Here is a 956,582-nt window from a genome sequence, read left to right on the forward strand (position 1 = left end):
TTTGTCCACCTTGCGTATCATCAACTTACCCTCATATCCGAATCTCTTAACAACCATCCAGTCACGAGGAAAACTTTCCCTGTACTGACGAGCGCCCATTGCCGTCAATGTCACGGTATATAACTGCTCGAATGCGACCACCAGCAGTGAGATGGACATATGATTCATCCATTGTGATAACTATCTTCATTTGGAACCCGCCAGGTACTTTTCATACAGTTTTCTGCAGTTCGTTGTCAGTTCGTTCGGCAATGTGACGCGGTAGCAAGTTGGAGTACACAGGTCTTCCGCACACAGTTCAATCTGAGGCGCCTGCAAATTGTTGATGTTCCGAGGTGGAATCTATGGCCCAAATCACGTTGCGTCGGGAGATTTTCTTGGCACGCAAATCGACAGATCCCCCTTAGCACAATGGGTATCATTTTGCTTGCAGCCTTTCTCCTGATTTTCGTAGGTGAATGTTTCGCAAGGGGAGCCTGTTATGTATAACAGGCAACAAAGTTTACGCAGTAGTCACCCCGAGTGTTAACCCAGTCTCCCGACACTGTTTCACAATGCGTACGTACGAAAACTTAGCATGGAAAAAGAGCCATTATGTAATCCTCCCAATACCGGTTAATTTTCGGCGCCATTTGATAACACTCGCTACAAACACTCAAGCACATACAAGGTCAGAAACAACACTGCTCTCACCAGCAAACCCATAGTTCTAGCATGATACGGCAGTGGCAGCACCGAATTGAAAATAGTCGGATATACAACGAATACGTTTTAGTATTCCTAATATGATTTTAGCAACCAAACCTTCTACAGCTAGGCACTAAAGAAGAACTTTACAAATGTTTTAAAATTTTATTTAACTTAGTCTGTTTCTTCCTCACAGAAAACACTAAAATCAGCAATAAAATATGTTATAGATGAATGTTACTTAATTTTTACAAAATGTGTCAGATTCTATGTTAAAATTAATCTCTACAATGCTGCACAGTCCTATCCTGTAACAACTAAGCAATTGTTGCCACTCATTTCTCTAAGGTTAATCCTGCACAACTAGATTGATCCTGCACACCGCGATGAAATATCGTATTGATGATGGATGTGGAGAAGGTCCTTAGTTTTAAATAGCAGTCTTCTCGATTAAGTAGAAATGAAATCTTTGAGTTTAACGTCCCACGATTGTATCCTTTAGGCTAAAAGTGACGGATGATTAAGGCAAGTGAATGATGATGGAAAAATTGGTGGAATGAGATTGTTGGAGGAAATGGGAGTACCTCGAGAAAACTAACACTATATTGTCCATCACGTACTTACTTGGACGGGGATCGAACAAAGGACCCCACGCACCAGAGGTAAGCAATCTACAACTGAGCCATCGTGTCCTCTTGAATAAATCTACTAATCAATCCAGTGCAATCCTTCATTTACATTAGATTGAGTGTAAGCTTCACCAATGTACCCCCCAAAACGTCAAGAATCAAAAACAAAGATCATTCCTATAACAGGGTGTCTACTAAAATTCCAAAATGAAATTTCATGACTTTTTCGTGACCTTTTCTTCACCAAATCATAAAATTTCCTAACATTTTCAATAGCAAATTTAGGTGCGGATTAGGGCGAATTTTCATCCATGTGATAGAAACGTACTTTGTTTGCGATTTGGTAGCGTCTAAAACCGACCACTGTCATTTTTGGTGGTGAATTTTGACGTTTTATAGAACGAAATTTTCCAATCTATTATTACATTTGTACAGTTTTAAAAAATCGTGACCGAAAAGCTAAATTTCGTGACTTTCATGACCGTTTTCTGATTTCGTGACTTTTTCGTGACATTCGTGACTTTCGTGACCGATAGACACCCTGTATAATAATTTCCATCAGGAGCAGTTTTTTTTTTTTTTTTTTTTTTTTTTTTCTGATGGTAGGCATCGGTACACAGTACTGCACGTTTCTTCTTCTGAAGAAGATATTTCCCTAGTCATTTTTAAATTCACGAAATGATTCTTTCAATTTCAATCGATTTGAAGACTGAAACAAGAGGATACGTGATACCTAATTCCAAAATGTCTCTTGTCCACTTCACAAAACTTTTAGGAATTATTATTGTTTTTTTAATCATCTTAATATCTACATCTAAAAATAAGCAGAATAAATTTTGTAAATTGTAACCTGCACAAATTGGATCAATTAGTTGAAATTAGGTAATAACAAATCATAAACAATGAAAATAATACATTAAAAAAAAGTTTTTGAATTGGGTGACACATTAACTACAACGGTTATACAGTTAATAGATGGCAATTTCTTTCCCTTGTTTAACTTTGACGCTTGCCTTTGTAGTCAACCAGAAGCAGTAGAATAACGTATTCAAGGTGAGTATCAGTTCTTTTTTCGTTTTATCTCTAGAAAAGGAGCTCTGATCTCCATTAATGAGCACGCACATTTTTTGTGCATGTGGTCTTGAGGTAGATTTCCTGTGCAGGTGCGAAATTTTCAATGCGACCCATCATTGTGAATCGCCGGAGAGTTCCTTGAATGAAAACACAAAGAACTGTGGTCAAGAAAGTAAAAAATTGTTTACAATGAAAGCTGATGAGCTGACTACATATTAAGTGGAAACCAAAATGGCCGGCTAAAGCCTTTCGTGAACTGCAACACAACGTATTTTTAATGTTATGGATAAGTTTCTACGTAAAGAAAAATATTTCGTGTTCCGTTTGGGATATTGTGTTGTACAGGGCAAAAAACATTACTACATTAATCAAAAACGATTATTATAAAAAGGATTCTTCGAAACGAAGAACCGGGAAAATTAGCTGGGTGAAGTCGAATTGTAATATACAAAGGTAGCCCCAAAAATCTATGGCGCTCATATTTCCGAACAATATATGGAGGCGACCAGACAACGATGTAGGCATGTAATTCAACTAATTAGCTAGCGTTAAAGCAGGCTGCTATGTAGATTAGGTTAGATTAGATGAAGAATGCTCAGTGCTACAGAAATGTAGCTATACATATTTATTTTACGAGTAAGTTTACAACAATTACTCAATATCGTTGTTAGTATCATCACAGTTCTTCTACTCCTTCTCGAAGTAACGGACTCTACTGTTCACACAGAGACGCACCCTTTCTTGCAATTTGGTAAGCACAGTCTTCCTAAATTCAGCTGTGAGGAACAAATGTTGAGATTAGTCACATGCTCAAGTGGTTGGTCACAATGCGATGGTTACAAGTTTATGGAATGTAGACAAATGATCCAACGGTTCGAACTGGTAAATGTCTAACGTCGTGAATGATCGGCGGCACTGTATTTTGCCTACCTCAGTAATCATCGTTGACGGTTGGCCATCGTGTAGGGTCAGTGCAGCTGCCTCGCTGTCTTCGAAAAACGCATTATATCAAAGAAATAATGTCCTCTCACTTAAACATTCCTTTTTATAGCCGTCCTTCATTTCCTCTAGTTACCGAGACCGATAAGTCGGTCGAAGACAATATTGAATCGCATAAAATCGCAACGTTTTTATATCCATATTCACAATGACAAGCATACTTTATTTTGTCTCTATGTTATAGATCGGTTTGTGTTGGGCTTTTTTTTCTTTCTTTACTTGTAGTATCTCTCTCTCTCTCTCTCTCTGTGTGTGTGTGTGTGTGTGTTTTGTTAAAAGCATCACTTTTCTTTCTTTTCTTTTTCTTTTTTTTTAAATCATCTTAATGTATACCTAAGTGTTCGAATTAAACTTCCGAACGAGCTTGCATAATGGCGATATGTATACACAAAAGGGAAATATTATATTATGTTATTTTACTCAGGCAAAGATGTTATGTTATTTTACGAGAGGGGGATTTCCCCGCCATATTCCCCGTTAATTTGAACACTGGTGTACCTGTATTTTCTGTTGTATGACACCGTATCCTTTGTACTCAATTGATTGTATCTCTTTCCAGTTTGTATAACTGAATGTATTTCCTTGGCAAGGGTTAGGTAGTAAAGCAACAACATGCTGAACTTCTCCCGTTTAAATAAAGCCTTTTTCAATTCAATTCAATTCACAACTCGAAAAATCTGGAATGTAAAAATCAATATATTTTCTTCGCACGGTTGCTGAGAGTAGACTAGTAAACAAAACACATTCAATGCGTTGTTATGGTTATGCAACGAGTTGAACTATACGTTTATATCATTTCAGATCACTCGTAGCCATGGGCGGAGCGAAGCTATGGAGACATTGACCCCCAACCTTTTGACAAAAAGTGAGTTTTTATATTAACTTCACACTCGTCTAGGAAGTATTCCACAGATCCGAGACCGACCAAAAGGTCTGACCTTCCCCCCACCAGGCAATTCCTAAACCCGCCCATGCTTATAGCGTTTTTTAGAAATCCGAGCGCCATTGATAGTTATTTCAGTGCAGCCTTTGTAAGATACTAAGACAGCGAAGGAAGAAAAAAATATATTGGAAATAAATTAAAAGAAAAGCACTTTAGCACACAGAAAAGTTGGAAGATGAGAAATGTGTTCTGCGGACTGTGATGAATGATTTTAAAACTTTTGTCAACAAAAATCTTAACCGACTAAGAGAGCAGCCATTGAGGTGTTTCATGGTCTAACTTCAAAGATTATCATCAGATCCGAAATAAATTTATACGGGACACCGGGAAGGTATACTCTTCCAAACAGGGAAAGAATAATCAGAATCGGTGTACCTATGTTGAGGTTATGCGTGAACTCACAACATGTATATCAACTGGTTGAATTGAGAACTTTTTTTAAGTCGGTTACAAAGAAAGTTACAAAAGAACGATGGTATACGAGGCGCGTTCGGAGAGAAACTTCCGATTGGTCACTGTATGTGAAGTAGTGGGGCAGCGCTATCATCTTCGCACAGACATTCGCGGTAGTTCAGTCTGCATCCAGCTGTAGTGGAGTGAAGGTTGTCTGATTACTAGTTCCACTTTTGAAGCGTCTCAAAATGTGTGCTGCAATACAAAATCCTGCCAGTGCGAGCTGGTTTACAGCAGCTATTCATTGAGAACGTTGTGCCGTGTATGGACCAAGTGTGATGGGTGAAGGAGTTGTCCCTGAATCGGATTGTTCATTTAAAAGTGGACGAACAAACGACTAGAGGAATGGCAGGGCATCAGTGGGACGTTTCACAATCTCGGAGTTTTCCGATGAATTTGCACAAATTTCCAGGGCTGTGTTATATGACGTATTGACACAGAGGTTAGGTTACAGGATGAGGAGGAGGATCTGAAAGATACGATCACAGTCCGGCTCAAGGCACAAGCGGAAGATTTTTATGCTGATGGGATTTCTAAGCTAGTGCAGAGATATGTTAAGTGCTTGAATGTTTATGGAAACTATGTTGAAAAATAGAGCAAAGTAGTAGTTTTCAGATACATATAATAAATTCTTCTTATTTACTTTGGTGTTCGTTTTTTTTACCCAATCGGAGGTTACTTTCCGAACGGCCCTCGTAAAAAGGCTGGTTTCTAAATCAAGCCAAAAAGGCTACCATGAGCCTTATTTATTTTCCAATAAATTTGTTCATTTTATTTGTGTAAATGGAAATAAGACTAAAAAAACATATTTTCGTTTATAACAAAATGTGTATTGTACAGAACAAATGAAAAAAAAAATGCATTGAATGTTCACAGTTTAACATCACAGAGTGTCATTTACGTAAATAACAAACGTAAATTCAAATTAATTTAGATACTTCTAGTAATAATAATAATTTTTAAAACAGTGCAATTAACACTAATTGGTATTTATTTGCAATTAATGTTTCTCCAGAGCTAATGTTAACAATTCATTCATGCCAGTGAGGATCATCCGTGGATCTTCGATCAGGCCAGCTGCCACCATAGCATTTGAGAAGAGCTGAAATAAATAGATATTTTCATTATTGCCCAAAAACAATGTAGCTAACAATCAACACTTATACCAACATAGTCTTACCTAACCTCACAGTGATGTTGGAAGAAAACAATATTATTAAATTATTTTTATATTTTGCTAGATATGGACGCAACCTCAGAAGGTGTTTGGATAAGGGAAAGCATGTATAGCCTGCAGCAGCCTTCATAGCATATTGATTCGCAGACAGGAGTAAAAGTGAGGGTGAACGCAGGGGGACGTCGTTACCCCACTTCCAAAAATTATCTATGGCGTCCTCCTACTTCCTAAAAAAAATATAATGGACAAAGATAGGCACGGGGAGGGTGTGACGTCATACGTCCCCCTATCTTTTCACATCCACTTTCACCCCTGTTAGAAGACTACTATGACTGAGACAACAGTGCACGTCAGTCTTTATACTGTGCATACAGCAACAATATTCACGCAGCAGACCTTTCTACAAAACAAGATTTCGCATTATGCAAATTCTTTTTAGCCTGCTCGGTGATCGGGGGTTATTTTACGCAAGAAACCTTCCAAATATATGTGTCTACAATATTAAGACTGAAGGATCGCATTAGAGCTGTGATCACCAGAATTAGGCGACTGTTATGACTAGTACGTAATGGATGAATGCCTAGAAAAAATGTGTCGAGCGGTAGTTTTTTTTTTTTTTTTTTGATCGTATACAAGCATTGATTAGTAAATAACGTTCTCTTTTGTGTTTTGCCGACCACTAGCATGATTTAATAAAGATATTTGTTTATACATTGGTAGAAAATGAAAACAGAACATTCGGATGGAATAGCTTAGAAATACCGTATCCATATGGATTACTCAGAGCTACCTTTTGGACGCAGTAAGAAATGAATACTATCCGAGAAAATTCCGAGATCGTACCACGTGAAGTACTGGCCTTGTGTTTTCACATCGTACTGTACTATGCATTAAATTGGCAATGGGCAGTGTGCGAATTAGATAATCTATATTGGGGGGGATAAAATTAGGCCAAAGGACATAGTCTGAAGGTTCAAATTTCAAAATGAGACAATAAATGCCTTACCCCCATATATATATATATATATATATATATATATATATATATATATATATATATATATATATAATATGTGTGTGTGTGTGTGACCTGTAATAAATTAGAGATTTATTAATTTAATAAATCTACCGACAATAACTATGCACATATATATTGTCTGACATACACACACACCACTAAACCTTTCTGAACGTGTTTTGATGTTGTACTCACTCTTGTCCCCGTAGCTCTCTAAGGTTTATTTAGTTAATAATTTGGCTCGAGCGATAGCCATGATCACAAGCATATGTTAATTTTTCCACTCATATTGAAAGCTTCCACTTTGCATTAATACATACAGGTTGCGAGAAGAAACCTACTTCAGTCTTGTGAAAACCACTAAAATTATCAGTTAAACCGGACATTTTTTTTTTTAAAGAAAATCTAGATATTAGCCTATCAAATAAGAAATGGATTGTTGCTGGTCCCGATTTCTCACATCAAGGTCAAATCGAAGGCCAAATATTTAAAATCTCTCAATTCAAATTTCGAGCTTGTGCTTCTACTTCCCGCTAAAGCTGTGCTCATCACGCTGTGCTAACACTTAAAAATTACTTTACTGTTAGGTTGAAGATGAGTTGATTCACTATGGGCTACGTTATTCAAATAAAGTAAAACATTACACTGAAGTTTTTCAGATAACATTAATTGCGTGGACAGCAAACTGTACAGCGAAAAGATGGAAAAATGAAGGGTTAACTTTAAAAAAAAAAAAAAAAAAACAAAAAAAAACGCTCCAGTTGAAATGCTTATACAGACACGGACAATGACACGGAGAACCAGTCGTGTTAACAAATGCTGAAACAAATCATGAATTATTCGCTTATTCACCTAAAAATCACCTTCATTAACATGTCTGCTCACTAGGAGCGTATCCCCCAGCGTGTACGTTAACATATACTTACGAGAGAATACCTATATCTCAGATTTTGAGTACAGTTTCAAAAGTTCATTTCGGTAAACTGTAAAAGCAGTGATTACTATGCTAATTATCACAAATTAAATGCAACTTTTGAGTTGCATACACACAACCTACTAGGGAATGAAGACCATGTGCTAACAAAGAGTACACTGGAAAATGAAATAACATGTTATAACAAAAATTAAAATAAGATGATAATCGATACAAATATAGAGGATGAATAAGACATATCCGAACTTCGCCAAGTATGGTAGAAGAAGCTATTTGTTTACTTCTTCTTGGCCAACCGCTAAGAACATTTATAAATCTATATGTGGCTTTGTTATACGCAATTAGTACATTCAAATTCACAAACGATGACGAACTGAAGGGTACGAAGGTACAGTTGCAAGTATCAACCGTAGTCATAATAATATAGTTCTACTAAACAATGTTGAAAATAGTGGGTAATTAGGTGGTAAGTAGAAATGACTAAGGCTGAACAGTTTACATCGATCATTTCGAAATACAGCTAGAAGATTAAATTTACAAGAAATAACAAAAATCAGTGAAATTTGGAGTTACACTAAGCATAGTTTGACGGGGAAAGCGAGCATCCCCGGTGGGGATACTTCAGCTGACTTCTTTGGGGGGGAACAAAATGTGATTGAGGGGGAAAATCCCCCTCATCCCCCCCGGTAATTCGCACCCTGGCAATGGGTGTTGGGGAAATGTCGGCACACCATAGTGGAGCAAGTTCGAAGAGATAAGGGAGCTTGGGCGAGGCCGTATCATGGACCTCGAGAAGTTGGATATTCGTTTCGTACAGTCGCGTAATACGTTGCACGGGAAGACTCTATTGGGCGTCAATGCTGGCGCCGTTGCTCCAAGGAAGGTGCATGTGTATGTCAGTCTGGTTCCGGAAGGATGCGGGATACGAATGTACTCCTGGACGACTACATTAGGCAAGCTCCAACTATGTATCAACTGTGATCGTATTACAGATCAGCAAGACCAGTGTCGCATCTAATGTGTCAGCTAGGAGCATTTGCAACCGTTTCCTTGACACAGAACTACGATAACGGATGGCCCTTACTCGTACGGCCACCTTCCTCGTACGGCTGGAATAGTGTTGTATTTTGTAATACTGCCTGGCTATGGTGGTTTATGGATGCGTTATCGTCCAGACAAGAGACACTATCCACAGTGTTACGGCAGCAACACACACGACATTGCCAGGGATCATGTCGTGGGGGAACCACAGACTACAAAGATAACTTGCCTTTCCTGTTCTACTAGTGCAGTATGCACACATATAATCTAACCAGTCCTGTTACTGTTCCTGCATCATCAATGTGATGTGCTTTTGAGGCATAACAATGCTCGTCCACATTCTGCTCGTCACCCAACGCGTTCTCCAAGCCGTGCGTCATGTTTCCTGGCCTGCAAGATCAAAAGATTTATAGCTCATTGAGAATGTGTAGGACTCGTGAAGAAGTAGTCTGGTCCGGTGTGCAACCCCGATGACAAACGTTGAAGAACTATGCCATCAAGTAGAAGAAGCTTAGAACACTATTTCTAAGAATATATCCCGCATCCCTATCACAGTTTTCTTGCGAATATGCAGATTTACGCTAGAATTGTAGGAGAGTACACAACGTGCTGATATGGTTTTCTGACATATTCTGTAGTATGTCCATTTTCATACGATAATCACAGTGTGCGAATAAAATTTCATTCACGTAGGACTGTGCTTTCTGAGTATCCATTTTTCATTTTCCACAAGCACATTAAACAATGCGACTTTAAGCTACGAATGCTGCCGCATCTACATTAAATTAGACGAGACATGAGATGAAGCAGAGAATAAACTGATCGAAATAACACAAACTCAAATGAGAAGGAAAGCAACGTACTGCAATACTCATATCTTGTAAATCAATGTTTGTAGTTAATGATTTTGTTTTCAAAGAGAAAATGTCAATTATCACTCTTTATAGAAATTCCATTAATCTATAAATTCTTGTTTATGATTTTAATAAAACACAATTCAGAAATATTCATTCTATACACTTACTAACTAACTAACTAACTAACTCTATGGCCTATGGAACCCGGAGGTTCAGTGCCGCGTTCACAAAAGCTCTCCACTGACTTCTATCCTTAGCTAATTGCATCCAGTTTCTACTTTGTATTCCTATCTCTGCGAGATCCATCTTAATATTATCCTCCCATCTGCGCCTAGGTCTTCCTAATGGTCGTTTTCCTATGGGTCTACCAGTCAGGACTTAGAAAGCGTTTCTACTTTCTTCCATTCTAGCTACATGACCTGCCCACCTTAGCCTCCTAGACTTGACAACCCTAACAATGTTGGGTAAACCGTATAAACTATGTAGTTCCTCGTTATGAAGCTTCCGCCATTCCCCATTCTCGTTCCTCTTGGGTCCGAATATTCTTCTCAGGATCCTGTTCTCAAATACTTTCAGTCTATGTTCTTCCCTCAGAGTAAGCGACCATGTTTCGCAACCATACAGAACAACAGGCATGATTATCGTTTTATATATTTTAAGCTTCAAATTCTTCGACAGAATTCGCGACGACAAGAGATTTTAAACCGAATAGTAACACGAATTCCCTGCTTTTAGTCGACATTTAATTTCTTCGTGAATATGATCTTCGTCTGTTAATATTGATCCTAAATATTTGAAAGTATCCACTTTATCAAAGGTATTATTCTATACACTTACTTTAATATTATTTAACAGATCGACATGTTAGTGTTATGTTTGCTCTCTAATAAGTATTTGGAAAGATTTAATACACAAACTATTCCTGAAACGCAAAAGTTATTATACAGGCGAAGAAATCGTCTGCTGATTTAAGAAATATTTTGTGAATGTGATGAAGAATAACATTGACATAACCAAACAGAAAATAGAAACTATAATCAAAGAACATGTTCGTAAATGTAATGCCAATAGTTACTCTTCTACGTCAAGCTTTTCAAAACACCACCTTATTACAATAATATTCAATAACCTATCAAAACATGAGATTAATCAATATCTAAAACATGAGATTAATAATCGTATCATAAGCTGTGATAACTCTATCCATTAAACACAATGGACTAAGTATAATTAATGATTCAAATTTTTGAATTCTTCTTGACGTTTAAGTTTCTGCTTATGTAAGTTTCTTAAATTTTAATTTTTCAAACTCCTTCAGAACAGTGTTTCTCAACATTATATAAGTTATTATCCCCCTTCACACAACGTGATGTACCCCAGAAGGAGAGACAGATATATATATTCTTTTCAACAGATAGGGATATTGCAGTCATCACAATATGTTTATACATATACAGTGTATCAGTAAAGTTGCGCAACCCAAAGTTTGACTGCGTGTATCTTTTGAAACAAGAGCGATAAAGACCTGAGACTTGAAACAAATGTGTGTTCTATGTAGATGTTTTCAAGATCATGACTAATGTTGGAATTTGTAATGGTTTCGTAGTAACGAAAGAAAGTACCGAAAATGTAAACTAAAAAATGTACAAAATGAAGATAATCAATATTCAGTTGCAGAAAACTGATTTCCTGCAGGTGAATCCCTGTGTATATGTGCAGTATGCATCAACATTTATTCATTGGTGCGAAAATATGGCAAAGTTTATGCAGTGTTGCCATTTAAAAAGGCTATTTAATGCAAGTTCGGTTTTTTAAGAAACGCAGACCCTGTCAACACTGTTGTCGTAAAACTACTGCAACAGGTGTGTTTTAGGTTTATTAATGTTAAGCGATGAGAATTTGCGCATGATTGATAACCAGAGCTTTTATGCAAAAAATCTGCGTAGAACAACTTCAATATGAGTTGCTTGCAAATAGGAAGTGCACTATCCTAGGACATACATACATATAATATATACTGTATGTAGCACAAGAATAAGAGCAACCTATAACATATTGGAAAATACCTATAAGTATCGAAAAAAATATTATTATTCAATTACCATTAAGACACACACACACACACACACACACACACACATATATATATATATATATATATATATATATATATATATATATATATATATATATATATATATATATATATATATATATATATATATATATATATATATATATATATATGTAAATGAGATCATATTGTAAACAAAGGAATTAAGCCACTATACCTCTGAGAATAAGTGTCTCGAGTGTCACACTCGAAATATTAGAAGAAAATAACTATTGAGGAACATTACCAGGTGAGTAATTTGAAACATTACAAAGTGTTGCATACACTTGATACGTAGTTATCAATTGAAATTATTATATTGATATTTCTACAAGGAGTGTTCAAATGAAAGGGTACGAAACGACACTGTGGCTATAATAAAAGTCTTTATTCAGAAGTAATCACCAGAAGCCTGAGCACAACTATATCACTGTTTCACGAGCCGAAGGATTTTCTGCTCCCCGAATTCCTGTGATTGTGACAACAGCCAGTCCTCCACTGTGTTCTTCAGTTCTTCGTCCGAGTTGAAGCACTTCCCTTTGAGGTTTTATATATAGAGAGGACCAACAAATGGAAGTCACAGGGCAACATGTCCGGACTGTACACTTTGTGTGACCTGGGAGATGTGTGGACGAGCGTTATTGTGAAACAGAATCACTCCTTCCGTGAGAGCCCGGCCGTTCGCTCTTGATGAACTTGTATAGGCTGCGGAGTGTCTCACAACATTCTTAACTGTTTTTCCATGTTCGAGGAATTCGATGAGTATCGGACCTCGGATGTCGAAAAAGACGGTGAGCATCACCTTGCCTGCTGAGGACACATCTTTGAATTTTCAGGGAGAGATGACGACGCATGCTCCTACACCATGCTGTCTCGCTTTGTCTCTGGCTCAAAGTTATGGCACCCGATCTCGTCACCGGTGACGATCCGCTCCACAAATGCGGATACTGATACTGGATACTGGAACAGTTCTTGCAGTGCTAACCCCATACACGCAGTTCCTTTTGCGGTTTGCTGAGCATCTTTGGAACCCACTGCGCGTACACCTTTCAGTAACCCAACCTGTAGTGCACAATTGTTCACACTGTTCCAACGCTGGCCCCCACAATTATTGCGAACATTCGCACTGTGACACGCTGATCACTTTTCACCAAGTCGTTCACCCTGTCGATGAATTCGGTCGTGATTTCCGTGTCTGCCTGGCCTGGTCTCGGATCATCACTCAAACTTTCCCGGTCTTCATGAAAACAGGCACTCCATTTTCTCACTGACTTATAGGACACACAGTCTCCTCCGTATACAGCCACCACTAGCCGGTTTAACGCCTTTCAGAGTCAGAAATCTAACACCTCGCTGCTCCTCAGTCTTTGAACTATTCAATGTGAACGCCAGATTTTCTCACACACGCACTGCCGCGTCAACTGGACGGAACACACAACTGTTGATTCTCTCCTGCATCATGTGAGAGGCGCCCGTGCATGCGCACAACGCCGGACACTAGATGTCGCACTACAATCTCCCAAAGCGGCACATTCCTATTTCAACCGGTTTGATATGTACGACGTTTCGTACCTTTTCATTTGAACACTCCTTATACAGGATGTTTCAAAACAACACCGACAACGTTTGGGAGGTGATTCCTGACACCAAGATAAGACAAAAAGTATAGACCAACCTGGGTGCACAAGTTTCTCAGTATCGCAGAATTCTGAAACTTGGGTATTTGGATAGGGCACATGCTAGTTCCTAAGTGAAGTCTTGACCCAACTATGGTAGGTCCCATAGTTTTGGAGCTATGGACCTTTAACATTCATTTTCTCATGTTTTCGGCAGCATATAACTCCGAAAGGAAACATTTGTGCACCCATATGGTCTACAATTTTTGTCTTATATTGGTGTCAGGAATCATTTCCCAAACGTTGTCGGTGTTGTTTTGAAACACCCTGTATATCATGATTATAATAACCATATGTGTAAACAATTAAGGGAAGTAACATTTTTTGATTCTCATGTAGTTATATATAAAGAAACTATCTCCTACCTGATTAGCAAGAAGTTCTGCCAATTTTGGATTTGATGTTCGCAGTAGACAGAGTTTCTTTATGATTGGGTGGCTGAAAATGAAAGATATATATCATTAAAATTGAGTTTTAAAGCTGACGGAATAAAATACAGTTTCTGATATTTCCTAATTATCAATGTTAACATCTACTACAATATTTTGCTGTTGTTTTTCGAACAAAAAATACTTGTTTCTTGAGCATGGTTTTTAACAGCTCACAAGCTAATAGTTAAGTTTGAGATATCACATGGGAGAGTAGGTTTCAGCTTGCATACTGCTAAATTTCGATGAGCTTCTGTAACACAAAGAAATTCCTAAATTTCTTCCCTGAGTATTCCTTGTTTGCGATTAAGATCATTGGCTTTCAGGTGCAATCCTGAATCTCCCAAGGGCTATTGTATATTTCTATTGTTCCACGTCTATCTATAATCGCAATTCCAATAAGAAGTCAAAATATCCTCACATTCCGTTGAATATATGCATTACGTTTAATGTCGCGAATGCTTCAGGTCTGTGGAAACAAGAATACTTTTTTACCGATCAAAATTATGAATGCGCTTGATATTGCAGGCTTTGAAACGATATTCAGTGCTAACTGAAGATCTGTGATAATTTTAAAGAAAAATACCTTAAGATTTATTGTGCCACTTGATAAACATTAAATATACATGGTGATTCTTTTAGTACTAGACCCAAGACAATGAGAATACCTCAAAGATTATTCACTAGACTTTGAACATACATATGTAACTTTATACGTTGCACCACGAGAAAAATGTAGATTAGGCTGTATATATATAGGACCGGATTTAGGGGGTGCAAAGGTGCACGTGCACCCCACCCCCTCGTTGTAAATATACACTACCTAAAGTGAGAAGCTGACAGTGAGTTTTGCAAAAATCAATAGTTTCAGTCAATTTTCTGAAGGTTGAAGAAAAAGGATTCATCGAGAGAGCACACAGCATTTCCTCATTCACACCACAGATGCCTAAAGGCATTTAAAAAACTCAATTTAATTCAAATGCACTGGCAGTTACTTGAAACCTCCCCCACCCCCCCAAGGCAATCCTGGATCCGGCCATATATATAAATTCAAAATCATGTTACTCTTAGTGACCGGGGATGAGAGAGGGTGGGGAGAGACCTTTAGTATGAATCTGGATGATAAAAGAATGAAAGCCATTTTACCTCCTCTCTGGTGTCAAAAACGTTTCCGATGTCGAGTATTTAAAAAGTCAGATCATGAATACATTAACGAATCTACTCAGCAATTGCAAAGTAACTTTAAAAGTTAATCAGCGACATTGGTAATGCAGGAAGGTAACCACATCACTCCGCGCGGTAGATATTGCTTAGTATATTACAAGAAGGTGTACACAAGAGGGTAGTGCTGTTTTATGTTCTGTGTTCCTGGTCAGAATCAAGAGAAAGAAAACGTTTGCCAGGGGAAGACTCTCAAACATCAGTGAATTCGACACGTGTCGTTTTACATCGTTCTTGCCTTTTCCTTTTTTTTTTTTTTTTTTTTTTTTTAAGCAGATAGCAATGATATTTGCAATTTACAGCTCCCTTCCCTCTTTCGTAGATCTAACCAGAGGTAGCCGACTGAGATTGTCAACATTGTTTTAAAAATATATGTGACCACTACATTTTAAAGAAAAACAAAACTGGGAGGGAAAAAATCTCAAACAACCCCAAATACTGGTTCAACCACACTTTGTGTGTCTATAATACGAAAAGGAATGTAACGACCATAAAAAATTTTTGTTACACTCAGAAGTCTGAGCTAACACACAGAAACTTTTACAGTTTCTGGTTTAACAATGGCGACTCGTTTGGAAAATCGGTCTCGTGAAGAAGTGTGGTCAGTTATTCGATTTCTGTGGGCGAAACATGTAACCGCGGCTGAAATTCACTGATATTGTGAGATCCTGATTCGACTGCAAGAAGCAATCAGGAGGAAATGACCAGGACTTCTCACCGAGGTCGTAATCTTTCTTCACGAAACCTGCGCCACATACAGCCCAGAAGACCACCACTCTGCTGAAGCAGTTTCGCTGAACATCATCGACCACCTTCCCTACAACTCAGACCTCGCTTCAAGAGACTTTCACCTGTTCCCGCACTTAAAGGAGCAAGTAGGAAGCCGTCGCTTCGCTTCAGACGACAAGGTGAAATACTTCGTGACAACGTGGCTGAACAAGCAAGGACAGAATTTTTACCAGGAAAGAATCTTCAAACTCATCCCACGATGCGATAAATGCCTCAACCGATATGGAGACTATGTCAAAAATAACCTAATGTATGTACTATATGTTGGCTGTATTGGTTGTATGAAATAACATATACACGTTTCACTGTAGGCTTAGTAACCTTACTTACTGATCACTCCTCGCATTTACTATTCCTGGCTTTTTTTTTTTTTTTTTTTTTTTTTTTTTTTTTTTTTTTACAAATTATTATAGTTTACTTGTTCACTGGAAAATAGTGAAGATAAGATTTTATGAATTGGCTTTCCTAAGTTTGATTCTGTTGAGAAACGTTATTTTTACTTAGAGCTCTACTTACCTAGGGTTGACTTCCAATCTCGGTTGCAACAGCGTAAAGCGAGCTTCCTCCGGAAGATGTTGAGATTGCGTTCGGAGAAAATGGCGTGCTGCAGCCATTTCTTCTACTGTTACTACACACGGATGAGTATCCAGTCTTTTAGTCACTTTAACTGCATGGGCCTTTCCAGCTAGTGTTTTCTTCAGCCACGATAATAATTCTTCTGTTTCACCTTTTGGTAAGCTGTCTGGTCCTAAATAAAAATAATAAAATTATTATATATTAGATCAGCGTAAGCATATTAAAATCAGAGTAAAAAATACCTACATGACTGATTTCATTTCATTTATTTGCCTGTTTCATTAAGCTTACAAAACACCAGATATTTTCATGTAAGCATTACAGTTGTCAATAAAATACACACAATATTATTACATAGCAGAAGGTTAACACAATATTGTACCTATGCATCTATCTAAAATAGAAAAACGTAAAATAAGAGATATGAAGTATGTAGACATGATCACTTAAAACGCAATAAAGTCACCAAATGAATCCCACAACTTTCTAGCCTCGAACAAAAAAAATAGAGACAAAATACTAGACAGAGATGTCTGATCTCATATATTACTAGAGGCACGATAGTTCAGTAGCAGGGAGCTCGCCTCTCGTGCAAACGGTTCCTGGTTCGATTCCAGGCCGTATTATTGTCAATCATTTTAAATGTTATCTAATGTACTTTTGTACTAATAATCTCGTAGATATTTTTTATGTTGATATCAGGACGGATTCTTTGAATTTTAAGTTACTACTCTTTTGCTTTAATCTGTATTCTTTAATTACTAAACATATAAATACTGCGCTTTTTCACATTTGAAATTGAGATTACATTTAACATATTATTCGTTTTAAAGGCAGAGAAAATCTGATTGTTTGACTGGCAAAGAGTCGAATACTGGTCACCTGTTCTAGCATTACAACAGCAGCAAGGTCAGATTTTGGTTTTCATTCCCTTCTTCTCGAGTCGCCGCCTTCTCCTCGTCATCATCATCCTTCATTCCAGCATCGGCGCTAGTCTGGGTATGGCCAATGCTCTTCAGCGACTTCTCTCATTTCACTATTCTCCAAACCGAATCTTTTTTCGTTGTATTTCCCTCTTTCTACATCTTATTGTATTTCATCCTGTTATGTTTTTAATCTTCTTCATGGGCATTTTCCTGTCATTTTTACATGTATGACCTTTTTAGTAAGCGTTTTCCTTTCATTCTTTGTACACTCATGTCCAAAATTATTGTCGCATGTCTATAAATATGTTGTTGTAGGAATATAATTTGATAACGAATTCGCCCAATATTTCTTATAATGTTAGTATGTGTATAATCGGCAAAGACATGTATGTGGCAGATTTCATGTCTAAAGAGCATTAATAAGAAAAATAAAACGAAAATAAAACTTTCTTGTCCATTTAACAACATTTTGTTTTACTTATTCAATTTTTCGTATTTATAACTCTTTTCCTACAAAATTTACCACAGATATACATTTCCCGAATACACACACATAGTATCAGTATTAAAAGTACACTCCAAAATCATTATCAAATTATATTCTTACAAGAAGACAGTTATAGATATGGGACAATCATTTTGGACATGAGTGTACATATCCATATCAACGGTGACTTTCTTAGACTATCTTACTATAATGTATTTTTGATTATTCTATTTCTTCATTTATAATTTCCTTGCCTTTCACAGAACTTCCTTTGTATCTCATTTCTACTAGATTCTGCTCCTTCTCTTTCGTCATTGCCCATATTTCCGCTGCGCAGTGTGAGTATGAAGTACGTGTGATATAGTAGTTTATTTTTTAGTTATGTTCTAATTCCATATTAGATTTTTTTAAAAGAATTACCTGGTCTCCTTGATTCTTTGTTTCACTCTGTGAGGAACTTGGACTTCCATTATCGTTTGTAATTAACTGAACACCACTCAGTGTTTAGTATGTATCCTCATTATTAAATTCTTGGTTCGCATTTCCTGTACAACTCAAAATTTCTTTACAGGTGTCGCAATATCATTCTACTTCTGATTTCTAAACTCATCATAAAGTGAATCATCCAGATTAACACAGCGGAAATGATACCAACGATTACATGATCCACACACGACTAAGTTCATTGTTTCATCATTATTTTCGGAAGCTGTTACGTCCGTACAGCAAGCGTAACTCTTGCTCTCATTCTGACTATTAACTTCTTGTTGAATAGCTACGCTGATGTTCTACGTTGTCTACGTTATCCTGTCACGGTCGCCAAATTCTGTCATGTGCCAATCCAACATCAAACTGTACGTTGTTACTATGTTGTCACACTGCTACGCATCTGCAGCTCCGTTGCAGTAGGGCAAGGCATCGGATTGAAGACATAAGTAAGGAGACGGTATTGAGGCGATAAGACTTTGTGCACGAGAAGAGTGATCTCGAAGCAACAACTGGCAGTAATCGATGTTATTTGTTTAGCATCCGGATACTTAAATAAAACCAGATTTCAAAATCTTTAGTTCATTTATTATGATACTCAAGCAAATTAAATAAACCTTCACGCTCACTGTTGTACACAATTTATCAATGTATCTATAACTTTAATCTGGGATTCGAATTTCAGTTGAGCATGATTTGTTAAAGGTATTTACAATTTTTAGTTCATCAAGGGAATGGGTCCAAGAAGCATAGCTGGAAATTTTCATGTTATTATACATGTCAATTAATAAGACAAAAGAAACTTCGCTTTAATATCTTTTAACAAATAATGATCTAAGCACACTTAAAAAGTATTTCACAATATTCTGTGTGCTAAATAATCTAAATTGCAAACTGTAATTATCCTGGGAAAATATCTTAAGGAAATCTTCTTCTCTTATCGAAGTTGAGTACACTTTACATAAAACCTAATTAAAAATAAAAAGAACAAAATTGCCACTAAACTCATAGTCTATAGAGTCCAATTCTTATTATGTGGTGCAGATAGAAAAAAATATTGGCACACTAGAGACATTATGAAAATTAATTATTTAACATTGTAAAATTACAAAACCATTTGACTAATCAGGAAATAATTAAATAAAATTAAGAAATAAAATTAACGAAAACAAACTGTAAAGAAATCAGGTCGTTACATTCTCACTTCGATGAAATTTTTCAAATTGCTGTAGTATTCTAACAATTTCTTATCTCATTCTGCCATCTGACGCCACTTCTATAGAGCAAAATAAGTTATTCTGTTTGGAACAGAAATGCTTTCATATTATACTTACAGAAAAATAAGTACAAGTAAATGATAATTATTTATTCATTATTTTTGAAATTAATCTCTACAATATTAGAATTGATTTTTATATGTAGAAAATATTGGTACTTCATTAAATCTTAATGGTTTGTTTCATCATCATCATTTATTAATTAGTGAACATGTATACCTAGGTACATTCACTCGTCTAATTTACAAACTCTGTTACTATTAAGATAATCACAGCTAACATGGAAAGGGTCATGAATTCTCGGTATTTTCCAGCAAAGATTGCTCTGCTTGTTATTAGATCGTACTGAAGTTACTTTTGTGGATTCTGCCAAATTATATGAAATTGGGAGTATACATTCCGAACGTAGGTACTTGAATGATATCTTCAATGCTTTCCCTCGTAATTTTGTTTGGCTTGTTGAATGTTTCTTTCTTAAAATGATCAATGCTTCCGGATAACATATTTGAACATTTGTCCCAAACATGTGCAGTTACCTTTGTACATCTCTACTTCTTTCTCCTTAAATTATTATTACATCACCTGTGAAAGAAACATGTGTACAAGACATTCAAGTCTAATTTTGGTCATTTCGGACTTATTTCGTACTAGCGTTGATTATCCGCTTCACTGGGTTGAACTAATAACTTTAAATGTGCAACTGCTTATGTCATATGTTTGGAAAATATGACAGAAACATTAAATATTACTATTGTGGGCTGAATTTGGATTTAAACGTCATCCAAAGTGTCACTGTTTATCTCAGTGACCTCGAAAAGTATGGATTCGACACTACTATTGGTCATTTTCGATTATTTTAATATATCTTTCTCTCCCCTTCCTTCCCTCAAGTTGAGGAGTTGAATTTGGATTCAAAAAGCTGAACTGTCACTGTTCATTTCACCGACCGCAAAAACTATAAATTCGACACTAATATCGGTCATTTTCGATCATTTTTAAATGTCTCGCTTCCTCCCCCTCCCCTAAGTTGCACCGTCATAGCTATATGATAAAAAACATCCCAGGTCCAAGCTCTGTTGAAAATTTGATCAAGATCGGTCGGGTGGTTCAAGAGTTAAGTTTTATTTATTTTTTATATCTCCCCCTCCTCCCGCTCCCCCACGTTGTTCCGTCAAAATGAAATAAAAATCATCGTAGGTCCGAACCTAATCTATGTTGAAAATTTGATGAAGATCAGTTCGGTGGTTCAAGAGTTAAGTTTTTTAAATTTTTTTTTTTTATCTCTCTCCCTCCTCCCGCTCTCCTACGTTGTTCCGTCAAAATGAAATGATAAAAGCCATCTTAGGCCCGAACCTCATCTATGTTGAAAATTTGATCGAGATCTCGGTCGGGAAGTTCAAGAAATTAGGACTTACAAGCATAGTCATTTTCAATTTTATAATATAGATTTAAGGTCTCTACCTGAAGCTCCATTCAATGCTTAAAAGATTCATGTCCAGGTACCGCAAATAACTTTCATCGTGTAAAAAACAGTGTTCCCTTTTCCACATATTTAAACAAAGCGTACAAACTTTATGCCTCTTTTTCTCACAATTTGGTAATTTTACTTGAATCATTGAGCTTTCACATCCCATTTCTATCCCCATACATTATTGTCTTCTCTGCTAGCCTAGGGCTACTGCACGCGCCTTTGGCACATGAGGTCCTGGGTTCGATTCCCGGTAAGAGAGTAGTGAAATTTGAATGTTTTCCGGTGACTCGGATTCCACCTGAAATAGTAAGTCCACGTCTCATATAACTTTGGTGCTGAAAAGGGACGCTAAACTTCCATTAACTCATCTATTCTTTCTCTGTTTTAACTAAGCACGGCGACGTTCAACAGAGAAGAGCATATTTGCTTTTTCCATAGCCCTGCATTGCTAATCTTTATAGAATTGTTTGATCTATCATATACTGTTTTGTCTTCTATTCTGATCCACTGAAGTTTATTTCCATATGCTCCTTATTAGCGTTGTCATATTTTCTCTAGATCTATAAATGTTAGATTTAAGTATTCATCGTATTCCCAGTACTTTTCAATTAGGTGTCTCAGTGCAAATATGAGACCTATTGTTGATTTTCCTTTCCTGAACCATATTCTTCCTTGTGCAAATATAAAATCTATTGTTGATCTTCCTTTCTTGAAACAGAATTTTATCGTTCCTCGTGCAAGTCTCTATTGTTAAGCTTCCTTTCCTGAAAACATCTTGTTCTTCGCATATACAAAGTTTGTGTTAAGTTCGTTGTTGTAATTTTTTTCAAAACGTTTAGTCAACTTGCTCGCTTATATCTTCGAGCCTCAAACAAACCATTAAAAAAGAAAAGTGTCGCTGGTGTAGTAAGGATTTAAAAAAATCAAGGCGTGAAAAATGTTAAGTGTGAAGGTATGGTGTCTCTTGATTCTGAAATCATACCCCTACAATCCTAATTAATTAATTAATAACTAGCTGAACCTGCGCTCTCTACACAGCGCATCACTCACATAAGAGCATGAATCTCCTTGTCATTCCTCACATCTGTACATGTCCCTTTACAGACACAAGTGAAAGACGTTTAAAAGGAAGATTTTTTGGACTCTTTTTTTAATATATTGTACCGTTTGCAAGATTTGAGCCTACTTCTGGTTAGAGTTTCTAATTCATGTATGATCAGTGTTTTCTTTCTTCTTGCATGCAGTACGTAATGCAGTAAGCAAATACATTACACACACAATTAATTATAATGTCAGTGATATATCGTGTTCATTGGTCAAAAGACTCCAAACAATAAAGATTCATCTTAGAACTGGATAAATGGTTATCCTTCGTTCCTTCATTGTTATTAGGCCATGAAACAAACGCCTGAGAGATATACAACCCCTATATACAAATATGTGGTACTGAAATGTATAACTCGTAGGATATGATGCTTTACTTTTTTAATTCAACACTTCCAGTGTACCTCTAAAAATGCAATAAAGAAATAAGTCATGTTTTTTTAAATATTCAATTAGAACTGGTCAATCTTACACAAAATTTGGAATCGACCAGTGAAAACGGCTAGACTTGTGGTTTCCGAGATCTCATTGTTGAAAGGATTGGAGACAAACATTTACACTTTTCTTTGAAGACAAACATATAAACCTAGCATTTTAACCCTTTGACTATCAACGGGATACATGTGTCCCATGCGAATAATTCAAACATCGCTGGGAATTTGTTTTTAGAAAATTCTAAAAAAAAATGCATATTGTTCTCCCAGTGGGTCAGATGTGACCAGGAGACTATGTTTAGTTTCCAAAACTGTGTACAGATGCCAGGAATATCCCAGATTAAAGGAGTCGTATATATAAAGGAATGTTCACATTTTAAAAAAATGGTAGTCGAAGGGTTAATATATAAATAAATAAATAAAACATGCAGTATTGCCATTCTATCTAAATTGTCTCTCCCATTAGAAGCGACAAAGAATGCATTGCCGTGCTCCGCGTTCTCAATCAGCTTTGCATTCTTCTTGTCTTCAAACCATAACTCAATGGTAGATCATCTAGGCCAACGAACACCTAAGGTTCAATTCCATTCTAGGACAGCGACTCGTTTTTTCTGTTTTATTTATTTATTTTCAAATTATTTCATATATTAGTGTGAATGAAATGTCTACAAAACACCTCAGCAACACAGCAAAGGGATGGACAAAGATCACGCATTCAACGTAACAAATTTTGTACACCTCCAGTAAACAGACTGGTGTTCCAACACAGTCAGGATGTAATGCGTTGTTGAATAGGGTCGCATGAAATTGCACCATAAGGAACACACACGAATGATTTTTCTTTCTGAATTCAAACTGAGACTTTCTGCACAACAAGCCACAAAAACATTTAGAGTGCATTTGAGCAGGAAATGGCGAATGAACGCACCATTCGCCGTTGACTCGTCCCATTTCCTTTCGGTGCATAATTTCAAAATAAGACTCGTGGGCAATGACCAACGCCATGTTAGGATGAGCTCCTCAGAAGCAGCCCCTCGGAAAAGTATTTGTGCCATTACAAACAAGTTGTGCCATTGTAGGTCTGCAGTTCTCTGAATGGTAAGGAATTACCGGAAAAGCTTCTTGCACCGTATTGTTACTGTAGATGAAAAATCTATCTGCCACGACAACGTAACTGGTCAAGGTAGTGATTGGATCATGATTAAAGTCCAGGACGGTTTCCAAAAACACTAGATGTTGTTTCCGGTATGATGATCTATGGTAGAGTTTATGGATCATGTTTTTCTCAGGTAGAGGCGAAACCATGACTGCAGATCGTTACAATGCTGAACTCCATGAAATGCACCGCAACTTTGCCGCAAGCGTCCAGAAATATTCACGAGATACGGTGTCCTCATTTTGCACGACAAAGTACACGCAAGTATCGCTCAAACGATATTGCAGACGCTCTATCAGTTGCAGTATAAAACTTTCTCATCCACCGTATTCGTTTTACATCTCTCTCAACGACAACCACTTCTTCCGGTATTTCGAGTCCTCCTTGCAAGGAAAGACATTCTCTGATGATCGGACAGTGTATAACGTGCAGTTTAGGACTTTTTTCCCGGCGGATTTATTTCGCCACGGAACCTAATCATTGGCAGAACGATGGCAAAGGTATGTGATTGCAGATGGCAACTAATTTGATTGACAAGTATTAATTTTCTTTTTTCTTGTTTTGGCTTTTGAAAATGGCATACTTGGGGCGGACATTTCATCCACACCAACCCAATATATTACTAACATATTTATATATGTATTTTGTAAAGATCGGCCTTGTTTCGCTTATGATAATTATAGAAAGTAAAAGTATCCATAAAAGCCACTATATCGTATGAATATGAAATTCAAGCATTGACGTACTTCTGTAAGATGCACATGAAAAATAATGCACTGAGTCACATAAAGAACTACTCAAACAAAGCATGATTGTTGATATTGTGCCAGTTTAGAGGCATTAACGAACTTGCAACAATAATTTTAGTATAAAGCGCTTCATGAACCAACTATATAAGTGTTTGTTGATACGCTTATTAACTCTAGTCTCCACGAAAACAAGAAGTATAATGGTTCATGAATCATCTCTTACTACAATTGTTGCTGCAAGTTCGAAAGAACGTCTAAACTGACAGAATGTTAACAATCATGCTATGTTAGCGAGGTTCAGGTTCGGATCCAGGATTTTCTGGGGGGGGGGGGGGCACTAATAACTACCAGTACATTTAAATTTTTAAAATGCCTTCAAGCATCTGCGATATGAATGAGGAAATGGTCTGAAAATGCTAAGTGTTTGTTCTCGGTGAATACTTTACTTTCAACTTTTAGAAAGTTGACTTAAACTATCGATTTTGCAAAACTTCCCTCTGTTTTAAGCCCAAACGGAAACATGAGAGCAGAAATTTTCGGAATGTGTTGTGATTTTCATTGCTAGCTTCTCACTTTAGGTAGTGTATATTTACAACGAAGGAGGGGTGCACGTGCACCTTTGCATTCCCTTCCCTAAATTCGGCCCTGGCGAGGTTCCATTTGTGACTTATTACAAAATGTTTCATATGCATCTTACATTAATTCTTGAACTTCATATTCATGCGATATACTAGCTTTCATGAGCACTTTTACTTTTTTATTTTATTTTATTTTATTTTATTTATTTATTTTATAATTATCATAGGCAGAAAAAGGCCAATCTTCACTCATCATCTCTCCACAAGGCTTTGAACTGTCAATTCGTTTGTAATTTTGCTTCATGTATAGCCTATATCATTTCACCCACAACAATAGACAACATTGGGGGAAATAAACCCTGTCATTTAAGCTAAATGATTTCCTTTGCTATATTTAAGGTAAAAGTCAACGTTTATATTCTACAAAAAAGAAAAAAAAATCTTTACAAGAATGAAGTAATTGTTAGTAAATTCTGGGAAAACACATTATAAACAAATGTAATACTGTTGCGAAGAAACTGAAATAGATATAAGTTAATGATTCCTTGTACACGCAAAAATGCAGATATGAAAGAGAATATACGATGATACACTTTCAACTGTGATGTATTTAAAATTTGTGTTTTGATGATATGTATTTTTTTACATGTACCAAATACTTCTGCAACTTTTACTACAGTACTTTACTTTTCCATCCTTGACAATGTCACGCCTTCAAATCGAAAATCTGGATCTTAGGACTGAATTTCTTAGTGAAAGTTAGAGAGCTTACCAGGTAAGCGACAATTTCTTATAGTAATTAAAGATGTAAAAACTTAAGGTAATGCATGGTTTCTTATATAGAAGATTATTATAGTGATATTTACTATGCCCATATACAGCAGTGTGCAAGTGTATAAATCATACACATTTGAGAAACGAAGCAGTACTACATAGCATGATTTATTTATTTATCTATTTACCGTGTTTAGAGATACAAGAGGAAGACCATTTTACACCGGAAACGTTAACAATAATATATATATATATATATATATATTTAGAAGAAAGTCAGTCGAGGCCTACTATGAAGTGAACTATCCGTTATTCGCTTAGTATGACTGAGAAATATTTGAGACAAGAATTTTAGGAATGATCCAAAAAATGGATCAAAAGATTACGATTTTGGACAAAATGCATCAAAAGATTGCGGACTTGGCCAATAATTAGTTTTTGGATCAGGGCCCACAAAATTTCTGAATGGCCCCTAAATCGAGATTGCGTATTTTCTACGGAATGAGCACATCATACTGAGTTAAGTGATAGTTTGAGTTTGGCTACACTATATGTAGTTCTACAGATGTAAGGCTACAAGAAAATTTTTGATTGAAATATATTGGAACTTTTGATCCAAAAAATAGGTATGGTGGTTGGCAGAGGTTAGAATTCGAGATCTTATTACAAGATAAAAAAAAAAACGGTAACCCCACATCTAATCATTTCAATGGTACATAGCATTCCAATTTAAAATTGAGCAAACGGATACATTATAATACAAAATTAGTAATGAATAGGATTGGAACATTATGATAATAAAACCCATGAACAATAATATACACAAAGGATACAAAATACTCTTAAGGTTAGATTTTTAAAAAATACTACAGAGAATTTCCAGATAATCAAAAACTGCTGGAAACTCTGTTCAAGGAAATATCTAGGTGTCATGACAGAAGAGTATTTTTTTGCGAAGAGGAATTCTCGTATAATTATGAATTTCTAAATTTGCTAATATTATTATTACTGATTTAGCTTTGTTATTTTAGTATTCATTCTACTTTATTAGTGTTCGTGTATTATTATGATCACAAACATATTTATTTAGCACCGGTGCTATCATTAAAATTATACACAGTGGTGTCAATCAGATCATTCAACAACCAATTTTATAATTAGTTTTTAATAACTAATTCTATTATCAGTACAGTAACTTGAACTAGTATTAATATTATTACTATATGATATTATTATTATTATTATTATTATTATTATTATTATTATTATTATTATTATTATTATTATTATTATTATTATTTATTCCAATGATACTAGTAATGGTGACTAGGATTAATCAAGTAACATCTTTATATTGATATTTTGTATACAGGGTGATTCTTTATGGGGTTTACAACTTCAATTATAATTCTTTATTGGAAAAACATATAGACTTGGTTTATATGTCATTATACTGCAAAACACTTCAAGTTTTTTTTGTGACAAATCCATTATGACTCAATGTGTGCACCTGCGGTCATCCTGGATACATCCCAACGAAAGTAGATTTCCTGCCAAACAGTAGCCAGCATTTCAGGGTAACGTCAGCGATGGCTGTTGTGATACGATGTTTCAATTCATTAACATTATCAGGTAGGGGAGGGGTGTACGCCTTATCTTTCACAAACCCCCACAGAAAGAAGTCAAGTGGCGTGTAATCTGGAGACCGTAGCGGCCAGCCAATTGGTCCACCACGACTTATCCATTATCTGGGAAACACTGATCAAGAAATTCCCTTACGTCTATTACGTAGTGCGGAGGGGGGCGCCATGTTTTGGTCATTTTCATCTAACTGTAGAACAAGGAAGTTCAAGACCATATCAAGATAGGCGATACCGATGATGGTGCTCTCAGCAAAGAAGAATGGTCCATACACCTTTGCTCTGGAAACAGCGCAAAACACGTTTACTTTGGGGCTGTCACGAACCAGCTCTAGTGTGCATTAATTTTCAAACACTGCACTAGGAAATTATTTTTTCCATAAGGACTGGATCTGGAGGTGAAGAGAGACTTTTAATATCTGGTTTCGGAAGGTTAAAGAAATGAATTTGTCATATTTATTCATTAAAATACAACCAAGTGAGAAACACTATCAGTATTGAAATTAGCCTCCCTGAGACTTAACAGAAAGTGAAAACGGTCAGGTCACGCGTCTACGATATTATGCACTTTTGTAGAGAGAATTGCTTCACAGTTTGGGCACAGGATTGTTTCAGAGATTGTACATTAAGGTGATGTTTAGTACAGATCTTGCTCTCCAATTCATGTCAGTAGTCTGAACTCTCAGCCGCACAATTAATGAACTCGGGTACAATGTTCGTGAGTCACTAAACGCTATTGTTAAGAGGTTTCACTAAACTAACACAATCTTATTGATACAACTTTGTCAATGTTTTTATCCCTGTTCATATAAGTGATGACATTAAACTTCAGCATAGTTAACCCCTCCCCTTTATACCATTACTATGTCTTCACGATAGCCTCTTTGAGACCTGGGAGCAACTTCAGAGTTTCCTGCAAAATTCCTATAATTTTGGCACTTGTAGGCATTATCGCTGTTTCTATATGGCAGTATCGCTGTCTGAAGAAACCGCCGATAGATGGTAGTATCTTTTGCAGGCACATTGCTCGTAAATGCTTCTGCGTGTTGTTGATGTTTCATATGACGTAATTCGTTCAGCCATCTGATAGTTCCTCTAATTAGACCGGATGCAGTGTGTTTTAGAATGGTACAGAATGTTATAGATAAATCAGAGAAGCACTATGAATTAATCCATAGAAACTGAACCTTCCAAATTCAATTTTGGCCTAATGTTAATTCTAAATTTACTTTTGGTTTGATAGACTAGTTTGACAAAGATTATGCGTTTGGTATTTTTAGTACTTCATATATTTACAACGTAACTTAGCTTCTGGAGACAAAAAAAGAAAGAAAGAAATTTGAATCGATAACCAATGATGTTATTAGACGTTTGTCTCATATCATGTTGAAACTTGTTACAGTATCTGAAAAATTGGATTAATATTCAATGTGTTATTTTATTCTACATTCTGAGGTATTTTCATACAAATTATTACAGGAGATTTAAAGACATTTATCGTGTGTTCAACTGAATTGTGTTTTAAGAAAGTTATTCCTATTGCCTAATTACCGAGATTTAATTTCTATAGAAATAGTCAGTGATCCGAAGTTTCATACTTCAATTATTGCTGTTAAATAAGGCTTTTAAAAAAGCTAATTGTAATTAAACTTTAAAAGTGTCATTTTACAATAAAGCTGCATAGTCTAAAGCAATGGTTACTACCTTGCTACCTGGCACATTTTTTTTTTTAATCTCCCCATTAGTAAAAACCACTGGTCTTAAATATATGAAGCACCGGCAAATGTTAGAAAATTGGGTTTTGTTGAGAATAGGAAGTCCCACACCAATGTCAATAAATATGTGGTTGGCCTTAATGTGGGATCCGAACCAAGTGAGTTCCTACTGGGAACAGAACACGGGCTAGCCGCACTTTTGGATTTCTAATATTACAAACCTATGTATTGTATAATATAACGGTCAACTTTTATGTCATCATCATCATCATAGGTATTCTGCCTTTATTGGCAGCTAAGAAGCTTCCATGTTCCACGGTCCTCCGCTAACCTCTTCGTCTTCGCGTATGATCTTTCTGTTTTAATATCATCCATTAATTGTAGTCTCCTTCGCCCTCTCCCTCTCTTTCCTGACACCATACCCTCTAGAGCGTCCCTCATGATACAATCTCTTCTTAGGCAATGTCCCAACCAGTTTCTCTTCCTCTTCCTAATAATATCTAAAAGTGTTCTTTTCTCACCCACCATTTCTAACACTCTCTCATTCATTTTCCGCTCGACCCAACTAATTCTTTCCATTCTTCTCCACACCCACATTTCGAAGGCTTCCAGTCGATTTTCGTCACTTTTATAATGTCCACGTTTCCGCCCCATACAGTACAACACTCTACACGAAGCATTTTATGAGTCTTTTTCTCAACTCTTTATTCAAGGTCCCACAAAACAGACTTTCCTTCCTCCTAAAGGCTTCTTTCGCCATTCCTATCCTTGCTTTTATTTCACGTTCGCACTTCATGTTATTACTAAGAACACTACCCAGATATCAAAAACTATTCACTTGTTCTATTTTCTCCCCTCCTACTTTTATATCTGACACAGACTCCTTCGTTCCAATCTCCATGGCTTTTGTCTTTCTAACATTTATTTTCATCCCATATTCTTCAAAGCCCTTTCTCATTTTTTCTAACATTTTATGTGGTGCACCAAAAAATAACCTCAATAAATACACTTAAATGTGGAAAATCCACTTAAATCTGATAACATCAATATTTGCCAAGACTCTGACAATATAATGTAATGTCCAAGGAAATTTTTTGAAAATCAAAATGACGATGACGATTGACACTTCTTCATTTTAATAACTTGGAAATACAGTTGACTGGATTCAACCTGCTGAGTCTTCTTCCTCTTCTTCTTTTTTTAATTATTACACTTTTAAATATCTCCTTTAAAAATAAATTATATATGGAAAGAAAACTGATTTTGTTACAATTATATTGAACATACAAGCAACTGTTATCAGAATTCACCATGTAAATTTGAATCAGTTGACTTAATCATATTGCACACTTGATTACGAACATGTTATCACATTTCAATATTCTGTACTAGTTGGTTAAGGAATGTCTCCCGTTTCCGTACCAAACAGGAGGAGTTTCACTACACACATCACTGTTTTTAGTATAACTAACAAAACCAACTTAGGTTCCACAGACAGCATTAATGAGACCGTTTATTTTAGCCTACAATCATCAACAATAAAATACACGGAATTTACTGAGGAAGTAAGCAACGACCTGTATTTGAGGGGATCCCAATAACTGCCATGTGTAGGGTTGCCAGACGTCCTGGTTTTCAGTGAAATAATTACCTGTCCCGAGAAAGGCTTTTGGGACGCCTTTTTGTCCCGGATTTCGTTCTTCAGATTTAAAAAAGGTCAATCTGAAAGAACTAGTATGTCTATATCTAAAAACGGAAGGTTTTCGGAAGATTTGTGTAGCTAATTAAATTTACTAAACAAACACCAAGGAGTTTGAAAATCACATCCTTTCTTTCGTCCTATGGGTTGTCTAGCTTTTAAGAGAAAAAAAGATTTGAAAAATATTCAAGACGGGGGGATATATTATGGCAATAATTTCTTGAATATCACTTTCAATAGAAAAGAACGTCTTTTTCCTGGTGACGGGCTTTACCTACTAGTTATTTTATACTTAAATCGGCAGTGCACAACGGCTTCTTTGTTGAAATTTTAATCAACAAAGGTGGTACTTCTCTCAGTCGCTGCATGTTAACCGCATTTAAACTATTTCGTTCTGTGTACTGTCTTCTGACGAACAATTTTACAATCAAGCGCTTGTATTCAGTCCAGTAGGTGTAGAGTGAAGTCAAATTTTCAGTAATTTTTAGGTTAAAATTTCGTAACAACTTAGTCTAGTACAAGAAGTAGCAGTTACACACATAAAGGTATGTCTCTTGCTTTTGATACTGGATTTTTTTTCCCAAACTTTTGGAAAGCCTGCGTGAATCTTTAAGGAGATTTACTTTTTGTTTATCGTTCTGAATTTAGCGTAAATATATTTTTTTCTTGCTAAAAGATCCCGCACAATCCTTATGAAAATTGGATTTCGGTGGAATTGCTTGAAACTGTGATATGTTGTAGATATTATGATCTGAATAAAGTTTCAATGGGCACAACCACCAATCACTGACCGTTTGGTCACTACAGGTCATTTTTTAATAAAATTGCAGAAGGTAGCAGTATTCTGGATTTCGGTGAAATTGCATGAAACCATGATATGTTGTGGATATTGTGATCCTGAGAAAAAGTTTCAATGGGCACAGTCACCAAGCACTGATCCTTTGGCCACTACGAGGCCATTTTTTTTTAAAACACGAGAAGGTAACGATATTCTGGGATTGTATGAAACCATAAAAATGTTTAGATCTTCTCATCCTGTTCCACAACACGGTAAAGGAAGGTGGTGAGTAGTAGCTAACACCATTTAAACATAGGTAATATCCCGATATTCGTCATGCGGAACAAAGGAAAGCCCCGGAAATCCTAGAGATGATCGTCCTGGGCCGAACCTCCCAGAAGAACCATGAGAATAAATGCTCTACCAACTGACCTAAAGTTGCTCGGTAGCCACAAATTAACGCCCTTTCCCAGGATCACGACATATTCAACATATCACTGTTTCATTCATTTTCACTGAAATCTAAAATATCGTTAAACTCGGCTGCTTTAAAAAATGTGGCCTGTAGTGACCAAACGGTCAATCACTGATGAATGTGCCCATTAAGACTTTTTCTAACGATGACAAGATTTACAACATATACAGTTTCATTCATTTCTATCGAAATCCAGAACATCGTTCTACTCGGCTGTTTTTCTTTAAATGGTCCTGTAGTGAGCAAACGGTCACTGATTGGTGGTTGTGCTCTTGGAGACTTTTTCTCAGAATCATAATATCTACAACATGTCGTGGTTTCGAGCAATTCCACCGAAATCCAGAATACCGTTACCTTCTGCTGTTTTGAAAAAAGTGGCCCTGTAGAGGCCAAACCGTCAGTGATTGGCGGTTGTACCCATTGAGACTTTTTCTCAGGATCACAATATTTACAACATATCACGGTTTCGAGTAATTCCACCGAAATTCAATTTCCGTAAGGATTGTGCGGTGCCCTTTTATTACTCTTAGAATAATGTTTTTGACTCAGGTGATGACGGTACAAAGAAAATAGTATTTATTCAATCATAAATGAGAGAGTGTGTCGTAACTCGCACAAGATTTAGGACCTGTTAAACAGAACAAATTGGAGTTCGGAATAAGGGACGTCAGGCAGCTCTTCTTATGTTACCTTTTCACATTCTTTGTACATCCTTGTGGGGCTTCATTTGTGTTAACTGTGTGAAGAATGAACTGGAAAATTTGATGGTAACCTGGGAAAGACAGATAATTAATTGATTCTGATCAAATCAGTAGGAACCCTGACCTTATATACAGGGTGTAATAAAAAGGTACGGCAAAATTTCAAGGGTGGATTCTTTATGGGTAGACAAGCAAAAAAAAAGTTCATGTGATCATATGTCGTGAAATGCATCGTTACAGAGTTACGGCCATTGAGCCGCCTGACGGTGTGAAATAGTGACATTATAGTCACTTCTTAATGTGATTCAATTTAAACCTCAATAACTCAACTCCTAATTAAGCTAAAAAGATAATTTTAGTAGCAATGTGTTCCTGAAGGATGAAGCTTTCCGCCGATATGCATTGTATGAATGTACCCCCAAAAAGGGGAAGGAATGTCACCCCCAAAAACCTAATGCGAAAAACAAGAAAACAGGTAATTATCTTCCCCCGTCGGCCATGGTACTCCCATATGCATAAAGCACATATCGGCGGAAAGCGTCGTCCTTCAGGAACACATAGATACCAAAATTATCTCCCTAGCTTAGTAAGGGGCTGAGTAATTGAGATTTAAATTAGACCACATTAAGGAGCGACCAGAATGTGACTATCTTACACTGTCAGGCGGCTCAATGGCAGTAACTCTGTAACGATGCATTTCCCGACATATGGTCATATGAACCCTTTTGCTTGTCTACCCATAAAGAATCTACCCCTGAAATTTTGCCATACCTTTATATTACACCTTGTATAGCCTGAGATTAGTGTCCCGGTTTTTGGTTTACTAAATCTGGCAACCCTAGCCATGTGAAACTAACGGAAAAGCCTGGAAAACCTCAATAACGGCAGCTAACAAGAGTATTTGAACCAGCAGGAACCTCCCACTTAAAAGTATGAGCTCAAACTATTCATCTATACTTACTCATTAAGATTTATCCAGACTTACCAACTTACCTAAATCATCTAATGAGGCTGATTCCTTATCTTGTCTCATTTCCTTTTCGATTGACGTAAGGTTATGACGATCAAACTGACGTAATTGCATTAATACTAATTCATCATAAGGTTCATAACAGAACAGAACTTCCACATCTTTCTTCTTCAGCGCTTCAAAGTAAGGTGAGCTTTCTGCTAGAATACGACTGAAATAGATAATATATAAAACTAACTCAGAAAACTCTCACTGCTGACTGTCTTTTACTCAATTACATCAATGCATGAAACACCGAATAATCATATTTCAGTTATTCATACAAACACTCCTTCCTTACTTAGTATATGCTGACACAAAATCACAACGAACTTCTAGACATTCAGTACCAAAAACAGATATATAATCAGGCTGAAACAGTTTACCCCAAGGGTAATATTTGTTTAGTCCTAACTAACTTATTTAAATTGTTTTTGTTAAAAGATGGTAGTTCAGTGTCACTTGTCAACTATACAAGAAGAAGAAGCAAGTCGAGTAGATACTTGAAACTGTAGAATAGCTGTCGGTGTGTGCGCGCAGCCTATAGCTACAAGACCGTAGTGTTGTCCATGTACATTTTATTTTAATTGTGGAAGTGTGAGAAACATTCATAGTATTATTAAACCGAACAATTGTAGAACGAATCAGCGTTTCTTGAGTTGATTTTGAGTTTAACGTTCCTTCTCAGCAGCGAGGCTATATGAGACGTAGACCTACTGATTAACGTGGAATCCAAACCACATGAGCTCCCGCCGGGAATCGAACGAATCAGCGTTTGTGTTATACAGTCCATCAATATTTTAGAATCTATAGCTACAGAATTCATTGTTTCCAGTTACTTTAATAGCTAAAACTGTCTTTGTTAACAGAGAATATGTATCATTTTTACCCAAATTGAGTTCGCACTGAATATACCATAGATTCGTAATGAATATTAGTCAATGAGAAAATAGTGTAGTTATTTCATTTGTAACCTCATTTTATTAACCATTGAAATTCTGGTTCTTTGTTTAAAAGGGATAAGTGATGTACACTCATGTCCAAAATTATTGTCGCATGTCTATAAATATGTTGTTATAGGAAAGAAATTTGATAATGAATTCGCACGATATTTCTTATAATGTTGTTATGTGCACAATCGGCAAAGACATGTATGTAGCAAATTTCATGTCAAAAGAACAGTAAATAAGAACAATAAAACGAAAATATAACTGTATTGTCCATTTAGCAACATTTTGTTTTACTCATTCTAATTTTCGTATTTATAATTCTTTTCCTATGAAATTTACCACACATATACATTTTCCGATTATACACATAGTATCAGTATTAAAAGTACCCTGCAAAATCATTATCAAATTATATTCTTAAAGAAGACAGTTATAGATATGCGACAATCATTTTGGACATGAGTGTACATATTCCCATTTAACAATGAACGCACGTCACATCAAGTTGACGGCGCTGAGGTCACCTCACGAGAAAGGATCTGTCGCATAACAGCCCTTTTCAATTATCGCAACGAATATAGATTGTCATGAGTTGTGTTGGTGTCGATTGTAAAATAACATACATAAAATGTCAGAAAAATAGAATGTCCTCTCCCAGTAAACCAACAAGGAAGAAAGGGATTGTAAATGTAGATAAATACAAAAGAAATATAATTAATAGCTATAGTGAAAAGGTTAGGAATATGTTCTAAATTTAGAGAAAAAGAACACTATTAAAATAGGTGCAAACTGTAGGTGCAGATGCGGTACATTTAAGAACCTTAATGTGAAACAAGGTTGTTCTTGTATCATTTTCTCTTATTAAATAGCATGGAGACGTATTTGCAAACTCTCACTACGCACATATCAGCAAAATATCGCAGAAAATTCTCGAAGGACTACCATGGTGAATCAGTAGTACTGTATGCTGATAGAAAAGATGTAACTAGGATCTAAAGCGACGTTTTCCTTTCTTTTTCAACTAAGATGTGAAAGCACAACTTTTCCAGTCTGTAAGTTTTCGCAGTTCCTCATAAAATAGTACACAATTGAAAGGGCTGATAATTAGTTACTCGCAATAAATCTTCTAACAATATGAGAGGAAAATCAACTAATGTGAAACCATAAACATACATGAAGCAACCTAAGATTATATAGTAAGTTCAATATAAAAGGAACGCAGTATGGCGGGAAAGAAAAGGTATATCTTGATCCAAACTTGAACATTAAAATTATTCATCATATGTTCATGAAGAACACAGATTTTCAAAAGAAATGAAATGGAGTATTTGAGTTTTATGTTCCGAGTTTTGAGTTTTGAGTTCTTATGCCCTTTAGGCTAAATGAAACGGATGATTAAGGCAAGTGAATGATGACGGAAGAATTGGTGAAATGAGAAGGTGGAAGGAAACGGGAGTAGGTCAACCCTGAGAAAACCTACGGACACGGTGTTGTCCACTACAAACTTACTTAGGATTCAACCAGACCCCATGCACCATAGATAAGCACTCTACTGCTGAGTCACCGTACCCCTTTTCCCACTGAAAGAATTGCATCTGCTCTAAGTGAAAACACGCATGTGGCAAATCATGTGTTCCTCTCATGTAATCACTCTTGAACGTAGTAAGAGGAATAGTCATTTCCAACTGAATGCTTTGAGACGTCACAGTCTGCTGCTCGTGTTTTCAATTAATCACATTTAGATAGCAAGAAGGCAGGAAACCTAACGTTGATAGAAGAGAGTGGTGACTAGCAAACAAGGCACAGTCGATTGTTTTGCAGATATACTACTTGTGGATTCATGACAAATCGATCACTGTCAACACTCGTCTTATTTCATTCGACCTAACTCGTTCCCTCCTCTTTGCTCAACCTATTGTTCCTCTGGTAGCTCTGATCGTAAAAAACGACTTCTACGTCATACATCGGCGAGTTTGGAATGAATGATAATGTGAAATGGGATAATTTTATTAGGAGGATAATCCGATAACTTGCTTATAGCATTAAGGCGCCCACAATAAGGCACAATATGAATGGTAGAGTGAGACCAGAACGTGAAAGTGTTAAGTTACGCAAGAAGAAAGAGAAGTGCTATGGGAAGTGACACAGAGACGCGAATTTTAAAGTCAAGGATTACAGTAAACATAATACCTGGGTGCAGCCAAGTAGAAGATATCCCTCTGTCCTTCTTTGAGACGACTAAGGTATTCCGGAATGCTTACTTTTTCTCCTTCTGGCTTCAGCGAGGATTCAAACCGAAGTAACTTTGCAATTTCCTCCTGCAACAAGAAAGATAAAACATTTAATTCATTTTTATGATGTCAGCAGAAATTGATATCGGCATATAGGAAGAATAATAATTATAAGGCGTAAATAGGATAATTACGATTTCCATTTTATTATAGGTAGCGTCCTGCTGAACAAGACTGCACTTATTTAATATAAAAGCACATTTACGCGTGACGTTTCGATCTTCTAGCCAAGATCCCTTTTAGACGTCAATCCCTTTTAGACAACATAAACTACCGTTTTTCAAATAAAGACTTTTCGTTGATGCTTCAGTGATAAACCCTGCTTCTTGGCCTGTTGATCAAAATGAACTAGTGTTCTTCGGAGACGTTGCCATCCCTCGATTATCCAAATTGTTGAAACAGTCAATGAATGGTGTTTCCTTCGTAGTGAAAGAATTTAGTTTGTACAAGAACAATCCTTCTTATATGCCTCCAGCTGTTCAGAAACTTAAGATCAGTAATACCGGTATCAACTGCAGAATGTGAACGTGGGTTCAGTGCTATGAATCAAATATTGAATGATCTGAGGAATCGTTTGCAGATTGTAACATGTTGCAAGCTCCTTTTTGTATGTATAAACGGTCTACCTTTGCGTTTCTTTAATGCTAAAAATTATGCAACAATGTGGATAAAATTGAAGCGTCACAATGCTACAGAAAAACCTTCCGGGGAAAGCAAGAAATGTCGAAGAATATTCACATGCATCTCGCCTTTTCAACTAAAACGTAAGTAATGTTTTTCTTTTAAAAAAGACAACTTTAGTTTGTTGTATTTACGTACTTTTTGTATTACTCTACTACATTTTCTGTTATTGTTTCGTTACTTTTGATAATTGAATGTTTTGTTTAGCTAGATTTTGAATTTGAACATAAAATATTACTCTGATTAGAGGAGGCTCCAGGAAATATTTTTGGCCATCCCACAACTTTGAAGCCCCACTATCCCTAATGTATATGCAAATGCACTACACATTGTGATCCACCCATCCCCCCACTGGTAAATTAACAAATTGAACCCTGCTACATATACATTCTCCTTAAGTTTGCAGGTTTGCCCCAACCCTCTTATTGGCATCTGTTAGCACATTGAAAGTATTGAAACTTGCAACAAATAACTTATCACAGCACTCAACAATACTATTTTTGTTTAAGTTGTTTTCATAAATTGTTTTAATGTTTTGTGTTAATTGTTAATATATTCGATATATAAAATTCAAACAATGTTGCCGTGGAAACTAAGAAATAATTTTTATTATAAGCTAAGATTACATTAAGATGACTTAATCTCTTCTACGTTTGCAAGATAGATGAGGGAAATATTCACCATATCCGTTTAAACTGTAATGGAATGAACGAAAGAGCTACATAAAATTTTGATTTTTTATCTTGGAGACCTTGGAAAAGAGATTCTACTTTTACAGAAGAAATCCATATTACAACATCTATTGAAATAAGAAGAGAACAAATAATAGGATACTCAAAATATATTACAAAGAAAATTTGACAGAATCTAAACCTAAGTTAGTGATGGAAAATTACAAAAGTGTGAATCATTTCAGGATGCCAAAAGACGAGATGCAGATGCAAATAATGATGAAAAATACGGAAGAGCATATGGAAAATAATAATTAACTTTAGTTGAAGTTTTGCTGCCAGCATACCCTCATAGCACGTTTTTCTAAAGAAAATTGGGTTGGAATGGATGAATCAATACGTAAGCGTTAAGGCATGGGACGAACTGACGGCGGAGAGTGCAATTGGAAAGACAGTTCGACAAGGATGTTGTCTTTCACCAACATTGTTTAATATCTATCTAGAAGAGATAGTAAACAAGAGCCTACATGATGAAGACGCCATTTCGGTGGGATGCAGAATGATTAGATGTATAAGAATTGCAGAAGATATGGTGCTTGTTGCAGAACCTGAAAAGAAAATCAATAGGATGTTAGAAAACTTGAGAAAGAGTTTTGAAGAATATGAGATGAAAATAAATGTTCGAGACACAAAAGCTATGATGATGGGAACGAAGGGGTCTGTGTCAAAATAAAAGTGAGGGGGGAGAAAATAGAACAAGTGAATAATTTTCGATACCTGGGTACTATTCGTAGTAATGACACGAAGTGCTAACGTGAAGTCAAGGATAGGATGGCGAAAGAAGCCTTTAGGAAGAAGAAAAATCTATTTTGTGAAACCCTGAATAAAAAGTTGAGAAAAGGACTCATAAAATGTTATGTGTGGAGTGTTATACTGTATGGGCCGGAAATATGGACATTACGCAAAAGTGACGTTAAACAACTGGAAGTTTTCGAAATGTGGGTGTAAAGAAGAATGGAAATTAGTTGGGTCGAGCAGAAAACGAATGAGAGGGTGATAGAAATGGTGGGGGAGAAAAGAACAATTTTAGATATTATTGAGAAGAGGAAGAGAAACTGGTTGGGGCATTGCTTAAGAAGAAACTGTATCATGAAGGACGTGCTAGAGGGTATGGTGGCAGGAAAGAGAGAGAGAGGGCGAAGGAGACTACAATTAATGGACGATATAAAAACAGAAAGATCATACGTGAAGACGAAGAGGTTAGCGGAGAACCGTGGAGCATGGAAGCTTCTCAGCTGCTGCAAGTGACCTGCCAATAAGGGCAGAATACCTATGACTAAGTTCAAGTTTCTCAATGAAACACCTTCATATGACTTTTTTAAGTACGTAAGTGTTCAATTATTGAATGTTGGAATACTCTGATACTCCAAGTAGATAATCAATGTATTATGTATAACAATTTTACATATTTCTAATAATATTGTCAAGATGGTTAAAAAAAATTGAGATATTAGAGATAATCATAAAGGGATGGAAAAACAAACAATATTTCCTTACATACTGACTACAGACATATGCTTCCCTGTTATGAACATGGATAGAAGTGCCGATAAAGTTCGGTGGTGTCCTCACTTTTCATATTTGCCAATGTCCATGTCAAGAACTGAAACGTATGTCTAATAATATTTTTCTTTCTTTCTTTCTTTTTTGTTTTAATTAAAACAAAGAAATCAAGATTAAAAGAAGATTTTGGCATTCCTGGTTTAACATTGTTGACCATTTCGGAGAGAAGAACGATTGTGTAATCAACTCTACAAATATTTGCATTTTTAAGGTCTTAACGGGAAGTAAATACTCAGTAAGAAGATGTAAAAAGAACTATCTCTTTGCTTTCAAATACGTTTTCTATCACCCATATTTTATTTCTCACCTTGTCTTAACACAGGTTCAGAATTAAAATGAAAACTTAAACTAGTAATGTGTTGGTTTTAACCACAAAGAGTATTGAGATTTTTAGCACAGAAAACACGAATAAACAGTGTGTTCAATTATTAAATGAACACTTTAATCTAGGAGGAGCATTCCGAATATAGTCTTCTTTTCTGTTTTTCACAGGAAAGCTATATCACAAACTAAAAAAAGCACACGGTGTAATAAAAGATAATCTTTCCTGAAGTCATGAGAAGAAGAACGAGAACACAGGAGCAATGGTGCATGCGCAGAGTGCCAAAGAATAGAGATAAGCAGTTGACCGGCGTGAGTGAAAACCTGTATGGCAGGAAGATTTGAGATAGAAATGTCATCACAAATGGGTCCATAAATTTAGAAGAAAACAAGAAAATGTCCCCGAAATTTATACGAAAACATTTTATTAACATTTGGCCACCCCTATTAGGTCTCCAGGGCCAGTTATCTACAAGAAAGGTATTCTGAAAAATATCACGTGTCCTAGTCTATATATCTGAGACATTTCATTGACGTACGGCTAGTAATTACGAAAATAAAAATATTTTCATACACTTATATTAAATGCGACACTGAAACATCAAAATAAAAACCAGTTGAGAATGCTCCAAGAGCATTGCCAGAACGAATTTAAAAAGAATGGAGAGATGGAGCGGGAAGAATAACTGTGATTTACTTTTACATGTAAAAGTAAATCTTTTTATCCGTATCTTCTTCTCTTTCTCGCAAAAACTGGCAAAATATCATCTCTCTATAAGTTACGGTTCCCGATATACGGTTCCTTAAATCTCCCGAAATTCGAACTTTTTTGGCTAGTGTCTGGTGAACGGTGGCCACCAAAATGTTCACCACTCTCTTAGGTATTGATCAACACCAATGTGATCTCTCTATGACTTACGGTTCCCGAGATATGGCTCCTTAAATCTCCTGAAATAGGAACTTTTTTGGCCAAATATCTGAGGAATGATAAGAGTGATGCGAAAAATTCTATCACTTTCTCAGATAGTTTTTGATGCCCTATCGAATGGAGGGCTCAAAATTGAAAAAAACTGCAAACAACAGACAGAGACATACATACATAGAGAATTCGCGTTCGTTGATAATTACTTAGGAGTACCATATTTACCTTAGTTTCATTATTCATTATTGTCTTTATATATATATATATATATATATATATATATATATATAGATAGATAGATAGATAGATAGATAGATAGATAGATATAGATATAGATATATTGGGGATCCCTACCGGAATCCCAGAGTGAGGTACGTCCACGAAAAATGCCTCGAAAAATATTACATATCCTACGATATATATTTTGCGAAGTTACACTGAAAATAGAGCTAGTAGATTTGAAAATATAGAAGTTTTTCCAAACCAAGGACAAGATTTCTATCTAACATTTAATTGAGAGAGAAGTTTAGAGGGAGGACGACAAAGAGAGAGATACGGAGAAAAAGAGTATGTTTTCATATGTAATTAGTAGTACGTATCATTATGATTCAAACGGGGGGGGGGGGAGAGAGAGAAACACACTTATAGTGTAATCAAGTACCTCCATTAATGGACATTAATAATTTCTACCACATGGTCTAAGGGTTGAGATCTTATTTTTATGCCGTGTATAAAATACACAGTGCGACAATTAGGGACCAAAATTGATTTTTTTTTCTGTGAAATTAGTTTTGGAGCGAAAGTTTTTCACAGTGGTGATTAATGCATATGACTGTGGAAACATGTGCAGAAATTTCTAGCTCGGTCGGTTCTTAGTGTGATGCGTGACGCAGCTAAGCATAGACTTGTGTTGTAATACCCGTCACCGTTTCAACACAGGGAACAAGGAATTACTATCAATTTCTGTAAGTGTTTGCTAGGGATGGGCAAAACCGGTTTTTATAAAAACCGAAACCCGAAAAACCGACATTTCGGTTTTCTCAAAAACCGGCTCGGTTTTTCACCAGAACCGGTTTCGGTTTTCTCCAAAACTGGTTCGGTTTTTACCGAAACTGGTTTCGGTGAAAACTTTTCGAAAACACATGAAACTATTTCTGTGGAAATGGATTCGGTTTCCGGAGAACAACGAAACACCATTCTGGTCAGAAATAGAACAAATTTTGGGGAAAAAACCGGAATCGGTTTTGAAGAAAACCGAAACCGAATCAGGTGAAAAACCGAACCGGTTTTGGAGAAAACCGATAACCGGTTTCGGTGAAGAACCAAAAACCGTTTTTTTAAATTTTTTAAAACCGGTTTCGGTTTTTCTAAAAACCGAAAAACCGGTTTTTGAGCCCACCACTAGTGTTTACGAAACAGTCAACAGAAACATCTGAGATACTGAAAAAGGTTTATGAGGACAATTGCCGTGTTTTTGAATGGCTTAAAGAGATTCAGTGCTTTCAGGCAGTTCATGAAATATGATGGGCACCCATGTACAAGGAGATCTGTCAAATTCAATTGAAATCATTGATAGAATTTGGCATATCGTTTTGAGTGATCAAAATGCAAGTCTCAGGGTAATATCAGATCTCGTGCAGTTGAATGAGGAGAGTGTTCGCCAAATAATAACGAAGGATTTAGAGAAACGGAAACTGTATACATGTGTTCCATGATCCATTAATTAACTGAAAAGAGGGCAGAAACTGGAAAGAGTATATAATTGCCATGTACACAAAGCAGTGATTAATGGATTTTCTGGGCCCAAAACGCACGAAATCCACAAACACCGCATACTCGCCAAACCTGTGCCCTTGTGATTACTTTATTTTCCTTAAATAAAACGTACTACTGAAGGGCTGCTTTTTGAACGATGTTTTTATCATCCAGGAAACAGTGAGGAATACCTTGAATACTATTACAGTTCAAGACTTACAGAAATCATTCCATGACTTACTGGATCGTGGAAAGCTGTGTGTGAACAAAAGTAATTCCTGTTTTGAATAAAATGAGCTAACAGAGTGACTACTAAAATTCCAAAATGAAATTTCCTGACTTTTTCGTTATCTTTTCTTTACCAAACCACAAAATTAGTAACATTCTCAAGGAGTGAATCTGGATGCGAGTTATTCCGAATTTTCATGCATGCGATAGAAGCGTCCTTTGCTTACGATTTAGTAGCGTTTAAAGCCATCTAGACATTTTTGGTGGTGAATTTTGACGTTTTATAGAACAAAATTTTCCAGTCTGCACTTATACTGGTACAGATTTAAAAAAAAAAAAAAAAAAAAAAAATCGTGACCCAAAACCTAAATTTCTTGACTCATGACCGTTTTCTGATTTCGTGTCTTTCGTGACCAACAGACACCCTGGATAAGTTAATTCCATTTGCTATTCGCTGATTTTTTACAGACTCATTCTCGTTTCCTAATTGCCGCACTGAAGACTCAACGAAAATGGACGCGTTAACTAATAACATATATAAAAAAATGTACAGTACCTTTTCCATCTGTTCTTGGCTCGTCACAATGCCTTCTTTCAGGAACAGAGAGTAGTCTTTGTAAAATTTATCAAACTCATCTTTCTCTTTTTGGGACTTGTCGTGTAGAAATCTCAAAATTCGATTTGTTAACGCTGTTCGTAGTTTCCTGTAATAAAATGATTACTTATCATTAGAGACCGGATGTTAAACAAAATGCTTATTTTTTAATATTAAAGATACGATTAAAAATAACGTTTTAAAGTTTATATTAAGTGTTATAGTTTTAATTTAAGCCAATATTATTTTGCCTTTTTCGCCCCTTCCTGCCTAAATAATTGCTTTAGTGCCTAATGTTGCCTATTTTATGTATTTGCTTCAAAATAAGATTTTACTGGGAAAAATATAGCTGTAGTTTAGTATTTCAACAAAGGACTATGTCTCTTCCGAGAAATATAAGAGTTGTTTGTTGTGATAAGATGTCGTTAAACTTTGGACTGCTGTGTGTACTGATAAAGTGCTGTAAAACTTGGAACAACTGTATGTATGGACAAAGTTATAAAATTTAGACTGTTATGTATAGTGATAAAGTGCTGTATAGAATGTATTTACCAAATATTTTTTCTATACATGTAATACATGTCAAGCTTCGTTTTACTATATACAGTAAGAAGATATTAACAAACAGGTATGTTTCTATATTCTTTGTACATTATCTATGACTCGAATTTATTTTGTAATTATATTGGGTATTTATCTTCATTATTCCGAGTTATTTTAGTGCCTATTTACTGCCTATTATTTAAATTTTAAGTGCCTATTTGCCTGCCTATTTTACAGGTTTTTGATGCCTAAACATTCGGTCTCTACTTATCATCGATATTTGGAATATATTTATATAGTATACTCTAAATTAAAAGTAACAATAGGATACCAAACTTACTATAATTTAAAAGAATAAACATAAAATTGATCTGTGTATTTCGTAACGTCCTTCCAGACATAAGAAAATACACAAAATTTTTCTAAAAAATACCAAACCAAAGGTAAATAAACATATATTTTATTAAAGGGATATAAGTACATGATACACCTATTGCCTGTACTGATAATCAAGTTATGGTATTATCTTTGTTCTTTCGTTACGTTAGATTCATTTATGAATTATAAATTAATAATACTTAAAAAAAAGAAAGAAAAAAACAGAAAATTCTCCCATTATACCGTACTGAATAGTACATATAAGTTTCCTGCTTCTAACAGGAACTTACTATAATTCTCTTTTATTATTATTATTATTATTATTATTATTTAAAAATTTTGTTTGGCAATAGTTGAATTCTTTTTGTATAATGATATGACAAATAGCGTCGTTGCACATAAAAATTAGTAAAGTCTAAGTCAGATGACTAGCTGAGATACCTTTTTTTTTTTTTCAAATTTTTCCTTAAAAATAAGAGAGACAGTTACGATTTTAGGCTATTATTAATGAATCAAAAAATGCTTAGATTTAAAATATTTTTCTTACGAAACAGTTATAAAATGATTTGGTTTTTATTTAAAACTATATTTAATTTAATCTTTTGCCAACAACCTGAACTTCGGAGTTTTTCCTTAAATACATCCGCTCTTACTATCATATCATTTCTTACTCATATAAGAAAAAATGCGTTCTGCGTGAGCATTAGATGATGAAATAATCAGAACAAATCTAAGAATTCTGTTCAACTCACGAACATTAATTAGAAAATAATTTTAAAGTAGCTGTTGAGAAACTCACATTTTGGACATCACGCAACAACTTAGAAATAAAGAGAAATATAATTAAATTTTAATTACTCTTGTTGCTCTAAATTTCTACGATTAATTATTCAGGATAGATTCTCTCGGGAAGAACATATTCTAAACCTAAATAATACACTATGCAGTTTATATTTCACCTTATATAGGCTAAAGATATTGTCTTTCGGGGAGAACATATTCTAAACCTAAATAACACACTATACACTTTATATTTCACCTTGTATAGGCTAAAGGCATTGTCTCTTGTCGAAATTTGATTTTTACTGTTCTACAGCAAGATTAATTCGCTACTCAGTTTTGGAATTATCTTCTGAGGAGCATCACATATTGTTTTATGTACTTTTTGCACGCTCACATACATACATACATACATACATACATACATACATACATACATACATACATACATACATACATACATACATACATACATACATACATACATACATACATACATACATACATACATACATACATACATACATACATACATACATACATACATACATACATACATACATACATACATACATACATACATACATACATACATACATACATACATACATACATACATACATACATACATACATACATACATACATACATACATACATACATACATACATACATACATACATACATACATACATACATACATACATACATACATACATACATACATACATACATACATACATACATACATACATACATACATACATACATACATACATACATACATACATACATACATACATACATACATACATACATACATACATACATACATACATACATACATACATACATACATACATACATACATACATACATACATACATACATACATACATACATACATACATACATACATACATACATACATACATACATACATACATACATACATACATACATACATACATACATACATACATACATACATACATACATACATACATACATACATACATACATACATACATACATACATACATACATACATACATACATACATACATACATACATACATACATACATACATACATACATACATACATACATACATACATACATACATACATACATACATACATACATACATACATACATACATACATACATACATACATACATACATACATACATACATACATACATACATACATACATACATACATACATACATACATACATACATACATACATACATACATACATACATACATACATACATACATACATACATACATACATACATACATACATACATACATACATACATACATACATACATACATACATACATACATACATACATACATACATACATACATACATACATACATACATACATACATACATACATACATACATACATACATACATACATACATACATACATACATACATACATACATACATACATACATACATACATACATACATACATACATACATACATACATACATACATACATACATACATACATACATACATACATACATACATACATACATACATACATACATACATACATACATACATACATACATACATACATACATACATACATACATACATACATACATACATACATACATACATACATACATACATACATACATACATACATACATACATACATACATACATACATACATACATACATACATACATACATACATACATACAACATACATACATACATACATACATACATACATACATACATACATACATACATACATACATACATACATACATACATACATACATACATACATACATACATACATACATACATACATACATACATACATACATACATACATACATACATACATACATACATACATACATACATACATACATACATACATACATACATACATACATACATACATACATACATACATACATACATACATACATACATACATACATACATACATACATACATACATACATACATACATACATACATACATACATACATACATACATACATACATACATACATACATACATACATACATACATACATACATACATACATACATACATACATACATACATACATACATACATACATACATACATACATACGTACACACACACACACACACACACACACACACACACACACACACACACACACACAAAAAGCCTTACGATCTACTTTTAACTTAAAACCAAGATCACCCTGTAGAGAAAGATTTAAATTTCATAAAATATTAACAACATTATATTCACTAAAACTAACTGGCATTGTTTTACCGTTTCATCTCATATCCATTCACTTAATACTAGCAAGCTACAAACATATACGTTAGGCAAGAAAACTTTACATCAACAAAGAACAGTATGTATTCAATGTGTATTACCAAATTACTTACCATAACATTAAAAAAAATCGAGTACATAAAAAAGAACGAAACATTTAAATTTTTTGTAGATAAGGCGTAATACAAGGGTTGCTGGAAAATATCCTGTAAACTACTAATTTACAGGAGCGCTGGAGTTCCGATACTACAAAATTCGAAAGAATTGAGTATTCTATGTTTAAATTGTCTTTGATTGTTTGTTTAAGTCTATTCGTTTATTTTTCAGAGCAATTTGAAGAATTGCCTCAAAAACTGATGTTCGGAATGCGTCAACAGCTGCTTCAAGTGACAGTTCAACAGCTCCTCGAACGAACAACTTTTGTTGGTTTCGGTTCGCTTTAAAACACCCAAATAGTGGATTGTTGTTAAGTCTCGGGTTCGTATGAATAGATCCAAGTTTCGTCCCCTGTAACGATGTAGTACGCAAAATTTGACTTACCACTGTTGAATTTATCGAGCATTCATTTATACCAATTGAAACGAGCCTGTTTTTGAGCTTTGTTTAAGCTATGTGGAATCCAACGTCTTGATATTTACTGTACACTCAGGTAACCATGCAAATCGTATGTATTGCTTTCAAGTCAAAGTGCACGGATGCCTAAATGTCACGTTATGTTACATGCCGATCTCTCTCAATCATTCCACACATAGCATCAACATCACTGACAACAAGGGGCACGAATGGACGACCTTTAAGAAATTCATCACTGAGAAATGTGCAACTACGGTGAAATTCGGAAAGCCAACTATACACAGTCCTACTGCATGGTGTTTCCTCTCCAAAAGCAAAATTATGTCGCCTGATGCATTGTTTTGGTGTTAAACTACATTTGAAGTTAACCCTTTCTGACCGTGTGATTCCATTTGGAATCACAAGCTTCCATGGCTTTCATAGCGTATATATCGTGCCGAATGATTCCAAGTTGTCTCATACGTTGTAGTTACAGCGCCCTGGCAATATAGAATTGTGAGGAAAAAAAAATGGATTTTCTTACTTCCTTAGACTTAAACATATAATCCATTGAAATAAAAAAAGTCTTCATTTTTAAAACATAATTCAGGTCAGAAAGGGTTAAACAATCATTGTCCGGAAGTATTCACGAGAAATTTCCATGCTCACACAAAATTACTTCTTGAAACAACTGCGAAAAATAAATGAATCAGCTTAAAAAAGAATCAAAGATAATTTAAGCATAGAAAGATGTATTCTTCCGAATTTTATAATAGAAGAACACTAGCGCCCCCTGTAAGAAGTTGCATGCCATGTTATAGTTTGTTTCTTCAATCGGCGTGCAGCTCGTATATAAAGAATGCTTCCTTCTACTTGTGGTGGCTCGTGTCATAAATAAGTCATCATCCGAGGGATCTAGAGAAAAAAATCCCCGAGAACTAAATGTCCAACTAGAACCCTCGTTTCAAACAATTAACAGTCGCTTGTCAACTCCACGTGGAGTCTTAGTTGTCATAGTTCCAAATGCTGTCCTTTAAGTTTGTACTCGATCCCCTGGTTCCCAAGACCAGCTTTCTTGTTCTTACATTGCCCGACATCTGTTTCATATTAGCCATAGTATTGAGTAGAAAGAAGAGACATAATGGATGTTAAGACGTTGCAACCCCACAAATGTGATCAAAAGAGAGATGGAGGGAGGAAGGGATGCTGTTGTAAAATTCAGCATGAAAACTTCAGATTTTGCCGAACTGCACGTCTATTGAGTGAACACTGTACAATCTGTTGCTCCAACATTAGATGATGGAGGGGTGAGCTCCCTCGTGGATAAGCGGTTAGCATACGTGCCTTTGCCGTGGGACACCCGGGTTCGGTTCCCGGCGGGAGCTCATGTGGTTCGGATTCCACGTAAATCAGTAGGTCCACGGTTCATATAGCCTCGCTGCTGAACGGAACGCTACACTAAAATCAACTCAACTTAAATGAGGGACCAGAAGTGTAACAAGGTGTTTTCTCGCATTGCTCGACCCTGGTGAGTCCGTTCCTTTTATTTTCCGATGTTTTTACTATTCTTTCTGTTGTTTCCTTGTAGCCCAAGGCTACAGGGAATAGCCGAAAACTACGAAGTGCAAGGTGTTCTCAGAAATTACAGTTACCTGTAAGTAAAGTGATTATAAAGGTATGAATTTTCAAGCAAACAATGCATATGAAGGATTTGATGGTGTTGCTAGAAACTAAATGGAATCACCTGATAAGAGCACTGTCCTGCAGCAACTCTCGGCTTAGATTAAGAGGAATATCTTCTGAATCTACCACACCTAAAAATAATTTAAATATGAAGTTAGTTAATATTCATAATAATGTAAGCAATCTTATAAATTAATTCAAAAGGTACAAAAAACAAAACAAAAAATTTAAAAAACGAATAAAACAGTGAAAATATGCATACCTGGACCAAGATTCGAGCCCGTCTCCAGCTTATTGTGCCGATACCTGAACGGCACAGCTTATTGTGCCGATATTATCCTGCGCGCTTTCTGAGCAGCCGTGCGTTCTATATGTCTTCCTTAAAAATTCAAACCTTGTTCTTCTGTATCATATTATACACTGTTCAAAAACCCATGTTAACGTCGAATTTTCCCAGACAGCTCTCACCATTGTCGGCACATTAATAAGAGAAGGATTCAGTGTGGACAGGATGTATGAGAATTTGTTAAAAAAAGGCTTTAGAGAGAATAGAATGTTTTAAGAATTCATTAACAAAATATTTTAATGAGCGATAGAATGTATAAGAATTAATTACTAAAAGGCTTTAGTAGGGATAGAATGTAATTTGATAATTAATTATTAAAAAGTTTTAGTAGGAATAGGATGTACGAGAATTAGTTACAAAAAAGTTTTCTTTGCGATAGGTTGTATGAAAATAAGTGTTAACAAAGATTTAATTGGAACAGGATGTATGAGAATTAGTTATAATGAAGTTTTAGTGAAGATAAAATATGATAACTATACATTATTCGGCGTAAGCTCTAAACTGCGATAAACAAAGCCACGTGAAACTAAATCTCGCTGATTTGCTGTTGTCCTACCGACGCTTGTACTCCTCCGCAAAGTAGTTCATGTGATTGCATTATTACTTTTACTATGAAACTTCATATAAAACTCCTATATTACTATAAATGACAAAAATATAATACGGATTATCTAATAATACTGCATTCGAGTGTGGCTAATGAAACAATAGAAATAAACACTAAACATGCGCAGTAATTATGGCGCCAACTCAACTGTGGACGGGTGTTCTGCTTTTAAAGTCTGAAAGATGACTGGCATGAATCCCGGTTCCGCGAGTGTTGTGGTGAAACACCAACAAGGCAAACCTTTATTCACTAGGCAACAATTGTTTACGAGCGAAATTCAAATGTATTTTTTTTAATCTTTCGAGTTGCTGCTGCTGTATCTGGACAACACGAGACAGTATTGTTAAAATGCACGTGTATAATTTCTCCTCCCCGTGGGGAGTGGGAGTGATACATCACTAGCCAATTGTATTTGTGACAAGCGGAAGGATAAAAATATTTTGTTTATCGGAGTTTAGAGCTTACGCTGAACAATGTATAGTTACGAAAAGGTTTTAGTAGGGATAGGATGTATAAGAATTTTTTTTTTTTTTTTTTTAAGTTTTGGTCAGGATGAGATGTATGAGAATTAATTACAAAAAAAAAAAGTGAGATAAGATATATGAGAATTAATTACAAAAAGATTTTAGTGGGAATAGGTTATTTGAGAATTACTTAGAAAACTGTTTCAGTGAGGAAAGGATGTATGAGAATTAGTTACGAAAAGGTTTTAGTCGAGATAGAATAAATGAGAATTAGTTACGGAAAGGTATTCATGAAGATAGGTTGAATAATAATTAGTTAAGGAAACGTTTTAAAGGGGATAGTTTGTATAATAATTAGTTAAGAAAACGTTTCAGTGGGGATAGGATCTATGAGAATTAGTTACAAAAAGGTTTTACTTGGGATAGGTTGTATGGGAAGTAGTTAAGAAAATGTTTTAGAAGGGTAGGATGTAAGTGAATTAATTACGACAAGGTTTTAGTGGAGGAAGGATATACGAGATTAATTAACGAAAGATTTTAATGGAGATAAGATGTGTGAGAATTAATTCACAAAAACTTTTAGTGCAGATAGGATGTATGAGAATATATTAACAAAAGGTTTTAGTGAGCGATTGGATGCATGAAAATTAGTTGAGAAAACATTTTAGTGGTGATAGAATGTATATTCTAATAAAAATCTAAGAACAGAGTTTAAAATATATATATGTATTTTTTAAATACATGTATATATATATTTTTTAAACTCTGTTCTAAGATTTTTATTACAATATGAATCAATTAAATGTTTTAGTGAAGATAGGTTGTATGAGAATTAGTTAACGAAACCTTGTAGTGGAGAAAAGATGTGCTAGAGTAATGTTAAGAAAAGGTTTTAATGGAAACGGAATGTATGAGAATTAGTTAATAAAAGGTTTAGTGCGGAATAGGGTGTACGAGAGTTAATTAACAAAAAGTTTCGAATCCCGGTTTCGATTCCTGGTACTAAAGTACAAAAAGTTATTGGCTTATCCGGTTGCAATGATGTAAACAGACTTTGGGGCAGATGGCTGAAATTCAGCTCAAATGTAGAAGAGACTACAAAGATTCTATACTTAAAGAGTAAATTGTCCTAAAATGAACGGAACATAGTCAAAAAGCACGAAACATTAACATTAATGTCAATGGAAAATCAATGAAAAGCAATTCCTCTACTTATCTCAAAAATCAAAACACCGAAATGACTGAAATTCAGCTTAAATGTAGAAGAGAATAAGTAGACTGTATATTACAGAAGCAAATTATCATAAAATGGATGGAATATAATAAAAAAGCAAAACATTATCATTAATGTCAATGGAAAATCAATGAAAAGCAATTCCTCTACTTATCTCAAAAATCAAAACACCGAAATGACTGAAATTCAGCTTAAATGTAGAAGAGAATAAGTAGACTGTATATTACAGAAGCAAATTATCATAAAATGGATGGAATATAATAAAAAAGCAAAACATTATCATTAATGTCAATGGAAAATCAATGAAAAGCAATTCCTCTACTTATCTCAAAAATCAAAACACCGAAATGACTGAAATTCAGCTTAAATGTAGAAGAGAATAAGTAGACTGTATATTACAGAAGCAAATTATCATAAAATGGATGGAATATAATAAAAAAGCAAAACATTATCATTAATGTCAATGGAAAATCAATGAAAAGCAATTCCTCTACTTATCTCAAAAATCAAAACACCGAAATGACTGAAATTAAGCTCAAATGTAGAAGAAAATAAGTAGATTGTATATTCCAGAAGCAAATTATCATAAAATGGATGGAACATAATAAAAAAGCAAAACATTATCATTAATGTCAATGGAAAATCAATGAGAAGCAATTCCTCTACTTATCTCAACAATCTAACCTTTGGCACACTATTAATGCCAGTAATATGAATTTTCAAGATCGCTAGAAACTTATTATTCCTGTTACTTCCTTTCGATAATATTTTGCTTTAATACACAAAATAATTTGAATTATATTATCATTGCAATCTTAAACCAAACCACCATTTTTGCAACTATGCAAATACTTTTGATACTAACTAAAGTAAAGGAAATTGTATTTCAGATGGATACTAAAATTTCTTGACGTTTCTTGATTTTAAAACTTACCTTTGACAAATCGAAGCCATTTTGGAAGGATATTGTCTGCTTTGTTTTTGATGAGAACCTTGCGACAGTACAAAGCAACACCAGAATCTGTTTCTCGACTCATCTCGAAAAGACCTATTAACGACAACAAATAAATAAAATTAGAACAAGAGTAAAACTAAATGGAATTATTTTGTTCATATGATCGGTAAAACTCAAATAGGAAGAACTAATGAGTTTCAAATTAGATACGAAATGCACAATGGTGCTATTCAGCCAGTTCGCTAAAACCGGTTGTTAAAATATCTCGAGTTCGCAGAACCGTTTGTTATACCCAGACATAACAATGAATTTCACCCAGTTATACTAAGGAACAGTAAATTTTAATTTAACTATTTTTTCCTTCCTAAGAGAGTTATATCTGTTTACCTATCCATATTCATCTACTACCTCCCTCTCTCCCTCCCTCCCCCCCCCCCTCTCTCTCTCTCCAATATACGAGGGTAAGTCAACTGAAAACCATGAAAGTGGAAATAAAAATCCGCATATGGCGCCAGTGAGCTGTAAGTCGGCATGCCTTTTTACGATAGTATACCGGATGTCTCCTAGGTGGCAGCAGCAGGCAGATGCACAAACACCGGCGCAACAACAGTTCCAAAATGGCAGCCCCACTAGCCACATGCACCAGCGAGGAGCAGCGTTCTGTGATTCGGTTCTTGCGAGGTGAAGGTGTGAAGCCGATTGACATTTTTAGGCGAATGAAGGTTCAGTATGGAGATGCGTGTTTGTCACAGCCACAAATCTATGAATTGTGCCGGAAATTTGCAAATGGTGTTACGTCTGTGGCCGATGCTCCACGCCCCGGCCAGGCTCGGCGCGTAGTGACTCCAGAGACTATTGCAGCCGTTGAAGCCATCGTTTTGGAAAACCGCCGTGTGACAATAGACGAAATTGCAGCATGTGTACACATGAGTCATGGATCGGCACATCATATTGTGAATGATGTTCTCCAGTTTCATAAGGTGTCTGCAAGATGGGTGCCCCGACAACTGACGCCTGAACTGAAACAGCGACGTGTTGATGCGTGCGAAGACCTTTTGTGGCGTGCTGAACGTGACGGTAATGCCTTCCTGTCACGAATCGTCACTGGTGATGAAACATGGGTGCATTTAGGGGTGTTCGGAATTCGATTTCGTATTCCGGAATTCGGAATTCATCTAATTCCGGAATGTTCCGGAATTCCGGAATTCCGGAACGTTTCGAAATTCCGGAATTCCGGAACGTTTCGAAATTCCGGAATGTTCCGAAATTCCGGAACGTTTCGAAATTCCGGAAGTTCCGAAATTCCGGAAGTTCCGAAATTCCGGAACGTTTCGAAATTCCGGAACGTTTCGAAATTCCGGAATGTTCCGAAATTCCGGAACGTTTCGAAGTTCCGCAAATTCCGTAACATTCCAAAAGTTTGGAATTGTGGAATGCTCAAAAGTATGAATTTCGGAATTGTTTTCAAGACTGAAATTTTGAAGCTCACTGTTGATTCTGGAATCATAATATTAATATTAGTTCAAAGTTTGAATATAAAAGTTCGAAACAGTCCTGAGGCAATGGTTCTCAAACATTATTACAAGGCTTTAATCCCACAAATTTACTCGCAAATACTTTCTCGTTTTCACTATGGTATCTATGGAATATAGTAGCTACATGTCTTAAACAGTTATGCATTCTCGTATTTACAATTATTGGAATAAAGTACAGCATTTTATCTTTATCTTTTACATTTTTTTCAATCATTGCCATTTTGTATTTTGAAGTACCAACAAGGAAACAATTTACATGTTTGGCATTTTAATTCCAAAATATTTGTTTTACTATTAAGCAAACAATACAAGAGCACACGAAACATTTGTAGTCATGTCATTTGGAATTATGAACTTTTAATCTAAAGTACAAGGAGTACACATGAATAATACATAATTGTGAAAATTTTGACAACTGAAACCCTGAAATGGTATAACTGATGCTACCTGAGACGTCATCAAATAATGCAACAAAAATGTAAATGTAAATTACTATTGAAAGAAAAAGCAAAATTTCTGTGCTACAAAATAATACTGTTAGAGAACAATGATGTTGATAAAATATTATAAGGGCATGTATTAAATGTCAATTTTCATATAAATGCCCAGATGATTTTTTTAAAAAATTAGGGGAAAGTAGACTTTAGACGATATTAGACAAGGCAATTATGTATGCAAAATTAGAAGACACGCATTCAAATTATTTCCTGTAATAAAAATTAGAATTCAACTTTCCATGGTAGATTGCACATGTTCTATCTCCAAACAAGGTGAAATACGTGCAATTTACTGTGGAAACTTGAATGTTAATTATTATTACACGAAATAATTTGAACGCATGACTCTTAGCATGCAAGATTGCATAGAAAATTGCATCGCATAAAATGGGCTTTATGGACTTTTAGCTTAACAAACTTCTTTTATCTCATTGATCTTTTTTATCTGATTTATTTGAGAAATCAGGAGAAAGAAAGTTTTCGCCAACTTTTCTACTCAAGGAAAGTAAGACATCAATTTTTGTAAAAAATCAATTTACGCGAAGTACGAATAGTTTTTGATACAAATTCATTATTTCGTAAGAGCGAAATATGAACATTAGGCTAATACTTTTAATGTGAATATTAACATTTACGAAATGATTTCTTTCATTTTTAACTTTTACCATCGCTACTCACAATTTCGGGTATACTAATTGAACATTTACCTTTCTTGTTGTTAGTTAGTCATGGGTGCAGACCCTTTCATCTGAATGCATAACTACCCTTCAAAGTGCAGCTTTGTATGAAAATGTACATATTCTGTTGGCTTGTATCGATGTAATTGTCTAAAGAAAGTAACATGCTTTTACATCAGAATTTCACAACATTGATAATATATTGGTGATTAATACAATTTCTCAACCAACCAATTTTAAATGTTTTTCACTCACACAATTCATTTATCACCTTGCATAAAATTTTGATTAGTAGAGTTAGAACTAATCTTCATACGTAGGTTCCAATGCTTAGTATTTAACTGATAGACACCTTTATTTAGTTAGTTATTCAAATAAGTGTCGCAGGACAAGAAACGAGTAGCGCGTACATGTGAATAATTATAAGATATTATGTAAAGTTTGCACCTCTATTCGATTTACTCTCATTGTACATTTTGACAAGTTATGCAAATAATGCTTGATAAAGCTTTCATTTAAAAAAAACAGCAGTAGCATCATGATTATAGAAGTTACAAAAAACATTAAACAGTAATCCCTTGTTCTAAGAAATTTTTTGCTGTTTGCAGCATGCAGTATACTAAATACAATACAAGCGATGCATTAATAATTTTAGCTTTGCGTGATTTGAACCTGAAAATATGAAATACTGATTCTAGTTTCCAAAAAGTTCATGTAACATCAATAATGCATATTTTTACATAATACGGACAGCAGCATAATAATTGTACATTTTTATTTCAGACTATCCTATCCCTTTAATTACTGAAAATCGTATTTTCTTTTAAATGATTCTCTGCCCCTCCTTCAGGTACTTATACTTAACAATGGCCATACATCAAAAGATATGCAGTTCAATTTCTTGTTAGGGTTGCCTCGTATAAATGGAAAAGGTACAGTCGGTATTCATTTAAAAAAGAATATACAAAGTGGTTTATAAAAAAGGTGTTTCTCGGAAGATAAACCAAACTAAAGGGAAGAACTAGCTCGAATTTCTATGTTCCGATTTCTGCAACAAAATCACGGAATTTACACTGAATCACTTATGATTGAGACTTTATGGATAACCAGACAAAGTTCCAAATCTTATGCGCAATCGTTCACAGTGAACGGATCTAGAGAATGAAACAAACCAGTTGACGTGGACCAAAACTCTTTCCTTCAGCACAGCGGAATCAATATCCAGTTTCAAAGCTAAGCTTTGCGCACACCTCTCAGTTCGGGGTAACAGCAAAAATTATTTTTTCAATAAGAAGTTCCGGAATGTTTCGAAATTCCGGAATGTTCCGAAATTCCGGAATGTTTCGAAATTCCGGAATGTTTCGAAATTCCGGAATGTTTCGAAATTCCGGAACGTTCCGAAATTCCGGAATGTTTCGAAATTCCGGAACGTTCCGAAATTCCGGAGTTTCGAAATTCCGGAATTCCGGAACGTCTTGAAACTGTGTTCCGATTCCGGAATTGGAATTTCCGTTCCGAAAAATTCCGGAATTCCGGAATTAGGAACAGCCCTAGGTGCATTAACATCAGCCTGAAACAAAGCGAGCGAGCAAAGAAGTGGCGGCAGGAAGTTCCACTCCGATGAAGAGGTACGCAATGCGGTACACGAGTGGTTGCGCCGTCGCCCAAAAGACTTTTTTTCTGCAGGTATTCAGGCTCTTCCGAAGCGCTGGCGGACTTGCATTGAACGAGGAGGGGACTATGTTGAAAAGTGATTTACTTCTGTACCCTGTGTGACCAATAAATAATATTTAAAAAAATAATTATGGTTTTCATTTGACTCCCCCTCGTATATATACAGGGTTTTTTAAAACAACACCGACAACGTTCGGGAGGTGATTCCTGACACAGTATAAGACACAAAGTATAGACCAACCTGGGTGCACAGGTGCTTCCTTTTGGAGTTACAGGCTGTCGAAACATGAAAAAATAAACTTTAAACGTTTATAGTTCCCCAACTATGGGACCTACCGTAGTCGGGTCAAGATTTCACTTAGGAACTAATATGGGCTCTATCCAAAAATCCACGTTTCAGAATCCTAAGGTAATCATGCAACAATTTTTATAGAGGTAGTTGGCTATGGGCATATAATTTGAACTACTCACCAACTAACTCTATAAAAATCGCTGCGGAAGTACTGCAAGATTGTGAAACATGGATATTTAGATAGGACACATACAAGTTGCCAAGTAAGGTCTTGACCGACTACGGTAGGTACCACAGTTTTCGAGCTATGGATCTTTAAGGTTCTTTTTTTTTTATGTTTTCGGCAGCCTATAACCCGAAAGGAAGCATTTGTGCACCCAGGTTAGTCTATGCTTTTTGTCTTATCTTGTTGTCAGGAATCACCTCCCAAACATTGTCGGGGTTGTTTTGAAACACCCTATATAGCCGGTTGTTAAAATTCAGAATAACAACAATGGAAATGGATTATTGCAAAATATTCATCAATATAAATGTATTAGAACTGGGATATATATGAAAGTTCCCAAAACAGAACAACATACAAGTTCGCCAATATATTGGTGGTAGAAAATTGTGACTTTCAAGATTAAGATCATTTAACAAAAAACCTTTCCCTATCTAATTCGTTGGCTTTGCATCATCATTACACTTTTTGTGCCGTGTCTCTGTTTTCGTCTTCTGCTCGATTACCAGAATCTTGTTTTGAGCTGGAGGTGAACTTGCGCTTTGAAATCTTTAAATATTTTCATGGATCAAATTGTTGGTGTTTGGTTAAACATTTCTTTTCTTTTCTTTTCTTTCTTTCTTTCTTTCTTTGAGTTGTTTGGGGATAATGATTGCCAATAATTAAAAATATGGAAGTGGAAAGAACGATAGAAGATGTAATCCAAGCAGGATTTTTCACCTTGTGGTAAGTACGCACAACTTATGGTGGTATTATTAATTACTACGAGGGTTGCACTGAAAGTTTCGGGAATCACGTACTGGGAACAATGTAATCCGTTAGATTTTGTTGTAATTATAAAGTGTCATCTTTATTCACTCTAAATGTAAAACCATATGTAACTCGGAATCTTTGTCGTTGCAGAGCACCAGTTTGAAGTTAGGTGGTCGTGATCAAAAATGGACCTGACGAGAGCACTTCCGTGTCATGATTTATTACGATTTTCGCCAAGGGTTAACATAGCAAGTGTGTGTTCGTTGGATGACTGTTACTTTTCCTGATGAAGCCCTATCCCCAGATGGCAATTTACAGGTGGTTTCAGGAATTCAGTGTGGTCGAGTCAGCCTGAGTGATAAGGATCGTGCATATCGTCCATCGACAGCCATTGTGCCCAAAAACATTGAAGCTGTTTGTGAATTAATTAACACTGATCGACAAGTGACTTATCGCGACATTCAGGGTCCTTAGGTATTAACATGAGTTAAATTGAAACAATATTGCATGATTATTTAGGTGTGAAAAAACTTTGCGCTCGTTGGATCCCACACAATTTAACTCAAGCACAAAAAGACACCCGTGTGAAATGGTGCAAAGATATGACGAAACGGTTCAAGTCTGGATCATCTAATTTGGTGTTTGACATCGTAACAGGTGTTGAAACGTGGATTTATGCATACGAACCGGAAGCAAGGAGACAATCTGCTGTGCAGGTGTTCCGCGATGAACCTAAACCAGCCAAAGCTGTTCGTGCACGTAGTATCTTTATACAAATGTTTGCATCATTTTTTTGGTACATCAGGTCATATTGCAACTGTCAACTGGAGAGTCGTAGAACAATCAGCAGAATGGTACACAACCACATGTCTCCTAGAAGTACTGAATGTGAGCAGACAGTCCAATCCTAACCGTCGAATCATTCTGCATCACGACAATGCTGCTTGCACACATCAGCTGCCACAAATGATTTTCTGGACCAGGAAAACATTTAAGTCATGACACATCCGGCTTATTCCCCTGATTTAGCCCCCAGTGATTTGAGTTGAATTGATTTTGAGTTTAACGTCCCGTTCAGTAACGAGACTACAAGAGACGTGAAACTACTGATTTACGTGGAATTCGAACCACATGAGCTCCCGCCGGGATTCGAACCCGGGTCTCCCACACCAACAGTAAAGAACATGTTGCGTGGGAAGCGCTTTGGCACTCTAGAAGAAGCCATCGAGGCATACAAACTGCATGTTTCACAGGTACCAACTTCGAAGTAGCATAACTGTTTCAAGAATGTGGTTCTATCGCATAAAACAATGCATTGCTGTACAGGGGAGTCCTTTGAAAAGAAAAAAAAAAAATGCTGTGCTTTGATGTTCTTGCGTTCTATCATTTTCCCGAAACTTTCAGTGCAACCCTCATATACTTTGGTGATACGCTAGTGGAAAAGGTTCAGTATCCGTGCTCAAATGCCAGCTTCAGGGCTCATACTAATTTGAGTGAATTTCCATGACTGAGTAATTAATTTTTCCTGACCAGCGACACCGTGAACATTATTTATGGTTAGGCTTAGGAAAACAGAAAGAAAGAAGAAAAAACTAATCTCGGCCATTCCCAGAGCCGTCCAACGCTCTCTTTATATATTTTTAAATACAGTATATAAGCTTACTTTCTTACTGTAAATACTTATTATGAGTCAAACTTCCTGTACTTGGAATAGAATAAAATACTAGTACCAGGCAATAATTATATACTAACTATATATTTAATATTTGGTCATTCTGAACACCATCATAAAGAAAAATAAATAAACAAATATAATTCAATTCTACTCTCAATTCTCTCAAAGCTTGAAGTTTTAATAGCTTTGGGCTATCCTCAAGCTTCTTTATTTCTCAAGATAATTTTGTTTTTTGAGCCTATTTCTTATCATCATCTTTTTGAATCTGTCTTGATTCTTTGAGTTGTTCTTCATATCTTCTGTGGACAGCTGAAAAATAATTTTCTGCCTCTTCTGTGCAAGATAGCGATTTCCCTGACTTTCTGCATATTTGGAAGCATTTCTCTGACTCATTTTAATTTCCCTGACTTTCAAGGTCAGTGTAAGCCATATATTTACACTGCCATTGCCACTGTTCCACTGAGGCATGACGTTGAAGCATATAATTAAATGTCGCAGACTTGGAATCATAGTGTGTAGAACATATACCTGCATCAATGTCTTTCTGTATCTGCATTGTTTAGATGCCAGCAAATTAACTTAAATATATGGATTTACAAGGTAACCAAAAACGTTCCTGCCGTTCTAGAGCAGCGATAAACAAAGCAATACAGTAAATGGTATGTACCTTTAGGTTTCGAAGTAATGCCCATCAACATCCACTACCTGCAACTGCATGTAAAATGAAGTTGCTGAAGGTAGGAAGGTGAAGATGGTGACGAGTAAGAAAGGGTAAACAGGCTGATACTCGTTGTTCCTTGTTGGCTACCGACAATGTGTGGGATACCCACTTGCTTAACTTGTATGACTTCCCTATCCCGTGCAGGTGCAGTCTGACTGTTTCAGCGGAACCTTTCTGCAAGTTCATCACACGTTAGACCACTTCGATGGCTGCTTTCAGGATCTTGGGTCCTCTTTGCCACATGTGGCTTGGCACTGTCGTGCAGGAACAGTAAACTTTTCATCAATGTTGACTCCTTCTGTCGCAATGTACAGTGCCCCCATTGCAACTGCTGAGAGTAGAAGTAAGCAGTGATAGTCTGACTAATTGGAAGGAGCTCGTAATCGACCCCTCCCCCTGCCGACAATTCCACTATAACCTTTCGTGGGTGCAGAGGTCGTCTTGAGGTGTAAGAAACAGGGTCACGTGGCAGCAACCAATGTCTGACATGCTTGGGAGTGTCATAAAGAACTCATTTGTTGTCACCAGTGACCAATCGATCAAAGACGGGTGTGTTCAGGTGACGAGTGAGCAAAAAGGCTGACATTCCTTGTTCTGTTGACAATGTGTGGGATACACACTTGCTCAACTTATATGACTTCCCTATCTCATGCAGGTGCAATCTGACTGGTTCAGCGGAAACATGGAATCTTTCTTCAAGTTCATCACACGTTAGACTAGTGCCCTTCTCGATGGCTGCTTTCAGGGCCTCGTCATCTAACACACGTGGTCATCCACTGCGAGGTTCATCCGAAAGACTTACATCTTCCGAACGAATTTCTGGAACCAATGCCTGGCATGCGTTCATTCATGGCACTATCCCAAATGCCTTCCATATGCGGTAACTTGATGCCGCAGCTGACAGGTCTACTTTAAAATAATACACCAAACACTCGCGAACAAGCTGCTTCGATACCTGCATTTCTCTTCGACACTGGACGAACTATGACTGATGTATGTAGGAATGTGCCTGTATTACTGAACGTCGATAGTTAGGCTAACTTCCGATTGTTTGGCAGGCAAGTTTCCTCTCTTTGAGCGCACGATTAATGGGACATAAAAAACGGCAAGAACTTGTTTGGTTACCTTGTACAGCAAAATTAACGAAACCATATATACTAATGCAAGCTTCCTTTCAAGACGCTCCATTACGTACAGATTCCACTACATACGAAATATAACAAATACAAAAGATGTACATACCAGGTTTTCCTTCAGGAAAGTAAAGCAAGCATCGAATGCTGAGTGGTACATCAGTTGAATAATGAAGGTGGAATCGAGGTCGATCATAAGAATTACCTACGAACCTGTAGAATTCATCATGCATTTCTGGCGTCACTTCTTTTGGGTTCATTAACCACAAAGGCTAAAAAAAGAAAATATTAAGTATTTAATATTTATTTTATTTTATTTTCAATATGTAACAATTAAGTTTCACAAATGTTTGTTTAATTAAAATTTTACCTTGATATTTCATATTTTATGTACAGACAAAATAATTAAATGTAAATAAAATGTAGTTTTAGAAATAAATTATAATTACATAATGGAAAACACTCTGGACTCTATAACTACAAGTTTTCGAAAGGCGTGAAATGAAATTAAATTTCTATTCTTATTAGAGAACAAACACCTCATCCAGTTCTTTTCCAGGTGGTAAAGTGTCACGGACCGACGGCACGTTGCCACGTTGGATAGAAACGGCTTGCACTGTATTAGAAAAGATATAGAACGAACTTCCTGGAAAACGCAATAAATGCGTCTTCCTACCTCTCTAATAAATTCCATCGGATCGCTTTCCAACCGAACGACAGCAACTAGAAGATTCCTGTATAGAAGAAATTCCAGCAGTGTTAAGGGTTCGTAGTATTGTATCATTGACGGAGGAGTGTCGGACATATCTACTAGCGCTCTTCATGCATGAAAGGCCATGCAGGCACTGGTATTAACATTTATTTATTTATTTATTTATTTATTTATTTATTTATTTATTTATTTGTATAGTTCCAGACATAGTATGTTGGGCATTTCACACTGAAACATGAGCAGTAATACGCGAAAGTATAACAGAACATCAACAAAAATTTACATAATATTACTTACAACTTTTCATAATGTGGATCGTAAAATTCTTTCAGGGGTAAATATAATTTTGACAGGTTGAATTCAGTACGAAGCTTATAACATATGCGATCTTTGGATTACTGGAAGTCGAAATTTATCAACTTTTCTGTGACGAGTATTGTGCGATGCTATATTCACTGTTTTCATGGAGTAGTTTCACTGTTTGACCAACGTAGCTCAGAAACTCTGTGAGGTACTGAAAAGAAGTCGAGAACAGTACCCAGACTGGAAAAAGGTGTAGGGCAGGTCATAGACCAAACACATCAGTATTCCACTAGAAGTGAAATCAAGGCCTTGCAATAAATAGATAACGCTATAAAATTTTGAGTTTCTGTAACTCTGTAAAACATCTCTAACATTTGCATGGAACTTCTTGTAACAAAAGCAATGTATTCACTAGGGTTGCCAGACTGAACCGAAGGTTAACCGACAGACCAGCGCCCTTTGTGTAAATGGGAAACTGGAGTTCTTACTTTGCATGTTATTACCACCAATACTTCTAACACTTACCAGTGCTATTACTAATTACTAAAACTACCATTAAAACAAACCAAACATGGACCGTACCTAACTTAATATAAATGATACAAACATTAGTGATTATAGATACCTACATTAGGATCACATAAATGACATTTACAATATATTGTAACGTTAGTACGACTGTACATCCGTTACTTCTCACGATAATTCTTGAACGGAGGTGAATTTTAAAATTCTTTTTCGGCAATGCATAGTTAGAGCAATGATCTCGGCCAAGTTCGTTAATGGAGACAATTCGATAACATATCTTAATGAATAACGGTGACTTAACGTCCGTCCATTACTTTACACGATAACTCTTGAACAAAAGCGAATTTTTGAATTCTGTTTTTTGCAATAGACAGCTAGATCGATTATTTGGGCCGAGTTCGTTAACAGAGTCAATGGGTAACGGTGACTTACGTCTTTCTATTATTTTACATGACAACTCTTGAATGAAAGAAGACTTTTGAATTATGTTTTTTTGCAATAGAAAACTAGATCGATTATCTCGGCCAAGGTTGTTAACGGAACCAATCCGTTAACACAGCATTTCCCAACCGGTTTGCCGCGAACAGGTCGCTGGTGTGCCGCGAGGAAATAGAAACAAAATTGTTAATTCTATAGGAATCAAATTGCAAGACAGAGAAAAATGTATATTTGTATTTCACATTACTATGAACCTCTACTATGAATCTACAAAAGTTCCATACTGTGTTACTTTTCTGTACATTTTTAATCTTGAGAAAAGTATTTGTTATCATTGTCATGACCATTATTGCTTCATTGTTGTTGCAGTTTATTTCGTAACTTGAAATTTCAAAATACTGTATCATTCAATCCTTTTCACAAAGCAAACATGCGTAAAAAAATACCTACATTTGTGTTTTAAAAGTACAAGAAATTTGTTTATTCGTTCGTTATTTAGTGATCTTCCTTTCTAGTGAAAGGTTGGATACAGTTTTCGAAAAAGAAAGTGGATTTTTAAAAAACCCGAGTTCTATATTTCACTGCAATTGTTTACTATTTTTAAATTAGAATGAACAATAAGCATAATGATTTATTACAAAGGAAAACCAGTCATCGAGCTTTCTTCTCTGTGAGAAAATCAATAGGCCTAATCACAGAAAAAAAAATATCACGGTATTTCATATATACAAATAATAATAATAATAATAATAATAATAATAATAATAATAATAATAATAATAATAATAATATCTATATATATGAATGTGCCGCGAGAATTCAAGTTACACCTGTACTGTGCCGCAAGTTGAAAAAGGTTGGGAAACGCTGCATTAACACCTTAACGGGTAATGGTGACAGTCCGTCCGTTATTCCACACGATAAATTTAGAACGAAAGTCATTTTTTAATTATGATTTCTAGAAAAGATAGTTAGATTGATTATTTTGGCCGAGTTCGATAATGGAGTCAATCCATTAACATATTAATGTGTAACGGTGACTTACGTCCACCCGTTACTTTACAGATAACTCTTGAACAAAAACTATTTTTTGATTTTTTTTGCAAAGGTAGTAGAAATTACACATCTCGTCGTTAGATGGCAACAAATGTCCTCCAGCAGTTGATATCTAGAGAACGAAATTGAAATTTCGAGTGGGTGATTCTTTTTACTGTTTACCAAAGTTAATTATTCATATATATGTTTATGAGTCTCTCATCTGAACACAAATTGTCATTACAACTTCTGTTGATATTCTATCTGTTTATCAAACTTTCATAACACTAAACACTCCATCGACATTTGCATTACTGACTAGTGTAGTGAGAATATACTACATTATTTTGAACAAGTTTAGTGCATCTGCTTCCTTGAAAAACGTACTTCATTATTTACAGCTATTGTTATCCTTCCTACGAAGTGGTCACATTACAGATTTCAAAACAGAGAAACACATTCTGTATTTCATTTCCATAGAAACTAATTGAACTTTCATCTCCACTTCTGTCAAATCATTAAATGAAAGCTGTGTTGATGCTGCCCGGTAATATAGACCCAACAATGAAGATAACTTTACAATAATTTAGAATTATAATAATAATTTTAAAATAATAATAACAGCAATTTACAATAATGAACAAGAATTTAATTTTACAATAGTTGTATTTTCATTCATCATTCTGTCGTTTATCCTAAAAGCCGTAAGCACGGGACGCTGAACTAATAAAAACTCATTTCATTCTTCGAGGAATATGAATATTGAGGGTATATATCTATCTATATCGATATATATATATTACGTACAATGCTCTGGAAATAACTTTCGAAACTTTTAATTGAGTTGAAAATGAAATAAAATCTTTCAGTTTAACGTATCACAAGTGTGACCTTCTTTTAAGCTGAACATATGCGTGAGGTGGTTTATTACGAACAGGACAATAAGAATTGTGATAGTTTAATTACGTATTAACCAGTTGGTAACATTGTTGTTTGTATTTAGTTATAAAACCGGCCGTCTGCATCGTTCGTTGGTTGAGATATGCTAAAGAGCGTATCTTTACCATATACACAATATAATTTAAATAAAGAACCTATTCAAAACAACCGAGTTGAATATATATATATATATATATATATATATATATATATATATATATATATATATATATATATATATATATATATATATATATATATATATATATATATATATATATATATATATAATCGCATCCAATTGACGGTGCAGTTTTACTGTACGGATCCACAGATTGTAAAATGTACGAAAAATGTGGGGAAATCTTTAATTTTCCCATTTTATGTCGAGAACACAACCCAACGAACCCCTGCGAGGCTTCTAACCCGTTCCTACCCCTACTCCTACTACTATTACTACTTATACTATGGATCCGTATAGTAAAACTGCACGCGATTGACAACAAATAACATTAACGCCATAGAATTCACTTCTCCAGATTTTGTCGAAAACTGTGCATCATAATTTATCCCAATTTTGTTTTTCTTGATGTGATCTATCAAATAACCATATTTTCCGTTAAACGCTAATGATATTGAAAAATTATTTTAATTTTATATATTTAGAACTTACCTGAATAACATTGGCCCTCGTTCCATTAAGAAATATGGGACTGCTTACGAAGTTGCTATACTTCTTAATCACTTCTGTAAAAGCATAGAACAGGTTAACTAGTATCTGTAGAATCTACTTTATACAGTTCTACCATACAACACAAAACAGGTTAACTAGTATTTATATGATCGCATTAGGTATTAGGTAATGACAACTTTTACCTAATGTTTGAGGTGAAACAAATATCGATTGCTTGTGTAGAATTTGATTTCGGTTTCTTTTCATAAAATTATATTAATCTACACTGGAATTAATCTACATTTTCAAACATGTTTTCTTTAGGAGTCTGGATAGCCCTATTATTATTATTACCCCTTCTTCGTATCTTCATATGGTTTTTTAAACAGGTTCCTCATTTTGTTATAAGATGTACACATGAAGAATCAAGGAGTATTACACAACGATTGGAAAAATATCTGAACACAGGATGTGACAATTAACTCAGAAGACATCTGTCTTGCAAAAGTTTCCCAATCATACACACAACGAGTATCTATCTTCTATATATATATAAATGAAACTAACTATGTTTCTGACTTAATAACTCTTGAACGATCCCACCGATCTCGATCAAAGTTTCAACACAGATGAGGTTCGGGCCTAGAATGGTTTTCATCATTTCATTTTGATGATGTATTGTGGGGGAGGGGTATATATACAGTGTGTTTGAAAAAGAACTCCCTAGTAATCTAGTAATGTGTCCTAGAATTTGTACAAAGTGACATACACTATTCTAGTTTGTGGTGTTTGATTCATCAATTCTCCAAGTTTGGCTCCCCTGCAGCTGGTAGGTCTGCTTGACCTTGAGACGGCACCAGTACTGTTTTTCTTTTTTTCCTGCTTACTCAGTTCAGTCCAGGCAGGCGTGCAGTGCAGAGCAACTCAGCAACAATATGTATTCAGCAACAGAATGCGTAGTGTGTTATTTGGCTTGTGAAAACTGAGTCAGTTATAACAGTGCAACGTAATTTTAGACGTCAGTATGGTGGTGAACCACCTACAGCAAAAACTATCCGTCATTGGCTAAAGTCTTTCCAGGAATATCGTCTCGACGTGTGCAGGGCCACAAATGGATCCCACGTTGAAGTCTACCAACATTAAACAAAACTTGAAAAAATTCTCTTTCATTATATGTACTCATTGATATAAGTTTTCATTCATTTCCCAATTAAATTTATATTTAAAACTAGGGAGTTCTTTTTCAAACGCCCTGTATATGACCGATATTAGTGTCGAATTCATAGTTTTCGGTGTCGCTGAGATGAACACTGACACTTCCGATGCCGTCTAAATCCAAATTCAGCCAAACAACTTGGGAAGGGTCGAGATATATATATAAAAATAATCAATATCAAAGAGTACTTCCGTAATAGTAAAAAGTGACTGACTAACGGAACATATTTATAATATTTCATCTTTTAACCCAGCGAAGCGGATAATTGACGCTAGTTAAGAATATAGTGGTGGAAAAATATTTCCACAGCTTGTGATCAAATATCTGAAAAGAGGAAATGGAATTCTGATAATTGATAACAGATTCCAGTAGAAAAGAAAATTAACACATACACAACATGAGGACTAGAAAACCGTAGTGGCCGATCTCGAGAGAAGTCACATCGGTAAAAATGCAAATTTTAACGTTAACAAGCTAAGGAAAGAAAGCTTCCTACAGACTAAGTGAAAAGTACCTACTATATAGTGAGAACTTAGTATATAAGCTAAGCTTTCGCCACTTAGCTTGTAGCGAAAGAATTTTTAACTTTTACTGATCTCCTTCAAGAGCATTAACCTCTTGAATTCAGATAGGAAGAAAAACAGGTGCAATTTAGTTCTAGTCTGTTTGTATGGTCAGGAACAATACGAATTTAGAAAGGAAGAAAACAAAAGGTGCAATTCGGTTCTTAAGTCTATTAATATGGTCAAGAACAATATGAATTTAGAAAGGAAGAAAACAAAAGGTGCAATTTAGATCTAAGTCTGTTAGTATAGCCAGGAACAGTATGAATTTAGAAAGGAAGAAAACAAAGGTGCAATTCGGTTCTTAAGTCTGTTAGTATGGTCAGGAACAATATGAATTTAAAGAAGAAGAAAACAAAATGTAAAATTCGGTTCTTAAGTCTATTAGTTTGATCAGGAACAATATGAATTTAGAGAGGAAGAAACCAAAGGTGGAATTTTGTTCGAAACCGCGTTAGTATGGCACGGAACAGTACGAATTTTAAAATGAAGAAAACAAAAGGTGTAATTTAGTTCGAAACCTGGTTAGTTTTGCCAGGAACAGTAGGAATTTCGAAAGGAAGAAAACAAGAGATACAAATTGGTTCTAAACCCGGTTAGTTTGGCCAGGAACAATATAAATTGAGCAATAAAACAAGAGATGCAATTTAAAGCTGGTTAGTTTGGCAAAGATCAATTTGAATTGAGAAGGGAAGAAAACAAGAGGTGCAATTTAGTTCGAAACCCGGTAGTTTGGCCAGAAAGAATATGAATTTAGAAAGGAAGAAACGAAAGGTGCAATTACGGCAGGATCTTGAATCCTGCGAACTACGCAGGAGGCGTCTGTTCAAGAGTGCGTCACAGTGGAAAGGAAGTTATGTTTTTAAATGTGAATATCTACTAAAGAAAATGTTATGATGAAAAATTTTCCAAACAGTTTCAAATAAATATTATAAAAATACAGATAAAATACATTAAAGGGTCAATAAAGTCTCATCTTTGAGTGTTTGGCTGTAAAACAATCCCTTACACATGAAATGGGCTCGTACATTAATCAGCGCCAATGCCACACAAAGAAGTGGTGCTAGTAGAGATGGTACCGAGACATACTTTTAAATACCAAGACGAGACTGAAACCGAGACGGACTTTTATATACCGAGACGAGACTGAGACCGAGACAAACCTCTATAAATCTAGACGAGACTTAGGTCAGTCTCGAAAGTCTGTCTCGTCTCGAATATTGATATTGATAGCTATTAAAATTGTTTACTCAAAATTTGTTTTGTTGCTGTGTTAAATGATATGGGAACGGTTGACTGATATACAGTGGCGTATTTAGGGGGTGGCTATCGAGCTCAAGCCCCTCCGGAAATAAATTTGTGATCATTTTTTCGCACAACACAATTGCTTCTTACTCGTTCCTCAAGCCTCTCCCGAAGTAAAATCCACTGTTGATGTATATAATGCTGAAATTTTACATCAAGTTATGTGAAGTATTGAAGGGGAAACTCTTCTACATACTCTGCAATACCACTAGATAAACAAGCAGTGTTGCTATTGCACTAGGTAAGGTATTACATATTTCTAACTTAGATATTAAATAAAAGCACAATACCACATACATTATTCAGTGTAACAAAGGACAATACAGTATCACTAATATTAACATTTTGGAGATTTCTAATAACTCAAATGGCATGGTCGGTGCAATGCGCATCAATTGTATCCTAGCGTCAAATATGATAATGGTATAATGAATTTTGAATGAATGAAGGAGCAAAGTTACAAGAAATGAAAAATTTAACCTTTTCTAAAGACTGTACTTCGAAAACGTGCTGACATACCACATCTCATCACGTAGATGCTTCCAAAAGACTTAAATGATCATAATACCATTTGCAACAATTGTTATTTCAAACCGTTTCAGTGATACTAAACACATGGGTAGTGATTGTTATGCTGCTTAAAATGACGTATTTGTGTTAAATTTTTATAATGATTGTTGCTTTCCTTTGCTTCTATGGCATTACAACTATAGTTTTTGGGGGTTTTAATTACAAGTCGCAGCTACATTATTTTAAGCAGTGTTGCCCACTTAAATAAATTGCTAAGTATTATTCTAAATATAGTGCAAATAACGTAGCTAAACTGTAAAATATTTCAAAATTGCTCGTAATTTGTTTTATGGTGTAGGAATGTTTTAAAAAGACGACATTTCTCATAGTCTTTGGGCTACTTATAATGTTAATGTCAAAGTTTTCGTTCCAGCAATACATGTAAATGCCAATTGTAATTGAAATTAAATGTATCTGAAAACTTCTCAGTAACACTTATTGTTCCCCCTAAACCTTAGGCCTGGTATACACTTTAGATTAAAACCGTGCTTAATTAAAAATTCTAATTACACCCTAATTACATTTGACTTGCTTTAGTTTGACCACCGATCACCTCAAACTTGATCCCTATCATATAGCTATATGCAATTATTCAAGAACTTACAGTTAGTAATACACATTGTGTTGATTTTTTGTTTGGTTTGTTTTAGTTTCACGTCCCACGATTATGCTAGGACGGCTAAAGGAGACGTGGAGCTACTGATTATAGTGGAATCCGAACCATTTCGGTCGTTCAAATGCACCCCCACCGGGAATTGAACTCGAGACCATGCGTACCGAAGTCAAGCGTGTTAGCCGCTAAATCAAATGGGGGTCCTCACATTGATTTAAATATTTGAGTCAGTGTTGGCAGATCCAAAGATCAAAAAGTAGTGTGTCTGTGCTCCAAAATTAGCAGATTTAAACTATTTGTAGCCCAGATATATAGAAGTAAATTATTTGGCAACTAGTGACTGGTACTAATGAAATCATTTTAACACGGGCTGAAAAATGTGCTGCACATATTGCAAGAAGAAATTATGATCGATGGACGTAAACAATTCTAGACTGGATACAAAGAGACAAAAACAGCCTAGGAAACATCCGCATACAAGATGTGGCGAAATCAAGAACCACTGGGGAGTAACCTGGAAAAGAATTGTCCAAGATAGATAGTTGTGAAGAAGACTTGGAAAGAGCTTCATTCAGCAGTGGATTGATAATGATTGATTATGACGCTCGTGATGATTTTATTATATCTGAATCTCAGAGGTAAACTAAATCAAGTCATAATTTCGTTATTTTAAAGGAGAAGTGAAAACCGTTTCCCTAAGTAAGACCTATAGTACAGTTTTTCAAACTGTACTAAGTAGTTACAAAGTAGTAGGATGCTTTCAGACTCACATTACTGCACCAATAGAAAGAACATAGTCTATTAAAGAAGTATTCTTAACTCAATTTCGACCAAAAATTGACTTAGCATAGTCTACTTCTAAAATTCAGATATAAATATAACTTTTACTAGGTAAGTAAGGGTAAAAATGAATCCAAAATTTAACAAAAGTAGTACAGCGAAAAAAAAAAATGACTCTTTAACCCTTCATGTTGCATCAAAACTACGAAAATTAATACAAAAGAAAACTAGAAAGTTAAGAGTCACTTGTTTTGGCGAGAGAGACAAAATAGATACAGATAGCTCGAATTACCTACCCGTATATACTTACATAATATGTATGCCCATGTTTCGCAAGTAATTTTCAATAAATATAAAATTTCAAAGTAATGAACGCACGATTAGTTTTCTGGAATAAAGATCGCATTCACTGCTGAGAACTCAGGAATAAGCTTAATCTATGTTACAGCACTGGTTATATGCTTATGTAATGCATTACGACTTTATGAACTTATATAAGAAACAGAATGTACTTAAAATGAGACGCGAACTATGCGAAACGTCAGACTTTGAATCTAACTTGTTTGATGATCCAACCCGAGACCACACATAGAAAAAATGAGTGTCATAGCTCCCACCACAAGATTCAGGAGGTTCGTGTTATAAAGTGTCAAATAAGCACGGAGATGTGAAACGGAAATAAAACATTTGATCAATTTGAAACAAAATATATTGTAGTAATAATTTACCCTATTTGTTAAGATAATGAACGTTACATTCTGTTTTTAAAATGACAGTCAAAGCAGAATGTATTGGATAATAAAGGAGAAATTGTAAAATTTCAATTTCTATACGATTAAATACATTCGTACTGCTATGCGTTGCGTTATTCGTTAGGAGGTATTGAACAATTCTGATTCAAAAGAAGGAAATAAAACTACTGTATAGTACTGGAGTTAATTGAATGGGGTTTAATTGTATAGGCAATAGTGAGGCTATATGAGACAACGTCTATTGCTGAAATATGGGTTACTATTAGGGTTTTATTCCAGGCATGATATACCCACTGATCATTGAACCTGGAACACACGCATGGGAAGCATTAGTGTTAGCAAATTAGCAATGAAGAGGTACACCATACCATAATTCTAAGTCAAGAATGAAGGCAAAATATAAGAAGCGAAAACGACAGACTGTAAGATAATAATACTTTCACAATTTATTTCTAGACTTTTGAGACGAGACCAAGATTTGGCCCTCGAGACCGAGATCGAGATAAGCATCTGTTTGGCCGAGACGAGACCGAGATGGCGATTTTTGACTCTAGACGAGATCGAGACCACTATTTATCGACCGAGACGAGACCGAGACTATGCAAAGTCTCGTCTCGTCTCGATAGCATCCCTAGATGCTAGTTTGAGGAACATTTCTCGAAGCGCAGGGAGATTTAGGAAAGATTTTTAAAGAGGGAGAAAGGTAGATTTTACGAATATGAGATAAAATGTAGGAAAATTTACTTTTTCAATAGATGTTATATTAAGCACTACGGCAGTAAGACTAAAGACAGCGGCATTATTTCAACAATCCCACCATATGCACAAAATACAAATGTAACAGGTTCTTCCTTCGTCTCCCACCAACTCTTCCGCTAGAAAATACCATTGGCAAATATATCTCTATGTCTTTGAAATGGGAATGGATCAACAACCATATGCACAAAAGGTAGTCAACTGCGCGTGTTGCTTATGGATTGAGTGACATTATCAGAGTTGAAAGAAATATCTTCACGGATGCCCCACCTTGTCATACACAGTGTCCCCACATAGTGCTTCGGTTCAATGACCACAGTTAAGGGTTGAGAAAGGTCAACGCAAATAAAATGCACATTATAGAAGTTCAAGCGACTAGGCATTTTTGTCCATTGGTCCAGGGAGGGGGCGAATAGTAAGAAAAGACGGGCAGTACTGTACATCATATTGATTACTTCTGAGGGAAATTTTAACTTAAGTTCCTAATACCACTGGCCCACTGCTTAATGCTCACTTTGTTAATGTCTATTAGTCCGTTCGGCATTCGTCAACATTTTCGTTTCTATCCTGAGTCGTTTAGTTTTAGGGGCAGCGGTGGCTCAGTTCGTCCACCAACGGCGCGTTCACCTCTGGTGCATGGGGTCCATGGTTCGATCCCAGCTCGCGCCAAGTGAACTTTGTGGTGGACAAACACCGTGTGTGTGGGTTTCCTCGGGGTTCTCTTGTTTCCTCCCACTTTCTTCATTCCACCATTTTATTCATTTCTCATCATCACCGTCTCCTTTAGCCCACCCGGCATAACCGTTGGACGTAAAACTCAAAAATTTCATTTTTTTCGTTTAGCTTAAGGTTTTTTTTTTTTTTAAATGAAAAGTGTGTTTTCACTTTTCAATAGTACTTTGCTTTTCATGTAATAATAATGGCCGAAAAAGTGGAGCACTTTAATGAAAAAGAAAGCTACGAAACTTCAAAGAAGATGAGATGCAAGCGAAAGCTCTTTAAAAAAAAGTTTCTTTCGACTTCTGGACAAAATTTCGCAAGTGATAGTCATACAAATGCTGAGGTGGGGGAGTTTCTAAACCTGTTACTGTTAACGAAGCATCTGTAAGACGACAAACTTTCGAAGCTGTAACTTTGTTTTACTTGACTATATTAATTTAATTGTTAAATTAAAACGAAATAGATGCAGCCTCTTCGCTTACAGGTCTGAGTTAAATTTAATGTATTTCAAAATTTTTTTGAATACAATTAGTTTTCACGCAGTATATGCGTAACGAAAGGTCAGTAGGATTATGAGTAACACAATTTTTAGAAATCTCACTGTCAACCACAGCAGCATATATACATATGCTCGTTGTATTATATCAGTGTAACAATCATTATCAATCCATTCTCTCGTATTAAATTCAGATGGAGCGATATTTTTAAACTTCTGGTAACAGTCCTAGTGCAAAGTTGAGTTTTAGTTACTTGTGTTTAGGGATGCACCGACAGGAGATGGTCCGAGAGTTTGGATTCCCCAGAACTTTTAATTCTTAAGAAAATTAGCACAATTTCAGAGGAGAAATACACAGAACTATTTGCATTTTGTAGGCTACTCCGAACAACCTTCGGACTCAAAAGAGAAATATTGGGTGCGCCAATGCTAGTGTTAATATTGTTACTCATTTGCCTGATTTGGAATGTGTATCTTGGAAAGAGACATGAAAGAACTAAATTGTTTTATAGAACTAAAAGGCCCTGAAAAGAATTTTTGCGGGGGCGGGTGATGAATACGGTATTTTGCGGGAGGGAGCTGATTTTGAAGTTCCGGCACTGGATCGAAGATAAATGAAATATTGACAAAGTCCCACACTTTTGTCATGTGTTATGTATTAAACAAGTTCAGCTAAAATTAATAAACAATTATTTGAGATCAACTGTACCTCAAGAACAATTATATGGACTAGCTTAGATGGCTATTGAAAATGACATACTCAATGAAATGGATATGGATGCAATAATACGAGATATCGCCAAATTGAAAGCCAAAACATTTCTCTTTATAACATGAATTTTTCAGTAACAAAGGAAACGAAAAATTAAGCTAATTATCATTAATCTCATCAGTAGAAAGTGCCATGTAAATATAACGAAGCGTAAAAGCATACTTTTTTGGGGGGGGTCAAAATCAAACATGTGTTAATATTAGAGCTGAAACTCATTTATTCTGTTTCAACTTTTATGTTCCAATTGTACTTGTCAAAATACATCTTAGGGGTATACCTTAGTTCTGCATTGTGCTTATTTAATAAAAAGAATGCTATTAATTATTAACATTGAAATTTCGTTCAGTATTCATCCAAGACAATTAGTTATAATTTCGTCACTTTTTTTGTTAATATTCACAGGTAGATTAAAGATATTTGCAATTGTAACAATTATTTGATGAATTTTTGTCCATTACAACTTTCCACTCTTTTATTATCATTTACATGGGGGCGCCGAAATATTATTTGCTTACACTTGAGAAATGTCTAAAACCGGCAAAGCAAAGCATTGCTACATGCATATGTGATGGATAAGTTTCTAGCTTTGCGCTTATTGATGTTCACTAAGAGGTGTTTCCGATCCTTGATTCCTTATCTCATTGCTTTTGTCCTTTCCTGTTATCCTAAAAATATAATATTTAGGTTTATATGTATCATGATACAGATGTTTGAAACCTTACTTTACGAAAGCTGCGCTATGTGTTCGTGTAGTTACTTGCCAACGCCGGTAGCATGGTCCTGTAACCCAGCTTTCTTAAAGACAAGCACGGGCGTCAATCCCACCGGGGACGTGGTCTCCCCTAATATTTATAAAACGGTTTTCATTCCTCCCAATATTTCAAGTATCTTAGTCAACTATGACCCAAACGAGATTCAATCATATAGCAGTTTGCTGTGTTCACAGAACAATGTTAGGCAAAGTGGATATGAAAACAGAAGCACAAAAGTTTGTTTCCAATTGTGAAAAAAGGTAGTTCGTTTTTGGTCCTATGAAAGTAAAGGTGGAGTAAACTGTTTTTATTTAGATAGCGAACAGCAAAGCGAGTTTAGTTTAGCTATTAAAAAAGAATTAACTGCACATTGTTGAGCTTCATTTACATTAGTTGTAGCTTGTAGGCCTAATACTTGTTTTCAAAACTTTATGTTTCTGAGTATTCACTTCACACTATCTTTTATCATTGTTTTGTTTTTGGCATACACTTGGTAGCATTTAAATTTAATTAAAATTGTAAAACAAGTTGAATTTCACTGTTTGAATAAACAAACAATCTGTAAAATGGAATCAAAGGCAAAAATAAACACAAAAATTCTTATTTATTGTTTTAAGTCAAAAAGCTTTAAAATACAATGTACGAAGACTATTTTTATTTGCCGGGGAGGGCCGCCGGAACCTCCGCTTTCCTGGTGTATTCCATACATCCCAGTGCCCCCGGTAGTCTGCTCCCCCGGGTAGTCTGCTCCCCCTAAGTTTATGTACTGCTGACACCAATGGGGACAAATAGTGTGGTGAGTTACGGCCTATACGAGGTGAGTACCAAATGCGAAACAAGGTGCATAGCAAACCTGGACTAAAAATATTTGCTTCGCAATGAATCCTCAGTTTTGAAAATGGACAGAAGTCGCTTGAGGATGTATCTTGGGAGCAGAATGGATAGTCAGTATCGGAAAAAGCTTTATTTCATAGGTGAATATATTAAAAACAAACATAGAAGTTTGAAATTTTGCACAATTAAACTTAAGACTAATAGGGCCCATACACTTTCAGTTTTACTGCACAATCCAATTGTACTAAAAACTGGGCAAACAACTAAGTGATGAATTGACCATGTGTGGGTTACGTTCAGCTTATCGAGCATTTATCGTTTCAGTTGATTCAGTTGCCTCAAATTTTCTGTGCAGTGTACTTCTCAAAGCAGCAGACAGTATGGTAGTGATTATTCCGTAGAGTCTACTTCTTCTCAGCAAGTAGATAATGTTATTATACTTTAATGAGTAACAAAAAAGTATTTATGGTTTAATTGCGGTCTCATTACTAGCTGAAACTGAACTTCACTGTTCGTATTCCTGGCCAAACTAACCGGGTTTACAACTAATTGTACCTTTTGCTTTCTTCCTTTCTAAATTCATATTAATGGCCAAACTATCCGGGTTTTCAACTAAATTGTACCTTTTGCTTTCTTCCTTTCTAAATTCGTATTGTTCCGGGCCAAACTAACTGGGTTTAGAACTAAATTGTACCTTTTGCTTTCTTCCTTTCTAAATTCATGTTCCTGGCCAAACTAACCGGGTTCACAACTAAATTGTACCTTTTGCTTTCTTCCTTTCTAAATCTGTATTGTTCCTGACCAAACAAACCGGGTTTCGAACTGAATTCCACCTTTGGTTTCTTCCTTTCTAAATTCATATTGTTCCAGGGCAGACTAACCGGGTTTCGAACTAAATTGCACGGTTGCTTTACTCATAGCTCTTAATACAGCATAGCAAATAAGCACACCACAGAATAATCATCACAATATAGGAGCAATTTAATATTTCTCCTTGAAATAAAGATTTTAAAGAGCAAAAGAGGTTCACATTTCTTTTATTTGCTTCCACTTATAAATAAGAGCATGGATTTCTTAAAGAGAGGTGAGTATCCGCTATACCTTAATCAGATAGACTGAATATAGTACAGAATCATTACACAAGAAATCATGGAATTAAATTTACAATAATAGCTTCAGAATCCTTATTCTAATACATTACACACCAAGTGCTGTAATTAAATTTGCACATACCTAGGTAATTGCAGATTTGCCCATTCCAATTTCACAAACGTGGTAAAAAAAAAAAAGAAAGAAAAACGGATAAATGATAGATGGAATGTCTAATAACTTTGTCATTTCTACACACTTATACGTCCTCACAAAGGTAACTTTAGGTCATAGTTCTTCATCTCAGTTTTCTGCTTTTAATGTTTTTCATAATGTCTACAAGTCCTTAACATGGTTACAAAAAACACCATTTTAACATACCTTTAATAGTGTTTTCGTCACTAAATTCTCGGCACTCTGGTTTAAGGTGAAGTACAATTTTCGTGCCTGGTTGAACACCTTCTGCTTCTTGAATTTCATAGAATCCTGATCTGAAAGAAAAAAGGAAAATTGCTTTAAAAAGTGGGATTTGTGATGTATGTAGCCCGGCAATATTGTAGTCAATCTGGTACGTACCGTATATAAGGGGTTTCCGAGTTTTAATCACCACCCCTTGAGTAAGATGTTGTGGACAAACAATTTTAACAGGATGAATTTGCAGCGGATCAAAAACACGAAATTAAATTCATTCATAAATAATTATAGGTAAGGAAATGGAACAAGATGTAAACACTATGTTAAACAATTACGTCTGTAAATTCGTTCCATGCGCTGATGATAGTTTTATTTACATAACGAGTGCACTCATTACGGAAAGTTGGCACAGACATTCTTCTTACTTCCTAAATTCCGAAATCTGTTCTGAAACTTTTGGGACTAACTTACCATTAGCTCTCGCATTCGTTTCTCTTTCTGAAAGGCTGGACAGTAACTGGACCAAACAGAATTATCACCCTTACAGTTAACACAGTAGCGTGTGGTCGATGTAAAGGGCTCCGCACCATGACTTTCCTGGCCACAGTTTGCGCAAATAGCAGCAGTCGTATTGCAGTATGTGCAGGCGTGTCCGAAATGCTGACAATTAAAGCAACGAAATGATAGTGGTGCATTTTGAATCGATAATATAAAGCTTTAACGAATTTCGGAAGAGTTGGAAAACTGAAAGAAAGAATCAGGGACTCTGTTGGAATTACTTCACCTGACTTCTTACATTTTATTCGAGCTACTTTAACTACATGTTAATTTGCTAATTCAGATTTATTCTTGTCTTATGCGTTCAAGAGATGTCAGCATGATATTACTCCACAATTAGCAGTTGGTGAGGCTCTACTGAAATGCAAAGCATCCCAATATTATCTAACTTGAGTAGCTTCTCCGTGTTTGTTTGAGCATTTGTTTCAACCAACTACGTGATAATTCGTAACATTTTAATCTTCTTAACTTATTCGGCTATATTATTAGTGGCTATAAGATATGCCACTAATACCACACGGACAGTTGAATTCAACATTTGTACTTTCCTAATTCCTTTCTTTAATCACAAAACATCGAAATATAGGAATAGCGATATTTGTCTTTCCCACAATATCTATACAAGATACTGTTTCGGTCTCGGTCTCATCACATTTGGACTTTTCTGGAGAGGGTGTGTCCGAACATAATTTTTTTCTACCCATACGAGTTTTTATTTTCTACATTTATTAGTGAAAACTTCGTGTGGTCGCCGTAACAGCACATCAAGAACTATCGCAACTTCATAGTAATTCTTGGAGTTAGCCCGTTCTCCATTCTTCGTATAGTGTGCTCACCGAGAGAAGTCATCCTTCATACGTGACAGCCTTAAGGCCACAGATGCCGCTAATGCCCAAAAATATGTATAAATAAATAAATTAAATAAATAAGAATCGTTTGATAGTCCATTTCCTGTGAGGTCGCCACTTCACCAACTAGAAAGAAGTGCGAATTGAAGTGCACGAGTTCATCCAATCGAAACCGTCGAAATGGTACAAATGAAACATCTTGTATAAGAGTGTGATAAATCAGTCCCTCTAATATATATATATATATATATATATATATATATATATATATATATATGGTGATCAGAAAAATGGAAACACCTGAACGAAATTGCAACTTACCAGATTGATATGGTGTCGGGCCACCTTTCCCCTTCAGAACAGCCTTGATGCGACGTGGGATGGAGGCATAGAGGTCGTGAATGGTAGCAAGTGGAATTTTACACCATTCCTCTTCCAGGGCATCGGCCAGTTCTGTGAGAGAGGATGGAGGTGGAAATCGTCGCCGGAGTCGTGTTTCCAAGACGGATCACAGATGTTCAATTATGTTGAGATCTGGGGATTGGGCGGGCCAGGGGAGGTGTTGAACTTCATTCCGATGTTCCTCAAACCACGCTGCAACAACGCCAGCTGTGTGAATGGGTGCATTATCATTCTGGAAGATGGCGTCATTGTCCGGGAACAATATCCGGACCATAGGATGCAAGTGGTCTCCTAAAATTGCGACATAATCGTTGGCAGTGATTCGTCCGCTAAGTGTGATCACAGGACCCAATAAAAACCATGATATTGCGGCCCACAGCATCACCGAGCCGCCGCCATGTTTCACAGTTGGGCGGAGACACTGCAGATCATAAGCTTCTTTGGGCGTTCCCCACACATAAACACGGCCCGTGGTTGGGAATAGGGTGAAGGATGACTCATCCGACCATATCACACGTTTCCAGTCCTCAACGGTCCAAGTTGCATGGTCGCGGCACCATTTGCGGCGTGCGAAAGCGTTATGGTCCCTGATGAACGGTTTGGCCCGTGCAACACGACCCCGTAAGTTCATGTCATGTAATTCGCGGCGGACTGTGATTGTCGAAACAGGGTGGGGGAGGTGCTGATTGAGTTCCTCCGTCACTTGCTTCGCAGTGGCACGACGGTTCTACATGACAATGCGCTTTAATACCCGGCGTGACCTGTCACTCATGATTTTCTTCCGCCCACTGTTCTGCTTCCCCGATGTGGTTTTCCCGTGTGTTGTGTAGGCCGTCATCACCTTCGACACTGTCCCACGCGACACACCTAACACAGTAGCCACTGCCGTCACACTCACTCCACATAACCGCGCACCAACAATTTGCCCTCTTTGAAAATCTGAGAGGTCTCCCATTTTACACTACCTCCGTCTGCTGTTCCACTGCGCTTGACGTAGTATGGAGTCCGACCTAACACACCGTCACCAGCGGTCCGGCTCTGCGGGCGCCACGACACCACTGCCAACCCATACATCTGACGTGTTGCCAACTACAGGTGTTTCCATTTTTCTGATCACCATTTGTATATATATGGTTTGAGTACAAAACCTCGCGGCGTCAATCTCGCGGACCAAAACCTCGCCTGGCCAAAACCTCGCCTCCCAAAACCTCGCCGGGCCGAAACCTCGCCTGGCCAAAACCTCGCGGGACAAAATCTCGCATGGCCAAAACCCCGCCTGGCCAAAACCTCGCCGCCCAAAACGTCGCGGGCCAAAATCTCGCGGGGTCAAAACCTCGCGGGCCAAAACCTCGCCTTGCCAAAACCTCGTCTTCCAAAACCTCGCGCCTCAAAATATCGCCATACCCTAAATCTCGCCTGACCAAAATGTGAATGTTCCAACATATGATAAGGATGACGGTATAAAAGACGCTGTTTCAGAAGAAGTATCACGGGTATTTGACCAAGTGCCGCGATACCATATAAAAATTCTATTTCTGTATTAGAGGATTTCAATGTGAATGTAGGGCGACAGGATGTTTTTAAACTGGTTATAGGGAAAGAAAGTCTGCATAAGCAAAGTAATGACAACTAACGGGGTTAGTTTCGTGAACTTTGGAACATCCAAAAACTTAAAATTTTAACAAAAATCTAATAATATTTATGAAAGTATGAATAATATATGAGTTTTTACGACGTCCCTTGATTATGTTCTGTAGGTTAAAGGAGACGTAGATGACCAGGATGAAGGAAATGATCGAATAAAGGAAGTGGGAGAAAACTGGAATAACCCGAGAAAGCCCGCGCACACGATGTTTTGTATATTATTATTATTATTATTATTATTATTATTATTATTATTATTATTATTATTATTATTATTATTATTATTATTTGTAATGTGGAATTGCATATTAAGAAAATCGTTGGGTAAATTTTAAAGAAAAGTTTCATTCACAGCGAGGTTTTGGCCACGCGATGTTTTGGGTGGCGAGGTTTTGGCCCGGCGAGATTTTGGGCGGCGAGGTTTTGGCAACGCGAGGTTTTGGCCCGGTGAGATTTTGTCCCGCGAGGTTTTGGGCGGCGAGGGTTTGGCCACGCGAGGTTTTGGCCCAGCGAGATTTTGTCCCGCGAGGTCTTGGGCGGCGAGGTTTTGGCCTGGCGAGATTTTGTCCCGCGAGGTTTTGGCCGGCGAGATTTTGGGCGGCGATGTTTCGGCCGCGAGATTTTGTCCGTATCCCGTAGGAACAAGTGAAACAATTTTTCATGAATCGAAAAATTGTCTGTCCTGTAAAGTGATGAAAATTTTCCGATTCATAAAAACATACTCCATTTATTCCTACATCGTTGTTTAGCCGTGATGTGAGGTAGAAAATTTTTTTCTATATTTTTCCGGAAAATTTTCCGTTCTTAACAAATATCAGCGATCAAATAACAGTTCCTCAGTATTCATAAAATTGATTTAAATGATGTATAGAAATGTTAAAAAGTGAAAGATCGTTTAGTTTAAAGAATCTGAAAATTTTCATGGCTCACACAATTTTCAGTACTATGTAGGAACAAGTGAAATAATTTTTCATGAATCGAAATATTTTCTGTCTTGTATGGAAAAATTGAAGAACTTTTTATGAGTCGGAAAATTTTCATCATTTTGAAGCGAAAAGTAAAACAACTTTTTGTGAATCGGAAAGTTTTATTTGCTCTGTAGAAACAAGTGAAAGGAATTTTCATGAATCGGAAAATTTTCATCACGATGGGGAAACAAATGAAAAAAAAACTTTTCACAATCCGGACAATTTTCGATATTATGTATAGTGATGTTTGGTGGAAAATTTTCCACTATATTTAACTTCACATTCAGCTATAAAATTAAATTCGTGTAGAGGAAAGTTAGACAGCAAAAAAATTATCATTTTCCAATTAGCTTTTGGAGACCAGAAAATTTTCTAATATTTCAAATTGGAAAGAAAAAATATACAGTGTTTCTCTCTCTCTCTCTCTCTGCGTGTGTGTGTAAGTTGCAGGGAACATACATAGGGTACAGCGGGGTAATTCGAATAGGCGGGGAATTTGAATAATGTTAAGCATTTTGCCAGCTGGAGTGGAAACGCGGATTGCCATGTTAGTGAACCTGTGGTGGATTTGTAGGTGGTGGTTTGCAGAAGTCGCTCTCAGAAATACAAACTATTCCTTCAGTTCTGAAGGTTTATACGATTTTTTGTTTGCTGCAAGGTAAGTACGAATGTGTGTATTTTTAGGTCGTTATAATTTTCAACGTTGTTTCCTTAAGCTTTCCTTATTATTAACTGGATAAAATGAAACCGCTCTGGATTATAATCGTATCAGTACCATGTGGCGCATTGATATACTGTACACTGGCTTCAACTAATCAGCAGTTTTCATACCACGTTCTGAATGGAATATTCGTCGACTGCGGGGCAATTTGGATAATTCAAAACGGGGCAATTTGAATAGCAGTGAAATTAGAACTATAGGCCTACTATTTTATATTTGTTTGTTAAAAGCGAAAGCTTCTAGTGTTAACAAGGAAACTGCGAATTCTTATTTTGACTTACTGGGAAAATTAATGAACGAGTATGATCTCCATAAACCATCGTATAACGTATTTATAATATGGACGAAAGTAATCTTTCTCTAAATAACAGACCCCTAAAATTTTTGCAGAAAAGGGTAGAAAAGAGGTGGTAAGTTTAACATCTGGGAAAATGTAATGGTGATAGCATGCTGCAATGCCAGAAGGTCTTTTATACCTCCTGTAGTAATATTCAAAGGCGTACGCCTAAATCCGGACTTTAAAACGCAAGATCTCACTCACAACTTTTGTCCTTAGAGTTCTACCAAAGTCATGACATCAAAATGCTTTACCTACCTCCAGACACAACACACGTATTATAACCGTTCGATCGCTCTGTTTTTAAGGCTCTTAAAGCCAATTACCACCAAGAGGCAACTATCTAGATTCACTAAAACCCGAGGTCAGTGATTAGGAAATCTCAGTTCTGCATTTTGTTCACTGAAGCCTAGAAGCGGACAGCTTCTGTTGGACTGGCAGTTAATGGGTTTTCATGTACTGGTATAAGCTATTGAAGCATTTCGATTCGCCCCTTCGGAAACGTAAGGCCTTATTATACATTTTGAGGAGCAGTCTTCTCGGAAAGAATATCTTAACAACGCGCCTTCTTCTTCCGGTCATGGCTCTCAAAACTTTGTCCCAACGAAGCCTATAGATGAACCCATACAACAAGTGCTTCCCAGCCCAGAAAAAGTTTGTGTGCAGAAGAGACGTCGTGTCGCAGGAAAATCATGCCACTCAGCTTCTGAGAATATTCGGGCAATGAGAATAAAACACCTCCGAGGAAAGACGCAAGCATCAGGTGCAACAAAATCCAAAGACACTACAAAAAAGAAGAATGCTAATACAGAACCTGCCAAGAAAAAAACAAATGAATGCTCGAAAGAAACTAATATCCTCTACCCCTCCCAGTGACGAAAATTTAGGCCTAAGTCTAAAGATGGCTGCAGGCAATGAAAGTCAAACAAGGAATTGCTATTTTTGCCTTCTTAATTACTATTCAGAACGTTCTGCTAGAAAGGGAGACTGGATTCGTTCCCAGCGTTGTAAGATATAGTTCTACCAACTGTGTGTCGGTGCAGAAGGTCGAAAACAGTTTATCTGTTGTCATTGTCGTTAAATACGAACGATGGAAGATGAATTAACCAATTACGGCTCTTTGCCTTAGACAATGTTCTGAACATTTTTTTTAGTGTAGGCCTACGTTCAAAAAGATAGCTATAGGTGACGCATATTTACAATTTATGTAGGCCTACAACTTTTCATTCAAAATTAGCATATTTCAACTACCGTAGAAATTGCAATCTAACTATTAAATAGTTTATACATTATTTCTATAAGACTTGTTTATTTTGTTGGTTATTCATATTACCCCACTCGTTATTCAAATTGCCCCTCACATTTACGTTTTTCCAAATTTCGGCGGGGAAATTGAATACCCAAATTTCACAACGATGTATCTCAGATACTATCTTAAGAAAAATTGTTAAGTAATAGTAAGGTTCAAAGTTTTTGTTCACAATTTTATATTGGAATACCAATTACAGTTTCCGAGATATATGAGAAAATGTCTGAAATTATTCAAATTACCCCGCTGTACCCTATGTTTTTTTATGTTGTAAATTAAAATGAAATTACTTGTTGATTTTAGAACGCGGCGCTAATAGTGCAGCTTTTTATGTTTCTTTTATTATTTTATTGGAAGAACAACTACACAAATCAGCTTCCTTATTAGTTATATTTCACTCTCTTCTGAATGACTATATGAATAAATAAATGTTTATTTCCAGAAAATGAACAGTATTTGCTTTCATGAGTTACTTAAACTCGAATTTTGGGTATTCAAAATTTACAGTAGGCACTTTATATTATATCTACTTATTTATAAATGATGCATATGTAAATCTAGAAAAGTAGTAAAGCTATGAGAAAACTTCGTCTTACGCGTATTAAACTGACGAAATATAATTTTGTGATATCAAACGTGGATTCTGAGGAAAGAACGCATTGAAATTTTTGAAACATTCTTGAAATGAAGAATCGTTAGATTTTCACTTCATGAAACTTTTAAAGACAATATTTATTACCAATAAATTTTACGGCTAAACAAGGATGTAGGAATAAGTAGAGTATGTTTTTATGAATCGAAAAATATTCATGACTTTTAATAAATTGAAATTTTAAATAATAGAATTCGGTTCCCGAAAGCTAATTGGAAAATGATAATTTGTTGTTGACTAACTTTCCTCTACAGAAATTCAATTTTGATGCTCTATGTGCAGTTAAATACAGTGAAAAATTCCCCACCAAACATCACTATACATAATATCCAAAATTGTCCGGATTATGAAAAGTTTTTTACACTTGTTTCTACATCGTGATGAAAATTTTCCGATTCATGAAAATTCCTTTCACTTGTTTCTACAAAGCAATAAAACTTTTCGATTCACAAAAAGTTGTTTTACTTTTCGCTTCAAAATGATGAAAATTTTCCGACTCATAAAAAGTTCTTCAATTTTTCCATATAAGATAGAAAATATTTCGATTCATGAAAAATTGTTTAACTTGTTCCTACACAATACTGAAAATTGTGTGAGCCATGAAAATTTTCAGATTCTTTAAACGATCTTTCACTTTTTAACATTTCCATAAATGAATTGAACCAATTTTATGATTGCTGAGGAATTGTTACTTGATTACTGATATTTTTTTAGAACGGAAAATTTTCCGGAAAAATATAGCGGAAAATTTTCCACTTCACATCACTAGTGGGACGCTAACTGGGGGGCTGAGAGACTATGGGAATCAGGGACGCTAACTTATAAAATAATTTTGAAGTATCTATGCGTATTATTGTTTTTTATTTACTTAACCCTTCGAATGGAGAGTCACATACCCATCAGCTGCAGCGAGAGGCGGTAATTTTAAATCAGCAAAACAGCAATTTTCGCATAATGTCACAAAATTTGAACACATCTTAAAAATTATTTGCTCAATTACAATGAACTTTTCAGGACTTGCAAACGAAACTTCACACCACACAAAAATTTATGAATAATGACATTTATATAATAATAATAATAATAATAATAATAATAATAATAATAATAATAATAATAATAATAATAATAATAATAATAATAATAATAATAATAAGATTACATGTTGCGTTTACGAAGTACTCCTTCTGTGTTGTATTTTTGTTAGTTTAAAACTCCAACTTTATGTGGTGCAGGTTGGAAAACCAATAGATGGCAGCATATTGCAGCCTTCTCTTCAGTGACACGCGTTTTCGTTCATGTGAGAAAACAACAGATGGCCGATTATGCATCATTTCGTCACTACTATACGGGATGCATACCTGTATGCCGAATCGGTTTGAAGATTTGAGAAAGAAACGGAAGAAATACTTTTAGGGAAAAATAAAAAACTTATAACGTAAAATGTGCCAGAAAAACTTAAAATTTATGGGAAAAGCGTATGTTCTGGCAACTCTAGAGCGCGTTGTCCTGTACAGTATAGTAGAGGAGATCGAGAATTGCCCTCAACAGACACATTACAATCTACATCTTGTAATGTCTCTGATGACTGTTATAATCCCTACATTGTAACATAATACAATGTAGAGTTCGACAAAAATGATCCACAATATAATAGATAGTATCTGGTATTGTTTTCGAAGTTGAATTATCGTTACAATATGTAGTGTGGTGTTTTCTCAACAGATGTCTGTACTCTCATGACTGTACAATGTTGCATGTAATACTGGTAGTGACACAAAACAAGCTATGCTTGGGGAATCAAAGCCCATTTTGTAGTAGTATTTCAAGTTTGAAAATTTTGCCGAAGTCTGACAACTGGAAACGTGAGTTTGAAACAGAACATCCCCTTTTATAACGCTTGACGCTTAACGCCTCTTATAATCCCCTTTTATACACGGCTTTGTGACAAAATTTGAGATGCACAGTATCATTTGTGATGTATACAAGAGAAAATCTGAAAGACCTGGTACTGTTAAACGTCGTGCTTATTCGGCTAATGTTTTAGAAAAAACCTTGCATGTCGCCACATAAATCTGTACACAATGTGGACGTGAGGCAGCGGTTAGCAGTGTAATATGTATTAAACTTATTGGGCCTTATGCAGATCGTTCCGACGAGAATTAGAGCCGTACTAAAGAGTTTGACTAAAATATGTTTCCTGCAGTAGTCAGGCCTTTAATATGATGCTAATCATACGTCAAAACGACTCTGCCTATTATGTTTATCGGCACTAGCACACAATCAGTAGCTGCTCTTTTGGAAAATCACAAATGAAATATGAAATCTTTCAGTTTAACGTCCCACGATTATGTCCGTTAGGCTAAGGAAGGCGATGATTAAAGCAAGCGAATGAAGATGGCAGAATTGGTGGAATGAGATGTTGGAGGAAACGAGAGTACCCTGAGAAAACCTTGGACACGATGTGGTCCACCACAAACTTACTTGGCCTGGGATCGAACCGGGCACCGCATGCAAAAGAGGCAAGCTCTCTACTACTTAGCCAACGTGCCCCCCTAAGGAAAATCACATCAGTAAAAAGTAAAATGCGGGAGCTCATGTGGTTCGGATTCCACGTTAATCAGTAGGTCCACGTCTCATATAGCCTCGCTGCTGAACGGGACGTTAAATCAACTCAACAAAAAGTAAAATTTTAACGCTACCAGCTACGGGAGAAAAAGCTTATCTAACGTGCTCATTCTTATATAAGGTCAACTAAGGATATACGAGGGTCGTTCCGAAAGTAATGCCTCCTATTTTTTCATGGAAACTAACGGAGATATATAAATAACAACAGAACAGCTAAACATTTCAGCTACAAACAGAGCAATATTTCAGCTACAGACTGTCATTTCTCTACATAGTTCCCACAACTCGTTATGCACTTTTGCCAACAATGAAACAGAGCATGCATGCCGCGCTTGTAAAAATCGGAAGCAGCTGAGGCTAACCACTTCCTTACAGCTTTGACAACAGCTTCCGAGTCTTGAAAATGTTCGCCGCGTAGTCCATCTTTCAGAGGCATGTGGTCCAGCAAGTCCCGATAAATTTCCATTCGCTGTTTTGTGATCTTCTGTAAGCATCCGTGGCACCTATCTTGCACAGACTATGCGATAACCAAGATGCTCCAGAATTTTTTTCAAGGCATTACAGCCGACATTCAGCTTTGTACACAATTCTATGATCGTTATACGGCGATCAGCACGTATGAGTTGATCACGACGCTCTTCATTGCGAGGAATGACAGCTGTGCAGGATCGACCGGGCCGTAGCTTGTGATGAACACCCTTTTCACTACCTTGAAAAATGCCGTACCCATCGCCTCACATTGTTCACGTCTATTGTATCGTCTCCATAAACCTTTACTAAGCGTCGGTGGATTTCAATCGGCGCAATTCCTTCAGCAGTGAGGAATTCAATCACACATCGTTGGTTTTTACGCACGTCCATATCAGGCTCCATTTTGGAACACTTCTATGCTGGCGCCAACTACCGCAAAATAACGGGACCAGCTGTAAATAAAAGAGGAACGTTCAAGAATTAGCACTACACCAACGACATCTGGCACGGACACACAAAGTCAACACAAAAAATAGGAGGCATTAATTTCGGAACGACTCTCGTATTACGCGGTAGGAGAGATTGCGCCAGAGGGCAGGAGGTGATACAGACTTGTGCGCGATAACAAAAGAAGAATTGGCAACTGTGCAAACAGAGTCGTCAGTTGAATTCATGTCTCGATAGAAGCTGTTCGCTGAGAAATATCACCCACGTTTGCGTGAATGGTGCAAAGAACGTGCGCACCAGGGTGCGAAATCCCGGGGGGGACGGGAGGGATTTCCCCCCACCAAAAATTTTATACTTGCGTTTCCCCCCCACCAAAATATGTAAGGGGGGACACCTTAACATGAAAATATAAGTAGGTCTATAATGAAAATTTTCAAACAAACAATAAATTTGAATGCATGCCTGTTTTTCAAAACCGTAGTTTAGTTGTAAAGGTATCAGGTGTTTAACTTTGTCGGCTGTTTCGTTGTGACGAGATGGAGACCTTTATTCTCTAGTGTACCAGTTGCGTGCAAAATTGGTAAAACAGTTGACGAATCTACAAACAGGTTTGCGGATAAGCACTTGCTTTTATATGTAACATATGTGGACGAAGAAAATAACCATTGTTGTTTTTATAAATTAGTGCCTGTAGAAAATGCCGATGCAAAATTCCTTGAAGAGAAAATTATTCAAGCGTTTTCCGAAGATGGCATATTTTTAATCTTAAAGAAAAGCTTGTTAGATTTGGTTCGGACGGGGATGTAGTGTTTTCTGGGAGAAACAAGGTGTTGCTGCCCAAATTAGAAGAAATGTCAACCAGTGCCTAATTAGCGTATATTACATGGCACATAGAATGGATCTTGTATCTGAAAGAGTTTTTGATGTTGTGAATGCTGTTCACAACTTTGAATATTTGTTAGGCGAACTTCATACAGCTGCAAAACTTAAAAGTATCACGACAGTCACAGATACCGCAGGACTGCTAAAACTCAAAAGACTGTTTCACATACGTTGAATTTCAAATGAGGAGCATGTATTATTTGCAGTCTTTACATATTTTTCTTGTATAATGTAATTCCTACTTTTGGAGTATGAAAATGCCGACCATTTCAACAGTTTTAAACTGAGTGGTATTTACCAAAAAAAAAAAAAAAAAAAAAAAAAAAAAAAGAACATTCTATTGCTCGGTTTTCTTCTGGATATTGCGTCCATTCTGTCTAATATTAGTAAAACGATGCAAAAGGAACCAGTTTCGTACAATGAAATAGAGCAAGAATTGAATCTTTAATCCAAGCTCAGAGAAATGCGTATGAAAGATGAAAGATGATGTCTACCAAAGTCTTTGTATTAGTGTACTGCAAACAAGCGTCTGATACAGGGAGTGATGATAGTGAGTTTGATCAAATAAGGGGGCAGGTAATCCAGGGTTTAGTAGAAGAAGTGGAAAGAAGGTTTCCTTCTAATGATGTCCTAAAGTGCTTTTCAGTGTTTGAAAATAAAGATCGTAATAACATGAGTGGTTTATACGGTAACGTAGACGCATATAAAGAAGCTCAATAGTTTGGATTAAATCCTGATACTGCAGTGTTAAAATGGCTAGGTTTGATTTAGTTTAACGTCCCACGGTTATGCCTGCTAGGCTAAAGGAGACGTGGACCTACTGATTATAATGGAATCCGACCATTTTGGATTCCAAATTTGGAAAATTTGAACGATTACCGTGGTTCGGATTCCATCTTAAACTGTAAGTCCACATCTCATAGCTTCGCTGCTGAAAAGGGACACTAAATTTAAATGAGCAAATCAATCGTATTGTTGTATTTGTGCTTTCATTTTCTAAGGTTTAATGTCCTACGAATATTCAGTAAAACTAAGGAAGACGGTCTTGATGAGATAGATAATAATGGTGGATTAAGATAGTGGAAGGAGGCGGGAGGACCCCGAGAAAACCCACACACAATTGTTTGTATACCACAAGCAGAATTTGGCGCGAGCTAGGATCCAGCCAGGGATTCCACGCACCTGAGGTGAGCGCTCAACCACTAAGGCAGCACGGCTTTTTGTTGTCTATCAAGTATTTGTATTGGAATCATATCTGTTATTTATAATAATATATTCTTGCTAATAATACAATATAAATACATAGTATTATTTAGACTTACATAAGTGACCGGATATCTGAGCGACCAAACTGAAATACTAAATACTTAGCGAAGAAACGGGAATTTCATAAATAATAAAAAGTATGCTCTGACTCTACTGCTCATGGGGAACTATGGCTGGCCAGGTGAAGCGCTTCAAGTTAGTAGTTCTAATGCTTGGTTAGGACATCGATTCTCAGGGACTATTATTTCTGACTTATAGATCTCTACCGCATTTTCGTGAATGCAGTCTTTAATATGATGGTAAACACAAGGGTACTGTGGTCCCACGGGACTCTAACCCTGGACCATACGCACCGAAGTGTATATTAAATGCAGTAGATATGTTATCAATTTTTGTTAAATGAATAAATAACATTAAAGTATTTTTAAATAATAATGTCGACTAGTTTGAACATTAATTATTATTATTATTATTATTATTATTATTAATAATAATAATAATAATAATAATAATAATAATAATAATAATAATAATAATAATAATAATAATAATCCATTAATATTTCAATTTTTTGGAGGCTCCACGAAGCATTAGTATGGATCGCTGAACTTCTTCCCCCCACCATTTTCAAATGATTTCGCACCCTGGTGCGCACAAACGTTAGATGTATATTCATAGGAAAAGTTTTTGTGCCATTTTTTTTTTTTAAGTTATGAGTATCTGAGATAGTTCATTGCCAACACAGCTGTACATAGTTTACCGTCACATTGAAAAATTCTACCCAAGCTATGCAGGTATGCGATATTTCCTACCCAAATAGGAACGTTCGCGTAATCATAAAGTAGGAGAGATGGCTCAGTACCTTCATTGAACGTAATAATAGGAAAAATTGCACATGCAGTTTAAGTAACATAATGCTTGTGAACGTCACACTAAAATTAGTAATAAGAAAATAGGGCCTATGCGATAACTACAAGTTCTTCTAGTAGATAAATGTTTATTTCAAGACTGTTTCATAAAATGTCTGTTTCAAGATGGTTTGTTATTTCAGTTGCACATTTTATAATTTGACTTGATTTTTGAGATTAAGCTCCCTTTCAGCAGCGAGGCTATATGAGACGTGGGACCCGAACATGAGCTCCCGCCGGGGATCGAACTCGGAGTCTCTCACACTAAAGGTGCGTACATTAAAACATTTTATAATTAGGTTTTAGTACCAGCATTAACAAGCCGTACAAATATTCGCCGTAAGTTTTCTCTTGTTTCTAAAACTTATTATATAATTTCATCCTATTAGGTTGTTTTTGTAGTATCACTATCATGCGCACTCTCATATCTATGTCCGCGATCTCACCCCACTAGGAGATATTGAGCAAAATAAGGTTAAAAAAAAAGAGTAACACAATCATTTATAACAATAGTTGCAATCTGTTATTGTGTACATGGTGTCCAATAACACAGTGTGTCATTCCTAACAATATTACTTAAGTACAGTGAAACCTGTCTTTAGCGGAATCGTGCGGGACTCGCAGAAATTTCTGTTAAAGTCAGGTTTCCGCTTAATGGAGGTAGACACTGTCTTTTTTTAATACATGCTTATAACGGACATACTGAGAAAATATTGTACGTACGTTGTACGCACCTTTTTCAATTACAATGCTTCTTTCTTCTACGAATTAATACACAAAAAGTTTAAAATTAATACAAAATATGCTATGCACATGCTTTCTTTATTTTTGCAGTAGCCAAGCAGAGTTTTCTGTATACATGCTGCTTAGCTGTTCTACTTTCCGTACACACTTTAGCCTGAGAAAGTACACTGAGTAAATCAGAGTCATTTTTCCGTAAGGCAAATTGTTGCATTTCCTTTAAACTTCTGAGATCATCTTGATACGTCTTTATTCTACACTCTTTTTCGAACTCGGTACCGTATTCCTCTTCTTCTTCCACCTCGTCTTCTCCTTGCGACTTTCCGTTTCATTCTTGATTAAGGTGAGGGGACTACGGACAAATGGTGGGGCTGAATATGAGTAGTGCTTGGGGAAGGTCAACAATGCCCAGAAAAATTTAACAAAAGAACGAAGAATTTATCGCAGACATGTAATGTATATATTTACCCTCTCACAGAATGTCAAAACATTTTATAAACGCTGTAGTCTGGAACTCTGAATTTTCCGTTAAAAGGTTTATTTTGCTTTCCGTTGTCCGCATAACACAGTTTCCGCTTAATGAAGGGACTTTTACACGTTTTGCACTCCAAAATTCATGGAACCGTGAAATATTTCCGTTTACGACAGTTTTCCGTTTAATAAAGGTTCCGTTGAAAGCAGGTTTTACTGTATAAGGTATTTTATGAAATTAAAAAAAAGTGTGGATTATTCTCGCTTTATCTTACAGCTTTCTGAAGTTGTATGAAGGATTCTTTGTTTAGCCGGTAGTGATTTTTTTTTTTTTTTTTTTTTTTTTTTTACCGATGTGACACCCAAAGAGCCACCACTGTACACAATATAGTTTTCTTTCATTAAAATGTGTATACACACTCTAAAGACGGTATAGTTGGAATAACCAGAAGTATCATTGAATGCAACAGTATGGCTCCAGCAATACTTATAGCTGGGAGGACATTATTATATGGTTAAAAATGTAGCTGGATCAACAAAATGTGTTGCTATTGCAGTCAGTTTTATTATGGTAACAACTATGTCAATTATAGTACTCGTAATTTTAAAATGGTCTTGGTATTTCCAATTTTATGGTAGTTTTATAATTACAGGTACCATGATTGACATAGTTGTTACCATCATAAAAATGACTGCAATAGCAACACATTTTGTTGATACAGCTGGTGCCTTCCATTTCAATTCAGGCAGAGCATGTACCATCACCATCTCAGATATTGTTGAAACTTTTTTTATAGCAACTAGACATGTTTTTAAGAGACCCATATTTTTTGTTTTGTCGAAAAAAATTTTCCCGCCAAGTAATGGGCCATCAAAGACGGGGAGTACAATTTATGAATTGTAGAAGACATGGAAAATGGTCAACTTCGGAGCCTCACCATTCGGCTATGGAGACAGGTAGAGTTATAATTCTTGTTGTGGGATGTACATAGGGATATAAATAAACTATATTTTATTATAGTTTGGTTTGCGCATGCGTATCTTTTTGTACATAAATTAACAAATGAACGTCAATTTATCTGAAAAGTCGAAGTTTGCGAATTTTTTTCGAGCACTTACGGTTCGAATTTTAAAGTTCTATTTTCGCCGTTGGTAAGCCCTGGTTACCCGCTTTCCGAAAAAATTTTGTATCGCTTCTGTGTGCAACCGTTTTGTCGCAAAAAATTCGAGAAATTGTAAAATTTTCAAAAATCGCCATTTTTGGGCGCCATTTTCTCGAAAACACCATCTTTTAAAATTCTGAAATTTTGTCAGATGGTTCAACTTTACATGAATAATAAACACACCAAATACCATTCTCGACCAATGCTTCATGAATTAACTGCAGCCTTTTAAAGTTAGCAAAGTTTCGTTAACTTTGATGTCACAGTTAGCAACACTGGGAACAATAAAAATGCAATAATTTGATGATGTTTGTGGTTCACATTTATTAAATGAAGAATAAAAGGTTTTCTTGACTGTTTTTTTTTTCATTATTTTGATCAAGAAGGCTCTCTGAAATAGTAAAATGAGCCTTCTCCTACTCCTCCGTTTCCTTAAACCGAAATAATCTGAGGTGGAAATTACGATTACGAAACACACAAATTTTAAGTTTACTTGAAATCCAATAAATTCTGATGATCTACAAAAAGCCTGAAATATTACATCAGTGATGATTTGGAATGCTCCAGACAAAGTCTCAATTAAGTGCGATGTCATTACAGTGATCGAAAAAGGACAAAAAGTTGTTTAAAAAAATCGAAACATTTTCTTACGCGTTCCAAAGAAATTTACTGACTTTTTAAACAGAACAATCGCAACATAAGAATGGGTCACTCGGAATTTTACAGTATTAGACTAAAGTGGGTCAGTCCGCAACCTGCGAGGGAAATGTGTATGTGTGTGTGTGTATTGTGCAAATTCTAAGTTAGCTGCTACTGCGTTACTACAAATCAAAGGTTCAGCCTGTATTCAAGCTGTCATGAGTGACCTACTTCCTTTAGTAGTATGATCCATAGAAAATGACAACTGACTTCTTCAAGAATGTGGTGAATGTCCTGGAGTGGAAGGAATAAGTGTGGAGTCTTTTAATCATTGATCCTGATGAAAATGAGTGTTACGTATGCCATATGGGAAAACAATAATCTCGTTAAAAAAAAAACTGTGCCATTTTCTGTTTTCGTATCGTAGATTGCTGGTTTAACTGTAAGAAATGTAATTCACGACTACATCAAGAGAATTAATTGCTACCGAAAAGCACCGTATAAAATTTCAAGATACAAATTCTACTTTACTTCGCTGAAAACTGGACTGTTATTCTGCAAAGTGAAATTCAGAGTTATCACCGGAATATGAAACAACTGACAGTTTTGTTGTAATAAACGACGATAAAACACACGATTCGGCTCATGTTACTCATAGCCATAGACAAGATTCTAAAAATACTCGAAGAAAAGCGAAAATGTAGGTTATAGAAAAAGGTTCGAATACGTGGAAATAAGTGTCTACAATTTCCCAAACCGTGTCAGTGATTTATGATGGTGCTGCATCCGACTTTAAAAATCGCTTTCAGATGTTCGAGATGCAGACAGGTCCGATAAAGCAGTGGTTTTGCAGTGAAACCGGCCATGCAAGGGTCTCTGCGACGGTATTGAGGAGGGGAAAGTGTAAAGAATGTGGCAACGCGGCATAACCGTAAGCAAAAACAGATACACAGTGTTAAAACCGCAGAAGAAAAAAATGAAATGAAATCTTTGTTTTACGTCCCACGGCTATGCCGGTTAGGCTAAGACGGTGATTATGAGAAATGAATGAAATGGTGGAATGTAGAGTGGGAGGAAACGGGATAACCCTGAGAAAACCCACGAGAACGGTGTTTGTCCACCACAAAGCCCACACGGCGTGAGCTGGGATCGAACCAGGGACCCCAAGTACCGGAGGTGAACGCTCTACCACTGAGCCACCGCGCCCCCACTAAAACCGCAGAAGAATTCGTGAGTATAGTGCAAGTACAAACTCCGGGTATTACTCTCGTTTTGTTGCCTGGAACTGAATTCGACGACTTCCGGAAGAAAAAAAGGGAAAGTATGCGACCAGTAACTGGTATTCAACGAAGTCATCTTTGGCTTTCGGAAAATGGCGAATATTATGAATAAATAATGAATTACGTGAAGTTGAAGTGCTGTTTATGCTTCCACACAGAACTTCAGCATTTGTGACTATCGACAATGTGCTATGCAGAGGCGGATCCAGGACTGACTTCTGGGGGTAATACTGCTACTTAGAGGTACTTTTAAGAGCTCCAAACTCTGAGATCGGTTTTATTTATATATAAAATAAAGTTTCTTCCCCCTAGATCCACTCCTGGACGAGTTGTGAGTGAGCCAACACCTATTGGAGCACCTGCACTGTTACATGCTATTAGCGAAGAAGACACCAACCAAGCAAATGATTGGTCCATGTAAATAATAATAATAATAATAATAATAATAATAATAATAATAATAATAATAATAATAATAATAATAATAATAAAGTGAAATTTTGTTTCCAAAGACCATTTTAAGTAAGTGAACTTGAAATTTGTGCGTTTCGTAATCGTAATTTCCACCTCAAATTATTTCGGTTTAAGAAAACGGAGGAGTAGGGGGAGGCTCATTTTACTATTTCAGAGAGCCTTCTTGATCAAAATAATGAAAAAAACAATCAAGAAAACCTTTTATTCTTCATTTAATAAATGTGAACCACAAACATCATCAAATTATTGCATTTTTATTGTTCCCAGTGTTGCTAACTGTGACATCAAAGTTAACGAAACTTCGCTAACTTTAAAAGGCTGCAGTTAATTCATGAAGCATTGGTCGAGAATGGTATTTGGTGTGTTTATTATTCATGTAAAGTTGAACCATCTGACAAAATTTCAGAATTTTAAAAGATGGTGTTTTCGAGAAAATGGCGCCCAAAAATGGCGATTTTTGAAAATTTTACAATTTCTCGAATTTTTTGCGACAAAACGGTTGCACACAGAAGCGATACAAAATTTTTTCGGAAAGCGGGTAACCAGGGCTTACCAACGGCGAAAATAGAACTTTAAAATTCGAACCGTAAGTGCTCGAAAAAAATTCGCAAACTTCGACTTTTCAGATAAATTGACGTTCATTTGTTAATTTATGTACAAAAAGATACGCATGCGCAAACCAAACTATAATAAAATATAGTTTGTTTATATCCCTATGTACATCCCACAACAAGAATTATAACTCTACCTGTCTCCATAGCCGAATGGTGAGGCTCCGAAGTTGACCATTTTCCATGTCTTCTACAATTCATAAATTGTACTCCCCGTCTTTGATGGCCCATTACTTGGCGGGAAAATTTTTTTCGACAAAACAAAAAAACATGGGTCTCGTAAAAACATGTCTAGTTGGTATAAAAAAAAGTTTGATGCAACAATATCTGAAATGGTGATGGTACAATTTTATATTTTTTTTTGCCTGAGTTGAAATGGAAGGCACCAGCTATATTTTTAACCATACAATATTGTCCTCCTAGCTATAAGTATTGCTGGAGCCATATTGTTGCAATCATACTTCTGGTTCTTGCAACTATACCGTTTTTAGAATGAAGGACCATTTTTATTCAACTGTAGTGTTACAGAGGATTAACTACTGAACAGACTCACATGAAACTAAAACATGAAGTTCCATGAAATTTAAACTTATGTACTTGTTCATGAAATTTAATGATTGACATAATTTCACTGGTCATTTACTTTTATTTATAGTGAATACGAAAGCTTCATTATCTAATAACTTACAGATGGGGTTTTATTGATCTTCATTCACTTCCAAATTACGAACAAAAATGTAACGAAAGTCATTCAACGGTTACTGGTAACTTAAAGCAAGACAATCATAAATGAAAAAATACAGCGTATTGATTTCTTTACGAAATTAAACGCGGTGTTATTATTATTGACAAGAGCGTTTATTACAGAATCCCGAAGCGCTTATTGAAAGACGCAGACAGTTTGGTGTGATACGCTCTGTCGACACTGCCGGTGTGTTGGTAGTTTATCGATCGAATCAACTCAATTTACGAAGGGAATCTTGGGTTTATCTGCCGTAAATCCAACACGATAATTCTCCCTAAAATCAGAAATGAGTGAGAAGCATCAGTCGGTTGCTTACTAATGAATTTCTGCTCGAGCGGCGCCTGCACAGAATTCCAGGAACAAAAATATAATACCAATAGCTAGGAAGAGGGTGGATGGAAACAGAACTTATTAACTACAGATATTTACATTACTACACAGGGTGTTCCAGAATTTCTATTACAACGTTTTGAAAGTGACTCTTCTCATAGAATAAGCCAAAAGAAAACCTAAGTGCAAAAAATAACAAAAGTAATAATAATAATACTGCAATAACAATGTTTTTTTAAAAAGGAAGAAACAATTTTTGGTAGGTAATTCAGTGCTATTGCATTGGTAACAAAAGATTTTAAAAATTCATTAAAAAAGATAAAACAATTTTGGATGGGATTAAATCAAGGAATGGGAATAAGGCTAAAAGCATTCGGCGTTCTTCATAACGTTAAGCTAAAGTATTTTTTATGAGTATTAAAGGGAAATGGTTCGCTCGCGCCAGTGGACGATGCTAGAAGGAGCAAGGAGGTGGGTACCCCCCGGAGGCTAACACTGTTACTCGAACGTCCTACACTCATGGTATATTTTAATAGGTCAAGTAATATACAGCTATCATTTTCGGTTTACAAAATATAGCTCTTCCCCAGAAATGTCTCTGCTCCTCTATTACCCCTTAGAAAGTAAGACTGGCGTCATCACCCACGCCCAGTGCTTTTTAGTCTGTTTCTTTTTCCTTTTTTCGTTTATTTTACCCCACCATGCATATACAAGCATCAGTTCCGTGCAATTTTCTAAACTTTTTTGTTAATAAGGCAACAACATTGACTTGCCGCACCTAATCATTATTTTCTCCTTTCTGGTATAGTATTTTATCAAAGTATTGTATTAGAAGTTTTTTTTACGATTATTACTTTTTACGTTTATTAGTATTTATTCAATATTTTTAGTTACATTATAGTCTCTTTCCCTTTATTAGGAACAAAACAAGTGTTCGAACTTGTTGATATGAAGTCAACAAAACGCCTAGTCATCTGCAACCAACCAAACTTCTGTTGAGGTTGAGTTGTATAACCATCAGGCGCTCGATAATTACTTTTAAGTACGAGGGTAAATTGAAAAAAAAATATTCCGCAATTTTGACAACTCTTCTTACACTGTTCATACTGACATCTGCCCTAATTTATTTTATTGCTATGTTGTTGTGGTCATGCTATGAAAGTTTAAATAACACAGACAGTTTACAACTTTAGAAAGAGTCATACTTTGAGTGGCCAACACCATTCAATCCAGAATGTTAGAAATCCTGCACAAGGGACTTTATTCTACCATATTGGTATACATTTCCCGGCTTCTACTTACGCAAGATGAACGATATGCAAAACTTGAATAAGAAACACGCATATGATTCACGGAGTTATTTTTTTACGCACGGGTGTGCAACTTGGAACACTGGGCGGGTCAATCACAGAGCACTAAATGGTGTCGCGGGCCTCACTGTAGGTATATCATTTTTACGACAATTGAATAGTATAGTATTAAATGATGGAACATGTTCATCGTAATTTACATCACAATAACACAAAACAACTGTTATACTGCTAACCAAAATATTTACTTACTAAAGAGGAGCAGAATAATGTATTTAGAACTTTGTCGCTACATCTAGCAATCCTTATACCGAGGGAAATTTCTCCCAAGTACTTGCGCTAGCCAAGTGCTTGTCGTCAGGGCGTTACCACGTTTCATACTGTGTGATCGATTGAAATTTTCCAGTTCACTCTTAACAGGTTTTGTAATATAATATAATATTATATATATATATATATATATATATATATATATATATATATATATATATATATATATAATTGTCTTCAATAACTGACCAGAGAGCCGGAAGACAGGGTTAGGCCCGCGGGTCAGCTGTTGGTATATGGCCTGCGGGCCCGCTGTTGCACACGGCTGGTCTAACGCTTAAAGTCAAAACAGCGACGTAAACTACTGACCACATATAGTGATGCAAAATATAACACTGGGGCTCTGACAGGCTGAGTGTTTTGTGACGTTGCTGTACTCTACCTCATTGTCCAGTATAGCTCTTACGTCGAAAAGTTACACAATATAGTTCATGTATTGCATGTAGCTAATTGTTAAAAAGGTTTTGCGAAAAAAAACAGTGCCCAACTGTTCGTATTGCTGTTAAGCCGCTATACCTAATCGGGAAATCTTTAGGAAAGAAACTTTGCTGTAGATTAAGACGGTTGAGAATAATATGCAACAGTTTGTATCGCTGTTATGCTGTCATACCTAGTCGGAAAAATTTTCGAAATGACAATTTTGTACAGAATAACAAAATGGTAAAAGAATAATACGCAGCTATTCGTATCGCTGTTGTTTCGTTATACTTAATCGATAAGCCTTTGGGAAAGAAATATCGGTGTAGATTAAGATGATGATGTGAGAATAAAATACAGTTGTTCGCATTGTTGCTGTTGTTTTACATAATTGAAAGGCCTATGAAAGCTTTGTGTAGATTATGATTAATTTGCAGCTAGATCTTCGACAGATGGGTGATGAAAATCACGTAAATCTTTGAGTTTTACGTCCCACGGTTATGCCGGTTAGGCTAAAGGAGACGGTGATTATGAGAAATGAATGAAATGGTGGAATGAAGAAAGTGGGAGAAACGGGAGAACCCCGAGAAAACCCACGCACACGGTGTTTGTCCACCAGACTTGGCATAGAATAGGGTTGAATGACGAGATTTCTGTAGCAATGAACCGTCAGATTTCTCAAGGCATTGACCTCGTTTTCGTCCCTTCGTTGGCCAGATCATTCAAGATGTTTCATTTCCTTTGGAGGCATAGTTTCCATGAGATTTTAAATTACATACGGTTTGTTATAAGGAATTTTCTACATGTTGCTTCTAAAGCCAATAGTGTTATGCAGTATTAAGAGTTAATTCATTTTTACATATTGAGGTTTATAACTTAGGAATAAAGGTATTTTCTTAATTATAGATTTCACTTACTTTCGAGAGTAAAGTCACCTTCCAGTATAAACGCCAAATTTAGAGACATGTCAAATAATAATTTGCACATTTTTGTTTCAAGTGCAACCTTCATATCCACTGACATATTTGGTTGGAACTTCAAAATCGGTGACATTATTATTACTATTATTATTGAACATTATGAAAAATAATTGGACACACACACTTCCCTTCCCATTGGAAGGGGTTGCATAAGGTGTTGATTAGCCCCTGAACAGAACCACTGTCGTTACTGAAGTGATGCTTTGTTTAGACAGATTTTAGACGCATCCAAAGTCTTAGTTTGAAGACTTGTTGAGTGTGGTTCATTGTGCAACTGTAATGCAAAGCTATGTTGTAATCCCTACCTAGCATACGTTGGTGCATGCTTTTCGCAATTGTGTTCATTTACGTGCATAGCCACTGTCGCTAACGTAGGTAAAATTATAGTTTCTATGCCATATAAGTTAACAAGTATATTATGGGCACTGGATAACCACACGCTAAGAAAATAGGGGGGAGTATACAAGACACTAGAATACTACTTCCATGGAGAAACATGATGATGAACTCATAAAGTTTTCTTAATTTCTATAAAAGTTTAATTTGCTAAAATTTCGTGTAATGGACCAAAAACACGATAGAGCGAAATCATTTGACTCTATTATCTAATTCCACATAGATAGAATAAGGCGTAGCATTTGAAATTCACTGTGAACACATTCTACTTCACATAGTATATTTCTTCTTCTCTATTCCTTTTATTTCAGCTCTGCAATAATCCATATTTTGTACGAAGAATTCTGCAACAATGAAAACATCTACAGCTAGCAAATTTTCACAAATTCATCTTTCAAAATTACACAAGAATAGCCCTCTTTCACAATATCCCATACTATATATATATGTCACATCTGCGGTTGATACTTATGACGTGGACCAAAAAAAATTCCGTTTCTTACGTGGAAAATACTGGCGTTACTACTCTCTCTGATATCTCAAAATATAGAAAAGTGTTTGAATAAATATTTTAAGGGTCTTTTTCTATCAATGATTTAAATTTATTTTTGGTTTAAATCTTAATTCTGTATTTTAGTGGAATTCCTCATTTTGCTAACTTTTAACGAAGTTAACAATAAAATTTATATTGTAGTATCAAAAAGAAAAATGCATTTCTCTCTAAAAATGAACTTTTCCGAAATAAATCTTTAATTTTAAATCAAATTCATTAGTCTTTTTTCTCTAGCTTGCATATGCAAAAACACATAAAGATAATCAACTCACCAAAATGTAACAAGCTTGTATATATATCAATCGTGTCATCTTGAAAGCAAACTTTTCTGAATCATCGTAAAAATGCATTCACACACTAATTTTTGGTTGCTATGATCTAACAAAAAATGTCTTAACAATCGAAACCAAATAACTATCTTACCAACTGACACCAAAGTTCACAAACAGCACAGTAATCAAATACTCTGATAGAGCGAGTAATTTCTGGCTTTTAGATTATAAATTTCATCTTGAAATTGACATAATATATTCTCAAGAAATAAGAAAGATTATTCGTTTTCAGGAGCGAGAACGTGATGTAGATCAGACATAGAAAACTCATGTCAGTGACCTAATACTAATAACTCGAAAAAGCTAGTTGATTAAGATAGGTACGTTTAAATGAATTCCAAAATAAATTTTGGAAAATACTTGTCCACGAGACGTCAACAATGGCCTGAAACAACGAGATCTGTTGTCATTTTCTTATTCAACTTTGTTCTGTGGTACGTTATCAGGAAAATCAAAGACAGCAACCAGGGCTCAAAGCTGAATAGTCTTCACTAGGTTATGGCTTATGATGCTGATGCAAATCTGATAGGGAATGATGAGAGAATAGAAAGAAATACAGAGGTTTTATTAAACACTTTTTGGGACAGGGGTTTAGATGTAAATGCAGAGAAAACTATATACATGGAAATTTGACGGGATCGTAATACTGCAAATTACGGATGCGTCAAAATATCAAATAATATTTTCGACAAAATGGCTACTTTCAAATATCTAGGATCAATATTAATAGACCAAAGCCATACCCACGAAGAAATTAAATATTAAAAATATTTTGCCTTCGCGAATTAAGTTGAGGAATTTGAAGCTTAAAATATATAAAACGATAATAATGTCCGTTATGTATGGTTGCGAAACATGGTCACTTACTCTGAGGAAAGAATGTAGACTGAAAGTACTTGAGAACAAGATCCTGAGACGAATATTCGGACCGAAGAGGAACGAGAATGGGAAATTGCGGAAACTCCAGAACGAGATATTACATAATTTATACGGTTTACCTCTGCCGTGTCATGACAAAACGATGTAACTTTGGCAAAAAAGTTTTGCGAAAATGAGCCTTAAAGTTTTCATCCGAAAATGTGATCTGTATCGTGTAGAACCAGTGTAACTAGGCAATAATGGTCAACCAATCAATTTTCACCAAATTTAATCACACAACATGCATTTACGTAACATTACCTGTGACCACGTGTTTGCAAAGTCAAAATACACTGGTTCTATACGATACAAATCACATTTTCGGATGAAAACTTTAAGGCTCATTTTCGCAAAACTTCTTCGCCAAAGTTACAGCGTTTTGTCACGACACGGCAGACCTACTTTAAGTCTAGGAGGTTAAGGTGGGCAGGTCGTGTACCACAAATGAAAGAAAATAGAAATGCTTTCAAAATTTTAACTGGTCACCCAATCAGAAGAAGACCTGGCCGCAGACGGGATGACAATATGAAGATGGACCTCGCAGAAATAGGAATAGAAAGTAGAAACTAGGGATGGGCATGAGTTGGGATAAAACTCGACTCGAATTCAATTTGAGTTTAGAGTCGAGTCAAAGGTAATTTTCTCGAATCAATTTGCGAGAAGAGTCAGTTTTCGAGGTCGAGTTTCGAGTCGAATTGAGTTTGATAAATGGCTCGCTCGTTCAGCTCGTTTAACTTGCTTTGAAATCATGGCTTCATTGACAAGAAAGGGAAAACCATGAAAAATGTAAGCAGTAATTTGGGATACTTTTAGTATTGCTCACGACAGTGGTGCATCTCGTCTCCTATCGACAACGAAACGACAATAGATTTTTATAACGAGACAGCCTCAAATGTCGTGAGTAGTAATATAAGTATACGAGGGAGGCTGGAAACTTCATGAAATCACCAAGAAGAAATAAAAATTGAAACATATCATTGCAGTCATTAGAAAGACCATATATTGTGAACCTCTCTTCCGTATATGATCATTTTATGATTGTCATTTCCTTTGTTACAGGTTCTGTAAGAAGATATGGCGGATCTAAGGAAATTCGAGAATAATGAGCTTCGCTTTCTTTTTCTGCAAGACAAATCCTCTGGCAATTCATAAAACTTTGCAGGATACTTTGGGGGAACACGCTCCTGGATATACAACAGTAGCAAAGTGGGTGAGGCGTTTCAAGACTAGTCATCGTGAGATTGAACACGAACCTCGCTCAGGCGGATCTTCAAGTGCAGTGACCACGGAAAACATCGACAAACTGCATGACATGATCATGGAGGATAGGCGCATATCGATCAAAACTATTGCTCCGTGTGTGGGGATATTGCGTGACGTGTGGGTATCATAATAGCAGAATATTTGGTCATGCGGAAGGTCAGTGCCAAATGGATCCCAAAATGTTTGAATGTTGACTAGAAGAGAATGATGTCACAGGAAATTTTGCAAAAGTTTCAAAACCCTGGTAAGTTCTTGCGCAGTTTGGTGACAGAAGATGAAACATGGCTGCACTACTATGATCCAGATACTAAACAGCAATCCATGGAGTGGCGCCACAGTGGATCTCCTCGACCGAAGAAGTTCCGAAGCCAAAGATCAGCTGAGAAGGTGCTTGCATCGGTGTTTTGGGATAAGTACAGTGCCATCCTTATAAAAAGGGTGAAACCATCAATGCTGGGGTTTATTCCAACTATTTGATTGAGATGAATGAGGCTCTGAAGAAAGAAAAAAAAACGGCGAAAATTGAGTAGTAGTGTTCAGTTTCTCCAGGACAAGCACCCTCTCACAAGGCTCATCAAACCAAGCAATTGCTGGTGGATCTGGGCTTCACCTGTGTACCTCACCCACCCTACTCACCTGATCTGGCCCCCTTCGACTATCACCTCTTCCCACATCTAAAAAAAAAAAAAAACATCACAAAGGCAGACATTTTCCATCCGATGTGGCAGGCACTCATTGCTCAGGTGGAGGGTTGGTTTGCACAGCAGGACAAGACCTTCTATTTGCAAGGGTTAGAAATGTTGCAACATCGTTGTGAAAAGTGTATTGAGCTTCGGGGGAAATACGTTGAATAGTGTATTAAAATGGTTCTTCCAGGTAAATTTCTTCTTGGTGATTTCATGAACTTGCCAGCCTCCCTTCGTACATTGTAGTTGCTGTTGCTACCATCAAGGCTGAGACCTGCACAGTCGAATTTTTGAGAAGCCCAACTCGGGTAGTGATGTCAACCGGTTCGGTTTGGTTTAACTGAGCAAACACCTCGAGTCGGCTCGGTTGGGATGAGCCACCGACTCGGTTCATGTGAGCTAACGACTCGAGCCAGCTCCGTTGAAACGAGTCAATCGGCTCGGTTCGATTCAGCTCAACTGAGCCGATGGCTAGAACCTGCTCGGTTGGGGTGAGCAATCAGCTCAAGTTCGATTCGGCTTGAGTGAGCTATCGGCTCAAACCAGCTCGGTTGGGTGAGCTCTTGGCTCGACTCGATAGTGAATGAGCTGTGACCGAGTCGCTTGAGCCGTAGACAACCCTAAACCCGGGTCGAGCAGTTTAGAACATGTATGACCGGCGCAATATAAGTTTTAACAATTTTTGGGTCGAGCCTGAATACTTGCTCCTCTGGAACTGAAACCCGGAATCTCATGACGGATGTCCTTACTTCCTGAAAACTCCTCGACGACCGAGATTGACAGTCAACTAGTTTTTACTATTCAGATACAAACCGCCTATCTTTCATGATTATACACGGTGTTATAATAATAATAATAATAATAATAATAATAATAATAATAATAATAATAATAATAATAATAATAATAATAATAATAATAATAATAATAATAGTAATATTATTGATAATTATATTGTCTACTTGGACCTACACACGTGATTTAGCTCGAATGAGCTCGATTTGGCTCGACTCGTCTCGGAACTCGATTCGAATTCGAGTCGAGTTGAAGGAAAATTTTCGAGTCGAGTTCTCGAGTCGAGTGACTGTTTCGAGTCGAGTCGAGTTTCGAAGAAAACTCGCTCGAACTAGCTCGTGTACATCCTTAGTAGAAACTGGATCCAATTGGCTAAGGACAGAAGTCAACGGAGAGATTTAGTGAATGCAGCATTGAACCTTCGGGGCCCAAATAGGGCATAGCGTTAGTTAATATTAACAATTCTTGCTTGTTAATTTTATTTTGGAAACGGTCCCTACACTTTGGAAAATTCATTTTGAAACTCTAACGCTAGTCATTCTTGGTTGTAAATTTTATTTTGAAAACGGTTCTTTGACTTGAGAACACTTGTATTTCCATACCTAAAGATAGTATATTTACCAGAAATGCTTCTGGACTGTAAAATGGGTTTTGAATAACTGGAAAATGAAAACAGGCCAAAGATATAAGGATGTAAGAGAGGAGAAGCTGTAACCCAGCGTTTCCCAACCTTTTTCAACTTGCGGCACACTACGGGTGTAATTTGAATTCTCGCGGCACACTTATAGATATTATTATTATTATTATTATTATTATTATTATTATTATTATTATTATTATTATTATTATTAGCAAATATAAAATACCATGGTATTTTTTTCTGTGATTATTGATCTCCTTCTCACAGAGATGAAAGCTCGATCACTGGTTTTCCCCCATGCTAATTCATTATGCTTATTTTTTATTCTAATTTTAAAATAGAAAACAATTGCAATGAAATAAAGGACTCAGATTTTTAAAAATACACTTTCTTTTTCGAAAACTGTATCCAACCTTTCACTAAGAACGAAGATCACTAAATAACGAACGAATAAACAAATGTCTTGTGTACTTTTAACTTTGCTGTTTTAACCAAAACCGGTGCATATTATTGCAATCACACAGCTTGCGATGCATGGAAGTCAAAACATAGCTATTGAACAAAGTGTTGTTCTGTCATTCACGTGCGAATGAGTGTTCTACGAACGTTCAGTTGACGCGTACCGTACAAGTGCTTCCATTTCTGGGTGTTAGTATGACTCTCAATTGAAGCGTAACGTAGCAGCTAACCGTGGAAGTGTGTACGAGCCGAAATACTGTCTGTTACACAGTAAAAGATGTAGAATAATATATTACAATTACAGCATTTTTTTCCATGGTAGAAATTCATAGTAACGTGAAATACAAAAATATACATTTTTTCCTATGTCTTGCAATTGGTTGCTATAGAATTAATAATTTTGTTTCGATTTCCTCGCGGCACACCGGTTGGGAAACGCTGCTGTAACCGCTAATGGGCATAAATAATAAAGTTATGACACATATACACTATGTGGTCAAAAGTATTCGATACCCCCCAAAAACATACGTTTTTCATATTACGTGCATTGTGCTGCCACCTACAGCCAAGTACTCATTATCAGCGATCTCAGTAGTCATTAGACATCGTGAGAAAGAAGAATGGGGCGCTCCGCGCAACTCACGGATTTCGAACGTGGTCAGGTGATTGGGTGTCACTTGTGTTAGAAGTCTGTGCGCGAGATTTCCACACTCCTAAATATCCCTAGGTCCACTGTGTCTGATATGATAGTGAAGTGGAAACGTGAAGGGACACGTACAGCACGAAAGTGTACAGGCCGACCTCGTCTGTTGACTGATAGAGACCGCCGACAGTTGAAGAGGGTCGTAAAGTTTAATAGGCAGACATCTATCCAGACCATCACACAGGAATTCCAAATTGCATCAGGATCCACTCTAAGTACTATGACAGTTAGGCTTGAGGTGAGAAAACTTGGATTTCTTGGTCGAGCGACTGCTCATAAGCCACACATCACGAACGTAAATGCCTCGCTTGGTGTAAGGAGCGTAAACATTGGACGATTGAACAGTGGAAAAACGTTGTGTGGAGTGACGAATCACGGTACATAATGTGGCGATCCGATGGCAGGGTGTGGGTATGGCGAATGCCCGGTGAACATCATTTGTGAGCGTGTGTAGTGCCAACAGTAAAATTCGGAGGTGGTGGTGTTATTGTGTGGTCGTGTTTTTCTTGGAGGGGGCTTGCACCCCTTGTTGTTTTGCGTGCCACTCTCACAGCGCAGGCCTACATTGGTGTTTTAAGCACCTTCTTGCTTCCCACTGTTGAAGAGCAATTCAGGGATGGCAATTGCATTTTTCAACACGATTGAGCACCTGTTCATACTGCACGACCTGTGGCGGAGGTGTTACACGACAATAACATCCCTGTAATGGACTGGCCTGCACAGAATTCTGACTTGCATTCTATAGAGCACCTTTGGGATGTTTTGGAACGCCGACTTCGTGCCAGGCCTCACCGACCTACATCGATACCTCTCCTCAATTCAGCACTCCGTAAAGAATGGGCTGCCATTCCCCAAGAAACCTTCCAGCATCTAATTGAAAGTATGCCTGCGAGAGTGGAAGCTTGTCATCAAGGCTAACGGTGGGCCAACACCATATTGAATTCCAGCAGTACCGATGGAGGGCGCAGCGAGCTTGTAAGTCATTTTCAGCCAGGTGTCGGATACTTTTGATCACATAGTGTAGCTTTGAGAAACAAATAGACAATGATAAAATTTGAAGATCAATTCAAATATCTTTACGTGTATTTACTCAATTTATAAGAAAGTTTGGTAACATTATCTACAAACGCTCCCCAAAAGAATTATCAGTGCTGTAATAACGCAGTGTTGCCAACTCAGAATGTATTTTTTCAAATGGAGTACCGCATGTTATTATTTATGTAAGATAACGGCTAATGGGGAACAAAAAGGTACCTAATACGTTGCACTGTTGCACACGTTAAGGATTATTTAAGAAGATTAGTTGCTACAGCTTTGGTCCATAGACTTCAAAATGCACGAGGGAAAAATGATTTCTGAAGCAAGTAGTTCCAAAGAGAAATGTCCTAACCAGCAAAACACAAAAATATGTCACTGACCCAACAGTGTTGTCAGAATATTAAATTATCTTTCAATGTCTTTGTAAGGACGTTCCGAACGGAATAATTTCTAAATTAACACATTTCTTACATTAAAAACATGAAGTAGTCTAAAAGGTATTGTGTCTTGCGCACAAGATGGCGTTAGTGTTCCTAATATTAGAATATATGAGTTGCGATGCTCCAAGCCTGTCATTTTATAGCTGATATTAAGGCATTGCTTCGTAAAGATGAGTGGACTTTACATAAAATGCGCTACATTTTACAATTTTATTTCCATAAAGGCGCAAAAGCTACACAGGCCCATAAAGGCATTTATGCTATTTATGGATAAGATACGTTATCAAAAGCAGAAGTCAAAAGAGGGTTCAGCCGCCTTCATTCTGGAAATTTCGATGTCCGACATGCTTCTCATCACAGCAAAAGTGGATGATATTCCGGCAAATCCATCACCAAACAGCGTTAAAATCATTTGGAGAAAGCTGGCTACAAAATAAAGCTCGACGTTAGGCAACCACATTTACTCGATCGAATTTATATCTGCGAGTCTCTACTGTAATGTAACGAACTCTAGCCAGAGGTTCATCACGGAATGATGAACAGTGGATAGCCTACGACAAAAAAATGTGCAAAAAAGATCGCAGTCGAAGCGAGGAAAGCGTCATTTTGCTGGTAGTAATGCCTAGGAATGTTATGCTGTGCGTTTGGTGGGACTGGAAGGACACTGTGAATCACGATCTGCTGCTGCTAGGCCGAACGTTTAACTCAGATCTGTACCATCGGCAATAAGCGCGAATGCACCAAGGAATTCAAAAGAAATGGTCGGAAATGGTCAACAGAAAGAGTGGCGTGTGTCACGCTGAAAACGTCAAACTGCATACATCAGACATGGAGTGGGTCAGTGAATCGTGGATCAACAGAACGTTACCCACTACAACCCACCACCCACTGTGACCCACTGTGACCCACCGACCCACTCTGCTCAGTGGATTTTAGACAGCATCCTCTGAACACTGGTGAATGTATCTACGTTTTACTTTCAAGGCCTGCATTGTTTTCCTTTTTCATTTGTTTCTATTTACTTACCTGAGATGAGTATATCTAAGTGAAAAATGAATTTCAGGCACTTCTGGATATTGATTTTGTAATTGAAATGATAGCAATAGGACTTATTACTTGACTTTCGAGACACAATAAAATTTTACATTACGTTAACCTACTTTACTTTGATTTGAGACTTTCAAATTTCATCCTTCTTTCCACTGAAAAGTATCTGTAATTCAACATGAAAATAATTATCTATATACTGAGATTCATCGTAATATGGCCTAAAAGTCAGATCCACCGATATTGTAACAAAGCGGTGCTTAAGCGATTGACCATACAAATTCAAACTCCGATTAGTGTTAATTTCACAGTCTTTTTTATTACAACTTTTTAGTCAGTGAAGAGGAGGGAGTGGATCATGGGTCAGAAGAGCTGATGACGATGGGTCTTGGTGGGTCACGGTGGGAAGTGGGTCAATGGGTTACCGGTCAAGTTTTCATTGACCCACGCCATCTCTGGCATACATCTGTAACGACCCGACATAAATTGAGAGAACTTGGCTGGGAGGTTCTAATTCATTCATCATATAGCTCAGACCTGGCACCATCAGAGTATCATTTGTTTCGGTCTCTGCAGAACTCTCTCAACGGTATTAAGTTAGTTTCAAAAGAGGTCTTTGAAAACCCGTGACCTATTTTTTAAAAATATAAACTACAAAAGTTCTATAGGGACGGGATTATGCTGTTGCAGAAAAAATGACAGAAGATCATTGAACAAAATGGTGAATATGTGCTTTTATAACATTACTTTCAAATATCACTAACTTAAAAGTCTAGTTGATTTCGATGTCCAAAGGTTCAACACTTTTTAGACAATCTGATGTGTCAGACACACAAACCAAATATCATTACAATCACAGAGAATTAAAGCAAATAAGAATAATAACACCAGGCCAGGAAGAGAGAAGTGACGCGAAAATCACTAATTAATACTGTTTACCAGTTCTCAAAGTAGGTAGCGTACCGAGACCCACACTGCAGATTACCCACTTCAACTTTTATTTAACTCTTGTTTTTACTACTCGAGCAAAATGTTATTAGAAAATAAAATAATCACATTACGTATTTTCTGAATAAAGAATAGAATATTTGAATATTGAAGTTCTCCCTTCAAAATAATTTTAGAAAACACTGAAATACGTATTCCTTTGTTTAAAAATAACGAGTTTATTTATCGAATTTCATACCTCCAACTTCTACTACAGCGAATTAAAGTTCATAAATTATTAATGATTTCAGAAGTTTATTTCTGTTTAATAACAATGATAATATGAAATAGAATAATATAAATAATGATTTTATTACATGTCTATATTAGCAGTGCCAATTACATGAGCGAAATTATATCTTAATGCACCGTATTGAGTTATAAATAATAATGCAAGGTGTACCACAAGGAGCAAAATGTTGGGGATAATTACACTAGAGGATCGCGCGGCAGCCACTAGTCCAGAAGGTAAGGGTTTTACTCTTTTACATAGCCTAATAGCAGCGTTTTTTTTTTTTTTTAAAGTAAATATGCCGGTACGCTGGACCTCAGATTTATAATGGTTAGAAAGTTCCATACCTTTTAGTGTAGTCCACTGACCAGTAGCATTTCACTGCAGTCTTGTAACTAAAAACTCTTACGTATATATATATATATATATATATATATATATATATATATATATATATTGAAGATGCTTGACTGACTTTTGCTCACTGCCCATTTCGCCTTATTGCTTTATTTATCTCACGAATGTGACATCTCTCACGGTCATTGAACTTCAGCCAGGGCCGGATTAAGGGGAGGGCTTAGGAGGGTTATAGCCCCGGGCCTCTATGTGGAAAGGGGACTCCACTCTGATCAAAATATCAACTGGCTATCAAAAAAGAATCATAAAGATACAATCATCATCATAAAATAATATATGACTAAAAATATTGAACATATTCTCTTATCTTGCCTACCGTACCTTCAAAGAAATATATTAGAAAAAGTCAGCAGGGGCCACATATTTCTTCTAGCCCTGTCCCTCCAGGTCGGTTAATCCGGTCCTGACTTCGGTGACTGACAAATTTATTGGGATTATTTCGTTGTGGGTCAGTCTTTTTAGGAAAAAAAAATCTGATCGGTTTAGAGAATTTATGGTTTATATTACCGTGCGAAAAAGGAATTAAACAAACGCCTTGAATGACAAAAAAAGAAAAAAAAGAGAAGTGTCAGTGAGAGAGAGAAGGACCCAAATATTTTTAATCCCTGAATACAATTAACTGACTTCAAGAAGGAACAAAGATTCGCAACTCTTTATCTAGAAAGAAAAAAAAATGGAAAGGAAAGCAATAAAAACTCTGATTTTCAATAAAATTACAGGCTGTTTCACAGCACCGACAGCGGCCCCAAGATGACAAAAAGTATAGACCAACCTGGGTGCAGAAATCAGTCATTTCGGAGTTATAGGGAGCCGAAAACATGAAGAAATGATCTTTGAAGATCCATAGGTACAATACTAGGGACCTACCGTAGTCGGGTGAAGACTTCAGTTAGGAACTAGTATGTGCTCTATCCAAATATCCATGTTTCCAGAATCCTGCGGTACTCACAGAACAATTTTTTACAGAGGGAGTTTGGTTACGGCATATAATTTGAAGTACTCACGAACTACCTCTATAAAAATTGTTGCGGAAATACAGCAGGATTCTGAAACATTGATATTTCGATAGGGCACATACTAGTTCCTAAGTGAAGTCTTGACCCGATTACGATGGGTCCCATAGTATTGGAACTATGAACATTTAAAATTCATTTTTTCATGTTTTCAGCAGCCTATAACTCAGAAATGAATGATTTCTGCATCCAAGTTGGTCTACACTTTTTGTCTTATCTTGTTGTCAGGAATCAACTAACAAACGCTATCGGTTTGTTTGAAACACTGTATATTTACTATTTGGTATTTTCGAAGTTTCTCGTCAACTCCTTTTTAAAACAGAAGAGAAAATAGTTCGTTCTCGTTAAAAAGGTGTCGGTACGGCGTACCGTTGCGTATCATCAAAAACACTGCTTAATAGTACAGTAAAGACCAAAGTTTTTATTTTCATTTGGTAACAAGTTGGAACGGAAATTTTAGCGAAGAAGACTATACGTCCCAAAAGTGGAACCCTCTTAAGAAATACGGGCGCCTTGGATGGTCAGAAATTGTTCCAATAAACAGCCAAACAAGTACTTCTCCTCGCCCTAGTTATAACAACAGAGAATCAAGCTGTCAACCTCGACGTACGTATATTTCTCCTCCCGCTTGTAATCCGAGACTGATCTACATCTAAAATTAATTCAAGCAAGAACTCTCGCAGCAAACATGGCTTCACGCTTAATCTTGAATAGGGCTTCGCACGAAAGGACCTAATTATAAGACTTCATCGTTGTGACTACATTCGAGAACCATACATATGAGCAAGGTTTTAATAATCATCAATGCTTCAAGAGCCCATGAACAAGAAGACCTTAGCTTGCTAATTAATTTACCATGTTCAGACCCTTAAAATAACAACGACGGCGTTGTTTAAGAGTGGGAAGGGTCATCTTGACAAGCCATAAGAGTTTATTCAGAACTAACGAAGTTCGTCAGACACAAACAACAGAAGCAGAAGATACGTAAATAATTAACTTGCAGTAGATACACCCCAAATTCTCCTCTGCTTTTAAGATGCACAGGAAGGCTAGAGACAAACGCGTTTCTTATAAAATTACACGAAAAAGCGTCACGGTTTGTAATTATTATACAAGTAGGGTCCAGATCTGGGAATCTACTGCTAGCTACGGGTTGAAGAGGAAACATAATAATTAAAGTCTTCAATAATAATAATAATAATAATAATAATAATAATAATAATAATAATAATAATAATAATAATAATAATAATACAATATTATTTGCGAACAGCGAAAAGATGTCTGAAGATGAGACAAAATATCAATTAATTAAGCTGAACAAAATTATATGGTAGGATGGAAATCTTCGAATTTATCGAGAAAAATCGAGAACGAATTTTTTGTAGCCCTTGTAAACAGCAGTGCCACGTGCACAGCATGCAAAGCAGTTTGGTTTCTTTGGTGTGATATTTTCTCAACTAACCCTTGCACTACCAACGGGCAGGGGGGTACTTTGTGCCCATATATATATCATTGCCCAGCATGCTTAAATAAAGCGTATACCTTACGGCGATGCAAATTAAACGTTAGCGTGCCTCATAAATTTGCTATTTTAAGTTGATAGGCACAAAGTACTCCCCTTCACGTTGGTAGGAGATGTGACTAACATTTAGATGTATCACTCCTAGATGGCAGTATAATAAATAGTTGTATCCCGCCTTTTCTTGAATTTGGCGAATAGTCTTATCCCGTGTACTGTTCAATTCAGTCTTTGTATTTTTTTTTTTTTTTTTTTTTTTTTTTGTGAGAGATTCACGTTAGTGTGTGTCATAAATTTGCTATTTTAAGTTCGTGGGCACAAAGTATCCTCGCCCCAGTTGGTAGATGTGACTGACACTTAGAAGTGTGATTCCTAGATGGCAGTATATTAAATAGCTGTTAGTTCTATTCCGTGTACTGTTCACTTCAGTCACTGTAGATTTTTGTGGGAGCTTCTAATTTGTTTCTTTTGCGAGATATATTTAATCTTAACAGGTGAGTACAAAATGACACCCTGTAGTAAAAGAGTAAAATTTGATGTAATATTTTTTTTTATTTTTTTCTCTCATTAATAGTACGTCTATGATTATACATCACATGTTAGCTCGTACCATGATTTAAGGTAACATATTCAATAATTTGTTTTTTTTCTTTCTTGTGCTTATTATTATTACTATTGGTAGTGGTTTATTATTGGTATTATTAATATATCACAAGTTAATTTCATGACCAAAGGTAAAACTGTATATTGTTAAGATAGACTTGTTTAAACGATGAGTGTATTTTTGAATATTTGATGATTATCAGCCGACTGGTATAAGTTAGCTGAAATGTGTTGACAGACAAAAACCTTGAACTCTGTGTACGTGACCAGAGGCAAACTATGTCCTTGTTATTGGAAATTGTGGAAACAATATTGACATTAGCAAATGGTGAGATAATACTCACTTTCAACAACTTTCCCGACTAAGATAGAATATTGTAAACATGCTGTTTTGCTCTAAGCCAGTTTCTTCTCGCTTAATAGCCTTATTCTTTTGAATATAAAAACTCAGCTGATAATAGATAATTATTCAGTAACACGACGGAAGAGAACGACTAAACTGCACTAGTAATCCAAGAGGCTCTTTTCTATTAACATCCAGAGGACGCCTTGTTCTATGGAAGTTAGAACATTTCATCAGCTCTGACAGCATTTAACGATAAGTATTAGTTTCATTATTCTGCTCTGAAAAATACTTTAAACATATTTCTTTTAACAAGTCCGTACGAGACACGAACTAAGTTCTTCAAGTCCACAATTTCCAAGAACAATCTTCTTTTAAAAAAACTTTGATAATACAAAATTGAAACCTGAATGTGATTTTTGCTAAATTGTAACATCTTTGTATATTTATTTTATATTCATATTAGTGGACAATATATATATTTTTCAATATTAAAACTGGTGAAATTCATTTAGTCCGGCTTTCTCTATCTGGGATTTGCCGTGAAAACGAACTCTAGAATTTCAGAAAGGAAATTCCCCTTCATTTATCTGTGATTCTACTACAGATAAATCTTTTCTGGTGGCAGCGATCGGGATTTCACGGAGCCGGGTTCGACTCCTGTAAAAGTAAATCTATTAATTTTCCAAGGAAAATAAACCTTCTAAAAACAAGCTTCAAAATTTTCACGGAACTAGGAACAGCACAACCTAGTCTCTGTGTCCACCAGTAGTTCTGTTATCGAGAAGAGTCTCTTTCTTACAAATACTGTAATATCAGGCTCCTCTGGATAGTTTTAAACTGTCAGAGCAAATACAATTCAGAGCAGTGCAAAAGTTTTGAAGCCGATTACCGTCAAATACAAAAGTGGTGTGTCAGACTAGTCCAAGTCTGAGGATCAAGAAAGAACGTCTTAGAGCCAAGCAGTACCAACATTTTCCAAGAGAAATAACCAGGAAGGATCCACAAAGAGGACAACAGGGCCCAATTCTCAAGAAAATACGCCAGAACATCGGCGTAGTCCACTGAAGGGATCTACAAGCCCAGCAGCCAACGCATCATAAAGTGAGTACAATAGTCAAACTTTTATACACGTTATTTCTTGTGCTTTTGGAGTGAATATTCGGGGAAGGAACCAAAACTTTAGCTTGTGGACAAAGTTAGAAATTTTGGTGATCAGGACAAAAGAACAATTAATAGCGCGTTCCTTACGAGGAGGTACGTCCACTTCAGTGCACACACTTTGCACGCTTTCTACGGAAGAAGTGTCCTTTAGGATATAAGGCGTAACTAGCAATTATTATTGTTTTTTTTTGTCAAGAAAGTTTGTATTTTGACGAGTAATTCTAAATTTTCCGTGTAACATGTCGCAAAACCAACCACCGCCAGATCCAGAACAAGACGAAGAAGTCTCTTCAACCAATTTTTGTTCTATATCAGAAGCGTTAAAGCTAATACACGTACCGTTTACAGGAGATAAAAGAACTCTCCCAGAGTTTTTAGACAATTGTGACGCCGCTTTCTCTTTAGTTAATCCAAATCAACATAATAAATTATTAAAATTTGTAAAAGCTAGAATAATTGGAGACGCAAAAAGTAAATTGTTAGTCAGGAGTAACACTGGAACATGGGACGAAGTAAAAGATATACTAAAAGAAAATTATTCTGTTCGCAGAACCATTAAATTTTTATGCATGTACGCTATTCAGCGCTAGGCAAGCGAAAACAGAAACATCGCAGATTGGGGTTCTCGTATCGACTCTCTTCAGAGTCAACTAAAAGAAGCAGCAATTAGAATTTTGCATCCCTCTCATGTTACCGAAGCTGTAGCACTTGTTCAGCATTTAGCAAAAGCTTCTTTTGTGCAGGGCTTAGCGGATGAAAAAATACAAATGATAGAAGTAAGGACGCAGATCGTCTCACATTAGGCGACGCTGTTGAGGTTTGCCTTGAACAAGAATCGAACCAACTGTCTGCTAGAGACAAATCTGACAAACCTTCGTTCAAGCAAAATTCAAAACCACATAACAAGAATATAATCTGTCACTCCTGTAACAAGCCAGGTCACATAACGGCCAAATGTAGATCAAAACCCATAGTGAAAAAGAGCTTTCCCACCAAAAATGTTAAGTTTTGCTGTGATGCAGGCTCAATAGAGAGCGGTCCATCAAATTGTTACGATGCAGGCTCGTTAGAGAGCGGTCCATCAAATTGTTATTGTGATGTAGACTCAAAGTTGAGTGGTCCATCCTGTAGGGGACAAAATTCCCAAGGTATCCATGCAATGGCCATGCATGAAGTGTCTAACAATAGACAAGGGTGTTCTAGTAAGATTAGTAATGAACAAATAAATGTTAGTTGTAAAAGTAAATGTAACAGTGGAAATTTTAAGTCTGCGGGAAACGAGCGCAGGAGTTAAGCAAGCAGTCGGTTTACCTCCCTAGTTTGAATGACTGCAATTCGAACTCAGTTCCCCCTGGAAGTTACGAAATTTACATTAAAGAAATTAGTCCTAATACTATGTTCTTTTTAGTAGATACAGGATCAGATATCACATGCATCCAGGAATGTGTAATTCCACACGAAATGCGAATAAAGATAAATAAAGAAGAAAGAATGAAAATAAAAGGTATCACTGAAAATGTCACAATGACTTTAGGAACATTAGTAGTTACTGTTCATATACATGATCTTGATCTTCAAATGAAGTGTCATGTAATTAGTAATATTTTACCTATAGGCTATTCAGGCATATTAGGGCGTGATTTTCTCACAAAACATAAGTGTGTAATTTCGTTTGATCCTTCAGATCAACCACACAAAATCAAAATTCCTAGTAGGACTCAAGTAGTTGTTAAAATTCCCACAACTAACAATGGAACTGGAATAGTTACCAAGCAGAAATTATTAGAAGGAATTTATTTAGCGGAATCTAACTTCAGCTATAAATAACGAGTGTCTCGTTGGGGTGATGAACATCACAGAAAATGACATAGATATAGAAATTCCTCCAGTAACTTTAGAACCATTCGAATCAGTAGAATTAGCTTTTGTAGGAAAAATTGAAGCAAATTCTCCCGAGAATAAGCAACAAAATTTAAAAGAAAGATTAAATGTTTTAGAATCATTAGTTAGATTAGAACATCTTAATTCAGAAGAAAAAGAAGTAATTTGGAAACTTTGTATTGAGTACAACGATTTGTTTTATTTACCTGGTGATAAACTAACAGCTACGTCAGCTGTAAAGCATTCAATACCGTTTAAACCAGAATATCAAGGTACTATTGTGAATCAGAAAAACTATAGGTTACCTGAGGTGTATCGTGAAGAAGTAAATAGGCAAGTAGAACAAATGCTAGAAAACGAAATTATTACCCATTCGACAAGTCCTTTTAACTCACCATTTTTAGTAATTCCTAAAAAGATGGACGCATCTGGTAAAAAGAAATTTCGTGTCGTAGTAGATTTCAGATCTGTTAATAATCTTACAATTGGTTATACTTTTCCGTTACCTAATATTACAGACATATTAGACAGGTTAGGAAAAGCTAAATACTTTACAACAGCGGGTACCACCAAATGCTAATAACAAAAGAAGACAGACACAAAACAGCCTTCTCCACAGACAAGGGTCATTTCGAATTTTTGCGAATGCCTTTTGGCCTTCGAAACGCTCCATCTTCGTTTCAGCATTTAATGAATACTGTGTTATCTGGATTACAAGGTACTACACCGTTTGTTTATTTAGATGACTGCGTAAATTTCTCTCAAGATCTTGAACAACATGTAAAGCAATTAAGAGAAATATCTGATAGATTTAGGTACAACCATATTCAATTACAACCTGACAAATGTGAATTTCTCAGACAAGAAGTAGTCTATTTAGGACATGTTATTACATCGGAAGGGGTTAAACCTGATCCTAGATTAGTAGAAAAGGTAACTGAATTTCCCATACCAAAAGATAAGAAGCAAGTCAAGGGATATTTAGGATTAACAGGGTACTACAGAAGATTGATACCAAATTATGCTAAAATTGCTCTCCCTCTCACTTCCTTGCTTAAACAAGAAGCGTCGTTTGAATGGAACTCAAAACATCAAGTTGCTTTCGAAACTTTAAAGGAGAAATTAACAAATACACCTATTTTAGAATATCCAGATTTTTCAAAACCTTTTATAGTCACCTGTGATGGAAGTTTGTCCGCCATTGGTTCGATATTAAGTCAGGGTGAAATTGGCAAAGATAAACCCATTGCTTTTGCAAGTAGAAAGTTAAACGCCGCAGAAACTCGGTATAGTGCAACAGAGAAAGAATTGTTTGCTGTTATTTGGGCTTCTAAAGTTTTCAAACCATACATATTAGGCAGAAAAGTTACGTTCGTTACAGATTGTAAACCTTTAACAGGGTATTTTCCGTTAAAGATCCCACTTCGAGATTAATGCGTTGGAGAATACAGCTCGAAGAATTTAACTATGAGATAGTGTACAAACAAGGAAAAAAGAACACGAATGCAGACGCGTTGAGTAGAATGTATTCAATAGAAAGTAAAGCAGATTTTGAATCAGAAGTCACTCTTTTAGATGAAGATAAGAAACGACAAATATTGAAAGAATTTCATGAAATTCATATTGGAGGACACCAAGGTGTATGTAGAACATTTGAGAAAATTAAGGACTATTTAGAGTTAAATAACATAAATTTATCAAGTTGGCCAAAAATGAGAGAAGACATAGAACAATATATTAGGGTTTGTGATAAATGTCAGAAAAACAAGATTTGTTCAAAGACAAAAATGCCATTAGAAATTACAACACTTAATACAACTTTTGAAAAAGTAAGTTTAGATATAGTAGGGCCTATGACTGAAACAGACAAAGGAAACAAATATCTTTTAACAGTTCAGGAAGAATTGTCTAAATTTACAATAGCAGTACCAATTCCTCAGCAGGATGCGGACACTGTAGCCAGAGCTTTCGTAGAACACATAATATTGCTGTACGGAATATCTCAAATCATTCTTACTGACCAAGGTAGTAATTTTATGTCGAACGTTATGAAAAGAGTCTGTAAATTGTTAAAAAATTGAAAAAACGAATACTTCTAGTTACCACCCTCAAAGTAACGGATCCTTAGAACGTTTTCACCGTTCTCTCAAAGAATACCTTAGACACTATGTATCTGAAAATCAAACAGACTGGGATACTTATATTCACTATGCCCTTTTGTGTATAATACTACACCTCATACGAGCACGGGATTTCAACCACATGAGTTGCTGTTTGGAAAGATGGTAAATATTCCAGGTATCCTACAAAAGAAACCAACCGAACCTAGGTATAACTACGACAATTATGTAAAAGAACTGAAGCTAAAGCTTCAAGAAATTCATCAGTTAGCTAAATTAAAATTACAAGTATCGAAAGAACGTAATAAAGAATATTACGATGAAACAGTGAAAGAAATTGTATTTCAACCTGGAGATCAAGTTCTGCTATATGATGAATCAGTACGTAGAGGTAGATCAAAGAAACTTTCTTCTTTTTGGGAGGGTCCTTATACGGTTATAAGTATTAAAGGTGTAAACTGCAAAATTAAAAAGGGAGGAAAGCCGACAATTGTGCATGCAAATAGATTAAAATTATATTATTAAACTGTAACTAAAAGTAAACACTTTTACAGGTATGTTGACAATTTTGCTCTGTATGATATTGGGAAGCTCACTAGCGAATGACATCGAGTTAAGAATCGAGAAATTTGAAGATTCTCCTGGACTATATTATAATCACGTTGGAATTACTCAACTTTATAACAGAATGGCGCCTGGTGGTTTTTGTGAACATGAGTAACTTAGAATTCAATTATAATGTGTTAAATAAATATTTATTGTTAACAGAACAATTATGTCAACATAACATGGTACAAGCTAACAAAACAAATTGTGATGGGTTGATAGGAAATAGTATTCCTAATAAGATAAAGGGTATTAGAGAAACAAGAAATATAATTCAACAAATCTCAAAGGTATCTAAAGAGCATAAGAAAAAGAAACGAGCAGTACTAGGGTTTGTAGGTGAAATTTCCAAAATACTCTTTGGAACTTTAGATAGTGCAGATGCAGACTATTATACTTCCCAAATTAATAAATTAGAAAACGAACAAAGGGACTTTCTTAAGTAAAGAGCAGATGATTGTTGTAAAATCTACCTTACAATCTGTTAATAACACGTTGTATTCTGTTGAGGAAAACGAACAGCTTCTTAGTAAATATTTAGCTCACATAACAGAATCTTTAAATCAAAGGTCAAACAAAATTAACAAAGAATTTTTAAACCTAAAAACGAAATTAAGCTTAAATGAACATATTCAGAAACTAGATCAAATGTGCAGGGATTTAAGAGCTCAATATGAAATTGTATTAAGGGCTATTCTAAATGCTCAAATTGGTATATTACAACCACATATAATAACACCCTATGAAATTTTCAAGCATTTTAAGGAAAGTCAAAGTGAATTAACTAATGGAGTGTCTACCAATTCCAGTAAGTGTATCCTATGGATACTTATTATTGAAATTACTGTCATTAGATGTGTTTGTAAAGGATGGAGTTTTGGCTTATATAATTAGAATTCCTTTTACCGAAAACATTAAATACTACACTTATAAGGTATTACCCTTTCCTATTAAAATTAAGAACACTACTGATAAATATGTTTTCATTCAACCAGAAAAGGAAATGTTATTAATAGATGACACTAAACAACATTATGTGAAAATGTCAGAAAACGAGTTTAAAGAATGCAAGTCATTAGACAATTCAAATTTCGTATGTAAACAAAATTTTCCAATACTATCTACACATTTACACGAAGAATGTGAAGCAAAATTATTACAGTACATCAGGAATATTCCAAAAGATTGTAATCAGAGAGTTGTTTCATTGAATCAATTGATGTTAATTCCTCTAGGTAATAATGAATGGTTGTTTATAACAAACGAGAAAGAAAAACTCACTATAGTGTGTAAAAATTATGATCCCTATGATGTAATGATAGAAGGATCTGGAAAATTCCATTTAAATACTAACTGTAAAGCCTATGGTATTAGAAATCTCATTCAAGCTCAAAATGTTTTCAATACTAACGTAACAAACAAAGATATACTGCCAAAATTTAATATATCTCTAGACTGTTGTGAAGTTTTAGGTAATGAAATTAAGTTGCAAGACATAATGATAGACTTACCTTTAAAACATGTAATTAACGGCGTTAACGACCTTAAATATGCTAGTCATAAGGTAGATGAAATACAACAAAAGATAGAAGAACAACAATGGAAACTTAATAACCAAGAAAGTATATCCAAATTATCAATATTTTCTTATGTTTGTGCTGTAATTATCATATTAGTTATTATTTTCTGTTGCTGTAAGAAATGTAAGTTTTATAAGAAATGTTATAAGTGGTATAAGGATGAAAATGATTCATCATGTTGTAAACAAATTTGTTTCAGACCCACTATAGTAAATAAGATTCAGCAACGAGAAGATGTAGCTGAAAAGGCAGTAATCATGAGCCACTTAACTACTAATATAGAAGCGAATGAACTAGAGGCTATACCTTTAAAAGCGACAAGAAGTTCCGCAGTGAAAAATAAAATGCGTTAGTAAACAAAATTTTAACTTTCAACTGAAATTAAAATTTTGTTTCTTTTAAGGGGGAAGTGTAGTAAAAGAGTAAAATTTGATGTAATATTTTTTTTATTTGTTTCTCTCATTAATAGTACGTCTATGATTATACATCACATGTTAGCTCGTACCATGATTTAAGGTAACATATTCAATAATTTGTTTTTTTTCTTTCTTGTGCTTATTATTATTACTATTGGTAGTGGTTTATTATTGGTATTATTAATATATCACAAGTTAATTTCATGACCAAAGGTAAAACTGTATATTGTTAAGATAGACTTGTTTAAACGATGAGTGTATTTTTGAATATTTGATGATTATCAGCCGACTGGTATAAGTTAGCTGAAATGTGTTGACAGACAAAAACCTTGAACTCTGTGTACGTGACCAGAGGCAAACTATGTCCTTGTTATTGGAAATTGTGGAAACAATATTGACATTAGCAAATGGTGAGATAATACTCACTTTCAACAACTTTCCCGACTAAGATAGAATATTGTAAACATGCTGTTTTGCTCTAAGCCAGTTTCTTCTCGCTTAATAGCCTTATTCTTTTGAATATAAAAACTCAGCTGATAATAGATAATTATTCAGTAACACGACGGAAGAGAACGACTAAACTGCACTAGTAATCCAAGAGGCTCTTTTCTATTAACATCCAGAGGACGCCTTGTTCTATGGAAGTTAGAACATTTCATCAGCTCTGACAGCATTTAACGATAAGTATTAGTTTCATTATTCTGCTCTGAAAAATACTTTAAACATATTTCTTTTAACAAGTCCGTACGAGACACGAACTAAGTTCTTCAAGTCCACAATTTCCAAGAACAATCTTCTTTTAAAAAAACTTTGATAATACAAAATTGAAACCTGAATGTGATTTTTGCTAAATTGTAACATCTTTGTATATTTATTTTATATTCATATTAGTGGACAATATATATATTTTTCAATATTAAAACTGGTGAAATTCATTTAGTCCGGCTTTCTCTATCTGGGATTTGCCGTGAAAACGAACTCTAGAATTTCAGAAAGGAAATTCCCCTTCATTTATCTGTGATTCTACTACAACCCCCCTCTTGGCAGTCCGCGCTACAAAAACAAATCCTAGGTAGTGCGAGGGTTAATATTGTGGTCGAAAATGGCAGTAAAATTTCTACCACTTCCAGTGTTAGTAGAGATTACAGTAGAGATGAAGTGTATACCTTGGGAAGCTTAATCGATTGCAGAAAACCATTTCACGGTATACATTATCATTTTTAATCTACAGCGATCAACGTTGAAACAACAAGCGGTTAACTTCTGTCTCTTACGGTTTCAGTAGAGCGTTAACAGAAAAGGTGACAGCTATTGTTAGAATGCTAAATCGATTTAGAAAAACCCTTCTCGCTGTTTTTTCCTTATTTCAGCTCAATTTAAAACGGAAGGTATACTGGATTTACATAGTTCTCTCATAAGGGACTTTAAACGAGATCAAATTGCATGTCATTGCACCTCGTGGACCTCTAATTCCCGATAGTCTTGTCGAGAAGAAATAGTTTTAACTCGACTGCGTGCTGGACACAGTCGTTTAACTAATAACATATTTTACGTGGCGTTGCAGCTCCTGAATGTGTCTTTTTGTGGAGATCTTTTAGCTATTCATCATCATCTTGTCGCTTTTCCCGCTCTGGCTTGGTATCGACAACGTTTCAAGCTTCCAGGAGATCTCCCCTTGCTCCTCGGTGACGACATTAGTTTTCTCCCAGAACTGCTGCTGTATTTACTTGAACTTCAGATTCTATGTCATTTAATTTTAGCTCGTGTGTGGATGTTTTTTATCTATTTTAATTAACTATTCATAGTTTTATTATTCTTGATTTTGTCTTAGTTTAGTTTCGGAACTTCTGTCATCGCATGGGTGTGAAAAGACCGCGTTATTGGTGCACCCATTAAATATATATCACTCTCTCTCTTTAAACGAGCTGTAAAACTTGTCCTTTAGAATATACGAGGTCGGGATGAAAAATTCTCGGCCTGATAATGAAAGACTGCGAATTTCAGTTCAAAAATGATTTTACTTTTCGACATAATCTCTCTTAACTTCAATACACTTGGTCCAGCGTTTCTCCAACATCAGTATTCCTTCCCGGAAGTGAGAGTCTGGAAGGTTGTGAAAATAGTCATCCACGACCCCCTCAATTTCTTCATTCGATGTGAAGCGCTTCCCAGAAAGAAATTTCTTCGTTTGGGAACAGATAGAAGCCCGATGGTAGTGATGAGCGCAAGAGTCTTTGTTTTGCAATTTTTGCATGAGTCTTGCATGCAAGATCAAGACCAAGACCAAGACTCTTGCGCAAGAGTCTTGCATAAGTACCTGTACTACTTGATTTTTTAAGAATGTAAAAAGGAAGGGGAAAAATCATTATATCTTTCCCTTGCCGCTGGAGTGAATGTGTTCCCAGTAGTTTATGCAATCCGTGTGAGTCGATCTGCCTCTTAGCATATAGCTACAGTAGTGTATATCGTTTTTCTGAATGGGTTGTTCACGAGACGACCGAGAGCATTAATTCTATGAATTGTCACAAGGTATAAAAACTTGAGTGTCTGACTTACTTTGGTCATCATTTGATAAATTTACGACGGCCCATGATTGGATCTGGGAAATCATAGCAAGACTAGTTGTGTTCATAGGAAGCGGATAAGCGAAAAGTAAAATGAAACATGTTATGGGCACGGTGCCTCAGTGGTCACTGGTCTAGTGGCTAGCACGTGTGCCTCTGGTGTACGCGGTCCCGAGTTCGATTCCCGGTGGGAGAGCCTTTGGAATTTTAATTGTCCACGATGTTTCTGTGTTCGTGTCCCTGTCGTTCTAGTTTACTGGTAAAGCGAGTTAAATGAGTACGAAGCAAGTAAAATTAAGTGGAAATTAGTGAGATAAGCAAGTTAATGAGGCACGTTCGGTGATTCAGTTAATTTTTAAAAGAATGGTAGAACGTTCACCTCTGGTGTAAGGGGTCCCTGGTTCGATCCCAGCTTGCGAGTAGTAGGGGTCGACGTATATTGTGCCAAGTCAGCAAAAATTTTTGTGACGTCATAGGTCAAAGGTCAATGACCTTGGCCCGGGGTCAATGACCGAGGGGTACTTAGGACCAGCCCCTCTAAATTTTGGCAGGGGTACCTTGGCCCACCCCCAAATTTTGGTAGGGGTACCTAGGACCACCCCCTTAAATTTTGGAAATTGCCAAATCTAAAAATTGGATGTGGTAGCCTAGGACCAGGGTATGTACCTCTATTAGTATTGGGGGTCTATGTTGTTCCCTTTCATGGGTAAAAAATTGCCAAAAAGTCAAATTTCGGAGGTTTTTGACCTAATTTATCGCCTTTGATGAGGTATTATTACCCTATATAGTTATATGGGCGTACAAAGGGGTCCATTACCTTTCATAAGACATGGGTATATTAATGCACCCCTTGAAAATTTTGGGAGGGGTACCTTGGCCCACCTCTTAAATTTTGGAAATTGAATAATTTAAACATTTGGTATAATAGTATAAAACCCTAGTATGTAACACTATAAATTTGGGTGGTCCACCTCATTCCCTTTCATGGGTACAAAATTGCCAAATTTTAGTACAACCACGTGTTTGGTTTTTGGCTCATTTTATCCCCTTGGATGAGGTGTTATTACCTCATACAGTTATATGGGCGTATACAGGTGTCCATTCCCTTTCATAAGACATGGGTATATTGATGCACCCCTTTAAAAGTTTGAGAGGGGTACCTTGGCCCACCCCTTAAATTTTGGAAAATGTCAAATTTAAACATTTGGTATTATAGTATAGGACCCTAATATGTATTATGATAAATTTGGATGGTCCACATCGTTCCCTTTTAGGGGTACAAAATTGCCAAAATATAAACGTAAGCAATACGTTGTACCACGTGTTTGGTTTTTGGTCGATTTTATCCCCTTTGATGAGGTCCTATTACCTTATATGGTTATATGGTCAGGTATAAGTGTTCATTCCCTATCATAAGACATGGGTATATTGGTGCACCTCTTTAAATTTTTGGGAGGAGTCCTTGGCCCACCCCTTAAATTTTGGAAATTTTTCGATTTAAGCATTCGGTATTATAGTACAGGACCTCAATATGTATCATGATAAATTCGGGTGGTCCACTTCGTTCCCTTTCATGGGTAAAAGATTGTCGAAAATTAGTACGACCACGTGTTTGGTTTTGATCTAAGTTATCCCCTTTGATGAGATCCTATGATTATATAAGGGTCAATTATCTTACATAAGACATAGGTATATTAGTGCATCCTTTTTAAAATTTGGGAGGGGCCCACCCCTTAATTTTTGGAAATTGTTTAATATAAGCATTTGGTATTGCAGTATAGGACATCAATATGTATCACTATAAATATGGGTGATCCATCACGTAAAGAACTACCAAAAATAAAATTTTGGAGGTTATTGACCCCCTTTGATGAGGTCTTATTGCCTTATACGACTATATGGGCCATGTATAGGGGTCTATTCTATTTCTTAAGATATTGATACATTGGTGCATCCGTTGAAAAATTTAAGGGGTACACTGGCCCGCCACCTTAAATTTTGGAGATTGCCAAATGTAAACATTTAATATAGTACTATAGGACCCTTATGTATTAGTATAAATTTTGGTGGTCTATTTTGTTCCCTTTTATGGATAAAAAATGTTAAAAATTCAAATTTAGGAAGTTACTGACCCTCTTTGATGTGGTTTTATTACCTTATATGAATATATGAATGTGTTCAGGGGTCTATTTTCTTTTGTAAGGCATGAGAACATCGATGCTTCCATTTTAAAATTTGGCAGAGGTACATTGGCTCACCCTTAAAGTTAGGAAATTGCCCAATTTGGTATAATAATATCGGCTCTTATAAATTTCGTTTCCTTTCATGGTTAAAAAATTGTCAAAAATGTAAATGAGCCCTTTGATAAGGATGTATGAGTACAGAGGTTTATTACCTTTATATTTTTATATTACCTTTTAATTTTGTTGGGGGTGCATAGAATCATTTCTTAAATTTGGGAATTATCAAATAACAAGTAGGTGTCCCTCTTAAGGACAAATATTCAAATTTTAAAGGTAATTGACCTATTTTATCTTTCTTGATACGGCTTTATTATTGAATGAGTACATGAGTTATTACTTTTTTCATAAGACATAGGCGTATTTGTGTACCAATCTTAAAGTTTGGGAGGGGTACATTTCTTATTGTTAAATCAATAATTGGTAATTGTTCTTAAAATTGCATGATATCTCATTCTTTGGGTAAATCATTGTCAAATATTAGTATGATCATGTGGTCAGTTATTGACCTATGATGGGATTAGGAGTCCAGGACATTGGTACATTGAAACTTTGTAGGATAATTTGAGAATTGTCAAAATAAAATTTACGTCATTGGTTTTGATTATTCACGCCAAATATAAACGTAAGCAATACGATGTACCACGTGATTGACCTTGATGAGGTAGTGAACAGGGATTCGTTTCATTTGTTGTGGTACTTCTTAAGTTTGAGTACACACTTCTAGAAAACAGTCAGTTCTACTAAGGTAAACAATTGACGGACATTACTGATCTTATTGAACATATAATGATATGGTTAATTTTAAGACAGGTGTATCGAGAGAAGTATTCTTTAAATTTGGGAATTGTGATAAAATTTTAACATAAGGCGGGAAATTTGAAACAATACTTTGAACTTTAATCACAGCTCATAGTCTAAGATCATTGGTGTTGGTTGTTTGACCTTGAGCTTTAGAAATCTGATGGAAAACTTTATTGCACCTTATGACTCATAGTCTAAAGGCAATACATGCTACAACACTGAAATTTAGTCACAACGTGATGTAATCTGACACTGACAAAGTTATTGTTGATGCAATCTGATTGGCTGATCACTATCTTTCGTGCAATCTGATTGGTTGATGAATTTCAAATCTTTGCTGCATTCAGTTTTAAGTTTTGTTTAACATTAAAAATCTTGGTTTCGCTCAACATTTTGCACTCATTGATAAATATGATCAAAACCGTTTTGTTAATCGAATAGTTAAAAACCGGATAAAGTTTGACGGTTAACCGTGAAACGTAAAAGTTTTAGTTTGAAATTTTTTGTTTGAAATTTGTTTATAAATTTTTTTGTTTGAAAAATTTTTTCGTTTCAAAATTTTGAATTTTTTGGTAAAATTTTTGTTTGAAAATTTTTTGAAATTTTTCGTTTCCAAATTTTTTCGTTTCAAAAAATTTTTCAAAATTTTGTTTTAAAATTTTTTGTTTGAAATTTTTGCTTGTAAACTTTTTGTTTCAAATTTTTGTTTGGAAAATTTTGGTTTCAAATTTTTAAGTTTGTGCACTCATTACTAAAGAACCGGAACTGTTTAGAACAAAAACATCTGGCAACACTGTTTATCACGATGCAATAGTACACGTCAAAATATGAGGTTGTATTTGAAATGAAAAAACACAAATCATTGAAATGGATCATTTTATTACATTGCACTGGTTAATCACATACATCCATTCCAGATATAGAATCTGGATATTGTCAATACAATGTATTTTGAACTTCTTGCACTAGTTCGTCTTTAGCGTATAATTTTAATTCCAACTGAAGTCTTTTAAGGTCTATTGCAATATCAATTGGTGGAAACTCAATGTCCATTTGATCACAAATAAACTGTTTATCAATACAGGTATGCACCCACGAACGATGTTGACAACCATCACAACATCTAGATACATGTTGCACAATATGCATAACACATTTCTCAAAATAGTACTTTTTCAGGAATATACTTGTTTTGTTGCACACTTCCACTGCATATTTTACACACTGGAATACATTGATGAATTTGTTCCATTCCGTTTGAGTTAGATACACTATGTTGCGAGGGACATGCAATGTACTGTTTTTACCTAACAGCACCATCTTCTCTTCGAGGACTGTACGCAGAACCACTTCATGATTTGAGCCTAATAATTTGACTATGGTCACATTTAGCTCATCATGAAAATAATCATTCATTTGGTCGATTCGTGAACATAATATTTGCCATTCTTCACAGGTCAGTTGTACACCAAATTGTTCTGCGAAATTAAGTTAGGCCTAAATGAAATCTCTATCGTTCAGCTTTCCGCTATTATGCTCACTCTGCTACAGACGACTAATAGAAAGGGACGTTAATTATTGAGAAATCATTGATGTAGTGAAGACAATAAGGGGAAACGGTAACACCACTACAAACAACAAATGGAGTGACTTCAGATTAATCATGCGACACCAAAGAGGAAACTGTACTATTGTGTCGTCGTGCCGAAGTACCTATCGATCTAATAAAGTTTTACGTCCTACTGTCATGCCCTTTAGACTAAAGGAAACGATGATGATGATAATGATGGAATGAAGGCGATGGGAGGAAGCTGTGGCCCCCGAGAAAACCCATGCACACAGCATTTGTCCACTTCAATACTTGGCACCAGAGATCTTCAGGTAACTAGCTAACAGATACTGATCGACCAATGCCAGGCATCTGACTGGCCACCGGATGAGAACACTGTGTTGACCTGAGAATGTGCGATCGTATGGCTAGCAAGACTTCAAACATGGTTGGACAATTATGACTACAGTAGTCTGAGGATGCAGGTTTACATGCAAGCCTATACCCATGTTTTCAGAGTGTTGTGGCTCTTCCGCAACGTTTGAAGCCAATATGACCTTGTTACGGGACAGAAGCCCCTGAAAGTGTCCAGCCTGTTGCTTCACGACATACCTCCCCCCCCCCTAAGCAATTAACGCATAGCAGTATAGCTTCTACTAATGTTTTGCCTTACTTTGCAACTCTGAACGGGTCACCGCACTAAACTTTACCGCTCCAATTTCTTAAACTAAACCACGTAGAGCTGTAGTTATTAATGAAACATTTTCTTGTAAAATACGAACAAATTATAAGGCGTTCGAGATCGGAAATTAAGGGAAAAAATCTCACTTCGAAAGGTGAACTATCCATTGTAGATTTTTCCACAAAAAAAAAACAAAAAAACTTATGACGTATATTATAAAATATTTGTATATAAAATAACAAAATCTCAGGAGTCGTATTTCACGAAACTGTCAAAATCTCACGCCAAAAGTAAAATCTTTGGATCACCTTGTCATCCAATAATGTAATTTTTCAGTTATTTGGTTAGTTAAGCATCTTAAACAACGTCAATTTTTGATAATTTGTCAAACGAAAGTGACATTTAGAAACAAGCGTAGTGAAGTTAAGAAGAATGATTGGTAGGAATTGGCATGTAAGATCTTAATAACAGCTTCTCGGGTGTTGTATTTATTGTGACTTATGTTCAGAAATGTGTCAAGAATCGAAACATTTAACATTTACGCAATTTAAAGGAAGCTGCTTTTTCAAATGAGAAATGGGGGTTCTTTTTATGTAAGCTGATACAATATTGCCAACTTAATTATGGAAAATTATAAGAACTTGTCGGACTTCTGTTGTGTTACCTAGCTAAAAATATGGAAATTTCAGTCCAGTGGCCATAATAATACTGAAAATGTTTAGGAATTTTGTTGTTATTCAGAAAACATTTTTTGAGAATACTTAAGCAATTTAATGGAGGTCGCTTTTCCATAAGAGGAATGTGGGGTCCCTTGTTTTCTGCATATTGTTTCACTGCAACTAATAATATTTCTCTTGGTGTGAGCAAATATAATAAAATTTACGAAGTGGCTCTAAGGCGCCTCTTGCTAAGAAAAAGCATGCACGATTTTAACTTGGAATTAAAGTTCCCTTTTGAACTCACAAATAAATATGTTAAAATATGTTATAATTTAAATATTGTTTTCTTGTAGTGCTATTTGGTGTAAGCAGATATAATAAATTATTCGAAGTGCCTCTGAGGCGCCCGTTGCGAAATTACGCTGAGAAATGCTTGCGTAAAGTAGGGATAAGGCACGCCTCATTCTTCACTACAGCTTTTCTACAACCATAAATGCCATTCATTATTATTTGAATGTCCAAATCTACTTAAGTAAATTGTATTTTCTAATTGTAAGACGGAGAAACTCTTGTTGTACCGTAAGACTGGGTTACTTTGCAATTCAGGGGTAACTTTGCACACAATATGAAGAGTTGCACAGTCCTCTGTCGGTAAAACCATGAACTGTAAAGGGAAAGTTTTAACTGCCACCGTAAGCTAGAGTATCTAACTGTAGTTTGGCTATAATGTTCGCGGTTAACATCGCTTTTAATTACCCGAGGGTTTGTTGTAGAAGTAAGTCATTGTAAAGGGCGGCAAAATCTGAAAAATGTTACCTACAAGAATTTCCGTCAAAGTTAAGTCAGTTTCGTAGAATACTACTGTGTATAATGGGACCTTGAAGCAATAGCTGAAATTGAAGTGCGAAACATTTAAAAATCATAAAAAATAAAACTGGGAGAAGGCGGTTTCAGCTTCTAATTGGGGTTACTTTGCACCGATTCAAAGTAACTCCTTAGATAGGAAATTACTACTGCTGGTACCTCCTGCCTTCTAATTTTAGGTAAATTTCCTATTTAGGAGATGCCGCAAGGGATTTCTTGTTGGAAAATAAATTACGAAGAGTGACGGATCCAGAAAATTAGATTGAGAGGGCTTCACTCAAAAAGGTTTCGTTTTATTTTTCTTTTTAGAAATGACTAGACTTTGGGGGCTGGGGGGATTGAAGCTTATACGCATAGGAATAATTAACATTAGATTTATAAAGCAACAACAACAACAACAACAACAACAACAACAACATAATAATAATAATAATAATAATAATAATAATAATAATAATAATAATAATAATAATAATAATAATAATAATAATAATAATAATAATAATAATAAATCATGTAATTTGGGTGGGTTTCAGCCTGAAAGCCCCGAAACCCGTAGATGTTCCACTAGTTACGGTTGGGATGGTATTCTTGGACATAAAGAGCAACCAAGACAAATCAGTTCACGGGAATTTTATTTTCTATTACTGAGTTGATATTTTTGTGGGGCATATATTTAACTATCAGAATTTGGCCCCCGTACCGGTACCACGAAATACAGTTTTCTTTACAAATATCGATAATTCAAACTAAGTATTGATATCGGTACCATCATTCTAATATCAATGTTTGTAGACTGCGTTTTTTGTAGGAAGTGAATTTTTGTTGAATTTTTGTAGGAAGTGAAATGTATAAATACTGAAGAGAAGACATTGCTCAGAAATGTTATGTTCGTATGTTAAACATACTTTTTTTGTATGTGGTGCAAAGCAGGGGTGCCCACAAAGGGGGGCTATGACGCAACCTGCGTCACTGAAATATTTGGGGGTTAAAATCTATACAAATATGTTTGAGGGGCGTAAAAATTAATGGAAAAGAAGATTTTTTCATGGAAGAACACCTACGGATAGACAATTGGGGGGGGGGGGTTGTGCGTCATGGACATAAGGGGTGGGTGGGCACCACTGTGCAAAGTATCCTCACCTATTGGGTTACTTTGTATTAAAGCTTATATTTCAATAACTATGGTCATACTGAATGTTTACTAATGCACTTGCACGAATGTTTTCCTTATATACATATCTAGTTATTACATGTTTAAAATACAGTGTTCCAAATTATTACGTTTGTAAGTTACATGCGATTTTCTTTAAATTCCTTAAATCGGGTGCAAAGAGTCTTACGGTACTCTATTTACATCTTACAATCATAAAGTTATGAACTGCTTCTATTTATAACACTTCTCTATCATACGACTGAAATACACTTCACCCTCTACCCACCATCCTTCACCTTACATTTTTCAATTACCAATTGGAGTGTGGCCTCAATTTATCAAAGAACAAGATCCGTTAAGCTAAGACTATCAAAGGAAGAAATTCACTTTAAGTATTCCAATGCATAACTAAACATCAGTGTGGCCACCTTAACTCCGATATAATTATTATCCGAGCAGTCAAAGTGCGCCGCTTTAGTTTCTTAACGTTTCCTAAAATATGGTCTTCTTTCCTTTCTAGAGAGAAGGTGTCTATAAATTTATCACTTTCTTCTCGCGATTTCTTTTTGTGCTCTTCTAAGCAGGCGACATTTACACCATAGAATCAGCACAAAAATATCTCAGGATTCGTAGGCTGCAATCTTCCCAGTTTGAATTCAAAAAAAGGGCTAAAACATATCTGTCCTATTTGAAAGGGATGAAGATATTAGGAGTGACCTGGGATTTGTTTGTGTGATGGATGACTGAAAGTAACACGCCGGCTGCTGGAATCTGCTCCTCTCCCGGAATCCAATTTCCTGATCGTGTCAGCCAGGATGAAGGCAGAGCTGGCGACAAGCCAACTTTTAACCATCAGGGGAAAACGTTCAAGAACCCCCAGTTTTTTTTTTTTTTTTTTTTTTTGGTTCTCTTTTTCCGTCCTTTCACAGCTTCCTTACCAAGCAATTACTGGACTTGCATACGATGGGCTTCCGAACATATCGCTAATGCTGGAAAGATGTTCTCTATTGTCTCGCTATCTATATTGGATCGTCTTAAACGACGTTTCAATATTGAAAAATACTCTTTAAAACAAAGACTTTTAAGATTCACTAATATAAAATATTTGGCAACTCTGAGAATATGTCAGCTATTTCATATATACATATATATAGCTCTATATTTTTCATGCTTCGGAAAATGTTGGATCTCGCTACGTTTGGCCTAATCTTCGTCTCCTATAACCAGGGACGAATCCACGGAGGGGTTCCAAGGGGTCCAGAACCCCTAAAACTTTGTATCTCATTGCAATAGTTTGTCTGCACAAGGAGCATACTCATGAGGGTGTACCTAGGCCGAATCCCGTCTGCTCTTAGTAACTCGACAGACGTGCACTTTCTTAATAGAGCTAAGCTATACTTACTTTAGCAGAAAAATGGTTGATATATAGCCTAAAGGTTTGGTCTTACGCTACATATGTACTCCTTTTCTTTTTAAAATCTTTTTGTTTCTTCTAAATATAATATACGTGTAAGTATTTGGACATTACTTAGAACATTATTTGAACATACTACATTTCCTTGAGTGCACAATAACACTAATTCAATAGATGTATAGAATTTTGCAGTATTGATCACCCCCCAAAAAATTGAGCGCCCTCCAACCAAATGCGTGCCTGCCCCTGACTAATCATCTCATACAGTTATGCCATATATGGTAGGATTTGTGTCTGCAATTTTAGGTGAAATAAGGAACCTTAATTTCCCTCATCTTACAAGATATATTCGCGAAGTGTCTCCTCGGGATTCGTGTAAAATTGATTCATATGCAAAGTTCTCCGTGGCCCAATTCGATCATACGCTACTATAACGCTCGGGCACAAAATTGCTTTTAGTTTCTTTAGATGTAATTGGACATGAATGTGGGCATATGCAAAACAAATTGGATCAAGTACTGCTTCTCTGGCACATGTTATCCACCCCGGCCGTCATCTTGGATTCAACTTTCTGTTTTCCAAATGGGAATAACTGCATATAATACATGAAATTCATGTAAAATTTTCTCGGAAATTCATTGGTGTAGTGAGTTTTGCCGTAGTTTGTTCCGTTTGTATTGCATGTTAAATGTAGTGCACATCACGAATATTGAACCAAATAAAAAGTTGTGCAGGGCCCCATGTGTATATCTAATCTTTTACATGATTTATCGATTTCGAAATATTCTGTGAACGTACATACATGCATACATACAGACGTCAATACTGAAATGGTAGGTCTTCACCCAAATCTGGTCTATATGGATTTACATTAGGCATTTTGACCGTAACACAATACTTCCTTGTTATAGTATAACATGAAAGTAATAACAGTCACCTACAGAAATGTAATAAGATTATCACACCAATGGTGTAAAGAGTTTGCTTATACCTACAGTATTTTTTCGGTTGGAAATTGTTTTGGTTTGTCAACATCAAAGACTTAATCGTAACTGATATTACTCTGCAATGTCTATTCACTAAGTACCTGGAGTGATTTAACATGCAATACCCTCCAAACGGTACAAGCTACGGTAAAATTCACTACACCAGTAAATTTCCGAGAAATTTGTACATGAACTTCATGTATCACTTGCACCTATTCCCATTTGAAAAACCGAAAGTTGAATCCAATATGGCGGATAAAAGATGGCAGCCAGGGTGGGTAATATGTGTCACAGAAGCAGTAGTTGATCCAATTTGTTTTGCATATGCCCACATTCATGTCCAGTTACATCTAAAGAAACTAAAAGCAATTTTGTGTCCGAGTGTTATAGTAGTGTATGATTGAATTCCGGATATATGAGGGCCCGTAAATATGAATATTACCAGTATGGGCCGCTAAAATTGGCACAATACACATTGGGCCGCGGAGAACTTTGCATTTGAATCAATTTTTCACGAATCCTGAGGTGGCACGTCGCGAATGTACCTTGTTAGTTTTCTCTAAAACGGCGAACAATATAAAATTGCATAAACCGAGAATTACTATTTTCTTGATTTTCTCAAGGTTTAACTTTCCATTGGCCGTTTAGCTACTCAGAAGCGAACGAACGAAAGACAATTATCAATTTATTTATTCCTATGGATAAAATAAAATTATAACTGATGCTATTTTGTCCTATGAGTGAAAGAAAATAGAGAGGGAACTGAGATGTAGTTGAGCCCATTGATATTAAGATTTACAGAAATTGATTATTACAATGACAGTACGAAGCATGGAGGCAAGAACCCAGTGAGATTACTGGGATGTTTAATCACGGGCGGATCCAGGGGGGTCGATCGGGGCAATCGCCCCCTCCCCCTGAAGAGGAAACTTTTTTGTTTTATATATATAAATTAAATCCATCCCAGAGTTTGGAGCCCTTAAAGTAGCATTATGACAACCCACCGTCCCCCCCCCCCAGAAGTCGGTCCTGGATCCGCCCCTGTATTTAATCGACCTGTATATTTATTGAATCGACTTGTTTACATTCAAAACATAATTAATTTGATTAACATATAATTCATTTCACATAAAAACATAAAGGCTAAACTTCACATAAAGTCAATAATATTGGGGTCAACGTAATATCAATATTTAATGTACAGTATATATCAGTTTCTAAATTCTACACATAAAGTGGAATTTTCTTCTGTAATTTCCCTCCATTTTATTTCCGCATTGTTTTTATTGTTTACCATTTTAGGCGAAACGAGAATCGCGCTAAAGGATCCTTACTTCGCCTAAATCGACAGACAAGTGTAGAAAGACTAAGATCCGTGCTAAGTACCAAAATGAAAATGTTGAGTAAAAAGCCCAGATTTGACTTCAGAACTGGAGGGTAGTGTTGTAAAAAAACGGTTTTTTTCTGTGAAGTTTTTTTTTCAATAAAAAACATCGTTCTTTTTCATGTTTTTTTCAAATGTCTGTTTTTTTTCTGGCAACTATTATTTATTGATTTACGTTGCAGATTATTGAAATAATCAACAGAACTTGAGTCGAAGCCCTCGTAACTTACAAATCTTTTGTTTCTTTGTACCTATATACTAGCAAAATTGTGTGATTATTCCTTTCGGCTCAAGGTCATTTTTGGCGTTTTCTTACATTTCCAGTTAGTGACTTATTGCTCAAAAACCATTCATTCGATTGATATGGTTAAGGACTTGTATTTTTTAGAAAATCGATGTGACTATTTTATGGTGTAAGTTGCATTGCACTGTTGCCAATGGGTGGGAAATTATTGAGGGAAATGTAGGGGTGAAAATTTACAAAAAAAATCCCTAACCGAATTTCAAAATTTTTTTGTATCTAGTACCACTGCTGCTATATGGGTTCAAGTCACCTAAAAAAATCTTTGGTGTGTTGACAAGGTAGAGTGAAATCCTGAAGTCGCTGGCTTCCATTCAAAGAGGGAAAGAAAAAATTCTGTCATACACATGAAATTTTGACACTTTTTACGCCTTACAAGTAAAAATCAAATATGCCGGGGCTACAGCTTTTCTAATTATACTATTGAAACTTTTTATGGTGCGTTCTGTAGAGCAAAAAGGAAGCTTTCAGGTAGTGGTACGTTTGTTTCAATGTAGCCAGTAAGAGGGTAATTATAGAGGGGAAAAGGGAAATTTTTCGAATTTTTCACCTAAAATCGAGAATTAATTGTTTTGGCTGGAAACACTGCCATCAGACAGACAAAAACTATCTGAAAATAAACCTTGGTATCCCAAGAATATATCCTACAAGTATCATGGCGATAACAAAGTAATCATGAAATTGAAAAAAAAAAATCTCATTCTGCCTCGGAAATTCATTTTCTTACCATTTCCAGAACATGATTTATTATAAATCTCAACTGTACTTTCCCTAATTATTCTAGTGAAACTTTTTATGTTGCGTTGTGTAGGCTAAGGATGAGGCTGTTAGACACTGGTACGTTTGTTCGAATGTAGCCAAAAAGAAAGAAATAATAGAAATAAAAAAGGGAATTTTTTCCAAAATTTGCCCCTAAAATCTGGAATTAAAATTTTCTCTAGCTGGTAACACTACTATCAGACACACACAAACTATCTTAAAATAAGCTTTGGTATCCCTCTAATATATCCTACAAGTATTTTGACGATATCTAATAAAGTAAGCATGTCAATAAAAAATATATCATTCTACCTTTAAAAAATCAGTTATCTTCCCAATTAGAGAACAAGGTCTACTGTAAACCTCAACTGTACTTCCCCTAATTAACCTATTGAAACTTTCTATAGTGCGTTGTGTAGAGCAAAGACGAGAATTCCAGATACTGGTACGTTTGGTCCGATATAGCCAACAGGAGGGAAATAACAGAGACAAAACAGATAATTTTTCCAAAATTTCTCCCTAAAATCTGGAATTAAAATTTTCTGTAGCTGGTAACACTGCTACCAGACAGACGCAAACTACCTTAAATTAAACGTTGGTACATCACTAATATATCCTACAATTATTATGACGATATTTAAGGAACAAAACTTCTAATTACCAAAAATATATTACGGGAAACAGAAAAGTAGGGAAAAACTAGAAAAATCAAGGGTTAGAACTTAAATACGAATTTTTCGTGCGTTCCCTAATTACCCCATTGTAACGATCTGTACTTGCGTTTGTTAAGTAAGGACAAATGTTCGATTGGCGTAAGTTGACTTGCACTCGGACGTATAGGTACGGATTTATAACCAAAAATTTCTAATTTTTTGCCCAAATTTAGGAAAATTTTAATTTCCCTAATTGACAACACTGCGCGCAGGCCCGTCCAATTGATGTCAACAGTTAGGTAAACATCCGAGGTATCTACCTGGCAAGTCTTTAGGAGGTCTTTCTACAACGAAGGAAGCTACAGGGAAAAAAAAGAAGTAAAGAAAATTCGAAATTAGAAAATTCTCGAATTTTTGACTGGGGTGAAATTTGAGACGGAAATTCGACACCAGAAGAAAAAAAATAATATGATAAATTATAGTCCAACTATATTTTGCAAGAATAATATCCCGATATCTTAATTAATGTCCACACAGGAGCGGATTAAGCAAGTGACACACCCGTGTGTGCCACTTTGGCCACCTGGGCCACCGAGTATACATTTGATTACATTTTTTTGACTACTAACTCGTGTTGTTGTTGTAGTTATAGTCTCGACTAATAATATCGTTGTTGTAAACAATAACTTTATAAGGAAAATTTTCTCTCCTTTTTACATCTTAGTTCCAACACTGTTGGTGAAAAATGCAGTGTGTTTCAAAATGAATTTTGGGGTTTTAAGTCTTCGTAGTACTTATTGCATTTTACGTACAATTATAAGCAATGCATCAGGTAAAAGAGCACCTCAAACAGTCTTTGCTACAAGTGTTCAATGTGAGATTCATTCGTCACATGGCACACATCTAGTCGATAGGCGAGAAAGGCCCATAAACCTTCCGCCATATGGCACAAAATACATTCAATTTAGAGGACTCTTGTTTCAAGTGTACAATCTCCTGAGGATTTGCTGACGGCCAGATACAAACATTATGAGTGTTCACATTAGCTCTTAGGTGAAATGTCGATTTATCACTGAAGACGACACGATCCAGAAAATCTTCATTGTTATGCAGCAATATTTCACTTGCGAAATTGGCACTTAAACCGTAATCTGTAGGCTTTAGACCTGTAGCAACTGCAAACGATAAGGACGTAGTTGCAAGCGTCTCCTTAATATTCTTCACACAGACCGTTGCACTGTACAGATTCAGTCTTTATTAAAACACAAAAAACTTTCTGCTCTCTAGTCTCCATGTTTGCTGCTTGCTAATTCTAACGCCAGACAGAAGAAACAATGCAAGTACATTCGTGCGTACAAAACTGTTTGAGTTGCTCTTTCATTTGATATAATATTTATAACGCAAGTTACAAAGTTTCAAAACCCTATATTAATTTTGAAACACCCTGCATCACTTCAAATTGTGTCATTCTATATTCATGTCTTTTATATACATATCATCAGGGCCGGTCCTAGTCAATTTGTCGTCCCGTGCAATGGCATAATTTGCCGCCTCCCCCTTTCTCCAGAAAGAACAAATCTTAAAAGTCATGATTTTAAGTATGCTACTCCAGCATGAACAACAAAGGTGAGGGTAAGTGCAGTTGCACTCAGGAAGGCTTAAATACTTACTAAAAATGCAATCCCGTTGTGTCTGTTTTTTTTTTTTTTTTTTTTTTTTTTTTTTTTAATATTAATCTATTATGTTGGTGAAGGATAAAGCAAACACACCTGCAGAGGAAAGATGGTAATCCTTTTTATAGAATTCACTATCGAGCTTCAATCTCAATGTATCAGTTTGCAATTCCAGTGCAACTAGCTCTTTTATCTTTATTTCTTGATTTCTCTTCTATATCTGTTAACATTAAAAAAAAAAAAAAAAAAAACAAACTTGTTTCCATCTTCAATGATAAGGAACTTGTTTCTGACAAAAACAAGACTAGTTGTCATATCAAAACTGTGACAACTTACTAAATGGAACAGATATTCACTACTATTCGAGAATTGAATTCTTGCATTTGGCAACAATCAAGCAATTTGTGCTCGGATTTATTCGACCATTTGCTTTAGCATTGTCCATGTGGCCTTAAACTAATGCAACCTAAACATAATTTATGAATGTAGTATTCAAATAGAAGGTCAGCTTAGTAAATGTAACTACCATAATCATGAAATCTGTTTCCAACAAGAAATATTTAATTTAAATAATATACTTATGACAGATTTTGCTGAACCCTCCAAACCTGCCTCTCCATGCAAATGCACGTGTTGCATATATGGTAGAGCCGGCTCTGCACATCATATATATCTAGTCGACAAATTATTTATATATGACATTTAGAAAAATATTATTATGCAAATTAGTATTAGTGTTTACCTTTAGACAAGTTATTTGAATTTTATACTGTTCGTGACATTATTTTCGTACTTATTAAAGGCCTGCTTTCGCGAAAAAACAAAATTTCATTTCTCCTTTTATTTCTTAGTTGATATTGATGAAAACTGCTGAAACCCGAATTGTTAATAGGTATGGTATTCATGTAAATTGTAAAATATTTGTAGCGTATCAGTATCTAGCGTTTAATTCATGTTGCATTTTACGGTGATTATACCTACAAAAAAATATTCAATACTTAAATAGACGTAAGATGCATTATAAATGACTATTTGAAAAAAAAACGAAATTTAGAAAAAAAACGAGAGGCAATTTTTTTTTTCTAAAAAAACGTACATTTCTGAAAAAATACGAACGGTTTTTTTTTCTATTTAAAACACTACTGGTGGGACATATACCTACCCAAGCGCATTCTCCTAGCGATTATTTGAACTACTTTCACGGTGAATACTAGATTACTCACAAAGTAGTGTTAGGCACATAGGCCACATTTTGACATTAAACCGAACTTTTCCATTTTTGGTACTTAGCACAGATTTGACTTTCAGTCTACAAGTACAAGGTGGCCCAAAAGTAGGTATACAGTCGCACCTGAATCTTGATTACAATTTTCAGGGCCGCAAGTATTCGAAATGTCCTCATTCAACATTTCAATGTTCTTCAAACCTATCCAAAAGGCATCGAGACACATTACGACAGAAGCTTTTGTCCGAATCAGTATCTTACCTGTGTCCAAGCCTGTTATATCAAATTATGGCAGTACTACGATAGTATAGTTGCTTTGGGGCCACTCTGTATAATATGAAATAATTGATTAGATAAAACGATGCGACATGTGAAAGTAAGCGAACTTACTATAAAAAGTTCATGCATAAATGACACAACCCTTGTTAGGAATTATTCGAGGTTTCAACTTCGTAAAGAATTACAGAGTGACCGGGGAGGGTCGTCAGACCCCCATAAGAAACATTGACCCCCAAAAAGATTTCATTAGTTGACACACTCATCTCTCGATTTTACGGATCTCGATTTAACGGATTTCCGAAGCAACAGACAAAAATCTGAAGCAGCCAACGGGGGGCACGGTGGCTCAGTGATAAAGCGCTCACCTTTGATGATGCTACAAGACCCTCATTCGATTCCAAGCCAACTGAGTTTGTGGTGGACAACATCGTATTCGTGGGTTTACTCGGTATTCTCCCGTCTCCTCGCATGCTATTTTTCATTATCCTTCACTTTCATTAACCACTCGCCTCCTTTGGCTTAGAAGGTTTAATCGTGGTAATTGAAACTATAAATTACATTTCATAATTAGACCACATTTCAAAATTAAGTCTTTTATAAAATTCTCCAGGGGCACGGAGACGAATCTTTTTCCTACCCCGAAAAATAAGGTATTTTACTGGAGTATTAAAAAAAAAACAGAATTTAAGATTTCCTCGAAAACGGTTCTAACAATTAACAAACAACTTTATAATTGGTATAAGTCATTTTTATGGGAAAAATCCAGAGGGAGTAGTTTACTCTTGGAAGTGAGTTCTTTCCGGATGATTTTCTTAAAAACGACCCACGTGATAGTTTTGTATATTTCATAAATAAGTATTTCGTTAATATTACACAATTTTCATATTATAAAAATGATATTATAAAAATGAAACTGAATAGGTCTGTAACTTAATAACTCTTGAACCACCCGACAAATCTCGATCAAATTTTCAAAATAGATGAGGTTCGGATCTGAGATGTTTTTTATCATTTCACTTTGACGCTGCACCTTAGGGGAGGGGTAGATATATTAAAATGATTGAAAATGACCGATATTAGTGTTGAATCCATAGTTTTCGAGGTAGCTGTGATGAAGAGTGACACTTCCGATGCCGTTTAAATTCCAAATTCAGCCCCGTGGGATGGATATATATATAAATGATCGAAAATAACCCATAACCCAGGGTATCAGGACATTTGCAGTACTGTTCAAAACTTTCCCTTAGGCAGTCGGACATTTGCGTTACAAACCGTGGAATGTGTGTATATTCTGATGATAGATGATGAGACAAACCTCCTGGTTTCAGATGACACCACAGAGGAAGGAGGAATGTTAATATTTTGCACTGCGAAGGGAAGACAGCGTACAACTGAGCACGCTACGTTTTTTTACAGACGGAAATTTACATGTTGTAGTCAGCAGTTTGCCCAATTATAGACAACACAAGCAGACATCGGAAGCAACTTGGAGGAAGCAAACATTAGGCATACGCACGAGTCGAGACATGTCTCGAATCTCGAGTCGAGACACACTTTGTAAAATTCGAAACGAATCGAGTAAAGACTGCTTGTAAAAATCTTGACTCGACTCGAATGTCTCGAAAAATCTTTTTATAATTTTTAATATTATTTTGAAGAAAGTACGGTATTCACTCAGAAACAGCCTTAAAACCAATTCCAGCATTTATTACTTTAGAAAGGTACAGAACGCATAAACTTAATAGTTAATTTTTCGAGATCAAGATTTAATTTTCAGCTCAATTCAGTTAATTAAAACTAATAATTAATGCCGTGATATTTGATTGTACTTACAAGATTAATAATAATAATAATAATAATAATAATAATAATAATAATAATAATAATAATAATAATAATAATAATAATAATAATGATGATGATGATGATAATAATAATAATTGATTATCTAGGTTGTATAAAACTATTGCGATAAAATGAAATTCATAAATTCTCTGAATGAGCAATAGGCAGTCTGTAGTAATTTAGCATAGTTATTCGTTCCCATAAACGCAATAGCGCTACATAACTTCTGGATTATTCGCTTCCAGACCTACTTACTATCGATATAAACCCGTCCAGGCGATAGCAACGTCACCTGCCAAGGAATGCCTGCTAGTCAGACACACGTACGGTGCATGTAGTATCAGCGAAAGTGCTGGCCGTGTGTATAACGGGCCGGCCGGGACATAACACACTGTTTGTAGACTACATACAACCCTTCATGATGACCATATTTCCCAAAGGTAGTGGAATTTTTTGACAAGATAATGCACCATGTCACAAGGCCAGGAGTGTGATGGGAGTGGTTCGAGGAACACAGGGGCGTGCTCCAAATGATGTGCTGGCCCCCAACTCGCCTGATCTCAACCCAATTGAACACATCTGGGATGCGATTGAACGTGACGTCAGAGCGCATCGCCCCCTCTTCGGAACGGGAATTAGGGGACCTGTGTGTGCACATGTGGTGCCAACTCTCTCCAGCGACCTACCAAGGATCATTGTATCCATGCCAAGTCTCGTCGCCGTTGTTATCCGTGCCAAAGGTGGACATAATTAGGTAGGTAGTCATAATGTTTTGGCTGATGTGTCGTATATTTTAACTCTTATATTTTGTCTCGATTCGAATTTCGAGACGTCTGGTCTTGAATTCGAGTCGAGTCGAGACAGAAACTGTTGAATCGAGACAGAAACATATTTTCGAGTCGATACATTTTCTCGAGACTAGTCGAGACAGGGTTAAAATCAACATTGTCCATCAACCTAGCAAACATTGTCTCTTTGTTTTTCGGTCTCTTACCAGCAAGGGATAGCAAGATGTATTAGAGATTTTTCAGTTTGCTGAAGCAGTGGCGGATTCAGGACGGACTTCTGGGGGGGCGGTGTGTTGTAATACTGCTACTTAGAGCTACTTTTAAGAGCTAAAAACTCTGGGATGGCTTTTATTTATATATAAAATAAGAAAGTTTCCTCTTCTGAAAGGCGATTGCCCCGATCGTCCCTGTGGTGAAGGCTAATCAAATTGGATTTGATCAAGCTGCGATAACGAATATTGCTCCCGGAAACTCACATTAGTGTATGTAATTCCATTTTATTCAATGCTTGTGGAGTAAGGTGTAGGAATTAGGACTCACAAGTGATTATAAAGCAGTTCCAGAAATGAGGCTTCCCTCTGAATGTGTTCTGCTCTAGCATTTGTTCTTCTAGATGATGTCAATGTTTGGTTGCTTTTCATTATGGAAGATGCACCACATCACGAAAGACTTGAGAGGATTTTAGATTATTTTGTAGAACTGTAGTTTAACACTCCCAATATTGACATCTCGATGTGCAACTGCTCGAACCAACAGCACAGAACGAATAACGTTAAACGGTGAAACCACGGACTCAGATCATTAGGTAAGTCAACTCCTAATGTGTACTGTTTGGTGAAGTATTAAAACGTTAGGCTGTGTATAACGATTACCTATATGAAAGGAGAACTTTAAACATTGAAGGCAAACATAGACGACGTCAGTACATAAGATGGACAGGGCCGGATTTAGCATTTTGGCGCCCCTAGGCCCAATACTTTTTTCCGCCCCCTAGTCTGGTTAAAGTTACTTTCCTAAAAACCTTTATTAAATAATTATATCAGGCCTATATGTTAATTGCTTGAACACCACTCCACGATGCAATTTTATCATTGCAAGTTTTTTGAGGAATTTACTTGGTTCTGGGCTTAACAAAATACCGTTAATGTATTAACAAAAGATTGGTGAATAACTTTGGTTTTGTTCAATTTAGCCATTTGGGCAAATAAATAAAAAAAAAAAAACTCTGTAATACATTATAAAATAGTTTGAATCTCACAAGTAAACCTTACGTTTGGGTGAATCGAGTTGCTGACTGAGACACATATGAGAAAGTAGTACTAAATGTAGTCAGTATTTCAGTGAAGTTATAGGTGCGAAGCTCCATTGGTTTAGGAGATACAGCTACCAGAACATCACATGGAAGTACAGAATAGTCTTCATACAGTTGGAGATAAAGGCCCTGTAAGACCTTGTAACGACAAAAGATGAATAACAAATATATGGGTACATATTATGACTAGGGGGAAGTAATATAGTAAGGATATACCTGACGGCGGCCATCTTGAAATCCGCCATTTTGAATTAAGGTTAAGTTTTTAAAATAGGAATAGGGACATATGATACATGATTTAAGGTGAAAATTTAATCAGAAGAACAATGGTGACGTTAATTTTGATTTGCGTGCAATTGGTAAAAAGTTACAGGGAAATTAAATATTGTTGTAGCATATGTATTAGTCCTTTACCCCACCTTGTAAATTTTATGTTAATGATAATAATTAAATAAAAAGCAGGTGAATAAGTATTAGGTCTATGGTAAGAGTTGCCTTGACGGCGGCCATGTTCAAATCCGCCATTTTGAATCAGACAAAGTTTTAACATTGACACCTTATTAATAGCAAAAGTTTACCATAAATCCAACGGTTTAACCATTTTTGCTCATCAAGCAACTAACATTGTAACACCACTATTGTATTTCTGATTAACTTCTAGCCCGAATTCATCTATTGCAATACTCTATTCCCATTTAATTTTGTGCTGGTTAATGATAAAGCAGAAATGGTTATACCGTTGGATTTATGGTAAAATTTGCTGTTAATAAGCTGTCACTGTTATGCGTTTTGGTAAAAACTTTCGTCTGATTCAAAATGGCGGATTTGAACATGGCCGCCGTCAAGGCAACTCTTACCATAGACCTAATATTTATCCACCTGCTTTTTATTTAATTATTAACATTAACATAAAATTTACAAGGTGGGGTATAGGACTAATACATATGCTGCAACAATATTTAATTTCCCTGTAACTTTTTACCAATTGCGAGTAAATCAAAATTAACGTCACCATTGTTCTTCTGATTAAATTTTCACCTTAAATCATGTATCGCATGACCCTATTCCTATTTTAAAAACTTAACCTTAATTCAAAATGGCGGATTTCAAGATGGCCGCCGTCAGGTATACCCTTACTATATGAATTTCCCTAGTCCTAATATGTACCCATATATTTGTTATTATTCACCTTTTGTCGTTACAAGAGATCTTACAGAGCTTTTACCTCCAACTGTATGAAGACTATTCTGTACTTCCATGTGATGTTCTGGTAGCTGTATCTCCTAAACCCCTGGAGCTTCGCACCTACAACTTCACTGAAATACTGACCACACTTAGTACTACTTTCTCATATGTGTCTCAGTCAGCAACTCGATTCACCCAAACGTAAGGTTTACTTGTCAGAAACACAGCTTACATGAAGTATTTTGATAACATGACACAAAAACTGTGTTTTAAAGTAAAACTAGATATTTTGTATATACAAATAATAAATTGTACTAGTATAAAAATGACATTTTTGAGATCAATGTTGTAACGAAGTTGATGCATAATGTTGAAAAATAGTTTAACTTTACCAACAATTATTTGTTCCAATGAACTTCAAAATCAGAATGGTTTATTAGCCTGATTTTTAAAAATCAATTCAAAAAATATGTTAAGTTATGGCTATTTATTTTTATTTCTAGATTTTTTAATTTTTTTCTCTCGGCCGTGCGCCCCCTGGGAGCTTGCGCCCATAGGCCCGGGCCTATTGGGAAATCCGGCCCTGAAGATGGACAGAAGAATAGAAAACGTATTAACTGAATATGTAGCCTCGAAACATGTCAAGAATTAAGGAAAATGGGACACATTTAAAAGTTGGAGTAATTTTTGTTTGTTCTAGAAGAGAAGTTAACTACTAACTGAACTCTATTATAAATCAGAAAAATAAATTACTAATTCATTGAAAGTTGATTTTGACTTTTTTTTATACATATTCCGAGCTAGATCTGACTAAAAGTCCCTAAATATGCTCATAACAATCGACAACTGTTGTGACAAATCACTTTGCTTGCAAGTTGTTCTCCGGATAATCCCGTAATACTTACACGTAATTACAAATAACTCAACATGTTAAAAATGAAGAAAGAAGAATATCATATTTCAACCTTTGAGTAACCATTGTCAAATAGCTATTGGAAAACTGTTAAGTCTTCATCCCGGCGAAATTAAAATACCGCTAATTTTACAGTAATTGTGTGATATCTTCAAATAGGTAAAAGATAATTGAAATCTGGAACAAGAGCGCCCTAGACAATATTATTTTACATGAGAAACCGTTATCACGACTCACTTATCTGTTTTCAATTTTGAGCCATTTTGAAAATCGGCATTTATTTTCGCGTTTCTAAACAGCTGAAAACGGAAAGCCACTAGGTGACCTGTAATAACGGTACCTCACGCAAAATAATATTGTCTAGGGCGCTCTTGTTCCATATTTCAATTATCTTTTATCTATTTGAAGATATCACATAATTACTGTAAAATTAGCGGTATTTTAATTTCGCCGGGATGAAGACTCTTAAGCAAACTATAAAAGAAAAAAAAATATATATATATATATATATATATATATATATATATATATATTTGTAGAAGTTCCCTTTACATATCAAAGTCAGGCGTTCGACCAACCAGATACAAGGATTTATTTACATGTTCCAGTTTTAGCCAATCGTAAACAACCGTTGAGTTTATATCTTTCAGATATGTTTACCATGTATCCTAGTAATTGTTCTTTCCGTTTTATGTACAATTGATCCTTATATTTGCATTTACATGTTATTAAGTGCTGTGAGAAAAGTTTGTATGTATGTATGGTGAATTAATAATGGTTTATATTCTGAAAAAATATTTTTAATCTGCTTTTAGTATACAAAAAGTCCAAGTCCCCTGAAAGTCAGGTTATTGCCCCCTAGAACAACTTGCTGGCTACACCAATGTGATAAAACTTTATCTGTTCGTAGCAGTTGATACTGTGTGCCTGTTCTCCAACTTAACATCCGAAAATATCCTCTCTCAGCTTGGAAAATAAGTTATTCTGAATAGTACCGCAAATGTCCCAGTGCCGCAAATGTCGATAACGCAAGTGCTGTGCTTTCATATCCTCGATCCAATGCCAAAACCACGAATGTGCTAAATTTGATTTTGAGTTATAAGCATTTTAATATTCAACTTACTCCGAAAAATCAGTATATAGACTTAGGTACATGTTTTAGGAATTTACGATAACTTCTAATATACTCATATTTCACAAATGGGACTTTGATATTGGAATCTGTGTGCTCCAAATAACATGAAACTGCACTTAGGTGAAAATAGCAAAATTTGCACATTTGCGGTTTTGGCATTGGACCGAATACGAGAGCTCTTCACTAATAGTAAAAAGTGACTGACTAACGGAACATATTACTATTTTTTTCTTATTTTAACCCAGCGAAGCTAGTTTCTTACCAGAAATCCGAAAGTAGTAGTTTACTCTTAAGGGTGCGCTCTTTTCGAACAATTTTTTATCTAAAATTGTTCAGGCGATTTCAAAAATAAATCTTTAATAAACAAGCGAAGAACGTGGCGTTAGTCATCTCACATGAAAATCCACAAAGGAGTGTTTTCTTGGGACTAAGTTCTCCCAAAACGCTTATTATATTTTGTTCATACTTTATAAGTAAATTATTCAAGGGTAACTACAGCATGATATGACTCCATTTTTTTAAAAAATGAATGGGTTTGATACTGTGGACTGTACAATTTATTAATTTTTGTTCATGAACATTGTTTTCAAAGATAATACACCTCTGAAAACAAAAGTTTGCATATAGCTTTTATACGAATATACAAAATTGTAATACTTACCCATCTGAAACCCATCGATATCCTAAGCTCCCGGGTTTAGATGATCTAGTGAAAACTTCTACTTTGTTAGCTACCATGAATGAGGAATAGAAACCAACTCCAAACTGACCAATGATAGACGCAGGGTCATGTTCCAAACCTTGTTTATCCTTTAACTTTTCCAGGAATGCCTAAAATGTCACAACAAAAATAAGTAATTTGTTAATGCAAAACTTAGTATCTCCTTAATCATTTAGTACATTTAGTAGCAAATATACAGTTAATATTAGGGTTACCTACGAGACAAGAGTTTAGGCTGTCTCATCTAAAAAAAAAAAAAAAAAAAAAAAAAAAATGGAGATTCTGTCTCGTTTTGCAGTTTTTTTTTTTAAGAGCTCTTTTATGTTGTCTCGTTGACTACCACACTTTATATGGATTATTTGCTACAAGTAACCACACTTCACCAATGAGGACCGTTTTAACAAAACTCAACAAACACCATTTTTAAAAAAAATGCGTTTTTTTAAACGGATTATGGTATTTTAATATGAGCCTCACACAATGGCTAACGGAAAATACGACAAAACTGAATATTTGTCGTTGTAAAAGGCGCGCCTACATATAGCAAATTTTCACAAAACTCGACATCTCCATTTTTCAAGATTCTACAAAACTCAACCAATCCACCTTTTATACAGTATTTGAAACTAAGAACATAATTTTCAAACGTTAAATGTAATAGTACTGCATTATGTAAGAAGACCTGGCCAGGGCACAATGCCTTTTTCAAAATAAATATTTTGCTTTAACAATAGGTGTTGAGGTGCTTAAATCTGAGAAGAGAAGTGCTCCAATAGATGTTTGGAACACCTCAACTTCCATGAGTGAATCATGTGAGCAAAAATGAAGCTAATGACATGAAGAAGTTGGTGTTTTATTTTGGCCATGATTCAGAGGAAAGTAAACAGTTCTATTCAAAAGTTGTACGACGGAATGTCAATAATACTTTAAACAAAAATATGTATTATGAAGAAACTTTACATTAAAGCGGACTGCGTTCCTGTATTGTTTTCACACAGCATTAAAAATTTCAACATTGTATTACGTACTATTCCTTTACTTGTCATTTCAACGTATAACAATGAGTTTCATAATAGGTTTAAGGTGTAAGATTTTGTTACTGTGGAAACTTCTGTTCATGTGTTAACTTTAAAAAAATATATATATAAATTTACTAATACACTGTTAACTTCTTATTCTGATATTATCTACAAAATGTAATATACAAAATTGTACTTAAGACCCTATTTAATTTAATTATTAATAACACCTAGCTTAATAAAATGAAGAAGAAACATGCACGAAAAAGTGGATATGTTGTTTTGTAAAAATTTTGTAATTTATAACTGTTTTCCTCAATAAAGGCCGTTAGTGATGAATTTCAATTATTCCTTCTTCATCAATCTTTATCAACGTCGATGACCAGTACTGAGCTCCTTCGTGCCTATGCGGTTAGCGTACGCGCCTTTGGCGTGGGAGAGCCGGGTTCGATTCCCGGACGGAAGCTCATGTGCTTCGAATTCCACGTTAATTAGTAGGTCCATGTCTCATTAGCCTCGCTGCTGAACAGGACGTTAAACTCAAAATCAACTCAACAGATGTTATAAAAATTTACTGCGTCAACTCAATTAGATGGCCAGTATTAAATTTTTGAAACCTTTTGAATTAACGATATTGAGTAAAACTTAAAAATAGCTCTCCTGTAAAATTTTGTAAATGGCGTTTGTTAAGTTTTGTTAAAACGGTCGTCAATTATGGTACATGAAGAAGTGAGTAACGACCTGAGGTATCACTGAACGATACGAAATTCAGATCAGTATATTAAACTTTAAGATCTAGAAACTCGGTGAAGTTGAGGTTGAATGAGATTTGGAGGGGGGGAGGAGGAATGCTTAGGCCTAACTCTTCTTGTGTCTTAAAAGAAGACCTCACTAGAGAAGAATTAAACCTGTGGGGACTCATATATATATATATATTTTTTACCACAGTGTGTGTTACCTAACGACTGACTCAGTAGTGAGCACTCTTGGAATCTTTTCTGTCATGGAATACTCACTTCTTTTTTGTATATAAATAAATAAACACAAAAATAAGTAAGAAATAAGTCTCAGATTTTTAATTTCACCATTATAAAAATAAACATATTTGCGAATATAAAGAACTTAAAATATATCCTTCTGTTTTCACTGAGACAAATTAATTGTGTAATAAATTTTCGTTCAATAATATGCCGACCTTTGCCTTAAGAAGCTCCACGCATTTGTTTGATTAATTTATCAAACTTTTGCGACGTTATGCGACTCCGGTAGCTCTGAACACCTTTCAAAGACCTTCAGTATTCGTTAGCATCTTGTATTTACGGACTGTCCTTTCAAGTTCATCTACAAGAGCGCGATGGGTAACAAATTCAGTGATTGGCGACTATTTCGTTGTTGGTGTCGTAAAGATCTTCTTTACACTACAGATAGTTACTGCATAGCTTAGAAGAATCTTGGAACGATAATCCTATAATGTGAGTGATAGTATGACAAGAATTTAGGCTGTCCCATCTTGATGCTGTGAGCGTGAGGTCGAGTGAGCCTGATGTCTAAATGATGTGAGTGTGAGGTTGAGTGAGCGTGATGTCGAAAGGATGTTGTAAGTGTGCAGTCGAGTGAGCGTTATGTGTTGGAAGGATGTTGTGAATGTGAGATCGAAAAGATGTTAGGAGTGTGATGTCGAGATGATGCTGTGAGCGTGAGCTCGAGTGAATGTGAGGTCGAAATGATGCTGGGAACGTGAGTCTGATGAGCATCTTTGAGTGTGAGGGATGGCGACATCGAATGAAAAGCTCTGTCTTATCTTCGTCACGTTGTTTTCTTCTGGTGGTTTAAAAGAGGTTGAAAAAATAACCCTTGTAGATTATTACCTAGATAATGATTTTCATTTCTGATAGTGTAAAATTTTCAAAATCGGTTCTATTCTACGTGTCAGTCGAATTAGCCAATGAGCTTGCAACTCGCTATTGCAAAACCTCAGATGAGAAGTTTGCTTTTCGCAGGTGAATATTGCAACATAGACAAGATTCTTGTCTCACTAAAATAAAAATATACAGCATGTGGCCGAATCGGACTCCCATATCACAGCATTGCCAACGTCGCTTCAAGCGGACTGATCAACGCGAAAGCAGCGCTCAAGGCCCAACTTAATTCGGCTGCTATCTACAATAGTGTGTTTTACAGGATTTCAGTTTTACTTTTTGAAGTCTTGTAGATACTCCTCTATTGTTGCTGTTTCTACGCCGAAAATAATCGCCTGATGGTCGCTCAGAGTTTTCCGGTATTCATCAATATTTGTAGTCAGTTGTTTAAATTTAATCCGCCTTATGCAGAGTCGTTTTGACGTATGATTATCGTCATACTAAAGGCCTGACTACTGCAGGAAATATATGTTGGGTCGAATTCTTTAGTATGGCACTAATCACGCGTCAGAGCGACTCTGCATAAGGCCCATTGTTGCTACCGTCATACTTACTTGTTTCTTGGCTAATAGCTACTAATGAAATGTCTTTCTTGAATTAGATCGTTTAGCATCTAGCTCTTACGCCACTCACGTTGCTATGCCATAATGGTGAAACTGTACTGAATTTTGCACAAAACATGATCTTTTCCTATAAATTTTGTGTTCATGTACTTTTTTTTTTAATAATCTCCATGCAGAATTCGGAGTAACTGTCTATTAATATAACTTTTTGTATTTCTGATTTAATTTCTAAACAGTTTATCAAGTATCTAAGATTTGTAGATGCACAATCTTTATTTTTACGGGAACTTACTAATTTACGACTGCTGCCATTGGTTTCAAACCATTTGTGATAACTTCCGAGTTCTTCGACATAATAATTTTCTTTCCCTTTATACAGCTCATATATTGTGATTACATCTATTTTATGTTGTTCTGCGATAATTCTTGTTTCATCCACAACCTCCAGAGATCGCGTTAACATTTACCTGTAGCGTACCTATTGGTCTAGGCGTTATTAACGTTACCAGACCTTGATGTAACAATGCCGTAGTTCGACTTTATGATCAAATATCGCGCGACTGTAGATCACAGTTATTTCTTCGTATATTCGATATAGATTTCCTTTCTTATTCCTCTTTTTATACACTTTTTTCACACCATAAAAGATAAACAGATTATCAGTATCGAACAATGGTTTGTTAGTATGAAGTTCTATTTCATCCACATCTTTCAATACAGGGATACAACAGTAATTCAATTTCTGCAGCTACCTTAGTGCTATAGTCAAGCAATTTGGACTTCTCTAACATAATTAGTGTTATACTATTTTTAAAGTTTGAATAAAACTAGTCTGTCTTTATGTTTGTAATAGTAGCTTCCAGTGGCGGCTCGTGTTTTGAGTTTTAGGTGATGCACAATAGATGGCCTCTCTTTTATTATTATTATTATTATTATTATTATTATTATTATTAAATAATAATAATAATAATAATAATAGTTAGTATAAACAATAATAGCGATTTCTTCATGGCATGCTTCAAGCATGCAATGGAGCAGCTCATTTTGTATCATTTTTGACGTACTCGTGAAAATTGTTGCGATTTCTAAATGACTCTTGAGAGCGCTGTTAAGTTCTGCACTGAAATTAATTAATCTATGAAATACGCCTCCATTTTTTCCCTTCTGTAGCGACTTGGTTACGGTACACAACATTGTCACAAAGGAACAGACTATTCCCCTTTAGGCGAAAACCGTGTCAACCAATACTGCAGGGGGAGGGACGGTGGAGAAGTTCCAGTTCCAAAGCATTATGTTTTGGAAAAGCTGTTTTTGTTTGGTAGACTTGTTTGCAACAGATCTGCAAGCATATGGATCCTTATGAGGCAGTGCACGGTGTGATAACCTCCCTTACTGCGCAATCCTCGCAGTGGCCCAGAAGCTGTTAAGCTGGGGAGTTTGGCAAACTCTCAAGCAGAAAGCAACTAGCCAGCCCCGTTTCAAACGCACTTGTTTAAGAAAAGATGATGACAATAAAAAGAAAAGTCATTTAGCAAAAATAAAAATTGAAAATATTCTAAGGAGGTTTGTACAAACATGCAAACATTAAGAGAAACCGCTACTGGTAGTTTCCCTTCTTTCCTGTTTAGTGTTGATTAGCAAGCTGACTTGTTTCCATTTCTGCTACAGCATATTTATACTGTTTCACTGGTTGTAAACTTTTACACCATGACACGTTGGTGGGAGGTAAATCTTCTAAACCGGGACACTTTGGTGAGATTTTTACTTTCACTCCTTTCATCAGTAGAAAGTACATAAACAACTCAAAGAGTCATATTTATTTCGTTTCTGTTGAATTTATCAGTAATGAAGGTTACGAAAATTACAAGCATCTTAGACCTAAAGTAGGGGCCTCATTCATGGGACAAATTGAGGGAGAGTACTCTCTCATGAAATTAAGAATTATATACACTTTAATACAGTAATGAAAAGTGTGCTATACACGTGTAATTAAAGTAATAGAATAAAGGGGAAATCGTAGGGACAACAGTATACTAATATAAACCCTGGACATATCCATGTCTGTGGAGAGTCTTCCATCCTAAGTAAAATTTGAAATGATGCTACTAATCCAAAGATTATACATGGTTATACACAGTCCGTTCAATAAGTTCCGGGGTCATCTCGAAATAATATACTTTACGATAGCAGAGAAAATATCACGTTAGTTTTCTACAAACATACATGCCCGTGTCACACACTCATGGGGCCGATTGTAGAAGATCTAGAACTACTTAGGAAAGTCATTCACATGCTGTACAGCATTGCCGTCACATTAGCTTGAATCAATGCAGCATCCTCAAAAAGCTCCCCCTTGAAGGCAAACAGCATCCTCAAAACTCTCCCCATTGAAGATACTTGAACTTAAGAGCATGAAGTCAAATAAGGTCAAATCACGCGAATTTGAAGTGTCTTCAAGGTTTGTAACTCTTCTTTTAGCCAAAACTGACGCACAAGAAAACTGGTGTAGGTCAACGAATTTTCTTGTGCGTCAATTTTTGGCCACGAAAGGGTAACGATCCTTGAATACATCTCATATTTGTCTGATTGGACAGCAGTGAACTCTATACACTTTCTTAAGCTCAAATCTGTCCTCAATAGGGAATCTTTTGACGATGCTGCATCGGTTCAAGAGAATGTAACGGTAGTGCTGAACAACATTCCAGTGAACGACTTCCCTACGGCGTTCTAGATCCCCTACAACCGGTCCTGCGAGTGTGTATCACGGGCACAGATGTATGTAGAAAACTAACGTGATATTCTTTTTTTCTGGTATCGTTAAGTATATTATTTTGAGGTAGTCACAGAACTTACTGAACGGACTTCGTATGTGTCATAATGTGGCGCGATTTACCAACATTCAAGTTACTATAAGTTAACATTACATATACAGTTGTTAAAGTGAAAGTATGCAACACCAAAAACAAAACTGAATACTACAATGAGAATAACGAACAGAAAGGAGATTTAAAGATTGTTACGACTGGAAATCGAGACATATTGTAAATCAGTGAGACACAAAGTCAAGAGGCTTCAAATCGGTACTGTCCAGGTCAAAAGGGGACGTTCCTACCTCTATTCACTCTCAAATTTACGAACTTAAAAATATGACCGCAGTTCTGTCAAGAACAGGATAACAATTAAAATAACATTACATTATGTTAACTAGTAAGTTTAACGGCTTCATGGTCAGTGAACACTTTGAATAAGATCAACTGACCAACTGACAAGCTTCAATTGAGAGAAGCTTTTCTACGCTCAATTAGTTATGAATTATTAAAAAAAAAAAATCGTGTCTGACAGAAGTCAAAGAAGCTAATCTAAAACGTGTAATTAACTAACCTCTTCAGTATTGTGCAGATGAAGAGACTGGAAGTGATATAGTTTGTTGTTACAGTGTGTATCTGGATAACACTACACTATATTAGAAATTTACTTTACAGCTACGAAGAAAATCATTTTATAATATTGAAAAGCAGCATTTGATTTCAGTTTATTAATCTGAAAGAAACTATTATGTGCAACATATCAATAAACAGACAGAAAAGTTACTTAAAATACTACAAAGAGTTTAGTTGTATTACCGCTATCCGAAAGCTATATGAGCACTATGTTCGTACAAATCTCGAATACGTAGTCACTATATGGAACCCTCACACAAAAACAAATATAAATAATATAGAAAAAGTTCAGAATAAATATCTAAGGTGCTTGACATATAGGGAGACACAAGTATATCCGAAGACATACAGTAGTCAATCTTAAATTTAAACTTTAATACATTAAGTATAGAACAATGACGAATAATGCAAGATATGTTGTTTCTATATAAGTTATTTAATAATAAAATCGACTGCGCCAATTTAATGCAAGAATTTAAAATACACATTCCTACAAATGTAACTCATCTTGAAAATTTTCAATTTTTTTTACTGCGACAGATTACACATAAATGCAAACAAGAGGTCACCAGTATGGAGATTGAGTACAACCTACAATAAGTTAAGAAAATACACAATAGATTTGGATATTAATATTAACAGCGTAAGTCAGTTCAAGGAAGTTCTTTGTAATGTATTAAGAAATAATTGTAGATGAAAGAACATTAATGATATTGCAACCACATTATAACTATAAGTGTATTGTAATATGAATGTATGAATGTGTTATAGTTGTTTAATACATGTGACGGACACTGTAATTGGGTTATGTAGCCTGTTGTGTCTAGAAATAAATAAACGATCTTTGCGTTCCATTATTTACGTTAAAAAACAAATTTAAAGCAAGCCATAATTTGCAAAAAGACACAGCATAATAGCCAAAAAAAAAATAGCATATTTTTGTTGTTGTTGTTCTACTTATTACACATATAATATGATACAGATGGTGAGCATAGGAAAATTTCTCTTGAATTCTGTAACGAATATTGAAATTATATAGACTTAAATTTGAAAATAACACCAAATTGAAAAGAATTAAAAATGGGAAAAGTCTGCTGCAATTGACATCCGTAACTACACCCAGTGCGCCAAATTATTAATTCATACGTCATTTTTCCCGTATGATGCACGAGAAACAACAACAGAGGGTTTTCATTACCAGTGGCAAGAACCATTAAAACAAGCTCATTCTTTGTGAGATAAATTGCATGCAAATAGCTCATGAAGACAGAAGCAACCTCATACGCGTTAATTAGACTTGTGGAAGGATGATGACACCAACATTCTGTTTTCTCACCTGAAGTGAAGAGACAATTTATAACAGGCTAATTACGCCATCATTCCCAAAGACTAACCTAATTTTGTGTTCATTGTTTTTACACAGGGTTTTATAACAACAAGGATGAAACGATTTTGCCTCTTCAAATGAAGCGTTGCAGAGCGTCATCGAAGGGGTAATAGTGACTAGAATTGGATTTGGGAATCTATTTCAACTCCATTTACCCTCAACTCCCTGCTGGGAATCGAACTGGTCATGGAAACTCATATACGCTTATGGAAGTGGATGCATGTTCTTTTTATCAGAAGCTTTTAATATCGAATTAAAAACAATGTTATAAATAAAATATATTAAATTACAAGGTTTTGAAATTATATAAATCTTCTTTGAATGTAAAGTACGAATATATCAGTAGTACAGACCAGTGATGTAGTCAGAAAAACATCATAGTATATCGAAGAACATGCGCGTATATACTTTAGTAAGTCACCATGTAAGTCACTTTACAGGGTTCCTACTGATCTGGAGAAATCTATTTCCCTGACTTCTCCCTGACCTTTGGTAGGAAATTTTCTGACTATCATCAGATGTGTTGGATGACGCTGACACATAAATAAAGAATAAATAACGGTAAATATTTGTACATGAGAACATTTATTGTATAGAGATAAATAATAATTAATTGCTTATACACACATTCCACTTACCACCCACACAAACCTGAGTAATGTTGCATACTGTGGCCATTAATGGTTGGCTAAGTTGAAATTGGTGGACAATTAATGTTAGAAAAAATATATTGTATAACGTTTCCCTGACTTTTCCTGGTTTCCAGTCTTTCTCCTTGAGTTTCCCTGACATGCACCATTTTCCCTGACTTCTGTGACCAGTAGCAACCCTGCTTTACAATAATGCTTTAAAATAAATTATTTATCAAGTAAAATACTATGAAACTATTATAAGTTGTATCATAAAATTAAGTTACCCAAGTGAAAAGTTCAGTGTTCTTCGTCATTTTCAATGAACAAATTGCTTCTTTTAAGACCTCAAGAACACGTTACACATTAGTGTTGTCGGATGATTATGAAATTCAGAAGTAACTCTTTTAAACGGTCTAGTTCTGTAATTTATTCAAGTTATGAACTGCTTATCGAGTGTTCGGAAAACGCTATGCAAATTACTCAATCACATCCTGGTAATTCTGGTCATGTAACCACCACTTCTGCACTAGCACAGCTCGTTCATCGATAATTTTCAATTCATTGAAAACTGAATTAATTACAAATGTAATAAGGTTTAAGTCCTTTTATAAAAACACTACGTACAACATATTATTCACGAACCTCTCCATAACGTGTTGCTTACGTCAATCACGAACTGCTACGTACTTAAGGTAAATATAAGAATGAACTGGACACACGTAGCAGACCTATGAGTTATAGGAAATTAACGTTTGTGTGAAATTATTTTGTTCTGTCATAAAAATGAAGGCAAATACCCTTTCATTATATAAGGTAACTGCAGGTATATACGCCAGTGCAGCTAAATACCCCACGAGTTCAGTGCTGGGACGTTTCCGACGAAATCCGCTAAAATGCACCTCTAATATATGCCACGGCCTTGGACCAGTCTGATTTGACGAATACTCAGCGAGACAACGCTGAGACCGCCATGCCATGCAGTCTTGTTTGCTTCAGAAAGGTACCGTGCACGGACGTTATTATTTTAACAGAGGTAAGAATCCGTTGTAATCCAGGAAAATTAGGCTTTAATCCGGACATTTTGATAAACCAGCGGAAAATTTATGGAGATGTTCAGAATATTATCCTAATCAACTCACTCAAAGTCCCAAAAAATCCAGCTTGGGGAAACCGAGATATGACGACATCAATATGGCTGTCGACCGAATTCAAACCTTAAACTTTAAAACGTTAATGCTGTTTGCCTTCAAGGGGAAATATTTTGACGATGCTGCATCGGTTCAAGAGAATGTAACGGTAGTGCTGAACAACATTCCAGTGAACGATTTTCCTATGGCGTTCTAGATCCCCTACAACCAGTCCTGCGAGTGTGTATCACGGGCACAGATGTATGTAGAAAACTAACGTGATATTATTTTTTCTGGTATCGTTAAGTATATTGTTTCGAGGTAGTCACAGGACTTACTGAACGGACTTCGTATGTGTCATACTGTGGCGCGATTTACCAACATTCAAGTTACTATAAGTTAACATTACATATACAGTTGTTAAAGTGAAAGTATGCAACACCAAAAACAAAACTGAATACTACAATGAGAATAACGCACAGAAAGGAGATTTAAAGATTGTTACGACTGGACATCAAGACATATTGTCAATCAGTGAGACACAAAGTCAAGAGGCATCAAATCAGTACTGTCCAGGTCAAAAGGGGACGTTCCTACCTCTATTCACTCTCAAATTTATGAACTTATAAATATGACCGCAGTTCTGTCAAGAACAGGATAACAATTAAAATAACATTACATTATGTTAACTAGTAAGTTTAACGGTTTCATGGTCAGTGAACACTTTGAATAAGATCAACTGAAAAGCTTCAATTGAGAAAAGCTTTTCTACGCTCAATTAGATTATGAATTCTAAATAATAATAATAATAATAATAATAATAATAATAATAATAATAATAATAATAATAATAATAATAATAATAATAATAATAATAATAATAATAATAATAAATAAAAATAATAAAATCGTGTCTGACAGAAATCAAAGAAAACTTGTATTTAACTAACCTCTTCAGTATTGTGCAGATGAAGAGACTGGAAGTGATAGAGTTTGTTGTTGCAGTGTGTATTTGGATAACACTACACTATATTAGAAATTTACTTTACAGCTACAAAGAAAATCCTTTTATAATATTGAAAAGCAGCATTTGATTTCAGTTTATTAATCTGAAAGAAACTATTATGTGTAACATATCAATAAACAGGCAAAAAAAGTTACTTAAAATACAATAAAGAGTTTAGTTGTATTACCGCTATCCGACAGCTATATGAGCACTATGTTCGTGCAAAACTCGAATACGCAGCCACTATAGGAACCCTCACACAAAAACAAATATAAATAATATAGAAAAAGTTCAGAATAAATATCTAAGATACTTGACATATAGGGAGACACAAGTATATCCGAAGACATACAATAGTCAATCTTAAATTTAAACTTTAATACATTAAGTATAGAACAGCGACGAATAATGCAAGATATGTTGTTTCTATATAAGTTATTTAATAATAAGTTCGACTGCGCCAATTTGCTGCAATATGTGCCACGGTCTTGGACAAGTCTGATTTGACGAATACTCCGGGAGACAGTGCTGAGACCGCCATGCCATGCAGTGTTGTTTGCTTCAGGAAGGTTTCGTGCAAGGACGTTTTATTATTTCAATAGAGGTAAGAATCCGTTATAGTACAGGAAAATTAGGCTTTAATCCGGACATTTCGATAAACAAGCTGAAAATTCACGGAGATGTTCAGAATGTTATCCTAATCAACTCACTCCAAGACCCAACAAATCCAGCTTGGGGAAACCGAGATATGACATCAATATGGCCGCCGACCGAATTCAAACCTTAAACTTTAAAACGTTATATCTACTCTGCATTTCAAGATAGGAACTTCGTTTTTGCTTCATTTTGTAGAAAACGCATTGGATTTTTTTTTTTTTTTTTTTTTTTTTTACAACGGTTACTTGTCTTACTTTGACATTGCTTTCCAATAGAGGACCTCAAAGTGAAAATAATGTGTATTCTAGATCCCTTTTTTTAGATTTAACTGTAAATAACTTGGAAAGGGGTACATATAGGAGAAAATATCTTGAAATAACCGTTATTTGTCGTTTTAAGAGCTTTCCAACGAGCCCAGTTACGTTGCTGTATCTTTAAAATTAACTGATATATTTAATTTTATCTGCAGCAAGCCGTAATCTTTTATTTAATTAATTGTGACCAGTCTGTAGGGATGTTAAGGGTGAGAGGGTTATGAGTTCCAGGTAACATCATGCAATAATAGTAACTACGCAATTAACTATTAAACGTGATTTCTTCTCTTAGTTTAATATAGTTAGGTAAATATAAATCTATATCAAATGACAGTTTATCTTCTTCAAATTCATAGAAATTAACCAACGTCAACTACACATGTTTTCCAATGGCAAACAGAGCCTTACGCCCTAGCAAGAACAACACGTCATATTCCATCAGCGCAGTGATAGTTTGACATCTAGTGACGGAAAATGTAATCACAAAAGTTACCTGAGAGTAACAACATGCAATAACGACAATATTTGATTTATACCGGATAATTAGAAACAAAAATATATTCTGTTACCTGCAAGTAACAATATGCAATGTAGGGTTAAGAAATTTAACCAATTCAACAGTACTACTTATAGCACAAAGAGTCCTCATTTAGCTGTGCTACATTTCTTAGAAAAGTAGATTTGTTATTTGCACTTGAACCACTGAAAGCTCTAAGTCTGAAGACCAGACACAGGAATAGAAAATTTGAACTTGACCACACGGAGCTCCGAGGTTCTCTAGATCCGCGTAAGAAAATTTGTCGCATAGGTCCTCCATACAGTGATGAAAATTTTCCGATTTCTAAAAACATACTCCATTTATTCCTACATCGTTGTTTAGCCATGATGTGAGGTGGAAAATTTTCTTCTATATTTTTCCGGAAAATTTTCCGTTCTTAACAAATGTCAGTGATCAAGTAACAATTCCTCAGTATTCATAAAATTGATTGAATTCATGTATAGAAATGTTAAAAAGTGAAAGATCGTTTAAAGAATCTGAAAATTTTCATGGCTCAGACAATTTTCAGTACTATGTAGGAACAAGTTAAACAATTTTTCATGAATCGATATATTTTCTGTCTGGTATGGAAAAATTGAAGAACTTTTTATGAGTCGGAAAATTTTCATCATTTTGAAGCAAAAAGTAAAACAACTTTTTGTAAATCGGAAAGTTTTATTGCTCTGTAGAAACAAGTGAAAAAACTTCATAATCCGGACAATTTTGGATATTATGTTAGGTGGAACATTTTCCACTATCTTTAACTGCATATTCAGCTATAAAATTCAATTCCTGTAGAGGAAAGTTAGACAGCAACAAATTATAATTTTCCAATTAGCTTTCGGAAACCAGAAAATTTTCTAATATTTCAAGTTGGGAAGTAAAAATATACAGTGTTTCTCTCTCGCTCTCTCTGTCTGTGTGTAAAGTGCACGGAAGATACATCGAGTTCGTAGAGAACAAATATCCCACTCCAATATTTAAAATGTAACAAGAAATTGAAAAGAAACCTTTGTGAATTTATCAATTTCAGAAACAGAAAATTCCACTATTTGTTCACATGTTGGCCTGCCTATGTAATGAAATAACTACATAAAAGTTCCTTATGAAGATTATTTTTGTAACAGAAAATAAGAAAAATGATTTTATTGCGTTTAACACTCGTAAATCATAATTTCAATATTGGAATTTTGTATAATCAACATCTTAGAGCAGATATTTGTATTGTAAAACTACCATTATTATGTATAAAAATGTATTTGAAATAATGATGATTCGATAGAACAATATATATATATATATATATATATATATATATATATATATATATATATATATATATATATATATATATATATATATATATATATATATGCGGTATGGCGCTAAATTCGTTGTACAAAAGCAGAGGAGTGATTACTGAAAGTAAAACAAACAAAAAAGGTTCCAATAAACATAGGGCGAAAACCCCACCGTTTACGTGGCTGCCTAAATCATGAAAAAATGAATTTTAACGGTTCATACCACCAAAACTATGGGACCTACCTTGGTCGGGTCAAGACTTCACTTAGGAACTAGTATGTGCCCTATCCAAAAATGAGTGTTTCAGAATCTTGAGGTGCTTCCACAACAATTTTTATAGAGGGAGTTTGACGACGGGCCTATGATATAAAGTACTCTCCAACTACCTCCAACTACCATACTGTATATACATATATAAGAGAAATATGTTTTTTTTTTATTATTATTTTGTAAATTAAAATGAAATTACTTGTTGCTTTTGGAACGCAGCGATAATAGTGCAACTTTTTACGTTTCTTTTATTTTATTGGAAGAAGAACTACACAAATCAGCTTCCTTATTAGTTATATTTCACTTTCTCTTCTGAATGAATATATGAATAAATAAATGTTTATTTCCAGAAAATGGTCAGTATTTGTTTTCATGAGTTACTTAGACTCGAATTTGGGGTAGTCAAAAATTTACAAAAATGAAACGAAATCTTTGAGTTTTACGTCCCACGGTTATGCCGGTTAGGGTAAAGGAGACGGTGACAATGAGAAATGAATGAAATGGTGGAATGAAGAAAGTGGGAGGAAACGGGAGAACCACGAGAAAACCCACAAGCACGATGTTTGTCCACCACAAAGTCCACACGGCACGAGCTGGGATCGAACCAGGGACCTCAAGTACCGGAGGTGAACGCTCTACCACTGAGCCACCGCACCCCCTTAAAAATGTACAGTAGGCACTTTATATTATATCTACTTATTTATAAATGTTGCAGTATGTAAATCTATAAGAGTAGTAAAGCTATGAAAAAACCGTCTTATGTGTATTAAACTGACGAAAGATCAAAGGTGGATTCTGAGGGAAGAACGCATTGAAGTTTTTGAAACATTTTTGAAATGAAGAATCGTTAGATTTTCACTTCTTGAAACTTTTTAAGACAATATTTATTACCAATAAATTTTACGGATAAACAACGATGTAGGAATAAGTGGAGTATGTTTTTATGAATCGGAAAATATTCATGACTTATAATAAATTCAAATTTTAAATATAAGAATGGGATATTTGTACCCTACGAACTCGATGCATGTTCTCTACACTTTGCATACACACACACACACACACACACACAGAGAGAGAGAAGTTGAATTGAGTTTGACGTCCCTTTCAGCAGCGAGACTATTAGTGTTGCCACGAGACGAGACATTTCTCGTGTCTCGTCTCGTCTCGTCTCGTAAACGAGACGAGACACGAGACGGGACAGAGCCCTTTTAGACGAGACACGAGACGAGACAGACTACTTGTCCCGTCTCGAAAACGAGACGAGACACGAGACGGGACGGGACGTCTCCTGAAATGTCTCGTCTCGTCTCGTGTCTCGAAAATGAAAACTCTGGCGAGAATGGCCGAGATTGAATTTGCCAGTGGTCATATAGATTGCAAAAGGAAAATCCCCTTTGTGAGAAAACATGTTCCAAAGCCTTCATAGGAAGGTGTCCTCTGTCTATTGAATGAAACAATCGTGATACATGAGCTTCCAGGAATATCATCCTTAATGTCTTGTCCCCAATTCCCCTTGCTGTAAACTGAGGAATTCTCTTTTTTTTCATTTCTGGCTGGAATGATGACAAACAAAATCAAAGACAGGGAAGATTTTTACAAGGTCAAGAAACCGAACTACCACCACCATCTATTCAATTTGAGAACTGGTTAAGGTCTACACTCACTACAGGCTGTAGTTGAAAGTTCTGGCTGAGATGGCGGAAGAGAACAGAACAGACTATACTTGTCTTTATTCTCTGGTGGCGGTATTCTTTTTGCTATGTGAACCGAAAACGGCAATTGAAGTATGTCATCTTGCAACTAAAATTTTGTCTTCTCTCTCTCTCTCTCTCTCACACACACACACACACACACACACATACACATAAAAACACGCTTTTACCATTTTACCAATCGCTCGCTTATTATACAGCAGTCATGTTGTAAAATTCACCTCTTCGTTTGGAAGGCGAGTGAAGGACAAAGAAAGCAAAGATATTATCGACGAACCCTTCAAATTATTTGCTTTCAGCAAATTTATGATACTAACAATAACACTTTAGGTGAAGAGGTTTTACAGGGGGACCTTCGTTTTGTTACGCGGAAATGTCTGATCTGACCAGAGTGTGAAATTGCCCTGGTGTTGAGAGGAGGGGAATACTTCCCTTTCCTGGTGAATAATATTCATTAGGACCTGAATTATCTTCAGAAATGGTTTCTTACAGAGTGTAAAGAACATTTGGTATAATATTCATGGAACTCCGTTGAAAGCAGAAAATATCATGAGAATGATCAAAATTCGAACATTGGAGAACATAATAAACAGAAAAGAATAGAATACCCAAACCATATTTTTAAACCTGCTATAAAATGTATATCCTATATTTTTACTAATTCCTTACTCCCATGAAAGTATCCTGGGGAGGATATTCTCTCCATTTTGTTCAGACTGAAATCCTTTTATCCCGTACGATTTCGATCCCCTGACACAATACGAAAAAACAAATGCTGTTAAAATCCATACACATGATCCTTCCGGGACTCAACCCGGGCTTTCAAGCCGATGGTCTATCGCCGCAGACCGCTCGGCTTGGTATGAAGATGTACGTTGTATGACTGCGAATGATCTCGACAATATAAGAAACTTTAATCCAAATTGGCCACCCAAAAATCAACTTTTTTTTTTAGACCACTAGCTAATCTGGGTGTACTGTTACGAGTTTGTTACACAAACGGGGCAACCACCACATAGTAGCACACACACCGCGGTTATGGGAACAGATTTGAACCATGGAGGTGAAGACTGGCCCCAAGCATTCTTTCGTCCGATGTGTCGTTCAGTTCCCATTACTATGGCACTTCAAGTAGAGTTTACTGTGCAGTAACATATAAAATTTCAATCAAATACTTTCCATTACTCAATAAAATTATTTGGTTCCGAGCTTTTTTTAAAAAAAAATTGCAACAAATCTAAACATGCTAAAATGAAAAGTAGTTTTTGGATTGGTATGGGTTAACACTGTGAAACCTAAAGGCTGGAATATATGAAATCAGAGTGTACATACATATCTATCTCTCTATTTATCTATATATTTTTCCATCTCTCTCTCTCTCTCTCTCAATATATATATATATATATATATATATATATATATATATATATATATATATATATATATACAGACACTATAAAGCAAGTGGGCTGAGCTGATAGTATACGATAGTGTCGGGGATGGTGACACCTTTACATCGAACTTTGCTTGTCGTGTAAAAATTATTTGACATTAGTGTCTTCATCTTCGACGTACCTATGAGCAATTTACTGTATATTCGTGTATTGAAACTGGTGAAACAAATTTCAATGTTTCAGAATGAAAAAAAAAAAAAAAAAAAAAGCCAGGGTCGAGAAACCTCAGACAACTAACAGCAGAGACATATCTTGTAAACTATTTGTCCTTGCCTTGTGAGCTTATTTGAATTTATTTTTAAGACCTTTAGGCAACTTTGGCCGAATGGATGATGATGGGAAAATTAGTGGAATGAAGAAAGTGATAGGGTACTAGAAAACTTCGAGAAAACACACACATTCGAAAAATGAAATGAAATGAAATGAAATCTTTGAGTTTTACGTCCCACGGTTATGCCGGTTAGGCTAAAGGAGACAGTGATGATGAGTAATGAATGAAATGGTGGAATGAAGAAAGTGGGAGGAAACGGGAGAACCCCGAGAAAACCCACGCCCACGGTGTTTGTCCACCACAAAGTTCACTTGGCGGGGGCTGGGATCGAACCCGAGACCCCAAGCACCAGAGGTGAACGCTCTACCACTGAACCACCGCGGTCCCCACACACAGTTGATGTTTGTCCACCACAAAGCTCACATGGCACTAACCGAGATCGAACCGACTACCACATACACCAGAGGTGAAGAATTCACGGTGTAGCTACCGTGACATTTCTTGTCTTGTGTGTTCTGGGTAATACCTGTAACTTAGTTGTATCTTGATTAGCATGGTGCAGCCTGCTACATTTTACTTTCGTTCCCATGGTATGTTGCTATATTTTTTACGAGACAAGACGAGACAAAACGAGACGAGACGGGACGGGACGGGACAGAACCTCTCGAGACGAGACACGAGACGGGACGAGCACATTTTTTCGAGACGAGACACGAGACGAGACATGCTTTGCACGAGACGAGACGAGACAGACTGAAGTCTCGTCTCGTCTCGTCTCGTGGCAACACTAGAGACTATATAAGACGAGACCAACTGACTAACGTGGAATCCGAACTACATGAGCTCCCGCTGGGAAACGAAGCCAGCCAAAGACACATATGCTAACCGCTTAGCAACGAAGGAGCTCGCAGAGGAAGAGAGAGCAAAAACACTATGTAAAACTTCCCAACTTGAAATATTAGAAAATTTTCCGGTTCCCGAAAGCTAATTGGAAAATTATAATTTGTTGCTAACTTTCCTCTAAAGAAATTCAATTTTGTAGCTCTATGTGCAGTTAAATATAGTGGAAAATTTTCCACCTAACATCATTATACATAATATCCAAAATTATCCGGCTTATGTTTTTTTTTTTTTTTTTTTGCTTATTTCTATATTGTGATGAAAATTTTCCGATCTATGAAAATTCCTGTCACTTGTTTCCACAGAGCAATAAAACTTTTCGATTCACAAAGAGTTGTTTCACTTTTGCTTCAAAATGATGAAAATTTTCTGACTCATAAAAAGTTCTTCAATTTTTCCATACAAGACAGAAAATATTTCGATTCATGAAAAATTGTTTAACTTGTTCCTACATAGTACTGAAAATTGTCTGAGCCATGAAAATTTTCAGATTCTTTAAACGATCTTTCACTTTTTAACATTTCTATACATGAATTCAATCAATTTTATGATTGCTGAGGAATTGTTACTTGATTACTGATACTTTTTAGAACGGAAAATTTTCCACCTCACATCACTACCTCCATACATATCGTTTTTGTTTTTAAGTAATATTACATTGCAGTTTGCTACACGAAAACGAAGAAATGCGAAGCATCTATGATCGTAATTTACTACCAAATTGAGATGTTTTTGCGGAAAAAAAGCAGTAGATATTCATTCACGGCAGAAAGGTTCTTTTTTGATCTTACAGAGTTAATTCAGTGATCTCTTCACTGAAATGGCGAGAGAAAAATAGTTTAGCTTAGGACATTTAAAATTTTGCGGGAAAACAAGCGTTTGGCTTCATTATGAATTACGAAGCGAACTTCGAGCAAATTTAAGTTATTATATACATATATGTCTATACATAAAATAAGTCCTGATTGATAAAATATTCCCAGGCCAAACCACTTACGCTATGAACTTGAAATTTGGACAGGATTTATGACAAAGTCTCACTAAGGAAGAATTTCTGGACATTTGACGGAGAAGGACGGAAAGAGAGGTAGCAATTATTATCTCAAAACGTCCGTAACTCGGAATTTTTGAAGGTTAGAGATATGAAATTTGGCATATAGAATTTTCATTTAAAATAATTAGGCACGTGTTTCAGTGCTTTTTGATATTTGACCTAAAAGGGGGGAAAAAACTGGTGTAAAAATGAAAAAGAGTGAGAGTGAGAATTACAATTATTATAACAAGATACGATGCCCATACCTCGGAATTTCGTAAGGTTAGAGACATGAAATTCAGTATTTGGACTTATCATTTAAAATAATTAGACACGAGTTTCAGCGTTTTTGTTTCAAATATACATTTTCTCTCGAAGGATTTTTTTTTTTTAAAAAAAAAAAAAGATGGGTAGAAACAGACTGGCGTTGCAATTGATAAAATAAGTTACTGCAATTGGCCATATCTTGAGATCATTTTCCTCAGATTATTAAGCTTTTACATAGGATTGGGAAAAACCGTATGGGCCTTAATAAATTAGATGAATGAAAATTGGTATTTAGGCTTACAATTTAAAATAATTAAAGAAGTGTTTCAGCTTTTGTATGTGTTTGTTTCCCTTAGAACGGAAGTAAAAGGGCGAAAAAAAAAAAGAGTGGGGCTGTAATTTTTAAAATAACATGGCCATACCTCCAAATACCTAAAAGAGTAGAGACATATTAATTAGATGAAGTGTTTTAGCGTTTTTTTTTTGTTTCCCGTAGAAGGGAAGAAAAAAATGGGGGTTGTAATTGTTGTAATAAGTAGGGATGCGCACGAGACGAGTCGAGAAACGGCTCTTCCAATAGAGAAACATACATTTTTCGAGTCGAGACATCACTTTTACAGCACACTTTCGAGACGAGACAGCCACAAATCTTGTCTCGTGCGCATCCCTAGTAATAAGATGGGCGTATGTTGAAATCCTTTAAAATTAGAGAAATGTTAGGGGTATGAGATGTGCGAGGTCGTAGGCCGAACAAATTTTGGAGTTTGGGGCGTAGCCACCGTCTGAGTGCGAAGTCCCCCCAGTTAGTCGAGACTAGTTTGACATAATAGTTCAATTCGTGAATTGCATATTTCCAGTTCAGCGTGTCTTGACGTCATTACATATTCAACAATTAATAAAAAGCTTATTATGGGCACCTTAGAAACTAGTGTGTGGTATGACACAAAGTTAATACTTACATTTTTTCCCCAGAAAATCCAAAAAATTAATCCCTAATCCTAATCCAAACCACGTGAGTTCTTGCCAGGAATCGAACCCGGGACTACCGCGCCGAGGACGCTTCCGCTAATCATGTAACCACGCGGGAGGTAATCATGGGAAGGCGATAACTATTATGGTACACATTTATATGGGAGGCAGTTATGTCTCCCTACTTAGTTTTTAATTTCAATTATATCTCCCTCTTTCCCAACATTAGATAGGAAAACAGTAGGCTTACTTTACTCCCCTTTCCAACAAGGATGGTTTGAAAAGAATGACGCTACTCAGAAGCAATTCTAACCAGAATGCATCATCAAACAAACTTTTCTCATCATCCGAAATGGGATCGATGAGATCCGTCCACCTCGGAAATCCATCCACAAGTAAGAGGCATATCCCCAGCTCCTGAGATGTATAGCCAACATTAGACAAGCGGCGCCAACATAATGACGCAGGCGACAGCGACGCTTGAGTCCAGCACTGGAGAAAGCAGCAACGCACTTTCCAAACCAGACAGTGAACGATGACAGCAGGTGATCTCGGGAACAGGAAGTGACGTCGCGGATGTCCGTCGATCCATCTCGATCAACGATGCCAAATTATACGGGCCATTCGGTGACGTGCTAAATGATTATTGTCATCCGCTCTGCCAGCACGGGGAGGGTCGTCAAATAGGAGGATTACAGCAAAGATTCAACGACCAGATTACTGTCTTTTCTTCAACAATGGAGCACGGTAAAAGGAATCCTGGTGTCAAACTTGTTCTCCAAGAATCTACAGCAGTGTTTGATGAAAACCAATCAGGTGCTACCTCACAAAGATCTCCTTTTATCTTCGTTAACAGTGTTACTACCTACGATATAATTTCCGGAAATTCGAAATTTTGACAAATTGGTATGTATATAGTAGGGTGGACCATAAGTTATTTACCAAAAAGAATCGATTTGAAAGGAATCCTACGAGACCATGAGATTATTACAAGTTGTATCATAACATTAAGTTACGTTATTTATATCAAGTCTTCCAAGTGTTCTCCATCATTTTCAGTGCGTTTGTTACATTACTAGCATCAATTATCCGTTTCGCTGGGTTAAAATAAGAAAAATTAGTAATATGTTCCGTTGGTAAGTCATTCTTTACTACTACTGAAGCGCTCTCTGATAAAGGGTGTTTTCGATCATTTTTATATCTCCTCCTCCCTTAAGTTGCGGGGATGAATTTGAATTTAAATGGCATCGGAAGTGATACACTGTTCATCTTAGTGACCCCGAAAACTGGATTCGACACTAATACCGGTCATTTTCGATTATATATATATATATATATATATATATATATATATATATAGAGAGAGAGAGAGAGAGAGAGAGAGAGAGAGAGAGAGAGAGAGAGCCGTATCGAATTCTGTTACAAAGTAAACGCCAGACTACAGACACAGTTTTCAAGCAAATGTATTACATGTTCATTACAGAGGCACCGGTCTCGCAAATACATAGCACCTATCACTGTTCAAAATGGCCACCCCTGGCCTCCACCCAGGCCTGAAATCTTTTTGCCAGTTATCGAACGCGGCACGCGGCGTCTTCGGGAGAAAAACTGTCACTGCCTTCATAAGAGAACGCTAAGTCACTCAATATTTCGATGCCTCTTCCTGCAGATGATGCCGTCCAAAACAGACCACAATATGTAGTCCAATGGGTTGAGATCGGGGCTACTGGAGGGCCAATTTGCTGAAGTGATGAAATCTACCCTTTCCAGGACGGCCCTCAATTGTCCAAGTACAAGAGTATCTCTTAATGGTCCGATGAACGAACATTTTGCAGATCTTGAATTTTTTTCAGGAGTTTGAAGATGCCCGATGGTGATTTGCCAACTTTGTATAGTGCGATTACTCTTACACGGTTCTCGTAAACACCCCACTCCACTCGACTGGCAGCAAACTTCTCCTTTCCTATATCACAGGCGCATACACAATGATAGTGATTGTTGTTTGTTTGAATATTACAAACTTATCTCTTGAAGCAGTGTTGCCATACCTGTCTGAACTTTATAACAGAATTTATGATACGACTAGGTATATCCCTCCTCCCCGTAAGTTGCACCGTCAAAGTGAAATGATAGAATCCTTCCAAGGCCCAAATGCTCAAATCTCATCTATGTTGAAAATTTGATCGACATCGGGCGAGTGGTTCAAGAGTTATTAAGTCACATAATACTTTCATTTTTATTTGTATAGACAGATAATTATAATGTTGTTGGAAGATAAACACCAGGTGATACGGATTCAATTTGTTCAAACTTTATATTCATTTTATAACTTACTTGTGGAGATGAAAGTATAGTGTTCGGAAAACGCTGTACAAATAACTCTATCAAATCTCCGGAGTTGTTTTCTTGTAACCGCCATTTTTGACGTGCAAACACGTTAATTCCTTGACAACATTTTATTCAGTGTAAATTTACTTATTTACAAATGTAACAGGTTTTAATCCTTTATAAAATCACTTTTTATAATGTATTATTTACGACTTATACCATAACACATTGTTTACGTCAATCAGCTACTACTACTCTAGCCAATTGAGAATTCAATAATAGTTAGGTGTCAAGCGATTATGGCTTACAGATCACAACTGGAGATTATTATTTTCTCCTGGGGCCGCGGTGGCTCAGTGGTAGAGCGTTCACCTCTGGTGTTTGGGGTCCCGGGTTCAAACCCTGCTCCCGCCAAGTGAACTTTGTGGTGGACAAACACCGTGTGCGTGGGTTTTCTCGGGGTTCTCCCGTTTCCTCCCACTTTCTTCATTCCACCATTTCATTCATCTCTCATCATCACCGTCTCCTTTAGCCTAACCGGCATAACCGTGGGACGTAAAACTCAAAGATTTCATTTCATTTTTATTATTTTCTCCAAACTTCCACTTGAATCTCAACTTACATATTCAATCCTTACCCTCATTTTCAGCAGTGACGGTAAGCCATAGTTAGCAGTCGTTCTGCTTTGGAAAGTTTTCGATCGTCGTTTTTTTTTTTTTTTCCCCTCCGAGAAGTATCGATCATGAAATTACCATACTACAGTCTCGTTTAACCGAATCCAGATTCATAGAATTTCGGGTTATCCGAATTGCTAAAATAAAGTCTTTACTAAAAAGAAAAAAAAAATACATATTTTCTTTTCAAAAGCTGAATCAAATTTCGTTGTTTATGTTGCAAGTGTTTTTTCTTCAATAAGTCAAATGTACAGTAATGTATATAACCCTATTTACAAAAAAAAAAAAAAAAAATTCAGTTTAACCGAATTTTCGTTCGAAACAATATCGGTCTCATCAAAATTCTTAAACGGGACTCTACTGTATGTCCTACACGGTACAAGAATACAACCAAAAATTCAATCAATTTTACAGAGTAAATCTTGCGGCTTCCATTGATAAGTAGTCTGATTTCATTCGATTTGATTTTCAGTTTAGCGACCCTTTCAACACTGAGGCTTACAGCTTAACGTGGGATCCGAACCACATAAGCTCGCACCGGGAATCGAAAAAGTGAAAGCTTTCAGATTTACGTCCCATGATTATGACGTATAGGCTAAAGGAGACGGTGATGATGAGATATGAATGGAATAGTGAAATGAAGGAAGTGGGAGGAAACGGGAGAACCACGAGAAAACCCACGCACACGGTGTTTATCCACCACAAAACCCACTTGGCGCGAGCTGGGATCGAACTTCGGACTCGACGCAAAAGTGGTGAACGCTCTATCACTGGGCCATCGCGGCCCACCCACCGGAAATCGAACCGGGATCTCCAACTTCAATGGCGCGAACGCTAATTGCTTTGACATGTGGGAGCTCCATAATTGGTCTGATATAAGCTTTTAACACAAGACATCTCGCCAGCTTTCTAATGTCGATTTCTTTTTGTCTTTCTTTCTCTAAAGTAAATGATAGGTGGTACTGAAGGTACTTTCATAAACTAAGGGATTTTTCAATTTTAGACTTCCTAACTATGCTATGCGTAAGAAGACCATAAACGGCAAGAAGCTATTTAGTAGTAGTAGTAGTAGTAGTAGTATGGCAAGAATATGTTTCTTCTTCTCCCTTAACCCTCTATTCACATCGGAAGTTGTAGAAATACTTTATTTTCAGTTTTAGCGTTGGCAGTAATACAGCAAAAGGGTAACGGATAGCAAGAAGCGGATTTCTTCAATCGATTCAGCTATCCCAATAAAAGATTCTCTTCACAAATACATTTCTATTTTTACACTGGAAGTGGTAGAAATCTATTATAACTTCCAGTTTCAATATTCATCTCCATAGAGCAAAAATAGTAAGATAAAGCGGGAAATGCCTTTTTGATACGGATTTCTTCTGAGAATAAGTTTCATCTTGACTTTTATTCTTCTATGTAGTTGAGAAAGACTCATAAAATGCTTTGTGTGGAGTATTGTGTTGTATGGGTCAGAAACATGGACATTACGCAAAAATAACGAAAAGCGACTGGAAGCTTTCGAAATGTGAGTGTGAAGAAGAATGGAGAGAGTTAACTGGGTCGAGCGGAAAACGAATGAGAGGCTCTTAGAAATGGTAGGGGAGGAAAGAACAATATTATATATTATTAAGAGGAGGAAGAGAAAATAGGTTGGGAGATCGGTTACAGGGAACTGCATCATGAGGAACGTGCTAGAGAGTATGGTGGCAGGAAAGAGAAGGTGAGGGCAAAGGAAAATACAATTAATGGACGATATCAAAAGAAAAAAATCGTATGTGAAAACGAAGAGGTTAGCGGAAGACCGTGAAGCATGGAGCCTTCTTGGTTGCGACAAGTATCCTGCCAATACTGGCAGAATAATAATAATAATAATAATAATAATAATAATAATAATAATAATAATAATAATAATAATAATAATAATAATAATAATAATAATAATAATAATAATAATAACAATAATAATAATAATGATGATGATTTCAAACGCAAGTGGTAGAAATTTATTATTTTCGGGTTCAAAACTGATAACCACACTAAAAAACAGTAAGAGAAAGTGAAAAGCAGTGTTACATACGAATTTAGTATCGCATGAATAGGTTTCATCTCCGACTTATTCCTTGATTTCAATCGGGATTTATAAAAATCTACTACCACTTACGGTTTCAATTTAGACTTCTATAGACCGGAAATGACCAGAAATAGCAAGAAATGGTTCTTCGGCATAGATTTAGCACTTCTTTTTTTTCCCACTGAAACCAGAAGTAAAAACTAACACAACTTCTAGTTTCAACATTAATTCCTATATGATAACAGTTATAAAAGACAAGGAGAGAGTGTTTCTGATATGGATTCAGGTTTCATTTCTGACCGTAACTATCTATTTCCCACCTCAAGCTGTATGTCTACGTCTCACATAGCCTCGCTGCTGAAAGGGACGTTGAACTCTAATCTTATCTCAAAACTCTCACAATTGCAAGAGGAAGTTATACATCTACTACTTCCGGTTTCAGTCTGAATTTATATAGTTTGGAAGTCTACCGTACACAGCAAAACTGATGGTGTTAAAATTATCCAATTTAACAACCATTGTTAGCATGTTATTTCAACACAAAGGCCATCACCTACCTACGATATCAAAAATATGAAGTAACTGACAGAGGGTTTTTTTTTTTTTTTTGCTATGACCAAAGCTTTACGCGTTATATTTGATATTTATACTAAGTAACGAACAACGTATGTTTTTTCCTGTAATTCTTCACGAAAACAATTTTGTAAGTGTATGGATTTTCTGAGATTTACAAGAGTATAAGTCCTGCCATCTGTTGTTCCTAAACACACTACAACATAATGCCAGCGAGAAAACGAACAAACTTACACGAAAGAAAATCAGACATGTTATGTCCAACGACAAACTTAGAACAGTAAAGGAGGAAGAAATCACGCGGTAGCATAGACAAGAAGGAAAACGAGTGAACATCTTTAACACAGGGCGCAAAATTTCAGTCAGACGCACTCACCTATTCAAAAATGATGGTTACCAGTATCTCTTATGTACAAATTATGAGAGGCTCCCCCACCCACCTTTGGTTTGACAAAGTAAGACATTACCTCAAGGCATTAACATTTCAAAACCAGACAATTAGATTCAGGATAATCAATTTTGAACTAGACAGTTCATATCAGTGACAATTATTTTCTCAGTTAGTCACAATTATTTTTGTGCCAAACAGAAACTGCGCAGCCCTGTTAGTTTACGCAGAAACCATTTTTACTGAATACTGGTCGCCAGCTCTTAATTTCTAGTTGCCAATGGCGACAGGAAAATTTGCGCCTTATTTAGCACTTGGGTCGAGCTGGGATCTCACCATTTTATTTATGTAGATTCAAATATGCGTCCCAAGGGGAACAAAGATTTTCACCTATACCTGTTCAGCTATTGCTTATATGAAAGTAAAATGCTAAAGCAACTTAAATTCTGCAAATAGTACAACAAGCAAAATTATATGTTTATAATTTTCAATTTTAATGTCTTCGATCTAACGTCTCACGTTAAGCTCCAACGCTAAAGAAGATGATAACCATAATAAATGAAATGGTAGAATGAATAATTTGGAGAAAACGGAAGGAATCTGAGAAAACTCGCATACACGGTATTTGTCCATCATAACCGAACTTGACGCGAGCTGGAATCGTTCCAGGAACCACGCCGACATCTTTTATATTAGCTACTGTAACTAAACCTTTTATAAGAAGTAGTACCTAACATTTCCCGCTACTCAGTTCAAAATATAGCCTCTACGTAGAATCAATTTACAAAAATTAAGATAATTCAAAAGTTGAACTTATAAGAACTCTCACAACAACAATCTTCATTGGAAAGTAATTCTCCTTTAGCAGAATAATTCAAATTTCGAGGTTGGCAACATTACCTAACACTTCCTCATGAAGTAACAGAAGGGCTAAATGAAGGACTAGGCAATCTCAAGGAAGAGCCACTCTTAACAGTCAATTTCGCGCTCCGGCATATTATTCAGAAATTATGATATAAGAGAAACCAATAAATTTCGCAAGGTTCCTGTAATGAAAACACACTCACCAATCAGAAAGTGCTTATTAATTGCTGATATACCACAAACTCAAACGACTTCATGAAACTACCAAACGCAGAGAGACGAAACCTCAACCAGAAATACAGTTCCAGCATTCCGTAACGAACTAGAAAAGCGGAAATGTAGAACAGAAGCCACCTGGAATTAGGTGGCTTTGGTGACTTTGAAGTGCTCACCTCTGATGACAGGAACCCCTGGTTCGATTTCTGCCCACGTAAGTTTGTGGTGGACAACATTGTGTGTGAGAGTTTTCTCCAAGTCGTCCCATTTCCTCCCTAACTCTCATTCCACTACTTGTTTCATTATCATTCACTTTTCATTAATCATCCATCTCCATTAGCCTAAAGGGCATAATCGTGGGACGCAAACCAGAAATCTCATTTCATTTTCATTTCAACAAATATTCAGTGTATTAATGTAAAATGTTAAAATATGCTGCACGTATTTAACACATTTTTAAAGTAAAAATATCTGACTCCAACTTTTCGATTTATTAGCACTATCTTGGAAGACAGATGTAGGAGGGCATTGCAGGAACACAGTCTAGAAGAAAGAAGCGGGAATGGCATAGCAGTGGCACTATCTTGATACGGAGATGCAGGAGGACACTGCAGTAGACTATCTTGGAAAAAAAACAAGAGGGTATTGCAGTAACAGTATATTGGAAAAAGATGTGGAGAAGGCATTGCACTCACTCACTAACATGGAAGAAACTGAGACGTAGCCAGGGGGCTCGCCCAACTTAAGCCCACCGCTTAGTGTAGTAATATTGAAAATGCATTCTGCTTACATGCATTTTACTTCCTGGAAGCTATAGTTATATTCTTAATCCTTTTCAGCTCGAGCCGGGGGCCTAGGCCACCCCAGTTTTTTGAGCGACAAAAATAATTTAAGGTATTATTTTATATTTACCGTTCTGTTACCCCTCAGATTTTACCTTTTAAATCTACCTCTGTATCTGCGAGTGAGAACATTAAGCATTAGAAAGAGAAAAAGATGTTTTAAGTTTTTAAAATACTACTGAGCTGCAGCTTGGTTTTGTATGGGCATGTCCCGAAATTTCAGGTCTGGTTTCCATTTTTTTTCCGTATAGATCTAATTTATGCGAACATCTATCGCCAAACAAAAATATTTTGTCCCAAATGGCAACCTGAATAACCGAAAATTTCACGCTACATATATGTATATGGAGGCACGGTGATTGAGTGGTAGAGCACTTACCTCCGGTGCGTGGAGTACCTGATTGGATCCCCAAGGATTTAGGATTTAGATTTCTGGGCTCTCGGCATCTAAGGCCATTTAGCCCTTCACGTTTTGAGGGATTACGTCCCTCGGCGAGCACACAATCCGGAGAGGGAAGAAAGAATTGGGGAAGGAAGGAAGCGGCCTGGGACCTATGTTAGGTACCACCACGGCATTTGACTGGTGTGAATGAGGAAAACCCAGGAAAACCTCATTCAGGGTGGCTGGCCCGAAAAAGCGTTTTACACTTTTTCGACCGAGTGACCCCACCGGGAATCGAACCCAGGACCGCTCGCACCAAAGGCGAGAGCGTTAGCGACTACGCTACGTGGGGCTACGGTTGAATCCCCAACCAAGTAAGTTTGTAATGAACAACATTGTGTCCATGGGTTTTCTAGGGGTACTTCAGTTTCCTCCTACCTTCTTATTCCATCATCATTTATTTGCCTTAACCACTGTTTCCCTTAGCTTAAAAGTAGTTTTTTTTTTTTATCCAGGCATCTTAGGAGAAAATTTCCCCCAAAAGTCGTAGAATTCCCTCCTCCCAATTTTTGAAGTTATAGGTATAGCCACACATATAATTCTGGTTTCAAATTTAACGTGCAGTTTATGTTTTTCCATTTTGCGAGTTTTCAGTCGATGTCCTTCTCATATTACACAAAAAGTCACTTTTTTCCATCGTAACATTTTTATATTTCGCACTTCCCTTGTCATTACGAGAAAACGCTTGCTAAAATTACCTGCAAAATTCGCTTTTATCTGTGAGGCTGAACACTAAGCAATATGTATCAGCACGAAGCAACGACGGGAAAAAATCAGTGTGTTGATCGGGTTTTAATGTAGTACTAGCTGAACTTGCGCTCTCTACATATTTAAGCATATGAGCAAAATATCCTTCTCATTCCTCACATCTGTACATGTCCCTTTACAGATACAAGTGAAAAAAGTCTTGATTAAAAAAAAAAAAATCGGCAGGGCGTATCATAAAGGGGACCTCAATATTTCGCACCGTTTGCAAGATTTGAGCCTACTTCCGGTTGGAGTTTCTAATTCATGCATGACCAGTGTTTTCTTTCTTCTTCCATGAAATATGTAATAAGCAAATACATTACATACGTAATTAATTATAATCGCAGTTATATATGGTGTTCATTGGGCAAATCACTCCAAAAATAAAGATTCATCTTACTGGTTAAACTGGAGAAATGGTTATCGTTCCTTTTTCATTATTTGGACATGAAATAAACGCCTGAAACATATGCAACCCCTATATACAACAGCGTGGTCTTGGAATGTATAACGCGCAGGATATGAAGCTTTGTTTTTTTTTTATTATTTCAACGCTTCCATGCGTACCCTAAAAAATGTAATAAAGAAATAACGGCCATGTTTTTAAAATATTCAATTAGAACTGGACAATCTACGCAAAATTTCCAATAGATCAGTGAAAACGTCATCTTTCTAGAGCCTGTAGTTTCCGAGATCTCATTGTCGAAAGGATTGGCCACAAACTTATAAATTTCCACAACATATAGTTTAAAAGAACTCGGAAGATGGAAGCACAATTCATGTGCATTGATTTTAGAGAAGGCTTATTAAAATACAAAGGCTTTGAACAACAATTTTATATCATAAATTTTATGAAAAAGGTCTAGTTAACTGATTTATTTAAAGTACTCTACTTAAAATGTTTGTCTCTTTTAAACGTGAAATCAGATATAACCGTAAATGAAAGATTTGAAAGCCATAGTTATACGTTGGAGCTCGGGCGCTTTTAATTGCTATTGTAGCATTTTAATAGATATATATTTGTGCTTTTTTTGAGGTATAATGCTTGTTTATAATAGAAATATTTGAAGTATCCGAAATTTAATCGACTCAAACGTTGATGATAATATGTCGTGTTTAAAGAGAAAAACTCACATATGGCTTTTGCCACTAGACAATGGTAGTGCTCTTTGTTCAGTATGTACAGTAGTATATATTTTAAAGATAGACCACTTCCAAAAAGTTTTGTTGGTACTTTCATAACGAAAGGTTTCACAAACTAGAAAAGTGTGTCTACTAAAATTCCAAAATGAAATTTCGAGAGTTTTTCGTGACCTTTTCTTTACCAAATCCTAAAATTTCCTAATATTTTCAAAGCGAATTTGGGTGCGAATTAAGCCGAAATTTCATCCATGCAATAGAAACGTACTTTGCTTGCGATTTGGTAGCGTCTAAAACCGACCATAGCCATTTTTGATGGTGAATTTTGACGTTTTATAGAACAAAATTTTCCAGTCTGTACTTACATTTGTACACTTAAAAAAAATCGTGACCCAAAAGCTAAATTTTGTGAGTTTTTCGTGACTTTCAGAGGACCGTTTTCTGATTTCGTGACATTCGTGACTGATAGACACCCAGTAGAATAAAATATAGGTAAAAGTCCAAAAGACAATAAACTTTTAAAACATGAACAAAGCGATTCTCATAGAAAAGCTCTTAGTAGTGATTGCGAAGCAAAAAGAATGCTGGAACACTGTACTTCTATATATTCGACAGAAGTTACATATACAATCTGAGAAACAGAAAGAAGAAAATTTTCAAATGTTAATAGTGATGAGCGCAAGAGTCTTGGTCTTGCAGTTTTTGCAAGAGTCTTGCATGCAAGACCAAGACCAAGACCAAGACCAAGACCAAGACCAAGACCAAGACCAAGAATCCCGATGCAAGACCAAGACCAATTGGTGCAAGACCAAGAACAAGACCAAGACCATACCTGCAAGACCAAGACCAAGACCAAGACTCTTGCGCAAGAGTCTTGCACAAGTACCGGCATTGCTTGATTTTTTTTATATAATGTAAAAAAGAAGGAGATGGATTTGTTGGCTTCAGTAAAAATGCTGCTGGAGTATGTGTTCCCATTATTTTGTGCAATCCGTGTGAGTCGATCTGCCCTTGTTGCATATAGCTACAGTATGTCGTTTTCTGAATTGATTGTTCGCGTTTTCTGTAGATATTGGTGCCATTTTGCGCCATGTGAGCTTTCTTGGTGGACAAACACTGTGTGCGTGGATTTTCTCGGCGTTTTACCGTTTCCTCTTACTTTCTTCTTTCCACCATTTCAGTCATTTCTCATCACTGCCCCCCTTAGCCTTGGTGCACAATCGTGAGACGTTAAACTAGATACTTCATTTCATTTCAAAGCATATTAGTGGTGTTCTTATTCCAAAACTAAAGAGAAATGTAGTATTGAACATTGGTAATACCGTACACCACAGGTGTCGACTACATGGGTATGGCCTTGGCTCCAAGACTCAAGCATCCGTTGGAAATTTTCGATGTGTGCTCATAAAACCAATATCGAAATAACATTTTCATGACATTGACAAAAACTTAGTGCATGTGACCGCTAGTTTGATTTCATGGGCGGATGATTATACATTGAATAATTGTTTATTAATATAATTTTTAGCTTCCTTAGGTATACGGCACATCGAGGATTGAACGATATAACATTATACTACAACAATAAATTTATACTATATTATAAAATTGAAAGTGGCTATTTTGTGACTCCTAATCTCTTGAACCAGTCGACCGATCTTGATAAAATTTTCAACATGGATGAGGTTTGGGCCTGGTAATGTTTTCATCATTTCGCTTTGACGGTAAAACTTAGGGGAGGGGAAGGGGGAGTTATAAAATAATAAGTAAAACTTAATAACTCTTGAACCAAACGACCAATCTCAATCAAATTTTTAACATGTATGAGGTTCGGTCCTGGAAAGTTTTTTAAAGTTTGTTTCACTTTGATGGTAGGATCTAGGGGTGGAGGAAGGGAGGGGCATATAGCCTATATATAATAAAACTTAATAACTTTTGAAACACCCGACCGATCTTGATCAAATTTTCAACATAGATGAAGTTCGGACTTGGGGTGTTCTTTTTTTTTTTTTTTTTTTTTAGTCAAATCTTTGACGGTAGAACTTAGGGTAGGAGGAGGGGATGGAAAATGTACAAAGATAAATAAAATTTAATAACTCTTGAACCACCTGACCGAACTCGATCTCATTTTTAACATTGTTGAGGATCGGACCTGAGGTGGTTTCTGTCATATCACTTTGACGGTGCAGTTTAGGGGAGGGGGAATGAAAAATATTTTAAAATGGTCGCTAATGACCTATATTAAAATGGAGTCTATAGTTTTAGGGGTCGCTGCGATAAACAGTGACACTTCCGATGCTATTTAAATCCAAGTTCAGCCCCGTAGTTTGGCGGAGGGAAGAGAAGATATATAAAAACGATCGAAAATGACAAATATTATTGTCGAATCCATAGTTTTCCATTTCACTGAGTTGAATACTGACACTTCTGATAACATTTACGACCAAATTCAGCCTCGTAACTTGGGGAGAGAGAGATACAAAATAATGATCAAAAATAACCAAATATTAGTGTCAAATCCATAGTTTTCCGCGTCGCTAGGGTGAACAGTGATACTTCCGATCCTGTTTAAATGCAAATTCAGCACCGCAACTTAGGGGAGGAACGAGATATATAAAATTATCGAAATTTACGATTATCAGATCTAACTCATGGTTTTTGAGGTCATTGAGATGAACAATGACACTTCCGATGCCGTACCTCGCAACATGGGGGTGAAGGAGATATATAAGTTTACTGAAAATGTCCGATATTAGTGCCGAATCCTTAGTTTTTGGGGTCTCTGGGATGAACAGTGACACTTCTGATGTCGTTTAAATTCAAATTCAGCCCCGCAACTTGGGGATAGGAGGGGAGAGAAATATAAAAATAATCGAAAATGACCGATATCAGAGAGCGCTTTACTAATAGTAAAAAGTAAATGACTAACGAATTATTATTATTATTATTATTATTATTATTATTATTAGTTTAACCCAACGAAGTGGGTAATTGATGCTAGTAATACATATTCACAAGTGAGACTTCAAATAACTTGGAGCTCAATGCCGTTATTTTGTATTTCCAGTACAGGTCAAAAGTATTTATATAAATTGATTTTAAGCTAAAGACATAGACAGTTGAACCATTTTCAGTTTTCACTCAAATTATTCTAAAATATTAAAGAGGTTTGATTATAATAATTATTATTTTAATTTTCTCTCCCTCTTTTTTAGTCAATATTTCTAAATATATCATCACCTTCATAATAGCTATTCTGCCATTATTGGCAGGTTACTTGCAGCTACTGAGAAGCTTCGACGTTCGGTGGTTCTCAGATAGTCTCTTCGTCTTGATGTAGCAATTTTTTGTTTTAATACCTTCCTTCAACTGGTCTCCTTCGCTCCCTCTCTCTCTTTCCTTCCACAATACCCTTCAGCACATCCCTCATAATACAGTTCCTCCTCAGCCAATATCCTAACCAGTTCCTCTTCCTCCTCTAAACAATATCTAAAATTATTATTTTTTCCCCTACTGCTATTTTTTTTAAACACCTTCCCATTCGTTGTCCGTTCAACACAGCTAATTTTCTCTTTTTTTCTCCATGCCCATGTATCAAAAGCCTGCAATTTTTTCATCACTTTTGTATAATGTCAATGTTTCTGCCCCATACAGTACATATTGGAATCAGTAAAACAAAATCTCAATATTTAATTGGAAGTTTGATTAATACAAGGATTAGCTAATAGTGGTTGAAAAGAAAAATCTGACGCCTTTACAGTGTAAAAATAATTTTGTAATTCATGGTTTTTCAATAATATGTGTCGTCTTGATTTTCTTTCTACGTCTAAGGGGTAGCCTCCCCAGTTTGGGGACCAGTGGAGTGTTGGATCTGTTAAAAAATATAAACAGATTACAAAACGTTGTGATTTAGGCACATCTTACAAGTAGTGAAGCGTGAGCACCCATTAAAAAAGGGAAGGGCATCACCTATGTTGTACACTATCATCATACTTACACAGAGTTAAACTATATTACATTTAGAAACATGCATTGTATTTCCGTTACTATTGGCGCATTGTAGAGTTTGTTATCCCTTATATCCATAGTAAAATTTACCTATAAATAGCTTGAGATTTCTTAAATGCAAGACTTGCAAGACTCTTGCATGCAAGACCAAGACCAAGACCAAGACTGGGTGTGCAAGACCAAGACCAAGACCAAGACCAAGGGTTCCAGTGCAAGACCAAGACCAAGACTGGATGTGCAAGACCAAGACCAAGACCAAGACCACCCCGGTCTTGGTCTTGGTCTTGCATTTGCTCATCACTAGTGACTTTGTAAAGCTAGGATATTCCATGTTCAAGAACGAAATTCCCAATACAACGAGGTATATGACCTCTCATCAATTTTGCTGCACAGTTGGATCACAGTAACCGAATAGCGAAGTTTATCGCCCATTCACCGGAAAACGCAACATACAGAAGTACTACAACGGTCGTCGAGTTTTTAAAAGTAACGGATGAGTGGCTGTCAAATGAAATATTAGAACAGCAAGTCCTGTTCTAAGTGTGATGGTCGATGAGTTTACAGGTCTCCGCGTGCGGAACTTTCACTTTGTTTTCGGCATCTGAAGGAAGGTGCTCCTGTTGAGTGTTTTTATAAAATAGTGCAACTACAACAGATTGATGCGGCATATATATATATATATATATATATATATATATATATATATATATATATATATATATATATATATATATATATATATATATATATCAATGACGATGAATAATAAGATTTAGGCAATGAATATCGACGTCAGGAAAATTTAATGCATGGTAATTTTTATTTTACGAATTTGTACTAAATTAAGACAACAACTTACACCACATCACCATCGCTTAAGTTCACTTGTGTTAATACCCATGGAAGGTCCTCGTGAACTGGAATTTTTCTATATAAAAAATATTATACAAATCTGGTATAATGCATTCCCAAGAAGAACACTACCTTCTTTTAAAACTTAAAATATAAAATATGTTGGTTTATATTTAAATATTTACTTCATGAAAAGGCAAGAACCTTCTAGATTATTCTTAATATTTTAATAATTGAACAAATATGGATCTTTATCTGATCAAAATATTATTAGTAATAATTTTTGTATACGGAGAAGCTTTATGAGTTGAGTTGATTCTGGGTTTAACGTCCCGTTCAGCAGCGAGATTATATGAGACGTGGACCTACTGATTAACATGGAATCCGAACCACATGAACTCCCGCCGCACAGTGGGAGATTTCATCAATCTAAGGGAAATTTATTCAATTTTGCGACCATGCAATATAGCAAAGAATACCTGCGATGTAGGTAGCTAAATGTGCCGTTGATATGAAATTGACATGAATTCGGGCGATGGTCGCGTGCAACGGTTGCAAATATGGCCTAAAAAGAGACAACGAAGTGCACGCGCGGAGAGCCTACGACAGGTACGCTTTATACTAGCAGTTCATTTGACTTGTGTCCTGCTGTGCTTACACAAAGTGATCAGTGCAGTGCTATAACAGTATTAAGGGTGTCCGAAGGGAAGATCGACCACTTGAACTTTGCATTGCATTTTATTGTTCCTGGGAGATAGCGTGGAAAAAAAGTGTGTGAACGTGTGGAAAAAATGTTATGTGGGAATTAGAAACAAGGTTTTAAGTAGGTGTTCTGAGGTGTTCAGCCTGCGGATTAAGTTCACCTGAAAGCTTATTTAGGTTAGAAGTGGAAGCAATAGAGAAACCTTACGCAAATTTGCGCAAAAATGGAAGACGTGGTGTAAAAATGTCTCCCGTGTTTCCATGGCGTGCTATATTAGATGTGTGGAACGTCAACAAAGCGGTTGGAAGGTTTAAGAAATTGCATAATAGAAGAAACCGGGATAGTAGAACTTACCACTACCTCGCCAGGAAGAATAACAAAACGTATTAATTCATATACGTACTAGTTAAACGGGACAAAGCCAATCGGCACCAGGAGAGGTTGATAGAAGACAATGCAACGTGGTTGGAAAATGAAGTGGACTTCAACATAGCGCCTGTTCTGCCAACGGATACTTCTGTTGAAAATAAACGCGGTAGACCGAAAATGTATACCCTACCTCAAAAGTGCAGAGTATAAAAGTTAAAGAACATAGAATCAATTTGTTGTTCTTGCCCACACGAGGTACGAAAATCAAGAAATCTCCAAGCGCTGCACTTCCAGTTCCGGCGAAATTATCAGAAGATGAAGCTTTGGCGTTACTAGTTGATTCGAATCTTTCGAAAATCCAATAAAATGTCGTGCGTGATGAGGCAAAATAAGCAGGCTGTAAAATGTATCCATCCTATGATAAGGTTATAGATGCTAAGCAACATTGTTATCCAAACGAAATAAAAATCACAGAAACATCCGTTGACATACCGGTGCAATCCCTTCTTGATGATACTATAAGAAGACTCAGTAAAACACAAGAAGATACGTTTCGAAATTTGTCCAATGTTCGCAACATTAACATTGTTGTTAAGGGAGACTGTGATGGTGCACAATAAAGTATGTATCGCCAAACATGTTTTTTTAGATGAGCATTCAACTGACAAGAGTTTGTTTGGTGTAGCTATTGTCCCTATTCAACTGTATAGTGTCACTAACAATCGTAACTGTGCCATTTGGCAAAATCCCGCTCCATCCTCTACTAGATACTGTCATCCCATAAGTTTTGTGTTTGCAAATGAAACGGTTGAGGCGTTACAAAACGAAGTCCAGAAAATAGAAGACAAAATCGAGAAACTCACTGTAGAAGACGAGGAATTTATTGTTACAAGATGATTTTTTTGGATGATTGATGGAAAACTGTATAATACTGTATCCTCATGTGCGTCTACGCAAACATGTTATTTATGTGAAGCGAAACCGAAAGAAATGAATAATCTTAGTATTCCTTCTCATAAAACTGCAGATATGAACTTTTTGACTTTTGGTCTCTCTCCGGCTTATTCTTGGATAAATCTTTTGGAATGCATTCTCCACATTGCCTACCGCCTAGATATTAAAGGATGGCATGTACGAGGCAAAGAAAATCGGATGAAAATGGAATAATAATAATAATAATAAAAAAGAAACTTATCCAACAAAATTTTGTAGTGAGCTCGGACTATTGGTAGATATCCCGAAACAAGCAGGAAATACCGATGATCGCAATATAACCCGCAAGTATTTTCGGAATGCTGATAAATCGTACGAAATAACTGGGGTAAATGTCGACTTAATTAAGCGATTTCCCATTATTTTAGAATGCTTAAATTGTGGTTTTCCGACTGATACAAACATATTTAATGAGTGCGTTCGTTGCATTTTGGAACTGTATTTACAAGAGTTTTCTTGGTATCATATCTCCGTAAGCGTACTCAAAGTCCTATTTCACGGGAGAGTATTCTACCTATAGGCCAGCTTCCCGAAGAAGCACAGGAGGCTCGAAACAAGAATAATAAGAAATATAGGGAAATCTTTATAAGAAAATTATCTAGAGGGAATACCAACACTGATTTAACTCATAGATTGCTCATCACTTCTGATCCATATATTGGTAGTAAACGTGCTTCTGTCAAAACCAAACGTTCAGACATAATGTCCGAGGTACTACGATTGTTAAAAGAGCCTTATGTGAATGATTCCTCTGATCATTCCGAACAGAGCAGTGACTAAGACTAATGAACTTATTTTTGCCGTCAGTTTCACGTACACGCTGACTCTTGTTTATTGTCCTGACTACCTAGTGTAATGCACTATCGTGTTTACATTTCTCACGCATGTGTTACTTCTTTGGTAAAAAATACACAAACAACATTCTTTATCAAAGAAATCGCATGTTTCAATCGAATAAAACGTCAAAACCTGCACCATTCAAATGTGCATCATACATTGAATAAAGTTCCCCTAGATCGATGAAATCTCCTACTGTGCGCCGGGTTATTTCAATAGTTAAAAATTAATGAGTAGCAGTGAAGAACAAAAATACATTTCTCTGAAAGTATTTCTTTGCACACAGTATATAAAGGTATGGGTTGCATAAGATACCGTACATACGGTAGTTACTTTCCACGTTTTCTATGGGCTCCCCCCGAGAACTCAGATTCTCATCCAAAACCGAGGGGACTGGATAAAACACTGCTAAAAGGCATATTCATGGGACGTTAAACTGAAATATTATATATTGAGTTGAATTTCAGTTTAGCGCCCCTTTCAGCAGCGAGGCTATGTGAGACGTGGACCTACTGATTAACGTGGAATCCGAACCACATTAGCTCCCGCCGGGAATCGAACACGGGTCTCCCGCGCCAAGGGCGCGTACGCTGAAATATTATATATATATATATATATATATATATATATATATATATATATATATATATATATGGCGAGAAATGTTCAGGGGGTGGAAAAATGAAATGAAATCTTTAAGTTTTACGTCGCACGTTCATGCTGGTTAGGCTAAAGGAGACGGTGATGATGAGAGATGAGTGAAATGGTGGAATGAAGAAAGCGGGGGAAACGGGAGAACCCCGAGAAAACCCACGAGCACGGTGTCAGGGGGTGGAAAGATATTTCCCCTATCCCGGAAACCAGAGAGAATTAACCGTATGTTCATATGAACTTTTCGACTTAGTATGACCTCGTGGAGACAATTGCAAATGGTATTTTCTGGAGATAAAGCACAATTCCACAAATTTAACTTGATATGGACTGAAAGAGAGATGAGTTACTGAAAATGTCGAGTTTTACAGAATAAATGAGTTGCTATTCACAACCTATAATATTTTACCGTATATGCTCTAACGTAAGTGCACAGCTTGCAATAGAGTATGGCCATAAAGCTTCAGGCAAGCTTGCTAACGGCTAGCTAGTAGGGTGTATCGAAAAAAACTTTTTTTCGAAATCCGGTTACGGCTAGTGCGGATTTTTGGCCAAATGGCATCAATAAAACGTATAAAAAATCTCAACTCGATCAGACAACTCCTTCTGCTGCCGAGTAGAGCCCAAATATTAGAAAAATCAACAAAAGATTCACTTTTCAACTGATTTTCCAAAAAATATTTTTTAAATATTTCCTATATTTTTCGGTCTTTTAAATTATTGAAATAGCATTCGAAAGGAGAAATAAATACATAAAACAAATTTATTACGGTTATTTCTGTACACCACAAGCATAAAAACCTACTTAATTATTTGTAAAAATGCACTGATTTTCTGGCGTATCGTACAATAAAACTTTAATATAAAATTATTGAAGTCTCCTGAATAACGAAGAAAACACTTTAGTGCTAAATTCTAAGAGCAGTAATAGTATAAATAATTTGCTCCCAATGCCGTATGCATCTGCTTATCACACTAGATCATCTGCCGCCCACGTCTCCCCGAACGCCTCTTCTCTTGTACTTGCCCAGCTGAAAGGATCGGTTTTATCAGTCGCCAGTAGTCAACCAGCTGTGTCGAACGTGATTGTCGCTGCTTGAGTTATTTATTAGTGCTGTAGGAAATGTTAACTAAATAATTTGTTTTCGTGTGAAGTGCAGTATGTAGAAGTGAGAACAGTGTTTCAGTTGTGTTAAGTACTTTTTATTAGGAAGAGAGTGACAGATACGCTGACGTTATGGCATGGACAAGTTTGTTACGGTCTGACGTTAGGAATAGCATTATTGGGACACCCAAGGAATTGGGTAGAACACAGCTACCAACCGTTGAAATGTATTGAGACAATACCTATGGGAGCGAGAAGAAAAAATGAGAATTTCAGGATCCCGGAAAGAGCCTTCAACAAAGGATTTATCTTCTATCGTCGCCAGGAAGATTGCAGAAAATTGAGATTTGCCTCAATCAGCGGCGAAGCAATTTTCAGTGTCAGAAGGATTGTTGCAATGATATTGAAGTACCATAATATTGTCCGTGACTTGCAAAACTCAGCAAAGTCCGGTTTCCAAACTTCTGCGAAACAAATTGCTGATATTCAACAGCCTGCCAAAAATATTTCATTTGATATAGCCTTTTGAAAGTGTTCCGATCCTCTTGCCTGCAACCGCGAAAAAGGAAGAAAAGTGCCAGTGCTAGAGGTGCCTTTTCTTCTAGATCAAAGAACCACAAGATTGAGGCGTAATCTCAATTTTCTACAATCTTCCTGGCGACAATAGAAGATAAATCCTTTGTTGAAGGCTCTTTCCGGGATCCAGAAATTCTCATTTTTTCTTCTCGCTCCCATAGGTATTGTCTCAATACATTTCAACGGTTGGTAGCTGTGTTCTACCCAATTCCTTGGGTGTCCCAATAATGCTATTCCTAACGTCAGACCGTAACAAACTTGTCCATGCCATAACGTCAGTGTATCTGTCACTCTCTTCCTAATAAAAAGTACTTAACACAACTGAAACACTGTTCTCACTTCTACATACTGCACTTCACACGAAAACAAATTATTTAGTTAACATTTCCTACAGCACTAATAAATAACTCAAGCAGCGACAATCATGTTCGACACAGCTGGTTGACTACTGGCGACTGATAAAACCGATCCTTTCAGCTGGGCAAATACAAGAGAAGAGGCGTTCGGGAAGAGGTGGGCGGCAGGTGATCTAGTGTAATAAGCAGATGCATACGGCATTGGGAGCAAATTATTTATACTATTACTGCTCTTAGAATTTAGTACTAAAGTGTTTTCTTCGTTATTCAAGAGACTTCAATAATTTTATATTAAAATTTAATTGTACGATACGCCAGAAAACCAGTGCATTTTTACAAATAATTAAGTAGGTTTTTATGCTTGTGGTGTACAGAAATAACCGTAATAAATTTGTTTTATGTATTTATTTCTCCTTTCCAATGCTATTTCAATAATTTAAAAGACCGAAAAATATAGGAAATATTTAAAAAATATTTTTTCGAAAATCAGTTGAAAAGTGAACCTTTTGTTGATTTTTCTAATATTTGGGCTCTACTCGGCAGCAGAAGGAGTTGTCTGATCGAGTTGAGATTTTTTATACGTTTTATTGATGCCATTTGGCCAAAAATCCGCACTAGCCGTAACCGGATTTCGAAAAAAAGTTTTTTTCGATACACCCTACTAGCTAGTAATAGATCAAAACATTATTTCAAAGCAGACCAGGGGCGGATCCAGGACCGACTTCTCGGGGGGTGGGGGAGGTTGTCATATTGCTACTTTTAAGGGCTCCAAACTTTGGTATGGGTTTTATTTATACAGTAAAACCTGTCTTCAACGGACCCTTTATTAAACGGAAAACTGTCTTAAACGGAAATATTTCACGGTCCCATGAATTTTGGAGAGCAAAACGTGTAAAACTCCCTTCATTAAGCGGAAACTGTGTTACGCGGACAACGGAAAGAAAAATAAACATTTAACGGAAAATTCTGAGTTCCGGACTACAGCATTTAAATGTTTAGACATTCTGTGAGACATATACATTACACTGTCTGCGATAAAATGTTCGTTCATTTGTTAAATATTTCTGGACAGTGTTGATCTTCCCCAACCACTACTCATGTTCATCCCCACAAATTGTCCTTAATCCCCGCAACTTAATCAAGAATCATACGGAATGTCGGAAAGAAGAAAACGAGATAGAGGAAGAAGAGGAATACGATACCGAGTTCCAAGAAGAGTGTAGAATAAATACTTATCAAGATTCTCTCAGAAGTTTAAAGAACTGCAAAAATTTGCCTTACGAAAAAATGATTCGATTCACTTAGTATAATTTCTCAGGCTAAAGTGTATGCGGAAAGTCAAGCAGCCAAGAAGCAATGTACACAAAAAAAACGTGCTTGGCTATTAGAAAAATAAAGAAAACATGTGCATAGCATATTTTGTATTCATTTTAATTTTTTTGTGTATTTATTCGTAGAAGAAAGAAGTATTGTAATCGAACACTGTACGTAAAGCAATATATTTTCTCAGTATGCCCCTTTATAAGCATGCATTTTTTTTTAAAGAAAGGAAAGGTCTACCTCCACTAAGCGGAAACCTGGCTTTAACGGAAATTTTTGCAAGTCCCGCTCGATTCCGCTAAAGACAGGTTTCACTGTATATATAAAATAAGAAAGTTTATATATAGTTCTTCTGGGGGGGACAATAGCCCCGATCGCCCCCCCCCCGGATTCGCCCCTGAAGCAGACCACAGAAATCATTTAGTGATTTTACAAAATATGATCGGCGAGTTATGTGGAATGTCTCGATATATCGGGAACTGAGTTTGCAGACTCTACTTTAATGGCAAACCTTTGTAACGGTAAGTAACACTTGACTCATTAACAAACCATGTGTGAACCCAATGCCCATTCCACAATTTTATTGCTAGTACGAAAAGTAGATATAGTAAGGATCCTACTTATACATCAACATCTCAATCTATTTTATATGCTCATTTTTAATTGTCATCTGCATGAGTAGAAGTTTATTAACACATATATTGCATTTGGACTCTAATTCAAAATAAATGGACCTCAAAAAGTTAGGAATATTTGTTTGCTGTACACAGTAGGTGTGATATGTCTCCGAAGGATGTATTTTTAACCTGAGATAAATAATATCACGCCAAAAGAATACAACGAGGATGACATGACATACTTTCAGTGAAGCGTGTTATTAAAACAGTAGATGCAACAGAAAAGAACATACTTTCATTACACGAATCCTCTTCTTCCTTTTCTTCTGTAAGGATGACGTGTTTAGATATGTAAATATAGCGTCTACCTACGTACGTACTACGATCCAAGAATAATCAGAAATATTTCTCACAGAAGTGCATCCACTGGAAATGGCTTTTCTGTTACAACCGAAACTTCTAAACAAATAATATAATAGAACAACATAATAGATGTTTCAGTAAACTGTGCTTCAATAGAAAATACAGTAGCAAACAACATGAGAATATTAGACATTCGTCATTGGTTATTTTTTATTCTACATAAAGTTTGTTTCTGTATTATTATTACTATTATATGTCGTGTGAAAATAAGAGATAATCACTATTACTACTAAAATATTTTGCTTTGAAATCACTGGAGATGGAGTCTATTTCAAGTGGCCTAGGTTTTAAACTAAAATGTTGTTTAAAAGGGTCTAAAATGTAATTTTATCGGATTGATTATTTTGTACTTACAGTTTGTGAGAAAACAATTGACGCCACGACATTTTAAATATACGATTTAAACAACAGAATTCCTAAAGATCGAGAAAAGTTACCCATCATGTAGTTTGTACTTTATAGCTCATCCTTTCTTCCTCGCTCTTTCGATCTTTTGAGAGGAACAAAGGAAATATTCCTTCATTTTAGGTCCTCTACACTCAGGTGTGTGTAAAATAAAACATATTCCTGGAATATTTTCAATTTTCCACCGAATATCAGAAAAATGCAGTTTCTTGAATGAGTTTCTTTTCCAACTCACTCACTGAATTGACGGAAGATACTGTCGTGAGCGACTTATACCTGAAAACGAAGATACTAGCGGAGAACCGTAGGGAATGACGTAAGCCTATAATTTGCGATAGTTAACCAGCTAGTACCGGCAGAATATTGCCTTCTTCTTTACTAAGATCACACTAGTGGGGCTTAAAAGATTGAAATGTTAGTACGTATGTTAGTTCCTCCACACGATAACTCTTGAACGAAAGCTATTTTTATTATTTTTTAAATATATACCTAGAGCAATTACCTCGACCGAACAGAGATGGTGAGTGTCAAAGAAAACCTGACCCACGACACACTGACCCACTATCAATTGTTACCCACCGCGACCCACCATGACCCACCAACCAGTGATCCACTCTGACCCACAATGACTTACTCCGACCCACCTCCCACCAAGACCCACTAAAACTCATCGTCATCAACTCTAACTCATGATCCACGCCCTCCTCTCCACCTACTAAAAAATTTACACTTGTAATAAAACAATAAAATAAGGCTGTGAAATTATTTATCACCAATCGGAGTTTGAATTTCTACAGTAAATCGCTCAAGCAGCGCTCTGTTACAATACTGGGAGATCTGATCTTTATTACGACATAAAACGGTAAAATGTCTGTCGTGGGCCATATTACGTTGAATTTCAATTTAATTATCATACATAATTATTTCCTTGAAAAATTACAGATACCTTTCAGTGGAAAATAGGGTGAAATTTGAGTATAAAATCAAGGGAAAGTACATTACGTAAAAGATTATTTCGTTTTTTAAAAGTGTAAGATGACTGTGTCGAAAGCCAAGTAGTAAGACCCAGTGGCGGCTCGTGCTTTGAATTTTATGTTGTGCATAATATATTACCTCGCCTTTTTCATTACCATTAATATTATTATAAATAATAGTAGTAGCAAAGCAGTATCAATTCATGACTAATAGATTAAGTAATGAGAAAACCACAAATTATTTCTCAATTAATAGTAAGTAGAAAATTTAGTGCAAAGAAAATTTTAAAAAATAAGCCAGTTCGAAAGAGCCACAAATCGAGTGCAACTGATGATCATATTGAACACGTAGCTGTTTTGCATCACTTTTTGATTGATATTCTCAATGGGCCATCTATAACCAGCATCTATACATTATTCGGCGTAAGCTCTAAACTGCGATAAACAAAGCCACGTGAAACTAAATCTCGCTGATTTGCTGTTGTCCTACCGACGCTTGTACTCCTCCGCAAAATAGTTCATGTGATTGCATTATTACTTTTACTATGAAGCTTCATATAAAACTGCTATATTATTATAAATGACAAAAATATAATACGAATTATCTAATAATACTGCAATCGAGTGTGGCTAATGAAACAATAGAAATAAACAGTAAGCATGCGCAGTAATTATGGCGCCGACTCAACTGTGGACGGGTGTTCTGCTTTTAAAGTCTGAAAGATGATTGGCATGAATCGCGGTTCCGCGAGTGTTGCGGTGAAACACCAACAAGGCAAACCTTTACTCACTAAGCAACAATTGTTTACGAGCGAAATTCAAATACTTTTTTTTTAAATCTTTCGAGTCTCTTTTTCTTTCTTTTTTGCTGCTGCTGTAAGTATCTGGACAACACGAAACAGTATTGTATAATTAAATCCTCAAAGTGGGGAGTGGGAGTGATACATCACTAGCCAATCGTATTTGTGACAAGCGGAAGGATACAAATATTTTGTTTATCGGAGTTTAAAACTTACGCTGAACAATGTATAGTTGAGTAGCAAAGTTTCAAATTTCCCCAACATAGTGAGATTAAGTATCTGTTTTATATGAGCTAACGAATTTTTATGTTTTTTAATTTTGTCGTGCAGATGCTGGATATCCACAACACCTTTATTACTCCATGCATCCTCCCCTGCCCCAAACAAAAACACGGAAAACAAAACAAAACATTTTTAATTTCACATCCACATAACCACTTATGCTGTTCGTACAAGTTGGGATAAACTTCCTTGCAAATGTTCGTTTCTGACTTCTAATTATTTGCGTTATATTGAGAGCTGGAATCGGCCTTCCGATGTTTTTAACAAGTAGCTTTGCTTCTAAAGTTCTTTTTGAAAACGGATCATTCAACAGAGACGTTACAGAATTCATTGTCACTTCCCGTATATCAGGGACAGGCACGAATTAATGCAATTACAGCGATCATATTCCAATGAACAACAAAGACCGGCACACGCACGCACACACACACAAACACACAACACTACAAAGTACGAAAAAAATTATGAATAATACTTTATGTATTTTTATTCAATATTGCTTAGTTTTTCATGTGAAAGAAATGTAATGCAAATCAGAGATGACAAGAAATAACTGTGTTACCGACTAATATAGCTGACGATAATTTTGATAGACAAGTAGGTCTATTGCGCTCTATTTTCTTTTTGTTACTTTGTAATAATACATCTGTAGACTTTGTTCACTTATTTATTAAAAGTAAAATATTTACTAAAAAAACAAGAGAGAAAATCAATGCAGAATGTAAGTCCTACAATTTCTTCAAAAAACTAAAAAAAAAAAAAAAAATAAAAAAATCATTAAACTTGATGGGAACAAGCCTGGACTGACTTTGCCACTAGCGGTCAATTTTTTGCTTTTTGTCATACGCTACGAAACCTTCCTTTGACAGGTAGTTTAGAGCGAGAAGACGGGAGTGATTCTAGCGAGCGGTTGTTTTGAAAAAGTTGTTTTGGTTTGGTAGACTTGCTTGCGAAAGATCTGCAAACATATGGATCCTTATGAGGTTGTAATAACCCCCGCACTCCACAATCCCCTTTGTGGCTCAGAAGGTGTAAAGTTGATGAGTTTGTCAAACTCCCAAGCAGAAAGCACAGCCCCGTTTCAAACGCACTTGTTTAAGAAAATATGATGACAATAAAACGAGAAATGACTTAGCACAAATAAAAATTGAAAATATTGGAAGCACGTTTGTATAAACATGCAAACATTAAGAGAAACCGCCAGTGGTAAGTCCTATTGGTATTATTACAAATATCAATATCCAAAAGTGTCTGAAGTTCCTTTTTCACTTATATTTACTCATTTCAGGTAAGTAAATAGAAACAAATGGAAAAGAAAGAAAAATGGTGGCCTTGAAATAAATGGTATACAAATTCACCAGTGTTCAGAAAATCCTTCCAGTGCACTGAGCAGAGTGAGTCGGTGGGTCGTAGTGGGTTGGTAGGTCAAAGTTGGTCAGAGTGGGTCAGGTCCTGTTGACTCACTGACCCACTCACAAATCTTGACCCTTCATCTCTGCGACCGAGTTCGTTAATGGAGTCAAATCGGTTAAGGGTCTTCACTACAGCGAAATTAAACTACCGCTAATTTTAGAGGTTTTCTGTAATATCTTCAAAACAAATAAAAGTATTCGAAAAGCAGAAACGTAGTGAACTAGACAATACGATTTCGCATGTGATACCGTTATCACAACTCATCTATCTGCTTTCGATTTGCAACTGTATATAGATTTAGCATTTTTTGCGGGTTCTGTAAATAGCAGCATACCGAAAGCAGATAGATGAATTGTGATAAAGGTATCACACGCAAAATCGTATTGTCTAGTTCACTACGTTTCTGCTTTTCGAATATTTTTATTTGTTTTGAAGATATTACAGAAAAACTCTAAAATTAGCGGTAGTTTAATTTCACTGTAGTGAAGACCCTTAACATCTTCACCGATAACGGTGACTCGAGCGTACTATAAATCTGGCATTCCCTAGGTTCTATGCAACCTGTAAAGAATTGTTGGTTGTCTATGTAAAAGGACATGTAAATTTACTTACTGTAAAAAAATGATTGCTTTTAGTTTCGTGTAATCATGTATGCTGTTTTTATCATAATTTAATTCCTGTGTCCCTTTTCAGCTCCGAGGCTATATAAAACATAGCCCTACAATTTAAGAAGGAATCTGAACCACCGTAATACGTTTGGTGTTTTCTGACTGACGGTGAGAATCGGACACAGTGCTGACACATTAAAGCTGCGTACGCTGGCCACTAGAGTTGCGGACAGGGCAGCAGAAAACTCATTAAACGTGTTAATTATGATATTAAATGACATTTCCACAACATGTTGCTTATGGACCTATACACTTCTAACGTTCTGTACATCGTGATTCTAATGCTATTGTTTAAGGCTGCTAAATACCAGCGCCATCTTTGTTTTACACCATTAATTTAATACGGAGTTATTCAGTTTAGTTTGAAATGTCCCTTAATTCCTGAAAATTAAATTTGTTTATATACAGAGTGGCCCAAAAGTACAGTACAGTACTGCATTGATCAAACATAACATTCTAGTTTATGGATTTATTTGCTTCGACTGTTCCAGACTTAAGTTATACGTAAAAAGACGTTTAGAACAAATAATAAAGAAACTAGGTCTACCTGTTTGATAACAAAAAGAAATTATATAAAATACAGTGAGCTGATCAGTACGGGACTGTATACCTATTTTTGGGCCACCCTGTATAATCACAATATCTAATAATAAAATTTATTTTAAGTAATATTAAATTTAAACACAGTATAATGCAACATGCCTGCCACAGTTATGCCCTTTACGCTAAAGAAGATGAACGATCAATAAAAGCCAATAATTATGAAGAAGGATGCACATAACACAAGAGTTGAAACTGTCTCATGTCGAAAATGTATCGTGAAATTGGTGCCTCGTTTCTAAAAGTGTATCTTTCTGTTGGAAGTGCTATGTCTTGTCTCGAATCTGGTTAGTTACGAAAATTTTTGTTTAGCTTCATCTCGTGCCCAAGCATTCTTATGAAAGAACTGGCGGAATGAGAATGTGGCAGAAAACGGGAGCATCTCGGGAAAACATACGGACACAATATTGTCAATCACAAATTTGCACGGCCTGGCATGGTCTAACCAGGAACCTCGCGCACCAGAAGTGAGTACTTTATCACTTACCCACCTTGAACCCTTCAAATTCATTTTATTTAATGCGAGGGACGTAGAGCTAGACTTGAAGAAAAACTCAGGAAAACCACATCATTCAAATTACTGCTCATTTCAAGAAAAACAGAGAAATAATTGCCCGATACAAACTGTTGCATACCTCGCAAGAAATTAAAATATTAAAGAAATAAAGATTTAATTATGTCCTTTCAATAACTAAAAAGATACAGTGAATTAGTAAATAGAATTAAAGAGTGGTGGTTACAATCTCTAACTGTCACGAATGACAATATTTTATTGATGAACCAAATGGTTCACAGAGGAATTAATACATATAGAATGGTAAAAATTAAATGAAATCTGAGTATTACGTCCCACGGATAGGCTAAAGGAGACGGTGATGATGATTAATGAATGAATGGTGGAATGAAGAAAGTGGGAGGAAACGGGAGGACCCCAAGAAAACCCACGCATACGGTGTTTGTCCACCACAAAGTTCACTTGGCGGGGGCTGGGATCGAACCCGGGACCCCAAGCACCAGGGGTGAACGCTCTACCATTGAGCCACCGCGGCCCCTATATATAGAATGGTAGTACGGTAGTATAGTAGATAACATTTTTTGTAACAATGTGATCATTCAACTATAAACATTTAATAGTGTTGAGTTCAATACCTAACACAGTATGTAAGTTTAACTGCGTAACAGATAATTTATAAACTCACGCAATATTAGGCCAGTTATAACAGAAATAAGCTGAATATTTAAGTATTCAAATTTGCCTGTCACTTTAGAGACTTCCCAAAATCATGTGCTACGCAAATAGTTTATGCTTTTTATTGTCCTACTTTACCTATTGCACATGCTGCTTAGCTTTGACCCACCGGTGGTCTCTCTTTCTGTATTTGAAATTTTTGAACTTCGTAGAGATTTCTCCATTGCGTCTCCATGCTTAAAGATTAGGTGCAGAATGATCTTTCGGTTGAAAACCTGGTCTTTTTATACGAGTTATTGTCCTTGTTTGTTTCAACTATTTTTCTTTTATAATTTGCTAAAGGCCACTATATTGTTTTCCTAAGATTTGGTTATATAAAGCAGGATATTTGTATGTAAGACCAAATCTTAGGAAAATCTAAACAACATTTTCTATAAAATACTGTTATTCTCCTAATGATGAAAAAAAAAGAAGTATTTTTGAAGTCTAATTTACCAAAAAGGTATTTCCTTTCAATTTTTCATGATTTTACATTAATTAGTTTTATCTCCTGACAAACACAACGTTTTATCACTACAGGTACTTTTGGACTATTCACAAGTGCCTTTCTTCTGCTCAACAATTTTTAGAAAGATTACCAGCTTTGTCCTTAAGATTTTAAAAATAATGTTATGCATGTGTACTAAAGTTAAGGGATTTAAACAAAAAATTTAGTTCAGCTTCACCCACAGAATTGACATTTTGATTTTCATGAATAAAATTAATTATGATTTTTTTCATTCATAGTTCGTAAAAAAAAATTAAATGAAACTTTTTAGTTTTACGTCCCATGGTTATGCCGGCTAGGCTAAAGGAGACGGTGAAGATGAGAGATGAATGAAATGGTGGAATGAAGAAAGTGGAAGGAAACGGGAGAACCCCGAGGAAACCTACGCACACGGTGTTTGTTCACTACAAAGTTCACTTGACATGAGCAGGGTTTGAACCCGGGACCCCATGCACCAGAGGTGAACGCTCTACCACTGAGCCACCGCAGCCCATTCGTAGTTCGTGTTTTCATCACAAAATATATGGGCTAAAAAGACACGATGGCGTAGGTATTCGACACTGTTAATCTATCACCTAAGTTCTGTTGCTAACGTCATTTTATATATTTACTGCTCATTCACTCGTGTTATCTGAATTGAAAACATTTTCAATGCACCACAAATTCACATATGGCTGGAAACAATCGCCAAAGAATAGAATCAGTAGAAACAGTGTTTAATTAAAAATATTTAATTCCACATGAATTATCTTCGCAAACAACAACAAAAAAGTGACTATAAAATATGCATTAGTGTAGTATACCCATAACTCCATTTAATAATAATCAATGCAAATGGTGAAATCACATGAGCTTTTCCTCTACACGTTGTATCTTATCGCATCCAAATTTCAAAACCCCCAATAATCTCTATAGTATCCAGGCCGCCTCATAAATAATTACATTAATGGCAAATTGATTACACCTCGATATGTTGCAATAAATTCCACACATGCTCTAAATGAAGTAAAATACGTGTCTAATGTGGGTCGCATATGTTTTGTTGCGTTTTCCACCACTCTATTGAAAAGCATAAATAGGTGGGAATCACATCTCGCGCCAGCTTTTAATCCGGATCCCTTTGTTTACATGTTAGCAGGCAGCCATATGCAAACCTCATTAGAATGGAATGGGACAGATTTTGAAGCGTTCGTTTGTTCAACTATAGGATTAATACAATCCAAATTTATTCATCACCTTCACACACAACTCGATAAATTTTTGTTCCTAACCATCCAGCGAGACAGCACATATCCAAGATAGGCATACGGCATTTGCAATTTACACTACTGCGGACATTGAAATTTTTCGATAATAATAATAATAGTAGCTAGAACATAAAAGGAAAAAAATATCATATATATAAATCCTATTGCTATTATTACAATTACAAACATCAATATCCAAAAGTATCTGAAGTTTTTTTCACTTACATATATTACTCATCTCAAGTAAGTCAATGGAAACAAATATATATATTAAATCACTAGAGTACTAGCAGAATGCTAGTTTTTTCGCATAATAAGAATTGAGTTTATGAAAAATAATTTTAAGATATATTTATTTTTCTGGTTTAAAAGAATTTCTATGCCTCCTCCACCCTATCCAGTTAGAGGTCACATTTTGTGAAACTTCATCTTACTAACAGCCTAGGATATAAGCGAAATACACCAAAAATCAGAAGTATGCCAAGTCAAAGGTGTGGATTTGCATAGTGGATAATTATACAAATATCCACCTTTAGTATACGAGATATATAAGATTCATATAAGATTCAAAGATGGAGTGGGTCAGTAGTCAACAGGACGTGACCCACTCTAACCCACCAATCCACTCTGCCCAATGCATTGTAGATAGCATCTTCGGAACACCCGTGAATTTGTCTTCGTTTTACTTTCAAGGCCTCCATTTTCCTTCCCTATTCATTTGTTTCCATTTACTTACTTGAAATGAGTAGTATATGTAAGTGAAAAAAGAACTTCAGATACTTTTGGATATTGATGTTTGTAATTGTAATAATAGCAGTGGCGTAGCAGCTGCTCCCGCAACCCCCGCAGTGCGGGGGGCCGAGGTATGGGGGGCCCCAAGGTCTTGCGATGAATAAAGATTTAAAGAAGTAGAACCTCAACCTTATTTCTATCGGCTTTACAACTAGGGCCCCTTCTCTATACTTTGCGGAGAGGGGGGCGCAAAAGTGTGCTACGCCACTGAATAATATGGCCCATGACAAGCACTTTACCATTTTATATCATAAAGGTTAGATCCACCGGTTTTGTAACAGAGCGGTACTTGAGCGACTGATCGTAGAAATTCACACTCCGATTCGTGATAATTTCACAGTCTTATTTTATTACAACTGTAACTCTTAAGTCAGTGAAGAGGAGAGCGTGGATCATGGGTCAGAGCTGATGTCGATGGGTTTTGCTGGGTAGTGGATTAGAGTGGGTCACGGCGGGTGGTGGATCATGGCTCAAAGTGAGCCACGGTGGGTTGTGGGTCAGTGGGCCACGGATCAAGTTTTTATTGACCTATGCCTTCCCTGGTTTGGAGCCCACAATTATCTGTTATCTCACGTCTCATCTAGCATTCGTGCTGGAAGGGACACAAAACTCTAAATAAACCAACCATCCACGTGCATATTATCCAAGGAAGCATATACACCAAGGGTTTGGAGGAATTTAATTGTGATTTGTGATTTTTTGAAAGTTTATTGTGTATATAACCAAAATACCACAGCCAAGTAGAAAATATCACACTGGTAAGGGTACGAAATATGACGCTAACAAAATGGCCGTCATGCCACTTATTCGTCAAGGCATTTCATCGTATGTAAGATGTAGCTTCTCATTGGATAAAGCCAGAGAGTTAATTTTTGTTTTTAAATGTAGATAATTAAACAATGAAAATAGTTTATGGCAATCTTTCAAGTAACGTGCAAACTTCTGCCGCTACCTTCTGTTGAATTTGAGAAATGGGTACTTTACGGTGCATATCATTCGATGGATTTGGCAATCAAGGGCAAATAAAATGTGCCCTAGCTCTCGGACTCTAGGCGATATATATGCTAGGAATCATTTGCAAATACTGAGCGAAAACAAATCACACTGATCATAAAAATACGAGAAATGAGGGATATAACCGTTAACATAGACGTGCTGTAGTGGCAATGAACAGGGTAGATTACAAGAACCGCTAGATCGGCAGAGGAATGCAATTCTTGGCTAGATACCAAACCAGAAGAAATAATGTAGGAAATGACCCCCACTAAATAAAAAGAAATGTGAAATATCATGTAAAAGAATTGCTCAAAATAGGTTGTTGTGTAAAAGGAGTTTGAAAGACCTTCATCGTAGACTTTCATGGTTATTGTAATGATGGCACTACAGTATACCAATGCTGCGCGTACCGAGAAATATTTGTTGGGGAGCTCCAAAGTCGAAAAGACTGCAGGGGATGTGGACGGGATGGACCTCTGTGAGTGCACCCTACTGATATATATATATTTAAAAAGAGTTACGAAGTTTTGAATGGGGGAGTGCCCGGACTCGGTGAACCTCCGTGACTGCACCACTGATACTCATAATACTTACCAACACCGCTTCGCGCAGCTATATTTTTAGCGCATAAATTGCATCAGGATAAACTTTGGAACTCGAAATACTTTTGAAGTATCTGTGGGAATTATTCATTGTAACAAACAACCTTACTCTTACACTCAGTAACTGGCCATCCTTCAGTAAACTACAAGATAACTTGCTTTTTCACGATATGAAGAATCGCAAAAGGATACGTTGTGCGCGTCGCAAAACACTGCGAATGTGTGTAAAGTAATGGATCTTTTAACGAAACTACTACCACCATCGTATGATACACCAAAAGCAAATTAATTTTCAGCTCATAAGGCTGGCACATTGCTTGAAGCTAAGTTCTCGTAATACCAGTTATATTATCTCCCATATAGGGCTGGCTGTTCATTTTCCTGTAACACAAAATCAACGTTACTAAACCCTTGAGATTACATTGAGGGAGGGCGCAAGGAGTCATTTGAAAAAAATCCATAGCTTCTGCTTCTTCAACAAGTGACAAGGGCTGTCATGAATAATTTGCCTTCATATCAACCCGATGCGCAAAATGAGGCTTTTCCGCCAGGCAACATCTCTCCTATCTCATCTGCTTCTAGTTGTAGCTACAGACGTCGCACGGCGCTTGCTGCATCTGTGCTGGGGTTCGATCGAAAACTGTCTACACGCCAATCTTCACGCTCTTAGCAGCACGTTCCAAAACTCTCCGAGACTGACAGAAGATACTTTTTGATTATCAAACTCCCTGGCTTTATAGTCGATGAAGAGGCTTGGTGGGTTATATACGCTTTTAACTGAGTGATATGTGCTCAAGTACATTGACGTTATTTTGACTTTCTAGCCACTTCATAGCTCTTCAATTGTTTCACGCTCAGCGCAGATCCGTAGCTAACCTGATTTCTTAGAGAGGGGCCATGAAAAGGAATGTGCTTTCTCTATTTAGGTCATTTTTCAATCATTTTTGATACTGTTTTAGTATTTATGTATCTCCTGCAGGGTCTTCAATCTGTAAGCAAAGCGGGCCGTATTAACAATTTCAATTATGCTCGTGTGCCACTAAAAATATTAAGCTATACTATGGTACTTAAGACTGCCAGAAGACGAGACGAGACAGAACTTTCATGACTGCACACAGGACGAGACAGATCTTTAGTAGAAACAGCTATATTTTCTGAAATCCCTTTTACGTCGCCTTTTCGAGACAAGACAAAAGTTTCCTGACGATTTTATGAGACAAAACTGAGCAATAGACATATACTTTCCAAAACGAGATATCATTTCCGCAACACTTCTTTGAAATGGGACAGTTTCAATTCTCTTCTTGTAAGCAATTCAAAAAGGTATTTACAATTAAAATGCTACCATCAGTTTTTATTTAATCAGGTTTTCATCTTCAGGACGCAGGCTGCATCAAAGAGTTTTGCGGGTTGGCCCGCAGACAATGCGTTAAGGACTTCAGATCTATCTTGTTTACATACCAAATGTATGGAAAGTTCGGGGTCATAGACCAAATCTGTTACGATGTGTTTAGCGTCTCATTTAGCAGCGAGGCTATATGAGGCGTGGACCCTATAGGTCAACGTGGGATTCGAACATGAGTTCCGGCCAGGAATCGAACTCGGGTCTCCTACGTCAATCCTTGGTCACGAGGGGGCTCCGTTACAAGTAAAGATACGGAAACCGGAGAGCGAGGAAAGTTGTTGGAAATAAGTACTTTTCATTTTGAAATGATGGAATTTATTCAATCGCATAGCCGTTTAGGTTTCACACTAGTATCATGCTTATGTTGAACGTGTTGAAATTAAACTCTAATCTGGACTTAGCTGTTTCCGCGGAGGTTCAGTTACAGACGTACGGTACTACAAGATTAACTTAAAAAAAAAAAAAAAGTAATAATGGCTGGAAGTTTGTACAGACGAGTTCGAGCGACAAATGACGCATGCCGTTTTGTTTCATGAAACAAACTAACAGTTCGTAACAGTAACTAGGTATCTACGACACGGCGCTATTATTAAGTATATTGCCTTCTGTTAGGTTCTGGAACTTTTGTTTGTTTAGGCATGAAAATGTTTCTTCTGTCTTTTTTGATCCCCGGCTTGCTCTTTTAACACTCAATACTTTCTTCTATTTTTCAAATCATCGATTAGTTGTGCTCTTCTTCCTACTCCTCGCTCGGCTTCCATCTCTCCTTCTGTGGCTGTACGAAGAAGATAATATCTTCGCAAAATCTGTCCAATCGAATTGGCATTCCTATGAAGGATGCTGGCTAAAAACAACAACTCCTATCTGTTCTAAAATATCTACTCTCTCTGTCCATTTTATCTTCTCCATCTTCCTCCAACACGGTATTTCGAAGGTCTAAATTTTTCTTCTCTAATTTTCGTAATGTCCAAGTCTCTGAACTACAGAGGTTGTTCAGTCTACATTTGGTCAATTTCGACTTACCTAAAAATTTAGAAGAAACTATGGCGCCAAGTCCGTAAGTGCTCGATGTGTTTCCCTTAGTTCCTAACAACAGCCCGACAGCGTAATTTCCACTGTAATAGGCTTCTCTGAAGAACTGGGAGGGGAATCTTGTCCCATTCCCTTTGCACAGCTTTCCAAAGTCTTTCCACAGTTGTCACACGCCGCTTTCCCAAAGCCCGCTTCAGCAATCCAAATCCACAATAGCCCAGGTATCTCATTGAAAGGTATCACCTGTATACCACTTGCCTCCTTTATCTCCCTGTAGAATGCGAGGGACGATCATGAGGTATGTGATGAGGCCTTGTCTATGTGAATGCACACCAGATTGGCGTCATTTCCGTACATTGTTGCAATCTCATTCTCGTAGATCGGCCGCATGATCTGCTCTTGAAAATACTGCGAATTTATTTTGCAGTTCTTCGCCACCCTACGAGTCTTCAGTTTACCTCGGTAACCAGTAACGTAGCGTGAAGTTTTGAAATGGGTAGGCTGAAATTAGCTTCGTAGCTAGAGGGGCCCAATCCCTGAAACTTGCAATTTTTGTTGTATGCATATATAAATGTAAAGTGAATTTAAGTTACCCCACCCACCCACCCCAAAAAACTATTCCGCCTTTATTTAAACGATCACGTTTTAGTGTTCTGACTATGCTGTAATGCTTGATAGAAAAATGCTAATTCATGCCATATATTTTTCATACAATGCAAGAAAAAGTATAAGGGTGGTTCTGCTTCTGCTTACACACCTTACATATGCGATACTCGCATATCACACATACACTGTATTACTGTTTGAAAGAAACAAATAAAAACGGATAGCTATAGGACGATCTTAAGTGTAACTTCCCCAAATCATAGACAAACTTAAGCACTTCACCCACAACAACATATATCAGCATACTAATGGAAAACAGTGGAGCAGTAGCTCACAGTCAATTGATGGTTTTTACAGAAAAAGCTATTTTTAGATTGAAAGTATGAAAAAAAAAAGAAAGTATAAATCATCTGAGATCTTCTTCAGTATCGATCTTCGAAAAACTTGCGGATAGCAACGCATGCAAAAAATACAACATAACTGCTGTCAATTATCGAAAACTAAAATGTAAATTTTACACTGTGATAACGCAAACCAGTACGCAATAAGATCCCTGATGAATTAATATTATTCATAATAACATATTTTTATTCTCTCTGTCTTTTTTTTTCCTTGGTCAAAACTCGTTACTGAATGTGAGCTTCTAATTTTTCATAGTCTCTGTTCTATAGTTTCTTCCAAGACCGCATCCTGTCGCTTTTGTTTCGCGAAACACCCGAAAGGCTAGCCTTTTGTCAACATTCGTCCACTTTCGTTGCATCATGTTGAATGTTTGTGATGCTGAATTTGTATATAGCTCAAGAAGTTTTCGTCTGCTGAGGGTGGCGGGAAAGTGATTGACACCGCCCCATTCTCCTAATTCCATGAGAGAAGCGGAAGGCTAGCCGTCGATAGCCTTCAATGCGTTCTTGCAGAAGCTTCGCTTCAACTCGCTTGATGTTTAAACAGCATATTATAAAATAAATCCATTTTAATAAAATTAATTGTATCAATATTCAAAAGCAACATTTGAGGCTGATGTATAAATAAATGGATAGGCTAAGCCTTATAGCCTTAATGAACACTACGTCCCTGTCGGTAAGAGTAGCCAATAACGACCATGAACCTTTTTGGGAAGAATTCTTTACATACACGGGCCCACCTTCTGAAGTTCTTGGCGCCTTTCTCTCGGTACATGATGGCTGTCGGTTTGCCGCAGTCGGAAAGGTAAATCCATGCTTCATCGAGCGTTATGACGCACATCTACCTTTGTTTCGCCAGGTGCCGTTCGTACAGCTTCCGGGCGTTATACACTTTCGTTCCTTTTGGTGGGCATCCGTGAGAAGATGGCCGCGAGCTTTCATGACTTTTTCCAGCTTGAGTTGATGGTGTAACGTCCGGCTCACAGTCCCCAAAGACACGTCAAGACGATTAGCCATACACCTATGTGTTGGCGGATTTTCTTGCATTGCCATTTTGCGAAGTTTCCTCTGCATGGTGGAGGTGGCCTTGGTACATTCTCGCTTCCTAGGCAACTTCGTTGGTGATCCAAATGGTGGAGCTTCGTTGCCCTTGTACTTTTTAATGACGTTTTTTATTCCACTTAAACTCATGTTGCTATTATTCTTCTTGCACTGTTTTCTAATTACAGAAACACTAAAGTGGGCGTCATAAAGAGCCGCAACATAGCCTTCCCAAAACCGGCTTAGTTTGGGCGGCATTTTGGTCACAGAGCGGAAATCCACACACTTGGAAAGAAATTTAACCCAACACTCACAACAATGGTCCTGATTTGTGCGTTATTGTCGTCCGCGCGGTAAAACAACTCCGTTCCCAGGAAGCCACTGCACAACACTGCAGGACGCCACGAGCCAGGTCGGGTGAGTCCATTCTGCCCGGGAGGGGGAAGGAACAAATTCGGCCAAACGTAGGCTGAAGAACCTCTGTATACAGTCCACTACTCCATTTATAGCATCTAACTTTTTCCTTAGTCCAATACCAAGTCCGCTAGTTAAGAGCAACCTTTTCTTACCCTACTTTACTTTTCAATATATTTGGTCCTTTTCCTTCATCATCCAAATCTTCCTCTGCTTCGATCGCAATATCTTTGAAGCGAATCTTCTGATCATACAGATCTTTTATATATTCTAAGGATTCCCAGATTCTAAGGATGGTACGTACCATCAGGTTTCGAAGTAATTTCCATCAGCATCCAACACCTTTTGCCAACGTTCCTGTAGCTGCTAAATACCAAGGTGATATAACTCGGCGTCCGTGAGTGCGTTCCGCAGGTCTCCCTAATTTGGAAGGGTCTCCCACGGAGGTGACTGTCGAGGGAATGAAACAGGTGGTAATATGTTGGCACACAACTCCGATGAATATGGTGCATGGTAGTGTCTTCCAGCGAAGTTACTGAAGGGTCTCCCGGGTCCTCTTTGTCAGATGTGGCTTGGCATTGTTATACAGGAACTTCACATCATTGCGATTCACATATGACGCTCCTCTTCCCGTAATGCACGGTACACCCTTTGGAACTGCTGAGAGTAGAGGTGAGCAGTAATGGTCTGGCCACGTGAAGGAGTTTGTAATGCACCACTTGTTGACAATTCCACCATACAGACAGTATAACTCTTCGTTGTTGCAGAGATGGTCAGCCAGGGTCACGTGGCAACAAGTATTGCCAAGTACGCTCGAAAGTGTCACAGATGACCTAGTAAGGAAGCGATGAAAGAAGGGTGTGTTCAGGTGCCAAGTGAGCAAGGACAAACAGCCTGTCACTCGTTGTTCCTCGTTGGCTGGTAACAATGGTGGGGTACCCATTTGCTCAACTTGTATGACTTCTCTCCTCGATGGCTGCTTTCAGGGTCTGGTTATACAATACAAGTGGTCGTCTACTGCGAGGTTCATCCGACTGGAACTAATGCTTGGTGGTGCGTTCGTTCACGGCATTCTTCCCAAATGACTGGCATATGCGGCAGATGACAGCCGCATTTTAAAGTCATACAACAAACACACACGAACAAGCTGCTTCGATACCTCCATTTCTCTTCGACACTGGAGAGCTATGACTGCTATCTGTGCGCAACGTGCCTGTATTAGTTAAGGTCGATGATCAGACTTGATCGTTTGGGCACTACATTTCGTTTCCTCTCTCTATGCACATGATAATGGGACGCCAAAAACAGCAAAATTTTTTTGGTTACCTTGTAAATAGCGACAAATGGTTTTCAGAAAACGATTCAGAGTCTCAGGAGTACATACTATTACAACCAGCAACATTCTACTAAAACCGAAAGGGGTTTAAATTTACTACTACTTCCGGTTTCAAAACTGATTTTCACAGAGTGAAAACGGTTAAGAGATATTGAAATGCAGTTTTTTGCAACCGATCCAGCTTCCCAACAGTAGGTTCTATCTCTTACCTTAAACCATCTATTTAATCCGTAATTGGTTCAAATTAACGATTTCAAGTTTCAACCTTTATCGCCATAGAAAAAAAAAAGTAAGACATAGCGAGTAATGGCTTTTTGATATGGATTCAACGTCCGAGAAACAAGTTCTATCTTTGACCTTATTTATATATTGCAACCACTAGTTATAGATATACTACTTCAAGTTTCGATATTGAATTCTCATAGTTTGAAATTCAGAGTAGTTTCACACTGTGAAACAAAACTCAACTGTTTTTCCTCTAAAGCCTTCAAAACTTGATAAACAACCGATCCGATCCATTCGATTCTTTGCTTCTGTCGTCACCAAAAACAGCCACTCTTTCTCCGCATTGTCAGCTGTTAATCATGCACCCTATATAACTAGGATTTTAACAGGAAATATAGGAAGAAGTACATCTGTACATTCTTTGTCTGAGATTATCACAGTTAGGACACTAGTGCTACCTGTTCTATTCTACAGTGCATGAGGTACAAATACCCAAACAAAAAACGGCACTACTGGCCTCATATGGAAAATAAAATAAAATAAAATAAAGACCAAATAAGCAAGGTAATCCCAAGCCCCTTCTAGTGAGCCATGACTCACTTCAAATATCGAAGTAAACAACTATTAACATTAAATATTATGCCGTTATCAATGCTAAATTATGGATATTAAACAAATTATTACAACAAATAACTTCGGCAGATTTCGTTGTGAGTCAGGTCACAAGAAGTGCACAGCAAAACTGTTCTGGCGAGTTGTGACTTACCTTTAACTTCGAACTGCATTGATTCCAAAAATAGGAATTTATGAGCTACGTAAAGTAAATGCAGAATTCAATGTTATTTTATTACTAGAAATCTCTTTGATAAATTTTGTTGTGAGTCAGCCCACAGGGAGACCACCACAAACCCTTTTTAGTGAGACATGACTCACCTCTATGTTCGAAGCGCATCGATTCCAAAAATAGGCACTTGTGTGGTATGTAAAGCAAACAAACAATTCAACGTTATTTTATTACTAGAAATCTTTTCGATAAATTTTGTTGTGAGTCAGTCAACAGGAATACCATCACAAACACTTTTTCACGAGACATGACTCACTTTGATCTTCGATGCGCATCGATTCTAAAACCAGGCAATTATAGCGAAAGAAGAATTCAACGTTATTTTATTACTAGAAAATCTCGTCGATAAATTCTCTTGTGTGTCACCGGATAGGTGCTGATTGCCACGGGTGCTGACTGCCACAGCCAATTATTGGTGCTGACTGCCACGACTGTCACTTATTGCAAATATGAAGGTGCTGACTGCCACGACGGCGTGCTGACTGCCACGAGCCTGGGTGAAACTTATTTGGAAAGAGAGGAATTAATCCCTGATACTAAATTAATGATTATTAATTAATTTAATAGAGATTAATTTAGTAATCATCACAGCAAATCTATGTGGCATCCTATAAGTTACAAAGTTGCTCACTAAGTGGAACGACATACACTTGGATGTTTATAAAGGAATTTTCTTTTCTTTTATATGTACAATTTGCACATTTCATTGTTTATATTAATTGTTTTATTGTATTATTTAATGGATATGATGGTCTGAAGCCAGCTGACAAGCGAAGTTTGGGAGAAGCACTCGCCTGCAGAGAAATAAGCATGTCATTTGAAGGACCAATTCATGCTGATTACAACAGGTAATAAAACTCCTGTACGTTGAGAACTGTTCGAGATATTCAGCTTGGAAATTTATATGAGAAAATGAGTGGATGCACGTTTCAATGCGTTAAGTATTCTCACCCATGGCGAAGCCTGATGGTCTGAACTTGATATTGCTTGATCACTGGGGTCCATTCACAGACAAATTGTCCATTACAAGTTGCATGACGGACGGCAAAGACCTAATGGTTGAGAAGATACCAAAGAATTGCACACGATTTGTGCAACCATTTGATGTGTTTTGATTTCGATTAATCAAAGATTATGGCAGGAGATTTGTACATAGTATGAATATTCTTCATCTGGACGTTATAATGTACCAACGAAGCAATCAAATAAAGTTGGTGTCCATACGAATCACTTCCGACCACCGCGATATACTGGATTGTTTCAGTTTGCGTTCTGCAAGGCAGGTTACGAACAAATTACAGGCCTATAACTTTTGAATCACTTGTCGAATTTGCATTTTTGCTTTGGTTCTGCGAACTGTTCTCTTGACGGATGCAACACAATTGCACATATAAAATGTTCATGGTGCAAGGGAGTATTTTGCCTGCGTCATTTCTTCATAAAACAGAAGAAAAACAGTGATCAATTTTCATCTCTAACCTATTATTATTGTGAACAATGTAATGACTAATTGTATCTAACAAACCCGTTAGTTATTGCGAAACACTTTTTTTCTGTTACTTCCGATAGCTTTCAATTCGTATGTCAATATTCGTTACTAATTATGTTGTACTTAACGCGTATAAATGCGTATATCCTCATTTTCACATATAAACTTCCAAGTTGAATATCTCAAACCGTTCTCAACCGTACAGGAATTTTATCAGCATGGCATGCTTAGTTTCTCTGCAAGCGAGTGCTTTCTCCTGAACTTCCCTTGTGAGGTACAGCCAGCAGTGCTTTTTTGATGGAACTTTCAAGAGCTGCTCGAAACAATTTGCACAGCTGTACACAGTTCATGCTGACATAGGGAGTTTAAGTGAGAATATATAAATCATACCAATTTTGTACGCACCGCTCCGTGACAAAACTGAAAGTACACTCATATCCAAAATTATTGTCGCATATGTATAACTGTTTTCTTGTAAGAATATAATTTGATAATTTTGCAGAGTATTTTTAATACTTACATTATGTGTATAATCAGGAAATTTATATTTGTGATAAATTTCATAGGAAAAGAATTATAAATACGAAAATCATAATGAGTAAAATAAAATGTAACTAAATGGACAAGAAAATTTTATTTTCGTTTTATTGTTTTTATTTACTGCTCTTTTGACATTAAATTTACCACATACTTGTCTTTGCCGATTATACACATATTAACATTATAAGAAAAACCAAGCGAATTCGTTATCAAATTATATTACTAGAACAACATATTTATAATCATGTGACAATAATTTTGGACATGAGTGTACATACAGAGACCTGTTTACCTTTGTTAGGTGTTGGTCTGAACAACACGATCCTAAGGATCATCTAGTTTCTTTCATGCTTCTTGGCGTCCGGTAATGTTACGTCAAGCAACTTTCTCAGGCGCGTGGCAGTCAGCACCTTGATATTGGCAATCAGCGCCAGTCGTGGCAATCAGCACCAATAATTGGCTGTGGCAGTCAGCACCCGTGGCAGTCAGCACCCCACCGTGTCACCCCACAGGAAGAAAACCAAAAATACTTTTGAACGAGACATGACTCACCTTTATCTTCGAAGCGCATCGATTCCAAAAGCATGTAATTATGTACTACGTTAAGACAACGAAGAGTCCAACATATTTTTATTACTAGAAATCTCTGCGATAAATTTTGTTGTGAGTCAGCCCACAGGAATACTATCACAAACACTTTTTCACGAGACATGATTCACTTTTATCTTCGAAGCGCAACGATTCTAGAACCAGGCAATTACGTGCTATAAAGCAAGAGAAGAATTCAATGTCATTTTATCACTAGGAAATCTCGTCGATAAATTCTCTTGTGTGTCAGCCCACAGGAAGACCATCACAAATACTTTTGAACGAGTCAAGAATCACCCTTATCTCTTCTATAAGTTTTGTTGTGAGTCAGCAAACAGCAAGACCATAACAAACCCTGTTTAGTGAGACATGGCTCAACTGTATCTTCGAAGCGCATCGATTCCAAAATGAGGGACTTATGAGCTACGTAAAGCCAGCGAAGTCCAGCATATTTTGATTACTTGAAATTTCTTCGATAAATTTTGTGAGTCAGCCCACAGGAAGACAAACACAAACCCTTATTAGTGAAACATAACTCACCTCTAACCTCGAAACGCATCGATTCCAAAATAAGGATATTATGTGCTACGTAAAGCAAATGCAGAATTCGTCGTTATTTTCTTACTGGAAATCTCTTCGATAAATTTTGTTGAGTCAGCCCACAGGAAAACCACCACAAACCATTTTTGACGAGACATGATACACTTCTTTCTTCGAAGCTATCGATTACAAAACTAGGTACTTTTTTTTTTTTTTTTTTTTTTTTTTGCTACGTAAAGCAAATTGAGAATTCAACGTTATTTTATTATTAGAAATCTCTTCGATAAATTCCATTATGAGTCAGCCCACATAAAGACCATTTGAAACATTTTCGAACAAGACATGACTCACCTCTATTTTCGAAGCGCATCGATTCCAAAATAAGGATAATTTGTGCTACGTAAAGCGAATGTAGCATTCAACGTTATTTTATTACTAGAAATCTCTTCGATAAATTTTCTTCTGAGTCAGCCCACAGGAAGACAATCACAGAGCCTTTTTTAATGAAACATGATTCTCCTCTATCTTCGAATCCGATTTTAAAGTAAGGATAATAAGTGCTACGTATAGTAAACGGAGAATTCAACGTTATTTTACTACTAGAAATCTTGTCGATAAATTTTGTTGTGAATCAGCACACAGGAAGACCATCACAAATACTTTTCAATGAGACATGACTCCCGTCTCTCTTCGAAGCACATCGATTCCAAAAGGAGGCAATAATTCTCTACGTAAAGCAAATGGAGAATGGACATTATTTTATTACTAGAAATCTCTGTTAAATTTAGTTGTGAGTCAGAGTCTGGCTCACAACAATTTATCGAAGATTTCTAGTAATAAGAATATGTTAGACTGTTCGTTGGCATTACGAAGCACATAATTATCTTATTTCGGAATCGATGCGCTTCGAAGATAAAGGTGTAACATTACTAACTAAAAAGGGTTTGTTATTGTCTTCCTATGGGCTGACTCATAACAAAATTTATGAGATATTTCTAGTGATAAAATAACATTGAATTCTCCATTTGCTCTACGTAGCACGTAGTTGAATATTTTTTGAATATATGCGCTTCGAAAATAGAGGTTACTCATATCCCGTTAAAACGTATTTCAAATGTTCTTTATGTAGGCTCACTCACAACAAAATTTATCGAAGAGACTTATAGTAATAAAAAAACGTTGGAATCTTCGTTGGCTTTACGTAGCACATAACTGTCATTTTGGAATCAATGCGATTCGAAGATAGGGGTGAATCATGTCTCATTAGAACGCGATTCTGATGGTCTTCCTGTGGATTGACTCACAAGAAAATTTATCTAAGATATTTCTAGTAATAAAACAACGCTGAATTATCATATTTGCTTTACGTAGCACATAATTGTCTCATTTAGGAATCGATGCGCTTGGAAGATAGAAGTGAGTCATGTCTCGCTTAAAATGGTTTGTGATTGTCCTTTTGTAGGTTCACTCAGAACAAAATTTATCGGACATTTCTAGTAATTAAATAGCGTTGAATTTTCCATTTGCTTTACGGTATCACATAATTGCCTATTTTTGGAATCGGTGCGTTTCGAAGATAGAGGTGAGTCATGGCAAATTAAGAAGGGTATGTAATGGTCTTCCTGTGGGCTGACTCACAACAAAATTTATCGACGAGATTTCTAGAAATAATGTTAAATTCCCTATTTGCTTTACATAGCACATAATTGCCTCATTTTTGAATCGATGCGTTTCGAAGATAAAGGTGAGTCATGTCCTATTAAAGAGGGACTGTGATGGTCTTCCTGTGGGCTGACTCAATAAAATTTATCGAAGATTTTTTCTAGAAATAAAATAACGTTGAATTCTCCATTTTCTTTACATAGCACATAATTGCCTAATTTTGGAATCAATGTGCTTCGAAGATATTGATGAGTCATATCTCATTAAAAAGGGAATGTGATGGTATTCCTGTCGGCTGAATCACATGAAAATTTATCGACGAGATTTCTAGAAATAAAATAACGTTGAATTCTCCATTTTCCTTACATAGCACATAATTGCCTATTTTTGGAATCGATGCGCTTCTAAGATTAAGTTCAGTCATGTCTCATTAAAAAGGGTTTGTGATGGTCTTCTTGTGGGCTGACTCACAACAAAATTTATCGAAGAGATTTCTAGTAACAAAAATATGTTGGACTCTTGGTTGGCTTTACGTAGCACATACTTGCCTTATTCTGGAATCGATGCGTTTCGAAGATAAGAAGTGAGGCATGTATCATTAAAAAGTATTTCAAATGTTATTTATGTAAGCTGACTCACAACAAAACTTATCGAAGAGTTTTCTAGTAATAAAAATTTGTTGGACTCTTCGTTGGCTTTACGTACCACATAATTGTCTCATTTTGGAATCGGTGAGCTTCGAAGATAGAGGTGAGTCATGTCTCTTTAAAATGGGATTGTGATGGTCTTCCTGTAGGCTGACTTACAAGAAAATTTTTCGAAGAAATTTCTAGAAAAAATAACGTTAAGTTCTCCATTTGCTTTACATAGCACATAATTGTCTCGTTTTGGAATCGATGTGCTTCGATAAAAGAGGCGAGTCATGTCTCGTTAAAAAGGTTTTGTGATGGTCTTGCTGTGATCTGACTCACAACAAAATTTATCGAAGATATTTCTAGTATGTTTGATTCTTCGTTGGCTCACCGTAGCATATACTTGTCTATTTTTTGGTATCGATGCGCTTCGAAGTTAAAGGTGAGTCACGACTCGCCGAAAAGGTTTCGCTAGGCACTTGTTGTTACCTGAGTCAACGAAATGCACCGAAGTTATTTGTAGTAATAAAAAGTTGTTTAATATCCGTAATTAAACACTGATAACAGCATAATATTTAATTTTGGTACAGTATTTGTCTGCTCTGACGTTGGAAGAGAGTAATGGCTGACTAGAGGGGGCTTGGGATGACCTTGCTCATTTGTGGTCTTTATTTTCTTTTTTGTTGCATTTTACATTTTTGGTTATGGGTTATAAAAATTATAAAAAATGGTTTTGGTTGTAACTTTTAAGTCGTATGCAGTTCATACCTTAGAGCCAGATCGAGCGATTGTGCCCAAGTTTTGCTTCAATTCTTCTTCTGTCATGCCGATTCCCGTATCCTGTAACAGAATATAATAATTGTAAGTATACAATGCATTTAGTTTATCAATAATCCTACTGATGTTCATACATTGCCATTGGCTTCGAAAACATGAGAAACTCGAGCATTCAGTAGGAAACAAAAGATAAAAGATAAGTTTCCAATTTTTCAAGTTTGTAGAATCTTAATGACGATATGTACACCCATTTTTAATTGGTTTGTCACAAGTCTAAATCAAAAGTGAACTAATATTCTGTAACCTTGAAATTTCTTGTTTACATGGAAACTTTTTAAAATCAGACTCTGTCTAAAAACAAATAAAAACTTAAAGGAATATATTCAAAACCATTAGATGCACGTAAGCCAATTGTCTTCTAGATTTCTAGTTACACCCTTCTATGCATACTGCTACGTTCATTCTTTAAAAAAAAAAAAAAAAAAATTCACTAATCGAGATTAAACAGCGACGGTGCTATAGTCCTAAAATTTTTCAGAGGGTATACGCTGTTTTGTGATCATCTATGATTATCATAAAAGAGTTACAGTGCTTTTTTAATGAACAATGTAAAACGCATGTATTAATTAAGTCAATTAAAATATAAAGCATACATTTTTATTTTATAGTTTAAAAGTATTTTATATACTCCTTAGTTAAATTACACTGTTCAACAAATTTTGATCGAAAGTATGTAAATTCTTTGAAATTGCGATTTTTACCTTCATTTAAGCATAATATGAAAGGAAATGATGAGAATTTTCTTAGCTCAGGTTGCGGAAAAAACGCCCTTGTACAACAGTAGCTGTATATATACAGATCTATTAATATTTATAGAACATTTAAGCAAAATCCTTGTAAAAACCTACATTTCACTTTTTTTTATCTATTTCACTGTGATGTGATAAGCTGGGGAGTTAAGAAGTACCCTCACCTATAACTTTCTATACCCTTGTACTTCCTTTTTCAAAATTGCGCAAATACCAGTTTCACAGCGATACAGAAAATAAAGTAACCGTGGTCAAGTTAAACATTAACAATTCCGTAATAAAAATCAGTATTAACATCAAAACATGAAAAATATGTACAAATACCTTTCTGTGCAAGAACTACACTGCAATGTAGACAAAAGTTTCAAGTGATCCCTTGTACAGGATTATGTTTATTTTATTTTGAGCGTCTTCGCTTGGCTTGCCTTTTGTAGGTTACATCTGGACCATCCCTTGCAATAGTCCAACAGTAGTCGGCCAATATGTTAGAACTCCACTTTCCCTCATATCTCTTCTCCATTTCTGCAATATCTTGATGGAAACGCTCACCATGTTCGTCACTTACTGCTCCACAATCTTCGGGAAAGAAGTCTAGTTGTGAATGAAGAAAGTGGAGTTTCAGAGACATATTGCAACCAAGATTTTCGTAGCACAATAACAACTTTGCTACCAGCTGTTTGTAATTTGTTGCTCGGTATCTTCCCAAGAACTGTGAACAAACACTCTTCAAGCTTTCCCACGCAGCTTTCTCCTCACCTTGGAGAATTTCGTCGAACTTGTGATCTTTGCATAGTTGCCTAATCTGTGGCCCTATGAAAACACCCTCTTTAACTTTGGCATCACTTAATCGAGGGAATTGTCCTCTTAGGTACTTATAGGCCTCATCCTCTTGGTTCATGCTCTTAACAAAACTTTTCATAAGACCTAATTTAATATGTAGAGGGGGAAGCAAAATTCGGTTACGATATATCAGTGGTTCATGTTGCACATTTTTCACTCCCGGCTGAAGAGTTTCTTTGGTACTCCAATCACTTTTGCGGTAATGAGATCCACGATCTCTACTGTCCCATTCACATATAAAGCAACAATACTTTGTATACCCTAACTGCATACCTAGCAACAGTGCTATTACTTTAAGGTCACCACAAATGAGTCACTGAAAATCGTAATATTAAATGGCTTGAAGTAAACGTTTCAAGTTTTCATAAGATTCCTTCATATGAACTGCGTATCCTACAAAAATTGAGGAAATTCATTTCCAATATGTAAAAGCACTGCCCTTAAACTCACCTTGGACGAATCTATAAAGAGCCTCCACTCCGTAGGTTCGTAATTAATTTTAAGTGCCCTCATGAGACCATTTACATCTGTATATGCCACAAGTGTGTCTTCCATAGTAAAAAATGAAGTGAATAAATCTTCTCCCTACACTGAAATATTTACTTTTTCCTGCAATAAATTCCATTGTTTTAAGCGTGACGCTAAAATTTCGGCTTTGCTTTTCGAGAGGTCCAAGTCTCTGATTAGATCACTTAGTTCCTCTTGAGTAAGTCTATGTGGTTCACATGGAGGTTCTTCTACAACAAACGTAGGGTCCTTCGAAGTACTTGATTCAGGAGCTTCAACTTCTTGATCATCATCAGAAAAAAGATCGTATTCTTTAGGTGGGTCAGGAACAGGTAGTCCTTCTCCATGAGGAACAGGGCGCATTGCAGAAGGAATGTTAGGATAGATCAAGGCCCGCTTCTTCTTCGTGGAAATTCCCTTCTTGACGGAAGGAACCATACAAAAATAACAGTCTCTGATGTGGTCGCTTGGCTCCCTCCAAATCATGGGCACTGCAAAAGGCATTGAGCGCCCCTTTCCATTAATCCAATTTCTTAGATTGTTGGCACAAGTGTTACACACAATGTGGGGTGCCCAAGATTTATCTTGGTCTCCAATTTTACAACCAAAGTAATATTGATAGGCTTTTCTTATTAGTGGTGTTATAGTCTGCTTTTGTGAGGAAAATGTCATTTCCCCACACACGTAGCAGAAGCTATCCGCACTGTTTACACAATTTCGCGGCATTTTTGTTTATTGAAATCTTCAAAATGTCACTTGAAATAGTTCCGACAACTATTTAAAAATATACATTCGAAATACCAGTATTTTTGCGTACTTGTAGTTGTATTTTTATGTCCTGCACTACACAAACGTCACACTCAAAACGCTGATAACTGCACTAAACCTGTCTTTTCTAACAATAGCAGAACACTACTGACAGTGAGATAAGGAACACAATGAAACCAAGCGTTCATATAGTTTCTCCAATGTTGCCGGATCAGTGTAACATTTTACCCCAAACGAAGCGAATATATTAATTTTTAAAGCGTTATTATTAGACATGCCTGTAAAACGAAAAGTAGAGCTAATATTCGAAAATAACTTTCAAATTCGTGATCAGCACCACAAAATCAATAAGAATTAGCTGATTTTGTTCAATTTACATTTTCGTTGTTGAACAGTGTTACCTATTAATAACATAAATGGGTGTAGGTAAGGAGAAGGAAGTCTATGAACCAACTCACTCCGAAAAGGAACAGAAAAAATCGCATCCGATGTGCCAGAATTAAGGAAATTGTTCCCAAATTTAACTATGTAAAATCATTAAGACATGGAAAATATTTTTTCCTCAATTAGACCTAATAGGTTCTGATAGCTCAAAGTTACGTATTAACATTAACATGATATTGAAAATATTATTCATACCTTAGTTTAAAAATACAGAACGAGTTTGGTTCTCTTCAGCAGAGAACAAGGTTTTAAGCAATTAAAATTTCACAGTCATCGACCTTCAAATCGCTTGGATATCCTCTCAGAACAAAATTGCTCCATTTTGCATCGATCTTTCCCTCATCCGAAAACTAATTATTTTGTGTCTTGGTTCCTTCTTGTATAGTATCATCCAAATAATAGTAGCTGATTTAACAACAGTAACAATGAAAACTTCGATAAAATATAAGACGTGACACTAACCTTAATCAAGTCTTCTCCGTAAGTTATTTCCGTTCGTTTGCTCAATAAAACTCTAAACTGCAACTTTTAATTGTCCTCACACTTGTTACTAAAGTACCTCTTTAAAACTACCTTAAATATCACAAGTAACAACTCGAAACATACAAAGCTTGAACAAAGTAGTTTGAACACCTACCATTCACTTCACAACAAGTGTCACTAGCGCGTTTTGTACAAACTCTTGCTTTACTATCGTTTACAGCACGGTGATTTTGAAGCCACGTGTTTAAATATTCCTAAGTCATGAACTGATCAAGTGGTGGTCCATTTGATTTGATAAACATAAAACTAGAGACCTGGGTAAACAGCAATAATGATCTCAAGTCAATGATAATTTTATTCATCAAGCTAAATCCTCGCTCACACTCCGTTCTGGAACATGGCAACGTGGAAATTGTTCTCATCACTGGTAATATTAACGTAATATTAGATTACTATGCGCTTTGAAGCAAAAGGTACACTCTAATGACTAAGATTAAGCAGAGGTGTACGGCGTGTATCACCGTGTACCCTCGACTACAGCCCTGAACAGCGGTCCAATTTTAAAAATGGTTAACAATAGTTATAAGCTATGCATTGTAAAGGCTATTTACAAACATGCTGTATGGTTTCATAAGTAAATAAACCAGACGATCATGGTACTAATACTGGCAGATGCATACAATTTATGTTTAATTATAAGGGAAATTTATACCATTTTTTCTTTAATTGAGCTTCATATGAGGATTAACAAAGACGTTTCTATACCATTTTTTAAATTAATTTTTCATTAATTTAGCTTGATATGGGGTTTAATTAACAAAAATGGTATATATTTGTCAATATTAGTACTGATTATTGCCTTATATGCAGTAACTTGTACCGTTAGAAAGAGTACCTCTTAAGTTCAAAAGTTTTCACCAGGTGTAACGCCTGTGAAGTTGTCCCGCCCAGCTAATGAATTTATCTTTTTTATATGTATATTGTTATTTTATAGTTACTTTACGTTAGTTTCGCAATATATGCGTTTTATTGGAAAAATAAATCGGTACGTCAACTTCACGGTTCCCAATCCACAAACGAATTCCAACATTCTTTAATCTAACGTTAGCTTACGTTAGTTTTGCTAAAACTATCGTCAGTTTCGCAAAATACACTTTTACTGAAGAAATAGTCTACTATCAAGTGTGAAATTAGCCCGCCCATAAATGATTTTCATAAATTTCCACCTCGCATCGTTAATTTATCTTTAGTTTTGCTAAAACTATTATTAGTTTCGTAAACGTACAATTTTTAGTCCAGAAATAAAGTTTCCGCCAAGTATGGTGTTAGTCCGTTCACAAACAATTTTCACAATTTTCCAATTCATATCGCCAGTTTACATTAATTTTGCTAAAAATATTGATAATTTCGCATTAAGATGGAATTAAGATGGAATCCAGGACATTAAGATGGATCTCTTAGAAATAGGAATACAAAGTAGAAACTGGATCCAGTTGGCTAATGATAAAAGTCAGTGGAGAGCTTCAGTGAACACAGCATTGAACCTTCGGGTTCCATGGGCCATAGGGTTAGTTAGTTGGTTGTTGAAGACGGTTGGTTGTTATGGTATCCCTATAACAGTAAATTCGGAGTAATACAAAAGTATTTTAGTATATTTTGTGAAAGCTCAGTTGGTCGACGTCTTTAGAATCCATGAAAATTAAGGTTCCTTCACGATGACAATTATGAACCTTCCAAACAAAGAAACCTAACTTCGGGAGTTATTGAATGGTTCTCAAAATATGCCGTTTTGCATACTTGGGATAATCTTATTGTGGAGTTGAGATACACGAAAGCTGAGTTGTTCAAAATTCGTCCCACAGGCATTTTCACGTTGAGGCTGGCCGCACATTGACCAGAGGATAGGACAGCCGAGCGAAGTACAGAATACTGTAAGCAATGCAACGAAGCGTCGTACCACATACTACCTTGATCAAAAAGTTCCCGGAATTCACTCATAAAATTAAAAATACAAGTTTATTCTTGAAAATTGACGTTGCCGACTTCGAAGTAATCCTCATCGACTGCAACGCACTTATGCCAGCGATTGATCCAGTTCTAAAAACACTTGTGGTTCCCGATTGTCGGTATGTTCATCAGAGCCTCTTCGATTTTCGTATTATCTCCTGTCGGCTGCTAAAACGCGTTCCTCGTAATGGTTTCTTGAGTCGATGAAGCAGGGAAAAGTCGCATGGATGTAAACCCGGTGAATTCGGTGGCTGCAGAATGGCATTTGTTACGTTTTTGGTGGGAAATTCGCGGATAATGATAACATTGTGCGACGCTTTGTTGTCATGGTGAAAAATCCAAGAGTTGTTTGTCCAGAGATATTTTACTTTGAGGCGAACTGCTGCACGCAAACGCTTCATAAAGACCAAATAATACTTCTTGTTGACTGTCTGACTTTCTGGCAGAAATTCATTATGTACAACACTGTTGTAATCCATGAAAACCATGAGCATTACCTTTTTCAACTGAAAACGAGGTGTTTTTTTTTCGGTCTCGGCTCATTGGGTGCTCGCCAGTGGATTTTTTTTTAATAGCGTCATTGCCGAAACTATTTTCCAATATTTTCAAGGTTTTTGCACCATTGGATCCATTTCTAATGCAAACTTTAATGCACATTATTTATACAAAAGTAATTCCATTGCAAAAATCGAAACATGCACCCAAATAGATATACTCAACCCAGCGTCACTTTCACAAATGGCAATCTAGGATGTTCAACTTGGGAGGGAATATCGCTAGACAGGTGTGGCAACCCACAAGAAAAGAAAAAGTCCAATCAGGTGACTGAGAGCTCCACACGGTGATGATTCTGGGAACTTTTTGATCAAGATAGTATTTACTCAAGCATATGCTAGACCAAGAACTCTAAAATCGTGATTCAGATACCGGTCAATCCACTCAGGCTTATCTTTCCGCATCCTCTTCTGCTTGCCTCTGTCTTACATTGGTTCTCCTGCCTATGGTTAATTTACGGTCGGACTGAAGGACGGCATCCGGAAATTCAGGAAACTATCCACAGTTTTAGTGCATGGCTTTTAATGCGTTTGCAACGCGTTTCTATGACTCATGCGTACGCTTGTAATATGCTGACCATTTATTTAAATGTAGATGGTTAATCACAATGCACTGCAAACGCGAAATCAATAAAAAAATACGCACAGAATACGTCGGCTCGAGCGTATTTGGTGCGTTTCGGAACAACAGACCGCCTGCTGTTTCGGAATCAGTAAAAGATATGTAAGTGTATGGCTATACGAGGATGCGTTTCCGATGCGTTACACACCGCAGCGAACGCAACCTAGGTGGCCACTCGGTTAAGTTTACTTTCACCAGTTATAAATCATCATGTGAGCCAGTCAGGGTTTCTAGACCTTACTGCCATACCCTTATTCTCATTCACGCGAATTACGAGAAATAATCTTATTGTGTTAATAGATTTTTCTGTACTTAGCCAATTTTTCGTAAATTCCTTGTATTTTTGTGAATTTTTCTTTTATTACACATGCACATACTTTATAATACCAGAGTTCCAACACTCTACACAAAGCATCTTCCAAGCAGCTGTTTCTTGCTAAAATCCCCTTGCTTGGCAATACGTCTTTCCTGTTTTTCCTTCCTTTAGACATTTTTTACTGATTCCGAAACAGCAGGCGGTCTATTGTTCCGAAACACACCAAATACGCTCGAACGGAGGTATTCTGCGCGTTTTTATTGATTTCTGCAGCGCATTGTGTAGCCACCCACATTTAAATACCTGCTTAGTGTATTCCAAGCGTATGCATGAGCCATAAAAACGCATTGCGAGCGCATTTAGTGAAGGGAGAAAGGAAAGACGTGTTGTCAGGCAAAGGAATTTAAGCAATACGTTCATGGCGTCTCACAAGAAACCAATTGAAGCAAGTCTTTCTGATTCTACCTTTCCGGCGCGGGAAATGAAAAAAAGACCTGGAAACCCTGACTGGCTTACAGGATGATTTATAACACTAGCGAAAGTAAAATTACCGAGTAGTCACCTAGGTCGCGTTCGCAGCGGGGAGGTAACGCATTGAAAACGCATCCTCGTATAGTCATAGCCTTACACGAAACTCTAACGTCTACAAATAGGTAGTAGCCAAACTAACCGTCACATCAGAGACATTACTTTCGAAAGTTTAGCTCTCCTTGTAAAATCTGCATGCAAATGTTAGATCTGCTACTTTCCGTAATAATAAATCTCGTATTTTGATTCCGTCATAATAAATTTCGTATTTTGCCAAGTTACAGCATGTATTAAATTCAGATTCCTATACGAATGAGCTGTATATTATTTGAAATTAAAAACTGTCAGGTTTAATTAACAGACCTTGTAAATGAAATTTACTTACCTGTATGGTAAAAATCCTATTCATTTTATCAGTAGCGATGTGAATTTCAAGTTGTCTTTCCGTGTCGGGCACTTGTTCGCCTGTTACTTGTAAGTATCTCAACTTCTCTAACGCATCACTAGCATTAGAAATTAATTCCCTTATGAAAACCTGTAAAAGAGAACAACATGCCAATGTTACTAATATCGTTACAGGAAATACTTCATATTACTGAGAACAGATACTACGAGGATGGTTAAGCATGCTGCGCACCATGTACTGTGTGCGCAAGTAAAGGTGGCTTTTGACAGTTGGGTAGAGCACGTGGAGTACTGGACGCGCTGTTGCCAGAGGCTCCGCAACAGAGATAGCAGCTCTGGCGACAAACTTAAGATATTTAACAAATCGTCTCAACTACCGGCAACAGCGCGGTCAGTGACCTTCGTTGCCTAGCAACAGCGTGAAAGAATGCTGCTGTAATTGGCGAACAATCCTCCTTCTCGTTTAGTTTACATGTGCAGCTATCTGTCAGAGGCCACCTTTTAGTAACTTGATACAAGTTATGGCAGATACTGGTAATTTTAGGCATAACATTATACATCATTTAAACTGATGTCCACAAAGTTTGACGAGTTTAAAATATTTCTTTTCTTTTCTTTAAAGGTTGTTGATCAGTAAGAAATGTAGTCTAACTGAACGAAAAAAAAAGAAAGAAAGAGAACGCATAGGTAAAATATTTAAAGAAGAAAAAATCTAACATCCAAAGGCATTCACCTTGATATGGCGAAACTCTTGGGGATTCTAGACCATTATATGATAGAGTAAAAGATGGCGCCGTGAATGTAATTGTGGTAGATAGACGTGTGAAAATGAGCATAATGGCCAATCTTCAACTGTCATCACCCCAGACATGAAAATGACAAAAATGTATTACATCATTTTAGCAGATCAGCGAGTGACCGTGGCACAGCAGACATGTGGCATCTCTACTGGCAGTGAACAATCAAATCAGCCTTTCCAAATGTTCATGGCCGAACTGATCTAGCACTCTGTGAGGCCCGCGCTCGATTATTTAATCAACCTTTTAATCGTGCAGTAACATTGGTGATTTTTTAAAATTGATATTTGAGCTCCGAGGAAAGAGAATCAGGAGCTAATGAGGAGCAGCGACTTGAATCCAAGACCCCCATCAAGAATATAGAATAAAGATCTTCAATGAAGACAATTGAAGACTTTGGGGCAAAAACCCGTAAAGTCTAAAAAGTTAAAGTGTAAAGGAGATAGCTTCACAAGTGTTTCTAATCATCTGATTTTCTTCAAACTTGGCACATATATACTAGAACGAAAATAAATCGACACGTAGTTTTTGTTTCTTTCGGAAAATTGGTTAAGGGGACAAAGGGCCCCTTTTCAAAACAGGGCCCTTTTTTTAAAAGAGCCACATTAAAGAAACGAAACTCTGCCGATACAAAGATTACTTCAAAGTGGGAAATACGTGTTTTCTCGTTTCTGCGAGAAAAGGGTTGCAGGGGACAATGACCCCCTTCGAAAAGACAAATTTGCCGAGATTAGTGCAGACGTGCACAAAGTGAGACCCCGAATCATTTTTTTTTTTTCGGAAACCGTTTGGTGGATGGTTAAATCGGTGACCACGGATCCCATTATGTTTGTGAGCATACGTTTTGAAATAATACTTTTGGCCCCAGGGTCCTCCGCAGGGTCCCAGAAGGGGTCCAACGAAAAATTTGCAAATGGCAAGAGGGATGAAGTAGCACAACGTTTCAGTGTTGTTAAATAAGGAAGATGAAGCACATGTGTTTGTGTTCTGCGGAGAAACACGTTAAAAGTGGGTAGGCAAAAGGCTCCTTATCGAGTCACTAGAGTTCATAAATACCCGGTGATAAACAAACTAAGCTCTGCCAATGCCAAGACAACCTGAAAGAACTACAATGTTCCACTAATTTGTAGCAAAAACAGACAAGTCGGAACGTAATTAAATCATGGGGGGAAATGCTTTTGATAGCTGGAAAACATGTCATATTTGTAGCCCATGAATTAGCTGGAATGAGTACAATGCGGTTTATCAGATGAAATATCTTGAGCGGGTAGTGAGCATAAGATGTTAGGTATGGATACAGAGTGTGTTCCTAGTACAAATTCACAAGAGAAAAATTAGAAGCCAAGCATAAGACTGCAGCGAAACAACCAAGTCAAGTGAGATAACCAGCAATTCGAATAATATAAAGGGTTAAAAACGAGTAAGAAACGAGCAAGCGAGGAAAAGAAATGTTATGAAGTCCAAGAAGGCGAGAGGAGAAGTGCATTAAATTGGAAAGGCAAATATGTTCCGAAGAAAACTATTAGACCAGATTGTAAATGTAAAAGGAAATGCTTTTCAAAACGAAATGACGTGCGAAAGAACACACTACTAAACCAATTCTACGATATTGGAGATAAAAACACTCCCCTTTTGGAACATTCGGGAAACATTCCACTCCCCCATATTCCCACCTGTTTTGTTAGCATAACATGAGCAGGAAAGGTCACATCAAAGGTCTCTGTAATCAATATACAGTTGTATGACAGAGTCACGTTGGTATCCATGCAAATTTGCATTTCCTTGGGACGTTGATTGTCTTCCCAGTCTTCTCCCAGATTTCAATCTCTGAATAACATCAGTTTGTTCACCGAGTTATTTAATTTTACTTCGTTTAATATCGATTTCATCATTTCTTCTCCACATAACACAAAACGCCTCATGCTTTTCTGCAGAAACACCACACACCCAATTTTCCTCATTTCCGGTCACCTGTACTTCCGCCTAGCTTTATTAAATATGGGTCCATTTTGCTCAGCTGCTGGAAGGTTTACGCTACCTTAATCTACTTTTCCCTACGCACAAGTTGCATAGTTTTGACGAATATTTTATGTAGTTCTACCTTCTCTTTAATAGATATTGCATGACTAGTAATTTAGGGAAACTTTATCATTCAAAGGAGGCGTTTATCCCTTATCTATAATCCTTTTTCTCGTACACACAGAAAACAAACATTAAGTGGTTTTAGGTCGTCTCTACGGTATCCTACTTTTGAAAGGAAGGAATACGTGCTTCCCTGTTTTGACATCTGGATCAATGTTTCAGATCTATAGGGGTGGCCATAGAATTTTCGATCAAGTTGGTGTTTGCATGTTGACCCATCATTCTATTGCACAGGGGTAGACAGTCGAGATTTCTTTCAGCTTCTTTTACTAACAATTCACGAACGATACCAATTTGACCCCTCTTGCTATTTGAAAATTATGAGTAGGACTCGTCTGAAACTGGGATATATTTTTTTCCTTAATACATTGTGTATTTTTAAAATGATTAAATAGTGTTTTTCTGTTTCACATCTGTCTCACCGTTTCACAAAGGTGGCCAAAGACTTTTCAATGCAGGTTGTGTTTTCATTTTGACCCGCTGCCATTTGCACAGGGCTATCGTAGAGAGTCAAGACCTATTCCATTCAGATGTAAAAGTGAGGGGGAACGCGGAGACGTCGTCCCCCGCCTCGGAAAAATATGTACGGCGTCCTTCCAGTTCCTAAAATATTACAATGGACAAAGATAGGCAGGGGGAACACCGTGGCGTCATGCCGCTATCTACCGTCTCTCCACCTTTTCAGATCCACTTTTACCCCTGATTCCATCTTCTTCTATTTAACAACAGCTTTTATTCGATATGCTACTCGATATTCTTGTCATTTGCAAATTTTGCCTTGGACCCCGTCTGGGACCCTGGAGCCAAAAATATTTCAAAACGTGTGCCCACAAACATAATTGGATCCATGGTCGCCAACTTGTCTATCTACCAAACGATTTTTAAAAAAAGAAAAGAGAAAAGAAGATCTGGGGTCACACTTTGTGGACGCCTGCACTAACCTCGGTAAATTTTCATTTCGAAGGGGGCATTGCCCTTTGCAACCCGTTTTTCCCACAAACAACAAAACACGTATTTTTTTACTTTGAAGTTATCTTTGCATCAGCAGAGTTTCGTTTCTTTAATGTAGCTCTTCTAATTAAGGGGGCCCTTTTTTGAAAAGGGGCCTTTTGCCCCCTTCGCCTAATTTCCGAAAGAAAAAAAATACATGTTGATTTACTTTTGGTCTAGTATATATGTGCCACGTTTGAAGAAAATCGAATGACGAGAAACCCTTGTGAAACTATCTTCTTTACACATTCACGTTTTGGAATTGACGGGTTTTGCACCAAAGTCTTCAATTACCAAGGAAGAAGAGTGGCATTCCGGCAAAACCTTGCAGTGTTAACAATGAACTGCTGCGGAAAAGCAAGGATAGCTATATCCTTCACAAGAAGAGACTTTGTATTTGATAAAGATAATTAATACAACACTTGACACACGCCACTTTCTGAATAAATAGGCATTGTTTTCAATCAGCCTGATACACTATTGTGCACCAAGATTCGCCCTAGCAATATAGGTTTTACAGCTTTTGGCGATCAGCTGACGGGAACGCAATACTATCTCTTTGGGATAGCACTAGAATGGCAATATACACAGAAAATTAGTGAAACCTAAATCCCTATTAGGACTTATTAAATTCCAACCAAATTCAGAAGTCCGACCCTTAGCGGATCATGTCTAGATCACGGAAGAAAACACCAACCAGAATACCACCTGAGAAACAAGATGCAGCTCGCTACTGCCTCAAAAAAGACCTGAAGATGGCACCAGAATACGAGAAGCTTCAAAAAGAAAAGATGCGATGCTGAAAGAGATATACTCACGAGCAATGGAAGCACGCACATCAAATGTACATGCCTTCTTGAAAATTGCCCCGGTGATCATCCAGGAAGTCAGTAGCAGACTTGCAAAGGACAATATTGGAAAGAAGGAAGTACAGAACATTATCAGAAGGAAAATGGAGCAATACGAATTCCACCTAGTACACCAGAAAAAACGAAGCTTTAGAGTATTCTCCAAAACAGATGCGTCAAGGGAAATCTACAAGAAGTTACAAGGAATTAAAATGTTAACTATGTTCAAATGACTTCACTTCCAAAAAGTTATCACATAAGAATCACATCCAAGCCCGTAGATGGTTTTCAGTAGACACAAAGATCAGCATGCGTTTACAGCAATCTTCCACTCTGGAGATATGAAAAAAATACCTTTAAATTAAATTTGATATATTACTTTCGACGACGTGTTTGTGGATTTAAAAAAAAAACTTTTTATTTACCTTGCTTCTGTGACATTAGAATAATACTTTTTGCAGGTTTATGAAAATATTATGATGATTAATTACATAAAGTTCTCGAACTTTATACGTAATTTAATCAGTGTTGGAATCTATACATATATTTACTATATTTACCATATATCTAGAACGATTTGACATATCAAATTGCTGTAAACCACATTATTATCTTCATAGCTATTGAAAAGTCATATATGTAACTGGATGAGGTATGTACGAGGATAAGTCAAAAATTACCCGCAATGTTGACATAACTCTTTTTACATTTTTCATACTGACTTCCGTCCTCGTTTATTTTATTATGCTGTTGTGCTCGTGTTATGAAAGTTTGATGCTAATTCCTCCATTTGTCTTCCTTCTGTTGCAGACAGATCATGGTAGCTCCATTAGAAGTTTGCACGAAAGAGGAACAACGAGCAGTGACCCGGTGTTTTTGGTCGGAAGGTGTATCAGAGGCCACAATCCATCAAAGACTTTGGACACAATACGGGAACAGTGTCTTGCCACAATGGAGTGTCTACGAATGGATTGAAAATTTCAAAAATGGTAGCACACATGTTACGCACGAGGAAGGAGCCGGAAGACCATCTACGGTACAAATGATGGCAACATTGAGTTGAGTTGATATTAGTTTAGCGTCCCTTTCAGCAGCGAGGCTATATGAGACGTGGACCTACTGATTAACGTGGAATCCGAACCACATGAGCTCCCGCCGGGAATCGAACCCGGGTCTCCCACGCCAAAGGCGCGTACGCTAACCGCTTAGCCACGGATGAGCTCAATGGCAACATTGAGTGTGCAACAACATAACACTTTTCGACAGTAGTCCTCAGCGTTTGCTTCCAATTACAGTCTTTAGCTTGTCAGTAAGCATGTCACTGTAACCCGCATTGTTTATTGTTGCGGCATTCTCCTGATAATGTTCCAATACTGGACCTTGTGCGTCCCAAAAAACAGTAAGCATCAGTTTTCCTGCGGATGGTTGAGTTTTGAACTTCTCTTGCTAGGCGATGGTAGATGTTTCCACTCCTTTTTGCTTCTTCGTGCGTAACGCATGTGTAACCATTTTTGTATTTTTTTTTTTTTTCAATCAATTCGTAGACACTCCGTTGCGGCAAGACACTGTTCCCGTGTTGTGGCGAAAGTCTTTAATGGACTGCGACCCCTGATACACCTTCCCACTACAAAAATCAGATCACTGCTCGTCGTTCCTCTTTGCTGCAAACGTCTAATGAAGCGGTCATGATCTATCTACAACAAAAGGGAGACAAATGGAGGAATTAGAAGCAAACTTTCATTGCATGACCACAACAATATAACAAAATAAACTAGGACAGTGGTCAGTGGACAGTATGAACAATGTAACAGTTATGCCAACATTGCTGGTAATTTTTGACTTACCCTCGTATTTAAGCAGGTTTTTCGAAGTAGAGGCTTTTATAAAATTTCAAATTTTCAATCTCTTGTATCTTTGTTCCTATTCATTCGAAATCCGTCATATTATGAGCATAGTATTAGACATGAAAGTATTTTGAATGTGCATTGGCCCGTCTGTCTCATATGCGTTTTTACTGCTATAGAGGCCATCATAATCCGGATGTTTGTGATATGTTTGCAACACAGAAGAATAAATGTGATATCGTTTAATATATATTTGAAATATGTAATAACATGGCGTAGTGCCATTTTCGGTATGTTGGCAACACTGTTAACTTAGTGGTATCACGAAGTATGTCAAACAATCTCCCCGTGCCGATATTTGTATGGTACTAAATTGCAGCGTTTCTTGTCTCTCAGTTTAAAAAGTTACAAGAGTGTATCAAGGTAAATGAAGAGAAAGAGAGAAACGCGGCAAAACTTTATGTTTACAGATATGATGGTGATTTACTAGCACGCTTGAAATCATGAAATTGTATCTAAGCCAGCATTAGGAATACTCCACAAGGAGCTTTTCAAATTGACTATTCTTACTGGAAAGCCCATCAAACTCTGTTTCTATAGAAAACTCCACAGTATCTCGAAAATCCTAAATTGGATAATAGTTACTTTACACCAGACTATTGCTTGTTCACTTTTTTTTTTTTTTTTTTTTTTATATTAATAACTAACCTCTAGCTAACTGAAGGTGAAGTTTCTCAATATGAGTAAAATGCTTTCCAGGTATATTAGATTATGATGTTTCGTGTTGCTTCTTCCAACCTCCCAAACAAAACCATTTCTCCTCTGGGATTTCATGTTGCGCGCTTCTTGGTATTATAAAGGTCCCTTGGCTTCAATTCCAATGGGAAACGTTTTGATCCGTTCTAACAGTTCATATATTGATCTGTTCTAACAGTCCTTTTCAAACATTACAGCTATATAGCTACAGACACGCATCAAGAACCATTCAAAAATTCGCGATCTTTTGATTAGCACTGCATTAACAAGATGTAAGGAAATGTCATATGGACTAAACATATTAAGCTAGTGTCGAGTGATAGAGGTTGGTTAAGAAACAACGACGCAAACAGTACAAATTTATTACTTTTAGCCATAATGAAGCAAACAGAATACCCGAACAAGTTCTGATGTTCAGAAGGAATCGCAGAAAAACAGTGATAAAGTATATGTAAAAAAGATTTAAGAGGACAGATGTATCCATTTTGCTTGAACTTCACTCCCCCTTTCGCTCGCCAACCTTACTAAAACTTACAAGGTCGGACACCCAGACAAAGGATTACTTTCATTCCGAACTACTGAAACGTGAAATCTTTCGAGTTTTAAATCTTCGCACCATCCATTCACACATTCTAATTTAAGGCGGCACCAATTTCACAAGTCAACACCATAAGCTGCGGTACACCCCTTTGGGAATAACTTGGTAGGAAGGTTATGGGGGCTAAAGTGTGTCATGAAGTGGGTGTTTGAATGAAATTAAGACAAAACGGCTTTTTCTCATAGAGATCTATTATCTTTTGATGTTCTGCTTGGGGGTTGACTAATTTCATTAAATCAAACTGTTCCTTATAAACCTTAAATTTCATTTCTAATTAATTAATTGATTAATTTAATACGCCATATGCCACAAGAAGAGCCAAAGAACCATTTCTAGTTTTGTTTTACCTAATTGAAAAATGAACGGTCTTCAAAGGTAGAGTTTGTTACTATAGAATTAAACCGTTTCAAAAAATATATTTCCGGCAGCTTTCACTTCGTACTTTTCGAAATTTCAAATCTCGATCTTCAGTTTTCCTTTATGTAAGTCATGTTACTCCCAAGCTGAAGCCACAAAATCACCTCTCATTGGTAGACACAAAGATGGACATGTTAAATTTACTGCGGTAACTGAGACATATTACTTATTAACAATTAGTTATTAACAACTTATCTCTGCCTTATGTCCACTCACATGCAACTCACGGTGTGAGGGCCAATGGAACACAGACCTCCACAAAAAGCGACAGAACTTTCTTGGTTACATTTATAGAAGATAAATGATAAGAATTGTATCTGCCATTTTAACTGAAATAAGGGTTCTCGTTTTGCCTAATCCTCGTTTCGCCTAAAATTGCAGATAATCAAAATTGGGGAAATTAAAATTTTCTAGAAGCTAATTTTTCCTCAATTTTTTGTAAGCTTAATTACTAATTGGCCTCTCACCTAAACAAAGGCAATCAGTTCCCAATTACACTGACCCCCGAGTTTACGGGAAAGTCAACTTCTAATTGGTTTTTCATCCAGTCAAGGGGGGCGCGATGGCTCAGCGGTAGAGCGTTCACCTCCGGTGCTTGGGGTCCCTGGTTCGATCCTAGCTGGTGCCGTGTGGATCTTGTGGTAGACAAACACCGTGCTCTTGGATTTTCTCAGCGTTATCCCGTTTCCTCCCACTTTCTTCATTCCATTCACTTATCATCACCGTTTGCTTTAGAATAACCGGCATAACCGCGGGTCGTAAAACTGAAAGATTTCATTTTCATCCAATCAAAAATGATCTGTTTTTTCCTGTATAAGAGTTCACAATGTTCAACTTAAAACACTTTCTCTTGTTGATTGTATTAGAGATTACAGTTGATTGTTTTAAGAAATAAAAATTGAAATCATTTCTGGAAATAATAAATAAAATAGTAAAGACAAAAAGAACTACAAGTTATTGTACTCCTGTTCTACTGGGAATAAAGGGAAAAGAACTAAAGTTGTCCTACTCCTATAGCACTGAAATTACACGGGAAAAGGAGTACTGGCCATTCTACTCATACCCTCCTGAAACAAGGAAAAATAACTTCTGATCATACACACTACTACTCTTGTACTGGAACCACAAAAGAAATAATTACTGGTCATCTTACTGTTTAGTCTACTGGAACCAGGGCCGGCGCTAGCAGTTTTGCCGCCCTGGGCGGTACTTTCACATGCCGCCCCTTTAATCCTCAATCTTATTTTGACAGAAAACGTTCAAGTGACACGAAAAAGTAGGATACCCCGTTTAAAAACATGTATGAAATGGAAAAGTAAACAAAAAAATTGAACTACCTCTCGAATGCTTACGCAATATTTAAATGACTCCATACATATGACAATATTCAGAATGCTCGATTTCGCTGTATATCTGTGATGTATAGCAGCGCATACAGAAATTAATTATAAAAAAAATGTGCTTTAGTCACTACTAAGAATTTTAATTTTTAAACTTATTTTATATCGAAAGGTGTTTTCAATAGAGTTGATTGATTGAGTTTATTTTTAGTTTAGCGTTCCTTTCGTCAGCGAGACTATATGAGAGGTGGACTTACTGATTAACGTGGAATCCGAACCACATGAGCTCCCGCCGGGAATCGAACCCGGGTCTCCCATGCCAAAGGTGTTTCAAATAGAGTATGGACCATGAAAATAATAGTGAGTCAGATATTACGGCAAAACTAAGTGATAAGCCTAAGCCTTATGATGTACTAGAACACAATAGTGATACATGAATTTAACATACCTTAATTGAAAGAAAATTTTCTTGCTTTGATATGAGGAAATTTCTTTATAACATTCGCGTAGTCCAATGTTTCAGCCAATTCGTGTTGTATTGATATCATCGCTAGGCCACTCAAACGTGTTTCAGAAATGGAAGACGTACATAGTTTTTAATAAGCTTAAGTTTCGAAAACCTTCTTTCTCCACTTGCCACGGTTACCGGTAAGATTAACAAAATCCTAAGTGCAACACTAACATTGGGAGTAAAGTCATGTTCCTTAATTAATTTTAAAGTTTCTTTTGTTGAACTTTTACGCTTAACTATAGCGGATAACCCTTTCAGTTCGTCTTTCAAATAACTGGAGTTAATATCTTTCGATTCTTCGCGTGTTAAAATGCCGGCAAGTTTAGTACCTTTTCAGACAAAAGTTCAGGTGACATATCTTTAAGATGAGGCCTACTTATATCGTAATGAAAATCGAAATACTTGATGTGATGTTTAAGTTGCTCAAACTTTTCTCTTAAAGTTAACACATTCACGTTTAGAACTTTGTAATAAAAGTCGCTCTTGCATTTTGTTTGTGAATCTTCAATAGCTTCATCCTCTGCCTCGTACTGAAACTGTCTCTTCCTCTTTCGACTTCGAGTTTGCACTGTATTCCTATCCGTGGGTCATCCATATCTAATGCTGATGACAACTCCATTATATCAACTAAGTAATATTGAAACTTTGCATCATTTCTGCTCCTTCCAAAGTATTCAGATATATTGTCAAGAAACCCCAACTGCATCCAACACATGAGAATCAATGTTTCGGAGACTTTTACTTACCGGTACATGTTTATGTGGAGTAAAAAATCATACCAAATAACTAGGGAGTAAAGGAAAGGAAAGTTATGCAGCTGGTTTGCTATACACAGAGCATCGACGGCGACCATTCTATCAGTTCTAATGCCGTTACTTATTTGAAGTAAGGCATCATAAACTTTCCCTGTTTGATACGAGGGATTCATATCTGAATGAAGTCAGAGCATCAATTCGGCTCTCGCACCTTGTGGTGCTTAATGGTTTTAAAGTGAGACTGCTAATATGTTCCTTTAGTATGACCCAATGTTGAACCGATGCAGAAAAAAATTCTAACTTTTTTAGCTATATAAAAAAATGGAACGGCGTACTGAAATGCTGTGGCTGTATCATTAACGACAAGGTTTAGTGAATGACTATTGCAAAGAACATAGAAAGCTCGGGAATTTATTTCTAAAATTCTCTTTTGAATATCTGAATGTTTGCCTTTCATATTGGAAACATTGTCAAAACTGGCCCCTTATGTCTTCGATAGGAATGTTAATTTCCTTTATCTGTTTAATTATTACTTATGTCAGTCCTAGATTAGTGGTGTATGTTACCGCTACGAAACCAAGAAAGTGTTCTCAAATTTTTACAAGGCATCCTCCATTACTGTATGTAATTTGCATATACATGAACGATTATTGTCATTTGCTCGGTACCAGAAATATCTGGTGTACAGTCTAGTATTATATTATAATATTTTGCAACTCTCAACAAAGACAGCATTTTACTTTCTATTTGTTCACTAAGAATGTGAATAATTCCATTTTGGACATCTTTTCCTAAGTAATGGTAGTATTTGGTCCTCCCATGGGTCTCAACTGGGAGTGTACCTTTTGCATACTTGGGGTGGAGCGTTAGAACATTTTTGAATAGAAAAAAAAATATATAAAATATACCTTGATAATCTTATCCACCCTAGCTGAAAATCTTATCTACGTCGCTGCAAGGAAAATATTGAACGATAGCTGTGGCTAGTAGTTTGATAATTGAAAATGAGGAAAAATGCTCTGAATTTCCTGAGTATTTTCCTAAATGTGAATGAAGTAAGTTCAATTATATTCTCAGATGAACACAATTTTATTTTTTCATGTGGGCCCATTACATTATACTTTGAAGCATTATATTTTGATAGTATTCTTTTCCTTTTCAATTTTTGCCGCCCATTAGACTTGCCGCCCTGGGCGGTGGCATGGCTCGACCCCCCCTCGCGCCGGCCCTGACTGGAACAACAAAGAGAAAGAACTACTGACCCAAAATTAGTAGAAGTAATCTTGCTATTGGCCATCCTAACCCTGCTCTTCTGAAATCATAAGGAAAAGTACTACTAGATTTACTAGTACTCATTTTACTGGAAATACAACAGAAAAGAACTACTGGGCCATCCTACTCTTTCCCTACTGGAACTAAAAGAAAAACAGCTGCTTGCCATCCTGCTTCTGTCTACTGAAACCACAGCAGAATAATAATGGTCATCCTACTTTTCTTTTACTGGAAACTCATTCTACTCTTGCTCAACTAGAACTGCAGGAGAATATAACAACTGTCCATCTTGTTGCTGCACTACTTGAACTGTGACAAAGAACTATTCACAGTGAAATTAAGCAAAAAAAAAAAAAAAAAAAAAAACTACTGGCCACTCTGCTTCTGTTCTACTGGAACTGCAGTACAAACAACTATTGTCCCAAGATTAGTGGAAGTAATATTGCTACTGGCCATTCTAATCCTGCTCTTCTGAAACCACAGATAAAAATAACTACTTTGATGGAAATACACGAACTACTTGTTACCCTATTCTTTCTCTACTGGAACTACAAGAAAAATAACAAATTGATATCCTGCTTCTATTCTACTGAAACCACACGACAAAAATACTGGCCATCCTACTTTCGCTTTGCTGGAAACTCATTTCACTCCTGTTCTACTGGAATCGCAGGAGAAAATAACTTCTGGCCATCCTACTCTTTGCTCTATTGGAAATACAGGAGAAAATAATTACCGGCCATCTTTCTTTTGCTCTACTGGAACTACAGGAGAAAATAATTACCGGCCATCTTTCTTTTGATCTACTGGAACTACAGGAGAAAATAACTTCTGGCCATCCTACTCTTTGCTCTACTGGAAATACAGGAGAAAATAATTACCGGCCATCTTTCTTTTGCTCTACTGGAACTACAGGAGAAAATAATTACCGGCCATCTTTCTTTTGATCTACTGGAACTACAGGAGAAAATAACTACTCGCCATCCTACTCTTTGCTCTACTGGAACTACAGGAGAAAATAACTACTGGCCATCCTACTCTTTTCTTTACTGGAACTACAGGAGAAAATAACTACTGGCCATCCTACTCTCTGCTCTACTGGAACTACAGGAGAAAATAACTACTGGCCATCCTACTCTTTGCTCTACTGGGATTACAGGAGAAAATAACTACTGGCCACGCCCTACTCTTTGCTCTACTGGAAATACAGGAGGAAGTAAGTACTCCCTACCTTTTTCCCGCTCAACTGAAACCAGAAGGGAACAGTAGAACTTGCCATTCTACTCCTGCTGCATTGGAATCACAGCGGAAAAATAACTACTTGTCATCCTACTCTTGCTCTACTGGAAGCATAGGAGAAAAGTAGTACTACTGGTCATCGTACTCCTCTTCTACTGAAATCACAGGAGGAAATAACATTGGTTGTCCTCCTGTTGCTCTATGGAACCACGCAAGAAAACGAGTGTGCTCATCCTACTTTTACTCTACTGAAACCACACGGAAAAAGAACTACTATGGACTTCGACTGATTTCTCTTGACATGAGAATTAAAAAAAAAAAAATCCACATATGCATTCTACAGCAAAAGAAAAGAGATCTTAATTAGTTGTCAGTTCTCACCTATATTATAAACTTACATTTTAGAATTTGTGTTTCACACTCAAATACAATTATTTTTGATTCTGAAAATTTCTGAATGAAGCAACACCTGATTTTGGTTGCTGGAATCTAATTTCAAATAGAGTTATGAAATTAGATTTATTAGGCAATTAATATTTAGTATTTTGACTGCTTGGTTATCAAGTGAGAGCGTCTTACGTTAAAAAGATACACTGCACAAAGCATATCAGCCGCGAGAAATATTTACATGCAGTAGAAAACGAACATAAAAAGAAGTGTTCGCGTCGAGAGTGCTTCGAATAGTAAAGGCAAATCCTCAGAGTTTTAAAAAGAGTTTTGTGAAGTTTTTGTTTTCAAACATTCCTCTTTAAAAACTCAACAATATGAAGTTGCGGGATTTCCTGGAACATCATACAGGTAGTTTCATTCCAGACGAATCGACTCTTAGCAAAAATTACATGCCAAAGTGTTACGAGAACACAATATGAAAAATAAGAGAGGAACTTCGCAATCAAAAAAAAAAAAAAAAAAAAAAAATAGTTTCTATAGACGAGACCAGAGATGTGGAGGGCGCTATATAGCGAATGTTATTGTTGAGTCAATGAAAATCGCCGGCCATAATTTTTAGCCGGCCTAATTATTTTGCTAACTGGTGAAGTGTTGAATCTGTCAACCATTTTACAATATATAGACTTTTCGATAAATCGATGTTCCTACTTTGGCCTGAAGGTGTCCAACATTACCATGTTCTTCTTTTTGTAACAGATACTGCTCCGGAAGAGGAGGGGAAGATACAATACATAACAATTATCAAAAAAAAGGACCAAATATTAGCGTCAAATCCATACTTTTTGGGATCGCTAAGGTGAACAGTGATAGTTCCGATCCCGTTTAAATGCAAATTCAGCACCACAACTTGGAGGGAGAGAAAGGAGATATATAAAAATTATCGAAAATCCATGGTTTTCGAGGTCATTGGTATGAACAGTGACACTTTCGATGCCGTACCTTGCAACATGGGGGATGAGGAGATATATAAATTTATTGAAAATGACCGATATTAGTGCCGAATCCATAATTTTCGGAGTCTCTAAGATAAACAGTGACACTTCTGATGCCGTTTAAATCCAAATTCAGGCTTGCAACTTGGGGAGGAGGAGAAAAGAGAAATATGAAAATCATGGAAAATGACGGGTATTAAGAGAGCGCTTTAGTAATAGTAAAAAGTGACTGACTGACGAAACATTTTTTGTTAAATTTAACCAACGAAATGGGTAATTGATGTTAGTAATCCATATTCACAAATGACCCTGACTTTGTACAGTTAGTTCAAATAACTTGAGTTTGATGCCGTTATCTTGTATTTCTAATATTTATTAAGTATTTATTTAATAGTTAGTAAGGTCAAAAGTATTTATTTAAATTGAGTTTACATAAAAGATACGGACAATTGAGCCGTTTTCAGTTTTCACTCAAATTATTCTAAAATATTAAGAGTTTTGATTATAATAATTATACAGTGGACTCTTTTTAATTTGAAGTCCAAGGGGACATGAAAAAACTTCGAATTATCAAAAATTCGAATTATCCAACAACATTCCTTTTCACATATATAACAACAAACAAACCAAAGTACTGTGCATCAAAAATATTCATATGGTGTAGACTTTACCTTTAAAGGAGCTTATTATTTGCGTGATCGAATACCGCAAACTAACAAACGACATTGACTCCACAGAATTCAAACTACGTATATAATAGAAAATATATTTACGTACAACACTACAACATACATTGAATAGCCCAAACAATTAAACACCAGTAACAATTTGAATATTCTGTTCTCACTTTTAGGAAGTCTTAAACCTCATTTGCTTAAATTTGATTGTTTTGTACGGTCAATAAATCTTGAATTTCATGTATTGCGTGGAATACGATATTAATAACATTTGGTTGACTTTATCAATAATTCATCTTAAATTTTCAACCAATTCTGAAACAAGATGAGATTGGCACACGTTCTCTATCTTTACTTCTTTTCCAACTCACCTTCATCTTTATCATTACATAGATTTTCTATTTATCTTTTGTATTACTCTTCCCTATGGCTGAATCTGGATAACTGAAAACACGTTAAAACTGTATTTCTCTGTATACATCTGTCAAACATTAAAAATTTTCAACTGTATTTAGTTCGAATTATCCAAAACATAGGTTCAAAAGTTCGATTTATCCACGATTTTTTACTATTGTTTTCAATACAGTTTTCAAGGGGAATGGACTTCTGTTCGAATTATCCAATGTTTCGAATTATCCAAGTTCGAATTAACGAGACTCCACTGTATTTTAATTTTTTCTCTCTTTTTCGGTGAATATTGCTAAACATAACATCATCATCATCATAGCTATTCTGCCATTATTGGCAGGTTACATGCTGCAACTGAGAAACTTCGATGTACGGTGGTCCTCAGCTAGTCACTTCGTCTTAACGTAGCAATTTTCTGTTTTAATACTGTACCTTCCTTCAACTACAGTCTCCTTCGCTCATTCCCTCTCTTTCCTTCCACCATACCCTCTAGCACGTCCTCCTCAGCCAATATCCCAACCAGTCCCTCTTTCTCCTGTTATCAATATCTAAAATTCTTCTTTTTTCCTTTATCGCTCATATTTCTAACACCTTCTCATTCGTTTTCCGTTCAACACAGCTAATTCTCTTTTTTTTTCTCCATTCTCACGTTTCAAAAGTCTGCAATTTTTTTCATTTCTTTTGCGTAATGTCCATGTTTCTGCCCCATAGAGTACATATTGGAATCAGTAAAACAAAATCGCAATCTATCTACTAAAATGCTACAATAGCAATTAAAAGCGACTGAGCTCCAACCTATAACTTTGGCTTTCAAATCTTTCGTTTACGATTATGTGTGATTTCACGTTTAACAGAGGCAAACATAACATTTTGAGTACGTGTACTTTAAATAAATTAGTTAAAAACATCATTTTCATAAAGTTTGTTTTAAAATTATTGTTCCAATCTTTTGTATTTTAATAAGCCTTCTCTAAAATCAATGCAAGTGAATTGTGCTGCCATCTTCCGAGTTCTTTTAAACTATATGTTGTGGACGTTTATATGTTTGTAGTCAATCCTTTCGACAATGAGATCTCAGAAACTACAGACTCTAGAAAGATGACGTTTTCACTGATCGATTGCAAATTTCATGTAGATTGTCCAGTTCTAATTGAATATTTAAAAATCATGGCCACTATTTCTTTATTATATTTTTACGGGTACATTGGAAGTGTTGAAATTTAAAAAAACTAAAGCATCACATCCTACGCATTATACATTCCAACACCACATTGTTGTATATATGGGTTGCATATGTCTCAGGCGTTTGTTTCATGGTCAAATAATAATGGGAAAGGAAGGATAACCATTTATCCAGTCTACGATGAACCGTGTTTTCGAGTGTTTTGCCTAATGAACACCATAGGTAACTGATATTATAATTAATTGTGTATGTAATATATTGTTTTATTACATACTGCATGCAAGAAGAAAGAAAACACTGGTCATACATGAATTAGGAACTCCAACCGGAAGTAGTCTCAAATCTTGCAAACGGTGCGAGATATTGAGAAAAAATAATCGAAAAAAGTCTCTCCTTTATGATACCCCTTGGCTTTTTTTTTTTTTAAATCAATACGTCTTTCACTTGTGTCTGTAAAAGGACATGTACAGATGTTGTGAGGAATGAGAAGGAGATTTATGCTCATATGCGAATGATGCGCTGTGTAGAGAGCGCAGGTTCAGCTAGTATTTAATTGGAAGTTTGTTTAATACAAGAATTAGCTAATCGTGGTTGAAAAGAAAAATTTGACGCCTTTAGAGTGTAAAAATAATTTTGCAGTTCATGGTATCGCAATAATCTGTGCGGTCTTGATTTTCTTACACGTATCTCAGGGGTAGCCTCCCCAGTTTGGGAACCAGTGGACTGTTGGATCTGTTAAAAATGTAAAAAGATTACGAAACGTTGTGATTTATCTTACAAGTAGTGAAGCGTGGACACCCTTTAAAAAATAAAAGTCATCGTCTATGTTGTACACTATCATCATACTTACACGAAGGAAAACTATGTTACACTTAGAAACATACCTTGTATTTCTGTTATTATCGGCACATTGTAAAATTTATTATCCCTTATGTCCAGAGTAAAATTTACCTATGAAAAGTATAATATTTTTTAAAAGCAATATTTGCAAGACTCTTGCAAGCAAGACCCAGTGTTCCAATGCAAGACCAAGACTGGATGTGCAAGACCAAGACCACCCCGGTCTTGGCCTTGCATTTGCTCATCACTACTTCTGAATCGCAAAGGAGTCTTTCTGTTACAGGACAAGCTAAGGTTCACGTGGCTAGGATGACCTAAAACACCATTCTATGCCTTGGATGGGAAACACTATTGCATCCGGACACTACACCCCGGACATTACACCGTCTAATTATCACCTATTCTATTCCTTGGACAATCACCTTAGAGGACGCCAGTTCAAATTCCTAGCAGAGGTGCAAAATGAACTTGATACCTTATTCGCTTCACAGCCCGCAAAGCTCTACCGCGATGGAATCCATGGCCTTCCAGAACGTTGGCAGAAGGTTGTCGATGCTGATGCGAACTAATTTTTATCTTCCAGGTACATCTTAGGTGACATATCGATGTTCGAAGGTTGTGGGTGAAAAAGGGACAGAACTTTCTTAGTTACTTTTATATTTAAGAAACCTAAAAATGATATCGTAAGATAATCATACCCCCTCTTACGATAGAACTGATACCGAAGTATATACCCTGATCAAGCTTTTCGTTATAACCAGGGATGCAAATAAACAACAAAATTTTACTAGCCCATATCCAACAACAGAATTTATTTACTTACCTTTGAAATAAATAATAGTGATATTAAATACTCGCCCGCAGCGATCAACCACTCGCCCCAGCGAGTGGATGAGTGCTTATTTGCATCCCTGGTTATAACACTAACAAGACAATAGTATACATTATATTGATTTAGAACCAGAATATAACAATTAGATAGCATAATTACAATAAATTAATTAACGATACATGGAATTAAATAAATAATACAAGGAATATGAAAATTAGTACAAATCTAAGTGAGTCAAAGCGGAACATTACAACCTTCGTCGTCATCACTAACCAATGAAGAAAAAGAACACGGATGTACGCGCACTCTGTGAAGCGACAAAAGGTTTTTATTTATGTGTAAATATAAACTTCCATACAATCCTTTCCAATCAATAATTTTTCTGACCAAAATCTTGAGAATACTGAGAACTGTCAGCGAAAATTGCAAGATTAATATGATTTTTAAACATATATAACAGTTTGGAGCAGCAACTTGAGTATATTTTGAGTCTTTTTTTATTATTGTTATTAGATTGTTCTTCGAATGGTTTATAATAGAAAATATTAAATATACGAAGTAACACTTTATATTCCAACTTTTTACCGTTATATTCACTTGATAAATTCACTGAAACAAATTTTGAAGCACTTAGCTCAGTGACGTTATCATATAAATCTATGTCTGTGTTCGTTTCTTTCGTCTAATTCGAGAAGCGACCTTCAGATTTGGAGGCAATAATGTTGGCATATACGGGCGCATATCCGTGTAGCATCGCCGACTGGCACTGTTGCCTCCATGATGTGTTGGATAGTGATGAGCGCAAGAGTCTTGGTCTTTCAGTTTGTGCAAGAGTCTTGCATGCAAGACCAAGACCAGGAATCCCGATGCAAGACCAGGACCAAGACCAAGACCATACTTGCAAGACCAAGACTCTTGCGCAAGAGTCTTGCACAAGTACCGTACTACTTGAATTCTTTTATAGAATGTAAAAGGGAAGGGAAAAATCATTACATCTTTCACTTGAATTTTTTGGCTTCAGTAAAAATGCCGCTAGAGTGTATCTATTCCCAGTAGTTTATACCATCCGTGTTAGTCGATCTACCCCTGTAGCATGTCGTTTTCTGAATCGGTTCGCGTTTTCTGTGGTTATTACTCGTTTTCAAGGCACACATGTGTTACCTTGCGCTGTGTGAGCTTTTTTGGTGAACAAATACCGTGTGGGGGGTTTCTCGGGTTTTTCCCGTTTCTTCCTACTTTCTTCATTTCATTCCTCATCATCACCATATCCTTTAACCTCGGTGCATAATCATGTGACGTTAAACTAGATATTTCATTTCATTTCATTTCAAAACATATTAGTAATGTTCTTCCAAAACTAAAAAGAAATGTAGTATTGAACATCGGTAATTCCGTACAACATAGGAGCCGACTACATGGGTATGGCTTTAGCTCCGAGGCTCAAGCATCCGTTGGAAACTTTTAATGTGTGCTCATAAAATTAATACCGAAATAGCATTTTCATGACATTGACAAAAAAAAAAAAAAAAAAAAAAAAACTGAATGCATATAACCGCACGTTTGATTTCATTGGCAGATGCTTATATGTTGAATAATTAATTGTTAATCAATATAACTGTTGGCTTCCTTAGGTATACGACACATCGAGGATTGTGCGATATAATATTATACAACGATAAATAATTCATATTCACAAGTGAGAGTGATTTTGTATAGTTATTTCCAATAACTTGGAGTTAAATGCCGTTATTTTGTATTTCTAATATAGATCAAAAGTATTTATATAAATTGAGTTTACACACAAGATTTATACACTTAAGTCGTTTTCAGTTTTCACCCAAATTGTTCTAAAATATTAAGAGGTTTGATTATAATCATTATTATTTTAATTTTTCTCTCTCTTCTTAGCCAATATTGCCAAATGTATCATCATCATCATCATACCTATTCTGCCATTATTGGCAGGTCACTTGTTGCAACCATAGATGTTCATTTTACTTCGACCTCACTCACCCTCGCCCTCGCAGTAGCAGTTGGCCCTCGCCCTCGTTCACCCTCGCCCTCGCTGTCGAAACTTGTCCTCGCCCTCGCCGTCGAAGCTTGTCCTCGCCCTCGCGCACCCTCACCCTCGCCATCGAAGCTTACCCTCGCCCTCGCTGCCGAAACTTGTCCTCGCCCTCGCGCGCCCTCGCCGTCGAAGCTTTTCCTCGCCCTCTCGCACCCTTACCCTCGCCATCGAAGCTTCTCCTCGCCCTCGCACACCCTCGTCCTTTTTGTCGAAGCTTTTCCTCGCCCTCGCGCACCCTCACCCTCGCCATCGAAGCTTGTCCTCGCCCTCGCGCACCCTCGCCCTTGCGATAGGAGTTGTCCATTATCCTCGCTCGCCCTCGCGCACCCTCGCCCTCATATCATTGAGGGCGAGGGTAATTGAGGGTGAGGAGACCTCGAGAGGGCCTCCTTCGTGAGGATCAGAGCATCAATTATTCAACCTATTTGTTGAATTATTTCCTGATCGTCAGTGGCGGATCCAGGGAAGGCGATCGGGGCGATCGCTCCCCCCCCCAGAAGAGGAAACTTCTTTATTTTATATATACAAATAAAACGCATACCAGAGTTTGGAGTTCTTAAAAGTAGCTCTAAGTAGCAGTATTACAACCCACCACCCCCACCAGAAGTCCGTCCTGGATCCGCCCTTGCATAACATACGTCCTAAAGAAAGGAAACTAAACATATCATCGTATAACTTACCGTGGAACACCTAAAATGGAACAACTGTTACATTGGAGATCTCGGTCGATAGTGACGTTTACATCATTTATCAACAGTATCCAATGCCTTTACTTCAAAATGTTCCTTGAACTACGATGCAAGCATAAGTATTCAGCCACACAAGGGCGGCTCTCATGAGGGTGAGGGTAAAATCAAGGTTTGATGAGTGGCGGTAGAGTGACTGCCGCGGACTATCTGTCAGAATTTGACAGTCAAAACGTTGGCCATCCCTGATGTATGTAGCGTAACTGAGGAATTTGAACAAATTCAAAGGGAAAGATCTAAAGAGCTTAATTTTGAAACTCAGTCAGCAAAGAAATAAAATACTTCAGAACACTGTTGTTGAATTATCACTCGGAAATATATACCCACCCTAACCTATAACATGAATGACTTCATTGATTTGAATGTGAATCTAAGTTAATTGGTATTTTAAAATATAAACTGAAATGTGTCAATGTGCTTGTAAGGTTAATTTCGATGCTCAAATATTGTTAATATTCACCACTAATAGAGATACATTTGTCCTACCTTAACAATATTATTTTTTAAAAATTTTTTTCAATAATTGCCATAAATATGAAACTTTGTCTTAAGAAACTACCCTAGGGGCCAATTTGTGCACTTTATCACTTTGGTCTTGGTTCATTTTTGGCAGCTATCATTGTTGGAAAGTTTATTTTCAGTAATTCCCACAATTATGAAATGATATCTTTCAAACGTTGTCTCAAGGATTCCTTACACTACAAATACGTAAAGGCAAATGAAAAATGAAATTTTTAGTTTAAGATCCCACGATTATGCAAGCTAAATGCTAAAGGAGACAGAAGTGAATGATGAAAGAAATAGTTGAATGAGAATGTGGTAGGAAACTGGAGAATCCCCAGAAAACCCACGAACACGATGTCCTCCACCACGAACTTACTTGGACGGGAATCGAACATGCGACCCTTCGAACAAAAGTAATTTCTCTATCGCTGAGCCACCGTTCCTCCCTAAATGGCACACTCAGAGCTTAGCGCCTCCAGGAGGCACGTGAGAATGACGTGAGTGACTGTCTGTCTGTCTACCAACACTCTTTAAACATGACAGTATAGTAGACACTTCTTATCTAAAACGTCTCCAGCACAGGGAGGGCAACAATGAGGCACACTTACTTCTTAATGTAGCGCTATTTCTACCCGGAAACTTTCATGGGAAAAATCAAATATTATTCTTATTTGCATTATTATTTTTAATAATTATGTACGTACACACGAGAAATTGTCTACTGCAATTAATTGAAAGGAAAAATACGATTAATGTATAACCTTGCTATGACACTAACTTTTCATCTAGGGGACATGGCAGATGATATTTTAAATTTTGCCTCTCTCCTAAAGAGGTCAAACAGCAAACTCCAAAACAGTTGCTTTTAAGGAAGCTTGTCCTCCTCCCTCGCGTGCCCTCGTTCTCCTGAAGGAAGTTGTCTCTAGCCATCATGCACCCTCGCTCCCGCAGTAACACTTGGCCCTCACCCTCGTTCACCCTCGCCCTCTTCGTCGAAGCTTTTCCTCGCCCTCGCGCACCCTCACCCTCGCCATCGAAGCTTGTCCTCGCCCTCGCGCACCCTCGCCCTCGCGGCCAAAACTTGTCCTCGCCCTCGCGCTCCCTCGCCCTCGCGTCACTGTGGGCGAAGGAACTTGAGGGTGAGGATGCCCTCGAGAGGGCTACCCTCGCGAGGATGAACATCTCTGGTTGCAACTGAGAAACTTCGATATACGGTGGTCCTGAGCTAGTCTCCTCGTCTTGACGTAACAATTTTTATGTCTTAATACCTTCCTTTAACTACTCTCTTTCGCCCCTCCCCTCTCTTTCTTTCCAACATGCCCTCTAACACGCCTCTCATAATACAGTTCCTTCTTAGCCATTGTCCCAACCAGCTCCTCTTCCTTCTCTTAATTACATCCAAAAAGTCTTCTTTTCTCACCTACTGCTACTATTTCTAACACCTCATTCGTTTTCCGTTCAACCCAGCTAATTCTCTCCTTTTTTTTCTCCATGCACACGTTTCGAAAGCCTCCAATTTTTTTCATCGCTTTTGCGTAATATCCATGTTTCTGCCCCATAGAGTACTTATTGGAATCAGAAGAACAAAATTTCAATAGTTAATTGGAAGTTTGTTCAATACAAAGATTAGTTAATCGTGGTTGAGAAGAAAAAAAATCTGCCGCCTTTCGAGTGTAAAAATAATTTTGAAATTCGTGATATTTCAGTAATTTGTACCGTCTTGATTTTCTTTCATGCGTATCAGGGGTAGCATCCAGGCCCGTGCTGGCCCACCGGGACACCGGGACGTGTCCCGGTGCGCCCTCCGAAACATCACAGTATGAATAAAGTTTCAAGTTTTTTAGTAATAAATTCTTACAGTTTTATTGGTAAAGAACCCGTGAAAGGTGCAGTGCGCCCTTTACATTAGGCGCCCTTGCGAGTCCACATCAAAGACGGACGATTTTATTTACTCTTCTGTATACCACAGTTCTGTGCAATAAATACATACAGTTACTACTGGTAAAGAACCCGTGAAAGGTACAGTGCGCCTTTTACGTAAGGCGCCCTACGAAACATCACATTATAGATAGGTGGTTTTTGTTATCCTGTGTACCAGCTTTATATAATAAATTCAAATAATGATTGTTAAGAAAAAAAGCTGTGAAGAATACAAGGCGTCCTTTACAATTCATACAGTTGCTGTTGGCAGAGAACAGGTAAAGTGTATAATCACTTACAAAAATATTATAAAAATTTGTAGCTATAAAACGAAACAATGTGATACATCAAGAATAGTTCGGATAATCAAACGTACGATGCATTCATGAAATACTACACTGACCATAGTCTCTAATTTACGATTTTTACGGCATCGAAGCTTTCACAGTCTTAATATGCGTCCATATATCCGAGCATGTTGATTGTTCCTGTGTGTTTTAAATCAATGTTCGGACATTCAGTACCAATTGTAATTCTAAAAATATAGCTATATTAATTGCCGTAAAATGTGGTCTTCCTGTCACCACGGCACAGCGCGTCCTCAGGTTGTTGATCGAGGAGAAGGCCTCTGGGATATAGAGATTAGCTGCGAATATACTGAATAAGCAGTCGTGGACAGCCAAGGGGTGATCTTCCAGCTTGGGGATTTCGTGTGGGGCTAACAACTCATCCTGTGGAAAAAAGGCTTGTTCAGATATATTTGCTGAATCCTCGGATCAAAACTGATAACTTGGCACGAACTCAGCAAAGTGCAAATCGACATGAGAATTGGAACATGGAAGATAAGAAGTCTCTATAGGGCAGGCGCGTTAAAATGTGTAACGAATGAGTTTAGAAATAGAAGATGGAACTAGTGGGATATCAGGAAGTTAGATGAGAAGGAAATGGAGGAGTCAAATCGGGAAATTTTAAGTTCTTTTACGGGGAACTAATTAAAAATTACCAACTAGGATCCAATGAAAAATTACCAACTTTTCGTTCACAAACGAATACGTAATATCAGCAATTACATGGGTTGAATTGCTGATATCTGTGTTAATGTTGGTTTCTGTTTTACTTCTCTTAAGGGTCGGTGGTGTAATATTATTGTTTTAAATGTACATGCCTCAACAGAAAATAAGGATGACAATAAAAAAAGTTTTAACGAAAGAATAGAACGAGTATTTGATCATCTCCTGCAATACCATATGAACATTCTGTTAGGCGATTTCAATGCGAAGGTAGACGAGAGGGTATTTTCAAACCGATTATAGGGAATAAATGTCTGCATAAGGAAGGTTGTGACAACGGCATTAGAGTCGTGAACTTTGCAACATCCAGAAACCTTATCGTGATGATTACAAAATGCCCACATCGCGACGTTCATAAATATACTTGGACCTCACCTGACGGATAAACACATAATCAAATCGATCACGTTTTAGTAGACAGAAGAAAATAGTCTAGCACAACTGATGTTCGGTCAATCAGAGGAGTTGATTATGATAATAAGAGAGAGACTATCGTTGAATAAAGGAGATATTCAATACGTGAAAATGGAGGGGTTCAATTTTAAAAAATTAGGGGAGAGTCAGGTGAGAGGGGAGCCAGATTGAAGTGTCGAATAGATTCTCGGCTTTAGAAGGTTTGGAGTGCACTAGTATTCAGGATACTTGGTTGATATTAGAGAAAACATTAAGATTTCAGCAAAAGAAATATTGGGACAGGCAGAAATACGTAGGAACAAAGCATGGTTCAACCAGGAATGCACTAAAGTAGCAGAGAAGAGAAAACAGAAGAAACAGCGTTGGCTACAAAATCCGAACGAAATAACTATATGAAATTTCACTTTCATCTGGCGGAAAACTTCCAAAACTTTTAGAACAAAGAAACCCAATTTTTGAAAGCTAAAATTAATTAACTTGAAGATAATAGTAAAAAATAAAAACATTCTGGACATGTATAAATGTATCAACGGACTTTAAAAAGGCTATCAATTTCGTGCTTATATATTAAAGAAAGTTAAAGGAGCAGTTCTTACTGATCAGGATAGCATCTTAAGTAGATGGAAAGATTTTTTTTGACGATTTGCTTAACACATAGCCAAAAACTAATGTGCTTGGAGAAAGGGAAATGCATACAGCATAACCGTATATTCCAGAACCTAACCAGACAGAAATAGAAATCACTATTAAAAAATTAAAGAAACACACATCTCCGGGTGTAGACGAAATTCTGGTTGACTTAATTTTAGCTGAGGTGGGGGGGGGAATTGTAGAGCAAGATGCACAAACTCATTCTCCTTATCTGGAACAAGGACGAATTACCACAAGAGTGAAAAGAATCAATCATTGTTCCAGTTCAGAAGAAAAGCAACAACACTGATTTAATAATTATTAAGGCATTTCTCTTCTGTCAACATCCAATATATTTTCTTAAACATTCTATTAGCAAGATTGACTTGATACTCAGATGAAATTATTGGAGATTATCAGAGCGGATGGAGGTAAAATCGATCAACTATCGACCAGATATTTACTATTCAACAAATACTTGAAAAGAAATGGGAATACAATATTCTGGCACATTGACTTTAGACTAGGGTAGGAGGGAAACATTGTGCAACATGCTTACATAATTTGCAATACCGAAAAAGGTAGATTAATTAAGATATGTTTAAATGAATCCCAAAGTAAAGTTCGAGTAGAGAACTTCTTGTTGAGAATGGCCTGAAAGAAGGAGATGCGTTGTCGCCATTATTATTTAATTTTGTTCTGGAGAACACTATAAGGAAAATCAAAGACAGGAATCAGGTCATAGAGCTGAATTGTACTTACCAGGTTATGACGTATGCTTATGATGTAAATTTAATAGGGGATGATAGAACAATAGAAAGGAATGCAGAAATCTTACTTAACGCTTGCAGAGATATGGGCTTAAAAGTAAATGCAGAGAAAACTAAATAAATGGAAGTTTGTCGGGATCGTAATACTGCATTTTGTGAATGCGTTAAAATACCAAATAATATTTTCTTTCGACAAAGTGGGTACTTTCAAATATCTAGAATCATTATTAACAGACCAAAACCATAATCACAAAAACATTTGATGTGAACTGAAAGCAGGGATTTCGTGTTATTATTCAGTTAAAAATCTTCTGTTGTCGCGAATTTTCTTGAGGAATTCGTAGCTTAAAATATAAAACGACAATCATGCCTGTTGTGCTGTATGGTTGCGAAACATTGTCACTTACTCTGAGGGAAAATCGCAGACTGATAGTATTTGAAAACAAGATTCTTAAACCAATATTCGAACTCCAAGAGGAACGGGAATGGGAAATGGCGGAAACTCCATAACGATGAACTGCATAATTTTATACCGTTTACAAAAACATTGTTAGGGTCATAAAGTCTAGGAGGCTCAAACGGACAGGTTATGTAGCCAGAATGGAAGGAATTAGAAACGCTTTCAAAGTTCGAACTGGAAATCCAAATAGGAAAACGAAAATTAGGAAGACCGAGGCGCAAATGGGAAGACAATATTAAAATGGTTCTCGCAGAAATTGAAATATAAAGTAGAAACTGGGTCCAGTAGGCTAAGGACTGAAATCAATGGATAGCTTTTGTAAATTCAGCACTAAGTTTCCTGTGTCCATAGGCCATAGAGCTATATTGTTGATACGTTTAGCTTCTTTTTATTTAACAGAAATATTACTACAGGAACTAAAAAGTTTTTCTCTAGTAAAGAGGACTTCGATTCAAGGTTTCCACAAATTAGCTATTTACGTTAATACTAAAACAAATTTGGTGGGGATTTTGATATAAAAAGGCATCTATACTTTCTTTCAAGAAGCTAAATGTATCAACCACTTAATATAGCTCTATGGCCTATGGACACAGGAAGTTCAGTGCTGAATTGGTTTAAGAATCTTGTTTTCAAATATTATGGTGATTTTGATATAGAAAGGCATTTATACTTTCTTTCTAAGTATATATATATATATATATATATATATATATATATATATATATATATATATATATATATATATTCCCGTTTGTATGGGCGCCCTTTTAGTAGACTTGTCCACCGCCCTCATTAGTATCCCAGCACGGCCCTGGTAGCATCCCGAGTTTGGGAACCAGTGAAGTATTGGATCTGTTAAAAAATATGTATAAAAGTATTATTAAAATTGTGATTTATCTTACAAGTAGTGAAGCGTGGGCACCCATTGAATAAGAAATAAAGATCATCGCCTATGTTGTATACTATCATCATACTTACACGAAGGTAAACTATATCACATTTAGAAACATACATTGTACGAGGGGCATACTGAAAGTCGTGAGCAACATTTTTTGACAACCGTAATCTTCATTTATAAGTGAAACCAAATATATCAATCTCAATCTATAGACCTTTCTTTCACTTTTCCACATAGTCTCCTTTTTCCCCCTCACATTTTCGCATCGTTCTGCAAGTTTGAAAATACCCTTGTGATAGAATTCCGTTTCAGCTGCCCGTAGACACTGACGCACTGCTTGCTGAATATCCTCCAGTGTTTCATAGCGATGGCCTCGCATCTGTTCCTTCTCAAAACCGAAAAGATGGTAATCGGAAAGTGCCATGTCGGGGCTATAGGGAGGATATGGTAGTGTTTCCCTCCCAAATCTCCCGATCTGTTCCATAGTAGCACTTGAAGTGTGCGAACGCGCATTATCATGTTGAAGGAAGATTTTCTTTGCAGGGTGTTTATCATGTGAGGCACGACGGAGCTCCAAAAGTATCTGGGTGTAGCTGGCACAATTTATGGTTTGTCCAGGCTCAAGAAAGTCCAGAAACCCTGTGCATCCCAGAAGACACTCCCCATAACTTTCCCTACCAGTTGCACTATCTTCGCTTTCTTCTACGGTGGCGAATTCAAATAGTGTCATTCCATACGCTATCGTTTTGTTCCCGGTTCATAATGATGGCCAGCTTTCATCTCCAGTCATAATACTCGTCAAAAAGTCATCACCTTCATGTCGAAATCTCTGAAGAAGGGTTTGGGCAGTGGTTAGTCATTGACGTTTGTGGTCCTCGGTTAATAAACATGGGACCCGACGGGCACAAACCTTCCGACAACCAACGTTGTGAATCATTTCTTGGATCTCACTATGTCCAACACCAAATTTTGCACCAATTTCATTCACAGTGATGCGCCTATCTCTCCTGATCAGCTCATCAACCCTTATCTTGTTACGTTCCGTGGAGGCAGTTCGAGGGCGCACGCTGCGAGGCTCATCTTCGATACTCGTGTTTCCATCCATAAAATGTTTTACCCACCTCTAAACACTGATGACACCCATGCACACATCTCCATAGGCACACTGCAGTCTGCGGTGAATTTCAGAAGCAGATTGGTAATTTTGAACAAGGAATTCAATTACAGCACGCTGCCGACACGGAACATCGATGCCGGCCATTTTAGAAATCAAGCGTGCTAGCAACAAACAGCGTCAATGTCTGAAAAGAAAGAAAGGTCTGTCGATTGAGTCACTATGCTGCTCGTATTTCCGTTACTTTTGGAGCATTATAGAATTTATTATCCCTTATATTCAGGGTAAAAATTATCTATAGAAAGCATAAGCTTTTTTAAACGCAAGACTTACAAGACTCTTGCAAGCAAGACCAAGACCAAGACCAAGACTGAGTGTGCAAGACCAAGACCAAGACTGGGTGTGCAAGACCAAGACCAAGACTGGATGTGCAAGACCAAGACCAAGACTGGATGTGCAAGACCAAGACCACCCTGGTCTTGGTCTTGGTCTTGCATTTGCTCATCACTAGTGTTGGACACTTATTGATACTCCCGTAGCAGGTTGTGCAATATAAATTGCTGCTGCGGCTACTGAAATGGGTGAGCAACCAAGGACAATGTAAAACTCAGTAGCTTTCCTTGCGATATGGACAGCAACCTCCTGCACCAATACTGGGGCCTCTAAATAAGTACAATATCTAGCCATAAAGTCATCTGTTGTTAGAATGTCTAGTTTCGCTTTTAATGTTTCGATTACTTTCTTGAAACGCTTTTTGATTGATTTTATGGGGTAGTTGCTCACGGCACTGACTTCTTTTAAAGTTCTGATTACCCTTTGTTGTCTGCGTGCAATATACTGTATATACAAGCTGCACCATAGGCCCTGCCTTCTCGTAGTAAGCCGCCGCTTTTTAATCTACACACCTCTGATAGTAAGTGATTGGCCTATTCAGCGACGTGATTTGGCAATTGAAGACAGTCGACAAGGTGTTGGATTTCTGCTTCATTTTCCAGTCTTTCTAAACTGGCTTTTCCTCCCTTTTTTCCCTTTTGCATTTCGTTACCAAAAAATTAATCCTCAGCTTTCGTAGCAGTTGAATCGTGGTCAATTTGAGTCGTTTTCAGTTTTCACTTGGTTCGTCATTTGCCAAACTGCACCAACGTATCCCACGTGGTCTGCGATAATGGTTTCACATTCTTCACAAACCAAATCACCTTTATGGTAGTCATCCACAAGCGATGCTTTAGGGTGATATTGACAGCACAATTCGTTCCAATCTAACTACGTGTTCATTTTCTTTAATGTGCTTTCGTCTTCGGCTCCTTTACAATATGATATTTTCTTAGTTACACGAACATAATTTATTCCAATGAACAATGGAAATATGAAATATATAGCTATACGTACTTTCCAACAATAAACCATGGCTATTGTATAACAAATCGGATGCATTTGCAAAGGTTTTTCGTCATAATAATACAGAGTAGGCATAAGTCAAAATAGGGGACCTGATTTAGAGGTCTGCACGCACTCGGGCCGAGCCCGCGGGCCAGACTCAGGCCTACAAAGCATATATCACTTCGGGCCCGAGCCGGGCTTTGTCCGTAAATTTTTAAATATACAACCATATTTCTTGGGCCTTTTCGGGCTTAGCTTTGTAAATATGCTGTACAACGATTCATCGCCGATCTTTCTGGAGAACCTTTAAAACACAACTGCTAAGTGCTATAAATACAAATACAATTTTGCGTTAATTCTTACGTTTCTGCAATTTGGGCTTATTTAGTGATGAGCAAATTGGTCTTGGTCTTGCACATGCGGTCTTGGTCTTGGTCTTGCACTGGAACCCTCGGTCTTGGTCTTGGTCTTGGTCTTGCTTGCAAGAGTCTTGCAAGTTTTGCTTTTAAGAAATCTGTGATTTTCATAAGTAAATTTTACTCTCGACATAAGGGATAATAAATCCTACATTGCGTCAATAGTGAGGGAAATACAATGTATGTTTCTAAGTGTAATATATTTTACCTTCGTGTAAGTGTGATGATACTGTACAACATAGGCGATGACCTTTTTTTTTTTTTTTTTCAATGGGTGATCACGCTTCACTACTTACAAGATAAATCACAATATTTCATAATATTTTTATATGTTTTAACAGCTCCAATACTCCATTGGTTCCCAAACTGGGGAGGCTACCTCTGACAGTGAGACGCATGAAAGAAAACCAAGACGGCACAGATTACTGAAATACCATAAATTGCAAAAATATTTTTACACTCTAAAGGCGTCAGATTTGTTTCTTTCCAACCACGATTAGCTCATCTTTGTATTGAACAAACTCCCAATTAAATATTGAAATTTTGTTTTACTGATTCTAATATGTACTGTATGGGGCAGAAACAAGGACATTACGCAAAAACGATGAAACAATTAGACTTTCGAAATGTGGGCATGGAGAAAAAAGGAGAGAATCAGCTGCGTTGAACGGAAAACGAATGCGAAGGTTTTAGAAATAGTAGCAGTAGGGGAGAAAAGAAGAATTTTAGATGTAATGAAGAGGAGCACATTGGCTGAGGAGGAACTGTATTATGAGGGACGTGCTAGAAGGAGGAGGCGAAGGAGATTGTAGTTGAAGAAAGATATTAAGACAGAAAACTGCTACGTTAAGGGGATGTCTACCCACTTGCAAGTGTTTCAGGATCCCTATAAGATAACACGTAGATATTTCTATGTGAATATTTAACAAGATATTGCACTTACCGTCTCAAAATTTTCCATGATATTTTCCAACAGCAATACCTATATGTTCATGGTTTCTGTTTTTGATTTAATGCCCCAGATCAATTTAGATTAATTATAATGTATACTTCCGTTTACACTTGGCAACGTAGAGGATAGAATTTCTCCAGGAATTGAGAGCTCTCTGCTGAACCTCTAGCCCTAATAGTCTTCGCGTCACGTGGTAGTGATTTATGAGCGCTTCTGGCTAAAAACAAATGTCTCTGTTTCTTCCTTTTTTTTTTTTTTTTTTTTTTTGTCAAAAACTTGTTTTGGGCAGCTTTGTCCTCAGTTTTGTCCACTGCCTCTATCGAGATAGCAGTTATACAATGGAGATCGTTTGCAGATCTCATAGCAGATAATGTAACATTCTTTGAAGAAACTCGAAGACTGACATACGAACCGCGTGACAATTTGGGTAGGGAATCTGGAGCGTTGCAATTTTGTGTTCTGAAGTCCGCCTTATCACACAAGATGAAATGACCATAAACAAGAGACTTGTGAAGGAAGAAGGAAAATGTTCTTAGTAATTGTATCCAATTGTTTCCACATTTTTCACCTTTCCCCCCGAAAGATCCCTTCGAAAAGGGAAAGAGGGGAGGGTGATTTTGTGACCCTTGAGTTTTAGAATAGTCTTGAAACGAACTGCAAAGTGCACTTACTGGAAATTCTACTGTCGTTGTGCTATAATATCTGTGTTGCAAGAAGTGTGACAAAAAGATGGAATCAAAGAGGAAAAGAATTTGGTACTCTCTCCTTCAAAAAGGAAGTCTCGCCAAGCTAATTCATATGTGTGGTCGATCTCAGAGTATGGAGTTCAGAGACTGGATAGTTAATATTTACCATTCAGGATTACCTTACAACCAATTAAATTCCATTTTCACCTAGCTTGGGCTGGGTTTGGGCAACCCCCTCTTGTGCAGTCGCCTGGACCCAGATCAGGCTCGTATTTATGGACATGTGTCTATTTCCGGATCACTTCGGAATTGATCCTTCGTTAATAACCATTCAAGTTCATTACTATATTTCCTGAATTATCCAGTAAACCTTTCTCCTCCAATCCTTTATCTTTCTTCATTCTTTCTCTTTTTCTTTTCTTCTCTGCCTCCCTCTGCTACTCTTCTTTCTCACTCTTCTTTTTCCTAACACTAACAAAACTGAAAAACGGTGTCGTGACGGGGAGTAGTCGCTATCAGCACAGTCAATAAGCTGTTTCGATAGTTTTTTTTTCTTCGGGAGTCCGATATGGAATGATTAACTCGAAAATGAACATATACAGAAAGAATAATAATAATAAAATTTATTCATGATTTCAATTATCAGATAGGAGAGTATTGTATTTCTTCCTTACTTCGGGCGACTCCTCCTTCCACCCACGAATAAAATTACCCGTATACATGACAATAGGAAGGTATTTCGTTGAAAAATATGCTTTTTGTAGAATCATTTTAATTTTAGGCATATAGTCATTCTACTCCTTTTCATAATGTAATTAATATAGATGTATGCACAGTATAAATGTAATGTGTTAGAGATGTAATAAACTATTTCGTTGATAATTGTTTTTGGTAGAATCATTTGAATTTCAAGCATAACGTCATACTAAGGGGTTCCATAATATTGTGGTTAGAACTTTTGACTCCTGTTCGCGTGATTCTAGGTTCGATTCCCTACTAGAATACTCAGATCATTGGCGTTTGCTCATCGTTGTGAGGCAAGCTGGGGAGCCACGTGATTAAAAGACGTGACAGTCTATAGAATTAATATAAATGTATACACAGTACAAATGTTGTTTGACAGTAGTAAGGTATTTCGTTGATATGTATATACTATTTCTAGGATGTATACATTTCTTTGTATACGACTTTTATAATGTATAATGTATTCTTATAATCAAGAACGAAATTTTAAAATTCTTCTTCTTCTTATTATTATTATTAAGTATTCTGCCTTTTGGCCGGTCCTGGGACTGATGAGATTTTTTTTCGTTTCTTCTTAATTTTCAGTTTGGACCTTGAAATATTTCTTCCATGTTTCTCGATTTTCAGCTTCTTCTTAATAATAATTAATTATTAATGCTTAATAATAATTAGGCATAACAATGTTAGAAAACTGAAATATTTTAACAGAGCAGTTGATTTCCACGAATGTCTAATAACAAATTTTACCACCCAAGTGAGATTTATACCACTTGACACTATGGTTCGGAACTCATGACTGTCATATTTGTGTTACAAGGTTATTTTCTAAAGACAGCTGTTTATTAGTCTAAAATCTAAACTCAGCAATACAGCCCATAGGGGCCTGGACATGCCAGCTGATAAACATTCATAACCTAGAAGATCGTGATGAGTGCAATGACATCAAACAATCCTTTCGTCTTTCTTGGCCAGAGATCGCTACCACTTTATTCGGATAGTTCTCCATTTCTTTCACGATGTAGACTCAACTTCGGAAGTTGTGAGCTTACACTGGCAATCGAATCCTATTCTACGTACAATGGAGACACAATATAACGAGATTCAGCTAAGGAAAAACTCCTAAATAGTCATTAGTAGGAAAAGAAGCTGAGTACTATTCAGGAATGAATTGTTGATCATCTCTTAGGGGGAGGATATTTTCGAGAAAATGTACGCATGGAAAATAATAATAATAATAATAATAATAATAATAATAATAATAATAATAATAATAATAATAATAATAATAATAATAATAATAACACAGCTACACAAAAAGAATAAAAGTTCTGTGCACCAGACCCCAGGGTATGGATTCAAAATATTTTGGTACCCAGAATCCAAATTTCGAAACCCCAGGACGATTGACCGTGATATTTTTTTTAAATGGGCGATAAACATAAGCAAACGTAAAACAGCACTTACGTTCTCCGCCCATAAAACAAAGTTGACACGGTCAAATCGTCCTGCAGTTTCGAAATTTGGGTTCTGGGTACCAAAATACATCGAATCAATACCCTGGGGTCCAGTGCACAGAACTTTTATTTATTTTGTGTGGTTGTGTAATAATAATAATACTGTATAAGGAAAAGGAATGAAGACGTACTAAAGGAAGCTAATGAAGGACGACAGATCATGAAGATAATAGATAAAAAAGAAACAGCATGCTTGGACATCTTATTCGGCACTCCGATTGGATCACCATGTTGATAGGGGAAAAGGCAGAAGAAAAACCAGGAAGTGGAAGATCAAGGATAGAAAAATCTATAAGTTTTACGTCCCACAGTTATGCCTGGTAGGTTAAAGGAGCTAGTGATGTTGTGAAAAGAAGGAAATGCTGGAATGCAGAAAGTGGAAGGAAACGGGAGAACCCCGAGAAAAACCCCACACATGGTGTTTGTCCTCCACAAAGTTCACTTGGTGCGAGCTGAGATCGAACTAAGGACGCCATGCATTAGAGGTGAACGCTCTACCACTGACCCACCGCGGCCCGATCAGGGATAGATGCAGTTACGAAGAAGAGACCTTATCAAATTATAAAACAGCTCTCCCAGGGGAGAGAAAAGTTTTAAAATTTCCTTCTTGCGCATCAACCTATGATTGAAGTGAGAAAGATTATTATTATTATTATTATTATTATTATTATTATTATTATTATTATATTGAGAATGTACTTCTGGGTTTCCTCCTTAAAAAATACACACACTATTTCCAATTATGGTTATCCTACTTTTTACAAATTTGTCTTTTTTTTCCTCTGTCTTTCATTCCCATCATGCGATGGGTGGGCCATAGAAGGTGACGCCTTTTCTGTGGCCAGAGTGATCAAATTTGTCTAATTCAATATTGGTTTAAATAGTATTAGTTTTCAAGCTACATATATGAGTTCTTTGACTAACTGAATAGTGCACGCCCCTTCTGACTCACTCGCCACTATTTAACATTAAATTTCAGATGCCTCGATATACTTGCATAAGTTTATTATTTCTAAAATAAACATTACGTAAAAGGTTATTCAAATTGATATCAAGTTTTTCTGACATTTGTATATTACGCATATCTTTCTTAATTTGCATTACTCACATTACCCCAGAGAACGAACAAATTTTAGACTTCTGGTTTGAACTTCTCTTACAATAATACGAGGAACAAATTTACCATTATTGACGATGCGGAGGGGAGGAGATTTTATGGACTAGGAAGGAATGTGTGCGGGTGCAGAGCAGAGGTCTGCACGGGCCGGAATTTTCAGCCCGGGCCCGGCCTGTGAATTTACAATGTGAGGCCCGACCCGAGTCCAAAATATGTCTTAGCATTTAGGCCCTAGCCCGGACTGAGCTCTGTGAGAATCAAATGAGCCCGAAATAAGCCCGAATTGCAGAAACTTAATTATTAATGCAAAATTGTATTTTTATTTACAGCAATTCGAGGTTTGATTTTGCAGTTGTGTTTTAAAAGTCCTCCAGAAAGAACGGTGCAATTTGTATCGTTTTACACTATATTTACAAAGTTAGGCCCGAAAAAGTCCGAGAAATATGGTTGTATATTTAAAAATTCACAGCCCGAACCCAGGGGCGTCATTTAGGAGGACAGGGAGAGGCATTTGCCCCCCTCCCGAGTTTGAGATTTATATAATTTTATCAATAGCATAGTAGTAAATCAGTGAAAAACGCGAAATTTTACATATATCAAGGGGTCTTGGCTCCCCAAGCCAAATCTGAAATGACGCTACTGCCCGAACCCCTCCCGGGCCCGAAGTGATACATTCTTTGTAGGCCCGAGCACGTGCAGACCTCTAGTGCGGAGGCGTTTCAAGTGGTGGGCGACTGCCCACGGTCTTGCATCTTTAGGGACCTCGCAAAGACCAACGAGCCTAAATCGATTTAGCACTCACTTTTGTCGATGCAACAATAGAAACAAATATGAATTCGGACTTAATTACAGAAAAACAATACGCTTCAAACTAACTTTTCATCTATTCGTATATATTAGATCGCTAGCATACGCGACAGGCGGCGAGTTTATTTTAAAATTGCAATAATGAATGTGTATAAGTCTTTATCGTTGAGATGAATTGTTTTCGATAAATTTTATTATAATTAGCAATTTTTAAAAAAGGGGGCAAGAAGGACTCGTAAACCTTATTCGCCTTCTGTGCAGATGGTATGGTAAAAATCAATACTGGATAATGAAAGTGTAAGTGTAAAGGCTAATATGGAACAAAGAAACAAAAGAGAACTTCTTCAGAAGGGAATTGGGAGGGGAGGGGATGAGAGTACAATGCTGTGACACTTAAAATGCGTCTTGATTTGTATACTTCAACAAACTTTTCTTATTAGATTACGCAATTTCTAGTTTCTTACTCCGATTATTCGAAGTATTCAAATGTTCTCGGAGGGAGTGACCGCCCCTCCCTTTAATCCGTCCGTGGTGTCATTCAGTTTGGCTTTTCGCTACTAATTCAAAGTGCTTTCCGAAACAAGTTGTCTTCTTGTGACAGCAGGGGGTGGAAGAAACAAACAAACCGTGAAAGGAAGAAAGAAGAGGTTTTGGGCTCTTCCAGTCCAGACCATTCTAACCACTGAGAAGTGAGAATCACAACGTGATTTTTCTGGTAAGAGCGTCCTTTTAAAAGCAGCTAACAAGCAAACAGATGGTCAGCCCTCTCCCCTCTGCAGCATACTTTTTATTCTCTGTTGCCAAACTTACTGAAGAATATATTGCAATTAATCTAACGCATGTAACGTAAATTGGAGACCGTGGTTGGATTTATATGGGTCTTGTGTATTTGTATTAAAAATTTCAAGTTATTACCTGCAATACTTTGTTAGAAATTACCATATTAAATTTTACATGTTATCAAATGGAGAGTTAGAAACCTAAGCGGAGATGGTAGGAGATCCCCTTAAGACGAAGAGACTAGCTGAGGACCACAGTCATCGAAGCTTCTCAGCTGCAGCAAGTGACCTGCCAACAATGGGAGAATAGCTATTATTATGACGATGATGATATGTTTTGCAATATTGACCAAAAAAGAGAGAAAAAATTAAAATAATAATAATTAAAACTCTTAATATTTTAGAATATGAAATGAAATTAAATTTGTGAGTTTTACGTCCCACGATTATGCCGGCTAGGCTAAAGGAGACGGTGATGATGAAAAATGAATGAAAATGGTGGAAAGAAGAAAGTGGGAGGAAACGGGAGAACCCCGAGGAAACCCACGCATACGGTGTTTGTCCACCACAAAATTCACTTGGATCGAACGCGGGACCCCAAACACCAGAGCTGAACGCTCTACCACTGAGCCACCGCGGCCCAATATTTTAGAATAATTTGAGTGAAAACTGAAAATGACTCAACTGTCTATGTCTTGTGTAAACTCAATTTATATAAATACTTTTGACCTACATTAGAAATACATAATAACGGCATCAAACTTCAAGTTATTTGAAATAAGTATGAAATCACTCTCAGTTGTGAATATAGATTATTTATTGTTGTATAATGTTATGTCGTTTAATCCTAGATATGCCGTATACCTAAGGGAGCTATAAGTTATATTGATAGACAATTATTCAACGTATAAGCATCCACCTATGAAATCAAACTTGCGGTCACATGCGCTAAGTTTTTGTCAATGCCATGAAAATGTTATTTCAATATTAATTTTATAAGTACACATTAAAAATTTCCAACGGATGCTTGAACCTCGCCATACCCATGTAGTCGGCACCTATGGTGTACGGAATTGCCGATGTTCAATACTACATTTCTTTAGTTTTGGAAGAAGAACACCACTAATATGTTTTGAAGTGAAATGAAATACCTACTTTAACGTACCACGATTATTACACTGTGGCTAAGGGAAACAGTGATAAGAAATGGTGGAATGAAGAAAGTACAAGGAAACGGGAAAACCCACGCACAGGGTGTTTGTTCACCAAAGAAGCTCACATAGCGCAAGCTGCGATCGAACCAGGGCCCCATGTACCAGAGGTGAACCCTCTGCCACTGAGCTACCGTGTCCATAACATGCTCTAGTTTATTTTTGCTTATTCACTTCTTATGGACACAATTATTCTTCGTATGATTTCCCAAAATCCAATCATGGACCGTCGTGAATGATCAAATGATGACCAAAGTAAATCAGACACTGAAGTTATGATAGCTTGTAACAATTCATAGAATTATGCTATCGGTCGTCTCGTGAACAACCGATTCAAAAAACGACATACTGTAGCTATATGTTACAGGAGCAGATCGACTCACATGGATTGCATAAACTACTGGGAACACATTCACTCCGGTATTTTTACTGGAGCCAAGAAGTTCACGTGAAAGATGTAATGATTTTTCCCCTTCCTTTTTACATTCTATAAAAAATCAAGTAGTACCATACTTGTGCAAGACTCTTGCGCAAGAGTCTTGGTCTTGGTCTTGGTCTTGCAGGTATGGTCTTGATCTTGGTCTTGGTCTTGCACCCCTTGGTCTTGGTCTTGGTCTTGCATCGGGATTCCTGGTCTTGGTCTTGGTCTTGGTCTTGCATGCAAGACTCTTGCAAAAACTGCAAAACCAAGACTCTTGCGCTCATCACTAGGCTTATTTCCGGCGGAGTTGGTTATAACAAGAGCTCGGGCCTAAATGCTAAAACATATTTCGGGCTCGGGTCGGGTTTCACATTACAAACTCACGGGCCGGGCCGGGCTCGGGATGAGAATTCCGGTTCGTGCAGACTTCTACCTCGTGGACCACTTAGTTTTCATGAACCTTGTAGGGATCTCCAAACTTTACGATTTGTATAGTTGTCACCAGTGGCGTATTTAGGATTTTGTTTCGGCTGAGGCTATGCAGAACATGGGGAAGCAAAGGCGGCAATTGCCTACCTGAGATTGAGAATTAAATATATTTTAATCGATTGTCTACTAATATATTGAAAAAAAAAAAACGTGAAACTCATTATGTCGGTGAGGATCTTACCACCAGGCAAATCTTAAATGACGCTCCTGCAAACACACGTTGAGTATTTGTAATCTCATTTCAACTTAACTGATTTCATTTTAGAAAAACTGGAAATATTAAGTTTTATCTGAGTACGTTTGTTTTTTAATGAAAGAAAATGTTGAGACAAGTTAAATCTGAAATACAAGTATACTAATTGGCAAGAATTGGAGACTAGTGAATCTTATTTGGTATGATATACACAAATATTTAGCAGCTAATCTAACCTTTTATTGTATTCATACAAGGAAAATGAAGCATCCTATGGCCTACCTAATTTCATGTGAAACTCAAACAAGAATAAACATGCAACCAAATCCATATTAATAAAGCTAAGTTATGGGCAATTCGTAGATTATGACACGTGGGTCAATTAGACAAGTACGACAAGAATGATGTTTGTTTGTTTTCGAAATCTGGTCATTCTACCATTTAGTTTCCTCTGAACTATAAATGAAATCTCATGATTGCCTCTTGCGATTCTACCTTCTGCACCAATTACTGTGTACCTAAGTCGCTGTAAATATCAAGGGACATGGGATACAAAATACTGCCCATTAACGAGCAAAACGACTGACAAGCCACGCCTCTTGAGTTGAACAAATATTTGTCATCAATAGGAGGAACGAAACAGAAGAAAGAGCAAAAAAAGTTCTCCACAATTTCTCGCACGCGATCTGCGAAAAAAAGAAGTAATCATGAAACGCTGTTATTATTATATGCACAAGTTGCACTCTTGCCATCCAGATCGACCCACCTTTGTCACTTGCTCATGACGCAACGAAACGAAACCACTTAACCTAAGTGCTTCCCCATCGATTTCTGCTCGCCATTCCAGCGATCAATAGCGATAATCAACGTGTGGCTAGAATTAAATGAGACAACTGCAAGACTCCAAAGCACTTTTCCACGGATATTAAAAGCGACAATAATGTAGCGATGTTTACCGAGTAATTTGTCGATTTGGGAAGAATATGAATCAGGTGCACAATGGGGTAGATCATACGTCTATGATATCTCTATATGGTTAAACTGGGCTTTCATTCTACACAAAGAACCTAAGCTGTTTGGGTTGAAGATTAAAGGCCAGAGTTAACAAAATAAATAACACCGACCTCGCATGCAGGTGGAAAAGGCAAGCGCAACATGCTGCACGAACACACTACAGCACGAAATGTTTTAAATGGACAATTACGATGTAAACAACCATTTACTACTGTATTTATTTACTCTCAATTAATATTAGCATTAACGTTGTACGCTTAGTTCTTGCGTTTTCAGATTTCTTTGAACATACACTATTATAGATTTTTTAAAAAGAATATAAACATTCTACTCTATATTAGTGTGTTTATATAACATCATTGTACTGCACTAATCGATGTTTTAAGCATTTATACATGATTTACTTAGCTTCATGTTATGTGTATGTAGTTACATGACAGTCTAAACACACCAAACAGGGCCGGATTAACCCATTTGGAGGCCCGGGAATACAAAAAATATGTAACCCTTGCTGACTTCGCCTAATACATTTTTGTGAAAATACAGTAGCAAAGCTAAGGAAAAACACATAGTTCTACATCAACCAAGCCATGCGTTAGACCAGCCTTTCCCAACCAGTGTGCCACGGCACACTGGTGTGCCGCGAGGAAATAGAAACAAAATTGTTAATTCTATAGGAATCAAATTGCAAGACATAGGGATAAATGTATATTTGTATTTCGCATTGTTTTCTGTACATTTTTAATGCTGAAAAAAGTGTTTGATATCATTCTTATTACCATTATTGCTTCATTGTTGTTGCAGTTTATTGCGTAACTTGAAATTTTAAAATATCATTCAATCCTTTTCACAACGCAAACATGCGTACAAATTACCGCCATTTGTGTTTTAAAAGTACAAGAGATTTGTTTATTCGTTCCGTTATTTAGTGATCTTCCTTTTTAGTGGAAGGTTGAATACAGTTTTCGAAAGAGAAAGTGGATTTTTAAAATACCCGAGTCCTATATTTCACTGCAATTCTTTACTATTTTTAAATTAGAATGAACAATAAGCATAATGATTTACCACAAAGGAAAATCAGCCATCGAGCTTTCTTCTCTGTGAGATCAGTAGGCCTAATCACAGAAAAAAATATCACGGTATTTCATATATACAATAATAATAATAATAATAATAATAATAATAATAATAATAATAATAATAATAATAATAATAATAATAATAATAATAATTATTATTATTATTATTATTATTATTATTATTATTATTATTATTATTATTATTATTATTATTAATAATATTTATATATATGAATGTGCCGCGAGAATTCAAGTTACACCTGTAGTGTGCCGCAAGTTGAAAAAGGTTGGGAAACGCTGCGTTAGACGATACGGTGGATACAACAAACGAAGAAATTTGTTTCATATTTTTAGTTTTATTCTATCTTATGATGATGTTTGTATGTTGTATGTTTCTTTTTACACTGCCAGTTAAGACTTTGATCAGAGTGGAGGCCCGGTATACAGCCCCCTAACCCCCCTTTAATCCGGCCCTGAGTCTATGGCCTACCGCTCACTGACAACAAAACAGTTGCCAACTATCTCGCCGCTGTCGCCTAGTCAGCAGCTTTACGGAGACAAGTTTTGTTGCTACATCCTCACTCACTAGCGATGGCAACAGAAAAGCTGCCGTGCATTTGATATTACTAAGTCCCGGATTTACATTTAAAAACATTTTATTTTAAACACATACAAGTCCAAAACAAAGGTTATTAACCGAATTAAGAGTCTGCAAGTGTAAATTACAAAATTTATTTCATATAAAAATACATATTTTCTGAAAAAAAAAAACGTTATGAAAATAAATATTTTGGACATTTTTGTAATAAATACATATTTTTAATAATTTTCCGTGATTTTATTCAAAATTTTACAACGAATTATTTTTTTCCATTCTCTCGAAAGAGGAAAAGAATAGGCTATATGAATCTATCCATTATATTTACAAGCAGCAGCAATTTCCCACCTGCAGAAACAGCGTCGTCATAAATCTGAACCCTTTATCCTAAAGTGGACTAGTATCAAATAGGAAAAAAGAAAATAGTAAAATCAGCAACTAGAATTGAACTTTTCAAAGAAACAAATCCCGATCTTCCACTTCCTACAACACGCGTAATCACGCGGTGGGGTATCTGGCTTAAGGCAGTTCTGTATTATACGGAGAATTTTGAAGCATTTGTACCTGTAGTAACTAAACTAAACCCAGACGATGCTTCATCCATTGAAATTGTTCAAAATTTAGTGACAGTGGCTTGAAATGGACTTGGCTTTCATATTTGCTAATTTTGGTTTCTTGACCCACTCTGTAAAGGAACTAGAAATACGGGAGATTTATTCAGTACTGCAGTTAAAGAAGTACAGTGTGTTGAAAGAAAGCTGGATGTTTTTCTGCTTCGAAAGCTGAAGCGGTAAGAAAAAATACAGGATTTGTTTGAGAAACACATTCGCTACAATACCCTATATAAAATATCTGGAATATTGGAAGGCCAAACCACATAGTCCAGGAAAATTAGAAAAGAAAAAAAAAAAAAAGAAACCTAGATATTTTGATAAGCTGGAAATTGGTGGAGATGTTCAGAATGTTATCCTAATCAACTCACTCAAAGTCGCAAAAAATCCGGCTTGGGGAAATCGAGATATGACGTCATCAATATGGCCGCCGGACGATTTCATCCCTTAAACTTTAAAACGTTATCTTTACTCTGCATTTCAAGATAGGAACTTCGTTTTCGCTTTATTTTGCAGAAAACACATTGAACATTGTTATTTACAACGGCTACTTGTCTTACATTGGCGTTGCTTTCAGATAGAGGACCTCAAAGCAGAGTTGGCAAAAAACATGGTTTTTATTGAAAAAAAAAACAAAAAACAGTTTTTTTTGTTTTAACCTTTTTTTGTTTAAACCAGCTTTTTTTGTTAAAATAATTTACTCTATGTATTTATATTACATACGGACAGAAATTAGTTTGTTTCGCCTTGGTGTTATTATGCAACAACAAGGTTATTTATGCTGGACGGGGTCACATAAGCTTAAAGCGGAATCCAAACCGCTTCTCGGCTTACATCCAAGAGAAACTGTCCATTTGGACACGAAACCGGGACTAATTGGACACAAATGCGATTGCCGACTCACTCATGAAGGACTCCTGATAAAAATAAGTTGTACTGATCTTTACATAGGCCTACTTGTTAATATAATTGTCAAGAGTCATTTCAGTAGGCAGGGCCGGATTTAGCATTTTGGCGCCCCTAGGCCCAATATTTTTCTCCGCTCCCTAGTCTGGTTAAAGTTACTTTCCTAAAAACCTTTATTAAAAAATTATATCAGGCCTATATGTTAATTGCTTAAACACCACTCCACGATGCAATTTTATCATTGCAAGTTTTTTGAGGAATTTACTTGGTTCTGGGCTTAACAAAATACCGTTAATGTATTAACAAAAGATTGGTGAATAACTTTGATTTTGTTCAATTTAGCCATTTGGGCAAATAAATTTAAAAAAAAAAACTCTGTAATACATTATAAAATAGTTTTAATCTCAGAAACACAGCTTACATGAAGTATTTTGATAACGTGAGACAAAAACTTCAAAATCAGAATGCTTTATTAGCCTGATTTTTTTAATCAATTCAAAAAATATGTTAAGTTATGGCTATTTATTTTTATTTCTAGATATTTTTTTATTTTTTTTTCTCTTCGCGCCCATAGGCCCGGGCCTATTGGGAAATCCGGCCCTGTCAGTAGGACAAAAAGTTACACAAGTAAAAACATTATACATAATTATATATATATATATATATATATATATATATATATATATATATATATATATATACTAGCAGCGTTCACCCCGCTTCGCTGGGGCCACCCCGGAACGCAATAAACCTTGTTAATTAGATAATTTTTACTTTTTCGCTTTCAAGTGATATGATAAAAACCATAGTAGATTGCAGTAAATGTTAACATTATATCGCCTGTCATTTATGTTAACCCGCCGAGTGACACGGTCATGCGGGTTGCATATAAATACGTTTATTTTTACCTATGATGAACTAACAAAGGATTTGTACGTTATGGACACTTGAATGGTCAATTATCTCAAGACACTGGTAATTGAAAATTAAAGTGATATGATAAAAACCATCTAGGGTCCAAATCCTAATAACCCCCCAAAAATGAAAGAAATTGGTTCAGCCGTATTAGCGTGATGAGGGAACAAAGGATTTGTGCGTTCTCTTTTATATATAAGATATATATATATATATAAATCGGGAAACTCCCGCCTTAGCCATTGGGAAAATCCTGTTATTACTTTAAATGTATTTGTATGTAAAATTTTAAGGTCAACGTATCATAATCACTACGCTAAAACTGAGGTATTAAATTACAAATTTGTTATGTAGATATCATTCAATAAAATTAAAACAAAGTCAAATTAAAGCTGATGTTAGAAGCTACGTAGGCAGTTTATAAATTTTGCCAATTTCTATCAATATATTTAAGCAACCTTGTTTTCTTTATAAAATAACAGGCATTCACTCAAGTAGAAATATATAATTTGCTTTCATTTCGTATGTTTAGGCTTAATATCCTTATGAAATACCAAGGTTATCACGGAGAAGACACGCTTAAAAGGACACCTCGAATCGCTACTTGGTTTACACTTGAAAGATGGGTTGTGGTTCGACCGAAAATTGAACACGGAACCCCTTAATTAAAAGGTGAAAAGTAGATAAACGTAATGCGGATGGTTTGATAAGTGGAAGCGTCACCATGAAGTTCACACGATTTAAAGCATTTTTCGTTCTTTTTTTTTTTTTTTTTTTGTTTAAACCAGTTTTTTTTTTTTTTTTTTTTAACAGCTAGTTAAACCAAACCAGCCAACCCTGCCTCAAAGTGAAAATAATGCGCATTCTTCATCTGTTTTTTGAGTTTTAACTATAAATGACTTGGAAAAGGGTACATATACAAGAAAATATCTTGAAGTAATCGTTATTTGTCATTTCAAGAGCTTTCCAAGGAGCCCAGTTACGTTGATGTATCTCTAAAACTAACGGAGATATTCAATTTTATGTGCAGCAAGCCGTAATTTCTTATTAAATTTATTGTGACGCTGTTGGGGTTAAAGACCAGTCTATAGGGATAAGAAATTAGTGAAACCTATACAAAATTAGTGAATTTTTGTAACTTGGTGGGCAAGTCCCTAACCAACATCCCCCAAAACCCAAAAGTTCACGCTGCTCCAACATTTGCATTATCCAATATGATGGCCATTTCCAATATGGCTGCCGCATCTAAGGGCTCATAAACTAGGCTTTGACCGGACATTTCGAAAAACACGCTGGAAACTGGTGGAAATGTCCTGGGAATTATTCTAATTAATATACTGAAAGTCCCAAAACATTCATTTTGTGGAAAATCCGCCATATTGAGAAATCTCCACCATTTTGGATTTGACGTTTTTGATAGGTACAGCTCTTATCTAAAACATTATTTAAAGGCTATTTTTATCCCGATTTTTCTTTTCAGTGTGTTTCTTTTAAATTTATAGGTAGTGTGAAAGTATAACTGCAAGAATAGTGGACAACACGGTTCTTTAAAATATATAGTATTTACCACAGGAATACGAGACATCAGGTATACTGCACCTTCCATTTGTCAACTTTGCACTGTGAAATCCTACCACGATCTACACTTACTTGTCTTCTTTATGTCGTGGATCAATGGAAGCGAAGAAATCAACAGTCGTGTCTATTAACGTTTGATCAACCACTTTACACGAAGGTATTGTACATACAGTACTTTCAGCCGCTGAAGAAGACATTTCACTATCATCTGTAGTTTTGTGTCTATGAAGTTTCCACCTGCTCTTGTCTTTTACGGCTCTGTGGGAAATATTATGTCTGGAAGCGGTTTAAAAGAACTTTGGGAATTTATTTACACCAAGAATACCATGGTTCATATCATGACAGGTCATGCTTACGCTCGAGTCCTTCAGGCACATTTCTTGACGCAAGTTTCCTTGACAATCCTTCTCCCAGAATATCTAAAGAAGGATTCTGACTTCACTTAACAAAAGAAGGCATTACTCAATGATCTCTCGAAGGAAAGTTTCGATGAAAGCGGATTGCACCATGGGCGCCCGAAGAAAGTTTTCTAGGGAGGGGCTCATCTCCATGGTTGCTATATTACGTATACATTTCCGTGAGCCAGGGGGCGGTCCCCACCCTACCCCTCCCTTTCGGGCGCCCATGGTTTGCATGTCAGAATGCTTGACTGAAGCTTCCAGGCTGTTATACGTCAAACTGGAAGAAGTTTCCTCATCTAGTCGTACTGCCAAATTGTGTAGTACTTCCAAATTTTCAACACTATGCTTCCAAATGGTCTTTTTATTAGAGCAGAACGCTCTAACGACTGGAAACTCCATTTCTACTCTGTAAAATGCACGATTCCGTATTTGCACGGGGCACCTAAATTACGCAAAATTTGCTCAGATTTACCATCAGCAAATGCGAAATTAGAAGAAACCATGACAACCTGAAAATTTGAACGGTTTACTACCCAAGGCTAGTTTACTATTAGAAAATCAGACAAATGTTGGTCAGGGTTTGGGCAGACTTGGTCGTCGAGCAAGTTCTTATGAGGACTATGAAAACTGTTGGAGAACCACTGGCGGATCCACGTGGGGGGCGGAGGGGGCGACCGCCCCCCCCCCAAAGGTCTTCTACTCCCAGCATGTATCGTTCGGAAATACAAATATTGTCTTTTCCCGGACGATCCAATCTGTGTAATAAGCCTAGTAGTGTATCATCAAAATGTGTGATATTTAATGGTACTTAATACAAACATATTTGAATTGTGAATACTTCTGTCCCTAGTTCCTTGGGACGGTTACCATAAGCCGCAAACGAGAGAGAATGATTCATACGTTGAACGAACAGCTGTAGGAATAAGGAAAGACGGCTCACTCTATTAACTAAAAATTATATTTTAAAATTGTGTCCTAGAAAAAAAATGTGGGGATGGAATTCAAAATCTGAAACTTCAATTACCTTTACCTTGAATAAAGAGAAATATAGAATATTCAGCGCTCCTTACTGTAAAGCTCTCTAAATCTGAGATGAGACTTTTAGGTTGGTGATTGATTGATATGTATTTGCGTCGTTCATCAAAAGTGATGTTTTACAGAACGAGAACCAGAGTTTAAAGTTGTATCTGAACCACTGTAGTGCGTTCGAGGTTCACTCACCGGGTATCAAACCACAGAACCTCATGCATCAAAGATCAAAGGTACTCTCGCTAGATAATAAATCAACAAAGAACTGTGACTTTTGAGGTTCAACACGGAAACATTCATTGTGACTTTTAATGGTATTTCATCTTTTCTTGGGAAATAATACAAGCTACAAGCTGTTGTGGTCCTGATCTTCGCACAGGCCAAACCACTTAAACTAGAAACTTGAAATTCGGATAGTAGATAGGATTTGTGATCTAGGATACCACTAAGGAAGGATTTTTGGGAAATTCAAAGAAAGGAAGGGGGAAAGGGAAGGAAATTATTTTAATAAGATGGTCATCTCTCCAAATCCCTTAAGGGTAGAGACTTGAAATTTGGATTTGGATTTCTCATTTAAACTAATTTGACACGCGTTTTAACATTTTTTGATACTTTAGTAAAATGGGGAAAAGAGGTGGAAAGAAAAGGGGACGGGGATTGCAATTATTATAATAAGATATCTAAGAATCTTTGTAGGTTAGAAACATGGAATTTGGATATGGACTTCTCACTTAAAACAATTCAATACATATTTCAGCGTTTTTGTATTCTTCTTCTTATTATTATTATTATAAGATGCCTATATCTCGGGATTACTTACGGCTAGATATATGAAAGTTGCTAGTTTGATTATTCATTTAAAATAATGAAATATTGATTTAAGCATTTTTGCCACTTAACATAGAAGGGCTAGAACAGAGGTGAGGGTTCACTAAAATGTTTGTGAGGTGTTTGAATTTCGTGACAGCGTTTTAGCTCAATCCAATTCTATATGAAAGACACAGAAGTGAGAACGCGAAATATTGTGCCACAGTACCACGTAGAAGCATTTGCTATATTGTGCGAAGCCGTATTCCGAACAAATAGGGGGTCTGGGAGCGAAATCTCACCGAAGCGAAGGCGACTATAATATACTTTTATTGTTGTTGTAAGCATAACTATAATTATACATGTTTCTAAATGCTAGTTTTAAGAAATTACCTAATAGAGCCAATTTCCAACCCTCTGTTCCTAATCTGGTCTAATGCGTTTTTTTCTTTACATACTCAATTATACCACTGCAAAAGCGGAGTATTCGGACAAAATACCCTATACGGTGCTCATGGTCCTGGGTTCGATTCCCGGTAAGGGTACATTTTAACGAAGAAGGTGGTTCAAATTACACTATAATCAGTAAGTGCACGTCTTCTTTAGCCGTCATGTCATTACCGTGGAACGTTAAGCTCAACCAACAAATCAAAATACCCTATGTACAGAGGTCTATACTTTTGTAATAATGTCCTATATTTGTCTTCTTGCTCTCTCCTGTTTAAGTGGAAAATTCCTGGATGTACCAGAAATTGAATTCCTTACACATTCATCTTTAAATACATCAATTGAGTACAGTAGGAAGCTTTTCTTGAGAAATGAACAATTCCATGGGTGTCAATGTTTATCAGTCAGTGACTCCCCAACTCCTTGTGAATCCTGGGTTCTATACCAATCATAGAAATGGTTTCTTCACCTTTGATACATCAGAAGATTTTGGTACGATTTATATAGCCGCAATCTTAACATGCACTTAATAAAATGTCAACAATGTTGACAAACTGAAATCATGGTGAAAAACGAAACATAACGGAAATTCAACACCTTGCCCTCAGGAAATGTTATTCGCATAGCGCCAGAGATCAAAGATGATGCCCCTCTCAGAGAGGCACTGAAAAAAAAAGTCATGGATACGAATCGACGACCGGAACATACCCTCTCATTCTATTGGATAATGAAATTGATAGCTTTATGTCAAGCTTCATGTTTTCTTGCGATCACTTTAGTGAAACAGAGGGAAGCTATATTTATATACACAGAGGAGAAATGGGACAGGCTTCGTGGCAGATAACAGATGACAGGATAAATGCCATCGTCAATATAGCACTTTCTTTTGTGTAAATACTGTCCAATACAGCGCATCTGATAAATCGCGGTGACTAAGTATGAAGTTAATTATGATACCGCCACGCCTCCGAAAGGGAAGTGCGTATTTAATTTAAATCTAGAGAAATAATATAATTTCATTTAGAAAACTTACAAATTCGGGTCATAAAATATAATCTGGTAATCAAGTTTACATCCCCCTCCAGCCCCGGATTCATCAGTGTCCCATTTTTCCAAATTGAAATTCTGGTTACTTGAGGCTATGCTCATCTTCCAGGAAGCAAACCGCCCCCTCCAAATGATTCTTCTGGATCCGCTAGTGTGGAGAACTGACACACGGACGGGGGCTGTCTGAAGGAGTGACTGCGTTCGTTGAGTGTATGCAATGCCAGCTTCATTGAACATTATTGAGGCGATTGAAGATTTTAGTGGCATCTATTTCGAAACGTCCGAGCAACATATAGAACTTTGTGAATGTCGACGGGTGAGAGACAAAAAGGACGTCGAAAAGCTGGCTGGTTGGCTCGTAGCTCATAGCCCATTCGAAGGATAATCGGATTCCTTGTTTTATTATTCACTGGATTGGTTGCTGATGAAACTGTCATCTGTGATGAAGCTCATGAGTGTGGTATGCACGCCATGAAGTAAATTGTGGGTCGGCGCTTCAGTGACGTTCATCTTAAGCGAAGAGATAAGGTACAGTCACTTACAAGTGTAGCCAGAACGATTAAGATAAAAGACACATCCGTTGAAATAAGTCCAAACCAACTTTTCCATCGCCTTCTGTGCTTTATACGCAGTGAAGAAGGAGCTAACAGGTTACTTAAACTAAGAGTTGGCTGCTAGACCACCTGCAGTTTTCGATGGTTTAGTAATGTGGAAAGGAAACAAGTCAGGACTCATCACAGATGCTATACTGCCAATTGTATCACAGGAAGTATTTTTGACAAACGCAAAGAATAAGACACGCTTCATTGCACTATCAGGGCATCTCGAAAAAGTTAGCATCAAAGTACTTCAAGCTCCAGGTGACGCAGATACGATCGTAGTCCTAAATTCTGTGGAAGTGTCAGAAAAAGGATTGAATTCCGTCATTGTAGGAGAAGACACGGACCTTCGTGTAATTATGGTTTCTCTTTCTGGTGACCAAACCGTCCGAATGTTAATACCTAGGAAGAAAAACACAGACAACAAGATCTTCTGCAGTGACCAACTAAAGGCTGTCCTTGGGAATCTCCTTCCCGTACTTCTCTTGTTCCACACTGCAACAGGTTGTGATACAACTTCCGCGCCCTTCAGGAAAGGAAAAGCCAGATCTTTAAAAAAGATTATAGAGAACGAAGTTTAGAGGGAAGAGGTGTTAATATTTGACAAACCAAACGCCACTCGAGAAGAAATCGTTGCTGCAGGAGGGACTTTTCTGCTTACTTTGTATGGATGTGACATTAATTGAGCTTTAGGCCAGGCAAGGAATCAACTGTATATGCACAAAGTGACAAAGCTATCTCTGAAATCAACATTTGATTTGGCGATTCTACTATCTACCTCCTCTGCAGCAAAACAGCATTTCAATCGAGTTTATCAGCAGGTGAGATTCAAATTCAAGTTAATTTATTTTATTCTCTCTTTTTCTGGAAACAAACAAAACTTTTCACTGATTTCCTTTGTTTGGAACAGCATGTTTCCAGTTCGAATCAAACAAAAATTGTTTTATCCCATTTTTGTGCCTTTTATATTTGTGGTCGAGGCGAGGTGAGACATCGTGACTCTGCAAGGTCCAGTGGGTAGTCCTCACCGTAAGAATCACAAGTAAGAATAACACTCTAGAAATACATTCATGAAGATTATACTGTTCTACCGGATCTCCTTTTTTTACTCAAATTATATTCGTATTCACACAATATTCTGCATTTAGCTCCTGTATGTTTTTCGTTTTTGTATCATACGCAAATATTTATAGTTGCTTTTTTGTTTGTTTATTTATCTGCTGGGTTCAAGAGTGGAAGGCTGTGCATTTACTTCCAACAGAATAGGGTTGGATGCTGAAGAACGGTTGTTACAAACCCGTTCCCAGAGAGCTAGATGCAGCACCGGACAGTGTCTTACATATTATCTCCTGCACTTGTAAATCTTGTTGTGAAGCAGATTGCAAGTAACTGAGAAGTCTACTATGTACTAGTACTGTATGTGTGCATACTGCGCGGCCACGGATGCCAGAACCGAGCACATTTTGAGGACAATGAAACACAAACGAAGAAGTGTAATATGCAAAATATTTTCAACAATGTTATGGAATAACAATAATTGTGAATGCTGATTTCTATAACAAAAAAAAGTACAATCACTGGTTTTTCGGCTCTCATGGTGTGACCCAATCAGGATATTACTATTACACACTTTCAGTAAACACCGTTTCGGTCAGTATTTCCAAACTACATATTTGCATCTAATTATTCTACTGCAAAGATGTGTACTAAAACTTTTAATTTTGTTTTTTACCCCACTATCATAGCACATAATTCAATTAAAGTGGTCAAGAAGCATTAAATTGTTTTTATTTTTTTTAATTTTAAGTTAACCTTTCAGTATGTGGTCTGGACTAAAATATTAACTTGTCCCGAGAAATACCTTGATCGGACTGCTACATCACAAAACGCTAATACCCAAGATGGCGTCAGCTTTTCAAAATGGCTGTTTTCCCCCAAAATGGATGCTCTGGGACTTTCAGTATGTTAATTAGAATAACTCCCAGGACATTTTCACCAATTTTCAGCGTGTTTTTCGACACGTCCCGTTTCACTAATTCTTATTTTTATAGACTGGTCTTTAACCCCAACAGCGTCACAATAAAAATAAGAAATTACGGCTTGTTGCACATAGAATTGAATATCTCCGTTAGTTTTAGAGGTACAGCAACGTATCTGGGTTCGTTGGAAAGCTCTTGAAATGACAAATAATGATTACTTCAAGATATTTTCTTGTATATGTACCCCTTTCCAAGTTATTTACAGTTAAATCTTAAAAAAAAAAAAAAAAAAAAAGATCAAGAAAGCGCATTATTTTTACTGTGAGGTTAACTCTCTGAAAGCAGCGCCAATGTAAGACAAGTAGCCGTTGAAAATAATAATGTTCAATGTGTTTTCTGCAAAATAAAGCGAAAACGAAGTTCCTATCTCGCTTTATTTTCAGATAGGAACTGAAAATAAAGTTCCTATCTGAAACTTTATTTCAGAGTAAACATAACGTTTTAAAGTTTAAGGAATGAAATCGGCCGGCGGCCATATTGATGATGTCATATCTCGGTTTCCCCAAGTCAGATTTTTTGGGACTTTGAGTGAGTTGATTAGGGTAGCATTCTGAACATCTCCACAAATGTTCAGTTTTTTTATCAAAATGTCCGGGTTAAAGCCTAATTTTCCTGGACTAACAAGGGAAATTGATGGTGTGAATATTCGTAATATGCCCATTTTCAAATACGCGAGATTAACATCGTGTGATGTAAATATTCCTTTTCTCAATATAAGGCATTATTCCGTGACAATAGATATAGCTTTACGATGGGCAATTTGGAAAAGACGTTAGTAATTCACTGCAGTGCCCACGAAATTTTGACATCTGATGGATATGAGCTATTGGTGAAAATAGTATTTATTTTTCTTAACTTGGGCGTTTTAATTTTTAGCACAAAAATAAATATTTTACAGTTCTTTAGCACATAAAAATCCGGACCCTAGATATCACAATTTGGCGGGATTAGACTACAATGGATTTCGAAGAGCGCTAATGCTGAATTTAAGAAGGAAAAAAAATTAAAGAAGTATGGGTACTTCACATACAATGGGAGATTGCTGAAGGGAAAATTTTGCATGCTATATAATAATTTATGCAATTAACCCTCGAAAATCATTCCAGTTTCTTATAACAGCGAAATACATTTTCTCCCACAATTTTTTCTTTAAATTTATATCTGAATATTTTTGCTATATATATATATATATATATATATATATATATATATATATAACGCTGAGTGTTTCTCTATTTCCTCAATTTTTCATTGTCTTCATCGCTAATTAAAGACATATTAGTTTCCATTGCAAACACTTCTTTTCACGCGCTACACACAGAACGAACTGGGGCCAATCCATTTCAAATCACCCAGGCAATGTTGCCAACATTTTTTTTATTTTCCTGATTTTTTATCATTAGTTCCCTATAGGCAGACAGTCACAAAACACTATTTGAAAAAAAATTATATGCCATAGTTTTTTCTGGCAGCCATTTTTAAAATGATGGTTGGGTAATTTTTTTTTTTTTTTAACGTGGTTTCCGGATAGTTTAACGTCCCGGATAGTTCCCTTTAACGTTAATTTTCTCAAGTCAACATCTAAGACGGGACTGAATGAAAACAACTAAAAATTTTACACAATGTTCTTTATACAAATACGAATATTTTAAAAAAAAATTACTAACTCAACTACATTTAGAGTAATAGAGCAGTGCATTTCAGTAAAAACACTACCATTCTATACGCTCGTGCAGTGCCAAGGCAGGAAACTAGGGGTTGAAATTGTTACAGCTGACATTGGTCGAATGCTGTTTAAATCATTACAGACAATAAATGATAAAATCTTTCTACTTTTAATTAACAATTGGCAGTGCTAACAATAGGCGAGAGTTGATGATGAGAAATGGTGGCTTGGAAAAAATGAATTCATATGTCTAAATGAAGATAACAATTATGTTTTGGTGCATTTCTTTCACCTTTCTGGATCAAGAACTTACTTTCAACTTTCCAAAAGTGATACTGCTTGGGTGTCTGCAAAGGAAATAGTACGAAAAGTAACTCCATTGGAAGTCACAAGTGTCTGGTAGAACACACAACATAACTGATAAACTATGCAATGAAATATCGTGTTTGTTTAACTCTAATGAAAATGACAGCTGGCAAGACGTTTTAAATACATAGAGAAACATTATTGTGTGTATACTGTGTGCAAGTGTAGTACAGTAAAATGTATCGGAAGTTATGTTTACGAATTAGAAATCTCACTTATTGTTAGCACTGCCCATTGTTATTTAAAAGTAAATATATTTGATCATTTATTGTCTGTAATGATTTAAACATCATTCGACCAATGTCAATTGTATTAATTTCAAGCCCTAGTTTGCTACCTTGGCACTGCATGAGCGTATAGAAGGGTAGCGTTTTTACTGAAATTCACTGCTCTATTATTCTAAATGTAGCAGAGTCTTAGCCATAATTTTTCCGTCAGATATTCCTATTTGTATAAAGAACATTCTGTAAAATTTTCAGTTGTTTTCATTCAGTCCCTTTTTAGATACTGAACTAAGAAAATTGACTTTAAATGAGTTTTGGCCATTTTGGAACAGGTGTAGAAAAAAAAGGAGTGCATTCTATGGGCTAAAACTTATAATGCAGGTAGTTATATAAGTATTCAACATAGAAATAACATATCATTAGTGAGTCTTCCTTCCTTCATAAAACTAATGGTCTTCAAACTTTCATTAGTGAGTCTCCGTTCCTTCATAAAACTAATGGTCTTCAAAATTAACGATTGGTACACTTTTCCGAGTTATTATAGTAAAGAGTTTGTCTGACTCTCTTGCATGATAGAAAAATTAAAATAATGTATACCTGAAGTTCGTTTCATGCTGAACAAACCGGTTTTTGAATTATTCCGATATCTTTAAAAATAGTTGGCAATTAAACTTTTCGGAAACCATGCTTATTATTATTATTATTATTATTATTATTATTATTATTATTATTGAAATTTGCCCAACTGCAAATTTCAAATTATCTCATCACATAATGTGTCTGATGAAGGCAAAGTTAATTTGCTGAAACTGTAACGCTATTATTTATATATATACAAAACCTTTCATACGATGTCTAAAAACTTTCTAATTGCTGCACTCCGAAACTTGAAATTTTCCGTTAAGAGGCTCATTTTGATTTCCGCTGTCCACGTAATAGTTTTCGTTTAATAAAGGGAATTTAGCATGATTTTTGCCTGTAAATTTGTGGGACCGTGAAATATTTCCGTTTTACACAAGTTATCATTTAATAAAGGGTTCGTTGAAGACAGGTTTTACTGTACAAGTAGCCTAGCGTAAGGAATAATCATACAAAAATGTTTACGCTACATGGAGAAGTATAACAAAACATTAAGTAGGTCATCATAATGGAAACCAAAACAAATTTTTATTAACCCTTATTACGCAAATTAAGTAATATAAAACAAACGGCGCAGACGAGTCACGCTGATATATTTGAAACCTACGTTCACAATCCAGATCATATGCATACAGAGAGCAAGATAACAGACTTTTCCTAATTAGAAAGGGACTAACATTAAAACTTCACCATCCATCAGGCAAACTCATCAAGTCTGATATCGTATGTCCATCCCACGAGACCTTCTTTCATTCTCCGGATTTCTATATATATGTAAAACACGCGAGCAAAATCTATATAGGTAACAGCTAGGAGCTAAAGAAGCAGGACATAGTTTTTTTCCTTCTCTTTAAGTAATTACAATTACCACGTGGAACAATGTTTGATTTCTTTTTTCTTGATGGACGTTAAGTCTGTGTCGGGTTAGGAACATTAAGCATGTCTTATGTTCTTGGAATTCAATTCATAACTTAGTGTATAAAGTAGTTTGACAGTAGACCTACGATTTATTGTTATATGCAGGTTATAACGGTCATGTATTTTTTAAAATGAAAATGAAGTTATTTTATTTGCCTGACGGTGTACCCCAAAAAAACGTCCCCTTTTATAAAGACCATCAACGTCGGGAAGTGATAATGAGAAGGCAAATTCATTCATATTTAATTTATTATATATATGTTTTTTGTGTTTTATAAGTTGCAAATACAGCTGCAGGCAGTGGCGTATTTACGATTTTGTTTCGGGTGGCTTTGCTAACTTTATTCCTAGAAATATGAAAATTCTGCTAAATATTTCATTCACAGTAAAATAGTAAATAAAATTTCGGGAGTGTAAGCCCGGAAGCCCCCCCTTAAATACGCCACTGCCTGCAGGATTCGTGTGGTTTAGTTTCTGGTGAGTTATACGAACTGCTTGAGGTGGACATGCATATCCCCCATCTACTTCATTCGATTTAGGATTTAGGAATTAGATTTCTGGGCTGTCCGCATCTAAGGCCATGTTAGCCCGTCACGTATGACATGAGTGCCGGCGAGCACACTATCCGGGCAAAGGGAAGGAAGGAAGGAAGCGGCCTGGGAACTATATGTTAGGTACCACCCCGGCATTTGCCTGGTGTGAATGAGGAAAAACCAGAAAAACTCATTCAGGATGGCTGGCCTGAAACAAGTTTTTTACACTTTTTCGACCGAGTGCCCCTACCGGGAATAGAACCCGGGGCCGCCATCTTGTCGACCGGAATGGTGTGTGTGTCGACTGGAATGGTGATTTTGTGCTCCTCTCACCCGTTTTGACCATGTCGATCCCACGTTGATCTCTTGGTAAGTGTGTGCTTCCAGGATTGCTAAGGGAGTACACCGTTATTTCTGTGAACGCTCTGGTGTGATGTTTCGGATTTTTCAATTTACTAATCATGGACTTTTCAATTTACTAAAAATATATAAAACTTCAATTCATGGGAAATCTTCACGAAATTCCTTGGGGCCACACTTTATTTAAAATAAGTCAAAAGCATAAGAGAAACAGCAAGATATCTATATGCATACAGAGTGGCAAGGCCTGCAATCCAGGCGGGCCAAGAGACTCTTTTTCTAAATGAAAAGATTAGGTTCACTATTAGGTAGAGATGAAAAAAACTACTTTTTGAGCCGGGCAGAAAAAAACTTCTCTTTTCTCTTTAAAAAAATGTCTTTCGGAGAAAAAAATAAATTTTCGCGATTTTGTTATTTAAGTATCACTGTTGTTTCCCTGTAGTGTATTCTACAATTAATTGAGCATTCATTACTTATGGTTTATATATTTAGTCCGGGGCTCGTTATATTTATTGATTTTTAAACTGACATCTAATTGGTGTTTAACAAGTTTAAGTTATACAATCCAATACACCAGAACGGTCATGTTGGTTGCCTAACTACCTAATAAAATGCTTGAAAGTTTACTTTATTTATTATTATTATTTAAAGTTTAACATGCAATTATGCCCTTTAGGCTAAAGGAAACGGATAATTAATGAAACTATATGATGGCGAAAATAAGTCTTTCCGGAAATCGAACCCGGGACCGCGTGCATCAAAGGCGCACTCGCTAGCCACTAGAATAGGGAGGGCTGTCCGAAGGTTATGTATACCTTAATATGTGTTCTACAGATTGCCTAAATTTAAACTGACAGATACTAAAACATATCATAAACCAAGAAACAGATATAAACCAATTTTGGTTTTGGTATAAGGAGATCAGGTCAAGAATTGCCATAGCGAAAGAACCATTCAACAAGGAAACATCACTCTTAACTAGCAGGCTCAATACTGAACTTAGGAAGAAGTTGCTCGAGTGTTATAGCTAGAGCATTGGACTGTATTAGGGATGGCCAATTCCGGAATTTTTACTTTCCGAAATCCGGAAAGTAAAATCTGAAAAATTCCGGAATTCGGAAAAATTCTGGATTTCCGAAAAATTCCGGATTTCGAAAAAAAATATTTTCCTTTTTGTAATCCTAAGAATTTTGTTCTAACGCAAAAGAACAAATTTCCTTTTTGTAATCCTAAGAATGTATGAGGCAAGTTAAGCTGAAACATCCTGAAGTATACACTACTCAATCTTTCCATGGTTAATGAGATGTAGCCCAAAAGTATGATGTACTCCTAATATTTAATTTTTTACTGTGATATTGTACAGAGATAAGACATATATCACACCGAGATAAACAAAATGACATAATTACGATAAGTTATCATGCGTAGTTTCCGTGAGAAACAAATTTTTATGAAGTTAAAATATGCGTCGCTTGTTGCCAATGTGATGTAATTGATAACTTTTATGCTGGAATAGTATTATTATTATTATTAGTTTATGTACTGTAAAATAAAAATATGAACCGTTAAGTAGCAGGTTTTATCTATAGTTTTTGATATCTTCTAACAGTATTGCACATACTACTTGTAAATACGCAATGACTATCAAGGGAAAGGGCATATTAATGTAAGGAATACTTTATAGACTAGCAATAAATAACAGATAATCAATAGTTGCAACAAAGTAACTAACTTGGGCACGTCAGGTAGCACATCCACATTGTGCATTATGTTCGCGAGAATTGAGGAACGTATTGAGACTAACAAAGAGCGTAGTGTTATCGTGTTCGTTTGGCTAAATGAAATCTTTGAGTTTTACGTCCCACAGTTATGCCGGTTAGGCTAAAGGAGACGGTGATGATGAGTAATGAATGAATTGGTGGAATGAAGAAAGTGGGAGGAAACGGGAGAACCCCGAGAAAACCCACGCACACGGTGTTTGTCCACCACAAAGTTTACTTGGCGGGGGCTGGGATCGAACCCGAGACCCCAAGCACCAGAGGTGAACGCTCTACCACTGAGCCACCGCGGCCCCTGTTCGTTTGGCTAATTTTAATAAGGTGAGCCTGATGTATAAAGTTGTTAAAGTCATATTATTACTCCAAGAGCTGTACGATGGAATTGATTGATTGATTGTGTTTTACGTCCCTTTTCAGCAGCGAGGCTATATGAGACGTGGACCTACTGTTTAACGTGGAATCCGAACCACATGAGCTCCCGCCGGGAATCGAACCCGGGCCTCCCACGCCAAAGGCGCGTACGCTAACCACTTAGCCACGGAGGAGCTCAGCTGTACGATGGAATCATTAACGTTAATATTAATGGCACTAATGAGCACTTACCTTGCCCTAACGGTTAACCTTATTTTTGAGAAGATTCTTAGATGTGGGCCTATAGGCATGCAGTTACAAGACCCATACTCATCGTTTAAAAGGTACACGTTATCTTCACTATTGAACACTAACGTAGCACTAGCGACGTGTAAAGTCGAAATTTCGGTCTGACATAAGTTGCTTGTCAACTTCATGAACATTATATTTCCCTTATTCATAGAAAGTTTATGTCACCCGGGGCAAACATGAAATTCGGCGCCCCCTAATTTATATGTATATCTACCTATCTATTGCCCTTTTAGGCATCCCTCCAACCACGCACCCAGGGCACGTTCCTTCCCCCTTAGTAGCGGCCTGTGTTCATATATCTCTATATTTGAAAAAAGTCCTGATTGAGTGAGTGTCTGACTGACTGATCAACGTTCAGGCCAAACAGCTTAAACAAGAAACTAGAAATTTGGACAAGACATATAGTAGGTACCATTAGGAAGGGATTTTTGGAGATTCGACTGGGCAGTATACTAGCAGAAGAGGGATGGCTATTACTTTCTTAAAATGCCCATATTAGTGTTGTCCACGAAACGAGACGAGACGAGAAAAAAGTTTTATTGTCCCGTCCCATTTTTTTGTAAAAGTATCGCCTCGATTCCCAAACGGTTCTCTTTTGTCTTAAATCGATTCTAGGCAAGCCTTTTTCGTCTCCCTTCGAAAATTTCTGATCTCGTGTGTCGTAAATACATTAGACTACCAACTATCCGGTCTAATGTTGCAGAAGGGTAAGTCGGATAACAAAAATGCCGGGTACATTGGAGTACTATGATTGTTGCTCCACACATACCATTAAAGACACACTTTTTACATCACATTCCGTCTTATTAATATTACATGAATACTCAGTACACGACAAGTAATTTATAAATATTTGTTAATATTGTAACATACGTTTAAACGATATTACACGAAAAGGACGTCAAAAAGAATAAAAGGGCAGAATAAATTTAATAATATCTAATTTAGTTGCAGGAAACATGAAAAAATGTAAATCAGGAATTCTCAACTTTTGCACTGCCGTACTGCCGTAAGTAGTACGGATCACCCTTAGCACCTTGCGATCAAAATTAACTAGGCCTAAAAGAGTCAAAATATATAGTTTCTAGCTTTTGAAACTGTCCTTGATCGATTACTGTTTGGTTTTCGCCCACACGTCCCAACCCTATTTTGGCTCTTGTTCACTTCAACAGAGATCCTACTCACAGACTTTTGTTCTATCCCAACTCTACTAGCAATGTTTTGTCGTGTATATCTTATTTCCACCAGAAGTATTTTGTTAACTTCCATTTTACGCGGAGAAAGGTCTTTTGCTTTTTCAATTATACTGCAATTACAGAACTACACAGACTAAAAGATTGATACACGAAATACGTCACGATCATTTTTAACTGGCCCATTCGAACTGTTGAACGCTTTTAATGTCATTGACTTCTTACGACTAACTTCTAACCACACCACTTCAGACTGTAACTTGTTGATAGGAACCGCAATAGCTATCTACAACTGAAACACACTTTCAGAATCCCCCCACCCTCACTAATACCATCTGCTGTTCAACGGTGAAATCACCATTTCAACTATACAGTAAACAAATGAAGGATCCTATATTGGTGGTTTAACCATTACATTAAATGTTCTAGAACAGTGGTTCTCAAACTTTCCGATAACGTGGACCCCTTGTGCATTCGAAAAGTGATCCGCGGACCCCCTTGCAATGCCATCTAAAATTTCAAATGGTATTAAAAACTACACTGATTAGAATTACCACTGACAAGAAAAATATCAAGAAAAATATTGCAATAAATAATTTATTCTAAAGATACATGATTGTTTCCTAGTGAACGAAATTTCAATTGAAAATACAATAGCTTTCCAGACTGAAAATCAATGTACTTTTTTTTTTTTTAAAAAAAAAAAAAAAAGGGAAATTCACTTGATAAACAATGTTTTGAAATGTGGTGTCACTAATATGAGGAATGAAATTCTTTCTGTTTTTCCATAATTGCATTGAAATCTGGAATAAGTTTTGTCACCAATAATCTTAGGTCCGATTCCACATTAAGACAATTTCGCTTTCAGGCATTAATACTGCAAAAAGCAGAAAAGGTCTGTTCACATAAGTAAGTGGTAGGGAAATGCATCAAATGTTGCAATGCCTTTTTAGACAACTCTTCATACTCACAGGCAGAAATTTAGTAAAGTAGGAAAACATTTAAATTTACAAACGTAAGTATAATTTCTAATTGCTTTCTTTTTAGTAACTGAAAAGAATACTTCCTGCATAACAGCTGTGAGTTTCATTTTATTATAACACATTTCAATTTTTAGACGTCGCGAAATCCCTGGCTACGTCCCACAGGCCCTCAGGGGTCCGTGTACACCACCTTGAGAACCACTGTTCTAGAACTCTGAAATTAGAACTTCTAAAGCAATTTTGCATTTTTTGACTGTGAGTCTAATAATTTGAACACGTCTGTATAAATATTTTAGATAAAGTACACTCACTGCAATGAAGCTAACTTTATTTTCTTTACTATCACGAATATACAGGGTGGTCCGTAAGTCCCTTACCACCCCTTGTAAAATCCGTGTTCGTGTAAAATAGAAAACAACCACCATGTAATAACATAGTAGGCCGAAGGGGAAGTCGGATTGTGATGGTGACCAAGATGGCGGCCATCTTGGATTCACGTCAAGATTTTTAAATGGAAACATGGTCATGCGGCACATCATTTTAGCATAGAATTTAAAGACAAACACAATGGTAAAATCGGTTTGTTGATATCTTAATTTGTTCAAAAGTTACAGGCATTTCAAATTGCTAATTTTACCTGTCACACATGGCGGAGCACGTGCTGTACGTGGCCCCCATCCCCAGTTATGCACAAAGTAAGTCGTTCAACCCAATTGTCCATGACCCTCAAATCCTAGGTCTTTTACGTTGAAATTCTCACGTTTTACTCACTCTCACTTAAAGAGAGGTAGAAGAAATTGAAGAAGTGAAGAAAATTCAGTGAGGTATATATTTTATTAAACCATTCTAGTAAGCATCTTTGCAGAATCGAAATGTTACTTGTCTAGGGTAGTTACGTGTTAAGAAACAGAACAATAACATTTACTTTTTTGTTAGTTGTAAATAATGTATGATACTCCCGTTTTGAAATAGCTTGTTTCAGAGCAGGGTGAGAACTAGTAGAGGAAACAGGCCTCACACCACACGTGTCCTTTTGCTATTGTAAATGCAAATATCATCATTGATGAAATAAATGGTAAATATTCGCACAAACACTTGTCACGACATATTTAATAAATGTCAACTCTGAAAAAAAAAAGTGGCTATACGAATGGGCTCTGAGCCTCCTATCCAGTGTTATAATGTAAAGCTGGGCAGTCACACAAGCATTAGTGTACTTTCATACATGTTTTTACTACAATTATAATTATATCCATTATAGTAAGGTTCGAGACGTAGATATGGAGAAGAATGGAAAAATCGACTGGAAAGAGAAAATAAGAAACAAAGATGTTTTGAGAAGAACAAATGAAAAAAGAAGAATACTGAAGTTGGCAAAAAGGCAAAGAAATTTGTTAGGACACTGTCGATGGACGAATTCCCTTATAAGAGATACTTTGGATACCAGACAGAATACAAGCGGGAAACAGGGCATTCTCTGCAAATCTCCAAATACAATAGCAGATTAATTTCCAGAAATACAAAAATAGAGGTATACAGGACATTAGTGAGACCAGCTATTACGTACACATCTGAAATATGGACACTCACCGCAGCAAATGAGGATGCTATTAAAATAACGTAACGATAAATACTGCGGAAAATTTATGTACCGGTGATGGATGGAGACACATGGAGAAACCAGTATAATGAAGAACTGGAAGAAATAATCAAAGGAAAGAACATCGTACGCTTCATCAGAAGTTAGTGAATTAGATGATTAGGTCACGTCGAATGCATGGATGACGCTGCAATGCCAAAAAGAATGTTAAGCGGCGAGTGGGAAGACCAAAGAAGAGATGGACAGAGGAGGTGATGGAGGACCTAAACCGCATGAGTGTGAAGAGATTGAAACAATTGGCATGGCCTTCTGGCCTTCCTACGAAGGATGCTGGCTAGAAGAATCCTCTTCTCTCCTACCCGTTTTAAAATATCTTTGCTTGTTACTGTTTCCATTTTCCTCCAACACCACATTTCGAAGCTCTCTAAGTATTTCTTCTCGAATTTTTGTAATGTCCAAGTCTCTGAACCATACAGTCTAATACTCCAAAAATAGAACTTGATCAACTTCTACCTTTAGTCCAATATTAAACCTGTTGGTTAAGGGTTACCTTTTCTAGTTGAATGCTTCTTTGGCTATGGTGATGCTTGAACTGATTCCTCTCCTACAGTAAGAGTTTATCGTCAAAATACTTCCCAAAAATTTGAAATGATCGACCTCTCCAAGTTCTCGTTGTTCTACTCTGATACGTAAGAATGAGTAAGGATGCGAGACAGACTGTGGGAGAACCGCAGCGGCCTGTGAAGTAAGCTCAAAAACGGTGCAGAGAATTGCGAGCGAAGAGGAAAAAATCTCTTAATTAAATTGAAAATACGTTATTTTGATCCCCGGACAAGAACCCTCGCCAATCACAGATACAGACTTGTGCCGCCTAAGCTCCTATAAATGTTCTAATGCTTAACACATTTGAAAGCGTAACTTGTAAGCAACCGACTATCATTTAAGTTTACAAAAAGGAAAGAAAAGAAAACAGAAAAATATCCCTGTGTTATGTGTGTTTAATAATACAAATCGAGTATTCAAGCTGTTTTAACTTTCAGATTACTAATTTTATGACAGCTGAATTTTAATTTCAATTTTAATCTTATTATGTAAATATAATTTACTTTAATTAATAAACATTTTCCTTTAATTTAAACAGTTTCAAGAGTTTTCAGTAAAATCGAAAGCGTCCGTGCTTTTTGTATTCAGATATCTGGCAACCCTATATCGACTATACTACTGCAACTATTGATTCAGTTATCTTGTTAATTTATCGTACCACTGCCCTTTCGCCCTGGAATACCGCTTCCCGTAAGATCAACGAAATCAAGGAGTCCCGGGTTTGGTCAGCAGAAATGGAAATAATATATTTCATCTTAACGATTAAGCCCTTTAGGATGATTAAGGCAAGTGAATGATGATGGAAGAATCAGTAAAATGAGAATGTGGAAGGAAATTGAAGTGCTCCGAGAAAACTCATGGACACGGTGTTGTCTACCACAAACTTACTCGAACCAGCAATCCCAAGCAACAGAGATAACAGCTCTACTGAGCCACCGTTCCCTCTATCAAACGAAATGGATCACTGTTCATAATCACCATATAGACTGCCATTCTGGCATTCACCCAGTTTCGTGAGGACATCGGGAGATACTTCGACAAAAGAACTAGAGAACTCCAGACTAGAAAGGAATTACTCGAAGTGCTGACCATACATCACGCCAAAGGTATGAGTATCACACAAGCCGGCTTGTAGCCCTTGAATCTCTTAGAGCTGCTACACAGAGTTTAACTTTATTTACTTTACGAATGTGGGGGGGGGGGAAGAACAGTGGTTCAGCGGTAGAGCGCTTATGTCTGGTGCGTGGGGTATCTGGTTTGATCCCCGGCCGAGTAATTTTGTGGTGGACAACATCGTCTCCGTGAGTTTTCTCGGGGGATACTCGTTTCCTCCCACTTTCTCATTCCACCAGTTCTTCCATCATCATTCACTTGCTTAGCCTAAAAGGCATAATCGTTCGACATTAAACTGAAGTATTTCATTTCATTTTTCATTTCCAATTTACGAATGCACTGGAATTGATATTTTAAATATGTGGTCTCAATTTACACAAACTGCACCACAAATAAATCACTCGACTCTTTTCACAAATATTAAGGTAAAGCTACAATCTCGACATTCATTTGGTATGATTCGTTAAAAAAAAAAAAAAAAAAAAAAGACCCTGGAAGACAAAATTCAGCCAAAAACCGAATTCAAACCTGGTGTCTTCCGTTACGAAGCACTAATGTAAACCATTAACCTATGCTTGCTTGTCATTTATTCTACAAGAAGCAAAAAAGTGTACATATATTTCTTTCAGTTTTAAATTAAATGAAATCTTTCAGTTTTACGTCCCACGTTTATACGGCTAAGCTAAAAGAGACGATGATGATGAAAAATGAAGAAAATGGTGGAATAAATAAAGTGGGAGGAAACGGGAGAACCCCGAGAAAACCCACGCACACGGTGTTTGTTCACCACAAAATGTACTTGGCGCGAGCTGGGATCAAACCAGTGACCCCACGCACATATTTCTAAACGGGAATTTGGTTACAATGACTGGCAGTGTGCTATTTTGTAGATGATATGGAAGTTCTTTTTCTCTATTGGTATCTGAGGGACTTAATCCCTATGACAGAAATAAGTGAAGTCTAAATTTCAATTAACGTGAAAACAAAAATCTCTCTTACTCACAGAATATCACAACTTTGCATTCTATACTACGTAGTTTGTAATCTAAACGCATGGTATTGTAAAAGGGGTGCATATGACAATGATTAATTTCTCACTTGTAATATTAGTTAAAGTTAATGCAAATTGGCAACACTTGTGCTTTGAATAACTGAGGTCGAGTACTTGTACGAATTGCAGACAACACGGTAGATAGCTTCTGTTAAGAGGCAGTTTCTGTGTGATGGAAGCCAGGCCAACCGGACAATCAATACAAGGAGGCACACAGCAGGGCAGGGTTAGTGAGGGGAACAAATCTGGCCTGCTGTGCTGTCTTGTCCTCCGTAGAGCGGTGTAATCCCGCCCCTAGATCAATACGGGCTACACCACAAGGCGAGAGCCTGAGGAAAAACAGCTCACCATTTCCACCGAGGACACGACCACTTGTAGCCCACTCAGCGGATAAAGTGCGGTTAATTTCTTTACACCTGTCTTTTTAGATTCTCCGCACTCGATTTGTCAAAATGATTAGGTACAATGCCCGAAATTCTCTTCTAGCCTTACTTCAATTAGTCACTCACGATTCTACCGCTCTCACTATTTCTCATGAACTTCCCGCGTATGTGTATAACCGAGGCATCTTCAAGTGGTTTGGATACTACATTACAAAGGGTTAAGTAAACTCCTGTTGCCAACTTCTAGCCGCAGTGGAATACCGCTTCTCTTCATATCAATTAAGTCTAACAGTATGGAGAATTGTCAGAGGAAAGGTGGGTGACCATTCGTGTTCATCAGATACTATTTGGGCATTGCTGCGTCCACCTCGCGTCGTGGCAAACTCTGGTCTAGAAAGCCTGTGCGAGGGAAGAGGGAAGACGATCTGCGGCTCACACATCCTCCGGCAGGCATAAGGGCCGAAAGCCGGCTGATAGATCATGGTCCCTCAAGGACTGAAATAAAAAATGAAATCTTTAACGTCCCACAATTATGTATATTAGGCTAAAGGAGACGATGATTATAGCAAGTAAATGATGAAGGAAGAATTGGTGGAATAAGAAAATGGGAAGAAACGGGAGTAACCCACGAAAACGCACGAGCACGATGTTCACTACAAACTTACTTGGCTAGGATCGAATCAGGGACCCCATGAACTAGGGGTAAGGGCTCTACCACTGTGCCTCCCCCTCAAGGACTGTAGTATTCTTTTTATGTAAGTTCTTATTAATCTTAAGACACATTGCCACGTTAAATGAATCTTGTAGCTGCCATAAAAAAAACTTTCAACCCGATCTTTCTATTTACTCTTTACATGTTACAACTTCTTGATGGCAAGAAAGGTTTCTCCACACATGCAGCACTGCACTCTAGTGGACAAACAGTGAACCTCCTCATCAGAAACGTGTATTTTGCCATACTTCCCCTCCCTGTCCAAAAGAATCCGTTGTTTCGGAAGCGGCGAAACTGTTTTTTCTTTTATGTCAGCGGGAGGGCGACAGCAGGTAGCAAGCAATACATCCCAGAAAGTTGAGCATCGTTCAACTCCTTGCAAGATGGAAAAATGTTTTATGACCCTTTCAATACTATGTGTACACGGTGAAATATGGTAGGGTTTCAAGATTGATTTTTTTTTTTTTTTTTTTTTTTTTTTTTTTTTTTTTTTTTTTTTATGACAGCTACAAGTTCTTCTAACGTGACATTGTGGCTTTAGACTTTATGCTTCTCAATTCCCATGCGGCTGGTTGGAATGTTGCAAAGTGGTCTTACGCAGATGGTTCCAGCCTAGGGCATCATTATTCCCCATTTCAATACAGTCGTGTTCATCCTTCCTTCCACGCGGGGTAGATTCCTGAAATATACCATCTCTCCCCAAATAAAAAGTAATAGAGGAGACCAGAGTTGGTCGTGACAAAACCAAGGTAACTTGAGTTGTAGACTGAATTTCATTTAATTTCAGAACTTCTTGCCGTTATTAAAAGTATCAAGTCAATTGATGTTCAATTGTGCCATGTTCAAACAAAAATTACATCTCCTCAAAAAAAAAAAAAAAAAAAAAAAAAAAAAAAAAAAAAAAAAAACTCATGGGCGTAATGTGGGACCTAAAACCCAACTGTGAGGAGCCTACTTCAATACTACTTGTCCTCTTTAACACGCACAATCGTGGTGTAAAAGCCGCAAAAAATCGAACATTGAATTGTTTTGCACTGGGATCCTTCACTATATCTAAACTACGTTTTTGAAATACATAGTAAAACTATCTTTAAAACAGTGGCGTACGCAAAGCAGGGAGTTCCGGGTTTCAACTTCTCTTGAATACGATACGAAAAATATTACGTTATATACAAAAAACCCTAAGAACTTGAATGCCCCCCCCCCCCCCGGTCCAACGATGAAATTTGAGCACGCTAGTGTTTAAGAAACTTTCATTACTATAGAAAGGGACGCGCTACTGAATTCCATCTTATGCCGAGCGTATACAAGCACCATTATATTAATCTATCATTAAAAGGCTTCTTTGCAGCTAAAGGTTAGTTTTCAGTGAGAAAGATCCAGATTTGATTCTCGATGGGAGTTACAGTAATTCCAATTCCTGTTAAACCTTAAGTCCACCTAAATGCCTAGGGCACTTATTTTCAATTGAACGCTCTATGGTGTTACAGCTTTTTGTTCCCTTTCTTAGTAAACCACAAAAACAGGAGGAAACCTGGCGTTAAGAAACAGTAATGGTGACAGGCAAAGTACATCGACAGAGTAAAAAAAATGAAATGAAATCTTTGTTTTACGTCCCACGGTTATGCCGGTTAGGCTAAAGGAGACGGTGATAATGAGAGATGAGTGAAAATGGTGGAATGAAGAAAGTGGGAGGAAACGGGAGAACCCCGAGAAAACCCACGAGCACGGTGTTTGTCCACCACAAAGTCCACACGGCGATCGTCAGAGTAGGCACTAGTTTTGTAGGCATATTACACTACTAACACCTGCTTATTCCATTCTCCTAATTCTCCTCCCTCCTGCTTTGTTTTAATGTTTTTCACTGCTACTCAGTGATGCCAGAGCTCCTTCGTGGCTAAGCGGTTAGCGTACGCGACTTTGGCGTGGGAGATCCGGGTTCGATTCCCGGTGGGAGCTCATGTGGTTCGGATTCCACGTTAATCAGTAGGTCCATGTCTCATATAGCCTCGCTGCTGAACTGGGCGTAAAACTCAAAATAAACTAAACTCAGTGATGCCAACCCGTGGAAAAAAAATTGTGGGATTATTTTCATATAAATTATTGGGAACGGGACAAGGGGAATTTTCTTTAAAATTGGCAACACATATGGGATTTTTCACTTTATGTATAGTTCACACCAACAAAATTCTCTACGAGCGGGAAGTAGACATAATGGGCCTTATGCAGAATCATTTTGACGCGTGATTAGTACCATACTAAAGAGTTCGACTAACAGAAGTCTCCTGCAGTAGTCAGGTCTTCAGTATGACGCTAATTATTCGTCAAAACGACTCTGCATATGGCGGAATGAGTCAATAAGCGTCTCAGTGTTTTCAACTTTTAGATTGAAGTATTTTCTTTGCTACCGGCAAGCGCATGCTAGTGAGGCGGGACTTAGTCATGTAGGGGCACGAGTTTTTCGCACTAAGAATTCGAAAATTTCGCGTTTCTCCTATTTCGCGTTTTGTCGCGTTTTCCAAATAAAATTTCGCATTTTATATCTCTTGTGGAAAAGATATTCCCTGACATTTTTACAATTATTCCTTTTATTCATAGATCACTACAGAAATAAACCATTATTTACGTAAAAGAAAATACACTGAATATACACTTGACATTGTTTCACTTATGGAAAATTATATACGTATATTTTTAAATCAAACTAAAGGAAAATTAGTAACTAAACTTCCTGACCCTTATGCAGAGTCGTTTTGACGTATTATTACCTTCATACTAAATACCTGATTACTGCAGGAAACAAATGTTAGTCGAACTCGTTAGTATGGCACTAATCACGCGTCAGAACGACTCTGCATAAGGTCCACTATGACTAGGAAAGTTCTGCTGTATTCTGAAAACACGGTAGGCACAAGATACATTTAAGCATTAAACATAAGCATGTTACATGTGTCCACACTTTCCTCCTTCACTGTTGTACATTTGTCACTTATCACCACGGTTCCTCCCCATCCAGCTGCGATGATGATAGCTAACGTGCAACATGTCCTCTATAGCCGCGTCCGAATCACCCAAACTGCACCGTTCATGCCACGTTCTACCGTACCATCAGCGGAAAAATCTGCGTTTTTAAATTAATGAAAACATATTTTTAAAATTTCGCGTTATTTCGCGTATTGTTAGAAAAATTTCGCGTTTTATCACACAAAGGAAACCAATGAAAATACACACAGAATATCATAAAACGTCAAGAAACTGAAAATTACTTAATTCTTGACGCATTTCGTTTTATCGCGCATTGAGAAAAACTCTAGTCATATGTAATCCTTAAAAATCAAGAACCAAGAAACGAAATTTATGGTCCGCTACTTGAAGAATGATGAAAACAAAACAATGAACGAATGAAATAAAGAATGTAAAATACTTTGTACCAAAAGAGAAACAATTAATTTCCAAATGTTTCATACGAAATGTGTGGAGAATAAAACTTTTCTAGCATCATTTGACTCAGTATAAGATAATGATAGAAAGATGTGATGGGGTCACTGTATTTCTGACAACATAAGAAAATATACCTGTTCTCGATTAAGGAAAACAGTTATTCACAATCTATTTTAAAACGTGGAAGATCGAAATTTATACATAAGTATCATTTTGACATTATATTATTGTTATTTTAATAATACTAATACAACGTGGGAAATTCAGGTGCAAAATGGAATTTTTGGCCTCTCGAGATGGGACTTTATAGTATTTCAGATTGACATCACTGCTGCTACTTTTTAGAAAGCGTACTTAATTTCAAATAAACGATTGTACTTCTACCTTCCTTCCGCAAGAACGAACGAACGAAGATTTGAAAAAAATATTAGACTTTTGTTTACATCCCTCTGCCTTTATAGGTTTATCATTGTTTATGTTGTTGAGCAGCAAAACCATTCTCACTGGCACTGTTCTATTGCCAGTTACTCGTTAGTCTTGGGCTTGTGCGACCCTTTCGTTTCCTGCATCATGTGTGTTGCTACTGGGTTGAAGAAATAATTGCAATTGTGTAAGGTCAATTCCGTTACAGTATCTTAAGAAGTGAAAATATTTCGCAAAAAGCATTTCAAGATTGTACTTACATTCATTTTCATTACACTGTGCATCCTTTGACAGTAGCACTTGCACTTTTTGTTCAATACACAGGGAAGAATATTGTTGTAGTGTTCTTTGAAGCACAGTTTGTAATATACTATGTGTAATGACTCGATGGCGAAATATTGGTAGTGAGTTGTCCAGTCTTGGTAGTAGGTGTCTTACTATTTTTGTTGAAATATTGGAGTAAATACAAGTGGTTAAAGTGATCATCTTACCAGATAGTGTTACAAGTAAAATGTGCTACACTGGTAGGGGTGTATACAGGGTTTGTATAAGTAATGAGACCAGCTGCCGCGCGGCGCCCCAGTCGCCAGCACCGCGCTCTTCGGCGGGAGAATTTGTAGTGATGGGTCTAAACTAAGCAACACCTGGCCACAGTCGCGTCCTAGCTTTGACACAATGATGGTCACGCGTGACGTAAAAACTGTTTTTGTCACTCCGTGACAACCCATCGACCCGTTTTCTATAAAGAAGTCCGTATGCGCCTGCACAGAGCCGTCAAACGGAAACGACTGGAGATTGCCGATCGCTGGGAGCTCCACTACGACAATGCTCCAGCCAACACCGCCTTCGCTATGAGCATCTACCTGGCCCGGATAGGAGTTGCAACCTTGCCGCAGCCACAGTACAGCCCCGATGTGAGCCCACAAGATTTTTTTCTGTTCCTAAAGCTCAGGAGAAGCCTGAAAAGTCGCCGTTTCGACGATGTTCCCGCCATTCACCGGGCTGTCACAGTGTCTCTGAAAAAGGTTACGGCAGCTGACTTCCAGGGAGCCTTTGCAGTGCGGGAATCGCGTTAACAGTGGTGCATCGACGTCCAAGGAGACTACTTTGAATAATTTTAATAATATGTACAGATCGAATCAATAAATTCTTTTTACCGGACCCAATAAAATATGAAAAGATATTTATCACATTAAGTTATGTATGGTGGCGGGCGAACCTAAGTTCTTGAGCAGTTCAACAAATATAATGCATTTGACTGAGTTTCACCTAAACCTGTGGATTATACAATGTTATGGCCGTGATTGATCGTATAGCAATCAGACATTAAACTAATAGTTCTTTCTGGATTAGCATAATACGAATTCTTAGTTGTGAAACTTGAGACAAATTAATTGAGATCCTGAAAAACGTAATATATTTTGAATTTGCTCAATTTTTGAGTAGTAACACGTGCTTAGTGTCAAGATACTTGCATTAATTTATTTCGGGAAGGGGCATCAGAAGGAAGAGAAAATACGATAGAAAGGTAAACGTCAATACTTATGCAGCATAACGCCATAACACATCTATCTCTCCCGCTCTCTCTTTTTCTTCCGATCTCTCTTCTTGCAGATTCTTGTGTCTCTATTCTTCTGGTGACATCTAGCACTGTTTATTACTACTTTCCCTTCTCCACTAGTAATCTAACACGATATCTATACTATGTTCATCTCTCGTCAAATATTCTTCCGTTAGTGCACGCGTACTGAGGAAATATTCGTTGCAGTTGACGAAACACTCGCAAATATCCTTTGTTATTTTTTAAAAAGCCAGAAATTGAATCCAAAAATGATAATAAAACCGATTAAATGAAACATGTAATGAATTAAACTGTAACCTAGTTTGCTTTGCAAATATGTGAAAGACCCTCACGGCATCCATCAATGATATTTTATATTGCATCCAAACATTTCATTTTAGTAACTTAGCACATCGTTGAGAAAGTGAAAGTGCTCTGGGACAGATTTGAACCCGATACCTTCCAGTCAAATCGCGATCGTTAACCATAAAGCCAGGTTATTTAGCGACGAAGCGAACCCTCAGTCCAATAGATACTGAAGAGTAAAAGAGAACCGAGCCTGAAACACACACATTTCGATTTTCAACTCACATTCTGTCATTGTTTATTTGCATCACAGTTACAGTGAGTTGTAGTCTCTCGAGTAGCAGGTTACATTGTGCATAGATTTGGGATGTGTAGCTTCTATTCTTCTCTTCGTGAATTCAAACAAGATTTTTGTACACCAGTTGCATTATTACACTTCGCTTCGAAATTCGAAGTGAAAAGTAGCGTAGGATAAGAGATCCGATTACCAACCAGGAGGTCCGAATTTGAAACTCAATTCAATTTTATTTTTTAATTTTAAATAGTATAGAAACTAATACAAGAATAATATTATTTACTTTGAAAGCGAAAATCATGTTAAATACAAAGGCATTTTAAAAAAAGCTATGCCCAAACCGCAGCATATCTTTAAGGGGACAGATTACTAAAAATGATGCGAAAGCTAACCATGTCCGTTTTTCGTAAATGAAAAGAGAAAATGAAATGTAACTTATTACAATAATATAGATATTTTTATAAAAAGGCTTTGTGTCCATCTTAAACACAAATTAAACATAACTTTCTTACAAGGCTGTCTAATTCTTTATTATAAATTAACGAGAAATGTTACAGTTTCGGAAGTATATCACTTCTTTCTTCAGACTACTATTCCAACTGAAATCATAGATAAATCTATGATTTCAGTTGGAATAGTATCTGAAGAAGGAAGTGATATACTTCCGAAACTGTAACATTTCTCGTTAATTTATAATAAAGAATTAGACAGCCTTGTAAGAAAGTTATGTTTAATTTGTGATCACAATAATATATTATGTTATTCTACATCAGGAAATACGAATCAAAAGAATTTTTAGTGTTGCCATCCATAGACAGGATTTGAATTACACAAAAATCTAGGTTAAGGCAGCAACTAGAAAAATGAACTCAGCGGTAATTGATGACTTATCATGTCGTCTTGGTTCCTTGTTAACTACTTTTTAAACAATATTTATACTTATTTTGTACTGTTTATTACAAAATTCTTTATTTTGTACTCCTAATTACAAACTATTTTTCAATTTCACTCTCCCACCCGGCTCAGGCCAGGGTGTAGAATGTAAGCCGCACATTTTGTGATTTTTTTTCTTGGTATTCTAAATCCTGCTTTTTGTTTCATGTGTCTAGGCCAATTAGAGTGAACATTTAAAAATAACTATATGAAATTTGCATTTTTCTAAGACTCGAGGCGGTACCAATGGCGTAACATTATGAAATGGATTTGGTATTTAAAGAATCATAAAATGTGGAAAAAATGTTTCCATAGAAATGAGTGTCAATTCAAATATACGAGTTGAGTTGATTTTGAATTTAACGTCCCTTTCAGCAGCGAGGCTATATGAGTCGGGACCTAGGATTAACGTGAAATCCGAACATCAGCTACAGCCGGGAATCGAAGCCGGGTCTCCCACGCCAAAGGTGCATACGCTAACCTCTTAGCCACGAAGAAGCTCTCAAGTATACGAGTTGAAAAAAGGGAATCAATCATATATTATTCATAGGCCGGATGAAACATACTCGTGGCACCCATTTGGCCATCACTGATTTACAGCATCTTACTTGTACAGCTACCACAGAAGCAGAAAAATATTACAAGAACAAAAATTATGTGTCTTTTCTCCCTAAAAATAAATGCGTTCCGTTTTTATCTATTTACGGTGAGGGTCGTTTCCTCATGCACAGCGCGCACAGACATATCGCTTCTAATGCGCGGGGGCTGAATGGCTAAAATGCGTGATACCAGGTTCAACTACCGATGGTGTTATTTCCCCGAGATATCAACCAAATATCAGTTTCGATCTCATTTTTCAAAAGTAGAACATGTCTCACATAGCAATGTACTGATAATAGATGTTAAACTTGAACCAATCAGTCATTCTAGTGCGAGAGGTTCTACTTCGATCCCACACAAAGACCTCATAGTGAACATCATCGTGGCCAAGGGTTTTGTCGGGGTTCTCCCATTCTCTTTAACATACTCACTCCACATATTCATCCGTAAATTCCATAACTAAAACTAACTCACTCTATGACTCTATGGCCTACGGACCCCAAAGAGGTTCAATGCCGCGTTCACAAAAGCTTTCCACCACTTCTACTCTTACCCAATTGGATCCAATTTCTACTTTGTATTCCCATTTCTGTGAGATACATCTTAATATTGTCCTCCCATTTGCGCCTAAGTCTTCCTAATGGTCGTTTTCCGATTGATCTTTCAGTTAAGACATTGAAAGCGCTCCTACTTTCTTCCATCCTGGCTACATGACCTGCCCACCTGAGCCTCCTAGACTTAATGACCCTAACAATGTTTGGTAAACCGTATAAATTATGTAGTGCCTCGTTATGACGTTTCTGCCATTCCCCATTCCTGTTCCTCTTGGGTCCGAATATTCGCCTCAGAATCTTGTTCTCAAATACTTTATGTCTACGTTCTTCCCTCAGAGTAAGAGACCACGTTTCGCAACCATACAAAACAACAAGCATGGTTATCGTTTTATATATTTAAGCTTCAAATTACTCGACAGAATTCACGACGACAAGAACTTTTGAACTGAATAATAACACGAGTTCCCTGCCTTTAGTCGACATTTAACTTCGTGAATATGGGTTTTCGTCTGTTATCCGTAAATCCCATACATTCATAATCTACGTTTAGGTTAAAGGATAGAAGACAATAACCCTAAGAGTAATTTGCATTATATAGATATTGCAAACAGCATGAAATCACCGAGTATTTACGAGAATGCTGGCTATTTATACTATCTTCTTCGTTTAAATTAGGAATGGGCATATCCGGTTTTCTAAAACCTGAATCCGGTTTCTAGAAAAACCGAAATCCAAAAAACCGATTTTTTGGTTCTCAAAAAACGGCTGTTTTTCTCCGAAACCGATTTGTTTTCTCTAAAAAACAGTTATTTTTCTCTGAAACCGATTTCGGTTTTCTCCAAAAACCGGTTGTTTTTCTCCGAAACCGATTTCGATTTTCTCCAAAGCTGGTTCGGTTTTTTCACAGAATCCGGTTTCGGTTTCTCCAAAAACCGGTTCGGTTTTTCACCGAAATCGGTTTCGGTTCGGTGAAAACTTCTGGAACACACACAAAACTACTTCTGTGTAAACGGGATAGGTTTTTGGAGAACGGAACACTATTCTGGTCAGAAATAGAACCCATTTTGGAAAAAAAACGGAACCGGTTTTGAAGAAAACCGAAACCTGATCCGGTGAAAAACCGTTTTTTTTTAAATTTTCAAAAAATGTTCGGTTTTCCTAAAAACCGAAAAACCTGTTTTTGTGTCCACCACTAGTTTAAACACTCTCCAATCTCACTTGAAACAATAACTGACCACAATTTAATAAACATGCTAATGTTAATTATGACAATCATATTCCGGCTGCAGAACGCATCAGTGAGAAGCATGAGCGTCTCTGGCGGGCGACAGGGGATGCGCGACCCTCCAAAATCTTGTGTAGGCTGAAAGTACTTGTTTGAAAATAAAGAACTAGAAGGAACAAATGAATGTTTTATCTGTTAAGTAGTAAATTTGCATTCTGTATATAATTACATGAAACTCGTCTTCTGAGTATCGTGGTAATTGAAGGATATAATTAATGCATGTAATTGCTACGCCAACATAAAGATGTTGAACGCTAATCTGAGAAAAACAATAATCTTGTGCTGACTGAGTTGGAATCCCACTGAAAAAAATATATTTAGGAAGAAAAGTAGGAGACCACAAATTAGATACAGAGAAGTTTAATAATCGAGAAGTTTTTAAAAAAGTTGAGACAAAGTACCTACTAGAAGTAACTAGTTATGAGAGCATTTTGAACTCTGCGAGTAATGGTACGGTATCATGAAAGTAGCACAGCTAAGAACAATGGGTTATAGAGAAGCTTTGGAAAACTGTGAAAGGAAAGCTGCATTGAAGAATGTAAAATAATAAGTTATGTAGAAAGCTGAACAGTGAATTAGTAAAGGTAATCGACGAAGACGGGAACATACAATACATATTTTAAAAAAAATTAAAAAGTAAATTTATACTTTTTTAATAGCTAACGAATGCAATACTACTGTTAATAAAAAGGCTACAATTACCAAGAACTCAGACATGAATGAGTCAGAGATAGTGTAGGTCAATGAAAACTTGACCCACCACTCATCGTGACCAACTCTGACTCACCACCACATGACCCATCCTGACCCACCAAAACCCATCATCATCAGCTCTGACCTATAATCCATGCCCTCCTCTCCACTGACTAAAGAGTTTACACTTATAATAAAACAAGGCTGTGAAATTATCATTACTCAGAGTTTCAATTTCTACGGTCAATCGCTCAAATACCGCTCTGTTACAATACAAATGGATATGATCTTTACGATATAAAATGATAAAATGTTTGTTATTGGCCATATTACGATGAATTTCAATTTAATTATCATATATAATTATTTCCTTGTTGAATTAAAGACGCTTTTCAGTGGAAAATAGCATAACATTTGAAAGTCTCAAATCAAGGTAAAGTAGCCAACGTAAAGGGGAAAAAAAGTGTAAAATTCGAGTGTGTCTCGAAAGCCAACTAGTAAGTCCTATTGTTGTTATTACAATTACAAATGTCAATATCCAAAAGTGCCTGTGGTTCTTTTTTCAATAAGATATACTCATCTTAGGTAAGTAAATAGAAAAATGAAAAAGGAAGAAAAAATGGAGGCCTTAAAAGTAAAACGTAGGAAAATTCACAAGATGCTGCCAACAATGCACGGAGCAAAGTGGGGCGGTGGGTCAGAGTAAGTCTCAATGGTTCAAAAAGTGTTACCCCACTGACCCATTCCATCTCTGGAATGAGTCATAAACAGGGTTTGAAAAAACCCGGGTTTTTCTGAAAAAGCCCAACCCACCTGGACCCATATGGGTTTTTTCGGGTATTTTCGGGTTTTATTGGGTTTTTTCGGGTTTAATTGGGTTTTATCAAAATATTTCAATGTCTTTGGGGTAAAAGTGTTAAAATGTGATTTATATTTCAAGATTATCATTGTCACAACTTGCAACAATTTTCTAATCACTGCTGTTTTGTAAAAATGGTCGCCATTTTGAAATTTTACGTTGGTTCATCGCCAAAATATATACAGCTAATTTAGAGTATCTCGTGCTTCTACTCTAAAAATTTCGATTTAAAAGACCGAAAATTGCGCCTTATAGCGTGCATACCCGCTATTTTGAAAAAAATAAATTGTCACCATTTTGAAATTTTACGTTGGTATGCCGCCAAAATCTATACAGGAAATTTAGTGTGTCTCGTGCTTGTACTCTGAAAATTTACACTTAAAAGACCGAAAGTGACTCCCTGTAGTATGTGTGGTACAAGCAGACGAACGAACAAATACAGATTGAATCATCCCAGAAGCCTTAGTGACGTTTGCCAAATATGAACACCAAATATATTAATTTAACAGCATAAAATAAACGTTTTTTATTGTTGAAGTTCACTTTCGATACCTTGTGCGTTCAATTACGGGAATTTCCCGAGCACTTGTTTCAAGAGGGATCTTTCCAGAAAATTAACTTAAGACCATTAAGAAAGATAGAATTCATATTTTATAAAATAAACTAGCTTTTGGTTAGCTGGGCGCTCTGCCCCCAGATCCCCGAGTTTGCTCGGCCTACGGCCTCACATTTCTTATCTATTGCCCTGCGCATCAACAGTGAATTTCATGAACTTGCTCTTCATATTTCCTGAATCTGCCCACCCGGAGGCATCGCCCCCCGCACACTGTCTTCGCTTGGCCTACGGCCTCGCATTTCTTGAACCCACAATTCTATAATTTCTTTTCCTATTTCAACTATTTAAAAAATAAGATTTTGTATCCCAAGAAAACGCCCATTTAAATAACAAGGGAATTTCTTCATCACCCTTTAGACCCCTAAAAATATTTAAAATATTCACTTTTGGCTATTTTCCTGTCGGTTGGTCCTGGAATGCTATAATCATGCCAAATTTCATCATTCTAATCATGCTGGAAGGGCCTAAACATTTTGGGGTGTAGAAGACGTCCCATATAAATAACATGGGAAAGATTTTTCAGTTCCCCATAAAACCACTCTACAGTTGGGATTTTTTATTTCTGATGTTTCAGTTAGGTAACGCTTACGAAAACATACAAGCATACCGAATTTCAAGATTTTATTCCAATTCTAAGTACCTAAAACATGAGATTATAAGTTTTAAAAAAAAGGCCCATTTAAATAACATGGAGAAATTCTTCATCCAATCTTTAGACCCCCTCAAAATTAAAAATATTAACTTTTGGCAATTTTTCTGTGGGTTTCTCCCGAAAAGCTACAATGATGTCAAATTTAACCATTGTAGCCCTACAGGAAGTGCTCAATAATTTGGGGGTGTAAAAGGTGTTCCACATAAATAACATGGGAAAGATTTTTCAGTTCCCTATAAAACCACTCTAAAGTTGGATTTTTAAATTTTTACTGATTTACATAGGTATTGCTAAGAAAACGTACAAGCATACCGAATTTCAAGTTTTTATTCCAATTCTAAGTACCTAAAACATGAGATTATAGGTCCAAAAAAGGTCCATTTAAATAACATGGAGAAATTTTTCATCCCCTCTTTAGACCCCCTAAAAATTAAAAATATTCACTTTTGGCAATTTTTCTGTCGGTTAGTCCCGGAAAGCTACCATCAAGCCAAATTTAAACATTGTAGCCTTACAGGACGGGCTCAATAATTTATGTCAGCTCATGTAGTTTTATATATAGTTAAGGTGTTTCAGAATGTCTTAAATGAAATTAAGTATCTTCCAGCATAAAATAAATAGTTTTATTGTTGAAGTATTCAGTTCCGATGCTCTGTGCGTTCAATTGGGGGAATTTCTCGAGAACTTCTTTCGGGACGTGTTTTTTTCCTCCTCCCTCGAAAATACAGCTCCCTTTACTGTACATCGAAACTTCCACTAGTACGAAAGTTCGAATTCAGCACTTGAAATAGTAAGCGGTAAGTAGTTCGGAACTACGAGCATCGAGTTTTTAAAATTTGACGATTTTTTACGCTTTTGTTGGTGTTGATTCTACAGAATGCTTATTTGAAGAATATCTACAAATAACTGCACTAAACTGTTGTTGTTGGAAAACTAAATTTTACTGAAGAATACTTATGTTACCATCAAAGGTAAGAAATAATACTAATAGTTTTACTAATGAACTACATGTTTACTGGTAGTACCGGCATCTATGCCTTTAAACACGTCAAACGTATGAGGGACAACGTCCCTCGGCGTCGCCGAGTTGGCGAGCACACTATTCACGGAAAGTATTTTCTAAAGTATAAAATTGCATTTCTTTCCCTTGAAATAGGCTACAAGCATAATCCATACATTAATTTGTTATTTAATTATCTCAAGCTAAGGTAAGGTTATTATTATTATTATTATTATTATTATTATTATTATTATTATTATTATTATTATTCATTCAGTGCATTCAGAACTTTATAAAGGTCTTGTGTTGAATGTTGTTGTATACCTTAACGTGAAAGCATTCAATTCGCCCAAGGAAAGTCCAAAATCTGATAAAAATCACTTTCAATATGATCACCTTGGTTGTATCAATAATATATTAACAAAAAGCTCAAAAACCCAGGTGGGTTTTTTCAGGTGGGTCCAACCCGAAAAAACCCGGTGGGTTTTTTCGGGCTGGGCCCACTTGGGCAAACCCTGGTCATAAACCGTACATCATACTATGATTTAAAAACCTATATCAAAGTGATTAACTCAAAAACAAAAAATAAGACACTTTGCGTACAAATTTCTAAAATGACTACATAATTTAACAAGCTGTCAACAAAGGTACAAATGCTGCTGATTTCGAAAGAGAAAAAATACAACGTGCTTTAACACTAATTTAAATTTGGTTTGTAAATTCACCTGAGCGTGAGGAAGTTATCAGTGTAAAGAAATACATGGGGAAAAAGTTGCAAAAGTAATCAAGTTTAATGAAACAGATCGAAAATAAATTTACAAATTACAAAACTTGTTCGAATTGTCACTCTTCGTTGGGTATGCAAACATGCAACCTACGAAGTATTTCCGTCAGTCACTTGCGTTGACAGGGTGTATTTTATGTGCTGGGTGGCTGCTAAGATCCTCTCTCTCAAATCTTCCATGGATGCTATACTGGTGTGCTGTATGCGATATATTTCATGTGACTCCAAACGTAGAAATCACACGGCCATAAATCCGTACTTCGCGCCGACCATGGTGTCGGGCCACCTCGAACGACCCATCTGAGTGGACAATGTTGTCCAATCACTGTTTCACCCCTCGATACTAGTGGACTCGGACCCATCATATTGGTAAATCATTTTCTCTTCTTGTACCTAGTCTTACCATAAATACTATCCAAACTTTTAAGGATGGCTGTACTTCGGCCCATCTAAACGAGTGATGTCAAGAGCGGTATCGTGAAGCGTGAGTCATTGCTAGATGAGCTGAAGTTGTAAGTGTTCAAGATAGAATGGGGGCTAGTATGAAGATCATGTGGCCGCGATAGCGTTGCACAAGGTAGGCAAATCACCAGGAGAGATTTTCAAAACCGTCCAGAAGCTGCAAATTAGTTTTTAAAAACACGTTTATCGTACTATCCAGCACTGTGAAAGATTGCCCTCGGCAAGGAAGACCACGCACAGTACGAACATCGGAACTTGTGAAAGCAGTGGTGGCGCGTGTCCGACGAAATCCAATTAGGAAACAGTCAGTTTAATCTCTTGCTCGCACGATAAGTAGTGACCTGGAACTTCATGCTTACAAACAACACAATGGATAAATGAACTGAAGTGCCATAGGCTTCTAAAAGCAAAGCGCTTACTTAAGCGTTACGCAGCAAATGGGCACCGTCGCGGTTGAATCCTTTTCACTGATGAAAAGATTTTTCAGTATTAAGGAGACTTTCAACGCCCAAAATTCCCAAAATGTATGCCACATCGTTAAGAGAAGCTGATGAAAAGTCTGTAAGGATCCAGAGGGGTCTGCACCCTCCAACAGTCATGATGTGGTGAGGTGTAAGCTACGAGGGCACAACGGAGCTCAATTTCTGTGAAAAGGGGAGTCAAAACGTCAGCCAAAGTGTACCAAGAAACAACGTTTGAGAGACTAGGTAAGAATCTCACCAACACCCTCTTCCATGGACAGAACCGGAACTTCCAGCACGAGTCACCCTAGCACACACAGAACAGACAACCCACCAGTGGTTGGAGGCAAATGTTCCGAACTTCATTTCCACTTCCGATGGGCCTTATGCAATTCCAGACCTAAACCCTTTGGACTACAAATTATGGTCCAAGCTTCAGTTGATGGTTTGCAAGAAGAAATATTTCAATATTGAAAGTTTAAAACGGTCTCTTCGGAACGGAGCTGCAAATCTTCTAGTTGATGTGTTGCGTAATGGAATTGATTACTGGCCACAAAGACTTGAACTGTGTGCATGCTAATAATGGCCGTTTTGAATGCAGCCATGCAACTCATGTCATTTGGATATTAAAATATCTCTAACCATTTTGTGTCACTTACTTAAAACTTCAGGACAGTATTTATGGTAAGACTAGTTAGTTAGCGTCTCATGCTCCAGCAGTATGGCCATTTTCTCTCTTAGAAACATGGCGCACATGATGCGGTGTGTAAGTTTGACAGCACAGAGGAAAGCTGTCTTTTATGTTCTTATGGGTAGCAACATTTTTCTACTAGCTGATAGATGAAGTACTCCTGTAAAAAAAAAAGAAAAAAGAAAAGAAAAAAAGAAAAAAAGAAAGAAAGAAAAAGAAAGAAAGAAAGAAAGAAAACTACAATACTTTGAGCGTAACCGGTTTTGTGGATTCGAATGTTTCTGGTGGCTGCCTAATACCATGTTCGGCGCGAAGTTCGGATTTAACACCATATAACTTCTACAATTGGGATCTTAGAATCTGGTATACTACATACCGGTAGCATCCGTAGAAGAGTTTGAGAGAGAGTACTTTGGCAGTCGGTCGGCACATAAAGACACGCTCTCATCGAAACTGACAGAGGCTGAAGTACGATGTAGGTTGAATGCTTGCATACGGAACCAAGGAGGCAATTCGAACTAGATTCATAATTTGTAAGTTTATTGTTCATTTGTTTCATTAAACTTTATTACTTTGCAATTTTGTCCTATTTATTTCTCTACACTGACAACTTTCTCACGCTCCAGTGAATTTACGAAAAAAAAAAAAAATCACATTAATGCTACAATGTGTTGGTACTGTTTTTCTGTCTAACTCTTACGAAACTTGACAACATTTGTATCTGTGTGGAAAGCGTATAAAACGAGGAAGTCATTTTAGCAATTTGTATGCCAAGTGCATTAACGTATTTTTTGAGTTAATAACAATACCACAATTTGCGATGTACGACCCATTCAGGTCTGAGTTTCTGGTAATTTCGCGCTTTTCCTTTTTATTCAGTAGTACTTCATTCATCTTCACCGTATTAAAATGCTGGTTTATATGTTTGTGGTCAAGAAAAGTTTGTATGTTTGTGGCCAATCTTTTTGACAATGAGATCTCAAAATCCACAAGTGCTAGAAACGTGCCGTTTTCGCTGGCCGATTCCAAATTTTGTATAGATTTGCCAGTTTTCATTCAAATTTTCAAGAACTTGTCTTTATTTTTCTATTCCACATTTTAGGCGTCGTTGTGACCCTATTAGTTTAATGTTGCCACTAAGATGTTAAGGTTGGTACCCCTGTGAAAGGCAACCGGTAAAGGAGCTACGTCTAGCGGGTTGATGAACATTTCAGGCGCTTTACTTTAAACTGAATGACAAAACCTATTGCAAGCTGGCAACTTCGAAGGTTTGTGTAACCACAATGAGGCCTACTCCGATATGGAATTATAAGACACAAATATTTCAATTTGGTATAATCTATTACTTATCCAAATTTGTCACAAACTCCTCCCCAACATTCTGTATATTAAAATACTACATTTATATGTTTGTTTATAGCAATTCACTCCCTTTTAGTCTTCCTGTCCTTTACTTCTGTCCGTAAAGGAACTTGCACAGATATAGTAAGAAGTGGGTACAAGATTCACGCTCATATTAGAACTGTGCACTGTGTAAATAGCGTAGGTTCAGTTAGTCAGTTATTAGAAAAGTACAAAATAAAACAAATTCTGACCAATGCATATACTACCTAATAAACAACAGCGTTACAGTTTCGGTAAAGTATCTTTGCCTTCATCAGACATTGTCTGATTAATGTGTTTGATGAAGCCAAAGATACTTTGCCGAAACTGCAACGCTATTGTTTATTGGATAGTTATGCTTTGGTCAGAATTTATTTTATTTCATTAAAAAAAAAGTACAAGTTTACTGGTCAAAGTGGACCAGTTGTTCGCAATTTGCAGTATTTGGTTGTAAGTTGGCAAATTTCAGAAAGAAAAAGAAATAATAACTCAAAACAATAGCTGTGCGATTTAAAAATAAAACTCTAGCATTATCCTAAACTGGAAGTCAGTTCTTTGTTCAAAGCAAGCATGCAAGCACTTTTCTTTGTCCATTTTGTTCCTTCTTTGTGGTTTCTAGAAAAATAATTTAATATCCTGGTATGCAGGACTAAGTTTCCTCAAAAAAGACAAAAATGACGTCTAGATAAAACTCCAAGAGCGCTCAAGTCATAATTGTATTTCCATGTTTCCACGAAATCTTAGTTTCCATAGCAATCTGGGGCTGGAGAGGGAGGCGAGTGAACAGGAAATCGACGAGGATCACACAGACATATCTGGTGTTGCTTCCTACCTACACTGGCGGGTTGTGCCTGTGCCGAAAGAAGAAAATGATGACATTCTGGGCTTTACGCAGGAAAAATGCACCACAAACTATTTTTCTTTGCAGCACAAATTACACATGAGGTGCTAGAACACCTGTTGAAATGTTTCTTTCTTCCCTGACTACATTAGATGACAGTCTTCTCAGGTTTACGTGTAGAATGCCAATTCATTTGAAAGACAACAAAAATAATATCCTATATAAATCAATGGACTAAAAATATAAAGATGGCATACATACCCGCGTTAAAGAAATAAAAAGGAAGCAACTGATGTTAGAATAATTGGGCGAATGAAGAAGCACAAGGAAACGGGATACTTCTTTTCTCCCTACGCCCCCTCTTCTTTAACAAAATCCGTGACACAATCAGACGGTGTGGGTCAATGAAAACTTGACCTACTGACTCACCACCCACCTGCCCCACGATCCACTGTCATCCACTTGACCAATGAACCACTCTTGACTCACGACCCACAATGATCCACCACCCACCGTGACCTACTCGTGAGATACTCATTTTTTCCGCAAAAATTCGGAGCCCTAGTCCCACTTAGGATATGTATTACAAAGTATAATGAAAGCAATATGATAACATCCCACGTGGGATTGGAGCCTAACTATATACCAAAAGTCATTTCATTTGACTTGACATTTTGACCGTGATGATCACGCGCACACAAGTTTCATTAACATTTTTATATAATAATTCATATATTAGATGTGATTCAAAAACATATTTTTTCCAATAGTCAGCTCCTAAAAATCTGTACAGGCCGTCTCGAAAGCTAAGTAGCAACTCCTATTACAATTACAAATATCAGTATCCAAAAGTGCCTGAAGTTCTTTTTTCACTTACTAGCTGAACCTGCGCTCTCTACACAGCACATCTTTCACATAGGAGCATGACTCTCCTTGTTATTCTTCACATCTATACATGATCCTTTACAGACATAAGTGAAAGACGTCTTGATACAAATCGGCAAGGGGTACCATAAAGTTTTTTTTAATTTTTTTTTTTAATATCTCGCACCGTTTGCAAGATTTGAGCCTACTTCCGGTTGGAGTTTCTAATTTATGTATGATTCACTTTTCTTTAATCTTGCATGCAGTACGTAATAAGCAAATACATTACACACACAATTAATTATACCTTTATCGTAGGAGACCCGCGTTCTATTCCCGGAGGCAGCTCGTGTGATTAGGATTCCACGTTAATCAGTAGGTCCCGTCTCATATAGCGCTGCTAAAAAAGACGTTAAACTCAAAATCAACTCAACTCAACAATTAATTATAATGTCAGTAATATATGGTGTTTATTGGGTAAAACACTCAAAAAAAAAATAAAGATTCATCTTAGACTGGAGAAATGGTTATCCTTCATTTTTCATTATCATTTGACCATGAAACAAACGTCTAAAATATCCAACCCCTATATATAAATATGTGGTGTTGGAATGTGTAACTCGTAGGATATGATGCTTCACTATTTTTTAAAAAAAATGTCAACACTTCCAGTGTACCCCTAAAAAGTGTATTTAAAAAATAACGGCCATGTCTTATGAATATTCAATTAGAACTGAACAATCTACACAAAATTTGCAATCGATCAGTGAAAACTGCATCTTTCTAGACCCCATGGTTCCCGAGATCTTACTGGCGAAAAGACTGACCACAAACATATAAACCTAGCATTTTAATATATAGACTAGCTGGACCTACGCTCTCTATACAGCGCATCATTTATATATGAGCATGAATCTCCTTGTTTTTCCTCACATCTGTACATGTGTCTTTACAGACACAAGTGAAAGACGTAGTGATAAAAATTGGCAAGAAATACCATAGAGGGGAAATTTTTTCGATTACTTTTTCAATATCTCGAACCGTTCGCAAGATTTGAGCCTACTTCCGGTTGGAGTTTTTAATTCATGTATGATCAGTATTTTCTTTCTTCTTGCATACAGTATGTAATAAGCAAATACATTACACACACAATTAATTATAATGTCAGTGATATATGGTGTTCATTGGGCAAAACACTTCAAACAATAAAGATTCAACTTAGAATGGAGAAATGGCTATCCTTCGTTTTTCATTATCACTTGGGCATGAAACAAACGCCTGAGAGGTATGCAACTCCCATATACAATTGGAATGTATAATGCGTAGGATATGATGCTTTGTTTTTTTTTTCATAATTTCAACAGATCCAGTGTACCCGTAAAAATGTAATAAAGAAATAATGTCCATGTTTTTTTTAAATATTCAATTAGAACTGGACAATCTACATAAAATTTGCAATCGATCAGTGAAATTTTCATTTTTCTAGAGCCTGTAGTTTCCGAGATCTCATTGTCGAAAGGATTGGCCACAAACATATAAACGTCCACAAACGTATAGTTTAAAAGAACTCCAAAGATGGCAGCACAATTCATTTGCATTGATTTTGGAAAATGCTTATTAAAATACAAAGGCTTTGAACAATAATTTTTAAAATAAACTTTATGAAAAAGGTCTATTTAAATAATTTATTTAAAGTACACATACTTTAAAATATGTCTTTGTTAAACGTGAAATCACAAATAACCTTAAATCAAAGGTTTGAAATCTAAAGTTATAGGTTGGAGCTGAGGCGCTTTTGATGCTATTGTAGTATTTTAACAGATACATACATACTCATTTCAAGTAAGTAAATAGAAATAAATGGAAAAGAAAGAAAAATGGAGGCTTTAAAAGTAAAACGTACACAAATTCACCAGTATTCAGAAGATGCTGTCTACAATGCATTACGCAGAGTGAGTCAGTGGGTCGCAGTGGGTAACATCTTGTTGATCCACGATGCACTGACACACATCGCTTGGGATTGAATCAGGACTCTTTGCACAAGAGGCAAACACTTTTCCTGTATGTCCTAGCTCCAGAACACTCCAGAGGAGCTTGGTGACGAGAAGAAAACTTTGGTCAGTTTTATCAAAGTTGAAACCCATCAATAACACGTTAAATACATTCTGTTTAATGAAAATTGACAGATTCTTTTTCAAGGTAAACTTTATAAGCAAACAAACAATCAATCACGATGAGCTCTAGAATACTGGGATTGACTGATCGATAAAACATCTATCTGAAGATTTGAATCACTTCACAATGAATAACTGAATTTACTTCTTCACCAATATGAAAAAGTCTGTGCCAAAATCCAAAACATTAAAATCAAGAATAGTACTTACTTCTTTTTCTGAATATAAAGATTTGGCAACAATGTCAAGAAGCATACGAGTTTCAGCTTGAAATTCATGTCGCTGTCCAGATCCTGTAAAGAAATGCATTTTTCGCATAAATAAAGTTCTTAAGTGTTGTAAACGTGGAATTATTTCATGGAAATATCTGAATTGGAAGTTCTAATTCTATTAGGATACATCATACTTATAATACAAAAACAGATCAGTCTATGAATTCCTAATAGTACATAGTCAAGATTGTCTCTACCTGCAGTGCTTGCCTGCCTGATGCCAACAGATGCCACTAGCGTGCACGTAGTTTGCAGATTTAAAACTATTGTGATGATTTAATTACAACTTAAACTGTAGATTTAATTACAACTTAAACTGTATTGTTTCAATTTAACTACAGGGTCAGTCCTTAAAATAGTAGGACTGATTTTTTCTTTTCTTTTTACAGACTGACGGCGGTTACTCCACCTGTTGTTGGTTGAGGTGGGTCTAAGGAAAGACAGGAAGCAGCGCCAGTCGGCTGCCAGCCATAGCAGGGTAAAGATCGCTCGTCATCGTAACCTCTGCGAGTGACCCTCGTCACGTTGCGTCATGGCCAATCTTTTGGAACAGCGTTACGCCATCAAATTTTGCGTTAAGCTCGGTAAAACTGGGAAAGAGACTCATGAAATAATCAAGACGTCGTACGGTGATAACGCCATTGGAAGATCGAGTGTGTTTGAGTGAGTAGTAGTAATGGGGACACTCTGCCTAACTTTGGACTTTGACCCCGACCTTTGTGACGTCATAGGTCAAAGGTCAGTGACCTTGGCCCGGGGTCAATGACCTAGGGGTACCATGGCCCACCCCCTCTAAATTTTGGCAGGGGTACCATGGCCCACCCCCTAAATTTTGGCAGGGGTACATAGGACCACCCCCCTTAAATTTTGGAAATTGCCAAATATAAAAATTTGGTATGGTAGCCTAGGACCACAGTATGTATCTCTATCCGTATTGGGGGTCTATGTCGTTCCCTTTCATGGGTAAAAAAATTGCCAAAAAGTCAAATTTCGGGGGTTTTTGACCTAATTTATCCCCTTGGATGAGGTGTTATTACCCTATATGGTTATATGGGCGTATACAGGGGTCCATTCCCTTTCATAAGACATGGGTATATTAATGCACCCCTTGAAAAATTTGGGAGGGGAACCTTGGCCCACCCCTTAAATTTTGGAAATTGCCAAATCTAAAAATGTGGTATGGTAGCCTAGGACCATAGTATGTACCTCTATTAGTATTGGGTGTCTATGTCGTTCCCTTTTATGGGTAAAAAATTGCCAAAAATTCAAATCTCGGGGTTTTTTGACCTAATTTATCCCCTTTGATGAGATGTTATTACCTTATATAGTTATATGGACGTATACAGGGGTCCATTACCTTTCATAAGACATGGGTATATTAATGCACACCTTGAAAAATTTAGGAGGGGTACCTTGGCCCACCCCTTAAATTTTGGAAATTGCCCAATTTAAACATTGGGTATTATAGTATAGGACCCTAACATGTATTATGATAAATTTGGGTGGTCCACCTCGTTCCCTTTTAGGGGTACAAAATTGCCAAATATATATATACGTAAGAAATATGTTGTACCACGTGTTTGGTTTTTGGTCCATTTTATCCCCTTTGATGAGATTCTATTACCTTATATGATTACATGGGTTAATTTCCTATCATAAGACATGGGTTGCACCCTTCTTAAATTTTGGCAATAGGCCCCGGCGTATATCTAGTCGAGTCAGCAAAAATTTTTGTGACGTCATAGGTCAAAGGTCAATGACCTTGGCCCGGGGTCAATGACCTAGGACCACCCCCTCTAAATTTTGACAGGGGTACCTTGGTCCACCCCCTAAATTTTGGCAGGGGTACATAGTAACACCCCCCTTAAATTTTGGAAATTGCCAAATCTAAAAATTTGGTGTGGTAGCCTAGGACCATAGTATGTACCTCTATCAGTATTGGGGGTCTATGTCGTTCCCTTTCATGGGTAAAAAATTGCCAAAAATTCAAATTTCGGGGGTTTTTGACCTAATTTATCCTCTTTGATGAGGTGTTATTACCCTATATGGTTATATGGACGTATACAGGGGTCCATTACCTTTCATAAGACATGGGAATATTAATGCACCCCTTGAAAAATTTGGGAGAGGTACCATGGCCCACCCCTTAAATTTTGGAAATTGACCAATTTAAACATTGGGTATTATAGTACAGGACCCTAATATCTATTATGATAAATTTGGGTGGTCCACCTCATTTCCTTCTAGGGGTACAAAATTGCCAAAAATATAAACGTAAGCAATACGTTATACCACGTGTTTGGTTTTTGGCTTAATTTATCCCCTTTGATGAGGTGTTATTACCTTATATGGTTATATGGTCATGTATAGGGGTCCATTCCCATTCATAAGATATGGGTATATTTGTGCACCCCTTGAAAAATTTGGGAGGGGTACCATGGCCCACCCCTTAAATTTTGGAAATTGACCAATTTAAACATTTGGTATTATAGTACTGCACCCTAACATGTATTGTGATAAATTTGGGTGGTCCACTTTGTTCCCTTCTAGGGGTACAAATTTGCCAAACATAAACGTAAGCAATACGTTGTACCACGTGTTTGGTATTTTGGCCCAATTTATTTCCTTGGATGAAGTCCTATTACCTTATATGGTTATGTATAGGGGTCATTCCCTATCATAAGACATAGGTACATTTGTGCACCCCTTTAAAAATTTGGGAGGGGTACCTTGGCCCACCCCTTAAATTTTGGAAATTGATCATTTTATATATTTGGTATTATAGTACTGGACCCTAACATGTATTATGATAAATTTGGGTGGTCCACCTCGTTTCCTTCTAGGGGTACAAAATTGCCAAAATATAAACGTAAGCAATACGTTATACTGTGTGTTTGGTTTTTGGTCGATTTTATCCCCTTTGATGAGGTGTTATTATCCTATTTAGTTATATGGTCATGTATAGGGGTCCATTACCTTTCATAAGATATGGGTATATTTGTGCACTCCTTTAAAAATTTGGGAGGGGTACTTTGGCCCACCCCTTAAATTTGGAAATTGCCCAATTTAAACATTTGGTATTATAGTACAAGACCCTAATATGTATTATGATAAATTTGGGTGGTCCACCTCGTTCCCTTTTAGGGGTACAAAATTGACAAAATATAAACGTAAGCATTACGTTGTACCACGTGTTTGGTTTTTGACCTAATTTATTCCTTTGGATGAGGTCCTATTACCTTATATGGTAATGTATAGGTGTTCATTCCCTATCATAAGACATAGGTACATTGATGCACCCCGGGAGGGGATTCGGTATCATAGTACATGACTCAACATGTATCATGATAAATTTGGGTGGTCCACATCGTTCTCTTTTAGGGGTACAAAATTGCTAAAATATAAACATAAGCAATATGTTGTACCATGTGTTTGGTTTTTGGACCAATTTCTCCCCTTTGATGAGGTTTTATTACCTTATATGATTATATGGTCATGTATATAGGTTCATTTCCTATCATAAGATATGGGTACATTGATGCATCCTTTAAAAATTTGGGAGGGGTATTTTGGCTCATCCACTCGGTTTTAGAAATTGTTTAATATAAGCATTTGGTATCATAGTACAGGTCTCCAATATGTACCACTATAAATTTGGATGGTCCACATCGTTCCCTTTTCATAGGTAAAGAACTACCAAAAATCAAATTTCGGAGGTTATTGACCCCTATTTAGCATGTTATATGGGTATGTACAGAGGTTTATTACCTTTATATGTTTATGTTCCCTTTTAAATTTGGGAATTATCAAATAACAAAATTCGGTAAACGTTTTTCTAGGACCCATTGTAGATGTTGATGTTCCTCTTATGGCCAAATATTCAAAATTTAAATGTTATTGACCGGCTTTATTATTGAATAAGTACAGGATTTATTACTTTTTTCATAAGACACAGGTGTACTTGTGTACCAATCTTAAATTTTGGAAGGGGTACATTTCTTATTGTCGTATCAATAATTGGTAATTGTTCTTAAAATTGGATAGTATCTCATTCATTGGGTAAATCATTATGATCACGTGATCGGTTATTGACCTATGATGGGATTAGGAGTCCAGGACATTGGTACATTGAAACTTTGTAGGATAATTTGATAATGCGTCATTGGTTTTGATTATTCCCGCCAAATATAAACGTAAGCAAGACGTTGTACCACGTGATTGTCCTTGATGAGGTAGTGTACAGGGATTCATTTCCTTTGTTGTGGTACTTCTTAATTTTGAGTACACACACACTTCTAGAAAACAGTTGGTTCTACTCAGGTAAACAATTGACGGACATTATTGACCTTATTGAACATATAATGATATGATTAACTCTAAGACTTAGGTATATCAAGAGAAGTATTCTTTAAATTTGGGAATGGTGATAAACAGAATTTTAACATAAGGTGCGAAATTTGAAACAATACATTGAACTTTAGTCACAGCTCATAGTCTAAGATCATTGGTGGTGATTGATTTGACCTTGAGCTTTAGAAATCTGATAGCTAACCTTATTGAATCTTATGACTCATAGACGAAAGGCAATACATGCTACAACAGTTTAAAATTTAATCATAAGGTGATGTAATCTGACACTAGCAAAGTTATTGTTAATGCAATTTGATTGGATGATCACTATCTTTCCTGCAATCTGATTGGTTGATCACTATCTTTCGTGCAATCTGATTGGTTGATGATTTTCAAATCTTTGCTGTATTCAGTTTTAAGTTTTGTTTAACATTTAAAAATCTTGGTTTCGTTCAACATTTTGCACTCACTGATAAATATGATCAAAACCGTTTATTTGTTAATCGAATAGTTAAAAACCGGATAAAGTTTGACGGTTAACCGTGAAACGTAAAATTTTTAGTTTGAAATTTTTTTGTTTGAAAATTCTTGCTTTCAAATTTTTGTTTGAATTTTTTGTTTCAAAATTTTGTTTGACATTTTTTTGACAACTTTTGTTTCAAAATTTTTTTGTTTAAAAATTTTTCGTTTGAAATTTTTTAAAATGTTTTCGTTTCAAAATTTTTAAAATTTTTGTTTGAAATTTTTCGTTTAGAAAAATTTTTTGTTTGAAATTTTTTGTTTCAAAATTTTGTTTGAAATTTTTTTTTCGCTTCAAAATTTTGTTTGAATTTTTTTCGTTTGAAATTTTTTGTTTGAATTTTTTTTCGTTTCAAAATTTTGTTTCAAAAATTTTTGTTCTAAATTTTTGTTTCAAAGTTTGGTTTGACGTTTTTAAAAGTTTGTGCACTTATTAGTAAAGAACTGGAACTGTTTAGAACAAAAACCTTTGACAACATTGTGGTGCAATAGTACACGTCAGAACCTGGGGTTGTACTTGAAATGAAAAAACACAATTCATTGAAATGGATCATTTTATTACACTCCACATACATCCATACCAGATAGTGGTTCTGGATATTGTCGATACAATGTATTTTGAACTTCGTGCACTAGTTTGTCTTTAGCATATAATTTTAATTCCAATTGAAGTCTTTTAAGGTCTAATGCAATATCAATTGGTGGAAACTCAATGTCCATTTGATCACAAATAAACTGTTTATCAATACAGGTATGCACCCACGAACGATGTTGACAACCATCACAATATCTAGATACATGTTGTACAATATGCATAACACATTTTTCAAAATAGTACTTTTTCAGGAATATACTAGTTTTGTTGCACACTTCCACTGCATGTTTCGCACACTGAAATACGTTTATAAATTTGTTCCATTCCGTTTGCGTTAGATACACCATGTTGCGAGGGACATGGAATGTACTCTTTTTACGTAACAGCACCATCTTCTCTTCGAGGACTGTACGCAGCACCACTTCATGATTTGAGCCTAATGATTTCACTATGGTCACATTTAGCTCATCATGAAAATAATCATTCATTTGGTCGATTCGTGAAGATAATATTTGCCATTCTTCACAGGTCAGTTGTACACCAAATTGTTCTGCTTTGCCCAATCGAATCACAGGTTCAAATGTTCTAGCACTGATACCAATCATCACATGTTTTGTTTGAAATATATTTATTGGATAATAGCTTGCGAAGATGAACTCTTTATCGTTAGAAGTACACATCTTTCCTCCTGAAAAGCACTTGCTCAAATGATTTCGTGGGATGACACTGTATTTGCTGGTTTATAGTTATTGCTGACGTCATTGGTAAGGAATGTGCTGACGTTTGAACTCATGATTTCATCACAGTTGCTGACGTCATGCCGACCAACCAAATTCATACAACTACGGCTGACGTCATTGGAAAGAAATGTGCTGACGTTTGAATTCATGATTTCATCACAATTGCTGACGAATCTGGCTGTGTACTAAATTCAAGTTGATGGCTTCGACCCAAGAATCCTTTGTAACATAAAGATACAGATCCAGTATTTAAGAAACGTAACAGTTCTTCTTGTTTTGATGCTTCCATGGGTAAATATCTTGCTGGTAAAATTATATTCTTATCATTCTCAAGCTTCACTACGATTCTTAATCCAAACTTTGTAGGGATCATTTGGCTAGCTAAGATTCTATAAGGTACATTCTGTTGTAAATCAGTAATCTTGGTAAATGATTTCATCACATCACGCGTGTTTAGAAACTGCAGACAAGTAGCCATGATGATGTTATCATGAATACTAACTCGAACGATACTTATATATGATGAAAAACTGATGACGTTGCATTATCATGTTCTGACGTGTACTATTGCACCACAATGTTGCAGAGGTTTTTGCTCTAAACAGTTCCGGTTCTTTACTAATGAGTGCACAAACTTTTAAAAATGTCAAACCAAACTTTGAAACAAAAATTTAGAACAAAAAAATCTTTGAAACAAAATTTTGTTTGATTTTTTTTCGTTTGAAATTTTTGTTTGAATTTTTTTCGTTTCAAAATTTTGTTTCAAAGATTTTTTGTTCTAAATTTTTGTTTCAAAGTTTGGTTTGACATTTTTAAAAGTTTGTGCACTCATTAGTAAAGAACCGGAACTGTTTAGAGCAAAAACCTCTGCAACATTGTGGTGCAATAGTACACGTCAGAACATGATAATGCAACGTCATCAGTTTTTCATCATATATAAGTATCGTTCGAGTTAGTATTCATGATAACATCATCATGGCTACTTGTCTGCAGTTTCTAAACACGCGTGATGTGATGAAATCATTTACCAAGATTACTGATTTACAACAGAATGTACCTTATAGAATCTTAGCTAGCCAAATGATCCCTACAAAGTTTGGATTAAGAATCGTAGTGAAGCTTGAGAATGATAAGAATATAATTTTACCAGCAAGATATTTACCCATGGAAGCATCAAAACAAGAAGAACTGTTACGTTTCTTAAATACTGGATCTGTATCTTTATGTTACAAAGGATTCTTGGGTCGAAGCCATCAACTTGAATTTAGTACACAGCCAGATTCGTCAGCAATTGTGATGAAATCATGAATTCAAACGTCAGCACATTTCTTTCCAATGACGTCAGCCGTAGTTGTATGAATTTGGTTGGTCGGCATGACGTCAGCAACTGTGATGAAATCATGAGTTCAAACGTCAGCACATTCCTTACCAATGACGTCAGCAATAACTATAAACCAGCAAATACAGTGTCATCCCACGAAATCATTTGAGCAAGTGCTTTTCAGGAGGAAAGATGTGTACTTCTAACGATAAAGAGTTCATCTTCGCAAGCTATTATCCAATAAATATATTTCAAACAAAACATGTGATGATTGGTATCAGTGCTAGAACATTTGAACCTGTGATTCGATTGGGCAAAGCAGAACAATTTGGTGTACAACTGACCTGTGAAGAATGGCAAATATTATCTTCACGAATCGACCAAATGAATGATTATTTTCATGATGAGCTAAATGTGACCATAGTGAAATCATTAGGCTCAAATCATGAAGTGGTGCTGCGTACAGTCCTCGAAGAGAAGATGGTGCTGTTACGTAAAAAGAGTACATTCCATGTCCCTCGCAACATGGTGTATCTAACGCAAACGGAATGGAACAAATTTATAAACGTATTTCAGTGTGCGAAACATGCAGTGGAAGTGTGCAACAAAACTAGTATATTCCTGAAAAAGTACTATTTTGAAAAATGTGTTATGCATATTGTACAACATGTATCTAGATATTGTGATGGTTGTCAACATCGTTCGTGGGTGCATACCTGTATTGATAAACAGTTTATTTGTGATCAAATGGACATTGAGTTTCCACCAATTGATATTGCATTAGACCTTAAAAGACTTCAATTGGAATTAAAATTATATGCTAAAGACAAACTAGTGCACGAAGTTCAAAATACATTGTATCGACAATATCCAGAACCACTATCTGGTATGGATGTATGTGGAGTGTAATAAAATGATCCATTTCAATGAATTGTGTTTTTTCATTTCAAGTACAACCCCAGGTTCTGACGTGTACTATTGCACCACAATGTTGTCAAAGGTTTTTGTTCTAAACAGTTCCAGTTCTTTACTAATAAGTGCACAAACTTTTAAAAACGTCAAACCAAACTTTGAAACAAAAATTTAGAACAAAAATTTTTGAAACAAAATTTTGAAACGAAAAAAAATTCAAACAAAAAATTTCAAACGAAAAAAATTCAAACAAAATTTTGAAGCGAAAAAAAATTTCAAACAAAATTTTGAAACAAAAAATTTCAAACAAAAAATTTTTCTAAACGAAAAATTTCAAACAAAAATTTTAAAAATTTTGAAACGAAAACATTTTAAAAAATTTCAAACGAAAAATTTTTAAACAAAAAAATTTTGAAACAAAAGTTGTCAAAAAAATGTCAAACAAAATTTTGAAACAAAAAATTCAAACAAAAATTTGAAAGCAAGAATTTTCAAACAAAAAAATTTCAAACTAAAAATTTTACGTTTCACGGTTAACCGTCAAACTTTATCCGGTTTTTAACTATTCGATTAACAAATAAACGGTTTTGATCATATTTATCAGTGAGTGCAAAATGTTGAACGAAACCAAGATTTTTAAATGTTAAACAAAACTTAAAACTGAATACAGCAAAGATTTGAAAATCATCAACCAATCAGATTGCACGAAAGATAGTGATCAACCAATCAGATTGCAGGAAAGATAGTGATCATCCAATCAAATTGCATTAACAATAACTTTGCTAGTGTCAGATTACATCACCTTATGATTAAATTTTAAACTGTTGTAGCATGTATTGCCTTTCGTCTATGAGTCATAAGATTCAATAAGGTTAGCTATCAGATTTCTAAAGCTCAAGGTCAAATCAATCACCACCAATGATCTTAGACTATGAGCTGTGACTAAAGTTCAATGTATTGTTTCAAATTTCGCACCTTATGTTAAAATTCTGTTTATCACCATTCCCAAATTTAAAGAATACTTCTCTTGATATACCTAAGTCTTAGAGTTAATCATATCATTATATGTTCAATAAGGTCAATAATGTCCGTCAATTGTTTACCTGAGTAGAACCAACTGTTTTCTAGAAGTGTGTGTGTACTCAAAATTAAGAAGTACCACAACAAAGGAAATGAATCCCTGTACACTACCTCATCAAGGACAATCACGTGGTACAACGTCTTGCTTACGTTTATATTTGGCGGGAATAATCAAAACCAATGACGCATTATCAAATTATCCTACAAAGTTTCAATGTACCAATGTCCTGGACTCCTAATCCCATCATAGGTCAATAACCGATCACGTGATCATAATGATTTACCCAATGAATGAGATACTATCCAATTTTAAGAACAATTACCAATTATTGATACGACAATAAGAAATGTACCCCTTCCAAAATTTAAGATTGGTACACAAGTACACCTGTGTCTTATGAAAAAAGTAATAAATCCTGTACTTATTCAATAATAAAGCCGGTCAATAACATTTAAATTTTGAATATTTGGCCATAAGAGGAACATCAACATCTACAATGGGTCCTAGAAAACGTTTACCGAATTTTGTTATTTGATAATTCCCAAATTTAAAAGGGAACATAAACATATAAAGGTAATAAACCTCTGTACATACCCATATAACATGCTAAATAGGGGTCAATAACCTCCGAAATTTGATTTTTGGTAGTTCTTTACCTATGAAAAGGGAACGATGTGGACCATCCAAATTTATAGTGGTACATATTGGAGACCTGTACTATGATACCAAATGCTTATATTAAACAATTTCTAAAACCGAGTGGATGAGCCAAAATACCCCTCCCAAATTTTTAAAGGATGCATCAATGTACCCATATCTTATGATAGGAAATGAACCTATATACATGACCATATAATCATATAAGGTAATAAAACCTCATCAAAGGGGAGAAATTGGTCCAAAAACCAAACACATGGTACAACATATTGCTTATGTTTATATTTTAGCAATTTTGTACCCCTAAAAGAGAACGATGTGGACCACCCAAATTTATCATGATACATGTTGAGTCATGTACTATGATACCGAATCCCCTCCCGGGGTGCATCAATGTACCTATGTCTTATGATAGGGAATGAACACCTATACATTACCATATAAGGTAATAGGACCTCATCCAAAGGAATAAATTAGGTCAAAAACCAAACACGTGGTACAACGTAATGCTTACGTTTATATTTTGTCAATTTTGTACCCCTAAAAGGGAACGAGGTGGACCACCCAAATTTATCATAATACATATTAGGGTCTTGTACTATAATACCAAATGTTTAAATTGGGCAATTTCCAAATTTAAGGGGTGGGCCAAAGTACCCCTCCCAAATTTTTAAAGGAGTGCACAAATATACCCATATCTTATGAAAGGTAATGGACCCCTATACATGACCATATAACTAAATAGGATAATAACACCTCATCAAAGGGGATAAAATCGACCAAAAACCAAACACACGGTATAACATATTGCTTACGTTTATATTTTGGCAATTTTGTACCCCTAGAAGGAAACGAGGTGGACCACCCAAATTTATCATAATACATGTTAGGGTCCAGTACTATAATACCAAATATATAAAATGATCAATTTCCAAAATTTAAGGGGTGGGCCAAGGTACCCCTCCCAAATTTTTAAAGGGGTGCACAAATGTACCTATGTCTTATGATAGGGAATAGACCCCTATACATAACCATATAAGGTAATAGGACTTCATCCAAGGAAATAAATTGGGCCAAAATACCAAACACGTGGTACAACGTATTGCTTACGTTTAGGTTTGGCAAATTTGTACCCCTAGAAGGGAACAAAGTGGACCACCCAAATTTATCACAATACATGTTAGGGTGCAGTACTATAATACCAAATGTTTAAATTGGTCAATTTCCAAAAATTTAAGGGGTGGGCCATGGTACCCCTCCCAAATTTTTCAAGGGGTGCACAAATATACCCATATCTTATGAATGGGAATGGACCCCTATACATGACCATATAACCATATAAGGTAATAACACCTCATCAAAGGGGATAAATTAAGCCAAAAACCAAACACGTGGTATAACGTATTGCTTACGTTTATATTTTTGGCAATTTTGTACCCCTAGAAGGAAATGAGGTGGACCACCCAAATTTATCATAATAGATATTAGGGTCCTGTACTATAATACCCAATGTTTAAATTGGTCAATTTCCAAAATTTAAGGGGTGGGCCATGGTACCTCTCCCAAATTTTTCAAGGGGTGCATTAATATTCCCATGTCTTATGAAAGGTAATGGACCCCTGTATACGTCCATATAACCATATAGGGTAATAACACCTCATCAAAGAGGATAAATTAGGTCAAAAACCCCCGAAATTTGAATTTTTGGCAATTTTTTACCCATGAAAGGGAACGACATAGACCCCCAATACTGATAGAGGTACATACTATGGTCCTAGGCTACCACACCAAATTTTTAGATTTGGCAATTTCCAAAATTTAAGGGGGGTGTTACTATGTACCCCTGCCAAAATTTAGGGGGTGGACCAAGGTACCCCTGTCAAAATTTAGAGGGGGTGGTCCTAGGTCATTGACCCCGGGCCAAGGTCATTGACCTTTGACCTATGACGTCACAAAAATTTTTGCTGACTCGACTAGATATACGCCGGGGCCTATTGCCAAAATTTAAGAAGGGTGCAACCCATGTCTTATGATAGGAAATTAACCCATGTAATCATATAAGGTAATAGAATCTCATCAAAGGGGATAAAATGGACCAAAAACCAAACACGTGGTACAACATATTTCTTACGTATATATATTTGGCAATTTTGTACCCCTAAAAGGGAACGAGGTGGACCACCCAAATTTATCATGATACATGTTAGGGTCCTATACTATAATACCCAATGTTTAAATTGGGCAATTTCCAAAATTTAAGGGGTGGGCCAAGGTACCCCTCCTAAATTTTTCAAGGTGTACATTAATATACCCATGTCTTATGAAAGGTAATGGACCCCTGTATACGTCCATATAACTATATAAGGTAATAACATCTCATCAAAGGGGATAAATTAGGTCAAAAAACCCCGAGATTTGAATTTTTGGCAATTTTTTACCCATAAAAGGGAACGACATAGACACCCAATACTAATAGAGGTACATACTATGGTCCTAGGCTACCATACCACATTTTTAGATTTGGCAATTTCCAAAATTTAAGGGGTGGGCCAAGGTTCCCCTCCCAAATTTTTCAAGGGGTGCATTAATATACCCATGTCTTATGAAAGGGAATGGACCCCTGTATACGCCCATATAACCATATAGGGTAATAACACCTCATCCAAGGGGATAAATTAGGTCAAAAACCCCCGAAATTTGACTTTTTGGCAATTTTTTTACCCATGAAAGGGAACGACATAGACCCCCAATACGGATAGAGATACATACTGTGGTCCTAGGCTACCATACCAAATTTTTATATTTGGCAATTTCCAAAATTTAAGGGGGGTGGTCCTATGTACCCCTGCCAAAATTTAGGGGGTGGGCCATGGTACCCCTGCCAAAATTTAGAGGGGGTGGGCCATGGTACCCCTAGGTCATTGACCCCGGGCCAAGGTCACTGACCTTTGACCTATGACGTCACAAAGGTCGGGGTCAAAGTCCAAAGTTAGGCAGAGTGTCCCCATTACTACTGAGTGGCACAAACTGTTTAGGGAGGGGAGAGAAGAAGTTGAAGACGCTGCACGGTCAGGACGACCTTCGAGCTCCAAAATGGAGGAAAATGTTGCAAGAGTGAATAATTTGCTGGACAGTGACCGAAGATTAACTGTTTACATGATTGCCGATGAACTTGGCATTGCTAAAACCCAAGTTCACGAAATTGTGCATGAACAATTGCAAATGAGGAAAATTTGTGCAAAGTTGGTGCCGCGAGTGCTGACAGGCGAGCAAAAGGACGCTCGCAAACGGTCTGCCAGGACCTTCGCGAAGAAGTGAGTGAAAATCCAAACTTGTTAGACAATGTGGTGACTGGGGACGAGACGTGGACGTTTGAGTATGACCCTGCGACCAAACGTCAAAGCGCCGAATGGCACACCCGAAATTCCCCATGCCTCAAAAAGGCGCGCATGACGAAATCAAAAGTGAAAAGCATGCTCATTTCCTTTTTCGATTCACAAGGAGTGATCCACAGGGAATTTGTTCCACACGGACAGACTGTCAATGCAGTTTTTTATCTCCAGGTCCTGGAACGGCTGAGGAAACGCATCGTCCGCGTCCGCCCAGCCATCGCCAACTCCTGGCGGCTGCATCATGACAATACGCCGAGCCACACAGACTTCCGAGTGGTGGCGTATTTGGCCCAATATAACATTGCAACCTTGCCTCAGCTACCCTACAGTCCCGACCTTGCCCCACAAGACTTTTTCCTCTTCCCCGCCTCAAAACCACCCTGAAAGGACATCATCACGGCTCGGTGGAAGCATTACAACAGGCCGTGACGAGGCAGCTGAACAGCATTCCAGTTTCCGCCTTCCAGGAAGCGTATGAAAACTGGAAATCCCGCTGGCAGCAGTGTGTGGATGTAGGAGGATCATATTTCGAAGAATATTAAGCGTAAGTGTTATTTCTGTCAATGTCTTATTTTTAATTGACTCAGTCCTACTACTTTAAGGACTGACCCTGTATGAAGAACATTCAAATGAAACCTGGCCAGTGCGTCTATCTTTGCCTTACATGTAAGGTGGCACCACGTAACTGCGGGTATGGTGGCGCCATCGATTGGCAGAGAGACAGACGCGTGCGCACTGTTTGACGTTGCATAGAGCCAGTGTGGTTTCACGCCGAAGAGAAGGTGGTCACACAAGTTATCGTCCACTACCGAACATGCAGGCGAGTAAGCAGGAACGAGGAGTGATTCGATTTTTGGCGGCGGAGGAAGTTGGAGACCGTGAAATGTATCGACGGATGAAGGCTGTGTACGGCGAGTACAGTCTGAGTCGTGCAAGTGTTGTTGAATGGCGCAAAAGATACCTTGAGGAACGCGAGTCACTGGAAGTCGATGCTCGTCCTGGACAGGCTCATCATGTCATCACACCGGAAATGATTGCACAAGTGAATGCTTTAGTCTTGGACAACCGTAGAATCACCGTGGACGAGATCCATCGGTTACTGGGTATTAGCGTGGGCACCGCTTACACCATAATGCATCAACACTTGAACTTTCGAAAAATTTGTGTGCAGTGGGTTCCCCATCAACTGACCGCCGAACAGCGCAATACTCGAATGGCGCTGTCTTTGAGTCATCTCCAACGTTATCATGAGGAGGAATACGGCTTTCTCTCGCGTATTGTCACAGGGTATACGAAACATGGTGTCACCATTTTGAACCGGAAAGTAAGCGTCAGAGCAAGCAGTGGAAACATGCGACTTCACCATCTCCAAAGAAATCAAAGGCTGTGCACACCAATTCTGGTAAGGTCACGATGTCCTTTTTTTACTACAAGAGCCCACTGCTAGTCGAGTTCTTGGAACGGGGTACCACCATTAATGCCCAGCGTTATAAACCCACTTTACAGAACCTTAGACGAGCCATCAAGTCGAAACGCCCAGGCATGTTGTCTAATGGCGTTATCCTCCTGCATGATAACGCCCGCTCACACACGACCAATGCGTTGAAGACGACATCGCAGCAGTTTCGGTGGGAAACGCTGGAACATCCACCGTACAGTCCCTACCTTTCACCGTGTGATTTTCATGTGCTTGGACCTCTAAAACAAGCTATTCGCGGACGACGAAGTGTGTGACTGGGTCCAGGCCTGGATCCAACAGCAGCGTACTAGCTTCTTCAAGGATAGAATCGACCGGCTAGTGTCGCAATGGGATAAATGTGCAAACAGTTTTGGCGACTATTTTTGAGTATGTGTACTGTGTATCACTATATGTGTGAGTATGTGTACTGTATATAACTACATTTTTGAGTTAATACAATCGTTACCGTTACTTTACACTAGTGACCGGGTTTCATTTGGATGCCCCTTATATTTCAAAATAAGACAAGGGCCGTAATTATACTTAAATCTTGAGCAGCAATATTTGTGTATTTCTACAGTAACATATTCTGATGATTTAATTGCAACTTAAATCAATAAGTAACTCAATAATAACGGAAAACATTTGTACGTGTCAATGTTGTTCCCTTGCTTGTATAACAAAGTCCTTGAATAAGTGCATAGCTATGGTATGGAGTTTGGGGTAGTTGGTGGAGAACTCTAAATAAATAAATAAGAGTGTTTAATTAAGCACGATATTAACCTATAGTCATAGCGCTCTCTTCAAAGCGCTATGCTATAGTGTATAGACGGCCGACGGGCGCAACAACTAGTAAAGTTAATTTGAAAACATGACTCCTCAATACCAGGATACATTTGCGAAAGCTCACTTAGCGGCATTTCTTTAACGCTGGATGAAGTTTGAATAACTGAAACGCATCCTTAGTTGCTGATTTAGTTGTTTCCTTCAGAAGTTATATAACGAAAATTTTATGCTTTAACGTTTTCGAACTATATTGTAAGGATTCGTACGTACTATAAGTCATACGTTTTCAGTATAAGCACGTGTTTTTACAAGTTATAAGCAAACAGTGGCAGACGGCAGAAGGAACACTATCAGAAAGAGATGAAGTGGACACGAAGAACTACGAAACAAGCCGACAACCCCTCTAGAAGCTCTCCCACCAAGAGGATGGTTATAAAAGAGGACGACGGAACCAAGAAACTATCAGTACCAGTGCTAATCGCTCACCTACCAAAACCTTCTCCCGAGGTCATCACGGACTACGGAGACTTTTTTAAATACTTACTCCCAGGGCTGCTATGAGCTACGGAGTATAATCCTGTCTGAGGCGCTGTGGGCTAACACCAATATTCTTTATTCCCGAGGCCACATCGTGTGCCGAGGGACTTCGCACTGATTCTACACTGGACACATTTAATGACTTAAAAGACTTACAAGAACTTTGTAAAAGTTTTATACCACATATTTAATAATAAAGGAGTAAGGATTAAAATTACCGCGTACAGTATTTAGACTCTAGCTACAGAACAGTGCATCCTTTCTTGTCGTGCTTATGCTTGCTGTAAGCTAATGGAAAAGCGATAAATCAGGAGGGATGAAGTGAAATATACAGGAAAGGAAGCAAGAAAGCCCACTGAGATCCGTCCTTTACATAATGTCGTTCATCAGAACGTTCTCACAACTTGAAAGTTATAAATTGTTCTAAAGACAATTTCACGACTGAGAAAAGATCTTCCTATGAACATCACTATTTATGTCAGAAGTCGGTACTAAATGATTTTTAGAACTAAAATAAGATCTTCCCATGAATTTCGATACTCACGTCAGAATAGTCGATAGCATCCTCTTGATGCTACATTTCATGAAGGGATGTTGCGCGCTAAATTTAGGCTGTCCCGACATATTGAGAATACGTCTCTGAATATCTAAATTCTTTTTATACCACTTTGGTCGAAAAACTTAAATACAGGGTGATTCAAAAAGAGGGAAATTTTGAAAATTTAATAATTTCACGAAAACAAAGTTTAAAAAAACAACAATTATTTGTCTCACCTAATAGTAAAAGAAATGTCATTTTAGAATACATACAGTTCAATTTTAGTAATTAGTGACCACTAGTTACTGTTTGGTACCAAAATGATCAACATTCTCTTAGGTATTAATCGACACCAATATCATCTCTCTATGATTTGCCGTTCCCGAGATATGGCTCCTTAAATCTCCCGAAATCGGAATTTTTTGGCCAATATCTCGATAACGGTAAATTATAGAAAGATAATACTGGTGTTGATCAATACCTAAGAGGATGGTGATCATTTTGGTACCAAATAGTAACCGGTGGCCACTAGACTGCCCAGTGGCCACCGGTTTCTAAAATTGTACTGTATATATTTTAAAATCGCATTATTTTTACTATTAAATGAGAAAAATAATATTTTAAAAAAACTTTCTTTCATGAAGTTATTTAATTTTCAGAATTTCCCGGCTTTTTAAATCACCCTGTACTTTTACGATACCAGGACCACACCACCTTGTTGACAACATCTGTAAAATGAAGTTCCTTTTATGTGTTCCCGGCACAAATGCTTTGTGGAGTGCATGTTTGGTCTATAAGCAAGTATTGGAATAAAGGGAGGGGGAGTCGCCATCATGTGGAACCAACCATAAAGCAGTGCTCATAGTGAAAACACACTTTTACCAATCCCGTTCAGAATTTTACGATTAGCCCATTCAACGTAAGGAGCTCTTACACAAAATTCATTCTTCTGAGAAAGATATGTAAACTGTAAGGTAAAAATTGAATACCCTACATTTGTCATTTATATTTGCAATAAATTAGCAATGAGAGAAATTAGCAATTTGCATGTAGCACTAATTCTATTCCTGTACTAATCGATGTTACAGGGTGTGATTGAAAAGTACCGGAACCTTTCCCGCCGCGCGGCTCCCTGGCGTTCGAAAAATGTGAGGGGTGGGGGGAAATATGCGCGGGACCTTCCTCTTTCAAGCGGAACTTGGCCCAGTGCGCTGCGAGCAGCGGTTAAGAAAGCATCGCTGTCCGCGCGAACGTCATTTTGGTTGTCGGTCACGTTTTTTGAGCGCCGAAAATGGAGTCAAAGATTGACCAACGCTACGCTAAAAGACGTTCACCGAGGGGTCATACTCGTAGCACCATGTTTCATCACCACTGATCTCACTGTCTAATAACTCTTCGTCGGCTTCCACACAATCCAGCACTTCACGACTCATTTTCACTCGCAGTTCTATTTGCTCCTCGGTCAACACCTTGGGGACCAGTTTGGCACACACCTTCCGCATGTTCAATTCTTCAGTCACAATTTTTTGCACTGCATAGTATGTCAAATTAAGTTCTTCGCTGATCTCCCGGAGGGTTGTCCGACGCTCCAGGTTCAGGTATTCGCGAACTCGGTCGACGTTTTCATCGGTTTTCGACGTCGACTGCCTCCCAGAGCGTGGTTCGTCATCGGCGACCTCCCGGCCTTCCCTGAAGGCCTTGTGCCACTCAAAGATCCGAGTACGGGACATCACATCTTCCCCAAAGGCTTCCTTGAGCAGGTCCTGGGTCTCGATGAACGTCTTTTTCAGTTTGACACAAAACTTGATGGCGTAGCGTTGGTCAATCTTTGACTCCATTTTCGGCGCTCAAAAAACGTGACCGACGACCAAAACGACATTCGCGCGGACAGCGATGCTTTCTCAACCGCTGCTCGCAGCGCACTGGGCCAAGTTCCGCTTGAAAGAGGAAGGTCCCGCGCACATTTTCCCCCACCCCTCACATTTTTCGAACGCCAGGGAGCCGCGCGGAGGGAAAAGTTCCGGTACTTTTCAATCACACCCTATATGTTTTAAATTGTCTATTTTTTTAAACATATAAATGTAACTATAACTGTAACAATGTTTAGGGGACATACGTAATACGCTAAAATTGAAATTTAACGTGTTTCAGTTTCTCAGTTTGAAAACCTGGTCAAACTAAGTTTAACGTAACCGTAACCTGATTTTGTGTAAGAGTACAAGAGTTACGACGATAACCAAAAGAATGATGCTTTACATGTAAAGGAATGAGAGGATCCTTCAAGGTAAGTTTAAAGATTCGACAATCGCCAACAGATGACAGCACGCATTCCGTATTTTTCCAGTGTATTTTGTCGGGAGTACACATATTCACAATAGCTGAATCAACTTCAAGTTCTGAATATGCAAACTTTGTCGAAAAACAAGTTAAATCAATAATTCAGCCACACACACAAAAATAAATAAAAGTTCTGTGCACCGAATCCCAGGGTATGGATTCAATGTATTTTGTTAGACAGAATCCAAATTTCGAAACCCCAGGATAATTGACTGTCAATTTTTTTCTTATGGGCGAAAAACTTGAGCGTTTTTGGATAGGGACTGCGTTACATGTATCCTCCCTATTCGAAATTGCTCAAGTTTTTCGCGCATAAAAGATGCCGTCAATCATCCAGGGCTTTTGAAATTTGGATTCTGTGTAACAAAATACATCGAATTCATACCTTGGGGTTCAGTGCACTTTTTGTTGTTGTTGTTTTCTTATTAGTATTACATGTATCCTCCCTATCCAAAATCATTCAAGTTTTCGCCCATAACAAAAATTGATACGATCGAACTTCCTGGGGTTTCCAAACTTGAATTCTGTGTAAAAAATATATCGAATCCATACCTTGTGGTTCAGTGGACTTACTTTCTTTCTTTATATATATATATAGGTGTATTATATGTGTCCTCTCTATCCAAAATCATTCACGTTTTTCGCCCATAACAAAAACTGACACGATCGAACTTCCTGGGGTTTCCAAATTTGAATTCTGTGTAAAATACATCGAATCCACGCTCTGAGCTCCGGTGCTCAGAACTCTTATTGTGTGTGTGGTTGTGTAATTAGAGAATAATCTGTGAACTTTATTATTATATTTCATTCATTGTGCAGAGCTCTCAATTTCACTTCAGAAGCACGCTTCCAATAATAGAAGGTTCTCAACAACGAAGCAAACAAAATATTACAAAACCACACAGATCGTTTTCTTTGTCTTTGACCAAAATTTGAATATCTTCTCCTGAACTTGATTCAATTATTGTGAATACTGTAGTTCGAACCTCTGACTTGAAGCACTGGAGGCAATACTTCTAGCACAGGTTGGAGCTGTAGTGGCTCAGTAGTAAAGCGTCTGGAGCGAGGTTCCCTGGTTCTATCCCAACTACTGCCAAGTGAACTTTGTGGTGGACAAACACCACATGCATAGGTTTTGTCGGGGTTTTCCCGTTTCAATTCAATTATTATTCACCTCATCATCACCCTCTCTCTTAGCCTTGGTGTTTACTCGTGAGATGTTAAACTTCAAGAAATCTAGCCGAGAACAACTATATACCGTAAGATGGGGTTACTTTGCACTTCAGGAGTAACTGCACAAAATATGAAGAGAGTTGCACAGTTCTCTGTTGGTAAAACCATGAACTGTAAAGAGAAAGTTTCAACTGAAACCGTAAGATAAAACATCTAACTGTATTTTGGCTATAATGTTGCCGGTTAATATCAGTTCTAATTATCCAGATAGTTTTTGTTGTAGAGATATGGAAAACAGTCACTGCAAAGGCCGACGAAATTTGAAAGATATTACCTACAAGAATTTCTGCCAAAGTTAAGCAGCTTCGTCGAATACTATTGTATATGATGGGACTTGGAAGCAATCTGAAATTGAAGTGTGAAACGTTTAAAAATCATAAAAAATAAAACTGGGAGAAGCCGGTTTCAGCCTCTAATCGGAGTTACTTTGCTCCGGTTCAAAATAACCTCTTAGATAGGAAATTATTCCTGCTGATATCTCCTGCCTTCTAATTTTAGGTAAATTTCCTATTTAGGTAGATGCTGGAAGGGATTTCTTGTTGGAAAATAAATTACGAACAGTGGTGAAACCAGAAAAGTAGCTTGCGAGGGGCTTCATTCAAAAAGGCTTCGTTTTTTTTTTTATATAGAAATCACTAGACTTTTGGAGGGGGGGGGGGAGCTTGAAGCTTATAGGCATTGGAATGACTAATATTATTTTTTTAAAAAAAAAGAAATCATGCAATTTGGGTGGGCTTCAGCCTAAAAACCCCAAAGCAAGTAAATCTTCCACTCATTGCGTTTGGGATGATATTCTTGGACATAAAGGGCAGCCAAGGCAAATCGGTTCAAGGGGATTTTTTTTCTAATCTGGCATTTTATCGGATATAGATGCTAAACTATTAGAATGTCGTTCCTGCGCCGGTACCAGAAAATACATAATTTTCTTTATAAATATCGATAATTCATACTAAGTATTGATACCGGTACCATCATTCTAATATCAATATTTGTAGATTGCATGCAGTTTTGTGTTCGACGGAAGTGAGATATACAAATACTGAAGGGAAAACATTGCACAAAAACATTGTGTTCGTTTTTTGTATGTTGTGCAAAGTATCCCCTCCTAAGGTGTTACTTTGCACCAAAGTTTATATTTCAATAACTATGGTCATACTGAATGTTTACAAATGCACTTGCACGAATGTTTTCCTTATATATCGAGCTATTGTATGTTCTAAATCATTACGTTTGTGAGTTACATGCGATTTTCTTTAAAATTCCTTATATCTGGTGCAAAATAACCTCGTCTTACGGTATATGTACAGATAAGTTTCAGATATACATGTTTTCAGTTGATTGACTATATTGCTTGCATACGTAAGAATATGCGTAATAGAATTTCGCATCATGCGTATTTTTAACGTTCAAGGATAAGCATTAGACTGGAATAATTTTTTAAAGAAGAAAAAAAGAAAAGGGCAATAAAATGATGTTTTTATTCAGGCTTTGGGCTTTATAGTGAAAAATAATACAGTACACAGAAAACTCAATCTATTACGTAACTCAATGCTAGGAAGGCAACTTCAGCATATCAAGTGACTCCTCCTTCCTTGATAGTATAATAAGATGCTCTGTTAGTCCTTGATGAAAAAACTTGATATCATTCTCTTCGTCTTCAAAACGACGAATTGTTTTCTTTTGTTATTCCCGTCCCTGCATTTTTATTTTGCTAAAACTCGATACTAGTATAAGAAACAAGTACTTTCACTCACAAGGACATATTCGCAAAGGTCATTCCTGCAAGGTCAATCTGAGGTTTCATATGGATACAACGTGCATGTTTATTTCAATCATACTTTGGACACTTCCACAACGTGGCAATAAGTTGAGAACACTTTTTAGGCTTGCGAATTTTATTTCCACACAGCAAGAAAAAAAGTGAGCTTCGTTCAGGGTAGATTGATTTAAATCAGTCTGATTTAAATCACCTGATTTTTAAAATAAAAATTGTTGATTTAAGTCAAATTCCGAAATAAATTACAGTAATTTGAAGTGAAAATAAGTGAAATCCCGTTTCTGTTCTGTTATTTCGATTGTAGAAGATAATAAGAAAAAATATAATTGCAAAACAGCCAATTGTATAACTATAATGTATCAAATTTTAGAGCAGTTTAATCATACCGAATGCCGCAAGCTAGTTTTGGCCGCCTGATTTTTTTAAGTATGTCCATGCCAAATATCAATAACTTTTGTATATAAAAAAGTGATGTTGATAAACGTTACTGTACTTTTTTTCCTTAAGGCTTAAAAAACATTGTTTGGGATTGAAATAGGTTAACAATTGGGGATTCATTCAAAATTCAATCCCAATACTTTCGCTTATATGACACAATTAATATTTAAGACTAATTTCTAAGGTTTTTTCTTCACTTTGCGACTTCTACCAGTTATACAAGGAGAAAGATGTGATTTAAATAAAAAAAAATAAATATTTTTTTAAAAAAATTAAATCAATATCATTTCTTTTCACCCTGGCTTCGTTCCACATTCTGAAACTACGGTAAACTTACAAACTATGCAAGCTCAATACTGAAACTGACCAGAGTAGATTTGTAACTTCCAGTTGTAAGACAGGAATATGGTCAGAGATTAAACATATTCTTAAGACGCTGAAACTGTCAAAAAGTCGTTTCTTGCTACCTCTGACCGTAGTAGATTTATAATTTCCAGTTCTAACACAGGAATATCGTCAGGGATGAAACATATTCTTAAGACACTGAAACTATGTCAAAAAGTCGTTTCTTGCTACCTCTGACCAGAGTAGATTTGTAACTTCCAGTTGTAAGACAGGAATATGGTCAGAGTTGAAAAATATTCTTAAGACGCAGAAACAAGGGCGCCCATCAGGGGGAGGGGCAAGGTGGGCGCTCGCCCCTCTCTAAGAGGAAATTGTACTTGGGAATATTGAAAACTCAATCGAATTTTTACATTAGTTACAGCAAAATTTGAAACTGTATTTGAAACGTCGCTTATACTTGCCCCACCTTGGAAACCACAATATGGGCGCCCTTGCGCAGAAACTATATCAAAAACCCATTTCTTGCTATCTCACCGCTTTTTATATATCCGGGCCTTAAAGGCAGAGGGGAGTAAGTCATTTTTTTTTCTGAAAATGAGTTATTGCCAGATTTGAAACGCGTGTTCTGATATCTCTTATTCTTAGAAAGCTTGTAGTTGTATTATGAATACTTTACAATTGGATATAAGTCCGAAAGCACTTAAAGATAAAAAGAAGTAAATCACTGTTTTCTGTCTCTCCTGAAAATTTAATAAAAATGACGTACTCCCCTCTGCCTTTAAGGTCCGGATATACAAATTAACACTCAAACTGAAAGTAGTACTATATTTGTATAACTTCGGGTTGAGGAATAAAGTCAGAGATAAACATATTCTTCTGACGTTCATTCGATTACAGAAAACTACTTCTCGCACTCTTTTACCGTTTTTGCTCTATAGAAATCCATAGTGAAACCTGCATTAATAGTAAATTTCTCTCTCTTCTGGTCTTAATATAGGGATGTGAGTGAAGATGGTGTTTCCTTGGAACGCTGAACTGATTCTAAAAATTAGCTTCTCGCTATCTATTACAGTATTTGTTATATGGCGATCAACGCTGAAATTGCACTGTTAATTTCCACCAGTAACTGACTAACTCTATGGCCTATGAAACTTAGAAGTTCAATGCCACGTTCAAAAAAGCTCTCCACTGACTTCTATCCTTAGCCAACTGGATCCAGTTTCTACTTTGTATTCCTATTTCTGCGAGATTCATCTTAATATTGTTCTTCCATCTGCGCCTAGGTCTTCCTAATGGTCGTTTTTCAATTGGACTTGCAGTTAAGACTTTCTAAGCGTTCGTACTTTCTTCCATTTGAGCTACATGACCTGTTCACCTAAACCTCCTAGATTTAATGACACTAACAGTGTTTGGTGAACGATATAAATTATGTAGTTCCTCATCATAAAGTTTCCGGCATTCCCGTTCCTCTTGGGTCCGAATATTTGCCTCAGAATCTTGTTCTCAAATAGTTTCAGTCTACGTTCTTCCCTCAGAGTAAGTGACCATATTTCGCAACCATGCAGGACAACAGGCATGATTATCGTTTTATATATTTTAAGCTTCAAATTCCTTGACAAAATTCGCGACGACAAGTAATTTTGAACTAAATAATAACAAGAATTCCCCATCTTTACTCGATATTTAATTTCTTCATGAATGTGTTTTTCGTCTGTTAAAATTGATCCTAGATATTTGAAAGTATCCACTTTATCAAAAGTATTATTTGATATTTTAACGCATCCATATTTTAAGTATTACGATCCCGACGAAATTCCATGTATTTAGTTTTCTTTGCATTTACTTCTAAATTCATGTCCCTGCAAGCGTTTAATAAGACCACTACATTTCTTTCTATTGTTCTGCTATCACCCCCTATCAAATTTACGTCATCAGCATACACCATAACTGGTGAATACCATTCAGATCTAGGTCCAACTTCTAATAAGTGGTATAGAATTTCTGCCACTTCCGATTTGAATAGAGAATTAACGGAAGAAATTGCTTTTATACTCGAGTCACAGAATCGATTACAATAATAATAATAATAACGCTTCTCACTGTCTTTTACTGTTTCTGCCTTATGATGAGCCACGACGACTCGCTCGGAAGAGTAATACTCCCAGAAGTACGTTTTTTCGCGCGGTACCCTAGCCAGCTGTTTTAAGTTGGTCACAAAATGTATATCATGGGGGTCAAGGTGGAACAAAACGAGCCCTGCGGGGCTTCTAACCCGTTCCTACTACTACTACTACTACTACCTATCTGCACAAAAGTAAGTAAATAACTTTTTTGAGTATTTATTTTCATCTTATTTTAATGAAACAAGTGTTATAAAAATTTTAAGAACTTTCCTTGGGCCGGGTTTGAACCCACGCCAAAAGCGATTTCCGTTACTAGCACGCTCGGCCACGAGGGTCAACAGCAGCAAAACTTTGATTTCTGCTAATGCTACGTGGCAAGGAGCAGATAACCAAATCAACCAATCAGAACCGTGTATTTCGTTCCTACTTCCGGAAGCATTACTCTCCCGAGCTAGTTCTGAGCAACGCTGAAACCGGAACCGGAAATAGCTAATTTCTACTATTCTCCCTTTGACCAGAGGGTTAACGGCCTAGATGGATCTTATTGTTCAGACGCTGAATCGATTCCAAAATACTTTCAGAGTTGCGAATTCTATCCGCCTCCAGATTTAATCCCATTTCACGAGCTGTGGACGGTTTTCGATGTCGAGGTTACTTGAGTTTTGTAATAATAATGATTCAAATGCCTCGTTTCCGAAGAAAACGATAAAACTTAGCAAACAGATACACTGTGTGATCAAAAGTATCCAGACACCTGGCTGAAAATGACTTACAAGTTCGTGGCGCCCTCCATCGGTACTGCTGCAATTCAATGTGGTGTTGACCCACCCTTAGCCTTGACGACAGCTTCCACTCTTGCAGGCACACTTTCAATCAGGTGCTGAAAGGTTTCTTGGGAATGGTAGCCCATTCTTCATGGAGTGCTGAACTGAGGAGAGGTATCGATGTAGGTCGATGAGGCCTGGCACGAAGTCTGCGTTCCAAAACATCCCAAAGGTGTTCTATACGATTCAAGTCAGGACTCTGTGCAGGCCAGTCTATTACAGGGTTGTTATTGTCGTGTAACCACTCCGCCACAGGCAGTGCATTATGAAAAGGTGCTCGATTGTGTTGAAAGATGCAATCGCCATCCCCGAATTGCTCTTCGACAGTGGGAAGCAGGAAGGTGCTTAAAACACCAATGTAAGCCTGCACTGTGAGAGTGCCACGCAAAACAACAAGGGGTGCAAGCCCCCTCCAAGAAAAACACGACCACACCATAACACCACCACCTCCGAATTTTACTGTTTGCACTACACACGCTGACAGATGACGTTTACCGGGCATTCGCCATACCCACACCCTGCCATCGGATCGCCACATTGTGTACCGTGATTCGTCACTTCACACAACGTTTTTCCACTGTTCAATCGTCCAATGTTTACGTTCCTTACACCAAGCGAGGCGTCGTTTGGCATTTACTTGCGTGATGAGCGGCTTATGAGCAGTCGCTCGACCATCAAATCCAAGTTTTCTCACCTCACGCCTAACTGTCATAGAACTTACAGTGGATCCTGATGCAGTTTGCAATTCCTGTGTGATGGTCTGGATAGATGTCTGCTTATTACACTTTACGACCCTCGTCAACTGTCGGCGTCTCTGTTAGTCAACAGACGAGGTCGGCCTGTACGCTTTTGTACTGTACGTGTTCCTTCACGTTTCCACTTCACTATCACATCAGACACAGTGGACCTAGAGATGTTTAGGAGTGTGAAAATCTCGCGTACAGACTTCTGACACAAATAAAACCCTATCACCTGACCACGTTCGAAGTCCGTGAGTTCCGCGGAGCGCCCCATTCTGCTTTCTCACGATGTCCAATGACTATTGAGGTCGCTGAAAATGAGTACCTGGCAGTAGGTGGCAGCACAATGCACCTAATATGAAAAACGTATGTTTTGGGGGGTGTCCGGATACTTTTGATTGCATAGTGTGTTTCCGTTCGATATTATTTGCGTTCAACGGAAAAATTGTTCAACGATCAGACTTGTACGAATCGATAGATCTCAATCGTAGAAGAAAATGATATGTCAGTGAAAAAGTTGATTCGTAGTTTTTCACAAAATTGAAAAAAAAAAAAGTTTTGTAAACCTACCTGGATTACAAACAAACAAACAAATGTTTTCCTTGATTTTTCGTCAACTAAGCATATCAGGATTTATACTCCCCCTAGCTTGTTCAGCTCAATGAGATATCTTGAATTGTACAGGGCGATTTTTTTTAACCCACGGATTTCGTTTGGATCTAGAATTTCTAACTGAAATTCGATTTTCATGCGGTTTGTGGCAAATGATCAAGGAGAGATGGGAGATTTATGAGACTATGTTTACTGGTTTAAATTCATCCGGGGTAATATCAATCACGCCTCATGAAAAAACATTCGCCAGTATACATTACAAATGGAATAAAGTTTTGGATTTTTAAAACGAAATTGCAGAATACAAATTAAGTGTTAATGGTAACACTCACAAATCAAAAGTTAAATAGCTATAGCCGCTTGCTTGCGTCAAACGACGGGGAGACTTCTTGGGCGACTTAAGGAGTTGGTAACTGACATCTTCCACATCACCCATCTGGGATAGGTTTTATTCGAAATTTTCTAAAAACGCTTATTATAATTTTTGTTAATATTTCATAAATGCATGTTTTAGTAATAACTGTAAATTGATTTAATTTAATAAATGGAAAGGAGAAAGTTTAGTGCGGTAGTCCGTATCTTTTATTACAGTTCTCTTTATTACGTATTTTTTAAAATTGATTTCTCCGATATTATTGAGGGTCGCGGTCGCTCAATGGTACAGCATTCACCTCTGATGCGTGAGGTCCTGGTTCGATCCCAGCTTGATCCAAGTGGACTTTGTGGTGGACAAACACTATGTTCGTGGGTTTTCTCGAGGCTCTCCCATTTCCTCCCACTTTATTCATTCTACCATTCCATTCATTTCTGATCATCACCGTCTCCGTTAGCCATTACGTCCGGCATAACGTTGGACGTAAAACTGAAAGATACCATTTCATTTTCGGATATTATTTAATTAAATAGTTTCAAATAGTAAAAAGTATTATACTTACTTAATTTAATCTAATCTATCTTAATTACACTATCACTAAATTAGTAATTATAGTATTAATATTCCTACATTTACCTTTCCCATATTAATTCTTGGGACTTTAGCCTTTAGCGAAATTCGACTTTAGCCTTTGCTTGAAGAATTTTGCTTTAGTCCACAAACAGTGGCGGCTAATGTTAGTGTTGCGGCGTTGCGCAACGACCAAAGTATTTTACGGGGAGAAAAATATTATCATCAATAGTGGTAGACAGAAAAAATACTTTTTAATACTCGCATATATACACTTTAAATAACATATTTTTTACTTCTGTAACTGTCCGTTCCGTTAATCTGTTTTAAAAAGCGAAAAATAATCCGTCACAGAGTCTCTAATTTATATTGTGTTGCAGCGAGCATACAACGACCAGATTCCTTCAGCGCGGCAATTGGAGCGAATGTTAAGTCTCCTTTCCCCTATCTCGGAAGTTAAAGGGACTAGTTGTTGCAATGCTTCTGCAACACAGCACGGTTTCCAGTGAACGAGAAGGTTTTTCGCGCTAAATAAGATTTCTGAATTTTCTTTCACTAGCAGTTAAAAAATGGAATTTGTTTTTATGCATTCATATTTTTAAATTAAGGGACCATACTGAAGCAAATCAATATAATGACAATTTAAAAAAAGTGACTGCAGAGTTACAAAATAAGAAAAAAATATCTAGTAGAGAAAAAACAAATGAAAGTAGACCCGCATTTACAAGTTAATTCTTAGCTTATATTGATAATGAAGGCTTCTTCTACAGTAATTTGTGAATCAAATATTAATAAGTCAGTCTGTAGAATTGCCCTCCCCCTCTGGGAATAGTATTTTAGTATAAACCTATTTCTTTTGTAAAATAAATGTATTTTATAATCTTGATAACTTTCCACATAAAACTGATGGGAAACGCCAGATTGAATTTGCGACTAGTTAACAATGCTCATGGGCGTAGCCACGAGGGGGGTCCACCGGGTGCGGACCTCCCAAAAATTTCGAAACTCGACTAACATTTGTAGACTTTCCTAACGAACTATACTTGTTTAACAGAGAAATGATTGATGTAGGCTAAATATTTTATTTTACACCTCATCATGTACTCTTTCTTTTCTTATAAAAATAATCATTCTATCATTTTTTCTAAAAAATATAGGTGACAGTAAGTAAGAATTACTTATCGTCTTTTCGGGTGCAGTATAAGACAGGTTCCATATTATGTAGACGTATTGGACCTCCCTCAAATACTTTGGACCACTCCCAGTTAACATTTCTGGGTGTAGAACTGGCAATGCTGTTTGTTTTGATGTTCTTTGATTTTTGGCTTCTGTTACATGCTGATCCTTCATCTGGCGCGTCTCGAGGTTTCCTTTCTAGAACATATCACATTGGTAAACGTTGGTTCGACTCATGTGGAAGTATATTATGTTCATCGTGCATTGCGTAACAACGAAGACGGATGATTTGGAATGTAGTTTTTTTTTTCTTTTACGCACATGTGTGTGTGTTGATGTATGAATATGTGACATTCGGAATTCATATACCAGTACCTCTTTTGTATCAGCTGCTTTGGTTTTTAATTATTAGGTTTAATTTTACTGTGTGTGCTTTAATTCTGTAAATAACCTACAAACTCTGAATGAATTGTATACCATGACTTCTGTATCTAAACAACTTACAAAAAACATTGACCAGCTTTCAACTGAGGAAAACTTTGCAATTAAGACTTAGACAAAACAAGCAAAGGGCAATTCAGGAGAGTGTCCGAAAAACAAAAAAACAAAAAAAAATCCAGTTTAAATTTACAGGATACCTTATGGCAGTAGTGTTGTTTGCACCAGATACATTTCCTCAATTTATTTTAAATTTTCCTGGATAACTGTGAATAAAGTGTGTTTAATGTACATTTTTTATAACACTAATCTCTGCTACGAACTCTATTCAGTCAACGCTGAAGAGGAATTCGGATCACTGTCAGGGACTGAGTTTGCTAGAATGAATCGTTTGCAATAATCTAGAAAAAATATTTAGTGAATCTACAAAGCTTCTGAAATTAATATTAACTGTACCTATGGCGTCAGCAAAAAACGAAAAGTTCTTTTTTCACATGAGAAAGAATGGACACTTTCAAGGAATTGAATGTCCCACGAAAGGTTATCACCATTGGTTATGCTTTCCATCGAAAAAGACGTGACAATAAGAATACCAGAATTCAACCAGCATATATTAGACAGATTGCTTCAATCAGAGAGAGGAGAATGAACTTATTAATTAATTAAGGTGATTAATCGGATAAAATGTTCTGCATTTTTTATTTTTTAAAAACAGAATTTTATTTAATTTAACATGTCACATAGCATTTGCATCTACAGTTATGCTGATTAGTCAATGAATCAACTTTATATCTTCTGTCTCTTATCGTTCGTACTGCAACACCCGAAACCACAATCCACCGGCCGCCACTGTCCACAAGTCTATTTTTGTTTATACTTCGCTGCGATATTCATCATCTGTCGCTAACTGTACATGGAACTTTTGGTAGCGATAACGCGTTGCATTGTGCTGCCACCTGTTGACAATTTCTTGGAATTACTGCAGTGCAATACGAATGATATCGAAACCCTTTGCTTCATTTTGTTAAGGCCAGAGAGTATGACGCTAGTTAATTAGAGCAGTAAACAATGCCGTACAAAATTAAATTAGGGACAATCAGATAGCTACATTTTTGTTTCATTCTGCTTAGATAGCAGAAGATGAAGCTGATTAGATTTTTTTTTTTTTTTTTTTGGACAATTGCCTTTTTTCAGGAATCACCCGAAAATTTAATTCAGCACCAAAAGTGTTAAGGATAAAACAGTTTATTGATATTTCTGGGGAAATAAATTGTGGTAAAAAAAACTTAAAAGGTTGATAAATAAAATTAATGGTTCCATTACGCTACTAAAATTACGTACAACTTCAATAAATAGAATTTGATTGAAGTTTCTAGGAATCGATGCATAACAGAAGTGTTAGTTTTAGTACGGTATGTGTTATCAAACGTTTTCCAAATAGTCCATGCACAATATTCACGATGCCAGCTTTAAATTTATGGTAAAATAAGCAAAGGGGAAGGAGTTGTTGGGCGACAGCTAGAGTGGCGTAACTGAGGAGCCCGCAAGGCCTGCAGTGCGGGGGGGCGCAGAGTTTAGGAGCCCACCGCGAAGAAAATGCCAAAAATTATAAGCTACAGTGGGAAGTGAATAGGCATGGGAAGGGCCCAAAAGTAATCCTGCGGGAGGGCCTGGCATTTTTAACTTAAGCTACTGGACAGCTATATATTGAAAACGATACTTTTACTTTACTTGACCTACATTACAATAAAGTAAATCTGGGAGCAGACATGGCAAACGAAGTCTTCCTTTTCCTCCTTCGGGGTTGTTGCTGACAACATAAATCTAAGCCAATATGGCCTATGGCAATCTCAAGAAGCATTCACCTACTAACTGATATGTCAGCAGCTATACAAGCCTGACCTAGTCTCGCCCACGAGACGAGACGAGAAATAAGGTACTGTCGTCTCGTAAAGTTTGAAGAAGTCTCTTTTCGATTTCAGAAAAAAAAATGTTTCGTCTCGAGAAACTTTTCTCTTCTCAATTTGTAAATTTACACTGAAAATTTTTGGTCTAACTTTTTCCTTAATTTCATCCAGAAGCTATTAAAATTCTTTCGCGTCACGAGACGTTCACGAAGGGTGTTAGGGATGCGCACGAGTCGAGACACACTTTGTAAAATTCGAGACGAGTCGAGACAAAGGTATTTCTCGACTCAAATTTTCGAGTCGAGACAGACTGCTCGTAAAAATCTCGACTCGGCTACAATGTCCCGAAAATCTTTCTATAATTTTTAATATTATTTTGAAGAAAGTATTCACTCAGAAACAAACCTCGAAACCTATTCCAACATTTATTACTTTAGAAAGGTACAGAACGCATAAACTTAATAGTTAATCTTTCGAGATCAAGATTTAATTTTCAGCTCAATTCAGTTAATTAAAACTAATAATTGATGTGATATTTGATTGTACTTAAAATATAATAATAATAATAATAATAATAATAATAATAATAATAATAATAATAATAATAATAATAATAATAATAATAATAATAATAATAATAAGTGAACTTCATATACTTTCTGAATGAGCAATTGGCAGTCTATAGAAATTTAGCATAATTATAATTATTGTGTATGTGCACATGTGGTGCCAAATCTCTCCAGCAACCTACCAAGGATCACTGCGTCCATGCGAAGACGCGTCGCTGTTATTCGTTTGTTCACTGACAATTAGATAGGTAGTCCTAATGTTCTGGCAGATGTATGCGTATATTTTAACTCGTATATTTTGTCTCGACTCGAATTTCGAGACGGGGGACGCGGTGGCTCAGTGGTAGAGCGTTCACCTACGGTGCTTGGGGTCCCTGGTTAGAACTCAGATTGCGCCGTGTGGACTTAGTGGTGGTCAAACACCGTGTGCGTGGGTTTTCTCGGGGTTCTCCCGTTTCCTCCCACTTTTTTCATTTCACCATTTCATTCATTTCTCATCATCACCGTCTCCTTTAGCCTAACCCGCATTACGTGGAACGTAAAACTTAAGAATTTCATTTTTTTTTTTTTTTAATTTCGAGACGTCTCTTCTCCAATTCGAGTCGAGTCGAGACAGATTTAAATCTCGACTTGTGCGCATCCCTAAAGGGTGTGGTGTAACAAAACTTAATCCATATTTATTATTGGAATATATTGTATAATGACGTGTGTTTCTTTAAACGATGATAAATACAAAGTTCTTCATTATGTTCGCACTTTATACTTTCATATTATGAATCGTGCTACAGTAAAACAGTGTTCGAGATCTAGGACTTGGGTGAACTAGTGTTGCTTACAAGACCCGTGAAATTTCCATCTCGTCTCGTTTCGCATCTCGAAAACGAAATCAAAAATGTACTTCTCGTCCCCTGGGCAACATTATTCCCGCCGCATTTAGGGTCTACTCCCCAGGTTGCCCAAGGTTACGCGAAACCTTGAGCCGGATTGAAATAATACTCGAACAAGAGATCCTGTTCCAACAGGAACCGAACCTAGGCCAATCAGTTGGTACGTAGGCGTCTTACCAAGAGATCTTGCTCCACTACAAACCGAATCTAGGCCAACCGGTTGGTAAGTAGACGACTTACCAAGATATTCTACTCCATTAGGAACCGAACCTAGTCAAACTGGTTAATTCGTAGACGTCTTACTAAGAGATCCTGCTCCACCAGGAACCGAATCTAAGCCAACTGGTTTGTACGTAGACCAAGAGATCCTGCTCCACCAGGAACCGAATCTAGCTGAACCAGTTGGTACGTAGACGGCTTACTAAGAGATTATGCTCCACCAGGAACTGAACCTGGGCCACGGTTGGTACGTTGACTTACCAAGAGATCCTGCTCTATCAGGAACCGAACCTAGGCCAACCGGCTGGTACGTAGACGTTTTACCAATAGATTCTGCTCCATCAGAAACCCATGGTCTTCCCCTAGGTCAACCGGTTAGTACATAGATATCTTACCGACTATGCTATCATGGCTCTATATACATAGCCGTAGCAATACATTGCTCGAAACATTTTCCACACGCGAGTATATTGCCAGGGTTTTCCATTCTACGCACAAACGTAACACTGACTGATCGACTGAGATCTCTGTCACCGTCTGGCAACAGTTCCATGCCCCTTATAAGTCCAACGATTTTGTTCAAAAAGTTGCGGAGGTCGGGGGGCTCAGTTGTACAGCGTTCGCCCTAGTGCGTGAGGTCCCTAGTTCGATCCCAGCTCACGCCAAGTAGGCATTATGGTGGACAGATGCCATGTGTATTCGTTTTGTCGGGGTTCTCGCGTTTCCTCCCACTTTCTTTATTCCATTATTTCATTCATTCTGATCATTCACCATTTCTTTTAGCCTAGAGGGCATAATTTTGGGACATAAAGCTGAAAGATTTCATTTCATTTCAAAAAGTTGCGGTGGTCATAACGGTTTGGCTTGTGAGGCTATAAAGGAGTTTGGTTAAGCCAAACTCCTTAAAAACAAACAGGAAAACTCACAACTTATATTGTTTGGTAGTAAAATATCACAAACTGTTTACATCAATTTAATTACTTACAAAGCGTTACACAAAATCTACGTTTCTAACCTACTTTCTTACCTAAAATATACTTAAAAAATATTTTCTTTCAGTTACCCAAGCTCTCTAATATTTACATGACTAAAAATAAATTTGTGGCAGGCTCATAAAAAATTATGTTTAAATAATTCATTATTACATAATGATGATTGAGGAATTGATTTTTGCTTTATTCCCTTACGCAACACCGATGATGTTATGAAGGACAAACCCTATTCTTCACATGGGCTTCTGTCCACGCAAGATAAGACTTAAATCCGTGTAACTGAGAAATACAAAGACTATTATGGAAAATCTCACCTCACACATAATACATCCTTCCCCACTGCAGTCTGTCCCAAGAGATCTAAATCGAAACTACGCCAATTAGAAATCATATTTTATTTACAATCAACCTTTTTATTACGATTACGCAGTGAGACTTAAAAGATTATACTGTTAATATGCTCGTCCGTCCGTTACTCCACACGATAACTCTTGAACGAAAGCGATCTTTTAAATTCTGTTTTTCTGCAATAAAAAGCTAGAATCTCAAACGAGTTCGTCAACAGAGTTAATCTTTATGAGTAATGGGGACCTTGATGGTGGTTATCGATATTCCGTTTAAAATCTATAAAATTCCGAGATTTCTATACAATTTGCACAGCAGCAATCTTGGTTGCCTATAACAAAACGATACGGATTTACATCGTCTTCTATAATGTCTTTAGCAGAGTTAATTTTAAATTTGTCTGTTACATACGAGGGCAATCCCAAAAAAGGTCTCCTATTTTTTGGGTAACGTAGGGAAACTTTTAATACGGTTGTTGGCAACACTGTTGTGGGTGGTGCCTTCTCCGCTACCACATAAGCACGCAAGCGCTTAGCTCGGATGGTCAGTTTGGCACCCATTCGAAATGGAGCTCCCGATGAACGTTACCGCCAAGTGCGAAGTTCGCGCAGTTATTCGATTTTGAACGCAAAAGGTGTTAAACCGGTTGAAATTCATCGCCAATTGACGGAAGTGTATGGACAGTCGTGCATGGATGTCAAAAACGTTCGCAAGTGGTGTAGCGAGTTTACAGCCGGTCGTACTGAAAGGAGCGGGAGGCCATCAATTGCCGACGAGACAATCGCGAAAGTTGAGGAACTCATGCGTAAAGATCGGAGGATCACTCTGGATGCTCTCTGCATTTTGGATGGTTCCTGAGGTTTCCAGAGGCACCATCCACAGGATTTTAACGGAAAAGTTGCAATATCGGAAGGTGTGTGCAAGATGGGCATGGCGGCAAGCTGGTATGACATGGGCATTGTAAAACTGCCACAGCGTCTACAAAAATGCATCGACCGAAATGGCGATTATGTAGAAAAATAAACCTTTCTTCAACCTTTAAAGTGATGGAGCAATTATAGAAAATAAACGGTTCTTTGTATATCTAAAAAAATATAGGAGACCTTTTCTTGGGATTGCCCTCGTAAAATGGAATGCAAATATTATTCTAAATACCGGTACTGTATTTTTAGTCTACCCATTATTAATATTTTACATAACAGTTTCTTTCATACCATGCCAAAACAAACCACCTGGCGTAACAGACCTTTCTGAGAATAAGCCGCTTTCTAGACCTTGTGGGTCATCACGCCTTCTATTAACGTGACTACCCATTTTGTCTCATGACGATGGGTGGACGCCGAAAATTGAGAGGTACTGACGAAAACGAACCCAGGACCGCGCGGACATGAGTCCAACACTCTAGCCATTAGACTACAATGACCCTCTCTTTCATGCCAACAAACTGAAATCAAATGCTATATAGGATGGCCCAAAAGTAGATATACACCCGTGCATTGATCAAGTATACCATTCTAGTTTATGTGTGTATTTGCTTCGGGTTTTTCGAGCTTAAGATGTAAGTAAAAACACATTAAGAATAAATAATACTAAGTCTACCTGATGGATAACAATAAGAAATGATATAAAATGTATCACGGTACTGTATACCTACTTTTGGGCCACCCTGTATATCAATAACATAAACGGAATTTCCTGACAGTAAAGTAAGTATGTAAGTTAGTATAATGTTGCGTAAGTACGCACTGCAACAATAATAATAAAACATCTATGCCACCCACAAAATCTTCGTCTGCTGCCGCCTGAACTGGTTATTCCAACGTTTACATAAGCCTCAAGATTTTCTTGTATCATACACGACTTTCAGAACCCTGAATTCAGTTGAAAGGGTTATTCCAACTGAAGTAGTTGATGAACTGTTCTGATAGAAAGTGTGCATTGGCAATGAAATTGTTCTAGCGAGTTTAGGCCTTTTCATTTTCTGAGTTCGAATTTGTTATTCGATTGTACACGTCTTAATTGGTTCACAAATTCAAACTTGCCCAAACTAAGGGGTCAAAGTTTTGCCAAAAATATAGATAGTTTTAGACTCTTTCGCTTTCTTGAGTTCGAGTTTAACGTTATTCGATTCTATAGGCTACAAATGTTTACACACCAGAGCTCAACTTACCCAAACTAAGAGGTCAAAAATTACGGGTCAAGGTTTTCCCAAAGATATACGAACTATCAGGCTTTTTCATTCTTTAGGTTTGGTTTTGATTTAAATGGATTGTTTACTTACAAGAAACGGACATGAACCTGTCATCTGGACATCCGAATCAAACCTAGTCAATTCGATAAACATAACACATATATGTTCATGTAAAAAAAAATAGGTATTGGTATACAAACTTTTCCCACAATCATTCCTTACCCCGTGCAGTATTTTTTGAGATGCATTTGGATTGTGTGCTTTTTACCCGGGGTCCAAAGAGGTCCAAAGTTGATGGGAAGTATTTTTGGAGAGAATTTTCCCGACATTATCCCAATTTTTTCTGTTCAAGTACATTATAGGTGACAATGCATACCACCTCTGGAAAGCTTGTTTTATGCTGAAGAGAGTGAACTATAAACGATGACTTTCCAATGCACAATGTTGCTGCAATAGCTATTTCACTGCGAGTCTACGATTTTCTTTATACTAACAGGGTTAATGGGCCCCAGGGACTTACCCCGTTGCCATGACACCTAATTTTTTGTGCATGAACATATCTTTGTTACATTTATCGAATGAAATAGGTTTGATTCGGATGTCTGGATGACAGGTTTATGTCCGTTACTTGTTAGTTAATTCATACATCAAATTTTAATATTGGCAAACAAAGGAATCACAGCTAATGGCAGATAAATTTTTCAAAATGTTATAAATTGCGTCCAATTGTTTCAGTAGAAATTGGAGACCATTCGTAACTTTTATTTAAAATACATATACCGCATAAAGATAATCCGCACTCTTAGCCGATCAAAAGTACGATTTCTATCAAAGATACCGTGGCTTAAACTACAAGCATCTCTCTCACAATTATTAGACTTCCAAACTATGCTATGCATAAGTGACGGAAATCACATACAGGGTATTTTAAAACAACACCGACGTTTGGCAGGTGATTCCTCACACCAAGATAAGACAAAAAGTATATACCAACCTGGGTGTACAAACGCTTGCTTTCGGTGTTACAGTCTGCCGAAAACATGAAAAAAAAAATAAGTTTAAAGGTCCATAGCTCCAAAATTATAGAACCTACCATTTGGCTACGGGCATATAGTGTGAAGTACTCACCAGCTATCTCTATTAAAAAACTTGCGAAAGTACTACAGGATTCTGAGAAATGGATATTCGGATAGGGCACATACTAGTTCCTAAATAGTCTTGACCCGACTACGGTAGGACCGACAGTATTGAAGATATGAACATTTATTTAAGTTCATTTTTTTCATATTTTTGGCAGCCTATAACTCTGAAAGGAAGCATTTGTGCACCTAGGTTGGTCTATAATTTTTCATCTTACCTTGGTGTCAGGAATCACCTCCCAAACGTTGTCGGTATTGTTTTGAAACACCCTGTAACGACTTTTGTCTGTCAATCTGGCGACAGGTATCAGAGCAAAAATTATACGATATATCGAGAGGCGGCGTCCTACAGTACGTTCCATCTCCTCAACTCTCTACTCAAACCGGAAGTGGTTCAAATTACTCATTTCCGGTTTATTGCCATAGAACGAAAACTATAATAGGTAGCATTTTTGCAAACGATTGAGTGCCTCAAGACAACATAACATGGATATCCACAACACTCTTTGAAAATTGTATGGTTCAAATTTAATATTACTTGTGGTTTCAATATCAGTTTCAACGTTTATCGCCATAGAACGAAAACGGCAACAGATAGCGAGAGCTGCTTTTGTAAACGATTCAGCATATTAGACAACATATATATCTACAACACTCTATGAGTTGTACGATCAGTGATTCAAACTCCGGATAAGTTTTGTGTAGAACCTGTATTTTCCTCTCCAACTGTTTCATCTAATTAATAGTAATATAGTCCTCGCCATGTTCCCACTTCTACTATTTGGTTCATATATGTTTCTCAAGGTGTTCCTTTCGAAAATTCTAAGTGCATTCTCTTCATTCTTTGTCAGCGTCCAGGTTTTTCTGTCATAGGTAGTGACTGATCTTATTAAACGCCTTATACATTGTCATTTTTCACTTTCTTTTAAATTATTAATTTGTTTCTAAACAATAGTCGCTATGCAAAATATATTTTATCCCCTGCTACTATTTTGTCTGTAACGCACTTATGTACTTGTTTTCGTCACCTGTTATGTTTTCTAAATATTAAATGCAGTCACAGCTTCAACTTTTCCCTCTCATATTGTCATTTTGGTAACCTTTCTTCCTATCCCTGATACGGATATAACCATATACAGTAAAACCTGTTAAACTGGCCACTTCTATAAGTTGGCCACCTGCTCATCTTTGCTGGTTCGTCTCGAAACTGCATTTCCAAATAAGATATTCGTTAGTTGTAAATTGGCAATTTGTCTATCTTGGAAGTTGGCAGCATTGAAGCAATGTTTACCCTATGATGATAATGATATATTTACCTGCGTAGTATACTGTTTTGTTATTTTACTTATAACTCTTTCGTATTCCCATATGAGAGGTAGATGTTCTGTACTTGTGACTGGAAACAAAGAAGCATGGATTCCCACGATCTGTTCTTGGAGGTCAATGGTCAGAACACTACACCGATAAAGTAGTGGTGAAGGAAGACGTGAATAAGAAAAAGAACGTACAGAAATTTAGGAAATGGTTGGACGTGTTTGTTTACCCTGTCTGTTTTGGTAAAACCATTAGCTCTATCGGCTCCTTTCATCAGTGTGAAGTTTTAGTAATTCCGGAAAATTATCAACGTTAAAGCAAAACATCTCAGTTGTCAACTGTACTGTATATTGTTATGTCAACGGCGCATGGTACTGTATATTGTTATGACTACTTTATATACATTATTTAAAAGTAGCTATCATGCCATTGCTTACTAAAAATTTACAAACAAGTAATATTAGATCACTACTAATTAAGTAATCACTTGATTTTACTAACCAAATCCTATTCTAAAAATACACTAATCACACTTCTGTAAGTTGGCCAGTTTTCAATGCAACCGAGGGGGGCGCAGTGCCTCAGTGGTAGAGCGTTCACCTCCGGTGCTTGGGGCCGCTGGTTTGATCCCAGCCCGCGCCGTGTGGACTTTGTGCTGGGCAAACACCATGCTCGTGGGTTTTCTCGCGGTTTTCCCACTTTCTTCATTCCACCATTTCACTCATCTCTCATCATCACCGTCTCCTTTAGCCTAACCGGCATAAACGTGGAACGTAAAACTTAAAGATTTCATTTTTTCAATGAAACCGATGGTGGCCAACATAGACATATTTCACTGTACTTTGTATTTATTTCATTAAGAATCTGCGCAATTTATTTCGCTTGCTTTTCTAATTTCTCATTATAAAACGATGAACTTCTATTTAGTTATAAAATTATTATTATAACGCCGATCGCTGTTCCTAGCAGTATCAATAGAGAGTATAACTATTATTATTATTATTATTATTATTATTATTATTATTATTATTATTATTATTATTATTATTATTATTATTATTATTATTAACGCTTAAGAGCAGAAAAGGAAAGCAAGAGAGGAAATATTCAAATACAAAGAAAAGCTAACGAAAATAAAGACACAAGAAAGGATATCTCGTGACTTACGAAGTCCTCTACTTATTTGTTTTTAATAGCTCAAAGGTCCAATAACGAAGAAGTTATGATACTGGAACGTTATTCAATTATGAATATCCAGAGGGGCATTGACTAAGGGAAGACATGAATTTAATTCAATCAATTCAGAGATCTGATACTGGAATTTGGGGATTAGGCATCCCGTAATTCGCTTCTCATTAGAAACTCATTGAACAAAAAGGGAACATCGTAAATTCAAGCAGTTTTTTTTTCTTGCTGAGGGCTTAATTCCCAAATTAATTTATTTAATGAGCATAGCCCATGGGCAGCCCTTCACATAAAATCGATCATAAAGGTAATTTACATACTATACAAAAAAAGTTAAGGCAAATGAGCATCTTAAAACAAATGTTGCCGTATTAACTACTATATTTTACGTTATAGCGAACATTGTCGCAGTAGGTACGACATAATGAAGTGGTGCTTTTGTAAGACACGGATTGCGAATGAGCTATATCAACACACTTTAAAACGTCATTCCTCACATCAAAATACGAAAAAAAAGTTCTATGTCCTGAGTGGCGTAGCCAGGAAACTCGCGGTATGTTCCATGTGTTATCCCGATGTTACGTTGTTATTTGTTATATAATTTTTCCACAAAGAAACAAATATTCTACAGTCATAATTAAAAAATACCTCTAAAAAGCTCTATCTTTAACCCTTCATATCCGTCAAAATTCACCGTCTGTCGATGAACCGAAATCAGAAGCTCCCACCGCGGAAGAAGCACACACACATACTAGGGCAGTCAAAAAGTTCCCGGAATCAGTGCTTAAAGTGACATCAGATGAGGTGACGCTATGGAACAAATATGACCATATATATATATATATATATATATATATATATATATATATATATATATATATATATATATATATATACAGTAAAACCTGTCTACAACGGACCCTTTATTAAACGGAAAACTGTCTTAAACGGAAATATTTCACGGTCCCATGAATTTTGCAGAACAAAACGTGTAAAACTCCCTTCATTAAGCGGAAACTGTGTTACGCGGACAACGGAAAGAAAAATAAACATTTAACGGAAAATTCTGACTTCCGGACTACAGCGTTTAGAAGATGTTTAGACATTCTGTGAGACATATACATTACACTGTCTGCGATAAAATGTTCGTTCTTTTGTTAAATATTTCTGGACAGTGTTGATCTTCCCCAACCACTACTAATATTCACCCCCAAAAATTGTCCTTAATCCCCGGAACTTAATCAAGAATCATACAAAATGTCGGAAAGGAGAAAACGAGATAGAAGAAGAAGAGGAATACGATACCGAGTTCCAAGAAGAGTGTAGAATAAACACATATCAAGATTCTCTCAGAAGTTTAAAGGAACTGCAAAAATTTGCCTTACGAAAAAAATATTCTGATTCACTTAGTATAATTTCTCAGGCTACAGTGTATGCGGAAAGTCAAGCAGCCAAGCAGCAATGTACACAGAAAACCCTGTTTGGCTATTAGAAAAATAAAGAAAATATGTACATAGCATATTTTGTATTCATTTTAATTTTTTTGTGTATTTATTCGTAGAAGAAAGAAGTATTGCAATCGAACAATGTACGTACAGCAATATATTTTCTCAGTATGCCCTTTTATAAGCATGTATTTTTTTTTAAGAAAGGAAAAGTCTACCTCCACTAAGCGGAAACCTGACTTTAACGGAAAATTTTGCAAGTCCCGTTCGATTCCGCTAAAGACAGGTTTCACTGTATATATATATATATATATATATATATATATATATATATATATATATATATATATATATATATATATAGAGAGAGAGAGAGAGAGAGAGAACTAATATGTAAATGTTTCACGTTCCACTATCATCAGTGGAGTATATACTGGTTTGCTGGCTTGAGCTACCACTAACCCTTCATAACACCTGTACATTCATAATAATAATAATAACTCTTCCTCTTTAAAATAATGAGTTCTTGCTAGGGAGCCTAGTTTCCTTCCAGTTACACCTATGCTTTGTAACTAGTTGTAACACTACTCACCAGAGTAAATGGGAGTTGTGCTAGCAATGAAGAACGTTGAAAGAGGCGATTAGCCAATGAAGGAGGCTCAGTTTTAAGAGCCTTTGCAACGTAACGCAAATAATGAAACAAATAATTATAAAGCTCTGCCAATTCCCGCAAAATACTGTCAAACACAAAATTTGAGTTGCGTTGACGCAAACCATTACGGAACGAGGCTCCAGGAACCCGAAAATGCGCTGTCATTACTCGTATAACTTTCCTTTACTTTTCGCTCACGCGCAAGAAACCGATTTCTCTAGAGGCAACTGATCTGCCTGGCAGGCCGTTCGTAATCTGCGGATGTGGATGGAGCGAAGGGGAATGCGTTCATAGCTACACGATTCTTGCTGCAGAGAGGAAACTTTGTGAAACATACTTCGACCTCACCCCCGCCATCCATCTTATGGAGGAAACTCCTTTTGGTTTGAGGAAAGAAGTGAATTTCTTCGACTGCGTCGCCAATTTGTCATTCAGTCGTGTGGTCTTTGGCGAGTGAAGATCGTAGACTACCTAGAATGGTTAACCAGTCGGTGCCCAGCGAAGCCCGTGAAATAATTAAATGTAACAATTCTGTCTACATCCAACAAATGAAGGGTCTCGGCTACATCAACTTGTCTTTCCTCTTTCGAGGGAGGTACGGGAAAGCACATACTATTGACAGCAGCGCCAGAAGGGGCATACTCGAAATAAAAAGGCTCTAGTCCCGGCAAGGAACCGAATTTCCCTTCTCTAAACTAAATGAACTTAAAACTTTTGAATATCCAAATATAAAAGTGTAAAAGGCTTGCCTAAGCGACTTGCAAGGCTTAGGCTTTCTATTGTTGAACTAGCCTTTAGACTTCTGCCTCCAAACTGATTGTTGAGCAATAGTGATTACGAAGTGTGAAAAGAAGCAGAGGCGGTATGCTTTCGTAAAACTTTTGCTTGACCATATCGGCGATCTAAATGTGGAAGAACACCGATGGTATGTTTACTTAAACATCGTATTTACAATAACATAGCGATCCAACGCGGCCTTAAGTGAATTAAAACAAGAAAACACATACTCGTGTATACCTATATGCTTTATCGTCTCGTTTGCAAGGCTTTGTAGGCAATCTCGTCTCGTCTCTAGTATCTAATATTTAATAATTCTTTCCAATTTCATTTCCATTTTCTAAAACTTCTTCTGGTCTCATCTCGTGTTCAACACTAATTTTATTATATAGTTGTAAACATAGAACTCCAGACAAAATGAAAAGACCAGAGACGGATCCAGGTTAAACATTGTAGGCGGGCAGTACAGTAGTTAGAATTGTTTGAGGGGGGATGGAATCGCTCTCACAAATGTTGAAAAAAAAATTAAAAGCACAAATTCTGCAATGGAATAGGGTGATAGGGAACTATTATTAACTTTTCAAAGCAGCAGCAACGAAATCTTTGATACTACAAACATATTTGTTGACTCAATGCTAACATCGTACTTATTACTGTGTAAAATCTTTCTTTTTTCTACATGCAAATTACAATTTAAATATGTTGTTTTTACCGGTATGCCATACCGGTCGATTTCTAACTTTCGGATGCATAACCGGCTCATACCGCATCACTTTAAGCACTGCCCGGAATAATGTAGTTTTGACATATATGATTTACTCACAATAAATCTTATACAGTACAATCCTCGGTAATTATGACTTTGACACGGGTGAACAGTTCAAAAGAGGCGGTGTACGAGAAATGAAGTTGGACGGAGGAGTGTAGGTGATGTCACAGTTTGACCAATGCTCAAACATCAAGTACATGTGCAAAATTGAAGAAATTGCTTAAGAGTCTTCATCCCGGCGAAATTAAAATACCGCTAATTTTACATTAATTATGTGATATTTTCAAATAGATAAAAAGATAATCGACATGTGGAACACGAGCGCCCTAGACAATATCATTTTACATGAGAAACCGTTATCACGACTCACTTATCTGCTTTCGATTTCGAGCCATTTTGAAAATCGGCATTTATTTTCTCGTTTCTAAACAGCTGATAACATAAAGCCACTAGGTGACTTGTGATAACGGTACCTCACGCAAAATAATATTGTCTAGGGCGCTCTTGTTCCATATTTCAATTATCTTTTATCTATTTGAAGATATCACATAAATACTGTAAAATTAGCGGTATTTTAATTTCGCCGGGATGAAGACTCTTAAGAGACTTTGACAGCCTTAAAATAGATTAAGGTAACAATGTTTTAAGCAAAAAAATTAGCCTCAAAGGCACCCGTTTTGTCATAGAAGACATCAAAACCAAACGTGACGGCTGAACTTCGGAAGATGCCAAAAGAGGACTTTCGTCAGTGTTTCCAGCAATGGCAGCAGCAGTGGAGCAAGTGTGTGTGTTCCGAAGATACCTATTTTGAAGGCGATTAAGTAAATATGTACTTGTATTTGGCAATAAAGAGCTGCAACAACATTCCGGGAACTTTTTCATTGACCTCTAGAGTATATCTGGAATGGAACTTTAAGCTCCCGTACGGTTACACCGGAAGCTAAAAAACAAAATAGATCCTATATGTTTTATGCTTTTGTTAAAACATTACTAATATTTTATTTCAGTGAGACTATATCGTGCAAACGAACTTAATAATACCGATTAGTGATAGCCGTCAATGGTTAGTTTGATGTTGCCACCTCACTTTATTTTTTATTCAATAACTTTCGCCTAACAAAACTGCACTAAAACGAAAGTAATGTGATGACACAAACGTTCAGTATCTATCTATTAAAACGCTATAAAAGCGCCTGAGCTCCAACCTCTAACTTTTGATTTCAAAACTTAGATTTACGGTTATTTGCGATTTCACGTTTCACAAAGACAAATATTTTAAAATATGTGTACTTTAAATAAATTATTTAAATAGATCTTTTTCATAAAGTTAATTTTTTTAAATTATTGTTCAAAGCCTTTGTATTTTAATAAGCCTTCTCCAAAATCAATGCAAATGAATTTGTCCTGCCATCTTTGGAATTCATTTAAACTATACATTCGTGAATGTTTATATGTTTGTGGCCAATCCTTTCGACAATGAGATCTCGGACACTACAGGCACTAGAAAGATGACGTTGTCACTAATCGATTGCAAATTTTGCGTAGATTGTCCAATTCTAATTGAATATTTAAAAAACATGGACATTATTTCTTTATTACATTTTTACGGGTACACTGGAAGTGCTGAAATTTAAAAAAGGCATAATACCCTATGCATTATACATTCCAACACCACATAATTACATAAAGGGTTTGCATGTAGCTCAGGCGTTTGTTTCAAGGCCAGACTATAATGAAAAACGAAAGATAATCATTTCTCCAGTCTAAGATGAATCTTTATTGTTTGGAGTGTTTTGCCCAATGAACACCATTTATCACTGACACTATACTTAATTGTGTAATGTATTTGCTTATTACATACTCCATGAAAGAAGAAGAAAGAAGACAATGATCATACACGAATTAGAAACTCCAACCGGATGTAGGCTCAAATCTTGCAAACGGTGCGAGATATTGAAAAAATAATCGAAAAAAATCTCCCCTATATTGTTTCCTGTGCCGATTTTTATCACGACGTCTTTAACGTTTGTCTGTAAAGGAACATGCACAGATGTTGTGAGGAATGACAAGGAGATTTATGCTCATATATGAATGATGCGCTATGTAGAGAGCGCAGGTTCAGCTAGTCTATATATTAAAATGCTAGGTTTATATGTTTGTCCCCAATCCTTTCGACAATGAGATCTCGAAAACCACAAGTGCTACAAAGGTGCCGTTTACACTGGTGGGTTCGAAATTTTGTTTAGATTGTCCAGTTCTCATTCAAATTTTCAAAAAGCGTATCTTATTGTTCTATTCAACATTTTAGAGGTTATTTTGAGGCCATAAGATTGTTGCACGCCGAAATTACAGTGTGAGGCAACCAATAGAGAAGTTACGTATGGCAGGTTAACGGACATTGCAGGCACTTTGCTTAAATCTGAATCGCAAAACCTATTGCATGCTGACAACTTCAAAGGCCTCAAGAAACGCTATGAGGCGTACTCAAACAGATACGGATTTATTAGAAAAAAATTATTTCCACTTGATATCATGTTACTTCTACAAATTTGCTACAAACTCCCTCCAACATCTATATATACCAATTCACTTTCTTCGTGAGTCCTCTATCCTTTACTTGTGTGAGTAAGGAGACATGCACAGTAGAAAGGAGATTCATAGTATCATAGTCATAAACAACGATGCGCTGAGTAGACAGCGCAGGTTCAGCTAGTTCCTACTTTAATTACCATAAGAATTCAATGCAGCAAAGAAACCAAACAAATGCTTTTAAAAGTATGAAAAGGCGATGGCAACTGAGGAAAGGTGCGAAATGGTACTTACATTGAAATTTAGTGCGAAAAGTGCAATCAAAACTCACCAATTTTTTAAAATGTTTTCTTTCCAGCTAATTTGGATAACTTAATAGCAAATATTATTATTAATAATAATAATATTATTATTATTAATAATAATAATAATAATAATAATAATAATAATAATAATAATAATGTGCAGCACCTAAATTTCCTAGCTCTACTAACACCATGGGACAGATACTGCACGTCCCATTCTCCCATCCTCAGATGAATGAAATTTGTGTTCCTCTCTGCAATTATCAGTATCAAATTTTGAAAGTGGGTTCTCTATTTCGCCCAAAATTAAATTTAAAAACTTTTTTTTCTTGCTTGCAATGAAATAAGCTTTAAGAATTTGATGACTGTTGATCTTTCGCACAAGCAGTTGAACGTTTACATGAGTCAAATCACGGCCTGGGTACAAAGTAGTAAGAAACAAAACAACTGTCTCTTTAGGATACCTTTCTTTGTTTGTTTTCAGAATGATCTAACATTTTTCAATGATGCCAACCCGTGGGAAAAATCCCATTTTGCGGGACTTTTTATCAAAATTTGCAGCATATATGGAATTTTTCATATATGCATTTCACAGAAGCCAACAAAATTTCCTATGAGTGGGAAGTAGGCTAATAAAGCTTGAATAAACGTGAAATCGATGCTAATTGTCGAAATGTGTTCTTGGAAAGTGCATCTTAGTGTAAAAGTGATTTATGCAAGAACTTGTGAATAATAATAATAAAAAAATACTAAACTGTACATTTTAGTTTAAAATAATCATGAATGGACGAAAGTAAATTATCAAATGGCAGACAACCAATTTCTAAAACGTCTCACCAGTGGCGGCTTTAGCGGGTAGGCCGGGTAGACACGGGCCTACGTTTTCAAAATTAAATAAACGCTAAAAGATACAATGAAGAGTAAATGTATTTTGCACTACTTATATTAATGGTAGATAATTATTTAAGAAATAGAATCAACCACTATTGTAAAAGTAATTTCCTACTGCAGTGTTTCCCAACCATTTTCAACTTGCGGCACACTACGGGTGTAACTTGAATTCTCGCGGCACACTCAGAAATCATTATTTATAAGTATAAAATAGCGTGGTATTTTTGTGTGTGTGATTACTGATCTCCTTCTCACAGAAAAGAAAGCTCGATCACTGGTTTTCCCCCGTGGTAAGTCATTATGCTTACTTATCATTCTGATTTAGGAATAGAAAACAATTGCAATGAAATGTTGGACCCAGGTTTTTAAAAATACTTTCTTTTTCGCAAACTGTATCCAACCTTTCAATATGAAGGAAGATCACTAAATAACGAACAAACAAACAAATCTTTTACTTTTAAAACACAAATGTAGGTAATTTATATGCATGTTTGCTCTGTCGAAAGGATTGAATGATATTTTAACATTTCAAGTTACGAAATAGTCTGCAACAATGAAGAAGCAATAATGGTCATAACAATGAAAAATACTTTTTTCAACATTAAAAAATGTACAGAAAAGTAACACGGTATGAAATTTAAAATTATAGATTCATGGTGGAGGTTTTCAGTAATGAGAAATACAAATATACATTTTTCCCTATGTCTTGCAATTTGATTGCTATAGAATTAGTAATTTTGTTTCGATTTCCTCGCGGCACACCAGCGGCCCATTCACAGCACACAGGTTGGGAAACGATGTCCTACTGGCTAGGGATGGGCACGAGCGAGTTTTCATTGAAACTCGACTCGACTTGAAACAGATATCTTGAGCTCGACTCGAGAACTCGGCTCGAAAACTTTCATCCAACTCGACTCAAATTTGACTCGAGTTTCGAGTCGAGTCGAGCTAAATCGAGCCAAATGCTGTGTGTAGTTTCAAGTACTTTCTTCAAGTATCCTACATAAACAATATAATTAATCAATGATACTACTACTACTATAAGTATTATTATTATTATTATTATTATTATTATTATTTTATTATTATTATTATTATTAACAACAACACCATGTATAAACATGAAAGATAGGTGGTTTGTATCTGAATACTAAAAACTAGTTGACTGCTGACCTCGGTAGTCGTGAAGTCTAGGAGACAAGAACATCGTTCACGAGGTTCTGGGTTTGAGCTCCGGAGTCGAACCAAAAATCGTTAAAAGTTAGAGGCCGTCGGCCACACATGTTCAAAACTGCTTAGTCCGGATTTGGGGTTCTCAACTGCTCGAGCGGCTCGGCTCACAGCTCATTCCCTATCGAGCCAAGCCAACAGCTCACCCACCCAAACCGACACGAGCCAAAACAAACCGAGCTTATGGTTCACTCTAACCGAGCCGGTTCGAGCTGTTCGCTCAGTTGAACCTAGCTAAGCCGGTTAACATCCTTACGCGGGTTGGGCTTCTGCTTCGGCTCAAAACTTTCACCGTGCAGGTCTCAGCCTTGGTGGTGAGAACTACAGTATATACTTATGTTAGTGCTGACGACATTTGAGGCTGTCTCGTTATAAAAATCCATTGTTGTCTTGTTAATCGAGACGAGGCGAAATGCGAGCAGTTTTCTCACCTTCTGAGCAACACTAAAAATATTCCACATTACTGCTTACATTTCTCATAGCTTTCGCTTTCCAGTCTAATCAAGCAATGATTTCAAAACGAGTTAAAACGAGCTAAACGAGCGAGCCATTTTTCAAACTCGACTCGACTCGAAACTCGACCTCAAAACAGTGGCTCGGCTTGGAACTCGACTCGAGAAAATTACCTTTAACTCGACTCGAATTCGCTTCGAGTGGAGTCGAGTTTTAGCTTGACTCGTGCCATCCCTACTACTGGCATTAAGCAATCAAATGTGTACTGTATATGCATCCATAAGCGAGGGAGCGGGCCTACCCAAAATTCAGATCCTAAGGCCGCCCCTGCGTCTCACAGGAAATAACTGGAGAATGAAGTTTATTTTCACTACATCCGGTAAGTTATGGCACAAAAGCGATATGGAAACAAGCTACTAAATTCTGATAACAAAATGCACTTGTTTTCATCATCAAATTCAGTAGTCTCTTATAATTAGGAAAAAAATCTTATTAGCAGTTTAGAAGATCGGAATTTGGGAATAATTCATTCCAATATTACAGAAAGTAAGTGACATACAATAGCTTCAAATTTCATATTTTGTACATTTCGTAATCAGTATATTGCGTGGGAAATTTACGAGCAAAATGGGAATTTGAGCCTTTCGAGATGGGATTTTATATGGTTCCAGGTTGGCATCATTGCCTCCGTGTGATATAGTAACTGATAAGCGGTATAATCAGCACGAAATAATACAGACTCAGGGGTGTACGAAGACATTTTTTTTTCACCCGGGGCAGTGATTTTTTTTTTTTTTTGCACTCCCTCCTACTCTAGCCTATATTTTACACTACGGTAAATTTAATATTGTAACCCATTTTTCAAAAAGAAAAATTAATACTCAAATACATGATATAGATGTATTTAACACTTAAAATATACATATGATATTAATTACATTCTGTTTTATATTATTATTATTATTATTATTAAAACTATCGAATAGCACTTATTGAATAGTACTTATGGTAACTACTATATTGTAAATTGTTTTGTTATATCAATAATATCAGGAGTCATTCTACCATATATGTAACAATCTATTCTAATAACATGAAATACCAATAAATACATTTCACATATGTTGAATGTGTTTTATGTAGGGATGGCCACAAAAATCCGATTCTTGTGCCTCCAGAAAAAAAAAAAAAAAATTTGATCCACCGGTGGGTGTTTAGCCAAATGAGTTGGCCAGTTTGCCTGTTTAGCCAATGAGTTTGCCAGATACCCAGTTTATTTAGCCAATGAGACAAGCGGCCGCCGCCTGGGCGCCTGCCTGTCGCTTCCACCATTTCATCTAGCACACTGTTTAGTCTGCCATCAGCTCCGGTTTAGCGTAGGGATGGTCACAAAGTTTCGGTTCCAGCGGAACCGGTTCTTGGAGATCCGGTTTTCAGAACCGGTTCCAGACCTGGATCCGAAAACCCGGTTCTAGAATTGCATCTCGGGAACCGGTTCCAGACCTGGATCCGAAAAACCGGTTCCGGAACCGGATCTTCTAGAACCGGATCCGTTCAGACCCGAAAACCGGTTCCACCAGGAACCGGTTCTGGCCATCCCTAGTTTTATGCACAGCAATATAAACAACTCTTTTTACGCAGGTCCTAGTAGTTGAAATCCATAGCATTCATAAAACATATCTCATGAATTTGTACAAAAGCTGAACACTCTTACAAGACTAAATCTTAATAAAGGTTTTGTCAAGTATTAGAAACCCTCTAACTTTCGTAAGTTTGATAAGTAAGTAAACCATATCAAAGTCAATTTGGGGTACTTTATGAGAAAGATGCCATATCTTTTTCTTCCTTAAAATCTAGAATAATTTACACAAATTGTTTTTCTAACTTTACAACCTTTGGCCTCAGGCGTGATAATTAATAACATAGCAAAACTTATGAAAAACTAAATAAAAAAGTTAAATTCCACTATTACTGAAAATTAGCAATAAATTAAACCATTAAACCAATTTAAATACACTATGAACGTGCATAGCGAAATAATAGCATCTAGACACTACTTACAACAAAGGCTGTCAAAGTACCTTAAAGTCTAGAATAATTTACACAAATTGTTTTTCTAATTTTACAACCTTTGGCCTCAGGCGTGATAATTAATAACATAGCAAAACTTATGAAAAACTAAATAAAAAAGTTAAATTCCACTATTACTGAAAATTAGCAACAAATTAAACCATTAAACCAATTTAAATACATTATGAACGTGCATAGCGAAATAATAGCATCTAGACACTACTTACAACAAAGGCTGTCAAAGTACCTTAAAGTCTAGAATAATTTACACAAATTGTTTTTCTAATTTTACAACCTTTGGCCTCAGGCGTGATAATTAATAACATAGCAAAACTTATGAAAAACTAAATAAAAAAGTTAAATTCCACTATTACTGAAAATTAGCAACAAATTAAACCATTAAACCAATTTAAATACATTATGAACGTGCATAGCGAAATAATAGCATCTAGACACTACTTTCAACAAAGGCTGTCAATTTGGTACGGCGGTGTTGTTTCTAAGAGATCAAAATAAATGTAAAAAATATACTGTTTCCCTCCAGTGCCACTTTAAAAGAAACATAAATAAAATTCAATAATATTCATTATCTGGAAAGAGTTCATAAAGAACATAGCTCCGCTATAAACAATACCAACTCCCCCTCCATTCTTTCTTCTACATGCCATGTCTCCATTTGTCGATATAGCCTCCCTGTCTAATACTATGAAACTCTTCTTCCATAGTAAAATAGAAAAAAAATATGTAATTGACGCTACTTTACACAAATATGAATCAAAAAGTCAGTACAAAACACGTTATAAAATTTACTTTTTGAGGCTTGTTTTGGCGCCCCCTTGACTGGCGCCCCGGGCATTCGCTCGGGCCTTGGCCCGTCCCTGCAATAATACAGTAACAATATTAATGTTGCCCACGGGACAAGAAATATTGGTCTGGTCTCATCCATTTCTGATCTCGTCTAGAAAATTTTTATAGTCTTGTTTTGTACATCTATATACAAATTTATGCCCTAATTTTTCTTAAGAGGCCTCATCACTGCGAAATTAAAATACTGCTAATTTTACAGTAAATATGTGATATCTTCAAATAGATAAAAGATAATCGAAAAGTGGAACAAGAGCGCCCTAGACAATATTATTTTGCTTGAGGTACTGTTATCACTACTCATTTATCTACTTTCGATTTCCAGCCATTTAGAAAAATAGGCATTTATTTTCGCGTTTCTAAATAACTGCAAACGGGAAGCTACTAGCTGACTCGTGACAACGGTACTTCATGCAAAATAGCATCGTCTAGGGAGGTCTTGATCCAATTTTCGACTATCTTTTATCTATTTGAAGATATCACATAATTACTGTAAAATTAGCAGTATTTTAATTTTGCAGCGATAGGGACTTTTAATTTCAACCACAAGTCATTAGAATTCTTGTCCATGAATGTTTATTATGGGAGTATATTATGTAATGACTTGCGTATCTTTAAACGTTGACAAATGCTCTTCATTGTGTCTGTACAATTACTTCTCAATTTATACTTTCTATACTATGAATTATGCAACAGAAAACAATGTTTAAGACCTAAAACTTTGGTAATGTAGTGTTGCCCACGAAACTAATGAAATTTCTTGCCTCATCTTGAAAACGAAGCGAAAATTATCATTTCTCATCTCATGGACAATACTACATAATATGTCAGACTTTCATGTACACGGTGGCCCAAAAGTAGGGATACATCCCTGCACTGATCAAGTATCACATCCTAGTTTATGGATTCATTTGCTTCGACTGTTCCGGGCTTAACTTGTAAGTAACAAGACGTAATAAAGGAACTAGGTCTACTTGTTTGATAACAATACGAAATGATATAAAATACAGTGAGTTGATCAGTATGGGACTATATACCTATTTTTGGGCTACCCTGTACAGTGATTTCTAATTAATATTAAACTATGTTCGTCCGCTATACTGAAGGATGCTGTAAAACTGCATCTATAGCTTCTCATAACAATTAGCACCACGCGGTTCGCGGCGAACGGTGGGGCTCGGTGAACATATTGCTCTCCCCGCAAACTGCGCCAGTGCCGAAATTATGATGATCGGGACTATATGGATGATGTGCATTGCAGAACCCGATGAAGTCTGATCTGCTACGCCTCTGGTGGCCATTCAAAGAAGCTGCACACGATGGACTTGTTGCGTGGCTGAGGGTCGGATCGCGGGAGGAATGTGAAGCGACCTGCGTTGATCGATGTTCGCCTCTAGCAACGTTGCCAGATCACGTCAACAAAGGAGTTCAAAGGGTGAGAGAAGCGCAGAAAATTCATGACTGCTGCTCCCGCTATCTTCACTGTGTGTTGTTTCCTACTTTGGAACTCTTGCTACAATTAACTTTCCCTTAGTTGGATTTTCATATCTGCACAAACATTTTAAGTGCTTTGGCTGCAAATCTTTGATCTCTACTAAAGAGCATGCTGCTACCGGATGAGAAGTTGTGGCTGTCATGTGTAAAAACAATGATGAAACCTTTGATATCAATTACAATAAAAACCTAATCAAATCAAACCATGTTCACAATTCTGGATTGTTTTTCTATGTCTTCTGCTTATGAAAACAACTTCGCAAAGTAACTCTTAATATGCCAATTACAAGAAAATACGTACGTAAGTTCCCTGATTACTTCATTTAACATTCATTTAACCATCACCAGATAAAGCTCAGAGGCCATTTTATACTGGATATCTAACAACAACAATAACAGTCGAAAGGATATGGGAAGGTATCGGCCAGGGCCTGTTTAGTAGGCACCATCCCGGTATTTGCCTGCTAGAACTGACGGAAACCCTGGAAAACCCGTCAGGATGAGCGGTAGCGGGAATCGAACCAACGACCTCCCGAATACGAAGCCAACGCTCTACCACTTGAGCTACGAGCTACTTCACCCCCGATGTACTTCTAGATAGCGTATGTTAGATGCTCCAAGTTCTTTTTGTAGTGGACACAGACACACAGACACAGTGGTTCATTACTCCTACGATATTCCGTTAGAGCCGCGGTGGTCAGTGGTAGAGCGTTTCACCTTTGGTGCATGGGGTCCTTGGTTCGATCTCAGCTCGCGCCAAGTGAACTTTCGCCGTATGCGTGGGTTTTATCGGGGTTCTCCCGTTTCCTCCCACTTTCCCCACTCCAACATTTCCTTCATTTCTCGTCATCACCGCCTCCTTTAGCCTAGCCGGCATAACTGTATGAGTAAAATTTAGATATTTCATTTTTTCAGTTGTTTGTTTAAATAAATAGGCCTGACGATGATTAAAGCAAGTAAATGATGATGAGAAAGTGGGAGGAAATAGGAACACCCGAGAAAACTATGGCAAGATATTTACTTGGCCGGGATCGAACCAGGGACCCCACGCACCCGAGGTAAGCGCTCTACGACTAAGCCACAGTGCCTCCTGATAACTAATTTCAGTAATAGTTATTCCGAATAGCAAAGCGTTACGATGTTACCATCAGCAAATCCCTAATTCGAATCCACCGCGAAATTCAATAAGTTGACTTGAATTTGAGTTTAGCGTCCTTTTCAGCAGGGAGGCTATATGAGACGTAGACCTACTGATTAATGCAGAATACGAAGCACATGAGCTCCCGCCGGGAATCGAACCTGGATATCCCACGACAAAGGCGCGTACGCTAAGCCAGCAAGAAGTTCATCCTTAGAACTCTCTCGTGCCTAAATGGTTAACGTACTTGATTTTGCTATGTTTTGTGATAACCTATCTATAAATAAAGCTGTATATTTTCCTGCCTAACAATTTAATATTGTAATAAAATTTAAATTGAACAACAATAAAAAAAATGAAATGACAATTATTTTCAGTTGAAATGAATTGTGAGACAAATGTCACTAAAATAAAAAAAAAAAAAAATGAAACATGGAACACGTTGTCTGGAGAATCTGAAGGATTCTTTTTTTTTTTTTAATGTTTAAAAATAAATCTTAGACAATATATTCTTGTATATTTTCCTATTTCCAAAATAAGAATAAATCGATCAAAGGCATGGTAGGTACAGAAACGTACTTCGTGACAATAAATGAATCATATCAAGGCCTATATTTACTTTATCTTGCATTCATAGTGTTGAAATAAAATGAAACTTTCCAAATTTTACACTTTCGCTGTCCCCGGAAGTGACAAATCTACTTGACTTATCTATTCAATGCCTGACTCACACCTGGTTGATGACACTCCCAAGCGCTTAGCTGTACTCTTAAGCACGTTAAAATTATTTAATTGTTATCCTTCAATATGTATATCGTCATTCTTAAAATATTCCGACTGATGCTTGGTATACGGTATATAGTTCAAATCACAGTAATAGATTTTTTGTGTTAGACGAAAACAGTAGCCTATACAGTGAACCTATCCTTAATGGACACCTTTCAATAGCAACCACTTCCATAATCTGGACAGGATTTTCAGGTTGCTTGTTCTGGAGTTTAGCTCCCCGTTGAGCACCAAGGTTACTAAATGAGACGTAGATCTACAACTCGATGTGGGATCCGAACCGCATGCGCTCCCACCGGTAGTCGAACGCTAACCATACGGCCACGAGGGAGTTAGGACAGACTTTTTTTGTACTGGCAAAATGCTGTAGACCTATATGTATTACATAACCCTCCCTTTTACTGACTCTTACATACGGAGATGCGGGAGACTTGGGTTCGATTTCAGGTAAGAGTTCATGTGGTTCGGATTCCACGTTAAACTGTAGGTCCACGTCTCACATAGCTTTGCTGCTAAAAGATATGCTAAACTCAAATAAAAACAACCAACTCTCAGATACGGACAGGGAGTATTCGCCTCAAATCACAGAATTTTTAGAAACCTTTCACAACGGACAGACATTAATCCCTGTGAAGATTTCCTTCAATTGATTCAGCAGTTAAAAGCGAATTCCGAAAACAAAATAACGTCCTCAGGATCTACGCGGCAGACAACTTTGCACACTATTCTCCGAGAAATTTATAAACCGTCTTGATTAACTAACTCACTCTATTGACTTCTGTCCTCAGCAGTGGCGTAGCAGCTGCCCCCGCAACCCCCGAGGTGCGGGGGGCGCGACGTATAGGGAGCCCCGAAGTCTTGCGATGATTAAAGATTTAAAGAAGTAGAACTTCAATCTTTCTTCTATCGGCTTTACTAGGGATGCGCACGAGACAAGATTTGAGGCTGTCTCGTCTCGAAAATGTGGTGTAAAAGTGATGTCTCGACTCGAAAAATGTATTATTTTCTATTGGAAGAGCTGTGTCTCGACTCGAAATTTGTCAGGAAAATTCTGTCTCGACTCGTCTCGTGCGCATCCCTAGGCTTTACAACTAGGGCCCCTTCTCTATACTATGCGGGGGGGGGGGCCGCAAAAGTGTGCTACACCACTGGTTCTCAGCCAAGCTGATCGAGTTTCTATTTGGTATGCATATTTCTGCGAAATCCATCTTAATATTGTCCTCCCATCTAGCAAGGTATTCTTAGTGGTCGTTCTCTGATTGGATTTCCAGTTAAAATTTTGAAAGCGTTCCTACTTTCATTCATTTCAGCTACATGACCTGCCCACCTGAGCCTTCAAAACTTAATGACCCAAACAATGTTCGGTAAACGGTATACATTATGCAGTTGCTTATTATGAAAAAATTCCCATTCCTGTTCTCTTTAGTCCGAACCAGTGGCGTATTTATGATTTTGTTTCGGGAGGGGCTTTGCTAACTTTCGGTGGAGGGGCCTGAAAATGTGAAAATTCTGATATTTCATATACTTTACTATAGTAAGATTTCGGGGGGTTAAGCCCGGGAGCCCCCCCTTAAATACGCCACTGGTCCGAACATTCGCCTCAGCATTTTATTCTCAAACACTTTCAAACTGCGTTCTTCCTTAAAAGTAAGCGGCCATGTTTCGCACCAATACGGCACAAAAGGTTTGATCATCGTTTTATACACTTTATGCTTCAAATTCCTCCACAGAATTTGTGAAGATAAGATTTTGAACTGAATAATAATACGAACTCACTGCTTACAGTCAACATTTAATTTCTTCGTGAATAAGGTTTTCGTATGTTAATAGTGATCCTACATTTTTGAAAGTATGGACTTTATCGGAAGTATTATTTGATATTTTAACACATCCATTATTTTAAGTATTACGATCCCGGATAATTTTCATGTAATTTAGTTTTCTATACATTCGCTTCTAAACCCATGTCCCCTGCAAGCGTTCAATAAAACTTATGCGCTTCTCCGTATTGTTCTTCCATCATCCCCTATCAGATTTACATCATCAGCATATACCATATCCTGGTGAAGACCCTGGATGCTATCTTTGGTTTTCTTCATATCGTACTCAAGAACAAAGTTAAATAATACGAGATGTGATCAAAAACTTCGGTGAATAATTTTATTAGAAACACAGTAATAAGCCTACATGGAATTTGATTTAATCACCTTCAAAGTACTATCCTTGGTTTGCAATATACTTATCCCAACACTGAATCCATGACGAAGTGTTTCTGGAAGGCTTCCTTTGGGAGGGTGTTCAGCTGCTCTGTCGTGGCTTTCTCAATGTCCGGAATGGTGTCAAAATGTTTTCCTTTATGCATGGTTTCAATTTTGGGGACGAGTATGGCGAATACGGGAGTATTTCTTCGGCAAAAAATTCACGTTCGTCATCAATACACATCAGGTTTTTATGCACTTAAAATTCACAAAATATGCATACAACTATGCTGTTAAACGTGTTGAAATATGCACTTAATATGCACTAACAAAAGAACACTTTCAAATAACACTTAATAAAAGAGAACACTTTCAAATGTGCAGCGACGTTGTTACTGAAGTTTTGTGAGATAATTATGGAACGTGTACTTTACGTTTTGGGTGACTTCTCTTCAGAATTTATTATTATGATGTTTACAGTTTATATATCCCATTTTTCAAACCACATACAGATTATAAGACAAAATGAACACAGTAATACGAGAACACAATTTCTACCACTTTACATGAAATAACACAATCCTCATTTTACAATATGTTTCCATGCTCAAAAAATAAGTTGTCGTTTCTGAGGATTTATTCCCTCCTATAATTAGCCTTACAGTATATCACGAGATGCTTCTCTACATTTTCTGGTGTCAATTTGTGACGTTGGTAGCCAGAAAATGACCTGTGAACATAAGCAGCTATTATCGGACAACATTTATAGAGATGAGAGAGATAAAAGCTATATTTTCTGGCAAATTGAAATATAATCCTTCAAGATATTTTCTAGGGCTTCAATTGTTTTACAGTCGGAGTTTCTGGCAAGGACATCAGTCGATTCTTTTTTCCACAGTGTGTCTGAATTTACCAGAAACTGACTGGAGCTCGTGCTGAACTTCATCAACTTGAACAAAGCATTAACTGAGCAGCATTCCTCGCGTATCTTGTTTCTGAATAGATGTCGACACAATATTACAATGAGTCTTTATCATTATCAAACGTCTTGACAACTGAAAGCATCTTTGCTCTGCTGATCGGTTGCTCACAATAACAGTCCTTCATAAACTAGGTATTCCCATCCTCCTACGCAAGAAGCCATTCAGTTGCATAAGCATTTAAATGCATTTTGAAATTCGATTTATTACATCTACGTATTATCGTATATTTGAAATAAAGAAAGAATGTGCTGAATATGCTCTTAAGCATTAACATATGTTTTAACCTTCGAAATATGCATTTATATGCACTACAAAACTTCAAGTTCGAGCTAGACTCCTATCAAGTTTAACAGAGACGCATATAAGCAAACAAAATATATATTTCCATAAAAGTCGAGGAACGAATTTCGCACTCACTTTTCTCATTTGCAAATCGACGATTAAAATGCTTTGCACGAATCCGTATGGGATGTTAAGTTCTTCAGTAAGCTGCTCTCAAATAGTTATTCCCTGTTTGAACGAAGAATTTTTGTTACATTTTGCACATTTGCTTCTGTTTTTGAGGTTAATGGACGCCAGAGCGTTACTCGTCTTCTATTGATTCATTTCCGCTTTTAAATTGCTCATACCAGTCTTCAGCGTTATAGCCATAGAATAATTTCAACATTACATTGGCACATTTTTGCAACTTGAAACAGAACTTAAATGTTCACGCGTTGTTCGAAATCCATGATGCGCGACAGACACGGTAAACACAACCTCACTCCAGCGGCTCTGGACATCGACAGACAAGTCAAAACGTGTTCCAAGTTGACGCTGCCTGTCTCAACAAATCAGGCTACAGGAAAAATTACATCACATGGTTGTAGCCAGCAGTTGCAGTTAAAAAAAAAAAAAAATCATTCACCTTATTTTTTGATCACACCTTGTAACAACGACAACGCGTCTCTTTGTTTCACGCTGTTCTCGATGTGGAAGTACGTGGACAAGAATCTTCCTACTCGAACTTTACTTTGGGATTCATTTTAACATCTTAATTAATCTAACTTTTACGGTTTCCTAAATTCTGTAAGAATGTCGTACAATGTTTTCTTCCTAACCGAGTAGTAGGTTTTTCTAAAATCAATAGGTAAATGATGTACCAAAGTATTGTATTCCCTTTCTTTTCGAGTATTTGTCGCATGGTAAATATCTGATCGATAGTTGATCGATTTCGAGTAAATCCGCACTGATAATCTCCAATAATTTTATCTGCGTATGAGGTCAATCTTGCTAATAGAATATTTGAAAGGATTTTATAGAATGTTGACAAAAGAGAAATGCCTTGATAATTGTAGAAACAAGATACACAACTCATTCTGTTTATCTGGACCAAGAAGGATTGCTACACGAGTGGAAAGAATCAATCACAAGAAAGGCGATGAAACTGACTGTAATAATGACAATTTTCGTTCTTCCAACCTGCCACAACCCAAGCAACATCCACATGGGTGGTTAAGTCGAACCGCTGCTGAATTAAAAAAAAAATCGTAATTATTACGGAACCTAAGTGGCAGTTGCCAAGCTAGCTGCAACTACTTGGAGACAATACGAGAAGATAGGAGCGATGCAAGTTTAAATGCAGTTTTCTATAAGAAATAAGAGTTCCCTGCAATATCCCCCATGTTATTGGATCCGGTGGCAACTGGAAGTATTAATCTCTTTTTCGTTCAATATTTAACATGACTTGTGGATCCATATTATTTCGTGCTAAAATTTCATTTTTACTGAAACATTATTTAAGACTTTAAAAACTTTTTAAGTTAGAAAATATGAGGTTACAAAACCATATAACCTATAGCAGCAGCACCCGCTGATTGGTGGTATAGTGGGAGCTAGTGCACAATTTTCTCGAAACCACAGTTCACTGCAGCCTTGGCAAAACAGTCGTGTTGAGTTGATATGCTACCAAGTGGATTCCATTTAATGTTGATATTTGGTCGAGTTTTTAAAGAGCCGCCACACCAAATAAATCGTAATTCAGGAGTCGACATTTTCTTTGCATTGCACCTCTCCTGATCTGCATCTCTGAATCTTCCATATTACCCAAAAGATCGTCCTATATCAACACTGAAGACGTCGATGTACAAAGTCAATATAAGAGGTAGGGTAAACAATGTGCACCGAAAAAAAAAATATGTACCACACTACCGTCGAAGATCAAAGATATCGCGGTAGGCGGCACATAGACCCAATCCACCATCTTGGAGTAGCATTCCAAGAAAATAACAACTCCAGACACGAATGAAAAGGTTTCGTACCCGAGAAATCGAACATACGTATAAACTTAGCCTAATAGCATAGCAGAAATAAACAAGAAAATCTCAAATTAATTCAAAATTATTATCAAAAATTCAATAACCTGAAAGAACAAAATTGGAATGCAATATTTTAGCTAGATAATTATTTATACATTATGTTATCTATAGATTTGTATATGCATTAATTACTTGTTTTCTCTTTACAGATTCTCCGTCCCATGAGCCCACCAGATGATTAGAGTTTCCTGCAACATGTAAGTACATCAATTTGCTGTGCTTAGTTTGTCAGGAAATTTAGATGTAAAATTAGTATTCTATATTTAGGTTCAATTTCTGGCAGAATATATTTCCTAGCTGTATTTGAAAGACGTTAAATTATTTTATGTACTTTAGTGTTAATAGCTATTGATGTTAAATATCCAGTCTATTCCAGAAAGTTGTTTATTATGTTTCTACTTTGTTTTTTACCATAATTAATTTATAGATTAGTACTAGTACTTACACTTAGCTATAGTTTTAAATAGCCTTTGGTGCACATGACAGTGTGTTATGTTTGTTTCGTTTCCACCACATAAATACTCTCTTATATTTATACTTTAAAATATTTATTTTACTATATTTATTTATTAGGTACCTTTATACTAATTTTTATCGTAAAATATTTCATTCATTGCAATATTTTAATATTTCTACCTAGGTATATTTGTACTATTCATTTAAGGTTAGTGTAAAGATGTTACTACAGTCTTCGTATCTCTCCCATGTATTTTTTTTTACGTTTCACGAAAATTTACAATTTCTCTTACAAATTTCATCCTAGAGACTTCAAAATTTTAAAGAAGGAACTTCATAACTATCAAAGGGAAACAATCTGTGTCGACTTTTTATTTAAAATTTTCTTTTATTGAAATTTGTAAGAGAAATCGTGAAATTTCGTGAAAGGTAAATATTACATGGGAGAGATACGAAGACTGTAAGTGCCATCTATCGGCAAAACTTATCCCTTTAAACCAACCTTAATCCATCATAATTAATTACACTAAGTGCTCACTGAATTGCAACCGCCCCTCAACACAAGGAGGAGTGGTCAGTAGCCGAGCTGATAGCATGACCACCACCTCGACTGGGAGTACTGCAGAGAAAGAACACACCTCTGGCTACATGTTGGAAGACAGCGCACTGCTACAATGGGCGGTTGGCAGGATTTATCCGTACTCCAAAAGGGCATGATTGTGGGTACCCAAGCAATAGGTGCGTCAATAACCCACACAGCAATACTACTTGTTTTCGCCCGCTCCAGTGTATTGAAGGTGTGCAAGGAGTGGCAAGAAAATGGGGTAATGGATTCCAAAGAGACGGAACTGTAGGGGAACACAGAAGGTCACATCGCGGGGCAAGCGTCGCGTCAAACGGTTCGTGACAGTCAAACGAACCATCAGTGCCCGGGAATCACGTGACAAATACAATAGTAGATGCACAACCATGTCCGACGCAAATATGCGACATACAGTGTCACGCATGAAGATCCACAGCAGACGACCCACTCCCATGCCTCGTCACAGCCGACTTCGTCGTGTTTGGGCACAAAGACACACTAATTACACGTGGACGATTGAAAAAGAGTATGTTGGTCCGATGAGTTACGGTTTATTCTACACTATTTGGACGGCGCGTGCGAATTGGCGCCAACAGCACGAAGCTATGGATCCCTCATGCATGGTGCATACTGTACAAGCAAGTGGGGGCAGCTGTATGGTTTGGGGATGCCTCTGTTGACATGGACTTGGAACGTTGGTGTGTATGGACCACAGTATGACATGAGCTGTATATCTGCAGATGTCAGGGGACCACATGCACCCTATAATGCAACACGTCTACCCACAACGAGACGGAGTTTTCCAGGACGATAATGCGCGGACTCACCAAGCTAGGACTGTACTTGCTTGGCTTCAGGAACATTCCACGGAGTTGCAGCATATGACTTGTCCCCCTAACTCATCGGATCTTAATCCTAATGTTATGGAACCGCTCTTAGCGCAATGAATTTTGTACCGACATCTGTGGGTTCATTGTGGGATGCCATCAGTAATATATGGTGTCAGATCTCCATGGAAACATATCTGCAACTTGCAGAATGCATGGCACGCCGTGTCCAGGTTGTCCTTCGAGCAAAAGGTGGACCAACAACGTATTAGGCAGGTGGTAGCAACTCAGTGACCACTCGGTGTATTTTATACACATACAATAACTGAACCCAATCAGTCAAATGTGTATGTAATAGCATATCATCCTACTCTAAGAAGAAGTAAGTACGTCTCCTTACGATGTAATTCCAAATCGACATGCACCCTTTGAAATACTAATAAGTACAAAAACCATTCAGTAGCAAACATTACAATAACGACTTCCTTCTACCATTAGAACTAATAACATTTGAATAGCCAATGCACAAACAACATAGTATAAGTTAACAGGGAATTTTGATGATGATATAATTAATTTAGGGCATTGCTACATACGTAGAAAGAAACATTACCTATGAGAACCCGCAATGGATTCAAGGAATTCGCTCCATAAAGCTTACGTGCATAACTTGAAAACACCACACACACACACACAAAAGCCTTAACGATGCCAAATTGTTTATATTTACCAATTACTTACTACGAACAACTGTTTTTCCTTTCTGATTACGATTAATTCGATATTTTATCTTGAATGCAGTAATCACAGTTTAAATATTTTACTTTAGGATTAATATTTCTCGGAAAGAATTTTAAATTCTTGAATTACATTTTTCATTCCATGGTCGAAATCTGTATATTTTAGTTATATATTTTTTCTGGTGTTTTTCTTTATTCAACGCCAGCTTTTCAGGTGCAGAATTATAAGTCTTTATTTGCCACTAAATGAAATAATTCACTTAATAATCATGAATGAAACTGAAATAAAATTATAACTATGCAATAACAAATGAATAACTCTGCAAATTAGTAACACAAAGTAATTATATATTTGTAATGTCATTACGTAAGATGATGGGGCATTACAGACTGGAGCACTGTCATGTAAGAAGTTAGCTCAACCTACATTGGCAGATTTAAATGACTGCCTCCAACAAACTGACGCAGCTAAACAGTTGAAACTAATACATTATTTCTTCCACAGATGGCACTACTGTATATGCCATGAACGGTTTATCAGTGACGCGATTTTCAGTGTAAGGCGCGAAACTTTTAGAAATACCCTCGTAGTATATAGGTGAGTTGATTTTGAGTTTAACGTCCTTTTCAGCAGCGAGGCTATATAAGACGGGACCTACTGATTAACAGAATCCGAACCACATGAGCTCCCATTGGGAATCGAACAGGGTCTCCCACGCCAAAGGCGCGTACGCTAACCGTTTAGCCACGAAGGAGCTCCTTCCTAGCATACAGATCCTCCACATATATTTTTCATGTGAGCCACATATATTTTTAACGCCTTAATTTTATTATTCGTGACATTCGATGACAAGTACGGTATATCAATATATTGTAAGGTTTCAAGTAGTCTAATGGAGGATAACTATCTTCTTTGTAAATCTAAAACTTAATGCTGTATAAGGACCATACCACTTATTGAGGTTAAACTGATGCTGAAGTATACCCTTATTATACAATTCATTATGACACTAGCAAGACGATAGTTGTTGTATGATGAATAAGACCTAGAGTAAAATTATAACTAATTCTTGAATTTTAATATCTGTTTAACCAAAACATACGAGGCCCAATGCAGAGTCGTTTCTAACGTTGTATTAAGGGCTTGATCAACATGTGATGCTAATTTCCGTATTTAGTTACACGTAAATGAAGTTAACAACGATGTATATCGAAGAAGGCCAACCTACGTTTTTACACAGGCTTATTCAAATATCAGGGTGCTTCAGAAAGTAATTCCCCCAAACCCACTACTTGGCCAATAGTACTACAAACATTCTGAACTGTTTATCATTAGTGCACTAATGTTATGCTACAGAATGTCATTTGTTTCACCTTCCTATCTTTTCTCGTTCCAGAGTAATGGAGCAATCCACGGCATCCAATGGTGATGTCCGGTTGAAACAACAGGCTAGCACTGGATTTCTGACTGCGGAAGGTTTGCGCCCAGGAACATTCATCGCCGGCGACGAGTCGTGAATACACCATTACGATCTGGAACCGAAGCGTCAATCGATGAAGTACAGCCACACGTCCTCTTCTCCACCAAAAGAAATTCAAAGTTGTCCCACCTGCTAGCAAAGTGTTGTTGACATTCTGCCTTATCCTGCCTACAGTCCGGATTCTGCGCCCTGCGACTTTTGACTCTTCCCGAAACTTCAGGATCACTTTAATGGCCAACGCTACAGTAGTGACGCGGAGGCGGAAGCAGCAGTTCAGCAAAGGTGTCGCCAACAGCCACCACAATTCTTCGCCAACGGCATGAAAAACCTTGTTTCACGTTGGCACAAATGTGTTGCCCGTAATGGGGACTATGTTGAAAAATGATGCCACCATTTGTGGCTAACATTGCAAGCTTTCCACTGATAGCTATATCGATGCTATCTGTCAAACAGAAATGAAGGTATCACCATAGAGGCATTACTTTCTGAATCACCCTCGTACAATAGGAGAAATAAATATTTTTAAAAAATAAGACTCACTTAAATTGATTTCCCCTGAAGTCAACCCTGCGACAAAATCGTGGTTGGATTACTCGATATAAATTGTTGTTAGCTTCACTTACGTCTTACTAAATACTCATCATGCGTTAGTCCAGATCTTAATACAACGCTAAAAACGACTTTGTATAACACCCAAAACGTTTAACATCAGTCGATAGATCACATCGAACTGAACAAAATGGCATACTTGAGGGTAGATTCTGATGCGTAGTTTCCGAACAAATAAAAAAAATGAATTTTCAGGATGCTAAAAAATTTCATTCATTGCCAATAATTTCTTTTTGCTGGAAGACTTTTTTTTTAATTATTTAAGTATTATATACGTAACAAAATATCCTATTAACTAGCAGATTCTATGTATTGTTGTTTGTATTTTATTAACGGCGACACACATACACTCCTTTACTCACATATTATTTGTAACGCTGCAACATAATAACATACGTAATAACCACATATTTACATTCCTTAAGTACGATAGTAAACTTGAAATGCAAAGGAAATCGTATCAAATACTCTTTACTGAGAAATCCAAATGCATACAACTCGTCTTCATTTGACTCTTGTGACAAAGGAGACCCATTCGCCCACAAGGCAGACGATTCAACCAACGCACACCGAGTTACGGAAGAAAAGCAGATAGAGCTGATACTTCCATTAGATCGCGTCCCGTGGGAAAAACACGTCTGCTCGATAAATGTCAACGGAATGTATTTTACTCCATTTAACGAGGCCGTCTCTTTCACCAACGAAATGAATCTATAAAGGGAACAGATAAACGTTAATTTGGCGAAGAAACATAAATTTCACTTAGAAGCTGAATACTCATACCGTAATCTCGAAGTTCTGAATTTATTATTTATTACGGAAATTCGATACAACCAGCCAGAATGGTGAACACAGTCCTGTAATCCAGCCCCCTTGAAGGTGAGATAGTCTGACGGTGAACAAAACAGCTTGCATTATGAGGAATAATTTGGCATGCAGTGGCGGCCCGAATTTAAGAAGAAGAAAGTAGGGATGTGCAAAACCGTTTTTTTTTAAATTAAAATCCGGAAACCGATTTTTAGAAAGAAACGAAATCCGAAAAACCGACATTTCGGTTTTCTCAAAAAAACGGTTAAGTTTTCACCGAAACCGGTTTCAGTGAAAACCTTTGGAAAACACATAAAACTATTTCTGTGGAAACAGAATCTGTTTCCGGAGAACAACGAAACACTATTCTAGTCAGAAATAGAAACAATTTTGGAAAAAACACGGAACCGGTTTTGAAGAAAACTGAAACCGGATCCGGTGAAAAACCGAACCAGTTCCGGTAAAAAAAAAACGTGTTTTTTTTAAATTTCAAAAACCTCCCGCGACACACTTCGGCTATGGAGCCCCTACTTTTTCATTTTGAATTCTTTCAATTCTGATGTGAGGAGCAAATATTACAGAAAAAACAACGAATTTCGTACTGCATAAGCATGTATCTAGTATGTCTTACATACAGAATTATTAGACTTCCAAACTATGCCGTGAAGTCTTACAGAACGACTTGTTCGTGCGTCTGTCGATAGGTACCAGAGCAAAAACGATAAAATGTATCGAGTTGAGTTGATTTTGAGTTTACCGTCCAGTTCAGCAGCGAGTCTATATAAGACGTGTAATCCGAACCACGTTTTCGCCGGGAATCGAACCCGGTTTTCCCAGGCCAAAAGCGCATACGCTAACCGCTTAGCCACGAAGGAGTTCCGGTAAGAAGTATCGACACGCAGTTCTTTGCAATCGATTCAGCATCCAAAGAATAGGTTTCAATTCTTCCATTAACTCCCTACTCTAACTGAAAGTGATTCAAATTAGTCATTTCCGGTTTTAACTTTTATCGCGATACAACGAAAATGGTAACAGATAGTGAGATTTTTTTCTGCAAACGATTCGGCATCTCAGGTATCATGACTATCCCTACCAAAACCGAAAGTAATTCATATTTGTTATTAGTTCTGGTTTCAATACTTATTCCCACAGAATATGAACAATAATATATATTGAAATGCAGTTTTCGATTTACTGTCCCAAGAACAAGTTTCATCTTCTTCTTCAACCCTCTATCCCAGCGTTTCCCAACCTTTTTTTACTTGCGGCACACTACAGGTGTTACTTGGATTCTCGCGGCACACTTACAGATATTATTATTTGTAAATATAAAACACAGTGGTAATTTCTGTGATTATTGATCTCCTTCTCACAGAAGAAAATTCTATCACTGGTTTTTCCCCGTGGTAAATCATTATGCTTATTTTTCATTCTAATTTAAAAATAGAAAACAATTGCAATGAAATATTGGACACAGCTTTTTACAAATACGCTTTCTTTTTAAAAAATTGTATCCAACCTTTGACTAAGGAAGATCACTAAATAACGAACAAACAAATCTCTTTTACCTTAAAACACAAATGTAGGTAATTTGTCGAAAGGATTAAATGATATTTTAAATTTTCAAGTTACGAAATAGTCTGCAACAATAAAGAAGCAATAATGGTCATAACAAAGATAACAAATACTTTTTTCAACATTAGAAATGCACAGAACAGTAACCCGGTATGAAACTTAAAATTGTAGATTCATAGTAGAGGTTCATAGTAATGTGAAATACAAATATACATTTTGCCCTACGTTTTGCAATTTGATTGCTATAAAATTAATAATTTTGTTTCGATTCCTCGCGGCACACCGGTTGGGAAATGCTGCTCTATCCAAACCGGAAATGGTTCAAATTATTCATTTCCGGTTTCAACCCTTATCGCCCTACAACAAGAATGGTAATAGATAACGGCAAGCTGTTCTCTGCAACCGACTCAGCGTCCAAAGAACAGGCTCTATTTCCTCCGTTAACTTTATACTAACCGGAAGGTGTTAAAATAAGTTATTTCCCGTTTCAACGTTTATCGTCATAGAACGAGTACAGTTAACACAGAGCTAGAAGCGGGTTTTACAAACGATTTAGCGTCTCAAGTTAACATACCATGACTATTTCGAATACTCTATCAAACCCGGAACTGGTTCAAACTGGATATATCGAGATGTGGTTTTCTGCAAATCGATTCATTGCCACAAGAATAGGTTTCATCTCCTTCATTAACCCTCGATTCAAACCAAAAGCGGTTCAAATTAACCATCTCCCTTTCGACACATCACTATAGAACAAAAGTGGTAAAAGGCAGCAGCAACCGGTTGCCGCAAAGGAGCATATCATTACAACCCACAACAATCTGCCAAACAGCGTTGCCAGACTCGCACCTCAGAATTATTCCAAAACCTGATCGAAATTATGCTAGATTCGGTCAAATTATGATCTTCATAATTACTAATTCAGGAGTTTTTAAAGAAAATATCTAAAATTAAAAATAACAACTCAGGATGTAGAAAAGCCTTTCTATTTTTTTCCCTTTTTTGTTCATATTAACTCAAACAACAAAAACAAAATAAATGATTGAAGTTTCAACACAAACATTAAACCTTCCGGAAACTAAAGGTTTTTTGTGCCTTATTTTTTCTTCTTTTTTTCATTTTTGACTATTGTTCTTTTTGTTGTCATGTATCAATTTCATTAATAGTTTCAGGCTGTCACTTAAAGGAAGCAAAGTACTAAATAACAAATATAGAAAACTAGCTTTATTATAAGTTGAAAACTTACCAAACAAAATATGCACGAAGTTTTGCAAATCTAACAAGGTCCGAATTTAGTGTCTCTGTGAATGTTCTCCGCCTTAAACTTGTCCTATTTAACCTGACAATTGTCTTTAAAAACCATAATAATTCTTTATATTTATATAGGAAAAAAAAGTGTTCAATATTAAAAGCAGATTTCTACAACGTCCAAATTTTAAAAAAATGAAATGAAATCTTTTAAGTTTTACGTTCCACGGTTATGCCAGTTAGGCTAAAGGAGATGGGGATGATGAGAAATGAGTGAAATGGTGGAATGAAGAGAGTGGGAGGAAACGGGACCCACGCACGCGGTGTTTGTCCACCACAAAGTTCACTTGACGCGATTCAAAGCGAAAGTTGTATATTTGCGCCGCTTGTGGTTTTGTTGAATAGATAACCGCGGACGGACTCATATCGCTTGTGGTTTTGTTCAAGGGTTAAGGGCGGGCAAATGCATACCGCTTAAGGTTTTGTTGAAGGGTTAAAAGCGGACAGACGTATGCCACTTGTGAGTTTTGCTGAAAGGCTAAGGGCAGAGACGCATACCGCTTGTTGTTTTGTTGAAGGGTTACGGGTAGACAGACGTATATCGCTTGTGGTTTTGTTGAAGGGTTAAGTGGTGGAGATGGCTTCTGTTCTTGGAATATGTATCCTTTACTGCTCTTCCTTTATAGAAATTAATATCCAAAAATTATCAAAATGGATGTATTCAATATTCAAACTTGACCTCAGTCCCATTCTCTTCCATAGTTATATTGAAGTTAAGCGGTCAACATGCGATATTACGTTGAGATAGACGAATCCTAAGTGATAAGGTTGACTTAAATTTGAAGAAAATTTCCATCTTTGGTAACAAGAAATACAGATTTTACATTATCACTTGTGGGTTTCTCGTAATACGCGATGAAATTCTCATGAACATTACTTTTCAAATTTAAAAATAATAAGAACAAATAGATGTTAATTTTAATCTTCGTAATTTCTTCTAGCTTCCAAAGTCTACGTACTTGAAAAGTACAGATAAATAATAATAATAATAATAATAATAATAATAATAATAATAATAATAATAATACTCGTCCCTACAGAGCATTTGTGGTTTCTGTGCAATAAATGAATAAATAATAGTAATAATGAATAATTGTGACATGTGGTTTTCACAGATCTCTTTTGAAACTAACTTAACAATATTCAGGGATCCGAAACAAATGAGTCTGATGTACCAAGTCCGAGCTATAAGGTGGGTGCATTAAAAATCCCAGTCAAGTTCTCGCAACTTCTAACAGGTCGTTAATGATGTATGCGGTCTGGTATTGTCAGTGTAATATATGACACTCCTTTTTGTTGACCATTTTCGGCCGTTTCTTTTGAATTGCTAGGTGGACTCGCTCTAATTGTTGACAGTACATGTCAGAGTATATTGTTCTGCCCGGCGGCAACAGCTCGTGATGCATGATGTCCTTACAATCCCATCAAACACAGAAGATAATCTTCCTGGAAGCTAGTATGAACTTGGACATAGAGAGTGGAGATTCCCTCGCTTCGCACACGACCATTGTCGTAGGTTGTCCACTTTTCATCACTCGTGATCAATCGCTTCAGAAACGGTTCGACTTCCTCTCACTTCAGTAGAAATTTGCAGATAGAAATTGGATCAAGTAAATGTATTTGAACCAGATAATACGGCATCCAAATGTCGAGCTTGTTTTTATACCCAGCTTTCTCCAAATGATTTACCCATGTTTATAGATGTTTAGATAAATGGTGATGTAAGACTCACGACTGCTTACACGCCGGTCTTGTTCGACTTTTGCCAGAATATCAGCCAATTCTCCCGTGATTGGTCTCTCACTTCGAGGAGCATTTCGGGCATCGAAATTTCCAGAATCTACTGAACCATCTTTTGGCTGTTGCTATTAATAGTGCTGAACATCACAGATTTCTTCACGGGCCTGGACAGTATTTGTGCCCATATCGAAATCAAGTTGTAAAATGTACAATTTTTGCACAATTACTAACATCAACTGTCGGCTGTCAAATGGCGTTAGGCCTGACCCGCTGCGACTCATATATCCTTAGATTTGGGACATTAACCCCCTCTCAATACCTTTTAGACTACCTGATGTAAGTAGATCTTGCATTTACAACATACCGATGGCTTCATGTCCTTGAAAACACTCGGCTATTGCCACGTCACACCAATAAGTAAAAGATGCACGGCCGTAACTGACTAACTTCTGGGGTGTGCGCTAAATTGCAATATAGCATTAATTTCACCTCAGCGAGAATTAATAAGTGGGTTGAGTCAAGTCGAAAGTGACAGCGGCGGAAGTATAGTTAATTCCATCGATAGCCTACGATATACAGAGTGGACAATAAGTCGCCTGACAAAAATACATTTGAAATGAAATATTTCTCAACTACGAAACTATTACAAGTTATATTGTAACATTAAGTTAGGGTACCTAAAGCAAGTGTTTAGTGTGTCCATAATTTTCAACGTGCAAAGTACATTTCTTAAGTACAGAGAACACATTAATTATTAATCTTGATTGATTATAATTCATCATCCAACCGCTATGAACATCGCTATAGATTCAGTTTGTTCAAATCTTTTATCCAAGTTGTAGATTGCTTGTCGAGATGGAAGTACAATGTTCCAAAAGTGAGGAATAAATACACTCAATGCCATCTTGTCGGCATATGATACCACTTTTGAAGTACAGGGTGTTTCAAAATGAATTTCGGAATTTTAAGGCTTTGCAGTATTTATTACAATTAACTTACAATTATAGTTAATACATCAAATGAAAGAGTAACTCAAACAATTTTGTACGCACGCACGCGCATGCACGTTTCCTCTGTCTGCCGTTAGAAAGCACTGGAAGCAAAGATGGCGACTAGTGAGCAGAAAGCTTTTTTGTATTTTACATTTTGCAAAGACTAAACCTGTAGTTACAGAGCAACGTGTTTTCCGTATTAAGTTTGTTTCAATCCACCAAGTGATAACAACATCCGTAGATGGTATCATTAGTTTGAAAACACCAGCTGTCTGTGCAAATGGAAAAGTACGGGACGACAACTGGGACTGAAGAGCGTGTTGGACGAGTGCGATCGTCTTTCACAAGAAGCCCAAAAGAAATCAATTCGGAAGGCTAGTCCAATTAGCAATTTCAGTACCGTCTGCGTGAATTTTAAGGAGATTGAGGAATTTAAGGAAGAGGATTGAAGCAGTTGTTGCAACAATTACTCCAAACACACTTATCAAGGTTTGAGAACTCGCCTATCGATTCGATGTGTGCCGTGTGAGTAGTTGCTTTTTTATTTGAAGTATTAAAGCCTTAAAACCCAGATCTTCATTTTGAAACATCCTGTATTATGAACACATGTTCATCTCTTAACTTTCTTTTCATCGTAAACGAACTTAATACAAATATACGAGTAACAAGATTTAAAACCATTTCTTATATTCTTCACAAACCACACCTATTGTTTACGTCAATCAGGTCCTGCTACTCTAGTCAATTCAAAACTCAATAACTGCTAGTGTCAAGCGACTCATGGCCTACGTTGTACTTTATACACCTTATACTTTTGATTTATCTAATTGAATGAAATAAGAAAATAAATATTTCGAAAAGAGCTACAGCGAAAAAAGATAATTTCTTGAAGGAAAGAAAATAACTAAATCATTAAAACAACTAATCAACATAATAATAATAATAATAATAATAATAATAATAATAATAATAATAATAATAATAATAATAATAATAATAATAATAAACAAAAAGAAAAGAAAAAAATGTTCAAACCGAACATTTCATATCAACAGAGAAATAAACACAAAAAATTGGAATCTTCTACTCAAATAAAAAAGCACCATGTTATTAACTTCTAGGCAGTTTTTTATTCTACAACGCCAGAAAGAGCATCAGCTAATCAGAAGCATCTAAAAACCCCGCCCAGGCATCATCAAGAATCCACATGCAAAACCGGAGCCACTTAACTTGATTACTTTATGCAGAGTGGTGTAAATGAGCCTCTACTTTGGAAAGTAAATTTCATTTACAATTTGAAAAAGTTTCTCGGAAAAGGCTGTCAACATTTTCCTTCCCCCTATCAGAGCTGGAGGTTCTAGCAGAGAGCACACTTTTCCTCCATTGCAGGAGCCACTACTATGGAGTAGCAGCAATCTCCACAACAAACCGGGAATGTGTAAAGTAGAACAAGCATCAGGCTTCATGATTTATTAGAGTCCAAATTAGTTCCGCTTGAGTAACATCAGCACATCACTGCTAACATACACATGAATCTAAGTTCTCGGGATACGAAAAAAAGACTAGAAACAATTTGTAAAGGGCGTTGTTCTTCGTTCCTAATTGTTTTGGAAACCATCTTTCCTATTTCTTTACAAAAGATAAATAGCCTCACGCTAGATATACGACTTCGTTGTTCTTTTTTCGGGAAAAATCTATACATTGCTATCCAGTTAAGTCTGCCTAGTTGCTGAATACATGAATTTGCTTCCTAAACAGGGGATTGTAAAGCAAATATTTCTATTTTCGTGTACGACGTTTTCGCATTTAATTTGGATCTGTAAGATAGTTCAGTACCTAAAAGTGTGTGACAAAGCAAAATAAATGCTCAATGAAATTTAAAGTAAAACTTTTGATTTATACTCAGATATTTCCGTTAACACTCAGATATCACACAATACTTAGAGAACTTACATTAAAACTAACATGTAATATGCTGTATTAAAACACATTTTACACTAAGTTGCATCCTTAGCTATTAATATTAGTTTCTACAAGATGGTAATCCAAATAATGGAAACATCTAAGGAAAATACAGGTTATCATTTAACCCCTTCCACTATGATTTATCTTCTGAATTCTGATAATTGGAGTATAAGTTATAAAAGTGTATTATAGATGGTTTATTATATAACTTTCAAAACATCAATATAGTAACCCTATGTGATGCTACAATAGTTTAAATTTTATGACAAGTGTAGCTTGTCATTGTGCGATTTGGCACCGTGAGGCCATGACGAGCTAGAATCGTCATTTCAGTGCAAGGGGTTAATATGGCGTGGGAACACCGTCAGTCTGCAGAAAAGTTCTTGAGACATTGTTTCCAGAGGCATGTTGCACTATTCCTCATGCGATGCAGACTCAGTTCCATTAGTGAGGAGTTCTGGAGTCAGCTGCTCAGGAAGCTAACTCCAGAGCTGACATGAACTCAATAATTTTGTAGTTCATTCCAAAGTTCAAGTGCAAGTTATCGTGAATTATGTCTGAGCTGACAGTATCAAAAAGGGCAAATTGTGGCTGCACATATAGTGGGAGCTTCCGTGACAAAAGTAGCGGAAATGTTTGGTGTATCAAGAGATATAGTCTCGAAGATCATGACTGCCTACAAGTATTCCGAAAAAAACGCATCAGCGAAGCACCAGCGTAGTTGCAAGTTTCTGTTGCGTGACAGAGACAGACACATTGAGTAAGATTGTGACCATGCAGATCACCACGGCGCCAAAAGTCACAGTTGAGGTGAATACAGTGCTTACAAACCCTGTTCGCTTCAAAACAGTCAGAAGTGGAGCGGGGTATTTATGACACATCTGCACTTCCCAAGCCACTCGTGACTGTTGACCATGGTGCTATACGGAGTCAGTGGTGCAATGCCCATAAAAACTGGACAATGGAACAATGGAAGACCCTTATCTAGTCGGATGAGTCTTCCTTTACATTGTTTTCACGTCATGGCAGAGTTTACATGTGGAGAACACCAGCACAAGCGTACGACACAGACTTCTGTTACCAAGAGTGAAGCATGGCGGTGGTTCAGTAATGAATTGGGCAGCCATATCCTCTTATTCTGCCGGACCCATCTTCATCCTGTATGGACATGTCACTCCCAAGGATTACATAACCATTTTGAGTGACTAGATTCATCCCATGGTGCAAACTTTGTTTCCATACGGTAATGCCATGTTTCAAGATGACAGAGCCTGTTCATACGGCTCACATTATCCAGGACTGGTTTGATGAGAACGAAGATGAAGTGTCACATCTGCCATGGTCTACACAATCGTCAGGCCTCAATATCATTGAGCCATTGTGCAAGTCCTGTAGATGGTATACTATAGTATAACTCTTAATGTTCAGACCGAATCCACGGTTGAATGTGGAGTTTTCTTCTTTCTGAGTTTAGCGCCGCAATGCCACGACTTAGGGAATTTAAATCGTTTTGTTTTTCGACTAATGCTGGCCATGAATTTACTGTACTCGTGATGAAATAGAAGATATACGTGTACCTACTGGAATATACTTCTATCGTCACGTTTATCAATACATGAACTTATATGAGTTGTGTAAGGTAGTTGAGTTCGGTACGTGGAAATATATTCAAAGATAGAATTACAAAGCAGTTTTTTTTACAGATAAAGAATTCTTAAGTTAATCATAATTGAGTTTTAAAATATCCAGTTTCCTTTCACTATTCCTTGTAAGTTGTATTGAAGACTATAGTACTCGCGCCGAGTCATGAAGCTTGGGCTCTAAACCAATCATAGAAGTATTTTGCGTGAGCTCCGACATATCGGAAAACTTCGGTACAATTCGTGGAGCCGCTTCCCGAGCGCACACTTGGGGAAACGTCAAACAGCTGAAATTCACCAACAATGTTGCCAAACTTTGAAGACATAGTAAATGAGTATTTTAAAAAAAATACCAATAACAACACTGCACAACAATAACCACTGTAACAATTATTCTAAAACAGTAACAATAACACGGATAGTAACAACGAAAACATAACGCAAGAAAAAGCAATTCACAAAACGGAACTTGGCGCCAATCCGACAACACTGTACTCTAGAGAGATGTCTTCCGTGTAGCAAGAGAGAAGACACTGACAAAATGTGATGGGTGGGGGTTGACGGTCGGAACACACCCTCGCGTTCTATTAGGTGGTGAAATCTGTAGATCTAGGTCAAGCTTCACGACTCGGCGCGAATACTATAATGAAGTAAAAGTCTAATCACGGACGAAAGTTTAATAAATGAGTTTAAAGTAGTCCGTGAGAATATATTCCACTCATTACAAAGTGAATTTAGACCGACGGGTACATTTTGTAACGGACTGCGTCAGCGTAACGCAAAATTTGCTATTTTGTTTGAGATACACGGCATGGTAGAAATAATGAGCCTTATGCAGAGTCGTTCTGACGCGTGATTAGTGCCATACTAAAGAGTTCGACTAACATATGTTTCCTAAAGTAGTCAGGCGTTTAGTATGAGGCTAATCATACGTCAAAATGACCCTGCATAAGGCCTAATGACTTTTTACCTTTATTTGCGTTCTAGTACGTAGAATTGTGTGAAGACAGATATGGAATGGCCTCCTGAATCAGCTAGAAATTGGACGTATTTTGTCCGAGTGTATAGGACAAGCTGTCCATGAGAGGTCATCCTTCTGTTCTCTGCAAGTATAAGCAAACTGCATTCTCTCATTCGAAAATAACGATTTTCTCAAAGCTATGTTTTACACCTGTACTAACAATAGTAATAGTGAAATTCACGGAAAGTGTAATTGAGTCAGTAATCGTCGCGACAGCTTGAAGGAAATTCCATTAAAATCTAATTACCTTGTAACAAGATAGTGAATAACGTTGATTATTCAAGAGACAAAAACCATAACACTGATGTGTCTGTTAAGTGATTAGACGTGGAATGAAAACATGAAAGATAGAAATTTAACTCAAAGTGTGGGTAAAGCCAACCCTATTAGAAGAAATAAAACCAAGTTAAACAGGTTTGTTATTAGTAATGAAACCGAAAAGGTTTTGGGTTACAGGTTACTCGATTCCACGTAATCGATAAAGTAACAAAGTTGAATTCATAGATGCAACATGAGTTGAAAGAGGCCAACAAAGATCGTCGTCTGGAGGTGTGCAGTTCTCTCAATCTACGAGATAACCGGGAAGGTCTTCTGCACTCGACTACCACTTCTGACGTAGCCAAGACACTTTCCCTACTATTTATAGAAATTCACAAAAACAATAAGAAAATGTAATTAATATTAGGTTAAGTAAATTAAACACTTTCAAAAGCATTCATGAAATATCAAGGGCAAACACTGAGGTAAAATTAGCATTAGATCAAATGCATTCAGTGCATCACTCTAAATTAGTGCTGTCGAAATCGTTTTTTAAAAAAACCGAAAACCGGTTTTTGAAAAAGTGAAATTTCATAAAACCGAAATGTCGGTTTTGAAAACCGCTTTTGCGGTTTCGGTTTTGAAAACCGCTTTTGCGGTTTCGGTTTCGAAAACCGCTTTTGCGGTTTCGGTTTTGAAAACCGCATTTGCGGTTTCGGTTTCGAAAACCGCTTTTGCGGTTTCGGTTTTGAAAACCGCTTTTGCGGTTTCGGTTTTGAAAATCGCTTTTGCGGTTTCGGTTTTGAAAACCGCAAATGTCAAAAATTCTACAGCACTAATATCAAGTAACGACGAGAAAACAGCAAAGAATCTTTCCCCACACCGGCTCTCAGTTGCCAGATGGAGGGAAATTTCCCTCGGCGGCTTAGGGAAAAATGATCAAAATTTGCAGAAGGAAAAGAAGGTATTTTTTTCTTAAAATGTCCTAAAGTGTAGGGAAATTCTATACTTTTACAATTGGCAGAATAAAAAAAAAAGTTGCAATTTCTCAAAAAGGCACGGCTATCGTTATTGGGAAGTAAAAATATACAGAATAAAATATGATCGGGGTTTCCGTCTAGTATAAACTATTGCAGGTGTCTGGGACTTGCGATAAGAAGCCAGTCGACACATGCAAAACCACAACATTCACATTTATCGGAGTGGCAACAAATCAACAATAAAATTGTGTATTGCGATCTAAATTTTTTTCTTTTCTTTTTTTTTTTAAGAAAGAGAGGTGGTGTCTTTTTGTTAACAAAAGAAAGAGTGGCAGTACTATTTTTAAAAATATGGGGAAAGAGTAATAATAATATAAAATATGTCAGTCTAAGTGGATGATATTTCAAATTGAATTTCATGAGTTGCATGTGTAGTGATCTTAAATAGGGATATACCTTATTTCTATTGAGTGTTGGCTTATTACCCTATTTTAGCGGGTACCACCCGATTTTCAGGTTATATATTCGTCCCCCGCTTAAACATATCTTAATCACGAAAAACCACCCGCTTTTTGGGATTTTAGAAAAATCTAAGAGGACTTAGTTGATAAAGTGTTGGTATGGTATATTCAACGTAAACCGCTACACCTTTGACAATCTCAATCGCGATTGAGTTAAATTTGGACTCGCGCTCAGGCTCAAGCTCTGGGCTATCTGAGCAGTGCGCGTGTGCAGAATCATTTGCTAATAAGAGATCTGCTCTAATGCACAATGGTTTTCTTTGTATAGTTCATGTGTTTTCTATGTAATGTATTGGAGGTTCTATACGAATGAGTATTCGTTTGTAGATGTTGTAACAAACATACTTGAATTATTCATACCTTCACAAGCTACAAGAATGCCGAACGACAATTTCAAGTGTAACTTTAAAGACTCTTATAGAAGCGAATTTACGTTTCTTAGCCAGGGCAGAACTCAGTTTGAAGCAAAATGTACACTCTGGAAAACTGTTTCGTTTGAAAAGTAGGATGCAGGGAAGCAAATTGGACCTCCCCTGATTTTTATATATTTTGTATACTAGATCACGAGGAACACGAATCTGAAGGCGTTTTGACATTCCGACCTCCGGAACTCGAGATATTAAAACTTAAAGTTTAATATAGACGTTATATGAAAAAAACACAATATTCTCTATACGAAACATATTATGTCCTGAGAGATATATAAAGGTAACCAAGAAAGTTCTGTCGCTTTTTGTGGAATTCTGTGTAAAATTGATCCTCATACCGTGAGTTTAATGCGAATGGAGATAAGGCGAAGGTCAGTTGTTGGTGTGGGTATATCCGACATTCTACCTGGTTGTGGAAGTTCAGTTACAACGTAAACGTATGTAAGGACGGAGTAAATATGGAACCTCCACAGAGCGTCATAGGGGCGTGTATGCTGTACGAGTTCCAACTTGGATCAAACGCCACTGTAGCGGGGCGGAAGATACCTCAGGGCTTTGGTAAGGGTGTCGTGATTACGCAGACAGTGCAAGGGTGGTTTAGCAAGTTTAAGGACGGTGACGGAACACTCACGAAAGACGCACCACACGTGCCGGAAGACCAACACATGTACAAAATGAGGATCTTCAGGTAGCAATTGAGCCGAACAGACATGTGAGGAACTGGTGCTAACATTCAATGTTAGTCGAGAAACCATTCGCCAGCACCTCCATCAATTTGGGAAACACTACAAGTTGGGTCTATGTGTCCCAGATGATTTGTTTCCGGTTCCAGAAAGTCCTCCTGTGTGTTTGGTGGACTGCTCACGACATCGTGCATCGGGAACTGCTACCGGGCGGTCAGAGAAGAACATCAATGCAACTGTCTACTGTCAGCAGTTGAGCCGTGTTCAAGAAAAACTCAAAACCCTGGAGCCAACACTTCTCAATCGCTAAGGGGTTCCCCCATTACGGGACAACGCTATGCCCCACATAGCTAGAATGAGCCGGAACACCATCCTACACCTTGAATGGTAAACACTATTGCATCCGCCATACTGTCCGGACATTATACCGTCCGGTTATCACCTGTTCCTTTCCTTGGACACTTACTTTAGAGGACTCCAGTTCAACTCCGTAGTAGAGGTGCTAAATGCACTTGATACCTTCTTCGCTTCACGGCAAACCAAGTTCAACCGCGAAGGAATCCATGCCCATCCCGAACGTTGGCAGAAGGTCATTGATACTGATGGGTACTATTTTTGATCTTTCAGGTACGTCTTTGGTGACATATCTATGCTCTAAGTGATAGGTCAAAAAGCGACAGAACTTTCTTCGTTACTTTTATACATATTACATAAAACTACTGTATAAGTTCTAGTATCTCGAGATCGGGAAATCGGAATGTCAAAATTCGTTCAGATAATTGCTAATTTTGGTCCAGTTTACAAAATATATAAAAATCAAATAGTGTCCTTTTTGCTTCCTGGTTACTTTATGTTCGAATATCTCGAGTTCCGAAATTCGGAATGTCAAAATTCCTTCAGATTCGTGTTTCTCGTGGTTTAGTTTACAAAATATATAAAAATCAGTTGGGGTCTAGTTTGCTTCCGTTTTCACTTGATGTTCGAATATCTCGAGTTCCGAAATTCGGAATGTCAAAATTCCTTCAGATACGTGTTCCTTGTGGTCTACTTTACAAAATATATAAAAATCAGGTGGGGTCCAGTTTGCTTCAATGGTCAATTTATGTTCGAATATCTCGAGTTCCGACATTCGAAATGTCAAAATTCCTTCAGATTCGTGTTCCTGGTGGTCTAATTTACAACATACATGAAAATCAGGTGGGGTCCACCGGGTTTGCTTCCCTGCAGCCGAAAGGTACATTGAAAGTGTCGTCAAAGAAATAACTAAAAAAAAAAAAAAAAGCTAAGGATCGAACGTCATTATTTGTCACCCTAATTTAGCTGTGACTTGTACAACCATCGAATTATCCCTTTCGCACTGTGCTGCACATATTACCATAATAGTCTTGGAGCAAATAAAAAAAGTTAAAACACACATATAAATCAATACATTTGTCTCGATCGATAGATGCTTTCACAATTGTTAAAAGGTGTAATTAAAAACAGCAAACATTGTTTTTGCTTTGAAAAGGACAATCCCTTATAAAACCGCAAACACGGTTTCGGGCGGCTTTCGCTTTCGAAAAGAGCTTTTTCGGTTTCAGTTTGGAAAACCGCATTTGCGGTTTCGGTTTTGAAAACCGCATCTGCGGTTTCGGTTTCGAAAACCGCTTTTGCGGTTTCGGTTTCGGTTTTGAAAACCGCTTTTGCGGTTTCGGTTTCGAAAACCGCTTTTGCGGTTTCGGTTTTGAAAACCGCATCTGCGGTTTCGGTTTTGAAAACCGCTTTTGCGGTTTCGGTTTCGAAAACCGCTTTTGCGGTTTCGGTTTTGAAAACCGCTTTTGCGGTTTTCGGTTTTCAGAAAATCGGTTTTCTCAAAAACCGAAAACCGCAAATGTCACAAAAGTTCAACAGCACTACTCTAAATGTAGTGTTCGTAAAGCATAGTAATATCTTTTTATACTAACTAAAAACAATGTTTTCTACCACGAAAATCACTAGAAGCAAAATGATTACTGAGTGGTTTTAATCAGTATCTTCTCCAAACTTCAATCGCAAAATGGGACCTTATAGCCACTCAATTTTAAAAATTGGTAGTGAAGTCAGTGGTGCCCACCCCCCTTATGTCTATGACGCACCCCCCCAATTGTTTATCCGTAGGTGTTCTTCCATGAAAAAAATCTTCTTTTCGATTAATTTTACCCCCCTCATCAAACATATTTATATAGATTTTACCCCCCCCAAATATTTCAATGACGCAGTTTGCGTCATAGCCCCTCCCTTGTGGGCACCCCTGGTGAAGTTAAAAATTAGTTAGTCAAAGTATAACGTTCCTCTCAGCACCGATACTATATGAGATATGGGCCTACAGTTTAGAGTGGATTCGAACTACATGAACTCCCAACGGTAATCGAAGTCAGGTCCCCAGATTCGAAGGTGCGTACTAGGGAGTTGGGCTATGAAATTAAAAACTGAACTCGGTTATTATATGTGTACACCTTATGAGATTATCTACCTCTGGCTGAAACAACCTAGAAAAAAATCTTGCATAGTAAATACGTTACTGAAACAGAAATTTTCCAATAACACGTTTGCAGTTACTGCTAACAATTATAGCTTAACTTGAAAACTTCCTACATTTCTGAGTTTTAAATAAAAACATTATACGTATCCTTTATGTTAATGAATACCATGAAAAAGAGTTAAGATGAGTTGTTCTTGCGAGAAAAAAAAAAAGAGAATGCAAGTAAGGGCGTTCCCAGGTTAGGTAAGCTGGGGGCTATCACGACAAAACGCACAACGTCGAATGAAGCCCGTAAAAAACGTTCTAATGTACCGTTACGCTTCCAAACGCTTCCTACACATCATCGAGCACGACCCGCGCTAATGACAATCATTGGAGCAGTCAGTGTTTTCTCTTCTCTCAATCCACTACTAACCATCCATCCTTTTTCTCCTTCCGAAGTCTCATAGAGTACAAAGGAATAAAATACACCAAAACCAAATGAATCGCATTTCTTCCAGCTTTTCTTCAGGGCAAAACAAAGCTGGCTTTTCTCCCTTTTACTTTCTCATGCATTCAAATGGACAGATTATTACTTTTCTTGTATCTATACTAGGATGTTTCAGAGTTTAAAAGAGGACTACGAAGAGAACGTCAGCAGAAAGCGGTCAATTTTTAATACTTATACAGGGTATCCCAAAAGTAATGGCGAAAAATGAAACCACAGATTCCTGGGACCAAACAAGAAAAAAGTTTATATGACATATAATCCGAAAGTGGACAGGGGCGGAGCTAGGCAGCTTCGAATGTGGGGGAGGGGGAAAGGGACTTGCAGATTTACAAAACCGCATTGAAGATGCGTGTGAACAGTTACATAACACACCAGGAGTGATGGAATGTATTCGAAACTCAAGATTAGCACGTTGCATAGATGTGGGAGGACAGCAGTTTGACTATCTTCTGTAGGTACGTTTATCGTTAGTACGTAATTACCTAGTAGCTTGTACTGCTACTCTGTGTAAGACACTATGTTAAAAATACAGTACGTCATTGTGGATTCTGCCTTTAATTTCATTACATCGCACAACTAAACAGCGTTACAAACATCTTGGCATATGAAGGCGGCGCTCCAAGTTCCCTTTAAATGCTGCTAGCAAATGAGAGGCCAGTGGTATTGCCACGTTTAGTTTATACATATCCACGTCTATCCCCTACCACCTGATCGCACTGGAGTTCGTCTGCTTAGCCACAGCCACACCCCTTTAACACTCGGCAACGTTGTGTCAGAGTTTTGCGTTTTATTTGTTTAGCTGAAATGCCAAGATGTTCGTCACAGGCTTTAGTTATACTTGTTCTTATTTCTACCTTCCCTCTGCAAGTTTCTATCTGGCATACCACTTTCCATTGCCCTCTAAAATTACGCAACTTTGCTAAGTGATCTTTGCTTTGACTTGCATTGTACAGATGGTGATCAGAAAAATGGAAACACCTGAACGAAATTGCAACTTACGAGATTAATATGGTGTCGGGCCACCTTTTGCCTTCAGAACAGCCTTGATGCGACGCAGGATGGAGGCATAGAGGTCGTCAATGGTAGCAAGTGGAATTTTACACCATTCCTCGTGCAGGGCATCGGCCAGTTCTGTGAGAGAGGATGGAGGTGGAAATCGTCGCCGGAGTCGTGTTTCGAAGACGGACCACAGATGTTCAATTATGTTGAGATCTGGGGATTGGGCGGGCCAGAGGAGGTGTTGAACTTCATCCCGATGTTTCTCAAACCACGCTGCAACAACCAGCTGTGTGAATGGGTGCATTATCATCCTGGAAGATGGCGTCATTGTCCGGACACAACATCCTGACCATAGGATGCAAGTGGTCTCTTAATTGCGACATAATAGTTGGTAGTGATTCGTCCGCTAAGTGTGACCACAGGACCCAATGAAAACCATGATATGGCGACCCACAGCATCACCGAGCCGCCGCCATATTTCACAGTTGGGCGGAGACACTGCAGATCATAAGCTTCTTTGGGCGTTCTCCACACATAAACACGGCCTGTGGTTGGGAATAGGGTGAAGGATGACTTATCCGACCATATCACACGTTTCCAGTCTTCAACGGTCTAAGTTGCATGGTCGCGGCACCATTTGCGGCGTGCGAAATCGTTAAAGTCCCTGATGAGCGTTTTGGCCCGTGCAACACGACCCCGTAAGTTCATGTCATGTAATTCGCGGCGGACTGTGATTGTCGAAACAGGGTGGGGGAGGTGCTGATTGAGTTCCTCCGTTACTTGCTCCGCAGTGGCACGACGGTTCTGCGTGACAATGCGCTTTAATACCCGGTGTGACCTGTCACTCATATTCTTCCGCCCACTGTTCCGCTTCCCCGATGTGGTTTTCCCGTGTGTTGTGTAGGCCGTCATCACCTTCGACACTGTCCCACGCGACACACCTAACACAGTAGCCACTGCCGTCACACTCGCTCCACCAACAATTTGCCCTCTTTGAAAATCTGAGAGGTCTCTCATTTTACACTACCTCTGTCTGCTGCAGCACTGGACACTGCTGTTCCACTGCGCCTGATGTAGTATGGAGACCAACCTAACACATCACCACCAGCGGTCCTGCGCTGCGGGCGCCACGACATCACTGCCAACCCATACATCTGACGTGTTGCCAACTACAGGTGTTTCCCTTTTTCTGATCACCATCTGTACATGTGCGTTCAATTGTGTCATGGATAACTTTTTCTGTATAGTTTCCATCTTTACTGTGCCGTTTCATTGCCCCTGTGCTGTACAGATATTCGGTGAATCCCTAAATGACATATGGAGAATCTCTGACATAGATATGTAACATGCGTTTAATATGTCACGCCGATACGACTTTTATGGCTTTCTGAACCCCCTTCCTAGCTCCTATCACTATTCCGCTCGCAGGTGTGAAGTTCCTCCCCTCCCCAAACACACACATTCGAAGGAGTCTAGCTCCGCCTTTGTCCATTTCCGGACTATATGTCATGTAAACATTTGTCTTGTTTTGGTGTCAAGAATCCGTGGATTCATTTTTCACCATTACTTTTGAGACACCCTATATTATTATTATTGGCACAAGAAGAATTCGCTTAAATACCCAAAAACGTATACCGAAATATCTTACGTGTTATCCCTATTCGCTGCATCCGCGATACTCATATTGGAATTCATGTATATGTTGTTCACTTCATTCTTTTTAAAGATACAGAAACAGATAAAGTACATAGTCCATGAAAAAATAAAAGTGAAAAATTAAAAAATAAACACTTGCCGTAAGACGGGGTTATTTTGCACCAGATTTAAAGAGTGTTCAAGAAAATTAACTTACAAACGTAATGATTTAGAACACTATATTTTAAACATTTTAGGCCTTATGCAGAGTCGTTTTGACGTAAGATTAGCATCATACTAAAGGCCTGACTACTGCAGGAAACATATGTTAGTCGAACTCTTTAGTATGGCACTAACTATGCGTCAGAACGATTCTGCATAAGGCCCGTAATAGCTAGATATATAAAGAAAACATTCGTGAAAGTGCATTAGTAAACATTCAGTATGACTATAGTTATTGAAATATAAACTTTGGTGCAAAGTAATCCCATAGGTGAGCATACTTTGCATTCATACAAAAAACGTATGTTAAACGTACAAACATATTTCTTACTAGGGGGTATTGTGTAATCCCGTGTGCATTTCTTGTTAAAATTGAACCAACACTTGATTTTTATTCTTTCGGTGATGCTTTGAAATTCTGACACGGTTGCCATTTTTTGCGTTCATCGGAATCCAATATGGCGGCTATCAAAGATGGCCGCCTTCGCGAATGCACAGCGCTGTCTTTAAAAGCCTATATCTCCCAAACTAATTGACCAATCTTCATGCAACAAGCATCAAACGACGTAGAAAATAATGATTTTTTTTAAATGACAAGAATTATTACTTATCAATGCAATTAATAACGTGAGAAATAATTTTATTTCAAATTTTGCACATTTTATGATGTGTTTTCTTTATATTTTTTAAATAACAAGTAAACGGCTAATAGTTGAGAACAACGTTGTATACCTTTTAAAAGAGTAATAAATTGTCTTTAAATTGTTATACCATTCACTTTGATTAAGAAAATTATAACCAATTAATATTTCCTTTTTTTCTTTTTTGCTTGATTTTCTCACATGAATAGAGGTTAAGAGTAATAAAATAACCAATCACTTTGCTGAAATCTTTCAAGTTGGATGTGTTGATATTATGATACGATGAAAGAGGAATTGAAGTGGTCCCAGTCTAACAAGTTGGCCGAATCCAATATGGCGGCTATAAAAATGGCTTCCATAGCGAAAACATTGTTCTCGCTTACACCCGGTAAGCACCTATTATATTGATCCGTGGGTGATATTTCTGATTGGTACTCTAGTTATTGCTTTTACCTCTGACAACCGAATTCAGAGCGTGCAAACACATGTAAATAAATTATCCTCTATTCCTACGTCCTGCTCATGTTTTCTTTTGGTATTAATTCAATCATGTTAAATTTTGTAAAAAACAATTTTATTTGCTTTAACGGACTTCATAATAATAATAATTCAACATCCTTAATAAAACTTAAGATGAACGATTAATGGGCGGTGAAAATAGTTTGCTCAGACAACACAAACATTTGAAACATTATTAAACTTTGGAAACGCAAAAATACATATTTAAATTGTATATTATAATTGTATTTTGCTAAGATAACGCTGAAATAGAAAGTATTTTGGACAGCGTTATACAGTAGCCGTTATGCGCAATATGGTAACATGCATCATCAAGAATAAGGACCATTTGTTGTTTCCAAAAAGAAAAAAGAAGTCTGCGCACGTAGGATATCTCTCTGTTGGTATATGCATCAATATGTTTATTTTTTAAAAAATACCGCCCATTTCTTGATTCACAAAGCTGCTAATTATAAAAACATATTTTAAAACGCAAAATACATGAATGTGGAAACTTAAATGTAGAGAAGCGAATGTGTTGTGACAGTAGTGTTTATCAAAGACTCTCTGGATTTTTTTTGTTTCCTTTCAAACAGTGTGAAACTGTTTCATAGTTACACTGATTCTTCTTCAGAATGACTTCCTTCATAGTCTAACACATGATCTGCTGAATTTTCACACTCATCTTAACATTGACACAATTCCGTGCAAGGTACTTTGCGTTTTTTGCAACGGCGCGCATTGCATCCAGTTTTACAGACACAGTGAACATTCAACAAAACTGCGTCCGGCGCCGGTGGCTGCAAACAGAGAATAGGCTGGAAACGATGTTGTTCTTCTGTCCATCCGTAATTTGTTGGACTTCGGGGGGGAGGAGGGAGGAAGGTGACTGTTTCTCCACACAAGGCACACGTAACGGGCTCTCCAAATGTGAGGTGATATATTTTCTTATAATTAACTCCAATTCCATAGTTTACGAATGCATTTACGAGCTGCTTGCTTCTTGTTTTATGATGAATGAGAAGCGGAAGTCCAATGGGTAATGGTGTATCAGCCAGTTGTCGGAAATTACTATCGTCATGTTTTGGATGATAGTTAATTTGACAATCAGGTCTACCGCTAGCGATAACCAATTGGCATAAGTTGTTCACGGCTTTATTAACTTCTTCAGCTCGTCGTGTTGTCTGAATCTCTGACTTACAGCCTTGTATCAGCCAACGAATGAGCTATTGGAGGATTGGCGAAGAGCTATACCCGTCAACAGATCCATCAAATTTCAAGTGTTCAATTATCTGTGATGCTTTGAGTACTGCAGTTGCGTCAGCATGAGAAATGTTTTCGAAGCTATGAACGGCCTTTTCAATCGTCTTGGAATCGCAGAGATTCTCAGGAGCGCTCATTTGTGGTGGATGGAACAAGTTAACATTTGGTAACTTCTCCGGTATCTGTGATTTCACATGACGCTTATAGTTACCATCAACTATCTTTCCACTTTCCTCAGAGAGAAGATTAAGATAAGTTGTATTGATATCCCGCATACTTATTATAGCATCTTTATCCCGATAAAATGTGCATTGCAAGATATTTAGGAATTCGATGTCAGCCAAAATGTCTGCCGAAGATGTTAACAATCCAGTTTCATGTGGTTCTGATAAAGATTTTCTTCTTTCAGCATACACCAAGCATTTTAAAGTGGTATTTCATGTCATATGCAATTGCGTCCCCGGGTTCGTTCAACAAGGAGAGAAGGCGGTACTTCAATTCGTCAGAAATATTTTCAACAACGTTCTTAATTTTTTGCCCCATGGACAAGGTCTGCACGAAATGAAGTTCACCCTCAGCCTCTTGACAAAATATGCATTTGTTTTTTGTCAAATGGAAAGGTAGAAGATCTTGTTGAACTTGGAGCATCCACTGTTGTCTCCGAACTTGCACTATTCACTGTTAATTTCGATGGACGTCCTCTTTTCGCAACCGTAGGTACTATGGATCCTTGTTTTAAAGACTCCTCATATATCCGCTTCGATTTATCATAGTGTCCTTTGTGAACTAAACAGAGTAACAGACTTTATGGAAGAATGCTGCTTTTTCCTGCAGATGCTCAGGAGATAACGGTTTAAGAAGAGATAAGACCCCTGAATACTGAAGATCACCAAATTTGCTTCTGTTCACTGTAATTGTTATTAGCTTTTCTAGTGATTCAAGAGATGGATTTCAAGTTACGTCTCCTCTTTTTTGATCCTGGCACACGATACAGACATTATAATCAAGTTCTTTCGGATTTGGTGACTCTATCTTGTAAGTTAATTACACAGTTTCATTTCTGAAAATACAAGAATTGGGGAAACACTTTAGAAACGAAGAGTAACTCATAAGAGGACTAAAGGTAACGTAAAGCAAGTGATAAGATACAATATTTACGTTGCAATTGAAATTCGGCAAGTAACCGCACAGTTTCCCTGCTAACTGTGAATAGTTCCACTTTCCGCTGCACTTATATACTTTGTCCGAGTACTAGAAAGTTCCAGAAACTTCCACTGAATTCAAATGGAACGTTCTAAAACATTCTATAATTTTCAAGAAAGTTCTAAAATGTTCTTCAATTTTCGGGTAAGTCCTAGAATGTTCGGACAAGTTCTATAAAGTTATATAATGTTGCAAAAAATACAGAAAGTTCTAGAACGTTTTAATAAAATGCCATGGAAGCCTCTAGATCCTCCTAGAACTTTCCATTAGAATTTTATGGCTATTTCTGGAACTTTCTAGTTTTGCATAAATGGTGATATACCTGAGGTGCGCTAATACGGGTGTCTGCCAGGGTATAGCATGCGATATATCAAACTACTTGTCTTGGAGAGTAGATCACGGATTCATGGTTGGTTTTCCTATACGTCTCGGCCTCCCTCTACTCATGTGGGAAAATCAAGCAAAAAAAAAAAAAAAAAAAGGAAATATTAATTTGTTATAATTTCGTTATTTTTTAACCAAACTGAATTATATACATGTCAATTTAAAGACAATTTATTACTCTTTTAAAAGGTACACAACGTTGTTCTCAATTATTTGCCGTTTACTTGTTATTTAAAAAATATAAAGAAAACACATCATAAAATGTGTAAAATTTGGAATAAAATTATTTCTCACGTTATTATTTGCATTGACAAATAATAACTCTTGTCATTTTTTTTAAATATTAGTTTCTACGTCGTTTGGTGTTTGTTGCATGAAGATTGGTCAATTAGTTTGGGAGATATAGGCTTTTAAAGACAGCGTTGTGCATTCGCGAAGGCGGCCACCTTTGATAGCTGCCATATTGGATCTGGATGAACGAAAAAATGGCAACCGTGTCAGAATTTTAAAGCATTACCGAAAGGACAAAAATCAAGTGTTAGTTAAATTTTAACAAGAAATGCACACGGATATGTAATTTCAGACATAGCGCACCCCAATATGTGTGCAATGTTTTCCTTTCACTATTTATTCATTTCACTTCCTACACAAAACTACATGCAGTCTACAAATATTGATATTAGAATGATGGTACCGTTATCAGACTTAGTATTAATTATCGATATTTGTAAAGAAAATTATATATTTTCTGAAACCGGCACAGGAACCACATTTTGATAGCATATGCCAACCCAGAAACACAAAAAAAAATAACTCCCCATTGAACTGATTTGCCTTGGTTGCTCTTTGTGTTCGAGAATATCATCCGTAACTAATGGAAGATTTACGGAGTCTGGGACTTTCAGGCTGAAGCCTGCCTAAACTGCGTGACTTCTTATGTATATCTGAAGCCCCTCTCAAACTATTTTTTTGAATCCGCCACACTTCGTAATTTATTTTCCAACAAGAAATCCATTCCGGCATCTAACTAAAAATGAAATTTGCCTAAAATTAGAACGCAGGAGGTACCAGCAGTAATAATTTCCTACCTAAGGGGTTACTTTGGACCGTTGCAAAGTAACCCCGATTAGAGGCTGAAATTGCCTTCTCCCAGTTTTATTTTATTATATTTACGGCTTTAAAACGTTTCACACTTCAATTTCAACTATTGCTTCGAAGACTCATTATACACAGTAGTATTCTACGAAACTGACTTAACTTTGACAGAAATTCTTGTACGTGATATCTTTCAAATTTTTGTCGGCCTTTGCAATGCCTGCTTTCCATACCTATACAACAACAAATCCTCCGGGTAATTAGAAGTGATGTTAACCGCCATCATTATAGCCAAAATACAGTTAGATGCTCTATCTTACCGTGGTAGTTGAAACTCTCTTTACAGTTCATGGTTTCACCGACAAAGGACTATGCAACTCTTTTCGTATTTTGTGCAAAGTTACCCTTTATGTCTTACGGTACTAACAATAAACCTGCTAAATTTTTATCCAGATCGATCTCGCAGTTAAATATATATTTGCCAACAAACTCGAATGTATAAAATAGCATCAACATAACAGAATCTGAATTGAAAATGTTCTACATATTAAACCTTCTACCCAAGCTATTTTTCTGGGCTTTTCATTTTCAACTTAAAATCCCAGCAATCACTTCAACAATCGTATACAATAACAAAACAAAACAAGACGGAATGGACTGCATCTACACACTTACGTCTACTGTTTGTAAAGTAGTATAAAAATCATTCACATCTGTCTTTCCAACACACCCTTCTCCTGCCCTTCCACCTACACATAAATCAGGGGTGCCCACAAGGGGGGGCTATAACGCAAACTGCGTCATTGAAATATTTGGGAGGGTTAAAATCTATATAAATATGTTTGATGAGGGGGGTAAAATTAATCGAAAAGAAGATTTTTTCATGGAAGAACACCTACTGATAGACAATTGGGGGGGTGCGTCATAGACATAAGGGGGGTGGGCACCACTGCATAAATACAACAGTAATGACTCAACAGAACACATGCAGTAACTAATCAGGCACGTAGTACTTATTACAATTGCCTTGCAATTAGTGTTGCTCATGAGACTAGAAACATAATAATTCTCGTAGACAACACTACTAGTTCACCCAAGACTTAGATCTCAAACAGTTTTAATATTATATGATTTATAAATACAAGCTATAAACTGATAAAGTGAGTGTACAAACACAATGAACGTTTTAAGATACGTAAGTCATTATAAAACATATTCCAATAATAAATGTCGTTCAAATATTGTTACCTTTATATTACACTTTTCGTGGACCTTTGAATATAAATTTTATACGTATGGCCCTCCGCACACAAGTGACAAAACAATTGCGCAACTATTTCATCTTTGTCTCTCAAAGTCAGCAACTTCACGGCAACAGAACAGTTTTGTCATCGTGCATTGTTACACTGGCGAAATAGCACTGATTTGGACATAGTACGATGAACTTCGAAGAATGTACTATTGCTTGTGTCTTAGCGCTAAATTAAAGAAGAAAAAACATAAAAAGACATACTGGGTGTATCCTAATATACAGTGAGAGACTGCTGATGAAACGATTTTACACGCTACACATTGATTTATGCAAAATCCATCAAAGTTCTTTAGCCACTGTATAAAGAATGTGATGAACTTTGATGAACTGTTGTCGGTAAGCACGCATTATCTGTGTATCTTAGGTTAATTTACCTGAAAATAATCGACAATGAGATCCTCTGATGACATTTGATAGGTAGATATGGTCATGGATTTAAAAAAAAAATAAAACAACAAGAGACTTTATAACATTAGGGTGGGCCGAAAAAAGAATCTTGTGAATTTCAATTGGCCGGGTTGAGGAAATGTTGCCTCGTGTTAGTGGTAGTCTATACTAGGGATGTGTAAAACCGGTTTTTTAAATAAAAACTGGAAACCGGTTTCTAGAAAAACCGAAATCTGAAAAACCAATATTTCCGTTTTCTACAAAACCGGTTCGGTTTTTCACCGAAACTGGTTTCGGTTTCGGTGAAAACTGTTTTGGAAACACATGAAACTATTTCCGTGGAAACAGAATCCGTTTCCGGAGAACAACGAAGCATTATTCTGGTCAGGAATTGAACAAGTTTCGAAGTAAACCGAACCGGACCCGGTGAAAAACCAAACCGGTTTCGGCGAAAAAGTTGTTTTTGGAAATTTTCGAAACCCGGTTTCGGTTTTTCTCAAAACCGGAAACCGAAAAACTGATTTTTATGTCCACCACTAGTATACACACAAAATTTGGATTCTTTCGGTCAATCCCTTCCTTTACCAGGGATTTGAATATTTTTTAAACGAACGGCTATGCAACCCGTACGACACTAGAAAGAAAATTGTGCTGTAAGCTTTTTTTTTTCTTTTTTTTAATTTCGATTGGCCGGGTTGCCTCGTGTTAGTGATAGTCTACACATAAAATTTGGACTTTCTAGTGAACCCGTTCCTTTGTATTTGGTCTAGGAATTAATTCGTGCGGGTGGACAAGAGATGGCGCAACGAACGGAGCGTCCCACAGTTCCGTGTATCCACACATGTGTTGCAAACCCCTGTCATCGCGTATCGTTCGTAGTATAGGGCAGTGGATTAAAGCGTCAACAACACCAGTTTGTAGTTAAGTGAACATGGCGCAATTTGTGCCTGATAAAGTGTTTTTGCGGGGTGTCCTGCTGCATTACTTTAACATGCAGAAAAGTGCGACTGAAAGTCATCGTATTTTGGTGGAAGTGTATGGTGACCATGCTCTAGCTGAGCGAACGTGTCAGAAGTGGTTTGCACGGTTTAGAAGTGGTGATTTCGGCTTGGCAGACCAAGAGCGAGCTGGACAGCCAAAAAAAATTTCAAGACGAAGAATTGACAGCATTGCTCGAGCAGGATTCGTGTCAAACGCAGGAACAACTTGCAGCAGCATTAGGCGTTGATCAAACAACAGTCTCCAAACGCTTGAAAGCCATGGGAATGATTCAAAAGATGTCACATTGGGTTCCACATGAATTGAAAGACAGAGACGTTGAAAGACGAAAAACCATTTGCGAATTGCTGCTTCAACGACAGAGCAGAAAGGGGTTTCTGCATCGAATTATTACGGGTGATGAGAAGTGGATCCATTACGAGAACCCTAAACGAAAAAAGGCCTGGGTGAAACCAGGTGAACCAGGTCCATCACAACCAAAACGAGATATTCACTGTGCAAAGGTTATGCTGTGCATATGGTGGGATATGAAAGGTGTGGTGTACTATGAGCTGCTGCAACCGGGTGAAACTATGAATGGAGAACGTTATCGACGACAATTAATGCGTTTGAAGCAAGCTCTGGCCAGAACACGACCAGCATGGGAGAACAGACATGATAAACTTATTGTTCAACATGATAACGCTCGCCCACATGTCGCAAAACCGGTCAAAACCTATTTAGAAAATGTCGGATGGGAAGTTTTACCCCACCCGCCGTATTGACCAGACGTTGCTCCTTCGGACTACTACTTGTTCGATTGCATGAACAACGATTTGATTGGACAGCGGTTTACTTCTTCAGAAGATATCGAAACATGGGTCTCTGACTGGATCGCTTCCAAGGATGAGGACTTCTTTCGCCACGGAATCCGTACATTGCCTGACAGATGGGCGAAAGTGGTGGCTAGCGATGGACAATATTTTTCTTAAGGTATTTGTGTATTTTGTGTTTGTACTACAGCTTCAATGTGTGCGTACCAACCGCACGAATTAATTCCTAGACCAAATATCATGAGACTTGAATATTTTTATAGCTGCGGCTATGCAATGCGCACGACACTACGAAGAAAATTGTGCTGCACAGCTATAACCTTTGGTTCTTTTTCACACTGAAGCATTCCGAGGCTGAAAATAAAACGCAAGAGAAAAGTGAGATGTAATATTATTCCTATGTGGTTAAAAATTATAATCAATCAGACGAAGAAATTGTATTGATGTTTTCAAAACACATTATAATTACACAGTAGGTCATGAAAAATTGTTGACAAACCTTCCCTTGCAGCTCTCAGCTCGTTTCGGTACATACGCTCCCAAACTACCCAAAACCCACCACGAGGAGGTAGCTGCAAATCTAGTTTCACTCGCCTACCTACTTCTGTTTTCTCTCTCTTTTACATTTGATAGTCCTGCTTGGAATCAAACTTTTTCGTTTTTTTTCCAAGACTCTAATTTTGCCCTGATAAAGGTGTTTCTTCCATCCGCTCTACACACTACACTCATGCTGACACTTCTGTAACCACTGGCGGATCCAAGGGGGGGGCGGAGGGGGCGACCGCCCCCCCCCCAAAGGTCTGGATTTTACTTCCAGCATTTATCGTTGAAAAATACAAATATGGTCTTTTCCCGACCGATTCAATCTGTGTGACAAGCCTAGCAAAGTAATCAAAATGTGTGGTACTTAGTAGTACTTAATACAGACAAATTTGAAGTGTGAATACTTATGTCCCGAGTTCCTTGAGGCGGTCACTATAAGCCCCAAAGGAGTGAGAATATGATTCATTCGTTGGACCTGCAGCTGTAGAAAGGAGGGTAAGACGCCTCACTCTTTGAACTAAAAAGATATATTTTAAAATTGTGTCCTAGAAAAAGGATATGGAAATGGAATTCGTATCCCGAAACTTCAAGTACCTCTACCTTGAATAAAGAGAAATGTAGAATCTTACCTAAAAGCACTCTGAATCTGAGACTTTTCGGTTGGTTGATTGGTTGATATGTATTTACTTCGTTTGTTAAAAGCGATGCTTTACAGAACGAGAACTAGAGTTTAAAGTTGGATCTGAACCACCATAGTGCGTTCTATGCTCATTCACCGAGAATCAAATCACAGAACCTCATGCATCAAAGATACGTTCGCTAGCTACTAGATCAACGAAGAGAGCCGTGACTTTTGGGGTTCAAACACGGAAACATTAGGAAGGGACCAGGGATTTATTGTGACTTTTAATGGCATTTCATCTCTTCTTGGGAAATAACACAAGCTGTTATATAAAAGAAGTCCTGAGTGAGTAACTGATCGCACAGGCCAAACCGCTCAAGCTAGAAACTTAAAATTCGGACTGTAAATAAGATTTCTGGCGTAGGATATCACTAAGGAAGGATTTCTTGGAAATTCGAAGAGAAGGGGTGGCCATGGATTTCTCATTTTAAATAATTTGACACGCGTTTCAACGTTTTTTGATACTTTAGTAAAATGTGGAAAAAAGGGAGGGGAAGAAAAGGGGGCGTGGTGTGCAATTATAAAAATTAGATATCAATATCTAAGAATCTTCGAAGGTTAGAAACATGAAATTTGGTGTATGGACTTCTCATTCAAAATAATACAATATGTATTTCAGCGTTTTTGATATTTTACCTAGAAGGAAAGAAAAGGGACGGTTATTATTATTATTATTATTATTATTATTATTATTATTATTATTATTATTATTATTATTATTATTATTATTATTATTATTATTATAGGATGCTCATATCTCGGGATCCTTTACGGTTAGAGGCATGAAAGTTGGTAGTTTAATTTTTAATTTTAAAATAATTAAACATATTTGAGCGTTTTTTGCCACTTAACGTAGAAGAGAAGGAAAAGAGGTGGGGGTGGTTCACTAAAATGCCTTACGAGGTGTTTGAATTTCAAGACAGAGATTTAGCTTAATGCAATGCTATATGAAAGAGATACGTAGAAGGAAGAACGCGAAAATTGTGCCACGGTAAAACGTAGGAGCATTTACTATACTGTGTGAGGCCGTATGCAGAGCAAATTGGGAGTCTGGGGGCGAAGCCCTACCTAGGTGAAGGCTAGTATAATATAATTTTATTGTTGTAAGCATAGCTATAATTATATTATGTTTCTAACAACTGCATTTAAGAAATTACCTAATAGAGCCAATTTCCAACCCCATATTCCTAGTCTGGTATAATGCTTTTCTTTCTTTACATATTTAATTATATCGCTGCAAAAGAGGGGGTGTATTCGTACAAAATACCCTATACAAAACATCAACCGAAAGAACATTTCAACACTAAAGAGGTTGAAAACATGGCTACGGTTCTGGATGGGTGCAGATCGACTTAGCGACCTGGCAATACTATATACGCACCAAGGCAAACGTAGATTACGCTCGTGTCATCGTCAGATTTGCCAGGAACAAGGTAGGGCGTAGATTTGAGTTTGTGCTGTAACTTTCCCAGAGGTGGACTGCAAGGTGACTAAGGCTGTTGTTTGGTTTTCGCCCGTCGTGGTGTTTGGTCGTAATTATTTTCAACTCGTGGGTACTCCACAAAAATCATGAGCCTGAGTATAAGTTGATCTCCTTGAATGTATCTGAATCGCAAACGAACTCGAAAAATTTTCTGAAATTGCTTTGTTAAAATCTTTAACTGAAACAAAAGGGCACAACCACAATCGTAAAAGATGTGTACCGGTATATAGGCTATATTATATTTTTAATAAACAGTTATATATTATACATATGATATTTGTTTGTGTAACATCCCACGTGTGTGCCAGAACGGCTAAAGGAAACGTGGACCTACTGATTATAGTGGAATCCGAACCACTTTTTCGTTCAACTGTATCCCCACCGGGAATCGAATCCGGGATCACGCGCACAAAAGGCAAGCGTGTTAGCCTTTAGACCAAACGGTCCATATTATATCTGAGATGAAAGAAAAACAAGTTATACGTACATTATTCTCTATTGGTAATTTCGTTTAAAGGTGATATTTTTTTTCAAAATTAAATTTTAATTTGCATTTTAAAAAAAATATGTGATATTGTCAAATAATATCGCCAGTCGGTATGTTTTAGGAAATATAGTGTGTGCTGTAATGAACGGAAACATCACTTTGGTTTTACATTTCTGATCTTCTTTCGTTCATTTTGTTGTAGACTTTGCTAATCTTTCAGAGTTTTTTTTTTTTTTTTTTTTTACTAGTTATACATTATAATAGCTTATATTGTAATTCTATATAATTTTAATTCGTGTAAAATTTATACACATTTCGTGCTAGATCCGACAAAATTTCTGTTGAGTTCGTGTAAGAGAAAGTTTAGTATTGATATTTTGTTGTTACATTATTTGCAGTAATTGTGCATTTACCTTCGTAGTGATTTATATGGTTAAGGAGTACTGCAATATATTATATTTATATAGGATTTATCTTCACAATTCATTTCTTTGTATGTTAATGCTGTAGGTTAACTTCAAATCGTCGCTCTGGATTCCTGTTAGTAGTACAGTACAATGCTTAAATGCAGCTATGATTACTATTATGTATTAGAAAGTGTATCCATTTCATTCTCCTGTACTTGATCTGTGCCCTTGAAAGCGCAGGCCATAGTTCTTTTAAGGCAAAAACCATAACATCCTTATTTCAGGGGAAAGCCACGAAATTCAAGTTCGGACAATCACTAGATACTACGAGGAATAATCACGGAGCCACTAAACATCCTTGGAGTTCAGTTTGAATATTATATTTCTTCTTTTTTAATTTTCGATTTGCTGAATTATATCTGATATAAACAGAAATGAAAGCAATATGTAAAGATTGCTCCCCTATATTTTGGCCCATTTGAACACTGTGTACCATATACTATTAAACATTAATTATTAATTATAAACTTTAATGTATTTTTTAAGCTACCAAGAAACGTATACAGAAATATCATAATGTGTTTTGTTATTTGTTGACATTTTGTATTATTCTTTATGCATGTATACATTTGATATTGATTTTTGCGTACACCGAATTTGTCGGTTTTTTTTTTTTTTTTTTCAACTGCTGTTCCTCAATTGTTATTCAAAATATAAACAATTAGAGCAAATTGTACATTTTTCCGCTAAAATGAATGCAATAGTCAATACAGTATTTTCTTTTGTGCAAGTATTGTGCAAGACAGCGCATCTGATATATTGCGTTGACTAGTAAATCATGACGCCGCCATGTCTCCGAAATGAAAGTGCGTATTTAATTTAAATCTTCAGAATACCTTCATTAAAAAAAAAAAAAAAAAAAAAAAAAAAAAAACTTACAAATTCGGATCTCAAAATGGAATCAGGGAATCAGATTTAGCTAAATTAGGTTTAGATACCCCCCCCCCTCAAGTCCCGCATTCATATGCATCCGATTTTTTAAAAGTAAAATTCTGGTCACCTTAAGGCTACGCTCATCTTCCAGGGAGCGAACCGCCCCCCCCCAAACGATCCTTCTGGATCCGCTAGTGTCTGTAACTAGTTTTATCATCCTCTCCACCGCTTGCGTATAGCACAGAAAACATCGAATTTTCTCAGAAGCTGTACGTGTCATTGTAATATTTTCTTCTATCTGGCTCGAAGAAAGTTCTCTTGTTAATGATGGCTCAGTGATGTCCGTTGAGAACCAATCGATTATCTCATGATATTTACTTTCGCCTAAGTTTACTTTTGAACAACGAATTCACGTAAACTTGATCTCTTTTACTGCCGAAACTTTTTTTTATTCTTCTCCACCCTAAAACTCGGATGTCCTGGCTCCTGTCGGTGAACATTGCCAACAACAAGTTTTCCGGATGGGCAAAGTACGCGTTGGAACTAATCACAGTATACACGATTCTTCTTAATTCCTCTGGAAGAATGGATGCAGATCGAGCGTCGCGTTCCGTTGGTGAGAGAAGAATTTCACTTTATTTCAAACCAAACTCGTGCATATATTTTGCTGACATACTGTGCAAGCTAACGAAGTGGTTCTTCGGGATTTTCGGTGCTAATATACTATCGGAGAATGCGAGGAGCTGTCGTCAACCATCGGTACATGACAATTGGTCCAGGCTTTTTCTTCAGGCCTGACGGACACGAATCTTCTGAAACGGCTTGGTAAATGTCCAAAAGGTATTGCTGATCGTTATTGAACTGTGTATAAAATTACAATGTTTCCTACTTCTTATAAAACAATGCTCTACGTATTATTATTGTCGTGCACAATGTTGTAAGTAAGTACATGTTTTCTATTCTTGCACAGTCGATTTCAAAATTACTTGGTATCAGATTACTTGATTAAAATTTTCTTTATAATATACACAGATCTAAAAGAAATTGTTCACGATATACATGAAAAAGCAGCAATGTAAGGCTGACAACATAATTTTCATGCTATATATGAAGAACATGAATTGATACATAAAAATACAGTTTTCCGTCTCATTCATTAACATTTTTAACCACATAGCAACAATATCGCATCTCACTTTTCTCTTGCGTTTTATTTCCAGCCTCAGAATACTTCAGTGTCGAAAAGAACCAAGGGTTGTTATAGGAGCTATGCAGTACAATATTCTTCGTGGTGTCGTGCGGGTTGCATACCCGCAGATATAAAAATATTCAAGTCCTATGAGGCAAAGGAAGGGGTTGACCAAAATATTCCAAATTTTGTGTGCAGACTACCAATAACACGAGCCAACTTTTCCGCAATCCTACCAATCGAAATTTTAAAAAAAATTCGGGCCACCCTATTATAAGATGAAGGACGTGAGAGTTCTGTCACCGCTGTGCGGGCTGCCATTTACTTCCATGCATTTTGAGCTGTTGTGTTTCGTCTCCGAGCTGACACCTTAGCTGTCTCCCTGCTTCACTTCTCTGTCCCACTCGCTGTTGTGTGCGCACTTCACAAGACTCAATGCAACTATAGTGACCAAGACGACTCGTGAAGCCTGGGCTCTACACCAATTACAGAACTGCTTTGCCTCACGTATGATGCATCGGATGAATTCGGTACGATTCACGGGACTGCCATCCAAACGCATACTTGAAAAAATGTGAAACAAAAGAAGTGCACCAAAAATGTTGCCACACTTAGAAGATACGGCGAACTAGCGACAAAAAAGAAAAAAAAACAGCACCTGAAGAACTATAAAACGAATACTAACAACTATTCGACTTAAATGCTTACGAGGGAACCTATCCAAGTGTAATTCTGACTTCGAGTCGAGACTACGGCTGTTGGATACTTGTCCCAAAAGAACATAACACGAAAAGGGATACATCCTCGATCTCAACCGTTGCAGAGATATAAGCATGAAAAGTTAGAAATTGAGCTTCATACTATACGAGGGCCATGCCGAAAGTTTTTAGTTCTGACCACAAGAAGCATCGAACTGGAGCAAAACATTTACAGTTTTTCAAAGTACTCTCCACGGACACGAATACACTTTTGTATCCTTTCAAACCACTTAAAAAACTGTTCATTCCACACACTTTTGTCTATATTGTCAACAGACTCCAAATAAGCACCAATCGCATCATCATCCGATGAAAAGCGACGTCCACGCAAGTGTTCCTTCACTTTGGGAAACACAAAAAATCGCACAAGGCCAAGTCCGGCGAATAGGGTGGATGTGGCAGCACTCTGACTCCTTCCTGGTTCAAAAAGTCTACAGTTCTTGCAGCACTGTGGGCACTTCCATTGTCAGGATGCAACAGAAGAAGGCCAAGATTTGATCTTGGATGTTGGGCCTTCCATTTCTTGAACACAGTGGGAAGACAAACTGTTCAGTACCACTCAGCATTCACCGTATGCCGATTGTCAAGTACAACAGTCGCAACATATCCCTTCCGTGTGAAAAAAGACGCAACCATTTTCTTTCCAACACTCCGAGGTCTCTTCACTTTGGTTGGGGGATCTTCATTCTCGAAGCACCACACTTGCGACTGCTGCTTGGTAAGCAGATCATAATGGTAAATCCACGTTTCGTCACCCGTGACGATGTTGTAAACATCACGACTTGCCCCTTGGTTGAATTTATTCAACATAAATTCACACCATTCCACCCTACCCTCTTTTTTCCTTTCCGTGAGTAAATGGGGGACCAAACGAAAACACATTTTCCTGAGACCCAAGTTTTCACGCATAATTGTCTGCGCTGCTGTTGACCCAATGTTGAGAGTCGCTTCGATCTCAAGGAAAGATACATGGGGATCGTCTTTCACCATTTGTCTCACAGCTTCGATGTTTATGGGAGTCCCTGCAATGTTTGGTCGTTCGGAACGAGGTTCATCTTCAAGTGACGTACGTCCCCTTTTAAATTCCCGAAAGCAATTTCCAACACTGGCTCGCAAAGAAGCAGATTCCCCAAAAGTATTCATCAAAGTTTTTAAGGCACTGCTCCACAGTTAAGCCTTTCTTGTAATCGTAGAAAATCATAGTGCGAAAGTCACGTCTTGACAACTCCACGGCTAACTAGACAATGGGTCACGCGCGCTTCCTTATCTCTCTTATCTCTAACCATGCTATCACATACTCATTGTTGCCATTGATGACTGAAAGCCACAAAATATCAGAGTGTCGAATGTAATAAACAAAATGTTGCTATGATGTTAAATTATTGCGCTGCTAAAAACTTTCGGCATGGCCCTCGTACATTACAGTCAGATTTTTCGGAAACGGTCAGGTAAGGAAATTCAGTGAATATATATCAAATTAGTGTGGGGAGCCCACCACCTTTTGAATGAAAAATTTGTGTCCCCGGGGCACTCGCAGGGTCCCAGGAGGGTCCAACTCAAAATTTGCAAATGGAACCGGAAGTCAAGTAGCATATTATATGAAAGCTATTGTTAAATAAAAGAAGATAAAGTAAATCTCAACTCTTTACGATAACCCTGTGCAAACGGGCAACTGGTCAAAATGTCAATACAACCTACATCAGAAAATCTATGGCCACTCTTCTAAATTCGTTAAGTTGCGACAATAACAAAATAGAAAAACACGTTTAAAAGTGCAAGGTATTGAAGTAAAGCAAATTGCTGCAGAGTCACTCACAGAATCGCACAACGGACCTTATCCAAGTATAAGTGTGACGTCGAATGACCAATGGACCATAGAATGACCATGACCATTGGATTTGGTGTCCTAGAAGAGAAATGATACATTGTCAATCGCAACCGTCTTGGAGGGTGAGAAGTTCAAAAGGCAACGGTAAATTGCTTCACGAATCGGGACCCCAAATTCCCATATTGCACCGTGAAATTTCTATCGGGGAATGTGCTGAACGAAAAACATGAAGGTACAGACGAAAAGGAGTAGCCTTGAAACTGTGAGGCAACTTGGAGAGGAGTTGGGTTGGAGAAAACTGGAATAATGGTGCAGAAATAAAATATATCCGAGGGTGCTTTTCTAGGGCTGTAGGGAATGGTCAAGAATAATATTTTGTTAAAATATAAAGTTGGAAACCAGTTTGATAATTGTAAACTCGGGAAAGAAAACAAGAACCAAGTGGGGTGGGAGACGAGCCAAAACATAGTGAACGTACAAGAAGGTTGTGTTTCATAGAATATTGGCACACGAAATACCCTGTGACAATACAATATTGATTTGCAGCAACATGCAATTTATTGGAAGAATATGTGGATGAAATATAAGTAAACAAAACTATGTCCAAAGAAAATAGGTATACAACTTCGCATATACGTGTTGGTATATTTACAGAATGCTACTTCAATAAAGAAAACATATACTGCGCTAGACAAAATGAAAAATATCGTAGAAAATACTCTCTCCAGAAAATGCATTAAACAAATACACTTGTTACAATAAGCACATCGAATAAACACTCCATCAGAACAATTATCTGATTGACCCTTTTCCTGGTCAGTAGTGAAAGAAAAACACACCTCATTTACATTCTGAAAAAGTTTCTACATACTGAACATTATATCCGGATTTCTCCCATGAATAAATGATCATGTCTCTAAAAACAGGAGCTCGTAACTGGTTATGTACCAAAGATTGTACGTTTAAAAGATACTGCCTATTTTGAGCAATGTTGATATTGTCCAGTGAAATTCGAAGATAAACGGCCCGTACCAAACATTTCAAATTGACGGAGGAAGTATACATCATTAGGCTGGACCAAAGCTGTTCTTCCCGGAGGGATTGTAGCCAGGTCAATCCGATGATCAAGTGCACATTCGCAGTCTTCGGGGTGGTCGGCGTCATCTGGCAGGATCGTTGAATCCAACAATTCGGCAAGGAGTGTTTGCATGTACAAAGTGTTTCGCCCGGACCAGCTAATATAACTAATGTTTTACCCTCGGTGGGTATCGTTGCCTTCACGCAGTTGTTTACCCAATCCTGTATGTGGGGTTCGGGACATCTTTCCAGATTTACTAGACGTGACGTATAGATTCGGTGGTAGAGTGGCATTCAATTGCTCAAGAATACGCTGACCTAATTCATTACTCGTTGTTTCTTGTAAACATACAAATAGTGGGCTAAGCAAGTCGCCTGTCGTGGTTATGGATGACATTATTGTAGACATGTGGGTAATTTGTTTTTGTTGCCCACGCATAGATAGGTTTTCTTCTCGCCAACATCGGCTAGCGTACGAGTAGACGTGAATTCCATTGCAAAACACGACTGATTGGCGTTGAACAATACAGCGTATTCTGCTAAACGTTCATTCATGGTCCTCAGCGTTTACATGGTCCTCAGCAGGTTTGAGAAGATCAGCATCCGCAAAACGACGATTTGTAACTATGTGGATAGCCTTTCTTAATTTCACCTGCATCTCTTGTTTTAAATTATGGATAAAGAACACACTGGCAACAAAATTACAAATTACAAAATTACAAATTTTGCAAAATCTCGAACAGTTGCCGTGCAATCGACTTTTCTTCGCGAACGTTTGCTACCCCAGCTCCCTCGTTCTTAGGCTTATGGTAATGTTCTACTATCAGCATTTCCAACTCTCGTAATACTCGGAAGTGCTTGGCAGAAACAGCATGGTCCATTTCCTGTAATAATGAGAGACCTGTAATTACTATCTTGCAAAACAATTCTCGTTTATAACACTTCTCATGTACTTTACAACCTTATGATTATTAGCGCGATCAAAGGGGCCCCCATTGGTTTACATGCCTTACCAACTAACAAGGCTCGCACCCAATCCCAGTGTTCCACATCAAGCCAGCTTAAGCTTGGAATGAAACGCATTCCGCACAACAACAACAACAACACAATAATAATAATAATAATAATAATAATAATAATAATAATAATAATAATAATAATAATAATAATAATAATAATGTTTTGGCTCGTCTCCCACCCCACTTGGTTCTCGTTTTCTTTCCCGAGTTTACAATTATCAAACTGGTTTCCAACTTTATATTTTAACAAAATATTATTCTTGACCATTCCCTACAGCCCTAGAAAAGCACCCTCGGATATATTTTATTTCTGCACCATTATTCCAGTTTTCTCCAACCCAACTCCTCTCCAAGTTGCCTCACAGTTTCAAGGCTACTCCTTTTCGTCTGTACCTTCATGTTTCTTGTTCAGCACATCCCTCGATAGAAATTTCACGGTGCAATCTGCGAATTTGAGGTCCCGATTCGCGAAGCATATACCGTTGCCTTTTGAACTTCTCACCCTCCAAGACGGTTGCAATTGACAATGTATCCTTTCTCTTCTAAGACACGAAATCCAATGGTCATGGTCATTCTATGGTCCATTGGTCATTCGACGTCACACTTATACTTGGATAAGGTCCGTTGTGCGACTCTGTGAGAGACTCTGCAGCAATTTGCTTTACTTCAATACCTTGCACTTTTAAACGTGTTTTTCTATTTTGTTATTGTCGCAACTTAACGGATTTAGAAGAGTGGCCATAGATTTTCTGATGTAGGTTGTATTGACATTTTGACCAGTTGCCCGTTTACACAGGGTTATCGCAAACAGTTGAGATTTGTTTTATCTTCTTTTCTTTAACAATAGCTTTCATACAATATGCTACTTGACTCCCGGTTCCATTTGCAAATTTTGAGTTGGATCCCGCCTGGGACCCTGCGAGTGCCCCGGGGACAAATTTTTCATTCAAAAGGTGCTGGGCTCCCCACACTAATTTGATATATATTCACTGAGTTTCCTTACCCGACCGTTTCCGAAAAATCTGACTTTGTAATGTATAGTATGGAGCTCAATTTCTAACTTTTCACGCTTATATCTCCACAACGGTTGAGATCGAGGATGTATCCCTTTTCGAGTTCTTTTGGGACAAGATATCCAACGTCCATAGTCTCGACTCGAAAGAGTTACACTTGGATAGGTTCCTATGTAAGAATCAACAACAAAAATATAAAATTTACAACAAAAATAAACAAACTTGGCAACTTGGTGGCAACCCGACAACACTGTACACCCAGGAAGTGTTCAGTGTATAAAGCAAGAGACGACACCCCTTGACGACACTAACAAAATTTCATGAATGAGGATTAACGACAGGGACAGACCCTTGCGTTCTATTCGGTGGTGAAATCGATAGATCTAGGCATAGCTTCACGACTCCTTGCGGTAACTGTAGACAGGGTGACAAAACAGTTCGGATAAAAAGTTTCAAGTGTATACGGGGGGACTAATTTACAAAATGAGACGAGAAATTATTTACGGCAACAGAGACGAGAGGTAATTCTTCGAAAATTGAGACGAGACTTCTACAACATATACGAAATGAGAAAATCTTATTTTTCGTCTCGTCTCAAGGGAAAGACTATATGAAACCCAGATTTATTCAAGGAACGGAAGAGTGAAGCAAATTTTATAATATACGAATAACATATAAAATACGGATATTATTCATCTCTGACATTCGATGTATACAAAATACTCGTAAACCGAATTGTTGACAATCTACTACTGTATGTTCATTTATTATATAATCAGAGAAAACTAAATCATAGGCTGTTCCTAATCTTTTCTTTTGATTTCAGGAAACCATAATGCATTGCTCTGAATGCTGAAGAATCTCCAGGGTTTAAAACTGAAGAAAAAAAAACTTACCTGTTGCTTTCTCCGTGTCTTGAATGATAGAATGGTGTTCCGTCTCAGCTGTCTGGCTCTCGGTGCTTGCAAATCTAATCTGGTGTCTCAAGCCTAACCATAATGGATCTGTACGAAAAACGAGAAAAAGTAATACAGTTTAGAACTATGTGGGTTGCTTCTGTGAGATTACGTATCTTGATTATAAATAGTTCTTGAGACATCTTCCATTTAAGACAAACAAAGGTAAGATTAGGCAGCTTCGAAAAAGAGTAAAGAAGAATAACTTAAAAACACTATTTCGTTTTTTCAGTCGAATGGTAAAGCCAGCGACAAAATTTCTTTCCATTTGTTGAAATTAGTTTCGTAAATAACTTCAGAATGGAAGGCCAATTTGAGTATAGTTTTCAGTAATTTTTTTTTTAAATGTAATTTTCTGTACACTCCAGCCATACCACCGTTATTTCCAAAATAAATTTTTACCGGTACCAAAGGGAAGGAACTTTTGTCGCTGACTGTACAATATATTTCCTCTTTTTACTAGTTTAAAGAAAGAACGTCATTTTGGGAGGGCAGGAGGAGCAATTGTCCCTCCCGGAGTTTCAAAAACATGTTCTAATAAAATGTATACTAATAACAAACGTTGAAATCTTGAGTCGGTGAACATTTTTGACCACCCCTGACAAGACCTGAAATAACTGTACTGGTTTAAAATGAATTTATGACAAAAATTAACTGAATCGAAGTGTTGAAAATATATTTCCCCTGGCCCGTAAAATTTCGTTTATACATATACACATCCGCCTGTTTATTGAAACTAGGAATGGCTGGAAATTAGAAAAAAAATCCGGAATTTAGAAACTCTAGGAATTTTTCCGAGATCGCAATTTTTCCGAAATTCGCAGTTTTTTTCTGAATTCCGGAATTTTTCCAAATTCCGGAATTTTCCTATTTTACTTTCCGGATTCCGGACAGTAAAAATTCCTGAATTGACCAGACTTATGAACAACGCTTACATAAAAACATATCAGAAAACTTGTTTACATAGTAAGTATTCTCACAAAGTTTAGTCTTGTTTAAGTGTTTTGTCAGAACAAATTCTAGTCTACTTACCCTGTTAATGGTGAGACATTAGCGGTGTTGAATTAGTGCGCCATCTTTGTTTTTAGTTTCTCTTAAATCTATTTAAGTGACCCTTATACCCAAGGGTAAAAGTAGATCTGATAAAGCAGGAAGACGCATGACGTCACGCTGCTCTCCTTGCCTATCTATGCATATTGTATTTTTTTAGGAAGTGAAGGGACGCCATAGATATTTTTGGAAGTGGGGAACGACGTCCTCCCTCGTTTCACCTCATTTATACAATTGCTAACATTGTGAAGATTAAATTTTGTAATTTATATTTGTTAATATTTAAGGGGACCTTTCCTAAGCTCACCCCTATTTACAAAAGTAGTAAAGACAATGAAGAATATCATAAATACAGGATGGCCCAAAAGTAGGTATCCACCCCTGCATTGATCAAGTATAAAATTCTAGTTTACGGGTTTATTTGCTTCCGCTCTTCTGAGCTTAAGATGTAAGTAAAAACATATTAAGAACAAATAATAAAGAAACTAAGTCTACCTGATGGATAACAATAAGACATTATATAAAATGCATCAGGCTACTGCATGAATAATTGTTTTCAAGGCCTTTCTATAGTGTACAAATTTGGGTGCCTAATCATTATTACGTTATAAAGTACTTATCCAAATTTCTCGTCTACAAGGAAAGATCTGGAAAGAGTTAATAACTTACTTAGTACTATTTTGTAGATACAAGAGTGAATTGTGGCCTGACTTACAAAGTTATGTTTTATTTTTCCACGTAATCCCCGTCGGCCAAGATACATTTACGCCACCTCTCCGGTAACCTCCTATACCACTTTTCAAAAATGATTCCTCGAGCCCTGCAAAGTATCTCAGTTTTCCACTTTTCACCTCTGTATCCGAAGAAAATTGCTGAACCCTCAAAAACTTCTTTTTTAGGTTTCTACACAAGAGAAAGTCCAGAGGCCAGATCAGGTGAATAGGGCGGGTGCAGCAACGGTTCGAACCCACAGACATGGATGCAAGGAACGTGTGAATGCGAGCATTGTCCCGACAAAACAATACCTTTCTTCGCAGCATTCCCTGTCTTTTAATTCTGATTTCCTCACGCAAACCTTGCAGAAGGGTGCAGTAGTATTCAGAATTGACAGTCTTTTCTTTTCCAAGAAGTCAATCAGAAAAGTGCCCCTAGCATCCAACAAATTGATGCCATAATCTTGTTTGCTGACAAAACTTGTTTCGCTTTCTTTGGTACTGGAGATCCAAGTCGTTTCCATTGCTTTGATTGTTGTTTTGATTCCGGTGTATGATAGCGTGCCAATGTCTCGTCCATAGTCACAAATCTGCCCATAAACTTTTCCGGATCACTTTCAAACAGTTCCAAACAATCACGAGAAGGGTAAATCGATGGCATTTGTATTCAACTGAAAGTAACTTGGGTACCCATCTCGTGGACACCTTAATCTTAGAAAATCTTAATTCGTGTACGATAATATTTTCTGCTTGCTCATAGGAAATACGAAGTGCTATCCAAAATATTCGGGACTGGTACTGCCATCTGCTGAAAAATGTACTTTTGGACTAATGACCGCCATCACCCTCGAAGTAATTCCCTTCCGCACGAAGACACCGGTTTCAGCAATTCTGCCATTGGCCAAACGTATCCTGGAAGTCCTGTTCTTTGAGGGTGTTTAGCACAGCCAGTGATGCTTCTTGAATCCTCTCAAGTGTGTCGAACCGACGGCCTTTCAACTTGCTTTTCAGTTTTGGGAATAGCGCAAAGTCACAGCGTGTCAAAATCCGGCGAGTACAGTGGGTGGGGTACAACCGCCATTTTGTTTTTTGCCAAAAAGTTCCTGGTAGGCAAGGACGTGCGACACGATGCATGCCCAATTCAACAGTCATAATTCGTTGGCATGTCCCGTAACCAATTCCCACTTCATCAGCAAGGTCGTGAATGGTTAGAATTCGATCTTCACGAACCAATTGTTGAAGTTTGGCAAGGATGTCTGGCGTTGTGCGGCTAACGGGTCTTCCAGTGTGGGAATCGTCTTCGATGTCTGTACGGCCGGCCCTGAACCGAGCATGCCACTCAAACACACGCGTACGGCTCATGCTGTGTTCCCCAAACACTTGTTGAATCATTGCAAAGGTCTCCGTAGCACTTTTCCCGAGATTCGCACAGAATTTGATACACACGAGCTGTTCTATTCTCGGATCCGTCGTAAAATCGCCACACACAGACTATCATGAAAAGCACTGTGGAAACTCAACACATCAACCCAGCTGCATGAAACTGTGCATTCTCACTCATCAGATATGCTATTCTTGCCACCTATCGGTGCAAAGCTCTACTACTACTACTTTCCAGATGGCAGCACCAGTCCCGAAAATTTTGGATAGCACCTCGTATCTTAACTATCTCCCGGATTTTGATTCGGGGGTTATTCAAAATTACGTCAAAAATTTCATTCGCTGTTTCCGAAATAAAATGAAATATTTGAGTTTTACGTCCCACGTTTATGCCGGCTACGCTAAAGGAGACGGTGATGATAAGAAATGAGTGAAATGGTGGAATGAAGAAAGTGGGAGGAAATCGGAGAACCCTGAGAAATCCCACGCACACAGTGTTTGTTCACCACAAAGTTCACTTGGCGCGAGTTGGGATCGAACCAGGGATCCATGCACCAGAGATGAACGCTCTACCAGTGAGCCACCGCGGCTCCTTAACATCTTCTATAGTGGTCGACATTGAAAGCCTGTCACTGTGGTGGGTTATCTTCAATGCTGTTTCTACCAGTGTTAAATTCAGCTACCCACTTTTCCACCATGAAATACGAAAGCGCAGAGCCTCCTATTCTCCATTCGACCTAAGCTCTAAACTGTGATAAACAAAGCCACGTGAAAGTAAATCTCGCTGATTTGCTGTTGGCCTACCGACGCTTGTACTCTTCCGCAAAATAGTTCATATGATTTGGTTATTACTTTCACTATGAAGCTCCATATAAAACTACTTCATTATTATAAATGACAAAAATATAATACGGATTATCTAACAATACTGCAATCAAATGTGTTTAATGAAACAATAGAAATAAACACTAAGCATGCGCAGTAATTATGGCGCCAATTCAACTGTGGAGGCGTGTTCTGCTTTTACGTCTGAAAGATGTCTCACACGAATCCCAGTTCCGCGAGTGTTGCGGTGAAACACCAACAAGAGAAACCTTTCCTCAGTAAGCAACAATTGCTTACCAGCTAAATTTAAACTTTTTTAAAAAGTCTTTCAAGTATTTTTCTTTCTTTTCTGCTGCCCTAAGTATCTGGGCAACATAAGACAGTATTGTCAAAATGCACGTGTATAATTTGCTCCTCCCCCTGGGGAGTGGGAGTGATACATCACTAGCCAATCGTATTTGTGACGAGCGGAAGGATATAGAGATGCAAGGGCTCGGAAAAAAACCGGCTTTTTTGGAAAAAAACTCGGTTTTTTCTGCTTTGCTTTTTTGCTTGGGAAATTTTGGGCTTTTTTCAAAATACTGCTTTAAATTGATAAAACAGACTTTGTATCGCTTCTCTATAACACAAAAAATCATTTAATTAGTGGTTGATGCTGATAATAATATAAAACATCGAAAATAAACTATGAATTTCGAAAAAATATTTCAAACAATTTTTCTTCAACATATTTACATTATGAATTCCACAGGATTAACCAATGTATATAATAAGAATTTTTTAACCTCCTATATACAAAAGTAAGCAGAGTTGGCAAGAACCGTGGTTGTTTTTGAAAATGCCAAAAACCCATTTTTTGGGGGATGTTTAAACCAGGCTTTTTTGGTTTAAACCAGGCTTTTTTGACTTAGATTTTTTGCTTTATGTATTTATATTACATATTCACAGAAATAAGTTTGTTTCGCCTTGATGTTATTATGCAACAGCGGGGTTATGCCGGAAGAACTCCCATAAGCTTAAAGAAGTGCGGTCAGTAAATTTCTTAAGTTGAGAATCTCCCGCCCTAGCCATTGGGAAAATCCCGTCATTACTTGAAATGTAAGACAATAACGGGAAAATCCTGTTATTGCTTTGCATGTAAAATTTAAAAGTCAACGTACCATAATCAGTACGCTAAAACTGAGGTATTAAATTACAAATTTAGTACCGGTACGTAGATATCATTGAAAGTCCAATCCAAGCTAATGTTGGAAGCTACGTAGGCAATCGATAAATTTTGCCAATTTCTATCAATATATTTAAGCAATCTTGGCTTCTTTATAAAACAACACGCATTTAGGCATGCAGAAATATACAATTTGGTTTGTTTCGTATATTTAGGCTTAACATCCTTACGAAATACCGAGGTTATCAAGGAGAAGACTTTCGCTTAAACTGACATCCGAACCGCTACTTGGGTTACGCATGAAAGAAGGTTTGTGGTTCGACCGAGAATTGAACATGGGACACCTTGATTAAAAGGTGAAAGGGAAATAAAACTATTGCAGGTGGTTTGATATCTGGAAACGTTACCATGAAGTTCACACGATTCGCATTTTTCATTCTTTTTATTTTTGTGGTTTAAACCAGTTATTAAAAAAAAAAAAAAAGTTGGTGTAAACCAGCCAACCCTAAAAGTAAACACTTCTTTTTAAAGAATACACAAATAACTAGCAAAATACTATGTAGTATTTTTACTTCAAAATATTCCATACCCTCTTTTTGAAACAAAATAAAATTAAAATAAAAACATAAGAGAAATACTTAGATTTATATGATACACTTAAAGGCTGCACATCTAGAGCTTTTGGTTCTGTATATTCTTGAAATTCTACAGTTAAGTTTTATAGAACCACCATCACAGTTTACCCAATCCTCAAGTTTTCTGAATTTTTAACAAGAGGGATTCAACATATCATTACGGAACTCCCCCCCCCCCCAAAAAAAAACCTACGGAATATATTTAAGTTAAGCTAAATACAACTACACAACAAACATGACTGAGTGATTAGCTTTTGCGCTTCTATCGGGAAGTCCGGGATTCAACCAGCATTCGACCATTCTGACAAAGCTTTTCTTCATTCCATCTGTGAATGTAGAAATAGTGCGTGTACTGTGAGTTGGGCGACTTCCTTTTTTATTGTTTTTAAATCGTTATTATTACTAATTACCAGCAGTGACGGTTTTGCGAAGGTTAGGGGGGCGGTCTTTCGGACTGAAGCCCGTTCCCCAAAGTTACGGAATGTCTGCAACAAACGAAATATCTATTATTTATGCCTTTACTCATAAACTTTAAGCTCCCGTCAAATAAAAATTACGAATGTTTAAAAAAACTAAACATTAGTAAGAAACCCTTCCCAAAATACTTTTCTAAATCCGCCACTGATTCTCAGTATAAAATGATTTTTAAAGTTGTATCCGGAAGATTATTGCTAAACATATAAACGAAACGAAATATTATGCCTGTAATCATAAACTTCAAGCACTTCCAAATAAAATTAGGACTTTTTAGGAAACGAAACAATCAGAAAAAACCCTCCTAAAGTACTTTTCTAAATCCGCTACTGATTATTTGTATAAATTGGTATTCAAGGTTGTGTCCGGAAAATTATTGCTAAATCACTTCACAGCTACAGTATAACAGAAATATGGAAGTACGGCTTGACGGATATATTGAAAAACGTACGCTTTGACGGATAAATAGAAAAACGGGCAAGTTTAACTTTTGCGCTAGAAGCTAGAGTACTAAAAGCTCTTAGAAATGAAACACGGATGACAAACTAGAGAAGAAAAGAGATGTTGATAACTCAAAAGTTAAAATAAAGTTAAATAGCTTCTAAAATTACCCTCAAATACTACATTCTTCATGTTAGCTTTAATTCGTAAAACACGTGCTCCATCCATCTTGATGGTGAATTTCAGAGCGAAATATCACATTCAGGTCATGGAATTCTTATCTAACTATAGAATATACTATAAGAAAGCTATTTAGATAGAAAAATCATGAAGTTGAAAAAAGCCAAAATTTCCAAAATTCTCGTTTTTTTCCCAAAAAAGCCGGCTTTTTATGTGAAAAAAACCATCGATTCAAAAAAGCCGGCTTTTTTGCATCTCTAGAAGGATATAAATATTTTGTTTATCGGAGTTTAGAGCTTACGCTGAACAGGGAATAGTGTCTCTACCATTTCCATATAAATTTCCTGTGATAAGCCTTTTTATGTAGATACTCAATGATACCTCAATGCTCTATTTTCTCCATGTCACAAATTTCCGTTCCATCACTTCCGCCCACTTAGCGCCTTATAAACTCCTCACCTGAAACAATAGAGAAACGAAATTATACACAGTGACTACCAACGGATATAGCTACGGAGCCAATGTATAGAAACATTTGCTTCATACCTAGTTAGGCCATGAAGTTTTCAACCCCTCCTCGTACTATCTGGTTCACTTTCTACATTTTTGATACTCTTCATTGTCTTTTGAGTTATTCACTAAAATGCAGAAAAGTGGGGAAGAGCTTAACAAAGTGTCTTAATGATCAAATTTAATTTACGTTATATTAAATTATATATAATGGACATGCATTTTCAGAAACCGAGGAACATTTAGATAGACTTGAAGAAGAAATCGCTAAAATCGCAACATTAAAATTTCGGGCTTACTTCCGAAAAGGAAAACAAAAATAATTATCCGTAAATACACAAAAATGGCATAGGCGCTCAATATTGTTAAGCCAACAGAACAGGAGTAACAGTGGCAACTCTTTTTTTTTTTTTTTTTTCTGAAATTCAACATAAGAGTGTCCGGATTGTAACTGACAGCTACTAAACAGTTAATACCAGTGCTATTTTTCTGGAAAAGAACAAACCGGTACTCACCAATGGTGCCCACTTTGGACTAACCTCACTCAAACTCACGCTCACACAATTATTTCGACATCACGCTCACTCGACCTCACACTCACATCTTTCTGACATCACACTCACTCGACCTCACGCTCACAACATCCTCTCGACATCACGCTCACTTCGTGAAGGTGAAGTCGAGTGAGCGTGAGTTCCAAACTCATGAGCGCCAACTTCATGAGTTCGTGCACCTTTGGTACGTACAATAAATATATTATTGGTTGCGAAGGCAATAATCAAAATCTTCACAATTCTCAGAAATTAGTAGGTGTTTCCATTTATTGACTTATTACCTTCTAAATCCATATATTCTTATTCCAATAGTTTCATAAATAGAAAAATAGAGACTAGAGAAATTGCATTCAAAAATACTTAGAAGAAAGATGCTGTGTTACGTATCAGCAGAAAAGAAAAAAAACTGATTATTACATTTCAACAAACTAAGATTTTTGTTTACAAAGTATTGTAAAAACGATAGTACACTTGTGATTTTGAATCAGCAAATTTTCATACATGGATAACTATCAATGACGGCGTTAGTGTTGCCTAAACAAAAGTAACGTCGGTGCAGGAAAAAGTCTATTCTTTTTTGAACAGCAAACAGTGACAGGAATGTGTATTTTTAAACGTGTTCAAAAACATTGTAGTTTCCAATTACGTCATTTATAACCGAGAATGATATTGGTACTTGACCAAAACCAATATCAATCCAACAAGCTACACGGGAGCCGACCAACAAGTAGGGAACGTTGTGACCGCTGGATCGGAGTATAGATCAATTCACTGGCCACACCCTCTTCAGGCGTTAATACTCCCAATAATGTTTTTCATTGGGAGTACATCAAAGACATATTGTATTCCAACCAAAATATGATAATCCAAGCTGACAGGCTATAATCTGAATGATATGCTTTCTGTAACTCCCCAGATCTTGCTGAACAAATCGAGACAGATTGAAAATGAAATGAAATCTTTCACTTTTACGTCATACATTTATGCCAGCTAGGCTAAAGGGGACGGTGATAATGTGAAATGAGTACAATGGTGGAATAATAAAGTGAGAGGAAACGGAAGAACCCCAAGAAAACCAACAAACACGCTGTTTGTCCATTACAAAGTCCACTTGGCGTGAGCTGGAATCGAATCAGGGATATGACGCACCCGAAGTGAACGCTCTACTACTGAGCCACCGTGCCCCCTCGAGATGGATTGAATACAAGCCAGATATTCTCCATGCAACAAACGGATCTATAACTGCTTTCAACGAAACTTCTTGAGTTTGCTTCTTTTTGAGGGACTATTCTTTCCTATATTAAAATAGCACGATTTTAAACATTCTCAGTTCCATCCGGAGTGGACTCACTGTCACAGTGCACGAATGTTCAATGTTAGTACATCACCAAGATAGGTTGCAGTATACATATGTTTCCTTTGCTTTGATAATCACACATACATACATATATAAAAACTAACTGCAGTCAATTTCTACTATAGAATTCATATGTGCTTGAAGATTTTTGCATTATTACCGTAAGAACTGCATTACAAATTAAACTGTATTCTTTGGAAACCGTCACTACTTTCTGTAATATTATTAGTAATTTTAAACAAAAATAAGTATTTAAAATTCAAGATATTGCTGTGCAAACATCCGTGTTAAATCAAGGGATACCTTATAAATGACGTGATATTGTGGGACAGGAAGTAAAGCTATTATACGATATTTAATTAAGTATGAAGTTTAGTATTGCTACCCAGAGAATAGTACTGCAATGTCAGTTATTCTTCTAAACAGATTAGCATTCTCTTGTAAACAAATGATGTGAATAAACCAACAAGCACTGCAGATAAACAGTTACTAAACAAGAGAGTAGCTCTTTTCACATATTACAAACATGCTTGAATCAACATTATAATCAACCGTTCTTCCATAGTTATCACACGCTGCCTTCCCTACAGAATATGCAACGAGTTTCTATTACAAGTGCATCAACATAATCATGAGCACAAACACACTGCAATTACTCTGTGACCTACTGCAGTAAGCAATACAAAATATGTATTTTGTATGCTCAAGAAACATTACCTTCGTACACGGAACATTTCATTTCTGTCGTAATTGAACGGTAGGGCTTGATAAGTTTCCAATGTCTGCTTGCAGTAGTAGTACTGTTTACTTTTAAAGAGTTTCGTTTACTACACAAAGAGCCTATCCGGTTTGCCATAACCATCAGACTGTGTCACGTAATCAGGTCAAAAGCTACTTGCGTGCTAAATAGAGTCTGGAGATTCCAAAACCAAATGAGATATTTTAAGCACGTAACCTCGGCGTGGGGTGCCCTGGGTAATTCGAAGAAAATGCATATACCTCATCATTATTATTGATTTTACTCAAACAATTTGACTTGAAATTGTTCTATTCATATTTACATTACGTACTATACATCGTTTAATTCTGTCTTTGCAATAAGCCATCTCCTTATAGTTTGAGAGATATGTGGACGTCTTCATTTTTTTATTGATTTCCCATTGACATTAATGTTCATGTTTCGTGCTTTTTGACTATGTTTCATCCATTTTAGAACAATTTGCTTTTGGAATATAGAATCTACATAGTCTCTTCTAAATCTGAATGAATTTCAGCCATCTTTCTCTTTTGGTTTTTGAGATAAGTGGAAGAATTATTTTTCACTGATTTTCCATTGACATTAATGTTCATGTTTCGTGTTTTTTGACTATGTTTCATCCATTTTAGAAAAACTTGCTTTTGGAACATGAACATAGTCTCTTCTACATTTGAGCTGAATTTCAGCCATCTCTCTCAAAGTCTGTTCACATCATTACAACCAGATAAGCCTTCTATCCTGTCTGTCCGGGTGACCCTTCCTCAGTCTGGAAGACAAAAAAATCTCCAAAACTACTGGCTAGGACATAGAGGATCAACAGTTAGGAATAACATATGTGACAGTCGAATTGGAAGACGTGATATCAACCATTTCTGGTTTTAACATTGATCACTACAGAGCAAAACGGTAAAAATAGCAAGAAGACTTTTTCTGCAATCGATGAAGGGTCCTACATTTCATCTCCATCCTTTAACTCTCTACTAAAACTAGAAATGACAGATATTCACTATAACTTCTAATTTCAATACTGATTTACATAAAACAAAAATGATAAGAGATAACGAGAAACTGTTTGCTTGTAATAAATTTTGCGTTCTAAGAATAGATACCATCTTCTCTTTTAAGCCTCTATTCAGTGGCTAGAAATAAACTACTTTCGATTTTAACGTTGACTGCTATGAGTAAAAATGTTAATAGATAGCGAGAAGCGGTTTTCTGCAATCAATTAGGCATCACAGGAACGTATTCCATCTACAATTTTTTCTCACTTTTCTAAAACCGGAAGCGGTTGGAAGTTGGAACATGCCATTTCCGTGTTTTAATAATTCAGAAAATATCACACAATACAAACCAAATTCTTTCACGTAGTCTACATGTGACACTACTGCTTATTACGAGGCGCGTTCGGAAAGTAACCTCTGATTGGTCACTGTGTGTGAAGTAGTGGGGGTTGCGCTACCATCTATGAACAGACGTGAGCCGTAGATCAGTCTGCATTCAACCGTGCAGTGTGACCACCGCTGGTACTTTCGTACTAGATCTAGTACCTTTTATATTTTAGTTGTCTAGTACGTTTACCAACAAATCTAGTACTTTTCTGCTTCTCTTCTTCCTTCGTAAATACATTTGGGAGAGAAAAAGGAATCTCATGAAAATTTGGCAATGTACGAAACTTTCACTGTTCCTGGTAACTTTTTCCTGTGTTTCTTTCAACAGTGGTATTTACAAGAGTGAAAGTGGGACATAGGTACTACTTTCAACTAAGAAATGACCACAGTAAACGATATTACATATTTGGTGATCCGTTTAAACAGTAGGCTATTAAGGAATTAAAACTCGATTTTTTCACTACGCCCGTTTTATGATATTTCTTGTTTTCCTCTATATTTGTCACACTTCTGTTACTTCAGTGGTTTTACAATACGTTCTAACACGACAATTAAGCAGGAATTCCGCCAGGATTTTTTCGTTTGGAGGTGTGAAATCAAAATTGGGAAGTTGTAAGTGGTTTGCAGGTTTGTATCGAATTTTGACTATTAAAAAAAAAAATAAAGTTGGGGGTTCTTTCAAGAATGTAAGGGTCACTCCTCTACCCACAGGGGAAAGAGAGATGCCGGAAATCTTGTAATAAAATATTAATATCTTAAAATGTCATACATAGGGTGAAACGGGAGCAGATAAAATTTTAGTACTTTTTCTTCAGATCTAGTACATTTTTACTGCATAAGTTAGTACGAAATATTTTTGCTGGGTGGTCACACTGCAACCGTGGTAGAGTGAAAGTTGCCTGATCACCAGTTTCACTTCTGTAGCGTCTCAAAATGTGTGCTGCAACAGAAAACAATGCCAAAATTTATTTAACAACCCTTGTATTTCTCGTCCAACTCTCGTCTCATAGGCAACAGTAATTAGGATTAGGAAACGCATCTACACCAGAACTGACTAATCATACAAGATACTTACTTTGAAGACATCAAGTTAATTTCCTTTCAGCATAACATGCTCTAACTATTTATAGAACAAACCAAATTCTTGACATACAATATTTTGGGAGAAATTCTTAGTTTCAACATATAGTTTTCAGAACACTACATAACGAACACGTCGTTGATGATACTTTGGTGAGAAATCATTCTACATAATTTGTAAAATACTGACTGAATAAGAGGAAATAAACATAACAGCCTCCTTTCATTCAGAACCTACTCAAACAAAGTTCGCCCATATTTCATTTCATGTGACTAAATAAGTATGCCTAATTGTACACAATACATAAAATCACTGTCACACAAATCAATCCTTAAAACTCAGAGAATAGGCTGAATTATTCTGCATCACAACAGGAAAAAACATCACATAATAATAGACCCAATACGCGAAATGGGGGGGGGGGGATTCCGTGAACTGGTCTCTCCAATGTCAGACGATTCGTTTGTAGCCATCTTGCAAGTTAACATTCCTTTAAAAGAGTAACAGCATTAAAAAAGAAAAGTCTAAAAACTCTTGTGTTCTTGAGATCGAACCGATTAAGGAATAAAATCATGGTAGATTACAATAAAATCTAAGGTACGGAACGTTATCACTTCGAGATATTCAGCCAATTCACTAACTCGTATTATTGTAATACGTAGGTACATTCATGTCCAAAATTACTGTCGCATGTCTAAAAATATGTTGTTGTACGAATATAATTTGATAACGAATTCGCCAGGTATTTCTTATAATGTTAGTATGTGTATAATCGGCAAAGACATGTATGTGGAAAATTTCATGTCAAAAGAGCAGTAAATAAGAACAATAAAGAGAAAATAAAACTTTCTTGCCCATTTAGCAACATCGTGTTTTACTCATTCTAATTTTCGTATTTATGATTCTTTTCCTATGAAATTTAATACAAATATACATTTACTGATTATACACATAGAATCAGCATTAAAAGTACACTGCAAAATCATTATCAAATTATATTCTACAAGAAGACAGTTATAGATATGCGAGAATGATTTTGGACATGAGTGTACATGTTAAAAAGACCTTCTGAGAATCTAATTACATTTTAAAATGATCCTAAAACTTGATTTTTTAGTGCATATACAGATGGTGATCAGAAAAATGGAAACACCTGTAGTTCGCAACATGTCAGATGTATGGGTTGGCAGTGGTGTCGTGGCGCCCGCAGCGCCGGACCGCTGGTGGTGGTGTGTTAGGTCGGCCTCCATACTACGTCAGGCGCAGTGGAAGAGCAGTGTCCAGTGGCTGCAGCAGACGGAGGTAGTGTAAAATGGGAGACCTCTCAGATTTTCAAAGATGGCAAATTGTTGGTGCGCGGTTATGTGGAGTGAGTGTGACGGGAGTGGCTACTGTGTTAGGTGTGTCGCGTGGGACAATGTCGAAGGTGATGACGGCCTACACAACACACGGGAAAACCACATCGGAGAAGCGGAACAGTGGGCGAAAGAAAATGAGTGACAGGTCACGCCGGGTATTAAAGCGCATTGTCACGCAGAACCGTCGTGCCACTGCGGAGCAAGTGACAGAGGAACTCAATCAGCACCTCCCCTACCCTGTTTCGACAATCACAGTCCGTCGCGAATTACATGACATGAACTTACGGGGTCGTGTTGCCCGGACCAAACCGCTCTTCAGGGACCATAACGCTTTCGCACGCCGCAAATGGTGCCGCGACCATGCAACTTGGACCGTTGAGGACTGGAAACGTGTGATATAGTCGGATAAGTCATCCTTCACCCTATTCCCAACCACGGGTCGTGTTTATGTGTGGAGAACGCCCAAAGAAGCTTATGATCTGCAGTGTCTCCGCCCAACTGTGAAACATGGCGGCGGCTCGGTGATACTGTGGGCCGCCATTTCATGGTTTTCATTGGGTCCTGTGGTCACACTTAGGGGACGAATCACTGCCAACGGTTATGTCGCAATTTCAGGAGACCACTTGCATCCTATGGTCCGGATGTTGTTCCCGGACAATGACGCCATCTTCCAGGATGATAATGCACCCATTCACACAGCTGGCGTTGTTGCAGCGTGGTTTGAGGAACATCGGGATGAAGTTTATCACCTCCCCTGGCCCGCCCAATCCCCAGATCTCAACATAATTGAACATTTGTGGTCCGTCTTGGAAACACGACTCCGGCGACGATTTCCATCTCCATCCTCTCTCACAGAACTCGCCGATGCCCTGCACGAGGAATGGTGTAAAATTCCACTTGCTACCATTCACGACCTCTATGCCTCCATCCCACGTCGCATCAAGGCTGTTCTGAAGGCGAAAGGTGGCCCGACACCATATTAATCTGGTAAGTTGCAATTTCGATCAGGTGTTTCCATTTTTCTGATCACCATCTGTATCTACCACTAAATTCCCTTTGAAATTTCCGATTATGAAGTGCATGGAAGCAATTGATGATAAACAGAACTGCAGAAATAATTATGACAAAAAATCAACGAGACAGGAAACTTCGTCCAAATCTCCAGGTATACATACACCAAAATAAAACCGACGTTTCCGGTTACATAGTTACCGGAATGTTTCTTAGCTGTTTGAAATGAATTTTTGAACATAGTAAGTACTTACCCGAACTCGGCTTTTATAATTTCGTTTTGATTAATATCTTAAGTGAAGAGGGTTCAAAATTTATGCTAAAAAAAAAAAAAAAACTGTATCTCAGGAGCCTCTCAAGTTAGATAATGTCATGAAATTTAGAACATAAACTCTTCGTACAAAAAAAAAAAAAAAAAAAATGGTTAAGACACGTGAAACGAAATCTGTTTTACGTCCGCCGGCTAGGCTAAAGGAGACCGTGAGAAATGAATAAAATGGTGGAATGGAGAAAGTGGGACAACTCCGTCAAAACTCACGTACACGGTGTTTGTCTACCACAAAGTCTAATTGGCGCGAGCTGAGATTTGAAATTTACTTGCTTTCGAAATGTTAACTATTAAATTTAGGCATTCTCTATACTTTTAAAATAATAAATGCTGGTAGCCTTTTGGCTCGAAGACAGCTCTTTTTGAGTGAATATATCCAAATAATGTTAAAAATTAGCCTACTTCTTTCCAAATAATTTTAAAAATTAGATTGTCTTTTCGAGGCGTTGCAGACCAGACGACACATTTCACAAGTCGTCTTGTCTCGCCCCGAATTCTAGAAAGCGTTTAGTCTGATCTTTCAGATGAAACTTCGTCTTGTACAAATACTTAGAAGTACAGTTTGTATCCAAAAGAACATTAAAAAGAGGGAAGGAACAATTCCCCAGGGCCACATTGATATCGTCAATTCATCGGAAAAAGTCATTGATTTCTACGATTTTTTAAAGTTGTTGGATATCTGTTTAGCGTTAATAATTTTAATTCAAACAAACGCATTAGTTGGTTATAATAAACTTTTTTTTTTTTTTTTTACTTCTCATATTCGCTTTTTATCCAACAAAAAGAACTTAAGCTCTTTTCTACATTTGTCATAAATCAAAGTGTGGCAAAGTAGAATTGGATGTTGTGCGCTCGTCGTATATTTTATATACTATTGTGCTGCCAAAATGTCTTGAGCCGTGACAAAAATGCAAACTAACGCTTATACCCTCACACACCCACGCGTTGAGCCAATAATGGTTCAGCTGTTGCTAAGCGAGAGAAAGCTAGTGGAATTCCTTCAGCCGATAGCAGCGCTTGCAACGGAAGACTAGGGATCAAGACAATGTGGCTTATAAGAGCGTATATTTTCAACTCTTCGTACGCTAGTGGATTGTACCCGTACTCCCAGTGAATCTATTTTGATTCCCTCGAAGTCAACTCGGTTCCACAGTCCTCCTCTTTTCATTCCTCATTCTACTGAATGATTCTTTCTTTTGAAATCATTCCAAAAGAACTCAATATTAGTGTTACTTTAAAAAAAAACGCAATAATAGAAAAGAATTAATACTATTTAATTTAGTATTGTACTATTTTTAATGCACTTAGAGGTTGTTAAGCACAAATATATACGCGTATAAATTTACAATTGACTTCTTCGGGAATAAACATGATTGGCATACGGCTCCTAGCAAGTATGTATCAGGAAATTATAAACTACTTCTTCTACTACTACTATTACTATAACAATTATTGTTATTATAAGACGAAGAAGAAGATGAAAGGAAATATATAATTGAAGTTCCATAATTATAGCCTTTAGGCTAAAGGAGATAGATGAATAATGGAAGTTAATGATTATGGAATGGTAATTTGGGAGAAAACAGGAGAACTCCGAGAAAATCGTGCTGTCCACCACACACTCATATGACATGGAGTGGAACCTAAGAACTCTCATACCAGAGATCCAAATGCTATATCATTCAGCCACCGTGCATTCAATACTAATAATACTTAACCTTTCCGTATAAAAGTGTTTAAAAAAAAAAACTTTTTAACGGAAACATAGAAGTGAAGAAAAACCAGCTTTTTAGATTAAGAGGTTTCGAAGATATAGTAATATTTTATGCCTACACAAATTTATAACATTCCTTTCAAACCAGCGTAACAAGTACAAAGAGATCATGGGGTTCGCGGATCGCCCAGCTGAACCACACTGCATTATATTATTGAGATAATATAATAATAGAGACCGTGAAAGTTATTTTGGTCTTCTGTTCACATATAAACTTCCAGAAACAAAAAAAAAGTGTAAAAATATTCGCTTATTTTAGCTTTTAATGAAGCCAAGAATAAATACAACAATCTAAAGTCATAAAGAAGAAAGCCGGAAGGCAGAGTGAAGACTCCTTGACAATGACTAATGAGAAACGGGTAACTGAAGCGATTCGCTTGCCTACCGCTGCAATCAATTCTCCTACCTTCATCAATACGTTGTAAAGTGAATGTACTACCGTCAATTGTTAAGCTGCTAGCAAAAGCAAATGCTAGTTTAACTTTCATCTTTTGAACCTAATAGGAATACAGAGTGCTTTTGACAGTGAAAACACACTCTTATCTGCCTCTAGCAACGAATAGATCAGAATAATGATGCGTTACAATGTGAGGGCTTTCAAAATGAAATGGAAATGTCATTCATAATAAATTATTTTTTAAAACATCCGAATTGATATATGGAAAAGAATACATTTGTTTATTTTATAGGAAGTGACATCCCATTGACTTTATTTCATTTATATTCATGCATTACAGATACCTGACAAAATCTTTGCTGATCAAAAGTAGTTCTCGCACTGTAAGTAATCCATTAAATAATATATTACGAGAAGTTGTCAAAATTTGACCTGAATTTTATTTTTCCATCATGTCGTAGCTTTAACAGAAAAGCGACATAACACATAAATGACCTATATTGATAAGTGATGTTGAAAGTAATATCTGACGAAGACAAAGTAGATAGCTGACAAAACTATTTATTTATTTTTCATTAACACAACAGGCACAAACCCAATTATAGCCTTGGTATATTACAAAATAAATTTACCATAGTTTTCTTAAACACATAGCTCTTATTAAAGATCTTAATTTCTTTGTGTTCGACACATATTTTGTTATAAGAAGAGCATATTCTCCAGATTGGTGATTTCAATAACATGTTGTTCCTCGTTTTTTTAAAGAACAGGTAAGAGTCATCAGCACGAAATTTAAGTGACGGGACATTAAAATTTAGTGTCGATATCAATTATCAAATCTGTACAATTAAACCCGTTTTGTACTATTTTATAGAGAAAAATCAGTTGTATCACTTTTCGACTTTGTTCAAGTGTAAGGATACAGAAGTTGTCTGATAATGTTAGATGTTAGTGCTTTTACACATTGAATTTTTATAACAATACTGTTTTGCTTAACGAGTAGTTTAAATCAAATATAGGTCGACGAGAAGTAAAGTTGATAGATATGTATATTACATAATTACGGTATTAATACCGTATTATCACTTGTTGAAAAATTTTATGGTTTAGCTCCAAGGACTGTCATCAGATAGATCCTTACAAAACTTATAGAGAACCTCTACGAGGTCTGATCAAAAAATAAAGTGAATAATTTTATTAGAAACATAGTAATCAGCTTACATGGAATTTGATTTTTGTCTCCTTCAAAGTACTGTCCTTGGTTAGCAATACACTTATCCCAACGCTGAATCCATGACTGGAATCATTTCTGGAAGGCTTCCTTTGGAAGGGCGTTCGTGGCCTTTTCAATGTTAGGAATGGTGTCAAAACATTTTCCTTTAAGCACAGTTTTAATTTTCGGGAAGAGCCAGAAGTCGCATTGTAATAAATCTGATGGGTAAGGCGGATGTGGAGTGGACAGATAGGGACACTTTTCCCGGCCAAAACCTCGCGGATCAAAAGCAAGGAGTTTCATGGTGCGTTTTCTTGCTGAAGAAGGAAGCCATTTGCCCATTTATTCGGTGGTAAAAATGCTTTTCACGGACCCATACAAGATGTTTAGTTCTTGGGAAAGCTCTCGAATAGTCATTCGCCTGTTTCAACAAATCGTATGTGTCACTTTTTGCACGTTTCCATCTGTTTTTGACGTCGAAGGATGTCTCGAACCGTTGGTTGTTTTCAACCAACTCCTTGCAGCTTTTGGATCGCTCATACCACTTGTAAACAGGCTTCAATGCCACCGCTTCATCGCCATACACTGATTTTGACATTTCGTGAGCTTTCTTGTCACTTTTGCAGTTTAGAATAAAACTTAACGTTGACGCGCAACAGACACTTTTAACACATCTTCACTGTTCTGCCTCTGGAAGCCAACTAACAAGCCACAACTCGTTCAAACTCGACACTGACCATACCAAAGGTTTGGGCTACCGAGCTTACTAGTTGAAATGGATACATCATCAATAGATTGCACTGTGCAACTACATTCATTGTAGCTATAATCTTTCAAACACGGAAAGAATAATTAAAATCGGTGCACCAATATCAAAGTTATGCATGAACGTACATACAACGAAGTCTGTTAATTACGGTATTACCACTGTCCTCCGTTGAGGTTTTTCATGGTCTAGCTCCAAAGACTACACGGGAGCACTGGCAAAGCATCTATATATTAAAATGCTACAATAGCAATTAAAAGCGCCTGAGCTCCAACCTATAACTTTGGCTTTCAAATCTTTCATTTACGGTTATGTGTGATTTCACGTTTAACAGAGACAAACAATTTGAGTATTTGTACTTTAAATAGTCTAAATTAGTTAACTATATCTCTTTCATAAAGTTTATGATATAAAATTATTGTTCAAAGCCTTTGCATTTTAATAAGCCTTCTCTAAAATCAATGCATGTGAATTGTGCTTCCATCTTCCGAGTTCTTTTAAACTATGTTTATATGTTTGTGGTCAATCCTTTCGACAATGAGATCTCGGAAACTACAGGCTCTAGAAAGATGACGTTTTCACTGATCGATTGGAAATTTTGCGTAGATTGTCCAGTTCTAATTGAATATTTAAAAAAAAATATGGCCATTATTTCTTTATTACATTTTTTTTAGGGTACACTGGAAGCGTTGAAATTAAAAAAAACTAAAGCATCATATCCTATGCGTTATACATTCCAACACCACAATGTTGTATATTGGAGTTGTATATGTCTCAGGCGTTTGTTCCATGGCCAAATAATAGTGAAAAAGGAAGGATAACCATTTCTCGAGTCTTAAGATAAATCTATTTTTTGAGTGTTTTGCCCAATGAACACCATATATAACTGACATTATAATTAATTGTATATGTAATGTATTTGCTTATTACATACTGCATGCAAGAAGAAAGAAAACACTGGTCATACATGAATAAGAAACTCCAACCGGCTCAAATCTTGCAAACGGTGCGAGATATTGAGAAAAAATAATCGAAAAGATCTCCCCTTTATGATACCCCTTGCCGATTTGTTTAAAATCAAGACGTCTTTCACTTGTGTCTGTAAAGGGACATGTACATATGTTGTGAGCAGTGGCGGCGGTTGGAGGTTAAAAGTGGGGGTCAAGACATGATCTGAATATTTGCATATAAATGTTAATTTTCCTGCTTGTTTCTAATATTTTGTTTGGCAAAAGGTTGTATAGCTAATAGGATACTATATTTTTAAGTTAAAATACCGTATATAGTATTTCATATTTTATTAAGTAAATTGACAAGAGCAAGGCCAGTAGGTAGTAGCCCTTTGTACTCTTAAAAACAAAAGTGTAAGAAGAGATTTGATTTGTTGCTCATGAACATCTTAAAATTCTGTCTGGAAAACTGTGTGATCAGATTATTAAATAACAAATTTGCAAAACAAATAAATAGAATGGATAATATTAATCATAGTAATAAATAATGATGCTTGTTTTGCAAAAGTCATATTCAAACAGGGATTAATGAACAACTTAATTTTTAATTCCTCACATGCTATTAAATGTATGTTATTACTCTTAGAAAATGAAAGACAATAAATACTACAAGCATATGTTACGACATTTAAAGAAATATTTCCTTTGCAACTTCCCGAAACATGTTTGTTGCAATTACGTGCAGTTTTCACTTTCAGGGAGCACATCAAAACACAACAATACTTAGAATCACTCCATACTCCAGTTATACAAAATAACACTAAAACCTAGAATCATGTTGAATTCACTAAATTTAATTGCACATACACTCGTACACCCCTATCACACAACTTCACTCATATATTGCACTACAAAACAATGGAAAAGTAGAAGTTGTTTCTTATTACGTTTTTCCCCTTACTTTAGAAAGAAGAAAAGACATTTTAGGAACTGTCAATTTTTGTGCAATTAAAAAATAACCTGTGAAAGACTTTTTTTTTCTTTCTTTCGCAAAATGCTCTCTGGTTAGTTTCAAAGCGGCTGACTAATATATCGAGCCCTTGTAAGAAGTGAAAGTATGCTGAAATTGTTGTGCTCCAATAGGTTAATTTTGGGGTTATAATCTGTGGCAAGTAAAATGCAATTCCTGTAGTTTTCTTTACTCCACGGGAAGACAACCAACACATACTCACGGAACGGCAAATATATGGCACCATTTCTTTCTATGAACCAGTAAATACAAACAAAAATTTTACTTTTCTAAATAAAACTATATACATTAATGGATTACTTCAAAAAAGTGCGGGGGCAACTGCCCCCCTTTGCCCCCCCTAATCGCCGCCTATGGTTGTGAGGAATGAGAAGATTTATGCTCATATGCGAATGATGCGCTGTATAGAGAGCGCAGGTTCAGCTAGTCTATATATTAAAATACTAGGTTTATATGTTTGTGGTCAAGAAAAGTTTATGTTTGTGGCCAATTCCTTTTTACAATGAGATCTCGAAAACTACAAGCTCTAGAAACGTGCTGTTTTCACTAGTATATTTCAAACTTTGTGTAGACCTGCCAGTTCTCATTCATTTTTGTAAGTGCCGTTATTATTCTAATCAACATTTTATGAGTCGTTTTAAGCCCGTAAGATTAACATTGTCGCAAGGACGAAGCTAAGGTTCATATCCTTGTGTTAGGCAACCAGTAGAGGAGCTACGAAAAGCGGGTTGAAGGACATTGCAGTCACTTCACTTAACTCGGAACGGCAAAACCTATTGCATGCTGACACCTTCAAAGGTCTCAAGAGCCGCAATGAGGCGTACTCGGACAGATATGGATTTATAAGGGGAAAAAATCCGTTTCACATCATCTGTTACTTCTCCAAGTTTGCCACCAACTCAACCCAACATTTATACATTAAAAGTTACGTTTATATATTTCTCTATAGCAGCGTTTCCCAACCTTTTTCAACTTGCGGCACACTTCAGGGTAACTTGAATTCTCGCGGCACACATATTATTATTATTATTATTATTATTATTATTATTATTATTATTATTATTATTTGAAAATATAAAATACTGTAGTATTTTTTTTCTGATTACTGACATCCTTCTCACATAGAAGAAAGCTAGACCACTGTTTTTTCCCCGTGGTAAATCATTATGCTTATTTTTCATTTTAATTTAAAAATAGAAAACAATTACAATCAGATATAGGGCTCAAGTTGTTAAAAATACACTTTTTTTTCGAAAACTGTATCCAACCTTTCATTAAGAAGGAGGATCACTAAATAACGAACGAACAAACGAATCTCTTTTACTTTTAAAACACAAATATAGGTAATTCGTATGCATGTTTACTTTGCCGGAAGGATTGAATAATATTTTAAAATTTCAAGTTACGAAATAGTCTGCAACAATAAAGAAGCAATAATGGTCATAACAATGATAACAAATACTTTTTTTTTTCAAAATTAGAAATGTACAGAAAAATGTTCTACAGAAAAGTAACACAGTATGAAACTTTAAATTTTAGATTCATAGTAGTAATTTGAAATACAAATATACCTTTTTCTGTATGTCTTGCAATTTGATTGCTATAGAATTACTAATTTTGTTCCGATTTCCTCGCGGCACACCAGCGACCCATTCGCGGCACACCACTGTGCCGCGGCACACCGGTTGGGAAACGCTGCTCTATAGCAATTCACTCTCTTTGTAAGTCGTCCTGTCCTTCACTTATGTGTTTAAACAAACACGCGCAGATATAGCGAGGAAATGGGAAGGAGATCCATGGTCATATCAGAATGATGCGCTGAGTAGACAGCGTAGGTTCAGCTAGTATTCTTTCAAAACAATCACCATTAAAATCCTATGTCGACGTTATACATATATATGACTTAAATTGAGAATTAAAAAAAAAATGGTTAAAATATAATAAAACAGTTTGACTTAACTATTCAACGAAAACCTAACCCCTTTCCCAGCTGCGTTAGACAATAATAAGACGCTAACAAATTCCACAAGACAGATTTCTTTATAAAGTATTACTAAAATACAGAGTGTCCCATAAAGGGGTTTACACTATTTGAATGTTCATAACAGAAAAGGTATTAAAGATAACCTGATCAAATTGTTATTATTTGGTGCTCTCATGACTTTTGTGTGTAGCCATTCATTTGTTTTTTGTTTTTTGTTTGTTTTTTTTTTTTTTTTTTCAGTTCAGATGCCAGTAGCGACAAGTAATTAACAAGATGACTGAGAACCTTTCCTTTGAGCAATGAAAGTAGATTTTAAAGTGTTTCTGGAAATGTGAGAACATGAAAGGAGTGCAGAGACGATGACGGGCAGGATTTGACACTGCATCACTTTCACGTATAACAAGTACGTAATTACGCTACAAATTTGAGAGGAAAGGAATCGTGTGGGATCTGAAGAAGGGACGGTGTGCCAGGAAGAAATCAGTAGCGGACGAAAGACGGTGGAAGCTGTGTTACAAATTTTTACAAGCTCCCCTCAGAAGTCCATACGGCAGCTTCGCGTGAATTATGTATAAGCAAGTCAAGTGTTTACCGCATTTTAAAGCAAGCAGCTTAACGCAATCAATGAACACGATCCGGATAGGCGCCTCCAATTTTGTGAGTGGATTTGCAATAATGAACAAATGGAACAATCAATCCCCACAACTGTGTGTACTGGGCAAGAGATAATTCCCATGTTACGGAAGAATGAGCTGTTAACCTCTCTGGATTACCCATGGCATGTCTGTCAAAGGACTTGCCGGCCACTTTTTTAAAAAGAAAGAAATGAAATAAAACGATTCGTCCCACGGTTAAGTCGGCTAGGCTAAAGGAGACGGTGATTATGAGAAATGAATGAAATGGTGGAATGAAGAAATTGGGAGGAAACGGGAGAACCCCGAGGAAACCCACGCACACGGTGTTTGTCCACCACAAAGTTCACTTGGAAGGGGCTGGGATAGAACCCGGGACTTTTTAAAAAGAATAGTGACAGATGTAGCGTACCTTAACATATTGCACGAAATAACTGTACTAGTTGCTCATCAACTGTACCCAAATGAAGACTTTTTTCAACAAAACAGCGTACCGTCAAATTACTATTGAGACGTGCGGCAATACCTGAATGAAACATTGTCATGAGGTGGACTGGCCTGGGGGAAGTGTCGGGCATCTACGCAATCTCCCGAACTAGAGCTGTTAGATCTTTCTGTGGGGAACTCTGAAGAACACTGTCTACGCCACAAAACCGTGTACGTAGGATGTCAAGAGAGGCGATTGAGACCGCCAGTGAGTCCATTCCAAGGAAAACCATATCATATGTTTGTCAATCTATTCCACAGCGTTGCTGACGATGAATTGCTGCCAATGGAAGACATTATGAATACATTCCACATTAGAACATCATCAATAATGTTTTGAACATCTCTGCAACTTTAAAAAAAAATAATATTTTGTTTATTTTAGTCCAAATAGTATAAACCCTTTTGTGGGACACCCTGTAGTGTTATGTAATTACGCTTAATAATGCAGAAATTAACTTTAAAAAAGAAAAAGTATATAGTTATCTTAAATAACCTTCCCGTACAGTGTGGCATTATAGAATGACTGAATCTCTTATGGGAATAAACAATAATAAACAGAAATAACATTCATTCAGCATTGAAGCTGGTTAATTCGTGCAAAGGTGTTCCGGGCGAAGCTCACGTTCACATAAGCTACACCAAATGAACTTTTCTCAATCAAGTACTCTTTGGAGAAGTGGAAGATGTTAAGGGAATGGAGAAACCGCCTCAATCTTTGGCTGCAAACAATAGCAAAATACACATATATATACATCGTGAACCTCATCAGAAATGGAATGGAATGGGTGAAAGTACCCAATGTCGTTCTTGCTTTGTGACCTACTTGGGCCGATTTGAGTTCTTACACAACTTCATCTGAATTGTACCATTACCCGAATAAAGCAATCTTTAAGCTCTCCCAAAACAGCATTCCATCTGTCACGTATGTGCATACTTTCTTTTATTAAATGTATATATGTATATATGCGCTCGGGCGACAGACTCCTACAACTCTTTCAACACAAAAGTTATCTTCCTTAGTTTTATGATTACGGATGTCAGAGCAAATTAAGCTTTTATACATTTAATTCCATAAGCACATTATTATTATTATTATTATTATTATTATTATTATTATTATTATTATTATTATTATTTGTATCAATTCAATATGAGTAACCAGTATGATGAGTGGGAGAAAGAATTACCACAATCTTTATGTTTGTATGTGTTTCGTGAATTGCTATTACTTTAAAATGAAATCTTTAATTTAATGACCTACATTATTTCCTTTAAGCTAGAGGGAAGAGATGATCAACCCCTTACTGATGTGGGGGGGGGGTTAAATCGCCGTTTACCGGTACGGACACGAAGTATTTAAATTATGTATTTTTACCTCGCATTCCCAAAGTATTCTCTTAGTATGAAAAAAAAAAAAACGACCCAAATGTGTTAAGTATCTTAGGAGTTATGCCATTTCAAACATTGCACTGCAGGAAGTCACTACGGTGTAGTGATGTCAGAAGCATGTGAAGAAAGGGAAGGTCGGTTTGATTTTCTAGTCCCTTTTAGCAGTAACGCTATATGAGACATGGGCCGACAGGTTGACGAACGACATGAGCTCCAGCAAGAAATTGAACACGGGCTGTTACGCCAAAGACGCATACGCTAACCCTTAGCCACGAGGGAGTTCGTAGGTAGGTCGGTCGCAACTGAGGGAGTTAATGGAAAGTCAATGAGTAAGAAAGTACTGATGGAATAAGAATGTGGAAGGAAATAGGACAATTCCAGAAACACTATTCCATTACACCACGGATACCAAGCTGTTATCCACTAAAACGTTAGGTGCCCTAAGAGCGAACCAGGGACCCATTGCACCACAGGTAAACGCTCTATCATTGACATAGGTCATCAGCTATATTAATATGACTGAGACAAAACGAAATGGCGCAAAATATTATTCACGCTGATACCTGATTTAATTTCCACAGTTTAGTGATAAACGTACCTTTGGATAGTTCTTTCCAGAATCCAACTTTATTGAATTCGATTATGGTTCATGGTTTTCTACTATACTATACACTATGGGCCGCGGTGGCTCAGTGGTAGAGCGATCACCTCTGGTGCTTGGGGTCCCGGGTTCGATCCCAGGCCCCGCCAAGTGAACTTTGTGGTGGACAAACACCGTGTGCGTGGGTTTTCTCGGGGTTCTTCCGTTTCCTCCCACTTTCTTCATTCCACCATTTCATTCATTACTCATCATCACCGTCTCCTTTAGCCTAACCGGCATAAACGTGGGACGTAAAACTCAAAGATTTCATTTCATTTCCACAGTTTAGTGATAAACGTACCTTCGGATAGTTCTTTTCAGAATCCATCTTTATTGAATTCGATTATGGTTCATGGTTTCCTACTATACTATACACTAGGCTCGAATCTGGAAGAAGGGGTAACAAAGAGGTTATTAATGGGTATATTTTAAAATAAATAAAACACTAATGTACATAAATATATCAATTTGAAGTCTCTTGCGTTATTTTTTTACATATATGTGGCTAGTCAGTCTGGATTTGGTTTCGGGGATGACAGGGCACACAATCAGAGAAAAACTCTCGAATAATCTTTGTAATTTTTAGCACAAGTTAGCCCGGCCTCGGAAGCTTCATTTCTCTACATCCTTGTGCGAAAAGATGGTAGTAGCAGAGGGGTGAGAAATATTATTCGTTGTAACACTTGAAGATATTAACAGCTGTATAGTAACAATAGACTGAAAGTAGATTATTGGGGATATTTTGTTTGTTTGTTTGTTAGAGCTTAGTGTCGCTTTTTAACATGGAGGTTATATGAGATGTGGACCAAAAGTTAGAGGTGGAATATGAACCGCCACAATGCGTCCAAATTTCAAGACATCCACGGGAATCGAACCCCGGGACTACTGGGGTGCTATCTCTTTATATATATATATATATATATATATATATATATATATATATGAGAGAGGGGGAGTATGGTGGCTCAGTGGTATAGCGTACTTCTGGCTCTGCTGCGTAGGGTTCCTGGTTCAATCCCCAGCCACAAGTAAGTTTGTAGTGGACAACATCGTGCTCGTAGGTTTATTCGGGGTACTCCCGTTTCCTCCCACTTTCTCAGTTCACCAATTTTTCCATCATTATTCCCTTGCTTTAATCATCGTCTCCCTTAGCCTAACAGGCATAATCGTGGGACGTTAAACTCGAACATTTCATTTCCGAGACAGAGAGAGAGATTTTATAAAGTTGTAGAACGGAAGTTATATAATACAGTAAGTAATGAAAAAAAAACAAAAAAACATGCAATTTCTCCAGCTATCTCCTTGCAATTTTCTGACGCCGTTCCTGTTTCAGCAGAGATACGTAAGTAAGAATACTCCGTGCATGCAAGTGAATAATTTGATGCTTGTCCCGATCTTTTTTCATTTACAGAACAGAAGTTGTGTGGAAACCAAATTCATGCGAAATATACATAGGTTTCTTTCTTTCTCATGAATTCATATAAAAATAGAATTTTTTTCTCTATTTCTTAAATTGAATTTTAGAACATTCAAAAACTTCAACTCATATTCAAAATATGTTTCCTTTCAGAGTATAATGAAAACAGGTGTACAAGTCAATAAATGCTAACATATTAAAAGGATAAAATAAGCGGCTTTATTATTATGTATAAATAACAAATTTGGGAGATACCGAAACTTCAAAGTTGAAGTTAGAACATAAAGAGGAATATGACGCGTGCACCTACATATCGAACATATATCTAACTTACTCGTAAATCTACGCCTCTCACGAGAGGAAAGTTCTGGATGCGCCCTTGCACCCACCAGAGGTAAGAATTCTATCACTGAGCTCCAGTGGCCCCTACTCTTCATCTCCAGGGAACAAAACAAAATGAAATTAAATCTTTAAGAGTCTTCATACCGGCGAAATTAAAATACCGCTAATTTTACAGTAATTATGTGGTATCTTCAAATAGATAAAAGATCATTGAAATATGGAAGAGCGCCCTAGACAATATTATTTTGCGTGAGGTATCGTTATCACAAGTCACCTAGTGGCTTTCCGTTTTCAGCTGTTTAGAAACGCGAAAATAAAAGCCGATTTTCAAAATGGCTCGAAATCGAAAGCAGATAAGTGAATATTGATAACGGTTTCTCATGTAAAATGATATTGTCTAGGGCGCTCTTGTTCTACATTTCGATTATCTTTGATCTATTTGAAGATATCACATAATTACTGTAAAATTAGCGGTATTTTAATTTCGCCGGGATGAAGACTCTAAAGTTTAACGTCCCACGGTTATACCCTTTAAGCTACGGAGAAGGATGATTAAAGCAAGTGAATGATGATGGAATAATTGGTGGAATGAAAATGCAGGAGGAAACGGGAAGATCCCGAGAAAACCTACGGACACGATGTTGTTCAGCACAAACTAACTTGGCTGGAAATCGAACCAAGGACCCCACGCACCGGAGGTCAGCGTTCTACCACTAAGCCAATACTCCGCCCCCCCGGCTTCATGAAACAAGAAAAATAGATAATACACACTTTGCTTGATGTATATAGTTCATTTTAACCCTCTTGTATTTCTAATTCTTCTTCCTCCGAGTGCAGTGAATGGTAACGTTTTTACGTGGGGGGGAGGAGAAGAAGAAACTTCGAACGGGTCAATATAATTTATTAAAAAACAACGATGGTTAATTTCATAAAATTAACGATTAAAAGATGAAGGAGAATATGATGAATAAAAATTATGACTGGATTTCTAGAAGTTTCCCAAAATATAGTTCGAACTGGGATATACTGATTTTCAGAAACGAAGTTAAATACTCATCGGTAAGTCTAGTTGTATTCTAAAGATTAATTTTCTTGATTCTAATTTATGGTCTTCTATATTCCTTGACTTTTCTTATGGCTGTTAGGTTAATGTTGGTTTGTTTACTGTCATTCTTTGCAAAATAACGGGTGATTCCTAAAATTTGGCACTGACGGTATAATTCGCTAATATTAATTGAATGTCCTTTTCTATGTTACAGGTGGTTCGGGGGATATTGCATCATGAATCATAAGGACTCATTTCTCGGGTGTACGCCTTTCGTGATGATCACATTAGTAGAGGAAACAAGTTTATCGTAGATCATTTTAAACATGAAAATGTGCCTAAACCAGCTATATATTACTATATACGCCGTTGGGAAAAGGGAATATCACCCAATCGAAAATCAGGATCAGGTCGGAAAGCAGTCGTAATGAACAAAGCCAACATTAGTCGATTGGAGCAACTCAGCAACAAAGCTGGAAAATCAACAAGAATGTTAGCCAAACCAGCTATATATTGCTATATTCGCCGTTGGGAAAAGGGAATATCACCCAATCGAAAATCAGAATGAGGTCGGAAAGCAGTTGTAATGAACAAAGCCAACATTAGTCGACTGGAGCAACTCAGCAACAAAGCTGGAAAATCAACAAGAATGTTAGCCAAACCAGCTATATATTGCTATATTCGCCGTTGGGAAAAGGGAATATCACCCAATCGAAAATCAGGATCAGGTCGGAAAGCAGTTGTAATGAACAAAGCCAACATTAGTCGATTGCAGCAACTCAGCAAAAAAGCTGGAAAATCAACAAGAATGTTAGCCAAACCAGCTATATATTGCTATATTCGCCGTTGGGAAAAGGGAATATCACCCAATCGAAAATCAGGATCAGGTCGGAAAGCAGTCGTAATGAACAAAGCCAACATTAGTCGATTGCAGCAACTCAGCAACAAAGCTGGAAAATCAACAAGAATGTTAGCCAAACCAGCTATATATTGCTATATTCGCCGTTGGGAAAAGGGAATATCACCCAATCGAAAATCAGGATCAGGTCGGAAAGCAGTTGTAATGAACAAAGCCAACATTAGTCGATTGCAGCAACTCAGCAACAAAGCTGGAAAATCAACAAGAATGTTAGCCAAACCAGCTATATATTGCTATATTCGCCGTTGGGAAAAGGGAATATCACCCAATCGAAAATCAGGATCAGGTCGGAAAGCAGTTGTAATGAACAAAGCCAACATTAGTCGATTGCAGCAACTCAGCAACAAAGCTGGAAAATCAACAAGAATGTTAGCCAAACCAGCTATATATTGCTATATTCGCCGTTGGGAAAAGGGAATATCACCCAATCGAAAATCAGGATCAGGTCGGAAAGCAGTTGTAATGAACAAAGCCAACATTAGTCGATTGGAGCAACTCAGCAACAAAGCTGGAAAATCAACAAGAATGTTAGCCAAACCAGCTATATATTGCTATATTCGCCGTTGGGAAAAGGGAATATCACCCAATCGAAAATCAGGATCAGGTCGGAAAGCAGTTGTAATGAACAAAGCCAACATTAGTCGATTGCAGCAACTCAGCAACAAAGCTGGAAAATCAACAAGAATGTTAGCCAAACCAGCTATATATTGCTATATTCGCCGTTGGGAAAAGGGAATATCACCCAATCGAAAATCAGGATCAGGTCGGAAAGCAGTTGTAATGAACAAAGCCAACATTAGTCGATTGCAGCAACTCAGCAACAAAGCTGGAAAATCAACAAGAATGTTAGCCAAACCAGCTATATATTGCTATATTCGCCGTTGGGAAAAGGGAATATCACCCAATCGAAAATCAGGATCAGGTCGGAAAGCAGTTGTAATGAACAAAGCCAACATTAGTCGATTGCAGCAACTCAGCAAAAAAGCTGGAAAATCAACAAGAATGTTAGCCAAACCAGCTATATATTGCTATATTCGCCGTTGGGAAAAGGGAATATCACCCAATCGAAAATCAGGATCAGGTCGGAAAGCAGTTGTAATGAACAAAGCCAACATTAGTCGATTGCAGCAACTCAGCAACAAAGCTGGAAAATCAACAAGAATGTTAGCCAAACCAGCTATATATTGCTATATTCGCCGTTGGGAAAAGGGAATATCACCCAATCGAAAATCAGGATCAGGTCGGAAAGCAGTTGTAATGAACAAAGCCAACATTAGTCGATTGCAGCAACTCAGCAACAAAGCTGGAAAATCAACAAGAATGTTAGCCAAACCAGCTATATATTGCTATATTCGCCGTTGGGAAAAGGGAATATCACCCAATCGAAAATCAGGATCAGGTCGGAAAGCAGTCGTAATGAACAAAGCCAACATTAGTCGATTGCAGCAACTCAGCAACAAAGCTGGAAAATCAACAAGAATGTTGGCCAAACCAGCTATATATTGCTATATTCGCCGTTGGGAAAAGGGAATATCACCCAATCGAAAATCAGGATCAGGTCGGAAAGCAGTTGTAATGAACAAAGCCAACATTAGTCGATTGCAGCAACTCAGCAACAAAGCTGGAAAATCCACAAGAATGTTAGCCAAACCAGCTATATATTGCTATATTCGCCGTTGGGAAAAGGGAATATCACCCAATCGAAAATCAGGATCAGGTCGGAAAGCAGTTGTAATGAACAAAGCCAACATTAGTCGATTGGAGCAACTCAGCAACAAAGCTGGAAAATCAACAAGAATGTTAGCCAAACCAGCTATATATTGCTATATTCGCCGTTGGGAAAAGGGAATATCACCCAATCGAAAATCAGGATCAGGTCGGAAAGCAGTTGTAATGAACAAAGCCAACATTAGTCGATTGCAGCAACTCAGCAACAAAGCTGGAAAATCAACAAGAATGTTAGCCAAACCAGCTATATATTGCTATATTCGCCGTTGGGAAAAGGGAATATCACCCAATCGAAAATCAGGATCAGGTCGGAAAGCAGTTGTAATGAACAAAGCCAACATTAGTCGATTGCAGCAACTCAGCAACAAAGCTGGAAAATCAACAAGAATGTTAGCCAAACCAGCTATATATTGCTATATTCGCCGTTGGGAAAAGGGAATATCACCCAATCGAAAATCAGGATCAGGTCGGAAAGCAGTTGTAATGAACAAAGCCAACATTAGTCGATTGCAGCAACTCAGCAAAAAAGCTGGAAAATCAACAAGAATGTTAGCCAAACCAGCTATATATTGCTATATTCGCCGTTGGGAAAAGGGAATATCACCCAATCGAAAATCAGGATCAGGTCGGAAAGCAGTTGTAATGAACAAAGCCAACATTAGTCGATTGCAGCAACTCAGCAACAAAGCTGGAAAATCAACAAGAATGTTAGCCAAACCAGCTATATATTGCTATATTCGCCGTTGGGAAAAGGGAATATCACCCAATCGAAAATCAGGATCAGGTCGGAAAGCAGTTGTAATGAACAAAGCCAACATTAGTCGATTGCAGCAACTCAGCAACAAAGCTGGAAAATCAACAAGAATGTTAGCCAAACCAGCTATATATTGCTATATTCGCCGTTGGGAAAAGGGAATATCACCCAATCGAAAATCAGGATCAGGTCGGAAAGCAGTTGTAATGAACAAAGCCAACATTAGTCGATTGCAGCAACTCAGCAACAAAGCTGGAAAATCAACAAGAATGTTAGCCAAACCAGCTATATATTGCTATATTCGCCGTTGGGAAAAGGGAATATCACCCAATCGAAAATCAGGATCAGGTCGGAAAGCAGTTGTAATGAACAAAGCCAACATTAGTCGATTGCAGCAACTCAGCAACAAAGCTGGAAAATCAACAAGAATGTTAGCCAAACCAGCTATATATTGCTATATTCGCCGTTGGGAAAAGGGAATATCACCCAATCGAAAATCAGGATCAGGTCGGAAAGCAGTTGTAATGAACAAAGCCAACATTAGTCGATTGCAGCAACTCAGCAAAAAAGCTGGAAAATCAACAAGAATGTTAGCCAAACCAGCTATATATTGCTATATTCGCCGTTGGGAAAAGGGAATATCACCCAATCGAAAATCAGGATCAGGTCGGAAAGCAGTTGTAATGAACAAAGCCAACATTAGTCGATTGGAGCAACTCAGCAAAAAAGCTGGAAAATCAACAAGAATGTTAGCCAAACCAGCTATATATTGCTATATTCGCCGTTGGGAAAAGGGAATATCACCCAATCGAAAATCAGGATCAGGTCGGAAAGCAGTTGTAATGAACAAAGCCAACATTAGTCGATTGCAGCAACTCAGCAACAAAGCTGGAAAATCAACAAGAATGTTAGCCAAACCAGCTATATATTGCTATATTCGCCGTTGGGAAAAGGGAATATCACCCAATCGAAAATCAGGATCAGGTCGGAAAGCAGTTGTAATGAACAAAGCCAACATTAGTCGATTGCAGCAACTCAGCAACAAAGCTGGAAAATCAACAAGAATGTTAGCCAAACCAGCTATATATTGCTATATTCGCCGTTGGGAAAAGGGAATATCACCCAATCGAAAATCAGGATCAGGTCGGAAAGCAGTTGTAATGAACAAAGCCAACATTAGTCGATTGCAGCAACTCAGCAAAAAAGCTGGAAAATCAACAAGAATGTTAGCCAAACCAGCTATATATTGCTATATTCGCCGTTGGGAAAAGGGAATATCACCCAATCGAAAATCAGGATCAGGTCGGAAAGCAGTTGTAATGAACAAAGCCAACATTAGTCGATTGCAGCAACTCAGCAACAAAGCTGGAAAATCAACAAGAATGTTAGCCAAACCAGCTATATATTGCTATATTCGCCGTTGGGAAAAGGGAATATCACCCAATCGAAAATCAGGATCAGGTCGGAAAGCAGTTGTAATGAACAAAGCCAACATTAGTCGATTGCAGCAACTCAGCAAAAAAGCTGGAAAATCAACAAGAATGTTAGCCAAACCAGCTATATATTGCTATATTCGCCGTTGGGAAAAGGGAATATCACCCAATCGAAAATCAGGATCAGGTCGGAAAGCAGTTGTAATGAACAAAGCCAACATTAGTCGATTGGAGCAACTCAGCAACAAAGCTGGAAAATTAACAAGAATGTTAGCCACACAATTCAAATGCAGCCAATCTTATATAGTAAAAACTCTTAAGAACAAATATTAAATGCAATACTGGAGAAAAATACAATTTCTGGAGAGAAGTGGGAAGCAGCAACAACAAGTTCGACAAAAATACAGACGTTTGATGGAAAAAATTCGTAGAAAGCAATTTATTCTCGATGACGAAAGTTATTTTACTTTCTAGCATTTGAATAAAAATGCAAACGTAGGATTTTACACGACTGATCAGAGTACAGCCCCTGAAGATGTTCAATGTAAAAAGAAAAGCAAATTTGATGAAAAAATTCTGGTATGGGTAGCCATTTCACCTGCTGGGATTTCACAACCGTTTTTCCAACCTTGGCGAATGGAAATCAATCGGGAAGCGTACCTAAATGAGTACTTTAAGAAACGACTTATTTTGTTTATCAAAAGGTACCATGATGATTATTATGTCTTTTGGCCAAATCTTGCCTCATCTCTCCACGCGAAATCAGTGTTATCATGTCTAGCCGATGAAAATACAACTTTTGTTAGTAAGCAAGAAAATACATTTTGTGCTCCAGAGCTTCAGAATTGAACAATTTTGGTCAATTCTTAAAGGGCTTGTGTACTAGAACGGGTGGGAATCCATAATGAAAAGAATCTTAAAAACAGAATATAGTATTGTTTTTTTTTTTTTTTTTTTTTTTTTAAGTAGATTTGGATCTCATACAGTGGATGGCAGAAGTGTACGGTATCTAAAAAATTAAATCACGTTCGACGCACTGAAAGAATTAATTAATCTATGTTACTTCTTTTAGTTCATTATGTACGAGAGACTGTAGCTAATATATTAGCATTTCAGAAAATTTTTATTCATTTTTTCATTTCTGTACTGAATCATATTTAGTGCCAAATTTTAGAAATCAACCGTTAATCAGTTTCACAGTCATTACTGTCTTTTTTTCATTTCGGCAACGTTCAAAGTTTTTCTCTCTGCTTATATGCTTACATCGGATTTGCGTGCGGAACATTTGGACCTTTACTTGTCAGTGATAGGGCGCCCAATTCTAGTGCACAGAATCCCTGGTTGGATTCCAGCTCCCAATCCCATGGGCAAACGTGGGTTTCTTTGGGGGTTCTCCCGTTTCCTCCCACTTTGGACATTCTACCATTTCGTTTATCATCATCACTGTCTTCCTTAGCCTCGGACTATAATCGTGGGATGTTAAAAAATGTTTTCTCCATGCTTTCTTTGCTCCGTCTATCTTCATTCTACTTTTCAACGAATTTTAAAACTTCGTTACTGAATTCTCTATGTCTGTCTCTCTCTCTCTCTCTCTCTCTCTGTCTGCCTGTCCGTGTGTGGGTGTTATTTGCGAATTTTCCAATTTTGAGCCCTTCATTCAATAGAGCATCAAAAACTATGCGAATTTTCCAATTTTGAGCCCTCCATTCAATAGAGCATCAAAAACTATGCGAATTTTCCAATTTTGAGCCCTCCATTCAATAGAGCATCAAAAACTATGCGAATTTTCCAATTTTGAGCCCTCCATTCAATAGAGCATCAAAAACTATGCGAATTTTCCAATTTTGAGCCCTCCATTCAATAGAGCATCAAAAACTATGCGAATTTTCCAATTTTGAGCCCTCCATTCAATAGAGCATCAAAAACTATGCGAATTTTCCAATTTTGAGCCCTCCATTCAATAGAGCATCAAAAACTATGCGAATTTTCCAATTTTGAGCCCTCCATTCAATAGAGCATCAAAAACTATGCGAATTTTCCAATTTTGAGCCCTCCATTCAATAGAGCATCAAAAACTATGCGAATTTTCCAATTTTGAGCCCTCCATTCAATAGAGCATCAAAAACTATGCGAATTTTCCAATTTTGAGCCCTCCATTCAATAGAGCATCAAAAACTATCTCAAAGAAATGATGGAATTTTTTGCGTCACTCTTACCGTTCCCGAGATATTGAAAAAAAAAAAAACTTCCGATTGTAGGATACTTAACGAGCTTGGGAATCGTAAGTCATAGAGAGATCATATTAATGTTCATCAATACCTAAGCGAATGCTGAACATTTTTGTGCCAAATAGTAACTGACAGCCATTGACCAACTGGCCACCGTTCCCCAGATTTGGCCAAAAAAGTTCGGATTTCGGGAGATTTAAGGAGCCATATCTCACGAAACGTAAGTCATAGAGAAATGATATTTTGCGAATTTTTCAATTTTGAGCATGAGTCTTCGTAAAACAACATATCGTAGAACGTTTTAACAGAATTCTTAAACAAAACACGTGGAAAAAATTTAGTTACTCAAGGAAATTATAAATGGATAGATATCTAGTCTTGAGAGCACAAACGTCATATGTCCAGTTGTCTAAAGTTTTCAGGAGACTGTTTCAAAGTTTCAAAATATTGGCAAAAATCAGGATCGTGACTGAAATAGTTGAAAATTGGGATTAAGTTGAACATGTTATTGGCTTTTTAATGCATACTAGCCAAGAACGCAGATTTCTCTGTAACTTTGGGGGGACCAATCAGATGTGGATTTGTATATTCATAGAAAAATACATATAAAAATACATGAGGGTCCAGATGAGTTTTGAGGGCCCGAGTCCCCCCAGGATCGGCGCCCTTGATACTAGCACATCAAGCTAGTCATAGCAGGTACCAAGCTATCGAAATAGCCGACAAAGTCAATATTGAGAAAAATCGACATTTGACATTTGTGCTCTCAAGACTCGATGTAGGTTATTACAAGATTTGTTTAATGAGTATAATAATAAAATATATAGAACAATTGGTATAAAGCCTGTAGAAGTTAATAATAAAAATCAATTCTTCTTAAGTTCGACCTGGCAATGCACTTGAAGCATTCTCAACTGGTTTATTTTAATCTTTACCGATGTTTTCAAGATACCAAAGTCATCCAGTTATTGAACCCTGCTTCAAAGCTTTCTATTTGCCGTCGAAAGTGAATCTCTAAAGCTTTGAAGAACAACAACAATGGAAAAGGTAAAAACCTATGAATGTGGTACATAAAACAGATCTGAAAGCAAACGAAAGACACAAACCAACGCATTTATTTAACATTAAACTTTTTTAACCAACTATTGAAACGATTTCTTTACGTACACTCACTCCATTAACATTCCAACATCTATGATCAATGGTTTTATGAGTTCCCTTCTTTCAGGACGAGTAAACTCTGTAGTGAAGCAAAAACAACCTTCTGCAGCAGAGCTGCACGTGGACAGCGCGTTCCTCTCAAGGTCAGTTTCCCGTGAATTTGATTACAGGTGTGTTACACTTCAAAGGAACTGAATTAGCTTCGAAATGGTTAAGAAAAGTGTTGAGTACCGTAAGCACGCTCTTACAATGGATTTAAAACCATCGTTTGGTTCTAGACATATAACCTCAAGTGGATTTTTTAGTCACTCAAAACTAACAACGAATACTAAGGTCGAAAAATATTCCGTAAGAATGGTGCAAACTTCATCGGGTGATTGCTTCAAGTTTCACAAAGGTTTCAGCAACGAGGTTATTGTGAAACAATGACCTAAGTTTAATTCAGGCCCGAAATTAGGAGGCAGCAAAGGTGACATGTGCTCCGAACCCGAGTTTGGAGGGACGCCTAAAAGAGCAATATACTAATAAATTGGGGACGCCGAATTTCGTGTTTGCCCCAGGTGACACAAACCCTAGTTGCGAATCTACCTTAACTTCAGATCCGAACATTTACTTCCGCCAAAGAGTGATCTCGGATTTTGCTTTAGATGCTTCCCGCACCAGTTAGAAGGAAAACGAACCCTCTTAGTTATAAGAAATATATTCCGTAGATATCTTTCATTTTGTGCCATGGGCTTTTAAGCACGAACTATGATATCACAGAAAATCATATACAGAGAGATGGGTTATAAAACTTCTAACTGGTGCTGCTAAAATTTGAAATGATCGAAGGAAAATTTGAAAGAATCGAATACGGTTAACAAGGGCGAATTATCTGAACGATTCCAAGAAAATATTGTCTGAACCAACAAACAACTACTGTTACAACAACTTATTCGTGGTTAACGCACTCTTTGGTGTGGGAGACCCGGGTTCAATTCGCGGCGGGAACTGATGTGGTTTAGATTCCACGTTAATCAGTAGGTCCGGTCTTATATAGCCTCGACTGCTGAAAGGGACGTTAAACTCAACTCAACTACTGTTACAAGTTTTTGTGTATGTATTTTGCTCACCAACCTTTGGTTGGTGGGTAGTACTGCCCATGAAACAAGAAATAAGGTTTCTCGTCTTGTAAATTTTTGTCGAATTCTCGTCTCGTCTTGATTTTCCGAACACCTTTTATTGTCTCGTCTCGTTTTGTAAATTTGTGTAAATTGACACCCCTAATTTTGTCTGTTATCGAAATCATTTTGTATCACAAGAAACCGACGAAGAGTGTGATAGAACAACATTTAAACCATATTTATTATTGAAGTATATTGTGTAAATGACTTCCATATCTTTAAACGTTGATAAATGCTCTTCGTTGTGTTCGTACAATTATTTATCAATTTATAATCCTTATATTATGAATCATGTAACATTACAACAATGTTTGAGATCTAAAACTTGGCTCTCTAAAACAAGAAAATTGAACACCAAATAAAAATAAATGAATTATTAATCTTCGCCAACTAAATACCATGTGATGATACAGAGTCGCGGGCTCAGTCGTAGAGTGAGGTCCTTGGTTCGATCCAAGCTCGCGCCACGATAACTTTGTGGTGGGCCAACACTGTCTGCGTGGGTTTTATCGAGGTTCCCCGTTTCCTCGCACCGTCTTCATTCCACTATTTCATTCATTTCTCATCTTCGGCCGTCTCCTTTAGCCTAGCTGGCTTAACCGTGGGACATAAAACTTAAAGATTTCATTTCATTTTATATGATGACAGCGAATGGATATTAGAATATCGATATTAGAATTAATAACTTTGCTTATCTCGCATTGTTCTTCGTACAGCAAATGTTGGACATGATCGCCATGGACGGCAATGCGAATATCACAACGCTTTGGCATGTACTGAGAAGCTGTTCAAAGATCCCCAGGATCATGCACAACAGCATATAGAGGCAATGCTAAAATCCATGCATGTCAGGAACCGGGTCGGCATACACCACGGTCTTAAGATGTTCATAATGGTAAAGTTGTGAGGCTTAAGGCCAGCAATCAGGGAGGGAATGCTACAAATCCTCTTGTCCTGGGATTGTGTGAACTAAATAGCAGTATCCACATCAGGGTGGGCCGAGATTTTTTTTTTTTTAATTTCGATTGGCCGGGTTGCGAAAAAGTTGACTTGTGTTAGTGCCAGTCAACACAGAAAATTTGGACTTTTTTGGTCAACCCCTTCCTTTGCCTCATGGGATTTGAATATTTTTATAGATGTGGCTATGCAACCCGCATGACACTACGAAGAAAATTGCACTGCATAGCTTTTTTCTTTTTTAATTTCGATTGGCCAAGTTGCGGAAAAGTTGCCCCGTGTCCACACAGAAAATTTGAATTTGTTTGGTCAATCCCTTCCCTTGCCTTAAGGGGCTTGAATATTTTTTATAGCTGCTGCTATGCAACTCGCACAACACTATGAAGAAAATTGTGCTGCATAGCTATGACCTTTGGTTCTTTTTTTTCACTGAAGCATTCCGAGGCTGACAATAAAGCGCAAGAGAAAAGTGAAATGTGATGTTTCCTATGTGGTTTCTATGAGATACGGCGTTCCTATGTGGTTAAAAATTATAATCAATTAGACGAAGAAATTGTATTGATGCTTTAAAAACACATTATAAATATAGCTCATGAAAAATTGTTGATAAACTTTCCCTTGCAACTCTTAGCTCGTTTTGGCGCATACACTCCGAAACTCCATCACCAGGAGGTAGCTGCAAATCGAGTTCCACCCACCCACACACTTGCATCCGTTTTTTCACACATTTACATTTGATAGTCCTTCTTGGAGTCAAACCTTTTCATTTTTTCCAGTCTCTAATTTCGCCCTGATAAACCCATCTCTTCGATCCGCTCCATAAACTAATGCTGATGCTTCTGTAACTACTTTTATTATCGTCTCCACCGCTTGCGTATGGCACGGAATACATTGAATTTCCTCAGAAGCTGTAGCCGTCGTTCTAATATTTTCTTCTATATGGCTCGAAGAAAGTTCTCTTGTTAACGGTGACTTGGTGACGTTCGTTGAGAACCAATCGATCATTTCATGATATTTACAATGCGTCTAAGTTTACTTTCGGAACAATGAATTTACGTAGATTTGATCTCTTTCTCTGTCGACACTTCCTTCTCCATCCTAAAATTCGGATGTACTGGCTCCTGTTCGTGATCATTGCCAACAACAAGCTTTCCAAGATGGGCAAAGTAAGCGTTGGAACTAATCACTGTATACACGATTCTTCTTAATTCCACTGGAAGATTGCATGCAGATCGAGCGAGTAGCCACAAGTGTCGCGTCCCCTTAGTGAGAATTACGCTTTATTTCACACCAAACTACTTTGCTAACTTACTGTGAAGCCACCGAAGTGCTTCTTCAGAATTTTCGGATCGGAGAATGCTAGAAGCAGTCGTCAACCATCGGGACATGACAATTGGTCCAGGCTTTTTCTTCAGGTCTGGCGGACACAAACCTTCTGAAACGGCTCAGCAAATGTCCAAAAGGTATTGCTGATCGTTACTGGACTGTGTACAAAATTACAATGTTTCCATCTTCTCATAAAACAATGCTTTACGTACTATTATTGCCGTGTACAATGTTGTAGGTAAATGTATATCTTCTAGTATTGCACAGCTGATTTCAAAATTACTTGAAATCAGATTACTTGATACTTAATTAAATTTTTTTATATAATATAAACGGGTCTAAAAGAATCTGTTCAAGATATAAGTGAAACAAGCTGCAATGTAAGGTTGACAACATATTTTTTACACTTTACGTATATGAAAAACATTAATTGAAACACAAAAATACAGTTTTTTCTTCTAAAATATTACCATTTTTAACCACATAGAGACAATATCGCACCTCACTTTTCTCTTCCGTTTTGTTTTCAGCCTCAGAATGCTTCAGTGTAAAAAAGAAGCAAAGGTTAAAACTATGCAACACAATTCTCTTTGTAGTGTCGTGAGGGTTGCCTAGCCGCAGATATAAAAATATTTAAGTCTCATGAGGCAAAGGAAGGGGTTGATTAAAAAAAAAAATCCAAATTTTTTATGCAGATTATCACTAACACCAGGTAACTTTTTTCCGCAACCCGGCCAATCAAAATTAAAACAAGAAAAAGCTGTGCAGTGCAATTTTCTTCGTAGTGTCGTGCGGGTTGCATAGCCGCAGCTATAAAAAATATTCAAGTCCCATGAGGCAAAGGAAGGAGTTGACCAAAAAAATCCAAATTTTCTGTGTTGACTACCTCTAACACGAGGCAACTTTTCCGCAACCCGGCCAATCGAAATTTAAAAAAAAAAAAAATTCGGCCCACCCTAATCCACATGAGAGTGGACCGAAGCGTCACAATACAGTAACCACATACATTGGCAAAATACTCACCACACCCTAGAATTACCAGGAATTCACCGAGTCTTTTGCGGAAATCAGTTGCAGCGCCATTGCACGTGCCTTTTGGAGTAGAGCAGCTTGGAGTTTTGACAATATTCAACCCAAAAGTTTATTTTCTCGCGATTTCGGAAGATTGTCACTTCTAATAGTCGGACATGGGTTGATATGGATTTAGCTTGTTCTCACATGAATAATCACTTCCTGAAGTTTGTTTCCATTGTTCGTGAACATCTTATTAATCTAAAGATTTCTGAGGAATAACATCTAGTGTCATGTTTAATACTGTATCGAATATCACTTGTTAAATAGAAAATGTTAGATTTAACAGTACGTACTACAAACCGTTCAATAAAATACTGTATACATTTTACGTAAAACATGTTCGAATGAAAGAATGTCCAAAACTTTTGTTCAAATTAGGAGAGATTGTGAAAATGGTTTTAAAAATAAAAAATAAACTCAAAAATAAGAAAAAATCTCGAATATTTAATGTAATTCGCATTGCATGTTTTTTTCGCGTACGGTAAGTTGGTCATCCCTTGCCTGATCTAACTAGATCTATTCTCTGTCACCTGTAACTAATTTAAATGTATTTTCAGGAAGTCCTCGCAGAACAATACGAATTGTGTAACAGCGATAAGTAATCTGGTCTTAGGTAACATGTAAATTCGTTAATTGCAATCAAGGTTAACAATGCACAAAATATCAGAAACCTTCACTTCCTTACATGTCTCTTAGTAAACAAGTTGGAACAATATTTAAAATGAATCTGAAGCTGTGCAAATCCGAAAGTAGATGAAAGCATGCTTTCCAAAGACAATAACTATACACAATAATTCAATATCTACAGATGAATGTTGAAACTTTGGGGAACTACAAATTTAACCATTAATCAAAGGATTATCCATACACATTTTCCGTGTTTCATTTTGTTCATTATCGTCAGTTTACCATAATTACTGAACGAATGTTACTATGATTAAGGTTATCAGATGTCCTTTCTTTTTTGAGGGGAGGGGGGATTACACACAACTGCTTCAAGATTCGTAAATATACTGGACAGGCCACTTATCTTGAAACGCCTTGTAACTTTTCAACTAATAGAAAACAAATTGAAAAACGATGCAAATACCGACAGGGATACATTGACTTACTACGCGTCCCACTTGAAATAAGTGTACCTCACTTCCACATACAACTGCTTCAATTCCAAGATTCGTAAATATTCAGGATACACCACTTACCTGGAACTTTTAAGCTAATAGAAAAAAAAATCGATAAACGATGCAAATATCGACAGGGGGACAATGACATCTACTACACGTCCTACATCACTTTCACACAACTGCTTCAACTTCAAGATACGTAAATATACAGGACAGGCCACCTATCTTGAAACGCGTTGTAACTTTTAAACTAATACATAAAAAACTAATAAACAATGAAATTACGGACAGGGATACATTAATATACTACGCGTCTCACTTGAACCCGTACCCCTCACTTCCATTCTGGTGTTCATAAATAAAAGGGTGTTTGTCTCATTGCTTATCAGGCTAATATACTTGTTTACACTGAAATATTGAGGGCCGCGGTGGCTCAGTGGTAGAGCGTTCACCTCTGGTGCTTGGGGTTCCGGGTTCGATCCCAGCCCCCGCCAAGTGAACTTTGTGGTGGACAAACACCGTGTGCGTGGGTTTTCTCGGGGTTCTCCCGTTTCCTTCCACTTTCTTCATTCCACCATTTCATTCATTACTCATCATCACTTCATTACTTCATCATCATTCATTGATTACTCCTTTAGCCTAACCGGCATAACCGTGGGACGTAAAACTCAAAGATTTCATTTCATTTCATTTTACACTGAAATATCGTATTTATACAAAGAGGCGTAACTAGAGGCTTGCAAGCCCGTGACAAACTTTTATAGTGGACCCCTTTTCTGGTTTCTATAACTGACAATTAATATCCTTATAAACTTTACAATAATTGAAATATATAAGTTATATACCCCGAATATTAAGAGTACGCAATTCTAAATATATTTTATATGCAAAATATAAATTCATTTCTATGTTAATATTTTTATAAATGTAGGATTCTAAAATTCCTACCTTTTTGGTTTCACATGGTCACAATTGTCTGTCAGTTTTTCGAAGTCCATGTTCCTAGTAAAGGACTGCTCGATGTAAGGAATTGCAAATCATTTCAATCTTTTTTGATTCATGGTGTTCCTTAGATAGTTTAATAATAATAATAATAATTAATAAAAATATAATTTGGAACGCTTCGCACTCACAGTTGTGACAGGACGAAGATGTATAGATTTCCATAAATCTGGATGAAACGAAATGTCACTTGAGAGATCTCATTACTAAGCGCCAACCCCACTGTTTCTCGAGAAAATGCTGAAGAAATAGCTTTGCTGTATGTTTCTGTAAACTCATCAGCTTTATGTAGATCAGTGCCACAAGATTTTGCAGTGATTTAAATTCCAGCACGCTAAAGTTTGATATCAAATCACTCAAACTATTAATAAGATGTTTTATTTGACTTTTCACATCGGAAAATTACATTTACACGAAAGAAGTTTTCAGGATCCCTTAATAATTCGTCTTGAGAAATTTCGTCGCACTTTACTATTCGAGTATAAAGAAATTTAGGCTAAGTGGACCAGCTATTATGCTCGTCTCCTATAATTTTCAGCTCTTCAATGCATCCTTATAAAAATTGCACTTTTTCTGACAATCCTTCGGTTGGAAGTCTGCTGGACACAACGCTGAATGTCTGCAATATTTTGTGTTTGAATACCAATTTAGTAAACAAAGCTATAGCTTTGAATATGCTTTTTCAGTACTTCAGCTTAGTTTTCCGCCAGACTTAGAACTCAATTACCCTACTTCACAGTCTTGAAATTTCGCTTTCAAAGCATAAATTTCGTAATGCCTTCTGTGCATCTTGTTGAATTAACTTTCTTCAGTTATATTTTGGGCATCTGTGCTGGACAAAAGACTGCTGAGCGTATTCCACCGCTTGCTTTCGTGCTCAAACCCACTTATTACTATTAGTATTAGTATCATTTCATTATGTCATTACTTATACATAAGACTGTAATCGTTCGCATTTGTTACGGTAATAACATTTAAGAATGCCATGCATTACAATAATCACAAACATGAATACCATATTTTTTAATATTAAGAACGCCTTCTGAGAGAAAAACATATTTAAAAAATTAAATACACAAATGTTCGGTTATGGATGGTCTCCTTTATCTTATGAGCCTCTGGCTTTTTGCTATAAGCCACCCTGTAGTTACGCCCTTGTTTCTAGGGAGACGTAATTGTTGAATTGCGTTCGACAGTTTAAAAGTAATCGTCGTAGAGGTGTTGTGGAGAAATAGTGCAGTCTGCAATTGAACGTCGAATTGATATTGTGGACTTTTAGATAATGACAGGCTTCATTAAAGAGATTAAAGAAATGTTTGTGGCGAAATATCCAAGTATCAAGCCTCCCACAAGTAATACAATTCAAGAACTGTACAAGAAATGGAAGATTACATGGTCTGTTGAGTATGTAATGAAGAATACGCGTCCGAGACTGTAGACCCCGGTGATGATAAACAGTATTCGCAGTTACGTATTGAGAAGCCCTAAGAAATCGATAAGGAAAGTTGGTGTATCCCGCATAACACATCATCGTGTGCTAAAAGAACTCATTTCTGACCATTTTGTGTGATTGGAGTGCATAAACTACAAGAACCAGACATAGCTAAACGAGTTTTTTATTGCAGCTAGGTGTTATCCCTGATCACTGATGGTTGCTTGGACGCCATGCTCCGAAAGGCAAAGTACATGCTAATAACTCCTCAGACAGTACACCAACTGAGAGAACATTACAAACGACATAAGTAACATCTCTCCTGTAGAATTACAACGTGTTTCTCAGAACAAGTTATCACGAGCGCAGCGATACCTTGATGTAGATGGATAGCACTTCCAACATTTGTTATAAACCAGAAAGTTTTACATAAAAAGTTTGCATAAAGTGTAATAATACAGTGACACATGATTTGAAAGTCTGTAACTTGCAATATTTACATTATTAAGCAATGTAAAATGTCTTTTGTGTAAAAGGCTGATAGACAGTGTGTCGTACAATACCACATTTATTATTCAGTGTTGCAATAATAAGGACGCTACAACAGTGGTGCCCACCTTCCCTTATGTCTATGACGCACCCCCCCCCAATTGTATATCCGTAGGTATTCTTCCATGAAAAAATCTTCTTTTCGATTAATTTTACCCCCCCCCCATCAAACATATTTATATAGATTTTTAACCCCCCAAATATTTCAATGACGCAGTTTGCGTCATAGCCCCCCCTTGTGGGCACCCCTGGCTACAACATCACAAAGATCCATAAATATCCAAATTTTGGAGCCCTCTACAACAGTAATAGCGCAACTTACTTGAACAAGGCAATACAAATTCAAAGTACCTCACTGACAAATACTATAATCAGATATAGTATAGTTCGAATGAATAGGAATAACCTTACAAAGTATTGAAAATTTTACTTTCTTCAAAAGACTTCGTTTGGAAAAACTAGTTATATAAGTATCCCACACCGTCAAGGTATGTGATCTGTGTACATATTCTCAAGTACAAGAGTTAGTCGTAAGTTCTCCCATATTCCTAATTAATTACAATATAATTAACTTTGCCTTCTGATGTGTCTGATGAAGGCAATGTTAATTTGTCGAAACTGTAACGCTATTATTTATTAGTTAATATATGTTTGGTCAGAATTTGTCTTTTATAGTAATTCACCATGCAAACTGGATAGGTTAAGCAATCTACTATTTAAAAATGTATCATTCAAAGAAGTATAAAGAAATAGGACTTCAAAAAGTGTGTATTTTTCTGGCATAACTATTTGTGCAATCTTGGTTTAAATATACTCAAGCATACCATTCATCACAGCAAGATCTGCAATTTTGCAACAGTGTGAATAGTTAGAGAAAAGTAGATGCTAAACTATCTGAAGTGTCTCTTTCTAAGTTACACTTCCATCATCCCTGATATTTAACGGAGGAAAACGTAGCGTTGGCATTTTTTAACAACGAAGTTGGCATAGTTGAAAAACGAAAAACAGTTGAGAAAGTTAAAACTACTGGGAAAACATTGAAACAGTACTATTGGTTACGACAAAAGTAAATTACGAGGGTAAGTCAACTGAAAACCATAAAAGTAGAAATAAAAATCCACATATGGCGCCAGTGAGCTGTAAGTTGGCATGCCTGTTTACGATAGTATGCCGGATGTCACCTAGGTGGCAGCAGCCGGCAGATGCACAAACACCGGCGCAACAACAGTTCCAAAATGGCAGCCCCACTAGCCAAATGCACCAGTGAGGAGCAGCGTTCTATGATTCGGTTTTTACGAAGTGAAGGTGTGAAACCGATTGACATTTTTAGGCGAATGAAGGTTCAGTATGGAGATGCGTGTTTGTCACAGCCACAAATCTATGAATGGTACCGGAAATTTGCAAATGGTGTTACGTCTGTGGCCGATGCTCCACGCCCCGGCCAGGCTCGGCGCGTAGTGACTCCAGAGACCATTGCAGCCGTTGAAGCCATCGTTTTGGAAAACCGCCGTGTGACAATAGACGAAATTGCAGCATGTGTACACATGAGTCATGGATCGGCACATCATATTGTGAATGATGTTCTCCAGTTTCATAAGGTGTCTGCAAGATGGGTGCCCCGACAACTGACGCCTGAACTGAAACCTGCTGACCCTCTTTTGGGACGAAAAGGGCATCATCTTGGAACACTACACGCAGGGCCGGCGCTAGCAGTTTTGCCGCCCTGGGCGGTATTTTCACATGCCGCCCCTTTAACCCGCAACCTTATTTTGACAGAAAACATTCAAGTGTCACGAAAAAGCAGGATGCCCCGTTTAAAAACATGTATGAAATGGAAAAGTAAACAAAAAATTAAACTACCTCTCTCGAATGATTACGTAATATTTAAATGACTCCATATATAACACAATATTCAGTATGCTTGATTTCGCTGTACACCTATGATATACAGCAGCGCATACAGAAAATAAAATTTAAAAAAAAAAGTCACAACTAAGAATTTTAATTTTTAAACTTATTTTATATCTAAAGGTGTTTCCAATAGAGTTGATTTTTAGCTTAGCGTCCCTTTCACCAGCGAGGCTATATGAGACGTGGGCCTACTGATTAACGTGGAATCCGAACCACATGAGCTCCCGCCGTGAATCAAACGCGGGTCTCCCACGCCAAAGGTGTTTCCAATAGAGTATGGAGCATGAAAATAATAGTGAATCAGCTATTACGGCAAAACTAAGTGCTTGGCCTAAGCCTTATGATGTACTAGAACACAATAGTGATCCATGAATTTAACCTTAATTGAAAGAAACTTTTCTTGCTTTGATATGAGCAAATTTCTGTATAACATTCGCGTAGTTCAATGTTTCAGCCAATTCGTGTTCTATTGATATCATCGCTAGGCCCTTCAAGCGTATTTCAGACATGGAAGACGTAGATAGTTTTAAATAAGCTTAAGTTTCGAAAACCTTCTTTCTCCACTTGCCACGGTTACCGGTAAGGTTAACAAAATCCTAAGTGCAACACTAATATTGGGAGTAAAGTCATGTTCCTTAATTAATTTTAAAGTTTCTTTTGTTGAACTTTTACGCTTAACTATAGCCCAGAGTTTCCCAACCTTTTTCAACTTGCGGCACACTACGAGTGTAACTTGAATTCTCGCGGCACACTCATAGATATTATTATTATTATTATTATTTTGCAAATATAAAAATACCATGGTATTTTTTTTTCCTGCGATTACTGATCTTCTCACAGAGGTGAAAGCTCGATACCTTGTTTTTCCCTATGCTAATTCATTATGCTTATTTTTTATTCTAATTTTAAAATAGAAAACAATTGCAATGAAATATACGACTCAAATTTTTAAAAATACGCTTTCTTTTTCGAAAACTGTATCCAACCTTTCACAAAGAACGAAGATCACTAAATGACGAAGAACAAACAAATGTCTTGTACTTTTAACTTTGCTGTTTTAACCAAAACCGATGCATATTATTGCAATCACACAGCATGCGATGCGTCGAAGTCAAAACACAGCTGCTGAACAAAGTGTTGTTCTGTCATTCACGTGCGAATGAGTATTCTACGAACGTTCACTTGACGCGTACCGTACAAGTGGTTCCATTTCTCGGTGTTAGTATGACTTTCAATTGAAGCGTAACATAGCAGCTAACCGTGGAAATGTGTACGAGCCGAAATACTGTCTGCTACACAGTAATAGATGTAGAATAATATATTACAACTACAGTATTTTTTCCATGGTAGAAATTCATAGTAATGTGAAATACAAAAATGTACATTTTTTTCTATTGTATATCTTGCAGTTTGGTTGCTATAGAATTAATAATTTTGTTTCGATTTCTTCGCGGCACACCAGCAGTCCATTCGCGGCACACCGGTTGGGAAACGCTCCTATAGCCGACAACACTTTTAGTTCGTCTTTCATATCACTGGGGTTAATATCTTTCAATTCTTCGTGTGTTAAAATGCCGGCAAATTCAGTACCTTTTCAGACAAAAGTTCAGGTGACACATCTTTAAGATTACTTATATCGTAATGAAAATCGAAATACTCGATGTGATGTTTAAGTTGCTCAAACTTTTCTCTTAAAACTAACACAATCACATCTAGAACTTCGTAATAAAAATCGCTCTTGTATCTTGTTTGTGGATCTTCAATAGCTTCATCCTCTGCCTCGTACTGAAATTGTCCCTTCCTCTTTTGACTTCGAGCTTGCACTGTATTACCTATCCGTGGGTAATCCATGTCTAATGCTGATGACAACTCCATCATATCAACTAAGTAAGATTGAAACTTTGCATCATTTCTGCTCCTTCCAAAGTATTCAGATATATTGTCAAGAAACCCCAACTGCATCCAACACATGAGAATCAATGCTTTGGAGACTTTTAATTACTATGTTTATGTGGAGTAAAAAATCATACCAAATAACTAGTGAGTAAAGGAAAGGAAAGTTATGCAGCTGGTTTGCTATTCACAGAGCATCGACGGCGACCATTCTATCTGTTCTATTGCCATTACTTATTTGAAGTAAGGCATCATAAACTTTCCCTGTTTGATACGAGGGACTCGTATCTGAATGGAGTCAGAGCATCAATTCGGCTCTCGCATCTTGTGGTGCTCAATGGTTTTAAAGTGAGACTGCTAATATGTTCCTTTCGTATGGCCCAATGTTGAACCGATGCAGAAAAAAATTCTAACTTTTTTAGCTATACAAAAAATGGAACGGCGTACTGAAATGTTGTGGCTGCATCATTAACGAAAGGATTAGTGAATGACTATTGCAAAGAACATAGAAGACTCAGAATTTATTTCTAAAATTCTCTTCTGAATACCTGAATGTTTGCTTTTCATATTGGAAACATTGTCATATCCTTGGCCCCTTATGTCTTCGATAGGAATGTTAATTTCCTTTATATGTTTAATTTTACTTCTGTCAGTCCTAGACTAGTGGTGTCTGTACCGCTACAAAACGAAGAAAGTGTTCTCAAATTTTTACAGGGCATTCTCCATTACTGTATGTAATTTGTACATGAACGATTATTGTCATCTGCTCGGTACCAGAAATATCTGGCGTACAGTCTAGTATTACACTATAATATTTTGCAACTCGCAAAGACAGTATTTTACTTTTTATTTGTTCACTAAGAATCTGAATGATTCCAGTTTGGACTTCTTTTCCTAAGTAATGGTGGTATTTATTTGGTCCTCCCATGAGTCTCAAGTGGGAGTGTACCTTTTGCATACTTGGAGTGGAGCGTTAAAACATTGTTGAATAGAAAAACATATAAAATATACCTTGATAATTTTATCTACCCTAGCTGAAAATCTCATATACGTCGCTGCAAGAGAAATATTGAACAATACCTGTTTGATAATTGAAAATGAGGAAAAATGCTCTGAATTTCCTGAATGAGTATTTTCCTAAATGTGAGTGAGGAAGTTCAATTATATTCTCAGATGAACACAATTTTATTTTTCCATGTGGGCCCATTACGAAGCATTATATTTTGATAGTATTCTTTTCCTTTTCAATTTTTGCCGCCCATTAGACTTGCCGCCCTGGGCGGTGGCACGGCTCGACCCCCCCCCCCTCGCCGGCCCTGACTACACGCCACGAGGAACCTCTGTGATGAGTGCTACGTACTCGGACCTCCTAAAAAATCATCTCCGGCCTGCCATCAAAACGAAAAGACGTGGATTAATGTCAGCCGGTGCCCAGAAGCAATGGGCGGCAGGGAGTTCCACTCCGATGAAGAGGTACGCAACGCGGTGCACGAGTGGTTGCGCCGTCGCCCAAAGGTATTCAGGCTCTTCCGAAGCGCTGGCGGACTTGCATTGAACGAGGAGGGGACTATGTTGAAAAGTTTTTTACTTCTGTACCCTGTGTGACCAATAAATAATATTTAAAAAAATAATTATGGTTTTCATTTGACTCCCCCTCGTATGTAGCAAAGAGATTGAAAACTTACAATAAAAACAGTTAGGATTAGGATTAGGCAAATTAACTTTACCTTCATCAGACACATCAGAAGGCAAAGTTAATTATATTGTAAATAATTAGCGGCATCTAAGGCCACTTAGCCGATCACATTTGAGGGATGACGTCCCTCGGTGAGCACACTATCTGGGAAAGGGAAGGAAGGAAGCGGCCTGGGACCTATAAGTTAGGTACCACCCTGGAATTTGCCTGGTGTGAATGAGGAAAACACAAGAAAACCTTATTCAGGGTGGTTGCGCTGAAAAAGCGTTTTACACTTTTTTCGGCCAAACAGGAAATCGAACCTGGGACCGCTCACACCGAAGGCGAGAGCATTAGCGACTACGCTACGCCGGATCACTCACAATAAAGATAGAATATAAGGGGTATTTCAATGGTTTCTTATGATTTTCCATGTTCTCTTATGATTTTCTTTCCTTTTTTAGTGTGCTATACGAATCATCTTTGTGTAATCTTATTTTTAGTTTATGGGGAAACACTGATCCAAATTTCTCTAGCAATTTGTTTCAGAAAAAACATTCAAAATTCCTTTAAGTCCGCTACCTGTTAACTAGATATAAAATAACAGAACACTGGATGCATTTCGTTTTTCACACGCAGTAACTGGTACACGATCAAAGGTATCTTGAAAATGATGTCATATTTATGTCTGTGGTGAAAAACTACTCCAATATGATGTGTCACACGTCCTTCTTCCGATTTGAAATTTCAGACCTGAATGCAAGATGGCCGCCATGATGGTACTACTTAAAATGATGCTCCACTACTATTCAAGATATGGTAGTATTCCCTTCATTTCTTGCCATATGTTTTATTATACTGCATTATAATGCATTCAAAATTTTAAGTCGCTTGAAACACCATTTAATATTTTTCCATGGAGCTAATTTTGGTCAGATACGGCACCATTTTAGGGGATACGTTAAAAAAAATCAAAATTTATTTTTCTCTATATAAGAACTGCCCTACCGTACAATATATTTCATTTTTAAAAAAATATAATACATATATGTTTTTTTTAAAGGAAAAAGCAGTTTCTACTAAAGAAAATGGAATGAAATTTCCGGACCCCCCCCCCCCCCTACGAGACCAGAAATAAAAAAAAATAAGGAAGGATGAAACAAAATGAAATGAGAAAAAGAAGGATCAGCGTTAAAAATAAACTACAGAAAGCTTTTGGTTACTCTTTCTTACGAGGAGATTTGTATTACTTGCAATACATGGTGGCGAGGTGAGCGAGATATCCGGAAGAGTCAGGGAATTTTAAATTTCTAGAAAAGTTACAGAATTCTCAGAATTTCTGCTACTAGTCAGGGAGATTTCAAGCTTCCGAAAGCATAGTGCCGTTGAGTAACAGCGTGGACATTTTTTATCATAATTTTTCGTCATCGCATACTTGCAGAATCAAACATGTTATTTCAAAAACAATTTTCTACTGCTCCTTTAACCTGTCATTTGGAACCGACAGTAGTTGACGGAATAATAAAAATATAAATTTATATGGAAATGGAGTTCTACTAGCATTTGATTCAACAGAAAAAGGAACGCAGATATTGTAAAATATTTTACAAGACATTTTTGGGTATGTAGTTATAATAGTGAATATGCACTTTTCATAATAGTTGAAATCATAATGAAAGGAAAATTGTTATATTTGAATGAACAAACAAAGGAACGTAAATATTGTAAAATATTTTTAATACTTTTATTACTCGAGATTTCTTCATAGTTTATTAAAATACTTGCCAACATATCTTCATTTTATTGTCCTAACAAATCAATATATGTTGATAGTAAAGTAGTTTACATTGATCAAGCTCATGAGCCTTCAGAATTTCATATCACCCCCCCCCCGTTACGAAAAAAATGAAAACTTTGAGCTTTACGTCCCACGGTTATGCCGGTTAGACTAAAGAAGACGGTGATGATGAGTAATGAATGAAATGGTGGAATGAAGAAAGTGGAAGGAAACGGGAGATCCCCGAGAAAATCCACACATACAATGTTTATCCACCGCGAAGCCCAATTAGTTGGAGCTGGGATCGAACCTATGGCTCAACGAGCTAGAGGTGAGCTCTTATACTGACTCACCATGCGCTAAGTTGGGTCAGTTTGTGTTCAAATTAACCTCCCAGAAAAGGCTCCAATACTTTTTTTTTTTTTTCATATTTCATCAACACATGTGGAATGCAATAAACCGAATCTAAACCAAGTGATGAAGACGTGAATTGAAAGAAGATATTATACGAGTAGATCGAGACACAAAAATCAGTGAATAAAATATTTTTAAAAGAAGAATAATCGACTTTAAAAACGCATTAAAAACCAAAAAATAAAAACTTTTTTTTTTAAAATATGAATCGACTTCAAAAAGGTACCCAAAACAGAAATTAATAAAAAAGTTTTAAAAACTGGCAAAAAAATACTAATAATAAAGCTCTAAAAACCAGATTTTTTTTTTTTTGAAGTCATCCCAAGCTTAAATTAATGCTTATTTTAAAATAATTTCGATGATAATTTTATGAGACATTAATATGTTTGGCTTGACACGACTTAAAAAAAAAATCGTGTATTATAGTAATACATTATTTTCTGCTTTTAATGCCATTTTTTGAAGTCGGTTCAGTAGGATTGGGATTAGGAATCACATTTTTGAGCTTTCGGCATCTATGGCCATGTTAGCCCGTCACGTACAAGGTCTGTCCTAAAAGTAATGTCAGTGAATTTATTGTGATGCGACTGTACGTCGGACGGCGCTCTAACCAGTTGAAACTGGTAGTGGAGGAACCCAACTAAGCAGCGCTCCGTGCTCAGTCGCTCAGTGTGCTCCGAGCATCCGGAGAGTGATGACGGGTTTGTCCGTGAGTGTTGTTTTTTGATCTTGTGCACGTGAAAATGCAGCGCTCGTTAAAACAAAGATTTGCGATCAAGTTTTGCGTGAAACTTGGCAAGACCGCTACGAAAAATCTTATCATGATAAAGACTGCTTACAAAGAATATGTTAAGCCCTGTCAGATCGGCAAGTATTTCGGTGGCACAAGGCCGGGAGGAGGTCTACGACGAGGACCGCGCCGGAGGGACATCCACGACCATCACGGTTGACAATCTGACGCAAGTGAGGGAACTGTTGAACAGACCGACGATTAAGTGTTCGTTTAATGGCCGACATGTTAAAAAAAATTCCGCAAACTCAAGTTCATGAAATCGTTGCAAACCATATCGTCATGTGGATAATGCACCGGCCTATAGTGCCTTCATCGTCACCGACTACCTGGTCAAAGCAAGAGTGCCAACGATCCCCCAGCCCTCGTACAGCCCGAACTTTGCTCCCCCGAAGTCAAAACATGGTTCATTCGCTTTCTTTCTGGAACTTTCAATGTCCAACATCCTCCTCTCAGTAGTTAGCCAATCACAAAAACAGTGGATGATTTTCTGACAAAAGACGAGCAAGATCGGCGTGTAAAAAGTCATGACATCACAAATGACTTAATCGTTCATCATCAGTGTTAACAATTTTCGAATAAGCAAGCTTAAAAGGGTTCCTAACTCCTTGGTTATATTCAACCCACTTGACTTCGTTGAATTTCGGGTTACAGTATAGTTAAGGATAACTTTTACTTTTTTTCTAATTACGCGTTGCAGAAATTACTTGACTTGTTTTTAAAAGATTTTATACGCAAAATTCTTCCTCCGAAATAGCTTGAAACCGTATCGATATATGACCAACGATCCTCAAAATCATCGCGAATAACTCTCCAAACATACATACATACAGGCCAAACTTAGAACTTTCTTAAAGATCGGTTAAAACATAAGATTGGTTGGTTGCAGACAATTCGGCATTTTGTTAACTTCATATCAACAAAATAAATAAAATTTTTACTATGCATCAAGTGAATTAGAGAAAAATTCACAATATTTCGTTATTTTCTTATACATTTTCAGTGCGTTGCTGCATTCTATGTCTTTCGTGCGTTGTTAAATTGGTGATATGTGTGTACGCTTCTGAATTTAATAGAAATCTTCACCTTCAGAGAAAAGTATATGAAATTTCCTTTTCCCAAAACTATGTTGGATGAATTGTAAAATTCCGTTACAAAGTTGGTAGATATTTTTACTGTCTGGAGGTCTTGTCGTTGGGAGTGTAATTAGTAGTGGTTAAGCGAAAATTGTTTTGAGATGTAGCCACAAGCCTCAACGGTTATTGTAAATTAATATGCTGTGTCTAATCGAGTTATCGTGGAAGCGAGATAATTTGTAGATGCAGTTTACTATTGTTCTATGGATAATTGAATGAGTGTGGTATTTGGAGTTGATTTTGAGTTTAATGTCTCATCCAGCAGCGAGGCTATATGAGACGTGGGTCTACTAATTAACGTGGAATTCGAACATGAACTCCGCCGGGAATCGAACCCGGATCTCAAACGCCAAAGACGCGTACGTTAACCGCTTAGCCACCAAGGAGCAGTGCGTGTGGTATTTAAAATAATTGTGCCTTGTTGAAGAGACATGAGTATACTCTGAAATGAAATAAAATGTAAAGCAAAAGATTTGTTCTTGATCATTTATGATATGATGTGCCTAGTCTTTATAATAGTCATTGCACTAGTGAAGACGTTATGCACATACAAAATTTCTCCATAAATGTAGTACGACAACGTCAAGCCCCTTTGAAAATAAGAAACCAACAGTTGTATGTTCCTCCTGTGCATAAAAAAAAGTTAGTTCCTTCATGATATTAAAACACTTCGCTACTTTCTCCAAATAGTGGAAATAGCTACCAACGTTGTAACGGATTTTTTCAAAGAACCAAGTCCAACAGAGCTTTGAGAACAGGCGATTTCATTTACTTTTCTCGATGAAAGATGTTACTAGGAACCCACCACAAACATGTCACAGATCTAGAAGCTTACAAAAGCAATTGAAAGACATAACAGCGAATATCGAATCCTTATAAATTTACTGGATGCAAGGTACGATTCTCTTTATTTTAATTATTTAATATGCAATTTGTAGCATCTATGAACAACTAGTCAAATCGGCAAGTCTCAGATTTTTTTTTTTTTTTGTAATATAATAAAAGAGACCTAAGTCTGTCACAAAGCAATTAAAAATATCGATCAAAGACCAAAAAGTACAAACTAATGATTGTAAAATTAATTAAGAACAATGATTTTATAAAATGCACGAAAAAGGAGACCCTATTCTTTGTGCGGAATGAGGAGGGTAAATGAAGAAATGCGACTAACGTAAGACTAGAACCATTGGGTACGAGCGAACCATTCCCTAATATCCACAAAACCTTTAACCATCATTCTTAGAATGAATGTCCAATGCTTTGTTCCATTTCATTTTATCCTGTGAAGGCATGATGCCTCACTGGTAGAGCGCTCACCTCTGATGCAAGGTTGTCTCTAGTTCGATCCCAGACCAAGTGAGTTTGTGGTAAATAACATCGTATCCATGCGTTCTTTCTCTTCGTCCCTCATTTTCATTCCATCAATTCTTCCATTCTCATCCATCCTCATTACTCAACCGTCTCCTTTAGTCTAAAGGGTATAACCGTGGGTCATAGAATTATAGTGCTACCAAAATGTCTTGAGCCGCGGCAAAAATGCGAACTAAAGTTCGCACCCTCGACACACCCACGCGTTGAGCCAACAAGGGTTGATAAGCGAAAAAGCCTTAGCGAAAGGGAGTGGAATTCCTTCAGCCAATAGCAGAGTTTCGAACGGAAGACTAGGTGTCAAGTCAATGTGGTATATCTATAGAAATTTTATTTCACTTATCTCACAGGAAAGAAAACAAAACAAAACAAAACAGTCCTTTTTACTTCAATTTTCTAAACTTTTGTTAACAAGGCAATACGCTGGTGAAGAACACGTCATTTCCGCTTTTTTTTTTTTTTTTTTTTCAAAAACGAGATTAAAAATATTGTGCTATGTAATATATTAAAGAGAAACAATAACAAAGCCACACTGTACAACAAGCAATATAATTATTAATTATTTATTGGGCGAACAGATATATATCAATCGTTTTGAAGGGCACTTTTTCTTTTTGAATATTCTTCCAGAAAGAAATTAAAATACATATATTTTTACCGAAAGCACCCTTACTCCGTCTTTTTATTTATTTATTTATTTATTTATTTATTTTTTGTTGTTGTTTGTTTGTGACGATTTTAGGCTAATTCCGTTGTTTAATATATATTAACACTCAGAACACTGTAATATTGTTTCTTAGTAAGTTAATAACTGAATCACACGTTTAAAGACATACTTCAATCTTCGAACAGTGCCTGCTCCAGCATGAAGTATGATACTCGCCTGCCTCGGCTCGTTCCGAGCTTCACCAGCGCAAGTTCGAGTACAATTTTACCCTTGTGGTAACATGTGTGTCTAAAAATTTGAAACTCTTGGTACAATTGAGATTTGCAGCCAATAGATGATTTTAAAATGAGTAAATCAGCGTTACACATATATGTAAGACAGCCGCATTTAAGCACAAGCTAACCTAACCGTACCTTACCGCATATGAATGTTGGTGAGAGTACAGCACAGGCAATATAGTAAAGTTTAAACCGGACTTGTTAATTTGTCTCATTTCGTTTGACAAACTTTAATTGTTCCATACTATCGATCTACACTAAGTGCGCACGAAGAATACGGGATTTTTTTTTTTTTTTAATTTAGTCTAAAATTTACGTGTAATCTACAAAAATAGATCTGTGCAAGAAAATTAATTATGTAGAGGGAAAACTTACAGACAGCGTTAAAAAAGTGTCATAGACCAGACTGGTGTATGCTTTTAGTATGTGTTTTTCTTTCAAAGTATACCCAATTTCACTGACCTGCCTGCTCCCCAAGAGGCATCCTTTCATGTGCTTGAGTTTCAAGCTGTCCTGAATTATCATAGATATATTGTTACGTGAAGTGACCACCCAGCGTAAGCTGGTAGTATGTGTTTTTCTTATGAGTTTCAATACATGGGTATACTGGTATGTTGCAAATCTGTTCGTGGCAGACGCAAAGAAAATAATTCAGATAACATTAGGACATTAGATAGGCAAGGGCGCCGATCTTAGGGGGACCGAGGCCCCCCCCCCCAAAGCTCATGTACGTCCCCTATTATATTTATGAGTATACAATATTTGGCATAATTTGAGTGCAATTTGTCTTAAAATCTTCATATATATATATATATATATACCTTCTGCATCTGAATGCCCCCCAAATTTACAGAGAAATCGGCGCCCTTGTAGATAGGATAGTTAGAGAATTATACCTTTTAAATAATTATTTCTGGTGACGCCTTTCAACTTTACCAGTGCCAAGCAGGAAATGGACACCCACTAACAAAAGAATGAAGAATAAATTAGAAAATTATTTCCACAAAGAGATGCTAAATTTCTGAGATCAACTATTCGTAATTGTATGTTTTAAAATGCATTGGTTATTCTAGCGTTATACTCCTTTGCTCCAAATAACTTATCACTAATTTAAAAAAAAAAAAAAAAATCAAGTTTCTTCCATACTAAACATTTTCACTGAAGCTAAACAAACAACATGACAAAAGTATAGAGGATGACAATTTTCAATAATTTTAATTTAACTCAATCTAAAATTATTATTAACGGGCGCTTAAGTACATGCTTGGGATTCGCACTCACTTTTTGTCCAGCAAGTTATTGACAATTGCAGTAATTAAAATGTAGTGTGATTTTGTTTCATATTATAATAAATATAGCATTTCTATACGCATAGAGTAAATATATTCACTGCTATTCGTGAAAACTTTCGTCTTTTTTTCATAATTTTAAGTTTGTCTTTCACACGACTTGCTGGTGCTACATACGACGCCGTTGAAACCGCCTTAAAACCACCCTAGCAACAGTTTGTTTGTAACCAATATGGCTGCGCCCAGTAACCTCACAGCAGACGACTTCAGCAGCGGATAATACTGAATTACCACCCCCTCTCTCTAACACACACACAAAAATCATTTTAGGTGCATTTTACAAAAGCAGTGAATTCACCAGGCTGATAATGGCGTATGCTGATAATGTAAATTTTGTAGGGGATGATAGAACAATAGAAAGAAATGCAGAGATTTTATTAGACGCTTCCCGAGACATAGGTTTACAAGTAAATGCACAGAAAATTAAATACACTGAAGTTCGTCAGGATCGTAATATTGCAAATTATGGATGCGATAAATATCAAATAATACTTTCGATAAAATTGATACTTTCAAATATCTAGGATCAACAGACGAAAACCAAATTCACGAAGAAATTAAATGTCAACTAAAAGAAGGGAAATCGTGTTATTATTCAGTTCAAAAGCTTAAAATACATAAAACGATAATCATGCCTGTTGTGTGGTATGGTTGCGAAATATGGTCGCTTACCCTGAGGAAAGAAAGTGTCTGAGAAGAAGTGGGATGGAATTAAAATATGGGAGTAGCAGAAATGGAATGGAATTAAAATATGGGACATTTGCTGTCCCGACTAAATTTACGGGGACGCGGGATTCTCGGGCCCAAAATCGGGACTGTCTTGTTTTTTACGGGACGTATGGCAGACTTAATACTAACCAGTCACTGCATTGTTCTTGTTTCATTAATATCAATTCTGCCAGCCACTACCTGTTGCCTTGAATACGCTCTTGTATCAAATGCTTTTAAGTCCAATGCTCTACTTGCCACCGAAACGCCTTGTGAAAATTTCTATTAATTCACAACTACATTTAAATGTCCGTTGTTATAAATTATAAAGTGTACTTTTCGTGCATTTTATTCAGTAGTATTGTAAAGTTCGTAATGTATCAATAATCCTAAAATAGATCAATGTATAAATGAATATTGAATAACGTCAGAGCACTGTAAAAAAGGAAAAAGCCACTGAAAGCCTTAAATTAATTTCTTAAAAGTAATAAATGTTAGGTAAAGAATCATAAGAAAAAATGTACAAAATAATAATTATAGTGCAAGTTTTAAACAATGTAACCGTTAATAAAAGGAATTTGAAAATCTGAATTTTTTTTATTTTAACGCCTTTTAGCATGTTAATAGGGATGGCTAAAATTCTTGTGATGAGGAGAATTCGAACTTTCAATTTTGTCAGAGGGTGCAGCATGTCGTTTGCAGACTACTGTACTAGGTAGTCTTGGCACCTCCCGAAACAAAATTTGGTTGCACCACTGTAAACAGTCATCATTTTATTTAAAAAAACACCATCGTACTCTGAATGCCAAAAAATCTGGACAAGAAATCAAATATGTTCTACTAGTGTGGTACTAGCCGGCAAGGTTTTAGAACACAGGTCTCCCTTCCCACTTAGCTGTAACAAAGACAGAAAACAATATGCCCTGCGGGGCTCTAACCGGTCTTCACTTGCTAACGTTCGCTCGGCAATACTATGTGAATTAAATATTAAACTTTGGTACAGAAAGGAACCAACCTAGCTACTAACCCATATGGGGACCTCTGTTCTAGAACTTTTCGTACTGGCCGACTGGAAATAGTTAATATTGTTGAATTGTTAACGTGATAAAAAAGTAAACAAAAGTTTACCTTTTCATTTTTTTCTTTCTTGAGAAAAATAAATCTTCCAGTTCCATATCCCACGGTTTATGCCGTCGATGGTGACGAGAATGAATGAAACGTGGAACGAAGAAACTGGAAGGAAACGGGAGAACCCCAAGAAAACCCACGCACACGGCGCTTGCTCATCACAAAATCTACTTGGTGCGAGCTGGGATTAAACCACAGACCTCGTGCACCATAAGCGAACACTCTCTACTGCGCCAATGTGGTCCTTTCTTTTCTATTTCTTTCTTTCTTTAGAGCTTACCGTCCCAGGATTGCACACTCAGACTGTGATGATGAAAGGGATCATAATGGTGGAATGATGAAATTTGGAGGAAGCAGGAGAACCCCGAAAAAACCTACCCACATGATGCATATCGACCGCAAAGCCACATGGTGGGAGCTAGGATCAAATGAAATCCGTCACTGAGCGCTCTACCACTGAGTCACCGTGGTCCCCAGTTTATCTCCTTTCCATAGATGGAAGTAGCCTTACAGTTACCACTAGTGGCGTACACAGAATTTCGTCAAGAGGATAGGTTCAATCTCACAAGTCCCTATCGTTTCAGGATTTTTGTATACGTATAGTGGGTTAACTTTACATTGCACACTCCAGCTGGTATACTCACTCAGAAACGAGAAATTACACTTTATTAATTTTATGAAAATGGATCGTAGCTTATTTAACCCTAAGCTAACCCGTTCCTACCCCTACCCTACTTATCGCTATCTTACTCTACTCTACCCTACCCTAATCTGCTATACCTTTTTAAAGCGGCCCTACTTGTCAATGCGAAGCTGGAGCGAGCATTGGAAAGTTTACCTCAGATATTAATATAGTAAATATATTTTATAATACCTTCTTTAAGGAGAAGGGGGTTAAAACTTAGAAACTCTCTCTTTGTGTACTCCACTGTTTACCACACTTCTCTGTGAAACAAGCAAAATGTGTACATTTTACCGCCAGAACAGTACAAGGCTAATTCAACTGCTGTGAAAGTAATTCGGCTGCTCTAGCCTCTAACAACACTGTTTTGACACATGGAGTAACACACTATAATTAAAATATACACGTTATTATGATGTGAAAGACCAAGTTTGATAATATTTACTATTTCATCTAAAACGTAGTTTAATGCAAATTACCGGTAAATGTGCAGTATTGCGACATGTAAAAAACTCTCAAAAATACGCACAATCTCGTTATAAAAATGGCCGCAAAACTTTGATTATACTGTTCTTATTGTGGCTATGAATTCTTAAAACACAAGCATGATGCTTTTTACCTAATTTTTACTGCATCATCCATGTAGAAACACCGTTTTCATGCTTTGTTTACATCAGCTGTTGACACACACATTCGTAACGCAACAGCAATCTTCGCAAGAATAAAATTTTAAAGAAGCAAAAGAAACATATTTCTTACCTGACACAGTCTTTCTTGTTAGTAAAAACTTATATCCATTGTAAAACTTAAACTGTGCACCGTATTTTGTTACAAATTGTCTCAAAAGAACTACACGCTGAGCCCGCATGGAAGCAGCCATTATAAGTCACGTGACTAGTATTTCATAAGTCAGCCACTAGATGGCAGTGGCATGCATGTGTCAGGGGGAGTTCGTTATTCAGAACTCGAACGAAATGTACCAGTTGCTACTAACGAAAGATGGCCAGAGAAGCCCACGCTGTTGTGAACGAGATTATCGCCCCGTAATATTTTGTTGCAAAATTACATCCCGTGTATTTACACAGAAAGATTATTGAATATCCAGTGGTGTTTATGAGTGACTTGTTTTGTGACGTTTGTGTCAAACAGTTGATAAGGTCGACAGTTCTTACGAAGAAAAGTCGGTCGGAACCAGAGTGTTGTGCCTTGTGAAGGACTCCTGAACTTTCCTGCTTATATACCGCTCAGCCTTTGGGAACTGGAAAACAATAGAGAAGGGACTTTTAGCGAGCGGGGAACCTGTTCGTTCACGACAAGACCGCTTTTAGCGACTGGATTGTTCGCAAGTTTCATGAGTGAATGTATAGCAACTGAAAACTGCAACCTGTTGTTCATTGAATTAACGTGATAGTGAAAACAGTTTTGCGCATAATCGTTGTGCATGAAAGGCGAAAAATGATGTTGTGTCTCTGCAGTAGAAGATGCTCTTTCGCCAGCTGTGTATAGAGAAACACATGGTGCACATGTGTTGTTATTAAAGGGAATTTTCTTGTAAAAGGGGGAAGCGGCAAAAGATCCAAATCAAAAGTGACTGCGCGCGCGCGAAAGTGATTCGGCGCTGTCCGAGTGTGCGGAAATAGGTGCTAAGATGTATAGTGATGCCAGTGATTGATACAAAGAACTCGATATTGATAGATGGTGATCTGTTAGCTTTGCTCGCAGTCGCCAAGCGTTTCGCGTTGGTGGTTCATACTTCATTCACACTGACGGGATGGGGGATGTACTGCCCCCGAAACGACAAGCAGTTGTAGACAGACTCAGGCGGAGAATTGAAAATTACAGACGGCATACAAGTAATTGTATTCCGCGCTATGATCATTCTTTTAATGGATTGTGTGAACAACACATTCAAGAAACATTGCTTCTTAAGCAAAGATTTTTGGAGTCGAAAGCCAAAAAGGCTGCGAAGAAATCAGACAAGAAGCAAGAAAATAGTCTGCAGAATTCGGTAAGTGAAATCCCGCAGATATATTTTTATATTTCAACTTTATCCCTATTATTCCAAAGAGAAACGGTAACAGTTTACAATGATTTGGTAAATAAATTATATTTTATTCAAAAAGTTACAAGAATTTCCTGCAAGTTCTTTGAAGTAATAAGCATAAATTTTAAAATACACAAAAGGAAAACGTAACCTTTCCTCTTACCAACCACACCTAATAAACATAAAGATATCTTTTCCTGCTCTGAAAAATGTTTATGAAAATAAATCTCTGTTTTTCCCTAAGTGAATATTGAAGATTATAAATGCATTTCTTTGTTTCTCAAATGTTTTCATGTGATAAACAACGTCTGCAAGAAGAAACCGGAAATTTCTATTTCGTCATCCTTGAGAGACGGAAAGAAGTAAAATATTTTGTATTGCTTGTGTGAAGTAGTAGTTTTTCTTGTCGACAAGTTTAGAAGCTTGAAGGTACATATTCACACTATATGATCGGAAGGTGCACAGCGTACTCAATAGGTACGACGTTGCCAAGTTGTCTTTGTCCCTCGCGGCAAATCAGGTGCGGAATTACCATTGGACAAAACTAGTTTTGAGAGTTTATGTGAAGAACACCCACCCCAGCCAGCGCTTTTCCAGACGACTGGTTGGTTGGTCAGTATTCTTTTGCAGGAGTTGTTAGGACATCTGTTCGACAAAGAGAATTTTTAAGATATTAAACCTGCAGGAAAGCGAATGCAAAGAAAATTGAGCATTTTTTTTTTCTTTTCGTCTGCTCTTCACAAGATTGGTTTTTCTGACGTTCTTGTGATGTTCGTGTCTGACGCGTGCTGGAGCAATCTGTGTGGTTACAAGACGGGATATTTTAAAGAGCAATTACCTTTTTTGTTGTTGTTGTTGTTTTTGTATTATTAAACGTGAATGCTTTCGTCTTGGAGGCCATGGCTCGCCAGACAACCATTGAGTTGTTTGATGTGAGAATACACAGATTTCTGCCGCATTTATTAATTTCTGTCTTTTTTAAATTTACTTTTTACCTTAATTGAAATAACTATCAATCTTTTAACAGTCATTGTTAGTTACGAAGGTGAGAACTGTAAGTGGCATAGAATCACTAAATTTTTAGATTTTTAGATTGATTACCTCGCATTGCAATCAATATTCATTTCACAACAACAGAAATTAGAGTTGTGAGTTTCTTACTATAAATGCCTAACAACCTCGCAGATGTGTCTTCAACATTGGGGAGACGGGTTAGATGGTTCCAATATTTTTTTTAAGTGATGTTCAAAATATTTTTGAAGTTGAAAAACAATGCATTGGGGAATCATGGGAGTGGAGTTGTCTTTAACATTGGTAAGCGTGCAGATATGAGGCTTATTCTAGAGAGACATCCATTTCATCTCTTTCCTTTGTGGCAATTGGATTTTAAATCATCACATTTCTAAAAAAATAAATAAATAAAAGCGGATTATTGCGGGTTCAGTCACCCCGATCCTAGACTGGAGGGGACATGTCCCCTTCATCTTCCCAGGATTTGCGCCAGTGAACACTAAATACATAGGATGGACTTTAAAAAATCAGAGAACGTTTTAAACTAGAAATTAGTAAAATGAACCTTCCTTATCAGTATTGCTTTAAATAGTTAAAATATGAAGAGATTTGACTCACATTTATCATTAATATAAAATGCAAGAGAGTTTAATGAATTTGTACATACACGTACGAATGAAGTAACAGTTAATTCCTTGTGTTTTTGTTGCCAACTTTTTTTTTTGATTGTCCTTGAAAACACCCAAATTGCTTCGTTTTATATTTGGTAATACTTACAGACAAGTTAATATTTTACTACCAAATCCAGTGTAAAATGATCTTAGAATCACTGACCACAACTTCGTTAGTGTGGGTTCTAATTCAGAAGAACTTTTTATTACAATCTAACCCATTATTGGGGAAACGCCACGAGAAAGCAAAGGCCAGGGAATTGAATATCATTTTTATTTCCTGTAACATCCAATAGAAGAAATTCTGCTTGTTAGATAAAACGAATTTTGAGATAATATTGAAGCGAGAAGATGCAGCATTTTTATGTCTTTGTAATTTAATTCGAGCTCCTTTGGCGTGGGAGACCCGGATTCGGTTCTCGATAGCTGCTCATGTGGTTCGAATCCCTAGTTAAGCTATGGGTCTACATCTCATATTGCCTCGCTGCTGAAAGGGACACTAAATTCAAATCAAATCGTAATTTGATTTGAGAATCTTCGGACAATTTTCGTGTTTTAATGACTTAAAAGAAAAATTCGACCTCCACAAAATTCAAAGAAGATAGGCGTTACTCCGCAATAGTCTATCGTGACAGGTTGGCGTACAACATTGTGGAAAGAACGAATACCTAACTTAACTTTATTCTTCCGAATAGCTACAACGTATGCTGCAATGTTAGGTGATACGTCATCTACTACCTAACAAGATAACTGAAGATTACCAAGTTTAACCATTTGTGTTGTAACTTCAATTCTCATGTAAATCAACTGATTGTAAATGAGCAGGGGCGTATTTTAGGAGGGGCAATTGCCCCCAAGAGTTTGAGGAATAATTTATTTTAATCGATTGCCTATTAGTATACTAGTACAAAACGTGAACGTCTTACTTCGTTGGTGTTCGTGCCCCCTCAAGCTAACTCTGAAACGACACTCCTGTACATGAGAGTGCTCCTCATGATTTCCTTTTTGTCCTTCGAAAGTAGATTTTAGAAAATTAATAATTTAAACTGAACTACTTTTTACTTTTTAGGATGATTTGTTCTATTTTATTTTTTTAAATAGAATATATGTTTTTGAAATGTATAATTTATTTTTTTGAAGGTGTTATGAAAAGTCGTGCAAATCTGACATTTTGTTCGAACTTAAAGGTTTGACAACACGTTTGAACTCTTGTAAGTTGAAGAAAAGCATGTAAAACATCGAAAATTGGAGAACAAATACTCAGATAATCTCGACACTTCCTTCTCTTTGTTATGTTATGAGAGTGATCTTTGGCTACATGGCCAATTTTGTAGACATAGGTAACGTGATAACTATACACATGTTTTATTTATTTATTTAGGTAGAATGTGGTTGTTCCTCCAGTCAAATTTAAGTCCATTCGTAATGTCGGATTGAACAAATAGTACGAGCACTGAAAAGTTTTGGGCGTTCAGAAAATTGTACGAGGTACAATTTGATAATGACTTCATTTTCCAACAACACAGTCTCCTTGTACAGTCCGCAGCAAAAACCTGCAACATGAACATGTAAGTTTATTGTGAAACGATGTCGTTTGCAGGCCCGCAACTAGGGTTTCTGTCACCCGGGGCAAACACACAATTCGGCGCCCCCCCCCCCCCAGGTTTAGTCGAAAAGTATCACTTACTTATGGATTGCAACTGTAAATAACATTCTTAATGAAACCAGTTATATCGATTTTTAAGTACTTTAATCAAACTTACTTTAACCACAAAAATATATTATATTCGTTATGTGCTCACAAGTTTTAAGAATAATTTTGTACATACATTTTGTTTTAATGTTGTATGAAGAAATCAAAACAAAATGAACTAGAAAATATCTGCCACATTATACAGTTATTAATTGCAACAACACATTTAGTTTTAATAACCCGAAGAATAATTATGAGCATACGCTTTCATATTAAAATAAGAAACTAATACAAAATAAACTAGAAAATATCTAGTATACCCTACATCATAAAGTTATAATTGAAATAACATTTATTTAGTTCTAATAAACCCAAAAATAATTTTGTACATAAGCTTTCATTTAAAAAATATAAAAACAATACAAAATAAACTTGAAAATATCTGGTATATTATAAATAGAGCAACCCAAAAGCATAAAAAGCATAATAGCAATTTAGACATATGGTTGGTATCTTTAACATGGGTGTGGTTGTCTAAGGGTCCAGAAGAAACTAATTTTAAAGAATAATAAAGCATAATTTTAGAAAATAAAGCATAATTTAAAATATATAGCATGATTCTTGGAAATTCTATTTAACTGCAAGTTTAACATATACTATATTAATATTTTTTAAAAAATATTTACAATCTATATATATAAAAGAGAACGTACAAATCCTTTGTCCGCTCATCACGCTAATACGGCTGAACCAATTTCTTTTATTTTTGGGGGGTTATTAGGATTTGGACCCTAGATGGTTTTTATCATATCACTTTAATTTTCAATTACCAGTGTCTTGAGATAATTGACCATTCAGGTGTCCATTACGTACAAATCCTTTGTTAGTTCATCATAGGTATAAAAATAAACGTATTTATATGCAACCCGCATGACCGTGTCACTCGGCGGGTTAACATACATGACAGGCGTTATAATGGTTTTTATCATATCACTTGAAAGCGAAAAAGTAAAAATTATCTAAGTAACAAAGTTTATTGCGTTCGGGGGTGACCGCAGCGAAGCGGGGCGGGTTAACATAAATGACAGGCGATATAATGTTAACATTTACTGCAATCTTCTATGGTTTTTATCATATCACTTGAAAGCGAAAAAGTAAAAATTATCTAAGTAACAAAGTTTATTGCGTTCCGGGGTGACCGCAGCGAAGCGGGGTGAACGCTGCTAGTGCAAAATCATTGAGAACATAACAATGCAATGTTCTGAAAAGCTTATTTTTATTTCTGTAAACTTTTCGGTGTAATCCTTTGATGTGGAGAAAAGAAGAAAACTTTCCATCAACAATGAAGCACACAAGAACTCCACACTATATTGTTATGTGCACCTCTCGAACTTGAGCACTTTCTGTACTTTTTGTGCACCTTTCTGTATACTTTCTCTTTCTGCATATATGCACCTCTAAGGTGCACACAAGTGATAGAAAAAACTGATTCGAGCAAAGCATCTCTTTTTACAGTGCATTAACTAGAAAGTTCATTAAATACGAAAGAAATTGCTTCATAAAATATTAATAAATAGATCAAGATATTTAGATTATTTAATGTATAATAAATATTATACATTATACACGATTAATGTAAAAAATGATTGAAATTCACAATAAAGCATAATAAAGCATAAGTTGGACTGATAGATAACAATTCAAAATGCCTCGAAAAGCTCTCAAGCAAAACTAATAGATAAAACTTCATACAGCCTTCACTCGCAAAATCCCTTGGTAGGCGTACAAGAAACAATTAAATACACCGTGGCATGTAACTTATCTTTTCCGCCACAGAACTGCCCTCTAGTTTAAAAACATTACAGCAATTGCGTAACATTACAGGGGGCGCGTCTGAGCTAAACTCTTCAACCTCCAGCAAGCAACAAAAATCGGTAACTTTTCGCCCCCGCCCCTATTGATAACAGCGTTTTAAACTTCAGAGCTGTTCTCAATGGAATTATAGAGCTTCTTCGTGGCTAAGCGGTTAGCGTACGCGCCTTTGGCGTGGGAGACCCGGGTTCGATTCCTGGCGGGAGCTCGTGTGGTTCGGATTCCACGTTAATCAGTAGGTCCACGTCTCATATAGCCTTGCTGCTGAAAGGGACGTTAAACTCAAAATCAACTCAACTCAGTGGAATTATACAGACAAACAGCTCCTTGTGGTAGGAAAAGGAAAGGGGGCGGATTCTCTGTGGTCGCCCAAGGGAACAAATGCATGCAATATTAGATTTTTAATGTATGACATTACACCTATTTAGATGAGACTCTCTCTCTCTCTCTAAAAGAGGTCCCATGGAAAAGGCCAAGTAAACTTTTGATTTCTTTTAACCTCTAGAATAAGTTCCTCAAGGGAAAGGGTGCGATTTTTAAAACAATTGATATACTATCTTCTTTCTGGCGCCCCCTCCAACCACGCGCCCGGGGCACGTGCCCCCTCTGCCCCCCCCCCTAGTTGCGGCCCTGGTCGTTTGCTCCAAAATAAATGTGAAGGGGAGAACGCCGAGGTTTCTCCTGGCGTGATTCGTGCCACTTACACGTTATGTTGATTCCCTGCGCTGTTAGTTGTAGTTTCACAATAAACTTACATGCTCATGTTGCTGTTTTTTGCTGCGGACTGTACATCAATAAACTTGCTCCAGTGTATTGAATTATTCTTATTTCAGCAAATAAATAAATAAAAGTGACCACAAGGAAACGTCTCCAACTAGAGCCTTTTTCAGATTTGGGAATGAATGGAAATGAGGGGGGACCAAGTCCTGTGAATAGAGAGGATAAAGAACGAGTTCGAATCTGCATTCATTAATGGTTGTCATTGCAGCTGTTGATGTGTGACCTGGAGCACTGTCGTGGGGATAAAGAATTCCTCTGGGCAGCATTTATGGTCTTTCTTCTTATATTTGAGCTCGTGAGGGTTTTTTTTTTTCAACATAATATTGTCCTGTGATGGTGACTTCTCTTAAAATGTAATCAATCAACAGAAACCTCAAGAATCTCAGTAACTTACGCCATCAGCTTGCCAGCGCAAGAGATGACTTTAGCCTTCTTTGGGGTAGAAAAGTGTTTCCACTGTTTGGATTGTTGTGTGATTGGGCTGCCAGTAGTGAACCCAGCACTTGTCCATAGTGATGAATGGCGACAGAAATTGTTCACATGACGTTCAAACAGTTTCAAATTATTCAATGACGTTGATGTACCAAGTGTGTTTTTGTTCATGAGTCAAAAGGCATGGAACTAAATTAGCTGAATCCTTTGATAAAACATATATCGCTTTTCAGAATGTAATCTTCTCGCTCCTGTGATATGCCCAGCCTGTCTGCCAGTGGCGGCTGGTACTATATGTTGCATGGTTGTGCAACTGGATATTTTTTTAATACTAAAATTATTTTTAAGTATTAAAGTAGTGTATCAGTAAAAAATAAACCTCTGCTCTTGAGCGCAAAACAGTATTGATGCATTTCTGAAAAAAGTCAATCAAAAAAACGGAAAGAAAGAGAGAGATTTACATTTCCAGTGGCAGCGAACGTTGCCACTGGAAGCAGTAACATTGAGCATATGGCAGCGAGCTCCTATCTCTTAACATGGGGAAGTGGATTTATTCTTGCATCGCTCCTATCTTCCCGTATTGGACTCATGCGGTTGCCTTTCTTCCGCAACTGGTCAGCTTCTGTAATAGTTACGAATTCCTCCGCTTAGCAGCGCTAGCAGGATGAGCGAGATACAGACGCTTGAAAGAAAGAAGTTATTCACAAAACATAAACTCGCAAAGAACAAATATAAGTCTGGTGGTAGCAGGGACGGATCCAGGCTGAAAGTTTGGGGGGCGGTCGTTCGAAGTCAATAATTTTATTTAACATTTATAATACAAAGGTGAAAATTCTTGGGATAAGATTTATTTTTTAAAAAATCCTATTCTGGGGGGATCGATCGAGTCTCGAAGAAGAAAATGTCTTACTACTGGTCTAATTCCTAGCTCTGTGTCTTTCGTGCACATGATTCTGTGTTCGATTTCCGGCGGAGAGCATAAATTAATATCAAATAATTCACTTCCAATACTCATCTGTCTTCTTTAGCCTAATTTGCTGGAATGTTAAACTACTTTATTTATTTTTTATTTTTTCATTTTCGAAGGAAAACATCTTAGATTTCATGCTTCTTTACAGAGAAAATACGTGGTTTCTGAAAATGGACTTTTTGTACCGTATATTTATATAAAGAAATGCTAACAAAATGCATATTGTCGGAGGAGAGAGGGGTTTCTGGACCCTAAAGAAAATACAGCGGAAAATATTTGCGGTAGCGATGCTTTTTATTCAGAGAAACTTGGCGAGCAGCATTTCAGATTTCAATAAAGTCATAGAAAAATTTGAAGCCCAAAAGATGGAAGAAAGACCTTCCATTCTAAAATAATGCATAGTTTATATAATTAAATAATTTTGTTTAACTGCGTGCATGCAATTTTCTTGCTTTTTTCCTCTTTTCGGATTAACGTCATCATTCATGGCTTACAGCACATACTATATATTCGATTTATATCGTGTTCAATAACATGAGTGTAGAGGTTTTGTATATAAATAGTATATAAACGTACATTGATAGTGGTTGTTTGAAAAAAAAGGAAATAGCTTATATATTAAATCAATATTAGAGAAATAACTTAATCAATAACATACAAATAGAGTTTAAAAGACTTTCCTCTTCATATTTCCTGAATATTTTTTGGATAAGACTGAAGAATGCTGGGGGGGGGGACACTTGCGCGTACCTACATACCTTTGATATTGCAACATTGCAACCGGTGCTTGTACAGACTACGAACCGCTACTGCTGTCTGCTATCTGATGAGTTGGGAGTTGCGTATCTTGCGTGATCATATCAAATATGAGGGTAATGTTTTCCTTCATGGTAGCACTTGCTCGTCCCTCACACCTGAGCATATCTTTAACGGTTTTCCTGCCATGCTTGAATTCTTGCAATCATCATTTGACTCCTCGTATATTCCAAATTCGACTTGACAGTTGGAAGATGACTTATTACTACACTTCAGCAACTTTGCTTTCAACTTACTATTATTATAATACATTTTATTAGGTGACTATCCCAAGGCTCCCCCACCCATTTCTCCGCTGGTCTAGAGACTAGCGCGTGTGTCATCAGTGCACGTGGTTTCAGTTTGATTTCCGATGGGAGAGCACGAGATAAAAAATATTCACAGTTATTTACTTTAATTAAAACATCCGTCTCCGTTAGTCTAAAGGACATATCCGTGGGATGTTAAACTTTAAAAAATTTATTTTATTTTGTCACTATCCTCTTTTTTCATGGCGTGGGAGGCCCGGGTTCGATTCCCGGCGGGAGCTCATGTGGTTCGGATTCCACGTTAATCAGTAGATCCACGTCTCATATAGCCTCGCTGCTGAACGGGACGTTAAAAACTCAAAATCAACTCAACTCAACCTCTTTTTTCATAAAAAGAAAAAATAGATACAAATTTTAGTTTCTAATTCCAGGCACTTTCATACTAACTAGACTCTGAAATTTTTACGGTTAACGTGTAACTGATAATAGTACAACATTTTAACAATTTTTGCTGTAGCTCCTCGTTTTGCCGTAAAATTGTTATTGTTGCCCAACTTAAGTATATATCCTAGCCTGTTATGCAACCAGAAATTCACTGTAGATGGTATGTACAGTATAACATACAGGAAATTATCATGAATTAACATTTCACATTGTGACTCTACGATAGACTTCAATTTGACTTGATTTGAGTTTAGCGTTCATTTCTATATGAGAGGTAACTTCCAGTACCAGGTTATCATAAAATAAGTATCGCTGTTCAGAGCTCATTTAACCACTTGACAGAATGCAACCAAACTTGGTAGGAGCATATTTGGAATCATGCAGAAGCGATTGGTGTAGAATTCAAAATTAGTTCCAATTTTCGCCACCAGAGGTAATTGTGGCACTGTACACCGCCATGTAAGTGCAGCGTGAAAGAAAAACGATACTAGTGATGGTAAATAAGAAAGAAACTAATTACCTCTCCAGGCGCTTACTCACGCCTGCATGTGTTTCAGGGATACTGGTTTAAGGGCCACTATGTGCCAGAAGTGAATTGATGGTGGTCCGATGTTTTCTTCTTTTTTATTCCCACACCCTTTGCCTTGTGTTCGAAAGGTCCCGGGTTCGATTTCCGGTGAAAACACACGTGAGTAGGATCCCATGATGCCCTGTAGGTCCCATTCTTAGAACGCCATCATTATCTATGTAATACGGCACGAGTCACCATGCATTTTCCTTGCTCAGGGACCTTCACGTCAAAGATCTGCCTTTGGTCAGCACCCAACATCATCATCATGACTTACAACACATCACTACACCACGGGGTTATTAATAGGAGTTTTTAGGTTTGCATGGTAGCGTGACTGACAGACTGACTGAAGATTAAAATTGCACATCACATAATTTAATTTCGTTGCAGTATTATGTATTTGAATGGAAACATCGTAGTGTAGCGGTTAGAGCGTTGTACTCACGTCCGTGTGGTCATGTGTTCGATTCCCGCCCAGTGCTTCCCAATTTCTTCGCCGTCCACCCAGCGTCGTGAGGCGAACTGGGGAGTCCTGTGAATAAAAGACGTGACGGCCATCGGAGACAGGGCGACGCAGTGTGCTGACTACGTGTTCGTCGCTAGGCTTTACGTAGTTCAGCCGTTCGCTAACAGATGGCGTTGGAACAGCTCAGGCACACGAAGGGATGTCATGCCCAGGGTTGACAAGAATCATGATGTTTATTGAAAAAATCAAAAACCAGCGGGTTTTTTTTAAAACCAGTTTTTTTGTTTGTTTGTTTAAATAATTTGCTCTATGCATTTGTATCACATATGCACAGAATTAAGTTTGTTTCAATTTGGTGTTATTCTGCAACAACCGAGTTATGCTGGAAGGGGTCACATAAGCTTAAAGCGGGGTCCAAACCGGGACTAATTGGCCACAAATGTTATACGTCTGCCTACTCACTCATGAAAGACTCCTGATACGTTATACTGATCTTTACATACTTTTAATATAATTGTCAAATTATCAAGTCATTTGAGAAGGACAAAAAGATAAACAGTTGCACAAGTGAAACCATTATACAGAATTACATATGGACAATTTCAAAACATTGCAGAGTGCAGAAGGACTAATTAAGTCCAAGTTAGTTCACTACGACTTTTATTAGTCCAATTAAAAAAAAAAAATTACGACGACTTAATTTGCATATATCAGTAAGAAAAGTGAATAAAGATAAGAATTATTTGAGTCCACTTTGCCTCTGACCCATTTATACATAAATATATACCAAAGATACTCCTGATTTCACTAAATGCCTCTCGTGGGGTTTGTATGAACTCCCTCACCCCCAAAAAGTATGGTATTTTGATGCGTTTTATCAATAGTAAACATTATTAAAGAAACACTATTTGGAATTTTTCCTTGATTGCAATTGCATAACAAACTAAAAAATCACAAAAGAAACATTTATAATAAACTTTATATATTTAGGTCTTTAATATAATGCGAATAATATGCGAGAGTGACATGCGATAACCCACAAATGTGTGTTCATCAAAATTTTAGGAACACTTACACTTTTACGAACATATTTCGTTTTTTTGGTTTAAACCATTTTTTTATGTATGTAAATAAGTATGAAGAATAAATCAACAAAACCAGGCGATTAAATTTACAGGTCATTTCAAAGTAAAGAAGAACTCCTCGTATAAATCAATCCGATTAAAGCAAAGATGGCGCAGGGTCTTGGCACGACGCACAAGGAGTTACCTTCATTTACGTTTTTGTCCGCCTCAATTAAATCTGCGGTTGATGTCTCATGTTTGGGTGTTTTGTTTTTACATTATATGCTAATATTGTTGTAGAAATTTTAAATTGGAAAGTAGGGTTATTACGAAAATCTTATGAATGATCAACAAATGGATCAAAAGATTGCGATCTTGGCCAATAATTAGTTTTTGAGAATCAGGAGGCACAAAATTTTTGAACGGTCTCTAAATCTTTTTTACGGAATAAGCACATCATACTGAGTTAAGCAATACTTTGGGTTTGGCTACACTAAATGAGTTCTCCAAATATAAGACATCTACAAGAAAATTTTTGATTGAAATTTAATGGAGTTTTGAATCAGGGGTCACAAAATTTTTGAACGGCCCCTAAATCGATTTTTTTTTAACGGAATAAGCACATCATACTAAGTTAAGCGATAGTTGGGTTAGGCTACACTGTATGTAGTTCTTCAGATATAAGGCCTACAAGAAAATTTTTGCCTACTGGATCTTTTGATCCAAATAAAGAAATCCTCGAAATATCTGTTTGTTTCCACATGTGGTTTTACTATTGAAAGTTAAAAACTAATAATTACTTCCCTTATCGATGACCTTGACTTTTTTGTTTTGCAGGGATTCTAAAAAAGATATTGTGTGTATATATTAGCCTCTTTTACTAGGTTATCAGTAGACATGAATGTTTGCTCATTTAGATGGATGTAAAATTAGTTTTCATCACTGTATGTCTATTTTTTCTCTCTCTAATTCTCTCACCAGACATAACAAAGACACATTTCAATTAATAAACAGCTGTTCTACAAAAAGCGTTATGTCATGAATACGAACATAGAGAACATATGCAATTCTTCCGCCAATAGGTATTCAAGAATTCGTTAACTATGGATGGCATGTTTCTCGGATTACAATATTACAAAAATTCCATTTGATTCCTGAAAAAGTATCAAATATATATAAAGATCACTAACAATTTTCAGATTGAAATTTTCCATTTTGTATATATAAATACGATTACCGCGGTAATATGTATTGAATACACTATTGTTTACGCTAGGAAGAGAAACAAAACTATTGTGCTTAATAATATAAGCTCATTTCTAGTTTAATCCTTGTCCCGACAAGCTATTTTTGTAACGTAAACGGCAACTGGGGCCTTACCAACTCGATATGTTCATGACTTTAACTTCGACTAAACATAGAAGAATTCAGAATTTTATGTCATCGAAATATTTATAGTTATTGAGATATTCGAAAAAAAAAATATGAAGCTACGGGGCCTAGGAGGCCCAGCTTGACCGGATAAGGGTTAAAGATAAAATGTTTTTGTATTTAGACCTTAATACTCCTTTCCATATGTACCCAAACCAGTAGATGTAAACTTCGTATTAACTTGGAATGGGAACTCTGTAGATGTTAGAAGTTAGACAACATTCGGATTCTTCCGAACACTAATCTCAAACTTTCCTTTGGCATAACCATTAAACTATTATTGCCTGTACGAAAGTAGACTGCCCACTCGGTCGTCACTTATTTTTAACTTCCAAATCAGTAAACTTCTTCGACTGAAAAAGTTGCAAGTTGCATTTGCGCTTAACAAGCAGCACTCTCGCTCAATGGGAAATTTACAAAAGACAATTAACAGTTATAAGAAGAGGTAAATGAGATTAGGAGCAAGTTAAGAGAATAAATGAGTAAAGGGCCCAAACTTGGAGGACATATGCTGGAAAATTCTCTCTTCCCTACTGGATACAATATTTGACTCTTCGAGTACTTTTAGGGTGCTCATTTTTACTCTTAAAGAAAAAGTGCACACCTAAAAAATTCTAGCTCTAACTGACCTTTTTCATTCTTGCAATTCCTCCTCATTTGAGAGCACACAAACCCACAGAAAAGGCCGCTTGTTGGCATCTGTGGTTAGTTTTAACACGAAGTTTTAAACGATATTATTTGTTCCCCCTAAGCCTTCGCCTCGCTGCGCATTAAATCACCATCATCATCATCATAGTTATTCTTGCATTATTGGTAGGTCATTTGTCGCAGCCGAGAATCTTCCATGCTTCACTGTCTTCCGCTAACTTCTTCATATTCCTGTTTCTGTTTTCTGTTTTGATTCCGTCCATCAAGTGCAGCCTATTTCGCCTCTCCCTCTCTTTCCTGCCACTATACTTCCTAGTACATCTCTCATGTTATAATTCCTTCTCAGCCGATGTCCCAACCAGCTTCTCTTCCTCGTTCAGTTACATACAAGGTTGTTCTTTTCTGCCCCACCATTCTTAATATCCTCTCATTTGTTTTTCGCTCGACCCACCTAACTCTATCCATTCTTCTCTACACCCACATTTCAAAAACTTCCAGTCTTTTATCGTCCTTTTTGCGTGATGACCATATTTCTGCCCCATACAGTGCAATACTCCAGACGAAGCATTTTATGATTCTTTTTCTCAACTCTTTATCTCAAGACCCACAAAATAGGCTTTTCTTCCTCCTAAAGGCTTCTTTCGCAATTCCTATCCTCGCTTTTATTTCACTTTCGCACTTCATATCATCACTAATTATACAACCGAGGTATCGAAAACTAGTCATCTGTTTTATTCTCCCCTATCCCAATTCTATATTTGAGACCGACCAACTTGTTCCAGTTACCATGGGTTTTATCTTTCTAACATCTTATTCATTTCCCTTTCAGATTCCGCAACAAACGCCATATCATCTGCAAACTATATACTTAATCATTCTACCCCATACCGGAATACCGGCATCGTTATGTAGGCTCCCCTTCACTATCTCTTCTAAGTTGATAATAAATAATGACAAAGGGCAACGTCCCTGTCGATCTCTCCTCTGTCATTTCTTCTATTCTAACCCACTTGTTGGTGGCGCATGTACAATTTTCTTAAAAAAGTCCACGATCTTTCCATTCCAACCCAACCTCCTTTAGAACTCCTAATAATTTCCATTTCACACGGTCAGAACTTTTTTTAGATCAATAATTATACTCTTTCTGTAAATCTTTCGCCGATTACCCTTAAAAGTCAGTTGCATATCTTTTAAACCCAAACTGTTCCTTCTCAACTTCTTCATTTATTCTTCCATACAGCCTTCTGTTCAATATTCGAAGCATAACTTTTACTTCATGTAATATCAGAGTAATAGTTCTATAGTCTTCATACCTCGCTGGGTTCGATTTCTTAGACAACTGTATCATGATCGTCTTCAGGAAATCTTTGGCCACTTTTCCGTTTCATATATTTCACTGCACAGTCGGAACAATTCCTTGTTATTCTTGTCTCCCATTTTCTTAATTAATTCGATTGTATATTATCTATCCCAGTTGCCTTTCCATTCCTAATTTCGATGTAGGTTTTTCAAACTCATCCCCAAGCCCTTTTTCATTCTTGCATATTTAATTTTCTACTTCAACACCTAGGCCACACAATCTGTCCCTACTCATACAAATCTTCTGCATATTCTTTCCATCTTTCTAAGGCTTCACTCCTCTCTGAGTACCTTTACATTCTTCTTTTTTATTGCCATTGTAATACTCTATTGTTTTCTACGAAGTTCCATAGATTTAATCTCTTTGTACGTTTCCTCATATTTCCCAGCTTTTTCTAATTCTTCTATATTCTCACGTTTTCTTTGTAAAACTCTTCCCTTGCTCTCTCTGTTTCCTTCGTTGTTTAAATTTCTATATCTTTCTGGCCTCTTCTGTATTAATTGTTTCCAGGCTTTTCTTTCCCTAATATTCTACATCTACTCTGTAACATATGGTTTCAGAGCTGTTTTCTTTTCACAGTAACGTTCTATTTCTTATGCAGCCTGTATGTATCTTTTCCTCATTTGAGTACTTTTCTTTGAAGTTCTGTACGAAAAGGTTTCTCACTTCCTCGTTTTTCAAGTTTTCGTATTCAATTTCTTGTTACCTACTTTTGTTGTGGCTATATTTTGCAGCTGAATATCCATTTTGGCTAGCACTAGGCTATGGTCAGAGAAAATGTCGGCCCCGGAAGGACTATTTGCCTTCTTCAAACTATTCTGAAATCTGTCCTCAGTCATAACATAGTCTTTGATATACGAGAAGTGTTAGGAAAGTCATATCTATGGCGAGCTAACAAGAAAACCAGTGAATTGAGAAAAAAAAGTTATTTTTTTCAGTGTAATCACCTTTTAGTTCTACACATTGTCTCCGTTTTGTTCCAAGTGACCCAATGCCTTCAACATAAAGATTTCTCCTTGGAGTCAAAAAAAAAAAAAAAAAAAACTGTATGACAGCATCCATTACCTGCTTGTCGATTAAAAATCACTGGCCCCTGAGGTATTTTTTTTCAAATGACGAAATAGATAATAATGACTTGAGGCAAGGTCAGGACTGTAGAGTAGGTGGAAACGTTGAGTCATTCTCTGTTCTGTGATAGCAGCCTGCGCAAGATGGAATGTGTGCAGACATATTGTCATGAAGAAGCAAAATTCGATGATTTGCACCTCCACGCAGTTTATACTAAACTGCTCGGTGTATTTATTTATTTTTATTTTATTTATTTATTTACTTTTTGATCCCTTTGATGGTATGTCCTTTTGGTATAGCTTCAAACAAAAAACAAAAATCCTTCCCAATCCCACAAAACAGTTACTATAACCTTGCCGGCCGATTCCTTTGCCCTGATTTTTTTTGAGTTGGTGACCCTTGATGCTTCCACTGCATGGACTCTTGTTTAGATTCTGGGTCATATGAGTGAGCCCATGTTTCATCCTCTGTCACCACATTCTGGTAGAAGTAGTTATCTCCTTCCATAAAATCCAAATTTTCCTAACACATTTGCACCCGAGTTTACTTCTAAAAAAACGTCCAAATTATGATGAAACCATCTAGAACAGACCTTTTTGAGCCGAAGGTAATGGTGTAGAATATCCTAAACATTATGACTATCAATCCTTACTTCCTTCGCTATTTCTCTAATCTATTTTCATCGCTCGGACATCACCAATTTTTGCACAATATCGACGACATCAGGTGAAGTTGCTGTTTTTGGTCCACCACTCCTAGGTTCTACCACACTTGAGCTTATCCATCGTGTTACTTGTCGATGCGACAGTGCATCATCACCATACACTTCCACCAAGTTTTGATTAATTTCATTAACACTGACGTCCTTAGGAGAAAAAAACGAATCACATGTCTCTGTTCTGAATTAGTGTTTTCTGGGTTTTGCTCAACTTGTGCACTTGTGGAGGCTCTGGTGACCGGTCACTTGACATTTTCCCTTGAAATCTTGCCCACCTTCTTAAATATGCTTGTCCTTTATGGCCAGGTTGCTTTCGTTCATCTTTAAAAAAATAGAGAGAGGTGATTAAATATGACTTTCCAACATCCTTCGTATTTGACCATCTCTTGAGATTTTCCATGTATACAGGGTGGGCCATTTTAATTAATCCACGGAAATATCTGAAAAATGATAAAACATAGAAGAAATGTTTCAAGTACACGTTATATATTGCTAAGGGGAAAACCCAATTCCGCCAAAAGTACCCCTCCCCGCCCCCCTAAATGGGGGGTAACGGGGGGTAACTTTGAAATGTCAAATGGGAACATGGGTCGAGTAATACCTCGTTCGAAAGGTCTTGGAAAACTAAGCAACGCTGTACCAAAAGATGTTTCATATTGGGCACCAGTTTCAAAATGGCCGCCATGATATAGTTCGGAAACTCCAGTACTCGTAGTATGAAAACCATGGAAGGTAAATGAATGGAAAAAAATTGAAATACGTAAATATCATAGGGCATATCGAATGATGTAATCCCTGTGATCCTAGTGGCCTCCCTGAAGGGGTCTTGTGGGCTAACTTCAAAATTTCAATGTCCGACCGGACAACGGTTCGGGCGTACGCTTGACCTACCCAATGCTGTTTGGAAGGCAGACTTCATGCATAGAGAATTGGTGCACTAAGTTAACGCGGATAGCCACAGTTACATTTTGATTAACTATTAGCATTCATGTCATATTGTGAGCTTGATGGACGAAACGGTGTGTACGTATATCTCCGAAATGCTTTCTGAATAACCAGCACGCATTGCAAAAAAAGTTTCTCTTTTTTTAGTCACTACAGCGTCATCCTTACAAACAAATGTTTCAACCACACCATACCTATTTGTAAGGTTAGCCTAAATTTACGAATTAGAGTTCTCGTTTGAACTTTCACTTTACTTTCCACCCCACTCACATACAGAGCGCAGGGAGAGATTATTTTGCAGGACTTGGATTTCTCTCTATACATTATGGCAATTTTACTCTAATATTTTTATCTCTGTTGTATTATTCTCGAGCCTTGGAACGCCTCCGTGGTTTTCCTATTTAATTTTCGTTATTTTCATTTATGTCTAACCGTATTCATACTATGGGCACTAGACGTTTTCTTAGACACAGTCACCATGTCTTTGCGATCATTTTGAAAACGGCGTCTCATGTCGAAAATTTTCTTACAGAAGCTGTTTGATATTAATTTGTCTATGTAACGTGATGTTACTCGCTTCAAGCTGCTATTTCAAATTTTCAAGTTGGCCCCGGATACCTTTCAGTTGGCCCTTGGAGTCACCCCGACAACACCTCTCGATGTGCCTTACGTCAGTTAGCTACTCCAGTTTTTCTTTTGTTGATTTATCTCCAAACGCTTTCATACTACGGGTACTAAACCTTTTCTCTGACACGGATACTATGTTTCGGCGGCCTTTTGAGAACACTGCCATTTCACATCAATCGTTTTCTCCTGCAATATGTTAGATTTTGCAAGATTTATCGAACGAGGTACCACTCGACTCATGTTACTATTTGAAATTTTGAAGTTAGCCCCCAAGACCCCTTTAGGGAGGCCACTAGGATCACAGGGACCACACCGTTCGATATGCCCTATGATGTTTACGTATTTCAATGTTGTTCCGTTCATTTACCTTCCATGGTTTTCACACTACGGGTACTGGAGTTTCCGAACGATATCATGGCGGCCATTTTGAAACCGGTGCACAATATGGAACATCTTTTGGTACAGCGTTACTTAATTTTCCAAGACTTTTCGAACGAGGTATTACTCGACCAATGTTCCCATTTGACATTTCAAAGTTAACCCCCGTTACCCCCATTTAGGGGGGCGAGGAGGGGTACTTTTGGCGGAATTGGGTTTCCCCCTTAGCAATATATAACGTGTACTTGAAACATTTCTTCTATGTTTTATCATTTTTCAGATATTTCCGTGGATTAATTAAAATGGCCCACCCTGTATATTCTTCTCTTGTGCTGATTGAACCAAGTGTTCCAAATTACTACTGAATTCTGTCTACAGAAATTGATCAGTCCCTCTTCCTTTCATTTCTTTCGCCTAAACTGACACTTCCATCATCATATCCTTGTTCCACAACTGCATTGAAATCTCCCTTTTACAAATACACATGCACCATTCTTCTCCCTATCTATAATTTCTTCTATTTTCTCATAACTTTCCTCTACTTCTTCAGTTGTATGCGAAGTGGTCGATGCGTATGTCTGTATCACCTCTAAGGACGGAAGTTCGGGAGAAAGAACTCGCCTGCACAGAAGTTAAGAATACCATTTGAAAGACCAATTCTTGCTGATTACAACAAGCTATTAAAATTCCCACACGGTTGAGAACTTTTCGAGAGATTCAACATTAACTGGACGATTGCGCCTCCTACCGACCTACCGTTATTGTGCAATTTTGATAGTTCGAACTTGCTACTGCTTGATCACTGGGTTCCATTCACAGACAAATTGTCCAGTGCAAGTTGGATGATGGATGGCAAAGACGTAATGGTTGAGAATACCAAAGAACTGCACGCAATTTGTACAACCATTTGATGTGTTTGGATTCCGACCAATCAAACATTATGAAGTACCAACGAAATAATGAAATAAAGTTCGTGTCCATGCTAATGAATGAGTTCCGATCACCACGATACATTGGATTTTTTCAGTTCACGTTCCACAAGGCAGGTTACTGAACAAATTATATACCTTTTGAATCACCTGTCGAATTTGCTTTTCGCTTTGGTTATGTGGACTTTTCCCTTGAAGAATGCAACACAATTGCACATATCAAATATTCATGGTGCAAGGAAATCCCTTGCCTTCGTTATTTCTTCATACAACAAAAGAACAACAGTGAAGAATTTTCTCCCGAACTTCGCTGTTTTTTTTTTTTTTTTTTTAATATAGCAGAAACAATGTACTAAAACGTGCTCTAAGAAACGTTATGATCTTCTTTTGACCAATCCATCTCGAAACATACTAATGGACGTTAAGACATACTTCAAAATAGACACAAAAACATTGCCGAGGCCGCAGTTTTACATAGCAGTGAAAAGTGAGGTGCTTAGTGATGAGAACAAAACATTCTGGTTGTCGAAATTTGACGCAGAAGTTCTGGTATGTGTTCATGTGGTCTCAAAGGTTCATTCTACACGAATGGTACAATTGGAGGCGAGATTTACAGAAATGAATGCATTAAAAGACGTCTGATTCCTAGGTATCACAAAGTTCCCCCCATTATTCTGTCCAGATGATTGTTCCTAGCCCTTAAGAGGCCTCGTCCCGGCGAAATTAAAATACCGCTAATTTTACAGTAATTATGTTATATCTTCAAATAGATAAAAGAAAATTGAAATGTGAAACAAGAGCGCCCTAGACAATTTTATCTTGCGTGAGGTACCGTTATCACAATTCACCTAGTGGCTTTCCGTTTTCAGCCGTTTAGAAACGCGAAAATAAATGCCGATTTTCAAACTGGCTCGAAATCGAAAGCAGATAAGTGAGTCGTGATAACGGATCTCATGTTAAATGATATTGTCTAGGGTGCTCTTGTTCCACATTTCGATTATCTTTTATCTATTTGAAGATATCACATAATTACTGTAAAATTAGCGGTATTTTAATTTCACCGTGATGAAGCCTCTACCACGACTACACTGCTAACCACAAATAAGATGAATTTCGTAGCGAAGCAACTTAAACCAATCGAACGTTCGCAATCTTCGTCCCATCGAATGCTACCGTGGACAATTGTGAAGCGAGTCCTCAGCATCAATGACCAGCCTGTCGTTAATCCCAGCAATTCATATCAATGTTGCATTCCATAAAGTCAGTGTAACTACTATGTGCAACTTAATGGAAGATATCAGAAGCAAAGTTTAAAACTTCTTTCGTATCCAAAAAATAGTTTATTTTTCAGCTGTACTGTGTCTGAGTCAAGTGTAATAGACAAAAAGACAAACTGAGTTAAATTTGTAAACAACATCGTGGATAAACGCAATTGCAAGTGGGTACTTCATTTTTGGGACAGTCCCTATCAAGGATCTTATAAAATAGAGGATCTGCCCATATGTATCTTCATCCTATTAAATCAATGAAGCCAAAAAAAACAACCGAACATCGGCACGTCTGATTGACTACTCTCGGTTCCGCCATCGTCTCATTGGCTACTTTCGTTTCCGCCATGATTGTTGGCTCAAAACATTGCGATCCTATTGGGCGGAGTGAGCAGAGTAGGGGTGGCGAAACTGTGACGTATGGCTTCAAGATTTTGTTGTAAGGGCAGATCCTCTATTTTATAAATATCCTTGGTCTCTATAATGTACAGCGGACCAAAGATTTGGGCGCAGACAAAGAACTTTTTAATTTTTACATAACATCCTCCTACACTTTTTTACATGACGTAGGTTTGAATCAACAGCCCTTTGCATCTGAACTGACATCTTTACCACAAACAAACGTAAGTTGAAGCGTATGAGTTTCGTTAATGTAAAGATCGTGTGTGTTTTGTATTAGGTGAACAGAAAGTTTTCTTGTCCTGTTCATTGTTCCACGAACAATTAAAGAGCAAAATGATTAAATCGTAAAAAGCCGTTTGAAGAAGGAAGACATGTAACATGAGAGAGACAGCGTTGCTTGAGAACTGTAGTAAAAGATCGTTATGCAAACGAACGGAACTCTTCTGCTAACGATATGTCAGCTTCTTTCATTTTAAACTGTTTTTATATACATATTAATATATAATGGAAAAATGCAACAGTAGTATCACTACACGCAAACATGATGGTAAAACTTCCGGTGCGCTTCCCTACATAGTAATCTTCAGATATGCATATGAGTATGTTCACTTGTAACACGTACAGCTTTCAGCTCCCAGTATTTTCTGGAGTATTTTATATTAAATTAGAAACAATTTAAAATAGGACCTAGATAGTTGCATATTTTTTTATTTTGCTTGCAGAAGGTATGATCTCCGCCCCGTATAAGTAGAATTTCACACTATTTCGTTAGTATATTATTTGACTACTTATACAGGTGACATTCAAAAATTCGGTCATCGATAACCTGGTTCCTTAAAACAATGTTGCCAAAACGTTAACACAAAAGTCTGGAGAGATGAAATTACTCCAATTTTGGGTGAATAGTCTTCAAAACCTGGAGTTACAATACTTCCAATAGAATTAACCCTTTTTAAATTATATCACCTATTTTTAGGTAATAGGATAGAATCTAAATTATTTGATTTTAAAAAGTATCAATAAAGCTTTTTACTTCATTTTTATTATTTTTTATTTTTCAAGCCTGGATGCATTGTAAAACACATTACATGTACTTTCATGCCTTTCTACGTCGAGACATAGGGTGTGATGACGTCATAACTTTAAAAAAATATTTTTTTATTATACCTACTTTTATTTTTTTGGCGGGCCTACTTTTGCACCTAAAAGACTGAAATTTTGCACATACATTCAGTGCACCCCTTAGTATTTTTCAGATTTTTTCTTACTGTTAGCTGCGTTAAAACAGAGAGGTCCAGCGGGGCAAAAAGGCAAAATAAAAGATGTAACAAAAAGTCCAGATTTTCCCGCCTCAAATATATGATGGAGACATGTGAATGGTACCGTTTGAAAGTCAGTTCTATTCTGAAGAGAATGATGGGTGAACCATGATCCTAGGATAAATAGGGTTAACTCAGGAAATGTTTATCTGAGATCCCGTTTTATACGGAAATCAGTGGTATAATGAGGATATACGAGTAATTTTTGGCGGGCTTACTTTTGCACCTAGAAGATTGGAATTTTGTACACACACTCACTGGATCTCTTAGTATTTTTTTCAGAGTTGTTTCAGATCTCTGCATTGAAACAGGGGTCCAGAGGGGCCAAAAGCTTTAAAAACATTCACAAAATACCCTTTTTTTTCATGATTTTCCGGCCTCAGATACATGATAGAGACACGTGAGTAGTACCGCTTGAAATCTGCACTATTCTGAAGAGAGTGATGCACGAACCATGCTCCTAGGGTAAATAGGGATGTCTCAGGAAATTTTTATATTACATTCGGGTCATCTGGGGCATTGTAGGAATGTAGGAAAAATAAATAAGAAGAAAACGATTTCCCGTCTCTGGGACATGATAGGAAAATGTGAATTGTACCGTTTGAAAGGCGGTTCTGTTCTGAAGAGAACTAGGTGCGAACCATGATCCTAGGATAAATAGGGATGATGCTGTACTGAAAGTCTATAATTTACCTTAAAAAAAAATAAATAAAGCTATAATTTAAAAGGGTTAAACTATATCGTTTAATAAGCTTGCTATGGGTAATGCTGTATTAATTGTGCCTCTTAACGGGAGATCTGTACACTAAAGGAAATTGAAGGTTGGAATTGTTCTCTGTTAAATAGTTACAGAAAATAAAGCGGGATGGTAGAGAAGTGGTTGGTCTGTATAGGCGTACTTGCCGAACTCGTCGTTGTTTGTGCTGATTAAAACAAGCAGAAAGGAAGAAGAGAAACATAAGCTATATATTAAAAAATGCTTCGAACTAGCAGTAATTCATTCAGTGACATCAAAATGTATAATTTTCAGTTATTTTTTAATTATGTTTATTTCTGTTTAATTTATTTTACAGCAGCTGTTTGTACACATTTATGATCTAACCCACTTTATATATTCTGGAAACTTTTAAATGCCACAGAATCATTGAACAACTGAGAATCGTTTCTTACCTTGTCACAGTATTTTAACTCATGATTTTAGAATCTTTCTGTTACACGTAGGAGAAGCGCATTTATCACAGGTATAAAAAGCTGGCAGTACGCACAAGTCAAGACCATGGACCCACTAACTTAACTAACTAACTAACTCTATGGCCTATGGCCCGGAGGTTCAATGCCGCGTTCACAAAAGCTCTCCACTGACTTCTATCCTTAGCTAACTGCATCCAGTTTCTACTTTGTATTCCAATCTCTGCGAGATCCATCTTAATATTGTCCTCCCATCTGCGCCTAGGTCTTCCTAATGGTCGTTTTCCGATTGGTCTTCCAGTCAAGACTTTGAAAGCGTTTCTACCTTCTTCCATTCTAGCTACATGACCCGCCCACCTACGCCTCCTAGCCTTGACGACCCTAACAATGTTGGTAAACCATATAACTTAAGTAGTTCCTCGTTATGAAGTTTCCGCCATTTCCCATTCCCGTTCCTCTTGTGTTTAGTGTGAAATAAGTCCATGGACCCACAAAGGACTTATTTCACACTGAACCACACAGTCCTTAGAAAAAACCCTACGTAAATAGATCATTTTAAAGTAAGGTATAAATTAATTTTCTTTCTTTCTTCCAAGTATTATTGGCGGAACGGAAAGAAAACTAACTTAAATTTGCATCTGCACAAGGCCCTTTATGATGCCTTAACACGCGTTTTAAAATACATGGTTTGAAAAAGCTATTTACCTGCAGCATAGTGATTGCTCCTGTGCTTTTCCTCTACAGATATAAATACTTTCCTTTTATAAGAAAAATTTAAAAAAAAAAAATCGAGCTGAGTTTTAATTTTTTGCTCTAGGACTCCGTGATCAAGGGGTCCCATTTTTTTTTTAAATTACTGAAAACATTTTTAACATAAAAGTTTAAAAAACATGACATTATTCACTGCTATATAATTCATGGACCCTTTTGAACATATTGAGAGAGGGTCTATCATAAAACTTTTTGATGAGTCCCTCCCTTGTATTTTCCCGCTCCCGGGCCCCAGTGATCTTAATCCGGCCCTATACAATTCCTATAACGAAATCAACGCTGCTGTGAAATATAAATTATTATTTAGTTTCAAGTTATGGCGTCATTCGAGATTTCAATATAACAGAATACTTCAATATTAGCAAAATTAAAAAACCAGATTGGGAAATCAGGAACCTTGCAAGGATTGAATTACGAAACATGTGAAAGACTGCTCTCGCAACATCATGAACTGGGCAACGCTGCTCTGGGATTAGCTGGCTGTATTGCCTGTATTCGACGTGTTATCGTCCTCCATTCCGTTCCTTCCATATGCGAGGAGTGCATGACGTGTGCTTTATATATATATATATATATATATATATATATATTACCGCTACTTACAATACGATGCGGAGGGCCCACTAAAAAATTTATCGTCCGGGGTCCAACGCGAAATTTCACGCCTGGCCAGTACGGCCGTGCTTTCACGCTGTTCCTAGGCAATGAAGGCCACCAACCACGCTATTGCCAGCAGTTGAAGTTGTCTTTTGTCAAATATTCCCAAGTACTATCATTTTTGTTATTTTGAAATCGTGCGTTAACAAGTCATGGCGTCAAATTATTACTATTACAGTTATGACTTATTATCACTATTATAGTTATGACTTGTTATTATCACTATTATAGTTATGACTTGTTATTATTACTATTATAGTTATGACTTGTTATTATTACTATTACAGTTATGACTTGTTAAACCGTCTAAGTTTGTCGTCATAGTTGCTGACTCTATTGTTGCAGAAACTTTAGCAACAGTGCCTCCAACTTGTTCTGCCCAACTGTCAAACGCCAGCTTTCTTTAACCACACAGTAAACTCATGGTAAGATATTCCTTGATGATCTAACAACAAGACTGGGGAATGAAAATACTTTGTGGTACATTTGAACTTAGAGCTCAACACTTCACTTTGAAAATTATACAATGGAAGCCCAAACCACTTGAATCAGCTTCTTTGTTTTGTAAAGAGTTATTAATCCAAAACTGTTCTCTTAGTCTTGTCCCTTTCGCCATTGCGAAAACTAGTACTTTCTCGTAATGCCCGTAAGACATGAAACACTGTACTAGTGAAGTAGCTTGTTGCGAAATTATAGATGTTGCTAAAGTCTGAAGCATTGAGTTATGATTGTACTACAAGCACGCGTCTTTTGTTTTGGAGAGAAAAACGTTCTTGCATTGTCCTTAGTTCTCACAGGTTCAACAGTAAGACGCATTTATGCTGAAAGTACAAACCTAGAAATATTCAAGTATGTCTGTAATGTAACATCTTCTGAAGTACATAAATAAATTAATAAATTATGATTTTATAATTATGAATGAATAGCAAATTTCGTTTCACACTGTGAAACTACGGTAAACTTGCAAACTATAGAAGACCAATATTCTAACCAGAAGTGATAGGTTTATCAGTTACAGTATACTGACAAACTGTAGGAGTCTGATATCCTAAGGAGAAGTGACAAATTTATCAGTTATGGTTGACTTCCAAACCATATGAATTCAATATTCATACTAGAAGTGATAAATGTATGAGTTACGGTAGACTTCCAAACCAGTCCGATATTCTAACCAGAAGTGATAGAATTATGAGTGACGACAGAGTTTTAAACTATAGAAATCCAGTTTTCTAATCAGAAGTGATAAATTTATCAGTTACAGTGGACTTCCAAACTGTAGAAGTCCAATAATCTAACCAGAAGTGATAGATTTATCAGTTATGGTAGACTTCTAAACTATAGGGGTCAAATATTCTAACCAGAAGTGGTAGATATATAAATTACGGTGGACTTCCAAACCGGTCCGATGTTCTAACCAGAAGTGATAGATTTATTAGTGAGGGTAGACTCCAAACAGTAGGAATCCGATATCGGATTCATCAGTTATGGTAGACTTCTAAACTATAGGGGTCAAATATTCTAACCAGAAATGGTAGATATATCAGTGAGGGTAGACTTCCAAATTTTAAAAGTCCAATAATCTAACCAGAAATGATAGACTTGTCAGTGACGGTAGACTTCCAAACCATAGGAGTCCAATATTCTAACGAAAAGTTATATGTTTATCAGTTACAGTAGACTTCCAAACTATAGGAGTTTAATATTCTAACCAGAAGTAATAGGTTTATCAATTACAGTAGACTTCCAAACTGTAGGAGTTTATTATTCTAACTAGAGGTTATGGGATTATCAGTTACGACGGTAGACGTCCAAATTATAAGGGTCTAATATTGTAACTAAAAGTGATAGATTTATGAGTTACAGTAGACTTCCAAAATATAGGGGTCCAATATTCTGACGAGTGATAGGCATATAAGTTCGGGTTTCAATAGGCGGTTAAGCTGGTACGTGGATTTTTTAAAATAAATAATACCGGTAGTTCTGAACATTTTAAAAGTGTTTTTATAAGTTAATGCGAGGGAAAAAAAAGATTATTTAATTAGAGGTACGAGTTCCTCACCTACTGTTAACAGTGCAACCCAACGCTGTAACTTAGTACACACAAAGAAAAGCAACAGGTTGCGTTTTATCTCCTTTCTTATTGGCACTTGGACCCTATGTTTAATAATAATTCGGCTTGAACGTCATAGCCTCTGTCTGTCTACATTTGTCTCGATTATATCGTGGTTTCGATCGATTATTATTCTTCTCATGTCAGGAACAGAAGCTACTGGGAACTAATAAAACTCTCAAGTTGTGAATTTCGGTATGTCGTGCAAGGATTTTCTGAACTATGAAAAGGATGTGGGACTATTAAGATATGTAAATTCTTTACTAAAATACTATTGAAAGCAACAAAGATTTGTATAATATACTTGAATGGCTAATGACCCCCACCCCACCCCATCGAGTTTCGAATTATTCTATGTTACTATGTGAAATCATAAATATGTTTTTGTCATATGCAAATTCTGAATATATACGATTTTTTTCGTTTTTCCTTAAAAAACGTAAAATTTCCCTTTCTTCGTCCTAAAAGAAACCTGACAACTCTGCATGGAATCTACCCTTGGGATCCTGAATCTACATCGAAAAATATCTCTATTTTACCGTTCTTGCTCTATGATGATGCAACATTAACATTGTAAGCGACAGTTTTCTGCTATTACTGGTTTCAGTAGGCGTATTAGAGCCGAGATGGGACCTTATAATTGAAACAGTAGCTCCATATCAAATAGCCGTTCCGTACTATCTAATGTTTCTGTTCTATGGGTATCAAACACTGAAACCGGGAGTTTTAGCGAATTTATTTTTCTTCCGGTTTCAGTACAGGGTTAAGGACAGTGATGTCTGTTCTTGGAATTCTGAATTCATGTAAAGAAACCAATTCTTGGTATCTCTTACCTTTCTTTGCCTATAGCGATCAATATTGGAATGTACATTTTAGTTACTTGCTTTTACAATAGAGGGATTAGAACTGAGATTGCATACATTGTTGGTACATTATATTTATCCTTTTTCACTATTTATTATCGTTTTTACCCTATGATGATCAATATTGAAACCGGAAGTTGCAAGGACTCAACCACTTCCGGTTTTATTAGAGTGACGGGCAGAGAAGGAGCCTGTGCTTGAGATACTAAATCAATATATATAACGTTTCGTGCTATCTTTTACTAGTTTACTAGTTGTATATTTGGATTACTTGAAAGCAAAGTGGTTAATTCCTATCACTTCCGGTTGAAATGGAGAAATAAGACTGGAGATGAAACATATCCTTGGAGGCACTGAACCCATATCAGATAACCGTTTCTCGTTGTATTTTACCGATTTGCTCTGTGTGGATTATCTAGTTGAAAGCTAAATGATAGGTTTGTATCATTTCCGATTGGAATGAAGGTATAAGATTGAAGATAAAACATACTCTTGGGGGCACTGAATCCATATCAAGAACCATTTCTCGCTATATTTTACGAGTTTCCTCTATTTGGATTAGTTGAAAGCGAAGTGGTAGGTGTCTATCACATCCGGTTGGAATAGAGGTATAAGGATGGAGATGATACATTTTCTTAGCCATATCAAGAAACCTTTCTCACTATATTTTACCAGTTTCCTCTATTTGAATTAGTTGAAAGCGAAGTGGTAGGTGTCTATCACTTCCGGTTGGAATAGAGGTATAAGGATGGAGATGATACATTTTCTTAGCCATATCAAGAAACCGTTTCTCGCTATATTTTATGAGTTTCCTCTATTTGGATTAGTTGAAAGCGAAGTGGTAGGTGTCTATCACTTCCGGTTGGAATAGAGGTATAAGGATGGAGATGATACATTTTCTTAGCGACACTGAATCCATATCAGGAAACCATTTCTTGCTGTTTCCTTTCATTTTTTGTTCTGAGACCTGTCGACAGACATAGCCGTTGAATAATGCTTCCCTTCCATATTTATGGATAATATAGTTTGGAAATATAAGAGTGTACGCCTAAAAAAAGATAAGCTTAGTTCTCGTTTATTCCTAAATGAGCTCTGCTACAGCAGAATTAACTGAATTTATTTGGCATTGTATTGATTTATGTCAAGTTCAAAACTATTAAGAAGTAAGGGTGTGTGTGTGTATTGAAGGGAATCCATTGTAGTATTTGTTTAACATCTTTTTTCTAAAAATAATAGGTTTTCATCATAATCATTATATTTCTGTTCAAAACTAAAGGGACAAAAGTGGCAAAATCATACGCTCCTGATTTTTAATACTTTCTACAGCTCTAGGCTGAGTCACGTACCATTGAATAATATAAAAGCAAGGTCGTTTGAGGAGTGGTTTCCGGGAACTCATCATTTGGCGGGGGAAGGGGGAGTTCATTTCAGTATGGATAGGTCATCACGAATCCAAGTGTACTAAAGCCGTGTTTCATGAATTTCCTTCCATTCTTCTGTACTCCTCCCCCCCGCCCTTTCTTTCAACCAGCAGCGGTGTAGCATTCTCGCTTTCATTGCAGCAGTTACGGCCCTCATTTCTAGACATGTAGTTTGTTTATTTGGAGCTTAACGTCTTTTTTAACACGAGTAATGCATATGAGCTCCCCCGTGGCTATGTGGTTAGCGTACTCGCCGTCATTACGGAAGATCAAAGTTCGATTCTTGCTGGGAGCCCATGTGGTTTGAATCCCACGTTAAGCTGTAGGTTCACGTCTCATATAGCTGAAAAGGACGAAACTCTTTTAACAGTTGAAGGCTCAAAAACCGTTTTTTCGGTTTTAGCTTTTTAGGAAACCAAAACCGGGTTTTGAAAATTTCAAAAAAAAAAACTGCTTTTTTTTCGAAACTGGTTTCGTTTTCTCCAAAACTGGTTCGTGTAACATGCGTCGGGAACATATATGAAAGAAGCTCAAAAACATGTGTAAATTCTCATAAAAAGGAAGTGGAAGCAAACCGAAACCAATATGCTTAAAAACAAATACAGGGTGGTCCAAAAGTAGGCCCCGTCCCTGCATTCATCAAGTCTAACATTCTAGTTTGTGGATTTATTTGCTTCAACTGTTCCGGGCCTAAGTTATAAGTAAAAAGACGTTAGGAACAAATAATGAAGAAACTAGGTCTACCTGTTTGATAACAATAAGAAATGACATAAAATACGGAACGGGATTGTATACCTACTTTTGGGCCAACCTGTATGTTTAAAAACAAAACTGCTTTTGTTGTAAATGGATCTGGCTTTCGGAGAACAACGAAACTCTAGTCTGGTGAGAAACCGGATCGGGTTTTGAAGAAAACCGAAACCACTTTCGGCGAAAACCGAATAGGTTTTTTGAGAGAACCGAAACCGGTTTCGGCGAAAAAACGAACTGTTTTGGAGAAAACAAAAAACGGTTTCGGTGAAAAAACGAACCAGTTTTCGAAGAAAAGCAAAATGTCGGTTTTTCGGGTTTCGGTTTTTCTAGAAACCGGTTTCCGGTTATTATAAAAAAAACTGTTTTGCCCGTCCCTCTTTCTTAACTAACCAATGATGCATATGTGAGACGTCTATCTACATCTTAATTGGACGAGTTAAAATTACAGTGGTGTATGTCATTTTTCGAAATAAAAAAGCGCATAGAGAAACCAGGTCTAGATACGTTAGTGTGTTAATAGAAAGTGTGAAATAATTTATACTTTCATTCAACAGGTAGCAGAAGAACATGGTGATTCGAACGAAGTGGTCGGTGTCAAATATAGAAGTAAAAGGGGACAAAATAGAACAGGTGACTAATTTTCGATTCCTGGGTAATATTATTAGATGATATGAAGTGCGAACGTGAAATAAAACCTAGGGTAGGAATGTCGAAAGAAGCTTTTAGGAGGAAGAAAATACTATTTTGTGGAACCTTGAATAAAAAGTTTAGAAAAGAACTCATAAAATGCTTCGTGTGGAGTATTTTATTCTGTGGGTCAGAAATATGGAACATCATACAAAAGTGATGCAAAACTACTGAAAGCTTTCGAAATGTTGGTGTGGAGAAGAATGAGAGAATTTGCTGGGTTGAGCCGAAAAGAATGAGAGAGTGTTAGAAATGGTGGGAAGAGAAAAACAGTTTTAGATATTATTGAAAATATGAAGAGAAACTGATTAGGGCATTGGCTAAGAAGGAACTGTATGGTGAGGAACGTGCTGCAGGGTATGGTGGCAGGAAAGAGAGGGAGGGGCGAAGGAGACTACAATGAATGGACGATATCAAAACAAAAATTGTGCGTGAAGACGAAGAGGTTAGCGGAAGACCGTGAAACATAGAAGCGTCTTAGTTCCGGGAAATGACCTGTCAGTAATGGCAGAATACCTATGATGGTAATGGAAGCGAGAACTATGTTCGCTGTCTTTCCTTGCATTGGAATTAATTTTTACGCATGGAATTATAGATGACAAAATACATGTGCTCACATGTATACATACTTTCAAAATACTGTATCATTGCGTATTTAATTGAATGTATTTTCTACACTTAATTAATGACATTTTAACATTTTATATTATTATACTTACAAGAAGAAAAACGCATCACAATTTTTCCGATTTAGAAGATTAGCTTGGGGGCTCGAACCTGGCATCATTGATTTAGTGTTTCCGAAGATACCTGAAGTTGGACTTAGCGAATTTTCAGCTTAAAACAACCATAATTAAAACAGCCATCCTTTTCGAAATAAGGTGTACATTAAAAAAAAAAAAAAAAAAAAAAAAAAAAAGGCCAATAAAGTATATGGGAAAACATTAAGCACATTACGATTGTCCATATTCAGTCTTAAACTAAGGTCCACGTTTCGTATAACTTTGTTGGAAAGGGATCATAACTTCAGTGAGCAAACAAGAAACATCGTCGTTTCGAATGTTCGTCTACATATGGACAATCATCGAAATTTCAGTTCAGTTTCATAGTGACAAAAGTATGTTTCGTTATGCCTCCCTATCCTATTTAGCAAATATTATAGCCATACTTCACTTCATAATGGAATGAAATTTCCAGTTATACGTCCCACAGTAATGCCCTTTAAACTAAGAAACACGGATGATAATGAAAGTGAAAAATATGGTAGAATGAGCGAAATAAAATTCTGAGAGGAAATGGGAGAACCCCGAGAAAACCCGTAGAGACAGTGTTATCCATCACAAATTCACTTGGTTTGGGATCGAGGTTTAAACCAGCTGGTTTTTTCAAAACTGGTTTAAACCAAACAACGAAAAATGTTCGTAAAAGTGTAAGTGTTTGTAAAATCTTGATGAACACACATTTGTGGGTTATCACGTTTCACTCCCGTATATTATTCGTATTATATTCAGATCTAAATTCCCCATTCATTACTCAAAAAGATTATACTACAAAAGCAACATTTTTCTTTTATAAGTTTATAAATGTTTGTTTTGTCATTTTTTGTAGTTGTTATTATTGTTATGTAATTGCAATCATAGAAAAATTCTAAATATTGTTTCGTTTCACTGTTTACTGTTGATAAAATATATCGAAATGCCGTACTTTGTGTGGAGGGAGGGGTCATACAGACCCCACGAGAGGCATTTAGTGAAATGAGAAGTATCTTTGGTATCTATTTATGTATAAATGAGTCTGAGCCAAAGTGGACTTAAATAATTCATATCTTTATTCACTTTTCTTACTGACATGCAAATTAAGTCGTCGTATTTATTTAATTTGAACCAATAAATATAATGGTTTCACTTGAGCAACTGTTTATCTTTTTGTCCTTCTCAAATGCCTCTTGACAGTTATATTAAGAAGCTTTTAAAGATCAGTACAACGTATTTTTATCAGGATTCCTTCGTGAGTGTCGGCAGACGTATTTCATTTGTGGCCAATTAGTCCTGGTTCCGAGTACAAATGGAGGACAATTTCTCTCGGATGTAACTCGAGAAGCGGTTTTTATTCCGCTTTAAGCTTATGTGACCCCTTCCAGCATAACCCGGTTGTTGCATAATAACATCAAGGCGAAACAAACTTATTTCTGTCCATATATGATATGAATATATAGAGCAAATTATTTAAACTAAAAAACCTGGTTTAAACCAAAAAAACTGTTATTTTGGTTTTTTAAATAAAAAACATGGTTTTTGCCAACCCTGGATCGAACTAGCAATCTCTGGTACCAAATGTGCTATGAGCGCTCCTCTACCTGTGAGCCATGTGTCCGCTAAACGTCACTTCAGTTGGCAACACTGTTTCTTGAACAGTTTCCGACGTTGCTTCTGCTCACCGATCTTAACGCAGAACTGATAATCTATAGTTATTGTAATCGAAGTACGTATAACGAATAATCTTATTTGAGATATTCGTTGAGTCATAGCAAAATGTGTTTTATCGGTTCCAACCATCATTGTGAACTTTTCCAATGTCACCTGGATTTTGTATATATGGTGCACGAGTACAAAGCGGAAAAGATAATTTTATTTTTCCTCATTCCAATCTTTTGGAAAATAAATAAATATCATGTGCAAAGTTCCTATTGGCAGTTTCTTCTCAATTGTTCACGTGTTAGGTTATTGTATGTTTTTGGTTATCCATGTGGCTGTCAAGTGAAGAACAAAGTCTGAAAATAAGTTTTTTATTATCATTATTATTAATGGTTGTTTGATAAGGATTTTGGCGCGTATAAAATTGTTGAGAAAATACTAACTATATATATATATATATATATATATATATATATATATATTCATGTGTTTCTTTTTTTTTTAATGTTTCGTTTAAATATAATAATCACTCTGTGATAACCTTTATATGCATCCTCCCATTTTCTTCTGTAATAAGCTGTTGCAGTACACTAAGATTGTAGTTAATCATAACTGGTGTTCAAAAACAGTGCCAAAACTCTTTGGGAAATAAATCCTTACATGAAAACATTTGGGAAATCTGTCATTTCAGAGTAGAGTTGATTTTAACGTCCCTTTCAGCAGGGAGGATATATGAGACGGGACCTCTGATTAACGTGGAATCCGAACCGTGTGAGCTCCTGCTGGGAATTGAACCCGGTCTCCCGTGCCAAAGGCGCGTATGCTAACCGCTTAGCCACGAAGGAGCTCTGTCATTTCAGAGTTATGTCCCGCCGGAAAGTATCAAAACTATATAAAAATATTTAGTTTCTTTCTCGACTCCTGTAATGTACCAGTAGCCTATATTTGGAATCTGCTAGTTCGAGGTTCCTGCTCTATCATTTTTCGTTTATAAAAGACCTCTTCAATCTCCTTCTATGCTTTGAAGCTAATCTTGCAGCGCCCCTGTTCCGCATCCAGTGGTAGAGTAATGGAATCGAGGCTATGCTCTTTTATCCAATATTTCCTTCTCGAGTTATGACTCTCACTTTTATCGCTCCCGCCAATTTCTGGCGGGCTATAGGTCCGTAATGGTGCATTTGTGCACCCATGTTGCGTCTTTTTTTCACATTTTCGTGTAACGATTTATTTTCTAAAGTTATTTTTTACCATTGTTTCTAAACACTTTGTATATATATATATATATATATATATATATATATATATATATATATATATATTGTATGATTGAGAATACAATATCAATATCTATCTCAGCTATTTAACTCCCAAGAATAAAGTCGTTAGCGTGAAGTCTGTGTATCTGTATATGATGGAAATTGGCAGGATAGAAAGACGTGTAGTAGATATACAGGGTAAACCTGAAAGATATACACAAACTCCAGGAGGTAGTTCGTGACATCAAAAGAAGACAAAAAAAAAAAAAAAAAAGTCCTCTTGCATTTTGTCGAATTCCGTGTCGTGTACGAGTGACAGGGGTGCCAATCGGAATCGAAAATCGTATCCTGAGAATTGGAACAGAACAAAAAGATGCACATACTTCGGGAGGTGATTCGTTACATTCCGCAACATGTAAAAGGCCTTTTTGTCTTCTTTTTATGTCATTAATCACGTCCCGAAGTATGTGCATATATTTTTGTTCCATTCCAATTATCAGGATTTGATTTTCGATTCCAAGTTGGCATTCCTGTCACTCGTACAGGATACAGAATTCGGCAAAATGCAAGAGGACTTTCTGGTCTTCTTTTGATGTCGCGAATCACCTCCTGGAGTTTGTGCACATTTTTCAGGTTTACCCTGTATTTTGGTCTGCGTAATATTTTGTGTTCGTTTCGATAACATTTGTATGGAGGTATGTACTATAAAAAGCAGATTCTACGACGATCTATATTGAACTGTTATGATGACTTGTATGCGGCATCAAGCTGATAAAAAATATTAATATGTGGAGTTTTGGCCAAGATTCACAATATAATTCATAAAATTCACAATGAGCGATACGCGTGTTAGTGAATTGATGCGCATGTAAATTGTCTTATCAGTAGAGAGATTATTCCATAGCTGTGCGTAGGGTCACACTAAGTATGCTTATAAAATAGTTCATGAATTGAGAGGTTGTTTGCATAGTGATGAAACAGATGTATTATGAGAGTTTCATAACAACAAAAACGTCGTTGTGAGAGTTTTGTTGTTTTGGCTAGTTAAAATGGTAGAAGTTAAGTTTAAGCAAGTACTGAATTCGTTTAAAAAAATAAACCAATAACATAAATAAGTTCAATCTACTACCTGTAAAATAGAAATTTCAAGATTCTAACTCTGATAGGTGTCAATCCATACGAAGTAGTTCAGAGCAGGTTCCTTGACCATCTCTGAAAATTATAGAATTTGGAGTGTGATGAACCTTGTGTATGAGGTCAATAACACTATTCACCTTGTCTTTGTCGTACAAGTGTTCCTGAATGGCGTCCATCTTTATAGTCAGTGGAGTGCCAATTTTTGCCTTTGCAACCGTTTACGAAAACTACAGTTGCTCAGTACGTAAGAATCAGACTGAATACTGTTGCATGTAAAGAGTCTGCAGAAATATCCACAGCTATGATACTACTGGCACCGTAGATTTATGGGGGTCCGAAAGTTGAAGTTTGTAATTTTGATGCCATTTTCGGAGCGTAATATCTCAGGAGAGCAAACTGCTAAAAAATTGCTGCTTAGGCCACAAAGTAATTATGTATGTGAATAAACTATCGTGAAAAAAAAATGACTAATATTACATGGAGAAGAAAATGAGTACATGGTTAAAACGCCAGGAAAGCACGTGCGTGACGATTGTCTTAGCCCGAAAAAATCTAAATGTTTGGATATGTTTCATGCACGATCTCAAAAACCATGCATGGTGCAGCAATTAGGCCCGCTTTTGATTGTGTTCAGTTGTGCAAAAGCGTGAGAGTGGCATGTGTTCCATCTTTTTAGCTCCATGATCATTGCCACGTCCATATGGTAAGGGGGTTAGCTCCCTTACACCCACGACACCCATCGTCGAACTGCGCCACAGTATTAAGGCACTTAATTTATCAGCAAAGTATAATTGAAATCCAGTCCTAGTTTCGGAAGTTAATAGGTTCACAAGGTTTCATTATATAGAATTGGCTAGCTGGGGGTTCCGCTCCCAGACTCCCGCGTTTGCTCGTTCTACGGTCTTGAACCTCTAAAAACCTACAATTTTACTAAATTTACGCATTTCAATTATCTAAAAAAATAAAAAAAAAAAATAAATAAGATTTTGTATCACAAGAAAACACCCATTTAAATAACATGGGAATTACTTCCTCCGCCCTTTAGACCCCTTAAAAACAAAAAAATATTCACTTTTGGCAATTTTTCTGTGGGTTAACCCCAGAAGTCTACAATCATGCCAAGTTTCATTATTCTAATCCTGCCGGAAGTACCTAAACATTTTGGGGTGTAGATGATGTCCCGTATAAATAACATTAGGAAGATTTATCAGTTCCCCATAAAACTTTTATACGGTTCAAAATTTTTATTTTTGGTTATCTACTTAGGTAACGCTAACGGAAACGTACATGTATATCGAATTTCAAGTTTTTATTCCAATTCCAAGTACCTAAAATATGAGATATAAGTCCAAAAAAGGGCCCATTTAAATAATATGGAGAATTTCTTCATCCCCCTTTAAAACCCTAAAAATTAAAAATATTAACTTTTGGCGATTTTCCTGTGGGTTAGTATTTGAAAGCAACAATCATGCTAAATTTCAACTTTCCGCGTCAACCGGAAGTGCACCTTTATTTTATGTCAGTTCATGAAGTTGGGATAGATGTAACGCAAACTTGTAAACACATTATTTTCCGTAATTGGCATTGCATTTCAATATCACTTTGCTGGTACATTAAGTGCCTTAATACCGCGGTTCGGTTCAACGATGGAAGTCGTGGGTGCAAGAGGGAACTAACCCCTTACCATATTGACGTGGCAATGATCATAGAGCTTGAAAGATGGAATAAACGCTACTCGCAAGCATTTGCACAACTGAACACAAACAAAATCGGGTCTAATTGCTGAATCGTGTGTAGTTTTTGAGATCGAGCATGAAAAGTATCCAAACATTGAGATTTTTTCGGGCTACGATCGTCGTCACGCACATGCTTTCTTCGCGTTTTAACCATGTACTCACTTTTTCTCCTCGTAATATCGGTCATGATGTTTTTGCGATAGTTTATTCACAAATAGAATTACTTTGTGGCCTAAGCAGCAATTTTTAGCACTTTGCTCTCCTGAGATATTACGCTCCAAAAATGGCACCAAAATCACAAACTTCCACTTACGGACCTCCCATAAATCTACGGTGCCAGTAGTATCATAACTATGGATACTTCTGCAGACTCTTTACATGCAATAGTATTCAGCACAAAACTTATGAACCCCCCACTTTATGCCATTCCAAAATTCAGCCCCTTTAAAAGTGTAATTTTCTGTTCTTTTTCTGGTGATTTCATGTATTGGTTTACAACTCCACTTATTTATTTAGAAGCAATAGTTTATATTCTCCGTATACCTCAGTCTCTCCTGTAAACATTCGTTTTTGTTTGGTGTTCGTCTGATTGTTACGTCCTGAGCAACTGTAGTTTTCGTAAACGCTTGCAAATGCAAAAATTACCACACTACTGACAACAAAGATGGCCACCATTCAGGAACACCTGTACATACGACGACGTGAATGATGCTATTGACCTTCTCATACACACGGTTCATCACACTCAAATTTTTATAATTTTCGGAGATGGTCGAACAACCATTTTCACAATCTTTGGACCACTTCAGATGGATTGACCCATAGGTCATCGGTAGATTGTATGATAAGTTAAAATTACAACAAAACTGATAGGTGGAAATAGGCGTTCAAACACTGTACATTATGGACACATTGTACAGTACATTGAATGAAACATTCACTTTTGTCAGTCTTATAGGGTTTCCAACTCTGAGAAATAAAATTGCCGGCACTTGCGCACAATCCTCAAAGATGAATAATCGTATTGCAAACCTTACCGTTTGGAATCCGGCAGTACTGTTCTTTAAGGCCCTACTATACACTATAGGATGGATCCTAGGAAATCTCTTACGATTTTTCCTAGAGTCAAAAATCTTAACATGTAGGCATCAGATCGCATGTCATTTCCTGTGTTCTGAACGATCCTATGAGCTTTCTTTTTGTTTAGAGCACTCTCTATGTCGGAAAGAAAGTTCGTAAGATTTCGATTTAAGCGACATCAGGTGAGAGAAAGTGAAAACAAATTTGTTTTCTCCCCGCCAGCAAAGATGTTATTTGCATACTTGTTAGTGCATACGAGGAGCATACATTTTTATATAATATACAAAATCAACGCTCTATCACAACAGACATGCAAGGCAAAAGGCACTGGAATACATTGCTTGCCGAGTATGCGTTGTGAAACCTAGTTCCTCTTCAGAGGATGTGAAACAGGAAGAACCTTCACGTGTATGACAAAAAAGGGTAGGATTTCGTACGAGATATGTCGTAACGTTTTTCGTAAGATAAATCCCTAAGATATTTCCTAGGATTTATCTCATAGTGTATAAAAGGCCTTAGCAACTCTACGATGTTACCAAGAACCTTTATATCAGGTGGAGGAGAAGAATGTATCAAGAGATTGTCTTAATATCGTAGCAATATCCTATCAGGGATAAATTCATGAAATTTCTGTTTTAGGTGTAGCGGAGTGAACTTTTCAACCATATAAAATACTTGGACTTGAAGCTAATGCTAAATCGCTAATCTTTCGAGTTAAATCACTGATAATAGAAAGATGAATTGTGTATTTTTAATAATTCGAATAAAGACATGTAACATCCACCAGTGCTTTTCTTTCCTTTATTCATTTTACATTATAAGTAAACATTAAATTTTCTTGAACGGTGAGTTTCAACGAACATTTATAAGCAACCCTTAGTTCCTGGAAATTAACTTTTGTGATATATGTACCGTAATTCTAATAATCAAATATTAGTAATATATATTGAAAATGAGTACATTTTGCCCATCGATATTCAAGTGCTCTAATGTCGCTGGTAAGAAAAAAATGATTTGTCGAATGCGTGTAAAATTTCATCTGCGATATGCATGGTATCATTTTCAGTCTCAAAATGAGTACGTTCGAATTTATTTTTGAGCTTTGAAACGAGATGAAAGTCAGAAGGTGCCAAATCAGGCGAATAAGATGGCCGCCGCAATCGTGATTTACTGCCATTACGATGACTGACTTGTGGCTAGGGAGTCTTGATGAAGAAGCACACCTGCTGTCAACGCTTCTGCCGAATATTATCACGCAATTGTCATAAAAGACCTACATAGTATTCCCCAGTCACAGTTCGCCTCTTTGGAAGATAGTCCACCATCACTAAACCTTCCGAATTCCAGGAAACTGTAGCCATCACTTTTCCAGCTGAGGGCACCGACTTGGCCTTCTTCGGTGGAGGGATGTTTCCACACTCGGATCTTTCTTTGGACTCTGGTTGGTAATAGTGGACCCAGGTATCATCTAGTGTTTAGAATCGAGTGCGAAAGACATTTGGATTTGTCCGGAAGAGATGAAAATTGTCCCTTGAAATGTTGCTTCTGGTGAGCTTTTGATCAGGTGTTAAAAGTTTTAGCACCCATCTCGCGGAAACGTTACCCATTCCCAGATGCTGGGTAATAATTCGGTCAACGCTTGCAGTGGATAAGTCCACTGTCGGTTTCTCCACTCGGTCATGATTTGTTTACTCTTCTGTCCCTCTGGACCTGTAACAACATAATAAAAGTCGATATTAATACTAAATATTGTACATCATAGGAAGGTTCAATAAATGCGGTCTAAAAGTATTACATGTCTAGTTTTAGGCTTAGAATTTATGTAGCTATCCTCGTATAAGTGTTGTGTGTGTTTGTATATTACACTTGTATAATGCAAATTGGTTTTGAAAATGCAAGGACCATTTACAACTAGACTCGAAGAAAAGAAATCAATCATAAAAATTCCAGTCATTTCAAAGAAATTAGAAAATAATTCCTCATATGAATCAGTGGATTGAAAAAAAAAAATCAAAGATGGCGTGGACACTTGACGCCTTTTAACTGGAATATTTCAAAGACAGTTTGCTGACTAATGAATTTTCGTGATTGTTGTCGTATGTGTGGCATATCCACTCCCAATTATTGGAGAGTATACATTAATTATCTGGTGATTGCAAGGTTAACTATGTGTAAATTTGCACATAACAATTAATTAATCTACAGTAGCCTAATTGAATAGGTGTTCATCATAGCTCAGTAGACAATATGCTACTTTTCCTCAGGGAACTAACTCTAGATCCTAAATGGAGAAGTGAATTATAAGCATTAGTATTAGTATTACTATAATTATTAACTAACTAAATGTTTTTTCATCGCAGCAGAAACGAAAGCTAGCATCGGGCTTCTGTGACAACGTATTTCTGACAAGGTTGTTAGTTTCCACCCTATTATTGTCATAATCACTGTAATGAAGAATCAATTCATTCATCTTATGTGAAAGATTTGTATCTTGACGTTAGGATTGTTTCCCTTAGGTTCCTTCTCTGTCTGTGTGTTTCTGTTTATAACTTAGCTATCTCACGTACTTCTATACAGGGGCGGACTAAGGGCCGGGCTACTTCCATGGACGCCACAGTCAGTTGGGCGGCAAAACGAGCTTCAAAAAGTAAATTTTATAATTTGTTTTTTACTTGAATTTTTTGCTTTATATTCTTGTAAAGCAGCGTCAATTACATCTTTTTCCATTCCACCATGTAAGAAGAGAGTTTCGTAGTACTAGCTGGGCTGTATCGACAAATGAAGAGATGGCAGATAGAAAAAAGATGGAGGGGAGTTGGTATTCTTTATAGCGGGCCATGTTCTTTGTGAACTTTTCCCAGGTGATGAATGTTATTGGATTTTATTTGTGTAAATTATACTAGATTGTGTAAATTTTAAGGTACTGTTTTTATGGAAGAAAAAAGATATGGACGCTTTTTCATAAAGTTCCCTAAATTGACTTTGATATGGTTTACTTACCAAAGTTACAGACGTTAGAGGATTGCTAATACTTGATAAAACCTGTTAAGGTTTAGCGTTGTAAGTGTGTTCAGCTTTTGTACAAGTTCATGAGATATGTTTTATGAATACTATGGACATCAACTACTGAGACCTACATTAAAAGGGTTGTTTGTATTTCTGTGCGTAAACACGATCAATATACGTTATTAGAATAGATTGTTTACATAGTCGAAAAAATGAAATGAAATCTTTGAGTTTTACGTCCCACAGCTATGCCGGTTAGGCTAAAGGAGACGGTGAAGATGAGTAATGAATGAAATGAAGAAAGTGGGAGGAAACGGGAGAACCCCGAGAAAACCCACGCACACGGTGTTTTTCCACCACAAAGTTCACTTGGCGGGGGCTGGGATCGAACCCGGGACCCCAAACACCACAGGTGAACTACCACTGAGCCACTGCGGCCCTCTGTTACATAGTCGAAGATATGGTATAATGATTTTGTTAATATAACAAAACAATGTACAATATAGCAGTAATATTCAATAAATGCTGCTCGATATTGCTTTTGTTTATACATAACGGTACGTAAATAATAATAATAATAATAATAATAATAATAACAATAATAATAATAATAAAACTCAATCTAATTGATACCATAGGTATATAGTATATTTTTAAGTACTAAATATCATATATCTATATCTATCATATATTTGAGCATTAACTTTTTCTTTTTGAAAAATGGGTTTAAAATATTAAAATCATTGTAATAAAATGTAAAATATAGGCTAGGACTAGGGAGGGATCCCAAAAAGTCACTTTGCCTGGATGAAAATTTTGACTTGGTCCGTCCCTGCTTCTATATTAACTAGAGTTCTGAAGTGTATGGATACATAAAATCCGATAGTAATACGAAATTTTTATTGTATTTTATCGTTTTACTGAAAAATTAATTGGGTTATTTATTTTATTTGTCTCAATGTTTGCTTGCTTGCTTGTTAGCTTCAAATCTTGGAACTTAAATTTCATTCACTTTTATACTAACTAAAACTCCTTGAAATTTTGTACAGATGCGTAACCCGATCACAATACAATATTTGGACGCAAGAAAAATAATTTTACAGTTTTCGTGTTACTGTAAAATTATTTTTCATATATCATTTAACGCAGTGGTTCCCACAGTTTTGTGAGTGATGAAACATTTTGCTGAATTCCCACATCACGATACTTACTTGATTTTTTTATTATTATTACTAGCTGAATCTGCGCTCAGCGCATCATTCACATATTGAGCATGAATCCCCTTTTCATTCCTCACAACATCTGTACATGTCTCTTTACAGACACAAGTGAAATATATCGTGAAAAAAAAAAAACGGCAAGGAATTTCATAAAGGGAAGATTCATTCCATTATTTTTTCAATATTTCGCACCGTTTGCAAGATTGAACCTACTTCCGGTTGGAGCTTCTAATTCAAGTATGATCAGTGTTTTCTTTCTTCTTGCATGCAGTATGTAATAAACAAATACATTACATACACAATTAACTATAATGTCAGTGATATATGATGTTCATTGGGCAAAATACTCCAAACAACAAAGATTAACCGTAACCTGGAGAAATGGTTATCCTTCGTGTTTCATTATCATTTAGCCATGAAACAAACGCCTGAGAGATATACAACTCCTGTATTCAACTATGTTGTGTTGGAATGTATAACTCATAGGATATGATTTACTATTTTAAAATTTCAGCATTTCCGGTATACCCCTAAAAAATGTAACAAAGAAATAACGGCCACGTTTTTTATATATTCAATTTAAACTGGACAATCTACACACAATTCGGAATCGACCAGCGAAAACGGTACGTTACTATCACTTGTGGTTTTTAAGATCTTATTGTTGAAAGGATTGGAGACAAACATAATATAAACCTAGCATTTTAATATATAGACTAGCTGAACGTGCGCTCTCTACACAGCGCATCAGTCGCATAGGAGCATAAATCTCCTTCTCATTCCTCACAACATCTGTAGATGTCCCTTTAGAGACACAAGTGAAAGACGTATTGATTAAAAAAAGCCAAGGGGTATCATAAAGGGGAGACTTTTTTCGATTATTTTTTCTCAATATCTCGCACCGTTTGCAAGATTTGAGCCTACTTCCGGTTGGAGTTTATAATCATGTATGACCAGTGTTTTCTTTCTTCTTGCATGCAGTATGTAATAAGCAAATACATTACATATACAATTAATTATAATGTCAGTTATACATGGTGTTCATTGGGCAAAACAGTCAAAAAATAAAGATTTATCTTAGACTCGAGAATTTGTTATCCTTCCTTTTCCATTATTATTTGGCCATGAAACAAACGCCTGAGACATATACAACAGTGTTGTGTTGAAATGTATAACACAGGATATGATGCTTCAGTTTAGTTTTTTTTTTTTTTTTTTTTTTTTTTTTTTTTTTTTTTTTTTTTTTTTTTTTTAAATTTCAACGCTTCCAGTGTGAATACGCGACAAAACGTACCACTTACCCTGAGGGCTGCTTGTGAAGGGTTTTCTTAGAACACTTTAAATAATGACAAGCGACAAAACGTACCACTTGCCTGGAGGGCTACTTGCAAAGAGTCTTCCAATCAGCCATCAAATAATGTCAGGCGACAAAACGTACCACTTGATAGGACGGTATATAAGTATATATATATCGGCCAAAATAAGGTTAAAAGTTGAACAGATTGGTGGTGAGAAAAGTACCGATGTAAGACCAAAACTAAGACTAAGGGATGCAAGACCAAGACCGACCATGCCTGCAAGATTCTCCCAACACCAAGATCATACCTGCAAGATTCTCGCCAGACCAAGACCAGCAAGAATCTTGCATATGCAATATTTGAATATTTGCTGATTTCCATCACACTTTATCCAGGCTTTGGACCAGAGACGGATAGACATTATTAGAGGGGCGCGGGCGCTTTCTCCCACAAGGGCCACCAGCTTCTCAATGTCACAAATCAATTGCAGTTTTCTTTCTACAGTAAGTCAATAGTATTAACAATTGACAATTAAAATCTGATATTCTTTCATCAGTATATTATTCTGAATTGTTCAAAATATTATATGAAGTTCAAGGAGAACGTATACTATATTACAAAATTAGCAGATGTTTTAGTGTACTAGTTTTTGATGCTACTGTATCTATCACTTTTGCATTCGAAATATTTTTTAATAAATCTTTTTCAATAGACATCAACATAAATGTTTTCAAATGTTCCTGAGACATGGTACTCGTTAGCCTATTTTTAATGTCTTTCAGTTTATTTAAGTTTTGAAAAATTTCTTTTACACGTTACCTGAGTTACGGGCAAAGTCAATAAAAATTTGTATGCTGGAAACCTGGATAAGTATTACTGCAAAATTTACAATTCTGCAAAATTAAAAAGCAGCACATTGGACAATTTTGAAACACGTTTTGCATTCACTTTCCTTGTAAACAAATGTATTTTCTCCTAATTCTGAATCACTTGCACCATCAGGACAGTCATTTTTCTCGGTTGTGCTCGTCATCAAGACTGACTTTCAAGGATATTCACGTCCTTCAAAAGTCCAAGAGAATACATTTATATTATCTTTGGAAACTTCTTTACTGAAGTTTTTCAGAAAATATGTAAGTTTATCGAAAGGCACGTCTGGAAGTTCTGTTACTTGGTTGAAGTGTCTAGGGTCCAAATAATCCATAAAGTACATTGCTTCTTGAATCTTGAAGAAATACTCGAAACTACCATGTCCAGTATTGTGTTGAATGCTTCGATGCACTACCTGGTCATTGGATAGAAGCAGCTTCATATTCATATTTACTGGAAAATCTTTGTCCATCTCTGAAGGCGAATTGTCGACAGGTTTATATATAAAAAAAAAAAAAAAAAAAAAAAAAAAAAAAAAAAAAAAAAAAAATCACGTTCTAAGTCTTCAAATTTGTTATTGGCCCATTCTGCAGAGCTTAATGCTGCATTCTTAACGGATTCAAAATCATCTCTCTACTCTTTCACTTGGAACAGAGTAGTCTGCACCATCCGATAGGACTACACTAGCAGCACCCTCTATTTGGAGATAGTTTGACAGAGAGGTCGTCGCTTGAAATATCTTAAGGAACATTTGTGCTGTCCGAGTTGTTTTGAACTTGAGAAGATCTTTTATATATCCTTTCGCTTTACACCTAGCTTTTGGTTTGATATTTTCTGTAGAAGCAATTTTCTTAATTATTATGGTCAACTCTATATACAAAGCACTTTCTGGGTTCGAAAAATGACCAAACTTTTTCTGAAAAAAAAAAAATGTTTTCTACCATCTTGTTTCCGCAATAACTGTAAGACGCCTTTGTTAACATTTGATCTTCCAAATGTGCATTCGCTGATAAGACCCACGCATAAATATCGTACAGTCATTTAGCAGAACAATGCCACAGAATCAATGCAATTTTTTGTCAGATCACATATGACATGACTGAGTATATGAGCGTAACACCACACGTATAATTGAGTTTCTTAGTGGTTAAGCGGTTAGCGTATGCGCCTTTGTCGTGGGAGACCTGGGTTCGATTCCTGGCGGGAGCTCATGTGCTTCGGATTTCCCGTAAATCAGTATGTCCCGTCTCATATAGCCTCGCTGCTAAAAGGGCCGTTAAACTCAAAATTAACTGAATCACACGTGTAACTGATCATAGGTGAATTGAAAAAATCCTAATATTGTCCTTGCATGTTACTTGAGCCATCGGTTGAATTTCAAATACACTTCTTAATATCAAGGTTCAACTTCCTGCAGAATTTCCAGCAGTAAACCGCAAGGACACTGGCCTGTGGTAGATATGCATTTTACAATAACAGCAATAATTTGTTTAACAACCATTTTAACAACATACCGTAAAACAACAGAGCACTGGCCTGAAACTACTATATCTTGAGTAGTGTCTAATAGAACAGAAAATATTGAAGCTTGAGATACTTCTTTCGAAATATCTTCTCTGATAAGTGTGTTGATAGCATTCAAAACAAAATTCACCGTGTTTAGGAAGAGTTATGCGACCACTATCCTGCTTACTTCCTCGTATATGACTCTTCTCGGTGACCTTATCTAAATTACTTTTAAGCGGAATATCAAATTTGCTTAAGAAAGGAATAATATCCAAAAACTTTCCATGATCTATAGCTGTGTCTTTCAGTATATAGGCTGCTACATTTTCTCTGTAAATAAGCCTTCTTTTACCAATGAGTTTCTGCACTTTAACAACTCGATACATTACCTGTCTGTTCTTCTCAACCTTATACTGCCGTTGTTTTACCTGTTCATGAGGAAGTAGTTTCTTAACATTATGTTCTCTTTTGTTAGATATGTAAGCATCCACATTGCTCTAATGTATTTTGGAAGACTCTTGTTCTCTTACTCGCTGATAAATGTGTTTAATGTTACGTTTGTCACGTACAGAACCTTTAAGAGAAATTTGTTCGATCTGGAGAATAATCTGTGAATACGCTGAAAAAAAAAATGCTTGAGGTGGTACGTTTTGTCGCGGATTAAATATCCGAAATGTTTTAATTAGTCCAAGACAGGTTGTAATTTATATAAGTGGTACGTTTTGTCGTGGAATAAATTTCAGAAATGCTTTAATTAATCCATGACAGGTTGTCATTTATGACAGGTCGTCAAAAGTGGTACGTTTTGTCGCGAAAATTCAAGTGGTACGTTTTGTCGGGACACCTCCAGTGTACCCTAAAAAAATGTAATAAAGAAATAATGGCCATGTTTTTTTTTTTTTTTTAATATTCAATTAGAACTGGACAATCTACGCAAAATTTCCAATCGATCAGTGAAAACGTCATCTTTCTAGAGCCTGTAGTTTCCGAGATCTCATTGTCGAAAGGATTAACCACGCACAAACATATAGTTTAAAGAACTCGGAAAATGGAAGCGCAATTCACATGCATTGATTTCAGAGAAGGCTTATTAAAATACAAAGGCTTTGAACAATAATTTTATATCATAAACTTTGTGAAAAAGATATAGTTAACTAATTTAGACTATCTAAAGTACAAATACTTAAAATGTTTGTCTCTGGTAAACGTGAAATCACACATAACCGTAAATGAAAGATTTGAAAGCTAAAGTTACAGGTTGGAGCTCAGGCGCTTTTAATTGCTATTATAGCATTTCAATAGATAGATTATTATTATTATTATTATTATTATTATTATTATTATTATTATTATTATTATTATTATTATTATTATTATTACTATTATTCGTGTACATAAGGACAGAGTATGGACTGATACTAGCAGAGATCGAGATTTCCTACGTTTGGGGTACATCCTGAATGAAGTCCTTTTATAGAGGAAACAAAAAAAGAGAAACACGCAAAACATTTTTGGAAATAAGTCACTAAACGTTTGTATTTTTAAAGAAAACCTTCAGGTGTTTGTCGTGTAGAACTCAAAATTTTCGTGCATGTGGCCGAAAGAGGTAAGTATGTGTTCTTTCCGTACCCCTGGTTTCAGGTTCAATCCAAGTAACATTAAATGCGGTGTGATTGATTGATTGAGCTAAGCTTATTTTTCCTTCTCAACACTAAGACTGTTGAGACAAGATCTTGTGTTTATAAAATGAGCTGCAAACCACTACTCTGGTTTGTATCCGAGGTAAAGCATCACCGCCGAGCAACGAACCTTGAACCCCTCTCGTTAGCCACTAGACTACAGAGGAGCACTATGCGGCTCGAGTTTCACGCTGTACCTAGGTAAATCCACACTTCATAATTCAGTAAGTGGTTGCTACAGGGGAACGTAAAAGTTGATACAAAGAATCAACCAGTGTGGTCTTCAGGGAAAAAGAGAGAGAGAGAGAGTGCGGTAATTTGTACCGTAGATTCAAACTTGGAACCCATTCGTATACACCAGCTTTTCTCAAACCCCTTTCAAATGAGGAACACCTTTATTATTCAGGATACTCTACGGACCACAATGCTCTTCTCCCCTTCGCTTGAATGTATGTTAATACCAATATACTCATATTTTTAAGTATTGAAATACTCTTTAATTTTATATTAGTATTATTAAAAAAATACATATTTGTTTCTTTTTGTTATTGAAGGCTGTCAAGAATACTTTATGGAGTAAATAAGGTAACAAACTCGTAATACGTCAGTCCTGAGAAAGTGAAAGACGATTGTGTATGTTATTTCCAAACTCTCTTCGAGATTTGCAACTTTTGTGTGAGATTAGAGATTTTTTTTTTTTTTTTTTTTTTTTTTTTTTTTTTTTTTTTTGGGTACGTACGTACGATCAATCTGAGGACCACGAAAACGACTTCGTTAACTACTTGTGGTTCGCAAACCACAGTTTAAGAAACGTTTACCTACAGTCTCTCCAGCTTTTGTTAAGATGAAAAAAAAATCGTGTCAAAATTCTGGATTATTCTGTTTCTCCAAACGAATTGTAGTCTGTAAAATTATGGAATTTTGGTAAGGTATTAACCTTCGGTGACACCCATAAATCGATGGGAAATAAATTTTATAGAAAGGAAGTCTGCTTAGCGTTTATGTCCTTCTTGGTATTCTTGTGAAGAATATGTGCTTCAAAGCTGTAATTCAGGAATTCAATGGAGAGCTTTTGTCGTTCGTAGGAGCGATTGAGAGCCCGACGCGTGATTCATTTGTTGTGGCCGGGAGTTATCGAGACGCCCCTGACATCGAGAAGGGATGTGTTCCACATCAACCCTGAGGTCGCACCTGCCTTGCTAAGGCGACAATCAATACTGAAGAATAGTGAGCGAGAAGTGGTCCGGGGGTAGGGAGAGAGCCCTCAACTGTGCATCGGAGCGGGCTCCCTTCTTCACCAAGCGGAAATAGCTCCTCGGTCCCTTGGCTCCAGCTTGCTTGCCTTGCCTTCAACTTGCTTTGCTAGCTGACTGGAGCGTGTTCCTCATTCTGGTTTATGTGTATCCAAAGTTCTCGACGTTTTTGTTATTGCGGACAGCTTATATAATCCAGTTAAGGAAGCAGGCACCATGAAATATGAATAATAATAATAAGAAGAAGAAGAAGAAGAAGAATACGTAATTATAACAATAACTTTGAGTGTTGCCAAAAGCTCTTACGTAAAACTATAGCACTTTGTAAAATGACCATACAATCATTTACAATAGACTAAAAAAAACAAACTATTATGTTATATAATGAAATAAAAGAGAACCGTCAACTAAGTAAGTTAGACCCTTGTCGAAAGGCTAAAATATTCAAATTTCAAGGTTCGTTCGAGCTGAGGTTTTAAAATAAGATTAAAATCAAAATAATTTCTTAATGCACTATTTTCAGAAGAATGGAAATTGAGTTGAGTTGATTCTGAGTTTAAAGTCCCTTTCAGCAGCGAGGGTATATGAGACGATACCTACTGATTAACGTGGAATCCGAACCACATGAGCTCCCACCGGGAATCGAACCCGGGTCTCCCACGCCAAAGGCGCGTACGCTAACCGCTTAACCCGAAAGAGCTCGTGATGCAAATTTAATTCCTTTTAAGTTTGATTTTCTTAAATTAATCATTCAGCAGGTAAAAATTCACTGTCATTTTTGTTGTTGTCATATTTGTAATATGAATGTACTGTAGATTCGTATTAACGACAGAACCAAGACTGGCAAATAGATTCCTTATCGCAAAGTAAATACAGTTTAAGCTATGTGATAAACGTTGTTTCTCTTTTTATTTGTTTGTTTACAGATGTTCAACTTGTTATTTTGAGATTTTGTGACTCTTTCTTGTATTTTAAATTTAAATTTAGTGTAATTAATGTCGATTGATTCATAGTACACTAGACTCTCGTTAATCCGGCCATTCCTTGCAAAGAGGGGAACCAGATTAGCGAAAGTGTCGGATCATTGAGAGCGCCTGATAGTTAGTTAAACACATACAGTAATATAATTTATTAAAGTAGCATACAATATCATAGCAAAAATAGAAAAAAAAACTTAATCCATAAGTTGGTACGTAGAATAAGTATCACTCATTGTGAAACATGTTCGAATTTCCAGTTGTCGCAAGAAAGATGGTCGACTGCTTTTTCACGTAACCTCTTTACAAGCAACAACAAACGGTCGTGACAATATTACTGTGTGTATTTTCCCCGCAGTTACTGTATAAGGTAATACACAAAGCACGGGAACTCAGTGGTAGAGCAGTCTCTGGTTCGATCCCCGGTCAAGTAAGATTATGATGGACAACACCGTGTCCGTGGGGTTTCTCGGGGTACTTCCCTTTCCTCTCAAAAATCCTTTATCCTTTTACAACAGTATGTCATATTAACCCTTTAAGCAGGCATATCGAGGTATAACGTACCCAACTGTCAGCTCTGTCAATGTAATAATATTTTTTTTGTTTAAGAGGTGAACTGGCATTCAATTCGAGATATTTGATCATTCTTTTTTGGCAAGTGAACTGACACAGTCGAATGTGTTCCATACGCATTTGAGTGGAAAATATTTTTTTTTTTGATTTCAATTGGGTGCGAATTGAGATCTTAATGGCATGACATTACTTTAAAATAACGTTGATTTAAAGGTTCAAAAAATTTAATGTAATTGGTAATTCTTTGTTTATAAATATCAATATAAATTAATTTTTAAGTAATGTCCTAGTGAGTTTCAGGCCGTGGTAGCTCAGTGGTGGACAATCACCGTGTGCGTGGGTTTCCTCGGGGTTCTCCCGTTTCCTCCCATTTTCTTCATTCCACCATTTCATTCATTATTTCATCATCACCGTCTTCTTTAACCTAACCGGCATCACCGTGGGACGTAAAACTTAAAGATTTCATTTAATTTTATTTCACTAGTGAGTTGCAACATAGTGTTAAAATGCTATTGTCTCAGAGAAATCTTCAAAATGCGTATATAAAGGTGGGATTATCCCATATGGTTTGCAATCCTGTATAATATTAATTATCAAAGTTTGTGTTAGATATACTATGACTGCATTAGTATTTTACAAATGATTGTCTGCGTATTATTGCTAACCTACACGATGGGGTATGATATTCCCCACGGGTCTGCTAATGTTATGCAAATTGACAACTGCTTAAGGGTTAAGAGTTACCTACTTACGTGTGTACATTGAGAATGCAGATTTTAAAAAAGGCTTCCCTGTATTTTTACTATATTAGATCGGTCATTAATACAAAATTTGATGTTTTCACTATAATATCTATACTAGTATTATATTATTATATGAAGTGCTAGCCGAAATGTGGGTTCTTGTACAGAAAGAATAAAATGTGAAAAAGTAATATAAAACCATAAATTCGGGTTGAGTTGATTGTGAGTTTAACGTCCCTTTCAGCAGCGAGGCTATATGAGACGGGACCTACTAATTAACGTGGAATCCGAACCACATGAGCTCCCGCCGGGAATCAAACCCGGGTCTCCCACGCCAAAGGCGCGTACACTATCCGCTTAGCCACAAAGGACCATAAATTTGAATATTGTTGGAATTTATCCATTTCTCCCGTTATAAGCAGTATTTTTGAAAGCACTGAAACACGTGTTCACTCATTTTTAATCTACCGAATTTTCCCACATATAACTTTTGGGCATTTTGTGAATAAAAAGAATCAGAAATTTGGATATTAATAATGACTGTACCTCTTTACATTTTTAGTAGCGGAATTTTCGAAACCGCTGAAACACGTATTCCCTTATTTTTAATTAAAGATTTTATATACCGAAATTCACACCTCCAACTCGAAGGAATTCTCATATTGAACACTTTCTGAGTAAACGATATTACAGAAATTGCCCTCTTTTTTTCTTAGAAGCGAAATTTTCGGAAATGCTTAAATAGGTTTTGAGTTATTTTTAATGTGAAGTCATATGCAGAGTTTCATTTCATTTGGGTCAGAAACCTCCGAAATTTGAATTTTTGTTTTTTTTTTTTTTTTCATGAAAGGGAACGAAATGGACCCTAAAACTTAAGAGATACATATCCTATTCCTATTCCACCTTACCAAATTTTTAGATTTGGCAATTCCTAAAATTTAAGGGGGATGGTCCTACATACCTGCCAAACTTGAGGGTGTAGGCCAACGTAGCCCTGCCAAAATATAGGAGGATTGGTCCTATGCAACCCTCGCCCTAGGACACAGGGGATATAAAAGTGTTCTCAGGTAACACAAATACTATTGCAAACGTGTAGTTTACTATATATTTAGTGCTTGGGTCAGTTTCGTTTTATTAATACTATTGAATGTTTCATTTTTCATTTGTTTTCATTCTCAGCTTCCTTTAATTTTTTTCCCCTCAAATTTTCAAACACTTTCGAATATTAATTTTTACACATGGATTTGAGTGTACACACTTTCGTCCCTTTCAAGAACTGTTCGTCGTGAACTCAACGACATTTAATATTATGTGTGCAGCATGCTCTTACTTTCTCACTTGGAATCTACTTCCTGTTTCCTAGACGTTATTAGGTTCCCTTGTTTCTTAATCATATCGTGTGGTGTACCGCAATACGCTCACACGGAGCTACTGTTCACTTGTTTTTAATTCGATTTTCTTTCATTTTCTTACAAATGTGTTGGTCGTCAGTGCATTTACAAGAGAAATACCTCTTAATTTTTTAAAGTTATTTTTGTAAAAGAGAATTATAACGGTAAGAATAAATAAAAACATTGTTTTTTTATGAGATGTACAAAATAATAAAATAAACTTTAACAAGGACAGTAAAAAGGATCACCCGATGAAATTTTCAGCTTAACGAACAACGATTATGCTCTTTTAGGCTAAGGGAGACAATGATTAAGGCAAGTGTATGAGAAATGGAAGAATTGGTGGAATAAGGAAGTGGCAGGAAACGGGAGAATCCCGAGAAAAACCACGGACACGATGTTGTCCACCACTAACATACTTGGCCGGGTTCGAGCCAGGAACCACACGCACCAGAGGTAAGCGCTGTACCACTGAGCCACCGTGCTCCCTCCCCGCATTTTTGAATGGGTTTGTGCTAGTAATTGAAGCGGTCAGTCTCAATTATGTGAGGTTCAATCAAAAAAATCTTATATTTGAGGTTAAACTGGTCCCAAAAAACTTAACTATTTATATACCCTTTCATACTCCTAGTATGAGAGGTGTATATATACCCCTCTCATATCCTAGATATGTGAATTTTTAACCCCATCACTATTTTTAAAGTTTAACCACTTCTGGGAATCATATGAGTTTGCCATAAGTTGAAACAACAATATTTTAGGCTTTATATACCCTTTCACACCCACTCTTATAGCCCAAATATGTGAGGTTTTAACCTTATTATTATTATTATTAATATTATTATTATTATTATTATTATTATTATTATTATTATTATTATTATTATTATTATTAAGTATTCTGCCTTTCGGCAGGTCCTGAGACTAATGGGGATTTTTTTTTTCAATTTTAAATTTTGGACTGGAAATGTTTCTTCCACTTTTGTCGATCTTCAGCTTCCCCTTTTAACTCCCAATATTTTCTCCTAGCTTTCAAATCATCGATCAGCTGTGTTCTTATTCTTCCTATTCCTCGCTTCCCTTCCATCTTTCCTCCTATGGCGGTGTGAAGAAGACAATTTCTTCGCAAGATATGTCCAATCCAATTGGCCTTTGTACGAAGGATGGTGGCTAGAAGTGTCCTCTTTTCTTCTATCCGTTCTAAAACATCTTCGTTTGTTGCTCTCTCTGTTCATTTTATCTTCTCCATCTTCCTCCAACACCACATTTAGAAGTTCTCCAAATACCTTCCTCTCTAACTTCCGTAATGTCCTAGTCTCTGAACCATACAGTCCAATGCTCCATATATAGCACTTGACCAACTTCTTCTTAAGTCCAATATTGAACCTTCTAGTTAAGAGTGATCTACCAATATTTTTATTTTTTGAAATTTAACCAAAAAATATTTTATCCTCTGGGAATCACATCAGTTTGGATATGAAAGGGTATATAAAGCTTAGTTTTCTTGACTTTTAAGATAATGCCAGAGTATGAGAGGTATTATATACTCTCTCACATCCCAAATATTAAAGGTTTTAACCTCACCAATATTTTTTGAAATTTAACCGAGAAATCTTTTTACTTCTGGAAATCATATCTGTTTAGCATCAGTTTTAAAAAAAAAAAAGAATATTCTGGGCTTTATATACCCTTTCACACCCTTTCATACCGTCCTATATCCCAAATGTGAGAGAAGGAGGCGCGGTGGCTCAGTGGTAGAGCGTTCACCTCCGGTGCTTCGGGTCCGTGGTTCGATCCCAGCTCACGCCGTGTGGACTTTGTGGTGGACAAACACCGTGCTCATGGGTTTTCTCGGGGTTCCCCCGTTTCCTCCCACTTTCTTCATTCCACCATTTCATTCATTTCTCATCACCGTCTCCTTTAACCTAACCGGCATAACTCTGGGATGTAAAACTAAAGACTTCATTTCATTTTCCCAAATGTGAGAGGTCTTAACCTCACCAACATTTTTTTAGTTTACCCCCCCCCCCCAAAAAAAAAATAATATCCTCTGGGAATCACATCTGTTGGGTATCAGGTTAAGCAAGAACAATATCCTTTCATGCTCCAAGTATGTGAGGTTTAAACCTCACCAATATATATATATATATATATATATATATATATATATATATATATATATATAGCTTTAACCAATAACCTTAATAAAATCTATTCTAATAGCATATATTTCTATGTATTGGATATGTGATAAGAATAGCCACCATTACCTACGAAGATATGAACGATTTGACGCCATTAAAGAACTCGGTCGAGATAATTGCTCTTTTCGTCTACTGCTAAAAGAATTCGCTTTCGTTTAACAATTATTGTGTGGAGTAACGGTCGGACGTTACAATGGAAAAATTACCACTGGCTTGATAGTAATAATCGTTTAAGTGCAATATAATCCAGAAATGGAACAGAGAACCGTTGGGCGCCGTAAACAGTGGGTATAAAAGAATTTTGGTAAGTAAACTAAAACTTCGTAATAAATCAGTCCATTTCTATGTTTTTCTATATTTCTGGGAGCTGTTGATTTTTTTTTTCTTTCATGTAAAAAATATTGGTAGCAAAATTTTTCGGAATCCGGATTCTGGAAAATTTATTTTCCGAAAAAGTAAATTTCACTTTCCGGATTTCGGAAAAATTCCGGAACTTTTGCAAAATCTGGATTTTTTCTGAATTCCGAAAGTTTTCGAAATTGAAATGTTTTCGAAATCGGATTTTTTCGAATTCTGAAATTTTTCCGAGTTCCGCAATTTTTTCGATTTCACTTTTCGGAATCCGAAAAATAAAAGTTCTGGAATTGGCCATCCCTAGTACAAACCTATGTGTTTGATTTTTTGTTGTAAAATATTGGAGCTATTGCTTATTACTAACACCCTACCTGACCATACCATTAGCAAGACACGTACACTGATACCAAATTTCAGGATCTTTCTCTGCCATACCAGCTCAAATTTCCTTAACAAGAATCACATTTCTTTCAGGGTAAACATAGTACAGTACTTTCACAGAGATAAGAGACCGTCCACGCATAAGAAAAGACCGGTGTGGCGATCGTTTCTTTGTATTTTGAATTCTAGAAATGTACTTCTAAAAAGAGAATATACCGTATATTTACACTTGTCTCTATCGTACGTAAGTGACTAACATGTGGTGTTTTCTGCACGCTTGATCTTGGATTTACCTGTAGGTATTTACCTTGAATCAAAACCTAAGTATTCCGAAAACGACTGAACAGTACGCCCAGTCGAGCTCAGTAGCCACGGTACTGAGTCGACATTCAACTTAATTGGTTCTTGTCTAGTGCCGCTGGTAGTAGCCGAGTAGTCTCGGGCGTTTTGCTATGCGCAATCCATAGTCCCGCTGAGAGCATGGACACTTTTAACTGTCTTCGATAAGTCTGAGTTCGTGTCTGTCATAGATTATGTACAACGGCGTACCAAAACGTTTACACATCGGCCATGTTCAGAATTCTTGTGCGATCTTCATCACTTTTCAATGTAATCTCCGTCCACTTCCACACACTATCACAGTCTGCTTATCCGGCTTACAAAAGCATCTGCGAAGTCATTTTCGGATGTTTTAGACACTGAAAAATACCACTTCTGAGGGCACTTTTTTAATGAAAACTTTTATTTCCCAATGGGTCCTTCAGTTTTCAAAATTGACAGAGGTCATTGGTGGAAAATTCTTAGGAGCAGAATGGATGGAAAACCACATCGATATTCTTACCTTATATAGCCTTCCTCTTATTCAGGTGACCATCTTCTCTTTAGCTGTTGAGGGACCTAACGAGAAATGACCTTGACAGCTTCAAGTAATCTGTCAAAATTCTTTGCAGGATGCATTAAGAGAATCTTGAATGATTACAAATATCCTTAAAGGTTTACCTTCTGTCTTTTATGACCAGAGCCTCTGTACGAGCAGTTTCTGAGATTGCACACATTCGGCCTACGGACGTTGGTAGATCTTTAGTTGAAGTTCACGCACCAGATTCTGCACAGTGCAGCCAAAAATGATAGTGTCCCCCAAAATATCCTTCAACTAGCGATGAATATAGATACCTTTTTCACATGTAGACATAGTCTTTATTAGGCACCTCTATGGTAAAATTCGTAGTATTAGGTCAGTATTAGTACTGTCGAATTATTGTGACATTTGCGGTTTTCGGTTTTTAAGAAAAACGGTTTTCAAAACCGAAACCGCAAAAACGGTTTTGAAAACCGAAACTGCAAAAACGGTTTTCAAATCCAAAACCGCAAATGCGGTTTTCAAAACCGAAACCGCAAAAACTTTTTAAAACCGAAACCGCAAAAACTGTTTTTAAAACCGAAACCGCAAAATCGGTATTCAAAACCGACATTTCAGTTTTATGAAATTTCACTTTTTCAAAAACCGGTTTTCGATTTTTTCAAAAACCGATTTCGACAGCACTAGTCAGTATCAATAAAGTTTTATTTTCACAGATGAATATACAGTGGGTGATCAGAAAAATGGAAACACCTGTAGTTGGCAACACGTCAGATGTATGGGTTGGCAGTGGTGTCGTGGCGCCCGCAGCGGTGGTGGTGGTGTGTTAGGTTGGTCTCCATACTACGTCAGGCGCAGTGGAACAGCAGTGTCCAGTGGCTGCAGCAGACGGAGGTAGTATAAAATGGGAGACCTCTCAGATTTTCAAAGAGGGCAAATTATTGGTGCGCGGTTATGTGGAGTGAGTGTGGCGGCACCGGCTACTGTGTTAGGTGTGTCGCGTGGGACATTGTCGAAGGTGATGACGGTCTACACAACACACGGGAAAACCACATCGGGGAAGCGGAACAGTGGGCGGAAGAAAATCATGAGTGACAGGTCATGCCGGATATTAAAGCGCATTGTCACGCAGAACCGTCGTGCCACTGCGGAGGAAGTGACGGAGGAACTCAATCAGCACCTCCCCCACCCTGTTTCGACAATCACAGTCCGCCGCGAATTATATGACATGAACTTACGGGGACGTGTTGCACGGACCAAACCGCTCATCAGGGACCATAACGCTTTCGCACGCCGCAAATGGTGCTGCGACCATGCAACTTGGACCGTCGAGAACTGGAAACGTGTGATATGGTCGGATGAGTCATCCTTCACACTATTCCCAACCACGGGCCGTATTTATGTGTGGAGGACGCCCAAAGAAGCTTATGGTCTGCAGTGTCTCCGCCCAACTGTGAAACATGGCGGCGGCTCGGTGATGCTCTGGGCCGCCATATCATGGTTTTCATTGGGTCCTGTGGTCACACTTAGCGGACGAATCACTGCCAACGATTATGTCGCAATTTTAGGAGACCACTTGCATCCTATGGTCCGGATGTTGTTCCCGGACAATGACGCCATCTTCCAGGATGATAATGCACCCATTCACACAGCTGGCGTTGTTGCAGCGTGGTTTGAGGAACATCGGGATGAAGTTCAACACCTCCCCTGGCCCGCCCAATCCCCAGATCTCAACGTAATTGAACATCTGTGGTCCGTCTTGGAAACACGACTCCGGCGACGATTTTCGCCTCCATCCTCTCTCACAGAACTGGCCGATGCCCTGCACGAGGAATGGTGTAAAATTCCACTTGCAACCATTCACGACCTCTATGCCTCCATCACACGTCACATCAAGGCTGTTCTGAAGGCGAAAGGTGGCCCGACACCATATTAATCTGGTAAGTTGCAATTTCGTTCAGGTGTTTCCATTTTTCTGATCACCATCTGTATTAAAAATAAGCATACAAACCTGTTTAAAATTTTGTATAGTTAATCTCGTATAGTAATTACCCTTATTAGTTTTTCAACTTTAGGAAAACTACGTACGTTCGGGACGCAACTCGTAGAATATAGAAACCTAAGATTCTTTTTAGGTTTACACATGAACGTAATAATATTATTACATTTATGGATTGACAGATTGATAGAATTATTATTTTACGAAAATAAGAAATGGAGTATAAATATTTGTTAGCCGGTAGCAGTAATAAATTTTGTTTCGCCCTTCTTCTAGATAGGTTGAGGTGAGTTTGAGTTTAACGTCCCTTTCAGCAGCAAGGCTATATGAGACAAGACCTACTGATTAACGTGGAATCCGAACCACATGAGCTCCTGTCGGGAATCGAACTCGGGTTTTTCTAGGTAGGAAGGTGAGGTTACTCCTTGAATAGAATTGTTCTTGTGACTAGAGTTGTAAGTTCGATCACTATTTGTAATTTGCGTCATTCCTTTCATATTTTATCAACGTTGAATGTAGCGTTAAAGCTAATAACAACTTATTGGCGAAATCACGTGTAAAATTTGAAGACCGAGTTAGTGTGTGAATACGCACACAGACCGAGGTAACGAAGCCAGAGTCTGTGCTCCGGCCATCCTCCCTCGTAGAGTATTCGATAGCAATGTAGTCAGCAACGTAGTCTGAAGATCTTGTAGTCCACGAATCGATTCCCGCGCACGCAGAACTATTTTTGTTTCTTGAGCACAAGTGGAAAAGGCAAATACAAAAAATAGAGACGTTTAAAGTTTATAGCTAACAAGTAAGACCGAACCAAAGGTATGAGTCATTGGTGTAGGTAAGATTAGTGTAGAGCTCTGCCGACGACAACACACTGGACATTGTTTATAAAAGACCGAAAAAAAAAAACGAAAAACATTATTCACTAACTAATTGTCTACGGTTTGAACTGCAAGAAATGATCATATTTTTTCGCGATAATGTGAATACAAAAGTGAAATAATGTGTTTCTACAGAATTTCCTTATCTCGGATGACTGGATAATTTTAAAAAGAAACTTCTGTTGTTGTAAAGAAAAAAACGTATGTCTTCAGGGGAAATTGATTTGAGTACCCCGTGAACTTGAGCCCTCGATGTTACCGATTATACCATCAAGACTTACAAAGAAAGCGCTACATTGGGTGATTTGGCGAAAGAATCCAAGCACTTTTCATCGCATTGTATTTTTTTCCTAGTTTCGTTTTTATTACGTTCACTCTTTGTGTTTTTCGTACAATGCACGAAAAAGCAAACACATTTTTCGCCACGATGCCTAGGAATACTCTTTTAACTGATCATCAAATAGGAAGCAAGTGTCGGAATCATATGGGGTAAGGAGTAGTATTTTATTTTCATAGCAGCAAGGGGCAAGATACTATCCCGCAGAAGACATGCATTTATTAGTTTGACAGACAATATCTGCGTCTCTCACTCCAAACGATAACTTAAAGGAAACCAAACTGTTAATTATTATTTTTTTTCTATAGAAAGAACGAACTGTAACTTCAACGGTGGCTATCAATATCCCATTTAAAATCTATAATATTCCCTAACTTTTATGCGACCTCCATAGTGAAAAAGAAAGGCTGATTGCGTATAATAAAAATATGTGAGATTGTAACTTCAGCGATGTATAAATAATATTATATTTAAAATCAATGATATTCCCTAACGTGTATGCAACCTGTACAGTGGCAATGAAATGTTGGTTACCTATAATGAAATATGTGTAACTGTAACTTCAGCGGTGGCTTTCAATATTACGTTTAAAATCTATATCCCCTAACTTTTATGCGACCTGCACATTGGCAAAGAAATGCAGGTTGCCTATAGTATTCTTTTTTACTGCTCTGACTGTTAGCAGAGTTATTGTATCTCTAACTATGACTTCAATTGTGATACAAACTCTCCAAGCTCACTTTTTTTTTTCTTTATCCTAATGCTCCGTACCAGAAAGAGTTCCCATAAAGTAACCGTCTGACTAGTACCGTCTCTTACCGTAATAAAATATCTTTCAATTTTGTGTAGATGAAATATATATATATATTTGTCGTGGTCCAGCGTTTTTGATATCCGAAACGCTTTCTTGCTCTGTCTCTTTTTCTTCTCTGGGTCTTTTGTAAAGCGTGTCAGTGGCTTGCAAAGTGAGTCTCCAGACAGATGCAGTTATCGATCGATTAGGTTTTACCCCGCCAACTCAGATCGTTTACAAATCTCATTTCAAATGGGAGCTGCTGCTACACACAGTCAAACGAGGGGCCCGTTTTTCACCTATCTTGGGAAAATTTCCGTTTCACGCACGATATAATTTCCTTTCGCCAGCAGCAAAATGAGTGATAAATTTTGACTCAATTGAATAAAATGATGTTTTGAAGACAGCTTTCATCACGTTCAGCAAAGAAAGGCTGTAATAAAGGGAACCACAGATGGAGTAACGAATCTCTATATTTAACAAAAAGGATGAGCAGGAAAGAATTATTATTATTATTATTATTATTATTATTATTATTATTATTATTATTATTATTATTATTATTATTATTATTATTATTATTATTATTATTATTATACAAAGCTTAAAATATACAAAACGATAATCATGCCTGTTGTTCTGTATGGTTGCGAAACATGGTCACTTACTCTGAGGCAATAACATAGACTGAAAGTATTTGAGAACAAGATCCTGAGACGAATATTCCGACCTAAGAGGAACGGGAATGGGGAATGGCATAGCCGTGTTTAGGATAGCTATGGGAATGGCGGAAACTTCATAACGAGGAACTACATAGTTTATATGGTTTACCCAACATTGTTAGGGTCGTCAAGTCTAGGAGGCTTAGGTGGGCGGGTCATGTAGCTAGAATAGAAGACAGTAGAAACACTTTCAAAGTCTTGACTGGAAGACCAATCGGAAAACGACCATTAGGAAGAGCTAGATGCAGATGGGAGGACAATATTAAGATGGATCTCGCAGAGATTGGAATACAAATTAGAAACTGGATCCAGTTAGCTAAGGATAGAAGACAGTGGAAAGATTTTGTGAACCCGGCATTGAACCTACTGGTTCCATAGGCCACAGAGTTGTTATTATTATTATTATTATTATTATTATTATTATTATTATTATTATTATTATTATTATTATTATTATTATTATTATTATTATTATTATTATTATTAATAATAATAATAATAATAATAATAATAATAATAATAATAATAATAATGATTAGAAATCCTTTGAATGAATCGTTAAGACACAGAAGGTATGAAACAAATCAGTGTAGTATGTATTACGAGGGGCAGTCAAGAGATTTCCGGAATTCTGTTGTAACTCTTTATTAGCACACATTTTCTTCGTCGCCTTCAAAGTTGGCACCTTCGGAACATACACACTTGTTCCACCTCTCCAGCGATTGGTGGAAACGTTGACGAAAGGCCTCTTTTGGTGTCTTCCGAGTTCAGCCGTCGCGTTAGTTATCGTCTACGTTGGTGAAACGGAAGAGGCCCATTTCTAGCTTTGGAAAGAGCTAAACATCCGATGGTGCTAAACTGTTTTTAAGACTATCAGACACTCTGAATCGGATTTTCCCTAATTTGCATATGAACTTGATGTTTGCGCGCTGCTCGATCTGTGAAATTACGCTGACGGATCACTCCATACTCCCCCGTTCAGCTACACTAGTCGTACACTGCCTGGTATGACCTGTTCACACTTGTCAATTTCGTAATTAGGCAACGTAAGGCAGTGGTGCCCACCCCCCTTATGTCCATGACTCACCCCCTCTCCAATTGTCTATCCGTAGGTGTTCTTCCATGAAAAAAAAATCTTTTCGATTAATTTTTACACCCCTACAAACATATTTATATAGATTTTACCCCCCCCCCAAATATTTCAATGACGCAGTTTGCGTCATAGCCCACCTTTGTGGGCACCCCTGATGTAAGGACTGTACTGTACTAGATTCGTTGTAATTGCATCACAAATGTCAAAACTACAACAGCATTCCGGAATTTTTTTTACGCCCCTCGTATATGATATATGAATACTAATGATATATGAATAGTAATAGTAATGACTAGAGACCGGTTGTTTAAACATTAAAAACCTGGAAAATAGGCACTTAAATTTTAAAAAATAAATTAATAAAATTTTAAAAAATAGGGAGTAAAATAGGCACTAAAATGTAACTCGAAATAATGAAGATAAATACTCAATACAATTAAAAATAAATGCAAGTCAAAGCTAATCTTTAACACTTAAAGACCCACGGACAACTTTAGTTGCCGTGCACCCATCAAGGCCAGCTCCCGCACTTCAGCACGCAGTTGACGAAAGAAGCCAACAGCTTCATACAGCTAGTCCCTTCTGTTTACATTTCACTAATATTTATCACCTTCATGCCTACAGGTCACGTACTGCGTAGATTTATATGAAATGCTGTGTCAAATGTGTATACCCCAAAAAGATATGAGCACTCAGAAGGAAAAAAAACATGTAGTTATTTTTTTCTCCTGTTTTATAAGCCAGTGGAAGTGTGTGTGGTTGTTTCGACATCCTTCTTGTAATTTGCTTAGGCTTCATTTCCTCTTTTTAGTTGAGCTTCTGGCGATGAATACCACCGCAACAAATCGTGGTTCTTATGATAGTGGCGTATTTTCGCCCGGAGAAATTACGGAAATAATAGATGATAGCGACTCCGATGCTTTTGAAACGGACGATGAATCTAATGTTTAGACATTGCTACAATATTAGAATAACTAGAATCTTCCGACAGTGACACGAAAACAACACTCGATGCTGTTCTTAGCACTAGTTCTCAACCATCGCGCCGCGCTTCTAAACGTCCTCGCACCTAACATGTCACCAAAAGGGGCAGGAGGGGGCGGAGTGACATATTGTGATATGTAGTGTATATTTAAACTTATTTATATTTAGTTGTATGGTCGTTTGCAATTTACACGAAATTATCGGACAATATATCTTTCGATTGGATTTCCAACATACAAAAAATATTCCTTAAAGTTTGCAACACTGTGTATTCAACGGTAACAATGCTAAGTGCATTACTGTTTTACTGTTATATTAGTACATTTTTATCCGATTGAATCTGAAAGTTTCATTCACTTTAAAAGGGTAGTTTCTGAGTAACAAAATTTTAAAAATACATTTAAAATGGCCGGGATCCAAGCGTTTCTACATTTAAATCCCCTCCGGGTCTTAGAGAAACATATCTGTTTGTTGATATCTTATTTACTGTATATATAAAAACGTAGTTTGACATGTATTTCATGTATATTTGGTAAATACATTCTATACAACACTTTATCACTACACATAACAGTCCAAATTTTATACACTTTATCAGTACACACAGCAGTCCAAAGTTTTACGGCATCTTATTACTATAAACAGCACTTGTATTTCTCGGAAGAGGCAAAATCCTTTCTTGAAATACTACATTATATATATTTCCGAATAAAGTCTTATTTTGAAGAAAATGCTAGAATAGACAACATTTTAGGCACTAAAGCAATTATTTAGGTAGGAAGGGGCGAAATAGGCAAATTAAAATTGGAATAAATTGAAACTATAAACCCGTATATAAACTTTGAAACGTTATATTTGATCATTTCTTTAATATTAAAGAATAGCCATTTTGCCTAACATCCGGTCTCTAGTAATGACAGAAAAAGATAATTTAATCTCAGTTTACAATGTAAATACTAATGGGTGGAGCGGGGAAAGAATCGATGAATTTCAAAGTACCAGTCGATCAGTAGTTGCCAAATTGTTTTTTAGAACTGTATACAAATTATAGGATAATTATCTTCAGGTGGCGCGCTCTGAAGAAAGTTTATCTTTATTAAAATACTAGCATCAATTATTCGCTTCGCTGGGTTTAAATAAGAAAAATTAGTAATATGGTCCATTAGTCAATCCCTTTTTTCTGTTACTGAAGTACTCTCTGATATCGGTCGTTTTCGATCATTTTATGTATCTCCCCCTCCCCAAGGTGCGGGGCTGAATTTGAATTTAAACAGTATCGGAAGTGTCACTCTTCATCTCAGCGATCCCGAAAACTATGGATTCGACATTAATATCGGTCATTTTCGGTGATTTTTATATATATCCTCCCTCTCCCTGCCCCAAGTTGCAGGGCTGAATTTGGATTTAAAGGACATTGGAAGTGTCATTGTTCACCTCAGTGACTCCAAAAACTATGAAATCGACACTAATATCGATTATTTTCGATCATCTTTATATGCCATCCTCTCCCCTAAATTGCACCGTCAAAGTAATGATAGAAACCATCCCAGCCCCGATCCTCATCTAAGTTGAAAATTTTATCGAGATCGGTTATGTGATCGTTCACTTCCGGTGCTTGGGGTCCCTGGTTCGATCCCAGCTGGCACCGTGTGGACTTTGTGGTCGACGAACACCGTATTTGTGGGTTTTTTGGGGCACTCCCGTTTCCTCCCACTTTCTTCATTCCACCATTTCATTCATTTCTTATCATCACAGTCTCCTTTAGCCTCACGCTCACCGGCATAACCGCGGGACGTAAAACTCACTTGTCAGATTTCATTTCATTTCGGTTGGGTGGTTCAAGAGATATTAAGTCACAAACATAGTCAGTCACTTTCATTTTTACTTATAGATAAATATAGAAGGTGAACCATTTGTTTTGAAACTCGCTTGTAAGTTTTAAAGTAATTGACAATTTTCTAAAAGCAAATATCAAGAGGGAAACATTGACAAACATACCCGATAATACCGTCTACTTAAACAGTATTGTCAACCCAACATAAAGTTATCTTTTTAGCTTCAAGCGTAAACGTACGAGAGGTTATACTTCCACTCCAGTTGTATGTGTATGTGTATATGGGATGCTTTGTTTCACCGTGATTATTGGCCAGATCCGAACCAAATTTGGTCGGGAATAGGAATAAAGATCGCTATATATGGTTGCCGATCTCAGCTAGGAATAGGCTCTGGTTGGCAACGGAGGCTATGTCACACAACTTCGCACATCGGGAGCTTCTGAGTTTGGTTTGCCAACTGTGTTCCACTTGTTTTAAAGCGCACTGCCTCAGGCTATTAGATATTTCAGATCTGCATGGTAAACAAAAATCTACAATACTACACTTATTTTTCAATGTTAAAGACTAAGGACGCTACAGTAACACAAACATTGAAATTTTGGAGTCCATTACAATAGTAATAACAACATAAGCGAGAATTCCTGTTTTTTGTAATAGACGGTTAGAGCGATTATCCCGGCTATTTCCTTATTGAAGATAATATAGCAGTGACATTAACTCTGGCTTTCGGTATCTCATTTAAAATTTATAACATTCCCTAGTTTGTATGCAGCTTCTCTTTCTGCAATATACCCCTCCGAATGTGACATACATGAAATATTGTAATGCTGTTTACTGTTGTTAGTAGAGTTTAATTTCAATATTCTTCCAGTGACCAAGTCATTTTGTCTGAGTTATACATATTTCAAATTTGTTTACATTAGATAACGTGTGTACAGTTAACGTGATAGCTAAATCCGAGATAAGGTTAAAGTAAGAGTGACATACACGGGAACCATTGCCACGGAGCCATAATTTATGTGGTACATCCAAATTCTGTGAATGGTTTCTCACAAGTAGTATAAAATACTCGTATTGTAAAGCAGAATTATTAGAATATTAAATTCATTATTTACAATTACTAGTGCTGTATTTGCTAGTAAATTTTAGGAATTAAACTAGAGCCACAAGAAAGTGCGTATCTAAATCTTTCTAATAATTTATTATTATCATTTACAGATACAATGGGATCAGTTCTGATTATAAGGTAGGGTTCAATTCGGCGAAACCATACCAATAGTAGATCATACCAATAGTAATGTCAATGAAATTCAGTTCTCGGCATGACACAAACGCAATTCTTGTTTTGTTTGATTAAGTTTGTTTTGGTTTGTTTGATTGATAATGTAAGAACGAAGGAATAATCAGAACTATTGTTCACAATTTTAATAGCATTTTTCGGAGAGTATATGGGTTATTTTTTGTAGTTCTCGGACACTATCACACTTTCGCTCGTCACGGAAATTCGAAGTAGTAGTACTACTAGTAGTAGTAGTAGTGTCACAGTGTACACCACGTGAAGGAGTTTGGTTTGGTATTTAGTAAACCAAACTCCTTAACAAACTAAAGGTCACCAACAACACCTTTAACACCTAGGCTTAAACAAAGCATTTTACCTCAGATTAAATTAAATATACTTGGAAGCTGAATCTGAATACCACTCATTCTAGCTTTGGAACTTCTTGTATAAATTAAAACACAAATTCTGATCAAAGCATATATATTAACTAATAAATAATAGCGTTACAGTTTCGGCAAATTAACTTTGCCTTCCTCAGACACATTATGAAATACAGTTTCTAAGATTGCAGCTTATATATTTCTTAAAATGAGAAGTCATTCCATAAACCAATCATATTCGTCCTTTCCTTTTTAACAATTTTTGATTAATACATATGACACTTTTAATGATCAACTTTCACTTAAGAGCTAAACTTTTAATTGTCTATCCGCTGTTCAATACACCTGTTTTCTCCTCTTCTTTCTTCTCTGTTTTATCCAATATCTTCCTCCATACATCATGTATATTTAGTCCGCTATTCCAATTCATAAGTTTCTTGCTTCCTTCCTTTCGTATCCATTCTGCCTCTTTCAATTTTCTTATAATGCTTCTTCTCTCCTTTTCCAGTCCCTCTACACCTTCCCAGTCTATTTCATGTCCTGTCTCGTCCACATGTTTATGTATAACGTTACTACCTCTCTTCAATCTAACGTCGTCCCTGTGCTGTTTAATCCCCTCTTGTAACCTCTTTCCTGTTTCTCCTATATAACTCATATCACATTCTTTCCATTTAATTCTATATACAACCCCTTCATCACTTATTTGAATCTCTGTTACCTTCCTTTTCCTCGTTTTCAACGCATCTAACATTCTTCTACTTTCTCTCCCGTACGTTCGTACTCCTCCTTTTCTCAATAAGTTCTTTAGGACTTCCGTTTTTTCTCCTATGCTCTCTATCCCGAACCATGTTTTCTTTTTTTTTCTTCTGTATCTTCTCTAATTGCCTTTTGCCTTCTGCCCTCTTATTTCTTGCTATTCTTCTTCAATCTATCCTCACTATATCCATTCTGCATTAATAAACTATGAAACTGCTCTGTCTTCTTTTCTCTTCTCGTCATGACTGTCTATCATTTTTATCCTTCCCTCCATGTTTCTAATAAAGTTCCTTTTAATTCCTTCATCTACATTACTTCTTCTATGGCAATAATCACCTGCTGAACATTGTTTCCTATACCATGTTGTTTCGAATCTCTCTCCTTGTCATACCTAAAAAAGTTTATTTTCCCCTCTTCCTCTAATTCTACCTCTAGGCTGAACGTATTTTTAAAAATAGAAGTGTTTTAGATTTGTTGAGTGCAAAAGGTAGTTTCAAAGGTATGTGGTTTATACCTGTTAATTGCTGTTTTAATTTGTGAATATGAATTATATTTAATTTTTATGATTTTTTTCCTTTTTTCAGGTAAGTAAATAGATGTTGAAGAGCAGGAAGTTGGCAAAACGGGTCCTATATCGCTATTTAAATCCGCACTAGTTCTTCTAGGAAGAACATCATATTTGTAAGTACTGGATTTATTTTGTTTATTTTATCTCATTTAGTGTTTCTGTGTTAGCGCATTTCCGTGTTCGATTCCAGATAGAAAGAGGATTTTCAAAGGTAATGTCTACTTGAATCAAGATATAACAAACTGTAGTCTTTAAACTATTAAAAAAAAAAAAAAAAAAAAAAAAAAAAAAGGCGAAGGAAGCTCACCATATACAGCACCGACCAGATAATTACCGTCTGACCGGTCGTGTGTACATCACTTTGACTAAGTATATCTTATCAATGATTGAACTGTCTTAATACACATAGGACCTGAAAGATTAGATACAAAACTATCCCATTCATGCTGAGAACAGACGTTAGTTCCAATTAATCGTATTAATCGAGTTTTGAAATAGTATTGATTAAAATTCCCCTTATTTTATAATGCTTATCAGATTGTCTAAAAATTATTGACCCTTTGGAGGTCAAAATTGAGAATACTTTATTGTGATTTGAAAATAACATTATGAAGTCGCATATGCAGTCACACATCTTTAGCCTTTTTATGGTAACACGGTAATTCTTCGTATAGAATTTCTGTACTTTCTGATCTAAAAATTATGACACGTGATTTTCATAGTTTTCTTTTGAAACTAACTTAACAGTTCCGGAAGTTTCGTAGAGACAGAGACAAATCATAATCTGACGGGGCAGGTCCGGGCTGTACATTGAATGTATTAAACTTCCCAGCCAAGTACGCTTAATTTCTGACGGGTCGTTAAGAGGCTTCATCCCGGCGAAATTAAAATACCGCTAATTTTACAGTAATTATGTAATATCTTCAAATAGATAACAGATAATTGAGATGTGAAACAAGAGCGCCCTAGACAATATTATTTTGCGTGAGGTGCCGTTGTCACAAGTCACCTAGTGGCTTTCCGTTTTCAGCCTTTTAGAAACGCGAAAATAAATACAGATTTTCAAAATGGCTTGAAAACGAAAGCAGGTAAGTGAGTCGTGATAAAGGTATCTCATGTAAAATGATATTGTCTAGGACGGTCTTGTTCCACATTTCGATTATCTTTTATCTACTTGAAGATATCACATAATTACTGTAAAATTAGCAGTATTTTAATTTCGCCGGGATGAGGCCTCTTAAAGATGTATGCGGTCTCTGGCGTTGTCAGACTGGTATACGTCACCCTTTCTGATGACCAGTTCGGTGCACTTGCGTTAATTGTCGACAATACAGGTCTGAATCTGTCGGTCTTCCCGGCGGCAGCACCTCGAGATGCACAATGTATTAACAATCTCACCAAACCCACAGCATAACTTTCCTGGGCATTTGCCGCATACTGTGGAAGCCTCTCCCCCGCTTTGACCACGATTCTTTTCGCACGTTATTGTCGTTGTTATCCACTTTTCATCACTCGTGATCATCAACCGATTCAGAAATGGTTCGAGTTCGTTATATTTGAATAGAAATTCGATCGAGTAAATGTTTTTGAATTACGGTGGCACCCAAACGTCTAACTTCTTTTCGTGCCCATCTTTCTCCAAAGGGATTAACATTGTTTGAAAATAGATCTTTAGGCCTTTCAGCCCTGATTTTTTGTTTACTTATAGATTTTTATTTTGCACTTTTATGCTTTTTGGCTTAACAAATGAAATACAATCGCCATTTTGATTGCTGTTGTCATATTTACATAATTATCAGACGTACACGTTGTTGTACACTAGGGTTAAAACATAGACTCGAAATGCATCACTAAGACAAGAAAAATTACTTACTGCAAATTATTTTCTTTTTCGCTAAAAATAGAACAGCCTAAATGGCTCGTCCTTCGTGGTAGAGCCTATAAGTATTGTGCGACATGTGCGTAGCTTACTAACAGTAGATGAAAGCATTAGAGAAATAGCGGAAAATGATTTTGAAAATTTCAAAGAATGCAAAGACATAAAAATCAACCATTTTGAATCCTCCAGAATAATTATGTTAACTGTGAGATACAGTGTACACATATGTTACCGCCAGGTCCGAAAGGGTTAGGACATTGGTGATATCACGACTGCCTACGTGCTGGTTTTGCTCGATTTTTGCCAGTCAACTTCTTTTTCTGTGATCGGTCGCCCATTGTGAGGAGTATTTGGGGGAACATCACTATTTCCAGAACGTGATTAAACCACGTTTTAGCTATTGTTTTCGATGACGTATTTTGCCCATAAACAGCACCTGCGCGTATTTGCACATTTGTAGAAATAAATTTGTAAAATGTAGCGCAGTTTTGCTGAAAGTTCAATGGTCTTCACGGCGCAGTACCTTACGTTTGATTATAGATGTTCTAACACTTTTTATACACCTACTAGCTTTAACTGTCGGCTTTCAAATGACGTTAAGCCTAGGCCGCTGCGACTCATATCCTGCGATTTGGGACACTAAGGCTATCGAATTCACAAAAGCTTCAACATACTTTCTGAACAAAAGGCTATCAAGAATATTTTACAATAATCTCTGGACCTATGGAAGAAGTCCTGACTGACTGATCAACGCCCAGGCCAAACTGCTTAAGCTAGAAACTTGAAATTTAGACAGGGCAAAGGATTTGTGATATAGGGTCCCATTAAGAATGAATTTTTGTGAATTCAACAGGGGAAGGGAGGGGAAAAGGGGTGGCAATTATAATCTTAAAACATCCATATCTCGGAATCTCTAAATTTTAGGGACATGAAATTTTGTATATGAACTAGTCATTTAAAATAATTAAACTCACTTTTCACCTTTTTTTCGTATTTGCCTAGAAGCGAAGAAAATGAGTAAGGTTACAGTTGTTATAATTGGATGGCCATATCTCGAAATTGGTTAAAGTTAGAGACTTGAACTTTCGTATTTAGATTTTTCATTGATTTTTTTAAATACACGTTTCAGCGTTTTTTGTTATTTTCCCTAGAAAAGAAGGAAAAAGGCAAGAATAAAAGAGTGTGGGTTGCAATTGTTAAAATAACATATAGTCATATCTCGAAATCCCTTCACATAGTTCAGTCCGATTTGGGTAGTTCATTTAGAATTTTAGCAGTAGAAAAATATATTGTAAGAGAGAATTCACTTTTGAACATGATGGTACGAATGAGAGACTTTCAGAAATATTCTAGTATCGTTACAGATGGAATTTTACCAGTATAGTATTATAACTTCAGATATATAACTGGCTTTGCACAATCATTGGATCTCTCATCAGTTTTTAAAATGTGATTGTATATCATCCTGCTTTAATTACTTAATACATTATCACATTTCGTTGTTTCAGCATTTCCCTATTGGTTTTGTCTACAGTGCGCATTTCTGTATGAACTGACCTATCCAAAGTAAAAATAGCTTAACTTTTTAAAAATACAAGTTTTACATTTTTGTTCTAAAGGAAGTGATGATAAACACGAATTGGTGGCATAGAAGAAACAAGTAGAACTGTGAGAAGATTTATATGCAAACAATGCGTTTCGTTAGAACTCCCGTACATAGTCCACTAGCAGCGTTCACCCCGCTTCGCTGCGGTCACCCCGGAACGCAATAAACTTTGTTACTTAGATAATTTTTACTTTTTCGCTTTCAAATTGCAGTAAATGTTAACATTATAGCGCCTGTCATTTATGTTAACCCGCCGAGTGACACGGTCATGCGGGTTGCATATAAATACGTTTATTTTTATACCTATGATGAACTAACAAAGGATTTGTACGTTATGGACACTTGAATGGTCAATTATCTCAAGACACTGGTAATTAAAAAGTAAAGTGATATGATAAAAACCATCTAGGGTCCAAATCCTAATAACCCCCCAAAAATAAAAGAAATTGGTTCAGCCGTATTAGCGTGATGAGCTAACAAAGGATTTGTGCGTTCTCTTTTATATAATAGATATCCCAACGTTTCTCAAACTTTGACCCTTGTGATCCTCTTAGATTGAATATTAATCCAAAAAGTATTATAGAAAAAATAAAACTTAAGTGAACTACGTATCATATACTGTAGTTGTGAATCTCAAAGAAGGTCTGTAAATTACCTAACCAAGGGTCGTTCACTCTCTCCCAGGACTGACATTTTATTGAGTTTATTATTCTACCTTTTCTACAAGATATTCTTGATAGCTTTCAATTGTTAAAAATAAATCTAATATGTACAGTTGGACCTCGATAATTAGAATTTTTCAATTCTCTTGAACTCTGCATAACACAGTTTTAATCTCTATAAGTCGAATGTTTGAAAATTACAATCTCGATAAGTCGAATTTTAAGTTTCATAATCACATTTAGAAACCTCTGTAACTCGAACTTTCATATCTGTAAACCTTTACAAGTCAAAGCAGGGGCAATCGCCCCCACCCCCAGAAGAGGACACTTTCTTATTTTATATATAAATAAAACACATCCCAGAGTTTGGAGCTCTTAAAAGTAGCTGTAAGTAGCAGTAATACAACCCCCCCCCCCCCATAAGTCCGTCCTGGATCCGCTCCTGAGTCCAAGTTTATCTCGATAACTCGAAGGTATAGCTCATGTTTTTACGTACTTATCGTTGTTGCTAATGTGTATTGCATTTGTGTTTTACGCATGTCTAGACGTGAAAGCACCCCCCTCCATCCAAAACAATACATGTATAGGATTTTACTTTTACTAGTCATTTTATTTAATTTAAGAAACTTTCATAACTTCGAGTTTTAGAGGCAGGAGCGTCATTTCAGATTTTGCTTGAGGGGGGCAAGGCCCCTTGTATAAGTAAAATTTCGCGTTTTTCACTGATTTACTACTATTCTATTGATACACTCTATATACATCTCATACTAAGGGGGACCAAATGCCCCTCCCTGCCCTTCCCCCGAAATGACGCCCCTGTTTAGAGGTTGAACGAATAAGGCTTCGAGTTATAAAGGTTATGTAGTCACTTTTTATGAGGAACGCTGAACTTTAGTTTCTCGAACTTTTGTTGTGGCCACCTTGATAACTTAAACCTTGATTATTCGAAAAATTCGATAACTCAAATTTTGTCTATTCCTTCGAGTTATCGATGTCACACTGTTTATTTTATATAAATACCAATATGACGTTAATGAAATTTTAATTAACACTACGAATAAGCATATGCTTAGAATACTTTTTTTTTTTTTTTTTAATAAATTTGCTTTCGAATAAGGCAAGGAAAAATTGGTCTGTAGGACATTCTGCCTCATAAAAGTGGTCCTCTCGTGAAAAAAATGTTTGAGAAACGCTACCATAAACTACAGTACTGGAACTTCACATGTTGAGCACCTTACGTCCAAAATCACAAGAGGAATTTGTTTTTTTTTTTTTTTGAATTGTAAATGACAAAAGCAATGTTGCCATATGTCGAAATATAAACGTGCGAGGTCCCAGTTAGTCGCGGCGCTCTTCTAAGGGTCGTCTAGGAAAAAAAAAATACTATTCTTGCCCAGAGTACTGATATTTGCAACCAGAAATATTGAGTTTCATCCTTGGGAAGTATATGTTTTTGATCTAAGCTTCTTTTCGTAAAATATCTTTGAGGAGAGCAAGAGAGACCTGCCATTATGAGCGAAGTAGTTGTATCTGAAGATAATGACTTTTATTGTTTGACTTCTAAAACTAAACTCCTGGTAGACAAACACAGTGGATTTTCTCGGGTTCTCCCGTTTCCTCTCACTTTCTTCATTCAACCCTTTCATTCATTTCTCATCAACACCGTCTCCTTTAGCCTAGCCGGCATAATCGTGGAACGTTAAACTTAAAAGATTTTTGAACTGGCACAATAGCCCTTAGGGAGACAGGGCTTGTAAGGTGATGTGCGGTCAGCACATCGACTTCCCTCACCATTAATGCTGCATTTCTATACTGGAGTTTGCAACTTTTTGTTTAGTTTCAAATTGATCCCCAATTGTTCTCACGACGATTGGACACCAAATGCCGACGCTATGTGGTGAGTACCAACGGTCACCGATCTTTCCTCTGACTAGAACCGCCACTGCTTAAATTTTCTGATCAGTTGGTCAAACCTTGCAGTGGAATGTGCGGTTATTCATTGTGAGTGCTGCTGTGGAAAAGGAGGCACGTAAACTGTGTAGGTACAATGTAATGAGGTGTTTATGAACTCTGGATAACAACAAATTCGCTACACTGAGTTGTAAAAAACAGCGAGTAAAAATTTTAACACGCTTAGAAATCTGAAAATCAGTCGCATGTTTGTGTACCGTACAATCCAGCGATGCCTTGATACTGTATCCATTTAGGATCGTCCGAGAGAAGGTCGTCCACGAAAATCAAGGCCAACAAACAGGCAACGATCGCCCATGATATGAACATGTCAAAGTGAACGATGTCCAGGCTACTTCGGGACGATGTTGGTGGTCTTCGTGCTTACCGATGGTCAACGTGACGCTTTCTGACGTCTCATCAAAAGGCGCACAAAGAAGAATAAATGTGAACGCCTACTTTGTCGGAACGCGATCAGTAGGCACAGAAAGATTCTCTTCACCGATGATACTGTCCACAATCGAAGAGAGTTTCAATCACCGAGATGATAAAGGTGTATACCGCATCATTTCAGAAAACCAGGGAAGGTTCCGAAAATCCAGAGAGACTATCACTTCGGGTGTCATATGGAGTCACCTATGCAGGCAGCCAGAAGTTATTGTTGGGTGGGTGGGGAAGCCCAAAACTACAAACCACTACGTCTATGTAGTATTGAAGGGTATTATTCTGCACCCGAAAAGACGATAAGTAATTGTAAAATATTTCTACTTGTATTTTCAGAAAAAAAATGATAGAACTAGAATGTTTTTATAAGAGAAAGAGTGCAGATGAAGTGTAAGATCAAAGTTGCATGCTACATCAATTATTTCTCTGTTGAACAATTATAGTTTCATTGAGAAAATGTACAAATGTATTTTGAGTTAAGAAGTTTTGGGGGGGGTCCGGACCCAGTAGACCCCATGTAGGTACGCCCCTGCTGAGTAAAATCAGTAAAATCACTGAAAATCAGTACGTTTTTATTTTTGTGAGAAAGTCGTGAAACTCGGTGCTCGGATGTTCCGTACGAATTGGCGAAATAATGTGCTGCTCTTACCTTCTTCCCAGCAGTTATTATTATTATTATTATTATTATTATTATTATTATTATTATTATTATTATTATTATTATATGACAAAAAAATTCGTATGAATTAACTGAACTATAGACTGTTTGACTTAATTCTTAAACCACACAATGTGGCAGTGGTGGATTTAGAACTAAAAACTCTGGGGGCAGCCAGAACCCAGACTATGATAGGTATACCATGAGTTCACAGTGAACTTTCAAAAATATATAAATAATAGCTCAAAGGCCCCCGGCCCCGGGCTAGATCCGCCACTGCAATTTGGTACGGATTTATCTAACTATACTGTAGACTACTCTTGCCTTTATTTCGCTCACGAGGTAAGTTGCTGATTTTTAAAACAAATAGCATAGTCTTACTACTTTGACTAACTATAGAATATTCTTGCCTTCTTTGCTCCCAGCACTTGATCTCAAGTTCACCAATGTGAACCCATTTTGTACAGGAAAGGGACATTTAACTAACAGATTTCAAGAATAACTCAGTAAAATCACATCATTAGAATTCCAGTTCATTTCAAGAAAAACGGAATAATTTTCTATAAATCAATTGGCTAAAAAAAATAAAAGATGGCGTAAGAACGAGATTTAAGATTAAAATGTGAAATAATGTAGCGTTAATAAATGAAACCGGTCATTTAAAAAAAAAATGTAAAATATGATCCAGATCAGGGAACATGGACATAAATAAGAAAATACTATATTATTTTAGACATTGTTTCTGAAGACATATTGTGATGGACATCGTGGAAGGAAAGCGAAGCAGGTGTATTCTGATGGACATGATGGGAGGAAAGCGAAGTAGGTGTATTTTGATGAACATGGTGGAAGGACAGCGGAGCAGGTGTATTCTGATGGACATGGTGGAAGGACAGCGGAGCAGGTGTATTCTGATGGACATGGTGGAAGGACAGCGAAGCAGGTGTATTCTGATGGACATGGTGGAAGGACAGCGAAGCAGGTGTATTCTGATGGACATGGTGGAAGGAAAGCGAAGCAGGTGTATTCTGATGAACATGGTGGAAGGACAGCGAAGCAGGTGTATTCTGATGGACATGGTGGAAGGAAAGCGAAGCAGGTGTATTCTGATGGACATGATGGGAGGAAAGCGAAGCAGGTGTATTTTGATGAACATGGTGGAAGGACAGCGGAGCAGGTGTATTCTGATGGACATGGTGGAAGGACAGCGGAGCAGGTGTATTCTGATGGACATGGTGGAAGGACAGCGAAGCAGGTGTATTCTGATGGACATGGTGGAAGGACAGCGAAGCAGGTGTATTCTGATGGACATGGTGGAAAGAAAGCGAAGCAGGTGTATTCTGATGAACATGGTGGAAGGACATCGAATCAGGTATATTCTGATGGACATGGTGGAAGGACAGCGAAGCAGGTGTATTCTGATGGACTTGGTGGAAGGACGGCGAAGCAGGTGTATTCTGATGGACATGGTGGAAGGACAGCGAAGCAGGTGTATTCTGATGGACTTGGTGGAAGGACGGCGAAGCAGGTGTATTCTGATGGACATGGTGGAAGGACAGCGAAGCAGGTGTATTCTGATGGACTTGGTGGAAGGACGGCGAAGCAGGTGTATTCTGATGAACATGGTGGAAGGACAGCGAAGCAGGTATATTCTGATGGACATGGTGGAAGGACAGCGAAGCAGGTGTATTCTGATGGACTTGGTGGAAGGACGGCGAAGCAGGTATATTCTGATGGACATGGTGGAAGGACAGCGAAGCAGGTGTATTCTGATGGACTTGGTGGAAGGACGGCGAAGCAGGTGTATTCTGATGGACATGGTGGAAGGACAGCGAAGCAGGTGTATTCTGATGGACTTGGTGGAAGGACGGCGAAGCAGGTGTATTCTGATGGATATGATGGGAGGAAAGCGAAACAGGTGTATACTGATAGAAATGGTGAGAGGAAAGCAAAGCAGGTGTATTCTGATGGACACGGTGGAAGGACAGCGAAGCAGGTGTATTCTGATGGACTTGGTGGAAGGACGGCGAAGCAGGTGTATTCTCATGGACTTGGTAGAAGGAAGGCGAAGCAGGTGTATTCTGACGGACATGGTGGAAGGAAAGAGAAACAGGTGTATACTGATAGACATGGTGAGAGGAAATCGAAGCAGGTGTATTCTGATGGACATGGCAGAATGAAAGTGAGGCAGGTGTATTCTGATTGACGTGGTGGAAGGAAAGCAAAGTAGGTGCATTCTGAGGAACATAGGGGGGGGGGGAAGCAAAGAAGGTATATTTTGATGGACATTGTGGAAGGAAAGCGAAGCAAGTGCATTCTGAGGGACATAGTGGGAGGAAAGCAAAGAAGGTGTATTTTGATGGACGTAGTAAAAGGAAAGCGAGGAAGGCAAAGAAAATTTTGATTGGTAAACATTTTTAAAAGTTCTAATTTTATATGTGAAAACAAAGATGTTATCCGAGGACTGTAACGCATAGAACCAGTGGCGGATCTTAAGGGAAGCCACATCGTAAATATTTAAATTTTATCGACACAGTCTAAGGGTAGAAAGTTTACCTAATGTACTAATTTTTCTATGCGGATTTCTAAAGCTGTGTGAGTTGTGAATTTAACTTGTAGTGATTTTTTTTTCAACGTGACATCCCTCAAGAGCCGTGACTGTGGTGGAAGGTTTTCGATTTGCATAATCTGACTTGACAGGAATAACATATTGTACGCTAAAGCTTTGTGGTGGGCAAACACTGTGTGTGGGGGTTTTCTCAGGTTTCTCTCACTTTTTTGCCACCATTTTCATCGTCACCGTTTTCCTTAGTCTTGTAGCATAATCGTGCGACGTAAAACTAGAAATTTCATATTGCACTCAAAAGCTGAGTGTGATTGGCAACACTGCTACAAAGTTCGGATGACACCAAATAGATGGAGTTGGATGCAGTTGAGGCCTTCGTTTTCGTTCAGAGCTCTAGCTGTAGCTGTAAGCAGAGTAAACGAGGAAAATTAAAATGACTTTCATTTTAATCAGAAGCTAACAAGCCAGGGTGTTCGGGGTGATATTGCGAGAGCGACCGAGGGGTGCAAATTTGTACGCGGGTACAGTTTCTGGGAGAGAGAGAGAAAAAAGAGTGGGTTATCAGTGAGCTTATAGGCAAAACGTGCCCAGAATTAGCAGCCAGCGCGTAGCTCATCATGCGGATTATGCCTGAAGCTTTTGTAATGAAAGCGTGGGCTGAAACGGGAATCATTTAGATGTTCAACTCTCTTAAATAACATGCAATAGAATGGTTGCGCTGGTGTTGAGAGCTTCAAACAGTTGTAGTTTAAAAGCGAGAACGAATATCACTGCACTGAACAAAATAGTTGCTTTTTTTGCGGGGGACGGGAGCGGGAGAGTGGTGTAAACATCAATTAAATGTTGATACAAATACCTCTCAACTCAACTAAAACGTGTTGTTAAATGACTTGTACGTTTCGGTGTTGTTTACCCACCAGAAATGTTATGCGTTGTCTCTCAAACTGCAAGAGTTGAAGATAAGCTTTGCTAATACGTGGTTTAACTTCTAATTTGAAACACACTGAACTTTTCAAGTTAAAATATTAATTGCAGACAATTTTTTAGTCATCAAACAAAATTTTAAAAATAATAATAATAATAATAATAATAATAATAATAATAATAATAATAATAATAATAATAATGGAAAGATGATGTTGAATACTACCCTAGCCAGTGGTGGATCTAGCCCGGAGCCGGGTAGGTCCCCTCGGTTGTTCCAGTAACAGAAATAATTTAAAGTGTTATTTAGGCCTATATTTTTTTTTAAAAGTTTATAGTAAATTTATGATATACCTACAGTGCGTATCATAGTCTGGGTTCTGGTTGCCCCACCCCCAGTTTTTACATATAAATCTGCCACTGACACAAGTTTTGTTTCTCTATCCTAATGGTTCGGAACCTGGGGAAGATGAAGAGAGAGCAAGAAGGCGCAAGCTACTGGCAGAAATTAGCTAATTTTAGAAATATTGTAATAAAGAGGCGGTAAATTAAATACCGTTTAAACTCTAAATAATCGTTGAGTGAAAATTGAAATGAAATGAAACCTTCAGTTTAACGTATCACAGTTATGTATGTCCTTTGGGCTAAGGGAGACGATGATTAAAGCAAGTGAGTGATGATGGAAGAATTTGTGGAATGAGAAATTGGAAGGAACCAGGAGTATCCCGAGAAAATCAACGGGCACGATGTCCACTACAAGCTTATTTGGCCGGGGATCGAACCAAGGACCCCACACACCAGAGGGTAGCGCTCTACCACTGAGCTACCGTGGCCCCGCAGCCACTGCTTTAGCCCATTGAATTGTATAAAGGTTATTTTTATATGTTTTCTTTGAAACGTGTTGGAATTTGAATTATGAGATTTTACTGATTTTTTTTTCTTCAAATTTAGATTTTCTCCTGCTTTCTCAAAATGAATTTACGTTACAAATATATAAATTTAATATTGCTTAAATTAAAATTCTCATTATTAAATTTCAAAGAAAACAGAAAATAATTTCCCATATTAATCAATGGGCTGAAAACGAACGACGGCACAGCTATTTTTTTTTTAATCCTTCAGTGTTTCGTCCCACGCATGTGCCCTGAAGGCTAAGGAAGAGGAATAATCAATGAAAGGTGAACGATTGTGAAAGAATTGGTGAAATGTAAATGTGAGAGGAAACGCAAAATACTGAGAAAACCCCACGAATACGATGCTATCCACTACACACTCACATGGCTTGAGATCTAATAAGGGGCCCCTTTACACCAGACATGAGCACCCTACTTCTATCGAGACACCGTGGCCCCAGTTCCATTAAGCATCTAATTCTAGGTTTATACGTTTGTCTCCAATCCTTTCGACAATAAGATCTCTAAAACCACAAGTGTTACAAAAGTACCGTTTCCACATGTCGATTCGAAATTTTGTGTAGATTGTCCAATTCTAATTAAATATTTAAAAAACGTGACCGTTATTTCTTTATTACATTTCTTAGGAGTACACTGGAAGTGTTGAAATTTAAAAAAAAAAAAAAAAAAAAACTAAAGGACCATATCCTAACTAACTAACTAACTCTATGGCCTATGGAACCCGGAAGTTCAATCCCATGTTCACAAAAGCTCTCCACTGACTTCTATCCTTAGCTAACTGCATCCAGTTTCTACTTTGTATTCCAATCTCTGCGAGATCCATCTTAATATTGCCCTCCCATCTGCGCCTAGATCTTCCTAATGGTCGTTTTCCGATTGGTCTTCCAGTCAAGACTTTGAAAGCGTTTCTACTTTCTTCCATTCTAGCTACATGACCCGCCCACCTAAGCCTCTTAAACTTGACGTCTCTAATAATGTTGGGTAAACATATAAAGTATGTAATTCCTTGTTATGAAGTTTCCGCCATTATGACTTATATATTCTAACACCACATAGTTGTATACTGGGATTGAATATCTCTCAGGCATTTGCTTCATGAGCAAATGATAATGAAAAACGAAGGATAACCATTTCTCCACTCTAAGTTGAATCATTATTGTTTGGAGTATTTTGCCCAATGAACACCATATATCACTGACGTGATAATTAATTGTGTGTCTAATGTATTTGCTTATTAACATACTGCATGCAAGAAGAAAGAAAACACTGGTCATACATGAACTAGAAACACCAACCGGATGTAGGCTCTAATCTTGCAAACGGTGCGAGATATTGAAAAAATAATCGAAAAAATAAATCTCCCCTGTATGGTATCCCTTGCCGATTTTTATCAAGACGTCCTTCACTTGTGTCTGTAAAGGGGTATATACAGATGTTGTGAGTAATGACAAGGAGATTCATCTTCATATGTGAATGATGCGCTATATAGAGAGCGCAAGTTATATATTAAAATGTTTGGTTGATATGTTTGTGGTTAAGAAAAGTTTATATGTTTGTGGCCAATCCTTTCGACAATGATATCTCGAAAACCACAAGTGCTAGAAACATGCCGTTCTCGCTGGTCAATCCAAAATTTTGTGTCCATTTGCCAGTTCTCATTTAAATTTTCAAGAAACTTGTCTTCCTTGTGAAAGCCAACCAGTAGAGGAGCTACGTATAGCGGGTTGATGGACATTTCAGGCGTTTTGCTTTAATCTGAATGACAAAACCTGTTGCAACTGGCAGATTCGAAGGCTTGGGGACCAACAATGAGGCGTACTCGGATATGAAATTATAAGAAAAAAAATTTGCAATTGGCATCAACTATGAATGACCGAAGTTTGCCACAAACTGACTCCAACATTGTATATATTAAAATACTACATTTATATGTTTGGTTATAGCAATTCATTTCCTTTGAGAGTTTTCCTGTCCTTTACTTGTGTCCGTAAAGGGACTTGCACAGATATAGTGAGAAGTGGAAAGGAGATTTACGCTCATATTAGAACTGTGCAGTGCAAATAGCGCAGGTTCAGCTAGTGATTATGAACATGTAAGTTCTAGCTTTTGTTATGAAACCAAACAATAACAACTACAACAACAACAATTATTATTATTATTATTATTATTATTATTATTATTATTATTATTATTATTATTATTATTATTATTATTATTATTATTATTATTATTATTATTATTATTAAGGCGTTTGATTTACCAAAACTCCTTTATATATTTACGACATCCGTTAGTTGCAGTTAGAAAAATACCTCGAGAACAACTTTTATCAGTCATCATCAAATTTGGTCGGAGTGTAGACGATCAAAAATTAGGAACTGAGTTTGTTTTTGCATATTGAAACCAAAATTGGTGGAAATTAACCATTTTTTGTTTTTACGTTGCTCACTGTAGACCAAAAACTGTCATAGATAGAGAAATGTGATTTCCTGCAATCCATTAAGCGACTCAAAAATTCATTATGTCTCCTTAACTCTGTACTAAGCCAGAGGTATTGAAATCCAGAACAACTTCTTGTTTAAATATTGATCTACGTAGAACATAAACGGTAACAGACAGCGAGAAGTTTTTTTTAAATCGATTTAGCGTTCTAACAATAGCTACCATCTTCTCTCTTAACCCTCTATTCAAATTGGAAGTGGATCAAATGAAGCACTTCCGGTTTAAGGTTGGTTTAAAGGGACAAGTTTTGCCGATAGATGGCACTACAGTCTTCGTATCTTTCGCATGTATTTTTTACGTTTCACGAAAATTTACAATTTCTCTTACAAATTTCAACCTAAAGACTTCAAATTTTTAGAGAAGGAACTTCATAACATATTAAAGGGAACAATCCGTGCCGATTTTTTATTTAGAATTTTCTTCATTGTTGAAATGGATACCTAAACCTTTAACAATAGAACTCTTTCAACTGTGAAGAAAATTCTAAATAAAAAATCGGCACGGATTGTTCCCTTTAATAGGTTATGAAGTTCCTTCTCTAAAAATTTGAAGTCTCTAGGTTGAAATTTGTAAGAGAAATTGTAAATTTTCGTGAAAGGTAAAAAATACATGGGAGAGATACGAAGACTGTAGCGACATCTATCGGCAGAATTTGTCCCTTTACACTAACCTTAAACATTGATCGCCATAAAACAAAAATTGTAATATAGCAGGAAGTTGTTTTCTGTAATGAATTTAGTGTCCCAGATATATAATGTATTTGCACTGTAACCCTTATACTAAAACCGAAAGTGGAAGATATCGATCACTTCCGGTTTTAACGGTTCATTATAGTAGAGTGAAAACATTACCAGATTGCGAGAAGCGGTTTTCAACAATCAATTAAGAGTTCCAAGAATATATTCTATCTCAACTCTATGTCTTTACTAAAACCGGAAGTGACAAATCATCCACTTCCGGTTTTAACATTGATCATTAATATGAAAACCGTAACACACAGCGAAAAGCAGTTTCCTGTGATCAATTAACCGTCCCAAGAAAATATTTTATTTCCATTCTAGCTCTTTACTAAACCCGGAAATGATAGAAATCGTCCACTTCCGGTTTTAACATTGATCGTTAATATGAAAGCGGTAACACATAGCGAAAAGCGGTTTTCTGTGATCAACTCAGCGTCCCAAGAATATATTGCATGTCCACTGTAATATCTCTAGCAAATCCGGAACTGGCAGAAATCTATGACTTCCGGTTCTAACGTCGATTGCTATAGAGTAAAATAAGTAATAGATAGAGAGAAGTTCTTTCCCGGAATAGATTAAACGTCCCAAAATGCATTTCGTTTCCATCCTGAAGTCTCTTGTAAAACCGGAAGTGGTAGAAATTCATTACAACTTCTGGTTTCAACATTAGGGGTCTACTCTGCATAGAGCAGAAACGATAATAGTCTGGTTTTAACGATCCTTATAGAGTGAAAATGGTACCACATCGCGAAAAGCGGTTTTTTGCAACCGATTAAGAATATATTCCATTTCCATTCTAATCTCTCCACTAAGACCGGAAGTGGTACATATATATAGAGTAAAGGGGGGCAAGAGTACGCGGGGGGTAAGAATACGATTCCCTAAAAACGGGGGAATATATTCGCGCATCGCAATAATGCGTCACGTGGAGTTTGATGTTAATGGCGTCTAGTACCTAAACAAATTTGAGTGTGCTGCGGAAAACTACAAGCTATCTAGGTAAGTATTTATGTTTTCCTAATAGTTTGATATAATATTGGGACATAAGTACTTAAGGAATAACTTACACAATTTTTTAACGATTTCAAAGTACTGTAAAGCATTAGTTTCTAACATGTCCATTGTTTCACAAGATGGAGTAAATTGACTTTCTTCCAACAGTTGGCTGTGCAACATCAGGGAAAAGTCCATTGTGTAGTTAGGGGGTAAGGGTACTCAGATACCGACGGGGCAAGGATACGCGTGCGTACTCTTGCCCCTTCGTTTTTAAGAAAAAATCCAATTTAATTTACGTCTAACAATCAAAAAAGAATGTAGATTCCGTTGTAATAGACAGTGACAGCAAGTGTTACGAATACTGGTTCCCATGTGTAGCCTATAACGTTAAGAATTCTGAAGAATCCTGATACTTTCTTATGTACGAGGGAAAAATTGTTATTCTTAATACCACTTCTTACACAACAATATCTAAAGCAAACTCATCTAATTTTACTTAGCCTGAAGTGAGTAAAATGAATACATAACGCTTGCCATTAGAGATATTGGGCAAGTCATGAAAACTATCTTCTGAGCAATCGTAACGCCCCGATCGCGTCAGTAATGCATCAACATAGTGTAAAATTAATACATTTAGGTGCATTATGAATACGACAGGGGGCCTACGATTGCTCACCAGATGATCCTATAAACTTGTCCATTTATAAGGTGTCTTTTACGGTGTAAAATAAGACTATATATATATATATATTTTTTTTTCAGATCATGGTGCGCAATTATCAGAAGGAAACAAATAGGCGGCTTCTTACAGAACAAGAGTTTACGGAAGCGAGAGAAAGAGAGAGAGAGGAGTGGCCGAGAGCAAGAGGAGCTTCGCTCCAATGTTACCTTCGTAGTTGACAAGCATTCTTTAGAACAAGAAACTGATGAGATAAGCCTAAGTTGGAAAATATACTTTTGTTATATATCTAAATATTATCTGATTTTTTGTACCCTATGCGTTCTCATTACTGATATGAAGAGAATTAAGGATTTTTCCTTCCTTTGTTTTCTCAGGGAGAACCTACAGCGTCTTTGGGCACAAAGAAGTCAGTATTTAACGAAGAAATGGAGAACGAATTAGTGGAACATATCACATTACTGGAGCAACTCTTCTATTGATTAACTTTAATGATCTAACAGTAAGAAGAATTGTGTACGATTTTGCTGAACGTAACCAGTTATCCCACCCCTTTAGCCAAAGAATCGAATGGCAGGAAAAGATTGAACAGAGTCTTTCCGTCGTAGAATACAACTATTGCTTTGCGACAGCCTTCAAAGCTGGTCTGGGAAGAGCTCGTGGTTTTAGCAAGCCACAAATTGAACGCTGTTTTAATAATCTACAAGATCTTGTAAGAGAAAATGGTTTCCCTCCACAGGAGATCTACAATATAGAGGATCTACATAAATACGATTTCTCATAAAGTTCCAAAAGTGTTGTTGACTGAAAGAAAATCAGTTGTGAATAAAATTGTACGTAGTGATCATGGAGTTAGTACCACAACTGTTTGCTGCGTGAGTGCATCTGGTTCCTTTATTCCACCTGCGTTGATATTTCCCAGAGAACGAATGAAAAAGTAGTTACTCGATGGAGCGCCGCCGAGTTCTGTGAGAATATCTGATTCTGGTTTCATCAACTCACAACTTTTCGAAGAATGACAGCATCATTTACACCAACATGTCTGATCGTATCCGGTCACGAAAAAGGTATTGTTACATCTTGACAATTAGTCCTCTCACATTTCAATCGAGGTGATTTATTTCTGCAGGTAAAATGGGATTGTGATGTTAAGTTTACCACTCCATACCAGCCTAAGTTGCAACCGTTAGATTGCTCCTTTTTTGGCCACTGAAATCCTGGTATTCAACAGTGTGTGACATCTATTCCGCCTAATTACACAATTCCAAGTTGCGATTTTGTTCACTGAGGCTTATTACAAAGCTGCAACCATTAGTAATGCAGTGTCCGGCTTTCAAGAATGTGGAATTGTCCCACTGAACCCAGATATGTTCACTGAAGATTTTCTTCCTTCTACTGTTGATGTCGTAGACCGAAATGTAGAATCCAGCTCTAAAGATGAAAGCATTCCTGAAGCAACGAATCAAGCAGAAGACCCGAATAGAGTCCAAAATCTTTCATCGGAATATTCACTGGAAGTACACTGGAACCCATGCGGTGCTTCCACATCAAACACTCCTCTGTCAGTTGCTTGTTCTACATCTCTTACCAAACCTTCAGCTACTAACGCTGGATCCTCACTACAAGCATGCAGGAGTTCATGCGGACTGTCCATTTCAAACATTCCTCTGCCGGTTGCTCGTTCTTTCTCATCTGTTACCAAATCTTCAACCAGTAATGGTGAATCCTCACTAGAAGCAAGCAAGAGCTCATGCAGACTCTCTTCTTCAAACACACATCTGCTGATTGGTCGTTCGTCTGTGTCCAAACCTTCAACCAGTAAATCTGGTCCTTCACTGGAATTAAACAGGAGTCAAATCATACACTCTTCTGGTGGTTGTTAGTCCTTCTCTGTCTGCCACCAAGCCATCAACCAGCAAATCTCTATCTTCTTGAGGTTAATCTGAGATTCTGACATCCTTTTATTTCAAACAGAACTTACTTCTGAAATGGCTCTCTCCAAACACCAAGGCAAACGTCAACTTGCACCAAAGAAAACTACAATCAAAGACAACTCCTCAGGTCAATGAGAAACTAGTGTACGAGTGTCCATTATGCAATATCATCTACAGCGATCCTCCAACAGAAGATTGGATCCAGTGAGCAATATGCAATGAATGGTGGCATGAACAATGCACATTATATGCAGAAGTGGGCACCTTCATCTGTGACAAACCTTCAGCTACTAACGCTGGATCCTCACTACAAGCGCTCAATTGTTAATGTTCAAGGAGTGGGCACAATTGTTAATGCTCATTTGCGTGCGTATTCTTGCCCCTTTGATTTCGTACTCTTGCCCCACATATAGGGGCAAGAGTACGAATTTGAATACTTTCATTTTAAGAGTTCTAGTTCCTCCAAGCATAGAGGTATACAAAAGTTGAGATCACATTTCTTAAAGCAAAGTTCAAGTTTTGTGTTAAATGTAAAAGTTTTCCGATGTAGCTATTTTTTACCAAAATATATAAGTTTAATTGAAATTTGCGTACTCTTGCCCCTCTTTCCTATATATATATATAGAGGAAAGTTGCCAATTATGGGGAGGTTTTTTTATAAGGCTTCCTGCTTAAACATGATTTGTAGGAAATATGTGTATCTTCCGGTAATGCTGTACAGAAACCTTGTTCGTCTATTCTACACATGGAAATGTGAGAAAAAACAATAGTCACAGAATAAAAAAATAAAAACAAACAGTATTGCTGTTCCCCATATTAGGCTACCGGGGTTCCTAATATGGGGATGCTGGGGTTCCTAATATGGAGCTATGACATATAGATGCTTACATCAATATTACTTGCATAAAGCAAGGACACACAACCTTTCAGAGAAACTATTGTGATAAATACGGGAAAATGAAATAAGAAGAGAAAATATGAAGATATAATATGATTGTATTGACGTTATTGTTGATCAAAAATAAAATAGATCTACATTGTTCTAAAGCTGGAAAAACATTAGGTCTAATACAAAACGTTAATACAAATCATTACGCCTACATAACTGTGAAGAAAAATAATTTCAGTTGCAGAACACAATATCTTGGAACTATTTAAAGAAACAAATGCATTTATAATAAATGGTTGTTTGAAAATAGTTTTTATAAAAAAAGAAGTCTTTTCCCATTTCTCGTTTTCAATTAAATGATAGACGAATCATAAAAATGTGTCTCTTACTTTTTATTGAAGTTGAAAATCTAGAAAAACTTAAAAGCCTGATACTTTTTCACTCAAATTGTAAATCCACACAAAAAAAGTCATCTTCATTTCATGTATACTACAAAATGTAAATCTACGAGAAAAAAAAGAAACACTGTTTGCTTTGCACTGAAATTAAAACTCCACAAACCATAATTTTACTTAGAGCAACATCTTTCACAGACGAAAATGTCATCATCGACACCTGCACAGAGAACATGATCCCACCGTGAACACACTGCACATTGAATCCACTCTTTACCTTCACGATCTTCGGAAAATAGTCCATTGCAATAGAAACACTCGGCTTCTTCTTTGTTATCTTCGTCGGACACATCCGACAATTGCATATATTCCCAGTTAGATAAACTACTGGAATCTTGTTGTGGCAAAAACCTACGCTGGAATCGTTTACTTTGTAAATTATCCGCTTCTCTGCACTCTTTGGCTGTCTTCTTTGGCTGCTTCATCTTCTTTATTTGTCTTCCGAGGGATCCTCCTTTCTCGTCGATAGAAGAAATATTTTGCTTGAAAATGCCTTTTCTTTTCTTTGATGCTGAAGTTCCGCATTCTGTTCGTTTTTTGGTCTCAATTTTGGTTTCCCTTTGGCATTCTAAACCTCGTTTGTAAGGTGAACTTGTGATAATTTGGGCTGATCCAGTTCGAGATTCCTTGTAATGTTGTCGAACAGGACGTGCTGGAATAGGGGAAATATCATGTGCTGTCACAGTACATGTAGGAGATATCAGTTCTACAGTTCTACTTGAACCTGGTGTGCTTGGCTCAGAAGGGTTTCGGACCTCGATGGAAATCCTTTCTGGTTCTGGTGGTATGGTAGCAGATACTGACCTACATGGATCGGATGTGTTTGCTTCGGAAAGTTGCCCGTCCTCGATGGAAATCCTTTCCGCTTGGGACGTTATCGTAACAGCTACAGACCTACAACTATCACTTGGTGTTTCATATTGGAGGAAGTCATGAGTTCTGAAAATATGTCTATTAGTCGGAAATAGGCCTGCTCTTTTGAAACCACTAGCTGCATTTTCGGCTGTTGCTGCTCTCATGTACGCATTTCCAAATAATTCGCCAACCTGATATATAGTCACAACACGTCCTGGATTCATTCGCAACCAGCGTTCTATTTCCTGCCTGTAATAGCACTTTAATGGCCCCATAAATGTTAGATCCAAAGGCTGCATCTTATGGGTGGAATGTGGCGGTAGCGATATAATGGTAACATAGTTCTCGCGTCCTAGATTTATGACATCTAAGTTCCGTACATGGGAGAAATGGCTATCTAAAACCAGAACCACTGGATCTTCTTCTGTAGGCTTGACATAGTTTATAAAATGTCGGAACCACTCTGTAAATATAACACTTTGTATCCAACCAGATTGGTGACATGCATAAATAGAACCAGGTGGGGTTCCATTCATCAGTTCAATTTTCATATTCTTGCGTGGGAATACGAGTAGCGGTGGAACGTAATTTCCTGTGGGGCTCATGCATGTCACTACTGTGATAAGAGTGCCTCTTTCAGCCGACTGGAGAGCAGAAATCTGGCGTTTTCCTTTAAGAGCAATGACTTTGCTATGTTTACTTTGCACAACGGAAATGCCAGTTTCATCGCAATTAAACAATCTTGATGGAGAATGCTTGATTTTATCCATAGCCGGTTCAAATAAGTCAAAAAATTTATCTACTGCTTCAGGAGTAAATGATGTAGCTCTAGAATGTGAGAGACCCTGTGGCGTTCTAATCGATAGCTAAGGGTGACGTTTAAGAAATTGTTTCAACCATTTTTTACCTGCCATCTTCTCTCTCCGGGAAAAAGGATTCGGAATTTCATTTCTGACAGCCAATTGGTACGCTAAATGTCGTACATCCGTCATTAACAAGCCAAATAACTGTTTTTCCATACTAATGCAATGATCCACAAGGTCCTCTTCAATATGTAACGGGAGAACGTGCTTCCTACCTAATTTGGTTACCCTCGGCGCAGTATCCTGGCCTGATTCAATGGCTTGAGTTACATATCTTTCTAATGTTGTTTGTGGTACATTATAAATACGAGAGGCCTTGAAACTTCCCATTTCCTTCTTCATCACAGAGGAAACAGCTGCGTTCATATTCTCTTGCTGCCATTGTTTCCTTTTCGGCATCTAAAACAGACAGAAAAGTAGGTCTATCCTCAATTTCCAGAATAAATTAAGGGTTCGTAATTTGGGGAGCTCCATATTAGGAACTTCTCACCACCCCATAATAGGCAACTTTCGTTGACATTTTTCTCATGCATATATCAACAATTAGTAAATCTAGAAAACACGATATACACTATTTACTATGAGCTTCGTTTTCTACTCTAGCGCGTAAGATAGTGTAATTGAATATTTCTTACCTTTACAGCGACACACAGACGTTACTTCTGAGACGGTGCAAATTTTCTCCTGCACACCAAACACTTCCATTCGACTGAGACAAAGAAACTAATTGCGACGCCACCTAGCTTAGGCCGTGTTGCCAGTTCGTGACACTAATTTACCGTTCACGCAATTTCTCTTTCACAAAATTCCCTCGTTTATGAGAAATCCCACCTCCCCATATTAGGCAACCTCCCCATATATAGCAACTTTCCTCTATATATATATATATATATATATATATATATATATATTACCACTTCCAGTCTCAATAATAATCATTAAGTAAGTATCATACTATTAAAAAAAAAACTCTTTCACGTGGTATACACGTGACACTGCTACCTATTTACATAAGTTGTGAGAATGTAAATTTCAGCTTATACTTCCTCTTTGTAGCATCGCACAGAGACGGAAGTTTAACCCTTAGAAAAACCAGGTTCCAAATTATATTACATCACTTAGCTTCTCTGCACTGTTTTAATCAAACCGAGCTACCCCCATTTGTCCAAATTTCTTTTGCATCAAAAGTTTTCAAGAATTTGTTTTCGAAAGTTTCAAGTGTGTGTTTCTCCCTGTAAGTTACTGTCCATCTTTTACATCCAGTAGCCTATTAGGCACAGCTGCGATTAGATTTTTCTTTTCCGTTTTCCTAACATTTTAAAATATTATAGTGGTGCCAAAATGTCTTGAGCCGTGGCAAATATGCGAACTAAAACTCACACCCACGGTTGAACCAATAATGGTTCAGCTGTTACTAAGCGAGAGAGAGCCTTAGCCAAAGGGAGTGGAATTCCCTCAGCCGATAGCAGCGCTCGGAACCGAAGACTAGGTGTCAAGTTAATGTGGTATATCTATAGTATTTTGATTAAATTGTTCTTACGTCTTTATCAGCAGCGATACTTACAGTTTAAAGTAGGTTTTGTATTTAATATTCTTCCATTGGAATCGAATCTGCGCCCTCATACACTAAAATCACACGACCTAGCGATTAGACATGGGAAGAAGGCTGGCTATTGTTACTGTGAGTGTGTATGCATTACAGTTTTGCGTAAGAGTTAGGGTAATGGTTCTCAACCTTTTGTGGCTGACGACGCACTTTACTGAACGTGCTAGACATCGCGACATACCTTTGATATTTTATTATAAATAATAATAATAATAATAATATAGTGAAACTAATTAGTTTTTTATAACGACTCTATATAGCACTGAGTATTATTGCTAGTGCTGCCGCGGAGATGTTGACTGGTACAGTCTGTCTCGATTTTAATTAATTATTATTAAATTCTTCATGACTTTTAAATCCTAAAATTTTGCGACTCACCTTAGGGAACTGCTTGACATACCGCTGTGTCGCGACACATATGTTGAGAACCACTGAGTTTAAATTTTGCGTAACTGTGCCATTGGTGTGCATTGTTCCAGGTTCGATTCCCTGGTTCGAGTGGGGATACAGAATTCGTATATTTATTATGCGTTATGATTGCCCTAGTATTTAAGCCATAGAACTCCCTCGTCACTATATGGTTAACGTACGCGTTTTCGAGACGGAATTTTCGGGTTTGATTCTCGATGGGACCTCATATAATTCAGATCCCACGTTAAGTTGTAGGTTCACGTCTCATATAGCCTAATAGCTGAAAGTTACGTTAAACTAATTCAACCAACTAACAATTTAAGTCCTAGGATAGCAACCTGCGATCCAAACAGAAGTCCTTGCGTTGGAAGCTGAAGTGACAACGACGTTTCTAACTAGCAGGGGCGAATCGGGGCGACTGTTCTCCCCCCCCTTCCCCAGAAGAGAAAACTTCCTTCTTTATATATAAATAAAACCCATCCCAGAGTTTGGAAGTCTTAAAAGTAGCTCTAACAACGAAAGTACTTGAGCTCGAACGGGTAAATACGCACAAAAATGAAACCATGTGTAATGTTAGCAGTTCGGGAGCAAACAGTGATGTTCGTTTTTCTGCAAGATGCTGTAAACGTTCGCAAGAGCAGGGCAAAGTAGAGCACGTGCCATAATTACAGGGCATTTATAAAGTCTGACTGGCCATTTTTGCGGAAACGTTTTGGTGGATGGAAATATCAGCGCACACGTATCCCATTAATTTTCGGGGCACACATATTGAAGGAAAACGTATTGCCCCAGGGGCCACCGTAGGGTCCGAGGCAGGGTCCACCTTACAATTTTCAAATGGTAAGGTGGGTGAAGTAGTATATCATTTGAAAGGTATTGTGAAAAGAAACAAGCTGCAACAAGTCCTGAGTCTGTATGCGCACCATATGAAAAATGGCGGTCATAGACTCTTTCATGACAACTGTGTTGACATTTTGACTGTCTACCATTTTGTACAGAGTGAGCGTAGAAACTCGGGACTTGCTTCATCTTGTTTCTTTTTACAATACATTTCCAACGATATACTACTTGACCCCTTACCATTTAAAAATTTTGGTTGGACTCTGCGTGAAACTCTCCGAGGGACTCTGGGACAAAACAGTTTCATTCAAAATGCGTGTTCCTAAAAATAATGGGATACGTGTTCGCCGATTTTTCTATTCACCTAACCCTTTTCTGCAAAAAATGGCCCGGGGTCAGACAGTATAAAACGCCCGGTATTTATGGCACGCACTCTACTTTGCCTGCTCTTGCGGACGTTTACAACATCTTGCAGAAAAACAGATATCACTGTTTGCTTCCGGGGTGATGACATTACACATGCCTTCCTTTTTTGCGTATTCACCAGTTCGAGTCCAAGTACTTTCCTTGCAAGTAGCAGTATTACAACCCACCACTCCCCCAGAAATCCGTCCTGGATCCGCCCCTGCTAACTAGGACATAGTAGAACTTTCTAACAAGGTAGAAAGTTTTCGTAAATTTGTACCCGAAATTCAGAGCTATCCATGAGCTGCAGTTAGAACTCTCCTGATAGCAAAAGAGTGAGTGAGTGTGTGTGTGTGAGAGAGAGAAAGAGAGAGAGAGAGATGCATGGATTATGATTTGATAATAATCTCTAACGCACCCGTTGTACAAGGATTCTGATATTTTTCGTATGGAAATTGAGTTGAGTTGATTTTGAGTTTAATATCCCACGTTTTTACTCTCACCAATTTATTTCGCTTTCAGGAATAGTAACTGTATGTTTCTTTCGGAGTGAATTGCAAACATACTGCAACCTAACAGAAGTTTTTTAAAAAACAATTTTCCGAAGAGCATTGAAGATCATGTTATTAACATAATTGTGCTTAGAATTGCTTTGACGCAGGAAGCTTCCGTTGATAGACTACTGACGTCATATTTCGTGCAGGGTATTGTGAAACAGTGGCTTAGATAGTCATCAGCGAACGTTGTTACCAAGAGAATGCAGAAAATACTGTATGATGAGCTAGACAGATTAGCAAAGTAATTTATTTTCAATGGAATATTTCTTTCTGCTAACACCTTTCTTCGTACCATAGACTATGGTTGCGCTATTTTAACCCAATTAAGGTATTATTTGGTTCAAAAATATCGATGCAGTACAGAGACGCACGAACGGGGTTGTTCGCAGGGTTCAGACCTCCCCCCCCTCCGAAATTTCTACATTAAGAAAACTATGATTGCTCTAGGAGAGAAATGATTGACGTATCTCAAAGATTTGATCTTGAACTATATCTTTACTCTTTCTTTTCTTACAAAAACAATTTAGTTTTCTTATTTTTTTCTAAGAATATAGGTTGCAGTACTTAAAATAACATTGTTTTTTTGAAGTGTAAAATAATACTAGTTCAATACTACACAGACGTAGCAACTACTAGTGTTGGATTCTCCCAACTCAAATTTCTGAATGTCACCTAATGCAGTTTCCTTCTTTACGGTCTTGATAGGGTCATTTAGGGAGATATCGACACTCAGGAGATTTCGACACTTTTAAGATGTGGCAAAGCTAGTGATCATGCACGCACGCGAGAAAAACATTCAGTACATGGAAGGTTGGTGTAGGTTCTCAGTGACAAGTTGCATATGCCGAATTAATTTTGCCTGTTGCAGCGGAAGCAGAAGCCTCTAAATTAGGCACATAAAACTTTATTTAACAACAAATGTCCAGGTTCTAGTCCAAAATAAATAGGAGGCAAAATATTGATATACCCTGTATGCATGTGTGGCAGGCTGATACAGATTGCTTGTTACAGTGGCGATAATCAATGCATTTAGGGGATAAATTGACAGTGATTGTAGGGAGATTTCGACATGTAGATCCTTTGTCTTAAAGAAAGTCATCAGACAAAAGGACTACCGTTTAGTTCATCTTAGTGTATACATCATAGGTTTAGGCCACATAACAAACACGCTTTCTCAGTTTCTGGGTCATTTAGTTCGGTGTAAGCCTAATGACAAAGTAGATGAGACAGCACACGTGTCAAAAGATCTTGATGTATTAAAGAAAGCCTCTAATGCTGGTATAGAAATGTTGTCTCCCACTACACAGTACTCAAATTTGTAAATCCTTAATGCATCTTCCTTCCGCGTTTGAAAAACAATTTCAACTTATCTTATGGCAACTTTGTTCGTACGAACCCTGGCAAAATGTTGTGAAAGAAGACTATGAGAAAGTCAGTTTCAGTTGGAAGAAATCAGTCCCTGTCGGATTCTTCGCATATGGATTCCGAAAATGATCGTATTAAATTGTGATTTTTCGATTATTGATTACTATGGATAGCAAATACTGAAAACAATATGTTGGAAAGCAGGGTAAAACAAAAGTTCGTTTTTAACGAGCTTACATTGTGTTCTTCTCGTATTTCAACTCAGGTTGTGGGCCGCGGTGGCTCAGTGGCAGAGCGTTCACCTCTGGTTTTGGGGTCCCGGGTTCGATCCCAGCCCCCGCCAAGTGAACTTTGTGGTGGACAAACACCGTGTATGAGGGTTTCTTCGGGATACTCCCGTTTCCTCCCACTTTCTTCATTCCACCATTTCATTTATTACTCATCATCACCGTCTCCTTTAGCCTAACCGGCATAACCGTGGAACGTAAAACTCAAATATTTCATTTTTCAACTCAGGTTGTAATGAATCGCAGCAAAGTTTGCAAATAAGCCATACGTAGATAGTAGCAACCTTAGATCTAGTATTTCATTGCGTTTATGTTTCTTGTACTCCAAAGATGTGAAGGATTTCATTGTTTATGTAATGTCGACATCTCCCATAGTAAGTGTCGATTTCTCCCGCAAGATTTCCAAAACCTACTAATCCACAGCAGCCCGTTTATGTGTTCTTGTATTTTGAAATACTACATTTAAGAGGAAGATTTTGTGTTTCCTAGCTACGGCAAAAATTACTGCCAAGCATTATCGCTTTTGCAGAATAAAATTATCATAACTTTCAGAATAGTATCGACTTGTATCTTAACGTGTCGAAATGACCCTACTTGTTTCTGAAATTTTAGTGAATACCGTGTGGTAAATAAAAGAGTATCAACACTGTGGAAAATACGTATTAACAAACCTAATCCACATCCACGATTAGTACATCAAATATCAGCAAGAAGTGTGTCCACATTGGCATAATATGCAAGAACGTCAACCAAATGTTTTGTTAAAGTAATACAAGCCTGCGAAAACTATGTATCCAAATGGTTACAAATTACTTCAAGAGTTTAAATGTCGACTGAAAGGAAGGAATTCGTGTTATTATTCAGTCCAAACTTTTTTTTATCTTCACGAATTCTGTCGAAGAATTTGAAGCTTAAAATACATAAAATGATAATTATGCCTATTGTATTGTATGGTTGCGAAAGATGTTCGCTTACTAAAAGAAGAACACAGACAAAGTATTTGAAAATGAAACCCTGAAACGAATACTGGGGCCCAAAAGGGACGGAAATAGAGAATAGCAGAAAATTCATAACAAGGAAAACTGCATAATTTACCTCTTACCCAACATTGTTACATGGTCATTAATTCTAGGAGGCTCAAATGGACAGGTCATGTGTAGCCAGAATGGAAGAAAGTAGGAAGCTGTCAAAATTTTAACTAGAAACACAGTTGGACAAAAATTAATCATTAGGAAGACCTAGGAGCAGGTGGGATTACAATATTAAGAGGATGTCGCAGAAATAGGAGTATGAAGTAGAAACTAGTTCAGTTAGTTAGAGAATGAAGTCAGTGGCAAGCATTTGCAAATGTGGTATTGACCCTTCGGGCTCTATACGCCATAGAGTTAGTTAGTATCTCGAAATGCTATTAAATCCAGGGTCTTTTACACATTTTTTTTCTTAAATTTTAGTGAGATTTAGCCGTTACTTTTGTCTGACACTAATTATTAGAGACTAGATGTTAGGCAAAATGCCTATTTTTTAATATTAAATATAGGCTATTATTAAAAATAGCGTTTTAAAGTTTATATTGGGGGTTATAGTTTTAACTTAAGTCAATTTTATTTTGCCTATTTCGCCCCTTTGTGCCTAAATAATTGCTTTAGTGCCTAATATTGCCTATTCTATATATTTTCTTCAAAATAAGATACTATAGGTAAAAGTATATATAGTTTTTGTGTTTCAAGAAAGGGTTCTGGTTCTTCCGAGAAATATAAGTGCTATTCGTAGTAATAAGATGCCGTAAAACTTTGGACTGCTATGTGTACTGATAAAGTGCTATAAAACTTTGGACTTCTGTGTATATTGATAAAATGTATAAAATTTGGACTGTTACGTGTAGTGATAAAGTGCTGTATAGAATGTATTTACCAAATATACATGGAATACATATCAAGCTTAGTTTTTCTATAGATAGTAAAAGAAGATTTTAAAAACAGGTATGTTTCTATATTCTTTGAACATTATCTGACTTGAATTTATTTTTTTAATTGTATTGAATATTTATCTTCATTATTCGAGTTATTTTAGTGCCTATTTTTTTAATTTTAAGTTATTTGCTTGCCTAAGTTCCAGGTTTTTAATGCCTAAACGGTCTCTTCTATTAATTAAATTAGTTATATTTTCTTTATCTTAGTTTTTAATTTTAATCTGTTAAATTTTCCATTACAGTAGGAAAACAATTTAAAAACTTGAAAGGCCTTATATAGTGCTCGTGTAATCTGTTAACAAAGGAAGTTCATGTTCGTCGCTTGTCTGAAGAAAAATATACAAATCAGTTTCACTTTTCGTGTTACCGTCCCTCAGGTAGTTTTCATTAAAATTAAGAACAAAATTCCATAAATGCTGGCGAGGTCAGTCTCTTCTTTCGTTAGCTTACGAACAAAGCTTGGAGCTAAAACATTTGGATTGGTGAAGCTTCAAACGTTCGTTGTCATGCACGCTATCTGCTATACAATCTTTTTTTTTTTTTTCCTAAAACTGCGATTGTTTCTTGTTAAAAGCCTTGTTTCGTTGGAACGTTACTGCTTGGAAGTAATTGTGTTACATGACTAATACACCACTTCATGTTCAGTCATGTTTCGCTGATGATGTAGGAGTAATATATACAGCACATTTTAAATAAAGATGATAGTTTTTGTTTCATATTTTGATCATATTAAAAAAAAATAAATTTATAAACAAACAGCGCGTACATATTATTAAAAAAATACTGATTACCATCTAGCGGTTAGGTTGTTGTTACTATGATTCAGTCAGTCAAATTAACACTATCATTGCAAGTTGAAAGGGTATAAGGACGAAATTTGATTCAGTGATGCCAACTGTATTGACATATCTCTTAAAACGTAGGGACGTTTCAACATTTTTACTAACCGTAGGGACAGATTTCGTAAATTGGTAGGAAACGTAGGGTTTTTTTTAAAAAATAAAGTTCCATTATCCGTCATCAGGCCCGTATCCACGGAGGCTAGGGGAGCCTCCCCCCCTAATTTTTTCCTGGCCTCATAAAATTTTCATGGTAGGCTTTTAAATGAACTATAACATGGTGATGAACTATAATATGGTTGGATCGGGCCCCCTTACATTTTTGGGTTGGCTACAAGTCTGTCCGTCATACTAGTAATATTAATTGATCATTGTCACCGTGCTTCACACTATCCTGACAAATTGTAGTAGTACTTGAGTTACCAACCCTGGTGACGATCCGTTCAGATTCTAACTTCCGAAAAGAAGGAAGAAAAATATATAAATCCTACTGTGAGCTACCAACCAAAAGAACCTACCAACTTTTTTAAAAATAAAAATCTTACATTTGTTCATCTTATAATCTTACATTTCTTGTGAATATGAAATTGATTTTAATTAAACTGTAGGGCCTATATAATAAACTGAAATTAAATTGTATTTTTTTTTTTATAAAGAGTGATATGTAGTTGTAATAACAGATTTTAATCTGACTTATTAACTTTAATGAGAAGGGTTATTTTTTTGGGGGGGGAAGGGAAGGGTTATCAACAAGTTTTTTCTGAAAGTCGAATCCCCTAGATTTAGCGACTTTTACCCCAAATCGATAACACTGATCAAGGTTAGCCAACCGGAGCGTTAATGCGATATACCGAAAATGTCCCCGCGAGCTTCTAATAGCTCGCGATCGACGGTTTGGCAACTAGTGCTCCATACCACAGGACGAGTCTGCCAGTTTTTTCCCCACGCGTTAGGACACCGCGGTGGTTCAATGCTATAGAGCTCACTTCTGGTGCTTGGTTCGATCCCAACCGGCACCAAGTGAAATTTGTGGTGGACATACTCCTCCTCCTGTTTCCTCCCACTTTCTTAATTCCACCATTTTGTTTATTAACATAATCACGATCTCCCTTCGCATCGGAGCATAATCTTGAGGCATTAAACTTTAAAATATCGCATATAACACACTTCTCAGCTTATCAAAACTTGTGCAAATTAATAGTGCACCTACAATGTGGTCACCTGGAAGGTCAGAAATGCCTATCTTGCATTATCACCATCTGCCCTTTTCAACACACCCTTCAGCTCTAGCCCACCTAACATACTACAGACGAATACCGACTACACCACTACAAACTGACAGGAATATTAGGTGGTAACACTTCACACCTCTTCCGTGTTAAAAACTAAACGTATATTTAATATTTTGACACTGTTAAGTTTTCCAAGTAGCATGTTACTACGTATTGTTTCTACACCTATGAAACATTACATCGTTTCTCTTGTAACAAGGATTACGTAACTTGGCAATTCTGAGAAAGCCCTTCTCACTCATATAAATAATCGCTATATCTATTAATGGAATAAAACTTCTCGTGTTGTTAGATGTGAAGTAAGTAGACGGGTGGGAGACTGCAAGGGAAGATTGTGAAGCTACCTATCTGTGACAAAACAATTGACGTACTGAAATCTAGCAGATTGCGCTAGTTGTTTTCTGCTCTTGCAGGAGAGGTTCCATGTCACGCAATATGTCTGATATTATTATTATTATTATTATTATTATTATTATTATTATTATTATTATTATTATTATTATTAAGCAAAGAAAACGATCCGTTTTTTTCTTTGCTTGTCAGGAGTGATTATCAGTCTTTTACGAGTATTTTTAATTTGTTGTTCAGTTTTAGACTTCCAAACTGTGCAGCGTTAAGTGTCTTCATCCCGGCGAAATTAAAATACCGCTAATTTTACAGTAATTATGTGATATCTTCAAATAGATAAAAGATAATTGAAATATGGAACAAGAGCGCCCTAGACAATATTATTTTGCATGAGGTACCGTTACCACAACTCTCATAGTAGCTTTCCGTTTTCAGCCGTTTAGAAACGCGAAAATAAATGCCGATTTTCAAAATGGCTCAAAATCGAAAGCAGATAAGAGAGTCGTGATAACGGTTTCTCACGTAAAATAATATTGTCTAGGGCGGTCTTGTTCCACATTTCGATTATCTTTTATCTATTTGAAGATATCACATAATTACTGTAAAATTAGCGGTAATTTAATTTCGCCGGGATGAAGACTCTTAAGTATGGGAAGTGTTATATAAAACGGTTATGGGCGCCTCAGGTGCGCGTGCGCATCCAGAAATTTTTGTTGGAGGTCCAATATGTCAAGCCATTACGTCTAGGTAGTATTGAACGAGTATTATTCTGCATCAGAAAAGACGATAAGTAACTGTAAAATACTTCCATCAGTATTAACAGAAGAAAATGATAAAACTAGATTGCTTTTATAAAATCAGACTCGCGTAGCGTAGTAACTAACGCTCTCGCCGTCGGTGCGAGCGGTCTCGGGTTCGATTCCTGTTGTGGGCACTCGGTCGGAAAAGTGTAAGAAGCTTTTTCAGACCAGGCATCCTGAATGAGGTTTTCCTGGGTTTTCCTCATTCACATTAGGCAAATTTCGGGGAGGTCCCTAACAAATAGGTCCCAGGCCGCTTCCTTCCCTTTCTCTGGATAGTGTTCTCGCCGAGGGACTTCATCCCTCATACGTGACGGCTAAATGGCCATAGATGCCGAAAGCCCAAAAATCTGATTCCTAAATCTCCCCCCTTTTCCTTGTTTTTATAAGAGAAAGAGTACAGATAAAGTGCAAGATTAAATTTTCATTGTACATCAGTCATTTATCTGTTAAAAAATTATAGTTTTATTGAGAAAGTGTGCAAATGTATGTCGAGTTAGGAAGTTTGGAGAGTCCGGACACGATGGACCCTCCGGAATTTGCCCACGTTCCGCCTTTCTTTTGACAGATATCGCATCAAATACTGTAAGAAATAGAAGTGATATTTTGGAACCTATTCAGGGTCTCAATAATATGTTTCACCTCCACCATTACTCCGCTTTTCAAACCGGAAGTGGCAGAAATCAACCATTTCCGGTTTCAACATTGATCGCCATAGAACAAAAATGGTTATAGCGATATTTTTTTCTTTGTTAATCGATTCACTGTCCGAATATTATATTCCATTTCCAGCCTTAAATCTTTCTAAAACCGGAAGTGGTAGAATTCAACTACAGTATCACTTCCGGTATCAATATCGATCTCCATAAAATAAAGATAGTAAGTAATTGATCCCGAGAAGTGACTTTTTGTTAAGAATTGGCTTTCTAAGAACTAAGTTTTGTTTCGATTTTTGTGTCCTTATCCAAATTGGAAGTGGAGGAAATTTACAACTTCCGATTTCAACACTGATTGTCATAGTGAAAAAAAAAAACAGTAATAAATTCAGACTTTAAAAAAAAAAAAAAAAACATGGAACTTGCGCCATAAGAAAGACTTCATAGTAGACTTAATTTCTGTATTGCAACCTGAAACTTTGGATCAAACTTTTTTAAAAAATACAATTTTAAAGATAAGATGACAGAGACTGAGCAAATGTCAAACACTTTTTTTTTAGTATATTCATCTTTTATTTTTTAAAAAATGTTTTCAATTATTACTTCCGTCAAACGACTGAAGACGTGCCATCTGGTGAGGTAACTGTGAACTACGTTGCCGAAGCGTTTTGACTGCTCTCACGCACAAGAAATCCTGTAACACGGTTGAGTGATTTTTGTCCGGGAGCCTACCTATGTGTTATTTTCAACGAAGTGCTGGTGATACTTGGAGTGGAGAAGCGTGTTCGCTTTCTATGTCTGTGTTTCAGTTATTACGCTCATCAGTAATTCAAATGTATGCTGAACAGCAATGTAATTTTCTTAAGGTTGCTTTAAAGGAGCACTTAATCCATAGATGGCAGTATCTGCCCCTACTTCTCAAATATATTTTGCAGGAAGCAATAACATTTAATATAATTCACTTAGATTTCTTGATTTATGACCCCGAAAGGTTTTTAATACAGTATTGGATTGTATGGTTCAGAGACGTGGATATTACGGAAGATGGAGAAGATAAAATGGACAGAGAGAGTAACAAACGAAGGTATATTAAAACGGATAGGAGAGAAGAGGGCGCTTTTAGCCAGCAAACCTTCGTAGTGAGGCCAATTGGATTGGACACGTTGGCGAACCGGCACAGAAGAAAAGATGGAAGGAAAGCAAGAGTGGGAAGAAGAAGAACACACCTGATCGAGGATTTGAAAAATAAAATAAAATATTGGGGGTTAAGAGAGGAAGCTGAAGATCGAAAAACGTGGAAGACACATTTCCAGGCCCAAATCTAAAATTAAAAAAAAAAAAAAACAGTCCCAGGACCTTCCAAAAGGGAGAATATTTAGGTCTAATAATAATAATAATAATAATAATAATAATAATAATAATAATAATAATAATGTTTTGAAATTTACATATTAGCGATATAATAAGGGTACAATACACTAGTGGGTCTTACATAATTGTAATGTCAGTACTGCTGTCCATCGAGTTTTCCACGCGATAACGCTTGAACGAAAGTAAAAGAAAGCTACAGCGATTTCATTAAGAGGATGAATCCGTTAACATCTTCACGAGTAGCACTGGCTATCCGTATCCCATTCACTGATATATGTAGACTGTATTTCGTCTAACGTTAATATGCAACCCTCAAAAGAGTTACGACTTACATTAACATCTAGACAAAAATATTTCCTTATTTATAGCTTAAAACAAGAATTTTAGGAGTGATAAAAAAAATGATTAAATGATTGCGATCTTGGCCAATAATTAATTAGTTTTTGGGTCAGGGCCCACAAAATTTTTCACCGACCCCGTAATCGAGTTTTCTTTTTTTTTCTTTTTTTTTTTTTTAACGGAATAAGCACGTCATACTGAGGTAAGTGATAGTTTGGGTTTGGCTACACTGTATGTAGTTCTGCAGATATAAGATGTACACGAAATTTTTTGATTGAAATATATTGAATCTTTTTATGCATTTTTGTATCATTGGCCACAAAATTTTTGAATGGCCCCTAAATCGAGTTTTCGTTTTTTTTTTTTTTTTTTTTTTTTTCCTTCTTTGACGGAATAAGCTTATCATACTGAGTTAAGTGGGGCTTGGATTTGGCTACACTATATGTAGTTGACCAAATATAAGGCGTACAAGAACATTTTTGCCTGAGATATATTGAATCTTTTGATCCAAAAATGGTAACAATAATTATTTTTCGTTATTTGATACGGCAATTGCAGTTCTGTGCGTAATGTTTCTTTATGATCAAAAATATGAAACGACTTGTCATTAGCTATGAAAAAAAAAAAAAATGAGGCGTGCCGTAAAATTTTAAAATACACAGTTTAAGTAACAAAAATGAAAACGTTTTAAAATGTTGCATTATAGAAATATATGAATAGAGCTCGAATGTATGGAGGAACAGTATGCATTGGAATTTTGCAATTATAGCTCACTCCGTCTTAGGCTAAGTATCCTCGACGAGGTACCCACTATATCAGGCTCGCGATCTCGTACATGGGATCTGGCTCATTATCCACATATAGAACTCGAGCCCGACCTAGCCCTTTGAGCAAACTCGCGAGTTTTGAGACACCGTATTTCGCATGATAGGACAAATTGACATGAAGAAATCTCGATACTTCTTGACTTGTTGAATGTCGGAATTTCGAAAATATTGGATTTTGGATGTTTATACTATGTAAGATGTATTTGTTTAGCACAAATTGACTACTGCGTTTATTTTCGGATTATTTAGCAGCAAATAAATGAGAAAATGAGCGGAAATGAGCACGGAATGCCTGTTAGCAAATGCAAGCAACACTAAACAAGTGGTTAGCGACAACAGCGCCAAGAAATATAAATGTCGCCTCCAGAAAACAAAGGCGCGGCAACGCAGTTAATTAAGAGAAGTGAATGATTGAATAATTTATGGAATGATAATAGGGGAGGAAAACGGGAGTACTCCGAGAAATACTCACGGTCACGATGTCCTTCATCACAAACTTACTTGGTCGGGGATCGAAGCAGAGCCCTCGAGGTAAGCGGTCTATCACTGAGCCACGTTGCACATCTTTATTTTCATTTAGGTTTCAGGAGCTTAATATGAAACTTAGAAATTATTATTATTATTATTATTATTATTATTATTATTATTATTATTAGTAGTAGTAGTAGTAGTAGTAGTAGTAGTAGTAGTAGTAGTAGTAGTAGTAGTAGTAGTAGTAGTATTAGTAGTATAAATATAACAAAACCACAGCAGCAACTCAAATAGAATGTTCGGAGACCCAATTAACACCGTGTATTTTGCAAAATTTATTTTCTGGCATTTTTATTTTAACGTTTTTTCTGACTATCGGTTTTGCAGTAGTACCTTAGTTTTTTGACATGTTGTAGTATGATAACTTGCTAATATTTTGACGTTGTAATTAGAAAAAATATTTTTTTCGTGTTATACTCGAATAGCCCCGTCTTTCCTGTAGCAATCTTTATTTTTTCGATGATGGACTACTTGCTAACTAAATTTAGTTTAGATTCAGCCAAGTTACCAAGAAATAAAGTACCACAGATATACATACGAGGAGTGTTCAGAAAGTAAGGTTACAAAGCCTACAGTGAAACGTGTATATATAATTTCATACAACCAATACAGCCATAGAGTAGGTTATTTTTCGACATAATCACCATATCTTTTGAGATACTTGTCGCATCGTGGGATGAGTTTGAAGATTCCTTCGCTCGTAAAAATCCTGTCCTTGTGTGTTCAGTCACATTGTCACGAAATATTTCACCTCCTCGTCTGAAGCGAAGTGACGGCCTCGTAGGTGCTCCTTCCAAACGACATTCCCTATTCCACCCTCAGATGCCGTAACGTGATACTCATGTTGTTTTGAATCAGCTTCTCTACGCGAGTTGTGTTCAAATTTGTTGATGCCGTGCTGAGTCGGCCGCTGCGCTCCTCGTCGGTGACGTTTTCTCTACCAGCCGCAAACTTTCGACGCCATTTTGCGACATGCTGACGAGACATTACAATATCTCCGTAAACTTCTACCTGCTACCGGTGAATTTCGGCCGCCGTTACATGTTTACCCCGCAGAAATCGGATAACTGAGCGGACCTCTTCGCAAGACCAGTTTTCCAAACGAGTGGCAATTTGTGTTCACATACAACTATCGCCATAGGTGGCTGAAACTCTGCACAGTTGCCAACTACATGTATTAAAATTACCGCAGACTCCTCATTCCTTTCTAACAGACGAAACTCCAGAAATATTGGCCTTGTAACCTTAGTTTCTGATCCTACCTTTTATATATATATATATAAAGAGAGAGACAGAGAGAGAAATCTGAAGTAAAACGTATGCTTACACCAGGAGCTAATGATTGAATCATTTCAAGAGACGGATATACTGTATATTCGTTATAGAGAGTTCTTTGTTGTACTCTTCGGAAGTATGGTTCGAATAATTGAACTCTGTCAACAACGAAAGAAAAAATACCAGATAAGTGTGCGGATTATTCTCTAATTGTTGATTCAATTTCTCTTTAGACAAGGTTTGACTATTTTTCTCTCGAAGTTGGTTCAGTCATCGTGAACATTGTCAGCTCCTTACGAAATGCACTGGAAAGATAAGGGATATGTGCTGCCATCTGTTGGTAATTGGCACTCCTATTGAAACTTACCTTAATTTTTTTTTTTTTTAGAACATACAGTATCCTTTCTCGGTTAGCGAATTTGGTATTCCTGCAAATAACAAAAGACTAAGACGACGACGACGACAAGGGATAAATGACCTTGAAGATAAAGAAATATTGACAAAGTTCCTCACAATTTCCTTTCGTGTTACCGAACCCTCCTCACGACAACGATATAACACGGAGGTGTCAATATACTTTTGTATTTATTTAATGGTGTTCAGGTATTTCGTAATACTAAATTATTGCACGCTGCACGACGAAAAGCGAAAATGAAAACAATGGTTTTGCGCGTGTAACTTTTTTTTTCAATAATGTCAGTTTTTTTTATTATTATTACTTTTACTTTTAAGCAGTCGTACCAGCTTCAGAAGAGACCTTGCTATAAATTTAGTTGTAAACGTTTTTCCTTTTGTCCACCCCCCCCCCTTCCCGTTTCTGTAGCAAAGCCTTATCACGAGATCACGAAGAAAAGAGGTGGCCCGGTTGGCCATGTTGAGAAACAAACCATAGATGTTTTCCACCTAATTTCAGGATATTACTCCCTTTCACCTATATTTAGCAATAAAATGAAAAGAGTTCGTTCGTTGATGGGTTACCGGCCACACGAAGTCAAAAGCTCTTTCTTTCTCTTTCTCTCTCTCTCTCTCTCTCTCTGACTTCAAAATGTCTTTTTTTCTTCTTTCTTCACTTAAAAAGTCACGCAATGATCTGAACATGAACTGCCAAAGACGAGCAAACCCACCAACAAGTACGTATCATGAATCGATTTTGTTTAACATTCCAAGTATAATTGCCGTTGCTTAAGAAGGAGCAGGGGTGGATTCAGCTAGTATTGATTGAGAACTTCAGTTTAAGATGAACCATGAACACTTTTCATTACATATGTAGACTCCAGGGCCGGATTTAGGGAGGTGCAAAGGTGCAGGTAAATATACACTATCTAAAATGAGAAGCTAAAGTGAAGAAATCAACACTTTTTGAAAAATTTTCGGCCATCATGTTTCCGTTCGGGGCTTAAGACGATTTTTAAAAGGTTAAGGAAAATGATAAACCAAGCAAAGCAATATAGCATTTGTCAAGTACGGAAGAAAACAGAAGCCAAGCGGAGAGAAAATTTGTTTCCTGCATAACACTTGCGACCTCTTGAAAATACTCCCCCCCCCCTTCCATTCTATGCATCAGCGTTGTCACGAGTAAAGAATATTGTCACATATCACTTTGAAGAGTTTCAGTGTGATTGGTTATTTTGGTAGTTATTGGTGCACCGCCCTTAGTGAGTTCTGGATCCGACCCTGCTAGAGTCTATATATATAAAAGTAGCTGAAGTTCGGGAGATACCAAAATAGGACTTATCGGCGTTTCCAGTAATAACAGGAGTAGTAGAGCACGTGTGTGTATTTCGAAGGTGCCTATTTTGAAGATGATTAAGTAGTCATGTGCTTATATTTTGGTAATTAAGACCTACAACATAAATTCCGGGAATTTCTTGACTGCTCCTCGTATTGTATATAGAAGTACACATATTAATAATCGATTTATCAATAGAATATTCGATTATTAATATAATAAATTAAACTTTAATACTGTGCCCCGTAGAAATTATATCCAAACAGCAGCATTCACGTACCTGTCCTTTAGGCAAGGCGCAAATTGAGACGCGAATAGCGTATGTGAGGCGACGTAGCACAGCGTGCTGTTGTGTACCTTAACAGAATTTAAGTCAAGTGGGAGCAGATTGGGAACATGGGGCTAAGCAGCACTACTCGTGTTTGTTCACAGTCGCGTGGCGCTGCAGTTGAGATACAGTTTCTCGTGCACAGTGTTTATTATTTGCCATTTATATATTATTTATGTACTCGCACTGCAATCAACATTGAAATAGAAAAATAAAATCATAAATAAATAAATAAATAAATAAATAGGAGCAACATTTCACGAACCCTACAATAATGCAAAGTAATGTCAATTAAATAATTTTCAAAGATAAATGTCGATTATCCGCCTAAAGAAAACTGCAAGTTTTTCTTCAGTTGCGATCGACTTTTGAGTGTAACATCTGTTTGACTCAATGGCTTGTTAATCGTATGTACTTCAGCATATTGGTTTCGATTCATTCTGAAGTAATTGGTCAAATCAGCATGACTTTACGTTAGATGTAGTTTTAAATTATCCACAGTGTTTCCTTTCGCACAGAATACGAGGGAGGACCCAAAAGAAACCGGACTTTCGTTCTAAAAAAGTAATAATAATTATTATTATTTATTACATTTTTTACAAAATTCTTTCAGTTTCCTTCAAAGTACTCTCCATTAAATGCGATTCATTTCTCCCATCTTCTTTCCCACTGTTTGAAGCACCTCTGGAACTCGGGAACTTTTATATCGTCCAATGCGCTCTGCGAAGTTTTTTTTACAGCCTCTACACCATCAAAACATTTTTCTTTTAGATTTTGTTTAATTCTCGGACAATGTCATCATGTTGGTCAAAAAGTTTGGATCACTTTCAATTTGATTTTGCAAGTCCTGGCTCAAATCCAGACGAATGATTTGATCCTGTTTGATCAAGCTAGAAACAGACTTAGCGGCAACACGTCTCATTTGCAAAACCTCACGCTGGCACGAGCTCCAACTCACTCCTGCCTGGTTTGAAATATCATCGATCATGAAACGACTATCCTCGCTGATTTTAGGGCAGATTTGTGCGACGTTTACGTCGTTTCGAAATGATGAAGAGCACCCAGAACGAGCATGATCTTCAACACTCATCTCACCACACTTAAAGCGCCCAAACTACTCAAAAAATTGTGCGGTTCATAGTTTCCTTCTTGAAAACCTGTTGAAGCGTTTGGTAAGTTTTCGTTTCCGATTTTCCAAGTAGGAAGCAAACACACTCCTTGTTCCTTTTCATCTTGCCATAACGATTTCGCAGGCGGTGAACGAGAACAGCTGAGAAAAACAATAATACGATCAAACGTTAACCTCCTACGCAGACGCCGCTTGGCCAACTGATCTGGGAAGGACTCTACTAGACCCACCTACCAGGAGAACTCTCTACGGCGCCTAGGAACGGCAGCGCTCTTTCAATCCGGTTTGGTTTTGGATCCCCCCTCGTATATAAATTTGGGGCATTAAGTTTCTCATTCATCAAGGAAAAGAGCCAAACTTAGTTTTCAGCATCATTATTTGATTCTGATTCAGAACTCAAATTTAGTGTTCACTTTTTTTCGTGAGTCCAATATTTTTGGATGTGGATGGTGTGGAGTTACTTGAAAACTTCGTCTCAATATCGAGATCGCTCCATTACGCGTAAGGCGCATGTGCGTCTTGCCGCTCGTGTCATGTCACCGCACACGCTCTATACGTGTCTCAAATTGTGACTATCCTTACTTTGAACTATTGTACCACTTCTTTGAAAGAAAAACTTATAAAAACCCGAAATACATAATTAAACGTGTTTGTAGTTCATGTTAGAAGGAAACTCTTAATTTATACGAGTGCATCTATTTCTGTTACTTCTTAACTTCGTGGAGTTGGAGTTATTAAACTCCTTAGCTCGGACGGAGGGTTGTCTCGCCAAACGGCTTTTAGTTAGAATAATGGCTACATAATCTAGCTTTTCAAACCTTTCCGTCTTTATATGTAGTCCATCAACCAAGTTAATTGATTGGCTTGGTATTAGCGTCCTTTGCCAATAGCAGTGCTATGTAAGATGAGATCTTGCAATAAATGCCAACACATATTTCCTATCTTTTCAATGTATTTTGTAAGGAGCGTGAATATTGTACAATTCAATCGAATTCAGGAGATGGGTGTTGGAATTTCGCCCAAAACCTAGTTGAATCAATAATCAGACAATGATTCATGCATTTATATAATATGATTTCTTTCATTGTTAAAGTTTCATTACTGGAAACATGTTTCTGAAAATTGAAATTAAGCACTCAGCAGTCAACAACATTATCATAAGTATTTTGCCATTATTGACAGGTCATTCTCCGCAGCTGAGAAGTTTCCATACACCACAATCTTCAGCTAAACTTTTTTGTCTTCACGTACGAAATTCCTGCTTTGAATCATCATCCTTTGCTCCATTCTTCTCTTTGCTGTCTGTAGCACGTCCCCCTGATACAGTTTTTTCTCAGTCAATGTCTGAATCAATTTCTCTTTCTCTTTGCAATTATATCAAAAATTACTTCTTTTCTTTCCGACTCCAACATTTTCTCATTCGTTTTCCGTCTCTCAGTTCTTCTCCACATCCACATTTCGAGAGCCAACGGTCTTTTTTTTTTATCACTTTTGCGTAATGTCCATTTTCCCGCCCCGTACAGTAGAACATTCCGCAAGAAACATTATCTGAGTATTTTCCTCAACTCGTTCTTTAAGCACCTTAAAAATAGACTTTTCTTTATCAAATAAATACTCCTTTCGCCATTACTATTCTTGCTTTATTTCACGTTCGCGTCTCGTACCTCCGTTACTCTGGTAACGAGAAAACTAGAAACATTGTCTTCCTCTTTCCTGCTTCTAAATTTGACACTGACCGCTTCGTTACAATCGACATGGCTTTTGTCTTTCGAACGTTTATTTTCACCCCATATTCTTTACAGCTTTTGCTCAAATTTTCTGACACTATTAATTTTCTTTTCAGATTCTGCAACAAGCATCTGCAAATCCATACACTTAATGTCAAAATACTTCTTTCATCATGTAAGCTGACCTTCACTATCTCTTCTAGATAGGTATTAGTAACGTCTGCGAAAGACAACATCCCTGTCGAACTTTCCTTCCAATAACACCCTCCTCTTGTCATTTCTTCCCCTATTCTAACACTTACTTGTCGGTTCATATACACATTTCTTGTGAGTCTTTCATCTTTCCATTCCAATCCAGTGTTCTTTAGAACGTTCAACAATTCCCTGTTCACCCGATCAAAAGCTTGTTCTAGATCAATACATACAACATAAATCTTTTCCTTTTTCTATACATCTCTCACCGATTACCCTTATCAAGCTCTTGTGTATTTACTTCTCCTAAACCCAAGGTTTTCCTCATAAATTTCTTCATTTGTTACAACCTTCTGTTGTTCACTATTCGAAGCATAATTTTTGATGCATGCGATATGAGACTAATAGCTCTGTGGTCCTCACATCTCTCTGGATTTGAATTCTCAGCCAATGGTATCATGATGGTCTTGAGTAAATCCTTTTTCGTATCATTGCAGAATCGGAACAATTCTTTCTTGCTCTTGTCTGCCCTATTCTTAATGAATTCAATTGGTATGTATATTATCTATCCCGGTTGCCTTCCCATACCTAATTTCGGATATAGCTAAGGGTCGCGGTGGCTCAGTGGTAGAGCGTTCATCTCTTGTGCATGGAGTCCTTGGTTCGATCCCAGCTCGCGTCAAGTGAACTTTGTGGTGGACCGTGTGTGTGGGTTTTTCGGGGTTCTTCCATTTCATGCCATTTTCTTCATTCCACCATTTCATTCATTTCTCCATCATCATCATGATCTCCTTTAGCCTAGCCGGCATAAGTGTGGGACATAAAACTTAAAGATTTCATTACATTTCGGATATAGCTTTTATCAAACTCATCGCAAATAATACTAAACCCTTTATCATCGTTGCATACTTCATTTTCTACTTCAACTTAGGCCAAACAATCTATTACTATTCTCATACAGGTCTACATACTCTTTCATTTTTCTAACAGTAAGACTTCACTTCTCTCACTGAGTACCTTTACATTCTTATTTTTTGTTTCCATCGTAATACCCCATTGTTCGCTACGAAGTTTCATAGATTTGACTTCTTTTTATCCTATCGTCCCCATGGGAAAATGTAATTGTCCGGAGCCCCCCGTCATCTTAAGCTAATCCACCCTTGCATTCTGCTGCACGTAAGTAAGAGTTGGGCGAAGCAGTTTAACTGTAAAAACTAGAGAAAGACTTCAATTCTGAAAATTAGCTTTGAAAAATAAACATTATTACTTGTAGAAATGTCTAAACTTTTTATAATTTTTGTAAAATGCATAATGGCTTTCGTCCGATAATAAGATTTTTTTAACAGATTGTGGAAATTCTAACACCTCCTAAATAGTTTATTGCATCTCTTGTGCCCTTACTTCTCCTAAACCTCGAAATCGACTTCTTTCTCCAGCGCCCCTTTTGGGAACGAGAGCACCCCCTGGGGAGCGTTAACGCCAACGTTGAAAACCACTGGGCTAATGCATAACGCACCCCTTCATTTTCAATCACTTATTTTGTTATTCAGATCACCGTTTCTGTAAGTTAATACATAGCTAGGAGCTCAAAGGGTGCATACGAAACAATATTTTATGGGGTGTAAGATGCCTGAAAAATGAACATGTATTTTAGTAGTTTTGACTTTTGAACGACGAAGAGATAGAAAACTTGAATTCAAGATTTTGACAATTTGGAGGCTTTTTCTTATAAAAGCAAGCGATACTAATTTAACTGATGGATCCCATGAAGTATAAAACTTTTCAGGATGAATTTTAAAATTGAAAACTAGTCCCCGTGAGATAGTACGGTATTGCGTAAGTTTGGTCTTTCGACGCCTATGCAGAATCCTCCTCATTGCGTGCTGGTGGATCTTTTTCTCTTTTCATCCGCGAGGTGGTGGCTTGTTGGTTGAACACTGATGCTTACAAGTGATGACGAGTTACCTGTCTTGTCGTATAGATGTCGTTCCAGTCGCGAAGCTGTGTAAATCTACTTGTTGGAGCTGAAGAGGGCGAACTCAGCCTCGTTATGGTTCACGTACTAATTGCGTCAGCTGCCTGCACCTCCACCCGGCCATATATATGCAAATGAGCTCTGGCCTTTCTGTCACATCGTAGAGAAACATGCACAAGAAGCGTATTGAGTTTGCCACCAGCAGGAGTTGGTAGCACTGTTTTTTCTTTTTTTTTCAGTGCAAAAATCTGCTTACTGATGTTGGCTCCCCTTGTCATATAGCGCAAAACAGTCCTTGACGTGTGTATTTTACATAAACAGAGAAAAATGTTTTTAGCTGCGCGCGCGCAGGGTTGCGATGGTCGAGACAAATGTTATGCTAGACATGAAAGATTTTAAAAACTGTCCACAGATAAAACGAACAGCCAAAACAATTATGCTGTATGTTTGTCTCCGAAGTTACATGTTTGTATCTAGTTGCACCGACGCAAGGTCAACCTAATTCTCATTTTGCGATGTCCGTGGCGCCAAACTATCGTTTTCCGTTTTTCTAATGAGTGAAAGAACGTCGGGGAATGTCCTTTTACTGGAATACGTTATTAGCAATTTCGTTTACCAATTTTACTTGCCAGATTTTAATTGTTTTAAAGCCTGCGATGTATTAAATATTTTTCTTTATGAAACTTTTCCTAAAGGAAGGCCGTGCGATCTCCAAACTTTGACTTACTAATGGTTTGCAAACTTATTGAATAAAAGCAATAAGAGGAAAAATTGTGTTAAAAGGTACTTGTACAGTCAGCGACAAAACTTCTTTCTGTGTGGTAAAATTTATTTTGGAAATAATGATGGAATGTACACAGTTTCACTGAGATTCAAGATGGGAACGAACAGAAAATTACATTCTTTGTAATTTACTGAAAACCGTACTCAAATTATCCTTCTATTTTGGAACTGTTTACGAAACTAATTTCATCAAACGGAAAGAATTTTTGTCGCTAACTGTACACAGATTACAGGAAAATATAATTCAATAATAGCCTATTAATCGCGTTTAACGAACGAAAAAAGAAAAGACAAATCTAATAAGATATATACCAACTAAGGATGGACATAGTTTGTAGAAAAAACGAAATTTCTATTTTCTCCAAAACCGGTTCAGTTTTTCCTTGAAGCCAATTTGATAGAAAACCGATTTTTTGTTTTCAAAAACCTATTTACGTTTTCCTAAAAACAAAAAAACAAAAATCGGCTTTTGTGCCCATAACTAATACCAATCGACGTAACTCATTCATTCAGCTTAACAAAAGAATATGGGCACTGTAAGAAACCTAATTTTTAACTTAAAATCCCTTGACATTCATAAACTATAATTAAGTCATTATTATTCCCTTTTATTGAAGTTATTATTATTATTATTATTATTATTATTATTATTATTATTATTTCTCTGCAAAGAGTTTCAGAATGTAGTTTAAATTCTAACTCTTGCTAATTTCAGATCCAGTGGGAAAAAATGCCGAACTGTTTAAACATTCTTGCTGAATTGATCATTACGTTTAAACGTTCTTGGCCACTTATCCTCTCTACATCCCATATATCACTTACATGACTTAATGATCGAAAACGACCGATATTAGATTCGACTTCATAGTTTTCGAGGTATACAAAGATGAATAGTGACACTCACGATGCCGATTAAGTTCAAATTCAGCCCTCATCAACATGAAGGGTGTGACATCCCTTGGAGTGAAAGTGAAAAAGGAGTGACATGTAAAAGTAATCGAAAAACACTGACATTAGTGTCGAATACATTGTTTTCGAGGTCGCTGAGATGAATAGTGACACATCCGTCCTGGTGTCGTTTAAGTACAAGTCAGGGTTTCCCATGAGCATGAAAGTTAAAAATAAAATATCCCAAACAACCGAAATAACTGTCGAATCCATAGTTTTCGGTGTCGCTGAGTTTGTTTATGGCATACCCGATGACACTTAACCCAAAATTCAGTCGAATTGAACGATAAGTGGAAAGGATTTTCGAAAATTCCGCTTTTAAGGAGCGGAAGGGACCAATTTCTGAAATCACTTTCGTCCCACTCAAATCGGTAGTTTCCGCTGTTTCTAACCGCATCACGATGAAAGAGGCTGAACCGTTTGAATTAATTTTCTTTTAGTACCTACCTCAAGGTGGAATTGTGTCATGCCACTTTCATTAAAAGAGTGTAGCATAAGGAAATAGAAGGGTACAAAATTTATCCCTAAAATGGGGTATTTTATATGGTTTTTATCATTACAATTTCATTGAAATGCATAAGAAGGGGGGGGGGGGTCAAATATTTTCCATAACTTTTTTTTCGTGCGAAGAACTGGGATTTGAGCTGGTGCTTTTATAAAATGCACAGATAGATTTGACTCTCATAATCAAACTAATAGAGAACTAACCTAATAATAATAGCCAAGCCATCATTATAGGTATTCTGACATTACTGGCAGATCACTTGCCGCAACTGATAAATTTCTATACTCCACGATCTTCAGAGAACCTCTTGGTCTTCATGTACTATCTTTCTGTTTTGATATCGTCCATCAGCTGTATTTTCCTTCGTCCTCTCCTTTTTTGCTATCATACACTCCAGTACGTAGTGCTCTCAAACGGGTCGGGTCAGCTCGAGTCGGGTTACGGATCGGGTCAGTCGGGTCAGCTCGGTTCGGGTTGTCGGGTCAGATCAATCGGATCGGATCACGGGTCGTGTCACTTGGGTCGGGTCGGTCTTCAACCCGACCCGACCCGACCTGTTGAGAGCACTACCAGTACGTCTCTCTTGATACGGTTCCTTCTTAGCCAGTTTTTCTTCCTATTTCCTCTCATCGTTTCTAACAACCTCTCATTCGCATTCCGCTCGACCCAGCTATTGGAGAGCCACCAAGAGAAGGTCTCTGACAGCTCGCAGTGACGTTGCCACTACTCACGTGTCAAGGTTTTTTTTTTTTTTTTTTTTTTTTTTTGATGCAACTATAATGGCAATTTAATTAATGGTGTAAGACAGAGTAACCGTCGTTGGTGACACTAGTACCAAAATAGGGGCTGTATCATAGGCGTCTCTGGCGGGGGGGACGAGGGGGTCGCGTCCCCCCCAATATTTTGAACGAAGATAATAAATAGGTTGGGCTAGGTAGCACCATTTTAATCACTTTCTTCGATGTCCCCCCCAAATTTTACATGCCAGAGACGCCAGTGGGCTGTATTGTCCCAGCGCTTACACTAAGAAACGTCAGAGACCATCTGTTGTTGGTCCTGCTATAATTCTCTCTTCATTATTCTCCACACTTACATTGCGAAAGTTTTCAGTCTTTTTAAATAGGTTTTTCGTAATGTCTGTTTCTGCCCCATACAGTACAATATTCCACACGAAGCATTTTATAAACCTTTTTCCCAATTCTTTATGTAAAGACCAACAAAATATATTTTTCTTCCACATAATAAATAATAATAACCTAACTAAAACATTGTAAAATGTATTCTAGTAAATGTGGCTTCTTGTAGAGGCCGTGAAATCCATAGCGTACGCTGAGTTCCATCAGGAGGGGGGACATTCAAGCATTCATATCCTTCCAGAACAAGCATGATTTAAAAAAAAATGTACATATTACATCTTAGCATAGTAAATGTTTATTTTTCCATAGTAACTTGCTCAAGGGGAGGATGAACATTGAAAACCCCTTTTTCGCGTATGCCACTGCTTGGAAGCCAGTGATGCTAGTTTGAGGGAAATTTCCCGTGGCGTAGGGAGATTTAGCAAAGATTATTTTAGGAAGGGGAAAAAGGGAGATTTTACGAATATGAGATAAAATGTTGAGAAATTTCGCTTTTCAACAAATGTTATGTTACTAACGTAAGCACTGGGGCAGGATGATGAAAGATGGGGGCATTCTTTCCAGAATCCCAAACACAAAGTGACAAACATTTTCTTCCACAAGCCTTCCGCCGTCTGGTTTGAGAATGTCATTATACAAGATAACACTGAAATAATCAAAAGCACAAATGTATGTTGTGAAAATATGAGCATAGCATAATAATCCAGAGACACGCAGTAATGCTCTCTTTATATATGTTAATAGTGAACAAAAATAGGGAAATTTTATCTTAAAAAGGGAATTTCTAAGCATTTCTGAGGGAAATTTTAACTTGAGGACCTAGCATCACTGCTTGGAACACAGTTTAAGAATTATTGGTGTGAAAACTTCATCGCTTCAATGTACCACTTGAATGTTTTACATTTTTAAGTTATTAAAATCTCCGTTAGTATTTTCGTCTCAGCAAATTGATTACAAACTTCACATTGAGACTAGAAATATCAAATTTCTCATTATACTTTTTTTTTCTAATCAGTAAAACTTGTTGTAACCTAAACAGAAGTCTCAGCATCTTATGACCTTGGCTCTGGTGTATAATTACACATTCAACTCTTTGTAGCAACACGTGTATGGAGTAATTAAATCCAGTATAAAGATTGCAGAAATGTAGCTTTAAAACAAAGAGAATGATATTACAGGACATTGTAATACGATAAGAAGAATGTAAGTTGGAAAGATAGAAACCTTTTAAGGACTCTATTCCAATTCTGTCTTTAGCTGCTAGTAGTCAAAAGGAGATGAACAAATAGGTATTACTGACCCAAGATGAAAGATTGTAAATACAGTGAAATTCCAGTTATGTAGACTAATGGCTGTTAGATACAACCCGGATATGTAGAAATTTGTACAGGGTGGTCCGGAAGTGGGCGTACCTTCATCTTTAGTTTCAACAGTATATCTAATGTTAGTTATGGTAGAATGTCTGTACACAGTTACCTTGAAGTCTTAAGAGTCATAAACATCGGTATGATCACCATCCATGTCGTAACACAACTGAATTCTGCGCCAAGTTCTCGCAGATGTTTTGCGGAGACACTCTGGAGTCACGAGGGTGAAGGCGTGTTCTACAGCTGCTCGTAATTCCTGCGTTGTGCGATATCGAGTGTTTCTTACTTGTTCCTTTATGAAGCTCCAGAGAGCATTGTCTGGTGTTGTTAGATCGGGACTTTTTGGAGGCCAGGCAAAGGGAGCTGATGAAGATGCATAACCTCTTCCAATCCAGCGGACAGGAAACGTCTGATTCAGGCAATTGCGCACGTGAATCGCGAAGTGCGCTGGTGCTCCATCCTGCAGTATCACAACAGTGTCTTTAATACAATTTTCTTCCAGTTGAGGCACCAACTACTCATTAAGCATCTCCAGGTAAGAATGTCCATTAACATTGTCTTCGAAGAAGTAAACCTAAAATCGTCAGAAAACACCAATTAGGGATACGTCCACTTCCAGACCACGCTGTACAATTGAAGGAATCATCAACAAGAGATTATATTATTGGATAAAAAATTCTCGAAAATCACTTTTCCCACAAACAGTTTTGAAAAACAAGTACAGTAGTGTACAGGACACATCCTTTTCTTGTAATATATATATATATATATATATATATATATATATATATATATATATATATATATATATATATATATATATATATATATATATATATATAATGAGAAGCTGTCAGTGAAAATAACAACAGTTTCCGAAAGTTTCTGCGACCATGTTTCCGTTTGGAACTTAAAAGAAAGCGGAGTTTTGCAAAAGGACTAGTTTAAGTCCATTTTCTGAAGGTTGAAGGAAAGGAATTCACCAAGCAAAACAGTATTTCTCATTCACATTACAGATGCCTACAGGCATTAAAAGCATTCAAATTTAATTCAGATGTAGTGATAATTATTGGTAAACTCGTCAGAAAATCCTGGATCGGATCCTAGTAATGTACTTACATACCTTTAGAACTGTTGTGGAGACCATAGATGCACACACTTGCATGACCAACATGCGTGAAAGATTTGTTTCATCATGCATGTTTGTGTGGGAAGAATTTTTGCCCACACACGTACCAACATGCATTCCAACTTACGATCTTGGCATTACGGAGGAAAGAGTCACGTGATTGATTTCGCTGTCGTGATTGGCGGACCTAATTAGAAAACAACCAACTTATATGAACAAGCACAAACACGGTAAACATGCCTGAACAACTGCAAAACCATCATGCATGTTTACAGAAGATTTTGAAAACTTTCAACATTCATGAACGCGGCCATACACGATCAACTTACTGTGGTTTTATCATTTTTCATGCATGTTGGAAGGTTTCTTCATGCATGTGCCTGCGTGTTTGGACTACTTTAGTAGAACATGTCCAAGTACGTTAATCATCTTTCCGTAAACACTCCGTTTACCTGCTGCCAAATTCCACAAGCGCTTGACGGAAAGAAGTTGTACGTGGTTGCATTCAGGCTGCTGTTCCATCCACTTCAGGGCAGTGCCGAAATGAACGAATGTCTCAATTACAGTAGGTCACTATTCGGGGCCAATTGGAAGCTACGACGTCATCTTCTACATCCACCTGCTGAGGTTCGAACGTGTTATGTAATTTCATCGTCACTTTTTTTTTTTTTTTTTAATAAAAAACCTTTGTCCGTTGAATCGCACTGTAACCGTTCGGCTGTGTCATGTGCGTTACACCTTAAACAGCCAGGAATTTTCACAGTGATATTCTGCTTGCCTTCAATATATATATATATATATATATATATATATATATATATATATATATATATATATATATATATATATATATATATATATATATATATATATATATATATATATATATATAATATGGCCGGATTTAGGGGGTGCAAGGGTGCACGCGCACCACCACCACCCTTCGTTATAAATATACACTATGTGAAATGAGAAGCTAGCAGTGAAAATAGCAACGCATTCTGACACTTTCTACCATCATGTTTCGGTTTCGGGCTTTAAAAAAGCAGAGCTTTGCAAAAGCAATAGTTTAAGTTGATTTTCTGAAGGTTGAAGGAAAAGGATACACCAAGCAAAACAATATAACATTTCTCAAGTAGGGAAGAAAACAGAAACCAGGAAGAGAGAAGAACAAATTTTTGACTTGCTTATCACTTGCGACCCTCTTTAAAATACTCCCTCCCCCCGTTTTACGTTTTAGTGTTTTCAGGGATAATTAATATTGTCACATGCCATTTTGAAGAGTTTCAGTATATATATATATATATATATATATATATATATATATATATATATATATATATATATATATATATATATATATATATAGAGAGAGAGAGAGAGAGAGAGAGAGAGAGAGAGAGAAATATCCTTGCTTAATAGACCACCCACAGTTCCGCTGAGATTAGTGGGTTAGTATAATAAAAAATACAAACTAGAAAGTCAAAGTTATTAATAAGATTCGTTAATTGGGGTACAAACCGGAAATAGAAGTCAACTACTTCCGGTTTTAACGTTAATCACAGTGATGACTGTAGAGCAAAGACGGTAATAGAGAGAAGCAGTTCCCCACGACCATTTAAATATTCAAGAATACCTTTCACTTCAAGTTTTAACTGTCTCCTAAAACAGGAAATGATAGAATTCCACTCCAACTTCCGGTTTCAATATCGAACTAAAGCCAACCACTTGGCGTAATAGCTCATTTTGTGGGCCTAAGCCTGCTCCAGCGCCATCCGCTGGCGACCGGTTCAACTAACGTCCAGTCTACCGGCGAGCACGTGGTCAGTGCGCAGGGACACCTTGTTTCAATATTGGACTATCAGTTGATCAGTCGATAAGAAATAACGACAATCGATAAGAAATAACGAGACGCTTTTTAGATACTCGATTTAGCGTTCTAAGAATATCTTCTCTCTTAACCCTCTTTACAAACCGGAAGTGGCAGAAGTATACTACTTCCGGTTTTAACATTGATTGCTGTACAGGAAAAACGGTATTAGATAACGAGAAGCTGTTTTCTAGAATCAGTTAAGTGTCCCAAAAATATATTCCATCTCCTCTGTAATCTCTTTACTACAACCGGAAGTAGTAGACATCTACTACCACTTCCGGTTTCGATATTAATTGAAAAAATATCACGCCATACTAACCAAACTCTCTTTATTATTATTATTATTATTATTATTATTATTATTATTATTATTATTATTATTATTTAGAATTAGGTTCACCAAAACCTCTGGTACAATTTGTAATACGGGTGTTTCATGGTACATTGCGTTATAACTCTCCTATTTAAGCTTTTTCGTGTTTTTTCAAGTCCGGAGGTATTGTAGAAGACCTTCCGTATGGTTTCACACCTTCCTACGTCGAGACATAAGAGGTGATGACGTCATAATTTTAAAATATATATTTTCTTTTATTAAGCCTATGTTCATTATTTTTTGGCGGGCTTATTTTTGCACGTAGAAGATTGAAATTTTGCACAAACATTCAGTCCACCGAGTAGTATTTACCAGATTTTTTTTTCAGATTTCTGTGTTAAAACAGGGGGGGGGCTGAGAGGCAAAAAGTTGAAAAAGGGATATTTTGACCAAAAAATCCCTTTCTTCGGGATTTTCCCGCCTTAGATACACGATGGAGACATGTGAATGGTACCGCCTGAAAGGCAGTTCTATTCTGAAGAGAATGATTGGCGGAATATAGTCCTAGGGTAAATAGAGATGTCTCAGGAAAGTTTTTACCAGAGATCATGGTCTTTTGCGGTAATTTGGGGCATTGTGGGGATTCTTGATAAAATTTCTCCCGCCCTTAGTATTCAAGATAGAAACTTGAAATTTGGCACACGCATTCAGTAAACCAAGTACTATTTATCAAATTTTTTTTAGATCTCTACGTTCACACAGGACCATTCTAGAGGGGCCCAAACTGTGAAAAAAAATCCCCGGAAATTTTCCCTTTGACATCACTTTTCCCTCTCCTATGGTATGGTATATGGTATGGGCATGCAAGTGGTACCATTTGAAAGCCAGCTTCATTCTGAAGAGAATGAGGTATGAACCATGATCCTAGGATAAATAGTGACGATGCAGTAGCTGCTTGACTGAAAGTCCAAAAAATACCCCAAAAACCCAAGATCCGGAAAGGATCCGTATGTCCGTGTCCGTATAGGTGACACAAATTCTCAACAATTACTTAATGGATCACCATCAATTTTGACCAGGATGTAGAAGGGAAATAGGTAGAAATCGTGCTCGTTGATGGACATGATCCATCCAATTGATCCTAAGATATGGACAATTAAGATCAGTTCCCCATGTATTGCCCGTGTATATGCTTGATAGGTTGCTCACAATACTGTTGAGATTAGCGGATTAGTGTAATATAAAATTCTAATATTGTCCATGGACACAGTGTTAAAATGAAACTAAGTTACTTTTGTTCTCGACAAATCTAAAGATATATATATACTAGCAGCGTTCACCCCGCTTCGCTGCGGTCACCCCGGAACGCAATAAACTTTGTTACTTAGATAATTTTTACTTTTTCGCTTTCAAGTGATTTATAGCGCCTGTTAGTTATGTTAACCCGCCGAGTCACAGGGTCATGCGGGTTGCATATAAATACGTTTATTTTTATACCTATGATGAACTAATAACAAAGGATTTCTACGTATGGACACCTGAATGGTCAATTATCTCAAGACACTGGTAATTGAAAATTAAAGTGATATGATAAAAACCATCTAGGGTCCACATCCTAACAACCCCCCAAAAATGAAAGAAATCGGTTCAGCCGTATTAGCGTGATGAGCGGACAAAGAATTTTTTCTACGTATTTACACCTGATTGGTCAATTATCTCAAGACACTGGTAATTGAAAATTAAAGTGATATGATAAAAACCATCTAGGGTCCAAATCCTAACAACCCCCCAAAAATGAAAGAAATCGGTTCAGCCGTATTAGCGTGATGAGCGGACAAAGGATTTTGTGCGTTCTCTTTTATATATATAGATATATATATATATATATTATATATATATATATATATATATATATATATATATATATATATATATATATATATAATATATTTATTTATTTCAAATATTCATACCACTTGCACTAAGGTTTTTGACAGGGTTGATATGTTTAAAACAAGTGTTTAAAACATGTTTAAAACGAGGGCTGTTGTTTTATTCAGTTTGTTTTAAACAAATTGTTTTAAACGTGTTTTGTTTTTTTCGATTCTGGTTGGACATGTTTAAAACAACTAAAATATCAGATTGAAGAAGCTAATTTAATTTTCTAACAAACAACCCATCCTCCGCTGGATTTGTGCATGGAGTAAATTACAAGCAGAGTTATATTCTTATTATAACACCAATTACTGAACGAAATTCTGCACATCAGTGTGCGTATAACTAAACCAACAGAAATTCAAGTGAAGTATTTGAACATTTCTTAATTTCCAAGAATAACGGAGGGTAAACACCCTATACACTATTCTAAGATCCAAATTCACAAATTCAAAGCTTGGATATTTTTTGATCACTGTCATTTCCGTAATAATGAACAGTTCTGTTGCGCGATTTTATTTAATTTCATTTCATTTTATTTAATTTCCGGAATTGAATATCTGGACGGATCGAGATTAGGGAAGTTCCCGAAATTTGATCTGGCGGTTGCATATAGATGGCAAGCAATACCTAAGAGTGTAAAAATGTAATATATATGCCTATTTAGATTATTGTTTTAAACAAAATAGACATTTTAAACGTTTTTTTTAAAAAAAACAAAGTACTTTGTTTTAAACGTTAAAACGTTTTAAATATTTAAAAAAAACATGTTTTAATAAAACCATTCTTTTTTGTTTTTTTTAAACGTATTTTTTCATCCCTGGTTTTTGAGGCAAATGAAGGTCGAGAGGAAATGCGAAAATTCACTCTTAAATTTTGACGTGTACGTTGTGACAAACCAAAATCTTTTAGGTTTTGTGCGCTGCTGACACTGCTACTTGCTACATTCTGTTTTATTATATATACAAATAGTTAAATCTTTTAACGTCCCGAAGTTATATTCTTTCGGCTAAGGGAAAGGAACGATTATGAAAGAATCGGTAGAATTTAAATGTGGGAGGAAGTGGAAGATCCCGGAAACACAATGTTGTCCACCACAAGCTTACATGCAATGGATTCAGGAACCCTTGGAGGGATGATTTCGTAAGATTTTTTTCCCCCAGTGGAATTTCAATACATTGGGGTGTGTGTGGCAAGTTTCACTACGAAACTACTGGGAATTTATATTGAGGACAAGGGGAGATATGACCAAGGGGGAGGCATTTCTTCCTGGGTCATCGTGTGAAATCGTCGTTGGGCACATATTGTATTTAAGTTACTTCCTAAAATACAAGTAAGTAACAGAAACCATTAGTTTACAGATCTAATTACCTATAAAAATAGAATTAAAAAACAATAAGAAACTTGATAATTGTCTGTTTTCTTTTATTAATACAGAGTGGGACGATACTCGTAGCTAAGTGGCAAAGCTGTCATTTCTGTTCAAGGGTTTCTTAATTCGATTCATTGATGTGAGTTTGTAGTGGATTTTATTGTATCCAGTGGTTTTCTCGAGGCTCTCCAGTTTCCTCCCATACTCTCACCGCACTAGTTCTTTCATAAATATTCACTTTAAGAGTCTTCATCCCAGCGAAATTAAAATACCGCTAATTTTACAGTAATTATGTGATATCTTCAAATAGATAAAAGATAATTGAAATATGGAACAAGAGCGCCCTAGACAATATTATTTTGCGTGAGGTACCGTTATCACAAGTCACCTAGTGGCTTTCCGTTTTCGGCTGTTTAGAAACGCGAAAATAAATTATTTTCAAACTGGCTCGAAATCGAAAGCAGATAAGTGAGTCGTGATAACGGTATCTCATGTAAAATAATATCGTCTAGGGCACTCTTGTTCCACATTTCGATTATCTTTCATCTATTTGAAGATATCACATAATTACTGTAAAATTAGCGGTATTTTAATTTCGCCAGGATGAAGACTCTTAATAATCCATCTTCTTTATCCTAAAGGGCATAACCATAAGACGTTAAGTTAAAAGTGTGTTTTAAAAATACTCAGAAGTTCAATTCTATGACTTTTACGTTAGTACAGTGGTTTCCAACGTTTTGTGACTGACGTCACATTTTACTCAGTGCCCACAACCTCACTACAAACTTGTTTTATCCGTAATTAATAATATTGTAAATTAAAATAGTATAAGCCTAGAAGTTTCTATAAAGGAAATTACAATAGTGTAAGCCTATAACTTTTTATAAAGTAAATTACAATAATATAAACCTGTATCTTACTACCTAGGTATAAAGTACATTACTATGATATAAGCGTATAAGTTTCTATAAAGTAAATTTCAATAGTGTAAGCCTAGAAGTTTCTATAAAGGAAATTACAATAGTGTAAGCCTAGAAGTTTCTATAAAGTAAATTACAATAGTGTAAGCCTATAAGTTTCTATAAAGTAAATTACAATAGTGTAAGTCTAGAAGTTTCTATAAAGGAAATTACAATAGTGTAAGCCTAGAAGTTTCTATAAAGGAAATTACAATAATGTAAGCCTATAACTTTCTCTAAAGTAAATTACAAAAATGTAAACATGTATGTTACTACCTAAGTATAAAGTAAATTACAATGGTATAAGCCTAGAACAGCGTTTCCCAACCGGTGTGCCGCGGCACAGTGGTGTGCCGCGAATGGGTCGCTGGTGTGCCGCGAGGAAATCGGAACAAAATTATTAATTCTATAGCAATCAAATTGCAAGACATACAGAAAAAGGTATATTTGTATTTCAAATTACTACTATGAATCTAAAATTTAAAGTTTCATACTGTGTTACTTTTCTGTAGAACATTTTTCTGTACATTTCTAATTTTGAAAAAAAAGTATTTGTTATCATTGTTATGACCATTATTGCTTCTTTATTGTTGCAGACTATTTCGTAACTTGAAATTTTAAAATATTATTCAATCCTTCCGGCAAAGTAAACATGCATACGAATTACCTATATTTGTGTTTTAAAAGTAAAAGAGATTCGTTTGTTCGTTCGTTATTTAGTGATCCTCCTTCTTAATGAAAGGTTGGATACAGTTTTCGAAAAAAAAAGTGTATTTTTAACAACTTGAGCCCTATATCTGATTGTAATTGTTTTCTATTTTTAAATTAAAATGAAAAATAAGCATAATGATTTACCACGGGGAAAAACAGTGGTCTAGCTTTCTTCTCTGTGAAAAGGATGTCAGTAATCAGAAAAAAAATACTACAGTATTTTATATTTTCAAATAATTTATATTTTCAAATAATAATAATAATAATAATAATAATAATAATAATAATAATAATAATAATAATAATAATAATAATAATATGTGTGCCGCGAGAATTCAAGTTACCCTGAAGTGTGCCGCAAGTTGAAAAAGGTTGGGAAACGCTGGCCTAGAAGTTTTTATAAAGGAAATTATAATACTGTAAGCCTATAACTTTTTATAAAGTAAATTACAATAGTGTAAACCTATGAGTTACTATGAAGGAAATTACTATAGTATAAGCGTATAAGTTTCTATAAAGTAATGTTGTAAGCCTATAAGTTTCTATAAAGTGGTGACCTTTATGTAATAGTAAGGTGTTGGCTGATACAGTCAGTCTATCTCAAAATTGATTTAACTAATTTATTAAATGCTTTGCATTTTTTAAGTCTAAAATTTCGTGACACATCGGTTGGGAACCACTGCGTTAGTATACCGCGCGAGGATTCACTACAGAGGATAACTTGACTGCGAACGAAAATAACGGAAAGGTTGAAAATAACTCATCTCTACGACAGGGGCGGATGCAGGACCGACTTCTGGGGGGCGGTGGGTTGTCATACTGCTACTTTTAAGGGCTCCAAACTTTGGGATGGGTTGGGAGGGGCGATCGCCCCCCCCTGGATCCACCCCTGCTCTACGATCATTTACAAACTTTGATGCCTACATGGCACAATGAATGTAGATTTTAAAACCGAGAAAAAACTTTAAATGAATAAAATGTCGAAAACCCACTTAGAGAAGGATATTTCGCTTATATAAAAGGACGAAGCAATAAGAATGCTTATGAAGAATCACAACACAGCGTTTTTAAACATGTGTGTGTATAAATAGTGACTTGTAATCGCTTCCTGGTTGACGGATATGCCTTATCGCTTTTTTGTTTCATTCTGTTCGACTTCATAGGTTGTTTTTCGTTGTAACTTGTGCGGAAACAAGGAGCGATAATAACGTAATACGTATTCCTGTTTAAAACACTTACTAAAACAAGCATACACCACCTAACGGCAGTTTTTGATAGTGTAATTGCAGTCTATTTTTATATATACACAAAGTGTTGTTTTTATTACTGATACGTGTGTTATTTTTAATAATTATATTAATAAATAAGGAAAAGGTAGTGTAATTTTACATGTAAATTACATTTTCGAATTGATGACTGGAAAGTATTAATAATATTGTTTTATTTTTCAGGTAAGTCTGTGGTATAAAACAAGAAAGAAAAAAAAGGCTGAATATGCACTATGTAATGCGAAGCAGATGGTAAGTACGAACACAGATGAATGAAATACAACCAAAAGGATGAGGAGTTATTTTTGGCCGATGATACAGTATATATATATATATATATATATATATATATATATATATATATATATATATATATATATATATATATATATATATATATATATATATATATATATATATATATATGGGTGGGTCGGTGGGTGGGTGTTGGATTTTTTAAAATGTCGCTCACGGACAACAGGGTGCTTTTTTAAGTTAAAATAAAGCGATAATGCTAAATAATGGTATATCCTTCTGGAGCCTCTTCAGCCGCTGTATGGAATCAAAAGTTTCATTATGTGGCAACGTCGCATATTAACTTGGAACCATTAGTATTGCTCTACGAATCCATCAAACCACGATTGTTACGCCAATAGGTGGTGCTAGTGTCAGCGTGTATCCACTTTAACTGCCATCTGGCAAGAATCGATGTAACTATTTGATAGATTGGTAGATCTGCTAATTGGTTCTTTATCTGCAACGTTGCCACATGCTGCAATTCGCGTCTTCAGAGGGTCCGAAGTGTATACAATTATATATATTTTCACTTTATTTTGACTTGTAGAATAGTACTTTGTAGTCTGTAGGCGCCATTTTTAGAATATTCAATATATGAATGACGAAATCGACCTTGGTTTTAAGTGTGACTTTGGTCGTTTGTTTTTGTCCCGCATTTTATATTAGTTTGGGATTTTAAAAAAAATGATGCGAGATATTGAAATAAAAGAAAATTTGTAGTTTTACATGGATAGCGTACACGCTATCAGCACGGGTGACCCAGGCTTGATTCCGGTAGGGAGCTCATATAGTTCGGATTTCACACTCGTCCAGCTATATATAGCATCAGGTAAAGGGATATTGAACTTAAGTTGAACCGTCTTCTTCTTCTTTCAAAAGGCTTTGAAGTCGTAGCTCCCTTTTCTCATCAGTCCTTTTGATCTCCTTGTAGGAAGTACATCCCATCTCATTGATCATGTTTTTAAGGTACGATATTCTCGGTCATCCTCTCATTTTCTTCCCTAATATCTTGCCTTCGAAAATCTTTTGGAAGAGACATCACGTCTAAGTAAGTGACCAATGAGTTTTGCTTTTCGTACTTCTGTTATTTTGATCAGTTGTCTTTTATAATTCACTTCTTGAAGTACCATCTTATTGTTCTTCTTTTCAGTCTAGCTAGTTCTGTTGATTCTACCAGAACTCAACGAAATTAAAAATACATCATGGAAGGAAATTCACGAAATTATTCCATACAGAACTTACTGCTACTTTAAGTGTCCCCGCGGAGCGTACTCGCTAATGCTCTATCGCCGAGGGACGTCATCCCTCATACGTAACGGGCTAAATGGCCATAGATGCCGAAAGCCCAGAAATTTAAAATCCTAAATCCTTATTTCCACTTTTATCCGTATCTATTACAGGGTATAATACTGACTTGGAAAAATTTTAAGGAAAGAAAGATATAAAGAAGAAGCTTGTAGTTGTGGATTAGCGAAGAAGACAATTGTTCTATCTTTATGTAGATAAGAACAGTTCAATTCTATTAAAAGACATTTTAAGGATTAGGAATGAGATTTCAGGGCTTTCGGCATCTATGAACATGTTAGCCCATCACATATGAGGAATTACGTCACACACTTACCCGGGTAATTGAGGAGGAAGAAAGAAATGAGAAAAAGAAGGAAGCAGTCTGGAATCATTATGTTAGGTACTATCCCGGCATTTGCCTGGTGCGAATGAGAACTTCACTCAAGATGGCTGGTCTGAAAAGGTTTTTACACTTTTTCGACTGACTATTGAGTGTTCTCACCGGGTAAAGAGATTTTATTCGTACACAACATAATCTTAGAAGCTCTTCGCTAAACTCACCTCAGCTTTTTGAAAAATGAAAATGTAATTTTTTTTTGAGTTTTACGTCCCACGGTTATGCCGGCTAAAGGGGACGGTGATGATGACTAATGAATGAAATGGTGGAGTGAAGAAAGTGGGAGGAAACGGGAGAATCCCGAGGAAACCCACGGACGCGGTGTTTGTCCACCACAAAGTTCACTTGGCGGGAGCAAGGTTTGAACCCGGGACTCCATGCACCAGAGGTGAACGCTCTACCACTGATATGTTGTAAAACAAAGAAAATGAAATACAGTAGACTGTTTACTGTCCGTCCTAATGTGACGGGCTAAGAGGCCGGAGTTGTATAATTACTCACTTCCTGCCACACCTATACCATTATTAGCTTACTTATATACTGTATATACACACAAAACTCTTATTATTCATATTCTCTGACCTCTTAGTATAGGTCTGCACTTTATAAATGTTTGGTATGTACTCTAATGTGTGTTTTAAAAGTATATTACAGAAAAAATAGGTCCAAGAATAAAAATATTGTACATGATTTTCTGATATACTTTTTTAAAAATGTGTAAGTTAATTTCAGGAAATATATAAAATGATATATACTGTATTATAGTATAAATACATACAAATTTAAAATAGATAAAACATTAACGCAACATGTGGGTCTAAGTATTTTAAAAAATGCTTTAAAGTACAAAAAAATGCTTTAAACACTTTAAAATGCTAAGTATTAAAAAAGCAATAAACATAAATGTGGAAAGGCAGGACTAAGATTTTAAAAAGTCGAAACTTGACGAATTTTAGTTTTCTTGAAATGTCTGTGATACATGAATTCTTCTCCTTTGGCAGAATCGTTTTTGTGAAGGCATTAAAAGCCGAGCAAATTGTGGAACATATATTTTTCGTTTTATTACGGAGATTTGTTAACTAGCCCGGATAGTCGAAAGTCTATTGTATATGGAATTCGTATTATGAAAACACTAGGAAATTATGTCAGAAATTTGTAAGATAATTTTCTTGAAAATAATTGAATGAGGTCTGAAGGATGCTATCAAAGGGTAATTTCTGTAGATAATGCAAAATTACGTGTACTATATACACAATCTCACTACGCAGTGATGTAGACACCAATATTGCGTCGTAGCACACTGTTGTATCTAATATACATATCTCCTCTTCCCCCTTCCTCTGTCAACTAATTTTGTTTCATTGAGTGTGGAACAAAATAAAAGACTTATTTGCTTGTTGTAATAAAACAATTCTATTCTTGAAGAAGGAAAGGCGTTGACAGGAAATCCGGCTCCGTTGTTGCAATTTGAAGTTTCGTGCTGATGACTTAAGTGAGGTAGTTTTTTCCTCAGCTGAGTGAGGGTCTTGCCCAATGATGAATCACAAAGGTATTGTTTATGTGACCCACTGACACTCGGTTTGATTTACCTTTCTAGTTCTCTGTGTTCAGAGAGAAGTAATTTTCGTCGAAGAAAAGATCCCCCGAAAAGGAGACCTCAGGAAGTGGGTACAATTCATATCTCACACAATAACATTATGTGCTATATTTTACATACAAGGTTAGGTCACAATTACTAATCAACGTACAATAAGCACTTTTTATTTAACAAGTGGTACAAGTTTATGTATAGAACAATTTAATTTGTATATTTTAGTCTCAACTGGCGCTTTGTTCTTAGGTGATATATTTCCAAACTGTTCTATGTGTAAATGCGGGAACCAGGGACGCTTCTAGCATTTTTCCAGGAGGGTGCAAAAGATCGATTTCAACGGGGGTTGCAAAAGACCGGCACACAAGCGCAGTTGTAAAGACACACACTGATGCATACTCTCATATAATACTTTATTTTAAATAATATAAAACAAGTATTTATGTTAATAAATACTATAAGTGCTATAGTATGTGATAGCAAATTACTGTTTTGACATGTATTTCGAAGAATTGAACATCCTTCTAAAATCCAAGGGGCAATTGCCCTCCTTTCCCCCGCTACTGGTGGCCAGGATGGAAAGAGGTCTTATGGAATTTATTTGCACCAATTAAGTCTATAGAATAGTTTCCATTTTTTCGTTTATCATTAGAAGTGTTTGAAATAAACGATTTTTCATTTCAATCTTTATCGCTAGAGAACAAAAACAGTAAGGGATAGCGAGTAATGGCTTTTTGATATGAATTCAGCGACTGAGAAACAGGTTCTATCTTAGCTATTATTCTTCTATTGCAACCAGTTACTTGAAGTTTGAATATTGAACTCGCATATATATCCTACAGCGGAAGAAAAAAGGATGGGATCCTAAAATAAGATGGACATATCTCGAAATCCCTTAAGACGTGTTTCGGCGTTTTTTGGTGGTTTCGGTAGAAGGCGAAAGAAAGGCAGAAAGTTGTAATTTGTTATAATATGGCCATATCTCGAAATCTCCCACTTCAACACTGGTTTTGGTCAGAACAGAACCGAGTTTCTCAAAAAATTAATTTCATTTTCGGGTCCGGAACATTTTTTCTTTTTTTCTTTTCTTCGGAAAATTGGTTTCGATACCGAGTCCAAAACAGTTGTTTATAGGGAAATATTTATGGTTTCGTGCTCGGAATCTTTTTAATTTTCTTTCTTTCTTTCGTTCTTCAGGAAAATGGGTCCTGTTTCCGGTACCGAAACCCAGTAGGATCCATTCACCTAGTAAGTTTGGTTTCCTTGTCATTACATCCTGTTTTAAAATCTGTTCTTTTGTCGGGAATCTTTTGCTCAAATAGGAGGATAGAGATTAGATCGAGGTATCTCCTAGTTCTTGCTTACTTTACATTGGTGGACTTTTATGTTCTCTGGTTGGATTGAGCAAGTAGTTTTCAGTTTTCTTATAACAGCCTGTAAAATCAACATTTGAACCCCTCCTCATTCTTGAAAGATAACCACCTTTGCAATAAATTAATATTATCTTGAACAGAACTTCTTGATTGAGCATGTCACAAAAGCTGTGGGCCAGATGTTGATATTCAACTGGATGCTGCATGGTCAGCACATCAGATCCCAACGCTACTACTTTCGGCTTTCTAAGTCAAAATTCGATACTTGTTGATTGAATCAGTAGGTTCATTTCAGGTTTTGCTTTCGAAAGGGGGAAGGAGGGGCAAGATTTCCCGATATAAGGAGATCTTCGCGTTCTTCATTAATATATTATTATACTGTTGATTGCCCACTCTACAAGCTCAAAAGACATCCCAGGATTAAAGTAGCTCTTCAGTCATTCTCACGATACCGTGCTTAAGAGCCTGATATGTTAAAAATAATACAAAATTTACCATTTTTCTTTTGCTTGTTTTTCATAACTAAAAGGATATAATGAGCTGCAACTTACCACAATCATGGATAATGTTATTCTATAACATCAAATCTGAACCTAAAGAATTTTCAGTGTGGCCATCCATAGAAATTACAGTGTTGCCAGAATAACATTTCCCCCAAAATCTTACTTAAGATAGCGACTAGAGGGACGAACTCAACTGCATTTGATTACGTTCATGCTGCTTTGGTATTCTGTGAACTACTTTTTAAATAACAGTATTATTTAATTTTAATAACTATATGTTTAAACTTTTGTTTGTTACAAACTAAATACAAATATTATTTTAAAAAGTAGTTCACAGGATTCCAAGACAACATGATACGTAATCAAATGCAGTTGAGTTCGTTCCTCTAGTCGCTGCCTTAACTTAGATTTTTAGGGAATTGTTATGCTGGCAACACTGTTACAGTTTCTATGGATGTCAACACTGAAAACTCTTCAGGTTCATATTTTCTGTTGTAGAATAACATTACCTATGATAGTGGTAAGTTGCATTTCATTATCTCCTTTCACTTATGAAACACAAGCAAAAGAAAAATTGTAAATTTTATATTATTTTTAGTATGTCTTGCTTTTTAACTATTCACTTTCTCAGCTGGAAGTAGTGATATTATTATAAAAACGTTGCTGAATATAGTTCTGCATGTTATCACGTGTAAGGCAGTGAGTTTGTTACACGTGTTTGTCGGTGGTCGTAACTGGGAGGAAAAAATAAACTGCATTGAAAATAGATGCAAAAGAAATTGAGATGACAATCTCATAGAAAAAGAAAAAAAGACTTTTACTAAGCTAACGTCACAGTTACGTCATCACCCATGCGTACGTCATGATGATCAATTTAAAACAATCAGTGGAACCTATTTTCTGTGATGCGTGGTGCATTTAGAAGGTGGGCATGTATCTGTGGGTGGAGGCTATTCTTAAAATAAAAAGAGTTCGAATCTATTACAGTATGTGGTTTCGTCTGCGACGTCACTTTCATTGTGTTGTGCAAGAATGTTAAGCAGATTTCACATTTTTCTTTCTTTCTTTCTTTCTCTGATTTTGTTGCTGGACTAGGAACGCCATCAAAGTTTCATGCCACGCAAGCTGAGGTAAATTAAATAAAAACAGTCAGATCAAAGTAAGCGCTTATTATTCAGTGTTATAGTTTCAGGAACATAACATTACCTTCATCAGACACATTATAAAAGTGCAATCTAAGGACACGTTTTATATATTTCAGAAAATTCGAGGAGGTTGCTCAAGTAATTGTTCGTCGTTGATATGTGTCTTGCGTGTAACTTTTTTTTTTTTTTTAATTTGAACCTCTTAGTCAATGATAATTTCAGAGGATGCCTAGAAGCAATGAAACTAAGAAATAGTGAGGAGACATATTTTGCACATGACGAGAACTAATCGATGCTAGAAAGAATTATTCGAAAATGAAGACGAGACGAGAGAACCTTATTTGTCGTCTCATCTTGTATCGTCGATAGTGCTACTATAAACATATTTCATCATACGAGATACTTGTGGTGATGATAAATAGGGCCACGTAATGAGGGTCATCTTAACGCATTTGCCCGATGTTCAGTTTCCCAGGGTCCCACGAGCAGAATTACATGTATTACATGTTTTAAAAAGAGGTTAGTCTTCCGGGTCTCAACACACTGATTTGCGCACGGGTCAGTAATGTTGTTGCAAGTGGGTAGGTAAACCATGGGAAGTATATTGCGTTTACCATCGGATTTGGGGAACAATCATCTGTTCATGTAGCCTCTGATACTTCAAAACAATCACCAACGTTGCTTTTGACAGGAAAAGTTCCTTTGTGGCGAAATGAAATGCATCAGCGGGATAAAAATACGATTCAGTAAACTTCTAGGAATTTTCAGAAACTGGTTGACACAGTCCTATAAATAGAACCAGCTGGAACTCCGATTATCATTTTTTTCTTTTTCAAGAAATTATTTTTCTTCGTTTTACGCATTGTGCTAGTTGTATGGTAGTTGTTCATGAGACGAACGCATCACTTTCACGTTCTTCTCGAGACGAGACAGCTCCAACTCTTGTGTCAGAAGGCAACCTTACTGTATTTATGGAAGCTTTTGAGATAAGCCTAAAAGGTCGACTATCGACAACAAATTGGAACACATTTCCCCTATCCTTCCAATGTATGTCATAGGGAGCGCTGGCACAACTGAGGTTGCCTAAGTGGTTTTAACTTATGGGTCTTCACTACAGCGAAATTAAACTACCGCTAATTTTAGAGTTTTTCTGTAATATCTTCAAAACAAATAAAAATATTCGAAAAGCAAAAACGTACTGAACTGGACAATAGGATTTTGCATGTGATACCGTTATCACAACTCATCTATCTGCTTTCGATTTGCAACTGTAGACAGATTTAGCATTTTTTGCGGGTTCTGTAAATAGCGGCATACCAAAAGCAGATAGGTGAATTGTGGTAAAGGTATCACATGCAAAATCGTATTGTCTAGTTCACTACGTTTTTGCTTTTCGAATTTTTTTATTTGGTTTGAAGATATTACAGAAAAACTCTAAAATTAGCGGTAGTTTAATTTCGCTGTAGTGAAGACCCTTAAGCTTCATGTTTAAAATAAAATGTCTTATGTAATTAGATGTAATTTATAGATTTTACGGATGACATAAAATTTATTTTTAAATTCTAAAATTTCACGACATACCCCAATGGAGCTGCATGACACCGGCTGAGAAAATCTGGCCTAGAAGGGTAGGAAAAATCACCGTATTACTAGACTTTTTTTTTTTTTTTTTGGAGGAATCTCACGGCACCAATGGAGCTGCATGACACACCGGATGAGAAATCCTGGCCTATAAGGGTAGTAAAAAATCACCGTTTAACAAGACAGAATACCCCATTTCTAAAAAAAATATCTATGGCGTCCCTCGCATCCTTAAAAAAAAAAAAAAAAAAAAAAAAAAAAAAAAAAAAAAAAAAACAATGAGCAACGATAGGCACCGGGGATGGCGTGACGCCATTCATCCCCCTACCTTTCAAGATCCACTTTTACCCCTGGTCCTAAGGGTATTTAATAGCATTTTTATAGATATTTTCTTATTACTTTCTACTTTTGCTCTCAATCGTTTTCAGAAATGAAATGAAATCTTTAAGTTTTACGTCCCACGGTTATGCCGGTTAGGCTAAAGGAGACGGTGATGATGAGAGATGAGTGAAATGGTGGAATGAAGAAAGTGGGAGAACCTCGAGAAAACTCACGAGCAGGGTGTTTGTCCACCACAAAGTCCACACGGCGCGAGCTGGGATCGAACCAGGGACCCCAAGCACCGGAGGTGAACGCTCTACCACTGAGCCACCGCGCTCCCTCAATCGTTTTCAGAGTAAACAGTCTTCAGAAGTGTATAGAATATTGCTGATAAATAACTAGAAAATAGGCTACATTATTTATATTCAAGAGTACGTACTTAGATTTTCCGAATTTTGAATTTCTAAAAGTTCCGTATGTTATAATAATAAAGATCAGCTGTTATTTCACAGAGGCAACAACCGATCTAGATTGCCGCTAACATCAGCGCGAGCATTGATGACAGAAAGTTCGGCGGTGCTCGGGGTTTTCTCTCAAGTCTGTAGTTGCAAAGATATTAATCTTGTTCCGTCTTATGAGAAACAGCGCGGTTGGGGGTTTGGGTGGGGATCTAGATGAAATTCCTCTTAAACCTTGTTTGCGTAGGACATGTTTATAAGATGAAGAACAGTGAAGCTTCGTTAGTTGTAATTAGGTGTCAACTCAATATTCTACAGCCATTTCACGTCCAAATTAAAGTGTTGCTAAGGCGTCATAGTATTTACGCTAAACGATTGGAGGGGAAATACGTATATAAACAATAATCGCTATCAGGAAGAGAAAAATATTAAGAAAATTTGATATTATTAGCGTGTAACAGGGGAAAGTGTGTCCAAGATGAGACATATTTCAATCGATAATCATCATTGAATCAAACAAAGTGATATGGATAAGTGGAAATCCACATGCGTAGTTTTCGAGAAAATCGAAAAAAAAAGAATGTTTTTAACTTAAAAATTAATGTTGTACAATAACCACGCCATCTTGAGAGATAGGAGAAACAAATACAGCTAGCAAGTTTGAAGAGGTTTCGATTTAACGGGGGGATCATATAAAGGGTGGCCCAAAAGTAGGTATATAGTCCCATACGTATCTGCTCACTGTATTTCATATCATTTCTTATTGTTATCAAAAAAGTAGACCTAGCTTCTTCATTACTTATTCTTAATATCTTTTTGCTTATACCTTAAGCCCGGAACAACTGAAGCAAATAAACCCATAAGCTAGATTGTTACACTTGATCAATGCAAAGGCGTATACCTACTTTTGGACCACCTTGTATATTTTTTCATTATATCTACATCTTGAGTCTAAGTGAAATGAAATGAAATATTTAAGTTTTACGTCCTACTGTTATGCCGCTTAGGCTAAAGTCGATGGTGATGATGAGAAATGAATGGAATGGTGGAATGAATAAAGTGGGAGGAAACGGGGGAACCCCGAGAAACCCTCCCCACACGGTGTTTGTTCGCCACAAACTTTAGTTGGTGCGAGCTGGGATCGAACCAGGGACCCCATGCACCAGAGGGGAAAGCTCTTACCACTGAGCCACCGCGGCCCCACATCCTGGCTCTAGGCTAAGACATTTTTAAAAATCACATTAATGTAATGTGAATGACAGGTTAGCGGCTGTACCGATGGAATATTCATGGATGCACCAAGGTATTTCCAAAAGTATCGGGCCTCACACTGAAATATTGCGTCACCGCTAATAAGCCGTTCACGGATTATAGTGCCATCTATGGAAGAAATTATGTATTAATTTCAAGTGTTTAGAGCCTGCTATTTCAAGTGTACCTCTGCTGTCGATGTGTGTTTTCCAGTACCTCCCTTGAAAGAGTTAGGATCAAGTTGCTGCGGCCGAGATGTTTCAATTGTTAGATGCGGAAGCGTTGTTACAATGAATTATTTCAAGAACTTCGTTGTGCAGTATCTTGTTAGCCATTTTAAGTAGCTTACGATCTTCACTCGTCAAGACCAAAAAAACGAATGACAAATTGACAACACAGCCGAGGTCATTCACTTCTTTCCCCTAAGCAAAGGGAGGGTTTCTTCCGTAAGAGGTGGCGGGGTGGGGCCGAAATATGTTTCACATATTTTCCGAGGGCACACCTGAAATAGGAAGGCTCTAACTGCTTCAATTCATTGGAAACAGTCTTTGTGCGTTTAGCTCGCGTATTGCATTAGAATGATCCAGTCCACATGCCTGTTGATGTTGCCAAAGCTGCAGTCCCAAATCTGACCTCTACAGTGGGTGCTGAGCGAGCGCGAAGCCACAATACTTAACATCTTTCAGTGCCGCCTTGACAACAACAGACGTGTCAATTGAATCTCTGTCATACAGTATGCAAGCTCAAAGTACAGTGTCTCACTCAAATGCCTGCCTCCAACGACCTGCCACAGCTGAGAGTTGAAACTAGTACATTATTTCTTCCATAGATGACACTATATACTACGAACAGCTTATTGCCAGTGGTGCGATATTTCAATGTCAGGCTGGGAACTTTTGGAAATGCCCTCGTATTAAAGTAGTAGTTTGTTATATTAATAATCAATTTCCTTATGGACTTTTCGAGTATTAATATAATATATTACAATTTTAATGTGCCCACAAGACTTCTAGCGGTGTCGTTTATAATGAAATATCATACCATTTAAAAATAAAAGACTTGAATAGAAATAATAGATTTGAAATAGAAACTTTTATGGTCCATGTTAAGTCAGTTTTCAATCCATACTATGCTAAGGGTCAGCGTTTATGGCGTTTAAAAGCGGCGCCCCGAGTTTCCCTGTTAGCGAATGGGAGAGCTCCAGTGTTGCCATGCCGTTATATACATTCACGTCAGTTTATGCACGAAAGAACGAAGAAATAATTTCTGTACCTTGTTTAGTGCTTATGCCCTTTAGGCTAAGAGAGGCAGATGATTAATGGAGTTGATTATGGAAGAATTTGTGGGATAAAAATATGAGAGAACCTTAAGAAAACCCCACATAACACAATGTTGTCGAGCTCTCCCTAATGGTCTAATGGTTAGTGCGCGCACCTTTGGTGTACGTGTTTCTGGGTTCAATTCTTAGTATGAGAGTAGTGAATGCATTATGATGGTTCAGATTCCACCTTGAACTGTAAGTCCACGTCTCATATAACCGCGGTCTCGTAAAGGGAGACTATACTTTAATAAACAAACAACGATGTTATCCATCGCGAAACATGGTGTGGGATCAAACCAGGGACTCATCACACCATTGGTATACTTATGGTATGGTTTTATACACCAGTCTACCACTGAAGCGCGTGCTCCTAGATATAAGATCGCAGAGTTTTCAAGTTAAGGTACGCCAGGAACTGATTTGTAGAATTTTTCGAGAGCGCTATAAAGATGCGTTGTTCAATTAAGAGTTCAATGAAGGAGTCATCTTTCCAAATTAAGTTTTTTTTTCACAAAAAGTTCTGATTACGAGAAATTTGATTATTTTCTATAGGATTTTCTATATAAAAAACAATGCACTAACTCGTATCTTGTTTTTAAGTTTATTTCCAATGATACATATCACAAAAGGAGATGATTTATTGGAAGGATACTTAAAAAAAATAAGATAGGAGTGAGTTCATTGTTTTTTATATATATATATATATATATATATATATATATATATATATATATATATATATATATATATATATATATATATAGAAAATCCTATCCTGCAAATTACGTAATAAGAAAAAACCTTCATAAGCAAACAAAAAATGTTGGTTATTGTTTGCGGCAAAGGGGAAACGGAAATAAGTGTTTGTTTCCAGGGGTCCACTCCACTCTGTTCCACTTTGTCCGTATAATGTTTGGAATGGAAAAGTCTTGGAATGGGTCCAGCATCTGAAACAACAAGTGGGGGAAAGAAGAACAACTCGGCAACAATCGAAAGTGCAAATAGAACTCCACTCTTGACTTTTTTTTAAACTACCGGCTAATTGAACACACTTTCGTGTGTTGTGGGGTTGCCTTATGTGTGTCTGTGTGCGTGAGAGAAAGGGGAAACGGCATGCAACAGGCGTCTAATCGTTTCATGCTGTTGTTCAAATTGATTGTAGTTTGTACACCTCAGATAGAAGAAGAATTTACTTACTGTATAGTCTGGTTAGAATTTCGGAATCCGCATTCACATGAATTTAGCATCCCAAGATTAACTTCTATCTCCACCTTTAATCCATCTATTCAGACCGGAAGAGGTGGCCCCGCGTAGTGTAATGCTAACGCTCTCGCTTTCAGGTTCGATTCTCGGTGGGGGCACTTGGTCGAAAAAGTGTAAAACGCTTTTTCACGCCAGCTACCTTGAATGAGGTTTTCCTTATTCACACCAGGCAAATTTCGGGGTGTTACCTAACTTATAGGTCCCAGGTCGCTTCCTTCCTTCCCTTTCCCCGGATAGTGTGCTCGCCGAGGGACATCATCTCTCAAATGTGACGGGCAAAATGTCCATAGATGCCGGAAGCCCAGGAATCTAGCTCCTAAGTCAGACCGGAAGTGGTGGTTTCAATTTTCATCATTATGACACAAAAACAGTAAGTAATAAACAGTGAGAAGTTGTTTTTTAGATAGAGGATCAGCATTCCAAGGATAAGCGCCATTTTCATCTTTTATCCCCCTACTCAAACCGGAAGTGGTAAATATTTTTTTGTTTCAAGATCAACTACTGTGGAACAGAAACGGTAATTGACAGCAAAAAGCTGCTTTTGGGTAGAAAATCAAATTCCCAAAGATACGTTACATTTTAGTGCTGCCTACGAGATGAGAAGTGCATTTTCAAATTTGAGACGAACTAGAAGTGCATTTTCAAATTTGAGACGAACTAGAAGTGCATTTTCAAATTTGAGACGAACTAGAAGTGCATTTTCAAATTTGAGACGAACTAGAAGTGCATTTTCAAATTTGAGACGAACTAGAAGTGCATTTTCAAATTTGAGACGAACTAGAAGTGCATTTTCAAATTTGAGACGAACTAGAAGTGCATTTTCAAATCTAAGACTAGAGGAAAAGTGAATTTTCAGATTTGAGACGAGACGAGAAATTAGTCGTCCTGTGTACAACACTAAAACTTATCGAATATTCGCTTTGAAAATTCACTTCTCGACTCGACTCTTGTCTCGTTTTCAAGACGAAAGGAGAAATTTTTCCAGTCTCGTGGGCAAAACTAGTTCACCCAAATTTTACGTTCATACAGTTTTAGTTTTATAGGATTCAAAAAAAAAAACCCTACAAATTGATATGATAAGTGTATAAACATATGGAAATCATTACACATTATATTTCAATATGTCTCTATAGACCTATATAAAAATGAAGACTACGTTTGTGACAATAACTTCTGAACCATCCGACCAATTTCGATCAAATGTTTAACATTGATGCGGTTCAGGCTTGGGATGGTTTTTATCACTTCATTTTTGACAGTGCAAGATAGGGGAGAGGGAGAGGAGATATACAGGGTGGCCCAAAAGTAAGTATACACCCCAGCATTGATCAAAATAAAATTCTAGTTTATGGGTTTATTTGCTTCGGCTGTTCCGAGCTTAAGATATAAGTAAAACATATTAAGACCAAGTAATAAAAAGACTAAGTCTACCTGATGGATAGTGATAACAAATGATATAAAATGCAGTACGGTACTGTATACCGTCTTTTGGGCCACCCTGTATAAAAATGATCGAAAATGACCAATGTTAGTGCCTAATCCATTGTTTTCGGGGTCGCTGAGATGAATCAGTGACACTTCCGATGCCACATAAATCCAGATTCAGTATATATATAAAATGATCCAAAATGGCCGATATCATAGAGTAATAGTAAAAAGTGACTGACTAACGAAACATAGTACTAATTTTTCTTATTTTAACTCATCGAAGCGGGTATAATTGACGCTAGTAATAAATATGGTTTAAATGTTAGGTAACACCCTCCGTGGACTTCCGGTGATGTAGAAAGATTCTCGTGTTTTCTAGATAAATTTAAGAAGAATATCGGGGCATAAATTTACAAAACAAGGCGAGAATTTGACAAAAAAAAAAAAAAAAACTCGATTTAGGGGCTGTTGAAAAATTTTGTGACACCTGATCAAAAAAAATTCAATATATTTCATTCAATCAAAAGTTTTCTTGTACGCCCCGTATATGGAGAACTACTTATAGTGTAGCTAAACCCAAACTATCACTTAATTCAGTATGACGTACTTATTCCGTAAAAGATAAGAAAACTCGATTTATAGGCCATTTAAAAATGTTGTGGCCTCTGATCGAGAAAAATCCAATATATTTCACTCAATCAAACATTTTCTCGTACGCCCCATATATGGAAAACTACATATAGTGTGGCCAAACCCAAGCTATCACTTAACTCAATATGATGTGCTTATGCCGTAAAGAATAGGAAAACGCGATTTAGAGGCCATTTAAAAACTGTGTGGTCCCTGATGTAAAAAATCCTATATACTTCATTCAATCAAAACTTTTCTTGTACACCCCATATCTGTAGAACTGCATACAACGTAGCCAAATCCAAACTATCACTTAACTCAGTATGATGTACTTATTCCGTCAAAAATAAATAAATAAATAATAATAATAATAATAATACGAAAACTCTATTTCGGAGCCGTTAAAAAATTTGTGTTCTCTGATCCAAAAAATCCAACATTATTTTATTCGATCAAACATTTTTTAGTACGCCCCATATCTGGAGAACTACATATAGTGTAGCCAAACCCAAACTATCACTTAACTCAGTATGATGTGCTTATTCCGTAAGAAATACGAAAACTCGATTTAGGGACTTTCAAAAATTCTGTGGCCTCTGATCCAAAAACTAATTATTGGCCAAGATCCCAATCTTTTGATACATTTTTTTTTTTTTTTTTTTGATCATTCCTAAAATACTTATCCCACTGTTCAAAGCGGAAGTGGTAGAAATATGTCTTTTCTGGTTTCATTATGGATGAACGTGAAGGAGAGACAGTAATAGAAAGGAAAATCGGTATTTGATATAGAATCAGCATTCCAAGAATAACCTCCATTTTTTTTTTTTTTTTTTTTTTTTTTGTAATCCCTCTGTTCAAACCGGAAGTCGTAGAAATCTGTAGACGATATCCTGTCTCAATGTCGATCACCATGTAGCAAGAATGATGATAGGCAATGAGAATTTTTTATCACTTTTTTTTTTTTTTTTTTTTTAATAGAGAATCAAGGTTCCAAGAATAGGTTTCATGCGTACTTTTAAAACAAGAATTGCTAGAAATTAACCTATCCGCTTCTGCTTTCAGTGTTGATTTTCATAGACCGTAGATGATAAGAGATGGCAGGAGTACTTTTCCGAAATGGATTCATCAATATGTAAAATCACCTTTTCTTTTCGTTATATTTTTTGATTGCCAGAATTATTAGAATTATTAGGGAAATACTTTTTGCATAATGTCTACAGAAACTTGTCTAGTAAATTGTGTTATTCTGTAACATTCTGTTAGTATTCTGTAACGAAATTATGGTTTTCAAATTTTATAAGGTTCTCCTCCATTTATCGCTTATGAAATACTAATATTCATATTTGGTGTTTGGTTTATACAGGGTGTAACAAAAAGGTACGGCAAAATATCAGGGATGAATTCCTTAAGGGTAGACACAATGTATATAGAGTATTGCAGGTAGCACATTTTCTGTTATCGAGAGAAAAAAATACCCAGAATTCTTGCGCGACGTGACGTCACGTGGAAGAGAGCACGAAACAAATACATTGCAAGGAATACAGTGAGCGGTGTTGATGCGTGAAATTTATAAAGAATGGGTAATTATTGAGACAAAAATGAATAAAAATTATAATAAATGTGCTGTTGCTCAATGTCCGAATTGGGGAAGGAAGATTCCACGTATAATATATTACCACTTTCCAAAAAAGTTTCTCGGTCTAAGCGCGCAGACAGAATTAATGTAAACAATGCTCGTATTTGTTCTATTCAATTTCTTACCGAAAGATATGAGACAGACTTCTTAACACGAACTTCTTAAGCTGCCTGTAAGAAAAGAAAGCTCCGCCCTCATGCAATTTCTCCTCTGCATATATCAAATTGGCATGGAGATGAATAAGAGAAAATAATTTATTTTTTTAAACATATGAAGTTGAGAAACTTGAAAGAAATTTAAATAACTAGAGTTATGAATGCCGATCCTGTGGAACCAGCAAAGATGTTATAAAAGAGGATTTGTCCACTTTGTTCCCATACTCGCTGAAGCCAAAAACTAAGCGAGGCAAACCTGATTGGCTACTCTCTTTTCCATCAGTAATGCTCGCTCAAAACATTAGGTTTTCTGTATGCCAACATGTAGTGTTCCTTATGTTTATTCTTATTTAAATATTCGCTTTAACGTTCAAAATGACTACATATGCAGTTTATGAGTTTGTGTTCATTACCTTCAGTGGAGCTCGCGTTCTTATTCCCGTTGAGGCTAGTGCTTACTTTGCCTAGGACTCATCCTCCAATGAAGATCGTACTCACTAGCTAGCTGAGAGCTCGCGCTCACTAATTTCATTGGGGTGCCCATTTATTGGGTTTATGCTCACTCTACTTAGTGAAGCTCGGGCTCACTAATTTGAACTACAGTCGGGGTCACGACCATCAATGGAGTCGTGCCCAATGATGTCAGTGGGACTCGTGATGATTTGTCCTCGGGTTCATTACCTTCAATGGGGCAAGCGCTCACTATTCTCGTTAAGGCTCGCTCTTACATCTTAAAGCTCGGGCTCACATCTTCAATGAGGCTCGCAACGTACTCGGTCTCACATCCTTCAGTGAAGCTCGCTCTCAGTAGGCTCCTTGGTGATTGCGTGCCCTAATCTCTTTCGAGCACGTCGAGAAGGCGATTAGTTAGGCTCGGGGTCACTAATCTTAATTAGACTCGTGTGCTCACTCGAGCGGGCTTATTACCGTCAACTGGACTCGAGCTCACTCATCAATGGAGCTCAAACTCACTGACACTAATGTGGGCTCGGGTTCATTACTTTTAGTGAGACTGGCACTATTTATTCTCGTTAAAGTTCGTGTTTATTTGGCACTGAGCCCATATCCTTCAATGAGGCTAACACTAACTAGGTTCCTTGGAACTCGCGCTCTCTGATCTCTTTCGAGCGCGCGCTTACTTGGGCTCAGACGTCTACACTCATTGGGACTAGAGCTCACTGGCGTTAGTGGAGCTTGTACTCATTTGTGCTTGGGCTCACATCCTTCATTCATTCTCGTGCGTAGTCGGGTTCTGACTTAGATCCTTTAATAAGACTTGCAGTCATTAGCCTCTTTGCACTTGCGTTTACTAATTTTGTTCGGGCACATTTTCATTTGAGTACGGGGTTATTATTCCTCATTAGGGCTCGGCCACATTAATCTCAATTGCGCGAACTAAACGCAAAATATAGTAGAAACATATATGAAAACAAGAACATTTATTTGTGTAAGCAATATCAACCTAAAATATAAAGCTCAAACAATAAAGAAACACAATGCAAAGAAAAACAAACAATGCATTCTGGGTTCTGACTTCTTCTGAGGGCTGCATTTAGAACTAACATTTCCTATCAATATTCAAAAAACTATAAAAATGAGTGAATTTTAACATTAATATGTATTTATTATAATATAGCAATTTACTCTGCGTATTTGTAGTGTAAGAATTAGTAATATTTCCTCTCTGTGTAGTTTTAAAAAACAAATGAAATTAGAACATGTTCGGAGCATACAAAAAGTACATGCTAAAAGCAGAAGACGCTATTTTCTCTCTTCCACGTGAGGTCACACATCCAGCAACCAATGCCAGTTCGAATCTCATATTTAGCAGCCCCTGGGGTAGACAAGTTAAAAAGTACCTGTAACCATATGTCGGAAAATGCTTCGGAGAGTTGCGCCGCCTGACGGTATGAAATAGTTACATTTTGGAAGACCCTCAATGTGACTCAATTTAAATCTAAATAACTCAGCTCCGAATTAAGCGAGGAATATAATTTTGATATCAATGTGTTCCTGAAGGATGAAGTTTTCTACTGATATGCATTTTCATGGGTGGACACACAGAGCTAAGGGCAACTTATACAATGCATCAGAAATGTGGATTTCCAGGAAGTCTTGATAGATCAGCCTCTGCTGGAATATGTGTGGACCCAGTGAAGTGTTCCCGACAATACCTTCACCGACCTCAATTGTTTCATCCTTCAGGAAGACATTGATATCAAAATTATCTTCCTATATTAATTAGAAGTGAGCTATTGAGGTTTAAATTGAATCACATTGAGGGGCGTCCAGAATCTGACTGTTTTACACAGTCAGGCAGCTCAATGCCCATAAGCGTGCGCAACGTGGGTACCATGGGTGCCTTGGCACCCCCATTAGACACACTTTTTATGTAGAATTATTACAAACTGAGAAGAGATTACGTGTAAATTATTTCCCGTCTGCATGTGTGCCGTGCGTCGCCGACGCAGCGTCGGGTGCAATGACGCTATCTTTTCTTAGGGGAAAGGGGGGGAGGACGACATTCCATATGGTGGTACTTTAGATCTGGCACCCACATTCCCAATGTCCTGCGCACGCTAGTGTCAATGCCCGTGACTGATAACAATGCATTTCCTGACATATGGTCATATGAACTTTTTTACTTGTCTACTCGTAAGGAATCCATCCCTGAAATTTTGCCGTACCTTTTTGTTACACCCAGTATATGTTGTCTTTGTTTGGTGCGTAAATAATATTTCAGTGTTCTGCTTAAATATAATAAATAAACAAATCGGCAAATCTGGAGAAAGTTACGGGAGTCCCAAGATATCTGGTTCGGGAGTCGAGATACGGTGCCTCAGTAACCCGACAATTAGTGTCGGTCGTTCGGCTTCGGATCCTAGGGTGGTGTCTATCAGGGGTTCGAGTGCCTCTATAAAGAGTATGGGTGTTTTTAACTGTCATCGATGTTTCTGTGGTCATCAAAAATCAAGAAAGTGAAACTAGAGTAAGGAAAAAGGTTGTTTATAAAAGTGGTAGATGGCTAGCTAACCTCTAGTATAAAGGCTCGGTGGCTCGATCCCTGAACAGGCGAGTTGGTGGTGAGAATGTCGTGTTCGTAGTTTTTCTCGATGTTCGGTTGTTTCCTCCTACATTATCATTCCACCAGTTAGCTCATAATCGTTCATCTCCTTTAGCCTAAAGGACAGAAACCTAGGAGTAAAGCTTGACTTTTTATTTTACGAGTGGAGGCACGGTGGCTCAGTGATAGAGCGCTTACCTTTGATGTGTGTGGGATTCGTGGTTCGATCTCCAGCCATATAAGTTTGTGGTAGACAATATTGTATCCGAGAGTTTTCTCGTGGTACTTCCGTTTCCTCCCACTTTCTCATTCCACCAGTTCTACCATAACCATTCACTTGCCTTAACCATTATCTCTCTCAGCCTAAAGAACATGAGCGTGAAATGTTAAACTGAAGTATTTCATTTTACGAGTGTTGGATTGCGTTAATCATAGATTTCACTGTAGTGTCTAGTGGGAAAATGTCGTTTAGACTGTTTTAAATGAAAATTCCTTTAAAAAAATATGTTTTACAAAAAAAAAAAATCCCTTTTAAGAAAATCAAAAGAGAAACTATTGTCCAAATTACATTCTATCGACAACAAAAGTTGATAGAAAATACAAAGTGCATACAAAAACAGGTAAACTTCACTTTCCCGCGATCAATGTTCTTTCAGAAAAAGAAGAGGGAAAATCTTCTAGAGCGATCGTTTTACGTAGAAGTGGGTAGGCATTTTATGCATGAATAGCGTTCCAGGTCCTCTGCATTTCACCAACCTCATTGCAGACAATGGTTACAAAAAATATATATTTATAGGTAGAGCTGGTGACAACGAGATTTGTTTTATTTATTTTCTTTTAGATTCGTGCTCTTCTTGCCATAGTGAAAGGTAAACAGCAGTGCTTAATCTATAAGCAATGCAGTGAAGAGAATTAATCTATAAGCAAATCTGTGTAAGTGCGAAGTACCACTAGCTGACACATTCGTTTATTTTGGCCCTATTCTCTTCATAATAAGATGGAAATTTATAGGATTATCATATTCCATCTTAGGTCAAGGGTACCCTGTCCTCGCTAAAGAATTATTTTTAAAAATTTAACCCTTTAAGAGCGGGCAGGAGTGGATATCACTAGAACACATACAGACTAAGGCTTTGATTTAACATAAGCCATAACTACCGTGCTTTTCATTCTATACTATATGTTGAGATCAATTTCCCGGAATAAACCGGAAAGAAATGTTGGGAATGAAAATTGTTATATAAAAGACACTTTCCGGTTGACAGATTATTTCTTTGGTTTATAGTCTGTGGTTTTGTTTGGAGTTTTGGACTTTTGCAAGGATGATATTAAGTACAGAGTGTCCCATTCCAAAGAGGCCCCAAAACATTTGCTTAAATTACACTTAAAGGTTTTGCATAAAAATCACGAAAATGAAATGAGCGTGTCATAACTTGTTCATGGGTCAATAAAGGTGCTGGAAGTGACCGCCCTCGACTTACAAACACAATTGAACACGACGCTGCAGATTCTCGAATGTTGCTGCCAGTACCTCTGGTGCCACTGCCTGGATTTTGCGGATGATGTTCTCTCGTAAATCTTCCAAGTTGTTCCTGTAGACTGTGCCTTTTTGGCAAACCCAGAGAAAAAAGTCAGGTAGTGTTAAATCAGGTGACCTTGGGGACAACAGTCCTTTCGAAATCACTCTGCCGGGGAAAAATGATTTGACCTCAGCTTTGATCATTCGAGACGTGTTGCATGTGGCGCTATCATGTTGGTACCAGCTGAGGATTATGTTCTTCATCGTCCAACTGGTTCACAAATTCAGCGCAATTACTACACATGTTTGTGGGACCTCTTTCGAGTGGGACACCCTGTATTGTAAGTTAGTCTTTAATGATGCTTTATTACTAAAAGCTGATAATTGCTATTGTTCTGCCTTTTGAGTTTGTGTAGGCAGTGTACATGTTACCTTTCGATGTAGCGTCTGTTTACCAAAAAAGGTAGCCAATATATGTGAATAAAAAGCAACGTATCAATATATCTCAGGTCTATAAAGTTTTTTTTTTAAAGGGGAAATGACATTAGTTTCATTCTAATGGAAGCTGCGTCGACATTATAATTTATTACAGAGTTTGCTTTACCAAAACTCCATTATATTAGAGATGGTCAATTTCGGAATTTTTACTTTGCGGAATGCTGAAAATGAAATCGGAAAATTCCCGGATTTCGGCAAAATGCCGGATTTCGAAAAAAAAATCCAGAATTTCGGAAAATTTTGGCCATCCCCACTTTATATATATTTCCTTTGCCTGTCCGTGTGTCCGTCTATCCAGGTAACAAAAATCACAATAACTACTTGATGGATCAGGATTAGTTTTGATCAGAATGTAGGTGGTGAAAAGTTTAAAATCGAGTTCGTTCATGGAGCTAATATTCAAACCGGAAGTGGTAGAAATTAGGGATGGCCTTTTTCGAAAAATCTGTTTTTCGATTTTCGGAAATTTCATTTTTCGTTTTTCGCTTTTTCGAAAAAAATTTCGTTTTTTCGAAAAAAATTCGTTTTTCGAAAAAAATTTTCGTTTTTCAAAAAATTTTTCGTTTTTCGAAAAAAAAATTTCGTTTTTCGTTTTCGAGAAAGCCATCTTTCGAAAAAGTATTTTTCGAAAAAATGTGGCCATCCCTAGTAGAAATATATCATGTCTGGTTTTAACGTTGATCACTATAGAGGAAAATAATAATAATAATAGCGAGAAGTGGTTTCCTGCAATCGTCCTCCATTATTAACGTTCTACTAAAACTGGTAGTGATAGAAACACACTACAACTTCCGGTCTTAATAGTGATGTACACTCATGTCCAAAATTATTGTCGCATGTCTGTAAATATGTTGTTGTAGGAATATAATTTGATAACGAATTCTTATAATGTTAGTATGTGTCTAATTCGGCAGAGACATGTATGTGGAAAATTTCGTGTCAAAAGAGCAGTAAATAAGAACAATGAAACCAAAATAAAACCTTCGTTTCCATTTAGCAACATTTTGTTTTACTCATTCTAATTTTCGTATTTAGAATTCTTTTCCTATGGAATTTACCACAAATATACATTTCCCGATTATATACATAGTATTAAAAGTACCCTGCAAAATCATTATCAAATTAAATTCTTACAAGAAGACAGTTATAGATATGCGACAATCATTTTGGACATGACTGTACATAAAACAAAAACAAAAAGTTATAATGAGAATAGTTTTTGTACACATTGTTGTAACTTATTATCAATCTTAAATTTTATTTTCAACTAGCAGCGTTCACCCCGCTTCGCTGCGGTCACCCCGGAACGCAATAAACTTTGTTACTTAGATAATTTTTACTTTTTCGCTTTCAAGTGATATGATAGCAGCGTTCACCCCGCTTCGCTGCGGTCACCCCGGAACGCAATAAACTTTGTTACTTAGATAATTTTTACTTTTTCGCTTTCAAGTGATATGATAAAAACCATAGAAGATTGCAGTAAATGTTAACATTATATCGCCTGTCATTTATGTTAACCCGCCGAGTGACACGGTCATGCGGGTTGCATATAAATACGTTTATTTTTACCTATGATGAACTAACAAAGGATTTGTACGTTATGGACACTTGAATGGTCAATTATCTCAAGACACTGGTAATTAAAAATTAAAGTGATATGATAAAAACCATCTAGGGTCCAAATCCTAATAACCCCCCAAAAATGAAAGAAATTGGTTCAGCCGTATTAGCGTGATGAGGGAACAAAGGATTTGTGCGTTCTCTTTTATATATAAGATTAATATCTTATTCTCATGTTTAATTTATAAATAAAAAAATTACGAAAATAAGTTTACTTGTAAACAATTTTATCTTAAAAAAAAATTAAATCACAATGTAAATAGATTAGCATTCTAAGAATAAGTTCCGTAGTGAGAAGTGTTTTTCGTCAATTATTAATAACTAAGCGACCCAAGAATATATTTCATCTCCACTCTGATCTTTCTATTAAAACCACTTCCGGTTTCAGTATTATCTGAGGAAATCATCATCATCATCATAGGTATTCTGCCTTTATTGGCAGGTCACTTGCCGCAGCTGAGAAGCTTCCATGCTCCACGGTCCTCCGCTAACCTTTTCGTCTTCGCGTATGATCTTTCTATTTTAATATCATCCATTAATTGTAGTCTCCTTCGCCCCCTCCCTCTCTTTCCCGCCACCATACCCTCTAGGACGTCCCTCATAATACAATCTCTTCTTAGGCAATGTCCCAACACAGTTTCTCTTCCTCTTCCTGATAATATCTAAAAGTGTTCTTTTCTCACCCACAATTTCTAACACACTCTCATTCGTTTTCCGCTCTACCCAACTAATTCTTTCCATTCTTCTCCACACCCACATTTCGAAGGCTTCCAGTCGATTTTCGTCACCTTTACGTAATGTCCACGTTTCCGCCCCATACAGTACAACACTCCACACGAAGCATTTTATGAGTCTTTTCCTCAACTCTTTATTCAAGGTCCCACAAAATAGACTTTTCTTCCTCCTAAAGGCTTCTTTCGCCATTCCTATCCTTGCTTTTATTTCACGTTCGCATTTCATGTCATTACTAAGAATACTACCCAGGTATCGAAAACTATTCACTTGTTCTATTTCTTTTTTTTCTTTTTCTTTTTTCTTTTTTTCTTTTTTTTTGCTGCCAGCAAAGTAGGGAAAATAGAGTGGTGGTTTCCCGTTGCCTTCCACCCCGCAGTATCCCAGCCGTTAAAGTTATCTGAGGAAACATCATATACAAACCAAACTCTTTCACTTGGTATACACATGACTTCTACTTGTTGTATTAATAATTGAAATTTTCATAAGAAAATCGGTTATTAATGTAATAAATTGTAATATGCCAATGAAGCTTCCATCTGTACAGCTGCTTCAACGTATTTGTTGTTTACATTAAAGTTTTATTTATTTTTCTGAAACTTCTTAAACCAGATATGTATGTAATATATGAAAAGTGTTTATGCACAACGTTAAAACAAGCTCTTACTATCTGCACTACCTGTATACATTCCTGCTCTTTAAGAGGATTGATAAGGAGTTTAAAGTTTTAAGTTACACTCAGAAGGATTTTAGCAAACCACATCATGAATCATTTTGCATGCTTAAAAATAAAGGCGTTCAATCTTTGCCATTTCTCGAATAGCTGGCAGGGCAGGACAATGTTTGGAATATATAATTGTATAAGGTATTGTGACCATACATCCTGTTTTATCGGGATTTTTCCGTTTTTCTAGAAATCATCTCGTGACCCGAAAGAAATATTAACGGAAACGACTATGAATAGTCAACAGATGTGGCGTCCTCAAGTTGCACTACAATACCCACCCACATGTCGTTCAAAGAGCAGTGCAGTCTCTCCATGAATTGCAGTGGTATGAACCCTTCCTCATTACAACGTTCTCCTGACGTCTCTCCCACCTAGCACAACCTGTTTGCGTGTCCTGAACACTTCTTGGCATGAAGGACTTGATGAATGTGCGATTGAAGCGTTCTTTATGGCCTCGCGAATTCTACACTTCTTTCATCCTAGAATCCAGTCGTTGCCTGAGAATGGCAAATGTATGGGGCAACAACCGAAAACTTAGTGCACGGCTCTTCGATGCGTTCGCAACGCGTTTTTATGGCTCATGCGTACGCTTGGAATACACTAACCATGTATTTAAATGTGGATGGCTAATCACAATGCGCTCCAAACGCGAAAGCAATAAAAAACGCGCAGAATACCTCGGCTCGAGCATATTTGGTGCGTTTCGGAACAATAGACCGCCTGCTGCTTCGGAATCAGTAAAGATGTCTAAAGGAAGGGGGGAAAGAAAGGAAAGACGTGTTGCCATGCAAGGAGATTTTAGCAATAAACAGCTGCTTGGACGATGCTTTGTGCAGAGTATTGGAACTATGTTATTATAAAGTATGTGCGTGTATAACAGAAGAAAATTCATAAAAATACATGCTAATTTCGAAAAATTAGCTACTCACAGAAAATCTATGTAACATAGTAGGGTTACATAGAAAAAAACATCTGGAAACCCTGACTGGCTCACAATATAATTTATAACTCTACTGGTAAAATTACCGAGTAGCCAAACACCTAGGTCGTGTTCGCTGCGGGGGGTATTGCATCGGATACGCATCCTCGTGTAGCGTAATTTTACTCGTATTCTTTTTTTTTTTTTCGTTCTTTGACACATTCGAACATTTCAATCTGAGCAAATCAAAATTGCCTATCGATCAAAAATCTAACGAGGTGCTAGACATTTTAGGAATGAAAAGGTCACTATTAGAGGTAGTTGAAACGAAAAAAGAGGAAGAAATTGTTCCTAGGGCTGTGCAAAATCCAAATTTGGATATAAAAATCGATGTCGATAAAATATTGATACAATTGCAATGTACAGTCCGCAGCAAAAAACTTGCAACATGGGCATTTAAGTTTATTGTGAAACGACGAAGTCTTTTGCTCCAAAATAGGTGTGCAGGGGAGGTTTCTCCTGGCGTGATTTGTGCCACTTAGACGTTATGTTGATTCCCTGCGCTGTTAGGCGTAGTTTCACAATAAACTTACATGCTCATGTTGCAGGTTTTTTGCTGCGGACTGTACAATATTGAATCTTCATCGATATATTGAAATGTAAGTACGGAAACTTGATCGATATAACGAATTATAAAATATATAAACTTAATCGAATTATTTTTCTTTCCATGTTATTGGTGTTCCTCTTAAACCAGGAAAGAGGAAGACCTAAGATGGAATATCTAGATACATTTACGAAGAAGAGACCGTATCAGAGTACAAAACAGCTCTCTCATGGAAGAAAAAAGTTTTAAAATTTCCATGTTGCTCACCAACCTATGATTGAGGAGAGAAAGAAGAATCGAATTATCAAAATATCGAAACTTCATAGACATATTGAAATACTAATTCATCGAACTGTCGAGATTTAATCGATGGGCCTATATCGAAATATCAAAACATCGAAATATTGAAACTTGATTAGTATATTGAAATATCAAATACACAATTCTGAGACTTAAATCGACAAAATCTCAAATCTTGATCGATATATTGACATATCAATCGTAACATGTTTGATATCAAAACATCACCGAAGTTCTAATTTTATCCTCAGGAACATGGAAATTACGGTTTATGGTGAAGATACAAAGGGGAGGCTACAATTCTATATTTCCGCGGAAGAACCTAATAACCCGGTCTTCTAAGAGATATTGATGAATGTGCTTATTTCCATCAGACATGCGATAGATGTCAGAGCATTCAAAACACTCTCTTTTAAACGTATTACCAATTGTCTCGGAATAATACCAACAACTGTCTCGAAAAAAAGAGTTAAAGTAGGTTATTGGATTCACGCTCGAAGCCACAGAATTCATGGACGATGTGAAAACAGATAACTGCTGCTGCGGGGATTACCTAAGGACCTTATAATACATGCTAGCTTTGATCTGCCATCCAATAATAGCAGAATAATTATAATAGGCTTTTTTCATCCTCCCCTCCTACAACCACTTTCTCACATATTCCAAATATTACAAAATCAAAAGACGCACAGTAACGTAACATTTTTTTCGTCATTGGTTAATATATGGTTGTGTTTACTTCAGCATGAAAACAATTAGTCTTATGATCCCTTTTGTCTAAGGGGTCGTATCTTGCTTAGGGCAGGGATGTTACGTATTATTGCTTCACTTAATTATTATTATTATTATTATTATTATTATTATTATTATTATTATTATTATTATTATTATTATTATTATTATTATTATCAGATTAGTGAGCTTTATAAGATAGTAATGCCAGTGTGACTTTCCGTCAGTTTGTTGCTCCACACAGTTGAAGGACTGAGAAACACTTCATTCTTCCTCTAGTATAAATATTAAGGAAGTCACGGATCTTGTATATTTTTCAAATGGCTACCATTTTGAATCAAGATGGTAAATATAGCTGACCAACAGATAAACCAAGTACTCAACCAAAGCAAATGTACACCTTGTCTCAAAAAGGTTGAGCGCATTCTTTATTGCTGTTTCGAGGCAAAAATTTTCTAAGTCCAACTTCGGGTATCTTCGGGAAAAAGTAAACCAGGTTCGAACCTCGAAGCCAACCTTTGCAATCGGGAAAAATCTTGCAGATGTGTTTTTCTTCTTTTAAATATAATAAGACTTGTTACCAATTATATATAAAAAAGCAACATTGATTGAAATACTTAATGATACAATATTTCGAAACTGTATTAATGCCAGCACATGCTTGTTTGTCATTTTGCTCTCCATACTTAATGGAATATTTAGATACGTAAACGAATCTTTCCATTTGTAAAAGAATGGTGAAAGTTAAGACATAAAACATTATTCTCTCCTGAGTACTAAAATAAGAGTCAAAGTAGAACAAAAACAGCGTTTGCAGTGGATATGAATGTAATTATTATCTTAAATACCGTTATATATCGCTAGAAGTACTATTCGTGGAGCGCTTGTGTTAGCTCAGTGGTACGCCGCTGGATTTCAAATCGTAAGGTCGAGGGTTCGCTTCCGATCTGAGTCAATGTTTTTTTTATGAAATTCTTTTTTCCGCAATGCATGAAAAATTATATAAAATAATTACATTAAAATACGTCAGCTGTATATATATAACATACAATCATTGCAGAACAAAGTGATTATTATGTTTAAAATATAACAGGTGATCACAGTACGTTGGTATTCTATGATATATGTGAATGTTAAATACAAATTAAGAAAATAATATCATTGCAATGAATAAATTATGTAGTGTATTTATTTGGAGCTATTTGTCATCGGAAGTTACTTCTGAATTTTCTCATTACAGCAAGTGATTTACGCTTTCTGAAGGGTAAAGAGACCATTCAGGTATAAACATAAATTATTATACAAACTCCAATCTTCGTTACAGACACAAAACTCCCGATCCCCAAAACTATGTAAACAGGAAATTTACGAATACGAAGTCATGTCTAAGAGACTTATTTATACTCGGGAAAGAAAGTAGAATAGGATTTCTTTCCAAAGGATTTCAGTTCAATAATCTGCAAGGCTTTTGTATATGGATGTGGTCCCTTTCTCTCCGCCAATATATATAAAGTAAAAGCGATCGATATTAGTGTCGAATCCATAGTTCTCGTTGTTGCAGAAATTAATAATTACAACTCCGAAAGCGTTAAAGTCCAAATTTAACTCTCATCGTAAAGCTCCTTTGTGGTTAAGCGTATAGCGTACACGCTTTCGGTGTGGGAGACCCAGATTCGGCCCCCAGCGAGAGCTCATGTAGTTCGCGTTAATTAGTAGGTCTACGTCTCATATAGCCTCACTGCTGACGGGACGTTAAACTCAAAATCAATTCAATTGGTTCAAAACCCATTATTATGGCGGACGATAAAGGATGAAAAATAAAATGTCTCAAGTGATTGAGATTAGTGTGAAATCCATAGTTTGAGTTCGTGACACTGTTACAAACACAATATCATTTAATGCCACGTTTTGGTATGAGCGACTATGCCTCCTGGATTTTGAATTTACAGGAGCAACATCAAAAGCATTGCTCACACAGCTCTAAATGTTTTGATGTATGTATACGTGTATATTCCAGCGAAACTCCGGAATGTCTGGAGCAACTTTTACCTAACATGGGAGACATATTACTTTCAATCTAAGGAAAAAAATATTGTGGAATTCAGATACCTCAAGGGATTGAAGTTGGGAAGAGTGGCATGTAAAAATAGTGTAAAATGACTGATTGTAGAGTGTTATCCATTGTTTTCTCGGTCGTTGAGATGAGTAGTGAGGCACTCAATGGCATTATATCCAAATTCATCCTCATCTTTACAGGATGAGGGGCTTGGAGATATGATTATTAAAATGAAAACACATGAAAATTTTCATTCACAACATGAAAATTTTAGATGTCATGTTAGCAGTTATTACAGCAACATACTTCACACTACAACCTTTCCCTCACTCCTGTTGTTCGGCCATGTTGTTTTCAGGCGTTTACGTTTTTCTGAATATCTCAGCATTATTTGTTCTATCAAAATGAAAATTGCGGAATAAATCTCTATTTCAAATTTCCTTTAGAAATAAGAAGCTACTGAGTCATAATGTTATATGAATCACTTTTACTCTTCTAATAGAAACAAACCCTTGACCCCCAAGCGTTACCGGACCAAATGTTCTTTGGACGAAATGTGCTTTGAACTAAACATCCCTGGACGAAATGTCCTTTGGACCAATTCTCCTTTGGACGAAATGTCCTTTGGACCAATTGTATTTTAGACGAAATGTCATTTGGACGAATTGTCCTTTGGACCAAATGTCTTTGGATTAAATGTCTCTGGACGAAATGTTCTTTGGACGAAATATCTTTGGACTAAAAGGGTGGCCACCGGGTGGGCCAGTGTGAGTCACGGTGAGTGGTGTTTCGCAGTAGGTCACGTCCTTTTGACCCACGATCCACTGATCCACTCACAAATCTTGACCCATTTCACCCACTTACCAACCGACCCACTGACCCACTCCATCTTTGATTTTAACATGTCTTGTTTCATTTAAAAGACGAAACATACATCCACATAATTTTTTCATCGATTGCGAAGGTTGGCTTAATATCATAATTGTAATGGTAATTTGTTCTTAAGGTGAGAAATTGATATGATTAAAAAGCCCATCTAGACGTGGGTACAAATTACCTTCCAAAGTTATTAGAAACGCTTTCTCACCCCGAAAACTATGAATTCGACAAATATTTAAGTAATTTTTGAGATTTTATTTTTAGCTCTCCCAGGCCATCATTCTGTGAAGATGGGGATGAATTTGGATGTAACCTCCATTTGGAGCATCACTATCCATCTCAACGACCGAGAAAATTATGGATAAAACACTAAGATCAGTCGTTTTACATTATTTTTACATGTCACACCTCCCAACTTCCATAACTTCATACTACTACAATATTTTCTTCTTTGATTGAAAGTAATATGTCCCCCAAGTTTGGTAAAGGTTGTCCCAGACATTCCAGAACTACGCTCTCCTTATTAGATGTGCTGGGGGATCTTACTCTTACTGGAAGTTGAACTTAAACTTAAAGGTCATCAGAACTGCTCCCAATGAACTTGGCGACCACGAAAGATATGGGTTGTATACTAACATTGGTTATTTTCAATTATTTCTACATGTCAAATTTCACAAACTCCTTCATTGTGTTAATGAGGGCTTAACTTACATGGCATCTGAAGTTCCAATCTTTACCTAAGAGACCCCCAAAATTATAGATTCGACACTAATGTAGGTCTTTTTTTATAATTTTGATGTCAGTCCCTTTCATTCCTCCTAGGACAGCAAACGGATACTGCCACTGCTAGGACTAAATTTGGTCTTAAATGGCATTAAAATTTCTACCAATTAATTCAGCGAACAGTGCTGCATTTAGAAGCTCGGCGTCCCTACGCACTTTTGCTCTCGGCGCCCCCAATAACTACACATTTCTCCGTCCCTTGATCCCTAACTTACAAATAAAACTTAATTCGAATATGCTTAATTAGTGAATTTATTGCAGTTAAATACCACTCACTAGATGCTACAGCTACAATTACGTAACAAAAAATAAATGGTAAACATGTTCTGCATTATTTTCAGATTTCTTACGCTATCATTAAATATATTAGAATAGTAAAAGAGGACTGCTCATGAAATAGTATATTTGCTCTCGATTTTTTTAACTTTTTCATACGAAAAAATTAAAATTTTAAACTTTGCACTCTTCAAATATGTTACGGGCCTAGTTGGACTAATGGGAAATGCGGCACTGAAAACTTACGCTTCGACTCTAATATTGGTTGATTTCGATATTTTTTGTCGCTATGTAACCACCCTGGGTGCTAATGGGAGCTTAATTGGACTTGAATTGAAAGTAGAACTGTTTACCTAAGCGACCACGAAACTATGGATTCGATACTAATATCGATCCTTTTCTAGCATTTTTGGTATATATCCCGACAGTACTCTTTTCCAGATTGTAAGAAATATGGTTAAAATTGCTCTAGACATATCAGAATTATGTCGAAACACACACATACATCCACTTTCATATATATAAATACAGAGTGAGCGAGCGAGAAAGTGAGAGAGAGCGACCAAAGGCATCACCACTTCCACATTGCAAAAGCATATATCAGGTATTGAATTGAAAATCTATGTAAAGACCTTCTGCTGAGGCATGCTTCATAAGGACAATTCCAGTCTGCTCACGTGACCTTTGGGGTTCATGAATTTCTTGCGAGCGTTCCGACTTTGGATTCTCTGTTTATACCCTCTTTTTATGCCTCGGATAATTTTTCAAGAATATCAATGACATGCTGTAATACGAATGTTCAGAAGTAACCCCTATATGACAAATAGCTGCAAATAAATACACTACATAATTTATTTATTGAGATGATATTATTTTCTTAATTTGTATTTAACATTCACATTTATCATAGAATACCAACGTACTGTGAACACCTGTTATATTTTAAACATAATAATCACTATGTTCTGCAATGATTATATGTTATATATATACAACTAACGTATTTTAATGTAATTATTTTATATAATTTATCATGCATTGCAGAACATAGAATTTCATAAAAAAACATTGACTCAGATCGGAAGCGAACCCTCGACCTTACGATTTGAAATCCAGCGGCGTACCACTGAGCTAACACAAGCGCTCCACGAATAGTACTTCTAGCGATATATAACGGTATTTAAGATAATAATTACATTCATATCCACTGCAAACGCTGTTTTAGTTCTACTTTGACTCTTATTTTAGTACTCAGGAGAGAATAATGTTTTATGTCTTAACTTTCACCATTCTTTTACAAATGGAAAGATTCGTTTACGTATCTAAATATTCCATTAAGTATGGAGAGCAAAATGACAAACAAGCATGTGCTGGCATTAATACAGTTTCGAAATATTGTATCATTAAGTATTTCAATCAATGTTGCTTTTTTATATATAATTGGTAACAAGTCTTATTATATTTAAAAGAAGAAAAACACATCTGCAAGATTTTTCCCGATTGCAAAGGTTGGCTTCGAGGTTCGAACCTGGTTTACTTTTTCCCGAAGATACCCGAAGTTGGACTTAGAAAATTTTTGCCTCGAAACAGCAATAAAGAATGCGCTCAACCTTTTTGAGACAAGGTGTACATGCCGTGTATCATCTTGTTATAATCAAAATTGCGAGTGCTATCGTGTCACCAAGATTCATTATTCATACTTTATATATACATGCTAACCCCCACTTCCTTATAAACCAAAAACTTAATATTTTTGGACTTTTCCTGTTGGACACCGCAAACCCTAAAATCACACACACACACACACACACACACAAATGATGTCGAATTTTAGTAACACCATAGAATTCCCTTAAAATGATTTTTAAAAATATTTTTGGGACGATATTCGTGTTTGTTAGTTTCAAAAACCTACGAACATACCGAGTTTTGGAGTTTCTATTCCAATTAGAAATACCTAAACTTTCAAGCTTTTAAATCCAAAAATGGCCCTATTTCAATAACACGGGAAAATTTTCTTCCCCTTAGACCACGTGGAAACTAAAAATATTTGCCTTTGGCAGTTTTTCCTGTCCCGAAAGGGTACAGACCAAGGATGTTTTATAAAATAGAGGATCTGCTCATATGTATCTTCATCCTATTAAATCAATGGAGCCAAAAAACAACCGACTATCGGCATGTCTGATTTGCTACTCTCGTTTCCGCCATCGTTTGATTGGCTACTTTCGTTTTCGCCATGATTGTTAGCTCAAAAAAGTACGATCTTATTGGGCGAAGTAGGCAGAGTAGGGGTGGCAAAACTGTAACGTATGGCTTCAAAATTTTGTTGTAAGGGGAGATCCTCTATTTTATAACATCTTGGTACAGACGCAAAATTTCATCATTGTAGTCCTACTGGAAGTGCGCTAATAATTATGGGTTATAGAAGATGTCCCATTCAGATAACATAGGGAAGACTTTTCAGTTTATTTTTACATGTGCAAAAAAATAATCTGTTCTAGTAAAGTAGGTATGAGTATTGGGCTATACAGGGTGTTTCAGAACTTTGGGGACAAATTTCGTGAGGTGGCTCTACAAGTGAAAATAAGACGAAAAAAGTATCTATCAACTCATGTTCGGCAGTTAGTAGTTCAGGATTTTCAGGCCCCTAAAATCATGAGAGAACGACTTTTTCGAGCTGAATATTGTTAAATTTTTGTCTATTATAGAATCATAATCAGATTTATCAAAAAAAAAAAAAAACAAACAAACAAACAAACAAATATTTGAGATGGCACCTGTGAGTTTCTCATAGGGCAGAAGAGATTCGTGGCAACTCTGGGAAGTAAACATAAGGCGTAAGTAAGGATGAATTGAACCACTGATCATTAACAAATAGTAACTCGTTGACAGATGTCTCACATACCTAATAATTTAACTGGTTACTTCTCAGTTTTATTCTTAGGATGGAACAGGCTCCAAATCTATAATGGGCACACACTTTTCACAATGTTCGTCTCGAAAGTTCATTATCGCGTGATTTGGAAAGCTTCCTGAACTACTCATTGCCGGACATAGATTGATAGGAACTTTTTTTTTTTTTTGGAAGGGGGTCTTGTTTTCCCTTGTAGAATCATCTCGCGAAGTTTGATCCCTACTTCTGAAACATGCTGTATATCATTAATCATATCGTATAATATCGCCTTGCTAGGGCTATAATGAAAAGAATGATTAGTATATACTCCAGTACCAAATGTAATCTTAATAGGCATAGTTACGGCAGTATCAATTTTTAGAAAAAAAAAACTATTTTTTTCGAGTACGACCACGCATGAGGATTTAGTCATCCATAACAGTTTGTTGAGCTCAAATGAGATGTATAGATTCGTATGTGTCTCATCTCTGGATATTTCTTTTTTTCGTTAAATGTTAGTAACATTATAAAATTGACGTAAGAATGTATATGGAAATATAGGCCTATACTTTTGTTGGTGACTGTACAAATATATCCAGTTCGAGTCGTTCAAAACGGATTTCATGCTATGAGTGCACTCAGCATTAATATGTTGGAGATGTATATTTCGTTCTGACTGTCTCTATTTTGCATCCAAGCAAGGTCACTGTGGTGAAACAATGTTAGATATCGGTCATGGCCTTTTGCAATTACGGGAGGTGACCGCTACGTGACAGCACTGCAGTTCTGTTTCTTTGTGATGAAGTTGGTTGAATCTGCAAATTCTTTTAATGCACGATATCAGTTCGTTGCATTTTCCTACAGTGAGACAAATGTTACTAGTAAGTTCTGAAGCAGTGTATCTAGCTCAGGGTTGCCTCCGGTGTGACTGTTTTTTTGGGACTGTCACTGCTTTCGAGTTCCCTATCCCTGTGCCTCGACAGATTTATTCAAGATGGTCATATGTCCCGATTTTAAGGAATAAATATATTTTTTATATTATACGTATCTGGGGTCGCAATGGATCAGTGGTAGAGAGCTCAATTCTGGTACGTGGGGACCCTAGTTCGAGCCGGTTCGAAATTAGCTTTGTGATGGACTAGCATCGTATACAAATCTACCACCATTGCCGGTTTCAATATTAATTGAGAAGATATCACTGGATACAAACCGAACTCATTTACGTGGTGTACTCGTAGCCTTGTTTTATTTTACCCCGTGATAATTGATTCATTAAAGTTAAAATTATATACATCTTCTCTGGACCGAATGCTGTCTCTAAGTAAACCAACAAAATTGATTCTGCGCTTTTGACATTACACTTCCATTTTATTTATAGAGATTCTCACGTGTAATGTTAAATATATATATATATATATATATATATATATATATATATATATATAGAGAGAGAGAGAGAGAGAGAGAGAGAGAGAGGCGGATCCAAGGGGGGCTATAGGGGCTATAGCCCCCCTTGACGCTCAAGTATACACTTGATAAAATGGGCTTCAATCCTGCTTTATACTGGATAAAACTGCAAACTATGGTTTAGCCCCTCCCTTGATCATATCCTGGATCCGCCACTATATATATATATATATAATTGTGGAAATACAATTTTTAGCTGTTATTTGCTTTAAATTGTCGGACTATTTTCGCAATCTCGTGTAAATTTCTATGATATATATACATTGGATCAGGACTCCCTCTTATAAGTATCCTTGTAAATAATGTGCAAATTGCCGATACCTGTATGTACTGTTTACCAGATTTGTACAAACTTGTGAAAGTATAAACTTAATAAATAAATAAATAAATAAAGAGAAAAAAGAGAGAAAGAGAATAGGATGTATTATTCTTAGAAAACCGATATAGCAAATGGTGGAATTTTTGTGCAAGTGGCACCATCTCGTCGAATTTTCCGTCTTTTGCTGTTTTGGTGACAGCAGCATAATTTACCCAGTTTGTCGGTAGATGCCTCTTTATATGGACCCCCGTGAAAGTGTGATACCCTTATTGATTTAATTCACGCGATTTAGTATACAAAGGGGACGCCAGATGGCAGCTCAAGGGCCATGACACCCAATAAAGACTTTTTTTTTCATACTTTATAAATACTTTTGCCCCTATTGCAGTTATTTAAAATACCAACATTTTATGAAATGAATCTGAAGTATTGTATTAGGCTTTACTGAGAAAAAATAATATGCATGTAACAACAGACATAGTGAATTTGTACTTTTCAATTTAGCTTCCAGGGAATCAAACAAGGCTCTTTCAAAGTAGAAATTTTGAGGGTCAGAATAATCTTTTTCCCCTGAAAATTTTTAGGTATACACTCTATAATGATATTCTAAGTAATTTTCAAGTTCCTGTAATAACTTCCTGTATTTGTGTGTGTAAAGGTGTATGTTTATTCAGTTGCACTAACTATCTGGGTTCCACATCTAACTAAAAGGGAATTGGAAGGTTCCAGTTATCATTATAATAAGATGTATTATACATGTCTCGGAATCCCTTAAAGTTAGAGACATAAAGATTTATATTAATGTTTGGACTTTTCGGAGACTCCCGTAGTTTAGTGGTTAGAGCGTTGGAATCGTGTGCGCATGGTCCTAGGTTCGATTCCCGAACGGAGTATCCAGAGCCCAGTTTTCAGTGTCCACCCAGCGTCGTGAGGTGAATTGGGGAGTTGCGTGAATAAAAGACGTGAGAAAAAGTATGTCATCAGTCAAAAAAGGTTGAGAACCAGTGCTCTAGGGGTGTATAGAAAAGACGGAGTCGAAGGTTTCATAACATTTTAAATGCAACGTTGAATAGTCAATGAAATGAAATGAAAGTTTTAGGTTTTACGTCCCACGGTTATGCCGGCTATTCTAAAGGGAACGGTAATGATGAGAAATGAATGAAATGGTGGAATGAACAAAGTGGGAGGAAACGGGAGAACCCCGAGGAAATCCATGCATACGGTGTTTGTCCACCACAAAGTCCACTTGGCGCGAGCTGGGATCCAAGCATGGACCCTGAGTACCAGAGTTGAACGGTCTAGCACTGAGCCACCGCGGCCTTAATTTTCAAGCCCTTGTAACTACTCGTTTTTTCACGAAGCTTTGCAGCTCTTGTAAACAACGCAGACGGCAGTGTATAAATGTTGCCAACTAACATACTAAAAAGTTTATAGAAAACTTCGAGCTAACAAATTAAGAAACAAACCGAAGAGCGGGAGATTGAAAATGAAATGGCATGGACTTCTGATAGATTACCAAGATGCATTTTCTCTCTCCTGAATCTTTGAAGCAGCATATAAATATAGACACAGAACACTAGGAAGCATGACTGCCCGCAGCGAGGAAGGGGCCAAGGGGATGTTGTCTCTCTGGGCTTTGAAAGGTTTTTGGAAGTGCATGTCAAGACATACTAATTTGCTTACTTAAATGTTGTAACACTTAATATATTCATATTAAATATTATAGTATCTGGTATTATAGATTATTTACTGTAGTTAATAAGCATACGCGCGTAAATAACTGTTGTTTTACTTTATGTATTATGTGCCCTCGTGTATCAAAATATTGTGTATTCGCGACTGAGTTTGTGTGTCGGTCTTTTGCCCCCCCCCTCCCCCAAAGTGGAATCAGTATTTTACCTCCTTGAAAAAGTCCTGCGGACGTCCATGCCTAGACGCCGGGCTGAACAATCTCTTAAATTTTCCCTGTAACTGCAAATCATGGCTAATCGTGGTTGACCATAAATCTTCGTGACTTTCAAGTAGAGGCAAGAGAACATGTGGATAATTGTTCATAAAAAAAAAAAAAAAAAAAAAAAAAAAAAAAAGCGAAAGAGTTTATTTATTGAATGGATTACGATTTTAGTATCCCTTGAAGACTTTTTCAGATATTTTGTTACTCCTGAGAACTGACAATAATTCTTACGACTCTTAAATGTTCATTTAACCCTTAACGTACCAAGCCTAACTCGCCAACGTTGTTTACCAAGCTGGGGTCTTCTGGGGACCCCAAGTATTATTTTAATATCTCAACATAGTATTGCAACTCAAATTATTATTTTTTGGATGTCTAAAAGCATACCTAAGTTAAATGAGCATTGTTGACATCAAATATTATGTTTCCTTGAGCAATATTCAGTTTTTCGTACAATTTTATACTTTTGTGTTCGTAAATCTGAAATACAAGTTTAACAATGGAGCTTTTACATTTTCAAGTGTGTTTTTATTTTTTCTATTTTTTAAACGAACGCATCGTTGATCTAATTATGTAATAGATAGTATATCCCAAACGGATGCAGGACATAAGAAATGAGAATAAATTGATTCTTATAGTTGCAGCAGTATCACCAAATATCACCCTCTGGGGTCCCTAGAGAACCCCGCTTGGTATGTTAAGGGTTATGCCCGATCGTTTCTTTTAATCGATATGCGAATTATAACCAGGGGTAAAAGTGAGGGAACGCGGGAAAACGCCATCCCCGACCTCGGAAAAATATGTACGACGTCCCTCAGTTCCTAAGAAATTAAAATGGGCAAGGATAGGCGGGGGAAGGCGTGACGTCATGCCGCTTGCTACCGTACTCCTACCTTTTCAGATCCACTTTTACCCCTGATTATAACATACAGAATTAACATCAGACGTTACGCTACTTCGAATAGGTGAAATTGCTTTTATCTTTATTTCTTACTTATCTTTAAAATAATGGGCCTACAACTTTTTATATCCAATGAAAATCTCTCCAATTATCTGAAGTATAATGCATTTAATATATTAAATAGAAATTTAGTACAAGGGCTCAGTTTTTCTTTTGGGTAACATAATGAACATTTGTAGCCCAGTTCTCTGAAACTGACTAAACAGTCTGACTACGATTCTTCACACACACACACACACACACACACAAAAAAAAAAAAAAAAAAACGAAATATAATCAGAAGTGAGCAACACTTGCAATGAGCCAAATGACCATTATTCTTCCATAAGAAAATAGTCCCCAAGAAATTCCACTTGTTCAACCTAAGTAGCGATTATTGAATTTTTAAATCACACTAAGAACATTTTAGTTTGAATTAAAAGCACATCTCTATATGTGGATTGACATCTTACACAAAAATTTAAATTTAACAGGAAAACAGCTACACCCACTGACAAATACGCAGAGCGCGCGCTATATTTGATGATGGCCATGCAGGCAGGAAGGTTACCAGTGAAAGATTACATGCACGTGCAGAAGCAGAAATATTGCGGGAAACAGACGAAGCATTTTCTCCTGCACCAATCGCTGAATACTCGTGCGCGGAGCGATACAAATTGAGTTACGCGGTTTGTTTTTGAAGAGTGCAAAGGTTTGTGAAAAAGCGAGTAGTTCCTATTCAATTCGAAACAAGTCATATCATGACCATCTAATCCAACACTAATGTACTTTCGATGTGTCATCCGGTCCATCTGCGTTATACTGTGTGTGTGTTAGAGATTTCCTTCCAAACTTTGGATGTTTGTGACACTATTCCATCCTTACTTTGCAGCACTGATTAATAAACGTTGTATTTTAAGCTTTTGTTTAACAGGTTAATTTGAAATATGTACTAATATGACGTAAAGTGCCGTTTGAAAAATATAACTTTATATTGGGTTGGCAACACTGTTCATCCGGTGATGTTACAAAATATCAGGACGTTATCCCCCTCCGTGTAGTTTCTTGGTGCACAATTTTGCTTCTCTGCCGTTACGATTTCTGAGATATTTACTACTAAAATTATAAATGGACCACCCTGTGTATATATATTACTATTAGGGAATGATGTTGCAATCGGTGTTATTTGATCATGTGATCAGTTTTGACATTTGTATTATTATTATACGAAATTGTAAGAAAGGAAGTTAATATTTTCTTATCTGTGGCCTTGATGTTCTGGTATCTATTTAATTTGTAATCTGACAGTGCTATGTTTGGCTGGTCACTGTTCCTGTCACTACAAATGAACGATTGTCACCGTACCATCAACTTCCCTTACGAAAATTTTCGATGGATGACTGTATGTGTGCTAGTCTCCATTAAAAGAATTCCCGTCATTATCTCCTTGAAGTGAGTCTTGTTGCTGCCAATAGAGTGCGTTGGAGTGAAGAAGGCATATTTTGTAGATGATGAGTTAGTTGTGACATTTTTGTCGTTAACAACGTTACCGATGATGTAGCAGTGTCAATCCGTGATTCATGGTCAAAGAATTTCCGATTATCAGTTGCTGCCATCAGCACAGAGATATAACAAAATAGACAGAGGAATGATTGTGAATCATTGGAACTCTTTTTTTAGTTTTTACGACGTCTTACTATCCTTTGTATACACTTGAGGAAACTACTATTCCAAGGTCGGAGCTTCCTGTGTGGAATTGGTTATTGATCTTGTCTGTAGAGCTGATACTCAGAATTGATTCTTGATTGTAATATATACAAGTTAAATTATTATTTTGTGTACAATGTTGTTTTGAATTTGAAAAAAAAAAAATGTATCCCCCTTGTGTACTGAAATCTTGTAAGTTTTACGTCCCATGGCAAGGTGACCAGAATTTTTTACTTGCAAAAACGGGACACACACGAATCGGCGACGCGGGGGGGGGTTAAATATGTGACTTCCAGATCGTATTTTGGGACTCAACACTGTTTTGAATTTACAAAATACACAAGTAAGAATGATAACACAGCGTCTCTAACTTTAGTACTACCCAACAATACATTTAACTACTTGAACACTCAGAAATCGAGCTCAATTCCCACTTGAACCACAGAACACTCAATTCCCACTTGAATATTCAGAAGTTCCAGACACGGCTGAACCTTTTCAATGAGTGTTGGTACGGAAGAGTGTAGAATTTGCATTGACCATTTATATTTTGAATAATAATTACGGACACCTGGGTCACTTTTGCTTAAAAACGGGACATTTAGGCGTCCCGTTTGAGAATCATAGAAAAACGTGACAACGGTTGAAAAAAAGGACTGTCCCGGCTAAAACGGGACGTCTAGTCACCTTGTCCCATGGTTATGCCGGTTAGGCTAAAAGAGACGGTGATGATGAGAAATGAATGAAAGGGTGGAATAAATAAAGTGGGTGAAAACGAGAGAACCCCGAAAAATCCCACAAGCACGGAGTTTGTCCACCAGAAAGTCCATTCGGCGCCAGGGACCTCAAACATCGGAGGTGCACGCTCTACCACTGAGCCACTGCGCTCCCTTGTGTATCGCATACTGTAGTTAAGTATCTCAAATAGGTGTACATTATTCAAATAATTGAGCTCCGGCGTGGTTAAGTGGTTAGCATACGTGTCTTTGGCGTAGGAGACTTGCGCTCGATTCTCGGCAGAAGCTCATCTTGTTCGAGCCGTGCTGCTGAAAGGGGTGCTAAAATAAAATGAAATTACATAAATAATCTTTATATATGGATGTAAATTACTGTATAACTCTGGAACGCCTGGAACAATTTTAGCCAAACTCGGTACACATTTTACTTAGTCTGGAAAAGAGTCTGTCGGGGTAAGACTCCTTTACCATACTTACTGAGCAAGTGGAAGGGAGAGACCTAACAACGATTGAAAGTGATGTGTGTCGAATCCAGTTTTCGGGACTCATGAGTTGATTGGTGACAGTTTCGATTCCACGTTCAGCGCCCCAGTTAGGGTAAAACCCATTAGCACACCTACAGGGTTGCAGTGGCATATAAAATGATCGAAAATGGCCAATATTAGTATCTAATCCATAGCTTTCGTGGTCACTGAGATAAACAGTGACATTTGTGATGCCGTTTAAATCCAAATCCTGTCTCTATTAGTACTTTTAAAGGGGCATGATGACATGTAAAAATAATTGAAAATGACTAATATTAATGTCGAATTCATAGTTTTTTGGGTTCCTAAGTTAATTGGTGACAATTTTTGGTGCTCTTTATGTCCAAGGTCAGCTCCCAGTTGGGATAAGACCCACAAGCATTTATAGGGGGAGAGGAAGGGAATACATAAAATGATCGAAAACAACCGATATTAATGTTGAATTCACAGTTTTCGGATTTGGAAAAAAAATGTTTGAAATGACTTTTGGAAGAGAAATAGTACCCACTTCAAGCTGTTTATTTTTTTAATCATATGGATTTGATTAAAGGCGCATTCTTTGGTAGGGCGTTTTAATGTTTATGCCAAAAGTAGAATATCTTCTGCATTTTTGTCATTTCACTTTCACTGAAGTAAATGAGAAGGGATTCTGATATTTTCCAGAAACCAATTCTTCCCGTGCGAAGAATGGACATTTAAGCTAGTAATGAAAATGAAATGAAATCTTTTAAGTTTACGTCCCACAGTTATGCCGGCTAGGCTAAAGAGGACGGTAATTTTAGCTAACAAAAGCAATGTAGAGCTAAGATAAATTAAGATCCGATTGCAAGTCATTTTTGTACACGGCACATCCTTTAACAAATAGTGTCCTAGTGCTCTCCCCTTTCATTTTGATTTCCCGTGCTCCCCGAATAAAATCGTTTGAAAAAAAAAAGCCTACACAAGAATGGTCTGTAGAGCACTTTCGGACTAATAAAAGTAATCCTCACTTGAAAAGTATTTGAGAAACGCTAGGTTAGAACCACTGGAGTTTTGCGCAATCTGCACAACATGAATTAAAATCCTCAATCATTGGTTGCTTGGAAAGGAATTTAGAAAGAAATACGTAAGAAGTGGATTGGAGAGACAAATAAATTCATTCTGCAGCACATATCTTAACAGTTAAGTGAAAGCTCTTTTGGCTTTCACTTCCGGAGAACGCCTGCATATATATCATTCTTACCCGTTACAATAATCTATTGAACGGATTGCAGCCAGCGTCAATTAAAATGAAAGTACGAGATTTTTTTTTTTTTTTTTTTTTTTTGAGTGGCATAGCAGATTTCGTATTTCGAGTACTGTGGTCCTCTGAAGAGTTTTCATTTGCGGAGCGCGATAAGATGCCAGGAGGGAGGAATTTATTTGCAAAACGAGAAGTGATATCTTATTATGATATATGATTTTCTGGCCATACCATTCTAGACGGGGAACAATAATTCTTGAGGTCAGTGGCGTACGCAAGGGAGGAGTTTCGGGTTTTAACTCCCCCATCCGTCAAGAAGATAAGAAAAAATAATCCTTTACCATATTATGGTACGTATACAAAAATCGCGCGTGTTCTGAAACTTTTGAGCATGAATGTTTGAACTTCCTTTCTATGAAAGTCTGTGTACGCCACTGCTTGAGGTTGCAGTGATCCAATCTTTTATCTCATGATCGCATTCGTATAGCTGCATTTTTGTCAAAGGATCACATAACTTGAAAATGTAGCCGAATTTGATGCCCTGCTCCCCCCCCCCCCCAAAAAAAAGCTCTGAACCATTTTACTCAGAAAAACATGAGAAAATACAAGAGTAAAATAACTAGCTATTTGGCTATTTAGTTGTACAGGGTGACCCAAAAGTAGGTATACACCCCTGTATTGATCAAGTGTAACATTCTAGTTTATGAGTTTATTTGCTTCGACTGTTCCGAGCTTAATATATAAGTAAAAATACATTAAGAACAACTAAGTCTACCTGATGGATAACAATAAGAAATGATATAAAATGCAGTACGGTGTTCTATACTTACTTTTGGGCCACCCTGTACTTGATTAGTCCTGCTAGCTAAAACACTCCTTCGCATAGGGAGCATTGGTTTATGGAAAGTATTTGAATCCCTGCCGCCTTGGGATACGACCATAGTTAGCTAATAAAATTGCTACAATTGTGGTAGCCGGCCTCAGCCAGAGAGACTCGGCTCGGCTCGATGCGCTTTGTAGTGGTAACTACTCGTCGCATCTTAACGAAATTTGGTAGGCAAGTATTCCATCGCTTAAGATGGGTTGCCACGTTAGAAGAACTTGTGTTATAAAAAGAAATAATAATCTTGAAACCCTATCATATTTCACCGTGTACACGTAGTCTTAAAAGGGTCATAAAACATTTTTTCCATCTTGCAAGGAGTCGAACACTCCAACTTTCTGGGACGTTTTGCTTGCTACCTCCTATCGCCCTCCCGCTGACATAAAGGAAAAGCCAGTTTCGCCGCTTCCGAAACAGCGGATTCTTTTGGACATGGAGGGGGTGCGCCAAAATACACGTTTTTAATGAGGAGGTTAATTGTTTGTCCACTAGACTGCAGTGCTGCATGGGTGGTGATACCTTTCTTGCTTACAAGAAGTTGTAAAATCTAAACAGTAGATAGAAAGATCGGGTAGCAAGGTCTTTTTTATGACAGCTACAAGATTCATGTAAAGTGGAAACGTGGTCTTAGAAACTAAAAGATTGGTGACCGGCTTGTACAGAAACAAACTACGTCTCGACAAAAGAGACTGTGTTCCACAGCTTACCACGCCGGGACTCTTGAGTTTGGTTCCCCTCGGCTTGTTTAAATTTATAGCAAGTGCTATGTTTTAAAATAGTAGTGTTCTTCATTTTTCTGAACAAGAATCAGTATCTCTAAATCGTGATAGGAAATAGTAATTTCTATAAATAAAAAATGAATGTAAGACGGTAGATGCTAGCTTCTGCTAAAGCGCCTCATTGATTTTGATGGATCCGGGACTAATTTAGGTTTTTAGCTTATTTTTTGGCAAAAAGGTAAAGGTGTGAGAGGTGACGTATAAACGTAATTGTAAATGGTCGATATTAATATCCAATTCATAGTTTTCGGAATCGTTGAGATGAATAGTGGCGCTCTTGATGCCGTTTAAGTCTAAATTCATCCCCCATACATATCCTAAGGATTCAAATACGTTCCGTAACTATTCTCCCCGGGCGAAGACGGTCATTTTAGCTAATATTGTTATAATTTGTGGATAGTAATAAAGTGGATAGTTTCAAATATCTAGGATCAATATTAACAGACAAAGATGATATTCACGAAGAAGAAATTAAATGTCGATTAAAAGCAGGGAATTCGTGTTATTAATCGGTTCAAAATCTGTGGCCGCGGTGGCTCAGTGGTAGAGCGTTCACCTCTGGTGTTTGGGATCCCGGGTTCAAACCCTGCTCCCGCCAAGTGAACTTTGTGGTGGACAAACACCGTGTGCGTTGGTTTTCTCGGGGTTCTACCGTTTCCTCCCACTTTCTCCATTCCATCATTTCATTGATCTCTCATCATCACCGTCTCCTTTAGTCTAACCGGCATAACCGTGGGACGTAAAACTCAAAAATTTCATTTCATTTTTCAGTTCAAAATCTCTTGTTGTTGCGAATTCTGTCGAGGAATTTGAAGCTTAAAATATATAAAGCGATAATCATGCCTGTTGTTCTGTATGGTTGTGGAACATGGTCGCTTACTCTGAGGGAGGAACATAGACTGAAAGTATTTGAGAGCAAGATCTTGAGGTGAATATTCGGACCCAAGAGGAACGGGAATGGTGAATGGCGGAAACTTCATAACGAGGAACTTCATAATTTATACGATTTACCAAACATTATTAGGGTCATCAAGTTTAGGAGACTTAGGTGGGCAGGTCATGTAGCCAGAATGGAAGAAAATAGAAACGCTTTCAGAGTCCTGACTGGAAGACGAATCGGAAAACGACCATTAAGAAGGCCTAGGCGCAGATGGGAGGACAATATTAAGATGAATCTCGCAGAAATAGGAATACAAAGTAGAAACTGGTTCCAGTTGGCTACGGATAGAAGTCAGTGGAGAGCTTTTGTGAACGCGACATTGAACCTCCGGGTTCCATAGGCCATAGATTTAGTTAGAGTTAGTTATTGTTATAATTTCAAAAATAAATGTGGAATATAATCCGTTGTATCCTATTAAGAAACCAGCAACGGTCACTGAAGCTAATTCCTGCATACGAATAACTGGAACCTACCGTGCAATACTGTTTTTTAAATCATTAAAGAATAGAAAGAAACAGTGACACTTAACAGCTATTTTATATGGCTATTTACATTAACATTGTCTTTTACTTTTTTTTTTTTTTTTTTTTTTTTTTTTTTTTTTTTTTTTTAATTCTGTAATGGCAATATGTGGTAGAAAAATATGTTTCTCATTTCACTGATGGCTTGTCAAGAACTGCAGATGAACCTGTAATAAAAAGCGCACAACCAAATCTTTTTCTTCACTGAGCAGGCAGACAGACAGTTCATAGCAGCCACGGAGGCAGTGTATAAAAGCAAGGTCGACGGAAGTCCATCCAGACGTGCGAGTTACGGTACTGGTCGTGGGTCTTCATAACGGAAACACAACTGATTGTAAAAATTTTGTTCTTTTCTGGTGCACTTGTTCTCACTTCCTATCCGGATAGGTTTTTCTTTTATCCTCAGTGCAGTTTAAAAAGTATACAGGTTGTTTGTATAAGCGAGCTTGTATATTATTCAATTCAATCGGCACTTCTGTTTCTCTTCCACGATAACTTCCATACAAATTTATCCGATCTTCATGAATCTCTGTATTTACCTCCTTCCAACCTTCTGAGACAATACTATTATTTGAGGAATGCAATCCATGAATAAGGTGATAAAGTCCACCCTTAAGGTTGGTTTAAAGGGACAAGTTTTGCCGATAGATGTCACGACAATCTTCGTATCACTCCCATGTTTTTTTTTTTTTTTTTTTTTTTTACTTTTCACGAAAATTTACGATTTCTTTTACACATTTCAACCTAGAGAGTTCAAATTTTTAGAGAAGGATCTTCATAACCTATCAAAGGGAACAATCCGTGCCGATTTTTTATTTAGAATTTTGTTCATTGTTGAAATTGCCTGATTGTTGAAATGGTTATCTAAGTCTTTAACAATGGAACTGTTTCAACAATAAAGAAAGTTCTAAATAAAAAAATCGGCACGGATTGTTCCCTTCGATAGGTTATGAAGATCCTTCTCTAAAACTTTGAACTCTCTAGATTGAAATTTGTAAAAGAAATTGTAAATTTTCGTGAAAGGTAAAAAATACATGGGAGTGATACGAAGATTGTAGTGACATCGATCGGCAAAACTTGCCCCTTTACACTAACCTTAATGCAAATTTACACGTAAATCATATATAGAAAACAATTTTGCCATATAAACTATATAAAAATTATTCGATTATGACAACATAGTGTATAGTAATTTCTTTTAAGTATCCCGATCTATATATATATTCGAGTTTGAAGTATACTCTGTCAAATAGTGCACGTTCAAGTGGGTGATGCATTGTCATTGTATCGATTCCGCCCAATACTGTAGTTTTTGGCTTTCTAAATCTCTTAATTGAGGTAGGCCTGCCTTTTCCTCACGATCTAGAATTCTGTATCCTCCACGGGAAGAAATCGAATGCTGCAGCACTCATGCCCAAAAAAGCTCAAATTAATATATGTACATATATATGATTTAAAAAAATCTTTTTGTCGTTTTTTGAGAAAGTAACTAAAAGGATCCCACATCTTAACCCTAGTTCTCAAGTAATTTCTCAAGTAGCTATTAATTTTCAGTTTTTCTAACCCATTTTGAACCACAGGGGGAGGAAGTGGCTACCCTACCCCTTTGTAACTAATTTAGTGACCCCATCTAGATATGTTAGGGTAAGTGGGCTCTGACCTGACTTCAGGCAGAGTACTCAGACAGACAGTTTAGCCGCTCTGGTCTACAGGTTCATGTTAAATCATCAAGTTACGCAATGCTTGGTCTGGTCAGTACTTGCATTATGTGGGTAACAATAGAGGAAAACAACTGGCGTTCGTCTAGTGTCGTGAGGACAATTGAGGAAATACCTGAAAGAAAGAGGTAACGGCCTCCGGTCAAAGATACCAGCAACAGCGGCAATGGGACAATTTGAAATTGCCGGCTGGTGTGCATATACAAAGGGAGCTCACCTTTTCCGTATCCCCCTTCCTCCAAAACTTCGTTATTCGACGTTGTTTACACATTTTCTTAATAAAGCTATACTCGTAATGATTGAATTTGATCTTACACTCATTTGTATTCTTTCGTTTCTTATAAGAAACAGTCTAGTTCTATAATTTGGGTGGCAGTACTTAAGAACCTGACATACTAAAAATAATACCATTTTTCGTTTGCTTGTTTTTCATAAGTGAAAAGGGATAATGAAATGCAATACTAAATAATAGTTGTATTTAGTTTATAATAAACAAAATATTTTTAACATACACTTATTAAAATTAAACAATAATGTTATTTAAAAATTAGTCCACAGGATGCCAAAACATGATACTTAATGGATTACAGTTGAGTTCGTTCCTCTAGTCCAGCCTTTCCCAACCGGTGTGCCGCGGCACACTGGTGTGCCGAGAATGGGTCGCTGGTGTGCCGCGAGCAATCGAAACAAAATTATTAATTTTATAGCAATCAAATTGCAAAACGTAGGGGAAAATGTATATTTGTTTTTCACATTACTATGAACCTCTACTATGAATCTGCAATTTTAAGTTTCATACTGGGCTACAGTTCTGTACATTTCTAATGTTGAAAAAAATATTTGTTATCATCGTTATGACCATTATTGTCGCAGACTATTTCGTAACTTGAAAATTTAAAATACCATTCAATCCTTTCGACAGATTACCTACATTTTTTTAAAAAAGTAAAAGAGATATTCGTTATTTAGTGATCTTTTTAAAAAGAAAGCGTATTTTTAAAAACCTGAGTTCAATATTCCATTGCAATTTTTTTCTATTTTTTAATTAGAATGAAAAATAAGCTTTATGATCTACCGCGGGGAAAACCCAGTGATAGAGCTTTCTTCTCTGTGAGAAGATCAATAATCACAGAAAAAAATACCACTGTGTTTAATATTTACAGATAATAATATCTATAAATGTGCCGCGACAATCCAAGTAACACCCGTGGTTGAAAAAGGTTGGGAAATGCTGCTCTAGTCGTTGTCTTAACTTAGATTTCGGGGGAAATGTTATTCTGGTAACACTGTAATTTTTATGGATGGCAACACTGAAAATTCTTCAGGTTCATATTTTCTGTTGTATAATAACATCTATGATTGTTAGAAGTTGCATTTCATGATGTTTTTTTCACTTACGAAAAATAAGTAAAAGGGAAATGGTAAATTGTGTTATTATTTTTAGTATGTCAGGCTCTTAACACTTCAACTCTCTTCGAGTGTAGAAAAACACCGGTTCAATATTACATAAACGCAGTGTCATTTAGTATTGTTACTCCGTCTCAACTGACAATTATGGGTGTGCATCTGGCATAAACTCTCCGGTTCTTCATGAAATGTCTAGTTTTTCATCTCTTATGCCCTTAAGGCTAAGGGAGACGGGTAATTAATTGAATGATAATGAAAGAATTAGTGGAATGAAGTGAGGGGAAACGGGAGTACCTATAGAAAATCCACACACACGAACTCAGTAGACCTGGGATCGAACCAAGGTCCCTAGCATGAGAGGAGAGTGCTTTCTCTACCACTGAGCCAGCATTTCTCCTGCCGGGATTTTGTTAAGTTAAAAACCAGTTGAGAGTGCTCCAACAGCATTGCCAGAACGAACTTAAAAAGAATTAATTTTTCTTATTAATTTCTACAGGTTTTATACTAATTGTTCTATGTACTTTATTATTATATTTATTAATCAATTCTTGTAATATATCTATCCATTTATAATTTCCTTGAGTTCCATTTTTCCACATGTTCTGTTTAAGAATTCTGTTAAAACGTTCTACAATATGTTTTACGAAGAGACATGCTCAAAATTGAAAAATTCGCAAAATATCATTTCTCCATAACTTACGGTTTCCGAGATATGGCTCCTTATATCTCCCAAAATCGGAACTTCTTTGGCCAATATCTGGGGAACGGTGGCCAGTTGGCCAGTGGGCACCGGTTGCTATTTGGTACCAAAATGTTCACCATCCTCTTAGGCAGGGCGCAAAATTTCGAAGTGAGACGCACTCGTCAATCCAAATATGATGGTCGCCAGTATCTCTCACGTACAAATTATGAGAGGTTCCCCCCCAAACCAGGGGCGGATCCAGGACGGACTTATGGAGAGGCAGTGGGTTGTAATACCGCTACTTCGAGCTACTTTTAAGAGCTCCAAACTTTAGGATGGGTTTTATTTATATATAAAATAAGAAAGTTTTCTCTTCTGGGGGAACGATCATCCCCTGGATCCGCCCCTGCCCCAAACGGCCTTTGGTTTGACAAAGAAAGAGATTCCATGTCCATTGTGGAGATTTCACATTCCGTGTTTTCTCTCACTCAGTGTCAATTATTTTCGTGCGAAACAAACTGCGCAGCCCTGTGCGTTTAGGCAGAAACCGTCCCTACTGAACACTGGTCGCCAGCTCTAATTTTTTAGTCGCCAATGGCGACCTGGCAACTGGAAATTTTGCGCTCTGATCAACACCAATGTGATCTCTCTCTAACTTACAGTTGCCGAGATATGGCTCCCGAAATAGGAAATTTTTGGCCAATATCTCGGGAATAGTAAAAGTGACGCGAAAAAATCCATCACTGTCTCAGATAGCTTTTGACGTTCTACGAATGGAGGGCTCAGAATTTAAAAATTCGCAACTAATACAAACACAGAAACAAAGAGAATTCAGTAACGAATTTTTAAAGTTTGTTGAAAATGAAAAGTCCATAAGACTTCAGGGTGAATCATTACATTGAACCTCAGCTGTTATTAATTTAGTTGAAAAGTTTAATACTAATTAACAGAAGAAGGTAGTCTAGTTCTGTTTTAGTTCGATGACACATGTTCATTCATGTAGAAGCAAATTGTAAGTGACCGGCGAGTGTCACAGAGATGAATCACTGTTACACTACAGCCTCTAGTTGTTGGTAGAAACTTCTAAAATACCCTCTCACTTCTCTTAGTTGCTATTTATCACACAGTAGAACAGAACACAAGTTCCTGTAAAGAGATTAGGTGCAGATTAATGAGGGTTTGGTCAGTTTGTTTGTTACTTGTGTAACTTTCGAACACACGTCCTGTTTATTTAAACTCTGTGCTCCTCTTTTGGCTTTTCAGTAACTGCCCCTTTTTGTCTGTTGTTAAGGGGAACTCATAATTCAACGGTCCTTTCCCTTTTGCCATCTACATGATGTATGGCTGAGCAGTACAAATGTAAGGATTGGACGGATATACTGCGTGGAGGGTTTAGCTTATCTCAAAACTGTAAGAGGAAGCGAGTTTGGTGAAGTAGAATCACTTCTGTAACTCATCTTTGTCTGTGGTAAATCAGTCTCGGATAATTATATTGCGGTTATGCTGTGAGTTATTAATATATTAAACTAGAGGAAATTTCTGAAAAATATGTGCCAAAACCATTTGAAACGTAATATAACATCTTACAAAAATATATTTTCATTGGGGTATTGTAAATAACGTAACTAACAATTGCCGGTTGATGTGACACATATACTTCGTCGCCAGGGCTCCTCATTTCACGGTCTCACACTTCTCATATTCCTAATACATCCTTAATGTTACGAGATTTAGACATATGTCATCCTATTATAACAATTGCAACCCTTTTTTCTCGCCTTTTCTCTTCCCTTCTAAGGGAAGATATCAGAAAACGCTTAAACATGCCTCTACTTTTAAGGGGTTTCGAGATATGACCAATATTATTTTAACGAGTAAAATTGCCCCTATTTTGTTGCCAATTTTTCTTCACATTTCTAAGGGAAACACACACACAAATCGCTAAAACACGTCTTTAAGTATAATAACAAATTTAACGTTTCTAACCTTATTGGATTTCGAGGCATGACCATCTTATTTTAACAATTGCAACTACCAATTTCGTTTTTATTACATACCCTGTATTTTATGTGACCTAGACATACTGTAAAGTTGTGCTGAGTTGCATATAATAAAGGATTAGAAAATTGAAACTACTGCGTTGCAGCATATTAAAGGCTATTATATAGTAATAATTTTTGGTCGGAGTGTTTGTATTCGATTTCCAGTGAGGACACATTAAAAAAAATAATATTTTGAGTCCATTGGAAGCTACCTGAATTAAGAAATAGTGAATTCCAATACATTGTTGCCAGATTGGGCTAAAAGTAGCGGATTGGGCGTTTTTATTTTAAGTGCCCTTGTTACCAAAATTTCAAATTGGGCAACACGCTACTTTTTCGACTACTTTTAAATATATGTAGACTATAACTCTCCAGAATGCACTATTTTCATTTATGAAATCACAAGTTATAGTGTTATATTATACAATAAAAGTTTTATTTGTTGAGTATTCTATTCATAATGAACAATAGTTTTACTAAAGCTAACATGTTCGATATTAGTTCACTTCTTGTGTTTGTATTTTTTTAATCTTCAGGTCTGTAAACACTAGACTTTTGTTGGGTTTGCACTCTTTCACTATCACAGACCGTGTTGCTGTCTCAGTTAATGTCTAGGCCTAAAATAGTTGCACGGAACTGTGTCAGTGTGAACATCGCAGATTTAATTGTTACTGCATTATCCATATTAACATATTGAATAAATGGAGTTGCAACAAAGACTTCCAAAATTCATGGCTCCCACATAGAGAATTTAACAAACAAATTAAAGAAGTGAGGAATAACAGTGAAAAATTACTGTAAACGTTGTACTATATTTCAGAACGTAGGACTGACTTACGGAAACATGTCTTCTTGAAAATCAGAAAAAAATTACCCATTTTACTATCGCCATCAGTTCAATTCATTGGAGACTGCAGTTCTACTGCTCCTGACGTAGTAGTGGAGTTTGCCCTAACACACCACCGCCAACAACTCGAAACTGCAGTCGCCACCTGACCGTTGCCAACCCAGACATGGGACATATTTCTAACTCAGGTGTTTCCATTAAATCGATAAGGATATATATTAGTAATTCAAAATAATTCATTTTTATGTTTGGAAAATAAATCACTTTTATATTTAGACTACAAATAGTTCAAATTAGCTACTTTTGGAGCGCAACCTCGCTACTTTTTAAACTTCAGATCTGGCAACACTACTCCAATATACAATCCCTGAAGTGTGGCTGTAATAGTTGATCAATTGACCTCACATAAACTAAGTAAAAGCTATCTAGCCTGGATAATTTAAAATTGTAGTAAATACTGCGAATTCCGATATATGTCACTTCACTGTTTTGCCCTCTCTGTGTGACTCTTCTCTTCCGCAAGGTCTATCGTGAAGACAATATGACGTTATCACCTGTAATGTAGTTTGATGCAGTACTTTTTTTTTTTTTAATGCGTTTATCAAAATTCACGAAACAAAATTTTGGGCCTGTTTTGTCTCGAAAAGATGTCGTAAAAGTACGCTTCAAAAATGGATAAATTTTTATTGAAATAACTTGTTCACTGGAATTTTGTCATGAAAATGGTCTCGTCTCGTGTCGTGGGCAGCACCAATAGAAATAGAAATTAGGAATAGGATTAGGAATGATACTTCTGGGTTTTCGTGTTTATGGTCATGTTAACCCATCACGTGTGAGGAATGACGTCCCTTGGTGATCACATTATTTGGGAAATTGTGGAGGAAGAAGAGAATAGGGAATAGAGAAGCGACCTGGGACCATTTGGTTAGGTACCGTACCGGCATTTACCTGGTGGGAATGAGGAAATTCCAAAAAAATCTCACGCAGGATGGCTGGCATAAGAAAGCTAATACACTTTTTCTATCGGATGTTCCCACCGGTAATCGAATCAGGGACCACTCGCACGAAAGCCCACCCTTTGAGTACGCCACTATTCGCGACACCCTTTTGGGACGAGACAGTCCCAACTCTTGTCTCACAGTCAGGGGCGGATCCAGGACGGACTTCTGGGGGGGGCGGTCGGCGGTAATACTGCTACTTTTAAGAGCTCCAAACTTGTTATGGATGGGTTTATTTATATATAAAATAAGAAAGTTTCCTCTTGTGGGGGGGGGCGATCGCCCCGATCGCCCCCCTCTGGATCCGCCCCTGCTCACAGTCAACTGTAGTGATGATTATGAGGGCCGCAGTAGCTCAGTGGTAGAGTGTTCACCTCTGATGCATGAGGTTCCTGGTTCGATCCCAGTTCGCGCCAAGTGAGTTTTGTGGTGGACAAACACAATGTGCGTTGGTTTTCTTGGGTTCTCCCGTTTCCTCCCACTTCCTTCATTCCACCATTTCATTCATTTCTCATCATCACCGTCTTCTTTAGCCTAGCTGCATAACCATGGGACGTAAAACTTAAAAGATTTCATTTCATTGCATTTTCTACTGATGATTACGTGCTTATCAACTATGAATATCGGATGTTCCATCTACTCAGTCATTACTTGCTCATAATATACAAAAATTGCACGTTATTATTGTTAATATTGTGTGCAGCTTGAATTTGTTCTCATTATAGCCAAGCAATAAAGTAAAATTTAATTCACTCTCACAGTGGCAAATCTAGAAAGTGAAAACTGAGGGACAGACAGAACTCAAACTATGATAGGTATGCCATAGTTTACTATATAAACTTTACTATAAGTTTTTTGTGTCACTCAAAAAATTTAGGGGGCCTATGGCCCTTGGCCCCGTGCTAGATCCACTACTGCACTCTCAGTTGAAAATTATTGAATTTCTGTTTATTATTCCAGTTTCTGTACAGAGTATTCGCTGAAAATTAAACAACTTTTTATGCGTGCGCTAACTTGAAAATATTAGAGGACAATTGAGAGACAGAAAAAGAAAAAAGGAATAATATGGTACCTGAAAAGTGAATTTTAACATCGTAGTAACATCATTTAGTGTCTAAAATTAAATGGGCCACCTTTTGCCGTAGTCTCCCGGGACTGACTTCATCGAGGGAGTCGAGGGACTCGAGGGAGTCGAGGGAGTCGAGGGACTCGAGGGAGTCGAGGGAGTAAAAATATTCACTCGAGGGAGTAAAAATATTCACTCGAGGGAGTAAAAATATTCACTCTAGGGAGTCGAGGGAGTAAAAATATTCACTCGAGGGAGTCGAGGGAGTAAAAATATTCACTCGAGGGAGTCGAGGGAGTAAAAATATTCACTCGAGGGAGTCGAGGGAGTAAAAATTTTCACTCGAGGGAGTAAAAATATTCACTCAAGGGAGCCGACGGAGTAAAAATATTCACTCGAAGGAGTCGAGGGAGTAAAAATATTCACTCGAGGGAGTCGAGGGAGTAAAAATTTTCACTCGAGGGAGTAAAAATATTCATTCAAGGGAGCCGACGGAGTAAAAATATTCACTCGAAGGAGTCGAGGGAGTAAAAATATTCACTCGAGGGATTCCAAGGAGAAAAAAAATTCACTCCGGGGAGTCGAGGGAGTAAAAATATACACTCGAGGGAGTCGAGGGAGTAAAAATATTCACTCGAGGGAGTCGAGAGGTAAAATTATTAACTCGAGGGAGTCGAGGCAGTAAAAATATTCACTCGAGGGAGTGAAAATATTTACTCGCGGAAGTCGAGGGAGTAAAAATATTCACTCTAGGGATTCGAGGGAGTAAAAATTTTCACTCGGGGGAGTCGAGGAAGTAAAAATATTCACTCGAGGGAGTCGAGGGAGTAAAAATATTTACTCGAGGAAGTCGAGAGAGTAAAAATATTCACTCGAGGGACTCGTGGGAGTAAAATTATTCACTCGAGGGATTCCAAGGAGTAAAAAAATTCACTCGAGGGAGTCGAGGGAGTAAAAATATTCACTCGAGGGAGGCGAGACAGTAAATATTTACACTCGAACGAGTCGAGGCAGTAAAAATATACACTCGAACGAGTCGAGGCAGTAAAAATAAACACTCGAACGAGTAGATGGAGTAAAAATATTCACTCGAGGGAGTAAAAATATTCACTCGAGGGAGTAAAAATATTCACTCGAGGGAGTCGAGGGAGTAAAAATTTTCACTCGAGGGAGTCGAGGGAGTAAAAATATTCACTCCAGGGACTCCCTGAAGTGAATATTTTTACTGCCTTGCCTCCCACGAGTGAATATTTTTACTCCCTCGACTCCCTAGAGTGAATATTTTTCTCCCTCGAGTTAAAATTTTTACTCCCTCGAATCCCTAGAGTGAATATTTTTACTCTTTCGAGTGAATATTTTTACTCCCTCGAGTGAATATTTTTACTCCCTCGACTCCCTCGAGTGAATATTTTTACTGCCTCGACTCGTTCGAGTGTATATTTTTACTGCCTCGAATTCCTAGAGTGAATATTGTTACTCCCTCGACTCCCTCGAGTGTATATTTTTACTCCCTTGACTCCCTCGAGTGAATATTTTTACTCCCTCGACTCCCTCGAGTGAATATTTTTACTCCCTCGACTCCCTCGAGTGAATATTTTTACTCCCTCGGCTCCCTCAAGTGAATATTTTTACTCCCTCGAGTGAAAATTTTTACTCCCTCGACTCCCTCGAGTGAATATTTTTACTGCCTCGACTCGTTCGAGTGTATATTTTTACTGCCTCGAATTCCTAGAATGAATATTTTTACTCCCTCGACTCCCTCTAATGACTATTTTTACTCCCTCGACTCCCTCGAGTGTATATTTTTACTCCCTCGACTTCCTCGAATGAATATTTTTACTCCCTCGACTCCCTCGAGTGAAAATGTTTACTCCCTCGACTCCCTAGAGTGAATATTTTTACTCCCTCGAGTGAATATTTTTACTCCCTCGACTCCCTCTAGTAATTATTTTTACTCCCTTGATTCCCTCGAGTGAATATTTTTACTCCCTTGACTCCCTCGAGTGAATATTTTTACTCCCTCGACTCCCTCGAGTGAAAATGTTTACTCCCTCGACTCCCTAGAGTGAATATTTTTACTCCCTCGAGTGAATATTTTTACTCCCTCGACTCCCTCGAGTGAATATTTTTACTCCCTCGACTCCCTCGAGTGAATATTTTTACTCCCTCGGCTCCCTCAAGTGAATATTTTAACCCTCTCGAGTGAAAATTTTTACTCCCTCGACTCCCTCGAGTGAATATTTATACTCCCTCGAGTGAATATTTTTACTCCCTCGAGTGAATATTTTACTCCCTCGACTCCCTCGAGTGAATATTTTACTCCCTCGACTCCCTCGAGTGAATATTTTTACTTCCTCGACTCCCTCGAGTGAATATTTTTACACTCTCGGCTCCCTCGAGTGAATATTTTTACTCCCTTGACTCCCTCGAGTGAATATTTTTACTCCCTCGACTCCCTCGAGTGAATATTTTTACTCCCTCGGCTCCCTCAAGTGAATATTTTAACCCTCTCGAGTGAAAATTTTTACTCCCTCGACTCCCTCGAGTGAATATTTATACTCCCTCGAGTGAATATTTTTACTCCCTCGAGTGAATATTTTACTCCCTCGACTCCCTCGAGTGAATATTTTTACTCCCTCGACTCCCTCGAGTGAATATTTTTACTTCCTCGACTCCCTCGAGTGAATATTTTTACACTCTCGGCTCCCTCGAGTGAATATTTTTACTCCCTTGACTCCCTCGAGTGAATATTTTTACTCCCTCGAGTGAATATTTTTACACCCTCGGCTCCCTCGAGTGAATATTTTTACTCCCTTGACTCCCTCGAGTGAATATTTTTACTCCCTCGACTCCCTCGAGTGAATATTTTTACTCCCTCGACTCCCTCGAGTGAATATTTTTACTCCCTCGACTCCCTCGAGTGAAAATGTTTACTCCCTCGACTCCCTAGAGTGAATATTTTTACTCCCTCGAGTGAATATTTTTACTCCCTCGACTCCCTCTAGTAATTATTTTTACTCCCTCGACTCCCTCGAGTCCCTCGACTCCCTCGATGAAGTCAGTCCCTAGTCTCCCGGCATTGCGGGCCTGTTAGTTACACCACTGGTGTCTTTAATACGCATACATGGTAACATAAATAAATATTAGAGCACATTGGTAAATTAATAAATCAGATATTGCACACTAGCAGTCTCTTTTCTTATTGAAGTCCCGCTGTACTACTATTATTGTACCATATTCATTATTAGTTATAGGTATTAATTACAAATTTCATACATTGTATTTCGTGATCTTTTTCTCTTATTTTTAATGTACTGATAGAACTCTACTGTAAAACATAGTAGTTAATTCTACTTTAAGCTGTAGGTCCACGTCTCACATAGCCACGGTGCTGAACTGGTTGTTGAACTTCAACAATCAGTTACAGTAAATTACAAATTCATTTGGAGGCGAATGTCGACTTTGCTCCTTATAGTTGATAATGCCAAGAGTTTGTATAACCACTGAAACTATGCTCTCTGAGCCCAAGTGTGCCCCAATTGCAAACAGATCATTGCGTTCTGCAACTGAAGAGGATAGATATTATATGAAATGCAAGTGAAATACAATGGAAGAGTCGGATATATGAAGATGAAAAAAAATACTAATAGACACGATACTAATGGATTGAATTGAAAATGCCTTTATTCATGTGGCGAGGTTCAGCCGTTTTATGTACCACAAGCCCAATCATTGTTGGATCGAATCAAAAAGATCCTTTCATACCCTGTATATTGTTAGAGCAAATTTTGTGCCGTATAGATTGGCGAAATCTTCAGTATATCTATAATTTTCAGGGCAGCAGGCTTAGTTGTATCGAAGTTCCACATCTACTGAGATAATCCTGAGAAAATCTGTAGTTACTTTAGCGCAGAATTCATTTCTCTTTATGTTATTAAGTGGCAGGCATTTCTTCTTCATTAAGTTGATACTGGGTAGCGTACACAATCTTGAAAGAAGGGTTTAGAGGGAAGGGTGGGGAGACAGGCTTCACTTGACAGTGCAGAAGTTAAGCATCGCATCGTTCCGTTGCTTGTCATCTTTCGAGGCGTTGCGCCCTCACACACAACTTTCATTCCCTGTCTCCTTTTATCTCTCACACTCCCTCCCCCTTCGCATGTCGTCTTATATCCCCCACTCTTAGCCAGTGATTTGCCCTGTAGTTACCGCTAACTGTCAAGTGGTGGCGTTGGTAGCCCTGTTCTTGAGCGCCTTATGGGTGAAGTCTCGGGTGTCCATTAGAGTTCAGCCTTTTGGCCGGATCAATGATGGACTCAGATATGGGCGGGTTTCGTCGGGAACCCGCGTTTTACCGAGTCCCCCAATTACACCCGGCAACGTCGCAACACCCCTTCCCCTGTTTCGCCGCTCCACACTTATCTTGTGTGTTGTTTCCAACCAGCGCTGCTAACATCTGTCTAGCCAGATTCAAATCAAATAATATCACCTTCCTTTTGTTTTCTTTTTTCATTCTTCTCAGTTAAAACGTTTAAAGCGTAGTTCATTAACTATTCATCTGTCTGCAGTGTTGAAATCACAATCAGCAAGCTTTTAAACACTTGCGCATGCTCAGATCATATACATACACATAGCAAGCACTACATGAGAATATAATGTCACTTGTGTTACTTTCTAGATAATGTGAAACACAATCTCTTCAAGTTAGGTTGTTTGTGAAAACATTAACATAAGAACAGTTGAATTCGAAGTAACAAACGGTCGATATTGATAAGCATATACATTGATATGTTTATAAACATAGTATTATGTCCATACTGGTTTATAAATTGTATCTGCAAGATCTGAACAGTCTACATTTAAAAAAAAAAAAAAATAAAAAAATTCTTGTAGTGTCATGATTTCACTAGATTACGATTAACCTTTTACGTTTAGTAGCTATTAAGCACATTTCTAGAGGAACTGCAGGACAATTTTGATTGTTGTACTATATTCTGAGCTAAATAATTAATAGTGTTTTAGTTACTGGAATTCAGAAATGCATCCTCTAAGTTCTATCACTGCACATCATTGCATTACTCTATGTAATGTCTCTTGGGTCTTGCACTGTTGCGTTAGTTGTGAAAAGATGCTCTGAATATATTTAATATCGATGTCAGTTTAACAAACTCCTTGTCACATTTCTTGATGAAGAAATGGCGGAAGTGATAAAAATAATCGCAATTTACAAAGAACATTTAAAAACTGTAGCAATGATTGTGCACAAAAGATTTTAAGCCCTTTGTTATAGTTAATAAATATTTTAACGTAGAGTATAATATAAAGCAGCTACCAATTCTGTATGCGTATACATGTAAACATCTCCACATGGCTGAGATCACTGTAAGCGCTAATGTTGTTACTTTGGCTAAGATACTAAATTGCCGTAAACTAGCGTATAAATATCAATTTAGTTCGCAACACTGTGTAATGTTGTCCCGTCGTCCTACCGTGAAATCCGAACACGAACGATGTTTGCCGATCTAGTACGAGTAAAATGACTGTCGCCCGTCTGGGAGTATTTCACAGTCAGTCACAGGGCACTTGCGAAGCCGGTAGGGTGGATGGGAAAGGCGATCTGGCAACAGAGGCGAGCGTGCGGTCCGCCGTATGTGAGTGAGTGAATGTGAGAGAGAAAAAAGTGTGGTGTTTCATAATTGTGTCTCGGGAAACGAACCAGAGAAAAGATGTTGGAGGTATTCAGAACCTGATTCTGCACCACACTGGCGGGAGCTGTGATGATGGTACGTTTTATCTTGATTGTTTAAAATCTGATGTTCTTTTTTTCTCATTTTTAAATGGTTGAGCAGTACGGTACTCTTGAGGTAGAGCGGCGGAATGTGGCAACGTTGTATCCGAGCAATCAGCTGGTTGTGGAACCGCTGCAGCTTGGGCCAATACAGGAATTGTCTGCGCGGCGTGATGCAAAAACATGTTAAACATACAAAATAGAAAGCTCATGTTGTGGATGTTATTAACTTCTGTTTTGCGAAGACTACTAACGCAGCGCAACAGTCCTTTATATTGTTTCAAAGAATCTTACCTACGAGATGAGATTATGGAAGGAGATTGTAAGTTTGAGATACATTCACAAGCACTAGGAAAATGTTTTAAAAATAGTTCAGAAAACTAGCGTTCAGGACGTTTAAGTAGTTCAGTTGGAATTTTGTGCGAATGCTTTTAATACCTATCTTATTAAGAATTACGTATTAAAGACGGAAAGTAGTATAATTGCAGCTCTTTTCCTCGTTTATATCTTATCATGACGGCAAAATACATTAAAATGTCCCTTTAAGTGTACTGACGTATTTTAATAACAATTCCCTTTCAGGGAACATTTTTGAAATTACGTCGAATATACGCTTCAGTTCCACGTATATACACTATAGATAATGAGATAGAAGGTGTTCGAAGAGGTGAAAGTTCATAACAAACTGTTGTTTATCAATAAACTAATACAGTACCGGCAGTATTAACCATGTCATTGTGCTCATGATATCCTTTCGATGTACGTTTTATTTGGTTCACATTTTTTGTATTTACAAAATTAAATGGAATGCCACATAAACATCGCAGTAAGTGAAAAGTCTATAAATGAATTAAACTTCCATGCCATAATGTTGGTTCATCGTATCAAACTGCCATTGCGTAAAAGGAAGCATGGTAGCATCCTTACAGTATTAAAAACGCATAGATCAATCGCAGTTCGAGGATTTATACTAGAATTTGTGCACTTAAATAAGTTGCCTTGTTTTGTCAGTCATCAGATTGCAAGAGCCAATAAGAAATAATGCAGAGAGATGTTCCTAGGTCTGTATGATAATGGTAGTTATTGGCTTTGATTATAAAACAAGGTCTTAGCTTCCATCGTTTTTTGTCATTGGTTTCAGTTCAGTGCATACATGTTTCAATTTAATGCAGTGCAGTTAACTCATGTTACGTCCCCTTGAAGTATAATGTGTTTCAAATACACTTTTTGATGCATTGTTCTCAGTGCTGTTGAAGTGTCTGTGTGTAGTTACTTTTGTTTTCATTTAAGGTAGAAGGCAATTAATTATTCTTTCAGTTTTTGGGGTCCCTGGTTCGATCCCAGCTCGTGCCAAATGGACTTTGTGGTGGACAACACCGTGTGCGTGGGTTTTCTCGGGGTTCTTCCGTTTTCTCCCACTTTATTCATTCCACCAATTTATTCATTTCTCATCGTCTTCTTCAGTGCAGCCGGCATAAACGACGGACGTAAAACCGAAGGATTACATTTTCCCCTCTAGTTTCGTTAAGCTCATTTCAGTATTGAATTGACCCTAAAATTAAATCAGACTTATGTTCTTAATTGCCGTTGGTGCCTTAAAAAAAAAAAAAAAATCATAGGCTTTCACTGCTACTTGCTTTGCAGTGTGTGTGTGTGCAGTTTTGGTATTTCATTTATAAATCTATAAAATGTAAATGTGCCAGAATTTTCTGAAGAAATTTGTTCAAAATATGCCAATCGTGTAAGTGCTTAAATTTAAAACATAGGAAGTTTGTTCAGGTATGTGTATTAAGTAACTGAACGTTTACACAAAAGTGTGTTATTTTCTGAATGAAAAAGTGAAGAAAAAAAGAAAAGGAAAATAAAGTATGTTTTTTTTTATGTATGTTGAAATGGAAACTCATTATGTAGATGACTCGACAAAAATGGTTACTAGCATATGTTTAATTTAGAAGCAAACACTTTGTAGTACGTATTTGATACGAAAGTTAAGTTCTTAAGAAGCCTCTTCGATGCTCTCTCTACAATTTTTCATATTTTTATGGATGAAAAGATCCAATATATTTCAGGCAAAAAAGTTCTTGTAGGCCTTATATCTGGAGAACTACATATAGTGTAGCCAAACCCAAGCTATCACTTAACTTAGTATGATGTGCTTATTCCGTATATATATATATATATATATATATATATATATATATATATATATATATATATATATATATATATATATATATATATATATATATATATATATATATATATATATATAAACGAACACTCGATTTAGCGGCAGTTCAAAAATTTTGTGACTCCTAATTCATTTGGATCAAAAGATCCAATAAATTTCAACAAAGAAATTCTTGTAGGCCTTATATCTGGAGAACTACGTAGGCCTATAGTGTAGCCAAACCCAAGCTATCATTTAACTCAGTACGATGTTCTTATTTCGCAAAAACTCGATTTAGGGTCTGTTCAAAGATCTTATGGCCCTTGATCCAAAAACTTAATTATTGGCCAAGATCGCAGTCTTTTAATCCATGTTTTTGGGTCATTCCTAAAATTCTTGTTTGGTATGTAATTCAATGATGGCTAGCAGTGTATTAATTTTAGGAAGTAACTGTCATTTATTACTTAAAGTTTAATTAATTGAATTACCAGTTCTTTTTCAAGATATTTCGTGTAGTGCACTCCGACAATTACCAATCTTAGATGAAGCTTTTAATTGTTTTAGAGTTGATTACAAAAATTCATTTCCTGTAACGCAGCTATTGTGAAGGTGAAATAGTGTAGTGAAAGAATGACTTTTACGGTGAGGATTTCTTTTATCTTGTTTAATGGGCTGTGCATGCACCAGGTGCACCGGATTTAAGTCCCGTTCGTGTTTTTCGGAGTCGACGCTATTAGTAGTTGTCGTAACCTTGGTTTTGTACAATGTTTCAAAACTGTCCAACAAGCAATTAATAAATCAGTGGATCTGTATATTAATTCCGGTAGTCAAGCAAGGACGCCGATTTCAGTGTAACTTTGAAAGGGGGGAGGGGGGTTCATTCAGATGTGTGCTTGGTTACAGACAAGAATCTCTGAAGGCATATATAAGGTTGTTAAGACAAATTGAATTCACATGATGCCAAATATGCAATATTCACAAAATACATAAACAGTGGCGGCGATTGGACGTTAAAAGGGTGGTGATCAAGACATGATCTGAAGATTTGTATATCAATGTTAATTTTCCTGTTTGTAAGACTCTCTTTGACGAAAGGTTGTGTAACTAATAGGATGCTATCTTTCTCAGTTAAAATACTGTATATCGTGTTTCATATTTTATTGAGTAAATCGACAAGACTAACGCAAGTAGATACTAGCTCTTTATACTCTTAAACAACGAAGGTGTAAGAACATATTTGATTCCGTGCTCATGAACATCTTAAAATTCTGTCTGGAAAATTGTGAGATCAGATTTTTTAATAACAAATTTGCAAAACAAATACATTGAAAGGATAATATTAATCATAGTAATGAATAATGAGGCTTGTTGTGTAGAAGTTCTATTAAAACTGAGGATTAATAGTAATTTATAGTTTTAATTCCATAATGACATTAAATATATGTTGTTACTCTTAGAAAATGAAAGACAGTAAATACTACAAGCATATGCTACGATATTTAAAGAAATACGCAATTGCAATATCAATTGCTTTGAATTGCAATTAAAACGCAATTCTTGTAACTTTCTTAACTCCACGGGAAGAGAAACAACCAATACGTACTCACGCAACGGCAACTATTATATGGCATCATTTTTTCTATGAACCAGTATTACAAAAACTTTACACTTCCAAAGGAAGCTTACATTAAGCGGTCACTTCAAAAAAAGTTGAGGATAGCTACCTCCTCATGCCCCCCTAATCGCCGGTCCTGCATATAAATAAATATACATGTTCATAATAAAATACATGGGGTCCACATGAGCATTGTAGGGGCCCGTGCCCCCTAGGATCGGCACCCTTGTAGTCAAGATGTGAAAATAGTATCCTTAAAAATAGCTTCAATTGATAACTGCATCAGAGTGACTTTCAAAATAACGATAGATAATGACTATTTGAGGAAATTTCTTATAGTGTAGAGTTTGTAAACACGATAAGAAATAAAACTCGCTTTATTGTACTGTGTGTGGGGCAGACTACTTAACGACTATATATTGGTCATTTAAAGATCACATGTTCTTGATCGTTTTTTTTTTTTTTTTTTTTTTTTTATCTTGGTGGCAGCACTTTAATCTTTCGTATGTGATGTGTGTGGAATAACCAAAACAAATTACTGCAAATTCCATTTTGTTATGCTTTTCAGTGTTGACATCTTGTTAAGTTTGTTGTTCTTATTACCAGGGTGGATTGATTTAAATCAGTCTGATTTAAATCACGATTTTAATCGAGATTTAAATCACTTGATTTTTTTGATAAAAATCGTTGATTTAAATCAAATTCCGAAATAAATTAATTTAAAGTGAGAATAAGTAAAATCTCGTTTCTGTTCTGTTATTTCGATTATGGAAGATAATAATCATAATACAATGAGACTCAAATGTATGTACAACACAGTATGAAAACGATTATCATGCAGAGGATGATTAGGGAAAATCCTGCTTTCTTATCTTCATAACATAGGGTTTTTAAATAGTTAACTATTCGAACGGAGAAATCACCATCGACATTTAAGACAAAAATTATTTTATGTCCACGTCTATTTGTTTGTTTCCAGATAATAAGGGCGTATTTAGAGGGGCCCGATCCCCTTTCCGAAAAAAAAAACTTTAGGCGAAATTTATGTACTAAATACATAGAAGTTCCTCGGGATCGTAATACGGCAAATTTTGAATGCGTTAAAATATCGAATAATACTTTTGATAAAGTGGATTCTTTCAAATATCTAGGATCAATATTAACAGACTAAAACGATATTTACGAAGAAATTAAATGTCGACTAAAAGCTGGGAATTCGTGTTATTATTCAGTTCAAAATCTCTTGTCACGAATTCTGTCCAATAATTTGAAGATCAAAATATATATGCCTGTTGTTCTCAGGATGTCTAGCAAGCAAGCATAGTCAAGTTCCCTGACTTTCTCTGACAAAATTATAATTTTCCCTGACTCCTTCTTTTTTTTTTCGTAGTAACTCATGAAAAGTAACTTATATTTAAATCATGAAAATGAAATCTTTCAGTTTTACGTCCCATGCTAATGCCGGTTAGGCTAAAGGAGACAGTGATGAGTGATGAATGAAATGAAGAAGTGGGAGGAAACGGGAGAACCCCGAGGAAATCCACGACCATGCTGTTTGTCCTCCACGAAGTCCAAACGGCGTGAGCTGGGATCAAACCAGGGAACCCAAGCACCTTAGGTAAACGCTCTACCAGTGAGCCACCGCGCCCCCAACTTATATTTAAAGTGAACTGTAAGTTTTCACCATTGTTTATATGCTTATACAATATTCTACAAAAGTACAAACGAACCAATTCATTTACCTGTAATTTATGACTATTTTAGAGGCATTCCTTCACCCCTCACAGCCTGGAAAAGATTTTTCTCTGACACAATGAAATTCCCTGACATTTTCCCTGACCCTGTAAATTCCCTGACTGGTAGACACCCTGCTTCTGTATGGTTGCGAAACATGGTCGCTTACTCTGAGGGAAGAACATAGACTGAAAGTATTTGAAAACAAGATCCTGAGACGAATATTCAGACCCAAGAGGAGCGGGAATGGGGGAAACTTCATAACGAGGAACTACATAATTTATACGGTTTACCAAACATTGCTAGGGTCATCAAGTCTACGAGACTCAGGTGGGCAGGTCATGTAGCCAGGATGGAAGAAAATAGGAATACTTTCAAATTCTTAACTGGAAAACCAATCGGAAAACGACCGTTACGAAGATCTAGGCGCAGATGGGATGACAATATTAAGATGAATCTCGCAGAAATAGGAATACAAAATAGAAACTGGATCCAGTTGGCTAAGGATAGAAGTCAGTGGAGAGTTTCCGTGAACGCGGCATTGAACCTCTGGGTTCCATTCGAAATTAAACCAAAATACTTTCACTTAAATGGCATAATTGTCATTTAATATTAATTCCTAATGTTTTTTTCTCCAGTTCGCGACTTGTATTATACGAGGAGAAAGATTTGATTTAAATCAAAAAAATCGATTTAAATCAAAAAAATCAACTAAAATGATTTTTATTAAAAAAATCATTATTTTTTTCCACCCTGCTTATTACTAGTAGTATGTGCGTCATCATTAGGAAAAGATAATAAAAATGATTTGCCGGTTGACAGAGATTATTTTTTCTATACGTACAGTACATAATTAAATTACGAACTTGTTAAATCAGAATAGAAACTATAAGTTATTATTAAAATAGTTACATTTTAACGCCACGAAAGTTTATTTTCTTCCATTCTCTCGAAAATAACGAATGTGATATATCGACTGATCTTTGGACGCACAGTATTGTAGTTATACGGGAATTAAAGGTTAACAGTTTATGATAATTGCAGGCTATATTCAGGGTTGCCGGACGTCCCGGTTTTCAATGAAAGAGTTAACTGTCCCGAAAAAAAAGCTTTCGGGACACCTGTTTGTCCCGGTTTTCGTTCTTCAGATTGAAAAAAATTCAACCGACAAGAAAGGTAATATTTCTGACTCAAATGATGACGCAACAAGGAAAAAAGTATCTCTTGAATCATAAATGGGAGATTGTGTCATCGTAGGCGAAATATTTAGGACTTGTTAAACACAAAAAATCGAAATAAGGGACCCCAGGCAGTTCTTCTTATGTTACCTTTTCACATTCTGTATACATCTCTTGTGGAGCTTCATTTGTGTTGACTATTTATTGAATGAACTGGAAAATTGTGAATGATAAACCTGCAGAAGACAGGTAATTAATTCTGACCAAAGTGTAGCAATCATATGATCTTATATAGAGCCTGAGATTGGTGTCCCGGTTTTTCGGTTACAAAATCTAGCAACCGTGGCTATATCTCATAAACTACGCTGTTATACTGTTGTCTTGTTAGTTCATAATGAAAAGCCTGTAATATCAGTTTCATCTTTATAGCCGGCGTGATGTAACGTACAGCTGCAATTTTTAGGTAGATGAAGACATTTGTTTTCTCCGTTTCTCGAAAACTACGCATGAGACTTTTCTCTAACGCAATGCTTCAGTTCACCTTACATTCTTGACGGTTTATTTTTTAAGAAGTTCGATTTACCAGAAGCTCTTTTATACAGGGTGGCTCAAAAGTAGGTATACACCTCTGCATTGATCAAGGATAACATTCCAGTTCTCGGGTTTATTTGCTTCGGCTTTTCCGAACTTAAGATGTAAGTAAAAACACATTAAGAATAAATAATAAAGAAACTAAGTCTACCTGATGGACAACAATGACAAATGATATAAAATGCAATGAGCTGATCATTACGCTACTGTACACCTACTTTTGGGCCACACTGTATATTTACCAAGTCCGCATAGGAGACATTAAGTCTCAAGAACTACTTGATGAATCACCATCAAGTTTGGCCAAGATGTAGAGGGTCAAACATTAAGGTTGGTTTAAAGGGACAAGTTTTGCCGATAGATGTCACTACAGTCTTCCTATCTCTCCCATGTATTTTTTACCTTTTATGAAAATTTACATCTTTTTTTTTAATAAATTTCAACCTAGAGACTTCAAATTTTTAGAGAAGGAACTTCATAACCTATTAAAGGGAACAAACCGTGCCGATTTTTTATTTTCAATTTTCTTCATTGTTGAAATGGATATCCAAATCTTTAACGATGAAGCTGTTTCAACAATGAAGAAAATTCTAAATAAAAAATCGGCACGGTTTGTTCCCTTTAATAGGTTATGAAGTTCCTTCTCTACAAATTTGAAGTCTCTAGGTTGAAATTTATAAAAGAAATTGTAAATTTTCATAAAAGGTTAAAAAAAAAACATGGGAGGGATAGGAAGACTGTAGTGACATCTATCGCCAAACCTTGTCCCTTTACACTAACCTTAAGGATCGAGTTCGTTGAAAAGATGATCCATCCAGTTGGTCTCAAGATATAAACAATCAAAAATCGCTTCCTCATGTATTCCTATGGGAGTAACTAATGGATATCATCCTTATTTGATAGACTACCCGCAATGCTGTTTAGATTAGCAGTTTAGTATAGTGTTCAGGATATAAAATACTAATCTGTCCGTGGAATGGAACGCTGAAGTAAAATCAAATGGGACAAATCTAAATATATTTTCCGTTTTCCGATATTCATTCATCAGCATTTTACCTCAAATTAAAATTAAGTCTAGCCTTGGTAAAAGTTACTTTGTACTTGAATTCGGTTTGCACAAAAACAAAAACAAATTCCTTCTTGTGGTGTACATAGTGACATTGCTACTTGTTTACTTGGTGAAGTATGATAACTCTGAAACAAACATAAACGGATTCGTAGATTTGATGTCCAGAGGTTACGCCCTGCATAGGCGAGAACAAACAGAAAATAAAGACAAGTGGGTGATGGTGAAACAAGGGGTGAACAGGATAAGAACCGCGAAAAAACTCAACGGCTTATTGCCTACAAGCGGTGCCTGCCTTTAGTGTTAGCCACGAGACGAGACGAGAAATATGGTTTTCTCGTTACGTCTTGTAAATTTTTGTCGTATTCTTATCTGATTGTTTATTCTTGAAAAATTCTTTGTCGTCTCATTTAGTAAATTTATGACTTTCTTTTTAATTTCATCTAGAAGTTAAGACTTTCTTTTTAATTTCATCTAGAAGTTAGACTTTCTTTTTAATTTCATCTAGAAGTTAGACTTTCTTTTTAATTTCATCTAGAAATTACTTTCTTTTTAATTTCATCTAGAAGTTACCTGAAATTTTCCACGTCACGAGAAGTTCATGAAGGATGCACTGTAACAACATTCAAACCACATTTACTGTTGAAGTACATACATTGTGTAATGACTTGCGCATACCCTTTGGTGCGAACAGTCCCAGGTTCGATTACCGGTGGAGGTACTCGGTCGAAAAAAGTAAAAAGCTTTTTCAAGGCAATCGTCCTGAGTGAGGTTTTCCTGGGTTTTCCTCATTCACGCCAGGCAGATGCCGGGATGATGCCTAACAGACAGGTCCCAGGCCGCTTCCTTCCCTCCCCAATCCTTTCATCCTTCCTTTTCCTCTGATACGGTGATCGCCAAGAGACGTTATCCCTCATACGTGACCGGCTAATATAGCCTTAGATGCTGAAAGCCCAGAAATCTAATTCCTAATCCTAATGACCTGCGCATGTATTTAATGCTCATGCGCATTACATTGGTTCAATCAGTGGCGTATTTAGGGGGGGCTTCCGGGCTTAAGCCCCCCGAAATCTTACGTACAATAGTAAAATATATTAAATATCTTACAGAATTTTCACATTTTCAGGCAAAGCCCCCCCCAAAAGTTAGCAAAGCCCTCCCCGAAACAGAATCGTAAATACGCCACTGGGTTCAATCACTTTATCATTTTTTTATTATTTTTTTTACTGTGAGAAATGTAACATCAGAACATTGTTTGCGATCCAAGCGATCTATTGGTAAACTAGTGTTAGACTACATTTGTCATGTTTCTCACCTCGTTTCGAATTTAGAAATGCACTTCTCGCCTCGTTTCAAGAAATTTCTCGTATCGTGGGTTCGAACCAAGGATCTTTGACGCGAGAAGTGAAGTGCTCGCTACTCAGTTACCGTTCTCCTGCTAGTAGAGACGAAGAGAAACTTTAAAATGGTAGTATTAAAAGTCAAAGGATTCGAGAGTGTCGCAACAGAACAGATACATAAACCGTACGCCGTGTTGATCGACCAATAACAGACCCACAAAAGGCAGACGACCTAGGGTCGAACACGCGCTCATGTGGTTAATGTGAACATGGAGTTTAACAGCCTTTTATTGATTATGACATGGCAATGCATATTTTCTGTGAAGTGTTGCGGCCACTTACAGTGTTCGCGGAACGCGTCGTTTTGTTCTAGTGACGTGTTAGCCTGCTTTAAAATCAACAACGTGACATACAAAAGGTGTTTCAGATTAAATGTAAGGATTGAAAACGTCATAGTAATTCTACTATGTTAATTATTGTTAACTCATAGAATAATTGCAATAGAAATAAATACTTTATTGTGACATATCCTAATTGCTGGTATAAAAAAAAATTGTCGCACTATCCTGGAATGTTATACAACCTTGGTTAAGAGATTTGTCATGTTGATTGTATAAAGACAAGGGGCACAATGAAAATTCTTTATAATAAACTGCAAAGGTGTCAACGCGTTATAGTAATTCGTACATGCTAATAGATGTCGCTACGTGCACTGTCACTTGCCTTCTGACGCTAATAAGTGTCGCCACCTGTGAGATTGTTATGTATGACGAAAATAATTGATGAAAAAAATATATTATGAACTTTGGAGTGGTTGGTAGTCAAGGGACTAGGGTTTCAGATCCACTCTGGCATAGAGATAACCGAATAAGTAGTTTCCTTAAGCGGACATAAAAAACTTTGGTCCATAGGGTATCCCGGTGACCATTTTGTGGCGGAGGATCCTCGCACGGGATCATATCACCGTTTGTGTGAGTTAACCACTACTTTTCACACCTCTGCTTTCAACCCCCATGTTTTGAATCTTGTGAGATCACCACTGATTTCATTACCTATTCGCTTTGGCGGTCCCTTCAACCCTTTTCCCCGAAAGATAATATTTGTGTTCTAAGATTTTCTTACAGCAAACTAAGACATACAGTCATTATAACTACACAGTCCATTTACTTGTCGTTTAACAAGTTTGTTGCGTGTGTTTTCCAGTAATTCATAGTAATCAGTGAATGGCTTTGGGGAGGATTTGACTAATTCCAAACCCCAACTCGGAGACCGAAAGTCTTTAGGAAAATATGTCACATTGATACTAAGCAAGTCACGGTCTACCTGCGTGTAAAGTTTGATGAGAGTCATATTAGTTCTCTACATCGCATGCGATGTGATCGGGTAAGATATATGTATGTGTTATATATAATACTAGCCTTCGACTAGGTGGAGACTTCGCCCCCCACAACCCCGCATTTGCTCGTCCTGTGGCGTCGCGTTTCTCATATCCCCTAACATATCTCGAGATTTCGAGATACGGTTATTTTATTATAACAACTGCAACCCCCATACTTTTTTCTTCCCTTCTAAGGAAAACGTTTCAAAAATGCTGAAACACGTTTTTAATTATTAATTAGAAGCCTAAATATCCATTTTCATGGCTTTAACCTTAAGGAATTTCGACAAAACCTATACCCTGTCCAAATTTCTTCAAGTTTCTGGCTTAAGCGATTTGCCCTGGCCGTTCCTCAATCAGTCTGTTAATGAGGACTTATTTTATATAGAGAGATAATATGTAATCGTGTATATGTGGACAGAATTTCACATAAGAAGGAACTATCTAGAGCCTCCAAATTTGGCACACAGGATAGATCTTTACCAGATCTAATCGTGTACGAAGCGTTTTTCGGTTTTCGAATCGGATTGGTCAAATGTTATGCAAGTTTCTTCTTTGTCTCTAAGAAAGCCTTGTATTATGCTACCCACAATATTTATTTGTTCTGCAGGCTTACATAACATCAGGGAATAAATACACAGATAATGGAATAGACATTAGTTTTCGTCTTTTCTCTATGTTATGAATTAATTCCTGACAACGACAGGTGTTTACAGCATATGAGAAATATAAACTCTAAATTTGCTGGAGACAAAGAAATGAAGATAATTGAACGAAATTCAATACTTGACAATAAATTTCTTCAGTGATGTACGATGTACGATTATTCGGAACGTGAATCCAGGACTAACTTTTACAAGTAATTAAGCATTCCTTATAAATGTCAAGTCAGTGAATTGTAGTATATCTTTCGTCCGTCGCTTTTTTTTACTTCCTCCGTACTGGTCTTCCGATTGGGTTTTCACCCGTAATAAATTTGGAATTAAATGAGCCATAAGATAAATGTACCTGGTATTCGTAATGCTTGAAGCTACGTTCGCACGCATAGTTTTTAGAAAAAGGATTTTTTTATCATATTGCATAAGAGAAGAAAGAAAAATTTTAGGTCGCTGCGATATGTTGCGAGTTGTTTCCCAGGTGACGGGTTCCTGGATGCCTAGGACAAGCAGTTCTTTTTGCGTCGCAAATTGGTCTAGTCTCAAGCATGGGTCGTAAAAATTTGATTGGTGGGAGTATATTAAAAAAAAAAAAAAAAAAAGATGAAAAAATTCGCTTACATTTGTGTATGCTTCGAAGTAAAATCGCGTATGGCTTTAGTCGTATAAATTGTATGATAATTGATGTGCTCCTACTTTGCTCTTCGTTTACATGTTTATTTAGCGTTTTAAAAATACGTATCATCGTCTTCTCTCATACTTATTCTTCCGTTACGCAAAACGGTGGATCCGTAGCTAGGGGGTGGCTGTGTGGGCTCAGTCTCTGTGCACGGGAAGATTGAACGGACCGACGGATAATTCGTAACCGTCCTGAGTCGATACAAGCGTTCTCTGAGTCAAAGAATGTGCCAAGTGAATGAATTAGAAGTCATATTTCTTCGATCTAAATCGTTATAAAGTTATTTGGAGAAAAACAATAGAGATAGAGGAATAAAAATGTAAAAAAAAAAAATGAAGAACAACAATAGATACGGGAATAATGTTGTAAGAATATTTGGAGAAAAATAATAGATATAGAAAAAAAATTAGAAAAATATTTGGAGAAGAACAATAGAGATATAGAAGAAGAAAATTGTAAAAATATTTAGTGAAAATCAATAGAGAGATGGAGGAAGAAAATAGTAAAAATATTTGGACAAATAGAGATAGAGGAAGAAACTTGTAAGAGGAAAAAAGTTTGGAGAAAATCAATAGAGAGATAGTGGAAGAAGATAGTAAAAATATTTGGAGAAATTCAATAGAGTTGGGTTAAGAAAATTGCAAAAAAGTTTGGAGAAAATCAGTTCTTCCATTTTGTGTGAAAAGAAGTCTTATCTGGCTCAAGGAATCTTGGCACTGATTTGACAAACTTACAATCAAGGACATCGTTACACCACCGAACTTCTCGATTTGAATAGTGGCTTTGAGGTGTTTTTTTTTTCTTTTTTTGTTTGTTTGTTTGTTTGTTTATAAACGGAATCTAGGAACATTATTGAAGAAAAGTATTAAATTTACAGAAATATCCAGTGTTGTATATCTAATATTATGCTAATCATATCGGTACCGAGATTTTAATATTTGGCCAGTATGGATTCCTTAAGCTACAGATTTAATTACAGAAGTGCGTACCCTATGGCATTATGAATGACAGTTATTAAAACTTCGATTATCAATACCTCGTTAGCCTAAGTTATGTAATATCCTGTTTGCACTTTATATCCAAGTTTATTGCTTATGTAGAGCAAAAAATACGGTACAGTAGAAACTGCGCGCTTTTCGTGATTAATTGTTGATCCGCGCTGCCATCACTGGAAGGTCACTGTAATTAGGTTTGGTCCTAAGGTATTCCATTTATTCTGAGATAAGCATTACCCTCTGTAACTTAATTCATATTGATCTCTTTCCCATGACCGCCGACGCGAACAAAACATGACATTTAAGTTTTAACACACAATAGTTACCGAACATAATTTCTGCAGGTGTACTAATATTTGTGCAAAATTTTATGAATGGCAATATTTTTAAAAAAGAAACAGTCAGGATTTAAAAAAAAATAAGAACACCGTTAAAACGCTGAATGACCTCAACACTCTCAACGATAATATTGGGCAAGTGAACGAGTCTGAGCCTTCAGGTTCCGACGTTTATACCGCTATATCCCTCGCACTTTTTTTTTTTTTTTTTATTTTAAATTATATTAAATTAAACCTCTCAAGTGTTACGTCCCAAGATTATGCCCCGTAGTCTAAAATGAACGGTTATGGAATGATCGGTTGAACTTGAATATGGGAGAAAATAATCGCACATGATATTTATTGTCCACCAGCGCCATGCCATGGAAAATCAGCGCCCGGGGCGAGAGTATACGACGGCGCCTCCGTACATATGAGTGCGAGCGACAGGCCAGCCGCGAAGCGCCACTATGGTTGGCGCGAAACGTTAAAAAGTAAACCCTGCTTTTCCGTGATTTTGAGCACTTTTTATTACTTTTTTCCTTCTGTTTCCTATATGGGTGGGGCACTTTTACCAAGTGTCTAGGGACGAAAAAAGTATAAATCTGACCCTGGTCAAATTTAAATATTCGGTTGAAAAATAATACTGTTGATCCAAAATATTCCAACTAATTTTCCCCCCGTCTTTTTCTTTTCTTCTTTTGTTTTCTTTATCCTTGCATTTTGCGCCCCTTAATTCGGCGCACCCCGCTCACTCCCCTCGGCACGGCACTGTTGTTCATATATTCGCATGGTCTGGGATCGAACTAGACTTTACGCACCAGAGATGAGCTCACTACTATTGAACCACTATGTCCCCGGATGTTCTGAGTATTTTTTGAAAAGAGGAATTTAATAAAAAAAAAATCAAAAAATCCTTAACTGGGATGAATGAATTCTTTCCAGTTTTTTAATATTTTGTGTTATCTGTATATAAGGTTTAGTATTACTATTTTTTTCCTTCTCGTAATAACACTATTAACGTTTGTAAAGAATATGTAAATAAATATGTATACAATGTCACATTTTCATTTAACAATAGGCGTTAACTCCGCGCAGAATGACTGGCAAAATCGAATAAATGAGTGTTGCATTCAATGAACTGAAAGCGAGGGAATTATGTTTTGAGAATGCGATATGAGTTTCACTTTGTGTATATGTTTTTATCACAGTTCCTTTTCTCAAAGCAATGTTGTGAAAGGTATATATATATATATATACAGAGAGAGTATTGGAGAAGTTTTGGTTGGTAGGAGAGAAATGAGAATGCAGGGCAGAGTGTGTTTAAGTGGATGGAGTATGAGGAAAGTTTTTTTTTTTTTCGTTCTTACTAAATACAGCGTTGCCACATTGGTACAAAGTAGCTGCGAGAGGAGTGTTGATGGGGATTTATACACCTTGACCTTTTTTGCCTCAGCGACACAGGCAATATCGGCTGCTGTCGCTTGTTATCGTTGCGCACGCGCGCCATCTCACTGTAGTCTCGTCACAGTGTTGCCAACACGGTTGTAGGAAGAAGTTCTTTCTTGCTTTCTGTTGCGCTTGTATAAAATCATATCCCCATAAAACACACCAGCAGCCCTCACTCACTTGCTCATACCAGTGTGACCACCGCTAGTACTTTCGGACTAAATATAGTACCTTTTATAATGTAAGTGTTCTAGTATGTTCATCAACTAATTAGTACTTTTTTCCTCTTTCCTTTCTCATAGATATATTTGAGAGAGAAAAAGGAATTTCGTGAAAATTGGGCAATGTACGAAAATTTCACTGTTCCTAGAAACTTTTTTCCGCTTTTTTTCAACATTGATATTTACAAGAGCGGAAGTGGGACATAGATGCCATCCGGTCGCCTCCTCCAACTAATAAATGACCACAGTAAACAATATTACATATTTGGTGATCCCTTTAAACAGTAGGCTATTAAGGAATTAAAACTCGATTTTCTCAATAAGCCCATTGTATGATATTTCTTTTTTCTCCCAACATCCTGTATATTAGTCATACTTGTGTTATTTTAGTGGTTTTACAGTGAGTTCTAATACGTCAATTAAGCAGAGATTCCGCCAGGATTTTTAGTTTGGAGGTGTGAAATCAAAATTGGGAGGGTGTAAGTTGTTTACACGATTTGTATCAAATTTTGACTGTAAAAGAATTAAAGTTGGGGGTTCTTTCAAGAATGTGCGGGTCATTCCCCCACCTACAGGGGAAGAGGAGCTGCTGGATACCTTCTAATAAGATATTATATCGTAAAATGTCATAATTAGGGTGAAACGGGAGCAGATAAAATTTTAATACTTTTTCCCCAGATCTACTACTTTTTTTCCGCATAGGTTAGTACGAAATATTTTTGCTGGGTGGTCACACTGCACTCACTTGCTCACACAGTATTCGAGACGGCAGAGGTTAAAAAAGCAAGCGGACATTATTTTTTTCACACTTGCAAGAGTTAAGAGAAATACTCCGCCTAGCGTTGAAAATGAATTTTACGATGCTTGAACATGAAAGAAGCTAACGGAACTGCAAAAAATATGCATATTTTTAGTTTTAAAAAGGAAGAGGAAGTGGTTACTTTATTAGTTCATAGTTCTGTGCAAGAAAGTTTGTGATGCTTAAAAGCGGTAGAAAGTTGTTCCCCCTACCTCACTCCCTCTGCCCTGTGTAATGTGCTAGTTTGAAATGCAAGTATGATTCGGTTTTGTTTCCGTGTCTACATATTAATAAAAAAGATTTGCATAATGTTGTTTATGGCATCTCATTTTGTGTTAAATACATTTATATCTTCGTTGTTGTCTTCATTTAGTTACAGGATGGAAATGTTATTTTGTGCCAAGGAGAGAAGCTAAAGGGACGTTGCTAGTTATTTTAGATACCAGTCTGAAATTCTCGTGTTTAATTTTTAAGAATGACAAATCTGCACCCTGATAGTTCTAAAATTTTCTGTTACGATACGTACTATAGACACACCACATGGAGTTGACACCTAGTCTTCCGTGCTGCTGTCGTCTTAAGGAATTCCACTCCCTTTCGCTAATTCTCTCCCGCTTATTAACAAACCTAAACCGTTATTAGCTCAACGCGTGGGTGTGTCGAGGGTGAGCTTTAGTTCGCATTTTTGCCACGGCTCAAGACATTTTGGCAGCACTATAGTTTGACGTACATCAGTGGTTCTAACCTAGGTATAAAGGTTGCATCTCGTCATCGAGTGTTTCATCTTAATAAAACTATACGATTTGTTCAGTTTTTAAAGCAGTTTTGTTTACCAAAGTGTCTTCTCGTCGTATATCCGTCCAAGAGATACGAAATTTGTAGATATACTTCATGGATCACAATCAGTTCAAATCTGGATGCCTTCATCATCATCATAGGTATTCTGTCATTATTCTCAGGTCGCTTGCTGCAACTGGGAAGCTTGTATGCTTCACGGTTGTCCGCTAACCTCTTTGCCTTCACGTACGATTTCTCTGTTTTCATATCATCCATTAATTGTAGTCTCTTTCGCCCTCTCCCTCTCTTTCCTGCCACCATACACTCTAAAACGTCCCTCATGATACAGTTCCTTCTTAGCCAGTGTCCCTTAGCCAACCAGTTTCTCTTCCTTTTTCTTAATAATATCTGAAATTGTTCTTTTTCTCCCCCGGCATTTCTAACACTCGCTCATCCGTCTTCCGCTTGAACCAGCTTATTCTCTCCATTCTTGTCCACACCCACTTTTCAAAAGCGTCCAGTCATTTTTCATCATTTTTGCTTAATGTCTATATTTCTGACCCATACAGCACAATATTCCACACGAAGCACTTTGTGAGTCCTTTTCCCAACTCTTTATTCAAGGTCCCTCAAAATAATAGTTTCTTCCCCCGAAAGGCTTTTTCCGCAATTTGTATCCTTTGCTTTTATTTCACGTTCACACTTCATATCGTCACTAATAATAATACTACTACCCAGGTATCGAAAACTAATCGCCTTTTCTGTTTTCTCTCCTCCTATTTTTATATTTGACATTTACTCCTTCGTTCTCTTCACCATGGCTTTTGTTTTGCTAACATTTATTTTCATCTCGTAGAGGATCAAAAGTTACGAACCGAGTTTGTTTATGGGCAACCAAAAATCGATTCCCCATGTATTCGTATGGAGGTAATTATGGAAATCATCCTGGCTTGATAAATTTATTTGTGGTGTTATTGAGATTGGCGGGTTAGTATAATGCTCAGGATGTAAAATACTAATTTCTCCGTGGAATACAACGCCTAAATGAAACTTTTCTACTTGAAAACTTGAGGACTTGAGTATTTTTCATTTTCAAATATTCATTGATCTTACGTTTTTGAGTGGGAAATAGAGAGTGCGTAGGAATAAAGAAATTGTCTTCAATTTTCATATTTTGTAAACTGACACCACTACTTGTTAACTTCTTTTTTTTTTTTTTTTTTTTTGTAAAGTTTCGTAATTAAGTCCATTCTGCAACTTAGGCAGTTAGTACCGGGCCGATTTTTGAGGAAAATTTTGATGTCATAGTTACTTCCAAATAACTAACTCAACCCCTAATTGGACTAGCTAGGCGCATCGAACAAGGATGATACATTGAATAGGACAAACACTGGCGTCTTCGGCATGTAAAATTTGGGGGGACATCAAAGAAAGTGATTTAAATTGTACTACCTACCCCAACCTGTTCATTATCTTCGGTTTCATTTGTTACCTTTCTGCTTACCTTCACGAACCCCCTGAGTCATATCAAGAACTGTTATAATCGTTTCGCAGCCTGAATATAATATTCCAAATAAATATAATAATTATTATTTATAAGTTATTCTGTCGCTAGTAAATAAATTAAATTGGAATAATATGTTGAATATTTTGTACTTCAAAATATTGGGGGGACACGTCCCCCCTCCTCTCCACACCAGAGACGTCCGTGAGGATAAATATTCTCAAAATAAAATATAATATGTTCTTAAATTCCTTCTTGATTTAACTATTTATTTTTAATTTACCTTACTATGGGGCCTTACTTTGTCCTGGTCCACTGGCCGTTGCAGGTATAGATGATTAGATTTGGTTGTTTAATATTTTCCCTTTTGAAATAGTATACCTAGCAGGGACATTGTATTGTACAGTCGGCAACGAAATTACAGGTCGTATCAAAGATTAAGATGCTTGACGTAATACCACTGTTAAAAGAACATTCCTAGCCACATTAGGTGAAGTTGAATGCAAAAAGGAAAAATTAAGACACGACTTGGGTAAAGAAGACGACATTTGGCAATCTTATTTTTTCCTGTTATGGCGGGAAATCGACTTTTTAAAATTTTATTTTTAATATTTAGATGGTATTAATAGGAGATAGAACAGTGTGGATGTGGAGCATTTTTTTGTAATTGACGATTTCTTGATCTGAAATTTTCTTTACGCTTATGTAACATATTTCAGATGTAGCCAGTTCGCAATAATCCATGACTACCTTACGCGGAGTTTTTTTTTTTTTTTTTCCTTTTTGCTTTCATGATAAGGGGTAGCGAGTCTTTGGGCTTTGTTGCGTTTGTTGTATTATTATAGTGTGTGCCTAAACTACTCAAAGCTGTTAGAATGCGGATAATTAATTCAATGTTCGAAAATTCCCTGTGTAACCTACACCCACATGACGGTTGTGATGAAGGGGTTGCATATTCGTAAGGATGAGCGTGATTGTGTACATGTGCTGTAGAGGTCTACAAAATTTTAATTTTGAACAGGCAAACAAACAAACAAAAAAAACTCAAATTTGTTCTCGTGTGTTAATATAAAAATAAAATCTACCTTAAATCCAGAATGAGCTGTTTCGTAAAGCTGTCTCCTAATTTCAAAACTCCTACGCTTGGGAGTGTCATTCCTTCATGGTATGACTTTTTAAGAATTTATACGTATGGGTCAGCACATGCTGGCATCTGACATGCTGACAGTAGTTAAATAATGTAAACCAATTTCTGCGAGTGAATCGGTTACATTTTCAAGAGAATTCAGTGAAGCCAGGATTTAGAATTTAATTTAAGTGTTTAACAAAAGGGAAAACAGATGAGAATTATCTTCCCTACACTTTTTTTTTTCTTTTTACTTCACGATATAATTCTGTACAACGTACGAGATCAATTTATATTGTCACAACCAACAACGTTAACAATGTAAATAAACTGCAATTGGTTTATTTATGGAAGTCAGGTAGATTTTGTACTTGAAAGTGCTGTCTGTGATTTCGCTGAGGAAATACTCTGGAAGAATCTCAATCAAAATAACTGGTCCTCAGATTTGGTCTTTGCCTCATGGTTTTGAAACATGAACACTAATCGCTACTAACTTACATTAGCCTGCTAGGTAATCGTGTAACAGTTTGTGTGCATTACAGTTTCCAAATTGTGCTTACGTGACACAAGTACATGTGTTGCGGAAAGTGCAAGCTTTTCCTGTATGTCCAGCCGTGTATACCTTTTTAAAGCTCTTTGCACTAATGAGCATTTAGTCTCGTTGTCGTTATTTTCAAAATTCAAGCGCGATAGTATTTTTTCGCCACTAGCTATAAGCACCTGTCTTAATTCAGATCCTAGAGATGAAAAGAAAAGGTAAGTCTTTATTTCATTGTCCAGGTATTCATCCTGTGCTGTTAGGTAAGCCCGCATAGGCAAATGTGTAATTTTGGTTGCATATACGCAAGGCGTTCGTGGAAACAACCCCTCCCTATCCGAGCTTAAAATCAGAAAACGGCTTCGTACGCGATTAGATCTTGTGTAGACTACAGGAAATTTGATGGCACTACGTGAATCCTTTCAGTGCAAAAAGCTTATGACAAACACACAAATTATTATTATTATTATTATTATTATTATTATTATTATTATTATTATTATTATTATTGTTATTATTATTATTATTGTTATTATTAAAGATTTTATATACAATATTCTTTAAGCATATCTCCTGATAGTGATGTCAACATTCAGGGGATATGTTTTCAATTGAATGTACCACTTGTCTCTCCTCGCCCCGCCCCCTTTGCGTAACGTCAGCCCTGCAAGTAATTGCTTACTATTAATTTTAAGCTTATACATATTTAATCCAAGCCTAATTTTTTTTAAAAAAAGGAATAGAAACTGCTTAGGAAATTGTAGAGAGAAGCAACTGCATCATGAGGCATGTCTCCACAAGGTATAAAGAAGAACTGAGCGAGAGAGGTTGCAGCTCATAGACGGTACTAGAACAAATAATCCTTACGTGAAGACAAGACCATGGTACATGGGAGATTCTCAGTGTTTGCTTCAAGTGACCTGCAAATAATAGCAGAATGCCGTTGATAATGATTTTTACCTTTTGAGTGTCTCACAAAGAAAGAAAGAAAGAAGGAAAAAAGAGTAACAATTAACTGAATAAGTTAGGGTAATTTTGAGGTAATAATCTGGCAACACTTTGGCGCGTACTTGTGGGCGTTAATACTGGAGTAGATGCTTTTGGAAGTTCTTGAGAGTTTGTGTTGTTGGTGGAGAGAATCAATAAACGCTTGAGTGACAGCAACGACATAAGTCATACGTTATTCTGTCAGCACGCTATTGTGTTATTAATAGCAATTTAAAGGATAGCAGTTCGTATCCATGAATTGGATTTATGTGCGGTCTCTGTTTTCTGTAACGGACGGAGAAAAATGATTATATAATTGTCGCTCTCTGGTGTGTATCATATAAAGTAAAGGAGCTCTTTTATGTGTTCAAAGATTAAATTAGTGTTTGTACAACACTGGGATTCGTTTTTTTTTTTTTTTAATAGCATAGTAATAGTCTTACGCATTTGTGTAATATGCAAGAGAGTTTTGAAATGAAACTTTTTTTTTTATTATGTTGCATACCTGAATGAAAGTGTATGGTATAGGAAAGCAGTAATGAATGGAAATGAATCATGATGGTGGAATCCTTACACTAAACGACAAGTGTCAGAGTGTGTCATGCTGATTCCTAATAACGTGTAGTTAGTAAACAGTCACGTTAATATACATATGTTGCTACGTGATTGCATAGGAAAATGTGACGTAGAATCGAGAATGGTCGATACAGGGCCAGATTAAGCGGGGGCTTACGGAAGCTGTAGACCCAGGTGGACAGGGGCCTTCACTTTGATTGAAATCTGAACTGACTATCTACAAAGATTCATACAAGATACGGTCATCATCATAACATAAAATATGGCCAAAAATATGAAACTAGTTAGTTTCTTTGTTGCATCCATCGTCTTAATTTTGAAAGTTCCATTAGATATAATATCATCGAATGCATGTCATGGTTGATGTCGTAGAACTATAACTTTCCAACTGTACTTTCACAGAAATGTATTAGACTAAGTCAGCAGGAGCCCCATATTTTTTCTAGCCCCGTGCCACTAGATGGGTTAATCCGGCCCTGGTTGATGGGCATAAACAAAAAATTAAATAAATACATTTGTTAAATTAAACAATTCGCGCCCACAGAATAAAACTGTCGTAGTTCTAGTAATGTCAATTTTTACAGCTAAGCAAAAAAAGAAAAAAAAGAAAAAGAAAAAATCTAAAGAAACTTGTCCATACACCAAAAGTGTAACCATATTTTCTGTTTTGGAGAACTACGACATTATTTCAAATATAAAATTTGATAAAAAATTTAGAACCTATTTTGAGTTAACGACTTTGTTATTCTAGGGGCGCTAAGTAGAGCTTTTAATTCAGCGCAATTTTAACTTATTGTGTACAGCGGGCCGAAGGCTTCGATGCAACAGCTAGTTTGTGTTATGGAGATACGGGTGGTGAATAAAATTGAATTTTGATAGAAAAATTGGTGTAATAGAGAAATGAGGGGTAAATGAAATTGAAGAATGATAGAAAAGCTGTTGTAATGAAGGAACGGGTCATGAATAAAATTGAACTACGATTAAAAAAAATAGTATAACAAAGAAGTGGGTGGTGAATGAAATTGAGCTATGATAGAAAAATTGGTGTGTTGGAGAAATGGATGATAAATTAAATTGGAATATTATGGAAAATTTGGTGTAATAGGGAAATGGGTAGTGAATGAGTATTGGAAATTGAAGAAAAATTGGTGTAGTGGAGAAATAGGTGGCGAATGAAATTGAATAATGATAGAATAACGTTAAATTATTATGGAAGAATTGGTACAATGGAGAAACGAGCAGTGAATGAAATTTAACTACGATAGAAAGAAAAAAATTAGTGTAATTGGAAATGAAATTGAATAATGATAGAAAACCTGGTGTAATGGGGAGTGAATAAAAGTGAACTATGATCTAAGAATTGCTATAATGAGACATGGTGATGAATGAAATTGAATAATGATAGAATAAAGTTAAATTATAGTGGAAGAATCGATATAATGGAGAAACAAGTAGCAAATGAAATTTAACTATGATAGAAAGAGATTTTGGTGTAATGGAGAATCAAATTGAATAATGATAGAAAACCTGGTGTAATGGGGAGTGAATAAAAGTGAACTATGATCGAAGAATTGGTATAATGAGAAATTGGTGATAAATAAAATTGAATTATTGTGGAAGAAATGGTGTAATGGAGAAACGGGTGGCCACTAAAGATGGATTATGCTGGAAGAATTGATGTAGTGGAGAAATGGCTAGTGAATGAAAATGAACTATGATGGAGAAATGGATGATAAATAAAATTGAATTACTACGGAAAAAATTGTGTAATGTAGAAACGGCTCATATGTGCCATATGGCGGTTCATACGAAATATCGAAAAAGATTAGTGTCCTGACGATGTAAGACGTATTCCGCACGTGTGGGAGAAGGTGATAAGAGATGGGAAGCGATTACATTAACGGAATGTAACAAGTGTTGAATTGTGTGTAAAGCCAGGTACGAATTATAGCGATATTAACCTTAATTTATATTCAGCCCTGGTATTTACCCTGTCTGTCTGTCAGTCCGTCCGGAAGAAAAAAAGTAATAACTAGTTGATGGATCACCGTCAATTTTGGCCAGGATGTAGGTGATTTTGAAACCGGAAGTGGTAGAAATCGACCGTTTCCGGTTTTAATGTTGATCACTAGACTATAGAGCAATGGATAGCGAGAAGTTGCTTCCTGCAATCGATTGAGCGTTCCTAGACCTACACATTTACTCTTCTAATCTCTCTGGTTGAAACTGGAAATGGTCGAAATTTGCTACTTCCGGTTTCAGTGTTAATTTAGATAATATCCAATACAAACCAAACTTTTTCACATAGTGTACTCATGAGACTGCTATATGTTTTCACAATCATTTATTCTCATTTTACGTTTTCTTTAGCCAGTAGAGGTACGTGACCGTGAAAAGTTAACCTAAAAGTATTATTATAATTGATTTTATAATGTTCCTGCATGCTTTTGTTTCATAAATTGTTAATTTAAGGGTTACTGTGTGTTTGACTCGTAGTTAGTTAGTGAGTGACCAAGGAGCTGGATCCCCACCTCTCGCACTACATCTTCCAGTGGTTTGTTTAGATAAATAATGTTGAAAATAATAAGTACAGAAATTCTTAAATATTATTTCTTTCTAAGCAAAAAATAAAAACAGTTTAGATTTGATTCGGGAACGAATAGAAAACTCAATTTTAAATATTGGTATTTCCGGGTAATTTAACCTTGGGAGAAGACAATAGTATCTTTCTTTAAATACTTGATCACTCTCTTATTGTGGAGTTTATTTGTTAAAGCTTCGCTTTGCAGCACTAAAGTATATGATGAGATGTGGATGCACGTGCAATCCTTCCTTTGTGAGGTGGAATACGAACCAATATAATCCGTTCAATGCTATGCCACCGGGAATCGAACCCGGAACTTCATGCACCTGACCAGCGAGAAGGGACGTGTTTTACAGAAATCCGAATGTTTTGCTCGAAAAAATGTTTTAAAGTTGTTAGAAGCACATTAAACTGCTATTTGTTCTATATATTTTTCAAGTGCTTTTGTTTCTACATAATTTATTAAGAAGAATTGCATTTTATATATAAAAAATATTTATTTTATGGATACAAGATGGCTCAGTAGTAGAGCGCTCACCTCTGGTGTGTGGGGTCTGTAGTGCAATTCCAGCGCGCACCAAATGTGCTTTGTGGTGAACAAACACCTCGTGCACAGGTTTTCTCGGAGCTCTCCCGTTACTTCTTACTTTCTTCATTCCACCGTTTCATTATCATCGTTACCGTTACCTCGTTACACTACCGAGAGACGTTATTTTTTTAAAAAAAAGAATAGTATTTATGTACTAGTTACGGCTCTGGTATGTGCTGTACGAGTACGAAAAAATTCACGGAATGGTGTAGTTTTGGCATTTGTGACACAATCATAATGAATCAATGAATTGAGTATAATACTATCCTTACGTTGCCTAATTATGAATTTGACAAATGTGAACAGGTTATAACTGACAATGTACGATTAGTGTAGCTGAACGGAAGAGTGTGTTGTGATCTGTTGACGCAATTTCACAGTTCGAGCAACGCGCAAACATCAAGTTCATGTGCAAATTAAAGAAAATTTGCTTCAGAGACTCAGAGAACGGTTTAACACCATCGGATGCTTTGCTCCTCCCAAAGCTAAAGATGGGTCTCAAAGATACCCGATTCGCCACCGTATTAGAGATCAAAACAAACGCGACGTCTGAACTTCGGAAGATACTAGAAGAAGACTTTCGTCGGTGTTTTCAGCAATCTCAGAAGTGGTGGAGCAAGTGTGTGTGTGAATCCAACGAACGGTCACGAAAGTCACGAAATCAGAAAACGGTCGTGAAAGTCAAGAAAAATCACGAAATTTAGCTTTTGGGTCACTTTTTTAAAAAAAATCTCTACAAATAAAAGTACAGACTGAAAATTTTGTTCTATAAAACATCATAATTCACCACCAAAAATGTCTATGGTCTGCTTTAGATGCCACAAAATCGCAAGCAGAGCGCTTCTATCGCATGCATGAAAATTCGGCCTAATTCGCACCCAAATTCGGTAGTGAGAATGTTTACGAAGTTTTATGGTTTGGTGAAGAAAAGGTCACGAAAAAGTCACAAAATTTCATTTTGGAATTTCAGTAGACACCCTGGGTGTGCCTACTTTGAAAACGATCAAGTAAATGTGTGCTTATATTATTGTAATAAAAAGCTACAACGAAATTCCGGGATATTTTTGACTGTCCCTCGTATGTAACCAAGAGGCTAATGGATTTTGTAGGGAAAAGAAGCTCTAAATGTAAAACATCTTTTAACATCAAATAATCACGTGCGTGTGACGCCATTGCCTTGATAAGAGTTTAGTGATATCCGGTGTTGACGTGCCGTTTGGATGTTGTAGTCTTGGCATGAAACACTATTGAAATCAAAGTACAAAGGGACAAGCGTATCTAGGAAGCATCCAGTATCCATTACATTACTAGACGATTTTGAATAAAATAATGAAAGTTAGTAACTTTTATTTCTTGCCAGCACATTTAGAATATCTGGTTTACACCAGAAGCTGTTTCATCACCTACAACAAATTCACAGATGATTTTGAATAACAAAAATAAATGAAAAAAATATATATATATTTGTAATCTGTTAGTGCGTTGTCATTCAATCTGATGATTTCTTTGTCTTTAGCTTCATAAGAAGCATTTCATTCACTGTATGTGATTGTGTGTTAACTGCGGTTTTCTGGATGTAACCAGTCGAGAACAATGTAAAGGAGGGAGAATCTATGTATATTGTAGGTTATCCAACGGGTGATATTAGAATTCGTGTGTGATCATTAGTGCTGTGACAATCTTGGTGGCAAGAAACAGGTTTTAATTTACAGGAATTATTTTCCAGAGAAAATTCCCATCATTTCTGAAGAATGGCGTGTCTTGCGGAAATCTTTAAATAAATAAATAAATGTTTGATACAAAATTTTCTGCTCTTTCAAATTGGTCCAGTTAATTTATTTTCTAAAATTAGCTGTGGAGAATTTAGTCAAAAACTGAACGAAGATACTTCTTCGGAAGACGATTACAGCAATTCTATGAAGGTTAAGATAATCACTAATTGTATTCCCAAAATGAATAACGAATTCCTATTTTAGAGCAATAGGGGAATATATGATACATGGAAGAAGTCTGCTAAGACGTTCATTTAAGGCAGGGTTTCTCAACCTGGTGGTTGCAACCCCTAGGGGAGTCGCGAAGATAAGCGGGAGATGAATGAATTGACCAAATTTGGTTTGAATCCATGGGCTTTTAGGGAAGTCCACTGTATACAAGAAATGGATTTTACTATTATAGAAATACAAGATGGATATTGTGAGATCTCCGCAATAGATATATTTTTAAAAAATATCCCACACAAACTTATTACAGACCAGAAATTATAAGGGGGTCGCTGACAAGAGGATGTGATAAAATGGGGTCGTGATAAGAATTAGGTTGAGAACCACTGATGTAAGGTTAAGCGTTAGGTAAATGAAACGTGTACTTATTAATAAAGAATTGCTAAAATCAATGCTTATTTTTTTTTCTGCAGACGAAAAACTAATACTCGTACTTTGCGAGTAATATCTGCAGTGGTAGACATCTAACCATATTCTCAACATTTTTTAAAAAAGGTTTTGTTTGTACTGATTTTATCTCATTGATTTAGGAGAATCCTTTTTATTGTTCTGTTACATTATATTGCTGTCGTTGCCCGTTTACTTCCAGAATTCGCATTTTTAGCGCAAGGATCTAAGTCACTATTTTAGACTTCCTTAGAAAAGTCCGGTATGTGAGTACGCGCCCTTCTCTCTGAATACTTACCATGTAAGAACTACAGAGGCTGTGTTTGAAAAGACGTATGTTATTGATAAATTCAAGTAGCAATTCATTTTTTTTTTTTTTTTACTAATATGATACTTGGCTCAATGATAGAGAACTCACTTCTGTTGTAAGAAGACCGTGGTTCGTTTCCAGGCGAGTTCCAATTTTTATGTTTTTCGTCCTTATGCAGTATGGAAATTGTGGAGGACAAGGCCTAGTATTCTGCCGTCCAAAGGTAAAAGGAAGTATCTACATTTTGCTTGTTTTGAGAACGACAGCAAAAAAGGCGTCTTTTGATAATTAACATTACTGTTAAAGACTGTTTTCTTTTCGGCGTCAATGTACACTAAGTGTTCATTGACGCCGAAAAGAAAACAAAGTCTTTAACAGTATTGTTAATGATCAAAAATCGCCTTTCTTTTCTGTTATTCTCAAAACAATCAAAATGTAGATACTTCCCTTTACCTTTGGGCGGCCTTATTAACGTTGGTTCTAAACCACGACAGGCCGTTACCCGCCCCACACACACACATACAAAACTATCGCGCCTCCCAGAAAGTTGGACAACATAACCTCGCCACCGGTCTCTGGACATGTGAATTCGTGTCCCACAACGGAAACTCCGTGGGTTTTCATGGGCTTGTCCCGTTTCCTCCCATGTTTTCATTCCACCATTTGAGTTGTGTTTATTACCCATGTCCTTTAGCCTGCAGCACGGTGGCTCAGTGGTAGAGCGGTTACTTCTGGTGCGTGGGGTCCCTGGTTCGATTCCCAGCCAAGTAAACTTGTGGTGGACAACATCGTGTCCGTGGATTTTCTCGGGTACTCTTGTGTCCTCCCACTAATTTTTCCATAGTTCAATTGCTTTAATCATCGTCTCCCTTAGCCTAACAGGTATAATCGTGGGATGTTAAACTAAAAGGTTTCATTTTTCTTTTAGCCTACAAGACATAAAACTATAAACGTGATACCTACGTCCTTAGTCCAAGGTCCATTGTTTTCTTGTTTTGTTGTTCAATTTTGATGTGTAAAATGTCTCTAACTTATGTATGTGGAACATTCATAATTAGAACTAACACAACAAATAGTCGAGCAGTTACAACAAAGTTCTATGGTACCCGAATCATCGTATATGCTATATTTGCCTTTTTAGACTAAATTATGGTACGTATTAACTATAATAGCTCGTCACTTGCATCAAAGCTCTGGGTCGAGACTGAAAATGCTGTACCGCAAACGGGAGTCCAACCCGAGATCTCGAATACCAGACATACAATGTAACCATTTGGATACAAATACATGAAATTAGCTCCTTTCTGGGTCCGGTTCCCAGTGGAATTTGGAATTGTGCCTTGAAATTTGAAACAACAGTGGTTCCGTTTTCACCTTAAACTGTAAATCCACGTCTCATATGAGTCATCCAGTTCCGAAACGACTCTTGTTCATTTACAGCAAATTCCCCAAAACTTAGGAAAAAATATAGGATGTTCATGTTTTGTAGAACTGGGAATGCTTCAGTGTGTTCATATGAAAAACTTGAACGTCCTCAAATATTTCATCCAGTTCCAAAACAACTCTTGTTCATTTACAGCAAATCCCCCAAAACTTAGTAAAAAATATAGGATGTTCATGTTTTGTAGAACTGGGAATGCTTCAGTGTGTTCATATGAAAAACTTGAACGTCCTCAAATATTTCATCCAGTTCCAAAACGGCTCTTGTTCATTTACAGCAAATCCCCCAAAACTTAGCAAAAAGTATAGGATCTTCATGTTTTGTAGAACTGGGAATGCTTCAGTGTGTTCATATGAAAAACTTGAACGTCCTCAAATATTTCATCCAGTTCCAAAACGGCTCTTGTTCATTTACAGCAAATCCCCCAAAACTTAGCAAAAAGTATAGGATCTTCATGTTTTGTAGAACTGGGAATGCTTCAGTGTGTTCATATGAAAAACTTGAACGTCCTCAAATATTTCATCCAGTTCCAAAACGGCTCTTGTTCATTTACAGCAAATCCCCCAAAACTTAGCAAAAAGTATAGGATCTTCATGTTTTGTAGAACTGGGAATGCTTCAGTGTGTTCATATGAAAAACTTGAACGTCCTCAAATATTTCATCCAGTTCCAAAACGGCTCTTGTTCATTTACAGCAAATCCCCCAAAACTTAGCAAAAAGTATAGGATCTTCATGTTTTGTAGAACTGGGAATGCTTCAGTGTGTTCATATGAAAAACTTGAACGTCCTCAAATATTTCCAGTTCTACAAAACGCATCGATCCTACAATTTTTCTTGGTTTTTCTGGTATTTGGTACAAATTGACAAGAGCTGTTTTGGAACTGGATGACTCAAATCTCTATGCTAGAAAAGAACGCTAAATTTCAATAAATAATAAATAAAATTGTACGCGAAGGTTTCACGAAACAGATGGTAAAAACAAGAAGTATAGGCAACAAATGCAAAAACTAAAGAAAGACTTGAAGGAATTTTTATCCGAGATGGACAAATAACGGGTAGTTCGTTGACGAGCGCGCGACCAGGAAGTGTTTGCGTCTGTAGCGGACTCTTCGTGAGCGAGGAAGTTTAGAATGGAACCGCTGACTGGGAAATAACTGATGGAATGTTAAACGAGTGCAAAGGAAGAAACAGAAAACTTTTGACATTGCATTTTTGCTCGGGAGTTGTAATTCTCCGTGACGAAATGAGGAAGGAGGCAGCAAGATTGGCGGTTCTCCAGTGGTCTGCTGGAGTTTGAAAAGATTACAGGAAAGTGACCGGAGGGAATGATGTTTTGCGGTTCCCGAAGAAGAACAATGGTTTGCAGATTATTATTTTTTTTCTTCTAAAACTCAGTGTACCGTACTAATATTTTCTTATAAAAGCAAACCTGTTAATTTGTCAACAGAATATATGGCTATTGCAAAACTTACACGGGGTTTCAACTATTTTTTTTAAAAAAAAGATACATGATCAACCAATCATTATTTACAAGTATATGAGTATATATCAGAAACTTACACGGGGTTTCAACTATTTTTTTTTTAAAGAGACATGATCAACTAACCATTATTTACAAGTATATGAGTATATATCAGATACAAGTACCTATATATAAGTATCAGTATCAGATCCATAAGGAAGGACTTATGGAACAAGATCAGCAAAGTGGGATGGAACATAGAGTTGATAACTACAGGATAAAAACATTGAGCGTCCTACCAACCAAATGAATGAATACCAATTTTTAGGGTCAGAAGTGGATTGGAACAAGATGATTTTAAAATTAGTGGATTATTTCTGATACACAATTTTGTCGGGAGCTGTAATTAATCAAATCTTCTCTTTGAAATTAAATTAGATAATAATAATAATAATAATAATAAGTGTGTCAGAAGTCAGAACTAAATTATTTGTACGAAACACAATCAATCGCTTTGTTTGAAATTCACCAATTGGAACTTACCAACTAACTAATCCTCTACAAGGTCAACTGGGTACAAGAAATTAGTGGTTCCCAAAAAAGTAATAAATGAATAATTTTAAAAATGCTGTGTTTGCCAAGGCTAGTAGCGTGATTCTGTAAACCATCCAACTGTTTTGGAGGTGCCATCGTATAGTGATAAAGAACAGCCTATACCGTGAGAGTTAGTCTTAGATGATAAGTCTGTTCACGTGACATCTGTACTGGATTCAAATCCCTGCCGAGGTTCTGGGCCAACATTAGTAGCAGGTCCTCTCATTCATAACCTTGGTGTTGTATACGACGCAAAACTCATGTGCTGCCCACTCCGTGGTCTACTGGTTGGCTCGCGTATCTGTAGTGCATGGAGTCGTGGGTTCGATTTCCGGTAGGAGAACTTTTAGCGCATTACAGTGATTCGAATCCCGACTTAAAGTGTAGGACCACGTCTTATTGAGCCTTGCTGCCGAAAGAACGCTAAACTCCAATACATACATGTCAGACCCAAATTCTTTGTTGCAGTAATATGGAATTTGCTGACAATAATTTAAAACTTCTCTAAAAGTAATTGTAAATTTGAGCTCCTTAAGCATTACTGTAAATTCTAATACATTTTGTTTTATTATTTCATTACAACATATTATATCGTTTCCAACAGCTCTCTTATTTTTGTATTATTAGATAAAAAAAAAATCAATTCAGTCAAAAATTTTCTTGTAGGCCTTATATCTGGAGAACTACATATAGTGTAGCTAAACCCAAACTATCACTTAACTCAGTATGATGTGCCTATTCCGTAAAAAGTACGAAAAATTGTTTTAGGGGCCATTCAAAAATTTTGTGGCCTCTGATCCAATTTTGGATCAGAAGATCCATTGAATTTCAATCAAAACTTTTCTTGTAGGCCTTATATCTGGAGAACTACATATAGTGTAGCCAAACTCAAACTATACTTAACTTAGTATGATGTGCTTCTTACTTAAAAAAAAAAAACCCTCGATTTAGGGGCCGTTAAAAAAAATGTTGGCCCCTGATCCAAAACCTAATTATTGGCCAAGATTGCACTTTTTATTTTTTAATTTAATTTAATTTTATTTATTTATTTATTTATTTATTTATTTTGGATCGTTCCTAAAATTCTTGTTTAATTTTCTTAATCAGAATGAAAGTGATTTTTCCTGTTCGTTAATCAACTCTCTCTACTGTAAGTAGGGATATAAATTGTGTATCCATGCTAGAATTTGATGATCCACGTGAGCTATCACCAGGAATTGAACTCTGATCTCCCACTTCAAACGAAGAAACATGATCAAATTTTAAACTGTTTCAAATTGTACAAATTAGCTATTCTTTTCTGAAGTGAATGTGTAGTATATGTTTGTACTATACATCACAAGTATCTTTACCAACGTGTATACATAGGAAAAGTAAATATTTTATCGTTAGAACAGGTAAAATCCCACATGTTAAAATCCAAACACGTACTCTTTACCAAAGAGTAAACTTCTCGTTGGTGTTGATTTTTTTCTCTTTCTTTTCACAACTTTAATTCTCCTGTACTTTCAATGGAGTTGTGTAATAAGTAGAGGCGGCTCCTTACTGTATTTCATAATACAAAGCAGTGTTGCAAAATATGAAAAAGATTTATCAGAGAAGTTACTTATGACAATTTTTGTTTTTAAGTGGAGTGACTTTTTAGCTGTAGGTTGACCGGAGGCCTTATTGTTAGGGTTGTCTTTTGTCCCGGAAAATCCGGGACCGTCACGGAATTGAGATTTACGTCCCGAAAGCATTTATCAGGACGCTTAAATGTCCCGGATTTCAGCGAAGAAGAAAGGAAGGAAATATTGTAGTTTGCTTTTTTCACAGGATTAGATATATAATTATTCTCTTTAACTTCTGTATATGGCAAGAGAAAAGTTGAAAGAAGAGAAGAAAAACTTGAATACATAAAACTGATTACTTAAACTTGAATACTTAAAAAAATGATTAATTAGAAAGGAAATTTTCTAAAATGACAAAAAAATGTGATTACGTAATACTTGAACAACTCTATGTAATGGAAGAAACTAAATTAGTAATAATTCCTTTTAATTGTAAGCATTTCAAAGATTCTCGGAATTTAGTAACGTTCCGGATTTTCATTTTTGAAATATGGCAACCCTACTCATTGTTAAACATTGAAAAAAATGAAATGAAGTTTTACGTCCCACGGTTATGCCTGTTAGGCTAAAGGAGATGGTGACAATGAGAGATGAGTGAAATGGTGGAATGAAGATAGTGGGAGAAAACGGGAGAACCCCGAGAAAACCCACGAGCACGGTGTTTGTCCACCACAAAGTCCACACGACGCGAGCTGGGATCGAACCAGGAACCCCAAGCACCGGAGGTGAACGCTTTACCACTGAGCCACCGCGCCCCCTTGTTAAACATTGAGTATCACATTATGAGAACATAATTTTGCACTGCTTGTCTTCTCTGTGAATCCGATGCAGTTGACGATTGTACAAACTACCATACAGACAGTGGCGTGTTTAAGGGGGCTTCCGGCGTAAGCTCCCTCCACAGAATTGTATTTACTATATTAAAGTAAATGAAATATCTCGCAGACTTGTCACATTTCCAGGAATAAAGTTAACAAAGTCCCCCTCCCCGAAACAAAATCGTAAATACGTCACTGCATACGAGATAAACCCACACATTATAGGCCGTTCCTCATTACACTGTTTCATCTGCAAGAGAGCTCGATTGCAAGGCCACATTACCAGCTTATATCTCAGGAAAATAGCGTCCTAAACATTTGAAAATAAAGATTATCGCTATAGTCCTTTGAAAAATTATAAACATTATTCTCTTTATTTTCGTCCCTAAGCCCTCTCTTCTGGTATACTGGTCAGCTCACACGTCTTTGTTGCATTGATTCTGGGGTCGATTCGCGGTGGGAGTGCACTTAACATACTACAGCGGTTCGGATTCCACCTTAAACTGTAGGTCTACATTTCAGATAGCCTCAGTGCTGAATAAGAACGCTAAAAACCACGTGTAGCGTAGTTGCTAACGCTTTCATCTTTAGTGCCAGCGGTCCCGGGTTCGATTCCCTTTGGGGGCACTCGATTGAAAAAATGGAAAAGCTTTTTCCAGGCTAGTCATCTTGAATAAGGTTTTCCTCACTCACACCAGGCAAATGCCGGGATGGCACCTAACATATAGGTTCCAGGCCGCTTCCTTCCTTCCCTTTCCTCGGATAGTGTGATCGCCGAGGGATGTCATCCCTCATACGTGACGGGGTAACATGACTATAGATGCCGAAAACCCAAAAATCTGATTCCTAATCCCTAAGAACATTAAACTTCAAAAAGCAATATTTTCCCTGATTTTTCTGTTCATTTCCGTTTATGAAAAAATTGGAAATCTTCAAATTTTACGTCCCACGATTAGGTCGGCTCGGCTAAAGGAGACGGTGATGGTGAGAAATAATTGAAACGATGGAATGAAGAAAGTGGGAAGAAACGAAAGAACCCCGAGAAAACCCATGCACACGCTGTTTGTCCACCACGAAGTTCACTTGGCGTGAGCTGGGATCGAACCAGGGACCCCATGCACCAGAGGTGAACAATCTACCACTGAGCCACCGCAATTCCTCCGTTTATGACATATGTATAATACAATCGATTCATGGCGTTGTTTTAGATCCAAAATTAGTCTACTGTGAAATATCCTTTAGTATGTTATGTGTATGTTTAGGTTTGAAGAATTTTGTGAGTTCACTCTGACATTTTCGAAGGAATTTGGAATGCGTTGTGTTCTTCCTGGCAAATGGCCCAAAGTGAAAAAGTGCGTTATATAGTTGCGTATATTATTATTGAACTAAACTCCCTGACACTGCAACCCACAAAGGCGGCTGTAACAGATCAGATGACGCATGTTATATCTAAGTGGTATGTGGTTAGCACATTGACTCTCTAACGCTATTAAGTCTGGCTTTTTAGACTAATTATTTAATCATCATCATCATATGTATTCTGTCATTATTGCTAGGTTACTTGAGAAACTCTTGCACCATGATCTTCAGTTAACTTCTTCATCTTCATGCCTATCTACCTTATTTCTCTTCTCATCTCAGCCCATTTTGCCCCCTCTCTCCTTTCCCTGCCACCATACCTTCTATAACGCCCCTTGTGGTGCAGTTCCTTCTCAGCCAATATCCCAACTTCTTGTTCTTATTTACATCTCAAGTTATACTTATCAAGGAACTACATAAGTTATACGGTGTACCCAACATTGTTAGGGTCGTCAAGTCTAGGAGGCTTAGGTGGGCGGGTCATGTAGCTAGAATGGAAGAAAGTAGAGACGCTTTCAAAGTCTTTGACTGGAAGATCAATCGGAAAATGACCATTAGGAAGACCTAGGCGCAGATGGGAAGACAATATTAAGATGGATCTCGCAGAGATTGGAATACAAAGTAAAAACTGGATGCAGTTAGCTAAGGATAGAAATCAGTGGAGAGCTTTTGTGAACGCGGCATTGAACCTCCGGGTTCTATAGGCCATAGAGTTAGTTAGTTAGTTATCCTTTCCTCCCTTTCGTATTTCTAACTTTTCTTCATTCTATTTTGTGTTCTCTCCATTCTTCTTCACACCACAGGCAATTCATTAATTCCGTCAAGATATTGAACTAACATTGAAAGTGTATCTTCGGTTGGAATAGGGTTTGAACATACGATTCTCGGTCCTCATCTTTTAGTATTTAGTAACCTGTGATTCCCTTTCTAATTTTTTACGTATCGACTTCATGATGCCTTGTATGCGTTCTCTCATGGAGATCAAACCCTGCAGCATTAACTGTTTTGCAGTATCTTAGAAATGGTTTATAAATTGTTAATAATTTGTCTGATGCCCAGTTATTACGTCATGGATGAAAATTTCCTGTGAGGAAAGTTTTTTTTTTCTTATTTTTAATAACTTAAATGCAACTTTTTAACATTATTCGCTTTGCTCCATAGATAAATATCAAGTTCACAAGCCCAAAATTTTGAATAGTGTTCCGAGAAAGGCAAGCTGATTGATTGAGTATAGAGAAACTCACGAAGACGATATTATCCACCTGAAAAAAAAAAAACTCACTTGCCTAATGGAGGGGCACAGGGCAAGTCAGTGGTAGAGCGCTTACGTCTAGTGCATGTGATCGCTGGTTCGATTCCCGATCAAATAAGTTTGTGCTGGACAATACCGTGTCCGTGGGGTTTCTCGGGGTACTCCTGTATTCTCCCATATTCTCAGTCGACCAATTCTTCTATCATCATCCACTTGCTTTAATAATCCGTCTCCCTTAGCGGAAAGGGTATATTTCATTTCATTTTCGTTTGCCCTGAGATCGAATCAAGGACCTCTAGCAGCAGAGGTGAACCTTCTGCCACCGTGTCTCCTAGATTGGAAACATCCGTAATACATATAGCAAATATTTTTGTTGTTGTTATGCATGCGGTTGGTATGAATGCCGATATCAAATTAGTTAAGTGGGAGAAATAGCACGGTGGATCCTACTTTATTCTTAATATAATTGTCCTTAAGTACAATGTATTTTATTTATCATCTTCGGATTAACTCTGTACATGTGTACCAGTTAAAGTGCATATCATCTTGTGGTGAAAAGGGAACAGCGAAACAGAAACTATTTAATTAACTTTCACAATTACCATGCTCTGCTTACTGTAACAAAGGCATTTTCATTTTCTCCTCCTTGTTGTTCAGGTGTCAAAGAAACTTGCCTATTCCGGTTGTATCCATGCATTTCTGTCTTGTGCTTGTCTTCCTTGTAGCCTTTGATAAATATACATTCATCCGGCAGTGTTGCCAAACGCTGGATTTCCGCTTCACTGTGTGTGTGTGGGGGGGGGAGAAGAGCTGCTTCTGCTGAATGAGAAACTTGTACGTTTTAGAACTGTTAACATTATTCGAATATTTGTAGTTGTTCGTACAGTTATCTCCTTAGTGGATTTTTTTTCTCATTAACATAAGATATATGTAAAATTACTGCAAAAGAGGCCGTTCTTCGCATGAAAAGAATAAGATTTATGGAAAATGTTAGACAGATTTATACAATTTTTGTCTGATTTCAAAATATGTGTTGATGCAAGCTTGATTTCACAGAAGTTATCTAAACACTCACCCCTTTTCCCTCCTTAGGGTAACATATATAAAATTCTAACTTACCATAATCCTAGGATAAATGGGAATTATTAACACCAAAATTTCTAGTTTAATATCCCACGTATGTACCCCTTAGGCTAAAGGAGATGGGTGATAGTGGAAATGAATGACTACTCAAGAATTGGTGGAATGAGAATGTGGTAAAAATTGGAAGAACCCTGGAGAAACCACGGACTCTCTGTTGACCACCACAGTCTCATATAACGTGCCTGAAATTGTGCCGAGACTACTTACACGAGAGGTGAACTGTCTTAAGGCTGTTGCTACCTCTTCGCTGAGTCGAGTTTTCCCCTATCTAATAACATTGGAACTTTTTTCGTGTTTTTCTCAGCAAGCAATGAACAAATCCTTACAAAAATTTGCATGGAGTCAGGTCGATAATAAAGAATTCGTTATATGAGCTTATAATTTTACTAAAAGCCTCCAATTAAGTTATTCATTCCCCCCCTTTTTTTCATGTGAAGATTTGCAACAACGCATTGACGACACTGCGTTCTCTCTTCTAGCAGGTTGTGGCGAGTAACTGAGGGTTACTTTGAAGTTTCAACATTGTCCACAGCTGTGAGGGGGCCCTTTTCAACAATGACATATTTATGGCATTTCAGTGAGAAGGCGTTGGAGTACGTTTTCTTTGCTGAAAGCAGAAAAAAATAAACACAGCGAGAACAGATCCATTCTTCTTTACATTAGCTTTTCCCCCCGTCAAGTATAGACAGTTATAAGTAATTAGAAGCGAACTGTCTCTATTGAATAAAGATACTTTTAATGTATACGAAAGCGAATGTCACTTTATCACTATTATTATTATTATTATTATTATTATTATTATTATTATTATTATTATTATTATTATTATTATTATTATTATTATTACATTTTTCAAAACATGAAGAGACATACCTTTCTTGACTCCAGTGCCCATTTTATCTATATATGAGGTATTTATAATAAACTTCTATACTGCTAAAAGAAAAGCTACTTTTATAGTGACGTATTATTTGTATTTTATTTATTATATTTCAATTTAAAATAAAGTGTATCGTTTGTAACAACGAATAGTGCTCAAAACAGCACCTATTACCAGTCAACTATAGATTTAGATCAAACATAATAATGGACAACACCACCAATATATATTGTAAACATTTAGACCCTATTGGATCAAAAGATGCAATCTATTTCACACAAAAATTTTCTTGTAGGCCTTATATCTCGAGAACTACATATAGCGTACCCAAACTATGACTTAACTTAGTATGATGTGCTTATTGCGTAAAAAATACAAAAACTCGATTTAAGGACCGTTTAAAAATTTTGTTGGCCCTGATCCACAAAATTCAATATATTACATTCAATCAAAAATTTTCTTGTACGCCCCATATTTTGACAATTACAAAGTGTGTGGCCAAACCAAAACTAACAATTTACTCAGCATGATGTGCTTATTCCGTTAAAAAAAAAAAAAGATTCAGCTGCCATTCAAAAAATTTGTGGGCCCTGATCCAAAAAAATCAATATATATTTCACCCATTCAAACATTTTCTTGTACGTCCCATATTTTGAGAACTACATATAGTATAGCCAAACCAAAAAGTAACAACTTAGCCCGCATGATGTGCTTATTCCGTAAAAAATACGAAAACTCGATTTAAGGCCCATTCAAAAATTTTGTGAACCCTGATCCAAAAAATTCAATATATTTCATACAATCAAACATTTTCTTGTAGCCTTATATCTGGAGAACTACAGGTAGTGTAGCCAAACCCAAACTAACAATTTACTCAGTATGATGTGCTAATTCCGTAGAAAATACGAAAACTCGATTTAGGAACTGTTGCTAACTTTTGTGGCCCCTGATCCAAAAACTAATTATTTGGCAAGATCGAAATCTTTATATGCATTTTTGGATCATTTTTAAAATTCTTAGCCAAGATCGCTATCTTTTGATCCATTTTTTGGATTATTCCTAAAATTCTTGTTTTTATATATTTTTTATATTTATATATAAGGTGATACAAAGAAAATTTAGGGAATCAATTGATCTGATTGAAGATTTGTTTAAATCTATTTTATAGAATCTTTTAGATTTGTTAACTATATTCCTGTTAACTGAAGATTTTTTTAAAAAGATCTCTTTTTAATCTACATTTGTATTCTTTCTTTACTCACTCATGAAGTATATCTATAACTTTTGTCAATTTTTAAAGTTGCTTCTGAGATAAGTTTCGAGAGTTGTCCGCAAAATTTCGTTAATATCTTATTTGAACTAACGTAACACTGTAATCTCACTTTAATTTACCATAGTATATTTTCTTTCTTTTTTTTTTTTTTGCGTGAAAGTATCATTTGAAACCGAATTATTTCTTTAAAATTTATACATGAAATGAAAATTGTTTTTTTAAAAAAACTATGACATACTCATTGTATAAATAAATGTGAAATATTAGTGTTTGTTTGATTTATTTGTATTGATTGAAGTCAATACTTCCAGTGTAACTTTGACCACTTATCAACAAAATTAAAAAGTCATAGACCAGTATAATTTAAGCAAGTTACTTACTTGATTTGAGACATAATTTTGGAGGGGAAGAGTAGAAATTTTACTGATAACATTTTTTTTATTTAACTTTTCCTGTATTTATGTTTAGCGTGGCCTTGTGAATTTTGTTTACTTTTTTTTTCAATGTAGAAACTTACCTAGGGATTTTGGAGTATGCTCATAGATATTTAAATTGTGAATAGTGCTTCGGTGATATTTAGCATTTTGATTATACTGCTTGTTTATTATTTTTTAATAACTTCATTTACATAATGTTGTGGCTTGATGTAACGAAGTATTCCATCACATATTTTTATACTCATACGGTAATGCTTTAGTTTAATATTATGACAATGACAAATTGGTGTACCTCAACAAAAAAAAGCCCTATATTTTAAAATGAAGCATGAAAAAATAATGCATAAAATTAAAATTATTCTGTTAATATGTGTTGTACTATTTATATATATATATATATATATATATATATATATATATGTTGTAGCTATAGATGAAATTTCGCGTTCACCATCTGGAAAATAAATATTTCTTATTTAGAATGCGTAAGTTACAAGGTTATTATTAGCAGGTAACACTAATAAGTCCCTATTCCTTGTTACCAAGAAATAAGTCCCTATTCATATTTCGTAAAGTAATAACCAAGAAAAGACGTTACCAAGAAAATGACGTTTGTATCTACATTAACACTACATATTTCATTATGTATAGATGTTTTTCTGTTTAGTAAAAGAATCCCTGATATTACACTTAACTTTTCCTACAAATGTGCTCTGTTAGAAGGGTAATGTGTGGTCAGTTCTTCAGTTTCCCAGTTGCCTCACGATACTGAAACAACACCGAAAAATCTGTCATCATTAGGAATAGAATTCGACAGCATTCACGCTAAGAACACATTTGTGTAACAAAAAAGTTTATTTCTAAATTTCCTTCGTATGTGGTAAAAATTAAATTATTATTATTTAGCATAAACATTCTATACTACTATTCACAGTTTCAAATACATATACAGAGGCCGGTAGCCAGGCCAAAAGTGTAGGGGGGCGGCTGAAGTTAGGGGAGCCCGATCCAACCATATCATAGTTTATCACCATATTATATTTCATTTGCAAGCCTACCGTGAAAAGTTTAGGGAGGCCAGCGAAAATTTAGAGAGGCAAACCCCTAGATCCTCCTGAATACGGGTCTGCATATACATATATATAATTATTCCAAAATGCTATCTCCACTGGTTTACCTGTGTCCGTGAGGTTACAAAAGTCACAGAGCACTGGTGTTTTCAATGTGAAAACCCCACTGGTGTTGGCAGCGCGGCCAGTCTCTGGTCAAGGAAACACCGGCAAGGAGGAACCGATGTGGTGACCACAAATTTTAACTAAATTACTAGTGCCAAGCCGCGCTGATATTCCTTGCTCGTTACAATCTCTTGTGCCAAGAATTTCCTATAATAATAATAATAATAATAATAATAATAATAATAATAATAATAATAATAATAATAATAATAATAATAATAATAATAATAATAATAATAATAATAATAATTATTATTATTATTATTATTATTATTATTATTATTATTATTATTATTATTATTATTATTATTATTATTATTTCACACAGGAAATTTGAAAATAAAATGAAATCTGTAAGTTTTACGTCCCACAGTTATGCCGGTTAAGCTAAAGGAGATAGTGATGATAAGTAATGAATGAAATGGTGGAATGAAGAAAGTGGGAGAAAACAGGAGAACCCCGAGAAAACCCATGCACACGATGTTTGTCCACCACAAAGTTCACTTAGCGCGAGCTGGGATCAAACCAAGGACCCCATGCAACTGAGATGAACGCTCTACCACTGAGCCACCACGGCCCCCACACAGGAAATTTATCTGCTATCACAATCGTCTGCTAATTTATATTTGTATAACCAATCACCAGGTATAAGACTGAAATACATGAGACGCAAGAGGCATCTTGCTATGTTTGAAAGTAACCATAAGAACTCCGAATGAGACTAGACGAATATACTAAAAGCAATAGGTTTAGCAAAGAAAATAAAGAGCGCCCCCTCCTTCTCAGTGCCATAAATCTGCCCTCGAAAAGGACGAGAGGGCTAGAAAATTTCATTCCACAGATGTGATATGGACAGAGTTTAAAAACCTGTTTTAAATGGCTAGCCCGAATTTCCCTCACGCTGCTAATACAAACAGGGAGAAGCAGAGATCGCACTGTTGCAAATATTCACATGAAAAAAAGGGGGGAATGAATAACTTAATTGGAGGCTTTTAGTAAAATTATAAGCTCATATAACGAATTCTTTATTATCGACCTGACTCTATGCAAATTTTTATAAGGATTTGTTCATTGCTTGCTGAGAAAAACACGAAAAAAGTTCCAATGTTATTAGATAGGGGAAAACTCGACTCAGTGAAGAGGTAGCAACAGCCTTAAGACCACATTGCCACTTTAAATGAATCTTGTAGCTGTCATTTAAAAAAAAAAAAAAAAAAAAAAAAACTTCCAACCCGATCTTTCTATTTACTGTTTACAGTTACAATTTCCTGAAAGCAAGAAAGATATCTCCATTCATGCAGCACTGCACTCTAGTGGACAAATAGTGAACCTCCTCATTAAAAACGTGTATTTTGGCGCCCTTCCCCTCCCTGTCCAAAAGAATCCGTTATTTCAGAAGCGGCGAAACTGTTTTTTTTCTTTATGTCGGCGGGAGGGCGATAGCAGGTAGCAAACAAGACGTCCCAGAAAGTTGCACATGGCTCAACTCCTTGCAAGATGGAAAAAATGTTGTGCCCCCCTTACAAGACTATATTTACTTTATGACAACTTCAAGATTTAATTTCTTTTCATTCTTCAATTGAAACCGGGAAAAAGTAAAAACTATGAGAACTTCCGATTTCAGTAATGATTAATGTATATAATAATAGTTGTAACAAATAGTGAAAAACTGTTGTTGATATTCATTCAGATTCTATATCTGACCTTATCCTTTGATTTAGGTATGGACAAAAGTTTCCGGAATCGGAAATTGCAGTTTCCAGATTTCGAAATCGAAATTTTTCGAATTCCAAAATATTTCCGAAATCCGGAATTGGCCACCCGTGCTTTGATTCCAACCGGAAGCAATATGTAAGTTACTCCCGGTGTCAGTTTTGAATTCTCATAGTACGGAACTCTGTCGGAGGTTTCATGCTATGGAACGAAATTCAAGTTGCTTATTTATATGAAGTTATAAGCAAAAATTATGACGAGAGTGTAAATGTTCTCTAATGAACACTCAAAACATGTTCCGTTCAAGTTTCATATAATGAATATTCGAAAAATAACACAAAACCAAGCGCCAAGCTGCAAACTATTCTTTCTAGCGCTTTCAGTCTGTGCATCTGTTTTTTCTTTGTTTACTTATATAACCGATCGGGAGACACCGTATCCTAGTGGCTAGCGCGTTGAACTCACGTCCACGTGGTCCCGGGTTCGATTCCCGGCCAGTGCTTCGTAATTTTAGGCGTCCACCCAGCGTCGTGAGGCCAATTGGGGAATCCCTTAAAAACAAAGCAGCTCCTGATGCTCCTGTTCGGGAGAGGGCGTCGCAGCCTGCTGACTGCGTGCTCGCCACTAGCTGGACGTAGTTGAGCCGGTTGAGCCATTACATAAATTCTCGGGACCATGCGCGCCGACTACGTGGGTGCTCCGGGGCTTCAGCACGCACAAGATTTTTAGTTTGGACCCGGGTTTGAACTCGTTTCTCTTGCGTTTAAATCAGCCGACTGAGATAGGGTAGCCAAAACATCCCTATAGTACCGGCATAATTTACTTTATCACATCACAACCCTTTATGACAGTGTTTATAAAAGACTTTAACTAAAAACAAATCAATCAAATATCGAGACTTCCCTGAAAACATATGGGCTAACACATCCCGCCATTGATATGCATCCACATAAGTTTTGGAAAGTCGGTGCCGTTGCTTGGCATACGGATTTGAACGAAATAAAGCTCCAATCGAAGAGAACGACATTGTCTATACTTTGATTTTTAACAACAACACATTTCTTTTACAGGAACTGACTTATTCAAATGCAGGCCTTACGAAGCTTCCCCATCTCCGTTCTGGCAAGTCTTTAACAGAAATATTACTTACAGCTTCTATTCCAAGATTAAAGGGCAATTTGAGTGTGAACGCAATTTTTTTTTTTTTTCCATCATGATCTCTTGGTCCCGTTTCACAACGGACTCTCGTTACGCGCCAAGCATTTTGCACTACGGTTAGCTAACCACGAGACACTCCGTGTATTGGTTCAATGAACTGCATATATAAATCACTTACGGTCAGTACCGAGACCTTTCAGGAGACCTTCTTTTCAGGTAGAATCATTTGTAAGCTGTGTCCTGTTGTCTTTTAGTATTCTTAAAGAAATTAACTGTTCTTTTTTTTTTTTTTTTTTTTTTTTTTTTTTTTTTTTTTTTGTCCCCTGTACATTGGAGATTTGGTTCGTCTGTGTTAGAGGAATTTTTATATGGAAGGTATTAGACGTTGACTCGTAGCTTTACATCATATCGGAAGACAGCGTACTTTTCTTCGGGCGTCGAACCTAGATGTTCTGTGTACCAAAACCGAAACTATAATGAGAAAATGTTTGTATAATCCGCCTCCACTTGCAGATAGAGCTCCTTCGTTGCTAAACGGTTAGCGTACGCGCCTTTGGCGTGGGAGACCCAGGTTCGATTCCTGGTGGGAGCTCATGTGGTTCAGATTCCACGTTAATCAATAGGTCCCGTCTCATATAGCCTCGTTGCTGAAAGGGACGTTAAAATCAAATCAATTACACTCGCAGATATTTCGTGATTATAATAGACTTGTAAAGAGAAACAACTATTTATATGTATCTCTAGATAGAATAACCGATTTACATGAAATTAACATAATTTATTGATTACACATAAATCTATCTTTTGTGTAATTCCCGTTTCTGTATCACTATTCCCATATGAGCAGTGACATGAGACGAAGAATTCTTATAAACTACTTTTGGGAGGGAATTCCCCACTAAACCTCTCTAGAGTTTTCTTCATATAAAACTGGCGATACGGTGTATCATCATTGTAAAATGTGTTTCATTGCGAATCCAATGAGGTATAAACCGTGTTTATATTGTAATCACAGTTTAATTTACATGTGATTATCTGCACGTAAATAAATTTTTAAAAATAACCCATTTTTCAAGATCACGTGGATGTCACGGGAAAACGGTAAGTGATGAAGAAAACCTGATAACATATTTGAATTCTACATTGAATTGATAACATTTTGAATATAATTTGGAAAGTTATATTACCGCCAGTATTTTCTCCCACGATTATCCGAGGAATTGGCAGCGCGGCAAGCATGGATATGCAAATTCCACGTAAAATTCGAGGGATATTTTTATTTACAGTAAAGGGGGAGGGGCTACACATTCAATTATTATTCAAGGGACCGCTGTGACTCAGTGATAGAGCGTTCACCCCTGGTGCAGGATTTGATCCCAGCTCGCGCCAAATAGACTTTGTGGTGCACAAACACCGTATGCGTGGGTTTTCTCGGGGTTCTCCCGTTTCCTCCCGTTTTATTCATTCCACCATTGCATTCATTTATCATCGCCATCTCCTTTAGCCTAGCCGGCATTACTGGGACGTAACACTGAAATATTTCATTTCAGTTCAATTCAGTGACGGTTTTAGCGGGTAGGCCGGGTAGGCACGGGCCTACCCAAAATTTTTGAAAAATATATAAACTCTAAAAGATACAATAGAGAATAATATATTGTCCACTATTTATATTAATGGTAGGTAATTATTTGACAAATAGCATCAACCACTAATGTAAAAGTAATTTTCTACTGTCATTAATCAATCAAATGTGTATACATATCCATAAGCGAGGGACCGCGCCTACCCAAAATTAAAATCATAAAGCCGCTCCTGGTTCAATTTTTATTTACAATAGTAGTTTTCTCACACATGGTACCGAAATGGTCAGAACTAAGTTTTCTGGGAAGCTTTGCTACTATTTTTTTCTTTCTATTTCCGCTCAAACAAATGTTGGCAGAATGTCTGGTGAGTGACTTTTAGCTTATCCATTTACTTTTTTTTTTTTTTTTTGGCCTCTCCCCTCGCTTTCGTCTTATGCTTCGATTAAGCTGATTCTTCGCTTTCGCCAAGTGTCTGGATTCTGCTCCGAGAAAGCGTGGCGTCACATCCCCCTTTCATTGTTTTCACATCCCACAAAAAAAAAGTATCATTTGCCAGGCAGTAGATTTCGCTTTGGCGTAAGAGAAAATTCTCTCTTTTTTTACAATTTCACTTTACGTCGTGAAAATGAGAAACTTCTTTTTAATTTTTTTTAGGTGGGAGTAGAAAGGCGTGTTAGATGACTGTACACACTGTACTGTTTCAAGTAAATGAAAGTACAAACTCTTTATATAGCGTTTACCTGATATGAACGATACGTATAAATTAAATCAAAATAATATGTGAACAAAACAAACACTTATTACTCTTAATCTGTGTTATACTTTCGGGAATATATCGTTGCCTTCATCAGACAAATTATAAAATTGCCATCTAAGGCTATCGCTTATAGATTTCAGAAAAATAAGAAGTCACTTCTGACAACCTGATGGAATGAGACACTTCATAATACGCCTAGTTGCGTTAACATAGTAGTTGTTGACTGTTGTCAGGTTTTATTTTTAAGTTATACATAGTTCCAAAGGGAGAATGAGCAGCATACATGTAAAATATAAACTTATGGCGCAATATTCGTTAGGTTGGCAAGGGCGGCTTGTGACACGTATGCCCTTGCGGGTCATGTGTAATCAGTACATCTACTCCCCTCGCAACTGCTTATGCTGAGGGGCCGCGATGGCTCAGTGGTAGAGCGTTCATCTCTGGTGCTTGGGGTCTCGGGTTCGATCCCAGCCCCCACCAAGTGAACTTTGTGGTGGACAAACACCGTGTGCTTGGGTTTTCTCGGGGTTTTCCCGTTTCCTCCCACTTTCTTCATTCCACCATTTCATTCGTTAATCATCATCACCGTCTCCTTTAGCCTAACCGGCATAACCGCGGGACGTAAAACTCACAAGATGTTTATGTTGACTTCCTAGACCGGAGTTCCCTACTTATTTTTTTTTCTCAAGTAGCTCTCCAAATGTCCTCACGACACTGGGTAAATGTCCCATTTTAATTCCAAGCAAAATAAATGCAGTATCGTGCTTGTGGATTTTCTCGAGGCTCTCCCGTTTCCTCACACTTTCTTATTCTATCAATTCCTTCATAGTCATTCAGTTTGGTTAATAGTCTTTTTTAACCCAAAAAGTATAACCGTTGGGTATTTAATTATTATTTTACTTTGTTGATTTTGTATAGGGTCTTCAAAAAGCTTGAGAGATTTCATTAGTAGTAATTACAGAAACTTTTTATGAGGGTGGGATGTAATTCCAGTATTAAGTTAAGTATTTGGACTTCATACTAGTGTTTGAATTGAAATTAAATCCTACAAACTCTTATTGAATGTCTTCTGTTTATTTACAGCCTGTAACTTCATTTTTCCTACGTATTCAATATTGTTGTCGACAGGACGAGACCAGAAAAAAAAAGAAAGTCGTCTCATCTTGTCTCATGAAAATATATTCTAAATTCATGCACTGGTTGTTCGTCTCTTAATTTTTATCTAGAAGTTACTAGAATCGACGCGTGTCACGAGAGCTCCACGGAAGATGTAATAAATATATTTGCATATCTTTAAATGTTGATAAGTGCTCTTTTCTGTATTCTTACCAATTTGTAGTTTCCATATACAAAATCATATAACACTAATCAAGGTCTAAGACCTGGATAAATTATTGCTGCCGGCGAGATTCATGAAATTTATTTTCTTATCTCGAAAAATAGACAAGAATTGTTATAGTTCTTGTCTCGAGTTTATGAGAGTATTTCCAGTCTCGGGTGCAAACGCTAGTCTCGGCGTTCCACCGTCCCCGAACTATCCAAAAGAACGTGGCTATCTTGATCTTCGTTTCGGAAGTTCTTGATATACAAAATTGCAGAGAACTCTTTCCAATGTGGTGTCATGTCTGCATTTAATACGAGTCATACAACTTATATATGTTCATTATTAAGTTACTTCTACTGATATTACAGCTATAGAAATTTGTAGTATGAATAATTCAAATCTATGTTAGCAGTACTAGAACTATTCTTTGGGTCCATCTTATATGACATTAGACTAAAAGCTTAGTGTTACATCATATTAGGGCATCTGTACTAGTAATAATTACTCAGCGGTAGTCACTTCTGTCGACCATTTTATTAAATATGCAATTGAAGTCTCTATAACTTACAAACATAGTCAGCCATCGTTACAATTGTTTATGGCGTTGTCATGAACTTTCAATATTTTCCGTTAGTGCTTCAACGGAGCTTCCTAGTTGAGGGTAATCTTCAACGCAGGTCCTCTCCGTCCTAGCCCATTTCTGTAATCTGACATAAGAAGTGGTCTCGACCGCCTAGTGTAGTAACGACATTGACATGTATATCTTGTGGCATTAAATACTTCTTATGGAGATATTCAATAACAGCTTTTACCTTCAGTTTCTTCATTTGGTGAAAAGTCGCTTACTCTATTATAGTTTCTCTTTGCCTGCTAACACAGAAAAATGAGGTTTTAATATCAAATTTGGCATGATATCGAATGAAGGCTCAACAAATATGTCCTAAACTTTTAAATATCCATAGTTATATTTCTAAGTTGGGGTAGCGTCTCATTCTTCATGCTTGATTTTTTTTTTCTTTCTTTTACAGTATATAATGAACCCTATTTACTGATATTTCAATAGCCGGAAAGGGTCGAAAAAAACTTGACCGAACCAGCGATTAGTGAGATCGACCAATGAAATGTGGTGAATTTCTATAATATTGAGAGCCAAAAATAAACTTTTGGGGATGTTTCAAAGTTTTCTTACGGTTTGCGGGCTTCAGAATGCTGCAGCATGACAAGTATAATGCGGCCCCGCAAGAGCTGTTCCTCAATCGCTTTGTGTTCAGAGAATGTTATTTTTCCATACCCACTATGCAGTCCTGGACTTTCTTTCGTGGTTTTTACCTTAAGGCAGTGGTTCCCAACCTATTTTGACTGACAACACACATTATGAATGCCCACAATATCGCAACACATTTTAAATAAATTTTGAAAAATATTTCAGGCTTAATCCTCGACAGCTTGTTGTCAAATAATAAATACGTTATTTTCATTTGACTTTGTGTAACTTAGAAGGACCATGACGCCTAAATCCTTGTGTATAATTTTAGAACTTGCTGTGCTGTTAAGTACAGCTGGCGTCTGACAGATCTGTACATGCGGTAAACAAAAGAAGAAGATAGTTCTTTTCCAATTATTTTCAGTATTCTTTCACACAGTTTGTAGGCAACCAAGGTCCACCAACTGCCTTGTTGCCCGTAGTTGAATGGTAGGTAAATCTTCTTTCAAATCAAAAGTACGAAATGCTGTTATTTGGAAATCGCTTTACAATCCGTCCTATCATATTATTACGATATTTGATTTGTCAGTAGTTCTAAGGTTGTGAGCAGAGCTGTTGTCTATTGTTGCTGAGCATTTGGGAACAGAGCCTCCAACGCACTACGTGTTCAGTCCAACTGTCAAATGCTAGTTTTCCGTAACTGCACTATAAGCAATGTGTCAGGGTTGTATCACATTCCGAAAGGTACCCGTTCTTCAGCAGGAAAAACCTTTCAGTATAATGATGTTCCGTCTTATCAAAATAATAGCTACAACAATAATATAAAAGTTAATATTTGTTTCATTATGTATTTTGTTATGTAACTGAATTTAAATAGTGTGAAACTAATACAGTTTTGTTTTTGTTTCACCAGCAGAAATTCCTGAAGCGGACTGCCGAGGAGTTGGAGCCACCAGGTAGCTCAGCAGACACCTTCGAACCTTCGCCCAAAATCCAGTGTACAGGTTCGAACCCAGGACAACAGAATAGTGGAGGGTCGAATCAGCCAGGACAGCAGCAACAACAGCAGCAGCAACAGCAGCAACGACCGTCCAACGAAAATCTAACGAAATTTTCGGTGGAGATCGTGCAGCAGTTGGAGTTTACTACGTCTGCTTCAGCAGCGTCGCAACCTCAACAAATTTCAACCAATGTCACAGTTAAAGCTTTAACCAATACCTCCGTGAAAAGTGACGTCACGAATTCACCAGCTGGTGACCGAGCAACTCCAAAATCGGGTCCCGCAACACCAAGAGCCCAGTCTGCAACATCATGTGTCGATTTAGGGAATCTTGTGGAGTGTAAGCAAGAACCTGAGAGTGAATTTGTGGATTTAGAACAGTGTGCTGCAGCTCTTGAGAAAGATGTCGCGGCAAACGGTGCCAGTTTTCCTGGTCTCTCGGACCTTATCGGTGACGATACAAGTGATGAAATCATCACGTCGGACGCTTTCAAAGATCTCATCTCCGAAATATCGGACTTCCAAACAGATTTTATGAAAGACTTCGATTTTGAAGACAAAAGTGTGGACGGACTTGCATCAGCGGCAGCAGCAAGCAACACTAACGCTGCTGTCGGTGGGGGTACTGCGAGTGGGGGTGCTAGTGCATCGGTTAGTAGTATTGGGGGTAGTGCCAGCAATGTGAACAGTACAACAACTACTGCCAGCGGTGCCACGACGGGTGCGGCAACAGCAACGAACAATGCTGCGGGGACTCCAAAATTGGAAGATGGTGCTTCTTCGGCGGAAAAAGACTTGCACCAGAACATGTTGGACATGGGTAAAGCCGGTGCTGGTGGTGGTGTGAATAGTCCAAGTTCTTTAGTGACGGGTACACCACAGTTTTCTCCTGCCGGTCCTCAAAATAGTGGTGGTGGCCCGCTCTTTGATCCAACGGGTGTTAGTGGTATGCCTCCCCAAACAGGACAGACCATGACAAAGAGTGTGGCTGGAAGTAGGATGACGCCGTATTCCTCTCCAGGACTCGGTTTGGACTTTAGCAAAGCAGAGTTGAGTCCTGCAGCGCAGACATTAAAACAAATGGCGGAACAACATCAACATAAAACTCAAATGGGAATGAGTTTTAATCCCACAACATCTCCCAACGTGCGATCTCCCTTTGGTGAATTCCAGTTCAATAGTAACGAGTACCTAGGTAACACAGGGAACGGAACTTATTTGAACAAACAGTCAGCCTCGATGGTTTCGGGATATAGTAGTCAGAATGACCTTGGGTCTCCGATTCTTAAACAAGAAACTATGTTTAGTCCTCAAAGTGGATACTCCAACTTAGAACTCCAAAAGCGTCAGCATGCCATGCAGCAGCAAATGCAACAACAACAACCTACAACACCTCAACAATCACCTCAGCAGTCGACACAGCCACAACAAACCCCACCTCAGCAACAATCGCAACCGCCTCAACAACAATCGCAACAGCAACAATCCCAGCCCCAACAACAAAGCATGTCCAGTCCAGTGATGGGAGGTTCGAAGCCTCCACCAAATACGATGATGAGTTACGGATCAAAGCAGTACTCTCCTTACGGTAGTCCAGGACCTTTACCGAATCATGGAAGTCCCATGAGTGGAGGGCAAATGCAAGGACAATTTATGACACGCGGGCAGAATCCGGGACACGCAACAGCGGGAATGGGACAGTTTAGTGGTTCGACTCCTCCGCGTCCACCATCCTGTCCTGGCAGTACGCTGCAAATGAACCAAGCGCAGCAGCTTCAGATATCACAGCCTGGGCAGCAGTTGCAGGTAAATATTAGATCTCATTTATTCTTGCATGGAATTATAAGTACATTTATATTGTGTATTGGATTACATAGAAGGGCGAGTTATTTTGTATGCTCTACAGGAGGTGATTTCTTTCCAGGATATGTCTTACGCACGGTAGCTAAATTGATGTTTGACCTTGAAATCGGATTTCCACATCAACCATCTTATTACAATGTTACCAACTCTATGATCAAATTTAGAGCTCTTGGAAATTTCTTAGGTGTAGCATTTTCGTAATTAGAATGTTGTTTTCAGTTGAAATTGCATGTTAATACAGGTTGACATTGAAAAAAATGGTAACCTCCGGACCTGACAAATGCCGGATTTTGGATGGTTTTACACCCTGAAAAAAAAAAACCAGATCTTCATTAGCATTCTTTTTGGTGGGAGTACCATGTCACGACGTAGCATTTCGACATTCTGAAATGGTAGTGTTGATCGTACTACGAGTGACACACTTGTACGTAAGATAGTGACGCATATCAGCAAGTGAGAGAAACGATTACTTCTGTAGTCAGAATGTAATTATTGCCTTCGCCTACTGACATAGCTTACCGTATTAAATACGAGTATTTCATTGGTAGTGTGAATGTTTCATCGACACTGCCGTCATAGAATGCCAAAACGCCACAGTTTTGACATGATATTCCCACCTAAAAGCATGCTATCCAAAAAAAAAAAAAAAAAAAATTGTCGTAAATCTGGAATTATTTCTCTCATATTTAACAGTAAATGGTTTCCAACTGTTACCATGTACGGTCTCTGAAATGAAGGAAATTAAACATTAAACGAACAGCAAATTCAGTGTTAGTGACCAACTAAATAAAACCGTTCTATAGAGTTTTGGACGAACTAGTAGGCTACACAGTGATGTAGTGCGATTAAATGCACCGGATTGCCATTCCAGATAATATTTCTTATATATTCTGCAGTGCAGTAACACTTTCGCTTGTGAGCAGTATGCATTATAGCTGTTCTGGTAAATATATATTCAACTACGTAAATTATTGGCGCTACACAGCAGCGAATGAGCAACAAAGCTTGTGAGTAGGTACAAGCAAGACCCAACAAGTGATTTGATTATCTACTTAAGCGCCATTAAAATATAAATGGCGCGCTCAGAAAGCACTGGCACATCAACGTGGTTGTGCCGAAAATCTGAAAGAATCGAATTATGGATGATCCGATTTTTTATTGTAAGTAGGAAGTGTTTGTTATTGAGTCGACACATTGCTACATAATATAAGTTAATATTTCCTATTAAAAGGAATATTTTTATCTGGACAGTTTTAAGTTGCTATGAGATTTGCTTGAGTGTCCTAAAAATGTGAACGACCTAAACAGCGACCAGATTGGGAATTGAATTTTATTTCCGTTTAAAATATGGAAAATTTATAAAGTATTAAGATCATTAGTTAATAAAATATTTTTTACGCGTATCAAATAATTTGTGTCATATTACAGTATTATGGAGGTCCGTTATTGAAAGGTTCTCGTTAAGAGAAATTTCACTGTAATTACCCTTCAAATAAATACATACGTAAAATAGAACAATGGTGTGGCTACAACTTTATTTGAGTATGTACTTAATGTGTTGTCGTTTTCCTTCTAACGCATGACCTATTTTGAATTCTAATGGTATGAGTTGTCAGAAACATTTTAATAATATTGTGATGATGCGAATCCATCAGCCATTCTGGGTTTCTTCTTAGCCCCTCCAAAGTAAGTGGAAGTTAGGTTACGATATTTGAACAGTTTTATATATATACGTATATATATAATTAACTTGTCACGGACTGGTGTTCAAAAGGAGTGCAACATTGTCAGCAAACTAGATGAAACTACACGAAAGCATATGTTACCCCATAGCTGGAATCTGGGTTGTTGTAGCAGTGCCAAATTTCGTTTACATAACTTCCGCGATAATACTTTGTGACGTAAATGCAAATAGTAGTAGTAGTAGCACATGACATCGCTTTAATAATAATAATAATAATATCTGGATAGGAATTTCGTCCGCACAAACTTCACATCTACAGGATTTAACAATTTAATGAATCAGTTATTGTCAATTATCTAAAATAAGTAAGCATATATAAGGTATTGTTTTCGAGTAGAAGGAAAGTGGGAAAGATTTGCATGTTTTTGTGTGAAATCTATTTGGAGGAAATTGTGCTTCCAAAAGCTTTTAGCCAGTTCTGTTATGTTACAGCGTTTCAGATACAATAATATTATGAAGACATATTGTAATGTATTTCTGTAAAATCTTATTTTTAATCTGAGATAGCATGCAGGTAAGTTTAAAAAAAAGTGTGCAGCTTAATGGTAAACACAATAAAATGCATTATTTGTCAAGGTAGGTAAGTGTGCAACGAAGTCGCAACCATTAAATCGTATGGTTCTTTTATTTGTATAAGTTCTTTTGTAGTAGCTGTCTTCTTGTGTGTTACTAATTTTATGTTGTAATTTGAATAATCCTTATAGCAGGAATACTCAATGCATTCAGTCAGTGCCAGATGTACGTATAAACTAAACAAGCTATAGCTTAGGGCCCCTCTCTCTTAGTGGCCCCAAAAAATTAAAGAAAAAACTGGATGTACATTTTCAAAAATAAGATAAAACCAAATCTACAACAACAGCAACAGTGTGCTTCCATGATGCAAGTAATGGGGCCCCTCCTGCTAGCCTGCTCCCTACAATGTCAGTTGACAAAGGACAGCTAGACATATAAAAGGCCGGTTACCTTCAGTAGCTTAGGACCTAATCAATCCTAAATCTGGCTCTGCATTCAGTGTTTCGTAAGGCAGTAACTAACTGTACGTCCATAAAATACAGTTATTCTTTATGCATTTTGAGGATTATAAACGGGGACTGGTAATTTATTTTTCAGAGTTGGCAACCCTGTGCGAATAGTCAAAAATTCATTGTAAGTGCCCTAGTTCATTTTTTTGTTTGGAGAACAAATGTGCAATAATCACCCGCAAATAATTTTCTTCTCATCGTGTTCCGAACTGTCAATTCTCAATTGAGCTGACTCACCACTGCCGTAATAAGAAGCAGTATTGACAAATGGTTGTGTTCTCAGTTGCAATGAACCTACAGAGAATTCCCGAATTATATTCAGCGACACTCCCATAATGATTCACGTTCGTTGTATTTACCAATATCCTGGCAATCACTTAGTAAGTAATATCGAAAAAGCAAAAGCACTAAAAGAATCGCTAAGTCATTTCGAAAGTCGCTAAAATTAACAACACTGGTCATATGGGGACTGTTCGTGTGGGATAAAATGGGACTCATAGTACATCTGGCAAAATTCTCGCCGGTGAACTTTACAGGAACCTGGTGGCAGATCATGTTCCCCCTTTGCGTTCAGTACACTACAGGCGACTAGTACCCACAGTCAGACAGTGCCCCAGCCCATCGCTCCGGAATTGTGACATAGTGGTTCGATTAGCACTCCACGGATATGAATGCTTGCTTGGCTCCCGATCTTAATCCCAGTAAGGACATATCGAGAGGGATATAACTGCCCTGGACCCTGCTCCGAGCAGTCTTCGTTGATAGTGGTATCATGGATCAGTATGGTTTCCCAATGCGTCCGGTATCTTATGGAGTCCTTGCGACGCAGCATCGCCGCCGTTATCAGGGCAAAATGGGGGCGCTGCATGCTACTAATCAGGTGTCTCTAATTAATTTGCTCATGAGTGTATTTCGTCATCTAGTAAGCAGTATTTTTTATCATGCTCTTTCCCTTCTTATAAATCATCATTATTATAGGTATTCTGCCATTATTGGCAAGTTTTCTTGCTGCAATTGAGAAGCTTCCATGGTCTTCCGCTAACCTCTTGGTCTTCACGACGATTCCTCTATTTTAATATCGTCCATTAGTTGTAGTATCCTTCGCTCCTCCCTCTCTTTCCTATCACCATATCCTCTAGCATGTCCCTCATAATACAGTTCCTTCTTAGCCAATGTCCCAACCAGTTTCTCTTTCTCTTCTTAATAATATCTAAAAATGTTTTTTTCTCCCTCACCATTCGTTTTCCGCTCGACCCCACAAATTCTCTCATTCTTCTCCACACCCACATTTCGGAAGCTTCCAGTTTTTTTTTTTCGATGTCTTCACCAAATTATTATCTACAAGTTCAAAACTCAAAATATTCCCAAAACAATGGTGTACACAGAATTTAATGGAGCGGAGAGTTCAAGCACTTAATCACATATTCTTTCAGGACACTTGTGACTTTTGTATAGGTATCTTACTTACTAGGTCTATATTAAATACTTTCCTTAATAGACCTATCTTGCTCAAGGAAGTGGATTAAAACCCCGAAATCTCCCTTGTATACTTAAAAGTATATTTTTTATTTTTGTTATTACATTTTTTATATATATATTCCATGATGTTGCGTTAAATGCCTTTGAAAAGCACTTGACGGTTGTGTCTGCAAAAGTTATTTTCAATGGAGTGTGTGTGTGAGAGAGAGAGAGAGAGAGAAGAACGCTTGACAATCTGTGGGCGACCTGAGGAACGGAGTCTGTATAACATGATTTTCCTCGCGCGACGAACTTGCGAAGAGCCAGAGCAGAGCAGAAAGCGACCGCCGGTATGGTGTGATGGACTCTTCTTCTGCTTCTCTCCTACCACCAGCTGCCCGTTCTGCGGCGTTGCCGAATCACACCCACCGCCTCCACCCGTTGCTTGAGGGTTTTTTTGTGGCACCACAGCATGGACAAGAAGCTGACCTCCGGCGTTGCCAAGTTTGTGATGTATGGTTTCTTTCCTCTCGTTTTTTGTGTGAAGATTTTTTTTTTTTTGAGAGGGGTGGATGGCGTACGGGGACGTCGGTGTCATTCCAAATTCTTTCTTGCCAGCCTGCTACAGAACAGTCGAAAGTCCTTGTAATCGCACAGAGTTGCCAATGCGTGACAAAGAATTTCTAAACAGATTTTTTTACACACGCCTTCGTAGACAGGTTGTCAATCTAATTGCGATACAACATGTATTTTTTACTTGTGACGAGTCTTTAAGTTTTTTAAAGTACTTGGTTTGTAAGTCGTCGTGATTTATTACGCAGGCAGCAAAATAAATAAATAAAAGCGTAAATGCACTATACAAAGGAATATTGGTTGATTTGTAAATAATTTCGAAACCTCTCGTGCCTTCACCATAATTGCATTGAAAAATTCTGTAACCCAAGTGATACGCGGTTCTTTACGTCTTAGTAGTAAGCGTTAACACCTTAACTGCGGTAGACTTTTGGTTCGAATCTCACGACATAAAGATACTTCTAAAAATGTGTAAGTTACATAATTAATCAACAGCAGCGGCGCAAATCTGTCTTCAACATTGAGGGAGGGGGTGTAAGACTGTTCCCATATATATATTTTAAGCGACGTTCAAAATATTTATGAAATTGAAAAACAATGCCGTGGAGTATCAGGGGAGCAGAGTTGTCTTCAACATTGAGAGGTGGATAGATTTGAGGCTTATTCTGAGGGGACGTCAATTTCATCTCACTTTCCTTTGTAGCAATCGGATATAAATAATCACATTTGTCCCCAAGAAACACATTTCAAATCGGATTATTGGGGAGGACAGTGCCCCCAGTTCCAAGATTGGAGGAACATATCCTCCTCATCTTCCCCGGAATTTGCGCCAGTAATCAACAGGAAAGTGTAGTTGTCCACCAGTCACTAGATTAATTCGACTACTTATACGTGGATCGATTAGTTGTAGCCATGCGTTTTTAGTTTTTCTATTGGTCACTGAGTTACGTTGAGCACTTTATCTTGAAGTGATTTTAAATGAAATCTTAGCTTAACCGATGTGCATATCTCATGTTTCAAGCAAGTTTCATAAACTAAAAACAGTTTCTTTTCTTTTTCTAAACTTAAAGTAATCGATGTTGTGTTACGTGTTTTCGCTTTGCTGGCCTAGTTTAAATAAGTTTTAGTGTACAGTCAGAAGCAAAATTCTTGTGTTGTGCTTTATGCACTTTTATCATTTCAGTGTTTAGTAGAATCACGCTAAGTGGGCCTTCTCCATCTGTCTGTTATTTCACACTATAACTTTTGACTGGAAATTATTTTTTAAATGTTTATTTTTTTTATTTATTGTAATACGTAGGTAAAGCGATTATATCGACCGAGTTCGTTAATAGAGTCAATGCGTAAACAATTTCACAGGTTGGGGCCGCCGTGGCTCAGTGGTAGAGCGTTCACTCTGGTGGATGGTGTCCTTACTTCGATCCGAGCTCAGGCCAAATGAGCTTTGTGGTGGATAAACGCCGTGTGCGTGGTTTTACTAACGGTTCTTCCCTTTCCTTGCACTTTCTTCACTCGACCATTTCATTCATTTCTCTTCATTACCGTCTCCTTTAGCATAGCCGGCAATAATCGTGGGACGTAAAACTTTACGGTGACTTTAATCAGGGATATAATAGGCGTATTTATTACCTTAAATTTACGAAAGAACGAGCATATACAGTTGTGAATATACGCTTTATTAAAAAAAAATCGTGTATACCTACCACAAATTCTAACATTACATCGCTTCTTTAACATACTGTATGACTGTATCTAACGTTTTAAAGCCATGACATACCTAGCTTCTGTGCAACCTGTACATCAGCAAAGATTTGTTGGTTGCCTATGATCAAAGGATATGTGGTTTTTCTTACTGCAAGTTCATTAGCGTTTAGTTATGCTGTGTACTGTCTTTAGCAGAGTTTATTTTTACATTTTGTTGTGAACATGTGTTTACTTGTTTGTTTTCCTTAACACAACTGTGTTTGTGAACCGTGTAAGTTTTAATATATTTAATTTGAGCGTAATTATTCAATGTTAAGAACACTGTCGTTTGATAAATAGGATATCGGGTTAGATCTTACCTCGTGATATTTGGGTTTTATTTGGCGCGAGCTGGGGTCGAACCAAGGACCCTATGCACCAGAAGTGAAATCATTCATTTGTTTCATTCATTGCCGTCTCTTATAGGCTCAGGAGTAGAACCGTGGGATATTGCATTTGAAGATTACTGTTTAGGGAATGAAAAATTGTAGATGAGTGTAGTACTGTAGTTGAGTACATACACGATTGTGAAATTATCTGTAAAATATGCATTCCTTGGCACGGAAGGGTATTTTCCATGACTAATGTGGGGAGGCGAATAAGGTGTGTGTGGATGGATCACTTGTTACAAATACAATTAATAGAAAATTGTGAGAACCCAGAGAAATAAATAAATAATAATAATAAACATACGTGGGATTGAACGAGGTAGCACACACCAGAGAAGAGCGCTCTACCATTGAGCTCAAATGCATCGGACTTATTGTTTCTTTTTAATTTCAATAGATATGCCAAACTGCATATCAGCATTTCGTTCGAAATTTGGAAGTTCATTACAAAGTTATCGGAGAAAATTTGGTGCTAGAAAGAGTGTAATATTGTAATTCTTATATGTTTCGAAGTTTTTCCTAACAATATAGATTCAGGTATTTCATTATCCAGTAGCGTACCCAACGAAGAGAGTTTCAAAGTTTAACCCCGTTCCTTGAACAAGATATTATGGAAATCTAACATTTAATAGACCTAGACTCTATTAATATATATACAAAAATCATGATTGTCCTAAAAGGTTTTTAGATTCAGTGCTTGCCCCCCCCCCTGTTGAAATTCTATGTATGCCACTAGCATTGTCAAAAATTCGGAAAATGTATTCTCATCAAATCATAAATAAACAAGAGATAACTTTGCTTTTGTATATATATAAATCTGCAATGTCATCCGAATAAAATTTTGGGATCGCATCACCACAGCATCTTCAGGACGGTGCATTCCAATAATGATCTCCGCAGTAGTAGCGGAAGATATGAAGTGGTGCAAAGGCAATATATACTCATCTTGAAGAGAAATTGTGTAGATTGATAAAAAGGCGATAGCTTAGCGCAGTAGTATACAACAGCCATATAGTAGTCACTCAAGCTCGGTGTAGTTCGTTTGGAAATGGGACGACCTCATCTCCCCCTACATGCCCCTCTCCCTGTTTCCCTGTAGACCCCTTTTCTCTTCCGTCACACTCACTCCTCAAGGAAGATTGTGCGTTGCGCTAACGTTCGCTCCGAGGCTGATTTGTGTGTGTCTCCGCCAGAGGCCACTGAAGCGTGTCCATATTTACCTTCAATATCGTAGGAGTTGCAAGCGAAACCGTCAGCTGAAGTGTTGCCAACCCGCAACGTAAATTTATGTTTATGGCAGTGCGTAGACTCATCTGGTATGATCATAGTTGATGAGAGTTTCTTTTCTCTATACGCACTATACAATATATCCGAAACTAAAGTATGTAGAAAATTACGATTTAGTAGATTGTTGTTTAAATCTGTCTTCTTATTTTTTTTTATTTAGTTGTTTTTACACTTCATTTATTTGATTCTAAGGTGTAAACATTCGTCATTGCTGGGCCATGGCAGGAAAGCGAGGAATAGGAAGAAGAAGAATACAACTGATCAATGAATCGAAAATAGAAGAAAATATTGGGAGTTAAAACAGGAACCTGAAGATGGAGAAATGTGGAAGAAATATTTCCATGCCCCCCCCCCCCCAAAGAAAATATTCCCAGGAGTGAGAAAGAATGTAATTAATCCTCTCTGCTATGTAATCGCACATGCCAATATGTGATGATTGTTGCATACATGCAAGTAGTTTCTTTAGAAACCAATATAAACTTGCATGTATTTTCGTATACATCTTGATCCCACCCGATAAAACCCTTCAAGGTGAAAAATAAACAGCTTCGTACGCGATTAGATTAGATCTGTGTACGCAATTTGGTTTATCTATGTGACTTTTTCAAGCGAAAAGCTAACGAGACACACACACAAGATTTTATTATTATTATTAAAGATTGTTTTTGGAATTTAGTGTCTTATTGTAGCACAGCTCGCAACTCGTGAGCTCAACAGATCTCGAGGTCAGTAATTAAGTGCAAAAATGCGTGAGCACGTGCAAGAGAGCCGATCCTGTGGGACCGGACAAGTTCATGTGGGCTCCCCTATTGTATTTATGAATATACAATATTTGGCATAATTTGACTGCAATTTATCTTAAAATCTTAATATATATGTCTTCTGCATCTGAATGCCCCCTCCCCTCAAATTTACAGTGAAATCGGCGTCCTTGGCCACTTGGCTATAAGTGAATAGAGAGCTAGATCCTGAATTCGAGTCAGCTTGAACTCCAATGTGATTGGGTGAGCACTAGCACTATTGAGTGAGCCCGAACCTTTAGCAAGTGCTAGCCTAATATAGCAAGCACATGGGCAGCGAGACCCAGCTACCGTTGAGGGCGAGCCCTTTTCAGAATAACGAGCCTACTCCCGCATGAGTCTGTGAGTAAGACTTCACTGCTCGAAGCTATTGTAATGTGCACTTGAAGCTTAACGTGGAATCCGAACCACATCAGCTCTCACCGAGAATTGAACCAGGTTTACCTTACTGAGAACCTGAGGCGTACAGACGGGGGATTCACCGGGTCCGTCCCTCCCTAGAATTTCCTAACTCGACATACATTTGTACACTTTCTCAATAAAACTATACTTGATTAATAGGGAAATTATTGGTCTAGCATGAAAATTGTATCTCATACTTTATCTGAACTCCTTCTCTTATAAAATCAATATTTCTGTTATTTTTCTGAAATTAGAGATGTAAATATTTTAAAATTATTTATAGTCTTTTCGGGCGCAGAATAATACACGTTCAATACTACATAGACATAGTGGGTTATAATATCGGACCCTCTCCCAAAACTTCGCCCACTCTAATAAAAAAGCTTGGACCCCTCTGGGTGCGCGCCTACTGAGGACTATAACGTTAACTTAGACTATGAAACATTCTGGGTGTACGTTATGATACAGGGACTTCCAGAAAGTACGTGAGGCAGTTTTATATGGAAGGTAAGAGAAAATTTCGGAAGCCATTCAGTCTTACATATGAAAATAACATTCGCCTAGTGATACTAGATGAAAACAAAAACATTTAAGATAATAACCTGGGAAAGAATGCCAACGTATTACTAAGTGATATATTCCTGTCTCTCAGAGACTGAGCCGATGGTGATTACCATATCGGTGACAAGACAGAAATTACGAGAAGCACAGCCTTCCTTCAAAACTTACTGTATTTTCTCATAGATTGAAACTGTCTGCAGATCGGAGTCACTGAATAAAATCGGCACCGTTTTATTTAGGAAGAGGGGTTGGCTGCTTGTTTCATTAAGAAAGAACATTCCTTGTTAGTACTGAAGCAACAATTATGGGCGTGAACCTATGACAGAACATGGTATCTGTAGCTTATGAACTCGCACTGTGAATCCTAAGGGGCCTATGCTAAATCTATAGCCTCGACATTGAAAGGGGGTAGGGTGTGAATGTCAGTAGGAGAATTTGCGGAGTGTGTGATGGACCATAGGGATTGCACGGAGTAACGAAGCCAGATTTAATCTCTTGAGGTGCACTTGGAGGGGCAGAAAAATGTTTGCTATTTTTTTTTTTTTTAAATACCGAAACTAAGCTAATAGTATAACATTGTTAAACAGCATGTCTGAGGTCGGGTGGCAGTCAAGGGGACGGACGATGCAACCAGAGATATCCACCCCTTGCCCCTCTAGTGTCGTCATTGGTTACACCCTTTGTTTTCCGAAATTTCCAAAAACAATGTAACTGCATTTTGGGGGGTCAGAGTTGAAGTAATATAAACAACGTGATCATAGCGTTATTTTCTTTGTTAGTTCAAAGTGCGAACCAATTAAAATATTAATTTAATGACAAATAGAAAGGAAAGAACAAAGAACCACATGATGGCATAGTCGGTAAGCCTGTTTACTATCCAAACAGGTGGGTTCGGTTTTCGGAGAGGGTGATATTTACGAGTTCGCTGATTTCTCTCTAACTTTAGGGGGAAGGCATTTAGATGTGTGTTTGGTTGCAGACAAGGGTCTTAGAAGGCATATATGAGGATTTTAAGACAAATTGAATTCAAATTATGCCAAAGATGGTATTTCATAAAAAATACAAATAACAATACATATAATAATAAAAATACATGGGCGGGTTCCCCGTCCCCCAGGAACTGCGCCCTTGGGTATTTATTCCTATCTTCTCAAATGGAAACTCAAAGAAACATGCATTGTTTAAAAAAAAAAAAAATACATATTCCAAGATTTCCCGAATTTTGCATTAATGATTCACGAGTCATGTGTATGGTGTATCATTCGAAAATCCTTATCATTCTGAAGGCAGTGACGTATGAACTATAAATCTAAGATAATTAGAGGAGCAAAGGTGGTCCGTAAGTGAAAGTCCATAATTTCCTTGTTAAAAATGTATTTTTGGTATGACTCGTGTTCCCACCCACCTAGATATATTGCGTAAAATGTGCCTTCGTACAGATATTCCATACAAACAAGGCAGTCCAGAGATAGAAAATCCTTACAAGTAAACGATTGTGAATTCTACGGTTGGACACACTGTAGGAGATGTTTCAGAATTGCTGAGAAGTGTTCGGGGGCACGTGGGAGCGTTAGATGGTACTCTCAAGAATTTTTTTTTTTTTTTTTTTTTTAATGTTTGTTGTTTAATCTAATCTTTGTCAAGCTGCTAAACGGTATCAGTGCTATCTTTGCGTGTTGAATTTTCTCACATAATGGTGGAATCATGTGGAACACGTCGGTCTGCATAATGTAAAAGCGGGGCGGAGATCTTTTCAAAATTAAACTTGCGGTAACAAAGTGGTCGTGTTGATCATGCGCACTAGCTGTACTTCCCTTACTTTTCCCCATCTGGTGTGTTCTGCTGGTCGAATCTCTCCTGTGACGCATCTTGTAACGCGGTTTAATTACGGTCATAATTAAATTAATAAGTTAATGCTCAGCTATTTTTAGTACCATTTTCCTGGTATATTAGGGAAAGAATAATAGAATGTAGCAGATCATTAGTTACTCTAATAACACGGTCCATAATGAATTTGAATGTCTCTGTTTGAGATAGGTTCTATACGCTGAATACAGATCAGAGTTCTGCAACCTCCAAATCAAACTTGTTCTGCGCCACGACGTTGATCGTGATAAGGTTTAACCTAAGTCGTGTCCTCTCATTTTTATTTTACAACAGATGATTGGTTGGTTTTAGTGTAACGCCCAGTCCAAAACACATCTGCTCCCATTGGGAATCGAACTCGGGTTTCCCTATATAATTAGGATTAGAATTTAGATTTCTGGGCTTTCGGCGTCTATGGTAGGGATGGGCAAAACCGGTTTTATAAAAACCGAAAACCGGTTTCTATAAAAAGCGAAACCCGACATTTCGGTTTTCTGTAAAAACCGGTTCGGTTTTTCACCGAAACCAGTTTCGGTTTTCTCCAAAACCGGTTCGGTGAAAACTTTTCGAAAATACATAAAACTGTTTCTGTGGAAATAGATTCGGTTTCCGGAGAACAACGAAACACCATTGTGGTCAGAAATAGAACAAATTTTGGAGAAAAAACCGGAATCGGTTTTGAAGAAAACCGAAACCGGATCAGGTGAAAAACCGAACCGGTTTTGGAGAAAACCGATAACCGGCTTTGAAGAAACCCGAGACCGGTTTCGGTGAAAAACCGAAACCGGTTTTTTGAAAATTTTCAAAACACGGTTTCGGTTTTTCTAAAAACCGAAAAACCGGTTTTTGTGCCCACCACTAGTCTATGGCTATGGTAGCCCGTCACGTATGCAGGATGACGTCCTTCAGCAATCACACTATCCGAGGGAAGGGAAGGAAGGAAGCGACATTGGACCTGTATGTTAGGTACTATCCCGGCATTTTCGTGGTGTGAATGAGGAAAACCTCATTCAGGATTGCTGGCCTGGAAAAAAAAGCTTTTACACTTTCTCGAACGAGTGTTCCCATCAGGAATCGAACCCGGGATCACTCGTCACCAAAGGCGAGCGCGGTAGTGACTACGCTAGGCGGGGCCACGTTTTTCGATCTAGATTGAGCAGGATATATTTGAGGTTGAATTGAAGTAAAGTGGAGGAGAGAATTATGGTTCAGAAGGTCGGTGAGGTGTAGAGTACTACTGATGGCCATATATATATATATATATATATATATATATATATATATATATATATATATATATATATTAAATATCTTATCGAAAAATAAATTTTTCGAAAAGAAAGTAAAAACAGAAAGATATTTGTTTCGAAAAGCGGAAAATGTTTCTCGCAAAAAAAAAAAAAAACGATAAATCGAAAAATTAATCCGAAATCGATTTTTTTTTTTTTAAATCGTAAAACGAAAAATGTTAGGTCATGAATAGAAAGCAAAGATTTGGGTACTTGGACATTTGCCATGCTCCTGTAACCTAGCTGTCGTTAAGGCGAGGTATTGTGGTGAGGAACGGCCTATTTGTGAGAGTTAATTTGGGTGATGGCAGTGACGTAACTGGGCGGGACAAACGGGGCTTGTGCCTCGGGCGACCGATTGGGTGGGCACAAAATTTGGGAAATATTTGTGGGAGCGTTTTGGTTTGGTAGGTCAGGAAGGCGCTAAGGTGAGTTCTTGTCCCAGGCTACAAAGTAGCGTTTTTACTTCGCTGCGTGATGGTCTGTGCACCCGCTAACTGCATCCCGAATTCAAGCCATCAGTCGGATTCGGCGACCACGTAATATTAGATCCTATCTCTCTTAATCTCGGTGTTGCATAAACTCGCAAAACAAACATTCTAATTCAAAAGAAGGTATTGTTAAGGATTCTTCTTTCTTTAATGATACAGGGGGCGTACCCTACTGCTTAGTATTCTTGCTTCTCTGTCGGGAGGCCGGTCATTCTCAGTGCCTTTTTCCAATTTTCCCTCAGTTTCACCCAGTGATGTGTTGAAATTGGGAGCATATATGGGATTTCACATATACTGTATATCCACTAAACCCACAGCAACAAAATTCTCTAGATGTGTGAAGAAAATATAATGAGCTGCTATAAGCGTGAATGGTAATGGATAGGTCAAACATTGTTATTTCCGCTTATACTTCCCGTCATTTGTTTCCGGTAGGTTCCAAAGATATCAACTACATATGGAACTTAATAATGATTATGTTTTAACGTTCATTTATACGTATTATAATGAAAGAGAGAGTTATATTTTTAGTTTAAATTCCGGAATGGAAGAAGCTTAAAAAAACAAATGAATCAAAGTTGTGTAAAGAAGAGAGATTTATTTATTTACATGAAGACAAAATTAAATATACATCGGCTTATGCTTTCTTTACCTAGCAGACGTATTCGTTCTATATGAATTCGGGAAAACATCCTATTTAGTGTAATATGAAAAATTGAAATGAAAGTTCTCACGACTGTGTTAGTCAGGCTAAAGAAGGTGGATGATTAATGAGAGTACATTAATATTAATTATTTTGGTGGAATAAGAATGTGGGAGGAAGCGAATCTCGATTGGTAGGTTCATGCGTCGAGGCTATTTGAGACATGGACCTTATAACTTAATGTGGGATCTAAATCGCATAAGCTTCCACCGGGAATCGAACTCGGGTCTCCATCCCGAAGTTGCATATACTAATATAACCACAAGGGAGTCAAGGGAGGGTAAGAATATCCAGAAAGCGCAAGGACATAAGCTCAAATGACTTAGGATCGAACCGGTGACCCTCACACCAGAGGTGAGCACTTAATTAGCTACTACGTGTGGCTGAGTAGTATAGTCACAGAAATGTTCTGCCAGAAAAAAAATAATTGTTGTGACTAGTATAATAATGGTATGTGCAGTAACGTTAGTGTCTGAATATGTTGAATCGCACGATTCTGAAATCTGGTTATTTACGGTTTTTTTTTTTTTTGTTTTTTTTTTAACGTTTTGGATTTTAGCCCGTCACATATGATGATGTCCCTCGGCGAGCACATTATCGGGAGAAAGGGAAAAAAGGAAATATGGTAGGCACCACCCCGGTATTTGCCTGGTGTGAATGAGGAAAACCCCGGAAAACCTCATTCAGGATTGCTGGCCTGAAAAAGCTTTGTACACTTTTCCAACCGAGTGGCATCACCGCTCGAATCCGTTACCGCTCGCACCGAAGGCGAGAGCGTTAGCAACTACGCTACGCGGGGCTACAGCGTAATTCTTATTATTTGCTTATTCCATATTTTTTTAGTGGATGGGGTTTACCATTTGATTTGTGTATTTGAAGGGCCATGTTACGCTTAAATGATGAACAATAAATAAATAATTAAAAAATACTTAAGACATTAAAGATATTGTCCCGTTTTATTCTCGTAAAAAATAAGCAAAATCCTAGAAATATTCCAGAATGACCAGCCGCGGAGTCGAGTCAGGGACCTTTTGCTGGACGAGAACGTATACATCACCGTGATCAGTCGTCCATGGACCTATCTTGCTATCTATGTCAAAGAGATTTATAACACAGGAATATTCAGTTCACCTTGTATGACATTCCTAATTCCAATTATTAATCCACTAGCTGTCTGTTGAAAAAAAAAAAAAAAAAAACAGAATTCAAGATTTCGTTTACATGTATTTGAAATGAGACATTAGATAGATAGTCACCGTTAAATCAGCGGAACATTAACGAGCTATCTATCCATTGCAGACAGCACAACTCAAAAATTCCCTTGCATTGAAAAGATACCGTGTGGAATAAAAGAACCTCGAGAAAAATATTGGACACGCATGTTGTCCACAATAAACTCGTAGCTATTTTAGAGGATCGAACCAGCGACCTCTTACACATAGGTGAGATCTCCCCTGCGGAGCCGCCGCGCTTCTCACCTCCCACACAATCCAGTATGTATAACGGGTAAGAGTACAGATATTTTTTTTTCAATAATTTAAGAATAAGGTGCGCATTGTACTGTGAATTGATCCTAAGGTTGTGCATTGAAGAGCATCTCATAAGCAGTCTACCATCTGCACAACCTAGTTGTATGCGATGAATAGTATTGTTCGTTATTACACGTAAAGTCGTTATTACGCACTATGTTTGATCTGACTTCACAGTGAGAACAGATGTTAGATAGAAACACTGCTAATAATCCAGTGTCGAACCTGTTTCGATCGTTTCGCAGGGTCAGATCTGTCGCGACCGAAGTGGACACCCCTAGTACGTCACGCCTTGGATTGTGGTGGATTTTGTTCGACGACACGCTTCCAAGTTCCAACCTCTCACCAGGAGCGGTATCTCTCGCAGTGAGTGCTGCCTGCTCTGGCTCTCGCATTACGTTTGGCAACATGGCGTGATGTTTAACCCCGTGGCTCGATGTGGCATCATAGCACGCCCGACCCCGGTACGCCACCGCGGAGCAGTCAGTCGGCGGAGTTCACCTGCAGTCCGCAGGCAGAGATTAGCGCAGCCCATGGAAAAGTGTTGTATAATATAAACTATCCTCCTAGCACCACACACACTACCACATCCAGCCAAAAGTGCAGTTTATCTATTAAAAAAGAGGGAGAGAGAACAGGGTAGCCAGTTGGCGGAAATTGTCGCGTCTCCGGTTGCTTGATGGAATTTACTTTATCTGAGCGCTAAGGGCTTTACGAAATCTCTAAATCATACCGCAGAAACTACGTATTTCTGGTATCTTTTGGCGATTTCTATATTTGAGAGACTTTACCCGTGTTTTAAAAGAACAAGGTTATGAGTTCGATTACAGTTCACGTATTGTAACTCCGGTTACATACTTTCTACTGTACTGGCCTATTAGTTCAGCATCAGTCATTCACAGGGTGGCTATTTTGTATTCCAGTAGGCAGACTAACATGAATACTTTAACTTATTATTTTCGTAAAAGCACTTCTAGTTTGGAGGAGTCGCTTGACCTCCGGATTCCCCCCATCAGTCAGCAAAACTTAAGCTCTCTCTTAGTATGAACAGAATTTGGCTGTGCTTCCCAGTTCAGATCACGGTAAGACTGAGGAACTACCGTCTAGAAAACAAGGCATCCTACAAAATTTGATTTTCAGTTTAGCGTCTATTTCAGCAGCGAGGATATATGAAACGTATACCTACAGCTTAACGTGGGATCCAAACCACGTGTTCCCGCCGGGGATCGAACCTATGTCTCCGATGCCAAAGATGCATACGCTCACCGCTTAGCCACAAAGGAGCTCGACCTTCTACTGAAAGGGGCGTGGAAGACTCGGGTTCGATTCGCGGCGGGATCTCATGTGGATCGGATTCCATGTTCATCAGTAGGTCCCCGTCTCATAGTCTCGCTGCTGAATGGGAAATTAAACTCAAAATCAAGGCCTTGGCTGGCGGGCCATAATTTTCTTTGGCTGTATCGCTTTGAGAATGATTTATTAACATGAGAGGCAAGTCATCGAGGGTCTTTCCTTAAAAGTGTCAATCAAACATTCACCTGGCGAGAACGAGGAACTACGTTCGAATAATTAATCAAATAATTGATGTTTAATAATTAACGAAAGATGTTCGTTAAGTTGGTCATCCATTTTCCAGAATTGAGTCTAAGAGGCGTGCAGCTACAGCTCTAAGCACTGGCGGATATCCCAAAGTGATAAGGGGGACATGTCCCCTCGGAAATGGGGAGGACTATCCCCCAATAATGCGATTTAATTTTTTTATTTTTATTTTGCCTAAGTAGAAACATATAAATTATAAATATGTATGTAGTCAGATTTCAGAATGTAATACTGATATGTACCACTACTTCATCTATATCGCCTGATATATAATATACAAGTTCACCTCAGAAATCAGATTCATATTCCGTAATATGGGTGTCATTCCTCCCCCCTCCGCCCCAAAATAAGCCTCAAATCTGCCCGTCTCCTAATGTTGAAAACAACTCCGCACCCGTTGTTTTCCAGAGCATTGTTTTATTAACTTCATAAATATTTTGAACATCGCTTTAAAAAAAAGATTATGGGAGCGATCTGCCCGTTTTGCGCCAGTGGTTGTAAGATGTAACCCGGGAATCGAACACGGGATCGCTGCACCAAAGACGCGCGCGCTAGGCACTAAATCCAGGGCTGAGAACAACTAATGAATGAGAAAAGTGTTCGTGTATCCTAGTAATGAACTGCAAACGTTTCAGTATGTGGACCACACTAATTTTAACAATAAACAGTAACGCTAATAGATCCTGATAGCTGCGTATTTCGGTGTTGAACTGTAGACAATTTGCCGATTTAAAACCACTGTGATTATTTAATTGCTAGTTAAGAACTGTATTGTTTCAATTCACGTATTAAAAAAGAAGTTAAATTTAGTTAAATATAATAAAAAGTTATATTCTCCACTTGTTATAAAATTCAGATTCCTTAACTATATAAACATCACAGTTTTTAAATGCTAAAAATATCCATGCTGCAGTGATTAACGCGCAGAATATATTCAGACTTAGCACTCGTTATCTTTTCAATAAGTGTGGCAACGTTGATCTGTTATCTGCTCCATTTAGCTGTATCAGCACCGTCTACTTATCACTTCGAAAAATGACAGTGTTATAACTGTATCGTTGCCGCTTTGTTTTTTGTTTTTTTTTTCAGAAGCATATATATTTTTTGCTCTAAATACATACATATATGTAAAAATAAATGGATAGGTTAACCTAACCAGTTACTGCATATCATTATTGTACTTTATTAATCTCATTTTACATGTTCAAACAAACATAAATGTTTACCGCAGCGGTGACGCTGTTCTCATTTTTGTAACAAAATACAAAGAGCAACTTATCATGTCTTAGTATCTACTGATTAGTCTAACCAGCACAGCAAATACTTAAAAAAAAAAAAAAAATAAAAAATAAAATAAAATAAATAAATCATTAGTTTCAGGTTGGAGGCTGAAGAGGGTGGTTGGTAAACGTAGTTAACCAAATGATTAAGTAATAGGGTGGCATTACCCAGGAAGATGAATAATGGCAGTTTCTTTTTTTTTTTAATAATAGTTCGGTGTCATCATCATTAGTAATTTACTCATTAGCAACCTTGAGCAGTGGCGGCTTTAGCGGGTAGGCCGGGACCTACCCAAAAATTTTGAAAAATATATATAAATGCTATAAGATACAGAGTAAATATATTTTCCACTATTTACATATATTAATGGTAGATAATTATTTAACAAATAGCATCAACCACTACTGTAAAAGTATTTCCTATTGTCATTAATCAATCAAATGTGTATATGTATTCATAATCGAGAAAGCGGGTCTACTCAAATTTAAAATCCTAGAGCCGCCTATGTTGTTGTTGAAGACCGCTGTCAGCGAATGTATCTGTCTTGACGTAACTGTTATTGTTTTCAATAAGGGTAGCTCAGTGGTAAATAGTTCATCTCTAGTGCCAGAGCTATCTGATTTGATTGTGTTACGCGAATTTGTGTTGAACAGCATGTGTCCTTAGATTCTCCCGAGGTTTTCCCGTTGTCCTCCAATGTTCTCATTCCACCAGTACTTTCATAATCGTAGAACATAAAGATTAGAAATCGAACAGTTATTTGAATCCTAACAACACGGACATATGGCAATCTATGCGTTACACTATCCTGGAATGTTATACAACCATACTTAAGAAATGTGTTATGTTGGTTGTAGAAAGTAAAGGGGCACAATATATTTAAAAAAAATAATAAACGGGAAACGGTTCAGTCTACCATGCTAATACCTAATAGTAAACAATCACGCTAATAAATGTCACTAGAATTTTGCAGTAGAGTTTTGATAGCACAGCACTAATGAGAAATTTAAAGATTTTTTTTTTTAACAATATTTTGCAAGGCATACAAATGGGGATGGCAGATTGAAAAAGAATCTTAAAAACAGTAAATTGATTTTACCCTAAACAAAATTCTAGGTGCGTGTCAGGCACTGGCGCAAATCCCGGGGGATGAGGGTGCATGTGCTTCCCAATTTTGGAACTGGGGGACTGTTCCCTTAATAATCCGATTTGAAATGTGTTGTTTTGGGGCTTAATGTGATGATTTGTGTCCGACTGTCAAAAAGGAAATTGAGATGAAATTGATGCCCCTTGCTGTATAATATACAACAGGTTCACCTAAAAAATCAAATTCATCTACCGTAATATGAGTGATCTCCCTCCCCCCGCCTCCTCTAGGATAAGCCACAAATCTACCCGTCTCCCAATGTGGAAGACAACTCTGCTCCCCAGATCCTCTACAGCGGTAAAAAAAAAAAAAAAAAGGCATGGGAGTGTCCCCCCCACCCAGTGTTGAAAACAGATTTGCGCCGATGGTTTCAAATGTGGGTGGATTTTTTTTTTTTTTTTTTTAAGCAAGATTGTGCATGATGTCAAAATCATGGAAATGTCATTAACCTAAAAATTTCCTACGTGTATGCCAGCAATATGAAAACAACAAAGCCACTCAGTAGTTAAAGAGTCTTGTATGTACGTATTGAGTACGTACATCCGTTTTTATTGTTACGAAATCTGATGTTTGTTGTCGCTGTAATAGTGTTAATATTTAGACCTTGTGCCTGTTGTTTCTTTTCTTAAAAAAAATAGAGAGAAAAGAAATTACTTTTGTTTCATGATGACCGTAGTATACAAATAGAAACAGATTTTAAAAAATCCTCGTTACTGCGATTTTTTGTTTCGAAATATCGACATACATGAGCTCAAGGCCAAAGAAATAGTGGGTGTTGTAATGTTGCATCAAAGATGGTGTTTTCTGTTCATTCATTTTAGAGTCTTGTGAAAGCCGTCATCCAGACTAGTAGTGTTTCTAACGTGCATGTAATTTATAGACGTTCTACACGGTTTTTCTTTGTACACTCACAATATCAGTGGCGTGCCGTTTGTCATGAAAAAAAGATCATATATTTTTATTATTTATTTATTCATTTTGCATCGTGACATGCGCGGGCTTAGGCTTAGGCTTACTACCCTTCTTGAGGTTTGGACTTACTAACCCCAATAATCTCAACCCAGGGGCGAATCCAAGAACGACTTCTGGGAGGGGGGGGGGCTTGTCATACTGCTATTTAGAGCTACTTTTAAGACCTTCAAACTCTGGGATAGTTTTTTTATTTATACAGTAAAACCTGTCTTCAACGGACCCTTTATTAAACGGAAAACTGTCTTAAACGGAAATATTTCACGATCCCATGAATTTTGGAGAACAAAACCTGTAAAAAGTCCCTTCATTAAGCGGAAACTGTGTTACGCAGACAACGGAAAGAAAAATAAACATTTAACGGAAAATTCTGAGTTCCGGACTACAGCGTTTAGAAGATGTTTAGACATTTTGTGAGACATATACATTACACTGTCTGCGCTAAAATGTTCGTTCTTTTGCTATATATTTCTGAACAATGTTGATCTTCCCCAACCACTACTTATATTCACCCCCACAAATTGTCCTTAATCCCCGCAACTTAATCAAGAATCATACGGAATGTTGGAAAGAAGAAAACGAGATAGAGGAAGAAGAGGAATACGATACCGAGTTCGAAGAAGAGTGTAGAATAAATACATATCAAGATGCTCTCAGAGGTTTAAAGGAACTGCAAAAATTTACGGAAAAATGATTCTGATTCACTTAGTATAATTAATCTGGTTAAAGTGTATGCGGAAAGTCAAGCAGCAATGTGCACAGAAAACCCTGCTTGGCTATTAGAAAAATAAAGAAAACGTGTGCATAGCAAATTTTGTATTCATTTTTAACTTTTTTGTGTATTTATTCGTAGAAGAAAGAAGTACTGTAATCGAACAATGTACGTACAGCAATATATTTTCTCAGTATGCCCATTTATAAGCATGTATTAAAAAAAAGAAAGAAAAAAGGAAAGGTCTACCTCCACTAAGCGGAAACCTGACCTTAACGGAAATTTTTGCAAGTCCCGCTCGATTCCGCTAAAGACAGGTTTCACTGTATATATGAAATAAGAGAGTTTCCTCTTCTGGAGGGGCAGTCGCCTTTCCCCTGGATTCGCCACTGTCTCATCTACGTTATTGTCTATGGGGGTCGTTGTCTACACAATAAGATAACCTTGAAACACCGGGCAGGCATTTGAACGAAATCACAGACTGTCACTTTGGGAACTGAGTGGTCACATCTCTAATTATCACAGAGAGGATTGATACCTCGTTGAGAAGCTTATGAAACAGATTCCAACGAGGTAACACTTGTGCAATTCCCACCCTATTCGTAAAAGAACGGAATCCTAAAAATGTGAAAAAAATAGAATTTTGGGGGCCCTGCCAACCCTTACAAACACTCTTTGCTGACAAAATGAGGCTAATGTGTATGCAATACACGTGTTACAATAATATAAAAAATGGTAGCCTTTGCTGAAATACAAAGTGAGATAAAAATTTAGAACAAATTTCCTATTAAAACGCCCTGTATATCATTTTCGAAGAGCTGTTGCAGACCTTCACGTTGTTGTCCCCTTCCGCACCATAGTACCGCGTTATATGCACAGCATATTTTTTCATATATGTCCGTAGAAAATACAGAAACAAAAATTCAGTGAAAAGATGTCTTGTCTTAGATAGAACCGTCCAGAAAATAAGTGTAATTTACGTCAAAAGACTGAGATTTAAAAAATTGGCCAACTCTACCCCTCCCCTTTACTACCCCCATATAAGCAATAAGTTTTCTTGCAGGGTATTAGCGTGTGGTGGACTACTTCATTGGTTCATATACCGATTTTTATGACTGACTCCCAAAATCCCGATGCAGAAAAAAAACATGAACTTTACCCTCCCCCTCTCCGCCTCTGGTATCCCCATATACATAAAGTGCATATCGGCGGCAAGCTTCATCTTTCAGGAACAGTTGATACCAAAATTATTCTCCTAGCTTAATTAGAGGTTGAGCTATTGAGGTAGAAACCTTAATGTAGTATGTGCATCCTTCGGCCTTTAAGAGTCTTCATCTCGGCGAAATTAAAATACCGCTAATTTTACAGTAATTATGTGATATCTTCAAATAGATAAAAGATAATTGAAATATGGAACAAGAGCGCCCTAGACAATATTATTTTGCGTGAGGTACCGTTATCACAAGTCACCTAGTGGCTTTCCGTTTTCAGCTGTTTAGAAACGCGAAAACAAATGCCGATTTTCAAAATAGATCGAAATCGAAAGCAGATAAGTGAGTCGTGATTAAAATAATTAATGTAAAATTAGCGGTATTTTAATTTCGCTGGAATGAAGACTCTTAAAGGTTAACATTGAACCCGACTGCCACAATTCCGAATTTCGACATTACTGAACGAAAAAGATAGTCCATTATTAGGATCACCTATGTGGGATTGCGAGATCCCTTGGCCTGCTACTCTAGACTTGAACGAAAGTGAAATTTTGAATTACGTCTTTTGCAATAGATAGCTAGACGATTGTCTGCCGAGTTTATTCAGTCAATCCGTTAATATCTCCATGGGTAACGGCAACATAACGTACTATCATCATTTAAAATCAATTACATTCCTTAGGTTCTATGCAACCTGTACAGCAGCAAAGAATTATTGGTTGCCTATGATAACAGGATATGTAGTTTTTTTTACTGCAACCAAAAAATTATTAGCCTTTAGCTTTGTGTGACCCTCCTTACTGGCTTTATCAGAGTTCATTTTAATTTATTTGTGTTGTTAACCCTGGAATACACAGACAAAAAAAGCTGACGTAAACACACAGGTGGGGTGCCAGCGCACCCCATATAATTAAACGCTACTAAAATTATAATTCACGAACTTCGATATATTTATTTTACTTTATCAGTTACAAGAATACACAATAGGAGTTTGTATGTATTTTTGAACAGACACAGCCATTCCTTACTGCAGGAAATGCAGACTTCCTTTCTGTGCTCAGCACAGACAGCCTCTTTGCATCTGAAACAAAAAGATTTAGTTTTTCTGTCCTTATTCCTAGAGCACATTCGACATCGTGTTTGCTGTGGAAGACTAGATGTTGAATCAATTACAGGTGACAGTTCTTTTTGAATTTCAAGGATATTTCTGATACCAATAGACAAATTAGTCGGAAGATTCTTCTTGAGGCGCTCCAGCATGTAGGGTCTAGCTAACTGCAACCCAAGTTTTTTTTAGAAACTCCGAACGGATGGTTGAGAATTCCATTTATGACTCTTTCTAATATAGAGGCCCCCCTTATAACTGGATCATTTTCGATGTTACCCTCAGTGTCACTCGTGTCACTTCCACTAATTTCATCATCGACTTCCGATTATACTTCAATATTGTCATCGGACTCACTGAAATTACCTTCAGATGATAATCTTCTTCTAATGTGTTCAGTACAAAGTCTGTAAACTTGCTTGAACCTGCACACACTTTCGCCATCATGCAATTAAACAAATATACATGCAAAGTATCTAAAACGAATTTCGTCAAAAATCGAATTTCACATACGTAAATACACAGGTGGGGTGCTGGAGAACCCCACCCCTTGAATATATTCTCTTCTCAAACGAGACAATTTGCCTCACACCCGCCACCGTGAATGTCATGCTCCAAAATGAGAATACACGGAAGCACCAATCAATGTGCCTGAGAACAGAGCCACAATGGCGATGAGTATAACATCTGGGGTGCTCCAGCACCCCCCTGTGTATTCCAGGGTTAAGTAAGGATGCGCGTGACAAGAGTATCAGGCTGTCTTGTCTCGAAAATACATCGTGAAAGTGATATCTCGTCTCGAAAAGTGCGTTTATTTAAATAAAAGTAAACCAAATCAAATTCACTTGTAATGAATAATAACGTAATAGTTTTTGCAATGTGGAATTCCCTTCATCAGACACATTGTGTGTTTCTATTGGAACAGTTTTGATTCGTTTCGATTCCCATCACCGTGCTCAACTGGGATCTTGCTATTGCAAAATATGCGTTCTTTTCTTCCAACTTTACCATCCTGCTTGTAAATTTTTACTTATATTTCATCCTTCATCTAGAATGGAATCCAGATGATTGAAGTCATGATTTCCACTTTTAATTTTTTTGTATCGTATATGCATTGGACATTATTAGCCAATCAAATTTTAGAACATGTAAGCAGTACGTGAGTTTGTTTTGTTCATGTATATTCTCAAAATTTCAAGAATATGGGGATCTACCAGATTCACGTTAATCACTTATCGTAGAACTACAGAAGGTGAATCATAAACTTTGCTACAACCACATAACATTAAAAATGAATGTAAGCAGTCATCCTTACATGTTCGCAGCGCAGCTACCTCAGGTAGTTCTGAGGATAGCCTACTTGTGTAGGATATTATTGTAATACTTGTCTTAACCAGTGCACCTTACGTGTCCGCAACCCAACTAACACAGAAGTGTGTCTGGGATGCATAACATGTTAGGGTATTGAACTGAAATGAGAGTAGTTTCCAGTTCGGACGGAAAGGAAGGAAGTAACTGTCCCCACCGAGATACAGCTTTCACATTTAGGATTTAGGAAAGATTTATGGCTTTCTACATCTATTGCGATATTAGTCCGTCACGTATGAGGGATGACGTCTCTGTGCGATTATAGTATCTGAGGAAAGGGAAGGAAGGAAGCGACCTGGGACCTATATGTTAGGTACCATCCCCGCATTGGCAGGTGTGAATGAGAAAAACCCAGGAAAATATCACTCAGGATAGCGGGCCTGAAAAAGCTTTAACACTTTTTCGACCAAGTGTCCCACTGGGAATCGAACCCGGAACCGCTCGCACCGAAGACGAGAGAGTTAGCGACTACGCTACGCTGGGCAACCAAGGTTTCAAACTTATATTGGCCAATTATTTTATATTTATTATGCCCAATCAGTTTTCTAATTCCCTTTTTTTTTATTATTACAGAAATGTCGAATAGCGACACTGTTTCAGTAACTTTGTACCACTCATAAATAATTAAATACTTTTTCAGTAAAATAATCAGTCTTAGGCACATATACATATTTAAATAATAATAAAAAACATCAATTCGTTGCTTAATTCTCTATGATCCAGTGCGAAAGATATAAGCCAAGGAGCTGCATCTATCTCCGACTCCCAAAGTAAAACCCACAAGTTAGGAGAGATTTCACCATGTAAGAATTTTTCATGAAAATCACTTATCTTTTAAGAAATATGTACCCAGGGCCGGATTTAGGGGGTGCACGTGCACCGCCTCCCCCCTTCCTTCGTACGATATAAGTGTCCATGATTTTTTTTTAAAAAATCTGATCTAAAGCAGCGAGCTAATTAATTATACAGTGAAAATTATACCGATGCAAAGCCGCAGTGGCTCAGTCGGTAAACCATTGGCTTTACATTCGGAAAGTCATGGTTTCAATTTCCGAGACCATAAAATGAGCATTTGCAGGAGAATTCCTCGTTCATACCACAGATGCCTAAAAGCATTTTAAAAATTCAAATTTTATTCGAATATACTAGTAGTTATTGGTGCACCCTCCATCAGAGAATTCTGGATCCGGCCCTGTATGTACCCCAATTCTGGCTATGGTACTGCAATGATTTAATAACTGGTTTAAGGGCTTCGTTATATTGTGATACGTAATATTAGTGTAAAAAATAGCGTTCTGTATTCTCGGACATTCCTTCCTTTGTTTTGCCTTGGATTTTATAAAATTTGCGGTACAAATGAAATATTCATAACCTTTCTTTCTTTCCGTGCTTTTGATTTTCAAATGATCGAGCTGTTAATAGAATGCTTGCTATATACTAAGTTTTCAAGTTCGATTTCCTATGGAGTCACATACGGCTTGGATTCCACGTCTCACGGGCCAATGTATTAAATTTATATGGAATGGAATTTCATTTTGAAAAAGCAAGGGGTGTTTAACTAAAACCTGAAGAAGACTTTAATACAATCACTTCATTAAAATTCAAATTCATTTCAGAAAAAAAAAATCTTCTCGCAAATCAATGGACTCAAAAAGAAAGCTGGCGTAAGCACTCAACTCCGTTAAGTTAAAAACCCGGAATAAGGAACTAAAAGAAAAACAAGTGAGTTTCATTTCATAGTGTGATACAACGTTATCTATGGGAATTCAGTACTTACAACTTGGATTTATAATTAGTGTTTGCAGTAGATTAATAAGATTAAAGAGAGAACCTATTTCTTGGGCTCTGAATCCATATCAGAAATGCATCACTTGATATGCTTTACTGTTTCTGTTCTCTTTTGAGAAAGATTAAAACAGGAAATCGTTAATTTGAACCACTTCCGGTTTGAATAGATTGTGAAGGGAGAAGGTAGAACGTATTGTTGGAAAGATGAATCGATTGTAAAAAAATATCTCTTACAGTTTTGCTCTATGGAAATTAGTTTTGAAACCGGAAGTAGTAGTGAGTTGCAACCACTTCTGGTGTTGACAATGTTCGGCAGTGTCATAGTATGTTGCTTTTTGAAACCCTGAATCTTTGAAGAAAAAAAAAACGCATCTCGCTATCTGTTACAGTTTTCGTTTTATGGTGATAAACGTTGAAACCGGAAATGACTTAATTTGAACCACTTATGGTGTGAATAAAGAGTTAGCGGAGAAGATGGAACCATCCTTAGAACACTGATTCAAAGCGTCTCGATATATCTTATTGTTTTAGCTAAGATACCTGTCAACAGACAAATAGACTGATAAAACCATTCTATAAGACTTCAAATACTTGCGCATAGCATAATTTAGAAGTCTAACAATTGGAGGAAAAATAACGGGGGTATGTTCTGTTAATTAGTCGACTTTGTAGACATGGCCCTGAACTCGATTCCCGGTGACAGTGTTTGCTTCACCCACAAACCCGCCCTCTTCAAACTAGGTCCTGTCTCATATAGCCTCGGTCAGAAAATGGGAAGTTAATCTCAAGCCAATCCAATTCAAGAAATAATGAAAAAAAATTCTAGTCATCTAAGAAACAATATTCATAATGAATATTAAAAATCACCAATGTGCCACATACAAAAAAAAAAAAAAAACTTTTTATCTAACATTGCTGCCCTCTTTACACGGAAGATTGCGAAAAACGCAAATAAGTTTAAAAAATGACATCTCCCCTTATTTGTAAATGGTCGCTTCGCAACGTTGCCAGATTATCAAGGTTATTGCTTGTTTCGTAAAATGGTTTAAATGAAATATCTTTCTGATTAGTTATTTCTTTTTAAAGTGCAAGGCAGATTATTCTTCTGACCTTGTTCGATTGCCTTCACGAAGATTAGCTATCACAACTAAAGATAATCAATTCATTTTATATGCTACAACTACCTTGGCGATGGAATTATTGCAGGAAACGATTACCTTTCGATAGAAGGTTCAAGTGTTCTCTACATTAGCAAAACTTATTTCTTTCTTAATGCTGTTTCTGGGTCGAGTACACCACCCAGAGCTAGTGTTGCGTGTGAGACGAGTCAAGACAGACTTTTCGTAACAGTATATGAGAAGTAACAGCCGTTCCAATGTAAACAGATACAGTTTTCGGGACGAGACAGCATTTTCTCGGTTCCTTTTCGAGACGAGACAGTCTCACATCTAGTCTCAGTGATAACACTACCAATAGGTTATCATCATCATCATCATCATCATCATAGGTATTCTGCCATTATTGGCAGATCCCTTGCCACAGCTGAGAAGCTTCCATGCTCCACGATTTTCCGCTAACCCCTTTTTCTTAACGTACGATTTTTCTGTTTTGATATCGCCCATTAATTGTAGTCTCCTTTGCCCTCTCCCTATCTTCCCTCCCACCGTACCCTCTAACACGTCCCTCACTTCCTTCCTTCTTAGCCAATGTACCAATTAGTTTCTCTTTTTCTTCTTAGGATTTTCATTTTCTCTCCCATCGTTTCTAACATCCTCTTATTCGTTTTCCGCTCGGCCCAGCTAATTCTCTCCATTCTTTTCCATATCCACATTTTGAAAGCTTCCAGTCGATCAGTGTATAATAAATTACAAATTTGGTAAGTCCATGAACCCGAGATACATAATAAAAGTGTTTATGGGCCATGTTTTGGACTCCTGGATTTTCGGAATAAAATACTGGAAATTATGTAAAATTTATAGTACATATAGTCATAATTAAGCACTTGCTTTTTGCTAAAATGTCAGAAGTAGATAATAGGTCAACATTCACCAAAACTGATGTCAGACAGTGTCGACCTACCCCGATGCCGGGGAGACTTAGCCCCTCAGTTTTTTGAGTGACAAAAATGATTTAAGCTATTATTTATATATTTTTTTGAAAGTTTATAGTACACTCATGGTATACCTATTATAGTCTGCGTTCTGGCTGCCCCCACCCCCCAACTTTTACCTTCTAAATTCGCCACTGCTGACAAAGAGCAAATTATTCTGATTTTAAATTAGTTTAGTAATACTGTCTAATTGAAGCTGTATATTTTTTTCAATATTCCTCTAATGGTATTAACGTACGCTTTTGGAGAAAAACCGGGACATTTGGAACTTGGAACAATTTTGAGGGGATAGATTATGTAAATGCGAGATGCTGGATCGATGCTCTTAATCCATTAATTACTAGCTGTCTCCATTTTTACTTCCTGTTCGTATGCTTGTTAATTGAAGTAAAAATGAACTGAAATCTTTCAGTTTGACGTCCCACGTTTATGCCGACTAGACTTAAGGAGACAGTCAGGGCCGGATTTAGGCATGGGCTACATGGGCCCGGGACCAGGGCGGCATATCTTGAGGGGCGGCAATTTAAAAAATGTATTTAAAAAAAACGATAGGACGATTGGAAATACATATTTCACCAACGACTCAATAAAATAAGCGATTTTTTTAAATGATCGTGACTACGGTAATATCGTACCAGATTAGTCATAGCAAACATTGTCGTAAGTCAGTTGGTTATTGTAGTGATTTGAGCAGTTGTCGGTGGATCTGCTGAAAAGGGTGGCAGTAGAGAGCTCGACACTCGTAACTTTACAAATTGGCGTGTATTTATGTTCATTTATTTATTCAACAAATACCATATACAGCCCGGAGGCCACTTTACATTGGCCAAGTAAGTTTTAATGAATCTACTCCAAAGGCTGGGCAGATATAGTAATTAAAATATATTACATAGAATGAGTAATAAGAAATAAGAACAGTAATAACTAGTAATAGTTATAATGTAGTAGCAAACGTGAAAATAATATTTTAAGACGTGGATCCAGGAAAATGGAAGGTTTGGAGAGCGATGCGATTGGTGTGGTTAGGGGCAGGGATTTATTTGTAGCCAGGGAAGCCTGGGAATTTCCCCCCTTCTAAGTTTTGACTTCCTTGTCTCTTAGTTCAGTCTTCCCAGAGAAAATACCCCTTTGATAGGCTATATAATCTTTTATAAAGTACAATAATTCAACTTCACGTTTTAGTAGCAATCCTTTATAAGAATTCCCCCCTTCTACAAAATCCACAAATAAATCACTGGTTAGGGGCGACAATTTCGCTAGGGCCCATGGGTGCAAAACTTCGAAATGCGGTCTTGGAGACAGTGATGATGAGAAATGTATGCAATGATGGAATGAAACAAGAATACTTCGAGAAAACGTACGAACACAGTGTTTATCCAACACTTGGCGCGAGCTGGGGTCGAGCAACCTCTCTACCACTGAGCCACTGCAGCCCCAACTAATTGAAGTATAGCGTCCTGCTTTAGGATCGATGCTATGAGACGCGAACCTACAGTTTAAAGTGAAAATCCGAACCACTGTAACGTTTTCGAATTTTTGATGCTTTTCCATCACAAGGAGTCAAACCCGGTGCACCAAAAGCAGACACATCAGTCATTATACTACCGGGAAGGGCTCCCTTTTCCCGAAAACATTTAATGAGAAATAAGTGCGAGGCGTTTTGAAAATGAAATATTTCAGTTTAACGTCCCACGTTATGCTCTTTAGGCTAATGGAGACAATTATTAAGGCAAGTAAATCATGGTGGAAGAATTGATGGAATGAGAAAGTGGGAGGATACAGGAGTTCCTCGAACACGATGTTGTCCACTACAAACTTATTTGGTTGGTGATCGAACTAGGGACCTCATGCACCAGAGATAAATTCTCTACCATTTAGCCACCGTACCTCTACGAGGTGTTTTGTGTACCTCAAAATTAATATATCCTTCTAATGAGGATAATAATTAGCACAATGCAGCTGGAGATATTTTTTGTTAACAGCAATCTTAGAGTATTTTCGAACTAGTGAAATTATTAAGCGATTGTTCTGAATACTAGATGTAAGTACTTAGTAGCAAAGACATTATATCAGTTGCAGCACTTACATAAAAGAAAAAAAAGTTTAAAAGAAAAGTGTGTGTGTATATAGGGGAAACAAGAAACAACTGGTGTGATTCCATAACCGCATTTCAAAGTGTTGGCGTCACGCAATAACCCAGATGAAGCCCCGTCGCAGCCAAGCAGGCAGTGTGTGACTCTTCGACAGAAAATGTGTACGATTTCGAAAGACAGCACCAATGTATCGTCCTTCTCTGTCTCTGTATCTTTAAAAAAGAAAAAAATGAAGGAAAAAAGAGTTGAATATTGGATAAGGAGAGCCCAAAGAGGCTACGAGGGGGAAAAAGAAACAGTTTTAACTGTAACGAAAATGTTCGCTTGTGAAAGCTCTGTTAAAAAAAAAAAAAAAAAAATGTACTACTGATAAAATTCGAATGATCTATAAAACGATATTTTAATAATTATTCTGGTATAGAGTTTTCATTTACTATTATAACAAAAAACAAATGAAATGAAATCTTTCAGTTTTACGTCCCGCGTTATGCCGGTTAGGCAGAAGGAGACGGTGATGATGATGAGAAATGAATGAAATGGTGGAATGAAGAAAATGGGATGAAACGGTAGCACCCCGCAAAAACCCACGCACACGGTATTTGTCCACCACAAAGTTCACTTGGCATGTACTAACATAACAAGTATTAGTGTCACGTGTACACCACGTGAAGGAGTTGAGTTTGTATGGCATGATGTTTTCTCAACTAATATTGAAACCGGAAGTGGAAGTAGATTTCTACCACTTCCGGTTAGAGAGATTATAGTGAAGATGGAATATATTTTTGGAACACTTAACTGATTTCAGAAAACCGATTTTCGCTATATATTACAGATTTAATCTATAGTAATCAAAATTAAAACCGGAAATGGTTAATTTCTACCACTTCCGGTTTGAATATAGGTTAAGAGGAAAATTGTACGTATTTTTAGAACACTAAATCGATTCCAAAAAAAAAAAAAACACTCCTTGGTTTGCTCTATATAGATCAATATTAAAACCGGAAGTTGTGGTGGATTTTTATCACTTCCGGTTTTATTAGAGTAAAGGATGGAGATGAAATATATTCTTGGGACGCCTAATCGACTGCAGGAAACAGCTTATTGGGATGTTACCGTTATTACTTTATCGATAGTGATCAACGTTAAAACCGTAATGGCTGATTTCTAACTTTTATTATCTAGATCTTGGCCCAAAATGATGTTGAAGCTTCAAGTAGGTCTTTAGTTCATTTTTTTTTTTATCTCCCGGACACACGCAGTGGCGGATTTAGCCCGGGGCCGAGAGGCCTAAGCTTCCAGCTTTTTGAGCGACAGAAATAATTTAAGCATATTTTTTGAAAGTTTATAATAAACTTACAATATATCTATTATAATCTGGGTTCTGGTTGCCTCCTCCGAGTTTTTACTTTCTAGATCCGCCAATGGACTCAAGGACAGACGGAGTAAAGGAGTTTTGATAAACCAAACTCATTAATAAATTATAACTTTAATCTACGCATGAAGTTTCCTTTGGTATATTAATGTAGTTCTCATTTGCATTATTTTCTTAAAAATAAAAAATAAAAAGTACAGTAGATTCACGATTTTCCGGACTAATGTGAACCAGACTAATCTTGAATAATCGGGGCTCGTATAATACAGCAAAGTGAAGGTCAGGACTGTACGTAAGTAGTGAACACATTAAACAGGACGTATGTATACATGGTTGCGAAACTGTTCCACTACTACCCGCGGGCTGTAAAGGTTTATAATAAATACTAGAAATGAAATCTGTAAGTTTTACGTCATACGCTTATACCGACTAGGCTAAAGGAGATGGTGATGATGAGAAATGAATGAAATTGTGCAATGAAGAAAGTGGGAGAAAATGGAAGAACCCCGAGAAAACTTACGCATATGATGTTTTTTCACCACAAAGTTCATTTGACGCGGGATGGGATCGAACCAAGGACCCCATGCGCCACAGGTGAACGCTCTACCACTGAGCCACCGCAGCTCCTACGTCCTTGGTTGTTTCAGTTCCTGATATGGTACAAGAGTTTGATATTGACCTATTGTTACGGGGGGTATTTTAAAATTAACAGGTCATAAACCATATTCTAGAAAGCAGAAACCAATGGCAATGTAAACTAATACGCAGATACAATTAGAGGCTGTCCGATTTGGTCTCAGGCGTTCTTGAACCATAATGGAATGGAATTCGGAAGTTTGTGAAAATGTTTCACGAAACAGAAGAAACTTACTTCCTTCGTCTTACTCAGGTCTACGCGTTTTCTGGAGCTCAACTTTTATTGCTTTACAGGCAGTCAAGAATTGTGTGTGATCAAACGACAATTCTAAAAACAAATATGAAATCTTGAGTAATTTAACGTCTCTCGATTATATCCTTTAGACTTAAAGGTATATGGAACTTCTTCTTAAATATAGCCTTTTATAACAAATTAGGACTTTTTTTTCTGCCAGAAGATAATCATACAGTTCATGTCACTTTATTTAAGGTAATCGTCTTTTAATAGACTTAAGTGTTAGCAACATAAGGCTACGATTTGTTTTCAGAAGAAAGAAACTCTTGAGAATTGAAATAAGAAACTTGTGAATGAGTAAAGAAAGAGTAAAAAAAAGTGAGAAAAAATGAAAGCGCAGCGAGGGTGGAAAGCAAAAGACGATGACGGAAGATTTCTATAGTGCTCGCTGAGAGTTTTCTCTCCAACCAACCAACAGCTGCGTAGGAGAGAAGCGAGAGGAAAGGAACAGCAAAAGCTGAAAAGAGAACAGAGAATTGTAACCAGCTGCTTAGAAGCAACAGGTAGTAGTAGTAGCACCATTAGCAGTGAACGAGCCAAAACACACACACAAACACCATTTTTGTGTAATAAAAAAAAAAAAGAATAGAAAGAGAGAAATATAAGAAATATTTGTCGCAGACACCTTCTGTATAAACAACAAATGACTGCACTTTGTTCGAATTGAATCGGTTGTCCATCTCGCACGTTTAAATTGACTTCCACAAGCTGTGTCTTTTCGTTTGTTTCAAAGAAATACAGGGTGTTTCAAAGTAATATATACACTGTTTAAAGCAGATAGGCATTGAATTTTTTGTGGTATTATGTATCTTAAGCATATAAATATTCAAAATAGCCCAGCGTCCACCGCAATACGTCGTCAACAACAACGTAGAACAGAGTGATGTATCGATTGTGTTGTTTCAAATGGCATAGCACCACAGACTTGTTCAATTTGTTGTTTCAGATCTTTCAGTGTTCGTGGTTTTTCGGCGTTCACTATACCTTTTAGAATTGCACGCCAGAGAAAGAAGTCTAATGGAGTTAAATTGGAAGATTGAGGTGGGTAATCTACATTTCCTCTTCGCCCTATCCAGCTCATATCCAACGTGGGGTGGCACCTCATTCTGTCCAACGTAATACTCATCTCCATTACCGAAAAGGAGGCTGGTGGTTCAGTGGTAAAGCGCTTACCTTTGGTGCTTGAGGTTCCTGGTTCGATACTCGGTGAAGTAAATTTGTGGACAAGTGGTCGTAAGTTTTCTGGGAGTACTACCGTTTCCTCCCACTTTCTCATTTCACCAATTCTTGCAACATCATTCATCATTCATTAGCCTAAAGGACACAATCGTGGGACATTAAACTGAAATATTTCATTTTATTTTCCATTATCGAAAAAGCATTTACGTTTTATGTTGCGATATACTCTGTTTTGAAATCGTGTGTTCAATAATTTGGGACACGCTATATTTTAATTTGACACCCTGTGTTTATACCCTGAAAATTACAGAAGTTAATGTTCCCGTGTAAATATATATGCTTAATGCTCGTGCCGTTGGTTTACGCCAGTCGTTTCCAAATAGGTGCTCTGTGACGTCACCTCAAGTTGCTGCTCTTATTCTCAGGAAATCACACAGAGAGAACAAAGAGCAGAAAGGAAAATAAGTGTAAATAAAAGATTATGGTGGCCAGTAAACAAGGCATAGTCGGTGACTTGGCAGTGGCAGCACTCTTGTATTCATGAGTAATTAATTGCACATTGCCATTGCTTATTCTATTCCATTTTTCCTACCGCATCTATCCTCCTCTCCTTTGCCGAACCTATTCTTTCTGTCCTATATCTGATCGTAAAAATGCATTCCTAGTTCTACATTGGCCAGTTAGAGATGACTGACTGATTTATGTCATTGTTCTCAAACTGTGTTCTCGAAACATGTAAGTGACCCCCCTCAGTTTTTTTATTGGATATGTTATTTACGTCCTTTGTCAGCAGTAAGGATACGTGCGACAAAATTTACATTTTATAGAGTGGGATGTGGTAACGAAATATCGAAAACAAAAGCGGGATTACAAAGTAAATCAGCTTTTCTTATCAGTACTATGACCTATAGGTTTGTTTCATGTTTGCTTTGGAGAGTGGAGGGGAGACAATATTCTCAATCGATATATGTAAAGTTTTATATTTTTCATTAGTATATAAATATATGGTAGTATTGATTAAAATGTATAATTCTCAAACTCGGGGGGTTTCCTGCCCCCCTGCATGATACCCCTGAATGAAACTGCTGAAAAGGCATTAGCGGGGACGTGTGTACTATTGCTGCCCTTACAAAGAGATAGTAATTTGTCATTACCTTTGTGAGTTTTCTTGGGGTATTCTCGTTAACTCCCACATTTCGTTGCACCATCGTTCACTTGCCTTAATCGTCCGTCTCCCTTAGTCTAAGAGCATAATCGTGGGACGTTAAACTGAAAGATTTCATTTCATTTCACTTTGTCATTATCACCAAGAGAGACTGACCTGTCTCCTGACTGAATTATATTACTCTTAGATATTGACCTGTGAGGAGGAAGTTGTTTTGTTTATCAAAAGTCAAAGTGTTAAATATTGAAATGCTGGATATCAAAATTTCGAATATCGAAAACGAAACTTATTTTAAAATGCCGAATACCAAAATATTGATAAATATCGAAATATGAAAAAAAAATTTATTGAATTATAAAAAAAAATATTGAAAATATCGGAGAACTATACATTCGAATACCAAAATTTAAAAATATTGAAAAACACTGAATATGGAAAATATCTTACTATCGGATAACAAAATGTCGGATATCAAAATATTGATAAATATCGAAAAGTAGAAAAATATTTTCATATTGGTCATCAAAATATCGAAATACAGTATATTGAAATATCAAAAACCAGTTTCTAAAATAAATACTGTATATCCAAATATTCAATAGAGAAAAAAGTCAGAATATGGAAAATATTGAAACACCTGGTAAAAATATCAAATACAAAATTTTCAAAAAAAAAAAAAAATAGTAGGAAAACAAAAACGTTGAATATTGAATACCAAAATGTTTTTAAAGTATCGAAGTATTAATTATCGAAAAATATTCACAAATGAAAAAAGTATTGAAACATTGGATAATAAAATATCAAATACCAAAATATCGTTCAATAATATTTCTTGATATCGATCGCTATACTGAAATGTAACAACTCAATCCCGTAAAATGAGGACACCTAATACATAGAGAGAAACCGATGAGTTGAATGTTCTGATTTCTTCCAGATTTTATATATTTATTTATTTATTTATAATAGGTTTCAGATACAGCACTAGGCCATTTTACACTGAAACATTTTAACATTTATGTAACATAACAATAGAATAACAATTTGAAATCAAGATGGTACAGTACAATGGCAACAGTACTAAGATAGTTTATTTATAGATGATCTGAAGGTATGTTCATTTGAAAAAAACGTCTACAGTTTCTGGTAACTGATTATACGTGCTAACAATTCGGTTTAGAAGGGACCTTTGGACAATATTTACTAAATGTTCTGATTTTTAAAATCCCGTTTCATGCTATCGGATTCGAATTTATGGCAGATTTTATCTTGTGGACTCTAACCAATTCTTCCGACCACAAGCTGTACAAGAGCATAAAGACCATGTTTCGCAAATAGATTTAATGTCTTTTACAGTGATATTGCTTCCAATTTTTGGAGATAATTTCACAGTTTGAATTGATTGATCAATAGAAATGTAGATTTTGACATAGCTACAGTAAGAAATCTTTTTGAAATAATTTTATAGTTTACGTTGGTCTCTGGGAAGTGCAGATTTTAACGTAGCTACAGTCAGACGCGATAATTTCACAGTTTACGTTTGTCTATAGAAATGCAGATTTTGACGTAACTACAAAAGGAAATCTGTTTCAGATAATTTCAGTTTACGTTGACCAATAGAAATGCAGATTTCGATGTTGCCATAGTAAGAAATCTTCCATATGAAGTTTTTTTTTAGATTTTTTTTTTTTAAATACATAACTGCAGTTGGCGGTGCGACACGGATAGTTAGATGGCTCGAGGGCAGAAGATTCACCTTGACCTTGAAGAGTACATGTATCTGCCCCGCCTCGCCCTGCCCTAGGTGTGTTGTGTTGACGACCGAAACACACACACATACACAAGACGAAACGGGATAAACCAATGAAGCGATGCCAAGTATAACATTCGAAATACCTTCTTTAAATAATAATTACATTGTGCAAAGTGTGTGTGTCTTGCTCTCCTCACCCCACCTGTGCTAGTCAGAAGCCAACAGCGAATTTTCAACGTAGGCGTTGTTGTACGACCTTTTTTGTGTTGATGGACCAGGATTTGTATCTTTTTTATCTTTTCAGACATATGTTCACTTCTTGAGCACAATAACTATGAGTTATTTCCAGATACATTTTCGCTTTAATCTGCAACAATTTTCATTCACCGTCATCCAATTTGAAGGAAACTTCCCTAAGAATTTTTACTTTTACACAAAATCTCGAGAAAACTTACAATGTGTGATTCCCAAGGTGAGGAGTAGAGTGGGCCGAATAAATTTAAAAAAAAGAAAAATAAAAAAAAAAATCAAGTCGTAATACCGGGGAAAAGTTGCGAATTGGGAAGACTAAAAGAGATAACAAATAAATAAATAAAATCTGTGTATATGTTCTAGTCGCGCATGTGTCGTAAAGTTTGCTGAAATTTGGATAAAATGACATTTTTACGATAATTTTTAACATTTCTAACACATACTTTCCAAATGTAATAGCTTAAATTGTTATGTATTAGAACTACAGAATGTGATGTTTAAATATTTTTTTAAATCCATCAACATCTTTTCCTTGCACATTGCCTTCAAAGTTAAAGAAATTTTGGAAAATAATTTACAAATAAAGGTGCCCCATCAGGAAGTCGCGGTCGGAAAGAGGGATTGCCGCCGGAGGCAGCCGGCACCAGTCCGCGGCGGCACGACGATTTACTTGTTCAAAGTTGCCGACCTTTTGCCGAGGCGGCAAGCGGTTGAAAATCGTAAAATAAAATGCCCTTTGCCGACTGTTGCCGATCGTCAGAGTCGGCAAAACAGTCGGAAAGGCCTCTTTCCGACCCTCTGCCGACTCCGTATGCCGGCCTCTTATCGACGGCGACGCCGGCGCATTTAATGCTCATTTTCGGCTGTTTGCCGACTGTAGGCAGCAGGATCCTGATGGGGTAGATCACAGTTCAAGAAAGGAAATACTAACAACTTACACGTTTGTTCGTTTGTTTGTTTATTGAATACAAGTTTAAATGTTTAGAAACAAAGTACGTATTTTAGGCCCTTAGTAAGATTTAAAAAAAAATGATAAAAATGTGCTTCTTTCCAGATTCTTCAAACTTTGGAGCACATGCGCGACTCGAAGATATAAACCGATTTGATGTATTTCTTTTTCGTTACTCCCTTTTTAGTGTCCCTCAATTCGCAACTTTTGTGCGGTACTACAACTTGAAAAACAAATTTTGATTTTTTTTTCGGCCCACCCTAGTGAGGAACAATAAAGTGGAGTACAAAACTACTGACAAATAAATTGCATTCATAATAATTACAAATATTAAATGTAACAAAGAGATGTTATAAATTTTTGCTAAGCTCATCTCCATTTTTTTGAATTTTAATAAAAATAAAGAGAATGAAGAATATTAAAAAATGTAGAAAGTGAGGGCGGTAGTATCTTTAAATTATTGTTAAATGAACTAATAACTGTATGAATTTTTTTTTTTTTTATATATATAGATCAGAAGTTTGGGTGTGCCATTTTTACTGTCATAATTATTAGGGAAACAAATTTATCCACTATACGAAATGTTTCGAAACGGATTATTAGTTCATTAAATAGCATTTTGTAGAAATTATTTTGCACATTTTCCTACATTTCGGATGTTCTTGATTGTCTCTATGACAATGGCGTACGCAGAAGTTCGTGAAGGAGAGGGCGTTCGTATAATTTCAAGTGTTAATATATACAGTAAATTATCGGTTATCTGGTTTGCGGTGTATCCACAGTCTTCGTTTCATTTTTTTTTTTTTTTTTTTTTTTTACGACGATAAATTGGGGTTTTCAAAGAATGTTAAAAGAAACATTTGTGACATAAAGTTGTATTTTTAAGCAAAAACTAATCCCAAATAAAGAAGTGGTATTTTAACACGAAAGAAAACTGACCATTTGTGTGTGTGTGTGAAAAAGTAACCCAACAAACTTGTAAGTACGGAAAATCATTGTTTATTAAATCATAATTTTCTGTATAGGTCTCCCTACTGTAAATAAAAGTGGTTCAAAAGCATTTTCGTATTGATTTGTGTTCTTTTTCACCCATTTGGGCGGGTTATTTGGGGAATTATCTTATCTGCGGTTGCCGCACCATCCATTTCCGTTATTAATCGGTAGTTTACTGTATATCTTAATGTGTTAAATGTTTAATTTTGCATATAATGTTGCTCAAAGGGGAATTAAAATTTCGAAACTTCCCCCATCCGTACGCCACTGTTGTGAAGGTTAATTTTACATACTGCACCGGATTCAAACTCCCATCAAGGGGCCGCGGTGGCTCAGTGGTAGAGCGTTCACCTCTCATGCATGAGTTTCTTGGTACGATCCCAGCTTGTTCCAAGTGAGCAGATTTGGGGTGGACAAACACGGTGTGCGTGGTTATTTTCGGGGTTCTCCCGTTTCCCCCCACTTTCTTCATTCCACTCTTTTCATTTCTCATCATCACCCTCTCCTAAAAGTCTAGCCGGGTTAATCGTGGGACCTAAAACTTAGATTTCATGTTCGAATCTCGATCATAGGTCGAAGCTCGCGTTAAGTCGTGATGGGCAAAACCGGAAACCGATTTCTAGAAAAACCGAAACCCTAAGAACCGACATTTCGGTTTTCTCCACCGATTCGGTTTTTTCACCGAAACTGGTTTCGATGAAAACTTTTTAGAAGACAAAACTATTCTGTGGAAACGGAAAATGAAATGAAATCTTTAAGTTTTACGTCCCACGGTTATGCCGGTTAGGCTAAAGGAGACGGTGATTATGAGAAATGAGTGAAATGGTGGAATGAAGAAAGTGGGAGGAAACGGGAGAACCCCGAGAAAACCCACGAGCGCGGTGTTTGTCCACCACAAAGTTCACTTGGCGGGAGCAGGGTTTGAACCCAGGACCCCAAGTACCAGAGGTGAACGCTCTACCACTGAGCCACCGCGCCCCCCTCTGTGGAAACGGAATCGGAGAACAACGAAATACTATTCTGGTCAGAGATAGAACTAATTTTGAAAAAAAAAGGAACCGGTTTTGAAGAAAACCGAAACCGGACCCGGTGGAAAACCGAACCGGTGTTTGAAAATTTTCAGAAACCGGTTTCGGTTTTTCTTAAAAAACCGGAAAACCGATTTTTGTGCCCACCACTAGTATAAACTCGGTGTTATTTGAGGACATATAACACAAAAACTCAAATCTGGATGATAGGTGAAAAGGAAATTTTATGAGAAATTTTACTTTTCTATTTGGCAGTACTGTTCAAACAAGTGAACCATTAATTAACTATATGTATCTATAGTAGGCTATTGTATTAGATCTTGAATAGAATGTCTGCATTGTCTCAAAAGTTTCGCTAGAAAGCGATGAAGTTTACTTGTGTTTTAAAAGTAACCGTGTAGAAGGAAAAACTGCCGGTATGTCACAGGTTTCATGGATTGTGGGGTGGATAAAGAAGTGAAAGGAGGGGCTGAAGAACTCTCGGCGGCAGAGGCTTTTGGACGAAGTGGAGTTGGGAGTCTCCGGTAGCGAAGGAGGGACAATTTTTACGCCGTATCGATTTAGTTCCGAGGGGATGAGCTTGGCGGGGAACTGGCGCTCGGGGGTCAACAAGAGGCGCTCGCACGAGCATTTGGTTACCAGAAAATACAGATTGCGTGTGATTTACCTTTTAATTCTTGTGCAGAGCGCAAAGCATGCAATTGCAACACTCAAAGCCATCAGTGTTGATACGCATACATCTTCCCCCCGAAAGGGAAAAGGGATATATTATTCTGTTATAGCCTCGCTGTGATGATGAAGATAATTCTGGCTTTCGAAACGTGCCATCTTTTTTTCTCTCTTTGTAGTTGTGCAAAATTTCGACTAGGCGGATTGATTTTTCGTCAATGTTTGCAAAACACACACATCCGAAAGAGGAGAGGTTGCGGTTTTAGGCGGCACCAAGCGGTTGGGTGAAGAAACAGCAGCCACCAGGCGTGACAGGGTCGTTCGTTCTCCCCCCGATATTGATTGTCAGGTCACAGTCAGTTTTGCAATATATCCAACTGCTCCGAAAAACTTCACTAACTCAATTCAACTAGTGTTTTGTTCTAAACTTCTCTTGTATTGTAGATCAGAGACCCTCCAATCCAGTCTTCTTCTCACTTTAAGAGTGTATCACTTCTCGAACCAAATGAAATATACCTTTATTATGAAGAAGCAGTTGGAAGGAGAGTACTAAACTTCCATTACTAAAATTGCTTTCTAAAAGTTTCTCTTACTTTCTATATTATAAAAGAATAATATTAAACTGTTATTACTAAAATTGCTTCCTAAATTTCAGTTTCCATTACTTTCTCAATTAAGGAGAGTATTGAATTCTCGTTACTAGACTTGCATTCTAAATTTCAAATTTCCATTACTTTCTCTATTATAAAAGAGTAATATTAAACTATTATTACTAAAATTGGTTCCTAAATTTCAATTTTATTACTTTCTGAATTACTAAAGAAGACTATTGAATTCTCGTTACTAGTATTGCATTCTAAATTTCAGATTTCTATTACTTTGTCTATTATAATCAGAATATTGGATTGTTATTACTAAAATTGCATTCTAAATTTCCATTACTTTCTCCATTATAAAACAATAATATTAAATTGTTATTACTAAAATTGCTTCCTAAATTTCGATTTTAATTACTTTCTCAACTAAAGAAGAGTATTGAATTTTCGTTACTAGAATTGCATTCTAATTTTCAAATTTCCATTACTTTATCTAATATAATAAGAATATTAGACTGTCATTACTAAAATTGCATTCTCAATTTCAAATTTTCCTGCCTTTCCCCATTATGAAGGAAGCATATTGAACTCTGATCACTAAAATTGCATTCTAGATTTCAGACTTCCATTACTTCATGTATTATGAAAGGAAGGTATTCACATTTCCATTTCTTTTTAATGAATATTCAAACTTCCATTCTATACTGAAATTCCTTTCTTAACTTCAGATTTGCATTATTTTCTTTATTAGATCATCGATTTCCGTTACTAATATTGCTTTGGAAAATTCAAATTTTCATTAGTTTCTCTGTTACGAAAGGAGAATCGAACTTTTATCACTGCTTGAATTAAAAGGAAAATTAAGTTTCCATTGCTAATACTGGTTATTCCGTTCGAGCCTTCGGTACGCCGTGCACTGTGTTAAAATCGGACCTAATTAGAAACTAGGTTTATATTTATTTAATTTATTAGTTTGTCCACTACCCACCTGAAAACTGCATACCATATGTTTATGGAAATTATTCATGGATTTCGTTATACGTGCAAGCGCTGGCATAGATAGCGACATCTGTTTGTGTGACTGTTTGTTATTAGGAATTTAGCGTTTCACACAAACTGAGGTGTTTGTCGTATAGTATCAGGATTGCTTTCTAAATTTCACATTTCCATTACTTTCTTTATTATAAGGAGAATATTGAGGTATATTACTAAAATTGCTTTCTAAATTCAAAATATCCATTAGTTTTCTATTATGAAAGAAGAGTATTCAGGTTCTTATTACTTTCTTGATTAATTATGGAAGGAGAGTATTAAACTTCCAATAATTAAAAAGTTCTTATTGAGCTTTCATTACTGAGTTTTTGTTTCAAAATTTCAAATTTCCGTAATTTTTTTTTCTATTGAGATTATTGAGACTTCATTAGTTTCTCTGTGGAGGGTATTCAAATTCCCATTTCTTCTTTTATTGTAAAAAGAATATTGAGTTTTCATTACTAAACTTGCTTTTTAAATATAAAATTTTCATTATTTTCTTTATTATGGAGAGAGATCTATTAATAACATTACTTTCTAATTTTAAAATTTCCGTCACTTTCTTTGTCATGAAAAGATAAATATTAATCTTTCATTTCTAGAATGGCCTCGCGGTGGCTCAGTAGTAGAGTGTTCACCTCTGGTGTATGAGGTCCTTGGTTCGATCCCAGCTTGCGCCAAGTGAGCTTTGTGATGGACAAACACCGTGTACGTGGGTTTTCCCGGGGTTCTCCCGTTTTCTTTCATGTCACTCATTTCTTATCATCACCGTCTTCATTAGCCTAGCCGGCATAACCGTGGGACGTAAAACTTAAATATTTCATTTCATTTTTTCTAGAATGACCAAATTTTAAATTACTTTTTCTATTACTAAAGGAGTATGGGCTATTGAATTTCTATTACTAAAATTGCTTTCTAAATTTCAAACTTTCATTACTTTCTCTATTACTAAGTTAGCGTATTGAATTTTCAATACTAAAAATTATTTGGACTGTGCACCTACAGAGTTCGTTTTATTTATATATTGAAAAGGATTTTTTTTTTAAATTCTAACTATATGTAAGGAAGTAGGTGATGGTAAATGAGATTTTTTTCGTTCTGTAACACACTTTCTTTTCATGTATGGCAGTAAGAATCTCTTTATATGACGAGGAAGTAAGTAGTTCGTTACTAACAGTAGACGGTAGTAAGCTTTTATGATTATGAGTGGCAACATTTTTTCCCACTTCCTCTGTGCGTGTTAAAAAAGAGAGAGAGAAAGAAAGAAAAAACCTCTCCCTATAGTTCACGCACACTTATAAGATCTTGGAGAGCAGCTCGGTTCAATCGATTGCGATCGTCGTCGAATGATCAAGGCGTCCAGACGGAGAAGGAACATTTTCTCAACTGATGCTGCGTCACCTTTGACTGTGAGCTTTCCGACCCCTAACTGTATCTGGAGGGTGCTATTAATCGTTTTCCAATGAAACGATAGATACATTGGAGGGCGTCGAAAGCTCACAAATCTTGCCCTGTTATGAGTCTATAAAATACCGAGATTTGAGAACAAATTTTTCTTCGGTTTATATTGCGTAAGTTCTGACCCCATTATTGTTTGAACGTTTATTTTCTCAAAGGAATGCAAGAACAAAGAACGATATTGTAACTTCGACATTTTCAGGAGAGATGAGCAAAATCGACTAACGTAGTTTTGGATAGAGATAGAATTAGAATGTAAAACTTTGCAATAAGTACAAGTAACGGAATATCATAGAAGTAATAAAATCCAAGGCTTCTTCTGAAATTGAATTTTCTCAGTATTATGAAAATTCTGTAATATTTTGTAGAGTTCTTCATTTTTCATTCATTCCTTTATTTGTTTACACTATCTGTCCGTCCAAGAGCTCCCCCACAAAAAAAAAAAAAAAAAACCCTCAGGAACTACTTGATGGATCAATTTTGTTTCTTGCATTGGTGGAAGTTTTATTGTTGGAAGCATGCTTCTGAAGAGTAAAATCATTAGTAAGACTATTCATGGCTTTGGATTAATTGTTTTAACAAAAGAGACAAAAGAGAAACAGTTACAAATTATAATTTAAAATAAAGTAAAGTTTTAAGCTTTGGTCAGTGTCTCTTTTGTTAAAGTAAAATCATGTGCTTTGTACAATGAGTAAAACAAAATAAAAAAGTGTACACCTTATTTTCTAACTATTGATAACACAGCTACACAATAAAAATAAAAATTCTGTGCACCGAACCTCACGGTATGGTTTCGATGTATTTTGTTACGCAGAATCCTAATTTCGAAACCCCAAGACTATCGACCTTGTCATTTTTTTTAATGGGCGATAGCGATTTTGGATAGGGAGAATACACGTAAGACAGCCATACAAAAGAAAAAAAAAAGTTCTGTGGACTTCAGGGTATAGATTCGATATATTTTGGTACACAGAATTCAAATTTCAAAACCCCAAGACGATCGACAGCGTCATTTTTTTTTTTTTTTTTTTTTAATGAGTGAAAAACTTTAGCGAATTTTGGTACGTAAAACAGCATATACGTTTTTCGCCCATAAAACAAAATTGACACAGTCCTGGAGGTTTTGAAATTTGGATTCTGTGTACCAAAATACATCGAATTCATACCTTGGGGTACGCTGAACAGAACATTTTTTTTTTCCTGTATGGCTGTGTTACGTATATCCTCCCTATCTAATTATCAGGAAAGTGTTTCACCCATAAAAAAAAAAAAATGGCACGATCGATCGTCCTGGAGTTTCGAAATTTGAATTCTATATAACAAATTACATCGAATCCATACTCTGGGCACCGGTGCACATATCTTTTATTTTGTGTGTGTGTAATTTATCTGTGGAGAAAGTTCAAGTATTCACATCTTGAAATTGATTCAGTTGTTATGCATATTGTCGTTCGATACGAAATATTTAGGAAAGATAGGGGATATGGTGCTGCCATTTGTTGTTGCCTATACTCGATTCTTTACACTCATTTTAGAAAAGATAGGGGATATGGTGCTGCCATTTGTTGTTGCCTGTACACGATTCTTTACACTCATTTTTAAGCAGAGAGTGAAGAGTCAGGGGACCACCTGAGTAGAAAGAGGGGGGGGAATCAGGTGTGGGTTTTGCACTATGATCGGGAAATCAGTGAACAAAAGACAATCGCCGGAAATGTCGCAAGAGACGTGAGAAACTGAGAAACAGTACGCAGAATCTTAAAGGACATGAAATCATTGACCATCGACCGTGTAAGTTGCGATAGTTCGGCAGTGTTGTCACATTTTCCATGAGACTCAAAAAGAAAGAAGAAAGTACGTCGAAATCATTACTGTGGAGACTTGTTTATTTTAAATACTCTTTTGTCAGCAGTTTAATTTGTTTAAATGTTTTGAACGGAAGATCTCTTATGGTGCAATTAGTAGATTCACCGTAAAGTGTTAGAAGAAGCACATAATTATGTTATTAAAACGCAGTAATATTTACTCAAATATAGCTGTGTTAAACTGTCGTCCCAATTTAAACCTTCATCTGCAAATGGGGTTGCAGCATACTAAGGGATATGTTTGTCCTCATTCAAAATCGTAGTTTGAAAGTTTTGTATCAAATCAGGGGTAACTACAGATGAGTTTAAAGGCCCAGGTTGCACCCATAGGAATATTTGGGGGACATTTTCATTGAAAATGGTGAAGTCAAACTGGAGAATGGTACAATCAATTTGGGGAGCAGGATGTTAAACTTAAGAAGTAGTGCCCAAGCCCTTCTGGGCACATTGTACCTCTGTATATCAAACTAGTTCTTAACCGTAAAGGAACCGAAATACATTTCGACTTACAGGTTTTATGTATTGATATCAGAACCTAAATAAACGTTTTAATTTAGCATACGTCAGGAATAGAACCGAAATACATTTCGACTTACAGGTTTTGTTTATCGATACCAGAACCTAAATGAACATTTTAATTCAGCGTAGAGAACGGAAATACATTTCGACTTATAGGTTTTGTTCATCAATACCAGAACCTAAATAAACGTTTTAATTCAGCGTACGTCAGGAAGAGAACCGACATACATTTCTACTTATAGGTTTTGTTTATCGATACCATTATCTAAATAAATGTTTTAATTCAGTGTACTTCAGGAGGAGAACCAAAATACATTTCAGCCTATAAGTTGTGTTCACAGAACCGAAAGCCGTAATTCGGTGTGCGTTTACAACACAGCGGAAATATATTTTGACATGATCATTCGCAAACATCGTTAGCTAAGTTACAAGCTCTTATTGAGCAAGTGTAAAATAACTCAAAGGAACAATCTACAACTTAAGAAGCCTCATCCCGGCGAAATTAAAATACCGCTAATTTTACAGAAATGCGGAACAAGAGCGCCCTAGACAATATCATTTTACATGAGATACCGTTATCACGACTTACTTATCTGCTTTCGATTTCGAGCATTTTTGTAAATCGGCATTTATTTTCGCGTTTCTAAACCGCTGATAACGGAAAGCCACTAGGTGACTTGTGATAACGGTACTTCACGCAAAATAATATTGTCTAGGACGCTCTTGTTCCACATTTCGATTATATTTTATCTATTTGAAGATATCACATAATTATTGTAAAATTAGCGGTATTTTTAATTTCGCCGGAACGAGGCCTCTCAACTTACTACCACAGTATTACTACAGTGTTACTTAAGAAAGAAGAAGCACGTTTTTAAATTCGAGACGAGAAAAAGACACTTCTTGTCTCGTTTTTGAGACGAGACAAATTTTACTAGTCCCATGAACAACACTAGTTCATTTAAGACTCTTAATCTCAAATAATGTTTTAGTCTTATATGATTCATGTATAAAAGCTATTAGTTGATAAACTGATTGTACGAACAGTGACGAGCATTTAACAACATTTGGAGACAGGCGTCATTTCACGATATACTCGAATAATGAACACAGTTTAAATGTTATGTCACGCTCTTCGGGATCGTGGGAGAATTCTGACAACTTTTAAATGAAATTAAGAAAAAATAGGATATAAATTTACGGAAGAGACGAGGAAAACTTTTCGTAAATCGAGATGAAGTATCTGCAGAATTTAAGAGACGGGACAAGTCTCGTGAGCAACACTTAACTACAGCAGTTTTGCTAGAAAATTTGTTTCTATTTTCTCTGTAATTCCGCTTCCCCTTCAATATCGGTTTCGGTCCCGGAGCCATATTGAATTCATGCAATATAAGAGAATTCGGATTTGATCAGCGCCTCTGCCTGATGTTGGTGTTGGTTAAATTTTAGTGTCCCTTTCAGCAGCGACGCTCTGTGGACTTTAAGGTGGCATTAGAACCAACGTAATGCTTTCCCATCGGATATCGAACCCAGGGCCCAAATACCAAAGATGGTCAGGGGTTCTCAACCTGTGGTACATGTACTACTGGTAGCATGTGAGTCGCTGATAGTGGTGGTACTTACGACCTATGGTGGTACTGATTAATAATATGCTTTGCTGGTACGCAGGTGGGAAAGGTTGAGAAACCCTGCATTAGATCATTGCGGAGGACCCCGGTACAGTGCTCACCTCTGGTGTGTCCCTGGGTCCTTGGTTGGATCCTTGAGTCGAATGGACTTGGTTGCGAACAAACGCCATATGCGTGAGTTTTTTCTGGGTTCTTCCATTTTCTTCATTCATGAATTTCTTTCATTATCGTGTCGTCTCTAGTATTGGAGTATAATTGTGGGAATTGAAACTTAAAATATCGTGACAGTGACGTCATACTATAAATAGTTGTAAGAGTAAAAATGAAGTAAATGATTGACCATTGCTTTTTTATACGTTTTCAACCTAATTGTGATTTTTATGAAGTAAATGATTGACCATTGCTTTTTTATACGTTTTCAACCTAATTGTGATTTGACTAGATTAACAAATTTCCAGTTACTTTTACCAGTCATGCGCTGTAATTTTACTGTACAAATCATACAATGCAGCCGTAGTGAAATAATTTAAAAGGCTGTAAAATTTGTTGTAGAATCTAGGAATAAAAACATGAGATAAATTATAAGCCTAACATGCTTTCAATTAAGAATTTATCAGCAAGTCGTGACTCCATGTTTTTAGCAGTTAGAATAAAATATTAAGCAACGCTTTGCGAGTATATTTGTACAGTTTATTACGGTTAATACCTATATTAACGTTATTAATAGACTTACTGTTCTCTCTCGCCATGTGTGTGTGTGTGTATGTATAAATATATATATATGATGTTATTTTAAGCAACACTTGTCTGTAACTTTTTTTAAAATTAAGCATTTTGTTCTGTCGTCACGGCCCAGTTATTAACCGGCGTAACTTTAACATCGTGTGAAAAATAAGCACCATAGCCGTGAGTGAGCAGATATTACATTGCGTGTCGCTAAGCTGAGCAAAAGTTTAAATAGATTCCTCGTTGTGACGTCATAGCTATATATTTCTTTCTTTTTTTTTAAATGTAAAGGCTGTATTTTTTATTTATTTATTTATTTAATTGAATATTCAGCAGGAGGAAAATGTAGTTAACGCAAGGCGGATGTTGAAATTGAAACTTAATGTTTCGACATTATGCTATTGTTCTGTTCGTTTGTTTAAACGGAATAATGTGGTGGTTAGTTAATCACGTGTGGTTTGCGTATCTGAATCTTTCCGTTAGGTAATACGTTACGTTGTGTATTAGGTTAGTTTTAGTTCAGGGTTTTGCGTGTTTCTGAATGTATGGGGTTCTTCTGTAGCGGAATGGATGGCATAATCGAGCCGGCGGGCATAATCGAGTTGTTAGTACTTTCAGGGATATACAATCTGTCTGTCGGTCGTAGATTCAAGCCTTTCCTTGAGCATATGGATGTGTAACCTTAAATGCTCGATGCTGAGTCATTAAAAATTATATAAAAAGGAGTGACGGTGCTCAGTGGTGCAGCGCTTACTTGTCATGGGAATGGTTCCTTGTTCGATCTCGGATCATGCGAGTTTTTGGTGCCATCGTCGTGTCCATGAGTTGTCTCGAAATTATGTTTCCTCCCACGTCTTGTTTCACTATTTCTTTCGTGATCTTTTACTTTCAGTAATCATCGTTTCATTTAACCTAAACAATAAGTCCCTGAAATCGTAAAGGTTTCGTTTCCAAAAAGATAAATATATATATATATTTAAAAAGAACGATTTTTAATATTTTTTTAGGTGTGTGTGTGTGTGAAACGGACTTCCGTTTTTATCTAGAACTTAGTGAAATACTAAATTTTCAGGAGGCTGTTAACACGCCTCGAGAAAAAAAAAATATGACTTGACGGTAATACACTGTATCTCGAGGGGCCGCGGCGGCTCATTAGTAGAGGGTTCACCTCTGGTGCGTAGGGTCCCTGGTTCGATCCCAGCTCGCGCTAAGTGGGCTTTGTGCTAGGTAAACAACGTGTGGGTGGGTTTTCTCGGGGTCTTCCGTTCCCCCTCTCACTTTATTCATTCCATCATTTCATTTATTTCTCATCACCGTCTCCGTTATGTACACTCATGTCCAAAATAATTGTCGCATATCTATAACTGTCTCCTTGTAAGAATATAGTTTGATAAGAATTTTGCATGGTACTTTTAATACTGATACTATGTGTATAATCAGGAAATGTATGTTTGTGGTAAATTTCATAGGAAAAGAATTATAAATACGAAAATTACAATGAGTAAAACAAAATGTTGCTAAATAAACAAGAAAGTTTTATTTTCGTTTTATTATTCTTATCTACTGCTCTTTTGACATGAAATTTGCCACATACATGTCTTTGCCGATTATACACACACTAACATTATAAGAAATACCGGGCGAATTTGTTATCAAATTATATTCCTACAACAACATATTTATAGACATGCAACAATAATTTTCGACATGAGTGTACCCGGCATAACCGTAGGACGTAAAACTGAAAAAAAATCATTTCATTTAATTTTCTCGAGCGGCCGGGGTTAGTTGGTTCAGTCACGAAAGAAAGTATTTTTCAATTGACAAAATGTCTTTTCCTAATAACTCAAAAATAAATTAACCTATTAGAGTGCCGATTTTGGATAATTATCAAATTATAATTATTCTAAGGATAACAACAAAAAGACTCCAATTAATTCATTTGTTCTCGAGTTACTGGGAAAAGAAAATTTGTCAGCTGTCAAATACTTTCTTCTCCTTGAGTACATTAGGTCGTGGCATTAGGAAAGTACGTCCTAGGTTCGAAAACTGATCGTCGTGTTAGTTGAAGTTTTGCCATGGTTTTTAGATAAAATGGCGGGGTGTCGTTTTTTTTTTTCCTTCTTGATATGTAAAATCTGAAACGATCGTTTTGTAACAGGAAAAAAAAGTATATACTAAGTGAAACAATCACAATATAATTTTATAAGGAAACACACTCCAGACTCATTATAGTATACTATTTTTTTTTTTCTAGTGGTAAACTCAAATGTTGATACTAGAGGGGCACGGTGGCTCAGTGCCAGAGCGTTTACCTCTGGTGTGTGGTCTCCGTGGTCCGATTTCTAGCCAAGTAAGTTTGTGGTGGACAACAGTGTTTTCATGGGTTTTCTCGGCGTACTTTCGTTTCCTCCCACATTCTCAATCCACCAATTCTTCCGTCATCATTTAGTTGCCGTAATTATCCGTCTCCTTAGCCTAGAAGGGGCATAATCGTGGGACGTTAAACTGAAAGATTTCATATCAAAGGTTAATATTTAAGGTTAGTGGTTTCTAACCTTTACTTGAGATACTTTACCCATGACGTCATGACACACTTGTTTTATTTTTGTCACTCAAAAACCGGAGGACTTAGGCCTCGGGCTAGAACCGCCACTGATTATTAAAAGTCTTCATCCCGGCGAAATTAAAATACCGCTAATTTTACATTAATTATGTGATATCTTCAAATAGATAAAAGATAATCGAAATGTGGAACAAGAGCGCCCTAGACAATATTATTTTACATGAGAAACTGTTATCACGACTCACTTATCTGCTTTCGATTTCGAGCCATTTTGAAAATCGGCATTTATTTTCGCGTTTCTAAACAGCTGAAAACGGAAACCCACTAGGTGACTTGTGATAACGGTACCTCACGCAAAATAATATTGTCTAGGGCGCTCTTGTTCCATATTTCAATTATCTTTTATCTATTTGAAGATATCACATAATTAATGTAAATTTAGCGGTATTTTAATTTCGACGGGATGAAGACTCGTATGCCTCATGGTTTTTAAATTCTTAAGTTTCGCGACATACCGGTTGGGAACCATTGGTTTATGGATTATCAGTGGTTCACTATTGCATTAAAGAATGGTTTTGAACGTTTGATAGCATAAAGTATTTATCAACTAGAAGGTAAGGGGGCTTTCTTTTTTAAGTAATGGATAGGCTCTCTTATATAGTCAGTGCGTTACTTATTTGCAATGTAATACTACTATGTTAACATTGTACTTTATGAGATAAAAGAATAAATTTTGCCATAACGTGTGTTAAAAGTTACGACTTTTATTATTAGTATTATTAAAAAGCAAATTGCCGTGTATTTGGTTGCACAATATCATGCGATTAGCTACTGGGTGTTGCTTTGCTGGGAAGCAGCGATCCTGGCAACAAAATAATGGTTTAAAAAAAAAAAAGAAAGAAAACATAACTAAGGCGACAACCAACAGGAGGCAACATTGCACAGTGATGCAGCTGACTATAAGCAGCCTAAAGAGGGGCGGGGGGAGATCTGACAGTCCGTTGAGTAACCTTGTATATGTCTGTTGTATCTCTCCGCTTGAAAAATCGCACAATAATAATTATGTAATTCTTGGTGGCATAAATGTGGCAAACGTGCAAGAGAAAGGAAAAAATGGTAGGAGAATGCGCAAATTAAAAAAAAAGGAAAAGAACTATATAACTGATATTGTACATAGATGTCGCACCGTTCCTTCTCACAAAGAATAGAATGATGGTAAATATCGATGTGTATTACATTCAGATGAATACGGAGCGTTTTTTTTTTTTTTTTCTGGTTTTAAGTTGTCTTATGTGCGGCTCGGGGGAACACAATGGTATGTCACATAGCCTAACTTTCAAGTAAATTTTTAAAAAGCTCAATATTCCCGTGCGATTCAATGCAATAACAAGTACCAAACAAGCGTCTCCTGCCATCTGCAGGTACATTCCCGAAATTAAATCACTTATGTACTTTTCTGTGGTTCGATCCCAACACAATCCAGCCAATAACTAAATTTCACCAGAAGTGGCGCGTATCATTGTGTTCCTCCGAGCCGCTCAGATATATATAATGTCGCAGTTTTTCTAGACAAAATCACAAAAACGCGATCCATTATGATCATAATGTAATACCGAAGTGAGTTATATCTGTGATAAAAGCAGCATAACATAGTCTTTCAATCATGATAGAGCTTCGGCGTGGGAGACCCGGGTTCGATTTCCAACAAGAGCTCATGTGTTCGGATTCCGGTTAATCAGTTAGATCCACGTCGTATCTATTCTCCATGCTGAGAGGAACACTAAACTCAAACTCAAACTCAACTAAACTTAACCTTTATGATAAGAGTTTTTTTTTGATCTCGCATATGGTTGTGTTAATCGAAAAGCGAACGTTTCCCTTCATGTGGCTCTCTGCTTCTGTAATAACACATATCAATCTACTATGTACTACACAGCACACACCGTAGAACTGGTGACTGGCCGTAGGATTGATGCGAACGAGACGCTGTGCAAGTAATTCTGGACTCACCTTTGTATTATTGTGTTTTTGCTATGAAGTACTGGACTTATCTTTGTACCCATGTGATTGTCTTGAAAACAAACAAACAGTGTACAAAGGTGAATGCAGTGTGGTAAGGTTATATGCACTTCGACATGTTATAGCATGTGGAAATAAAGCGCTATAATGCGCTTTCGGGATGCAAGAGCTCTGCTGGCTTTGGGTTGAAGCTCTGGTAAGTAATTTATCTGTAAGTATGGCACATCTACATACAAGTGCCATTTCTTAGTACTGACCCAAAAAATTTCTTTTGTTACGTCATCGTGTTTTTCATTGAAATAGCAAAAAAAAAAAAAAAAAAAAAATGTGTTTGGTTTACAGCTTTTAAAACATGGAAAAATTAATTGGATCCGAGCAGCATTTGACTAAAATCTGTGTTAGGAAATTAACACTTGTATACAATTAAATTATTTTGGTTTTGTCACAAATGAAGGTTCCCTTCGTGTGCTGCGTAATGTCAATTTTCCGTTTCTTCGCGACGTTACGGATTCAACACGGAGAAGATCCATATGAACACACTGAAAATCAGCTACCGTCTTAGCAATTTGTAAAAATATAAGGTCCTGTATATCTCCAGATAAAATGTGCAAGGCCATTTGTAACTCGCATTTGTCTTTTTAGACATCCTTATTACCTTATACACGTGTAATACTTTACACTGGTTTGCATCACACTTTAAAAGCGGAGGTTTCACCCTTCGCTACTGACAAAGCACATAAATACAGATTAATCAACAATAGAACAGCAATGAAAATTGTCAGCCGAGCCAGGACATACATTTAAAGATACCATACAAACATTCACCTGGGAGAATGATTTAAAAAAAAAAAAGTGAAAAGACTCATTCATGATGAGGACAAAGACCAAGTATGAGAGAAGCTTTGGTAAGGGTCTATAGGCACCAGCCGAAAATTGCAGCCCCCGGATTGAAGACTGGAACCATCTGAGTTGCGAAGCCGAGAGCACAAACATTAGCTTACAAGTACATGGGCGAACCTTCATATCTCGGTGCATAAAAATGTTGCATGAATGAATCGATACCGAACTGCGGTCTGGAAAAACAGAATTAACGCTTATGGTACTCAGTGGATTGACAGCGCAAAATACAGTTGACCTTGCTATATTTAGTCGGCCATATAGCCCTTTGTGGGTTGTATTTCTACGGAGACCGTGGTCAGACGGGCAAATTTTTATTTGGCTGAAGTAATGATTCTCATAATGCTGGTTCTGGGTCAAATGTCTCATGATATTGGGATGACACTAAGAATTGTCTCTACAGGGAATCGAATCACGATTGGTTGGTTGTTTGAAGGGAGGAGTTTGACGTCTCTTTTCATCATCGAATCATTATGAGACGCAGTAGCATACACGAAAGTTTGTCAAGGGTGTTCAAGCTTCCAAGCTAATATAATTTCAGGTATTCGTATACATAGGTATATACGAGGTATATTCAAAAAGTATCGAATCTTTTTTTTTTTTCGCCTAAACCAATGAAGCGCGGGAGACTTTCTTCAATGTAGATGTAGAAGGGACACTCATGCACAGTCGTGATTTTTTTTTCCGCCTGCAGAAAGCATCAGTTGCTGGCATTCGGCCAACGAGTGAAGACGTGTAGTGAGCGGTCGTCTGATATCAGTTTTTGTAAAATGACAGAAAAACTTGAGCAGCGATATTGCATCAAATTTTGCCAAAAGCATGGCGATAACCAAGCGGAAATCATTCAATCGGATCGGTACATTCAATTTTGAACGAGAATTTGGGTATGACGAGAGTGTCCGCGAAATTTGATTCAGGCTTTCATCGCCAAACACAATATGCATCTATGTCGTCAAACTCCTTACTTACCTGACATGACTCCGTATGACTTTTGGTAATTTCCCAAGCTGAAACTGCTACTAAAAGAGATCCGATTTGAGTCAAGAAAAGATATGCGGATTGTGGCGACACGGTTGCTCACCATTCCAGAAGTGTTTCCAATAATGGAGAAGAGTGTGTGCATTACAGTGGCGGATCCAGGGGATAGCAGTATTACAACCCACCGCTCCCCCCACCAGAAGTCCGTCCTGGATCCGCCCCTGGTGCATTACGAAGGAGACTACTTTGAAAGGGGTTAGTGTTTCGGATTTCCAAATCATTAAATGTATTTTTGCCAATCAAATGTGCGATACTTTATGAACACACCTCGTATATTTTAATATAGTAAATGTTTATTTGTGCATATAATATTGTTCATAGGGGTTTAAAACTCCGAAACCTACCCTGCGTATACTACTGATGAGACGGGACTTATTGTTTAAAATGGGATTTGAGCCAGTATTCGAGCTTGTATCTTAAGTAAATATCCCCACCAGGAATGGAATCTGGGACCATACGCGTTATCCATTCAGTTTTGGTACATTTGGTGCCGGATGGTTTACTGCTGTTTGGGGAAGACAAAATCAATGTTGTTAAGTACTGTTACTTGCAGATATGTAATATGAATACCTCTGGTGTTATCATAGAGAAAGACCAGCATAAATGGTCAATTGCAGGATTCGAACTCCTTACCTATCAATTACAGAGCGATAACCATAATCGTTCATCTGTTCCAAGACGGTAAATGGAGTTACAGAAAGTTGAGGAACCATTACGTTCCAGAAGATAAATAAACGCGTGTAAGTTAATTTCTAGGAACTTTTTAAAGTTGCATCCATAGTGAAAATCACACAACAGGAAGACATTGTAATATATAAATGATGCGTTTATTTTATTTTATTTATTTATTTATTTATTTATTTTGAATCAGGTAAATAACAGACATGTAATAGTTACTTCCGCTATCTCTGATGTAAGCGAGTAACTTTTTTACTATATATCAGCATGTGTCAGATAGTCACGTACGTACTGGGAAATGATTGCCAGATTCAAGGTTGCGGAACAGAAACAATTTGTATGAAATTCGTCCGAACAATATATATGTATATAACAAGAAAATGACAGGGATTAGAAGGATAAACAAGCTTATATCCACAATGAAGATGCGCCATAAAATAAATTTTGCATTAGAAAGAATATTGGATGTTGCAATTATCATTGGAAGCTTGTGCAATTTTTTTTTTCAGACTTTCCTTTAACCGAAAATTGTAAACAATACGGAAGGACTAACTCTCTTCATCTGTTCTGTACTAGTTATATTTTATTCTTTTATATTGTCATACTCGGTGCTAGTTCCGTTAGCTTATACTTTCTTGATCTCGTCCAGACACTTCGTTGTTGCTCTTCCATATCTCCGATCTTCAAATTTACGTCCGATTGTATGTCCAATAGCATGTTTAGTACATTCTGAAAGATGAATTAATAGCAAATCAGGTTATTTCTATGTTCCGTAACTTGTTGTGACATGTTTGTATGCTTGATTTGTTTTTCTCAATATGTCTGTGTTAGTTCTTTTGTATCACGACATTTGCACCAGTTTCTACTGCCAGGGCCAGTTTTAGGGTGTGTGTGTGCAAAGGTGCACGTGCACCCCCTTCGTTGTAAATGTACACTATCTAAAGTGTGAAAATAACAACACTTTCCGAAAATTTCTGCTGTCGTGTTTCCGTTTGGGCTTAAAACAAAGGGAAGTCTTGCAAAATCATAGTTTAAGTCAATTTTCTAAAAGTTGAAAGAGAAGTATTTACCGAGAACAGACACTTAGCATTTCCAGAGCATTTCCTCATTCACACCACAGATGCCTAAAGGCATTTAAAGAATTCCAATTCAATTCAAATGTACTGGTAGTTATTGGTGCAACCCTCTCAGGAAGTGCTGGATTCGACCCTGTCTGCAGCACCGCATCCAGAACTACATTTTGCAAATGAAGTTTTCTTCTAATTTTATCGATACATTTCTTCGACATCAGTAGTTCTTGGTTTTGTAGAATTGAATCTTCGTCTGTGCTATGCTAAATCTTTTTTTTTTTTTCCTTCTTACATTTCATCTAAGAACATCATTCTATCTGACGTAGGTGAAAAAAGTTACTGGTTAAGATAACCTCAATCTTACCTTTAAAAATGGTACTTAAAATTGGATCAAAGGGCTAGAGTGATATGAGGTGAGATTGGGATGCTGTCAGGTTGATTGAGATCTGGAATGCTTACCTCTACTTGCGAGTGTCAGAATTCATAGTTCTGGATACGGGTGTTAGAGCACTGTTTCGCAAATCTCAGAGCATCTGTCCAGGACACAGTTCTCAATCTAGCTCCCGATTCTTATCTAGTTATTGTATAAAAATGTTCATGTGAAGGTGTCAGGTTTGTTAGTTCCCAGTTTTTAGCACTCGCGAGAGGTTATTTATCAATGTCAGAAACATAAAAGATGAAGTAACGACTACTAACTAGTAAGAGTTGTAAAGGTGAAAGGGTGTAGAAGGATAAAATCCAGGCTGCTCAAAAATGAGGAGCACAAACCTAATTACCCTACTGTTGGGCAAGAAATAGATTTACTAGGGACCAAAAAAGGAAGAAGTTAAGGCTCTGAATTGTGTAGTTACGGGATTGAGCAATCTTGAGGAGGAAAGGACTAACTAGTATTCCATGTAGTATTTTGAGATACCGGAAACATTGCGAGCAGTGAAACCAGCCTTAGATAAGACGTTCTATTGGCTTACCCAAGTGGGGTTTATGAGTTTCAACTTCGCTCTTCAGTAAGATATTATCGAAAAATGAACGTTTACCATAGTAAGGTATATATAGAGTGAGGCAGAAAGATGTTAACATTAAATGGGGCTTTACTCACTTGAAATTACAAGGCAAGGATTTGGTTACAGGGTTTCAATTTGGCACCCATCCCGCTCAATGCACTTATATAGAGTGTCTCCATTGTTTATTATATGGCCCTTGGGCCATTTGGACGGTGATAGCAGCGATGACCAGAGTGATGCTGTGGTTCAGATCGTCCAAATACTAAGTTTGCTGGCATATACACGATCCTTGACCATACCTCACACCCATAAATCACATGGTGTCAGGTTGAGGGAATGTGCTGGTCATGGGAGAGGACCACCTCTGCCAATCCAACGTTTACCGAACGTGCCGTTCAGGTAATCTCGAACCATCTGGATGTAGTGGACAGGGGCGCCGTCTTGCTGAAAGTACCCTCGCTGGAGAATGGCAAGTGGCGCGTTCTTTTCCATGAACATGCTGAGCATGGCACGGTAATTCTCCCCTCTGACGGTCTTCTCTTTAATTCGGACAGATCTCTTTCTGCCACTGTTTCCCTTGCAATCGTCTTGAACGGACCCCGTCCTTACAAACTTCTCGTAAATCGTACCAATTGTCGGCCTCGAAGGTGCATCCCGTACGGTCCAGGCCTTGAATTTTTCTTGGAAACTGAAAAACCTCCATTCAAGCAGCAAAGTTTCTTCGTTCCTCAATGGAATATCGGCACATCATGCTTTAATCTGCAAAACAAAAACAAAAAGAACAGCCATTTAATGTTAACATCTGTTTTTTGCCTCACCCTGTATAGAAAAGTCACGCGTGACCCGAAGCAACATGAGCTTGGATACTTTACCCTCTCCTTTATGAAATTCTGTGTACGTTACTTAACCATTACTATAACAATTATCATTATTGTGAGATCTCCAGTGTCCACGTTTACATTTGAAAACTATACAAGTTGCAGATATTCGTTGTAAGGCTGGCAACACCGCGTATACGTGGTATTTGTCCCAGCTCAAGTCTAGTCGCGTTGATTATAGTAGACGAAAGGTAACATTAGTATTTTTACTTTTGCAAATAAAAACGAATCCGGAACATAAATAGCCCACAGAGCTTGCGCGCTGACTACGTGGGTGCTGCGGGGCTTCGGCACCCACAAGATTTTTAGTTCGGACCCGGGTGTGAAACCGTTTCTCTTGCCGTTAAGTCGGACGTGTTATTGACTGAGCTAGGGCAGCCCCAACTTATGCTTATAGTACCGCTATATTTTACTTTATCACAGCACAGCTCTTTGTGGAAGTGTACATAAAAGATTTTAAACTAAAAATAAATAAATCAAATATCGAGACTCCTGAAAACATATAGGCTAACACGTCTCGCTATTAACATGCACCCACATACATTTTGAAAAGTCGGCACCGTTGCCAAAGAGTAGTATAGTTTTTATTATTACTATTACTAAGACATTCAATGCCAAAACGTGCGTAATATTTTCCTGTATTTTTTCCCTCGTTGTTATATTACCATTAGGCAACAAACGCGGTATGCGTACGTAATATAAACTTAAGAGACTGAGAAACAATCTTCTAGGAAAACACATTCAAATGAGAATGGTGACCTTGTGTAGGCTCCATAGCATTCTTTCCGATTTTCAGGCAAATGAAACGTCAAGAGTCCTCGTTTTCGATGGCCGTATGTGAAGTCCAGTTAGTATAAAATACACAGGATGTAAGTCGCAAAAGAGTCCTTGAAATTTGTTTGATTGCGCAGCAGAGTTGGAAAGGCTTCATCGCGTGGTGATTTCTTGGCAAATGCTTGTCTGTGTATACTGGACAGTTGAGGAAGAGCATTTTTTTTAAAGATGTAGTATTACACTCTTTTTTTTTTTTTTTTTTTTTGGTCAGGCACCATCTTCTTGGCAGTATGACAAATCAAGTATCTTCAATCGGATGAATATTAATTGTGCAATTGATTATCTGTTCAATAAAATCATAATGACTCCGTTTTTATGTATATGTTGTATTCAGGGCCATCTTGTGGGTGGGACGGGCACCCCGTGTGCCCCAGGCTTCGTGTCATAGGAAAAAAGAATGAAATTAAATACTTCACTTTTACGTCCCTCGATTATACCGTGTAGACTGAAGAACACGTAGATGATACGAATGAATGAAATGGTGGAATGAAGAAAGTGAAAGGAAACATGAGAGCCCCAAGGATGCCTATTTGACGCGAGCGGATTGGAAGAAAGAGAAAGAAAGAGCTAGGTTCTTCAGAAAAAGTGGAATTCAGAATATTTTCGAAACGGTGAACCATCGTTTTATAAGACCCTTTTATAGCTGTATACAATTAGTGTATCGAAGTGTAATAGTGAGAATAATTTAATTAATTTCTTAGAAATCCTTGAACGTATTAAATGCTTTTTAGGCCTACCAGTAATCGTAACTGACAGTTTATATTATTGTTCAATTTAACTGTTTTTCTTTTTTAATGAAAGATAGAGAGAGAGAGTGAATTGCTATTACAAAGCTTGTATCTTTGTTCTAACGAGAGCTCTTCTGTGGCTAAGCAGTTAGCGTACGCGCTTTTGGCGTGGGAGACCCGGGTTCGATTCCCGGCGGAAGCTCATATGGTTCGGATTCCACGTTAATCAGTAAGTCCCGTCTCATATAGCCTCGCTACTGAAAGGACGTTAAACTCACAATCAGTTTAATTCAATTTGTTTTAACGAAAACAGGGTTGACGCCATACGAAAGTCCGCGAATGGTGTTATTTCACACACCAAGTACTGTATGTATTGCATTGTACAGCTTTCGTATTAAAAACTCTATTAATATTATTACTATTAGTAGTAATAGTGATAATAGGGAATGACTGAGTCTTCAGAACGAGAAACTGCATAATTTATACCATTTACCAAACATTGTTAGGGTCATCAAGTCTAGGAGGCTCAGAATGGAAGAAAGAAGGAACACTTTCAAAGTTTTAACTGGAAATCGAATGAGAAAATGGTCATCAGGAAGACCTAGATGGGAGAACAATATTAAGATGGATCTCTCAGAAATAGGAGTACAAAGTAGAAACTGGATCCAGTTGGCTAAGGATAGAAGTCAGTGGAGAGCTTGTGTGAACGCAGCATTGAACCTCCGGGTTCCATAGGCGATAGGGTTAGTTTTTAGTTAGTTAGTAGTAATTATTGTTGTACTTCCTCTTGAGTCGAACGGAAAACCAATAAGAGGTGTTAGAAATGGTGAGGAGAAAAGAACAATTTTAGATGTAATTAGAAAGAGGAAGAGAGATTGATTGAAGCATCGGCTGAGCAGGAACTAGTGATGCGCACGAGACGAGTCGAGACAGGATTTTCCTGACAAAATTCGAGTCGAGACACGGCTCTTCTAATAGAGAAATATACATTTTTCGAGTCGAGACATCACTTTTACAGCACATTTTCGAGACGAGACAGCCACAAATCTTGTCTCGTGCGCATCTCTAGCAGGAACTGCATCATGAGGAACTTGCTTGAAGACATAATGAAAGGAAAAAGAGGGAGAGGGCGAAAGAAAGCTACAATTGATGAGCAGTATTTGAACAGCAAATTCTTATATGAAGACAGAAATGTTAGCTAAAGACCATGGTGCATGAAAGTGTCTCAGTCTGCTTCAAATGACTTGTTAATAATGACAGAATACGTATGGTTATTAAGATGATTGTTATAAATATTTAGTGGGAAAACATTATTATTGAAATTTTGGAAAAGTCTGGGGTCCGGGACCCTAAAAAGTCCGAATTTTCTGTAAATTTAATATAATTTTATTGGTTATTTTACAAATTTTAATAAAATATAATTTATCCTCATATTGAATTAGTACCCCCCCCCCAAAAAAAAGAAATAATTCCTTCGTACGTCACTTAATTATCACCTGTGTCATTAGCCTTGCAATTTATTTTCGTCCCAGTTACCGCAGATCAAAGGGGCATTCCTAGTGGTAATTTCCCCGCGATTTATCCGTCATCCCTAACTTCTTAATTTTTTGTTTTCCGTGTATTTCTTTTGAGTCACATATGAACAAAACTAGCCACCCTACCCTTACGTTGTCACTCATAGTTACGCTAAGGAAATAAGCCGAAACTGACCGTCCAGAATCCTCAGAAAACATAATACTGTATTTCCATTTCATTTTCCGCGAGAAGAGCTTCAAAAATTAAGATGAAGTTAGGAAACCTAGAGTTGCAAATCTTATAGGATAAAAAATAAATGTAGACCAAGGTTATAGTCTATTTAAAATCTGATATTGCGAAAAGTATTCACCAAAATCAGCATATAAAGTTCGAACCAGCACCGAGAATCTAATCAGGGACCACGCACAATAGTCATTCGGTTACAGTTTAGTGTGTAGTATCTTTATTCTAAATGAAGACGCCCCAGTTCGTCACTTTAAAAGCAAGACGCTCCAGTCTGTCACTCTAAAAGCAAGATGCCCCAGTTTGTCAGTATAAAAGCAACGTACCCCAGTCTGTCACTATAAAAGCAAGACCCCCCAGTCTGTCACTATAAAAAGCAAGACACCCCAGTCTGTCATTATAAAAGCAAGACGCCCCAGTCTGTCAGTCACGCTCCTAATAGTTGTTGCTTCTTATCCAACTCTAAGAGATGTCGATAGTATACAGACAATTTCGAGACGAGTCGGGGTCTTGGGGAACAACTAATTTTATTAAATATCTACTTCGTCAGCACGGGATATTTTGACGAACTAGGAAGAAAAAAAGAAAACAGGATGAAATATAATGTTTTCTGGCATAAACTAATTTTAAATAGACAAATTTAAGTCGTGCAGAAAAACACGTGTTCATTTTTTTCTCTTTTTCTTAAATCTTACGCAAACAGTATTTACAGATATCAACCAACCAGTGCCATTTGCAGGAAGAAAGACGAAGTTTGTAATCGTTTGATGACATCAACAGTCTTAATCAGCAGTAAAATTGTTGTCATTCTCAGACCATTTTATCAGTGTTCTTATGTTTTGAAACCGATTATTTTCCGTCGTCACGCTCTTGCATTGAGATGTTGCAGCTACTGGCGTAGATAGAGAAGAGCTGAAGGGTTGCTTACACTTCTTACGTTACTTCTACAATATTATTAGGTTTTAATTCGGGAAAATGTGTTCCAAGATGAGAGATTTAACAGTCCATAAATCTTATTGAGCTGAATACAATGCTATACGTGAAACATCATCCATATTGACTTTGGAACTATTATTAAAATAATTAATAGTTTTCTGATCAGAGCATATACTTATTGATTAAAATTGAAATAAGTCGTAACAGTTTCAATAACTTATACTTACCTTCATCAGACGTTAATTGTCCAGGATTAAATGTTTCCTTGGAATCCTGAATCCAAATCAAAACAGTCGGTTTCTGTAGAAGAATAGGAACTGAGATTAAACGTTTTCTTGAAATTCTGAATCCAAATCAAAACAGTCGGTTTCAGTAGAAGAATACAAGCTGAGATTAAACGTTTCTTTGGGATCCTGAATCCAAATAAAAAAGCCATTGTCGCCTTCTGTCATTGTTTTCACTCTACAGAAAGGAGACGTCTGTCACTTCTGATTGCAATGGAAGAATGAAATAGGAAATGGATTGTTATTATTTTGGTACCAAATCCATACTTCCTAAATAAATGCTTCTCGCTATTTATGACCACTTTTTAATTACAGTGATCAGTGTTGAAACCAGAAATCGTAATTTCCACCAAATTTGCTTTGAATAGAGAGAGGTTGGGACTTTGGTTCTATATGAGATTTTTTCTTGCTATCCAGGCCTATTACCATTTTTGCTCTGTGGCAATCAACATTGAACACGGAAATAGTGGATTTCTAGCACTTCCGGTTTGAATAAAGGGTTAATAAAGGAGGTGAAACCCATTCTTAGGACATTGAGTCGATTCCAGAAAAACTGCTTCTCGATATCTCGTACAGTTGTTCTGATACTTGCCGGTAAATGATGGATAGTGTGGTTCATTGGTAGAGCGTTCACTTCTGGTGCGTTGGGTCCCTAGTTCGATCCCAGCTCGCGTCAAGTGGGCTTTGTAGTGGACAAACGCTGTGTTCTTTGGCTTTCTCGGTGTTCTCCAGTTTTCTCCCACTTCATTCATACCACCATTGCATTCATTTCTCATCATCACAGTCTCCTTTCGCCTAGCCAACATAAGCGCGGGGCATAAAACTGAAAAAATTCATTTTCAAATTATGGACATAGCCGATGTGATAGTGTTATTTGCTGACTCTGAACATTGATAATATTAGTGTTATTCGCTAATTTGTCTCCGTAAATGATAAAAGAGAAACTTTTATTTACAATCCCCTGTGGAGATAAATCTAGCATCGCCTGTAAATACAATTACAGCGAACGTACGTCACAAAGTCAACTACGTGCATATGGAATATCGACGTGAGGTTATTTTTGAGGGTTAAAAATGTTTAGAACCCAGTCCAGATCACCCACCCAGTAGTGGGACGTTAGACGGGAGAAGGCAGATAACGTGTCATGTTCGCTGGAAGCAATAACAAGCTCGGATCACGAGAAGCTGTAAATCTAGCCACGTGTTAACGCACGCATAGCCATGTTGCCACATTTCCCTGGTTCTCGCATCTATTGATCCTCTTTTCCTGGGTTTCAGATCACCCAACTGATCCTCCTTTGCGCCCCCTTCCCCTTCCTCTCTGTGTGTATACAGCACAAACACTCTCGCAATCAAACACACCTTGGAAAATTATCGGCGCGACACCCGTGTCTAAAAGGCACAATATTGTTTCAATATGAATATGTATTTATCTCGTCTGGCTCTGGAGATGGCCAAGTTCAGTGTTGCCGTGAAAACAAGTTGATTATTTTTTCTTTTTTTGGGGGGGGGGGGAGGGCTATAATCGTATAATTTTCAAAGTGGCGAAATCTGCAGTTGAAAAGATGCAAAGTCACGTTTGTGATGCTGATAATTGTTATGTTATGTACGGTCTCTGTATTACCAGAAAAAGAAAGAAAGAAAAAAAGCCACTCAGATTAGAATTAAAAGGATGAGTATACTCTTATTTGTTTACCAAATCGTTTCGGATCAAGAAGGAAGGCACAGTAGCTCAGTGATAGAATTCACATCTCTAATGCAAGAGATCCCTAGTTCGATCTCAGGTCAGGTGATCGCAACAGCAATACCGACACCAACTGGAAAAAAAAAAATCTAATCTAAATTTATCAAATACTTTAGCATACAAGTGAACTGGAATTCACCCACCTTATGAAAACTATCTTACATTAATAGTCAACTTTTGTGCGAAATGTGATAGAACTAATTTTTCTCCATAAAATAATACAAAACGAGATTAACTGTATAGATCTGATGTCGACATTAAATTTTCGGGTCCCGGCCCTTAAAACTTGTTTTGACTACTCTGGCCTGTTCTATTGGAAAAGAAAGAAAGAAAAAAAGACCAACGCATTATTGGTCACCAATCTGGAGAATATGAACTTCAATATGTTTAAGAAAACTATTGTAAATTTGTTTTGAAACACACCAACTGTAATTGGGCTTATTGCTTGCTGTGTTGTTCACAAATAAATAAAGAAATGTGAGTTTGGTGATGGCTGACATCGTTCTCATAAGTTTTCTCGGGGTTCTCCCCTTTCCTCCCACATTGTCATTACATCAATTCTACCATAATCATTTTCACTTTTCATTAATTATTCATCTTCTTTAGCGTACAGGGAATAAACATGGAACGAAAAATTAGAAATTTCAGTTCATATAGTTTTGAATCAACAGTAATACCATACGTACTATGAATTGTTTACGCACGTTAACGGGCATTGTTACCAGTAGCGTACGCAGGAATTTATTTCGGGGAGGTCCAAACTCAATATGAGGGTACTTTATATTAAAATTCCTAAAATTGCCCCTAAAATTAGGCTAAATTTACACAAAAGTCGAAATTTCGGGGGGTCCGGACCCCCAGGATCCACCCCCTGCGTACGTCCCTGATTGTTACGTACGTAACTTATGTTTGTTCTATAACAAAAAAAAAAGATGATAAACGCAAAAACATGTAAAGAGTGCAAAAGAAATTAGTTGAGTACCGGTATCACATGCGACAAATATTATCATCAATAGCAATGGGGCCGCGGTGGCTCAATGGTAGAGCGTTCACCTCTGGTGCATGGGGTTCCGGGTTCAAACCTTGCTCCCGCCAAGTGAACTTCGTGGTAGACAAACACCGTGTTCGTGGGTTTCCTCGGGGTCCTCCCACTTTCTTCATTTCATTCATTTCTTATCTTCACCGTCTCCTTTAGCCTAGCCGGCATAATCGTGGGCCGTAAAACACAAAAATTTAATTTAATTTCATCAATATAAATATTTAACAGGAAGTGATATTCCAAAAGAAAAATCCCTAGTGGCTACAGTGCGTGCCTGCAGTGCAGTGGGGTACCGGGTTCGATTCTCTCGATGAGAGAACATCGAACGTATTCAGTGGTTTAGGTTTCACTTTAAATTGTACGTGTAAGTTACCGGATCGTAATTTTTTAAGATTGATTTGAGAATTAGGAAGGGAAAGATAAAACTGACGTTATTCATTCACTTAAAGTTCTTTGACACTGTGAGCGGAAAATTTTGATGGGAATCCTTAAACAAAAACAAGTAGCAGTTTCACAGTATACCTATCATAAAAATTGAATTTTGAATTTTAGCATTCCCCTCATCCTCCATTCACCACTCAAAAACTTTAGTAAGGTGAATTAATTTTGAAAATAGCAAATATTTAAGTCTTTAGATTTATCGACTAATTTCGTTTCATTTTGGCGTTGTTTTTTACGGACATCCTGAACATTATACTAACACGCTAACCTCAACAGTAGTGCAGAGTAGTCTATCCAGTAAGGATAATACATTAGGAATACCTGGAGAACGGATTTTTGATTGTCCATAAACTTCGGATCGACTGGATTGGATGATCTTCATCAACATACTCGATTCCTAACTTAAACTTCCTACATCCTCGCAGAAATTGCTCCTGACCTATAAAGTATTTCTTGAGAGTTTGCCTTCCAGACAGACACACGGAGAGAGTAAATACGTATGTAATTCAGTTTTTGGTATGCCTAACTACTTTAAAATGTGACGGAATTTTCTTCACCAATAGTTCAGTGATTTCTCTTACGGCAGTGATGATCAATCACATTGGTATTGCTTATCTATGGATGTGAATAGAAGACAAGATTTTTGCAACAGTGATACAGAATCATTTTATGCACGGGATTCTACAAAGACTTAAAACATACAAATGAGACAGGATTTGTTTTATAGTGCGTCCAGTAAGAGAACGTCTCTGACAGCTCGCAGTGACATTGCCACTACTCGCGTGTCAAGGGTTTTTTCGGTGCAACTGTAGTGGCAATTTAATTAATGGTATAAGACAGAGTGATCGTGGTTGGTAACACTGGTATCAAAGTAGGGGCTGCAATGTCCCACCGCATGTGGTAAGAAACATCACAAACCATCTCTTGTTGGCCGTGCTATAGCTTATCTATAGAATACTTTATCTACCAAAGACATGTAAGCTATATATATATAAAGGACGACTAACTTTTGTTTTTCCTTTTAGTATTGCAAATTTATCGCAAATTTTTGAATAAAAATTCCATTTTATCAATTATGTGCAAATTCTCATTGCTTATCATTAATTAACCTAAAACACACCTGTTGCAGTAATTTTATGACAACAGTGTTGCCAGGGGCGGCGTTTATTAAAAAAATTACGGACTTGCATTAAATAGCCATTTTATATGGCAACAGTGCATCAACCTTGTCATATTTTCGCACCAATGGATAAATGTTGATGCATACTGTACATATACAGAGGAATTTACCCGCAGGAAATCAGTTTTCTGCTACTGAATATTGATTTTCTTCATTTTACACTTACGGTAATTTCTTTCGTTATTACAGAAAAACGTTACAGGTTCCAGCATTGTCGAAACTATCTACATAGAACATGCTTACTTTTGTTTCAAGTCTCAGATCTTTATCATTCTTAGATCAAAATATATATACACAATCAAACTTTGGGTTGCGCAACTTTACGGACACATGTGTATAAAAGACTACGGTAAAAATAATAATTCATTGTCTTTTGTTTCGAAGGGAAAACTAAAAAAGAAATCAGTTAGTAGTATTAAATTATATATTAAAATAGTCATAAGTTGGAGGCCTGCAGGTCTAAACGATGTGGGTTTACTCTTAAGAAGGATAAAGCCTCCAATTTACAGCTAATTTAAAATTAATAACTGAAAAATTCTTTTTAATTTTCAGTTCAGAACAAAGAGTAATGAATTATTTTCACCATTGTCGTTTTTTTTTTTTTCTTATTTATTAATTAAGTTATTTGTATAAGAATTTCAAATGCTAAAAATAAGAGCGAAATACAGTATTGTTACCATGAGTTGTATCATACATCTACATTAAAAATAAAAGTTAAATGGTGAATATAAAATAAGCAGCACAGACGTATGATGTCGTTATGTAACGCTTTTGTAAAATTACTCCTCTGGGCGCAGAAACCACAAGTGAAACCCTCAGGCAACATGTTTTGGAATGGGAAATAATAAAAAAAAAACTGCTTGGATACGTAAGTAGCATCCTTCAGCAACGTAAGAAACGAATGAGTTTGCTTTTTCAATTTATCATTGTTATGCTTATTTGCAACTGGTATATGAAAACTAAAAGTGAAATAAAATGTCCTTACTTCAGTGTATTTGTAGAGTCTTTAGCCAAAGCAGCTGTTCAATTCTTATACCCCCCCCCCCTTTATCAATGTCTCCCAAATTAGTGGGTTAGGATAATAGGATAAAATAAGAAATATGCTTTGGAACAATTTTGTTTTTGGATCAATAGATCTATTATATTTCAGTCAAAAATGTTCTTGTAGGCTTCATATCTGGTGAACTACATATAGTGTAGCCAAACCTAAATTATCACCTAACTCAGTATGATGTGCTTATTCCATAAAATAAAAAAAAATATTTTAAAAAACTCGATTTAGAGGCCGTTCAAATATTTTGTGGCCCCTGATCCAATTTCGGATCAAAAGATCCATTAAATTTCAATCAAAAATTTTCTTGTAGGTCTTGTATCTGGAGAACTACATGTACTGTAATGTAGCCAAACCCAAACTTATCACTTCACTCATTATGATGTTCTTATTGTGTTAAGAATACGAAAACTCGATTTAGGGGCCGTTCAAAAATTTTGTGGCCCCTGATAAAAAACTAATTACTGGCCAAGATCGCACTCTTAATGCATTTTTTTATCATTCCTGAAATTTTTATTACCACTTCATTAGGCGGGTTGGGCCAGGCCAACCCGACTATGGATTGGCCGACTCCGGAACAAATATGTGACAGTAGGCCTGTGCATACTCACTTATCCGGTTGGAGGTGGCTTAAGAATCGAGAGACATACCTCTTACCTGAGAGATTTATTTAAAAAAAAAAAAAAAAAATACAGCGTAAAGGTAGATTTCTAAACATTATGGGCCTTATGCAGAGTCGTTCTGACGCTTGATTAGTGCTATACTAATGAGTTCGACTAACATATGTTTCCTGCTGTAGTCAGGCTTTTAGTATGATCCTAATCATACGTCAAAACGACTCTGCATAAGGTGGTATATAATTTACTTTATTTCTACTGATTTTTTTTTTTTTTTTTTTTTTGTACGCCTTATATCTGGAGAACTACATACAGTGTAGCCAAACCCAGCGGCGCAAATCTGTCTTCAACATTGGGGTGACGAATAAGACGGCAAAGGTATTTTTTCTTTTTAAGCGATGTTCAAAATATTTATGAAGTTGACAAACAATGGTGTGGAGGATTAGGGGAGCAGAGTTGTCTTCAACTTTATGGGGAGCGGGCAGATTTGATTCTGGGGGAAAGACTCATACTACGGTAGACGAATCTGATTTCTGAAGTGAATCTGTTGTATATTATATATCAGGTGATGTAGATGAATTGGCAATCGGACATAAATAATATTTCTCCCTAAAAAAAGTAAATAAAAATAAATTTTAAAAAATATTAAATTCAAATCGGATTATTGGGCAATAATCTTAATCTTTTGATTTTTTTTTTATATAATTCCTAAACTTCTTGCTTTAAAGGATTTTTAGTGCAAAGAAGAATTCCATGAACATACACGGAAAAGACAGAAACACAATTTTTCTTACAAGTACTGCTGTTGGCAATATCAGTTCTCTTCACTTCAGCTGAATTTAAATTATTTTTCCTTAGAATTCCAATTGCGATAGTTGCAAACTTGCATTTTATTTATTTATTTATTTATTTATTTATTTATTTATTTTTGTGACCAATGTGTCATATTTATTATTCAAGAGATAGTAGATAGAATTCCGAGACAAGACGTAGAATTCCTAGTTAATTCTGCTCAAACCGGGAGAGTTGGGAACCATAGCTACGTCGTATATTTTCTGAATCTGTATTATGATGCATATTCTGTTCTTGTTTGATGTGTCTAATCCAGCGTTTCTCAAAGTGTGACTCGCGGGCCGTTTTTTGGTGGGTCGCGAGCAGTTTTTTCTTCAATTATCAAAATTCTATTTTGTTGCAGAAACATGTTGTGATGCACTATTCAGAAAATGAAAGTTGGAAACGTTTGTTAATGAGATGAAGAGTAAGTGGTTACTCAGAGCTCTGCCCTGTTGTACGGTCATTAGAGATGCTGTGTTAGGATAGAAAGAGAATGGGTGTGTAAAATCTGTCATGCTGTAGGACATTTCATCGGGAGTAGAGTTAGCTCTGTTATCCTTCAATACAAACACTTTTCTCTCTTAGAGATAGTACTATTTCATATGATGTAGTTATTGAGAATGAAATTTACATTACACTTGCTCGACTGTCACCGATTGATATTCTCGTACCGAGAGGGCCACTATATTCATAAATGTACATTACACTTTAGTTTGAAAGTTAGATATTTACGATAGGCATAAAAGAAACCAACTAAATTTTGATTTATTAAAATTTCAGCAACGAGCTCTACTTTGTAGCATTCGTGGTCGCTCGGGATGTTCACAACATCCCCAAACAAATTTCATGTTAGTCACTCATACAGACTGTTATTGAACGAACTGGAATTAGATATACGATTTACAAAATTTAATAGCTTTGAAATTCAACACCATTATGTAGAATGTCAATGTGTATTTGACTAAATGTAAGTAGGCCACAAAATACTTTTTTATTATTTAATGTGGGTCGCAGTAACAACAAGTCTTGAGAACCACTGGTCTAATTCAATTAGGGATCTGAACTATAAACATTAAGAGTCTTCATCCCCGCGAAATTAAAATACCGCTAATTTTACAGTAATTATGTGATATCTTCAAATAGATAAAGGATAATCGAAATGTGGAACAAGAGCACCCTAGACAATATTAATAATATAATATTGTCTAGGGCGCTCTTGTTCCATATTTCAATTATCTTTTATCTATTTGAAGATATCACATAATTACTGTAAAATTAGCGGTATTTTAATTTCGCCGGGATGAAGACTCTTAAGAGTAGCTAGGCGTGCACCCAGCAGTGGCGGATCTAGCACGTAGACGGGGGGATCTTAGCCCCCCAGTTTTTGGAGCGACAAATATAATTCAAGCTATTATTTATATATTTTGAAAGTTTATAGTAAGCGTTAACTGTTATTCTTTATTGGAAAATATTTTGAGTTCCAGTTGCAATTTTTCTATTATACCTTGTGTAAAACAATATTTGAGATTCACAATATCAAGGTCCAACCCAGCCATAATATCCATCGGGAGAAAGCTAAGTTGGAGACTTCTGCAGGGCTCATGAAAAATTGTAAACTCATGATATACCTATCATAGTCTGGGTTCTGGTATCTCTCCCCAGTTTTTACATTCTAAATCCGCCACTGGCACCCAGAATTGTTTTCGGGTTTCCAAAGTCGAAAGATTGTAGGACAACCTCCAAGTTAGTCCTTGGTACAGACAAGAAGAACAATGTTTTCGCTAAATCTTTGAAAGTAAGGAAATGCGTTAGATATATAACGACGAGCAGTGTTTTCAACATTGCCTCTATCGAGTCTCGGACCAACTGACATGCAAAAGAATTCAAGGTATGCAAGCTTGAACGCCGGTAGGAAGGTTGGGTTGCCTACCTCACATGCAATGGTTCACTATTTATATTTTTTCCCCCAAGGAATTGATGCATCAGTCTCTCCCTCGAGTTAAAATAAAAAAAGGGGGCTTCGTTCGTGATTAGATCTGGTGATAATGTATCTGATGACAGACAGACAGATACACATTTTATAAGGAAAAGGATAAAAAAAAATATACGAAGTTTTTGGGGGAATCGAACCTGGTTGACCCACCCGTGGGTGTCTCTGTATGAGATGGCCTTACCTTGCAGAGTGAGCTTAGTGCTTAAAAGAATAAAGAAAATATTTTTTACGTCTAAAAGCTAAATTTCGATTCCGGTGTATTATAATGGGTAGCTATACTTTTTCTTCACGCATAATGTAAAGAAAACGGAGCAAATCGTACATTAAAAGAAATTATCCGCGGACCACCATTTAGGCATCACTGAGTTGACTGATTCAAAGTTAAAATTCACGCTATTCATTTCAACGTTAAAACCAATGGCGGATCTAGAAGGTGAAAACTAGAGGGGCAGCCAGAACAAAATATATAAATAATAGCTTGAATTATTTTATCACTCAAAAAACTAGAGGTTGGGCCCCACGGCCCCGGGATAGATCCGCCACTGGTTAAAACTTTCTCACTTTGAAAATAACAGCAAAACGAAAGATAAAAACTTCGATCTTAGACCTTAGACCAGAAATGCAAACCTTGCACCCGCCTTGCCCCGGGCGAGTGGTTCATCGGTGCGGGCGTGTATTTATTATCATACCGAAGGTAAGTAAATGATTTCTATTGTGGAATGTGGGCTAGTAGCTTTTTTCTTGGGCGAGTAAAATTTTGTTCCTTATTTGCATCCCTGCCTTAGACCATAACATACTTGACGTTAGAAGAAAGTGCTGCACTCATCCCTAGTGGCTAGAGTGCGCGTCTTTGATGCACAGGTCCCCGGAGTCGATTCTCGGTGGGAGAACATCAAATGCATTCAGTGATTCATATTCCACTTTCAACGTAAGTGTAGTGCTATATAGCCTCGCTAATCGGATCCTACGTGTAATTCTCTTAAGTTTACGTTATGCAGAGCCTCGGTTTCAAAATAAACTAATCACTAACCAATTGAGACTATATGACAGTTGTAATTTAAAAAAAAAAAAAAAAAATGTTATACTAGAAGTGCCTACAGAGAGGTTTTAGTGCCCAAGTTGCTTGCCTATGAGAATATTTCGGGTGATATAATTTTTCATTGAAAAAGATACAATCAAACTGGAGAATCACAAATTTGATTAGCAAAATGGTAAATTTTGGGGCAGAACAGTCAATTTAGGAAAATGATTTGGGAGTAAAAGTGGTTCCTTGGGGGTTTGGGCACTCCCTGCCTTGCACTGCATCATGAGGTATAAATATTTGGTTCTAACAAACACTAAGATAATATGTAACTATTGCCGGTATTAATGGTATATGTTGTTGTTATAGCCGAACAAAACGGAACTTAACCAGATAGTGGCCGTGTCATTTGGTAGTGCAAGGCAGATTATGTTTCGTATACATCCATGAAAATTTAATTGATTCTGATTGTAATGAAGTAATAACGAATATAATTATAAAGTTCTCAAGTAAGCAAATAGAAAGGATGCATGCAGTGTATATTTCAGTAGGGAGGTTGGCAAACAATAGCTGAAAAACTGTCTCGTAGCAAGCTGTCAACGAGGGTTCACGATATGAATATAAAGTCTACATTATTTCTGCATTTAGAATTGTAACAGTTTGTGAGCATGCCCACAGTTTAATAGCGGATATAATGGGTTTCACGACAGACGGTGATTGCCTTTTTTCTTTTCTGCCCTTGTATTGATTTTTTGGAATGAAAATAGCCGTTTTCGACTTGCCCCTTGTGTCTCTCTCAGCGCTTGCTTTTGCTCGTGTATCAACTTGGTTTTGCAGCTACCGACGGTGCGAGCGGCAGCGGAGGAGAGAGCCTGGCATCCACCGTTTGTCTCTGACTCAATCTCCTGCGCGGTGTTGCCACTTGTAATTCGGTCACAGGGTTGCCAACTATGCCGTACTGAACGTTCTAAATGTAATTGATTCAGAGAAAGTCCGGAGCAGCAGTTTATAGGCTATGGTGAGATGCGTAAGTGCTGAGATATGACTTTTGTTGAAATCTCGCGTTGGTCTTTTCGGATGTCAGCCTCATAGTGCATGTCAAACTTCTGATACCGGCTCTTGGCCTGGCCTCAGTTGATGCGTGAAGTATGATATATTTCCGCTACATTTATTTCTATCGGGTCCCAAAGACACAAGCTACCTTTGGAACTTCCAGTGGTTTTGTTTGGCGCTTAACGATGAGAGAGTTCCTACTCGTTTAAATTTGCCGAAAAAAGTAGCTTGAATGAATAAAATATAAGAAATATAAGGAAATGTATTTACATGAAAATAAAATGAAGCACACACTGGCCTATGCCTTTATTTGCTATCCCAGTCAACGGTGGCAATGTGAAAGAAATCAAAGGATGTCGATTGGGGGTTGTGTTTAAATTACCATCGCGACATTTGTCGGATGAGTCTGAGGAGAAACTGCGTATTTAAAAAGTACAGCAGGACTGACAGCGGGTTTTGAACTCAGAATCCCATGATTACGTCACAATAGTCTACCTTCATTCGGTATTAGAAGACATAGTAGTACATTATAGGGCATGTGTAGAGTGCGATATCCCTTCTTCAGTCCTATGTAAGATGATTCTGTAATTCACAGCATCATGCCTATAGCTTTTACCTGTCTCCACCGTGTTTCCACTGCCTTATCTCTATCTTTTTTATGTATTTATTTATTTATTTATTTATTTATTTTTACCTATATTAATTATCCTACTTCTTGAGACTACAGGACATAAATAATTGGGGAACGTTTGTCTAAATACTTCATTTTATCAACAATTCAGATCTGTCTCGAGACGAAGTGCGTTTGCACACGACAACGATAATATCGGTGGTCCCACCGATAATGTCGGCGGTGAAATCGACTTCAATGTATTCAAATCGTAGCTTGCACACGCCACCGATATTATCGGCCGTTCCTCCGACACGCAGATGCTGTCGGCCAAGCCCCCGATACTGTCGGCGGTACCGCCGACACCGATTTTGTCGGGGGCAATGTTTTCTTATGATTGGATGCACACGCCACCGATAATGTCGGCCGGCCAGCGGGTTAGATGAAGAGAGTGACAAGGCGCTGTGTATTTTTGTTTTTTTCTTTTCTTTGGAATTTTGTTGTTTTTCCATTTTTTCTATTACAATTGTATATTATTATTATTATCTTGTCCTATAAACAACTTTGGAACAGCTTATTATTTTTTTACAGTCTCTGTTTTGGAGTAGCTAATTCCCTTTATTAAATAAATATAAAATGTGGGAAGTCTGAAGAGTACTGATTTCCCTCTAAATAGTTATCAAATAGAATATAGGAAATTTACATAACCAATTTCCGTTGATTATTTTCTACTCCCTTTTCTTTCTTTCTCTCTCTCTCTCTTTGATTGTATCTTTTTAAATCTACTAATGCATTTAAGTTTTATTATATTCTGGAAATTAATTCAAGCGTAATTTTCAAAGTTTGATACTCTGTGAACATAAGCATATGGAAAAATCCTGATTATTATTACTTTCTTTTATTTACATCAGAATTGTGTGCACACAATTTTCCCGGTCTCACTCGATAAGCAATGATTGAATAGAATATTTATTGACAAGTAGAATTATTATTATTATTATTATTTTGAAACGAACCTAGGATAATCAAACGTTCTTTTCAAAGCTCCCGAGGACAAGTGACTCATTTGGCATTCTCTTGATTGTGATCTGAAAAACAGGGATGTGACTCCACGCTTCACTTGTCGCACATCTTTTCTCTAACTTCCAACGCTACCCCCATTTTTTAAAAGAATTTGTGGAATGGCGAATGGAAACAAAGACCAGAGCTATGTATGCAAGATTTCCCTCTCCCCTTTGTACCGGGATCGACCACCTGATAGAGTTCTCCAGTTTAGCTATAGTGAGTGGGCGAAAAGGTTGTGTGTTCTTGTGTTCTTACCTTTCTAGTTTTGCTTACAATTTTAGAGATGGCAAAAATTTTTCCGTATGATATTTTAACCCTTATCGAACTTGTGGAATGCAGACCTTGCATATGGGATAAGACAACAGACTCTTTTAAGGACAAAATTGAAAAGTAAAAATTATATTCCTACATCAACATATTTATAGACATGCGACAATAATTTTGGACATGAGTGTACGTTTATCGCAACATTGTAGGTAACTCAATTCGTTTAAATTTATAGCCAATGTAATTTTGTATTTTGTAATTTTGTAATTTTTTACCAATATGACTCATATATTCACGAATGTATTAATAGTCTTGATGACTACCGTATGCATATTTTGACAAACTCTCCTCTGAACCGTCATTATTACGCTTCTTCACATTTTCACACATTGTAACACCACTTTATAACTTATACATGCCTTATGCGGGTTTGTTTAATAAGCATGTTAAATGCTCTTTGTGATCCTAATGAAAAAAAAAAAAAGTATTGGAAATATATTTACAAGCATATTTGTGAACCGCGGCGCAGTCTTACAAATATTGAAAATCACTGTTCCAAGTTCTTTAATGTTCTTTGAAACGCAAGTTCATTTATTTTGATTCACTCATGGTCCAACTGAACCGATGTCACTCGTATAGGACTTCTGAACCATTTCCCGTATGCACAACCAGGCCGGTAGCCAGCCCAAAAATGTAGGGGGGAAGAGGCAGAAGTTAGGGATGGCCCGATCCAACCATATTATAGTTCATCACCATATTATAGGTCATTTGCAACCCTACCGTGAAAATTTTAGGAGGGGGCAGCAAAAATTTAGGGGGGCCGCCCCCCTAGACCCCCTTGGATACGGGCGGATGGGCCTGTGCACAACCTATAAAATTTTCAAAATCAGCCTCAACACTTTTATTTTCACTTCAAACATCAGTAAACAAGGTTCTTCCAAGGACACCTTCAAATTATTAACGTGTTCTGGGGGAGCCGGCACCGTTCTGAAGTTAAAATTCTATTCATTGTTGAAGATGATCTCTCGACTGAAGCGGTACCGATTGGAACAAGCACACGTTTTGTTGCCAGAGCTGACAAATTAGGAAATATAATGGATTTATATTCTTCACAGGAAAGTTTCATTAGAAATCCCTTGAAGAAACTTATTCTTTCAATCGTTTGAAAGTTCTATATTCAAATAGGACTTCTTCGCACAAAACATGAAATAATTGTGAAAAATCGCCTATTCAGGCTCGGATCAAGGCAGAAGTTTGGAGGGTGTTACTCGAAGTTTAGGGGTGACACCCCCTATCGGGGGGGTCTGGCGGAATCCCTGACTGGATAAAACACTTGTTTGTATAATTGTTCGTCAGAGTTAAAGCCCGTCGACGGGAAAAAACGTTCTTTTCCATTGAAAGTGATGTTCTAGAAATTATTGCCATAACGTATACCCACTCTTGAATATTTTAAAATCTTTTTAATAATAATAATAATAATAATAATAATAATAGACTTACCTTATTGCAACTGCCAACATTTCTATGGGTGGAATACAGGGTCTCATTTCTGTATGCTGGCGTTGAATATGGTTTCCAATTCTTTCTATTAAAAAATCAAAAGTTTGTGTGGACATGCGATAGTAATTAAAAAATTTTGCATCGTCTTCGCGTAATTTCTCATATAGTGTATAAAAAGCACCTTCTACATAACGCACAGTCAATAATGGATGAACCCAAAGCTTTCGCGATCTACATTTCCTGTTTCTACGTCGTAAGTACAACAAGGCAAGAAGATATATCTTGTTGATAGCTGGACTCATTTTCTCTCTTTCACGTCCTGTCCAATACTAGTCTCAGCGCCGACATTATCGGCCACTTGTGCAAACTATCGCCGACACCGATATTGTCGGGGCTTCCACCGATATTGTCGGCGACGTGTGCAAAGTACGCCGACACCGACACCGATATTATCGGGGCTTCCACCGATATTATCGTTGCCGTGTGCAAACGTCCTAAGAATAGACTTTTCGGGCGTGCAGTCAGTGTCGGTTTTTGAGGAAAATCACATCGGCAAAACTCATTGCATTACCACAAGCTAAGGGAAGAATATTCATATAGAAAAGTTAGTATCTTAGGCGAGTCCTCCTCGGCTAGTACTGATAAAATTTCAATTTTCACCAATGTCTTTCTTCCATAGCCGCCACTGCTTCCAGCAAAGGAATCTTTTATGAACAATCGGGGTTAGGGCGTGTAAGAGCTTTTCAGATTTCGTACTTCTGTAGAACATTTTCAGAGAACTATAAAATGCATTGTTTGCTATGTCTCGAGTTTCGAATAACCTTCAGCCGTGCTATAGGCCTATGTGCTGTTAGTTTAAACCTCAATCTTCATGTATCGACAATTAGGGTGTAAGGGTGAAATCGCTCACCCAGAGGCGCCATTTGGGGAGGGCAGGGGGCATTTGCACCCATCCCTGAGTTTGAGAGGTTCGTACTGTTTAAAGGAAACGTGAATTAGGTTGTCGTTGGAGCATTCCTTTCCCCGCAGATAAATCCGAAATAACGCTAGTGTGCTCAGCTTTGATTCACTGACAGAGTAACTAGCTCGATTCCAAGCTTATCCTGTCCTTGCACTTGACCAATTGTACTAAACATTTCAACAATTTACCCTCTTTCCACATTGTCAACAGCAGAGGAGTTCCTTAGGGAGAACGGTGGTCTATGCTAATCTCAGTCTCGCTTTTAGAAAGTAGAAAAACGGAAGTGACGTTCAACGTGATGTCATGCAGCACGACGTTGCCACTAATTGTTGTTACGCTGCGCCTGTAGAAATAGTGGGGATCATGAAAGAAAGAAAAATCTTGCTGTCAATCAGCAAAATCGCACCATAGAATTCACTGAATTCTTCTCACAGGGTAGTGAATAGTAACAGAAGAGTTAATATTGCCAAACTTGCCCTATCACAGGAAATTTCTATTATTATTATTATTATTATTATTATTATTATTATTATTATTATTATTATTATTATTATTATTATTATTGTAAGTTTTTCATACTTTCATCGTTAAGGTTTATGGACACACTTTTATTTGAGTGAGGGTAAATCTGACAGCCTTATTTGCATCATGCCTCTGCTTTTGTTGTTGACTACAGCTAGAGTTGCAAGTACTTATATTAATATATTTGACTACACAAATCATAAAATTATATAGGAAAGAATACTCCTATAAATAACTATTAACCAAATAACTCATTTTTCACTTGTTCTGCCAATAAAGGTAGCAGTCACATTTTAAAGAAATAATGTATTATAAGAACAAACATAACTTTGGTAAATAATTCTCTAAATTTTTCTGGTAGAAAAGCGTACTATTAGCTATTGGTTACGCTGCTATGACGTATTTTACGTACTTCCGTTGTAGTATCTTCTAAACCTGAGACAGAGTTTAGATTAAATTTAGTCACTCCAACGAAGAGTGTAAGAATGTGATGCGAAATCGTGTTAACAAATTATCTGGCTCCATTAACGAAGTGGTCGAGAATTTAACTGCTGAATTTTGTTGCAGATGGCAGTGTGTTGTGCTAATGCATATATCCTTCATTCCTTCTCAGAATTTTTAAGTACTTAGTTTAAGATTTAAGCAAAAAGGCTGTGGAAACAGAGTACTGTGTAGTGTCCGCATTTATGTGATAACTAATCGACATCCTTCCTAACCTTAATGCGGGGTGGTAACACTGTGGTCCAGTGATAAGAGTGCTCACTTCTAGTGCGAGGGGTTTCTCTTTGATCCCGGCGATATGAGTTTCCTTCAACTTTGTAATTCCACTAATTCTTTTATATTCATTTTCGTTAATCATCCATCTCCTTTAGCCGAAAGGATATAATCATTACTAATCTCTTGTAGGTCTGTAAGCAACAATAATTCCAGGAAGTTATATAAACCGTACTTTTAGCCTGGAACATACGTTCCGAGCTCCTTCTTTATTTGGCACCCTTTTGTAGACTATGCAAACTGTATTACTCCACGATGTTCTAATACCTTTCCGGATGCTATCGACATCTATAGCTATCGACATGCAGGACCACATTGGTTTCGAAACCACGAATGTTGTGCAATTCCAAAGGGGTGTGTCTCCGACCATCAACAATCCTCTAGCTCACATTAAAAAAAAAAAAAAAAAAAAAAAAAAAAATCATGAACAAAGAAAGCATCCCTTTATCGCTTTGGAGATGATAAACTGACTTCTACTTGCTTACTTATTTTACCATACAGTGACTTTGATGCACGTATCTCGGGTTCAGTTCAGGTAATGATACGCTGAGTAATATCCTTCAGCCTACATTACAGAGTATTTCAGCTGATTCGTGCCTGCTTGTTCGCTTAACATCTTATGTCATCCACGAGACGAGAAACAAGGTTCTCTTTTCTCGCCTCGAAAATTTTTTCTTCTCGTTTTGTAGACTCCTGTTTCTTAACATTTCTTTCTGTCAAATGGCAAAATTTATGCTGTATCTGGGAATTTGTTCAATAAATAAATAAATACTCTGCAACACGATCAGATTATCTATCTTGCCAACACAACATAATTTTATGTTTCGAATGACAGTACGTCAGATCATTACATATTTCAGATCTACATGTTAAACGAAAATTTATAATATTTATTTATTATTCATTAGGGACACCATGGTTTCAGAAGCATTTTGGAGACTTCTACAACAGTAATTTAAAAGTTCCAAGGACGTTCCAAGATAAATGATCCACCCTGTATTTAAATGTAACATCATAGTATTTGCCTGGTAGAACCGAGGAACACCAATCATTACAGTGTGCTACAGAATGCGAGCTTGAAACCTCCACTTGCGAAACGTAAACGTCTACGATAAAAGATGAATTGTATCTACAGAGGCATTGCTGAAATGAAATAGTCTTTATTTTACGCCCGACGGTTAACATCCTAAGATTATAGTAATGGAGATATATGGTAAATAAAAGTAAATGATACGGAAGCGTTTATGGAAAACCCTAAGGGAACATCTCTGACATAATGTTGCCATCACAAACTGACATTACCTGGGGTCGAACCAGTTACTTTTTGTACCCGACATGAGTGTTGTACAGTTGATCCACCATACTTCCACAGAAGCATTATGTGCATTACAATAATATACTGTTGATCTAGTAATTATACAGGGTGTCTCAAAAGTCCCCTGACATAGGGTAACTGTTATTATCAGTTACAACAAAATGTTAAGAGGGAAAACCGTCTCCCAATATGGTGTTTTCAATCTAAAGTGAAGGATTTTTTTTTTTTAAATCGGACGAGCCTTTTAGGATATACACTCTATGCGCCCAATGTTAAATGAAAATGCAATGTTGCCGTTTACCTGGACCCACAACATGACTGAATGAAGTTACTGTCTTTTACGCTAAGTAAGAGTATGGTGAATGGGGACATATTTGAAATGGGGCTGGAGGCGTAAATGACAGTAACTTCATTCAGTTACATTGTGGGTCTATGTAAATGGCAACGTTGCATTTTCATTTAACATTGGATGCGTAAAGAGTGTACAGCCCAAACTGCTTGTCCGACTTTAAAAAAATCCTTCACTTTAGATTCAAAACATCATATTTGGAGACGGTTTCCTCTCTTATATTTTGTTGTAACTCTGATAATTACAGAGGGGACTTCTGAGGCACCCTGTATACATAAGTTTTATTGCGGTCTGAAAAACTGCTGAGGGACAAAGTATTGTTTAGAAGTTGTAAATAAGCAACATATTCGAAATTATTTAGTTTTAAATATTGATATAGAGAATAAACGCGTGACCTGAACTAAAAGGTACTGGATTTAGACCAGCAGCATCACTTCAGATTTTACTTGTGGGAAAAGAGGGAAAGACTCCACCAACATAAGAATTTAAGTCTTTTATTAATATATTAGTACTGTATACAATTGATTAGAAACTATGTATTTGAATTTCTCACTCAAGAAAGGGGGGTTCAATTGACCTATGCGCCCTTCCCAAATGACGTACCTGATTTCGACATTTCATGTACAATATAGAGAATTAAGTATTCCGTCTTATAGTTAGTTGTCGAATTCTGAAATATGTATAAGGTATTCTTCTAATAGCCTAAGGTAAATGCAATTCTACAGTCATGTACCCTGAGTTAATTTTAAAGATTCAGTCGTGAGCCATATGACACTGTAGGGAGAGTTATTAAATGAAATATGAACAAAATCATCGTAACTGTTAATGATGATAAGAAAATAAAGAAATAATCGAAATAAAGAGAATCGTAAAGAATAAATAGGGCAATAGCGCTTTTTTTTTTTTTTTTTTTTTTTTTGTAAGTGGGTGGCCTCACGGTTCTCTCTTACAACATTGGTGCTAATGCACACTATCCAGTCAAAGCAATAAGAGATTGACCCCATTACAATGCAGTGCACAACTATGTTGAATTATCTCAGCTTATGGAGAATTAGTTACCAACTGAAACGTTAAAAGCACCTTTCGACTCAAGCGCTTAAGTATTCAAAACTTAATTTCAAACGGTTGAGCCGTTTTGTTTGAAAAGGCGACACAGGACATTGATTTTATTTGTATATTTATTGATACGATATAAAATGCTATCAGTATTTTTTTTTTTTTTTGGATGTAGTTGGAAAATGAAAAAAAAAAGTTTTGTTGTCGAAATCTCTATCCCTGTGTACGAACAAATGATAGAATCATAAAAAAAAAAAAAAAAAAAAACTTTTCGAAACGTAGAAATCAGTGGCGTACGCAAAGGGCGATTTCGGAATTTGAATGCCCCTTGAGAAATATATTATTCAAAAATAAACATCGTGTTAATATGTATATAAACTCCCGAAATTGTATGAAAGTGGGAGCTAGAAGCTTTCAACCCCTTGACGAATTTCTGCGTACACCACTGGTAGAAATCATGAATTATGTAACTCTGTGAAAGCTCCAGTTCGGTTTTCTTCATGGTTGGAAGATTCTTTACTTCTGATATTTGCCCGAAAATAAAAACTAGAAATAAAAGACAAAACAAAAATGGACACATTCCTTCTGTAATAGCCAAATCTAGCAGCAAAACAAACAACTGTGCGCTCTACAAAATCTAGTGTAAAACCGCGAAATTGGCAATCCTGATCGGTCATGGTTTCGCGTCGGCCGCTAGTCGTGTGACGACACTTCCGGCCTGTTGTTTGCTGCGATGTTGCCAGATACTATGAGTACCGCCACGCCTTGTATAACAGGTGATTTTACCAGTCAAGAGATAGTGAGTGCTTTTCTTGCACATTCCTGCGCCTCGCACGAGCGGAGTGAAAACAGCAAGGCTTGTGACGTCATTGTTCTTTTGCGCTACGTCACTGGCAAAACGTCAGGATGCACCGTTTTGCTTCAACGAGGAGAAAATGGTCTAGACAATGGACACATTGTTGCGCTCAAAGCGGAATTCAATAGAGTGTTTGATTCCTTATTAACTGGTTGCATAGCATAATCGTTTATGTGAGAAAGTGTTGTTTTCATCTGATGGTTTAATGGCTCTTCTTATCTTGAGAAACGCTGCAACCGTATAATTTTATTACCGATTATATAAGGCTAAGAAGCAATAATTATTATTTTCTTACAACGTTTACTTTGCTTGTTTTGAAGTTTAAAATTCTTTTTCAGCACTGAGAGTATAAAGGCACGAACATGGATCTAGGGACCCGAACCATGAGCACTAATGCTAGGGAGGCCCAGAATCGAGATATTCCTGCTTGGATATTTGTTTGAATAACTATGGGAAGCACACGTGCGTGTACGCTTCCCTCCCTCTTCAAAGATATACAGTAATCAGCGCCGCTGATACAAACTATAATGTGCTACCAGAACCAGTTAGGATCGAATGATAGTCTCCCTCGAGACAAATCGCAGGAGACTCGGCAAGATTTACCGAGTGAGTATAGGCTAATTGTATTTATTCTTTACAATCAAGAGGGTCCGGCGTCGAATCCAGTGCCCGGCCAGATTTTTTTCAAGTTATTACAAAATAAATACAAATATTATTTAAAGCTCTAGGAGAAAACCATATTGATCACCTACATCAGGGCGCAATATTTCAAAGTCAGACGCACCCGCCAATCCAAACAAGAGGGTCACCAGCAGTGACGTATTTACAATTTTGTTTCGGGGGGCTTTGCTGACTTTTTCGGGGGCTTTGCCTGAAAATGTGAAAATTCTGCAAGATGTTCCAAATATTTTACTATAGTAAATAAAATTTCGGGGGGTCTTAAGCCCGGAAGCCCCCCTAAATATGTCACTGGTCACCCACCCACATCCTTTGGTTTCACAAAGAAAGAGATCACATCAGAGCATAACATTTCAAACCCAGACAATTAAGATTCAGGATAAGCAATTTTGAATTGGACAATTGATATACATGTTAAAAAATATCTTACCTTAAGACTTCACGTTTGTGTAACACTGTCTTTGCACTGAAGTACCAGTTGTCGACTGCAGTTTTCAGATCAAAGTCCTTAAGTGAAGGGCCATTGATGAAAATTGTCAGCAAATCACCCAGTGTGTCAGTCTTCAGTGAATTCCTGTAGGCAGTCTGTTGGGACTGCTGAAGCTTCTCTCACAAGAAGCAGTACTCACAGGTAAAACTGCACAAAATGTGACAATTGGAAGCAAATTTAGGAATCTCGTAGAGACGAATTACAACATTGTGAAGACTTCACATTCCGTGTTTTCTCTCACTCAGTAACAATTATTTTCGTGCGAAACAGAAACTGGCAACCCTGTGAGTTTAGGCCGAAACAATTCCTACTGAACATTGGTCGCCAGCTCTAAATTTCTAGTCACCAATGGCGACCGGAAATTTTGCGCCCTGACCTACATACTACGTTGTACTGTCAAAACTTTGGTGAGACTTCTAGTACTTTGGGCTAAATCTCGCCCCCCCCCTCCCGTGCCCAACATACCTGGATAAAATACTACCTCTCTGGGGTAAGAGATTAATGCATCAGCCTTGACGTGTGATAACTTGGTTTCATTTCCAGTTGAGCTCATGTGGTTGAGGTTCCACGATAAGCTCTAGATTCCACATCACATATAATCTTCATGCAGAAAGGAGTGTTAAATTTATGTAGAACAACTTCTGTCAAAGGCCTTCTGTGCCTTAAGATTTAAAAAAAAAGAAGTCCCACTGTTATTCCCTTAGGCTAAAGAAGATGGATGATCATTAGAAGTGAGCAATTATTAAATAATTGGTGTTATGAAAATGTGGAGGAAACAGGAGAAATTCCAGAAAATTCATAGACACAATATTGTCCCTCACAAACTCACATGAACTGGAAACGAACCAGGAACCCCTCATATAAGAGGAGAGCGCTCTATCACTGAATCACCTTGATTAATCGTTATAGTTTGTAATTTATGTACAGGAATCTATAAATATCTGTGAGCGCTAATAGTGTGTGGTGTAGTGAATGCAGATAGGCTACTGGCGAAATTTGGTGTACTGAGAGCTGGTAGTTCGTGGCGGAATATGGTGTACTGAGATTTGGTGAGGAGGATGCCCATAGCTAGCATGATATATATATCTGCTGCAAGGGCGCCGATCCTGGGAGGGCGGCCCCCAAAGCTCATGTGGGCCCCCCGAATTGTATTTATAAATATACAATATTTGGCGTAATTTGAATGCAATTTGTCTTAAAATTCTCATATATGCCTTCCGCATGTGAATGCTCCCCCATTCCCAAATTTACAGAAAAATCGGCGCCCTTGTCTACTGGAGAAACTAGTTGGAGAAAAGGTTAAAATAATTTGGAAAATATATTAATCCGTGTTAATATCGAGAATTCATGGACAGTTTAACCTTCCCTGTCTGCGACCTTGCAGATAGGTCAATATCCCATATAAACTTGATGTTGGAAGATGATTTATATTCATGAGAACTAACGAGCTCTTTCGGAGGAACGTTGGCTCAGTGGTAGGCCTTTTTATCTTTGGCACGAAGAATCCCTAGTTCGATGCGAGACTGTGGACATCATGACCTTGGGTTTTCCCGTCCTCCTCCCACTCATTAATTCACTAATTCTTTTACAATCATTCATTTTCATTAATCATCAGTCTCTTTTAGACTAAAGGACATATACGTGGGAGAGGCGGTCGTTAAATTAGGAATTTCATTTCATTTCATAAAGAGCTCTTTCGTGGCGAAGTGTCTAATATGCGTGGTTTATGTGCGTTGTCTCAGCTATGATTTCTGTTGGGGGTTACTGGCGGCTCTTGAGGGAAATCATATTTGGAAAAAATAGATTTTATCGCTATATGCTAAGGAAAGAACGCTTACCTAATGTACTAATTTTTGTATTCAGTTTTCTGAAGTTGTACGAAGCCTACTTTCCGTAGGTTGTAGCGATAACATTTCATTTTTACTGATAAGATTTCCCTCGAGACTCACTACTAATTAGAAAAGAATTCCACTCCAGAGAGCATGTTTCGTCCCATACAACACCGGCTCTGAAAATGGAATGTTCAAAACTCCCAATTACTTAACGAATTAACTATAAATTGAACCTTTTAGTTACAATATATTATAGTTAGCAACCTTGCATCCTCGCTCCCGCTAGTTTTGAGTGGTTTCGTCTGCCTACTCTTCGCGAAGCTGCAACTAAACTAAACTAAACTACAGAACGAAGGGAACTTGCGACTCGTGTGCAGCACGTGGCCCTGAGAAGTTGTCACGTGACAGAATCGAACCAAGGACGAATACGTGCGGCAGAAGCCGGCGGTTACAGACGAATATAATTTAAAGCACTGTTAGAGCAGTGCAGTGGAAAGTTTACGTTTTATGGAAGCACGAACAAGATAAAGTTGTGTTTTAAGAAATACCAGGCGTATCATTGATTATAGAAATAAGACGGCGTATTAATTCGACAAGTAAAGTTGCTTCTAAACAAGAGTTAGTTTGATTTTAATATTGTCCGAGTCTAGTATGGGCGGCGCCAGTCGAAGTTGAATGGATCAGTGCATCAATCGCTTCTAGATCCAGTTACGTGTATCTGAAGTAAGATTAATGACAAGGGTAGGAAAGCATGCTTCAAGTTGTCAATTAGAGTCTCGAGACTGTATGGGACAGGACCTATTATCTTAAGGTTAGTTTAAAGGGACAGGTTTCGTCCCTAGATGTCACTACGGTCTTCGTATTTCTCTCATGTATTTTTTACCTTTCACGAAAATTCACGATTTCTCTTATAAATTTCAATCTAGAGACTTCAATTTTTTTAGAGAAGGAACTTCATAATCTATCCAAAGGAACAATCCGTGCCGATTTTTTATTTAGCAATTTCTTTATTGTTGGAATGGCTTGAATGTTGAAACGGATATCCAAGCCTTTAACAGTGTAACTGTTTCAACAATGAAGAAAATTCTAAATAAAAAATAGGCACGGATTGTAAGAGAATTTGTAAATTTTCGTGAAAGGTGAAAAATACATGAGAGAGATACGAAGACTGTAGTGACATCTTGCGGCAATACTTGTCCCTTTACATCAACCTTAAGTGTCTTCACTATAGCGAAATTAAACTACCGCTAATTTCGTTTTTCTGTAATATCCTCAAAACAAATAAAAATATTCGAAAAGCAAAAACGTAGTGAACTAAACAATACGATTGTACATGTGATACCTTTACCACAGTTCATCTATCTGCTTTTGATATGACGCTATTTACAGAATCCGCAAAAAATGCTAAATCTATCTACAGTTGCAAATCGAAAGTAGATTGATGAGTTGTGATAACGGTATCACATGCAAAATCGTATTGTCTAGTTCACTACGTTTCTGCTTTTCGAATATTTTTATTTGCTTCGAAAATATTACAGAAGAACTCTAAAGTTAGCGATAGTTTAATTTCCCTCTAGTGAAGTCCCTTAAGTGAAATCTGATCGAAGTTAGTAACCGAGTTCGAATCCAGGATCACACGAAAGAGCGCTTCAATTCAAACAAAGTTCTGACTTTTAATATATATATATTTTTTTCAGTAGGTATTGTTGTTTCAAATTTAGAAGATAAATCACAATGTTGTGTATTTCTTTAACACATTTAATACACCAGTGGTTCCAAACTGGAGCGCCCTCCTGAGAGCTTGAAAGACCATTATAGGGGTACAGGCTACTGAAATAAAATGAATTGTGAAATTAGTTTTAAACTGCAAAAGCGCAAGCAAGTAATAATAAATACCAGGTACGCAAATAAATAAATAAACGCGATTACGTAAACTTTGTATTGAATAAACTTCAAACTAAATATTGAGATTTTTTTTCATTTCATATGTGTTTAGTAATATTGACCGAAGGAAAGAGAAGGAAAAATATTAAAATAATAATTACAATCAATTCTCCAAAACATGGTAGAATAATTTGAATGAAAGCTGAAAAATGACTCAAATGTTTCGTCTTTTATATAAACTCAATTTATAAACAGTTTTTGAACTTGGCTGAGCTGTTTACTGAGTGATTGGAGGCTGATTATAAAATTTGTGATGATCAAAGGTCTGAATATTAAGTCATTCTCTCAGGCACACAGGAAGAACACTGAAAATTATATAGATCCATGTTCAGAGGCGGATAGATAAAATAAAAACTGGATGGGAGGGGGGGGGAGACAACCAGAACCCAGACTATGATAGGTATACTCTATATAAGTATATAAGTAATAGCTTCCATTATTATTATTATTATTATTATTATTATTATTATTATTATTATTATTATTATTATTATTATTATTATTATTATTATTATTATTATTATTGTTACTCAGGATCTCCCGGCCCCAGTCTAGATCCGCCTTTGTCCGTCTTTTTTTCTTTTCTTTTTTTCGAAAATTTGTGTTTACGTCCTTATCTTAGTAATTTCAGTATGCATTGGTCTTAAACTGACTTCATCTTGAACTTTTGTAATAAACTATTAACAAAATTTTCAAGAAAAATAAATAAAATAAAAATAAGACGAATTATTAGTATGCATGTGGTGCTGGGTTTGATACATGCAATTATGTTGATCTAGCAGTTTTTTTTTTTTTTTTTTTTGGAGCTAAGTGAAGTAAAATAAACCCTCGCGGTTGGTCTAACGCGCGTACGGGGTTCCGGGTTCGATTCCCTGAAAGCATTGAAATTTGGATACATTACAGTCGTTCGTTCGGATTTCAGCTTAAACTGTAGGTTCACATCTCATGTAGCCTCGGTACTTAAAAGACGCTGAATTTCAATAAAAAAAGAAATAATTGAGTTAAGAAAACTTCTGTCTAGGAGGCCAATAGTAAATCTAACGGGAATGGTTGCGCTTACCATACTACCGAAGTATTAAAAAAAAAAAAAAAAAAAAAAAAACTGACCGTTCTTTAGGCTGTAATACCAGAGTATTTGAAAACTACTGTATCTCGTGTGTAATCTTCAACAGAAACTGATACGAATAATTGAAAATCATAGCAGGTTATCTCACACGCATCCGAAATTAAAATAAAATATTTATTTGTAGAGGAATATTTTCTTCGTTTCATGTTATAAATTAAATAATGTTACTGCTATGCTCTGACGTCTAAAATCTAACTTTCTGCCACGAAGTTTCAAAGGGATTAAGTCGACCCACCGATGATTTAAGTTTGCGGAATCTGTGGTCAGCACATTATGATTGCTAGTTTTCTTAACCGGAGTCCCTTCCTATTGTGCTACAGGCACACTTCCACCCCCCCCCCCCACTCCCCTCAAGTCCGGGGTTAGAACAAGTAGGATCAATTTCTATATAATTGTGGTGTGGAGTGTTCAAATATGTGTATGAAAATGAACATTTTCAGCTTAACGTCCCACGATTATGTCCGTTAGGCTAAAGAAGACTATGATTAAAGCAAGTGAATGATGATATAAGAATTGGTGGAATGAGAAAGTGGGAGGAAACGGGAATATCCCGAGAAAGCCCACGGACACAATGCTATCCACCACAAACTTACTTGGCCGCGGTTCGAACCATCCAGTATATGTGTTTTGTTGTGATATAACCAAACAAAGATATCCAGATCCTGAAAGACACTCCTCCCTCCATCCCAGTATCGTCGTCCTTTGCCAGACTTTGCAATGATTTTTTTTTTTTTTTTTTTTGGAGGGGGAGGGGCTCACTGAAACCGGACTTCACGGGTAGAGTATTTATATGTTCTTAACATGTCTATCACCTAAATAAAAATCAAATTTGTAGGAGCATTTTCTACGCAAACATTAACAACTATTGAAATTTTCAAGCGGCTCTAGATATTACTGGAACATGACCTACATTGTCTCTCAATACACTGTATGAAATAATGATTTTTACAAGGTTTGATATTCTACTCAACAAGGTAGTATTTTTAAAAATCTCTTGTGCTGGCGCGAATTTCTTGGTTATCGATTTGTTTAGTTAAAAAAGCATTGTATTTTAAGTGAACCGTAATTTCACGCTTTTGGAGTCAAAAGGCGAATTGGATACGAGCAACAGAAAGGAGACTATAGTGCTATTTATTGATTGATCCAAAACGCACCACTGCCATCCATTTTAGCTGTTTGAAAATTAACCGGTATTTAGCTGTCGACCGACGGGCACAGGAGATGATCACCTGTTGACTCGTTCGGGAGAGAAAGAGCGCGCGGGCGCGCGCGCCACAGGATCATCATTGCTATGAGAGCACTTTTCTGCTAGCGTTGGCTCGCCTAATGAGACGGAGCGACCAATTAATCTCCTGGCACCCAGAGGAGATGAAGACCAGCCTTCGAGGCGGAGCTACGCGTGCGCAGAAGGCAATTTCCCTCAAAACAGACTTCACTGCTTATACAATCTCGATGTGTCGAGGTCGAAATGTGTGGCAACATCGCCGCCACTCCAGCTTCCGTTCGCTACATTATCGGTTGTATATGCAGTTCAGCGGTGGAAACTAGATATAAATTACTGTGATCTTAGGGTATTTTTTACATGAGAGATATTCGTTGGGAAGCTACTGATTTCCGCTTTCTTTTACAATATTTTAATACATGAAATAACATAATTCGCATACGAACATTCAGTGAACTGAAATAGTTGTTTAGTATAAGAGTTCAAGAGACAGCTATGGGATTTTAAATGTGTTAAGGAGTACCATCCTAAGATGTTCTTGGAGGGACTCCATGAGTATAACTCAGTCAGGATGAGACTGATGGATTCATACTCCAACCTTTCAAATGTCAGTGGAAGATAGTGAATATCCACATTCAAAGGTTCATTAGAGCTCCTTCGTGGCTAAGCGGTTAGCATATACGCCTTTGGCGTGGGAGAGCTGGGTTCGTTCCTGGCGGGAGCTCATGTGGTTTGGATTCCAAGTTAATCAGTAGGTCCACGTCTCATGTAGTGATTGTCTGATAGTGCATTGTTCATGGAGAAGTGATGATTTTAGATTTTCCTGGAGATACTTTCAATACACAGAGAGGGAAAATATTAGCAACTCGCGTTGAGCATAATCGAATATTTGTCTTGGAGGACAGTTTTCTCATGGGCCACCTCTGAAGTCACAGGGTATCCACTCAATCGTGAATAAGTCGTGGATTTCGTATTACTATGAAAAAGATGGAAAAGCTGTAAATTTCGTTATCAAACTTGAAAATCTAGAGAATTCTCCAATTAATTAAAAAAAATTTAAAAAAATAAAAGTCTCGAATCCCAAAAATTTGCTTTGGAACTGTGAAAGAGGAAAATTTTGAACCGGGAAGAAACCGTCAATTCGATTATTTAGTTTGACGGGAAACTGTGAATCTTCATTGTGTATGAGTGTGTAGTCAATTCCCCCCCCCCCCGAACTACGAGATCCCTCCAGGGCCCATATTTCCAATTGCGCTCAATGTGGATTACTAGTAATTTTGCAGTATTACTTTTATATCCCCGTGCATTGACAGTTCCTTCGGGAGATATCATAGTACTTCAAAAATGAAGATATCGTTCATTGGAATGTTTTTTTTATGACTTTGTAGATAAAAATACTCCATTTTTATAAAGAAAATGTGTACACAACCAAATGACCTTCGGGGCTAGTGACCTCGGGTTCGATTCCTAGTGGAGGTGTATAGTTTGGAAAGTAACTGGAAACCTGGCTAAATTAAGAAGTAACAAGTTTGTCTAGATAGCTAGAAATAATAGTGAAGGGAACCGATATGATGACCACACATTACCACTCAGCTAAAAAACTTCGTCCCCATAGCCACAATTATAGCATTTTGCAGATTGTAATGCTAGAGAGAGGTTTAGGTTGGTAAAATTCAATATATTTTATTACCCAATTTGGTGCATTCTAGTTGAAAAAAATTCCAACCCTGATACATCTACTTCAGGCTGTTGCTAACAGAAATGAACATTTGAAGCGATACAACGAAGTGAACTTTAATCTTTTGTCATTGTCAATTACGACAGTTGTTTTAGCTTAAGATTTTTACTTTTAAAACTATAAAGTCTTTAAGACAAAGAATATTTTATCAGCTAAATGTTTGTTAATTTCCTAGTTGTATGGGTGAGGAGGTCATATTCAAGATACGCAATATTTTCGCTAGTCTTTGTTTTATTTTTATTTCTATAATGCCTTTTGTAGCTTGACAGAATTACGTAATAGATTAAGAAAAAATCATATTGAATACCAGCTAGAACGATTATCTCGGCCGAGTTCGTAAATTGAGTCAATCCGTTAAAATTTTCACGGATAACGGTGCTCGGTTAGTTAGAACGATTATCTCGACTGAGTTTGTAAATTGTTAGTCCTTTAAAATTTTCACGGGTAAAGGTGCTCGGTTAGGTAGAACGATTATCTCGGGCGAGTTCGTAAATTGAGTCAATCCGTTAAAATTTTCACGGGTAACGGTGCTCGGTTAGGTAGAACATTTATCTCGGCTGAGTTCGTAAATTGAATCAATTTGTTAAAATTTTCACGGGTAACAGTGCTCGGTAACGATTATCTCGGCTGAGTTTGTAAATTGTTAGTTCTTTAAAATTTTTACGAGTAACGGTGCTCCGTTAGGTAGAACAATTATCTCGGCTGAGTTCGTAAATTGAGTCGATCCGTTAAAATTTTCACGGGCAACGATGCTCGGTTCTTCAAAGCTATCTTTCGAGGACATTGTAAAGAACTAAAGTAGCCCGCAGAGTTAAATTTTAGTTCCTTCGCTTTTGTATTTTCATTTACCATGCATCGGTTTAAGAGATTTGCAAAATGTGCGAGTATAATACTCGAAACAACAGCTTGACTGTTTGTCATAATTAAATATTCAATTTTAAAGCAAGTTGATTCATTCTACATATATGCACATCCCGATATAATTTCAAAAATATTGTGATTTGCAGTTATTATAATAAGATTAAAAATATGTCACGCGTGCTACTCTCACCAGGGAAGGGTCCGAATGGGGTACTCGAGTTGCCGGACGACATGTATCAGATATGAAAGAGGGTGTGAAACTATGTGCATATGCAAATTTGTAGCGGCTAAGGGCAACATGGAAAAGCAGGAGAGCCGGAAGAAGTATGGCCGGCCGTAGGGCCCAGCAACAGAGAAAGCTAAGGAATCACTAGTTCTACGCGTGAATGGTCTCAGTAAGTAAGGTCAAATGTTTAGTAGTAGATGCATGATAAAATCTGCTATATATAATGAACATCATGGCCGCCATATTGAAAGTGGCCATCTTGAATTCGGATTCACACTGTAAAAGAGAAAGTAAGTCATGTGGCATATGAAATAGCACTGGAATTTTATCAGGAATACATTGGTACTAACTATTGCGAGTTGAGAAGTAACATTCAAGAAGGACGCATATAAACTGTTATAGTCTCACTAGTATGACGCAAAAACTTGAGCTTGGAGAACTCTAGTTTGTATACAGACCAAAAGAAAACTAGGTTTATATGCAGAATAGTTGCAAGTAAGAGACAGAGAAAGAAGAGAGTAAAGATGAGTCCGTGCCACCTACTCTGTGTGCTGTTTGCAGACAGAAAATACGAAAGAAAGCTCATTAGCTTATATATGCGTTATCAGTGAAGTAATCAAGTAAGATAGAGTGGTTGGTAGGAAGGTTAATTAGTGCATGAGTTTGGGACGTGCGACAATAATCCCTGTGTAGATCAGAAATGTAGTTTTTGGTGAATATTGGTAGTGGTCGAAGAATAACAAACGTTAGAGATAAACGATAGCATGTCGGATGAAAACAGCTCTTGTGTTTTCATCACACTCTTATAGATACTCTTCACATCAACTGTCCTTCATCGATTGCTATGTACCTCTATCAGTATACTTGCTTATGTGATGATACATGTTATTTTCTTTGAGAAGAACCGCGTCGTAATTGTAACTGTAATCCCCACCCCTCCTTTGTGTCGGGTATTCTAACGTGACAACAACTATCCATCTGCAATATTACCAGCTCTTTGCATGGGCAAATGCTCTTTGTAATCTTTTTTCTAGATCTGCATCATGTGCCAACATCATTCCAACAGGTTATTCCGAAGTTTGTTCAAATCTCCCATCACGACTTTCTTGCATGTTACTTCTCCACTCGCGATAAAGTTACTACAAGTTGGTTAATACCAATGAATTTCTGGTAAAATTTCAGTGCTGTTTCATATGCCACATTACCCACTTTCTCTTTTACAGTGTGAATCCGAATTCAAGATGGCTACTTAATATGGCAGCCATGATGTTCATTACATATAGCAGATTTTATCATGCATCTATTACTAAACATTTGACCTTACTTACTGAGACCATTCACGCGTAGAACTAGTGATTCCTTAGCTTTGTCTATTGCTGGGCCCAAAAGTCGGCCATATTTCTTCCGGTTCTTCTGCTTTTCCATGTTGCCCTCAGCCGCTATAAATTTGCATATGCACATAGTTTCACACCCTCTTTCATATCTGATACATGTCGTTCGGCAACTCGCGTGCTCCATTCAGACCCTTCCTTGGCCAGATAATTTCTCAATCAAATACTAATTAGTTTGGTGTTTTATCTTGTATTGAAAATTAAATTAGGCACTACAATTTTAAAATCAAGCTTTACCACTTGAAGAAAAAAAAATGGAATAGGAGAGTTAATGTGTGATGCCAATCTCAGGTGTAGTCGGGGTGCGTTTTGGTTGGGTTGGTAAGGGGGGGGGGGAGAGTTCTTGCCCTGTGTAACAACTAACATAGTGGGACAATGTTAGTTGGGCGAAAGTTTGGGCGCAATAACAATTGAATGTAAGGTGAACTCAATCATCTCCAGTCCCAAAAATGTCTTCCCCTGTCTTATTGGTCGCTTTAGTTTGTAGATTACACATAAAATATTTTTCTTTGGTTTCTGCAGTACTTTTTAAATATATATAATACAGGCGTGGATCCAAGGGGGGCTATAGCTTCCCCCTTGATTCTCGGGTATACACTGGATAAAATAAAATGGGCTTCAATCCTGCTTTACACTGGATGCTGCAAACTATGGTTTAGCCCCTCCCTTGATCATATCCTGGATCCGCCACTATATATATATATATATATATATATATATATATATATATATATATATAATTGCGGACCTGGCTTGAAGTTCCTTTTTGGTAATTAAGAGATTGTATTCATATTAGAAACACCTTTTCTGTTGGATTAGTACCTATATTACCATGAGACTCACACATTTGATTACACATTATTAGGAACGGCTACTGATAATTATTTAGACTTGCTTCTGTGTAAACATGCCATTGTTATTGTCTTGTGAGTTGTAATCTTTCGAAACCATTTGCAAGCACGGCCTGTTAACTAGGACAAACCACCAATACTAATACAACTAACTACATTAGTAGTAGTAGTAGTAGTGAGGATTGTGATTGGGCTAACACTGCTTTAGAATCGAAAAGAAAATTGCGTGGTAAGAGCTGAGAAATTCTGTCACGAACAGTGGTGCCAACCACAAGAAAGAGTTAAATGAAATACTACTGTATTACGTTTATGATTTTGATTAACCAGAGATTACCACATAACTAATAGAGAATGTCGAAAATGAGCGAGACAGTATCTAGAAAACGGTTTAAAATAAACTAACAACCGCTTCAAGACCTTTTCTTATTGACTAGAAATTTAGATGAACAACTTATCACGTCACAGTTATTGAGTACCCAAATTTGTACACTATACAGAAGGTATTGAAAACAACTACTGTATTAGCTCATGTAGTATCGTTTTATAGATACTACCTGGCTCGCTTTCTGCATTTTTGATATATTTCATTATCTTTACTATTCAGTAGTAAATAAATAAATAAAATTAAAAAGTAATAAATTGGAAGTGATCTTAGGAAAGATCCTGAGCTGAACCAAGTAGTTGACTGATCACCAAAACGTTATTTCTAGTTTTCGAGAAAAACTCTTTTAAAAAATATAAACCTACAAGTTGAAACTAAAATAAAACACTCCTCCTCATCATCATAATGGTATTCTTCCATTATTAGCAGCTCACTTGCTGCAACTGAGAAGCTTCTATGCTCCATGGCCTTCCTTTAACCTCTTCGTCTCGACGTACGCTTTTTCTGTTTTGATGTCGTCCATAAATTGTAGTCTCCATCGCCTTCTCCCTTTCTTTTCTGCCACCATACTCTCTAGCAGGTCCTTCATGATACAGTTTATCAGCCAATGTCCCGACGAGTTTCTCTTCGTCTTCTTAATAATAGGTATTTACAATTGTTCTTTTTTCCTCACCATTTCAAACACCCTTTCCTTCATTTTGCCCTCGACCTAGCTAATTCTCTCGATTTTTCTCCACATTGTACATTTCGAAAGCTTCCAGTCGCGTTTCATTATTTTTGCATAATGTCCATGTTTCTGACCCATACACAACAATCCTCCACACGAAGCATTTTATGAGTCTTTTTCTCAACTCTTTATTCAAGGTCCCACAAAATAGTGTTTTCTTCCTTCTGGAGGCTTCTTTCGTCATTCCTATCCTTGCTTTTATTTTCCGCTCGCATTTCATATCATCATTAAAAACCTGGAAAATAGACAGGCAAATAAGCACTTAAAATCTAAAAATAGGCAGTTAAATAGACACTAAAATGTAACTAGAAACAATGAAGGTAAATACCCAATACAATTAAAAAATAAATTCAAGTCATAGATAATGTTCAAAGAATATAGAAACATACCTGTCTATTTGTGAATATTTTCTTTTACTATATATATTAACAAACAGGTATGTTCCTATGTTCTTTGAACATTATCTATGACTTGAATTAATTTTTTTATTGTATTGAGTATTTACCTTCATTGTATATATAAGCGAAACTTAACTTGTATTCTATGTATATTTGATAAAAACATTCTCTATAGCACTTTATCACTACACATAACAGTCCAATTTTTTTATACACAGTCCAATACACTTAGTAGTCCAAAGTTTTACATCTTATCCTACAAACACTTATATTTCTCGGAAGAGGCAGAATCCTTTCTTGAAATACTAAATTATATATTTTTCCTAATAAAGTCTTATTTTGAAGAATATGTAACATTAGGCACCAAAGCAATTATTTAGGCAGGAGTGGGCGAAATAGGCAAAAAATTGGCTTAAATTGAGACTATAATCCCCATATAAACTTTAAAACATTTTTTAAAATGATATCTTTAATATTAAAGAATAGGCATTTTGCCCAACATGTGGTCTCTGATCATCACTAATGATACTTTTCATGTATCGAAAACTATTCATATGTTCTATTTTCTCTTTTCCTACTTCTATATTTGACACACAATGGCTTTTGTTTTTCTAACGATTTCTTTATCTCATATTCTTCACAGCCGTTCCTCAGGTTTAATAACATCTTACTGATTTTCTCTTCAGATTCTGCAAGAAGCACTACATTTATCGTATTATATGAAATGTTCATTCAACGAATTATTCGCATTTAGTTTGCGGATACTAGAGACATTGTGTAAAACATAATATTGTGAGAGAGAACGCTGTTAGTGGTTGTCAACAATATCCGGTAAAAGAAGACACAAAATTATTGTATGAAAGTGTATCCCATTATGGTATGTAGTAAGATAGTAAGTTAACTACAGACGGAACAAAGACTCCGCTTGCCGAATACGATTGATCGCAGATAGTTTTCCATTGGTGCTACTAGATCAGCGGGAAGGATTTAAACATGCTTCACCCTGTGCCTTACGGCTGAATGTAAAATTGGGAGGGAAACCCCATAGATACATATTCGTCATAGTTGTCATAGATATCATAGTAATTCTGCTGATATCAAGTGATAGGTGTTGAAAGTTTGGTCCCTTTTTTAATTGTTTCATTTATTAAAGTTAATTGAAATGAACTTTCTCGGTTTACGTCTCATGCTGATGCGCTTTAGGCTAAAGTAGACGGCTAAAGTAAATGATTGTGGAAGAATATGGGAAGAAACGGGAGAACCCACATACACGATGTTATTCATCACAAACTTGCGTGGCTGGGGATCAAACCAGTGCTCTCTCGCACCAAAAGTGAGCACTCGAAACTAAGCACTGTGCCCTCTTAAGGAGATCTTTAGTTATCTTAATATAAATTCCATTCCAACATTCATAAGGAATACTGACTTATTGGCAAGGTCGAAGCCGGAATAAGCCCCTCCCACGTCTCACCGTTATGCCTTTAGGCTGAAGGCGGATTAACGCATGCTTATAAAGGAATTGGTGGGGAAAATCTTCCAGTTTTACGTCCCACGATTCTGCCGGCTAGGCTAAATGAGATAGTAATGATGAGAAACGAATGCAATGGTGGAATGAAGAAATTGGGAGGAAACGAGAGAACCCCGAGAAAATCCACACACAAGGTGTTTGTCCACCACAAAGTTTACTTGGTGCGAGCTGGGATCGAACCAGGGACCCCACGCACCAGAGGTGAACGCTCGACCACTGAGCCACCGCGGTCCCTATTTGTGGAAAAATAATGTGCTAGGCGATGGGAGAAAACTTACGGATACGATCATGCCACTACAAACTTATATGATGAAAAGTTTATTGAGTTGATTTTGAGTTTAACGTCCCTTTCAGCAGTGAGGCTATATGAAACGGGGACTACTGATTAACGTGGCATCCAAACCACATGAGCTTCCGCCGGGAATTGAACTCGGGTGTCTCATGCCAAAGGGGCGTACGCGAGCATCTTAGCCACAAAGGAGTTCTCACTTGACGGGAAATCGAGCAAGGAATTCCACGCTCTATCACTGAAACACTGTGCTCCGTTTTCTCATGTAGCCAAATGAGAAAAAAAAATCTTAGTTTGAGGCAGTATAAATAAATAACCTCATTCTCGGATAAGATACAGATGTATTTTGAACTTTATATATTGCAACAACCAATAACAAATTATATTGATAGGAAGTTCTTATGAATATTAATAATCCGATGCTGGGTTTTCTACCGTCTCAAACATAAAGAAAGATTTGATTGGGAAGTATTGCAGTTGCAGATTTGCAAATTGTAAACTACCCAATTTTGCATTCAAAGGGTAACCATCGAAACCACGCCTTTGGCGAGATCAAATGGTCGGTACTGTAAGCTAGTCACTACTAGAGCCACCTGTTGGATATCCTGGCATCGAGCCACACCGGAAATTTGCAGGTCATCGCTCTATCAAACACGCATGCGCAACGCGGCGATTTCATTCTGAGTTTAGTTAGGCGACAGACATATCGTTCGTTTCGTTTCATTGCGTATTGCACAACCGGAGTCTTTCTGAACTGCCGACAGATGCCACCACTACCAAGGAGAACAGGAAAATACAAAATAACAGAAAGGGAACAACGGATTAAAAGGCGCGCCCATGTCCAACCACACCAATGGGTTAGAACGCAAAGCCGAACTTGTCTTTCTTTTTAACGATACCACTTAGATAAAAGAATTAATTTAGTAGTTTCAAAATTTTCACTGTGTTTGTATTTGTAATAGTACTACTAGCTGCTGAAGCGAAAACATTTCTAAATTGACATTTGCATCGTTCCGTCTGCTACGCTCACTTATTTCCCACACTCATTTGATTTAAGGTTGAATGTTTTGTTTTTAAATATTGGAGCCTTCTGTAATTTTCTTATTTCTTAATATTCATTTTCTGTATGTCTTCTATTATTTATGACGCAATTTTCTTTCTATGTTCCAATTGTTTATAACAGTTCAACCAGACTCACAGTCAAGTACGTTATTGCTTTGATTTACCGTCGAAAGTAAATTTATAGGAGGGGAATGAATACTTTCAGATTTAATAAGAACTATATTATTATTATTATTATTATTATTATTATTATTATTATTATTATTATTATTATTATTATTATTATTATTGATCACAAGTCCACATGGACTGGTTCGAACCAGGGACCTCTTCCATCAGAGGGAAGCGATCTGGTACTGATTCACCATGCCCTCTCATTTAATTTAGTGTTTAATAAAGATGTAATCAGTGGCGGATCTAACTCTAGGCCGGAGGCCTAGACCCCCCAGGTTTTTTAGTAACAAAAATATTTTTAGTTATTGCTTTTTGTATTTTTGAAAGTTTATAGTAAACTCATAATATAGTTATCATAATTTGAGTTCTGGTTACCTCTCCCAGTGTTTATCTTCTGCATCCGCTCCTGAATGTAATCTTAGATATTATTCCAATCATCTCATCAAAATGCTTCGTTTAACATCCTAATTCATAACACTCAGACATTAATACGAGAATGATGTTTTAAAAAAATCAAATCCAGTTCTTTTTATAAAGCAGTTTGATTTAGTTCAGGTTTCTATTTAAGGAACAGATAAAATGGACTTTTCTTGGAACTTTCGGAGGACGAGTCCGTGCAATATATACTTGACACTGAAGAAAAAAAAGAAATGAAATATTTGAATTTTACGTCCCACGTTTATGCTAGCTAGTCTAAAGAGGACGGTGATGGGAAATGAATGAAATGGTGGAATGAATAAAGTGAGAGGAAACGGAATAACCCCGAGAAAACCCCCACACACAGTGTTTGACTTGACACTGGAATAATAATTATGCGTTGTCATTCAAGAAAACTTGAAACAGATCCATAGAATTGATGTGTACACCGGTCGTTTCGGACTATTTGAAACTACGTATATGATAGTTTTATTTTTCAAAACGTTTGTTAAAAATACATATATAACAATAATATATTGCATATCATAATTTATTTTAAGAGTAAGATATTCCAGCGTGAATTTATCGATTTATTGGTTGGTTGTTCGTTGATTTGTAATTTAGCGAAGCTATATGAGACGTGGACTTAACAGGTTAACTTGGAATCCGAACCACACGAGCTTCCACCGGGACTCGATTCCGGGTCTCCTGCGCCTGCATACTGACCATATAGCCACAAAGGAACTCTTATGGAGTGGCCCCGCATAGCGTAGTCGCTAACGCTCTTGTGTTTGGTGCAAGCGGTCCCGGGTTCGATTCCTGGTGGGGGACACTGTCGAAAAAGTGTTAAGAGCTTTTTCAGGCCAGCCATCCTGAGTGAGGTTTTTCGTATTCACTCCAGACAAATGCCGGGATGGTACCTAACACATGTCCCATACCACTTCCTTCCTTCCCTTTCCCCGGATAGTGTGATCGCCGAGGGATGTCATCCCTCATGTACACTCATGTCCAAAATGTTTGTCGCATATCTATAACTGTCTTCTTGTAAGAAAATAATTTGATAATTTTGCAGGGTACTTTTAATACTGTTACTATACGTCCAGGAAATGTATATTTGTGGTAAATTTCATAGGAAAAGAATTATAAATACGAAAATTAGTGTGAGTAAAACAAAATGTTGCTAAATGGACAAGAAAGTTTTATTTTCGTTTTATTGGTCCTATTTACTGCTCTTTTGACATGAAATTTGCCACATACATGTCTTTGCCGATTATACACATGCTAACATTATAAGAAATAACGGGCGAATTCGTTATCAAATTATATTCCTACAACAACATTTTTATAGACATGCGACAATAATTTTGGACATGATTGTACGTGACGAATTAACATGGCCATAGATGTCGAAAGCCCAATAAAACTAATTCCTATCCCTAATTCTAACATCTTATGGATTCGTGTGAACATAGACGGACTGCGGGTAAGAAACAGAAACATTCCACGTTCGAACTTCAGTCTCGTGTTTTAAATCCTCCTGTTGGTTCGGATAGGACTTAGAAACTCGATGCTAACCCTCCCCGATGGTTTACTGGCAAGCGTGCGCGCCTTTGGTGGACGAGATCTCGGATTCGATTCTCGATGGGAAATCCTTGATAGAATTTGAACGCATAACATGGTTCGGATTCCACCTTAAGCTGTAGGTCCTCATCTCATATAGCCTCGGTGCTAATATAAGGTTCTCAGTATTTGTAATTCTATCAAATGGCCACATGGTAAAGATTTTTAAAGTAGGATACCTTGGAATGCTGTTTGTTCTTTTCTCTCAATGAAGTTAACAGACCTTGGCATAATTTGCGTGACGTAGTCATCAAGAGACAAGCATTCTTCTTCTTCTTTCTCTCATAATAATGAAGACGCTGCACTAGAATGCACGGAATTCCATAAGATCATTTTACCTTGGATAAAACTAGTTGTTTTTGTGTAGCTAAGCTTAATTCTGGTCAAGTTATGTGCAATATGTGTATCTTTTCTTCCTTTATGTATAAGAATAGTTCTTTCACCTTTCGTGAAAGTTAAAAAAAAAAAAAAAGCAAAGAAATCAACACTTAATTCAGTGACTTATAAATACAAGTATTTTCCCGTAAGTTCTGAGTTTTATCTAGAAGGAAAATCCCGCTTCCAGAATGTTTACATTGCACCGGAAGAGAAATTATCCCCTGAGTTTGAGCTTTATTTACAAATCAATAGGATAATATATCAATAAAAAAGTGAACTCCACTTATATCGAAGGGTCTCCCTCTTCAAAGCAAAATCTTCTGAAATGACGCTGTTGGTCTTCGAGTTGTAACCCTTTTTCAGTGCATGTAATTGATCACTTTTCTGAGTTATTTCTAACTTTCTTGCATTGTAATTCCTTTGTCCTTTTAGAATTTGTGGTTAACTTTTGTTACCATAGAGTAGTGTTGTCTTTAACCCTTCTTTAGGTCCTGTAACAGGGATTTAAGCTTTATTTTTTTATTATTGGTGAAGTCAAGCATGGACCTAAAAACACCCGAGATGCTTTTTGGAACAGGATGGTCAACTTGGCGGCGCCAAGTAGGTGCGGAGGGGACAGATTTCAAAAATATTTCATGCTCTCACTTTTCAAGATGTCAGATTGAAATTTTGCATACGGATTGTGTGCAACTTTGACTATTTCTCAATTTTTTAAAAGATCTTTACGTGAACCCGGGCTGAGGGGCACAAATATTTCGAGGATGTGATTTTTCAGGGGGAAAAAATCACTTTTTTCCGAATTTCTCTGTTCGGGTGTATGATACCGACGTTAGAGTAGTACTGTTGGAAAGGTCGCTTTATACGAAGAAAATGACGTTTGAACCAAGATCCTAAGCCAGATAGTAATGTTGTAGGAAATTTTTAGAATATAATATGGGTCACCTTCAGATTTTCAAAAAAAAATTTCTGACCTTTGTTTTCAAGATATCTGATGGAAATTTTGCACACACATTGTGTACAATAACTACGTATTTTTCAAGAGTTTTTCAGATCTCTACGTGAACCCAGGCCCAGGCTAAAGGGGGGCTAAAATTTTGATTTTTTTTTCGAAAAAAAAAAAACTCCCGATTTCCCCGTTTCTGGTATATAATACGGACAAGCGAATGGTACCGTTGGAAAGGATGCTCTATTTTTTTTTTTTTAACGTATGAACTATGATCCTACGATAAATAGTAAGGAAGTAGTAGCTGTTTGACTGAATGTCTAAAATTTACGTTAAAAAGTGGAAAACTTAAAAGGGGTTAGGCTTTCAAACAGAAGCAAAAAGACATTAGCAGCGATATTTTTTTATACACATGCCTTACCCTCTTGTTTTAGGTGGGAAATATGCATTCGGAACATTAGCGTCCATCGCCATTAATTGTATCAGACTTTTTACTAGACTGAAGTTCCGTCTCTTTGTGTTACAGTTCTAGGGATAGGGACATGTATATGCCAACTTACAGAAACATCCATCCAGTGAAGGTTTTGATACGAGTTTAAGGTCATTTCTTGAAGCGTATGACTAGATAACAAACCATCGAAATGGATACATATAAGCCTAGTTGGGAGAGAAACAAAATCTTTTGAAGAAAGAGAAAAAAAAATGTTGCATTGACTGTTGAGACTGTCCTTGGGCATTAGCTGACTGTCGCGGCACTGGTTTCATCTTTAAACATCATGCAAGACTTGTTCACCTTGACAGCTTGCATACAGCTGCGACAAATCTTGACAACGTAGTGTCGTGATATTATGATTTTTTTTTTCCTTTCAAAATCTCTTCCAGCAAATATACACATCTTTAACATTATTGTGCATGTCAGGGATATACTGGTAGAATTTCTAAAAGCAAACAAATTTAATAAAAGGGCAACTAGTTAAATGCGTAACATACTTGTAGAATTACGGTGATGGTACCCCGTTAAAATTGGCCACATGTGTCAGTTGGGGCCTGTATTAACAGGTTACTTTTACATATAACCCAACAATGAGTTTGTGTTAGTATTTTTAGAACCTTGATGACGGTGATAAACAGTTTTAAAGGAAGATTCCGGACATCGGTATTCTTGGTGCCGTCCACTACTTGTTATAGCATTATGAACATATTTATTTTGCAAAGTTCTGGATAGCATTAGGTTTAGGCAGGCCCGTATTTATATCTTGTCCGCCCCTGTGCTCTAAATAATCCCCCTTCCCCGAAAACGACCAATATTAGAGTTGAATCCATAGTTTTTGGGGTCGCTGAGATGAGTAGTGAGAGGGTTCAATTCCCGGCGGGAGCTCATGTGGTTCGGATTCCACGTTAATCAGTAGGTCCACGTCTCATATAGCCTCGCTGCTGAACGGGACGTTAAATTCAAAATCAACTCAACTCAATGAGTAGTGAGAGTTTTAATCCAATTCAATTTCAAGGTCATACTACTCCCCCCAGAGACTGGCGAGATTTTAAAAGTTATCGTAAACGACAGATATTAATGTTGAATTCATAGTGTTCAAGGTCGCTGGGTTTAACGGTGTCAGTTTTCATGATGTTCAAGTTAATCCTCCCCCCGTGGGGAGGGGGTGGGAGAGGATGACTTTTAAAAATAATCCGATAAGCTAGTTAATTAGTAACTACGGTAATTAGAGCGAATTAAACACATTAACATATTTTCTCGCGCTTGCGTGGGATTCTGCGGGTTGCTAATTTTAAATATTACTTTATTGTGGATCTTGAAAAAATCTAAATTTTACGGCCCCTAAATTCTTCCGCCTTCTGCTCGAACACAGAATAGCACTTACCTAAATTCGGGCCTGGGTTTAGGTGATTTCATGTACGCACAAACATGTTGCTTATATTCTCCAATAATATCTACATTTCTGCAATGTTGGTAAAGAGCATAAGATATCAAGTTAGGTCTACTTCAGTCTAAAAGGTTATAAAATCGAGATTCTGTGTGAACTTCACATCACCAAACGAAAGCGCATTTGGTGGCGAAAACCCTTTATAAAATGGCGGAAGTTTTTATTTTCTATTATAATAATGATAACAATTCTGTGATACAGTGAGAAGAATGTAGGCATTTATCAATGTTCACGTTATATTGATTTTCAAATATTATTAGTTTTTCTTGGTCAACTGAAATCTAATCTTAATTTTTTTTCTCGCGTTGGCGTACTTCCATGTTAACCTGATCTGAAATTTTGTATAGATATGTAAACTTGATGACAAAAGAATATTTTCACCTAATTTTCGTTCTAACTTATCATTTTACTATCTAAGGTAACGATATGATATTGTTTTCTACTTACTATATATATATATATATATATATATATATCTTGTGTTATGTAACCAGAAATGCTCTAGAGTTGACATGGACGGTATAACATCCAGGAGATTTACATTTCATATTGTGAACTCGCGATGAACTTCAAGAACTGATTGAATGTAAAAACACCTTATCGCAAGAAATAAAAAATGGAAGATTGATTATAGTGGATTATAGCTAACTACTGAGAGCGCCCAGTGCTTTTATAGTTTGTCATATTTCTTCAGTTTATTTAGAAACTAGCGTTAATTACCCGCTTCCAAGGGCGTTTATTAGGGGGGCAAGGTGGGGCGCTCGCCCCTTGAAGAAATTGTACTTCAGAATATCGAAAACTCAATTGAATTTTTAGAATAGTTAGAGTAAAATTTGAAACTATATTTGAAATGTCGCGTATTCTTGCTCCCCCTTGGAAACAACAATATGGGCACCTTTGCCCGTTTCGCTAGGTTAAAACTAGTAATGTGTCCCGTTAGTAAGTTAGGCCTAATTTTTACTATTACTGAAATACTCTTTGATGTTTATTTTCGATCATTTAATTTATATATATTTGTGTAATCGCTCTGTATGAACACCTCTTATTTACAAATAATCATTGTCTTATCGGTGTCCCTTATACTGAGGTTTCGCTGTATTACAAATATGAGACAGATATTTCACGATTTCTGCAGAAAGTTTTTTTCAAGAATGTTGGTGATATCGAAAGAAATCAAGTCAATATTTTGTTGATTGTTTGTGACTAAGAGTCTATAGCACCGGACACTGGTGAAGTTATTTTTACCTGAATACTGCAATCTCTACTACTTTCTAATAAGAAATATGTGCACTTTAGAAGGTAAACGTAGGATATAGAGCATGAAGCAACAGGTAGTTTTAGTTTATAGATGTGACATAAGTGGCAGGCAATGGTAGAGGAGTCAATTTGGCAACACTGTAGAGTGGCAGCCGGTACAGCTCACTCCGTCGGCCGTCCTCTGACTCAGAGCCCCGTTACAAGTTACAAGAACGTGGTGCACGATTTCAGGGCCTGGAGTTGATGCATAATTGGCTCGTCGTTTGCTCTTGCAACTGTATATTGACCTTTTGAAAGAAAGAAAAAAAAATAAAGAAAAATTATCACAGTGGCTAAAAATGCAATTAAATATTGACTTATATAATGATACGAAAGGAATCCTCAAAACCTTTTGTTGTATTGCGATTTTCGGTGTAAAAGATATAATAAATTGATATAGGTAATCGCTCAAGAAAAGAAAAGAAAAATAACCAAAATTTTCTAAATCCCTTTTCCTGAAAATTTTCCTAAATTTTTCGCTGTCAATTATCAGTTATACAAATTAATTTTCAACGTAATAAATATTGAATTTAAAGGTAATGATTTTAAAAATGCTTTTATAAAATGTACGAAAACGGGTAGATTTTTTGTGTGTTGTGTTTTAAATCGGGTAAAGTGAAGAAATGGGACTAAGATTATATAAAAGGCATTGTCGAACGCCCAATGTTTTCACATAAATGTGAAAAGTACTTCACAAAGTTACCCTGAGTGTTATACTATACATACCAACTACAGAGCATTTTGATTGCATAGCAGAAAAGGATATATAGTTAGTAGAGAACAATTCTGTGCCTTAGGTTGGGTCTAAAAGGGCCAATGTCCCTTTTGGGCAAAAATGAGATGTTCGTCAAATTTTAATCCCTATAAATGGATATTTTCTTGTGCAAGAAAAACAAGTGTTAATATGAATGGTATATAGTCCAAACTATTTCGTGTTGACATTTGCTCTTCTTGCACAAGAAAACACCCATTTACAGACGTTAAAATTGAAGAGCATCTCTTTTTGCAAAAAGTGGCATTCGTCCTTTTAGACCCAAGCCACAGAATTAGTAACTTAATTCAGTAATTTTACAGTAAAATTGTAAGTTACAGCAATATATATATATATATATAAACTACGTAGCATCGAACTTTGTACTACGTAGCGACTGAACGATAAATAGGAAAACAAAAGTGTTCAATAATTGTAATAATAACAAAAATAAAATACTTAGAAAACAGGAGAAATTATTGATACATACATATCTACTCAGTGGAATTCCTAGCACCACTTTTCACAGAAACCTTTCACTGAGATCTATAAGTTACTGCTGAAATCGAGTAATGCTTAGATAGAAAGTTATCTCCTAGACATTTTATTACGTATTTCATTAGCTGCTAGAACTTAAAACTGCCTTGCGATTCAATCCATGAAAGGCTATAGCTTGTCACATGGTTTATTATTATTATTATTATTATTATTATTATTATTATTATTATTATTATTATTACTACTACTATCTAATTGGACAATATTTCTCATAGTACTGTGTGTTCTTTGTTGTCGGGTGCGTGATTTTTGTGTATATGTCTTCGGTTCGGTCCAGAGACGTAATCCCTCATACGTGACGGACTTAAAATCCCAAGATCCCGATAATGCCCGGAAATATGTATAAATAAATAAATAAATAATAAAATTCACCTCCATCTCCCTTTCTTAAGTTGTAATATGGGAAATTATCCTAAAGTCTACTAGAAATATTAATTACCCTTGCCACTTTTGTTATTACTTTCGTCGCAGATTTGTGTGCAGACTCTTCAGTGTTCTTAATACTCATGATTTGCATAGTTGTTCAACGCCAGATTTATCCACGCTTCGATATTGTATATTGTATATAGCTGTTGGTATTTTTATCTCTGGAAGTACAATACTTTTACAGTCGGAATTTAGTCTCTAATTAGAAACATAAGAGCAATTTCTTATCAGCAGAATTACCCTACCATTTCTATTAACAGGGCACGTGTCAGCAACAGTGATATTACGAAACTTCAATCTATGACTATCTTACTGGCAGGGGCGGATCCAGGGGGGGGCGATCGCCCCCCAGAAGAGGAAAATTTCTCATTTTATATATATATAAATACCCCCCCAGAAGTCGGTCCTGGATCCGCCCCTGCTTACTGGCCAAAGTTTCTGGACAATAATCTCGTTTCCAACAGAAGATACAAAGTATGTCAATTGCGCTTTTTTCTCTAAGGCTACGGCCACTTGAGTCGCAAAAGGAGAGATATACAACGATAGCGTTTTGTTTCCAGCCTTGACGTTTGGTATTTAGATGTTTTTATGATATTTTTCGTATATTGCTTGTTTCATTATAGACTGCACTAGAAACTTGCTAATAAAAAACACTGAAAATATTTGACGTTTCAAAACCCTTTTTCTTTTTATTTTCAGGTATCTGCAGGGCAACATCTTCAAATTTCTGGTGATCTCAAATCCAGTTCGGGAATGTTCTTCCAACAACAGCAGCAAGCAGCCGCCCAAGGAGATAATTTCTCTGTGTCCCAGTCACAAACGATCAACTTTACTCAGCAGTCATTGCGTCAACGACCATCAGCACGTCAGCAAGCGCCGACGATGGACTTACAACAACAGAAGATGATGCATCAGCAAATGATGCGAGCCCAAATGCTTCAACAACAGCAGCAAATGTCTGGTATGACCCGCCCACCTCCTCCAGAGTACAAAACCAGCCAAATGATGCAGCAACAAATGGGCGGAGCGCCTCCTGTAATGGGGATGATGGGACAGTCACAAAGGTTTAGTACAGCCCAAATGAGACCCCAAATGCGGATGGGGCAACCGATTCAACAAATGCCTCCATCGGGTCCGATGATGAGGCCACCGGGTATCATGAGCACGAACTATCCTCAAGCAGGACTGAATGCTATGAATAATGGAACAGCGATGAGTCGGTCTACTTACGCTAATAGTGTTGTTCGGGGACAGCGTCCTCCAAATGTGAGCATTGGACCTGATGGGATAAATATCGGTGGCCGCGGTGGGCCAGAGTGGCGTCATATTTTTATGTCTCAGCAGCAGAGTGCTGTGTTCACAAGTCAGCAGATGCCTGGAGTAGGGCCGCAGATGAGGCCTAATTTCTCCCAGGCTGGACAACCAAGTAAGTACATTTTTATTGTATACAATTGCAAGTATTTATAATGCATAAATCTTGGTAACTATGAAATACTAAAATATGTAGACCCCCGCATAAGCCTACTTGACACTTCCAGTAAGATTAAGTCCGTATAGGTATTTTTTTTAAAAGAACAAACATACATCAATCATGAAAACAAAGTGGAGTAACCAGAGATGTGGGCATTTTCCTGTGCTTGTTCGTTACTCTTCGGATCTTAGCTGAGCAGATGGCTTTTTGAATTATCTATAGAGGCAACCAGTGTTCGAAGTGGGAAAAATAGCAGAGGCGGTATGTTTTATTACGATTTTGATTCGACATACCGGCTATCTAAATGTTGAAATACAGTGAGGGTATGTTGTCTTAAAATTGCATTTCTATTTACATATGACTGAAAACCACTGGAGAGCTTCTCTTTACTTACAGGGGGGGGGGGGGGGCATGGACAGATTTTGATCTATCGCCAACAACTTTCTCGAAAAAAATAAATTAAAAGATCCCCTTATGTTGTATTATTGTATATAGAAAATTATACACGAAAATGCTCAAAAACCGAGTTTGTATATTAACAGGTTCCTGCAGGAAAACTTCCGGAACCCCCACTTGAATGAGAGATATTTCAAACCCCGTAAGAGCCTCCCCCACAGCAGACAACCCATAAATCCGCCCATGCTCAAAACACGACATTTATATGAATTAAGACAAGAAGACACACACACACACACATACACACAAAAGAAACAATTCATTATGGCAATTAAAATATAAACTAGATGAACTTCTTTGAGGACACCTCATTTTAAGAACAAAAGGTAACAAAAAAAGATAAAAACGTCGGTGTTGTCAACTTACAAATTATTGCTACGTAAGAAATAAAATGTTTTTACGTGTAAAGCTAATTGTCAATTACTGGTATAAGAATGGATTTATTAAAGTATGTCTTGATCACTGAAAAAAAAACAGATGCGATATGGCATACCACCACGTACCGTCTTACTTCGATCACTGGAGGCAACCCTCTATTTTGCTGATTGAGAATTACCAGTATATGTATAACAAGACAGTTTCATATACAAATTGGAAATAGAGTTGTTTTCAAGTATATTTTCAAAATTCTTTCCGACCAGTTCAATACTTGATACGTGTACATCAAGAGTCGATTCAATTTACCATTGTGAGGTGACTTTACATATAGAAATAACATAGTTCCAATGCAAGGTTAAACATCAATCTACTCGAAAATTCAAGTGTGGAAAATATCTGTAAAGCACTCTCAGTGGCATAGCAGTTGATATTCTTCGGAACCCAAAGGTAGGTCTCCAGTCAAGATGTTGCTCAGATACTTACTGATTATAGCACAATATTTAATTAATGGACTTCTTACAGAAGTAGTGAGAATTTCTTAAATTCAATCTCTTTTATCCTAGAAAGATGAATACGAGGTAATCTTGTAAATCTTTTTCGGGTTCAGTATTTGAAAATGGGCTGTACTTCGTCGAAAGTTTGTTCTTGCCCATGGTTTTCATGGGTTAGAGTTGTTTAGTAAATATAGTATCAGTGATCATTTTCTCACTACCAATTTGGAACGCCCAACAGTTCTGCTACTGATTTGAATATTTGGATATGTGTAACTCAACAACCAATATGGGAAACTACTAGTTAAAAGTGAGTGATTCAGTCCTATCCTATCATGGAAGTCGTAAAGTTTTAATTATTTTACCATTCAGAGATTAAAACAAATTATTTATAGTGAAGCTTTTGAAGAATGTAAGATTTTTGTTTTCATTTTTACACATTTCATTGTGAACATAGCAATTTATTATTATTATGATTTCAACAATTCAGAAAGTTAGGTATCCAGGGAACTAAGTTTATATATTTACAAAACGCCACTTAAACTAAAGTAAAGTAAATGAGTAATTTCTCACATTCCATTTACATGTAATTTATGTTTATGTACCAATGGCTCAATTGGGCGACCAAAAACAGTTTATTCTGGTAATTTAAAATATTTGATTGTGGAATGGGATGCAGGTGAGCAAATTTTATTGTCAGTTTTTCCCATAGTTTAAGAAATTATAACGATCTCCTTAATTTTTAGTAGCCATATTTTCGCAAACAGTTTCGGAGTATTATTCACTGTTTCTTCGTTGCCTATAGCGAAGTCTCGCCGCTAAACAAATGATATGGTTAAAACATTTTTCTTCTGGCTAATCCTGAAAACTAGTTATAGGAAACCTAACGTTAAAAAAATGTTTTTCTCACTCTTCAAATACCAGGATATACTTCCTATGTGCACTTGAACACGCCAAACCCTCAGTAACGACTCTATCTTAATAACACGAAAAATTAATCACATTATTCTAATAACTAGAGAAACTTCCGTTACATAATTTGTACAGTTCTTCGTTTCAGATTGTTGTGTACCAAAAATCGTGATAATAATTCGTTTAGATAGAAATATTGTCTTAAAATTTTCCAATACTTTCCATTCTTGTTTGAGAATAAAATTTTAAACGAAGAACAAGTTAAGAACGATCGGCGAGAAATCCAGTAGGAAAGTAAGATCGATTCTCGAATCCAACTTAGCTCTTGTGATTGACATGACGTGAGATACTATGGAGCAGCTGAACGGATCAAATATACAGTATATTATTTGGTTATTGATGCTTTGAGTTTTGGCATCCATGCTGTCTTCTCCAAGTGTCATTATCAGTGTTCAAGGTTGGATTTTTTGTTGTAATGGAAAAATATTCAAGATATTTCTATCCATTTGAGATACGTTTTTATGTAAAATCACCACGTTCATAATTCTGTGATTGGATACCTGTTTTTTAGCTAAACGTTCCACGCTTACTGTATTCTCCAAGGCTAAGGGAAGTGGTAGTGATGATAATGAACTACATGATGGAATGAAGATTCCTGTGTATATCTGTGAAGTAAATGGGTGTAGAGGTTTCACGCAAAGACTCATGTCAGATTGATAGAAATGTTTTCGAATCTTTTCTATTAGAGAAAAAAAAAATCCAACCTTGAACCTGGGTAAAGAAAATTTGGACAAGAGATGGGGAATAGCATAATTATGAGCGTAAAAAATGAAAGCGTTAATAACCAATACGTTTTTGTTGTTGTTGTTGTTGCTGTTTACTTTCTCCGTAAATTCAGGTGTTTCAGGTGTAAATTCAAATTTTTCATACTATTTCATGTCGTGTCAATGATAAGTGTTACGTTAAGTTCGAGAATCGAAATTCTGTGTTTATTTGATTCTCCGTCAGCCGTTTTTCATTTATTCTTCGTTGAGAAATCTGTTCTGAAACGAGAATAGGGAGTTTCCGGTTCTACTAATCATTTGTGAAAATTTTCAAGACACGATTATTATTATCACGGTTTTTGTTACTAGTCAATTTGTACAAAATTATAGGTTTTCTAGTTATCGGAATAATGTTATAAATTTTTGGTGTTACTCAAATACTGTACGTAGAACCATTATTGAGAGTCTAGTTTGTTTCAAGTATATGTTAACATTTGAAGAGTGAGAAGAACATAAAAACAATTGTTAAAGTTGATTTCTCAACAAATAGCTTTCAAAATTACTCAAATGAAAAATGTCTTTCACTGTTTCACTTGTTTAGCAGCAAAACTTTAACGTTGGCACCAATGAGAGATTGAATAGTATTCTGAAACCGACTGTGAAAGTACGGGATGCTTAAGGTAAGGGGAAATTGAACTTTTTTAATTAGTCAATATGCATCCCATCCTAACATATGCGTAATTGTGCACTTTCTTAATGATTTGTTTGTGTCAGAATATACTTTCATCCTTGTGGTATCTTACTTGTTCAAGAGTTTCAGAATTCTCGACATGTAAATCCGTTCCTATGACATAAATTTATTATAATTACATGTGTGTCGATAAGTAAATAAATAAAATAAGTAAATTTTACAGGAGATAGAAAAATTTCCACTTCTTGAATAGTATTTGGTTGCAAAAACTTAGATTAATCTCTTTTGAGATAGGACAAAGTTCTTCATATATATATATATATTCTACACTACTTTGAGGTGTGTTCATCAGCAAGTGAAAATTGCTTTTTGCTGATATGCAAGGTAGCTGAAAATTACTGTCAAAATATGCAGGTTGTATTGAAGAAATCTGACCCGAAGCTCTCATGAATACCCGTATAGCAGGATGAGGTTTGTGTTACCCGTAGGCACTTTTGCCACTTACGTGTGATAGTTTCTTGCATGGGCTTCTACAGACAGGGTAATGGGAGAGTCATTTACTTTCTCTGTTTCTTAGAGAAGATATCAAGTATATTGTACAGAGCGGCCAGAAAATCCATTTACACCTGCACTACCCCTACATTAATAATACGTGCAGTTGTTTGTCCAAAACGTTCTATGTGTACCTCCATTATCACTGCAAAGTTTGATACGCCTCTGTCCTCCTACTCATCTGCTTTAGACCCGCACAAGTTGGAAGGCTTCAAACACACTTGCCCGCAGAGCATCATTGTCTACGTACAACTTCCTCCTGACGTGTGATTTGATGATATCCCACAAGCGATTGTCGGGTAAGGAGATTTCGAGATAATCAAGGATAAGGGACTGGTGAATTTGGGAACTCACGTCTTATGCACTGATCAGAGAAAAGTGCATTCAGGCGTTCACGAAGTGGGAAGTTGCCGAGCCTGTGTTGTTGATGCTCAGATTCTACAGCTATGAAAGAAGCCAATCATTCAACATCTCCAGATAAGTAACCTGGTCCAGGAACCCTCAAAGAAGTTTGGACCAAAGATGTGTTATTGAGGCAGTTCAGTGTTGTTCAGCTTCCTTCTCCCACGTGATCAAAGTTTGACGACTCGGTGGCTCTTTACCGAACCGTTCATGGGCCCACACACTTTCCACTAAGCACTTCTGCAAAGTGAAGTTGGTATCTGCCATTATTGTTCACCAAGCACGGAAAGGCGAGGCAATGAACTGGTCAATGCACAGACTTTATTCTTCTCCCTTCGCGGGCAGTCACGTGGCAGTTAACGCGTCGCCATACAAGTGATGAAGATGGGAGGTTCATATCTTAAATATCTTTACATCTTAACGTTATTCCACACATTTCGGGTGGAAAGTTTCGGTATAGAGGGACTTTCTGGCCACACTGTGTATATCCATTCTTTACATTATCGAAATGTTTTTCTCTATTCCGATATACTCAAAACCAGTAGGTTCTCTACTTTGCAGAAAATTTAATTCTAAAGTTATAAATACTTTGAAAATATTTATATTGCAAGTAATAAATAAAAAAAAAAAATAAGTAAATTACCTTCTTACCTCCGAATTTCATAATGCAGGTAACATATTCTGTTGGTAATAATGCTACTTTGTACCAAGAGAGTATGTACATGTTTTCTTCTCTACTGTATCTTTTACTGCACGCAAGAGTTTTAAATATCATGGAAAAAAATCATGCTGGCTCCACTTCTGATTCTAAGTAAGTGTTGGGTTACCCTCTTCAATAATAATAATAATAATAATAATAATAATAATAATAATAATAATACAGTACCGATTTTGTATGTATATACTGTAGTTAATGATATATTTCGTTTCCTCCAGGTTCCTTTGGTATGCAAGGCTCCCAAGGTGGCATGCAGATGGCCGCTCAAATGCAACACCAACAAATGGTTCGCAGTCAAACAATGTCCGTCCCAGGTGGAACACCACCAGGTAACCAGATGCAGATGATGGCTCAACAGCAACCGCAGCCACCAATGGGAATGCAACAAACTGCTTCGGGACCTGCAGCGAACAATATGGCCACTTCAAGCCAGGTAAGATTCGACTCCAGGAATACGAGATAAAGGTAGAAGCAATTTAATAATAAATAAGACTTGATTAATATCGGAACTTTGAAAAAGAGGAAGTGAAATTTTCATGTTACATAGATTAGAAATCTGTATGCAAAGTGTGTTTTGTTTGTGGGGTATCTTTGGTTTCTTCTGCATAACCATGAAAAGATTCCCACTTGTTTTTCCTAAAAATTTGCTCTTTAAATAAATGCGCCCGCCAAGTGTGAACTACATAATATAGTTCGATTCCTCCAGACGCGAGGGTAGAATATAGCCGCCATTCATCATTGAATGATTAAGGATTATGACGGGAACTTCATGTGTGATTGCTGTGTGCACAAATGCTACAGAGAGTTTAAAGAAAGACTTAACCAACCTACACAGCGAGAGAAGGCAAGTGTGGATATCTGTAGCGATAAACAACCTTGATGAATACATGAATTGTGGGGTTCGTGAAAGGATAAATTACGGTTTTCCGAACTGTCTGATCTTGGAAATTTAGGAAAATCAGCAGCCGCCTGGAGAAATTGATATCATGTACTTCACACTTGGGGGGCGCTTCGATTGCACTCGATACGGTTTCACGCTCACTATTCCACAATGATTGAACCCCAAGTCAGTCTTCTAATGCGGAGGATATGCGATCACCAACGAACAGATATTACTAATTTGCCTATCGCTATCTCACGTGGTTCTCGTCTGTGGCTTAACGAAGGATGAGAGTGGCCCAGAAGTAGGTATACAGTCCTACAAAGTATGACATTTTAATTTATTAAGATAATTAGTTTATTTGCTTCTGTTTGTTCCAAGCTCAAGGTGTGAGGGAAAAGAGATTAAAAACAAATAATAAAACAACTGTCACTACTTGTATTCATAACAATAAGTAAATTATATAAAATGCCATGAGCTGGTCAGTACGAGAATGTATATCTACTTTTGGGCCACCCTTACTATTGCAGTGATTTTTTAGTTTTTTCAGTTAAAAAAAGTATGTTTTTAAAGACATGTTTTTACGTTTAAAAAGAATTCACCTCAATTGTAACTTTTGATAGGAAATATTATTCATTGTTCTTTAATATTTTCATGCATGAAATTAACTTTACCTTCAATATTTTTGGAGATATTTTTAATTAGAAATAAGACATGCTGGTATATATTTAAAATTTTATATATATAAAATGTTATTTGCTTCTTGACCGTTGTTAGTTTGTATTCTTTTTATTATTTGGGAAGTATTAATTATTGGTTCTGTTGATTTTAATCATTACTTGTAGTATTTTACTACAATAGTTGCTTTTTTTAAAAAAAATTAAAATGCCCATATTATCTGTGGCTACCTAAGGCGTAAGTGATTGTACATGTAATTTTGTCATGCTTTTCTTAGACTTAAAAAGCCTAATCACTGCGAAATTAAAATACCGCTAATTTTACAGTAATTATGTGATATCTTCAAATAGACAAAAGATAATCGAAATGTGTAACAAGAGCTCCCTAGACAATATTATTTTGCTTGAGGTACCGTTATCACGAGTCACCACCTAGTAGCCTTTCCGTTTGCAGCCATTTGGAAACGTGAAAATAAATGCTGATTTTCTAAATGGCTAGAAATCAAAATCAGATAAGTGAGTCGAGATAACGCTATCTCATGTAAAATAATATTGTCGAGGGAGCTTTTGTTCCACTTTTCGATTATCTTTTATCTATTTGAAGATATCACATAATTACTGTAAAATTACCGGTTTTTTAATTTCGCCGTGATGGGGCCTCTTAAAGGAATAATATTTATTTGGTATATGAATAAAATATTTGAACAGCTGTTCGAATAATTGTTTTGGTCTAATTCCAATTTTAAAAGCATTAGTCTCGAACAGTGGTACGCAACTTTTTTGTACGTCAATAGGACTTTTGGATTGAAGCGTTGACCCCCAGATTTAAGCTATCTGTAATTTAAATTATAGGTTACTATATCAAAAGTAAATTATAGAATTTATTACTTATTTTTTAAATAACCCAGTTTCACTTAAACAAGAGAATCATGCTATAAATTTAATGGAATTATGTTAAGGAATACTACTACATTATTGTAAATTTTACTTACCCCCCTCCTAACAAGTTATCGCGTATCGCAAGTTTATTCTTTGGTCTAGAAAATAAGAAAAATAATCACATTCTGTTGCAATACTTTCGAACAGTTAATCTATAGGGTGGCCCAAAAGTAGGTATACACCCGTGCATTGATCAAGTATAACTTTCTAGTTTATGGGTGTATTTGCTTCGGCTCTTCCGAGCTTAAGATGTAAGTAAAAACATATTAACAACAAATAATAAAGAAATTAAGTCTACTTGATGGAAAGCAATAAGAAATTATATAAAATGCAATGAGCTGATCAGTTCGGTACTGTATACCTCCTTTTGGGCCACCCTGCACGTTATTTAATATCTTACGTTATTTTACCTCATGCTTTAACATTGAGAGCGTGAGAGTAATATTTGAGGGCGGACCTCTCCTAATGATGCATATCTAGGAAATAAGGACTGTTGTGTAGCTTCCGTGGTTTTATTGATGTAAAATCAAATAAGCTGTGTAATCAACTGACACTAGCTGGAATGTTAATTAATGGCTCTTTTTTTGTTTTCCCCTGTAGCAAATGACAATGAACATGCAGATGTCGCAGTCGGTGTCGCTGAGCGGACAAGGGTCGCCTCAGGTGAGCTACAGCGGGTGTGGATCAGGCAGTGGAAGCAGCGGAGGTCAATCGACGCCAACTCCGACGCCACAAACATCCACTCCCACCAACGATTTCACGTTAGAGTTCCTGGATCAGCTCCCAGGCAGTGACGGCAACCATTTTCCACAAGACTTTCTCAGTTCCCTCGATGCAAACAATGGGTTTAATCTAAATCTATTGGATAATCTGTGAGGATTAAATTATGATGAGAAATTATGGCTTTTGTGTCTTGCGGGATTCTTGTTAGTAAATACGATACGGCAGAAAATAAGGAATCAACAGCAGCATCAATGAATACAATTTTTTTTCTTCTTCAGAATTGGTGGTGAATATGTGCTGTTTATATATGCCGCAAATGATAAACCGTGTTAATGACACATTTTTTGTAAACAAAACAGTAAACAGATAAAAACACAAGATACGAAGAATGAACAAGGTATATGCTAACAAGAAAGTACCAAATTATAAGGCTCTGTATTGAGCGTAAGAACATGAGCATTCCCTGTGGTACTGCATTGTAAGTCCAAAGATACTATATATATAAATATATATAATATAAATTTTATGTATGTATATTATATTTTTTCATCTTTCCATTTCTGTTTTCAAAAAAAAAATTTTTTTGTTATGTTTGTGTTCTGATGGAACGATATGGCTTGGGGAGAAATGTCGTTGTATTGGTTTCAAAATTTGTATGACTATCATTTTTTTTTTCTCTCTCTATTAAATGTAAGAGAAACTTGCCATTAACGAAATCAAATTAGCAACGTAATTGCTAAGTTTTTCATATCCATCAATGGTTATCACTTCATCAAAACTTTTTTTTTTTATTAGAGATACAGCATAACTCCTTAATTTTGCCACTTGCCTAATTTAACGTCACTTTTGCATCTATAATTTTCCTTAAAGTATAATTTGTGAACTATTCTGAGTTAGCTTCTGTATTTGGGCCACATGAATTGACTAGGGATAGCCAATTCCGGAATTTTTACTTTCCGGATTTCTGATTCCGAAAAATTTTGGCCATTCCCTAGAATGACGTATTGTAAAATACGTATATTTTGACACTTGAAAGGACTATAGGAGTATATGAATATATTAACATGCATGTGCTTCGTTCGAAACTTAAAATGGTACATTTACGAAACATATGTTATGTTTCTCAAACTGTCTGTGTTTAGGGCAGTAGGCCACACTATGTTAATGGGAAGTCTATGCAAGTTATTAAAAAAGAAGGCGACTTTCATGTTTTTTGCAAGTAAATGTTTCAACAGATGGCGCTTGTTTCGAATGATACCCCAGTTCATTACTGTTTCAAAGATTTTTTTTTTTTTTTAATTACACTCCATTTAACTCTAATGGAACGTTTTTCTCATTTCTTACTTTTTAAAGATATTTATTATTTCTGGGAACACTTACAGCGGATCGCTAATAAATGACAGTTGTCAGTTGGTAATGCGCACGTACCAATTTATCTTGGCGGAAAGATACAATAAATAATATATATATATCATAATATTTTACTGAATGTTGGGGGTTGAATTTGCCAATAAGCGGTAAGTATTGGTGAACTACAAAAACTTTTGGATTTCTCCAAAATCCAGTATAATTATTCGGCGAGACCATTAGAGATATTTTCTGTCAAAATACGCTTATTGTATATCTTTTTTTCTTTAAGTTGGCCATTTTTTAGAAGCATCAATGGTAATCAATATAGTCAGATTTCATAATGTTGGATCAAGAGGTATTATTACAGTTTATTACCATATTTCTAATGATTATCAAGTCGAGTAATCAGCTGTTTTCAGAAGCTTCTCACCGGTGTCAATGCGATTTTGTCGGCTTCCTCATTCCTTTGTCTAATAAATAAATATAAACTAAATTCCTCAACATTAGAAACTATTATGGTTGACAAAATGGCTTCTAGTTAGATAGATAAGTTAATAAATAACTACTCTCCCTTTCTATGTTTACTCTTGTTCGAATATATAAGCCAGGTATTAATCACAGAAACTAACTTCGTAGATCATTTTACCAATTTCTGGAAAGTATCCTGGAGTATGTTGGAGAATTATAATAACATGTTTCAACTGGCTATCGTTAGTTCTACAGAAAATATCAAACTTGAAACTTAAGAACTAATAGTACAGTGACTTATAGGTCACTCACCTCCTGTGTGAAGAATCTTTGGTTTGATCCTTTTTGTCTTCCCTCGAATTAATAATGGCTTCTTAGATGTAGTAGAGAAATTTTTGAACATTAAAATAATAGTAATAGCAATAATAATAATAATAATAAGAAGAAAACTGACCTTTTAGTCAAGGATGCTTATATGTATCTTCATCCTATTAACTCAATGAAGCAAAACAACGTAGCATCGGGACGTCTATTCTCATTGATTGGCTACTCTCGTTTCCACCATGGCTCGAAACATTGCGATCTTATTGGGCGGAGTGGGAATGGCGAAACTGTGACGTATGGCTTCACGATTTTGTTGTATAGGCAGATCCTTGATTTTGCAACATCCTTGGTTGTAGTATTTCATGCTCAGTAGGAAAGTACGTTTCTTATTTCATTTTGCAATAATTTAAGAAATATAATACACGTAATTTGAACTAGAATCCTTTACTAAATGATTTGGTACAAATTTTAATTTTTACCGTACAATACAGTGTTGTAGAGAATCCAGGGGTAACAATTTATGTTTCACAGTGAAACGAATTCGATAATTCAGTTATTTAATAGAAGTATCGTACAGATAACAGTAGTGCACTAACTAATGTAAAAGCAACTATAGAGTCATGAATACGTCAGTCATTTAGGAGTTTATCTGAGAAACGTTTTCTGTTTTCAAAGTCCGATTAAGTCCATTGTGAGTTTTTATTTGTATTGAAAATCAGAGTTTCATTGTGACATATTATGAAAGCGTAACAGAAAATCAACGTATGCGTATATTTTATTTATAATTACCCTTTTCCTATCTTAAATTATTTTTTCGTTTCTTGGTCTGTAAATTTGCTTACAAAATCTCCTAGATTTTATATTGTTAAAAATACTTTTCAATATGAAAACGAATTTACAGTTTTCACATAGTATTCGAAAAGGATTGAATTTGTATAATTATGCCCTTCAAATAAGGGTACATAATATATATATTAAATAAACATATTTTCTCGTCCATACCACCAAAATAAAGCTGTTTACTTCATGCTAGTATGCTAGTATAACTACGAGACGATACGTACAACATTTAAATTGCACGTTTATATGGTCAAAATAGCTAGGTATTGTTTTTATGATTTCACTGTTGTACTGTAGACTGAACCAGAAACAAAATGTAAAGTTAAGATGCATGTTTTCAATTCAGGATGAACACTATCAGTGCTCATTGAGTTTAAATTTGAGTTTTTTCGCATTCCTAGTTGTAGCCAAGTGCAGGATTCATGTATTATAATAATTTGAAAGTAATTCCTAATAGTGACTATTTTGGGGTAAGAGTTTAAAATACTGTATTGTGAAAATAATAATAATTTCCAATATAGTTGAAAATCAGAATTATATAACGTGAAATAGTAACTTTTTTACAGAAACCACTATTTGTGAAATGTACAAAAATTTTCATGTTTGTTAAAGGACATTATGAAGAATCTAAGGCGAGGAAATTTCGATGTAGGAAAATTTTGGAAGTGAAGGGAGGCAGAAGTGAAAATTAGAAGAAAACTTAGAAACAGAGCTCGAAAAATGATCTGTTAAGTACAGAAGTCATTTAAATATTTTCTTCTTACACAAAAAATAAATATTTGAATCTCTTTGTCATATGAACCATAAACGTCACATTAAATGTGGAACTGAGAATTTTAGATAAAAGGTGACATATTATCAGATACTAATAGATCAAAAATTCCCAATAGACTAAAGGTACATGACATTGAAGAATTAATATCCATAAGGCATTAGATAAAATAATAATGTTACAGAAAAATGAATTATAAGTAGCTATCTCTCAACATGCTACGTTAAGAAGTGGCGATTTGAACTGAGGTTTATTAGCCGTTTTTCTTCATCATCCATCTTTTTCATAAATTTTTTACACTAAAATGACTATATTACAAAATAGTTATTTATAGGTGACTGGGATCTAGGTCTGCATCTGAAGATATAAAATCTCAATTGAGAGATATAAGTGAGATCCTGGTAAGATGGCAGATATGACTGGGATGTAGGTCTTTAACTGAAGATATAAACCTCAGTTGGGAGTTATAAGTGAGATCCTGGCCTGGTAAGATGACAGAAATAGGTGATGGGATGTAGGTCTGCATCTGTAGATAAAAAAAGTTGAATTGAGAGATATAAATGGAATTCTGGTAAGATGGCGGACAGTTAGGGAGCAGAGTTTTATACTCAGTTTTTAATACATATTTAGTGTAAACTTTATATGTTTTGTTACGACTTTTTATAACATGTAGTTTAAGTAAAATATAATGAACACCAATATTAGGACCTTCTTGTAACAATTTAAGTATTCAAGCATAACACTCGAATACGGTAATCTCGAACCCATGTCTGTACCACTTTAGTTACAGTATGTGCTGTAACTACTAAAAGAAACATTTTAACAATTTGATACTATTAAACTTGACAGACTTCTTTTTAATCCAGTCTGCAGACATATTCTTACACGTCATGGTGCAACAAATGAAAATGGAATGTAAGGACGTAAATAAAACCTAGAGATTTCGCGAAACTTCAAATGATATATTGGGGTATAAATTTATTTTCGTACTTTTATATATATATATATATATTTCTTTCCAAGGACTGAAAATTTACCATTATACAAAATCAATGTGAATATTCCTTAATTATCACGTACTGATGTCCAACACAAGCAGTCATCGAAATGTATACAAATATATTAATAATACGGGTGCTTAAATGGAATCCAAGGTTGGTATTTCATTAATAAATATTCATCCTATCAGTCCTTTCAGTAATTTAATGACCTCATGAAGATTAAGAAAGAAAAGACGTGGCGATCTTTGGTTAAGTGGTTCATTATGATCTCACCATTTGAAGCATTTGTTTTGTGGTGAAAAATGTTTTTGGAATATTTATTTTATACAAGTTTAATTTTATCGTTTTATGTATTATGTATACAAATATAATTATAAGACAACGAATTATAAACATTGAAGGGGGCCACGGTAGCTCAGTGGTAGAGCGTTCACCTCTGGTGCATGGGCTCCCGGATTCGATCCCGGCTCCCGCCAAGTGAACTTTGTGCTAGACAAACACCGTGTACATGGTTTTCCTCAGGGTTCTCCCGTTTCCTCCCACTTACTTCATTCCACCATTTCATTCATTTCCTGTCATCACCATCTCCTTTAGCCTAGCCGGCATAACCGTGAGACGTAAAACTCAAATATTTCATTTCATTTATATAAACATTGAAAATTTATACAACTACTACTTAAAAATAATCGAGATGGAAAAAAAGTGAACATTAATAACATTAATCCCATTATCTATGAAGAAATAACATATGTACTAAGAATGCAACATTTTACAAAATATAATGCAGTTCAAAGATGTGTAAATCAGAGATCAGGATATATCTACAATTATGATTATATAAAATGACTACTAAGAAACAATAATTAGTGATATTGGTTGATGAACTAACAATCTGCACAAATAAAATAAATGCTTCAAATATTTACTAATGTATGCTATAGAATACATATTTACTATTTACAAATGATAAATATCCTTGTTTTATTAACGTAAAATCTTTCAGGCTTTCTCTCGCCTCTTCTTCGGTTTGTAACCCGAAAACTGCTTCATATAAATTGATCCCTACAATCTGCTGCGAAATTAGTTCATTTGTTCTGCAGCTTGTTAAAGGTTATCTAGAAGATACAAGTGAATGTTAGTGCTGCGATACTTATATTTATATAAATAAAATAATCAAGAACACATTTAACCATATATGAGACTGGACGCACTTGTTAAAATTTAGACGTTTAGTAGTGACTAGTATAATGAAGTATATTTCCAGTGCACCAACATTTGATAAAACACTTTTCTACCTACTAACGGTTTTACAAGAGGAACATTTTAGCATTTTTGTCCTACATAACGTGAAAATGTGAAACGAATGGTATAGGATTTCATTTTGGAAGATATTTTATTCAAATTGTAGGGTTCTTCAAAGTGAAAAATCTTTTCTTCATATCATAAGTTTAGCAGCGGAGCAAAATAACACATACTGAGGAAGGGTCTAAAGAACCCTTGAAATAGTTCGTGTTAAATATTATCATTATTATTATTCATACGGGATGATACGGCAGAGTGCCTTTGATTCTCTAAATACTTCAAATACACGAAAATCAAAAATCTATCTTACTCTATAGCAAGCAGTGTATTCAGATATTGTTTATATAGTAATAGAAGTGGCGGTTTGCGTGTATGAACCATAGAATTTAGGAGACACTTGCTTATTTCAGTAGTACTGTCAAGTGAAGCAATTTGATGAAATATGTGGCCGCCAAAAACTTAATTCAACTCTGTCTTAAAATAGTAAGAACGCTGACCAATACGGCTTCACATGCGCTTCATTTTTGTCACAATCATTACTTGGTTTAAACTTTTGTTTTCTTTTTTAGTGAATCCTTTTATATTTGTTTCCTTCTTTTACCTCCCCTTTAGGTACTTTTCGTAATAAATAGTATGTCTTGCAGAAAATATGAGAAACGGTAATTCTCATAGAAGTTCAGGTTGATTCATAGATATGTGTATTCCCTGTAATTTCTTTTAGTCCAGAATTCTTGATACACAATACGAAAGAATACATGCAACAAATTATGAAAGACAAAAAAAAAAAAAAAAAAAAAAAAAAATCAATTCATACTTTCGGAAATGACCTGACGTGTCATCAACTCTCTGTACGATACTACTATCAAATAACTGAAGTTTTCCATTTGATGCCCAAATAGACATCGCTTTTCTATGGTTATATTGGAAAACAGCGAAGCTATGAAGTTCAGTGCAGTACTGTTATCCTGGAACCTACTTGTCCAACAATGCGAAGTTTGAGAACAGTGATATTCACACTTATAGGTCGTAATGGTTCTGTTGTGCTCGTTCGACGTATAGTTATTAAGTATTAGTACGATCATAAAACACAGACTGGTTTGAAACTTTTAACAATTAAATACGTCAATTAATTTTGTAAACATTACATAAGGGTTCAGTTTGTTCATGGTATAATAAACAGAATATAGTAATATATTTTATATAGTTGTCTATGTGAATTCATAAAAGGCTTTAAAAGAATAAGACATTTATATGATTTATACAAATAAACAGTGAAGGAACGCGTGGAATGTGTATCAATAGTTTAATTGCCATGTGAAGTGTGATAGTTACGTCCTACATCAAAAGTATACAGTATAATGAGGCAGGGAATTTAGATCCCTATTATTAGCAAGGAACATTTACTTTTTGAAAGATTCTGATTATATTGAAGCCTTAAAAATAGCAAAACCTAAGGAATGCCAGTGTTCTATTGTAAAATAAAATATTTCTCATAAAGCAATGAAAACGACTACTTAGTACTTCTGATATTTCTAAATGTGTCAAGTTCAGTGCTCTCAAATGGCTACTTGTCAAAATGCAGAATACCTGATTCCGACGTGGTAACGGAAGAAATTATTATTATTATTGAATTAGTTTGCGTAATATTTCCATGAATTGTGACTTTTTTTTTTTTTTTATCAGAATTTATACGATAACAAAGGTTTAGTGTGTTAAATTAGATGAACTGAAGAGAAGAACGGAGGTAGTATTTCATAGAAGGAAACAAGGATACAAGGAAAATGGAGGTAGTGTTTCATGAAGGGTCATATATGTGTTGACAAACTACTAAGTACAAGAGTTTCAAATACCGGAAATTGTTTGATGAGAAGTTTCTCAGAAGTAATAAATGAAGATTAACGGAGATTTTTTTTTGGTAGAGTAGGAGTTCGCAAACTTAATTTTTTTTACCCTCCTGTGTAATTGCTTATTTCATGAAATGTACCACCATTTGCCCTTGTACCCTTCAAATATAAATGTAATTATTCATTTTCTATTTCTTCTGATGTACATGGTAAATACATAACTAATGATGGTATAGACTGCAGCTGGCGCAATATTAAGTAATAACATGCTAATGGTCAAGAATACATAATAATGCATAAAATATACCTGGGGTTCTGATCAGGGATATATTTTTAAAAAACTTTTATCAATATTTTTAAAGTTACTTCAAAAACCACTCGAACAATCTGATACTGCAATTCTTTATATTGGATTGTTAGAATTTCTAGCTAGTGCAAGTGATTTCTGTGACGAATCTGCATACAGACAGTTTATTTGTTGATAATGTAGGTTGTTCCTATATTTATTTAGCCTATTTATTTATTTATATTTAAGTGAATTCTAAATATAAAACCCGTTTACTTGTCACAGTAATACAACGTTATACATTTAAGGAATGATGCTGTGATAAAATTTCATGGACCAAGGTAAAGTTCTTTTTCCTTCTGAGGTTTTAAAATCTAAATGCAAGTAAGCACAAAATATTTTTATCGGAATGATAGTTTACGAATTTCGTTAGCTGTAAACACCATTAATATTGATTCGCTTTTGAGGTGAGGTGAGGATTGTGCCTAAGAATAAGAAGTATTTTGCAGTTAAAACCTAGCCTTTGTCACAAGATGTCGGAAATGACGTTAAACAGAGTTTGTCAGTTGGTTTTACTAACACTCTTTATAAAGGCTCACTAAAGCTATGTTCAGTGTTATGGTGTACATGATTGACTGCTTTCCAGTGTCATCAGAATCAGTACAAGGCTGAAAATGACTCGCACAAACTAAGACCTCTCGTTCATATTCGCATTCCGAAATATCGTCAGCATTAATTTAGCTAGTTAAGTCCCAGCGAGTCATTTAATTCCATGTGGACTTAATTTCTGTTGTCATTTTCATTTCGGCTGTTTGGTATGTGCCGATGAACTAGCAGCTGACGTTGTTCTTGTGCTTATACTCTGTATGCTGTGTAAGGTTAATGCACCGAAACTGCTTTTCTCCGTTTGAGCATATTCAGTCCACAATAAGCATACAGTTTTCCTGGTCAAACGGATATCATATAAAAAGAAACGTCAAGAGTATTTAAAGAGACAGTAAAGAAGTGGTTAATCTGCAAGCAAGATGTTAAATTATATTAAACAATATGCTAGTTCCAATGACCATTGAATCTGGTGGCATGTCTCATATAGGCTTCACTTTGAAAGAGATCAAGTGAGTTGTCATGAATATGTTAGCCGCTTGCGGAAACAGTATTATTGCAAATAACTGATGAGATTACTTGTATGAGTCACAGTTGTGGCGCCATACCTACGCCAGAATATTTAATTCTATCACCAGAGAAGATTAGGTCGGGATTTCACTAATGTATAAACGTCATATTCTGCTATTTTTACGGTAACTTCTCTGGTAATGGTAAACGTAAGTAACACTAGGGTTGAACACATTTTAAGTTTGATGTGAGACAATGACGTAACTGAAACGTGTAAATAATTCAATTGGATATTTACTTATGATTCCTTCTGAGCACACGACTAATACGTCCCTGAAACTTTAAAGAAATCAACTAAACAAAATATCTTTTGGGAATGTTTAGAAATTCCCTTAAATTCTTAAGTTGTTATTAAGAGTAATGGTCAATTAAGAGAGGGCGACAGTTTTTCAAGTTGAACATATCTTCACTGGAAAATAACATATCGGTAGTGAAAATACAGTATGGTTTATACGTTTTGATTATTGATATGGATATACAAAATCTTCAGAATTATTCTTTCACTTCGAGCAGTGATATAGGTACTATCAAAGAATCAAATAATGCGTGGTTCATATAGTTTTTGGCTTACTTGTATTTGTATTCCGGGTTGTAAGGGGGGAATACTTTGAAAATTCTGTCTTCCGTAAAACATTTCAACTATAAATTTTCGTTGAAATATTAGTAAAGCATTCCTTTCTCGGAGTATTTTATAATTTGGACAGTATTTCCCGGTATATCTTTATATAAACGACGAAATTGTGGAAGCCACTTTACCGTTGGTCCTTATTAGTAATGGCAAGTTTCTCAAGTAAATCCAATCCCCGTTGGCCAGTATAAAGTTCCTTATCAAGGAAGACATGTAAAATATATTATTTTTTTTTTCTAAAAAAAATGGAAAATATAATCTTGTGTGCCTATTTCGTTCTATATATATTGCTTGTGAGAGTTGAACTACATGAGTTGTTATAGAAGAAATTGTTTTAGTGTAAGTCTTGTTGTGATTTTTTTTTTTTTATCTTATGCGTTTTGTTTCCTTCCTATCCACGAGAGCTTCTACAGTAATGAGGCAGCGTATTTTCCTTTTTTACCCGATATTCTTCTTCTATATACCCCCTTCCCTCCCCCAACTATTTCCTATTTTTATTATTTTTCTATCATTGTACCCACCTATCGTCAGTAAAGGGACCAAAATAAGTCATCGTCATCATGCTAAAATATTCTGTGTATATTTTGTTTATATTTTCTATAACAATTAGGTATTATTATTGTTTTTTTAAAAAAAGCAAAATGCAGCACTTGTCAGGGTAATGTTAATTAAAGAGGGGAACACGAACCAACACATACATATATGAAATTTTTGTGTAAAAGAATTGAGGGCAAAAGAAATTATAAACTGAAGGAAGACAAAATGAAAATAAAAGAAACGATTCTTAAATGAATAGAAGATTAAAAATTTTAACGGGATCAGTATTTTTGTTAATTTTGCGCGGACTTATTTTAAGTGCTTATAAATGATAGTGTTTTATATGTACCTACACAGGTAAAAAAAAGAAAAAGAACATACATACATATATATACATATATATATTATGAAGAAAGAGAAAAGACGTTATAATTGTAGATATTTGACTGTTGTGTTCGTAAAAAAAAAAAGTTGATGAAAAGAAACATCTACGATTTTTTTAAGAAAGGAAACAACTAAAAATATACATATATATGTAAAGAATAATCTGTGTGTTATCAGGTTACTCTGTTCAATATTGAGTTACACTAGTTACTTTGAGAAATTGTGATCCTTCTATTATTATTATTATTATTATTATTTGTTTTTATAAGTTTTTCACAAAAGTATCCGTTCCTGATGTTTTAAGAATTCTGAGTCCCATTTGAACTGATGGAATTTTTAAAAAGAAAATTATAGGTGATATATATTTTTTTTTTAAGTTCTCTCATCTGCCAGTACGATGTATGTATGTTTTATTTGTGTGTATTATGTATGGATGATGCATATATTTGTATGTATGTATGTGTGTGTGTGTATGTATGTGCGTGTGTGTGTGTATGTAAAAACAAATGAGAGAAATGTGAAACAGACTGATTGTGTGATGCGAGTGACCTGTTCAAGTCATAGGTTCATATATGAACAGTAAAACTGTCATTTTTTTTTTTTTTTTTTTTTTTTTTAAGAAGGAGAATAGAAAACATGTAAAGTTGCAGGTATCGAAGTAAAGCAACCGGAAGAAAAGTGTTGTAAATATAAAAAATATGGTATTGTTCTTACAGTTTGTATGAATAAAAGTTATATATATATATTATATAAAGTAAATATATATATATATATATTATGAAAAGAAATGGAAATACACCAAAAACCTTATTAGGCCAAATTAAACAATTGTTGTTAGTTAGAAATAATGTAGAGTACCCCCTTCCCTTTTATTAATAAAGAGCACCTATTCAGTATAGATTGGTGCTATTTATTGTCTTGCCAAAATTTTTGAACCTAATCAATGTATGTAATCAATGATTTGGAGAACGCTATTGTTCAACTTGCAGTTTGTATTTGTTCTGTATTAAGTTTCATCCCAAAAGAACAGAATATATAAAAGTTATATTATATACAAATTATATATATATATATATATAATATTATACAGTTAACTTCTCTGTCATTTCTAGAGCACACTTAACCTTTTTTTCTTAAGATTCAAATTAAATTCCACAAAATCTTATTTCGAACGAGCTATCATTGACATTGGTATCATAAGGTTGTGCTAGGGGGCGTCGCTGTTTTTAATATGTTCGTATTCTACTCCTCTATTTAAATTCTGTTTCTCTTTTCTGATACCATAAATTATGGATGAGCTAAGTGACTTGGTCACTTCCGTTCTCAGGCTAAGTGCAAGGATCTAAAACTCGAATTTTAGGTTCTACACAATATGTTTTCTTGGTAAAGAAAACAGGCCAGCGTATGTTTCACTTTATTTTCATATAAATATGTTTCCCTCCTTTACTTATCTTTGATCTATTTGTTCTCTAAAGTTCTCTCTTTCAGAAACAAAATTAGCAATGCTCCCTTTCTTAACAACAGTGTGGTAATTAAAGGGGGGGGGGGAATTCCCAGGCACCTCTGAACACTTCCTCGGAACCTCGTTCCCATTGTGCTTTCTAGGGGGAACTTGATAATCATATCAAACCTTCATGTGTAACTACAAAAATTAAATTTATTAGCAAATAAGAAATCATCAGTTTTCAACTTACTACTAAGGAATCTGTATCGAAATGGAATCTACTCCGAGAAGATAGAGTACAAAGGTTTTTGTACAGTGTCTTACCCGAAACGCTGAAAAGTAACAGATTGAGGTGTGTTGCAATCTCTCAGGTTTAGTTTTGTATTTCGTTGAAAACTATTTTACTGCGAACAATGAATACAAGACAGTTTTTTAAGCTCAAAGTACATCCTGATAAAAAACTGTAAAAGTCTAGCAAATGTGAAGAAAGTCATGACTCGGAATTCTCTAAAAATACACCAGAAGTTCCATGTAATTCGATGACAGTCAATGATGTTCTCGTACCAGAAATATGTAGCTCGATGCAATTGAAAAACTGGCAAACGAAACGAAACGGTTAAGTACAATTGAGCATAGTAGTGGAGGAGTGTACTTCAGAAAAAAATGATTTTTCAAGTCTTTTGTGAGAAAAATACTATGAACTGAGAAATCATAACCTTTTCCATATTATACAGGGGTATTTTGCTGCGGGTAAAAGTTTCTTTTGGAATACGTTGAGAAATTAACGCGCAAGAGCACTCTCCTAGTACAAGTATATTTTAGACACATACTAACTCCCCTCCACCCCTCGCCTCGAAGTGCTTCAGTTTTCACATTGCTTAAGAATATTTATAAGTCAATAAAACATAACCATAGTAAGTTACATATGTAGCTCAGGACTTTGGAACCGAGTGGAAACAAATGAACAACAAATACTGGCTGAAGTATATCATGCTTATTCTTCAGGTCTTGAAACGTATAACTATACACCGAAAGGAGTAATCAGTGTCGTTCTCAACATGTGATTAGCGTCGTACCTACCATCAGTTTGGCTAATGCTTGATTATTTTTTGTATTGTGAAACACATTGGTGCTGTTACCCAAAACTTTTCCACCTGGTTGTTCAAACATATAAGACGAAAGCAAGATAACACAGAATAGTAAACAAATATAAAAATAGAATAAAATATGTCAGTGGAAATCAAACAAAGCAGTAATCTTAGAAATAATAAAATACAAGCGTGTATATTATAATAGTGCCTTTCTATTTCAAGTGTATCCCTGCTGGTGCTGCTGTCGATTTTTTTTTCTACCTTCCTCAGAAGAGGAGGGTCAAGTTGCTATGGTCGACATCCTTCAATAGTTTTATGCGCACAGGATTGCAACATTGAATTATTTCACCAGCTTCGCTGTGCACTGTCTCGTTAGCCATTCTAAGTAACCTACTATCTTCACTCACCAAGACCACATGATTGAATGACAAATTGGCAACACAGCCGAGGTCATTCAGTTCTTTCCCTAAAGTAAAGGGAAGGTTTCCTCCGTAAGAGAGTGGCGGAAGGGGACGAAGTATGTTTCACATATTTTCCGAGGGCACACTTAAAATAGAAAGAGATTAGTAACTGTTATTTAATACTGAAAATTATAATTTGTAAAAGTACAAAGTAAACAAGTGCAGTCACAAATACTTTATATTCGAAATCATTTTTAAAACAAATTATTCGAGAAAATTTCATGCACGTTATTTAATGGTAATATTACGTCCTCCTAGCTTTGAGTAGCAATGCCACTTGTGCATCACGTAAAGGAGTTTAGTTTGTATAATTTCTTCATTATTCAAACCGAAGTGGTAGTAGATTTATACAACATCTAGTTTCATTAGGGAGTTAAGGATGGAGATGTAATGTATTCTTAAGCGATTGCAGAAAATATTCTCTCTCGCTCTCTCTCTTAACGTTTTCGCTCTGTAGCGATCTACCTTAAAATCGAAAATTTCTGCCACTTCTGGTTTGAATATCTCTCCCAAAACAAACTTAGTTTCTAATTTTTGGTCCTCTACATACTGACCAAGTTTCGTGATAAGTGACGAAGAAATTGAAGAAAGAAGTGAATTTTTTCTGGCGATGTGATTTTAGTAAGTCTTCTCGGGCTATCAGCGAGATGAAGGTATTGACACTCGACGTTTAGAATGCAGACATTGCATTCATCTTCAGGGATTGTAATGAAGATGAATACTATGTATGCATTCGAAAAGTCGGATGTCAATACTTCACCTGGTTGATAGCCCGAGAAGACTTATTACGATCCGTGAAGATGAATGCGATGTCTGCATTCGAAATGTCGGATGTCAATACCTTCACCTGGTTGATAGTCCGGGAAGACTTATTACAATCCGTGAAGATGAATGCGATGTCTGCATTCGAAACGTCGGATATCAATACCTTCACTGGTTGATAGCCCGAGAACCAGGGGGGCAGGAGGGGCAATCCCCCCCCCCCAAGAGTTTGAGGAATACATATACTTTAATCGATTGTCTACTAATATGCTAGTACAAAACCTGAAAGCCTTATGTCGGCGGTGCTCTTACCCTCCTCAAGGGAAGTCTGAAATGACGCCCCTGCCGAGAACACTTACTAAAGATCAAGAAGTTCTTGAGATTTTTTGTCTCTCGGACGTACGTAGGGTCAACGTAAATGTATCAAGGAGTTCTAATAAACTAAACACCGTAAAAACTATGTATAATTTATTTTACTTATATAATAGAAATAACCTAAAGTATCATCCTTCCGCAGTATAAGCATAATAGGTGTTAATAACTTTTTAACCTGGACAACCTTGCAAAATAATTGTGGCTGACCTTTTGTGATGAAAGTTGTGGATAAAATCACGAACGTGCTACCAAATATTAAAATTATAATCACGGAAATCCAAGGTTATACAGAGCCAAAGATCACTTGCAAATGAATAGGTAAGCTACAAGTAGTATGGTTGTAACTGTAAGAAGTATCTGGGACATTGGTAAGAGTATGCGTGTCACGGTTGAATCACAAACTACAATATAATCTGCTACTTATTATATTTTTTAAAAAGTTTTAGCTTTAATATTCTAAAGATTGTTTTAAGTTTATCTTTTAAGTGTCCCTATATGGTATATATATATATATATATATATATATATATATATATATATATATATATATATATATATATATATATATATATATATATATATATATATATATATATATATATATATATATATATATATATATATTTATTCTTAATACAAGTTTTGAATCCGTAACAACTTGAAGAAGCAAGCAATTGGTATTACGCGCCATGAAATCAACTTATTTTTTTACGATAAAACAAAATAACTTTTTTCACACAAAGTCTAGTTTCTAATTGTAGCCAACTGCTATTCGGATCCATTTCGTTTTCTATATATTTTAAACATTTTAAACCGAACACTATTTTTTCCCCGTAACTTCAATGCAAAATAAACGAGCATAACAGAACAGAAATATATTTCTAGGCCAATGCTATGAAACAAATATGAAAAAGTATGAGGTCAGAAAAGAGTACTGCTAAAGTCCCGTGTTTTAGCTAGTTTAGCACTTGAAAAGTAAGCTCGAGTCTTGGATTTGGACAGTCGATTGAGCCACTTTCTTTACAGATTGAATAAAATGTCGAAGTCAGTTGCCAATAATTTGACCTGTAGTCAGTAGTAAATTGTTTTCTTGAGAGTCTACATACACCTAAAGGTAAACGTCAGGTTTCGTAGAAGACTAGTCATTGAGATTTAATTGTATGTAAATCGAAAGATACCCATTCTGTCATAAAGGAAAGATAATGATAAATTGTTTTCTGCTGCAAAAATAGTTCACTTCGGTATAAATTATGATCATAGATGCATCGCATTTTGCGATACAATTTTTCGCTTGCATCACATTTCTAGGATTTTGTGTAGCAAACTGCGATGTGATACCGCTTAAATAAAACGCTGTTTCTAATAGAATAAAAATTGCCAATTATTATTGGCAACGGATAATATCCGTGTTAGCGCCATCAAAGTAGTTTTACTTCATTTTTATTAAAACTACACATAGAAATTTACTCTTGAGCATCTTATTTTGTTAGCTCGATCTCATCTATCAGCCAGGGCCTAAAATTGAGTGGAGTACTCCACACTTTGTGGAACTGTAGGAAAGGAGTGTGGAACTGTAATTCTTAAAGTGTGGAGTGGTATTAATGTGAGTACCTTACTTTTTTCGGATTATACATTTCAAAGCATTTAGTGTGTCAAACTAAGTCTTACTGATTCAATACATTCATTATGCAATGGGGGGTTACTCAATTCCATATAACTGCCAGTATATGACATTAAGCCAGAGTTAATACGTATAGGTGTCTCCTAGATGGCAGGGAAAACCATTGCCAATTTTGAGGTGAAGGAACTTTTTAACTATATTAGTTTTCAAACGTTTTCGGTTGCATTCATATAGTTTTAAAATATGCAACTAACTGCACGTTTATCTGTTGTTTCAATAGGACATTGCACTTTTCCGATATAATGAAATGTGTTGTTTTGTAGATAAAAATTACACAATCCTTTGAACCCGTTATAGAAATATGTACTACCAGAGATAACATACATCAATAACTGCCAAAAATTTAGCCGAAGCACAGCGTTACGAAAATCAGTAGAAAGAGTAATGTTTCCCAGAGTGACTTCGATAGTTACTGATACTGAAAACATGAATACAGGAGAACACAAAGGAATGTGGAAATTGTTAACTGATGAAAGAGTGCTTCAGGTGAAACGTTGCCTCTGTTGAAAATTTGGTATACTGCCCATCGCATTAATTTAGCATGGAAAGTCACCAAGAATGTCCAAGAAGTTTCATCTCTCATATAAGCAGCATCTGGACTGTGTGTTTTCTATCACTCTTCAGGGCAGCGAGCGAAAGGTTTAACGATGGTAGCTTCAGAAAATAACTTAGAAGTTTTGCACTACCCAGAATATTTTGACGTCAGGTGGACAAAATACTCTTTTCATTCAGTATGCTCACTACTCTCCTAAAAAATTGCTATCCAAGCTGCTTTTACTTGTAAACGGAAAGCCATGTATGTAATGAAGCCAATGGTAATCTGCGTAAATGGATAGAAGTAGATCGCCTCCATCTTCTGTCTTGTGACAGACGCTCTATATGTTTTCAAGAACTGCCAGCAGAAGTTTGAGAGTGATGAAATGTTTCTTTTGGACATAATAACAAATAAAAATAGAACTGTAGCACAATTGGAGAGTATGAAAGAGAAACCTCTGTCAGGCGGATGGGAAAAAAAAACGTTTTTAAACGAACGTGTGCGAGAGAACGTCAACGGAGAAATACAGTACTCATTACATGGTTTTCAACTTCATCGTAACACACGTTGCAATAAATCCCATAACAAATATGTCAGTGAGAAAAGAGATTTTACTGTAGTAGGCTACGAAGCCTGGATTCCATAATTAAATTTGTTAGTCAGCGTTTGCTGCATGAAGACAGTATTGTTACTTTGGAGCCTTTGCGTGTTTTGCAAGAGGATGTAACTGATGATGCCTTAAGAGAATGGCACAAAGTTATTTGTCTTGATACAGATCTTTTGCAGTTCGCAATGCAATATACAGAGGCATCATCGTGTAGTATGTTGAAAGGTCTAGACGCTAAAAGCCTTCTCATGAAAATCTGTGGAAATCAGACATTTCATGCTCTGTCAACAAGTCTAGCCCGATTTGTTGCTTTGAAACCATCTTCTTCCGATGTTGAAAGACTTATAAGTGACTACAACATATTGAAAACAGACAACAGACTGTCTTTAGCTCCCACTACTGTGAAAAATTAGTTTCACGTTAATATAAATATGGGTCCGTTGCAAGATTTTAGCCCAACCCCTGCTGGCCAGAAAGTAAAGGCGTTTTGAAGTTGGTAGAAAGTCAAAGGAACAGCCCTGGTATAACGGTGTATTTTCCTCGGCAGAAAACAGACTGAGACAGCGTGATGATCACGGAAAAATGACAGTGAAATTCTTATGTAAGAAAAAGTGACTTTTTTCTTCCAATGTGACTATTTTTCTTACCGATTTGTTTCCTGTATTTTATGGTTTAATACAATACAATTAAATATGTATCCTAATGTGCCTTTAATTTTGTTTGCTCTGGATGCCAAAATTTTCCTAAATAATAATAATAATAATAATAATAATATAATAATTGGGGGGGGGTCGCAGGTAAACATGATGTACTGGACAAAACACTGATTATATGTCTAAACAAATGCTGACTAAACTAGTTTTTCTATACTATATAAAATTTTTACCAGTGTGGAGCTGTGATTTCGTTGAATTTTAGGCCCTGCTATCAGCTGATGTATTATCAACCTTGGGCATAGTTAAACAGAAATTAAAACTTAAAAAAGGAGTTAATTATTTCTTATTTCAATTTTTTTTTTTTAATTTATCATATTTATATATGCTTTATAAAAAGATTCATTTCACATGGCTTTCGAGAAAAAATAACAATTATGGATCATCTCAATATTGTTTTTGGTATAGCAGCAATAGCATGCTGAACATTAAGTGCGGCCTCTTGCCCCGCTTTACTCTACTAGAGAAGAAAAATCTCCTCCAGTTCCCTTCCAGGCGGCAACGTACCAAGAACTGACGAAACGTTGCCACGTTGGACCGCAATGGATATACGTTGTACTAAGAAGGACGCTGAACGAACATCTCCAGAAACGATAGATATGCGTCTGCCTACCTCTCTGATAAAATCAAGGCTTCTAGAACCCCATGCCCCACTGGTCTCGATGGATATTGGAGCAAAGATAAATTTGTCGAGGAGATTGTTGTATTTCCTTTCCTTTTCTGCTTCTCTACGTCTAGCAACTTCTCCAGCATTCATAACAGTCAATGGGAGGCTTGAATGGGCAAATGTGTCCGAACATGTAAAATCCCAAACTAGTGATTTGCCTCTCATCCAAGGTATTAATGTCATGCCGTCAGGTCGTTTACCATCAGAACAACAACAGCCTGACGGTTCACGAATGGAAGGAATTCCTGCCGTTGTGAGGGCTCGCAAAATGATGTCATTAACAGATGAATGTCTGTTTTTTATTTATTTATTTTGAAATAAAGACATACAACGTAACTAACTATGTACGAGTGAAAAGGTACGGGTGTATTATGTAATGGGTGAAAAATTAAATTTCCAATCAATTTTGATTATCAAAAAAATTTTCAAGTATCCTTAATTATTTTAAATGAAAAGTGTAAATACTAAATTTCATGTCTGTAACCCTAACGTATTTCGAGATACGGCCATCTTATTTTAACAATTACAACCCCTACTCTTTTTTCTACCCATCTTTTTTTCTTCCCTTCTAAGGAAATGTCAAAAAATAAAAATAAATAAATAAATAAAAATAAGTAAATAAAAATGTGTCTACTTACTTCAAGTGAGAAATCTATATACCAAATTTTATGTCTTAACATTCAGAGATTCCGAGATATGAACAATTTAAGATAATAATTACCACCCTTCTTTTCTCGTTGTATTTCCAAAAGTCCTTTATTAGTGGGACCTTCTATCACCAATTCTATACCCTGCCCAAATTTCAATTCCGTAGCTTAAGCGGTTTGATAGATCATTACTAGTTTGACAGTTTAAGAAGGAATCTTAAAGCACCGGAATGATTTCAAATTTTTGAAGATTCTCCCAGAGGGAATCGAACCCGGAACCCCGTGCACATAACATTATCCCTGTGTTAGATCGATATTCATATTCCTTGCATCAACCTATAGAAGCGTACGTGATTAAAGAGCCAAATAAATACTCACTTTCTACAGCTCTTTCTACGCCTTTCGTTAGCCGCTCCGTCTTTTCTGGATTGGCAGTCTAGTTTATTTTAAGATAGATTTATAAGTACCAGAAACACTCTACTTTCTTGTTTATTTAAAATCACCTTTCGAGTTCTCTTTATAAAATGTTAAATTGCTATAACGGGCTGTTGAAGAACGATTTCTTTTTAATCATTTTGTCGGTTTGTGTGTCTGTCTAATATCCTACACAAGAAACTAGCGGAAAGTTCAGATGTTGCGTTGGCAACTCTATATGAAATCCCTAACGTACAATTCTTCGAAAATTTCTATGAAGTGTAGCATCCCTTTTTTAGCAACAAGATTATGTAAGACGTGGAGCTGCAGATTAAGGTGAAATTGGTATCACCGTAATGCGTTGGAATTTTCAACGCTCTTCGAACAGGAATCGAACCCGGAACTACGTACATTAATGGCCCACGCATAACCACTATACCAGTGGGAAGAGCTGTTTCGAAAACGTTGGTTAACAGCTTATTTAAAGAAATTATTCTCACTATTGTGTGCAAGTCACTGAATGGATTTAGCCTATAATAAAATCATTTTCAGCGAACCTTGATGCTTGTGAACGAGATTCTTTTCCCCTTAATTGTCTCCACACCAAAGCAAATTGAACTAGTATTGAAAAATAATCTTAATGTTTTAGTTTTACGCCACTATGTCACTGTAGAAACCTATCGCTTGCGTAAGGGTGCTCAGAAAATACAATTTGAATTTTACAACTCTATTAATTTACTTACAAGGATGTTACAGGATAAATTGAAGGACAACGGGACTCACTAATACACTGAATATATACGTAGATGGAGGGCAATGGCGGATTTAGGTTTTGTGGCCTAGGCGACTTACGGTCGAAGGCCACTTCGCCCGTCACTGCACCACCTCCTGATACGCTATCCACTAATGAAATTGTTCCAAAAGTTGACTTTTTCTTTTGTGGGCCTTCTGAGCTCAGCGGCCCTAGACAGTTTGCCTAGTTGTAAATCTCACGCTAATGGAGGGAATAATGGGAATACTTTTATCCGTGCTGCATTTTCTGGTGTCCCGCAGATGGGCTACTTATAAAACTGTGGTCGAATCGAATAGGACTTCGTAAACATCGAAATTTTATTGGATGACGCAGTTGACCATACATGTTTTAAAAATTCAAGAGCAGTGCTCTGAAGTGCGGTACCCAGGCAGTTGTCCGGATTGCCCTATGCAATGGCCGTCGCTGATGATCCCTGATCATTTGTACCGTTATGTTTTGAGTCTTCATTATTATTTGCTATATATCTAGTTTTTTACAAGTATAAAATTTCATAATTAGTTGATTTTATACATGTAGTACGTTATTCCTCCAAAGTCTAGATTTTTCGAATGGCACCACATTTCCCAGAAATGAGGGGTATTATTTTCCCACACCTTTTGTAGGAATGATCATTGAGGACATACACAAATTATATATATATATATATATATATATATATATATATATATATATATATATATATATATATATATATATAATATGGCTAATTCCATTTGTGACTTACACGACACCAGACGGCAGTAAATATTATGTATTAGAAAAGTTATGATATTTTCATGGGCAAGTTTTAGATTATAAATAAGGGGCAATAAGTCCTTCATTCATTTTTATTTGCAGCATTTAAATATGTAAACAAAATTGCTGAGACAAATCTCTAAATATATACGTGACTTACACGACAGTAGGAGACATCGTGTTTTGAATAACGGTTAACTATTTGAAAATTCTGTTCTTCTATTGCTACAAGGAAACTAAAACTTTTTGCATACATTAAGTAGACACCAAGCTACAAGAGAAAAAGAAAATTATTATATTTTCTGTATTTATTTTAAAATATATGCCACGTGACGTACACGACATAAATTTGTGACTTACACGACAAGTCTAACATCCATGTCTTCGTTTAATTACACTTTCAAAATCTATTGACAGTGGCACTAATGATTTAGAGAGATAAAAGGAAGTTAACAGACAAAACAAAAAGTTAATAGTTCTTTTATTCGAGCAAAATTTGTCAAATTCTAATTTATGTCTATGATCGATACTTGGTTCACTTAATTCCTGCTTGACATCTGTTAATGCAACATAGGCCTAATCTTTCTGTTGCGGCCAATAAAATTCTTTAGCTTGATGGTAATGGCAAAGAAACGTTACATACAGTTCTCCTGATTCTTTTCTCCACATCTAACAAATATTTAATACCAGTTATTTATTTGTGGATTTTGTAGAAGGTGTAACCGACCGTTTAACGGCTATTTACATTCTGTTTAGGTTGGCTCCCGTATTGTAATGTTTACCGGTTGTTTATGTTGGGTTAAAGTTGGTTCTTGTATTGTAATACTGCACCATAGTGCTTTCAAAGATTCGTTCTAATGTTAATTTGTTTCCGTTGCCAATAAAATAAATGGCATAAATGTGATTAATTTTATATGGGATATGCAAAACATATCAATAATCTTACGTCGAAAATTTCAAAGTGTTTATCTACAACTGTTTCGCGTTACCGTAATAATTTCACTCCTGTTGTATGTTGGCCTTAAGAAACTCCGAGCTTAATATACATTTAAATTTAATTTATATCTTTACTTTACCTGATAGAAATATTTCCCTCAGCTTCGGAATGTATGATTTACAATACAGTTACTGTTGTTATATAGTTGTGTTACTACACGTCGTTCATTTGTTAATCATTCTGGCGTTCATTTGTTACTCATTCTGGCTATCACTACAAGAGGGCGTTTGAATCGCTATACGGGTAGTTAGATTGCAAATGGCGATTTTCTCACACAGCGGGAACGGTGGTTACCATAACAATGGTAAATAGTTCCAAGAAGTGACTAGGTGAGTTTTAACAATTTTATTACTTGATTAGTTCCAATAATCAGGAGATGTCATTTAATAGGTAAAACAACTGCTTATTTAACTAGGGTTTTGTATAGTAACAGAAGGAATGTAAATTTGTTTTTGTTCGTAGTCGACTATGCAATATTAAAACCGCTATTATTAAGGTCTGGTGACGCGAGTAAGATGACGCAGTGAAACGCCGTTTTACAGTGTATAAAGACGATGGCTTAGGTCGGCTCCTCAAAACTTAGAAATTTCGTAATCAAAAGTATAAAATTTTGGAAGTCAACCTAGTATAAATTGTTAATTGGGATAACCTGACTTATTTTGGAAGAAAGGAAACACTGAGGAGTCTGACCGAAGTAAAAATTCATCAAAACAAGTTTTGGCTAAAAGCCATCGAGTATTACTTCCGCCATTACGAGTGATATAAAGTAATGGGCAGGAAGTATAGTGGTTGAAGTTCATTTCGTCGGCTAATAGAACCAATGTCCCATATTTAATAGGACGTGGGACTAATACCCGAGGAGATCAGTTTCGACGTGTAAATAAACAGGTTTGACAATCTAGTCTATCCTGTGAAGCCAGAGATCCAGGTGACAAGGACCGAGAGGACTATTTTGTAGGAACCTCCACTAACTTGATAATATCCATCCATTTTATTTTGTTTTCTTCTTGTTTCGATTATAAACAGAATCACGAATTTACCAAATGGAGTGCTTCGAAATAAATATGTGTAATTAAAACGAAGGGCGTTACGCGTTTAGACAGCTCATCACGTTTTTCCACTCATAACAAGATGTTATAAGCATATGTGATCAAGTCGCTAAATTTGATATGTTTGATACGTATAATTGAAAAATTGTTGGTGAACTTTACTTTGAACGCACCGCTTCTTTTAATTGTTAGATTAAGTAAGATTTTCACTCTAAGATGTCATTTTGAACGTGTGCCCCATTAAATAATGTGTTTAGGTTGCTTAGGTTAGGTAAGATTTAAATTGAACGTGTCCCATAATATACATCTACCTTCATTGTTAGGTTAGGAAATCTGATTGTGTGCTTACCGTTAAATAATGCCCTTTTGTTTTGTCTCATGATATATTTTGGAAAATATATATTTCAATTGCTTGCTTAGGTTAGGTAAATTGAACTTGTGTGCTTACTGTTAAATAATGTACTTTTGTGTTGTCTCGCGATATATTTTGGAAATACATATTTCAATTGCTTGCTTAGGTTAGGTAAATTGAACTCGTGCGCTTACTGTTAAATAATGTCCTTTTGTGTTGTCCCGTGATATATTTTGGAAAATATGTATTTCAATTGCGTAGGTTAGGGCTTTATATAGGTTAGGGAATTACATTCTGAACGTGATTTCGTCTATGTAACTGTTTATATTGAGTCAATGTAATAACATAATATCGTAAGTGGTTTGAACATACTGCGATGTAGGCAAATATTTAACAAACGTTATTCTGTTTCCCCTGATACTTGTTACAATGTAACTGTTGACTGATTGGCACAAATAAACAATCACGATAAATTTGATTTTATAATTTCGAATACTGCTCATAGAGTTAAGCATATGCAAGTCTGATCTTATTTTTTTCTTTCTTCATTCAATTTAAGTTAACGACGTTGAGTCTTCTTTCATTTCGATTAGCCACTAAACAAGAATCTGAAATTTTTTGATAAATTTGTTGCGCATGTTTGAATTGATTTTTTTTTCAATGCCCTAAGACGGCGTTGTTATAATTGACGATCCAATCCAGGATTTGCCTTATATGTATTCATTTCTTTTATGACCGTAAAATTGGTTTGTTTTAAAGGGGGGAATGTTTATGCAAGATTGTGTTCCGTACAACAGAACAACTTTACAGTCGGGTTGGGACAACGTTATTTTTAAACCTATCTACTTTAAAATTATGGTACTAGTTTGATAGGCGGTCCCCAAGTTCTTCATTTTCTACCTTTTTAAAAACAATTTTATGATAAATACGGGTAGGTACGTTATATAAGATTTGGTTAGGTAACTTACTTTACATGTGTTACCTTGCTACTTTTCGTTCTACTGCTGAAGACAAGTGTGCAGCATCCAGTAAAAGCCCTATAGTTCCATTGCAATCTGCACAATTTGTCGTAACAAGTGTCACGCTCCTACGTAAAATAGTTTCGTTATGACAAATAATTCTTTAGTCCGTTCTAATTTGGTCTTTGAAAACCAAATTCCTCACCCGAACAATAAATATGATAAAAGGAAGAGTTTACTTTGGGCAGAACAGTGATAGGTGCACATACACTTGAACCTGATTTTATTAAATAGAAGGGGAAAGGCGGTATTAAATGTAATTCCTCATATCATAAATGAGTTTTTGCACTTGCTCCTTCTACTTAATAAAATTAGATTCAGGGGTGTGTGACCGTAGCACTGTTCTGCTGAAAGTAAACTTCTGGTCAACAAAACATACTGGTATTAAAACGAATCCAGAATTGAACAAAGACTGTAATCTGGTCTCCGAAGAATCATGAGCATCTATTAAACAATTATCAATATGATGCTACCCAGGAAAAAAATACCTTTTCTTTCACTTTTACTCTCGAAATTGAAACAGCCCTTGTAGCCTACAATATTTACAGTTTTTACAACAAAATAACGAGAAAGGATTGACTGCCGATTTCACCTTGAGTTAAGCTGGAGCATGACTGATGACTTGCGGCGTGTTATCTAAAACTGTCTTTAGAAATTAACAATATTTTCACAGCGTATTCACAATATTCACACAGGAGGAAACAAGGGAGTATTATGATGGCAGTAGAGAATAAGAATGGGAAGGTAGTCAGCGAGAGAAATGAGGTCATAGGAAGATGGGAAGAATACGTTGAAGACTTATATGAGAGTAGGGATAGACCAGAGTTGTCCAAATGGCGGCTTGCCAAACCATTTTCTTCAGCCCACAAAGTTCTCACAACATACGATTGTTATTACTGATAATATTTTCATTTATGTTCATTCTTTTAATGTTTCCACTCTTGTTTCGAAATAATGCATCCATTTAGCGCTTCTGTACAACAAAAAGGCCCGGACATCCAAGGCAACACTGGAGTCAGTAATGTAGCTATAGGCAAGGCATCGTTGCTGAAAGAACGATTACTTCAATTAACCAAACCAAACCAACCATACCAATTCACCATGAAAATTGTGAAGAACCGCTTCAGAAGCTGCCTTGGAGATTCTTTTCCTTTACATCTTCTGCGGCTCGCAATAACAGGATTGGATGTAGATATCCCAGCCCTTGTAAACTCTCCTAGTGTGAAAGGCACACCTTTCCCAAGTGCAATTTGATAATAATATGCAATTTTATTATTTTTCAATATGCAAATCTTACCTATTTCATATTGATATTTTAATTTTGCATTTAACGTATTGATATTTCTTTTATTTGATATATAATTAAATAGATGAATTTCCAAATGCTCTTGGAACTGCCGTACTTATATATATTTTACCCTTACGCGCCCTCATTCATTTCAAGTAAATGTACAATTTCATCTCATAAAGTAATTACTTTGGCATCTAGAAGGACTGTTGTGCTTCTCACCTGAGAGTGAACGACGCCACCCAGCCGAAAAAGAATTCAACCTAATAATCACCTTCAAGTGATAACAGGTGTATTTAGATGTGCTATGTTAGTCTATATAAGTATTTTCACATGTTTTCTATAATATTTTTATTTTTTTAAATCATATAACTAAATATAATCGAAAATTCAGTGCCTAGTTCAAATTAAAAAAAAATAACCGGACGTCTCTACAAACAATGAAAAAAACTGCTTTTCAGATAGATAGAAGTGAGTATATATATATATCAATTAGTATAGAGCTTTTGTATGTGAAGTGACATTATAATAACGCAAGGAAGAAAAGCCTGAAGTTTTCCACAAGATTCTTTTTAAGAAAGCGTGAAAGAAACCAACGGACAGACAGCGTCCCTTTCCGAAATAGGATATCTGGAATGGAGTCGCGGGGGAGAGAGAGAGCGACAGTTTTGAAAGAAATGACTGGAAGGAGAAATGAGGGTCAGTTGGTGTGTTTTTGTTTGAAGTGTGAAGAGGGTGGTCTTCTCACAGAAAAAACTGACCAGGAGACTATAGTGAAAAGTTAACGGGCAATGCAACTTGAGAAAACTGGTGATAATGCCTGTGTTCTCGGTGGCAAAGTTTGTGTTTTTATTTTATTAACTGAATATTTCAAGACATAAAAATGAGTAATTAAGTCAACGAACAGTGTTACTAGTCGCAGAGCATCAGTTAGTATTTCGGCAGAAACTGGACTCATCAAAGACTTAAAAAAAATATTTCTAAATAAAATAAAAAGTCTAACATGTGTGATAAAATCGAAAATAAGTGTGTTTAGCTGGACAAATACTCTACTCCATAAACTCTCAGGTTATAGGAATTCCACTTATATTTCTTAAGGACACTGCAAGAAGGATGATTTCCAACATTTCAATTTATAGTGCGCACGAACAGTAAAAAAAAAAAACTTTTTTTGTGTAATCACAAGTGAATAATCAATATTAGTTTCCAGATAGAAGACGTTTGTAGGGCATTTCTAAATCACATTGGTTTATAAACAAGAATAAAAGTCATTTTGTATCCATTCACAGGAAAGAGGATTACTATTATTATTATTATTATTATTATTTCTTTTTCTTGAATCCTTTTTCATCAGGCTGTGTGGTAAGTACAAATTTTTATCGTGTATTGTCTCTCTTTCAGGATGAGAGGTGTGATTTCCTTCCGGGAATCAAAGTAATTAATAATATAAAATTGTCTGATGGTGGAAGACATCTAAATATATACAGTGGGCAGTATTAGGCTATGTATTTGGAAGGAGTCACTGACGGGGCAAGTGACCATAAAAAAAAGAACCCACTAGTTCGCAAGCTGGGGAATGTGAATATACATAACAATTTTAAATATTTATATATTCTATCAACATTTTCTAGTTATTAATATCACTTACATTTGATATGTAATTTTTATTTCATTTATTATTTCAGAATATTTTTTTGGTAAAAAAATCGCATTCCCTAAACACAGTTCATTTTGGCACTTCCCTCAAATAATGTGAGGTTGTGTAAGCTTGCGTTACACAAAATTTTGGCGCCCTAAGCGTGAAGCTAACAAAAGTCCATCAGACATTGTTTTGGCCTAAGTTTTCGGGATTATGAATATCATTCCAAATCAATTCCAAGAGCATGAGAAATTATTCTAGTATGTTTTGATGGTTTGCGTTTACTCTAAATTGTTGTAGTGCATTTTCATGTTTTTTTTTATTGAAAAATGTTGTATTGTTTTGAATGTGTGCCTGTGTTCAGTGGAAATTGTTGCATTTCTGTCATGTGTCGAAGCTATTGAACTCAAGTAGAGTTTAAGGGGGGAGAGAAAAAGTTTTAGAAGTACGTGTTAGAAAAAGTTTTTTTTAGAGTATTAGAGTTTAGCTAGCTACCTAAGACCTGTTCGTATGGTAATAACTAGGTTACAGTTAAGGAAAATGGAGGGAAAAGTATCAAATCTAGACGACTCGCAGCATGTCAGTCCCGAGGGGGAAGAAGATTTAGAAAACACAACAAATGCGAAAAGTATGTCTAGCAATGATAGCATTGAGGGAAATAGTGAAAAGGAAACGGGAAATACAGAATCAGGATCGAAAGAATCGAATACCGCCAGCATGAACCAAATATTAGGCCTATTGCTTGAAATGAAAAATTCATTGGTAAAAGTAGAAGCTAAGATGGAAAGCTCTAATAAAGAATTGCAGAATCAGTTGCACACGACTAGTAGAGATTTAGAAAGTAAATTGCGTGACTCCAACAAAAATTTGGAAAATAAATTACAGGAATCCTTAGAGAGTACTACCCGACAATTACAGGATGAGCTTAGGAATTCATTGAATGACGTACATGAGAGATTAGAGTTATCCAATTGCGAGATAAAGACCTCATTGGAAAATTCGATTAAAGAAATTAGATCAGAAATTAATAGTAAGCTAGGCAATCTTGAAGAGCGGACAACCGATTTGCAGACCAGGCTAGAGCATACACGAATCGAATTTGATCTTCGAGTAGACCAGCTCACCACTGGTCAGGAAGGTTTACGCGATGAGCTCAGGTATGAAATTCAAACTGCCCAGGTAGCCGTATCTGAACGATTAGGGGAAAAGATCAATGACATGGAAGAAAGTGTGAATCATAGAATGAGAGATATTGCTTCAAATACGCAAGACTCGATAGATGCACTGTATAGTAATGTCGATAATACGATGTCGAAATTTCAGGAAACAATTCGTAGGGAAACGGAAGTTTTAATTTCAACGAAACTGGGACCAGGTACAAGCAGTTCCGTGTCACAACCTGTGACGTCAGCGACACCAAGAAATGAGTCAGTTCCGTCAAGCTCTGGAACTGTGCCTGAAAATGTATTTCCTTCACTTGTAACTCCGTCGCCAGAATCACCGGTCACACGGACTGACAGCAATCTAGCCCAATTTACATCAGTCATGTCCTCGTTTATGCACAGAGACTTAAGTTTACCTGTATACAAAGGCATGGAAGATGAAGCTCAAACTTACGGGTTTATGATTGATTTGGATAATTATTTTGAGTTAACAGGTGTAGCTCCAGAATTACGTTTGACTTTTATACCTAGGACTCTCAAGGGCTCTGCGTTGTGTTGGTTTAAGGTAATGCAGAACAAAATAACAACATATAAAGAGTTTATTACCCAATTCAAATCTACGTACTTGAATCATGAGAGGCTGGCAACACTGAGGGCAAATATACTTACCAGCCATTATGATCCAAAAGTCAACAAGCAGCAACCCTCTGATTACTTGTTGACTCTATTACAACAAAATTCTGTGCTGGATCCTCCAATGGATGAAGAAACTTTACTGAAGGTTCTTCCAAGACAATTACCTCAGTGGATGTTCCGTATAGTGGTGGCAGCTAAACCTAAAAGTATATCTGAGATGCTTGCTGTAGTAAATGAAATCCAAACAAGCTATCGAGAACGTGACAGCTACCAGTCAAAGAAGAACCTAAATATGATGCAAGTAACTCGTGAGAACCGAAATCAAAAACCACGTCGATATGAAAGAAATGATGGAAACAATCATGGACCCTACACTCGGAACAGCAATAGGAGACCAGAACGAAATGAAACACATACGCAAAATTCTGAGGCCAGTACCAGTAACCGTGGACGTACTGTAAGAAACCATAATATTAGTAGCAATCACAATGGACATTCCAACAGAAATTCTCAGCGCGGTTCGAGAGGAAATCAGCGTAGAAATAGGTTTAGGGGTCAAAATAATAGAGGAGACTATAGCGATGATGAACAGATTCAGTTACTCGAAACATATGACTCACAGGGTGAGTCTCAGACAGGTCAAGTGTATGGAAATAGCGGAAATTCCAGCAATAGCTCTTCCAACAACCAGTGAGGAAGAAGAGCACACGCTTGGGAACAGCAAGATACGGATGTACAGAGTATTTCAGAAAATGTCCAGCTGGCAAACTACTCATCCCAGGGTGTGCTAGAAAAAACAAATGAGGATGTCAATAGTTACGAAACGTCTATAAAAGTGGTAGAGTCCACGTTATATGAAAGTTGTATAAAATGTAATATGTGTGAACAAATAAAGAACAAGAGATATTTTGAATCATCATGTACCTCGGAACAAAATAATCGTCATTTAATATTAAGAAGTGGGAAGAGAGCCCCCTTGAATAAAGAAACTTTTGACCATGTTAATGGGATTTTCGACCAACTTCTAGATACAAGAGATGAACCAGTAGCAAGAAATAACATTATAACTTTGCCAGAAATTAACGTGTTAATCTTTGCTCACTCAGTTAATGCACTATTGGATTCTGGGTCTTCGATTTCAGCTATCAGTGAGAAGCTATGGGACACTGTGAGGAACTGTGTTCCACCACCTGCGTATTTAAAGACGAACAATATGAAAGTTACCTCAGCATTTGGTAAGAAAATTGCAGTAATAAAAGGACAAACGATGCTAGAAATCACTATTAATGGGAAAACATTTCAGACTGTAGGGATAATAGTAAGTGGTCTAAATAGAGATCTTATTATTGGCTCTCAATTTTTCGCAGAATCAAGTGCCATCTTGGATTATGGGAGGGGGATGCTAGTTTTGCAGCGACCCTATGAAGTCGAAGTTAGCTTCAAAGACGTGGAAATTGATAATCATGATCTTGTATTACGCAATATCGAAGAAGTTCTTGACGGTGGTAACATGCAAGATACAGGCCAATTTCATGATGATATGTATGCTTTAGAAAGACATACAGAAACTAAAAAGGTGGCCCTGTGTACGTTTGGGGACAGGTCAAGCGAAAGCACCCCAGTACAAAGGTTGGATGAAAGGAAATTCCCAACCGCCTCTGAGTTGGAGACTATTGTCTTGACACCGTCTGAGTGGCTTAGAGTCGAGACGAAGGCCACCGACGATGATATAATTAACCACGTTGATGCATATGAAGATTTGTCAAAATCTCAGAAGTCCAAGCCCTCCTCATAAAACATAAAGAGATATTTGACGAAAAGCCTGGATGTATAAAAGGTTATGAACACAAGATCGAATTAACTGAACCCACTCCTATAAAGTCGAAAATGTACCCGTTTCCAGTAAAATTCAAAAACCAGGTTAAGAATGAAATAAACCGGTGGTTAGCTTGAGGCATCATAAAAAAATGTCCCAGCTCCTTTAGTAGTCCGTTTGTATGTGTTCCTAAATCCAATGGTAAGGTAAGAGTATGTATCGATGGGAGGAAACTTGGAGAAATTATGCGGGGAGAAACAGACCAGCCTGTCCCTCCTCTCGATCTTTTACAGGAACTGAGTGATAAGTTCATGTTTAGCAAAATAGATCTTGTAGAATTTTTTGTTCAGGTCCGTGTCAGAGAACAAGATCAGAAATACCTGGGTTTCGTACATGAAGGTATTTCGTATTGCTTTGTTAAATTACCGTTTGGAACAAAGACTAGTTTATCTTCCTGTATAAGAGCAAGTGCTCGGTGACGAAGTCAAACTGTACTGCAATAGTTACGTGGATGACACCCTTATCGCTTCTAGAAGCTTCGAAGAACACCTGATGCACCTTGACAAAGTGTTAACTTTGTTAAGAAAGGGTGGAGTGACACTAAGGCTAAAGAAATGTGAGTTTGCACGCACTAAGATAAAAATACTGGGATATGAGTTATCACAGGAAGGGATTGGTAAGGATAAAAAGAAAATACAGAAAGTAATAGATTTTCGTGCACCTCGTAACGTTAAAGAATTGAGGAAATTGATTGGCTATCTTAGTTACTACCGATGTTTCAGTAACAAATACTCTGAAGTCCTATATCCACTTTTCCAATTATTAAAGAAAGGTGTCAAATACAAGTGGACAGGCAGCCACCAAACTGCACTTGACAAAATTAAGGAAATATTTGAAGAGGAAGTTGTTCTTAAGAAACCTATGCAAGACAGAGAGATGATTTTAGAGGTTGATGCATGTGATCGGGCTTGTTCAAGCCTGTTGTACTAAATCGATGACAATGGTGACACACGTGTCATAGGGATGTCATCCCGAGTGTTCTCTGGGCCACAGAAAAACTATACAATAACGGAGAAAGAATTTGCGGCACTAATTGAGGGTGTGTCAAAGTTCAAACAATACTTGATAGGCAGGCGTTTTCGGATACGATCTGATCATCATGCTCTCAAATTTATACTTCTATGCAGGCTCACGAACCAACGTATTACGCGTTGGGTTCTAGCTCTGGCAAATTTAGATTTCATATTTGAACACGTTTCTTCAAACGGCAACAAGGCTGATTTCCATTCATGATATCCGCCTAGTGAAAATCTCGATGTAGAGATTGACTCAAAACCTATCTTGAAAGAAACATTAATGGGAATACTGGAAGAGGTCCCATGTGAATTAAGAAATTTAATTTCGATTTTACCTGAAATGCAAACGTCTGATCCCTTCTATGGAAAACTGAAGAAGGCCGTTGAAGGTAAAGAAATATCCAGAAAAGTTAAAGGAAGAACGCACACATACGAAGTTTTGAATGGAAGGTTGTGTAAGCGAGATAATAATGGAGTGCGAATATGCATTCCTGAAGTGATGGTGAAACCTCTTCTAAACTTTTATCACGATGAACGTGGCCATCTTTCAGCGAGTAAGCTTGTACCACAACTGTCTGAATGCTATGTATGGCCAAAGATGAGGCAGAGTATAAGAAAATACTGTGGAACATGCCAGATATGTCAGCGGGCGAATCCCCCTGCATGCTATACAAGTGGCCCATTGAATCCACTAGTCCCAAATAAGAAAGGTGTTTTCCGCTGTGCCGATTTCTGTGGGCCTTTGGTGACAGGAATTGGAGGCGTGAAGTACATTTTAGTATTCTAAGATGCCTTTTCTAAATTAGTGGGACTGTACGCGTGCAAGCAAACAACTACAGAGACTGCCCTTGGGAAATTAAAAGAATTTTTGAAGCTGTGCCCGAATGCCGAATTCCTACTGACGGACAAAGGTTCACAGTTTACCTCGGAGAGGTGGAAGAGAGAAATGACGTCATTAGGCCTAAAACACTTAATGAGCACACCTTATTATCCACAGGGTGAGATGGCAGAAACAGCTCTGAAGAGTACAGTGCGCATGTTGCGAAAATACTGTTACAGCACTCAGAAGTCTTGGTCAAAATACTTGAATAAAGTAGAAAGATGTCTCAATTCCGCAAAACATCTGAGCACTCAACTATCTCCTTATGAGGTCCACTTGTGAGTTTCTTCGACCAGCGAAGTCGCCAAGTTATTTGAAGTTCCGGAGGTTGAAAGATCAACAAATGCAGAGTATTTTGTGGAACTCGCACATAGAAACCTGAAGAAGAAGGCAATGGCCAGGAAGAAATATTTCGATGCACACCATAAAACTACAATATGAAATTGGGGAATTGGTTCTGGTACGAGTTTTTCCAAAGTCTGATGCATTTGCAGGCGTGTTAAAGAAATTAATGTTGTTATATTCAGGCCCTTTGAAAGTAGTCAGCAGAACAGATAAAAATGTGTACACTTTAATGAATCCCAATAAAGAACAGGAAACTATCAAAAGAAATGCATACTTGTTGAAGTAGTATAATCAACGAGAAGTACAAGAGAAAGCAGAAGAAAATTAAGAAATAAATGGAAATGGAAGGATAGTAATAAGTAAGAAGGGACTGTTACTCTTGTCTAAGTAGTATTGTTGTATATATGTTCATTAAGTAGTAAAAAATTCAGTTACAAAGATATAGCCAAATCAATGGTTGATATATTCATTTAGATATTTAATTTGTAAGCTAATTAATTGACTTGTGTAGTTCAATAAGTAACTATTCAATTTCTAATGATGAGTAAAATAATAATTATTATTATCAGTATTACTGTTTTCATTTAAAAATTACATATAATTTCTTTATTTATGTTGGATATGAGATATACGACTACAGTGTATATTATAAGAATGTATAAGATTTTCAAAAACTTATGATGTCATTTAAAATACCTTAATTTTACCAATGGTGAAATTCTATAAGATTATATTCATAATATTCTAAAATTTCAAAGGGGGGATTGTGAAAGGCACACCTTTCCCAAGTGCAATTTGATAATAATATGCAATTTTATTATTTTTCAATATGCAAATCTTACCTATTTACATATTGATATTTTAATTTTGCATTTAACGTATTGATATTTCTTTTATTTGATATATAATTAAATAGATGAATTTCCAAATCCTCTTGGAACTGCCGTACTTATATATATTTTACCCTTACGCGCCCTCATTCATTTCAAGTAAATGTACAATTTCATCTCATAAAGTAATTACTTTGGCATCTAGAAGGACTGTTGTGCTTCTCACCTGAGAGTGAACGATGCCACCCAGCCGAAAAAGAATTCAACCTAATAATCACTTTCAAGTGATAACAGGTGTATTTAGATGTGCTATGTTAGTCTATATAAGTATTTTCACATGTTTTCTATAATATTTTTATTTTTTTAAATCATATAACTAAATATAATCGAAAATTCAGTGCCTAGTTCAAATTAAAAAAAATAACCGGACGTCTCTACAAACAATGAAAAAAACTGCTTTTCAGATAGATAGAAGTGAGTATATATATATCAATTAGTATAGAGCTTTTGTATGTGAAGTGACATTATAATAACGCAAGGAAGAAAAGCCTGAAGTTTTCCACAAGATTCTTTTTAAGAAAGCGTGAAAGAAACCAACGGACAGACAGCGTCCCTTTCCGAAATAGGATATCTGGAATGGAGTCGCGGGGGAGAGAGAGAGCGACAGTTTTGAAAGAAATGACTGGAAGGAGAAATGAGGGTCAGTTGGTGTGTTTTTGTTTGAAGTGTGAAGAGGGTGGTCTTCTCACAGAAAAAACTGACCAGGAGACTATAGTGAAAAGTTAACGGGCAATGCAACTTGAGAAAACTGGTGATAATGCCTGTGTTCTCGGTGGCAAAGTTTGTGTTTTTATTTTATTAACTGAATATTTCAAGACATAAAAATGAGTAATTAAGTCAACGAACAGTGTTACTAGTCGCAGAGCATCAGTTAGTATAAAAAGTCTAACATGTGTGATAAAATCGAAAATAAGTGTGTTTAGCTGGACAAATACTCTACTCCATAAACTCTCAGGTTATAGGAATTCCACTTATATTTCTTAAGGACACTGGATGATTTCCAACTTAAGGACACTGGATAAGGACAGAAGGATGATTTCCAACATTTCAATTTATAGTGCGCACGAACAGTAAAAAAAAACTTTTTTTGTGTAATCACAAGTGAATAATCAATATTAGTTTCCAGATAGAAGACGTTTGTAGGGCATTTCTAAATCACATTGGTTTATAAACAAGAATAAAAGTCATTTTGTATCCATTCACAGGAAAGAGGATTACTATTATTATTATTATTATTATTTCTTTTTCTTGAATCCTTTTTCATCAGGCTGTGTGGTAAGTACAGATTTTTATCGTGTATTGTCTCTCTTTCAGGATGAGAGGTGTGATTTCCTTCCGGGAATCAAAGTAATTAATAATATAAAATTGTCTGATGGTGGAAGACATCTAAATATATACAGTGCGCAGTATTAGGCTATGTATTTGGAAGGAGTCACTGACGGGGCAAGTGACCATAAAAAAAGAACCCACTAGTTCGCAAGCTGGGGAATGTGAATATACATAACAATTTTAAATATTTATATATTCTATCAACATTTTCTAGTTATTAATATCACTTACATTTGATATGTAATTTTTATTTCATTTATTATTTCAGAATATTTTTTTGGTAAAAAAAATCGCATTCCCTAAACACAGTTCATTTTGGCACTTCCCTCAAATAATGTGGGGTTGTGTAAGCTTGCGTTACACACTAGTCACCCTCATTTATCACATTGAATGTAATATTCCAAATACATTTTTATATTTTTCTTTTGTAGTATTTGGTAATAATAATAATAATAATAATAATAATAATATTATTATTATTATTATTATTATTATTATTATTATTATTATTATTATTATTAGCTGCGGCCCTTCACCTTGTTAGCAAAGACGGTTATGGCCCTCAGGCTCATTATAATTGGACACCACTGGGATAGACCGTGTAGCCTAAATGTTGGAGTGGAAAATGAAGTAGACGAGGATGATAAAGGATTTAGTATTTTTCGGGATGAGTTTGAAAAGGCTATATCCGAGATTAGGAATGGAAAGGCAAAAGGAATAAATAACATACCAATCGAATTCATTAAAAATATAGGAGACAAGGGAAAGAAAGAATTGTGGCGACTATGCAATGAAATATATGAAACAGGAGAATGGCCAAGAGATTTTCTGAAAACGATCATGATACCGATGGCTAAGAAATCGAACCCAAAGAGATGTGAGGATTATAGAACTATTAGTCTCATATCTCATGCAGCTAAAATTCTGCTCCGAATACTGATCAGAAGGTTATATGGAAGAACAAATAAAGATGTTGAGGAATAGCAGTTCGGGTTAAGAAGAGGCAAGGGCACAAGAGATGCTATTGGATTATTAAGGGTGATCGGTGAAAGATTTATAGAAAAAGGGAAAGAGGTGTATGTTGTAATTATTGATCTAGAAAAGGCTTTTGACCGCGTGAATTGGGAATTGGTCAAAGATAGGGTTGGAATGGAAAGATAGAAGACTCATAAGAAACTTATACATGAACCAACAAGTAAGTGTTAGGATAGGGGAAGAACTGACGGAAGAGAGTGCAATTGGAAGGGGAGTTCGACAAGGATGCTGCCTCTCGCCAACACTATTTAATGTATATCTAGAAGAGATAGTGAAAAAGAGCCTACATGATGATGATGGCATTTCGGTAGGAGGTAGAATGATTAGATGCATAAGATTTGCAGACGATATGGCGCTTGTTGCAGAATCTTAAAAGAAAATCAATAAAATGTTAGAAAAAATGAGAAAGGGCTTTGAAGAATATGGGATGAAAATAAATGTTAGAAAGACAAAAGCCATGGTGATTGGAACGAAGGGGTCTGTGTCAAATATAAAAGTAGGAGGGGAGAAAATAGAACAAGTGAATAGTTTTCGATACCTGGGTAGTATTCTTAGTAATGACATGAAATGCGAACGTGAAATAAAAGCAAGGATAGGAATGGCGAAAGAAGCCTTTAAAAGAAAGAAAAGTCTGTTTTGTGGGACCTTGAACAAAGAGTTGAGAAAAAGACTCATAAAATGCTTCGTGTGGAGGGTTGTACTGTATGGGGCGGAAACGTGGACATTACGTAAAGGTGACGAAAATAGACTGGAAGCCTTCGAAATGTGGGTGTGGAGAAGAATGGAAAGAATTAGTTGGGTCGAGCGGAAAACGAATGAGAGAGTGTTAGAAATGGTGGGTGAGAAAAGAACACTTTTAGATATTATTAGGAAGAGGAAGAGAAACTGGTTGGGACATTGTCTAAGAAGAGATTGTATCATGAGGGACGTCCTAGAGGGTATGGTGGCGGGAAAGAGAGGGAGGGGGCGAAGGAGACTACAATTAATGGATGATATTAAAACAGAAAGATCATACGCGAAGACGAAAAGGTTAGCGGAGGATCGTGGAGCATGGAAGCTTCTCAGCTGCGGCAAGTGACCTGCCAATAAAAGCAGAATACCTATAATGATGATTCACAGCGTATCTCACTTTAGAATGGTGAAGCAATAGGAGGTTGGTTTACATCGGATACCGTCTTTTTTAGTTGATTTGTCGGTAGCAATATGATGTCCATTTTTTATCCAGCTGAAGGCATACTTTTCTGCATTGAAAGATGTAATGTCCGGCCCATTAACGTTTATGGAAAGAAGAGATTTGAGGGTTTTTACAGATAAATGGTTTTTAGCGTCAGTATGCTGTAAGCATGGGCGTCTCTGGCGGGGGGACGGGGGGGACGCGTCCCCCCCAATATTTTGAAGTGACATGATCTAAAATTCCGCTGAGATACTAGAGATACTAGCAGTTAGATCATTTCCTTTGATGTCCCCTCCAAATTTTACATGCCAGAGACGCCAATGGCTGTAAGTTTAAGTTGGAAAAGCCTCTCTTACACTCTGCAGAAGAAACTGAAAGCAATTCTAAGAACAATTCTTCAGAAAGCAATTTTATAAACAAGACCAACATAGCTCGCGACAATAAACATACTGAAAAAAAAATAAAGAATCGCTACTAAAACATGAAGTTGAATCATTGCACTTCAAAAGAGTTTATAGCTTTAGAAACGGGGAAAATATCTTCCCAGGCTGAGAAGGCTGAATTAAACCTAGAGACAGGGAATCGAAATTTAGAAGGGGGGAAATTCCCAGGCTTCCCTGGCTACAAATAAATCCCTGTTTACTAGTTCTTCTTCCGGCGAAGGGTATCAATACCCTGTCTCCAGTAGAGTGTTTTCATCACTTCGTCGCTGCGTTTATTCCATTCACATGCGTCACTGAACTGTTCTGGAATGAATAAAACTTGAAGAAATATCTTAGATGAGAGAACATTCAATAGTATAGCTGAAACACTATGAAAGTAGTGCTAGTTTCGTGTTTTTGAAATATTACATATTTCTTTCTTATGATGTTTCCATTGGCGCATCAGCTCAAAAAATTTTTGAAGTAATACTCTTTACTACAGTATATTACATTATGTTCGGACATAACTTGTGTGCGCTTTCAATAAATTCTGAAGCAGATTGAGGATCAATTTGTCTTTGAAAGCCTTTGCCATAGTACGTAGCCGAAAAATGGGAAGACATTTCAACTTTCTGTAATGTTATTGAACAAAATGAATAATGTTGTGCACCATCATCCGACTGATAATTCACATTGTTGATCGGAAAACTCGCATGACGCCCTTCAAAATCTTCCATAAGTGTAGAATTGAAACAAGCAACTGCAAACATATCTTGATGCATACAATCAGATATAATTACGCACGAATCATGCTCTGTGGTTTCATTTTCTTCAGAAAATATATTATTGAGTTTACATAGTACAACTGTGCAATATCCAGTGAGCGGTTTATATCTCTTCTTAATACATAAAACAATAATTTCCACTAAAATCCATTTGATGCAATATCATTCTTTTCAACTTCTCTATTTCCGCTTCCACTCAGCTTCTGAACTAGACATATTTGAAAATGCAATAGAAAAGACGAGTGTTACATATCTGACATGTCCTAATTTCATAATCTTAAAGTAAACTTCGTTCTTACTTACATATTTTCGTCACCAAGGAAGCGTGACAGAGTAGTAGTGTGCTAGACTTGACTCGGTAGGTTGCAGGTTTAAAACCTGACTGAGGTGTTCCTCATTCATACCAGGCAAATGCCGAGATGATATCCTTTCAATAGATCTGAACAAATCCTTTCCCACATGCCCACCTCCGTCCATACCGGCCTGAGCTTTAGATGCCTAAAGGCAATAAATACCAATTTACAAGCATGTTTCCAAAACAACGAAAAGAGTACGAGAGAACCAATAATAGTATTAAGAGTAGCTGAAGCTAGAAACTTCGGAACCACATATGCCGACATTGTTCCAAAGACAATAGACACTTTCTGTCACGTTTTATAAAACTTCTTTCTAGATCACATTGATTTATATTGTTTAGCTTTTAATTCATTTCTTACATTCATATTCGAGTCAATTACACTTTACACCCATATTTCATAATATTGGTTCTATCCTCCTTATCTTTCATTCTCTTACACTAAACATGGCACCTAATACATTCATTGAGTTATCAATCCATTCTTTATACGTTTTACTGCAGTTAGCTACTATTGGCAATGTGGTAACATTGCAACAAAATGTGACTTACACGACACGTATAATGTGAATTACACGACAGGGAAAGAAATGTGACTTACACGACATGTTATATTTTGTATTTAAAAGAGTTACAAATATTATTTGGGGACTTTCTGCACGGCCTTGGATTACCGTCTGTCCAAATTAAGAAAATTTAAAATTACAGCTCTTTTCTTTGATTATGTATATGAATACATAAACTTATATATGTTTTCTTGTGACTTACACGACAGCCTACTTGAATAAATTAATTATTATAATTTTCTTGCTATTATTACATTATGTGCAAAACAATGATACTGATGTAAACACAAACATTATTTTAATAAATATCATACGTGATCTTCACTTACCTACAGGTATTAGCAGAAAAAAAACTTTGTGTTAAAATCCAAGTGTAGGTACGATATTCTGCGACATGCAAGTAGCCATATTTTACCTCCTGCAGAGCCATCTACAAATCAACGTTGGTATCATCTTGTTCATGCATGAAAAATTCAGCATTCTTAAAAATGAATTTTAATACTTATCTGGGCCAAGGTGAAACTTCAAATTTTCCCTTCGTAGGGTCAGTTACCGCGGAATTGACCATTATATATATATACTGTATCGTCGCTTGGTCCCCAGTTTGGTCTCCAGAAAGCACAAGCGGTCTCTTTGTTCCCGTAAGGTCTCTTCGACCCTAGAAAACGGTAGCTGCGTCCCCAAATGGATATCCAAACAGGTCGTTTTTGAACCTTCGAGGTCTCTTCGTCCCAATCAGACCTACCAACTAACTTTTGTGTGGAAATTGTTGACTTAAGATTTTTGAGCACAGGCATTAGAAAACTCATTATTCAATGCTTATAGATGTGTATATGAACAATACTGTAGTGGTTTTCAATAATATGCTAGTAACACAAGTAATTGAGTGACTGACATGGTAACGAAAATGTTTCTATACATATCGTTTAAATATAAAATTAGCCTATATGTAGGAGTTATAATACCACTCTCATGGTGTAATCGGAAATATTATATGAGGGATACGCCACAAATCTAATAATACTAATAATCTCTTTTATAAGAAATATGTTAAATTCTTTTTGACATATTATCTCTAACTTGACAAATATCCCTCTCCTCATTCATGTTTAAATTTCAAATACAATGGGTGATATGCATAAAGATGACTAACAAGTAATACTTCCCAAGTGTAACACTCCGATTTTGATAAAATTTGACAGGTAGATACTACACATAAAATAAACGAATACGTGTTCTTTTTCTGCGGAAAAACGGTTTTAAGGAGCAGAAGCCTCCACACAAAATTTTGAAAGTTGACGCCCGAAAGGCAAAAACAAGTGGACCGAAGTGAAGGAATTTGTGCACAGATATTGTAAACGTAAAATGAGGAATACGTGTTTCGTATTTTCCTGGAAAAAACGGTTGAGTGGGGCACGGACCCCTCCAAACATTTGATCACGAAATATCAAAAGTGCTAATAGCAGTATATCAGATGTGTGTAAAGGACGTGAACAATTGCAACGAAACTTTGTGTAGGAACAATACGCAAAAAATAAACGAAAACGGGTTTTTTTATTTTGTGCGGAAAAACGGTTTTAGGGGGCAAAAGCTCCCATCCAAATTTTTGGAATTTGACGCCCGAAAGGCAAAAGCAAGTGGACGATGTGAACGAAATTGTGCACAGATATTGTAGACGTAAGATGAGGGAAAAATAAGAAACCCGTGTTCGTTTATTTTTTGCTTATTGTCACTACACAAAGTTGTTCCAATACTTTATGTCGTTTATTAAAATTCATTATCAACAGAAGTAGTGATATTCAAATATAAAAAGAAGTCAAATGAAGAACAGAAATATTTAGTAAAATTCATTATCAACAGAAGTAGTGATATTCAAATATAAAAAGAAGTCAAATGAAGAAGAGAAATATTTAGTAAAATTCATTATCAACGGAAGAAGTAATATTCATATATAAAAAGAAGTCAAATGATGAACATAAATATTTAATAAAATTCATTATCAACAGAAGTATTAATATTCAAATACAAAAAAGTCAAATGAAGAACAGAAATATTTAATAAAATTCATTATCAACAGAAGTAGTGATATTCAAATTTAAGAAAGAAGTCAAATCAAGGACAGAAATATTTAATAAAATTTATTATCGACAGAAGTAGTAATATTCAAATCTAAAAAAGAAGACAGATGAAGGACAGAAATATTTAATAAAATCCATTATCAACAGAAGTATTAATATTCAAATTTAAGAAAGAAGTCAAATCAAGGACAGAAATATTTAATAAAATTTATTATCATCAGAAGTAGTAATATTCAAATCTAAAAAAGAAGACAGATGAAGGACAGAAATATTTAATAAAATCCATTATAAACAGAAGTATTAATATTCAAATATAAAAGTCAAATGAAGAAAAGAAATATTTAATAAAATTCATTATCAACAGAAGTAGTGATATTCAAATTTAAGAAAGAAGTCAAATCAAGGACAGAAATATTTAATAAAATTTATTATCGACAGAAGTAGTAATATTCAAATCTAAAAAAGAAGACAGATGAAGGACAGAAATATTTAATAAAATCCATTATCAACAGAAGTATTAATATTCAAATTTAAGAAAGAAGTCAAATCAAGGACAGAAATATTTAATAAAATTTATTATCAACAGAAGTAGTAATATTCAAATCTGAAAAAGAAGACAGATGAACGACAGAAATATTTAATAAAATCCATTATCAACAGAAGTATTAATATTCAAATATAAAAGTCAAATGAAGAACAGAAATATTTAATAAAATTTATTATTAACAGAAGTATTAATATTCAAATATGAAAATAATCAACTGAAAGACGGAAATATTTAATGAAGTTCATTATCAACAGAAGTAGCAATATTCAAATCTAAAAAAAAAAAAGTCAAATGAAGGGCAGAAATATTTAGTGAAGTTCATTATCAACACACGTATTAATATTCAAATATAAAATGGAAGTCAAATGAAGGACAGAAATATTTAATAAAATTCATTATCGGCTCAAGTAGTAATATTTAAATCTAAAAAGAAGTCAAATGAAGGGCGAAAATATTTAATGAAGTTCATTATCAACACAAGTAGTAATATTCAAATCTAAAAAAAAAAAGTCAAATGAAGGGAGAAAATATTTAATAGAATTCATTATCAACAGAAGTAGTAATATTCAAATATAAAAAGGAAATCAAATGAAGGACAGAAATATTTAACAAAATTCATTATCAACAGAAGTATTAATATTCAAATATAAAAGTCAAATGAAGAACAGAAATATTTAATAAAATTTATTATTAACAGAAGTATTAATATTCAATTATAAAAAAGATGTCAAATGAAGAAGAGAAATATTTAATAAAATTCATTATCAGTACAAGTAGTAATATTCAAATATAAAAAAGTCAAATGAAGGACAAATATTTAATAAAATTCGTTATTAAATTCGTTATTCTTCTTACAACCACTTTATCAATTTATAGTTTTTAAACTATGAGTCATGTATTATTACAACAGCGTTTGAGATCGAAAACTTGGCAGAATAGTGTTCCCTACAAGATTCGTGAATTTTAGAAATGATCAAAACAAATAGATTACTGCCGTTGTGGAATTCATTCTGGAAACAGGAAACACCTTTTTGTTTGATGAAAATAATCGGGAAAACTACAACTTAAGAAACATCGTTACTATATAGGTGGTGAACGAAGATAACAACTTCGTTGCAACTGAAGTGACTTAATCTAAGAACATGTCATCATAAAATCATGCTGTTCATTGTCTTCTTACAACCACTTTATCAATTTATAGTTTTTAAACTATGAATCATGTATTATTACAACAGCGTTTGAGATCGAAAACTTGGCAGAATAGTGTTCCCTACAAGATTCGTGAATTTTAGAAATGATCAAAACAAATAGATTACTGCCGTTGTGGAATTCATTCTGGAAACAGGAAACACCTTTTTGTTTGATGAAAATAATCGGGAAAACTACAACTTAAGAAACATCGTTACTAGATAGGTGGTGAATGAAGATAACAACTTCGTTGCAACTGAAGTGACTTAATCTAGGAACATGTCACCATAAAATCATGCTGTTCATTGTCTTCTTACAACCACTTTATCAATTTATAGTTTTTAAACTATGAATCATGTATTATTACAACAGCGTTTGAGATCGAAAACTTGGCAGAATAGTGTTCCCTACAAGATTCGTGAATTTTAGAAATGATCAAAACAAATAGATCAAAACATTACAATCTTGGCCAAGAATTTTAGGTATGATAAAAATGCATCAAAAGCTTGCGATCTTGGCCAATGATTAGTTTTTGGATCGGGAGCCATAAGATTTTTGATAGGCATGCGCACGAGACGAGTCGAGACATGATTTTCCTGACAAAATTCGAGTCGAGACATGGCTCTTCCAATAGAGAAATATACATTTTTCGAGTCGAGACATCACTTTTACAGCACATTTTCAAGACGAGACAGTCACAAATCTTGTTTCGTGCGCATCCCTGATTTTTGAACGGTCCCTAAATCGAGTTTTCGCATTTTCTGCGGAATAAACACATCATACTGAGTAAAGTGATAGTTTGGGTTTGGCTATACTATATGTAGTTTTCCAGATATCGCACCTTCTCAAGAAAAGTGACACAAGTCTAAAAACCTAAAGGTCCAAGTTCGTATCCCTCGCCAGAAAAAATGACATAACTCGTAACTTGTTTTAAAGTTATTTTATAACCACAATGTTTTTTTTTTCCTTTTGTGTGTAAAAGTGTTGTAAATATAGCTTTAAAATTATCCTGAAATTAGAGTGTATTGAAATAAAAATGACAAATTACGTGTTATGTCACTTTTCTCGCGAGGGATACGAACTTGGACCTTTAGGTTTTTTTTTTGACTTGTGCCATTTTTCTCGAGAAGGTGCGATTAAGCCGTACAAGAAAATTTTTGATTGAAATATATTGGATCTTTTGATCAAAAAAGTGTAGGATTTTTTTACAGTGTGTGTTGCGCTATTCGTAGTTGCTGTATATATATATATATATATATATATATATATATATATATATATATATATATATATATATATATATATACCGTAAACTGGGTATGCTTTGGCCTTTTAAAGGCAACTTTGGCCCAAAGGAAGAGAAAGATTTGATTTTTCTCTGAATGGTTAGTATAGTTTCTGTTAGTAAAAAAAAAAAGTTGTGAATCGAAGTGTTGCAATATTGGGAGTGAATATTGGCGCTAGTGATTTGTTTCCGGAACGTTGGAAGCAAGATGCGAGTAATTTTTAGCAATTAAACATTTATTATATTTCAAGTTCCACAACTTTTGTTCATTGCATTAAAATGATGTGTTTTATATGCACAAGTAAGTACAATATAAAAATATGTTCAGTAGCGAATATTGATAAGCTAACGCTTTAAATGTTTGTTCAATTACGCACAAACTTTTAAGCGTTTAATTGCGTGGGGTAAATTTGGCACAGCTTTTGGGGCAACATCGGTCCAAAGAAAGTATTTCCCGTATTTTCGTTTCTTTGTGAGTACATTTATTCGTTTCTCTGTACGGACTTTATAATTTCTCAGCTTTACACCCTCCTATCTCCCTTATTTGGCAACACTGATAACTTACCTTTTGCTTATTTTCTTTCATGTTTATGCCAATAGTTTTAATGCCATAAATGGTATACGTTCTATTTTAAAAATCTATAAGTTTATTTTGGGATGGCAACACTGCTTGTGTGACACTACTACCGTGTTCTTGCTCACGTGTTCCCCTCCCGTAGGTATCAGGTTCCTGCATACATTTTTTTCATTTTCTGGCTTTTCCGACGCTTTGGGGATATAACTCGGCATATACTCACCCGTTCACTGCTTGGTGTATGCAACGGCGCCGACTTTCCAAAATTTATGTGAGTGCATATCAATGGCGAGACATGTTAGCCTATATGTTTTCAGGGAAATCTCGATATTTGATTGATTTATTTTTAGTTAAAATCTGTTATGAACACTGTCATAAAGGGTTGTGCTATATACCAGCACTATAAGGATAAGTTGGAGCTGTCCTAGCTCAATCGGTAACACGACTGACTTAAACGCTAAGAAACGGGATCAAACCCGGGTCCAAACTAAAAATCTTGTGGGTGCCGGAGCCCCGGAACACCCACGTAGTAGGCGCGAATGGGTGTATGTGTTATAGATAGTAGGTAAACAAGTCATTTTCGTGCCAAGTGATTATCACCACGATAATTAGCGATCTACAATTAGTCAGGGTACCCATTTTCGTAAATATCTAGCTGTTACGCTGTGCGTACGTCCCTTGTAAGTGTTGGAAATGGGCCAATATTAAAGGTGAAATTGTGTATAAATGGTGCGATGTAATAAGGAAGATTAACCCCCCACTGGCTTCTAAACAAGGATATTTAACAGTGTCTGAATTGCAAGAATGTTCTTCCTAAAATTGAGCAGTGTGGTACTGATAAAATACTCTACTACAATGAAGAATATGGTGCTCTTATTTTTGGATAATAAGTATTCATCCACTTAGAAAGATTTTCATTGAATGACACTTTTGTTTGCCTCTAAATTGAAGAAAGTGATTTCAATCATAAGTTTGTAATAACTGTATTTTAAGTAAAGCATTCAGAAATTTGTAGCATTCTTTTTTAGATGTTGCGTATTCATCATTCATCCAAGTAGAATACAAATATGTTCATTGAACGATATTTCTCGTTCGATTGAAATTGAGTATAAACATTGATAATTTCACCAATGTGTTTATAAATAGCCTGTTCTTCTCTTCTGTTTCTTAAATACAATAATACTTTCGTATATTAATTTGTCATTGTGACAAATGGGCTAAAGTTACCCCAAACATGAAAAATCTTGCATGGCATCAAAAAATTGAAACTATAATAATCATTTTGGTCACATTAATTATTTAATGCTTTCAAAAGAAAGACAAATGTTTGCATTTTAACAAGAAGAAATGTCATTAAATTACATTCCTGATCTTAGGAGATATTAGAATGAAAATTCTGAAAATGAAAAATGTACCAAAGTATACCCAGTTTACTGTATATATATATATATATATATATATATATATATATATATATATATATATATATATATATATATATATATATATATATACGCGTTTCTAAGGGGGCTATATGGCCTATAGCCCCCTTGACGCTCAGGTATACACTGGATAAAATTGGCTTCAATACTGCTTTACACTGGATAAAGCTGCAAACTATGGTTTAGCCCCTCCCTTGATCATATCCTGGATCCGCCACTGTATCTGAGTCATCGCGAACCTCATGTCCATTTGTCTCTGCGGTAATGAACATCTAAAGTTATTAGTAATATGTAATGTATCAATAATTACGTGCATACTTTTAATAAATGCGATAAAATTAACCTCATTTAGCACACAATAACTTCGAGTTGAAGCCCCTCTACCCTAGCGAAGTAAGCTGTGTCTACGTTAATGTTAGCTTACTTGTGTTGTGTGTGAACCAAGCTTTATTGCGCCGTTATATTACGTACTAAATGAAAGTGCTAGCTAGCGCGGTGAAATTTTAACTTGTTTCTGAGAAGTAGAAAAGTTTTTAATAGCTCTCAACCGGGATAATAATTTTGAAGCTGTTCCTGTGAGAGGGTGACAATGTGCTATGATAACTGTTGTGAGACCTTCCATCAACTGAGGCTCTCTTTCCCTCCTTCTGCCATCACCCTCATCCAGAGGAACTTCCTAAATTCAACTGCAAAGATCCGCCACTTAAGCGAAATAACGCGAGACCCGAGCTATCAATGCGGGCAAACCATGACACTTATCATCCGTCGCTATGGCAACTAGAGCTTATTTTGACGGTTGTCTTGGCAACAGCTGCATGCCAAATACAGTGCTGCCACCTACTTATTTTACGTGGCAAAAAGTTATATGTATTTGGTTAGTGTTTTAGTCGTTTTGAGAAAGCATTTCCATTTTCCTTCAGCGTTTAATCTTCAAAAGCATACTTCGGTCAAAAGTAAAAGCTGCCAGTCTCGTTTGTTGGTTTAAATCTACTTTCAGAACAATGAAAGCAAATCAGTAAGAGAATGAAAACTGATTAATGCTTCTTAAATAGAGGCAGCAGCGTCTAACGAAATTTATATTGGGAGAGCTTAGAATAAATATAGTTCAAGCCGAATTGATGATTATACGATATCAAGGCCTCATTAAAATATTCGGGAATATGTTTTGCCTTTTAATGGATTTTATTAGAGTAGAGAGGTGTGAAAATTACTTTTAAAATTTCATTGTATCCTATGTATACTTTAGAATGTGGGACGCCATTATACCAGGGGTTTAGTCATGGGGAGCAAATGAGGTCAGCCTTCTAAATTATTATTATTATTATTAGGTATTCTGCCTTTTGGCAGGTCCTGGGACTAATGAGATTTTTTTTTTTCAATTTTAGATTTGGGCCTGGAAATGTTTTTTCCACTTTTCTCGATCTGCAGCTTCCTCTTTTAACTCCCAATATTTTCTCCCATCTTTCAAATCATCGATCAGCTGTGTTCTTCTTCTTCCTATTCCTCGCTTTCCTTCCATCTTTCCTTCTATGGTGGTGTGAAGAAGACAATGTCTTCTCAAGATGTGTCCAATCCAGTTGGCCTTTCTATGAAGGATGGTGGCTAGAAGTGTCCTCTTCTCTCCTATCCGTTTTAAAAAATCTTCGTTTGTTGCTCTCTCTATCCATTTTATCTTCTCCATCTTTCTCCAACACCACATTTCGAATCTCTCCAAATATTTCTTCTCTAACTTCCTTAATGTCCAAGTCTCTGAACCATACAGTCCAATGCTCCATATATAGCACTTGACCAACTTTTTCTTAAATCCAATATTGAGCCTGCTAGTTAAGAGTGGTCTTTTCTTGTTGAATGCTTCCTTAGCTATGGCAATTCTTGACCTGATCTCTTTGGTGCAGTAAGCGTCTCTCGTCAAAATACTTCCCAGCTACTTGAAATTATCGACCTCTTCAGGTTCTCTTTGTTCTACTCTGATCCATAAGGGCGTGTTTCCAGGGGATATTCTTATGTCTTTCGACTTTTCGATGTTAATTTCCATTCCATATAGTTTTCTAGTGTCAACTATTTTGTCAATCATCTCCTGTAGTCCTCCTTCAGTTTTAGCTATTATAACCGTATCATCTGCATACCTGATCTTGTTAATGATCTGCCCTCCACTCTTGAAGTCTTCAGTTCCCATTAATACTCCCTTCATTAAACATTCACTGTAAATGGTGAATAATTGGGGCGACAAACTACATCCTTGTCTGACTCCTCGTCCAATATCCACACTACTGGTTTCTCCTTCATTCAAGCGCATCTTCACTCGTTGTCTTATGTACAGGTTTTGAATGAGTCGTCGATCTCTCCAGTTGACTCCGATTTCTTTAAGTATTTTCAGAAGTTTCGTCCAATTGACTCGGTCGAAAGCTTTTCGCCAGTCGATGAAGCACAAATACAACTCTTCCTTTACTTCAAGAATTCTTTCTGATATAATTTTCATCAATCCAATAGCATCTCTGGTGCCTTTTCCTTTCCGGAATCCAAATTGATCTTCTTCTAACCTCTCATCTATCTTGCTTTCCAGCCGCCTGTTCAGTATGCGTGCAATGATCTTTCCAGCGTGGGTAATCAGGCTAATGGTCTGTGATTGCTGCACTTCTTTGCTTGCTTTTTCTTAGGCAATGCAATCATTGTAACATCAAAAAATCCTTTGGCCTTTCTCCACTCAGGTAGAGCAAATCTACTGGTATGTCGTCGTCTCCAGTGGCCTTTCTCCTTCGCATATCTTTGATTGCTTGTACTACTTCACTTTTCAATAAACTGGGTCTTTTTTCATAATCATCCACCTCTTCCTCTGCTTCGATCGCACTATCTTTGGGGAGGTTCTTCTGATCATACGGATCTTTTATGTATTTCTCCCAAATTCTAAGGATTCTTGATGGTCAGTGGTTACATTACCTTGTTGATCTTCGATGCTGAACGTTCGTATATTTTTGTTAGTTCTCCCTCCTAATTCTTGTGCTTTCTGGTACATCAGATCATATCTGCCGCGCTGTTGAAGTTCCATTATTTCTTTAAATATTTGCTCCATGTACATTTCTTTGGTTTTGTCCGTTTCTCTTCTCAATTCATTATTCAGCCTTCTGTATTCATTGATGTCCATGTTTTTTTTCCTTCTGCGTTCCTCTATCTTCTTAAGCATTGCTTCAGTTATCCATGGTTTTCTCGGTGCTCTTTCCATCCTACCAATGTTATTGTGGAGTGTGTCAAGTAGACTCTGTTTAACTTTTCCCCAGCTATTCTCTATATTGTCAACCATATATCCCATTGCACAGAATTTTTCTTCAATCTCTTTCACATCATCGTCGATATTTCTTAGTCGCTCTAAGTCCCATTTTAGATTTCTCTTCCCATTTTTCTTGATCGACTTTAACCAGGTTTGCACTTCCGCCACCAGTAGATTGTGATCCGAATCAATGTCCACTCTTGGCAATGTCTTTACGTCTCGTACACTATTCCTGAAACGTTGCTTCACAAGAATGTAATCGATTTGGTAGCGTTTCTTATCTCCTGTACTCTTCCGCGTGTACAGCTTGGTTTTTCTTTTCTTAAACCACGTGTTCATCACCACAAAATCATGTTGGCCACAGAAATCGATAAGTATTTGACCTCGTTTGTTTCTTCTACCTAGTCCAAATGGTCCCACTACCTTATTCGCAGCTCCTTCTCCTACTACGCTGTTGCAGTTTCCCATTACTATGGCGTTGACTTTTCCTCTTCCTTCCTGATGCAATATCCCTAACAACACAATTACATAGCAGGCATATGCCTATCATGTTCCCTCAGGTACATGGAATGTGTCCAGTATGTGCCTTATATACTTCTGAGAAAGAAATCACATGGATGGCAAGTGATTGTCACAGGTCCCTAGACACATGTCTGACATGTACCTAGTACGTTGAATGTGTGTGAATATTGATTCCTCACAAGTAAACCTTACGTTTAGGTGAATCGAGTTCCTGACTGAGACACATGTGAGAAAGTAGTACTAAATGTGGTCAGTATTTCAGTGAAGTTGTAGGTGCGAAGCTCCAGGGGTTTAGGAGATACAGCTACCAGAACATCACATGGAAGTACAGAATAGTCTTCATACAGTTGGAGGTTAAAGCTCTGTAAGACCTCTTGTAACGACAAAAGGTGAATAACAAATATATGGGCACATATTAGGACTAGGAGGAAGTCATATAGTAAGGGTATACCTGACTGCGGCAATCTTGAAATCCGCCATTTTGAACTAAGGGGAAGTTTTTAAAATAGGAATATGGTCATGTTATACATGTTTTAAGGCGCAAATTTAATCAAAAGAACAATGGTGACGTTAATTTTGATTTACGTGCAATTGTTAAAAAGTTACAGGGAAATGAAATATTGTTGCAGCGTATGTATTAGTCCTTTACCCCACCTTGTAAATTTTGTGTTAATGATAATAATTAAATAAAAAGCAGGTGGATAAATATTATGTCTATGGTAAGAGTTGCCTTGATGGCGGCCATGTTCAAATCCGCCATTTTGAATCAGGCAAAAGTTTTAAACAAAACGCATAACAGTGACACCTTATTAATAGCAAATTTTACCATAAATCCAACGGTATAACCATTTTTTGCTTTATCATTAACCAGCATTTGTTATCGCATAAACAAGTTGCTAATTTAAGGAAAAATGACCAAAGTGGAATTGAGTCATAATTGAACTTGGGTCTTTCTTCCAGAAAAGTCCTCAATTAGTACAATCAATATGTAGTTCAGAAACGAGTGCATGACTTGCACAAATGCTCTGCTCACAGTGAGCACACCTGACAAAGGCAATCGAGTTACACTTGACGCATTTGTCGTTAACAATTCCGTCAAAGCAGTAGCCGTGAGGAGCGATCCAACGTCCAGGTTCTTCATTCAAATATACAGCCTGATTGAAAGCGAATCGAATCATATTGCGAAAACGAGGAGCACTGAACTGGTAAATTGTAAACTACTGAAGTTGTATGACGATGCCATATGTTCACGTCACTTTCTGTTACTGCTGTATCAGTAATGAAACGAACAAATGCTTTGTACGGGCAAAAGAAATGAACATCTAGAGGCGAGCGAGAAGTAGATGTGAACAGGATAGAAGAAAAACAACGAAATGGCTTGCAAGTACAGCATCAAACAACTAACATTGTAACGCCACCATTGTATTTCTGATTAACTTCTAGCTCGAAGTCATCTATTGCATTACTCTATTCCCATTTAATTTTGTGCTGGTTAATGATAAAGCAAAAATGGTTATACAGTTGGATTTATGGTAAAATTTGCTATTAATAAGGTGTCACTGTTATGCGTTTTGTTTAAAACTTTTGCCTGATTCAAAATGGCGGATTTGAACATGGCCGCCATCAAGGCAACTCTTACCATAGACATAATATTTATCCACCTGCTTTTTATTTAATTATTATCATTAACACAAAATTTACAAGGTGGGGTAAAGGACTAATACATATGCTGCAACAATATTTCATTTCCCTGTAACTTTTTAACAATTGCGCGTAAATCAAAATTAACGTCACTATTGTTCTTCTGATTAAAGCGCCTTAAATCATGTATCACATGACCCTATTCCTATTTTAAAAACTTCCCCTTAATTCAAAATGGCGGATTTCAAGATTGCCGCAGTCAGGTATACCCTTACTATATGACTTCCTCCTAGTCCTAATATGTGCCCATATATTTGTTATTCACCTTTTGTCGTTACAAGAGGTCTTACAGAGCTTTAACCTCCAACTGTATGAAGACTATTCTGTACTTCCATGTGATGTTCTGGTAGCTGTATCTCCTAAACCCCTGGAGCTTCGCACCTACAACTTCACTGAAATACTGACCACATTTAGTACTACTTTCTCATATGTGTCTCAGTCAGCAACTCGATTCACTCAAACGTAAGGTTTACTTGTCAGTATTCAATGTGCCTAGTATGTTCTAGGTATGTTCCCCATGACGTAAGCGTCAATGAACCACAAAATTACTCCCCCAAAATATGTTAAATCGCCTATATGCGTAATGTGTTTCCATTAAGGTAAGTCTAAACACTTTAAACAAGTAATTAATATATATATATATATATATATATATATATATATATATATATATATATATATATATATATATATATATATATATATATATATATATATATATATATATATATAGGCTCGCCTAGGGTAGGCGCGAACCACCAACCTTTGGATTACTAGCCGCGTGCTTCTCCGACTTGGCCACAGAGGCAATGAAGAGAACGTCGCTTGTAGAGGGATAAATTATTGAGGTGTTTTGCATTCGGCTAATCAGAGTGCTCCTTTAACCGCGTATATTCGACTATAACCGTTTGGGATCAGATAAAATCTGCTCGCCATGTAATTTTATAACAAATTGACAAGTGTCCATTTACTTTATTTCATGGTTCATTCCAGTGGCGGCCGGTGGTTTGTGGTTTCGGGTGTTGCAGTACGAACGATCGGAGACAGAAGATATAAAGTGGACTCATTGACTAATCAGCATAAATTTAGATGCAAATGCTATGTGACATGTTAAATTAAATAAAAATCTGTTTTTAAAAAATAAATAATGCAGAACATTTAATCCGATTAATCACCTTATTTAATTAGTAAGTTCATTCTTCTCTCTTTAATTGGAACAAATCTGCCTAATACATGCTGGTTGAACTCTAGTATGCTTATTGTCACGTCTTTTTTGAAGGAAAGCATAACCAATGGTGATAACCTTTCTTTTGACATTCAATTTCTTGAAAGTGTCAATTTTTTTTGATGTGAAAAAGAACTTTTTTTCTTTTACTGACGCCATAGGTACAGTTAATATTAATTGCAGAAACTTTGTAGATTCACTAAATATTTTTTCTAGATTTTTGTGAACAATTCATTCTAGCAAACTCAGTCCCTGACAGTGATCCGAATTCCTCTTCAGTGTAGACTGAAGAGAGTTCGTAGCAAAGATTAATGTTATAAAAAAATGTACATTGAACACGCTTTATTCACAATTTATCTAGGAAAATTTCAAATAAATTGTGGAAATGTACCTAGTGCATACAACATTACTGCCATAAGGTGTCCTGTAAACTTAAACCGTTTTTTTTTTTTTCGAACACTCTCCTGAATTGCACTTTGCTTGTTTTGTCTAAGCCTTAATTGTAAGTTTTTTCTCAGTTGAAAGCTGGGCAATTTTTTTTGTAAGTTATTTACAGAAGTCATGATATGCAATTCATTCAGAATTTGTAGGTTATGTACAGAATTAAAGCACACACAATAAAATTAATAACTAATAACCAAAACAGCTGATACAAAAGAGATACTAGTATATGAATTGCGAATGCCACATATTCATACATAGGGCTGTAAACTGGCCGGCTTTTCATTGGCCTGGCCGGAAAAATTGCTGTTATTTTGATTAAAGCCGGTGACGGGTACAAACTTCTCACCAGCCCCTTTATAACAGTTTTTTTTTAATTTGTATCTAGTTCGAAGTACAGATATTGAAAAGTTAACTGTCATTCTGTAAACTCAAAACTGTTACCTTTCACCATCTATCAACGATTAATATATTTTTTTCACCTGTTTAGAAAATTTTAGAGATATGACAGGGACTGTATCAGGGAAAATTTGAAACTTACTTTAAAGGAATTTTATACATTTATTAAGAGTGGAAAAGGACTTCTTAAAGCAATTTCCTATAGTTGAAGTAGAGACTATATGTTTAAAGAGTGAATTTCATTTTCCAAATCCAAAATTGTCACGTAAAGATTATTATAATTTTGTTCATCTGTTTCGATAATTTTAAAGGAATGGTAGTTACTGGTAAATACAATAAATTGATCAATGCCGATTGATCAATTTCAGTTTCTCATTTATAGCACAATGTATCTATTAAGCTTATTAGTGAATGTTCTAAGGACATACAGAATATATGTGTTAATGCACTTTCGTTCACGATAGTACATTTCCTTTCCATGGATAGGTCCAAACAGAGATACTTCACGCTGAGACCTATAGGGCCTATCACAGAGAATTTTGAGGAAATGTCGTTTTTTTTTTATTTTACAGAGTTGGCAACCCTATTCATATATCAACACACACACACACACACTTGTGCGTGAAAGAAAAAAGAACTACATTCCAAATCATGCGTCTTGGTTGTTACGCAATGCACGATGAACACAATATACTTCCACATGAGGCAAAACAATGTTTATCAACGTTCTGGAAAGCAACCTTGAAACCCGCCAGATATAGGAACATGTTAGCTGGGAGGGGTCCAAAGTATTTGAGGAAGGTCCAATACGTCTACGTAATAACGAACCTGTCTTTTACTGTACCCGAAAAGATAAGTAATTCTTAATTACTGTCATCTATATTTTTAGAAAAAATGATAGAACGATTATTTCTATAAGAAAAGAAAGAGTACATGATGAGGCGTAAAATAAAATACTTAGCTTACATCAATCATTTCTCTGTCAAACAAGTATAGTTCGTTAAGAAAGTCTACAAATGCTAGTCGAGTTTCGAAATTTTGGGGAGGTCCGGACCCGGTGGACCCCCCTCGTGGCTACGCCTCTGAGCATTGCTAACTAGTCCCAAATTCAATGTGGCGTTCCCCACTATACAGTTCTATCAAGAGTATAAAATATATTTATTTTATTAAAGAAATATGTATATACTAATATACTATCCACAGAGGGAGGGGGGAGGATTCTGCATATTGACTTATTAATATTTGGTTCACATATTACTGTAGAAGAAATTTTCATTATCTATATAAGCTACGAATTAACTTGTAAATGCGGATCTACTTTCATTTGATTTCTGCTCTACTATATATTTTCTTTTTTTATTTTGTAATTCTGCTATCACTTTTATTAATTGTCATTATATTGATTTGCTTCAGTATAAGTACCGTAATATAAAAATATGAATGCATAAAAACAAATTCCATTTGTTAATTGCTAGTGAAATAAAATTCAGAAAGCTTATTTAGCGCGAAGAACCTTCTCATTCACTGGAAACCGTGTTGTGTTGCAGAAGCACTGCAACGGCCAGTCCCTTTAACTTCTGAGATAGGGGAAAGGAGGCTTAACATTTGCTCCAATTCCCGCGCTGAAGGAATCTGGTCGTTGCATGCTCGCTGCAACACAATATAAATTAGAGACTCTGTGACGGATTATTTTTCGCTTTTTAAAACGGATTAACGAAATGGACAGTTAGAGAAGTAAAAAGATATGTTATTTAAAGTATATATGGGAGTATTAGAAAGTATTTTTTTCTGTTCTTACTACTATTGCTAATATTTTTTTTTCTTGAAATACTTTGGTCGTTGCGCAACGCTGCAACACTAACATTAGCCGCCACTGGTTCATTCATATTCACTTTCAAATGATCGGCGACAGTTGTCATCTAATAAAGTTGATGCGTTTATTGCTTCTAGTACACAATCGCTTAGAAAAAGAAGTAACAAATGCATCAAATGTGGGAGATGAATTTAGAACACTTAAATGGCGAAAGCCTAGCACATCTTGTGCTGTTAGGGTATCTGAAACAATATGTACTTAAAGGACGTACCTAGAACATGACAGATAAATGTCCCAAGTGACGACATAAAAACAAATGACTGTTAGAGTGCGAAACTGAGCCAGGTATATAAATGCTATATTTATGGTACATAGTTGCAAATATCAATTAGGTGTAACAAGTACATAAAACTGTAGGTAGCTCAAGTACATACTTAGCACATGAATATCATATATGCCAAGTGTCGGGTGCCTGAAAAGTAGCTGGGACACCTAAATGACTCATGCCTAGCATCTTGTGCTGTTACAGATGTCACTGATCTGATCATACATTACTTCTACTTCATTATCATGATGGTCGGTTGTTGGCATATACACTTGTATTATCACAATATCCATTGGTTTTGCATGTAGTTTCACAAACATCAAGCGGTCACTGCCAGTGGCGGCTGGTACTATATGTTGCATGGTTGTGCAACCGGATATTTCTTTAATACTAAAGATATTTTTAAGTATTAAAGTAGTGCATCAGTAAAAAATAAACCTTTGCTCTTGAGCGCAAAACAGTATTGATGCATGTCTAAAAAAATTAATTTAAAAAAAACAAAGAAAGAGAGTGATATACAAATCCAGTGGCAGCAAGCGTTGCCACTGGAAGCAGTAACATTGAGCATATGGCAGCGAGCTCCTACCTTTTAACATGAGGAAGTGGATTTATTCTTGCATCGCTGCTATCCTCCCGTATCACACGTTTCCAGTTGCTATTTCGTTGCAACTGGTAGGCTATATAGTCAGCTTCTGTAGTAGTTACGAATTCCTCCATTTGGCAGCGCTTGACTCAATTGATAGGTTGAGTGAGATATAGACGCTTGGAAGAAAGAAGTTAGTCACCAAACAGAAACTCGCAAAGAGCAAATACGCGTCTGGTGGTAGCAGGGGCGGATCCAAGCTGAATATTTGGGGGAGGGCAGTCGTTCGAAGTCAATAGATTTTATTTTACATTTATAATACAAAGTTAAAAATTCTTGGGATAGATTTTATTTTTAAAATAAAAAATAGCCTATTCTGGGGGAGGGGGAAGGGGGCGATTCAGACTCGAAGAAGAGAATGTCTTACCACTGGTCTGCTTCCTAGCTGTGTGTCGCTCGTGCACATGATCCCGTGTTCAATTTCCGGCGGAGAGCATAAAAAATTAATCTCAAATTATTCACTTTCAATACTCATCTGTCTTCTTTAGCCTAAATTGCTGGAATGTTAAACTATTAGTATTATTTTTTTTCATTTTTGAAGGAAAAAATCTTATATTTCATGCTTCTTTATAATAGAACAGCAGACAAAAATACGTAGTTACTGAAAATGAACTCTTTGTTCCTTATATTCATACAAAGAAATGCTAACAAAATGCATATTGTTGGAGGAGAGAGGTGTTTCTGTACCTTAAAGAAAATAAAGCGGAAAATATTTCCAGTAGTGATGCTTTCTATTCAGAAAAACTTGGCGAGCAACATTTCAGATTTTAATGAAGTCATAGAAGAATTTGAAGCTCGAAAAGAACGAAGAAAGACCTTTCATTCTAAAATAATACATAGTTTACTTAATTAAATAATTTTGTTTAACTGTGTGCATGAATATATGCAATTTTCTTGCTTTTTTTTCTTCTTTCTGGGTTAACGATATCATTCATGGCTTACAGCACATGCTGTATATTCGATTTATCTCTTGTTCAATAACATGAACGTAGAAGTTTTTGTATATAAATAGTGTATAAACGTACATTGATAGTGGTTGTTTGAAAAAAAGGAAATAACTTATATATTAAATCAATATTAGAGAATACACTTTAATCAATAAATATACAAATGGAGCTTATAAGGACTTTCCTCTTAATATTTCCTGAATATTTTTTGGATAAGACTCAAGAATGTTGGGGGGAGGGGAACACTTGCGCGTAACTACATACCTTTGATATTGCAACATTGCAACCGGTACTTCTACAGACCACGAACCGCTACTGGTCACTGCAGTATTCCACTTTAGTTACACTTATTCCTACTTCGTTCTTCATTGCTATCGTGACACCACTCTCAGCCTTATCGCCACCCAAATAATATATTCTGTAGTTTCCCTATACTATCTCATCTTTCCCTGGCCATCTCACTTCACTCAAGCCCACTATGTCCACTTTACATTTGTCCATTTCCACTTTTAAATTTTCAAGTTTTCCCTCACTTCGTAGAGTTCGTACGTTCCAGGTTCCCATGCTGAAATGAAAGTTATTATTTTCTCCTCTGATGATTTTTCCCGGAGTAGTCCTCACCCGGAGATCTGAACGGGGGACTATTTTACCTCCGGAATTTTTTACCTCGGGAAGAACCATCATATTTATTTATTCTCCTCCTACGTCCCTTCTGGGAAAAATATAATGTGGTAGTATTTCCATTTCCTTTCCACATCTCCATGCCGTTGACCATCTAGCGGTTCATCCGCCTTTTAGGACAATTTCCCGTCCTAAGGACAAGAAGGTGCCCTGATTTGCACCCGCTCATCCGCCCTCCGAGAAGGCCGTTCTCACTTGGTAGAAGCTGACTCCTTATCCCGGGAGTCGGTCCGTCCCCACCTAGTTAGCCGCCATGTCCCCAAAAAGAATTCGCCTATTATGGATTTATTAAATTCGCTTTTAGTGTCAAGCCGAGGTGATTATTTATACGATATCAAGGCTTCATGTTAAAATATTCGGGAATATGTTTTGCCTTTTAAAGAATCTTATTAGAGTAGAGAGATGTGAAAATTACTTTTAAAATTTCATTGTATTCTATGTATACTTTAGAATGTAGGGCGGCGGGAGCTCATGTGGTTCGGATTCCACGTTAATCAGTAGGTCCACGTTTCATATAGCCTCCCTGCTGAACGGGACGCTAAACTAAACTCACCTCACCTAGAATGCAGGGCGCCGTTATACCAGGGGTGAAAATGAGGGTAGCCTTCTAAATTACTGCCCCCAAATAGAATTCGCCTGTTCCTGCCGGAAGTGTCTAAACATTTTGGGGTGTAGAAGACGCCCCATATAAATAACATGGGGAAGATTTTTCAGTTCCCCATAAAACCACTCTACGGTTAGAAATTTTTATTTCTGAGGATTCACTTAAATAACGCTAACAAAAACGTACAAGCATTCCGAATTTCAAGTTTTTATTCCAATTCTAAGTACCTAAAACATGAGGTTATAGGTTCTTAAAAAGGCCCATTTAAATAACATGGGGAAATTCTTCATCCTCTCTCTAGACCCCCTAAAAGTTAAAAATATTCACTTTTGGCAATTTTCCTGTGGGTTAGTCTCAAAAAGCTACCAACATCTCAAATTTAATTATTGTAGCCAACAGGAAGTGCTTAATAATTTGGGAGTGTAAAAGGTGTTCCATATAAATAACATGGGAAAGATTTTTCAGTTCCCCATAAAACCCCTCTACGTTTAGAAATTTCTATTTCTGAGGATTCACTTAAGTAACACTAAAGAAAACGTACAAGTATACCGAATTTCAAGTTTTTATTCCAATTCTAAGTATCTAAAACATGAGATTATAGGTCCTAAAAAGGCCCATTTAAATAACATGGGAATTTTTTTCACCTCTTCTTTAGACCCCCTAAAAATTAAAAATATTCACTTTTGGCAATTTTCCTGGGGTTAATTCGGGAAAGCTACAATCATGTCAAATTTAATCATTGTAGCCCTACAGGAAATGCTCAATAATTTATGTCAGCTCATGTAGTTTTATATATAGTTAAGATTGTGACGACTTAATTGTAACTTAAACTATATTGTTTTAATTTAATAATTTGCAAATAGATAAGTAGTGATTATGCTCATGAACATGCTTTGCTATTTATTATTAAGATAAGGGCCGTAACCATATTTAAGTTACTCGTAGACTTAAGCATTAATGTTTGTGCAACCGCAGGTTAATTGGTGAAGAAAATAAAAAGAAGTTTTAAAAAACAGACCACTTAGCGTAATAGGTCCTTTGTGGACCTGAGCCGCACCAACGCCATCTGTTAGCGACCAGCTGAACTACGTCCAGAAATCAACGAACAGGTGGTCAGTCCGCTGCATCTCCCTGTCTCTAACAGGTGTAACAGGAGCTTTCTAGATCTAGTGTCTGTCACGTCCTTTATAGGGCCAGAAAGTTCCGGTTCCGGCGGAACCGGTCCCGCGAGGAATCGGTTCCAGACCTGGATCCGAAAGCCCCAAAAGACCCGTAAAAGAGGTACAAAGTTCACCTTCAAATCTCTGCAAAGAGGAACACACGCTTGTGCCCTCCCCGTCCAGACCCGCTTATGCACCCCAGAAAAAAAATTAGTCCATCAGTGGGTGTTAAGCCAAATGAGTTTGTCAGTTTGTTTTAGTCAATGAGTTTGCCAGTTACCCAGTTTGTTTAGCCAAATGAGACAAGCGGCCGCCGTCTGGGCGTCTGCCTGTGGGTTCGGGTCTAGGTCAAAACCCTCACATTCAAGAAATGTCAAAACGCCCACACGATCGGTCATAACTCCCACACAAATGGACAAATCTCCCAAACGCACGAACGATCAAAACCCCCACAGCCAAAACTCCCACACTCAAGAAATGTCAAAACGCCCACACAATCGGTCATAACTCCCACACAAATGGACAAAACAGCCACACATAGCAACGGTCACAATCCCCATATAAATGGACAAAATTGTCACACAAATGGTCAAAACTCCCACATGCAGAAATTTTCACAACTGCCACACAAATGGACAAAAACCCCACACAATCGGACAAATCCCCCACACTCTGAAATGATCGTGATTGCACGTCTTTGTTGCGGCTCTTTATGACGCCCACTTTAGTGTTTCTGTCATTAGAAAACAGTGCAAGAAGAATAGTTGCAACATCAGTTTAAGTGGAATAAAAAATGTTATTAAAAAGTACAAGGGCAAGACATGCAACCAGGATCATTTCAGAGTGTGGGAGATTTGTCCGATTGTCTGGGGGGTTTTGTCCATTTGTGTGGCAGTTGTGACAATTTCTGTATGTGGGAGTTTTGTACATTTGTGTAGGGTTTTTGTCCATTTATGTGGGGATTGTGACCGTTGCTATGTGTGGGAGTTTTGTCCATCTGTGTGGGAATTATGACCGTTGGAGGTTATGACCGATTACCAGTGTGGAGGTTTTGGCTGTGGGAGTTATGACCGTTCGTGTATTTGGGAGATTTGTCCATTTGTGTGGGGGTTATGACCGTTTGTGTGGGCGTTTTGACATTTCTTGAGTGCGGGGGTTTTGGCTGTGGGAGTTTTGAACTGTTCCCGTCGGTTCTGCCATTTCATCTAGCACACTGTTCACACCCTGTCAGCAGCTCGGGTTTAGCGTAGGAATGGCCACAAAGTTCTGGTTCCGGCGGAACCCTGGAACCAGTTCTTGGAGATCAGGTTTTCAGAACCGGTTCCAGACCTGGATCAGAAAATCCGGATCCAGACCTGGTTCCGAAAAACTGGTACCGGAACCGGATCTTCTAGAACCGGATCCGTTCAGAGCCGAAAACCCGTTCCACCAGGAACCGGTTCTGGCAATCCCTATTCTTTTATTCATGTGACTACCCAGTTCGCTTCACGACACCGGGTGGACGTCGAAAATTGGGAAGTACCAGCCGGGAATCGAACCCAGGACCATGTGGACGTTTTGTCCAACGCTTTAACCACTAGACTACGGTGTCCCTAAAAAGAAGTTAGGTGTAGTCCCTAAAAAGAAATCCAGATCGCAGTCTGTCTTGGATTTCGCGACGTCCTATCCGTGATCGTAGCCCGCATTCTGGGTGCCAAAACCTTAAGAATATCTTAAAAAAAAAAAAAATCGTCTAGATGTTCATGCAACCAGTAATTCTTAAATGTTTCGATGTTTGCATGTTAGCGGCACTTAAAGAATATCTTTTTATTTTACAATAAGAATACATATAAGAAGTTTAAAAATTATGTGGTACTTTAATAAAATATTCTTAAAAAGCCGCTTAGCCACGGTTGGCATTCTTCTGGTACAGTGGCATGGATAGTGTGGAGGCAATGTTCCTTTTTAGCACCAAGGCAATATGGGATCTGGACGTAGGATCCAAACCACATAAACCTTCAACGGGAATCAAACCCGGGTCTCCCGCGGGAGTACGCTAACCTTATAGCCACGAGGAAGTTCTTGTAACATTGGGAATAGAGACCTATGAATAATTCTAATTCTCTTGAATTTCGCGGACAGAGCCGTAGGAGGAGATTGAAGAACTGTGCGACAATTAGGGACATCAAAATTCTGGTTCCACAGATTTCCAGTACTTCTATGAAGATAATGGACTGGAATCTTTAACCAATGATTCTTTGGTTAGTGACATTAATAAATTTAATACAGTGGCGTACGCAAAATTTCATCAAGGGGGTTTCTTCCACTTATCTTCTATCCTTTCAGGACAAGTGAGATTTAGGGCGTTTCAATCCTATTAAGTCACTTTGCGTACGCCACTGATTTAATTGTTCTAAAATCAGAAATTTTCACATGAAATTTGAGACATTCACTTAGGAAGCTGCTGTTACTACTCTAAGTATCTTAGATTCGTTATTTGTACGAGGTTGGAGGTATAAGAAATGATATCTCCAACATATACTTAATACTGTTTCTGACTGTACATCATTATCTTTACAATGTATTAGGCTTTTCAATGACTTAACACTCATGTGTCTCTACTCATAAATTTGATATTAATTTGGAAACTTCTATTAATTTTCATGAAAATTATTTTCTGGGTATCTATTTGTGCATCCCTAATGATTAGCTACTTCCACAAAAGGTACGGTATCTGAAAAACTAACACATACTCTTGCCAAGAGACGTATTTCGAATTATTCAAATATGGGTAATAGGGAGGGACGTATGAAGGGGGTAGCCCCTTGGGATCTAGACCCCCGACATCCCTACTTTTCTGTGAGGTTAGTGTGATTTAGGGGTGATGTTACAAATTTTAATATAATTTATCCTCATATTGAATTTGGACCCCTCCCGAAATAAATTCCTGGGTACATGACTGATAATAGATATAAAGATAAATATTTTCGAGCCAAAATTGAAGTTCGATATTGCTAAGAAGTTATTTTTAAAAATTCAAAAGTATGTTGAAGAAACTGCTGCTCGTACAGTACAAAAAATCGAATCAAAAATCTACTGTCGGTAAAATTAATGAGAAATAATTAGAAAACGTTTACGAGATTTCTCTTCGTACCCTACTAGCTTAGATTCATGATTTACATGTCACTGTTTTTAAAATAAATTTGATTTTCGAATGACACCACACACATCCCTCAGGCTGTATAAATTAGCGAAATCCGGCTGAATTCGAGAAATTCCACGGAAAATATTCTCTTTAACAATTCGAGCGCCCCTAGGGGAGTCCCAGGGACATCCAGGCAACTTCAACCAATGTACCCAAAATTATTAGATAACATATGCCAGGGTTCCAAAACTCCTGATGATTCTGCCGTCTAGCTAATTTAAGGCTAAAACGTGTATCCATATATATCAAATTGGACTTGGATTTGTGTTGCTATAGCCTTGTTGCGGAACTGACGCCTAGGTCAGAAGAAAATTTTTCGAACACGTCCTATGCTATTGTAACAGTTGCCTCATATCATTTTTTATTTAATTTGAAAAAAAAAATCATTTGATTTAATTATGTATGTGATTAAAACAACTTTAGTGAATGTCATTTTAAATTATGTGTGGAAAAAAGCAAAGAAAACTGAAACACTATTCTTTATTTTCTTTCCCTATCCAAACGTAAAAAGCTTTTTGCGGCAAGGAAGGGAGACTACCTTTCTTTTGTCCTTTATAACAATTCCTACATCGCACGACCACACATACACGCACACAGAGGGCCGTTCACGAACCCAAGCAAATAAACAGAAGAGCTTTTAGCATCTTTCTGTGGAAGGGGAGAAAAATAGCAAAGTCTATCAAATTGAATAGAATCGAAGTGGAAAATAATTCCTGCGAATTTTTTATGTGCACATCTCAGTCAAGATGTCTCCATGTAAAAGTTAGATAAGATTTTTGCACAGATTTGTAAGTTGGTCCAACAGCACGAAACAGACGACAAGACTCCAGATGAAATTAAATAAAAATTGTAGAAACAACTTATGAAATTTAAAGAAATCACGTGCTTTCGAAAAACGACGCTCGAGCACCGTAAATGAGCGGATACTAAAATTGAGGACGCAACAAATAATTCGACGAATGAGAGAAAGAGGAGGAAATCGAAAACAGTTAGAGGTGTGTCCCAAAAGATCGGCAAGTTGAGAGTTCAAAAATTTCGAGTCGGTCGCAAACAGGAATCGGAATGAGTCGCAAGCAATTATACATACACCAAGTTTACCTCACACAACACACTAACATCACGTTAAGTAAAAGATAAAATGAACGCTAAACTACAAAAGCAGCCCACTGTACAGTCTTCGGAGGCACTAAAGAGCAGACATTTATACGTATTTTTTTTTTTTTTTTTTTTTTTTTTTTTTTTGTTAGAACTCTAAACTCCGAAAAATATTAAAGTGTTTACATACATTCTTGTGTGGCTGATACATTTTCACGCATATACATATATCTATAAATATTCCAGACAACAAGCGTCAACGGATTAGTTTAGCTAAAATTAATAAGGAGTCTGAAAACTTAAAAGTTGCTTGCACATTAAAAAAAAAAAACTAAGACTAGCCTTAAGAATATTAGCTTGTATTACAATAAACACTTAAAAATTACACTTCCAAACAAAAAAATTAGTCCGTGCAACACTACACCCAAAATAGAAACAGTGATGTTGGTGAAGTGTAGTGATCGATAGTGCTGGTGCAGAAAAGTGCATGGTGAGGAGATGAATCGGCGGAAGCAGTTTTCCAGTAGAAAAGGATAGGCCAGAGTTCGTCGCCCCTTGCAGATTATGAGGAAGGCACAGTAAAAGTCCTTTGAGAGAACCCAACATCCAGAACGATCGTCGCGCAGGCCCCATACAAGGAAACGCGAGGACCTCTGTGTGTGTGTATGGTTAGCGCATTGGTGACAACGAAAGGTAGGACCCACCTAAATTATTTCTTCGTATTGAAAGGCCGATTTTCGGCATTAAGTAAAGATGCAAGACGTTCACTGTGCAGAAACTAAAGCCAGAAATAGCTGATATTTCAGAACTTAATTTGATCACATCGGAAATAGGTGCTCTATTTCGAAATTTAGATATCAAAGAGCAGAATTTTACTTTAAAGTTGGTTTACGTTGAGCTATAGAGACACTTTAGCAATTTTATTTACATGTTTATGTGATATTAATGACCACAACGTTTTCATTAAAGACATATTATTTCCTGTAATTTTTCCTTTTGTCAGATATGATTCAAAGTTGTGGCTAAAGGAAGATCAAATGTAAACTAAGTAACATGTAGACGTTCAATAGCTCAAATTGTGTAATATTTGATGAAAAGAAGGGAATTACTTAGAATGTTTGAATTTGTATGGAGTGAAAGTGCGTCATCAATGTTATTGACAAGCACTCCTTGTATGCAAAATAATTAAAAAACAAAGCTTGATATATTTTCTAGAAGTGCATTCAGTGTATTGTCTGAATTGTATAAAACAGCTATGTTTATAGTTATTCAAATAGGTGATGCTGGGGGTCCGGAACCCCCTTCGATAATAGAAATGAAAAAAATAAGAAAGGATGAAACAAAAAGGAACGAGAAAAAGAAGAATCAGCGTTAAAAATATAAAAGCTACAGCAAGCTTTTGGTTACTCTTTTTTATGAGGAGATTTGTGTTATTTGCAATACATTTTGTCGAATGAGCAGGATATCGTGGAAAAGTCAGGGAATTTGAAATTTCTAGAAAAGTTATTGAATTCTAGAATTCCTGCTACTAGTCAGGAAAATTTCAAGCTTTCGAAAACATAGTGCCGTTCTGTAGTAGTGTGGACATTTTTAATCATAATTTTTCGTCGTCGCAGTATCAAACATGTTATTTCAGAAACAATTTTCTACTGCTCCTTTAACCTCTCATTTGGAACAGACAGTAGTTGATGGAATAATGAAAACAAACAAACAAACAAAAAGTTATCTGGAAACACAGTTCTGTTAACATTTAATTCAATAGAGAAAGAAACGTAGATATTGTAAAACATTTTACAAGACAATATTGGGTATGTACTTTTTATAATAGTTGAGGTCATAATGAAACGAAAATTGTTATATTTGAATGAACAGAAGAAGGAACGTAGATATTGTGAAATCTTTTCAATACTTTTTGTATTGTTTTACTCAAGATTTCTTCATAGTTTGTTATTAAAATACTTACTAACGTATCCTCATTTTACTGTCCTAACAAATTAATATATGTTGCCAGTAAAATAGTTTATATTGATCGAGCTCCTGGGCCTTCAACATTTCATTCAAGCCCTCCCATGCCGAAATCCTGGCTACGTGCCTGGGTGTTGACAACCTAAGGAAGTAACTTTAAGCAAGATACTAATAATAGCTTAATGAATAATATATAATAATGTCACAATAAAAGCACTAACACGAAAAGCTTAGAAGCTAATCAGTGGTTAGAAAACCCATAATCTTATAAGTAGTCATTTTTGTTAGATGTACGGAATCTGTCGATAAGACGGAACAGACATTGTATTCTGTCTAAATAATTAGGTATTGACAATACTAAAAAGTAGGCTAACCAAAGCCGCATTCAATGCATCATTCTAATCCTTCTAAACAATAGAGATCAGAATCTATGTGCATAGATCACAATAATGACGACAACCTACTGTTATGAAGTACATATATTACTGTTGCAACATAAGGAAAACCATGGAAAACAAGTATATTTGGCTAAGAATTATTTTTTGGATTAAAAGACATTTTTGCATTGAATCTGAATATTTAAGTATTAATTGTCTTCTATGTATGCATGCCTATTAATATACATATCTATCTATCTATCTATCTATCTATCTATCTATCTATCTATCTATCTATCTATCTATCTATCTATATATATATATATATATATATATATATATATATATATATATATATATATATATATATATATATATATATATATATTTGTGTCTTGGTATATTTCCATATTCCCTAATATATGTGTATATATTATGCATGGTTAAATAACAATGCTACTCGCATTGATATATGTATGCATGATGTACTCTTGTTGTTTATGTTAGTATTAAATTTCATATATGATGTAATTATCTCCTAATCTTAGCTTATGGTTATAAAAGATTAGAAGCGAGCCATAGGTTCACTTATTTTCATTAAGTCAGCCCATTTTTCTTTCAGAATTTCTCACTAAATCTCCTATCGAAGTCAAGTCATGACTCATTTCACTTATTCCATGTATTCTAGATTATTCCATTATTTTCTAAATTTTACTCAACCTAGATATTATGTATTGTACCATAAGTTAAAAAAAATAAAATATTAAAGAAATAAAGATTAAAATAAATTGTATTATATTGTAAATTGTGTTATATGAAATATAAAAGGAATAGCGAATTTGTACCTTAATTAAAGAGTGAAATTAAACGAATGGTTGCAATTTTTTCTTGTTACAAATGACAATATTTTATTGATGAATCAATTAGCTTACAATGGTAATATAGTATATAGTTTTTTTCTAACAATATAATTATTTAACTGTGAACATTCAAGAGTATTGAATTTATAATTAGACATAATATATCAGATTAACTATATAACAGATTATTTATAATTTTATTTAATGCTTAACCAAACGGAAATAAGCTAATTATTTAAGTATTTAAATTTTCCCTGTTACTTTTAGAGGGAAAATCTCATGTTATATGCAAAATAGATAATTAAAGTTTTTAGTAATTATACGTTGCCTTATTGCATATTTTGCTTGGTTATGATCAAACAATGGTCTCTCTTGCGTCATTTGTAATTTTGTATAGACCATTTTATTGCGATGCTGAATGCAGGATTCAGAATACAGAATGATTTTTTAGTTGTAAATTTGGTTATTTTATATGGACTATTGTTTCTGTTTACCTTAGTTATTTATTTATTTATTTTTTTTTTTTTACTTTGCCAAAAGCCAATATAAAAATTTACAAAATTTTAGGAAAGTCCTAATTACATTTTTTTTAAAAATATTGTTGTTATTTAATGATGTAAGAATAAGTATTTTTAAACTTAAATTTACCTTGAGGTTTGCTTTTGTGATTTTATTTGAATTGTTAATTACTATTGCCAAGCATTGTTATTTGACTACAGGTGATACTTGATTATTTTGCTTCTGCTTCCAACGATTTTTTGATTACAAATACTGTCCTTGTGATTTTTAAAACTAATGTTATGCACGTATCCAACAGTTCAGATATTACTAAAAACTTCGCTCCATTTTCACCTGGCAAATTGCCATTATAATTTTTATGAATAAAAATGATTTTTTAAAAATTCTTAGTTCATGATTTCATTCAGATCCTATAAAACTATACTATTCTTAAATTAATAATTTCTATCACGTCATTAATCACCAAGTATCAGCTGATCAACGTTAATCATATGTTTATCATCCCATATCACAGGAATAATTATTGTGAAATGTAAGGTTGTAAATTAAGTATTTTTGTATTGTATATGATTACGAAACCTCATTATATAAGGATAAACAAACATAAATTTCATCTAGGACTGGTTATGAAAAGCAATTTCATTACTTTGTTTATGTGTGTCAGACCACTTATAAAAATTCATTCAAGCTATAGGTCAAGAAGAAGTTAAGAAAATGTAATTTACTTAAATTAATTTTGGTCTTAAGGCTTTATGCCTTATTTCTCATTTTTGTTACCATAAATTCTAGATTCAGTGTTAATTTTCGTCATGCTTAATTTTTAAACATTTTTTTTTATTTTTTTGTGTTTACTTACTGTTAACCCAAATTCGTGAACTTTTTCTTTTATGAATCAGTTGTATCCCTGACCTCTAGAATAACATTAGTTTTTAAGGGTTTGTTAGGCTAATCTAATAAGGCAATGCAGGCAATTTTCCAATTCAATCTACCATGGACTGAATTGACTTTTAGTCAATTTGATTTTCATGACTTTTAGTCAAAATTTTAAATTCATGATATTTGTTTACTTATATTTTATATTTTTTAATTCCATTTTTATGGAAAGTGAAAATCAGTCTAGTTCGTCCCTACAAATCAGAAATTAAAGCAAAATTCTCTTTCAGCAATGCAGCATGTGAATACCCGGATACGCTACAGGAATAAAATAAATGTTCGCTTCCTGGAGTTTATGTTTTATTTTCCTAAAGCCCTGGAGTAAGTGCCGCGGGGAGATAGGATTTTCTTTTACCGTGAAATCAGTCTCCAACTTTTGTTTCATTATTACGGATTACTTTAAATAAAAAGGGTCGTGGGTTCGAAACCCAAATAAGTCACTGTACCCTTCGAAGTCCGATACTGCTATGCCAAACCTATTTTTTAACATCGTACACAAGTCGGAAACAGTGGCGTATCGAGTCATAAAGTATTTTAGCTCTAAGAACGGATACTTCAACGGTTGGGTCGATGGGTCCAACATGATTTGACTCTGGGCCAGAAGGAACGCGAGCAGACACCTGTGTTTCTTTGCTGTCTCGTCTGAGAAAGAAGTCATTTTTGGACAGTGTGTTGATATGTGATGAGAAGTCTGTCCTGTACGAAGCTCCAAGACGCCGTCATGATTGGTTAGCATGCTATGAACCAGTTCCAAAACAGCCGAAATCAACATTGCAGCAGAAGAAAGTTCTCTAGCATGTTTCGTGAACTGCTCGCGGTATTGTCCATCGGGAACTGCTACCAGCTGGTAAGAGTATCAATACAACTGTGTACTGCCAGCAGTTGAGCCATGTTCAAGAAAAACTCAAAACTCTGGAGCCAGCACTTCTGAATTGCAAAGAGGTCCTTCCGTTACAGGACAACACTAAGCCTCACGTGCCTAGGATGACCTGGGACACCATTCCACGCTTTGAATGGGAAACAATATTGCTATTGCATCCGTCATACTTCCGGGACATTGCACCGTTCGATTATCACCGGTTCCATTTCTTGGAAAATCACCTTAGGAAACGCCAATTCAAATCCCTATTAGAGGTGCAAAATGATCTTGATACTTTCTTAGCTTCACGGTCCACCAAGTTCTACCGCAATGGAATCCATGGCCTTCCAGAACGTTGAAAGAAGGTCATCGATACTGATGGAGACTATTTTTCATCTTCCAGGTACGTCTTAGGTGACATATCGATGTTCAAAGGTGGAGGGTGGAAAAACGACATAACTTTCTCGGTTACCTTTATAAGTATTTGAGGTTAAAAGCGCAAAACATCAAATTTCATATTTCCAACCTTAAGGGATATCGATATACATAGTCTTATTACAACTGGTGGATTCCAAATGCAGACAGGCAGGGGGTGTCAAGATGATGTCACAAATATCCATCATACTGAAATATAATGTTCTAGATACAAAATGATGAGACCCTTATTTTTTGCTTTGCACAAAAAAAATGTTCAGCTGACTTAGGCTGCTTCAAAGTTCGAGGGCCATTTTGTCATAAGTTTTGGCGCCAAAAAATATAAATGCCTGTTTCTCAGAAACTATGAAAGATATTTTAGTCGGGTTTTTTGTATTTGAAAGGTAATGGAAAGGCCTTGCAAATACATGTACAACAAATTTCATATGCAGCGTTTGGGATGTGCTATTAATGAAAATACAAAAAATAGCCCCCTTTTGGAGCTCCAAAATGTCGAAAACGCCACCCTCAAAAATTATGTAATTTGCAGGACAGTTACAGCAATAGCTCACGTTGAACATCTATAAATTACAGAGGGTGTATATTCCTGGTTTCAGTTTTACAAACGATTTGCATGAGCACATTTACAAGCTGAAACGTAAACAGAATCACAATTTGTCAGCACGCGATTGCAGCAGATTGTTAATGGATAAACAATACCCGAAGTGTAAATTCAAACCAAACAAAACGTAAAGAACAGCATTATATAGATTATAAGAACCCATAACGAAAAAACAATCATAGATGCTTATGTAACATGCTAGTTGGTGGGAAAATAATTGTGGTTTCTTGGTGAATGTGGCGAATGTCCCAGGAGTGCTGGAATCACGTTAGAGTCTTTGGGATTACCTATGACGAGGACAGTGAAGATATATCGTTTGCAATCTGGGAGAATGGGGACCTAATCAAAAAGATAGTTCCAGTAGGTCTGTTCATTGGCGACATTGCTAAATGGACAGTCAAAGCTAATCCACACTTGGATGTGAAAGACATTCAAAGAAAAGCAGTGACAGAAGAAAAAAAACAGAGCAAAAAGAGACAGTCAACACGTAGTGCTTCATGTTGATTTCGCTGAAAACTGGGCAGTTCTCCTACAAAATGACATTCAAAGCTACCACTGGAAAAACGACCAGGTGTCTACTCGTATATTCACTGCAGTGGCATATAAGGGGGACTGTACAAGGTTTGCTATTGTCAGTCAGTGACGACAGCACCCATGACTCTGCGCATGCTCTTCTGGCTATTAAAAAAATCAGTAGTTGCATTACTGAGAATGGAGGACCAATTGCAGCACTAACGGTTATATCAGATGGAGCTGCAAATCACTTTAAAAATCGTTACCAACTCCATGAACTTGGAACATTCAACATTCCAATCAGGAAATAGATTTTCACAGCCACTGGGCATGAAAAATCAGCATGTGACGGTGTTGGCGGTACAGTTAAGCATCTTGGTACACGACACAATTTATCAACTGGGCATATGAAGTGCATTCAGACTGCAACAGAATTTCAGACTGTTGTTCAGACATATACATCAGGTATTACACTGCTCTACATTCCATTTGTAGAGATTCAAACATTCCGTGACGAGAAACACATAGAGTGGGAACATGTTCCGCCAGTGAAAATGATTACAAAAAGTCACGTATGGCATGCAGAGGGAACTGACAATGATGTTGTGGTTTCCATTGCAAGAACTGCCCATCATGAGAAACAACAGGTGAAAGTTACTATTGGCAACAGCACTCGTGTTGTGTGGCACTGTCGACTTCGCGACATAAACGTGGGAACGTTTCTGGCTGTTATTTATGACGACTGCTGGTGGGTTGCAAAAGCAAATGCAATTTACTTCGAGACACAGGAAGTGCATGTAAATTTTGTGCTTCCACATGGACCCGCAAAGGGCTATAAATTTCCTGATACGAGGATCACTACGAAAGTTTGGAGATGTGAAATAACTTACAAACTTAAAATCAATTTAACACTTACATTTCTCAAAGTATTCACCATTATACTGTACACACTTTTGCATCCTGAAAACCACTTTTAGAAGCAGTGTTGCCAGTCTTTTTCTTCAAGTGTTGAAAGTTCATTCTCGTAAGCCACTACAGCTTCTTCAGGGCTGCAAAATCTCTTCCCATGCATGCAATCTTTGATTCTGGAGAACAGAAAAAAATCACACGGGGCCAGGTCAGGGCTATACGGCGGATGAGTCATAAATTTGACCTCCGTAGATTCTAAAAACTGAATTGTGATGTTGGTCGTGTGTGTGGACGCGTTGTCATGATGAAGCAGGATCCCACGCAATCCAGTTCTTGGACGTCGTTTCCGAAGTTTCTGGAACACTTTTGTTAGGCAAACATTGGTGTACCACTGAGCAGTAACAGTCCTTTCTTCTTCAAGTAAAACAGTTGCAACATGGTCAGATTTGGAGAAGAAAGTTGTGACCATCTTCTTCCCCACACTTCGCCGTCGCTTCACTTTCGTGGGTGGATTTTCGTCTGGAAAGATCCAAACTGTAGACTGGTGTTTATTTTCAGAGTCAAATTGATAGATCCAAGTCTCATCACCAGTAACAATGTCAGAGACGCGTCGAGAATTGCCTCCATCAAATCTTGCAAGCATTTCTTCACACCATTCCACACGCATACGCTTCTGCTGTTCAGTCAAAGTGTGAGGCACCCAACGAGATGAAACCTTCCTGAGCCGAAGATGATCATGAATAATTTATGTTACTGTTGGCGATCCAATGTTCACTGTAGATTCAATGTCCTTGTAAGTTGTTCGATGATTTTCTCTCTCTTCATCTTTAAGCGATGTCCGGCCTCTTCTGAATTCACCAAACCACCGAAAAATTATAGCACGGGAAGGAGCAAGGTCCCCAAATGCCCCCTGTAAACGGTCAAGGCTTTGTGTTCCGTTCAAACCACTTTTGAAATCGTAAAGGATCATTGCCCGAAAATGTTCCCTTTGGAGCTCCATTCTAGACAGCCGAATACTGCTCACGTCAACAAACAAGTGAAGGCGATACGGCCACGGCGATAAGCAAGGCGAGTTGAAACTTGCTTCGCTTCTTCGCTCTGGATACCACTACCGAACGCAATTGTTGGAATTCAAATACTGTGCCACAACAATGCGTATCTCAAAACTTTGGTAGAACCTTCGTAGAATTCAGCAACATGAACATCTACAAATCCGACCCTTTCTTACTTTCACCTCTTTTCTTCTAGGATAAATACTAAAGACGATTAAATGCATACTTAATTGTTTTGAATCTTTTTTTTCTTCTAAACCTTTTTCCCAGTTAGCTGGAGTCGGCTATTCGGATCGCTGTCCTCCACCTGTTTTTATCTTGTGTCATACCCGCTGTGACACCACACTGCACCATATCGTTCGTAACACAATCTCCTTACTTCTTCTTTGGCCGGCCTCGGGCTCGTTTCCCACTCACATCTATAGCATCTACTCGGTGAGCTACGTATGCTAAAGGTCTTCTTACATGCTCAAAGCATCTCAGCCTACTTTCTTGTACTTTTTTCTACCACTGATCTCACCTTTACTATTCTTCGTGTCTCTTCATTCTTAATTTGGTCCTTCTGCATCACTCCACACATCCACCACAGCAGCTTCATCTCCGCAACATGCAACTTCCGAACCTCTCTTTCTTCTTCGACGTCCTACATTCCGCTTCATATAATAATGCAGGTCTCACTACTGTTTTATAGGCTTTTCCTTTAAGGTGTATTGGTACCCTCCGGTCAAACAACACCCCTGCCACTTCTCTCCATTTCGTCCAACTGCTGCTAATTCTGCTGTTTACATCTTTTTCTATTCCTGCATTTTCCTGCAGAGTAGTTCATAAGTACTTGAATTTCCTAGTCATTACAACCTCTTCTTCGTCTAGCCGTATTCTTGGTTACATTTTTCCTGAAAAGGCAAGATAAATATTCTGTCTTAGTTCTACTAATTCTAAGCCCTTTCCTCTTCAATGTTCCTTTCTAGGCGTCTAATTTCTCTTGTAGTGCTGCCTTAGTCTTACTCATCAGCACGAAGTCATCCACAAATAGCATATTCCAAGGTGCTAACTCTTGGATATCCTTTGTAGGTTCGTCCATCGCAATAGCAAAAATGCATGGACTAAGACTAGATCCCTGATGAAGTACCACTTTAAATGGGAATTCTTCTGTTATTCTGCACATGTTCTTCACTCCCGTCCTAATCCATTATACACATCTTGAATTACACAGATGTATGTGTTCGGAACATACTTTTTCACTGTTCACCAAATACGATCTCGTGGCATTTCACATTGTCGATGGAAACCGTATGAAGGTTCTTCTGGTATTCTTTGGTAATCCCTTTCATTAGCATCCTAAGTGCAAATATTGCATCCGTTGTCGATCACCCTGGCAAGAAACCAAATTGGTTCCATGTAATTTCGGTCTCTTCTCTCAATCTTCCTTCTATCACTCTCTCCCAGAGCTTCATTGCATGGTTCGTAAGTTTTATTTCTTTGTAGTTGCCACATTCTTTGTTTTTTTAAAAGCGGTACAATGTAGCTGCTTCTTCATTCGTTTGGCATATTTCCCGTTTCCAATAATCCTACCGGTATTAAACCACTGCACTTCTTCTTTATCTAAACCTTTCCATGCTTCAATAGGGAGATTATCTAGTCCTGGAGATTTAGCACTTTCTTCATCTTTTTATGGCAGTTTCTACCTCTACCATGGTCACAGGCCGGACAAGTCCCTGATTTATGGATATATTTTCGCACGATTTTCTCGGGTTCCTGGGATTACTTCTTCCACCTCTTCTTCATCTTCTCCTCACTTGTCAGAACCTCGTTATTTTCATCCTTGATGCAGCGTACATGCAAAATATCCTACTTTTGTCTCTCTCTTACCTTCAAAAACTTGTATATCATCTTTTCTCCCCGAAGGATCAAATGCCAATATCTCTATAACCTTAAGAGATTCCGGGATGTGAATATTTTAGTTTAATAATTGGAACCTCACCCCCTCTTTCTTCGCAACTCTTTTCTTTTTTACTAGGACAAATTGCAAACACGCTGAAACATGTGTTTAACTAGTATTGAGAAACATGTGATTGGGACGTGCTCCATCGGCACAAATTCGACTTCATTTTCATAAAGGAAGTCCTTGCCAGTGCGCTCATAACGCGCCCGTTTAATTGCATAGTTTGCAAGCCTAATAACAAGGAAGTGGAACCCAAACAAGATGAATGGTCTATAATGTATTTAAAGAAGTTGAGAATGTTTCCATTTCCCGTTTCCAGCCTATTTTAAAGAAAAATTCCCGCATTCCCGCCAGTGCTCAGAATTTCGCATTTTACGGGAAATTTCCCACAATCTGGCATTACTGGCTTGGCTGTGCTTACCTCATGACGTCACACGGTGTTCGGCATAGTTCGTAATCTCAGTTAGCGTCGCCCCTCTGCACATCACATTGAAATAGATAAAAAAAAAGTGAAATGTAGGTTTTTACAAGGATTTTGCTTAAATGTTCTATAAATATTAATACATTTGTATATATACAGCTACTGTTGTACAAGGCGTTTTTTTTCACAACCTGAGCTAGGAAAATTCTTCTATTATTATTTCATTTCATATTATGCTTAAATGAATGTAAAAATCGCAATTTCAAAGAATTTACATACTTTCGATCAAAATTTGTTGAACAGTGCAGAGGTCCCTCCCTATAGAGGTTCAGACTTTTCTCTACTGAATAGTTTTAAGCTCTTTCCTTTTTTATAGTAGGCAATAAAAATAGGAGAAGAACAATATTACTTTTCTGCGGCAGTATATCATTTATTTGAGCAAAGCTATGGTAGTCAAAATTTGCAGGCACTCCTCAAATACAGGAAGAATCCCACAGCTGTTTACAAAGGCAATCGGAAAAACAAGTTCATTTCTCTGCTTTCACGAAATATTTACATGTGTGACACTTTGCGTGCTGAATTATTATTATTATTATTATTATTATTATTATTATTATTATTATTATTATTATTATTATTATATAATAATAATAATAATAATAATAATAATAATAATAATAATAATAATAATAATAATAATAATAATAATAATAATAATAATGAATATCTACAATATATTATCATTATTCATACTTTATCTTATTTCTGACAGCAGTGTTGCATACATAATTTTGTCTTCTTCAATCACAAGCCACTGTTGTGCTTATCCGATTCAAATCTCTCCTCCATATCGTTCTGCTTATTTACTCAGTAAAGTACTACTAGACTAATATTCATTCAAAACAATTCTTTGATCCAATACTTGATCCAATTTTTTGTTGTATATACCCACATTCATGTCCAGTTCCATCTAAAGAAACTAGTGTAAAAAATATTTGTTCCGGAGCGTTATAGTAGTGTATGATTGAATTCCGGATATATGAAGGCCCATAAATATGCAAATTACATATGGCTGTTAAAATTAGTGCAATATGCATTGGGCCGCGGAGAATTTTGCATTTGAATCAATTTTACACGAATACCGAGAGAACACTTCGTGAATGTAGCATAGATCGTGTCTTAACCCTTTCACAGAGGAAGTCGACTTTTGTCGACAGAACCAAATCTCCTTAACATGCGAATGTCGACGATAGTCGACGTGTTAAACTTTGTTTGTCCGTATCTTGGCTTTGTCGAGAGTAGTCGCCAAAGTTGTACCGTTCATTTTTGTTTGTGTTCTATTGTTTTCGATAAACAATAGAAATCTCACAGAAAACCTTTGGCGACTACAATCGACAAACCCAAGATACAGACAAATTTTAACACGTCGACTATAATCGACATTCACAGGTTAGGGAATTTTTTTTCCGTCGCCTTCCACAGTGAAAGGGTTAAAGTTAATCTTACACAGACCACGACAATAGTCTAGGAGACAAAGTTTGTGTCTATCTCGTATTGAAAAAGTATCGTAAAAGTGGTGGTCTCTTAGGAACTGTATATGTACCTGGAAACGTATGACTTCATGCCCACCATCAGCCATCTTTTGCAGAATTAAATGAACGAGAGATATATTTATTTATTTATTACTAAGCTACCAGATACAATCTCAGAGGCCATTTTACACTGGAGCACTCAAATCAACAATAATAACAACATTGGGAAATGAAGTGGAAGGATGGCGGCCAGGATCTGTATTTTAAGGTACCATCTCAACATTGACCTGGTGTAACTGAGGAAAACCCTGGAAAACCTCAGTCAGGATACTGAATTCTGGATTCGAGCATGGGACCTTCCGATTGCGAAGCAAAAACGCTGTAGTAATAATAGATCTTTGAGTTTTACGTCCCACTCTTATGTCGGCTAGGCTAAAGGAGATGGGGATGATGAGAAATGAATGAAATGGTGGAATGAAGAAAGTGGGAGGGAATGGGCGGGCCCCGAGAAAACCCATGCACACGGTGTTCGTCCACCACAAGGTTCACTTGGCGGGAGCAGAGATGGAACCCGGAACCCCATGCACCAGAGGTGAACGCTCTACCAATGAGCCACGGCGGTCCTTATAATAATAATAATAATAATAATAATAATAATAATAATAATAATAATAATAATAATAATAATAAGAAGAAGAAGAAGAAGAAGAAGAAGAAGAAGTATTGTCTGATAATAATTGTATTGTGTATGTATGATACTTGAAGAGAGTACTTGAACTACACACACGATTAGGCTCGATTTGGCTCGACTCGACTCGAAGCTCGAACCAAATTCCAGTCGAGTTGGAGGAAATTTTTCGAGCCGAGTTCTCGAGTCGAGTTCAAACATGTCTGTTTCGAGTCGAGTCGAGTTTCAAAGAAAACTCGCTCGTGCCCATCCCAATTTTCCATATATAGAAAGTGCCCCTCCCCGACATAAAGGAGAATTTTAAAAAATGCTAGGACACATTCTGTTTATTTTGAATAAAGAGTTAATACACTGAATTTCAGCTCCGTAAGTTTAACGGCTTGTGAGATACTCATTTTTTTTCGCAAAAATTTGGATCCTCACTACCTCCTTAGGATATTATGCATTATAATAGAAGCAATATAACATCCCAATTTGGATTAAGGCCGAACTATATACCAAAAGTAATTTCATTTGACTTTGCAATTTGACCGTGATGATCAGGCACACATAGTTACATTCAATTTTTTATATATTACAGTGATTCAAAAATGTATTTTTTTCCAGTAGTTAGCTCTAAAAGCTAATACACGCTAATACACTGTAAAATACAAGCTAATACAAGCTAATACACTGTAAAATACACGCGGAAATACGTAGGAACAAACCATGGTTCGACCAAGAATGCATTAAACTAGCAGAGAAGAGAAAACAGGCAAAATTACGGTGGCTACAAAATCCGAATGAAACAACTACACAAAATTTCGCAGATATCAGGCGGGAAACTTCCAAAACTTTTAGAACAAAGAAACGGGATTTTTTGAAAGCTAAAATTAAGGAACTTGAAGATAATGGTAAAAATAAAAATATTCGGGACATGTATAAGGGGATCAGCGAATTTAAGAAAGGCTATCAACCTCGTGCTTATATATTAAAGAAATCTGACGGAACAGTTCTCACCGATACGGATAGCCTCTTAAATAGATGGAAAGATTTCTTTGACGATCTGCTGAACACGCAGCCAAAAACTAATGTGCGTGGAGAAAAGGAGATACACACCGCAGAACCGTATATTCCAGAACCCAATCGAATAGAAGTGGAAGCCGCTATAAAGAAATTGAAGAAACACAAATCTCCGGGTGTAGATGAAATTCCGGCTGAGTTAATTTTAGCTGGAGGCGAAAAATTGTGGAACAAGATACACAAACTCATTCTCCTTATCTGGAACAAGGAAGAATTGCCACAAGAGTGGAAAGAATCAATCATTGTTCCAATTCACAAAAAAGGCGACAAAACTGACTGTAATAATTATCGAGGCATTTCTCTTCTGTCAACATCCTATAAAATCCTTTCAAATATTCTATTAGCAAGATTGACCCCATACGCAGATGAAATTATTGGAGATTATCAGTGCGGATTTAGACGAAATCGATCAACTATCGACCAAATATTTACCATTCGCCAAATACTCGAAAAGAAGTGGGAATACAATACCCCGGTACATCAACTATTTATTGATTTTAGAAAGGCTTACGACTCGGTTAGGAGAGAAACATTATACAACGTTCTTACAGAACTTGGAATACCGAGAAAGCTAATTAGATTAATTAAGATATGTTTAAGTGAATCCCAAAGTAAAGTCCGGGTAGGAAAATTTTTGTCCACGAGCTTCCACGTCGAAAATGGCCTGAAACAAGGAGATGCGTTGTCGCCATTATTATTTAACTTTGTGCTGGAATACGCCATAAGGAAAATCAAAGATAGCAACCAGGGCCTAGAGTTGAACGGCATTCACCAGGTTATGGCATATGCTGATGATGTAAATTTAATAGGGGATGATAGGAGAACAGTAGAAATAAATGCAGAGATCTTATTAAACGCTTGCATGGACATGGGTTTAGAAGTAAATGCAGAGAAAACTAAATACATGGAAGTGCGTCGGGACCGTAATACGGCAAATTGTGGAGGCGTTAAAATATTAAATAATGCTTTTGATAAAATAAATACTTTCAAATATTTAGGATCAATATTAACAGACGAAAATCATATTCACGAAGAAATTAAATGTCGACTAAAAGCAGGGAATTCGTGTTACTATTCGGTTCAAAATCTCTTGTCGTCGCGAATTCTGTCGAGGAATTTGAAGCTTAAAATATATAAAACGATAATCATGCCTGTTGTTCTGTATGGTTGTGAAACATGGTCGCTTACTCTGAGGGAAGAACATAGACTGAAAGTATTTGAGAACAGGATCCTGAGAAGAATATTCGGACCCAAGAGGAACGAGAATGGGGAATGGCGGAAACTTCATAACGAGGAACTACATAGTTCATACGGTTTACCCAACATTGTTAGGGTCGTCAAGTCTAGGAGGCTTAGGTGGGCAGGTCATGTAGCTAGAATGGAAGAAAGTAGAAACGCTTTCAAAGTCTTGACTGGTAGACCCATAGGAAAACGACCATTAGGAAGACCTAGGCGCAGATGGGAGGACAGTATTAAGATGGATCTCGCAGAGATAGGAATACAAAGTAGAAACTGGATGCAATTAGCTAAGGATAGAAGTCAGTGGAGAGCTTTTGTGAACGCGGCACTGAACCTCCGGGTTCCATAGGCCATAGAGTTAGAGAGTTAGTTAGTTAGTTAGTTAGCTCTAAAAACTCACAGGTCTCGAAAGCCAAGTTGTAGTGTAAGTCCTATTGCTATTATTACTATTAAAAATATCAATATCCAAAAGTGCCTGAAGTTATTTTTTCACATTTTTAGATATACTCACCTCAGGTAAGTAGACAGAAACAAGTGGAAAAGGAAGGGAAATGAAGGTCTTGAAAGTAAAATGGAAGCAAATTTACCAGTCTCCAGAAGATACTGTCTAGCAGAGCAGAGTGGGTCGATAGATCATACTGAGTCGGTGGGTCGCAGTGGGTCACGGTGGGTGGTGGGTCACAGTGAGTCACATGCTGTTGACCCACGACCCACTAACCCATTCAGAAAACTTGACCCACTGACCCACTACATCTCTGGTCCAGACCCCCCTTCGAGAACAGTAATGAAAAAAATAAGGAAGGATGAAACAAAAAGGAACGAGAAAGAGAAGAATCAGCCTTAAAAATATAAAGCTAGAGCAAGCTTTTGGTTACTCTTTCTTATGAGGAGATTTGTATTAATTGCAATACATGGTGTCGAATGAGCAGGATATTGTGGAAAAGTCAGGGAATTTGAAATTTCTAGAAAAGTTATTGAATTCTAGAATTTCTGCTACTAGTCAGGAAAATTTCAAGCTTTCGAAAACATAGTGTCGTTGTGTAATAGTGTGGACATTTTTAATTATAATTTTTCGTCGTCACAGTATCAAAAATGTTATTTCAGAAACAGTTTTCTACTGCTCCTTTAACCTCTCATTTGGAACAGACATTAGTTGATGGAATAAGGAAAAAAAATGTGGAAAGAAAGTTCTGTTATCATTTAATTCAACAGAGAAAGGAACGTAGATATTGTAAAACATTTTACAAGACAATATTGGATATGTACTTTTTATAATAGTTGAGGTCATAATGAAAGGAAAATGATTATATTTGAATGAACAGAAGAAGTAGATATTGTGAAATCTTTTCAACACTTTTTTTTATGTTGTAATAATTTTGGTAGAGTCAATAATAGACCGAGATTTATCCCCTTCACCAATTTATTATAAAATTTGATAAATACAAAACGTCTTTGATTACAAAGAGTACAATACTGTTTTCTCCTTAATGTCCAAGTAGAGGAGAATAGGTGTTTTGCACGGTGCCCATTCTCTCAAGGTAGTCTCCAAGGCACCTGCCGGTTCGGTGAGTCTGGAAGGATAGACCCCTCAGCTCAAGGCAGCTTCACGAGGCTTGGTTATAGAAAGGACTTCTAGTCCAGTGCGACCTCAGGGCGCTGTAGATGATTCAATCAGTTGGACGACCAATGCTGGGTCCCTCGGTGGTCCTCCTTTTATTTGTCCTCTTCGGGTCCTTCCGTGGGGTCCGTTTCCTTCCGGTGTTCCTCGGTGTCTTTCGTGACAGCTTGTTGTCTGTTAGGTTGTTTATAATCATTAGCACGTGTTGAGCTGACACGTGCGTCTGTTGTGATGTGGGGATCCTTGCACCCCCACACTGAAAAAAAAAAATCTAGAAGATTATTTTGAGAAAATACACAATATCTAAAGCGAAAATGCTCTCTAAATACCTAAACTCATTATTTTCAGCAGACGCACAAATTGGGTAACATTCTATCTACATGGATGTTATATATGTCGATTACTGGAAACCGCTTCTCGCTATCTATTACCATATTTACAATATAATGATTAATGTTAAAACCGGAAATGGTTGATTCGTATCGCTTCCGGTTTGAATATTACATTAATCAGGGAACTCGATTCTTAACTATTGACTCTGTACATCGTGACAAAAATTAATAGTAATCCATCAGATAGTTCTTGAGACTGTTTGTTTCACTGACGGACAGAATGAATATATGGCTATAGAGTTTTGATAAGCTAAATTCGTTAATGAGTGATGATGGAACAAATACAAAAAGGGAACCAAGAGTACAACCGGGAAAATTTTCGAACACAAAATTAGCCATCCAAAACCCACATGTCCTTGGTTAGAATACCATAGATGAAAACTATACCGCTGAGTCATCAATCACCCGCTTATTAGTTTCATTAGTTATTATATTAATATAAATTAATGAATGCCTGCTTATGTTAATTATTGAACAATTACATTGTATACTTTGTAAAGTCAAAAATTATAAATTTGTATTTACTGTACATAGGTATGTTGACAATAAGCGAATGTTATTATAATATTTGTTGCCATTTCTTTTCCTTCACTGCCTTTCGTCTGGTGAAAAAGTAGTTTGCAGCGCTTTGGAGCAGCTGCAGGTGGGAACTAGAGCTGTTCCGATAATCGAGTAATCGATAACAATTCGATAAAATTTCAAAACCGTTTCATCGATAAAGAATTTTAATTTTATCGAATTATCGAACTTTCGAGACTCCCGAAATGTTCGAGACTCTCGAAATGATCGAGAATCCCGAAATGTTCGAGACTCCCGAAATGTTCGGGACTCTCGAAGTGTTCGAGGCACTCGAAATGTAAGAAACATTAGACAACTTCGAGACACTCGAACTGTTCGAGAATCTCGAATTGTTTGAAAACAGCAAATACAGAAATATATCAATATGATCGCATTTGTCGAGTCGCTTGAATATTTAGAAAAGTTCGGGATTATCGGAGTGTTCGAAAGAAACGGTGTATTCTAGGTTATCATAGTTGTATATAATATTATTACATATATGCAGAGTGTTCATTTTAAAACTTCTCTCCTTAGCAATGTAGTGAAGAAAAAGTTTTTCCCCCACAGATCTGTACAAGGTTTAAGCAGTCTGTCAGAAGAGAGAAAGAGAAAACATGCATCAGCCAAATGGAATTCGAATCCAAGACAACATTAGTCTACTAATAGTCACTTTCCCGATTGCGCCAATAACGGAACAGGCAGAAAAATAATTTTACATATGATTTCGACAAATACAACTTTGCAATAACTTATCAGATGAGAAAAGTTGTTTGACTAGTTTGGCTGCAAGAAGAAATCATTGGAGAGGTGAAGGAACCGAACTGTTCATCACTACTTTTGATAATACCAGAAACTTCGATAATACTCGAAATGTCGATATTATGCTGCCAATATGTCTTGAGCCGTGGCAAAAATGCGAACTAAAGCTCACACCCTCGACACACCCACGCGTTGAGCCAATAAGGGTTGAGCTGTTGCTGAGCGAGAGAATCTTGCAGTCGTCTACGCTATTGCCAGTTTTAAGAACAAGAAACTATCGTATAGAATTCGCACGTTCTGTACTGACCGCAAGATTCGCGTTCCGAAGTGCGGCAACATTGCTCTACGGATGACGAAAGAGAGTGGAATTCCTTTAGCCGATAGCAGCGCTTGGAAAGGAAGACTAAGTATCAAGACAATGTGGCATCTCTATAGTACCCGAAACTTCGATAATACTCGAAATGTTGATAATACCCGAAACTTCGATAATACTCGAAATGTCGATAATACTTGAAACTTCGATATTACTCGAAACCTCGATAATACCCGAAACTTCGATAATTGCAAATACTCGAACGGTTTCGAGTAACCGATGACAACTTGATAAATTTTCACTCCCGAAGTCCGATAGGTCTTTAGTCTTATCGAACACCCCTAGTGGGAACACGATAATGTTTGAGACATACCGGCGACTTTTTTGTGTGTGAAAACAAGACCTTCCTCATAAAGCAGTAAATAAGTGGAGTAGCAATTGTCTACGTAAGTGATAAAGACATATCCAACTACAAGAAACTAATACAGGTATATATAGGCCTATTCATTACAGTATTTTGTTTTTCTTTGAATAGCTACTAGCTAGGGATGGCCAATTCCAGAATTTTTACTTTCCGGAATCCGGAAAGTAAAATCAGAAAAATTCCGGATTTTCCGAATGTCGGAATTTTTCCGAAATCCGGAATTTTTCGGAATTCCGGATTTTTTCTGAATTCCAAATTTTTTCCCAATTCCAGAATTTTTCCGAATTCCGGCCGGAAAATTTTAGCCATCCCTAATTTGTACTATTATTTGCATTGCTTTTCGAACTGCAACTTCGCGAAGAGTTTTACCACAGAGAAAATAACAAGTTGTTATTTTCTCTGTGGTTTTACGAAAGTAGGTCCAAGATCCTTGATGAATAACTTTTTACATTCGTTTTCCTTTCGTGTAGCGACATTTTGTATCTAAGTTTTGGCAACGCTGAATATTGTAGGTAAATGTTTGTATATGCTTGTTATCTGTGTGAATTTATTACAAGTTAAATTTGTACCATTTATTAGTAGAATATTTTTAAATATACGACTTAACCGTGCAGGTTAAGTTTAGGCTTACCGCTTGAACTAATTGTTGAAAAATAATAATTCTTTCACTAATTTCATCCTTATTCTCCAAAAGTACGTTGGTTAAAAGATGGGTGAAACATCCTAAAAGATTTTATAGTTGATTTTGTGTCTGATACTTTTCATTTTAGTTAAAAGAAGAATCCAATATTCACATCAATTTACTCAACAATCGGCTTGTCACCAAGAATTATTAATTTCAATCGCAGGAAAAAGGCAAACTAGGATGATATATCTGTGCCTCAAAACTAAACGCCTCGAAAGAAGTTAAGGAAGGGTGACAGTAAGTAGCAGAGGTTTTCACTCACCTTTAGAATAAATTTTCTACTATAAAACATTGTAAGTGTTTAGCAGAAGGGGTCTACGAATACGTAAATAACACAAAATTTATGGGAGAAATGGAAGATGGAAGTAATTAGACCTAACCTAACCTAATATTAATAGAAATAAGCGAAATTCTATCATTTTTTGCTGGACCAGTACACTAATATAATGTAACAATCTAACCTAATCTAAACTATCTTGAACTAACCTAATGTGAACAGAAACTACCGAAATTGTAACTTTTTTTTTTTAAGAAAAAAATAGCTGGAGCCCTTCTGCTAAGCATTGTCCTAAAAGATAATTAATTTTGGTTTTGATACAAATTTTGGTACTATCCTTTTGAAGGAAAGCAATTCAACGCCAGTTCAAGTTCCTTTTCATAACAATTCAGGTGTTTAAATGTACCAATTTGATAGGGACAATATCAAACTTAACGTTCGTGCCATCGTGGTTGGTTTGTGGTGCAACTATTGAAATTTTCTACAATTTGATACAATTGACTTTGAGACAATATAAGGAGTATGTTTAGTACAAGGGGTCCAGAAGCACGTAAAAAACACAAAATTTACAGGAGAAATGAGTGATGCAAGTACTTAGACGTAACATATCGTAACCAAATCTAACCTAACCTAATATAAATTAACGTAAGCTAACCTGAACTAACCTAAACTAACCTAATATTAGTAGATATAAGCGAAATTCTATCATTTTTTGGAAAATTATGTGGGACTCCTACACTAATATAACATAAACTAAACTAACCTAACGTAACCTAAACTAGCCTAACCTAACTTAAACTAACCAACCCTACCCTAAACTAACCGAATGTGAACAGAAATTACCAAAATAGTAACATTTATTTAGAGAAAAGATCTGGACCCCTTCTGCTAAACATAGGCCCAATATAAAATCATTGGCTGTCAACATGGGTTTTTACCCGCCTTTAAGTAAGTACCGGTACGCCTTTTTTAGGTCTTCGTAGAACAGAAAAGAAAGACTTGTGCTTGACTTCACTAGAATATATGACTACCTAAACTAAGCGTGCAGATTTACTCTAAATTTTACAAATCTATGGATCCGTATAGTAAATCTGCACCTAATTAAGTTCAACAGGATTACCAGAAATATTTGGGCTCCCCCGTAGCAAAGCGTACGGGTGGTTAGGTATATGTAGCTAAGCGTGTAGATTAGCGTAGGCTATATGCCTTTGGTGTGGTATACCAGGGTTCGATTCCCGCCGAAATCGTAATTCGTATCCCACGTTAAGTTGTAGATCCACGTCTCATATAGCCTCGCTGCTGAAAGGGATAATAAACTGAAAAATAAAATCAGACCAGAAAGTTGTTGAAAAATTACAGTTCTTGCATGATTTGTACACTCATGTCCAAAATTATTGTCACATGTCTATAAATATGTTGTTGTAGGAATATAATTTGATTACGAATTCGCCCCGTATTTCATATAATGTTAGTACGGTATGTGTATAATCGGCAAATACATGTATGTGACAAATTTCATGACAAAAGAGCAGTAAATAAGAACAATAAAACGAAAATAAAACTTACTTGTCCATTTAGCAACATTTTGTTTTACTCATTCTAATTTTCGTATTTATAATTCTTTTGCTATGAAGTTTACCGTAAATATACATTTCCCGATTATGCATAGTATCAGTATTAAAAGTACCCTGCAAAATCATTATCAAATTATTTTCTTACAAGAAGACAGTTATAGATATGCGAGAATCATTTTGGACATGATTGTACATGCAGCATCAAGTCATATGCTGTAAAGTCTACAGTGTAAAAAACAAACTGACCTGTATTATATGGCCATTGAAGAGCACAAATGCTATCTAACCAAGTCAGAGCATGGGGAAGATGGTGGGCCTGTGCGAGTTGTGTAAAGGGGCAGGCGCGTCTGCGACGGTGAGTATGTGCGTTAGAAAATGTAGAGAAAACACAACTGTCCACAGTCATATGAATTCCTATACGACTTGTACAATTATTTCACACTAGCAACGCAGCATTTGTAAATGTAAAATACACCTCTTGTACTCTGTGGAGGAATAATTCGCCGGCGGAAAATAGTATCGAATTGACTGACTCATCTGGTGGCCCCGAACTACAGAATTCACGGGAAAAAGAACAAAATCAGACGAAATGTCAAAAACAGTAATAAAGGTAATTAATGTAAGGCGATTAATTAGGTAAAAAAAGAATAGACCATAATATGGCATTGTTTCAAACCCACTGGTTTATTAACTCACCGTGTATGCTACAATAATGGAGGAAAGTACAGAAATGTAGAACGGAGACAATTAAGAGGGAAGTTGCCACTGAACCAAATGTAGTGAAATGGTGCTGTCCCATTTGATTGGGACGGTGGAGCACGGTGGATCAGTAGAGAGTGCTTACCTCAGGTGGTTGGTGCCCCTAGGCCGATCCCCGGCCAAGTAAGTTTGTGTTGGATAACAACATGTCCGTCCGTTTCCTCCCATTTTTTCATTCTACCAATTCTTCCATTATCATTTACTTGTCTTAATCATCGTCGTCCTTAGCCAAAAGGTCATAATCATGGGACGTTTAAGACATTGCATCTATTATTGTAGAACTGTATCTGTGCAAAGAGGACCTGTAGGAAGGAGACACGTTAGCAACGGTGTTTCTGTGTACAAAAAAGAAAAGTGCGACGAACATGCACAAACCTGATCTACTGTGTGCGCAAGGAAAGGTGGCTCCTGACAGTTGGGTAGAGTACGTGAAGTATTGGAGGCGCTGTTGCCAGAGGTTCCGCAACAGAGACAGAAGCTCAAGACGTTTAACAAATCGTTTCAACTACCGGCAACTGCGCGGTTAATGACCTTCGTTGCCTAGCAATAGCGTGTAAGAATACTGCTGTGATTGGTGAACAATCCTCCCTCTCGGTTTGTTTACATGTGCAGCTATCTGTCAGAGGCCATCTTTCAGTAAGTCGATAAAGTCACCTTTGGATTATAAGAGTACGTGTATGTACAAAGTAATTAAAAACAATCTTTAAAGCTGTGTTTATGCTCACAGACGTTATACATGTTCTCCGCATTGGTTTGTAACATCTCTTCAATGACACCACATCGCGCAAGCGTTTCAGGTTCGCCTTGCACTGTCCCAGAACAGATGCAATGCTGGCTTGTAGTGACTACCTAGCTTAGGTCGATCCATTTTTCTTCTCACGAATAATATTTTAATACTAGCTCTATATAATTTTGCAAGTGCATATTTTATAGCGTATAAGTGTTGGTTGAGTTGGAGTTCAGCAGCGAGCCTACTCTGAGACGTGGGATCCAAACCACGTGAGCTTCCGCCGAGGCCCGGGAATTAAACTCAGGTCTCTCGTGCAGAAAATGCGTATGCTAACCGTATAGCCACGAAGAAGCTCAGCATATAACGAATAGGCATATTGCTTGTGGAATATAAATTCAGAATTTTTTTCTGGTCTTTAATTTTGTACATGTAGCTACCTGCACAGAATTAACAAAACAATAATTTGAATAGCTAATTTAAGTGTATAATAGTGCAAGTTCATATATTCATATGAATAAGTATGCACAAGAATCACAAAAGTAAATTTAAGTGAAAACACTTTAATCAGTAACACGAAGTGAAAGGCAAGTGTGGAATTACACATTATCCGTAATTCAGTTAACCAGCTTTGAACATAAAGTGAGTGAGTAAGCAAAATTATACTGTCAGTGAGTAGGTGATAAGCATAAACCGCAGTAAAGTTTATGGAAATTTTATATAAAATTGTGTTTTTAAAGTAAACTTAAAACCACTTTAGAAGGTGTAAAAGATATAGTCCAGTAACGCAGCATAAACCAATACCGAGAAAGATCTCCACGTAGGTCGAAATAATCAAATAATAGAAGAAAACATTGATACAAGGTAAAGCCACTTTTGTTATGAATATGTACCATATATCTTCAGGGAGCCGCGATGGCTCAGTGGTAGAGCGTTCACCTCGATCCCATCTCTTGCCAAGTGAACTTTGTGGGTTTTGGTGAGCATGGGTTTTGTTCAGATTCTCCCACTTTCTTCATTCCATCATTTCATTCATTTCTCATCTTCATCATCTTCTTTAGCCTAGCTGGCATAACAGTGGGACGTAAAACTGAAAGATTTAATTTCGTATAGCTTCAGTAAATAATGTTTTCGTGTTTTTGTTTATTTGGAAACGAATTATTAATACTTGTGCGTAGTAGTTGACATAATACTAATGTACATTTTGTTTATTGTTTAATAGAACATATACATGTATTTTATTTTTACAGTGTCATCTATCTACTGCTTGTTGTGTTGGCAGAATGTTCGAATTAAAAAAAGATGAGCTGTTGATAAAAAATGCGTGAAACCACACAAGATAGTCCATCTGCAACGGAGGTCGAGGCGCGCAGCTTCTCGAGGCCTTTGAATGTAAGTTGTCTATTCTGTATAATTTGAAGCGTACGTTTTGTTCTTATGCCTTCAGAAATATATATCTATTTTTTCCTCTGATATTTCGTGGTAGTTTCACACCTCATCCTAGGCGAACTCCATTTGTTCACCATCGAAAGTCGCACGATTTATGACAAATTTTTCCACGACCATTCTGACAATTGGCACCTGTATTGGTACATGTTTCGTAAACACAGCGGCATGATTAAACATGTCGGAGTCCATATGCCCACAGCGACCAATTTCCAGTAAGGCATGTAGCAAACCATGAAATAAATCACGATGCATGCGAAATGCAGTATCTCAGAAATGAAAAGGGGTGCATATATTGTTAATTTCTAAAATTGTTATGTTATTGTAAACTTTAAAAAAACTAGGTAGACTTGAGAATATATGGTTAGTTTACACTGCTGATCACAGAAACCTTAACTGTCTTCCTCAGTTTAAGCAGAAGGTAACTAGATCCTTGCTAATTCCCTCAGTTTTTTTTTTTTTTTTTTTTTTTTTTGATTGTTTGTTAATTTTCAGACAGGTTTGAAAATTGAACAGTAATATTTATGCGTACAGTAATTTGATTACCTGTATGATGTACGATCAAAACGTAGTAGCTACTGTATAGGAAAATAGTGTAATTTTAAGTCGCAAATATGGATTTATATTTTAAATCTACACAAACTAGGAAAATAAGATATATATATATATATTTCAAAACAACACCGACAACGTTTAGGAGGTGATTACTCACACCAAGATAAGACAAAAAGTATAGACCAACCTAGGTGCACAAATGCTTCGTTTCGGAGTTATAGTCTGCCGAAAACATGAAAAAATGAACTTTAATGGTCCATAGCTCCAAAACTATGGGACCTACCGTAGTTGGGTCAAGAATTAACTTAGGAACTAATATGTGCGCTCTCCAAAAAATACATGTTTCAGAATTCTAAGGTGTTCACTTGACAATTTTTACAGAGGGAGTTATAAGTTTAAGTGCTCACCAACTACCTCTATAAAAATTGTTGCGGAATTACCGCAGAATTGTGAAACTTGGATATTTGGATAGGGCACATACTAGTTCCTTAATAAAATATTGACCCGACTACGATATTTCCCATAATATTGAAACTATAGACCTTTAAAGTTAATTTTTTTATGTTTTCGGCAGCCTATAACTCCGAAAGGAAGCATTTGTGCACCCAGGTTGGTCTATTCTTTTTGTCTTACCTTGATGTCAGGTATCACCTCTCAAACGTTGTCGGTGTTGTTTTGAAATATATATATATCTTATTTTCCTAGTTTGTGTAGATTTAAAATATAAATCCATATTTGCGACTTAAAATTACACTATTTTCCTATACAGTAGCTACTACGTTTTGATCGTACATCATACAGGTAATCAAATTACTGTACGCATAAATATTACTGTTCAATTTTCAAACCTGTCTGAAAATTAATTAGCCGCGTCATTGGTTTAAAATGAAAATTTAAATACACAATTATATATCTCCTTCCCCCTCCCCAAAGTTGAGGTGCTGAATTTTTGGATTTAATCAGCATCAGAAGTATCACTGTGCATCTCAGCGACCCCGAAAACTATATATTCGACACTAATATCTGTTGTTTTCGATCATTTATAAATGTTCCTCCTTCTCCTTCCTTCCCTATGTTGCACCGTCAAAGTGATATGACAACGATCTCAGGTCTGAACCTCATTTGTGATGAAAATTTGATCGAGATCGGTCTGGTGGTTCAAAACTTGAGTTGTATTTATTTTTATATACCTCTCTACCCGCTCCCCTACCCCTAAGTTTTTTCGTCAAGGTGATATGATAAAAACCATCCCAGGACTGAACTTCATATATGTTGAAAATTTGATCGAGATCGGTTGTGTGGTTCAAGAGCACAAAGACAGTCACTTTCGTGTTTATTTATTTATTTTACATATATTTCCCCTCCATCCTCTCACCTAAGTTGCACCATTAAAGTAAAGTGATAAAAATTATCCCAGGCCCGAACATCATCTATGTTGAAAATTTAATCGAGATCGGTTAGGCGTTTCAAGACTTCGGGTTTTATACACTTTCCCTCCTCTGCCCCTAGGTTCTGCCATCAAGCTTTCCAGTCCTGAATCTCATCTATGTTGAAAATTTGATTGAGATCGGTCGTGTTGTTCAAGAGTGATGAAGTCACAAAGACAGTCACTTTTATTTTTATTTATTTATTTATTTATTTATTTATTTACATATATCTCTCCTCCCCTACGTTGTGCCGTCAAAACAAAATGACAAAATCATTCCAGATCCAAACCTTATCTACCTTGAAAATTTGATAGAGATCGGCTGTGTAGTTCAAAAGTTATTAAGTTTTATTTATTTTCATAGATATCTCCCCCTCCCCTTCTCCTCTCTTAGGTTCTACTGTCAAGGTGAAATTAAAAAGAAACTTTTCAGCCCCAAACCTCATCTATGTTGAAAATTTGATTGAGATCGGTCGGTTGGTTCAAGTATTATTAAGTTACAAACTTAGTCACTTTTATTTATATTGATTTGTATATATCTTCCCCTACGTTGTTACGTCAAAGTGAAATGATAAAATCCATCCCAGTCCCTATCCTGATCAATGTTGAAAATTTGATAGAGATCGGTTGCGTGGTTCAAGAGTTACTAAGTTTTGTTTCTCTCTCTCTCTCTCTCGCTCTCGCTCTCAACTATTTCATTGCCAATTCAAATGTCTCCACGACTTTTCCTTTTTTGGAGCCGAAACCATGGAACACTTTAAGAAAATCCCATCGAAATCAGCAATGTGGAATCATTAATATTTGAAAGCATTCTGCTGTTTTCGGGTAACATGGGACATCCTATTCATCTGTTGCGTAGGAGGTGGAGAAGAATATCGGTCTTTGTTTTCAAAAGGGCTGAATATATGAATAAACAAAATAAATTCACATTTATTTGCAATATCAGCATTACAGGTTTCATGACACAATAAATTAACCATATGTTAGAATATAATGGCACAAAAAGTAAACCAAAATTTGAAGAGGGGGACCGCGGAGGCTCAGTGGTTGAGCGTTCACCTTTGGTACAAGGGGTCCTTGTTTCGATCCCAGCTCGCACCAAGTGAGCTTTGTGGTGGACAAACAGTGTGCATGGTTTTTCTCGGGGTTCTCCTGTTTTCTTCCACTTTCTTCATTCCATCATTTCATTTCATTCATTCTTATCATCACAATCTCCTCTAGCCTAGCCGGCATAACTGCAAGAGGTAAAACTTAAATATTTCATTTCAAAATTTGAAGAGCCGATATGCGTTAATACATTTTCTTGTGGGCATGCGAGCTTTTTTTTCCCTTTCTTTTATAAGCAGTGCCCTTAAAACAGTCATTCATTCAACGAAGCAGCTAAAGACATTTGTGATGCTCTATGAGTTGGCAGGATAAGATTTGTACTGTTAGATGTAGTAAGTTCGCACAACATTTTTTCGTCACCTATATAATTTATGAAGTTGGACTAAGTTACCGGAAATTGACAGTAATTATTATTTTATATATAATTTTATAATATTCAGTAAATATAATTTCTGTTGTATCCCATCTTCTGAAATTTATTAAATATTTATATTGCCCAGATTCTAGTACAGTATCAAGGAAGAAAGACAGTGTACTTCATGTGTGAACTGTATATACCGGTAAAATGTTCTATTTTTTCGCAGATTATTATTACTGTTACTGTAGGTTAACTTTCCATGATTATATTCCGAGGCTAAGGAGAGTGCTAGTGAGAGGAATGATAATAGTGGAGTGAAGAAGGTGGAAGAGGATGGGAGAACCACGAGCACAGTCTTTATTCACCACTAAAACCGACTTGGCGGGAGCTGGGATCGAACCAGGGACCCCTCATACAAATGGTGACTCTCTACTACTGAGCCACCGTGGCCCCTGCTGCGGACTGGACAACCGATGATTGTCAATACGGAGTGTTTCAAAACAATTCCGACAACGTTTGGGACGTGATTCGCTACACCAAGATAAGACAAAAAGTATAGACCAACCTGGGTGCAGAAATCCGTCATTTCGAAGTTATAGCCTGCCGAAAACATTAAAAAATGAACTTAATACTATGTCCATAGCTCCAATACTATGAGACCTACCTTAGTCGGGTCAAGACTTCACTTACGAGCTAGTATATGTCCTATCCGAATATCCATATTTCAGAATCCTGCGATACTTCGCAACAGTTTTTATAGAGGTAGTTGGTGAGTACTTCAAATTGTATGCCCGTAGAAAAACTCCCTTTATAAAAATTGTTGTGTGAGTACTGCAAGATTCTGAAGTATGTATTTTTGAATAGCGACATATTTTTGACACATTTATTCCTAAGTGAAGTCTTGACCCGACTAAGGTAGGTCTCCTAGTATTGGAGCTATGGACATAGTATTAAGTTCATTTTTAATGTTTTTTGCAGCCCACAACTCCGAAATAACTGATTTCTTCACCCATTTTGGTATATACTTTTGTCTTATCTTGATGTTAGAAATCACGTCCCAAACATTCTCGGTGTTTTGAAACACCCTGTAAATACTGATTTTATTTTTTTGATTGCTAGCACTATCTGCATTCGCCTTCAGTGTAAATGTTAAAAACAGAAATTTAAAAAATGATAAAAGTGATTGTTAGTTTATCTAATTGCTAGTAAAAGCTTTTGTACTTTAGTATTAATGGTATAATATAAATTAGCTGTACCTGCAGATTATTAATTCAATATTTTTTATTTTTAAATGAATGATATTTCATTCTATTAAATCATCAAAATGTACAAATGAATAACCTTGCAAGAGGGAGTTTTCTGACACAAGGCACTTTCCGTTGTCGCAGTTGTATACTTTTGCATAACAAAAATTGAGACACTAAATTAATGTAACTTATAATTGCAGGCAGTAGTAAATATTCAGTCCAGCGACGACTATTACGAGGAAGAGAAACCAGTGCTTGGATTCGTACCTGATATTGAAGAGAAGGAAAGTGCAAAGAATGAAGTATACTTACAGTCAGAGGTTGAAATTAAAGAAGAACAGCTAAGCCCAGAAGTTGTAATAGAGGAAGAACAAGAAGAATTCATTGGTGTGAATGACGACTGTAGTTCGCAAGACGTTGATACACAGTCATCACTTGAGGATGAATCAAGTTGTGAACAGCCAGAACCATCTGAAGATATTCCAAGCGAATTAAGTACAGATACTGGCACATCACGTAATATAGATGAAAACAAAAAGTGTGAAGAGCTGTCTTCGAGTGTGTAAGTGTATTTTCTTCACATCTTATTCTCGATTAGATTACGAGATAGAATGGGCTTAACCCTTTTATTTATTTATTTATTTATTTATTTTTTTTTTTAGGTAAATTATAGACTTTCAGTCAAGCATTTACAGCATTATTCCTATTTATCCTAGGATCATATTTCGTATACCTCGTTCTCTTCAGAATAGAACAGTCTTTCAAACGGTACCATTCACATTTCCCTTTCATGTCCCTGAGGCGGGAAATTTTGAGAGAAATCTGACTTTCTTTTTTCCAAATTTTGAGCCCCTCTGGACCCCCTGTATTAACTCACAAATCTCAAAATCACCTGAAAAATACTAAGGAGTGTACTAAATGTGTGTACAAAATTTCAGGCTTCTATCTTGAAAAGTAAGGTAAAAAATATTTTCCAGTGTGCTAAGAATATTCACACAATACTCCAAATTCTTGCATAAAACAGGATCTCAGGTAAAAATTTCCTGAGACACCAGGTAAAAATTCCGTATTTATTCTAGGATCATGGTTCGTACCTGATTCTCTTCAGAATAAAGCAGCCTTTCAAACGATACCAATCACCTGTCTTCATCATATATCTGAGGCGGGAAATTCGCGAAAAAAGGAATTTTTTGTTATTCTCTTTTTACTTGTTTGCCCCTTTGGACCCTCACTTTGTTAACTCAGAAATCTGAAAAATACTAAGGGATGCACTGAATGTGTGTGCAAAATTTTAATTTTCTAGGTGCAAAAGTGAGCCCGCCAAAGAAATAATAAAAATAGGCATAACAATAAAGATATTTTTAAAGTTATGAAAGTTAAAGTTAAGAATTCTGCCCTATGTCTCAACGCAGAAAGACATGAAACTATACTAACGTGTTCCATAATTCTTCCAGACCTTAAAAAGTAAAAGGCTTTATTGGTATTTTGTTAATCGAATAATGAAGACACTACCCTATCGCTTAAAAAGAGGTGCTAAAATTTAAAAGGGTTAAGTACTCTATTAGTAGTAACAACATTTTTTGTTTATCTTAGTAGTGTATATCATAGTTTGAAGTAGTGATGTTGAAATTATTCAAATATTCGTTAATAGAATAATTAATCGAGTAATATAGTAATACTAATAATAATATGTGTGTTGGGGCAAAGGGGTATGTTACTAGTTAAACAGGTTTTATGACTTTCATCTAGCCACACCTATCATTTTCTCTTTTGTTGTCAGTCGTCTTTTTCTGATAAATGAGCGAGTACCTGAGTTAGCCGGTAGAAGGAGTATCTTTAAAGTTTTGAAAATTTGGAGGAAACATTAGCGGCATTTTGCTTCTATGAATACAAGAGAAAGTTTCGCATACTAACAAAAGATGGTATTTTATTTTCCATCAAACAAAAAGGAATTGGAATTTCCATTAGAAGAAAACGGAGAGTAAGACCTCTCACAGTAGAAGACGTTAAGTTCTCTTTGATTAGAGAAGCCGCAGTGGCTCAGTGATAGAGCGTTCACCTCTGGTGCATGGGGTTGTTCGTTCGATCTCAGCTTGTGCCAAGTGAACCTTGTGGTAGACAAACACCGTGTGCGTGGGATTTCTCGGGGTTCTCGTTTTCTCCCACTTTTTTCATTCCACCATGTCCTTAATTTTTTATCATCACCGTCTCCTTTTGTCTAACCGCAGGACGTAAAACTGAAAGATTTCATTTTTTCTTTGATTGGATGCTGATATTTGTGCACGTGTGTTAGAGAACGAGTAAATGTGAACAATATGCTGGTAACATTAACAGAATTGCTTACTTTTCTTTGAAAAAAGTAAAAGAAAAGCTTTAACAATACGATTTCCAGTATCAGAAAATAGAAGCAAATTAAATCAGCTGTCATGTTGAACTAGTTTCAAGAATAAACTTAATGTTATTGGGTGGCTGGATGGGAGTTTAGCGTCCATTCCTTTTGGCAGCGGGGTTATATAAGACGTGGACATACACTTTAACGTGGAATCCGAACCAATTGAGCTCCCACCGGGAATTGAAGCCAGGTCTCCCGCCCCAAAGTCGCGTACACTAACCATATGGCTACGGGGGAGCTCGAACTTAATGTTAGTTTCTAGCACATTGGATATAAGTTTTCTTGCTTCATATTGAAACAGGATTTCATACATAAGCAGTATTTTGTTGTGAAATTATACTTTTCAGATAGTCTGGAAATAATAATAAGATATCTTATTCAATTACTATATCAGATATAATTCTTGTATTGCAATTTCCAAATTATTTTCACAAACTGCCAACAGCCATAGTAGGTGACTTGATCCCTTTCAATCCATGAGGAGTCTACTAGGTGGAAACTCACCCCAAAAATGAAACTTATTATATCTTTTGAAATAATATACTTGTGTTTCATGTGCATCAGGGACACACTCACGGGATTCCATCCGGTGTGGATCCCTCCAATCTCTGGATATATATAATGTCCAGAAGTTTGGTTCAACTTTGCAGCGTGGATTTAATCAAAAATTAAGTCCAGTTCCCAATCTGATGGTCAATAAGTTCAATCCCCAATTTAATGGCCAGAAGCTCGGAAACCACCGCACACCATAATACTGTATTTTATGTACTTATTAAGTTCCTGTCTACCATCATTTCAAATTTAGTCAAGACCGAATGAGTTTTCTCTGATCGCGTACGATATATACTAATCTTGTGATTGATTTTTAAAAAGATAAAATGAGGCACGAAACAATTTTTAGTAATATTTAGAGAAATTAAAATTTTTATGCTTAATAAAATAAATTATCATCACAATCGGTAATGCTGAATGTTTTTTTTTTTTTTTTTTTATATATATATATGTTTGTGATAAAATGTCCTTGATTTGTAACCACTGCATAATAAGTGTGGTATCCTATGTTTTCTTCAACGTGTACTAGATTTGAAATATGTTATACCTTGACATAGTGCCATTTGAAAAGAATACGACTTTAAGTTGGGTTGGCAACGCTGTTAACTTGTGTGATATTACAGAGTATGTCAAGCAATGTCCCCCTGCCAATATTTGCACGGTACAAAATTTTAACACTTTTCGTTTATTAGTTTAAAAGTACAGGAACGTATCAAGACGAATGGTCGCCCTGTATATACGTAAAAAATATATATATTGTTCGAATAATGAATAATTATCCGTTGTTCGGATAATTGTTCAAACAGTTATTTTGTTCCGATAATGAATATTCGAAGAATATCTTGTTAGAATATTGGAATAATGAATTATTCGAATTTTGACAGCACTAGTTTGAAGACATAATTTGCAGGAAAAAAATCGTTGAACTAGGAAACAAATCAAAATTCAGAATTCAATTTAAGGTATATTGTCTACATTAAAAAAATTTTTAGAATGGAACTCTGTGAGTTTTCATGATTAAATCCTTCAAGCATACTATACAATTGAGCACGTTCATATTAATTTTGTTAGTAATATTGTAAGCTGTTCATAGTAATGGCCAGTCAGGGTTTATGTACAATTTAAAGTTACAAAAATATACCAAATAATATTAAAACTATGTGAAAGAAAAGATGCATGTTACGATCTACATTTGCATGAAGGTAAAATATACCTAGTGCTCCATAAGTTTCCGTATACAGGGAAAATAAACGTTTTTGTATTTACGTATGTACCTGCGGTCAGTGGCCTGCTCCCTCAAATCTTATACTCTTTTCGAACTGTTAGAGAACCCACAGAAGTATAAATTCAAAGCATAGTATAAGAGAGAAGTTGTTCTTTACATTATTCAGGACAAACTAAAAACAATAATAATAATAATTAAAAATTGTCACTAAACATTGTTTATCAGATGACAGCTTGTTTACGTGTGTAGATAAACTTCAGATCTTCACGGATCGGTTTTCACGCGTGTTATTCGGAGCAGGAAGTCCAATGTTTGGACACAAATCTCCAAGAACAGGAATCAGGATAGCAGAAGGAATTTCGGTACCAAAACGCAATTCGTACCAGACGAGGAGGGTATAATAAATGTCTTACCTAAAGTAACACCGAAACTGAAGAACTGTGAAATACAACATATTTCAACGCAACAGAATACTTGAGAGTCGGAAATCGGAATGCAAAATCTAACAGATATTTACTGACTAATAATAATAGTAAAAAGGATTCACGATACAGTGAATAATCACATTTACAGAAAGGTTTAAATGAAAAAAAAAAGTAACATACAAATGAACTGATTATTTGCAAACTATTTTATAGTTTCAGTTGTAATTGAAAACTTGAACTTATTTTCTTTCTGCGAGTGCGAACTATTTGTCTAGCAAACTAGGTAGAGACGCAGCCTTATTCATATACTTTTTGTTGTTCTTATTGTTAGAGATACCCTTTGGTTCTCTGAGCGTCGTCTGAATAAAAACGTATTGTGTAGTCTTGTTATCCGTAGTATTTTCAAAGTGAGAGGCTATACCCACAGTTGGGACTGTAGCGAAGTGGGAGACAGTCGGACGCTCCGTTCCCCTTTTTCTTAAAATGATGGCCAAAAGTATATTCTGTTTGTGTGTTCCCTTGTATTGTGTATTAAAACGTCAATAGTCATGTTTCTAGGACCATTTATCCGTCTTCTAGCTGTTAATTGGTCTGTAGTTTCAGAATCAGCATCTGTACTCTCTTTAAGAAAATCCTAGCTACAGACGTACCCGCTGTTTTCTGAACTCCTACCAGTAGGTTCATATCATATCTTAAACTATTGAAGAAAAAAGATGCTAAAAAATAAATTGTGATAAAAATATATCTATGGTGACAAGAAGTACATATTTTGTGCATAAAGTTTGAAAATATATCTATGGTGACAGTAGAAGTACATATTTTGTGCATAAGGTTTATTAACCTTTTTATTTTCTAACGGACGCTATAACATACATATCATATAATTAAATAGCAAGCACTCGTCTCTGTATCCTAATGATACAGAGACAAATAGTTGCTGTTAATTTGTTATCGGTTCTTTAAAATTTAGAAAGTGGTCTACTGTTCTCTTTGACCTTCCGCTTTCACTATGAACACACCACAAATTTTAATACAGAATTTTCGTACACAAGAATTAAAAAGAAGAACAACCAACATCCTCTATGACTTCAATTTCTTTTTACAAATTATTAATTCTTCTGGATTCTTCTCGGGTGCTTTGCGCATTCTTTGTAAGTAAAATTTATCAAGTCTTTCAGTTATTTTTCGGTGTAAGTGATAATAGTATTTCAGGGCCCTTGAAGATAATTTTTCATCAAATAATAATATGATCAGAAGTAAAACAATTACGCTCAGAATAAAGTATTCTACTCAGATAAAAGAACCAATTTATTTCTGTTCTGCCGACTAGTAAAGGAAGTCAAACTTACCGGACAAGCTGACAACATTAGAATAATCCCTACAGTGTTTTCAAAATGTTGTATTTCATAGTAACTTTATTACTGGAAATCCGAAACCGTGATTGTACAGCATCAAAATTCACATTCTCTGGTTTCTTCTTTATGGTATCATGAAAAAGTTCAACTTCCATAAAAGTGTCAGAGAAAGAACTATATAAATTAGATAATAAATTGCAGTTGTTAATAAGCTAGCTTGCTATTTTTCACTCTGAGTGACAATTTTATTTATTTATTTATTTATTTATTTATTTATTTATTACTACTTTTACTAGTCATCTTGAAACTGTAGAAAATTAGTTCTTGAATGTGAAACAAATTATGGCGACATTCTTCAGTGTTTTATGCCAGCCTCTCGTTGAAATTGGATCCATGTTCGTATGAATTTTTTGCTGAGAGTCACCCATGTTACCTTTTCCCAAAATATTGCCACTTTTTTGCGGGACATCCTATATATGTTTATTAGGGTGGTCATTAATTATCGATTTTCGAATTTCTTTTCTCCCAACCCTTAAGAGGTTCCATGTCTGACCAAATTAATCCATGGAAAAAATTGGTCCAATTGAAAAATATTTAAAATACCCCCAAGCGACCTAAATTTCTGATTACATTTACAATATATAGTATATGGCAAAAGTTTGGAATAGACCCTTGTAACTTTGAACGATTAAAGGGAAAGACATCATATTTTTGATAGAGGTAATGCAGGTAGATCTACATCAGAAACTGAGTAGTATCGTGATGGCGTTCATCTTGAAGTCCGCTATCTTGGATTCAGACCCAAAATTGTAATTAGAAATGGGGTTATGTGACATATCGTTTTGGGGTAGCTTTTCACCACAAATACACATCTGCCTTTATTTTCCACTTGTCTCTCATCATGTAATAACTAACACCTTTGGAATATAAATATACATTTGGGTAATTTTTTGTAACGATACGGGTATGCACTAGTGTCGAAAGTTCTAAGGTGTGGGTACCCCAGATACAAGTACCATAGAGAAGGTTGACAAACTAGCGATATTTGTAACTTTTTATGGCAAAGAACAATTATCACCATCAGAACATCAACGGCAAAGAACCATCATCTACAGGAGAAGCGCAAGCTACAGCTGTTTACGAAGCAATGGAGAAATGGAACATAGAACACAAAATACAAGCGTTATGCTTCGATAAAACTGCAAGCAACACCGCCAGAATAAACGGCGCTTGTACAAACCTTACGAAGAAGTTTGATCGTGATTTACTGTACCTACCGTACCACATCACATGTTCGAATTAGTTCTTTAAAGTAGTTTTCAAGCAGTACCGCTGCCAGTACAAACTTCGGGCCTGATGTGCTTTTCAATTCTGGTCGTCCATCGATAAAAGCAATTATCGAAATGGAATACGTGATGTTACGGAAGATGTCCGTGTCAGTATGCTGGAATTTATACATCAGATACACCAGAAACACTATAGAGATGGTTATGATGTTTCTTTATGGTGTTTCTCGTGTATCTGTTGTTGGTCTATGAGAGGCTATTATCTTCCTAGGCGGCACCTTTCCACAAGGAGTTTCATTTCGCATTCCTGGAGTGTGAGACATGCTCGGTGGATTTTAAGGCTATATATGCTTTCAAAATATATTTGTCCCAAGATCAATTTGAACTGACGAGAAAAGAGAAGAATTCGATCAAGAGATTATGCATTTTCCTTGTCCGAATCTATTCATAAGCTTGGTTCCTTGCACCATTGCCTGTGAAGGCTCATTTTCACGATTACAATTTTTTTGCAGAAATTAATCGAATACAAGAAAGTAGATCCAGAAATGAGTAATTGTGCTGTGAAGAAAATCGCTAACGATGTATGCTATCTGTCGCCGGGAATTGCGGCATTCGCATTCTTTGATGATGAAGTACAGCAACACGTGACAGAAAAAATTGGTGTCTAATATAACGAGGAGTACAGAAGAATATGATGAACAAAACGAAGTAAAGCGATACTCTATAAATATTGCAGAAGTCAACAGTTTCAAAGAAAAATAATTCTCAGACTTCGTTTCCGCAGATTCGAAGATATATTTCTCAATATTTTCTACAAATTTTCTAGAAAACATGACCAAATTTTCAGCATTGGTTGGAGGCATTGAAAGACATTATGTTAGTGAACGATGTAGCAGAGAAAGGGGTGAAGCTGATACAAGAATACAGGAACATTCTAACCAAGGATGAAAAAGAAAAAACAATACTAACTGCAAATAGTCCGTGAACACAGGAAAAATTATCCAGGTACTACAATAATTGGTTTAATCAGGCAGCAAAATTTGGCTCGTTATTCACAGCCTTCAGCTCTTATTGACATAAACCTTCATTATATTAATTATGTATTATTACGTACTTCATGTAAATAATTTCAACATAGGTTGGTGTGCATTGGGACGGAATGTGCTATTTTATAATAACATTTATATAATTGCTTTATTGTTACTTTTATGTTCATGTTTTTAAATACTTCTGTAAACTATGAAACAAGACAATATTGAAGGCCCAGCAGTGAGGGAACCGATTGGATGCAGCCGATCTGACGGAAAAAGACCCGATGGTATGACATTAGTACCTTGGAAGAAAGGAAAGGCATTGATTTGGGACTTCACATGTTCAGACACCTATGCCCCCTCCAACCTACAATATGCCTCAGTACAAGCTGGACTCGTAGCTGCTCGAAGAGCGAAAGAAAAAAGGAATAAATATAGCAATCTACTCGATAACTATTGCTTTGTCGCAATAGCAATTGAGTCTAGCGGTTCCTGGGAAGAAGGAGGCCTCAAATTTATAAAAGAAATCGGCCACCGTCTATCAATTAAATCAGGAGATAATCGAGCAAAAAGTTTCCTGATTCAACGCATAAGCATAGCCATTCAACGTGGGAATGTGTCGGCTATAATGGGAACGTTACCCACTAGTAAAGAGCTAGAAGAAGTCTTTCTTCTGTAATTGCGGAGAAGGGAGGTTAGGAGTAAAAACAGACATCATTGGTGCATCAATTTATGTAGCAACCGAGCAAGGAGTATGGAGAGACAGCTCACAGTCCATAAGTTTATATGAAAAAAAAAAAAAAAAAAAAAAAAAAAACCCAGCATGAATGCTGTACCGTACGTCAAGACAGTGACATAACATGACAGATTGGAGCCTTTGAAAGCAGAAGATTTAGTAGTACCTGCCGAACACCATGGGAACAAAGTACCGAAGAATAGATATTTACTGTTTCATTTGAAATTTTCATTATAACAGTTTTTTTAATAATCATTGTTATTTTACAATTCTTGTGTAATTACTTATGGTAATAATAATGGTAATTGAATAATATATACATACTATAAATAAATTAAATAATACATTGTTATAACTAGAAGTATAATATTGAAGGATATTAAATTCTTATTATAAAGGAAATAACTATTAAGTGATCAGAGTTAAGTTGAAAATAAAGACAGATATGTGTTTGTGGTGAAAAGCTAGACCCCAAAACGATATGTCGCACGACCCCATCTCTATTTAAAATTTTGGATCTGAACCCAAGATGGCGGACTTCAAGATGGCCGCCATAATGAACTACTCAATTACAGGTGTGGATCTATCTCCACTACTTCTATCCAAAATATGATCCCTTTCCCTTCAGCCATTTCAAAGTTACAAGTGTTTATTCCAAACTTTTGCCGTATACTTTATATTATAAATGCATTTAAAAGTTTAGGTCGCTTGGGGATCGGTTAAATATTCATCAATTGAGACAATTTTTTTCATGGGTTAATTTGGTCCGACATGGAACCAATTTAGGGGTTGGGAGCAAAGAAATTAGAGAAAAAATCTCCAAATAATTAAGGACCACCCTAATATACCTAGGTATATATGAGGCGTTCAGGGGCCAAACCGATTGACTCCATTTTTTTGTTGTTTCTTAGTTCTACACGTTTTTGACTCGGTAAAGATACTAACAATTTGTCACTAGAACCCGTAAACGTTCTGATCACTCTTATTTAAATACATTGTATCTAAGTTACTAAAATGCTCTCTACTGAAAAATCGTTTGATGGAGTTAATCGGTTTGGCATCTGAGCGGCTCATATATATAAAAGTAATGCCTGCTAAAGAAAACTACAATAAAACAGTACCAGCTTCAACGGGATCTCTTCGTCGTCAGTGACCAACAGAAGTAGAATAACTGACGTTCTCTTTGACTTCTATCATGGAAGTAATGTTGGCCGTAGAGAATAGTGTAGTGATACGCACATCAAACGACTCTCTCTACTTCACTTACCTCTTTTATGGAAGCGTGTACGTGAATTCATAATGTTTATAAGTAATATACTCAAGATGTTTGATGGTGCATTGAGACGACTAGTGTTTTCCAGAAGCAATGTGCAAAGAAAATTTGCAGGTGGCCGCTATCAGGACAGACATTCAACTGCCTCAATACATTTATGGAGATGTACTCATGAACTTACTTAAACGAACAGACCAATTGTTGGAGCATGTAGTGTGCACCATATCAGAATTCCACTTACTACAATAAAACAGTAAGAATGTTGAGGTGAACATATGCGAGTATTCGTTCAAGCAGTACATGCGGTGAGCTCACATGCATAACAGCTGATGTCAAACTTCATTATCAACTAACAAAAGTGAGGTTTTGCCAAATGCTGTAAAGTATGTTCATGGTGATGAGTAGACATTGGATTTTTATGCAATTGTATATTTTGTTTGCTTATATGCATCTCTGTTAAACTTAGTAATGCTTTCTAACAACAATGCTTATAACATAGAAAAAAATCCAGTTTTAGTTTGTATTTTTAATGCATTTACATGTCTATACAACAGAACGTGTTTTTTTGCATGGGAAAGTGGATGAATGCCTAGTTTATGGAGGATCAATATTGTTAGCGACTGATCAGCAAAGCAAAGACGCTTACAATTCCCAATACGTTAAGGGAAATCTGATAATGATAAAGACATTGTAATGTCGTGTCGATGTCAATTCAGATGGCAGGATTGCTGCTTTGTGAATGCTTAGCTCTAGTTGATGATGTTCAGCACGAGCTGCAGTCAATTCTCGGTAAATTCGGGCGCTTTGTGGGAAAGAAATGGACGGATGTTATTGCCAGAAACATCTACTACAAAACAATTGAAGCCATGGGAAAATATCTTTAAAGGTTAAATTTCAGCTTGCCAGATACTAAACTTGCTTCTATCTATAAATATTGTCTAGTCACATGTATTAATGTTAACAGGGCATTTCCATGCTACAAATGTCACAAACTGACACCAAAAATGAAGAGGAGCATCTTGTGATATACTGTAAGGCTAATCACGGGAAGGGTATATAATGTATATATATATATAATGGAAACTTGTAGAAAAGTTAAGCTTGTATTACTTTTTATTTACTCGTATAAAGTAAATGCACTCTAAAACACAAATGTGAAAAACAGCTAGAGATCGTGTTCTCATATCACTGTGTTTATTTTAATCTCACAATTTGTGTTTGTTTTAAAAAGTTAAAAGAGTTTGTAAACTGTAATTGTCATAAAAATAAATTCTGAAGAGAAGTACCTGAAAGGTAAAGTTTATGTTATATTTCACTTACAAAACGTTGTCTCAACTTTGCTGCATGGTTGAAAATGCTTCTTTTATTGCATTGTTAGTGCATATTTTAACACATTTAACATAATAGTTGCATGCATATTTCATGAATTTTAAATGCATAAAAATCCGATATCTATTGATGAGCTATGTGATTTCACATAATCATACAAGAATTGTAAGAATTGTTACGCCATGTAATATGGTTTGGTCGTGTTACATTAGTCAAATTATCATTAAAGGATCATCAGATGTACGAATGCTTGAATTTTTCTGCGTTTTCCAAAGCTCTTTCATATGCACTTGTAGTGCTAAGTCTATGTTTACATGGTCTTATATATTCGCAATGTTTCAGTTTGAAATAAACGAATCACGATATAAGCAATTTATGTGTTCCTGTAATACAGTCAGAGTAGAAGTCTATGTGTATACTATATGCTTTTCTATATATATATATATATATATATATACTTTATTTGCTGGCGGCCATTCAAAAATTAATTCAAGATTTTCTCAAAAATTAATATTCGTCAGGTCATATTAGTCCAATGTTTGCTTTGATTCCAAAGTTGATATAAATAATAATAATATTAAATCAGTTTTTCATTAGTAAACATTTATGTATTTTACACAGCATTATGTGGAAATAATCAGAAAAGCAGGCATTTTTTTCATGTATATATATCCTGAACATAAGATATTTTTTTTTAAAATTAATCTTGTATTCCTGCAATCATACTAGATTATTTTAATAAATGACATAATAAAAAGAAAATCTTTTATCTGTCCATAAAGTTGGTTTTTCTTAATTGTACAATTAAATTACGGTAACCATGTTTTTCCTTTAACGTGTTTACTTGTAAATAAAGTGTGTTTTCAGTGTAATGTTGGAAATATATAAAAATTACCTGATTTGTTTGTAGGAAAACAGCTACGGATTCAGTCGTTCAGCCTGAATCAGATTGTCATCAGAAGCAAGAAGAAGTAGTTCTTAATCCAACTGACCGAAATATTAGTGACATTAGTTTGGACTTAGTCTTAAAAGAGATAAAAAAGTGTAACGCAAGGGAAAAATTTCGCAAGAAATCCAAAAATGGTTCAAATATCGTAGGAAAAAGCGGAGATGGATTCCAACGCAAGCCGAAAAAGAAGCGACGATATCAGTATGTAGCCTGTGAAATATGTGGAAAAACATTTGCGAAAGGACATATGAAACGACATCTACTGGTACATAGTGATATGAGGAACTTTGAATGTGAGATTTGTTTAAAAAAATTTAAACTAGCAAATACGTTAAAAGTTCATATGCAAGTTCATGATAAACAGAATCGAAACTTTGTATGTTCGATTTGTCAAAAAAGTTACTTATCTGAAAACTACTTAAAAATTCACCTAAAGACACATTCAGAGGAACCAAAATATTATTGTCGTTTTTGTAATAAAGGATTTCATATGAAATTCAATTTACAGATACATGAGAATGAACATACAAGTGAAAAGATTTATGTATGTGAAGTATGCAACGCTCATTTTGTTTCTTACAATAATTACCACGGCCACAAAAGAAAACATAAAACTCGTACTTACAATTGTGATCTCTGTGGCTTAACTTTTACAGAGAAAAAAGAGCATAAAACGCACGTTCGGATGCATAACTCTTCACTCACTGGCGATGATGTGTCTAAGAGCTCTTACACGTGTGATGTCTGTGGTAAGAATTACGTATCACGGGATACACTCGTGATGCATACAAGAATACACACTGGGAAAAACCTTATGTTTGTGAAG

At 36.7% G+C, this 956,582-nt stretch overlaps 5 protein-coding genes across 9 annotated transcripts in view; 3 read left to right on the forward strand and 2 right to left on the reverse strand.

Annotated features, from left to right (window-relative positions):
* Positions 1-5,593: 5,593 nt before the first annotated feature.
* Positions 5,594-487,462, reverse strand: Trap1 (TNF receptor associated protein 1). 2 transcript variants are annotated; one of them, XM_081738897.1, is made up of 18 exons: positions 487,202-487,317; positions 431,786-431,863; positions 424,482-424,589; positions 317,486-317,568; positions 228,389-228,538; positions 220,117-220,188; positions 152,144-152,313; positions 79,394-79,503; positions 67,795-67,868; positions 63,276-63,438; positions 53,966-54,079; positions 50,442-50,511; positions 44,073-44,220; positions 37,215-37,342; positions 34,059-34,246; positions 16,556-16,787; positions 13,967-14,039; positions 5,594-5,887 (listed from the first exon to the last, which is right to left on the reverse strand). In XM_081738897.1, the coding sequence occupies exons 4-18, from the start codon at positions 317,528-317,530 to the stop codon at positions 5,786-5,788; spliced, it is 1,839 nt and encodes a 612-aa protein (XP_081595023.1). In that variant the 5' UTR covers positions 317,531-317,568; positions 424,482-424,589; positions 431,786-431,863; positions 487,202-487,317; the 3' UTR covers positions 5,594-5,785. The 2 variants fall into 2 exon arrangements, with proteins under 2 accessions (XP_081595023.1, XP_081595022.1); XM_081738896.1 differs by lacking the exon at positions 431,786-431,863 and having other exon boundaries at positions 487,202-487,462.
* Positions 487,463-487,482: 20 nt separating this feature from the next.
* On the forward strand, positions 487,483-859,284 carry mam (neurogenic protein mastermind). 4 transcript variants are annotated; one of them, XM_081738892.1, is made up of 5 exons: positions 487,483-488,450; positions 725,744-727,636; positions 837,927-838,653; positions 844,281-844,495; positions 847,159-859,284. In XM_081738892.1, exons 1-5 carry the CDS (start codon positions 488,214-488,216, stop codon positions 847,432-847,434), a joined length of 3,348 nt encoding a protein of 1,115 aa, XP_081595018.1. In that variant the 5' UTR covers positions 487,483-488,213; the 3' UTR covers positions 847,435-859,284. The 4 variants fall into 4 exon arrangements, with proteins under 4 accessions (XP_081595018.1, XP_081595019.1, XP_081595020.1 ...); XM_081738893.1 differs by having other exon boundaries at positions 725,747-727,636; XM_081738894.1 differs by lacking the exon at positions 487,483-488,450 and adding an exon at positions 675,793-676,016.
* LOC145670344 (uncharacterized) lies at positions 575,807-578,868 on the reverse strand. The gene is made up of 2 exons (XM_081738898.1): positions 578,780-578,868; positions 575,807-578,543 (listed from the first exon to the last, which is right to left on the reverse strand). Exon 2 carries the CDS (start codon positions 578,049-578,051, stop codon positions 576,540-576,542), a length of 1,512 nt encoding a protein of 503 aa, XP_081595024.1. The 5' UTR covers positions 578,052-578,543; positions 578,780-578,868; the 3' UTR covers positions 575,807-576,539.
* A 21,227-nt stretch (positions 859,285-880,511) lies between the features above and the next one.
* On the forward strand, positions 880,512-880,958 carry LOC145670025 (uncharacterized). Its single transcript, XM_081738370.1, has one exon. The coding sequence runs from the start codon at positions 880,512-880,514 to the stop codon at positions 880,956-880,958; it is 447 nt and encodes a 148-aa protein (XP_081594496.1).
* A 51,955-nt stretch (positions 880,959-932,913) lies between these two features.
* The window catches only part of LOC145670349 (uncharacterized), a gene marked incomplete in the record, with an annotated part of 26,886 nt that continues 3,217 nt past the window's right edge, over positions 932,914-956,582 (forward strand). Inside the window, 5 exon segments of the mRNA XM_081738913.1 lie at positions 932,914-933,106; positions 933,813-933,964; positions 938,315-938,456; positions 943,404-943,765; positions 955,718-956,582. Of these exon segments, the coding sequence (XP_081595039.1) occupies positions 938,385-938,456; positions 943,404-943,765; positions 955,718-956,582 (1,299 nt within the window).

The sequence above is a fragment of the Thermobia domestica genome, chromosome 14, assembly GCF_964235325.1.
Source record: "Thermobia domestica chromosome 14, izTheDome1.hap1.1, whole genome shotgun sequence".
NCBI classification, from domain to species: Eukaryota; Metazoa; Arthropoda; class Insecta; order Zygentoma; family Lepismatidae; genus Thermobia; species Thermobia domestica.

Coding starts and splice junctions, on each gene's coding strand:
- Trap1 (XM_081738896.1), bottom strand. CDS start 487,322: ATGGCTGCTTCCATGCGGGCTCAGCGTGTAGTTCTTTTGAGACAATTT. Junction 152,314..220,116: donor TCGCTCGATCTGGCTCTAAG/GTATGAACTGCA, acceptor GTGACATTTTAG/GCATTCCTGGAAAAGTTAAA. Junction 14,040..16,555: donor AGATTGGAAGTCAACCCTAG/GTAAGTAGAGCT, acceptor TTTCATTTTCAG/CCACCCAATCATAAAGAAAC.
- mam (XM_081738892.1), top strand. CDS start 488,214: ATGGGGGATGTACTGCCCCCGAAACGACAAGCAGTTGTAGACAGACTC. Junction 488,451..725,743: donor AAAATAGTCTGCAGAATTCG/GTAAGTGAAATC, acceptor TTGTTTCACCAG/CAGAAATTCCTGAAGCGGAC. Junction 844,496..847,158: donor ATATGGCCACTTCAAGCCAG/GTAAGATTCGAC, acceptor TTTCCCCTGTAG/CAAATGACAATGAACATGCA.
- LOC145670344 (XM_081738898.1), bottom strand. CDS start 578,051: ATGGATAAAATCAAGCATTCTCCATCAAGATTGTTTAATTGCGATGAA.
- LOC145670025 (XM_081738370.1), top strand. CDS start 880,512: ATGCAAACGTCTGATCCCTTCTATGGAAAACTGAAGAAGGCCGTTGAA.